We start from the raw sequence: 1026838 nt of genomic DNA, 5'->3' as shown, positions 1-1026838 counted from the left end.
AAATTTACTAACCCACCCTTCTACATCCTCTTCCAGGTCATTTATAAAAATGACAAACAGCAGTGGCCCCAAAACAGATCCTTGCGGTACACCACTAGTAACTAAACTCCAGGATGAACATTTGCCATCAACCACCACCCTCTGTCTTCTTTCAGCTAGCCAATTTCTGATCCAAAGCTCTAAATCACCTTCAACCCCATATTTCCGTATTTTCTGCAATAGCCTACCGTGGGGAACCTTATCAAACACCTTACTGAAATCCATACACACCACATCCACTGCTTTACCCTCATCCACCTGTTTGGTCACCTTCTTGAAAAACTCAATAAGGTTTGTGAGGCACGACCTACCCTTCACAAAAGCGTGCTGACTATCGCTAATGAACTTATTCTTTTCAAGATGATTATAAATCCTATCTCTTATAACCTTTTCCAACATTTTACCCACAACCGAAGTAAGGCTCACAGGTCTATAATTAGCAGGGCTGTCTCTACTCCCCTTCTTGAACAAGGGGACAACATTTACTATCCTCCAGTCTTCCGGCACTATCCTGTCGACAATGACGACATAAAGATTAAGGACAAAGGCTCTGCAATCTCCTCCCTGGCTTCCCAGAGAATCCTAGGATAAATCCCATCTAGCCCAGGGGACTTATCTATTTTCACACTTTCCAAAATTGCTAACACCTCCTCCTTGCGAACCTCAATCCCATCTAGCCTAGTAGTCTGAATCTCAGTATTCTCCTCGACAACATTTTCTTTCTCTACTGTAAATACTGACGAAAAATATTCATTTAATGCTTCCCCTATCTCCTCTGATTCCACACACAACTTCCCACTACTATCCTTGATTGGCCCTAATCTAACTCTAGTCATTCTTTTATTCCTGATATACCTATGGAAAGCCTTAGGGTTTTCCTTGATCCTATCCGCCAAAGACTTCTCGTGTCCTCTCCTTGCTCTTCTTAGCTCTCCCTTTAGATCCTTCCTGGCTAGCTTGTAACTCTCAAGCGCCCTAACTGAGCCTTCACGACTCATCCTAACATAAGCCTTCTTCTTCCTCTTGACAAGCGCTTCAACTTCTTTAGTAAACCACGGCTCCCTCGCTCGACAACTTCCTCCCTACCTCACAGGTACATACTTATCAAGGACACGCAGTAGCTGCTCCTTGAATAAGCTCCACATTTCGATTGTGCCCATCCCCTGCAGTTTCCTTCCCCATCCTACGCATCCTAAATCTTGCCTAATCGCATCATAATTTCCTTTCCCCCAGCTATAATTCTTGCCCTGAGGTATATACCTGTCCCTGCCCATCGCTAAGGTAAACCTAACCGAATTGTGATCACTATCACCAAGGTGCTCACCTACATCTAAATCTAACACCTGGCCGGGTTCATTACCCAGTACCAAATCCAATGTGGCATCGCCCCTGGTTGGCCTGTCTACATACTGTGTCAGAAAACCCTCCTGCACACACTGGACAAAAACTGACCCATCTAAAGTACTCAAACTATAGTATTTCCAGTCAATATTTGGAAAGTTAACGTCCCCCATAACAACTACCCTGTTACTCTCGCTCCTGTCGAGAATCATCTCCGCTATCCTTTCCTCTACATCTCTGGAACTATTCGGAGGTCTATAGAAAACTCCCAACAGGGTGACCTCTCCTCTCCTGTTTCTAACCTCGGCCCATACTACCTCAGTAGACGAGTACTCAAACGTCCTTTCTGCCGCTGTAATACTCTCCTTGATTAACAATGCCACACCCCTCCCCTCTTTTACCATCTTCTCTGTTCTTACTGAAACATCTAAATCCCGGAACCTGCAACATCCATTCCTGCCCCTGCTCTACCCATGTCTCCGAAATGGCCACAACATCGAGATCCCAGGTATCAACCCATGCTGCAAGCTCACCCACCTTATTCCGGATGCTCCTGGCATTGAAGTAGACACACTTTAAACCAAGTTCTTGCTTGCCAGTGCCCTCTTGCGTCCTTGTAACCTTATCCCTGACCTCACTACTCTCAACATCCTGTACACTGGAACTACAATTTAGGTTCCCATTCCCCTGCTGAATTAGTTTAAACCCCCCCGAAGAGCACTAGCAAATCTCCCCCCCAGGATATTGGTACCCCTCTGGTTCAGGTGAAGACCATCCTGTTTGTAGAGGTCCCATCTACCCCAGAAAGAGCCCCAATTATCCAGGAAACCAAAACCCTCCCTCCTACACCATCCCTGCAGCCACGTGTTCAACTCCTCTCTCTCCCTATTCCTCGCTTCGCTAGCACGTGGCACGGGCAACAACCCAGAGATAACAACTCTGTTTGTTCTCGCTCTAAGCTTCCACCCTAGCTCCCTGAATTTCTGCCTTAAATCCCCATCTCTCTTCCTACCTATGTCGTTGGTGCCTATGTGGACCACGACTTGGGGCTGCTCCTCCTCCCCCTTAAGGATCCCAAAAACACGATCCGAGACATCACGAACCGTGGCACCTGGGAGGCAACACACCAACCGTGAGTCTCTCTCGTTCCCACAGAACCTCCTATCTGTTCCCCTAACTATGGAGTCCCCAATGACTAATGCTCTGCTCCTCTTCCCCCTTCCCTTCTGAGCAACAGGGACAGACTCTGTGCCAGAGACCTGTACCCCATTGCTTACCCCTGGTAAGTCGTCCCCCGAACAGTATCCAAAACGGTATACCTGTTGTTGAGGGAAACGGCCACAGGGGATCCCTGCACTGCCTGCTGGTTCCCTCTCCTTCCCCTGACGGTAACCCATCTACCTACTTCTTTTACCTGAGGTGTGACTACCTCCCCATAACTCCTCTCAATAACCCCCTCCGCCTCCCGAATGATCCGAAGTTCATCCAGCTCCAGCTCCAGTTCCCTAACGCGGTTCTCGAGGAGCTGGAGTGATGTGTGGAGCAGCACCTGGAGTGACTATAAAGGCCAATTCTAGAGTGACAGATTCTTCCACAGGTGCTGCAGATAAAATTGGTTGTCGGGGCTGTTACACAGTTGGCTCTCCCCTTGCGCCTCTGTCTTTTTTCCTGCCAACTGCTAAGTCTCTTCGACTCGCCACACTTTAGCCCCGTTTTGACGGCTGTCCGCCAGCTCTGGCGATCACTGGCAACTGACTCCCACGACTTGTGATCAGTGTCACAGGACTTCATGTCGCATTTTCAGACGTCTTTCAGGCAGAGACATGGACGGCCATTGAATTGAAGAAGACTCTCCTCATCTCCCTCTGGTTCCTTCATCAATTAACAAAATCTTTGTCCGCTAGTTACTGACCCCCCTGCCAGTGAAGCCCGTTTTTCCTTAGCTACTCCATCATAACCCCTCACAATTTTGAACACCTCTATATGTTATTTAGCATGGAGAAAAGGAAATGCCTGTCTGTTTCGCTAAAAAATAAAAGGAGGACCAGCAGAGGGCAGCAGTGTGATTTACAACTGCTCGTCCATCCTGTGGACAAGACTGAATGTGTGTAGGCCAGGATTTCCTTGCAACTGCTGCTGTTGAAATTTCGATGGAACACCTGCTAGCTGATGTGTCTTTCTGCGATCTTCCACCAAAAACTACGGCAGACGATTGGAAGTGGTCCCAAAGAAATTCCCAGCCAAAATGTTAGGAACAGGAGCAGGCCAATGGACCAGTTGCTGTACTACATTTCAACACCACATCTCCGAATATCACTCAATCCATTCTCTCCTCTGAAAATATCCAATTATCCCTTTAAACTAGTTATTGCTGTCAATGTCTTTCCTTACTATCTTATCCAATAACTCCATTACCCTTTGTGTGAATAAGTTCTGCCTGCCTTGCCTTCTAACTACCCCTCATGTTTAATGTGTGCCCCTCAGGTCATATACCATTTTAATTTAGTGCCAAACTGAGATCTTAGGTTCAAATCCTGACAAAGGCGACTCTTTGTTCATAGGAACAGGACTAGGCCATTCAGATCGCTGAGCATTTTCCGCAGTGCAATTAGATCATGGCTGATCTCAAGTTTATGCAACCTGCCCTCACAATTTAAATCCTTTAGCCACAGTTTCATTCTGGTAAATCTGTGTTGCACCCTCCTCTAAGGATAATACACTATCCATTAGGTGCACTGCGGCAACTCACCATGGCTCCTTCACCAGCACCTCCCAAATCCGGGACCTCTAGCTCCTCGAAGAAGAAGGGCAGCAAGTGCATGAGAACACCACCACCTGCAAATTCCCCTACAAGCCACACACCATCCTGACTTGGAAATTTATCCCTCCTCTTTCACTGTTGCTGGGTCAAACATCCTGGAATTCCTTCCCTAACAGCACTGTGGGTATACCTACCCCACATGAATTGCAGCGGTTCAAGAAGGCAGCTCACCACCACCTTCTCAAGGGCAATTAGGGATGGGCAACAAATACTGGCCTAGCCAGCGAAGCCCACATCCCTCGAATGAATAAAACAAAATCCTTCCTGAAGCTTCGTGCCTGGAGCTGAATGCAATACGCCATATGAAGTCTAATCAAGGCTTTGTACAACTGAAACATCGCTTCCTTGTCTTTGTATTCCAATCCCCTTGAGATAAAAGATAAAACACTAAATTAACCTTTTTGACTTGTTTTGTACCTATTCGCTCTTTGCTCCTTCATAGTTCCTCGTTGCCCACAATGAACAAAGTATTCTGATTTGTCTTTCTTGGGTCCAAGGTGGATGATCTCAAACTTCCTGACATTTGGACAGCATCAGCCAAAGTTTTGCCTACTCATTTAATCTATCGATGTCTCTTTGCAAAATCCTGCTCCCATCTGGACAAATTACTGTGCCACATAACTTACTGCCGTCAGCAAACTTGGACAAAGAACTCTCCAGACCTTCGTGCATTTTCCTGAGCACCTCTCAGGATGTGGGAAAACATGGGGACTGAGAAATGCAATCAACACTGTTGCAGTGCCTCCTGCCATTCAGCACTGGAGATGAGGCATTGCACTACTGGGTTAATGATTACAAATACACATTCATGCACAAAGCTTCACCTGGCAAGAGTACATATCATAAAAACACAGGCATGCCCACAGTGCTCTGAGTGATGCTATGGTATTTACATTCTCATGTTTAGTAGCATCTGCTGCCTTCAGCTAATTTCACATTGGTATTTGGACTTTTCCCAACGACAACAATTTGGCCCACGCTCTTCCTTACTGCCACAGAGACAGTGGTGAGCTCCCTGGAGTATCAGAGACATTTGAGACAACTAACAACTTGTATTTATTTAGAACCTTGAACAAAGTAAACCATCCCAAGATGCTTCACATCAGCATTCTCAAATAAAATTTGCCACCAAGCCACATGAGAAGCTATTAGGACAGATTGGCCAAAGACTTTAAGTTTTAAGGAGCAACTTAAAGGAGGAGAGAGAGAGGTGGAAACAGAGAGGTATAGAGAGAGAACTCCAGAGCTTGGGGCCTTGGCAGCTGAAGGCACAGAAGCCAATGGCAGGGGAACGAAAATCGGGAATGCGCAAGGGGTCAGAATCGGAGGAGCACAGAGATCTCAGAGGGCCGTCGGGCTGGAGGAGGTTACAGAGAAAGGGTGAGGAGAGGCCATGGTGAGATTTGAAAACATGATGAGAATTTTAAAATCAAAGCTTTGCCGGTCCGGGAGCCAATGGAGATTTGCGAGCACAGGGGTGAAGGGTGAACAGGACTATATATGCAAGTAAGGGGCATGGGCAGCAGAGTTTTAGATTATGTCTAGTTTATGGAAGGTGCAAGATGGGAGGTCAGCCAGAAGTGCACTGGAATAGTTAAGTCTCGAGGTAACAAAGACAGGGCTGACGGTTTCAGTAGCTGATGAGCTGACATTCACATATGGCTAGTCTCTCCATAAATTGAATACAAAGTTTAGTTGATCTGCCTGAATGGTGTTACACAGGATTGGGGCTCTTGTTTGATTTGCCACACCCCACCCCCCTCCACCCCTCCACTCCTCCACTGTGGGTGGTGACTCTCGCTGAGACAGAGGGGCAGGACCCCGACATCCGGACCAACTTGCCAATTTCTCCTGAGGTGGGCTGCTAATTGGCTGTCTCCTGGCTCACTGTCCGATTAAGCCCCAACAGGAGACACGGTACCGCTGAGGCAGCTCGGAGATCGACAGGCTCGTAGAGATAAGTATAAAAATAAAAACCTCGAGAGGCAAGGCAGGCAGGTCCCTCTGGATGGCCCATTGCTGCCACAGGACTGGCCTTCCCTGCCAGCAGCCCCTCTTTGTGGCATGGAGCCTCCAGCTCCAATGGACCCCCCACACCCATCGCCCCTCCCGGACGGCCACAGGGAGTGAGCATCCATGAATCTGGCAGCCTCCCGATGCACCAGGGGGCAGCTCCACCACTGACAAAATGCCAGCAGGCCAGGAAAATTGCCCTTTAGAAGGGCTTCAATTATTTAAATAGGCTGCCCACCGAACTGAGGCAGACAGTTCTGCTTCCGGGAAATTTTACCGGCGGCAGGACTACATCAGGGAGCTGTCCTGACGAGGCTATTTTCAAGGTGGGGTGAGCTGTCACTAAGTGACATCAGCATAATGAATGTGTTAATGGGTCAAATGTCAACTTGATTCAGCGTTGGACTGTGAGCTCTGAGTTGGATGGTCGTGGAGTCCAAATTCTACTCCAGGGCTTAATCCAGTAATCTAAGTTTGATAAAATAGAGAAAGCCAAGAAACACTGGGATGTTGTTTGGTCTGTACCACCTGGGTGCTGAGCAGTGAAGTTAATCATCTGCCCTTTGCAGAACCCACCTGACTTTAAAATCAATGGAATGAAGATCAGATGGTTTTTGCTGTAGAAAGGTGTTCTGCTTTTGCTAACGCTGTTGGGGAGGGTTTAAACTAATGTGGCAGGGGGATGGGATCCAAATGAGGTCAGTGGACAGTAAGGAGGTAGTAACTAAAGCCTGTAAGGAACTAGATAATGAAGTCAGCGTGACTAAGGGAAAGAGTAGGCAGGGAGCAGATGATGAAAGCAAAGGGACTGGTGGTCTGAGGTGCATTTGCTTTAATGCAAGAAGTGTAGTAGGTAAGGCAGATGAACTTAGGGCTTGGATTAGTACCTGGGAGTATGATGTTATTGCTATTATTGAGAGTTGGTTGAGGGAAGGGCATGATTGGCAACTAAATATCCCAGGATACTGATGCTTCAGGCGGGATGGAGAGGGAGGTAAAAGGGGTGGAGGAGTTGCATTACTGGTCAAAGAGGATATCACAGCTGTGCTGAAGGAAGGCACTATGGAGGACTCGAGCTGTGAGGCAATATGGGCAGAACTCAGAAATAGGAAGGGTGCGGTAACAATGTTGGGGCTGTACTACAGGCCTCCCAACAGCGAGCGTGAGATAGAGGTACAAATATGTAAACAGATTATGGAAAGATGTAGGGTGGTGGTGATAGGAGATTTTAATTTTCCCAACATTGACTGGGATTCACTTAGTGTTAGAGGTCTAGATGGAGCAGAATTTGTAAGGAGCATCCAGGAGGGTTTTCTAGAGCAGTATGTAAATAGTCCAACTCGGGAAGGGGCCATACTGGACCTGGTGTTGGGGAATGAGCCCAGCCAGGTGGTTGAAGTTTCAGTAGGGGACTACTTTGGGAATAGTGATCACAATTCTGTAAGTTTTAGAATACTCATGGACAAAGACGAGAGTGGTCCTAAAGGAAGAGTGCTAAATTGGGGGAAGGCCAACTATACCAAAATTCGGCAGGAGCTGGGGAATGTAGACTGGGAGCAGCTGTTTGAAGGTAAATCCACATGTGATATGTGGGAGGCTTTTAAAGAGAGGTTGATTAGCGTGCAGGAGAGACATGTTCCTGTGAAAATGAAGGATAGAAATGGCAAGATTAGGGAACCATGGATGACAGGTGAAATTGTGAGACTAGCTAAGAGGAAAAAGGAAGCATAGATAAGGTCTAGGCGGCTGAAGAAAGACGAAGCTTTGAAAGAATATCGGGATTGCAGGCGCAATCTAAAACAAGGAATTAAGAGGGCTAAAAGGGGTCATGAAGTATCTTTAGCAAACAGGGTTAAGGAAAATCCCAAAGCCTTTTATTTATATATAAGGAGCAAAAGGGTAACTAGAGAAAGGATTGGCCCACTCAAGGACAAAGGAGGAAAGTTATGCGTGGAGTCAGAGAAAATGGGTGAGATTCTAAACGAGTACTTTGCATCGGTATTCACCGAGGAGAGGGACATGACGGATGTTGAGGTTAGGGACAGATGTTTGATTACTCTAGGTCAAGTCGGCATAAGGAGGGAGGAAGTGTTGGGTATTCTAAAAGGCATTAAGGTGGACAAGTCCCCAGGTCCGGATGGGATCTATCCCAGGTTCTTGAGGGAAGCGAGAGAGGAATTAGCTGGGGCCTTAACAGATATCTTTGCAGCATCCTTAAACACGGGTGAGGTCCCGGAGGACTGGAGAATTGCTAATGTTGTCCCCTTTATGAAGAAGGGTAGCAGGGATAATCCAGATAATTATAGACCGGTGAGCCTGACGTCAGTGGTAGGGAAGCTGCTGGAGAAGATACTGAGGGATAGGATCTATTCCCATTTGGAAGAAAATGGGCTTATCAGTGATAGGCAACATGGTTTTGTGCAGGGAAGGTCATGTCTTACCAACTTAATAGAATTGTTTGAGGAAGTGACAAAGTTGATTGATGAGGGAAGGGCTGTAGATGTCATATACATGGACTTCAGTAAGGAGTTTGATAAGGTTCCCCATGGTAGGCTGATGGAGAAAGTGAAGTCGCATGGGGTCCAGGGTGTACTAGCTAGATGGATAAAGAACTGGCTGGGCAACAGGAGACAGAGAGTAGCAGTGGAAGGGAGTTTCTCAAAATGGAGACGTGTAACCAGTGGTGTTCCACAGGGATCCGTGCTGGGACCACTGTTGTTTGTGATATACATAAATGATTTGGAGGAAAGTATAGGTGGTCTGATTAGCAAGTTTGCAGACGACACTAAGATTGGTGGAGTGGCAGATAGTGAATGGTACTGTCAGAGAATACAGCAGAATATAGATAGATTGGAGAGTTGGGCAGAGAAATGGCAGATGGAGTTCAATCAGGGCAAATGCGAGGTGATGCATTTTGGAAGATCCAATTCAAGAGTGAACTATACAGTAAATGGAAAAGTCCTGGGGAAAATTGATGTACAGAGAGATTTGGGTGTTCAGGTCCGTTGTTCCCTGAAGGTGGCAACGCAGGTCAATAGAGTGGTCAAGAAGGCATACGGCATGCTTTCCTTCATCGGACGGGGTATTGAGTACAAGAGTTGGCAGTTATGTTACAGTTGTATAGGACTTTGGTTCGGCCACATTTGGAATACTGCGTGCAGTTCTGGTCGCCACATTACCAAAAGGATGTGGATGCTTTGGAGAGGGTGCAGAGGAGGTTCACCAGGATGTTGCCTGGCATGGAGGGCGCTAGCCATGAAGAGAGGTTGAGCAGATTAGGATTATTTTAATTAGAAAGACGGAGGTTGAGGGGGGACCTGATTGAGGTGTACAAAATCATGAGAGGTATAGACAGGGTGGATAGCAAGAAGCTTTTTCCCAGAGTGGGGGATTCAATTACTAGAGGACACGAGTTCAAAGTGAGAGGGGAAAAGTTTAGGGGGGATATGCGTGGAAAGTTCTTTACGCAGAGGGTGGTGGGTGCTTGGAACGCGTTGCCAGCGGAGGTGGTGGACGCGGGCACGATAGCGTCTTTTAAGATGTATCTCGACAGATACATGAATGGGCAGGAAGAAAAGAGATACAGACCCTTAGAAAATAGGTTTCGATAGAGGATCTGGATCGGCGTAGGCTTGGAGGGCCGAAAGGCCTGTTCCTGTGCTGTAATTTTCTTTGTTCTTTGTTGTTCATCAGATTATTGCCCAGGTCGTCAAGGTCAGAAGTTACTGCATGATTCTGGCCTGACACTTCAGTGCAGTTCTGAGGGAGTGCTGCATAGTCTGCCATTCACTTGAGAGGTTAAACCAAGGTCTTCTCTATCTCTTCAGGTGGATATTACAGATCTCATAGAATAACTTGAGCCATTTAAACTCAAAGGAATCCCAAATGTTTGAAAGTATTTGTCAGGCAAGGTGATAGAACCAGGTATATTAGGGAAATTGGGTGCAGTAATGGGAATAATGGGTAGAATGGCCATTTCTCATCTTTGGCTTTTCTGATCTTTGCGCCCAGACAGTGCGAATCAGTCGGGTGTTTAGGGTTGCCAACCCACCAAGATTACCCTGGAGTCTACAGGAATGAAAAATTAATCTCCCAAACGTTGCTGCAAAGCAAAAAATCATAGGAAGATTAAACAAAATAGTGTTCTGATGAAAGGTCACATACCTGAAATGTTAACTCTGCTTCTCTCTCCACAGCCTGGCCTGCTGAGTATTTCCTGCATTTTCTGATTTTATTTCAGATTTCCAGCATCTGCATTATTTTGCTTGTATTTTAGTGGTTTTTTTCATTGTCTTCCAACAATTTCATTTATCAATAAAAAGTATTGACGATGGGACAGAAAAAACTGTTTGACTGGTAGTCGGTATCATCCAATCAGGTAACAAAGCATCCATTCAGTCTCCAATCAGAAGGCCGTTTAGTAACGAGGATGGAAATGTTGTGTGACCAATGATGGGAGCGTGGGAGCGGGGTCGTTCACAACGAGAGGTCATGTGATAAAACCTCCAGGAATATGTCAAACCAGAATTGGCAATTCCAAGGGTATTTGATTGTGACACTCCAACTGCTGCTCTTAGCTGAGTTTAGAGAGAGAGAGAATCAACGAGCCTGAAGGGCTCCGATCTAAACCAGTTGTGCCTCTCAATCACAAGCACTGACAAACTAAGGAAATGTCTTATAATAACTCTACATGTATCATTTTATCCTGTTCCCTGCATCAACATCTCACCACAGATGAACACGATAAACACCTCACTTGGCCGCCAAGAACTGTCTGCAGTTGCATCAGCCTTGCCATAAACTGGAAATGTAAATAGCTACTTTGCAAATCTCCAGTATCACGTAATCAGTTGGAATTAATTGGAATCTCTGGGCTAAAGAGGAAAAAATCAGCCAGGGTTCCACCTCTGATGACTATATGTGTCCAACCAGATGGTCTGCAACACGCGTTTTTGGCTTCAACACCAAAACCATGATAGGACTGATTGTAGGTGCCCGGACCGACAACCTCTCACCCACACAATCTGTCTGTTTCTCTAAATCGGGCCTCTGGAGTGTTCTCACCTTCTTTTGCCCCACCATTGGCAGCTGTACTTTCAGCCTCTGAGGTCCCACTTTCTGTAGTTCCTCCCCTAGGTCCCTCCACCGTTTCACTTCCTTTTCCTCCTTTAAGAGCTCTCATTCAATCCCTCTAAATAAGCTTTTGCTCATTCCTCCTAATTTCCACTTCTTAGGCTCAGCATTAATTTTTCTTCCTGTCTCTGTGAAGCACCTCAGGGTGGGTTCCACATTAAAGGGTCTATAAAAATACAATTTGTTGTTGTTTTTGCTGCAGTTAGTTGTTTTTATGAAGAGAACAATTTAGTTTCCTCTCCTTACACAAGAATGAACATATATGAGGAATTAAATAATAACAATGAACGAACAGACATAGCTGACAAGACAGCAAAGTCCCATGGAGTCGTTGTCCCATGGCCTGTAGTGGCTTACACTTGTCCATTTTGGCTTGGCTTCTGCTGCTTGTGTGCACTGGCTCTTCATAGACTGGATTGGTGAAACAGATGTGTTACGATTGTGATACTCCTTCGCGATGCTTTCAAAATGCATGGGGTTTTGTGTATGTCTGGAATCCAAAATCTTACCCACCAGCATGTCTGGAAAGACTCTTGGAAGGGTGTTTTTTAAAAATTCATTCATGGGAAGTGGGGGTCACTGGCTATGCCAGCATTTATTGCCCATCCCTAATTGCCCTTGAAAAGGTGGTGGTGAGCTGCCTTCTTGAACTGCTGCAGTCCATGTGAGGTAGGTACATCCACAGTACTGTTAGGAAGAGAATTCCAGGATTTTGACCCAGCGACAGTGAAGGAACGGCGATATAGTTCCAAGTCAGGATGGTGTGTGACTTGGGCGGGAATTTGCAGGTGGTGATGTTCCCATGCATCTGCTGCTCTTGTCCTTCATGGTGGCAGAGGTCGCGGGTTTGGAAGGTGCTGTCTAAGGAGCCTTGGTGCGTTGCTGCAGTGCATCTTGTAGATGGTACACACTGCTGCCACTGTGCGTCAGTGGTGAAGGGTGTGAATGTCTGTGGATGGGTTGCCAATCAAGCGGGCTGCTTTGTCTTGGATGGTGTCAAGTTTCTTCAGTGTTGTTGGAGCTGCACCCATCCAGGCAAGTGGAGAGTATTCCATCACACTCCTGACTTGTGCCTTGAAGATGGTGGACAGGCTTTGGGGAGTCAGGAAGTGTGTTACTCACCTCAGGATTCCTAGCTTCTGACCTGCTCTTGTAGCTATGGTATTATGTGGCTACTCCAGTTCACTTTCTGATCAATGGTAACCCCGAGGATGTTGATAGTGGGGGATTCAGCGAAGGTAATGCCATTGAATGTCAAGGGAGATGGTTAGATTCTCTCTTGCTGGAGATGGTCATTGCTTGGCACTTGTGTGGCGCAAATGTTACTTGCCACTTATCAGCCCAAGCCTGGATATTGTCCAGGTCTTGCTGCATTTCTACATGGACTGCATCAGTATTTGAGGAGTCACGAATGGTGCTGAACATTGTGCAATCATCAGCGAACATCCCCATTTCTGACCTCATGATTGAAGGAAGCAGCTGAATATGGTTGGGCCTAGGACACTACCCTGAGGAACTCCTGCAGTGATGTCCTGCAGCTCAGATGATTGACCTCCAACAATCACAGCCACGTTCCTTTGTGCTAGGTATGACTCCAACCAGCAGAGAGTTTTCCCCCTGATTCCCATTGACCTCAGTTTTGCTCGGGCTCCTTGATGCCATACTCGGTCAAATGCTGCCTTGATGTCAAGGGCAGTCACTCTCACGTCACCTCTTGAGTTCAGCTCTTTTGTCCATGTTTGAACCAACGCTGTAATGAGGTCAGATGCTGAGTGGCCCTGGCAGAACCCAAACTGAGTGTCACTGAGCAGGTTATTGCGAAGCAAGTGTCACTTGATGGCGCTGTTGATGACACCTTCCATCACTTTGCTGATGATTGAGAGTAGACTGATGGGGCGGTAATTGGCCGGGTTGGACTTGTCCTGCTTTTTGTGTACAGGTCATACCTGGGCAATTTTCCACATTCCCGGTTAGATGCCAGTGCTGTAACTGCACTGGAACAGCTTGGCTAGGGGCGTGGCAGGTTCTGGAGCACAGATCTTCAGTCCTATTGCCAAAATATTGTCAGGACCCATAGCCTTTGTAGTATCCAGTGCCTTCAGTCATTTCTTGATATCACGCGGAGTGAATCGAATTGGCTGAAGTCTGGCGTCTGTAAAGTTGGGGACTTCAGGAGGAGGCCGAGATGGATCACCAACTCAGCACTTCTGGCTGAAGATTGTTGCAAATGCTTCTGCCTTATCTTTCGCACTGATGTGCTGGGCTCCCCCATCATTGAGGATGGGGATATTTGTGGAGCCACCTCCTCCAGTTAGTTGTTTAATTGTCCACCACCATTTACGGCTGGATGTGGCAGGACTGCAGAGCTTAGATCTGATCCATTGGTTATGGGATCATTTAGCTCCATCTATCACATGCTGCTTACGCAGTTTGGCACGCAAGGAGTCCTGTGTTGTAGCTTCACCAGGTTGACACCTCATTTTGAGGTATGCCTGGTGCTGCTCCTGGCATGCCCTCCTGCAGTCTTCATTGAACCAGGGTTGGTCTCTTGGCTTGATAGTAATGGTAGAGTGGGGGATCTGCCGGGCCATGAGGTTACAGATTGTGGTTGATTACAATTCTGCTGCTGCTGATGGCCCACAGCGCCTCATGGATGCCCAGTTTTGCATTGCTAGATCCGTTCGAAATCTATCCCATTCAGCACGGTGATAGTGTCACACAACACGATGGACGGTATCCTCAATGTGAAGGCGGGACTTCGTCTCCACAAGGACTGTGCGGTGGTCACTCCTACCAATACTGTCATGGACAGATGCATCCGCGGCAGGCAGATTGGTGAGGATGAGGTCGAGTATGTTCTTCCCTCGGGTTGGTTCTCTCACCACCTGACGCAGACCCAGTCTAGCAGCTATGTCCTTTAGTACTCAGCCAGCTCGGTCAGTAGTGGTGCTACCAAGCCACTCTTGGTGATGGACATTTAAGTCCCCCACCCAGAGTACATTTTGTGCCCTTGCCACCCTCAGTGCTTCCTCCAAGTGGTGCTCAACATGGAGGAGTACTGACTCATCAGCTGAGGCAGGGCAATAGGTGGTAATCAGTAGGAGGTTACCTTGCCTATGTTTGACGTGAAGCCATGAGACTTCATGGGGTCCAGAGTTGATGTTGATGACTCCCAGGGCAATTGCCTCCCTACTGTAGACCACTGTGCCGCCACCTCTGCTGGGTCTGTCCTGCCAGTGGGACAGGACATACCCAGGGATAGTGATTGCAGTGTCAGGGACATTGTCTGTAAGGTATGATTCCGTGATTATGACTATGTCAGGCTGTTGCTTGACTAGTCTGTGGGACAGCTCTCCCAACTTTGGCACAAGCCCCCAGATGTTAGTAAGGAGGACTTTGCAGGGTCGACAGGGCTGGGTTTGTTGTTGTCTTTTCCGGTGCCTATGTTGATGCCAGGTGATCCGTCCGGATTAATTCCTTTTTATTGACTTCGTAGCGGTTAGGTATAACTGAGTGGCTTGCTAGGCCATTTCAGAGGGCATGTAAGAGTTAACCGCATTGCTGTGGGTCTGGAGTCACATGTAGGCCAGACCAGGTAAGGACAGCAGATTTCCTTCCCTAAAGGACATTAGTGAACCAAATGGCTTTTTATAACAATCGACAATGGTTTCATGGCCATCATCAGACTAGCTTTTAATTCAAGATTTATTAATTAAATTCAAATTCCACCTTCTGTCGTGGTGAGATTCGAACCCATGTCTCCAGATCAATACCCTGGGTCTCTGGGTTACTAGTCCAGTGATAATACCACTACATCACCGCCTCCCCCGGCTGTCTGCCAGAACTCCCTGGAAATAAATTAAACAGTCATTTGTTGCTTCAGCTGCTCAGAAATCTGGCCATTTATCATTTCATATTAAAATGAAAAAAAAAAGAACTTGCATTTCTATTGTGCCTTTCATGACCTCAGAATATCCCAAATGATCTGCAGCCAATGAAGTAATGTTTAAACCAACCATGAGTAAGTAGCCACTCTCATAAAAACATAAGAAATATAAGCAAGGTAAGGACTTACAGCCCCTCAAGCCCGCTCTGCCATTCCATAAGATCATGGCTGATGTTCTGCATCAACTCCTGAAGATCCCTTAGGCTGGAATTTAAGGAGCCCTCAACATCGGGATCCATGGTAGGCTGGGGTGGGGGGGGTGGTCCTCAAGATGGCCCCGGATGCAGCCTGCCATAGACTTCAATGCTGGCAGGGCCCGGCCCAACCCTTCCGGCCGTGGAAAGACACCGTGGCAACACCACCCCCAACCTCCCACCGTTGGGTGACGGGATCACAATTTGAATATTTAAATCAACTAAAATAATTAATTTAAATAAACTTATATCGCCTCCTGATGTCCCGTTGCGACCTTCGACCCAGCGGCCGGCATTCCCGCGCCTTTGAATCTTCGTCTGGGGAAACAAGGCTCAACGTTGGTGGGGAGGGGGGAGGAGGTAGGTTTATCAGTGCGGGGAAGGGGACAGGGTCAAATTAACGTCATGGGTGTTGGGGCTGGTGGGAAGGGTTGTAATTTAAAGTTTACACATTGCTTCTTCAGAACCAACATTTAATATTTTCTCATTTGAAAACAATTCTATCTTTCTATTCTTTCTCCCAAAGTTAACAAACTCATGCTTCCCCCAATTATACTCCATCTGCCACCTTCTTGTGCACTCCCTTAACCTGTCTACATCCCTTTAGAGACTCTTTGTGTCCTTCTCTCAGCTTTCTGTCCTATCTTGCTTTGTATCATCAGCAACTTAGATACATTACACTCAGGCTTTTCATCTCAGTGATTCATATAGATTGTAAATAGCTGAGTTTCCAGACTGATCCTTACAGCACACCAGTAGTATCAGCCTGCCAGCCTTTAACCAATCATCTATCCATGGTAATATATTGGCAAACCATTTTCTTTGATGTTCTTGATCAAAAAATAAAAACGGAAAACGTGGCTGCATCCTAGGGTAAATGGAGAAGTCCACAGACAGATTAAATCCTCCTTCAGTCAACCTATTCTCAACATCACCCAGTCTACCTGAGCCCGGATAGTTGCTTAAATATATAACAGGTCAGCCAACTCTGAAAGGATAATTAACATCATTAAAACTTGATATCGAGAAACGGCACGAACAAATAGTGATTGAGAAAAGAATTGCTTAAAATTAAAGAAATCAGTATAAAGGCCCTGACTGCTGCTTACAGTGGCACTAACCATCACTTTGGATTCATGATCAAAGCATTCATATTGCATTAAGGTATTTCCTGCAAAAAAAAAATGTCTCTGGGGTGCGAACGCGCGGACCCAAGAGGCATTTCCACTTCACCATGACATCCTGTTGCTTCATCATTTTGTACTGGTAATTAAGCGCTATTATAGTCCCCAGTGATTAAAGCTCCATCGAGATTTCCCTTTAGTGATTCACAAGGTGGCAGAGGGAAGTATCTTTCATAAAACTGTAGTGCGTGCCACGTTTATTTCTATGCAGTCGTCATTAAGCAAACAGCAACTGATAGCCAGCGAGTGGCTGAAGAAACAGAACATGTCTAAATATTCCACAATAATATTTTATTTTTGTAAAAAAAAGTAAATACTTTGTGCTGTTGTAATTTATTGGTTGTACTCAGAATTGGTGTAAGGTGTTTGTCTTCAAAGTGTAGCTGTACTTAAAGCGTCCCACAGACTATTTATGATTTTTTTTTCTTTGGCCTCCTTATCTCGAGAGACAATGGGACAATGGCAGGTCAAATGATTGGTCAGAATATAAAGAATGACAGAGAATGTCCAAAAGGTTAATCAGGAGAAAGAAATTAGAGTATGAGAGGAAGCTAGCTAGACATGTAAAAACCGATATCAAGAGTTTCTTCTTCTTTGGCCTCCTTGTCTCTCGAGACAATGGGTGAGCGCCTGGAGGTGGTCAGTGGTGCGTGGAGCAGCGCCTGGAGTGGCTATAAAGGCCAATTCTAGAGTGACAGGCTCTTCCACAGGTGCTGCAGAGAAATTTGTTTGTCGGGGCTGTTACACAGTTGGCTCTCCCCTTGCGCCTGTCTTTTTTCCTGCCAACTGCTAAGTCTCTTCGACTCACCACACTTTAGCCCCGCCTTTATGGCTGTCCGCCAGCTCTGGCGAACGCTGGCAACTGACTCCCACGACTTGTGATTAATGTCACAGGATTTCATGTCGCGTTTGCAGATGTCTTTAAAGCGGAGACATGGACAGCCGATGGGTCTGATACCGGTGGCGAGCTCGCTGTACAATGTGTCTTTGGGGATCCTGCCATCTTCCATGCGGCTCACATGGCCAAGCCATCTCAAGCGCCGCTGACTCAGTAGTGTGTATAAGCTGGGGATGTTGGCCGCCTCGAGGACTTCTGTGTTGGAGATACGGTCCTGCCACCTGATGCCAAGGATTCTCCGGAGGCATTTGGGAACGATTGCTTTATTTGCCAAAATTGTATTTATCACAGCATTAATTTGATTTTGAGGCCTGCACTTTTTTTAAAATAAGGGACTAATTTACTTGGAAAATATTTTCCCTCTCTGATGTTTCAAATGATTGAGAAGTCTTGGGCTGAATTGCAAAGTGACAATTAGAACACTCAGGCTCATTCACTGATTCACCAACCCCCAGAGTTGCTTATACGCACATTTATGTACAAGTGATTGTTTAACACCTAGCCCTTGCTCTAGGCTCAATAAGTAGCATTGCTTTATTCCTAGTTCTAACAGTACAGGATTAAGGCACTGCCCATATAGTGCTTTTCAGTGGGCATTTTTGATAAGTCTAAAGTGGCCTCACATCTGAAACAGGCCTAAGGATTACGCCATGAGCTATACTGTTCTTAAAAGGGTGTTATGATGGCACTCCTATATTTTTTGTTAAGTAATTTTTTGAGGATTTTGAGGTATTTTAGCATTATGGACATTGATTTTTTGGGAAAAGCTGAAAAGGATTCCATGGATTTTTTTTCACTGGGGTCATTAAAAGGACACTGAGAGGTCTTGTCTGAAAACAATATTACTGGAAGTCACCTGTCTTCAGATAACTACCCAGCAGGGACATTTGGCTTGGGGGAGATTTTTACAGAGAAGTAACAGGTCAAGATTTATAGGGGTCAGGAGGCTTGACTCTTGAGATATTTTTAGTTTCACTTTGGACAATGAGTTGGGGTGTGGAGTGTTTTGAAAGGAGTTTTAAAATCGACCTGCCAAGGACAAAGCCCCAGCTCAGCCTTTTCTATCTCTTTGAGAATCAATTGTAACAAATAGAGAAACTGATGCTGCATTTCTCCTGGAAAGCTTGCCAGAAACCCCTGTTGCCACATTTCTCCTGGAAAGGCTGCCAAACTGCTCCTCAACATCACCTGAAAAGAACTGTTCAAGAAAGACTCCAGTGTCAGCCATCTACATGTATTTGGGACGGCAGACCAAAAGTGACAACTCCATATTTTCTCTATTTTTCTTCAAGAATTAACAAGTATTTGGCCAAAGTATTCTTCTTTGTCTTTTTTTTTTGTAACAGAGCTCTAAAGAGAAAATCTCTATTTTTCAGTTAACAGCTCTCTGTGTCTGTGTGTATGTTTGTGTGGGTGAGGGGCTAAGGTATAAAGGGAACTTTCATATTTCAATCTGTGTGTTAATACTTTCTTTCGTTACTGGTTAAGTTTTGTTTTATAATAAACTGATAATTCTGTTGTTTATTAACGAAATCTGGTTGGTCAATTTTATTCTGGGATAACGAGTAGAGTCTTTGATTGACTGTATCAGTAACTGGATAAACTTTTAAACATATGTTGTGGAGAAGTGGAACTAGAAAAGACAATGCACTCCTCCCGCCTCGGTCGAAACAAGGCCCAGAGGCTTTATTTTTGGTTTGCATTTTAGCAATATGTTTTGTGTTTGTTTTTTTGTAATTTTTGTTGGAGATTCTCTTCTTTTTCATTGTATGTTTTGGAATTTTAAACTGGATGAGTAACTCATCAGTCAGTCAATTCTATGGAAATGTTTACTGGCCTTTAGCATAACTGGAAAGACTGAAAAAAAGAAAGGGGCACCTGGAATGTTGGGACCAGAAAAAGAAATAATCATGAAGCCTGCCAGATTTTCATAAAAAGCTAACTGGTTCATTAATGCCCCTCGGGGAAGGAAGCCTGCTACCCATGTCTGTTCTGGTCCACATGTGCCTTCAGTCTCAAGTGGTTCATGCTCAATGACTCCTGTTGTGGTCCAGCAAGCCACTCAATTCATGGTGACTGTGGATGGGCATTAAATGTGGAATTGTCATCATTGCTCTTATCCTGGGCACAACAGACTATATACTTGCACTGGAGATCAGAAAGAATGATATAGAGAGATTGCAGCACGGACACAGGCCACTTGTCCCTACCAGTCCATGTTAGTGTTCATCCTCCACAGAGCAGTGGTCCGAATTCCTCCACAGCAAGCTAGCTTCATAGCAGTGATGAGAGTTGGCTTTGAACTATACATCAAAGTTCGTGTCAACTGTGGCTCGATTGGTGGCAATTTCACCTTCTGTGTTTACAGGTTGTGTGTTTAAGTTCCCACCCTGAGACTTGTGGATGTAAAGTAGGTGTACTAGTTCAAGAGGAGGGGAGTTGACCCTGGTGTCTGGCCAACATTTATCCCCCAAACAACAACACTAAGCAGAATATCTTATATTGCTGTTTGTGGGAGCTTGCTGTGTGCAAATTGGCTGTTGCACTTTCTAAAACAGTGGCAACGCTTCATTGGTTGTAAAAGTGCTCTGGGACATCCTGAGGTTCTGAAAAGCACTAAATAAATGAAACTTCTTTATTTAATGGTTGGATTGGTTCAAAATGAAAGAGAGCATGTGAGGGACATTAACAGGCACCAAAACCAAGCCACCAATTGTATCTGGCAGTGAATGAGGAAAACTTAACTCTCCGATACTTTGGATCAGTACAGAGCCAGTTGTATATCTATGTCATCTGCTGAAGCAGAGGACATGGCTGCACTTGAAGTGGGGATAAATTCTGAACTAAGCTGCAGAAACACATATTTCATTGAGCAAGTGTTGATTCAATGGAATAGGGAGACAATGGAAGCTGTTAATATTGCTATGAAAGTGTTCCCATTTTTAAATTTTTTGATTGTGGAGATGGATTCATTTGAGACTGAAGAGATTCCACCGATGCTGCACTTTGTTTTTTTAAAAAAAAGGTCACTGGAAGGACTTTGAGATTTGGTTTAAAAACACACTTACTGGAAGTTGCACGTCTTCAGCTAAGTAAACAACAAGAGCCTTGGTGACTAGGGGAGTTGTTTACAGAGAAGTGACATGCCAAGATATATGGTGGTCAAGAGTTGGTTTCGTTTTTGGATTGTTTTGAGTCAGTTGGGTTTGCAGCCTGCTGAGAGAAGTGCTCAGCGCACCCTTTCTCCACCCCTCTGAAAAACCCTGAAAATTCAGTGTGTGGTAGCTAAAACCCCAGATGTCGCATTTCTCCTGGAAAGCCTGCCAGACTGATCCTCGACGGTGCCTGAAGAGAACTGCTCCAAAAAGAACCCAGTGACAGCCGTCTACACGAATTTGGGATGCCAGAAAAGGGACAACTGATATCATTCCATATCTTATCCTTTTCCTTCAAGAATTAACAAGTATTGGCCAAAGTACTTTTTTTTTTGTAAAATGATTTCTGCAGAGAAAATGTCTTTTTTTCTGGGCTAAGTTAGAAGGGAATTTTTATCTTTAAATCTGTGTGTTAATGCTGAATACATCTTGTTTTATAATAAATTGATAGGTTTGTTGTTTATTAAAGAAACCTGGTTGGTGGATTTCATTCTGAAATAAAAATAGAGCAAATAATTGGCCGTTTCGGTAACTGGGTAAACATTTAAATTTATGTTTTGACTTGTGGTGAAGTGGAACTAGAGAAAGACAGTGCACTCCTCCTGCTTTGGTTATAATAATATTGATTCATTCAAATACAAATTAGACAATTTCTTTCAGAAAATAACATTCCAGAAGCAGTATTTAAACATGATTTGTGCTAAGTGTAGTGTGCCTGAGTCATCATCAAAGAAGCCTTCTTCTGCTTCCTCCAATGTTCTTTTCATATGCAACCACTAATTACAGGGAATGTGTGTGGATTTTCCAAATTGATGGAGTCACTTTGTTAATGTGTTTGCAGTCAGTGCTGTGAATGGAACAATTTATATGATTCTATAACTATCCATTTTGGTATTTTGGTTGCCTAGTGTTAGCATCACACAATCCCAGGGCAGGTATAGCATAGATTAGAATTGGAGCAAATATTACTGGACTTTGCCCCAACAACCTCAAATGATGAGACCCAGGAACCTCCCTCCATTAATCCCAAACTGCTGTTGTTGATTGAAAAGCACCCCCTCTTCCTTTTCCTAACCTCCTCTAAGAATACATTTCACATTAGCTTCATCGAATCTGGCATCTCTGTGTCCTGTTGGTCTGTGAAACCTTTCTGAGGATGCCTGTCCCATCGAGCTGCTACAGATGTTTAAGGGCCCGTGCCACTGAACATTTCTCACCTCAATCACTCTGCCAGCTTAGTCCAATTGTGCCAAATTACAGGTATTTTGAGTCCAGCAGGAGTTTTGATCGAGTCATCCCAAAACCATCTCAATGAGCATCGCTGTAAGCAGTTGAGAAGGGGGCACGTTTATCACATGAGCCTTGGGCTGGCTTCAGATCGAGGGCCTAGAGTTGAAAGGTCATTGTTTAACCTCCTGCCTCACCTTGTTTATCACATGAAAATTTAAAAGGGAGCTGACTCAAGTGAGAGGGTAATTTATGCATCCCATTAAGGCTGCCTCTCACTGTGACGCGGCCCCAAGCTCTGGAATTCCCTCCCTAAACTTTTCCCCCTCTCTCTACTCCTGTAAGATGCTCTTTAAAACCTACCCCTTTGAGCAAGTTTTTGATCAACTGTTCTAAAGTCTCCTTATGTGGTTCGGTGTCAAACTTTTGCCTGATAATGCTCGTGAAACATCTTGGGCCCTTTTACTACATTAAAGGCACTATGTAAATGCAAGTTGGCATTGTTCCAGAATTTTTAACCCAGCAACCACAAAGGAATGGTGATATGTGACCAAGTCAGGAGAGTGTGTGACTTGGAGAGGATGGTGCTCCCAGATGCCTACTGCCCTTGTCCTTCTGTTACCACAGATGGATTGCATTAGGACAATTGCTTCAGCATCCTTGGGATGCTGGGAATAAAATCAGCCAGAGTTCCCACTCCTAACTGCTATTCAGTTACCCATTGTGCTGAGTGAGCTTGCCATTAGACACCACTGCAGGTCCCCCAATGCTGACACTATCCAATCTTGGACAGGAAGTGGAGCATGAGCGGTAACTTCGGGAGAGATGTGGAGAAAAGCAAAAAAAAAGCATTCTGTCAATGGATTAAATGGGTAAACAGGGAGTGCTTCAACAGCGAAACAATAGTCAGCTCAAGAGGAATTCAATGGCGAAATAAAATAAACAAAAGAAGGACTTCATTGCTTAGCTTTAATTACTTTTTACACATGGGGGCAAGAAGCTGAAGCATATTTACATTTTAATTGTAAAACTTAATTCCAGTCATTAACAACAATTAAAGCGGGACCTCTGTTTTACACCATAATGAGGAGGGCCTCAGCCAGTGAAGATTCTGCTAGGTAATCAGATTGGCTAACTATTGGAGTACAGATAATGAAGATCCCACTGTGCTGCTCAAACATCTTTGTTCCATGAACAACCTTTGGATTTTGCCCAGTCCACATTAATGTGCATGTAGAAAAACTGCTTTGCGGTTCCATTCTTAAATTGAGGAATGTTTTTGAGACTGGAGGGCTGTTTCCACTGGCGTTCCACAGAGCCCAGTACTAGGCCCCCTGCTTTTTGTGCTATATATTAATGATTTGGACATAAATGTAGGGGGCATAATCAAGAAGTTTGCAGAGGACAAAAAAATTGGCCGTGTGGTTGATAGTGAGGAGGACAGCTGCAGACTGCAGGAAGATATCAATGGACTGGTCAGGTGGGCAGAAAAGTAGCAAATGGAATTCAACCCACAGAAGTGTGAGTTGATGCATTTGGAGAGGTCAAACAAGGCAAATCAATACACAATTAATGGGAGAATACTGAGAGGTGTAGAGGAAGTGAAGGATCTTGGAGTGAATGTCCACAGATCCCTGAAGGTAGCAGGACAGGTCGAAAAGGTGGTTAAGAAGGCATATGGAATACTTTCCTTTATTAGCCGAGGTATATAACTGCAGGGCGGTTATGCTGGAACTATATAAATCATTAGTTGGGCCACAAGTTGAGTACTGTGTGCAGTTCTGGTCAACTCATTACAGAAAGGATGTAATTGCACTGGAGATGGTACAGAGGAGATTTACAAGGATGTTGCCGGGACTGGAAAAATGCAGCTATGAGGAAAGATTGGATAGGCTGGGGTTGTTCTCCTTGGAACAGACGAAGCAGAGGGGAGATCTGATTGAAATGTACAAAATTGTGAGGGGCCTGGATAGAGTGGATTGGAAGGGCCTATTTACCTTAGCAGAGAAGTCACTGACTAGGGAGTATAGATTTAAAGTAGGTAGAAAGATTAGAGGGGAGATGAAGAAAATCTTTTTCACCCAGACGGTGGTGGGCATCTGGAATTCACTGCCTGAAAGGGTAGTAGAGGTAGAAACCCTCAACTCATTTAAAAGGTGTCTGGATTTGCACCTTAAATGCTGTAACCTGCAGGGCTGCGAACCAAATGCTGGAAGGTGGGATTAGGCTGGTAGTCTTGTTTTTCAACTGGCACAGACACAATGGGCCATTTGGCCTCTTTCTGTGTAGTAAACTTTCTATGATTAGATGGCTCCAGTTTTTTTAGAGACATGAGGGAAACGTTCACACTTCAGATGCAATGGAGAGGCTGGGTATAAGACTGATCTCTGGCTATCAGAGAGCTGCATTATTTGGTAATGACCGACTGGAGAAACCTGGACCTTGCAATTTTCAAAGGCAGAAACTACGAAGCAATGACACAGACAAGCAACATCACAAAAAGGCAGATTTAGAACCTGGTTTCAAACTGAAAAATGGAAGTAGAACAAATGATGCAGGGCCAAACTAGTAAAAAGCTAATTTAAGACTGATTTAAGAAAATGCCGCATACAAAGAGTGAACAGTGCACAGACTAGACTCCTGGATTCTGTAGTGGAGGTGGAAATTTAAAAACACAGTTGGGATAATCTTAGGGTAAATCTGAATAAGTGAACTAAAATGGAATAAATAGCCTTCCCCATCTATAATTATCTGGTAATCTTGTGAACGCTCACTGGGATGGGCATTGATAGCTTCGTGGCCAGTCAGACGCCAAGTCCATTTATTATATTATAATAATGATATAATTATACTTTATCAGCGAATGAAAATGAGTGTTGAGCCTTCTGCTCAATGGCTATTATCATTATTCAGTACAGTTGTAGGGCATTGAGTCATACAGACACGGAAATCCTAGGTTTGCTAACTGCTTCATGTTGGGTTTGGCAATCTTTGTCAGGGCAGTGGAGCACTACCATTCCCTCGAGCTCCCTCCGAAGCCAGCAGATAATACTACACAGCCATCAGCAATTGACACAGAGTGAAAATTGTTAAAACAGGGATTAAATAACTTTTCAGCTGTGGCTCAGTTAAGTGGCACACTTTTGCTCCTAAGTCAGAGGTTGTGGGTTCAAGCCCCTTGCCAGAGAGACGAGCATAAAATCTAAGCTGAGATGTTAAACGGAGCCCCTAACTTCTTAGATGAAGGTAAAAGATTCGATGGCGCTATTTTGAACAGCAGTGAGTTCTCCCTGGTGTTCTGGTCACTAATCATCCCTTAAACAAAATCACTGGAAAGCAGATTATCTAGTCATTATCTCATTGTTGTTTGTGGGACCTTGGTGTGTGTGAATTGACTGCCATGTTTCCTAAATTACTGCAATAACTACCCTTCAAAAGAACCTGCAGATTGCTTTGAGATGTCCCAAGGTCGTGAAAGGTGCTAAATAAATGCAAGTATTCCTGTTATGTCAGCACACAGTTTGTGCCTCAGCTAAGCATTGCCATTAGAGCAGTGGACAGGACATTAGATCCTCTGCTGTGAAGGGATGGTGGACTGTAGGTCACTGAGTGGATCAGATTAAATGGGTCAAATGATTTTCCTGAGGCAGGAGTTTTAGGACAGAACTCAGATTGGTGACACCTCCAACACCTCAAATTCAGTTGTGATAGCACCTTCTGAGCGAGCCAAGAGTCACTTCAGCCCTGAATCAAACACAATGGGGGTAATATTATCTTAAACAAAAACAAGAAATGCTGGATTCACTCAGCAGGTCTGGCAGCATCTGTGGAAAGAGAAGCAGAGTTAACGTTTCGGGTCAGTGACCCTTCTTCGGAACTGACAAATATTAGAAAAGTCACAGATTATGAACAAGTGAGGTGGGGGTTGGGCAAGAGATAACAAAGGAGAAGGTGCAGATTGGACCAGGCCACATAGCTGACCAAAACGTCACGGAGCAAAGGCAAACAATATGTTAATGGTGTGTTGAAAGACAAAGCATTAGTACAGATTAGGTGTGAATATACTGAATATTGAACATCAGCAAGTGCAAACACAGATGCTGCCAGACCTGCTGAGTGAATCCAGCATTTCTTGTTTTTGTTTCAGATTTCCAGCATCCGCAGTATTTTGCTTTTATAATATTATCTTAACCTGTCCAGCCGCCTGTGTTACTGCACCTCTGCATGAAGCAGTGCCTTAAGCAGAGCGGGGAAAGGAAGCAAACGATCCCATCCAGTTTTAAATGGAACAACACAACGCCACAGATTGCACAGCTGTCTCAGAGTTACCAAACTCGACAGCCCAGGATTTGTCTTCATGGGCTGCAGAGATTTGTATCGTGAAGGGTTGTGAGTCGTAAGGGTGAATTCACGGTCCATCTGATTTCGGATTTATCCAAAGAGTCAACCGTGCTTAAAAACAAGGCACTAAAAAACATCCGATCCCTTTCCGAAACCCTAGGCCGTGAAGTTGAAACAGGATAAACCAGGACTGAGTCACCTAAGTGCAGGAGGCTGAATTACTTGTGGCACGCACTCGACCCTTGGTCAGTGGGTTGGGCAATCAATCCCTGTTTCGTGTCAAATGGATCCCAAATGGTGGATCGAATTGTTTGTAAATAGTTCCTTCTCTGCATAGCTACTTCCTTCATGGTTACTCTGCAACTTTTCACTGGAGCATAAACCCACCAAGTCTGAAGTAGCACAGGTTCAAGCTCACTGTGGTGATCTTGCCCTTTTGTGGTGCATATCAGGCATTGCCTAGAACCTTACTGTACAAAAGGAGACCATTCAGCCCATCGAGCCCATGCCGACTCTTTGAAAGAGCTATCCAATTAGTCCCACTCCCCTGCTCTTTCCCTATAGCCCTGCATTTTTTTTTCCTTTTCAAGTATTTCTCCAATTCCCTTTTGAAAGTTACTGTTGAATCTGCTTCCACCATCCTTTCAGACAGTGCATTCCAGATCACTGTGTAAAAACGTTTCTTCTCATCAGCTCTCTAGTTCTTTCGTCAGTTATCATTAATTTGTAAAATAAACATATAATGCTGGAAATACTCAGGCAGGTCAAACGTCCTCCCAGTGAAAACAGTTTCTCCCTTTTTATTCGATCAAAAGCCCCTCATAATTTTGAACAAATTCATTAAATCTTCCTTTAACCTTCTCTTCACTAAGGAGAACAATCTCAGCTTCTCTATTTGCTCTACATAACTAGCACCCCTCATCCCTTGTATTATTCTAGTAAATCTTCTCTGCACCCTCTCCAAAGCCTTGGCGTCCTTCCTAAAGTGTGGTGCCCAGAATTGGACGCAATTTGGGTGCAAACCGCTCACAATTTTTTAGTGAAACGCGGGCTGGACCTGCAAAATTACCCAGTGTAATTTTGATATTTTGCCGAACAGTGAATTAGCACGAGAGCACCACTTGATCAGGAAAAAAAGACTTGCAGTTATATTAAGCACCTTCTACAGCCTCGAGACTGGTTTGAGACTATTGTATGTCATCTACAGGGTCACAGCCTGGCAATGGGCACCATGTACTGTATAATGTCTGCTGGGGAAATCCTTGATTACATCCCCACTGTCCTCTGGGAGGAGATCATGTACGAAGGGTACATCTGCACAGCCATGCTCGATATGATTAGTTCTTCAGGTCTATCTCTGACCTACGCTCATGTCTAGCCTCACAGACAACCCTATGCTGCCTGCTTTGTCTGACCCTGTAACTTTCCAGTTTTGAATCAGTGGAACTCATTGATGAGTTATTAATGGGACAATAGGTTACATTTCTTCCCCCTAGTTTCGCCTCAGCTTCCCAACTTTCCTTGGTGTACAGATTCTCTATTCCTAAAAATAAATGCAGGAACTTCCCGGGATTTTGGAAATACCCTAAAGGTGCTCACCAACTTGTGCCAAGTTAAAAACTGTATGGGAAAACAAGAAGATGGGGACAGGGACAGGATTCATGGCCTGAGTTCTGATTTCTTTGCTTCTGATGTCAGTTCATGGAAATCTGCAAAAGCTTTAATCACTGTCACATCATAATAAAATCTCCAAATCAGAAGATGCAGGTCAGACTGGAAAGCCCGGCTTCCATGTTGATAGCAAGGATTTTGATGACCTGCTTCAGATATTGTGAAAGTTCTAGAAAGTTCACTCAAAAACCTAAATATGGGCAAGTGGTAAATCTAACCAGGCATCCTTCCAGTAAAATTTCACACCAAAGATTCATGCTAGGAAATACCTCGGATCTTCTCCTAATTGGCCAATATAAATTCCCCGGAAACCCGGTTTATATGTTAATCCCAAATATCCACTGATCTTTTGCTAAAGTTGGAACACAAAGGGGTAAGAAGTGAAGCTTCAACTGTACAGAACCTTGGTCAGACCCCATCTGGAGCATTGCATTCAGACCTGGGCACTACAGGAACCACAGACTGGCCTTGGGCAGAGCGCAGCATATATTCACCAGAATGAAACTGGGGCTTAAATGGTTAACTCATGAGAACAGGTTGCATAAGCTTGCCTTATTTCTCTTGGGTTTAGAAGGTTCAGGGGTGATCGAATCGGGGTGTTTAAAACGATAAAAGGATTCAACAGAGTAGTTAGAGAGAAATGATTTCTACTGCATGGTGAGAGAACCCCGAACAATGGGGCTCAATCTTTAACGAGGCCATTTAGCAGTGAAATCAGGAAACACCTCCTCATTGAAAGGATTAGTGAGAATCTGGAGCTCTCCACCCTAAAAAGGCTGCAGATGCTGGAGGTCAATCGAAGCTTTCAAGGCTGAAGTCAATAGCTTTTTGCTTGGTTAGAGTATTAAGGGATAGAGATCAGAGGTGGATATATGGAGTTATGGTACATTGTCCCAACAAATGGCAGAAGAGGCTCGAGGGGCTAAATGGCTTCCTCCTGTCCCTATGTTCTGGTTCCAATTCGAAGAACCTGAGTGGGAACACCTAGTGTCCATTTTTAGCAGCACTATTTCATTATTTCCTTCAGATGCATCACCCTTCATTTTTCCCAATTTGAGAATCCCAAAGGCTGGATGCATATTGACTGATATTGTGATATAGTCAGAATTATGACAAGCCTTTGAGCATACAGTGTACGAAATTGTTATGTAAGGCCTGAAGGTGCCAGAATCCTTCAGGTAAGCCTAGTTTCCATGGCAGTTTATTAATGAATGTTTAAATGGGGCTAGAGGCATGGGTCATTCAGTCCATCGAGCACACTGCACCATTTTTGATGCCCTGGCAGCTCTATCTATCTGTTTAGGTGCAATTCTCTGTCTTTTCAATACAAGTGTGCTACAAGGGGACAGCAGAATCATAGAAAGTTGACGGCACAGAAAGAGGCCACTTGGCCCATAGTGCATAGTGATAATGCTACTGGACTAGTAACCCAGAGGCCTGGGTGAATACTCTGGTAATATGAGTTCAAATCCCATCACAGCACCTGAGGGAATTTAAATTTAGTTAATAAATCTGGAATTAAAATGTTAGTCTCAGTAATAATTGGTGTAAAAAACACATCTAGTTCGCTAATGCCCTTTTAGGGGAGGAGATCTGCTGGCTGAGCCTGCATATGACTCCAGAGCCACAGCAATGGGGCTGACTCAGAGACCTTTGAAATGGCCTCTCAGTTCAAAGGCAATTAGGGAGGGGCAAAAAAATTCTTGTGGGCGATACTCGCATCCCAAGCACAAACTTTTTTAAAAATTCAACAAAAGGCCAGAGCAGAGCCTCGTGAACCTGGAGTGTGAGGCTGAGCGAGGGATATTGTGCTAAAGGACCTAATTCTCTGGGAATGCGGCTTGTCTGAGTTTGCCTTCCTTTGCGTTAATCCCCAATTGAGTACATATCTCCCTTCTGAGCAGCTCGACTGACTGTAGCTGGGATCGATTTTCAACTTGCTGCCCAGGTGTAATAGCATTGTTGAGGGTTGGCCACTGGTGGTACAAACCATCCAATTTACGGCCAAACCTTAATGTTAGTTGTACACTGGAAAATCTAACCCCTCTGTGAATTGCCTCCTAGACCAGTGCTCTCCCCACCCCTCACTATTCTTTGTGTGAAGATGTTTTCTTCCAGGTTTCACTTTTAACTAGCTCTGCTTGAATTCAATGATGATTTTCCCTTGTTCTGCTTGCATTTTTAAAAAATATATAATTATTCACCAATTTCCTAGCCATAACCATGACAGCACAATGATTTCGTAATGAGTCAGCGACATTCTGGAATCATGATCTGTAGAGAAATTGAAGCCAGTTCCTGGCCAGACAAGGCATATAAAACCATTGTCGGGATTAAAGTGGGGATGCCAACTAATATTTTCAGTCCTCAGATAATATTTGTCTGGATTTGGGAAAATGTGTGTCGTAGGGCCTGGATGTGCACACACACACGTACACGCACGTGCCAAGCGATGTGTGGTCCACAGGCCCCTGGAAGTTCTGAGCGCGTGGTACATGCTGAAATGATTGGGTTCGCCTACGAGGAGATGGAGCAAGAGCATCAGAATGGCACAGTAGCATGAAGCGAACTACACGTGCTGTCAAAGATATTACGGGGGAAGGGCAACTAAAAGGATAAACTCGACGGGTATGGAAAGAGGGAGCAAGATAACTGTAAAAACATTTCAAGTCTCTGTAACTTTATCGGGCTTCTGAGATGTCCAGCTACTTGAGTGACGAGTGAAGGAATTGGTGTCAACCTCCGCAGTTCGTCACATTCGAGCAGTTCTTCCTGTTGAATATTTACAAGGTACTTGCGGATGATGCAGCCAGCCGTTTGCCAATGTATATTCTAAAGTGGAAAATACAGAAATACAAATCAGAAACAAACAGTGTAAGACGAGGCGGGAGGCACGGGGGTGGGAGGAGGGGCAAAGGGATGGAGGATCAGAGACTCGTGGTTTATGAGAGATAAATCACGACAAGACTCAACTGGTAAATTCACCACTGAGTGAATTCAATGCTGAATGAGCTGCTCTTATTAAAGAAAGAACCTGTATTTATGTAGCACCTTTCACAACCTCAGGATGTCCCAAAATCCTTTACAGCCAATGGAGTACTTTTTGAAGTTGTTGCCATGCAGGACACCAAGAATGACCAGGTTTAGTGATACAAACATATGAATTAAGAGGAGTAGGCCACTCGGCCCTTCAAGCCTGCTCCACCATTCAATAAGTTTATGGCTGAACTGATTACTCCACATTTCCACCTACCCCCGATAACCTTCCACCCCCTTGCTTATCAAGAATCTATCTATCTCTGCCTTAGAAATATTCAAAGACTGCTTCCACTGCCTTTTGAGGAAGAGAATTCCAAAGATTCTCGACCCTCAGAGAAAAAGTTTCACCTCATCTCTGTCTTAAATAGGCAACTCCTTATTTTTAAACTGTGATCCCCAGTTCTAGGTTTTCCCACAAGCGGAAACATCTTTTCCACATCGACCCTGTCAAGATCTCTCAGGATCTTATATGTTTCAATCAAGTCACCTCTTACTCTTCTAAATTCCAGCAGATACAAGTCTAGCCTGTCAGAGAATACAGCAGAATATAGATAGATTGGAGAGCTGGGCAGAGAAATGGCAGATGGAGTTCAATCCGGGCAAATGCGAGGTGATGCATTTTGGAAGATCCAATTCAAGAGTGAGATTAGATTAGATTAGAGATACAGCACTGAAACAGGCCCTTCGGCCCACCGAGTCTGTGCCGAACATCAACCACCCATTTATACTAATCCTACACTAATCCCATCTTCCTACCAAACATCCCCACCTGTCTCTACATTTCCCTACCACCTACCTATACTAGTGACAATTTATAATGGCCAATTTACCTATCAATCTGCAAGTCTTTTGGCTTGTGGGAGGAAACCGGAGCACCCGGAGAAAACCCACGCAGACACAGGGAGAACTTGCAAACTCCACACAGGCAGTACCCGGAATCGAACCCGGGTCCCTGGAGCTGTGAGGCTGCGGTGCTAACCACTGCGCCACTGTGCCGCCCCTTGTGAGCTATTCAATAAATGGAAAAGTCCTGGGGAAAATTGATGTACAGAGAGATTTGGGTGTTCAGGTCCATTGTTCCCTGAAGGTGGCAACGCAGGTCAATAGGGTGGTCAAGAAGGCATACGGCATACTTTCCTTCATCGGACGGGGTATTGAGTACAAGGGTTGGCAGGTCATGTTACAGTTGTATAAGACTTTGGTTCGGCCACAATTGGAATACTGCGTGCAGTTCTGGTCGCCACATTACCAAAATGATGTAGATGCTTTGGAGAGGGTGCAGAGGAGGTTCACCAGGATGTTGCCTGGTATGGAGGGCGCTAGCTATGAAGAGAGGTTGAGTAGATTAGGATTATTTTCATTAGAAAGACGGAGGTTGAGGGGGGACCTGATTGAGGTGTACAAAATCATGAGAGGTATAGACAGGGTGGATAGCAAGAAGCTTTTTCCCCCAGAGTGGGGGATTCAATTACTAGGGGTCACGAGTTCAAAGTGAAAGGGGAAAAGTTTAGGGGGGATATGCGTGGAAAGTTCTTTACGCAGAGGATGGTGGGTGCCTGGAACGCGTTGCCAGCGGAGGTGGTAGATGCGGGCACGATAGCGTCTTTTAAGATGTATCTAGACAGATACATGAATGGGCAGGAAGCAAAGAGATACAGACCCTTAGAAAATAGGCGACAGGTTTAGATAGAGGATCTGGATCGGTGCAGGCTTGGAGGGCCAAAGGGCCTGTTCCTGTGCTGTAATTTTCTTTGTTCTTTGTAGCCTGTCCAATCCTTACTCATAAGATAGCCCTCCCATTCCAGGTATTAGTCTAGTAAACCTTCTCTGTACTGCCTCCAATGCACTTATATCCTTGATATTGGTTCAAGGATGACTATTGGGCAGGTCAGCTGTCAGAGTTCCCCAGCTCTTCTTCAAAATAGCGCAGTGGGATTTTTTTTTCCCCCTGAGAGGACAGATGGGGCCTCGGTTTAACATCCCATCTAACAGTGCAGCACTCCCTCAGTACTGCACTGGAGTGTCAGGCTAGATTATGAGCTGAAGTCTTTGAAGTGAGATCGCTATCTAATTAGTCCCGTTCACCTCTCCTTTCCCCATAGTCCTGCAAAATTTTCAAGTCCAAAATGCTTTATAATCAATTAAGTACTTTTGCTGTGTTGCCTCTGCTGTAATATAGGAAACGCGGCAGCTAATTTGTGCCCAGTAAGGCCCCACAGGCAGTGATGAAATAAATGATCAGATCAGAGCAGCTTAGCTCACCATACCACTCATCATCAGCACATATCATCTTACTACAAAACTCAATGGGTAAATTCAACATTGAGTGTATTCAGTGCTGAATTAGCTGGTCTCCTTAAAGTAAAGAAAGAATTGGATAAGCTGAGTGGCCTTCTTGTTTGTATCATTTTATGTTTCTATATTCAACCTCTATCAATGCCTTAGAACAGAACTAGTGTTGGACTTTTCTCATTATTGTAAAAGAGTGGAAGATTAATCAAAAAGAGATCAAACTGGAGAGGAGAGACTGACAGATATGGGGAGGGAGGGAGACGGGGAGGGAGGGAGACGGGGAGGAGGAAGGCACAAGGGAAGAGAAGTTGGACTAAACAGTCAAAGAAACGGAAGGGAAACCAAACTGGAGAGAGAGGTTGATATACTTAAAAGAGCTAACCAATCATGAAGTGACTCTTTTTTTTATTTGTTCATGGGATGTGGGCATTGCTGGCAAAGTCAGCATTTATTGCCCATCCCTAATTTACCTTCTTAAAGACAAATAGGGATGGGCAATAAATGCTGAACTTATCAGCGACACCCACATTCTGTGACTGAATTAAAAAAGTCATCGCATGACACTAAATTATGTGTAGATGATACAACACCTCAATGTAAGACAAGGAATGAGGAAGCGTTCAGATACATCAGCAAAAGTAATAAATGCTTTACTTATATAACAACCTATCATGTCCTCAGGACCTCCCAAAGCACGTTAAAACCAAGGGACTACTTTTTGAAGCAGAGGCTAATTTGCCAGCTAATTTTTGCAAGTCCCCACAAACAACAGCTGTATTGATAACTGGTCAATCGGTTGCAGGAGGAGTATTAGATGGAATTCCAAAAGATCAGTACCGTGCGGATTTTAGCATTCACCTGAGCATGCAGACAGGGGCCACGGCATCTGACAGAATTCATTTATAATTGTTGTAACTTGTACGTCGAATAATTCATAAGAAGTTTTATGATAAAGAGAATCCCATCCCTTTCGATGGATGGAAACCCAATTCCTGTCCTCCTCAAGCTTTTCCTCAACATGTTCTCTCTCCAAAAACATATCCAAATCTCTGAAACCCAATTGTACCATCTGCCTTGATATCGCCCCCTGGTATTCTATCACACAACTTTATTATCCACTTAGTGAAAGTGTTCATCTTATTCTTAATTTACTTCTGACTTGAGTCAACTGCCACAGTGAACAATTTATCCATGGCATTTTTATCAACTCTCCTTCATAATCTTGGAAGTTCCCATCAAGACACCTCAAAGTCTCTATTCCAAAGAAAACATCCCATGAAATCAGATCAATGAGGTGTGTTCTGCATCATGCATGTATCAAACAGAAGAGAAACCACAGGATACAGATTAATAAGACCATTTAAAAAAAAAAGCAAGCCAAGCACTGGGCCTTCTTTATAGAGGGACTGCACTAAAATGAAAGGAAGTTCTGTTAAACGTCTACAGAACAAAGAACAAAGAACAGTGCAGCACAGGAACAGGCCAGTGCTGAACCTTGGATAGACCACACTTATGTACTCTGAACAGTTCTGGTCTCCATATTATTAAAAGGATATAGAGGTAGGGGAGAAGGTACAAAAAAAGATTTACAATGATGATACCAGTAATGAGAGGTTACAACTATCAGGGAAGACTGAACAGGTTGGGGGCTATTCTTTCTAGGAAAGAGAAGGCTGAGGAGTCACCTGATCAGAGTGCTGATAGGGTTAGATGAAGAGGGATGGGAGAAGGCTCATGTGGATCATAAATACCAGCAGAGACCAGTTGGACCGAATGGCCCATTTCTATGCTATAGAATGGATGTAACACCATGTAACAGATAGTTGAGAATATAAATTGTGGGTTCAAATTCAGGTGGCCACATAATTAAATCATTGAAGGGAAGCACTCTGGTGAACCTTTGCGAAAGTATCATGGCAACGTGTGTGCAAGACAATCTCTACATTAATCATGGACTTACCCAACTCCCAGCATTAACAGATGAGTTATCAGGAGAGAAGGAATGAGGAACACCACAAACTCAGAACTGAAGATTCCGCCTTTCTTCATCACGCTGGTCTTCCGTACACTCAGACTCGAGCAATATTTAGGATGTTTGAATACAAATTCCCTAAGGATGCCGAAAAAACAACAAAAATCATTTGTCACTTCCATCCAGTTAAAGTACAACTTGGAAATTTCAGTTATCCTGAGCCCCAGACAGTGTTGGATTTTGGATACAGCAGTACTCAATAGATAGTTCAATTCTTGCTGCGTTAGGTGATCTCCCCCAAAGTAACAGTGAGGATTGGCCTCAGTGTCTCCAGGCTACAGAAAGGAACAAACATTATTCAGGGCTCCCAGTTTAATTGCTGTCCTGTAACTCTTGACCATATGCAAATGGACATCACCTGAGGACAGAATGGGTCTTGGCTGTGTTGTCCTCACAGTCTAGGCGCACATATGAACAGCCTTGCTCAAGGGGCTGAATGCCCGACTCCTGCTCCTAGCAAGAGTGACAGGGTAGATGCTGAAACACTGTATCCCCTGGCTGGGAAATCTAGAACACGGGGACTCAGTCTCAGAATAGGGGGCCAGCCATTTAGGACTGAGGAGAAATTTCTTCACTCAAAGGGCTGTGAATCTTTGGAATTCCCAACCCCAGAGGGCAGTGGATGCTCAATTGTTGATGACAGTGATGAGATTTTTGGATACTAAGGGAATCAAGGGATATAGGGATAGTGCGGAAAGGTGGAGTTAAGGTAGATGATCAAACAGGATCTTAGTGAATGGCAGATCAGGCTCGAAGGGCCAAATGGCCTCCTCCAGCCCCCATTTATTATACTGCTAACCACTCAGTGAGAGACTGGAGACACAAGGAGACCAGATCGGGGAGCTTGGCAGACTGCCTTCCTTGAAGGACATTAGTGAACCAGTCAGGTTCTTAGGATAGTCCGACACCTTAATGCTCATTTCTATTCTGATCCCGCCAACAAGTCACCAGATTTATTGAATGCAATTTCACAACTGGTCATGGTGGGATTTGACTTCAGGACCTTCAAGTTGTACCATAACCATAAGATTACCATATGTAAGAAACTGTAGTAAGAGTACAGAATCACAACTCACTTTGGGGGTACATTTTCTGGTCGACTGGACCAGTACCAGATCCACTCTGCATTATTCCTCAGCAATTTCTCAATCTCTGCACTCCTCTCCTGGTTCTCTTCTTCCGACTATGGAAATACACAATAAAAAGATTAATCACCACCCCCCCCCAGGAAGTGGCACAGTCTTGCCAACCTCACCGGCTAGTCTTTATCTTTTGCAGCACCCCCAGTGAAAATACAATCACTGCTCTCAAATACTTGGAAAAACAAAATGGCAGATCCCACATATTCTCAGATGATTTTGGCAGCCATTTTGTCCCACCAGCAAGGATGTGGGGAGGAGCAGTGCGTGAATAATGAATGGGAGTGGCGAGGTGAGAAAAACAAGGAGGTAAACAATGGAAGAGGAGGAATGAAGAGAAACAAAAGCAGACACGGGCAGAAAATTTTTTTTTAAACCAAAAAAAAAAACACTTCCCATCAGACCACGGCCCTACTGATAATTCCCACCATGACTTTCGTGCCAGGCTATCAGATCGCTGCTTTGCTCTGGGTATCTGATGTGTCCCAAAACCCTTATTGTCCTATACAATCTCCAAACCAAGTTCTGGAAAACTCCCACATGGTTAGACTTTCTGTTTGTCTCATATAAGCAGAATTCGCTTACCAAAATCTGAGAACAGGTTGGCAAGCATTATGCGTTTGGGAGGACCCCATTACTACCACCACCCCTCAACCCATGTTGTATTAAAAGTAATCATCGTTTCTTGATTGGGCACCCCCTCTTTCCCAGCCAGACAAGAAATGGCATTTCCCATTTAATGAGCAGAAATGATTTTCCTCAGGGAGCAATGAAGATCTGCATAGTCAGAAATAGGAGTGCCATCATGTTACTTTAGTGGTACTGTAATATAATAGGGACATTACTCATAGAAGGACCAGCATCTCCCTTCCCCTTGTCAAATCCTTACCCACCTGAGTACTGTTGCTGTCTTCAATGCTCCCAGTTTCAAACTCGACTGGAATGTGAGGCATCTGGGGACTCATCAGTAAGGGAGGACTGTAAAACAGGATAAACAACACTCTGTAACACGGAACTGATTGAAGTGTTCCTTTGCTGCGGTGCTAATATATCTTTCTGTCAAGATTATTTCGGAACAAAACAGGCCGTTGTCATCGTCAACCCTTCCAGGTTCACCAGGTCTCCCTTTCCAGATGTGTTACTCGCAACCTTCCACTCATCCTTAACCTCTCACATCCTGACATAGGGATCTTTTCAGTCATCAAATTACAGGCTAAATGTGTTAAATCATGAGGACAGGTATCATAGACCAGGCTTATATTCTCTAGAGTATAGAAGATTAAGGGACGATTTAATGGAAGTGTTTTAAGATGATTGAAGAAGTTGATAGGGTAGACAGAGAAACTAGTTTTCTGGTGGTGGGGAGTCCAGAAAGAGGGGGCGTGACCTTAATATTAGAGCTAGGCCATTCAGTGGTGATGTCAGGAAACACTTCTTCACACGAAGGATAGTGGAAGTCTGGAAATCTTTCCCCCATAAAGCTGTGGATGTTGGGACAATTGGAGCTCTCAAACTGAGATTGATAGATTTGTTAGGTAAGGGTATTAAGGGCTATGGAACCAAGGCAGGCAAATGGAATTAAGATGCAGATAAGCCATGATTGAATTGAATGCTGAAACAGGCACAGAGGGCTGAATGGCCACCTCCTGTTCCTATGATCCTGTGACTGCACAGTTCAAGACTGTAGCCAGTGTTCTTCTGAAGTGACAATGATAGTTTGTAAATTGCTAGTAACGTGTCGAAAAAGAATGAGAAAATTAAAATTCCCCCTTTGTAAAACAGTATTTACAGACACTCCCTTACTTCAGTCAATGTTTGATATCAATTTGAGTTTTTGGTTCGGAGTGGATGCCTTGACTATCAATATCTGGCAATGTGAAGAAAAGAGGAGGTTGAGGTGTGACTTGATAGAGGTCTTCAAGATTATGAAAGGGTTTGACAGGATGGACATCGATATTTCCACTTGCATCAAACCCAGAACTAGCGACTATAAATATAAGATGATAGGATGGTCACTAATAGATCCAATAGACAACTCTGGAGAAACTACTTTACCGAGAGAGTGGTGAAAATGTGGAACTCACTACCACAGAGAGTGGTTGAGGCAAATAGCACAGATGCATTTAAGGGGAAACTAGATAAACACACGAAGGTTAAAGGGATAGAAGGATACACTGATGGATTAGATGAGGAGGGGTGGGAAGAAACTCGTGAACATGGAGCATTTGGGCTGAATAATTTGATTCTGTGCTGTAAATTCTATGTAATGTGTCAATTAGGCAACTGATTGCATCCTATCTGAAGCAAGATAGGGTCTGTAAGAAGCCAGGGTTGCTGTACATTGCTATTTTAAACTGTTAATAAATAAACCTAGTTTCTCCTTCAAGGGTGGATTTTATTGCACTAGTGTGAAATAAGAGCTTCCTACTCACAAAAACTCTGTTACAGCACATCATAAAATCATACAGCACAGAAGGAGACCATTTCTCCTATTGTGTCTGTACTGGCCCTTTGCAACAGCTATCCAATTAGTCCCCCTCCCCTTGCTCCTTCTCCATAACCTGCAAATTTCTCCTTCTTAAGTATTGGACATGCTTCTGTTTCTTTTTATTTCCAAAATATACTTTATTCATAAAAATCTGTAAAAAAATACATTACCAGTTTCAAACAGCACCAAGTCTAAAAATACAAACAGTGCAAAGGAGGTCCGTTTGCTTCATTACAATCATGAGTTGCCTCACAACCCTTCCATTTCACATTTGTCATGCCAATTACATTTTTACATTTTACAGCAAATGAAAATTTTCCCAGTACAGTTCGAGGGGTTTCCCATGGATCCAGCCCCTCAGTTCAGCTTGGTGGGGGGACCTTACAATGTGGTCTTTCCCCATTGAGCCTTTGCTGTGGCTGCCCCAAGCTTTAGTGCGTCCCTCAGCATGTAGTCCTGGACCTTAGAATGTGCCAGTCTGCAACACTCGGTCGTGGACAACTCTTTGCGCTGGAAGACCAGCAAGTTTCGGGCAGACCAAAGGGCGTCTTTCACCGAATTGATAGCCCTCCAGCAGCAGTTGATGTTTGTCTTGGTGTGCGTCCCTGGGAACAGCCCGTAGAGCACAGACTCCTGTGTTACAGAGCTGCTTGGGATGAACCTCGACAAAAACCACTGCATCTCTTTCCACACCTGCTTTGTAAAGACACATTCCAGGAGGAGGTTCTGTTAAGGTTAAGATGGTGGTTAGTGGGAGCAGGAGGTAGAAATCGAGCTCCTGAATCAGGAATGCAGCCTGCTCTGGAAAATCCCCGCAAGGTGAGACTGACCCTTTAATATCTGTAGAAACAGTAGGACTGTCCCTTTAATATGTCTGGAAACCATGGCGTCAAATCATTGCAACAGCCATGCAGACGTAAGTCACTCACTTGATTTGATGAGATCAGCAATTTTAGTTTTTGCTGTCCGGAAAGGCAGAATTTCCTGATGCTAATTCCTCTTTTGACAATGGGAGGAGAGGCAAGCTTCGGAACAAGCCAGGGCTTGGTTTGAAACTGTCAAATCCTATAGCAATCACGTGGCTGGTTTATTGAGACTGAGCCATGTTTATTGAGCCATGAATCCTCCACATTGTCTGTTTCATTCATCCATTCAGAATCGGTTCTGACATTTGAGAAGTGCCGACACAGGTAGTTGTACGTCCCCCCCCACCCCCTCACTGAACTTATCAGCTCAGGTTTTTCTATTCCATTTACTGCAGCTAGAGAAGGATTCTCCAGGGCTTAAAGGGTTAAATCAAGAGGCGGGGTTACTTGGCTTGCATTCCCTTGAGTTTAGAAGATTAAGGGTTCATCTAATCAAGGAGTTTTAAAATTGCAAAAAGGTTCAAAATAAAGTATTTAAAATTAGAACTAGATCGTTCAAGAGTGAAATCAGAAAGCACATTTTCACACATAGGGCAGTAGAGAGCTCTTTCCCCCCAATAAGCTGTGGAGTCTGGAGAACGACAAGAGTTTTCCATACCGACATCAATAGATTTTCATTTGGTACAGGTATCAAGGGATACGGATCAAAGGTAAATTATGAGGAAAGATTACACAAACTAGGATTGCATTCCCTGGAATATCATAGAATAGAATCATAGAATGTTTACAACACAAAAGGAGGCCATTCGGCCCGTCGTGTCTGTGCCGGCCCTCTGCAAGAGCAACTCACCTAGTCCCACTCTCCGGCCCTTCCCCGTAGCCCTGCAAATTTTGTTTCTTCAAGTGCTTATCCAATTCCCTGTTGAAAGCCATGATTGAATCTGCCTCCACCGTGCTCTCCGGCAGTGCATTCCAGATCCTAACCACTCGCTGCGTGAAAATGTTTTTCCTCATGTTGCTGTTGCTTCTTTTGCCAATCACCTTAAATCGATGTCCTCTGGTTCTGGATCCTTCCACCAAAGGGAAGGGTTTCTCCTTATCTGTCCAGACCCCTCATGATTTTGAACACCTCTATCAAATCTCCTCTAAACTTCTCTTCTCATGGAGAACAAACCCAGCTTCTCCAACCTACCCACGTAACTGAAGTTCCTCATCCCAGGAACCATTCTCATGAATCTTTTCTGCACCCTCTCTCATGCCTTAACATCCTTTCAAAAGTGTGGTGCCCAGAACTGGACAGAATACTCCAGTTGAGGTCAAACCAGTCTGATACAGGTTTATCATAACTTTGTTGTTTTTGTACTCGATGCCCAGGATCCCATATGCTTTATTAACTGCTTTCTCAACCTGTCCTGCAACCTTCAATAATTTGTGCTCATAGATCCCCAAGTCCATCTGCTCCTGCACCCCCTTTAGAACTGAATATTTTGATTTATGTTGCCTCTCCTCGTTCTTCCTACTGACTCCTGGGATCCCCACTCTTTACCTTCCACCAGTGGAAATTAATCGTTCACCACTACTTTCTGTTTCCAGTCACTCAACCAATTTCGTATCCATGCTGCTACTGTCCCATTTATTCCGTGGGCTATAACTCTGCTGACAAACCTGTTATTTTGCACTTTATCAAATGCCTTTTGGAAGTGCTGAAACACTAACTCTGTTTCTCTCTCCACAGATGCTGCCAGACCTGCTGAGTATTTCCAGCAGTTTCTGTTTTTATTTCAATGTCTCAACTAACTCCTCTTTCAAGATGACTTTAGATTGTGAAAGGAATTGAAAGGAAACTTTTTTCCACTGGTGGGACAAGGCAAAACAACCTTAAAATCAGAGCTGGCCATTCAGGAAAGAAGTTAGGAAATACTTCTTCATGCAAAGGGTGGTAGAAGTTGGAACTCTCTCCGACACAAAGCAGAAGATGTTAGCTCAAAGTGATTCCTGACAACGCAGACGGCCACTGACATCATCAGGCTGCGTCAAGGTGCGCACGTGCGCAGACGGGCTCCTGCTCTCTGCGCATGCGCTGCGTTTCGACTTGCCAGGACTGGTTAGCGCATGCGCCGATGACGTCATTGTGTGACGTGTGCATCTTTGGGCAACGCATCTGGTCGGCCTCTGCGCATGTGCTTTACATGTACAGCAATGCAACGCTAACGGTCTTTACCCATGCGTCAAGCTCCGCTCCCCCCTCCGCCCCACCCTCGCTGCTCTCTCCGGCCGCTCCGCTCTTTCGGCCGTTCCGCTCCCCTCCCTTCACTGCTCTCTCCGGCCGTTCCGCTCTTTCGGCCGTTCCGCTCCCCTCCCTTCACTGCTCTCTCCGGCCGCTCCGCTCTTTCGGCCGTTCCGCTCACCCCCCCTTCACTGCTCTCTCCGGCCGCTCCGCTCTTTCGGCCGTTCCGCTCCCCCCCCCCCCCCTTCACTGCTCTCTCCGGCCGCTCCGCTCTTTCGGCCATTCCGCTCATCCCCCTTCACTGCTCTCTCCGGCCGCTCCGCTCTTTCGGCCGTTCCGCTCCCCCCCCCCCTTCACTGCTCTCTCCGGCCGTTCCAGTCTTTCGGCCGTTCCGCTCACCACCCCTTCACTACTCTCTCCGGCCATTCCGCTCACCCCCCCTTCACTGCTCTCTCCGGCCGCTCCGCTCCCCCCCTCCCTGCTCTCTCAGCCGCTCCGCTTCCCCCCCCCCGCTGCTGTCTCCGGCCGCTCCGCTCCCCCCCTCGCTGCTCTCTCCGGCCGCTCCGCTCCCCCCCTCGCTGCTCTCTCCCTCCCGCCATTGTGTGCTGCCATGTGTTTAGGTCAAGTTGCCTTCGTGTGATTATTAGAGCAGAGCCATCTTTAGTCCTGGCAGCTGCCTGAAGTCGCAGACTGTGATGTTTTAGTGGCACAGGCTGCATTTGTGCATGTGCCACTGCAGCGCCACCTTGTGGTAGCATTGTCAGCAAACTCAGCCTTAATTTAAACGAGAGATCCATTGACTTTTGGTAGTCAAGGGAAGAAGAGATATGAGCGAAGGTGGGTCGATGGAGCTAAGCTACAGATTACCATGATCCCACTGAATGGCAGAACAGGTATGAGGAGCCAAATGGCCTCCTCCTGTTCCTAACCAACCTGCTGGGAAGGGTTGCATCAGTACAGACTGACAGCTGAACCTGGCTGGTCTGTATGCCACAGCTAACATACTCCCTTAATTCACTGAGCTATTAAGAAAGCCATTAGCAACCAGCTATCAATTGAAAATTAAATTATAAAAAATAGAAAGACTTGCATTTCTATGGTGCTTTTCATGACTGCCGGACATCTCAAAGCACTGCTGTCGGAAATTAGGAAACACTTCTACACGCAAAGGATGGTAAAAGTTTGGAACTCTCTACTGCAAAAGGGCAATTGATGCTAAATGAATCATTAATTTTATATCTGAGATTGAGATATTTTTGTTCACCAAAGTTATTCAGGGATATGGCGCAAATGTGGATATATGTAGTTAGGTCAGAGATCAGCCATGATCTCATTGAATGGCAGAACAGGTTTGGGTGTCTAAATGGCCTCTTTCTGTTCCTGTGAAAATATTTTAGTTTTATTATTAACTTTCATTTTTCTTTTTGGATCTAATAACTGCAAACTTCCTACAGAAACATGGCAATGTACAATTATCACTCAAACACTGCCACGTTAGGTGGTGGGTCAGGAGACAAAATGGAAAGCATGGCCAAAAGCACCTGTCACAGTGGGAGCTGCCTCGCGAACTGTTCTTTTCCGATTCGTGCTGTGCATCCAGCAGGATTTTCTCCATGTCTCCATTGTGGATGGAGGTCGAGGAGGGAACATGCTCCAGAACCCGCGGACCGTTGTGTTGACTGTAGTCCAGCTCCACCCATGAGCCTGAGAGAAAGAAAAGGGGACAAAATGAAGGGACCAACATTGGAACAATATCGCTGGTTAGTCCCAGAGCTCAAAGTTACACGAGGGTAAAAGTAAAACATGTGGCAGATTGGCTCTAATGGATTGGTAAATCCAGAATCAATGCTTGAAGCCAGTTCCTCTCCAAATTCCCATCCATTTTCCTCTTCCTCCCTTACACCTGGATTGCATCACAACAGGGTGAGGAATTTCTGGGCTGGGATATTTAAAAATGTCAGGGTTCATTCACTGGGATGGACCTTACATTAGTGACTACAGAAGCACTTTATTGGTTGTAAAACACTACGGACGTTTCGAGGTCATTAAAGATACAATCATTGTGACAGGGAGCTGGACTATCAGTGGAGATACAGAGAGCAACGTTGGGCGCTGGGTTGCTAGGGGAGGGGTTACTGAGCAACAGTATGTGGGATCTTATTCCTGAATTGATTTTAATTTTCCAAAATTCCCTAGATTCAGGGAAGATTCCATTAGATTGTAAAACAGCCAATGTAACTCCTTTATTCAAAAAGGGAGGGAGACTGAAAGCAGGAAACTACAGGCCAGTTAGTTTAACATCTGGCATAGGGAAAATATTAGAAGATATTATTAAAGATGTTATAGCAGGGCACTTAGAAAAATTCAAGGTAATCAGGCAGAGTCAACATGGTTTTGTGAAAGGGAAATCATGTTGAACCAATTTATTGGCGTTCTTTGAAGAAGTAGTATTCCAAGGGGAGGACCCACTATCCGTGGTGAACAAAAAAAGTTAAAGATCGTATCAAACTTTTTAAAAAAGCATATAATTGCACAGAGATGGATGCCGGGTCAGAAGATTGGACAGAATATAAAGAACAGCAAAGAATGACTAAAAGATTGATAAGGAGGGAAAAGATAGAGTATGAGGGAAAGCTAGCTAAAAATATAAAAAGATACTAAGAGCTTCTATAGATATTTAAAAAAGAAACGAGTTAACAAAGTGAGTGTTGGTCCTACAGAAATTGAGTCTGGGGAATTAATAATGGATAATAAGGAAATGGCAGCTGAATTAAACAGGTATTTTGCATCGATCGTCCCTATTGAGGATATAAGTAACATCCCAGAAACAGTTGTAAATCAGGAAACGGAAGGGAAGGAGGAACTCAAGAAAATTACCATCACCAGGGAAGTGGTACTGAGCAAATGGTTGGAGCTGTGGGCTGACAAGTCCCCGAGTCCTGATGGACTTCATCCTTGGGTCCTAAAAGAAGTGGCTAGTGAGATAGTTGATGCACTGGTTTTAATTTTCCCAAATTCCAGAGATTCAGGGAAGGTTCCATTAGATTGGAAAACAGTCAATGTTATTCAAAAAGGGAGGGAGATAGAAAGTGGGAAACTACAGGCCAGTTAGCTTAACATCTGTCTTAATCAGGCAGAGTCAACATGGTTTTGTGAAAGGGAAATCATGTTTAACCAACTTATTGGAGTGCTTTGAAGAAGTAACATTGGCTGTGGATAAAGAGGAACCGGTGGATGTACTTATATTTCCAGAAGGCATTTGTTATGGTGCCACATCAAAGGTTATTGCAGAAAATAAAGGCTCATGGTGTAGGGGGTAACATATTGGCATCAATGAATAGAAGATTGGCTAGCTAACAGGAAACAGAGAGTAGACATAAATGGGTCATTTTCTAGTTGGCAAGTTGCAATGAGTGGTGTGCCCCAGGGATCAGCGCTGGGGCCTCAACTTTTTACCATTTATATAAATGACTTGGATGAAGGGACCGAAGGTATGGTTGCTAAATTTGCTGATGACACAAAGAAAGATAGGAAAGTAATTTGTGAAGAGGACATCAGGAGGCTACAAAGAGATATAGATAGGTTAAGTGAGTGGGCAAATGCAGTATAATGTGGGAAAGTGGGAAACTGTCCATTTTGGTAGCAAGAAAATAAAAGCATATTTTCTAAATGGTGAGAGATTGCAGAGCTGTGAGATGCAGAGGGATCTGGGTGTCCTAGTGCATGAATCGCAAAAGGTTAGTATGCAGGTTCAGCAAGTTATTAGGAAAGCTAATAGAATGTTATTGTTTATTGCGAGGGGAATGAATACAAAAGTAGGGAGGTTATGCTTCAGTTATACAGGGCATTGGTGAGACCACATGTGGAGTACTGTGTACAGTACTGGTCTCCTTATTTAAGGAAGGATGTAAATGCATTGGAAGCAGTTCAGAGAAGGTTTAATAGACTAATACCTGGAATGGGCCGGTTGTCTTATGAAGGAAGGTTGGAAAGGCTAGGCTTGTATCTGCTGGAGTTTAGGAGAGCAAGAGGCGACGTGATTGAACCATACAAGATTCTGAGGGGTCTTGACAGAGTGGATGTGGAAAGGATGTTTCCTCTTGTGGGAGAATCTGGAACTAGGGGTCACTATTTAAAAATAAGGCATGGCCCATTTAAGACAGAGATGAGAATTTTTTTCTCTCAGAGGGTCGTGAGTCTTTGGAACTCTCTTCCTCAGAAGGCAGTGGAAGCAGGGTCAATAAATATTTTTAAGACAGAATGAGATAGATTTTTGATGAGCAAGGGGATGAATGGTTATCGGGGGTAGGCAGGAATGTGGAGTCGAGATTGCAATCAGATCAGCCACAATCATATTGAATGGCGGAGCAGGCTCGAGGGGTCGAGTGGCCTACTGCTCCTAATTCATATGTTCGTATGCACACACTGTCACACAGTAACCCTTATTCCCAATGCCCTGTGTTCCTGACTCTATTTCTACTGATGTTAATCCAGCTCCTTCACACTGTCACTCAGTAACCCCTTTCCTCAGCACCCTGTGTTACTGACTGTGTTACTGACTGTGGCCGGGATTTTACGTTGGGCGGACGGCAGATGGCCACCGATTGGAAAGTCCCGTCTCATTGATCTACCAGCCAATCAGCGGGCCAGAAGCTCTTCATCCCAGCACTGCCACCGGAAGCAGTAGCCACTGCTTGGACTGCAGCCCAGCCGACTGCAGAGGAAAACATGGAGCCAAGAGTTAAGGTAAGTTTTGGTTGCCTCGCCGGGGTAATCGGTCGGGCCTCGGTGAGGCAAGGGTAGACAGATGGGGGAAAGGGGGGGTGTGCTGGATGCTGGGGTGGTTGGGGTCGTGGGGGCTGGCCCTCCATCGGACATCCTGTGCCCGATGAGCAGGGGCCCCCTCTCCCGCGACGATCAGCAAAAAAACCAGGCGGCTTTTCCCGGCTCCAGGCTGTCCATTTGCCACGCGTAAAATCCATGTGGAAGCGGGCGAAGGCACTTAAGGGCGGCACAGTGGCGCAGTGGTTAGCACTGCAGCCTCACAGCTGCAGGGACCCCGGTTCGGTTCTGGGTACTGCCTGTGTGGAGTTTGCAAGTTCTCCCTGTGTCTGCGTGGGTTTTCTCTGGGTGCTCCGGTTTCCTCCCACAAGCCAAAAGACTTGCAGGTTGGTAGGTAAATTGGCCATTATAAATTGTCACTAGTATAGGTAGGTGATAGGGACAGGTGGGGATGTTTGGTAGGAATATGAGATTAGTATAAATGGGTGGTTGATGGTCGGCACAGACTCGGTGGGCCGAAGGGCCTGTTCCAGTGCTGTATCTCTAATCTAATCTTAAGTGGCTGTTAAGAGGAGATGAGGTCATGGAAGTATTTGAACCCAGGGGCCCAGTGTTGATAACTGCATGTCTGCATCAGTGTTTGGAGAAGGCAAAATATTTTCTCGGCTCAGTGAGGGGGAAGAACCACATGTCAAGAAGATGCTAAGAGCCAGTAATTTGGAGAGATGTTTCAAAGCCCTTCACAGTATGCTTGAAAACATGTCAAGACAGTGGCTTTTTATATTAAAAAATTAGTAGATTCTCATACTGCCCACATTTTCCCTCACATTTAATTAAATTACAACATAGAAGATTACAATTCCCAGGCTGAATCATCTAAATGCCAGGGCAAAAACTACACCTTGATAGAAAAGGAGGCTGAAGCCTTTTTGCAGGCTTGGGCTGCTTATGACCCAGTTATTTCCTGTAAGGATAGCAGCACTTCCAGTGATGGCAGCCCTCGAGACTCTTCACCACTGCCAACATCTCCTCCACTCTAATTTATAACTGAGGGCAATGTGTGAATCTTTTACAAGAAGGCACTGTCTTGACATGTTTGCAAACGCACTGTGCAATACTGTGAACAGCACTGAACGAATAAAAAAAAAATCTCTCCAAACTATTTGCTCGTGGCACCTTCATGACACGCAGCTGGCAGTGAAAGGTGATGGGAGCACTGTCAGAGAACATCTATTTCTGTCACCCATCTGTGAGAACCCTGTTTCAGCAGTGGAAGCATTTCAGAGAGCAATGGGGTACCTCCCTCCCTTCTCACCACACTCCACCATACCCCCTCCTCCCCACACTCATTACCACTCCAATATAGCGTGCTGGCCTACAAGGCATTAGGAAGGTCTGCTCTCAGTGAAATTAAAGATTGAAAAAGCCTCAATCAACTTTATAACTCACTTCAATTTCCTTAATTGTCAGAGTCATAGGAAGCATGGGAGCAACAGAATCTCTGTCTCTTTGCACTGGAGTACGAACTTCAATCACGAGCATAGTTTGGAGAACATACAAACTCACGAATTTGGAGTAGAAGTAGGCCATTCGGCCCCTCTAGCCTGCTCCACCATTCAATAAGATCATGGCTGATCTGTTTCTGTCTCGAATTCCACACTCCCATCTACCCCCGATAACCTTTGATTCCCTTGCCTAACAAGAATCTATCTACCCCCGCCTTAAAAATATTCAATGACCCCGCCTCCACCACCTTCTGAGGCAAAGAATTCCAAAGTCGCACAACCCTCAGAGAAAAAGATTCGCCTCATCTCTGTCCCAAAAGGGCAAACCCTAATTTTGAAGCAGAGCCTCCTAGTTCTGGACTCACCCACAAGACGAAACATCCTTTCCACATCCACCTTGCCATGACCGTTCAGGATCTTATAAACTTCAATCAGGTCTCCCCTCACTCTTCTAAACTCCAGTGAAAACAAGCTCAGTCTGTCCAACCCCTCCTCATAAGACAACCCGCTAATTCCAGGTAACAATCTAGTAAACCTCCTCTGAACCGCCTCCAACGCAATTACATCCTTCCTTAAATAAGGAGACCAAAACTGCGCACAGTATTCGAGATGTGGTCTCACCAATGCCCTGTATAACTGAAGCATAACATCCTTATTTTTATTTTCAATTCCTCTCATAATAAAGGATAGCATTCCATTCGCCTTCTTTATTACTTGCTGCACCTGCATACTAACTTTTTGTGACTCCTGCACAAGAACACCTGGATCCTTTTGCACCTCGGAATTCTGCAGTTGTTCTCTGTTTAAGCAATACTCTGCTTTTTTATTCGTCCTGTCAAAGTGAACAACTTCACATTTTCCCACATTATACTCCATCTGCCAGATTTTTGCCAACTCACTCAACCTATCCATATCGGTTTGCAACCTCCTTGTGTCTTTCCTACCTTTGTGTCATTTGCAAATCTAGCTACCATGCCATCGCTCCCCTCATCTAGGTTATTGATATAAATTGTAAAAAGTTGAGGCCCCAGCACCAACCCCTGCGAGACGCCACTCGTCACATCCTGGCAATCAGAAAAGGACCCATTTACGCATGCTCTCTGGTTTCTGCCAGCCAGCCAATCTTCTATCCATGCTAATATGTTACCCCCTACACCATGAGCTCCTACTTTGGGCAATAGCCTTTTATGTGGCACCTTGTTAAATGCCTTCTGGAAATCCAAGTACAGTACATCAACAGGATCCCCTTTATCTACGGCACATTTTACTCCTTCAAAGAACTCCAATAAATTGGTTAGACATGATTTCCCCTTCACAAAACCATGCTGACTATTCCTGATTACCTGGAGGTTTTTCTAAGTGCCCAGCTATAACCTCCTTGATCGATTTTAATACCTTCCCCAAGACAGACATCAAGCTAACTGGCCTATAGTTACCTGTTTTCTGCCACCCCTCCTTCTTGAATAGAGGGGTTATATTTGCCATTTTCCAGTCTGATGGAACCTTTCCAGAATCTAGCGAATTTTGAAAAATTAACTCCAACGCATCTACTACCTCATTAGCCACCTCTTTTAAGACCCTAGAATGAAGCCCATCAGGACCCGGGGACTTGTCAGCCTGCAGTTCCATCAGTTTGCTCAGTACTGCGTCCCTGGTGATTGTAATTTCACCAAGTTCCTCTCTTCCTTCCACCTCCTGATTTACACCTATTACTGGAACGATTTTTTGTATCTTCTAGAGTGACGACAGAAGCAAAATATTTGTTCATTTCATCCGCCATTTCCTAATTATCTACTATTAACTCCCCATTCTGACTCTCTCGAGGACAAACACTCACTTTACTATTATAATCCTTTTTAAATACCTGTAGAAACTCTTGATATCTGTTTTTACATTTCTAGCTAGCTTCCTCTCCTACTATTTCTTTCTCCTGATTAACCTTTTGGACATTCTCCGTCATTCTTTATATTCTGACCAATCATCTGACCTGCCACTCGTCTTTGCACAATTATGTGCTTTTTCCTTAGGTTTGATGCTTTCCTTAACTTCTTTAGTTAACCATGGATGGTGGGTCCTCCCCTTAGAATTTTTCTTTATAGTAGGAATATCCTTAGTATTCTGAAATATCCTTTTAAGTGTCTGCCACTGCTTCTCTATTGATCTATCTCCTAGCCTAGTAACCCAGTTCACTTCAGCTAGCTCAGCTTTCATGGCCACATAGTTGCCCTTATTTAAGTTTAAAATACTAGTCTTAGACTCAAATCTCTCTTTCAAACTGGATGTAAAATTCAACCATATTGTAGTCGCTGCTATCTTGAGTTGCCTTTACACTGAAGTCATTAATTAATCCTGTCACGTTACACAATACCAAGTTTAATATAACCTGCTCTCTGGCTGGTTCCAGAACGTGCTGCTCTAAGAAACTATCTTGAAAGCATTCTATGAACTCCTCATCCAGGCTATTATTGCCAATCTGATTGTTACAGTTTATATGCAGATTAAAATCACCCATGATTATTGCTGGGTCCGTTCTCCTTGGAGAAGAGAAGATTGAAAGGAGATTTGATACAGGTGTTCAAAATCATGATTGGTCTGGACAGAATAGATAGGAAGAAACTGTTCCCATTGGCCAAAGGATTCAGAACCAGAAGACACCGATTTAAGGTGATTGGTAAAAGAACCAGAGTCGACATGAGGAAATCCTTTTTTACACAGCGAGTGGTTAGGATCTGGAATACACTGCCTGAATGTGGTGGAGGCAGATTCCATCGTGGCTTTCAAAAGAGAATTGGACAATTATCTGAAGAACATTTGCAGGACTATAGGGAAAAGGCCAGGGAGTGGAACTAGGTGAGTTGCTCTTGCAGATAGCCGGAACAGACATGGCAGGCAGAATGGCCTTTTTCTGTGCTGTAAGCATTCTCTGATTCGGTGACAAGAGGTGGAGTCATTCACCCCACCACAGTGGTCTGTGCCTTCAGCTACCTAGGTCTGAAATTCTTTCCCAAAGCCCCTCTGCCTCTCGATCACCTTCTCCTCTCTTAAGACCCCCGTTTAAATCTCTAACCAAGCTTTTGGTCACCTTCCTTAATATTTCTTTCCTAATCTTGCCATCTGTTACTCCTTTTCGATTTTGAGCCATTAGATTGTTCTATGCATCCGTTCCGTTAACAGGACCACATTCTCCCACTTCTTAAACATTTCCTTCCTCAATACACGCTACTCTTCATCTGTTGCTGAAATCATACCTTCATCACCATCAGATTCGACTCCTCCAATACTCTCCTAGTCAAATTCCCTGTTTCATCCAAAATGCTGCAGTCCACACACCTGCACCAAACCCATCACCCCTCCATTCTCTCAAAGTTTCACTGAAACAAAATCTTGCGTTTATAAAGCAACTTTCACAACCTCAGGACATCACAAAGCACTTTATAGCTAATAAAATACCTTTGAAGCATAATTGCTGTTGGAATTTAGAAAATCCAGCAGCCAATTTGTGTACAGCACGTCCCAAAAAACATCAATGTGATAATTACCTGATAATATGTTTCGGTGAGGTCGGTTGAGTGATAAAGATTGGCCAAAACAGTGGAGAGAACTCCCCGGATCGTGAAAATAGTGCCATGGGATCTTTTATACCTGAGACGGCAGACAGGACCTAGAGTTAAAGTCACACTGGAAAGACAGCACTTCTGATGCAGCAGCACTCTCTCAGTAGTGCACTGCAGTGTCAGCCTGGACGATATGCTCAAGATCATGGATTGCGACTTGAACCCACAGCCTTCTAAGTTCAGAGGCGAGACTGCTACCCACTAAATCATGGCCAGCACGGACTCCTCATGCTGCAGAGATTTAATTTCAAAATAATTGTCTTTGCTATCAATTCCCTCTATGGCCTCACCCACCTTATCTTACAGATTGCTCTCAGCTAGGTTTCCAACACACACCCTCCCTCTTCTGCCACATCGTCTTGCCCCCTCTCCAACACTTGTGGACACTCAATTCCTATGGAATTCCCTGTCTGGTTCCCTCCATCTTCCTCCCTGCTTTGCAAAATGTTCTTAAAATCCTTCCTCTCATGTCTTTGATAGAAGTGTGAGTTATTGTTGAAACCAATTACCTGACCAGAAATGTCTTGCTAATGTTCAATCATGTCCTACAAGTGCAGATGTGTTACAACATGTAGAATCTTTCAGTACCTTTCCTTATTTAAGGCAAAACAGCAAGACAGTGCAGTTGGCGGCAACTACACTGAAGGCTGACATTTTGTGGGAATATACTTAAAACATGACTAGTTCACTACTGGAACTGCTATCATTCAGATGAGGCATTCAACACAATGCTTTCTCAGGTGGATGCAAAAGAAGCCATGGCACTATTTCAAAGGAAAGCAGCCTGATTTTTATCCCTCAAACACCATTGTAACTTCAACATCACTGCATCAAAATTGGGGAACTCCCTACCGAACAACCTGCAGTGTTTCAACAAGGGCCTCACCACCACCTTCTCAAGGGCAACTCGGGCTGGGCAACAAATGCCAGCCTTGCCAGTGACACCCATTTCCTGAAAATGAATAATTATTAAAAAGAAAAGCTGATTATCTCATTGCTGTTTGTGGAATCTTGCTGTGTGCAAACTGGCTGCCGTGATTCTGACATTATTACAGTGACTACCCATTTCAAAAGTACTTCATTGGCTGTCAAGTGCTTTGGGATGTCCTGAGGTCATGAAAGGTACCGCAGAATTGTAAGTTCTTTCTAGCAGCTGTGACCGGGAGGAAAAGAGGTGGAACCACTGGACATTACATTTGAATCCAGCTCAATGGATTAGAGCCTCCTGCAATGCTATCTCCAGATTTTATTGTTGTACACGGTCGGTTTATTTCAACGCATGATACCTTGAAATGTTTCAATGCATGTGCGATATCTTAAAGGGAACAGCTTGCGAGCAGTCTACGCTGTGCCTTCACAATTGTTGCGCGCAGTTTAAAAGGAACACTAGTCTCCTGTCTCTCAGTTGCAACAATTGATCCTGGCGGATGTTTCCTTGAGCAGACTGTCAAACTTGTTACCAGAACTTTCAAACAAGCATCAAAACATTGCTTGGCTGGTTTCATGCACACACGGTGTCTTACTGCCTCCACATGCTGCCCCTGAGGCGGCTGCGGTGGGGAAGAGACCATCGCCAACCTCCTTCTGGAATGTGCCTTTGCAAAGCAGGTCTGGAAAGAGATAGAGTGTTTATTTTTGTCGAGTTTCATGGAGAGCAGCTCCATCACGCAGGACTCAGTACTCTTGGGCTGTTCTCAGGGATGCACCGAGATAAACATCAACTGCTGCTGGAGGACCATCAACTCAGTGAAAGACACACTTTATTCTGCCCGAAACCTGCAGGTCTTCCAGTGCAAAGAGCTGTTGACAACCGAGTATTCCACACTGGCACATTCCAAGGTCCAGGGCTATGTACTGAGGGATGTACTAAAATTTGGGGCAGTCACCGCTAAGGCTCAATGGGGAAAGGGCCTCCGCCACAGTATTCCGAGGGAACATATAAACATAGGAGTAGGAGTAGGCCATTCTGCACATCAAGCCTCCTCCGCCATTCAATTAGATCATGGCTGATCATCTACCACAAAGCCACTTTTTCACGCTATCCCCATATCCCTTGATGTCATTAGTATCCAGTCTCTATCGATTTCGGTCTTGAACATGCTCAATGATTGAGCTTCCACAGTCATCTGTGGAATTCCAAAGATTCACCACCCTCTGAGTGAAAAATTCCTCCTCATCTCACTCTTAAATGGCCTACCCCTTACTCTGAGATTATGTCCTCTGGTTCTAGACTCACCAGCCAGGAGAAATATCCTATCTACATCCACCCTCTCATGCACTTTAAGAATTTTGTAAGTTTCAATGAAATCACCTCTCATTCTTCAAAACTCTAGAAAATACAGGCCCAGTTTCCTCAATATCACCTCATTAGACAATCCTGCCATCCCAACAATTAGTCTCCTAATTGCCGGGGCGGCACAGTGGCGCAGTGGTTAGCACCGCAGCCTCACAGCTCCAGCGACCCGGGTTCAATTCTGGGCACTGCCTGTGTGGAGTTTGCAAGTTCTCCCTGTGTCTGCGTGGGTTTCCTCCGGGTGCTCCGGTTTCCTCCCACATGCCAAAGACTTGCAGGTTGATCGGTTAATTGGCCATTATAAATTGCCCCTAGTATAGGTAGGTGATAGGGAAATATAGGGACAGGTGGGGATGTGGTAGGAATATGGAATTAGTGTAGGGTTAGTATAAATGGGTGGTTGATGGTCGGCACAGACTCGGTGGGCCGAAGGGCCTGTTTCAGTGCTGTATCTCTAAACTCAACTATGCACTCCCTCTATGGCAACTCTATCCTTCCTGAGATAAGGAGACCAAAATTGTACAGAATACTCAGCTGTGGTCTCACCAAAGCTTTATACAATTGCAACAAGACTTCTTTACTCTGTACTCAAAACACCTTGCGATGAAGGCCAACATACCCTTTGCCTTCTTAGGGGGGCTGGAACCTGTGTAATGCTCCTCAGGCTGTATGCACCAGAGAATATTCTGACATTAAATGTAAATGTACATTGTAAATGGAACCTGTAAAGACAAGCACAGTGAGGTGCCTCATATACTGTACTGAGAGAAATGGATTGGTGTTGCACTTTGTGTCAAATTTGAACAGTTATGTAATATATTTTTGAAAAATTTTATGAGCAAAGTATATGTTTTGGAACAAAAAATGTTTCTCAGCTGCATCAATCCTGAATGAAGTGAGAGGGGGCAGGTTTGACTTCTTAGAACTCAGTATTAATTGGGAATCTTGCTTGATGTAATTTAGCAATGGCTGATATGAAATGGTTTTATGAGTAAACTCAGGAATGCCAGCTATTCCAATGGGAAAATTTTAGGGAGCACACCACCAATTACCGATATATATTCCACCAGACCCCATGCACTTGTACAATTTAGCCTCAAAAGTAAACATGGGAGTGTTTCAGAATGCTGGCACAGACACGATGAGCTGAGTAGCCTCTTGCTGTGCTGTATCATTCAATGATTCCATGAGCTGAATTTTCCCAGCCCATTGGCAACAGGCTGGCAAAATGGTGGGAGAAGGCTTTGGGAGGGGTTCCTAACATCGCCCACTGCCATGTCATATTGCCAATGGCGGAAAGCTTGGCTGCTCAGCCACCAACTGGGTGGCCAGTTGAGCCACTTACGTGGCCAATTAAGGACCACTTCCCACCTCAGCGTGCAGAGGGCCCACTGCCAACTGTGGAGACTGTCAAGTAAACACTGGCATCCTCCCAGTGGATTCTGGGAGGCGGAGAGCAGGGCCCTCCTTGATGGGGCTCCATGGCTCATGGAGGGGCCCCCCCCAGCCGCAATGGTCACCCTCGTGGCGGTGACGCCGGTGCTCTACAACCCCTCCCCGACCCCCAGCCCCCTCCACCGAACCCTCACCCCTATCCACCACCTCAATCTCTGGGGCCTGGCTGCCAGTCCCCGACTTCCCCCAACCATAGTGACCTGTCTTTGGGGGCGCCCCACCATTGAGGCACCCTCTTCCTGGCGTTTACGCCTCAGCAATAGCCACCACTGGCAGCGGCGCTGATGAAGCTCCTGAGCTGCTGGCCCTCTGATTGGACTGGCAGTTTTGGGGGAGGGTTGCCATCCATGGCAGCAGCCTCTTGAATGGCTGCCACCGACAATATGCCCCCCAGGGTCCCACTGACAAAATGCAGCCCCAGGAGTGGGAACCAGAGAGCTTCTGCATTCACACACTCACTATCTGGACTGCACTAAACAATCACATAAAAGCACATTGTTATCACCCTTTGTTCAGTGCTCATTTCTAACTCAAAAGGTTGTGGCTTTAAGCACTACACAAGGATTTGAGCACATAGTCTAGGGTAAAATGCAGTGGATTTTAAATGACATGTTAAACTGTGGACTTGCCTGCCCTTGCAGTTTGATATAAAAGATCGCTTGAAGTAGTTCAGGGGATTTCTCCCCCGTGTTCCAGCAAACATTAAATCAGCATCACTAAAAAACAGATTTTCCAGTGATTCATTTCATTGCTGTTTGTGGAAACTTGCTGTGTGCAAATTGCCTGCCAAGTTTCCCACATTATAACAGTGACTACACTTCAAAAGTACTTCATTGGCTGTAAAGCACTTTGGGATGTCCTGAGGTTGTGAAAGGTGCGATATAAATGCAAGTCTTTCTTTTTATTAGGGGTGGCCCCCATGATATGTTGTTCTCTGGGAGTGTGCAAACCTCTACATTGCCAAGATACAGCCAGTGAGAGTTAAACTGTTAAAGCCTCCTGATTGTAGAGTCAGCTCAGCAGATTTCCCAAATACCACGAGAGATAGCGAGATGCAAACGACCCAGTACTATTTTAAACACCAGTCTCTGAATGTTAACAATGCCAGACAGTGCATCACTGTGGCTGGATCCAACACAAAAACACCTAGCAACCCTAAGAATTGGGCCTCAACGTTTACTGAACCTAGGGTCAAGTAGACATTTATTAGAAGATTGAATCAGAACTTATCTGAAACAAGTACAGGAAAAATTGCCTTGACAGCTCAATGGTTCTGTGACTTTGAGAATGTGACTGAAGAAACAATGACCCTGATTTTAACTGCACGATTGACTTTTAATGCCTTCAGGGCAATTCACAAACAGGAATCCGACTCTCGGGTGGATATAAAAGGTCCCATGGCACTATTTCGAAAAGGAACAGAAGAGTTCTCCCCGGTGTCCTGGCCAATGAAAATCCCACGTCGCTAGAAATGCAAGACTTTCTTGAGGTTTTTTTTTCTCCAGAAGCAGCAATGAGATAATGACCAGACAGAGGCATACGGCTGAATTTCCTGGAGGTGACAAAGGTCCTGCCGACGGAACCAAAATCAGGAAGTGACTCTGACAATGAAGAGGCTGCCACCGGGCCTGCCCCCAAGAGCTGCTGGCCCAATCAGAGAGCTAGCAGCACAGCAATCTAGTCAGTCACATTCCCCTGCTCTATCCCGGTAGCCCGACAAGTTTATTTCCCTCAAGCCCATCCAATTTCCTTTTGAAATCATTCGGCGTCTCTGCTTCCACCACCCTCGTAGGCAGCGAGTTCCAGGTCATTACCACTCACTATGTAAAAAAGTTCTTCCTCACATATTCCCGTCCCCCCCCCACCTCCCCCCCATCGCTTGCCCAAAACCTTAAATTTGTGTCCCCTAGTCCTTGTACCATCAGCTAAAAGAAACTGCTTTTCCTTGTCTACCTTGTTGAAACCTGTGATAATCTTGTACATCTCTGTCAAATCTCCCTGCAATCTCCTTCACTGCAAGGAGAACAATCCCAGCTTCTCAAAATATTCTGGTAAATCTCCTCTGCATCCTCTTTTATCAGTGTTGCTTGAAAGATAAGTGTCAGCCAGGACACTGGGAAAACTCCCCTGCTCGTCTACGAAAAAGCGACATGGGATTTTTTGCATCCCCTGGGAATTTGAGAGTGCAATCCAGGATGACACTTCAGTGCAGCACTGACAGAGTCCCACAGATTTCAAGATACTGTTCATCAGATGAAGTATTCGACTGAGAACAAAGAACAAAGAACTGTACAGCACAGGAACAGGCCATTCGGCCCTCCAAGCCTGTGCCGATCTTGATGCCTGCCTAAACTAAAACCTTCTGCACTTCCGGGGACCATATTCCTCTATTCCCATCTTATTCATGTATTTGTCAAGATGCCTCTTAAACGTCCCTATCGTACCTGCTTCCACCATCCCCCCCGGCAGCAAGTTCCAGGCACTCACCACCCTCTGTGTAAAGAACTTGCCTCGCACATCCCCTCTAAACTTTGCCCCTCTCACCTTAATTACCTGGAAAATCCAGGTAATTATAGACCGGTGAGCCTGACATCAGTGGTCGGGAAGCTGCTGGAGAAGATACTGAGGGATAGAATCTATTCCCATTTGGAAGAAAATGGGCTTATCAGTGATAGGCAACATGGTTTTGTGCAGGGAAGGTCATGTCTTACCAACTTAATAGAATTCTTTGAGGAAGTGACAAAGTTGATTGATGAGGGAAGGGCTGTAGATGTCATATACATGGATTTCAGTAAGGTGTTTGATAAGGTTCCCCATGGTAGGCTGATGGAGAAAGTGAAGGCGCATGGGGTCCAGGGTGCACTAGCTAGATGGATAAAGAACTGGCTGGGCAACAGGAGACAGAGAGTAGCAGCGGAAGGGAGTTTCTCAAAATGGAGACGTGTGACCAGTGGTGTTCCACAGGGATCCGTGCTGGGACCACTGTTGTTTGTGATATACATAAATGATTTGGAGGAAAGTATAGGTGGTCTGATTAGCAAGTTTGCAGACGACACTAAGATTGGTGGAGTAGCAGATAGTGAAGGGGACTGTCAGAGAATACAGCAGAATATAAATAGATTGGAGAGTTGGGCAGAGAAATGGCAGATGGAGTTCAATCAGGGCAAATGCGAGGTGATGCATTTTGGAAGATCCAATTCAAGAGTGAATTATACAGTAAATGGAAAAGTCCTGGGGAAAATTGATGTACAGAGAGATTTGGGTGTTCAGGTCCATTGTTCCCTGAAGGTGGCAACGCAGGTCAATAGAGTGGTCAAGAAGGCATACGGCATGCTTTCCTTCATCGGACGGGGTATTGAGTACAAGAGTTGGCAGGTCATGTTACAGTTGTATAAGACTTTGGTTCGGCCACATTTGGAATACTGCATGCAGTTCTGGTCGCCACATTACCAAAAGGATGTAGATGCTTTGGAGAGGGTGCAGAGGAGGTTCACCAGGATGTTGCCTGGTATGGAGGGCGCTAGCTATGAAGAGAGGTTGAGTAGATTAGGATTATTTTAATTAGAAAGACGGAGGTTGAGGGGGGACCTGATTGAGGTGTACAAAATCATGAGAGGTATAGACAGGGTGGATAGCAAGAAGCTTTTTCCCCAGAGTGGGGGATTCAAATACTAGGGGTCACGAGTTCAAAGTGAGAGGGGAAAAGTTTAGGGGGGATATGCGTGGAAAGTTCTTTACGCAGAGGGTGGTGGGTGCCTGGAACGCATTGCCAGCGGAGGTGGTAAACGCGGGCACGATAGCGTCTTTTAAGATGTATCTAGACAGATACATGAATGGGCAGGAAGCAAAGAGATACAGACCCTTAGAAAATAGGCGACATGTTTAGATAGAGGATCTGGATCGGCGCAGGCTTGGAGGGCCGAAGGGCCTGTTCCTGAGCTGTAATTTTCTTTGTTCTTTGTTCTTTAAACCTATGTCCCCTAGTAACGGACTCTTCCACCCTGGGAAAAAGCTTCTGACTATCCACTCTGTCCATGCCGCTCATAACTTTGTAAACCTCTATCATGTCGCCCCTCCACCTCCGTCATTCCAGTGAAAACAATCCGAGTTTATCCAACCTCTCCTCATAGCTAATGCCCTCCAGACCAGGCAACATCCTGGTAAACCTCTTCTGTACTCTCTCCAAAGTTCCACGTCCTTCTGGTAGTGTGGTGACCAGAATTGCACGCAATATTCTAAGTGTGGCCTAACTAAGGTTCTGTACATCTGCAGCATGACTTGCCAATTTTTATACTCTATGCCCCGACCGATGAAGGCAAGCATGCCGTATGCCTTCTTGACTACCTTATCCACCTGCGTTGCCACTTTCAGTGACCTGTGGACTTGTACGCCCAGATCTCTCTGCCTGTCAATAGTCCTAAGACTTCTGCCATTTACTGTATACTTCCCACCTGCATTAGACCTTCCAAAATGCATTACCTCACATTTGTCCGGATTAAACTCCATCTGCCATTTCTCCGCCCAAGTCTCCAACCGATCTATATCCTGCTGTATCCTCTGACAATCCTCATCACTATCCGCAACTCCACCAACCTTTGTGTCTTCCGCAAACTTACTAATCAGACCAGCTACATTTTCCTCCAAATCATTTATATATACTACAAACAGCAAAGGTCCCAGCACTGATCCCTGCGGAACAGGTCCCACCTGCATGGATATTAAGGCATGAAGATTCTCTTGTTCAATATCTGGGCAGTAATCCGTCAGAGAGGATCATTCACTTTTCATAAAACCCGCCCTCTTTAATAGCCTCAATCTTTTGATCCAGATTCAGTAACAATACAATCAATCGAGCCAAGGTGATTGCATGAAGGATTAACATGTTTGGCAGGGGTTGAAGGGGAGATTTTTCTGTGCGCTATATTTTCATTCTTAGGTCCCCATCCCTTCCTTTCCCACTGGGGAGGAACCTGGCAGCCTATAATACTCCTTCCCTTCAGTAGGCGGGTGCGTTCTGATGACCTGATTGGTTGTTGTAGCTGCCTGTCAAGCCCCAGTGTCCAATGTTTCAAGGTTGGCCAGATAACATTTACACACATTCCCGTCTCCTAACCCCAACCCCCCAAAACAATTCCTTTCAGGCAGCTTAGTTCTTCCTCTTCACATACTTATCAGATTTCCATTGAAGTGACCTCAAACACCACTTGTGGTAAAGCAGCCCATGTTTTAGTGACCCTCTGTCTAACCTCGCCATTCATTATTCAAACACTAATCCTGATTCAATACCTCCTGTCATCAATTTACCAACCAGTGGAATGAATCTTTCACTGTTTACCCTCCAAGAACCTTTCATACAGTTTTACAAGGTCTCTAATCAAGATAAAGAGCAGCTAATTAGATAGAACACTACATCTTGCAGGAGGCCCTTTGCAGAATTCTGCTGGTGAAAAGGGACTGGAATAAAAGCAGTCCTTCATATCTCGTGCCTTAGAGAAATACAGAGCTCAAAAGTAATAATCAATCTGCATACATACATGGACACACATGCAGATACACAGACTCCACCCCCAACCCCCCCTCACCCAGGGGCATAATACATATACAAACACAGACGGACGGACACACACAATTCCCCCACCCCTTTCAGGGGAGCAAACACAACAGAAACATGGGCATATACACACACACAGGCACACATATAAATACAAATACCCAGGGCATAAACTCATACAAACACGGACACACACGGCCTGGGGCATAGGCGCACACACACGCACACGGGGTCACACAAATGCACCCGGGACATAGACACAGACACGCACACATACAGGGCTGGCAGCATCTGTGGAGAGAGCCCTCTGAGGTAGAGAATTCCAAAGATTCACAACCCTCTGAGTAAAGCCTTTGACAAGGTCCCTCATGGCAGACTGGTACAAAAGGTGAAGTCACACGGAATCAGAGGTGAGCTGGCAAGATGGATACAGAACTGGCTCTGTCATACAAGACAGAGGGTAGCAGAGGAAGGGTGCTTTTCTGAATGGAGGGATGTGACTAATGGTGTTCCGCAGGGATCAGTGCTGGGACCTTTGCTCTTTGGAGTATATATAAATGATTTTGAGGAAAATGTAGCTGGTCTGATTAGTAAGTTTGCGGACGACACAAAGGTTGGTGGAGTTGCGGATAGTGATGAGGATTGTCAGAGGATACAGCAGGATATAGATCGATTGGAGACTTGGGCGGAGAAATGGCAGAAGGAGTTTAATCCGGACAAATGTGAGGTAATGCATTTTGGAAGATCTAATACAGGTGGGAAGTATACAGTAAATGGCAGAACCCTTAGGAGTATTGACAGGCAGAGAGATCTGGGCGTACAGGTCCACAGGTCACTGAAAGTGGCAACGCAGGTGGATAAGGTAGTCAAGAAGGCATACGGCATGCTTGCCTTCATCGGTCGGGGCATAGAGTATAAAAATTGGCAAGTCATGCTGCAGCTGTACAGAACCTTAGTTAGGCCACACTTAGAATATTGCGTGCAATTCTGGTCGCCACACTACCAGAAGGATGTGGAGGCTTTGGAGAGAGTACAGAAGAGGTTTACCAGGATGTTGTCTGGTCTGGAGGGCATTAGCTATGAGGAGAGGTTGGATAAACTCGGATTGTTTACACTGGAACAATGGAGGTGGAGGGGCGACATGATGGAGACTTACAAAGTTATGAGCGGCATGGACAGAGTGGATAGTCAAAAGCTTTTTCACAGGGTGGAAGAGTCAGTTACTAGGGGACGTAGGTTTAAGGTGAGAGGGGCAAAGTTTAGAGGGGATGTGCGAGGCAAGTTCTTTACACAAAGGGTGGTGAGTGCCTGGAACTTGTTGCCAGGGGAGGTGGTGGAAGCAGGTATGATAGCGATGTTTAAGAGGCATCTTGACAAATACATGAATAGGATGGGAATAGAGGGATATGGTCCCCGGAAGTGCAGAAGGTTTTAGTTTAGGCAGGTATCAAGATCGGCGCAGGCTTGGAGGGCCGAATGGCCTGTTCCTGTGCTGTACTGTTCTTTGTAAAGCAATTTCTCCTCATCTCTGTCCTCAGTGGCTTCCTCCTTATTTTAAAATTGTGTCCCCTGGTTCTAGACTTCCCAATCAGCGGAAACATCTTGCCTGAATCTACTCCATCTATCCCTTTAAGTATTTGGTGGGTCTGCTCCACTATTCCCACAAGTGATCTTGAAGGAAGAAACACTGGGATTTATAATGAAAAGTCACACATCCCTCAGAAACAACTCAAATTGATTAACCAGCAATTAATTTCGGCACAGTGGCGCAGTGGTTGGGCGGCACAGTGGCGCAGTGGTTGGGCGGCACAGTGGCGCAGTGGGTTGCACAGCAGCCTCACAGCTCCAGGGACCCGGGTTCAATTCTGGGTACTGCCTGTGTGGAGTTTTCAAGTTCTCCCTGTGACCGCGTGGGTTTTCGCCGGGTGCTTCGGTTTCCTCCCACAGCCAAAGACGTGCAGGTTGATAGGTAAGTTGGCCGTTGTAAATTGCCCCTAGTGTAGGTAAGTGGTAGGGAATATGAGATTACTGTAGGGTTAGTATAAATGGGTGGTTGTTGGTCGGCACAGACTCGGTGGGCTGAAGGGCCTGTTTCAGTGCTGTATCACTCATAAAAAATAAATAATTCCTCTGCTGTGCACTTACTATTATAGCACCAGGTCCCAGAAATAGCAATGCGACGGCAGTCCAGTTAATCCTATCTGATGGAACATTTGCCAAATGCATGCTGGGACTCCACTGTTTCTCTCCAAAACACTTTCACAAAATCTTTAACATCCGGCTGACCATACAGAGGGCCTCAGTTCAGATTCTCATTTACGTGCTAGCCATGTCTCAATTTGAGCACTCTCATCTCAGAGGCGGAAGGTTGTGGATTCAAGCTCCACGCCAGGAACTTAATGACCTAATCTCGGCTGACATTCCTAGCACTGCGCTCTGGCCGCTCGAGCCTACTCCAACATTTAATAGGATCTCGCTGATCTTCTATCTCAACTACACTTACCCATCCTATCCCCAACTATGTTAAAAGCTACATGAATTCAAGTTGTTGTCAACATGCCCTCTTCCACCTCTGCCTTCACTGACAGCCGGAGAGGGGACATGAGTAGCAGGGATATGGGAACTCTGTCCCTCTCAGCAGGCTGTCATGTGTCATGTAGTCAAGGCACTTTCTCTCTCTATGAGAACAACTCCAGCCAGATTTCAAGGCTCTGCTCTCCCTGGTATGAAGCCAAGCAGTCGCCTGACAGCAACTGATGGGGACAGAAAAGGAAAGACGTAATGAGTACAAAGGGCTTTGTCCCCATCAGCCAACTGTGTGGAATTATCTCCAACTTCAAAAATCTTCCCACTAAAGCACCCACATATACATAGGTTTCCCCCACTAAAGCCGACTTAGGACCAGGCCATTTAACCCCTCAAGCCTGTTGTGCCATTCAATTAGATCATGACTGATCTGTATCTTAATTCCATCTACCCGCCTTAGTTCCGTAACCCTTAATAACCTTGCCGAACAAAATCACAACCATTGCTTTAACTCAAATGTCTTCACCGAAGAGGATTGGGTAACTGGGTGGGGGCAGGGAAAGAGATAATCACAAACTGGGAGAGAAAGAAAAACAAACTAGGGAGGGAGGAAGAGTCATAAACTGGGGGAGAGAGAGGGAGAGCAAAACACCAACTGGGGAACAGAGACAGAAACAAGTTGTGGGGGAGAGGGAGAGAGAACACAACAAATTGGAGAAGGGCAAGGATACAAACTGAGAGAGGATGGGAGAGAAAAACACATACTGGGAGAGGGAGAGAGAGTTGATGTCAGCCTATGACATGTGCAGTTTTATAATATGTTTTGTTCCTGGAGTCAGGCAGCTTTGGTATTTCTCTCTAAGGACTGAGCTTCACCTCCCTGAAGCTGGGATTCACTGATGGGGTTGTGGGAATCAGTGAATCGAATTAGGCTTGGTTTTGATTTTATTTAGAATTCTTATAATTGCTGTGTATTGTAAATAAAAACCCATATAATTGTATAGAAACTTTAGTTAGAAGTTATTTATATTGATTACATTTTTATTAAATCAGTGGAATTTACTTGGCGTTTCTCATTGCGATTGACACTGCAAGAACATAGAAATAGGAACAGCAGTCGGTCATACAGCCCTTCGAAACTGCTCCTAGAAATCTGGCTGTTGCGCTAAAGAAATTGGCAAGGACAGGCAGAGTAAGCAGAGGAAAAAACTCATGTGTGGTGCAGGTTGTTGGAGTGTGATGGATGTGTCTATGTGCATTTTAAAGAAAGCATTTGATAAAAAAAGACTGGTAAACAAAATTGAAGCTCGGAGAATAGGAGGGTCAGTGTCCAATTGGATAAAAAAAAAATTGGCTTAAGGACAGAAAACAGTGAATCATAGTAAATGGTTTTTCCAGACTGAAGGATGGTAGACAGTGGTGTTCCCCAAGTATCAGTGCTGGGACCACTGCTTTTTTTTTTTGCTATATTTAAATGACGTGGATCTTGGAATACAGAGTAGAATCTCAAGATTTGTCAATGACACCAAACTTGGAGGTGTGGCAAACAGTGAGAATGATATGAACCGCCTGCAACAGGACATAGATAGGCTAGCAGAATGGGCAGAGAGGTGGCAGATGGAATTTAATACTGACAAGTGTGAGGCGATGCATTTAGGCAGAAGGAATAGGGAGAGGCAATATATACTTAGTGGCACAGTTCTAAAGAGTGTGCAAGAACAGAGGGGCCGAGGAGTGCATGTGCATCGATCTTTGAAGGTGGCAGGACATATTGACAGTATGATTAGTAAACATGGGATTTTGGGCTTCATAAATAGCGGCATCGAGTACAAAAGCAAGGAAGGTATGCTGAACCTTTCTAAAACTCTGGTTAGGCCCCAACCAGAGTATTGCATTTAGTTCTGGTCACCAACTTTACGAAGGACGCAAGGATCCTTGAGAGGGTGCAGAAGAGATTTTCCAGTATGATCCCAGGGATGGGGAATTTTAGTTACAAACTTAGGTTGTTCTCCTTACAGCAAAGGAGATTAAGTGGAGATTTAATAGAGGTGTACAGGCTTAGATAAGTTAGACAAGGAAAAACTGCTCCCATTAACTAATGGTACAAGGACTATGGGTCACGGATTGAAGGTTTTGGGCAAGAGATGCAGGGGGAATATGAGGAAGAATTTCTTTTTATGCAGCAGGCGGTAATGACTTGGACCTTGCTGCCCAGAAGGGAGCAGAAACAATCAATGACTTCTAAAGGAAATTGGATGGGCACTTGAAAGAAATAAACTTTCAAGGCTATGGGGATCGAGCGGGGAAGTGGCACTGACTGAATAACTCCGTGGAGAGCCGGCATGGATTCCATGGGCCGAATGGCCTCCTTCCGTGCTGTAACTGCATCTATGACTCATTGAGGTTGAAATCACGATGTGCAGCATCAGTTAACATGGTTCACTATTTTAGCAAAAGATTCTAAACTGCTAGGGGTAAAAGTTTTATGAAACTTCTCCCCATCTCCCAGTATGATATCAGTAGGAGATTGACGAAAATCCTGGAGAAATGGCACCAACAGCCATTAATGCTCCTTCTCCAGAGGTTCTTCGCCAACGTTTCGCTGAAGTTACGATGGGAAATCGGGATAGCTTACATGAAAATTCTACCCCTGCAGAGTTTTATTAAGAACCCAGACAAAATAATTTCACACGAACACATTAATTGTACTCATTTCTAATAGTTAGAGTGCAGGTGCTACCTTATTCAGCAAGGATTTGGTGAATTGTGAATGGTAATTTAGTGGCTATTGTACTGAACGTGCCACTTTACAGTAGTGAGTTCAAATCTTACCATGGAAAGGAGTGGAATTAAATTCAATACATTTGCAATTTGTAGGCTGATATCAGGAAAAATGATCACAAAACATCGGCATTAAAAACCCAACTTGTTCATTAATGTCCATTCTTCAAGGGAAGAGGATCTGAGAGCTCTACAAACACCTTCAGTTACACACTAAGTGCTTGACTCTTAATACTTTCTGGAGTGGCCTAGACAAGCTGCTCAGTTATAAGAGCAATCACTGAAGATAGAAGAAACCACACAGAAATGATGTACAAATGCATTAAGTATTTTTAAGTGAACTTTGCTGTCCTTATACCATTCAAACGCAATCTGAACAGGTCAATGGGATTTTCCATAATCTAACATCACTCACATAAAACACTTCCAATCTACAATCAACCATTTTCTATTATGATATTAGGGGTGATTCCTAGGTAATCACAGGCTATGCCCCCATGATTCCCAAGATACGCTCCCTGTGAACACCACTCTCATATATTCCCCTATACACAGGCATCATAAACATGACAGTTCTGACATTCTATAAGCACTTTGTAAAAATACTTCCCTTGAAATTGTGCCATGTGATTAACGAGCAACAAACTCATGTTTATAAAGTGTCTCTGATTTCTTAAAACCATTAACCCATTTCAAATAAACCTTTGTTCCAATAACAGAGAAAGGAATTTCACATGAATGCATTAATACTTTCATTCTAAATATAAGAGGTCAAAGACTTTTTTTCTAGTTTAGTCAAATTAAACAAGTTTCTTACATAAGTAGTTCCAATTAAGAATTGTGAATAAACTACTTGCACATCACTAGCATTAGTGAGTGACTCTTGCAACTGAAAAGGATTGTTACAGAATTATTCTTGTAATTAGCTACGTGTAGGTCGCAGCACCAATGATATCCAGTGGAATTGGCTGCTTCAATGATATCCAGCAAGCATGCGGCAGGAAGCTTGTGGGTCCAAATTTTCATAACTGAAGCACGAGTTGAGTGTACAATCATCTGGCACTCTATAAAATGAGGGATATGTGTCTTCTTGGGAATCTACAGTTAGTGCTGCTGGGCATCCTCAATACGTCATGATCATACAAAATTCCTTGTGGTACAGTTTCTCATTTTTATTCTTTCACATGATGTGGGCATCGCTGGCTAGGCCACGGCATTTATTGCCCATCCCTAATTGCCCCTGAAAAGGTGTTGGTGAGCTGCCTTCTTGAACCACTGCAGTCCTTGGGGTGTAGCTACACCCACAGCGCTGTTAGGAAGGGAGTTCCAGGATTTTGACCCAGCGACAGTGAAGGAACGGCGATATAGTTCCAAGCCAGGATGGTGTGTGACTTGGAGAAGAACTTGCAGATGGTGGTGTTCCCAGGCATCTGCCGCCCTTGTCCTTCTAGTTGGTAGAGGTCGCGGGTTTGGAAGGTGCTGTCCAAGGAGCCTTGGTGAGCTGCTGCAGTGCATCTTGTAGACAGTACACACTGCGGCCACTGTGCATCGGTGGTGGAAAGAGTGAATGTTGAAGATGGTGGATGGGGTGCCAAGAGGGCTCCTTTGTCCTTTTTTTAATTCTTTCATGATATCTGGGCATCACTGGCAAGGCCATCATTTGTTGCCCATCCCTAATTGCCCTTGACAACTGAGCAGCTTATTCGGCCATTTCAGAGGGCAGTTACGAATTAACCACATTACTGTGGGTCTGGAGTCAAATGTAGGCCAGACCAGGTAACAACAGCAGATTTCCTTCCCTAGAGGACATTAGTGAACCAGATCTGTTTTTACAACAATCAATGATATCTTTGTGGTACCATTACTGAGACTGGCTTCCAATATGAGTTTTTAAAATTAATTAATTGAATTTATTAATTAATTGAATTTAAATTCCACCAGCTGCCATGGTAGGATTTGAACACATGTCCCCAGGGCATTAGCCTGGGCTTCTAGAGTACTAGCTTTGTGACATTACCACTCACCACCATCTCCCTGAGCTTCTTGAATGTTGTTGGAGCTGCATTCATCCAGGCAAGTGGAGAGTATTCCATCACACTCCTGACTTGTGCCTTGTAGATGGTGGACAGGGGAATCAGGTGGTGAGTTACTCACCACAGAATTCTCAGCCTCTGACCTGCTCTTGTAGCCACAGTATTTATGTGGCTACTCCAGTTCAGTTTCTTGCCACTTATCAGCCCAAGCCTGGATATTGTCCAGGTCTTGCTGCATATGGACACAGACTGCCTCAGTATCTGAGCAGTCATGAATGGTGTTGAACATTGTGCAATCATCAGCACCACTTTATTGGATATTTTCAGAGGCTGGCATTAGATTGGGGTTTTAGGGTGCATACTGTTTGCTAAACCCCACTATATCGTAATGACACTCAAACTCATCCAATTAAAATGATGACTTTGTCAGGGCGGCTGCTTAATCAGTACCAGACCTTAATTCCCTCTACTGGGGGCAGTCTCCTCTTTTTCTTCTCTTTCAAGTATTTTTTGTTTAAACATTACTTAACCTGAAATCATTCTATTCTTTTGTGTTCTTAATTATGTTATTCATCTCATTACAAAACAAAACATTCAATACTTTATTCGGGGCTTGGTGATATTGAGACACTCAACTGAAGCACATGGAATAACATTTGCAAACAGTGGAAAAATATCACATGATCAAATGTGATTAAGCAAATGTCACATGATCAAATCTCCAGTATATTTTACACCAGAGTTGGGAACCCTAGACTGATCATCAAGGCAAAGGAATATCATTCGCCTTAATATCATCACTAACTTTAGGTGTCAGCTGTGGCTCAGTGAGTAGCACTCTTGCCTCCAAGTCAGAAGATCATGGGTTCAGGTCCTATTCCAGAGAAATGAGCACAAAATCTTGGCCGACACTCCTAGTGTAGTACTGAGGGAGTGCTGCTCTATTGGAGGTGCCATTTTTCACCTTCTGTCGCCCTGATACCCTTTTCTCGAATGCCCTTACCATTACGAAGCCACAGCATAGGAAATGTATTGACCTAATCTGGTGTGCTCCTTCCCATCACACCCTTTGAGAGAGTCATTCATCTGCTAATCACCCAGTAGTGTTTAAATATTGACAGAATCTTTCTGTGCTGCAGTATTATCATAATTTATTACAGACAAATAAACAGCAAGATTAAATCTACATACACAATGTAACCCTGTGAAACCCAAGTGGAGCTAGGTGGATTTCTTCACACATTTCTGGATGCTCCTACATGGTGCTCTCCCTGTGCTGTCAGCTGAGGTGGAGACAGGCTGCGACCTTTCTGTTCCATGGCTTTTGATGGCTGTGGGGCTCGTCCTCTGGTTGCCTGGAGCTTTGAGGCCTCAGCTATACTGGGGGCCTCCTGCACAGGTGCAGGAGCTGTCTCTGTCCTCACAGTATCCTTAGGCATTGGTGTCACTGTCAGATGGCCCACTGTCCATGCCGGGAATGCCCTGTGAGATTTCCCCAGAAGCTTCAGGCAGCAGCTCCTCTACCCTTTCAGGGCCCACTTGTCCCTCCCTGCTCACTTGAAGAGCTTGAGGACCTGGCGATGGCTCCAGCCAGCCATTGCTCCACAGAGCTCATGGAAGAGGCGATGACATGCAGGCTGGCATGAATCTCCGACATCAACTGTGCAGTTTGCTGGACATGGCTCTCCAAAGAGAGTCGCCACTCTCTCAATGGAGAATGCCATGCGTGCATATCCCAGTCATGGCTGCACTCCTGGCCTGGATAGATTCTTCCACTGGGTGCACAGAGCTCTGCCAGATGCCCACGCACCTCACGGCTGCGGCTCCAGCATCTACTGTCCAGTTGATGTCTCCAGAGACATGTCAGCAGCCGGAAGCTAGGCGTCGCCAGGGCCCTTCCACAGTCCTCTGAATACGAGTGACCTCAACTGTCACTCCTCTGTCAGCTGCTCGGAGGCATCTGTGCTTTGCTCACCGGACCGTCATCCCGTTACGACTCACTCATGACTACCCACCACCCATCACTGCGCTGATGAAAGATGCGGGGGCATGATGTGACAGCGCACCCTCTGAGATCCCCTCTTCCTTCTCAGTGGAGGGTTGTCGCGCAGGCTCGGTAGCTGGCTGCTCTTGTTATTGGCCAGTAAAAGAGAGAAGAGTGAAAAAGATGGCAACGCACATTCCAACACGTCCTTCTGACTACTCATCATGTGGAGCTCTATGTGACCAGTGATGCACACAGGAGCACTATGATTGTGCTCGCCAGAGGGCCTCTTGCGCCCATCCATTAGGCCGCTCACTCTCTCAGGGTTCCACACCCATCTCACCATCCGTGTTTGTCTGCCATGCCTCTCAGCTCCAATGCCTCTTCCTCCACAAGCATAATGATGGCCACATAGGGCATGCAACTTCCAGTTCTTGATCTTTCCCTTGCATTATGAGCTCTCTTCTCTTGCAAGCACATAAATTTCCATTGTTACTCGCCAATCAAAAACATTCACGATGTCTATGTTGGTGGCAGCCTAACTGTCCATCACTGTGGCACAGGCAAGCCTCCTGCATGTGGCCAAACAGCATTGGCAGTGCAGGAGTCACCTCTGCCCTGCAGAGAGAGAGACTGATATGTATCTGACAGCCAATGCTGCCGCCTGGGCATTGCCACTAACTGGGCGGGCATCCCATCTCCAATCTCATATTCATCATTAGTCACATTTAAGGCTGCAAGCTTAATGTGATGCACTGCACTCACCTTGCCAGGACGCCTCACGTCATTGATCCTCTTTCTGCACTGCAGTCAGGTACATGCGGCCACCCCACGGCTGCTCACCTCCGCTACTATGTCCATCCACGATTGCTTGTTTTGGTGAGCCAAAGGGAATCCTGAGGGAACAGGACATCTCTCCGAACCTTTACAGCTTGGAGGAGCACCTCCAGGGAGACACCAATGAACCTAGGCAGCACCTTTCCTCTGCCTTCTGGCATGTCACCAATGTCGCTATCTCTGCCGTTGCCAGGGCTCCCTCCGGGGTTGCTGCCTTTGAAAGTAATGCTGGCTGCATTCGAAAGACGATGACAGCCGTACCCTCGCCTGTACCTCCTCCCGCCCAGGCCTCCTAACTGAGCAGCTCCCCCGCTTGCCAGCCATTAATTGAATGGTCTTGAGAAAATCACGCTCCCAATTCCACAACACCTACCCCGCCCACGTGGCCACCCGCTTTCAGTCCTGAACTCAGATCTTTGCGACTGCTACTAAAATCCTGGCCAACATCACTATAAAAGATTATCTGATCATTTCATAGAATCATAGCACAGCACAGGAGGCCATTCAACCCATCAAGTCTGTGCTGGCTTTTTCGAAGAGCAATCCAGTTAGCCCCATTGCCCTGAGGGATTAAAATCTGACAAATCTCCAGGACCAGATGGGCTACATCCTCGGGTTCTAAAAGAGATAGCTGCAGAGATAGTGGATGCGCTGGCTATGATTTTCCAGAATTCCTTAAATTCAGGAATGGTCCTGTCAGACTGGAAGTTGACAAATGTTACACCACTTTTCAAGAAAGGAGGTAGAGAGAAAATCGGGAGCTACAGGCCAGTTAGCCTGACATCAGTCATTGGGAAGATGCTGGAAACTATTATTAAAGAAGTCTTAACATTGTACTTGGAAAAGCATAGTATGATGGGGAAGTGGTGGCGTAGTGGTATTGTCACTGGACTAGTAACCCAAAGACCCAAGTATTGTTCTGGGGACATGGGTTCGAATCCCACCACAGCAGAAGGTGGAATTTGAATTCAATTAATAAAAATCTGGAATTTAAAAAAAAAAAAGCTAGTTTAATAATGACCTTGAAACCATTGTCAATTGTTGTAAAAACTCATCTGGTTCACTAATGTCCTTTAGGGAAGGAAATCTGCTGTCCTGGCCGACATGTGACTCCAGACCCACAGCTATGTGGTTTACTCTTACATGCCCTCGAAATGGCCTAGCAAGCCACTCAGTTCAAGGGCAATTAGGGATGGGCAATAAATGTTGGCCTGGCCTGCGACGCCCACATCCAATGAATAAAAAATAAAGTCAGCATGGTTTTACTGAAGGGAGATCCTGTTTGACAAATTTATTAGAGCTTTTTGAAGACGTAACTAGTAGGGTAGATAAAGGGGAACCAGTAAATGTAGTATCCCTGGAATTCCAAAAGGCATTCGATAAGGTGCCGCATAAAAGATTAATAGGCAAAATAAGGGCTCATGGTGCTGGGGTTAATGTATTAGCATGAATAGAGGATTGGTTAACAGACAGGAAGCAGAGAGTGGGCATAAATGGAGCATTTTCAAGTTGGCAGGCAGTGAATAGTGGAGTGCCGCAAGGATCAGTGCTGAGGCCTCAGCTGCTTACAATCTATATTAATGACCTAGATGAAGAGACAGAGAGTAATGTATCTAAGTTTGCTGATGATATAAAGCTCGGTAGAACGGTAAGCTGCTGGGAGGACATAGAGAGCTGCAAAGAGATACAGACAGGCTAAGTGAGTGGACAACAAGAGGGCAAATGGAGTATAATGTAGAGAAGTGTGAAGTTGTTCACTTTGGTCATAAAAATAGAAAAGCAGAATATTTTTTGAAAGGTGTAAAACTGGCAAGTGTTGATGTTCAGAGAGACTTGGAGGTACTCGTACAAGGAAGGCACAAAGTTAACATGCAGGGGCAGCAGGCTATTAGGAAGACAAATGGTATTTTGGCCTTTATTGCAAGGGAATTGGAGTACAGGAATAAAGAAATTGTACAGGGCTTTGGTGAGACTGCACCTGGAATACTGTGTGCAGTTTTCGTCTCCACAATTAAGAAAGGATATACTTGCACTGGAGGCGGTGCAGTGAAGATTTACTAAATTGGTCCCTAGGATGAGGGGGTTGTCCAATGATGCGAGGCTGAGTAAATTGAGCTTATATTCTCTGGGGTTTAGAAGAATAAGAATGAAGATTCTGAAAGGGCTTGATAGGGTAGAAGCTGAGAGATTGTTTCCACCAGTCGGGGAATCTAGAACACGGCGACACAGTCTCAGGATAAGTGGTCAATCATTCAGGACTGCGATGAGGAGAAATTACTTCACTCAAAGGGTTATGAATCTTTGGAATTCCCCACCCCAGAGGGTTGTGGATGCTCCATCATTGAATACATTTAAGGCTGGGATAGATAGATTTTTGGTCTTACAGGGAATCGAGAGATATGGGGAGCGGGCAGGAAAGTGGGATTGAAGCCCAAGATCAGCCATGATCGTATTCAATGGCGGAGCAGGCTCGATGGGCTCTATGGTCTACTTCAGCTCCTATTTCTCGTGTTCTTGTGCTCTTTCCCCCATGTCCTTGCAATTTTTTTCTCCTTGAAATATTTATCCAATTCCCTTTTGAAGGCTACTATTAAATCTGTATCCACCACCCTATTAGGCTGAGCATTCCAAATCCTAACCATGCATTTTGTAAAAAAGTTTCTCCTCAATGTTGCCTCTGGTTCAATGACCTTAAATCCATGCCCTCTGATTATCAATCCACTAGAACAGTTTCCCTCTATTTATTCTATCTACACTTCATGATTTTAAACTCCTCTATCAAATCTCCTCCTACCCTTTTTTTGCTCCCAAGATAACAACTCCAGCTTCTCTAGTTTCTCTATGTAACTGTACTCCTTCCTTCCTGGAACAAATCTCTCCTGTACCCTCTCCAAAGCCTTCATGTCCATCCTGAAGTATGGTGTCCAGAATTGAACAGAATACTCCAGCAGGTGTTGAACTAATGTTTTATACCGGTTTAGAACTACCTGGCTTTTTTACTCTATGCCTGTATTTATAAAGCCCAAGATCCTATATGGCTTATTAACTGCTGTGCTAACCTGCCCTGCTCCTTCAGAGATTTGTCCAAAAACACCCCATCTCTCTCTCCTTGCATCCCCTTTAAAATTGTACAATTTAGCTTCGATTGCTTCTCCTCATTCTTCCTACTGAAATGTATCACTTCACGCTTTTCTGTGTTGAATTTCATCTGCCATGTGTCCACCCATTCCACCAGCCTGTCAATGTCCACTTGAAGTCTATTTCCTTCCTCACTGTTCACTATACCACTAAGTTTCATGTCTCATAGTTGTTCGTGGGAACTTGCTGTGCAGAAATTCAAATTTAAAAATTCAGTGGATGTAAAGTGCTTTGGGACGTCCTGAGGTCATGAAAGGTGCTATATAAATGCAACTTCTTTCTTTCTCTCCCCTGGGGATGGAGCAGGTATCCACTTCATCTTCTGGTGATACCAGCAAGTGAGTGATCCTGGACTCAGATGACTCACAAATTGGCCACACAGACTGCTTGGTGTTAACAAGGGGAAACCCATTAGCTGGGATTTCCATCTCTGACCCTTGTCTAGTGACCCCTGCTGTTACCCACTGCACCCCCCCACCACCCCACCACCCCCCGCCAGAAAATACTCGTGTTTTTGACATCGGGAGGGGACAGGATCAAGCTCAGCTGTAACAAAAACAGAAAGTGCTGGAAATAGTCAGCTGACAAGGCTGCGTTTAGTCTCCCCAGTGCCGAGGAGACCACATTGCCAGCAGCAAATACAGTATAATAAATAGAATGAAGTATAAGTAAATCGCTGTTTCACTTCAAAGGAGTGTTTGGGGCCCTGGATGGTGGGGAGAAGGTAAAAGGGCAGATGTTGCATCTCCTGCACTTGCATGGAAAGGTGCCACAGGAAAGCGGGGATTGGGGGCGAGAGGTGTTGGGTTGGGGGTGACTGAGAAGTGGACCAGGGTGTTGCAGAGGGAATAGTCCCTTCGGAATGATGAAAGGGGAGGGGAGGGGAAGAGGTGTTTGATGGCCGCATCATGCTGGAGGTGGCGGAAATGATGGAGGATCATCCATTGAATACAGAGGCGGGTGGGGTGGAAGGTGAGGGCAAAGTAACCCAATCACGGTTCTGGGATGGAGGGGGAAGGGGTAAGAGCAGAAGTACGTTAAATAGATCGGACCCCGTCAACCATGGTGGAGAGGAATCCTCAGCTGAGGAAAAAGACACATCAGAAGTGCCCATATAGAAGGTTGCATCATCCGGACAGATGTGACAGAGACAGAGAAACTGGGAGAATGGAACCGAGTCCTTGAAGGGAGTAGGGCGCGAGGAAGTGTAGTCCAAGTAGCTGTGGGAATCAGTGGGCTTATAGTGAATATTATTTGATAGCCTATCCCCAGAAATGGAGACAGAGTAACCAGGGAAGGGAAGAGTTGGAGATAGACCATGTGAAGGTGAGAGAAGGGTAGAAATTGGAAGCAAAGCTCAGCTGTGTTGCCCTCCACTATTAACTAGCCTGTTGGCTGAACTCGAACATGTAGAGTGCCCCTTTTGGCAAGGTATCAGTGGTCTGATAGTGCCTACAGAAATCCAACAAAGAAGAGTCCGCATTTCCCGTTTACCCTCGGGCTTAACATGTAATCTAGTCCCAAAGTATTCCCATCACAGAAACAGGCCATTCGGCCCAACAGGTCAATGCCAGTGTTCAAGTTCCACAAGAGCCTCCTCCTACCCTTCCTCCCACATGTACTTTATCCAGCTTCCCCGTTTACTGCTTTTATGCTATTCAGCTCAACTGCTCCCTGCAGTAGTGAGTTCTGCATTCTAACCACCTAGGGTCTGATTGGTGATTGCCACACTGAGGGAGTGTTGCAATGTTGGAGTTACCTTCTGTTGTTCAATTCCATCCCATCTTTTTAGGAAGAGTGAGGAGTGTCCTTGGGACCAACATTACTCCTCAAGCAATGGCATCAAAAATGGTCATCCATCTCAATTTCTATCTGCAGGATCTTGCCATGAGCATAACTGACTGCCAGCTTTACCTACATAAGCAGTAACTGTGCCCATATTTAATAAAGCACCTCAGTGCTTCTGAAGCTTTTTTAAGATGTGCTGCAACTCCAGGCCATAGTATCCATGTTACAGAAAGGTTGTAGAAGGAGAAAGTGCAAAAATGATTCGCAAGGATAATACCAGACTGAGAGGGTACAACTACCCAAAAAGACTGAACAGGCCAGGGCTCCTTTCTCGAGAAAAGAGTTTGAGGCCATGGGATGGAAGACTTGAAAATTATTTTTATCTTTGGAAGGGTAAACATAGAGAGGATGTTCCCACTTGTGAGGGAGTCCAAATCTAATGGTCATAAATATAAAAGACAGTCACTAATAAATCCAGTAAGGAATTCAGGAGAAACTTTGTTATTTAGAGAGTGGTGAGAATGTGGAACTCACTACCACGTGGAGTGGTTGAGCCAAACAGCACAGATGCATTCAAGGGGAAGCTAGATAAACACATGAGGGAGAAAGGAATAGAAAAATATGCTGATAGGGTTACATGAATTAGGGTGGGACGATGTTCGTGTGGAGCATAGACACTGGCATAGACTAGTTGGGCCAAATGGCCTGTTTCTGTGCTGTAGAGTCTATATAACTATGTAACTAGATTGCATATCAAGTTCTGGAACAAAGAAAATATGCAGATAGTTTCCTTGTTATAGTTCCACAGGCACTATCAGACCTGTTTCATTGCTGTAAAATTTAATGTAATTCCATGTAATTCCCACTTCTGGGGATAGGTTATCGACCACTGTCCACTATAAGCCTACTGACTTCAAAATCTACCTTGACTACACTTCCTCCCAGCCTGCTTCCTATAAAGGACTCTATCCCACTTCCCAGTTTCTACATTGCATCCATTCATGAATCAATCACCACTACCCTGACATCGCGCAAGCAGCTGATGTGATGCTAGCATTCCACATTTGGGCCAGGCGGATTCATGCAACAATCTTCAAAGATCTGGTATGAGGCTTCAAGATGCACTAGCTTTCCTTAAAGATACAGGCACCCAAACTGGAAGGGAACTTTTGACAGTGTTCTTTACTGCAAAGTGTCTGAAAGTACTCTTTAGCTCCTGGATTCTCTGCAGTTTGGCTGCATTCCCATAGGGAGGGCAGAGGAGTAGACAACCTGTCCACACAAAGGCTGCAACAGCTGGGGAGCAGCAGTTGCAGTGCCTCTGCATCTGCAACACTACAGGGACATAGAGCAGAGGCTGCAGAGAGGGCAAGTTCTGTGCGATGCCCTTTGCCAAATTGGAACTGGACTCCTCCATGCTTCTTGACAGTGACAGGAGGCTGTTGGCAGGCCAGCCAAAGCAGCCAACATCTCGGTGTGCATACCTTCAGCATTCGCCTGCATGCCACCCTTTGAGGTTCTCATCTGAGGCTTCTGCAGCAGAACTCATCTGCAATCTCTTTACCATTGGCCTGGCTACAGCCCACTCGTGCCTAGTGACTCAACCTGTGCTGATCCCAACTTTATACGAGCCTCCAGGGTACACACAGTGCCAGTATCAGATCAAATGACGCAGCCTCTTCATCAGTGCTGTGCTATTGCTCTCTCTCTCTCTCTCTCTTCCTCCTTGGGCTGCTGTGGCTGGGCAGGTAGCAGTTCTTGGGTGTCTGAAAACTGGAAAACAGAAAAGGGTGGTTGTTGTAAGGGAGGGGAGTTGGGGTGGGAAGGAAGCGGTCTGTGGTCAAACCATCGGCTACTTGCTCATCATGCCAGAGAGTAGGATGAGTGTGACCTGGCAGTTCAGAAGGGGCATAAGGCAGGAACATACAGTCATCCTCAATGGTTTTCAGCAACACTGGACACTAGGGGCCCTATCACAGCTGGTTCCATGATGCTGAGGGGCATCTCCTCCCTAGAGCTCAGAAGTTACAGACGTCCTTGTCCCCTGCTGGTTCTGTTCTGTTGTGTGCCACCTTGACCTGCAAGAGAGAGGGCAGAATGTCAGTGGTTGTATAACTCTGAGTTTGCGTGATGTGCCTGCCATAGCTGAATCGCTGAGTGGTTGAGAGGCTGGTAGCATTGATGCATGAGAGAGTAAGGTGGAATATCTGGGTGTTAGATACGAGTCCCGAGTGCCTGGGAGTGCTGCTGGGTGAACGATGGGGGTGTGGTGCACTGAGCAGTGTGAGAGGCTGGTTCTGTGATAGGTAGGAGACCATGGTGGTCATTAGACCTTCTTGTGGTCCTGCTGCCAGATGTTTTGGTTCAGATTCCAGGTGATCATCATCCTGGCCACCTGCTCCCACTCCCTTCTGGAGGTGGTCCTTAAGGGCTTCCTAACTCCTGCGGAACCATGGCACCGCTCCTCCTGCCCACCTCCACCATGAATGCCTCCAGCATCATGCCATCAGTTTGGATCCCCCTCTCTGCCCTGCTGTTTAATTTTATATTTTACATTGCAGCGATTTTCTTCAGTGCAGCTTCCCTTTAAGAGCGGCAGCCTGCCTTTAAAAGGGAAAGCTGGCTGCACCACAAGGTTACCAAACAACACTGTCTGACCCCACTACAAAGTGCAGAGGCCGCAGGCAGCGTTTATGAGAGAAGAGCAGTGCGGGGGTTGCTTGGGACAACGTTACAATCATTCAGGTGAAGCGAGAACACCAAATTCACACGTTGCCCACCTCAATCTGAACGAGCACAGGCAGGTCATGCAATGTGAGCCCACAGACTCACAAAAGGGGGCTATCCAATTTCTAACCCATTAACTCGCACTCCACAGATGCTGCCTGACCTGCTGGTTTTTTTTCCAGATTTCCAGCATCCTCAGTATTCAGATTGTTTCTTTTACTTGTCACATTACCACCCCCACTCGTCTTTCACCATCATCCCTTTTGTCATTTAATCACTCCTGTCTTTTCCCTATCACAGATGTTCCCTTTTGTTCTTTCCCCGCCTCTGCACTCGCTTAAATTTTGTTACATCTCACGGAAAGGTCACTGACCTGCAATGTTAACACTTTCTCTCTCCACAGATTCTGCTATGTCCACTCAGTATTTCCGTCATTTTCTGTTTTTATTTCAGATTGCCAGTGTCTGCAGCGTTTTGGTTTTGTAAATCTATGTAAAGCCATTTTCTTTCCAGTACTAAAAGGGGAGAACTGTGAAACATTTGTTCACACTAATCGAATATGGGAGTTGTTCAACTGTCCAAGGAAAGACAGTTTTAAATTAGTACAAATCTGCTGCTGCCACCAAACATTAGGAAGTAATTAAGAGATAACAGGGAGTGTGGAGTCTTTCATCTCCTTTAGCTGCTTCGGGTTGTCCTTCCCAGATTACCCATCGTAACCTCACTTAGATGCGCATTGCATATTGTTAAGCATTTCATGCATTCTGCTCCCAAATTGTTTGGATTTGATTTCAGGAGTTTCCACTGGCAGCTCATTGTTAATTTGCAATAAAGACGGAAATTTCTGGAACTACACAACAGACCTGTCAGCAACTGCCAGCAAGAAACCCTTATGTCAGCAGCATCACGTGAAGATTTTGGTAAGGTTGGGTAATGAGAGAGGGAGAAGGGAGATGGGAGGAAACACTGATCCTGTAGTCAGGGAGAGGGTTCAATGACCTGCAATTGCTTAAGTGACCCCATTAGATGATATAAAAGGCTATCAATAAATATAAGATAGTCACTAATAAATCCAACAAGGAATTCAAAGCAACCTCTTTACCCAGAGAAAGGCAAGAATGCAGAACTTGCTACCAAAAAGAGTTAAGGCAAATAACACAGATGTATTTAAGGAGAAGTTAAATAAACACGTGAGGAAGGAAGTACAGATGGATATGTTAATGGGGTGAGAGATGATGTAGGGTGGACGAAGGAATATGACAGGCATAAGCAACAGTATCGACTAGTTAGGCTGAATGACTCTTTCTTTGCTGTTAACCTCAGTGTCAAGGGGAAATTTAACAGAGACGTTCAAAATTATGATGGGTTTAAAACTGTTTCCAATGACAGGAGGGTCGGTAACCAGAGGACACAGTTTTCAGATAATTAGCAAAAGAGCCAGAGGGGAGATAAGAAGAAATGTATTTACACAGAGTTATTATGATGTGGAATGCACTGCCTGAAAAATGTAGGGAAGCGGATTCAATTGTAATTTTCATAAATGAATTGGATAAATACTTGAAATAGAAAATGTGCAGGGCAATGGGGAAAGAGTGGGGGGAAATGGTATTAATTGGGTAGCTTTCAGTGACATGATGGGCCGAATGGCACCTTTTTGATTCTATGGTGCCATGGCCTCGTCCCTCCCTCTCTTTGTAATCTCCTCCAGCCCCGCGACCCTCCAAGGTATCTGCATTCCTCTAATTCTGGCCTCTTGTGCCATCCCTGATTTTAATCGATCCACCATTGGTGGCTGCACCCTCAGCTGCCTAGGCCCCAAGCAAAAGAATACCCTCCCTACACCTCTCTACCCCACTTTCCTCTGTTGTCTATCTGCCCCCACTGCCATTTTACCAGCAGTGGGGGAGGTTAAAAATAGCCTGTGCACCCCAGGCCAATTGAGCCCCTTAAGTAGCCAATTAATTGTCACTTAAGAACTTCCTCCTGCCACTACTGGCACAATACGAGCAGCGGCCAGGCATTTTGCCTCATCGCGGGTTGGGGAAGGGGCCCTCCTGATCGGGAGCCCACAAAGGGCCCTCCCCTGTGGCACAAGCCACCCTCGCTGAAGTGCCTCCCCCTGCCCTCCTAATTGACTCCACCCACTCACTGAGGCCCAGCCGATTTTTCCCGGTAAGGCCCGAAACCCCACACATCTTTCGGTGCCGGCATCCATGGTCCTCTTCTGGCTGAGTGCACTTCCAACAGTGGCCACCCCTCCCACTGCTGGGACTGAGACACGGCCGGCCCTCTGATTGGCCGGCAGCTCCCGGAGGCAGGAGGCCTCAGAAGGGTGGAAGTCCTGCCCAGGACCAATTAGGAGCCTGGGCCACGCAAAATCGCTGCATGGCTTCCAGGGCCAGCAGAGGCGGGCGAGCCCCCGACTTTTCAGCCGTGGGCAGGCCCTCCACCACAACATAAAATTCCGGCCTCATTCTCTGGATTACTAGTTCAGTAATTTTTTTTAAAAATTCTTTCATGGGACGCAGGCGTCACTGGCAAAGCCAGCGTTCGTTGCCCATCCCAAATTGCCCTTGGACTGAGTGGCTTGCTAGGCCATTTCGGAGGGCAGTTAAGAGTCAACCACACTTGCCTCACATTGTCACATGTAGGCCAGACCAGATAAGAATGGCAGATTTCCTTCCCTAAAAGACATTAGTGAACCAAATGGGTTTTTACAACAATTGACAATGATTTCATGGTTACCATTGGACTAGCTTTTTTAAATCCAGATTTATGAATTGAATTCAAATTTCACCATCTGCCATGGTGGGCTTTGAACCCATGTCCCCACAGCATTAGTCTAGTCATCTGAATTACTAGTCCAGTGACATTACCACTATTATACTGACTACCCCCCGCACCCCGCCCCCCCCCAACCGTTACACTGTGAATTGCTGGGTTAACAATGGTATACACTCCTCACATTTACTCATCATTCCCTCCGCTCATCTTCCACACATTTCTCCCATCACCTCTCCTGTCACATTTCAAACCTCTCACATCCCTCCACTGACCTTCCTCTCTCTCTCTCATCACCCCTCATCCCCCTCACCTAACTTCCCGTCACCTCTTCTCCCCTTAATCGTCAACCATGCCTCAGTCAGTGGCATTCTAGCCTATGTTAGAAGGTTGTGGGTTCATCCCAATCTAGAGATTTAAGCAGAATAATTAAGGCTGATACTCCCAGTGCAGTACTGAGGGAGTGCTGCACTGATGGAGGTACTGTCTGTTTGACGAAACATGAAACTGAGGTCCCCTCTGCCCTCTCAGGTGTATATTAAAGATCCCATGCCAGTATTTTGAAGAGCAGAGGAGCTCCCCGCAGTGATCTGGCCAATATTTATCTCTCACTGAACATCACTAAAACAGATTATCAGCTCATTTTCACATTGTGCACAATTTGGTTGCTGCGCTTCCTACATTAAAATAGTGACTACACTTCAGAAAGTACTTAATTGACTATACAGCGCTTTGGAACAACCAGTGGTCTTCAAAGCGCAAGATAAATACAAGTCTTTCAAATAGGATATGATACCTTTCCAAAAAAGCAAATACACATGACAACAAACTACAAGAGCAAGTAAACATCCCACTACCTGCTGACTCCAAGCAGAAACAACCAGTTATATGAATCTTCACTCACTGCCGCAGAAGGTGGCAGGCTGTGAATACGCTTACTTCTTTCACCTAACTGCTAAGAAACATTTTGTTTTCCCACGCACCATTTCCTGCCCAATGCAATGGAGCCAAGTGGGCCTATTGTCAGGCAACTGGCCAATTCTTGTCCTTCTGACTCCCAATGCTTAGCGCTTCCTCCCTTAACATCACTAACTCAAGAAGGCAGGAGGGGGATTTCAGGCCCATAGGGCCCATTTGTTTTTAAGAGGGCGAGATTTGCCAGGCTATTCAATGAACGCAGGATCACAGGAAAAAGGGTAGGTCATTTAGCCCTTCAAGTCCATTCCTTAATTCAGCAAGATCATGGCCGATCTATGACCTGACTCCATATTCTTGCCTTTACCCCATATCCCTCAATACCTCTGATTAACAAAAATCTATTAACCTCAGATTTAAAATTAACAACTGGCCCATCATCAGCTACTGTTTGCAGAAGCAAGTTCCAAACTTCTACCAACCTTTGCATGTGGAAGTGCTTCCAAACTTCATTTCTGAAATGTCCGGCTCTAATTTTTAGGCTGTCCCCTAGTCCTAGGCTCCCCAACAAGGGAAAATAATTTCTCTCTATCTACCCTTAATATTTTGAAAAATTTGATCATATCATCCCTTAACTTCCCAAATTCCAGAGAATACAACTCTAGTTTATGTACTCTGTCCTCATAAGTTTAACACTTGGAGTCCAGGACCATTCTGGTAAATCTACACTCCAAGGCCAATATATCCTGCTGAAGGTGTGGTGCCCAAAACTGAACACTATTCCAGGTGTGATCTAACCAGGGTTTTGTACAGCTGAAGCCTAACTTCTACCCGCTTGTATTCTAGTCCTCTAGATATGAAGGTCAGCACTGCATTGTCCATTTTGATTATTTTCTGGACCTGTTCATGACATTTTAATGATCTATATTGTCACGATGCTGTGTTTTCTTTTCCTCAGGAAATATTGCGATGCGCCTTTAAGGCTGTAAATGATCAGTACTTCTTTAAGGCAGCAAGCTCCGGCGTCAGTGAGCCAAAGTGCATTCTGGTTGCCAGGCAACAACCATAGAGATAGAGAGAGAGAGAGAGAGCTTCAATGTATCCATTCTGACTTTTAACTGGCTGGCAAAAAACTGGTTTGTTCAGTTGACAGACTGTTCCAGCACGTGAAGGAAATAGGAGAGCTCTCGAAGTCAATTTCAACCCTGTGGGGTTTCTCTCTCAAAATTCTAAAATGCTTCCAGCCAAATTAATTTCTTAAAAAAATATAAAAGGTTTTTATTCTTTCACAACAAATTATTGATCAGCTGTGTTCTTCCCTGGAAAAAAAAAAGAGTTTAATACTACAACTGCTGAACTGAACTTCTGAATTCCTATCTTTGGAAGGATCTTCGGATTCATCGGAGCTCAGAAGGCTGCAAGTGAACTTTGACTGTGTTGCATTAGAAGACCATTCGTCAGGAAGGGTAATCTGCAGATTTTATTGTTTTTCCTATTTTTTCAGGCAGTTAATTAAAAACCAAACTACTGTTAGTTTGAGTATATGTATGCGAATGCGGGAGTTAGATTTTTAAGTAAAAATTTATAGGGTCTTTAGATATTGGTTTATCTTAGTAATGTTTAAGATTTTAGTTTTTTTAAATAAATAGTTAATTTGTTGATATCTAAAGATACCTGGTTTGGTTCCCCTCATTCGGGGGTTACAAGATTGTTTCAATTTGGCTACTGCTTTCTTTGATCTGGAAAGCTTAAAGAAATATGATGCAACCTGTGGAGCGACAGGACTGAATTGACAGTGCATTGCTCCCACCACAATCAGAATCATATATTTTGGTTGGGGGCTTTGTCTGGAGCGGTCGTAACAGTATACCTAGACCACCCCCCCCCCCCCCCCAAGTCTCTTTCAACTTCCACTGTTTCTAGCTTTTCACCATTTAGAAAGTACTCTGTTCTATCCTTTGAAGGTCCAAAAAGATATCAAGGGATATGGGGATAATGCAGGAAAATCGCATGAAGGTCGAAGATCAGCCATGATCTGGTTGAATGGCAGAGCAGGCTCGAGGGGCCAAATGGCCTACTCCTACATTCCTACGTTCTCACACTTGCTTACCTTGAAATCCATTTGCCACAGTTTTATCAATTCACTTAATCTATTAATAACTATTCATAATCATATGCTTCCATCTACATTGTTGTCTATGTTTGTTTCATTATGTAGCTTTCCATCCTATCTAAGTCATTAATAAATATGGTGATATAGATCCTGCGAATTAGAGTACCTGCCCATTATCCCTACTCTCTGTATCCTACCACTCAGCCAATTTCCTAACCAGGTCAATAATTTGCCTTCAATACCATGAATTTCAACTTTTGCTAACAGTCTTTTATGAGGGACTTTATCAAATGCCTTCTGGAAGTCTATATAAATTACATCCATTGACATTTCCCTGTCCACTACTTTAGTCACCTCTTCAATGGTTGGGGGAGAGGGGGGCTGGGGTGGTGTGGCTACAACCCTCAAACCAGATTGTGTCCTCATCTGATATCCCCACACAGCAAGTGAGGATCACAAATTTACTCTCTCAATTTGGGACATGACATGTAGTATGCTTGGGAAGAAAAAGATAACTATGGAACGACAGCTCAGAAAGCTGATTACCACTGGGATTTTCCTCACTTCATGTCTGGCTCTGTTGGAGACTAAACAAAAGAGAGACTGCTATGATAAGTCATCAACTCTATCACCATTGTATCAACAACAAAATTTGCATGATTATTGCACCTTTAATGGAGTAAAATGTCCCAAGGCACTTCACAGGAGCATTAGAGAAAAGTTGATACCGAACCACATAAAGAGATAATCCAACAGGTTTAGCCAACGAGAGTCTTAAAGGAGGGGAGAGATATAAAGAGGCACAGAGGTTTATTGAGGGAATTCCAGAGCTTAGGAACATGATAGCTGAAGGCATGGCTGCTCACGATGAAACAATGAAAACCAGGTATGCGCAAGAGGCCAGAATTGGAGCAGTACAGAGATTTAGAAGGCTTGTGGAGCTGGAGGAGATTACAGAGATAGTGAAGGGTGAGGTTTTAGAGAGATTTGAAAACTAGGATGAGGATTTTTAAAATTGAGGTACTGTCATACTGGGAGTCATTATAGGTCCCATGTTCAAGATTGAAATCAATAAATATCTAGATACTAATGACATCAAGGGATATGGGGATAACGCGGTTAAAGTGGCATGGAGGTAGATGATCCGCCATGATCTAACTGAATGGCAGAGCAGTCTCGATGGGCTGAAAGGCCTACTCTTACCTTCCAATGTTCCAAGCAAAGATAGAAGGAGCAATACAATGAAGGGATTTGAAAACTCGATGAAGTAAATGTCGCTGTGTTGGAATATCTTGTTCTTCCACTGGGATCTTGGGATCCCTAACATCCGCCCGAATGGGAGAGCATTGGAATAGTCCAGTTTAGAAATAGCAGAAGCATGGATGAGAAGCTATTAAGTCAAATCCGACCCTCCTACTCATTCCCCCTTTTAGAAAAGTTGACATTTGGACCAACATTATACAAGAACATAAGAAATAGAAGAAGGAGTAAACCATACAGCCCATCAAGCCTGTTCCACCATTCACGATGATCATGACTTATCTTGGGTTTCAACTCCACTTTCCTGCCCGATCCTCATATCCCTTATTTCCCTCAGAGATCAAAAATCTGTCTATCTCGACCTTAAATATATTCAATGATGGCGTATCCGCAACCCACTGGGGTAGAGAATTCCAAAGATTCACAACCCTTTGAGTGAAGAAATCTTTCCTCATCTCAGTCCTAAATCATCAGCCCCTTATTCTGAAACTGTGCCCCCATCATTCTAGATTCCCCAGCCAGAGGAAACATCGTCTCAGTACCCACCCTAACAAGCCCCTTCATAATCTTATATGTTTTAATGAGATCACCTCTCATTCTTGTAAACTCCAGAAAATATAGACCTAATTTACTCAACCTTTCACCATAGGACAGCCCTCTCATCCCAGGGACCAGTCTAATGAACCTTTGCTGTACCGCCTCTAATGCAAGTATATCCTTCCTTAAATATGAAGACCAAACCTGCACACAGTATTCCAGGTCTGGTCTCACCAAAGCCCTGTACAATTGTAGCAAGCCTTCTTTATTCTTGTACTCCAACCCCCTTGCAATAAAGGACAACATGCCATTTGCTTTCCTAATTGCTTGCTGTAGCTGCATGTTTCTGTACGATTACACCCAAGTCTCTCTAAACATCAACATTTGAAAAAATATTCTGTTTTTCCATTCTTACAATCAAAGGAAATAGCATCACACTTCCCCACATTATAACCCATCTGCCACCATGCTGCCCACTCACTTAACCTGTCTATATCTCTTTGCAGCCTCTTTGTGCCCTCCTCATAGCTTACATTCCCACCTAGCTTTGTATCATCAGCAAACGCTGATACATTACTATAATAAAAGCAAAATACTGCAGATGCTGGAAATCTGAAATAAAAACAAGAAATGCTGGAACCACTCAGCAGGTCTGGCAGCATCTGTGAAAAGAGAAGCAGAGTTAACGTTTCGGGTCAGTGACCCTTCTTCGGATACATTACTCCCTGACTCTTCGTCCAAGTCATTAATATAGATTGTAAATAGTTGAGGCCCCAACACTGATCCTTGCGGCATTCCACTAGTGACATAAACTTAAAAAACAAATAAACTCATCAATCCACTGGTGAGATGAGGCAAAGTTTTTTGTGACTTGTTAAGATCTGGAATGCACTGCCTATAAGGTCAGTGGAAGCAGATACAATTGTCACTTTGAAAGGGAATTAGATAAATACTTTAAGGTGTCAAAATAGCAGAGCTATGGGAAAACGCAGGGGAGCGGGATGAATTGGATAGCTCTTTCAAAGAGTCAACACAGGTGGGATGGGCTGAATAGCCTCCTTCTGCACTGTAAGATTCTATGATTCGCTTATTACTGGGATCTTGCTGTTCCTAAATGCATTTGCCGACATAATAGGCACAGTAACTCACTGTACATGAAGCCACTTGAGAACTTTCTGTGAGATGTGATACAGCACAATATAAATACAAGTTTATTTATTTTATTTGCTTTCAGCCAGTGCCAAAGGTGTCAATGGAGGGTAATGGACCTGGGATAAATCAACAGGCATTGGTGAAATGGCAGGATTCCTGAGACAGCCAGCATCACTGGCTTCACATCCTTGGTGTTAAGTTTAGTTATACTGTTGGGCTAATAACCATTGCATCAATGATGTCATTGACACACACTATTTCAGAAATAGCCAGAGAGAGAGGTAGTGGTGTTAAAACTGCTGGCAAATCATGACACCTCTTTCCTTTTGAAAACAAGAGCAAAACTCATACTGACAACAACATGCATTTACACAGTGCCTTTCATGTAGTAAAGTGTCCCAAGGCGCTTCACAGGAGCTTAGTCAAAGAGGTAGAAACACACAGCACAGAAGGAGGCTATTCAGCCCATTTTGTCTGTGCTAGCCAACAAAAGAGCTATCAGGCCGAATCCCACCTTCCAGCTCTTGGCCCATAGCCCTGTAGGTTACAGCACCTCGAGACCATATCCAAGTGTTTTTTTAAATGTGATGAGGGTCTCTGCTTCTACCACCCTTTCCAGTAGTGAGTTCCAGACACCCACCATCATCTGGGTGTGAAGCTTTCTTTCAAACTCCCCTAAAAAAGGTATGCTTTAAGGAACATCTTAAAGGATGAAAGGTAGGGAGGCAGAAAGGTTTAAGGAGGTAATTCCAGGGCTTAGGGCCAAGGCAGCCGAAGGCACGGCCACCATTGGTGCAGTGATTAAAATTGTGACGGGGGCAGGAGAAGGGAAGAGAGTATGGAGGGACACAAGGGGAGAGACAGCAGGGGTGCACAAGGAGAGAGAGCGAGGGAATGAGCAGAGAGATCTTAAACGTCACAGACATAACCTATATAAAGAACAAAGAACAGTACAGAACAGGAACAGGCCATTCGGCCCTCCAAGCCTGTGCCGATCAGGGCCGAATGGCCTGTTCCTGTAACCATCGAATCACTAACACTTGCTTCTGAACTTCTAGAGCTCTCGTCTTTAGACTTTCATATTTATGGTATACTCATTATGGTAAAACCCCTCTGTTTTACCTCCCCCTCCTGTCCCCCCACATACAAACCACCAAGTCTTCGATCATCTACAATCTAAAGGCCTGATGCATAGCCTGAAAGTATGTCACAAATGGCCCTGTAACCAACAACGACAAGGCATTACCCGCTTAACTGTGGCCTTCGGTCTCCTCACTGACTCTTCTCCCCATCACTGGGAGGTAACCACAACCCAGCTCAACGCTTGCCCCACCAGAGGTGGCTGAGATCAAGAACTCACTCGTGGACTTCAGCATATCTGTGCACCTAGCACTGAGTTTATTCACAGAATGACACAGGATTTACAACACAGAAACAGACCTCTCCACCCAACCAGTGCTAATACTCCACAGGAGCCTGCTCCCACCTCATCAACAATCCTTCGTTTCTTTTCTCTGTCATGTGCTTGTCGAGCTTTGCCTTAAATGCATCTATGCTGTTTCCCTCAACTGTTCCTTATGGTAGTGAGTTCTACATTCTAACCACTCTCTGGGTAAAGAAGTTCCTCTTGAATTCCTTATTGGATTTATTGGTGACTATCTTCTATTTATGACCTCTATTTTTGGTCTCTCCTCAAGCAGAAACATTTTATCTACGTCTATCCGATCAAACACTTGCATAATTTTAAAACCTCTATCAGGTCAGCCCCAGTCTCTTACTTGACAGGTATAACCTCTTAATTCTAGCAGAATATTCCAAAGAACAATTAGATGAATGTCACACAGCACACTGATACTGAACACTGAGCTAATGTGTTTTTAAAAAATATCAGCCCAATGAACCCTCAGTAACAGGTCAACACAAAACAACAGGCAACAAATGATGAGTTATACAGAGGGTTATAAAAAGTGATAGGGACAAAGTTATAGCATTGGAGAGTTCAGACAACATCATAAACCATGACTAACAGCAATGAGCAATCACTGAGGAAATGTTAGTGCAGCTTAAACTTTACAGTCTACAAATAAAGGCGGTTAAAGGAGGATCTCACCAAGGTAAATAAAATGAAATGCTCTCGATGAGACAATCTTAGGTTTATACTCCTAAGGGAAATAAAAGTAGGGCCGGGTGAAATTAGTGCAGAGTGGTGTTCTAAATCATGAGGGGTCTGGACTGAGTAGATAGAAAGAAACTGTTCCCATTGGTGGAAGGGTCAAGAACCAGAGGACACCAATTTGAGGTGATTGGCAAAAGAAGTAATGGCGACATGAGGAGAAGTTTATTTTAAATGCAGCAAGTAGTTAGGAAGTGGAATACACTGCCCAAGAGTCTGGTGGAAGCAGATTCAATCGTGACTTTCAAAAGGGAATTGGAAAAGAAAAAAAGTTTCAGGGCTACAGGAAAAAGGCAGGGAGTGGGTTCTTACAGAGCAAGCACGGACACGACAGGCTGAATGGCCTCCGTCTGTGCTGTTCTTACTTCTACTTTTAGAAGATGTTGACAGGACAAATTCAATAGAAACTACCATAGCACCACACAGCATGGGAGGCCATTCCGCCCATCATGCCTGTGTCAGCTCTTTGAAAAGAACTATACAATTAGTCCCACTGCACCCACTCTTTCCCCATAGCCCTGCAATTTTTTCCTTCTACAAGTGTTTATGCAATTCTATTTTGAAAGCAATATCTATATTGATGTGGCACATCCACATACATTCCCTAATTGTCACACTCAAAACAGTGGCAATCATTTGTAATTTACAGAGAGGGTATGCCATACAGAAGTACCTTAATTGGCACAGGAGGTTAAGCATTTGTGATCTCGGACTGACTTTATCAATCACACTGGAAAAATAAATCGAAACTCAAGGTTCTGACCTGCAACTTAAAGAACAATTGACCTCACCCACTGTTTACTTAACAGATATCACACTTTGTCATTTTAAAAGGGACACAACTTCATATTGGCAGCATTAACATCTTGTGCATTACATGGTATAATGTATCCTGTTCTCTGACCTATCACGAGCAGTGGCACATGACATTTGCTTTGGGTGGTGTGGCAAACAATGAGAATGATATGAATCGCCTGCAACAAGACATAGATAGGCTAGCAAAGTGGGCAGACAGGTGGCTGATGGAATTTGATACTGACAAGTGTGAGGTGATGCATTTTGGCAGAAGGAGTAGGGAGAGGCAATATAGACTTAAAGGCATAGTTCTAAAGAGTGTTCAGGAACAGAGGGACCTGGGGGTGCATGTGCATTGATCTTTGAAGGTGGCAGGACATGTTCAGAGTGATTAGTAAAGGATATGGGACCTTGGGCTTCATAAAGAGGCATTGAGTACAAAGCAGGGAAGTTATGCTGAACTTTTAGAAAACTCTGGTTAGGCCCCAACTGGGGTACTGCATCCAGTTCTGGTCACCACACTTCAGGAAGGATGTGAAAGTTGTTCAGAAGGTGCAGAGGAGATTTACCGGAATGGTTCCAGGCATGGGCAATTTTAGTTACAAGGATAGGTTGGAAAAAGCTGGATTTGCTCTTCTTCGAACAAAAGGAGATTGAGGGGAGATTTAATAGAAGTGTACAAGATTATGACAGGCTTAGATAAGTTAGACAAGGAAAAACTGTTCAGGTTAACTAATGGTATAAGGATTAGGGGACACAAATTGAAAGTGTGGGGCAAAAGATGCAGGGGGAATATGAGGAAGCACCTTTTTTACTCAGCGAGTTGTAATGACCTGGAACTCACTGTCCACAAGGGTGGTGGAAGCGGAGACAATCAATGACTTCAAGAGGAAGTTGGATGACCACTTGACAGAAAGAGACTTGGAGGGCTACGGGGATCGAGCGGGGGAGTGGGACTGAATGGATAGCTCTGTGGAGAGCCAGCATGGACTAGATGGGCTGAATGGTTTCTTTCTGTGCCATAAATGACTCTATGACTTGATATAAAGAACATCTTGCAATACTGCACGTGCAGAACATTCAGCTGCCAAGATGTTGTCACCATTGTAAACTTAATATCACCACTTCACAAATCATACCTGATTAGATTGGAAACCTACCAATCTACAAGTAGAATCTTTTTAAAAGGAACAGTATATACTCTTCATCGCACTAGGTCAAAATCATGGAATTCCCTACTCAAAAGTGCAGTGGAAGCACTTTCGCCACATGGACTGCAGCGGTTCAAGATGCATGTCCACTGCCACCAACTTCTCAGGATGGGCAATAAGTGCCGGCCTTGTCAGTGACATCCCGAGAATGAAGTAAAAAGAAATAGACAACAAAAGAATGTCAGTCTCTTCTGACCTTGTAGAAGAACCTGAATTTACAAGCAGCCACCAATATAGAGAGAAACTCTCCCAGCTAAAGTGTGACAGGAAGTAATGTTTACTGTGCCACGTGCAAGGCTTTTAATGTATTATACATACTGTGTTACAGATTGGAGTACTCTGGTTTATATTGTACAACACTGCACTGTCAGATTAAGTTTGACATTTCTAATATTTGTCAGTTCCGAAGAAGGGTCACTGACCCGAAACGTTAACTCTGCTTCTCTTTCCACAGATGCTGCCAGACCTGCTGAGTGGTTCCAGCATTTCTTGTTTTAATTTCAGATTTCCAGCATCTGCAGTATTTTGCTTTTAAGTTTGACAGTGCTTGCTCTTGGCAGGTGGGAATTCGGATTTTGAGCATAGTGATTTCCCAATATACATTCCTCGGTTCTGCTCTGGGCATAGGCACATTTACAGCTTACCCTTGTGTGTGTACCACTTCAGCACTTATTTCGAAGAAGTTAGATCCAATTTCTCCGCCCGAACGTCAGATGTGGCTCAGTGGGTAGCACTATTGCCTCCAAGTCAGAAACTTGCGCGTTTGAGTCCCACTACAGAGACGTGAACGTTTCCGATACATTACCGAGGGAGTGCTGCACTGTTGGACATGCCATCACTCGGTTAAGACACCGCACAATTTCAAAGAACAGCAGAGTACCCCATCCTGCGCCCTGGCCAATATAAATACTTCAATCAACATCAACAGATTGGTTATCACATTGCTTGTTTGTGGGAGCTTTCTCTGCAACAAAATGCTACATTACAATTTCCTACATTACAATTGTGACTGCACTGTTGCTTTAAGTTCCCCAGGACCCTCCCGCCTGGTCTAATCACAACCCTTTCGCCCATTCATTCAGGCAGCAGCAACTGGCAAATTTGAATAACACAACAGTAGCAAAGCAGAACGATGACCCAGTGATTTCACCCGTCTGATTCAATTTACCAACAAAAACACAGAAATCAATCAAAAAACACATGAATCAATTGATTACATTAAAAAAACACGAACAAACTGATGCAAAAGAATCGCCAAAAAAAATTAGTTCAAAGAAAATATATTTGTTGGTTTAAATCGCCATTACAGCTGTTTATTTTAACACCTTGAATCAAATATTAACTGCAAAAAAAATCAGGATTTTATTTTAAATGAGACACAAAAAAGCTTAAATAAATATTGCATTCTGACCCTACAGCAGCAAACAAATATGTTATCCATTTGCCTGTTCTCATATAGATGCTCATCAGAATTATTAAAAGCATTGATTAGAAATAACATCGAACAATATTAAAAATAAGAATACATTATTAGATAAAAGCGCGTCTGTGGAGTCGTTGACAATACTCACCATGCAAGCTTTCTTCTGCTAAATTGGAAACTGACATTTTGTTAAGTCTTTTTTCTGTAATAAAATATTTGTCTCTTATTTTCTAACACAGCGTTTCCTCTTTAATCTGGAATGAATAAATCAGAAATCTACTGGAAACTGATGTTGTTTTCTAAAAATAAGTCCTGCTTTTTGCTTCACCCTCCCCCTTTCCCCAGTTACTTCTCCAGCTCTCGCTCTCTGTTTTTCCTCTCTTTCTGTCTGCGCTTCGCTGAAGCATTTACAAAAAAAACAGAACGTGCAAATATGCACGTCAGTCACTGCACTGCCCAGCTCCGGTGATCATGTGAGCCTTAGAAACGAGCAGCTTGTAAACAAAAGGCTAAGGCAACGTCTCCCAAAAGCCCAGCTTCTCAATCGAAAATCCTCCCGACTGCACAAACGCAGCTTCGGAACCCAAATAAGGTCAGCCACTGGTTCAGGGAGTAGTGCGGGCAAATAAAAGAGGCCATATGGGTTTTTCTTTACCGCAGGACTCAGCCCAAGAAAAGAAAGCCATGCAGAAGAATGAGAGTTGATCTTAAAGGTCAATGCTGAGAAAATGCTTTCCCTGGCTGGGGAATCCAGAACATGGGGGCAGGATTTTGCGTATTGGGTGGGGACCCCGACATCGGTGGGTGGGGGGGGGGGGGGGGTCAAACGCAAGTCTCGACCTTGCACTATGCTGGGAGTGGTCGCCCGACATCGATTTTGCCCGAATTGGCAAATTAGTGGCGCAAGGCCACATTCGCCGTCCAATTAAGGTAAGCGGGGTGGGGACCTTAAAGATTTACTGGAGCACTGGCCCCTCCGGTCTCTACCCCAGAGAGCTGTGGATGCTCAGTCATTAAGTATATTCAAGACAGAGGCCCTTCTCAACCTGTCTGCAGCCTTTGACACGGTTGACCACACCATCCTTCTCCGACACCTCTTCACTGTTGTCCAGCTGGGCGGGACTGCTCGCACCTGGTTCCATTCATATCTATCTAATCAGAGCCAGAATATCACTTGCTTATCCAACATCCCGTACTGGATCAGCAGAAATTTCCCCACTCCAAACTCTGTTCCCTAGCTACTGACGCTATCCCTCTCCCTGGCAATAGTCTGAGATTAAGCTAGTTTGTTTGCAACACTGGTGTCACGTTTGACCCCGAGATGAGCATCCGACCTAATATTCACGCCATCACTAAGACCTGCCTATTAGAGCATGGCTATCCGGCCTGAGCCCGACGGGACCCCACGACATGTGTCAGGTTCAGGTCAGGTTGGGTCGCTCTTCCGGGTCCGGCATTTGGGCTCGGGTTGGGTCGGGTCAGGTCGGACACAGTGACAGCCAGGACATCAAGGCGGGAAACACTCCGCACTAGTCTGCAGTGAGCAATTCCATCCAAGATAGAGCACAGACTCTTCAATAAAGTTGATTACATTCCGGTGGTTGGGTCAGATCGGGTCGGGCGCGGGAAAAAATGAAAGGACTCAGGCTGGGTTGGGCTCGGGTCAGATGTGGTTCTATCGGGCTCAGGTCGGAATTCATTTGCACACCTGAGAAGGCCTTCACCACCTATTTCCACCTCTCACCTGCTGCTGAAACCCTTGTTCACGCCTTCATTACCTCTTCTTCTTCTTTCTTCTCTTTGGCCTCCTTGTCTCGAGAGACAATGGGTAAGTGCCTGGAGGTGGTCAGTGGTTTGTGAAGCAGCGCCTGGAGTGGCTATAAAAGCCAATTCTAGAGTGACAGGCTCTTCCACAGGTGCTGCAGATAAAATTGGTTGTCGGGGTTGTTACACAGTTGGCTCTCTCCTTGCACTTCTGTCTTTTTTCCTGCCAACTGCTAAGTCTCTTTGACTCGCCACACTTTAGCCCCGCCTTTATGGCTGCCCGCCAGCTCTGGCGATCGCTGGCAACTGACTCCTACGACTTGTGATCAATGTCACAAGACTTCATGTCACATTTGCAGACATCTTTAAAGCGGAGACATGGACGGCCGGTGGGTCTGATACCAGTGACGAGCTCGCTGTACAATGTGTCCTTGGGGATCCTGCCATCTTCCATGCGGCTCACATGGCCAAGTCATCTCAGGCGCCGCTGGCTCAGTAGGGTGTATATGCTGGGGATGTTGGCCGCCTCGAGGACTTCTGTGTTGGAGATACGGTCCTGCCACCTGATGCCAAGGATTCTCTGGAGGCAGCGAAGATGGAATGAATTGAGACCTCACACTTGGCTGACATACGTTGTCCAGGCCTTGCTGCCGTAGAGCAAGGTACTGAGGACACAGGCTTGATACACTCGGACTTTTGTGTTGCGTGTCAGTGCGCCATTTTCCCACACTCTCTTGGCCAGTCTGCACATAGCAAAGGAAGTACCTCTATTCTTCATTACCTCTAGATTTAACTATTCCCACGCACTCCTGGCTGGTTTCCCACATTCTACCCTCTGTAAACTTGAGGTCATCCAAAACTCTGCTGCCCATGTCCTAACTCACATCAAGTCCTGTTCACCAATCACTCCTGTGCTCACTGACCTACATTGGCTTCCAGTCAAGCAACATTTTGTTTTTTAAATTATCATCCTTGTTTTCAAATCTCTCCATGGCCTCCTCCCTCCCTAAAACTGTAATCTCCTCCAGCCCCACATTGCTCCAAAATATCTGCACCTTGAGATGTTTTATTACATTAAAAGTACTATATAAATATAGGTTATTGTTGTTGATATATTTTTGGACACTAAGGGAATTAAGGGATATGGGGATAGAGTGGGAAAATAGATTTGAGGTAGAAGATCAGCCACGATCTTGTTGAATGAGAGAGCAGGCTCGAAGGGCCAAATGGCCAAGTCCTCCTCCTAGCATAAGAGCTAGCACACACGAAGATCATGTGTAGGTTATCATCAACTCCCCGGGCAACATAAAGAACCAACACCTCATCGCTGATCCAACAGCCGAGGTGCCTTGCTTCAATGTCCCTGGAAGATGGCGGACAGTACTCAATTGAATCCGCACAGGGCATGGATGATCCACGGGTTCAAGATGAGGGACGACCAAAAGTGGCCCTGCCTACTCTTGATCATCAGCAAAGTGATAGAAAGTGTCATCGACAGTGATATCAAGCGCCACTTACTCAGCAATAACCTGCTCACTGAAGCTCAGTTTGGGTTCCGCCAGGGCCACTCAGCTCCTGACCTCATGACAGCCTTGGTCCAAACATGGACAAAAGAGCTGAACTTAAGAGGGAGAGTGACTGCCCTTGACATCGTGGCAGCATTTGACCGAGTGTGGCAAACTGGAGTCAACGGGATAAAAGCAAAATACTGCAGATGCTGGAAATCTGAAACAAAAACAAAGACTGTTGGAAATACTCAGCAGGTCCGGCAGCATCTGTGGAGAGAGAAGCAAAGTTAATGTCTCAGGTCTGTGACCTTTCATCAAATCTGGCAAAGTTTAGAAAAGAATTAGGTTTTAAGCAAGTGAAGCGGAGGGGGACGGGTGAGGGAGAGAACCAAGGGGAAGGTGTTTGATAGGGCAGAGGGCAGGAGAGATTAAATAACAAAGCTGTCCTGGGACAAAGGCAAAGTGTGTGTTAATATTTGTGGTGAAAAACAAAGCATTAGTCCAGAGAGACTGTTAATAGCACAGCTGCTGACCCTATGTATACACTCCTGACGCCGATTTTACAGCAGCAAGTAGCACAGCATGAGAGTGTTCCATCACTGGAGAGGAGGGATGGTTCATTAACATATTTAAATCAGGCCTCCACAGTCCAATTGTGAGCCTGATTTAAATTTAACTGCTCCTGGCCGGGCTTCCCACGGCTAAGTAAAACCCTGCAGTGAACTGGAGGCGGGAGCTGCCAGCTCCAGAGGTAAGTAATTTTTATAGCACAGGAGGAGCAGGAGTGTGTCAGCGCGCCCCCCCCCACACCCCTCCCCCAAACCCCCACAACACCCCTCCCCCATGCCCCCTCAACAAAGCCTTCGGCCTCTCTTCTGCCAATCACAGCCTCTCTCCAGCGATCGGTGACCTTCATCTGGGATGAACCGCGCATTGAAATAAACAGGCTGCTTACAACTTTGTGAGAGTACAGTTTTAAACTGTAAGTTGACAATGGACAAGACTGTAGTGCACACAGGTGTGTGTATCCTGCCCACTACAAAGAAAATTTAGAGGGAACATTGCTTATATCCCTCTACCATATAGAAAGACAAGGGCAGCAGGCACATGGGAATACCATCATCAAAATCATATGCTATCCTGATATATATCACAGTTCCTTCATCATCATTGGGTCAAAATCCTGGAATTCCCTATTTATCCATTTTGGAAAGATGAATGAGGATTTTTTTTTGTAAATAACAAGCCTTTAAAAGGAGCAATGGAACTTAGGGTTTCAGGTAAGGGGAATCTAGATAAATACAGGAGGTAGGAATAGAAAGATACAACCGAAAGAGATGAAGTAAATAGAGTGGGAGGAAGTTGGAGAGGAGCCTAAACATCAACATGGACTGGTTGGGCCAGAGGTCTATTTCTGTGCTGTAAATTCAATGTATTTCTATATAAAATACAAAAATCTTGAAAAATCGGAGAATAGGTGGTAAAACCTGTGACCTCTACCACCTTGAACAAGGGCAGCAAGCGTATGTGAACACCACCACCTGTAAGGTCCCCTCCACGTTACACACCATCCTGACTTGGAAATATATCACCGTTCCTTCGTTGGCCCTCAGTCAAAATCCTGGAACTCCCTCGCTAACAGCAGTGTGGTTGTACCTATCCCACATGGACGGCAGTCTTCCTTGCTTACAGCCTGCTCTGAGGCGGCAACTGCTAGTTTCCTCTCTTACAATCTGTCTGCCTTCAGAAAATCTGTTAAATTTATCTGGAATCAAAAGTCAATAGCTCATTGTCCTTTTCCAATACGCAAAGTTCAGGGGTAGAATTTTGTGCTGGTGGCGGGGGTCTCGACATTGAGGGAAACCAACACCGAGATGCCCGAGTTGGCTCTTTGTACGGAAGGCCCACTGAATTTAGTGCCCATTAGGCACTTAACTTCCATGCGATTTAGGACCCTGGAAGTTCCAGCCTTGCAGAGCGGCCAGCCAATCAGAGGCCAGCAGCTGCAGCGGCATCACAGAGGCAGTGGTTGCTGCTGTAGCTGCAGCCATCAGACACCGAGGAGCGATGCTGGAACCAGGCTTAAGGTAAATTAGGGCGGGAGCGGTCTTGTGGGATGGGGGTGATGGGGAGGGGTGTCCGCCCCCTAGGGGCCCTTCCCCGCAGCCGGGAAGCAGCCCACATGATTTTTTTGTGTTGTGCTTCCCGTGCAGCGACAGGGCCACCCTTCATACAAGTAATAAGAAATAGGAGCAGGAGTAGGCTATTGAGTAACCCCTCAAGCCTGCCCTGCAAAATTATGGCTGTGGCAGGAAGAAGCCCTTAATTAGGGGCAAATTACCCAGTTAAAATTACCCAGTTAACGGCCTCAATTGGCGACGGGGCAAGAAGGCCTATTCCCGGACTAAATTTCAGCAGAGGTGGGATGTTGACTGGGTCCCCCCTCCACCACCATCCCACCCGATTTTATGTTCTCTTCCTCTCCAAACCCGCCATGGTGGAGAGCATAAAATTCCACCCCAGAGGTTTAGCTTCAACACAACCACCTGAGCCTACCATTGTTTCTCGTTGTTAACAGCTGCCATGCACATTTGTATCCTTAGAATGACTGACTCCTTGTTTACGACCTAAAAGTCTGGGTAAGTGAAACACATTTTTCTTCAGGTGTTATATCCTGCAGTCTCTGCTTTTCAAAAAAAGTCTTTGATCTGTATTCTTTGAGGTCCTAATAACCAAGATTTCTGTCTTGTCTTTAAGCAGAGTTGATGTGAGGTCACCTGACATCTCTGACTCCATCTTAAACCTTTAAAAATCACAGTTTTTAAAATATAAACATGTTACAAAGTCCAGCATTCATAACACCGGCTGTCCGCGAAGCAATCAAGTCAGTCCCACTCCCCTGCTCGATCACCGTAACCCTGAAAATGTATTTCTTTCAAGTGCCCATCTAATTTCCTTTTGAAATTATTGATTGTCTCCACTTCCACCACCCTTGTGGGCAACGAGTTCCAGGTCATTACCACTCGCTTCATAAAAAATTTCTTCCTTTCATTTCCCCGAATCTCTTGCCCAAAACATTCAATCTATGTCCCCGAGTCTTCGTACCATCAGTTAATGGGAACAGTTTTTTCTTGTCTATGTGCCTGTCGTAATCTTGTACACCTTTATCAAACCTCCCCTCAATCTCCTTTGCTCGAGGAAAAACAACTCCAGCTTTTCCAACCTAACTTTGTAACTAAAATCCTCCATCCCTGGAACCATTCTGGTAAATCTCCTTTGCGCCCTTTCAAGGACTTTCACATCCTTCCTGAAGTGTTGTGACCAGAACTGGATGCAATACTCCAGTTGGAGCCTAACCAGAGCTTTATAAAGGTTCGGCATAACTTCCCTGCTTTTGTACTCAATGCCTCTATTTATGAAGCCCAAGATCCCATATGCTTTACTAACCACTCTCTGAAAAAGTCCTGCCACCTTCAAAGATTGATGCACATGCACCCCTACACACTCCCCTGAACTGTGCTATTAAATCTATATTGCCTCACCCTAACCCTTCTACCAAAATGCATCATCTCACACTTGCCTTTATTAAATGCCATCTGTCACTTATCTGTCTATTCTGCTAGCCTATCTATATCCAGTTGCAGGAGTTTCATGTCATCCTCACTGTTTGCCATTCCTCCAAGTTTGGTATCAACAAAGAACAAAGAACAAAGAACAGTACCGCACAGGAACAGGCCATTCGGCCCTCCAAGCCTGTGCCGATCTTGATGCCTGCCGAAACTAAAGCCTTCTGCACTTCCAGGGTCTGTATCCCTCTATTCCCATCCTATTCATGTATTTGTCAAGATGCCTCTTAAACGTCTCTATGGTACCTGCTTCCACCACCTCCCCCGGCAACAAGTTCCAGGCACTCACCACCCTCTGTGTAAAGAACTTGCCTCGCACATCCCCTCTAAACCTTGCCCCTCTCACCTTAAACCTATGTCCCCTAGTAACTGACTCTTCCACCCTGGGAAAAAGCTTCTGACTATCCACTCTGTCCATGCCGCTCATAACTTTGTAAACCTCTATCATGTCGCCCCTCCACCTCCGTCGTTCCAGTGAAAACAATCCGAGTTTATCCAACCTCTCCTCATAGCTAATGCCCTCCAGACCAGGCAACATCCAGGTAAACCTCTTCTGTACCCTCTCCAAAGCCTCCACGTCCTTCTGGTAGTGTGGCGACCAGAATTGCACGCAATATTCTAAGTGTGGCCTAACTAAAGTTCTGGACAGCTGCAGCAGGACTTGCCAATTTTTATACTCTATGCCCCGACCGATGAAGGCAAGCATGCCGTATGCCTTCTTGACTACCTTATCCACTAGCGTTGCCATTTTCAGTGACCTGTGGACCTGTACGCCCAGATCTCTCTGCCTGTCAATACTCCTAAGGGTTCTGCCATTTACTGTATACTTCCCACCTGCATTAGACCTTCCAAAATGCATTACCTCACATTTGTCCGGATTAAACTCCATCTGCCATTTCTCCGCCCAAGTCTCCAACCGATCTATATCCTGCTGTATCCTTTGACAATCACTATCCGCAACTCCACCAACCTTTGTGTCGTCCGCAAACTTACTAATCAGACCAGCTACATTTTCCTCCAAATCATTTATATTTAATACAAACAGCAAAGGTCCCAGCACTGATCCCTGCGGAACACCACTAGTCACAGCCCTCCATTTCGAAAAGCACCCTTCCACTGCTACCCTCTGTCTTCTATGACCGAGCCGGTTCTGTATCCATCTTGCCAGCTCCCCTTGGATCCCAAAGATGCATGGGAACACCACCATCTGCAAGTTCCCCTCCAAGCCACACACCATCGTCATTTGGAACTATATCACTGTTCCTTCACTGTCGCCTGATCAAAATCCAGGAACTCCCTTCCTCACAGCACTGTGGGTGTACCTACCTCACATGGACTGCAACAGTTCAAGAAGGCAGCTCAGCACCACCTTCTCAAGGGCAATTAGGGATGGGCAATAAATGCTGGCCGAGCCAGCAGTGCCCACATCCCATGAATGAATTTTAAAAAAGCCCCTCGAGCCTGTTCCACCATTCAATTAGATCATGGCTGATCTGTACCTCAACTCTTTGGTTCCTTAACCCCAAATGCTTTTGCTTAACTGCAACCTATCAATCTGCATTGTGAAATTTTCAATTGAACCCCATCCTCAGCAATGTTTTTGCAGGATATTTTAAAGGATATTAATTTCTAAATGATTGAAGGTTAGGAGAAAATATTTTATATGGAAGGTAATTAGGACAAGGAATGCCTGACCAGAAACATAGGTGGCAACAGAATCCATAATAGTTTTTAAAAGGGAAGTTGATAAATATTTGGAAAATAAAAATTAAACAAGGCTTTGGGGAAAGAGCAGGAGAATGAGACAATATTGAATGCTCTTGCAGATGGTCATTCCGAGGGCAGGGACCAACTAACCTCCTCCTGTGTTGTTATATTCTAACTCCATGGTTACAGGGTAACAGGTAAAGGGATTTTACTGTTCATCTAACTGTACTGCATCTCATCTATAGTCAGTTAAATACTTCGAATCATAGAATCATAAAGCACAGAAGGAGGCAATTCGACCTGTCGGGACCGTACTTGCTTTTTAAAAATCTTTAAGGAATCCATTACTTCACAGAATTGTTACAGCACTGAAGGAGGCCATTTGGCCCGTCATGTCTGTGATGGCTCTCCGAAGGAGCAATTTACCTAGTGCCACTCCCTGGCCTTCTCCCATTCTTCTTTTTCAGATAACAATCCAATTCCCTCTTGAATGCCTCAATTGAACCTGCCTCCACTGCACTTTCTGACAGTCCATTCCAGATCCTAACCACTCGCTGCGTGAAAAAGCTTTTCCTCATGTCGCCATTGCTTCTTTTGCCAATTACCTTAAATCTGTGCCCCCTTGTTCTCGATCCTTCCACCAATGGGAGAAGTTTTTCCCTATCTACTCTGTCCGGACTCATTGTGATTTTGAACACTTATATCAAATCTCCTCTTAATCTTCACTTCTCCAAGGAAAACAGTCCCAACTTCTCCAATCTATCTATGAAACTGAAGTTCCTCATCCCTGGAACCATTCTCATGAAGATGGGGGGGGTGGAGAAATGGGTTTCGATTCGGAGCACTGGCACCAGTACCGGGGAAAGTGGGAGCTGTACTGTTGGGATGGTCTTCACCTGAACTATGCTGGGACCAGTGTTCTGGTGGGTCATATAACTGGGGCTGTAGAGAGGGTTTTAAACTAAAAAAGTGGGGGCAAGGGATCAAGTGAGAGAAGATATGATAAATTAAAGAGAGAGGACAAGGCAAGAAAACAAGGTAGCAATAAGGAAAATAATAATCAGAGCATGGTAGGAAGGGACAGAAAGTACAAAAATAAGAGTGTGCAAGCAGCTAAGGCTAAAGGTTGCATAAAAAGATAGAACTAAAGGCTCTGTATTTGAATGCAAGTAGCATTCATAACAAATGAATTGATCGATCAATTAGAAATAAATATGTATGATCTGATAGCCATTACAGAAACATGGCTGCAAGATGACAAAGGCTGGGACCTGAATATTCAAGGGTACATGACATTTTGAAAGGACAGGAAACTAGGAAAAGTTGGAGAGGTAGCTCTGTTAATTAAGGATGACATTAGTACAATAGAGAGAGATGACCTTAGTTCTAAAAATCAAGATGTAGAATCAGTTTGGGTAGAGATAAGAAATAGTAAAGGTAGGAAGTCACTTGTAACAGTAAGCACGCTGTGGAATCGGGTATACAGGAAGAAATAACGGTGGCTTGGAGAAAGGTACAGCAATAACCATGGGTAATTTTAATCTACAGATAGATTGGACGAATCAGATTTGCAAAGGTAGCCTGGAGTTCATGGAGTGTTTCGGGACAGTTTCTTAGAGCAGCACGTTCTGGAGCCAAACAGAGAGCAGGCTACTGCAGATCTGGTAATGTGTAACAAGACGAGACTGGATTAATTAAAGACCTTATAGTAAAGCCGCCCCTAAATTGCAGTGATCACAACATGATTGAATTTCGCATTCAGTTTGAGAGTGAGAAGAGTGGATCTAAGACTCGTGTTTTAAACTTAAATAAGGGTAATTATGAGCATTTGAAGACGGAGCTTGTCATGTGTTCTTTGTGTTATCTTAAGCAACACAATGAGGTATGTGGATTCCAGTGCCTTTGAAGATCTCTAACAGGCTTATTAACAGGTAAACTATTATATACAATACAGAGAAAACTATGTACAGATCCTCTGTCAAGGATGTTACAGTTGCAGAGTGACTATAGACATGACTACATCCTGGTACTTAGCTCATTAGCATACTGAATTCTTCAAGGGATATCATTCTTGAGGCGATCATACAACAGAGCTGGCTAAAGTAAACTGGGAAATTAGGTTAACCGGTAGGTCAGTAGAGATGCAGTGGCAGACATTTAAGGAGTTATTTCATACAGTTACGACCAGGTGAGAAAGAGATTTAGGGGTTCTTAACCTTTGCCTGGTTTATCTGTAATAGGATTTAATTTTTAAAAACACCTTGTTTTTAGCTCTGGCTCAATGAATCCTTGTTCACTGCTTTCCAATTGCAAGGCAAAGAAATCAAATCAGACAGGTTTTCTTAGATTTAAGCAAGAAAGGTGGAAGTTTATTAATCTTAAACTCTAATTTGGTTAACGACTACGAATATGCGATGCGACCACACTAGCATGCATACGCGATAAACACACACGCAGATAGAGACAGAAAAAGTCGAAAGAATAAAGGGGAAACGTTGAGGCAATCGCTGGGATTTTATTTACTGTCCTTTGAGTTCGATGTAGAGTCTTTGGTTGCCAGTAAGCCTTGCCATTTCATTGGGGCCCAGTGCACGCTTTAAAACATGTTTTGATGTAGGAGACTTTTCTCTCTTGAGGTTTAAGTGACTTCAGTGGGTCTGCAGATTAGTGAAAGAGAAAGAGCCAGACAGGAGAGAGACACTCTTCCAGGTTCAGTTGCAATCTGCAGTCTCTGTCTTCAAACTGTCCTGTGAACATAGTTCAAAACTCCAAGCTGGCCAGCAGGTTAGGCATGTGACCAACCCCTTATTTGTGAACAACTTTTTCTGCTTCAAATCTTGGTGGGTGGTAGGGGGACGCAGTGTAGTGCTGTCCCTTACACTGTCAAGATGTGGATGTCTAAAATAAAAGCAAAATACTGCAGATGCTGGAAATCTGAAACAAAACAAAAAGTGCTGCAAATACTCAGCACATCTGGCAGCATCTGTGGAGAGAGAAGCAAAGTTAACATTTCAAGTCTGTGACCTTTCATCAGAGCTACGCTGCGCCAGATGTGGATCACCATTGCCCAGACCAATCTCTGTTAATTGAATCAGTGAGCAATTCTTTTGTCTCTCCAAGCTCTCTCTCTTAGTATGCAAATATTTTTCCAGCCACTGCTGATCTCTTTAAACAAGTCATCTCTTCACTCCAGCAACAGTTTAAAATCAATGTTCATATAACAAAATTAATATGCTTAATTCTTGGCTGGTGGGGTTCTTCATGACACATCCACACCCAGCAAAATGAAATGTAATTTTTTAAAACAGTATTTCATTAAAAAGGACGAGAGAGAAGGTATAGGAAAACACACATGCATCTCTTACATTCATTCAGGAATCCAAAACATTGGTTACAGCCTGTCTTTTCTTGGTAGCAGTGCTGCTTTAGAGTCATAGAGAGATACAGCACTGAAAGAGGCCCTTCCGCCCACCAAGTCTGTGCCGACCATCAACCACCCATTTTATACTAATCCTACATTAATCCCATGTCCCCTACCACATCCCCACCTTCCCCTACCACCTACCTACACTAGGGGCAATTTACAATGGCCAATTTACATATCAACCTGCAAGTCTTTGGCTGTGGCAGGAAACCGGAGCACCCGGCAGAAACCCATGCGGTCACAGGGAGAACTTGCAAACTCTGCACAGGCAGTACCCAGAACTGAACCTGGGTCACTGGAGCTGTGAGGCTGCAGTGCTAACCACTGCGCCACCCTTTGTCAAATCATGAAACAGTGGTTCTTCGTGCTTGAGAAGTTGTAACACCACCGATGCTTGCTGTCTCCAAAAATCATGCTCCTCTGCATGAATACCATTTACAGAATATTTAGACGTTCACAGTACATGCCATTGAAGGTGACCACTCTGGCTCAACATCTAAATCAATAGTTCTGCTCGACTGCCTAGAGTGTCTTTGTTCCTGTTGTGGTCTGCAGGAGGAGGGTTAGATTTAATTAGCCCTAGGTTGGAGTTCTGCTCATGGGCAGCAGCAGTGGCCGGTTCCACTCTGAACTCTCAGTGCTTTGATAAGTCATGCAAGGATTTTCATCTTAGGGGATGGTTGGTTCCGTTTTTCCCTGACTGTGGGGGCAGATTCCTTGCTAATCTTCCCTTTGTCCTCTGGGACACTCCTGCTTGCAGGTAAAAGTCCAGATTCTGCTGCATTCCCCTGTGGCACTTCGACTAGGTGAGGCATCACCATCACAGTTTCTCTGCCCTCTTGAGGACTTTCTTTGGCTCTGCAGGTTCCTGTAAATGCTGTTAGCAACTCTGCTGGGGTGCTTCTAATGTCAGCATTTTCATAGGAGGATGTGGGGTCTAACTTCACAAATATTTCAGGGTTGGCTGACCAGACAGTAGGGGCTTCCATTTGGGATTCCTCCCGGAATTCCATTAACCTGCCCTCTTAGTCACTTTTTCCCCTTACCTTTCTAACCTTTTGCCAGCCTTGTGCCTGCCTGTCCCCTTTTATTCTCGGCAGAGTTCACCAGCCCTCTGCTGGAGGATCCTCCAAACACTGATACAGGATTTAGGGGTGCGGATTTCACTGTAGGTTGGGGTTTCCCCTCAACCTGGCACCTGTGGCAACTCCTGCAGTACTCCACCACATATTTGTGGAGTTTTGGCCAGTCAAACCGCTGTCTTATGCGGGCTTTGGTTTTTCATATACTGACATATACAGCCACTGTAGTCTCGTGGGCCATTTTTAATATTTCTGTCTGGTACCCCTGAAGCACCACTGTCCACTCTTTGCTCTCAGGTCGGTGAGGAAAACTCCACTTCCTTATCAGTACCTCATTCTTTAAATAAGTAGCAATCAGGGACTCCCTCTGCTTCAATTTCAGACTGCACAGCCTTTGCTAACTCACTCAATACTGGGTCAGCTCACTGAGCCTCAGCTAGGGAAGACTCATTTATTTCATTCCCTGGGTCTTCTAACTTTCCAAAGAAAGTCTCACACAGACAGACCTCATGGTCATCTGCCTGCAGTGCCAATTCAGTCTCCTCTGGGGGAGCTGGTTTGATCATGGCTTGATCCATTACACATTAGGGAAACTGCTGGGGATCATCTCCTGCCATTGCCCTGACTCTCTGACCTCCAGCGGTCTCTCTTTCACTACTGGGGAAGTTACCACCTTTGTGCCTGCCAGATCATTACCTAGGAGCAGGTCAACCCCATCCACAGGCAAACTAGAGACAATCCCTATGGTCACTGGTCCTGAAACTAGGTCGCACTCCAAGTGCACCCGACGTAAAGGGACAGGTGTACACTGCCCTCCAATACCATTTGCCACCATTTTGGTGTTTACTGCACTCTCTAGGGGAAAGGTCAGGTTTTTTCCTAGTAAAAGGGATCTAGTGGCCCCTGTATCCCTGAGAATTACTATGGACTTGCTTGCCCCACTCAAGGGGTATGGGGTTACTCTCCCTTCAGACACAAAACTCTGATCACCTTCAGGAATCCTATTAAATTTTCCTACACTTGCAGCGGTAGGCATCCTGGGTCTGACTCTTACTGCAGTTAAAGACACAGCTTGTTTTGCTGTGCTTTTCATCAGAGTCCCTTCTCCTTCACTGAGCGGATCTGTCCTGATTAACCCGACAGGTTTTCCCTTTAGTTTCCAGCAGTCAGCCCTTAAATACCCTGCTTTATTACAATGGAAGCACACAGGTCTCCGGGTCTCACTACTCTTCACAGTACCTTCCTTTTTGGCTGAAGGAGGGCCCCCTGTGTGTCCTGCTTTTCTTTCCCTCCCAGGACTGCTTGAGCTTCTATCACCTTCCCCTTTGTCCTTTTCGGATTTGTGAGGGTGACTTGAAAAGGTTTTCCCCTGGTGAACCGACTTATAAATGCGAACAAACTCATTAGCCAGCATTGCGGCTTGCCGGGCTCTATGAACCTTCTGTTCTTCTACAAGTGTCTTTCTGGAGAGTGGGAGAGAGTTTTTAAATTCCTCGAGCAAAATTACCTCCTTGAGATTTTCATAGCTGAGCTGTACTTTAAGAGCCTCAAGTGCTGGTCAAAAGCCAGCTGATTATTTATCTCAAACTCCAGGTAAGTTTGATTAGTTTTCTTCTTGAGGCTTCTAAACTTTTGATGATAGGATTCTGGTACTAACTCATATACCGCAAGGATAGCATTTTTTGTCAGTTGATAATTGAATGAACTTACATCTGGTAACATGGAATAAACCTCATGGGCTTTTCCGGTTAGCTTGCTTTATAGCCGGATAGTCCAACCCTCAGCTGGCCACTTTAACTGCCTTGCCGGTTTTTCAAAAGACACAAAAAAGGCTTTCACGTCTCCCTCATTGAATTTTGGGATTAATTGGGAAAGTTTTAACAATTCTGTACCCAGCCCTTAATTACGCTCCTCCATATTGGCCATGCTTTCACTGGGGTTAGTCTGTCACCCTGCAGTTAACTCAAGCCGCCTTTTCTCTCCCTTCGCATTCCTTCTGGAAGGTTCTTTCTCTTTCTCTCTCCTGTTTCTCTCTTTCTTTCTCCTCTCTCTTTTTCTCTTTCTCTTTCTCTGTCTTCTAATTCAAGTTTCCTCTGTTCCAATTGTATCTTTGCTAGCAATACCCTGCCAGAGTCTACTTCTAACCCTTTGTCTGCTTCTTCAGACTCAAGGGAAAAATAGTTGGCCACCAGTTTCAGGAGTTCAGACTTTCTAACCTTGGCATGGACTATGATCCCACACTGCTCAGCCGGTCATTTAGGAAATTTCAGTGCAATCAGGCAGAATCAACATGGTTTTGTGAAAAGGAAATCATATTTGACTAACTTATTAGAGTTCTTGGAGGAAGTAACAAGCCATGTGGATAAAGGGGAACCTGTGGATGTGGTGTACTTGGATTTCCAGAAGGCATTTGACAAGGTGCCACATCAAATGTTACTAAACAAAATAAAAGCCCATGATATAGGGGGTAACATATTAGCATGGAGAGAGGATTGGTACTAACAGGAAACAGAGAGTAGGCATAAATAGGGCATTTTCCAGTTGGCAAGCTGTAAAAAGTAGAGTGCTACAGGGATTAGTGCTGGGGACTCAACTATTTACAATCTATATCAATGACTTGGATGAAGGGACAGAATGTCTGGTTGCTAAATTTGCTGATGACACAAAGGTAGGTAGGAGAGTAAGTTGTGAAAAGGACAGAAGGAGTCTGCAAAGTGTTATAGATGAATTAAGTGAATGGGCAAAGATTTGGCAGATGGAATATAATGTGGGAAAGTGTGAACTTGTCCACTTTGGCCAGAAGAATATAAAAGCAACATATTATTTAAATGAAGAAAAATTGCAGAACTCTGAGATGGGTGTCCTCATACACGAAACACAAAAAGTTAGTATGCAGGTACAGCAAGTGATTAAAAAGGCAAATGCAATGTTGTTATTTATTGCAAGGGGAACGGAATATATAAGTAGAGATGTTTTGCTGTTTTGCTACAATTGTACGGGGCATTGGTGAGGCCACATCTAGACTATTGTGTACAGTTTTGGTCTCCTTAATTAAGAAAGGATATAATTGCATTGGAAGCAGTTCAGAGAAGGTTCACTCGACTGATTCCTGGGTTGAGAGGGTTATCTTATGAGGAAAGGTTGGACAGGTTGGGTCTGTATTCATCTGAGTTTCGAAGGATGAGAGATAAACTTATTGAAATATATCAGATCCTGAGGGGACTTGACAGGGTGGATGTTGAAAGGATGTTTCCCCTTGTGGGAAAGACTAAAATTAGGGGGCACAGTTTAAAAATAAGGGGTCTCCTATTTAAGACAGAGATGAGGAAAACTGTTTTCTCTCAGAGGGTTGTGAGTCTGTGTAACTGTCTTCCTCGGAGAGCGGTGGAGGCAGGGTCATTGAATGTTTTTAAGGTAGAGGTAGACTGAGTCTTGACAAACAAAGGAGTCAAAGGGTATTGTATGTTCGTATTTTCGTATGTTCATATGAATCTTTTCTGCACTCTCTATAATGTCTTCACAGCTTTCCTAAAGTGTGGCACGCAGAACTGGACACAATACTCCAGTTGAGACCAAACCAGTGTGCTATACAAGTTTAACATAACTTCCTTGCTTTTGTACTCTATGCCCCTATTAATGAAGCCTTGGATGCTGTATGTTTTATTAACCACGCTCTCAACCACTCCTGCCACCTTCAATGATTTATGTGCATATATAGCCAGGTTTCTCTGCTCTTGCGCTCCCTTTAGATTTACACCCTTTATTTTTTATTGTCTCTCTGCATTCCTCCTTCCAAAATGAATCACCACACTTCTCTGCATTAAATTTAATCTGCTACGTATCCACCCATTTCCTCAACCTGTCTACTTCCTTTTGAGGTTCTATACTAAACTCCTCATAGTTCATAATGTTTCCAAAGTTTCATATCATCTGCAAAGTTTGAAATTGTGCCCTGTACACCAAGATCTAGGTCATTAATATATATATCAGGAGCAGCAAGGATCCTAATACTGACCCTTGGGGAACTCCACTACAAACCTTCCTCCAGTCTGAAAAACATCCATTAACCACTACTCTGTTTACCGTCACTCAGCCAATCTCGTATCCATGTTGTTACAGTCCCTTTTTTCCCATGAGCTATAACTTTGCTCACAAGCCTGTGGTGCGGCATTTTATCGAATGCTTTTGGAAGTCCATGCATACCACATCAACAGCAATACCCTCATCAACCTTTTCTGTTACTTCATTAAAAAACTGCAGCAAATTAGTTGAAACACAATTTGACCTTCACAAATCCATGATGGCTTTCCCTAATTAGCCTGCATTTGCCCAAGTGAGTATGAATTTTGTCCCGAATTATTGATTCTAGAAGCTTCCCCACCACCGAGGTTAAACTGACTGGCATGTGATTGCTCGGCTTATCTTTGCATCCTTTTTTCAACAGGGTTGTAACATTTGCAATTCTCCAATCCTCTGGCACCACCCCTGAGTCTAAGGAAGAATGGAAAATTATAGCCAGTGCCTCTGCAATTTCCATTCTCATTTCCCTCAATATCCTCAGATCCATCTCATCTGGTGTTTTATCAATTTTAAGTACATACAGCCTATCCAATACCTCATTCTGATCAATTTTAAACCCTTCAAGTGTCAGAATTACCTCCTCTTTCAAAATGACCTGTGTAACATCTTCTTCCTCGGTAAAGACAGATACAAAGTACTCATTTAATACCTCAGCCATGCCTCCTAGCACCATGCGTAAATTCCCTTTTTGGTCCCTAATTGGCCCCACTCTTCCCTTTACCACCCTACACTCCCCTGCTCTTTCCCCCATAGCCCTGCAATTTCTTTCCTTTTCATGTGTATATACAATTCTCTCTTGAAAGTTATTATTGAATCTGCTTCCATCCCCATTTCAGGCAGTGCATTCCAGATTGCAGCAACACCGAGTTAAAAAAGAAATCTCCTGATCTCCCCACTGGCTTTTTTTTTTGCCAATGTACTGACTCTCCTGCCAATGAAAACCATTTCTCCTTGTCTAGTCTATCCGATAGAAATTTTCCCAATTCCCAGCAACAAACATCACTCACTGGAACAGCACGACATTCTGGAGCTGTATTAATTATCTTGGCTCATATTGTTAAGCAGAATATTTAACAGAGACCATCAGAGAAGAATGGACAGTATCAGCTCTGACCTATGTGTTAGGTGATCTCACCCTCTGATCTGTGGGTTCTAAACTTTGCACGTCCCTTGCAAGGAGTTGAGCTATTTAAAGCTGAATGAACCAGTCTCAAAACAGTCCCTGATGGCAGGGAGTCCAGAGAAGAATTATTTCCATAGTTGAGCAATAATTTGGCACTACCCTAATAATCTGCCTTGTCAGCATGGCCGATATAGGACATTGTCTCATTGTCTGCACTTCTGAGGTTGGGGCTGGGACAGAGAAGAGACACCCATGCCATATAGAAAGAACTTGCATTTATATCGTGCCTTTCCCAAAGCACTTTACAGCCAATGAAGCACTTTTGAAGTGTAGTCACTGTTACAATGTGGCAGTCAATTTGCACACAGCAAGCTCCCACAAGCAGCAACATGATATTGATCAGATCACCATTTTTTGATAGGTGTTGGTTTTTGGATAAAATATTGCTCAGGCTATATGGAAGTACTGAATTAATGCATGAAGTGATAAAATTTTCTTTTTAGATAGGGGGACATTGGTAAAAGGCCAAGGCTTCATAACACAGGACACTGTGTTCCACTTCTCAAAATCAGCAGGATAATTTTAACCTAGGCTGACCAGTGGGAAAGCATGTAACACCCTGCTCGATTTCCATTGAAATCAATATGATCCGATCATAAGAACAACATAGCAACGGAAGTAGGCTATTCCGTCCGTCATGCCTATTCTGCCATTTCATTAGATTATGATTGATCTGCACCTTCCATTTCTCTGCCTTTGATCCATATCTCTTGATACCATTTATCCAGGTAAATATATTGATCTCAAATTTGAAATTTTTAATGGTTCCCCCAGCATCCACTGCTATTGTGGGGGCACTACCCTTTCTGTGAAAAGTGTTCCCTCATTTCCCTCCTGAACAGCCTCATTCTAATTTAAAAATGACACCTCCTCATTGTGAATTGCCTCACCAGAGGAAAGAGTTTCTCTTTATCTACCCCGTTGAAACCTTTTAACATCTTAAACACCTTGATCAGATCACTCTTCAATCTGTCACACTGAGGGGAACACTAGCCTAGTCTATGCAACCTGTCCTCATAATTAACCCATTAACTTCTGGTATCATCGGTGAATCAGTGCTGCAGTCACTCTAAGTCCAGGTTATCCTCACCGAGGTGTGGTGCCCAGACCTAAATGCAGGTGGGGCCTGATCCTCAGTTCCTAGTCGGGCTTGTTTGATTAATTTTTTTTTTATTCATTCATGGTATGTGGGCGACGCTGGCCAGGCCAGCATTTATTGCCCATCCCCATCCCCAATTGCCCTTGAGAAGGTGGTGGTGAGCTGCTTATTCTCCTTACTGCTCTCTTCAGTGTCCGACATAAACTGGATTACACTGTGAGAGAAAGAGAAAAAAAATCCCCCTTAACCATTTCAGTACCACAGTGATGGTTGCAAACTGGGACTGCAACAAAAGACAGAAGGGAAGAAAGAGAGAAGGTAAGAACTTCCATTCATAGAGAGCCTTTCAGAATGCCTCAAAGCACTTTACAGCCAATGAAGTCCTTTCATTGAAGAGTGCTCACTGTTGTAATGCAGAAAACACAGCAGCCAATTTGTGCACAGCAAGCTCCCACAAACAGCAATGAGATAAATTACCAGATAATCTGTTTGGTTAGAGAGATAAATATTGGCCAGAACACCAGGAAAACTCCACTGCTCTCCTTCCAATAGTGTCACGGAATAAATTACCTCCACATGAGAGGTCAGATGGAGCCCTGGTTCAACATCTCTTCTAATAAACTGTACCTCCAACAGTGCAGCACTCCCTCAGCACTACATTGGAGTATGCTCAAATCTCTGGGTTGGCACTTGAATCCACAACTTACTGACTCAGAGGTGAGAGTGCTAACCACTGAGTTATAACTTTTATTATCCACCCCAAGTTGCCCTAAGAAGGTGGCAATAAACCTGCCTTTTGTACTCCTGCAATCCTGATGGTGAAGTTACTCCCACCAAGGTGTTCCAAGATATTGAGCAGAATTTTGTGTGGCCGTTTGAAATGGGAATTTTGTTTCAAATTCATTCATGGGATGTGGGCGTCACTGGCCAGGCCAGCATTTATTACCCTCCCTAATTGCCCTTGAGGAGGTGGTGGTGAGCTGCCTTCTTGAACCGCTGCAGTCCATTTGGGGAAGGTATACCCACAGCGCTGCAAGGAAGAGAATTCCAGGATTTTGACCCAGCGACAGTGAAGAAACGGCGATATAGTTCCAAGTCAGGATGGTGTGTGACTTGGAGGGGAACTTGCAGGTGGAGGTATTCCCATGTATTTGCTGCCCTTGTCCTTCAAGTTGGTAGAGGTTTAGAAGGTGCTGTCTAAGGAGCCTTGGTGCATTGCTGCAGTGTATCTTGTAGATGGTACACACTGCTGCCACTGTGCGTTGGTGGTGGAGGGAGTGAATGTTTGTAGATGGAGTGCCAATCAAGCGGGCTGCTTTGTCCTTGATGGTGTCGAGCTTCTTGAGTGTTATTGGAGCTGCACCCATCCAGGCAAGTGGAGAGTATTCCATCACACTCCTGACTTGTGCCTGGTGGACAGGCTTTGGGGAGTCAGGAGGTGAGTTACTCGCCTCAGGATTCCTAGCCTCTGACCTGCTCTTGTAACCACCGTATTTATATGGCTACTCCAGTTCAGTTTCTGGTCAATGGTAACCCCTAGGATGTTGATAGTGGGGGATTCAGTGATGGTAATGCCGTTGAATGTCAAGGCGAGATGGTTAGATTCTTTCATGTTGGAGATGGTCATTGCCTGGCACTTGTGTGGCGTGAATGTTACTTGCCACTTATCAGCCCAAGCCTGGATATTGTCCAGGTCTTGCTGCATTTCTACACGGACTGCTTCAGTATCTGAGGAGTCACGAATGGTGCTGAACATTGTGCAATCATCAGCGAACATCCCCACTTCTGACCTTATGATTGAAGGAAGATCATTGATGAAGCAGCTGAAGATGATTGGGCCGAGGACACTACCCTGAGGAACTCCTGCAGTGATGTCGTGAAGCTCAGATGATTGACCTCCAACAACTACAACCATCTTCCTTTGCGTTAGGTATGACTCCAGCCAGCGGAGGGTTTTCCCCCTGATTCCCATTGACCTTAGTTTTGCTTGGGCTCCTTGATGCCATACTTGGTCAAATGCTGCCTTGATGTCAAGGGCAGTCACTCTCACCTCACCTCTTGAGTTCGGCTCTTTTGTCCATGTTTGAAGCAAGGCTGTAATGAGGTCAGGAACTGAGTGGCCCTGGCGGAACCCAAACTGAGCATCATTGAGCAGGTTATTGCTAAGCAAGTGCCGCTTGATGGCACTGTTGACGACACCTTCCATCACTTTACTGATGATTGAGAGTCGGCTGATGGGGCGGTAATTGGCCGGGTTGGACTTGTCCTGATTTTTGTGTACAGGACATACCTGGGCAATTTTCCACATTGCCGGGTAGATGCCAGTGTTGTAGCTGTACTGGAACAGCTTGGCTAGGGGCACGGCAAGTTCTGGAGCACAGGTCTTCAATATTATTGCCGGAATATTGTCAGGGCCCATAGCTTTTGCGGTATCCAGTGCCTTCAGTCATTTCTTGATATCACGTGGAGTGAATCGAATTGGCTGAAATCTGGTATCTGTGATGCTGGGAACTTCAGGAGGAGGCCGAGATGAATCATCAACTCGGCACTTCTGGCTTAAGGTTGTTGCAAATGCTTCAGCCTTATCTTTCGCACTGATGTGCTGGGCTCCCCCATCATTGAGGATGGGGATATTTGTGGAGCCACCTCCTCCAGTTAGTTGTTTAATAGTCCACCACCATTCACGAATGGATGTGGCAGGACTGCAGAGCTTAGATCTGATCCTTGGTTATGGGATCACTTAGCTCTGGCTATCGCATGCTGCTTAAGCAGTTTGGCATGCAAGTAGTCCTGGGTTGTAGCTTCACCAGGTTGACACCTCATTTTGAGGTATGCCTGGTGCTGCTCCTGGCATGCTCTCCTGCACTCTTCATTAAACCAGGGTTGGTCTCCTGGCTTGATGGTAATGGTAGAGTGGGGGATATGCCGGGCCATGAGGTTACAGATTGTGGTTGAGTACAATTCTGCTGCTGCTGATGGCCCACAGCGCCTCATGGATGCCTAGTTTTGCATCGCGAGATCTGTTCGAAATCTATCCCATTTAGCACGGTGATAGTGCCACACAACACAATGGACGGTATCCTCAATGTAAAGGCAGGACGTCGTCTCCACAAGTACTGTGCGGTGGTCACTCCTACCAATACCGTCATGGACAGATGCATCTGCGGCAGGCAGATTGGTGAGGACGAGGTCAAGTATGTTTTTCTCTCATGTTGGTTCTCCCACCACCTGCCGCAGACCCAGTCGAGCAGCTATGTCCTTTAGGACTCGGCCAGCTCAGTCAGTAGTGGTGCTACCGAGCCACTCTTGGTGATGGACATTGAAGTCCCGCACCCAGAGTGCATTTTGTGCCGTTGCCACCCTCAGTGCTTCCTCCAAGTGGTGTTCAACATGGAGGAGTACTGAGTCATCAGCTGAGGGAGGGCGGGAGGTGGTAATCAGTAGGAGGTTTCCTTGCCCATGTTTGACCTGATGCCATGAGACTTCATGGGGTCCGCAGTCGATGTTAAGTCTCCCAGGGCAACTCCCTCCCTACTGTATACCACTGTGCCACCACCTCTGCTGGGTCTGTCCTGCCGGTGAGACAGGACATACCCGGGGATGGTGATGGCAGTGTCTGGGACATTGTCTGTAAGGTATGATTCCGTGAGTATGACTATGCCAGGCTGTTGCTTGACTAGTCTGTGGGACAGATCTCCCAACTTTGGCACAAGCCCCCAGATGTTAGTAAGGAGGACTTTGCAGGGTCGACAGGGCTGGGTTTGCCGTTGTTGCTTCCGGTGCCTAGGTCGATGCCAGGTGGTCCGTCCGGTTTCATTCCTTTTTATAGACTTTGTAGCGGTTAGGTACAACTGAGTGGCTTGCTCGGCCATTTCAGAGGGCATGTAAGAGTTAACCACATTGCTGTGGGTCTGGAGTCACATGTAGGCCAGACCAGGTAAGGACAGCAGATTTCCTTCCCTAAAGGGCATTAGTGAACCAGATGGGTTTTTACAACAATCGCCAATGGTTTCATGGCCATCATTAGACTAGCTTTTAATTCCAGATTTATTAATTAAATTCAAATTCCACCTTCTGCTGTGGTGGGATTCGAACCCATGTCCCCAGAGAAATACCCTGGGTCTCTAGGTTACTAGTCCAGCGATAATACCACTATGCCACCACTCCTCCGTCTGTCCCCACTAGCACTCACCACCGCCACCCTTCCCCACCCCCCCTCCCCCCTACCCCCACCAACATCCTTCACCTTGACGAGAGCAAAGAAATACATGAAAGATTTACAGTAATGAAATCTTTCTAAATAAAAGGAAATGTGTACATGTCTGGAAAGTGCCTTTCGTTAGTTAAAGAATTAATTGAAGATGATTTTAAAAAGGGGTTTTACTATGTAAAAGGAACTATATAAATGGAAATTATTGCTGTGGTTAAGAGCAAGAGTCCCCACGAGTAAACTTGCCCTGTAATGACTGAGTGCTATTCTCTTCGAGATCTCCGTGTGTGGCGACAAGGTGGGGGAGGGAGGGTTGTGGTCGGTGGAGCTTCCAGATTCTTCTCAATGGAACGCTAACGCAGCTGACCGACTGCCTACATGACAGGCTGCACGAGTCCCCAGCTGTGCTCTGTACAGAATGACCTCATTCTCCTTCCTGCTCTCTTCAGTGTCCTACATAAACTGGATTACACTGTGAGAGAAAGAAAAAAAAAATCCCCCTTAACCATTTCAGTACCACAGTGATGGTTGCAAACTGGGACTGCGACAAAAGACAGAAGGGACGAAAGAGAGAAGGTAAGAACTTCCATTCACAGAGAGCCTTTCAGAATGCCTCAAAGCACTTTACAGCCAATGAAGTCCTTTCATTGAAGAGTGCTCACTGTTGTAACGCAGAAAACACAGCAGCCAATTTGTGCACAGCAAGCTCCCACAAACAGCAATGAGATAAATTACCAGATAATCTGTTTGGTTCGAGAGATAAATATTGGCCAGAACACCAGGAAAACTCCACTGCTCTCCTTCCAATAGTGTCGCGGAATATTTTACCTCCACCTGAGAGGCCGGATGGAGCCCTGGTTCTACATCTCTTCTAATAGACTGGACCTCCAACAGTGCAGCACTCCCTCAGCACTACATTGGAGTATGCTCAAATCTCTGGGTTGGCACTTGAATCCACAACTTACTGACTCAGAGGTGAGAGTGCTAACCACTGAGTTATAACTTTTATTATCCACCCCAAGTTGCCCTAAGAAGGTGGCAATGAACCTGCCTTTTGTACTCCTGCAATCCTTATGGTGAAGTTACTCCTACCAAGGTGTTCCAAGATATTGAGCAGAACTTTGTGTGGCCGTTTGAAATGGGAATTTTTTTTTCAAATTCATTCATGGGATGTGGGCGTCACTGGCCAGGCCAGCATTTATTGTCCATCCCTAATTGCCCTTGAGAAGGTGGTGGTGAGCTGCCTTCTTGAACCGCTGCAGTCCATGTGAGGTAGGTACACCCACAGTGCAGTTAGGAAGGGAGTTCCAGGATTTTGACCCAGCGACACTGAAGAAACGGCGATCGAGCTCCAAGTCAGGATGGTGTGTGACTTGGAGGGGAAGTTGCAGGTGGTGGTGTTCCCATGTATTTGCTGCCCTTGTCCTTCTAATTGGTAGAGGTCGCGGGTTTAGAAGGTGCTGTCTAAGGAGCCTTGGTGCATTGCTGCAGTGTATCCTGTAGATGGTACACACTGCTGCCACAGTACGTCGGTGGTGGAGGGATGAATGTTTGTGGATGGGGTGCCAATCAAGCGGGCTGCTTTGGCCTGGATGGTATCGAGCTTCTTGAGTGTTATTGGAGCTGCACCCATCCAGTCAAGTGGAGAGTATTCCATCACACTCCTGACTTGTGCCTTGTAGATGGTGGACAGGCTTTGGGGAGTCAGGAGGTGACTTACTCACCTCATGATTCCTAGCCTCTGACCTGCTCTTGTAGCCACGGTATTTATATGGCTACTCCAGTTCAGTTTCTGGTCAATGGTAGCCCCTAGGAAGTTGATAGTGGGGGATTCAGTGATGGTAATGCCGTTGAATGTCAAGGGGAGATGGTTAGATTCTCTCTTGTTGGGGATGGTCATTGCCTGGCACTTGTGTGGCACGAATGTTACTTGCCACTTATCAGCCCAAGCCTGGATATTGTCCAGGTCTTGCTGCATTTCTACACGGACTGCTTCAGTATCTGAGGAGTCACGAATGGTAGTGAACATTGTGCAATCATCAGCGAACATCCCCACTTCTGACTTTATGATTGAAGGAAGGTCATTGATGAAGCATCTGAAGATAGTTGGGCCGAGGACACTACCCTGACGAACTCCTGCAGTGATGTCCTGGAGCTGAGATGATTGGCCTCCAACAACCACAACCATCTTCCTTTGTGCTAGGTATGACTCCAGCCAGCGGAGGGTTTTCCCCCTGATTCCCATTGACCTCAGTTTTGCTCGGGCTCCTTGATGCCATACTCGGTCAAATGCTGCCTTGATGTCAAGGGCAGTCACTCTCACCTCACCACCTGAGTTCAGCTCCTTTGTCCATGTCTGAACCAAGGCTGTAATGAGGTCAGGAGCTGAATGGCCTAACTAAAGTTCTGTCCAGCTGCAGCATGACTTGCCTATTTCTATACTCTATGCCCCGACCGATGAAGACAAGCATGCCGTATGCCTTCTTGACTACCTTATCCACTAGCGTTGCCACTTTCAGTGACCCGTGGACCTGTACGCCCAGATCTCTCTGCCTGTCAATACTCCTAAGGGTTCTGACATTTACTGTATACTTCCCACCTGCATTAGACCTTCCAAAATGCATTACCTCACATTTATCCGGATTAAACTCCATCTGCCATTTCTCCGCCCAAGTCTCCAACCGATCTATATCCTGCTGTATCCTCTGACAATCCTCATCACTGTCCGCAACTCCACCAACCTTTGTGTCGTCCACAAACATACTATTCAGACCAGCTACATTTTCCTCCATATCATTTATATGTACTACAAACAGCAAAGGTCCCAGCACTGATCCCTGCGGAACACCACTAGTCACATCCCTCCATTCCAAAAAGCACCCTTCCATTGCTACCCTCTGTCTTCTATGACCGAGCCAGTTCCGTATCCATCTTGCCAGCTCCCCTCATCCCATGTGACTTCACCTTTTGTATCAGTCTGCCATGAGGGACCTTGTCAAAGGCTTTACTGAAGTCCATATAGATAACATCCACTGCCTCACTGAAACGCTTCAGCCTTATCTTTCGCACTGATGTGCTGGACTCCTCTATCATTGAGGATAGGGATATTTGTGGAGCCACCTCCTCCAGTTAGTTGTTTAATTGTCCACCACCATTCACGGCTGGATGTGGCAGGACTGAAGAACTTAGATCTGATCCCTGGTTATGGGATCACTTAGCTCTGTCTTTCGCATGCTGCTTACGCAGTTTGACATGCAAGTAGTCCTGGGTTGTAGCTTCACCAGGTTGACACCTCATTTTGAGGTATGCCTGGTGCTGCTCCTGGCATGCCCTCCTGCACTCTTCATTAAACCAGGGTTGGTCTCCTGGCTTGATGGTAATGGTAGAGTGGGGGATATGCCGGGCCATGAGGTTACAGATTGTGGTTGAGTACAATTCTGCTGCTGTTGATGGCCCACAGCGCCTCATAGATGCCCAGTTTTGCATTGCTCGATCTGTTCGAAATCTATCCCATTTAGCACGGTGATAGTGCCACACAACACGATGGACGGTATCCTCAATGTGAAGGCTGGATTTCGTCTCCACAAGGACTGTGCGGTGGTCACTCCTACCAATACTGTCATGGACAGAAGCATCTGCGGCAGGCAGATGAGGAGGATGTGGAGGCGGCAGATGAGCAGGCAGCACTGGATCTTGAACCGCTTGCACTGGAGACCAGGCAGATTGAGCAACGTGCCAAGGAGGCAAGAGGCAATCTCATACTTACCTGCTTCCAGCCACGCTGATGTCCACTCACACAGAAACCAATAAAGACTAACCCCAATGCATGCAATCTGTCACCTCCTTTCTCCTTGTGTTCTGTGCCTAGCACCCAGCTGAAACATGTGTTATGGCCCGTAGCAGATAATATTTAATTGAGGGCTGTGCCTACGTTAGCATTCCAGTAAGGTTGAAGGGTAAAGTCAGCAGCTCACAATTAGTGCATGATAGAATATTCACTTTTTCACAATGAACAGTAATGACTTGAACAATAGAATGTTCTATGAAGCATCACATCTCAGTTATCAAACACCCATGAACCCCCTTGTGTGTCTCGGTGCTTTTCTTTTAACATTTGCAAGTGCTTCGATAAGGTGTGAACCCAGCACCAGCAGCTGGGCTTGAGGAAGTCCACTGATCAGGCTGCCCCTTGGCCTGTGATGATTTTGGCGGCCGTCCTCTGACAGCCTGAGGCCTGCACTGCTGCAGGACTTTCCCTCGGACAGCGCGGCTGCTGCAGCTGGGCTCGCTGGTGGAGGGGCTGAAGAGCCGATGTCCACACTCAGAGATCCCTGAGGGGAGCTCCCAGCTGTGGAGGTCAGCCTCTCTTCCTCCCTTTCAAGGCTCGCTTGAATCTCCCTGCTGACCAGAGAAGGACGAGGAGCTGGAGAAGACACCAGGCGCCTTGTCCTGCTCTCGCCTTGCCACTGCTGCGTCAAGCTCCTGGCAGGTCTGCGCGCATCTGTGGGATCCGGCTCTCCATGGGGGTCGCCAACCTCTCAATGGAGGAAGCCATGCACGCACATGCCTGAGACATGGCGGCACTCATGGCATGGATGGACTCCTCCATTGTCCCTTCATGGATGCGCATTGCCTTGGTTATCTTTGCCAGATGTTGCCTTACCTCTCTCGGCAACTCCAGCATGCCCTGTGCTGTCGACACCAGAGGCTCATCATCATCCTCGGGCTCAGCATGTGCCTGGCCACCCACAGTCCTCCAACTGTCAGTGACCTCAGCTGTCTCAGCCTCAACCAGCTCCTCGGGCGCATGTGCACTGCTCTTACCGACTGTGATCTTGATTTTACAGCCGAGTGGAAACCCACCGAGCTGAAAGTATCTGCGTTGGTGGAAGGTGCAGGAGAGTCATGGGATGGTGCTTCCTCTGACTGCTCATCCTCCTCAGAAGTGGACGTCTGGCCCTCTTCTGGCTGAGTTTCCTGCGGAAGCCCCAACCAGCATGAGAGAACACAAACATGTGTGGGTTAGGCTGCGTAGATTGAGTCATGCCAACCATACATAACGTGGATCTCCAGAATTGAACTGTATGTCAATGGAAGACAATGCTCACTCTCTTGCATGGAGATTCCAGTCTCTCCATATGATATGGTGCGGCCGCCCTGTGTCCCTGCCAATTCTAATGCCTCTTCCTCAGCTGGGGTGAGACGTCAACGATCTGGGATTCCTCTGCCAGTTCAGGCTGCCTCCCTCCTGTTGTGGGCACGTTTGCCCTGCAAATGGAAAAATGTAGATATCAAACTTCGCAGAGAGATCAACATGACATTTCTGCTACTGTCAGCCCGTCGTCCCCTACTGGGTTATCACATCCAGCTCATCCTTCCATCAGCTGTCAGGGGAATTATTGGGGGTGAGCTGTGAAAGAAGTAACCTGTGGCTGAGATGCAGCCATGCATCTGTCAGGATGAGGTGAAGCCTGACCCCCTCTGCCAGCGCAGTTGTGGTGCCCCTCTCCCCATGGTCCGCATCCCCCTGTTTAGTCAGGCAGGACGGCCTCTCCTTGCCATGTCTGGGGAAGGGAAACTCCCACCTTTCCCTTGCAGCCTGGAGGAGAATCTCTCGCGAGGCATCACTGAACTGTGGGGTCACCCAGTGTGTTGTGCCTGACATGGCCCCTCTTAGCTTCCAGAGAGCTCGTGTCCTTTTGAGGCCTTGGTCAGCAGCACAGCAGCAGAGGGACTATAGGCAGAGGGTCAGCAGCAGAGGGACTCCAGGCAGAGGGTCAGTAGCAGAGGGACTCCAGTCAGAGTGTCAGTAGCAGAGGGACTCCAGGCAGGGGGACAGTAGCAGAGGGACTCGAGGCAGGGGGTCAGTAGCAGAGGGACTCCAGGCAGGGGGACAGTAGCAGAGGGACTCCAGGCAGGGGGACAGTAGCAGAGGGAATCCAGGCAGAGGGTCAGCCGCAGAGGAACTCCAGGCAGAGGGACAGCAGCAGAGGGACTCCAGGCAGAGTGTCAGTAGCAGAGGGACTCCAGGCAGGGGGTCAGTAGCAGAGGGACTCCAGGCAGGGGGACAGCAGCAGAGGGACTCCAGGCAGAGGGTCAGCAGCAGAGGGACTCCAGGCAGGGGGGGTCAGCAGCAGAGGGACTCCAGGCAGGGGGACAGCAGCAGAGGGACTCCAGGCAGTGGGTCAGTAGCAGAGGGACTCCAGGCAGGGGGACAGTAGCAGAGGGACTACAGGCAGGGGGACAGCAGCAGAGGGACTCCAGGCAGGGGGTCAGTAGCAGAGGGACTCCAGTCAGAGTGTCAGTAGCAGAGGGACTCCAGGCAGGGGGACAGTAGCAGAGGGACTCGAGGCAGGGGGTCAGTAGCAGAGGGACTCCAGGCAGGGGGACAGTAGCAGAGGGACTCCAGGCAGGGGGACAGTAGCAGAGGGAATCCAGGCAGAGGGTCAGCCGCAGAGGAACTCCAGGCAGAGGGACAGCAGCAGAGGGACTCCAGGCAGAGTGTCAGTAGCAGAGGGACTCCAGGCAGGGGGTCAGTAGCAGAGGGACTCCAGGCAGGGGGACAGCAGCAGAGGGACTCCAGGCAGAGGGTCAGCAGCAGAGGGACTCCAGGCAGGGGGGGTCAGCAGCAGAGGGACTCCAGGCAGGGGGACAGCAGCAGAGGGACTCCAGGCAGTGGGTCAGTAGCAGAGGGACTCCAGGCAGGGGGACAGTAGCAGAGGGACTACAGGCAGGGGGACAGCAGCAGAGGGACTCCAGGCAGGGGGTCAGTAGCAGAGGGACTCCAGGCAGAGGGACTCCAGGCAGAGGGACAGCAGCAGAGGGACTCCAGGCAGAGGGACTCCAGGCAGAGGGACAGCAGCAAAGGGACTCCAGGCAGGGGGACAGCAGCAGAGGGACTCCAGGCAGGGGGACAGCAGCAGAGGGACTCCAGACAGAGGGACTCCAGGTAGAGGGTCAGCAGCAGAGGGACTCCAGGCAGGGGGACAGCAGCAGAGGGACTCCAGGCAGGGGGTATTTAGCAGAGGGACTCCAGGCAGAGGGACTCCAGGCAGAGGGACAGCAGCAGAGGGACTCCAGGCAGAGGGACTCCAGGCAGAGGGACAGCAGCAGAGGGACTCCAGGCAGAGGGACTCCAGGCAGAGGGACAGCAGCAGAGGGACTCCAAGCAGAGGGACTCCAGGCAGAGGGTCAGCAGCAGAGGAACACCAGGTAGAGGGTCAGCAGCAGAGGGACTCCAGGCAGGGGGTCAGTAGCAGAGGGACTCCAGGCAGAGGGACAGCAGCAGAGGGACTCCAGGCAGGGGGTCAGTAGCAGAGGGACTCCAGACAGAGGGACAGCAGCAGAGGGACGCCAGGCAGAGGGACAGCAGCAGAGGGACTCCAGGCTGGGGGACAGTAGCAGAGGGACTCCAGGTAGAGGGTCAGCAGCAGAGGGACTCCAGGCAGAGGGACAGCAGCAGAGGGACTCCAGGTAGAGGGACAGCAGCAGAGGGACTCCAGGCAGAGGGACTCCAGGCAGATGGTCATCAGCAGAGGAACTCCAGGCAGGGGGACAGAAGTAGAGGGACTCCAGACAGAGGGACTCCAGGTAGAGGGTCAGCAGCAGAGGGACTCCAGGCAGGGGGACAGCAGCAGAGGGACTCCAGGCAGGGGGTATTTAGCAGAGGGACTCCAGGCAGAGGGACTCCAGGCAGGGGGACAGCAGCAGAGGGACTCCAGACAGAGGGACTCCAGGCAGGGGGACAGCAGCAGAGGGACTCCAGGCAGGGGGTATTTAGCAGAGGGACTCCAGGCAGAGGGACTCAGGGCAGAGGGACAGCAGCAGAGGGACTCCAGGCAGAGGGACTCCAGGCAGAGGGACAGCAGCAGAGGGACTCCAGGCAGAGGGACTCCAGGCAGAGGGACAGCAGCAGAGGGACTCCAAGCAGAGGGACTCCAGGCAGAGGGTCAGCAGCAGAGGAACTCCAGGTAGAGGGTCAGCAGCAGAGGGACTACAGGCAGGGGGTCAGTAGCAGAGGGACTCCAGACAGAGGGACAGCAGCAGAGGGACTCCAGGCAGGGGGTCAGTAGCAGAGGGACTCCAGACAGAGGGACAGCAGCAGAGGGACTCCAGGCTGGGGGACAGTAGCAGAGGGACTCCAGGTAGAGGGTCAGCAGCAGAGGGACTCCAGGCAGAGGGACAGCAGCAGAGGGATTCCAGGTAGAGGGACAGCAGCAGAGGGACTCCAGGCAGAGGGACTCCAGGCAGATGGTCATCAGCAGAGGGACTCCAGACAGAGGGACAGCAGCAGAGGGACTCCAGGCTGGGGGACAGTAGCAGAGGGACTCCAGGTAGAGGGTCAGCAGCAGAGGGACTCCAGGCAGAGGGACAGCAGCAGAGGGACTCCAGGTAGAGGGACAGCAGCAGAGGGACTCCAAGCAGAGGGACTCCAGGCAGAGGGTCAGCAGCAGAGGAACTCCAGGTAGAGGGTCAGCAGCAGAGGGACTCCAGGCAGGGGGTCAGTAGCAGAGGGACTCCAGACAGAGGGACAGCAGCAGAGGGACTCCAGGCAGAGGGACAGCAGCAGAGGGACTCCAGGCAGAGGGACTCCAGGCAGATGGTCATCAGCAGAGGAACTCCAGGCAGGGGGACAGTAGCAGAGGGACTCCAGACAGAGGGACAGCAGCAGAGGGACTCCAGGTAGAGGGACTCCAGGCAGAGGGTATTTAGCAGAGGGATTCCAGGCAGAGGGACTCCAGGCAGAGGGACTCCAAGCAGAGGGTCAGCAGCAGAGGAACTCCAGGTAGAGGGTCAGCAGCAGAGGGAATCCAGGCAGGGGGCCAGTAGCAGAGGGACTCCAGGCAGAGGGACAGCAGCAGAGGGACTCCAGGCAGAGGGACAGCAGCAGAGGGACTCCAGGCAGGGGGCCAGTAGCAGAGGGACTCCAGGCAGAGGGACAGCAGCAGAGGGACTCCAGGCAGGGGGTCAGTAGCAGAGGGACTCCAGACAGAGGGACAGCAGCAGAGGGACTCCAGGCAGAGGGACAGCAGCAGAGGGACTCCAAGCAGAGGGACTCCAGGCAGAGGGACAGCAGCAGAGGGACTCCAAGCAGAGGGACTCCAGGCAGAGGGTCAGCAGCAGAGGAACTCCAGGTAGAGGGTCAGCAGCAGAGGGACTCCAGGCAGGGGGTCAGTAGCAGAGGGACTCCAGGCAGAGGGACAGCAGCAGAGGGACTCCAGGCAGAGGGACTCCAGGCAGAGGGACAGCAGCAGAGGGACTCTAGGCAGAGGGACAGCAGCAGAGGGACTCCAGGCAGAGGGACTCCAGGCAGAGGGACAGCAGCAGAGGGACGCCAAGCAGAGGGACTCCAGGCAGAGGGTCAGCAGCAGAGGAACTCCAGGTAGAGGGTCAGCAGCAGAGGGACTCCAGGCAGGGGGTCAGTAGCAGAGGGACTCCAGACAGAGGGACAGCAGCAGAGGGACTCCAGGCTGGGGGACAGTAGCAGAGGGACTCCAGGTAGAGGGTCAGCAGCAGAGGGACTCCAGGCAGAAGGACAGCAGCAGAGGGACTCCAGGTAGAGGGATAGCAGCAGAGGGACTCCAAGCAGAGGGACTCCAGGCAGAGGGTCAGCAGCAGAGGAACTCCAGGCAGGGGGACAGTAGCAGAGGGACTCCAGACAGAGGGACTCCAGGCAGAGGGACAGCAGCAGAGGGACTCCAGGCAGAGGGACTCCAGGCAGAGGGACAGCAGCAGAGGGACTCCAGGCAGAGGGACTCCAGGCAGAGGGACAGCAGCAGAGGGACTCCAGGCAGAGGGACTCCAGGCAGAGGGACAGCAGCAGAGGGACTCCAAGCAGAGGAACTCCAGGTAGAGGGTCAGCAGCAGAGGGACTCCAGGCAGGGGGTCAGTAGCAGAGGGACTCCAGGCAGAGGGACAGCAGCAGAGGGATTCCAGGCAGGGGGTCAGTAGCAGAGGGCCTCCAGACAGAGGGACAGCAGCAGAGGGACTCCAGGCTGGGGGACAGTAGCAGAGGGACTCCAGGCAGAGGGTCAGCAGCAGAGGGACTCCAGGCAGAGGGACAGCAGCAGAGGGACTCCAGGTAGAGGGACAGCAGCAGAGGGACTCCAGGCAGAGGGACTCCAGGCAGATGGTCATCAGCAGAGGAACTCCAGGCAGGGGGACAGTAGCAGAGGGACTCCAGACAGAGGGACTCCAGGTAGAGGGTCAGCAGCAGAGGGACTCCAGGCAGGGGGCATTTAGCAGAGGGACTCCAGGCAGAGGGACTCCAGGCAAAGGGACAGCAGCAGAGGGACTCCAGGCAGAGGGACTCCAGGCAGAGGCACAGCAGCAGAGGGACTCCAGGCAGAGGGACTCCAGGCAGAGGGACAGCAGCAGAGGGACTCCAAGCAGAGGGACTCCAGGCAGAGGATCAGCAGCAGAGGAACTCCAGGTAGAGGGTCAGCAGCAGAGGGACTCCAGGCAGGGGGTCAGTAACAGAGGGACTCCAGGCAGAGGGACAGCAGCAGAGGGACTCCAGGCAGGGGGTCAGTAGCAGAGGGACTCCAGACAGAGGGACAGCAGCAGAGGGACTCCAGGCAGAGGGACAGCAGCAGAGGGACTCCAGGCAGGGGGTCAGTAGCAGAGGGACTCCAGGCAGAGGGACTCCAGGCAGAGGGACAGCAGCAGATGGACTCCAGGCAGGGGGACAGCAGCAGAGGGACTCCAGGCAGGGGGTCAGTAGCAGAGGGACTCCAGGCAGAGGGACAGCAGCAGAGGGACTCCAAGCAGAGGGACTCCAGGCAGGGGGTCAGTAGCAGAAGGACTCCAGGCAGAGGGACAGCAGCAGAGGGACTCCAAGCAGAGGGACTCCAGGCAGAGGGTCAGCAGCAGAGGGACAGCAGCAGAGGGACTCCAAGCAGAGGGACTCCAGGCAGAGGGTCAGCAGCAGAGGGACTCCAGGCAGAGGGACTCCAGGCAGAGGGACAGCAGCAGAGGGACTCCAAGCAGAGGAACTCCAGGCAGAGGGTCAGCAGCAGAGGGACTCCAGGCAGAGGGACTCCAGGCAGAGGGTCAGCAGCAGAGGGACTCCAGGCAGAGGAACTCCAGGCAGCGGGACAGCAGCAGAGGGACTCCAGGCAGAGGAACTCCAGGCAGCGGGACAGCAGCAGAGGGACTCCAGTCAGGGGGACAGCAGCAGAGGGACTCCAGGCAGAGGGACAGCAGCAGAGGGACTCCAGGTAGAGGGACAGCAGCAGAGGGACTCCAGGCAGGGGGACAGCAGCAGAGGGACTCCAGGTAGACGGACAGCAGCAGAGGGACTCCAGGCAGGGGGACAGCAGCAGAGGGACTCCAGTCAGGGGGACAGCAGCAGAGGGACTCCAGGCAGAGGGTCAGCAGCAGAGGGATTGCAGGCAGAGGGACAGCAGCAGAGGGACTCCAGGCAGGGGATCAGTAGCATAGGGACTCCAGACAGAGGGACAGCAGCAGAGGGACTCCAGGCAGGGGGACAGCAGCAGAGGGACTCCAGGCAGAGGGACAGCAGCAGTGGGACTCCAGGCAGGGGGACAGCAGCAGTGGGACTCCAGGCAGGGGGTCAGTAGCAGAGGGACTCCAGGCAGAGGGACACCAGGCAGAGGGACAGCAGCAGATGGACTCCAGCCAGGGGGACAGCAGCAGAGGGACTCCAGGCAGAGGGACTCTAGGCAGAGGGACAGCAGCAGAGGGACTCCAGGCAGAGGGACACCAGGCAGAGGGACAGCAGCAGAGGGACTCCAGGCAGGGGGTCAATAGCAGAGGGACTCCAGGCAGAGGGACTCCAGGCAGAGGGACACCAGGCAGAGGGACAGCAGCAGATGGACTCCAGCCAGGGGGACAGCAGCAGAGGGACTCCAGGCAGGGGGACTCTAGGCAGAGGGACAGCAGCAGAGGGACTCCAGGCAGAGGGACACCAGGCAGAGGGACAGCAGCAGAGGGACTCCAGGCAGAGGGACTCCAGGCAGAGGGACAGCAGCAGAGGGACTCCAGGCAGAGGGACTCTAGGCAGAGGGACAGCAGCAGAGGGAGTCCAGGCAGAGGGACACCAGGCAGAGGGACAGCAGCAGAGGGACTCCAGGCAGGGGGTCAATAGCAGAGGGACTCCAGGCAGAGGGACTCTAGGCAGAGGGACAGCAGCAGAGGGAGTCCAGGCAGAGGGACACCAGGCAGAGGGACAGCAGCAGAGGGACTCCAGGCAGGGGGTCAATAGCAGAGGGACTCCAGGCAGAGGGACTCCAGGCAGAGGGACAGCAGCAGAGGGACTCCAGGCAGAGGGACTCCAGGCAGAGGGACAGCAGCAGAGGGACTCCAGGCAGAGGGACTCTAGGCAGAGGGACAGCAGCAGAGGGAGTCCAGGCAGAGGGACACCAGGCAGAGGGACAGCAGCAGAGGGACTCCAGGCAGGGGGTCAATAGCAGAGGGACTCCAGGCAGAGGGACTCTAGGCAGAGGGACAGCAGCAGAGGGAGTCCAGGCAGAGGGACACCAGGCAGAGGGACAGCAGCAGAGGGACTCCAGGCAGGGGGTCAATAGCAGAGGGACTCCAGGCAGAGGGACTCCAGGCAGAGGGACAGCAGCAGAGGGACTCCATGCAGAGGGACTCCAGGCAGAGGGACAGCAGCAGAGGGACTCCAGGCAGATGGACAGCAGCAGAGGGACTCCAGGCAGAGGAACTCCAGGCAGAGGGTCAGCAGCAGAGGGACTCCAGGCAGAGGGACTCCAGGCAGAGGGACAGCAGCAGAGGGACTCCAGTCAGGGGGACAGCAGCAGAGGGACTCCAGGCAGAGGGACTCCAGGCAGAGGGACAGCAGCAGAGGGACTCCAGGCAGAGGGACTCCAGGCAGAGGAACTCCAGGCAGAGGGTCAGCAGCAGATGGACTCCAGTCAGGGGGACAGCAGCAGAGGGACTCCAGGCAGAGGGACTCCAGGCAGAGGGACAGCAGCAGAGGGACTCCAGTCAGGGGGACAGCAGCAGAGGGACTCCAGGCAGAGGGACTCCAGGCAGAGGGACAGCAGCAGAGGGACTCCAGGCAGAGGGACTCCAGGCAGAGGGACAGCAGCAGAGGGACTCCAGGCAGAGGGACTCCAGGCAGAGGGACTCCAGTCAGGGGGACAGCAGCAGAGGGACTCCAGGCAGAGGGACTCCAGTCAGGGGGACAGCAGCAGAGGGACTCCAGGCAGGGGGACAGCAGCAGAGGGACTCCAGGTAGAGGGTCAGCAGCAGAGGGACTCCAGGCAGGGGGACAGCAGCAGAGGGACTCCAGGCAGGGGGACAGTAGCAGAGGGACTCCAGACAGAGGGACAGCAGCAGAGGGACTCCAGGTAGAGGGACAGCAGCAGAGGGACAGCAGCAGAGGGACTCCAGGCAGCGGGACTGCAGCAGAGGGATTCCAGGCAGGCGGACAGCAGCAGAGGGACTCCAGGCAGAGGGTCAGCAGCAGAGGGACTCCAGGCAGAGGGTCAGCAGCAGAGGGACTCCAGGCAGAGGGACAGCAGCAGACGGACTCCAGGCAGAGGGACAGCAGCAGAGGGACTCCAGGCAGGGGATCAGCAGCAGAGGAACTCCAGGCAGAGGGTCAGCAGCAGAGGGACTCCAGGTAGAGGGTCAGCAGCCGAGGGACTCCAGGCAGGGGGACAGCAGCAGAGGGACTCCAGGGAGAGGGTCAGCAGCAGAGGGACTCCAGGCAGGTTGACAGTAGCAGAGGGACTCCAGACAGAGGGACTCCAGGCAGGGGGACAGCAGTAGAGGGACTCAAGGCAAAGGGACTCCAGGCAGAGGGTCAGCAGCAGAGGAACTCCAGGCAGATGGACAGCAGCAGAGGGACTCCAGGTAGAGGGTCAGCAGCAGAGGGACTCCAGGCAGGGGGACAGCAGCAGAGGGACTCCAGGCAGAGGGTCAGCAGCAGAGGGATAGCAGGCAGAGGGACAGCAGCAGAGGGACTCCAGTCAGGGGGTCAGTAGCATAGGGACTCCAGACAGAGGGACAGCAGCAGAGGGACTCCAGGCAGAGGGACAGCAGCAGAGGGACTCCAGGCAGAGGGACAGCAGCAGTGGGACTCCAGGCAGGGGGACAGCAGCAGTGGGACTCCAGGCAGGGGGTCAGTAGCAGAGGGACTCCAGGCAGAGGGACTCCAGGCAGAGGGACAGCAGCAGATGGACTCCAGCCAGGGGGACAGCAGCAGAGGGACTCCAGGCAGGGGGTCAGTAGCAGAGGGACTCCAGGCAGAGGGACTCCAGGCAGAGGGACAGCAGCAGAGGGACTCCAGGCAGAGGGACTCCAGGCAGAGGGACAGCAGCAGAGGGACTCCAGGCAGGGGGTCAATAGCAGAGGGACTCCAGGCAGAGGGACTCCAGGCAGAGGGACAGCAGCAGAGGGACTCCAGGCAGAGGGACTCCAGGCAGAGGGACAGCAGCAGAGGGACTCCCGGCAGATGGACAGCAGCAGATGGACTCCAGGCAGGGGGTCAGTAGCAGAGGGACTCCCGGCAGAGGGACAGCAGCAGAGGGACTCCAGGCAGAGGGTCAGCAGCAGAGGGACTCCAGGCAGAGGGACAGCAGCAGAGGGACTCCAGGCAGAGGGACAGCAGCAGTGGGACTCCAGGCAGGGGGACAGCAGCAGTGGGACTCCAGGCAGGGGGTCAGTAGCAGAGGGACTCCAGGCAGAGGGACTCCAGGCAGAGGGACAGCAGCAGATGGACTCCAGCCAGGGGGACAGCAGCAGAGGGACTCCAGGCAGGGGGTCAGTAGCAGAGGGACTCCAGGCAGAGGGACTCCAGGCAGAGGGACAGCAGCAGAGGGACTCCAGGCAGAGGGACTCCAGTCAGAGGGACAGCAGCAGAGGGACTCCAGGCAGGGGGTCAATAGCAGAGGGACTCCAGGCAGAGGGACTCCAGGCAGAGGGACAGCAGCAGAGGGACTCCAGGCAGAGGGACTCCAGGCGGCGGGACAGCAGCAGAGGGACTCCCGGCAGATGGACAGCAGCAGATGGACTCCAGGCAGGGGGACAGCAGCAGCGGGACTCCAGGCAGGGGGTCAGTAGCAGAGGGACTCCAGGCAGAGGGACTCCAGGTAGAGGGACAGCAGCAGAGGGACTCCAGGCAGAGGGGTTCCAGGCAGAGGGACAGCAGCAGAGGGACTCCAGGCAGAGGGACAGCAGCAGAGGGACTCCAGGCAGAGGAACTCCAGGCAGCGGGACAGCAGCAGAGGGACTCCAGGCAGGGGGACAGCAGCAGAGGGACTCCAGGCAGAGGGTCAGCAGCAGAGGGACTCCAGTCAGGGGGACAGCAGCAGAGGGACTCCAGGCAGAGGGACAGCAGCAGAGGGACTCCAGGTAGAGGGACAGCAGCAGAGGGACTCCAGGCAGGGGGTCAGCAGCAGAGGGACTCCAGGCAGGGGGTCAGTAGCAGAGGGACTCCAGGCAGAAGGACAGCAGCAGAGGGACTCCAGGCAGAGGGACTCCAGGAAGAGGGACAGCAGCAGAGGGACTCCAAGCAGAGGGACTCCAGGCAGAGGGTCAGCAGCAGAGGGACTCCAGGCAGAGGGACTCCAGGAAGAGGGACAGCAGCAGAGGGACTCCAAGCAGAGGAACTCCAGGCAGAGGGTCAGCAGCAGAGGAACTCCAGGTAGAGGGTCAGCAGCAGAGGGACTCCAGGCAGGGGGTCAGTAGCAGAGGGATTCCAGGCAGAGGGACAGCAGCAGTGGGACTCCAGGCAGGGGGTCAGTAGCATAGGGACTCCAGACAGAGGGACAGCAGCAGAGGGACTCCAGGCAGGGGGTGAGTAGCAGAGGGACTCCAGGCAGAGGGACAGCAGCAGAGGGACTCCAGGCAGAGGGACAGCAGCAGTGGGACTCCAGGCAGGGGGTCAGTAGCAGAGGGACTCCAGGCAGAGGGACAGCAGCAGATGGACTCCAGGCAGGGGGTCAGTAGCAGAGGGACTCCAGGCAGAGGGACTCCAGGCAGGGGGACAGCAGCAGAGGGACTCCAGGCAGGGGGTCAGTAGCAGAGGGACTCCAGGCAGAGGGTCAGCAGCAGAGGGACTCCAGTCAGGGGGACAGCAGCAGAGGGACTCCAGGCAGAGGGACTCCAGGCAGAGGGACAGCAGCAGAGGGACTCCAGGCAGAGGGACTCCAGGCAGCGGGACAGCAGCAGAGGGACTCCAGGCAGGGGGACAGCAGCAGAGGGACTCCAGGTAGAGGGTCAGCAGCAGAGGGACTCCAGGCAGGGGGACAGCAGCAGAGGGACTCCAGGCAGGGGGACAGTAGCAGAGGGACTCCAGACAGAGGGACAGCAGCAGAGGGACTCCAGGTCGAGGGACAGCAGCAGAGGGACTCCAGGCAGGGGGACAGCAGCAGAGGGACTCCAGGCAGAGGGTCAGCAGCAGAGGGATTGCAGGCAGAGGGACAGCAGCAGAGGGACTCCAGGCAGGGGGTCAGTAGCATAGGGACTCCAGACAGAGGGACAGCAGCAGTGGGACTCCAGGCAGGGGGTCAGTAGCAGAGGGACTCCAGGCAGAGGGACTCCAGGCAGAGGGACAGCAGCAGATGGACTCCAGCCAGGGGGACAGCAGCAGAGGGACTCCAGGCAGGGGGTCAGTAGCAGAGGGACTCCAGGCAGAGGGACTCCAGGCAGAGGGACAGCAGCAGAGGAACTCCAGGCAGAGGGACTCCAGTCAGAGGGACAGCAGCAGAGGGACTCCAGGCAGGGGGTCAATAGCAGAGGGACTCCAGGCAGAGGGACTCCAGGCAGAGGGACAGCAGCAGATGGACTCCAGGCAGAGGGACTCCAGGCAGAGGGACTCCAGGCGGAGGGACAGCAGCAGAGGGACTCCCGGCAGATGGACAGCAGCAGATGGACTCCAGGCAGGGGGACAGCAGCAGCGGGACTCCAGGCAGGGGGTCAGTAGCAGAGGGACTCCAGGCAGAGGGACTCCAGGCAGAGGGACAGCAGCAGAGGGACTCCAGGCAGAGGGGTTCCAGGCAGAGGGACAGCAGCAGAGGGACTCCAGGCAGAGGGACAGCAGCAGAGGGACTCCAGGCAGAGGAACTCCAGGCAGCGGGACAGCAGCAGAGGGACTCCAGGCAGGGGGACAGCAGCAGAGGGACTCCAGGCAGAGGGTCAGCAGCAGAGGGACTCCAGTCAGGGGGACAGCAGCAGAGGGACTCCAGGCAGAGGGACAGCAGCAGAGGGACTCCAGGCAGGGGGACAGCAGCAGAGGGACTCCAGGCAGGGGGTCAGTAGCAGAGGGACTCCAGGCAGAAGGACAGCAGCAGAGGGACTCCAGGCAGAGGGACTCCAGGCAGAGGGACAGCAGCAGAGGGACTCCAAGCAGAGGGACTCCAGGCAGAGGGTCAGAAGCAGAGGGACTCCAGGCAGAGGGACTCCAGGCAGAGGGACAGCAGCAGAGGGACTCCAAGCAGAGGAACTCCAGGCAGAGGGTCAGCAGCAGAGGAACTCCAGGTAGAGGGTCAGCAGCAGAGGGACTCCAGGCAGGGGGTCAGTAGCAGAGGGATTCCAGGCAGAGGGACAGCAGCAGTGGGACTCCAGGCAGGGGGTCAGTAGCATAGGGACTCCAGACAGAGGGACAGCAGCAGAGGGACTCCAGGCAGGGGGTGAGTAGCAGAGGGACTCCAGGCAGAGGGACAGCAGCAGAGGGACTCCAGGCAGAGGGACAGCAGCAGTGGGACTCCAGGCAGGGGGTCAGTAGCAGAGGGACTCCAGGCAGAGGGACAGCAGCAGATGGACTCCAGGCAGGGGGTCAGTAGCAGAGGGACTCCAGGCAGAGGGACTCCAGGCAGGGGGACAGCAGCAGAGGGACTCCAGGCAGGGGTTCAGTAGCAGAGGGACTCCAGGCAGAGGGTCAGCAGCAGAGGGACTCCAGGCAGAGGGTCAGCAGCAGAGGAACTCCAGTCAGGGGGACAGCAGCAGAGGGACTCCAGGCAGAGGGACTCCAGGCTGCGGGACAGCAGCAGAGGGACTCCAGGCAGGGGGACAGCAGCAGAGGGACTCCAGGCAGAGGGACTCCAGGCAGCGGGACAGCAGCAGAGGGACTCCAGGCAGGGGGACAGCAGCAGAGGGACTCCAGGTAGAGGGTCAGCAGCAGAGGGACTCCAGGCAGGGGGACAGCAGCAGAGGGACTCCAGGTAGAGGGTCAGCAGCAGAGGGACTCCAGGCAGAGGGTCAGCAGCAGAGGGAAACCAGGCAGAGGGTCAGCAGCAGAGGGACTCCAGTCAGGGGGACAGCAGCAGAGGGACTCCAGGCAGAGGGACTCCAGGCAGAGGGACAGCAGCAGAGGGACTCCAGGCAGAGGGACTCCAGGCAGCGGGACAGCAGCAGAGGGACTCCAGGCAGGGGGACAGCAGCAGAGGGACTCCAGGTAGAGGGTCAGCAGCAGAGGGACTCCAGGCAGGGGGACAGCAGCAGAGGGACTCCAGGCAGGGGGACAGTAGCAGAGGGACTCCAGACAGAGGGACAGCAGCAGAGGGACTCCAGGTCGAGGGACAGCAGCAGAGGGACTCCAGGCAGGGGGACAGCAGCAGAGTGACTCCAGGCAGAGGGTCAGCAGCAGAGGGATTGCAGGCAGAGGGACAGCAGCAGAGGGACTCCAGGCAGGGGGTCAGTAGCATAGGGACTCCAGACAGAGGGACAGCAGCAGAGGGACTCCAGGCAGGGGGTGAGTAGCAGAGGGACTCCAGGCAGAGGGTCAGCAGCAGAGGGACTCCAGGCAGAGGGACAGCAGCAGTGGGACTCCAGGCAGGGGGACAGCAGCAGTGGGACTCCAGGCAGGGGGTCAGTAGCAGAGGGACTCCAGGCAGAGGGACTCCAGGCAGAGGGACAGCAGCAGATGGACTCCAGCCAGGGGGACAGCAGCAGAGGGACTCCAGGCAGGGGGTCAGTAGCAGAGGGACTCCAGGCAGAGGGACTCCAGGCAGAGGGACAGCAGCAGAGGGACTCCAGGCAGAGGGACTCCAGGCAGAGGGACAGCAGCAGAGGGACTCCAGGCAGAGGGTCAATAGCAGAGGGACTCCAGGCAGAGGGACAGCACCAGAGGGACTCCAGGCAGAGGGACTCCAGGCAGAGGGACAGCTGCAGAGGGACTCCCGGCTGAGGGACAGCAGCAGATGGACTCCAGGCAGGTGGTCAGTAGCAGAGGGACTCCAGGCAGAGTGACAGCAGCAGATGGACTCCAGGCAGGGGGACAGCAGCAGCGGGACTCCAGGCAGGGGGTCAGTAGCAGAGGGACTCCAGGCAGAGGGACTCCAGGCAGAGGGACAGCAGCAGAGGGACTCCAGGCAGAGGGGTTCCAAGCAGAGGGACAGCAGCAGTGGGACTCCAGGCAGAGGGACAGCAGCAGAGGGACTCCAGGCAGAGGAACTCCAGGCAGGGGGAAAGCAGCAGAGGGACTCCAGGCAGAGGGTCAGCAGCAGAGGGACTCCAGTCAGGGGGACAGCAGCAGAGGGACTCCAGGTAGAGGGACAGCAGCAGAGGGACTCCAGTCAGGGGGACAGTAGCAGAGGGACTCCAGGCAGAGGGACAGCAGCAGAGGGACTCCAGGTAGAGGGACAGCAGCAGAGGGACTCCAGGCAGGGGGACAGCAGCAGAGGGACTCCAGGCAGAGGGTCAGCAGCAGAGGGATTGCAGGCAGAGGGACAGCAGCAGAGGGACTCCAGGCAGGGGATCAGTAGCATAGGGACTCCAGACAGAGGGACAGCAGCAGAGGGACTCCAGGCAGGGGGTGAGTAGCAGAGGGACTCCAGGCAGAGGGACAGCAGCAGAGGGACTCCAGGCAGAGGGACAGCAGCAGTGGGACTCCAGGCAGGGGGACAGCAGCAGTGGGACTCCAGGCAGGGGGTCAGTAGCAGAGGGACTCTAGGCAGAGGGACTCCAGGCAGAGGGACAGCAGCAGATGGACTCCAGCCAGGGGGACAGCAGCAGAGGGACTCCAGGCAGGGGGTCAGTAGCAGAGGGACTCCAGGCAGAGGGACTCCAGGCAGAGGGACAGCAGCAGAGGGACTCCAGGCAGAGGGACACCAGGCAGAGGGACAGCAGCAGAGGGACTCCAGGCAGGGGGTCAGTAGCAGAGGGACTCCAGGCAGAGGGACTCCAGGCAGAGGGACAGCAGCAGAGGGACTCCAGGCAGAGGGACTCCAGGCAGAGGGACAGCAGCAGAGGGACTCCAGGCAGGGGGTCAATAGCAGAGGGACTCCAGGCAGAGGGACAGCACCAGAGGGACTCCAGGCAGAGGGACTCCAGGCAGAGGGACAGCAGCAGAGGGACTCCCGGCTGAGGGACAGCAGCAGATGGACTCCAGGCAGGTGGTCAGTAGCAGAGGGACTCCAGGCAGAGGGACAGCAGCAGATGGACTCCAGGCAGGGGGACAGCAGCAGCGGGACTCCAGGCAGGGGGTCAGTAGCAGAGGGACTCCAGGCAGAGGGACTCCAGGCAGAGGGACAGCAGCAGAGGGACTCCAGGCAGAGGGGTTCCAGGCAGAGGGACAGCAGCAGTGGGACTCCAGGCAGAGGGACAGCAGCAGAGGGACTCCAGGCAGAGGAACTCCAGGCAGCGGGACAGCAGCAGAGGGACTCCAGTCAGGGGGACAGCAGCAGAGGGACTCCAGGCAGAGGGACAGCAGCAGAGGGACTCCAGGTAGAGGGACAGCAGCAGAGGGACTCCAGGCAGGGGGACAGCAGCAGAGGGACTCCAGGCAGAGGGTCAGCAGCAGAGGGATTGCAGGCAGAGGGACAGCAGCAGAGGGACTCCAGGCAGGGGATCAGTAGCATAGGGACTCCAGACAGAGGGACAGCAGCAGAGGGACTCCAGGCAGAGGGACAGCAGCAGTGGGACTCCAGGCAGGGGGACAGCAGCAGTGGGACTCCAGGCAGGGGGTGAGTAGCAGAGGGACTCCAGGCAGAGGGACAGCAGCAGAGGGACTCCAGGCAGAGGGACAGCAGCAGTGGGACTCCAGGCAGGGGGACAGCAGCAGAGGGACTCTAGGCAGAGGGACTCCAGGCAGGGGGTCAGTAGCAGAGGGACTCTAGGCAGAGGGACTCCAGGCAGAGGGACAGCAGCAGATGGACTCCAGCCAGGGGGACAGCAGCAGAGGGACTCCAGGCATGGGGTCAGTAGCAGAGGGACTCCAGGCAGAGGGACTCCAGGCAGAGGGACAGCAGCAGATGGACTCCAGCCAGGGGGACAGCAGCAGAGGGACTCCAGGCATGGGGTCAGTAGCAGAGGGACTCCAGGCAGAGGGACTCCAGGCAGAGGGACAGCAGCAGAGGGACTCCAGGCAGAGGGACACCAGGCAGAGGGACAGCAGCAGAGGGACTCCAGGCAGGGGGTCAATAGCAGAGGGACTCCAGGCAGAGGGACTCCAGGCAGAGGGACAGCAGCAGAGGGACTCCATGCAGAGGGACTCCAGGCAGAGGGACAGCAGCAGAGGGACTCCAGGCAGATGGACTCCAGGCAGAGGGACAGCAGCAGAGGGACTCCAGGCAGAGGAACTCCAGGCAGCGGGACAGCAGCAGAGGGACTCCAGGCAGGGGGACAGCAGCAGAGGGACTCCAGGCAGGGGGACAGCAGCAGAGGGACTCCAGGCAGAGGGACTCCAGGCAGAGGGACAGCAGCAGAGGGACTCCAGGCAGAGGGACTCCAGGCAGCGGGACAGCAGCAGAGGGACTCCAGGCAGGGGGACAGCAGCAGAGGGACTCCAGGTATAGGGTCAGCAGCAGAGGGACTCCAGGCTGGGGGACAGCAGCAGAGGGACTCCAGGCAGGGGGACAGTAGCAGAGGGACTCCAGGCAGGGGGACAGCAGCAGAGGGACTCCAGACAGAGGGACAGCAGCAGAGGGACTCCAGGTAGAGGGACAGCAGCAGAGGGACAGCAGCAGAGGGACTCCAGGCAGAGGGTCATCAGCAGAGGGACTCCAGGCAGCGGGACTGCAGCAGAGGGATTCCAGGCAGGGGGACAGCAGCAGAGGGACTCCAGGCAGAGGGTCAGCAGCAGAGGGACTCCAGGCAGAGGGTCTGCAGCAGAGGAACTCCAGGCAGAGGGTCAGCAGCAGAGGGACTCCAGACAGAGGGACAGCAGCAGAGGGACTCCAGGTAGAGGGACAGCAGCAGAGGGACAGCAGCAGAGGGACTCCAGGCAGAGGGTCATCAGCAGAGGGACTCCAGGCAGCGGGACTGCAGCAGAGGGATTCCAGGCAGGGGGACAGCAGCAGAGGGACTCCAGGCAGAGGGTCAGCAGCAGAGGGACTCCAGGCAGAGGGTCTGCAGCAGAGGAACTCCAGGCAGAGGGTCAGCAGCAGAGGGACTCCAGGTAGAGGGTCAGCAGCAGAGGGACTCCAGGCAGGGGGACAGCAGCAGAGGGACTCCAGGTAGAGGGTCAGCAGCAGAGGGACTCCAGGCAGGTTGACAGTAGCAGAGGGACTCCAGACAGAGGGACTCCAGGCAGGGGGACAGCAGCAGAGGGACTCAAGGCAAAGGGACTCCAGGCACAGGGTCAGCAGCAGAGGAACTCCAGGCAGATGGACAGCAGCAGAGGGACTCCAGGCACAGGGTCAGCAGCAGAGGGATTGCAGGCAGAGGGACAGCAGCAGAGGGACTCCAGTCAGGGGGTCAGTAGCATAGGGACTCCAGACAGAGGGACAGCAGCAGAGGGACTCCAGGCAGAGGGACAGCAGCAGAGGGACTCCAGGCAGAGGGACAGCAGCAGTGGGACTCCAGGCAGGGGGACAGCAGCAGTGGGACTCCAGGCAGGGGGTCAGTAGCAGAGGGACTCCAGGCAGAGGGACTCCAGGCAGAGGGACAGCAGCAGATGGACTCCTGCCAGGGGGACAGCAGCAGAGGGACTCCAGGCAGGGGGTCAGTAGCAGAGGGACTCCAGGCAGAGGGACTCCAGGCAGAGGGACAGCAGCAGAGGGACTCCAGGCAGAGGGACTCCAGGCAGAGGGACAGCAGCAGAGTGACTCCAGGCAGGGGGTCAATAGCAGAGGGACTCCAGGCAGAGGGACTCCAGGCAGAGGGACAGCAGCAGAGGGACTCCAGGCAGAGGGACTCCAGGCAGAGGGACAGCAGCAGAGGGACTCCCGGCAGATGGACAGCAGCAGATGGACTCCAGGCAGGGGGTCAGTAGCAGAGGGACTCCCGGCAGAGGGACAGCAGCAGAGGGACTCCTGGCAGAGGGTCAGCAGCAGAGGGACTCCAGGCAGAGGGACAGCAGCAGAGGGACTCCAGGCAGAGGGACAGCAGCAGTGGGACTCCAGGCAGGGGGACAGCAGCAGTGGGACTCCAGGCAGGGGGTCAGTAGCAGAGGGACTCCAGGCAGAGGGACTCCAGGCAGAGGGACAGCAGCAGATGGACTCCAGCCAGGGGGACAGCAGCAGAGGGACTCCAGGCAGGGGGTCAGTAGCAGAGGGACTCCAGGCAGAGGGACTCCAGGCAGAGGGACAGCAGCAGAGGGACTCCAGGCAGAGGGACTCCAGTCAGAGGGACAGCAGCAGAGGGACTCCAGGCAGGGGGTCAATAGCAGAGGGACTCCAGGCAGAGGGACTCCAGGCAGAGGGACAGCAGCAGAGGGACTCCAGGCAGAGGGACTCCAGGCGGAGGGACAGCAGCAGAGGGACTCCCGGCAGATGGACAGCAGCAGATGGACTCCAGGCAGGGGGACAGCAGCAGCGGGACTCCAGGCAGGGGGTCAGTAGCAGAGGGACTCCAGGCAGAGGGACTCCAGGCAGAGGGACAGCAGCAGAGGGACTCCAGGCAGAGGGGTTCCAGGCAGAGGGACAGCAGCAGAGGGACTCCAGGCAGAGGGACAGCAGCAGAGGGACTCCAGGCAGAGGAACTCCAGGCAGCGGGACAGCAGCAGAGGGACTCCAGGCAGGGGGACAGCAGCAGAGGGACTCCAGGCAGAGGGTCAGCAGCAGAGGGACTCCAGTCAGGGGGACAGCAGCAGAGGGACTCCAGGCAGAGGGACAGCAGCAGAGGGACTCCAGGTAGAGGGACAGCAGCAGAGGGACTCCAGTCAGGGGGTGAGTAGCAGAGGGACTCCAGGCAGAGGGACAGCAGCAGAGGGACTCCAGGCAGAGGGACAGCAGCAGAGGGACTCCAGGCAGGGGGTCAATAGCAGAGGGACTCCAGGCAGAGGGACTCCAGGCAGAGGGACAGCAGCAGAGGGACTCCATGCAGAGGGACTCCAGGCAGAGGGACAGCAGCAGAGGGACTCCAGGCAGATGGACTCCAGGCAGAGGGACAGCAGCAGAGGGACTCCAGGCAGAGGAACTCCAGGCAGCGGGACAGCAGCAGAGGGACTCCAGGCAGAGGGTCAGCAGCAGAGGGACTCCAGTCAGGGGGACAGCAGCAGAGGGACTCCAGGCAGAGGGACTCCAGGCAGAGGGACAGCAGCAGAGGGACTCCAGGCAGAGGGACTCCAGGCAGCGGGACAGCAGCAGAGGGACTCCAGGCAGGGGGACAGCAGCAGAGGGACTCCAGGTATAGGGTCAGCAGCAGAGGGACTCCAGGCAGGGGGACAGCAGCAGAGGGACTCCAGGCAGGGGGACAGTAGCAGAGGGACTCCAGGCAGGGGGACAGCAGCAGAGGGACTCCAGACAGAGGGACAGCAGCAGAGGGACTCCAGGTAGAGGGACAGCAGCAGAGGGACAGCAGCAGAGGGACTCCAGGCAGATGGACTCCAGGCAGAGGGACAGCAGCAGAGGGACTCCATGCAGAGGGACTCCAGGCAGAGGGACAGCAGCAGAGGGACTCCAGGCAGATGGACTCCAGGCAGAGGGACAGCAGCAGAGGGACTCCAGGCAGGGGGACAGCAGCAGAGGGACTCCAGGCAGAGGGTCATCAGCAGAGGGACTCCAGGCAGCGGGACTGCAGCAGAGGGATTCCAGGCAGGGGGACAGCAGCAGAGGGACTCCAGGCAGAGGGTCAGCAGCAGAGGGACTCCAGGCAGAGGGTCTGCAGCAGAGGGACTCCAGGCAGAGGGACAGCAGCAGACGGACTCCAGGCAGAGGGACAGCAGCAGAGGGACTCCAGGCAGGGGATCAGCAGCAGAGGAACTCCAGGCAGAGGGTCAGCAGCAGAGGGACTCCAGGTAGAGGGTCAGCAGCAGAGGGACTCCAGGCAGGGGGACAGCAGCAGAGGGACTCCAGGTAGAGGGTCAGCAGCAGAGGGACTCCAGGCAGGTTGACAGTAGCAGAGGGACTCCAGACAGAGGGACTCCAGGCAGGGGGACAGCAGTAGAGGGACTCAAGGCAAAGGGACTCCAGGCAGAGGGTCAGCAGCAGAGGAACTCCAGGCAGATGGACAGCAGCAGAGGGACTCCAGGCAGAGGGTCAGCAGCAGAGGGATTGCAGGCAGAGGGACAGCAGCAGAGGGACTCCAGTCAGGGGGTCAGTAGCATAGGGACTCCAGACAGAGGGACAGCAGCAGAGGGACTCCAGGCAGAGGGACAGCAGCAGAGGGACTCCAGGCAGAGGGACAGCAGCAGTGGGACTCCAGGCAGGGGGACAGCAGCAGTGGGACTCCAGGCAGGGGGTCAGTTGCAGAGGGACTCCAGGCAGAGGGACTCCAGGCAGAGGGACAGCAGCAGATGGACTCCTGCCAGGGGGACAGCAGCAGAGGGACTCCAGGCAGGGGGTCAGTAGCAGAGGGACTCCAGGCAGAGGGACTCCAGGCAGAGGGACAGCAGCAGAGGGACTCCAGGCAGAGGGACTCCAGGCAGAGGGACAGCAGCAGAGTGACTCCAGGCAGGGGGTCAATAGCAGAGGGACTCCAGGCAGAGGGACTCCAGGCAGAGGGACAGCAGCAGAGGGACTCCAGGCAGAGGGACTCCAGGCAGAGGGACAGCAGCAGAGGGACTCCCGGCAGATGGACAGCAGCAGATGGACTCCAGGCAGGGGGTCAGTAGCAGAGGGACTCCCGGCAGAGGGACAGCAGCAGAGGGACTCCAGGCAGAGGGTCAGCAGCAGAGGGACTCCAGGCAGAGGGACAGCAGCAGAGGGACTCCAGGCAGAGGGACAGCAGCAGTGGGACTCCAGGCAGGGGGACAGCAGCAGTGGGACTCCAGGCAGGGGGTCAGTAGCAGAGGGACTCCAGGCAGAGGGACTCCAGGCAGAGGGACAGCAGCAGATGGACTCCAGCCAGGGGGACAGCAGCAGAGGGACTCCAGGCAGAGGGACTCCAGGCAGAGGGACAGCAGCAGAGGGACTCCAGGCAGGGGGTCAGTAGCAGAGGGACTCCAGGCAGAGGGACTCCAGGCAGAGGGACAGCAGCAGAGGGACTCCAGGCAGAGGGACTCCAGTCAGAGGGACAGCAGCAGAGGGACTCCAGGCAGGGGGTCAATAGCAGAGGGACTCCAGGCAGAGGGACTCCAGGCAGAGGGACAGCAGCAGAGGGACTCCAGGCAGAGGGACTCCAGGCGGAGGGACAGCAGCAGAGGGACTCCCGGCAGATGGACAGCAGCAGATGGACTCCAGGCAGGGGGACAGCAGCAGCGGGACTCCAGGCAGGGGGTCAGTAGCAGAGGGACTCCAGGCAGAGGGACTCCAGGCAGAGGGACAGCAGCAGATGGACTCCAGCCAGGGGGACAGCAGCAGAGGGACTCCAGGCAGGGGGTCAGTAGCAGAGGGACTCCAGGCAGAGGGACTCCAGGCAGAGGGACTCCAGGCAGAGGGACAGCAGCAGAGGGACTCCAGGCAGAGGGACTCCAGTCAGAGGGACAGCAGCAGAGGGACTCCAGGCAGGGGGTCAATAGCAGAGGGACTCCAGGCAGAGGGACTCCAGGCAGAGGGACAGCAGCAGAGGGACTCCAGGCAGAGGGACTCCAGGCGGAGGGACAGCAGCAGAGGGACTCCCGGCAGATGGACAGCAGCAGATGGACTCCAGGCAGGGGGACAGCAGCAGCGGGACTCCAGGCAGGGGGTCAGTAGCAGAGGGACTCCAGGCAGAGGGACTCCAGGCAGAGGGACAGCAGCAGAGGGACTCCAGGCAGAGGGGTTCCAGGCAGAGGGACAGCAGCAGAGGGACTCCAGGCAGAGGGACAGCAGCAGAGGGACTCCAGGCAGAGGAACTCCAGGTAGAGGGACAGCAGCAGAGGGACTCCAGGCAGGGGGACAGCAGCAGAGGGACTCCAGGCAGAGGGTCAGCAGCAGAGGGACTCCAGTCAGGGGGACAGCAGCAGAGGGACTCCAGGCAGAGGGACAGCAGCAGAGGGACTCCAGGTAGAGGGACAGCAGCAGAGGGACTCCAGTCAGGGGGTGAGTAGCAGAGGGACTCCAGGCAGAGGGACAGCAGCAGAGGGACTCCAGGCAGAGGGACAGCAGCAGAGGGACTCCAGGCAGGGGGTCAATAGCAGAGGGACTCCAGGCAGAGGGACTCCAGGCAGAGGGACAGCAGCAGAGGGACTCCATGCAGAGGGACTCCAGGCAGAGGGACAGCAGCAGAGGGACTCCAGGCAGATGGACTCCAGGCAGAGGGACAGCAGCAGAGGGACTCCAGGCAGGGGGACAGCAGCAGAGGGACTCCAGGCAGAGGGTCAGCAGCAGAGGGACTCCAGTCAGGGGGACAGCAGCAGAGGGACTCCAGGCAGAGGGACTCCAGGCAGAGGGACAGCAGCAGAGGGACTCCAGGCAGAGGGACTCCAGGCAGCGGGACAGCAGCAGAGGGACTCCAGGCAGGGGGACAGCAGCAGAGGGACTCCAGGTATAGGGTCAGCAGCAGAGGGACTCCAGGCAGGGGGACAGCAGCAGAGGGACTCCAGGCAGGGGGACAGTAGCAGAGGGACTCCAGGCAGGGGGACAGCAGCAGAGGGACTCCAGACAGAGGGACAGCAGCAGAGGGACTCCAGGTAGAGGGACAGCAGCAGAGGGACAGCAGCAGAGGGACTCCAGGCAGATGGACTCCAGGCAGAGGGACAGCAGCAGAGGGACTCCATGCAGAGGGACTCCAGGCAGAGGGACAGCAGCAGAGGGACTCCAGGCAGATGGACTCCAGGCAGAGGGACAGCAGCAGAGGGACTCCAGGCAGGGGGACAGCAGCAGAGGGACTCCAGGCAGAGGGTCATCAGCAGAGGGACTCCAGGCAGCGGGACTGCAGCAGAGGGATTCCAGGCAGGGGGACAGCAGCAGAGGGACTCCAGGCAGAGGGTCAGCAGCAGAGGGACTCCAGGCAGAGGGTCTGCAGCAGAGGGACTCCAGGCAGAGGGACAGCAGCAGACGGACTCCAGGCAGAGGGACAGCAGCAGAGGGACTCCAGGCAGGGGATCAGCAGCAGAGGAACTCCAGGCAGAGGGTCAGCAGCAGAGGGACTCCAGGTAGAGGGTCAGCAGCAGAGGGACTCCAGGCAGGGGGACAGCAGCAGAGGGACTCCAGGTAGAGGGTCAGCAGCAGAGGGACTCCAGGCAGGTTGACAGTAGCAGAGGGACTCCAGACAGAGGGTCTCCAGGCAGGGGGACAGCAGTAGAGGGACTCAAGGCAAAGGGACTCCAGGCAGAGGGTCAGCAGCAGAGGAACTCCAGGCAGATGGACAGCAGCAGAGGGACTCCAGGCAGAGGGTCAGCAGCAGAGGGATTGCAGGCAGAGGGACAGCAGCAGAGGGACTCCAGTCAGGGGGTCAGTAGCATAGGGACTCCAGACAGAGGGACAGCAGCAGAGGGACTCCAGGCAGAGGGACAGCAGCAGTGGGACTCCAGGCAGGGGGACAGCAGCAGTGGGACTCCAGGCAGGGGGTCAGTAGCAGAGGGACTCCAGGCAGAGGGACTCCAGGCAGAGGGACAGCAGCAGATGGACTCCTGCCAGGGGGACAGCAGCAGAGGGACTCCAGGCAGGGGGTCAGTAGCAGAGGGACTCCAGGCAGAGGGACTCCAGGCAGAGGGACAGCAGCAGAGGGACTCCAGGCAGAGGGACTCCAGGCAGAGGGACAGCAGCAGAGTGACTCCAGGCAGGGGGTCAATAGCAGAGGGACTCCAGGCAGAGGGACTCCAGGCAGAGGGACAGCAGCAGAGGGACTCCAGGCAGAGGGACTCCAGGCAGAGGGACAGCAGCAGAGGGACTCCCGGCAGATGGACAGCAGCAGATGGACTCCAGGCAGGGGGTCAGTAGCAGAGGGACTCCCGGCAGAGGGACAGCAGCAGAGGGACTCCAGGCAGAGGGTCAGCAGCAGAGGGACTCCAGGCAGAGGGACAGCAGCAGAGGGACTCCAGGCAGAGGGACAGCAGCAGTGGGACTCCAGGCAGGGGGACAGCAGCAGTGGGACTCCAGGCAGGGGGTCAGTAGCAGAGGGACTCCAGGCAGAGGGACTCCAGGCAGAGGGACAGCAGCAGATGGACTCCAGCCAGGGGGACAGCAGCAGAGGGACTCCAGGCAGAGGGACTCCAGGCAGAGGGACAGCAGCAGAGGGACTCCAGGCAGAGGGACTCCAGGCAGAGGGACAGCAGCAGAGGGACTCCAGGCAGAGGGACTCCAGGCGGAGGGACAGCAGCAGAGGGACTCCCGGCAGATGGACAGCAGCAGATGGACTCCAGGCAGGGGGACAGCAGCAGCGGGACTCCAGGCAGGGGGTCAGTAGCAGAGGGACTCCAGGCAGAGGGACTCCAGGCAGAGGGACAGCAGCAGAGGGACTCCAGGCAGAGGGGTTCCAGGCAGAGGGACAGCAGCAGAGGGACTCCAGGCAGAGGGACAGCAGCAGAGGGACTCCAGGCAGAGGAACTCCAGGCAGCGGGACAGCAGCAGAGGGACTCCAGGCAGGGGGACAGCAGCAGAGGGACTCCAGGCAGAGGGTCAGCAGCAGAGGGACTCCAGTCAGGGGGACAGCAGCAGAGGGACTCCAGGCAGAGGGACAGCAGCAGAGGGACTCCAGGTAGAGGGACAGCAGCAGAGGGACTCCAGTCAGGGGGTGAGTAGCAGAGGGACTCCAGGCAGAGGGACAGCAGCAGAGGGACTCCAGGCAGAGGGACTCCAGGCAGAGGGACAGCAGCAGAGGGACTCCAGGCAGATGGACTCCAGGCAGAGGGACAGCAGCAGACGGACTCCAGGCAGAGGGACAGAAGCAGAGGGACTCCAGGCAGAGGAACTCCAGGCAGAGGGTCAGCAGCAGAGGGACTCCAGTCAGGGGGACAGCAGCAGAGGGACTCCAGGCAGGTGGTCAGTAGCAGAGGGACTCCAGGCAGAGGGACTCCAGGCAGAGGGACAGCAGCAGATGGACTCCAGCCAGGGGGACAGCAGCAGAGGGACTCCAGGCAGGGGGTCAGTAGCAGAGGGACTCCAGGCAGAGGGACTCCAGGCAGAGGGACAGCAGCAGAGGGACTCCAGGCAGGGGGTTAATAGCAGAGGGACTCCAGGCAGAGGGACTCCAGGCAGAGGGACAGCAGCAGAGGGACTCCAGGCAGAGGGACTCCAGGCAGAGGGACAGCAGCAGAGGGACTCCAGGCAGATGGACTCCAGGCAGAGGGACAGCAGCAGAGGGACTCCAGGCAGCGGGACAGCAGCAGAGGGACTCCAGGCAGGGGGACAGCAGCAGAGGGACTCCAGGCAGAGGGTCAGCAGCAGAGGGACTCCAGTCAGGGGGACAGCAGCAGAGGGACTCCAGGCAGAGGGACTCCAGGCAGAGGGACAGCAGCAGAGGGACTCCAGGCAGATGGACTCCAGGCAGCGGGACAGCAGCAGAGGGACTCCAGGCAGGGGGACAGCAGCAGAGGGACTCCAGGCAGGGGGACAGTAGCAGAGGGACTCCAGACAGAGGGACAGCAGCAGAGGGACTCCAGGGAGAGAGACAGCAGCAGAGGGACAGCAGCAGAGGGACTCCAGGTAGAGGGTCAGCAGCAGAGGGACTCCAGGCAGGGGGACAGCAGCAGAGGGACTCCAGGCAGGGGGACAGTAGCAGAGGGACTCCAGACAGAGGGACAGCAGCAGAGGGACTCCAGGGAGAGAGACAGCAGCAGAGGGACAGCAGCAGAGGGACTCCAGGCAGAGGGTCATCAGCAGAGGGACTCCAGGCAGAGGGACAGCAGCAGACGGACTCCAGGCAGAGGGACAGCAGCAGAGGGACTCCAGGCAGAGGGTCAGCATCAGAGGGACTCCAGGCAGAGGGTCAGCAGCAGAGGGACTCCAGGCAGAGGGACAGCAGCAGACGGACTCCAGGCAGAGGGACAGCAGCAGAGGGACTCCAGGCAGAGGGTCAGCATCAGAGGGACTCCAGGCAGAGGGTCAGCAGCAGAGGAACTCCAGGCAGAGGGTCAGCAGCAGAGGGACTCCAGGCAGAGGGTCAGCAGCAGAGGGACTCCAGGTAGAGGGTCAGCAGCAGAGGGACTCCAGGCAGGGGGACAGCAGCAGAGGGACTCCAGGTAGAGGGTCAGCAGCAGAGGCACTCCAGGCAGGTTGACAGTAGCAGAGGGACTCCAGACAGAGGGACTCCAGGCAGGGGGACAGCAGTAGAGGGACTCAAGGCAAAGGGACTCCAGGCAGAGGGTCAGCAGCAGAGGAACTCCAGGTAGAGGGTCAGCAGCAGAGGGACTTCAGGCAGGGGGACAGCAGCAGACTGACTCCAGGCAGGGGGTCAGTAGCAGAGGGACTCCAGGCAGAGGGACTCCAGGCAGAGGGACAGCAGCAGATGGACTCCAGGCAGAGGGACTCCAGGCAGAGGGACAGCAGCAGAGGGACTCCAGGCAGGGGGTCAGTAGCAGAGGGACTCCAGGCAGAGGGACAGCAGCAGAGGGACTCCAGGCAGAGGGACTCCAGGCAGAGGGACAGCAGCAGAGGAACTCCAGGTAGAGGGTCAGCAGCAGAGGGACTCCAGGCAGGGGGTCAGTAGCAGAGGGACTCCAGGCAGAGGGACAGCAGCAGAGGGCCTCCAGGCATGGGGTCAGTAGCAGAGGGACTCCAGACAGATGGACAGCAGCAGTGGGACTCCAGGCTGGGGGACAGTAGCAGAGGGACTCCAGGCAGAGGGTCAGCAGCAGAGGGACTCCAGGCAGAGGGACAGCAGCAGAGGGACTCCAGGCAGAGGGACTCCAGGCAGATGGTCATCAGCAGAGGAACTCCAGGCAGGGGGACAGTAGCAGAGGGACTCCAGACAGAGGGACTCCAGGTAGAGGGTCAGCAGCAGAGGGACTCCAGGCAGGGGGACAGCAGCAGAGGGACTCCAGGCAGGGGGCATTTAGCAGAGGGACTCCAGGCAGAGGGAGTCCAGGCAAAGGGACAGCAGCAGAGGGACTCCAGGCAGAGGGACTCCAGGCAGAGGGACAGCAGCAGAGGGACTCCAGGCAGAGGGACTCCAGGCAGAGGGACAGCAGCAGAGGGACTCCAAGCAGAGGGACTCCAGGCAGAGGGTCAGCAGCAGAGGAACTCCAGGTAGAGGATCAGCAGCAGAGGGACTCCAGGCCGGGGGTCAGTAGCAGAGGGACTCCAGGCATAAGGACAGCAGCAGAGGGACTCCAGGCAGGGTGTCAGTAGCAGAGGGACTCCAGACAGAGGGACTGCAGCAGAGGGACTCCAGGCAGAGGGACAGCAGCAGAGGGACTCCAGGCAGGGGGACAGCAGCAGAGGGACTCCAGGCAGGGGGTCAGTAGCAGAGGGACTCCAGGCAGAGGGACTCCAGGCAGAGGGACAGCAGCAGAGGGACTCCAGGCAGAGGGACAGCAGCAGTGGGACTCCAGGCATGGGGACAGCAGCAGTGGGACTCCAGGCAGGTGGTCAGTAGCAGAGGGACTCCAGGCAGAGGGACTCCAGGCAGAGGGACAGCAGCAGATGGACTCCAGCCAGGGGGACAGCAGCAGAGGGACTCCAGGCAGGGGGTCAGTAGCAGAGGGACTCCAGGCAGAGGGACTCCAGGCAGAGGGACAGCAGCAGAGGGACTCCAGGCAGGGGGTTAATAGCAGAGGGACTCCAGGCAGAGGGACTCCAGGCAGAGGGACAGCAGCAGAGGGACTCCAGGCAGAGGGACTCCAGGCAGAGGGACAGCAGCAGAGGGACTCCAGGCAGATGGACTCCAGGCAGAGGGACAGCAGCAGAGGGACTCCAGGCAGGGGGACAGCAGCAGAGGGACTCCAGGCAGAGGGTCAGCAGCAGAGGGACTCCAGTCAGGGGGACAGCAGCAGAGGGACTCCAGGCAGAGGGACTCCAGGCAGAGGGACTCCAGGCAGAGGGACAGCAGCAGAGGGATTCCAGGCAGATGGACTCCAGGCAGCGGGACAGCAGCAGAGGGACTCCAGGCAGATGGACTCCAGGCAGAGGGACAGCAGCAGAGGGACTCCAGGTAGAGGGTCAGCAGCAGAGGGACTCCAGGCAGGGGGACAGCAGCAGAGGGACTCCAGGCAGGGGGACAGTAGCAGAGGGACTCCAGACAGAGGGACAGCAGCAGAGGGACTCCAGGTAGAGGGACAGCAGCAGAGGGACAGCAGCAGAGGGACTCCAGGCAGAGGGTCATCAGCAGAGGGACTCCAGGTAGAGGGACAGCAGCAGAGGGAAAGCAGCAGAGGGACTCCAGACAGAGGGACTGCAGCAGAGGGACTCCAGGCAGGGGGACAGCAGCAGAGGGACTCCAGGCAGAGGGTCAGCAGCAGAGGAACTCCAGGCAGAGGGTCAGCAGCAGAGGGACTCCAGGCAGAGGGACAGCAGCAGACGGAATCCAGGCAGAGGGACAGCAGCAGAGGGACTCCAGGCAGGGGATCAGCAGCAGAGGAACTCCAGGCAGAGGGTCAGCAGCAGAGGGACTCCAGGTAGAGGGTCAGCAGCAGAGGGACTCCAGGCAGAGGGGACAGCAGCAGAGGGACTCCAGGTAGAGGGTCAGCAGCAGAGGGACTCCAGGCAGGTTGAAAGTAGCAGAGGGACTCCAGACAGAGGGACTCCAGGCAGGGGGACAGCAGCAGAGGGACTCAAGTCAAAGGGACTCCAGGCAGAGGGTCAGCAGCAGAGGAACTCCAGGCAGATGGACAGCAGCAGAGGGACTCCAGGTAGAGGGTCAGCAGCAGAGGGACTTCAGGCAGGGGTACAGCAGCAGAGTGACTCCAGGCAGGGGGTCAGTAGCAGAGGGACTCCAGGCAGAGGGACTCCAGGCAGAGGGACTCCAGGCAGATGGTCATCAGCAGAGGAACTCCAGGCAGGGGGACAGTAGCAGAGGGACTCCAGACAGAGGGACTCCGGGTAGAGGGTCAGCAGCAGAGGGACTCCAGGCAGGGGGACAGCAGCAGAGGGACTCCAGGTAGAGGGTCAGCAGCAGAGGGACTCCAGGCAGGGGGACAGCAGCAGAGGGACTCCAGGCAGGGGGACAGTAGCAGAGGGACTCCAGACAGAGGGACAGCAGCAGAGGGACTCCAGGTAGAGGGACAGCAGCAGAGGGACAGCAGCAGAGGGACTCCAGGCAGAGGGTCATCAGCAGAGGGACTCCAGGTAGAGGGACAGCAGCAGAGGGAAAGCAGCAGAGGGACTCCAGACAGAGGGACAGCAGCAGAGGGACTCCAGGCAGGGGGACAGCAGCAGAGGGACTCCAGGCAGAGGGTCAGCAGCAGAGGAACTCCAGGCAGAGGGTCAGCAGCAGAGGGACTCCAGGCAGAGGGTCAGCAGCAGAGGGACTCCAGGTAGAGGGTCAGCAGCAGAGGGACTCCAGGCAGGGGGACAGCAGCAGAGGGACTCCAGGTAGAGGGTCAGCAGCAGAGGGACTCCAGGCAGGTTGACAGTAGCAGAGGGACTCCAGACAGAGGGACTCCAGGCAGGGGGACAGCAGTAGAGGGACTCAAGTCAAAGGGACTCCAGGCAGAGGGTCAGCAGCAGAGGAACTCCAGGCAGATGGACAGCAGCAGAGGGACTCCAGGTAGAGGGTCAGCAGCAGAGGGACTTCAGGCAGGGGTACAGCAGCAGAGTGACTCCAGGCAGGGGGTCAGTAGCAGAGGGACTCCAGGCAGAGGGACTCCAGGCAGAGGGACAGCAGCAGATGGACTCCAGGCAGAGGGACTCCAGGCAGATGGTCATCAGCAGAGGAACTCCAGGCAGGGGGACAGTAGCAGAGGGACTCCAGACAGAGGGACTCCGGGTAGAGGGTCAGCAGCAGAGGGACTCCAGGCAGGGGGACAGCAGCAGAGGGACTCCAGGCAGGGGGCATTTAGCAGAGGGACTCCAGGCAGAGGGACTCCAGGCAAAGGGACAGCAGCAGAGGGACTCCAGGCAGAGGGACTCCAGGCAGAGGGACAGCAGCAGAGGGACTCCAGGCAGAGGGACTCCAGGCAGAGGGACAGCAGCAGAGGGACTCCAAGCAGAGGGACTCCAGGCAGAGGGTCAGCAGCAGAGGAACTCCAGGTAGAGGGTCAGCAGCAGAGGGACTCCAGGCAGGGGGTCAGTAGCAGAGGGACTCCAGGCAGAAGGACAGCAGCAGAGGGACTCCAGGCAGGGGGTCAGTAGCAGAGGGACTCCAGACAGAGGGACAGCAGCAGAGGGACTCCAGGCAGAGGGACAGCAGCAGAGGGACTCCAGGCAGGGGGACAGCAGCAGAGGGACTCCAGGCAGGGGGTCAGTAGCAGAGGGACTCCAGGCAGAGGGACTCCAGGCAGAGGGACAGCAGCAGATGGACTCCAGGCAGGGGGCAGTAGCAGAGGGACTCCAGGCAGAGGGACTCCAGGCAGAGGGACAGCAGCAGATGGACTCCAGGCAGGGGGACAGTAGCAGAGGGACTCCAGGCAGAAGGACAGCAGCAGAGGGACTCCAGGCAGAGGGACTCCAGGCAGAGGGGCAGCAGCAGAGGGACTCCAGGCAGAGGGTCAGCAGCAGAGGGACTCCAGGCAGAGGGACTCCAGGCAGAGGGTCAGCAGCAGAGGGACTCCAGGCAGAGGGACTCCAGGCAGAGGGTCAGCAGCAGAGGAACTCCAGGTAGAGGGTCAGCAGCAGAGGGACTCAAGGCAGAGGGACTCCAGGCAGAGGGACAGCAGCAGAGGGACTCCAGGCAGAGGGACAGCAGCAGTGGGACTCCAGGCAGGGGGACAGCAGCAGAGGGTCTCCAGGCAGGGGGTCAGTAGCAGAGGAACTCCAGGTAGAGGGTCAGCAGCAGAGGGACTCAAGGCAGAGGGACTCCAGGCAGAGGGACAGCAGCAGAGGGACTCCAGGCAGAGGGACAGCAGCAGTGGGACTCCAGGCAGGGGGACAGCAGCAGAGGGACTCCAGGCAGGGGGTCAGTAGCAGAGGGACTCCAGGCAGAGGGACTCCAGGCAGAGGGACAGCAGCAGAGGGACTCCAGGCAGGGGGTCAGTAGCAGAGGGACTCCAGGCAGAGGGACTCCAGCCAGGGGGACAGCAGCAGAGGGACTCCAGGCAGGGGGTCAGTAGCAGAGGGACTCCAGGCAGAGGGACTCCAGGCAGAGGGACAGCAGCAGAGGGACTCCAGGCAGAGGGACTCCAGGCAGAGGGACAGCAGCAGAGGGACTCCAGGCAGGGGGTCAATAGCAGAGGGACTCCAGGCAGAGGGACTCCAGGCAGAGGGACAGCAGCAGAGGGACTCCAGGCAGAGGGACTCCAGGCAGAGGGACAGCAGCAGAGGGACTCCAGGCAGGCGGTCAGTAGCAGAGCGACTCCAGGCAGAGGGAAAGCAGCAGATGGACTCCAGGCAGAGGGACTCCAGGCAGAGGGACAGCAGCAGAGGGACTCCAGGCAGGGGGTCAGTAGCAGAGGGACTCCAGGCAGAGGGACAGCAGCAGAGGGACTCCAGGCAGAGGGACTCCAGGCAGAGGGACAGCAGCAGAGGGACTCCAAGCAGTGGGACCCCAGGCAGGGGGTCATTAGCAGAGGGACTCCAGGCAGAGGGACAGCAGCAGAGGGACTCCAGGCAGGGGGTCAGTAGCAGAGGGACTCCAGACAGAGGGACAGCAGCAGAGGGACTCCAGGCAGAGGGACAGCAGCAGAGGGACTCCAGGCAGGGGATCAGCAGCAGAGGAACTCCAGGCAGAGGGTCAGCAGCAGAGGGACTCCAGGCAGAGGGTCAGCAGCAGATGGACTCCAGGTAGAGGGTCAGCAGCAGAGGGACTCCAGGCAGGGGGACAGCAGCAGAGGGACTCCAGGTAGAGGGTCAGCAGCAGAGGGACTCCAGGCAGAGGGACTCCAGGCAAAGGGACAGCAGCAGAGGGACTCCAGGCAGAGGGACAGTAGCAGAGGGACTCCAGGCAGAGGGACAGCAGCAGAGGGACTCCAGGCAGAGGGACAGAAGCAGATGGAATCCAGGCAGGGGGACAGCAGCAGCGGGACTCCAGGCAGGGGGTCAGTAGCAGAGGGACTCCAGGCAGAGGGACTCCAGGCAGAGGGACAGCAGCAGAGGGACTCCAGGCAGAGGGACTCCAGGCAGAGGGACAGTAGCAGAGGGACTCCAGGCAGAGGGACAGCAGCAGAGGGACTCCAGGCAGAGGGACAGCAGCAGATGGACTCCAGGCAGGGGGACAGCAGCAGCGGGACTCCAGGCAGGGGGTCAGTAGCAGAGGGACTCCAGGCAGAGGGACTCCAGGCAGAGGGATAGCAGCAGAGGGACTCCAGGCAGAGGGGTTCCTGGCAGAGGGACAGCAGCAGAGGGACTCCAGGCAGAGGGACAGCAGCAGAGGGACTCCAGGCAGAGGAACTCCAGGCAGCGGGACAGCAGCATAGGGACTCCAGGCAGGGGGACAGCAGCAGAGGGACTCCAGCCAGAGGGTCAGCAGCAGAGGGACTCCAGGCAGAGGGACTCCAGGCAGCGGGACAGCAGCAGAGGGACTCCAGGCAGAGGGACTCCAGGCAGCGGGACAGCAGCAGAGGGACTCCAGGCAGAGGGACTCCAGGCAGCGGGACAGCAGCATAGGGACTCCAGGCAGGGGGACAGCAGCAGAGGGACTCCAGCCAGAGGGTCAGCAGCAGAGGGACTCCAGGCAGAGGGACTCCAGGCAGCGGGACAGCAGCAGAGGGACTCCAGGTAGAGGGTCAGCAGCAGAGGGACTCCAGGCAGGAGGACAGCAGCAGAGGGACTCCAGGCAGGGGGACAGTAGCAGAGGGACTCCAGACAGAGGGACAGCAGCAGAGGGACTCCAGGTAGAGGGACAGCAGCAGAGGGACTCCAGGCAGAGGGACTCCAGGCAGAGGGACAGCAGCAGAGGGACTCCAGGCAGCGGGACTGCAACAGAGGGACTCCAGGCAGGGGGTCAGCAGCAGAGGGACTCCAGGCAGAGGGTCAGCAGCAGACGGACTCCAGGCAGAGGGACAGCAGCAGAGGGACTCCAGGCAAGGGGTCAGCAGCAGAGGAACTCCAGGCAGAGGGTCAGCAGCAGAGGGACTCCAGGCAGAGGGTCAGCAGCAGAGGGACTCCAGGAAGAGGGTCAGCAGCAGAGGGACTCCAGGCAGGGGGACAGCAGCAGAGGGACTCCAGGTAGAGGGTCAGCAGCAGAGGGACTCCAGGCAGGTTGACAGTAGCAGAGGGACTCCAGACAGAGGGACTCCAGGCAGGGGGACAGCAGTAGAGGGACTCAAGGCAGAGGGACTCCAGGCAGAGGGTCAGCAGCAGAGGGACTTCAGGCAGGGGGACAGCAGCAGAGTGACTCCAGGCAGGCGGTCAGTAGCAGAGGGACTCCAGGCAGAGGGACAGCAGCAGATGGACTCCAGGCAGAGGGACTCCAGGCAGAGGGACAGCAGCAGAGGGACTCCAGGCAGGGGGTCAGTAGCAGAGGGACTCCAGGCAGAGGGACAGCAGCAGAGGGACTCCAGGCAGAGGGACTCCAGGCAGAGGGACAGCAGCAGAGGGACTCCAAGCAGAGGGACCCCAGGCAGGGGGTCATTAGCAGAGGGACTCCAGGCAGAGGGACAGCAGCAGAGGGACTCCAGGCAGGGGGTCAGTAGCAGAGGGACTCCAGACAGAGGGACAGCAGCAGAGGGACTCCAGGCAGAGGGACAGCAGCAGAGGGACTCCAGGCAGGGGATCAGCAGCAGAGGAACTCCAGGCAGAGGGTCAGCAGCAGAGGGACTCCAGGCAGAGGGTCAGCAGCAGATGGACTCCAGGTAGAGGGTCAGCAGCAGAGGGACTCCAGGCAGGGGGACAGCAGCAGAGGGACTCCAGGTAGAGGGTCAGCAGCAGAGGGACTCCAGGCAGGTTGACAGTAGCAGAGGGACTCCAGACAGAGGGACTCCAGGCAGGGGGACAGCAGTAGAGGAAATCAAGGCAAAGGGACTCCAGGCAGAGGGTCAGCAGCAGAGGAACTCCAGGCAGATGGACAGCAGCAGAGGGACTCCAGGTAAAGGGTCAGCAGCAGAGGGACTTCAGGCAGGGGGACAGCAGCAGAGTGACTCCAGGCAGGGGGTCAGTAGCAGAGGGACTCCAGGCAGAGGGACTCCAGGCAGAGGGACAGCAGCAGATGGACTCCAGGCAGAGGGACTCCAGGCAGAGGGACAGCAGCAGAGGGACTCCAGGCAGGGGGTCAGTAGCAGAGGGACTCCAGGCAGAGGGACAGCAGCAGAGGGACTCCAGGCGGAGGGACTCCAGGCAGAGGGACAGCAGCAGAGGGACTCCAAGCAGAGGGACTCCAGGCAGAGGGTCAGCAGCAGAGGAACTCCAGGTCGAGGGTCAGCAGCAGAGGGACTCCAGGCAGGGGGTCAGTAGCAGAGGGACTCCAGGCAGAGGGACAGCAGCAGAGGGACTCCAGGCAGGGGGTCAGTAGCAGAGGGACTCCAGACAGAGGGAAAGCAGCAGAGGGACTCCAGGCTGGGGGACAGTAGCAGAGGGACTCCAGGCAGAGGGTCAGCAGCAGAGGGACTCCAGGCAGAGGGACAGCAGCAGAGGGACTCCAGGTAGAGGGACAGCAGCAGAGGGACTCCAGGCAGAGGGACTCCAGGCAGATGGTCATCAGCAGAGGAACTCCAGGCAGGGGGACAGTAGCAGAGGGACTCCAGACAGAGGGACTCCAGGTAGAGGGTCAGCAGCAGAGGGACACCAGGCAGGGGGACAGCAGCAGAGGGACTCCAGGCAGGGGGCATTTAGCAGAGGGACTCCAGGCAGAGGGACTCCAGGCAAAGGGACAGCAGCAGAGGGACTCCAGGCAGAGGGACTCCAGGCAGAGGGACAGCAGCAGAGGGACTCCAGGCAGAGGGACTCCAGGCAGAGGGACAGCAGCAGAGGGACTCCAAGCAGAGGGACTCCAGGCAGAGGGTCAGCAGCAGAGGAACTCCAGGTAGAGGGTCAGCAGCAGAGGGACTCCAGGCAGGGGGTCAGTAGCAGAGGGACTCCAGGCAGAAGGACAGCAGCAGAGGGACTCCAGGCAGGGGGTCAGTAGCAGAGGGACTCCAGACAGAGGGACAGCAGCAGAGGGACTCCAGGCAGAGGGACAGCAGCAGATGGACTCCAGGCAGGGGGTCAGTAGCAGAGGGACTCCAGGCAGAGGGACTCCAGGCAGAGGGACAGTAGCAGAGGGACTCCAGGCAGAAGGACAGCAGCAGAGGGACTCCAGGCAGAGGGACTCCAGGCAGAGGGGCAGCAGCAGAGGAACTCCAGGTAGAGGGTCAGCAGCAGAGGGACTCCAGGCAGGGGGTCAGTAGCAGAGGGATTCCAGGCAGAGGGACAGCAGCAGAGGGACTCCAGGCAGGGGCTCAGTAGCATAGGGACTCCAGACAGAGGGACAGCAGCAGAGGGACTCCAGGCAGGGGGTGAGTAGCAGAGGGACTCCAGGCAGAGGGACAGCAGCAGAGGGACTCCAGGCAGAGGGACAGCAGCAGTGGGACTCCAGGCAGGGGGACAGCAGCAGAGGGTCTCCAGGCAGGGGGTCAGCAGCAGAGGAACTCCAGGTAGAGGGTCAGCAGCAGAGGGACTCCAGGCAGGGGGTCAGTAGCAGAGGGATTCCAGGCAGAGGGACAGCAGCAGAGGGACTCCAGGCAGGGGGTCAGTAGCATAGGGACTCCAGACAGAGGGACAGCAGCAGAGGGACTCCAGGCAGAGGGACAGCAGCAGTGGGACTCCAGGCAGGGGGACAGCAGCAGAGGGTCTCCAGGCAGGGGGTCAGTAGCGGAGGGACTCCAGGCAGAGGGACTCCAGGCAGAGGGACAGCAGCAGATGGACTCCAGCCGGGGGGACAGCAGCAGAGGGACTCCAGGCAGGGGGTCAGTAGCAGAGGGACTCCAGGCAGAGGGACAGCAGCAGACGGACTCCAGGCAGAGGGACAGCAGCAGAGGGACTCCAGGCAGGGGATCAGCAGCAGAGGAACTCCAGGCAGAGGGTCAGCAGCAGAGGGACTCCAGGCAGAGGGTCAGCAGCAGAGGGACTCCAGGTAGAGGGTCAGCAGCAGAGGGACTCCAGGCAGGGGGACAGCAGCAGAGGGACTCCAGGTAGAGGGTCAGCAGCAGAGGGACTCCAGGCAGGTTGACAGTAGCAGAGGGACTCCAGACAGAGGGACTCCAGGCAGGGGGTCAGTAGCAGAGGGACTCCAGGCAGAGGGACTCCAGGCAGAGGGACAGCAGCAGATGGACTCCAGGCAGGGGGTCAGTAGCAGAGGGACTCCAGGCAGAGGGACAGCAGCAGAGGGACTCCAGGCAGGGGGACAGCAGCAGAGTGACTCCAGGCAGGGGGTCAGTAGCAGAGGGACTCCAGGCAGAGGGACTCCAGGCAGAGGGACAGCAGCAGATGGACTCCGCGCAGAGGGACTCCAGGCAGAGGGACAGCAGCAGAGGGACTCCAGGCAGGGGGTCAGTAGCAGAGGGACTCCAGGCAGAGGGACAGCAGCAGAGGGACTCCAGGCAGAGGGACTCCAGGCAGAGGGACAGCAGCAGAGGGACTCCAAGCAGAGGGACTCCAGGCAGAGGGTCAGCAGCAGAGGAACTCCAGGTAGAGGGTTAGCAGCAGAGGGACTCCAGGCAGGGGGTCAGTAGCAGAGGGACTCCAGGCAGAGGGACAGCAGCAGAGGGACTCCAGGGTGGGGGTCAGTAGCAGAGGGACTCCAGACAGAGGGACAGCAGCAGTGGGACTCCAGGCTGGGGGACAGTAGCAGAGGGACTCCAGGCAGAGGGTCAGCAGCAGAGGGACTCCAGGCAGAGGGACAGCAGCAGAGGGACTCCAGGCAGAGGGACTCCAGGCAGATGGTCATCAGCAGAGGAACTCCAGGCAGGGGGACAGTAGCAGAGGGACTCCAGACAGAGGGACTCCAGGTAGAGGGTCAGCAGCAGAGGGACTCCAGGCAGGGGGACAGCAGCAGAGGGACTCCAGGCAGGGGGCATTTAGCAGAGGGACTCCAGGCAGAGGGACTCCAGGCAAAGGGACAGCAGCAGAGGGACTCCAGGCAGAGGGACTCCAGGCAGAGGGACAGCAGCAGAGTGACTCCAGGCAGAGGGACTCCAGGCAGAGGGACAGCAGCAGAGGGACTCCAAGCAGAGGGACTCCAGGCACAGGGTCAGCAGCAGAGGAACTCCAGGTAGAGGGTCAGCAGCAGAGGGACTCCAGGCAGGGGGTCAGTAGCAGAGGGACTCCAGGCAGAAGGACAGCAGCAGAGGGACTCCAGGCAGGGGGTCAGTAGCAGAGGGACTCCAGACAGAGGGACAGCAGCAGAGGGCCTCCAGGCAGAGGGACAGCAGCAGAGGGACTCCAGGCAGGGGGACAGCAGCAGAGGGACTCCAGGCAGGGGGTCAGTAGCAGAGGGACTCCAGGCAGAGGGACTCCAGGCAGAGGGACAGCAGCAGATGGACTCCAGGCAGGGGGTCAGTAGCAGAGGGACTCCAGGCAGAGGGACAGCAGCAGAGGGACTCCAGGCGGAGGGACTCCAGGCAGAGGGACAGCAGCAGAGGGACTCCAAGCAGAGGGACTCCAGGCAGAGGGTCAGCAGCAGAGGAACTCCAGGTCGAGGGTCAGCAGCAGAGGGACTCCAGGCAGGGGGTCAGTAGCAGAGGGACTCCAGGCAGAGGGACAGCAGCAGAGGGACTCCAGGCAGGGGGTCAGTAGCAGAGGGACTCCAGACAGAGGGAAAGCAGCAGAGGGACTCCAGGCTGGGGGACAGTAGCAGAGGGACTCCAGGCAGAGGGTCAGCAGCAGAGGGACTCCAGGCAGAGGGACAGCAGCAGAGGGACTCCAGGTAGAGGGACAGCAGCAGAGGGACTCCAGGCAGAGGGACTCCAGGCAGATGGTCATCAGCAGAGGAACTCCAGGCAGGGGGACAGTAGCAGAGGGACTCCAGACAGAGGGACTCCAGGTAGAGGGTCAGCAGCAGAGGGACACCAGGCAGGGGGACAGCAGCAGAGGGACTCCAGGCAGGGGGCATTTAGCAGAGGGACTCCAGGCAGAGGGACTCCAGGCAAAGGGACAGCAGCAGAGGGACTTCAGGCAGAGGGACTCCAGGCAGAGGGACAGCAGCAGAGGGACTCCAGGCAGAGGGACTCCAGGCAGAGGGACAGCAGCAGAGGGACTCCAAGCAGAGGGACTCCAGGCAGAGGGTCAGCAGCAGAGGAACTCCAGGTAGAGGGTCAGCAGCAGAGGGACTCCAGGCAGGGGGTCAGTAGCAGAGGGACTCCAGGCAGAAGGACAGCAGCAGAGGGACTCCAGGCAGGGGGTCAGTAGCAGAGGGACTCCAGACAGAGGGACAGCAGCAGAGGGACTCCAGGCAGAGGGACAGCAGCAGAGGGTCTCCAGGCAGGGGGACATCAGCAGAGGGACTCCAGGCAGGGGGTCAGTAGCAGAGGGACTCCAGGCAGAGGGACTCCAGGCAGAGGGACAGCAGCAGATGGACTCCAGGCAGGGGGTCAGTAGCAGAGGGACTCCAGGCAGAGGGACTCCAGGCAGAGGGACAGTAGCAGAGGGACTCCAGGCAGAAGGACAGCAGCAGAGGGACTCCAGGCAGAGGGACTCCAGGCAGAGGGGCAGCAGCAGAGGGACTCCAGGCAGAGGGTCAGCAGCAGAGGGACTCCAGGCAGAGGGACTCCAGGCAGAGGGACAGCAGCAGAGGGACTCCAAGCAGAGGAACTCCAGGCAGAGGGTCAGCAGCAGAGGAACTCCAGGTAGAGGGTCAGCAGCAGAGGGACTCCAGGCAGGGGGTCAGTAGCAGAGGGATTCCAGGCAGAGGGACAGCAGCAGAGGGACTCCAGGCAGGGGGTCAGTAGCATAGGGACTCCAGACAGAGGGACAGCAGCAGAGGGACTCCAGGCAGGGGGTGAGTAGCAGAGGGACTCCAGGCAGAGGGACAGCAGCAGAGGGACTCCAGGCAGAGGGACAGCAGCAGTGGGACTCCAGGCAGGGGGACAGCAGCAGAGGGTCTCCAGGCAGGGGGTCAGTAGCAGAGGGACTCCAGGCAGAGGGACTCCAGGCAGAGGGACAGCAGCAGATGGACTCCAGCCGGGGGGACAGCAGCAGAGGGACTCCAGGCAGGGGGTCAGTAGCAGAGGGACTCCAGGCAGAGGGACAGCAGCAGACGGACTCCAGGCAGAGGGACAGCAGCAGAGGGACTCCAGGCAGGGGATCAGCAGCAGAGGAACTCCAGGCAGAGGGTCAGCAGCAGAGGGACTCCAGGCAGAGGGTCAGCAGCAGAGGGACTCCAGGTAGAGGGTCAGCAGCAGAGGGACTCCAGGCAGGGGGACAGCAGCAGAGGGACTCCAGGTAGAGGGTCAGCAGCAGAGGGACTCCAGGCAGGTTGACAGTAGCAGAGGGACTCCAGACAGAGGGACTCCAGGCAGGGGGACAGCAGTAGAGGGACTCAAGGCAAAGGGACTCCAGGCAGAGGGTCAGCAGCAGAGGAACTCCAGGCAGATGGACAGCAGCAGAGGGACTCCAGGTAGAGGGTCAGCAGCAGAGGGACTTCAGGCAGGGGGACAGCAGCAGAGTGACTCCAGGCAGGGGGTCAGTAGCAGAGGGACTCCAGGCAGAGGGACTCCAGGCAGAGGGACAGCAGCAGATGGACTCCGCGCAGAGGGACTCCAGGCAGAGGGACAGCAGCAGAGGGACTCCAGGCAGGGGGTCAGTAGCAGAGGGACTCCAGGCAGAGGGACAGCAGCAGAGGGACTCCAGGCAGGGGGTCAGTAGCAGAGGGACTCCAGGCAGAGGGACAGCAGCAGAGGGACTCCAGGGTGGGGGTCAGTAGCAGAGGGACTCCAGACAGAGGGACAGCAGCAGTGGGACTCCAGGCTGGGGGACAGTAGCAGAGGGACTCCGGGCAGAGGGTCAGCAGCAGAGGGACTCCAGGCAGAGGGACAGCAGCAGAGGGACTCCAGGCAGAGGGACTCCAGGCAGAGGGTCAGCAGCAGAGGAACTCCAGGTAGAGGGTTAGCAGCAGAGGGACTCCAGGCAGGGGGTCAGTAGCAGAGGGACTCCAGGCAGAGGGACAGCAGCAGAGGGACTCCAGGGTGGGGGTCAGTAGCAGAGAGACTCCAGACAGAGGGACAGCAGCAGTGGGACTCCAGGCTGGGGGACAGTAGCAGAGGGACTCCAGGCAGAGGGTCAGCAGCAGAGGGACTCCAGGCAGAGGGACAGCAGCAGAGGGACTCCAGGCAGAGGGACTCCAGGCAGATGGTCATCAGCAGAGGAACTCCAGGCAGGGGGACAGTAGCAGAGGGACTCCAGACAGAGGGACTCCAGGTAGAGGGTCAGCAGCAGAGGGACTCCAGGCAGGGGGACAGCAGCAGAGGGACTCCAGGCAGGGGGCATTTAGCAGAGGGACTCCAGGCAGAGGGACTCCAGGCAAAGGGACAGCAGCAGAGGGACTCCAGGCAGAGGGACTCCAGGCAGAGGGACAGCAGCAGAGTGACTCCAGGCAGAGGGACTCCAGGCAGAGGGACAGCAGCAGAGGGACTCCAAGCAGAGGGACTCCAGGCACAGGGTCAGCAGCAGAGGAACTCCAGGTAGAGGGTCAGCAGCAGAGGGACTCCAGGCAGGGGGTCAGTAGCAGAGGGACTCCAGGCAGAAGGACAGCAGCAGAGGGACTCCAGGCAGGGGGTCAGTAGCAGAGGGACTCCAGACAGAGGGACAGCAGCAGAGGGCCTCCAGGCAGAGGGACAGCAGCAGAGGGACTCCAGGCAGGGGGACAGCAGCAGAGGGACTCCAGGCAGGGGGTCAGTAGCAGAGGGACTCCAGGCAGAGGGACTCCAGGCAGAGGGACAGCAGCAGATGGACTCCAGGCAGGGGGTCAGTAGCAGAGGGACTCCAGGCAGAGGGACTCCAGGCAGAGGGACAGCAGCAGATGGACTCCAGGCAGGGGGACAGTAGCAGAGGGACTCCAGGCAGAAGGACAGCAGCAGAGGGACTCCAGGCAGAGGGACTCCAGGCAGAGGGGCAGCAGCAGAGGGACTCCAGGCAGAGGGTCAGCAGCAGAGGGACTCCAGGCAGAGGGACTCCAGGCAGAGGGACAGCAGCAGAGGGACTCCAAGCAGAGGAACTCCAGGCAGAGGGTCAGCAGCAGAGGAACTCCAGGTAGAGGGTCAGCAGCAGAGGGACTCAAGGCAGAGGGACTCCAGGCAGAGGGACAGCAGCAGAGGGACTCCATGCAGAGGGACAGCAGCAGTGGTTCTCCAGGCAGGGGGACAGCAGCAGAGGGTCTCCAGGCAGGGGGTCAGTAGCAGAGGGACTCCAGGCAGAGGGACAGCAGCAGAGGGACTCCAGGCAGAGGGACTCCAGTCAGAGGGACAGCAGCAGATGGACTCCAGCCAGGGGGACAGCAGCAGAGGGACTCCAGGCAGGGGGTCAGTAGCAGAGGGACTCCAGGCAGAGGGACTCCAGGCAGAGGGACAGCAGCAGAGGGACTCCAGGCAGAGGGACTCCAGGCAGAGGGACAGCAGCAGAGGGACTCCAGGCAGGGGGTCAATAGCAGAGGGACTCCAGGCAGAGGGACTCCAGGCAGAGGGACAGCAGCAGAGGGACTCCAGGCAGAGGGACTCCAGGCAGAGGGACAGCAGCAGAGGGACTCCCGGCAGAGGGACAGCAGCAGAGTGACTCCAGGCAGGGGGTCAGTAGCAGAGGGACTCCAGGCAGAGGGACTCCAGGCAGAGGGACAGCAGCAGAGGGACTCCAGGCAGAGGGGCTCCAGGCAGAGGGACAGCAGCAGATGGACTCCAGGCAGGGGGACAGCAGCAGCGGGACTCCAGGCAGGGGGTCAGTAGCAGAGGGACTCCAGGCAGAGGGACTCCAGGCAGAGGGACAGCAGCAGAGGGACTCCAGGCAGAGGGGTTCCAGGCAGAGGGACAGCAGCAGAGGGACTCCAGGCAGAGGGACAGCAGCAGAGGGACTCCAGGCAGAGGAACTCCAGGCAGCGGGACAGCAGCATAGGGACTCCAGGCAGGGGGACAGCAGCAGAGGGACTCCAGGCAGAGGGTCAGCAGCAGAGGGACTCCAGGCAGAGGGACTCCAGGCAGCGGGACAGCAGCAGAGGGACTCCAGGCAGAGGGACAGCAGCAGAGGGACTCCAGGTAGAGGGTCAGCAGCAGAGGGACTCCAGGCAGGAGGACAGCAGCAGAGGGACTCCAGGCAGGGGGACAGTAGCAGAGGGACTCCAGACAGAGGGACAGCAGCAGAGGGACTCCAGGTAGAGGGACAGCAGCAGAGGGACTCCAGGCAGAGGGACTCCAGGCAGAGGGTCATCAGCAGAGGGACTCCAGGCAGCGGGACTGCAACAGAGGGATTCCAGGCAGGGGGACAGCAGCAGAGGGACTCCAGGCAGAGGGTCAGCAGCAGAGGGACTCCAGGCAGAGGGTCAGCAGCAGAGGGACTCTAGGCAGAGGGTCAGCAGCAGACGGACTCCAGGCAGAGGGACAGCAGCAGAGGGACTCCAGGCAGGGGGTCAGCAGCAGAGGAACTCCAGGCAGAGGGTCAGCAGCAGAGGGACTCCAGGCAGAGGGTCAGCAGCAGAGGGACTCCAGGTAGAGGGTCAGCAGCAGAGGGACTCCAGGCAGGGGGACAGCAGCAGAGGGACTCCAGGTAGAGGGTCAGCAGCAGAGGGACTCCAGGCAGGTTGACAGTAGCAGAGGGACTCCAGACAGAGGGACTCCAGGCAGGGGGACAGCAGTAGAGGGACTCAAGGCAGAGGGACTCCAGGCAGAGGGTCAGCAGCAGAGGGACCTCAGGCAGGGGGACAGCAGCAGAGTGACTCCAGGCAGGGGGTCAGTAGCAGAGGGACTCCAGGCAGAGGGACAGCAGCAGATGGACTCCAGGCAGAGGGACTCCAGGCAGAGGGACAGCAGCAGAGGGACTCCAGGCAGGGGGTCAGTAGCAGAGGGACTCCAGGCAGAGGGACAGCAGCAGAGGGACTCCAGGCAGAGGGACTCCAGGCAGAGGGGCAGCAGCAGAGGGACTCCAAGCAGAGGGACCCCAGGCAGGGGGTCATTAGCAGAGGGACTCCAGGCAGAGGGACAGCAGCAGAGGGACTCCAGGCAGGGGGTCAGTAGCAGAAGGACTCCAGACAGAGGGACAGCAGCAGAGGGACTCCAGGCAGAGGGACAGCAGCAGAGGGACTCCAGGCAGGGGATCAGCAGCAGAGGAACTCAAGGCAGAGGGTCAGCAGCAGAGGGACTCCAGGCAGAGGGTCAGCAGCAGAGGGACTCCAGGCAGGGGGACAGCAGCAGAGGGACTCCAGGTAGAGGGTCATCAGCAGAGGGACTCCATGCAGGTTGACAGTTGCAGAGGGACTCCAAACAGAGGGACTCCAGGCAGGGGGACAGCAGTAGAGGGACTCAAGGCAAAGGGACTCCAGGCAGAGGGTCAGCAGCAGAGGAACTCCAGGCAGATGGACAGCAGCAGAGGGACTCCAGGTAAAGGGTCAGCAGCAGAGGGACTTCAGGCAGGGGGACAGCAGCAGAGTGACTCCAGGCAGGGGGTCAGTGGCAGAGGGACTCCAGGCAGAGGGACTCCAGGCAGAGGGACAGCAGCAGATGGACTCCAGGCAGAGGGACTCCAGGCAGAGGGTCAGCAGCAGAGGGACTCCAGGCAGAGGGACAGCAGGAGAGGGACTCCAGGCAGAGGGACTCCAGGCAGAGGGACAGCAGGAGAGGGACTCCAGGCAGAGGGACTCCAGGCAGAGGGACAGCAGCAGAGGGACTCCAAGCAGAGGGACTCCAGGCAGAGGGTCAGCAGCAGAGGAACTCCAGGTCGAGGGTCAGCAGCAGAGGGACTCCAGGCAGGGGGTCAGTAGCAGAGGGACTCCAGGCAGAGGGACAGCAGCAGAGGGACTCCAGGCAGGGGGTCAGTAGCAGAGGGACTCCAGACAGAGGGACAGCAGCAGAGGGACTCCAGGCTGGGGGACAGTAGCAGAGGGACTCCAGGCAGAGGGTCAGCAGCAGAGGGACTCCAGGCAGAGGGACAGCAGCAGAGGGACTCCAGGTAGAGGGACAGCAGCAGAGGGACTCCAGGCAGAGGGACTCCAGGCAGATGGTCATCAGCAGAGGAACTCCAGGCAGGGGGACAGTAGCAGAGGGACTCCAGACAGAGGGACTCCAGGTAGAGGGTCAGCAGCAGAGGGACTCCAGGCAGGGGGACAGCAGCAGAGGGACTCCAGGCAGGGGGCATTTAGCAGAGGGACTCCAGGCAGAGGGACTCCAGGCAAAGGGACAGCAGCAGAGGGACTCCAGGCAGAGGGACTCCAGGCAGAGGGACAGCAGCAGAGGGACTCCAGGCAGAGGGACAGCAGCAGAGGGACTCCAAGCAGAGGGACTCCAGGCAGAGGGTCAGCAGCAGAGGAACTCCAGGTAGAGGGTCAGCAGCAGAGGGACTCCAGGCAGGGGGTCAGTAGCAGAGGGACTCCAGGCAGAAGGACAGCAGCAGAGGGACTCCAGGCAGGGGGTCAGTAGCAGAGGGACTCCAGACAGAGGGACAGCAGCAGAGGGACTCCAGGCAGAGGGACAGCAGCAGAGGGTCTCCAGGCAGGGGGACAGCAGCAGAGGGACTCAAGGCAGGGGGTCAGTAGCAGAGGGACTCCAGGCAGAGGGACTCCAGGCAGAGGGACAGCAGCAGATGGACTCCAGGCAGGGGGTCAGTAGCAGAGGGACTCCAGGCAGAGGGACTCCAGGCAGAGGGACAGTAGCAGAGGGACTCCAGGCAGAAGGACAGCAGCAGAGGGACTCCAGGCAGAGGGACTCCAGGCAGAGGGGCAGCAGCAGAGGGACTCCAGGCAGAGGGTCAGCAGCAGAGGGACTCCAGGCAGAGGGACTCCAGGCAGAGGGACAGTAGCAGAGGGACTCCAAGCAGAGGAACTCCAGGCAGAGGGTCAGCAGCAGAGGAACTCCAGGTAGAGGGTCAGCAGCAGAGGGACTCCAGGCAGGGGGTCAGTAGCAGAGGGATTCCAGGCAGAGGGACAGCAGCAGAGGGACTCCAGGCAGGGGGTCAGTAGCATAGGGACTCCAGACAGAGGGACAGCAGCAGAGGGACTCCAGTCAGGGGGTGTGTAGCAGAGGGACTCCAGGCAGAGGGACAGCAGCAGAGGGACTCCAGGCAGAGGGACAGCAGCAGTGGGACTCCAGGCAGGGGGACAGCAGCAGAGGGTCTCCAGGCAGGGGGTCAGTAGCAGAGGGACTCCAGGCAGAGGGACTCCAGGCAGAGGGACAGCAGCAGATGGACTCCAGCCAGGGGGACAGCAGCAGAGGGACTCCAGGCAGGGGGTCAGTAGCAGAGGGACTCCAGGCAGAGGGACTCCAGGCAGAGGGACAGCAGCAGAGGGACTCCAGGCAGGTTGACAGTAGCAGAGGGACTCCAGACAGAGGGACTCCAGGCAGGGGGACAGCAGTAGAGGGACTCAAGGCAAAGGGACTCCAGGCAGAGGGTCAGCAGCAGAGGAACTCCAGGCAGATGGACAGCAGCAGAGGGACTCCAGGTAAAGGGTCAGCAGCAGAGGGACTTCAGGCAGGGGGACAGCAGCAGAGTGACTCCAGGCAGGGGGTCAGTAGCAGAGGGACTCCAGGCAGAGGGACTCCAGGCAGAGGGACAGCAGCAGATGGACTCCAGGCAGAGGGACTCCAGGCAGAGGGACAGCAGCAGAGGGACTCCAGGCAGGGGGTCAGTAGCAGAGGGACTCCAGGCAGAGGGACAGCAGCAGAGGGACTCCAGGCAGAGGGACTCCAGGCAGAGGGACAGCAGCAGAGGGACTCCAAGCAGAGGGACTCCAGGCAGAGGGTCAGCAGCAGAGGAACTCCAGGTCGAGGGTCAGCAGCAGAGGGACTCCAGGCAGGGGGTCAGTAGCAGAGGGACTCCAGGCAGAGGGACAGCAGCAGAGGGACTCCAGGCAGGGGGTCAGTAGCAGAGGGACTCCAGACAGAGGGACAGCAGCAGAGGTACTCCAGGCTGGGGGACAGTAGCAGAGGGACTCCAGGCAGAGGGTCAGCAGCAGAGGGACTCCAGACAGAGGGACAGCAGCAGAGGGACTCCAGGTAGAGGGACAGCAGCAGAGGGACTCCAGGCAGAGGGACTCCAGGCAGATGGTCATCAGCAGAGGAACTCCAGGCAGGGGGACAGGAGCAGAGGGACTCCAGACAGAGGGACTCCAGGTAGAGGGTCAGCAGCAGAGGGACTCCAGGCAGGGGGACAGCAGCAGAGGGACTCCAGGCAGGGGGCATTTAGCAGAGGGACTCCAGGCAGAGGGACTCCAGGCAAAGGGACAGCAGCAGAGGGACTCCAGGCAGAGGGACTCCAGGCAGAGGGACAGCAGCAGAGGGACTCCAGGCAGAGGGACTCCAGGCAGAGGGACAGCAGCAGAGGAACTCCAGGTAGAGGGTCAGCAGCAGAGGGACTCCAGGCAGGGGGTCAGTAGCAGAGGGACTCCAGGCAGAAGGACAGCAGCAGAGGGACTCCAGGCAGGGGGTCAGTAGCAGAGGGACTCCAGACAGAGGGACAGCAGCAGAGGGACTCCAGGCAGAGGGACAGCAGCAGAGGGTCTCCAGGCAGGGGGACAGCAGCAGAGGGACTCCAGGCAGGGGGTCAGTAGCAGAGGGACTCCAGGCAGAGGGACTCCAGGCAGAGGGACTCCAGGCAGGGGGTCAGTAGCAGAGGGACTCCAGGCAGAGGGACTCCAGGCAGAGGGACAGTAGCAGAGGGACTCCAGGCAGAAGGACAGCAGCAGAGGGACCCCAGGCAGAGGGACTCCAGGCAGAGGGGCAGCAGCAGAGGGACTCCAGGCAGAGGGTCAGCAGCAGAGGGACTCCAGGCAGAGGGACTCCAGGCAGAGGGACAGCAGCAGAGGGACTCCAAGCATAGGAACTCCAGGCAGAGGGTCAGCAGCAGAGGAACTCCAGGTAGAGGGTCAGCAGCAGAGGGACTCCAGGCAGGGGCTCAGTAGCAGAGGGATTCCAGGCAGAGGGACAGCAGCAGAGGGACTCCAGGCAGGGGGTCAGTAGCATAGGGACTCCAGACAGAGGGACAGCAGCAGAGGGACTCCAGGTAGGGGGTGAGTAGCAGAGGGACTCCAGGCAGAGGGACAGCAGCAGAGGGACTCCAGGCAGAGGGACAGCAGCAGTGGGACTCCAGGCAGGGGGACAGCAGGTGAGGGTCTCCAGGCAGGGGGTCAGTAGCAGAGGGACTCCAGGCAGAGGGACTCCAGGCAGAGGGACAGCAGCAGAGGGACTCCAGGCAGAGGGACTCCAGGCAGAGGGACAGCAGCAGAGGGACTCCCGGCAGAGGGACAGCAGCAGATGGACTCCAGGCAGGGGGTCAGTAGCAGAGGGACTCCAGGCAGAGGGACTCCAGGCAAAGGGACAGCAGCAGAGGTACTCCAGGCAGAGGGACAGTAGCAGAGGGACTCCAGGCAGAGGGACAGCAGCAGAGGGACTCCAGGCAGAGGGGTTCCAGGCAGAGGGACAGCAGCAGAGGGACTCCAGGCAGAGGGACAGCAGCAGAGGGACTCCAGGCAGAGGGGTTCCAGGCAGAAGGACAGCAGCAGAGGGACTCCAGGCAGAGGGACAGCAGCAGAGGGACTCCAGGCAGAGGGACAGCAGCAGAGGAACTCCAGGCAGCGGGACAGCAGCAGAGGGACTCCAGGCAGGGGGACAGCAGCAGAGGGACTCCAGGCAGAGGGTCAGCAGCAGAGGGACTCCAGTCAGGGGGACAGCAGCAGAGGGACTCCAGGCAGAGGGACTCCAGGCAGAGGGACAGCAGCAGAGGGACTCCAGGCAGTGGGACTCCAGGCAGCGGGACAGCAGCAGAGGGACTCCAGGCAGGGGGACAGCAGCAGAGGGACTCCAGGTAGAGGGTCAGCAGCAGAGGGACTCCAGGCAGGAGGACAGCAGCAGAGGGACTCCAGGTAGGGGGACAGTAGCAGAGGGACTCCAGCCAGAGGGACAGCAGCAGAGGGACTCCAGGTAGAGGGACAGCGGCAGAGGGACTCCAGGCAGAGGGACTCCAGGCAGAGGGTCATCAGCAGAGGGACTCCAGGCAGCGGGACTGCAACAGAGGGATTCCAGGCAGGGGGACAGCAGCAGAGGGACTCCAGGCAGAGGGTCAGCAGCAGAGGGACTCCAGGCAGGGGGTCAGCAGCAGAGGAACTCCAGGCAGAGGGTCAGCAGCAGAGGGACTCCAGGCAGAGGGTCAGCAGCAGAGGGACTCCAGGTAGAGGGTCAGCAGCAGAGGGACTCCAGGCAGGGGGACAGCAGCAGAGGGACTCCAGGTAGAGGGTCAGCAGCAGAGGGACTCCAGGCAGGTTGACAGTAGCAGAGGGTCTCCAGACAGAGGGACTCCAGGCAGGGGGACAGCAGTAGAGTGACTCAAGGCAGAGGGACTCCAGGCAGAGGGTCAGCAGCAGAGGAATTCCAGGCAGGGGGTCAGTAGCATAGGGACTCCAGTCAGAGGGACAGCAGCAGAGGGACTTCAGGCAGGGGGACAGCAGCAGAGTGACTCCAGGCAGGGGGTCAGTAGCAGAGGGACTCCAGTCAGAGGGACAGCAGCAGATGGACTCCAGGCAGAGGGACTCCAGGCAGAGGGACAGCAGCAGAGGGACTCCAGGCAGGGGGTCAGTAGCAGAGGGACTCCAGGCAGAGGGACAGCAGCAGAGGGACTCCAGGCAGAGGGACTCCAGGCAGAGGGACAGCAGCAGAGGGACTCCAAGCAGAGGGACTCCAGGCAGGGGGTCAGTAGCAGAGGGACTCCAGGCAGAGGGACAGCAGCAGAGGGACTCCAGGCAGGGGGTGAGTAGCAGAGGGACTCCAGACAGAGGGACAGCAGCAGAGGGACTCCAGGCAGAGGGACTCCAGGCAGTGGGACAGCAGCAGAGGGACTCCAGGCAGAGGGACTCCAGGCAGAGGGACAGCAGCAGAGGGACTCCAGGCAGAGGGACAGCAGCAGATGGACTCCAGGCAGGGGGTCAGTAGCAGAGGGACTCCAGGCAGAGGGACAGCAGCAGAGGGACTCCAGGCAGGGGGTCAGTAGCAGAGGGACTCCAGGCAGAGGGACAGCAGCAGAGGGACTCCAGGCAGAGGGACTCCAGGCAAAGGGACAGCAGCAGAGGGACTCCAGGCAGAGGGACAGCAGCAGAGGGACTCCAGGCAGAGGGACAGCAGCAGATGGACTCCAGGCAGGGGGTCAGTAGCAGAGGGACTCCATGCAAAGGGACTCCAGGCAGAGGGACAGCAGCAGAGGGACTCCAGGCAGAGGGGCTCCAGGCAGAGGGGCTCCAGGCAGAGGGACTCCAGGCAGAGGGACAGCAGCAGAGGGACTCCAGGCAGAGGGACTCCAGGCAGAGGGACAGCAGCAGAGGGACTCCAGGCGGAGGGACTCCAGGCAGTGGGACAGCAGCAGAGGGACTCCAGGCAGGGGGACAGCAGCAGAGGGACTCCAGGCAGAGGGTCAGCAGCAGAGGGACTCCAGGCAGGGGGACAGTAGCAGAGGGACTCCAGGCAGAGGGACTCCAGGCAGCGGGACAGCAGCAGAGGGACTCCAGGCAGGGGGACTCCAGGCAGAGGGACTCCAGGTAGAGGGACAGCAGCAGAGGGACTCCAGGCAGAGGGACTCCAGGCAGAGGGTCATCAGCAGAGGGACTCCAGGCAGCGGGACTGCAACAGAGGGATTCCAGGCAGGGGGACAGCAGCAGAGGGACTCCAGGCAGAGGGTCAGCAGCAGAGGGACTCCAGGCAGAGGGACAGCAGCAGAGGGACTCCAGGCAGAGGGACTCCAGGCAGCGGGACAGCAGCAGAGGGACTCCAGGCAGGGGGACTCCAGGCAGAGGGACTCCAGGTAGAGGGACAGCAGCAGAGGGACTCCAGGCAGAGGGACTCCAGGCAGAGGGTCATCAGCAGAGGGACTCCAGGCAGCGGGACTGCAACAGAGGGATTCCAGGCAGGGGGACAGCAGCAGAGGGACTCCAGGCAGAGGGTCAGCAGCAGAGGGACTCCAGGCAGAGGGTCAGCAGCAGAGGGACTCCAGGCAGAGGGTCAGCAGCAGACGGACTCCAGGCAGAGGGACAGCAGCAGAGGGACTCCAGGCAGGGGGTCAGCAGCAGAGGAACTCCAGGCAGAGGGTCAGCAGCAGAGGGACTCCAGGCAGAGGGTCAGCAGCAGAGGGACTCCAGGTAGAGGGTCAGCAGCAGAGGGACTCCAGGCAGGTTGACAGTAGCAGAGGGACTCCAGACAGAGGGACTCCAGGCAGAGGGTCAGCAGCAGAGGAACTCCAGGCAGATGGACAGCAGCAGAGGGACTCCAGGTAGAGGGTCAGCAGCAGAGGGACTTCAGGCAGGGGGACAGCAGCAGAGTGACTCCAGGCAGGGGGTCAGTAGCAGAGGGACTCCAGGCAGAGGGACTCCAGGCAGAGGGACAGCAGCAGAGGGACTCCAAGCAGAGGGACTCCAGGCAGGGGGTCAGCAGCAGAGGGACTCCAGGCAGCGGGACTGCAACAGAGGGATTCCTGGCAGCGGGACAGCAGCAGAGGGACTCCAGGCAGAGGGTCAGCAGCAGAGGGACTCCAGGCAGAGGGTCAGCAGCAGAGGGACTCCAGGCAGAGGGTCAGCAGCAGACGGACTCCAGGCAGAGGGACAGCAGCAGAGGGACTCCAGGCAGGGGGTCAGCAGCAGAGGAACTCCAGGCAGAGGGTCAGCAGCAGAGGGACTCCATGCAGAGGGTCAGCAGCAGAGGGACTCCAGGTAGAGGGTCAGCAGCAGAGGGACTCCAGGCAGGGGGACAGCAGCAGAGGGACTCCAGGTAGAGGGTCAGCAGCAGAGGGACTCCAGGCAGGTTGACAGTAGCAGAGGGACTCCAGACAGAGGGACTCCAGGCAGGGGGACAGCAGTAGAGGGACTCAAGGCTGAGGGACTCCAGGCAGAGGGTCAGCAGCAGAGGAACTCCAGGCAGATGGACAGCAGCAGAGGGACTCCAGGTAGAGGGTCAGCAGCAGAGGGACTTCAGGCAGGGGGACAGCAGCAGAGTGACTCCAGGCAGGGGGTCAGTAGCAGAGGGACTCCAGGCAGAGGGACAGCAGCAGATGGACTCCAGGCAGAGGGACTCCAGGCAGAGGGACAGCAGCAGAGGGACTCCAGGCAGAGGGACTCCAGGCAGAGGGATAGCAGCAGAGGGACTCCAAGCAGAGGGACTCCAGGCAGGGGGTCAGTAGCAGAGGGACTCCAGGCAGAGGGACAGCATCAGAGGGACTCCAGGCAGGGGGTCAGTAGCATAGGGACTCCAGACAGAGGGGCAGCAGCAGAGGGACTCCAGGCAGAGGGACAGCAGCAGAGGGACTCCAGACAGAGGGACAGCAGCAGAGGGACTCCAGGCAGGGGGTGAGTAGCAGAGGGACTCCAGACAGAGGGACAGCAGCAGAGGGAATCCAGGCAGAGGGACAGCAGCAGTGGGACTCCAGGCAGGGGGACAGCAGCAGAGGGACTCCAGGCAGGGGGTCAGTAGCAGAGGGACTCCAGGCAGAGGGACTCCAGGCAGAGGGACAGCAGCAGATGGACTCCAGCCAGGGGGACAGCAGCAGAGGGACTCCAGGCAGGGGGTCAGTAGCAGAGGGACTCCAGGCACAGGGACTCCAGGCAGAGGGACAGCAGCAGAGGGACTCCAGGCAGAGGGACTCCAGGCAGAGGGACAGCAGCAGAGGGACTCCAGGCAGGGGGTCAGTAGCAGAGGGACTCCAGGCAGAGGGACTCCAGGCAGAGGGACAGCAGCAGAGGGACTCCAGGCAGAGGGACAGCAGCAGATGGACTCCAGGCAGGGGGTCAGTAGCAGAGGGACTCCAGGCAGAGGGACTCCAGGCAGAGGGACAGCAGCAGAGGGACTCCAGGCAGGGTGTCAGTAGAGAGGGACTCCAGCAGAGGGACTCCAGGCAGAGGGACAGCAGCAGAGGGACTCCAGGCAGAGGGACTCCAGGCAGAGGGACAGCAGCAGAGGGACTCCAGGCAGGGGGTCAGTAGCAGAGGGACTCCAGGCAGAGGGACTCCAGGCAGTGGGACAGCAGCAGAGGGACTCCAGGCAGAGGGACTCCAGGCAGAGGGACAGCAGCAGAGGGACTCCAGGCAGAGGGACAGCAGCAGATGGACTCCAGGCAGGGGGTCAGTAGCAGAGGGAATCCAGGCAGAGGGACAGCAGCAGAGGGACTCCAGGCAGGGGGTCAGTAGCAGAGGGACTCCAGGCAGAGGGACTCCAGGCAGAGGGACAGCAGCAGAGGGACTCCAGGCAGAGGGACTCCAGGCAGAGGGACAGCAGCAGAGGGACTCCAGGCAGGGGGTCAGTAGCAGAGGGACTCCAGGCAGAGGGACTCCAGGCAGAGGGACAGCAGCAGAGGGACTCCAGGCAGAGGGACTCCAGGCAGAGCGACAGCAGCAGAGGGACTCCAGGCAGGGGGTCAGTAGAGAGGGACTCCAGCAGAGGGACTCCAGGCAGAGGGACAGCAGCAGAGGGACTCCAGGCAGAGGGACTCCAGGCAGAGGGACAGCAGCAGAGGGACTCCAGGCAGGGGGTCAGTAGCAGAGGGACTCCAGGCAGAGGGACTCCAGGCAGTGGGACAGCAGCAGAGGGACTCCAGGCAGAGGGACTCCAGGCAGAGGGACAGCAGCAGAGGGACTCCAGGCAGAGGGACTCCAGGCAGAGGGACAGCAGCAGATGGACTCCAGGCAGGGGGTCAGTAGCAGAGGGACTCCAGGCAGAGGGACAGCAGCAGAGGGACTCCAGGCAGAGGGACTCCAGGCAAAGGGACAGCATCAGAGGGACTCCAGGCAGAGGGACAGCAGCAGAGGGAGTCCAGGCAGAGGGACAGCTGCAGATGGACTCCAGGCAGGGGGACAGCAGCAGCGGGACTCCAGGCAGGGGGTCAGTAGCAGAGGGACTCCATGCAAAGGGACTCCAGGCAGAGGGACAGCAGCAGAGGGACTCCAGGCAGAGGGGCTCCAGGCAGAGGGACTCCAGGCAGAGGGACAGCAGCAGAGGGACTCCAGGCAGAGGGACTCCAGGCAGAGGGACAGCAGCAGAGGGACTCCAGGCGGAGGGACTCCAGGCAGAGAGACAGCAGCAGAGGGACTCCAGGCGGAGGGACTCCAGGCAGAGGGACAGCAGCAGAGGGACTCCAGGCAGAGGGACTCCAGGCAGAGGGACAGCAGCAGAGGGACTCCAGGCGGAGGGACTCCAGGCAGAGAGACAGCAGCAGAGGGACTCCAGGCAAAGGAACTCCAGGCAGCGGTACAGCAGCAGAGGGACTCCAGGCGGAGGGACTCCAGGCAGAGGGACAGCAGCAGAGGGACTCCAGGCAGAGGGACTCCAGGCAGAGGGACAGCAGCAGAGGGACTCCAGGCAGAGGGACTCCAGGCAGGGGGACAGCAGCAGAGGGACTCCAGGCAGAGGGTCAGCAGCAGAGGGACTCCAGGCAGGGGGACAGCAGCAGAGGGATTCCAGGCAGAGGGACTCCAGGCAGAGGGACAGCAGCAGAGGGACTCCAGGCAGAGGGACTCCAGGCAGGGGGACAGCAGCAGAGGGATTCCAGGCAGAGGGACTCCAGGCAGAGGGACAGCAGCAGAGGGACTCCAGGCAGAGGGACTCCAGGCATGGGGACAGCAGCAGAGGGACTCAAGGTAGAGGGTCAGCAGCAGAGGGACTCCAGGCAGGGGGACAGCAGCAGAGGGACTCCAGGCAGGGGGACAGTAGCAGAGGGACTCCAGACAGAGGGACAGCAGTAGAGGGACTCCCGGCAGAGGGACAGCAGCAGAGGGACTCCAGGCAGAGGGACTCCAGGCAGAGGGTCATCAGCAGAGGGACTCCAGGCAGCGGGACTGCAGCAGAGGGATTCCAGGCAGGGGGACAGCAGCAGAGGGACTCCAGGCAGAGGGTCAGCAGCAGATGGACTCCAGGCAGAGGGTCAGCAGCAGACGGACTCCAGGCAGAGGGACAGCAGCAGAGGGACTCCAGGCAGGGGGTCAACAGCAGAGGAACTCCAGGCAGAGGGTCAGCAGCAGAGGGACTCCAGGTAGAGGGTCAGCAGCAGAGGGACTCCAGGCAGGGGGACAGCAGCAGAGGGACTCCAGGTAGAGGGTCAGCAGCAGTGGGACTCCAGGCAGGGGGACAGTAGCAGAGGGACACCAGACAGAGGGACTCCAGGCAGGGGGACAGCAGTAGAGGGACTCAAGGCAGAGGGACTCCAGGCAGAGGGTCAGCAGCAGAGGAACTCCAGGCAGAGGGACAGCAGCAGAGGGACTCCAGGTAGAGCGTCAGCAGCAGAGGGACTTCAGGCAGGGGAACAGCAGCAGAGTGACTCCAGGCAGGGGGTCAGTAGCAGAGGGACTCCAGGCAGAGGGACTCCAGGCAGAGGGACAGCAGCAGATGGACTCCAGGCAGAGGGACTCCAGGCAGAGGGACAGCAGCAGAGGGACTCCAGGCAGGGGGTCAGTAGCAGAGGGACTCCAGGCAGAGGGACTCCAGGCAGAGGGACAGCAGCAGAGGGACTCCAGGCAGAGGGACAGCAGCAGAGGGACTCCAGGCAGAGGGACTCCAGGCAGAGGGACAGCAGCAGAGGGACTCCAGGCAGAGGGACAGCAGCAGAGGGACTCCAGGCAGAGGGACTCCAGGCAGAGGGACAGCAGCAGAGAGACTCCAGGCAGGGGGACAGCAGCAGAGGGATTCCAGGCAGGGGGACAGCAGCAGAGGGACTCCAGGTAGAGGGTCAGCAGCAGAGGGACTCCAGGTAGGGAGTCAGCAGCAGAGGGACTTCAGACAGAGGGACAGCAGCAGAGGGACTCCAGGCAGAGGGTCAGCAGCAGAGGGACTCCAGACAGAGAGACAGCAGCAGAGGGACTCCAGGTAGAGGGTCAGCAGCAGAGGAACTCCAGGCAGAGGGACAGTAGCAGACGGACTCCAGGCAGAGGGACAGTAGCAGGGGGACTCCAGGCAGAGGGACAGCAGCAGAGGGACTCCAGGCAGAGGGACAGCAGCAGAGGGACTCCAGGCAGGGAGTCAGCAGCAGAGGGACTCCAGGCAGGGGGTCAACAGCAGAGGGACTCCAGGCAGAGGGGCAGCAGCAGAGGGACTCCAGGCAGGGGGACAGCAGCACAGGGACTCCAGGCAGAGGGACAGCAGTCAGAGGGTCACCAGCAGAGGGACTCCAGGCAGAGGGACTCCAGTCAGAGGGTCAGCAGCAAAGGGACTCCAGGCAGGGGGACAGCAGCAGAGGGACTCCAGGCAGAGGTACAGCAGCAGAGTGACTCCAGGCAGAGGGACAGCAGCAGAGGGACTCCAGGCAGAGGGACTCCAGGCAGAGGGGCAGCAGCAGTGGGACTCCAGGCAGGGGGACAGCAGCAGAGCAACAGTAACAGAAAAAAGGCAAAGCAGGAGCAAAGTCAGCCAGTGAAGCAGCAGTTTAAGCAGGGCTGGCAGTGCTTTAAACGTGGCGCCCGCACCAGCGTTGTTTGCACTCACGACACCATTGGCACTTGCTGCCCACCCGGCACATGATTGGCCGGGCCCCTGCCTCTGTTATAAGAACATAGGAACATAAGAAATAGAAGCAGGAGTAGGTCATTCAGCCCCTCAGGCCTGTCCTGGCATTCAATAAGATCATGGCTGATCTGTCCCAGTCCTCAACATGTCTTTCGGGCCTGCTCCGCCTAATCCTGACTCCGAGATTTCAAAAATCTATCTGCATCTTCCTTAAATACATTTAGTGACCGAGCCTCCACAACTCTGAGGTAGAGAATTCCAGAGATTCACCACCCTCTGAGAGAAGAAATTCCTTTGCATCTCAGTTTTAAATGTGTGATCCCTTATTCTGTAACTATGTCTCCAAGTTCGAGATTCCCCCACCAGTGGAAACATATTCTCAACATCTACCCTGTCAAGCCCCCTTAAAATCTTATATATTTCAATAAGATCACCTCTCATTATTCTAAACTCCAATGAGTAAAGGTCTAACCTGTTTAACCATACTTGATAAGACAGACCCTTCATCCCAGGAATCAGCCTAGTGAACCTTTTCTGAACTGCCTCCAATGCTAGTATATCCATCTTTAAATATGGGGACCAAAACTGTACGCAGTACTCCAGGTATGGTCTCACCAACACTCTGTAACAGGACTTTCCTATTTGTAAACTCTTCTTCTTTGGCCTCCTTGTCTCGAGGGACAATGGGTGAGCGCCTGGAGGTGGTCAGTGGTTTGTGGAGCAGCGCCTGGAGTGGCTATAAAGGCCAATTCTAGAGTGACAGACTCTTCCACAGGTGCTGCAGAAAAAATTGGTTGTCGGGTCTGTTACACAGTTGCCTCTCGCCTTGCGCCTCTGTCTTTTTTCCTGCCAACTGCTAAGTCTCTTCGACTCGTCACACTTTAACCCCGTCTTTATGGCTGTCCGCCAGCTCTGGCGATCACTGGCAACTGACTCCCATGACTTGTGATCAGTGTCACAGGACTTCATGTCGCGTTTGCAGACGTCTTTAAAGCGGGGACATGGACAGCCGGTGGGTCTGATACCAGTGACGAGCTCGCTGTACAATGTGTCTTTGGGGATCCTGCCATCTTCCATGTGGCTCACATGGTCAAGCCATCTCAAGCGCCTCTGGCTCAGTAGGGTGTACATGCTGGGGATGTTGGCCGCCTCGAGGACTTCTGTGTTGGAGATACGGTCCTGCCACCTGATGCCAAGGATTCTACAGAGGCAGCGAAGATGGAATGAATTGAGACGTCGCTCTTGGCTGACATACGTTGTCCAGGCCTTGCTGCCGTAGAGCAAGGTACTGACAACACAGGCTTGATACACTCGGACTTTTGTGTTCCGTGTCAGTGCGCCATTTTCCCACACTCTCTTGGCTAGTCTGGACATAGCAGTGGAAGCCTTTCCCAAACGCTTGTTGATTTCTGCATTGGGAGACAGGTTACTGGTGATAGTTGAGCCTAGGTAGGTGAACTCTTGAACCACTTCCAGAGCGTGATCACCGATATTGATGGATGGAGCAGTTCTGACGTCCTGTTCCATGATGTTCATTTTCTTGAGGCTGTTGGTTAGGCCAAATTCATTGCAGGCAGCCGCAATCCTGTCGATGAGTCTCTGCAGACACTCTTCAGTGTGAGATGCTAATGCAGCATCGTCAGCAAAGAGGAGTTCCCTGATGAGGACTTTCCGTACTTTGATCTTCACTCTTCGACGGGCAAGGTTGAACAACCTGCCACCTGATCTTGTGTGGAGGAAAATTCCTTCTTCTGAAGACTTGAACGCATTTGAGAGCAGCAGGGAGAAGAAGATCCCAAACAGTGTGGGTGCGAGAACACAGCCCTGTTTCACGCCACTCAGGATAAGAAAGGGGTCTGATGAGGCGCCGCTATGCTGAATTGTGCCTTTCATATTGTCATGGAATGAGGTTATGATACTTAGTAGCTTTGGTGGACAACCGATCTATGCTAGTAGTCTGAAGAGACCATGTCTGCTGATGAGGTCAAAGGCTTTGGTGAGATCAATGAAAGCAACGTAGAGGGGCATCTGTTGTTCTCGGCATTTCTCCTGTAGCTGGCGAAGGGAGAACAGCATGTCAATGGTTGATCCCTCTGCTCGAAAGCCACACTGTGCCTCAGGGTAGACACGCTCGGCCAGCATCTGGGGCCTGTTTGAAGTGACTTGAGCAAAGACTTTCCCCACTAAGCTGAGCAGGGAGATTTCACGGTAGTTGTTGCAGTCACCGCGGTCACCCTTGTTCTTATAGAGGGTGATGATATTGGCATCACGCATGTCCTGAAGTACTACTCCCTTATCCCAGAACAGGCAAAGCAGTTCATGGAGTGCTGAAAGTATAGCAGGCTTGGCACTCTTGATTATTTCAGGGGTAATGCCAACCTTCCCAGGAGCTTTTCCACTGGCTAGAGAATCAGTGGCATCACTGAATTCCATTTTTGTTGGCTGTTCGTCCAGCTCATCCATGACTGGCAGAGACCGGGCTGCATTGAGGGCAGTCTCAGTGACAACATTCTCCCTGGAGTACAGTTCTAGGTAGTGCTCCACCCAGCGGTCCATTTGCTGGTCAGTGATTGTGTCCCTGATTTAGACTTGAGGGGGGGGCGATCTTCTTGATGGTTGACCCAAAAGCTCTCTTAATGCCATCATACATTCCTCTGATGTTTCTGGTGTCGGAGGCCAGCTGAATACGACTGCATAAATGTTGCCAGTAGCCATTTGCGCTGTTCTTTGTGCAGCGCTTCTGGCTGCTTTAAGTGCTACAGATGTTAACTCGCTGGGAGATTTCTTGTATTTCAGCAGTGCAATGCGCTTAGCGGCTATGACAGGTTCCAGCACTTCAAAGTGAGATTGAAACCAGTCTGCATTCTGCTTCACACGTTTGCCATAGGTGGTCATTGCTGAGCCATAGATGGCGTCTGTGATGTGGGCCCACTTAGTCTCTGCATCCCCTGTAGGAGTGTTTTGAAGGGCTTTTTCAAGTGACTTTAGAAACTTATGTAACAGCTGTGGATAAGAAATTCTGCTAGTTCCTCTCTCCCATTTACACCTTGCTCATCTATTATTGTTGGGATAATTAGCCATCCGCCACGTAATTGCGGTTGGCTGGCCGCACACGTGATGAGCAGCAATGGCACCCACTTCCGGGTCCACCATGGGGACCCACGATGGGTTCACTAAATTCTGCCCATTGAGTCAGTGACGATGAAGGAATAGCGATGTAAGTTCAACTTGTGACGGTGTGTGAGGAGAACTCAGAGTTATGGTATTCCTGTGAGATTGCTGTTCCTGTCCTTCTCAACAATAACAACAGCATGCATTCCTATAGCGTCACATGGTGAAATGTCCCAAGGAGCTACACAGGTGTGTTATCAGACAAAAAGGTGAGACTGAGCCACATAAGGAGATTTTAAAACAGTTTACCAAAAGTTTTGTCAATGAGATAGGTTTTAAGGAGCATCCTGAAGGAGGAGAGGGAGGTAGAGAAACAGGGAGACTTATGGAGGGAAGTCCAGAGCTTAGACCTTACTAGCTGAAAACACAACTCCTAATTGTGGGGAAGGAAGTGGGCGATGCGCAAGAGGCCAGGATAGGAAGAACATTTATTTTCAGAGGGTTATAGGGCTGGAGGAAGTTGCTGAGTTAGAGAAAGGAGAGGATGGATTTGAACACAAGAATGAGGATTTACATTTTGAGCAGTTGCTGGACGAGAGTCAACCAAGCATAGGGTGATGGGTGAATGGGATTTGGTATGAGTTAGAATATGGGCAGTAGAGTTGGAATGAGCTGAAGTTTGCTGGGCTGATTGTCATTTGCTGCAACAATACAGTGGGACAGGCCAACAGTTTAGAGCTGGAGCTTCTGACCTCAGTATATTCCCGCTTCTATCCATACTGTCATCCACAACCCCCAGTTCAAAGACCATCCCAACACGAACTTCTCAGTGACATTCTCAAACCTTCTTTGAAAGGCTTTTTTTAAATTGAACTCAGCAAAGCTTAGAAGCTTATTTGGGTCTTGGTGGATAACTGTACAGCACAGAAACAGGCCATTCGACCCAACTGATCTATGTCGGTGTTTATACACCACACCAGCCTCCTCTCACCCTACTTCATCTAACCTATCAGCATATCCTATTCCTTTCTACCTCATTTGCTTATCTAGCTTCCTCTTAAATGCATCTTTGCTATTCACCTCAGCCACTTCATGTGGTACCACATGTGGTAGCCTCTCACCATTCTCTGGGTAAAGAGGTCTCTCCTGAGTTCCCTATTGAATTTGTTTGTGAATCTCTTATATTCATGACCTCTGTTTTGGACTCCCCCACTCTATAGATTTAAGCACAAAATCTAGACTGACACTCCAGTGCAGTACTGATGGAGTGCTGCACTCTGGGAGGTTCATTGTTTTTAGATGAGACATTAAACTGAGGGCCCATCTGCCCTCTCAGGCGGAAGTAAAAGGTTCCGTGGCATGTTAGCCTTTGTTAAAGCAGCAGATGAAGTGGTTTCAACTTGCTGTGTTAATTCATTGACCACAAAACAGAGGGCTAGAAATTAGCATTGGGCAGTAGCACTAGAACTGCAATATTATATCGGCTGTCTGATAAACTCTCCGCCCAATACAGAGTCCATTGTCTTTTAAAGAGCTGATTATTGAGCAGAGTAATATCAATTGTTTAATGCTTCCGTAAAGAGAAGGGGAGTTCTCCCCCAGTGTCCTGGCCAATATCTACCCCTCAATCAGCATTGCTGGTCATTATCACATTGCTGTTTGGGGGAGTTTGCTGTGTGTAAATTGGCTGCTGTGTTTCCTTATATTATAGCAGTGACTACACTTCAAAAGTACTACATTAGCTGTAAAGTGCATTGGGATGTCCTGAGATCATGAAAGTTACTACATATATGCACATTTTTCTTTTTCTTTTATTTTAAAAACCTCGATTAGGTCATCCTTTTTTGCGAGCGAAAGCCTGTGACCAGTGGTGTACCGCAGGGATCGGTGCTGGGACCCTTGCTGTTTGCAGTGTACATTAATGATTTAGACGTGAATATAGGAGGCATGATAAGTAAATTCGCAGATGACACGAAAATGGGTGGTGTTGTAAATAGTGAGGAGGAAAGCCTTAGATTACAGGATGATATAGATGGGCTGGTAAGATGGTCGAAGCAGTGGCAAATGGAATTTAATCCTGAGAAGAGTGGTGCAGTGGTTAGCACCGCAGCCTCACAGCTCCAGCGACCCGGGTTCAGTTCTGGGTACTGCCTGTGCGGAGTTTGCACGTTCTCCCTGTGACTGTGTGGGTTTCCGCCAGGTGCTCCGGTTTCCTCCCACAGCCAAAGACTTGCAGGTTGATAGGTAAATTGGCCATTGTAAATGCCCCTAGTGTAGGTAGGAGAATGGTGGGGATGTGGTTGGGAATATGGGGTTAATGTAGGATTAGTATCAATGGGTGGTTGTTGGTCGGCACAGACTCGGTGGGCTGAAGGGCCAGTTTCAGTGCTGTATCAATCAATAAATAAAGTGAGGTGATGTATTTTGGGGGGACTAACAAGGCAAGGGAATATACAATGGATGGTAGGACCCTAGGAAGTACAGAGGGTCAGAGGGACCTTGGTGTACTTGTCCATAGATCACTGAAGGCACAGGTAGATAAGGGTAGGAAGGCATATGGGATACTTGCCTTTATCAGCCGAGGCATTGAATATAAGAGCAGGGAGGATATGATGGAGCTGTATAAAATGCTAGTCAGGCCACAGCTGGAGTATTGTGTACATTTGTGGGCACCACACTATAGGAAGGATGTGATTGATTGCCCTGGAGAGGGTGCAGAGGAGATTCACCAGGATGTTGCCTGGGCTGGAACATTTCAGCTATGAAGAGAGACTGAAAAGGCTGGGGTTGTTTTCCTTCAAGCAGAAAAGGCTGAGGGAGGACATAATTCAGGTATACAAAATTATGAGGGGCATTGATAGGTTAGATAGGAAGAAACGTTTTCCCTTAGCGGAGATGCATAGATTTAAGGTAAGGGACAGGAGGTTTAGAGGGGATTTGAGGAAAAAAAATTTCATCCAGAGGGTGGTTGGAATATGGATTGCACTGCCTGAAGTGGTGGTAGAGGCAGGAACATTCACAACCTTTAAGAAGTGTACTTGAAACACCAAAGCATACAAGGCTATGGGCCAAGTGCTAGAAAATGGGATTAGAATAGTTAGGTGCTTGATGGCCAGCATGGACACGATGGGCCGAAGGGCCGGTTTCTGTGCTGTCTAACTCTATGACTCTATCCCTCAGCCTTCTCTTTTCTAGAGAAAAGAGTTCCAGCCTGTTCACCCTTTCCTCAAAGGTATAACCTCTCAGTTCTGGAATCATCCTTGTAAATCTTGTTTTAACCTTCTATTTCCTTTTCATGATATAGAGACCAGAATGCTCCACATACTTTCAGATATGTAGAGTGAAGGGTTGGCAATGTCAGGATCTTTTCTTTTTTGAGGGTAAGAATTGTGTTGTGTGGGAAGGGTGGGATGAGGTGCACTCTTTAAGCCTGGTGATGATGCAGTATCAAAATGGAGACGTGTGACCAGTGGTGTTCCACAGGGATCCGTGCTGGGACCACTGTTGTTTGTGATATACATTGATGATTTGGAGGAAAGTATAGGTGGACTGATTAGCAAGTTTGCAGACGACACTAAGATTGGTGGAGTAGCAGATAGTGAAGGGGACTGTCAGAGAATACAGCAGAATATAGATAGATTGGAGAGTTGGGCAGAGAAATGGCAGATGGAGTTCAATCAGGGCAAATGCGAGGTGATGCATTTTGGAAGATCCAATTCAAGAGTGAACTATACAGTAAATGGAAAAGTCCTGGGGAAAATTGATGTCCAGAGAGATTTGGGTGTTCAGGTCCACTGTTCCCTGAAGGTGGCAACGCAGGTAAATAGAGTGGTCAAGAAGGCATACGGCATGCTTTCCTTCATCGGACGGGGTATTGAGTACAAGAGTTGGCAGGTCATGTTACAGTTGTATAGGACTTTGGTTCGGCCACATTTGGAATACTGCGTACAGTTCTGGTCGCCACATTACCAAAAGGATGTGGATGCTTTGGAGAGGGTGCAGAGGAGGTTCACCAGGATGTTGCCTGGCATGGAGGGCGCTAGCTATGAAGAGAGGTTGAGTAGATTAGGATTATTTTCATTAGAAAGACGGAGGTTGAGGGGGGACCTGATTGAGGTGTACAAAATCATGAGAGGTATAGACAGGGTGGATAGCAAGAGGCTTTTTCCCAGAGTGGGGGATTCAATTACTAGAGGACACGAGTTCAAAGTGAAAGGGGAAAAGTTTAGGGGGGATATGCGTGGAAAGTTCTTTACGCAGAGGGTGGTGCGTGCCTGGAACGCGTTGCCAGCAGAGGTGGTAGATGCGGGCACGATGGCGTCTTTTAAGATGTATCTAGACAGATACATGAATGGGCAGGAAGAAAAGAGATACAGAACCTTAGAAAATAGGCGACATGTTTAGAGAGAGGATCTGGATCGGCGCAGGCTTGGAGGGCCGAAGGGCCTGTTCCTGTGCTGTAATTATCTTTGTTCTTTGTTCTTTAGTATGTATGCACCTCTCCTGGTGCAGTTGGGGTCTCCTTGGCCCTCGGCAGCCTCCAGGCTGTGCGTTGATCAAAGGAAGTTGAGACTGGTGTAAACCGTGGCGCGGAGTGAACTCCCCCTTGGCCCCTTTATTTTCTTCACCCACTTGATCCTGGCCGTCGCGTGGGACTAAATCCTCTTAATTCAGGCTCAGGCTGGGTGTTTGTGATATCGGGGTTACAGGAGAGCCACCCTCCACCTAATCCACTGGCTACAGTTAATGGCTTAATGCAAAGAGGAGAAAACTCAGTCCTTTCTTTAACTATCAATTTACTTTATTCACGTTGTTGTACAATGTAAGAATAAGGCTTATACATTTGGTTAGACAAAGGCATGCAACTCAAACTGGGTTATACAGTTAATAACAAAGCTAACTTGAATCGATAAGCACACCCACTAGGTTCCTCTGACCTTTCCCTGACCTAGTCACAGAAAATAAAGGATAATACCCAGAAAAGGGGAGAGCTGACGCTGGCCAGGCATTCCGTTCTCTCTCTCTTTTACATCGTCGCCACGTTGCTCACGCAGGGTCTTCCACTTCCGCGATGGTTGGTCTCCGGAGTTTCTCGCTGGCTCTATGCCCAAGATTTTACATACTTATTCTCTTTCTTATCTCTTCAAACTGTGCTGTTTCTTTCCGGTTGGTTTAGGCCTGCTCACCTCGTTCGTATCTTCTCCTTATTGGCCCAGGCCCAAAGACCCCGGTATCACACCATGTCCAAATAAGGCTCTATTCCTGTTATCTCTCCCTTGTCTTGTCACATAAATTAATTAGTTCAAACTGGCTTTTACCAGCACAGGCCAGTGTCTAAACTCAGGTTACTTTAGTTCATGAACTATCCAGCAGTTTGTAACAGATTCTGTACTTCTTGCAGCCCCTGGTCAACAGTGGAGCTTAAACTCCCTAAAGTCACATTAGATATAATTAGGGACATTGCTTCTTGTCCAATTTTGGTTTTAGATGTTTATCTTCAACTAAATTGGGACCCTTTTCAGCGAAGTCACTTTCACAAAGGCTTTCACAAACTCTGTGCAGCCAACAAGGAATCAATCATCAATGGAAGACTATGAAACGACACTGGCTGTAGCTGATTCTGGGGCAGAAATTCATCTCGGGTGGAAGCGTTAAACGGATGATATTGCTCTGCTCGATAACCAGTTCCATTAAGTCAACAGATTACATATTGGGTGGGAGTATGTCAGGGAGCCAATGCATTGCCGCCTGTCCAGCATTACTGTTGATACCCTCTGTGTAATATGGTCAATGCATTAATACAGCAAATTAAAAAACCTTCATCTTCTGCGTTAAGAAAGGCTAATGGCCTCATCCCAATCGCAATTTGTCACAAACATGTTAGCACATTCCTAACTAACTAACAGTGCAATCCTGTCCCCTATCACAGAGAATTAACAGAGAATTAGAACTCGGGGGCACAGGTTAAAAATAAGGGGTCTCCATTCTATACAGAGATGAGGAGGAATTTCTCTTAGAGGGTCTTTAGTGTTTGGAATTCTCTAACCCTGAGAGCAGTAGAGGCTGGGTCATTGAATATATTCAAGGCTGAGTTAAGCAGATTTTTGATTGACAAGGGAGCCAAGGGTTGTGAGAGATAGGCAGGAAAGTGGAGTTAAGGCCACAATTAGATCAACCATGATCTTATTGAATAGAGGAGTAGGCTCAAGGGGCCGAATGGCCTACTCCTGCTCCTATTTCTTATGCTCTTATGGAATATTCAGTACAGAAACAGGCCATTTGGCCCAACCAGTTTATACTGGTGTTTATACCACACACAAGCTTCCACCAATCTTTCCTCATCTAATTCTAACATGTATAACTCTCTATTCCCTTCTCCCTCATATACTTATCTAGCCTCCCCTTAAATTCATCCATACCATTCGCTTCAACAACTCCCTGTCGTTGCGAGTTCCAGATTCTCACCACTCTTTTGCACAAAGAAATTTCTTCGGAATTCCCTATTTTACTTTTCGTTGATAATCTAATATTGATGGCCTTTACTTATGATCTTCCCCACAAGTGGAAACACTCTCTCCGTGTCTAAACTATCAAAACCTTTCAGAATTATTAAGACCTCTTTTAGGTCACTCCTCAGCCTTCTGTTTTCAAGAGAAATGAGACCCAGCCTGGTCATCCTTTCCTGATAGGTATAACCTCATAGTTCTGGTATCATTCTTGTATATCTTTTTTTGCACCCTCTCCAGTGCCTCTATATCCATTTTATAATATAGCAACTGGTGCTGCAAACAGTACTCCAAGTCGAACCAAGGCTAGATACAAGTTGAGCAGCACTTTTCAATTCTAGCTCTCTAGAAATAAACCCAACTGCTGATTTGCCTTTGTTATGGCCTTATCAACTTGTGTCACAACTTTCAGTGGCTTGTACTCCCAGATTCCATTTCTCCTCTACCCCATTTAGATTCTAATTTTCCAAGTAATATGTAACCTCCTAGTTTTCTTACTAAAATGTAATACCTCACACTTATCTATACTGAAATCTGTTTTTTCCAGTTGTATACCCATTCTGCAAGTTTATTAATATCTTCTTGTAATTTACTGGCGTCCCCCTCAGTATTTACTATCCCTGCCAATCATGCATGGTCCCCAAAATTAGGAATTGTATTTTTGATTCAAAAGTCTAAATCATTAATATAAATTGTGAACTACAGTGGTCCCAGCATTAATCCTGTGGGACCCCACTTCCCACCTTCTGCCACTCTGAATAAACTGCCCTTTACCCTAACGCTCTGCTTTCTATCTTGCAGCCAATTAGCTATCCATTTCACGACTTGTCTCCTGACTCCACATTCTCTGACCTTATCCATTATTCTATTGTTGATGCTTTATCAAAGGCCTTTTGGAAATCTAGATATATTACATCTACTACATTAACCTTGTCTACTGTCTCTGGTACCTCCTCAAAGAATTCAATGAGGTTGGTCAAGCAAAACTTTTGAAATCCAGGCTCACGATTCAATATTACAATTTTGTAGGGATTCCATTATTCTTCCTACTACTAATCTTAAACTGACTGTTCTATAGTTCCCCAGGCATGTTTTAGCTCTTTTCTTAAATACAGGTATAACATTAGCTATCTGCCAGTCTTCTGGCACTCCCTTTTTCTAACAAATTATTAAATATGAGTAATTGTGCCTCTGCTCTCACTTCCCTAGATTCTTTTAAAATGCAAGGATAGAATCCATTTGGACCAGGAGGTTTATTAATATTGCTCCTCTTTTTATTTGAAATATAATTACATTATTTCTAATCTTATCTCCTGATGTCATGTCCACCTGATCCACCTTGCTGGTAAATACTGAAGCAAAGTAATTATTTAATATTTCTGCCATTTCACTATGGTAGCCTGTGATTTTATCCTGTTCATCCCTTAGTGGTCCTTTTCCCATTCCTACTTTCCTTTTTTTATTTATGCACCTGTAGAATATTTCACTATTGTGTTTTAAGTGCCTTGATAATTTAATGTCATAGTTTTTCCTTGCCTTTCAAATTTTTTTTTGGCTTCTGCTCTTCTGTCTTCCTATTCTACCTTGTCATTCTGTTCTGCTGTCCAAGTACTTTAGAGTATGTTCCTTTCCTTGTCCTCAATTTTTCCCTTATGTCTTTACTCATCCACGACATCTCATTAGTGTTTAGTTTGTTCTACTTTAGTGGAATATATTTTTCCAGGACTCTGATGAACACAGTGCTCCCCATTGCTGTTCTACATTTTTGTCTACCAGTATTGTTGTCCATTTTATTTTCCCAAGTTCTATTCTCGGCCCCTCAAAATCAGCTTTTTTATCCAATCTGTTACCCTGGTCTATATCATGCTTATGTCCTTCTTAATTATTATCTTATACAGTATTATGGTCACTATTGCTTAGATGTTCTGGTTCCCTTAACTGTTCTGGTTCATTCCCCATTACTAGATCCAGTAGGCAATCCTCCCTTGCCGGGCTTCTTGCATACTAAGTTAGAAAGGAGTCTTGCACACTAAAACTCGATTCCTTTATCATAGAAACATAGAAAATAGGAGCAGGAGTAGGCCTGCTCCGCCATTCAAAAAGATCATGGCTCATCGCCTAATTCAGCACCCTGTTCCCGCTTTCTGACATATCCCTTTATCCCTTTGGAATTAAGAAATATATCTATCTCCTTCTTGAATATATTTAATGACTTGGCCTCCACTGCCTTCTACAGTAAAGAATTCCACAGGTTCACCACCCTCTGAGTGAAGAAATTTCTCCTCATCTCAGTTCTAAATGGCGTATCCTGAGACTGTGACCCCTGGTTCTGGACTCCCCAGACATCAGGAACATCCTCCCTGTATCTAGGCTGTCTAGTCCTGTTAGAATTTTATAAGTTTCTATGAGATCCCCTCTCATTCTTCTAAACTCTTGTGAATATAGGGCTAGTCAACCCAATCTCTCATACATCAATCCTGCCATCCCAGGAATCAGCCCAGTAAATCCCTTTTACCTACCTTTTCTGGGGTAGTTGAAATCCCCCTATGATTATTACTCTATGTTTTTTACTAATTTCTCAAATTTGACTTCATATTTCTTCCTCTTTCTCCCTTCCACTGTTAGGTGGTCTGTTATCTTTTATCTCTATCTGTAGGGATTCTATTTCTGTCTTACTGATGGCTGCATCTCTTTTTTCTGTTGCTATGATTATTTCAATAAGTACTGTTACTTCACTTCCCCTGTTCCCCTCTATATCCTTTCTAAATATGTTATACCCTGCAATGTTTAAATCCCAGTCCTGATTTTTCTGTAACTATATCCCAGTAATCCCGACTATATCTGGCTCCACGCCATGTATCATTGCCTCCAGTTCCCCTCTTTTATTATGAACACTGTGTGCTTTGTTGTACATACAGTTTAACTCAGCTTTAATAGTAGTTTCTCTCACTTTATTTTTAGCCATCGTTTTACACTCTATAGCTGTTTATTCTAGCCAGTTATGTCCTCTCTTAGTTTAATCTGTCCCATGCTCTACTTTCCTGATTCGTTTATATTTAGGTTTGTTTCATTTCTTGTAGATTCTTCCCCTTTTACTATGTCATTTGTTCTGCCACAGACCACAACAACTGAATTTACCTCCTCCCTTACCCTGGCACCAGGTGGGCAACACACCCTTCAGCAATCTCGCTCATGGCTGCGGAGGATACTAACCCCCTACTTAGAGGATTGCCTATCACTGCCACATTTCTATTCTGCTCTTCCCTCACCTTGGGCAGCCTCCTGAGCCAAGGTGACTTGGTCTGCATGGTGACTGTCCTCCCTGCACTCTTTCTCCTTGTCCTCACAGGTAGCAAGCTGGGCGGGACCAGCATCTGAGGGACCTCCTTTTCAACCTCTCCTAAGTCCCCACTACCTGCTCCCGAACAGTGACACCCTCCATTTCCAGAACCTATGCTTTGCTCAGGGATGCAACTGTGTTCCTGATAAAACTATCCAGAAATTCCTCCTTCTTCCTTATGTTTCGGAGGTCTCTAACTCACACTCCAGCTGAATAACTCCCAGCCAGAGTAACTCAAGGCAGATACTTTTCCTGCAGATGTGCAGGTCTGGGACAGTCTTGATGTCCACAAACTCACATACACTACAGTCCTGACACATACAGTCCCTGCCATGTCTAGTCTTTTTTATTTATTTGTTTATTGATAGCCTGAATTAAAATTAGGTAGACGGCTTTGGCTAAAGAGCAAAGCACTTACTGTTTACTCATCCGATTTACTCACCCTCGACGCTCTTTCTCTGGCATTGCTGTGATGTCACTCCTGATGTCTCTTTATCAGAATGCTAAGGATTCGAAGAATCCTCTGCTGCTGGTGCTAGTTGACTGCTTCCTCTGTGCTCTGTGCTGACTGGCGGTTCTCTCTCACTCCCACTCCAGCTTGTCTAGTTGACAAGTCAATGCAGTAATGAAACCACTTCACCTGCTGCTTTAACAAAGCTAACAGCCTCCTTCAAATAGTATCTTGGCACAAACGTATTATGGCATGCCTAACTAACATCACACAGAATGATTCCGTCACCTGTTGCCTCTTTTGATGGTGAAACCATTGCACCAAACAGCTCAAGCCTTTCATATTTCACTCAATCATTTCACGCTAGTGTTATACCCAAAATAAGGCAGCCAATTTGCAAACAGCCAGATCCCACAAACAATAATGAGACAAATATCCACATTGATGGGGGGAATGAATGTTGGCCAGACTAGTAAGAAAACCAAAACAAAAAGTGCTGGAAAAACTCAGCAGTCTGGCTGCATCTGTGGAGAGAGAAGCAAAGTTAACATTTCAAGTCTGTGGCCTTTCATCAGAACTGGCAAAGGTTAGAAAAGAATTAGGTTTTAAGCAAGTGAAGGGGAGGTGGGTGGAGGAGAGAACAAAGGGGAAGATGTTTGATAGGGCAGAGGGTGATTAAATAACAAAGCTATCCTGGGACAAATGCAAAGTGTGTGTTAATGCTTGTGGTGAAAGACAAAGAATTAGTCCAGAGAGACTTTTAACAGCAGAATAATGAACAGCTACATGACTACATGAAAAGCAGGCACATGGTTAAAAAATAAAATATTAAAAAAAGGTCAGTCATGCTCTGAAGTTAATAACTTACCTTCACTTACTGTTATATATGTATAAATTGTTATACTATCTGTAAAGTGTTAGGAACTAATTAGCTAAGAACTAGTTGTTATGTGTAAGTGTTCCAGTAGGGGGCCATATTCATGGCTGCACTGGGGAGTCATGTTATATGTAACACAAGAATCAGGTTCTACAGTACAAAGCATGATTCTGTAATAAACCAGACGGACTCCAGCCTTTTCCAAGATTAAGGTGTGATTATTTCCAACATTTGGGAACCAGAACCAACAGAAATACAAAACACTTACCTTCCAGGATAGCAACAGAGAGGAGTGGACCTGCAGGAAGAACATGGAGCATGGATGGATAAATAGAGCCTGAGTATCGCAGCCCACAGCACTTACTTTCTGGGAGAGCAGCAAAGAGGAGCGGACCTGAGGGAAGAACACGGAGCGGGGAGCAGTTAAATAAAGCCCAAGGATTGCGGCCTAGAGCATTTAACTTCTGGGAGAGTAGCGGAGAGGAGTCCAGGAACTCGGAGTTTGAAACAAAGTGAGCAGCGATGTCACAGGAAAGCTGCAAGGTGATTGGTTGGTGAGTAACTGCTATTAGGGAGTATCAGTAAATAGCTGTGTTAGTACACTACTGTTAGGGTGCATATGTAAATAACTTAATAAGGAACAAGTGAGTAGCTGGTATTTTTTTTGAGTAAGGTTTATTTTAACTAGTGAACTGTATTGATTTTTAGTATGATTTATCAGTACTTGTAAGGTTTTATTACTAATTCTAAGCTGTTGTAGTATTGATAAGCAAAGGGTCAAATAATAAATAAAGGAATAGCAGGGTTTCTCAACCTCAAGAGTGCATTCCAATGCTATGTGGGAGCTCCAGGATGCTTCCCATATGCTGGAGAACCATTTGTGCAGGAAGTGTCATCAATTGAAGCAGCTTGAGCTTTTGGTTCTGGAACTTGAGCAGCAGCAGGCAACACTGCAGTGCATTCATGCAGATGAGAGCTACGTGGATAGCACATTTATAAATGTGGTCATCCCACAGCTTAAGAGTATGCAGGGAGAGAGGGAATGGGTGACCACCAGACAGTCAAAAAGAATCAGGCAGGTAGTGTGGGAGACCCCTGACTGCATCTCACTCTCTAACAGCATTTCAGTTCTGAATACTGAGGAAAATGATGCTTCACCTGGGGATTGCAGTCAGAGCCAAGTCCATGGTACTACGGGTGACTCAGCTGCACAGCGGGTTACAGGGAAGACTGGAAGAGCCATCATGATAGGTGATTCAATAGTCAGGGGAACAGACAGGTGCTTCTGTGGCCGCAGACGTGAATCCAGGATGATGTGTTGCCTCCCTGGTACCAGGGTCAAGGATGTCACTGAGCGGCTGCAGGCTCCTGAAGCGGGAGGGTGAACAGCCAGCAGTCGTGGTCCACATCGGAACCAACGACATGGGTAGAAAGAGGGATGTGGTCTTGCAGTCAGAATATAGGGAGCTAGGTAAGAAATTAGCAAGATTACACCCAGTGCCACGTGCAAGTGAGTATAGAAATAGAAGGATAAGACAGATGAATGTGTGGCTGGAAAAATGGCGCAGGAGGGAGGGCTTTAGATTCCTGGGACATTGGGACCGACTCTGGGGGAGTTGAGACCTGTACAGGCTGGACGGGTTGCACCTGAACAGAGCCGGGACTGAGTTTCTTGTGGGACGTTTTGCTAGTGCTGTTGGGGAGGGTTTAAAATAGTTTGGCAGGGGGATGGGGCGCTGAGGGTAGACTCAGCTGGGACAAAATCAGAAATGAAAATGGAAGACAGAAAATTAATGGATGAGTCTGGAAGACAGAGGAAACAAACAACAACAAAGAACAAAGAACAGTACAGCACAGGAACAGTACAGCATAGGAACAGGCCATTCGGCCCTCCAAGTCTGCGCCGATCTTGATGCCTGCCTATACTAAAACCTTCTGCACTTCCAGGGTCCGTATCCCTCTATTCCCATCCTATTCATGTATTCGTCAAGATGCCTCTTAAACGTCTCTATGGTACCTGCTTCCACCACCTCCCCCAACAACAAGTTCCAGGCACTCACCACCCTCTGTGTACAGAACTTGCCTCGCACATCCCCTCTAAACTTTGCCCCTCTCACCTTAAACCTATGTCCCCTAGTAACTGACTCTTCCACCCTGGGAAAAAGCTTCTGACTATCCACCCTGTCCATGCCACTCATAACTTTGTAAACCTCTATCATGTCGCCCCTCCACCTCCGTCGTTCCAGTGAAAACAATCCGAGTTTATCCAACCTCTCCTCATAGCTAATGCCCTCCAGACCAGGCAACATCCTGGTAAACCTCTTCTGTACCCTCTCCAAAGCCTCCACATCCTTCTGGTAGTGTGGTGACCAGAATTGCACGCAATATTCTAAGTGTGGCCTAACTAAAGTTCTGTACAGCTGCAGCATGACTTGCCAATTTTTATACTCTATGCCCCGACCGATGAAGGCAAGCATGCCGTATGCCTTCTTGAAACGAGGGTTAGAAAATAAAAAAAAGAGTTTGACAGTGCTCAAAGGTATCTATTTTAGTGCAAGGAGTATAGCAAATAAAGCATATGAGCTGAGGGCAGAGATAGACACGTGGCAGTATGATATCATAGCTATTACAGAAACATGACTTAAGGAGGGACAGGAATGGCAGCTCAATGTTCCTGGTTACAGGGTTTTCAGACGCCATAGGGAGGAGGAATAAGAAAGGATGGGGAGTGGCAATTTTGGTCAAGGAAACTATTACAGCTGTGAGGAGGGATGATATGTTGGAAGGTTCATTAAATGAGGCCATATGGATTGAGCTAAGGAGCAAAAAGGCGGCAATCAACCTGCTGGTAGTGTACTATAGACCCCCAAACAGTCAGAGGGAGATAGAAGAGCAGATATGTAGGCAAATCTCTGAGAAGTGCAAGAACAATAGGGCAGTAATAATAGGGGATTTTAACTACCCCAATATTAACTGGGATAGTTTTAGTGTGAAAGGAATTGAGGGAGTAGAATTCTTGAGGTGCATTCAGAACTTTTTTGCCCAGTATGTAGCAAGTCCAACAAGTGAAGGTACAGTTTTAGAGTTAGTTTTAGGAAATGAAGATGGGCAGGTGGAAGGAGTGGAGAGAGCATTTTGGTGCTAGTAATCATAATTCAGTCAGTTTTAACATAATTATGGAAAAGGACAAGGATAGAACAGGAGTGAGAGTTCTCGATTGGGGCGAGGCCAATTTTTCTAAACTGAGGAGTGATTTAGCGAATGTGGACTGGAAGCAGTTACTTGAAGGTAAATCATTGTCAAAACAGTGGGAGGCATTCAAAGGGGAGATTCAAGGGGTTCAGGGTAAACAGCTTCCCACAAAGAAAAAGAGTGAGGCGGCCAAATCTAGAGCCCCATGGATGTCAACGAGCCTACAGGGTAAGATAAGGCAGAAAAGGAAAGCTTACGTCCGACACCGAGAACTCAATAATACAGGAGTACAGAAAGTGGAGGGGTGAAATCAAAAAGGAAATTAGGAAAGCAAAGAGAGGGCATGAAAGAATATAGGCAAGCAAAATTAAGGTGAACTCAAGGATGTTTTATCAATACATTAAGAGTAAGAGGATAACTAAGAGAGAGTATGGCCCATAAAAGACCAAAAAGGTAACCTTTTTGTTGGAGTGGAAAATATTGGTATGGCTCTTAATGAATACTTTGCGTCTGTCTTCACAAAAGAGGGGGACGATGCAGTCATTATAGTTAAGGAGGAAGAGTGTGAAGTATTAGATGTGATAACCATAGGGAGAGAGGAAGTATTAATGGAATTAGCATCCTTGAAAGTTGATAAATCACCAGCACCAGATGAAATGTATCCTAGGCTGTTAAAAGAAGCAAGAGAGGAAATAGCATAGGGTCTGACCATCATTTTCCAGTCCTCACTGGATACAGGTGTGGTGCTGGAGGATTGGAGAATTGCTATCATTGTACCTTTGTTCAAAAAGGGAGCAAAGGATAGACCGAATAATTACAGGCCAGTCAGTCTAACCTCAGTAGTGGGCAAATTATTGGAATCTATTCTGAGAGACAGAATAAACTGTCACTTAGAAAGGCATAGGTTAATCGAGGATAGTCAGTATAGATTTGTTAAGGGAAGATCTTGTTTGACTAACATGATCGAATTTTTTGAAGAACTAACAAGGAAAATAGATGAGGGTAGTGCAGTTGATGTGGTCTACATGGATTTTAGCAAGGCTCTTGACAAGGTCCCACAAGGAAGACTGGTTAAAAAAATAAAATCCCATAGGATCCAGGGAAATGCAGGAAGCTGGATACCAAATTGGCTCAGTGACAGGAAACAATGGGCTTTAGTGACTGGAGGGCTGTTTCCTGTGGTGTTCCGCAAGGCTCAGTACTGAGTCCCCTGCTTTTTGTGGTGTATATTAACGATTTGGACATAAATGTAGGGGGCATGATCAAGAAGTTTGCGGACAACACAAAGATTGGCCGTGTGGTAGATAGCGAGGAGGATAGCTGTCAGCTGCAGGAAGATATTGATGGTCAGGTCAGATGGGCAGAAAAGTGGCAAATGGAGTTCAACTTGGAGAAGTGTGAGGCAATGCATTTGGGGAGGTCAAACAAGGCAAAGGAATACACGATTAATAGGAAATTATGTAGTGGAAGAAGTGTAGAGGAAGTGAGGGACCTTGGAGTGAATGTCCACAGATTCCTGACGGTAGCAAGACAGGTCAATAAGGTGGTTAAGAAGGAACATGGAATCCCTTCCTTTATTAGCCGAGGTATAGAATACAAGATCCAGAAGGTTATGCCGGAACTGTATAACTCATTGGTTAGGCCACAACTTGAGTACCGTGTGCAGTTCTGGTCACCTCATTTAAATCCTGGCTTGGGTATAAAATTGAAACCTGACCTGGGCCCCACCCGACCACATCAAACCCGAAACCGACCCGGGCTTGAGTCCTTTAATTTTTTTTAAATGCCCGACTCAACCCGAACCCGACACACGTAGTTGGGTTTGGTAGAGTAGCCAGGCTTTAGGCCAGTGTCCTGAATAAACAGGCCCAAGGAGATGGAATAAATGAACGGTTCATTTTGAATAGAGATTCCTTCCAACTGTCGTTCCGTTTAACCATTATGGATTTGAGCCTCTCCGACAATGGTACCTATCACTGCCTAATGCTGTCCTCTCAAACCATGCTGCTGGGAGATGGAAGTGTGGTGACTGTAGGTAAGGAGATCTTGAATTTGGATACTGTAAACTGTAACATTACAAAAAAAACCTTAAAAGAGTAAAATAAGAAAATTCTAGAAACACTCAGCGGCTCAGGCAGCGGAGAGAAATAGAGTTAACATTTCAGGCTGATAACCTTTCATCAGGACCTGCACAAAATATAGTGGCAGATTCATTATAGAGGCCTTCAGAAATCAGTAGGGTTGTGATTTCAGATATTCCTGTTTTGTAAACATTTGTTCTGCGTAATTGCCATTTTCAAAATGATTAATTTAACTGTAGGAACTCTGTTGTATATTCCGATTATACTGGTTTTCCCTAAGGTTTTGTGATTGAGTTTTAGAATGGGTGCTCTTGGTTCATATTATTCTACTTACTGGAAGATTGACTTTTAGAGAAGTTATTGTCAGACTTGTCATCATTCTCAAGTCTAACAAAGTCGGAATTGGATTTGTAGTAATTTGATAACGTTAAATCTGATATAAATAACTGCCCCCCCCCCCTCCGGGGTCCCTGCATTACTAATTACGAGTTGTTCGCTTTTATTTGACACGAGGCGCTTGGATATAACTAGAACATAATGCTCATCAAGCGCTGTTTCTTTCAGTTCCAGACAGACTGAAAATGGCTTTGCCGCCTCCACAAAATCCATCGTTACAAGTACCCGATTACGCATGGCAAGAGGAAAGCGAATAATAATGTTAAGACTGATGCTAAACTGCATTGACTGTGTCTGAGAGATTGACTGGGACTTTCTCCCCATTCAATACATCTGGCACATAAATAGGGTCGGTTTTCATTGAATGTCTTACAGACCAATGATTTACAAAAACTGTCCACACTGAGAGCCTGGCTTTGAATATCCCGAGTGTCCACGTCCAGCCCGACCCGACCCGAGTCCGACACATGTCATCGGGTCTGGTCAGGCTGGGGTTGGGTAGCCATACTTTAACCTCATTACAGAAAGGATGTAATTGCACAAGAGCGGGTACAGAGGAGATTTATGAGGATGTTGCCAGGACTGGAAAAATGCAGCTATGAGGAAAGATTGGATAGGCTGGGGTTGTTCTCCTTGGAACAGAGAAGGCTGAGGGGAGATCTGATTGAAATGTACAAAATTTTGAGGGGCCTGGATAGAATGAAGGTGAAGAACAAAGAACAAAGAGCAAAGAAAATTACAGCACAGGAACAGGCCCTTCGGCCCTCCAAGCCTGCGCCGATCCAGATCCTCTATCTAAACCTGTCACCTATTTTCTAAGGGTCTGTATCTCTTTGCTTCCTGCCCATTCATGTATCTGTCTAGATACATCTTAAAAGACACTATCGTGCCCGCATCTACCACCTCCGCTGGCAACGCGTTCCAGGCACCCATCACCCTCTGCGTAAAGAACTTTCCACGCATATCCCCCCTAAACTTTTCCCCTCTCACTTTGAATTCGTGACCCCTAGTAATTGAATCCCCCACTCTGGGAAAAAGCTTTTTGCTATCCACCCTGTCTATACCTCTCATGATTTTGTACACCTCAATCAGGTCCCCCCTCAACCTCCGTCTTTCTAATGAAAATAATCCTAATCTACTCAACCTCTCTTCATAGCTAGCGCCCTCCATACCAGGCAACATCCTGGTGAACCTCCTCTGCACCCTCTCCAAAGCATCTACATCCTTTTGGTAATGTGGCGACCAGAACTGCACGCAGTGAAGGGTCTATTCACCTGAGCAGAGAGGTCAGTGACGAGGGGGCATAGATTTAAAGTGATTGGTAGAAAAATTAGAGGGGAGATGAGGAAAAACCTTTTCACCCAGAGGGTGGTAATGGTCTGGAACTCACTGTCTGAAAGGGTAGTTGAGGTAGAGACACTCAACTCATTCAAAAGGAGTCTAGATATGCACCTCAAGTGTCGTAATCTGCAGGGCTATGGACCAAATTCTGGAAGGTGGGATTTGAAGAGGTGGATCATTTTTCAGCCGGCACAGACACGATGGGCCAAGTGGCCTCTTTCTGTGCCTTAAACTTTCTATGATTAAATGATTGTATCAAACACCTCCCCCTTTGTTCTCTCCCCCACTCCCCTCCCCTTCACTTGCTTAAAACCTATTCTTTTCTCACCTTTGCCAGTTTTGATGAAAGGTCACAGACCTGAAACGTTAACTTTGCTTCTGTCTCCACAGATGCTGCCGGACCTGCTGAGTTTTTCCAGCACTTTTTATTTTGTTTCAGATTTCCAGCATCTGCAGTATTTTGATTTTATGTTAGTAAGAAAACCACCTGCTCCACTCCAAATAATCGCATGTGATCATTCACGTTATCCTGCAGAGGCAGTTTAGCGCCTTTGGTCCCCTTCTAGTGTGACAGCCTAGATTATGTGCTCAAGTCTCTGGAATGGTGGTGCAAACTTACAAATATTTTAATTAAAGGTGCACTCAATCGAAAGGCACAGAGTCAATTTCATCAGTGAGGCTGCAATACAGTTAGTTATGAGTCGACTGCCTGCTTTACATCCCGCACTATTGTCATTCGATTAATGTCAAAGAAAATTGGGGGAGGTTAATAATGGGCAACAATGATCTACTGTCCATGGTGTGCTCCTGGCAGTACCTTCTCAAAGGTAATTAGGGATGGGAAATAAATGCTGGCTTTGCTAGCGATGCACACTTCCCATGAAAGAGTAATAAAAAACATTGGAACCTAAGAAGTAGGAGCAGGCCATACAGTCTCTTGGGCCTGCTCCGCCATTCAATATAATCGTGGCTGATCTTCTACCGCAACTGCACCTTCACACGATCCCTTGATTCCGTTGATTTCCAAGAGTCTAGCAATCACATTCTTGAATACACTCAACGATTGAGCATCCACAGCCCTCTGGCACACAGAATTCCAAACATTCACAATCCTTTGAGAGAAGAAATTTCTCCTCGTCTCTGTGCTAAGTGATCAACCCCTTATCCTAAGGTTGTGACCCTTTAGTTCCAGACACTCCAGCCAAGGGAAACACCCTCTCAGCACCTACCCTGTCAAACCCTCTCAGAATCTTACACATTTCAGTGGTTTATTCCTGCTATCGATTCTATAATATTACTGCTGGCGGTCAATTAGGACTTTCAAGATTAAGATCAATAGATTTCTATTAGGTAAGGATAGTGAGGGATATGCAGCAAAGGCAGGAATATGGAGTTGAGGTACAGTTCAGCCATGAGCTCCTTGAATGGCAAAGCAGGCTTGAAGGGTCATAGAGAGATACAGCACTGAAACAGGCCCTTCGGCCCACTGAGTCTGTGCTGACCATCAGTCACCCATTTATACTAATCCTACATTAAACCCATATTCCTTACCACATCCCCACTTTCCCACCATTCTCCTACCACCTACCTATACTGGGGCAATTTACAATGGCCAATTTACCTATTACCCTGCAAGTCTTTGGCTGTGGGAGGCAACCAGAGCACCCAGCAGAAACCAAAGCAGTCACAGAGAGAACTTGCAGACTCCGCACAGGTGGAACCCAGAATTGAACCTGGGTCACTGGAGCTGTGAGGCTGCACTGCTAACCACTGCACCATTGTGCCACTCCTCGTAGTCATGGAGGTGAATTTTACCAGCCCTCCGATGTCAGGTGTCGTGGCAGGGGGGCCTGGAAAATGCCTCCAGTAGAGGCCCACCACAGGCCTCGCCGCTGGGAAGGCCCCGCCCCATATTACCGGCAGCAGTGAGGCCACTCGGCAACGGGAGCAGGATTTAAGTATTTAAATGAATGACCTACCTGCTCCCATCGTCCATCCTGCTGTCATATTCCGGTCGGTTGCCAGGACTCCCACGCCTTTGGATCACTGACCGGGGATCTGATGCGGGACACTGTTGGGGAGGGTGGGGGAGCGGGGTGGAACCTTTTTGATTGGTTTAGGGAGTGGTGGGAAGGGGTAAAGTTCAAAGTTTATAAACTTTGGTGGGGAGAAAGTCAGGATCGCAAGCTAAGTTTTTTTGAGGGTGGAGGGCAAGTGATAATTTGTTTTGTCATGGGGGCGCGGTGGGAGAGGGTATTGAAACATTTATGAAGTTTTTCATGTTCAATTTACACTGCCTATAACTTTAAAAATTTAAATGAATTGGAAGGGCTTGAAGCCCTTTCAAAATGGCGCCAGTGCCTATGCGGTGGGGGCGGTCCACCCCAGCCATGTAAATGAGCACGGCGGCTCCATGGAGCAAATCCCGCACGTATACCCTGCAATCTTTGAAGCTCGCCACTGGAAAAATTCAGCCCATCGTGTCATTTACGGCACAGAAGGAGGCCATTCGGCCCATTGAGTCCATGCTGACTCTCCACAGAGCTATCCACTCGATCCCTGTAGCCCTGCATGTCGATTTCTCTCAAGTGGCCATCCAATTTCCTCTTCAAATCTTTGATTGTTTCCATTTCCACCATCCTCGTGGGCAGCGAGTTCCAGGTCATTATACACTACGTAAAAAGGTACTTCCTCATGTACCCCCTGTATCTCTTGCCCAAAACTTTCAATCTGTGTCCCCTAGCCCTTGTACCATTAGTTACTGGGAACAGCTTTTCTTTGTCTAACTTATCTAAACCTGCCATAATCTTGTACACTTTTATTAAATCTCCCCTCGATCTCCTTTGTTCTAAGGTGAACAGCTTTTCCAACCTAACCTTGTAACTAAAATCCTCCATCCCTGGAACCATTCTGGTAAATATCCTCTGCACCCTCTCAAGGACACTCATATCCTTACCAAAGTGTGGTGACCAGAACTGGATGCAATTTTCCAGTTGGGCCTAATCAGAGCTTTATAAAGGTTCAGCATAACTTTCCTGCTTTGTTACTCAATGCCTTTATTTATGAAGCCCAAAATTCATATGCTTTACTAACCAATCTCTCAATAAGTCCTGCCACCTTCAAAGATCAATGCACATGTACCACCAGGTCCCTCTGTTCCTGCACACTCTTTAGAACTGTGTCATTAAGTATATATTGCCTATCCCTTCTGCCAAAGATTATTCAATCTTTGGGAGGAAACCGGAGCACCCGGTGGAAACCCACGTGGTCACAGGGAGAACTTGCAAACTCCGCTCAGGCAGTACCCAGAACCGAACCCGAGTTGCTGGAGCTGTGAGGCTGCGGTGCTAACCACTCTTGTAGGCGGTTCATATCATCCTCACTGTTTACCACACCTCCAAGTTTTGTGACATTGGCAAATTTTGAAATTCTAATCTGTATTCCAAGATCCAAGTCATTTATATATAGCAAAGAAAGTAGTGGTCCCAGCACTGACCCTTGGGGAACACCATTCACTACCATCCTCCAGTCTGAAAGACAATAATTTACTACGACTCGCTGTTTTCTGTCCTTAAGCCAATTTTTTATCCAATTGAACTCTGACCCTCCTATCCCATGAGCCTCAGCTTTGTTAACCAGCCTTTTATGTGGTACCTTATCAAATGCTTTCTTAAAATCCATATAAACAACATCCACCATGTTCCCTTCATCAACCTTCTCTGTTACTTCATCAAAAATTCAATTAGATTAGTCAAGCATGATCTGCCTTTTACAAATCCATGCCTGCTATCCTTAATTAACTCAAAGCTCTCCAAGTGTCTGTTGATTTTTACTCAGATAATTGTTTCTAAAACCTTACCCACCACTGAGGTTGAACTAACTGGCCTGTAGTTGCTAGGAGTGTCCTTACACCCTTTCTTGAATAAGGGTGTCACATTTGCTACCCTCCAATCCTTTGGCACCCCCCTGTATCCAGGGAAGATTGGAAGATTATGTCTCCATTCCCACTTCCTTTCGTAACCTGGGATGCAAACCATCCGACTAAGTGACTTATCTACTCTAAGCATAGCCAGCCTTTCCAGTACCTTCTCACTCTCAATTTTTACCCTATCCGGTGCCTCTACTCTCTCCGCTTCGACTGATATTTTGTCAGATTCCACTTCCTTAGTGAACACTGATACAAAGTACTCACTAAGAATTGCACCTGCACCTCTGAACATATATTACCCTCTTTGTCCCTAATCCACCTCCTACTACGCGCTTACGATTTATAGATTTTTGGGTTGAAGATTTTTGGGTTCCTTTTATGTTGACTGCCATTCTATTCTCATATTCTCTCTTTGCCAGTCTTATTTTCCTCTTCGTCTCCCCTCTCAACTTATTGTATTTGACCTGGTTCTCACTTGAAGAGTTCACCTGACATGCATCATACACCCTCCTTTTTTGTTTCATCATAATCGCTATCTCCTTCGTCATCCAACAAGTCCTGTTTTTGGTTCCCCGACATTTTTCCCTTGTTGGAATGTTCCTAGCCTGTACATGAAGCACCTGGTCGTTAAAGATAATCCATTGTTGCGTTACAGCTCTTCCTGTCAGTCCTCGTGGAGAGGTTAACAGTATTCATCTTCACACTTTCAGAAGAAGCCAGCCCATAACTTCAAGGAACGGGCCAAGATCAGTGGAGGGGTTCCATTCCTGTCCATCCAGACCCCCATGGAGAAGGAGACATCAGCATGGTGGCCGCTGCATTGCTGAGGGTGAGACAGGAGTAAGTGGCCAAGTGCAGGGACACAAGCGTGCCCATGACACATACAAGGCATGGTGCTCATGTGTCCACCACTGGACACATGGAGCTCCACACTAGGAGTAGCTGGAAGGATGCAATGGGAGCGCATAAACCTTCAGTCTATCTGTTCTCTCATGCAGGTCAGGCCAAAGAACAGACAGCCGCCCACTTCTGAGGAGGAGGAGGGGACCTCAGAGGTGCACTGCCACATCATTCCCCTGCATCCTCCACCAGTGCAGATACTCTCACATTGGTGGGTATCCGTTCAAGCTTAGATTTGGGGACACAAGCTGGTGAGCAAATCACAGACATGCCCAAGCATCTGACAGAGGCTGTGACAACTGAGGCCACTGACACTCGGAGGATTGTGGGAGGCCAGGCCGATACTGAGCCCCAGGCTGATGACACACCTCTGGAGTCACCAGCAACATGGTAACTGCTGCAGCTGCAATGTGAGATAAGGGAACATCTGGCGGAGATTCCAAAGGCTATGTGCACCCAAGCACGAACGATGGAGGTGTCCATCCAGGCCTTGAGTGCTCCCATGTCTCTGGCAGGTGCAGACTTGGCTTCCTCCATTGAGAGATTGTCAACACTCATGGAGAGCCTGATTCAGCAGACCACTCAGTGGATGCCAGAGTTGGGCGCAGACCTGCATGCCGTCACCTCATCCATGAGCTCTGTGCAGCAATGGCTGGGCGAGAAGAGGATGACGCTCCTGGAGTCTAAACCAGGTCCTTGCAGGTCAGCAGGGAGGTTCAAACGTGCCTTGCAAGGGAGGAGGAGTGGCTGTCTTCTGCATCTGTGAGTTCCTCTCAGGGTGCTCTTGGTGTGGGCAGTGGCTCTTCGGCCCCTCTGCCATTGACACCAGTACCTCAAGTAGCCACGATGACAGAGGAATGTGCTGGACCTGTGTCGGAGCCCCTCAGAATTCCAGGGCCCTCCAGGCCTCAGGCAACCAGACAACAGCTGCCAAGGCCATCCCAAGGCTTGGGACAACAAGGTCAGCAGCCTGCCTTCACCTCAGCTGCAAGCGAAGAGGGAGCACCACATAGGAGCACGCAGAAGAAATTTAAGAAGAGCATCGAACTTGCACTTTTAGTTCACGGGTGAATTATCTAAATGGTAAGCCTCACATTTGTCGTTTTGTTTAATAAAGGATTAATATATTGGTGCTTGTCATGAAGGTGTTTTCATTATTAATATTTTTTGAGGACTTATGTTTAAAAGACTGTGGAAAATACTTGAGGAGATGCTGGACTTTTTTTTAAAGGGTCACTGGAAGGACACTTGGGACTTTGTTTAAAAGCAAACACTCACTGGAAGTCACATGTCTTAAACTAAGTCAACAGCTGGAGCCTTATGGACTGTGGAACTGTTTGGACTTAGAGAAGTCACATGTCTGGGTTTATGACTCAGGAGTTTTGTTTTTGTTTTTGGATATTGTTGAGAGTTGAGTTGGGATTGCAGCCTGCAGAGAGAGAGAAGCCGCCAACTCATCCTGTTCCATCTCTTTGAGAATCCAGTGTGAGCGCTGGAGAAACTGATGCAGCCTTTTTCCTGAGAAGCTTCTGGAATACTTCTCAACATCTCCTGAATGAACTGCTTCTGAAAAGATCCCAGTGACAGCCACATGTGTCTAGAGACATGCGTGTACGTGCAACTGGACGCCAGACCAAAAAAGGCCATCTGAAACTCCAAATTTTATTCTTTTTCTTCAAGAATTGACAATAACTTGGCCAAAGTATTTTATTTAAAATTGATCTCTGCAGAGCCAGTTTCTCCAATTTTCTTTATTTTTTCTTCAACCGGTGTCTGTGTATGCGTGTATGTTAGGTTATCTTAGAAGGGTAGACATCTATACTTTCGTATTTTGAACTGTGTTAATAAGCTTTGCATCTTTATTGAATAAGTCTTGTTTTATGACAAATTAATCATTTTGTTGTTTATAAAAGAAACCTTGTTGGTGAACTTGTTTTCTGAAACTAAAATGTTTTAGTTGTTCATTAAAATATTTTTTTCTATATGTTGTGACCAGTAGAGTAGTGGGACTAGAGGGAAACAGTGCGCTCCTCCAACCTCGTTCATAACAGTGCTGCATCTCCTTCCAATTCTTGCTGCCCCTTGGGACTTCAGTTATACCTTGGTTCAAGGGGCTGGTTGCGAGGGCCATACTGCATTCGGTCGCTGTGCTTGGTGCAGCTGTGCACAGGGCACTGCAATGGTAAATAAAGGGAGCGTCAGCAGGACTGCAGGACTGCAGGAAGGTAAGGCTTTATTGGTATGGAACCAACAGGTAGTAATGGTCATATGCAACGTCTGTGTATTAGCACGTCCCGAGTCTCCCTTGGGTGTATCTCATTCGCCTTGCCTGTGTTCCCGTCATCCTGCAACACATGGTCAGTAGCCTCCTCCACATATTCATCATTGAGAGAGGTATCACTATCCAGGAGTTCCTCATTGTTCTACGTCTCCCTCCTCTGCAGTGCCAGTTTGTGTACAGCACGGCAGACCACCATGGTATGTGAGAACCTCTCTGGGGTATACTGAAGGGCTCTACTGGATCGATCTAGGCACCTGAATTGCACCTTTATGGCCTGCACTATGGTCAAGTGGCAAGTGTTGTACCTCTCCTCAGCATTCATGAGTGGGTTCCTCACCGGCGTTAGCAGCCATTCCCTCAGTAGGTAGCCCTGGTCTTTGAGTATCCATCCCTGAAGGCGTGTGGGGTTTCCAAAAAGGCGGTGGCACCTGCGACTGCTGAAGTATATATGTGTTGTGGCTGCTTCCTGGAAGCTGTGCACACACATGAAGGATCTGTCTGCGGTGGTCACAGACCAGTGGACATTGATGGAATGGAAACCCTTCCTATTGATGAAGGCGGCTGGCTAGTCTGTGGGAGCCTTAATGGCTGCATGCGTGCAGTCAATCACCACCTTAACCTCGGGGTTTTCAGCGATGGCCTCAATAGCTCTCTCAGCTTGACTGCACGGATCGGTGCGGAAATGTACGTACTCGCTGGCCCTCTTGAACAGGACATTGGTCACCACATTGCTGCATTAATGCGCCGCAGACTGTGAAATCCCACACATATCTCCAGTGGGTCCCTGGAAAGATCCATAGGCATAAAAGTTCAATGCCCTGATGACCTTCAGTGCCACTGGCATTGGGTGGCCATCACCTCCCTTAGGGATCAACTTGACCTCCATTGTGGCACACAGATCAGTGACGGCCTCCCTGAAGAGGAGCAGTGTTCGGAGATACCGCTTGGACATTTGTTGGCAGCTGATTCTCAGACAGTAGATCCTCTCTGAAGGTTGGCCCCTTCTGTACACAGGAAGCTGGTTACCCTCTGTGCCCTTCTTCTGCATCCCCAAGCCGAGGCAGGCCTTCCTGTTGGCTCTGCTGTTGCTAATCTCCCGCTGCCTGTGCCTGGACATCCCTCCCTCCCTCTCTGCTCCTCCTCCTCCTCACCCGGGCCCCGAAGCCTGGATGAATGAGGCCCCAGACAGGTGGCCTTTCTCAGTTTCGAAAGGCCTCTGATGCAAATGCGACCCCCCTGCCCCTTTCACCACCCCCCCACTCCGATTCTTGTGATCGAGTGATAATGCCCAGATGGGACTTTGGCGTCAAACCCCCACAATCCTGACACGCTTTCCACCCCCCCATCTCCCACCACCTTTCTTTTGCGGGTGCCTGTGCTGCTCCATTCTCCTTGGCACGACACCCTGGCTGCCGGAGAGAGCCAGCACTGAGCTCCTGCCTGCTTGCCACCTCTTTTTATCGGGTGAAGCCCCAAAGGCCTGTGGTTCCTGTGCACTGTTAGCAAAATTTTTAAAAATCGGCATAAAAAATTAATTGGCTGATTTACCTTCCCATCGCATCCGTGCGTACTGCTCTCCCACCATGTTGGCCGCCGTTGGGAATATCTGGATACGATGTGAAAACATTGGGCTTCCACTCCAACATCTTCTGTTGGGATATTCCACCCCCTGCTCCCCCCTCCCCCCACCCACCACCCCTCCGAGACTGACCCAAAGGGCCTGGAATATTTCACACATGTTATAAGTACTCACTAAAGAGTAAATCGGCATGAATTTGATTTACACAAGATTTACTCCTTGTACTCAGAAGAGATTCTACTTTGCTAAATGTATATCAACAAGAGTGGGAGATCATCTTAGACACTGTCGGGGTAATGTTCTATTTGACTGACTGACATGTTCACTGTTAAACACTGCCCCAGCCACATTTTGGAGCTCATTGCCTCAAACTAATGTTGCTTTTTAACTAAAAGCAAAATACTGCGGATGCTGGAAATCTGAAACAAAAACAAGAAATGCTGGAATCACTCAGCAGGTCTGGCAGCATCTGTGGAAAGAGAAGTAGAGTTAACGTTTCGGGTCAGTGACCCTTCTTCGGAACTGACCACTGACCCGAAACGTTAACTCTGCTTCTCTTTCCACAGATGCTGCCAGACCTGCTGAGTGATTCCAGCATTTCTTGTTTTTGTTGCTTTTTAACTACCTTTCCGTAAATTGTGTATCCACTGCCACCCAGTGGTGATTTTTCAGTCCTTCTGCAAGCTCCCGACAATATATCCTAACTCTAAACCGCCCACGTAACAGCCCAGGCACGCAGCATCCGAAATATCCCATCCATTTAATTTCATTCCACAACCCATGTACAATCTATTGTAACTCTATCCAACCCTTTTAATCTTCTGCAAAAGAAAGACTTGCATTCATAAAACACCTTTCATGACCTGAGGACATCATAAAGTGTTTTACAGCCAATTAAGTACTTTTGAAGTGTAATGTACTACATGCAGCAGTCAATTTGTACACAGCAAAGCTCCCACAAAGATGACAGGATAATCTGTTTTTCGTGATGCTGGTTGAAGAATTGGCCAGAGTACTAGGGATAATTCCCCGACTTATCTTCAAAAGGCGCCATTAAACTTTTAACATCCTCCTGCGGGAAAGGCTCATTCTAAAGACGGCACCTCTGACAGTGCAGCACTCCCTCAGCACTGAACAAAGGACAAAAGAACAAAAGGACAAAGAACAAAGAGCAGTACAGCACAGGAACAGGCCATTCGGCCCTCCAAGTCTGCGCCGATCTTGATGCCTAAACTAAAACCTTCTGCACTTCCGGGGACCATATCGCTCTATTCCCTTCCTATTCATGTATTTGTCAAGATGCCTCTTAAACGTCGCTATCGTACCTGCTTCCACCACCTCCCCCGGCAGCAAGTTCCAGGCACTCACCACCCTCTGTGTAAAGAACTTGCCTCGCACATCCCCTCTAAACTTTGCCCCTCGCACCTTAAACCTATGTCCCCTAGTAACTGACTCTTACACCCTGGGAAAAAGCTTCTGACTATCCACTCTGTCCATGCCACTCATAATTTTGTAAACCTCTATCATGTCGCCCCTCCACCTCCGTCGTTCCAGTGATAACAATCCGAGTTTATCCAACCTCTCCTCATAGCTAATGCCCTCCAGACCAGGCAGCATCCTGGTAAACCTCTTCTGTACCCTCTCCAAAGCCTCCACGTCCTTCTGGTAGTGTGGCGACCAGAATTGCATGCAATATTCTAAGTGTGGCCTAACTAAAGTTCTGTACAGCTGCAGCATGACTTGCCAATTTTTATACTCTATGCCCCGACCGATGAAGGCAAGCATGCCGTATGCCTTCTTGACTACCTTATCCACCTGCATTGCCACTTTCAGTGACCTGTGGACCTGTACGCCCAGATCTTTCTGCCTGTCAATACTCCTAAGGGTTCTGCCATTTACTGTATACTTCCCACCTGCATTAGACCTTCCAAAATGCATTACCTCACATTTGTCCGGATTAAACTCCATCTGCCATTTCTCCGCCCAAGTCTCCAACCGATCTATATCCTGCTGTATCCTCTGACAATCCTCATCATTATCTGCAACTCCACCAACCTTTGTGTCGTCCGCAAACTTACTAGTCAGACCAGCTACATTTTCCTCCAAATCATTTATATATACTACAAACAGCAAAGGTCCCAGCACTGATCCCTGCGGAACACCACTAGTCACATCCCTCCATTCAGAAAAGCACCCTTCCACTGCTACCCTCTGTCTTCTATGACCGAGTTCTGTATCCATCTTGCCAGCTCACCTCTGATTCCGTGTGACTTCACCTTTTGTACCAGTTGCCATGAGGGACCTTGTCAAAGGCTTTACTGAAGTCCATATAGATAATATCCACTGTCCTTCCTTCATCAAACATCTTCGTCACTTCCTCAAAAAACTCAATCAAATTAGTGAGACACGACCTCCCCTTCACAAAACCATGCTGCCTCTCGCTAATAGGTTTGTTTGTTTCCAAATGGGAGTAAATCCTGTCCCGAAGAATCCTCTCTAATAATTTCCCTACCACTGACGTAAAGCTCACCGGCCTATAATTTCCTGGATTATCCTTGCTACCCTTCTTAAACAAAGGCTATTCTCCAGTCCTCTGGGACCTCACCTGTCGCCAATAAGGATGCAAAGATTTCTGTCAAGGCCCCAGCAATTTCTTCCCTTGCCTCCCTCAGTATTCTGAGGTAGATCCCATCAGGCCCTGGGGACTTATCTACTTTAATGCTTTGCAAGACACCCAACACCTCCTCCTTTTTGATAATGAGATGACTGAGACTATCTGCACTCCCTTCCCTAGGCTCATCATCCACCAAGTCCTTCTCTTTGGTGAATACTGATGTAAAGTACTCATTTAGTACCTCGCCCATTTCCTCTGGCTCCACACATAGATTCCCTCCTCTGTCCTGGAGTGGGCCAACCCTTTCCCTAGTTACCCTCTTGCTCTTTATATACGTATAAAAAGCCTTGGGATTTTTGTTAATCCTGTTTGCCAATGACTTTTCACGACCCCTTTTAGCCCTCCTGACTCCTTGCTTAAGTTCCTTCCTACTGTCTTTATATTCCTCAAGGGATTCGTCTGTTCCTAGCCTTCCAGCCCTTACGAATGCTTCCTTTTTCTTTTTGACTAGGCTCACAATATCCAGCGTTATCCAAGGTTCCCAAAACTTGCCAAACTTATCCTTCTTCCTCACAGGAACATGCTGGTCCTGGATTCTAATCAACTGACGTTTGAAAGTCTCCCATATGTCAGATGTTGATTTACCCTCAAACAGCCACCCCCAATCTAAATTCTTCAGTACCTGCCTAATATTGTTATCATTAGCCTTCCCCCAATTTAGCACCTTCACTCGAGGTCTACTCTTATCCTTATCCACAAGTACCTTAAAATTTATGGAATTATGGTCACTGTTCCCGGAATGCTCCCCTACTGAAACTTAGACCACCTGGCCGGGCTCATTCCCCAATACCAGGTCCAGTACGGCCCCATCCCCAGTTGGACTATCTACATATTGTTTCAAGAAGCCCTCCTGGATGCTCCTTACGAATTCTGCCCCATCCAAGCCCCTAGCACTAAGTGAGCCCCAGTCAATATAGGGGAAGTTAAAATCACCCACCACTACAACCCTGTTACCTTTACATCTTTCCAAAATCTGTCTACATATCTGCTCCTCTACCTCCCGCTGGCTGTTGGGAGGCCTGTAGTAAACCCCCAACATCGTGACTGCACCCTTCCTATTCCTGAGCTCCACCCATACTGCCTCGCTGCATGACCCCTCCGAGGTGTCCTCCCGCAGTACAGCTGTGATATTCTCCTTAACCAGTAATGCAACTCCCCCACCACTTTTACATCCCCCTCTATCCCGCCTGAAGCTTCTAAATCCTGGAACATTTAGCTGCCAATCCTGTCCTTCCCTCAACCAAGTCTCTGTAATAGCAACAACATCATAGTTCCAAGTACTAATCCAAGCTCTAAGTTCATCTGCCTTACCTGTTATACTCCTCACATTGAAACAAATGCACTTCAGACCACCAGTCCCGCTGTGCTCCGCAACATCTCCCTGCCTGCTCTTCCTCTTAGTCTTACTGGCCTCATTTACTAGTTCCCCCTCATTTATTTCACTTGCTGTCCTACTGCTCTGGTTCCCACTCCCCTGCCACACTAGTTTAAACCCTCCCGAGTGACACTAGCAAACCTCGCAGCCAGGATATTTGTGCCCCTCCAGTTTAGATGCAACCCGTCCTTCTTGCACAGGTCCCATCTGTCCCTGAAGAGATCCCAATGGTCCAGATATCTGAAACCCTCCCTTCTACACCAGCTGTTCAGCCACGTGTTTAGCTGCACTATCTTCCTATTTCTAGCCTCACTGGCACGTGGCACAGGGAGTAATCCCGAGATTACAACCCTAGAGGTCCTGTCTTTTAACTTTCTACCTAACTCCCTAAACTCCCCCTGCAGGACCTCGTCACTCTTCCTGCCTATGTCCTTGGTACTGATGTGTACCACAACCTCTGTCTGTTCACCCTCCCCCTTCAGAATGCCCCCTGTCCGTTCAGAGACATCCTTGACCCTGGCACCAGGAAGGCAACATACCATCCTGGAGTCTCTTTCACGTCCACAGAAGCGCCTATCTGTGCCCCTGACTATAGAGGCCCCTATAACTATTGCTCTTCTACGCTTTGTCCCACCCTGCTGAACAACAGTGCCAGCCGTGGTGCCACTGCTCTGGCTGCTGCTGTTTTCCCCTGATAGGCCATCCCCCTGATTGACTGGAGTGTCAGCTTTAATTTTGTGTTCAAGTCTTTGGAGTGGGGCTTGAACCCACTGATTTCAAAGCTGCCAATGTGCCAATGAGGACACCTTAGCATCTGAAGACATCAACAAGTTGTAGCCTTTCAAGGTGAAACAAATGACTAAGAACTGGGAGCAAGCGAACAATTGTCACTCAGATTTGATCGAAACCAAGTAAAATCCCCTGCTCAAAAGGGTTGGACCTGGTGTGTTCGGATAGGGAATTGGCCATAACCCTTTCAGTTACTGCCTCGTTTAACACGGCCTTTTAATATGACCAACTGGCATTTAGGCCAAGAAATTCGACTGCCACCCTTAACAGGTGTGAGGATCGACAATGTGGTCATTCTGCCCGTCCATTTGTGCCTGCGAGCTTTGGGCAGCAAACAGGTGTCACAATATCGGGCAGCGCACAGGCCTACTCAGCCAGTATGAAGTAAGTCTTTTGGGCAGGGGATTGGGAGATGGGGGGGCATCAATCGCTTGCGGGTGTGATCATGGGACATGAGGGCACAGAAAACGCATTATCCCTGTGGAATACTCCTGATCCTCCTGGTCTCTCAAAAAATAATTGTTCACTTACCTCTTTTGGGACCTCGTCACCAGGCAGCTTTTCACATTGGAACCTTAGGTTTGCAGGTCAGGGTCCTCCAGCCTGTTAGGTTACCTCGTTAACTGTTAGATAGTTGACGCTGGACAAAGTGGAGCCAATCAGGCTGTGTAAAATGAAAGAAAGGTTTGCATTTATATAGTGCCTTTCACCATCTCAGGACGTCCCAAAGCACTTTACAGCCAATGAAGTTCCTTTTGAAGTGTAGTCACTGTTGTGATACAGGAAGCACAGCAGCCAATTTGCACACAGCAAGATCCCACAAACAGCAATGTGACAATAACTCGATAATCAATTTTAGTAATGTTGATTGAGGGATAAATATTGGCCAGGAAAGCAGGGATAACGCCCCTGCTCTTTTTCAAAATAGTGCCATGGGATCTTTTATGTCCACTTGCAAGAGCAGGCAGGACCTCAGTTTAAATCATCCAAAAGACAGCATTTCCAACAGTGCAGCACTCCCTCACTGAAGGGTCAGACTTGATTTTTGTATTTAAGCCCTGGAGTGGGACTTGAATCTCTAACCTTCTGGTAAGAGTGTTCCAAACTAAACCAAGGCTGAAAAGCAGCACCCGTGCCTGCCATTAGACAGCCTTTGATGGCCTTAGTTTTGTGAACTGTTATCAATTTATTATTGGAGGGAAGTGATACCCTAATTGCAGGCAAACAAGGAGACAGTTGTGTTTGTAAGAGAATGCCTGGTTGAAGTTAGTCAAGGTGGAGCCAGTGAGCTTCAGCTGATGTGAGAAAATTTATGAACCACATAAGGAAAAGGATACTAGTGAAAAAGCAAGAACAGAACGAAAGCTGGCAGAATTTTGGACAAGACTTTCCACATTGCACTGCTGTTTGGAGGCATGGGTCATACCAACCCTGAATCTGTTAATTGTTGAATGAATACTGTATGCATGGCTGATTCTCCTGTTGTTATTGTTACACTGAATTGGGGTTGACAAGCGGAATTATTGTCAGGGTAACCTAGGGCCGAGTGTCCCCTGGCACGAGGAAACCCGACAACAAAGGGGTGACAGCAAGGGGGTGAAAGGTTATCGGGGATAGACGGAAATGTGGAGTCAAGGTGACAATCAGATCAGCCGTGATCTTATTGAATGGCGGAGCAGGCTCGAGGGGCCTCCTCCTGCTCCTAATTCGTATGTTCGTTTGTAAATCAGACGAGGAGCCTAATTTGCATATGTGAGCGTCCTTCGCCCGTTTCAGGCAAGCAGGCTTCTCACTTGTTACAGGTCGTCTGGGGCAATGAGATGGCTAAGCTGTGCTCTCCTCTCGCTCCAATCTTCAGCTGCCAGCCACCCATTTTAGCTGCAAAATGGATATCGACAAGTTCATTTTTTTAATCCCCTCAGTCTGAACGTGAAGAATCAAAGGCAACTTAAAAACATAAGAAATAGGAGCAGGAGTAGACCATTCAGCCCCTCAAGCCTGCCCCGCCATTCAATATGATGTGAATAACTTGTGTGAAGTTTGCTGACTGTATTAAACCTTATATTTATTAACTCTTTTATTATTCATTGGTGGTGACTGCAACAACTACCGTGGAATCTCCCTGCTCAGCATAGTGGGGAAAGTCTTTGCTCGAGTCGCTCTGAACAGGCTCCAGAAGCTGGCCGAGCGCGTCTACCCTGAGGCACAGTGTGGCTTTCGTGCAGAGAGATCGACTATTGACATGCTGTTCTCCCTTCGTCAGATACAGGAGAAATGCCGTGAACAGCAGATGCCCCTCTACATTGCTTTCATTGATCTCACCAAAGCCTTTGACCTCGTCAGCAGACGTGGTCTCTTCAGACTACTAGAAAAGATCGGATGTCCACCAAAGCTACTAAGTATCATCACCTCATTCCATGACAATATGAAAGGCACAATTCAACATGGTGGCTCCTCATCAGAGCCCTTTCCTATCCTGAGTGGTGTGAAACAGGGCTGTGTTCTCGCACCCACACTTTTTGGGATTTTCTTCTCCCTGCTGCTTTCACATGCGTTCAAATCCTCTGAAGAAGGAATTTTCCTCCACACAAGATCAGGGGGCAGGTTGTTCAACCTTGCCCGTCTAAGAGCGAAGTCCAAAGTACGGAAAGTCCTCATCAGAGAACTCCTCTTTGCTGACGATGCTGCTTTAACATCTCACACTGAAGAATGCCTGCAGAGTCTCATCGACAGGTTTGCGTCTGCCTGCAATGAATTTGGCCTAACCATCAGCCTCAAGAAAACGAACATCATGGGGCAGGATGTCAGAAATGCTCCATCCATCAATATTGGCGACCACGCTCTGGAAGTGGTTCAAGAGTTCACCTACCTAGGCTCAACTATCACCAGTAACCTGTCTCTAGATGCAGAAATCAACAAGCGCATGGGTAAGGCTTCCACTGCTATGTTCAGACTGGCCAAGAGAGTGTGGGAAAATGGCGCACTGACACGGAACACAAAAGTCCGAGTGTATCAGGCCTGTGTCCTCAGTACCTTGCTCTACGGCAGCGAGGCCTGGACAACGTATGCCAGCCAAGAGCGACGTCTCAATTCATTCCATCTTCGCTGCCTTCGGAGAATACTTGGCATCAGGTGGCAGGACTATATCTCCAACACAGAAGTCCTTGAAGCGGCCAACATCCCCAGCTTATACACCCTACTGAGTCAGCGGCGCTTGAGATGGCTTGGCCATGTGAGCCGCATGGAAGATGGCAGGATCCCCAAAGACACATTGTACAGCGAGCTCGCCACTGGTATCAGACCCACCGGCCGTCCATGTCTCCGTTATAAAGACGTCTGCAAACGCGACATGAAATCGTGTGACATTGATCACAAGTCGTGGGAGTCAGTTGCCAGCATTCGCCAGAGCTGGCGGGCAGCCATAAAGACAGGGCTAAATTGTGGCGAGTCAAAGAGACTTAGTAGTTGGCAGGAAAAAAGACAGAGGCGCAAGGGGAGAGCCAACTGTGCAACAGCCCCAACAAACAAATTTCTCTGCAGCACCTGTGGAAGAGCCTGTTACTCCAGAATTGGCCTTTATAGCCACTCCAGGCGCTGCTTCACAAACCACTGACCACCTCCAGGCGCGTATCCATTGTCTCTCGAGATAAGGAGGCCCAAAGAAGAAGGTTTCCCTAAACTCCTTTAAGTGTGTGAATGGAGAAGACTAAAGTGTTCCCTGCAGCCGAGCTCGAAATCCAAAAAAATGAATAGGATCCGGAAATGTGATTTTATTTTCAGCACATGTCCTGCTGTACCACTCAGAGCCCGCAGGTGGTGCTAGTGAGGGCAGTTGCTGAATGCTGCCACCTACAGAAGCTCAGGGGCACTGCAGCTCCATGTCGCTATTCAAACTTCAGGCAGGATTGTTAAACAGAGTTATTACCCGGGATATTCCAATGCAGACGCCCATCAGGGTAGCGTGAGTTGGGCAACTTTCGGATGAGATGTTAAATCGAGGTCCAGTCTGCCCTCTCACATAATGTAAAACATCTCCTTTTGAAAGAGCAGGGGTGTTCTCCCTGGTGTCCTGGCCAATTTTTATCTCTCAACCAACATCATTAAAACACAGATTATCTGGTCATTATCACCTTGCTGTTTGTGGGAGCTTGCTGTGTGCAAATTAGTTGCCATGTTTCCTGTATTACAACACTGACAGCACTTCATTGTCTGTAAAGTGCTTTGAGCCATCCAGTAGTCATGAAAGGCGCTATATAAATGCAATACTGTCTCCCTTTCTTTCTTTCATTGTCTGTAAAGTGCTTTGGGACATCCTGAGGTTGTGGAATGCAAGTGTCTTCTTTTTTAACACCACATTTGAATTAGGTCATGCCCTCTCCTGTATAATAAGGTGCTACAGTAAAGGCGAATTTAAAGATTCCAGCCCCTGTAGTTGTCAGGTGGGGAAACTTGAACCCTGATTTTAACTTGGGATGTGGGGATAGGGGGTGAGCGGCAAGCTTCCACTGCGATGGCAGCCAATGAAGTAATTTTGAAGTGTAGATGAAGACAAAGATGAAGCAGAGCAGTGGGGGGATATCGGATTGGTGTGGCAGCAGCAGATCTTGATGGAGCTCCTCTGTACCCACACCCCTCTAATATTTATGGTCAGTGGCTTTCAGTCTCCAGTTCAACTCCGTATTGCAGTACTTGCAGAGTCCTGCTTTGAGCAACATACATACCTGCCCTCAAACCGACAGTAAGTATATTTGTATTTCCCCAACAGAAGTAGCACAGACTGGGCTCTTGCTCCCTCATTGACACTCTAATTCCAGTCCTACTATCATTACAAATGATTCTGATCACTGTGAACTGTAGACAGAATGGGCGAAGCTTTTGGATGGCAATGAGGGGAGAAGGAAAGGGAATGATCGAATTCTTTAGATGGCTAAAGTAATGGAGTTTTATTCATTCATGGGATGTAGGGATTGCTGGCAAGGCCAGCATTTGTTGTGCATCCCTAACTGCCCTCGTGAATGATCTGCCTTATTGAACCGCTGCAGTCCACATTAGGTAGATACACCCACAGTGCTGTTAGGGAGGGTGTTCCAGGTTTTTGACCCAGTGACAGTGAAGGAATAGTGATATAGTTCCAAGTCAGGATGGTGTGTGGCTTCACGGGGTGGTGTTCCCATGCATCTGTCCTTCTAGGTGATAGAGATCGCGGGTTTGGAAGGTGCTGCCGAAGGAGACTTGGTGTGTTACTGCAGTGCAGCTTGTAGATGGTACACACTGCTGCCATTGTACATAGCTGGTGGAGGGAGTGAATGTTTAAGGTTGTGGATGGGGTGCCAATCAAGCGGGCTGCTTTGTCCTGGATGGCATTGAGCTTCTTGAGTGTTGTTGGAGCTGCACCCATCCAGGCAAGTGGAGAGTATTCCATCACACTCCTGACTTGTGCCTTGTAGATGGTGGACAGGCTTTGGGGAGTCAGGAGGTGAGTTACTCACCGCAGAATTCCCAGCCTCTGACTTGCTCTTGTAGCCACAGTATTAATATGGCTGGTCCAGTTCAGGTTTTGGCCGATATAACCACCAAGATATTGATGGTGGGGGTTACCATTGTAACCAGGGTGTCACAGAGCGTCCCTGCTCTCCTCAATCACTCCCAACACCGCCTCCCATTCCCTCGGCACCTTTCCATGATAGCACAGGAGATGCAACACCTGCCCTTTTACCTCCTCTCTCCTCACTGTCCAAGGCCCCAAACACTCCTTCCAGGTGAAACAGCAATTTACATGTACTTCTTTCAATTCAGCATACTGCATTCGCTGCTCACAATGCGGTCCGCTGTATATGGGGAAGACCAAATGCAGACTGGGTGACCACTTTGCGGAACACTGCCATTCAGTCCACAAGTGCGACCCCGAGCTTCTGGTCACCTGTCATTTGAATTCTCCATCTTCCTCTCATGCTGGCCTCTCTGTCCTGGGCCTCCTGCAGTGTTCCAATGAACTTCAACGTAAGCTCGAGGAACAACACCTCATCTTTTGATTAGGCCTCGTGGACTCAACATTGAGTTCAACAATTTCAGACCATAATCTCTACCCCAATTTTCTTTCCTTTTTCTTTGCAGGTTTTGACTTCACTCTCATTTTTTTCTTGTTTTTGCTTTTGGACAACAGCTGTTCATCATTCTGGCATTCACACCTCCTTTCGGCACATCTTTTGTTTCTTTACTTGTCCCATTACCACTCCCTTTGGCTCTGCACCACCAACTCTTTTGTCATTTAATCTCTCCTGTCTTTCACCCTATCACACACCTTCCCTTTTGTTCTTCTTCCCACCCTCCTGCCTTTCACTTGCTCAAAACCTATTGCATTTCCAACTTTTCCCAGTTCTGATGAAAGGTCACCGACCTGAAACGTTAACTCTGTTTCTCTCTCCACAGATGCTGCGTGACCTGCTGAGCATTTCCAGCACTTTCTGTTTTTATTTCAGATTTTCTGAACCTGCAGTATTTTGTTTTATCAGACTGATACGTGATCTCCAGGTATCAGGTTAAACGATGGGGGTAGGCGGGAATGTGGTGTTGAGGTTACAATCAAATCAGCCGTGATCTTATTGAATGGTGGAGCAGGATCGAGGGGCCGAGTGGCCTACCCCTGCTCCTAATTCATATGTTTGTAAGTTTGTATGTTCATTTGAGTGAAGATTAAACAAATTAGCTTGTATTTCTGGGAATTTAGAAAGTTAAGGGTAATTTGATCAAAGTTTTCAAGATATTATGTGAAACTTAGAGAGAAACTATTTCCACTGGTTGAGGTGTCTAGGACAAGGGAGCATAGCCTAAATATTAGAGCCAGACATTTCAGGAGTGAAATTAGAAAACACTTCTGCACACAAAGGGTGGTAGAAGTTTGTAACTCTCTTCTGCAAACCACAATTGATCCTAACTCAATTGTTAATTTTAAAACTGAGATTGATCAATTTTTGTTAGCCAAGGGTATGAAGGGATATTGGGAAAAAGCAGGTCTATGGAATTAGGTCACAGATCAGCCATGATCTTACTGAATGACTGAATAGGCTTGAGGGGCCAAATGGCCTATGCCTGTTCCTATGTTCTTATGTTTCTATGTTTTGATTTTTAAATCAATTGCCTTAACAGCTCAGGAACCCTCTTCCTCTCACTCCCCCTTCCCACTGCTCCCCCACAAGTCCCTTCCCGGGGTCAGATCTCCACTGTTGCTAGGAAACCTTGGGAAGTAAGTAGCACAAATCCTTGCTCGACAGAGTACTGCTTCAACAGAGTACTTAACTCAGGGAATTTGTATAAATACAGGAGGCTTTTGCTTATGCACAAAGTAAGGAGCATAAATCCCAGCTGGACGGAGTACTGCTTCAACTGAGTAATTAACTTGGGGAATTTGGTGAGTGAGGGAATTCACCGCAGTGTGTGAGGAGGTGCTGTTCTGGTCTTTTACAGACCAAGGATCAGTCCGAGTGAAAGACTAGGAGACAGTGACAGCTGTTGAGTAGCTGGTAGGTGTATCTAGATAATAGCCTCAAAAGGAAAGGCATGACAGGGAATCTTAGCCCTGTAGAATGCACATCCTGTGCCATGCGGGAAATCCTGGATGCTTCCTGTGGCCTGGATGACCACATGTGCAGGAATGTACTATAGACCCCCAGCAAGAGGGAGACAGGAAAGCAAATATGTAGGCAAATCTCTGAGAAGTGCAAAAACAATAGGGCAGCAATAGTGGGGGATTTCACCTCCCCTAATATTAACTGGGATAGAATTAGTGTGAAAGGCACAGAAGGAACAGAATTCTTAAAATGTATTCAGGAGATCTTTTTAGCCAGTACGTAGCAAGCCCAACAAGTGAGGGGGCACAGAGTTAGAATAAGAGGTAGGAGGTTTAGAGGGTATTCAAGGGGAAATGTTTTCACCCAGAGGGTGGTGGGGATCTGGAACTCACTGCCTAGAAGGGTGGTAGATGCAGAAAGTCTCATAACATTTAACAAGGACTTGGATGCGCGCTTGAGTGTGGTAACCTACAAGGCAGCGGACCAAGAGCTGGAAATTGGGATTAGGCTGGATTGCTACTTGTCAGCCGGTGTGAACACGATGGGCCGAATGGCCTCCTTCTGTGCTGTAAATTTCTATGATTCTATAACTGACAGGAAACCTCACCATTTAAACAACAGAATCAACAAAATAAAAAAACTGATATCAGTGAAAGCGACCATGAATCTGTCGGATTGTGGTAAAAATCCCTAGAGGCTCATGTCCTTCAGGGAAGGAAACCTGCCTGTCCCTACCCACCCTGGCTCGCTCAGTGTGACTCCAGTCCCCACACCAAGGCCGAACCCTTTGAAGTGGCCTAACCAAACCTGCTGACCTTCAGCACACGTGACTGCAGTGGCTTAAGAAGAACCTTCTCAAGGGCCAATTAGGGGATGGACAATAAATGTCGGCCTTGTCAGTGACGCCCGCATCCCGAGAATGAATAAAACTACAAAAAAATCAAGCTCGTGCAATTAAATTGTGAGCTGTGCTGCATTAGCTCCGCCACTAGATGGTGCCAGAGCTAAGGAATATGTCTCTCTCTGCAGCCATTGTTATCCCAGGAACTGTTCCCTCAGCTTTTGGCTGCCATCTGCTCACCTATGGCAAATTAGCTGGGGGGTGGCGGGGTGGGGGGGCGGAGGAGCGGTGGGGGGGGGAAGGTGGGGGGGGGGGGCGTGAAACAGCTAACTGTCTATCATTGGCCTCAGTGTCCCTAGACAGGACAATCCTGGTTGGGTGTATTCCTGGAGGTTTCCTCACATGATGTCTCAACCCATCACTGCCACATGTCCTTCATTTGTCCATCTTCCATGAGCTCTGCCTTCCCACTTTCCAGGTGGAGTAATCGTGACTGTTGGCGAAACTGCCCGTTCTTTTCCCCATCTGCAATAGTTTTATCACTAAAGGAAGGAGTTTACCGCAGGCTTCGGGACCCCAACATCAGAACTGCCCCTGCCGGCAGCTCTGAAGCCTCGGCTGCCCGAGGTGGGCCCTACTGAGGCAGATCGGAGATCGAGAGGATGCCTCAATATGTAGGCGCCCTCATAGAGAGGTAAGTGAAAAATTTAAAATCACAGGCCCCTCTGAATGACCAATTGATCGTCACCATACTGACCTCCACCTGAAGGTGGAGTGGGTGGAAATCGAGTGAGAAGATGATTTTGAGTTCCGATGAAAGGTCACAGACCTGAAACGTTAACTCTGTTTCTCTCTTCACAGATGCAGCCAGACCTGCTGAGTATTTACAGCACTTCCTGTTTTTATTTCAGACTTCCAGCATCCGCAGTATTTTGCTTGCTTTTTTGGAAAAGATTGGATTAAGCACAGTGAAATAACCTGATGTTTGGGCTCATGCAGCAGTATGGTAAACACTGGGGTTCATTTCTAGAGCTATAAGATTGAAGAGCAGTGAAGTTATGTTAAATTGTATGGAACCTTGGGAAGACCACACCCGGAGTCCTAGTTCTGGTCTCCATATTATAAAAAGGATATTGAAGCACTGGAGAACGTGCAAACAAGATTTGCTAGAATGATACCAGAACTGAGAAGTTATAAATATCAGGAAAGACTGACCAGGCTGGGGATCTTTTCTCAAAAGAGAAGGCTGGGAGGTGACCTGATAGAGGTCATTAAAATTGTTTTTTATTCATTCATGGGATGTGGGCATCACTGGCAAGGCCAACATTTATTGCCCATCCCTAATTGCCCTTGAGAAGGCGGTGGTGAGCTGCCTTCTTAAACCACTGCAGTCCTTGGGGCGTAGGTACACCCACAGTGCTGCTAGGAAGAGAGTTCCAGGATTTTGACCCAGTGACAGTGAAAAGCCCAGCGAGAGAGTTCCAAGTCTGGTTGGAAGACCAAAGGTTCACTAGATTTGGGCCTGTATTCTCTGGAGTTTAGAAGAATGAGAGGTGATCTCATTGAAACATACAAGATTCTAAAGGGGCTGGATAGGGTAGACACTGAGAGACTATTTCCACTGGTCGGGCAATGTAAAACACGGGGACACAGTGTCAGGAGAAGGAGCCGATCATTTAGGACTAAGATGAGAAGTTACTTCACTCAAAGGTTTGTGAATCTTTGGAATTCTTGACCCCAGAGGGGTTGTGGATGTTCCATCGGGATAGACAGATTTTTGGTCTCTCAGGGAATCAAGAGGTACGGTGAGCAGGTGGGAAAGTGGAGTTGAATCCTAAGATCAGCCATGATTGTTTTGAATGACAGAGCAGGCTTGATAGGCCATATGGTCTACTCCTGCTCATATTTCTTGTGTTCTTGTGTCTGTGACTGTGCAATCATCGCTGAACATCCCCACTTCTGACCTTATGATTGAAGGAAGGTCATTGATGAAGCAGCTGAAGATGGTTGGGCCTAGGACACGACCCTGAGGAACTCCTGCAGTGATGTCCTGGGGCTGAGATGATTGACCTCCAACAACCACAACCATCTTCCATTGTGCTAGGTATGACTCTAACCAGCGGAGTTTTCCCCCTGATTCCCACTGATTTCAATTTTATTAGGGCTCCTTGATGCTACACTCAGTCAAAAGCGCCTTGATGTCAAGGGCAGTCACTCTCATCTCACCTCTGGAGTTCAGCTCTTTAGTAGCTGAGTAAGTGCCACTTGACAGCATTGTTGATGACACCTTCTATCACTTTGCTGATAATCAGGAGAAGATTAATGGGGGGAGGTAATTGGCAAATTGGAGTTGTCCTGCTTTTTGTGGATAGGACATACCTTTGCAATTTTCCACATTGTTGGCAAGATGCCAGTGTTGTAGCTGTATTGGAACAGCTTGGCTAGGGGTGCGGCTACTTCTGGAGCACAAGTCCTCAGTATTGTTGCCGGAATGTTGTCAGGGCCCATAGCCTTTGCAGTATCCAGTGCCTTCAGTCATTTCATTGAGGATGGGGATGTTTGTGGAGCCACCTCCTCCGGTTAGTTGTTTAATTGCCCACCACCATTCATGACTGGATGTGGCAGGACTGCAGAGGTTTGATCTGATCCATTGTCGTGGGATCGCTTAGTTCTGTCTTATCGCATGCTGCTGCTGACATTTGGCATGCAAGTAGTTCTATGTTGTAGCTTCACCTGTTAAAGTGATTTTACAGGATAAACGCAGAGAAGATATTTCCACTTGTGAAGGAGACATAAACTCGGGGCCATAAATAAATAAAGAAAGACTTGCATTTATATAGCACCTTTCACCATCTCAGGACATCCCAAAGTGCTTTACAGACAATGAAGTACTTTGTTGAAATGTCGTCACTGTTGTGATGTGGAAAAGAGAAAAGATAGTCACCGATAAATCCAATAGGGAATTCAGGAAAAACATCTTCACCCAGATAGTGGTGAGAATGTGGACCTCACTACCACAGGGAAAGATTGAGGTGAATAGCATCGGTGCATTTAAGGGGAAGGTTGATAAATACATGAGGGGGAAATGAATAGTGGGATTTGCTTATAAATAAAGAGGGGTGGGAGGAGGTTCATGTGCAGCATAAACATCGGTGTGGGCCAGTCAGTTTGAAAGGCTTGTTTCTGTGCTGTAAATACTATGCCATCCTGTTATAGAGTCATTTATGGCATAGAAGGAGGCCATTCGGCCCAAAGAGTTCAAGCCAAGTTTAGCCTCTGCCTGTACTCCACATCCCACCATCTCTCATCCTTCACCCTCCCCTACCTCCCCCCACATCAACAGACAAAACCATTCGGATTGGAGGGCAGGGAATTAAGGGGCCAATCCCACAACATTTTCTTATCCCCACTTCTTGTCAGATTCCAACTGGAAATCTCTAGGTTTATGTCAGAGCTTCCTCATGGTCGCACATGCTCAGTACAATCTTGGACGCTCTGATAAGGGTGGGGGATGGGAAGGGGGAGCCATGTCAAACATTAAAAAGGTCAATCCTCAAAATCAAACCCACAGGCTACAATTGCTAAGAGACATGTTGAAAGAAAATGACACAGTCTAAGCATGTTCCCCTGTTTCCAAGGTATCTTCGTAATGGCTCACAAGCTGGTATTGGGTAAAGAGGCTCCAAATCAAATGTGGGCGGTGCGCTCGAGGCCTTCTCACTAGGCCTCTGCCAATGCTCTTCTCCTTGTACAAAGTGGCGGGGGAGGGGGGTCAGAGAGTAAAAGCTCCCCTTTTGTCTGATTCCTTCTCCCTCTCCTCTTGCTGGTTGTCTACCTCAGTCCCTGCCCTCCGCTGACCCACCCCTTCCCTCCCAGAAGGCATTGTGGTGGAAATTACCTGTGTGCGGGATCATGGGTAGAGCAGCTCATGTGCTTGATCACACGCACTTCAAAGGATCCGAATTATGCAGGTTACATGGTGAAGGGAAAGTATAAAGGAAGGGTTTTAAATTTTCCACGTTTCATTAGTGAATGCATTAATGTATCCGTAGGAAATTCCATCCCACCACTAAGTTAAGGCAGGTTTTTAGTCCCACGTGTTAACCGCTGCTGACCCATATTCACACAGCACAATTTCATGGATAAATCGTTTTAGATTTTTGAGTCAATATTCTGAACTCTCTTCCCCTCCCCCGGGTCAGGTCTCCACGGTTGCTAGGACGGCCTGTGACATCACTGACAGGAAGTGTCACCGTAGGTACCAGAGTGGCTCAATTTAAGACATGGGATGCGGGTAGTGGGGGGGGGGCGGGGGTGGGTGGGGGGGGGAGGGGAGGGGAGGGGAAGGCAGCCAAGACTTCAAGCCAAACCAAGAGCCAATCTGGAGATGCACTATCCTGGGAAATCACACTTACCAGCTGGGTACCTTATGGCTGAGAGCCATCGCTATCTGTCCTAATTATCAAAGTGAAAACCAATACTGGGATGAAGAAATTAGCTGCTAACTGGTGTATAATTAAGTTGTACTGTTCTTTTCTCCTGTTCCTTGTAAAATTACTTGTTCCTTTACCAGTTAAAAAAATTTTTTTTGCCACAAACTCTGTTCCTTTGTCACGGGCTCCATCCCCCACCCTGGCCACTGTCTGAGCTAAATGCAATCAATGAGTCATATTTGATCCTAAACTGAATCATCAAGAAAGCCACTTCCACCTCCGTAACATCGCCTGACTGCTCCAACTTAGCCGGACTGCTGTTCAAACCCTCATCTATGCCTCTGTTACCGCTAGACTTGACTATTCCAATGCTCTGCTGGCCAGCCTCCCTTCTTCCTCCTTGCATGAACTTCAGCTCATCCAAAACTCTGCTGCCCATATCCTAACTTGCACCAAGTCCCGTTCACCCATCGTCTCTTGTACTCGCTGCCCAACATTGGCTCCTGGTCCAGGAATTCTTTGAATTTATAGTTCATGTCTTTGTGTTTAAATCCTTCCCTGGATTTGTCCCTCCCTATCACTGTAAGCTCCTCCAGCTGCACAGCCCTCCAACATCACTGTGCTCCTCCAAATCTGGCCTCTTGCACATTCCCAATTTTCATCATTCCATCATTGGCGGCCATGCTTTCAGCTGTCTGGACCCGAAGCTCTGGAATTCCCTCCCTAAACCACTCCACTTTCTACCTCTTCCTCCTCCTTTAAGATGCTCCTTAACAGCTACCTCTTTGACAAAGCTTCTGGTCACATGTCCTAATATCCCCTTATGTGGCTGGGCATCACAATTTGTTTGATAATGCTCCTGTGAATTGTGTTGGGATGTTTTGCCACATTAAGACCCTATATAATTGGAAGTCACTGTTGCCTAGACAGAACTCTTTGCAGGAATTCTGCCACTGAGCAGCACTCACTCTGTCTTTGAAAACCATCAAATCTTTGTACGAAGTTTCAATTTGAAGGAATTTCCTCAGGGTGAAGCCAACACTGTGCAATTTTAACTAAAAAAACTCACCCAAATCTCATGGCTTGAGGTAAGACTGAAAACATGCAGTTTATAACCCAAAACTGTAAATGCAAATTAAAATGTCATCATGCTTCCTCTCGGAAAATAAATGCTTTGTAGGGATCAGGCTCCAGATGTTGGTATTGGAGGGGAGAGAGGAGGGGGAGAGACTGGAAATGTTGGAATGGAGCCAGCAGATCACTTGATCTGACCTGACTGCTAACCATTCGAACACTAATTGTATACAGGACATGTGACCACCTGGCTGTTAGTCATTAATAACAATCAAAGGCAGTGGGTAGTAGTCTGAGTCAGAAGAATGTGGGTTCCAGGCCCACCCCAGATATTTGAAAACATAATCTAGGCTGACACTTCCAGTGCAGTTACTGAGAGAATACTGCAGTGTCAGAGGGTTTTTTAACTTGTTCTTGGGATGTGGGTATCGTTGGCCAGGCCAGCATTTATTGCCCATCCCTAATTGCCCTTGAGAAGGTGGTGGTGAGCTGCTTTCTTGAACCGCTGCAGTCCATGTGGGGTAGGTACACCCACAGTGCTGTTAGGGAGGGAGTTCCAGGTTTTTGACCCAGCGACAGTGAAGGAACGGCGATATAGTTCCAAGTCAGGATGGTGTGTGACTTGGAGGGAAACTTGCAGGTGGTGTTCCCATTCATCTGCTGCCCTTGTTCCTGTGAGTGGTAGAGCTCACAAGTTTGGACGGTGCTGTTGAAGGGGTTTTAGTGAGTTGCTGCAGTGTATTGTGTATATGGTATACACTGTGTATCATCGATGGAGGGAGTGAATGTTTAAGGTAATGGATGGGGTGCCGATCAAACAGGCTGCATTGGCCTGGACGGTATCGAGCTACTTGAGTGTTGTTGGAGCTGCACTCATCCAGTCAAGTGGAGAGTATTCCATCACACTCCTGACTGGTGGCATTGGGGAGTCAGGAGGTGAATCACTCGCCGCAGAATTCCCAGCCTCTGACCTGTTCTCGTAGCCAGTCTAATTTACATAGCTGTTCCAGTTCAGTTTCTGGTCAATGGTAACCCCCAGGATGTTGATGATTGGGGATTCAGTGATAAAGGTGCTATCCTTCAGATGCAGGTGTTAAACCGAGGATCTATCTGCCCTCTCAGATGAAGAACAGAAATGGGGTATTCCCTTCAAGTCCTGCTCAATATTGGGCAGGGTTCTTAATGAGTTTTTTGTCTCTGTCTTCACAAAGGAGAGGGTTGATGCAGACATTGTAGTTAAAGAAGAGGAGTGTGAAATATTAGATACGATAAGCATAATGAGAGAGAAAGTGCTTGAGGGTCTGACATCCCTGAAAGTGGATAAGTCACCAGGACCGGATGTTTTGCATCCCAGGCTGTTAAAGGAATCAGGGAGGAAATAGCGGATGCGCTGAGGATCATCAAATCCTCACTAGATTCAGGTCAGGTACCAGATGATTGGAGGTCTGAGAATGTTGTACCATTGTTTAAAAAGGGTGTGAGGGATAAGCCAGTCAGTCTGACCTCGGTGGTGGGTAAATTGTTAGAATCAATTCTGAGGGACAGGATAAACTGTCACTAACAAAGGCACAGACTGATTAGGGATAGTCAGCATGGATCTGTTAAGGGAAGGTCATGTCTTCCTCACTTGATTGAGTTTTTTGAGGAAGTGACAAGGATGATTAATGAGGGTAGTGCAGTGGATGTGGTTTACATGGATTTTAGTAAGGCATTTGACAAGGTCCTGCATGGCAGACTGGTCAGTAAAATGAAAGCCAATGGGATACAGGGGAAGGTGGCAGGTTGGATCCTGAATTGGCTCAGTGATGGGAAACAAAGGGTAGTAGTTGACAGATGCTTTTGTGAATAGAAAGCGGTTTCCAGTGGTGTTCCACACGGCTCAGTGTTGGGTCCCTTGCTATTTGTGGTATATATTAATGATTTGGACTTAAATCTGGGAGGCATGATTGTGAAATTTGCTGATGACACAAAAATTGGCCGTGCAGTTAATAGTGAAGAGGAGAGTCGTGGACTCCAGAATGATAGCAACGGTTTGGTTGAGTGGGTGTAAAAGTGGCAAATGGAATTCAATCCTGAGAAGTGTGAGGTGATGCATTTAGGGAGGGCAAATAAAGCGAGGGAATACACAATAAACAGGAGGATATGGAGAGGTGTAGAAGAAGTGAGAGACCTTGGAGTGCATGACCACAGGTCCCTGAAGGTGGCAGGACAGGTAGATAAAGTGGTGAAGAAGGCATATGGATTGCTTTCCTTTATTGGCCGATGTATAGAATACAAAAACAGGGATGTAACGCTGGAGCTGTATAGAGCGTTGGTTAGGCCGCAGCTGGAGTAATGCCTGCAGTTCTGGTCACCACATTACAAGAAGGACCTAATTGCACTGGAAAGAGTACAGAGCAGATTTACAAGAATGTTGCCAGGGCTTGAAAGTTGCAGCTGCAAGGCAAGATTGGATCAGCTAGGGTTGTTTTCCTTAGAACAGAGGAGGCAGAGAGGTGAATTAATTGAGGAGTACAAAATTATGAGGGGCCTAGATAGAGTAGACAGGAAGGACCTGTTTCCCTTAGTGGAGAGGTCAATTACCAGGGGGCACAGATTTAAGGTGATTGGTAGAAGGATTAGAGGGGACATGAGGGGAAACTTTTTCACCCAGAGGGTGGTGGGTGTCTGGAATTCACTGCCAGGAATGGTGCTGGAGGCAGACACCCTCAATTCTTTTAAAAGGTACCTGGACATGCACCTAAGGTGCTCTAACCTGCGGGGCTATGGACCAGGTGCTGGAAGGTGGGATTAGTTTGGGTGAGTAGCTTATTCGGCCGGCACGGACATGATGGGCTGAATGGCCTCCTTCTGTGCTGTATTTTGTTCTATGTTCTAACACCACTGAAAAATAACACCCCTGGTCATTATCACATTGCTGTTTGTAGGACCTTGCTGTGTGTAAATTAATTGCCACATTGTCCTATCAGTGTTGTACTGTAAACAATTAATGAAATATATCATTTCACCCTCAAGAAGAAAAACAATTATAAGAACAAGTTACGGTGGTGTTTCACAGTCCCTTTCCAAATGCAATTTAATCTTTTAATCTTTAATATTCCCAGCTCAATCGATATTGAGTCATTTTGTGATCAGCCAGTTGTTGTGTACATGAGAGTGATGGCAGGCTGGAAGCAGCAGATGTGATGGGACACAGCCAAGCTGCAAAGTAGCAATTCACAGAAGAAGTTCAAATGTCACAAGGTGTAGCCAGAGAAGCAGAGTAGACGTCGGAGAAGAGTTCTGTTCAAACTGTGCACTGCTGTGGTCAGATTGCAGCCTGATTGCCATGTCCTGCTCTGGACACCAAGACACAAAGGAGATAATCAACAACAACATTAACTTCCATTTATATAGTGCCTTTAATGTAGTTAAACATCCCACGCCTCTTCACTGGAGGGTTAAAAAGTTGACACCGAGCCAACGGAGACATTAGCACAGATGACCAGATGCTTGATCAGAGGTAGATTTTAAGCAGAGTTTTAAAGGTGGAGAAAGAGAGAGAGAGCTTAGGACCTAGATGGCTGATGGCTCGGCCACCAATGGTGGAACGATGGAAATCAGGATGGACAAGAGGCCAGAATTGGGGCAGTGCAGTTTTCAATGGAAATTATGGCTTGGAGAGGCTACAGAGATTGGGGTGGGTGAGGCCATGCGGGGATTTGACCACGAGGATAAGAATTTTTAAATCAAGGTGCTGCTGGACTGGGAGCCAATGTAGGTCAATGAGAAAAGGGTGATGGGCGGACTAGATGTATGGGTAGAAGAGTTTTAGATGAGCTGAAGCTTATTTGGAAGCTGCTCGGTGGAACCCAACAGAATTGATCCCAGCATCAAAGAGATGAGGGAAGCCCAATGAAGCTATCGGTCTTGAAAGGAGGCAACTCAAGAGACCCGAAGTAATGAGCCCTTTTACCTAAACAAACTGGCTCTTAATGATTAGGCGATCCTGCATGCTTCTGTTTTCAAAGGTAAACAAAGAAAGGGAACGCTTTTATTTAGCATTTTTCACACCCTCAGAACATCTCAATGAAGTACTATTGAAGTATAGTTATTGTTGTGATGTCGGAAACAGGGGTGACAATATGTGCACAGCAAAATCCCATAGATAGCAATGAGATAAATGATCAATTAACCTGGTGTTGGTTCAGGAATAAAGATTGTCCAGGGCACCAGAGAGAATACCTCTGCTTTTCTTCAAATAGTACCATGGAATGTTTCACATCCCCCTGAGATGGACAGGTTTAACATCTTATTCGAAAGCTGGCACTTCCGACAATGCAGCACTCCCTTAGTACTGCAAGGGACTGTCAGCCTAGATAATGTGCTAAAGTGTTGTGGTGCAGCTTTAGCCCCATGACCTACTGAATCAGAGGTGAGAGAGTTGCCACTAGCTGAGATTGCTGCAATGGTGCATCTCTCGGAGAGCAATGTTAATTGGACTTTTTAATCTCACCTTTCATTTTGCATTAATTCTTCGCTGCAGTTTGCTGTTAACAGACCAGTGACAGCAACATCACATCTCAGTCCTTGTGAATACCATACCCAATGGGTATATCTCAATGACCAACTGCAAGTCACTATATAAAGAGCTGATAACAGGCTCTGCAAGTCAGTTAAGATGCGAGGACTGAGAGGTGAATGACCTGCAACTTCTGAAACTACCTTAAACTAACTATAAAAAAATTACTATCAATTAAAAAATAATTATTTTACAAAGCATTAGAAGCTAATAAGCTATGTCTTTCCATGTGTACTTTTTCCAAAGTTGGGGCTGCAGTAGTCCATTGATTGTTACAGGCAGTGTAAGAAGTTGGTTGCGCTCCCACATCTGAGTCAAGGCTTATGGATTCAAGCCCCACTTTAGAGACTTAAGCACCCAATCCAGACCAACATTCCCAGTGCATTGTTGAGGGAGTGTTACACTGTCAGAGCTGAGGCCTCGTCTGTCCTCTCACGTGAACATAAAAGATCCCGTGGCACTATTTCAATGTAGAGCAGGGGAGTTCTCCTTGGTGTCCTGGCCAATATTTATCCCTCAACCAACATCAAAAACAGATTATCCAATGATTAACACATTGCAGTTTGTGGGATCTCTCTGTGCACAGCTAGGCTGCTGTTATTATTACAGCAGTGACGACATCAAAAAATACTTCATTGGCTGTAAAGCACTTTAGGAAGTCCAGGGGTCATTATATAAATGCGAGTCTATCTTTTTCTTCCTTTAACAGATAGAGTATAATGTAGGGGAGTGTGAAGTTATTCACTTTGGTCATAAGAATATAAAAGCAGAATAATTTTTAAAAGTTGTGAAACTTGTAAGTGTCGATGTTCAAAGAGTCTAAGGTGTGCTCGTACCAGGAATGTAAAAAGCTACAGCAAGCAATTGGGAAGGCAAATGGCATGTTGACCTTTATTGCAAAGGGATTGGGGTACAGGAATAAGGAAGTCTTGCTACAATTGTACAGGGTTTTGGGTGAGACCCCATCTGGAATGCTGTGTACAGTTTTGGTCTCCATATTTAAGAAAGGATATAGTTGCAATGGATGTGGTACGGCGAAGGTTCACTGAATTGTTACCTGTGATGAGAGGGTTGTCCTATGATGAGAGGTTGAGTAAATTGGGTCTATATTCTCTGGAGTTTAGAAGAATGAGAGGTGATTTCATTGAAACATACAAGATTCTGAAAGGGATTGATAAGGTAGACGCTGAGAGATTATTTCCACTTGTTGGGCAATCTAGAACAGGTGGGCACAGTATCACGATAAGGGCCCAATCATTTAGGACTTAGATGAGGAGGAATTACTTCACTCAAAGGGTTGTGAACCTTTGGAATTCTTTACCCCAGAGGATTGTGGATGCTCCATTGTTGAATACATTTAAGACTGGGATAGATAGATTTTTGGACTCTCAGTGAATCGAGATATGGCGAGCGGGCGGGAAAGTGGTGTTGAATGGTAAGATCAGCCATGATCATTTTGAATGGTGGAGCAGGCTCGATAGGCCATATGGTCTACTCCTGCTCCTATTTCTTGTGTTCTTGTGTTCTGACCACATTTTTGGTCACCTATCCTAATATCTCCCTCTATGGCCTAGGTGTCAAATTTTATCTGATAACATTCCTGTGAAGTGTCTGCGACATTTTACTGGGTTAAAGGCACTATAGAAATTCATGTTGCTGTTATAAATAAAATCATAAAGATTAGTACTGCCTTGTTGTCACTTCCTTCTGATGATGCAGTTTTTTGTTCTCATCTGTGCTGTCTTGTGGAAAGTTGTTTTTTAAACTGATGCACTAATTAAAAGTTTGACTATTTCACTTTGAATCTTGTTGGTCCTTCCTTTTGTTCAACCCATGAATGGGGAACCATTCAATGGATAACTTCAGGACTTCCTGGTCCATCTCAATTCTGCTGGTGGAGTCCTGAAAGGTTGGGGGTGGATTTGGTGGAGGCATCTAACTGCTATCGTCGTCCAAACAGCCGATCCACCAAACACCTCCTAGCCTTCTTGCTTGTTGCAGCTAGCTATTCCTTCCACAGGGGAGTGGGGAAGGTTGAGGGTCAATCTTAACCACAGGACAAACTGTGCAGTGGGCAGCAGATCAGCTCAAACCTCGGCACTTGGCTAGACAAGTATTGTAAGACGTTCTGGAAAGATAGGCATAAGAACTATAAAGCAAAGATAATGGGAGATTAACTACTCCAGTATTGAATGGGGCAGTGATTGTGTTAAGGGCAGAGAAGGGGAGGAATGTCCAAAGTATATGCAGGAGGACTTGCTTGATCAGTATGTTTCTTTCCCAATGAGGAGGGAGGCATTGCTGCATCTATTCCCGGGGAATGAAATGGGTCAAGTGGAGAACGTCACACCGGGGAAAAGCAGGGAAATGGTAATTTTATCAGCCTGTTGAAGTTAGCGGGCACATATCATCCAACAACTTGTGGAGAATCAGAACTTGTGACCTATTTCTTTTATATTGCATATTGTTGGATTTTTTTAACCATAATGGAGAGGGCTGTTAACACATCATTATTATCCTAGCAAGCTGTACATCCCTCTGTCGCCCTCAATTTTTTTATTCACTCTTGGAATGTGAGTATTGCTGACTGGCCAGCAATTATTGCCCATCCCTAATTGTCCTTGAGAAGGTAGTGGTGTGCCTTTTTTAAATCATTCCCTTTCCCTTCCTGTGTGTTTTTCAGCCTCTGTCTACTTCTCTCCTTCTATCTCCCTAACACAGAATTTTCTCTCCATCTCTCTACCTCTAACTAGCTTTCTATCTCTTTTTCTATCACAACTTTTTATTGTCTTCCCCTCTATCTCTCTTCCTGTATCTCCTAACTCGCATTATCTCTTCCCTTGTTTCTCCTCCTCTCTCTCTGTCTCTGAACAAGTGCTCCTCTCCCTCTCTCATTCTCCCTTCCTTTTCTTTTTTCTCCTTCTCAGTATCTTTGTTGGTCCTTCTTTTTGTCTTGCGTGTGTCTCTCTTCTCGTGTGCCTCTTTCCCCGCTCTCTATTTTCCATCTGTCTGACCATCTCTCACTTCATTTTCCCGAAGTTTCTACCGTGTGTGTGTGTGTCTCTCTCTCTCTCTCTCTTTCTTACTATGTGCCTTTCTCCCCAATTTATCTGCTTCTTTGCCTCTGTCTCCTCTCCTGTCTTTTGTTTTGTCCTACCCCATCTCTCTCAATTTACTTTCATGCCACTCCCTCCCTCCAAATATTCATCTTTTTACAATATTTAAAATATTTCTTGCCAACAAGTAGGATTTGGACTCATTAGAAATTAAAATCCAGGAAAAAATAAGGACCTTTTTTCATGCAGTGAGTTGCAATCTGGAATGCGCTGCCTGAAAGAGTGGCGGAAGCAGATTCAACAGTAACTTTCAAAACAGAATTGGATAAATTCTTAAAAAGGAAAAATTTACGGGGCTATGTGGAAAGGGCAGGTGAGAGGGACTAATTGGATTGTTCTTCCAAAGAGCTGGCACAGGCGTGATGGGCTGAATGGCCTCCTTCTGTACTGTGGGGTTCTATGAAATGCATCAAGAGGATATTGGGGGAAGGAGTGGTGATAGATGGGCTGAGGTTCCTCTCCTGCCTAAAACTGTTATGACTATTAACGATCTTGAGAGTGTGAAGACGCAGAATCAGATGTATAACATAAAAGTTCCCTTTCTTTTACCAGTATATATGTAAGCGACTGGGGGGACAAATGGTGTGTTAAACAGTCATAAACAAACAGGAGGATTCTTCTCACTCACAACGTGCATTCCCACACACATATCACTGAAAAATTTCACAGGAGTACAAACAAGACAAGAGCCGAGAGCTTACAACCCGTTGCATCTCGAACTTTCTCTGGGTCTGATGAAGGGTCACAGACCTGAAACTTAAACTCTGTTTCTCTCACCGCAGAGGCTGCCAGACCTGCTGAAGACTTCCAGCATTTTCTGATTTTGTTTGAGCCATGCAGACTGGCTTTAAGTGGTGCCAGCCTTGAATAAACTTGATCTGCTAGCTGAAGTGTGCAGCCCCACAGCTACTCCTGGCTCTGTACAGGAACAGGAGCTGTTGTTGAATTCTGTGAGCTAGCGGGTTTCTATATGGGGTCCTTCAACATAATTTGCATATTGAACGGGCCTACTGTCTGTTTTAGGCAAAGAAAAGAAAGACTTGCATTTCCATAGCGTCTTTCATGACCTCAGGACATCCCAAAACACTTTACAGCCAATGAAGTACTTTTGAGGTGTATTCACTGTTGTAATGTATGAAGTGCTGCAGCTAATTTGTGCACAACAAGATCCCACAAACAGCAACGTGATAATGACCAGATAATCACATTTTGTTGTGTTAATTGAGGGATAATCAATGACCAGGACACTGGGAATAACTCCCCTGATCTTCTTCAACATCGGACAATGGAATATTTTGCACCCACCTGAGAGAGCAGACTGTTTAATGTCTCATCCAAAAGACACCAGCTCCAACAGTGCAGCACTCCCTCAGTGTAACACTGAAGTGCCAGCCTAGATTTTTGTGCTTAAGTCTCTGGAGTGGGCTTTGAACCACAGCTTACTGACCGAATAGCAAGAATACTACCAACTGAGGCAAAGCTGATAGACCCCCACTAAATTTAGTCGTGTAACTAACCTATACAGATTGAGCACAGTCTGTCTCACTGCTAAATTGGTCTGCTTTGTACTCGTTCTATACTTGCTGAATGCCAACTTCCATCCCAAGCTATCTAAAATATTAAACAATACTCACAGTTATTCCTCATTATCTGCAACCTTTTGAGAAATCTTTTCTCTCAGATGGTCGTGAGTCTTTGAAACTCTCTTCCTCAAAAGGCGGTGGAAGCAGAGTCTGAATATTTTTAAGGCAGAGATAGATAGATTCTTGATAAGCAAGGGGGTGAAAGGTTATCGGGGGTAGGTGGGAATGTGGAGTTGAGGTTAGAATCAGATCAGCCATGATCTTGTTGAATGGCAGACCAGGCTCGAGGGGCCAAGTGGCCTACTCCTGTTCCTAATTCGTATTTTGTATGTAATTTGGACCAAACTCTTTCCGGGTATGTGCCATCTTCATCACCAGTTAGATTGTTCAAAAATCTGAGGGCCTTAAAGGAGCACATCATAGAAGCATGCAGTTTTTCTCAAGTCTCAGAACAGGGGCAAGGCAACTTTACCTGCTGTAGGTCCAGAGCCATTTGTAGGCCCAGACCAGGTAGAGGTAGAAGGTTCCCTTCCTTGAAGGATATTAGTGAGCTAGTTGGGTGTGCAAAATAATCTGGCAAATTTTTACAAGAATTTTTATTCTTCTACTATCAGTCCACAGGTCACCAGATTTATTAAATTCAATTTCATAAGTTGCCAGAGTGAGTTTGAACTCATGATCTTTAGCAGCATAACCACAACACCAAGGTATCCTCGATAAGGAACAAGGGAGGGAAAGCAAGATGCAGGTGCCCATGCCTATTACAGAGAATAGCAGCCCCTGAATAGATTAGACAGAATCGCAGCCCCTGTATATATCATAGAGAATCGCAGCCCCTATGTATATTGTAGAGAATAGCAGACCCTGAATAGATTATAGAGAATCACAGCTCCTGTGTATATTGTAGAGAATAGCAGACCCTGTGTATATCGTAGAGAGTAGCAGCCCCTGTACAGATTATAGAGAATCACAGACCCTACATATATTGCAGAGAATAGCAGGCCCTATGTAAATTGTCGAGAATAGCAGACCCTGAATAGATTATAGGGAATCACAGTTCCTGTGTATATTGTAAAGAATAGCAGCCCCTGGATAGATTATAGAGAATCACAGCCCATATATATATTGCAGAGAATAGCAGACCCTATGTATATTGTCGAGAATTGCAGCCCCTGAATAGATTATAGAGAATCGCAGCCCCTGTGTATATTATAGAGAATTGCAGCCCCTGAATAGATTATAGAAAATCGCAGTCCCTGTGTAGATTATAGAGAATTGCAGCTCCTGAATAGTTTATAGGGAATCGCAGCCCCTGTGTATATCATAGAGAATCGCAGCCCCTGTGTAAATTATAGAGGATTGCAGCCCCTGAATAGATTATAGAGAATCGCAGTCCCTGCGTATATTATAGAGAATTGCAGCTCCTGTATATATCATAGAGAATCGCAGCCCCTGTGTATATCATAGAGAATCGCAGCCCCTGTGTATATTATAGAGAATTGCAGCTCCTGAATAGAATAGAGAGAATCGCAGCCCCTGTGTATATTATAGAGAATTGCAGCCCCTGAATAGAGTGTAGAGAATCGCAGCCCCTGTGTATATTATAGAGAATCACAGCCCCTGTGTATATCATAGAGAATCGCAGCCCCTGTGTATATTATAGAGAATTGCAGCTCCTGAATAGATTATAGAGAATCGCAGCCCCAGTGAATATCATAGAGAATTGCAGCCCCTGTGTATATTATAGAGAATCGCAGCCCCTGTGTATATCTTAGAGAATCGCAGCCCCTGTGTATATTATAGAGAATTGCAGCCCCTGAATAGATTATAGAGAATCGCAGCCCCTGTGTACATCATAGAGAATCGCAGCCCCTGTGTATATTATAGAGAATTGCAGCCCCTGAATAGATTATAGAGAATTGCAGCCCCTGTGTATATTACAGAGAATTGCAGCCCCTGTGTATATTATAGAGAATTGCAGCCCCTGAATAGATTATAGAGAATCGCAGCCTCTGTGTACATCATAGAGAATCGCAGCCCCGGTGTATATTATAGAGAATTGCAGCCCCTGAATAGATTATAGAGAATCGCAGCCCCTGTGTATATTATAGAGAATTGCAGCCCCTGTGTATATTATAGAGAATCGCAGCCCCTGAATAGATTGTAGAGAATCGCAGCCCCTGTGTACATCATAGAGAATCGCAGCCCCTGTGTATATTATAGAGAATTGCAGCCCCTGAATAGATTATAGAGAATTGCAGTCCCTGTGTATATTATAGAGAATTGCAGCTCCTGTGTATATTATAGAGAATGGCAGCCACTGTGTATATTATAGAGAATCGCAGCCCCTGTGTATATTATAGAGAATCGCAGCCCCTGTGTATATCAAAGAGAATCGCAGCCCCTGTGTATATTATAGAGAATTGCAGCTCCTGAATAGATTATAGAGAATCGCAGCCCCTGTGTATATTATAGAGAATTGCAGTCCCTGTGTATATTATAGAGAATTGCAGATCCTGAATAGATTATAGAGAATCGCAGTCCCTGTGCATATCACAGAGAATCGCAGCCCCTGTGTATATTATAGAGAATCGCAGCCCCTGTGTATATCATAGAGAATTGCAGCCCCTGTGTATATCATAGAGAATCGCAGCCCCTGTGTATATTATAGAGAATTACAGCTCCTGAATAGATTATAGAGAATCGCAGCCCCTGTGTATATTATAGAGAATCGCAGCCCCTGTGTACATCATAGAGAATCGCAGCCCCTGAATAGATTATAGAGAATCGCAGCCCCTGTGTATATTACAGAGAATTGCAGACCCTGAATAGATTATAGAGAATTGCAGCCCCTGAATAGATTATAGAGAATTGCAGCCCCTGTGTATATTATAGAGAATTGCAGTCCCTGTGTATATTATAGAGGATTGCAGCCCCTGAATAGATTATAGAGAATCGCAGTCCCTGTGTACATCATAGAGAATCGCAGGCCCTGTGTATATTATAGAGAATTGCAGCCCCTGAATAGATTATAGAGAATCGCAGCCCCTGTGTACATCATAGAGAATCGCAGCCCCTGTGTATATTATAGAGAATTGCAGCCCCTGAATAGATTATAGAGAATCGCAGCCCCTGTGTACATCATAGAGAATCGCAGCCCCTGTGTATATTATAGAGAATTGCAGCCCCTGTGTAGATTATAGAGAATCGCAGCCCCTGTGTATAGTATAGAGAATTGCAGCTCCTGAATAGATTATAGAGAATCGCAGTCCCTGTGTACATCATAGAGAATCGCAGTCCATGTGTATATTATAGAGAATTGCAGCTCCTGTGTATATTATAGAGAATGGCAGCCACTGTGTATATTATAGAGAATCGCAGCCCCTGTGAAGATTATAGAGAATCGCAGCCCCTGTGTATATCAAAGAGAATCGCAGCCCCTGTGTATATTATAGAGAATTGCAGCTCCTGAATAGATTATAGAGAATCGCAGCCCCTGTGTACATTATAGAGAATTGCAGTCCCTGTGTATATTATAGAGAATTGCAGCTCCTGAATAGATTATAGAGAATCGCAGTCCCTGTGTATATCACAGAGAATCGCAGCCCCTGTGTATATTATAGAGAATCGCAGCCCCTGTGTATATCATAGATAATTGCAGCCCCTGTGTATATCATAGAGAATCGCAGCCCCTGTGTATATTATAGAGAATTGCAGCTCCTGAATAGATTATAGAGAATCGCAGCCCCTGTGTATATTATAGAGAATCGCAGCCCCTGTGTACATCATAGAGAATCGCAGCCCCTGAATAGATTATAGAGAATCGCAGCCCCTGTGTATATTATAGAGAATTGCAGACCCTGAATAGATTATAGAGAATTGCAGCCCCTGAATAGATTATAGAGAATTGCAGCCCCTGTGTATATTATAGAGAATTGCAGTCCCTGTGTATATTATAGAGGATTGCATCCCCTGAATAGATTATAGAGAATCGCAGTCCCTGTGTACATCATAGAGAATCGCAGGCCCTGTGTATATTATAGAGAACTGCAGCCCCTGAATAGATTATAGAGAATCGCAGCCCCTGTGTACATCATAGAGAATCGCAGCCCCAGTGTATATTATAGAGAATTGCAGCCCCTGAATAGATTATAGTGAATCGCAGCCCCTGTGTATATTATAGAGAATCGCAGCCCCTGTGTATAGTATAGAGAATTGCAGCTCCTGAATAGATTATAGAGAATCGCAGTCCCTGTGTACATCATAGAGAATCGCAGTCCCTGTGTATATTATAGAGAATTGCAGCTCCTGTGTATATTATAGAGAATGGCAGCCACTGTGTATATTATAGAGAATCGCAGCCCCTGTGTATATTATAGAGAATCGCAGCCCCTGTGTATATCAAAGAGAATCGCAGCCCCTGTGTATATTATAGAGAATTGCAGCTCCTGAATAGATTATAGAGAATCGCAGCCCCTGTGTATATTATAGAGAATTGCAGTCCCTGTGTATATTATAGAGAATTGCAGCTCCTGAATAGATTATAGAGAATCGCAGTCCCTGTGTATATCACAGAGAATCGCAGCCCCTGTGTATATTATAGAGAATCGCAGCCCCTGTGTATATCATAGATAATTGCAGCCCCTGTGTATATCATAGAGAATCGCAGCCCCTGTGTATATTATAGAGAATTGCAGCTCCTGAATAGATTATAGAGAATCGCAGCCCCTGTGTATATTATAGAGAATCGCAGCCCCTGTGTACATCATAGAGAATCGCAGCCCCTGAATAGATTATAGAGAATCGCAGCCCCTGTGTATATTATAGAGAATTGCAGCCCCTGAATAGATTATAGAGAATTGCAGCCCCTGAATAAATTATAGAGAATTGCAGCCCCTGTGTACATCATAGAGAATCGCAGGCCCTGTGTATATTATAGAGAATTGCAGCCCCTGAATAGATTATAGAGAATCGCAGCCCCTGTGTACATCATAGAGAATCGCAGCCCCAGTGTATATTATAGAGAATTGCAGCCCCTGACTGGATTATAGTGAATCGAAGCCCCTGTGTACATCATAGAGAATCGCAGCCCCTGTGTATATTATAGAGAATTGCAGCCCCTGTGTATATTATAGAGAATCACAGCCCCTGTGTATATTATAGAGAATTGCAGCTCCTGAATAGATTATAGAGAATCGCAGTCCCTGTGTACATCATAGAGAATCGCAGTCCCTGTGTATATTATAGAGAATCGCAGTCCCTGTGTATATTATAGAGAATTGCAGCTCCAGAATAGATTATAGAGAATCGCAGCCCCTGTGTATATTATAGAGAATCGCAGCCCCTGTGTATATTATAGAGAATTGCAGCTCCTGAATAGATTATAGAGAATCGCAGTCCCTGTGTATATCCTAGAGAATTGCAGCTCCTGAATAGATTATAGAGAATCGCAGCCCCTGTGTATATTGTAGAGAATAGCAGCCCCTATATATTTTATAGAGAATAGCAGACCTTGACTAAATTATAGAGAATCGCAGCCCCTGTGTATGTTGTAGAGAATCACAGCCCCTGAATAGATTATAGAGAATCGCAGCCCCTGTGTATATTATAGAGAATTGCAGCTCTTGAATAGATTATAGAGAAACGCAGCCCCTGTGTATATTGTAGAGAATAGCAGCCCCTGAATAGATTATAGAGAATCGCAGCCCCTGTGTATATTATAGAGAATCGCAGTCCCTGTGTGTATTATAGAGAATTGCAGCCCCTGTGTATATTATGGAGAATCGCAGCCCCTGTGTATATTATAGAGAATTGCAGCCCCTGTGTATATTATAGAGAATCGCAGTCCCTGTGTATATTATAGAGAATCGCAGTCCCTGTGTATGTTATAGAGAATTGCAGCCCCTGTGTATATTATAGAGAATCGCAGCCCCTGTGTATATTATAGAGAATTGCAGCTCCTGAATAGATTATAGAGAATCGCAGTCCCTGTGTACATCATAGAGAATCGCAGTCCCTGTGTATATTATAGAGAATTGCAGCTCCTGAATAGATTATAGAGAATCGCAGTCCCTGTGTATATCCTGGAGAATTGCAGCTCTTGAATAGATTATAGAGAATCGCAGCCCCTGTGTATATTGTAGAGAATAGCAGCCCCTGAATAGATTATAGAGAATCGCAGCCCCTGTGTATATTGTAGAGAATCGCAGTCCCTGTGTATATTATAGAGAATTGCAGCCCCTGTGTATATTATAGAGAATTGCAGCCCCTGTGTATATCATAGAGAATCGCAGCCCCTGTGTGTATTACAGAGAATTGCAGCCCCTGTGTATATTATAGAGAATCGCAGTCCCTGTGTATATTATAGAGAATCGCAGTCCCTGTGTATATTATAGAGAATTGCAGCCCCTGTGTATATTATAGAGAATCGCAGCCCCTGTGTATATTATACAGAATTGCAGCCCCTGTGTATATTATTGAGAATCGCAGTCCCTGTGTATATTATCGAGAATCGCAGTCCCTGTGTATATTATAGAGAATCGCAGCCCCTGTGTATATTATAGAGAATTGCAGCTCCTGAATAGATTATAGAGAATCGCAGTCCCTGTGTACATCATAGAGAATCGCAGTCCCTGTGTATATTATAGAGAATTGCAGCTCCTGAATAGATTATAGAGAATCGCAGTCCCTGTGTATATCCTGGAGAATTGCAGCTCCTGAATAGATTGTAGAGAATCGCAGCCCCTGTGTATATTGTGGAGAATAGCAGCCCCTGAATAGATTATAGAGAATCGCAGCCCCTGTGTATATTGTAGAGAATAGCAGCCCGTATATATTATATAGAGAATAGCAGACATTGAATATATTATGGAGAATCGCAGCCCCTGTGTATGTTGTAGAGAATCACAGCCCCTGAATAGATTATAGAGAATCGCAGCCCCTGTGTATATCATCGAGAATCGCAGCCCCTGTGTATATTATAGAGAATCGCAGCCCCTGAATAGATTGTAGAGAATCGCAGTCCCTGTGTACATCATAGAGAATTGCAGCCCCTGTGTATATTATAGAGAATTGCAGTTCCTGAATAGATTATAGAGAATCGCAGCCCCTGTGCATATTATAGAGAATTGCAGCCCCTGTGTATATTATAGAGAATTGCAGCTCCTGAAAAGATTATAGAGAATCGCAGCCCCTGTGTATATTATAGAGAATTGCAGCTCCTGAATAGATTATAGACAATCGCAGCCCCTGTGTATATTATAGAGAATTGCAGCTCCTGAATAGATTATAGAGAATCGCAGCCCCTGTGTATATTATAGAGAATTGCAGCTCCTGAATAGATTATAGAGAATCGCAGTCCCTGTGTATATCCTAGAGAATTGCAGCTCCTGAATAGATTATAGAGAATCGCAGCCCCTGTGTATATTGTAGAGAATAGCAGCCCCTATATATTTTATAGAGAATAGCAGACCTTGAATAAATTATAGAGAATCGCAGCCCCTGTGCATATTACAGAGAATTGCAGCCCCTGTGTATATTATAGAGAATTGCAGCTCCTGAAAAGATTATAGAGAATCGCAGCCCCTGTGTATATTATAGAGAATTGCAGCTCCTGAATAGATTATAGAGAATCGCAGCCCCTGTGTATATTATAGAGAATTGCAGCTCCTGAATAGATTATAGAGAATCGCAGCCCCTGTGTATATTATAGAGAATTGCAGCTCCTGAATAGATTATAGAGAATCGCAGCCCCTGTGTATATTATAGAGAATTGCAGCCCCTGAATAGATTATAGAGAATCGCAGCCCCTGTGTATATTATAGAGAATCGCAGTCCCTGTGTATATTATAGAGAATTGCAGCCCCTGTGTATATTATAGAGAATTGCAGACCCTATGTATATTATAGAGAATCGCAGCCCCTGTGTATATCATAGAGAATCGCAGCCCCTGTGTATATTATAGAGAATTGCAGCCCCTGAATATATTATGGAGAATCGCAGCCCCTGTGTATATTATAGAGAATTGCAGCCCCTGTGTATATTATAGAGAATCGCAGTCCCTGTGTATATTATAGAGAATCGCAGTCCCTGTGTATATTATAGAGAATTGCAGCCCCTGTGTATATTTTTGAGAATCGCAGCCCCTGTGTATATTGTAGAGAATTGCAGCCCCTGAATAGATTATAGAGAATCGCAGTCCCTGTGTACATCATAGAGAATCGCAGTCCCTGTGTATATTATAGAGAATTGCAGCTCCTGAATAGATTATAGAGAATCGCAGTCCCTGTGTATATCCTGGAGAATTGCAGCTCCTGAATAGATTATAGAGAATCGCAGCCCCTGTGTATATTGTAGAGAATCGCAGTCCCTGTGTATATTATAGAGAATTGCAGCCCCTGTGTATATTATAGAGAATTGCAGCCCCTGTGTATATCATAGAGAATCGCAGCCCCTGTGTGTATTATAGAGAATTGCAGCCCCTGTGTATATTATAGAGAATCGCAGTCCCTGTGTATATTATAGAGAATCGCAGTCCCTGTGTATATTGTAGAGAATAGCAGCCCCTGAATAGATTATAGAGAATCGCAGCCCCTGTGTATATTATAGAGAATCGCAGCCCCTGAATAGATTGTAGAGAATCGCAGTCCCTGTGTACATCATAGAGAATCGCAGCCCCTGTGTATATTATAGAGAATTGCAGTTCCTGAATAGATTATAGAGAATCGCAGCCCCTGTGTATATTATACAGAATTGCAGCCCCTGTGTATATTATTGAGAATCGCAGTCCCTGTGTATATTATTGAGAATCGCAGTCCCTGTGTATATTATAGAGAATTGCAGCCCCTGTGTATATTATAGAGAATCGCAGCCCCTGTGTATATTATAGAGAATTGCAGCTCCTGAATAGATTATAGAGAATCGCAGTCCCTGTGTACATCATAGAGAATCGCAGTCCCTGTGTATATTATAGAGAATTGCAGCTCCTGAATAGATTATAGAGAATCGCAGTCCCTGTGTATATCCTGGAGAATTGCAGCTCCTGAATAGATTGTAGAGAATCGCAGCCCCTGTGTATATTGTGGAGAATAGCAGCCCCTGAATAGATTATAGAGAATCGCAGCCCCTGTGTATATTGTAGAGAATAGCAGCCCGTATATATTATATAGAGAATAGCAGACATTGAATATATTATGGAGAATCGCAGCCCCTGTGTATGTTGTAGAGAATCACAGCCCCTGAATAGATTATAGAGAATCGCGGCCCCTGTGTATATCATAGAGAATCGCAGCCCCTGTGTATATTATAGAGAAGCGCAGCCCCTGAATAGATTGTAGAGAATCGCAGTCCCTGTGTACATCATAGAGAATCGCAGCCCCTGTGTATATTATAGAGAATTGCAGTTCCTGAATAGATTATAGAGAATCGCAGCCCCTGTGCATATTATAGAGAATTGCAGCCCCTGTGTATATTATAGAGAATTGCAGCTCCTGAAAAGATTATAGAGAATCGCAGCCCCTGTGTATATTATAGAGAATTGCAGCTCCTGAATAGATTATAGACAATCGCAGCCCCTGTGTATATTATACAGAATTGCAGCTCCTGAATAGATTATACAGAATCGCAGCCCCTGTGTATATTATAGAGAATTGCAGCTCCTGAATAGATTATAGAGAATCGCAGTCCCTGTGTATATCCTAGAGAATTGCAGCTCCTGAATAGATTATAGAGAATCGCAGCCCCTGTGTATATTGTAGAGAATAGCAGCCCCTATATATTTTATAGAGAATAGCAGACCTTGAATAAATTATAGAGAATCGCAGCCCCTGTGTATGTTGTAGAGAATCACAGCCCCTGAATAGATTATAGAGAATCGCAGCCCCTGTGTATATTATAGAGAATTGCAGCCCCTGAATAGATTATAGAGAATCGCAGCCCCTGTGTATATTATAGAGAATCGCAGTCCCTGTGTATATTATAGAGAATTGCAGCCCCTGTGTATATTATAGAGAATTGCAGACCCTGTGTATATTATAGAGAATCGCAGCCCCTGTGTATATCATAGAGAATCGCAGCCCCTGTGTATATTATAGAGAATTGCAGCCCCTGAATAGATTATAGAGAATCGCAGTCCCTGTGTATATTATAGAGAATTGCAGCCCCTGTGTACATTATAGAGAATCGCAGTCCCTGTGTATATTATAGAGAATTGCAGCTCCTGAATAGATGTAAGAGAATCGCAGTCCCTGTGTATATCCTGGAGAATTGCAGCTCCTGAATAGATTATAGAGAATCGCAGCCCCTGTGTATATTGTGGAGAATAGCAGCCCCTGAATAGATTATAGAGAATCGCAGCCCCTGTGTATATTGTAGAGAATAGCAGCCCGTATATATTATATAGAGAATAGCAGACCTTGAATATATTATGGAGAATCGCAGCCCCTGTGTATGTTGCAGAGAATCACAGCCCCTGAATAGATTATAGAGAATCGCAGCCCCTTTGTATATCAACAAGAATCGCAGCCCCTGTGTATATTATAGAGAATCGCAGCCCCTGAATAGATTGTAGAGAATCGCAGCCCCTGTGTATATTATAGAGAATTGCAGCCCCTGTGTATATTATAGAGAATTGCAGCTCCTGAAAAGATTATAGAGAATCGCAGCCCCTGTGTATATTATAGAGAATTGCAGCACCTGAATAGATTATAGAGAATCGCAGCCCCTGTGTATATTATAGAGAATTGCAGCTCCTGAATAGATTATAGAGAATCGCAGCCCCTGTGTATATTATAGAGAATTGCAGCTCCTGAATAGATTATAGAGAATCGCAGTCCCTGTGTACATCATAGAGAATCGCAGTCCCTGTGTATATTATAGAGAATTGCAGCTCCTGAATAGATTATAGAGAATCGCAGTCCCTGTGTATATCCTGGAGAATTGCAGCTCCTGAATAGATTATAGAGAATCGCAGCCCCTGTGTATATTGTAGAGAATAGCAGCCCGGATATATTATATAGAGAATAGCAGACCTTGAATATATTATGGAGAATCGCAGCCCCTGTGTATGTTGCAGAGAATCACAGCCCCTGAATAGATTATAGAGAATCGCAGCCCCTGCGTATATCAACGAGAATCGCAGCCCCTGTGTATATTATAGAGAATCGCAGCCCCTGAATAGATTGTAGAGAATCGCAGCCCCTGTGTATATTATAGAGAATTGCACCCCCTGTGTATATTATAGAGAATTGCAGCTCCTGAAAAGATTATAGAGAATCGCAGCCCCTGTGTATATTATAGAGAATTGCAGCACCTGAATAGATTATAGAGAATCGCAGCCCCTGTGTATATTCTAGAGAATTGCAGCTCCTGAATAGATTTTCGAGAATCGCAGCCCCTGTGTATGTTATAGAGAATTGCAGCTCCTGAATAGATTATACAGAATCGCAGTCCCTGTGTATATCCTAGAGAATTGCAGCTCCTGAATAGATTATAGAGAATCGCAGTCCCTGTGCATATTGTAGAGAATAGCAGCCCCTATATACTTTTAAAGAGAATAGCAGACCTTGAATAAATTATAGGGAATCGCAGCCCCTGTATATCTTGTAGAGAATTGCAGCTCCTGAATAGATTATAGAAAATCGCAGCCCCTGTGTATGTTGTAGAGAATCACAGCCCCTGAATAGATTATAGAGAATCGCAGCCCCTGTGTATATTATAGAGAATTGCAGCTCCTGAATAGATTATAGAGAATCGCAGTCCCTGTGTACATCATAGAGAATCGCAGTCCCTGTGTATATTATAGAGAATTGCAGCTCCTGAATAGATTATAGAGAATCGCAGTCCCTGTGTATATCCTGGAGAATTGCAGCTCCTGAATAGATTATAGAGAATCGCAGCCCCTGTGTATATTGTAGAGAATAGCAGCCCCTGAATAGATTATAGAGAATCGCAGCCCCTGTGTATATTATAGAGAATCGCAGTCCCTGTGTATATTATAGAGAATTGCAGCCCCTGTGTATATTATAGAGAATTGCAGCCCCTGTGTATATTATAGAGAATCGCAGCCCCTGTGTATATTATAGAGAATTGCAGCCCCTGTGTATATTATAGAGAATCGCAGTCCCTGTGTATATTATAGAGAATTGCAGCCCCTGTGTATATTATAGAGAATCGCAGCCCCTGTGTATATTATAGAGAGTTGCAGCCCCTGAATAGATTATGGAGAATCGCAGTCCCTGTGTATATTATAGAGAATTGCAGCTCCTGTGTATATTATAGAGAATCGCAGCCCCTGTATATATTATAGAGAATCGCAGCCCCTGTGTATATTATAGAGAATCGCAGCCCCTGTGTATATCATAGAGAATCGCAGCCCCTGTGTATATTATAGAGAATTGCAGCTCCTGAATAGATTATAGAGAATCGCAGCCCCTGTGTATATTATAGAGAATTGCAGTCCCTGTGTATATTATAGAGAATTGCAGCTCCTGAATAGATTATAGAGAATCGCAGTCCCTGTCTATATCATAGAGAATCGCAGCCCCTGTGTATATTATAGAGAATCGCAGCCCCTGTGTATATCATAGAGAACTGCAGCCCCTGTGTATATCATAGAGAATCGCAGCCCCTGTGTATATTATAGAGAATTGGAGCTCCTGAACAGATTATAGAGAATCGCAGCCCCTGTGTATATTATAGAAAATCGCAGCCCCTGTGTGCATCATAGAGAATCGCAGCCCCCGAATAGATTATAGAGAATCGCAGCCCCTGTGTATATTATAGAGAATTGCAGCCCCTGAATAGATTATAGAGAATTGCAGCCCCTGAATAGATTATAGAGAATTGCAGCCCCTGTGTATATTATAGAGAATTGCAGTCCCTGTGTACATTATAGAGGATTGCAGCCCCTGAATAGATTATAGAGAATCGCAGTCCCTGCGTATATTATAGAGAATTGCTGCCCCTGAATAGATTATAGAGAATTGCAGCCCCTGTGTACATCATAGAGAATCGCAGTCCCTGTGTATATTATAGAGAATTGCAGCTCCTGAATAGATTATAGAGAATCGCAGTCCCTGTGTATATCCTGGAGAATTGCAGCTCCTGAATAGATTATAGAGAATCGCAGCCCCTGTGAATATTGTAGAGAATAGCAGCCCCTGAATAGATTATAGAGAATCGCAGCCCCTGTGTATATTATAGAGAATCGCAGTCCCTGTGTATATTATAGAGAATTGCAGCCCCTGTGTATATTATAGAGAATTGCAGCCCCTGTGCATATTATAGAGAATCGCAGCCCCTGTGTATATTATAGAGAATTGCAGCCCCTGTGTATATTATAGAGAATCGCAGTCCCTGTGTATATTATAGAGAATTGCAGCCCCTGTGTATATTATAGAGAATCGCAGCCCCTGTGTATATTATAGAGAGTTGCAGCCCCTACATAGATTATGGAGAATCGCAGTCCCTGTGTATATTATAGAGAATTGCAATTCCTGTGTATATTATAGAGAATCGCAGCCCCTGTGTATATTATAGAGAATCGCAGCCCCTGTGTATATTATAGAGAATCGCAGCCCCTGTGTATATCATAGAGAATCGCAGCCCCTGTGTATATTATAGAGAATTGGAGCTCCTGAATAGATTATAGAGAATCGCAGCCCCTGTGTCTATTATAGAGAATTGCAGTCCCTGTGTTTATTATAGAGAATTGCAGCTCCTGAATAGATTATAGAGAATCGCAGTCCCTGTCTATATCATAGAGAATCGCAGCCCCTGTGTATATTATAGAGAATCGCAGCCCCTGTGTATATCATAGAGAACTGCAGCCCCTGTGTATATCATAGAGAATCGCAGCCCCTGTGTATATTATAGAGAATTGGAGCTCCTGAACAGATTATAGAGAATCGCAGCCCCTGTGTATATTATAGAAAATCGCAGCCCCTGTGTGCATCATAGAGAATCGCAGCCCCCGAATAGATTATAGAGAATCGCAGCCCCTGTGTATATTATAGTGAATCGCAGCCCCTGTGTATATCATAGAGAATCGCAGCTCCTGAATAGATTATAGAGAATCGCAGCCCCTGTGTATATTGTGGAGAATAGCAGCCCCTGAATAGATTATAGAGAATCGCAGCCCCTGTGTATATTGTGGAGAATAGCAGCCCCTGAATAGATTATAGAGAATCGCAGCCCCTGTGTATATTGTAGAGAATAGCAGCCCGTATATATTATATAGAGAATAGCAGACCTTGAATATATTATGGAGAATCGCAGCCCCTGTGTATGTTGCAGAGAATCACAGCCCCTGAATAGATTATAGAGAATCGCAGCCCCTGTGTATATCAACGAGAATCGCAGCCCCTGTGTATATTATAGAGAATCGCAGCCCCTGAATGGATTGTAGAGAATCGCAGCCCCTGTGTATATTATAGAGAATTGCACCCCCTGTGTATATTATAGAGAATTGCAGCTCCTGAAAAGATTATAGAGAATCGCAGCCCCTGTGTATATTATAGAGAATTGCAGCACCTGAATAGATTATAGAGAATCGCAGCCCCTGTGTATATTATAGAGAATTGCAGCTCCTGAATAGATTATAGAGAATCGCAGCCCCTGTGTATGTTATAGAGAATTGCAGCTCCTGAATAGATTATACAGAATCGCAGTCCCTGTGTATATCCTAGAGAATTGCAGCTCCTGAATAGATTATATAGAATCGCAGCCCCTGTGCATATTGTAGAGAATAGCAGCCCCTATATATTTTATAGAGAATAGCAGACCTTGAATAAATTATAGAGAATCGCAGCCCCTGTATATCTTGTAGAGAATTGCAGCTCCTGAATAGATGAGAGAAAATCGCAGCCCCTGTGTATGTTGTAGAGAATCACAGCCCCTGAATAGATTATAGAGAATCGCAGCCCCTGTGTATATTATAGAGAATTGCAGCTCCTGAATAGATTATAGAGAATCGCAGTCCCTGTGTACATCATAGAGAATCGCAGTCCCTGTGTATATTATAGAGAATTGCAGCTCCTGAATAGATTATAGAGAATCGCAGTCCCTGTGTATATCCTGGAGAATTGCAGCTCCTGAATAGATTATAGAGAATCGCAGCCCCTGTGTATATTGTAGAGAATAGCAGCCCCTGAATAGATTATAGAGAATCGCAGCCCCTGTGTATATTATAGAGAATCGCAGTCCCTGTGTATATTATAGAGAATTGCAGCCCCTGTGTATATTATAGAGAATTGCAGCCCCTGTGTATATTATAGAGAATCGCAGCCCCTGTGTATATGATAGAGAATTGCAGCCCCTGTGTATATTATAGAGAATCGCAGTCCCTGTGTATATTATAGAGAATTGCAGCCCCTGTGTATATTATAGAGAATTGCAGTCCCTGTGTATATAATAGAGAATTGCAGCTCCTGAATAGATTATAGAGAATCGCAGTCCCTGTCTATATCATAGAGAATCGCAGCCCCTGTGTATATTATAGAGAATCGCAGCCCCTGTGTATATCATAGAGAACTGCAGCCCCTGTGTATAACATAGAGAATCGCAGCCCCTGTGTATATTATAGAGAATTGGAGCTCCTGAACAGATTATAGAGAATCGCAGCCCCTGTGTATATTACAGAAAATCGCAGCCCCTGTGTGCATCATAGAGAATCGCAGCCCCCGAATAGATTATAGAGAATCGCAGCCCCTGTGTATATTATAGAGAATTGCAGCCCCTGAATAGATTATAGAGAATTGCAGCCCCTGAATAGATTATAGAGAATTGCAGCCCCTGTGTATATTATAGAGAATTGCAGTCCCTGTGTATATTATAGAGGATTGCAGCCCCTGAAAAGATTATAGAGAATCGCAGTCCCTGCGTATATTATAGAGAATTGCAGCCCCTGAATAGATTATAGAGAATTGCAGCCCCTGTGTACATCATAGAGAATCGCAGTCCCTGTGTATATTATAGAGAATTGCAGCTCCTGAATAGATTATAGAGAATCGCAGTCCCTGTGTATATCCTGGAGAATTGCAGCTCCTGAATAGATTATAGAGAATCGCAGCCCCTGTTTATATTGTAGAGAATAGCAGCCCCTGAATAGATTATAGAGAATCGCAGCCCCTGTGTATATTATAGAGAATCGCAGTCCCTGTGTATATTATAGAGAATTGCAGCCCCTGTGTATATTATAGAGAATCGCAGCCCCTGTGTATATTATAGAGAATCGCAGCCCCTGTGTATATTATAGAGAATCGCAGTCCCTGTGTATATTATAGAGAATTGCAGCCCCTGTGTATATTATAGAGAATTGCAATTCCTGTGTATATTATAGAGAATCGCAGCCCCTGTGTATATTATAGAGAATCGCAGCCCCTGTGTATATTATAGAGAATCGCACCCCCTGTGTATATCATAGAGAATCGCAGCCCCTGTGTATATCATAGAGAATCGCAGCCCCTGTGTATATTATAGAGAATTGCAGCTCCTGAATAGATTATAGAGAATCGCAGCCCCTGTGTATATTATAGAGAATTGCAGTCCCTGTGTATATTATAGAGAATTGCAGCTCCTGAATAGATTATAGAGAATCGCAGTCCCTGTGTACATCAAAGAGAATCGCAGTCCCTGTGTATATTATAGAGAATTGCAGCTCCTGAATAGATTATAGAGAATCGCAGTCCCTGTGTATATCCTGGAGAATTGCAGCTCCTGAATAGATTATAGAGAATCGCAGCCCCTGTGTATATTGTGGAGAATAGCAGCACCTGAATAGATTATAGAGAATTGCAGCCCCTGTGTATATTATCGAGAATCGCAGCCCCTGTGTATATTATAGAGAATTGCAGATGCTGTGTATATTATAGAGAATCGCAGTCCCTGTGTATATTATAGAGAATTGCAGCTCCTGAATAGATTATAGAAAATCGCAGTCCCTGTGTATATCCTGGAGAATTGCAGCTCCTGAATAGATTATAGAGAATCGCAGCCCCTGTGTATATTGTAGAGAATAGCAGCCCCTGAATAGATTATAGAGAATCGCAGCCCTGTGTATATTCTAGAGAATCGCAGTCCCTGTGTATGTTATAAAGAATTGCAGGTTCTGTGTATATTATAGAGAATTGCAGCCCCTGTGTATATTATAGAGAATCGCAGCCCCTGTGTATATTATAGAGAATCGCAGCCCCTGTGTATATTATAGAGAATTGCAGCTCCTGAATAGATTATAGAAAATCGCAGTCCCTGTGTATATCCTGGAGAATTGCAGCTCCTGAATAGATTATAGAGAATCGCAGCCCCTGTGTATATTGTAGAGAATAGCAGCCCCTGAATAGATTATAGAGAATCGCAGCCCCTGTGTATATTATAAAGAATTGCAGGTTCTGTGTATATTATAGAGAATCGCAGCCCCTGTGTATATTATAGAGAATTGCAGCCCCTGTGTATATTATAGAGAATCGCAGTCCCTGTGTATATTATAGAGAATCGCAGTCCCTGTGTATATTATAGAGAATTGCAGCCCCTGTGTATATTATAGAGAATCGCAGCCCCTGTGTATATTATAGAGAATTGCAGCTCCTGAATAGATTATAGAGAATCGCAGTCCATGTGTACATCATAGAGAATCGCAGTCCCTGTGTATATTATAGAGAATTGCAGCTCCTGAATAGATTATAGAGAATCGCAGTCCCTGTGTATATCCTGAAGAATTGCAGCTCCTGAATAGATTATAGAGAATCGCAGCCCCTGTGTATATTGTAGAGAATAGCAGCCCCTGAATAGATTATAGAGAATCGCAGCCCTTGTGTATATTATAGAGAATCGCAGTCCCTGTGTATATTATAGAGAATTGCAGCCCCTGTGTATATTATAGAGAATTGCAGCCCCTGTGTATATTATAGAGAATCGCAGCCCCTGTGTATATTATAGAGAATTGCAGCCCCTGTGTATATTATAGAGAATCGCAGTCCCTGTGTATATTATAGAGAATCGCAGTCCCTGTGTATATTATAGAGAATTGCAGCCCCTGTGTATATTATAGAGAATCGCAGCCCCTGTGTATATTATAGAGAATTGCAGCCCCTGTGTATATTATAGAGAATTGCAGTCCCTGTGTATATTATAGAGAATCGCAGTCCCTGTGTATATTATAGAGAATTGCAGCCCCTGTGTATATTATAGAGAATCGCAGCCCCTGTGTATATTATAGAGAATTGCAGCCCCTGTGTATATTATAGAGAATCGCAGTCCCTGTGTATATTATAGAGAATCGCAGCTCCTGAATAGATTATGGAGAATCGCAGCCCCTGTGTATATTATAGAGAATTGCAGCTCCTGAATAAATTATAGAGAATCGCAGTCCCTGTGTATATCCTAGAGAATTGCAGCTCCTGAATAGATTATAGAGAATCGCAGCCCCTGTGTATATTGTAGAGAATAGCAGCCCCTATATATTTTAGAGAGAATAGCAGACCTTGAATAAATTATAGAGAATCGCAGCCCCTGTGTATGTTGTAGAGAATCACAGCCCCTGAATAGATTATAGAGAATCGCAGCCCCTGTGTATATTATAGAGAATTGCAGCTCCTGAATAGATTATAGAAAATCGCAGTCCCTGTGTATATCCTGGAGAATTGCAGCTCCTGAATAGATTATAGAGAATCGCAGCCCCTGTGTATATTGTAGAGAATAGCAGCCCCTATATATTTTATAGAGAATAGCAGACCTTGAATAAATTATAGAGAATCGCAGCCCCTGTGTATGTTGTAGAGAATCACAGCCCCTGAATAGATTATAGAGAATCGCAGCCCCTGTGTATATTATAGAGAATAGCAGCCCCTGAATAGATTATCGAGAATCGCAGCCCCTGTGTATATTATAGAGAATCGCAGTCCATGTGTATATTATAGAGAATTGCAGCCCCTGTGTATATTATAGAGAATCGCAGCCCCTGTGTATATTATAGAGAATTGCAGCCCCTGTGTATATTATAGAGAATCGCAGTCCCTGTGTATATTATAGAGAATCGCAGTCCCTGTGTATATTATAGAGAATTGCAGCCCCTGTGTATATTATAGCGAATCGCAGCCCCTGTGTATATTATAGAGAATTGCAGCTCCTGAATAGATTATAGAGAAACGCAGTCCCTGTGTACATCATAGAGAATCGCAGTCCCTGTGTATATTATAGAGAATTGCTGCTCCTGAATAGATTATGGAGAATCGCAGTCCCTGTGTATATCCTGAAGAGTTGCAGCTCCTGAATAGATTATAGAAAATCGCAGCCCCGGTGTATATTGTAGAGAATAGCAGCCTCTGAATAGATTATAGAGAATCGCAGCCCTTGTGTATATTATAGAGAATCGCAGTCCCTGTGTAGATTATAGAGAATTGCAGCCCCTGTGTATATTATAGAGAATTGCAGCCCCTGTGTATATTATAGAGAATCGCAGCCCCTGTGTATATTATAGAGAATAGCAGTCCCTGTGTATATTATAGAGAATCGCAGTCCCTGTGTATATTATAGAGAATTGCAGCCCCTGTGTATATTATAGAGAATTGCAGTCCCTGTGTATATTATAGAGAATCGCAGCCCCTGTGTATATTATAGAGAATTGCAGCTCCTGAATAGATTATAGAGAATCGCAGCCCCTGTGTATATTATAGAGAATTGCAGTCCCTGTGTATATTATAGAGAATTGCAGCTCCTGAATAGATTATAGAGAATCGCAGTCCCTGTGTACATCAAAGAGAATCGCAGTCCCTGTGTATATTATAGAGAATTGCAGCTCCTGAATAGATTATAGAGAATCGCAGTCCCTGTGTATATCCTGGAGAATTGCAGCTCCTGAATAGATTATAGAGAATCGCAGCCCCTGTGTATATTGTGGAGAATAGCAGCACCTGAATAGATTATAGAGAATTGCAGCCCCTGTGTATATTATCGAGAATCGCAGCCCCTGTGTATATTATAGAGAATTGCAGCTGCTGTGTATATTATAGAGAATCGCAGTCCCTGTGTATATTATAGAGAATTGCAGCTCCTGAATAGATTATAGAAAATCGCAGTCCCTGTGTATATCCTGGAGAATTGCAGCTCCTGAATAGATTATAGAGAATCGCAGCCCCTGTGTATATTGTAGAGAATAGCAGCCCCTGAATAGATTATAGAGAATCGCAGCCCTGTGTATATTCTAGAGAATCGCAGTCCCTGTGTATGTTATAAAGAATTGCAGGTTCTGTGTATATTATAGAGAATTGCAGCCCCTGTGTATATTATAGAGAATCGCAGCCCCTGTGTATATTATAGAGAATCGCAGCCCCTGTGTATATTATAGAGAATTGCAGCTCCTGAATAGATTATAGAAAATCGCAGTCCCTGTGTATATCCTGGAGAATTGCAGCTCCTGAATAGATTATAGAGAATCGCAGCCCCTGTGTATATTGTAGAGAATAGCAGCCCCTGAATAGATTATAGAGAATCGCAGCCCCTGTGTATATTATAAAGAATTGCAGGTTCTGTGTATATTATAGAGAATCGCAGCCCCTGTGTATATTATAGAGAATTGCAGCCCCTGTGTATATTATAGAGAATCGCAGTCCCTGTGTATATTATAGAGAATCGCAGTCCCTGTGTATATTATAGAGAATTGCAGCCCCTGTGTATATTATAGAGAATCGCAGCCCCTGTGTATATTATAGAGAATTGCAGCTCCTGAATAGATTATAGAGAATCGCAGTCCATGTGTACATCATAGAGAATCGCAGTCCCTGTGTATATTATAGAGAATTGCAGCTCCTGAATAGATTATAGAGAATCGCAGTCCCTGTGTATATCCTGAAGAATTGCAGCTCCTGAATAGATTATAGAGAATCGCAGCCCCTGTGTATATTGTAGAGAATAGCAGCCCCTGAATAGATTATAGAGAATCGCAGCCCTTGTGTATATTATAGAGAATCGCAGTCCCTGTGTATATTATAGAGAATTGCAGCCCCTGTGTATATTATAGAGAATTGCAGCCCCTGTGTATATTATAGAGAATCGCAGCCCCTGTGTATATTATAGAGAATTGCAGCCCCTGTGTATATTATAGAGAATCGCAGTCCCTGTGTATATTATAGAGAATCGCAGTCCCTGTGTATATTATAGAGAATTGCAGCCCCTGTGTATATTATAGAGAATCGCAGCCCCTGTGTATATTATAGAGAATTGCAGCCCCTGTGTATATTATAGAGAATCGCAGTCCCTGTGTATATTATAGAGAATTGCAGCCCCTGTGTATATTATAGAGAATCGCAGCCCCTGTGTATATTATAGAGAATTGCAGCCCCTGTGTATATTATAGAGAATCGCAGTCCCTGTGTATATTATAGAGAATCGCAGCTCCTGAATAGATTATGGAGAATCGCAGCCCCTGTGTATATTATAGAGAATTGCAGCTCCTGAATAAATTATAGAGAATCGCAGTCCCTGTGTATATCCTAGAGAATTGCAGCTCCTGAATAGATTATAGAGAATCGCAGCCCCTGTGTATATTGTAGAGAATAGCAGCCCCTATATATTTTAGAGAGAATAGCAGACCTTGAATAAATTATAGAGAATCGCAGCCCCTGTGTATGTTGTAGAGAATCACAGCCCCTGAATAGATTATAGAGAATCGCAGCCCCTGTGTATATTATAGAGAATTGCAGCTCCTGAATAGATTATAGAAAATCGCAGTCCCTGTGTATATCCTGGAGAATTGCAGCTCCTGAATAGATTATAGAGAATCGCAGCCCCTGTGTATATTGTAGAGAATAGCAGCCCCTATATATTTTATAGAGAATAGCAGACCTTGAATAAATTATAGAGAATCGCAGCCCCTGTGTATGTTGTAGAGAATCACAGCCCCTGAATAGATTATAGAGAATCGCAGCCCCTGTGTATATTATAGAGAATAGCAGCCCCTGAATAGATTATCGAGAATCGCAGCCCCTGTGTATATTATAGAGAATCGCAGTCCCTGTGTATATTATAGAGAATTGCAGCCCCTGTGTATATTATAGAGAATCGCAGCCCCTGTGTATATTATAGAGAATTGCAGCCCCTGTGTATATTATAGAGAATCGCAGTCCCTGTGTATATTATAGAGAATCGCAGTCCCTGTGTATATTATAGAGAATTGCAGCCCCTGTGTATATTATAGCGAATCGCAGCCCCTGTGTATATTATAGAGAATTGCAGCTCCTGAATAGATTATAGAGAAACGCAGTCCCTGTGTACATCATAGAGAATCGCAGTCCCTGTGTATATTATAGAGAATTGCTGCTCCTGAATAGATTATGGAGAATCGCAGTCCCTGTGTATATCCTGAAGAGTTGCAGCTCCTGAATAGATTATAGAAAATCGCAGCCCCGGTGTATATTGTAGAGAATAGCAGCCTCTGAATAGATTATAGAGAATCGCAGCCCTTGTGTATATTATAGAGAATCGCAGTCCCTGTGTAGATTATAGAGAATTGCAGCCCCTGTGTATATTATAGAGAATTGCAGCCCCTGTGTATATTATAGAGAATCGCAGCCCCTGTGTATATTATAGAGAATAGCAGTCCCTGTGTATATTATAGAGAATCGCAGTCCCTGTGTATATTATAGAGAATTGCAGCCCCTGTGTATATTATAGAGAATTGCAGTCCCTGTGTATATTATAGAGAATCACAGTCCCTGTGTATATTATAGAGAATTGCAGCCCCTGTGTATATTATAGAGAATCGCAGCCCCTGTGTATATTATAGAGAATTGCAGCCCCTGTGTATATTATAGAGAATCGCAGTCCCTGTGCATATTATAGAGAATCGCAGTCCCTGTGTATATTATAGAGAATTGCAGCCCCTGTGTATATTATAGAGAATCGCAGCCCCTGTGTATATTATAGAGAATTGCAGCTCCTGAATAGATTATAGAGAATCGCAGTCCCTGTGAACATCATAGAGAATCGCAGTCCCTGTGTATATTATAGAGAATTGCAGCTCCTGAATAGATTATAGAGAATCGCAGTCCCTGTGTATATCCTGGAGAATTGCAGCTCCTGAATAGATTATAGAGAATCGCAGCCCCTGTGTATATTGTGGAGAATAACAGCCCCGGAATAGATTATAGAGAATCGCAGCCCCTGTGTATATTGTAGAGAATAGCAGCCCGTATATATTATATAGAGAATAGCAGACCTTGAACATATTATGGAGAATCGCAGTCCCTGTGTATATCCTAGAGAATTGCAGCTCCTGAATAGATTATAGAGAATCGCAGCCCCTGTGTATGTTGTAGAGAATAGCAGCCCCTATATATTTTATAGAGAATAACAGACCTTGAATAAATTATAGAGAATCGCAGCCCCTGTGTATGTTGTAGAGAATCACAGCCCCTGAATAGATTATAGAGAATCGCAGCCCCTGTGTATATTATAGAGAATTGCAGCTCCTGAATAGATTATAGAGAATCGCAGTCCCTGTGTACATCATAGAGAATCGCAGTCCCTGTGTATATTACAGAGAATTGCAGCTCCTGAATAGATTATAGAGAATCGCAGTCCCTGTGTATATCCTGGAGAATTGCAGCCCCTGAATAGATTATAGAGAATCGCAGCCCCTGTGTATATTATAGAGAATCGCAGTCCCTGTGTATATTATAGAGAATTGCAGCCACTGTGTATATTATAGAGAATTGCAGCCCCTGTGTATATTATAGAGAATCGCAGCCCCTGTGTATATTATAGAGAATCGCAGTCCCTGTGCATATTATAGAGAATCGCAGTCCCTGTGTATATTATAGAGAATTGCAGCCCCTGTGTATATTATAGAGAATTGCAGTCCCTGTGTATATTATAGAGAATCGCAGTCCCTGTGTATATTATAGAGAATTGCAGCCCCTGTGTATATTATAGAGAATCGCAGCCCCTGTGTATATTATAGAGAATTGCAGCCCCTGTGTATATTATAGAGAATCGCAGTCCCTGTGTATATTATAGACAATCGCAGTCCCTGTGTATATTATAGAGAATTGCAGCCCCTGTGTATATTATAGAGAATCGCAGCCCCTGTGTATATTATAGAGAATTGCAGCTCCTGAATAGATTATAGAGAATCGCAGTCCCTGTGTACATCATAGAGAATCGCAGTCCCTCTGTATATTATAGAGAATTGCAGCTCCTGAATAGATTATAGAGAATCGCAGTCCCTGTGTATATCCTGGAGAATTGCAGCTCCTGAATAGATTATAGAGAATCGCAGCCCCTGTGTATATTGTGGAGAATAGCAGCCCCTGAATAGATTATAGAGAATCGCAGCCCCTGTGTATATTGTAGGGAATAGCAGCCCGTATATATTATATAGAGAATAGCAGACCTTGAATATATTATGGAGAATCGCAGTCCCTGTGTATATCCTAGAGAATTGCAGCTCCTGAATAGATTATAGAGAATCGCAGCCCCTGTGTATATTGTAGAGAATAGCAGCCCCTATATATTTTATAGAGAATAGCAGACCTTGAATAAATTATAGAGAATCGCAGCCCCTGTGTATGTTGTAGAGAATCACAGCCCCTGAATAGATTATAGACAATCGCTGCCCCTGTGTATATTATAGAGAATTGCAGCTCCTGAATAGATTATAGAGAATCGCAGTCGCTGTGTACATCATAGAGAATCGCAGTCCCTGTGTATATTACAGAGAATTGCAGCTCCTGAATAGATTATAGAGAATCGCAGTCCCTGTGTATATCCTGGAGAATTGCAGCCCCTGAATCGATTATAGAGATTCGCAGCCCCTGTGTATATTATAGAGAATCGCAGTCCCTGTGTATATTATAGAGAATTGCAGCCCCTGTGGAGATTATAGAGAATTGCAGCCCCTGTGGATATTATCGAAAATCGCTGCCCCTGTGTATATTATAGAGAATTGCAGCCCCTGTGTATATTATAGAGAATCGCAGTCCCTGTGTATATTATAGAGAATTGCAGCCCCTGTGTATATTATAGAGAATCGCAGCCCTTGTGTATATTTTAGAGAATTGCAGCTCCTGAATAGATTATAGAGAATCGCAGCCCCTGTGTATATCATCGAGAATCGCAGCCCCTGTGTATATTATAGAGAATCGCAGCCCCTGAATAGATTGTAGAGAATCGCAGTCCCTGTGTACATCATAGAGAATCGCAGCCCCTGTGTATATTATAGAGAATTGCAGCTCCTGAATAGATTATAGAGAATCGCAGCCCCTGTGTATATTATAGAGAATTGCAGCCCCTGTGTATATTATAGAGAATTGCAGCTCCTGAAAAGATTATAGAGAATTGCAGCCCCTGTGTATATTATAGAGAATTGCAGCTCCTGAATAGATTATAGAGAATCGCAGCCCCTGTGTATATTATAGAGAATTGCAGCTCCTGAATAGATTATAGAGAATCGCAGCCCCTGTGTATATTATAGAGAATTGCAGCTCCTGAATAGATTATAGAGGATCGCAGTCCCTGTGTATATCCCAGAGAATTGCAGCTCCTGAATAGATTATCGAGAATCGCAGCCCCTGTGTATATTGTAGAGAATAGCAGCCCCTATATATTTTATAGAGAATAGCAGACCTTGAATAAATTATAGAGAATCGCAGCCCCTGTGTATGTTGTAGAGAATCACAGCCCCTGAATAGATTAAAGAGAATCGCAGCCTTTCTGTATATTAAAAAGAATTGTAGATCCTGAATAGATTATAGAGAAGCAGCCACTGTGTATAGTGTAGAGAATCGCAGCCCCTGTGTAGATTGTAGAGAATAGCAGATCCTGAATAGATTATAGAGAATAGCTGCCCCTGTGTCAATTGTCGAGAATAGCAGCCCTTGAGTAGATTATAGAGAATAGCAGCCCCTGTGTAAATTATAGAGAACAGCAGCCCCTGAATAGATTACAGAGATTTGCTGTTCCTGAGTCTATTATAGTAAATTGCAGCCCCTGTGTATATTATAGAGAATTGCAGCTCCTGTATATGTTATGCAGAATAGCAGGCCCTGTGTATATTAGGAAACAGCAGCCCTTGTGTATATTATAGAGAATCACAACCCCTGTATATATTGCAGGGAATAGCAGCCTCTGTGTATATCATAGAGAATCGCAGCCCCTATGTATATTGTAGAGAATCGTAGCCCCTGAATAGATTATAGAGAATCGCAGCCCCTGTGTATATCATAGAGAATCGCAGCCCCTGAACAGATTAGAGAGAATCGCAGTCCCTGTGTCTATCATAGAGAATCATAGCCCCTGAATAGATTATAGAGAATCGCAGCCCCTGTGTATATCATAGAGAATTGCAGCCCCTGAACAGATTATAGTGAATCGCAGTCCCTGTGTATATTATAGAGAATTGCAGCTCCTGAATAGATTATATAGAATCGCAGTCCCTGTGTATATCCTGGAGAATTGCAGCTCCTGAATAGATTATAGAGAATCGCAGCCCCTGTGTATATTGTGGAGAATAGCAGCCCCTGAATAGATTATAGAGAATCGCAGCCCCTGTGTACATCATAGAGAAACGCAGGCCCTGTGTATATTATAGAGAATTGCAGCTCCTGAATAAATTATAGAGAATCGCAGCCCCTGTGTATATTGTAGTGAATAGCAGCCCCTGTGTATATTATAGAGAATCGCAGCCCCTGTGTATATTATAGAGAATTTCAGCTCCTGAATAGATTATAGAGAATCGCAGTCCCTGTGTACATCATAGAGAATCGCAGTCCCTGTGTATATTATAGAGAATTGCAGCTCCTGAATAGATTATAGAGAATCGCAGTCCCTGTGTATATCCTGGAGAATTGCAGCTCCTGAATAGATTATAGAGAATCGCAGCCCCTGTGTATATTGTAGAGAATAGCAGCCCCTGAATAGATTATAGAGAATCGCAGCCCCTGTGTATATTGTAGAGAATAGCAGCCAGTATATATTATATAGAGAATAGCAGACCTTGAATATATTATGGAGAATCGCAGCCCCTGTGTATGTTGTAGAGAATCACAGCCCCTGAATAGATTATAGAGAATCGCAGTCCCTGTGGACATCATAGAGAATCGCAGCCCCTGTGTATATTATAGAGAATTGCAGCTCCTGAATAGATTATAGAGAATCGCAGCCCCTGTGTATATTATAGAGAATTGCAGCCCCTGTGTATATTATAGAGAATTGCAGCTCCTGAAAAGATTATAGAGAATCGCAGCCCCTGTGTATATTATAGAGAATTGCAGCTCCTGAATAGATGATAGAGAATCGCAGTCCCTGTGTATATCCTGGAGAATTGCAGCTCCTGAATAGATTCTAGAGAATCGCAGCCCCTGTGTATATTGTGGAGAATAGCAGCCCCTGAATAGATTATAGAGAATTGCAGCCCCTGTGTATATTATCGAGAATCGCAGCCCCTGTGTATCTTATAGAGAATTGCAGCCCCTGTGTATATTATAGAGAATCGCAGTCCCTGTGTATATTATAGAGAATCGCAGTCCCGGTGTATATTATAGAGAATTGCAGCCCCTGTGTATATTATAGAGAATCGCAGCCCCTGTGTATATTATAGAGAATTGCAGCCCCTGTGCATATTATAGAGAATCGCAGTCCCTGTGTATATTTTCGAGAATTGCAGCCCCTGTGTATATTATAGAGAATCGCAGCCCCTGTGTATATTGTAGAGAATTGCAGCCCCTGTGTATATTATAGAGAATCGCAGTCCCTGTGTATATTATAGAGAATCGCAGTCCCTGTGTATATTATAGAGAATTGCAGCCCCTGTGTATATTATAGAGAATCGCAGTCCCTGTGTATATTATAGAGAATCGCAGTCCCTGTGGATATTATAGAGAATCGCAGTCCCTGTGTATATTATAGAGAATTGCAGCCCCTGTGTATATTATAGAGAATCGCAGCCCCTGTGTATATTATAGAGAATTGCAGCCCCTGTGTATATTATAGAGAATCGCAGTCCCTGTGTATATTATAGAGAATCGCAGCTCCTGAATAGATTAAAGAGAATCGCAGCCCCTGTGTATATTATAGAGAATTGCAGCTCCTGAATAGATTATAGAGAATCGCAGTCCCTGTGTATATCCTAGAGAATTGCAGCTCCTGAATAGATTATAGAGAATCGCAGCCCCTGTGTATATTGTAGAGAATAGCAGCCCCTATATATTTTAGAGAGAATAGCAGACCTTGAATAAATTATAGAGTCGCAGCCCCTGTGTATGTTGTAGAGAATCACAGCCCCTGAATAGATTATAGAGAATCGCAGCCCATGTGCATATTATAGAGAATTGCAGCTCCTGAATAGATTATAGAAAATCGCAGTCCCTGTGTATATCCTGGAGAATTGCAGCTCCTGAATAGATTATAGAGAATCGCAGCCCCTGTGTATATTGTAGAGAATAGCAGCCCCTATATATTTTATAGAGAATAGCAGACCTTGAATAAATTATAGAGAATCGCAGCCCCTGTGTATGTTGTAGAGAATCACAGCCCCTGAATAGATTATAGAGAATCGCAGCCCCTGTGTATATTATAGAGAATTGCAGCTCCTGAATAGATTATAGAGAATCGCAGTCCCTGAGTACATCATAGAGAATCGCAGTCCCTGTGTATATTATAGAGAATTGCAGCTCCTGAATAGATTATAGAGAATCGCAGTCCCTGTGTATATCTTGGAGAATTGCAGCCCCTGAATAGATTATAGAGAATCGCAGCCCCTGTGTATATTATAGAGAATCGCAGTCCCTGTGTATATTATAGAGAATTGCAGCCCCTGTGTATGTTGTAGAGAATAGCAGCCCCTGAATAGATTATAGAGAATCGCAGCCCCTGTGTATATTATAGAGAATCGCAGTCCCTGTGTATATTATAGAGAATTGCAGCCCCTGTGTATATTATAGAGAATAGCAGCCCCTGTGTATATTATAGAGAATTGCAGCTCCTGAATAGATTATAGAGAATCGCAGTCCCTGTGTACATCATAGAGAATCGCAGTCCCTGTGTATATTATAGAGAATTGCAGCTCCTGAATAGATTATAGAGAATCGCAGCCCCTGTGTATATTGTAGAGAATAGCAGCCCCTGAATAGATTATAGAGAATCGCAGCCCTTGTGTATATTATAGAGAATCGCAGTCCCTGTGTATATTATAGAGAATTGCAGCCCCTGTGTATATTATAGAGAATCGCAGCCCCTGTGTATATTATAGAGAATTGCAGCCCCTGTGTATATTATAGAGAATCGCAGTCCCTGTGTATATTATAGAGAATCGCAGTCCCTGTGTATATTATAGAGAATTGCAGCCCCTGTGTATATTATAGAGAATCGCAGCCCATGTGTATATTATAGAGAATTGCAGCCCCTGAATAGATTATAGAGAATCACAGTCCCTGTGTACATCATAGAGAATTGCAGTCCCTGTGTATATTATAGAGAATTGCAGCTCCTGAATAGATTATAGAGAATCGCAGTCCCTGTGTATATCCTGGAGAATTGCAGCTCCTGAATAGATTATAGAGATTCGCAGTCCCTGTGTACATCATAGAGAATCGCAGTCCCTGTGTATATTATAGAGAATTGCAGCTCCTGAATAGATTATAGAGAATCGCAGTCCCTGTGTATATCCTGGAGAATTGCAGCTCCTGAATAGATTATAGAGAATCGCAGCCCCTGTGTATATTGTGCAGAATAGCAGCCCCTGAATAGATTATAGAGAATCGCAGCACCTGTGTATATTGTAGAGAATAGCAGCCCGTATATGTTATATAGAGAATAGCAGACCTTGAATATATTATGGAGAATCGCAGTCCCTGTGTATATCCTAGAGAATTGCAGCTCCTGAATAGATTATAGAGAATCGCAGCCCCTGTGTATATTGTAGAGAATAGCAGCCCCTATATATTTTATAGAGAATAGCAGACCTTGAATAAATTATAGAGAATCGCAGCCCCTGTGTATGTTGTAGAGAATCACAGCCCCTGAATAGATTATAGAGAATCGCAGCCCCTGTGTATATTATAGAGAATTGCAGCTCCTGAATAGATTATAGAGAATCGCAGTCCCTGTGTACATCATAGAGAATCGCAGTCCCTGTGTATATTATAGAGAATTGCAGCTCCTGAATAGATTATAGAGAATCGCAGTCCCTGTGTATATCTTGGAGAATTGCAGCCCCTGAATAGATTATAGAGAATCGCAGCCCCTGTGTATATTATAGAGAATCGCAGTCCCTGTGTATATTATAGAGAATTGCAGCCCCTGTGTATATTATAGAGAATTGCAGCCCCTGTGTATATTATAGAAAATCGCAGCCCCTGTGTATATTATAGAGAATTGCAGCCCCTGTGTATATTATAGAGAATCGCAGTGCCTGTGTATATTATGGAGAATTGCAGCCCCTGTGTATATTATAGAGAATCGCAGCCCTTGTGTATATTTTAGAGAATTGCAGCTCCTGAATAGATTATAGAGAATCGCAGACCCTGTGTACATCATAGAGAATCGCAGTCCCTGTGTATATTATAGAGAATTGCAGCTCCTGAATAGATGATAGAGAATCGCAGTCCCTGTTTATATCCTGGAGAATAGCAGCCCCTGAATAGATTATAGAGAATCGCAGCCCCTGTGTATATTGTAGAGAATAGCAGCCCGTATATATTATATAGAGAATAGCAGACCTTGAATAAATTATGGAGAATCGCAGCCCCTGTGTATGTTGTAGAGAATCACAGCCCCTGAATAGATTATAGAGAATCGCAGCCCCTGTGTATATCATCGAGAATCGCAGCCCCTGTGTATATTATAGAGAATCGCAGCCCGTGAATAGATTGTAGAGAATCGCAGTCCCTGTGTACATCATAGAGAATCGCAGCCCCTGTGTATATTATAGAGAATTGCAGCTCCTGAATAGATTATAGAGAATCGCAGCCTCTGTGTATATTATAGAGAATTGCAGCCCCTGTGTATATTATAGAGAATTGCAGCCCCTGTGTATATTATAGAGAATTGCAGCTCCTGAAAAGATTATAGAGAATTGCAGCCCCTGTGTATATTATAGAGAATTGCAGCTCCTGAATAGATTATAGAGAATCGCAGCCCCTGTGTATATTATAGAGAATTGCAGCTCCTGAATAGATTATAGAGAATCGCAGCCCCTGTGTATATTATAGAGAATTGCAGCTCCTGAATAGATTATAGAGAATCGCAGTCCCTGTGTATATCCTAGAGAATTGCAGCTCCTGAATAGATTATAGAGAATCGCAGCCCCTGTGTATATTGTAGGGAATAGCAGCCCCTATATATTTTATAGAGAATAGCAGACCTTGAATAAATTATAGAGAATCGCAGCCCCTGTGTATGTTGTAGAGAATCACAGCCCCTGAATAGATTAAAGAGAATCGCAGCCTTTCTGTATATTAAAAAGAATTGTAGATCCTGAATAGATTATAGAGAAGCAGCCACTGTGTATAGTGTAGAGAATCGCAGCCCCTGTGTAGATTGTAGAGAATAGCAGATCCTGAATAGATTATAGAGAATAGCTGCCCCTGTGTCAATTGTCGAGAATAGCAGCCCTTGAGTAGATTATAGAGAATAGCAGCCCCTGTGTAAATTATAGAGAACAGCAGCCCCTGAATAGTTTACAGAGATTTGCTGTTCCTGAGTCTATTATAGTAAATTGCAGCCCCTGTGTATATTATAGAGAATTGCAGCTCCTGTATATGTTATGCAGAATAGCAGGCCCTGTGTATATTAAGAAACAGCAGCCCTTGTGTATATTATAGAGAATCACAACCCCTGTATATATTGCAGGGAATAGCAGCCCCTGTGTATATCATAGAGAATCGCAGCCCCTATGTATATTGTAGAGAATCGTAGCCCCTGAATAGATTATAGAGAATCGCAGCCACTGTGTATATCATAGAGAATCGCAGCCCCTGAACAGATTAGAGAGAATCGCAGTCCCTGTGTCTATCATAGAGAATCGCAGCCCCTGAACAGATTATAGAGAATCGCAGTCCCTGTGTATATTATAGAGAATTGCAGCTCCTGAATAGATTATAGAGAATCGCAGTCCCTGTGTATATCCTGGAGAATTGCAGCTCCTGAATAGATTATAGAGAATCGCAGCCCCTGTGTATATTGTGGAGAATAGCAGCCCCTGAATAGATTATAGAGAATCGCAGCCCCTGTGTACATCATAGAGAATCGCAGTCCCTGTGTATATTATAGTGAATTGCAGCTCCTGAATAGATTATAGAGAATCGCAGTCCCTGTGTATATCCTGGAGAATTGCAGCCCCTGAATAGATTATAGAGAATCGCAGCCCCTGTGTATATTATAGAGAATCGCAGTCCCTGTGTATATTATAGAGAATTGCAGCCGCTGTGTACATTATAGAGAATTGCAGCCCCTGTGTATATTATAGAAAATCGCAGCCCCTGTGTATATTATAGAGAATTGCAGCCCCTGTGTATATTATAGAGAATCGCAGCCCCTGTGTATATTATAGAGAATTGCAGCCCCTGTGTATATTATAGAGAATCGCAGTCCCTGTGTATATTATAGAGAATTGCAGCCCCTGTGTATATTATAGAGAATCGCAGCCCTTGTGTATATTTTAGAGAATTGCAGCTCCTGAGTAGATTATAGAGAATCGCAGTCCCTGTGTACATCATAGAGAATCGCAGTCCCTGTGTATATTATAGAGAATTGCAGCTCCTGAATAGATTATAGAGAATCGCAGTCCCTGTGTATATCCTGGAGAATAGCAGCCCCTGAATAGATGATAGAGAATCGCAGCCCCTGTGTATATTGTAGAGAATAGCAGCCCGTATATATTATATAGAGAATAGCAGACCTTGAATAAATTATGGAGAATCGCAGCCCCTGTGTATGTTGTAGAGAATCACAGCCCCTGAATAGATTATAGAGAATCGCAGCCCCTGTGTATATCATCGAGAATCGCAGCCCCTGTGTATATTATAGAGAATCGCAGCCCCTGAATAGATTGTAGAGAATCGCAGCCCCTGTGTACATCATAGAGAATCGCAGCCCCTGTGTATATTATAGAGAATTGCAGCTCCTGAATAGATTATAGAGAATCGCAGCCCTTGTGTATATTTTAGAGAATTGCAGCTCCTGAGTAGATTATAGAGAATCGCAGTCCCTGTGTACATCATAGAGAATCGCAGTCCCTGTGTATATTATAGAGAATTGCAGCTCCTGAATGGATTATAGAGAATCGCAGTCCCTGTGTATATCCTGGAGAATAGCAGCCCCTGAATAGATTATAGAGAATCGCAGCCCCTGTGTATATTGTAGAGAATAGCAGCCCGTATATATTATATAGAGAATAGCAGACCTTGAATAAATTATGGAGAATCGCAGCCCCTGTGTATGTTGTAGAGAATCACAGCCCCTGAATAGATTATAGAGAATCGCAGCCCCTGTGTACATCATAGAGAATCGCAGTCCCTGTGTATATTATAGAGAATTGCAGCTCCTGAATAGATTATAGAGAATCGCAGTCCCTGTGTATATCCTGGAGAATTGCAGCCCCTGAATAGATTATAGAGAATCGCAGCCCCTGTGTATATTATAGAGAATCGCAGTCCCTGTGTATATTATAGAGAATTGCAGCCCCTGTGTATATTATAGAGAATTGCAGCCCCTGTGTATATTATAGAAAATCGCAGCCCCTGTGTATATTATAGAGAATTGCAGCCCCTGTGTATATTATAGAGAATCGCAGTCCCTGTGTGTATTATAGAGAATTGCAGCCCCTGTGTATATTATAGAGAATCGCAGCCCTTGTGTATATTTTAGAGAATTGCAGCTCCTGAGTAGATTATAGAGAATCGCAGTCCCTGTGTACATCATAGAGAATCGCAGTCCCTGTGTATATTATAGAGAATTGCAGCTCCTGAATAGATTATAGAGAATCGCAGTCCCTGTGTATATCCTGGAGAATAGCAGCCCCTGAATAGATTATAGAGAATCGCAGCCCCTGTGTATATTGTAGAGAATAGCAGCCCGTATATATTATATAGAGAATAGCAGACCTTGAATAAATTATGGAGAATCGCAGCCCCTGTGTATGTTGCAGAGAATCGCAGCCCCTGAATAGATTGTAGAGAATCGCAGTCCCTGTGTACATCATAGAGAATCGCAGCCCCTGTGTATATTATAGAGAATTGCAGCTCCTGAATAGATTATAGAGAATCGCAGCCCTTGTGTATATTTTAGAGAATTGCAGCTCCTGAGTAGATTATAGAGAATCGCAGTCCCTGTGTACATCATAGAGAATCGCAGTCCCTGTGTATATTATAGAGAATCGCAGCCCCTGAATAGATTGTAGAGAATCGCAGTCCCTGTGTACATCATAGAGAATCGCAGCCCCTGTGTATATTATAGAGAATTGCAGCTCCTGAATAGATTATAGAGAATCGCAGTCCCTGTGTATATCCTGGAGAATAGCAGCCCCTGAATAGATTATAGAGAATCGCAGCCCCTGTGTATATTGTAGAGAATAGCAGCCCGTATATATTATATAGAGAATAGCAGACCTTGGATAAATTATGGAGAATCGCAGCCCCTGTGTATGTTGTAGAGAATCACAGCCCCTGAATAGATTATAGAGAATCGCAGTCCCTGTGTATATCCTAGAGAATTGCAGCTCCTGAATAGATTATAGAGAATCGCAGCCCCTGTGTATATTGTGGAGAATAGCAGCCCCTATATATTTTATAGAGAATAGCAGACCTTGAATAAATTATAGAGAATCGCAGCCCCTGTGTATGTTGTAGAGAATCACAGCCCCTGAATAGATTAAAGAGAATCGCAGCCTTTCTGTATATTAAAAAGAATTGTAGATCCTGAATAGATTATAGAGAAGCAGCCACTGTGTATAGTGTAGAGAATCGCAGCCCCTGTGTAGATTGTAGAGAATAGCAGATCCTGAATAGATTATAGAGAATAGCTGCCCCTGTGTCAATTGTCGAGAATAGCAGCCCTTGAGTAGATTATCGAGAATAGCAGCCCCTGTGTAAATTATAGAGAACAGCAGCCCCTGAATAGATTACAGAGATTTGCTGTTCCTGAGTCTATTATAGTAAATTGCAGCCCCTGTGTATATTATAGAGAATTGCAGCTCCTGTATATGTTATGCAGAATAGCAGGCCCTGTGTATATTAAGAAACAGCAGCCCTTGTGTATATTGTAGAGAATCACAACCCCTGTATATATTGCAGGGAATAGCAGCCCCTGTGTATATCATAGAGAATCGCAGCCCCTATGTATATTGTAGAGAATCGTAGCCCCTGAATAGATTATAGAGAATCGCAGTCCCTGTGTATATCATAGAGAATCGCAGCCCCTGTGTATATCATAGAGAATCGTAGCCCCTGAATAGATTATAGAGAATCGCAGCCCCTGTGTATATCATAGAGAATTGCAGCCCCTGAACAGATTATAGAGAATCGCAGTCCCTGTGTATATTATAGAGAATTGCAGCTCCTGAATAGATTATAGAGAATCGCAGTCCCTGTGTATATCCTGGAGAATTGCAGCTCCTTAATAGATTATAGAGAATCGTAGCCCCTGTGTATATTGTGGAGAATAGCAGCCCCTGAATAGATTATAGAGAATCGCAGCCCCTGTGTATGTTGTCGAGAATAGCAGCCCGTATATATTATATAGAGAATAGCAGACCTTGAATATATTATGGAGAATCGCAGCCCCTGTGTATGTTGTAGAGAATCACAGCCCCTGAATAGATTATAGAGAATCGCAGCCCCTGTGTATATCATCGAGAATCGCAGCCCTTGTGTATATTATAGAGAATCGCAGCCCCTGTGTATATTATAGAGAATTGCAGCTCCTGAATAGATTATAGAGAATCGCAGCCCCTGTGTATGTTGTAGAGAATCACAGCCCCTGAATAGATTATAGAGAATCGCAGCCCCTGTGTATATCATCGAGAATCGCAGCCCCTGTGTATATTATAGAGAATCGCAGCCCCTGAATAGTTTGTAGAGAATCGCAGTCCCAGTGTACATCATAGAGAATCGCAGCCCCTGTGTATATTATAGAGAATTGCAGCTCCTGAACAGATTATAGAGAATCGCAGCCCCTGTGTATATTATAGAGAATTGCAGCCCCTGTGTATATTATAGAGAATTGCAGCTCCTGAAAAGATTATAGAGAATCGCAGCCCCTGTGTATATTATAGAGAATTGCAGCTCCTGAATAGATTATAGAGAATCGCAGCCCCTGTGTATATTATAGAGAATTGCAGCTCCTGAATAGATTATCGAGAATCGCAGCCCCTCTGTATATTATAGAGAATTGCAGCTCCTGAATAGATTATAGAGAATCGCAGTCCCTGTGTATATCCTAGAGAATTGCAGCTCCTGAATAGATTATAGAGAATCGCAACCCTTGTGTATATTGTAGAGAATAGCAGCCCCTATATATTTTATAGAGAATAGCAGACCTTGAATAAATTATAGAGAATCGCAGCCCCTGTGTATGTTGTAGAGAATCACAGCCCCTGAATAGATTATAGAGAATCGCAGCCCCTGTGTATATTATAGAGAATTGCAGCTCCTGAATAGATTATAGAGAATCGTAGTCCCTGTGTACATCATAGAGAATCGCAGTCCCTGTGTATATTATAGAGAATTGCAGCTCCTGAATAGATTATAGAGAATCGCAGTCCCTGTGTATATCCTGGAGAATTGCAGCTCCTGAATAGATTATAGAGAATCGCAGCCCCTGTGTATATTGTAGAGAATAGCAGCCCCTGAATAGATTATAGAGAATCGCAGCCCCTGTGTATATTATAGAGAATCGCAGTCCCTGTGTATATTATAGAGAATTGCAGCCCCTGTGTATATTATAGAGAATTGCAGCCCCTGTGTATATTATAGAAAATCGCAGCCCCTGTGTATATTATAGAGAATTGCAGCCCCTGTGTATATTATAGAGAATCGCTGTCCCTGTGTATATTATAGAGAATTGCAGCCCCTGTGTATATTATAGAGAATCGCAGCCCCTGTGTATATTATAGGGAATTGCAGCTCCTGAATAGATTATAGAGAATTGCAGCTCCTGAATAGATTATAGAGAATCGCAGTCCCTGTGTATATTATAGAGAATTGCAGCTCCTGAATAGATTATAGAGAATCGCAGTCCCTGTGTATATCCTGGAGAATAGCAGCCCCTGAATAGATTATAGAGAATCGCAGCCCCTGTGTATATTGTAGAGAATAGCAGCCCGTATATATTATATAGAGAATAGCAGACCTTGAATAAATTATGGAGAATCGCAGCCCCTGTGTATGTTGTAGAGAATCACAGCCCCTGAATAGATTATAGAGAATCGCAGCTCCTGTGTATATCATCGAGAATCGCAGCCCCTGTGTATATTATAGAGAATCGCAGCCCCTGAATAGATTGTAGAGAATCGCAGTCCCTGTGTACATCATAGAGAATCGCAGCCCCTGTGTATATTATAGAGAATTGCAGCTCCTGAATAGATTATAGAGAATCGCAGCCCCTGTGTATATTATAGAGAATTGCAGCCCCTGTGTATATTATAGAGAATTGAAGCTCCTGAAAAGATTATAGAGAATCGCAGCCCCTGTGTATATTATAGAGAATTGCAGCTCCTGAATAGATTATAGAGAATCGCAGCCCCTGTGTATATTATAGAGAATTGCAGCTCCTGAATAGATTATAGAGAATCGCAGCCCCTGTGTATATTATAGAGAATTGCAGCTCCTGAATAGATTATAGAGAATCGCAGTCCCTGTGTATATCCTAGAGAATCGCAGCTCCTGAATAGATTATGGAGAATCGCAGCCCCTGTGTATATTGTAGAGAATAGCAGCCCCTATATATTTTATAGAGAATAGCAGACCTTGAATAAATTATAGAGAATCGCAGCCCCTGTGTATGTTGTAGAGAATCACAGCCCCTGAATAGATTATAGAGAATCGCAGCCCCTGTGTATATTTTAGAGAATCGCAGCCCCTGTGTATATTGTAGAGAATAGCAGCCCGTATATATTATATAGAGAATAGCAGACCTTGAATAAATTATGGAGAATCGCAGCCCCTGTGTATGTTGTAGAGAATCACAGCCCCTGAATAGATTATAGAGAATCGCAGCTCCTGTGTATATCATCGAGAATCGCAGCCCCTGTGTATATTATAGAGAATCGCAGCCCCTGAATAGATTGTAGAGAATCGCAGTCCCTGTGTACATCATAGAGAATCGCAGCCCCTGTGTATATTATAGAGAATTGCAGCTCCTGAATAGATTATAGAGAATCGCAGCCCCTGTGTATATTATAGAGAATTGCAGCCCCTGTGTATATTATAGAGAATTGAAGCTCCTGAAAAGATTATAGAGAATCGCAGCCCCTGTGTATATTATAGAGAATTGCAGCTCCTGAATAGATTATAGAGAATCGCAGCCCCTGTGTATATTATAGAGAATTGCAGCTCCTGAATAGATTATAGAGAATCGCAGCCCCTGTGTATATTATAGAGAATTGCAGCTCCTGAATAGATTATAGAGAATCGCAGTCCCTGTGTATATCCTAGAGAATCGCAGCTCCTGAATAGATTATGGAGAATCGCAGCCCCTGTGTATATTGTAGAGAATAGCAGCCCCTATATATTTTATAGAGAATAGCAGACCTTGAATAAATTATAGAGAATCGCAGCCCCTGTGTATGTTGTAGAGAATCACAGCCCCTGAATAGATTATAGAGAATCGCAGCCCCTGTGTATATTTTAGAGAATCGCAGCCCCTGTGTATGTTGGAGAGAATAGCAGCTCCTGAATAGATTATAGAGAATCGCAGCCCCTGTGTATATTATAGAGAATCGCAGCCCCTGTGTATGTTGTAGAGAATAGCAGATCCTGAATAGATTATGGAGAATCGCAGCCCCTGTGTATATTATAGAGAATCGCAGCCCCTGTGTATGTTGTAGAGAATCACAGCCCCTGAATAGATTATAGAGAATCGCAGCCCCTGTGTATGTTGTAGAGAATCACAGCCCCTGAATAGATTAAAGAGAATCGCAGACTTTCTGTATATTAAAAAGAATTGTAGATCCTGAATAGATTATAGAGAAGCAGCCACTGTGTATAGTGTAGAGAATCGCCGCCCCTATGTAGATTGTAGAGAATAGCAGATCCTGAATAGATTATAGAGAATAGCTGCCCCTGTGTCAATTGTCGAGAATCGCAGCCCTTGAGTAGATTATGGAGAATAGCAGCCCCTGTGTAAATTATAGAGAACAGCAGCCCCTGAATAGATTACAGAGATTTGCTGTTCCTGAGTCTATTATAGTAAATTGCAGCCCCTGTGTATATTATAGAGAATTGCAGCTCCTGTATATGTTATGCAGAATAGCAGGCCCTGTGTATATTAAGAAACAGCAGCCCTTGTGTATATTATAGAGAATCACAACCTCTGTGTATATTGCAGGGAATAGCAGCCCCTGTGTATATCATAGAGAATCGCAGCCCCTATGTATATTGTAGAGAATCGTAGCCCCTGAATAGATTATAGAGAATCGCAGCCCCTGTGTATATCATAGAGAATCGCAGCCCCTGAACAGATTAGAGAGAATCGCAGTCCCTGTGTCTATCATAGAGAATCGCAGCCCCTGTGTATATCATAGAGAATCGTAGCCCCTGAATAGATTATAGAGAATCGCAGCCCCTGTGTATATCATAGAGAATTGCAGCCCCTGAACAGATTATAGAGAATCGCAGTCCCTGTGTATATCATAGAGAATCGCAGCCCCTGTGTATATTGTAGAGAATCGCAGCCCCTATATATTTTATACAGAATAGAAGACCTTGAATAGTTAATAGAGAAGCAGCCCCTGTGTATAGTGTAGAGAATCGCAGCCTCTATGTATATTATGGAGAATCGCAGCCCCTGTGTCAATTGTAAAGAATAGCAGCCCTTGAGTAGATTGTGGTGAATAGCAGCACTTGAATAGATTATGGAGAATAGCAGTCCCTGTGTAAATTACAGAGAATCACAGCCCCTGTGTATATTGTAGAGAATAGCAGCCCCTGAACAGATTACAGAGAATCACTGCTCCTGAGTCTATTATAGCAAATTGCAGCTCCTGTGTATATTATAGAGAATTGCAGCTCCTGTGTATATTGCAGAGAATAGCAGCTCCTGTGTATATTATAGAGAATAGCAGGCCCTGTATGTATGAAAAAATAGCAGCCCTTGTCCGTATTATTCTTTGGCCTCCTTATCTTGAGAGACAATGGGTAAGCGCCTGGAGGTGGTCAGTGGTCTCTATATTATAGAGAATCACAAACCTCTGAGTCTATTATAGTGAACAGCGGCCCCTGTGTATATTATAGAGGCAGCCCTTGTATATATCATGGAGAAGAGCAGCCCCTGTCTACCTTATAGATAATAGTGCAATATAAGCAAAATACTGCGGTGCTTGAAATCTGAAATAAAAACAGAAAGTGCTGCAAATACTCAGCAGGTCTGGCAGCAACTGTGGAGAGAGAAGCAGCGTTAACGTTTCAGCTCTGTGACCTTTCATTAGGACTAGCAAGGGTTAGAACTGTGATAGGTTTTAAGCAAGTGGGGCGGGGTGGGGGGGGCGGGGGTGTGGGGGGGAGTCGGTGTGCGGTGAGAGAACAAAAGGAAGATGTGTGATAGGGCAGAGGGCAAGAGAGATTTTATATAGAAAATAGTGCCCCTTGTATATTACAGAAAATATCAGATCCTGTCTATTTTAGAGAATAGCAGCCCCTATAAATATTATAGTGACTAGCAGCCCCTATGTATCTTATTGGTAACAGCAGGCCCTGAATATATTATAGAGATTAGCAGCCCCTGTGTACCACAGAGAATAGCTGGTATTGTATATTTTATAGGGACTAACACACCCTGTTTATATGTAGAACAAAGCAAACCTCATGTACACTAGAAACAAAGTACTCTGTGCATATGAGAGAGAATAGAAGGTGTACTTTGAAAGTTGGCTGCTACAATGCTGACACTGTGTTACATGCCCTCGGTATATTCTGATTGTCTCCTACTGTGATACTGAGCTGTAACACATCATTGTTATTTCCTGACAATAACGAGATGAAAAAGGAAAATCTCAGGTCGTAGAAAGAACAATTGTTTTTTTTCTAATTCGGAAGCCTAGGTGAAGCTTCTGCTTGGAAAAGCCTAGGAAAGGAGAGGGAGAGAAATCAAGAGAAAGTCAAAAGGGAAATAGTAAGCTTAGGTTTTAAAGTCCATGTTGAAGAGCATGCCGAAGAAGATGGAAAAGGCCATTGGAAAACAATGAGTTATAGTAGGAATGCATAGTATCTTACAGCACAGAAGGAGGCCATTCAGCCTATTGTGCCTGTGCTAGCTCTTTGAAACCACACTCCAGTTATTCTCACCCCTCTTTCCCCATAATCCTGCAAATGTTTCCTTTTAATCTAATCCACTAGCTACATTTTAAAGAAACAATTGCCTCATCTTCTCTGGTTCTAAGCTTGTGTAATGAGTCTTGATTTTAACAGTGAAAGGGCATGGTGGGCAAAACAGTGAAAAGGTAAAACGTTTGGAGGGCAGCAGTCACCTGCCAACAGGAACATCTTTTTTTTTTATTCTTTCATGGGATGTGGGCGTCGCTGGCAAGGCCTACGTTTGTTGCCCATCCCAAATTGCCCTTGAACTGAGAGGTTTTCTAGGCCAGTTCAGAGGGAAGTTAAGAGTCAACCACATTGATGTGGGTTTGGAGTCACATGTAGGCCAGAGCAGGTAAGGACGGCAGATTTCCTTCCCTAAAGGACATCAGTGAACCAGATCGGTTTTTGTGACAATCGACGATAGTTTCATGCACCATTGCTGAGACTAGCTCTAAATTCCAGACTTTTATTAATTAATTGAATTTAAATTCCACCAGCTGGCATTGTGGGATTTGAACCCATGTCATCAGGGCAGTAGCCTGGGCCTCTGGATTACTGGCTCAGCGACATTACCACTACAATACTGTCTCCCCATTTGCATTCATACAGCAACTTTAACATAGTAATCAGACAATAAAACAGCAAACCAAAGAAGGAGACATTAGGACAGTTAGAGGTAGGTTATAATGGGGAGTAGGGGGATCCTTTGACCAGAGAGATGTGAAGAGATTTTGAGAGGGAATGCCAGAACTTAGGGCCCTGAAGGCTAAAGGCACAGCAGCCCATGGTGAGACGTAGGCAGTGGGAAGATGTACAAGAGGCCAGAGTTGGAGAAAGGCAGACCTCTGGGAAGGTTGTAGGGCTGAAGAAGATTACAGAGGTGGGGAGAAGGCCCGATTTGTACGTTCAGTGCCAGCTTTGGAAGTGCAGAAGGCACATGGCATAATGCCAACCTCTTTGGCACACAATCTGCAGGCACAACACAGGAAAGAGGAAAACATTGTTGCATTCTTAGCAATTGTCACCTTAGCTAGGTTAGCACATCTTTTCAGTTTGTTGTTTTAAGATGGGGCGTGAGTTGTTTAATAAATCAAGGGTGTTTTAATCCAATCTCTCCGTGCGCACTAGCCACTTGAGTATTACAAAAGAGTTTGCAGCTTTTGAGAGAAGCACATACGTTTTCTATCATATAACAGCTGCAAATCTGGGACTATGCAGATTGTTGATGTCAAAAAGAAAATAGAATTACAATGTATGCAGCCATCAGGTAAGTTCCTGCATGGATAATTCAGCGAGTTAGCAAGAACATTTATTAGCCCTCATTCTCTGTAAATGGAGAGATGTTAGCTGTTGAATTGAACATATATCCCAGGGCTTGGGGTGATGAGGTCTGGCTGGCAATGTTAGGGGAGCTAAAGCTTTGTAAATTCCTGCTGTTGGTATAACTTTCCCAGCATACGGTGAAGGCTCTAACCCATTCATTTTAAAGGAGCATCACACGAGGAATCGCAGAATAATAGTCCTGACTGTGTGACTTGTGGATTCAGTGTTGTACTGAATGAACAAAGTGTCTAGTATTTGGTTTACAGCAGAAGTTACAATGCAAAGCCCGAAGCTGCTTCCAGTGGGGTCACAACAGGCAAGGTGGCTGTGGTAGATTGTAGCCATGTTAAGTGTTTGCTGATAATGAGTATATCCTCATAGCTTTGCACATGTTTACAGATATCATTCTTTGTATATTAAAATATCACCTAGATACCGTACATCCACGTGAAAATATGCAAAAATTCTACCTGGAGTTTTATCTTTAAAATATTGTACATATAGAATCGAAAAGGGATGCATTGGTTACTGTGATTGTATGTTAATCCAGTATATAGAAACCTATACAAACTAATATATATTTTATATATTCTACATAGACATACCAATGCTTATATATAAATACGGTGTGTAACTCCTCCAGCCACACAAGCCATCTGCTCCTCTAATTCCAGCCTTTTCAGCATTCCTGATTTTAATTTCTCCACCATTGGTGGTCGCACCTTCAGCTGCCAAGGTCCTAAGCTCTGGAATGCCCTCTCTAAACCTCTCCATCTCTCTACCTCATTTTCCTCCTTTAAGACGCTCCATAAAAAACGTATCTCTTTGGCTAAGCTTTTGGTCACCAGTCCTAATGTCTCCTTGTGTGACTCCATGGCAAATATTGATCGATTCTGGAGCCCCCTAAGAATCTGAAGACAAATTAAACTTCTGTCAACAAGTTACTTGGCAATAAATAAAATAATTAAAACAGCAAAAGCAAAACAGAAAAGGGAAAAAGAAAAGCCTTTGCGATTTTTTTTTTTTGCTCCTGTGTCTTGGGACGTTTTATTATGTTAAAGGCACTATATAAATGCAAGTTGTTGTTGGCACATGAATTAACTATGAATCTAGCTTATAAAATATTTTATATGTACAGATGTAAATAGGATTCATGGGTTTATACATCCATACTGTGTTTAGAGGCATATCCTTATAGTTTATATGTACACACAAATATATACATACACACTAATGTATATTTTTATACAAAATAGCTGTCTATAAAAAGTTTTATATAAAAATGGCAGGCGGAGGTGGTTCACACAGCTAAATAATGTATTTCACAGCCGCCACGTACGTTTGCTCTGGGTATGTTGTGGGGAAATACCCAATATGTACATGCATATAGAAAGATGTTCCGCACAGAGATACAGAGTTTTGTCCGTGGATGGTGAGGGCCCTTTCTATATTACAGAAATACGCTCGGAGTGGAGGTGAGTGGACACAGTAGGTTGGGTAGAAGGACTTTCGATTACAGTAAAATCGCGCAGCAGATTCATTCGTATCGGGTGTAAATACTGCAACAAGCAATGTAAATGAATGAACTTCACTTCTCATTTGCACAATCCGAGCGTTTGGACATTTTAAGTAAAGGGAAAAAGAAAAGTTTTTTTTGTGTTTTTTTGCAACCAAGGCATGATCGGAAAGCAAAATACTGCATATGCTGGAAATCTAAAAACAGAAAGTGCTGGAAATACTCAGCAGGTCAGGCAGCGTCTGTGGAGAGAGAAACAGTTAATGTTTCAGGTCTGTGACCTTTCATCAGATCACCAACCTGAAATGTTAACGCCGTTTCTCTCTCCGCAGATGCTGCCAGACCTGCTGAGCATTTCCAGCAGTTTCTCTTGGTATTTAAAGGCATGATTTGAAATGTTCTTTTATAGAACAGAACTAGTTTGAGGAAAGTAAAACATGACATTGGCACAAACTGACCCCTTTCTGGATGTTTAGGGACTTGTTCTGAAAGCTTCCTGTTAAAGTGGACATTGCACAGGGTTTTTGCCTGAGCTCAGCCTCGCTGCAGACCGATGTTTGCCGTGGAGACAGAAATTTGACACACTCTCTCAAAAACCTCGCTGACTATCAGCAGAGACCTAGGCAATTTTAGAATCATTTTCTTCCTCCCCCCTGAAAATCAATCTGCTTTCTGATGCTTCCCTCCATCTCACACAAGAATAGCCGATATATTGGTAAACAAAAATCCTGTATGGAACCTTAACTTTCAAAAGCGATTTAAACACGACACGGATTGTTTAATTCTTGGCAGCGTGACCTCCATTAAAATAAGGCCGTCAAAATACTTACCGTACATGTTAAATAGATCATTGACAGGAATGATTCCGTGTTGTCAGGCCGTTGATGTACAGTTACAAAGATGAATGCACATTTTTAGTTACAATTCCTAAAAACTTTGCATCATAATTCACCTAATTTCATATATAACATCGATCTAAATACACTATGGATTATACATTATAAATTGGAATATATAACCTACAGTAAAATGAAAGAAAATATATTCCTAATATATGTCTATATATTATATATAGATTCTATAAAATGATAGATATAAATATAAACATTTTATATAATCTAAATTGATATGTGCAAACTTATAATGTATGGTGTGTTTATATAAAATAGCTAGGGTATTTATCTTTGAGTGTCGAGGATAATACATATATATATATATATATATATATTTAATCTGATGATATAACGAAAAAAAAAACACGGGCAAGCATTTTTACTTTCGAAATGAAAAGACGAGCAGAGTTCATTTTCCATTTGCAGTTCCCAGACTCTCCCTAAAAGATCAGCCCACACCTAGGACCCTCCTGTCCCTGACTCATCCGTTTTTAGTTGCTTCTCTGTACAGGAGTCAACCCCCCTGTGCTCTCCACTGTGTCCTGCCTTCCAGCTGTTAGTGCAAGTTGTTTTTGAATCCAGTAAAATAGAAATATATGTATTAAAACAAAAAGAAGCGCTCGCTGGTTCAAAGTGAGCAAACATACATCATGAATAAACTTGCCTTTCGTTGTTCAAAGGGAGAAAACACCTGAGATTAACAATCTGCATCTTTTGTTTTGTTTTCTATTTGATGCTGGACTCCAAACACCCCCCGCGCCCCTTCTCTCGCTTCCTCTCTCTGATTTACCTGGCGACTCTCAGCAAGTTCTGCAATGCCCCTCACTGGTTTCCGGAGATGTTGGAGTCGCGATCTCTCTCTCTCTCTCTCTTTGATCCCTTTTATTTTGAAAGAGGACTACAGCTACATCTCTCAACCGATCAATGGGAAATTAAGCAATCCAGCAATACTCCCTCAATGTGTGTGGAATATAATTCATACACTCGAATCGCCGAGATTTGTCTGAGAATTTTAGCAATCCGTCAACAATGTTTTCATTATTGAATTGACATCATAATACAATTGTGAAACATGCTAATAAAGGCTCCTAAGGCGGTGGGGATGAGATGCCAATGTGAAAGAGTTGATTTTCAGGCAGGAGAATGTGGAATACTCTGGCCACTGACTGCTCTGGGTTTCGGGGGAAGAGGGCTCCCTCGTTTTTTGTTCCAACGCTGGCTTTTCTCCTTTATCTACAAATCGTTTATCTCAACTGATTATTTTATTCAAATAGTTTGATACGTCATTCTTTCCATCTATTCATCTTGTATCTATTATCTGCCTGTAAATATTTATATTCATCACTGTCTCATCTGTGGCTCAATCTATTGATCGATCTAAATATCTAGCTATCTACCTCCGCATCTCTCTCTCTCTCTATATATATATATCAGTCCATGTCTATATAGGAAGTTGTCCATTTGCACATCAATTAATATATATTAGTATATCCCTTGATCTCTATGTACTTATAGTCCTAGCTTTGTGCTTCCATATCTTCCTCCATATATCTATCTATCTATCTATCTATGTATTGATCATGATTTCAACTTTGAAAATCTGTTGAGTGCAGTATTGTTAGGCTTCTAGTTTTTTTTAGTTAAATACATATCAAAGACACCCAGGAATGGTAGATACTGAGTAACACTCCCTCTGTACTGTCCTTTTCAAACACCTCCATCTCAGGCACAGCATGGTTTAGATGTAGAGTAAAGCCCCTTGTCCATTCAAACACTTGCAGGGCAGGTCAACGCAGGTTAGATACTGAGTAAAGCCCCCTCTGCACTACCCTCTCAAACACTCGTAGGACAGGTCAACGCAGGTTAGATACTGAGTAAAGCCCCCTCTGCACTACCCTCTCAAACACTCGTAGGACAGGTCAACGCAGGTTAGATACTGAGTAAAGCCTCCTCTGCACTGCCCTCTCAAACACTCGTAGGACAGGTCAACGCAGGTTAGATACTGAATAAAGCCTCCTCTGCACTACCCTCTCAAACACTCGCAGGACAGGTCAACACAGGTTAGATACTGAGTAAAGCCTCCTCTGCACTGCCCTCTCAAACACTCCCAGTTTGTCACCTCTGGACTTGACTTCTCCAACACCTTCTTTGTCAGCCTCCAGGCCTCCACAAACTCCAAACTTTCAAAATTCCACCATTGGCATCTATCCTATCCTGCTGCTATCCTCCCTGACCTACAATGGTTCCTTACCTCCCCCCACTACATTAAAACTCTCATCCTCTTCGAAAGATCTCTCCATGGTCTTGAGAACTTTTTCAGTTAACCAGCCACTCCTGTTCCTCCAGGGCCTTCTATTCATTTTCATCTTCGGTTTCACCTCTTATTGCACAGTTTTGAGCTGCCTTCCCATTACTCTTTGGTATTGCCTCCACAAGCCCCTTTGCCTCCATAAAAAAATGAAAGTAAGAATCTCAGGACATCCCAAAGTGCTTCACAGCCAATTCAATTGTTTTGAAGTGTAGTCATGGTTGTAATGTAGAAACTGCGGCAGACAATATGTGCACAGCAAACTCCCACAAACAGCACTGAGGTAAATGATCAGATAATCTCTTTTTACTGACGTTGATCGAGGGCTAAGTGTTTACCAGGACATCGAGGAGAACTCCCCTACACTGCTTTGAAATAGTGCCATGGGATCTTTTGTGACCCTGAGAGGTGTATGACTTGGAAGGCAGCCTGAAGGTCTCATGCTGTTGGTGACCTTGATCTTCTTTGTGGTATAGATCACAACATTAGGGAAGTGCTGTTGAAGTTATGTTGGTGAGTTTCTGCACTGCATTCTGCACGTAGCACGCCATGTAAACACAGTGCCCTGATGGTAGAGGGGGTTGGATATTAACTCCAGTCCCTAACTCTCCTTACAAAGTTGTTCTCTGTGAATTACTTTGGGGCATTTTTCCACTTTCAAGGCATTATAATAGAAGCAATCTGTTGTCAAATTCTGGGCACTTTTATGCTGTGGGTCAGTGACAACTAGGAACTGAATTGGGAATACATTCACCCTTTTCATTGGAACCTTTAGTGAGAGGGGCCATTCATCTAATCAGTCTGGGCTCTAACCCTCTACAGCACCCATGTTTCTCAATGCTGGATAGTCACCATTCTCTCTCCACCTCACAGGTACTCATTATTCTCTCAAATAGTCATTTTATCTGTAATTCAAGGGTAACCATTGTTTTGTCTAACTCTTCCTATCTATCTAATACTCACTCACATACTCATTATTTTGTATGCTGCTCCCTCACAGGCAGTCATTGTTATGTCTAACTCTCATTACTCATTCTGTAACCCTCTCTTGGAGTCATTATTCTTTGTGTGATCTCACCCTCCCTGGGTGTCCATTGTTCTACTCGTGTTGTGAAATCCACAATCAGCAGTGAATTAAATCAGGCATTGCACATAAGTGTGAATATGTTATATTTACTTGATCTAGGTCAATAAAACAAAGAGAGATTTTGTGGGAGATAGTGTTCTTTGAAATTGAGGACCTGCAGCCTTCGAGAATTAAGAAATCACTTAACCTCTCAATGAGAAATGCTCAGGTGATGACTTGGTCCCTCAGTGACCTCCTAAAAACACACCATTTGTTATCATTACTGGAAGGGAGCAATGGAGATAGGGAGAGATGAGGAAACAGGAAGATATTGTGCACAGAGACTGGTAGATACTGAAACATTGACTTGCAGAGTGACGGAGATATAGACAGACACTAAGGGAGATTGAAAATAGAGGAGCTGCACCAAGAGTGGGAGACACTGCGAGGCAAACTGAGACAGGGACAGAGAGACACTGAGAAAGAGAGTCACAGACAGAAAGACACTGAAAGAGATCTAGATAAAGACAGAGAGAGAGAGACAGAGAGACAGAGAGACAGCGAGACCAAAAGAAACAGCCTTGAGAGGAACAGACTACTAGTCTACAACTATGTCAACTCTGTGTAAATGAATAGGTTTTGAATGAGTTAAAAATTGGGGCCAGATCTAGAGAGCAGACACACAGGGAAACAGAGAGATACTGTGAGACACACAAAGACTGATAGACACTGAGACATTGATGCACAGCCAGACAGAGGGAGATAGACAGACATAATGAGACACATACTGAGATGGATACGGAAACACTGAGAGACATTGAGAAAGATACTGAGGCAAAAATACACTATGAGATTGAAAAATGGAGGAAGACGGTGAGCGAGACAAAGTGTGTAATTTTACTTTAATTCTCCCAGTGGGGAACTGGTAGGATGCAATTGGCCACACATTAAATAACGCCCCCAATTTCACTTTCCACTGACATCAACGCCAAGTAATATCGGGTGGGGGTATAAAAAGACCACCTTTCATATTCTCAGGATGTCCCAAAGCATTTTAAGGATAATTAAATAGTTTTCAAGGCTGGTTGTTGCTGTTATGTGAGAATTGCAGTGGTCAATTTGTGCACAGGAAGGTCCCACAAATACCGATAAAATAAATTACCAGATAATCAATGTTTTGGTCATTTTGATTGAGAGACAAATGTTGGCCAAGACAACAGGGAGAACTCCACTGCTTTTCTTTGAAATATTGCCATGGGATCTTTTACATCCAACTTAAAGGGCAGGTAGGGCTTTGGTTTAATGTCTCATCCAAAGGATGGCACCTTTGATGATGCAGCACTCCTTCAATACTGCACTGAAGTGTGAGCCTAGATTATATGATCAGGTTTCAGGAATGGGATTCAAACTTGCAGACTCAGAGGCAGGAGTTGTACCACTGAGACAGGGCTGCCATGAGATCAGATGACACCAGTAAACGTTGGTCAAGAAAACCCAAGGAAAGCATTTCCTTGTAGGTGCAGACCCAATTTACCTAATGTGGCAGAGCCAGGTTTAGGAATCGATAAGGGTGCATAGGGTACTGCAAGAATTTAACCATTTCAAGCAGTGGAAACCACCACCCCAGAGCCCTGGTTAAGTTTCCTCCTATTTGTCCAACCACTCTCCCACTACTCCACCCATTATGCCATTGTTTTGGCTGGTAAAGACCACCTAAAATAGATGCCTGGAAAGAATTGCATACAAAACTATCTCATAGGTTATTCTGTATGTAATTCCTCTCTTCTTGCCTCCTTTAAGCCACTCCTTAAAATCTGCCTTTTTAACCAAACTTTTGGTTATCTGTCCTAATATCTCTCTTTGGGGCTCAGTGTTAAACTTTGTTTGACAACGCTCCTGTGAAGTGCCTTGGGACATTTTACTGCATTAGAGGTGCTATATAAATGCAAGTTATTGTTGTTGGTACTTTATTCATTTTGTATCTCCATTTCAAATGGTTCTGATAATATATGCCACGGTCTCACTGTATGGAAGTCAGACTATAATTATTCTGCTTCAACCACTCAGAAACCACTTGAAGTTTTCTACTGGGAAAGTAAACAGCTACATCTCAATTAAAATTTTACTTTATTAATTAGTAATATTTAAATACCTCCTTCCAATCAAAATGGCAAGAATTAGTGATAATAACAGAATTATATAATCTCATTGTTCTTAATATTACTAAACCCATTAAGAATCTTCCTGGCAGTCATCAACACTTTATTTGTTCAAACCAGGTCAATAGATTTATTACACTAATATCCATTGTTAAAATTAACAGGAGTAGTGTTGCTATTTGAGCTTTTTGTCGTGGTTATAACTAGTTCCATCTTCCCTAGCTCTTGTTTCCCTTTACTCTTTCTATTACTAAAGGCCTTTCTGATAATTAATACAATCAGCTCGTCTCTCTGATATTAAAATGATGCCCTTGCCAATGATTAATAATTCACAAGTATTATTACATGTTGCTGTTAATGATCCATTTTTTTCATTAATTAACCACAACTGGTGCTGTCAGATTTGTAAGTAATATTAGCATATCAAAACTATACATTATTAATGATAAAAATCTTTATTAACACTAATTATAATCATATGCCACGGATTTTCAGTTTCTGCAGGCAGAATGGGTGGAATGCAATCCTCAAAAGATCAGTAAAATTCCCTAGCACGTAAAATGGAGTTCAATTTATCTAGTCACAGTTAAACCAGTAGTCCTGACTACCAGTGGTTGGAACTTCAGAGTGTAATCCCCAAAACATCAATAAAAATCCTGAAATCTCAAGTAAGAATGGAAAACGTAAAAATGACTTATTTAGTCAATGCAAACTGATAACCAAGATTATGTTTTATGGCTGTAGCTATCACAGTTATTACAACAACAACAACTTATATTTAGCGTCGCCCACATTCCATGAACAAATAAAAAAAATACAGCGCCTTTAAGGTAATAAAAATGTCCCAAGGCACATCACAGGAGCATTGTAAAACAAAATATGACATCAAGCCACCAGAAGAAACATTAGCAAAATACTGCTGATGCTGAAAATCTGAAATAAAAATAGAAAGTGCTGGAAATACAGAACTGATGAAAGGTCACAGACATGAAATGTTAACTCTGTTTCTCTCTCCGCAGATGCTGCCTCAGCTGCTGAGTATTTCCAGCACTTTCTGTTTTTATGAAGGAAATATTAAGTCACATGACCAAAAGCTTGATCAAGGAGGTAGACTTTAAGGAGTCTCTTAAAGGAAGAAAGTGAGGTGGAGAGGTCCAGGAAGGGTATTCTAAAGCTTAGGGCCTAGGCAACTGAAAGCGCACCATCAATGGCAGAGCGGCTAAAATTGGTACAAATATTTAATGCATCTCTCAGAACATCAGAAAAATAAGAAAAGGGGGGAAAGAAATGGGACTCATGTATAAACAGAAAATACTGGTGCATATAGCCTGAAGGGTTTTACACAGTTTGCAGCTTCTCGGTATACTATGGTGGGAGGGCCTTACACAGTGGCCTTTCCCCATTGAGCCTTTGCAGCAGCTGTCCCAAAGGGTAGTGCAAAGCATCTCTCAGCACATAGTCCTGGATCTTGGAATGTGCCAGTCTGCAACACTCGGCCATCCTTGCAATGGAAGACCAGCAACCGAGTTGGTGGTCCTCCAGCAGCTGTTGATGTTTATCTCAGTGTGTGACCCTGGGAACAGCTCATAGAGCACTGTGTTATGGAGCTGCTTGGGATAAACCACGACAAAAAAAAAATCACTGCATCTCTTTCCAGAGCTTCTTTGTGAAGGCACAATCCAGAGGAGGTGGGCAGTGGTCTCTTCCCCACAGCAGCTGCCTCGAGGGCAGCATGCGGTGGCGCTGAGACTCCGGGCGTGCAGGAAGGATCTGACAGGGATGGCGCTTCTCACCACCAGTCAAGATACATCTTGGTGCTTGTTTGAAAGTTCTGGCGATGAGGCATTCTGCCAAATGAGTTTGACGGTCTGCTCGGGGAACCATCCGAGAGGATCCACCATCTCCTTTTCCCACAAGGGCCTTGAGGACGTTATGTGCGGACCACTGCCTGGTGGACTTGTGATCAAAGATGTTTTTCTCCATAAACTTTTCCACGAGGGGCAGGTGGTCTGGCACAATCCAACTGAATGCAGCATTCCGCGGCAATGTGGACAGATCCATCCTTCGCAACACCAGGGACAGATAGAACCTCAGCACGTAGTGACACTTGGTAATTGTGTACCGCGGGTCTATGCACAGCTTGATGCTGCCGCACACAAACATGGCCATCAGGATGAGGACGACATTGGGTATGTTTTTCTCCCCCTTTATCTGGAGGTTTGAACGTGGTGTCCCCGTCACAGTCCATTTTCGATCTCCAGATAAAGCAGTTGATGGCTCAGTTGACCTCCGTGGCACAGGGGTGGGGTATTGGCCAGACTTGTGCCACGGACAGCAAGACTGAGAGCCTCGCACCTAATGACCAGGCTCTTACCTGCAATGGAGAGGGAGTATTGCTCCCATATGACCAGTTTCTGTTTCACCATGGCTACACACTCCTTCCAGTTTTTGGTGCACACCCCAGCCCCTCTGAACCATATCCCCAGCACCTTCAGGTAGTCTGACCTGACGGCGAAGGGGAAAAAGGATCGGTCGGCCCAGTTTCCGAAGAAGATGGCCTACTTTTGCGCAATTTACTTTGGCTTCCAAGGCCAATTCAAACTGGTTGCAGACACTCATCAGTCTGTGAACTGACAGCGGATTTGAGCAGAAGACGACGGTGTACCGAGAGGCTTTGACCTGAGTGTCTCCACTGCCTGGGATTGTCACCCCTCTTATTCTCACATCCTTCCTGATGGACTCAGCAAACGGTTCAATACAGCACATGAACAAGACAGGGGAGCGAGGACAGCCCTGACTGATTCCAGATTTGATCTGAAAGCTTTCCGATTCCCCCCCATTAATTGAGACCACGCTGCTAATGTTTGTGTAGAGCAGTTGAATCCAATTGTGGATTTCATCCCCATACCACATTTTGGAGAGTATATCCATCATGTAGGTGTGCAATATTCTGTCAAAGGCCTTCTTCTGGTCCAAGCTGATGAGGCAGGTGTCCATCCTCCTGTCCCGTATCCCTAAGTAACATGAGGATATCATAGATCTTCCTGCTGGTTAGACGCGCTCGGCCAGCTTCTGGAGCCTGTTCAGAGCGACTCGAGCATAGACTTTCCCCTGAGGCACAGTGTGGCTTTCGTGCAGAGAGATCGACTATTGACATGCTGTTCTCCCTTCGTCAGATACAGGAGAAATGCCGTGAACAGCAGATGCCCCTCTACATTGCTTTCATTGATCTCACCAAAGCCTTTGACCTCGTCAGCAGACGTGGTCTCTTCAGACTACTAGAAAAGATCGGATGTCCACCAAAGCTACTAAGTATCATCACCTCATTCCATGACAATATGAAAGGCACAATTCAACATGGTGGCTCCTCATCAGAGCCCTTTCCTATCCTGAGTGGTGTGAAACAGGGCTGTGTTCTCGCACCCACACTTTTTGGGATTTTCTTCTCCCTGCTGCTTTCACATGCGTTCAAATCCTCTGAAGAAGGAATTTTCCTCCACACAAGATCAGGGGGCAGGTTGTTCAACCTTGCCCGTCTAAGAGCGAAGTCCAAAGTACGGAAAGTCCTCATCAGAGAACTCCTCTTTGCTGACGATGCTGCTTTAACATCTCACACTGAAGAATGCCTGCAGAGTCTCATCGACAGGTTTGCGTCTGCCTGCAATGAATTTGGCCTAACCATCAGCCTCAAGAAAACGAACATCATGGGGCAGGATGTCAGAAATGCTCCATCCATCAATATTGGCGACCACGCTCTGGAAGTGGTTCAAGAGTTCACCTACCTAGGCTCAACTATCACCAGTAACCTGTCTCTAGATGCAGAAATCAACAAGCGCATGGGTAAGGCTTCCACTGCTATGTTCAGACTGGCCAAGAGAGTGTGGGAAAATGGCGCACTGACACGGAACACAAAAGTCCGAGTGTATCAGGCCTGTGTCCTCAGTACCTTGCTCTACGGCAGCGAGGCCTGGACAACGTATGCCAGCCAAGAGCGACGTCTCAATTCATTCCATCTTCGCTGCCTTCGGAGAATACTTGGCATCAGGTGGCAGGACTATATCTCCAACACAGAAGTCCTTGAAGCGGCCAACATCCCCAGCTTATACACCCTACTGAGTCAGCGGCGCTTGAGATGGCTTGGCCATGTGAGCCGCATGGAAGATGGCAGGATCCCCAAAGACACATTGTACAGCGAGCTCGCCACTGGTATCAGACCCACCGGCCGTCCATGTCTCCGTTATAAAGACGTCTGCAAACGCGACATGAAATCGTGTGACATTGATCACAAGTCGTGGGAGTCAGTTGCCAGCATTCGCCAGAGCTGGCGGGCAGCCATAAAGACAGGGCTAAATTGTGGCGAGTCGAAGAGACTTAGTAGTTGGCAGGAAAAAAGACAGAGGCGCAAGGGGAGAGCCAACTGTGCAACAGCCCCAACAAACAAATTTCTCTGCAGCACCTGTGGAAGAGCCTGTTACTCCAGAATTGGCCTTTATAGCCACTCCAGGCGCTGCTTCACAAACCACTGACCACCTCCAGGCGCGTATCCATTGTCTCTCGAGATAAGGAGGCCCAAAGAAGAAGAAGAAGTCCTGCTGGTTGCAGTGCAGACATGATTGAAGTGAATCACCAACTCCAGGGCAGACTTGATCCAGTTGGTGATGACCTTAGACAGAATTTTGTAGTCCACATTATGCAGTGAGATGGGCCGCCAATTTCTGATTTCCTCCCTTGCCTCCTTCTGCTTGTAGAAGAGGGTGATAATGCCTTTCCTCATGGATTCTGACATGCTGCTGGCCAGAAGTATTCTCTCTTACACGGCGGGTCTGGGCCGATCCAGTCCCACAGAGTCGAGTACAACTCAGCCAGTAAACCGCTGCTTCCAGAAGTTTTACTTGTCTTGAAGGACCTACCGAACTTTGTCAGCTCATCCAGAGTTAGCAGTTTGTCCAGACTCTCCCGCCCGCTGTCGTCTAAATCCTCTGTGATAGAGAACAGGAAGGACAGGGATGCCATGCTGTCTGTGGGTTTCATGTCGTACAGCCTGGCATAAAAGGATTTGCTGATCTTTAGTGTGTCAGGCTGCAATGATGCTACTGAGCCATCTTCTTCCTTCAGGCAGCTGATCACAGAGCTCTGTGTGTGTATCTTTTGGAAGAAGACCATATCCCATCCTGCTCCACAGAGTGGACACTGTACTGGAAGATGATCTTGGAGGCCTCCACGGCAAAGAGTGAGGCCTGTTGACTCTTCACCTCTTGGAGATCCTGTTTGACCTCGACCCACATCGACAGCAGCAGGAGCAGATTCTGCATGATTTTCTGGAGTTGGCATAATTTCCTCTGTCTCTCTTTTTCTCGCCTTCTGAACACCTTTGAGGATGAAGAACCTCTTGATGTTCATCTTGATCACTTCCCACCAGTATATTATGGACTCAAAGAGGGGTTTCATGGTTCTCCAACCTTTGTAACCCTTTAGGAGTTCCTCAATGTTTTTTGGGGTCAAAAGTTTCACGTTCAGCTTCCATGTACCTCTGCCAACGTTCTGGTCTTCCTGTAGGTGACAGTCAGCCAGTAGGAGGCAGTGGTCAGAGAAGAACACTGGTTTGACTTTGGTGGATTTGACCGTGAACACTCGGGACACACACAGGCTATCTTGGATTGGACAAACCCTTCTAGCCTCGACCAGGTGTATCTATGCGACGCTGCATCTGCATGGTTGCTGAAGACGTTGTGTAGCTTGGCGTCTTTTACAGTTTCTATGAGGAGTCCGTACCTAGCATCCAGTTTGCTGGCAGTCCTGCTGACGTCTCCTCCAAGAATGATGGGCCTGGATGCTGCCAGCAGCAATGGGAGCTGCTGGAGGATGGTCAGTTTTGAGCCGGGGAGTACATTTTGGTTAACCAGAGTGGAGCATTTTTGTACAATATGTCTGCTATGAGGAGGTGACCACCCGCCACATCCTCAACTTTGAAGATGGTGATGTTGCTCCCCAGGCCAGAGAAAAGGCAATCAGTTCCCCTGATCACATTGATGGTCAACCATCACTGTAGGTGCGGTATTCTGCACTCCTGCAGAAACAACAGGTCCGCTTTGAACTTGGCGAGGTACCCCAAGGTCGGAACACATCACGTAGTCCTTAGACCCATTAAAACTGCGTGTTGCTTACCAGTCCAGGTGTCTGTGCTAGTCTCAGCCCTTGGGTGTGTTCCTGTATACCTATAGGTCAATTTGATTAGAGCAAGCCAGATAGGATCAGAGACAAAGAGACTCACATTTATAAAGCATTTTTCACACCCTCAGGAAGTCCTAAAGCACGGTCCGGTCAATATAGTACTTTTTAAGTGCTGTCACTGTTGGAATCTAAGAAATGTTGCATCCAATTTGCACATAACAAGGTCCCACAAGCAGCAATGTGATGATGACCAGATAAATTGATTTTTAGTGATGTTGGTTGAGGGATAAATATTGATCAAGACACTGGGGAAATTCCCTTGTTCTTTTTTGAATCACGTCGCGGGACCTTTTGCATTCAGCTGAGAGGACAAGCTTTGGTTTAAAGTCTGATCTGAAGCACAACACCTCTGACAGTGCAGCAGTCTCTCAGTACTGCACTGAAGTGCCAGCCTAGATTGTGTGCTCAAGTTACTAGAGTGGGACTTGAACCCATGAGAAATAGGAGCAGGATTAGGCCATTTGGTCCCTTGAGCCTGCATAGGCATTCAATAAGATTATGTCCAATAAGGCCTTAACTCCACTTTCCTGCCAGTCCCCCATAACCCTTGACTCCCTTGTAGATCAAAAATCTGTCTAACTCAGCCCTGAATATATTCAATGAAACAGCCTCCACTGATCCGTGGGAAAGAAAATTTCCAAAGATTACAACCTTCAGAGAGAAGAAATGCCTTCTCATCTCCATCTTAAAAGGGAAACCCCTTATTTTTCAACTGTGCCCCTTAGTTCTAGATTACCCCATGAGGTGAAACATCTTTTCAGCATCTACCCTGTCAAGCCCCCTCAGAAACTCTCTCGTTCTTCTAAACTCCAATGAGTATAGGCCCAATCAGCTCAACCTTTCCTCATAAGACAACTCCTACATCCCAGGAATCAGTCTAGTGAACCTTCTCTGAACTGCTTCCAATGTAAGTACATCCCTCCTTAAGTAAGGAGACCAATACTGTATACAGTACTCTAGGTGCGGTCTCACCAATGCCCTGTACAGTTGTCACAAGATTTCCCTACATTTATACTCCATCCCTATTGCAATAAAGGCCAACATTCCATTTGCCTTCCTAATTACTTGCTGTATCTGCATGCTAATTTTTTGTGATTCATGTACAAGGACACCCAGATCCCTCTGTACTGTGGCATTTTGTAGTCTCTCTCCATGTAAATAATATTCTGCTTTTCCATTTTTTCTGCCAAAGTGGACAAACTCACATTTTCCCACATTATACCCCATCTGCCAGATTTTTGCTCACTCACTTAACCTGTCTATATCTCTTTGCAGACTCCTTGTATCCTCCTCATAACTTGCTTTCCTCCCTATCTTTGTATCGTTACATGTACCTCAAAGGTTAGAGTCAGGGCTGACAATTTTGAAAAGAGGCCGTACAACATTTGAAGTTCACCCCACCAGTATGTCAACTCTGCCATCGTTTGGGGCACTGTGGGACCTTTCTGACAGACCAAACAAGATCTATATAAATGGAACTTCTTTATTTCTGTTCTTCCACTGCACTGGTAACTCTGCAGATATACCATGTGCAAATGGAACCTCAGATTGAATTCTGCAATCGTTACTGGTCGAGCAAGAAAAGCCCTGAGGAAATTATCCCATCCCTCCAGCTTTCCTCATATTCATTCCAAATTCGCTCTTCACTCATTTCCATTGATGGCCTTGGCTCCTATTAACCTTCTTGACTTTGATGTCATAGTCTATAAGTTACATGTTGCTACGGTAGTGTAGTGGTCTTGTTACTAGACTAATAATCCTGGGGACTGAATTCGTAATCCACAGAGTTTCACAATTAGGGGGTGATTTGCGTCCAATACTTTAGGTGCTAAAGAATTAAAGAGGTGGTCAAGAGTCTTAAGCTGAAATTCTGGTTTCGCCTTGATTTAGTGCAAGACATCATCTTGGTAAATGAGTTGAAACCTTCACTAGGAACAACCATGCAGATGGTTTGTTAAACAATTAATTGCCACTTAAATTTCCAGCGAGCGCTCATAAAAGAGGCGGCACGGCTTTTTGGTGGCTAGTGCTTCAACTAACGACCTCTCCTAACAGTGACCAGCTGTTTGGGAGTAAACATGGTGTTAATATTGATTTCAAACACTACTTAAAGGGGGACTCAACATTTCATGGTCAGTGCTACTGGAGTTGTGAAAAAGAAATCTGAAACACATCAGGAGGCTTTTGGGGGACACTGTCAAGACTTCACCAACACTTTATCAACTGTTATTTCGGAAATTGCCTGAAGATCTAAAATGAGTAAGTTCTGTGCTGGTCCACCTATTGGGCACCTTATAGGAGTCCTCAAGAGAAGGGGAGTGCTTGGTTATAGGCATCTTGCTAGGGGTCCTCCTTGGTCTAGATCAGGAAGCGGAGGAGAGCATGAGGCCAGGAGTGGCAGCACCAGCTTCTGCAATAGAGAGCGGCAGGAGGGTGAGAAGGATGAAGTGGCATCCTTCTCCTCAGCAGATACAGGACATTGCCAACAGAACCTCCAAAGCCACATCTGTGAACCTGTGTGCCCTCTCACATGGTCCCTGAACCGCCCTGAAAACTGCCACTGCCTGTTAGCCATTGCATTCCACACCTTCATGGAAGTGGGTGTGAGAGGTGCACATAGACCATTCCAACAATGTGGTTGACTCTTAAATGCCCTCTGAAATGGCCTAGCAAGCCACGCAGCTACAAAGTCAATAAGAAATGAAACCGGATGGACCACCCAGCACCGACCTAGGCACTGGAAATGATAACGGCAAACCCAGTCCCGTCGATCCTGAAAAGTTCACTTACTAACATCTGGGGGCTTGTGCCAAAGTTGGGAGAGTTGTCTCACAAACTAGTCAAGCAACAGCCTGACATAGTCATACTCACCAAATTATACCTTACAGACAATGTCCCAGACACTGCCATCACCATCCCCGGGTATGTCCTGTCTCACCAGCAAGACAGACCCAGCAGAGGTGGTGGCACAGTGGGAGACAGTCAGGAGGGAGTTGCCCTGGGAGTCCTCAACATAGACTCCAGACCCCATGAAGTCTCATGGCATCAGGTCAAATATGGGCAAGGAAACCTCCTGCTGATTACTACTTACCATCACCAACCCACCTCCCCCCACCCCGCCTCCCTCAGATGATGAATCAGTACTCCTCCATGTTGAACAGCACTTGGAGAAAGCACTGAGGGTGGCAACGGCACAGAATGTACTCTGGTTGGGTGACTTCAATATCCATCACCAAGAGTGGCTTGGTAGCAACATTACTGACTGACCTGGCCGAGTCCTAAAGGATATAGCTGCTAGACTGGGTCTGCGGCAGGATGGTGTGGGAACCAACAAGAGGGAAAATATACTTGACCTCGTCCTCACCAATCTGCCTGCTGCAGATGCATCTGTCCATGACAGTATTGGTAGGAGTGACCACTGCACAGTCCTTGTGGAGACAGTCTCATTTGACATTTAGGATACCCTCCATCGTGTTGTGTAGCACTACCACTGTGATAAATGGGATAGATTTCGAACTGTAAAATAAAAGCAAAATACTGCAGATGCTGGAAATCTGAAAGAAAAACAAATAATGCTGGAAATACTCAGCAGGTCAGGCAGCATCTGTGGAGACAGAAGCAGAGTTAATGTTTAAGGTCACTGACCTGAAACATTAACTCTGCTGCTCTCTCTCCACAGATGCTGCCAGACCTGCTGAGGATATACAGCAATTTTGTTTTTATGTTAGATTTTGAACAGATCTAGCAATGCAAAACTGGGCATCCACGTGGTGCTGTGGGCCATCAGCAGCAGCAGAATTGTATTCAACCACAATCTGTAACCTCATGGCCTGGCATATTCCCCCACTCTACCATTACCATCAAGCCAGGGGTTCAATGAAAAGTGTAGGAGGGCATGCCAGGAGCAGCATCAGGCATACCTAAAAATGAGGTGTCAACCTGGTGAAACTACAACAAAGGACTACTTGCATGCCAAATAGCGTAAGAAGCATGCGATAGACAAAACTAAGCCATCCCATAACTAACGGATCAGATTTGAGCTTTGCAGTCCTGCCACATCCAGTCATGAAAGCTGGTGGACAATTAACCAACTAACTGGAGGAGGTGGCTCCACAAATTTCCCCATTCTCAATGATAGGGGAGCCCAGCACGAAGGCTGAAGCATTTGCAATAATCTTCAGCCAGAAGTGCCAAGTGGATGATCCATCTTGGCCTCCTCCTGAAGTCTCCAGTATCACAGATGCCAGTCTTCAGCCAATTCGATTTACTCTGTGTGATATCAGGAAACGACTGGAGGCACTAGATACAGAAAAAGCTATGGGCCCTGACAACATTCTGGCAATAGTACTGAAGACCTGTGCTACAGAACTTGCCATGCCCCTAGCCAAGCTGTTCCAGTACAGCTGCAACACTGGCATCTACCCTGCAATGTGGAAAATTGCCCAGGTATGTCCTGTACACAAAAATGCGGTCAAGTCCAGCCTGGTCAATTGCCACCCCATCGGTCTACTCTCAATCATCGGTAAAGTGATGGAAGGTGTCGTCGACAGTGCTATCAAGCGGCACTTGCTTAGCAATAACCTGCTCACTGACGCACAGTTTGGGTTCCGCAAGGGCCACTCATCTCCAGGCCTCATTACAGCCTTGGTTCAAACATGGATAAAAGAGCTGAACTCAAGAGATGAGGTGAGAGTGGCTGCACTTGACACTGAGGCAGCATTTGACCAGTTATGCCTTCAAGGAGCCCTAACAAAACTGGAATCAATGGGAATCAGGAGGAAAACTCACTGCTGGTTGGAGTCAAACCTAGAGCACTCTCTCACACACACACACTCTCTCATACATACACTGTCTCTCACACTCACACTCTCGCTCTCACACTCACACACTCTCTCTCACACTCACTCTCTCACACACACTCTCTCGCACACTCTCTCTCACACTCGCACTCTCATATCAGATCCAGGACATCACAGCAGGAGTTCCTCAGGGTTGTGTCCTAGGCCAAACCGTCTTCATCTCCTTCATCAATGACCTTCCTTCAACCATAAGGTCAGAAGTGGGGATGTTCGCTGATGATTTCATAATGTTCAGCACCATTCGCAACTCCTCAGATACTGAAGCAGTCCGTGTAGAAATGCAGCAAGACCTGGACAATATGGAGGCTTGGGCTGATAAGTGGCAAGTAACATTTGTGCCACACAAGTGCCAGGCAATGACCATCTCCAATGAGAGAGAATCTAACCATCTCCCCTCGACATTCAATGGCATTACGATCGGAGGATCCCCCACTATCAACATCCTGGGGGTTACCATTGACCAGAAACTGAACTGCAGTAGCCATATAAATACCGTGGCTACAAAAGCAGGTCAGAGATGAGGAGTCCTGTGGCGAATAACCGACCTCCTAACTTCCCAAAGCCTGTCCACTATCTACAAGGCACAAGTCAGGAGTGTGATGGAATACTCTCCACTTGCTTGGATGGGTGCAACTCCAACAACACTTAAGAAGCTCAACACCATCCAGGACAAAGCAGACGGCTTGATTGGCACCCCATTCACAAACATTTACTCCCTCCACCACCGATGCACAGTGGCAGTAATGCGTACCATCTACAAAATATACTGCAGCAATGCACCAAGACTCCTTCGACAGCACCTTCCAAGCCCATGATCTCTACCACCTAGAAGGACAAGGGCAGCTGATGCATGGGAACACCACGACCTGCAAGTTCCCCTCCAAGCCACACACCATCCTGACTTGGAACTATATCGCTGTTCCTTCAGTATCGCTCGGTCAAAATCCTGGAACTCCCTTCCCAAACAGCACTGTGGGTGTACCTACCATACATGGACTGCAGCGGTTCAAGAAGGCAGCTCACCACCATCGTCTCATGGGCAATTAGGGATGGGCAATAAATGCGGGCATAGCCAGTGATGCTCACATCCCAGGAAAGAATTTTTAAAAATTGGGTTTTATTTACCAATTGAATCCTAAAGATGCAGACACTTGTTTAGCACCTCTGGGCAAGTCCAAATTATGGTGGTCAGCAATTAGAACCAAAATTGTGAGCGAAAATACAAATTGCAAACAGCTAAGTCTTATCAACATTGCACCCATTTAGCACTGGTTTTTACCCATTGGCCAAAATAACCCCCTTAGAATTTGGAAATAAAAAGCTGGTATCAGTAAATGTGAATATGCAGCTGCTGGATTGTCGTAAAAGCCCAACTGGTCCACCAACGTACAATAGGAAAGAAATCTGCTAACATTATCCTGTCTGGGCCTCTATCTGGCAACAGTGCCACACCACTGTGGTTGACTCTAGCAACCCACTCACTTGCATCAAACTCAGGGCAATTAGGGATGGACAATAAATGATGCCCTTGCCAATGACACCCACAGCCCAAGAATGAATAAAAATATATTTCTGGATTCCCCTTGATTTGTAACATCTAATATTTCACACTAATAAAATAAATACTGTAAATATGATTACAAGTGGTAGTATTAGCATAGTTCATATATGCTGGTTGATAGGGTTCGATGAAGTAGGGTGGAGGAGAAGGCTCATATGGACCAATTGGGTCAAAAGGCTTGTTTTGATGCAGTAAATTCTATGAAACACAGAACATCCATTTGTGTGATCCTTATGTCAGTTATAGTGCTAGCTGTGGCTCAGTTGTTAGCACTTTCACATCTGAATTAGAAGGTTTTCAGTTCAAATCCCACACCAGTGCATAAAATTTAAAAAAAACAGATTACCTGGGCATTATCACATTGCTGTTTGTGGGAGCTTGCCATGTGCACAATTAGCTGCTACACTTCCTACATCATAACGGTGACTACAATTCATGAGTATTCCATTAACTGCTTTGGGAGGTCGTGAAAAGCATGATGTAAATGCAAGTCTTTCAGGAAAGACCCCAAAGCACTTTACAAACAATAACTTACTATAAAGTCCCATCTCTCTAGTTATCTAGGCAGAGCATGCATCATTAGGGGCTTTAGGTCATTGGGTGATGAGAAGGTCCCTCCCTGTCAGTTCCTTCTGGCACACCCGGAGTCTCACTGCCTCCGCATGCTGCCCTTGAGGCGGCTGTGGTGGGGGAGAGACGGTTGCCCACCTCCTGCTGGAATGTGCCTTTGCAAAGTAGGTCTGGAAAGAGATGCAGTGGTTTTTGTTGAGGTTCATCCCGAGCAGCTCCGTAACACGGGAGTCTGTGCTCTACGGGCTGTTCCCAGGGACGCACACCGAGATAAACATCAACTGCTGCTGGAGGACCATCAACTTGGTGAAAGACGCTCTTTGGTCGGCCCAAAATTTCAGTGCAAAGAGTTGTGCACGACTGAGTTGCAGACTGGCACATTCCAAGGTCCAGGACTACGTGCTGAGGGATGCACTAAAGCTTGGGGCAGCCGTTGCAAAGGCTCAATGGGGAAAAACCACTGTGTAAGGTCCTCCCGCCATGGTTTAGTTTAGTTTAGAGATAGAGCACTGAAACAGGCCCTTCGGCCCACTGAGTCTGTGCTGACCATCAACCACCCATTTATACTAATCCTACACTGATCCCATATTCCTACCACATCCCCACATGTACCTACCTATGCTAGGGGCAATTGATAATGGCCAATTAACCTATCAACCTGCAAGTCTTTGGCATGTGGGAGGAAACCGGAGCACCCAGAGGAAACCCACGCAGACACAGGGAGAACTTGCAAACTCCACACAGGCAGTGCCCAGAATTGAACCCGGGTCGCTGGAGCTGTGAGGCTGCGGTGCTAACCATTGCGCCACTGTGCCGAGGTATACCGAGGGTCTGGAACCAGTGAAAAACCCTTCGGGCTGTATGCACCAACATATAATTTTGCTGTGCAATGCAAATATATGTTGCATGTAAAGTGGAATGGATGGGTTGTGAGGCAACACACATTCTGTATTGAAGAAAACTGATTTCTTTTGCACTTTCTGGAATGTCAACTTGGAACTGTTTTGTAATGTATTTTTTTTTTACAGATTTTTATGAATAAAGTATATTTTTGGGGCAAAAAAGCTTCAAATAGTAACAGAAGCAGGATAACAGTTGCTTGAATTGAATGGAGTTGCTGTTACTGTGAAGCAGATTACTCCATCATTCCCCACAAAACTGCTCCTCATGACAGTGGCTATATGCTTTTATTGCCCTGTTTTGTTTGTTTTCCCGACATAGTGAACCCAGGGACTGGACCCATGGAAAATCCTTCAGGCTGTATACACCAAGTATGGTTTTGCTGTTAGATGTATATTGCATGTAAAATGGAATGGAAGGGCTGTGAGGCAACTCACTCCTGCATTGAGCCTCACAGCTCCAGCGACCCGGGTTCAATTCTGGGTACTGCCTGTGTGGAGTTTGCAAGTTCTCCCTGTGTCTGCGTGGGTTTTCGCCGGGTGCTCCGGTTTCCTCCCACCACCAAAAGGCTTGCAGGTTGATAGGTAAATTGGCCATTATAAATTGCCCCTAGTATAGGTAGGTGGTAGGGAAATAGAGGGACAGGTGGGGATGTGGTAGGAATATGGGATTAGTGTAGGATTAGTATAAATGGGTGGTTGATGGTCGGCACAGACTCGGTGGGCCGAAGGGCCTGTTTCAGTGCTGTATCTCTAAATAAAATAAAAAAATAAAATAAACTGATTTCCTTTGCACTTTCTGGAATGTAAACTTCGTGCTGTTTTGTAATTTTTTTTTTACAGATTTTTATGAATAAAGTATATTTTGGGGGGGGGGGGGAAATATAATCCACTTGCAGATTTGGTTCCTAAAGAGTTAAAGGACATTTTTACCTGGGATTTCACTTTTTATTTGGAACTCAGGGAGATGACGTGTGCGATGCCTGATGTCATCATCGCAACCCCCTCCCCTCCAGCCAATCCTGGTGGAGCCAAGGAGAGATATGTAAATGAAGATGCCCTAATTTGGAGTGGAAGGTCCCACCTCCTGAGCGTCAATCAGAAGCAGGAGCGTCTGTCCCCGGGGTGGGAGGGAGGGAGAGTTGGCAAGTGGCGAGCCCGAGAGAAGGTGCATTCCTCTGGGATAGCAGAGGCACAAAGACTCGGGGAGGAGGGAGGGGAGGGAAGGGGGAGGGAGGGAGGGAGGGGGCACAGAGAGAGAAGGGATAGGAGGCAATCGCAGATCTGTAAACCACGCTAGTCTCCCCCAGGGGAGGGGGGGTGGGGGGAGCAAAGCAAGAGAAAAAAAACCCCTCCTCAGCCTCTGGCTCGGTACATGGATAACTCACTCTTCCGAGCACAGTTTCCAGGAGCTGACCATCTCTTTTGCAATTTTATCTCTCTCTCTCTATCTCATTCCACAAATACTGCCTTCACTCTGCTGGTCTTGTCGGATCCAACTTTATCCAGCTGCATTGGAAGATCTCTTTCAAAGAGGAGAAAGCCAACATGGTAATTTCTCAGTGAAAGCAATTCTCAAGTGCTGGCAAGTCCTCCGATCAGAGAAGTGAAGACGATCAATTGACTAACCGGGGGTCTGTTTGCCCAGTGGTCAGGCAGCGAAATACTGGGAGAGCTTCTCACTGAAACTGAGTCGCAATTCAGACAACACAACACCCAGAAAATCTACAGAATTAACTCTTGTGTCTCTCCTGGAAGCACAAGTATAACACAAGACAGCCAACAGACAGACAACGGAGGCTGCTTTGATGTTTGCCATACAGGAGACCATACCGAGAGGTGGGATAACCATGAAAGAGGAACCTTTGGTTCCTGGAATAAACCCTGTCCGATCCTGGATGCAGTCCGGCGGGATACTGGACGCTAATACTGCGGCTCAGAGGTTAGTGCGGACCCCACAGTTTCTTGTGGAGGGGTAGGGGTGTGTGTATGTGTGGGTGTGGTGGGGTATTTATTGCTTTTAATTGTGTTGTTGCCCCTGTATCCCAGTTACTGAGTGTCCCTCTCCAATTCATCTGGTTACCACAAGCTCCCAACTCTTCAGATCTCGCTACTACTTTGCACTGTCGCCTATTTTTTCCTCCTCACTTTTTGTTTTCTGAGAAGAATGTTTCAGTCAGGTGAAAATTAAATTCTCCGTCTAGACTTAGATGTTAAGTCCTCTCATTCCCCGTTATCTGTTCCTGCTATTTACTCCCTCGTCCGGTCTTCGTTTCTTTATCTTGCTCTCTCTTTCTTATCCCTTTTCTTGTCTTTCTCTGTTTTTCCTGCCGTTGTTTCTTCTCCGTTTCTTTCTCTCTCTGTGTTTCCTTTTTCTGTTTGTCTCTGTGTTCCCACTTTCCTCTGACTTGTATTTGTACTCTTTTGGTTTGTTTCTTTCTTTTCCTTTCTCTGTTTCTCTTTCTCTCTCTCTTTGCCTCTGTCCTTTCCCTATTTCTCAGTTCCTTTCACCCTTTCTATCCCCATTCCTTGGTGAGATTGTTAGAAGGTGCCACTTTTGAACATGCCTCGGCTACTTCTCCCTTCCCAGACTGTCTTTCTAAAACTTTCTCTTTTACTGTCTCCTTTCCCCGCTGTTCCGCCATCTCTCTCTCACCGCCCGAAAAATCAAGAATAAAGTATACAGAACTATCTGATTTCGCCCTGATTTGTTGTGGGAGTTTCATTGAGATTTCTTATTTCATTCCTCATCCTTCCCGTCTCACATATTTTGCATCGGATAGTTTTAAACCCCTCACAATATTACGTTTCAAGTGAACAACATTCCTAAATTATTTCTCTTCAGTTTCTCTCTTCCCCAATCCAATTCGCTCTCTCCGCCCCCCCCCTCCCTTTGCACTTCACCCTGAATGACTGATGCTCCTTAAACTTGCAAAACGATACCTGCTAATTGTTTAACATTTCCCATCCCCCCCTCACTGATCTGTGCGAAAAAACTTTCTTAAACAAATAAGTTATTATTTTTATTAAGAAGTAACTTTGTAAGCCGCGTGCACTGTGAATTAATCGGCGCAAATGCGAGTCCCGTCTCCAGTGCTCATCCCAGTAAGGTAACTGGCCGCTCTAACTCCGCACATGACAAGATGCTGATGGTCTAATTTAACACATCAAGGGATCATCTTTTAATATTTTCCAAACTTGTTGCTTCAAAGTAAAATTAAGATTGATTCCACCTCTCGCACAAAATAAACTATGCGACGGATTGAAGTCCCGTTCCCTCCTGTTGCTTTCAATTGCTTAAGCTGCACCTTTGATTTTGGCTCCTGACCCGGCGCTTTGTGTTGTGCTTCTGTGCCCGCAGTGGGGTCGGTCTGGCCCGGTCACACTTTGAGAAACAGCCGCCGTCCAACCTCCGTAAATCCAACTTCTTCCATTTCGTGTTGGCTCTCTATGACCGGCAGGGACAGCCGGTGGAGATCGAGAGGACAGCGTTTGTAGACTTTGTGGAAAAGGACAAAGTAAGTTTCATCTCCTTTACATTTTTCTTGTTTCCATTCATTCCTATCCTGTTCCCTACTTTCCTTTCAATCCCTTTCTCTCTCCATTCGCGGATCATTATTCCCCCTCCTCCCTCCTTTCTCTCTCTCCCTCCTTTCCCCATTGACCAGGTGTTTGGGTGTCTTTATCTTCTTTCGAGAGTTATCTTTTCCTCTGGCTATGTTTTCTTCCTGAGTTGGTTTCTTTACTGCACCTGAGTTGTAGTGTTTAAACTATTTCCAGCTCACTATCTCTGCCATCCCAGTTCCACATATCCTCAAACTTCCTTTTTAAAATTTCCTCCCATTTTTACTCTGTCCCTCTTTCTATCTATCTTTCTCCCCCTTTTTTTACCTGTTGTTCTCCGACACCTCACATCCAAACATACTTGGAGCTGCAAAGAGTGTTGTTGATACAAATTTTTCCTCATCGCGGCCGGTCCGCTGCGGTCTATCTCTAATATAAAAATATATAAATAATATATAAATGCTGGAAACTCTCGGCAGATCTGGCAGCATCTCTCTCTAACACCTCCGCAACAACAACAAAAAATCGTGCAAAATTTAACAGCCTTGCGCGGAACTCTCGTTCCATTTGTTTTTGTTTAATAAAACTTGATGAAATGCAAAGTTGCATTTATGCAACATGCGCCCCAACTTGTATTCGATCTTAACTCATGCTTTATAATATCGTCGCTTCTCCGCAGGAACAAAACGGGGAGAAAACAAACAACGGGGTTCATTACAAGTTACAGCTCCTGTACAGCAACGGTAAGAAGCGCAGACAACAACAAGCAGCTTCAGAAACCGAGCAGGCAAATGACTTCCAAAATAAAGGCTATGTTTTTACCATGCTTCAGAGCAGGAGTTAGATCATTGCGGTGGGGGTGGGGAGCTCGTTTAGTGGCCAGAGTCTGGGATATATACACACACACATATAATAGATATATAAAGAACTTACAATTAAACCCCAGAGTGGGTTGAATGAAATATGAACATGAGTTTTGTTAAAACATGCAAAAGAACCAAATTAATTTCAGTTAAGACTCCTAAAATAAATATAAACACCAGTATTCGGAGTTGGATAACAGGCTGTATCTTGTCGCTATTTCCCAGTGTTAGTGTTTTTATTTTCTGAATAGAGTTGAGATCTCCGCTGGCGGTACCGTGTTTGTAAATTCTGCGGGAAACATTCAAATCGCCTTCAGCCCAACGCCGCGATTTATAAATGCTGAAATGAGTGAAGAATAACATCTGAAAAACTTAGGCACAAAACTTTATATTAAATCAATTTTTTAAATTACATCTATATAAATATAAGTTTTATGACGCTTGGGAAAATATTTGAATAAATGTATTGAAGAGCCTTTTTAAAAAAAACAATAATTACTAATACTAATGGGTGTTGAAATCTCAGTTCTGGGTTTTAAGTAGGAATCGTTTAGATTAGAGTCTGAACTCCCATATTGCGTTTTACATTTATTTACGATAAATTTTTAATCTCGTTTGATTGTCACTTTATTGATATAAAAACTGTTTTTTTTTTAACGCACAGCTAACATGCAAGAGTTGTGAAATTAGAAACATGTTTATGCCGACGTGTGTGTGTGTGATATGCTTTACCTTTAACCGATCCGCGCTGAATTAACTTTCACCTTTAATTTGTCACATATATTCACACACACACATGTAATGATCAGCCCGGATCCATTGCCGGGCTTTGTTGAATTAGCAAGTGAGTTATATTTCATTGCAAACACCGCACGGTCGCTCGCAGCTCGCAGACAGTAATAGCACTGAACTGTCTACAGTATCACCTACAGTCTGTTCTGTTAAAATTGCGGTGGAGAGCTTCTTGTCTGGGGCTGAGATTGGACCAGCCTCCCTGAGACCCCGCGAAGAAAGATTTTAAGTACAAACGGCGGTCGAGGAGGGAGAGAGGAACACTCAAATCCATCTCAGATATTGCAGTTTCTTCTTTGAGAGGGGAGAGAGAAAGAGAATAGAGAAAATGAAAAAAAAAATGGAAATGTGAAACTGCAATAAAACGTGAAAGATATTGGGATGGTGATGGAAAGCAGGAATTGAAAGACCGACAGGAGAGAAAGATTTAGAGGGAGGAAAAAAGTTGAAGGAATTGGGAAAGAGATAGAGAGAGGACATGTCACCTTAAAAACTGCCAATCTGAAATATAAAGAGAAAATGCTGGAAATCCACAGCACATCTGGCAGCATCTGTAAACAAGCGAATAGACAGAGTTAGTGTTTCACCTACTGCGACTGTTGGGCTCTGGTCTCCAAACATTCAATGGCCTTATCTGTTTTTGGAAAGTTGCTGTGGGATTTACTGCTATCATGGCTGAAGAAAATGTCCTGCAAAGTTCCTTCTCGTAAAACAAGACATGAAAATACTATCTTTTTTCTTTTTTTAGAAAATGAACAATATTTGTTATGTTATAGTGGAGGATGGGTCTGATGAAAAACATTTGCAGAAGGAAAGTTTAATTTAATTTATTCCATGTCTTTCTCCCCCACCCACATAGGCATCCGAACAGAACAGGATTTATTCGTTCGGCTGATAGACTCAATGACCAAACAGGTAGGAGCTTTACACTGTCAAATGTACAGGAGCAAATCTCTCTGATTAATCAGGCGGGGTTTACTGTTGCTTTCCAAACTCAAGCACCTTTTAAATAGAAACTGTGCCTCTCAAGTTAACTAATTCTCAAAATCAGCTGCTTTGACATTTTTTTTTAGGAGGCATTTTTGCAGGGATCCATTACGCCTATTATGCCATGATTTTCAAATTAAGTTACTGTTTTAAAATGAGTTTGGGGTGACATAATCACCGTAGATCTGTGTTAATGATGTGATGGGTCTGTCTCGATGTTATTAATAGCAACAGGGTGATACATTGAAGTATTGAATTGTTGTGTGTTCTGTTTTCCTTTGTTGGTAATCAATACCTGCAAGATGTTTTCTTCAGCGTCGCCACTGAAATTAATTTTGACTTCGGGAAGATTCTCCTGGCACCACCTCGTTGCCAAAATCACCACCTCCTCCTCTCCCCCGGGTGTAGCGTATGCTCATACACAGCTTTGCCGCAGTGCTGCAGTGAAGTGCTAAATTGCTTGCTACCCTTTCTGCGGTCGCGTGACATGCAAATTAGAACTGATCGATCCCATCAGAAGCGACAGTATCGGATACAATTCAGAAAATGTTCACGCAACATTTGGTGCAGTTGTTCGGTTTCTGCTGGCTGAATTTATTAGCACTGAACTTGAATGCAAATGACTTGAGATATATTTGCCTTTGTTTATTTGTATCTTAGCGAGATGCAAAAAAAGTGAGACAATAATATCAGCACTTTAAGCATTTCAATTTTTTTTTAAGGGCAGCTTTGAAATAGGGCATTTCAAATTCGGTCAACTATGCATGTGAAGTATAACACCACATTACTTACCATATCTTTTATAGAATTCTACTCAAATATTAAATCCTGATTGATGTCTAAAGCGCTCCCTGATTTACCTAACTTTTACCCTTTTGTTTTCATTTCGTGTTCTTCAAAGTGAGGGACGTTAATCACGAGGAAGGATATGTACACCTTCCAATTCAGGCACTCAGGGTCCACACCAAATACGCCAAGGGCAGGTACAGCACAGGGTTAGATACAGAGTAAAGCTCCCTCTACAGTGTCCCCATCAAACACTACCAGGACAGGTACAGCACTGGTTCAAAATAAAAGTTACTCAGCACAGAGTAAAGTTCCTTCTACAGTGTCCCAAAAAAAACCAGGTTAGATATAAAAAAAAACAGGTTAGATACAGAGTAAAGCTCCCTCTACACTGTCCCCATCAAACACTCCCAGGACAGGTACAGCACGGGGTTAGATACAGAGTAAAGCTCCCTCTACACTGTCCTCATTATACACTCCCAGGACAGGTACAGCCCCTATTTGAGTATCTGAAGGGGCTGCTCCTCAAATTCTGGCTGCACTTCAGTCCCACGCTCCTGATCTTTGGGCACCCGGTGCGGAGGGGCTTGGGCCGGGAGGAGGATCTCCTCGTCGGTCTGCTCCTGGGCCTGGCCAAGGTGGCAATTCACAGGTCCAGGTTGCGGGCCGTCGGGGGGTCCGTCCTCCTCGATTGCCTGCCCCCCTTCCGCGGTTACGTTCGCGCCCGGGTGTCCCTGGAGAAGGAGCATGCGGTGTCCGCCGGTATGCTTGAAGCCTTCTGCGACCGGTGGGCACCGCAGGGACTGGAGTGTATTGTCGACGCCGAAAATGGCATTTTAATTTGAGTTTTTGTTTATTTCTGTTTTTAATAAAGTTATTTTAAAAATATAAGTATGTATATAAAGGGGGCCTGAGCAATAAAGGCCCCCTCGACATGAAAAATTTAAAAGGGGCCTGGGGTATAAAGGCCACCTAAAAAAAAAAATGGGGATTAGATACAGAGTAAAGTTCCCTCTACACTGTCCCCATCAGACACTCCCAGGGCAGGAACATCATGGGGTGGATACAGAGTGAATCTCACTCTACACTGTCTGAAACAGACAAGAGACAGACAGAAAGAGAGAAACAGAGAGACACAGACAGACAGGGTGACTGAGAGGGAAATAAGAAAAAGAAAAAAAAACGGGTTAGATACAGAGTAAAGCTCCCTCTGCACTGTCCCATCAAACACTACCAGGACAGGTACAGTACGGGTTAGATACAGAGTAAAGCTCCCTCTACTCTGTCCCATCAAACACTACCAGGACAGGTACAGTACGGGTTAGATACAGAGTAAAGCTCCCTCTACACTGTCCCATCAAACACTGCCAGGGCAGGTACAGAAGGAGTTAAATATATCTGCAATGTCTGAACAATATGACACCATCCCAGCCTCCGAAGATCACCCCCTGCTATTCCAGTGTTTCTGTTTCCCAGGCCAGTAATCTCTCTCAATCAGTTTGGCAATTGAGGTAATTCTGTGCTGCTGTCTTTTGTATGCGAGCAACTCTTTTTGCAAACAGCAGACTGAGGGGCCATCCTTTAAGTTAGTTAGGGCTGGATTTGTGGACTTGAGGTAGAAGTCGAATATTTTAGGAAGTTGCACCACCCTGAACTGAATTTCAACTGCCATCATGTGGGACAGTTGGGTACTTCCTACAAATATGTGAAACATGCAAGATAACAAGCAGGAAAAAAACGGCTGATCCATCAAGCCTGCCCCTCACCTCATGATGGCCAGGAGCACTTTCCTGGGAGAGGCAAAAAAAAAAATCCAGAGTCACTAAGGGAAAAATATCTTTGTAAAATTCCCTCTCTGACTTGTTCAGGTGACCAAAATCAGTCCAGGAGATCATATGGACCAACAAATATACAGCACTGAAGGAGACCATTCAGCCCATCATGTCTGTGCCAGCTCTTTGAAAGAGCTATCCAATTAATCCCACTCCTCTGCTGTTTCCCCATAGCTCTGCAAATTTTCACCTTCAAAGTTTAATTCAATTCTCTTTTGAATATTACTATTGAATCTGCTTCCACCAGCCTTTCAGGCAGTGCATTCCATCCAGATCACAACAACTTGCTGCGTAAAAGAATGTTTCCTCATGTCACCTCCAGGTCTTTTGCCAATCACCTTAAATCTGTGTGCTTTTGGTGACCAGCCCTTCTGCCACTGGAATCAGTTACTCCTTTCTTACGCTATCTAAAGCAAAATGTTATCTATAATGTCACATTCCTCCTTAAAACTCAGAACTGGGATTTAAACACCCAGTACCGAACGTATAAATTACTTTAAAAAAAAACTGAACAAGAATGTAACAGTATAGATTAGCGAATTGAGATATAAGATAATTAAAGGTGTTGATAGGGTAAATCAAGAGAAACTATTTGCTCTGGTGAGGGAGTCCAGAACAAAGGGGCATAACCTTAAAATTAGAGCCTGTTCATTTAGAGGTGATGTCAGGAGCACTTCTTCAGACAAGGGAAATCTGGACACTCTCACTCAAAAAGCTTCTGAGAGGTCAATTGAAAATTTCAAAACTGAGATTTTTGTCTGGCAAGTGTATTAATGGTTAAGGAAATAAGGCAGGTAGTTGGAATTTGAGGTACAGATCAGCCATAATCTAATTGAATGGTAGAACAGACTTGAGAAACTGAGTGGATTACTCGGATATTCTATATTATAATCGAAGAAGGCATGTTCAAGCATGTTAAAAAAAAAAAGCAAATTGTCTTAGTGTTGGGCAGACATAGACATTGAAAGCACACTTCATATTGGTTCTGTCTTACGACTTGAGGATCACTATCTTGGGACAGCTGTGCTATCTCTTTTAATCCCAAAATGCTTGTGGTCTTTCTGAGCATCAAGACAGCACTGTGCTGCAAAGGAAAAAAAAAAGGGCTGGTGTCTAAAATAATCACTATTTTTCCTCAAGTCTTTCCTGTTTATAGGTCGAGCAAATTGCAGAATTAATTCTTAAATAGGCTGCAATAAAGGGTTTACAAATTTCTTTGTCTATTATTAGTAATTGCCTTTGTAATCCGCATGCAGAGCCAAAATACTTGCTTTAACTTGTAATCTGTTAATCAGGAGGCGATTGTAACATGTATAAAGCACAGAGGCAGCTGAGTAGCTCCAACACTTGACCCCTGAGAAGAATGTCGCAAGTTTGCATCTCACATCCATCTCAGGAACATAAGAATTTTTAGCAGCACCATTATCATAGTCATTGAGTTATACAGCACAGAAACAGACCCTTTGGCCCATCGTGTTTGTGCTGGCCATCAAGCACCTAACTATTCTAATCCCATTTTCCAGCACTTGGCCTTGTATGCTATGGCATTTCAAGTGCTCATCTAAATGCTTCTTAAATGTTGTGAGGGTTCCTGCCTCTACCACCCCTTCAGGCAGTGTGTTCCAGATTCCAACCACCCTCTGGGTGAAAATTCTTTTCCTCAAATCCCCTCTAAACCTCCTGCCCCTTACCTTAAATCTATGCCCCCTGGTTATTGACACCTCCGCTAAGGGAAAAAGTTTCTTCCTAACTAACCATCAATGCCCCTCATAATTTTGTATACCTCAATCATGTCCCCCCTCAGCCTTCTCTACTCGAAAGAAAACAACCCCAGCCTTTTCAGTCTCTCTTGATAGCTGAAATGCTCCAGCCCAGGCAACATCCTGGTCAATCTCCTCTGCATCCTCTCCAGTGCAATCACATCCTTCCTCCAGTGTGGTGACCAGAACTGTACACAGGACTCCAGCTGTGGCCTAACTAGCATTTTTTACAGCTCCATCATAACCTCCCTGCTCTTATATTCTATGCCTCGGTTAATAAAGGCATGTATCCCATATGTCTTCCTAACCACCTTATCTACCTGTGCTGCTGCCTTCAGTGATCAATGGACAAGTACACCAAGGTCCCTCTGACCCTCTGTACTTCCTAGGGTCCTACCATCCATTGTATATTCCCTTTCCTTGTTATCCTCCAAAATGCATGACCTCACACTTCTCAGGATTAAATTCCATTTGCCACTGCTCTGCCCATTTTACCAGCCCATCTATATCGTCCTGTAACCTAAGGCTTTCCTCCTCACTATTTACGACACCACCAATTTTCGTGTCATCTGCGAACTTACTGATCATACCTCCTGTATTCACGTCTAAATCATTAATGTACACTGCAAACAGCAAGGGACCCAGCACCGATTCCTGTGGTACACCACTGGTCACAGGCTTCTGCTTGCAAAAACGACACTCAACCATTACCCTGTGCCTCCTGCCACTAAGCCAATTTTGGATCCAATTTGCCAAATTGCCCTGGATCCCATCGGCTCTTACCTTCTTAACCAATCTTCCATGTGGGACCTTATCAAAAGCCTTACTGAAGTCCATGTAGACTACACCAGCTGCTTTACCCTCATCTACACATCCAGTCACCTCCTCAAAAAATTCAATCAATATCATCGGATCATAGAATGATGCAGCACAGAGTAGGCTATTCGGCCAATCGTACTTGTGCTGGCTCTTCGGTAGAGCTATTCAATTAGTCCCACTCTCCTGCTGTACCCCCATAGCCCAGTAACTATCTTCCCCTTCAACTATAAATCCAATTCCTTTTGAAAGTTAATAGTCGATCTGCTTCCACACCCTTTCAGGCAATGCATTCCACATCACTATAACTCGCAGTAGAAAGAAATGTTTCCTGATGCACCCTCTTAGAAAAGAACCTTAGTTCTTTTGCTAATCATCTTAAATTTGTATCCTCTGGTTACTGACCCTCCTGCCACTGGAAACAGTTTCTCCTTATTTTCTCTATCAAAATTCTTCGTGATTTTGAACACCTGTATCGAATCTCCTTCTCTGCTTTAAAGAGAACAACTAATGCTCCTCAAATTGCTCCACATAACTGAAGCCCCTCATCTCTGGTACCAATCTAATAACTCTCTTCTACACCCTTTCCAAGGCCTTGACAGTCCTATACCTTTTTGATAGATAAATCTCATCTATCCATCTGCTTGCCATATCTCTCTGTCCCTGTCTGCTGCCACTCAAATCCATACCCATCTTTCCGACAATGCCTGCAATGTTTGAACCTCTCCAATCAGGTTTCTGCTCATGCCGTGTCACTGAAACAGCCCTTATCAAAGTCACAAATGACATCCTATGTGACTGATCATGATACAGTCTCTCTGCTCATCCTAAGCTCATCTGCTGCTGAAACCCTCATCCATGCCTTTATTGCCTCTGGACTTGACTGTTCCAGTACTCTCCTGGACAGCCTTCCATTTATTGCCCTAACTAAATTTGTGCTCATCCAAAACACTCCCCCCAGTATCTTAGCTCGCACCAAGTCTCATTCGTTCACCCATCACCCCTGTGCTTGCCGACCTATATTGGCTCCCGGTCTGGCAATGCCTCCATTTTAAAATTGTCATCCTTCTCACCTGTCCTTATGTGGCTCGATGTCAATAATATTTTCATTGATAAACCTCCTGTTAAGTGCCTTGGATGTTTTGCTACGTTAAAGGTGCTATATGAATGCAAATTATTGTTGTTGAGTTGTCTGTAGCCCTTGACTTCTCCTCTGTTGCCCAGCTGGGTGGAACTGCCCTCGCCTAGTTCCATCCATCCAGTCATAGCTAGGGAAATACTTGCAGTTGAGTCTCTTCCCGCTCCTGTACTGTTACCTCTGGTGTTCCCCAAGCATCTATCCTTGGCTCCATCCTATTCTCACATAAATGCTACCCCTCAGTGGCATCATCTGAAAACACACTATTAGTTTCCATATGTACACTGATGACCCGCAGCTCGACATCGCCACCACCTCTCTCCACCCCTTTGTAGGATTAGTAATTATTTTGTTTGTTCCTATGTTTGGGGAAATAACCTTAGATTTAACCTTCACAGGAGAGAATAACCACAGAAAGTGGTGTTAAGATCACCAAGCACTGTATTAGGTTGATGAACAACAAACTACAGATCTAAATAATGCTCACCATTGGTTATCTCTGATTAGGCCCCAACTAGAGTATTGTGTCCAGGTCTGGTCAGCACACTTTAGGAAGGATGTGAGGGTCTTTGAGAGGGTAAAGAGGAGATTTACCAGAATGATTCCAGGGATGGGGGATTTTAGTTGCAAGGTTAGGTTGGAAAAGCTGGGGGTGTTCTCCTTGGAGCAAAAGAGATTGAGGGGCGATTTGATAGAGATGTACAAACTTATGCAGGCTTAGGCAAGTTAGACAAGGAAAAACTGTTCTCATTAACTGATGGAACAAAAACTATGGGACACAAATTGAAGATTCTGAACAATAGATGCATGGAAAATATGAGGAAGAACTTTTTTATGCAGTGAGTGGTGTTGACCTGGAACTCGCTGCCCACGAAGGTGGTGGAAGCGGAGATAATCAATGATTTCAAAAGGAGAATGGATAGGCACTTGAAGGAAATAAACTTGCAGGGCTACAGGGTGTGGGATTGCTCTGTGGAGAGCCTGATGGGCCGAATGGCCTCCTTCTTTGTCGTAAATGACTCAATGACTATAGCATATATTTCAGAAGTGGGATTGACTGTTGTCTTGGGAGAAGAGTGTCTGACAAAGACATTGTTCCTTGTCTTCATTTTCTGCCTCTCCTGACGATAGCACAGTTCATTCTGCTTTTGAGGTTTATGGCTTCCTGCAACCATAAAAGGAGCCTGCTCTGTCTTTTTTCTGTTGCAGTGTCCAAAGTCATGACCTTTTTTTCCCATTCTAAGTCTGTTTTTTGTTGTTTTCGTTAGCAGCAGACAAAAGTCTGTGGTTTGTGGTTAATGTACAGACTGGATTTTCCATTCGCCTACATTACAACAGTTACAATTTAAAAACACTTCATTGGCTCTAAAGTGCTTTGAGACATCCGATGGTTGTTAAAAACGCTATATAAATGCAAGTCTTTCTTTCTTTTAGCCAAATAATTATTACTTCATGGCTTTTAAATGAGCTTGAAAATCATGTACCTTACACCTTCGCTGTCTCCGACCTGTCAGACTGCTTGTCCATCATCCAGTATTGGATTTGCAGAAATTTCCTCCAATTAAATTGAGGTCATTGTCTTCAGCCCCCACTACAAACTCCAAGCCACGGATCTGATCACTGAATAGCACGAAGGGCTGAAGGTCCTCTTTCTGTGCTGTATAATTCTATGATCAGATCACAATCCCACCTTCTAGACAGATTTGGCTCATTGAATGTTTATGGGATCTTGCTGTCTGAAAATTGCCTTGTTTCATGTTTACGGTGACGGAACTTCAAAAGTACTTAATTGGCTTTAAGGCGCTTTGGGAGATCCTGAGGATGTGAAGGGTGCTCTGTAAATGCAAGTTCTTTCTTTTCTCACCATATCACACAACTCTTTCTCCAGAGAGAGATATCTAGGAACTTTTTTTACCCCATTGTAGTGGATCTATGGGATAGGCTCCAAGCAAAGCACTTGAACATTGTGTCAATTAACTCATTCAAAGCTGGATAAGCAGGTGACCAAAAAAATTTGTCAAGAGGTAGGTTTTAAGGACTGTCTTAAAGGAGGAGAGAGAGTGTTAGAGAGATTTCGGAAGGGAATTCCAGAGCTTTACGTCCTTGGCAGCTAAAGGCATGTTTGCCAATGGTGGGGTGAAGGAAATCTTGGGTGCACAAGAGTCCAGAACAACAGAGTTGAAGGTTCTAAGGATGAGGTAAACTGAGGTTATCAAGCAGTGTTTCGGATGACATTTTTTGAACACTAGGTTTGCAGGTTATTGGCTGGGACATGCTGCTTCTCCGCATATTCCATCGAAGATATGGTGACTGATTGGGTATTATGCCCTTCATGAGGGAATTGCAGAGCTTAGGGCCTCAGCAGCTAATGGCATGGCCACCAATGGTGGGGTGAAGGAAATAGATGATGTTGCCAGACCTGGAACTGGATTCTCAGAGTTTCTGTTAGTCTCTCTCTCTCTCTGTCTCGCTCGCTCTCTCTCTCTCCTCTCTAGCTTAATCGATATTCTTTGGCCGCCTAGTGATATTGGAAATCCATAAGTAAAGGTTTTCAACAGACACATTAAATAGACCATCTCCGCAAGTGCGAGCAGGTTTCCTTCCATCTCCACACATGTACTTCATATTTCCTGTAAGATCGGACCCATCTGTGCATGTGCTGTCTATTATTTTAAGAAGCGATTTGCTTCGATCTGGCTTTGGACTGGACTGTAGGTGCGTGCCTTTCATATGGACCAGCAATGAGCTATGTTTGCTGTCTCAGGCATTTGGAGTGGTGCATTCACCCATTGTGCAAATGAGCTATAGCGGGGGGAGGGCAGGAGGAAAAAAAAGTCTGTTTTCTAACTCCAGTTCACAGGACACTTCCATTGGAGTAAACAGATTCAGACTCTCTCTGTCTCCTTCTTTTGCTATCAAAGTTGACACTCCAGTGCAGAACTGAGGGAATGCTGCACTTTCAGAGGTGCCATCTTTCAGATGAGACATTAAACCCTATCTGCTTGCTCGGGTGGATGTAAAAGATCCTATAGCAATATTCTGAAGGAGAGCAGGGGAGTTCTCCCTGGTAACATGTATCCCTCAATCAACATCACAAACATAGATTATCTGGTTATTATCACATTGCTGTTTGTGGGAGTTTTGCCATGTTTCATACATTACAACAGTGACTATATTTCAAAAAGTACTTAATTGGCTGTGAAGCACTTTGAGATACCTAGTGGTCATGAAAGGTGCTATATAAATGTAAGTCTTTTTTTTAATCTCTCTTAATTCCAGTAACATTCCAGGGCTGCCTGAACAGGCATGAGGCCCAGAGATGTATGGAACACACTTATATTGTTCAGGACATCCCAAAGTACTTTACAGCCAATGAAGTGTAGTCATTGTTGTAATGTAGGAAACGTGGCAGCCAGTTTGCACACAGCAAGATCCCAGATACAACCAAGAGCTAACGAGCAGATAAACTGTTTTTAGTGATGTTGGTTAAGGGACAAATATTGGCCAGGTCACTGGGGAGAACTCCCCAGTGCATCTTTGAAATAGTGCCATGGTATCTTACATCGCCACCTGATAGGGCAGATGGGACCTCGGTTTATCATCTGATCTGGAAGACAGAGCCTCTGATAGTACTGCACTGGGAATGTTGGCCAAGAGTTGGTGCTCAAGTCTCTGAAGTGACTTGACTCAGATCACCTCCAACTAAGGGACTTAAACAGGGAGCAGACAAATCATGCAAAGAGGGCTTGACAGGGTTTGTGGCTGGGCTGATCAGTGGCAAGTGAAGTTCAGTGGAGGCCATGTAAAGTTCTGCCTGTATTGGCATAAAAATGGAAGGTTCCCACCCTTGAGGGGAAGGGATGGTTCCTGTTTAAAGCGAAGGTTGAAGAGAGCTGAGGGGATGGTATTTGACTTGGCATGGCCAAATCGAAACAGTGTAAGCTGGCAATAGACAAAGTGAGAGAAGAGAGCTGTCTTATATTTCAGAGTTTTAATTAGTATTAAGTCTCATGCTCGCTGACCTACATTGGCTCCCTGTCTAGCAATTCCATAATTTTAACATTCTCATCCTTGTGTTTAAATCCCTCCATGGCCTTGCTCCTCCTTGTTTCTGTAACCTCCAGCAGCTCGACAACTCTGGCCTCTTGTGCTTCCCCTATTTTTATCGCTACACCATTGGCGGCTACGCCAAGTTCTTAACCTCTGGAATTCCCTCCCTAAACCTCTCCGCCTCCGTCTCCTCCTTTTAAGACACTCCTTAAAACCCATCTCTTTGACTAAGTTTTTGGTCATCTGACCTGAGATCTCCTTACATGGCTCGGTGCGATATTCTGCCTGACAACGAGCTTGTGAACTGGCTTGGGACATATTATTATGTGAGAGGTGCTATATCAATGCAAGTTGATGTTGTTGAATCAGTTAAGTTTACAGCCCTAGGAAGTCAGACTCCATTATATGCTGTTCTCTTTAATGTGAAGGGTGGACTAGGATCTGTGCAGTGGACAGTGAGGAGGCTGATCCATGGGGTTAGAGGAGTGAACTGGGAGGAACAACTAGACAAACTAGAAGCACACAGCCTTGTAGAGATGTCAATAGAATGCATCTTACAGAAGTATATAAAATAGCAGGATAGGTCTGAAGCATTACTTCCAAGTATTCTTTTCAATGCTCTTTCAAAGAGCTGGCACAAGCTCGATGGGCCGAATGTCCTCCTTCTTTACTGTAACTATGATTCCATGCTACTCGAGGGCAGTAGAATAAGAGGACACATTGTTCAGGGCTGGATGGATTTCTATGTGCAGAGAATGATAACCCCCAGAATGGGCTATCAGGAAGTGTGGCTGAGGCAACATAGGTTGCAAAGGGTGGTTGGTACTCTGGAAGGATGAGTAGACCGGCTGAGGGGTTTTCTTTACAGACTCAGAAAATACAGCACAGGAGGAGGCCATTCGGCCCATGATGCCTGTGCCGGTACTACCTCTTCAACTGGAGCTTCCTACTGCAATCCCGTAGCGCTCTGTTACCAATCAGTGCTGCAAAAGGCTCTCTCAGGTGGGGCAGCAAAGCTGGGGTGCCATAGTTAGCCCTCAGTGCCTCTGTGCTATAAGCTAGGAAGGAGAAAACAAAATCGGCTTGGGATCCCCCTTCAAACTGCCCAACAATCCCTTGCTGGAAAGTGCACACCTGTAAATTTTAGGTTAATAGGGTTGGCCGCAATGCCTTCTGTGGTCAAATGGCTAGCCAGGCAGTACAAACTGCCTCAATTGAGCAATGAAGGTTGGCCTTTTGGGAGAAGGAAGCGGGGGAGTCCTGATTCCAGGAAGAGTTGTCCGGACGTTGGGGAAAAAAGCAATAAGAGTTGCCTCGAGGGTGCGTAGAAAGGATCAGAAGAAGGATTGTGGTGGTGATGTAGCCTGTGCATCTGTTAACACACGGTATCTGTGTGAGATAGAGAGATGCACTGGGAGTGGATACCAGCGACCTTCCCCTGACAGTTTATTATGTAGATGGATACTGCCTATTGCTACTGCACACAACACTAGATTCTCGCAGTGAAGGAACAATTTTTCTTCATAAACTGAGTGTCATTGCTTGTGTTCGGCCCTAATAGCTTCAATCCAATGCTAAACAATACATTATAAACTTGTAGATTTGTGTATTTGCAACATTATATATTCATTGCTCATTATGTGTCCCTTCACTTTTTCTTACTGTTCACTGCTTCTCCCCTTTTTTTTCTGTCTTTCTCTCATCCTTCCTTCCTCTCCATCTTTCCAGTGTCAATGCACAAGGCTGATGTCTTGCTGTGGTTTACATTGCTATATTGTGCCACATGGTAATTCCTATCCTTTTTGTCTGTGTGGGGAGACTACAGTGAGAGAAAGCGGGTGGGGAGGAAAGAACATAGGCAGGTTCATCCACCAACACCAACTTGCATTTATGTAGGGCCTTTCATAGAATCATAGAATGATAGAGCACAGAAGGAGGCCATTTGGCCCATTGTGCCTGTGCTGGCTCTTTGGTGGAGCTATCCAATTAATCCCATTCCCTGCTCTTTCCCCATAGTCCTGTAATTTTTTTCCCCTTGAAGTATTTATCCAATTCTCTTTTGAATGTTACTATTGAATCTGCTTCCACCGCCCTTTCAGCCTTAATGTGGTAAAACTTTTCAAGGACCCTCCCAGGAATGTTTATCAACAAAATTTGATAGTGAGCTGCATAAGGAGATATTATGACAAGTGACCAAAAGCTTGGTCAGAGAGGTAGGTTTTAAGGAGGGTCTTAAAGGAGGACAGAGGGGTAGAGAGGAGGAGAGATTTTAGGGAGGGAATTCCAGAGCTCAGGTCCTTGGTGGCTGAAGGCATGGAGCAATGAAAATAGGATGTGCAAGTGACCAAAATTAGAGGAGCGCAGAGATTTTGGAGTGTTGTAAGGTTGCAGAGATAGAGAGGGGCGAGACCATGGAGGATTTGAAAACTGATATAGTAAGCGAAACAGAGTGGATAGAAAGGCAGACAGATATATAAGGTTGACATGACAAACATAAACTGAGTGGTACAATTTTTAAGGGATGCAGGAACAAAGAGACCTGAGAGTTCACATACATAATCCTTCGCAGGTGACAGGACAAGATAAAGCTGTTAAAACAGAATATGGGATCCCTGGTTTTATTAATCGAGGCAGGGAGTGCAAAAGCAAAGAGGTTATGCGAACCCTTTATTAGGGTTAGACCTCAGCTAGAGTATTGTGTCCAATTCTGGGCACTACACTTTAGAAAGGATGTCAATGATTGGAAAAGGTGCAGAGGAAATTTGCTGGAATGGTACCAGGGATGAGGAACTTCTGTTATGGAGAGAATCTAGGGAAGTTCAGATTGTTGTCCAGAGAAGGCTAAAGGGAGATTTAGGAGAGGTATTCGAAATTAGGAAGGGTTTTGCGAGAGTATTAAGGAGAAACTATTTCCACTGGCAGGAAGGTCAGTAACTGGAAGACACAGATTTAAGATAGTTGACAAAAGTAACGGGGGTGGGGGGGGGGGCGGGGGGATGAGGTGAATTTTATTTACGCAGAGAGTTGTTATGACCTGGAATGCGTTGTCTGAAAGGGTAGTGGAAGCAGATTCAAAAGTAACTTTCAAAAGGGAATTGAATATGTACTTAAAAAGGGAAAAAAAAATTGGAGGGCTCTCGAAAAATAGCAGGGGGAGTGGGACTAATTGGATAGCTCTTTCAGAGCTGGCACAGGCACGATGCACCGAATGGCCCACTACTGTGCTGGACAATTCTACAAACTACATGGAGACGTCTATGTATCGACAGAAAACTGATGTACTGTAGATAGAGAAGGGTAGTTTAATGCTATAAGTAATCAGTCAATAAGTAATGTTTTGTATCAGCGCCCATAGACTGGAAATGACTGTTGTGATATTGCTAGTTACCTAGTTCCTATTACACTTGTTCCTATTATACTCCTCTGTTGCCATTTTAAGGGAAACATTACCCATATAAAGTAAATTGGTCTCATGTCCTTTAGGGCAGGATACTCACTGTCCTTCCACAGTCTGGTCTGTATGTAGCTCTCCATGTAGGGGATGATGGTGGTCATGTTACTGAACTAGTAATCTAGAGGCCTGGGCTAAACCTTCAGAGGTATGAGTTCAAATTCCACCATGGGAACTGGTGAAATTTAAATTCAATTATTTAATAAAGCTGGAATTAAAAGTTAGTCTCAGTAATGGTGACCATGAAAGTACCAGATTGTCATAAAAACCCATCTGGTTCACTAATGTCCTTTAAGGAAGGAAATCTGCCTTTCTTACCCGGTCTGGCCTACATGTGACTCCAGTCCTACAGCAATGTGGTTGACTCTTAACAGCCCTCTGAAATGGCCTAGCAAGCCATTCAGTTGTACCAAACCTCTACAGAGAAGTCGATGGACTGCAGCGGTTCAAGAAGGCGACTCACTACCTCCTTCTCAAGTGCCATTAGCGATGGGTTACAAATGCTGGTGTTGCCAGCGACACTCACATCCCATGAAAGAATTAAAAAAAACAACGGGATTCTTAATTGGCTTCTGAAGTAGCCTAGCAAGCCATTCTGTTGTAACGAACCCCCTATATATGTTGCAGAGGTTCAAGAAGAAGACCCACCTTCTCAGGGCAGATAGGAATGGGCAATAAATGCCAGACGTTGCTCGTGATACCCTCATGTTGAGAATGAGAAAAAGAATAAGTTTAAGCCCATGCAGACACAGGAGCACCATACAAATGCATTAAATGCCTATAGGTTTTCCATTGCAAACAGGCCATTGTAGATTTGCCTTCATAACTGGGTTCAGTTAGTGTGTTTGGGCAATCTCAATCCAGCTCCTAGTGGGCATGGGCCTGCAGTGCAAAACTGTCCCTAATTCAGTACCAATTTAATAAATCTCTCGCAGATGCCACTGATGTGGGGAATGGAAAGGAATTTACCACACTGCTACAGTAGGGGGTGCTCTTTGAAAGTTGGGGCAAAGTTGAGCAAGCTTTCCTCTAAATTTGGTTGGCATGAGTTCCATTCCCCAGCACTGACATCCCTCAAAGAGTACAGTTTAGGAATGAGAGTTTTCATTGTGTGGCCTTGATTATTCCTTTCTCGTGGTGTTCTGGTGTTCTCCTGGTGTTCTTTCTCACCTCAACCCCTGCCCTTTTTTAACAAGGTGACAAGATGAATACAAATACGGAAGGACATTTGGTCCACTTTATCTCTTTCATCGAGGAAGACCCTCCGTTACCACCATCATGGCATTCTGGTTTCTTCAAAGATTCCAACTTTTTTTTTTACTATTCTCATACTTAGAAGTCCATTTCTTGCATTGACCAAACTTTACATGAGGAAAAGCTTACCTTCCAGACCTTTGTCCTGAAGTTTCCTTTTGCTATTTTCAACCTGCGCCCCATTGTCATACTGTCATGGTATAGAAACCAGATTGTTGTTGTTGTTGTAATGTGAAGTTCATGCACCAGGTTATTAATTTCTATACTATTTACGATCTCAGTGCTCCTATAGAACATTAGAAGTCTTTGGTATAGAAGGAGGCCATTTAGCCAATCTACAGGGTTTCTTTTTTTTTCTCAAAAAAAGAGCTTGATATCACCGAACTACCAATTTACCTGGTCGACTTCTATTGTGAACCTTGATGGAGTCCTGAACTATGACACTTGACCTTTGACTTTGGATTTCCACTTGAAAAGGAAAACAAGCTATGTGTCTGACATTTATTTATTGATATAGCACTGAAACAAGCCCTTCGGCCCACCGAGTCTGTGCCGACCATCAACCACCCATTTATACTAATCCTACACTAATTACATATTCCTACCACATCCCCACCTGTTCCTATATTTCCCTACCACCTACCTATACTAGGGGCAATTTATAATGGCCAATTCACCTATCAACCTGCAAGGCTTTGGCATGTGGGAGGAAACCGGAGCACCCGGAGGAAACCCAAGCAGACACAGGGAGAACTTGCAAACTCCACACAGGCAGTACCCAGAATTGAACCCAAGTCGCTGGAGCTGTGAGGCTGCAGTGCTAACCACTGCACCACTGTGCTGTATCTTGGTTTTCCTGCATGTCGCTCAAAGCATGTCATGCACTAAGTACTTAATTTATTTTCTTAACTGTTAATTTCCTCATGGAATTGTAAGATCTTACACCATGGAAGGAAACCATTTGGCCCAACATTCCTGTGCTAGCTCTTTGAAAAAACTATCCAATTAGTCCCACTCCCCCTGCTGTTGCCCCATAGTCCTACAAATTTCTCCTCTTCAAGTAGTTCCAATAATGACAAGGTAATTCAGCTCAGTTCAAAATACCATACTTAAATTTTGCATCTTTTAACAAGAAATGAAAAGATAGAGGTATAGATCAATAGAGAGATAGAAATACAAATAGTTAAATATAGTTAGACATGTACATGGATTGGGAGAGATAGATCTAGATAGATATAATTGATATATTTAGATAGGTTGATAAATATAGATAGATAAATGGAGATATAAATAAACGTTCATAAATAGACTGATAGACATTTAGAGACAAGACAAATAGATAAATGTAGATTGATGTAATTGATAACAGAGGGATGAAGAGGTAGGGATACTTACATAAGCAGAAGGATAGTTAGAGAAGGTAAACAGGCAGGTGGAGAGATAGATAGATAGACAACTAACCAGACAGATAAACCGTTAACCAGAGGGATAGATAGATGTGCAAATAGATGGACAGAGATATAGATGGAGGGTAGCTAAACAGACAGGTAGACAGATTGGGACACATTGATAGATGAATGAAAGGCAGGAGCACGCTTAGATTAATGAATGATAGGTGTACAGATAGATGGATCAATAGCACATGGAGAGAGAAGTGGTGTATAAAGGATCGATAAGATGTAAAATCTCCATCCTGTGGCAGATAGCGTTTAGCTGCTGTATGCTTTCAGTGATGCAGGTCCTGGAGGCAAGAAGCCATATTTCTTCATAAGCCAAGTGTCATTGCATGTGTATAATCCTAATAGTTTTCAATTTGCTCTTAACTCCACCAATTCATTCCTTCATTTCAATCCATCTGTTTTCATGCTTCCGAGGGCACCTGACAGAGTCGGTCTTGTACCACAAGGCTTCGCAGCTCAGGGATTCTCCGCACTCCCGGCTGTGACTCAGTGGTTAATGAGAGATGTGGATCGACATCTAGTGAGCAAACGGGTCAGACCTGCTGAGGCGTTGAGGCACTTGAGTCTTACAGGCCTGCTTCAGGCTTTTATGGAATTTACTCATCTCAACCAGCGAAGGCACTATGCACGCTACAATTGGACTCAGTACCCTTGGGATTGGGGTGGAGAGGGGTTGGGTGGATGTGGAAATCAGTCAGGCTTCCTCTTCCTGATCACAGGATTTAGGAATCCCAGCTGATCATCCCAATCTGGTAATGTTGAAGAGAATTGCAGTAATGTTCATACTGGCTAAGATCAGATGACTCTGCCGAAATGGGGGACCCTGTCGGTTCCTATGGCTCAGTACGACACTACACACTGCACTAACTATAAAGAAAGAACTTGTATTTCTGTAGCGCTTCTCTCGACCTCAGGACACCCCAAAATGCTGTACAGTGAATTTAGTATGTTTGAGATTTATTCTAATGTAGGAAATGTGGCAGGCAATTCGCAGGCAGCAGGATCCCATAAGCAGCTATGCAATGCAATACTGACCAGATGATCTGTTTATTTTTTTGATGTTGGTTGAGGCTTAATTACTGTCCAGGACACCAGGGGACAAGTTCCCTGTTCTTCTTTGAAATAGTGCCATGAGAGGACAGACTGGGCCTCGGTTTAACGTCTCATCTGAAAGATGGCATCTCCAACAGTGCAGCACTCCCTCAGTAGGACACTGGGAGCTTCAGCCCGGACAAATAGATTAAAGATTGTTCTAATGATTTATTTTTCTTTCATATTTCAGGCTATCATTTATGAAGGGCAGGATAAGAACCCAGAGATGTGTCGGGTGCTCCTCACTCACGAAATCATGTGCAGGTGCGTGAAATAAGTTTTTTTTTTCTTGGAACCATCGGAGAGTCATAAAAGGAAGTGATGGGCCATCCTGTCACCTAAAGAACTAAGCAAACGGTGTTAGTGGGTCAAAAGGCAATTTTGTGAGTTTCTGGATCAAATAGGGGTTGGGGAAGATGGTGAGGAGATGGAGAGGTAGGGTTGAGGCCTGGGCAACAAGGGACAGACCTGTCTGGAGGTTAATGGGTGAATAGCTTGTATTTCCATTGTGGGAGGGGTGTGATACTCGTCTGATTTAAATGCTCAGCTGTCAATGATGCATAAACCTTTGGTGTGCGATTTGCAATGTGCTTGAGGATCCTGTTCTGTGAATGACCGAGTTACAATAAAGTGTCCTTCTCTTCCCTGTTTTCCTCTTTTCTCTCCTTTTTCTGCTTCATTCCTGTAGCGGAATTCACAAGCTGCAGTTGTGGAGGTTAGACTATCTTGGCCTTCACAGGGGCATAAAGTCATAAAGTTATACAGCACAGAAACAGGCCTTTCGGCCCACCATGTCTATGCTGGCCATCAAGCACCTAACTATTCGAATCCCATTTTCCAGCACTTGGCCCGTAGCCTTGTATGCTATGGCGTTTCAAGTGCTCATCTAAATACTTCTTAATGTTGTGAGGGTTCCTGCCTCTACCACCTCTTCAGGCAGTGTGTTCCAGATTCCAAACACCCTCAGAGTGAAAAGAATTTTCCTCAAACCCCCTCTAAACCTCCTACCCCTTACTTTAAATTATTGGTTATTGACACCCCCTGGTTATTGACACCTCCGCTAAGGGAAAAAGTCTCTTCCTATCTAACCTGTCAATGCCCCTCATAATTTTGTCCACCTCAATCATGTCCCTCCTCATCATTCTCTGCTCTAAGGAAAACAACCCTAGCCTTTTCAGTCTCTCTTCATAGCTGAAATACTCCAGCCCAGGCAACATCCTGGTGAGTCTCCTCTGCACCCTCTCCAGTGCAATCACATCCTTCCTATAGTGTGGTGCCCAGAACTGTACACAGTACTCCAGCTGTGGCCTAACTAGCGTTTTTTACAGCTCCATCATAACCTCCCTGCTCTTATATTCTATGCCTCGGTTAATAAAGGCATGTATCCCATATGCCTTCCTAACCACCTTATCTACTTGTGCAACTGCCTTGTGTTCTACAGACAAGTACACCAAGGTCCCTCTGACCCTCTGTACTTCCTAGGGTCCTACCATCCATTGTATATTCCCTTGCCTTGCTAGTCCTCCCAAAATGCATCACCTCACACTTCTCAGGATTAAATTCCATCTGCCACTGCTCCGTCCATTTTACCAGCCCTTCTATATTGTCCTGTAATCTAACGCTTTCCTCCTCACTATTTACGACACCACCAATAGTGACAGTTGTCTATTAAAACTAGTTTAGGTGTAGGGTTTACACTGTCACTAAAGATTGCTAGGATAGCTCCACTTCCATTGGTGATCTCTTCCTCTTTAGTAAAAGAAAGTCGAGGAATATCAGGGATGACTGGCACAGTGCAGGGAGATTACAATCCACAGATCAAACAGGTCCAGTCGTGATCTCCAGGGTGGGAGGTCATGATCTCCAGGGTGAGAGGTCATATTGTTATCATTAGGTTGTAGACCACCACCTCCTGCATAAGACTGCTGTTGAAGGTTTGAGAGTTGATAGACTGGCCTAAGTGTGGGTTTCTTTCAATGTGACTTTCAGCAAAGCTTCCTGGAAGCTGACAATTTAGCCTAACTTGGAAACGATCCCAAACCTGTTCAAAGTCAGCATCAGCTTGCAACGATTTTAGACAGAGTTACAGTGTTTGCTGCAAGCTCACTCCGAACCCAAATAGGCTCAAGGTTAATCCTTCCTGTTCTTTGGGGTTGGAAAGAGCATTTCTTCCCAGCTCAGCAACTGAAGTGTGCCATCAGTACTTCACTGTAATGTCACCTGTGGATTTGGGCTTAAATCATCGGTGGGATGAGACTCAACACCGAGACCAACAACTTGCATTTATACGGAGTAAAACCTGTCAAGGCACTTCACAGGAGCATAATCAGATAAAAAATTGATACTGAGCCAAAGGTGACCAAAGGTTTGGTTAAAGAGATAGTATTTAAAAACAGTGTCTTAAAGGAGGGGAGAGTAGAGAGGTGGAAAGGGTTAGGGAGGGAAATCCCGAACTGGGGCCAAGGCAGCTGAAGGCACGGCTGCCAATGGTGGAATAGTGAGAATTGGGGATGTGCAAGAGGCCAGAATTGGAGGAAATTGGAGAGATAGGGAGGGGTGAGGCCATGGAGGGATTTCAAAACAAGGATGAGAATTTTAAATGAAAGTCTTTCCATCTCCCAGCTGTAAAGCACTGTACATGAGCGAAAATGAGTTTGGGACTGGCTTAGGTGAACTCCACTGATGCAAGTGCACAGCACTAAAACTGCCCATAATTCAGACTAATTGGCAATCCCCGCTCGGTGAGTGGCTGATCTGGGAAATCAGATGAGCCGCATTGGTGCGATAGTGGCTGCTGTTCTGAGGCCAAGGGTTATGTTGGATTGGTGCACAGGGAGCTATTACTGTTGCATCTAGCCTGTGCCATGTCTGACCTGGGAGAGCTTGAAACTGACACTGGCTACCCAAGGTGATCAGGTGTTTCACTTCCTGAAAATGGCATCCTTACACCTCAGTGAGGGGAAAGACCAGCTCCCTTTAAAAAGTAAACTTGGAATTTACAGTCTTCGGTTGCACACAGATTGCTCATCACTGATCAGGTATTCCAGTGCACAGAGTCTGGTGAAGGAGCAGCGATAGTGCACCAGTGTAACAATAACTTGCCTTTAACATCGTAAAACATCCCAAGGCACTTCACAGGAGTGTGATCAAACAAAAATTGACACCGAGCCACAAAGGAGGATATTAGGACAGGTGGTTTTGTCAAAGAGGTAGATTTTAAGGAGTATCTTAAAGGAGGAGAGAGATGTTGAGAGGCGGAGTGATTTCGGGAGGGAATTCCAGAATTTAGGGCCTTGGCAGCTGAAGGCACAGGTGCCAGTGGTGGAAAGAAGCAGATTGGGGATGAGAAAGAGACCAGAGTTGGACCAGTGCAGATATCTCCGAGGGTTGTAAGGCTGGAGGCGGATACAGAGATAGAGAGGGATTTGAACACAAGGATGAGAATTTTTAATTCGAGTCGATGCCAGACCAGATGCCAGTGTAGGTCAACGAGCACAGGGGTGATGCGTGAAAGGGACTTGGTGCGAGTTAGGATATGGGGAGTCGAGCAGAGCTATTCTCAGCATGCTCATTTCTTTCAGAAGTTGTAGGTTTATCTATTTTTCTCAGCTTTAGGCAAGGTTGCTACTATTTTAAGGGAGGGACTAAAGTGTCGCAGGAGCAGACAAAAGAATGTCACGCCATCTTCTGGATGAGATGTTAAACCGAGGCTCCGTCTGCCCTCTTAGGTAGACGTGAAAGGTCGCATGGCATTATTTTGAAGATGGCAGGGGAGTTATCCCTCAAACAGCACCCTTAAAACAGATCTGATGATTATCACATTGCTATGGTGGGATCTTGCTATGTGCAGATTGTCTGCCTTGTTTTGTATATTACAGCAGTAACTATACTTCATTGGCTGTGAAGAGCTGTGGGATATCTTGAGCTTGTTAAAGGTGCTATATATGGGCATCCAGAGGAATGCATGTGAATATCTCATACACTAATGTTGCAAACAGTGATATCTAGGTTTTGGCATCTAGTTTAGCCTTTCGAAAACTGTAGACTCTCTCGGCCACAGGTGTCAATCTGACAATAACCACCGGGACCAGCAGTATAATATTCTTTTAAATCTGAAGGGAATTCATTGACCTGTTTCTCAGCTCAGGCACGGACCTATATTTAGGTCTCAGCACAATCTGTGCCACGGTGTGCAAACGAGGACAGCGTGACTAATAAAATGAAGCCACAATTCAGCAAAGCACTTATATCGAATGAAATTATGAAAAGCATGGCTCCCAGCAACAAGTGAAAAATGGTTGTCCAATGAAGCCATCCAATTGTAAATCCCTTCGAGCAGGTCACCTCACGCATGGCAACAGGGTCAAGTGAACACTCCCCCCTCCCCCCATCTTCATCAACCCCAGCAATTCCCTAACCTCTTAACATACACCAGCATGCCCTGAGTCTTGTTATATTTCCTGATTAAATATGCACCAGTCAGATCATAGTCAAGATGTTTAATCATTTGCTGAATATATTACAGGAGTGTAGGTATAATTTGCATCATAATTGATAGATTGTTTTAACTGAACTGATTTGGTATAGTCTGCACTTGCAGATGGGCTGTGTGTGTGTTCAGACTGCTTTGCAGTATGTGCATGTCTGCATGTATAGCCTCATGTGCTTATGTGTGTGTATGTGTGAATGTGTGACTGCAGATGTATGTGCATGTATGAGTCTATGGCTGGGATTTTATGTGGCCGCCTGAGTCAGGGTTGGAGGCTATTCCGGGGGGAGCATGGAGTATCGCGACGGGTGGCGAGGGGGTGGAGATCTCCAAGCGATCTTACCCGGGCAGGATCGGCTGATGACAACCTTCCTGCCCAGATGCCAATTGAGGCCCTTAAGTGGCATATTAACAGCCAATTAAGGGCCTCTTCCTGCTGCTGCTGGGATCTTATCAGCAACGGGGGTGGGATGCCTCCGCCACATGGAGAGGGTGCCTTGCAAGACGAGGTCCATTTCCTGCGGGTTTGGGGGGGGGGGTGAGGGTGGAGCCCCTTCTCCATGGGCAATCTGTGGCCCAAGGAGAAACCCTGCTAGGAACCACTTTACCCCCAGGACACCCCTCCCCCTGCACGGCCACCTTCCCTCATTGGGGCCTTCCACACTGGCCACAGCGACCCCACTTCACTTACCTGAGGTCCGGGATTCCAGCACTGGGCCTAGGCCTGAGGCCTCTGCAGTACTGGCAGTGGCCACTGCACCTGGTGACGCTGCCGATACTGCTGAGCTGCAAGTCCTCTGATTGGACGGCAGCTCTTGGAGGTGGGAACCCTGTCTTTAAAGGCACAGGGACCCTGGCTCCTGAAACTTAGATTTAAAAAGACAAGAGCAGCGCTCTGGTGAGGTGGGGGTGAGAGGGGGGCAGCACGAAAAGGCAGAGGCGGTCTTTCTACTGCTTTTTCGGCCTGGCGCCGGGAGCACTGCCTCCAACACAAAATCCAGCCCTATGTGTGTGTGAGCATTAGAGTCGCAGAGTCACAGAGCCATTTATGGTACAGAAGGAGGCCATTCGGCCCATCGAATCCATGTCAGCTCTCTGTGGCGCCATCCAGTTAGTCCTGCTCCCCCACTCAATTCCCGTAGCCCTGTAAGTTTATTTCCTTCAAGTGCCCATCCAATTTCCTTTTGAAATCAATGTCTGCACTTCCAATACTCGCATGGGCAGGAAGTTCCAGGTCATTACCAATCGCTGTGTAAAAAAGTTCTTCTTCACATTCTCCTTGCATCTCTTGCCCAAAACCTTCACTCTGTGTCCCCCAGTCCTTGGACCACTAGTTAATGGGAACGGTTTTTCCTTGTCTTTTTTTTTGTTCATTCATGGGATGTGAGCATCACTGGCCAGGCCAGCATTTATTGCCCATCCCTACTTGCCCTTGAGAAGGTGGTGGTGAGCTGCCTTCTTGAACCGCTGCAGTCCATGTGGGGTAGGTATACCCACAGTGCTGTTAGGTAGGGAGTTCCAGGATTTTGACTCGGCGACAGTGAAAAAATGGCGATATAGTTCCAAGTCAGGATGGTGTGTGACTTGGAGGGGAACTTGCAGGTGGTGGTGTTCCCATGTATTTGCTGCCCTTGTCCTTCTAGTTGATAGAGGTCGCGGGTTTCTTCGGGACAGGATTTACTCCCATTTGGAAACAAACAAACTTTTTAGCGAGAGGCAGCATGGTTTTGTGAAGGGGAGGTCGTGTCTCACGAATTTGATTGAGTTTTTTGAAGAAATGTCGAAGATGATTGATGAAGGAAGGGCAGTGGATGTTATCGATGTGGACTTCAATAAAGCCTTTGACAAGGTCCCTCATGGCAGACTGGTACAAAAGGTGAAGTCACGGGATCAGAGGTGAGCTGGTAAGATGGATACAGAACTGGCTCAGTCACAGAAGACAGAGGGTAGCAGTGGAAGGGTGCTTTTCTGAATGGAGGGATGTGACTAGTGGTGTTCCGCAGGGATCAGTGCTGGGACCTTTGCTCTTTGTAGTATATATAAATGATTTGGAGGAAAATGTAGCTGGTCTGATTGGTAAGTTTGCGGATGACACAAAGGTTGGTGGAGTTATGGATAGTGATGAGGATTGTCAGAGGATACAGCAGGATATCGATCGGTTGGAGACTTGGGCGGAGAAATGGCAGATGGAGTTTAATCGGGACAAATGTGAGGTAATGCATTTTGGAAGGTCTAATGCAGGTGGGAAGTATACAGTAAATGGCAGAACGCTTTGGAGTATTGACAGGCAGAGAGGTCCACAGGTCACTGAAAATGGCAACGCAGGTGGGATAAGATAGTCAAGAAGGCATACAGCATGCTTGCCTTGTCGGGGCATAGAGTATAAAAATTGGCAAGTCAATGTTCAGAATTTTAGTTAGGCCACACTTAGAATATTGCGTGCAATTCTGGTCGCCACACTACCAGAAGGATGTGGAGGCTTTGGAGAGGGTACAGAAGAGGTTTACCAGGATGTTGCCTGGTCTGGAGGGCATTAGCTATGAGGAGAGGTTGGATAAACTCGGATTGTTTTCACTGGAACGATGGAGGTGGAGAGGCAACGTGATAGAGGTTTACAAAGTTATGAGCGGCATGGACAGAGTGGATAATCAGAAGCTTTTTCCCAGGGTGGAAGAGCCAGTTACTAGGGGACATAGGTTTAAGGTGAGAGGGGCAAAGTTTAGAGGGGATGTGCGAGGCAAGTTCTTTACACAGAGGGTGGTGAGTGCCTGGAACTTGCTGCCGGGGGAGGTGGTGGAAGCAGGTACGATAGCGACGATTAAGAGGCATCTCGACAAATACATGAATAGGATGGGAATAGAGGGATACGGTCCCCGGAAGTGGAGAAAGTTTTAGTTTAAGCAGGCATCAAGATCGGCGCAGGCTTGAAGGGCCGAATGGCCTGTTCCTGTGCTGTACTGTTCTTTGTTTGGAAGGTGTTGTCTAAGGAGCCTTGGCGCATTGCTGCAGTACATCTTGTAGATGGTACACACTGCTGCCACTGTGCGTCGGTGGTGGAGGGAGTGAATGTTTGTAGATGGGGTGCCATTCAAGCGGGCTGCTTTGTCCTGGATGGTGTCGAGCTTCTTGAGTGTTGTTGGAGCTGCACCCATCCAGGCAAGTGGAGAGTATTCCATCGCACTCCTGACTTGTGCCTTGTAAATGGTGGACAGGCTTTGGGGAGTCAGGAGATGAGTTACTCGCCTCAGGATTCCTAGCCTCTGAACTGCTCTTGTAGCCACGGTATTTATATGGCTACTGCAGTTCAGTTTCTGGTCAATGGTAGCCCCTAGGAAGTTGATAGTGGGGGATTCAGCGATGGTAATGCCGTTGAATGTCAAGGGGAGATGGTTAGATTCTCTCTTGTTGGAGATGGTCATTGCCTGACACTTGTGTGGCGTGAATGTTACTTGCCACTTATCAGCCCAAGCCTGGATATTGTCCAGGTCTTGCTGCATTTCTACACGGACTGTTTCAGTATCTGAGGAGTCACGAATGGTGCTGAACATTGTGCAATCATCAGCGAACATCCCCATTTCTGACATTATGATTGAAGGAAGGTCATTGATGAAGCAACTGAAGATGGTTGGGCCTAGGACACGACCTTGAGGAACTCCTGCAGCGATGTCCTGGAGCTCAGATGTTGACCTCCAACAATCACAACCATCTTCCTTTGCGCTAGGTATGACAGCGGAGGGTTTTCCCCCTGATTCCCATTGACCTCAGTTTTGCTAGGGCTCTTTGATGCCATACTCGGTCAAATGCTGCCTTGATGTCAAGGGCAGTCACTCTCATCTCACCTCTTGAGTTCAGCTCTTTTGTCCATGTTTGAACCAAGGCTGTAATGAGGTCAGGAGCTGAGTGGCCCTGGCGGAACCCAAACTGAGCGTCACTGAGCAGGTTATTGCGAAGCAAGTGTTGCTTGATGGCACTGTTGATGACACCTTCCATCACTTTACTGATGATCGAGAGTGGGCTGATGGGGTGGTAAATGGCCAGGTTGGACTTGTCCTGCTTTTTGTGTACAGGACATACCTGGGCAATTTTCCACATTGCAGGGTAAATGCCTGTGTTGTAGCTGTACTGGAACAGCTTGGCTAGGGGCGTGGCAAGTTTTGGAGCACAGGTCTTCAGTACTATTGCCGGAATATTGTCAGGGCCCATAGCTTTTGCAGTATCCAGTGCCTTCAGTCGTTTCTTGAAATCACGCGGAGTGAATCGAATTGGCTGAAGTCTGGCATCTGTGATGCTGGGGACTTCAAGAGGAGGCCGAGATGGATCATCAATTCGTCCCTTCTGGCTGAAGATTGTTGCAAATGTTTCAGCCTTATCTTTTGCACTGATGTGCTGGGCTCCCCCATCATTGAGGGTGGGGATATTTGTGGAGCCACCTCCTCCAGTTAGTTAAAAGCAAAATACTGCGGATGCTGGAAATCTGAAACAAAAACAAGAAATGCTGGAAGCACTCAGCAGGTCTGGCAGCATCTGTGGAAAGAGAAGCAGAGTCAACGTTTCGGGTCAGTGACCCTTCTTCGGAACTGACAAATATTAGAAAAGTCACAGATTATAAATAAGTGAGGTGGGGGTGGGGCAAGAGATAACAAAGGAGAAGGTGCAGATTGGACCAGGCCACATAGCTGACCAAAAGGTCACGGAGCAAAGGCAAACAATATGTTAATGGTGTGTTGAAAGACAAAGCATTAGTACAGATTAGGTGTGAATACCTAATCAGTGTATCAGTGTTAGTAAGGAGGACTTTGCAGGGTCGACAGGGCTGGGTTTGCCGTTGTCGCTTCAGGTGTCTAGGTCGATGCCGGGTGGTCCGTCCGGTTTCATTCCTTTTTATTGATTTTGTAGTGGTTAGATACAACTGAGTGGCTTGCTAGGCCATTTCAGAGGGCATGTAAGAGTTAACCACATTGCTGTGGGTCTGGAGTCACATGTAGGCCAGACCAGGTAAGGATTTCCTTCCCTAAAAGACATTAGTGAACCAGATTGTTTTTTACAACAATTGACAATGGTTTCATGGCCATCGTTAGACTAGCTTTTAATTCCAGATTTATTAATTAAATTCAAATGCCACCTTCTGCTGTGGTGGGATTTGAACCCATGTCCCCAGAGAAATACCCTGGGTCTGTGGGTTACGCGTCCAGTGATTATACCTCTACGCCTCCGCCTCCCCTGTCTAACTTACCTAAGCCTAGCATAAGCTTGTAGACCTCTATTAAATCTCCTCTCAATGTCCTTTTGTTCTCAGGAGAACAAACCCAGCTTTTCCAACCTAACCTTGTAAAGAAAATCCTCCATCCCTGGAACCATTCTGGTAAATCTCCTCTGCACCCTCTCAAGGACCCTCACATCCTTCCTAAAGTGCAGTGACCAGAACTGGATGCAGTACTCTATTTGGGGCCTAACCAGAGCTTTCTAAAGGTTCAACATAACTGCCCCGCTTTTGTACTCAATACCTCTATTTATGGAGCCCAAGATCCTATATGCTTTGCTAACCCACTCTCTCAGTATTTCCTGCCATCTTCAAAGATCGATGCACATGAACCCCAGGTCCCTTTATTCCTGCACACTCTTGAAAACTGCACCATTAGGTATATATTGCCTCTCCCTACTCCTTCTGCAAAATGCATCACCTCACACTTGTCAGTATTAAGTTCTGTCTGCCACTTGTCTGCCCATTCTGCTAGCCTATCTATCCTGTTGTGGGTGGTTCATATCATCCTCACTGTTTGCCACTCCTCCAAGTTTGGTGTTATCAGCAATTTTGAGATTCTACTCTTTATTCCAATATCCAAGTCATTTATATATAGCAAAAGAACAGTGGTCCCAGCACTGACCCTTGGGGAACACCACTGTCTCCCATCCTCCAGTCTGAAAAGCAAACATTTACCACGACCCTCTGCTTTTTGTCCTTAAGCCAGTTTTTCATCTAATTGCACACTGACCCTCCGATTCCATGAGCCTCAATTTTGATGTGTATTGTGCTGTATTTGTAACAGTGTATACATTTACAGAGACTGGAATGTCCAGACCATGAACATGTAACCTGTGAAGCTTTGGACACTCTGTTTTATTTGTTCTTTAATTCCGTACTGGCAGGTTTGCCATCCCTGAATTTAGCATTGGACAGGACTGTGATTCGCAATCTTTCCGCATTGGTGGATATCCTAAATCAGAATCTGCTAGTGTCTGTGGATTGGGATGTGTGGCCTGTTGATTACATCATTGATTTTACCACTAATCCCTGGGCTCCATGATAGATAGCTAAGTGGGCCACAGTGTTAAAAGCTGGGAATATCCTGGAGCTGCACTCAATTTGGTACTTGTAAGTGCTTGGGTACAATTCTATATCAGGCCTCTTGCAAGTCCCATTCTTCATGTGTGACTTTAGATAGGGAGCATTGGCAGGTTATTGAACCAATAAGGGGAGGCAGTGGCATAGTGGTATTGTCGCTAAACTAGTAACCCAGAGACCTAAGATATTGCTCTGGAGACATGGGTTCAAATCCCACCAAAGCAGATGGTGGAATTTGAATTCAATTAATAAATCTGGAATTAAAAGCTAGTCTAATGATGGGCATGAAACCATTGTTGATTGTTGTAAAAATCCATCTGGTTCACTAATGTCCTTTAGGGAAGTAAATCTGCTGGCCTACATGAGATTCCAGACCCACAGCAATGTGGTTGACTCTGAAAGGCCTAACAAACCACTCAGTTGTATCTAACCGCTACAAAGTCAATAAAGAATAAAACCGGACGGACCACCCGGCTTTGACCGAGGCACCAGCAACGACAATGGCAAACCCAGCCCTGTCGGCCCGGCAAAGTCCTCCTTACTAACATCTGGGAGCTTGTGCCAAAGTTGGGAGAGCTGTCCCACAGATGAGTCAAGCAACAGCCTGACATAGTCATACTCACTGAATTATATCTTACAGACAATTTCCCAGACACCGCCATCACAATTCCCGGGTATGTCCTGTCCCACCGGCAGGGCAGATCCAGCACAGGTGGTGGCACAGTGGTATACAGTTGGGAGGGAGTTGCACTGGAGTCCTCAACATTGACTTCAGACCTCATGAAGTCTCATGGCATCAGGTCAAACATGGGCAAGGAAACCTCCTGCTGATTACCACCTACCGCCCTCCCTGAGCTGATGAATCAGTACTCCTCCATGATGTTGAACAGCACTTGGAGAAGCACTGAGGATGGCAAGGGCACAGAATGTACTCTGGGTGGGGGACTTCAGTGTCCATCACCAGTACTGGCTCGGTGGCACCACTACTGATCAACTAGTCCTAAAGGACTTAGCTGCTAGACTGGGTCTGCGGCAGGTGGTGAGGGAACCAACAAGAGGGAAAAACATACTTGACGTTGTCCTCACCATGACAGTATTGGCAAGAGTGACCACTGCACAGTCCTTGTGGAGACAAAGTCCCGCCTTTACACTGAGGATACCTTCTTTCGTGTTGTGTGGCACTACCACCATGCTAAATGGGATAGATTTCAAACAGATCTAGCAATGCAAAACTGGGCATCCATGAGGCGCTGTGGGCCATCAGCAGCAACAGAATTGTACTCAACCACAATCTATAACCTCATGGCCTGGCATATCCCCCACTCTACCATCATCAAGCTGGGAGACCAACCCTGGTTCAATGAAGAGTGCAGGAGGGCATGCCAGGAACAGCACCAGGCATACCTCAAAATGAGGTGTGAACCTGGTGAAGCTACAACCCAGGACTACTTGCATGCCAAACTGTGTAAGCAGCATGCGATAGACCGAGCTAAGTGATCCCATAACCAACGGATCAGATCTAAGTTCTGCAATCCTGCCACACCCAGTGGTGAATGATGGTGGAAATTAAACAACTAACTGGAGGAGGTGGTTCCACAAATATCCCCATCCTTAATGATGGGGGAGCCCAGCACATCAGTGCGAAAGATAAGGCTGAAGCATTTACAACAATCTTCAGCCAGAAGTGCCGAGTTGATGATCCATCTCGGCCTCCTACTGAAGTCCCCAGCATCACAGATGCCAGTCTTCAGCCAATTCGATTCACTCCGCCCACATCCCATGAATGAATGAAGAAAAACAATAGAGGCGAGCTACATCTTGTCTCGTCCAATGTCATTGCATCTTACAGCAGGGTGAATGCTGATGAAGAATGGGTGTCACGGCTTAATTTTTCTCCCCCAGCCCAAAGGGTAGGAAGTTTACGGATGACCATTCCTCCTCTATGATTCTGCTAATACCATAGAATCATAGAACTATGGAATGGTTACAGCATATAAGGAGGTCATTTGGCTCGTCATGTCAGTGCCAGCTCTCTGCAAGAGAAACTCACCTAGTCCTACCCACCCCCCCCAACACTTTTTCCCTGTAGCCCTGATAATTTTTTCTCACCAACCAGAAGCAGTCTCCATGAATGTGTTCAACACATTGCGACACATAGTGAGCCAAACAATTCCTCTCTCATGCTCCCTCTTAATTGGGACAATATGGAGGAAGCCTTACTCTGTTCTTTGTACCTCCACCGTGCTGTAACTGCCCTGGGAGTGTTTGATGGGTACAGTGTAGAGGGAGCTTTACTCTGTATCTCACCAGTGTTGTACCTGTCTGGGGAGTGTTTGGCGGGACAATGTAAAGGGAGCTTTACTCTGTATTTAACCCGTGTTGTACATGAACTGGGAGTGTTTGATGGGATCATGTTGAGTGAGCTTAACTCTATATGCCTGAGCTAAGAGCACTTAATAAAACAGCCAATGCTTTACTCTGCTTCTTTTGGTGTCCTGGGTTTCTAACAGAAAAGTGTTGCGTGAGCTCTGTCTGCAAATAACCCATCTAAGTCGATTTGATGTTGACACCAGGTGTCCAGGTTGTTCTAACCCTCAGTGCTGGAACTCTACTGATGATCACTTCAACTTAAAATAAGAACCTAAGCTCTCACCCAACCTGGATTAGGCTGTAGATTCTTTGGTGAAAGTACTTTGGATCAGTCCTACTGCTGCTTAGCATGGGATCAAGTCTACACCCTCAAATTGGCCCGGTTAGTTAGAAATTGTTATTATTATTTTTTATTATTTAGAGATACAGCACTGAAACAGGCCCTTCGGCCCATCGAGTCTGTGCCGACCAACAACCACCCATTTATACTAACCCTACAGTAATCCCATATTCACTACCACCTACCTACACAAGGGGCAATTTACAATGGCCAATTTACCTATCACCTGCAAGTCTTTGGCTGTGGGAGGAAACCAGAGCACCCGACGAAAACCCACGCGGCCACAGGGAGAACTTGCAAACTCCACACAGGCAGTACCCAGAATTGAACCCGAGTCCCTGGAGCTGTGAGGCTGCGGTGCTAACAACTGCGCCACTGTGCTGCCCGTTGTTATTGCCATAGCAATCCATTAAAAGGGGGCCAGTGCAGCAAATGGAAATGTTGCACGGGTACTGAAGGAGGCTGTCTTCTGTGATTGGGCAGATTGGAGAGAGCTTTACTCCCTATGTCAAGATCCATATCATACACATTAAGGTGTCAGCTGTGGTTCAATGTGTTACACTCTCATGTCTGAATCTGAATGATGGCCGGGATTTTATCCAGGCAACGGGAGTCTCGACCTCTGGAAAAGCGCTGCCGAGAACTCGTGTCGCCCCTTCTGTGGGAGGGCGGCCGAATCAAGTGCCACTTTGGCACTTAACTGGACAGCAGTGGGCCTTCCACGGGATCACGGACCCCAGCGACGGAAGTCCTGCCCTCTGAGAGCTACCGGCCAAGCAGAGGCCAGCAACTCTTTAATGAGCAGCACCACTGCCGAGGCGGTGGCTGCTGCTGGTGGAGCACCACCTGAGGCCCAGAAGCCGTGTTGGACCCAGGCCACAGGTAGGTCAGGGTGGGAGCTGACAAGGCTGGAGAGAGCTTCCCTCTCCTGCTAACTGCTGGAAATTTAGTCCAACTTGTTGTGTCCATTTACACCATCTAAGAACGATGTTAATATTCCCCTCAACTCATGTCACCTAAGAACCCGTAGAAGCTTTGTAATCAGTGCTATGCTCTTTAAACTTTACAGTTTTCCTTTTGGAAGATTAAATATCTCCCTTATTAAACTCTCTTTTGATTAGATGGCAGAATTATTGTGCAGTGCTAACATCACAATTGCCTAAGTCATCAATCAGCATCATTGAAAGGATGCTCAACTTGTCACCACTATTGTCTTCATTATATTCGCATCACAGTCTGTGGGATTAAAATAAAAATTACAGATTCTAGTTAATTCAAGCTTTACATTTCATACTGAATGATAGCATGATGAATCATCTGGGTCAGTCCTGATGGCACATCAGTACTTGTCAGTGATGGGACGGGGGAACTCTATGGGTCAGTACCTGTCAGTGATGGGACAGGGAGAACTCTATGGGTCAGTACCTGTCAGTGATGGGACGGGGGAACTCTATGGGTCAGTACCTGTCAGTGATGGGACGGGAGAACTCTATGGGTCAGTACCTGTCAGTGATGGGATAGGGAGAACTCTATGGGTCAGTACCTGTCAGTGATGGGACAGGGAGAACTCTATGGGTCAGTACCTGTCAGTGATGGGACAGGGAGAACTCTATGGGTCAGTACCTGTCAGTGATGGGACAGGGAGAACTCTATGGGTCAGTACCTGTCAGTGATGGGACAGGGAGAACTCTATGGGTCAGTACCTGTCAGTGATGGGACAGGAGAACTCTATGGGTCAGTACCTGTCAGTGATGGGACGGGGGAACTCTATGGGTCAGTACCTGTCAGTGATGGGACGGGAGAACTCTATGGGTCAGTACCTGTCAGTGATGGGACGGGGGAACTCTATGGGTCAGTACCTGTCAGTGATGGGACGGGGGAACTCTATGGGTCAGTATCTGTCAGTGATGGGACAGGAGAACTCTATGGGTCAGTACCTGTCAGTGATGGGACGGGGGACCTCTATGGGTCAGTACCTGTCAGTGATGGGACAGGGAGAACTCTATGGGTCAGTACCTGTCAGTGATGGGACAGGGAGAACTCTATGGGTCAGTACCTGTCAGTGATGGGACGGGGGAACTCTATGGGTCAGTACCTGTCAGTGATGGGACAGGGGAACTCTATGGGTCAGTGCCTGTCAGTGATGGGACGGGGGAACTCTATGGGTCAGTAACTGTCAGTGATGGGACGGGGGAATTCTATGGGTCAGTACCTGTCAGTGATGGGACGGGGGAACTCTATGGGTCAGTACCTGTCAGTGATGGGACGGGAGAACTCTATGGGTGAGTACTTTGCCCCTCCCAGCTAAGATCAATTGTACCAATCACTGCCTAATTTGAAGACAGCTGACGCAGTATCTGATAGGTACTGATGTACAGTTTCTCACCATGATCGAATCTGGGAGTTTGTTGCTCTGTCCTCATTGCCTTTACAAACTGGGTCATTGTGGGAGATTTCTAACTGAAACATAAATCATATTTATTTTGCATTGTTAACATAGAAAAACCTATTGGAAGAGATGTAATCAGACAAAAATTGATGCTGTTCCAGAGAGGGAGTTATTAGGAGGAGTGGCCAAAAGCTTGGTCAAAGAAGTGGTTTTTGGCAGGGTACAAAAGGAGGAGAGGCAGAGATTTTTACAGAGAGAATCCAGAGTATAGTTCTTAGACGTTTGAGGGCATGGCTGCCAATGGTGCTGTGAAAGGAGGGGGGATGCACAAGTGGCCAGAATTGGAAGGATGTAGAGGTAGAGGAGGCTTGTAGGGCTCAAGGAGGTTAGAGATTAAGTTGTCAGGAGGTGGGTGGGGTGAGGCTATGGATGGATTTGAACATGAAGATGATAATTTTAAATGTGAGGTGTTGCTGGGCTGGGAGCCAATGTAGATCAGCAGGCCACAGGGGTGATAGGAAGTGGGATTTGGTGAGTTTTAGTTGAGCTGTATGTAGCTTGTGGAGAGTGAATGATGGGAGGCTGGCCAGGACAGCATTAGATTAGATTAGAGATACAGCACTGAAACAGGCCCTTCGGCCCACCGAGTCTGTGCCGACCATCAACCACCCATTTATACTAACCCTACACTAATCCCATATTCCTACCAAACATCCCCACCTGTCTCTATATTTCCCTACCACCTACCTATACTAGTGACAATTTATAATGGCCAATTTACCTATCAACCTGCAAGTCTTTTGGCTTGTGGGAGGAAACCGGAGCACCCGGAGAAAACCCACGCAGACACAGGGAGAACTTGCAAACTCCACACAGGCAGTACCCGGAATCGAACCCGGGTCCCTGGAGCTGTGAGGCATCGGTGCTAACCACTGCGCCACTGTGCCGCCCCATTTTAGATAGTCACATCAGGAGGTGACAAAGGCAGGAATGAAGACGGGCAATGTTACGGAGGTGGAAGTAGGCAGTCTTTGTGATAGAGAGGATATGGGGGCAGAACTTCCTCTCGGGGTCACATAGGATGCTGAAGTTGTGAAGAGCCTGGTTCAATCTGAGATGATGGCTTGGAGAGCGAAGCAATCAGTACCAAGGATAAGGAACTTGTAGCAGGGACTGAAGACAATGGCGTTGGTCTTCCTTGTGTAGATTGCAGCTCATCCAATCCCTTATGTGCTATTCTGTACCCACAGAATGTTATTAGCTGAGTGGACCTTGCAGCTGTGCACCACAGGCACAGATAGATCAGAAAGCATATCACATTGCCTGAGAATTGAGGTACAAAGTAACAGCTGCTGCTAATTATTTATGACAGTGAAATTAAATAAATGCTTTATTAGTTTTTCTGCTAATCAGTTGCTTGTCATCCTGCATTATTGGTCTTAGAAATATAGGACATAGACTTAAAGACATAAGATGAATTGATAGACAGGACACAAGATAAAAGAATCAGAGGTGACATGAGGAGTTTACACAGCGAGTTGTTACGATCTGGAATGCACTAACTGAAAGCATGGCAGAAGCAGATTCAACAATAACTTTCAAAAGGGAATTGGATAGATACTTGAAAAGGAAAAGACTTACAGGGCAATGGGGGAAAGTGCAGGAGGGAAGTGGGACTACTTGGATAGCGGTTTTATTGCACTGACACAATGGGCCGAATAGCCTCTTCTTTGCAGTATGATTCTATGATGAAGGGATGAATAAACAGATCGACAGATTGATAGAGATATAAAGTATTTGGATAGCTGTGCATTGATAAGTATATAGGCAGCTGCATCTGTTTATACACTGAATGAAGATACAACAGATGTGTAAACAGGTAGATATGCATTCAGGCCACAAGCAATCTGTCGAGTAAATCGATGGATCATTACAGTGGATGCAACAACGGGATAAGAAGAGACACAGAGATAAAGAAACAGACAGTAAGATCCAGCAAACAGATGGGCAGCTACAGGAAGAAGGTAGGTTGATATCAGTAAATAGATGAGTTAAAAATAGCAAATGCATCCATCGCACTTGAGATGTTGTCTGTCCCAGCGCCAGACTCTAATATTGGAGGCAAACGCTGCTGACTGAAAGGAGCATTGGAGATTACAGTCAGCTGGTGTTAGGCTAAAATACAGTGGAGTTGGTGCAGCAGCTACAGGATTGGCTAACATTGTGGGTCCAATCTCGTGCTGATACGCTCACTAACCCGAAGTGAACTGTAGCATAGTGGTAATGTTACTGGACTAGTAAGTCAGAGACCTGGACCAATTCTCTGGAGACATGAGTTCAAATTCCACTATGGCAACTGGAGGGAATTTAAATTTAATTAAGAAATATATCTGGAATAAAAAGCTAGTCTCAGTAATAATGATCATGAAACTACCGGATTGTCATAAAAAAAAAACATATTTTCACTAATGTCCTTCAGGGAAGGAAATCTGCCATTCTTACATGGTCTGGCCTACAAGTGACTCCAGACCCACAGCAATGGCAGTTAACTTTTAACTGCCCTTTGAAATGGTCTAGCAAGCCACTCAGTTGTATCAAACCACTACAGAAAAGTTAAATAAGAATAAAACCGAACGGACCACCTGGCATCGACCTAGGCACCGGAAACGACAATGGCACGCCCTGCCCAGTCAACCCTGCAGTGTCCTCCTAACATCTGGTGACTTGTGCCAAAGTTGAGAGAGCAACAGCCTGACATAGTCAAACTCACTGAGTCATGCTTTATAGCTAATGTCTCAGACACCATCATCACCATCCCTGGATATGTCCTGTCCCACTGGCATTACAGACAATGAGGCACTTTAGAAGTGATGTAATGTAGGAAATGCAACAGCTAATTTGTGTACAGAAAGCTCCTACAAATAGCATTGTGACAATATCAAGCTTATCTGTCTTTTTATTGAAGTTGGTTGAAGATTAAAAGTTGTCCAGGACACCAAGGAGAACTCCCCCGCTCTTCTTCAAAATAGTCCAGTGGGATCTTTAATGCCCACCTGAGAGGGCAGACAGGGCCTCATCCCATCTGAAAGATGGCACCTCCAACAGTGCAGCACTCTCTCTGTACTACACTGGAACTGTCAGCCTAGACCTCATGCTCAAGACTGGAGTGTGACATGGGAACCCACGACCTTCTGAACCAGAGACAAGAATGCTATCAACTGAGCCATGGCTGACACTACTGCAAAGCTGACAGATTGATAACCAGATGAGAAATTGGAAAAAAAGATGTCGAGACAAGTGAATGGGAGGGAGAGGGACGGAAAAATTGCAGAGAAAGAGAAAATGATATTTGCCTTTTCACAGAGAGGAAAATAACCACGAAGGGAATTGAAGGGGCAGTTATTCAGCTATTGCTTATATACCGCTTAATCTCCATTGGAAGAGTCTGTCCGCAGTTTTTCAGTGTATCACACCTCTTATTCTGGGATGTGCGAACCATCTGCATCACATTCCCAAAAGATTTAGACAGGTACACAGTAAAAATAGAATATTCCCACAGGGTTGCACCCTTTGTATCACACTCTCTTCAGTGCTGGTACTAAGTTTCTGCATCAAGGCACAACAAAAGAACATCTTAAACACAACCAGCTCCATAAAATTACCAACATTAAACAGGAACCTGACAAGAGCTATGTATACTTAGGAGTGAGGTTAAGCCTGTGGGCAAGTCAATGATTTATATCTGGAATAATCCCTGGGAGTAAGTTACAGGCTGGAATCTAATCAAGGGGTTCAGCTGGTTAATATATAGAATAACAGATGCCGAGAGTGAGTTGCACGCTGTAATCTAATCAAGGGGCTCAGGTGATTTATATATAGAATAACTGATACCAGGGAATGATTTACTTGTTGGAATCTACTCAAGGGATTTGGGGCTTATATATAGAATAATGGATAACCGGAAATGAATTACAGGCTGGAATATAATACAGGACTTCAGCTGGTTTATGTACAGAATAATGGATACCTGGACATGAGTTACATGCTGGAATCTAATCGAGGGGTTTATACATAGAATAATGGATATCTGGGAGTGCATTACAGGCTGGAATCTAATTGAAGGGTTCGGAGTGGGGGGTGGGGGGTTAGGTATAGAATAATGGATACTTGGGAGTGAGTTACAGGCTAGAATCTAATTGAGGGGTTCAGTGGGGTTATATATAGAATATTGGATACTTGGGAGTGAGTTACAGGCTGGAATCTATTGAGGGGTTCAGTGGTGTTATGTATAGAATAATGCATACCTGGGAGTGAGTTACAGGCTGGAATATAATTGATGGATTCGGGGGTTTATATATAGAATAATGCATACTTGGGAGTGAGTTACAGGCTGAAATTTAATGGAGGGGTTCAGAGGGGTTTATATAAAGAATAATAGATGACTGAGAGTGAGTTACAGGCTGAAATCTAATCGAGGGGCTCAGGGTGGGAGTTATAGATAGAATAATGGATAACTGAGAATGTGTTACAGGCTGAAATTTAATCGAGGGGTTCGGGTGGTGGGGTTTATAAATAGAATGATGGATACCTGGGAGTGAGTTACAAGCTGGAACCCAATCAAGCAATTAGGAAATGAAAATTGTTCGTTACTTCGCAATGCAGAATAAGTTTCAGCAGTTTCAGTCTGGCTCTGTACATGTTAACCCTCGTGCCGAGTGAGATCAGATGGCACTTCAACACAAATAATTATCAGCTGGCAGACACTGGTACCATCACCTACGGATAGAAATGACTTGAATCTGGTCCTACCAATGAGGCCTGCAGTCTGTCAGAGTCATCACACAACCTCCATAAGAACAGAAGATGCTGAAAATGCTCAGCAGGTCTGGCAGCAACAATGAAAGAGAAGCAGAGTTAACATTTCAGATTGATGACCTTTCATCAGAACACCCACTTGAGAACATGCTGTCAACACACAAACACCTTGACAGTACAGTTCCCTTCAGTAAACTTCAGCTCATCTAAAACCTGCAGCCTGTATCCTAACTTGCACTAAGTCCTGTTCATCCACCATCCCCGTCTAAGATCTGCAATTCCCTGCCTAAACCTTGGGGCATTTTATTATGTCAAACGTGCTATGCAAATGCAAGTAGTTATTTTTAGAGCTTGCAAGGAAGGTGAAGCCGAAAGGTGTAAAGGTGGATGGCATGGACACATGTACTGCAGTGGTTCAAGAAGGTGGCTCACCACCACCTTCTCAAGGGCAATTAGGGATGAGTGGGAGATCTGAAACAGATGCCTTCAAAATCTGGACTGGGGTCAAACAAGGCTGTGTGATGTTGTATGATTGCCTTTAAGAGTGATGTCCCCTTAAGATCTTAGTATGCTAATGAGCTAAGTACCAGGAACAAGTCATGTGACTGCAAGCCTGAGTCACTCTACAACTGTAACACCCAGAGTAAGGTTCTGTAAATAGCTTGCTCTGTAGTGTATATAATAGCCTAGCTGTAAATAAACCTGTTTGAGATCTTCAACCAACTGGACTCCATGCATGTCATTTATGTTGCAACATAAACAAATTCAATATATGGTGGCAGTGGTGGTGAGAAGATAAAGATAAGGGTTGAAGACCCTGGTTAAAACAGCTCTGAAAATGACCTTTCCTACACCCAGTAGAGAGAGAGTCCAAGAAAAATACTGGCTCAAACAGTGAACAAAGAACTTACCTCAAGCTGTAGAAGAACACAGAACGACAGGCTGCAAGTAAATTGGGTGAGTCATTGTACGGACGAGCAAGGGATACTGCTAAAAAATAAGCTTTGAAGTCCTTCAAAAGATTGTTTTTTTTAAAAGCTCCGTGTAGAAAAAAAATGGGAAGACCCAACTCCTTTCCCAAGCTGATCGAGTTTGGTGCCATGATAGGAGACGTCTGTTAGAAAAATACATGGGAAAAACACGATCACTGCAGAGCCTCTTCCAAGCAACCACTCGAGTGTGAATGAACTACAGTAAAAAAAATTAAAACCACTCGAGCGTGAAGAACATAAACAAACTAAAAAAAAAACCATTGAACTGCCTATTGAATAGCTGAGTAAACAGAACAGGCTTAAGTGCTGGAAGCAAGATAAACACACAGCACTAGCAAATCCCTGCTCCTGTCAATCAAAGCAGCTAGTCTAAATAACTGAGAGTCTCTTAAAGGGGAAATAGTGCAGAGTCATAAAACAGGTCTGAAAGCAAAAGAACAGCAGAAATATGGACACCAAATTTTCCAGCATGAACTGGAAGCCCTTGGATATCCTATCCAAATTTCAACTGTTCAAACAAAGAATGTGGTTATGCTTCACAGACCAAATAATTGTTGAACCAGAATAGCAGTTGGAAATGAGGAGTTACACAGAATCAATAACTCTGGCTTATCTGATGAGGACCAGAAAGATCACGTAAAGAAATGGAAAGTGCTGGAAGATCAACTCAGATTAAGAGTGAATTTTAGAATTCACTGCTTGGAATTAATGTCCTATAGGCAACAGCCACAGCCACAGGAATCAATAGACCAGTTCGTCAGTCGAAGCTGTAGTAATGCGACTGAATCAGAAGCTGAGTTGTTGGACCGAATAATGGAGCTAGTGCTTGTATCGACACCCATTGAAGCATTTCAGAAAGACGTCTTGGGGAAAAAGAAAGGTCACAGCATTGATGCACTGCTGGAAGGTGGCAGGAAATATGAAGCCATTGTAGCTGGACAACAGCACCTGCAAGCACTAGGTGCAGCCAACAGTATTGGCACCATAATCAGGTCGAAAAGAGCAAGCAAGCTATGTGGTAAGTGAGGTCTGTCCCATTTCATGGTGAAATTGCCCTGCATTTCATTATTTGTGCAGGGCGTGCAGTTCAAAAGGACACTTGGCCCACCTATGCAAGAAATCTAGGTCCAAAGATGCAGCCAGAAGCCGCAGCAGAACAGAAACAAACACAATCCAGGCGCAGCAACAGGGCAACAGCAGCAAGGAGAGTGCCAGAGACTTGCGTAAACGCAAGCCGATACATGAAGTCCACAGCGAAACAGACCTGAGACAAGACTCAACGAGAAGTAATTTTCAGCCAGAAGACAAACACGTGTTCCACGTTGTGAACCTGACACATCACGTTGATGAAGTCAAAGAACTGGAAGCTTTCACCACTATTAATATCACATGCCCGAAGAAAGTTGGCAAACATACATTAGGGTCAGGATTGACACTGGCGCTAGTGCAAATATCCTACCAGTCCGAATATTCAAAGATATGTACTGGAGTCATTGGAAATCAATGATACAACCGACGACTGCCAAGTTATCTGCATACAACAGGTCACCCATTCCTTGCAGTGGCACACTAAAAATGAAATGCAGCTATGGCAAGTCGGTATGGAAACCACAAGTATTCTACTTAGTAGACATGAGTGGACCAGCAGTGGCAGTCCTACAACCATGTAAGGACCTCAACATCATAACTATCCATGACAGCATTTCCAAGGGGCAACTCTAAGGACCGGAACCCACTTGCAGTCTCTGACCAGCATCAAACGGTGCAGTCTGGAAATCCAGCAACAGCACAACTATGCCATGCCTTCACTCTGCTCTCCAGAGAACCACAACGAGTCAGAATGGACAGATACCTCCATGAGGCCAAATTCTCCTCCCTCAACAAGTCCAATGTCCTGAAGAGGCAGAGGAGGAATGAGTTGAAGCATTCTCTTTTGGTTCTCGAGATGAGGTGTTGGAACTTTCCAAGAATGTCAAGACCTCAAAAGTGGTCATTTTGAGAAAAGCAATGAAGTATGTTAGCAGGCTGAATGCAGAAAGGGAGAAACCTCAGAAAAAACTGCAACAGATGAGACGCAAATTCTCCGAGCAAGAGTTGTCAAACCACCGAAACGGTATATGGACTTCCGAGCCTCTATACTTGTAAATTGCACAATATCTATACCTGTGTAAATAATTTTGGTGTTATCTATTTTATGTGTTTTTACTTTTAGCGTACGAGACTTATCTTTGGAAAGAAAGGGGATGTTCTATGATTGCCTTTAAGAGTGATGTCCCTTTAAGATTTTAGTACGCTAATGAGCTAAGTACCAGGATGTAGTCATGTGACTCAAAGCCAGAGTCACCCTGCAACTGTAACACCCAGAGTAAGGTTCTGTAAATAGTTTGCTGCGTACTGGATGTAATAGTCCAGCTTTAATAGTCTAATAGTTAAATAGTTTAATAGTTTAATAGTACTGGATGTAATAGTCTAGCGGCACAGTGGCGCAGTGGTTAGCACCGCAGCCTCACAACTCCAGGGACCCGGGTTCGATTCTGGGTACTGCCTGTGCGGAGTTTGCAAGTTCTCCCTGTGTCTGCGTGGGTTTTCGCCGGGTGCTCCGGTTTCCTCCCACATCCAAAAGATTTGTAGGTGATAGGTAAATTGGCAGTTGTAAATTGCCCCTAGTGTTGGGAGGTGATAGGGAATATGGGATTACTGTAGGGTTAGTATAAATGGGTGGTTGTTGGTCAGCACAGACTCGGTGGGCCGAAGGGCCTGTTTCAATGCTGTATCTCGAAATAAACATGTTTGAGATTTTCAACCAACTGGACTCCATGCATCTCATTTATATTGCATCAAACACCATAAGAGAACTCATTGCATGTGATAGCCCCCATACTATTTACAATCTACCTGACAGTGACTATTCACCTCATCAAAGATCAGCTGCCCTCTGGTGTGAATATTAAATACTGCCTAGATGGAAAACACATTAACCTCAGTCGCCTTCGTGCCAAAACGAAACTGACCACCATAGACATACATGATCTACAGTTTGTGGATGACTGCAGTGTCGTTGCCCACTCTGCGCCAGATTGGCAAGCCCCTCTCGATCTCTTCAATTCGGCAGACAAGAGACTTGGCCTGTCCTTGAATGTTGCCAAAACAAAACTCATATATCAAGCCACACCTGGTCAGCCAAATATTCCACCTTCCATATATATTGAAGGAGAGACTGTGGAATATGTTGAGCACTTCCCATACCTTGGCAGCCATCTCTCTCAAAAGGCCACCATTGACGAAGAGATCCAGCACTGGATCAGCTGCGCCAGCTCAGCCTTCTACAAACTACAGCAGCGAGTGTTTGACTACGAAGACCTCCGCAAGTCAACAAAAGTCCTACTGCACAGAGCAGTTGTTGTCACCACACTCCTGTATGTGAGACCTGGACTGTGTATCAGCGACACGTAAGAGCGCGACAGAAATTCCATCAGCAATGTCTCTGCCTCATCCTCCAACTTCAATGGGAGGACCATTGAACAAATACTAGCGTCCTTCTTGAAGCCAGCTCCTCAAGCATTTAGGCAAAACACCTGCAAAACCAACTTCGATGGACTGGATGCTGTGTCTGGTTGACCTAAAACCATCTCGTCCACCAGGTCCTGTTTTCTCAACTCTCAAATGGCCAGCGTTCCAGGGAAGGACAAAGAAAAAGCTTCAAAGACACTCTGAAGCTCTCTTTGAAGCATAGCAGCATTGACATTGATGACTGGGAGGAAGGAGCTTGCTACCAATCATTCAAAACGGTGATAACTTGTCCATCAAGCTGCATCATGCTTTGAGTCCAAACACCTTAAAGATGAGGCAGAGCGGTAGAGGTAGAGAAGGAAAGAAAAGGAAGCAAATCCTGTGCTCTGGATCCCACTACTTGTGGAACGTTCTGCCCACATGCCCAAAGATCTGCAGGCCGAGAATCAGCCTGTTCATTCACCTGAAGAGCCATGGCAGAAACTCACAACCTTGAGTAGACGCCATCCTCAAATCGATGGACGGCTCAGGGATGGGCAACAAATACTGGTCTTGCCAGCGACGCTCACATCCCAGGAATGAATAAAACAAAAATGTATCAGGTCAAGTCACTAATTTGTGCTGTTTTCATGTCCAGGGGAACAGGGAGTAGGATTAAACGTTGTAGTTTTGGTTGAAACCTTGATCTTCCTTGTTCAGGACGCAGTGTGTCATTAACATTCTGTTTATTTATCACACTAGCACAGGCTATTTGTGCACAAACTCAACCTGCTGTGCCTCCAAATGCTAATTGGTCTCAGGGAACCTCTGTTGATATTCTTGTTTCCTGTAGGGAAAAAAAAATCTAGCGCAACACAGGATCTGCAGAGGGCTGCTTTCAGATAGGTGCCAGTTGGCTGCTCATGCTAGAGCCTGGCTACCTGACCCGAACCCGACTAAACCCGGCTACGTGTGTCGGGTTCGGGTCGGGTCTGTATTTGGCGTCCAGCATTCAGGCTCAGGCTGAGGTCGGGCTAGATTGTCCTGTTTTGTTTTGTATCGTTTTTGTTTTAGTCTATGACCTTTTTCTGTTTCAAAAATATGCTTGTTATTTTCGGGTCGGGTCAGGCATTTAAAAAAATTAAAGGACTTGGGCCTGGGTTAGGCTCGGGTTGCCTGTTGTCGGGTCGGGCCCGGGTCGGGTTTTAATTTTATACCCAAGCCAGGCTTTAGCTCACGCCAATGGTTCTTGAACCCGAGGCCTCACACAGCCAATGGCAGCACCATATATATCCTGCTTGATTCATTAAGGCCAGGGTCAAGACAGTAGACTAGTGCCCTGTTTTACTGACTGTATCTCAACTGATGTTAATCCAGCTCCCTCACACTGTCACTCAGTATCCCCTCCCCCAGCACCCTCTGTTACTGACTGTATCTCTATTGATATTAATCCAGCTCCCTCACACTATCACTCAGTATCCCCTCCCCCAGCACCCTCTGTTACTGACTGTATCTCTATTGATGTTAATCCAGCTCCCTCACGCTGTCACTCAGTATCCCCTCCCCCATCACCCTCAGTTACTGACTGTATCTCTGTTGATGTTAATCCAGCTCCCTCACACTGTCACTCAGTAACCCCTCTCCCCAGCACCCTCTGTTATTGACTGTATCTCTATTGATGTTAATCCAGCTCCCTCACGCTGTCACTCAGTATCCCCTCCCCCATCACCCTCAGTTACTGACTGTATCTCTATTGATGTTAATCCAAGGGAGTAGATAGACGGTTCTGTGGTCGAAAACGAGACTCCCGAATGGTATGTTGCCTCCCAGGTGCACGGGTCAGGGATGTCTCAGATCGGCTGCAGAACATTCTGAAGGGGGAGGGTGAACAGTCAGTTGTTGTTGTGCACATAGGCACCAATGATATCGGTAAAAAACGGGATGAGGTCCAACAAGCAGAATTTAGGGAGTTAGGAGCCAAGTTAAAAAGTAGGACCTCAGAGGTAGTCATCTCAGGATTGATACCAGTGCCACGTGATAGTCAGAGTAGAAATGAAAGAATAGTCAGGATGAATGCGTGGCTTGAGAGATGGTGCAGGAGGGAGGGGTTCAGATTTTTGGGACATTGGGACCGGTTCTGGGGGAGGTGGGACTATTACAAATTGGACGGTCTACACCTGGGCCGGACTGGAACCAATGTCCTTGGGGGTGCTTTTGCGAACGCTGTTGGGGAGGGTTTAAACTAATGTGGCAGGGGGTTTGGATCCAAATGAGGAGGTCAGTGGACAGTAAGGAGGTAGTAACAAAAGCCTGTAAGGAACTAGATAATGAAGTCAGCGTGACTAAGGGGAAGAGTAGGCAGGGAGCAGATGATGAAAGCAAAGGGACTGGTGGTCTGAGGTGCATTTGTTTTAATGCAAGAAGTGTAGTAGGTAAGGCAGATGTACTTAGGGCTTGGATTAGTACCTGGGCGTATGATGTTATTGCTATTACTGAGACTTGGTTAAGGGAAGGGTATGATTGGCAACTAAATATCCCAGGATATCGATGCTTCAGGCGGGATAGAGAGGGAGGTAATAGGGGTGCAGGAGTTGCATTACTGGTCAAAGAGGATATCACAGCTGTGCTGAAGGAAGGCACTATGGAGGACTCAAGCTGTGAGACAATATGGGCAGAACTCAGAAATAGGAAGGGTGCGGTAACAATGTTGGGGCTGTACTACAGGCCTCCCAACAGCGAGCGTGAGATAGAGGTACAAATATGTAAACAGATTATGGAAAGATGTAGGAGCAACAGGGTGGTGGTGATAGGAGATTTTAATTTTCCCAACATTGACTGGGATTCACTTAGTGTTAGAGGTCTAGATGGAGCAGAATTTGTAAGGAGCATCCAGGAGGGTTTTCTAGAGCAGTATGTAAATAGTCCAACTCGGGAAGGGGCCATACTGGACCTGGTGTTGGGGAATGAGCCCGGCCAGGTGGTTGAAGTTTCAGTAGGGGACTACTTTGGGAATAGTGATCACAATTCCGTAAGTTTTAGAATACTCATGGACAAAGACGAGAGTGGTCCTAAAGGAAGAGTGCTAAATTGGGGGAAGGCCAACTATACCAAAATTCGGCAGGAGCTGGGGAATGTAAATTGGGAGCAGCTGTTTGAAGGTAAATCCACATTTGATATGTGGGAGGCTTTTAAAGAGAGGTTGATTAGCGTGCAGGAGAGACATGTTCCTGTGAAAATGAGGGATAGAAATGGCAAGATGAGGGAACCATGGATGACAGGTGAAATTGTGAGACTAGCTAAGAGGAAAAAGGAAGCACACATAAGGTCTAGGCGGCTGAAGAAAGACGAAGCTTTGGAAGAATATCGGGAATGTAGGACCAATCTGAAACGAGGAATTAAGAGGGCTAAAAGGGGTCATGAAATATCTTTAGCAAACAGGGTTAAGGAAAATCCCAAAGCCTTTTATTCATATATAAGGAGCAAGAGGATAACTAGAGAAAGGATTGGCCCACTCAAGGACAAAGGAGAAAAGTTATGCATGGAGTCAGAGAAAATGGGTGAGATTCTAAACGAGTACTTTGCATCGGGATTCACCGAGGAGAGGGACATGACGAATGTTGAGGTTAGGGACAGATGCTTGATTACTCTAGGTCAAGTCGGCATAAGGAGGGAGGAAGTGTTGGGTATTCTAAAAGGCATTAAGGTGGACAAGTCCCCAGGTCCGGATGGGATCTATCCCAGGTTACTGAGGGAAGCGAGAGAGGAAATAGCTGGGGCCTTAACAGATATCTTTGCAGCATCTTTAAACACGGGTGAGGTCCCGGAAGACTGGAGAATTGCTAATGTTGTCCCCTTGTTTAAGAAGGGTAGCAGGGATAATCCAGGTAATTATAGACCGGTGAGCCTGACGTCAGTGGTCGGGAAGCTGCTGGAGAAGGTACTGAGGGATAGGATCTATTCCCATTTGGAAGAAAGTGGGCTTATCAGTGATAGGCAACATGGTTTTGTGCAGGGAAGGTCATGTCTTACCAACTTAATAGAATTCTTTGAGGAAGTGACAAAGTTGATTGATGAGGGAAGGGCTGTAGATGTCATATACATGGACTTCAGTAAGGCGTTTGATAAAGTTCCCCATGGTAGGCTGATGGAGAAAGTGAAGTCGCATGGGATCCAGGGTGTACTAGCTAGATGGATAAAGAAATGGCTGGGCCACAGGAGACAGAGAGTAGCAGTGGAAGGGAGTTTCTCAAAATGGAGACGTGTGACCAGTGGTGTTCCACAGGGATCCGTGCTGGGACCACTGTTGTTTGTGATATACATAAATGATTTGGAGGAAAGTATAGGTGGTCTGATTAGCAAGTTTGCAGACGACACTAAGATTGGAGGAGTAGCAGATAGTGAAGGGAACTGTCAGAGAATACAGCAGAATATAGATAGACTGGAGAGTTGGGCAGAGAAATGGCAGATGGAGTTCAATCAGGGTAAATGCGAGGTGATGCATTTTGGAAGATCCAATTCAAGAGTGAATTATACAGTAAATGGAAAAGTCCTGGGGAAAATTGATGTACAGAGAGATTTGGGTGTTCAGGTCCATTGTTCCCTGAAGGTGGCAACGCAGGTAAATAGAGTGGTCAAGAAGGCATACGGCATGCTTTCCTTCATCGGACAGGGTATTGCGTACAAGAGTTGGCAGGTCATGTTACAGTTGTATAGGACTTTGGTTCGGCCACATTTGGAATACTGCGTGCAGTTCTGGTCGCCACATTACCAAAAGGATGTGGATGCTTTGGAGAGGGTGCAGAGGAGGTTCACCAGGATGTTGCCTGGTATGGAGGGCGCTAGCTATGAAGAGAGGTTGAGTAGATTAGGATTATTTTCATTAGAAAGGCGGAGGTTGAGGGGGGACCTGATTGAGGTGTACAAAATCATGAGAGGTATAGACAGGGTGGATAGCAAGAAGCTTTTTCCCAGAGTGGGGGATTCAAATACTAGGGGTCACGAGTTCCAAGTGTGAGGGGAAAAGTTTAGGGGGGATATGCGTGGAAAGTTCTTTACGCAGAGGGTGGTGGGTGCCTGGAACGCGTTGCCAGCGGAGGTGGTAGATGCGAACACGATAGCGTCTTTTAAGATGTATCTAGACAGATACATGAATGGGCAGGAAGCAAAGAGATACAGACCCTTCGAAAATATGCGACATGTTTAGGTAGAGGATCTGGATCGGCGCAGGCTTGGAGGGCCGAAGGGCCTGTTCCTGTGCTGTAATTTTCTTTGTCCTTTGTTCTTTAGTCTTTGATAATCCAGCTCCCTTACACTGTCACTCCGTTACTCCTCTCCCCAGCACCCTGTGTTACTGACTGTATCTCTATTGATGTTAATCCAGCTCCCTCACACTGTCACTCAGTAACCCCTCTCCCCCAGCGCCCTGTGTTACTGACTGTGTCTCTACTGATGTTAATCCAGCTTCCTCACACTGTCACTCAGTAACCCCTCTCCCCAGCACCCTCTGTTATTGACTGTATCTCTACTGATGTTAATCCAGCTCCCTCCCACTGTCACTCAGTAACCCCTCTCCCCAGTGCCCTGTGTTACTGATTGTATTTCTGTTGATATTAATCAAGCTCTCTCACACCTTCAGTAAATCTTCCGATGCAGTACCCTTTTCATAGTCTGTATCTATAAGTGAAAGAAGGAGCTTGAATTTATATACCTCAGGCCATCAATAAGTGCTTTGCAGCTAATGAAGTAATTTTGAAGTATAGTCACTGTTATAATGCAGGAAATGAGGAAGCCAATTTATACACAGCAAGCTCCCACAAACAACAGGCCATCTGTTTTTAATGTAAAAGCAAAATACTGCAGATGCTGGAAATCTGAAATAAAAACAAGAAATGCTCGAAATACTCAACAGGTCAGGCAGCAACTATGGAGAGAGAAGCAGAGTGAACATTTCAGGTCAGTTCTGATGAAGGGTCACTGACCTGAAACGTTAACTCTGTTTCTCTCTCCACAGATGCTGCTGACCTGCTGAGTATTTCCAGCATTTCTTGTTTTTATATCTGTATTTAATGTTTTGGTTGAGGGATAGATATTGGCCTAAACACCGAGGAGTGAGCTCCTACTCTTCTTCAAATAGTGTCCTTGGATCTTGTACGTCCACCTGAGAGGACAGTCAGAGTCTCGGTTTAACAGGTAAATTTCTGCCCCTATTTCCAGGGGCTAAGGGGTGGGACCATCTGGTCTATTCTAGTGAACTGAATGTGGAAGTACATGTGGGTTCAGGCAGTCTTAGAAGGAGTGTAGTTAGCAGTTGGCAGGAAAAAAGACAAAAGCGCAAGGGGAGAGCCAACTGTGTAACAGCTCCGACAAACAAATTTTTCTGCAGCACCTGTGGAAGAGTCTGTCACTCTAGAATTAGCCTTTATAGCCACTCCAGGCGCTGCTTCACAAACCACTGGCCACCTCCAGGCGCTTACCCATTGTCTCTCGAGATAAGGAGGCCAAAGAAGAAGAGTTTGTGTGTGTTGTGGCTGGCTCACACCCAGACCTGAGGTGGAAGAAAAACAGCTATTTGCTTCTTCAAGATGACCTAATTGAGGTTTCTTTGATTATGAAGGAGTTTGAAAGGGTAGCCGTACGGAAGATATTTCTTCCTTGGGAGACCAAAACTAGGGGCCATAAATATAAGATAATCACGAATAAATTCAGGAGAAACTTCTTTACCCAGAGAATGGTCAGAAAATGGAACTAGCTAACATAACGAGCTGTTGAAGCGAACAACATAGATGTATTTAAGGGAAGCTAGCTAAACTGAGTGAGGAAGGAATAGGAGAACATGTTGATGGAGTTAGATGAAGCAGCTGGGAGGAGGCTCATGTGAAGGTTAAACGCGAGCGTAGATTGCTTGGGCCGAATAGCCTATTTCTGTGCTGTAAATACTAAGTAATCTTTTACATTGGTGCGACCTCATCTTTTTGAGTGGGTTTGAGGTAAGGCAGTCTTAAAAATAGTCTTGATGGTGGGATGTCAGAATGTTCTTGATGGTGAACCTTCCTTTTTAAAGGAACTCTGATTGTAAGATTCAGAACTATACTGGATCCTAAAGGTGAGGCTTTCTCTTGAAAAGGTTTTAACTTTTGACTCACACTGGGCAGTCAGTGGGCAAGTGCTGACTGTAACAGCTCGGAGGCTCAAGGCGAGTGTTTCTAGGCCTAGGCCATGATTACATGCAGCTGGCGAACTCCTCCTGAGGCAGTGGTCCAGTTGGATAGGTGGCAAAACTCCTATGTGGGTGATGATGAGGCTCATTAACGAAAAGCAAAAAGTTGTACCAGTCATGACCTCAGGAGGTTCCAAAGCACTTCAGTTCCTTCGCTGTTGCAATGTAAGAACTGTCAATTGCCTCTTATTCACTATGTAGTTCTACCAACTGTCTATTGTTCACTATCTAAATAGTATTATTCTCTGTGCACTTCACTCTATTACCCTTCATATCTCCCAGCTGTCTTTAACCTTCTGTCTTTAACCGTCTTTCAAGTGAGATGTTAAACTAAGGCCCCGTCTGCTCCCTAAGGTGAATTTAAAAGATCCCACGGCACTACTTCGAAGATGAGCAGAGGAGTTATCCCAGAGTCCTGACCCTTAATATCACAAGAAAAAGATGATCTGGTCATTATCACGTTGCTGTTTGTGGCGGTTTGCTTCATGCAAATTGGCTGCTGCGTTTCCTACATTTCAACAGTGACTAACACTTCAAAGGTACTTCATTGGCTGTAAAGCACTTTGGGACATCCTGAGGTCAAAAAAGGCATTATAGAAATACAAGTCCTTTATTATGTGATTCATTCAGATCCATTTCTTACCCTCTGCCCATCAACGTCCCTGATCGACATTAACTTATTACCCATTTTTGTTTTTGTAGCCGATGTTGTGACAAGAAAAGCTGTGGGAACCGGAACGAAACGCCTTCTGATCCAGTTATCATTGACAGGTAAGGAATGTGCTTTCCTGCTAGGCTCTTGGTTCTCAGCCTGTTGAGGTTTAAATGTGCACAGTAAGGGGTTTGCTCTACCCTGTAACCAGGCTCAGAGTAACTTGTTGTCACGTTAGAATGGCAATTATCTCTCCGCTATGTGTTAGTGTCACTTGTTTTGGATTTACCTGTGGAGGAGTGACTTTTGTTTGAAGTGCATGGTACTAGCGTGTTGACCTGTAAAGTGGTTTCCCCATGCCGTCACCTCAGGGATCCGTGATCTTAGAACTGTTTTCCAAAGGGGAAAGGAGGGACTAATAAACAGTGGGCCTACCTGTTAATGCTTAGAGACATCTAGCTGGTTCGTTGTGTTGGTTGAAGGATGCTTTATTGCAAGGTTTCCTTATTGCTTTGCTGGGGCCCACATGGAGCCCTGACAGTTGAGGCGTCAAGGCCGAGACAACTCAGTCCTATAAGTACTTACTGTCCAGAGCGTCTTGTATGAATTTCTTGAGGTCTGGAAAAGGCTACTCTCAATTGGCTAAATCCTAAGTCTCTCCATAGAGCAGAGGATGTTAGGGGCGATTTAATAGAAGTGCTCAAAATGATGCAGCGTTTTGACAGAGTAACTAAAGGGAAACTGTTTGCACCGGCAGAAGGGTCAGTAACAAGAGGAAACAGGTTGAAGGTGATTGGAAAAAGAATCAGTTGGGGTGGGTGGGAATGGGTGTGGTGGTGGAGACAAGGATAATTTTTTTACACAGCGAGTTGTTAAGTTTTGGAATGCATTGTCTGAAGGATGGTGGAAGCAACTTGCAAAAGGGAATTGGATATAAACTTGAAAGGGAAAAGATCTGCAGGGCTATGGGAAAAAAATGGAGAGGGGGTGGTTAGTGGGACTAATTGGTTGGCTCTTTCAAAGAGCCAGCACAGGCACGATGGGCTGATTGGCCTCCTTCTGTATCACTATCTAGGTCCATTCATATAAGTAGCTGGTAGTAGTATGCCAGGTAGTGAGAATGTGAGTTTAAACTTTAAGTGTGGCCTTCATTTCTCTGAAGCATGCGCTTATGTGACCCTGTGAAGGCCAAAGCTCGGATCTCTCTGGTTTGGAGGTGAAGGGGAATAGAAAAGGATGGGTGTAGTTAATACAGAGGAAGACTGCAACAGGAAGACATTATTAAATTTAAAGAATGGGCATGTAATTGGCAAATGAGCTTCAAAATTGATAAGTGTGAGGTAATATGTTTTGTTATGAAGAGTGTAGAAGCTACATAATCCTTGGACAATTGGAGTAGAGGAGCAGAGGGATCAGTGTGCACACAGATACACAAATCACTGGAAGTAGTGATGGAAGTTACTAAAGCCATTAAAAAAAAAAGGAAACTGCATAGGGATTCATTTCTCGAGGAATGGAATTGAAAAGCGGAGACTTTATTTTGGACTTGTGTAGAACTTTGGTTAGAGCACACTTAGATACTGTGCACAATTCCAATTTTCATATATAAAGCAGAGGCATTGGAGAAGGTGCAAAAACGATTTACTAGAATGGTACCAGAACTGAGAGGTTATACCTGTTAGGCAAGATTGAACGAGTTGGGGCTCATCTCTCTAGGAAAGAGAAGGCTGAGAGGTGTCCCGAAAAAGGTCTTTAAGATTATGAAAGGGTTTGATAGAGTAGACACAGAGACGATGTTTCCACTTGCAGGCGAGATGGAATTTTATGCTCTCTCCTGCGGTGGGGCGGGAGGGGTGGGGGAGAGGGGTTTGGAGGTGGGGAGAGCATAAAATCAGGTGGGATGGTGGTGGTAGTGGGGGGGCGGACTCTGCCACCATCCCGCCTCCGCTGAAATTTAGTCCAGGGCGGGAAGGCCTGTGATCGGCCTTCCAGCCCAGCCGACATTTGAGGCCCTTAACTGGGTAGTTAACCCCTAATTAAGATCCCCTTCCAGCCGCAATTACCCGTGCAGCAGGTGGCCCTGTCACCGCACGGGAAGCACGGCACGATAAACTGTGCGGGCTGCTTCCCGATTGTGGGGGCGGGGGGGCTTAGTACAAAGACACTTAGTGCCTGAATGAGGGACCTGGCATCAGAAAGGAGGGGCCCACTGAGGGACACCCCTCCTGCTCTTGCTGCCGACAGCCCTCTCCTCTTCCCTCGTGACCCCCACCTGTGAGACCCCTCCCACCCTGACCTACCTTAAGCCTGGTTCCAGCGCCGCTCCTTGGTGTCTGGTCTCAACAGCAGCCACGGCCTCTGTGGTGGCGCTGCAGCTGACGGCCTCTGATTGGCCACCAGCTCAGCAAGGCCGGGACTTCCAGCGACAGGGTCCTAAATCGTACGGAAGGCCCACGGCTGTCAAATTCAGTGCCTGATTGCGGGGACATGGTGGCATAGTGGTAATGTCACTGGATTAGTAATCCAGATCCCAGGCTAATGCCCTGGGGGCATGGGTTCAAATTCCACCAAAGCAGCTAGTGGAATTTAAATTCAATTAAATAATAATAATCTGGAATTGAAAACTAGTCTCAGTAATGAGAATTAGGGAAGGAAATCTGCCGTCCTTACCTGGTCTGCTCTACATGTGATCTACAGATCCACCGCAATGCGGTTAACTCTTCACTGCCCCCTGAAATGGCCCAGCAAACCACTCAGTTTAAGGGTAAGTAGGAAAGGCCAACAAATGCTGGCCTTGCCAGCGACGCCCACACCCCATGAAAGAATAATTTAAAAAAACTAAATTCGGAAGGCCTTCCATACAAGAGGCGACGGAGGGATCTCGGCTTCAGTTTCCCCCGATGTTGAGACCTCTGCCGCCAGCATAAAATTCCCACCCCAGAAGTAAGGGCTATAATTATGATAGTTGCTAAAATCCAATAGGGAATTTAGAGAAACTTCCTTCCTGAGAGAATGGTGAGAATGTGGCACGCACTCACACAAGGAGTAGTTGAGCTGAGTAGCACAGATACATTATAGGGACAGCTGGCTAAGCACTTGAGGAAGACAAGAATGTATTGGTGGGGTTACATAATGAAGGGTGGGAAGAGGCTTGTGTGGAGCATAAACACCAGCATGAACCAGTTGGGCCAAGTAACTTGTTCCTGTGCTTATAAATACTTTGTAATATAGCGGGTGAAGAAAAACAAAATTAATGGCCCTGGATTTGCTGGGGTAGGGATCTCGCGACATGTCCTGTGAGTTGGATTCTTTTTCTCAGCCTTCAACTTGAGAATGTTTTTGCCCTGTGACTCGCTGGATGTGCGAGCTGACAACAGGGCACCTTGGTGAGTGATGGGACCAACAGTACATCTCCTTATTCAGAGGGAGATAGTGATTGAGAAAGAAATAGGATGAATTAGAGTCAAATCAGGTCCAGAAAGAGATGTAGAGAGAGGGAAGGAAAGATTGGATTGAGAGAGAAAAGAAACAAAAGGAAATCTTGTTGTTAAGTCGCTAAGTACCAGACCTATTTTTCTGCGTTCAATTTATTGGGTAATTCACGTACAAATCCTGCAATTTCTTGAGGAAATTTCAACGCGGACATTGAGAGCGAGCTCCCGTTTTTGTGAGGCTAATGACGGAGGAGCGCAAATCATCCGACAATTTATGGTGATTTGCAACTTACACTGCATCTCGCCACAGGTTGGGGGATTTTTATGCATTAATGATGGTAAGTGCAGCAAACTCTCTGTTATTTCCCTAGCAAATTCTATGCCAATATAGTTTCTTTATGACAGAGGCATAAATTACACTGAACGTGCCAAAGATCTGGGTGTTGTGAACAACAGCAGTGATGGTAGCTATCAGCAATGGCATTGGCATCAAGTCTCATGTCAAATTCTACCGAGAGTAACCTTAGGTTAGCCTGAAGTGCTTTGCAGCCAATTAAGTACTTTTGAAGTGTAGTCACTGTTGTAATATAGGAAACATAGCAACCAATATGTGCTCAACAAGATCCCACAAATAGTAATGCAATAAAGACCAAATCATCTGTTTTCATGATAGGGCTATATATTGGCCAGGGTACCTCCCCTCACTTCTTCAAACAGTGCCATGGGATCTATTACATCCACCTGAGAGGGAAGACGAAGTCTTATCTGAAAGATGGCCCCTCCAACAATGCGGCACCACCTGAGTACTGTACTGCATCATGAGTCTTTTTTGTGCTCAAGTCTCAGGAGTGGGTTATGAACCCACAGCCTTGACTCAGAGGCAAGGCTACCTGCTGAGCTACGGCTGACACTGAGGATTGGCAGCTGTGCTGCCCGGTGGGGAGCTGAGTCCTGGCACTTAAAAGATCCCTGGGCTTCAATTCCAGGGCTATGCTGACATGGCTGTTTCTAGGATGGTACTGTGGTTGATGACTGACCATCAGCTTCAGGCTCATCTCCAATCAACCCCTAACCACCACCGCACCCCCCCCACCCCCCCCCCCCCCCATCTCCCCACACCACCAACTCCCTTCTTCTAACCTGTGCGGGGAGCAAAGTTATCAGCCAGGATTCCCTTTCTTGATCAATACTCCAGAGATCCATGCCAGACAGTACTTAGTCTATGAGCATTTTGTGAGGAAAAGATCAGGCTGTGATGCATCTATAGTCAAATAGCCTACTGGAGTTTTTTGGAGATACAGCACTGAAACAGGCCCTTCGGCCCACCGAGTCTGTGCCAGCCAACAACCACCCATTTATACTAATCCTACATTAATCCCATATTCCCTACCACATCCCCACCATTCTCCTACCACCTACCTACACTAGGGGAAATTTACAATGGCCAATTTACCTATCAACCTGCAAGTCTTTGGTTGTGGGAAGAAACCGGAGTACCTGGCAGAAACCCACGCGGTCACAGGGAGAACTTGCAAACTCCACACAGGCAGGACCCAGAACTGAACCCAGGTCGCTGGAGCTGTGAGGCTGCGGTGCTAACCACTGCGCCACCCTGCATGAACAAGTGAAGCTTTACATTTGAAATGTTTGCCATTGCCTGTTTACTCTGTACTATTTTATGAAAGAGGGGGAATTGAATGTCTTTCATTCATGTGTTTCTGAGAGAGAGAAAACACCAACAGGAGAACAGTGGAGAAAGGGTTAACTGAAAGGGGGAAATCCTGTCAGGTCATTTCATCAAGGAGACAAGGCCTTTGTAAAAAAGTGATTTGATATCTCAAATAAGCAAGGATTCTTTTGTATCAATGAGTTCTGTTACAGAAATGTTAAAGAAGGAAAACAGCCAGCTAGTTTAATATTTTCCTGAGTTTTGGTTATTGATATTAGGTGCATTAAAGTCATCCTGAAGCCTAATGGATCAGTCTGCTCATTTTGTTTTGTAATTAAGGCCCAACCATTAGAAATCACTGGTTTGGGCTCAGCTGGAGTATTGTGTTCAGTTCTGGACACCACTCCTTAGGAAGGATATCAAGGCTTTACAGAGGATGCAGAGGAGATATACTAGAATAGTACCAGGGATGAGGGATTTCAGTTATGTGGAGAGACTGGAGAAGCTGGGGTTGCTCTCCTTAGAGAAGTTTAAGCGGATATTGGATAGAGCTGTTTAAAATCAGGAAGTGTTTTGATAATGTAGGTAAGGCAAAACTGATTCAGTGGCAAAAGAGACAGTAACCAGATGACACGGATTTCACAGAACGAGAGGAGAGATGAGGAGAAGTTGTTTAATGCAGCAAGTTATTGTGATCTGGCATGCGTTGCCTGAAATGGCGGTGGAAGCAGATTAAATAATAATTTTCAAAGGGGAATTGGATAAATACTTGAAGGAGGAAAATGTGCAGGCCTATTGGGAAAGAGCAAGGCAAGTGGGACTAATTGAATAGCTGTTTTGAAAAGCAGACACCGGCACAATGGGCTGAATGGGCTCTTCTGTACTGTCTCATTCTATGATTCTCTCAGTTCTTTCTGGAGGTTATATTTATTTTGTTCATAGCATTATATGTTGTACGTCAAACCATGTAAAAGAGCATGGAAATGATTTTTAAGGTGGATTATTGAGCTTGAAAGAAAATGCCTTGTTTTTTCTATGAATCTGTTTGATTTTGATAGAGCGATGAAAACACTGTGTGTTGAACAAAAAGAATTGTTTTTAACGGCATTTAGCCATTAAAGTGATAAAATGGAAACTTCACATCATTGCTATTACATGCAAATGTATCACTGTCCCATCAGAGTGGTATTTAATCGGCCAGAATGTCTCCTTGGAGGGAAATTCACAGCAATGTGTAGACATCGGGAAGTTGTTTCCACTTGCGGGGTGAGTCCAAAACTAGGGGCCATAAGTATGAGATTGTCACCAATAAATACAATGGAGAATTCAGGAGGGATGTCTTTGCCAGAGAGTGGTGAGAATGTGGAACTTGCTACCACATGGACTGTATTCCAGGAGATATACACATGAGGGGAAAAAGGAATAGACAGACAGGGTGAGATGAAGTGCAGCTCCTTTGTGTCCTCCTCACAACTTACATTCTCACCTAGCTTTGTATCGTCAGCAAACTTAGATACATTACTCTCGGTCTCTTCGTCTAGGTTATTAATATAGATTACAAATAGCTGAGGCCCCATCACTGATTCTTGCAGCACTCCACTCTTCACAGCCTGCCAACTTGAAAATGCCCCATTCATCTCTGCTTCCTGTCCATTAACCAATCCTCTATCCAAACTGTATTGTTAAGACTTCCTTAATAATAGATTCCAGCAATTTCGCAGTGACAGATATTGGCTAACTGGCTATAACTTCCTATTTTTTCTCTCCCTCCTTTCTTGAATAGCAGTGTTCCATTTGCTAACTTCCAATCTGCTGGAAATGTTCTAGAATCTAGGGAATTTTGGAAAATCATAACCAGTGCATCCGCTACCTCTGCAGCTACCTCTTTTAGAACCCTAGGATGCAGGCCATGAGTTCTTGGGATTTTTCAGCTTTTAGTCCCTTAAATTTCTCCAATACCTTTTGCTGCTGATATTAATTACGTTAAGTTCTTCACTTTTATTAGCCTCTTTGTTGCTCTCTATTTCTGGTATGTAATTTATGTCTGCTACTGTGAAGACAGAAAATATTTGTTCAACATCTCTGCCATTTTCTCATTCTCTATAATAATTTCTCCTATCTATGCCTCTAAGGGACCAATGTTTATTTTAGCTACTCTCCTACTTTTTATATATTTGTAAAAGCTCTTACAATCTGTTTTTTATATTCGTGGCTATTTTACTTTCATTCTATTTTTATACCTTTTTATTAACTTTCTGGTCACCCTTTGCTGGTTTCTAAAACAATCCCAATCCTGAAGGCTTACTCCTATTCTTTACAAGATTATAAGTCTTTTCTTTTCATCTAGTACTGTCCTTAACTTGCCTTAGTAAGTTGTGCGGCACAGTGGCGCAGTGGTTAGCACTGCAGCCTCACAGCTCCAGGGACCCGGGTTCGATTCTGGGTACTGCCTGTGTGGAGTTTGCAAGTTCTCCCTGTGTCTGCGTGGGTTTTCTCCGGGTGCTCCGGTTTCCTCCCACAAGCCAAAAGACTTGCAGGTGGATAGGTAAATTGGCCATTATAAATTGTCACTAGTATAGGTAGGTGGTAGGGAAATATCGGGACAGGTGGGGATGTTTGGTAGGAATATGGGATTAGTGTAGGATTAGTATAAATGGGTGGTTGATGGTCGGCACAGACTCGGTGGGCCGAAGGGCCTGTTTCAGTGCTGTATATCTAATCTAGTAAGCCACAAATGGATCTTTCTTGTTGAGTTTTTGTGTTTTTAATGGAAAGTATTTTTGTTGAACATGTTGAATCATTTTCTTAAATGTTTCCCACTGATTATTTACTGCCATAACTTGTCTATTTATCCAATCAACCTTAGCCAGCTCTCCCTCATACCTATGTAATTGACTTTGTTTAACATTCTTGTTTGTGATTGGAGTATATCACTTTCAAACTTAATATGGAATTCAATTATTATGATCACTTTTTCCCCAGAGGATCTTTTACTATGAGATTACTAATTAAACTTGCCTCATTGCACAATACTAGATCTAAAATAGCTTTATCCTTAGTTGATTCCACAACATATTGTTCCAGGAAACTGCCGATGAAAGCATTCTACAAATTTATCTTCCAAAATTCCTTTGCAAATTTGATTTGTCCGGTCTATATGAAGATTAAAATCCCCCACAATTATTACTTTGCCTTTGTTACAAGCTCCAATTATTTATTACTTAATTCTCTGTCCAACAGCAAACTACAGCTATGGGGCCTATAAACTACTTTTACCAGTGTTTCCTTACTCTTTTTATTCCGAATCTCTCCCTTACTGATTCTACTTCCTGATCTTCTGAAACAAGATCCTTTCTCACGACTGTCTTTATGTCATCCTTTATTACCAAGGCTACTCCTCCTCCTTTTCCATTCTGTATGTCTTTTCAAATTGTGTGTACCCTGGAATATTTATTTCCCAACCATGGTCACCTTGTAATCATGTCTCTCTAATAGTGATTAGATCCAAACTATTTATCTCTATTTGTGCCACCAGTTCATCTATCTTATTGTGAATACTTTGTGCATTCAGATAAAGAGCCTTTAATTTTGTTCTTTTACGACTATTCTTTGCATGGACCTCATTCGCTGATTAACCATTAAACTCTCTGTCCCTTCCTGCCCCACTCAGCCTGTCTTTACCCAAATTGCTACATTTGATACTTTGCTACTATTGTCCGACCCTTTGTCTTGAGGTTTCTAAATCTTCCTTCACCTGAGCACGCTCCACTACTCTTTTCGTTTAAAGTCTTCTCTACAACCCCAATTATGCAATTTGCCAGGACTCTGATCCCAGCCAGTTGGGCCTGCTGGGCAAGATGTGCTGTAAGTACTACGTAATAATATATCAAAACCCTTCATAATTTCGAACACCTAACTTAAGTTTTGAGGAAAGGTTAAATTTGAAGTAGTTTCCTTTGCAAAAGAGATTTGGAGGTTGCTTCGTTGACATTTTCAGGATAATGAAGATAGTCCAACAATTAATTCACTGTGATGAAAAGTTCAAATAGTCATTTGGTAGTACAGAACTTGAGTATTGCTGAAAATAGAGACATGTTGTCGAAGCCTTACATTGGTATTCTTGCAGATTGTCCTGAGGAGTGCAAGACGAAAAGCTTCGACAACATATCTCTCTATTTTCAGCAATACAAACGTTCAAATACAATAGTTGGAAATGAAGGAATAAGAAGGGAATTGGGTGAACAATTTTTAACTCAGTGAAGATAATCAGCAAGGCTGAGGATTTGAATATTGTATATGGGTTCTCAGTTCTGGAGAGAGAAGGGATTGAAGGATGTATCGAAGAACTGGGCAGCTAGCCTGATCTATCAAAAAGAATAGCCTTGTTGGACCAAGACATCTTTTTATGTTCCTAAACAATCTTGTCATTCTTGTCATTGTAACAACTGCTACTGACTAGTTGTTTCTCCATCATTTATTCATAGACCTACACAGTAAAATAAACAGATAAATGTTCACCTTCCCATTGGAAGGTAAATCAAAGAACTAAGCTCCGGACACTTAGAGATTAAAATTTATTTTTTTAAAGTCACACAAGGGAAGATTGGGATGTGGTTTGCTTTGCCAAAATTGGAGAACGATGCTAAATCAATGACAGCAAATACCAGACAATTACTGAAAAAAGAATATAAAGATTTTTATGAGGAGAAAGCAGGAAGATGGGATTGAATAAATCAGCTCCTGAGGAAAGCTAAAAGTCAATGATGGCTCAGTGGGTTGCACTCTCACCTTTCAGTTGGAAGGTTGTGGTTTTAAGTTCCACTGCAGAGACTTAAATACATAATCCAGGCTGATACTTGTGCAGAACTGAGGGGGTTTAGTTTAGTTTAGTGATACAGCACTGAAACAGGCTCTTCGGCCCACCGAGTCTGTACCAACCATCAACCACCCATATATACTAATCCTACACTAATCCCATATTCCTACCACATCCCCACCTGTTCCTATATTTCCCTACCACCTACCTACTAGGGGCAATTTATAACGGCCAATTTACCTACCAACCTGCAAGTCTTTTGGCTTGTGGGAGGAAACCAGAGCACCCGGAGAAAACCCACGCAGACACAGGGAGAACTTGCAAACTCCACACAGGCAGTATCCAGAACTGGACCCGGGTCGCTGGAGCTGTGAGGCTGCGGTGCTAACCATTGCGCCACTGCACTGTTGGTAGGTTCTGTCCTTCAGAAGAGATGTTAAACTAGGAGAGATTTGGTGGTAACCTTGTTCAGGATATTGAAGATAGTCAAAAAGTTTAATTCATTGTGATGAAAAGTTCAACTACAAGAAGTGGAAATGAAGGGGATTGGGGAGAGCAATTTTTACTCGTAACGTAATAGATTTGCCAAAGACACTTGGTAAGGCTGCCCTCTCAGATGAACTAACAGATCCTAAGGCACTATTTTGAAGAAGAGCAGGGGAATTATCCCCAGTGTCCTGGTCAATATTTATCCCTCAAGCAACATTATAAAAACACATTATCTGGTCATCATCACATTGCTGTTGTGGGAATTTGCTGAGTGCAAATTGGCTGCTGTGCCTGCTACATTACAACAGTGACTACACTTCAAAAGTACTTTTGTTTGCTGCAACATGCTTTGGGGCATCCTGCGGTCATGAAAGGCACTATATGAATGCAAGTCCTTCCTTCTTTCAATGGAGACAGGGAGCACCAAATAATCTCCTGTTAAAATCTTTATGTTTCTCTCAGCATCGGAGAGTCTACTAACTTCTAGATAGGATGTTAGAATAACGGTCCAGTCGCTAACTTCACAGTTACAATAACCTCTGTCTCTCTATTTTATTGCTAGTATGTTCATTGCTATTTTGAACTTTTTTCTCTTCTTCTTAAAGACTCCACATGCACCACTCTAAATGTTCTTTCGCCTCCCTGTTTCTGTGTGGAAATAAAGAATCATCACACATCTTATGCCTCATTCATATCAGCTGTGCTTTAGTGGTAACATTCTTGTTTCTAAGTCAGCAGGCTGTAGATTCAAGTCCCGTTCCTGAACTTTGAACACGGAATCCAGGCTGACGCTTTGAGTGCAATACTGATTGAGGGCTGCACGGTTAGCGGTGCCGGTTTTTGGATGAAGCGTTAAACTGAAGCACTTCCCCTCTCAGGTGGAAATAAAAGATCCCATGGCACTATTTGAAAGGAATGCAGGGGAGTTCTCTCAGTGTTTTGGCCAATATTTATCCTTCAACCAACATCTAAAACATGTGGATGCTGGAAATCTGAAATTAAAACAGAAAATGCTGGAAATACTCATGAAAAGATCATTGACCTGAAACGTTAACTCTGTTTCTCTCTCCACAGATGCTGCCTGACCTGTGGAGTATTGCCAGTATTTTCTGTTTTTATTACTTGTTATTTGGTCATCTCATTGCTGTGTTGTGGAGCATTACTGTCACTTTCCGAAATTACAACAGCGACTACACTTCATTGGTTGCAAAGTGCTTTGGGTCATCTTGAGATCAAAAGTTATGGTTTCAATGGAAGTCTTTCTTTCTCTGTAGAGCTCCTTACTTCCCTCAACTTTCCCTTCCTCTTCCTATTTGCAAGTTTTTGAAAGGCAAGCTTGGCATTGACCTTAATCAACATGATTAGTAAGTTTGCAGATGACACCAAAATTGGTGGTATAGTGGACAGTGAGGAAGGTTGTCGAAGGTTACAACAGGATATAGATCAACTGGGAAAGTGGGCAAGGGATTGGCAAATGGAATTTAACGCAGACAAGTGTGAAGTGATGCATTTTGGGAAGTTAAACCAGGGCAGGACATATACAGTGAATGGCAGGGCCCTGGGGAGTGTTGTTGAGCAGAGAGACCTTGGGGTGCAAGTACATAGTTCCCTGCAAGTGGTAACACAGTTAGACAGGGTGGTGAAGAAGGCGTATGGCATGCTTGCCTTCATCAGCTGAGGCATTGAGTACAAGAGTTGGGACGTCATGTTACAGTTGTACATAACGTTAGTTAGGCCGCATTTGGAGTATTGTGTGCAGTTCTGGTCGCCGCACTGCAGGAAAGATGTGATTAAGCTGGAGAGGGTGCAGAAAAGATTCACAAGGATATTGCCTGGTTTGGAGGGCTTGAGCTATAAAGAGAGATTAGATAGGCTGGGTCTGTTTTCCCTGGAGCGAAGGAGGCTGAGAGGGGACATGATAGAGGTATATAAAATTATGAGAGGCATAGATAGGGTAGATAGCCAGAGTCTGTTTCCCATGGTAGGGGTGACTAAAACTAGAGGGCATAGATTTAAGGTGAAAGGGAGGAGGTTTAAAGGGGATCAAAGGGGTAAATTTTTCACACAAAGAATAGTGGGTATCTGGAATGAGCTGCCTGAGGAGGTGGTGGAGGCAGGAACAGTAGTGACATTTAAGAGGCATCTGGACAGGTACTTGAATGAGCAAGGCATAGAGGGATATGGAATTAATGCAGGCAGTTGGGATTAGTATTGATAGGCATTATGGTCGGCATGGACGCGGTGGACCGAAGGGCCTGTTTCTATGCTGTATGACTCTATGACTCTAACATGCCTTTATTTCTCTCACTTTCTTTCCTACTCCTTCATTCTTGGCACACTTTGAACCTTGATCCTTCTTCTGGATTTTTCAAAGATAATAAAGCGAACACGTTATCCGAGATATGTAGATCGGAGCTCTAACACGTTGGAACAGTCAGTCCCGTATAGCTCAAGGCAGGTGACAGCGCCTGACAGCAGTAGTGAACCAGCTTATGAAGAACGTTCCATCTTACAATTTGTGTTAAAGACCATGGAAGTGGCACAATGCCAGGGACAGTAACAATAAATATCTGATTGAAATCTGAGACAGGCTGAAGCACAGTGAGTAATATCAACTCCGGGAAGGAATTTGCTCCAAAAATGACAAGTTGTTGGTGATGACATAGTGAATCTTTCAGTTGTATCAAATCACTTTCTGCAGTGGTTCACAGAGAAGGCCCAACTTTTCAAGGGCAACGAGGGATGGGCAATGACAGCTGGCCTTGCCAGTGATGTTCAGATCCCGAGTATGAATAAAAGAAAACAGATTCTCTTCAGCTGACTAAAGCTTACGTATGGATTACACTAGTACACAGTCTTAAACATGGTTGTGCGGCTTACTTACTGATATTCTTGCACTGGTATCCAAACATACTGGCAGTACTACAACTTATTAATACTTCCATACGTGTATTGCTGTAATGATAGCAGAAGTACCAAGCATGCTGCAGCTTATTGATGCATCTGTATAACTACCATTGCGCCAGTACTCAAATGCAGCCATTATTATAGCCTACAAATATACTGCACAGACAAGGCAGGACACACAGGGGATTCATTTTAACTTTTGGCAATATTGTAAAGCAGGCAACATCAGATCAGCCACCCATTATACATCTCTCCTCAATAATCAGGAGAAATGCACAATGCACGCTCAATTGGATAGTGCACATTGAAGGACAAGGGAAGCGGCCATATGGGAACACCATTACCTCCAAGCTCCCTTCACAAGTTACACACCACCCTGGCTTGGAACGATATCACCATTGCTTCATCGCTGCTGGATCAAAATCCTATAACTCCCTCGCTAACAGCACTGAGTGTACCTACACCACATGGACTGTAGCAGTTCAAGAAGAACTGCCTTAGTGCTAAGGGATCAGATGGGGAAGAATTTGTTAAGTGTGTCCAGGATAGTTTTCTGAAGCAGTATGTGGATGGCCCTACTAGAGAAGGGGCTACACTCAACCTCCTCTTAGGAAATGAGGAGGGGCAGGTGGTTGATGCGTCAGTGAGGGAGCACTTTGGGACCAGTGACCATAACTCTATTAGCTTCAAGATAGTTATGGAAAAGGATAGGACTGGTCCTCAGGTTGAAGTCCTAAATTGGGGGAAGGCTAATTTCGATGGCATCAGACAGGAACTCTCAAAAGTTGAATGGGAGAGGCTGTTTACGGGTAAAGGGACGTCTGGCAAGTGGGAGGCTTTTAAAAGTGAGATAGGAAGAGTTCAGGGCCGGCATGTTCCTGTTTGATGGAAGGGCAAGGCTGGCAAGTTTAGGGAACCTTGGTTGACGAGGGATATTGAGGGTCTGGTCAGGACAAAGAAGGAGGCATTTGTCAGGTATAGGCAGCTGGGATCAAGCGAGTCCCTCGAGGAGTATAAGGGATGTGGGAGTACACTTAAGAAGGAAATTAGGAGGGCAAAAAGGGGCTATCAGATTTCCCTGGCAGATAAGATAAAGGAGAATCCTAAAGGATTCTATAAGTATATTAAGAGTAAAAGGGTAGCTAGGGAGAGAGTAGGTCCCCTTAAGGATTAGTGTGGTAATCTATGTGTGGAGCCACGGGAAATGGGCGAGGTCTTAAATGTATTCTCATCTGTATTTACCATGGAGAAGGTCATGGAAGCTAGTGAGTTCAAGGGAGGGAACACCGATATCCTGGAGCATATCAACATTACAAAAGAGGAGCTTTTGAAGTGCATTAAGGTGGATAAATCCCCAGGACCTGACCAGGTGTATCCTAGGATGCTATGGGAGCAAGGGAGGAAATTGCTGGGACCCTGGCAGAGATTTTTGTATCATCGTTAGCCATGGGTGAGGTACCGGAAGACTGGAGGATAGCTAATGTTGTGCCTTTATTTAAGAAGGGCAGCAGGGATAAGCCAGGGAACTACAGGCCGGTGAGCCTTACATCAGTGGTGGGAAAGTTATTGGAAGGGATTCTGAGAGACAGGATTTATATTCATTTGGAAAGGCAAGGTCTGATTAGGGATAGTCAGCATGACTTTGTGTGTGGGAAATCATGTCTCGCGAATTTGATTGAGTTTTTTGAGGAGGTGACCAAGAGGATTGATGAGGCAGGGCGATGGACGTTGTCTACATGGACTTTAGCAAGGCCTTTGACAAGGTCCCGCATGGTAGGCTGGTCCGGAAGGTTCGAACACATGGGATCCAGGATGAGGTAGCCAATTGGATACAAAATTGTCTTGGTGATAGGAGGCAGAGGGTGGTAGTGGAGGGTTGTTTTTCAGATTGGAGGCCTGTGACCAGTGGTGTGCCACAGGGATCGATGCTGGGCCCTCTGCTGTTTGTCATATATTAATGACTTGGATGTGAATGTAGGGGGCATGATTAGTAAGTTAGCAGATGACACCAAAATTGGTGGTATAGTGGACAGTGAAGAAGGTTGTCTAAGGTTACAACAGGATATAGATAAACTGGGAAAGTGGGCAAGGGATTGGCAAATGGAATTTAACGCAGACAAGTGTGAAGTGATGCATTTTGGGAAGTTAAACCAGGGCAGGACATATACAGTGAATGGCAGGGCCCTGGGGAGTGTTATTGAGCAGAGAGACCTTGGGGTGCAAGTACATAGTTCCCTGAAAGTGGCAACACAGGTAGACAGGGTGGTGAAGAAGGCATATGGCATGCTTGCCTTCATCTGCCGAGGCATTGAGTACAAGAGTTGGGACGTCATGTTACAGTTGTACATAACGTTGGTTAGGCCGCATTTGGAGATCTGTGTGCAGTTCTGGTCGCCGCACTGCAGGAAACATGTGATTAAGCTAGAGAGGGTGCAGAAAAGATTCTCAAGGATGTTGCCTGGTTTGGAGGGCTTGAGATACAAAGAGAGATTGGATAGGCTGGGTCTGTTTTCCCTGGAGCGAAGGAGGCTGAGAGGGAACATGATAGAGGTATATAAAATTATGAGAGGCATAGATAGGGTAGATAGTGAGAGTCTGTTTCCCATGGTAGGGGTGACTAAAACTAGAGGGCATAGATTTAAGGTGAGAGGGAGGAGGTTTAAAGGGAATCAAAGAGGTAAATTTTTCACACAAAGAATAGTGGGTATCTGGAATGAGCTGCTTAAGGAGGTGGTGGAGGCAGGAACAGTAGCGACATTTAAGAGGCATCTGGACAGGTACTTGAATGAGCAAGGCATAGAGGGATATGGAATTAATGCAGGCAGTTGGGATTAGTATTGATAGGCATTATGGTCGGCATGGACGTGGTGGGCCGAAGGGCCTGTTTTTATGCTGCACAACTCTATGACTCTATGACTAAGAAGGCTCACCACCACCTTCTCAAGGACAACTAGGTATGGGGCAACAAATGCCAGACTTTCCAGTGGCACCCACATCCCGAGAATAAATATATTAATAAACCATTAGCATACAAAACATACAGTAGCTCATTATACTTCACAAAGAATTAGATATGAAATGTAAAATGGATCGATACACTGCACCAATAGTTAGATACAAAGCAAGAAATGGATCAATACTACATCAAGGGGGTAATTTTGACCAAACCCACTTGGCAATAATCTGACAGAATCAGATCAGTCACCCATTTGCATCCGGTCCATTAAGTAGAAAGTAAACTTGGGCAAGGCAGCCAGTCCAAACCATTAGTTTCCTACCTGGTGTGTTAGGATAAATAACACATCAAGTACCATGTATGCAAAATAAAAGGGAGCATATACAGTGCTGCATGGCATGCACCAACATAAGACCCGCACTGGCGCCAAGTCTACTTCAGGCGAATCTGGGAGGATATCTATTTGCATCAATTACCACATAAATGCAAAAGTGAAGTTGATGGGAGTGACCTTCAAACTAGCGCGGCAAACAATCATCGAAGCAGAGACTCAGATTGTGAAATTATAAAACCTCCGAAAGAGAAATCATATTAAATTCCTGTTTCAGCAGTGGATAGAGCGATATGTGAGTTTGGGGTTACAAAGAGATTTAAAGGTAGGCAGATTCTGAAAGAGGTCCTGCATGCCAAAACTGGTAGGACTGATGCTGCTCCTCATTCCTGCATATTCGTCATGAATGCATTCACCATCTATGGATTTGTCTGACCTGTGGGTCAACTGCTCTGAAATTTGACCTGTTAAGTTGCAACATATGCTAAGTTGACCAAACCTGCAATGCTCTGAAAGTATATTTAGAAACAGGAAGCAGCCATTGAGGCTAACAAGTTCATCCCTCTTTGATAGGTTAGCCCCATCTACCTGCCTTCCTGCCTTGTTGCTCAATTCCTTCTCTCCAGAAACTCATCCAAATAAACCCTTCCTGTCGGGGATAATTTTGCAAGTACATGGACGTGCAGAAATGAGAAACAGCATCAGTAGATCCTGTTAGTTCTGGCATGCAGGGCCTGTTTCAGAACCTGATCTAACTACCTTTCTCCTTAGAGCAGAGAATGCAAAGAGAAGATTTAATAGAAGTGCTCAAATCATGAATGGTCTTGAATGAGTAAATAAAGAGAAACTGTTTCCAGTGGCAGAAAGAAGTGTTGATAACCAGAGGACAAAGATTTAAGGTGATTGGCAAAAGAACCAGAGGTGACATGAGGAAACATTTTTTACACTTCGAGTTGTTACAATCTGGAATGCTCTACCTGAAAGGGTGGTGGAAGCAGATTCAATTGTAACAGTCAAAAGAGAAGTTTTCTTTTATTTTTTCATGGGATGTGGGCATCACTGTCAAGGCCAGTATTTGTTGGCCATCTTTAATTGCCCTTGAGAAGGTGGTGGTGAGCTGCCTTCTTCAACCGCTGTTGTTCATATGGTTCAGGAACACCCACAGTGCTGTTAGGAAGGTAGTCTCATGTTTTTGACCTGCCACAGTGAAGAAATGGCAATTTAGTTCCAAGTCAGGATGGTGTATGGCTTGGAGGGGAACTTGCAGATGCCAGTGTTCCCATGCATCTGCTGTCCTTGGATCATTGAACAAAAATTGTGTGTTGTCTTTGAACGCTTTTGTACACTAACTTTAAAAATACTGAATTTGGGAAAAAGAGCTATTTGACCTGGTGGGGTGTTTGGAAGCAGGAGGTCATGTGATAGAACCTCCAGAAATGTGTCAGCCAGAGTGGGCAACCCGAGGGGTAGGGATTCTCTGTTATACACTGGCCTTGGGCAAGGTTCCCTCTGCTGGTGTATACACAGAGAACTACCTCTGACTGATTGCATCAATGGAACTCCCGAGCAACATTTGCATTCTTAATTCCTAATTTGTTTGCCAGGTCTCCTGCTACAGTGGTTAATTTTCCTGGACAAATTAGGCAGTTCCCTTCACAATCTCAAATGAGGTCCCAGCAGAGTCTTCTCTTTCCCAGAGCAAACAAACCCAACTTCCTTAACCTGTTCTCATAACTTAAATCCCAGGTACCTACAACCAAAATGGATGCATTTGTTCAGCTCTTTTGATATCCCTAACGGCTGTGTTCATTACTATTTGATGAGAGCCACGTTCTCGAATGGGATATTTCCCAGATGAGTTACAATATCTAGAGGGCATTTTTAAAAATAGGTCATGGAATATGGGTGGCACTGGCCAGGCCAGCATTTATTGCCCATCCCTAATTGCCCTTGAGAAGGTGGTGGTGAGCCTCCTTTTTGAATCGCTGCAGTCCGTGTGGGGTAAGTACACTAGCGGTGCTATTAGGAAGGGAGTTCCATGATTTTGACCCAGCGACATTGAGGAATGGCGATATAGTTCCAAGTCAGGATGGTGTGTGGCTTGGAGGGGAACTTGCAGGTGGTGGTGTTCCCATGCACCTGCTGCCCTTGTCCTTCTATGTGGTAGAGGTCGCGGGTTTGGAAGGTGCTGTCTAAAGAGCCTTGGTGCATTGCTGCAGTGCATTTTGTAGATGGTACACACTGCTATCACTGTGCGTCGGTGCTGGAGGAAGTGAATGTTGAAGGTGAAAGTGGTGGATGGGTGCCAATCAAGTGGGCTGCTTTGTCCTTGATGGTATCGAGTTTCTTGAGTGTTGGAGCTGCACCCATCCAGGCAAGTAGAGAGTATTCCATCACACTCCTGATTTGTGCCTTGTAGATGGTGGACAGGCTTTGGAGAATGAAGTATTGAAAAATATTGTTCTGCACCACCACTTTCAAGTGAGTATTCAGCAGAACACAACCTACTTCAAACTTTCGGCATTCTTGGGCAGAAAACTAAACTATCATTAAGAAGCAAAGTAAAGAAACAAAACACTTGCCTTTATATATTCACAACTTCACAATGTCCAAAAATGCTTCACATGCCAGTGAAGTACATTTTGAAGTGGTGTTACTGTTGTAATGTAGGAAAGAAGACAAAAATTCGCATACAGCAAGCTCCCACAAACAGCAATGAGATAATGGCCAGGCCATCTGCTTTTGGTGTTGGTTGATGGGATAAGAATTGGCCAGGATGCCGGAAGAACTCCTCTGTACTCCTTTGAAGTAGTGCCATGGGATCTTTTACATTCACCCAAGAGGGGCCATTGTTTAACATCATCTGAAAGACTGCACTCCCTCAGTACTGCACAGGGAGTGTCAGCCTAGATTTTGTGCTCAAGTCTCTGGAGTGGGATTTAAATCCACAACCTTTGGACTCAGGTGAAGTAAAGGGTAGGATAGGTGTGAGACAGGGCCTGGATCAACAGTGAGGTAGGGGCTGGTACAGAGAGTGGACCGCGAGTGAAGCAGCGAGTGAGGCAGGAGTTCAACTGCAAGTGAGGCAGGGGTTTGGACAATGAATGAAGCAGGGGTTGTGATGGGAGTGAGCTGGGATTGAGATGGGAGTGAGCTGCGACTGTGATGGGAGTGATCTGGGATTGGGATGGGAGTGTGCTGGGACTGTGATGGGAGTGAGACAGGGGCTGTGATGGGATTGATCTGTGACTGTGATGGGAGTGAGCCGGGGTTGGGATGGCAGTGATCTGGAATTGGGATGGGAGTGAGCTGGGGTTATGATGGGAGTGATTTGGGATTGTGATTGGAGTGAGCTGGCATTTGAATGGGAGGGAGGCAGAGGTTGTGATGGGAGTGAGATAAGGTTTGTGATGGGAGTGAGTCAGAGGCTGTGATGGGAGAGAGCTGGGATTGGGATGGCAGTGATCTGGGACTGTGATGGAAGCAATCTGGAATTGGAATGGGAGTAATCTGAAATTGGGATGGGAGTGATCTGGGATTGGGATGGGAGTGAGCTGGGATTGGAATGGGGGGAGGCAGAGGCTGTGATGGGAGTGAGCTGAGATTGGGATGGGAGTGAGCTGGGATTGGGATGGGAGTGAGATAGGGGATGTGATGGGAGTGAGAGAGGAGTTGTGATCGGAGTGAGCTAGGATTGGGATGGGAGTGAGCTGGTATGGGTTGGGAGTGATCTGGGGTTGTGATGGGAGTGAGCTGGCATTTGAATGGGGGGAGGCAGAGGTTGTGATGTGAGTGAGATAGGGTTTGAGATGGGAATGAGTCAGAGGCTGTGATTGGAGTGAGCTGGAATTGGGATGTGGGAAGGCAGAAACTGTGATGGGAATGAGCTGGGATTGGAATGGGGGGAGGCAGAGGCTGTGATGGGAGTTAGCTGGATTGGGATGGGAGTAAGATAGGGGGTGTGATGGGAGTGAGCTAGGATTGGGATGGAAGGGAGCTGGGACTGTGATGGAGTGAGCTGGGATTGGAATGGGAGTGATTTGTGATTGGAATGGGAGTGATCTGTGATTGGGATGGGAGTGAGCTGGGATTGGAATGGGGGGAGGCAGAGGCTGTGATGGGAGTGAGCTGAGATTGGGTCGGGAGTGATCTGAGGTTGTGATGGGAGTAAGCTGGGATTGGAATGGGGGGGGATGCAGAGGTTGGGATGGGAGTGAGATAGGGTTTGTGATGGGAGTGTGCTGGGATTGGGATGGGGAGAAGGCAGAGGATGTGATGGGAGTGAGCTGGGATTGCGATTGGAATGATCTAGGGTTGTGATGGGAGTGAGATATGGGTTTTGATGGGTGTGAGCTGGGATTGGGATGGGAGTGATCTGGGGTTGTGATGGGAGTGAGGGAGGAGTTGTGATGGGAGTGAGTCAGAGGCTGTGATGGGATTGAACTGGGATTGGAATGGTAGTGATCTGGGGTTGTGATTGGAGTGAGCTGGAATAGGGGAGGCAGTAGTTGAAACCAATGCTCCTTCTAAGCTGTGCGGCCGAGCAAAAACAGTTTAAAGGAACCGCGCACTTAAATAAATTGCTTGCATGGGGAGATGGTGATGCAGTAGTAATGTCACTGGACTAGTAATCCAGAGGCCCAGGCTAATGCCCTGGGGTCAGGGGTTCAAATCCCAGCATGGCAGCTGGTGGAATTTAAATTCAATTAATTAATAAAGTCTGGAATTGAAAGTTAGGCTCAGTAACGGTGCCAAGCAACTATTAATTGTTGTAAAAACCCATCTGGTTCATCAATGACCTTTAGGGAAGGAAATCTGACATCCTTACCCGGTCTGGCCAATATGTGATTCCAGACCCACAGTAATGTGGTTGACTCTTAACTGCCCTCTGACATGGCCTAGCAAGCCACTCAGTTGTCAAGGGCAATTAAGGATGGTCAACAAATACTCGTCTTGCCAGTGATGCCCACATCCCATAAAAGAATATAAAAAAAACTAATTCAAGGGAACGTTGGAACAGGGAGCGAGGCAGGGGTTGGGATGAGAATGAGCTGGGGTTTGGTTGGGAGTGAGCTCGGGTTCCGATGGGAAAAGACCGTGGGTAGATCAGCGCCATAATCCTTATGTTGCTGCTGGTGAAAAGAGGAATACGTAGGGACAAAAAGTGGTCTCCAATTTCAAAAATCAGAATATCCAGTTCACATTTTAGAAACTTCCGCAGAGTTCTCTGAGCAACCGGACTGTGCGACTCAGATCAGGGGCAGGTGGGAACGCTGCATGGTGAAATAGGCAATTTAATTCTGGAACAGAAGATAAAATTCATCGTATCGTAAACATTTCAGATATACTAGCACAGACAAAGCAATGAAGCAAGCAAAGACCTTTGAATCAAGGCCCAGAAATCCCTCTCATTGTGGTGTGGAGTTTAACAGGCCCATAATATCTACAGCAAGGGAGACAGTCCAATTTCAACCGTTGTTTCCCTTACCCGACATAATCCCAGTGAAAGGAAAACCACCTCCTTAAGCCCATTATTTTATATGGCACTTAAACTAATGCAAAGCATCTGTGTCCTTTTGCTCACTTTATATTTCCATGAATTGCTTTTTTTCAGGCCTAACTAACCCTGACAGGCTGGAGAACCTCCTGGCTTGTGTGTGGTTTGAGTTCTCAGTTATCGCAAGCATTATGAGAGGACCATTTCCTGCTGGTCAGGAATAAGTTAATACCGACAGACCATTAGTTTCAATTCTCCTCTCTCCTCGCCTCTCTTTTTATTTTTCACGTTCTCTTTCTCCTCCACTTCACTCTTGTCTCTTCCCCTCTCTCTCCTTCCTCACTTCTTTCACTTTTCTCCTCTCCACATCGCTCTGATTTTCTCTCTCTCCTTTTCCCTCATTCCCTCCCCTCTCTCATCCTTCTCCTTCCTCCCAAACATATAACTTTCACTCTCGCCCCCCGCCCCCGCAACTTTCTGCCACTTCCTGTCTTGCCTTCCTCTCCCTGATCCAATCTCCTACCTTCCTTTCTTCTTTCCAGATGTTGTGGTAAATTTAATGAATCACCTGGAACCTGCCCTTTTATTTTTTTTCAGTTCAAAAAATAATCGTTTTCATACCGAGGGTTCCATGATCCTTAATGTAATGAACAGGTGCTAGAGGTCATTTTCTTTATGGGGTAGTGCCTAGGAATTCTTTAAAGGGATACTCACACCACTGTGAAGGTGTCTTTAAGGGAGACGCAGCCCTTTACCGATAAGTAGAGAGCTGTTCATGAGACCACTTTTCAAATCAATGGAAACCCAGCGATTGTCCAACTAGCTCAGCACAACTCAAAATCTTAGTGTGTAGAAGGAGGCCATTCAGCCCATTAGGCTCTTCACAAGCTGACTGATTGAATTGTAGATCTGAAATATTGTTGTATTCTGCAGGATTTCACTCCAAGACCCATAAGGGTTTGATTTGACTTTAATTCAATGTCTGTTGTACAAATACAAGAACTGGCATTGAGATATATTGGCTGCGCAGTACCAGGTTAAGTGAATTACGAGAATTGTACAGACAAAAAGGAGTTTATTCAGGCCATCATGCCGGTGCCAGCTCTTTGAAAGGGCTATTGAATTAATTTCACCACCAACCACACCCCCCCCACCCCCCACCAAGCTTCCTGCTATTCACCCATAACCCAACAAATTTTCCTGATCTGCATTCCAGATCGTCCCTGTCACTCTTTCTGTCACTCTCCCAGTCTCTTCGACCAGCCCGCACCTGTTGTGTTCTCCCAGACAGTTCACTGGTACAGTATTAGGCCATTGAGACCTTTATGAGGGCCTGTGCTGACGGACAGGGATAGACATGGTCACTCTATCATGCCTCCTCGCTGACTCTCTCAGCTTCTTTTTCGTTCACCCTCTGTCTCTTTTCCTCTCACTGTTTATTTTTCTCCCACTCTCTTTCTACCACTATTCCTCTCTTACTCTCTGTCCTTCTCTCTTTCGCTCACTCTGTCACTCACTCTCCCTCTCTCTTTCTCTCCCTCTTGCTCTGTTGCTGTCTATGTCTCTCTTTGTCTCACTGTCCCTCTCACTCTCACTGTCTCTCTTTCTCTCACTTCTCTCACCAATCCTCCCTCACTTTGTTTCTCTTTCTCTGTTTCTTTCTCTCACTGTCTTTCCCTCATGCTCTCTGTCTCTTTCTCACTCTTCGCCCCCCCCCCCCCACCGTCACTCTGTCTCTCTCACTCACTCTCCCTCTCACACTCTCTTTCCCTCTCTGTCTCTAAATCTGTTTCCCTCAATCTCTCTTTATATCTGCTCTCTCTTTCTAGCACACTCTCTCACCCTGTCTATCTCTCTTTCCCTCTCTCTCTTTCTCTTTCTCTCACTCTCTTTCCCTCTCTCACTCTCCTCCCTCCCCACCCCCGACCCCTTCTCGCTCTCTCTCTGTTAAACAGTGAATTGGAGTCAGTAGGAAATCCCTGAGGCGCAGGAACTGTTTCAGTTGCCTGGGGCAATTTATACTGAGACCTCCTCCATCAATCAGTTCAAGCTGCATCTGTGCTCCACACTGACAATGAATTAGTGGCACTGTGTGCTCAGAGTGAGAGGAAGACTCGGGAGCATGGAAGGAGTCTCCGCACGTTGATTCATTTACAGCCTAGGCACCAAGGAAACAGAAATAACCCTTCAACTTCCAATGATTAAATCCTGGCTCGGTGTCCTACATTTTTGTTACAACACAACCCCTCTCAGGTGGAATCAAAAGATCACATGGCACGCTGTTAAAGAAGAGCAGGGGGAGTTCTCACTGGTGTTGTGGCCCCTCAATCAGCATCAACAAAAAAAGATTGTCTGGTCATTATCACATTGCTGTTTGTGGAAGCTTGCTGTTTGCAAATTGGCTGCCGGGTTTTCTACATTACAGCAAGGAGCCCTAGCAAAACTGAAGTCAATGGGAATCAGGGGGAAAATTCTCCGCTGGTTGGAGTCGTACCTAGAGCAAAGGAAGAAAATTGTGGTTGTTGGAGCTCAATCCTCTCAGCTCCAGGACATCACTGCAGGAGTTCCTTAGGATATTGTCCTAGGCCCAACCATCTTCAGTTGCTTCATCAATGACCTTCCTTCAATCATAAGATCAGAAGTGGGGATGTTCGCTGATGATTGCACAAAGTTCAGCACCATTTGCAACTCCTCAGATACTGAAGCAGTCCATGTAGAAATGCAGCAAGACCTGGAAAATATCCAGGCTTGGGCTGATAAGTAAGTAGCAAGTAACATTCACGCCACACAAGGCAATCACAATCTCAGACAAGAGAGAATCTAACTGTTTCCCCTTGACATTCAATGGCATTACAATCACTGAATCCCCCACTATCAACATCCTGGGGGTTACCATTGATCAGATACTGAACTGGAGTAGCCATATAAATACCGTGGCTACAAGAGCAGGTCAGAGGCTAGGAATCCTGTGGCGAGTAACTCACCTCCTGACTCCCCAAAGCCTATCCACCATCTACAAGGCACAAGTCAGGAGTGTGATGGAATACTCTCCACTTGCCTGGATGGGTGCAGCTCCAACAACACTCAAGAAACTTGACACCATCCAGAACAATACAGCCTGCTTGACTGATACGCCATCCACCACCTTTAACATTCACTCCCTCCACCACCGGTGCACAGTGGCAGCAGTGTGTACTATCTACAAGATGCACTGCAGTAATGCACCAAGGCTCCTTAGACAGCACCTTCCAAACCCGCGACGTCTACCACCTAGAAGGACAAGGGCAGCAGATACATGGAAACACTACCACCTTCAAGTTCCCCTCCAAGCCACACACTATCCTGACTATCGCCGTTCCTTCACAATCGCTGGGTCAAAATCCTGGAACTCCCTTCTTAACAGCACTATGGGTGTACCTACCCCAAATGAACTGCAGCAATTCAGAAGGACGCTCACCACCACCTTCTCAAACGCAATTTGGGCAATAAATGTTGGCATAGTCAGTATTGCCCACGTCCCATGAAAGATTAAATTTAAAAAACTGACCAGAATTCAAACATGCTTCATTGACAAGTACTTTGGGATGTCCTGAGGTGGTGCAAGGCACAGTATGAATGCAGCTTCTGTCTTTCTACAGCTGCCTTCTGTAGCCAGCAGGGCTCTAAGTGAGCCCACTTTCTCAGAATGAAGGGGCTACGGAGCATAATTACAAGGCGAGCACAGACTCGCTGTGCCCAGCTGGTTAGCGGCCAGTCATGAAACACTGAATGTCACAGAGTGGCATCACAGCATCACTAGTGGTCCTCTACAGGCACCAATATGGCCGGCTCACCAGCACCAGAGTGACCAGCTCACTGGCACTGAAGTGACCAGCTCACTGGCACCAGAGTAACCAACTCACTGGCACTGGAATCACCAACTCACTGACACCAGTGTCACCAGCTCACGTCACCAGAGTCACAAGCTCACTGGCACCAGAGCAGCCAGCACAATGGAACCAGAGTCACCAGCTCACTGAGACCAGAGTCACCAGCTCACAAGGACCAGTGAGATCAGCTCACAGGCAACAGAGTGAGCAGTTCACTGGCACTGGAGAGACCAGCTCTTTGGCACCAGAGTCACCAGCTCACTGGAACCAGAGAGACCAGCTCACAAGGACCAGGGAGATCAGCTCACTGGCAACAGAGTGAGCAGTTCACTGGCACTGGAGAGACCAGCTCATTGGCACCAGAATCACCAGCTCACTGGAACCAGAGAGACCAGCTCACTGGAAACAGAGAGACCAACTCAGTGGCACCAGAGAGACCAGCTCACTGTAACCAGAGTAACCAGCTTGCAGGCACGAGTGAGACCAGCTCACTGGAAGCAGACAGACTAGATCACTGGAACCAGGGAGACCGGCTCACTGGCAGCAGATTAACCAGCTCACTGGAACCAGAGTGACCAGTTCACAGGAACCAGAGAGACCAGCTCACTGTAACCAGAGTAACCAGCACCCTGGAACCAGGGAGACTGGCTCACTGGCAGCAGATTAACCAGCTCACTGGAACCAGAGTGACCAGCTCACCGTAACCAGAGAGACCAGCACCCTGGAACCAGGGAGACCGGCTCACTGGCAGCAGATTAACCAGCTCACTGGAACCAGAGTGACCAGCTCACTGGAACCAGAGTGACCAGCACACTGCAACCAGAGAGACCTGCTCACTGTAACCAGAGTAACCAGCTCACTGGAACCAGGGAGACCAGATCACTGTAACCAGAGTAACCAGTGCACTGGGACCAGGGAAACTAGTTCACTGGCACCAGAGAGACCATCTCACTGTAACCAGAGTGACCAGCTCACTGGAACCAGCAAGACCAGCTCACCTGCACCAGAGTGACCAGTTCACTGGAACCAGCAAGACCAGCTCACTGGCACCAGAGTGACCAGTTCACTGGCATCAGAGTGACCAGCTCAATTGAACCAGAGAGACCAGCTCACTGGAACCAGCAAGACTAGCTCACTGGCATCAGTGTGACCAGCTCAATTGAACCAAGGTGACCAGCTCACTGGAACCAGCAAGACCAGCTCACTGGCATCAGAGTGACCAGCTCAATTGAACCAGAGAGACCAGCTCACTGGAACCAGCGAGACCAGCCTAATGGGACCAGAGTGACCAGCTCGCTGGTACTAGATAGACCAGCTCACTGGCACCAGACAGACCAGCTCACTGGAACCAGAGAGACCATTTCACTGGAACCAGAGAGACCATTTCACTGGAACCAGCAAGACCAGCTCACTGGAACCAGGGAGACCAGCTCGCTGGTACTAGATAGACCAGCTCACTGGCATGAAACAGATTAGCTCACTGGAACCAGAGAGACCATTTCACTGGAACTAGCAAGACCAGCTCACTGGAACCAGGGGGACCAGCTCGCTGGTACTAGATAGACCAACTCACTGGCACCAGACAGGTCAGCTCAGTGGAACCAGAGAGACCAGCTCACTGGAACCAGAGTCACCAGCTCACTGGAACCTGACCGACCAGCTCACTGGGACCAGTTTGTCCAGCGATGCCTGGAAATATCCAGTTGGAAAGCAGTTCTCCTTTGGAAGTTGACCTTGAAGAAACTCAGCCGAGCACTCCTCGTGTGGCATGATGAGTAGTTTCTTAATTGGATTGCAGTAAACGTCATATGAAGGTAACACGACAGGTGGTAACTAACCTGGGTGGACCCAGCGCAGGAATTATTGCATCGCTTTGGAAACTCAATCACAAATACACTCTTTAAACTGGATCTCATTTCTCTCTCTTTTCTTTTAACTTACAGTCAAGAATTTTTGGCTGGTGGAAATACCTTGACATCGAAAAAACTGCATGACTCTGGTTGCAGTTTTCAGGGAAAGATATGTAGGGGTACAAACTCTTCCAGCTCCCTTCCTGTGACCTTTCTCCCACCCCACACACACAGCGGGAAACCCATCTTAAGAAAGAGTCCAATAAAAGCAGAATATCTTTTTTTGGAATGCCAAGTGGCTTTAATGAGTTTATTTAGTCTATAAAGAAGGTTGTGAGCAGCCACAGATTATTCATGAATGGAAATGCTACCCATTATCCCACAGCTCGGCTGTAGACTGTCAGCTGCTGAATTACCTTCTTCAGGGCTCTGCACTCTGATGTATCACATTCAGATTCTTTGAGGTATTCCATTCCTGAAGGCATTAGCAAGGGAACACATAACTCCAAGTGACAGTCAAAACATCCTATCGGACATCCCTGGTGAGCTGGGTATAGGGTTACACTCTTCAGCACATTCCCTGACACAGATTTTAACTGGATGACTTCAGAGCTTCACAACAGTGTGTGTGCATGTGTGTCTCTGTGTGTAGGTGTGTGTTTCTATGTGTGTTAGTGTATATGTGTGAATGTGTGTGTTTGTGAATGTATGTATGTCTGAGCGTATATGTGTGTGTGTGTGTATGTATGTCTGAACGTGTCTGTAGCTGTGTCTGGATATGTATGACTGTGCATGTGTGTCTGCACACCTGTCTGTGTGTATGTGTATGCATGTCTGTGTGTGTGCATGTGTACTTGTGTGTATATGTATGTCTGTGCATGTGTGCATCTGTGTGTTTCTACGTGTGTATGTATGCCTGTGTATATCTGTGTGTATTTTTTTTATTCATTCTTGGAATGTGGGTATCTCTTTAAATGCCAGCATATATTGTCGTCCCTGATTGCCTTTGATAAGGTGGTGGTGAGCCACTTTCTGGAACGGCTGCAGTCCATATGGTGCAGGTCCACCTGTGTGTGTGTTTGTGCCTGTGTGTGTGTATCTGTTGTATGTCTTTGTGTGTTTGTGTGTGTCTGTGTGCGTCTGTATCGGGGTGCGTGTTTGTATTATTTTTTATTCATTCATGGGATGTGGGTGGCGCTGGCTAGACCAGCATTTATTGTCCATCCTTGATTGCCCTTGAGAAGGTGGTGGGGAGCTGCCTTCTTGGACTCTGCAGTCCATGTGTATGTGTGTGTCTTGTATGTGTGTGGGTTTGTGTGTGAGTATGTGACAATGTGGCTGCCTGTCCTGCATATGTTTCTATGTGTCTGTGAGTCTGTATGTGTGCGTCTGCATCTGTGCATGCCTATGTGTATGTATATCTTTGTTTCTGAGTGTGTGTATGTGGCTGTTGTTCTGTGTGTATGTGTGTGCCTCTGTGTGTTTTTCTGTCTGTGGGTCTGTGTGTCCCGTGTGAGTCTGTGTGTGCTTATGTGTATGTATGTGTGTGTCTGTGTGTGCATGTCCATCCATGTCTCTGTGTGTCTGTGGTGTGTGTGTGTATAATTGGGCCTATGGTAATGAGAGAGGAGGAAAAATCAAATGCATGGGGGTGAAACTCACCTTGGGTCGCAGTGCATGCCATTTCAAAAAGAATTATGGGTTGAAGATTCATTATTGTTCAATTTGCACTCCTGCCCAAGACTAATTGCAACGCCGTGGTTCTGTGCTCTTGATTGCTCTCAAATGACCCCTGCTGGTAATTACACATGTATGGCTCTCAGGTGAGGATAGGACTGGAGTTTGGCTATGAAGGATTGAATTTTGGTTGTGATGGACTGAAGTTTTGCTATGATGGATTGGTATTTGGCTTTGATAGACAGGAGGTTTGCTAAAATGGACTGGAATTTGTCTATGATGGATTAGAGTTTGACTATGATGGATTGTTTGTCTATGATGGATTAGAGTTTGGCTATGATGGACTGGAGTTTGACGAGGATCGATTTGTATTTGACTACGATGGTTTGAAGTTTGACTACATGGACTAACGCCTGACTACCCGACCCGAACCTGACTAGAGCCAGCTACATGTGTCGGGTTCGGGTCGGGTAGGGTCTATATTCCAAGTGCAGCATTCGGGTTCGGGTTTGGTCGGGTCCGGCAGGACAGTGCTGCCTCCGGGAACTCACAGAATCGGGCTCACCCATGATTCCCCACAACTCCATCTGCATAGCTTTAAGTTGAGGGGTGATAGATATAGGACAGATGTTAGAGGTAGTTTCTTTACTCAGAGAGTAGTAGGGACGTGGAACGTCCTGCCTGCAACAGTAGTAGACTCGCCAACTTTAAGGGCATTTAAGTGGTCATTGGATAGACATATGGATGAAAATGGAATAGTGTAGGTCAGATGGTTTCACAGGTCGGCGCAACATCGAGGGCCGAAGGGCCTGTACTGCGCTGCAATGTTCTAATTCTAATTCTAATTCAAGATTAGCCTGCTGCCGGAACGGATGAACAGGATCACAAGGACCACCACCCCAACATGGTATTTGGTGATGATGGATTGAAGTTTGGATATTATGGATTGCAGTTTGGCTCTCATCGATTGGTGTGTGGATACAATGGACCAGTGTTTGGCTACAATGTATTGATGTTGGAGTATGATGGAATTAAGTTTGTATTTGAATTTTGATACAATGGATAGGTCTTTGTCAATGTTTGCTTGGAGTATGGATTTGATGGATTGGAGTTTGGCTTTGATAGATGAATATTTTTTTATTCATTCACGGGATGTGAGCATCACTGGCTAGGCCAGCATTTATTGTCCATCTCTAATTGCCTTTGAGAAAGTGGTGGTGAGCTGCCTTCTTGAACCGCTGCAGTCCATGTGAGGTAGGCACACCAATGCTGCTGTTAGAAAGGGAGTTCCAGGATTTTGTCTCAGCAACAGTGAAGGAACGGCGATAAAGTTCCGAGTCAGGATGGTGTGTGACTTGGAGGGGAACTTGAAGGTGGTGGTGTTCCCATGCATCTGCTGCTCTTATCCTTCTAGGTGGTAGAGATCACGGGTTTGGAAGGTGCTGTCAAAGGAGCCTTGGTGCATTGCTGCAATGCATCTTGCAGATGGTACACACTGCTGCCACTGTGCATCGGTGGAGAAGGGAGTGAATATTTGCGCATGGGGTGCCAATCAAGCAGGCTGCTTTGTCCTGGACGTTGTTGAGTATCTTGAGTGTTGTTGGAGCTGCACCCATCCAGGCAAGTGGAGGTTATTTTATCACACATCTTGCCTTGTAGATGGTGGACAGGCTTTGGGGAATCAGGAGGTGAGTTACTCGCCGCAGGATTCCTAGCCTCTTTTAGCCATGGTATTTATATGGCTCCTCCAGTTCAGTTTCTGGTCAGTGGTAAACCCCAGGATGTTGATAGTGGGGGATTCAGCGGTCAAAATGCCATTGACTGTCAAGGGGAGATGGTTAGATTCTCTGTTGTTGGAGAATGTCATTGCCTGGCATTTGTGTTGCACGAATGTTACTTGCCACTTAACAGCCCAAGACTGGATATTGTCCAGGTCTTGCTGCATTTCTACAAGGACTGTTTCAGTATCTGAGGAGTCGCAAATGGTGCTGAACATTGTGCAATCATCAGTGAACATCCCCACTTCTGCCCCTATGATTGAAAGAAGGTCATTGATGAAGCAGCTGAAGATGGTTGGGCCTAGGACACTACCCTGAGGAACTCCTGCAGTGATGTCCTGGAGCCGAGATGATTGACCTCCAACAACCATAACCATCTTCCTTTGCGCTAGGTACAACTCCAACCAGCGGAGAGTTTTCCCCCTGATTCCCATTGACTTTAGTTTTACTAGGGCTCCTTGATGCCATACTTGGTCAAATGCTGCCTTGATAACACCTCACTTCTTGAGTTTAACTCTTTTGTCCATGTTTGAATCAAGGCTGTAATGAGGTCAGGAGCTGAGTGGCCCTGGCGGTACCCAAACTGAGCGGCACTGAGCAGGTTATTGCTAAGCAAGTGCCGCTTGAATGCACTGTTGATGACACCTTCCATCACTTTACTGATGATTGAGAGTAGACTGATGGGGCGGTAATTGGCAAGGTTGGACTTGTCCTGCTTTTTGTGTACAGGACTTACCTGGGCAATTTTCCACATTGTTAGTGTTGTAGCTGTACTGGAACAACTTGGCTAGGGGCACGGCAAGTTCTGGAGCACAGGTCTTCAGTACTATTGCCGGATTATTGTCAGGGTCCATAGCCTTTGCAGTATCCAGTGCCTTCAGTCGTTTCTTGATATCATGCGGAGTGAATCGAATTGGCTGAAGTTTGGCATCTGTGCTGCTGGGGGCCACAGGAGGAGGCCGAGATGGATCATTAACTCGGCACTTCTGGCTGAAGATTGTTGCAAATGTTTCAGCCTTATCTTTCGCACTGATATGCTGGGCTCCCCCATCATTGAGGATGGGGATATTTGTGGAGCCACCTCCTCCAGTTAGTTGTTTAATTGTCCACCACCATTTACAGCTGGACGTGGCAGGACTGCAGAGCTTGGATCTGATCCGTTGGTTATGGGATCGCTTAGCTCTGTCTATCGCAAGCTGCTTACGCAGTTTGGCATGCAAGTCGTCCTGGGTTGTAGCTTCACCAGGTTGACACCTCATTTTGAGGTATGCCTGGTGCTGCTCCTGGCATGCCCTCCTGCACTCTTCACTGAACCAGGGTTGGTCTCCTGGCTTGATGGTAATGGTAGAGTGGGGACTATGTCAGGCCATGAGGTTACAGATTGTGGTTGAGTACAGTTCTGCTGCTGCTGATGGCCCATAGAGCCTCATGGATGCCCAGTTTTGCATTGCTAGATCTGTTTGAAATCTATCCCATTTAGCACAGTGGTATTGCACACAACATAATGGAGGATATCCTCAATGTGAAGGTGGGACTTGGTCTCCACAAGGACTGTGTGGTCGTCACTCCTACCAATACTGTCATGGACAGATGCATCTGCGGCAGGCAGATTGGTGCGGACGAGGTCATGTATGTTTTTTCCTCTTGTTGCTTCCTTCACCGCCTGCCGCATACCCAGTCTAGCAGCTTTGTCCTTTAGGACTTGGCCAGATTGGTCAGTAGTGGTGCTACCGAGCCACTCCGGGTGATGGACACTGCAGTCCCCAACCCAGAGTACATTCTGCGCCGTTACCACCCTCAGTGCTTCCTTTAAGTGCTGTTCAACATGGAGGAGTGCTGATTCATCAGCTGAGGGAAGGCGGTAGGTGGGAATCAGCAGGAGGTTTCCTTGCCCATGTTTGACCTGATGCCATGAGACTTCATGGGGTCCGCAGTCGATGTTGAGTACTCCCAGGGCAACTCCCTCCCGACTATATACCACTGTGCAACCACCTCTGCTGGGTCTGTCCTGCAGGTGGGGCAGAACATACCCGGGGATGGTGATGGCAGTGTCTGGGACATTGTAAGGTTTGATTTGGTGAGTATGACTATGTCAGGCTGTTGCTTGACTAGTCTGTTGGACAGCTCTCCCAACTTTGGCACAAGCCCCCAGATGTTAGTAAGGAGGACTTTGCAGGATCTACATGACTGGATTTGCCGTTCTCGTTTCCAGTGCCTCGGTCGATGTCCAGTCTCATTCTTTTTTTTATTGACTTCGTAGCGGTGGGTTTGCGTTTTGTGCTGATCGATACAAGTTTGCCTGTGACAGATTGGTGCTTGGCGAAAATAGAATAGGGTTTGGCTATAATAGAATGGTTTTTGGTCATGGTGGATTGGAGTTTGCTATGATGGACTGGTGTTTGGCTACAATGGAAGAGTGTTTGGCTGTAAAGGATTGAGGTATGGCTATGGTTGATTGGATTTTGGCTAAAATGGATTGGATTTTCTGATTGATGGATTGGAATTTGGCTGTGATGGATTAGAGTTTGGCTAGGTTGGACTGGAGTTTGGCTATGGCAGTTTGGATTTTAGATATGGCTGTTTGGAGTTTGGTGACAATAGATTGGAACATGGCTATGATGTGTTGGTGTATGGCTATGATGGATTGGATTTTGGCTATGATGGATTGGAGTTTGGCTATTGTCATGCTAGGCCCCCACCTGCCAGTAATGAGGCACATTAATTTTGTCATGAACATTGATTTTAAACTGTTACTGGAGTGAAGAAAGGACTTGTTAAACAGATCAGCTGTGGCTGGAAAAGACATTTGCATATTAACAGGCAGTGTTTGAAAGGACAAAGCTGCCATTCCCTGACACATTCACCCACAATGGACTTTTGATCACCAGACGTTGAAGGTGGGGGAGCTCGCATTCCAGGTTGACTGCTAAGATGGCCCAATGCAAACGGACATGGTCAAACCAGCTAGTCACATGACTAACCTGCTGGGCAACCTGAGTTTTTTGAATTTGTACAAACAGTTTGGGCAGAATGTCTGTTTGCTCCTGGACTGAGAAGATCTCTCCTGACTGCTCCCATCTCTTTCTCACAAGCCTCTGAATCCACTGAAGACACATGAACCCCAAGAGAGAAAAGTCTCCTACAGCGAACAAAGTTTAAGAAGAATACTGGACTCCAACGAAAAGCAAGATCTACCTACAATCAAGGACTCTACAGTGAGCTCAAAAAGCTACAACACAAAAAACCTCCTCAGATATTGCCTCAACCGTTTCCACTTTATTTCTTCTGTTTTCTTCCTGTCTCTATCTGCACGTGTGTATCACGTATGCATGCATGTTTCCATAGGTGTTAACCAAATTAAAGTTTAGGTTTAAGTTTAATAAATTTCAACCTTTTTTTCTTTGAACCTAAGAAAGTCTGTTAGTGCTGGTTTCTTTGCCTTATAATTGGTAAGTGGTGAACAAGGATTCACCAAGGGGGAGCTAAAAAATATGGTGTTTTAAAAATTGAACCCTGTTACAGTAAGACCAGGTGAAGGCTGATAGGGACCCCTAGACACCTTTCTCTCCCGGTCGTAACAGAAATCTGGGTGCTACCATCATGGATTTTACGCAAAGACAAACGAGAGAAATTTGAAGTGCAAAGCCAAATTGTTCCCAATCAAAAAATAGCAAGATTTCAATTCAGGTTTTTTTGTTGTTGTGTGTGCTTGAATACTAATATGTCTGAAACTGAAGCTAGTAGCTCCCCAAGCCAGGGTGAAGTAACTTGGGCTAAGTTAAAAGCACTGTCTATGGAGGAGTTGAGGAAAATGGCTGAACAGTGTGAGATCACTGTACGTGGCAAGGCTAGGAAGTCTGAACTCCTAAGGCTAGTGGCCAACCATTTTCCCCTTGAATCTGAGGAAGCAAATACAGGGTTAGAAGCAGACCCAGACAGGATACTGCAAGCAAAGATACAACTGGAACAAAGGAAACTTGAATTTGAGGAGAGGGCAAGAGAAAGAATATTCCAGAAGGAATGTGAAGAGAGAGAGTTAAAGCGGCTTGAGTTAACTAGGGGCGACAGAGTAACCCCAGTGAAAGCATGGCCAATATGGAGGAGCATAATTCAGGGCTGGGTACAAAATTGCTAAAACTTGCTCAACTAATTACAAAATTCAATGAGGAGGATTTAGAAGCATTTTTTGTGTCCTTTGAGAAACTGGCAAGGCAGCTAAAATGGCCAGCTGAGACCTGGCCTCTTACTACAAAGCAAGCTAACTGGAAAAGCCCATGTGGTTTATTCCCTGTTGCCAGATGAGAGTTTATCAAATTATGAACTGACCAAAAATGCTATCCATGGGACATATGAATTGGTACCCGAAGCCTATCGCCAAAAGTTTAGAATCCTCAAGAAGCAAGCTAATCAAACTTAACTGGAGTTTGAAAGAAGTAAGCAACTGGCTTTTGACCAGTGGCTGAGGGCTCTTGAAGTACATCTCAGCTATGCGAATCTCAGAGAAGTAATTCTGTTAGAGAAATGTAAACACTGTCCATAAAGACCCATGTAGAGGAGCAGCGGGTCCAGAGAGCCCAGCAAGCGGTCATCCTGGCCGATGAGTTTGCTTTAATTTGGAAGTCGGTTTCCCAGGGGAGAACCTTGCTTGTCATCCCCACAAATCCAAAAGTAATAGAAGCCCAAATAGTCCTGGGAGAGAAAGGAAAGCAGGAGACACAGGGGGCCTTCCTCTAGCCCAAAAGGAAGGTGCTGTGAGCAAGAGTGAGACCCGGAGACCTGGAAAGCTGTGTGCTGCCATTGTAATAAAGCAGGACATTTAAGAGCTGACTGCTGGAAACTAAAGGGCTCAGTGAGCTGACCCAGTATTGAAAGAGTTAGCACAGTCTGCCCAGTCTGAAAGTGAAGCAGAGGGAGTTCCCGACTGCTACTTTTTAAAGAATGAGGTACTGATGAGGAAGTGCAGTGCTCCTCACAGACCTGAGGGCAAGGAGTGGACTGTAGTTCACCAGTTAGTGTTGCCACAGAGGTACCGGAGACAAATATTAAGAAGGGCCAACGAGACTACAGTGGCTGTACATGTACACGAAAGACCAAAGCCCGCATAAGACAGTAGTGTTACTGGCCAAAACTCCACAAAGATGTGGTGGAGTACTGTAGGAGTTGCCACATGCGCCAGGTTGAGGGGAAACCCCAAACTACAGTGAAACCTGAACCCCTAAGTCCTGTGTTAGGAGGACCCTCCAGCAGAGGGCTGGTGAACTGCAAGGGACCCCCACCGAGAACGAAAAGGAACCAACAGGCTGACAAAAGGTTAGACAGAGAAGGGGACAAAGTGACCAAGAGGGCAGGTTAAAGAAAGTCCGGGGGGAATCCCGGATGAAAACCCCAACTCTCCGGTCAGCCAATCCCGAAAAATGTGAAAAGTTAGACCTCACATCCTCCTACATAAATGCAAACAATAGAAGCACCCCACCATTGTTGCTAACAGCATTTACAGAGACAAAAAAGACCTCTAGGGGGCAGAGAAATTGTGAAGGTGATGCCTCATCTAGTCGAAGTGCCACAGGGGAGTGCAGTAGAGTCTGCAAAAATTCCAGCAGGCAGGAGTGTCCTCAGGGACAAAGGGGAGAGTAGCAAAGAATCCTCCCCCACAGCAGAAAAAAAGTGATCCACCCATCCCCTGAAGTCAAAAGCCTTTGCATGACTCAGCAAAGTAATGAAAGAGAGTTCAGGATAGACTTGCCCACTACTGACTCACCTTTGAGAAAAAATTACCTCAGCAGGAACAAAGACACTAGGCAGCCATGGAAATGGGCAAACAGAAGAGAAACTTCCCAAAAATAAAAGAACCACATGTTTATTGGGATGCCAAAAAGGGGGCAATTAAAGCAGCACTGACACTAAGGGCAGACAGGCTGTAATAAGTTTTAGGATTTATGTAATGAATGGGAATGAATGAAAGAAATTCATGTTTCTTTTCTGCACCGTACATTTTTCTCTCAACCATTTTAATGAAATGTGCTTTTCTCAAAGCACATTTCATTCTGCTGGGTGTGGAGGTCTCATGCTAGGCCCCCGCCTGCCAAGAAGGAGGTACAGTGGCGCAGTGGTTAGCACCGCAGCCTCACAGCTCCAGGGACCCGGGTTCGATTCCGGGTACTGCCTGTGTGGAGTTTGCAAGTTCTCCCTGTGTCTGCGTGGGTTTTCTCCGGGTGTTCCGGTTTCCTCCCACAAGCCAAAAGACTTGCAGGTTGTTAGGTAAATTGGCCATTATAAATTGTCACTAATATAGGTGGTAGGGAAATATAGGGACAGGTGGGGATGTTTGGTAGGAATATGGGATTAGTGTACGATTAGTATAAATGGGCGGTTGATGTTCGGCACAGACTCGGTGGGCCGAAGGGCCTGTTTCAGTGCTGTATCTCTAATCTAATCTAATCTACATTAATTTTGCCATACATGAACATTGATTTTAAACTGTTACTGGAGTGAAGAAAGGACTTGTTAAACAGATCAGCTGTGGCTGGAAAGGACATTTGCATATTAACAGGCAGTGTTTAGAAGGACAAAGCAGCCATTCCCTGACACATTCAACCCACAATGGAATTTTGATCCCCAGACGTTGAAGGTGGGGAAGCTCGCATTCCAGGTTGACTGCTAAGATGGCCCAATACACAAACGGACATGGTCAAACCAGCTAGTCACATGACTAACCTGCTAGGCAACCTGAGTTTTTTGAATTTGTACAAAAATTTGTTTGGTGAGAATGTCTGTTTGCTCCTGGACTGAGAAGATCTCTCCTGTCTGCTCCCATCTCTTTCTCACAAGCCTCTGAATCCACTGAAGACACATGAACCCCAAGAGAGAAAAGTCTCCGACAGTGCACAAGGATTAAGAAGAATACTGGGCTCCAACAAAAAGCAAGATTTACCTAAATCAAGGATTCTACAGTGAGCTTGAAGAACTGTAACACAATAAACCTCCTCAGATATTGCCTCAAACGTTTCCACTTTATCTCTTCTGCTTTCTTTCTGCATGAGTGTATCGCACGTGCATGCTAGCCTGGGCACATCATGTATCCGTAGAGAATTCCAAAAATTCACAACCCTCTGAATAAAGCAATTTCTCTTCATCTCTGTCCTAAGTGGCTTCCCCCTTATTTTGAAATTGTGTCACCTGGTTCTAGACTCCCCATCCAGGGGAAATATCTTATCTGCATCTACCTAGTCTATCCCTTTAAGTATTTTGAAGGTTTCAATGAGATCACCTTTCATTCTAGAGAATACAGGCCCAGTTTCCACAATCTCTCTTCATAGGATAGTCCTGCCATCCCGGGAACAAGTCTGGTGAACCTTCGTTGCACTCCTTCTATGGCAATAATATCCTTCCCAAGGTAAGGGGACCAAAATTGCACACAGTACTCCAGGTACGATCTAACCAAAGCTCTATACAATTGAAGCAAGACTTCACTACGCCTGTACTCTGATCGTCTTGCAATAAAGGCTAACATACCATTAGCCTTCTTAATTGCTTGCTGCACCTGCATTTCAGTGACTTATTGATGAGGACCCCCAGGTCCCTTTGTACATCTATGCCCCCTGGTTATTGGTCCCTCCGCTAAGGGAAAAAGTTTCTTCCTATCTATCCTACCAATGACCCTCATAATTTTGTATACCTTAATCAGATCCCCTCTCAGCCTCCTCTGCTCTATGGAAAACCACCCTAGCCTAGCCAGTCTCTCTTCATAGCTGAAATGCTTCAGTTCAGGCAACATCCTGGTGAATCTCCTCTGCACCCTCTTCAGTGCAATCACATCCTTCCTATAGTGTTGCCATGATGGATTGTAGTTTGGTACATTGGATTGGAGTTGGCTACGAAGGAGTGGAGTTTTAATACAATGGATTGGAGTTTGGCTATGATGGATTGGAGTTTGTTCAAAATGGATTGGAGTTTGCCTCTGCTGAATTGGCGTTTGCCTGCAATTGATTGAAGGTCAGCTACAATGGATTGGAGTTTGACAACAATGAATTGGTGTTTGGCTACAAAGGACTGGAGTTAGGCTATGATGGATTGGAATTTGGCTATGATGGATTTGTGTTTAGCTATAATGGGTTGGAGTTTGGCTATGGTGGATTGGAGTTTGGCTGTGATGCATTGGGGCTTGGCTATGATGGATTTGTGTTTAGCTATAATGGGTTGGAGTTTGGCTATGGTGGATTGGAGTTTGGCTGCAATGAACTGGAGTTTGGCTATGATGAATTGGAGTTCGGAATGTTGTATTGGAGTTTAGCAAAGATAGATTGGAATTTGGCTGCAGTAGATAGGGGTTTGGCTATGATGGATTGGTGCATGAATAGGATGGGTTGGAATTTGGCTAAAATGGATTGGAATTAATTTAGCCTATTTGGAGTTGGAGTTTAGCTACAATTGATGGTCATTGGCAATGATTGTATGGAGTTTGGCTGTGATGTACTGGAGCTTGAAAATAAAGGATTGGAGTTTGGCAGTGGTTGGTTGGAGTTTGGCTATGACGAATTGGCATTTGCCTATGATGCATTGGGGTTTGGCTATGATGGATTTATGTTTGGTTACAATGAATTTGATATTGGCTATGAAGGATTGTGGTTTTCCCTTTGATGGATTGGACATTGGCTATGATGGATTTAAGCTAGGCTACAATGACTTGGAGTTTGACTATGATGGATTGGAGATTGGCTACAATGGATTAGAGTTTGGCTATGTTGGATTGGAGTTTGGCTCTGATCAATTGGTTTTTGGCTACTATGTATTGGGGTTTGATGAAAATGGATGGCGTTTGGCACGATGAATTGGTGTTTGCAGAAAATGGACTGGAGTTTGGCTATGATGGATAGGGGTTTGGTTAGGATGGATTAGAATTTGACTATCATGGATTGGAGTATGGCTACAATGGATGAGAATTTGTCTTTGATGCATTGTAATTTGGGTATGATGGTCTGGAGTTCGGCTCTGTTGGATTGGAGTTTGGCTGTGATGTATTGGAGTTTGGCTAGGATGGATTGCAGTTTGGCAATGATGGATTGGAGTTTAGATACGATGATTTGAAATTCGGCAATGATGGAATGCTGTTTGTCTATGATGGACTGGCACTTGACTATGTTTGATTCATGTTTGGCTACGATGAATTGTGTTTGGCTTCAATGGATTGGACGTCGGCTTTCTTTTAGTTTAGTTTAGTTTAGTTTAGTTTAGAGATACAGCACTGAAACAGGCCCTTCGGCCCACCGAGTCTGTGCCGACCATCAACCACCCATTTATACTAATCCTACACTAACCCCATATTCCTACCACATCCCCGCCTGTCCCTATATTTCCCTACCACCTACCTATACTAGGGGCAATTTATAATGGCCAATTTACCTATCAACCTGCAAGTCTTTTGGCTGTGGGAGGAAACCGGAGCACCCGGCGAAAACCCACGCAGACACAGGGAGAACTTGCAAACTCCACACAGGCAGTACCCAGAATTGAATCCGGGTCGCTGGAGCTGTGAGGCTGCGGTGCTAACCACTGTGCTGCCCTCTGGATTGGTGTTTGGCTATGATGGAATGGAGTTTGGCTATGATGGACTGAAGGTTCACTATGAGGGATTTGAGTTTGCCTATGATGGTTCGGACATTCGCTATAATGGCTTGGACTAGCCATAATGGATTGCAGTTTGGCTATGATACATTGAAATGTGATATGCCGAATTGGAGCTTGGCTATAATGGGTTGGAGTTTGGTCCTGATGGATTGGTGTTTGGCTATGATGAATTGGAGTTTAGCTATGATGAATTGGGAGTTTGGCTACAATGGATTGGAGTTTGGCTATGATGTATTGAAGTTTGGTTACAATGAATTGGAGTTTGGCAATGATGGATTGGTGTTTGTCTACAATGGATTAGAATACGACCACGGTGGATTAAAGTTTGGTTATGATGAATTAGAGTTTGGCAATGAAGGACCAGTGTTCGGCTACAATTAACTGGTGTTGGGCTATGATGGAATGACTTTCACCTATTATGGATTATAGTTGAGATACAATGGATTGGTCATTGGCAATGATTGATTGGAGTTTGGCTATGATGAATTTGAGTTATGAAATAATGGATAGGAGTTTGGCAATAGTGGATTGGAGTTTGGCAATGATGGATTGGTGTTTGCCTACAATTGATTGCTTTTTGGTCATGATGGATTGGAGTTTGGCTATGATGCATTTATGTTTGTTTGCAATGGATTAGAATTTGGCTACAATGGATTGGGGTATATGACAATGGATTAGCAATTGGACGTTGACTATGATGGATTTAAGTTTGGCTACAATGAATTGGAGTTTGGCTATGATAGATTGGTGTTTGGCTATGATGAATTGGAGTTCGGTATTTTGGATTGGAGTTTAGCAAAGATAGATTGGAATTTGGCTGGATTGGAGTTTGGCTCTGATGCACTGGAATTTGGCTATGATGAATTGGAGTTTGGCTACGGTGAATTGGAATTTGGCTATGATGAATTAGACTTTGGCTATGATAGACTGGAGTTTGGATACAATGGATTGGAATTTGGCTGCAATAGATTGAAGTTTGGCTACTAAGGATTGGTGTTTGGCTACTAAGGATTGGTATTTGGCTACGAAGGATTGGTGTTTGTCTACAATGGGTTGGTGTTTGGCTATGATGGATTGCAGTTCTGCTATGATGGCTTGGAGTTTGGCTAGGATGGATTGGTCTTTGGCTAGGATGCATTGGGGATTGGCTATGATGGATTTATATTTGGTTACAATGAATTAGAATTTAGAAATGAAGGATTGGGGTTTTGGCTATGATGGATAAGACATTGACTACAATGGATTTAAGCTAGGCTACAATGTACTGGATTTTGGCTATGATGGATTGGAATTTGGCTTCAATGGATTGGAGTTTGGCTGCAATGAATTGGAGATTGGCTGCAATGAATTGGAGACTGGTGACAATGGAATGGAGTTTGGCTATGATGATTTTATGTTTGGTTACAGTGAATTAGAATTTGGCTGCAGTGGAATGGGGTTTGATACAATAGATTGGCATCTGCCTATGATTGATTGGAGTTTGGCTGCAATGGATTGGAATTTGGCTATGATGGATTGGAGTTTTGCTATGATGATTTAGAATTTGACAATGATGGATTGGTGTTTGTCAACAATGAATTAGAATATGTCCACAATGGATTAAAGTTTGGTTATGATGGATTAGCGTTGGGCAATGAAGGACTAGTGTTTGGCTGCAATTAATTGGTGTTGGGCTACGATAGAATGATTTTTGCCTGATTTGGATTGTAGTTCAGATATAATGGATTAGTCATTGGCAATGATTGATTGGAGTTAGGCTATGATGAATTGGTGTTTTGAAATAATGGATTGGAGTTTGGCTATGGTGGTTTGAAGTTTAGCTCTGATGGATTGGTTTTTGGCTATGATGGTTTGCACTTTGGCTACAATGGATTGGAGTTTGGCTATGATGGACTGGAATTTGGCTGCAATGGATTGGTGTTTAGCTACGATGGAATGGAGTTTAGCTATGATGGATTGGACCTTATCTGCAATAGATTGGACTTTGGCTACAATGGATTGGAGTTTGGCTACAAAGGATTGGAGCTTGGCTATGATGGATGGGATTTTGGCTATGAAGGATTGGTGTTTGGGTGCAATAGATTGGAGATGGGCCTTCAATGGATTGGAGTGCGGCTACAAAGGTTTGGAGTTTGGCTACACTAGATTAGAGTTTGGCTATGATGAATGGGAGTTCAGCTATGAAGGATTGAAGTTAGCTACAGTGAATTAGAGTTTGCCTGTGATGGATTGGCATTTCCTATGATGGATTGGAATTTGGCTGCAATAGATTGAAGTTTGGCTACAATGAATTGGAGTTTGTCTACAATGGTTTGGAGTTCAGCTACGATGGATGGGAGTTTGGCTATGATGGATTGCAGTTAGGCTATGATGGATTGAAGTTTGGCTATGGTGGATTAGAGTTTGGCTACGATGTATTGGTGTTTGGCTACCATGGATTGGATTTTGGCTATGATGGATTAGAGTTTGGCTACAAAGGTTTGGAGTTTGGCTACAATGGATTGGAATTTGGCTACGATGAAATGGAATTTGTCTATGATTGATTGGAATTTGGTTGTGTTGGATTGGAGTTTAGATACAATAGATTGGTCATTGGCAATGATTGATTGGTGTTAAGCTGTGATGAATTGGAGTTTTGAAATAATGGATTGGAGTTTGGCTCTGTTGGATTGGTTTTTGGTTATGATGCATTGTTTTTTGGTTATGTTAGATTGGAGTTAGGCTATGATGGATTGGAGTTTTGCTGCAATAGATTGGAGATTGGGTACGATGGATTGGAGTTTATTTATGATGAATTGGTGTTTGGCAATGATGGATTGGTCTTTGTCCACAATGGATTAGAATACGCCCACAATAGGTTAGCGTTTGGTTATGATGGATTAGCATTTGACGATGATGGACCAGTGTTTTTCTACAATTAATTGGTGTTGGGCTATGATGCAATGACTTTTGCCAGTGATGGACTGGAGTTTAGATACATTGGAGTGGTCATTGGCAATGACTGTTTGGAGTTTGGCGATGATGAATGGGAATTTTGAAAAAATGGATCGGAGTTTGGCTATGGCAGATTATAGTTTACATAAGATAAGAAATAGGAGCAAGAGTAGGCCATTCGGTCCCTCAAGCCTGACCCACCATCCAATAGATCATGGCTGCTCTGCCCCAGACCTCAACTCTTCTTTGGTGCCAGCTCCTCATAGCCCTCAACTCCCCAATATTTCAAAAATCTACCTCCTTTTTAAATATGCTCAGTGATCTCGCCTCTACGACTCTCTGGGGTAGAGAATTCCAGACATTCACTATCCTCTGAGAGAAGAAATTCCTTCGCATCTCAGTTTTAAATGTGTGTCCTCTTATTCTGTACCTAAGTTCTCCAGTTCGAAATTCCCTATTCTGTACCTAAGTCCTCTAGTTTGAAATTCCCTCACTAGTGGAAACATCTTGTAACATCTAGCCTGTCAAGCCCTCTCAGGATCTTATACGTTTCAATAACATCACCCCTCGTTCTTCTAAACTCTAATGAACAAAGGCCTAACCTGTTTAGCCGTTCTTGATAAGTCAACCCCTTCATCCCAGGAATCAGCCTAGTGAATCTCTTTTGAACTGCCTCCAATACCAGTATATCTTTTCTTAGATACGGGGACCAAAACTGTACACAGTACTCCAGTTGCGGCCTCACCAGCACCCTCTACAGTTGTAGCAAGACCTCCCTATTTTTAAACTCCAACCCCCCCTTGCAATAAAGGCCAAAATTCCATTTGCCTTCTTAATTACTTGCTGCACCTGCATACCAACTTTTTGTTTTCATGCAAAGGACACCCAAATCCCTCCGTGCTGCACTTTTTTGGAGTCTCTCTCCATTTAAATAATAGTCTGCCTTTTGATTCGTCCTACCAAAGTGCATGACCTCACACTTTCCTACATTAAACGCCATCTGTCAAGTTTTTTCCCACTCACTCAACCTATTTATATCCCCCTCTTATGTCCCCATCACAACATGCCCTCCTACCTATTTTTGTATCGTCAGCAAATTTGGATATATTACACTCTGCCCCTTCCTCCAAGTCATTCATATAGATAGTAAATAATTGAAGCCTTAGGACTGATCCTTGTGGCACTCCACTAGTTATGTCTTTCCAACCCTGAAAAAGACTCATTAATCACGACTCTCTGTCTTCTGTGTGTTAACCAATCCCCAATCCATGCTAATACATTACCCCCAATACCGTGAGCTCCTATCTTGTGCAATAATCTTTTATGTGGCACCTTATCGAATGCCTTCTGGAAATCCAAATACACTACATCTACTGGTTTCCCTTTATCAACTCTGCTTGTTATATCCTCAAAGAACGCGAGCAGATTTGTCAAATATGATTTCCCTTTCACAAAACCATGATGACTCTGTTTGATTGTGTTAAGCTTTTCTAAATGTCCTGCTATTTCTTCCTTAATTAATGGACTCTAGCGTTTTCCCAATAACCAATGTTAGGCTGACAGGCCTATAGTTTCCTATTTTTTGTCTCCCTCCCTTCTTGAACAGGGGCGTCACATTAACGGTTTTTCAGTCCGCTAGGACACTCCCAGTGAGTTCTGGAATATTTCGACCAATGCCTCCACTATCTCTGCAGCCACCTCCTTTAAAACCCTTGAATGCAGGCCATCAGGACCTGGCAACTTAGTTTGTCAAATACTTTGTTCCTCGTGGTAGAGACTATTAGAAGATTTTTCCTCCCATTAGCTCCTTGCTTATCTGATATCTGTGGGATGTTTATAGTGTCCTCCACAGTGAAGACTGATGCAAAATATTGGTTTAAATTATCTTCCATTTCCCCGTTCCCCATTATCAATTCTCCAGTCACATCCTCGAAGGGTCCCACACTCACTTTAGCTACTCTCTTTTTATATATCCATAGTAGCTCTTGCTGTTTGTTTTTATATTTCTTGTCAATTTACTTTCATAATCAATTTTCTCCCTCTTTATTATGGCTATGATGGATTGATTTTTGGCTATGATGGCTTGGTGTTTGGCTATGATGGAATGGAGTTTGGCTGTGATGGATTTATGTTTGGTTACAATGAATTAGAACTTGGCTACAATGGTTTGGTGTTTGGTACAACTGATTGGCATCTTGCTATGATGGATTGGAATTTGCCTACTATGGATTGGAATTTGGCTATGATGAATTGGAGTTTGGCTATGATGGACTCGAGCTTGGTTATGATGGATTGCAGTTTGGTTAGGATATATTGGGGTTTGGCTATGATGAAATTAACTTTGGCTACAATGGACTGTAGTTTGGCATTGATGGTTTGGTGCATGGCTATGATGAACAGGAGCTTGGCTATGATGGATTGGACTTTAGCTGCAATAGATTGGAGTTTGGCTTCTATGGAATGGAGTTTGGTTACAATGGATTGGAGTTTGGCAATGATGAATTGGTGTTTGTCTACTATGGAGACATCCACGATGTATTAAAGTGTGATTCTGATGGATTAGTGTTTGGTAATGAAGGACCAGTATTTAGCTACAATTAATTGGTGTTGGGCTATGATGAATTCAAATTTGGCCATGATGTACTGGTGTTTGGCTACGATGGATTGCAATTTGGCTACAATGGATGGAGTTTGGCTGCAATGAATTGGAGGTTGGCTATGATGAATTGGTGTTTGGCTGCAAAGGACTGGAGTTTGGCTATGATAGATTGGAATTTGGTATGACAGATTGAAGTTTGGCTATGATGGATTAGATTTTGGCTACGATGTATCGGTGTTTGGCTCTATTGTATTGGAGTGTGGCTATGATGGATTGGTTTTGGCTACAATGATTTGGAGTTTGACTACGATGGACTGGAATTTGGCTATGATGAATTGGGGTTTACCTATGATGGATTGAAGTTTAGTTATGATGGATTGGTGTTTGTCTACAATGAATTAGAATGCATCCATAACAGGTTAGAGTTGGTTATGATGGATTTGTGTTTGATAATGAAGGGCCAGTATTTGGCGACAATTAATTGGCGTTGGGCTACAACGGAATTACATTTGCCTGTGATGGACTGGAGTTTAGCTACAATGGATTGGACATTGGTTATGATGGATTAGTGTTTGCCAATGAAGGGCCAGTGTTTGGCGACAATTAATTGGTATTGGGCTACGATGGAATGACTTTTGCCTATAATGGATTGGAGTGTGGATGCAATGGATTGGTCATTGGCAATTATTGATTGGAGTTTGGCTATGGTGGATTGGAGCTTGTTTTTGATGGATTGGTTTTTTGCTCTGAAGGATTAGTTTTTGGCTCTGATGGATTGGAGTTTCACTGCAATCGATTGGAGTTTGGCTACAATGGATTGCAGTTTGGCCAGGATGGCTGATAGTTTGCGATGATGGATTACAGTTAAGCTATGATGGATGGAAGTTTGGCTATGATGGATTGTTTTTTGGCTATGGTGGAATGGAGTTTGGCAAGATGGATTTATGTTTGGTTACAATGAATTATGATTTGGCTACAATGGATTGGGGTTTGGTACAATGGATTGGCATTAGGCTATCTTGGATGGCAGTTTGGCTACAATGGATTGGAATTTAGACATAATTTTAGATTAGATTAGAGATACAGCACTGAAACAGGCCCTTCGGCCCACCGAGTCTGTGCCGAACATCAACCACCCATTTATACTAATCCTATATTCCTACCAAACATCCCCACCTGTCCCTATATTTCCCTACCACCTACCTATACTAGTGACAATTTATAATGGCCAATTTACCTGTCAACCTGCAAGTCTTTTGGCTTGTGGGAGGAAACCGGAGCACCCGGAGAAAACCCACGCAGACACAGGGAGAACTTGCAAACTCCACACAGGCAGTACCCGGAATCGAACCCGGGTCCCTGGAGCTGTGAGGCTGCAGTGCTAACCACTGCGCCACTGTGCCGCCCTTGGATTGGAGTTTGGCTATGATGGACTAGAGCTTGGTTATGATGGATTGCAGTTTGGCTAAGATGAATCGGAGTATGGCTATGTGAGATGAAAATTGGCTATAATGGACTGGTATTTGGCTATGACGGTTTAGTGCATGGCGATGATGAACTGGAGCTTGGCAATGATGGATTGGAGTTTGGATTCGTTGGATTGGAGTATGGCTATGTTAGATGGCTATGATGAATTAGAGTTTGCCTGTGATGGATTGACATTTGGCTATGGTGGATTGGATTTTAGCTGCAATCGATTGGCGTTCGACTACCATGGATTGGAGTTTGGCTACAAAGGATTGGAGTTTGGCGACGATGGATTGGAGATTGGCTCAGATGAAATGGAGTTTGGCTGCAATGAAATGGAGTTTGGCTATGATGGATTGGTGTTTGGCGATGATGGATTGAAGTTTGGCCATGATGTATTGGTGTTTTGCTACCATGAATTGGAGTTTGAATATGTTGGTTTGGAGTTTGGCTACAAAGGATTGGAGTTTAGCTGTGATGGATTGGAGTTTGGTTGCAATGAAATGGAGTTTGGCTATGATGGATTGGTGTTTGGCTATGATGGATTGAAGTTTGGCCATGATGTATTGGTGTTTTGCTACCATGAATTGGAGTTTGAATATGTTGGTTTGGAGTTTGGCTACAAAGGATTGGAGTTTAGCTGTGATGGATTGGAGTTTGGTTGCAATGAAATGGAGTTTGGCTATGATGGATTGGAATTTGCCGATGATGTTTTGGAGTCTGGCTACAAAGGATTGGAGTTTGGCAATGATGTTTTAGTGTTTGTCTATAATGAATTAGAATATGTCTACGATGGATTAGAGTTTGGTTATGATGGATTAGTTTTTGGCGCTGAAGGACTAGTGTTTGGCTCCAATTAATTGGTGTTGGGCTACAATGGAATTAATTTTTTCCTGCGATATATTGGAGTTTAGATACAATGGATTAATTATTAGCAATGGATTGGAGTTTGGCTATGATGAATTGGAGTTCTGAAATAATGGATTGGCATTTGTCTATGGTGATTTAAAGTTTGGCTACAAAGGATTAGAGTTTGCCTATGATGGATTGCAGTTTGGCTATGATGGATTGGAGTTTGACAATAATGGATTGGTGTTTGTCTACAATGGATTAGAATATGTCCACAATAGATTTGAGATTGATTATGATGGATTAGTGTCTGATGATGAAGGGCCAGTGTTTGGCTACAATTAATTGGTGTTGGGCTATGATGGAATGACTTTTGCCTTTGATGGATTGAAGATTAGATACAATGGATTGGTCATTGGCAATGATTGATTGGAGAATGAATATCATGAATTGGAGTTTTGCAATAATGGATTGGAGTTTGGCAGTGATGTACTGCAGTTTGGCTAGGATGCATTGGGGTTTGGCTATGATGAATGGAGTTTGGCTACAATTGATTTTAGTTTGGCTATGATGATTTGGTCCATGGCTATGATGGACTGGAGTTTTGCTACAATGAATTAGAGTTTGCCGATGATGCATAGGCGTTTTGCTATGATGGGTTGCATTTCGGCTATGATGGATTGATGGTTGTCTATGATAGATTAGAGTTTGGCTATGATGTATTGGTGTTTGGCTGCCATGCATTGCAGATTGGCTATGATGGATTGGAGTTTGGCCACAATGGTTTGAAGTTTGGTGCTGAAGGATTGGAATTTGGCTACGTTGACATGGAGTTTGGCTACGATGAATTGGGGTTTGAATATAATAGATTGGGATTTGAATATAATAGATTGGGGTTTGGCTATGATGGATTCGAGTTTACCTATGATGGATTGAAGTTTGGTTTCAATGGATTGGTGTTTGGCAATGATGGATTGGTGTTTGGCTACAATGGATTAGAATACGTCCACGATAGATTAGAATTTGGTTATGATGGATGACTGTTTCGTGATGTAGCACCAGTGTTTGTCTACAATTAATTGGTGTTGGGCTGCGATGGAATGACCTTTTCCTGTGATGGATTGTAGTTTAGATACAATGGATTGGTCTTTGGCAATGATTGTTTGGAGTTTGGCTATGATGAATTGGAGTTCTGAAATAATGGATTGGCGTATGGCTCTGGCGGATTGGAATTTAGTTATGATGGATTGGGGTTTGGCAATAATGGATTGGTGTTTGTCTACAATGGATCTGAATACATCCACAATAGATTAGAGATTGGTTATGATGGATTAGTGTATGACGATGAAGGGCCAGTGTTTGGCTACAATTAATTGGTGTTGGGCTATGATGGAATGATTTCTGCCTTTGATGGATTGAAGATAGATACAATGGATTTATCATTCCCAATGATTGATTGGAGTTTGGCTATCGTGAATTAGAGTTTTTACAGAATGGATTGGAGTTCGGCTATGATGGATTGGGGTTTGGCTATGATGAAATGGAGTTTGGCTACAATGGATTGGAGTTTAGCTATGATGATTTGGTGGATGGCTATGATGGACTAGAGCCTGGCTATAATGGATTAGAGTTTGGATATGATGAATTGGAGTTTGGCAAGGATAGATTAGAGTTTGGCTACAATGGATTGGAGTTTTGCTACAATGAATTAGAGTTTGCCGGTGATGGATTGGCATTTGGCTATGATGGATTGCATTTAGGCTATGATGGATTGACGTTTGGCTATGGTAAATTAGAGTTTGGCTATGATGTATTGGTGTTTGGTTGCCATGCACTGGAGTTTGGCTACAATGGATTGGAGTTTGGCTGCAATGAAATGGAGTTTAGCCACGATGATAGGAGTTTGGCAATGATAGATTGGAGTTTGGCAATGATGGATCGGTGTTTGGCTACAATGAATTAGAATATGTCCATGATGGATTAGATTTTGGTTAAGATGGATTAGTGTTTTGCGATAAAGCGCCAGTGTTTCGCTACAATTAATTGGTGTTGGGCTACGCTGAAATGACTTTTGCCTGTGATGAATTGGAGTTTAGATCCCAGGATTGGTCATTGGCAATGATTGATTGGAGTTTGGCTATGGTGCATTGGGCTATTAAAATAATGTATTGGAGTTTGGCTACAATGAAATGGAGTTTGGCTATGATGGATTGAAGTTTTTCTACAATGAATTGGAGTTTGGCTATGGTGGATTCGAATTTGCCTATGATGGATTGAAGTTTGGTTACGATGGATTGGAGTTTGGCTACTATGGATTAGAACATGTCCACGATGGATGAGATATTTGTTATGATGGATGAGTGTTTCACGATGTAGCACCAGTGTTTGGCTGCAACTAATTGGTTTTGGGTTGTGATGGAATGACTTTTGCCTGTGATGGACTTGGGTTTAGATACAATGGATTGGTTATTGGCAATGATTGATTGGAGTTTGCCTATCATGAATTGAAGTTTTGAAATAATAATTGGAGTTTGGCTACGATGGATTGATGTTTAGCTATGATGGATTGGTTTGTGGTTTTGATGGAATGGATTTTGGCTAGCATGGATTTATGTTTAGTTACAATGAATTAGAATTTGTCTGCAATGGATTGGGGTTTAGTACTAGAGCTTGCTTATGATGGTTAGAAGTTTGGCTATGATGGATTTATGTTTGGTTACAATGAATTTCAATTTGGCTACAAAGGATTGGATCCAATCAGGATTGGATTATGATGGATCAGTTTTTGACAATGAAGGGCCAGTTTTTTGCTACAATTAATTGGAGTTGGGCTATGATGGAATGACTTTTGCCTGTGATGAATTGGAGTTTAGAGACAATGGATTGGTGATTGGCGATGATTGATTGGAGTTTGGCTGTTATACATTGGAGTTTGGCTATGATGGATTGGAGTTTGGCTGCAATCAATTGGAGTTTGGCTACAAAGGATTGGAGCTTGGCTATGATAGGTTGGAGGTTGACTACGATGGATTGGAGTTTGGCTACAAAGGATTGGAGTTGGGATACAGTGGATTGGAGTTTGGCTGCGATGGATTGGAGTTTGGCTGCAATCGATTGGAATTTGCCTGCAATAGATTGTGGACGGCTACAATGGATTGGAGTTTGATTACAAATGTTTGGAGTTTGGCTACGATGGATTGTGGACGGCTACAATGGATTGGCATTTGGCTCTGATGGATGGGAGTTTGGCTATGATGGATTGGAGTTTGGCCATGTTGGATTGATGTTTGTCTACAATGGATTAGAATACGTCCATAATAGGTCAGAGTTTGGTTATGATGGATTAGTGTTTGATGAAGAAGAGCCAGTGTTTGGCTACAATTAATTGGTGTTGGGCTATGATGAATTGGAGGTTTGAAATAATGGATTGGAGTTTGGCTATGATGGATTGATGTTTGGCTTTGGTGAATTAGAACTTGGCTGCAATGGATTGGGTTTTGGTACAATGGATTGGCATCTGGCTATACTGGATTGGAATATTTCTACAATGGATTGGAATATGGCTATGATGAATTGGAATATGGCTATGATGGATTGAAGTTTGGCTACGATGGACTGGAGCTTGGCAATGATGGATTTGTGTTTGGCTACAATGGAAAGGAGTTTGGCTATGATAGATTAGAGTTTGACAATGAAGGGTCAGTGTTTGGCTGCAATTAATTGGTGTTGGGCTACGATGGAATGGCTTTTGCCTGTGATGGATTGGAGTTTAGCAACATAGGGCGGCACAGTGGTTAGCACTGCAGCCTCACAGCTCCAGCGTTCCGGGTACCGCCAGTGTGGTGTGTGCAAGTTCTCCCTATTACTGCGTGGATTTCTGCTGGGTGCTCCAGTTTCCTCCCACAGCCAAAGACTTGCAGGTTGATAGGTAAATTGGGCATTGTAAATTTCCCCTAGTGTAGGTAGGAGAATTGTGGGGATGTGAGAGGGAAAATGGGATTAATGTAGGATTAGTATAAATGGGTGGTTGATGGTCAGCACAGACTCAGTGGGCCAAAGGGCCTATTTCAGTGCTGCATGACTCTATAACAATGGATTGGTTGCTGGCAATGATTGATTGGAGTTTGGCTATCATGAATTGGCATTTTGAAATAATGGATTGGGGTTTGGATATGATGAATTGATGTTTGGCTATGATGGATTGGGGTTTGGCTATGATGGACTGATTTGTTTTTAGCTATGATGAAATGGAGTTTGAATACAGTGAATTAGAATTTGGCTACGATGGATTGGAGTTGTGCTATGATGGTTGGAGTTTGGCAATGATATCTTGCAGTTAGGCTATGATGAATTGATGTTTGGCTATGATGGATTAGAGTCTGGCTACGATGGACTGGAGTTTGGCTACAAAGGATTGGAGTTAGGCTACGATGGATTGGAGTTTGGCTGCGATGAAATCGCCTTTGGCTACGATAGATTGCAGGTTGGCTACAATGTATTGGTGTTGAACTATGATGGATTGCAGTTTGAATACAATGGATGGGAACTTGACATTAATGGAATGGAGCTTGGCTACGATGAATTAGAGGTTGGCTACGATGAATTAGAGGTTGGCTACAATAAATTGGAGGTTGGCTACGATAAATTGGTGTATGGCTGCAAAGGACTGAAGTTTGGCTACGATGGATTGGAGTTTGGCTGCTATAGATTGGAGGTTGGCTACAATGGTTTGGAGTTTGGCTACAAAGGATTGGAGTTTGGCTATGATGGATTGGAGTTTGGCTACAAAAGATTGGAGTTAGGCTACGATGGATTGGAGTTTGGCTGCGATGAAATCGCCTTTGGCTACGATAGATTGCAGGTTGGCTACAATGTATTGGTGTTCAACTATGATGGATTGCAGTTTGAATACAATGGATGGGAACTTGACAATAATGGAATGGAGCTTGGCTACGATGAATTAGAGGTTGGCTACAATAAATTGGAGCTTGGCTACGATGAATTAGAGGTTGGCTACAATAAATTGGAGGTTGGCTATGATAAATTGGTGTATGGCTGCAAAGGACTGGAGTTTGGCTACGATGGATTGGAGTTTGGCTACTATAGATTGGAGGTTGGCTACAATGGTTTGGAGTTTAGCTACAAAGGATTGGAGTTTGGCTATGATGGATTGGAGTTTGTCTACAAAGGATTAGAGTTTGGCTACGATGGATTGGAGTTTGTGTACAAAGGATTAGAGTTTGGCTTTGATCAATTGGAATTTAGCTACGATGGTTGGGAATTTGGCTATGATGGATTGCAGTTAGGCTATGATGGATTGAAGTTTGGCTATGATGTATTGGTGTTTGACTACCATGGATTGGAGTTTGGCTACGATGAAATGGAATTTGGCTATAATGGAATGGGGTTTGGTACAATGTATTTGACTGCGGCTACAAAGGATAGGAATTTGGCTACAATGAATTGGAGTTTGGCTATGATGAATGGGAGATTGGCTATGATGGATTTAAGTTTGGCTGCAATCGATTGGAGTATGGCTATGATGGGTTGGAGTTCGTCTACGATGGATGGGAGTTTGGCTATGATGGATTTAAGTTTGGCTGCAATCGATTGGAGTATGGCTACGATGGGTTGGAGTTCGTCTACGATGGATGGGAGTTTGGCTATGATGGATTGCAGTTAGGCTAGGATGGATTGAACATAGAACATAGAACAGTACAGCACAGTACAGGCCCTTCGGCCCACAATATTGTGCCGACCCTTTAACCTACTGAAGTTTGGATATGATCGAGTAGAGTCTGCCTATGATGTATTGGTGTTTGGCTACTGTGGATTGAAGTTTGGCTAACGATGGATTGGAGTTCACTCAGGTTCGTTCAGCCGATCGCACTGTGACCTCTGAATCAGAAGGTCATGTGTTCAAGCCCCATCTGTAATCCAGTCTGGCACCCCAGTGCAGTACTTCTGATGGAGGTGCTGTCTTTTTTATCAGAAATTAAACTCCACCTGCCCTCTTGGGTGATTGTAATAGATCCCATGGCACTTTATGATGTAGCACATGTGAGTCCTAGCCACTAATCATCCATCAACCAACATCACTAAATCGGATTAACTGGTCCTTTACATTTTTGATGTTGGCGGAAGCTTGCTGAGTGCAAATAGTTGCTGCATCTCCCTATAACACAACAATGACTACACTGCAGAATTTGATTGGCTGCAAAGCACTTTAGGATATTCTGAAATTCTCTATTTCTAAATGCAAGCTGGTTCTTTTGTTCATGGTCGATCAGTGGGACTCGCATATGAAGACTGACTTCTTGATCCAATACTGGTACTGGAGAATTGTTGTGGAGTTGACTGCCAGCAAGGCAGTACCCTTCGGAGTAGTGACAACAGGAAAAAAACACACAAGCACAAAACATTACCCATGATTGATCTGCATTTTTCAACTCAAAATCCTGGAAAACTCAATTAAGCTTTTGAAACAAACTTCAAAGAACGGTTCAAATTTTCCAAAAGTCACAATTTCATTTAGGATCTTACATCACCACGTTTAGCATTGTCTGATTCTATGACCCACTTAAACACCTCCAATCCAGGTTTGGGGCCGAGTTATGTTTCCTCCCCAGATACTTCAATCGGTTACCATGGAAACTTCTTCCATGACCTGCCTGTATTTTAACCATATTAAGCCCAGTCTCTGCAGATAGGCGGGCTGGCTTCAGGCAGCCCATAATTTTCAATTTTACACTCCAAGTAGAATAATGTCCTCCTTTTATTGTTAATCTATACATTTAATCTTGCAGCCCCTGATCCACTCACATAGATCAATAAGCACCGATCGCAGCCTGGAGCTGAAGGCAAACCCTGCCAATGACCAGCCTTTTGTACACCGATACCAGGACAATGCAACTCATCGTGTGCCATGAATCAAATATAAAGCTAATGATAGAGTCTTTCTGAATTGTTAAACACCACTATCTGATGATCACAACAACCTCAATGCATGTAACTGAAAACAAGATGATTCCCTCCATGATAAAAATATAAAACAATTTATTTCTGCTTTTCTTGCCACTGTTCCCTTTTCCCTCTTGTTTGTCCTCTCTCTGCACTCTTCATTCTTTTCTCCCCCTCTATCTTCTTTTTATCATTCTTTTGTTATTCAATACCTCTCTCTGTAACTTTTGTCCTCTGCCAATTGACTCTGTTTTTCTGTTTATTTATTTAGTTTATTTAGAGATACAGCACTGAAACAGGCCCTTCGGCCCACCGAGTCTGTGCTGACCATCAACCACCCATTTATACTAATCCTACACTAATTCCATATTCCTACCACATCACCACCTACCTATACTAGAGGCAATTTATAATGGCCAATTTACCTATCAACCTGCAAGTCTTTGGCTGTGGGAGGAAACCGGAGCACCCGGCGAAAACCCACGCGGTCACAGGCAGTACCCAGAATTGAACCCGGGTCGCTGGAGCTGTGAGGCTGCGGTGCTAACCACTGTGCCGCCCCAAATCACTCATTCCCTTGCACACTCACCTCTCTCTGGCCCAGTCTTTTTCTGTTTTGTCTCTTTACATTTCAGTCATTTTCTTTGTCCCTTGTTACTTTTTCTCTCCCACTTCTCCTTCCATGCTTATCAGCTTTAATCCCTTGTTTCTCATCCTTTCATTTTGCTTTCTTACTCCTGTATTCCCTTTCTCTTTCCTGCTCTCTTCCATCATTTACTTTGACTCTCCTCTTCATTGTTTCGGAATCTCTCTCTCTTCCCCCCACACCCCCCCAACATTCCTTTCCTCTCGCCATCTCATTCCCAAGAGGAAAATCAACATGGTTACCACAGGCCCGAAAGACACAAGCTTTCCCCCATCTCTCCAGTCCAAATGATAAATTAACACGAGCTGAAACCTAATGAGTTTACTAAACATCAGGGACTTGGGCTAATAAGCTTGCCAGGTCTGAACTAACAGGACTTTTTTTTTAAAAGCTGAGTATTCCCCGAACGTCTTCTTATCTCTGCATCATGACAGTTAGAACACGCTTCCAATTTGGGATCAATTCATCACTGCAAGCAAGTCATAGTCTTGGAATGAGAGAAAGAAAGATAATTAGTGGCGGTACTGGATGGAAACACATATATTTCGTTAAATTGCCAGACCTTATGGTGAAGGCTGTCAGGTTTTTTTATCCTCTTCACCTGTTTCTATATTTGTGAGTGTAATTTAGGCTGAGTGAGTCCTTCATGGGAGGACACCACAAGCTCAGCACCAAGCTCATGATAAGCAGAAAGAAAAACATCCAGAGACAAGCAAACACTTTTACCAAGTGCCTTAACCCTTTTTTGGGTGAGAGAAAATCTTTATTGTGCTGTGTGTAGAATGATGCCCGTGGTTAAAAGGGTTAAATTATAAAGGAAGGATGTATAGGCTAGGCTTGTATTCCCTTGAGTCTGGAAGATTGAGGGGTAATTAAGGTGTTTAAGATAATTAAAGGAGTTGATTGGACAGATAGAGAGAAACTATTTCCTCAAGGGGGCATAACCCTAAAATTAGAGCCAGGCTGTTCAAGGGTGATGTCATGATGCCCTTCTTCACACAAAGGGTCTTAAAAATCAGGAACTCTCTCTTCCAAAATGCTGTTGAGGCTGGGGGTCAATTGAAAATTTTGAATCTGACATTGAGAAGATTTTTGCTAGGTAAGGGTATTAAGCGTTACGGAACCAAGTCAGGTAGGTGGAGATGAGATACAGATCAGTCATGATCTAATTGAATGGCAGAGCAAGTTTCTGGCGCTGAATGGCCTATTCCTATGTTCCCCTGAATTGCAGACTGTTTAATGCATGTGATTATTTAGATACACTTAGCCACCAAACTAACGATTCGCAGCGATTTGCTGGTAACGTAGATACCCCAGCACCTATAACAACAACTATTTGCATTTGTGTACCATTTTTAACATGGCAAAATGATCCAAGTTGCTTCGCAGGAGTGCAATCAGAAAAACATTGGCACCGAGCCAATGAAGGAAACAGTAAGACGTGGCCAAAAGTTTGGCCAAAGAAGTAGGTTTAAGGAACACCTTAAAAGAAGAGAGTGCGGTTGAGAAGCAGAGAGGTTTAGGGACGGAATTCCAGAGCTTAGGGCCTTTCAGCTGAAGGCATGGCCACCAATGGTGGGGTGAAGGGAGTGGAGGATACGCAGGAGGTCAGAACTGAAGCAACATGAAGTTGTCAAGAGTTGTGGGGATGGAAGAGCTTACAGAGATAGGGAGGAACAAGGCCAAGGAGGGATTAGAACACGAAATCTGAAGCATTGGTGGACTGGGAGCCAACGTACCGAGAGGTAGAGATATACATCAGACAGATACACGGCAAATAGACACATAGCGAGATACAGCCATGCATAGATTGCCGTGTGCATAGAGAAAGAGGGTACTAGACTCGTAATCCAGGCAATATGCCATCAGTTTGAAAATTTGCATTCAGCGTTTTTGTTTAAAAATGGAAATGAAAAGCTGGTATCAGTAAAAGTGAGCATGGAGCTATTTATTTTATAAAACCCAGCTTTAGGGAAGGAAACCTGCTGTCCCTACCTGGCCTAACCCATAATCATGTAAGGGGAAGCTAGACAAACACATGAAGGAGAAAGGAATAGAAGGATACAGTGATAGGGTTAGATGAAACGGGATGGGTGGAGGCTCGTGTGGAACAGAAACATTGTCAAAGACAAGTTGGGCCAAAGGTTTTATTGCTGTTCCTTCTGTGTAACTCTATGTATATGTGTCTCCAGTCCCACCAATGTGGATAACTGTCCTCTGAGGTGGGCCTAGCAAGCCACTCAGACAGGGTAACTAGGGATGGTCAATAAATGCTAGCTTTGCCAGCGATGCCCACATCCCAAGACTGAATTAAAATAGAGGCACATATAATTCTTCCGCCACAGAGACAATCAGAGAGACTAACAGTGATAGATAAATACTGAGCTGATAGAAACATACATGGAGAGGCTTTAGTGGGCCAGGAGTCAATTTAGAGAGATAAAGGAAAACACAGGCAGATGAAGACGTAGAGGAGAGGAAAAGTATATGGATTAACAAAATAAATAAAGAATACTTGAATATAATGTTAACTATTTTAGACACCTGAAGCGATGTCTGGTCTATTGGTTTTTGATATTATTGATGATTGAGAAACTGCTTATTGTCTGCGGCCCAATGAATAATAAAGTGCCTTTGCCCATTGCTTCTCTGCCCATTTGTGCAATTTAACCGAGGCTTGTTAGTCCCTGATCTACAAGGGCCCTGAAACTGACAAATAAATCTCTGAGAAAAGCATGGATAAATGACAGTTTTGAAGAAGTTATCATAAAACGTTCACTGAAATTTCTTCTTCACTGTTGATTCCAAGTCCCTTCTGTTTCCAAATGTCCCTTCCCCCATCTCACTGTTGTCCAGATAACAAATCAATTCCTCATCCCTGGTGACTGCATGGCCTTTGACCTGAAAAGCAGCCGACACAAGCTGGTGTCTTGAAATTAAAAACTCATGCCTCTCTCACTCTCTGTCTCTCTAAAATATTCTCCCTTCTTATATTTGCATGATCACTCTTACCCTTTCTCCCCTTCCCTCTCTATGCTTCTTGCTTTCTCCCCACCTTTCTGGCTCTCTTTACTCTTGCACTATCTCTCAATCTGCCTCCTACTTTGCCGCTCACTGTCTCTCACTGTCCCTTATTGTCTGTCATTTTGTCTCATTGTCTCTCACTCTTTCACTGTCTCACTCTGTCTCTCCATCACTCACTATCTCACTGTCCCTAACATCACCATCCCTCACTCTTTGTCTCTCACTGGTTCTCACTATCAATCTATCTCACTCTGTCACTGTGCCTCTCGATCCATCTCTCACTCAGTCTCCCATCAGTCTCTCATGTCATCTCTCACTCTGTCTGTCACTGTCTCACTCCATCGCTGTCCTTCTCACTGTCATTCACTGTCACTCTCTCTCACTGTCACTTCTCCCACTCTGCTTATTGCATTTACGCTCACAGTTACACTGTCTCTTTTTCTCTTTGTCCTACTCTTCATTCAGTCTCTCTTACACACATCCTCTATCTCACTCCTCTTGAACTCGATCCCTTTTCTTGCCCTCCTTTCATCTCTGTCTCTCACACACATGCTCTGTCATCTCTTCTTCTGTCTCTCTTTTCTCTCTGGAAGCTGATTTTCACAGTATAATTCTCAGTTTGGTTCACTATCATAATCCTCCTACCTAAAATATTTAACAGAGTGAGACAGTGAGAGACAGTGGAAGAGTGAGAGACAATGAGACAAAATGACAGACAATAAGGGACAGTGAGAGACAGTGGGCAGCAAAGTAGGAGGCAGATTGGTAGATGGTGCGGCACAGTGGCGCAGTGGTTAGCACCGCAGCTTCACAGCTCCAGGGACCCGGGTTCGATTCTGGGTACTGCCTGTGCAGAGTTTGCACGTTCTCCCTGTGACCGCGTGGGTTTTCGCCGGGTGCTCTGATTTCCTCCCACAGCCAAACACTTGCAGGTGATAGGTAAATTGGCTGTTGTAAATTGCCCCTAGTGTAGGTAGGTGGTATGGGATTACTGTAGGGTTAGTATAAATGGGTGGTTGTTGGTCGGCACAGACTCGGTGGGCTGAAGGGCCTGTTTCAGTGCTGTATCTCTAAAATCAAAAAAATAAAATAAAGGATCCAGAGGAATCATGGAATATCATCACAGTAACTTTGGTCACACAAAACTCAGTCACATGTTTCAACATGACCATGTGACTGCACAAATCAGTAAGTGGTATCTCACAGAAACATAGAAACACCAGAGCCGTTCAGCTCCTCCAGCCCTGCTATCCAGTTAGATCATGGCTAATCTGTATCTTAACTCCATTTACCTGCCTTGGTTTGATAACTCTTTCTATATTTGCCCAACAAAATCTATGAATTTCAGTTTAGAAATTTTCAATTATCCAGAACACCCCCCATATACTGGCATGGGATCTTCTACATCCAACCAAGCAGGCAGCTGGGGCCTCAGTTTAACATCTGATCTGCAGCCATAGAGTCATACAGCACTGAAACAGGCCCTTTGGGCCACCAAGTCTGTGCCAACCATCGGTCACCCATTTATACTAATCCTACATTAATCCCATATTCCCTACCACATCCCCACCATTCTCCTACCATCCACCTATACTAGGGGCAATTTACAATGGCCAATTTACCTATCAACCTGCAAGTCTTTGGCTGTGGGAGGAAACCGGAGCACCCGGAGAAAACCCACGCAGACACAGGGAGAACTTGCAAACTCCACACAGGCAGTACCCAGAACTGAACCCAGGTCACTGGAGCTGTGAGGCTGCGGTGCTAACAACTGCACCACTGTGCCTTGACATTAGTGCTCAGGCACTGGCATGGAACTTGAACCCAGAAGCTTATAACACAGAGACAAGAGTACCACCAACTGAACCACAGCTGATATTATATACAATGCCTTTGGACAGCCCAAAGTACTTAAATCCAAATACTTCTGAAGTTTGGTCACTGTTGTAATGTAGGAAATGCAACATCTGATGTACACACAGCAAGATCCCACAAGCAGTAGAGAGATTAATGAGTAGATCATTTTTTTTCCCCCAGTGATGTTAACTGTGGGGTAAATAATGGTCAGGACACCAGGGTGAACTCCATACCCTTTGAAATAGTGCCATGGGATATTTTACATCCACCTGAAAGAGCAGATGGAGACTCAGTTTAACATTTCATCTAAAAAAAATGGCACTTCTAATAGTGCAACACTCCCTCACTACTGCACTGAGTGTGTCAACTCAGATTGCACTAGTCACTGACTCTGAAGCCAGAGTGCTACCCACTGAGCCACAGCTGATGCATAAATTACCACTTTCTCATCATTGACATCCTTAGTTTTTCAACACAAACTTATTACTGAGGACAGACAATTTGGAAGTAGCAAAAATAAACACGCACAATTAAAAAACAGTCTGGGAGGTACTTATTTCCATCCTAAGAACATTAAATAACTTGTCACTTGGCTGAGATGCTACTTGGACACTAAGTCTGCTGTCTCATTAGAGGAAAAGGTCCATATTACTGTCCCTTTGCCTGTTTCGCTGCTGTTTTCATATTGATATATTGTACTTAATGAACACATACTTGCGAGAGGAGCTGAACAACAAGACTCAACAAAAGAGAGGAAAAAAACAAACAAGGAAAAGGAACAAAAGGGAAAATATATGGTGCGATATGGAAAGACACCAGGGAACCATGAAATGCCAACCTGTTGATTTACAAACCTTGTCTAATTTGAAACAAACATGGAAAAAGAGAGGATGGATTCCAGTCATTAGCCACTTCTCAAAGGCTTCTGATGCTTGTAATTTGTAAGGAGGCTGAGAGAAGTCGCTCATTTGAGAGATTTATAAGTTGGTTTAGGGCAGTGAAGAGGCACAGTTGTAAATTCCACTTGCTTCTCCCCTCAAAGTAGTATTAAACATTATCTGAGTGGAAGGGTGGCCCCTCAATCATGCATGGTGTTGTCATTTACAAGGCATCATCATTATGACTGAGATATAGCAGTTTGTAACCAAATGTGGTTTTTTGGAAGCAAGAGAGCACTGGGTAAGGTTGCCAACACTGGTTGGACATATTCCTGGAGATGTCATCACACGGGCTCCTCCCTCCAACTGCCCCACACCCACATCCTCACCATTGGCCACTTAACATGCCCATATTCACGATTTATCACCTTCCCATGCCAATTGGAAAGTGAGAACAGCTGTCATTAATCGTCTGTTGACTGTCAGTCAAACAGCCTTGTTTCCCGTGTCCAATGTTTTAATAATTAGGAAACAAAGATTATATTTTTTATTGCCTCTATGCTCATACCAATGTCCTGCAGATGAGTTTTTAATTTCTGGAGACCCCAGGGTACATTTGGAAGGTTGGCACCCTAGCACTGGGTGGTGCAATGGGTTAGATGCTGTCCCTTGACCTTTGAGTTGATGGGGATCAAGGTCTTATCTGCCTTGTGGTGAGGTGGTGCAGTTTCAGGTTCTAACTAGGTGTGGGACCAACATTAGAGAGATAATAGGACAGCAAAAAATAGAAAATACACAAGCGGTTTGACTCTCTTCTGAAAGTGTTTCATGGACACGTTATTATTTTGCAGCCTGGCTAAGCCAGATCTGTTGGCCTGAAGATGATGGGTGTCTTAAATCCCACGGAAGCCCTGCTCTCGCATGCAATCTCGACTGGCATTGCTGCACTGCGAAAGTGCTGTGCTGCTAGTTATCCTGTCATTTTGGATCAGATGTTGAATGAACTTTGGGCATGCTAATTCGGGAACAGCATTGTCCAAGTCTGATCTTGCCAACATTCCCACCCTTAGCTGAAACTACCAAAAGAACAGATTAAGCCCTGTGAAGATGTTAGCTGTGGCTTCATGAGTAGTGCTCTTGCCTCTGAGTCACAAGGTCGTTGTTCAAGCCCCACTCCAGAGGTGTGAACACATAATCTGACATTTCAATGCAATAGCGAGGGAGTGCTGTCTCTCAGATGAGGTGTTAAACTGAGCAGCCATCTACTCGCTGAGGGAATGTGAAAGATCCCAAGGCACTATTTTGAGAGCAACAGAGTTTGTCCTGGTCGATACTTATCCCTCAGATGACATCATGCAAAGTGGTTATCAGGCCATTATCACCTTGTTGTTTGTGGGGGCTTGCTGCTGTATTTCCTACATTACAACAGCACTTCAGCAGCTGTGAAGTGCTTTGGCATGTAAAAGATGCAAGTCTTGTGATCCTTCCTTTCATTGCTGTTTGTGGGATCTTGCAGTGTGCAGCATGACTTGTTAGTTTGTCAGTGGAATAGTGACTGCCATTCACTTTGGGTGAAGTACATTGGACTACTTCTGAGAAATGTGACCAAGTGTGTTGTAGATGTCGGGGTTCTCTAATCAGTCCTCATATTTATTTTCATCTGGCAGTACACTGCTTAAATCTTTTGGAATGATACTCGATTTTAACAGCCTTATTAGTCTGACTGATTGAAGAAATTTGACACATTTGCGTTAACCAGCCCACTATACCATTAGGAATTAAGCTGCGAGAGGGGATGAATTTCCTCAGGGTATCTTTCACTCCACCGTAACATCACACTTAAACAGGGTTTACGTCAAAGTTACGATGGCAGAGTGTGGGCAGCTCCAAGGAAATTCACCCCCCCCCCCAAGAGTTATTCTTGTGCCCACTCTAATATTCCTCCTCCTTTCCCAAAGTTACTAATTCATTCAAGGCCAAGGATCCACAGGTAGTATCCAGAAACGTACTTTTCCAAAATGCCACCCTTTGTGTGTAAACATTGGCAATGACCTTGATTTTAAGTCAGAGGGGGGCTAACTGGAATGAATTGCACTTGCTGTTACTTGGAAGAATGGAAGACCACAAGGAAGGCTGAGCTGCTTAAATAGATTTCTCCCTCCCTCTCTCTCTAATTTTTTTCTCCCCCTCTGTAGTCAGTTAATCTCATCGAGTGCCGGGTAAGAGTGATCGCAGTAGGAAGTCGAGGGAATGAGAGTCAAAGAGATTTATAGTTGCCTGAACACTTCAAGAGCACCTGTAACTCTGTATTTCTGTTATCATGGTGGCATTCACCAAGATGATTACTTCAAACCTTTGGATCCCAAACTTGTCCTTCCTGTAATCAATAAACGAGGAACTAGCTGCTTTTATTTCACCATCTTTTTTCTTTGCAGCATCTTCTTCCAGTCACCTGAAAGAGGCTCATCTACTCTTCCAATTTCCTTAACTTGTCCTCACAACAACTTTCAGATGAGATGTTAAACTGAGCCCCGTCTTCCCTCTCAGGTGGACTTAAAACATCCCATGGCCCTATATTGAGGAAGAGCAAAGGAGTTATCCCAGCTGCCCAGCCAATATTTATGCCTCAACCAACATCACTAAATGCAGATTATCTGGTCATTTACCACATTGTTGTTTGTGGAAGCTTACTGTGTGCAAATTGGCTGCCTGGGGTCTAATTGCTGATTCACTAAAGGCAAGTCTATCAAGGGCAATGAATCATATAAATTTCAACACAGCAGGAGGTTATTCAGCCCCTTAGTGCCTATGTGGAGCTACCTACTCAAATCCTTTTTCCCCGTACTCTTTAATATTTCTCTTCTTCAAAGTGTTTTTCTACTTGCCCCTTAAATGGCAAAACTGAAAAAGAGAAAGAAAGAAGAAGGATTTCTATAGTGCCTTTCACAATCCCTGGATGTCCCAAAGTGCTTTACGGCCAATGAAGTACTTTCTGAAGCATAGTCACTGTTGCAACATAGAAAACCAGGCAGTCAATTTGTGCACAATAAGCTCCCACAAACAACATAATCTGTTTTTAGTGCTGCTGATTGAGAGATAAATATTGGTCAAGGCACGAAGGGGAACTCCCCTGCTCTTCTTCAAAATAGTACTGTGCGACCTTTTGCGTCCACCTGAGAGAGCAGATAGGACCTTGGTATAACATCAAATCTGAAAGGTGGCACCTCCAGCAGTGTAGCAATCCCTCAGTACTGCACTGGAGCATCAGCCTAGAATGTTACACCTCTGTTCAAAAAAGGGTGAAAGTAATAATGCAGGTAATTTTATACCAGTTAACTTCACAGCAGCAGTAGCGAAACTGCTGGAGACCTTAATAAGGGAAATATGGGTCAGTACTTAGAAAGCTATGAGATAATCAGGGACAGTCTTTTAACACCATTTCCTTTTTTAAAAATTTATCTATTAGTTGCTCCAGCAAATCCTGGAGTTCTTTTCCAACTTCCTCTGTAAATGACAGTTCAGCATCTCTGATATTCGTTTATTCTCTGCTGCTATTACACAGAGTTAAATAGAAATTACAACACGGAAATAGGCCCTTCGTCCCAACCAGTCCATGTCAGTGTTTATTTTTCAGATAAACAGTGGTACCTATTCCATGTGCCATAAACCTTCATTCCGCTTTCTTCAGCCACCTATCTAACCTATTCTTAAATGTGTATGCGGTCTCTGCTTCAATCACCAACTCTAATAGTGAATCCCACAGCTTCACAATGTTCTGTGTAAAAAAAAAAGCACCTCCATTTTATTCTCCTAATCTGACTAAGTGACCAGACCTTACCTGTTACTCTAGATGGATTCTGACCAAGGCATTCTCCTGTAATTGTACAGCCTCTTTTCACTGCACTCTATCCCTCTGAACCAGTCTCCAACCTGTCTTTTTCATTTCAGCCACATCCTGGGCTGATGCTTTCATTGGCTAATTCACAATAATCCCCAGTTCTACTGTCCAGTTGTGTGCTTATTTGCCGTGGATGCATGTTGCCTGTCACTATGTACAAAAATAATTGAATAGTTGATATCGGTAGAACACTTGAGTTTCACTATTGTAATTTAAAACACACTCCAGTTCTGTACACAACAGAAATAAAACCGGAAAACACTGGAAATACTCAGCACATCTAGCAGCATCTGTGGAGAAAGAAACAGAGTTAATGTTGCAGGCCTGATGAAAGGTCATCGACCTGAAAAGTTAACTCTGTTTCTGTCTCCATAGATGCTGCCCGACCTGCTGAGTATTTCCAGCATTTTCTCTTTTTATTTCAGATTTCCAGCATCCACTGTATTCTTTTCTGTACATAACAGACTCAAGCTTTTAGACGACTCGCCACAGTCCTGCAAAAAACTCACTCTGGCACACAACATACTCCAGTTCTGTACAAAATATACTCCACTCCTGCACATACACTCGCACCAGTCCGGTAGAAAACACACTCCAATCCTGCACAAATTACACTCTAGTCCAGTACATAACACACTCCAATGTGGAAATATTGACTGCAGTTGAGGATAAACTACTTACCCGAATGAGAGTATAGTATAATGCTGAGAGTTGGAGGTTTAACACTATCTTACACGGCTTGAGAAGTAATTGTTCATCTTATAATCTGACAAACACTATTATTTGCATGTTTCCATCAATGACCTAGGAAATCCTTAATGGGATAGAGAGATGCATTTCATTTTCCTACTGTGCTGAGTGCTTGATCTACAGTTTCAATAGTTTTAATAGAGGATTTTCACTACTGCTATGTATTCTGGGATAGCCTTTCCTCCATTGATGTCTGCTGGTTTCTTCTGTTCCTCAGTGACAGGAGACAAGAAAAAACACCAGCAAATATAGCAAATGGTAAGCAGCAAAGGATGAAGAGAAATACAGAAAAACAACAGAAAAAAGAGACAGAGGGACGAGAGCTGTTCTGAACATTGGCACTTTTCAAAGAAGAGCAAGGGTGCCCACCCTGGTCTTCTGGCCAATATTTATCCCTCAACCAACATCAGTAAAACAGATGACCTGGTCATTATTACTTGCTGTTTGTGGGAGCTTGTTGTGTGCAAGTCGGTTGCCACATTTTCTACATTACAACAGTGACTACACTTCAAAAAGTACTTCATTGACTGCAAAGCACTTTTGGATATTTATGGAGTTTATGAAAGATGCTATACAAATGCAAGTATTTCTTTCTATCACAACCAATACTCTGTTCACCTATCTTAATCACACCAAGTCCCAGTCACCCGTCACCCCTATACTCCTCCGATGCTTTGATTTTAAAATGTTTTCAAAATCCTCCATCATCTCACCCCTCCTTATCTTTGCAGCCTCCATGAGCTCCACAACCCTCCAAGATATCTGTGCTCCTCCAATTCTGGCCTCCTAGAGTCATAACGGCATGGAAGGAGGCCATCTAATCCATTGAGTCCAGGCTGGCTCTCTGTAGAGCAATTCAGTCAGTCCCACTCCCCCGCTCGATCCCCGTAGCCCTGCAAGTTTATTTCCCTCAAGTGCCCATCCAGTTTCCTTTTGAAATCATTGATTGTCTCCGCTTCCACCGCCCTCATAGGCAGTGAGTTCCAGGCCCATCCCGGATTTCCTTCACTCCTCCATTCGCAGCTGTGCCTTCAGCTGGCAAGGCTGTAAACTCTGAAATTTGCTCCCTAAACCTCTCCTCCTTTCAGACCCTCTGTAATACCTCTCTCTTTGACCACCAGGCACTTCTTTGGCTCAGTCCTGATTACACTCCTGTGAAGCAGCTTGGGACATTTTACACATTAAATCTGCTATATAAATGCAAGTTGTTGTTGATATATTAAGTCCACTTGCCTGCTTACTCATCTGGTGGACATACTTACCTCTCTAATCACAGTAAGAAAGAAAACAAACTGCAAAACGCTGAAGAGTTTTGTTTCTCACTCTCTCGTTTGTTTCAGACTGTCTCATTATTTTTCAAAAAGTAATCCATTTTTGGGGAGGAAATGGGCAGTAGGCTCCGAAACACTGCTTGTGTCTGAGTGTTATGTGGAAAAACTGGAGAAGCCGGGATTTTTCTCCTTAGAGAAGGTTAAGGAGAGATTTAGTTGAGTTGTTCATAACTATGAAGGGTTTTGATAGAGAGAAACTACTTCCGGTGGTGTGGGAGTGCGGGGGGCGGGGGTGTCAGTGACCAAAGGACACAGGTCTAAGATAACTGGACAAGTTGTTTTGATCAGGAATGCACTGCCTGAAAGGGTAGTAGAAGCAGATTCAGTAGTGACTCTCAAAATGGAATTGGAGGTATACTAGAAAAGGAAAGATTTACAGGGCTATGGTAAAAGAGCAGGGAAGTGGGAGTAATTGGATAGCTTTTCAAAGAGCTGGCACAGGCGCAATGGGTCGAATGGCCTCCTGTGCTGTACGATTTTATGATTCAACAAATACCAAGATATCCATCAATCCTTCCCCATTCCCCCCAAGGGAACAGTAATAGGAAGTAGGTGAGAACCCATCTAAACATGTTATAAATCAGATTGACATTAACAATTAAACCAAACCTGCATTTACTGTTTCCTCCAAATCACTACTGAAATGTGCCTTTAATTGGAATCTTACTGCGGGTAAGATTTACGATGTGATTCGCTGGTTTGTTTTGATACGTTTCTCCTTCCCAAAGTTTATTAGGATTGGCACTACCCCTTCAGCTGCCTCGGCCCAGAACTCTGGAATTCCCTCTCCAAATCTCTCCTCCTTTAAGACACTCGAAAAACCATGTTGACAACATTAAAGGGACTATATAAGTGCAAGTCATTGCTGCTTGGTCCTTGTAGTGGCTGTGCTGAGGGGTAGGAGCCATGCCCTCCCTAAGACTGCGCTACTTTTTTTCTACATTACACACTACTCCAGTTTTGACATACAGGTCAGGCAACTGAGGTAAGCAAAGCTTCTGTCTTCGCTCTCAGTGAAAATTTTATAGCGTCTTCAAAGTAATGGGTTTGTAAATAAACTGATTCCCCCCCTGCTGTTTCCAAGCACAGTCCAGCTGCTTCTAATTTCAAGGCTTAAGCAGTTCTCAAACCACATGTTCAAGGAAACAGGCTCCAATCCTCTGAGCGTTTATTTTTCTTTCCAGCGTCCTATCCCCTCCTCCCCTGTGGGCTCCGGATCCTGCCAGAGTCCAACTCCTTGGACACCGGCAGCACTCTGCTGCCTTGCAGCTCTTCAATTGTAAGCCCAGTGTAACCAAGGGCCATTCAATCAAGGGGCTGCAAATGATGACTGAGGTCAATCAGGTTCCCTTCCACACGTGGGAACTTTCCAGTTTTCTCCAGAAAATCCCTGATTGATTTTTTTTCTCCGCCTCCCTAACCCTGAGGATAATTACAGCACCCTTCTTCCTCCAGCTATTCTAACTGAGATCAGCAGACGCAGCAGAACAACAATGACAATATCTTGCATTTATATAGCAGCCTTAATGTAGTAAAATGTTCTAAGGTGTTTCACAGGAGCAATACCGAACACAATCTGATGCTAAGCCACAAAAGGAAATATTTACGCAGGTGACCAAAATCTTGGTCAAAGGGGTAGGTTTTAAAGAGGTACAGAGGTGGATAGGTTTAGGGAGGGAATTCCAGAGCTCAAGGTCTAGGCAGCTGAAGGCACGGCCACCAATGGTGGAGTAATTAACATGTAGTGGCAGCAATAGTGTTAGAGGATTCTATAGTTAGGGGAACAGTCGGGCATTTCTGTGGCCGCAGACGTGAATCCAGGATGGTATGTTGCCTCCCTGGTGCCAGGGTCAAGGACATCATTGAGCAGCTGCAGAGTATTCTGGTGGGGGGAGGGTGAACAGCCAGTGGTCATAGCCCATATCCGTACCAGTGACATAGGCAGAAAGAGGGATAAGGTCCTGCAGGCAAATTCTAGGGAGCTGGGAAAGAAACTGGCAAACAGGACCTCAAATATAGTAATCTCTCAATTACTCCTGCTGTCATGCGCTAGTGAGTATAGAAATAGGAGGATAAAGCAGATTAATACTGGCTGGAGGGATGGTGCAGGAGAGAGGGCTTTAGATTCCTCTAGGACTAGTTCTGGGAGAGATGGGACCAACCTACCAGAGGAAAGCCACAGTGGCCAGGTCTCTGGCACTGAGCCTGGCTCAGTGGCTCAGAAGGGAAGGGGGGAGAATAGGAGAGTGATAGTGACAGGAGATTCAATGGTTAGAGGAACAGACAGGAGATTCTGTGGTCGCGAACGAGACTCCCGGATGGTATGATGGTATGTTGCCTCCCGGGTGCCAGGGTCAGGGATGTCTCGGATCGAGTCCACAGGATTCTTAAGGGGGAGGGGGAGCAGCCAGAGGTCGTGGGACATATCGGTACCAATGACATAGCTAGGAAAAGGGATGAGGACCTGAAAAGCGAATATAGGGAGTTAGGTTGGAAGCTGAAAGGCAGGACGAGCAGAGTAGTAATCTCAGGATTGTTACCGGTGCCACGTGCTAGTGAGGCTAGAAACAGGGAGCGAGTGCAGCTGAACACGTGGCTACAGAACTGGTGTAGAAGGGAGGGATTCAGATATGTGGATCATTGGGATACCTTCTGGGGAAGGTGGGACCTGTACAAGAAGGACGGGTTGAATCTGAATTGGAGGGGCACCAATGTCCTGGGCGGGAGGTTTGCTAGAGCTCTTTGGGAGGGTTTAAACTAGTTTGGCAGGGGGATGGGAACCGGAGCCACGGATCAGTGGATGGGGTAGCTGTTGAACAGGCAGATACCGAGTGCAGAGTTGTGAGGAAGATTAGACAGCTGACAGGGCAAAGTTGCAGCCAGTATTATGGGTTGAAGTGTGTCTATTTTAATGCAAGAAGTGTCAGGAATAAGGGTGATGAACTTAGAGCATGGATCAGTACTTGGAGCTACGATGTTGTGGCCATTACGGAGACGTGGATATCACAGGGGCAGGAATGGATGTTGGATGTTCCGGGGTTTAGATGTTTCAAAAGGAATAGGGAGGGAGGTAAAAGAGGTGGGGGAGTGGCATTGTTAATCAGGGATAGTATCACAGCTGCAGAAAGGGAGGTCGTCGAGGAGGGTTTGTCTACTGAGTCATTATGGGTGGAAGTCAGAAACAGGAAAGGAGCAGTCACTTTGTTGGGAGTTTTCTATAGACCCCCCAATAGCAACAGAGACATGGAGGAACAGATTGGGAGGCAGATTTTGGAAAGGTGCAGAAGTAACAGGGTTGTTGTCATGGGTGACTTCAACTTCCCTAATATTGATTGGAACCTCCTTAGTGCAAATAGTTTGGATGGAGCAGTTTTTGTCAGGTGTGTCCAGGAAGGTTTCCTGACTCAATATGTAGATAGGCCGACTAGAGGGGAGACTATGTTGGACTTGGTGCTTGGCAACGAACCAGGCCAGGTGGCAGATCTTTCGGTGTGAGAGCATTTCGGTGATAGTGATCACAACTCCCTGACCTTTACCTATAGTCATGGAGAGGGACAGGAGCAGACGGGATGGGAAAATATTTAATTGGGGGAGGGGGAATTACAATGCTATTAGGCAGGAACTGGGGAGCATAAATTGGGAACAGATGTTCTCAGGGAAATGCACGACAGAAATGTGGAGGTTGTTTAGGGAGCACTTGCTGCGACTGCTGGAAATATTTGTCCCGATGAGGCAGGGAAGGGATGGTAGGGTGAAGGAACCTTGGATGACAAGAGATGTGGAACAGCTAGTCAAGAGGCAGAAGGAAGCTTACTTAAGGTTGAGGAAGCAAGGATCAGACAGGGCTCTAGAGGGTTACAAGGTAGCCAGTAAGGAACTGAAGAATGGACTTAGGAGAGCTAGAAGGGGACATGAAAAAGTCTTGGCGGGTAGGATTAAGGAAAATCCCAAGGCGTTCTACACTTATGTGAGGAACAAGAGGATGGCCAGAGTGAGGGTAGGGCCAATCAGGGATAGTGGAGGGAACTTGTGCCTGGAGCTGGAGGAGTTAGGGGAGGTCCTAAATGAATACTTTGCTTCAGTATTCACTAGTGAGAGGGACCTGGTCGTTTGTGAGGACAGCGTGGAACAGGCTGATATGCTCGAACAGGTTGAGGTTAAGAGGGAGGATTTGCTGGAAATTTTGAATGATATGAGGACAGATAAGTCCCCGGGGCCAGACGGGATATACCCAAGGATATTAAGGGAAGCGAGGGAAGAGATTGCCGCGCCTTTGGCGATGATCTTTGCATCTTCACTGTCCACTGGAGTAGTACCGGATGATTGGAGGGTGGCAAATGTTGTTCCCTTGTTCAAGAAAGGGAATAGAGATAACCCTGGGAGTTATAGACCAGTCAGTCTTACGTCGGTCGTGGGCAAATTATTGGAGAGGATTCTGAGAGACAGGATTTATGATTATTTGGAAAAGCATGGTTTGATTAGAGACAGTCAGCATGGCTTTGTGAGGGGCAGGTCATGCCTCACAAGCCTTATTGAATTCTTTGAAGATGTGACAAAACACATTGATGAAGGAAGAGCAGTGGATGTGGTGTATATGGATTTTAGCAAGGCGTTTAATAAGGTTCCCCATGGTAGGCTCATTCAGCAAGTAAGGAGGCATGGGATTCAGGCAAAGTTGGCTGTCTGGATACAAAATTGGCTGGCCCATAGAAATCAGAGGGTGGTAGTAGATGGAAAGTATTCAGCATGGAGCTCGGTGACCAGTGGTGTTCCACAAGGATCTGTTCTGGGACCTCTGCTCTTTGTGATTTTTATAAATGACTTGGATGAGGAAGTGGAAGGCTGGGTTAGCAAGTTTGCCGATGACACGAAGGTTGCTGGAGTTGTGGATAGTGTGGAAGGCTGTTGTAGGTTGCAACGGGACATTGACAGGATGCAGAGCTGGGCTGAGAAGTGGCAGATGGAGTTCAACCTGGAAAAGTGTGAAGTAATTCATTTTGGAAGGTCGAATTTGAATGCGGAATACAGGCTTAAAGACAGGATTCTTGGTAGTGTGGAGGAACAGAGGGATCTTGGGGTCCATGTCCATAGATCGCTCAAAGTTGCCACCCAAGTTGATACAGTTGTTAAAAAGGCGTATGGTGTGTTGGCTTTCATTAACAGGGGGATTGAGTTTAAGAGCCGCGAGGTTATGCTGCAGCTCTATAAGGCCCTGGTTCGACCACACTTGGAATATTGTGTTCAGTTCTGGTCGCCTCATTATAGGAAGGATGTGCAGAGGAGATTTACCAGGATGCTGCCTGGACTGGAGGGCATGTCCTACGAAGAAAGATTGAGGGAGCTAGGGCTTTTCTCATTGGAGCAAAGAAGGATGAGAGGTGACTTGATAGAGGGGTACAAGATGATGAGAGGCATAGATAGAGTGAATAGTCAGAGACTTTTTCCCAGGGTGGAAAGGGCTATCACCAGGGGGCATAATTGTAATGTGATTGGAGGAAGGTTTCGGGGAGATGTCAGAGGTAGGTTCTTTACACAGAGAGTGGTGGGTGCGTGGAATGCACTGCCAGCGGTGGTAGTAGAAGCAGATACATTAGGGACATTTAAGCGACTCTTGGATAGGTACATGGATGATAGTAGAATGAAGGGTAGGTAGTTAGTTTGATCTTAGAGTAGGTTAAAGGTTCGGCACAACATCGTGGGCCGAAGGGCCTGTACTGTGCTGTACTGTTCTATGTTCTATGTTCTATACAGGAGAGATGGGTTGCAGCTGAAGAGTGCCAGGACCAATGACCTTATGGGGCGGTTTGTTCGTGCTATTGGGGAGGGTTTAAACTAACTTGACAGGACTGTGGGAACCAGGAGGTAATATAAAGGGGAAAACCAAGGTTCACAAAGAATTGGGAGAGACAGATAGCACCAGAGTAAGAAATAGTAAGCTAGTAATAGTAAGGTGGGGTCAGAGTAAGAGGAAATGTGAGAAAGTCTAAATCAGGTATCCAGTGAATGTATGTAAATGCACGGAGAGTGGTAAATAAGGTAGTGAGCTGCAGGCGCAGAAAGCCACATGAGAATATGATGTCATGGCAATAATGAAAATATGCCTCAAAAAAGGGCAGAACTGGGTAGTAATTATTCCTGGATACAAGATCTTCAGGAATGATAGGGAAGGAAAGAAAGGAGGGGTAGCAGTATGGAGTAAGAAAAATATTACAGCGCTGGAGAGAGGGGATGTCCTAGAGAAGTCAAGGACAGAATCTATTTCGTTCGAGCTGAGAAACAATAGGGGCACCATTACAATACTGGGTGTATTGGAAAAGATATAGAGGAACAAATTTATAAGGAAATTAGACAGAGATGCAAACGCTATAGAGTAGTTATAATGGGGAATTTTAATCACTTTTTTTTATTCATTCGTGGGATGTGGGCATCGGCCACAAATATAAATACAGTGGCTACAAGAGCAGGTCAGAGGTTAGGAATCCTGTGGCGAGTAACTCATCTCCTGACTCCCCAAAGCCTGTCCACCATCTACAAGGCACAAGTCAGGAGTGTGATGGAATACTTTCCACTTGCTTGGATGGGTGCAGCTCCAACAACACTCAAGAAGCTCGACACCATCCAGGACAATGCAGCCCGGTTGATTGGCACCCCATCCACAAACGTTCACTCCCTCCACCACCGACGCACAGTGGCAGCAGTGTGTACCATCTACGAGATGCACTACAGCAACGCACCAAGGCTCCTTAGACAGAACCTTCCAAACCCACAACCTCTACCACCTGGAAGGACAAGGGCAGTGGATGCATGGGAACACCACCACCTGCAAGTTCTCCTCCAAGCCACACACCATCCTGACTTGGAACTATATTGCCTTCACTGTTGCTGGGTCAAAATCCTGGAACTCCCTTTCTACCAGCACTGTGGGTCCATCCTCATCACATAGACTGCAGTGGTTCAAGAATGCGGCTCACCACCACCTTCTAAATGGCAATTAGGGATGGGCAATAAATGCTGTCCTAGCCAGCGATGTCTCCTAGCCAGCGATGTCCACATCCCATGAATGAATAAAAAAAAAGACAAGTGGATTTGGTCAGCATTTCTTTGCAATCTCGGCGGAGAAGCCAGGAGATGCCTAACTGAGCTACAACAGCACCACCACTGGTGGGAGGGTATAATTACAGTGATACATTTACATGGGGTGAGGAAGAAAAAAATGTGACAAAAGTAAGCTGTTATAGACGCGAAATGTGTATTGATGTAAGATGTATAGATTTGGCATAATAATATCAGATTTTTAGCCTGATATTCACAATGTTAGTGGGGACACATTAACACCTGGAGTAACAAATGCAGTAATTTATTTTATTCTTTCATGGGGTGTGGACGTCACTGGCAAGGCCAGCATTTGTTTCCCATCCCTAATTGCCCTTGACAACTGAATGGCCTGCTAGACCATTTCAGAGGGCAGTTAAGAGTCAACCACATTGCTCTGGGTCGAGAGTCACATGTACGTCAGACCAGGTGCGGATGGCAGATTTCCTTCCCAAAAGGACATTAGTGAACCAGATCGTTTTTTATGACAATCAATGATCGTCTCATGGCACCATCAATGTTTTCAATTCCAGATTTTTAGCAATTGAATTTATTAATTAATGGGATTTAAATTTCACCAGCTGTCATGGTGGGATTTGAACTCATGTCCCCAGGGCATTAGGTTGGGTCTCTGGATTACTAATTCAGTGACATTATCACTACACCACCGTCTCACCAACCCGAGTGAGAGTTTCAATTGATAATAATATCAATGTCAGTCTCATGACTGTAACCCTTTCAGCTCCACATGTCATCACCTGTTCGTGTCAAACAAATGAATACTGAATGCTCCCCATAACCAGGATGATTTGCAATTATATTTCATTTCTTACAGTCCCTCAGTGACTACACCTCAAAAGTACTTCATTGGATACAAAAGCATTTTGGGATGTCCCAATAAAGGTGCTGTAGAAATTCAAGTTTTTTTTCTTTTATCTCAATAGTTCTCATTGGGAAGTGGGAGCAGGAGTGCTGGGGTTGTGGGATTATTGTGGTTCTTCTGCCCATCCATTAGTACCTGGGTCACTAGCTGTCCTTTCATACGCCAGGTGGAAGACATGGTTCAGTGGTAGCATTCTCACCTCTAGCTCAGGAAGTTATGGGTTTAAACCCTACTCCTAACATTGGAGTACATGATCCCGGCTGACATCTCATTCTAGCACTGAGGGAGTGCTGCACTGTTGGAGGCACTGTCTTTCTGAAAGGATGTTAAGCCTAGGCTGGGTCTGCTCTCTTGGGGGTAAATAAAATATCTCATGTCACTTTTTCGAAGAACAGCAGGCAAGCTCTCCCCAGTGCCCTAGCCAATATTTATCCTTCAATCTGCATGGCTAAAAACAGATCTGGTCAGTATCACATTGCTGTTTATGGGATCTTGCTGTGCACAATTTGGCTGCAGTGTTCCATACATTCCAACAATGACTACTTCATTAGCTGTGAAGTGCTTTGAGACACCCAGAGGTTTGATAGGCATTAAATAAATTTAATTTCCTTCTTTCTTTTTTCTTTTTCTTTTGCCTCAGCTGCCAAGTTGCCTCTCGTGTCTGTCCCAAGTGCCCATTTTTCGAAAGAAAGAAAAGACTAACTTGTCTATAGCACCTTTCACAACCACAGGACATCCAAAAAGCACTTTACAACCAAAGAAGTACTTTGAAAAGTAGTCACTGTTGTAATGTACGAAACAAGGCAGCCAATTTGCTCTCAGCAAACTCCCACAAACAAATGTGATAATAACCAGGTAATCTGTTTCAGTGATGTAGATTGAGGGATAAATATTGGTCAGGACACTGAACAGAATACCCCTGCTCTTCTTCAAAATAGCACCATTGACTCTTTTACATTCAGCTGAGAGCAGATGGGGCCTCAGTTTAAGTCTCATCTCAAATATACTGCATCTTTGACAGTGCAGCACTCCTTTAGTACTGCCCTGTCAGCCTTGATTTTTGTGCTAAAGTCCTGTAGTGGGACTTAAACTGGCTTCTAACTCGGAGACAAGAGCGTTACCCACTGAGCCTTGGCTCACAAGTGAATATGTGCTAGTCTCATTAGCCTAAAGGGTGAACTCATTACTTGACCTATAGGGAGCGTTGGAGTTATGTCCATCTGTTCTTAACCCATATCCACACTTTCCAGCACTATACAACCAGCAGGACCAGCAGAGATTCTTTCCCCAGCAATACTGCCACACCTGGCTACCTGATCTTGGAGGGAAACATCACAGCTGAGCCCAATAGTATTCCCACCCTGTTGCCCTCACAGGCTTTCTCTGCAGCAGATGTCATTGGACAATGATCAGGAGTACAGACACTGGACAATTTTTGTTTATCATCCTCCCTGGGTGTCACCACATTAACTTGACCGTGGAGATAAGGGGGAGTTGAAGAGCAGACCTCATCGTCTAGACTACTGTTGCCAATTTGTTTGTCCCAGTCTATATGCAGATTAAAGTCCCCCACAACTAATAAATAAAGTGTGTAAACAGCAATATTTTGTGGTTTTGAGTTCAGATGGCAGTAATATTAAAACAGCCACTGACGGAGGCTTTCTATAAAGCTCGAGCAATTTATGCCGAGACCAAATTGCTTCTATATTTTATAACCAAATACAGACACCCCAACATCCATTTTGCAGGCAAGGGGTGGGGTCACTCGACAGCGATTGGGAGCTGGACGATTTAAAATAAAATGACTACCTGAGCCAGCTGTAGGCCCGACTACCACCTTGACTTGAATTAGCTAATCAATCTACAATTGCTAATATCTCTTTTGGTTCTCAACCACTCAGGAAAACTATCGTAAAGTAAAGAAAATATACATCAGGAAGGCCTTGCCTGTTAAGAGGTCTATTCAACCACTCCAGCCTAAAACCATGGAAATTAGTGTCTAGCCTCCTCTTTCCTTCTTTCGTTGGATCGACAGCAGCAACTGGCAGCTGATATTTGATTACAAACAGATTCCACTTGTCACCCATACCCGGATACCTCACATTCTTGTCTAATTTGTTTCGTACATTCTTGGCTAAACAAACAGCTGTCTTCACTTAAGACAAACACTCGTACGCCTGTGCTACACAGATCAGCAAACTGACAGCGCTTTCAGTTTTAAATCAGAAATGCCGCGAGCAGAGAGAGAGAGAGAGAGAGCACGAGATAGAATGAGAGAAAGGGAGAGAGAGTGTGAGGGACAGAGCAAGGGAGAGAGAGTCCAAGAGAGTGAAGGAGAGTGAGAGAAAGAGCAAGAGTGAAAGGAAAGAGAGAGCAAGTGAGGGAGTATGAACGAGAGAGAGGAAGAGCAGGAGAAAGGGGAAGAAGAAAAAGAGGGTGATCAGCTCATGACAAAGAAATGAATCATTTGCAGTTCAAAGGGCCTAAAGGCTGGAGATAGAGGAATGCCACTTTCTAGCACAGGAACAGCAAAGGATTATGGAACCAAGGCAGGTAGATGAAGTCAAGATACAGATCAACCATGATCTATTGAATGGTGAAACAGGCTCGAAGGGCTGAATGGCCTCGTCCTGCTCCTATGACTCAACTGCAGATTATTCCATCGGTCTGGATCTCAGAGTGCGTTACTGTGTGACTGAACTTACTTAGTGCAGAGATTCCCCGGGAACATACAATGAAAATTTATGCATGGTGACCAGTTTGCTGTCTGTACGATTTTCTGTCTGTTAAAATTAATCACAATGCTGTGCACTGGCAATGCTAACTTATAAAACATAGCTTGTGTTACACTGCTACAATGCAGGAATTAGGGTAGTAGAATACGCCACTAATCAGGGCCCGCATCATTCGCCACGATCTTTACAATACACGCCACCCGCCATCTCACAGCTGCCAGCGGTTAATCTGCTCGAGGCATACCAAACCATCATCATAGATGAACATAAAATTTACAGCACAGAAACAGGCCATTCAGCTCAACTGGTCTGTCTCGGTGTTTATGCTCCACATGAGCCTCCTCCCACACTTCTTCATCTAGTAGAGATTTTACAACAGTGCTTCAGTCCACTAAAGCTTACATACTGGTTACATTGGTATACACAGTGTTAACAAGCAGTTATGAATTAATATTTCTGCAGCAATACTTTTGCGCTGGTAATCAAAACACACTGGCAGTATTTCATAGATTTTACAGGACAGAAGCAGGCCATTCAGCCCAACTCTTATGCCAGCGCATATGCCTCACACAGGTTATATGAATAGGTAACAAGGTGGCAGAGTATAATGTGGGGAGGTGTGAGGTAATTCTCTTTGGTAGTAAGAAGACAAAAGCAGAATATTTATTAAAAGGCATGAAACTTGTAAATATTGATGTTCAAAGGGACTTGAGTGTACTCGTACAAGGAATACAGTAAGTCAGCATGCAGGTACTGCAAGCAATTAGGAAGGCAAATGGCATGTTGCCCTTTATTGCGAGGGTTTGAAGTACAAGAATAAGGAAGTCTTGTTATAATTTTACGGGGCTTTGGTGAGACCACACCTGGAATACTGTGCAGTTTTGGTCCCCATATTTAAAGAAGAGCATACCTACCTTGGAAGTGGTACATGAAGGTTCACTAAATTGCTTCCTGAAATGAGAGGGTTGTTCTATGATGAGAGGCTGAGTAAATTGGGCCTATACTCTCTGGAGTTAAGAAGGATGAGAGGCAATCTCATTGAAACAGACAAAATTATGATGGGGTTCGACAGGATCGACACAGAGAAGTTGTTTCCCTTGGCTGGGGAATCTAGAACATGGGGGCATGGTCTCAGGATAAAGGGGTCGATCATTTAGGACTGAGCTTAGGAGAAACTTTTTCACTCAAAGGATTGTGAATCTTTGGAATTCTCTACCCCAAAGGCTTGTGGATGCTCTATCATTGAGTATATTTAACAGATTTTTGGTCTCTCAGGGAATCAAGGAAAAGTTGGAGTTTTGACAGAATATCACCTATGATCGTTTTGAATGGTGGAACAGGCTCAAGGGGTTGATGCTCTATTCTTGCTCCTATTTCTTATGTTCTTATTCCAGTGTTTATGCTCTACATGTGCCTCCTTCCATCCTTCTTCATCCCAACCCATCAACGTAACCTTTATTCCTTTCTCCCTCATGTGCTTATCTAGCTTCCTCTTGAATGCATCTATACTGTTTGGCTCAACTACTACCTGTGGCAGCAAGTTCCACAATCTAATCACTCCCTGGGTAAGATGTTTCTCCTGAATTCCCTATTGGATCTATTAGTGTCTATCTTGTATTTATGGCCCCTAGTTCTGGTCTCCCCCGCAAGTGGAAACATCCTCTTTTCATCTACCCGAACAAGCACTTTCATAATCTTAGAGGCCTCGAGAAGGTGACCCCTCAGTCTTCTCTTTTCTACAGGAAAGAGCCCCAGTCTGTTAAACCTTTCCTGATGGGTATAACCTCTCAGCACTGGTATTATTCTAGTAAATCTTTGTTACACCTTTTCCAGTGCCTCTATGTCCTTTTTATAATATGGAGACCAGAATTCTTCACAGTACTCCATGATAGTGCACTGCTTGAAAGGCTGGTAGAAACAGAAGAAAAGGGAAGTGGATATATCCAGGGCGGCACAGTGGCGCAGTGGTTAGCACTGCAGCCTCACAGCTCCAGTGACCCGGGTTGGGTTCTGGGTACTGCCTGTGAGGAGTTTGCAAGTTCTCCCTGTGACCGCGTGGGTTTCTGCCGGGTGCTCCAGTTTCCTCCCATAGCCAAAGACTTGCAGGTTGATAGGTAAATTGGGCATTGTAAATTGCCCCTAGTGTAGGTAGGTGATAGGAGAATGGTGGGGATGTGGTAGGGAATATGGGATTAATGTAGGATTAGTATAAATGGGTGGTTGTTGGTCAGCACAGACTCAGTGGGCTGAAGGGCCTGTTTCAGTGCTGTATCTCTCTATGACTCTATATCCTTGTAAAGGGAAATCTTGCAGGGCTATGGAGAGTGAGACTAATTTCAAATTTTTCAAAGAGCCAGCACAAGTACAATGAGCAGCATGGGCCCCTTCTGTGCTGTATAATTCTAAAATTCTAACATTGTGCAGAGGTACGCAGAGTTCTCGGACAGTTGTGGGGAAGAGGCTGCAGAGATACGGAGGGTTGAGGCCATGGACAGACTTGAGTTTGGAGATGTGAATTATAAATTCAGGACTGGATAGATGTTTGTAAGAATAATGGATCAAATGGAGGTGAGGTGTAGATTAGCCATAATTTCATTGAATAGCTGAGTAGGTCTGATGTGCTGAATGGCCTATTCCTGTTCCTATGTTGTTGCTTGATGAATAGATATAGATACCTGAGAGAACTCCCCTCCTCTTTAAAATGGCACCATACGATCTCTTACATTTGAGAGGGCAGTCAAGGTCTCTGTTTAACATCCCATTCAAATAATAGCAGCTCCGACAGTGCAGCACTCTCTCAGTCCTGCAAAAGAGTGTCAGCCTAGATTATATGTACCCACAGCCTTCCGATTCAGAGGCAAGAGTGCTATCCACGGTGTCACGGCTGACACCACATGAGGCTATTTAATAGACAGCACAAATGAAGCTGCCGTTTGTACCTAGCATGTACTGACTATACACAGATAGGAGCAATGAAAGAACCCTGCAGATAGATTCTTTCTCCTAACAATGAGATGGAACAAGGATGACAACAGTACAGACAGGAGCATTATGTTGGCGTGTTTTCGAGGAAAACGAACAGCATGGATCAAAGTCTCCACATCTGAACTTCAAAGTCGATTCAGCACTGTCCTCGAGCGTGAAGACGAGAGAGAGACACAAAAAAGACATTTCTATATGGAGAAGAAAGTGCAACGAACTGCTGAAGGTGGCACAAGGGGTGGGTGAAAAGCACCATGACTGACAGCTCACTTCAGCGTGACTGTGCTCCTCTTCCATGTGAAACTCAGGAGAGGCCATTTCAAAGCACCCAACTGCTTTTCTTCTGCCTGCTTTGCTGAAGTGTGCCTTGAAACAGATGCAAATGCCAGTCAGCGGTGAATGAAATTGCCTCATGTTTCTTTCAGGAGATTTTTGCTCCGCAGCTCTAATACACAGGAACAGAAAATAACAAGAAAAATACTATGTGGATTTGAGTGGTTTTTTTTTCACCCTCAGTAGAGGGGAATAGAGCGGGCCCTCGGAGCATCTAGGATGGAGTGTGATGAATGCTGTCAAGGTACAAAAACCCATTTCCTAGTTTGCACCAAGTGCTGTTCACCCATCACCTGCTGACTTACTTTGGCTCTTGGCATGGGAGCTGAAAATTCTCATCCTTAGGTTCAAGTCCCTCCACAGCCTCTCCCCACCCTATCTCTGTAATCTCCTTCAGCCCTACTATCATCTGCAATCTCTGCAATCTCTGCACTCCTTCAATCCTGGCCTCTAGAGCATCCCTGATTTTAATCACTACACCATTGGTGGCCATACCTTCAGCTATCTAGACACTAAGCTCTCAAATTCCCTCCCTAAACCTCTCCACCTCTCTACCTCTCTCTTCTCCTTTAAGATGCTATGTAAAACCTACCCCTTTGACCAAGCTACTGGTCATCTGTCCTAATTGCTCTTTATGTGGCTCAGCACTAGGTTTTGTCAAATTACATTCATGTGAAATGCCTTGGGACGTTTTGCTATGTTAGAAACAATACATAGATGCAAGTTGTTGTTGTTTGTTCCTTGTTGTTGCAGGGTTAGTATATTGCAGTGCTGCCATTACTCCCCTATTGTCCTGACCCTGGATTGCAGTCTCAGCCAGGTTTCCCTTCACCCAGTGTATGCTGCTTTTGTCTTCTTATCCTTTCTTCCATCCTGGTTTTATTGATGGCTTGTTGTTTCAGAGTTTGCTATTTTAAGGATGTCTACAAGTTTTACCCATTTATATGTGTCTAAGTGGTTTGTAGTAATGCTTTAACTTCTTTGACTGATCACTGATGCTTCTGACTCAACATGATTGCATGGGGAGTGGTTAACAACTTTATGGTAATACCTTTTCTCAGGGCTGTGTGTCCTGGAGAACCTATTGGAGATTTGTGAGCTGAATTCAGTGAATTTAAAATTACCTCTTTTAAACTTGCATTAAGAATTACACAGAATATAGAGCACAGAAACAGGCCAATTGGCCCAGCTAGTCCATTAATGCTGCACTCGAGCCTCCTCACATTCTTGCTTAATCTCTCTATCCCTTTCTCCCGCATGCGTTTATCTCGCTTCCTCTTAAATACATCTATATTCATAGAATTGTACAAAAGTTTACAGCACAGAAAGAGGTCACTTGGCCTATCGTGTCTGCACCAGCTGGAAAATAAGCCACCCAGCTGAATCCCACAAATGCAAAACAAGCTGAAGACAATATTGGAAACTAATTGCTGCATTGCAACTTAACTGGTTTCACTGGGGGTTGAAACCAGGATTTTCTGCATGTAAAGCAAATGTGACAACCACCACACCATGAAACCACCAATTATTCCCCTCGACCACTCCCTGTAGTAGTGAGTTTCACATTCTCATCCCTCTCTGGGTAAAGAAGTTTCTCCTGAATTCCCTGTTTGATTGCTTGGTGACTTTCTTATATTGATGGCCTCTAGTTTTGCCCCTTTCCACAAAACCATTCATAATTTAAAAGATCTGTATGAGGCACCTCAAGAATCAGCCAGTCACTTGTCCTTTGAACAACTTGACACCCTTTCTGAACAATAGCATGTGAAACATATAGTCAAACTAAATTCAGAAACAGAAATCAGACAGTCAGCAGGTCAGTCAGTGGAGGGAAGAGACAAGTTAAAGGTTCTGGTCAGGGTTTTTTAAATCAAAAGTAGAAAAAATACTCTCGATGAGCAATATTTGAAAAAGTTCAGTGAGGGAATTGAAGGAGAAACATACACACTAACGTCATTTGCACTTGTGCACTCATGTACTCATAGGCACTCTCACACTCACATGTGCACACATTCACTTTCACATCCACTCATAGTCATACATGCGCACGTGCACACACGCCCATGCATGAACACATACATCTCAGACTCACTCAGCTTGTATTTATTGCCTCGCTTTCCTCCTTTGAGACACTCCTTAAAACCTATCTTTTTGGCCTAGCTTTTGGTCATCTGACCTAATATCTCCTTTTATGGCTCATGTCATACTGTGTTTTACAATGCTCCTGTGAAGCATCTCGGGATGTTTTATTGTGTTAAAGGTGCTTTTTAAATATGAGCTGTTATTATTAGTTAGACCGTGCAGTTAAGTAATCTGTAGGGGATGGTAGTATAGTGGTAATGTTAATGGGCTAGTAATCCAGAGACCTATGGAGGTATGAGTTCACCATGGCAGTTGGAAGGATTAAAGTTCAATTATTAAATCTGGCATAAAATGCTCGTCTCATTACTAATGACCATGAAACTGTCAGATTGTCATAAAAACCCATCTGGTTCACTAATGTCTTTTCAGGGGAGGGAATCTGCCATCCTTACCTGGTCTGGCCTACATGTGACTTCAGACCCACAGCAATGTGGTCGACTCTTAACTGCCCTGTGAAATGGCCTAGCAAGCCACTCAGTTGTAGGTCATTCATCACCTCCTGCTTAAGGACAATTAAGAATCGGCAATAAGTGTTGGTCTTGTCAGCAACACAGCCCAGGAATGGTTAAAAAAAAAATTAGTTAGACTTTTTCCTGCATCCCTCAGCTCAAAATGTTATTGCAGCGTAAATTGCTGGAACCGCAAGCTGCTTTCTCCTTAACCAAAGAGATTTAAGGAGTGAGAAAGAAATAGAGGAATGATGGAGCAGGAAATCAGGAGAATTCAAGTCAACTCAGGTACAGAAAGAGAAATCGAGAAGGAAATAAAGAAGGGCATTACTCTACCCCTCAACTCTCACTTTGCCCAAGATAATGTCTTACTTATCCATTAATTATGGCTTGCTTATGAATTTATAAAGCTCTCAGAGCCAAATAGTAAATGTGTAGGCTTTCGTGTAGAAAGCAAACGCCACAAGAACTGCTTTAAAGCCCCACTCAAGAGAATTAATCCCATAATTCAGGACTGACAATTCAGAAAGTACTGAAAGAGTGCTGCACTGTCTGGGGCGCTGTCTTTTGGGTGAGGCATTAAACCTAGCTCCTGCCACGTCTCTCAGCACTATTTTGAAGAAGAGCAGGGGAGTTCTTCCCTGGTGGCCTACCCAGTATTTATCCCTCAGCCAACATCACAAAAGAACAAATTATCCAGTCATTATCACATTGCTATTTGTGGGATCTTGCTGTGTGAAAGTTGGCTGCTGCGTTTCCTACGTGAGTGCACTATCAAACTGCTAAGAACAGTTTCAAAGAACAAAGAACAAAGAACAAAGATAATTACAGCACAGGAACAGGCCCTTCGGCCCTCCAAGCCTGCGCCGATCCAGATCCTCTCTCTAAACATGTCGCCTATTTTCTAAGCTTCTGTATCTCTTTTCTTCCTGCCCATTCATGTATCTGTCCAGATACATCTTAAAAGACTCCATCGTGCCCGCATCTACCACCTCCGCTGGCAATGCGTTCCAGGTGCCCACCACCCTCTGCGTAAAGAACTTTCCACGCATATCCCCCCTAAACTTTTCCCCTTTCACTTTGAACTCGTGTCCTCTAGTAATTGAAACCCCCACTCTGGGAAAAAGCTTCTTGCTATCCACCCTGTCTATACCTCTCATGATTTTGTACACCTCAATCAGGTCCCCCCTCAACCTCCGTCTTTCTAATGAAAATAATTCTAATCTACTCAACCTCTCTTCATAGCTAGCGCCCTCCATACCAGGCAACATCCTGGTGAACCTCCTCTGCACCCTCTCCAAAGCATCCACATCCTTTTGATAATGTGGCGACCAGAACTGTACGCAGTATTCCAAATGTGGCCGAACCAAAGTCCTATACAACTGTAACATGACCTGCCAACTCTTGTACTCAATACCCCGTCCGATGAAGGAAAGCATGCCGTATGCCTTCTTGACCACTCTATTTACCTGCGTTGCCACCTTCAGGGAACAGTGGACCTGAACACCCAAATCTCTCTGGACATCAATTTTCCCCAGGACTTTCAAGAAGGAAAGATCTCACCATTGCCACTACCCCAGGGGAATTTAGGGAATGGGCAATAAATGCCAGTGTTTCTTACATTACAACAATGACTACACTTCATTGGCTGTAAGGCACTTTGAGACATCCAGTGGTCATGCAAGGCACTATAGAAATGCCAGCCTTCCCATCAAAGCTCACATCCCAAGAACAAATTAGAATTTAAAAAAACGCACAAAGTGACTCAAGATTGAAAGTCTTTCATCCCCCCAAAACTCCCATCGTCAAGGAGTTTCACCTTTGACCTAACAGGACCCTAAATCAAATCCCACTGACCTATCCCCCAACGGGGCACGTTCACCTCTTATTCAAAGGAGGCAACTTGAGATGAAAAACAACTCTCCTCTCTCTCTCTGGCTTCTAAAAAAAAAGCCTGCAGACTATTTACAGCTGATGTTTATGTTTGCTGGAGATTTTTTTTATTCTTGATGTTGTTTTGGATCCTGATGTGCCTCTGATGCCTCCTTCTCATAGATATTTGATATATGAGTGGAGCTGCAACAAGGGGAGTGCATTTCTCTGTGTCAGTTGACAATCTCCTGTCTCTGTTACAGCTCTCCCCCCAAAAAATCAATACCAATTTATAATTCAAGATTGCAACCTATCAGCTTTTTGGAGAAGAATTGAGCCTGTCTTATTAATATTGCATTGTGATTGACCAAAAAAACAAACTGTATAAAATAAGGGGAAGAAAATTCCTGGACTTTTATTTTTAGGTTTATTTATCAAAATGTTATGTTCTAATCAGGGTCTGCGTCATTTCTTTACTAATTTTTTATTTTATCTGCCCGAATGAATTATTAAAAAAAGACTTTGCACTTATGTAGCACTTTTCACCACTTCAAGACATCCGAAAGTGCTTTACAGCCAAGTGCAGTCACTGTTGTAATGAAAGAAGGTAGCCATTTTGCACAGCAAGATCCCACAAATCGCAATGTAATAATGACTGGCTTTCAGTGATGTTGGTTGAATGATATATATTGGCCAGGAAACCATGAAGCATACCTCAGCTGTTCTTTTAAATAGTGGCCGTGGGATCTTTTACGCTCTCTGAGAAGGCAGACGGGGCCTTGGTTTAACGTCTCATTAAATTAAAGACATCACCTGTTTCTGACATTTTTAATGCCCTTTTTTCACTGTTGTTGTTCCCATTCTACTCCTTCCTGTTGTGGGATGCATGTTCCATGGGTGCCAGCAGCAGCTGGTGGTCATCCTTCGAGTGTTTACCTGATGGTGCCAGCAGGCTCTGTGCCGATGGGAGGGGACGTGAGGGCTAACTGGGGCATTCCTACCATGGCCTTGGCAGAGCCCAGGTATCTCAAGGTGGCCCAAGGAAAGAAGCTGGGACCTTCCAGTCTGTATGCTTTTGGAAGGATATATTGTCCTTGGAGGGGGTGCACTGCAGATTCACCAAAATGATACCAGAGCTAAAAGGGTTAAATCATGAGGGCAGGTTGCGTAGTCTAGGCTTGTATTCTCTCGAATACAGATTAAGGGGTGATACAAGGAACGTGGTTTAGATTGTTAAATGAATTGATAGGATAGATAAAAGAGATTTCCTATGTTGGGGGGAGTCCAGAACAAGGGGGCATATTGTTAAAATTAGAGCTCGGCCATTCGAGTGGTTCGGCTCCAACCATCTGCTGCAGAGAGGCAAAAAAACAGATACCAGATCCACCCACACTTACTCTAGCACAGGTCATTATTGGGACTTCTTTTGACTGTGTCCTAGTGGTCAGCTTAGGAACATAGAAGCAGGAGTAGCCCATCCAAACCCTTGTTCCACCATTCAGTGAGGCCTTGGCTCCTTATAACTTAGTACCTTTGGGCAAGCAAAGGTCTATCGATCTCAGATTTTAAATTATTAATTGAACTGGCATCTACTTTTTGTGGGAGAGAGTTCTATGTTTCTACTGCATTTTGCATGAAGAAGTGTTTCTTAACATCTCCCTGAATGAAAGTAGAAAATGCTGGAAATATTCACCAGGTCTGGCAGCATCCGTGGAGAGAGGAATGAGAGGTCAATGACTGGCATCTGCAGTATTCGGCTTTTGTTCTCTCCTGATTGGCCTAGCTCTGATTTTAAGGTTATGTCCCCTTGTCCTAAAGATTCCCACCAGCGGAAAATATTTCTCTATATCTACCCGATCAATTCCTTTCAAAATCCTAAAAACCTCAAACAAATGACATCTTAACTGTCTATATTCCAAACCTAAGAGCTTCATTGGCAGAAGCTAGGAGTAGAACTAGTGGCTGCTTTTACAGGCCTTGAGTTCACAAGATAGGGTTGTCAACTCTGGTTAAGGCATATTCTTGAAGGTTTCATCACATGACCTCCTACCTCCACCTGCACTCTAGGAAGTTCATTTTTTTTATTTGTTCATGTGAGCATCGCTGACAAGGCCAGCATGTGTTGCCCATTCCTAGTTGCCCTTGAGAAGGTGGTGGTGAGCCGTGGCCTTGAACTGCTGCAGTCCATCTGGTGTGGGTGCACTCACAGTGCTGTTAGGGAGGGAGTTCCAGGATTTTGACCCAGTGACGATGAAGGAACGGTGATATAGTTCCAAGTCAGGATGATTTTTTTTTATTCATTCATGGTATGTGGGCATCACTGGCGAGGACAGCATTTATTGCCCATCTCTAATTGCCCTTCAGAAGGTGGGGGTGAGCCACCTTCTTGAACCGCTGCAGTCCATGTGGGGTAGGTACACCAACAGTGCTGTTAGGAAGGAGATTCCAGGATGTTGACCCAGTGACAGTGAAGGAACGGTGGTGTAGTTCCAAGTCAGGATGGGTGGCTTGGAGGGGAACTTGCAGGTGATAGTGTTCCCATGCATCTGCTGCCCTTGTCCTTCCAGATGGTAGAGGTCGCAGGTTTGGAAGGTGCTATCTAAGGAGCCTTGGTGTGTTGCTGTAGTGCATCTTGTAGATGGTACACCCTGCTGCCAGTGTGCATTGGTGGTGGAGGGACTGAATGTTTAAAGTAGTAGATAAGGTTCTGATCAAGCAGGTTGCTTTGTCTTGGATGATATTGAGCTGCAGGAGTGTTGTTGGAGCTGCACTCTGTCAAGATTGTATGTGTGGGTTTGACTATTAGAGACTATATGGTACTTGGAAGTGAAACTGAAAGGAACTCAGTGGGCTGAATTTTACCAGTCCCTTGGCACCACGGGTCGCAGCTTGGGGGCCAGTAAAATGCAGCGGGGAGAGGCCTGCCTTGACCCGCGACATCGAGAAGGGCCCGCCGCATATTACCAGCGGTGGTGGGACCTCAGTGCGGCCCCCCCCCCCACCGCATGGCGGCGGCACCACAATAAACATACGTTAATGATTACTTACCTTTGCTGATTATGCAGCCCACTGCCTCTCCACTGACACTGCCAGATTTTTCGTTGAACGGGCGGCCGTCACGTGCCGTCCCGTTCACGATCTGAAAAGCTGGCGGGTCCTCAGAGGCAGAAGTTGTCACCAGTGAAGGTAAGTTGTGTTATTCAGGGGTCTTACTCTGCATTACGGAAGGGAGGAGGGAGGGGGATACACAGGGGTCTAACTCTGCATTCCTAAAGGGAGGAGGGAGAGGAGATATGCAGGGATCTAACTCTGCATTCTTAAAGGGAGGAGGGAGGGAGGATATGCAGGGGTCTAACTCTAACAAGAAAACGAACATCATGGGACAGGACTTCAGAAATGCTCCATCCATCAATATCGGCAACCACGCTCTGGAAGTAGTTCAAGAGTTCACCAACCGAGGCTCAACTATCACCAGCAACCTGTCTCTCGATGCAGAAATCAACAAACGCATTGGTAAGGCATCTGCTGCTATGTCCAGACTAGCCAAGAGGGTGTAGGAAAATGGCGCACTGACACGGAACACAAATGTTTGAGTGTTTCAAGCCTGTGTCCTCAGTACCTGGCTCTACGGTAGTGAGGCCTGGACAACGTATGTCAGCCAAGAGCGACGTCTCAACTCATTCCATCTTCGCTGCCTCTGGAGAATCCTTGGCATCAGCTGGCAGGACCATATCTCCAACGCAGAAGTCCTTGAGGCGGCCAACGTCACCAGCATATACACCCTACTGAGCCAGCGGCGCTTGAGATGGCTTGGCCATGTGAGCTGCATTGAAGATGGCAGGATCTCCAAGGATGCATTGTACAGCGAGCTCGCCACTGGTACCTGACCCACCGGCCGTCCATGTCTCCGCTTTAAATACGTCTGCAAATGCGACATGAAGTCCTGTGACATTGACCACAAGTCGTGGGAGTCAGTTGCCAGTGATCACCAGAGCTGGAGGACAGCCATAAAGGTGGGGCTGAAGAGTGGCGAGTCGAAGAGACCCGTCAACACCAATCCATGCTCTGTTAGGAACCTTCAAATACATGCAGGGTTCAACATTATTTATCACATGGAAATAGGTATGGCTTATCCTACATTGTGTGATCCTCTGTACGTGAGGATCCATATGCGCCAGAGGCAATACCAACAGGCAGGTGCGATCCACGTAGTAACTGAGCAGCAGTCCTCAAGGGAAGCCCGTCGTTACGGTTGCCATGCATCTACAGGCCCCATGTGACATGCCATCGGATGTCAGAGCACCAGTGTCAGAGGGGATTGCACATATGGAAAGGGTGGTCACACGTCTCTGTGCCCTGATCAAGGATGACCTGCAGCCCATGGGCTCTGGTGGACATCCCATGCCTTTGTTCTTCATAGTGGCAGCGGTTCTCAAGCCTAACGCCTCTGCAGCCTTTTAGGGGCCAACCAGAGACCTTTGTGGGGTCACACAGTCAGCAATGGACCACTGCATTAGGGAGATCACCAATGCCCTGCACCGGAGGGCCAGTGAGGATGTCCGCTTCAGGACAGACTCTCACAGCCAGGCCCAGAGGGCCATTGGTTCTGGCACCATTGCCGGAGAAATGTTGTAATGTTCATAGACTGCACTCATGTGTCCATCAGACCTCCAGCCTGGCTACCACCTGCAGACATCACCATTAAAGGAGCCCTCTCAATCTAGGTGAAGCTGGTATGTGAACACCGCAGATGCTTGCAGCGAATGTGTGACCGCTTCTCAGGCAGCTGCCATGACACCTGGGTCTTGCGCCAGTCCCAGCTGCCACCGCTGTTCACTGAACTGGCTCAGATGGAGGGGTGGCTTCTTGGAGATAAGGGCTAGCCTTTGCAAACATGGTTCCTGACACCAGTGAGAGACTCCACCACTGCTGCAGAGGAGAGATACAACGCCAGCCTCTCCTGGTCACTGAGACCCTGAAGCCCCGCCCACTCTCTGTGACATCACCAAGATGGCACTGCACTAAACCCTGCTGCCTTCCTTTACAGAAATGAGGCTGTTAATCTGGGCCAAATCCCGGAGAAAAGCCCCGGAGCTGCAAACACAGGACGTGAAGCTTCTTATTCAGGGCTTGCGACCTACACCAGGTGGTTCTGAAGCCTCCCCGCCCACCGGCCGGCTCTGTTTCTACTGTCACCCTCCTGACACATAATTCTCTTAATTTGAAAATTGTCACAGAAGATCTTATATATATCTTTGAAGTTGGCAGGGCAAAATGACAGAGTGATTGGTAAAGCATATGGGATCTTGGGCTTCATAAATAGAGGCATTGAGTACAAAAGCACAGAGTTTATGCTGAACCTTTATAAAGTTCTGGTTAGACCCCAACTAGAGTATTGTGTCCAGTTTTTTTTCACCATACTTCAGGAAGGAAGTGAGGGTCCTTGAGAGGATGCAGAGATTTACCAGAATGGTTCCAGGGATGGAAGATTTTAGTTACAAGGTTGAGTTTGAAAAGCTGTGTTTGTTCTCCTTAGAACAAAGGAGTTTGAGGGGAGATTTGATTGAGATGTACAAGATTATAACAGGCTTAGATAAGTTAGACAAGGAAAAAACTCTTCCCATTAACTAATGGTACAAGGACAGATTGAAGGTTTTGGGCGAGAGATGCAAGGGGAATGTGAGGAAGAACTTTTTTACGCTGCAGTTTATAATGAGCTGGAACTCGCTGCCCAGGAGAGTGGTGGAAGAGGAGACAATCAATGATTTGAAAAGGAAATTGGATGGCACTTGAAGGAAATAAACTTGCAGGGGCTACGGGGATCGAGCAGGGAAGTGGGGCTGACTGGATTGCTCCGCAGAGAGCTGGCATGGACTCAGTGGGTCAAGTGGCTTCCTTCTGTGCCATAATGAGTCTATGACTCTATATACAATATAGACATATAATATATATATGTGTGTGTGTGTATATCCCAGACACAGTTTTAAGGAGATTAAGGCAAAAGAGCCAAAGGCGACATGAAGAAACGTTTTTTTAACAGAGAGTTTTTGTGATATGGATGCGCTGCCTGAACGGGTGGTGGAAGCAGATTTTTAAATCTGCTTTTAAAGGGGAATTGAATAAATACATGATGGGAGGAACGATTACAGGGCTGTGGGAAAAGAGCAGGGGGAGTGGGATTAATTGGATAGCTCTACCAACGAGCCAGCATAAGCACGATGGTTTGAATGGCCTCCTTCTGTGCTGTATCAGTCCATGGCTTTACGATTTTCATATAAAACCTGGAAGGAAGGAAAGCCCTGCTGCAGCAGAGTTATTACAGCTGATAGCCAAACAGAATGCTGCTGTGATATATTTACAGTCTGACATTTCTCACTGTCCACTTGTGTAAATCACCTGTGCTGTCAAGACGTCTGCACATCACGGCGGCAAGTGATAAAATATTTAAACAGTCAGTGCGGTTTCATAGGGCACTCGTGGCCAGGGATGTTAGCTGGCTCACAGCTGCTATTGGATTGTTGATGAGGCACTTTCTCTCGGTCGTGACTGATGGACTGTAAATGACCTTCATTCTTTATCACAGCATCTCCTCCCACTGCCCCCCACCGACCCCGACCACCCCCGCCCCCCCCCCCCCCCCCCCCCACCCACCGAAATCTTCCTGTCCACCACTTTACAGATTGTCTTCACACGCCATGGACGTATTCCTGGAGGTTTCATCACATGACCTCCTGCCTCCAGCAGCTCCCACAACCCCCGGCCCCACCTGCCATTGGTCCATCCTTGTGGCGCTCTGCCATTCCCACGGCAACAGGAAAACAAACCCCATTACCGTTACCCCATTGGATGATTCCTGATTCTGAGTTAAATAGCTTCTTTTCCCGATGCCGACACTTTTTATAGCTGATAAACAAGAATCTGAAAGAAAATTTAAAAACAATTTATTTTTAATGCCCTCCTCTCCCCATGATTTTTTCCCCGTTTTTTTTTATTGCTTCACCGCTTTGTTGCTGGAGATTAATCTTCAAATTCTGGAGACACCATAAAGTCCTGGAGAGTTGACAACACTATCTCACACACACACACACACACACACACACACACACACACACACACACACACACACACACACACTCTCTCACTTACACTCACACAAACTCACTCACACTCTCACTAACACACACACTCACATGCACACACATTCAGATTCACACACACACTCAGACTCTCACCCACACACTCACTCACAAACACATACTCACACTAACACACTCACACATACTCACACTCACACACTCAATCACATACACACACACTCTCACTAACACACACTCATATACACATGTGCACACACACACTCATTCACTCACACACACTCACACACAGACTCACACTCACACACACACAAACTCACACTCACACGCCCTAACACACACACACACTCACTCACACGCTCACTAACACACACACACACACACACACACACTCACTCACTCACTCACTCACACACACACACACAAACTCAGTCTCTCACTCACACTCACACACTCACTCTCACACAGACACACAGACACACACTCACTCACACGCACTTGCACACACTCGCACACATTCACACTCTCACTAACACATTCACACAAACTCACGCACACACAGTAACAGTCACACACACTCACACGCACTCACTCACACACAGTAAAACTCACACACACACTCACACACGCTAACACACACTCTCACTCACACTCTCACTAACACACACACTCACTCACACAGTCAATTGCAAACACATACACTCACACTCTCACTAACACACACACACACTTACACTCTCATGAACACACACACATACACTCACACACACACACTCTCACACGCACATACACACTCACACACTCTCACACACTCACGTACTCACACACACAGACTCACATTCACACACATATGCACTCTCACACGCATACAGTCACAGACAACACTCACACACACTCACGCACTCACACTCACACACACACTCACACACTCACACACAGACAAAGTGGTCAGGCAAAGTGGAGACGATGAGGTATGGTGAGGTGGGGGTGACGCGGGGGGAGGGGTATGGGAAGGGGAGGGGTCTTATGTGACCCAGGAAGATTACCTCAGTGAAAGAAAATCAATCACGTGAGGGGCGGGAAAGATGAAACCATCAAAAAAATTCACTCACTGCAATTGCATTGATGCTGCATTACCAGGATTTAGGAATGATACGTACAGTTGTAACAGCTGAATTCTAATACACTGCCCTTTAATTTTTTTTTAAAAATCACCTACTTTAATTGTGCATTGTGTTCCCTGCTTTCTTTCTTCACCCCCCTTCTTCCCGATCCAATGTGCTTCTCCTCGATTCCGTTTAAAGCAGTGACTCCTCCTGGTTTCCCAATTGTCATTCAAGTCATGCAGGAGCCCAGACAATTAGTATCAGTGGTCTATTTGAATGCAGGGGTCATCGCAGCTGAGCCTGATCCCTCTCTCATCCATTGTTCACGTGCTTAATCTAGGCCAAGACTCCAGTGCAGTACTGAGGGAGTGACATGATTGACATGATTGAGAGATACAAAATTATGAGGGGCATCGATAGATTAGATAGGAAGAGACTTTTTCCCTTAGCGGAGGGGTCAATAACCAGGGGACATAGATTTAAGGTAAAGGGCAGGAGGTTTAGAGGGGATTTGAGGAAAACAATTTTCACCCAGACGGTGGTTGGAATCTGGAACACACTGCCTGAAGGGGTGGTAGAGGCAGGAACCCTCACAACATTTAAGAAGTATTTAGATGAGCACTTGAAACGCCATAGCATACAAGGCTACAGGCCAAGTGCTGGAAAATGGGATTAGAATAGTTAGGTGCTTGATGGCCGGCACAATCACGATGGACTGAAGGGCCTGTTTCTGTGCTGTATAACTCTATGACTCAATTTCTGCATCAATGTCTCTCAGTTGCGACGCTGCTAAGTTATGGTGATTTTAGTGATCGTTTGTATGGGAGTTAATTCTCACTTAAAGAGCTCCCTGAGGCTCAGTCTTAATCTCTATGTACCTCTTTCTGTTCATATATTTATAGCTAGAGGTTGTGCAATGCCGAGGATCATTTCTTTCCCCATTTTTGTTCAAAAAACCCAAATGTTGTCCACAATTCTCTCCACCCCTTCCCTCCCCGTGTAAAATCAGTCATCGTACTCACTCATTCTAAATGAGAAGCCAACCCTCACAGACTAGAGTTGGAATTATGACTGTAACCAGTGCAGCTGTGAGGTTTCTGGTAAGGGCAGACTGATTGTATTGAAAGCTGAATGAGATGGACATGGATTGGGGTATCTGGAAAATGCTGTGGTGAGAGTTAGAGAGGTGTGGAATGAAATATAATGACACACTCCATCCTTCAGGAACTGATGAATCCCATCCAAACAGTGACAGGTAGATTTAAGTGACAGCCAGCCCATATCCACCCTGAACAATGAGGTGGAAGTCAATTATTGTGTAAGTTTTGCAGATAACAGCTGAGTGAGAGAATGAATGTTAAAGCATAGGATTATTACCCACCGAGTCCACCTGTTTGCTCTAATGATGGCACCTTGACAGAAAGTTGAAATATCCTGGGAAGGTCAAAATTCGAAGATTGCGGCATTCTCAGTAGTCAGTAATTCATTCATGGCTCCCTAATTGCTGTTAACTGAATGAGGACGAGGCAGCTCTACTATAATGCAGCCTACAGAATGATGCATTGTACAGACACAGATAGGTCACTCCTTCCATGCTGCAGTGCCAAATATACCTGAAACTGCCTTCGACTGTCAACGGAAATAGTGAGGTGTCCTTGTCCTATTAATGACTTGGTTAGCTCCTATTTAACTTCGACCTCCACCCCCACCTCCCCACCCCGGGCTCTGTTCCCACTTTGACATCATGCATGGTTCCACTTGAGTATGTTCCACATATGGCAATATGATACCAACCAGATAACCTGTTTCTTTAATGATGTTGGTTGAGGGAGCGATCTTGGCCCAGGCCAACGGGAGAGAACTCCCCTGCTCTTCTTTGGAATAGTGACATGGGATCTTTTACATCCACTGAAACCAAACATTTATCCCCCAACTAATATCCCTAAAGCAGGTGGTCAGCATCAGATGTTTGAGGGATCTTGCAATGTGCAATTTTCTGCATTTTCTACATGACAACATTGACTCTAAAGGGTTTTGGGACACTCTGAGATTGTGAAAGATGCTGTATAAATGCAAGTCTTTCTTCCTTTCTAATATTTTTTCAACTATCCCTTAAAACGGCAGTGATCTTAGCCTCAACTAGTCCCTGGGGCGAAGCATTCCACACTTGAACAACCCTCTGACGAAGTAAATTTCTCCTAACCTCTCTCATCACTGTCTTTGTGATAACTTATTTTTATTCATTCATGAGTTTGTGGGTCACTGTTTAGGCCAGCATTTATTACCCATCCCTAATTGCCTTTGAGAAGGTGGTGGTGAGCTGCCTTCTTGAACCGCTGCAGTCCATGTGGGGTAGGTACACCCACAGTGCTGTTAGGAAGGGAGTTCCAGGATTTTGACCCAGTGACAGTGAAGGAATGGCGATATAGTTCCAAGTCAGGATGGTATGTGACTTGGAGGGGAACTTGCAGGTGGTGGTGTTCCCATGCATTTGCTGCCCTTGTCCTTCTAGTTGGTAGAGGTCATGGGCTTGGAAGGTGCTGTTTAAGGAGCCTTGGTGAGATGCTGCAGTGCATCTTGTAGATGGTATACACTGCTGTCACTGTGTGTCAGTGGTGGAGGGAGTGAATGTTAATGGATGGAGTGCCAATCAAGCTGGCTGCTTTGTCCTGGATGTTATTGAGCTTCTTGAGTGTTGTTGGAGCTGCACCCATCCAGGCAAGTGGAGAGTATTCCATCACATTCCTGACTTGTGCCTTGTAGATGGTGGACAGGCTTTGGGGAGTCAGGAGTTACCCGCCACAGGATTCCTAGCCTGCAACCTGCTCTTGTAGCCACGGTATTTATATGGCTACTCCAGTGCATTTTCTCATCAATGGTAGCCCCTAGGTTGAGCGATTCAGCGATGGTAATGCCATTGAATGTCAAGTGGAGATGTTTAGATTCTCTCTTGTTGGAGACGGCCATTGCCTGGCACTTGTGTGGTGCGAATGTTACTTGCCACTTATCAGCCCAAGCTGATTGTAGATTAGTGACCCCTCATCACTTACTTCCCACCCAGAGGAAAGTCTTTCCATATTCACTTTATTATACTCTTTCTGAAAGCTCTAGTAAATCTCTTACCCTTCTTTAGCCTCCACACTTTAGGAAGGATGTTGAAGCCTTAGCGAGGGTGTAGAGGAGATTTACTCGAATGGTACTAGGGATGAAGGACTTTAATTGCATAGAGAGACTGTTGAAATGTTTTTTCTCCTTCGAGCAGTGTAGGTTAAAGGGAGATTTAATAGCAGTCTTCAAAGTTAGTAAGCTTTTTGATCAAGTAAATAAGCAGAATATTCAGGAATCGGAGGATACAGTTAGCTGGCAAACGAAGCAGAGATTTTGTTTGCAGTGAGTTGTTATGTTCTGGAACGTGCTGCCTGAAGGGATGGTGGAAGCAACTTCAACAGTAACTTTCAAAAGGGAATTGGATATTTACTTAAAAAGGAAATAAATTGTGGGGAAAATGCTGGGAAGGGAGCCAGTTTGGATCGCCCTTTAAAGAGCTGGCACAAGGAGATTTGAGGAAATTATTTTTCACCCTGTGGGTGGTTGAAATCTGGAACGCACTGCCTGAAGAGGTGGTGTAGGCAGGAACCCTCACAACATTTAAGCAGTATTTAGATGAGCACTTGAAACGCCATAGCATACAAGGCTACGGTCCAAGTGCAAGAATATGGGATTAGAATAGCTGGTGCTGGATGGCCAGAGGGCAAGTTCCTGTGCTGTATTACTCGATGACTCTAAGGGCGGAATGGTCTCTTTTTGTGCTGCATGATTCTATAGATTCTTCACATCAGTCTCCATGTAAATAAGTGTATCAGTGCCAGCTCCACAAGGTGTGTTGTCAATAGGACATTGAAGTAACCTGTGTCCTTGGACATTAATCAGGAGTTGAATGAATGCTCTTGTTCCAAAAAATAGGTCAGACTCTGGCTAATTTTATCAGGAGCTCCATAAATGCTGGAGCAGTGCTGAACAGAAAATATAAGAATTAGGAGCAGGTGTAGGCCATATCGCCCCTCAAGCCTGCTCCACCATTCAATACAATCATACTGATCTACCTCAACTGCATTTTCCTCCCTGATCCCCATATGCCTTGATTTCCTTAATAACCAAAAATCTATCGATCCCAGTCTCGAATATTATCAATGACTGAGCATCCACAGCCCTCTAAGTGAAGAAATTTCTCCTCACCTCAGTCCTAAATGACCAATCTCTTGCTGTGAGACTATGCCCCCTAGTTCTAGACTCTGCAGCAAGGGGAAACAGCCTCTCAGGATCTACCCTGTCAAACCCTCTAAGAATTTTATATGTTTCAATGAGATCATCTCTCATTCTTTTAAACTCCAACCCATTCTACTCATTCTCTCCTCATAGGACAACCCTCTCACAAGAATACAAGAATTCAGAGCAGGAGTAAGCCATTCGGCCCTTTGAGCCTGCTTCGCCATTCAATAAGATCGTGGCTGACCTGATTGTGGCCTCAACTCCACTTTCCTGTCTGTCCCCCATAATCTTGTCAATCAAAAATGTATCCGAGTCAGCCTTGAATATATTCAATGACCCAACTTCCACTACTCTCTGGGGAAGAGAATTCCACAGACTAACGACCTTCTGAGAAAAACTTTCTCCTCATCTCAGCCTTAAATGGGAGACCCCTAATTTTTAAACTGTGTCCCCTAGTTCAAACTCCCCCACGAGGGGAAAGATCCTCTCAGCATCTGCTCCGTTAAGTCTCCTCAGGATCTTATAGGTTTCAATAATATCTCCCCTTATTCTTCTAAACTCCAATGAGTATAAGCCCAACTTGCTCAACTTTTCCTCATATAATAACCCCTTCATCCCAGGAATCAGTCTAGTGAACCTTCTCTGAACTGCTTCTAATGCAATTATATCCTTTCTTAAGAAGACCAAAACTGTACACAGTACTCCAGATGAAGACTCACTAAGGGCCTGCACAGCTGTAGCAACACTCTCCTTTTATACTCAATTCGCCTTGCAATAAACACCAACATTCCATTCGCCTTCCTAATCACTGCGTACTAACTATTTGTGGTCCATGTACCAGGACTCCCAGATCCCTCTGTACCATAGAGTTCTGCAGCCTCTCTTCATTTAAATAATATACTGCTTTTCTATTCTTGCTGCTAAACTGGACAAGTTCACATTTTCCCACTTTACGGTCCATTTGACAAATTTTTGCCCAGTCACTTAACCTATCTCAATCTATTTGTAGGCTCTTTATATCCTCCTCACAAGTTACTGTCCTACCTATCTTTGTGTCATCAGCAAATTTAGCTACCATGCTCTCATTCCCAGGAGAGTCGGTGAGTCCCGGAAGATTAGTGAGTCACTGCCATAACCTCACCAGTCATAACAGCGAGTGAGACATGAAGCAGTGATTTATAGACAAGTGAGGCTAATGTTGTCACTGGAGAAAATGCTCAAGAGAATGTTCTGAGAAGCTATCAATATTGAACTGAGCAGCAGAGAGGCCATGAGCAGGTATCACACAGGTTCCAGAAACAATACGTCACGCCTCACAAACCTACTGGAATTATTGTAATATTTTTGAGGAGAAAGTGAAATACATGAATGAGAGTGATTTCCAGCAGATAAAATCTACTTACATTTCCAGAAAGCATATTTTTAACATTCATGGGACATGGGCAGTGCTGACATTTATTGTCCATCTCTAATTTCCCTTGAGAAGGTGGTGGTGATCTTTCTTCTTAATTCGCTGCAGTCCATTTGGTGTGGGTACATCCACGGTGCTGTGAGGAAGGGACTTCCTGGATATTGACTCAGTGGCCATGAAGGAATGGCGATATATTTTCAAGTCAGGATGGTATGTGACTTGAAGGGGAATTGCAGGTATTGGTGTTCCCCTGCGCCTGCTGTCCTTGTCCTTCTAGGCACTAGAGGTCATGGGTTTGGTTCTTGTATACTATAAACATTGTTGAGAAATGGCAGTAGACAATGGGACTGACTTCAGTTTCAGAATAATTGTTAACCAGCACTAATCCCACCTCCAAGGTTTACAGTGTCAGTCAGATCTTATTGAGTGGGTGTCAGGAGACCACACCAGGGTTTGGATTTTGTGCAGCCGACAGGGATCTTGGTGAGAGAAAGCTTGCTGGCAATATAAAACAAATAATGAGTTTTATAGATATTTAAAGAAGAAAAGAGTTAACAAAATGAGTGTTCATCCTAGAGAAAGTGAGTCTGGGGAATTAATAATGGAAAACAAGGAGATGGCAGATGAATTGAACAGGTATTTTGCATTGATCTTCACTATTGAGGATACAAGTAACATCCCAGAAATAGCTGTAAATCAGGAAGTGGAAGGGAGGGAGCACTCAAGAAAACTATAATCACCAGGGATGTGGTGCTGAGCAAATTGTTGGAGTTGCGGGCTGACAAGTCCCCGGGTTGTGATGGACTTCATCCTAGGGTCTTAAAAGAAGTAGCTAATGAGATAATTGATGCATTGGTTTTAATTTTCCAAAATTCCCTAGATTCAGGGAAGATTCCATTAGAGATTGGAAAATAGCAAATGTAACTCCTTGATTCAAAAGGGAAGGAAACAGAAAGCAGGAAACTACAGGCCAGTTAGCTGAACATCTGTCATAGGGAAAATGTTAGAAGCTATTATTAAAGATGTTATAGCAGGGCACTTAGAAAAATTCAAGGTAATCAGACACAGTCAACATGGTTTTGTGAAAGGAAAATCATGTTTAACCAATTTATTGGAGTTCTTTGAAGAAGTAACATGTGCTGTGGATAAAGGGGAACTGGTGGATGTACTGTACTTAGATTTCCAGAAGGCATTTGATAAGGTGCCACACCAAAGGTTATTGTGGAAAATAAAAGCTCATGGTGCAGGGGGTAACATATTGGCATGGATAGAAGATTGGCTAGCTATAAGGAAACAGAGAGTAGGCATAAATGGGTCATTTTCTGATTGGCAAGATGTAACCAGTGGTGTGCCACAGGGATCAGTTCTGGGGCCTCAACTTTTTACAATTTAGATAAATGACTTGGATGAAGGGACTGAAGGTATGGTTGCTAAATTTGCTGATGACACAAAGATAGGTAGGAAAGTAAGTTGTGAAGGGGTCATAAGGAGGCTTCAACGAGATATAGATAGGTTAAGTGAGTGGGCAAAGATCTGGCAAATAGAGTATAATGTGGGGAAATGGGGAATTGTCCATTTTGACAGGAAGAATAAAAAAGAAGCATATTAACTAAATGGTGAGAGTTTTCAGAGCTCTGAGATGCAGAGGGATCTGGGTGTCCTAGTGCATGAATCACAACAGGTTATTATGCAGTTACAGCAAGTAATTAGGAAAGCTAATAGAATGTTATTGTTTATTGCAAAGGGAATTGAATACTAAAGTAGGGAGGTTATGCTACAGTCAAACAGGGCATCGGTGAGATCATATCTGGAGTACTGTGTACAGAATTGGTTTCATAGAAAAATAGGAGAAGGTGTAGGCCATTCAGCCCTTCGAGCCTGCACTGCCTTTCAATACGATCATGGCTGAGCATCCAAACTCAGTACCCTGTTCCTGCTTTCTCCCCGTATCCCTTGATCCCTTTAGCCCTAAGAACGATGTCTAACCCTTTCTTGAGTATATTTAATGATGTGGCCTCAACTGCTTTCTGCGGTAGAGAATTCCACAGGTGCACCACTCTCTGGGTGAAGAAATTCCTCCTCATCTCAGTCCTAAATGGCTTAAACCTTATCCTTAGACTGTGACTGACCCCTGGTCTGGACTCCCTTGCCATCAGGAATATCCTTCCTGCATCTAGTCTGTCCAGTCCTGTTAGCATTTTGTAGGTTTCTATGAGATCCCCTCTCATTCTTCTAAACTCTAGCGAATACAAGCCTAATCGACCCTATCTCTTTTCATACGTCAGTCCTGCCATCCCAGGAATCAGTCTGGTGAACCTTCGCTGCACTCCTTTCATAGCAAGAACATCCTTCCTCAGATAAGGAGACCAAAACTGCACACAGTACTCCAGATGTGGTCTCACCAAGGGCTTGTATAATTGCAGCAAGACATCCTTGCTCCTGTATAATAAAAGCAAAATACTACAGATGCTGGAAATCTGAAATAAAAACAAGAAATGCTGGAACCACTCAGCAGGTCTGGCAGCATCTGTGAAAAGAGAAGCAGAGTTAACGTTTCGGGTCAGTGACCCTTCTTCGGAACTGACATATATTAGAAAAGTCACAGGTTATAAGCAAGTGAGGTGGGGGTGGGGCAAGAGATAACAAAGGAGGTGTAGATTGGACCAGGCCACATAACTGACCAAAAGGTCACGGAGCAAAGGCAAACAATATGTTAATGGTGTGTTGAAAGACAAAGCATTAGTACAGATTAAGTGTTAATGCACTGAATATTGAACAACAGCAAGTGCAAACCTGAAAAAAAACCAGTGGGTAAGCAAACTGAACAAACTAAGATGAAATGGAATAAATGCAAAAAAATAAAGATTGTAAAACATGTAAAAAAGAATGTAAAAAGAGCAGGGGGGGAGTGTTGAAATAGCAAACAACAGGAAGCTCAGGGTCCTGCTTGCGGACTGAGCGGAGATGTTCCGCAAAGCGGTCACCCAGTCTGCGCTTGGTCTCCCCAATGTAGAGGAGACCACACTGTGAGCAGCGAATACAGTATACTACATTGAAAGAAGTACAAGTAAATCGCTGCTTCACCTGAAAGGAGTGTTTGGGGCCTGGGATAGTGAGGAGAGAGGAGGTAAATGGGCAGGTATTAGACCTCCTGCGATTGCAGGGGAAGGTGCCATAGGACGGGGATGAGGTGGTGGGGGTAATGGAGGACTGGACCAGGGTGTCGCGGAGGGAACGATCCCTTTGGAATGCTGACAGGGGAAGGTAGGGGAAGATGTGACTGGTAGTGGCATCACGTTTGAGGTGGCGGAAATGGCGCAGGATGATCCTTTGGATATGGAGGCTGATGGGGTGGAAAGTGAGGACAAGGGGTACCCTGTCACGGTTCTGGGAGGGAGGGGAAGGGGTGACGGTAGAGGTGCGGGGAATGGGCTGGACACGGTTGAGGGCCCTGTCAACCACAGTGGGGGGAAATCATCGGTTGAAGAAAAAGGAGGTCATATCAGAAGCACCGTCATGGAAGGTAGCATCATCAGAGCAGATGCGTCGGAGACGGAGAAACTGGGAGAATGGAATGGAGTCCTTACATGAGGTAGGGTGTGAAGAAGTGTAGTCGAGGTAGCTGTGGGAGTCGGTGGGCTTATAATGGATATTAGTAGACAACCTATCCCCAGAGATGGAGACAGAGAAGTCGAGGAAGGGAAGGGAAGTGTCAGAGATGGACCATGTAAAGGTGAGAGAAGGGTGTAAATTGGAAGCAAAGTGATAAAGTTTTCCAGTTCGGGACGGGAGCAGGAAACGGCACCGATACAGTCATCGATGTACCGGAAAAAGTGTTGGGGGAGGGGGCCTGAGTAGGACTGGAATAAAGAATGCTCGACATATCCCACAAAAAGACAGGCATAACTAGGACCCATGCGGGTACCCATAGCGACACCTTTTACTTGAAGGAAGTGCGTGGAGTTGAAGGAGAAGTTGTTCAATGTGAGAACAAGTTCAGCCAGGCGGAGGAGGGTGGTGGTGGATGGGGACTGGTTGGGCCTCTGTTCCAGGAAGAAGCGGAGAGCCCTCAAACCATCCTGGTGCGGGATGGAGGTGTAGAGCGATTGGACGTCCATAGTGAAGAGGAGGCGGTTGGGACCAGGAAACTGGAAATTGTCAAAATGACGTATGGTGTCAGAAGAGTCACGGATGTAGGTGGGAAGAGACTGGACCAGCGGAGAAAGGATAGAGTCTAGATAGGAAGAAATAAGTTCAGTGGGCAGGAGCAGGCTGACACAATGGGTCTGCCGGAACAGTCCCGTTTGTGGATTTTGGGAAGGAGGTAGAAGCGGGCTGTCCGGGGTTGCGGGACTATGAGGTTGGAAGCTGTAGAGGGAAGATCTCCAGAGGAGATGAGGTCAGTGACAGTCCTTTGGACGGTGGCTTGATGTTCGGTGGTGGGGTCATGGTCCAGAGGGAGGTAGGAAGAAGTGTCCGTGAGTTGGCGTTGAGCTTCTGCAAGGTAGAGGTTGGTGTGCCATACGACAACAGCACCACCCTTGTCTGCAGGTTTGATGACCATGTCGGGGTTAGACCTGAGAGAACGGAGTGCCTCAAGTTCAGAGGGGGACAGGTTAGAGTGAGTGAGAGGGGCAGAGAAATTGAGATGACCAATGTCTTGCCAACAGTTTTCAATGAAGAGATCAAGAGCGGGTAAGAGGCCAGGGGGAGGGGTCCAGGTAGAGGGAGAATGCTGGAGGCGGGTGAATGGGTCTGCTGGTCGGGGGGAGGAATCCTGGTCAAAGAAGTGAGCCCGGAGGCGGAGGCGACAGAAGAAGAGCTCAACGTCATGCTGAGTCATCCTTGCTCCTGTACTTGAATCCCCTCTTTATGAAGGCCAACATATCATTTGCGGTCTTAACTGCCTGCTGCACCTTCATGCTTACTTTCAGCGACTGGTGCACAATGACACCCAGGTCTCGCTGCACCTCCCCCTTTCCCAATCTATAGCCATTCAGATACTAATCTGCCTTTCTGTTTTTGCCACCAAAGTGGACAACTTCACATTTATCCACATTATAGTGCATCTGCCATGTTTTTGCTCACTCACTCAACCTGTCCAAATCACACTGGAGTTTCTCTGCATCCTCCTCACAGCTCATACTCCCAGCCAGCTTTGTGTCGTCTGAAAACTTGGATATGTTACATTTAATTCCCTCATCTATATCATTAATATTTACTGTGAATAGCTGGGGTCTTAGCACTGATCACTGTGGTACCCCACTAGTCACTGCCTGCCACTCTGAAAAAGACCCATTTATTTCCTTATTTAAGGAAGGATGTAAATACATTGGAAGCAGTTCAGCGAAGGTTTACTAGACTAATACCTGGAATGGGCTGGTTGTCCGATGAGGAAAGGTTGGACAGGCTAGGCTTGTATCTGCTGGAGTTTAGAAGAGTAAGAGGTGACTTGACTGAAACATAAAAGCTCCTGAGGGTCTTGACAGGGTGGATGTGGAAAGGATGTTTCCTCTTGGGGGAGAATCTAGAACTAGGGGTCACTGTTTAAAAATAAGGGGTCACCCATTTAGGACAGAGATGAGGAGAAGTTTTTTCTCTCAGAGGGTTGTGAGTCTTTGGAACTCTCTTCCTCAAGAGGTGGTGGAAGCAGAGTCTTTGAATAATTTTAAGGCAGAGATAGATTCTTGATAAGCAAGGGGATGAAAGGTTATCGGGAGTTGGTGGAAATGTGGAGTTAAGGTTACAATTAGATCAGCCATGGTCTTGTTGAATGGCAGAGCAGCTCGAGGGGCCGAGTGATCTACTCCTGCTCTTAATTCATATGTTCGTATTTCTCCACTGCACTGTGTGGTGGTGCATTCCAGCCCTTAACCATTTGCTGCTTGAAAAAGTTTTTCCTCATGTCACTTTTTCTTCTCTTACCAAGTACTTTAAATCTGTGCCCTCTTGTTCTCAATCCTTTCATGAGTGGGAACAGTTTCTCTCTATCTACTCTGTCCAGATCCCTCATGATTTTGAATACCTCTATCAAATCTCCTCTTGGCCTTCTGTTCTCTAAGGAAAACAATCCCAACTTCTCCAATCTATCTTCATAACTGAAGCTCCTCATCCCTGGAACCATTCTTGTGAATCTTCTCTGCACTCTCTCCAATGCTTTCACATCTTTGCTAAAGTACGGCGCCCAGAACTGGACACAGTACTCCAGCTGGGACCGAACTAATGACTTATACAATTTCAACATAACCTCCTTGCTCTTGTACTCTATGCCCCTATTAATAAAGCCCATGATACTGGATGCTTTATTAACCACTCTCTCAGCCTGTCCTGCCACCTTCAATGACTTATGTGCATATACACCCAGGTCACTCTGCTCCTGCATCCCCTTTCGAGTTGTACCCTTTATCTTATATTGTCTCCATGTTCTTCCTCCCAGAACGAATGACTTCACATTTCTCCGCGTTGAACTTCATCTGCCACTTGTCCACCCATTCCACCAAAATGTCTATGTCCTTTTGGAGTTCTATACTATCATTTCACAGTTCACAATGCTTCCAAGTTTCATATCATCCGCAAACTTTGAAATTGTACCCTGTACATCAAGGTCTTGGTCATTAATATATATCAGGAAAAGCAAGGGTCCCAACACTGATCCCTGGGGAACTCCACTACAAACCTTCTTCCAGCCCATAAAACATATATTAACCACTGCTCTGTTTCCTGTCACTCAGCCAATTTTGTATCCATGTTGCTACTGTCCCTTTTCTTCACGAACTATAACTTTTCTCACAGGTCTGTTGTGCATCACTGTATCAAATGCCTTTTGGAAGTCCATGTACATCACATCAACAGCATTACCCTCATCAACCCTCTCTGTTACCTATTCAAAAAAGTCCAGAAAGTTAGTTAATCACAATTTTCACTTGACAACTCTGTGCCGGCTTTCCTTAATGAACCCACATTTGTCCATGTGCCTATTAATTTTGTCCTGAATTATTGTTTCTAGAAGTTTACCCACCACTGAAGTTGAACTGACTAGCCTGTAGTTGCTGAGCTTATCTTTACATTATTTTTTGAACAAGGGTGTAACATTTGCAATTCTCCAGTCCTCTGGCACCACCCCTGAGTCGAAGGAAGACTGGAAAATTATGTCTCGTGCTTCTACAATTTCCGCTCTCACTTCCCTCAGTATCCTTGGATGCATCTCATCCGGTCCTGGCGCTTTATCAAATTTAAGTATGGACAGCCTATCTAATACCTCCTCCTTGTCTATTTTAAATCCTTCTATTGAATTAATTACCACCTCTTTCACTGTGGTATGGATAGCATCTTCTTCCTTAGTAAATACAAATGCAAAGTATTCATTTAGCTCAGTTATTCCCCCTGCCTTCATGTGTGAATCCCCTTTTTGGTCCCACATCAGCCCTATTCCTCCTTTTAGCACCTTTTACTATTTATATGCCTATAGAAGACTTTAGGATTCCCTTTTATGTTAGCTGCCAGTCACTTTTCATACTGTCTCTTTGCTTCTCTTATTTGCTTTTTCACTTCCCCTGTGGACCTTCTATATTCAGCCTGGTTCTCCATTGTATTATCCACCTGACATCTGTCAAAATACACTTCTATCTTATATGTTTCAATAGATCGCCTCTCATCCTTCTAAACTCCAATTAGTATAGACCCAACCTGCTCAACCTTTCCTCATAAGACTTCCCCTTCATCCCGGGAATCAACCTGATGAACCTTCCATGAACTGCTTCCACTGCAAGTACATCCTCCTTAATTAAGGAGACCAAAACTCGATGAAGTACTCTAGGTATGGTCTCGTCAATACCCTGTTTAGTTGTCGCAAGACTTCCCTACTTGGGATCTTTAATGAACAACTGAGCAGGAGGTGTGAACGCATCTGAAAGATGGCACGGTGCAGGACTCTTTTAAAATGAAGAGAAAAAGAAGGTCTTGCACTTTTGCAGTGCCTTTGGAGATTGCAGGCACTTTATTGCCAGTGAATTACTTTTGTAACCATTGCTGTAATATAGGAATGTTTCCATGTTGGCAAAGCTAAGTCACTGGGGGAAGCTACACTTTGAATTATGTCTAAAATCTAAACAGAACCAAGCCTCTAATCTCATTTTAGGGTTGGTCATTTTGAAGTGGTCGAACTGCACCCACATGACATTTCCACCCCACCCCCCCATCCTCCTAATGAGATTGCCACGATAGTTTAACCAGGTAGACTTTGCGCACAAATTGTAGGGAACTGTGGACATGGAATGAGTTAACAGCATCATTACTGAACTTCAGGATCTGGGAATCTGGACCTTTCAAGGTGAATAACGCATTAGAAGCCCGACAATTAATTTTCCCTCTGTCTGATTGCATTGCAGGAAGCGATAGGGACAAAGCTGTCAGCTTTGAGAAATGAGAGGGATTGAGGGTCCGGTTCAATGTGCCAGATGTACAGTGGCCCAGCACAGCATATCTGTTCATTAACAATGCAAATACCTCTGCAGCAGCTCACTTTGAATAAATCTGGCCGTATTATCTAGGGTCATTTACTGGATCTGGTGGAGCACAAGGCATCTTCCCCACTCAGAGAGTTTAGAAGTGTGTAGGATGAGCAGAGAAATTATTTTTAAGAAACTGGCACCTTGTTCTGCAGCCAACCTCTGGGGCCGGATTTTCAAAGGGAAGATGGGCTGGGACCCAGTGCGGGCGCGATTTCAAAATCTTGGCCCCAGAGGTCGTCTCAGGATCCCGACAGCTCCAGGACATTTTGTAATTTTCAAAGGGCTGGCATGGGGAAGGGAACGGGAGACCCACTCACCGCCAGTTTACGGCCCCTTAAGCTCCTTAAGGAGCCTGTTCAGGGGCCTGTCCAGTGCGGAATGGAATTTTTAAACTTTATTTCGAGGAACCCGAACAGTCTGGTGCTCGTTTGTGCACAGTTGGGTTCACTGCGGGGCGACATAAAGTTTGTCTTTGTCAAAAAACTCTATTTTAATGGACCTCCATGTGCCAGTGCTAGCACAGAACCTTCATTTTTCCTGCATATCCCCTTTAATCCTCGTCGATGCGACTGGCCCTCTAAGGAGCGGCTGCCTGCCTTTGGTGCTGGCGCCAGGAAGGCAGCTCCCGTCTCCAGGAGAGGCTCAGTGCCACTCATTGGGCGCTGAACCTGCCTCCTGCCCAATGGCATTTACATTTAAAAATAGTGTCGCAAGAGCAATGCAGCTGCGTTGCGGATTTGGGAGCAGTAATTCATCCAGGCATCGCGTTCCTGCCCGCAATTTGAAAATCTGGTCCCTATCTCAAAAAAGAAGGCCAACTTTCCTCAGAGAGCCTCAGGCAGGCAGTGGGGAAATCAGGCTGCCCTCTTATTACAGCCCAGCTGGCAGGTGGATGTCTGGGTGCGGGCATGTCTGAGCTGAGCTCCCCACCGTCCTGTTCAACAGTAACACGTCAAAAGTTCTCTTTGATATTCAGATCAATATTTATCCCTCAACCAGCACCGTAAACAAGGACAGATTATCTGGTCATTATCACATTGCTGTTTGTGGGAGCTTGCAGTGTGCAAATTGGCTGCTATATTTACCTACATTAAAACAGCCACTACACTTCAAAAGTACTTCATTGGCTGTAGGGCACTTTGGGATAGCATGAGGTCTTGAAAGGCACTATATAAATGCAAGTCTTTGCTTTTTCCTCAGCTGGGACAATGCAGTGGGACCTTCTTCCTTGGTCGGATATTAGTAAGTTTCGGAACTTTTGGATGAATAAGAGTTAAGCCTTGTTGAGGTAGAGAGAAACGTTCAGAATGAAAGAAGTAAGCCAAGCCGCTTGGAGCCAGGACAATGATGGAGAATTAATACCATAAGCATGCCACTGCGGATAAAATTTGCCAACATTAATCTGAGGTCACCCTGATCTGTTGGTGCCTGAGTCCAGTTAAATTGGCACATTCAGTTCCTGAGTTTAAACTGTGTTTACCACAAATCAAGGCTTTTCAATTCACATGGGAGAATTTGGGGAAGGAATTAAATAGAAATACTATATTGAGTTACACTTTTCTGTGATGTAATTGTCTAACTGCTAACCTTCGACTTGAAATTTAGTAAATTATGTGGTTAAAAGTTATAAAAAAACATTTAGCATGCGGTCCCCCTCTGCAGATATATAGGCTATACAAAGCTTAGCTTAGTGCTAGGATCTTTAAACATGTTAAAATCAGGTTCCATTTTGGCAGATCTCAGTCCAACCAATCTGTCTTCGCACCTTTCACTCAATCACTTCTCTGTCCGGGGCTGCTGCTGTTTGCCCCTAGTGGTAAGTGCCTGTGCATGGATGTTAAGTGAGGCCAGGATCAAGTGCCAATGCTCTGCCGAACCGCCCATGGCCAAACAGCCTGTTAATACTCATTGTCCCCCAAGAGTTGTTGATTCTAGGGCCAGTTGAAATTTACAATGCTGGGATTTAAACGATTTTTGCTAAGCAATGGTAACAAAGGCACAGTCCCCACAGTTTCTAACATGCCTGTTAATTCTGGCTGATGTAACATGGTAGCATGAATAAAAGTTCAAATCCGGAGTGAGTTTGCATCATCACTCAGTGTCAGCTGTAAAAAACAACAAACAGCACCAACAGGGCTTCAAAACAATTATCATGGAGGACACAGCGGAGCTAGTAGCTGTGACCTAACCTGGGGGTTCAGGCACTTAAACTGCTAAGGTTCAACCACTACTGTTTATACAACAACAGGCAATGGAGTTGCTGTCTCGTCATTCACTTCCTCCAAACCTACTGTATTGTGGATGTGGCTTTGGAACATTATTTTCTGCAATATTAAATCGGCATTTTAAATTGGAGAAGAATGGAAGTCTAAGAAAAGGAAAAACTGCAAACCAGGGAGTATAGAGGACTTAAGCCGCTGTAACCAGCAACTTTGAAATGGGCATTAATCCTAATGGTCATCACTTATTGGCCAATTTAAGCGATCGCCCTCTTTAAATGTGGGTGGTCTGTAAGTGGTGGGGACATTGAGGAACCAAGAGTATGGAGACAGAGATAAAATGGAAAGGATTCAAAGGTGTTTTACTAGAATGGCACCAGAGACAAGGGACATCAGTTATCTGGAAATACTGGAGAAGCTGGGGTTGTTCTTTTGAGGTTAAGAGGAGCTTTAATAAATAAGAAACACCGTTTGGGTTGGTAATCAGAGGATACAGATTTAAGATGATTGAGAACAAGAGGATTTTTTTTACACAGGGAGTTGTTGAGATCTAGACTGCACTGCCTGAAACAATGGTGGAAGCAGATTTAATGTTAAGTTTCAAAAGGTAATTGGATAAACATATGAAGGAGAAAAAATTTACAAGGCTAGGGGGAAAGAGCAGTGGGATTCGTTCATAACTCGTCCAAAGAGTCGGCATTGTTATGATGGGCTGAATGGCCTCCTTCCCTACTGTTTCATTCCATGATTGCAAGCTGCAAATCAGCCATGATCTAATTAAATGGAGGAACAGGCTCAAGGGGCTGAATGGTCTCCTCCTGTTCCTGCATCCAGGGTCATGCTTGAAGCAACCGAGCACTTGGGGTGATGCATCAGAGAGAGTCCAACGCCTATGGAACCACATAGCCCAGGCAGACCCAGTGCATTGGAGGAGCCGGGAGGGGTAAATGCAGATAGGGATGAATAGGTGGGGGGGGGCGGTGGGGGGGCAGGGCGCGGTAGGAAAATAGAAATCTGGAACTGAATTGTTGCCGGTCGATACACAACCTTTCCACAATTCAAAACGACATGACCTTCTGCGGTTGTATGGCTTTTTTCATGAGAGAAAAGAGTTAAGGCTCTCATTGAGGTTAAAAAAACTCTTTATTTTCATTGATTCCTAAATATAAAACAGAATAAAGAAAACAGGAGAAAGGGAGAAGAAAGAAAGGCATAGACTAGAAGAATAGAAATGATCTTAAGAGACTGATAGTGGAAAAATATTCAAACACTGACATTTCGAGGCGTTTGTCTACGTTGATAGTCATCTGATGCTCCTGACTGCCATCCATGAGGATATGAATGTCGGCTGTCAGTCAGTCACAAAGGAAGAAACAATGGAAGACAGGCATTGAGGGGACAGAAGAGTCTTAAGTTCAGAATATTAAAGACAATTTTAGAGAGTTAGTACAGGCTGGACATTTGAATATTTCCTTGGCTTTACTGCAGCTCTGTTACTGGATTAAAATTAAAAATAGTGGAACGTCACTGTGATAAATCATTGAAGGTCGAATTTGTTGATTCCCGGTATGTTTGCCATGGAGACTGCCTCCCAGGCTGCTGTCAAAAAAGGCCAACAGCCAGCTGTAGAGAGTAAACATTGAAACGTAGAAAATAGGAGCAGGAGTAGGCCATTCGGCCCTTCGAGCCTGCTCCGCTATTCAAAAAAGATCATGGCCGATCGTCTAATTCAGTCCCCTGTTCCCGCTTTCTCCCCATATCCCTTGATCCCTTTGGCATTAAGAAATATATCTATCTCCTTCTTGAATATATTTAATGACTTAGCCTCCACTGCCTTCTGCGGTAGAGAATTCCACAGGCTTACGACCCTCTGAGTGAAGAAATTTCTCCTCATCTCGGTTCTAAATGGCATACCCCGTATCCTGAGATTGTGACCCCCGGTTCTGGACTCCCCAGCCATTGGGAACATCCTCCCTGCATCTCGCCTGTCTAGTCCTGTTAGAATTTTGTAGGAGTAGTCGCAGTATCCCTGGAATCTTTAGAAGAAAAGAAAGGATTTACATTTATGTTGCTTATTTCACAAACTCAGGATGTCCCAAAGTGCTTTACAGCCAGTTAACAACTTTTGAAGTGTAGTCACTGCTGTAACGGAGCAAATGTGGCAGCCATTTTACACATAACAAGGTCCCACAAATAGCAATGAGGTAAATGACCAGCTAATCTCTTTAAGTGATGTTAGTTGAGGAATAAGTATTGACCAAGACACCAGGGGAGAACTCCCCTGTTCTTCTTCAAGATAGTGCCAGGGGACCTTTTACCTGAGAGGACAGATGGGGGACTTGGCTTAATGTCTCACCCGAAAGACAGCATGGCTGACAGCTCAGCACTCCCTCACTACTACAGTAGGAGTGTTAGGTTAGATGAAGCGCTTCAGTTTCTGGAGTGGGACTTGAACTCACAACCTTCTAACTTAGAGGTGAGAGTGCTTGCCACTGAACCAGGGCTGAACTTTCTCCTTTACACATGGCCTCAGGACTGAGCTCAGAAACTCAGTCATAGAGTCATCCAGTCATTTACGACACAGAAGGAGGCCAGTTGGCCCATTGAGTCCATTGCTGGCTCTCCTCGGAGCTATCCAGTCAGTTGCACTCCCCTGCCCGATCTCCGTAGCCTTGCAAGTCTATTTCTCTCTGGTGGCCATCCAATTTCCTCTTGAAGTCAGTGATTGTCTCTGCTTCCACCATCCTCATGGGCAGTGAGTTCCAGGTCACTACCACTCACTGCGTAGAAAAGTGCTCCATCATATTGTCACTGCATCTCTTACCCAAAACCTTCAATCACAAACAGAATCGCAACGGTGTTGGAGTGATGAGAAGTTTGGTGACCTGGAAAGCGGTTAATTTACCGCAGTCTAGACTTCTTCTTTGCCCTCTTTATCTCGAGAGACAATGGGTAAGTGCCTGGAGGTGGTCAGTGATGTGTGGAGCAGCGTCTGGAGTGGCTACAAAGGCCAATTCTAGAGTGACAGGCTCTTCCACAGGTGCTGCAGAAAAATTTGTTTGTTGGGGCTATTACACAGTTGGCTCTCCCCTTGCGCTTCTGTCTTTTTTCCTGCCAACTGCTAAGTCTTTTCGACTCGCCACACTTTAGCCCCGCCTTTATGACTGCCCGCCAGCTCTGGCGAACGCTGGCAACTGACTCCCACAACTTGTGATCAATGTCACAGGATTTCATGTCGCGTTTGCAGACCTGGAAAGCGGTTAATTTACCGCAGTCTAGACTATTTAATGGGAAATTTGTTACTGGGAGGGAAAAAAGCTGGAAGAGTTTTAAAGCTTATCTTCTTTCTGGGCTTTAGCATTCCCCACGAAATCTCAAAAATAAGCAAATCCATTTCTTCGGGTCTTTGCTAGCTGCATAGCTGTAAAGTTGGTAAAAATTCGGAGGAAACCCGATTTACTGGAATGGCATTTCCTCCCAAACTTACAGTGACAACACAGGAAAGTTCCTGAGGAAATTCACTCCCAAATTTACATTTATACAATTCTGGTCATTGCTCGTCTGAGCTTCTTTCTCTTCTTCCTAAATTCCAAAGAACTGTCCTACACTACCTTCCTCCTCCAAAACCCCACTGTGTCAAAGTGAAGATGCTGTCTCCTACTTTAAGTCATTCTTTCTCTCAGGATCTAAAAACTGTGGCATTTGTCATCTGCCCTCAATCCTCCCCAACTCTGACAACCAGCAGTCTTTGAAAACCCATGCTTGCTGTCACTGAAGCTATTACTTCCTCTTTTCTTCTTTCCTCAGCTGTCTATCCACCTATCTCTATCTCTATGTCTGAGTTCTTTTTCTACCTATTTATTCATCTCATAAAAGAAACAGAAATTACCTTGATGATTTGGAACAGGAAGAGGCGCATCTGGACCATAGCCTGGAGAGGGAGCAACAACAAAAGATTGCAACCCTTTACAGCAAACAGTAACTATATTGGTAAAGTAGACCTTGCCGAGGGTGGTGAGGATTAAATTAGTGGGGAAAATGCTAGAGTCCATTATAAAAGATATAATAGCAGAGCACTTGAAAAACAATGACAGGATCAGACAAAGTCAACATAGATTTACGAAAGGGAAATCATGCTTGACAAATCTACTGGAATTTTTTGAGGATGTAACTAGTAGAATAGATAAGGGAGAACCAGTGGAAGTGGTGTATTTGGGCTTTCAGAAGGCTTTCGCTAAGGTCCCACATAAGTGATGAGCATGCAAAATTAAAGCACATGGGATTGGGGATAAGGTACTGACATGGATAGAGAACTGGATGGCAGACAGGAAACAAAGAGTAGGAATGAACGGGTCTTTTTCCAAGTGGCAGGTAGTGACTAGTAGGATACCACAGGGATCAGTGCTAGGACCCCAGCTATTCACAATATATATTGATGATATAGATGAGGGAATTAAATGTAATGTATCCAAGTTTGCAGATGACACAAAGCTGGGTGGGAGTGTGAGCTGTGAGGAGGATACAGAGAAGCTCCAGTGTGATTTGGACAGGTTGAGTGAGTGGGCAAATACATGGCAGATGCAGTATAATGTGGATAAATGTGAAGTTATCCACTTTGGTGGCAAAAACAGAAAGGCAGATTATTATCTGAACGGCGATAGATTGGGAAAGGGGGAGGTGCAGCGAGATCCGGGTGTCCTTGTGCACCAATCACTGAAAGTAAGCATGTAGTTGCAGCAGGCAGTTAAGAAGGCAAATGGTATGTTGGCCTTCATAGCGAGAGGATTTGAGTACAGGAGCAAGGAAGGCTTTGCTGCAATTATATAAGGTCTTGGTGAGACCACATCTGGAGTATTGTTTGCAGTTTTGGTCTCCTTATATGAGGAAGGATGTTCTTGCTGTGAGGGAGTGCAGCAAAGGTTCACCAGACTGATTCCCGGGATGGCAGGACTGACGTATGAAGAGAGATTGGGTCGATTAGGCTTGTATTCACTAGAGTTTAGAAGAATGAGAGGGGATCTCATAGAAACCTACAAAATTCTAACAGGACTGGACAGATTAGATACAGGAAGGATGTTTCCGATGGTGGGTGAGTCCAGGACCAGGGGTCACAGTCTAAGGATAAGGAGTAAGCCATTTAGGACTGAGATGAGGAGGGATTTCTTCACCCAGGGTGGTGAACCTGTGGAATTCTCTACCAGGGAAAGCAGTTTATGCCAAATCATTAAATATATTCAAGAAAGAGTTAGATATAGTTCTTGGTGCTTAAACGGATCAAGGGATGCAGGGCGAAAGCGGGAACAGGGTACGGAGTTTGGATGATCAGCCATGTTCGTATTGAATGGGCGGTTCAGGCTCGAAGGGCCAAATGGCCTACTCCTGCTCCTGTTTTTCTATGTTTCTATGTCATCCTTTAATATATACTGAGAATCCCAGCTAACATATGAAATGACTCAAGAAAGGGTAAATTCAAAAACAATAAGAGGAAAGTCAAGAATGTAGAGCAGTGGTTTGGGTAAAAATAGGCAGAGCGGGCCAGGAAGGGATAGAGAGCTTATCAAAGGCAATAGGACATTAATGATTAAGGTTACGTCAGGGAAAAATAGAAAAAAAGTATAACTAAGAACCATACAACTAAAAGCAGAAAATATTTGCAACAAAATCAATGAATTAATAGCACAGATAACAATAAGTGAGTCTGAACAAATATCTGTTGTGGAGATGTGGTTGCAGTGACCATGATTGGGTACTAAATATTCCAAGGATACTTGTCCAATTGAAGAGATAGGCAAAATGGAAAATGAAAGGGGCGTTGCCGGGGTGGGGATGGAGGGGGGGTGAGGTGCGGGTATGTAGTCCTGATAATAAACAATGAGATAACGACAGTAGAAAATCAAAATGTAGAATGAGTTTGGGTGGAGCTAAGAAACAACAAGGGTCAGAAAACTGGTGGGAGTAGTTTATAGGCCCCTAACAGTAATTGTAGGACAGGGGAGAGTATAAATCAGTAATTAGAGACACATATAACAAGGGTAATACAGTAATGAAGGGAACATTAATTGTCATATAGACTGGGTAAATCAAATTTGCAGTATTAGTATCGAGGACCAGTTCATGGAATGCATTCAATACAGTATTCCAGATCAGTATGTCAAGGAACCAAATAGCAGACAGGCTATTTTGGAACTAGTATTGTGCATTGAAACAGGGTTAATTAGTAACCTTATGTAAACGAGCCTTTGTGGAAGAGTGATCATAATATGATGAATATTATATTGAGTTTGAGAGTGATTTAGTTAAGGTTGAACGAAAGGTCTTAAGTCTGAACAAAGGGAGATTGAAAAACTAGATTTAAAAATATGATGCTAAATAAACATTAGAAAACACTTAAAGAAGTAGTTTATAGTTTGAAGCAAATATACATTTCCCTAAGGCCCAAACAAGGATAACAAGAATAGTTAAAGATACTATTAAATTAAAGGAAGAGGCTTATAATGTTGCCAAGATAAATAGTAAGTCTGATGATTGAGAGGATTTTAGAATTCAGCAGTGGATAATTTTTTGGCCGGCACAGACACGATGGGCCAAGTGGCCTCTTTCTGTGATAATTCTATGATTCTAAAGGATGACCAAGAAATTGATAAAGAGAGAAAGTATAATATGAGAGTAAACTAGCAAGAGACATAATACCAATTGTAAAAGCTTCTATACGTATGTCAAAAGGAAGAGATTAGCAAAAGTCCCTTTTAGGCAGAGGCAGTAGAAATTATAATGGGGAATAAGGAAATATCAAGACACAGTAGAAGATACAAAAAATATTTTGGAAATGTCAGGAACCATGGATCTTGTGAAAATGAGGAAATGAGGAACTTAATTGGTATTATTACTGGAGAAATTAGTGGGACTAAAAGCTAACAAATCCTCCAGACCCGATGACCTATATCCCACAGTTTTAAAAGAAGTGGCTACAGAGATAGTGGGATGAATTTTATAGCTGCAGATATAGTGGATGTGCTAGCTCTGATTTTCCAAAATTCCTTAGATTCTGGAACAGTCCCATCAGATTGGAAGTTGGCAAATGTTACACTGCTTTTCAAGAAAGGAGAGAGAGAGAAAACAGGGAACGACAGGCCAGTTAGCCGAACATCAGACATTGGGAAAATGCTGGAATCTATTATTAAGGGTTACGCTGACAACCAATTTAAGATTGTCAGTCAGGCTCGCAGTGTGGCACATTTGCGCGTGATGGAAGCTACATACATTAATATACAGGGCCCTTTCTCTGCAGAAAGAACATGTACACACATTGTGCCTGTTTCAGCTAAACAAAATAAGTGACAGCCATTTGCTGGTTCATTCCTCAGGGCAATGCTTTGACCAATCAGAATCAAGCTGTCTGGTTTACAGTTCAAACAAACCTTGGCAGTTAACTGTCAGTCACCATTAACTGGTGCATTCTCCATGGCAATGCCTCTACCAATCAGAGTCCACTTGCCAACTAATCAACACTCTCTTCTCATATCATATAAATTTGTTGTTTTCCCTTACCTTGGTATTCTTGCGAATTGTCCTGATGAGTGCAAGACAAAAAGCTTTAACAAAATGTCTCTGTTTTCAGCAATACTTAAGTTCTGTACTGGCAAATGACTATTTATTAAGGAATTCTTAACAATGCATTTAGAAAAATACAGTATGATTATAACAAGTCAACATGGTTTTCTAAAAGGGAAATCCTGTTTGACAAACATATTAGTGTTTTTTGAGGATGTAACTAGTAAGGTAGATAAAGAGGAACCAGTAGATGTAGTATACCTGGATTTCCAAAAGGCATTTGACAAGGTGCCACACAAAAGGTTAATTGGCAAGATAATGGCTCATGGAGTTGGGGATAATCTATTAGCATGGATAGATGATTGCTAAACAGACAGGAAGCAATGAGTGGGCATAAACAGGGCATTTTCAAGTTGGCAGGCAGTAAATAGTGGAATGCTACAAGGATCAGTGCAGGGGCCTCAGCTATTTACAATCTATATTAATGACTTAGATGAAGAGACAGAGAGTAATGTATTTAAGTTTGCTGATGATACAAAGGCAGGTGGAAAGGTAAGCTGTGGGGAGAACACAGATTATGAAAGTGTTTGGTAGTGTAGACGGAGAGAGAATGTTTCAATTTGTGAGCAGTACCAAAACGAGGGACTATGTAATGATGTAATGAGTGGTGTGCCACAAGGATCTGTGCTGGGGCCTCAACTTTTTACCATTTATATAAATGACTTCGATGAAGTGACCGAAGGTATGGTTGCAAAATTTGCTAATGACGCAAAGATAGGTAGGAAAGTAACTTGTGAAGAGGACATAAGGGGGCTACAAAGGGATATAGATAGATTAAGTGAGTGGGCAAAGATCTGGCAAATGGAGTATAATGTGGGAAAGTGTGAAAATGTCCACTTTGGCAGGAAGAATAAAAAAGAAGCATATTATCTAAATGGTGAGAGATTGCAGAGCTCTAAGATGCAGAGGGATCTGGGTGTCCTAGTGCATGAATGGCAAAAGGTTAGTATGCAGGTGCAGCACGTAATTAGGAAAGCTAATAGAATGTTATCATTTATCACGAGGGGAATTGGAATACAAAAGTAGGGAGGTTAAGCTTCAGCTATACAGGGCATTGGTGAGACCACATCTGGAGTACTGTGTACAGTACTGATCTCCTTATTTAAGGAAGGGCGTAAAAGCATTGGAGACAGTCCAGAGAATGTTTACTAGACTAATACCTGGAATGGGCAGCCTGTCTTACAAGGAAAGATTGGATAGGCTAGGCTTGTATCCGTTGGAATTTAGAAGAGTAAGAGGCAACTTGATTGAAATATAAAAGATCCTGAGGAGTCTTGACAGCATGGATGTGGAAAGGATGTTTACTCTTTTGGGAGAATCTAGAACTAGGGGTCACTGTTTAAAAAAAGGGGTTGCCCATTTAAGATAGAGATGAGGGGAAATTCTTTCTGTCAGAGGGTCGTGAGTCTTTGGAACTCTCTTCCTCAAAAGGCGGCGGAAGCAGAGTCTTTGAATATTTTTAAGACAGGTAGATAGATTCTTGATAAACAAGGAGGTGGAAGGTTATTGGGGGCAAGTGGAAATGTGGAGTAATCAGTTAAGCCATGAACTTATTGAATGATGGAGCAGGCTCGAAGGGCCGAGTGGTCTACTCCTGCTCCTAATTCATATGTTCGTATGTAAGATAGTCACTAATAATCCAACAGGGCATTCAGGAGAAACCTCTTTACCCAGTGAGTGGTGAGAATGCGGCACCCACTATCACAGGGCGTAGCTGAGGCGACTAGCATGGATACATTTAAGGGGAAGCAAGATAAGCACATGAGGGAGAATGGAATAGAAGAATATATTGATGGAGTTTGATGAAGAAGGGTGGGAGGAGGCTCATGTGAATCATAAACACCATCATAGACCTATTGGATCAAATGACCTGTTTCTGTGCTGCAAATACTATGTAATATTGGTGAGAGGGGATGTTTACAGGGTCACAAGTTTACATGGATAGTATCCCAGTTCTATATGTAGACATAGAAGTTTGTAATGAGAACAGCTAATGTCAGGAAGTGAGTTTTTGTAAACAGGAAGTGCTACTGATGAAAACCTACACATCTATCTGGTCATTGTATGGTTGATTGTATTAGAATGGTGCCTTTCCTCCTTACAGTTGGGATCAGGGTCTCTCTCTCTCTCGAGCAGATGTAAGAATCATCCATTATGTGAGTTTAGGGCATTTTCAGATGCATTACAAGTGGGATGAAGTCTGCAGCACAAATTTGTTCTCAGTTGGGCACAAATTGGCAGTAAAACTCACTCTCCAAGTTTCGTACTCCACTGGGCTGCTCATAGTTGCATTTTTCGGATATAAAATCTCTCGCTTCAGGACATATTCTAATTAGAAAAGTAAGATTCATAAATTTCATAATCACTTCTAATTAGTGAGAGCCTATATTTGTCCTAATTTTGCTAATTAGGAAAGGGAGTGTTCATGTGTCTGCCCCATGTGTATGACTCTTCTGTATTAATGGCTGTTATTGCAGGCACAAATAGTCTCTTGATCTTTATAGGTCACTTTTAAGAAAAGAGTCACAGGCTTGCATTTATATAGGACTTGCCACGCATCTCAGAAATGTCTCAATGCAGTTAAGATATTGTGAATTGGCAGTGACTACCATATCAAGAAATTTGCCCAACAATTGGAGCACAGCATGATCTAACAGTCATGATAGGAGTGACCAGTTAATCTGATATGGTCCGAGAGACAAAGAGAGAGATGTGAGAGAGTCAGGTTGGTCAGGACACTGTGAGCTTCTTGCTCTTCAAATAGTGCCTTGGATTGTTTAGACCCATATGAACAGGCAGACAAGACCTTGATTTAGAGTCTCATCCATAACCTTCTGAGTTAAGGCATAATTGCTATTACTGAACCAAAGTGTTATTGAGAAAAGTTGAGCAGTAAATGGGATGAGGTTAACCTCAGAAGTTTTGATTGGTTTGGCTTTGGGGTTTAATAGTCTCTAACATATAGGGTGAAAGGCTTCATGTTGACTGAAAGAGTTTATACAGCGAGTGAATGAGTCATGGAGACAAAGACGGTACCAGGTTTGATCACTGATCTGTGTGAAGTGCCTTGACCTCAGCCAGGCAGCAGTAGTTGCACTAGATTAGCTTCAGTTCACCTGGGTTTGGTGGAGTGGAAGTGGATAAACATTTGTGCCTCTTGCTTCCGAGTGCAGTCCAGTGACCCATGGTGGCAATTAACAATTGGATGTTCAGATGATGGTCAGATTGAGCTCGGCTTCTTGTGATCCAATAGCCTGTCACCACTCTTAGTCAAGGGTCAAACATGAAGAATGGCCACTTGAAAAAGATAAGGAGCCTTAATGGAACAATATCTCAGAAAGGAGTCAACATTTCAGAGAAGGAAGGTGGAGAGAAGAAAATTAATGAAAGGAAGAATGTTGAAGGAAGGAAAAGCTGAGGAATGTAAGAAATTTCTCAACTTGGAGGTCTTGGGTAGACTTAGTTACAATAGGAGATGTAGTAAAGATTGAAACGCATGAAGGGAGGAGGAAAACATGTGGAAATTAGAGCTTAAAGAGAACAGGAGAGGAAAATTTAAAGAACCAAAACCTACATTAGTATTGATAAAGGAGTCATAGAGTCAAAGAGTCATAGAGTTATACAGCACAGAAACAGGCCCTTCAGCCCATTGTGTCTATGCCGGCCATCAAGCACCTATCTATTTTAATCCCATTTTCCAGCACTTGACCTGTAGCCTTGTATGCTATGACGTTTCAAGTGCTCATCTAAATACTTCTTAAATGTCGTGAGGGTTCCTGCCTGTACCACACCTTCAGGTAGTGTGTTTCAGATTCCAACCACCCTCTGGGTGAAAAACCTTTTCCTCAAAACCCCTCTAAACCTCCTGCCCCTTATCTTAAATCTATGCCCCTGGTTATTGGTCCCTCCACGAAGGGAAAAAGTTTCTTCCTATCTATCCTACCAATGCCCCTCATAATTTTGTATCTCTCAATCAGGTCCCTCCTCAGCCTCCTCTGCTCTAAGGAAAACAATCCGAGCTTATCCAATCTCTCTTCATAGCTGAAATGCTCCAGCCCAGGCAACATCCTGGTGAATCTCCTCTGCACCATCTCCAGTGCAATCACATCTTTCCTATAGTGTGGTGACCAGAACTGTACACAGTACTCCAGCTGTGACCTAACTCGCGATTTATCTAGATCCATCATAACCTCCCTGCTCTTATATTCTATGCCTCGGCTAATAAAGCAAGTATCCCATATGCCTTCCTAACCACCTTATCTACCTATGCTGCTGCCTGCAGTGATCTATGGACAAGGAGAAAAATGTGAAAAGGTTGTGATGAAGAGAGAGACATTGAACATGAGAGAGCAGGATCATCCATCAGGCAACAAGTTTTTTCATGTACCCTGTCCAAGAGGTGTGAGAAGTGTCTCTCCAGATATGGGAGCTACACTCAAAACTAACAGCATAGTGATTGGATTGATCGTAATTGTAGAAGAGACACGCGCATCAAATTCGCAAGCCTCAAGCCAAAGATTAGAAGAGGCCTTTTTGAATGAGTATCTGGAGTGGACTACCATTAAAAATTGTTAATACCTTGCAAATTAAATGTTTCAAGAAAGAAGTGGGATAATTACTTCGTGAGAATAATGTATAGGCAGGCATTACAAGCTAGAAATAGATGAGGAAGGTTTTTTGACCAGTATTTGACCATTGTATCCTCTCACCACTCACTGTGACATCCAGTTGCTTCTTAACTAATATCAGGATTCTCCCTCCATGTACTGATCACTGTTTCTGATATTAGTTCTAACTTAGCTTATTAGATTGAATCTATTTCCCCTAGTCCTACTGTTATAGATAAGTTTGAGCTTGTAACATAGAAGATAGAACATAGAACAGTACAGCACAGTACAGGCCCTTCGGCCCACGATGTTGTGCTGACCCTTTAACCTACTCTAAGATCAAACTACCTACCTACCTTCATTCTACTGTCATCCATGTACCTATCCAAGAGTCGCTTAAACGTCCCTAATGTATCTGCTTCTACTACCACCGCTGGCAGCGTATTCCACGCACCCACCACTCTCTGTGTAAAGAACCTACCTCTGACATCTCCCCAAAACCTTCCTCCAATCACCTTAAAATTATGCCCCCTGGTGATAGCCCTTTCCGCCCTGGGTAAAAGTCTCCGGCTATCCACTCTATCTATGCCTCTCAGCATCTTGTACCCCTCTATCAAGTCACCTCTCATCCTTCTTCGCTCCAATGTGAAAAGCCCTAGCTCCCTCAATCTTTCTTCATAAGACATGCCCTCCAGTCCAGGCAGCATCCTGGTAAATCTCCTCTGCACCCTCTCTAAAGCTTCCACATCCTTCATCAATGTGTTTTGTCACATCTTCAGATAATTCAATAAGGCTTGTGAGGCATGACCTGCCCCTCACAAAGCCATGCTGACTGTCTCTAATTAAACCATGCTTTTCCAAATATTCATAAATCCTGTCTCTCAGAATCCTCTCCAATAATTTGCCCACGACCGACGTAAGACTGACTGGTCTATAATTCCCAGGGTTATCCCTATTCCCTTTCTTGAACAAAGGAATAACATTTGCCACCCTCCAATCATCCGGTACTACTCCAGTGGACAGTGAGGACGCAAAGATCATTGCCAAAGGCGCGGAAATCTCTTCCCTCGCTTCCCGTAATATCCTTGGTAATATCCCTTCTGGCCCCGGGGACTTATCTGTCCTCATATCATTCAAAATTTCCAGCACATCCTCCCTCTTAACATCAACCTGTTCGAGCATATCAGCCTGTTCCACGCTGTCCTCACAAGCGACCAGGTCCCTCTCACTAGTGAATACTGAAGCAAAGTATTCATTTAGGACCTCCCCTACCTCCTCCGACTGCAGGCACAAGTCCCCTCCACTATCCCTGATTGGCCCTACCCTCACTCTGGCCATCCTCTTATTCCTCACATAAGTGTAGAACGCCTTGGAATTTTCCTTAATCCTACCCGCCAAGACTTTTTCATGTCCCCTTCTCGCTCTCCTAAGTCCATTCTTCAGTTCCTTCCTGGCTACCTTGTAACCCTCTAGAGCCCTGTCTGATCCTTGCTTCCTCAAACTTAAGTAAGCTTCCTTCTTCCTCTTGACTAGCTGTTCCACATCTCTTGTCATCCAAGGTTCCTTCACCCTGCCATCTCTTCCTTGCCTCATCGGGACAAACCTGTCGCAGCAAGTGCTCCCTAAACAACCTCCACATTTCTGTCCTGCATTTCCCTGAGAACATCTGTTCCCAATTAATGCTCCCCAGTTCTTGCCTAATAGCATTGTAATTCCCCCTCCCCCAATTAAATATTTTCCCTTCCCGTCTGCTCCTGTCCCTCTCCATAACTATAGTAAAGGTCAGGGAGTTGTGATCACTATCACCGAAATGCTCTCTCACCGAGAGATCTGCCACCTGGCCTGGTTCGTTGCCAAGCACCAAGTCCAACATAGCCTCCCCTCTCGTCGGCCTATCTACATATTGAGTCAGGAAATCTTCCTGGATACACCTGAATGAAACTGCTCCATCCAAACTATTTGCACTAAGGAGGTTCCAATCAATATTAGGGAAGTTGAAGTCACCCATGACAACAACCCTGTTACTTCTGCACCTTTCCAAAATCTGCCTCCCAATCTGTTCCTCCGTCTCTCTGTTGCTATTGGTGGGTCTATAGAAAATTCCCAACAAAGTGACTGCTCCTTTCCTGTTTCTGACTTCCACCCATAATGACTCAGTAGACAAACCCTCCTCGACGACCTCCCTTTCTGCAGCTGTGATACTATCCCTGATTAGCAATGCCACTCCCCCACCTCTTTTACCTCCCTCCCTATTCCTTTTGAAACATCTGAACCCCGGAACATCCAACATCCATTCCTGCCCCTATGATATCCACGTCTCCTTAATGGCCACAACATCGTAGCTTCAAGTACTGATCCATGCTCTAAGTTCATCACCCTATTCCTGACACTTCTTGCATTAAAATAGACACACTTCAACCCATCATACTGGCTGCAACTTTGCCCTGTCAACTGTCTAACCTTCCTCACAGACTCTCTGCACTCGGTATCTGCCTGTTCAACAGCTACCCCATCCACTGATCCGTAGCTCCGGTTCCCATCCCCCTTACATAACATACATAGATTGCATCTTACATAAGTAGAATCTATGGCACAGGAACAGGCCATTTGCCCCACTTGTCCATGCTGGGTATTTATATTACACAAAGACCCTCTCCCACCAATTAACTCTTCCCACCTTGTCTCTCCCATTTTCCTCTATTCCCTTTTCTCTCATGTCTCTTAAGTGCTGTCTGCTTCAACTACTCCATGTGGCAGTGAGTTCCATCTTGCACAATACTGTGTAAAGAAATTCTTCCTAAATTATTTCTTTTTATCCATTTGTGACTATCTTATATTCATTCCCCTTGTTCTGGACTCAGCCACAAGTTGAAGCAATATTTCCACATCCACCCTCTCGAACCCCTTCATAATTAAAAAGAACACTGTCAGGTCTCTTCTCAGTCTTTTCCAGGGAAAGGAGGCTCTTAATTTTCATTAACCCTGAGTGAAGTATCTCCCTTGCATCCAGGTAACCAGAACTAGGCACGGTGCTTACTGTATGTTCTGACTGTAGCACTGAAGTAGTTGATCTGACTATATAGTTCCACATGGTGCTCTGCAGTATACTGGATTGTCAAGTTTACGAAGATCTTTGGATCTTTTTGAAACTTCACCCGTATCTTTTTCAGTACCATTCATGGACTCCATTTTTTTCTCCCTTTGTGAAGGAATTCACAATTATTCATGTTAAATTCTACCTGTTATTTATCAGGCCACTTTTATATTTTGCCCAGCTCTTGGTGAAGTTGCTAAGCTACTTCCTCAGAATCGAGTTGCCCACCAAATACAGCGGCTGTGGAAACATTAGTTGTACAATGTAAATGGCCAGGGGACGGACTGATGTCTGGCAGACTGGGAGTGTGGGGGGTGGGATGATGGGAGAATGGTGGTGGAAGAGGACTGAGATAGGAATTGGGGATTTTTCTGGTATAAAAGTGAAGCCAGAATCCCCACAGATTAGCAAACCAAAACTGGAGGCTGAAAACAAGTGACAGAGGTTCCTGGGAGAGAAATGACGGCAGTACTCTAAAACTGCTTAAGCCAATGTCAAAATGATTTGGGGGGGGCAGGGCTCAGAAGGCCCCTCTGACACATCCCCTGCCAATGGCTTCACCACTATCATTTGGTTCCATGACTATGCTTTCTTGCGAAGAGTATCCTTCCAATGGTTACCAATATTTGGTGTGAAGGTGCACAGTTCGTTACTTAGAAGTCCAGGTGAAGGGGACAAATCCAACATGAGGACTCCACTATGTTTGAAAAGGGCAGGGAGGAAGACAAGCTAAGTCAGTGGTTAGATGACACCAATTTTGGATTTAATAGTTTGCAGATTTCGGGAGGAAGGGAGGGTGGAGTGAAAAACATATGGAGAGAGCAGTTTTTTGAAAAAGAATGAAACAGAATACATAGAAACACAGGAGCAGGAGTAGGCCATTCGGCCCTTTGAGCCTGCTCCGCTATTCATTTTGATCATGGCTGATCATCCAACTCAGTAACCTGTTCCCGCTTTCTCCCCATACCCTTTGATCCCTTTAGACCCAAGAGCTATATCTAACTCCTTCTTGAAAGCATACAATGTTTTGGCCTCAACTGCTTTCTCTGGTAACGAATTCCACAGGCTCACCACTCTCTGGGTGAAGAAATTTCTCCTCATCTCAGTCCTGAAAGGTTTACCCCATATCCTTAGACTATGACCCCTGGTTCTGGACTCCCCCACCATCAGGAACATCCTTCCTGCATCTACCCTGTCAAGTTCTGTTAGAATTTTATAGGTTTCTATGAGATTCCCCCTCACTCTTCTGAACTCCAGCGAATATAATCCTAACCGACTCAATCTCTCCTCATATGTCAGTCCCGCCATCCCAGGAATCAGTCTGGTAAACCTTTGCTGCGCTCCCTCTATAGCAAGAACATCCTTCCTCAGATAAGGAGACCAAAACTGCACACAATATTCCAGGTGTGACCTCACCAAGGCCCTGTATAATTGCAGCAAGACATCCTTGCTCCTGTACTCGAATCCTCTCGCTATGAAGGCCAACATACCATTTGCCTTTTTTAACCACCTGGTGAAAATCCTTGATTTCAACACAGTGATGATAAATACAACAGGAATAACTTTTAATAAAGGAAGAACAAATTTGTGCCTTTCTGAACCTCAAGATGACCCAAAGCATTTTACAGCCAATTAAGTACTATGGAAGTGTTTTTTTTCTTTGGCCTTCTTATCTCGAGAGACAATGGGTAAGCGCCTGGAGGTGGTCAGTGGTGTGTGGAGCAGCGCCTGGAGTGGCTATAAAGGCCAATTCCAGAGTGACAGGCTCTTCCACAGGTGCTACAGAAAAATTTGTTTGTCGGGGCTGTTACACAGTTGGCTCTCCCCTTGCGCTTTTGTCTTTTTTCCTGCCAACTGCTTAGTCTCTTCGACTCGCCACACTTTAGCCCCGTCTTTATGACTGCCCGCCAGCTCTGGCGAACGCTGGCAACTGACTCCCACAACTTGTGATCAATGTCACAGGACTTCATGTCACGTTTGCAGACGTCTTTGAAGCGGAGACATGGACGGCCGGTGGGTCTGATACAAGTGGCGAGCTCGCTGTGCAATGTGTCTTTGGGGATCCTGCCATCTTCCATGCGGCTCACATGGCCAAGCCATCTCAAGCGCCGCTGACTCAGTAGTGTGTATAAGCTGGGGATGTTGGCCGCCTCGAGGACTTCTGTGTTGGAGATACGGTCCTGCCACCTGATGCCAAGTATTCTCCTGAAAGGTTTACCCCATATCCTTAGACTATGACCCCTGGTTCTGGACTCCCCCACCAGTGTAGTCACTGTTATAATATAGGAAACAGGGCAGACAATCTAGCACACAGCAAGATCCCACAAAGAGCAATGAGATAAATGCTTTTTTTAATGATGTTAGTTAAGGGATAAATATTGGTAAAGACACTGAGGAGAACTCTTTGAAATAGCACCGTGGGATCTTTTAATCCACCTGAGAAGTCAGACAGGGTTTAAAGTCCCATCTGAAAGATGGCACATCCGACAGTGCAACACTCCCTCAGTACTGCACTGGGAGTGCCAGACTGGATAATGTGACACCCATTTTGTTTTGGAGAGGCGGGGGGCCATTGATCTGTACCTTCAGACAAGGAAGAGAGAAGGGGACAACAAGGAGAAAAACCCATCATAGAAGTTTAAAAAAACCCTGTAAATTCTTTATCCTATGTCTTGGAAAACACAGTCAACAGCGAGCGGAATTTTTTACATCCGCTTGTTTCTCTGGGTATTAAGCAGCCCCTGAGGTGCTCATTACTGTCCCGTTCTGTGAGTACCTGAGCACTGGTAATGACTTTAATTCCCTCCTGACTGCTTCCTGTTTCTATATTTGTTTGCATTGCAGTGCACAGATATGTAGCCCTGACGCTAAACAAACAAGGAATCTTCCAAGCGTTTAGCGCATTGAAAGTCGCCACATTCACAGTTCCTTCAGGGGTGAAGCAATGTTTTCCCAGCCATGTCGTTTGAACTGGAAATGTGTTAGTTTGTTTCTATTCCTCTCTATCTCTCTCTTCTGAAGCTGCTGGTGCCTTAGTCCAACGGACACCAAACCATCAAAGAACCGCAATGAGAGTTCTCCCTGGTGTTCTAGGTGATTAATAGTCATTTATCTCATAGCTTTGTGGGATCTTGCTATGCGCATATTGACTGTTGTGTTTCCCCTACATTACAACAGTGACTATCCTTCAAAATAAGAAAGCACAAGGCAGCACAGGTACAATGGGCTGAATGGCCTCCTTCTGTGCCTGTATAATTGGCTGTAAAATGCTATGTTCCCACTTTCTAATCCAAATTATGCTGACGCCAGCTGTAACGTAACCCCCCAACTCCCTACTTAGAATCTCCAACGCCCCCCCCGCCCCCACCACTGCCCACCCCCAACCCCCAACCACCTTCTTTTGACTCACAACAGACCGGGACATGAATCCAGAACCTTTTATTCTGTGTGGTTTAATTGCGAGATGACTTTTACCATCTGAACTGTTACTGGGAGTTTTAACATTAGAGCCACTGCCTGGAAGTAGTCAAATTATACCAGTTTAGAAAACAGGAAAATCCCCGTGGGTTCTGGCTGCTGACAGTCTACCCAACAGCCTCTACTGAAAGTGTATGCCATTGAAAGACAGGTAGAGACTGCAGGGCTCCATTGCAATATGTCAATCCAGGCTCAGACTCACAGCTGCATACTGGTCATGTGTCAAAGGATCAGGAGGTGGGAAATTGGTGCCTGTGGAAACATGACCCATGACCTTTGGATCAGTGCTTTAAGAAGGTCCTGTATGAGAGATTTAATAGTGTTCAAAATCATGAAGGGTTTCAATAAAGTAAATTGGAAGATACAGTTTCTACTGGCAGGAGGGTCGGTAACCAGAGGACACAGACCTAAGACAATTGGAAAAAGTGCCTAGGAGAGATGAAGCAAATTTTTCCACTCTGTAAGTTGTCATGATCTGGAATACACAAAGAACAAAGAACAAAGAAAATTACAGCACAGGAATAGGCCCTTCGGTCCTCCAAGCCTACGCCGATCCAGATCCTCTATCTAAACATGTCGCCTATTTTCTAAGGGTCTGTATCTCCTTGCTTCCTGCCCATTCATGTATCTGTCCAGATACATCTTAAGAGACGCTATCGTGCCCGCGTCTACCACCTCCGCTGGCAACGCGTTCCAGGCACCCACCACCCTCTGTGTAAAGAACTTTCCATGCATATCCCCCCTCAACTTTTCCCCTCTCACTTTGAACTCGTGACCCCTAGTAATTGAATCCCCCACTCTGGGAAAAAGTTTCTTGCTATCCACCCTGTCTATACCTCTCATGATTTTGTACACCTCAATCAGGTCCCCCCTCAACCTCCGTCTTTCTAATGAAAATAATCCTAATCTACTCAACCTCTCTTCATAGCTAGCGCCCTCCATACCAGGCAACATCCTGGTGAACCTCCTCTGCACCCTCTCCAAAGCATCTACATCCTTTTGGTAATGTGGCGACCAGAACTGCACGCAGTATTCCAAATGTGGCCGAACCAAAGTCTTATACAACTGTAACATGACCTGCCAACTCTTGTACTCAATACCCCGTCCGATGAAGGAAAGCATGCCGTATGCCTTCTTGACCACTCTATTGACCTGCGTTGCCACCTTCAGGGAACAATGGACCTGAACACCCAAATCTCTCTGTACATCAATTTTCCCCAGGACTTTTCCATTTACTGTATAGTTCACTCTTGAATTGGATCTTCCAAAATGCATCACCTCGCATTTGCCCTGATTGAACTCCATCTGCCATTTCTCTGCCCAACTCTCCAATCTATCTATATTCTGCTGTATTCTCTGACAGTACCCTTCACTATCTGCCACTCCACCAATCTTAGTGTCGTCTGCAAACTTGCTAATCAGACCACCTATACTTTCCTCCAAATCATTTATGTATATCACAAACAACAGTGGTCCCAGCACGGATCCCTGTGGAACACCACTGGTCACACGTCTCCATTTTGAGAAACTCCCTTCCACTGCTACTCTCTGTCTCCTGTTGCCCAGCTAGTTCTTTATCCATCTAGCTAGTACACCCTGGACCCCATGCGACTTCACTTTCTCCATCAACCTACCATGGGGAACCTTATCAAACGCCTTACTGAAGTCCATGTATATGACATCTACAGCCCTTCCCTCATCAATCAACTTTGTCACTTCCTCAAAGAATTCTATTAAGTTGGTAAGACATGACCTTCCCTGCACAAAACCATGTTGCCTATCACTGATAAGCCCATTTTCTTCCAAATGGGAATAGATCCTATCCCTCAGTATCTTCTCCAGCAGCTTCCCTACCACTGACGTCAGGCTCACCGGTCTATAATTACCTGGATTTTCCCTGCTACCCTTCTTAAACAAGGGGACAACATTAGCAATTCTCCAGTCCTCCGGGACCTCACCCGTGTTTAAGGATCCTGCAAAGTTATCTGTTAAGGCCCCAGCTATTTCCTCTCTCGCTTCCCTCAGTAACCTGGGATAGATCCCATCCAGACCTGGGGACTTGTCCACCTTAATGCCTTTTAGAATACCCAACACTTCCTCCCTCCTTATGCCGACTTGACCTAGAGTAATCAAACATCTGTCCCTAACCTCAACATCCGTCATGTCCCTCTCCTCGGTGAATACCGATGCAAAGTACCCATTTAAAATCTCACCCATTTTCTCTGACTCCATGCATAACTTTCCTCCTTTGTCCTTGAGTGGGCCAATCCTTTCTCTAGTTACCCTCTTGCTCCTTATATATGAATAAAAGGCTTTGGGATTTTCCTTAACCCTGTTTGCTAAAGATATTTCATGACCCCTTTTAGCCCTCTTAATTCCTCGTTTCAGATTGGTCCTACATTCCCGATATTCTTTCAAAGCTTCGTCTTTCTTCAGCCTCCTAGACCTTATGTATGCTTCCTTTTTCCTCTTAGCTAGTCACACAATTTCACCTGTCATCCATGGTTCCCTAATCTTGCCATTTCTATCCCTCATTTTCACAGGAACATGCTTCTCCTGCACGCTAATCAACCTCTCTTTAAAAGCCTCCCACATATCAAATGTGGATTTACCTTCAAACAGCTGTTCCCAATCTACATTCCCCAGCTCCTGCCGAATTTTGGTATAGTTGGCTTCCCCCCCAATTTAGCACTCTTCCTTTAGGACCACTCTCGTCTGAAATTGTGGTGGAAGCAGATTCAATAGTAACACTCAAAAGAGAATTGGATAAATAATTGAGAAGGAAAGCAATTAAAGGGCTATGGGAAAAGAGCAGGGGAGTGGGACTAATTAGTTCTTTCAAAGAGCCAGCACAGGCACGATGGTCTGAATGACCTCATTCTGTGATTCAATTTGGCTAGTAACAAATATGGCTATTGTCAGCAGGCTAACTTGATGCACTGCCTCCTTGACACTGCGGCTGAAATTGTGTGTTGATCTCTGTAATAGGGAGCTCTTGCTCATGGCTACATGGGTTCATGTATTACCCAATTATTCCATTGACAAATAAAAACTCAATGGGAAAAGTGATCCATCCGTGGCTAAAGAGGTTAGGGGAAGTATTAGGTTCAACAAAGAGGCTTATAATTTTGCCAAGAAGATTAGTAAGCGTGCGGATTGGGAGAGTTTTAGAAACCAACAAAGGATGACTAAAAAGATGATTAAGAGGGAGAAAATGGAATATGAGAGTAAACTAGCAAGAAATGTAAAAATCGATTGTAAGAGCTTCGACGTGTATGTAAAAAGGAAGAGGTTCGTGAAGTTAAATGTGGGTGCCTGAGACTATCTGTTACAGTTTACAGTCTAGCTCGCTTGACATCAGTCGTTGTGAAACTGCTCGAATCCATTATTCAGGAAGTGGTAACAGGGCACTTAGAAAATCATATTATTAGGCAGAGTCAGCCTGGCTTTATGAAAGGAAAATCTTATTTGAGAAATCTATTCGAGCTTTTTGCAGATGTAACAAGCAGGGTAGATAAAGGGGAACCAGTGATGTAGTATATTTGGAATTTCAAAATTTGAATAGGTGCCACATGAATGATTGTTCCATAATACAAGGCCTCTGGTTTGGGGGGAGGCGGGGGAATGTTGGTTCTATATTAGCACAGATAGAGGATTGGTTAAAGGGCAGAAAACAGAATAAATGGGTCCTTTTCAGGTTGGCAGGCAGTAAGTGGTGGGCTGCTGCCAGGATCAGTGTTGGGGCCTCAGCTATTTAAATTTAAATTAAATCTATATTAATGACTTAGATGAAGGGACTGAGTGTAATGTCTCCAAGTTTGCTCATGATACAAAGCCAGGTGGGAAAGTAAGCTGTGAGGAGGATGCAAAGAGGCTTCAAAGGGATACAGACCAGTTAAATGAGTGGGCAAGAAGGTGACAGATGGAGTATAATAGGGGGAAATGTTAGGTTATTCACTTTGGCAGGAAGAATAGGAAAATATATTTTTTTAAATGGTGAAAAACTATTAAATCGTAGTTTGCAGAAGCTGTTTCCCTTGGCTGGAGAGTCTAGAACTTGGGGTCAGAATAAGGGGTTGACCATTTCAGACTGAGATGAGGGGAAACTTCTTCTCTTCGAGGGTTGTGAATATTTGGAATTCTCCACACCAGAAGGTTGTAGATGCTCAGTCGCTGAGTATGTTCAAGACAGAGATCAATAAGGGAATCAATGGATATGGGGATATGGCAGGAAAGTGGAGTTGAGATCAAATATCAGCATGATCTTATTGAATAGCAGAGCAAGCTCGATAGGCCTTATGGCCTACTCCTGGCCTATTTCTTTTATTCTTATGCTCTTATTACATAATTTTCAGCTTTTATGTCATCACAAGTTAGAAACAAGTTGAAAATGTAATCAACATGGTTTTATGACTTGAGATGCATCACTGATAGCCCAATAGTAGGATTCCATAGATTAGCACATACCAAAGTCAACCCTCCATCCCGAGGCCCATTGAAATGATAAAGCCATTCTCCAGGTGGTTAATGCTTCATGCATGATTATGGTGCCAATTAGGCAGCCATGATTGAGCCAGGAAGAAAAGCCTTGTGGTTTGAGAGGGTTGTGAGGAACACTGGCGAGACTGGTGAGGATCATTGTTCTCTGTTGGCACTCTCCTTACTTTTATGCTGTACCTATCTCCCCTCAGATTGGGAACCTGACGCATCAGGGTGGGGGAGGAAGAAGGTAATCCTGTGGTTATGCATACCACCATTTGTTAAAGACAATGCCTCAAATTTAAAATTCTCACCCTTGTGTTCAAATCCTCCAGTGGACTCTCCTCCCTCCCTAGCTCTGTATTCTCCTCCAGCCCTACAACCTGTTGACAACTCGGCGTTATCTCAATCTGGCTTTTTGTGCATCTCTGATTTCCTTTACCCCACCATTGGCAGCTTTGCCTTCAGCAGTCCAGACCCTAAGTGCTAGACTTCACTCCCTAAAGCTCTCCGCCTCTCTAACTCTCCTTCCTGCTTTAGGATGCTCCTTAAACCAAACTCTTTGACCAAGCTTTTGGTCACCTGTCCTAATATTTCCTTCTGTAGTTTGCTGTAAAGTTCTGTTTAACAGTTGTTACCTAGAAGCACCTTGGGTCATTTTACTACATTAGAGGTGTTATATAAATGCAAATTGTTGTTGCTTTGAACAGGACAATGCACGGTTTGTGAATTAATTCAATCTAGCTGCCGCCCAGCGCCGTGTGACGGTGTCAGACAGAACACTTTTTCTCACTGATAGCTCCATGGATCCTTACACTGGGGCTTACTGTGCAGAGTGACCCCTGACCTCAGGAGTGGAATGAAAGAATTCTCCTGGGCTAGGGAGGGAAGAAAGTCATAATCATAGTCATTTACGGCTAGGGATTCCTGCGTCAGATTGCTATCCAGGAGCCACTGTCTGTTGTTAGAAAGTTTGTAGTATGTGTGTGTCTGTGTCACTGTTTGTTTGTATCTGTGATTGTGTGTGTGCATGTGTGTGTGTGTGTGTGGGAGAGAGGGAGATAGAGACAGAGACACAGACAGACTCTCCCCAAGGTAGAAAACAGTGCTGATGCACCTTTCCGTGAGGTAGTGGACAGGTAACCAGTAGAACTGTACCCTCAGTGGGAGTCACCACCTTCAGGCGAGCAGAGGATAAAAGAGGTGGGGGGAAAACATAATATTTTTTTAAAATGTAGAATACGGAGCGCAAGCCATTTATGAATCGTCATGCCTCAAAACTCAGTCGCTGTAGCGACAGCCTAGGAGTAAAAGCAATGAGCTGTCACGAAGGTGGGGGGGAGTAGCAGGAGGGAGGAGCGGTGGGTAGAAAAAGGTTAACGCAGTTAGCGGAGGTTTCAAAGTGGAGTTTCACACACAAGCCACCTGGTCGCGGCTGGTGATTATCAGCAGAGAAATAAAATGAAGATTGGCACAGGACTTACAGCACTTGACAGGCCCCAGTCTTGTGTTTGTCAGGGAAATTAAACACGTTCAGACTTTTTCACCTACTTAAGCGGCAGCCGCACATATGGCCTGCAAGTTAAAAATAAAGAAAGTGTGCATACATTATCATACATAATACACTAGCATCCCCATTTAATATGCAAATTTGGTGAAATATTACTGAATACCTTCTGTTCTAAATGAATAAATTTGAATTTGCAATTAGAATAATCTTGTATAATTAATGAAAGCTGTCAATTTCTCTTCATAAGTAATTTGATTAACATGTTGATGGGGCACTTATTGCACTCTTCCAAACTGCCTGGGTTGGCTGATGGAAAAGAATAAAAAAAAGGCGGAGGGGGAGAGAGGGAGGCAGCGCAATCCCACACGGAACGCCATGTCATTAGTAAGGAGCTGAGCGACTCCTGAAGTACGGAACTCCCGGTTAGTGAGGGACACTGTTGACCTGTTGGGAACAATACTGGATAAATTAGCGCTCACAGCAGACTTTAAAAAGTACAAAGAGAAATTGGTTAAATGTCTCACATTTATGCATCGGCCGAGCACTTTCCCTTCACCATTTTTCACCATCAGACTGTTGTTTGTTTCTTGATCCCCTGGGGATAGGGGAGATCTAGCGGATGGCCTACCTGGGTAAATACAACTCCATTGCGTTAGTTCCCAGTCTGCAAATGCCTCGAGTTTAAAATTGTCATCCTTAGTTTCAAGTCTCTCCATGGCCTCGCCATTCCCTTTCTTTGTAATCTCCTCCAGACCTACAACCCTCTGAGGTCTCGATACTCCTCCAATTCTGGCCTCTTGCACATCCACAATTTTAATCGCAGCACCATTTGTGGTCGTAACTTCAGCTGCCTGCAATTCCCTTCTAAACCTCTCCAACTCTCTACTTCTCTCCTCCTGTGTTATGCTCCTTAAGACCTACCTCTTTGACTAAAGTTTTTAGTCACCTGCCCTAATATTGGAGTTAGATTGGGTGGCTAGTTTTTTCAGCCAGCGCAGACATGATGGTCTGAATGGCCTCTTTCTGTGCTGTAAATTTTCTGTGATTCTATGCTAATATATCCTTCTTTGATGGTGTCGAGGTCTGTCTGATGACGCTTCTCTGAAGCACCTTGGGAATGTTTTATTATGTTAAAGGCTCGGTACAAATTAAGTACCCGCCTACACTTTCTGTACTCCTCTGGGGCCTCCGCTGTTTTCAGCGCTCTGAATCTGCCATAAGTCTCCTTTTTTTTCCTGATCCAATCCTCTGTATCCCTTGACATCCCGGGTTCCCTGGACTTGTTGGTCCTACCCTTCACCTTAATGGGTACATGTTGGCTCTGAACTCTCAGTACTACATCATACTGAACTACAACGTATTGAAAGATAAAGGAAAGAACAAACACCTTTCACAACCTCAGGACATCCCAATGTGCTTCACAGTCAATGAAGTACTTTTAAAGTGTAGCTTATATAATATGGGAAACAGCAGAAAATTTGCACACAGCAAGGTCCCACTTGCAGCATTGTGATAACCAGATGATTTGCTTTAGTGATGTCAGTTGAGGGATAAATATTTGTCAGGACACCAGGGAGAACTGTCCTCCTTTTCTTGTGCCATGGGATCTTTTACATCCACCTGAGAGTTCAGATGGGATCTTGGGTTAATGTCTCATCCAAAAGACGGTAATTTTGACAGTGCAGCTCTCCCTCAGTACTACATTGAAATGTCAGCCTATATTATGTGCTCAAGTCTCTGGAATGGGACTGGACCCCATGAACTTCTGGCTGAGTGGAGTTAGCATAACGATTGAGCTAATGACTGATATTCTGCTACAGTATCTTTTAAACTGGATCACTTTGAATAAAGAGGGACATATTCACTGTTACCTGCAGCAGGCTCATATTTATTTTGAGAAGGAACAGCATCTCCTGATAAGTATTGGCCAATTTTTATCACAATGGATTTTGACCCTCCTATGTCTCCTCCACCCCATAAGTCTCCCAATCTATCTGGGAGGATCTAAGACCTATGTCAGCTTCCAGCTCCTCATAGTTTTGGTTTCATTTGTTCCCAGGATGTGGGTGATCCTGGCAAAGCCGGCATTTATTATCCATTCCTAGTTGCCTTATGAAGGTGGTCACATCTATTCTCTTTGAACGACTGTAGTCCGAGTGGTTATGGTGCTCTCATAATGATATTAGGTCAGGAGATCTGGCCCAGTGACAAACTAAAGAAAGACTTGGATTTTTATAGCACCTTTCACAATGTCCCAAAGCGCTTTACAGCCAATAAGGTACCTTTGAAGCCTAAGCACTGTTGTAATGTATGAAACGCAGCAGCCAATTTGTTCACAGCAAGCTCCCAAAGCATTGAGATAAATAACTAGGTCATCCATTTTAATGATGTTGATTGCTGGTAAGTATTGGCCACAAAATTTATATCGGTTAAGTGAGTGGGCAAAAATTTGGCAGATGGAGTATAATGTGGGAAAATATAAACTTGCCCACTTTGGCAGGAAGAATAGAAAAGCAGTATGTTATTTGAATGGAGAGAGACTGCAGAACTCTATGATACAGAGGGATCTAGGTGTCCTGGTACATGAATCACAAACAGTTAGTATGGAGGTACAGCAAGTGATTAGGAAGGCAAATGAAATGTTCGCATTTATTGCAAGGGGAACCAAGTATAAAGGTAGGGAAGTGTTGCTACAGCTGTACAGGGCCTTAGTTAGACAGCATCTAGAGTACTGTGCACAGTTTTGGTCTTACTTTTCTTTCTTTAAAAAGGATATAATTGCATTTGAAGTAGTTCAGAGAAGGTTTACTTGACTGATTCCTGGGATGAAGGAGTCGTCTTAAAGGGAAAGGTTGAGCAAGTTGGGCCTGTATCTATTGGAGTTTAGAAGAATGAAAGGTGATCTTATTGAAACATTTAAGACCCTGAGGGGATTTGACAGGGTAGATACTGAGAGGATGTTTCCCCTTGTGGGGGAATCTAGAACTAGGGGACACAGTTTAAAAATTCGGGGTCTACCATTTAAGACGGAAAATGAGGAGGAATTACTTCTCTTGGAAGGTCGTTAGTCGATGAAATTCTCTTCCCCAGAGAGCAGTGGAGGCTGGGCCATTGAATATATTCAAGGCTGAGTTGGAGAGATTTTTGATTGACAAGGGAGTCAAGGGTCATGAAGGCTATTATGTTTACACCGGGTTGCTGGATATATTATATATCTGACTTATCTCACAGCAATGCATATATCTTACTTGTATTAAATTAAATTATTTACAACACTTTAAAATGTTCTCAGCACTACAAGATCTCAGTACAGTGTCATCGTCAAAAAAGTCTGTGGAACATTCTAGGTCTGTCTCATTTTTGTTTCAGTTTCAAACTCTTAAGCTCCACCCATAGACTTAAGCAATCAAACACAGTGATAAGTGGACAGACTAATACAATCAAACCCAGATCAATCAAACACAACATTTTCCCCCTTTTAACTAAAGACATTATTTTTGAATTAAAGTATTCTAAATATCAAACATATGTACATCAATTTATTTCTTAGTGCTTAACTTGTCTGTTTTCTCTAAGCACAGAAATAGCCTTTGAGGTAGGAAGGTCTCAGGTCTGCGGTTAGATTTACGAAATTGAGGTTGTGGATCTGCTTGATGAGGCAGATGATCAATATCACTCACAAGAAAAGGAAATGTATTCTCATAACTACTCTCCTCAAAATATCCTGGTCTGCTCCTGTGACACTTCAGCACAGATTTCAAACGGCAATCGTCTCAAATTTTGTGAAACTAGTCAAATTGATGTATCAATGCGAGGAGCATGACAGTATCCTTTAATCTCCCTAAATCCAGTAAACAAGGAAAGATACTGGTGTGTATAATCTGCATCATCAATTCCATTAATGTGTGCTCCAGTAGGGTCTTCAAGTTTGAATCCAAGCCTATCGAAAAGGTTTGCCCCCATAGGGCTTCAGGCTTTAGCTACATAAAAAGTGAACCCGTCTAGGGTGACATTTTTGTCATGTACTGGAACTGTGATCGGCCCCGAAACTGGAATGATAATGTCGTCATAAGCTTGAAGAGTGTATGTTGCAGGAGTGACAGAGAATTGCAAAAAATACTGATGGTAGAGTTTGTCACTCAAAATACTTTCACACCAACATTGATAGGAAATGACACTGAGATGCCTGCAATCTCGACTGAGCACTCCTTCAAATGGCCTGTTGCTTTACTTTTTGTGATGGTAAATACATGTTGTACCTGACTCTTAGGAAAAGACTGCCCCACATGTTGAATCAATGATGTCTTTTTCTTTGACGACTTGCATATCTTTGCAAAATGGTTCCACTTCAAACATGAGTTACACTTTTTCCCTCGAGCTGGACATGGCATTGTGACTCAATGAGCATTTCTACAATTTGGGCACAGTCTTGAAGTTAATTGACCGTAATAGTGCACATTAGGATGAGGTTGCTGAGGTCTTCTTGTCCGTAACCCTTGCACTGAACCTGGTAGGTCAAGGTGTGTCTGCAATCCTGAGTCTCTGTGTATATAACCTCTTCAAATGTAACATGGCAGATTCAGTATGGACTGCCAAGGTTATGGTTTTGTCCAAGATTAAATCAACATCCTCCATGAGGAGGCATTCCCTAAGTCTTGGAGTTGAAGTCTTTTCAATTAGTTGGTCACAAATTGTTTTGTTGGCTAGTGTGCTAAATTTACATGTAGCCGCCGCCAATTGCTACAATGCTGTCACTTATTGTTCAATGGACTCACCATGTCCCTGGGATCTCTGGCGGAATGTGTATTGCTCTATCATCACACTTTGGCCCAAAGTATTTTTCGAGAACACTTACTGCTGTATCAAACGTAGACATATCTTCTGTGAGCTGCTCGAATATACGCTGGCTTTCTGCTCTGAGACAATGTGCAAGTATTGCTTCTTATGGTTCGCTGCTATATCTGGGCTGTCCATCTCCATAGTAAGCAAGTAGGTCTTGAATTCTGAAATCCATCGTTCCCAGCACAAGGGAGGATTTCCCAGCATTGAAAGGTCTGGTTCGGGAACTGATAATATTAAATTTTGCTGAATCATCCTCCTAGCCACGTTTTTGTTATGCTGGGTTGCTGGATATAGTATATATCTGATTTATCTCACAGCAATGCAGATAAGTTACTTTTATTAAATCACCAACTAGTTTATTTACAACACTTTAATATATCTCAGCACTACAAGGTCTCAGTACAATGTCTTCTTCCGAACAGTCTGTGTTTTTCTGGAGAACAGTCTTGGTCTGTCTCTTTTTAGTTTCAGTTTAAAACTCTTAAGCAATCAAATACAGTGAACACTGATAAGTGCACAGACTAATACAATCAAACCCAGATCAATCAGACACTACAGGGGGAAAACAAGAAAGTGGAGTTGAGGCCCCAATCAGATTAGCCATGATCCTATCAAATGGCGGAGCAGGCTCGAGGGGCTGAATGGCCTACTCCTGCTCCGAAGTCTTGTGTTCTTTTGTTGTTACAATGGAGAATTCCCTTGGTCTTGTTCGAAATAGTGCCAAAGGGAATCTTTAACTTCCACCTGCAAGGGCAGTCAGGGCCTTGGTTTAACATTTCATCTAAAAGACAGCACCCCCGGCTGTGCAGCGCTCCATCAGCTCTGTATTAAGAGTTCCAGTGGGTATTTTGTATTTAGATATCTACAATGAGACTCAAGCCATTAACTTTCTGAGTTGGTGTCAGAGTGCTATTCACTGATGGTGGTAGTGCCACTCAACAGTGTGGAGGGTATCCTCAATGTGAAGAAAGGTCTTCGTCTCCACAAGGACTTTGTGGTGGTCCCTCACCAAAGCCCATCCACTATCTACAAGGCACAAGTCAGGAGTGTGATGGAATACTCTCCACTTGCCTGGATGGGTGCAGCTCCCACAACACTTAAGAGCGCGACACCATCCAGGACAAAGCAACCCGCTTGATTGGCACTCCATCTACCACCTTCACGATTCACTCCCTTCACCAGCAATGCACAGTGGCAGCAGTGTGGACCATCTATAAGATGCACTGCAGCAACTCACCAAGGCTCCTTCAATAGTAACTTCCAAATCTGCGACCTCTACCACCTCGAAGGACGAGAGCAGCAGATGCATGGGAACACCACCACCTGCAAGCTCCCTTCCAATTCACGCACCATCCTGACTTGGAACAATATCGCCGTTCATTCACTGTCACTGGGTCAAAATCCTGGAACTCCCTTTATTACAGCACTGTCAGTGTATGTATGCCCCAAGGACTGTAGTGGCTCAAGAAGGTGGCTCACCACCAGCTTCTCAATGGCAGAGGGATGCTGGCCAAGCCAGCGATGTCCACATCCCATGAATGAATAAAAAAAAACTCTGATAAATCTTCTGTTAACCTTCTCTACTCAAAGGAGAACAATTTCAGCTTCTCCAGTCTGTCCATGTAACTGAAGTCCCTCATCCCTGATACCATTCTAGTAAGTCTCCTCTGCATCCTTCCTGAAGTGTGGTGTCCCGAATTGGGCACAATATTCCAGTTGAAGCTAAACCAGTGATTTATAAAGGTTTAGCATCTGTCAACAAAACCCAGCAATTGGCAACTGTGATGTTAATGGGTGAACGATTGACACAGTTGTGTGATGTTCCACACTTGGTGAGCTGTGAACAGTTCTGGCCTCCATATTTTAAAAAGAGTCGAGAGGCACTGCAGAAGGCGCAAAACCCATTTACTAGAATCATACCAGAACTGAGAGGTTATGCACACATGTGAGATTCGTCAAGAAGGGAAGAGCCCATGGGATCAAGGGCAATTTGGCAAATTGTATCCAAACTTGGCTTCATGGCAGGAGGCAGAGGATGATGGTCGAGGGTTGTTTTTGCAATTGGAAGCCTGTGACCAGTGGTGTGCCGCAGGGATAGGTGCTGGAACCCTTGCTGTTTGCAGTGTACATTAATGATTTAGACATGAATATAGGAGGTATGATCAGTAAGTTCGCAGATGACATGAAAATTGCTGGTGTCGTAAAAAGTGAGGAAGAAAGCCTTAGATTACAGGACGATATAGATGGGCTGGTAAGATGGGCGGAGCTGTGGCAAATGGAATTTAATCCTGAGAAGTGTGAGGTGATGCATTTTGGGAGGAGTAACAAGGCAAGGGAATATACAATGGATGGTAGGACCCTAGGAAGTACAGAGGGTCAGAGGGACCTTGGTGTACTTGTCCATTGATCACTGAAGGCAGCAGCACAGGTAGATAAGGTGATTAGGTAGGCATATGGGATACTTGCCTTTATTAGCCGAGGCATAGAATATAAGAGCAGGGAAGTTATGATGGAGCTGAATAAAACGCTAGTTAGGCCACAGTTGGAGTGCTGTGTACAGTTCTGGTCACCACACTATAGGAAGGATGTGATTGCACTGGGTGCAGAGGAGATTCACCAGGATGTTACCTGGGCTGGAGCAGTTCAGCTGTGAAGAGAGTCTGGATAGGCTAGGATTGTGTTCCTTAGAGCAGAGAAGGCTGAGGGGGGGACATGATTGAGGTATACAAAATTATGAGGGGCATAAATAGGGTAGATAGCAATAAACCTTTTCCTTTAGCAGAGGTGTCAATAACCAGGGGGCATAGATTTAAGGTAAAGAGCAGGAGGTTTAGAGGGGATTTGAGGAAAAATGTTTTCACCCAGAGGGTGGTTGGAATCTGGAACAGACTGCCTAAAGGGGTGGTAGAGGCAGGAACCTCATAACATTTAAGAAGCATTTTGATGAGCACTTGAAACGCCATAGCAGACAAGGCTACGGGCCAAGTGCTGGAAAATGGGATTCGAATAGATAGGTGCTTGATGGCCGGCGCGGACACAATGGGCCGATGGGCCTGTTTCTCTACTGTATAACTCTATGACTCGAGGAAAAATTAAACAGACTGGGGCCCTTTTCTCTAGAAAAGAGAAGACTGAGGGGTGACCTTCTCAAGGGCAATTAGGGATGGGCAACAAATGCTGTCCTTGTGAATGATGCTCATATCACATGGAAGATTTTTTAAAAAGCCCGCGAGAAGTCTTCAAAATTATGAAAGGGTTTTACAGGATAAATGTGGAGAAGATGTTTCCTCTGCAGGCAAGACCCGAACTGGGGGCCATAAATGTAAGGTAATAAAGCCAATAGTGAATTCTGGAGAACTTCTTTACCTAGCAAGTCGTTTGCTACCATAGGGAGTAGTTGAGGCGAATAGCATAGATGCGTTTCAAGGGGAAGTTAGATAAACGTAAAAGAGAGAAAGGAATCGGAGGATATACTGAGAGGGTTAAATGAAGAGGTGCGTGAGAAGGCTCATGAAACAGGCCCTTCGGCCCACCGAGTCTGTGCCGACCAACAACCACCCATTTATACTAATCCTACATTAATCCCATATTCCCTACCACATCCCCACCTTCCCTTAATTCTCCTACCACCTAGCTGCACTAGGGGCAATTTACCATGGCCAATTTACCGATCAACCTGCAAGTCTTTGGCTGTGGGAGGAAACTGGAGCACCCGGCGGAAACCCACGCGGTCACAGGGAGAACTTGCAAACTCCGCACAGGCAGTACCCAGAACTGAACCCAGGTCGCTGGAGCTATGAGGCTAACCACTGCGCCACCCCATCTAGAAGAAATGTCAAAACCTTTAGATGCCTGAACAATGGGGTTACTAACTCTGGTCAGATGGATTTCTGGAGGTTTTGTGAGCTGACCTCCCATTATCAACCAAACCGCTTGAGTTGAACAGGAATATTTTCCCATCTCCAACATTTTTATCACAAATACATTCAAGAAAATGAAAAGAAACTCATAATTTTTCCAGTGCTCCTTTAATTTCTCCTTTGGGTTTGCTCACAGCAGTGTCCGGGAGATTAGTTTTTAATTATTGGAGACCGTAGGACAATCCGAGAGGGTTGGCAAGCCTACAATGAACAAACCTTTTGACATATGCTGCTGAGGTGTTGCTGTACTGACTTCACCTCTTACCTCCCAGCCACATCTTTGTTTTAAGTTTTTGGTGTAAGGTTTGGAAGCTGTAAATCATTGTGACAAACAGCTGGGGGTCACCCCTGAGGTCACAGTTAGAGAGTATGCTCAGGCAGTTGAACGTGCAGTCACAGTGCAGAAACAGTGAGCGGTAAGCTACGTTTGGGCAGAGGGAGCCTTTTCTCATTTTAATGTCTGGGGCGCTGGGACCCCGACAAGGTCTGGCATGTTTAACCCAACTGCCCAGCCATATGACAGGCTGTGTCAACCACAAATCGACTGCAAAAACAACAGGGCATCCAACTGAGAATGATGAATGGAACAGATTTTGTAAAGGATTAAGCTTTTATTGCCTTCACCCAGCAAAGGGCGAGAATGGGAACTTGCTACCACCAGGCGTATTTGAGATGAAAAGCACAGACACGTTTAAAGGGATGCTAGATAAGCACATGAGGGAGGAAGGTATAGAAGGATATGTTGATAGGGTGAGATGAAGGAGGATGCGATAAGGTTTGTGTGGAGCATATACACTGGTAAGGACCTGTTGGGCTGAATGGCCTGTTTTTTTGTGCCATGTATTCGATGAAGTTCTATGCAGTTGTGTGTCTTTAAACTCCTGAGAGAGTTCCGGGCCTGTGTAGACCTCTGTGAGAAAGGGAAGGAGAGAGTAATGAGGAGAGTGGAAAGGAAAGGAATGAGAGAAATTGGAAATGGCAGAGGGGAAGGAAATGAGAGGAGGAAGTACTGGAAAGGATGAGGGAGAGGAAATAGGAGCATGAGAAAGCCGGCAGGGATCCTGTAGCCGGGCGGAAAAGTCAAGCGGAACTCCGCCTCGGCACTTTGGAGCCCCCCAGCACAATTTAATGGCATTCGGGCACTTAACTGCCCAGTGCTGGGATCCCCATCTCTTTAAGAATGGGGATCCCGCCTCCAAAAGCTGACAGTCAATCAGAGGACGGACAGTTCAGTAGTATCAGCAATGCCACTGGGATTTAGTCACAGGGTGGCGGGAAGGTGACGGGCACTCCGCACCCGCCACCTTCCATTCCGACTCCCGGAGGCCCATAAAATTCTGCCCAGAGAATGGGAGGGAAGGGGGAAAGAGAAAGAAATAAAAACAAGAAATGCTGGGAATACTCAGTAGGTCTGGCAGCATCTGTGGAGAGAGAAGCAGCGTTAACGTTTCAGGTCAGTGACCCTTCTTCAGAACTAGCAGATATGAGAAATGTGAAAGGTTTTAAGCAAGTAAAGCGGGGTTGGGGCAAGAGATAACAAAGGAGAAGGTGTATATAGGACAAGGTCACAGAATAGCTGACCAGAAAGTCGTGGAGCAAATGCAAACAATATGTTAATGGTGTGTTGAAAGACAAAGCATTCGTACAGATAGGGTGTTAATGGACTGCAAATTGAACAGCTGCAAGTACAAACATGAAAAATAACAATGGGTAGGCAAACTGAACAAACCAAGATAAAATAAAATAAACACAAAAAAAATTAAAAAAGAAAAAAGAACTAAAAATACAAGTAAAATGGGGGGCCCGTCATGCTCTGAAATTATTGAACTCAATGTTCAGTCTGGCAGGCTGTAGTGTGCCTAATCGATAATTGAGATGCTGCTCCTCGAGCTTGCGTTGATGTTCACTGGAACACTGCAGCAATCCCAGGACAGAGATGTGAGCATGAGAGCAGGGGGGAGTGTTGAAATGGCAAACAACCGGAAGCTCACGGTCATGCTTTCGGACTGAGCGGAGGTGTTTCGCAAAGCAGTCACCCAGTCTGCGTTTGATCTCCCCAATTAGAGGAGACCACACTGTGAGCAGCAAATACAGTATACCACATTGAAAGAAGTATAAGTAAATCGCTGCTTCACCTGAAAGGAGTGTTTGGGGCCTGGGATAGTGAGGAGAGAGTGAGGAGATAGTGAGGAAAGAGAAAGGAAAGCGAGCAGAGGAAATGAAGATATAGAGGGAATGAAAGAAAAGAGAGGAGAGAAAAAAGTAAATGAAAAAAGGATAATAGAATTAGTAAAAAATGAAGAGAAAGTGGGGGATAGAATAAAAGAGCCATAAAAATAAGACGAGAGAAAAGGACAGGGTTAAAAAGGAGACAGAAGATGAGATACAAGAAAAAGTGTCCAAAGCACCATGTGGTGATGCAGCAGGTTATTACACTGCTCAGTGCAATAGACTATTACACTGGATGATACTGTAGTTTAGTTTAGTTTAGAGATACAGCACTGAAACAGGCCCTTCGGCCCACCGAGTCTGTGCCGACCAACAACCACCCATTTATACTAATCCTACACTAATCCCATATTCCTACCACATCCCCATCTGTCCCTATATTTCCCTACCACCTACCTATACTAGGGGCAATTTATAATGGCCAATTTACCTACCGACCTGCAAGTCTTTTGGCTTGTGGGAGGAAACCGGAGCACCCGGAGAAAACCCACGCAGACACAGGGAGAACTTGCAAACTCCACACAGGCAGTACCCGGAATCGAACCCGGGTCGCTGGAGCTGTGAGGCTGCGGTGCTAACCACTGCGCCACTGTGCCACAATATATTATGCGAGTTAATGCAGTGGACTATTACACTGGATCATACTGTAGTTTATTACACTGCTTGGTGCAGTGGACTATTACACTGGATGATACTGTTGTTTATTACGCTGGTTGGTGCAGTGGTCTATTACACTGGATGATACTGTGGTTATTACACTGCCTGGTGCAGTGGACTATTACACTGGATGATACTGTTGTTTATTACGCTGGTTGGTGCAGTGGACTATTACACTGGATGATACTGTGGTTATTACACTGCCTGGTGCAGTGGACTATTACACTGGATGATACTGTAGTTATTACACTGCCTGGTGCAGTGGACTATTACACTGGATGATGAAATAATATATTATGCGAGTTAATGCAGTGGACTATTACACTGGATGATGCTGTAGTTTATTACACTGGTTGGTGCAGTGGACTATAACACTGGATGATACTGTAGTTTATTACGCTGGTTGATGAAGTGGACTATTACACTGGATGATACTGTAGTTTATTACGCTGGTTGATGAAGTGGACTATTACACTGGATGATACTGTAATTTATTACTCTGGTTAATGCAGTGGACTATTACACTGGATGATACTGTAGTTTATTACGCTGGTTGATGAAGTGGACTATTACACTGGATGATACTGTAGTTTATTACGCTGCCTGGTGTAGTGGACTATTACACTGGATGATACTGTAGTTTATTACGCTGGTTGATGCAGTGGGCTATTAAACTGGATGACCCTGTAGTTTATTACGCTGGTTGATGAAGTGGACTATTACACTGGATGATACTGTAGTTTATTACGCTGGTTGATGAAGTGGACTATTACACTGGGTGATACTGTAGTTTATTACGCTGGTTGATGCAGTGGGCTATTAAACTGGATGACCCTGTAGTTTATTACGCTGGTTGATGAAGTGGACTATTACACTGGATGATACTGTAGTTTATTACGCTGGTTGATGAAGTGGACTATTACACTGGGTGATACTGTAGTTTATTATGCTGGTTGATGCAGTGGACTATTACACTGGATGATACTGTAGTTTATTACGCTGGTTGATGAAGTGGACTATTACACTGGGTGATACTGTAGTTTATTACGCTGGTTGATGCAGTGGACTATTACACTGGATTATACTGTAGTTTATTACGCTGGTTGATGCAGTGGACTATTACACTGGATGATACTGTAGTTTATTACGCTGGTTGATGAAGTGGACTATTAAACTGGATGACACTGTAGTTTAATATGCGAGTTGGTGCAGTGAACTATTACACTGGAAGGTACTGTAGTTTATTACGTTGGTTGATGCAGTGGACTATTACACTGGATAATACTGTAGTTTATTACACTGGTTGATACTGTGGTTATTACACTGCCTGGTGCAGTGGACTATTACACTGGATGATACTGTGGTTATTACACTGCCTGGTGCAGTGGACTATTACACTGGATGATACTGTAGTTATTACACTGCCTGGTGCAGTGGACTATTACACTGGATGATGCAATAATATATTATGCGAGTTAATGCAGTGGACTATTACACTGGATGATGCTGTAGTTTATTACACTGGTTGGTGCAGTGGACTATAACACTGGATGGTACTGTGGTTTATTACGCTGGTTAATGCAGTGGACTATTACACTGGATGATACTGTAGTTTATTACGCTGGTTGATGAAGTGGACTATTACACTGGATGATACTGTAGTTTATTACTCTGGTTAATGCAGTGGACTATTACACTGGATGATACTGTAGTTTATTACGCTGGTTGATGCAGTGGACTATTACACTGGATGATACTGTAGTTTATTACGCTGGTTGATGAAGTGGACTATTACACTGGATGATACTGTAGTTTAATATGCTGTTTGGTGCAGTGAACTATTACACTGGCTGACACTGTAGTTTATTACGTTGGTTGATGAAGTGGACTATTAAACTGGATGACACTGTAGTTTAATATGCGAGTTGGTGCAGTGAACTATTACACTGGAAGGTACTGTAGTTTATTACGTTGGTTGATGCAGTGGACTATTACACTGGATAATACTGTAGTTTATTATACTGGTTGGCGCAGTGGACTATTACACTGGATAATACTGTAGTTTATTACACTGGTTGATACTGTGGTTATTACACTGCCTGGTGCAGTGGACTATTACACTGGATGATACTGTGGTTATTACACTGCCTGGTGCAGTGGACTATTACACTGGATGATACTGTAGTTATTACACTGCCTGGTGCAGTGGACTATTACACTGGATGATGCAATAATATATTATGCGAGTTAATGCAGTGGACTATTACACTGGATGATGCTGTAGTTTATTACGCTGGTTAATGCAGTGGACTATTACACTGGATGATACTGTAGTTTATTACGCTGGTTGATGAAGTGGACTATTACACTGGATGATACTGTAGTTTATTACTCTGGTTAATGCAGTGGACTATTACACTGGATGATACTGTAGTTTATTACGCTGGTTGATGCAGTGGTCTATTACACTGGGTGATGCTGTAGTTTATTATGCTGGTTGATGCAGTGGACTATTACACTGGTTGATACTGTAGTTTATTACGCTGGTTGATGCAGTGGTCTATTACACTGGGTGATGCTGTAGTTTATTGCACTGGTTGGTGCAGTGGACTATTACACTGGATGATACTGTAGTTTATTATGCTGCCTGGTGCAGTGGACTATTACACTGGGTGATGCTGTAGTTTATTACACTGGTTGATGCAGTGGACTATTACACTGGATTATACTGTAGTTTATTATGCTGCTTGGTGCAGTGGACTATTACACTGGATGATACTGTAGTTTATTACACTGGTTGATGCAGTGGACTTTTACACTGGATGATACTGTAGTTTATTACGCTGGTTGATGCATTGGACTATTACACTGGATGATGCTGTCATTTATTACACTGGTGCAGTGCACTATTACACTGGATGATACTGTAGTTTATTATGCTGGTTGATGCATTCAACTATTACACTGGGTGATTCTGTAGTTTATTAGACTGGTGCAGTGCACTATTACACTGGATGATACTGTAGTTTATTACACTGCTTGGTGCAGTGGACTATTACACTGGATGATTTCTCATTTAGTCTTAGGGGCAGGGAACTCCACCAGTGCTTGTACTTTTGCTGTGCTTGGCAACACTTGTCCTTTCCCTACTGTCTGCCCTAGGTAGGTTATCCGCGCTTTTGCAAATTCACTTTTAGCAAGGTTTTATCATCAGAAAGCTGGCTGTTATTTTCTAAACTGAGCTTTTAGTTGTTCCAAATGGTCCTTCCAAGTGTCACTGTATACCAGCACATTGTCATGGTAAACGAAACAGTTAGGAACAATGGCTATCACTTGGCTCATTAGTCTCTGGAAAGTTGCTGGGACAATTTTTAGCTTGAATGGCATCACTCAGCATTGGAAAAGACTGTCTGGTGTGACAAAGGCCTATATTTCTTTAGCTTGGGGTGTTAAAGGAACCCGCCAGTATCCCTTTAACAAATCTATTTTGGTAAAAAAAACGTGGTATTGTCAATACAATCTTTCAAGTAAGGAATTGGGTAGGATTCTGCCTTTGTTACTGCATTAACCTTTCTGCAGTCAATGCAAAATCTATTTGAACCATCAGGTTTAGGCGCTAACATGACTGGGGAACTCAAGCTGCTATGACTGGGTTCAATTAAGTGGTTTTCCAACATGTTTCGGATTTCTGCTTTCACCTGGGCCTGTTTCTCTGGGCCTAAGCGATAAGGATGCTGTTTTATAGGATGTTGCTTGGGCTGGAGCATTTCAGATATGAAGAGAGACTGGATAGGCTGAGGTTGTATTCCTTTGAGTGGAGAAGGCTGAGGGCGGACCTGATTGAGGTATACAAAATTATGAGGGGCATTGATAGGATAGATAGGAAGAAACTTTTTCCCTTAGCAGAAAGGTCAATAACTAGGGGGCATAGATTTAAGGGAAGGGGCAGGAAGTTTAGAGTAGATTTGAGGATAAGTTTTTTCACCCAAAGAGTGGTTGGAATCTGGAACACACTGCCTGAAGAGGTGGTAGAGGTAGGAACACTCACGACATTTAAGAAATATTTAGGTGAGCACGTGAAACGCCATAACATACAAGGCTGTAGGCCAAGTTCAGGGAAGTGGGATTAGTTTTGGACGGGTGCTTGATGGTCGGCACAGGCAGGTTGGGCCGAAGGGCCTGTTTCTGTGCTGTAAAACTCTATGACTCTACATCCACAATCATAAATGGATAAGGTTGTACATCCTGGCTTGTCCCTACAGATCCCTTTAAATGCTGTGAGTAGTCTTGTTAGGTCTCCTCCTGTTTCTGCATCTAAATATGAAAGCATAGTGTCGAATCTCCCTAACCATTCAGTGTTAGCTAACTGGATAGTAGGAGGTTCAATTTGGGGACTACTTAGAACTCCTTCTGCCTCATCCTCACTATTCCTTTCGTCCTTCACTGTCCCTACTACCTGACATGTCTGTGCTTGCTTATCCTCCTGCCGGCGATGATATTTTTTCAACATATTGATGTGCCACAGCCGATTCTTTTTCCGGCAATCTGGGCTGTCAATCAAATTATTTACTAATCCTTTTGATTACTCTATATGGACCACTGAACTGTGCTTTCAGTGGTTCACCCTGTAAAGACATTAATACTAACACATGCTCCCCTGGTTGAAATGTTTGGGTCTTGACATGCTTGTCTGCCCATTTCTTCGTGGTTGTTTGGGAAGTTTTCAGGTGTCCCAGAGCCATTTTGCAGACTCTCATGAGCTGCTCCTGGAACACAGGTACATATCTAACACAGAATATTCATCCCTCTGTTATTAAAACCTTTCTTTGATTAGTTTCTCTTACCTCATGTCCATAAACTAATTCAAAAGGACTAAAGCCAGTAGACGCTTTAGATGAATTGCTGGTGGCAAACAAAAGAAATTCCAGTCCTTTGTCCCAACCATGGGCATATTCATGAGAGTATTCCCTGATCATCGTCTTGACTGTCTGATGGTACCGTTCTAAAGTCCCTTGGGTTTGTGGGTGGTATGCTGCAGACTTTAACTGTGTTATACCTAAATTATTCATAACTTTCTGGAAAATTTTAGGCATAAAATTGAAACCTTGATCTGACTGGATCTCAATTGAGTGAAGAACTGGGTTAACTTCTCTACCACTACCTTGGCAGAAATTGTTCTCAAGGGAATGGCCTCTGGTAACCTAGTAGCCATATCCATAATAGTGAGTATATATTGATGTCCCACTTTTGTTTTTGGTAAAGGTCCCACACAGTCTGCCAACACCCTACTAAATGGTTCCCCAAAAACTAGTATGTGAATTAGAGGTGCTGGTTTCATTGCAGGTTGCGGCTTTCCCACAATCTGACACGTATGACACATTTTACAACACTGCGCCATGTCCTTGTGAAGACCTGGCCTGTAAAAATGTTGACTTATACATGCTTGGGCCTTCTGGATGCCTACATGTCCTGCCATAGTAATTTCATGGGCTATCCTTAATATTTCCCGGCGATACTCGGGTGATACCACTATCTGGTGAACTACCGTCCATTCTTCATCCGCAGGTCTGTGAGGTGGTCTCCACTTCCTCATCAGAGTACCATTTTTAATATTGTAGCATTCCAGAACTCACTCTTCCTCAGCTTCAGATTGAAGCATTTGTGACACTTTACTTAACTCTGGATTGGCTTGCTGAGCCTTGATCAGAGTAGACTTATTCAACATCTCCTTCGGATTATCCAAATCCCTCAAAAACGTTTCAGATAGCCAAATATCTGTCTGTGGTGCCAATTTGACCTCTGATAATGGAACTTGTTTAGCCATTGCTCAGGTCGATACACATGAAGAAAATATTCCTGGAATATTTTCCTGCAACTGTTCTGTCTCCTTGACTTCACTTATTCTTTCCGTGACTACTAGAGAAGCTACTACTTTCACTCCGGCCAATTCATTCTCCAGGAATAGGTTAACTCCGTCTATAGTCTATGAACTCCTGCAGTTACCATTCCAGACATTAGGTCATGCTCCAGGTGCTCCCAATACAAAGGTACGGGTATATACTCCCTGCCGATACCATTCACTAAAACCTTGGCATTCAATGTGCTTTATGGCGAAAAAGTCATGTTTTTCCCCAGCAAAAGAGCTTGGGTGGCTTCTGTATCCCTAAATATAACTATAGGTTTACCTGCCTCACTTGAGGAATAAGGAGTTACTTTTGCTTTGGCAAGAATTCCCTATAACTCTCAGGTATCTTCTTCACATCCCCCATGCTTACAACAGTTTTTTTTTACTTGGCCTTATAGCTCCAGTCAGAACTACAGCTTGATCTGTTGACTTTCGGTCAGGGCCTCTTTCTCTGTATTGGCCATGTGTACCCCAATAAGTTCCATGGGTTTACCCCGTAACCTCCAGCAATCCACATGAAGGTGTCCCACCTTTTGGCAAAGGAAACACTGAAGCCTCCGAACCTCACTCCCACCCTCAGCACTTTCCTTTCTGGCCTGAGGAGGAGATCCCGATATGTTCCAGCTGTCCCTTCTCATCTCTGGCTACTTGCCTTCCTTCCATCCTCCCACCTTCTATGCTTCTCGGGTTTGTGGGGGTGACAGAAAAAGGGTTTGGACTTGTAATCATCAGCCATCTCAGCTGCCTGCCTAGCTGCCAAAACTTCTGGTTCGATACATGGGTTCTTACTAATAGAGGGAGTAAATTTTTTAATTCCTCCAGGAAAATTAGTTCCCTAAGGGTCTCATACATGGCCTCTACCTTTAGTACCTGCATCCAACGATCAAAATTAATTTGCTTTACACTCTCAAATTCTATATAAGTCTGCCCAGGCTGTTCCGGAGTTTCTGAAATTTCTGCCTGTAAGCAGCGAGGATAGCCTTTTTTGCCATCTCATAATCTGCAGAAGCCTCCTCAGAAAGCATGGCATAAACTTCATGATCTCTGCTCTCAACCCTGCTTTGTGTGAGCAGTGTCCAGTTTTCTTTTGGCCACCTCATCTGTTTAGCTAGCTTGTCAGAAGAAATGAAAAATGCCTCTACGTCCCTTTCCTCAAACTTCGGGAGGGCTTGCACAAATTTAAACAGCTTCCCACTGGGTCCTGGTTGGAGTCAGATTCTTCCTCATCAGAACCTTCTTTGGTGTCAAGGTTACCCTTTTGTTTTATTTCCAGCCTTTTTAATTGGAATAACTTTTTATCACTCCCTTTCTCTCTCCTGCCTCTCTTCCTTTTCCTTTTCTCCTTGCAATTCTAGTTCCAGCTTCTGAAATGCTCTTTCTTTTTCCTTTTCTTCTCTTTCCCTTGCCCTTTCTCTCTCCTGCCACTCTGCTTACTCCCTTTGAAGTGCCCTTTCTTTTTCCTTTTCCTCTCTCTGAAATTCTAGCTCTAACTTTGTCCTGTCCCACTGAATCTGTACCAGTAATAATAAAAACAGAAAGTACTGGAAATACTCAGCAGGTCCGGCAGCATCTGTGGAAAGAGAAACAGAGTTAATGTTTCAGATCTGTGACCTTTCATCAGAGCTCTTATTTAGTGAATCTGTGCCAGAGTTACCTTGTCTTCTTCTGATTCTACTTGTCCATCTGGCTCTTTTACTTCAATCTTCAGCTGTCTGGCCACTAGTCTCCGAATTTCAGTTCTTGTAGCTTTTGATCTAATATCTACTTTCAAGTGCTCAGCCATACCTAACAGCTCGCCAGCGGAAAATGCCTTTACAGAATCATAATTTATTTCAGAGTGCTGCACAAACACACTTGCATCAATAGTAGCCATTTCGGTAGTATAAGCTTTACTCTAATGCACAAAATACCTGGCGTTTTCCTGTTCCCCTTTTCAATTATTCTTCTTTTGGGCCTCCTTATCTCGAGAGACAATGGATACGCGCCTGGAGGTGGTCAGTGGTTTGTGAAGCAGCGCCTGGAGTGGCTATAAAGGCCAATTCTGGAGTGACAGGCTCTTCCACAGGTGCTGCAGAGAAATTTGTTTGTTGGGGCTGTTGCACAGTTGGCTCTCCCCTTGCGCCTCTGTCTTTTTTCCTGCCAACTACAAAGTCTCTTCGACTCGCCACAATTTAGCCCTGTCTTTATGGCTGCCCGCCAGCTCTGGTGAATGCTGGCAACTGACTCCCACGACTTGTGATCAATGTCACACGATTTCATGTCGCGTTTGCAGACGTCTTTATAACGGAGACATGGACGGCCGGTGGGTCTGATACCAGTGGCGAGCTCGCTGTACAATGTGTCTTTGGGGATCCTGCCATCTTCCATGCGGCTCACATGGCCAAGCCATCTCAAGCGCCGCTGACTCAGTAGTGTGTATAAGCTGGGGGTGTTGGCCGCTTCAAGGACTTCTGTGTTGGAGATATAGTCCTGCCACCTGATGCCAAGTATTCTCCGAAGGCAGCGAAGATGGAATGAATTGAGACGTCGCTCTTGGCTGGCATACGTTGTCCAGGCCTCGCTGCCGTAGAGCAAGGTACTGAGGACACAGGCCTGATACACTCGGACTTTTGTGTTCCGTGTCAGTGCGCCATTTTCCCACACTCTCTTGGCCAGTCTGGACATAGCAGTGGAAGCCTTACCCATGCGCTTGTTGATTTCTGCATCTAGAGACAGGTTACTGGTGATAGTTGAGCCTAGGTAGGTGAACTCTTGAACCACTTCCAGAGCGTGGTCGCCAATATTGATGGATGGAGCATTTCTGACATCCTGCCCCATGATGTTCGTTTTCTTGAGGCTGATGGTTAGGCCAAATTCATTGCAGGCAGACGCAAACCTGTCGATGAGACTCTGCAGGCATTCTTCAGTGTGAGATGTTAAAGCAGCATCGTCAGCAAAGAGGAGTTCTCTGATGAGGACTTTCCGTACTTTGGACTTCGCTCTTAGACGGGCAAGGTTGAACAACCTGCCCCCTGATCTTGTGTGGAGGAAAATTCCTTCTTCAGAGGATTTGAACGCATGTGAAAGCAGCAGGGAGAAGAAAATCCCAAAAAGTGTGGGTGCGAGAACACAGCCCTGTTTCACACCACTCAGGATAGGAAAGGGCTCTGATGAGGAGCCACCATGTTGAATTGTGCCTTTCATATTGTCATGGAATGAGGTGATGATACTTAGTAGCTTTGGTGGACATCCGATCTTTTCTAGTAGTCTGAAGAGACCACGTCTGCTGACGAGGTCAAAGGCTTTGGTGAGATCAATGAAAGCAATGTAGAGGGGCATCTGTTGTTCACGGCATTTCTCCTGTATCTGACGAAGGGAGAACAGCATGTCAATAGTCGATCTCTCTGCACGAAAGCCACACTGTGCCTCAGGGTAGACGCGCTCGGCCAGCTTCTGGAGCCTGTTCAGAGCGACTCGAGCAAAGACTTTCCCCACTATGCTGAGCAGGGAGATTCCACGGTAGTTGTTGCAGTCACCGCGGTCACCTTTGTTTTTATAGAGGGTGATGATGTTGGCATCGCGCATGTCCTGGGGTACTGCTCCCTCGTCCCAGCACAGGCATAGCAGTTCATGTAGTGCTGAGAGTATAGCAGGCTTGGCACTCTTGATTATTTCAGGGGTAATGCTGTCCTTCCCAGGGGCTTTTCCGCTGGCTAGGGAATCAATGGCATCACTGAGTTCCGATTTGGTTGGCTGTATGTCCAGCTCATCCATGACTGGTAGAGGCTGGGCTGCATTGAGGGCAGTCTCAGTGACAGCATTCTCCCTGGAGTACAGTTCTAGGTAGTGCTCAACCCAGCGGTCCATCTGTTTGCGTTGGTCAGTGATTATGTCCCCCGATTTAGATTTGAGGGGGGTGATCTTCTTGATGGTTGGCCCAAGAGCTCTCTTCATGCCATCATACATTCCTCTGATGTTTCCGGTGTCTGAGGCCAGCTGAATATGACTGCATAGGTGTTGCCAGTAGTCGTTTACGCAACGCCTAGCTGTTCTTTGTGCAGTACTTCTGGCTGCTTTAAGTGCTGCGGATGTTAAATCGCTGGGGGCTTTCTTGTAGTTCAAAAGTGCAATGCGCTTAGCGGCTATGACAGGTTCCAGCTCTTCATTATGAGATTGAAACCAGTCTGCATTTCTCTTCGCACTTTTGCCGTAGGTGGTCAAAGCTGACTCATAGATGGCGTCTCTGATGTGGGCCCACTTGGTCTCAGCATCCCCTGTGGGAGTGTTTTGAAGGGCTGTTACAAGTGAATTTAGAAATTTTTGTAACAGCTGTGGGTGAGAAATTCTGCTCGTGTTGATGCGCGGGTGGCCCTTCTGCTTGGAATGATGCAACTTCTTTGGTCTGAGTCTAACCTTGCTGCACACCAGGGAGTGGTCGGTGTCGCAGTCCGCACTGTGGAAGCTGCGTGTGATTTGAACACTGTTTAAGGCGGCTCGCCTTGTGACAATGAGGTCTAGCTGGTGCCAACGACGTGATCTTGGGTGCCTCCATGAAACCTGGTGACAGGGTTTAGTGTGAAAGAACGAGTTGGTGATGCAGAGGTTATGATAGGTACACAACTCAAGCAGTCTCTGCCCATTCTCATTCATCCTTCCAACGCCATAGCGCCCAAGGCAGGAGGGCCATGAGTCATGGTCGGCCCCAACCCTGGCATTAAAGTCCCCCAGCAGGAATAGGTGTTCGGTGTTGGGGATGCTGCTAATGATGTTATGGAGTTGTTCATAGAACTGGTCTTTAGCTTCAGGTGCGGAACAGAGTGTTGGAGCATAGATGCTGAGTAGGTGTACTGGACCAGAGGTGGTGAGCAGTCGGATGGACAGTATGCGTTCCGAGCCATTTGAGGGAGGCTCTATCTTGCTGAGCAAGGAGTTTCTGATGGCGAAGCCCACTCCATGCTGTCTTGGTTCTTCAGGATCCCTGCCCTGCCAGAAGAAGGTGTAGTCTTGCTCTGCTAGAGAGCCACTCGCGGGGAGGCGAGTCTCCTGAAGTGCTGCAATGTCCACATTGAGTCTACTGAGCTCGTTGTTAATGATGGCGGTCTTCCGAGAATCGTTGATTTGTGTAAGGTCTTCCGACAGGCCAGGACACATAGTTCTGACGTTCCAGCTTGCAAAACGAAGGGCTGGTACCTTCTTTCCTTTTTTCATGTTGTTTGGTGCGGTGTATCAGTCCACCTTTCGGGCAATGACCCTGAGCTCCAAGCACCCATTGAAGCAGGCAAACTGTGGCGGGACAGAACCTTATTGACCGGGGGCTGCCCGGTTTGAGGCGGGCGGTAGCTGTCCAGTGAGGTGCAATGACCTCTCCCACCGACAAAGGCAACCCGTGGCGCCCAGTTTCTACGCCAATTTATCTGGACTTATAACCCGTAACTGCTGCCTTCCGTGTTGTTTTAGTCGCTGTGAGGCAACTATGGAGTGACCTCTCCATGGCGCATGCCTGGGCAAATTTATGGGGGTTGAGAGTTGCCCAGTCGTCAAAACCCCCCTCTCGGCCTTTCTGGTGGGGTCCAAAGGAGTGCAGGACACGACGTTTGGTACCAGTATGGCTGCAGGAACTGCCGGAAACATGCCAAAGGTGACACATGACCGCCTACGGGGTTCCGCTCCGGATTTTCTGTTAGGGTTTACTCCCTTAGCCTTGGTCTCTCCCGAGACGCCCACAAGGCAGTGGGGTTGTTGGGGCCCCTACACAGGTGTAGGATGGTGCCGGTGGGAGGAGGGGATGCAAGGGGGAGGGGTAGAGGGAGGGGGTGGGGGGGGGGTGCAGGGGAAGGGGGTGCGGGGTGAAGATGGTGCGAGGGGGGGGCGGGCTGGGACGGGGTTGTGAGGGGGTGAGCTGAGAGGGTGGAGCAGGGAAGGGGACGGGGGTGGGGGGGGGGGTGGAAGGGGGGTAAAGGGGGTGGGAGGGGGGTGGAATCTGGTGCAGGTAATAAGCCAATTATTATTACCCCACTTACAATTGCACTTCACTGGCTTTGGGTTATCCCAGACAGAGCCCCCAATTATATGTTACAACCGAGGTTGGAAGAATGTACTGTCTTTCTCTAATTCCACTTCATCACTGGTTACAATATATATTTAAATGTTTTACCCAGTTACCGATGTGGCCAATTATATACTTTATATTAGTTTCAGAATAAATATCCGCCAATCAGATTTCTTTAATAAGCAACAAAATTGTTAATTTATTATAAAATAAGACTTAATCAGTAAAGATGCAAAGCTTATTAACACAGTTTGAAATATGAAAGTATAAATATATTCCCTTCTAAACAACCCAACACCCACATATACACAGTGGTTAAAGAAAAATAAAGAAGCTTTCTCTGCAGAGGTCAACTTTACACAAACAAAAATAGTTTCGTCAAATACTTGTTAATTCTTGAAGAAAAGAAGGATATGATATGAAATGTTCCAGATGACTTTTGGTCTGGTGTCCGAGTACACGCAGACAGGTGTCACTAGACACATGTGGTTGTCACTGGGATCTTTTTAGAAGCAGTTTGTTTAAGAGACGTTGATGAATAGTCTTGCAGGCCTTTCAGGAGAATTACTGCATCAGTGGGTTCAGCTATCACACTGGATTAAATTCAGATTTTTCAACACAGGTGACAAAGTATGTGTTGGGTGGCTTCTCTATGAGCAGGATACACGCCAACTGCACTCCAAACAATCCAAAAATGAAACCTAAAATCTCCTGACTACCATAAATCTAGACATGTGACGTCTCTGTAAACAACTCCATAGTCCATAAGGCTCTGGCTGTTCATTTAGCTTAAGACATGTGACTTGTAGTAAGTGTTTGTTTTTAAACCAAGTCCCAAGTGTCCTTCCAGTGACCCCTTTTCAAAAAAATAAGTCCAGCATCTCCTCCGGTATTTTAAACACAAGTCCTCAAAAAATATTAATAATGGAAGCATGTTCATGACACACTGGATAGTGCAATGGGTTATTTTTTTAAAATTCATTCTTGGGATATGAGTATAAGGCCAGCATTTATTGCCCATCTCTAATTGCCCTTTAAGAAGGTGATGGTGAGTGCCTTCTTGCCATGCAGTACATGTGGTGTAGATATGCCCACAGTGCTTTTTTTCTGTGCTGGTTTGATGCAATTGAGTGGCTTGCTCTGCCGTTTCACAGGGCAGTTAAGAGTCAACCACACTGCTGTTGCTGTGGAGTGACATGTAGGTTAGACTGGGTAAGGACTGCAGATTTCCTTCCCTGATGGTCTTGATAGGTTTTTACAACAATCCAGTGTTTTCATGATCATTACCAATGAGACTAGCATTCGATTGCAAATTTACTAATTAACTGAATTTAATCCCCCCAATTGCTGCAGTAGGATTTAAACTAGAACGTGCAGTAGGTTGTTGCAATAGATGGTATAGTAGGTTACTACATTGGATGATGCAGTAGGTTATTACACTGAATGGTAAACAAAAAGAAAAATTTGTAAAACAACAAAACTGAGGCTCATGGAATAGAAGAGTCAGTGTCCAATTGAATAAAAATTGGGCTTAAAGACAGAAAACAGCAAGTCGTGGTAAATGGTTGTTTTTCAGACTGGAGGATGGTAGGTAGTGGTGTTCCCCAAGGATCAGTGCTGGGACCACTGCTTTTTTTTGCTATATTTAGTGACTTGGATCTTGGAATACAGAGTAAAATTTCAAAATTTGCCGATGGCACCAAACTTGGAGGAGTGGCAAACAGGATGATACGAAATGCCTACAACAGGACATAGATAGGTTAACAGAATGGGCAGATAAGTGACAGGTGGAATTTAATGAAGGCAAGTATATTGGCAGAAGGGATAGGGTGAAGCAATACAGATTTAATGGCGCAATACAGATTTAATGGCACAATTCTAGACATTGAAGGAACAGAGGAACCTGGGGATACAAATACATTGATCTTTGAAGGTGGCAGGACATATTGAGAGAGTGGTTAGCAAAGCATATGGGATCTCGGGCTTCATAAATAGAGACATAGAGTACAAAAGCAGGGAATCTATGCTGAACCTTTATAAAGCTCTGGTTATGCCCCAACTAGGATATTGCGTCCAGTTCTGGTCACCACACTTTAGGAAGGATGTGAGGCTCCTTGAGAGGGTGCAAAGGGTAGCAGAATGATTCCAGGGTTGGGGGATTTCAGTTACAAGATTAGGTTACGAACATACGAACATATGAATTAGGAGTAGGAGGAGGCCACTTGGCCCCTCGAGCCAGCTCCGCCATTAAACAAGATCATGGCTGATCTGACTGTAACCTCAATACCACATTCCCGCCTACCCCCAATAACTTCTAACCCCCTTGCTTATCAAGAATCTATGTACCTCTGCCTTCAAAATATTCAAAGTCTCTGCTTTCACCGCCTTTTGAGGAAGAGAGTTGCAAAGACTCACGGCCCTCTGAGTGAAAAATATTTTCCTCATCTGTCTTAAATGTGTGACCCCTTATTTTTAAACAGTGACCCCTAGTTCTAGATTCTCCCACAAGGGGAAACATCCTTTCCACATCCACCCTGTCAAGACCCCTCAGGATCTTATATGTTTCAATCAAGTCGCCTCTTACTCTTCTAAACTCCAGTAGATACAAAAATCCATTTTTATAACTCTTCAGTTTTCGTTCTTGCATTTTTAATCACTGCACTTCACGTGAGCATAACACACTGATTAATTCAGTGGTTTATTACATTGATGATGCATTGTCTTATACTGGATGATGCAGTAGATTGTTACACTGGATGCTGCAGAAAGGTTATTGCACAGGGTGATGCAGTAGCTTGTTACACTGGATGTTGCAAGTGATTATTACACTGAACGTGCATTAGGTTGTTACACTGGACAGGACACTGAGTTATTAAACTGATTTGTGCAGTAAGTTATTACCTTGCATTATGCAGTAGGCTATCCCACTGAATAGTGCAGTAAGTTAGTGCACTGGCTGGGGCAATAGGTGATTACTTGGGATGCTGGACTAGTTTATTACTAAGTGTGGCAGGTTGTTACACTGGAATTTGCAGTCGGTGATTACATCGGAGGGTGCAGTAAGTTATCACACTAGATGATGCAGTAGGTTATTACACTGGATCATTCATATGTTGTTGTTCTGAGTGGCGCAGCAGATCATTATACTGGGTGGTGCAGAGGGTGTTGTACATGACAGTGCAGTAAATAATTACACAGGATTATGCAGGAGGTCATTAAACTGGTTTGTTATACTGGTCAGCACAGGAGGTTAGCTTGTGTACTGGAGTGGGTAATTACCTTGGATGGTGCAGCAGGTGCTGGGTGACGTCGTGGGTCATTACACTGAATGGTGACGTGAATTATTACATTGGATGGTGCAATAGGTTGTTCGACTGGGTGGTGCAGCAAGTTATTATGCTGGGTGGCGCAGTGGAGGTGCATTAGTTTATTACATTAGATAGCATGGTGGTTTATTGCACTGGATGGTGCAATAGGATATTACATTTGCTGTTGCAGTAGGAAATTACACTGGGTGATGCAGTAGATCATTACAGGAGATGCTGCAAGTGGTTATTACATTGAATGTGCAGTGGGTTATTGCACTGGATGTTACAGTGGATTATTACATCTGGTAGTGCAGTAGGTTATTGCACCTGGGTGGTGCTGTGAGTTATGACAGTGGATGGTGCATTAGATTATGACACTGGCTTGCAGCACTTAGCTGCTGTCTGTAACAGTGCATGAGGATGGATAAACACTTTCAAGAATAGTGAAATTACTTCCAATCAAATGAAAGATAGCCCCCTCAGTAGCTCAGTTGATAAAGGAGGCACTGGGATGACATTTTATTAGTAGTCATTGCGGTATTTGGGCTTAACATTAGCATTTAAGGAGAAAGTGGGCCTTCTCCTTGTCCCCAGGCAGTCTACTTCATGATCCTACTCCAACACCAGTGTAAACTCTGCAAGTTTGGCCCAGTAGACATGAAGGAACGGCAATATATATCCAAGTCAGGATGCTGTGTGACTCAGAGAGGAACTTGGAGTTGATATCAGGTCTTGAGCAGAATTGGATGTGACAAATCGTTCGCCCCATTAGTTGAATAGCCGACAACACGCCTTCAGCTCAGCATTAAAATTCGCCACTTCAGTGACGTAGTGGAGAGGTCCAGCTTACCAAAATGTTAAAAGCCAGAGCCATCAGAAGGCGAAAGCAGAAGAGAAATACCCAAGGTTCCTCATCCCTGCAAAGTTCTCCCTCCAATCTAAGTTCTTCTTTTCTAAGAATTATAGAACCTTGCAGCACAGAAGGAGGCCCTTCGTACCTGCACCAGTTCTTTGATTTCAAAAGGAAATTGGATCAGCACTTGAGGGAAAAAAACTTGCAGGGCTACAAGGCTAGAGTGGGGGAATGGGACTGACTGGATCGCTACAGAGAGCTAGCGTGGGCTCGATGGGTCGATTGGCCTCCCTCTGTGCTGTACTGACTCTATGACTGTTTGAAAGAGCTATCTCATTGGACCCATTCAGTTGCTCATGCCCCATAGCCCTGCAAATTTCTTCTTTTTAAGTATTTATCTTCTTTTGAAGATTCCACCATCCCTTTCAGGTAGTGCATTCCGGGGCACCATGACATGCTGTTCAAAAGATTTCTCCTCATCTCCACCTGTCGTCTGTTTGCCAATGATCTTAAATCTATGTCCTCTGGTTACTAACCCTCCTGCCAGTGGCAACAGTTTCTCCCCATTTACTGTATCAAAACCCTTCCTGATTTTGAACACCTCTATCAAATCTCCTTTTAACTTTCTCTGCTCTAAGGAGAAAAACCCCAGCTTCTCCAGTCTCTCCACACCACCCAAGACCTTAACCTGAAGTTTGGCCTTCAGTGAGTGAGTTGTTCCCAGATCTCAGGATCTTAGATCACTTCACCACGGGAAAGAAAAAAGATTACTGGCCTCAAACTCTTTTATGAGATCAACGCGCATTGGCAAGAGAAATTAAAATTATAGATCCATGCCAGCAAATTCAGCCTGTCCCCAATTAATGGAAAAGTATGCACATATACTCATGAAAGTTTTATAGCATCTCATAAATGCAGATGTAATTCAGGTCATTAAAGTTATTGCTCTGCTTTCATGAAAAAGAATCTGCGCTAATGTCACATTTCTGTTGTAATTTTTATGGCATATCGCAAAATGATTATAAAAATTAATACCATACTGGAGTGCTTTGCTTTGCTCGGGAAAAATGTTTTGCAAATTTGATTTCTTTGATTTAGCTTGATGAGTGAAGCGTTGTTAGCTGACTGAAGGAGAAGGTTTTCTTTCAGATTGGGGAGTATTTAGGTTCTGTTGCTCATTAAAAGGAAGAATGTGTATTTCTACAGAACCTCCCATCTCCTCCGCATGAGCTGAAGCACTTCGCAGCCCATGAATTGCCTTTGTTATGTGAGCAAAACACACAAGCCAATTTGCAAAGATCCCATAAACAGCAGTGAGGTAATGAGCAATTGAACTGTTTTGTTGCTGTTGGTTGAGGGATAAGTGTTGACCAGGGCACCAGGATAACTTGCCTCCTCTTCAAATAGTGCGATGGGATCTGTTATGCCAACTTCCTCAATTAGCCACTTCAGTGCATGATTACCATCAACGACACCTTCCATCACTTTGCTGATGATTGAGAGTAGACTGATGGGACAGTAATTGGCAGGATTGGATTTGTCCTGCTTTTTGTGAACAGGACATACCTGGGCAATTTTCCACATTGCATGATAAATATCATGGTGTGGCTGCACTGGAGCAGCTTGGCTAAGCGCGTGACTAGTTCTGGAGCACAAGTCTTCAGCACTACAGCTGGGATGTTGTCAAGACCTATAGCCTTTGCAGTATCCAGTGCCTTCAGCCGTTTCTTGATATCAGGTGGAGTAAATCAAATTGGCTGAAGACTGGCATCTGTGATGCTGGGGACCTCAGGAGGAGGCCGAGATGGATCATCCAGCACTTCTGGCTGAAGACGGATGTAAATGCTTTGTTAGTGTGGCATTAATTATGGAATGAAATGGACATTTTCACAAATTCAATTTATGATTCCAAGTGTTCCCAAATCTGCAGGAATTCCTTTACTTTATACAGAAAGCTACCTGTGCAACTTCCATTTATGTAACATCTATATCTTAATAAGATGTTCCAAGATGCTTGACAAGAGTGTAATCAGACAAAAATTGACACAGAGCCAAAGAAGGAGATCTTAAGATGTGCAACCAAATGCTTGGTCAAAGAGGTAGGTTTAAAGAAGCTTAAAGAAAGAGACGGATGGATGGGCAGAACGGTTTAGGGAGGGAATTTCAGAGCTACAGGCTTAGATGGCTGAAGATACAGCTGCCAATGGTGCAGCAAAAGAAGTATTGGGATGGATAAGAGGCCAGAGTTGGAGGAGTACAGATTTCTCAGAGGGTTGTAGGGCTGGATGAGGTTACAGAGTTAGGGAGGGGCAAGGTTATGCAGAGATTTGAAAACAAGAATGAGAATTTTAAAGTCAAGGCATTGATGGACTGGGAGTCAGTGAGCACAGGAGTGATAGGTGAACTGGGCTCTGTACAATCTGGGCGGATAATTTTCGATGATATAGGTTAAAAAAATAAGATATAGTATAGAGAGAGAGACAGATAGAGAGAGAGGCATTCCCTGGCATCTGATTAATCCTGTTCTATTAATAGTATATTAAGAGTTTTGAGTGATTTTGGAACTGGGACATTGCACAGTTTAGAAGAGGCAGAATATGTGTATCTTTCAACGTGATGTAACCAGGCGTCACAGAACTAATTTCACATCCGTCTTTCTGCAAGATTCAATGTAGTCTTCATGTGGTAGTGGGTGAAAAGGTGAGGGATAATTGGACCAGGGAGCGTGTAATTCAGATCCTCTTTTAAAATCAGCCATTGTGTCCTTATTTTAATATTCCCATTGCCAATTCCCAAGATTACATTTACTGTAGGAACTTCCCATGTAAATGTGTCACGCTGTAATTACACCCTCTCCCTCGTGGTGGTGCTGTAGCATCTCAGCCCTCCCTTGCAGACAAATTACAATGTTCCAATCAACATCCCTGCTTCTCAAGCTGCTCGAGGGTTTGCTACTTCACTAAAAATTATCATATTTCATCAAAGTGTTAAGTAAATATAAGGACAGCTTTTGTAAGACCTGTTGGTGATGTTTAATCATAAACATTTTTGCAATTGAAGGGGACTTTATAAATTATTTTATTTGTTTTCTCTAGGCACTGCTGTAACCCAAAGCCTAATTCTAGCTCGAACCTCTGACTGATCTCTAACCCTAACCCTAGCCTGAACTCCTACCCGCTCCCTAACCTAATCTCTAACGCCAACTCTAACCCTAACTCTGACTCTAAATCTAACTCTAGCTCAGACCCTAACCCTAACCTTAACTCTAAAGCCAACTCCAAACCCAGCCCAACCTAACTGAGATGTTGTGAATGTTAAAGTTAGTCATAGTGACTAGGGAGAGGTAAGTCAACCTATCGCGAATGTTTCTGCCTAAGAATGGTTACAACACAGAAGGAAGCCATTCAACCCATCACGTCTGTGCTGGCTCTCTGCAGACTTTGTGTGGGTGATCATGGTTTTGTACCTCACTACGACCATTCCACATGCATTTAAATTACTTCACCACTGGGAAAATTGCACGTGTCCATTTAACTACATTTTTGCAGGCCTAAATCCTGCAAACAGTGCAATGGCCAATCGCATCTCAGCAGTTTGACCACAGATAGCCATGGCTGAGTTAGTAGCACTCTTGCCTATGAGTCTGAAAGTTCTGGGCTCAAGGCCAACTCCAGAGACTTGAGCACACAATCTAGGCTGACAGTCCAGTGCAGGTAAAACTACAACCACTATTTATATAGCGCATTTAATTTTATTTATTTATTTATTTTTATTAATGCAGTAAAATATATTAAGATGCTTCACAGGTCATGCTATCAAACAAAATTTGACACTGAGCCACATAAGGAGGTAATAGGGAAGATGACCAAAAGCTTGGTCAAAGAGATATGTTTTAAGGAGTGCCTTAAAGGAGGAAAGCGAGGCAGAGAGGTTTAGGGAGGGAATTTTGACTGTAGGGTTTCAGCAGCTGAAGGCGCATCCACCAATGGTGTGGCAATGGAAATTGGAGATGCACAGGAGGCTAGAATTGAAGAAGTGCAGAGTCCTCAGAGGGTTGTAGGGCTGTAGGAGGTTACAGAGATAGGGAGGGATTTGAACATGTGGATGAAAATTTTAAATTGCCGGACCAGGAACCTACATAGGTTAGTTTGCACAGGGATGATGGGTGAATAGTGAGAATGAAAGACGCTGTAGAAATGCAAGTCTTACTTTTATTAAATGTGTGCTACTCGCTCCCACTCATAGTCCCTCAAAGTCCATCTTTCCCTGAAACTGTAATATTCACTTTCATTCAGAATTTTGCCTCTGTTGAAATAAACACAGCATAAATCTAAATTAGCATGCAGTGCAGAGCACAAACAATAAACATCCCTTGGTGAGCGCGGGTGAGAAATGGATTCAGTGCCTCTCATTTGTATAGAGCATAACAGAACAAAACCCCTGGCCCTGTCGGTTAACAAATTGAATATCTTCTGACATTCATATCTGGGCCAAGGGCTAATGTGTGTTGGTGTCTAATAATAAACTTCGCATTCCTTTGATAGATTGAGTGTTGGAGCAGTTCTATTCAGGGTCTCGGTCGAGAGCACGTCATGCCTTTTGTAGCTTGACATCTTTATTCCACATAGACATTCAAATAGGTCTGTGACGTTATTAAAAGAGGGAGTAATTCTTAACTCTTTACTGGCTTGCTTCGACTGTCCAAGCAAATGTGGCCTACACCCGGCTCAGTCTCCTGAACCATGGCCTTTCCTGCTCCGGTTTTCCTTGATACGGCAGTCCTTGGTTATGCCTAGGATTGTCCTGGAGTCTCCAGGAATTAAAGAATGATCTCCTGGACATTCCTTGTGTGGAGAAATCCAGGAGAAAAATCATAGAGGCCCAAATAACAATTTATGTCTTCAAAAATAAAACAATATTTTGTTAATTCGTTATAAAATTATTGGAGGTGGTGGGGGAGCAGGGAAAAAGAGGTCATTTTGACTGGGTGGGGCGATCGGAGAGTGCGAGGTCATAGAGTCATAGAATCGTACAGCATAGAAACAGGCCCTTCGGCCCACCGCGTCCATGCCAACCATAATGCCTATCTATACTAATCCCACCTACCTGCATTAATTCCATATCCCTCTGTGCCTTGCTCATTCAAGTATCTGTCCAGATGCCTCTTAAATGTTGCTACTGTTCCTGCCTCCACCACCTCCTCAGGCAGCTCATTCCAGATACCCACTATTCTTTGTGTGAAAAATGTATCCCTTTGATCCCCTTTAAACCTCCTCCCTCTCACCTTAAATCTATGCCCTCTAGTTTTGGTCACCCCGACCATGGGAAACCGACTCTGGCTATCTACCCTATCTTTGCCTCTCATAATTTTATATACCTCTATCATGTCCCCTGAGGTCATGTAACAAAACCTCCAGGGACTGGTCCGATCAGAGTTGGCGACATTAGTTGGTCGCCCAGGTAGCCATTAGCTGGGTCGAGGCAGTGATGAGCTATTCCACCCTGAGGGCACTAATGTTGACACCCAAGCACTTTCCAGCAATGGATTGGGGGTGTTGGGGAGAAGGGGTCACGGGATATGGATTAAGGTCTGTAACCCTGAACAGGGCTGAAGTCAATCGCAGGGGTATTTGAGGTCAGTTGAAATGGCAACCAACTGCTGCCCTTGTCGCAATCAGTTAACTCCTTAGATCGGAGAAAGTTAAGAAGAGATTTAACAGAGGTGATCGGTTTTGATAGAGTAAATAAGGCAAAACTGTTTCCAGTGGCAGAAAGGTTGGTGAGCAGAGGGCACAGATTGAAGATGATTGGCAAAAGAACCAGAGGGGGAGATGAGGAAACATGTTTTTTTCACACAGTGAGTTGTTATGATCTAGAATGCACTGCCTGAAAGGGTGATGGAAGCAGATTCAATAGTACTTTTCAAAAGGGAATTGAATAAATATTTGAAGGCAAACAGTGTTATGGGAAAGAGCAGATGGAGTGGGACAAACTGGACTGCTCTGCCAAAGAGCCAGCACAGGCAAGATGGGCCGAACGGTCTCCTTCTGTGCTGCAGGCTCGATGACTTAGCACTTCACTGCAGGGAACTTTGAGGAGATATCTTTCTGTCAAATGCAGGGAAGATTTTGTATACTATCCTGCATCCTCCACCCCCACCCCAGGTATATGTTGAGGAAATTCCTTTAGGTCCAATTTGAGGCCTGAGATAGGGGGCCATACACATAGCGCTCTCCCTCAAACAAGGATGCCTGAGGCAAGTCCTAAATTGAGGCCTCGGTCTTCATTTACATGTAGAGGTGCCAGCAGCTCGCCTATTTTACCAAGGCGCTGGTTGGAGCCACTTACCCTTTCTCAACTTGCAGCAGCCTCTGAGGGACCCTGGGGAGAGCAGAGCAGGCCCGGCTCCTGCTCTGCTCATCTCACAGTGATTTCTACCACCGATTGTTAGACAATCCCCTCATTAAAGGCCGTAATGCCTCTTTTAGGAAACCACATGAGCACCTGAAAAAGTGCCTTTACTGATTTAGCAGCACCCATAACATCGGAGCAGATTGGGCGCGGACTTGAAATCGTTGTTCTTGCACCTCCTCCCCTCCATTCCTATCCTCTGTCTGGTAAGCAGGTGTAGCTTTGACCTATTTCAAAGCACTTTGGGGCATCCTGAGGTTTATGAAAGGTGCTGTTTATCAATACAAGATCTTTTTACTGGGTTGTCTTTGAGTTTGAACCTTTCTGTTGCTGCCTCAGATTCATTAACAGCAGGCGAGTAGAACCAAATGTCCCCCCTCACCCATTTTGTGACAATGTACCCACTTTACTGCAAACATAAAAGCGCAGGGGGTTCGGGTAGGAGGGTAAGACTGACAGTTTAAACACCACAAGGGTGTGGGGAAGTACAACTTGGGTGAGGGGTCGCAAGGCAGGAGGGGCTGGGGTAAAGCGGGCAATTGTGAGTCAAACAACTGTGATGCAACCCACCTGATTTTCATTCCCATTGAAGACAGAGAAAAGGCAAGTCAGGTGGGGTGGATGATTGGAGGCCTGTCCACAATTGCCAGTTTAGCACCACCCCATCTCTGCTGGAGTTAAATTGTGCCCTTGATGACTGAAATGTAAAAATACAGGAACAATAAAATAAAGTTGTAGGGTGGAGAGGAGAATTGTGTGGCACATCAGACACCAGCAGAGAGCTGATGGGCCGAATGGCCTGTTTCTGTGCTGTGAACATAATTCTATGTAAAACAGGAGAGAATGAGTTAGTGAAAGAACAAGAGGGGATTTAAATTGGATTGTGGATATTCCAATCAGCTGGTTGATCAGTCGAATAATTGAAGTATTGATCTGAAATAGTGTTGCGTTCTCACCGCTGCAGGAGTTGACCCCTGAGATCTGTATATCAGATTTGACTTTAACTTAGTGTGTGCTGTACATGTACAGGAACTGGCACTGAGATACATGAGCTGTGCAGTGCCAGGTCGAGAATAAATTACTGGAATCATAGTACTGTAAGGGTGAGGGCTTGCCCCACTACTCAAAACGCCTCGAGAGTCAGATGTCTTGTACAAACAAGTGATCTTTATTTACAAGCATGCAAGGAAAAGTCCTACTCTCATGAATGATTGTAAGGGTTCTACTAGTACATTGCCCCAGTAGTCATTTTATTCAGTTTACAGGAGGTTTACTTGATAAACTGTTTCTTAATTACATCATCTCACATCTATTCCCTTCGCTGATATCATCCTGCCTTGGTTATATTATTCACCTCGTTAACCTCTTAATCACAGGATTCTTAGGCTATTCATAGGATTCGGGTGTCTCCCTCCTGACTTCGTTACCTTCTGATTGGGTATTCATATAATTCGTGAGGCTAACAGGCAAGCTTTCTCAAGTTACAGGGACCTAAGTTACACTAAGTATCCCATGGTTCCCAATGCCAGTCTCCCCATACAGTATGGAAGGAGGCCATTCAGTCCATCATCCTTGTGCTAACTCTTTGAAAGAGCTATCCAGTTTGTCCCACTCTTTCACCATGCCTTGCAAATTTGTTCAAGTATTTAACCAAGAGTATTTTGAAAGTTACTATTCAATCTGCTTCCATCGCCCTTTCATAAGGACATATGAAATAGGAGCAGGAGTAGACCATACGGCCCCTCGAGCCTGCTCCGCCATTCAATACAATCATGATCTTCTGCCTGAATGCCACTTTCCCACCTGCTTTCCCTATCCCTTGATTCCCTGAGAAACCAAAAATCTAGCCATCTCAGCCATAAATATATTCAATGATGGAGCATCCACAACCCTTTGGGGTAGAGAATTCCGAAGATTACAACCCATTGAGTGAAGAAATTTCTTTTTATCTCTGTCTTCAATGATCGACTCCTTATCCAGGGACCGTGCTCCCATGGTCTAGATTCCCCAGCCAGGGGAAACAACCTCCCAGTGTCTACCCTGTCAATCCCCTTCAGATCCTTATGTTTCAATGAGATCATCTCTTATTCTTCTAAACTCCAGAGAGTATAGACCCAATTTACTCAGCCTCTCATTGTAGGACAACCCTCTCATCCCAGGAACCAATCTAGTGAACCTTCGCTGTACTGACTCCAAGACAAGTTTATCCTTCCTCAGGTCAATTAACTGCCACTTAAGGGCCTCCTCCCACCGCCGCTGGTGTTTTACCCAATGCACTGCATTTAGGCCCCCCCGCACCAGAACTGACCCCCCCCTTGCTTCGCCGGGGACTGGCTGATCGTCTCCTACGAGGCCCCATACACTTACATTCATTCCGGAGCCGGCGTCCCTCTTGCTCCTCTCCCTGCCTGCAGTCCGAGCAGTGGCCACTGCTCCCGATGGCACTGCTGGGACTGAGCTGCCGGCCCACTGATTGGTCGACAGCTCTTGAAGGCGGAACTTCCTGCCTCAGAGGGGTGGAAGTCCCGCCTGAGACCACTTAAGATTAAAATTAAAATCATAGCGTGGCTTCCAGGCCCGGCAGAGGTGGGCTCGCCACCGACTTTTTTGGCCGGTGGGCGGGGCCACCAGCGCAATGTAAAATTCTGGCCATTCTACTTTTTTAGTCTTATGACCAAAGTGAATAATTTAACACTTCATATTATACTCCATCTGCCACTTGTTGCCCACTCACTTAACCTATCTATATCTCTTTTCAGTCTCTTTGTGTCCTCCTCACAGCTTTGTATCGTCAGCAAACTTGGATCTGTAACTCTTGGACTCTTTGTCTAATTAATTATTATGGATTGTAAATAGCTGAGGTCCCAGCACTGTTCCTTGCAGCACTGCACTAGTGATAGCCTGCCAACTTGAAAATGCTTCATTTATCCTCCTCTTTGCTTCCTGTCTGTTAACCAATCCTCTTTCCATATTACGCACAAATCCATGAGCCCTTGTCTTGCGTATTAGCCTTTTGTGTGACACCTTTGGGAATCCAGGTATACTTCATCTACTGTTTACACATTATCTACCCTACCAGTTACATCCTCAAAAAACGCTTATAAATTGGTCAAACAAAATTTCCCTTTTGTAACACCATGTTGACTTTGCCTGATCACAATTTGATTTTCTAAATGCATTGCTGAGACTTAATTCATAATAGATTCCAGCATTTTCCCAACAACGGATGTCAGTCTAACTGATCTGTACTTCCCTTTTGCAGAAAATAAAAGCTCATGGTGCAGGGGGTAACATATTGGCATGGATAGAAGATTGGATAGCTAACAGGAAACAGAAAGTAGGCATAAATGGGTCATTTTTCTGGTTGGCAAGATGTAACGAGTGGTGTGCCGCAGGGATTAGTGCTGGGGCCTCAACTTTTTACAATGTATATAAATGACTTGGATGAAGGGACCAAAGGTATGGTTGCTAAATTTGCTGATGATACAGAGATAGGTAAGAAAGTGAGTTGTGATGAACATAAGAAATAGGAGCAGGAGTAGGCCATTCAGCCCCTCAAGCCTGTCCTGCCATTCAATAGGATCATGGCTGATCTGTCCCAGGCCTCAACTTCTCTTTCGGGCCTGCTCTGCCTAACCCTCGACTCCCCGAGATTTCAAAAATCTATCTACCCCCTCCTTAAATACATTTAGTGACCGAGCCTCCACAACTCTCTGAGGCAGAGAATTCCAGAGATTCAGCACCATCTGAGAGAAGAAATTCCTTCGCATCTCTGTTTTAACTGTGTGCCCCCTTATTCTGTAACTATGTCCCCTAGTTCGAGATTTCCCCACTAGTGAAAATATTTTCTCAACATCTCCCCTGTCGAGCCCCCTTAAAATCTTATATGTTTCGATAAGATCACCTCTCATTCTTCTAAACTTTAATGAATAAAGGCCTAACCTGTTTAGCCGTTCTTGATAAGATAACCCATTCATCCCAGGAATCAGCCTTTTCTGAACTGCCTCCAATGCTAGTATATCCTTCTTTAAATACGGGGACCGAAACTGTACGCAGTACTCCAGGTGTGGCCTCACCAACACCCTGTACAGTTGTAACAGGACTTCCCTATTTTTAAACTCTAACCGCCTAGCAATAAAGGCCAAAATTCCATTTGCCTTCCTAATCACTTGCTGCACCTGCATGCTAACCTTTTGTGCTTCATGTACAAGAACACCCAGATCCCTCTGTACTGCAGTCCTTTGTAGTCTTCCTATTCTTCCGACCAAAAAAGGAGGGGGCATTGCAATATTAGTTAAGGAGTCAGTTACTGCAGTAAGGAGAGATGATACCTTGGAGGGGGCATCAAATGAAGCTTTATGGGTAGAGTTTATGAATAAAAAAGGGACAGCCACATTGCTAGGTGTTTATTATAGACCCCCAGATAGTCAACGGGAAATTGAGGAGCAAATATCTGCGCAATTCGCAGAGGTGTGTAAAAATAATAGGGTAATTATATTAGGTGATTTCAACTTTCCCAACATTAATTGGGATAGTCATCGTGTTAAGGGCTTAGATGGAGTGGAGTTCTTAAAATGTATACAGGAGAACTTTTTAGCTCAATATGTAGAGGATCCAACAAGGGAGGGTGCAGTGCTGGACCTAATTCTGGGGAATGAAGCCGGACAGGTGGTTGATGTGTTGGTGGGGGAGCATTTTGGTGATAGCGACCACAACATGGTACAACTTAAGCTTGTTATGGAGAAAGAAATAGACAAGTTGCAAAAAAAGGTTTTGGATTGGGGGAGAGCGAATTTTAGTAAAATAAGGCAGGATCTGGCCAAGGTAGACTGGAAAGAGTGACTTGTCAGGAAATCTACAGAAGAGCAGTGGGAGGCATTCAAAAAGGAAATGGGGAGAGTACAGGCCCAACATGTTCCCTCTAGGGTAATAGGTAGGAGCAACAAGCCCAGAGAACCAAAGAAGACCAGAAACATTCAGGGTACGATGAGAAGGAAAAGAGAGGCTTTTAGCAAATACAAAGAGAGCAAATCAATGGAAGTATTAGTGGAGTACAGAAAGTGTAGGAAGGAGCTGAAGAAAGCAATTAGGAGAGCAAAGAGGGGATATGAGAAAGCTCTGGCTGGTAAAAGTAGGGAAAATCCCAAGATATTCTATAAGTATATCAATGGGAAGAGGATAACCAGGGAAAGAGTAGGACCCATTAGGGACAAAGGGGGACATTTGTGGATGGAGCCAGAGGACATTGGTTGGGTGTTGAACGAATACTTCACATCAGTCTTCACCCAAGAGAAAGAGGATGTAGATATGGAACTTAGAGAGAGAGACTGTGAGGTTCTTGAGCAAATTGTCATTGGGAGTGACAAGGTATTGGAGGTTTTGGAAGGCTTAAAAGTGGACAAATCTCCAGGTCCGGACGATTTGTGTCCCAGGATGCTGTGGGAGGCGAGGGTGGAGATTGCGGGGCTCTGACCCTAATTTTTAATTCCTCTCTGGCCACGGGGGAGGTGACAGAGGACTGGAGAACAGCTAATGTGATTAGATTAGATTAGATTAGAGATACAGCACTGAAACAGGCCCTTCGGCCCACCGAGTCTGTGCCGAACATCAACCACCCATTTATACTAATCCTACACTAATCCCATATTCCTACCAAACATCCCCACCTGTCTCTATATTTCCCGACCACCTACCTATACTAGTGACAATTTATATTGGCCAATTTACCTATCAACCTGCAAGTCTTTTGGCTTGTGGGAGGAAACCGGAGCACCCGGAGAAAACCCACGCAGACACAGGGAGAACTTGCAAACTCCACACAGGCAGTACCCAGAATCGAACCCGGGTCCCTGGAGCTGTGAGGCTGCGGTGCTAACCACTGCGCCACTGTGCCGCCCTACTATTTGTGGTCCCACTATTTAAGAAAGGTTGTAGAGATAAGCCAGGGAACTACAGACCAGTGAGTCTCACGTCAGTGGTAGGGAAACTATTGGAGAAAATTCTGAAGGAGAGAATCTATCTCCACTTGGAGAGGCAAAATTTGATTAGGAATAGTCAGCATGGTTTTGTCAGAGGGAGGTCATGCCGAACAAATTTGATTGAATTTTTTGAGCATGTGACCAGGTGTGTAGCTAAGGGTAGTGCAGTTGATGTAGTTTACATGGATTTCAGAAAAGCCTTTGACAAGGTCCCACATGGGAGACTTATCAAGAAAGCAAATGCACATGGGATACAGGGTAACTTAATAAGGTGGATTCAAAATTGGCTTAGCTGTAGGAGACAGAGAGTGATGACAGATGGCTGTTTTAGTGACTGGAAGCTAGTGTCCAGTGGCGTACCACAGGGATTTGTGCTGGGTCCCCTATTGTTTGTCATTTATATAAACGACATAGATGACTATGTGGGGGGTAGGATCAGTAAGTTCGCGGATGACACAGAGATTGGCCGAGTGGTTAACAGTGAGGTGGAGTGTCTTAGGTTACAGGAAGATATAGACGGGATGGTCAAATGGGCAGAAAAGTGGCAGATGGAATTTAACGCTGAAAAGTGTGAGGTGATACACTTTGGAAGGAGTAATGTGACATGGAAGTATTCAATGAATGGCCTGACACTGGGAAGTTCCGAGGAACAAAGTGACCTTGGCATGTTTGTCCATAGATCTCTGAAGGCAGAAGGGCAGGTTAATAGGGTGGTGAAAAAGGCATATGGGACACTTGCCTTTATCAATCGAGGCATAGATTACAAATGCAGGGAGGTCATGTTGGAGTTGTACAGAACTTTGGTAAGGCCACAGCTGGAGTACTGTGTGCAATTCTGGTTGCCACATTATAGGAAGGATGTGATTACACTAGAGAGGGTGCAGAGGCGATTCACCAGGATGTTGCCTGGGATGGAACATTTAAGCTATGAAGAGAGGTTGGATAGGCTTGGGTTGTTTTTGCTGGAGCAGAGAAGACTGAGGGGTGACCTGATCGAGGTGCATAAGATTATGAGGGGCATGGACAGGGTGAATAGAGAGCAGCTGTTCCCCTTAGTTGAAGGGTCAGTTATGAGGGGTCACAAGTTTAAGGTGAGGGGCAGGAGGTTTAAGGGGGATTTGAGGAAGAACTTTTTTACCCAGAGGGTGGTGACGGTCTGGAATGCACTGCCTGGGAGGGTGGTAGAGGCGTGTTGCCTCACATCCTTTAAAAAGTACCTGGATGAGCACTTGGCACATCATAACATTCAAGGCTATGGGCCAAGTGCTGGAAAATGGGATTAGGTAGACAGGTCAGGTGTCTTTATTGCATCGGTGCAGACTCGATGGGCCGAAGGGCCTCTTCTGCACTGTATTATTCTGTGATTCTGTGATTCAAAGTGGATTACCTCACACTTTCCCACATTGAACACCATCTGGCAAGTTTTTGCCCACTCACTTAACCGATCTATATCCCTTTGCAGATTCTTTGTGTCCTCATCACAACATGCCTTCCCACCTATTTTTGTATCATCAGCAAATTTAGATACATTACACTCTGTCCCTTCCTCTCAGTCATTAATATGGATAGTAAATAGTTGAGGCACTAGGACTGATCCTTGTGGCACCCCACTAGTTATGGCTTTCCAACCTGAAAAAGACCCATTTATCCCAACTCCCTGCCTTCTGTGTGTTAGCCAATCCTCAATCCATGCCAACACATTACCCCCAATACCCTGAGCTCCTATTTTGTGCAATAACCTTTTATGTGGCACCTTGTCAAACGCCTTCTGAAAATCTAAATACACAACATCTACTGGTTCACCTTTATCCACTCTGCTTGTTATATCCTCAAAGAACTCTAACAAATTTGTCAAACATAATTTCCCTTTCATAAAACCATGTTGACTCTGTTTGATTGCATTATGTTTTTCTAAATGTCCTGCTATTTCTTCCTTAATAATGGACTCTAGCATTTTCCCAATGACTGATGTTAAGTTAACTGGTCTGCAGTTTCCTGCCTTTTGACTCCCTCCTTTCTTGAATAGGGGTGTCACATTAATGGCTTTCCAATCCACTGGTACCCTACCGGAATCCAGTGAGTTTTGGTATATTAGGACCAATGCCTCCACTATGTCTGCAGCCACTTCTTTTAAATCCCTTGGATGCAGGCCATCAGGTTCTGGCGACTTATCTGCCTTTAGTCCCATCAGTTTGTCCAGCACCTTTTCCCTCGTGATAGAGATTGTTACAAGTTCCTCCCTCCCATTTACACCTTGCTCATCTATTATTGTTGGGATGTTTATAGTGTCCTCCACCGTGAAGACCGATGCAAAATATTGGTTTACATGATCTGCCATTTCCCTGTTCCCTGTTATTAATTCCCCATTCTCATCCTCTAAGGGCCCCATACTTACTTTAGCTACTCTCTTCCTTTTAATATACCCATAGAAGCTCTTACTGTTTGTTTTTATATTTCTTGCCAATTTACTCTCATAATCAATTATCTCCCTCTTTATTAGTTTTTTAGTCATCTGCTGCTGGTTTCTAAAAGATTCCCAATCCTCCAGCCTACCACCCGTTTTCGCCGCATTGTACACCTTTGTTTTTGATTTGATATTCTCCTTAACTTCCTTTTTTATCCACGGGTGGTTCATCGTTCTCTTCGAGTCCTTCCTTCTGACTGGAATAAATGTTTGCTCAGTGTTATGAAATACCTGCTTAGACGTCTGCCACTGCTCATCCACTGACTTCCCCTGTAGTCTATCATCCCAGCCCACTTTAGACAACTCTTTCTTCATACCTCTGTAATTGCCCTTGTTTAAGTTGAAGACACTGGTTTGAGACCCGAGTTGCTCACCCTCAAACTGAATTTGCAATTCTACCATGTTATGATTGCTTCCCCCTAAAGGATCCTTAACTATGAGATCTCTTATTAATCCTACCTCATTACAGAATACCATCTCTAAAATAGCCTGTTCCCAGGTAGGTTCTGCAACATATTGCTCTAAGTAACATTCACTGAGGCACTCTACAAATTCTACAAAGAGGACATAAGGAGGCTATGAAAGGATATAGATAAAGTGAGTGGCCAGAAATCTGGCACATGTGGTATCATGTGGGAAAATGTGAAATTGTCCATTTTGTCCTGGAAGAATAAAAAAGAAGCATATTATCTAAATGGTGAGAGATTGCAGAGCTCTGAGATGCAAAGGGATCTGGGTGTCCCAGTGCATGAATCGCAAAACGTTAGTATGCAGGTACAGCAAGTAATTAGGAAAGCTAATACAATGTTATCATTTATTGCGAGGGGATTTGAATAGAAAAGTAGGGAGGTTATGCTACAGTTAAACAGGGCATTGGTGAGACCACATCTGGAGCACTGTGTACAGTATTGGTCTCCTTATTTAAGGAAGGATGTAAATACATTCAAAGTAATTCACAGAAGGTTTACCAGACTAATACCTGCAATGGGAGGGTTGTCTTATGAGGAAAGGTTGGACAGGCTAGGCTTGTATCCGTTGGAGTTTAGAAGAGTAAGAGGTGACTTGATTGAACTATATAAGATCCTGAGGAATCATGTGGGAGAATCTAGAACTCGGGGTCACTGCTTAAAAATAAGGGGTCACCCATTTAAGACAGAGATGAGGGGAAATTTTTTCCCTCAGAGGATCATGATTCTTTGGAACTCTCTTCCTTAAAAGGCAGTGGAATCAGAGTCTTTGAATATTTTTAAGGCAGAGGTAGATAGATTCTTGATAAGCAAGGGGGTAAAAGGTTATCGGGGGTAGGCGAGAATGTGGAGTTGAGGTTACAGTCAGATCAGCCATGATCTTATTGAATGGCGGAGCAGGCTTGAGGGGCCGAGTGGCCTACTGCTGTTCCTAATTTGTGTGTTCCTATATTCTCTCTCCCTCCTTTCTTGAATAGCAGTGTTACATTTGCTCACCACCAATCTTATGGGACCGTTCTAGAATCTAGGGAATTGTGGAAAATAACAACCAGTGCATCCACTATCTCTGCAGCTTCCTCTTTTAGAACCTAGTATGTAGGTCATCAAGTCCTATGGATTTATCAGTCTTTAGTTCCTTAGGTTTCTCCAATACATTTTGTCTGCTGATACATTTTGTCTCATGCTGTGTAATACCAGGTAAACCTGCAGAAAACACTAGTGCCTCGATTTTCACCCGCACTCGGCCAGCGGAAAGCAGGCTAGGGGAGATATTAAAATCGGGTGGCAGAACTTACCCACCTGTTTTCCTATCCCAGTCTGATGGGGTCACAGTGTCTGCAGCACAGTGGCGCAGTGGTTAGCACCGCAGCCTCACAGCTCCAGGGACCCGGGTTCGATTTCGGGTACTGCCTGTGTGGAGTTTGCAAGTTCTCCCTGTGTCTGCGTGGGTTTTCTCCGGGTGCTCCGGTTTCCTCCCACAAGCCAAAAGACTTGCAGGTTGATAGGTAAATTGGCCATTATAAATTGTCACTAGTATAGGTAGGTGGTAGGGAAATATAGGGACAGGTGGGGATGTTTGGTAGGAATATGGGATCAGTGTAGGATTAGTATAGGTGGGTGGTTGATGTTCGGCACGGACTCGGTGGGCCGAAGGGCCTGTTTCAGTGCTGTATCTCTCTAATCTCTAATTAATTACCTTAAGTTCCTCACTCTTATTAGCTCTTGGTTCCCCTCTATTTCTGGGATGTAATTTGTGTCTTCTCCTGTGAAAACAGGCATAAAATATTTGCTCAACATCTCTGCCACTTTCTCATTCTCCATAATAATTTCTCCTGGCTCTCTCTAAGGGACCGACGTTTACTTTAGCTACTCACCTCCTTTTTATATACTTGTAAAAGCTCTTACAATCTGTTTTTATAGTCCTGGCTAGTTTACTCAGTCAATGCAGTCCAGATCATAACAATTCAATGTGTAAAATAAATTCTCCTCATTCCACCCCCCCCTCTCTTTCTGATGCCAATTACATAAATCTGTGCCCTCTGGTTACCAACCCTCCTGCCAGTGGAAATGTTTTCTCCTTATTTACTCTGTCATCCCTGGTACCATTCTAGTAAATCTCCCCTGCAGACTCTCCAAGGTCTTGATTGACATCCTTCCTAACAACAATTTGCAGAATTGATCTATCTGGGCAGGTTTAACTCGAGGATGGGAGCAAGAGTAAAGTCACCACTGCTGCCCCCGCTCAGGCCTCAAGTTAAAATAACGAGATCGGGCCCCAATTTATCATAGAAGCCTGATCTGCATATTTGAGAAGGACCCCATCAGACTGGGATAGGAAAACAGGTGGGTAAGTTCTGCCACCCGATTTTAATATCTCCCCTAGCCTGCTTTCCGCTGGCCGAGTGCGGGTGAAAATCGAGGCACTAGTGTTTTCTGTAGGTTTACCTGGTATTACACAGCATGAGACTGGAGTGAATTAGCAAGTTCTATTACATAAGTTTTAAGACTTGGAGATGAGACAAGCAGGAGTTGGCTGATATTAGTTGAAGGTGAATTGCTGGCTTTTATCCGATGCACACTGAACAGGGTTTGACACTCAGGCAACACACACTGAGCAGCAGCAGCCAGTAGTGAATAAGCAGTGTGTACTCAGTGCCCACTGCAAACTGTCTCATCCAAAACAAATAGCACATCACCCACTACTGTCTTTATCCTGGAAATTGCTTACACTCAACTGCATTACAATTAAATCAAATTTCTGGTACATATCACTCTCACCTGGAAGCCCAGACAATGACGAGTCATGGGCTAATCAGTTGCTCAAAGCATCACAGTCAACCCCAGTCATGTCCTCAGCTGAAATAAACACACACACTCACACATACAAACACTCACACACTCTCAAACTCACACACACAAACACTCACACACTCTCAAACTCACACACACTCACACACACAAACACTCACACACTCTCAAACTCACACACTCACACATACAAACACTCACACACTCTCAAACTCACACACACTCACACACACAAACACTCACACACTCTCAAACTCACACACTCACACATACAAACACTCACACACACTCTCAAACTCACACACTCACACATACAAACACTCACACACACTCTCAAACTCACACACACAAACACTTTCAAACTCACACACACACACACACACACACAAACACTCACACACTCTCAAACTCACACACTCACACACTCACACACACAAACACTCACACACGCACACTCTCAAACTCACATACACACACACACAAACACACACACACACTCACATCCTCAAACTCGCACACACACTCTCAAACTCACATACACTCAAACTCACACACACACTCACACACACACACACACTCTCAAACACACACACTCAAACTCACACACTCACACTAGCTCACACTCACACATTCATATGCACACACATTGGCACTCACTCACACGCACACACACACTCACACAACCGCACACAAGTTCATGCACACTCACATGCACACAGACACTCACACACATTTGCACTCACACACACTCAAACTCACACATTCACACACAATCACATGCACATACACACACAAAAATGAACACACACACTTTCACACACACACACTTTCACACACACACACACTGACACTCACATGCACACATACATACACTCTCACACATACACACACTCACACCCACTCACACATGCACACAGCCACACACATACATACACTCTCACACACATACACTCACACACTTACGCACACTCACACACACTCACACATGCACACTGACACTCACATGCACTCACACACACATTCACACTCACACACACACATACACTCACACTCACTCACTCACACACACACACACACACACAAAAGCACTCACACTCATACAGACACAGAACTCACACACACACACTCTCTCTCACACTCACACACACTCTCACACACATACACACACTCTCACACACTTATGCACACACACACACTCACACACACATGCACACAGACACTCACATGCACTCACTCACACAGACACACAACTCACACACACACTCACACTCACACAGACACACAACTCACATACACATGCACACACACACACTCTCACACTCACACAGACACACACACACTAACACTCACACACACACACTCTCACACTCACACTCACAAAGACACTCACACACACACTCTCTCACACAGACACACACACACAATCACTCTCACACACAAGGTGGAATTTTTATTAGTTTATGAGGGCAGGAAAGTGGGCTGGCGGGCACTTAAACGTGCCCCTCAGTTTCGCGTGCTGGTTTCCTGCAAAACTGGCACACTCCGAATGCAAATGGTAGCATTGGAAGCAGGAAGTGGCAACCTGCCTGCTCTATGCAAATGGCCACTTAAGCCCATTAACGAGCTTGCTCTCAGGTAAGTCCTAGATTTGGGCACACATCTCACACTGGCTCTCCAGGTAAGGCCGCCTGTTTCATGACTCTCTAGGCTGCGCCTGTCCTCCATCCTCCGAGGGTGACTGCCCCATGCCGACTTTACCTGCCCCAAATCCTCCAGCTCTGATGTGTGGCCCATTTCACCCTGTGCCACCCTTTCTAATAACACATGAGGACCCATCGAGGTTTAAGTATCGGAGCTGGTGGAAGGTGCGTAGGAGGGATGTGACAGTGCAGGCTCCGAGGTGTCTTCCTCCTTTGACTCCTCGGGAACTTGATGTCTTTGTATGGCCTCCTGCCCCTCTGCGTCTGGCCCTGTGGGAGATGTAAGAGATGATGGTTGTGAGAGATCAGGACAGTCAACAAATGCTCACACTGTTCAAAACAATGAAATGACAGCTCAGACATTGACAGATAGTTGCATGGTGAGCATTGCCATGGATCCGATCCCCTGAACCTGGAGATGTTGAGATGTTTTTGCCCCATTTCTCCATCCCTGGCGTCCCTGTGGCTTGACACTCTGGGCAGATCAAGGGCCAGCTTCTCAAAGTGTGTCAGCAATGCTGGAAACCCGCTGTCCAGGCGTACCCTCTTGTTCTCCCTGGCGTTCAACTCTCTTTTGGTCTGCAAGGTGAATAAAGAAGCTGTTTGGACACTCTTTCCCTCACCACTCAGAGCTTTTCAAATGCATGCGCTGCTGCAATCTGCGCTCCAGACTCCTGTCCAGCACCGTAGGTTCTGACCTATGCTTATGCATCATCGAGGCCACTGTGCACACATCTTTAAGGGTGGGGAAGGGAGATAGATCAGAGGGAGATATTTTGTAGCTGCCCTTGAAGGACAGTTGCTGTCAGTTCATCATTGCTGCCGCTCATTCATCAAGTGGCAACACAAAGCCACATGTGAAACAGGGTCAGAGGTCAAGCACAAGAGAAAGCCGGGCCTTATCCTCCAGTAACTCTGATCTACTTTGCTGCAGGATGGTGGGGGTGGCTTCAGCGGTCAGTGACGGGGGACAGGCGTTGGTGGCATGAGTTGCCCAGCTTCATTGAGTAAGAGAGAAAGAGAAAGAGATTCATTCCAGAAGCTGTTTTAGTGCCTCATTAAATATTTATTTTGATTGTGCATGGTTCTGTAATTGCCATCTCTCTCCTTGAATTATTTATGTTGTAGTAGTAAGCTTCAGATCAGGAAGATTCAGCGCTGGGTTGGCTAAGCTGGAGACTTGCTCAAGATGGACGAGTAATTGGAAGGCTGCAGGGCCAATTAAGGCCTTCTTTAAGGAAGAATTATTTAGATGATTTCAGAAAGCGATGCGATACACGCACTCCCGGTTTAATCTTTGCTGTCAATCTCTTCCCCTCTGATTATCTGTAATGGCTCGGCTGTGTTTGATAATGTTTTAAGGAAATTCCTACTGATACCTGATGAAAGATCTATGTCCCTTCTCTTTGCTCCTTCCACATATTATACATACATTCAAATGGGGTAAACAGAGATAAATAGAAAACCAAACAGCCCATTAGTTCAGTGAATTGAGTTAAGAGCATGAGTATGCTTTAGTGACTGCTGACAGGAAAATTGCTGATCTTGGCCTAGCCATCCTGGGACTTAAATTTTGTTGTCCTTGACAACGACAAATCATTAGAAGTTTGCTCCAGTAGAGCTGCTGATTGATGACAAAACTCCCTATCCCTGTAACCTCCTGGAGCCCTACAACTCTTAGAGATCGCTGCGTTCCTCTAAATCTAGCCTCTTGCCCATCCCCGATTTTAATCGCTGTACCATTCGCGGCTGTGCCTTTAGCTGCCGAGACTCTAAATTCTGGAAATGCACACCCTAAACTTTTCTCTCTCTCCTCCTTTAAGGCATACTCCTTAAAACCTACCTCTTTTGATCAAGCTATTGGACACCTGTCCTAATATCTCCTTATGCAGCTCACTGTGAAGTTCTCTCTGATAACATTCCTCTGGAGCTCCATGGAATGCTTTATTACCTAAAAGACACTATATAAATGTAAGTTACATAGAAACATAGAAAGATTTATGCACAGAAGAATGCCATTCAGCCCATCATGTCCATACTGGCCAAAAAGAAGCTATCCAGTCTAATTCCACCTTCAGCTCTTGGTCCGTTGTCCTGTAGACGACGGCACCGCAAATGCATATCCAAGTGTTTTTTTAATTGCAATGAGGGTTTCTTTCTCTACCACTCTTTCGGGCAGTGAGTTCCTAACCCTAATCCCCACCACCCTCTGGGTGGAAAATTATTTTTCAACTGTCCTCTACTCTTTCCACCAACTACTTTAAATCTAAAGCCCCTGGTTATTGACCTCTCTGCTAATGGAAGCAGGTCCTTCCTATCCACTCTATCTCGGCTCCTCATAATTTTATACACCTCAATTAAATCACCCCTCAGCCTCCTCTGGTCCAAAGAAAACAACCTCAGCCTATGAAATCATTCCTCATAACTAACATTCTCCATTCCTGGCATCATCCTCATAAATCTCTTCTATACCCTCTCTAGTGTGAACAGATGCTTCCTGCAAGACAGTGACAAGAACTGTATGCAGTCCTCTAGTGCGGGTCTAACTAGTGTTTGATATAGTTCTAGTATAACCTCCCTGCTCTTATACTCAGCTAATAAAGAAAAGTATCCTGTCTGCCTTCTTTACCAGCTCATCTGTCTGTCCTGCTACCTTCAAGGATCTGTGGACATGCACTCCAAGGCCACTCTGATCTGCTACACCTTGCGGAATCCTACCATTTATTATGTATCCCCTTGTCTTGTTTGCCTTCCTCAAATGCATTATCTCACACTTCTCTGGATTGAATTCCATTTGCCACTTTTCTGCCCACATGACCAGTCTGTTGATATCTTTATTCAATCTACAGCTTTCTTCCTCGCCATCTGTCACTGTTGATGAATGTTAAATACCTAGTTGAAGGCAATAGGGTGAACAGATGTTGGGTGTTGATTGGTTAATTGTACTCAGATGTATATATAAAAAGGAGCCAGCCAGCACTGTCTGGGTGTCATTAGGAGTGAAGTCTGTGGCAAGTAATAAACAATCTCTGCCAAAGCATCCTAGTCTCAGTGTCTTGTTCATAAACAGGCTTGGAAGTTTCTCTAACATTGGTAGTAGGGGATGGTTGACTAAAAGTGAAGATTGGAGACTAAGATTTATTTTTAGACAGGAGATTAGAATTGGTGTTAATTTTGTTTTGCGAAGACTGTAATTGGAGTTTTTTTTTTTGAAGAAAGATAATGGAAACCAAGTGTAAGGTGTCGGGATATGATTTTTCATTGCTATTTTGTGAAGCTGAACCTGAATGGAAAAATGAAGTTAATCTGTGGATGCGGGCCATTTCTTTTCCAAAAAGAAAGCATGCCAGAAGCAAAATCAGGTGCAAAGTGTTCTTGGAGCTAAAGGCTCGTGGTTTGGACAATCTCTTAAAATTTATGGATGAAATTTATATGAAAGATGATTTATTGAATGCCTATGAGGTGTGGTTGGACTTTGATAAATTTAGAAAAATGGATGGTTCTTCCATAAAAGAATATATTATGGAGTTTAATTAACTATATGGAAGGTTGTAGTGATTCTACTTAGAAATTCCTAAATCAGTACTTGCCTTCAAATTGCTGCGTTGTGTTAAGACATTGAACGTGGATAGGCTCTTAGTTCTAACTGGAGCTAGATTCAAAGACAGCTTTTCGATCAGATGTCTGAGCCTTAAAAATTTGAGAAAACATTCATTTCCAGCTGCTTTCATGGCACAGATTGGCTCTTCAGTAGAGACACCAAAGATGGAGGATACAATACTAGCAGCATTTTGAGGCCATTCCAATGTGGAGCCCAGACATCTGTACGAAAGAAAAATCTCAAACAAAAAGACTGAGGATAGGGTCCCTTTTGGCAACTATAACAGATGTCAGGAATTGGGCAATCATGGCAGCAGAATGAACCCCAGGAATAACCAAGGGGTGGTCAACAGGGGTTTCTGATATGACTCAAAGTATCATTGTGTTGCATTGTCCAAAAAAAAAGATAACAGGGTTTTTGAGAGGATACATGATGTGGAAGGTAAGGATGCTTCCACTGATAAATCAAAAGGAATTGTGCTGGTCCCTAGAAACTTCAGTCTGGTAACTTCAATCTCCTAGTCACAGATTTGTTAAATTGCATAGTTCTAGACAGAAGGTGTACATCCACGGTATGTGGAGTGGACTGGCTAAGGTGTTACATGGATTCTTGAAGTAAGGAAAACTAAAGTGAGGTCAAAGAATATGACTGTTTCAGGTTTGGGGATGACAATGCATCGAGATCACTAATAAGAGTGCTGGCTCCATGTAAAATAGCAGGTGTAAACCATTTTATTAGTACGGATGTAGTATCCAGTGAAATACCTTTGCTGTTAAGTAAACCGTCTATGAAAAAGGCTCAAATGAAATTGGATATGGAACCTGATAAGGTGATTGTCTTTGGGAGATCTATAGTTTTGCAGTTTACACAGTCAGGACATTATTGTATTTCTTTAACAAGACCTAACATCTCTAAGCAGGATGTTTAAAAGGGTATTAATGGCATCCAGGGGTAGGGATTTAAAGGAGAAAAAATACGTCGATAGTTCACACATCCTCCTTGTTATAGGTTGAAGGTTCTGTTAAAAGATGCAGGAGTAATAGATGATGACTACACTAAAACTTATTGAGGATATCAATGAATCTGATATCTGTGGGGGAAAAAATACAGGTGGACCAAGAAGTTTGAGTAGATTTGCCAATAGCAGGAAAAGTGAGTTTGAGGATTTTCCTAGCCTTTTTAGTGACACACTCATGGGAATGTAAGTTCATTGAATAAAAGCAGCATTTTTGCAAGGGGAGAAATTTCAAAGAAGCATTTTTGAAGCCAACAAAAGAAGCTGGAGATATAGAAGGGAAATTATGGAAGCTAAACAAGTGTGTTCATGGGCTAAATGATGCATCCAGGATGTGGTATTTTTCAGTTAGGTCCATCCTAACTGGTTGTGTTCAGCTAAAAGCAGATCCGGCAATGTTTTATTGGTACTATCAAGAAAAGCTAGCAGGCATTTTCTTGATGCATGTAGACAATTTCCTGTGGGGAGAATCTGTGGCATTTGAGAAATTTGTGGTAGATTAAGTTTTATACAGGAATTTAATTTGGAAGCCAGGCTTCCAGAACTTTTAAATATATAGGGTTGATGTTAGGCAGACTAAGTTGGGAGTAACCCTATATCAACAGTCTGACCCAGAGAATGTTAATAGGATCCTGATAAATCAGGCCAGATCTCACAAAAGGAAGACTCTGCAACCAAGGAAGAAGTAGACCAGTTAAGGTGCTTAATCGGGCAATTGAACTAGTTGTGCACACAAACTAGACTGGATGCTTGCTATGATGTATTCGATTTGAGCACCATGCTGAAACATGCTACCGTTGGGGAAGTACTGAAAGCAAATAAGACATTGAAGAATTTGAATTTAGATGTACGCAAGTTTCCAGCTGACCCAGAATAAATTAAATTAGTCTTTTTTTTTAGTGATGCCTCACAGGCTAATCTTCCCAATGGTTTTTCAAGCACAGCAGGGTTCATTATATTTTTGGTGGGTAGAAATTATAAATGTTGTCCATTAGCCTGGGGATTGAAGGAAATACAGGATATTTAAAAGCACCTTAGCTGCTGAGATATTTGCATTGGTAGAAGTGATAGATATGGGAATATATTTATCAAGTATTTTAAAGGAGCTCTTATATAAGGGGCAATCGGAGAATTTTTTTCCCATAGAATGCTATATAGATAACCATTCTCTATGGGACAATGTCCATTCGACAAAAAGTGTCACAGAAAAGAGGTTGAGGATTGATCTCGCGTGTATAAAAGAAATGTTGGAACGAAATGAAATTTCCAGAATAAAATGGGTCAATGCAAGTCAGACTGTTTTAAGAAAAGAAGTGCTTGTTCAAAAAAAATTGTGGGATGTCCTCGAAGAGGGCAGTCTTGTTTTATGATGAGTTGATAGACCATGGACATTTTTGTGTTACGATCGTTTTGTAATTATTTAGCCAAGTTTTTTTCCTTGTTAAAGGGGGGAATATGCAGTATGTTAATGGCTGGTGCTGTTGAAGGTTGATGGTATAATAATGTAAGATAAATATATTTTGTCATTTTAGTTTAGCATATATATGTATTTCTTTAAGGAAAGAGGGGAATCTGTTAATGACTAAAGTTATGTTGATAGATGTTAAATACCGAGTAGTTGAAGGTAATGGGGTGAACAGGTGTTGGGTGTTGATTGCTTATCTTTTGCTTCCTGTCACTGAACCAATTCTGGATCCAACTTGACACTTTCCCATGGACCCCATGGGCTTTTAATTTACTGATCAGACTGCCATGTGGGACCTTGTCGAAAGCCTTGCTAAGATCCATGTAGACTACATTAAACTCAGCCCTCATCGATGCTCCTTGTTATCTCCTCCAAAAATTCAATCAAGTCAGTCAAACACATTCGTGCCGATTGTCTTTGATTAATCTGTGTCTCTCTAAATGCTGGTTTATACCATCTCAAGAACAAAGAACAAAGAACAGTACAGCACAGGAACAGGCCATTCGGCCCTCCAAACCTGCGCCGATCTTGATGCCTGCCTAAACTAAAACCTTCTGCACTTCTGGGGACCGTATCCCTCTATTCCCATCCTATTCATGTATTTATCAAGATGCCTCTTAAACGTCATTATCGTACCTGCTTCCACCACCTCCCCCGGCAGCAAGTTCCAGGCACTCACCACCCTCTGTGTAAAGAACTTGCCTCGCACATCCCCTCTAAACTTTGCCCCTCTCACCTTAAACCTATGTCCCCGAGTAACTGACTCTTCCACCTTGGGAAAAAGCTTCTGACTATCCACTCTGTCCATGCCGCTCATAACTTTGTAAACCTCTATCATGTCGCCCCTCCACCTCCGTCGTTCCAGTGAAAACAATCCGAGTCTATCCAACCTCTCCTCATAGCTAATGCCCTCCAGACCAGGCAACATCCTGGTAAACCTCTTCTGTACCCTCTCCAAAGCCTCCACCTCCTTCTGGTAGTGTGGCGACCAGAATTGCATGCAATATTCTAAGTGTGGCCTAACTAAAGTTCTGTACAGCTGCAGCATGACTTGCCAACTTTTATACTCTATGCCCTGACCGATGAAGGCAAGCATGTCATATGTCTTCTTGACTATCTTATCCACCTGCGTTGCCACTTTCAGTGACCTGTGGACCTGTACGCCCCGATCTCTAGCCTGTCAATACTCCTAAGGGTTCTGCCATTTACTGTATACTTCCCACCTGCATTAGACCTTCCAAAATGCATTACCTCACATTTGTCCGGATTAAACTCCATCTGCCATTTCTCCGCCCAAGTCTCCAACCAATCTATATCCTGCTGTATCCTCTGACAATCCTCATCACTATCTGCTACTCCACCAACCTTTGTGTCGTCCGCAAACTTACTAATCAAGCCAGCTACATTTTCCTCCAAATCATTTATATATACTACAAAGAGCAAAGGTCCCAACACTGATCCCTGCGGAACACCACTAGTCACATCCCTCCATTCAGAAAAGCACCCTTCCACTGCTACCCTCTGTCTTCTATGACTGAGCCAGTTCTGTATCCATCTTGCCAGCTCCCCTCTGATCCCGTGTGACTTCACCTTTTGTACCAGTCTGCCATGCGGGACCTTGTCAAAGGCTTTACTGAAGTCCAAAAAGATAACATCCACTGCCCTTCCTTCATCAATCATCTTCATCACTTCCTCAAAAAACTCTCAATCTCTCAGAATATTTTCCAATAACCTGCCCACCACAGAGATTAGGCTGACTGGCCTGTAGTTGGTCTATCCCTTCATTAACTTTGTTCTGTTGTTTAAAAGGTATCATTCCTCCAGCACCATGCCTGTAGCCAGGGAGGATTGGAAAATGATAGTCAAAGCCTCCACCATTTCTTCCTTTGCTTCCCTTAGCAGCCTGGGATATATTTCATCAGGGCCTGCTGATTTGTCCACTTTCAAGGATGCTGTACACCTTAATATTTCCTCCTGCACTATGTTTATCCCAACCAATATTTCACACTCCTCCTTAACTACAATGTCTGCTTTGTCTCCCACCTTTGTGAAACAGAGGCAAAGTATTCATTGTGAATCATGCCCATGTCTTCCGCTTACTCTCACGAGTTACCTTTTTATATTCATTCATGGGATGTGGGCATCGCTAGCTAGGCCCGCATTTATTGCCCATCTCTAATTGCCCTTGAGAAGGTGGTGGTGAGATGCCATCTTGAACCACTGCAGTCCTTGAGGTGTAGGTACACCAATAATGCTGTTATAAAGGGAGTTCCGGGATTTAGACCGAGTGACAGTGAAGGATCAGTGATATAGTTCCAAGTCAGGATGGTGTGTAGCTTGGAAGGGAAACTACAGGTGGTATGTGCCCATGCATTTGCTTTGTGATATCTAATAAGCCCTATTCTTTCCTTAGTTATCCTCTTGCCCTTGATGTATTTATAAAACATCTTTGGGTTTGCCTTGATTTCATTTGCCAATATTTTTTCATGCCCTCTCTTTGCTTTCCTAATTTCCTGTTTAGTTAACGCCTACAATTCCAGTGTTCCTCCAGGCTTTCTGCAGTTTTGAGCTCTTGGCACCAGATGTAAGCTCTCTCTTTTTTTTGGCTTTTCCTACAGTGTATACAAACAGATGAATTAGGAGCAGGGATAGGCCACTCAGCCCCTCGACCCTGCACTGCCATTCAATAAGATCATGACTGACCCCCTTGCTTATCAAGAATCTATCTACCTCTGCCTTAAAAATATTTAAAGACTCTACTTCCACCCTCTTTTGAGGAAGAAAGTTCCAAAGAGACACAAATTCTCCGGATTATCATGAAAGTTTTGCTTTTTATAAAAAAAAAAACTAAGAGGTCTGTGTGCCTTTAAGACTGCGAAAAAGGACTTTCTGTGAACAGTGACTGAATGTTGATTTGATATTTGAAGTGCAGGCTTTAAAACTCATATCCAAGCAACAGGAAGATTAACGACTGTCTTGTGACTTGGTCACTGTTGAAATTTTAGTTTCAGTTTGAAGAATGAAACAGACCGAGGAGTTATGAGCAGTTAGAAGCCAGTTACTATTGGAGACCTGGGTTTGCAGGCCAGAGAAATAACACTCCCTGAAAGGAATGCTTGTCTCTCTTGTTAAAAAAAGGAATTTTACATTAGAGTTGGGGCGGTGCTCTGCCTGGAGAGAGAGAGAAAGATCCCTGGAGAAAAAAAGACGCAGAGATGAGGAGTTGCTGCTCTGTGGAGAAAGGCTCCTTCACTGAGAGGAAGCCTGCATTGTTGAAGGTTGCAAAATTCCTATTGTCTCCAGTCCCTGGAAAATCTGTACTTCAAGAGTGTGTCTTGTTGCCTTTTGTGTTTTGAAGAGAACCTGAAATCTCAAAAGTTTCTACTATTAAGGCTGCTACTTTGCATTTTGCTGAAAGATCTGTGATGCCTGCTGCAGACGAATTGCCTTAAATGTCTACCCATCACAGATTGTCGATTAATTTCACCTGGAGAGACTTCAAGTGGCATCTGACTATTTGACTCTGGGACACCTTACCAATCCAGAAATATCCTACCAGACTGTGACAATTAATTATTTTATTATTCCTAAGTAACTGTTACAACTTAAAACAATTTTTTTAAAAACTGTTAAACCTTTGATTTTTGAATGTAGGTATGTGCATAAGAGTAGGAAGATTAAGGAGTTATAAAATCTTTTCAAACATATAGATTTATCTCTATCATTTAAAACTTGGTTTATTAATGAATAGTAAATTTTGTTGTTTAAAGAAACCTGGTTTGGCATGCCTTATTCTGGGGATAAATGAAGTGTTTAATTTGGCTAATTTCCGGTAGGTGGGAAACTTTACTCATATGATGTGAGCTTTGGAGTAGTGGGACTGAATTAACAGTGCATTACTCCTGCCTTGGTCGTAACATTATCTCTGTCTTAAATGGCCGATCCCTTATTTTTAAATAGTGATCCCTAGTTCGAGATTCAGTTTGAAGAGTGAAACAGAGGAGTTATGAGCATCCAGAAGCCAGTTGCTTCCACATCTGCCCCCTCAGGATCTTATATGTTTCAATCAAGTTGCCTCTTACGGATACAAGCCTAGCCCGTCCAACCTTTCCTCATAAGACAACCCGCCCATTCCAGGTATTAGTCTAGAAATCCTCTGAACTGCTTCCAATGTATTTATGTCCTTCCTTAAATAAGGAGACTAATACTGTACACAGTACTCCAGATGGGGTCTCACCAATGCCCTATATAACTGAAGCATAACCTCTCTGATTTTGTATTCAATTCCCCTCGCAATAAATGGTAACATACTATTAGCTTTATTTTAATTCATTCATGGGATGTGGGCGATGCTGGCCAGGCCAGAATTTATTGCCCATCCCTAATTGCCCTTGAGAAGGTGGTGGTGAGCTGCCTTCTTGAACCGCTGCAGTCCATTTGGGGTAGGTATACCCACAGTGCTGTACGGAAGGGAGTTCCAGGATTTTGACCCAGCGACAGTGAAGGAATGGTGATATAGTTTCAAGTCAGGATGGTGTGTGATTTGGAGGGGAACTTGCAGGTGGTGGTGTTCCCATGTATTTGCTGCCCTTGTCCTTCTAGTTGATGGAGGTCACGGGTTTGGAAGGTGCTGTCTGAGGAGCCTTGGTGCATTGCTGCAGTGCACCTTGTAGATGGTACACACTGCTGCCACTGTGCGTTAGTGGTGGACGGAGTGAATGTTTGGAGATGGGGTGCCAATCAAGTGGGCTGCTTTGTCCTGGATGGTGTCGAGCTTCTTGAGTGTTGTTGGAGCTGCACCCATCCAGGCAAGTGGAGAGAATTCCATCACACTCCTGACTTGTGACTTGTAGATGGTGGACAGGCTTTGGGGAGTCAGGTGGTGAGTTACTCACCTCAGGATTCCTAGCCTCTGACTTGCTCTTGTAGCCACGGTATTTATATGGCTACTCCAGTTCAGTTTCTGTTCAATAGTAGCCCCGAGGATGTTGATAGTGAGGGATTCAGCGATGGTAATCCTGTTGAATGTCAAAGGGAGATGGTTAGAAATGGTCATTGCCTGGCACTTGTGTGGTCTTGCTGCATTTCTACACTGACTGCTTCAGTATCTGAGGAGTCACAAATGGTGCGGAACATTGTGCAATCATCAGCGAACATCCACACTTCTGACATTATGATTGAAGGTAGGTCATTGATGAAGCAGCTGAAGATGGTTGGGCCCAGGACACTACCCTGAGGAACTCCTGCAGTGATGTCCTGGAGCTCAGATGATTGACCTCCAACAACCACAACCATCTTCCTTTGCGCACAACCAGCAGAGAGTTTTCCCCCTGATTCCCATTGACTCCAGTTTTGCTCGGGCTCCTTGATGCCATACTTGGTCAAATGCTTCCTTGATATCAAGGACAGTCACTCTCACCTCACCTCTTGAGTTCGGCTCTTTTGTCCATGTTTGAACCAAGGCTGTAATGAGGTCAAGAGCTGAGTGGCCCTGGCGGAACCCAAACTGAGCGTCACTGAGCAGGTTATTGCTAAGCAAGTGCTGCTTGATGACACTGTTGATGACACCTTCCATCACTTTACTGATGATGGAGAGTAGGCTGATTGGCCGGGTTGAACTTGTCCTGCTTTTTGTGTACAGGACATACCTGGGCAATTTTCCACATTGCAGGGTGGATGCCAGTGTTGTAGCTGTACTGGAACAGCTTGGCTTGGGGCGTGGCAAGTTCTGGAGCACAGGTCTTCAGTCCTATCGCTGGGATATTGTAAAAGCCCATAGCTTTTGCAGTATCCAGTGTCTTCAGTCGTTTCTTGATATCATGTGGAGTGAATCGAATTGGCTGAAGTCTGGCATCTGTGATGCTGGGGACTTCAGGAGGAGGCCGAGATGGATCACCAACTCGGCACTTGTGGCTGAAGATTGTTGCAAATGTTTCAGCCTTATCTTTTGCACTGATGTGCTTGGCTCCCCCATCATTGAGGATGGGGATATTTGTGGAGCCACCTCTTTCAGTTAGTTGTTTAATTGTCCACCACCATTCACGGCTGGATGTAGCAGGACTGCAGAGCTTAGATCTGATCCGTTGGTTATGGGATCACTTTTCTCTGTCTATCGCATGCTGCTTGTGCAGTTTGGCACGCAGATAGTCCTGTGTTGTAGCTTCACCAGGTTGACACCTCATTTTGAGGTATGCCTGGTGCTGTTCCTGGCATGCCCTCCTGCTATCTTCATTGAACCAGGGTTGGTCTCCTGGCTTGATGGTAATGGTAGAGTGGGGAATATGCCGGGCCATGAGGTTACAGATTGTGGTTGAGTACAATTCTGCTGCTGCTGATGGCCCACAGCGTCTCATGGATGCCCAGTTTTGCATTGCAAGATCGGTTCGAAATCTATCCCATTTAGCACGGTGATAGTGCCACTCAACACGATGGAGGGTATCCTCATTGTGAAGGCGGAACTTCATCTCCACAAGGACTGTGCGGTGGTCACTCCTACTAATACTGTCATGGACAGAAGCATCTGCAGCAGGCAGATTGGTGAGGACGAGGTCAAGTATGTTTTTCACTCGTGTTGGTTCCCCCACCACCTGCCGCAGACCCAGTCTAGCAGCTATGTCCTTTAGGACTTGACCAGCTCGGTCAGTAGTGGTGCTACCGAGCCACTCTTGGTGATGGACATTGAAGTCCCCCACCGAGAGTACATTTTGTGCCCTTGCCACCCTCAATGCTTTCTCCAAGTGGTGTTCAACATGGTGGAGTACTGAGTCATCAGCTGTGGGAGGGTGGTAGGTGGTAATCAGTAGGAGGTTACCTTGCCCATGTTTGACCTGATGCCATGAGACTTCATGGGGTCCGAAGCTGATGTTGAGGACTCCCAGGGCAACTCCCTCCCTACTGTATACCGCTGTCCCGCCACCTCTGGTGGGTCTGTACTGCCGGTGGGACAGGACATACCCGGGGATTTTGATGGCAGTGTCTGGGACATTGTCTGTAAGATTTGATTCTGTGAGTAAGGCTGTTGCTTGACTAGTCTGTGGGACAGCTCTCCCAACTTTGGCACAAGCCCCCAGATGTTAGTAAGGAGGACTTTGCAGGGTCAACAGGGCTGGGTTTGCCGTTGTCGTTTCCGGTGCCTAGGTCGATGCTGGGTGGTCCGTCCGGTTTCATTCCTTTTTATTGACTTCGTAGCGGTTAGGTACAGCTGAGTGGCTTGCTAGGCCATTTCAGAGGGCATGTAAGAGTTAACCACATTGCTGTGGGTCTGGAGTCACATGTAGGCCTGACCAGGTGAGGACAGCAGATTTCCTTCCCTAATGGACATTGGTGAACCAGATGGGTTTTTACAACAATCGACAATAGTTTCATGGCCAACATTTGACTAGCTTTTAATTCCAGATTTATTAGTTAAATTCAAATTCCACCTTCTGCTGTAGTGGGATTCGAACCCATGTTGCCAGAGAAATACCCTGGGTCACTCGTCCAATGATAATACCACTACACCACCGCCTACTTTCCTAATTACTTGCTGAACCTGCATACTGACCTTTTGCGATTCATGCACTAGTGCACCCAGATCCCTCTGCATCTCAGAGCTCTGCAATCTCTCACCTTTTAGATAATACGCTTTTTATTCGTTCTGTCAAAATTGACAATTTCACATTTTCCCACATTGTACCCCATTTGCCAGATCTTTGCCCACTCGCTTATCCTATCTATATCCCTTATGTCCTCTTCATGCTCTTTGGCATTCAGGGCGGTGTAGATTTGAGCGTCTCACCCTTTTTCATTGTGGGAACGTATTTATTCTGTTCCCTCTCTATCTCCTCTTTGCCTCACACTGCCCTGACTGATTTACCTTCAATTAGCTGTTTCCAGCCCACTTTTGCCAAATTACAGCTTAGTAAAATTGACCTTTCTCCAGTTGCAAACTTTTGCTCTTCGTCTTTCTTTGTCCTTTTCCATAACTGAATTGTGATCGCTAACATTAAAAGCTCTCCCACTGATACCCCTTGTCCAGCTTCTTAACCTATAACTGTTTGGGCATCTATAGTGTGCTCCCAGCAGTGTGATTACCCTTTTTCTGTTCTACAGATTAATCCTAATGGCCTCATTTGATAATTCTTCTGCCATAGCATCCTTCCTCACAGCTATAATTGTTTCTTTAATCAATATTGTGACCTCTTTTTCCCCCCCTCCCCCCACTTTTCCACCCCCTTCTCTGTCTCGTCAGAAAACCCTGTAACCAGGAATATTGAGCTGCCATTCCTGACCTCTTTAACCTACATTTCAGTAATAGTTATAATATCATACTTCCAAGTTTCTATCTGTGCCCTTGGCTCATCTTCCTTATTCACTGGACTCCTTGCATTGAAGTATATATCGCTAATCACTGAACAACTCCTTTGTTGTCTATTTTCTAGTCTTTGTTTCCTCGACCTTCCATATTTGCTTAACTAATTTTCTGCTTTCTATTTTCCATTTTGCTTCTCTTCTTTCTGAATCTATGCTCAGGTTCCCTTCCCTCTGCTATGAATTTAAGTCTTCCCCAACAGCACTAGCAAACCTCCCCACCAAGATATTGGTCTCAGCCCTGTTGAGGTGCAATTCATCTGACTTGTACAGTTTCCACCTCACCCAACGCAGGAATCTAAAGCCCTCCCTCCTGTACCATCTCTCCAGCCACGCATTCATCTGCACTATCCTCCTATTTCTCTACTCACAAGTGTGTGGCATTGGCAGTAATCCAGAGATTACTATCTTTTGAGGTCCTACCTTTTAAATCATTTCTTGGCTTTGGGAAATTTGCCTACAGGACCTCAGTCCTCTTTCTACCTATAGCATTGGTACTGATATGGACTATAACCTATGGCTGTTCATCCTCCCCCCTCAGAGTGCTCTGCAGCTGCTCAGTGGCATCCTTGATCCTGGCACCAGGAAGGCAATGTGCGATCCTGGAGTCATGTCTGTGGCCACAGAAACACCTGTCAGCTCCCCTAGTTGTTGAATCCCCTACTACTGTTGCTTTTCCCAATCTTCCTCCTTCCCGCACTGCACACCTGAGCCACCCTTGATCGTGTGGACTTGGCTCTGGCTGCATTTCCCAGAGGAACCATCACCCTCAGCAGTATTCAGAATGGAATACCGATTGGAGGGCAAGATGCCCCAAGAGGATTCCTGCATGACCTGCCTGGTCCTGTTTGACTACCTGGTGGTCACCCATGCCTTCTCTGCCTTAAGCTGCAGAGTGACCACATCCAGAAATATGGTATCCATGCAGCTGTCAACCTTGAAACCCAGAGGCTGCCAGAGATCAGAACATGCTATGGAATAAAAACAAAGTGCTCGAAATATTCAGCAGGTCAGGCAGCATTTGTGGAGAAAGAAGCAGAGTTAATGTTTCAACTCAGTGACCTTTCCTCAAAACTGGCAAAGGTCTTCTGATGGTTTTAAGCAAGTGAAATTGGTGGGGGAGAAAACAAAAGGGAAGGTGTGTGATAGGTCAGAGGGCAGGAGAGATTAAATAACAAAGCTATCCTGGGACAAAGGCAAAGAGCATGTTAATGCTTGTGGTGAAAGACAAAGCATTAGTGTTAATAGCAGAATAATGAGCAGATCTGACCCCATGAAGAAACAGGCACATGGTTAAAAAATAAAATCATAAAAAAAATATTAAAAAAGGCTTGTATGCTCTGAAATTCATGAACGCAAAGTTGAGTCTGCAAGACTTTAGTAATCGAAAGATGAGGCGTTGCTCCTTGAGCTTGCGTTGATGTTCACTGATGTTTGTAGTGGCCATTAATGAATTAGATGTGAATATAGGAGGTATGATCAGTAAGTTCGCAGATGACATGAAAATTGGTGGTGTCATAGATAGTGAGGAGGAAAGCCTTAGATTACAGGACAATATAGACGGGCTGATAAGATGGGCGGAGCTGTGGCAAATGCAATTTAATTCTGAGAAGTGTGAGGTGATGCATTTTGGGAGGGCTAACAAGGCAAGGGAATATACAATGGATGGTGGGATCCTAGGATGTACAGAGGGTCAGTGGGACCTTGGTGTACTTGTCCATAGATCACTGAAGGCACAGGTAGATAAGATGGTTAGGAAGGCATATGGGATACTTGCCTTTATTAGCCGAGGCATAGAATATAAGAGCAGGGAGGTTATGATGGAGCTGTATAAAATGCTAGTTAGGCCACAACTGGAGTACTGTGTACAGTTCTGGGCACCACATTATAGGAAGGATGTGATTGTACTGGGGAGGGTGCAGAGGAGATTCACCGGAATGTTGCCTGGAGTGTTTCAGCTATGAAGAGAGACTGAAAAGGCTAAGGTTGTTTTCCTTAGAGCAGAGAAGACTGAGGGGGGGAACGTGATTGAGGTATACAAAATTATGAGGGGCATTGATAGATTAGATAGGAAAAAATGTTTTCCTTAGTGGAGGGGTCAATAACCAGGGAGCATAGACTTAAGGTAAGGGGCAGAAGGTTTAGAGGGGATTTGAGGAAAAAATTTTTCACCCAGAGGGTGGTAGAGGCAGGAACCATCACAACACAGTATTTAGATGAGCACTTGAAATGCCATAGCATACAAGGCTACAGGTCAAGTGCTGGAAAATGGGATTAGAATAGGTAGGTGCTTGATGGCCAGCATAGACACGATGGGCCGAAGGGCCTGTTTCTGTGCTGTATGACTCTATGACCATAACTCAATAACACAGCAGCATGGTGTGAGGAAGTGTAGTCAAGGTAGCCCTGGGAGTCGGTGGGCTTATAATGAATATTAGTAGACAGCTTATCCCCAGAGATGGAGACAGAGAAGTCGAGGAAGGGAAGTGAAGTGTTGGCGATGGACCATGTAAAGGTGAGAGAAGGGTGAAGATTGGTCGCAAAGTTGAAGTTTTCCAGTTTGGGGCGAGAGCAGGAAGCGACACCGATACAGTCATCATGTATCGGAAAAAGAGGTGAGGGTGAAGGCCTGAGTAGGTCTGGAGCAAGGAATGTTCCACATATTCCATAAAAAGACAGGCAAAACTAGGACCCATGTGGGTACCTGTTATTTGAAGGAAGTGAGTGGAGTTGAAGGAGAAGTAGTGGTCTAGGGCTCCATGCTATGGAGTAGGACTCTGCCAGTCATCGCAGTCTTGAAAACCTTCTATTAAAGCTACAGATTTAAATACAGATTATGCTGGAAATACTCAGCAGGTCAGGCAGCATCTGTGGAGAGAGAAACAGAGTTAACGTTTTAGGTCAATGATCCTTCATCAGAACTGGAAAAAGTTAGACATGTAACAGGTTTTAAGCAAGTACAGAGACAGGGAAAGTGGGGAGGGGAGGAAAGAACAAAAGAGGTCAGTGATCGGGTGAAAGGTAGAAGACGCATGGGATGATGCTGCAAGACAAAATGGGGTTATAAAGAGACAAGTAAGGAATTAAAAGATGGGTTCAGAGACTTAATGACTCAATAAGCAAGTTATAAATATCAAGGTTCAAAACCCCATCAACAATAACTGCCCGATTGGCTTAACTTAACCAAGGGTTGTACAACCTGAGCCACAGGGCCCTTTGGTTGATATCCCTGAATGCAATTCATTGACCCCTTTCCCTCACTACAATTGACTGAAGACTTTTACAGTCAGCAGCATCTATCAAAGGTCACAGCTGGCTGTTCAGTCAAGGGGCCAGAGAGTGATTGACACTTCTGGACGGTGTTCCAGCAAGGAGGGGAGCAAAGCTGGATGATAAAGAAACAAAATAGTTTTAATAGGAGACAGTCTCGACTGTAATAAACACTGGGATTATTTGGCCACTCTAGCTCTCTCCCATACTCTTCAGTTCTTATACTGTCGGACAGAGGCACTTGTTGACACCTGAACGTCAGCCGGAGGAGCAGATTAGGAATGGGGTGGGAGCAGAGAAGGTTGGCACTGGGGAAGGGGGAGCAATGTAACCTACATTGGCTCCCAGTCTGGCAACACCTTGTTTTTAAATTCTCATCCTTGTATTCAAATCCCACCATGGCGTTGCCTCACCCTAACTCTGCCACCTCCTCCATCCTCCAGCTCTGCAATCCTCCAAAACCCTGTGCTCCTCCAATTCTGGCCTCTTGTGCATCACTGATCTTTATCGCTTCATGTCGGCGGCCGTGGCTATAGTTGCCTGGGCCCTAAAATCTGGAATTTCCTCCCTACACCTTTCCACCTCTCTACCTTGCTTCCCTTCTTTAAGATGCTTCTTAAAACCTACCTCTTTGACCAAACTTTTTGTCACCTGTTCTTGTATGGCCTGGTGTCAAATTCTGTTTGATGTTCGTTCCTGCAAAGTGTCTTGGGACAATTTACTGCATTAAAGGTGCTATCTAAATGCAGGTTGTTGTTGTTATTGATCCGATGTCAGGCAGGTGCAGCTAATGAAGACGTTTGTTAACAATGGGACGGAGCACATGGAACATAAATGTCAGGGTGCAGATTAATTTATGACTGCTAGCACATCAGTGGGGACAGAGCAAACTGTGGCACACAATCTCTGGCAGGGTAATGGATCACAAGGCTGTCTCGTTACTCTCTCTCCCGATCTTTTGACAAGACAGCAATGAAGCAGGAACGTTTGTAACACGGAAAGAATTCTTTCCCTCCCCTCTCATTAGCCAGTACCATTTGCTCTAAAACCAATAATTGCTGATAAGCTCTGTGCAGGCATTAATTATTTATCCTATTTTAATAAGGCTTTTTTTAATGCGGTGAGGGGGAAGGGCGGGATGTTGAGGAAGGAAAAATTTGTGCACTTTTTATATATATTTTTAAAGTAATACTCCCCAGATTAAACAAAGTAATTCTCTCTCTCGCTATCTGTCACTGCACATCCAGCCTTGATTCCTTTTGTGTTTTGAGGCAATACTGTATCTGGATGTTTCTAATTAAAATATATATATATATTTGTGCGTTTAGGTTGCTAAGTCGTACACGTTCACCCATCATGACCTACATTGGCTCCAGATTCGGCAAAGCCTCAAATTTAAAATTCACATCCTTGTAATTAAATCCCTCCATGGCCTCACTCCAGCCCTACAACCCTCTGAGCTCTTTATATTCCTCCAATTCTGGCCCCTTGGGCATCCCTCAGTGCCTTCGTCCTACTACTGTTTTCTTATTCTTGCATGGGATGTGAGCGTCACCAGCAAGTCAGCAATTGCCCTTGAATTGAGTGCTTGCTTGGCTATTTCAGAGGACAATTAACAGTCAGGTTGCTGTGGGTCTGGAGTCACATGTAGGCCAGACCAGGTAAGGACAGCAGATTTCTTTCCCTGAAGGACATCACTGAACCAGATGGGTTTTTACAACAATTGATGGTAGTTTCATGGCACCATTACTGAGACTAGCTTTCAATGCCAGAATTTTTTAATCAATTGAATTTATTAATACAATTTAAATACAACAAGCAGTGGTGGGATTTAAACCAGTGCCCCCAGGACATTAAGCTGGGCCCCTGGATTACTAGTGCAGTGACATTACCACCACACCACCGTCTCCCCTTGGTGACTGTCCCTTCAGCTGCCTAGGGCCTAAGCTGTTGAATTCCCTCACTAAATCTCTGCAACTCCATTCCTTTCTCTCCTCCTTTAAGATGCTCCTTAAAACATACCTGTTTGACCAAGTGTTTGGTCATCGTCTTACTATCTCGTTCAGCTCGATGTTTCTTATTATGCTCCTGTGAAGTGCAGTTCTGGGCTAAATAGAATGGCAAAGCTGGAGGAATGGAGCCTGCCATAATCTTAGCTTCCTTCCCTCTTTGGGATAAAAGACTAAACCCAAGACCATCTCGTGTGGTCATAAAAGCTGGCATGGCACTCTTTCACAGAAAAGCTGCAGAGTCCTTTTCAGGTCCTGCTTGTTTATGCTATTGTAGAGTAATTGGGGCATTTGAATCTCATTCATTTACTTGGATCGATGTGTTTTTTTCATTTGTGGGATGTGGGCATCACTAGCTAGGCCAGCATTTATTGTCCGTCCCAAATTGCCCTTGAGAAGGTGGTGGTGGGCTGCCTTCTTGAACTGCTGCAGTCCATGTGGTGTATGTACACCCACAGTGCTGTTTGGAAGGGAGTTTTAGGTTTGACCCAATAACAGTGAAGGAACGGGGATATAGTTCCAAATCAGGATGGTGTGAGGCTTGGAGGGGAACTTGCAGGTGATGGTGTTCCCATGCATCTGCTGCCCTTGTCTTTCTAGGTGGTAGGAGTCATGGGTTTGGAAGGTCCTGTCGAAGGAACCTTGAGTTGCTGCAGTGCATCTTGTAGTGTTTGTTGAAGGTGGTGAATGGGGTGCCAATCAAGCGGGCTTCTTTATCCTGGATGGTATCCTTGTTGTTGGAGCTGCACCCATCCAGGCAAGTGGAGAGTATTCTATCACACTCCTGACTTGTGCCTTGTAAATGATGGAAAGGCATTGGGGAGACAGGAGGTGAGTTACTCATCACAGAATTCCCAGCCCCCTACCTGCTCTTATAGCCACAGCAGTTATGCGGCTGGTCCAGTTCAGTTTCTGTTAAATGGTGACACCCAGGATGTTAGTGGGGGATTCAGCGATGGTAATGCCATTGAACATTAAGCGGATATGGTTAGATTCTCTCTTGTTTGAGATGGTCATTGCCTGGCAATTGGAAAGTAGTTAGAATTCCTATTGAATGACTCTTGACTGTCAGTCAAACAGCCGTTTTACCCCAAATCTTTCCATCAATAAATAAAGTGTTCAGAAAGCTTGTTTTAAACATACAGTTTCTTCAATGGCCCTATGATTTTTCCAGCGCAGTTACTCGCAGCAGTGTCCTGGAGATTTATCTTTAATTCCTCAACATTCCAGGCCAATCCTAGAGGATTGAAAACCCAACTAGGCATGTGAACACAATGCTGAATGCAAAAGAGGTGCTCAGTATGCCAAGGGTTAAATCCAATTGGTTCTAACCCATATTCCTCTGCATTCTCTGATGTCGGGGGATTATATTCCTGTGCAGAATGACTCATTACTGAAACCTGAGAGCACTAAAAGGCATTAGCTGAGCCCAAGGCAGGGTCAGACCAGCTAACAATCGATAAGAGATGGAGGGAGGAACGGGAATGATGGGAGATGGTGACTGACTTCTCCCACAGACCCATGTTTAGAATCTCTACAGCCAATAAGCAATTGGGAGTGTGTGGAGGGAAGGTGTGGAGGGAAAAAATGAAGCAAAAATAACGGGCTGGATTTTGTAATCCCACCACCGGGAGCGACGGTAGGCGTGGAACATGGCAGCTGTTCTGCATGGGACCCATGTGGCCGCGCCGCAGCGATTACGCAACGGGCAGCCACTTAACATTTTGATGGCGGCTGCCCCCCCCAATCACGTGGCAGGGGTGGCATTGACGACACCGTTCACGGCGACACCTGATGCAGGAGCCGGTGTTGGCGCCATTTTTAAAAGGCTGCCAACCTTGCACACAAAATGCAGAGTTGTTCCCGTCCCCCTCCCCCATCTTAAAATAGTGCAGGGTTGCCCCCTTCCCCACCTTAGTGGCGTCAGCTTCTCATGGACGGGAAAGTGTAGGCACGTGAGTGCCGCATATTGAGCTCAAGATCGGGAATGGATGGGAAAATCACAGCAGATTACAATGAGATGTATGCAAAGAGGTTTTAATATATTTAAAATAGGGTCCCGTCGCAGAACGGCAGAGGTATTGCCACGGAGCTTTCCCACCCCAGGAGTATCTGGTAGTGTCACCGGACTGGTAGCCCAGAGCCCCAGGTTAATGCTCTCGGGACGTGGATTCGAATTTCACCATGGCAGATGACAAATAAATCTGGAATTAAAAAGCTAGTCTAGTTTGACCATGAACCATTGTTGACTGTTGTAAAAACCCATCTGGTTTACTAATGTCCTTTAGGGAAAGAAATCTGCTGTCGTTACCTGGTCTGGCCTACATGTGACTCCAGATCCACTCTTAAACTGCCCTCTGAAATGGCCACTCAGTTCATGGGCGATTTAGGATGGGCAATAAATGTTGGCCGAGCCAGCGTTGCCCACATTGCATGAATGAATAAAACAAAAATTGTAAAAATTGGGTTCCGTGGAGGCCGTGGCTGCTCCAATTCTCTGCACCCTCACCCCCCGTCACAGAACCTGCCGTAGGGAGGACAACAAGATCCAGCCCAATTTGTGGATGGGAGGGATTGCAACAAACTGGCCTCATTGAAGGACCACATACATTGAGATCCAATCTCAGCCTGTTTACAACCAGATATACTTTGAGGTGAGATTTTCATTGGAATAACTCCCAGCCCACTCTTTTTTTAAACACACAATGTGCATTTATACTATGGTTAACAGGGGGAAATGTTGGTGTATTTTACTGGCAGCTGCTTTGGCCAACAGTCAGTCAGGACCTGAACACCGCTCAATCCAATTGATGCATGAGAATGTTTCAGCTATGACAAGATTTTTGACGTAATCGCCAGAGGATAACACAAACCTAATGGCTAAGAGGGAAATCAGACAGAACAAGGGGCATTGTGAGTTAGGAAATTGGACATAATGATGCACAAATCCTGTCATTGATCTGAAGTTTGCTCAAAGGAGACTCAGTACCAAAAGGCTTGCAAATTGTGTCCAATCAGTTATGTGAAATGAACATTACATCCCGTAACAGAATGCGTTATATAATATGTACAGGAGTATTATACTCAGTCGCACAGTGTGTTATGTAACCTGTAGAGGAGTGTCATGCCCTGTATCGGTGTGTTATAGAATAGAAATCGAAGTCATATGCACAGTAACACAGTGTGTTATATAATACATACAGGAGTATCATACCCTGTAACACAGCATGTGATATAATATATGCAGGAGTGTCATATGCTTTAATAGTGTGCAATATGATATATACAGGAGAGTCATTCACTGTAACAGTGTGTTATATAATATAGATAGGAGTATCATGTGCTGTGACACTGTTATATAATAGAAAAAGGAGTATCATACATGTAACAAAGTCTGTTATATGATTAATGCAGGAATATCATGTTCTGTAACGCAGTGTTTTATATAATATATACAGGAGTATCATACCCTGTAACAGAGTGTGGCATATAACATATACAGGAAAGTCATACCCTGTAACACAGTGTGTTATTATGTGATACTTGTCGATTTCCCATTACTCAATATGCAGGGCGTGCACAGAACATGTAATAAACAATTGCGGTGAGATTAGGGGGTTGCAAATAATTGCTCCAGGTTCTGCAGACCTAATTTATTTTATGTTTATGCATTCTTTCCTTATTTTGACATATTTCTATAATAAATCCGTGAGTTCACATTTATAATGGAAAGTTTCCATGTAAACATGTCACGCTTCTGTGGAAGTGTTGCTGCAGTGACTTCAAGAGGGCGTTGGGAATGTAACTATAGCATGTGATGAGCATCATAATTTAGAATAGATAATGTTGACTGGGGTGTGCATAAATTATTTCATATATTGCAGATAAACAGGTGTTTAATATCTATTTAACATATGATGTATTATACAATTACCTAGCATCACATTAGAGTCATAGAGTCACAGAGTCATACAGCATAGGAACAGGCCCTTCGGCCCACTGCGTCCATGCCGACCATAATGCCTATCTATTCTAATCCCATCTGCCTGCATTAATTCCATATCCCTCTATGCCTTGCTCATTCAAGTACCTGTCCAGATGCCTCTTAAATGTCGCTACTGTTCCTGCCTCCACCACCTCCTCAGGCAGCTCATTCCAGATGCCCACTATTCTTTGTGTGAAAAACTTACCCCTTTGATCCCCTTTAAACCTCCTCCCTCTCACCTTAAATCTATGCCCTCTAGTTTTAGTCACCCCTACCATGGGAAACCGACTCTGGCTATCTACCCTATCTATGCCTCTCATAATTTTATATACCTCTATCATGTCCCCTCTCAGCCTCCTTAGCTCCAGGGAAAACAGACCCAGCCTATCCAATCTCTCTTTATAACTCAAGCCCTCCAAACCAGGCAACATCCTTGTGAATCTTTTCTGCACTCTCTCTAGCTTAATCACATCTTTCCTGTAGTGCGGCGACCAGAACTGCACACAGTACTCCAAATGCGGCCTAACCAACGTCATGTACAACTGTAACATGACGACCCAACTCTTGTACTCAGTGCCTCGGCCGATGAAGGCAAGCATGCCATATGCCTTCTTCACCACCCTGTCTACCTGTGTTGCCACTTTCAAGAAACTATGCACTTGCACCCCAAGGTCTCTCTGTTCAACAACACTCCCCAGGGCCCTGCCATTCACTGTATATGTCCTGCCCTGGTTTAACTTCCCAAAATGCATCACTTCACACTTGTCTGCGTTAAATTCCATTTGCCAATCCCTTGCCCACTTTCCCAGTTGATCTATATCCTGTTGTAACCTTGGACAACCTTCTTCACTGTCCACTATACCACCAATTTTGGTGTCATCTGCAAACTGCAATTATGCCAATACATTTATAAAGATACAGTACAGTGCAGTAATTTTAGATAAGGATTTTCTGGGAGTGTGTTCCAGGTATAAGAAAGGTTTAGAACTCAGAAATTTGCTGTAATTCTTGTTTTTCAGTGTCAGCACCACACTGCACGCACTCACACTACTGTATCACATTGGTGCTTACTGGTGTTAATTAGGGGAGATGGAAGAAAAGAAAGATTTACATTTATATAACACCTTTCTCAACCTTAGGGTATTCCAAAGTGCTTTACAGTACTTTTGAAGTGTACTCACTATTATAATATAGGTAGAATCTGCACATAGCAAGGCCCCACTAGCAGCGACGTGTTAATAATTTCTTCTCAGCAGTGTTAGTTGAGAGATAAATGTTGGCCAGGCCACTGGGAAGAACTCTCCTGTTGCTTTTTGGAAGAAAGGTATGGGATTTTTTAATATCCATTTCAGATGGTAGACAGAGCCTCAGTTTAATGTCTTGTCTGAAAGACAGGACTTCAACTGCATAGCACTCCCTCAGCATTGCACTGGAGTGTCAACCTAGAGTCTCTAGAATAGGACTTGAACTCACAACCTTCTGGCTCAGAGGTGACAGTGATACCAACCAAGTGGCAACTAACTCACTGGCCCCCAATGAAACAGGTTGTGTGTTATCTCTCAAATGAATGAAAACTAGTGGCACATAATCGTGGTCAGTATGGTGAACTGTAGGGGCTCCAAAGATATCAGATATTGTAGTACAGAAACAGGCCATTTGCTCCATCAACACTCTGCTAGTGTTTACCCTCTACCAATCATCTACTCTACTGCCACTGTCCTGTACAATCCCTTTAAAAGGATGAATTTCTGGAATTCTCTTTATAATCATTGACTTACTTTCATTGGCCCACTTTCTAGCCCTGATATTTCTTAATCAAAGAAACAGTAATTGAATCATATCTGATTCGACCCTCCTATTCTAGTCCTCTCAGGTTTGACACAACCTAGTTCACATTCAAGACCCAGCACACCAACACTAACCCATCTCCTTCAGCCCCTCAAGCCTGTGGATGTCTTTACCTCCCAGTCCTACTCTTCCTACAATCTATGTGGTTTCAAACAAAAAAAACAGACTGGATGTAATAAAAACGTCCTCATTTACTTCACATTTTTTAATGACCCTTCTCAAATGACCATTGACCCTCTCTCAATTAAATAAAGAAAAATCACTAGTAATTCTTGATTATCCAATCTTCACTCCTACTGATTTCAACCATCGTATTCTGCATGCACACTGTTTGCCTTGAACTTTCACCTCGGTTTCTTCATAGGTAAAGAAGAAACTTCACTCTTTTTCACATCCTCATTTGTTGGTCAAGAAGATCTCAGAGCAATTTTGGAAAGGGATTTGGCCCATTGCAAATTTTTACAATGAGCGTGAATGGGTTTAATTTGTGAATTCTATACAATGGGACTGAATGTGTTTGGTCCATTGGAATATTATACAATGGAAATAAATTGATTTAATTTGGGAAATCTATACAATGCGAGCAAATGGGTTTGGTCCATTGGAAATTTATATAATGGGGATAAATGGGTTTGGTCCATTGAGAGTGAAGGGAAGAGGGTTTGTGCCCATACCATACAATGAGAGTGAATGGAGAAAGATTTGGTTCATTATAAACAATAGGAGTAACTGAAAAAAAATTTGTTTCATTAGAATGCTACATCCAGTTATATCAAGTGTACAGCACGGAAACACGTCATTCGGTTCAACTGGTGCCATGCAATAGGATGAATGGAAAAAGCTTTGATCCATTGAAATTGCATGAAATTGTGTGAATGGGAGGGGGTTTGGCCTGATGAAACTGAATATCAGCTGTTCTTCATTCAAGTACATGTCAAAGCTAAACTTGAACAAAGTCTCAGTGTTGTATTTAATATTTTCTGCTGAACCTTTCTGTACTGACCAACATTTCTTTCCTTTCTGCAGATTCTTCTTAAAATTCTTCCTCAAATGCAATCAGAACTGTTTGAAAAATGCTGGGAATCCGAGAGACATGCGACGATTCCAGGTAGAATTCGATTGTTAATTTATTTTTTTAGTTCAATTGTGCTTATTGAGGATAAAGAGTGGAAGGACATTGAAAAGAAGAAAAAAGTAAAACAACTTGAATTTATATAGTGCCTTTTATGACCTCAGGGTGAGCCAAAGAACTTTACATCTAATGAAGTATTTTTGCAAATGCAATCACTGTTGTAAAGTAGGAAACACAGCAATCAGTTTGCTCACAGTAAGCTTTCCCACAACCAGCAAGGTGATAATGACCAGATAATCTGTTTCTTTTGAGATGTTGATTGAGGGATAAATGGTGGCCAGGACACCAGGGAGAACTCCTCTGCCCTTCTTCAAAATGGTGCCTTGGGATCTTTTACATTCACTGGTGAGGGCAGGGTGGGTTTGGTTTCTCATCTCATCTGAAAGACAGCACCTTCAGCAGTGGAACTCCCTGAGTACTGCATTGTGGTGTCAGTCTGGATTTTGTGGTCAAGCCCGGAGTTGGACTTGAACCCATAATCGTCTGACTTAGAGACAAAAATGCTGCCAACTGAGCCACAACACACACTACAAATTGTAGACGTTCCTACAGAGGTGACATTAAAGTCTGTTACTCAGGACAGACGTGGCAGCTCAAAGGCCAAGAACACGGCATGTTCCTCTGTGATGTCATCTACCTGATCCCCTTCCACAGATTAAGGTACATTCATTGATCCAGCAAACCTTTTGAGAGAACCAATGGATATCGTGCATAGGTCAGATATGGGGCTACGACACTGATCTTCCTGCTTGTGCTCATTTTCGTTGTGGTCCTTCCCCAAGGCAATTGGTTTCTGAATTTACTCTGTATTGTACTGAAGTGATAAAGTTACTGATATTGTACTGGAGTGGAGAAGTTACTTATATTGCACTGAAGTGGTGAATTTATTTATTTTGTGATAAAATAGTAAATTTACCCTTTATTATAAGACAGGCACAGGGGATTACTACCTAAACTGGATGAAGGCTGAGCAACTTACATTGGCTAGAGCCCTTTAACTTGCACTAGACTATGTTGCTCCACAGGGAGCTAATTTGCTGGTAACATACTCTAACTATTACAACCAGATTTGTAATGAAGTTGCTCGATACACAAATAAAGATTTCACCAATCACAGGGGCAAAGCCCTAACATATGAGAATCATTGGAAAAAGACTGCTGAAGAATTACAGTCAGCTGGTATTACTGTGGTCCACTTATGCCAATATGTAAAGTGTCAGGTAAATGACTTAAAACGGATAATTGGATTTAAAACCCCCAAGAGAAATAGCTAGTGAGAATTAGCAGACAGTGAGAGCAGAAATTGCCAAGTTCGCTTGCTGCGCTGTTGCAGGCAGTACTTTTGTGCTAGGCAAGGGGGGGGTGGGGAGTGGGTGGGTGGGTGGGTTCTCTGGAGAATCCTTTGATGATTGGTTAACCATATTATAGCAGAGTTATTTGAAAGGAGCAGAATTTAGCAATGGTGGTGACAGCGCAGATGTAGTGGCTTAAACAAGGCACCAGTCTCACTGACTCAGTCCAGATTTTGGCAGCCACCAAGGTTAAAGTCAAAACAGCAAATAAACCTATGGCATTATAGATTTACTATGGTAGGCAACAAGGGGTTAAACATCCCAACCCATGGGCCAGGAAGTAACTCTTCTTGTACAGAGGTAGGCTTTACTGGGATGGCCCCCACGACAAGAAAACTAAAGCTCCTTGTAGCCTCAGGAAGCTATAATTGAGCAACCCCATGAAGGTTTGGGAACCCTTCACAATGGTGTTTGCGATAATCAGGATATTCTGAAAGAATTCTAGTGGCCTAAAATAATAAAATCGGTGAAGAAGTATGTTGGGCCCATTTTGAGATGTCTTTGGGATAATACAGAAAATCAACCTAAAAATGATACTCCGCTCCATACTGAGGTAAAAGGGTCTGGTACTGAACGTACATGGATTTCATTGGACCACTACCCCACATTAAGAGGGGAAAGATGAGCATTTTGGTTCTCGTCGACTACTTTAGTGGCTGTGCATAAATATTTTGAACCAAAAACTGTACATCTAAAACAGTAGTGGAAAAAATTGATATGAGATGTTTCCCAGACATGGAAACATGACCATATTCCATGCCGATAATGGACCTGGTTTTACTGAAGAAGCTATGAGGAAGATGATGACCGTAATGCCTGTTCACCAGATGGTCTCCACCCAGTATCTGTGCAGGAGTGGCCAGAAAGAAAGGCAGAGTTATTGAACAGGCTGTACAGAGAACTGTATCTAAAATAGGGACAAGAAAGTGAATGGGATCCATATAATTCCCTGGATGTGGGCTGGTATTAATAATGGAGGATAGAGATATGCACACATTTCAGTCTCCCAAGGCAAACATCCTGAGAAATATGAAGAATATTTAGATCATAGCAGGCAACTCAGAAATTAGGTACTTAAAATTTTAAATGTTAACCCCAACAAGAGTTTACCAAACCTGTTATTCAGGTTGGAAATCTCATATAATTACAATAATTACAACTTGTTTTTATATTGCACAGTTAATGTAATAAAATGTCCCAAGGTGCTTCACAGGAGCATTATAAAACAAAATGTGACTGTGAGCCACATGCAGAGTTATTAGGGTAGATGACCAAAAGCTTTTTTTTAAAATCACTTATGGGATGTGGGCATCGCTGGCCAGGCCAGCATTTATTGCCCATCCCTAATTGCCCTTGAGAAGGTAGTGGTGAGCTGCCTTCTTGAACTGCTGCAGTCCATGTGGGTTAGGTACACCCACAGTGCTGTTAGGAAGGGAGTTCCAGGAATTTGACCCATCAACAGTGAAGGAACGGTGATACAGTTCCAAGTCAGGATGGTATGTGACTTGGAGGCGAACGTTCAGGTGGTGGAGTTTTCATGCTTGATCAAGGAGGTAGGTTTTAAGGAGCACCTTGAAGGAGGAGAGAGAGAGAGAGAGGACAAGTGGTTTAGGGAGGGAATTCCATAGATTATGGCCTAAAATATTATACAGAAACAGGCCATTCAGCCCAAATGGCCCATGCTGGCATATATACTCCACATGAGCCTCCTCCAACCCTCTTCATCTAACCCTATCGGTATAGGTTTCAATTTCTTTCTCGCTCTTGTGTTTACCCTTAAATATCTCTATGCTATTCACCTCCGTGTAGTAGTGAGCTCCAAATGCTATCCACTCCCTAGGCAAATTAATTTTGTGCTGAATTCACTATTGCATTTATTAGTGACTGTGTTTTCTATTTATGGCCTCCAATTTTGGTCTCCCCGACAAGTGGAAAGATCTTCTTTATGTCAACCCTGCAAACTCTTTCATGATTTTCAAAACTTTTAACAGGGGAAATAGCCTCTGAGCATCTTCCTTGACAAACCCTCTAAGAATCTTAAACGTTGCAGTGAGATCACCTGTCATTCTTCTAAACCCGAGAGAATATAGGCACATTCTACTCAGTCTCTCCTCATAGGACAACCCTCTCATCCTAGGAATCAGTCTAGTGAATCTTCGTTACACCTTCTCTAAGGTAAGTATATGCTTCATAAGGTAAAGAGAAAATACTATACCCAGTACTCCAGGTGTGAACTCACCAAAGCCATGTATAATTGGAGAAAGACTTCCTTACTCTTGTACTCCAACCCCCTTGTAATAAAGGCTAACATACCATTTGCCTTCCTAATTACTTGCTGTACCTGTATGTTAACTCTCTGAGACTCATGTACGAGGACACAGCCAAATCACTCCTCATACCAACATTTACTAGTCTCTAACCTTTAAAAAAAAATCTACTTTTCTATTCTTCCTAGCAAGATAGATAAATTCGCATTCCCTATATTGTACTCCATCTTCCACATTCTTGCCCACTTACTTAACCTGTTAGATCCTTTTGCAGCCTCTTTGCATCATTCTCATAGCTAACTTTCCCACCTAGCTTTGTTTCATCAGCAAACCTGGATACATTACACTCTGTCATTTATATAAATTGTAAATAGCTGAGGCTCAAGCACAGACCTTTGCGGCAACCCACTAGTTACAGACTGCTTACCGGAAAATTACTTGTTTATTCCTATTCTGTTTTCTGTCTGTTAAACAATCCTCTGTTCATGCGAAGATATTACCCCTATCACATTGAGCCATAATCTTCTGTGACAACATCTTGTTCTGCACCTTCGTGAATGCCTTTTGGAAATCAAAAAATACTACAGGTATATATATATATGTCCACTGGTTCCCCCGATCTACCCTGCTAGTTAAGCCCTCTAAAAATTCTATTAAATTTTTCAAACAGGATTTTACTTTCATAAAACCAAAGTGACTCCACCTCTGCATCTTATGATTTTCTAAGTGCCCTGTTAGCACATCCCTTTGGGAAGCACAAGACAGTATTTCTTGAGCAAATCGAGCAAACCACAAAGGATGACTGACGAGGCAGTTCATAGAATCATAGAAGTGTAGAGCCCAGAAGGAGGCCATTTGGTCTATTGAATCTATGTGACTCTTTCAAAGAGCAATCCAGTTAGCCCTAATTCCCAACTTTTCATCATATTGCTGCATTTTTTTCTCTGTCAAGTATTTATAAAATTCTATTTTCAAAGCTACTCCAGAATCTGTTTCTACCACAATTTTAGAGAGTGCATTCCAAATCCTAACAAGTTGCATAAAAAAGTTAATCACAACCCCACCAACCCCACTCCTTAAAGCTTCTATGTTCAGTATTCCTGAGATTCCTATGTTTGAAAGGATAATGGAACCTGAAAAAATAAGTGAAGGAATCTGAATCATCCTGAAAAAAGGAAGATGAGGATGATCTGAGCTAAGGTCAGAAGAATGGGTACTGCTTACTCAAAGAAGATAACAATCAAGGAAATTGGTAGCTGTGCTAATGACGTTATTCACCATATTAGTTGTACTCTTGACCAAGCCATAGTGACTACAGTTTTGGAGAAGAAATGAAGAGAATGGATCAACCAGAAACACATTGGGATAATGAATTGGAATTTGCAATTTACGGAGGTGTTTCAATAACCCTTTACAAAAGTGGATCATTGACTATTTACAATGGTGGATCACTATCTCTTTACAATAAGTGAATCACTGACTCTTTACAAAAGTGGAACACTGACTATAAAGGAGGATCACTGACTCTTTATAAACATGGATCACAATTTACAAAAGTGGATCACTGACTCTTTATAAAGGATCACTATCTCTTTGCAAAGGTAAATCATTGATTATTTACTAAGGTGGATCACTGACTTTACAAAAAAGTATCACTGACTATTTAGAAAAGTGGATCCCCAACTCTTTATAGAAGTGGATCACTGACTATCTATAGAAGTGGATCTCTGATTCCTGATCAAAGTGGATCACTGTCTCTTCGCAAAGGTAGATCACTGTCTCTTTACAAAAAGTGGATCACTGACAATGGAAGTAGATCTTTGACAATTTACAAATGTGGATCACTGACTCTTTACAAAAGTGGATCATTGACTTTTTATAAAAGTGGATAACTTTCTTTATAAAAGTGGATTTCCAACTCCAAACAAAGGAGGATCACTGATTTCTTACAAAGTGAATTACTGACTCTTTACAAAGGTGGATTGCAGATTCTTGACAAAAGTAGATCATTGGCTCTTTATAAAGGAGGATCACTGACAATCTACAAAAGTGGATCACTAAGTATTTACAAAGGGGATAACCAGCTATTTAAAAGGTGGATCACTGACTCTTTACAGACATGGATCGCTGATTATTTACAAAAGTCGATCACAAACTCCAGACTAAAAGTGGATCACTGTCTATTTAGAAAGGAGAATCACTCACTCTTGACAAAAATGGATTACTGACTATTTACAAAAGTGTACCATTGACTTCATCAAAGTGTATCACTGACTATTTAAAAGGATGATTTGCAAAAGTGGATCACTGACAATTTACAAAAAATACATCACTGATTCTTTACAAAAGTGGATCACTAACAATTTCTAAAAGTGGATCGCCAACTCTGCAAACAATCACTGTTTACAAAGGAGGGGGTTACTTGCAAAAGTCAATCACTGGCTCTTTACAAAAGTGATCACTTATATTTACAAAAGTAGATTCCTTGCTTTTGCAAAGGTGAAATGTGGAAGTCAATACTGAGTATTTATAAAAGTGGTCCCCTGGCTCTTTATAAACATTGATCACTGACTGTGGACAAAAGTGGATCACTAACTATTTGCAAAAAATTGATCACTGACTATTTAGAAAGGTGGATCACTGACTATTTACATAAGTGGATCACTGACAATTTGCAAATATTGATCAGACTCTGTACAAATGTGGAACACTGACTATTTAAAAGGAGGATCACTATCTATAAAAGTGGTTCACTGGTTCTTTACAAATGACTCTTTATAAAAGTGACAGATTATTTACAAAGGAGGATCACTAACTCTTTCCAAAGTGGATCACTGACTATTTATAAAAGTGCATCATGGACTATTCAGAAAGGTAAATCACTGAATATTTGTAAAAGAAGATCACTGAATTTATACAAAGGAGAATCACTGACTCTTTATAAAGGGTTACAACTAGGAATGAAATTGGGCTCAGAAGCGTGTGTTTTTTATGCACTATGAGTCTCCTTTGGTTCCAAAATGGCATCTGCAGCATACAAGCACACTTCAGATGCGAAGCGCACCAGACTTTTTTGTGTTAAAAGGATTAGTGGGTGTGCACGTAATGTCTGCCGGAAGTGTGAAGAGCAGGCAGGTCATGATCTCAATCAGCATGCTGATGTGACTCCAGCACTGCCATTTTGGAGCTCCACACTCCATCCAACAGCCTCTCTTAACCGCACACAGCTGAATATGCATTAAGCAGCATGAAGGATCCCCTAACTTAAAGGGATTATCAACTACTTTCAGTCTAGTTGCTCTATTATCTCTTCTGACTATTGCTGCAAATCTACACATTTTTGGTGCATTCCATCATTGTTTTAAGTTTCAAAAATCTACATGGAATAGTGCGATAGGTTCCAAAATACTTTTTGCTGACTTCAAGGCTTCTGCTCAAACCAGTTGCATCCAGACTTGGGTGAACTTGTAGGCCTTCTTCTTGGAATCAAGCATGACTAGGAAATGAGCAGAGGCACCAAGGAGCAGGTCAAGCTGCAAGAGGAGGGAGGAGGAGACGGGGCCGAAGAGCTCTCAACCAGAGGCCATTTTCACCCAAGGTGTTCAGGAAGCAAGTTTTCCATCTGAACCTCAGTGAGGACCAATGTTTGAGAAGTCAGGAGATCATCACACTGAAATCTGCCAACTGCTGAAACCACACTCAAATCTTGGAGTAGAGAAAGGACACTTTTCAATGGCTGTGAGGGTGACCGTGGCTATGGACATTAATGCATCTGGCTCCTTCCAGCATAATGCTGGGAAGATATTAGCACTATATCACAGTTTGCTGTCCACTGCTACATAAGGGAGGTCACTGAGGCTCTCTATTCAAAGAGATAACTTCATTCCATTTCCTCTTGCCAGGGAGTGTTGTAGGACAATCTTAAGACAGGATTGTAAGTGAAGATCACTGGAGGAAGTGATATCGTGTCACACATGACCAGTCAGCTTTGAGTGGACCCCGAGAGAGTGAGATGTCCTTAGATGTAGCTTGTGTAATAACTGTTTGTGCATATATATTCCAGTTAAAGTATAATAAAACCCATGTTTACTTTGGATATTGCTTGCAGTCCTGCGAGTCTTACAATAGATCACACACCAAAGGAACAAACAATTTAAAAAGGGAGAAGCAGGTGGAGTGAGCGTGTGGGTTTACAAGGATTGCAGGCTTCCCCGTGATGCAGGGTGCCATTGACTGCATGCACGTTGCTTTGCGTGCATCTCATGTCAACATATCAAAATGTATCTGAACCAAAATTGATTCTATTCCCTCAACATGCAGTTGACCATAGGCAGAAAATCATGCAGGTCAATGCCTGGTCTTCTGGCAGCAGTCATGATGCCTTCATTCTGCGGCGGTTCACTTTGCCAGCTACATTTCGGCCACCATGCCAGACCAAAGGGTGTCTACTGGGCAACAAGGGCTATCCATACTGACAACATGGCTCATGACCGCAGTCCCTAACACATGTGCAGCATGCATATAATGAAACATAAGAAATCTGATACAGCAGATCTTTAGGATGCTGAAGCAATGATTTTGCTGTTTGGACTGCACTGGAGGAACCCTGCAGTACTTGGCTGAATGAATCTCAAGCTTTGTGATAGTATGCTGTATTCTGCATAACCTTGCCATCATGGGGGAACAGCCTTTGTCACTGTCTATCTAGTGAGACACTGAGGGGCTGGGGGATATAATAGCATATTGGTTATGTTGCTGGACATCTGCTATCCTTAACCGTCTGACCTATATGTGACTCCACACCCACAGGAATGTGGTTGACTCTTAATTTTCTTCTGAAATGGCCGAGCGGGCCACACAGTTGCATTCAAGAAGGCAACTCACCACCATCTTCTCAAGGACAATTAGGGATGGGCAATAGATGCTAGCCTTGCCAATGACACCCAGATCTTGTGACTAGCAAAGGAAGTGGAGGAGGACAAGGAAGAGGAACTTGATAGCCTCTTTCTGCCTGGGCTGTACATGAAGAATTAATTCAAATGAGATACGAGTAACCTCAAACCCAGTTCCCATCACCAACATTTTCATATCCCTCACCTTCCCTCAGTCACTGACAGTCACATTGTCCTCTTGCCAACAATGCAAAAATAAAAGCCAAGACAAAATAGACATTCCAAATCACATTTACTAATGAAATCAAGCCATATTGCATGCAAAATTAAACTAATCACCCTTGTGTATTCCCTTAATGCCTGTCTATCATGTGCCTGTCCTAGTGCTGCGACACAGTGCTACCCCAGTGGCTGCAGCATGGTCAGTGGAAGGCTGCTGACTTTCAGTTGGGGAGACTGCAGATATCCTTGCAGGACAATCTCAACTAGCTGTGGCCCTAGAAGGTTCAGCTCCAGACTGCACCATCTCAACATGGGTGGCAGGAGTCTGAGATGGCTGGCTGACAGGCAACAGCAAGGGTGCTGGTGGATTTGGCAGTGGTGGGTGCATGAATGTTGTCATCATGAGAGGACAGCAGCTTTGTGCTCAATGGAGCCACTGTCACTCCCCACAGTAACACAACAGCAATCCTAGCAATGTGTTGGGGACAGATTGCTGGACTGCTATGACACGCTGCAAGGCTCTATAAACAGTGGTATCCATAACTATGATGGCGGCTGTCTGACATCACTCAAACACTGGTGGCTTCTGCTTGTGCTGCAATGGAAGCTGAGACATTGGCTATCAGAAGCTGCAGAAGCTGTTTCCATATGTATATTCATCGAGCTCCATGCTAGAAAGTATGAGCTCCAAGCTCTGTGCCAGGTTGGTGCCAAACACTTTCCTGTTCCTTGACATTGAACGCAAGCTTTCTGGTGGGCTTCCCAATGCTCCAAGCATTCTGTTGTGTGCATCCATCAGGGCTTTTTGTAGCCTGGTCCATGAATCCTCTGCAGCAAAGCATGTGTGTACCTTACCCTCTGGTGATCTGGCACGTGTGCTATCCTTGCCCCCTGCCCTGGCCTGCAGACCATTTATGCCCAGTGTCTCACCACATGAAGATCCTGCCTCTCTGATATCCTCTAAAATATGCCCAGTGTGACTATCTGAGCTGGTGGCTGCATATTCAAAATCAAATGATGTTGTGTTGTCATTAATACTGTCTTCTTTGTCTACCACCACTGGCAGGCAGTTCTTGGTTATTGATAGAAACAAGGGCCAAGGGTAAGGTTGTGGTGAGGGGAGGGAGGAAGTAAGGAGTGCATACTAACCCATCTTCTGCTTGGAAGTCAGAAAGGATTGTGGCATGAGGGAGAAGTGTGACATGAGAAAGAGGATTAGGTATAAGGGTTTTTAAAAATCCCTTCTTGGAATATGAGCATCGCTGGCAAGGCCAGTATTTAGAGTCATAGAGTCATATTGCTTATCATCAATTGCCCTTGAGAAGGTGGTGGGTGAGCCGCCTTTTTGAACTGCTGCAGTCCATGTGGTGTAGGTACTCTCACAAAGCTGTTGTTACTGTCAGCTTCAATCGCTTCAGCTCTGCTCATGGCTATGGCTTCAGTAACGGCCTTTACCATAATGGCCAGTACCATAATGGCCAGTACCATCTCCTACATGGGGGTTAGAACTTGCAGGCATACCTCGGCCACTCTGGTTAGCTCCCGCTACCTCTGGTTGTGAGCCACCTTCTCTGCAAGAGAGGGAAAGTGTGCCAGCGAGTGTCATGCAGCATGTTTGGGTGATGTTGGTGCCATGGTGGGCTGAATTTTATGCAGGCGGCGCAGGTCCTGACGCCAGGCCGGAAAGAAGAAGGAAACCTCACCTTGGGCCATTTGGAGATCCTGCCCAGCTGCATTTGATGACACTCAGGAAGTTAACTGCCCCCCGCAGAGGTCCCTGGCCTTTTAAGGATGGAGATCCTGCCTCCAAGAGCTGGTAGCAAATTAGAAGGCTGGGAGCTCAACAGTCCTAGCAGCTCCACTGGGAGCAGTAGGGCATGCTCATCAGGGCCAGTCAGGCAGACCCCAGAGAGGGGTGGGGGTGGGCATGGGTTGTTGATGATGGAGAAGGAAGTGTTGGTGCAGGGGCGGCCTTTGCCGCCAGGGGCCTCTCTGGGCCACAGATTGCCCACGCAGGAGGCTTCCCTCCCCAAGCCCATGGGGAGGCTGTCATGTGTTACTGAGCGGCCTTCCGATGTGTCGGGGTTCCCACCAGCTGCTGCTAAATTGCCTGCGACCCATTGGCCACATAAGGGCCTCAATTGGCTTCTCAGTGGGAAGTCCGTCCTCAGCCTTCCCAGCCCATGACAAAATGCAATGGTGTTGGGAAGGCGATGGGCACTCCCCACCACCTCCTCACCACCCCCCCGTCTTCCCTCGTTATTTTATGGGCTCCCCTGCCTCCCTACCCGTCCCGAGAGGGCTGATGAAATTCAGCCCTGTGTGTGCGAGGTATGACATATGGGTGTAAGGCTAGCAACAGTGCTATGTTTGTGCGGATGAGGTGAAGTATATGAATGGTAGGCGTGACTCCTGATTGATATAGATTGTTGGTAGGGTGTGATCAAATGAACAGTGCCTTTTTTTATTCGTTCATGGGATGTGGACGTTGCTGGCTAGCCCAGCATTTGTTGCCCATCCATAATTATCCTTAAGAAGGTGGTGGTGAGCTGCCTTCTTGAATCACTGCAGTCCATGTGGGGTAGGTATACCCACAGTGCTGTTAGGAAGGGAGTTCCAGGATTTTGATCCAGCGACAGTAAAGGAACGCGATATAGTTCCAAGTCAGGATAGTGTGTGACTTGGAGGGGAACTCCGATCTTGTGCCTTGTAGGCAGTGGATTGGCTTTGGGGAGTCAGGAGGTGAGTTACTCACCACAGGATTCACTGTTGTAGCCACGGTATTTATATGGCTACTCCAGTTCAGTTTCTGGTCAATGGTAACTCCCAGGATGTTGAAAGTTGGCTTTAGATTAGCCTGAAGCTAATGCTGCAGTTGGTAGGATATGGCATTCACTGACATTACACACTTATGCGTAGTATTAAACTTCTTGTGGCACTGCATCCAGGTCCTAGTTGGTAATTGTTATATTAATTGTTTAATTATATGCACGTGGTGGACAGTAACTGGGGATTCACTTGTACTCCTATAAATAGGAAAGGGCTGAAACTGTGATTGTTGAGCGAGAAGGTGCAGATTTGTAATGTATATCTCTGTAAATAAAAACGTATACAAGTGAGTAAAGATTGGCTCCAGTTCTATCCTTCACCACCTGGCTTTCTGGTCCATAATATGGTAGCAGGGAATGATTGCCTCAAGGTGAAGGTTGGAAGCTAAGAAAAAAACATCAAACAGAAAACTAAAATCCCATTGTCATTGTGGAAAATGGCAGAAAGCAAGTGTAAATTATTGGGGTATGATTGCTCTCCAACATTCTCAGAGTCTGAACCATATGACCAGTGGAATGAAGTGGACAGGCTGATTTTAGTGAGCCCATTGCCGGTCCCAGCGGTTGTCCGGAAGTGGGGGCCACCACCAATCATCATGTGTGTGACCAGCCGACCATGATCATACAGCGGCCAGCCTATTTGAACACAGGAGGTGCAGGGCCCATCCCATTGGTGTTGTCAGCAGAGACGGACACAGGTGCTGACACCATATTTAAAGCAGTGCCAGCCCTGCTGACCCTCCTACTTGGAGTTCCTGTGCGTCTGTGCTGCCGACCCTCCTGCCTGGAGTCTCGGTGCTGCTGTGCTGCTGACCCTCCAACCTGGAGTCTCGGTTTTGCTGTGCTGCTGACCCTCCTACCTGGAGTTCCTGTGCGTCTGTGCTGCTGACCCTCCTACCTGGAGTCCCTGTGCTGCTGACCCTCCTACCTGGCGTCCCTGTGCTGCTGACCCTCCTACCTGGCGTCCCTGTGCTGCTGACCCTCCTACCTGGAGTCCCTGTGCTGCTGACCTCCTACCTGGAGTCCCTGTGCTGCTGACCCTCCTACCCGGAGTCTCGGTGCTGCTGACCCTCCTACCTGGAGTCCCTGTGCTGCTGACCCTCCTTCCTGGAGTCCCTGTGCTGCTGACCCTCCTCCCTGGAGTCCCAGTGCTGCTGACCCTCCTCCCTGGAGTCTCTGTGCTGCTGACCCTCCTGCCTGGAGTCCCTGTGCTGCTGACCCTCCTGCCTGGAGTCCCTGTGCTGCTGACCCTCCTACCTGGAGTCCCTGTGCTGCTGACCCTCCTGCCTGGAGTCCCTGTGCTGCTGACCCTCCTGCCTGGAGTCCCTGTGCTGCTGACCCTCCTACCTGGAGTCCCTGTGCTGCTGACCCTCCTGCCTGGAGTCCCTGTGCTGCTGACCCTCCTACCTGGAGTCCCTGTGCTGCTGACCCTCCTGCCTGGAGTTCCTGTGCTGCTGACCCTCCTACCTGGAGTCTCGGTGCTGCTGACCCTCCTGCCTGGAGTCTCGGTGCTGCTGTGCTGCTGACCCTCCTGCCTGGAGTTCCTGTGCTGCTGACCCTCCTACCTGGAGTCTCGGTGCTGCTGACCCTCCTACCTGGAGTCCCTGTGCTGCTGTGCTGCTGACTCTCCTACCTGGAGTCTCTGTGCTGCTGTGCTGCTGACCCTCCTACCCGGAGTCTCGGTGCTGCTGACCCTCCTACCTGGAGTCTCGGTGCTGCTGACCCTCCTACCCGGAGTCCCTGTGCTGCTGACCCTCCTACCCGGAGTCTCGGTGCTGCTGACCCTCCTACCCGGAGTGTCGGTGCTGCTGACCCTCTTACCCGGAGTGTCGGTGCTGCTGACCCTCCTACCTGGAGTCCCGGTGCTGCTGACCCTCCTACCTGGAGTCCCGGTGCTGCTGACCCTCCTACCTGGAGTCCCGGTGCTGCTGACCCTCCTACCTGGAGTCTCGGTGCTGCTGACCCTCCTACCCGGAGTCTCGGTGCTGCTGACCCTCCTACCCGGAGTCTTGGTGCTGCTGACCCTCCTACCCGGAGTCTCGGTGCTGCTGACCCTCCTACCTGGAGTCTCGGTGCTGCTGACCCTCCTACCCGGAGTCTCGGTGCTGCTGTGCTGCTGACCCTCCTACCCGGAGTCTCGGTGCTGCTGACCCTCCTACCCGGAGTCTCGGTGCTGCTGACCCTCCTACCCGGAGTCTCGGTGCTGCTGACCCTCCTACCTGGAGTCCCGGTGCTGCTGTGCTGCTGACCCTCCTACCCGGAGTCTCGGTGCTGCTGACCCTCCTACCCGGAGTCCCTGTGCTGCTGACCCTCCTTCCTGGAGTCCCTGTGCTGCTGACCCTCCTGCCTGGAGTCCCTGTGCTGCTGACCCTCCTGCCTGGAGTCCCTGTGCTGCTGACCCTCCTGCCTGGAGTCCCTGTGCTGCTGACCCTCCTGCCTGGAGTCCCTGTGCTGCTGACCCTCCTGCCTGGAGTCCCTGTGCTGCTGACCCTCCTGCCTGGAGTCCCTGTGCTGCTGACCCTCCTGCCTGGAGTCCCTGTGCTGCTGACCCTCCTTCCTGGAGTCCCTGTGCTGCTGACCCTCCTGCCTGGAGTCCCTGTGCTGCTGACCCTCCTGCCTGGAGTCCCTGTGCTGCTGACCCTCCTGCCTGGAGTCCCTGTGCTGCTGACCCTCCTGCCTGGAGTCCCTGTGCTGCTGACCCTCCTGCCTGGAGTCCCTGTGCTGCTGACCCTCCTGCCTGGAGTCCCTGTGCTGCTGACCCTCCTACCTGGAGTCCCTGTGCTGCTGACCCTCCTACCTGGAGTCTCGGTGCTGCTGACCCTCCTACCTGAAGTCTCGGTGCTGCTGACCCTCCTACCTGGAGTCTCGGTGCTGCTGTGCTGCTGCCTCTCCTACCTGGAGTCTCTGTGCTGCTGTGCTGCGGACCCACCTACCTGGAGTCCCAGTGCTGCTGTCCTGCTGACCCTCCTACCCAGAGTCTCGGTGCTGCTGACCCTCCTACCTGGAGTCTCTGTGCTGCTGTGCTGCTGACCCACCTACCTGGAGTCCCGGTGCTGCTGTGCTGCTGACCCTCCTACTTGGAGTCCCTGCCCTGCTGACCCTCCTGCCTGGAGTCCCTGTGCTGCTGACCCTCCTGCCTGGAGTTCCTGCCCTACTGACCCTCCTGCCTGGAGTTCCTGTGCTGCTGTGCTGCTGACCAAGGCCTCACAAGGCCAGGATCTCTCCAGAAGCCAAGAGTGAATATGTCAAGCAGAAGACACAAAATGGCCCCACGGTTTAGCGATGCCTACCTGGAGATTCTCCTCCAGGCTACAATGGAAAGGCAGGAGGTCCTCTTTCGCAGGGATGGGAAGAAGAGTTCCTCCCACCTGACCAAGCAAGTCTGGATGGCGATCACAGAGGAGGTCACTCAATGCAACTGTGTCCATTGTAGGAAGAAAAGCAATGACTGACTCTATTTTGCCATGGTGAGTGCTCCATCCCTCTCTCCTTTTTGGGCATGGCATATGGCTATGCAGGAGGCAGTGTGACATAGACAGGGTGTTGACATGTGGGTTAGGCATCACCATATCCTGGCAGATGCATGGGTGCATCTCAGTGACACGCCACCTTCTTTCACAGCTCAGCCCAATGACATACCCTCAGAGCGGACGTGAAGAGAAGCCATGTAGAAAACTTCTTCAGGAGACGAGGGGCTGCCACGAGCAAAACTGTTCTCTTGCTCTCTCTACAAAGTCTTACCAAATCGCTCTTTCCACTAGCAGGGCAAATGGGCCCATAACGCCAGGGAGACTTTGTGGACTGGCAGAGGAATAGCCGATATCTGGCCTCATTCCACGGCTGAGGAGGGTGTGCCAGAGCTAGCAGGGTCTGAGGGCTGCTGCTCAATAGTGGATGGTGAGGCTGGAGTCTCTGCACAAGAGAGTGAGGATTGTATCATTTAATATCTACCACATTTCTGAAATTCCACCCTACGCATGGTTGGCATGACAAGATCTGTTCAGCCTAAGCCAACGATGTTTGTTTTCTCTCATGCAGGTCGTTTTCCGCAGGAGGCTCCAACTGAAGGAGAAGAGTTGTCAGCTTCTGAGGAGGAGGAGCAGTCAGAGGATGCACACTCACATGATTCTCCTACACCTTCCACCAGCGCAGATACTGATGGGTGTGTGCTCGGCTGTAGATCAGGGTCACAAGCTGGTGAGAGCATTGTATATGCACCCGAGCAGCTCGGTGAGGCTGTGACAGCTGAGACCACTGACAGTCGGTAGACTGTGGGTGGCCAGGCTCATTCTGAGTCCCAGGCTAATGATAAGCCTCTGGTTTCGACAGCACAGCGCAGGCTGGAGTTGCAGGGAGAGGTAAGGCAACATCTGGCAGAGATGCCAGAGGCAGTGCCTGGCCATAAGCAGACAATGGAGCAGTCCATCCATACAGAACTGCTGCCATGTCTCAGGTTGGCGACCCTCACGGAGTACCAGTTCCCAGAAAAGCACGCAGTCCTGCACACCATCGACTTGGCCATGAACTCAACGCAGCAGTGACAAGGCGAGAGAAGGACGAGGCCCCTGGGATCTTCTCCAGCTCCTCATCTTTCTCTGGTCAGCAGTGAGCCTTGAAAGGGAGGAGGAGAGGCTGACCTCCACAGCTGGGAGCTCCCCTCAGGGCGCTCCGAGTGTGGACTCTGGCTCCTCAGCCCCTCTGTCAGTGAGCCCCGCTCCAGCAGCCGCGATGCCTGAGAAGAGTCCTGCACCAGGGTAGGAAACCCTCAGGCAGCCGGGGCCTTCCAGGCCTCAGGCAAACCTGTCAAGGTCATCCCAGGCCAAGAGGCAGCCCGATCAGCAGCCTTCCTCCAGCCCAATCGCAGGGGTCACACCTCATAAATGTATTAAGAAAACCACTTGGGGTTTCATTCATGTTTAACATTTGTTATTTGTATTGTGTTGTAAAATTCTATCATTATTACAATTCACATTCATTGTTGAAAAATGTTTATTCTTTCATGCCTGAATTGTAAGATGCTGCCTTCACCCTTCTCCCTTATTGGGTTGCCAGTGTAGGCACAGCCCTCCTTTGGTAGATGTCTGAGATGTACCAGAGCACATGGTGAAGCTAGAGGCTAGCCATGGAATCCAAATAGAATGAAGGCAATGGACTGAATCCATTGAGGTAAGTCTTTATTGAGTTCACTTTGACAGCCCATCATGGTGGCTGGAAGTGGGTAAGTGTGAGACTGTCTCTTGCCTCCCTTGCCCATCGCTCAATGGCCCTGGCCTCCACTGCAAGGGGTTCAAGATCCAAGGCTTGCTCCACAACCTCATGTGCATTCTGCTCATCATTTGAGTACTGGTGAACAATCACGTCCTCTTCACGTAAGGCCTACCCCCTCTGCAGTGCTAGATTGCACAGAGCACAACAGACCACCACGATGTACGAGACCCTCACTGGGGCATACTGCAGGGCTCCACCAAATCGATCCAGGCACCGGAATCTCATCTTCAACAGCCCAATGGCCAACTCAGTGGCCATTCAGATGGAGCTGTGGCAGGTGTTGTTCCTCTCCTCTGCTGCATTATCAGGATTCCTCACAGGCGTTGGTTGCCATGTCTTCAGTTGGTAGCCCTTGCCCCAAGAAACCATCCCTGAAGGCAAACAGGAAGCCTGAAAAGCTGTGGCAACTGGGACTGTCGAAGTATGTAGGCATTGTGACTGCTTCCCAGGAAATGCTTTTGGTGATCACAGGCCAGTTGAATGTTGATGGAATGGAAGCTCATCCTGTCGATGAAGGCGGCTGGCTGGTCCGTTGGAACCTTGATGGCCACACGTCTATCACACATTGCATCCGGAGAAATCCAGCGACGGCCCTGAATCCAATAGCCCTATCCACCTGACTGTCAGGGTCAATCCAGTAGCGCACATAGTCAGTGGCCCTCTTAAACAGGCATTGGTCACCTCCTTAATGCAGCAGTTAGCTGTTGCCTGGGAGACCCCATACATGTCCCTGGTGGATCTCTGGAAAGATCCAGGCACATAAAAGTTGAGAGCCACAGTGATCTCCAGGGCTGTTGACATAAGTTGACCCCCAAATCCCAAAGGTCTCAACTCGCCCTGCAGCACGGCGCATAAGTCAATGATGACCACCCCTCCCCGGAGAGCTGCAGTCTTCGTTGACACTGCCGCTCAGACAGTCGAGTCCGGTCACACTCTCTGGCGCAGGTGGGCCCTGCTTGGCATGGCCGACTGCTGTCGCTCTCAGGGTGGAGCTTCATGGGCTGGCGCAGTTGCGCGTGTGGGCCGTCCACAATTCACCTAATTCCAAGCCCCCCCCCACATTGAATCGGGATCAATAACATGTTAATATACTATAACAAGCTGTTCGACAATTTAAATTGCAGACCCATCATGTCTGGCTCGCCACGCTGTCTTGCAGCTTTCCTGCTGCTGACTAAATCCAGAACTGACATCACAGTGTCACATTTCCAGGCAGGTGCGTCGGACGCTATTCCTCAGCCCCTACGTCTCCATTCCCTCTCCGAATGACCTCACTAAATTCCGCTTGGATATTTGGGGCCTGATTTTTAAATGCCGGTAGGGGCGGGACTGGGTGCAGATGAATTAAAAAATTATAGTCCTGGATCCCAACGTGAGGACAGTACAGAGGAAAGTGGGAGCTTGCTTGCCTGCAATTAATGGCACAATAAGCGCCTCGAGGAGCTTGTTAAGGGGCTGGGAGGTTGGCTCTGCCATTTTCAATTTGAATTTCAGCGAACCCAAACAGTCTGGTGCACATTAGTGCACAGCTGTCAGACTCACAGCAGGGTGAAGGGAAAATATTTTTTAGCAACGTTAAAAATTATGGGGCCCTCGGGGATTTTTGCACCAGATCGTGCGCATTGCCTCAATTTTGGATGTTTGAACAGCGTCCTTATGCTGCTGGCCTTCTAAGGGTCAGCCTGCTTTCTTTGGAAAGGCAGTGACAGGCCCCAGCATGGTTACCGTCTGCTTTTGCCGTTCGTAATCGATTGATAGCCCCCGCCTCCTGGAGATGATTGGTGCCACTAATTGGGTGCCGAGCACGTCTCCTGCCCAATTAGGGCGTTGACGTTTAACAATATCATCGCATGAGAAACGCAGTTGAGGTGCGAGATACAGGCGGCAGATCCCCGACCCGTTTTAACAATCCAACCTGTGGATACGGGTTTTGTCCCTACTAGAGAGAAAACAAGGTACGGCCCTGATCTGTCGCTTCCTACAGGAAGTAAAATCAGAAGAAAAGTATTTTGTGAACTGGATGTCTGTCAGTTGGTTAGTGATAAAGGTTTGGACTTTCTGTTCGAGTTCTTGGATGAAATCTACAAGAAAGATGATTTGTTAAATGCCGACGAGGCATGGTCAGAATTTGATAGATTTTGGAAAACAGATGGTCATTCCTTGGAAAAATATATCATGGACTTTTAGCAGATTGTATAAAAGATTGACCAGATTTAATTTGGGTATGCCTGGATTGGAAGCAGCATTTAAATTACTGGATTGTTCTAAGGTGTCTCATATGGCTAGGTTCTAACTGGTATTCTCTTCTTGGAGAATGAGACTCTGCTGGATCAGATGTCTGCTGCCTTCAAAAAAATTCCTTGGGAAATAGTCATTTCCTTCAGCCTTCATGAAACCAATGAGACAGTCTGAGTTGCTACAAAGGCCAGGATTTTACCAGCAAAGGGTAAGTCCCAATGTCAGGGCCAAATGCGGGTCCTGAGTCCACACGGGCAGGAAGTGGGGCTGTGCTGGTAATCTTTCCAGTGTTGGTTACTTAGTTGGTCGCCACTGGGCCCACCATACAATTAAGGATGATGTGCCAGATCGCCACACTGCCTTACCCAATCAGAGAGCCGACGGCTCTGCAGCCTTGGCAGAGGCACCAAGAGAAGTGCTGTTGCTGAGGCTACATTTTGGAGCCCTTGCAGGGGAATTATAAAAATTTTTTCTCTGCCAAGTGGGCCCTGGCGATTGGAAGGGTAACCCCTTCAGCGGTGGCACTGGGGAGTGGGGCCAACCTTTGCTGCCTGGGGCCCCCTCTTTGGGCCATGGAGTCTCTGAATATAATGTCTGCTTATTACAGCAGAAAACAGAATTGGAGCAGCAATAATAGGTGAATAAATCCCAGGAATACCTAAGGAACAGTTAATAGATGCTTCAGGTATGACTTGAAGTATCATTATGTGATGAACTGCACCAAAATGGAGAGGCAGTGTCCTCAAAATGACATGTGAAGAAGAGTTCTGAGGAAGAGGATGAAGATAATGATGAATCTAAACAAATTATACTGGTCATAAAGAGTTTCAGTCCTGTGATGAATGTGTCATGGACTCCTTTAACTGTGCGCTACTAGATAATGCTTGTACTTCAACTGTATTTGGGACAGATTTGTCTTGATTCACTGAGTGGTGCGGATTGATGCAAAGTTAAGGATATAAAAGTGCCACCTGCTTTAGGTTTGGCAATAACAACACATTGAGGTCACTAAAAAGAGTTGTAATTCCATGTAAAATAACTAGAGTAAGCCATTTTATAAGTATTGATGTACTATCTAGTAAGATACCTAGGCTATTGAGCAAACCTTCTGTGAAAAAGGCACAAATGGAACTTGACATCCAGCATAATAAGGCAACTAACCTAGAAACATAAGAAATAGGAGTGGGAGTAGGCCATTTGGCCCCTCATGCCTACTCCGCCCTTCAATAAAATCATAGATGATCTGATTGTAGCCTTAACTCCATCTTCCTGCCTGTCATCCAAAACCCTTGACTCCCTTATAGATCAATGTATGTCTAACTCAGCCTTGAATATATTCAATGACCCAGCCTCCTCTGCTCTCTGGGGAAGAGAATTCCAAAGATTCACGAACCTCTGACAGTAGGAATTCCTCCTCATCACCGTCTTAAATGGGAGATCCCTTCTTCTCCAAGTTCTATATTCACCCATGAGGGGAAACATCCTCTCAGCATCTACCCTGTCAAGCACCCTCAGAATCATATATGTTTCAATAAGATTACCTCTCATTCTTCTAAACTGCAATGAGTATAGGCCCAATCTTTTCAACATTTCCTCATATGACACCTTCAGCCCAGGAATCAACCTAGAGAATCTTCTCTGAGTTGCCTCCACTGCAAGTATATCCCTCCTCAAGTAAGGAAACCAAAACTGCAAGTTAACAATTGTCCTGGCATGGGTGGTTCATGCAAAGAATTCAGTCCAGTTGGTTGGAGGGTATAGTCCTTGGGTGAAATCCCAAATTCTGTTCTGTGTGATAGCCCTCCTGCTCTAGAAAGTACTACAATTAGTTCAGTTTTTCATGCACATTTGAATGCTTTACATACAGGCAGACAGGCTTTCATCAAGGTTGAAATCCCGGAGAAAATTCGGAGAGCAGTAACGCATCTTGTAAGACCATCTGAGACATAGTTTAATTCAGGACATTTAGTATACTATAAAAGAGAGTCATAGGGAATGGAAATGCCCCGGTAAGGTACTAGTTTGTGATGGTAAGACTATATTTATCCAGCATGGCAATTAAGGTTAAGGTTCATTCCTCATGATTAATTGGAATTAATTACAAAATCCCAGACCCGAAGCAGCTGGTAGAAGTAAATGAGGTACCTTGTACCTCAAATGCTGATTTGTTTTGTGATGATGGTCCTGAGGAATGGAGTGCTGGATAGTGGTAATGTGAGTGATCATGAGACATGTGACAGAGCTATCACAAGCCAATTGCCCAGAATGGGTACTCGTGTGACATATTCCAGAGTGGTGTAGTGAATGGAGGGGTGCGACAATTGTGGGATGTGCAGGAAAAGCTACGGGCAAGCTTAAATATTGGTTGAATGTTCAGGATGATGGCTAAGAAGCGAGGTCCATGAACTGGCAGAATGGAATGAAAGAATGGAAAGTAAGAAAGCAAGTATTGAAAGTGAATCCAGGAGTGACTCTTGATTTAGAAAATGATCACATACCAGAGAAAGAATCTTCAACAATGCAAGAGGAACATCTCGCAGTAATAGTCCCAACAGATACAAAAGTTTAAGTAGAGGTCATAGCTTGAATATATTAGTCTATGAAATAAAGACCGCAGAATTGGAAGTAGAAGTCCTCATGATTGTGAAGTTTTGGCGTTTGCCAATAAACCAGAGGATGAACTAATAAGAAAAGCAAAACAAAGGGAGTTAAATATTTGGAGAGATTTTGGAGTTTATTCTGAGGTAACAGCTTGAGGTTAACCAGCTTTGTCGCATACTGAAATAAATAAAAAATAAATAAATAAAGAACTCAGGAGGTGAGTTACTTGTTGCAGAATTCCCAGCCTCTGACCTGCTCTTGTAGCCACAGTATTTATCTGACTGGTTTATTTAAGTTTCTGGCAAATGGTAACTCCCAGGATGTTGATGGTGGGGGAATTCAGTGATGTTACTGGCGTTGAATATCAAGGGGAGATGTTTAGATTCTCTCTTGTTGGAGATGGTCATTGTCTGGCACTTTTGTGGTGTGAATATTACTTGCCACTTATCAGCCCAAGCCTGCATTTTGTCCAGGTCTTGCTGCATATGTTTACGGACTGCTTCAGTATCTGAGGAGTTGCAAATGGTACTGAACAGTATGCAATCATCAGCGAACATCCCCACATTCCCACCAAAATGCACCACTTCATCAATATTGAAGTTCATTTGCCAATTACGCACACATTCTTCAAATTTGTTAATGTTTTCCTGGACATTGTCGCAGCTCTCCTTTTTAAAAATGTGTTCATGGGATGTGGGCATTGATGGCTAGGCCAGCATTTACCACCCACCCCCAATTGTCCCTGACAACTGAGTGGCTTGCAAGGCCATGTCAGAGAGTATTTAAGAGTCAGCCACATTGCTGTGGATGGCAGATTTCCAGATTAGTGAACCAGATGGGTTTTTACAACAATCGACAGTGGTTTCATGGTCACCATTAGATTAGCTTTTAATTCCAGATTTATTAATTGAATTCATATCTCACCATCTGTCATTGTGGGTTTCGAACCCATGTCCCAAGAGCACTAGCCTGGGCCTCTGGACTTGTAGTCCAGTGACATTACCACTACGCCACTGCCTCCACTCTGTATTAACTACACCACATGGTCTAATCGGCAAATGTGAACATTGTAATTCCGATTCCCGAGTCCAAATCATTTTTGGAGATGATAACTTGTGGAACATCACTTCCCACAATTTGCCCGTCTGAATAATGGGGTCTATTGCCCTAGAGTGGTGAATTTACTCAGTATTTTTCTAGCATGGTGAACTTAGTCTGAACGTGCTGGATTGATTTTAGCCAATATTGTTCTAGAATTTTTAAAAAATTCATACAGACTTGCATTTATATAGCACCTTTCATGACCACCAGACATCCCAAAGCACTTCACAGCCAATGAAGTGTAGTCAATATTGTAATGTAGGAAATGCAGCACTCAGTTTGTACACGGCAAACTCCCAAAAACAGCAATGTGATAATGGTCAACAATAATAAATATTGGCCAGGCAATATAGTGCTGTGGGATTTTTTAATTCATTCTTGGGATCGGAGAGTCACTGGAAAGGCCAACATTTATTGCCCATCTCTAATTGCCTTTGAGCAGGTGATGGTGAGCCACCTACACTGAGTAGCTTGCTAGGCCATTTCAGAGGGCATTTAAGAGTCACATATGTCTGTACCATCTACAAGATGCACTATAGCAACACACCAATTCTCCTTTGATAGCTCCTTCCAAACTTATGAGCTCTGCCACCTAGAAGGACATGGGCAGAAGATGCATAGGAACACCACCACCTGCAAGTTCCCCTCCAAGCCTCATACCATCCTGACTTGGAACTATAATCACCATTCTTTCACTGTCGCTGGGTCAAAATCCTGGAACTCCCTTCCTAACAGCACTGTTGATGTACCTACCTCACATGGACTGCAGTGGTTCAAGAAGGCAGCTCACCACCACCTTCTCAAGGGCAATTACTGACGGGAATAAATGCTGGCCTAGCCAACGACACCAAGCGAATAAAAAAGTATAGGCCAGACCAGGTAAAGATGGCAGATTTCTTTCCCTGAAGGGCATTAGTGAACTAGATGGGTTTCTACAACAATCCGATAATTTTGTGAGCATTATTAATGAGACTAGCATTTTATTGCAGATATATTAATCCATTGATTTTAAATTCCTCCCACTGTCACAGTGGGATTTTAACTCCAGAGCCTCTGAATTTCTAGTCCAGTAACATTAGCAGTCTGCTACCAGCCCTTCTTGGTGTCCTGGGAGGGTAGGCAGGGCCCCAGTTTAGTCGCATCCCAAAGACACTGACATTGACAGTGCAGCACACCCTCAGTACTGCAATGGAATATCAGCCTTGATTTTTTTTTGTTTGCTGCACAAGTATTGGAGTAGGATGTAAACCCACAACCTTTTGGTTTGATGGTGAGAGTGCTATCAACTAAGCCATGGCCGAATTTGCTTCAGAGAGTGAATTTGCTAATATTATATTGAAGTGGTGAACTTACCCTGCATTGCACTGGACTGGTAAATGTGGTTATATTGTGCTAGAGTGTTGAGTTTAACATGTACTGTACTGGAGTGGTGAATCTTGTGTTCAATTGGTGTGGTAAGTTTAATGCATGTTGTACTGGAATTTACTCTGCATTGTACTGGAGAACATGTTAATGAGATCACGTCTCATTCTTTGAAATCCCAGGGAATATAGGCCCATTCTCCTCAGTCTTTCCTCATAAGAACCATCTCATCCCAGGAATCAATCTGGTAAACTTTTGTTGAACCGCCTCTAAAGCATTAGTATCCTTCCATAGATAAGGAGACCAGAACCGTACACAGTATTCCAGCTGCGATTTCAACCAAAGGTCTATATAATAGCAGCAAGACTTCCTTACTTCCATACTGTTACGCTCCAGCCCTCTTGTAATAATGGCTACAATACAACTTTCCTTCCTAATTGCTTGCTGCACCTGCATTTTAAAATTGTACTAGAGTGGTGAATTTACCTTCGATTGAACTGGAGTGGTTAATTTACTTATATGGTAGTGTGGCCATCAATTTAACTTGTTTTGTGCTGGAGTTGTTAATTTACTGATCTTGTATTGTGCTGGAGTGTTGAATTTCATTATATCATACTGGAGTTGTGAATTTACCTTGGATTGTACTGGAGTGGTGAGTTTGACCTGCATTGAACTGGAGTGGTGAATTTACCCGGTATTGTACTGGAGTCGTAATTTTACTTAGTTTGTACTGGACTGGTGAATTTACCTTCTGTTGCACTAGGGTGATGAATTTAGTTTTATTGTACTGGATTGCTGATTTTACTTATATTGTACTGGAGTGGTGAATTTACTTCTTTGTACTGGAGGCAGAGAGCATCGCGGGAGGCCCGAGGAGCATAAATACAGCGCAGGCGCAGCGAGAGCGACGGGGAGCATCGCAAAACGCTCAAAGGGAGAAAGACTGAGGACGTGACAACACAACCAGCGCAAAGGGTGAAGCTCGTGGAATTTACAGGTAAGTATTTAGGATTAATGTTTAGGATAAGTGTCTAAATGGATAATTTAATTAAGTGGAGGGCACGAAGACTAGAGGTAACCAAAATTGTATTAAGAAACTTGCAAAATATGAAGGAAAGAAATCATAGACAGAAGTTAAAGGAATACTAAAATATAATATATCATTACCATGAAAAGTTTATAAGTAGACACTAAATACATCGATTGCAATTCCTCGGGCATGTGAAATCTCCAGGACACTTTGGGTGTCCTAGATAATCACATGTACTGGATGGCCACTTGTTGGCTGGCACAGACACGATGGGCTGAATGGCCTCCTTCTGTGCTGTAAATTTCTGATTCTGATTTCCTGGAGGTGGTCCTCCCTTGGCCATAAAGATTTCAGGCAGGAACTGGTTGGCCATCCGGCAGGGTAAGAGGCAGGCCAGCAGAAATAATCCAGGAGTATGTCTCTCACGAACCAGATTTCACTAACCTGAATACCAGTGAGGGTGATGACAGCTTGAAGGAGTGCAATTCAGAATATGTCAACATAGGGCGAAGGACTGCACAGCAAGGCACGGTCCAGTTATCTAGTCAGAATAGGAGGTCCAATAGTCAAGAGGGCAGACAGACCTTTCTGCAACTGCCAATATCAGTGGTCTGTTGCCTCCCTGGTGCCAGTGTAAAGGACATTACTGAGTGCAGACATTTTGAGGGGGGCGGTGGGAGAGGAGGGAAGGGAAACATCTAGAAGTGGTTGTCAATGTGGAAACCAATGAGATAGGAAGATAAAGGATTGAGGTCCTGCAGTCAGAGTTTCAGGAGCTGAGTGAGTTAGTTGAAAAGCAGAATGTCAAAGGTCGTAATCTCTCGATGACTCCATGTGCCACCTGCTAGTGAGGATAGGAATAGTAAGACAAGACAGATTAACTAACACATGGCTGGAGAAATGGTGCAGGAGAGAGGGCTTCAGGTTCTAGGGCATTGGGACCAGTCCTAGGGGCAAGAGGGGTATGTTCAAAATGGAATGATTGCACCTCATAGAGCTGGGACCAATTTCCTTGTGCGAAGGTTAACTAATGCTGTCAAGGAGGGTTTAAACTTGTTGTGACAGGGGCATAGATAACAGGATGAAACTTTAGAGAGGAGAAACAAGATGCATGGAAGACTGAGAGAGACGAACAGCAGTGAAATAAAGTATAGTCATATATAGGAAGGATCAGATGGGGGGAAATGCAAACAGTGAGAAATAAAGTTAGTGAGCTGCAGGCACCATTTACCACATGGCTTCCAAAGCACATTTTCGGGTTGTCAGATGGTAACTAGTAAAGTGGCTTAAGCATCAGTGCTTGGTCCTTAGCTAGTTATAACCTGTATCAATGATTTAGATGAGGGAACCGGGAGTAATGTAGCCAAGTTTGCCGATGATACAAAGCTAGGTGTAACATTAAGCTGTGAGGAGGATGAAAAGAAGCTACAAAGGGATATAGACAGGTTAAGCAAGTAGCCAAGAAGATGGCCGATGATGTGGGGAAATGTGAAATTCTCCACTTTGGTGGGAAGAATAGAAAAGCAGAGTGTTTTTCAAAAGGTGAGAGACTAGTAAATGTTGGTATGTAGAGGGATCAGAGAAAGTTACAATGCATGTATAGCAAGCAATTAGGAAGGCAAATGATATGTTAACCTTTACTGCAGTGGAGTTGGAGTATAAGAGTAAGGAAGTCTTACTGCAATTATATACAGCTTTGGTGGGACCGCACCTGGCTGCATACATTTTTGATATACTTACCTTAGTGCGGGAGCAACAAAATTTCACTAGGTTGATTCCTGGGATGAGAGGGTTTTCCTCTGAGGAGAGTTTGAGTAGAATGGCTCGATATTACCTGAGGTTGTGAAGAGTTTTGCACATTTCTGTAGTTTTCCTGCAAATGTGCTCTTTTATCTCCTTCCCACTAATTCCCACTATTTGGTGGCCTATAATATATACCCAGCAGCATAATAGCTCCTTTATTGTTAGTTAGTTCTAACCAATAGATTCTGTCTTTAAACCCTCAACTATATCATCGATTTTATTTTCGTTCATGGGATGTTGGCATCGCTGGCTAGGCCAGCATTTATTGCCCATCCCTAATTGCCCTTGAGAAGGTGGTGGTCAGCTGCCTTCTTGAACCGCTCTAGTCCTTGGGGTGCAGGTACACTAACAGTGCTGTTAGGGAGGGAGTTCTAGGATTTTGACCCAGCGACAGTGAAGGAACGGCGATATAATTCCAAGTCAGGATGGTGTGTGGCTTGGAGGGGAACTTGCAGGTGGTGGTGTCCCCATGCATCTGCTGCCCTTGTTCTTCTAGGTAGTAGAGGATACACGTTTGGAAGGTGCCGTCGAAGGAGCCTTGGTGAATTACTGCAGTGCATCTTGTAGATGGTACACATTGCTGCCACTGTGCGTCGGTGGTGAAGGGAGTGAATGTTTGTGGGTAAGGTGCCAATCAAGTGGGTTGCTTTGTCCTGGATAGTGTCGAGCTTCTTGAGTGTGGTTACAGCTGCACCCATCCAGACGAGTGGAGATTATTCCATCACACTCCTGTTTAGTGCCTTGTAGAGGGGAGTCAGGAGGTGAGTTACTCAGCACAGAATTCCCAGGCTCTGACCTGCTCTTGTAGCCACGGTATTTATGTGGCTGGTCCAGTTCAGTTTCTGGTCAATGGTAACCCCCAGGATGTTGATAGTGGGGGATTCAGCGATGGTAATGCCTTTGACCGTCAAGGGGCGATGGTTAGATTTTCTCTTATTGGGGATTGTCATTGCCTGGTACTTGTGTGGCGCGAATGTTACTTGCCACTTATCATCCCAAGCCTGAATATTGTCCAGGTCTTGCTGCATGCGGGCTCTCCTCACTATCTGAGGAGTCACGAATGGCACTGAACACTGTGCAATCGTCAGTGAACATCGTCACTTCTGACCTTATGATTGAAGGAAGGTCATTGATGAAACAGCTGAAGATGGTTGGGCCTAGGACACTACCCTGAGGAACTCCTGCAGTGATGTCCTGAGGCTGAGATGATTGGCCTCCAACAACTACAACCATTTTCCTTTGCACCAGGTATAACTGCAAACAGCGGAGAGTTTTCCCCCAGATTTCCATTGACTTCAATTTTGCTAGGGCTCTTTGATGTCACACTTGGTCAAATGCTGCCTTGATGTCAAGGGCAGTCACTCTCACCTCACCTCTTGAATTCAGCTCTCTTGTCCATGTTTGGACCAAGGCTGTAATGAGTTCTGGAGCTGAGTGGCCCTGACAGAACCCAAACTGAGCATCAGTGAGCAGGTTATTGCTGAGTAAGCGCTACTTCAGAACACAGTCAACATCACTTTGCTGATGTTTGAGAGTAGACTGATAGAATGGTAATTGACTGTATCGGCTTTGTCTTGCTTTTCATGGACAGGACACACCTGAGCAATTTTCCACATTGTTTGGTACGAGAATAACCTTCTTGTTCTTACACTCCAGGCCTCAGCTGGTAAAGCAGATTATCCCGTATGCCTTCTTGACCACCTTTTCTACCTGTCCTGCTACCTTCAGGGATCTATGGGCATGCAGTCCAAGGTCCCTCTGATTTTCTACACCACCGAATCCTACTATTTATTGCATTTTACCTTGCCTTGTTTGTCCTTCTCAAATGCATTACCTTACACTTCTCCAAGATGAATTACATCTGCCATTTTTCTGCCCACATGACCAGTTCATTGATAGCTTACTTCAGTCTACAGCTTTCTTCATCACTATCAGCCAAATGGTCAATTTTCATATCATCTGCAAACTTCTTAATTACACTCTACATTTAAGTCTAAGTCATTAATATATACCACGAGCAGCAAAGGGCCCCACGGTAGCCCTGTGGAACCCCACTGGAAACAGCCTTCCAATCACAAAAACACCCATAGGAAATAGGAGCAGGAGTAGGCCATTTAGCCCCTCAAGCCTGCTCCACCATTCAACTAGATCATGGCTGATCTTCCCGCACTATCTCAATATCTCTTGATATCTTTAATATCTAGAAATCTATCAATCTCTGTCTTGAAAATACTCAATGACTGAGCCTCCACAGCCCTCTGGAGTAGAGAATTCCAAAGATTCACCACCCACTGAGTAAAGAAGTTCCTCCTCTTCTCAGTTCTAAATGGCCTACCTCTTATTGTGAAACTGTGTCCCCCTGTTTCTAGACCATGACCCTTTCTTTCCTGCCACTGAGCCAATTTTGGATCCAACTTGCATTTTCCATTGGGATCTTTTAATTTCGAGACCAGTCTGTCATATCAGACTTTGTCAAAAGCCTTGGGAAGATCCATGTAGACCACATTAAACATGTTACCTCATTGAAACTCCTTGTTACCTCCTCAAATAAATATTAATTTGAGAATTGCTGAAAATAGAGACATGTTGTTGAAGCTTTTCGTCTTCATCAGGACAATACGCAATAATAAGCAATGTAGGGGAAAACAACAACTTATACTGCATGAGAAGAGAGTGCTGATTGGTTGGCAAGTGATCTCTGATTGGCAGAGGCATCGCCATGGAGAATGCACCAGTTTATGGTGACTGACAGTTAACTGCCAAGCTTTGTTTGAAATTTAAACCAGACAGCTTGACTCTTGAGGAATGAACCAACAATAACTGTCACTTATTTTGTTCAGCTGCAATGTGTGTACATGTTGTTACAACAAACCGTTCCACTCAAAGCCCCCAATCAAAATATATGATTCTGATTATGGTGGGACCAATGCACTGTTAATTCAAGCCCGTCGCTCCACAGATCGACTAACATATCATTCAAAACTTTCCAAATTAAAGAAAGACCCAGCCAAATTGTACCATCTATTAACCCCCCGAATGAGGCGAACAAAACCAGGTGGCTTTAAATCAACAAATTAACTCTTTAATTAGAAGAACTAAATTCTTAAACACTATGAAGATATAAACATATAAAATAGAAAAAAATTATAGTCCTTGCAAATTTACAGTCCAATGTTGCTTGAAGTCCTCACAGATGGCTACTTTCCTTCTCCAGTGAATTTCAACAATTAACAACTTGCAAACACTTTCAACAGAATCAATCTGACTTTAGAGTTTTTGAGGGATAAAAGATTGTCACAGTCTAACTTCCCTTCCTTCAGTTTAAATTACCAGAGATCTCTGGTTTGGCTTGATGTTTTAGAATTTTGAGAGATAATAATTAAACAGACTAAGTTCCTATTCCTTCAGTTTAAATGGTTGAGAGCTCTTTTTCAGGTGTGCTAAACACCACAGCTGTGTCCTCTGTCTGTGTGTTCAGTTAGAAAAAACTGTCTTCAACTAAAAAGCCAGTTCAAAACTGAATTGTAACAAATGTATCGCATGAGACTCACTCTCAGTGGCTGTATCTATGGCAACGAGAATGCACCCTTTGAATCGCAGTCTCCAAATGGCTGTTTCTAAGGCAACGAAAATATACCTTCCTATAACTCCTGAGGCTTTCTGATTCATAAAGCAATACTGATCCTTTGCAAGCCATAAAGGCAAACCGCATATTCCAGAAAAAAACTACAGGAACATGACACCTCCGCCCCTAGCAGAATGAAACGCCATTCCTGAAATGCGTTTCATTACAATGGGTTAAAAAAAATTGAAAAACGCGAACTTTTATTTTCTTTCATGCATTACATATATACACATTTCTAAAAAAAAATTGTTTGGACAACAGCAACAAGTTCCACCAGAACATTTCGGCTTTAAATTTTCAAAAGGTTGTTCCAATTAACCAATTTCAAATTTACAAGCATAGTCTTCCGATTGTTTCGTGTTTTCCTTCCAAGTGTTCCTATTGTCCATCACCTCAGTCAGGTGAGCTGCACAGCGAGGAGCACTGACCACTACTGGGTTCACTATTCTCTGAGAAGTTTCTCGAGTACCCCTTAACCTATGTGGCATCACTTGACACTGGAAAACCCTGTTCGGTGTAACAGAAGCTGATTTTTTCTTACCCTGGGGTGACAAAGGAATTTGACAGTATCCTTCCAACACATCTGTGTCTTTAAGACACATTGTGTTGCCCACTCTGTCCATACAGACCTTTAAATGAGAATTTGGGTAGGAGTCTGCCTTGTTTACCACAGTGACTTTTCTAGAGTCTACGCAAGTTTGGGCTGTCCCAGCAGGTTTAGTCATCAAGACCATCTGCGAATTCAGCTGTCCTGACTAGGTTCATCTAAGCTGCCCTTCAGCATGCATTGTACCTCTGCTTCCACTTGGACCTGTCTGTCTGGACCAAAGCAACAAGGATGTCCTTTTAAAGGAATGGCTCCCCCTATACCCACATCATGTGTGGCTAAGGTTGTACATCCTGGCTTATCCCTACAAACTTTTTGAAACATTGTGAAAACCCTGGTTAGGACTTCACGCTCTTTTGCCTCTAAGTGCAAAAGCCGATTGTTTAATTTTCCTAGACATTCTGCATTCGCTGATTGGATAGTTAGAGGTTCAATCTGAGAATTTCCTAGGCCTATTTCTGCCTCATCCTCACTATCCTTTTCCTTCTCCACAGTCCTGATTACCTGACATACCTGTACTGGCTTATCCGCCTCTCTGTAGTAATATGGTTTGAGCAAATTGACGTGACACAACCGGTTCTTCATCCGGCGATCAGGGGTATCAATCAAGTAATCTACCTTACCCACTCTTTTGATCACTCTTTATGGGCCACTGAACCATGCTTTCACTGGTTCTCCTTGTGACGGTAACAACACTGATACCTCATCCCCTGGTTTTATGGTAGGTTGTGGTTTTCCCACCGTTTGACAGGTGTGGCATGCCCTACAAAATTGTCTCGCGTCCTTTGCAAGACCTGGCCAGTAATAATGTTTGCTTATGTGTGATTTGGTCTTCCGAATTCCCCTGTGTCCTGAAAAGGAAATGTTGTGTGCTAACCTTAATAATCCTTGTCGATATTTAGGTGGTACCATTATCTGTTCAACAACTGTCCAGTCTTTGTCGACAGGCCTATGAGGCAGTCTCCATTTCCTCCTCAAAACCCCATTTGCCATATAATAGCATTCCGGAACTCCTTTCACCTCAGCTTCTGACAGAGCTGTCTGTGCTATTTGGTATACTCTGGATCAGCTTGCTGTGCTGCAATGATAGACGATCTGTTAAACATCTCATTTGGATTATTTAAATCCCCAAATAAGGTTTCAGATGCCTGATTATCTATTTGTGGTGCCCTTTTTACCTCCGACAATGGATCCTGTTTAGCCATTGCTAGGGTAACTACACATGCAGGAAATATTCCCGGAACTTGCTCCTGTAATTGCTCCGTTTCCTTAATTTCACTCGGTTCCTCTGTAACTATAGAAGAAACTGATACTTTTGATCCGGCCAAATCGTTTCCTAGGAGTAGATCAATTCCCTTTACTGGTAAACTGTGGACAACACCTGCAGTTAGTATCCCAGATATTAAGTCACTCTCTAGGCATACTTTATACAAAGGTGCGGGTATATACTCCCCACCAATTCCATTTACTAAAACTTTAGTATTCAAGGTGCTCTCTGGAGAAAACCTCATGTATTTCCCCAGCAAGAGCGTTTGGGTAGCTCCTGTATCCCTGAGTATAATGATAGGTTTTCCTACATCACTTACAGGATACAGAGTTACTCTCCCCTTTAACAAAAAATCATGATAACTCTCAGGCATTTTATTCTTAACCTCAGCACTCCTCTTAATTTTAGTATCTGGTTTCACATTCACAGCTGACATTAAAGCAAGCCTGGTCTGCTATACTGTCAGTCAGAGTCTTTTCTTCTGCACTAACTTTGCCTACTCCAAAAAGTCTGATGGGTTTACCTCACAGTATCCAGCACTCTGAATGAAGTTGACCCGTTTTGTTGCAATGATAACACTTTGGCTTGCGAACCTCACTTCTACCCTCAGCACCTTCCTTTCTGACCTGAGGAGGTGATCCTGGAGCATTCCTGGAGCTTTTACCTTCCGGGAGTGGAGCGGACCTGTGGGGAGAACGCCGAGAGTGGAGCCTATAAATCAAACCCGAGGATCGAGGCCCAGTCTCTTACCTTTCTGGAGTGGAGCAGAGCGGACCTGTGGGGAGAACCCTGAGAGCGGAGCCTATAAATCGAACCCGAGGATTGAGGCCCAGTCTCTTACCTTCAGGAGTGGAGTGGAGTCCGGATCTCTTCCAGCATGCAGGAGTTTGAAAAAAAAGCCAACAGTGACATCACAGGAGAGCTGCAAGGTGATTGGTTAGTGAGTCACTGATGTTAGGGAATACTTCTAAATAGCTGGTTAAGTACCTCAGGTAAGAAAAGTTTAAAAGTTTAAAGTTTATTTCAAATATAGTGAGTAGTTTTTTTTTTAGGGAGTTCTGTAGTAACGAGGACCAGAGAAGAAGGGCCCTCGAGTAACTGATATTATTGGACATTAAGATCTTCCAGAAGGTTTAATTTAATTTAAAGTGTTAAGTCATGGCAGTAGAGCTCAAAGCCGTGGTGTGCTCCTCGTGCTCCATGTCGGAAGCCGGGAACAATTCCAGTGCCCAGGACCAGCATGTGTGCAGGAAGTGTGTCCAGCTGCAGCTCCTGGAAGCCCGGGTTTCGGAGCTGGAGCAGCAGCTGGGGACACTGTGGAGCATCCACAAGTTGGAGAGTATCATGGATAGCACGTATAGAGAGGTAGTTACACCGCAGGCTCAGATCCCACAGACAAGAGGGGAATGGGTGACCACCAGACAGAGCAAGAGGTCGAGGCAGGCAGTTCAGGAATCTCCTGTGGCTTTTCCCCTGCAAAACAGATACTGTTTTGGATACTGTTGGGGGGAATGGCCTCTCAGGGGAAAGCAGCAACAGCCCAATTCGTTGCACCACGGTTGGCCCTGCTGCACAGCGGAGGAGTAAAAAGTGTGGGAATGCAATAGTTATGTGGAATTCAGTTGTAAGGGGACTAGATAGGCATTTCTGTGGCCACAAAAGAGACTCCAGGATGGTATGTTGCCTCCCTGGTGCTAGGGTCAAGGATGTCTCAGAGGACATTCTGAAGGGGGAGGGTGAACAGCCAGTGGTCATGGTACACATTGGTACAAAGGACATAGTTTAAAAAAAAGGATGAGGTCCGAAAAACAGAATATAGGGAGCTGGGAAGTAAGTTGAAAAGTAGGACCTCAAAGGGAGTGATCTCAGGATTACTACCAGTGCCATGTGCTAGTCAGAGTGGAAATAGCAGGATATATCAGATGAATACGTGGCTGAAGAGATGGTGTGAGGGGGAGGGTTTTAGATTCCTGGGGCATTGGCACCGATTCTGGGGGAGGTGGGATCAGTACAAACTGGATGGGTGACACCTGGGCAGGACCGGGATTGATGTCCTCGGGGGAGTATTTGCGAGAGTGGTTGGAGAGGGTTTAAACTAAAACGGCAGGGGGATGGGAACCTTTGCCAGGAGTCAGAAGAGGGGGGATCAAAGAAAAGAACAAAAGACAGTAAGGGGAATAAGAAAAGTGATAGGCAGAGAAATCAAGGGCCAGAATAAAACAGGGCCACTGTGAAAAATAGTGGGAAGAGGACAAGTAATGTTAAAAAGACAAGCCTTAAGGCTTTTAAAAGCAAAATACTGCGGATGCTGGAAATCTGAAATAAAACAAGAAATGCTGGAAATACTCAGCAGGTCTGGCAGCATCTGTGGAGAGAGAAGCAGAGTTAACGTTTCAGGTCATTGACCCTTCTTCAGAACTGGCAAGCCTTGTACCTTAACGCGTGGAGCATTCGCAATAAAGTGGATGAATTAATCGCGTAAATAGATGTAAACGGGTATGGTATAGTCGGGATTACGGAAACATGGCTGCAAGGTGACTAGGGATGGGAAATGAACATCCAGGAATATTCAGTATTTAGGAAGGACAGACAAAAAGCAAAAGGCGGTGGAGTTGCATTGCTGGTTAAAGAGGAAATTAATGCAATAGTGAGGAACGATATTAGCTCTGACAATGTGGAATCTGTATTGGTAGAGCTGAGAAACACTGAGGGGCAAAAAACATTAGTGGGGGTTGTATATAGACCCCCAAACTATAGTGGTGATGTTGGGAATTGCATTAAACAGGAAATTAGAGATGCATGTGATAAAAGAACATCTGTATTTATGGGTGATTTTAATCTGCATATAGATTGGACAAATCAAATTAGTCACAATACCGTAGAGGAGGAATTCTTGGAGTGTATACGGGATGGTTTTCTGGACCAATATGTTGAGGAACCAACTCGAGAACAGGATATCCTCGACTGGGTATTGTGTAATGAAAGAGGAATAATTGACAATCTAGGGGTGTGAGACCCCTTGGGGACGAGCGACTTATGATAGAATTCTTCATCAAGATGGAGCGTGATGTAGTTGATTCTGAGACTAGGGTCCTGAATCTTAGTAAAGGAAACTACGAAGGTATGAGGCGCGAGTTGACCATGACGGATTGGGAAACGTTACTTAAAGGGATGACGGTGGATAGGCCATGGCAAACATTTAAAGAGCGCATGGATGAACTGCAACAATTGTTTATCCCTGTCTGGCGCAAAATTAAAATGGGAAAGGTAGCCAAACCATGGCTTACAAGGGAAATTAGACATAGCATTAGATCCAAGGAAGAGGCATATAAATTTGCTAGGAAAAACAACAGACCTGAGGATTGAGAGCAGTTTAGAATTCAGCAAAGGAGGACCAAGGGATTGATTAAGAAGGGGGAAATAAAGTACGAGAGCAAGCTTGCGGGGAACATGAAAACTGACTGTAAAAGTTTCTATAGTTATGTGAAGAGAAAAAGATTGGTGAAGACAAATGTAGGTCCCTTACAGTCAGAAACAGGGGAATTTATTATGGCGAATAAAGAACTGGCTGACCAACTAAATGCATACTTTGGTTCTGTCTTCACAAAGGAGGACACAAATATCATACCAGAAATGCTGGGAACACAGGGTTTAGTGAGAGAGAGGAACTGAAGGAAATCAGCATTAGTAGAGAAATGGTGTTGGGGAAATTGGTGGGATTGAAGGCCGATAAATCCCCAGGGCCTGATGGTATTCATCCCCAAGTACTTAAGGAAGTGGCCCTAGAAATAGTGGATGCATTGGTGGTCATCTTCCAAGATTCTATAGACTCTGGAACAGTTCCTACAGATTGGAGGGTAGATAATGTAACCCCACTATTTAAAAAAGGAGGTGGAGAGAAAGCAAGGAATTATAGACCAGTCAGCCTGACGTCAGTAGTGGGGAAAATTCTAGAGTCCATTATGTAAGATTTTGTAGCAGAGCACTTAGAGAACAGTGGTAGAATCGGGCAGAGTCAGCATTGATTTACGAAAGGGAAATCATGCTTGACCATTCTACTAGAATTCTTTGAGGATGTAACTAGTAGAGTTGATGATGGGGAGCCAGTGGATGTGGTTTATTTGGACTTTCAAAAGGCTTTCGACGAAGTCCCACATAAGAGATTATCATGTAAAATTAAAGCACAGGGGATTGGGGGTAGTGTATTGCGATGGATAGAAAACTGGTTGGCGGACAGGAAACAAAGAGGAGTGATAAATGGGTCTTTTTCCGAATGGCAGGCAGCGACTAGTTAGTGACAGGGGTACTAGGGGTACCGCAGGGATCGATGCTAGGACCCAGCTATTCACAATATACATGAATGATTTAGATGAGGGAACTAAATGTAATATCTCCAGATTTGAAGATGACCCAAAACTGGGTGGGAGGGTGAGTTGTGAGGAGGATGCAGAGAGGCTTCAGGGTGATTTGGACAGGTTGAGTGAGTGGGCTAATGCATGGCAGATGCAGTATAATATGGAAGCTTTGGCAGCAAAAACAGGAAGGCAGATTATTATCTGAACGGCTATAAACTGAGAGAGGGGAATATGCAGCGAGACCTGGGTGTTCTCTTACACCTTTCGCTGAAGGTAAGCATGCAGGTGCAACAGGCGGTAAAAAAGGCAAATGGTATATTGGCCTTCATAGCGAGAGGATTCAAGTACAGGAGCAGGGATGTCTTGCTGCAATTATGCAGGGCCTTGGTGAGGCCACACCTGGAATATTGTGTGCAGTTTTGGTCTCCTTACCTGAGGAAGGATTGTCTTGCTACAGAGGGAGTGCAGCAAAGGTTTACCAGACTGATTCCTGGGATGGCGGGACTGATGTATGAGGAGAGACTGAGTCGGTTAGGATTATATTCGCTGGAATTTGGAAGAGTGAGGGGGGATCTCATAGAAATCTATAAAATTCTAACAGGACTTGACAGAGTAGATGCAGGAAGGATGTTCCCGATGGTGGGGGAGTCCAGAACCAGGGGTCATAGTCTAATGATATGGGCTAAACCTTTCAGGACTGAGATGAGGAGAAATTTCTTCACCCAGAGAGTGGTGAGCCTGTGGAATTTGCTACCACAGAAAGCAATTGAGGCCAAAACATTGTATGTTTTCAAAAAGGAGTTAGATATAGCTCCTGGGTTTAAAAGGATCAAAAGGGGCAAAAGCGGGAACAGGCTACTTAGTTGGATGATCAGCCATGATCATAATGAATGGCAGAGCAGGCTCAAAGAGCCCAAAGGACTACTCCTGCTCCTATTTTCTATGTTTCTATATTCCCAGCTGTTCCTTCATGTCCCTGGTTACTTGCCTTCCTTTCACTCTCTCACTTTCTATCCTTCTCGGGTTTATGGGGTTGACGGACAAAATAGGTTGGCTTATTCACAAGCTCAAAACCATCAGCAATCTCTGCTATTTGCTTCGCTTTCAAAATTTTCAGGTTATCTATATGAGTTCTCACTACTGAAGGAATGGAGTTTTTAAACTCTTCTAAGAGAATCAATTCTTGAAGGTTCTCATATGTGGTTTCTATCTTTAATGCCCTCATCCACTGATCAAAATTCATTTGCGTCACCCTCTCAAATTTTTAAAATGTCTGTCCAGTCAATCTCTGTAAGTTCCTAAACTTCTGACGGTAAGCTTCAGGGACTAACTCATACACAAAGAGAATAGCCTTTTTTGCCATCTCATCATCTGCAGAAGCCTCTTCAGAAAGCATGGCATAAGCTTCATGAGCTCTGCCTACCAGCCTGCCCTGCATAAGCAATGTCCAGCTTTCTTTCAGCCATTTCATATCTGTTTGGCTATTTTTTCAAAAGATATGAAAAATGCCTCTACGTCCCTTTCCTCGAACTTAGGAAGAGCCTGTATAAATTTAAACCACTTCTCGCTGGATCCTGATCTAAATTCAGATTCTTGCTGACCCAAATTTTCCCTGGATTTAAGACTACCCCTTTGTCTTAGGTCCATCTCTTTTAGCCTGAATTCTTTCTCTTCTCTTTCACTTTCTCTTCAAATGCTCTCTCTTTCTCCCTTTTCCAATTCAAGTTTTCTTTGTTCTTTTTCTGTCTCAAGTTTTTTGTTTCTTTTTCCTGCTGAAGCTCCAGTTTTTTTCATTTCTAACTGAATCCTAGCCAATTCTCGGACCTATTACTTTCATGTCTCTCATATTCCCTTTTTTGTTCCTCATATTGCCCTTCATCTGTATTATCATCATCATCATCATCTACCAATTCCAGATGTTTGGCTATTATTTCAATTATCTGTTTTTTTGGCACCTGGTTTCAATTCCAACCCCAACCCCAATTTCACTGTCAGTTCTTTTAATTTGTTCTTAGTTAAAATTATCAAGTCACTCAGGGAAACATTCTGCTTTCCCCAAAACTCTGCTACAACCACAAATGCCATAACAATGGTATAGACTGTACCTTATACAAGAGACCTGGTTCTTTTAATTTCTTTGTAATTGGTGTCAGATTTAGATCCCAACAATCAAGTTTCATAGAACATAGATAGAACATTACAGCGCAGTACAGGCCCTTCAGCCCTCGATGTTGCGCCGACCTGTGAAACCATCTGACCTACACTATTCCATTTTCATCCATATGTCTATCCAATGACCACTTAAATGCCCTTCAAGTTGGCGAGTCTACTATTGTTGCAGGCAGGGCGTTCCACGCCCCTACTACTCTCTGTGTAAAGAAACTACCTCTGACATCTGTCCGATATCTATCACCCCTCAACTTAAAGCTATGTCCCCTCGTGTTTGCCATCACCATCCGAGGAAAAAGGCTCTCACTATCCACCCTGTCCAGCCCTCTGATTATCTTATATGTCTCTATTAAGTCACCTCTTCTCCTCCTTCTCTCTAACGAAAACAACCTCAAGTCCCTCAGCCTTTCCTCGTAAGACCTTCCCTCCATACCAGGCAACATCCTAGTAAATCTCCTCTGCACCTTTTCCAAAACTTCCACATCCTTCCTATAATGCGGTGACCAGAACTGCACGCAATACTCCAGGTGCGGCCGCACCAGAGTTCTGTACAGCTGCAGCAATTGATAAGATCCCAGACTCGAGAGCAATTAATCTGATGCCAAACGCAAGACCCCAATTTAAACATGTTATCCCAGAGACAGGTAATTACAGATTAGTCTGATTCTGATCCCAGACACGAGCCACCGAATTATATATGATTCAACTGCGAGCCAACCCCCAATTAAGATATGATTTGAATCCAGAAACCCAATTAATATGTGATTCAGATCTTGATTGAGCCCCCAATTAATATGTTACGACTGACCGCTCCACTCAAAGCCCGCAATCAAAATATACGATTCTGATTGTGGTGGGACCGACACACTGTTAACTCAATCCCGTCGCTCCACAGATCGGCTAACATATCATTTAAAACTTTCCAAATTAAAGAAAGACCCAGCCAAATTGTACCATCTATTAACCCCCCGAATGAGGCTAACCAAAGCAGGTGTCTTTAAATCAACAAATTAACTCTTTAATTAGAAGAACTAAATTCTTAAACACTATGAAGATATAAACAACATTTAAAATAGAAAAAATTATAGTCCTTGTAAATTTACAGTCCAATGTTGCTTGAAGTCCTCACAGAATGTTGCTTTCCTTCTCCAGCAAATTTCAACAATTTTCAACTTGCAAACACTTTCAACAGAATCAATCTGACTTTAGAGTTTTTGAGGGATAAAAGATTGTCACAGTCTAACTTCTCTTCCTACAGTTTAAATTATCAGAGATCTCTGTTTTGGCTTGATGTTTTAGAATTTTGAGAGATAATAATTAAACAGACTAAATTCCTATTCCTTCATTTTAAATGGTTGAGAGCTCTTTTTCAGGTGCTAAACACCACATCTGTGTCCTCTTCTGTGTGTTCTGTTGGAACAAACTGTCCAACTAAAAAGCCAGTTCAAAACTGAATTGTAACAAATGTATCGCATGAGACTCACTCTCAGTGGTTGTATCTATGGTAACGAGAATGCACCCTTTGAATCGCAGTCTCCAAATGGCTGTTTCTAAGGCAACGAAAATGCACCTTCCTATAACTCCTGAGGCTTGCTGGTTCTTAAAGCAATACTGATCCTTTGCAAGTCTTAAAGGCAAACCGTATATTCCAGAAACCAAACTATAGGACCATGATAATGTGTACATGTTCTTTCTGTCTGCAAAGAACAGGACCCTGTATATTAATATATGTAGCTTCCAGTACGTGCAAATGCACCACACCGTGAGCCCTACTGACAATCTTAAATTGGTTGTCAGCATAATTTTTTAGCACACTGCGAATTATTTAGCAAATGTTGTCCAATCACGGAATCACATCGAATGTTGGATCTGCACTCATGATGTTCACCCAATCTGCATTTGGTCTCATTGATGTAGAGGAGCCTGCATTGTAAGCAGTGAATACAATATACTAAATTGAAAGAAGTAGAAGTAAATCACTGCTTCACCTGAAAGGAGTGTTATGGGGACTTGGATAGTGAGGAGAGAGGAGGTAAAAAGGCAGGTATTACACCTCCTGTGATTGCATGGGAAGGTGCCATGGGAAGGGGACGAGGTGTTGGGAGTAATGGAGGAGTGGACCAGGGTGTCGCCGAGGGAATGAACCCTTAGGAATGCTGACAGAGGAGGGGAGGGGAAGATGCATTTGGTCGTGGCATCACGCTGGAGGTGGCGGAAATGACAGAGGATGATCCTTTGGATGTGGAGGCTGGTGGGGTGGAAAGTGAGGACAAGGGGAACCCTGTCGCAGTTCTGGGAGGCAGGGGAAGGCAGAAGTGCAGAAAATGGCTTGGACACAGTTGAAGGCCCTGTCAACCACAGTGGGGGGGGGGGGGGTGGGGGTGGGGGGGTGGGGGGGAGTCCTCGATTGAGGAAAAAGGAAGACATATCAGAGGTGCTGTTGTGGAAGGTAGCATCATCAGAGCAAATGTGCAGAGACGGAGAAACTGGGAGAATGGAATGGAGTCTTTACAGGAGACAGGGTGTGAGGAGGTGTAGTCAAGGTAGCTGTGGGAGTCTTAGAATAAATATTAGTGTACAGCCTATCCCCAGAGATGGAGACAGAGAAGTTGAGGAAGGGAAGGGAAGTGTCAGAGATGGACCATGTAAAGGTGAGAGAAGGGTGGAAATTTGAAGCAAAGTTGATAAAGTTTTCCAGTTTGGGGTGAGAGCAGGAAACGGCACTGATACAGTCATCAATGTACTGGAAAAAGAGTTGGGGGAGGGGGCATGAGTAGGACGGGAACAAGGAATGTTCGACATATCCCACAAAATTACAGGCATAACCAGGACCCATGCGGGTACCCAAAGCAACACCTTTTACTTGAAGGAAGTGAGTGACGTTGAAGGAGAAGTTGTTCAATGTGTGAACAAGTTCAGCCAGGTGGAGGAGGGTGGTGGTGGATGGGGACTGGTTGGGCCTCTATTCAAGGAAGAAGCAGAGAGCCCTCAAACTGTCCTGCTAGGGGGATGAAAGTGTAGAGAGATTGGATGTCCATAGTGAAGAGGAGGTGGTTAGGGCCAATAAACTGGAAATTGTCAAAATGATGTGGGGTGCCAGAAGAGTCACGGATGTAGGTGGGAAGAGACTGGACCAGCGGAGAAAGATAGAGTCAAGATAGGAAGAAATAAGTTTGGTGGGGCAGGAGCAGGCTGAAATGATGGGTCTGCCAAGACAGTCCTGTTTATGGATTTTAGGAAGGAGGTAGAAGCGGGCTGTCTGGGGTTGCGGGACTATGAGGTTGGAAGCTGTAGAGGGAAGATCTCCAGAGGAGACGAGGTCAGTGACAGTCCTGTGGACAGTAGCTTGATGTTCGGTGATGCGGTCCAAGGGGAGGTAGGAAGAAGTGTCTGAGAGTTGGCACTCAGCCTCTGCAAGGTAGAGGTCGGTACGCCAAACAATAACTGCACCACCCTTGTCTGCATGTTTGATCACAATGTCGGGTTAGACCTGAAAGAACGGAGTGCAGCAAGTTCAGAGGGAGACAGGTTAGAGTTAGTGAGGGGAGCAGAGAAATTGAGACGGCTGATGTCCCGCCGACTGTTCTTAATGAAAAGATCAAGAGTGGGTAAGGGGCCAGAGGGAGGGGTCCAGGTGGAGGGAGAATGCTGGAGGCAGGTGAATGGGTCTGCTGGTCCGGGAGAGGACTCCAAGTCAAAGAAGTGAGCACAGAGGCGAAGGCGACGGAAGAAGAGCTCAACGTCATGCCGAGTACGAAATTCATTGAGGTGGGGGCGTAAGGGGATAAAACTGAGTCCTTTTCTGAGTACAGATTGTTCAGCATCAGAAAAGGGAAGGTCAGAGTGTCTAGTGAATGCACGGTGGACTCCAGGGCTGGGGCTCTCCTGTCGCGGAAGGAACTATCCCTTCGGAATGCTGGCAGGGGAGGGGAGGGAAAGATGCGTTTGGAGGTGGCATCATGCTGGAGGTGGTGGAAATGGCGGACGATGATCCTCTGGATGTGGAGGCTGGTGGGCAGGAAAGTGAGGAGACCAAACACAGATTGGGTACAGGAAACACCTTTTGTTTTTAAAGCAGTGCTGGATCTAGTTCTGGGGCATGAAGTGGGAGAAGTGGAGCATGTTTCTGTGGGAGAGCATTGAGAAACGGTGGTCATAATATCATCAGATTTAGAGTAATTATGAAAAAGGACAATGAACAATTATGTAAAATTACTTAACTGAAGGAGGGCCAATTTCAGTGAGTTGAAAAAGGGATCTGGCCCAGGTGGATTTGAATCAAATAATAGTCAGCAAAATATTATTGAACAATGGGAGGCCTTCGAAGAGGAGATGGTTCGGGTACAGAGTAGACACTTTCCCAAGAGGGGGAAAGGAAGGACATCCAGAGCTGGAGCTTCCTGGAGGACTCAAGATATAGAGATTAAAATGAAACAGAAATAGGGGGAGTTTGAGAAATGTACAGTTCAGAATACAGTAGAAAACCAAGCTGAATACAAAAAGTACAGAGGAGATCAAAAAAAAGAAATGAGGGGCAAAGAGAGAATACAAATAAATTGGCAGTTAATATAAAAGGGAATCCAAAAGTCTTTTATAAACATATAAATAGTCAACTTGATTCAATTATTTGAAGTAACAGTGAGGGTTGATGTATATATGGACTTTCAAAAGGTGTTTGATAAAGTACCACATATTAAACTTGTTAGCAAAATTAGAACCCGTGCGATTAAAGACACAGTGGCAGCATGGATACAAAATTGACTAAGGGACAAAAAGCAGAGAACATTGGCGAACAATTGTTTTCCGGACTGAAGGGAAATATGCATTGTTGTTTCCCAGGGGTCGGTATCACAATATATATTAATAATATGGACTTGGGTATATAGAGCTCAAGTTTGCAGACGACACTAAACTCAGGAATGTGTTAAACAATGAAGAGGATAGGAAGAGAATTCAGGGCAGCATAAACAGACTGATGGGAAAACATGTGGCATATGCAATTTAATGCAGAGAGTGTCGAGTGATATATTTTGGTAGGAAGAATAAGCAGAGGCAATATAAACTGATGGGTACAATTTTAAATTGTGCGCTGGAACAGAGAGACCTGGGGGTGTACGTACACAAATCTTTGAAAGTAGCAGGACAGGTTGCAAATGCTGTTTAAAAAAGCATTTGGGATCCTTAGCTTTATTAATAGAGGCATAGAGTATAAAAGCAAGGAACTTATGCTAAACCTTTATAAATCACCAGTTAGGTCTCAGCTAGTGTATTGTGTTCAATTCTGGGTACTTTACAGTGACTGACAAGCCCTTGGAGAGGGTGTAGAAGAGATTTAGGATAGCAGATTTCTTTCCCTCAAGTAGAGCAGTGAACCAGTTGGGGTTTTGTAATAATACAAAAGCTTTCATAGTCATTTTCTATGTGTCCATAAGTTCAATTTCATATCTTGCCATGGTGGGGTTGAACTCTTGAATTCTGCGTTGCCAGTCCTGTGCTATATCATCTAGGAGACACAAGGCTGGATGTTACCAGCCCTTCGGAGCTGGGCTGGGAGGTGGGAAGGCTGGCAAAATGGTGTTGGAAAGCGGCCGGGCGGGTGGCATGCCATTTTGTCAGTGATGGGAGAGGTGGCAGACAGCCCTCCGGCCCAAAGCCCAATTGAACCATTTAAGTGGCCAATTAAGGGCCTCTTCCCGCCTCCGCCAGCATTTTACCAGTTGCTGAGGAGCCCTGTGCCACGTAGGGAGACTGTCCAATGAAACCTGGTGTCTTCCCAGCAGGCTCCAGGGCTGGGGCCCTCCTTTTTGGGCACTCTTTGGCCCACAAAGGGCCCCCTAGCAGCACGCGCTGCTCACTGCCCAACCCTCCCCACCCCCAGCAATGGCGCTGCCTGCCCTCAGCAGACCACCCCCACACCCCTGACCTCACCAGGGCCTGCCTGTCTGGCCCCAGCATCCCCAGACCTCACTTACCTGACTGTGAGGGTGCATGGCCATCGATGTGCCCTCATACTGCAGGTGCTGCTAGCGACAGCGCTGCTGAGGCTGCTGAGCTACTGGACCTCTGGGCTGGCAGCTCAAAGGGACGGCGGTCCCGGGCGACAAAATGTGGCCCCGGGTCCCGCTGCCTGCCAAAAGCAGGGTCTCCTCCCGCTTTCTGCTCCAGTGGTAGAACCCCTACTGCCTACATTAAATTCCGGCCACAGTGTCTCATATATTTGCTGTGTTGTGAAGTACAGTGGGATGATTTGCTTCATTTTAAGTGCTGGGGTGGCAATTTTGTTTTGGTTGCAATTGGGAAATGGCACCCAAAATGCCCTTGAAGCTGTGTTGGTTAGGTTACAGTTAAGTCTCCTCTAAAGTTAGTTTGTTTGATTACAAATCTTCCGCTATGCGATGTGGTATATTAGGACATAATGCTTTCTTTTCCTTCTTTCTATTTAGAAGGTATTCCTTGATGTATTTCAGGGTGGTAACCTGGTTTTATTAATACAGCTGAAAATGGGCTTATTGACAATATAAGTATTTTTCATAAGGCTGTCCAGTCCTCCATCCGTGTATAACTTGTTTTGAAATCACTGAAGATAACGATAAAATTCTTTATTATAGGTTCTTTTTCAACTTTCATTGATGTACCATAGCCAGCTTCAATGTTTTTTGCTATGAAAAGATTTTTTTAAAGAGTGTCTGTGCTAATAAGTGGAAGTTTTCAAAGAAATGTAGCGAGTGGTTAGGATCTGGAATGCACTGCCTGAGAGTTTGGTGGAGGAAGATTCAATCGTGACTTTGAAAAGAGAATTGGATAATTATCTGAAGAGAAAAGATATGCAGGGCTACCAGAAAAGGGAAGGGGAGTGGGGCGAGCTGAGTAGCTCTTACAGAGAGCTAGCATGGACACGGTGGGCCAAGTGGCCTCCTTCTGTGATGTAACCATTGTTTAAATCTATATTTTCCCTCAGGGTTTCTTGCGGCAGGTAATGAGCGTGCGTTGAAGAGCATTCGCTAAACCAGCACAATCGCGGAATCCAGCAATTTTGACCTAGAGGAGCAGGGCCACTTTCCTGGCCAGTTTCCTGGTCAGGCCCTGACCCGGGTGAATTTAAAGGGCAGAAAAGAGTGTGGAAACTGCAAGAGTAAAGTCGGTTTGGGCTTATCCCAGATCTTTTGCGCTGGTTTAGCCAATTCCGCCCAGATCGCAATGACTATAGCTATCAGAAACCTAACCCTGCTACAACTTAAAAGTGATTGCACCAGAATAGTTTTTCTTCAGAACAGATGGAAAGACTTGCATTTGTATAGCATCTTTTTTACCTCAGGGCATCCCAAAGCATGTTACAGTCAATGAAGCACTTTTTGAAGTGTAGCCAGTGTTGTAATGTAGGAAATGTAGCCAAAGTTGGGGCCTTGGTTTAATACTTCATCTGAAAGATGGCACCTCTGACTGTGTAGCACTCCCTCAACAGAGAGTTAGTCTGGATTAATTTAATCAAGCCTCTGGAGTAGGGCTTGAATCCATAAATCCATCTGACTCAGTAGTGAGAGTGCGACTCACTGAGCCACTGATGAATCTGCATTGCCATACTACCTTTGGAATAGTTGATCCTTTGCAGACACTAAACAGGTTAATTCCTGCTTGCAAGTGATGTTGTCAGTGAATCTCAACAAAACAGAAAAAGTGGTAGCAATACAATATGTATTCTGTTTCTGATTTGGTGCCTGATGGAGACTTCACTCTCAGGAGACAAGAGAGTGAAGGATAAAACAGACTAATCTGCTATTAGCATGGAGAAATCCTATAACTGGTTTGACTGCCATATCGATGATGTGTGAGATAACTGTCCGTGATGTACCTCTGGGAATGAATGGTGAGGCAACGTGCAGTGGGGGGTTGGGGAGAGGCAAAGATTAGTCAACAGTTTATTGCCACACATTAGTTAAGGGGCGTCATGTTGAAAATTGCAGGTGAGCGAGCTGTTTTTGGATCTTTGCATTGTCAGAAACGTGCCTTCAGTGAGATAGAAGGATCACTAGACATTCTACTGTGCTTCTCCTTCTGGAAACAGAAATTGGTTACTTCAAAAATATTCCTTCTGCCCACCCCCCCCCCCCCACCACCACCCCACTGCCTCCCGATGTCTATATGGATAAATGCCAGGGTGGGGAGGGGAGTATCTCAACATTCTGTGCTAAATTACAGCACTGAATCAGGCCATTGGGCCTCACTTGTCTATGCTGGTGTTTATGCTGCACATGAGTCTCCTAAAACTCTATCAGCATATTCTTCTATTACTTTCTCCTTCATGTGTTTATCTAACTTTTCCTTGCTGCTCATCCCAACAGCTCCATCTGGTAGCACATTCCACATGCTCAGGTTTTTTTTAAAATTCATTTTGTGGGATGCGGGTATCCCTGGCAAGGCCAGCATTTATTGGCCATCCCCAATTACCCTTGAACTGAGTGCCATTTCAGAGGGCATTGAAGAGTCAGCCACATTGCTGTGGATCTGGAGTCACATGTAGGCCAGACCAGGTAAGGGTGGTAAATTTCCTTCCTTAAAGGACATTAGTGAACCAGATATGTTTTAACAACAATCGACAGTGGTTTCATGGTCACCATTAGACTAGCTTTTAATTTCAGATTTATTAATTGAATTCAAATTTCACCATCTGCCGTGGTGGGATTCAAACCCATGTCCCCAGAGTGTGAGATAGATGAGCTGACGGCACAGATAGAAACAAATGAATATGATGTGATAGCTATCACAGAGATGTGGTTGCAGGATGAGCAGGACTGGAAAATCAATGTTCAAGGATATTCGACGTTTAGGCAGAAAGGAAAAAGAGGTGGGGTGGCTTTGTTATTAAAGAAAGGGATCAGTGCAGTTGTGAATAATGATATAGATGTTTAGGATTGTTCTCCTTAGAGCAGAGAAGGATGAGGGGAGATATGATTGAGGTGGACAAAATTATGAGGGGCATTGATAGGTTAGATAGGAAGAATTTTTTTCCCTTAGCGGAGGGTTCAATAACTGGGGGCATAGATTTAAAGTAAGGGGCAGGAGGTTTAGAGGGGACTTGAGGAAAGATTTTTTCACCCAGAGGGTGGTTGGAATCTGGAACGCACTGACTGAAGAGGTGGTAGAGGCTGGAACCCTCACAACATTTAAGAAATATTTAGATGAGCACTTGAAATGGCATAGCAGACAAGGCTACGGCCAAGTGCTGGAAAATGGGATTAAAATAGGTGCTTGATGGCTGGCACAGACACGATGGGCTGAAGGGCCAGTTTCTGTGCTGTATAACTCTATGACTCTAATAGATCGTGATGTAGAATCAGTTTGGGGGGAAATAAGGAATACCAAGGGAAAGAAATCACGGGTGGGAGTGGTCTATAGGCCCCCGAGGAGTTGCCTCTTTGCAGGGCAAAATATTAATCAGGAAATAATGGAGCCGTGTAAGAATGGCATTGCAATTATCATGGGTGATTTTAATCTGCATAAAGACTGGACAAATCAAATTGGCAAGGGTAGCATGAAAGACGAATTTGTAGAGTGCATCAGGGAATGTTTCTTAGAACAATACATTGCAGAACCTACCTGGGAACAGGCTATTTTAGATTTGGTAATGTGTAATGAGGTAGGAATAATAAGAGATCTCGTCCTTAGGGATCCTCTAGGGGGAAGCAATCATAACATGATAGAATGTCAAATTTAGTTTGAGGGTGAGCAACTCGGGTCTCAAACCAGTGTCTTCAACTTAAACAAGGGCAATTACAGAGGTATGAAGAAAGAGTTGTCTAAAGCAGGCTGGGAAGATAGACTACAGGGGAAATCAGTAGATGAGCAGTGGCAGACTTTTAAGCAGATATTTCATAACACTGAGCAAACATTTATTCCAGTCAGAAGGAAGGATTCAAAGAGAATGATGAACCACTCGTGGATAACAAAGGAAGTTAAGGAAAGTATCAAATCAAAAACAAAGGCGTAAAAAGCGGCGAAAATGGGTGGTAGTCCAGAAGATTGGGAATTTTTTAGAAACCAGCAGCGGATGACTAAAAAACTAATAAATAGGGAGAAAATTGATGAGAGTAAATTGGCAAGAAATATAAAAACACACCGTAAGAGCTTCTATCGGTATATAAAAAGGAAGAGAGTAGCTAAAGTAAGTGTGGGCCCTTAGAGGATGAGACTGGGGAATTAATAACAGGGAACAGGGAAATGGCAGATAATTGAAACTAATATTTTGCATCGGTCTTCACGATGGAGGACACTATAAACATCCCAACAATAATAGATGAGCAAGGTGTAAATGGGAGGGAGGAACTTGTAACAATCTCTTATCACGAGGGAAAAGGTGCTGGACAAACTGATGGGACTAAAGGCAGACAAGTCGCCAGAACCTGATGGCCTGCATCCAAGGGTTTTAAAAGAAGTGGCTGCAGACATAGTGGAGGCATTGGTCATAATATACCAAAACTCACTGGATTCCGGTAGGGTACCAGTGGATTGGAAAACCATTCATGTGACACCCCTATTCAAGAAAGGAGGGAGACAAAAGGCAGGAAACTACAGACCAGTTAGCTTAACATCAGTCACTGGGAAAATGCTAGAGTCAATTATTAAGGAATAAATAGCAGGACATTAAGAAAAACATAATGCAATCAGAGTCAACATGGTTTTATGAAAGGGAAATCATGTTTGACAAATTTGTTAGCATTCTTTGAGGATATAACAAGCAGAGTGAATAAAGGGGAACCAGTAGATGTAGTGTATTTGGATTTTCAAAAGGCGTTTGATAAGGTGCCACATAAAAGCTTATTGCACAAAATAAGAGCTCAGGATATTGGGGGTAATGTGTTGGCATGGATGAGGATTGGCTAACACACAGAAGGCAGGGAGTCAGGATCAGTGAGTCTTTTTCAGGTTGGAAAGCCATAACTAGTGGGGTGCCACAAGGATCAGTCCTAGGGCCTCAATTATTTACTATCTATATTAATGACTTAGAGGAAGGGACAGAGTGTAGTGTATCCAAATTTGCTGACGATACAAAAATAGGTGGGAAGGCATGTTGTGATGAGGACACAAAGAATCTGCAAAGGGATATAGATCGGTTAAGTGAGTGGGCAAAAACTTGGCAGATGGAGTTTAATGTCGGAAAGTGTGAGGTAATCCATTTTGGTAGGAAGAGTAAAAAGACAGATTATTATTTAGATGAAGAAAGACTACAAAATACTGCAGTACAGAGGGATCTGGGTGTCCTTGTACATGAAACACAAAGAGTTAGCATGCAGGTGCAGCAAGTAATTAGGAAGGCAAATGGAATTTTGGCCTTTATTGCTCGGGGGTTAGAGTTTAAAAATAGGGAAGTCTTGTTACAACTGTACAGGGTGTTGGTGAGGCCACACCTGGAGTACTGCGTACAGTTTTAGTCCCCGTATTTAAGGAAGGATATACTAGCATTGGGGGCAGTTCAGAAAAGGTTCACTAGGCTGATTCCTGGGATGAAGGGGTTGTCTTAACAAGAATGGCTAAACAGGTTAGGCCTTTACCCATTGGTGTTTAGAAGAATGAGAGGTGATCTTATTGAAACATATAAGATTTTAAGGGGGTTTGACAGGGTAGATGTTGAGAATATGTTTTCACTTGTGGGGGAATCTCAAACTGGGGGAAATAGTTACAGAATAAGGGATCACACATTTAAAACTGAGATATGAAGGACTTAGGATATGAGGATGGTGAATCTCTGGAATTCGCTACCTCCGAGAGTTGTGGAGGCTAGGTCACTAAATATATTTAAGGAGGAAGTAGATAGATTTTTGAAATCTTGGGGAGTCGAGGGTTATGCGGAGCAGGCCCAAAAGAGGTGTGGAGGCCTCGGACAGATCAGCCATGATCCGACTGAATGGCGGGGCAGTCTTGAGGGGCTGAATGGCCTACTCCTGCTCCAATTTCTTATGTTCTTCTATTCTTAGGCTGGGATCTGGATTACTAGTCTATTACCACTACACCACCACCACCTCTGCAAAGATGTTTTTCCTGAATCCTTTATTGGATTTATCAGTGGCTGTCTTTCATAGATGGACTTTTGTTTTGGACTCCCCCACAAATGGAAATATCCTCTCTACATCTAACTTTTGAATAATTATTTTAATCACGTCTATTAGGTCACCCCTCGGTCTTCTGGGGGGACAGTCGCCCTTGTGTGTCTACTTGGTGCAGTTGGTTCACTTCCTGCCTCTGAATTAAAGAGTTCTGGGTTTATGTTCCCAATCCAAGCTTGAGCACATTATCTACACTATTTAGTATGAAGAAAGACTTGCATTTAAGTAGCATCTTTCATAGCTTCAGCACATCCAAAAGCACCTTACAACCCAATGAAGTACTTTTGATGTGTAGTCACTGTTGCAATGAAGGAAATGCAGCAACCAATTTGTGCACAGAAAGATCCCACACAATTGCAATCAGTTAATGACCAGAAAGTCCATTTCTCCCGTGATGTACATTGAGGAATAAGTTTTAGCCAAAGCCCCAAGAAGAACTCCCCTGCTCTTCTTTGAAAATGTGAAGTAGCATCTTTTGCATTAATCTGAGAGGGCAGGCAGTACTTAAGCTTAATATTTCATCCAAAAGGTAGAACTGCTGACAGTGCAACACTCCCGTGCAAGCATCAGCACAGATTACATACTCACCTTCCTGGAGTGTAACTTGAACTTACAACCTTAGTGGATAGAGTGCCACCCACTGAGCCAAGCCCAGTACTAATTCATTGCAGCCTTGTCTGAGGTATTTTTCACACAAGAGGTTAAACCTCAGACCATGTCTGCCTGTTCCAGTGATTTGGGTGGATGTTAAAGATAATACGGTGCTGTGTGATGAAGAGGAGCAATATCTCCCAGCATCCTGGCCAACATTTTCCTCCTCAACCAACTGTCCATCAAAATCAGGTTTGGAGGTTATTGACTGCTATTAGCAGGAGTTTGCTGTGCTTACAAGACTGACTGCACCTCAAAGTAATTCACTGTCAAGGGTTTTCAGACATGGTAAGATATTATCAAAATTCAACTACTTTTCTTCCATGCCAAAGTTTGATCTGACCTATTTGGACATTGTGGGTTTGATTTTGCTTCTAAATCTCAGCTGAGTGGATATCTGGAAAAGTGTGGCAAAGGCACGCATAGATCGTGTGGCCCACCAGCAAAATGAGACACGGATTATCAGAATTGTATCTGCTATGGAGCATGTGTAGATAAAGCTGGTCTATGCCATTGTTTGGTACTGTATCTCAATTGCTGACACAAGAGGTATTACCTTCTAGCACTGTGAGTAGGGCCCGATGCTCTCCATTTGCTCGATTGGGTTACAGGCATGCTCACTATACCAAGGGACAGTGGAAAATTAACCTGCCGGAAGGGTCAGTTCCGGGATAAAGTAGCCCATGGTGCAGAGAGAGAGAGCGAGAGAGAGGTGGGTACCGTATTATAGTGCTTATGTAACTGGATCAGTAATACCAGCCTGAGTTAGTAGCACAGGGAGTTTAAATCCCACCGTAGCCATTTGAGGATTTGAATTCAGTTGTGAAATATTTGGAAGTTTAAAAAGTTGGTATCATTAAAAGAGACCATCAAGCTGAGGGATTGTTGTAAAAACCCAACTCGTTCACGAAGGTCCCTTTAGGGAAGGAAGCCTTCCTTGCTTACCCGAACTGGGCCTACACATGACTCCAATCCCACACCAACATGATTGACTCCGCGCTCTGAAGAGGCTAAACAGGCCACTTAACCAAGTAAAAACAAAATACTGCGGATGCTGGAAATCTGAAATAAAAACAAGAAATGCTGGAATCACTCAGCAGGTCTGGCAGCATCTGTGGAAAGAGAAGCAGAGTTAACGTTTCGGGTCAGTGACCCTTCATCGGAACTGACAAATATTAGAAAAGTCACAGGTTATAAGCAAGTGAGGTGGGGGTGGGGCAATAGATAACAAAGGAGGTCTAGATTGGACCAGGCCACATAGCTGACCAAAAGGTCACGGAGCAAAGGCAAACAATATGTTAATGGTGTGTTGAAAGACAAAGAATTAGTACAAATTAGCTGTTAATACACTGAATATTGAACAGCAGCAAGTGCAAACCTGAAAAAAAAAACAGTGGGTAAGCAAACTGAACAAACTAAGATGAAATGAAAAAAATGCAAAAAAAATAAAGATTGTAAAAAATGTAAAAAAGAATGTAAAAAAAAAGGAAGAAAAAAATAACTAAAAATGAAAGTAAAATGGGGGGCTGTCATGCTCTGAAATTATTGAACTCAATGTTCAGTCCGGCAGGCTGCAGTGTGCCTAATCGGTAAATGAGATGCTGTTCCTCGAGCTTGCGTTGATGTTCACTGGAACACTGCAGCAATCCCAGGACAGAGATGTGAGAATGAGAGCAGGGGGGAGTGTTGAAATGGCAAGCAACCGGAAGCTCAGGGTCCTGCTTACGGACTGAGCAGAGATGTTCCGCAAAGCGGTCACCCAGTCTGCGCTTGGTCTCCCCAATGTAGAGGAGACCACACTGTGAGCAGCGAATACAGTATACTACATTGAAAGAAGTACAAGTAAATCGCTGCTTCACCTGAAAGGAGTGTTTGGGGCCTGGGATAGTGAGGAGAGAGGAGGTAAATGGGCAGGAATTACACCTCCTGCGATTGCAGGGGAAGGTGCCATGGGACGGGGACGAGGTGGTGGGGGTAATGGAGGAGTGGACCAGGGTGTCGCGGAGGGAACGATCCCTTCGGAATGCTGACGGGAAGGGAGGGGAAGATGCGACTGGTTGTGGCATCACGCTGGAGGTGGCGGAAATGGCGGAGGATGATCCTTTGGATATGGAGGCTGGTGGGGTGAAAAGTGAGGACAAGGGGAACCCTGTCACGGTTCTGGGAGGGAGGGGAAGGGGTGACGCTAGAGGTGCGGGGAATGGGCCGGACACGGTTGAGGGCCCTGTCAACCACAGTGGGGGGAAATCCTCGGTTGAGGAAAAAGGAGGTCATATCAGAAGCACCGTCATGGAAGGTAGCATCATCAGAGCAGATGCGTCGGTGACGGAGAAACTGGGAGAATGGAATGGAGTCCTTACAGGAGGTAGAGTGTGAAGAAGTGTAGTCGAGGTAGCTGTGGGAGTCGGTGGGCTTATAATGGATATTAGTAGACAACCTATCCCCAGAGATGGAGACAGAGAAGTCGAGGAAGGGAAGGGAAGCGTCAGAGATGGACCATGTAAAGGTGAGAGAAGGGTGTAAATTGGAAGCAAAGTTGATAAAGTTTTCCAGTTCGGGGCGGGAGCAGGAAACGGCACCGATACAGTCATCGATGTACCGGAAAAAGAGTTGGGGGAGGGGGCCTGAGTAGGACTGGAACAAAGAATGCTCAACATATCCCACAAAAAGACAGGCATAACGAGGACCTATGCGGGTACCCATAGCGACACCTTTTACTTGAAGGAAGTGCGTGGAGTTGAAGGAGAAGTTGTTCAATGTGAGAACAAGTTCAGCCAGGCGGAGGAGGGTGGTGGTGGATGGGGACTGGTTGGGCCTCTGTTCCAGGAAGAAGCGGAGAGCCCTCAAATCATCCTGGTGGGGGATGGAGGTGTAGAGCGATTGGACGTCCATAGTGAAGAGGAGGCGGTTGGGACCAGGAAACTGGAAATTGTCAAAATGACGTAGGGCGTCAGAAGAGTCACGGATGTAGGTGGGAAGAGACTGGACCAGCGGAGAAAAGGTAGAGTCTAGATAGGAAGAAATAAGTTCAGTGGGGCAGGAGCAGGCTGACACAATGGGTCTGCCGGGACAGTCCCGTTTGTGGATTTTGGGAAGGAGGTAGAAGTGGGCTGTCCGGGGTTGCGGGACTATGAGGTTGGAAGCTGTAGAGGGAAGATCTCCAGAGGAGATGAGGTCAGTGACAGTCCTTTGGACGGGGCTTGATGTTCGGTGGTGGGGTCATGGTCCAGAGGGAGGTAGGAAGAAGTGTCCGTGAGTTGGCGTTGAGCTTCTGCAAGGTAGAGGTCGGTACGCCATACGACAACAGCACCACCCTTGTCTGCAGGTTTGATGACCATGTCGGGGTTAGACCTGAGAGAACGGAGTGCCTCAAGTTCAGAGGGGGACAGGTTAGAGTGAGTGAGGGGGGCAGAGAAATTGAGATGACCAATGTCTCGCCGACAGTTTTCAATGAAGAGATCAAGAGCGGGTAAGTGGCCAGGGGGAGGGGGTCCAGGTAGAGGGAGAATCCACTTAACCAGGTGATGGTTAAAAGCGAGATTTTCAAAACTGAATAAGGTTTTAAGAGGGTAGATTGTGAAAGATTGTTCTCACTGGCTGGTGAATCAGCAGTGGTGTGCATAGGAATATAGGAACAGGAGTAGGCCAGTCAGATCCTCAAGACTGTTCCGTTATTTCATCTAAACATGGCTGATCTGTATCTTAACTCTATCTACCCACCTTGATTCTTTGCTTAACAAGAATCTATCAATACCAGTTTAGAAATTTTCAATTGATCCCCAGCTTTAACAATGTTTCGGAGAGAGAGTTCCAGATTTCCACTATCTTTTGTGTGAGGAAATGCTTCCTGCTTCCTGTGTGCAGCTCCAACAACACTCAAGAAGCTCGACACCATCCAGGACAAAGTAGCCCGCTTGATTGGCACACCATCTACAAACATTCACTCCCTCCATCACCAATGCACAGTGGCAGCAGTGTGTACCATCTACAAGATGCACTGCAGCAATGCACCAAGGCTCCTTAGACAGCACCTTCCAAACCCGTGACTTCTACCACCTAGAAGGACAAGGGCAGCAAATACATGGGAACACCACCGCCTACATGTTCCCCTCCAGGTCACACACCATCCTGACTTGGAACTATATCGCCATTCCTTCCCTGTTGCTGGGTCAAAATCCTGGAACTCCCTTCCTAACAGCACTGTGGGTGTACCTACCTCACATGAACTGCAGTGGTTCAAGAAGGCAGCTCACCACCACCTTCTCAAGGGCTATAAGGGATGGGCAATAAATGCTGGCCTAGCCAGTGATGCCCACATCCCATGAATGAATAAAAGAAATAACCTGGAATGGCCTACCTCTAATATTAAGCCCATGTCCCCTTGTTCTACACTCTTCCCGCCAGAGACTGAAGAACATCACTAAAGACATTGAGGGGAAGTTAGATGAAATGTTTTCATAGAGAGGGCTATTAAAATGTGGAATGCTTTACCACAAAGATGAAGAGGAAAATAAGACTGGCAAAGAGAGAATATGAGAATAGAATGACAGTCAACATAAAAGGGAACCCAAAAATATTCTACCGGCATATAAATAATAAACGGGTAGTAAGAGGCAGAGTGGGGCCTATTAGGGACAAAGAGGGTAATATATGCTTAGAGGCACAGGGCAAGGCTGGAATACTTAATGAGTACTTTGCGTTGGTGTTTGCTAAGGAAGAGGAATCTGCCAAAGTATTAGTAGAAGCGGAGAGAGTAGAGGCAATGGATAGGGTAAAAATTGAGAGTGAAAAGATACTGGAAAGGCTGGCTATGCTAAGGGTAGGTAAGTCACCTGGTCCAGACAACTTGCATTCCCGGTTGCCAAAGGAAATGGGGGTGAAGATTGCAGAAGGGCTTGCCATAATCTTCCAATCTTCCCTAGATATGGGGGAAGTGCCAGAGGATTGGAGAGTGGGAAATGTGATGCCCTTTATTCAAGAAAGGATGTAAGGACAGTCCTAGCAACTTCAGGCCAGTTAGTTTAACATCAGTGGTGGGTAAGGTTTAAGAAACAATCATCAGGGACTTGGTACTTGGAGAGGTTTGAGTTAATTCAGGATCGCCAACATGGATTTGTAAAAGGCAGATCATGCTTGACTAATCTAATTGAGCTTTTTGATGAGGTAACAGAGAAGGTTGATGAAGGCAATGTAGTGGATGTTGTATATATGGATTTTAAGAAAGTGTTTGATCAAGTACCACATAAAAGGCTGGTTAACAAAATTGAGGCTCACGGAACAGAAGGGTCAGTGTCCAATTGGATAAAAAATTGGCTTAAGGACAGAAAATAGAGTCATGGTAAATGGTTGTTTTTCAGACTGGAGGATGGTAGACAGTGTTGGGACCACTGCTTTTTTCGCTATATATAAATGACTATAATCTTGTAATACAGAGTAGAATTTCAAAATTTGCCGAAGATACCAATCTGGGAGGAGTGGCAAACAGGATGATACAACAGAACGTAGATAGTTCAGCAGAATGGGCAGACAAGTGGCAGATGGAATTCAATAGAGACAAGTGTAAGGTGATGCCTTTTGGCAGAAGGGATAGGGTGATGCAATATATACCTAATGACACAGTTCTAAAGAATGTGCAGGAACCGAGGGTGCATGTACATCGATCTTTGAAGGTGGCAGGACATAGTGACAGAGTGGTTAGTAAATCCTATGGGATCTTGGGCTTCATAAATAGAGGCATTGAGTACAAAAGCAGCAAGCTTATGCTGAACCTTTATAAAGCTCTGGTTAGCTCCCAACTAGAGTATTGCATTCAGTTCTGGTCACCACACTTTAGGAAGGATGTAAGGGTCCTTGAGAGGATGCAGAGCAGATTTACCAGAATGGTTCCAGGTTGGGGGATTTTAGTAACAAGGCTAACTTGGAAAAGCTGGAGTTATCCTTCCTGGAGCAAAGGAGATTGAAGGGCGATTTGATAGAGGTGTACAAGATTATGACAGGCTTAGATAAGTTAGACAAGGAAAAGCTATTCCTGTTAACTGATGGTACAAGGACCAGGGATCACAGATTAAAGGTTTTGGAATGGAGATGCAGGGGGAACATGAGGAAGAACATTTTTACGCAGTAAGTGGTAATGACCTGGAACTCTTTGCCTACAAGGGAGGTGGAAGCGAAGACAATCAATGATTTAAAAAGGAAATGGGATGGGCGCTTGAGGAAAAGAAACTTACAGGGCTATGGGGATCGAGCCGTGGAGTGAGACTGACTAGATTGCTCTGTGGAGAGCCGGCATGGACTCGATGGGCCAAATGGCCTCCTTCTATGCCATAAATAACTCTGTGATTCTATGGGCTGGCGGCGGGGCTAGAAAATCGGAGGGACAGCGGCCACCACAGAACCCGACGCCGGGATTGCCATGCCCGATAACCCCAGCTACGGCAAGGCTCCGTGGCGGCACTTACGCCGCTCTGCGACAGGACTCTACACATTTTTTAGTTTATGGGGGGGAAGGGGTCAGCGTCTGCATTATTTAGTCTATGCGGGGAAGGGGTTAACTCAGCATTATTTAGTGTATGCGGGGAAGGGGTTAACTTTGCATTATTTAGTGTATGCGGGGAAGGGGTTAACTCTGCATTATTTAGTGTATGTGGGGGAAGGGGTTAACATTGCATTATTTAGTGTATGTGGGGGAAGGGGTTAACATTGCATTATTTAGAGTATGTGGGGGATGGGGTCAACTCTATTATTTAGTGTATGGGAGGGAAGGTGGTAACTGCATTATTGTGTGTATGGGGGGATGGGGTTAACTCTGCATTATTTAGTGTATGGGGGAAGGAGTTAACTTTATTATCTAGTGTATGTGAGGGAAGGGGTCAACTCTATTATTTAGTGTATGTGTGGAACGGGTCAACCCTGCATTATTTAGTGTATGGGGGGAAAGGGTCAACTCTGCATTATTTAGTGTATGGGGGGAAAGGGTCAACTCTGCATTATTTAGTGTATGGTGGGAAGAGGTCAACTCTGTGTTATTTAGTGTAGGTTGGGGAAGGGGTCAACTGCATTATTTAGTGTATGGGGGAAGGTGTCAACTCTGCGTTATTTAGTGTAGGTTGGGGAAGGGGTCAACTGCATTATTTAGTGTATGGGGGAAGGTGTCAACTCTGTGTTATTTAGTGTAGGTTGGGGAAGGGGTCAACTGCATTATTTAGTGTATGGGGGAAGAGGTCAACTCTGCAATACTTAGTGTATGTGGCGGAAAGGGTCTACTCTATTATTTAGTGTATGGGGGGAAGGATTCAACTCTGCATTATTTAGTGTATGGTGGGAAGGGGTCAACTCTGCATTATTTAGTGTATTGGGGGAAAAGGTTAACTTCATTATTTAGTGTATGTGAGGGAAGGGGTCAACTCTATTATTTAGTGTATGTGTTGGAACGGGTCAACTCTGCATTATTTAGTGTATGGGGGGAGAGGGTCAACTCTGCATTATATGATGTATGGTGGGAAGAGGTCAACACTGCTTTATTTAGTGTAGGGTGGGTAAGGGGTCAACAGCATTATTTAGTGTATGGGGGGAAAGTGTCAACTCTGCATTATTTAATGTATGGTGGGAAGAGGTCAACTCTGTGTTATTTAGTGTAGGGTGGGGAAGGGGTCAACTGCATTATTTAGTGTATGGGGGAAGGAGTCAACTCTGCATTATTTAGTGTATGGTGGGAAGAGGTCAACTCTGTGTTATTTAGTGTAGGTTGGGGAAGGGGTCAACTGCATTATTTAGTTAATAAAAGCAAAATACTGCGGATGCTGGAAATCTGAAATAAAAACAAGAAATGCTGGAACCACTCAGCAGGTCTGGCAGCATCTGTGGAAAGAGAAGCAGAGTTAACGTTACGGGTCACTGACCCGAAACGTTAACTCTGCTTCTCTTTCCACAGATGCTGCCAGACCTGCTGAGTGGTTCCAGCATTTCTTGTTTTTATTGCATTATTTAGTGTATGGGGGAAGAGGTCAACTCTGCATTATTTAGTGTATGGTGGGAAAGGGACAACTGTGCATTACTTAGTGTATGTGGCGGAAGGGGTCAACTCTATTATTTAGTGTATGGGTGGAAGGGTTCAATTCTGCATTATTTAGTGTATGGGGCGAAGGGTTCAATTCTGCATTATTTTGTGTATGTGGGGGATGGTGTCAGCTCTCTTATTTAGTGTATGGTGGGAAGGGGTCAACTCTGCATTATTTAGTGTATGGGGCGAAGGGTTCAACTCTGCATTATTTAGTGTATGGGGCGAAGGGTTCAACTCTGCATTATTTAGTGTATGGGAGGAAGGGGGTAACACTACATTACTTAGTGTATGGGGGGAAGAGGTCAACTCTCCATTATTCAGTGTATGGGGGGAAGGGGTAACACTGCATTACTTAGTGTATGGGGGGAAGGGGTCAGCTCTCCATTAATTAGTGTATGGGGGAAGGGGGTAACACTGCATTACTTAGTGTATGGGGGGAAGGGGTCAGCTCTCCATTAATTAGTGTATGGGGGCGAGGGGTTAACTCTGCATTATTTAGTGTATGTGGGGGAAGGGGTCAACTCTGCATTATTTATTGTTTTGTGGGGTAGGGCTCAACTCTGCATTATTTAGTGAATGTGGGGGAAGGGGTTAACGTTGCATTATTTAGTGTATGGGGGAAGGGGTTAACTCTGCATTATTTAATGTATGTGGGGGAAGGGGTTAACGTTGCATTATTTAGTGTATGTGGGGAAAGGGGTTAACGTTGCATTATTTAGTGTATGTGGGGGAAGGGGTTAACGTTGCATTATTTAGTGTATGTGGGGGAAGGGGTTAACGTTGCATTATTCAGTGTAGGTGGGGGAAGGGGTTAACGTTGCATTATTTAGTGTATGTGGGGGAAGGGGGTCAACTCTGCATTATTTATTGTTTTGTGGGGTAGGGCTCAACTCTGCATTATTTAGTGAATGTGGGGGAAGGGGTTAACGTTGCATTATTTTGTGTATGCGGGGGATGGGGTCAACTCTATTATTTAGTGTATGGGATGAAGGTGGTAACTGCCTTATTTGGTGTATGGGGGAAGGGGTTAACTATTATTTCGTGTATGTGGCGGAAGGGGTCAACTCTATTATTTAGTGTATGAGGGGAAGGGGTCAACTTTGCATTATTTAGTGAATGGTGGGAAGGGATCAACTCTGCATTATTTAGTGTATGGTGGGAAGGGATCAACTCTGCATTATTTAGTGTATGGGGCGAAGGGTTCAACTCTGCATTATTTAGTGAATGGTGGGATGGATCAACTCTGCATTATTTAGTGTATGGTGGGATGGATCAACTCTGCATTATTTAGTGAATGGTGGGAAGGGATCAACTCTGCATTATTTAGTGTATGGTGGGATGGATCAACTCTGCATTATTTAGTGTATGGTGGGAAGGGGTCAACTCTGCATTATTTAGTGTATGGTGGGAAGGGGTCAACTCTGCATTAATTAGTGTATGGGGCGAAGGGTTCAACTCTGCATTATTTAGTGAATGGTGGGAAGGGATCAACTCTGCATTATTTAGTGTATGGTGGGATGGATCAACTCGGCATTATTTAGTGAATGGTGGGATGGATCAACTCTGCATTATTTAGTGAATGGTGGGAAGGGATCAACTCTGCATTATTTAGTGTATGGGGCGAAGGGTTCAACTCTGCATTATTTAGTGAATGGTGGGAAGGGATCAACTCTGCATTATTTAGTGAATGGTGGGAAGGGATCAACTCTGCATTATTTAGTGTATGGTGGGAAGGGGTCAACTCTGCATTATTTAGTGTATGGTGGGAAGGGGTCAACTCTGCATTATTTAGTGTATGGTGGGATGGATCAACTCTGCATTATTTAGTGTATGGTGGGAAGGGGTCAACTCTGCATTATTTAGTGTATGGTGGGATGGATCAACTCTGCATTATTTAGTGAATGGTGGGATGGATCAACTCTGCATTATTTTTGAATGGTGGGAAGGGATCAACTCTGCATTATTTAGTGAATGGTGGGATGGATCAACACTGCATTATTTAGTGAATGGTGGGAAGGGGTCAACTCTGCATTATTTAGTGTATGGTGGGATGGATCAACTCTGCATTATTTAGTGAATGGTGGGAAGGGATCAACTCTGCATTATTTAGTGTATGGGGCGAAGGGTTCAACTCTGCATTATTTAGTGAATGGTGGGAAGGGATCAACTCTGCATTATTTAGTGTATGGTGGGATGGATCAACTCTGCATTATTTAGTGTATGGTGGGAAGGGTTCAACTCTGCATTATTTAGTGGATGGTGGGAAGGGGTCAACTCTGCATTATTTAGTGTATGGGCGAAGGGTTCAACTCTGCATTACTTAGTGTATGGGGGGAAGGGGGTAACACTGCGTTACTTAGTGTATGGGGGAAGAGGTCAACTCTCCATTATTCAGTGTATGGGAGGAAGGGGGTAACACTGCATTACTTAGTGTATGGGGGGAAGAGGTCAACTCTCCATTATTCAGTGCATGGGAGGAAGGGGGTAACACTATATTACTTAGTGTATTGGGGAAGGGGTCACCTCTCCATTAATTAGTGTTTGGGAGCAAGGCGTTAACTATGCATTATTTAGTGTATGGGGAGATGTACTTAACTCTGCATTATTTAGTGTATTGGGGGAAGGGGTCAACTCTGCATTATTTAGTGTATGTTGGGGAAGGGGTCAACTCTGCATTATTTAGTGTATGGGCGAAGGGTTCAACTCTATTATTTAGTGTATGTGGGGAAGGGGTCAACTCTATCATTTGGTGTATGGCAGGAAAGGTGGTAACTGCATTATTTTGTGTATGTGGGGGAAGGGATCAGTTCTATTATTTCATGTATGGGGGAAGGCGTCAACTCTGCATTATTTAATGTATGGGGGGGAAGGGGATAACTCTGCATTATTTAGTGTATGGGGAGGAAGGGGTTAACTCTGCATTATTTCGTGTGTGGAGGAAGGGGTCAACTCTGTATTATTTAATGTATGGTGGGAAGAGGTCAACTCTGCGTTATTTAGTGTCAGGTGGGGAAGGGGTCAACAGCATTATTTAGTGTATGGGGGAAGGAGTCAACTCTGCATTATTTAATGTATGGGGGGAAGGGGATAACTCTGCATTATTTAGTGTATGGGGAGGAAGGGGTTAACTATGCATTATTTAGTGTGTGGAGGAAGGGGTCAACTCTGCATTATTTAGTGTATGGGGCGAAGGGTTCAATTCTGCATTATTTTGTGTATGTGGGGGATGGTGTCAGCTCTCTTATTTAGTGCATGGTGGGAAGGGGTCAACTCTGCATTATTTAGTGTATGTTGGGGAAGGGGTCAACTCTGCATTATTTAGTGTATGTGGGGGAAGGGGTCAACTCTGCATTATTTATTGTTTTGTGGGGTAGGGCTCAACTCTGCATTATTTAGTGTATGTGGGGGAAGGGGTTAACGTTGCATTATTTTGTGTATGCGGGGAAGGGGTTAACTCTGCATTATTTAGAGTATCTGGGGGATGGTGTCAGCTCTCTTATTTAGTGTATGGGATGAAGGTGGTAACTGCATTATTTTGTGTATGGGGCGAAGGGTTCAACTCTGCATTATTTAGAGTATCTGGGGGATGGTGTCAGCTCTCTTATTTAGTGTATGTGGGGGAAGGGGTCAACTCTCCATTAGTCAGTGTATGGGGGGGAAGTGGGTAACACTGCATTACTTAGTGTATGGGGGAAGGGGTCAACTCTCCAATATTCACCGTATGGGAGGAAGGGGGTAACACTGCATTATTTGGTGTATGGTGGGACGAGGTCAACTCTGCATTATTTAGTGTATGTGGGGGAAGGGGTCAACTCTGCATTATTTATTGTTTTGTGGGGTAGGGCTCAACTCTGCATTATTTAGTGAATGTGGGGGAAGGGGTTAACGTTGCATTATTTAGTGTATGGGGGGGAAGGGGTTAACGTTGCATTATTTAGTGTATGTGGGGGAAGGGGTTAACGTTGCATTATTTAGTGTATGTGGGGGAAGGGGGTCAACTCTGCATTATTTATTGTTTTGTGGGGTAGGGCTCAACTCTGCATTATTTAGTGAATGTGGGGGAAGGGGTTAACGTTGCATTATTTTGTGTATGCGGGGGATGGGGTCAACTCTATTATTTAGTGTATGGGATGAAGGTGGTAACTGCCTTATTTGGTGTATGGGGGAAGGGGTTAACTATTATTTCGTGTATGTGGCGGAAGGGGTCAACTCTATTATTTAGTGTATGAGGGGAAGGGGTCAACTTTGCATTATTTAGTGAATGGTGGGAAGGGATCAACTCTGCATTATTTAGTGTATGGTGGGAAGGGATCAACTCTGCATTATTTAGTGTATGGGGCGAAGGGTTCAACTCTGCATTATTTAGTGAATGGTGGGATGGATCAACTCTGCATTATTTAGTGTATGGTGGGATGGATCAACTCTGCATTATTTAGTGAATGGTGGGAAGGGATCAACTCTGCATTATTTAGTGTATGGGGCGAAGGGTTCAACTCTGCATTATTTAGTGAATGGTGGGAAGGGATCAACTCTGCATTATTTAGTGTTTGGTGGGATGGATCAACTCTGCATTATTTAGTGAATGGTGGGAAGGGATCAACTCTGCATTATTTAGTGTATGGGGCGAAGGGTTCAACTCTGCATTATTTAGTGAATGGTGGGAAGGGATCAACTCTGCATTATTTAGTGTATGGTGGGATGGATCAACTCTGCATTATTTAGTGAATGGTGGGAAGGGATCAACTCTGCATTATTTAGTGTATGGTGGGAAGGGGTCAACTCTGCATTATTTAGTGTATGGTGGGATGGATCAACTCTGCATTATTTAGTGTATGGTGGGATGGATCAACTCTGCATTATTTAGTGAATGGTGGGAAGGGATCAACTCTGCATTATTTAGTGTATGGTGGGAAGGGGTCAACTCTGCATTATTTAGTGTATGGTGGGAAGGGATCAACTCTGCATTATTTAGTGTATGGTGGGATGGATCAACTCTGCATTATTTAGTGTATGGTGGGATGGATCAACTCTGCATTATTTAGTGAATGGTGGGAAGGGATCAACTCTGCATTATTTAGTGTATGGTGGGAAGGGGTCAACTCTGCATTATTTAGTGAATGGTGGGAAGGGATCAACTCTGCATTATTTAGTGTATGGTGGGATGGATCAACTCTGCATTATTTAGTGAATGGTGGGAAGGGATCAACTCTGCATTATTTAGTGTATGGTGGGAAGGGGTCAACTCTGCATTATTTAGTGTATGGTGGGAAGGGGTCAACTCTGCATTATTTAGTGTATGGTGGGATGGATCAACTTTGCATTATTTAGTGAATGGTGGGATGGATCAACTCTGCATTATTTAGTGTATGGTGGGATGGATCAACTCTGCATTATTTAGTGTATGGTGGGATGGATCAACTCTGCATTATTTAGTGTATGGTGGGAAGGGGTCAACTCTGCATTATTTAGTGTATGGGGCGAAGGGTTCAACTCTGCATTATTTAGTGAATGGTGGGAAGGGATCAACTCTGCATTATTTAGTGTATGGTGGGATGGATCAACTCTGCATTATTTCGTGAATGGTGGGATGGATCAACTCTGCATTATTTAGTGAATGGTGGGAAGGGATCAACTCTGCATTATTTAGTGTATGGTGGGATGGATCAACTCTGCATTATTTAGTGAATGGTGGGAAGGGATCAACTCTGCATTATTTAGTGTATGGGGCGAAGGGTTCAACTCTGCATTATTTAGTGAATGGTGGGAAGGGATCAACTCTGCATTATTTAGTGTATGGTGGGATGGATCAACTCTGCATTATTTCGTGTATGGTGGGAAGGGTTCAACTCTGCATTATTTAGTGGATGGTGGGAAGGGGTCAACTCTGCATTATTTAGTGTATGGGCGACGGGTTCAACTCTGCATTACTTAGTGTATGGGGGGAAGGGGGTAACACTGCGTTACTTAGTGTATGGGGGAAGAGGTCAACTCTCCATTATTCAGTGTATGGGAGGAAGGGGGTAACACTGCATTACTTAGTGTATGGGGGGAAGAGGTCAACTCTCCATTATTCAGTGCATGGGAGGAAGGGGGTAACACTATATTACTTAGTGTATTGGGGAAGGGGTCACCTCTCCATCATTCAGTGTATGGGGGAAGGGGGTAACACTGCATTACTTAGTGTATGTGGGGAAGGGGTCAACTCTCCATTAATTAGTGTTTGGGAGCAAGGCGTTAACTATGCATTATTTAGTGTATGGGGAGATGTACTTAACTCTGCATTATTTAGTGTATTGGGGGAAGGGGTCAACTCTGCATTATTTAGTGTATGTTGGGGAAGGGGTCAACTCTGCATTATTTAGTGGATGGTGGGAAGGGGTCAACTCTGCATTATTTAGTGTATGGGCGAAGGGTTCAACTCTATTATTTAGTGTATGTGGGGAAGGGGTCAACTCTATCATTTGGTGTATGGCAGGAAAGGTGGTAACTGCATTATTTTGTGTATGTGGGGGAAGGGATCAGCTCTATTATTTCATGTATGGGGGAAGGCGTCAACTCTGCATTATTTAATGTATGGGGGGAAGGGGATAACTCTGCATTATTTAGTGTATGGGGAGGAAGGGGTTAACTATGCATTATTTAGTGTGTGGAGGAAGGGGTCAACTCTGCATTATTTAGTGTATGGGGCGAAGGGTTCAATTCTGCATTATTTTGTGTATGTGGGGGATGGTGTCAGCTCTCTTATTTAGTGTATGGTGGGAAGGGGTCAACTCTGCATTATTTAGTGTATGTTGGGGAAGGGGTCAACTCTGCATTATTTAGTGTATGTGGGGGAAGGGGTCAACTCTGCATTATTTATTGTTTTGTGGGGTAGGGCTCAACTCTGCATTATTTAGTGTATGTGGGGGAAGGGGTTAACGTTGCATTATTTTGTGTATGCGGGGAAGGGGTTAACTCTGCATTATTTAGAGTATCTGGGGGATGGTGTCAGCTCTCTTATTTAGTGTATGGGATGAAGGTGGTAACTGCATTATTTTGTGTATGGGGCGAAGGGTTCAACTCTGCATTATTTAGAGTATCTGGGGGATGGTGTCAGCTCTCTTATTTAGTGTATGTGGGGGAAGGGGTCAACTCTCCATTATTCAGTGTATGGGGGGGAAGTGGGTGACACTGCATTACTTAGTGTATGGGGGAAGGGGTCAACTCTCCAATATTCAGCGTATGGGAGGAAGGGGGTAACACTGCATTATTTGGTGTATGGTGGGACGAGGTCAACTCTGCATTATTTAGTGTATGTGGGGGAAGGGGTCAACTCTGCATTATTTATTGTTTTGTGGGGTAGGGCTCAACTCTGCATTATTTAGTGTATGGTGGGAAGGGGTCAACTCTGCATTATTTAGTGTATGTTGAGGAAGGGGTCAACTCTGCATTATTTAGTGTATGGGCGAAGGGTTCAACTCTGCATTACTTAGTGTATGGGGGAAGGGGTCAACTCTCCATTAATTAGTGTATGGGGGGAAGGGGGTAACACTGCATTACTTAGTGTATGGGGGAAGAGGTCAACTCTCCATTATTCAGTGTATGGGAGGAAGGGGGTAACACTGCATTACTTAGTGTATGGGGGGAAGAGGTCAACTCTCCATTATTCAGTGTATGGGGGGAAGGGGGTAACACTGCATTACTTAGTGTATGGGGGAAGGGGTCAACTCTCCATTATTCAGTGCATGGGAGGAAGGGGGTAACACTATATTACTTAGTGTATGGGGGAAGGGGTCACCTCTCCATTATTCAGTGTATGGGGGGAAGGGGGTAACACTGCATTACTTAGTGTATGGGGGAAGGGGTCAACTCTCCATTATTCAGTGTATGGGGGGAAGGGGGTAACACTGCATTACTTAGTGTATGTGGGGAAGGGGTCAACTCTCCATTAATTAGTGTTTGGGAGCAAGGCGTTAACTATGCATTATTTAGTGTATGGGTGAAGGGGTTAACTCTGCATTATTTAATGTATGTGGGAAGGGGTCAACTCTATTATTTAGTGTATGGGGAGATGTGGTTAACTCTGCATTATTTAGTGTATTGGGGGAAGGGGTCAACTCTGCGTTATTTAGTGTAGGGTGGGGAAGCGGTCAACAGCATTATTTAGTGTATGGGGGAAGGAGTCAACTCTGCATTATTTAGTGTATGGTGGGAAGAGGTCAACTCTGCATTATTTAGTGTATGGTGGGAAGAGGTCAACAGTGCATTATTTAGTGTCGGTTGGGGAAGGGGTCAACTGCATTATTTAGTTAATAAAAGCAAAATACTGCGGATGCTGGAAATCTGAAATAAAAACAAGAAATGCTGGAACCACTCAGCAGGTCTGGCAGCATCTGTGGAAAGAGAAACAGAGTTAACGTTTCGGGTCAGTGACCCGAAACGTTAACTCTGCTTCTCTTTCCACAGATGCTGCCAGACCTGCTGAGTGGTTCCAGCATTTCTTGTTTTTATTGCATTATTTAGTGTATGGGGGAAGAGGTCAACTCTGCATTATTTAGTGTAGGGTGGGAAAGGGACAACTGTGCATTACTTAGTGTATGTAGCGGAAGGGGTCAACTCGATTATTTAGTGTGTGGGGCGAAGGGTTCAATTCTGCATTATTTTGCGTATGTGGGGGATGGTGTCAGCTCTCTTATTTAGTGTATGTGGGGGAAGGGGTCAACTCTGCATAATTTAGTGTCTGGGGGAAGGGGTTAACTATTATTTAGTGTATGTGGCGGAAGGGGTCAACTCTATTATTTAGTGTATGAGGGGAAGGGTTCAATTCTGCATTATTTAGTGTATGGTGGGAAGGGGTCAACTCTGCATTATTTAGTGTATGGTGGGAAGGGGTCAACTCAGCATTATTTAGTGTATGGTGGGAAGGGGTCAACTCTTCATTATTTAGTGTATGTGGGGGATGGGGTCAGCTCTGCATTATTTATTGTTTTGTGGGGTAGGGCTCAACTCTGCATTATTTAATGTATGGGAGGAAGGGGGTAACACTGCAATACTTAGTGTATGGGGGGGAAGAGGTCAACTCGCCATTATTCAGTGTATGGGGGGAAGGGGGTAACACTGCATTACTTAGTGTATGGGGGAAGGGGTCAACTCTCCATTAATTAGTGTATGGGGGAAGGGGGTAACACTGCAATACATAGTGTATGGGGGGGAAGAGGTCAACTCTCCATTATTCAGTGTATGGGGGGAAGGGGGTAACACTGCATTACTTAGTGTATGGGGGGAAGAGGTCAACTCTCCATTATTCAGTGTATGAGGGGAAGGGGGTAACACTGCATTAATTAGTGTTTGGGGGAAGGGGGTAACATTACATTACTTAGTGTATGGGGGAAGGGGTCAACTCTCCATTATTCAGTGTATGGGAGGAAGGGGGTAATACTACATTACTTAGTGTATGGGGGAAGGGGTCACCTCCCCATTATTCAGTGTATGGGGGGAAGGGGGTAACACTGCGTTACTTAATGTATGGGGGAAGGGGTCAACTCTCCATTATTCAGTGTATGGGGGGAAGGGGGTAACACTGCATTACTTAGTGTATGGGGGAAGGGGTCAACTCTCCATTATTCAGTGTATGGGGGGAAGGGGGTAACACTGCATTACTTAGTGTTTGGGGGAAGGGGTCAACTCTCCATTATTCAGTGTCTGGGGGGAAGGGGGTAACACTGCATTACTTAGTGTGTGTGGGGAAGGGGTCAACTCTCCATTATTCAGTGTCTGGGGGGAAGGGGGTAACACTGCATTAATTAGTGTTTGGGGGAAGGGGGTAACATTACATTACTTAGTGTATGGGGGAAGTGGTCAACTCTCCATTATTCAGTGTATGGGGGGAAGGGGGTAACATTGCATTACTTAGTGTGTGTGGGGAAGGGGTCAACTCTCCATTAATTAGTGTTTGGGAGCAAGGCGTTAACTATGCATTATTTAGTGTATGGGTGAAGGGGTTAACTCTGCATTATTTAATGCATGTGGGAAGGGGTCAACTCTATTATTTAGTGTATGGGGAGATGTGGTTAATTCTGCATTATTTAGTGTATTGGGAGAAGGGGTCAACACCGCATTATTTAGTGTATGTTGGGGAAGGGGTCAACTCTGCGTTATTTAGTGTTTGGGAGGAAGGGGTCAACTCTGCATTATTTCGTGTATGTGTGGAAAGGGTCAACTCTGCATTATTTAGTGTATGGTGGGAAGAGGTCAACTCTGCATTATTTAGTGTATGTGGGGGAAGGGGTCAATTCTGCATTATTTAGTGTATGGGCGAAGGGTTCAACTCTATTATTTAGTGTATGTGGGGAAGGGGTCAACTCTATCATTTGGTGTCGGGCAAGGAAGGTGGTAACTGCATTATTTTGTGTATGTGGGGGAAGGGATCAGCTCTATTATTTCATGTATGGGGGAAGGCGTCAATTCTGCATTATTTAATGTATGGGAGGACGGAGTTAACTCTGCATTATTTAGTGTATGGGGGAAGGGGTCAACTCTGCATTAATTAGTGTATGGGGAGGAAGGGGTTATCTATGCATTATTTAGTGTATGGGGGAAGGAGTTAACTCTGCATTATTTATTGTATGTTGGGGCAGGGGTCAACTCTGCATTATTTAGTGTATGGCGGGAAGGGGTCAACTCTGCATTATTTAGTGTATGGGGGAAGGGGTCAACTCTGCATTATTTAGTGTATGGCGGGAAGGGGTCAACTCTATTATTTAGTGTATGGGGCAAGGGGTCAACTCTGCATTATTTATTGTATGTTGGGGCAGGGGTCAAGTCGGCATTATTTCGTGTATTTTGGGGAAGGGGTCAACTCGATTATTTAATGTATGGGAGGAAGGGGATAACTCTGCATTATTTAGTGTATTTTTATTTTAGATTAGAGATACAGCACTGAAACAGGCCCTTCGGCCCACCGAGTCTGTGCCGAACATCAACCACCCATTTATACTAATCCTACAGTAATCCCATATTCCCACCAAACATCCCCACCTGTCCCTATATTTCCCTGCCACCTACCTATACTAGTGACAATTTATAATGGCCAATTTACCTATCAACCTGCAAGTCTTTTGGCTTGTGGGAGGAAACCGGAGCACCCGGAGAAAACCCACGCAGATACAGGGAGAACTTGCAAACTCCACACAGGCAGTACCCGGAATCGAACCCGGGTCCCTGGAGCTGTGAGGCTGCGGTGTTAACCACTGCGCCACTGTGCTGCCCCGATGTTGGGGAAGAGGTCAACTTTATTATTTAATGTATGTTGGGGAAAGGGTCAACTCTATTATTTAACGTCTGGGGGGGTGGGGGGAAGGGGTCAGCTTTGCATTATCTAGTGTATGGGGGAAGGGATTAACTCCACATTATTTAGTGTATGTTGGGGAAAGGGGTGAACTCTACATTAGTTTGAACTGTTTGCAGGTCTGGCAGCCTTCTAAAATGGTGCCTGCCCCTGCTCCGGCATCAGGTGACTCCCTGAATAGCGTCGCCAATGCCATCCCGCCACCTGATTGGAGGGGGGGAGGTTGGCTGCCATCAATATGTTAAGTGACTGCCCACTGCGTAATCACGGTGGCGAGGTTCCCACGTGCGGTTGCCGCCATTTTCTGTATTTACTGCCGCTCCCAGCGGCGGGAACACAAAATCCAGCCCTATGACTCTGTAACTCAGTGAAAATTTTTCACCTTAAACTCCTTGCTTGAAAGCTACACATTCTTGTGTATTTGTTATTGGATCATTTAGTATCCAGAATAATGGGCATTCTGCTGCTTCTCATTCAGAGGAGCGTCATCGTGCTCTGAGTGAAAGCAGTTGTGTAAACTGCTGCTGCATTGATGCAAAGGGTCACAAGTGTCCGTCAGGGAAAGGAACCTGCCACCTCTACTGATTTGGTTGATATGTGACTCCTGTTCCCTCAATGTTCTCAGGGTCAACTAGGAATGTGTAATAAATGCTGACTTGCCCACATCCCAAGAGCAAGTTTTAAAAGAAAAACTTTTGTGCATTAAAGATTTCAATGCAGGCCTAATCTGTACAGGAGGAGCAGAATGTCTTTAATTAATTAAAGGAGGACTGTGATGTATTACACAACTCATTCTAAGTGGGCTGTAAGTGACAAACTGCGGTTACCCAGAGGGCTAGACAGAGCTTCACTTAATAGTTGTTGGCAATGAACCAGAGACCTCCAGCCCTTGGAATGTGGCATGTAAATGGTGCAAGTGGTTCACCCAGTGACTGCGTGCAGTCCATGCCAAAACAAATTAGGATCACTTCTATTCTTGCGCTCTCAGAATGCTCAGTGCTTATGAGGAGTTGGCTGGCAGCTGAAGGCCACCTTTGAAAGACTTCTTTAGAAAAAAGAAGGTAGATAGCCTCCTTTGCTCCTTTGCTTCTGCTGAGCTCTCTTACATTGTTGTGCCAGGGATCAGATCTCGGTGCCCTAAAGGTCAGCTTCTGTTCTTATTCAGGGTAGATGCAGCATTAAAAGCCAGGACAATACGTCAACTAACTCGAGAGGAACTTGGTTTAAAAGAGGCAGAGCGGGAGCTGCTCAAGCCCTATTTCACAGAGTCATTTCACAGAACTCTCCAATTAATCCCACTCCCTTGTTCTTTCCCCTCAGTGCAGAACATTTTTCATTTTCAAGTATTTATCCAAGTCTCTTTTGAAAATTACAAATGAGTCTGCTTCCACCTCTCTTTCAGGCAGTGAATTCCAGATATTAACATTTTTCACCAACTGTTTCTTTATACAGGAGATTTGCAGGGGTTATTTAATTTTGCGCCTGCCAGTAATGGGGAAGCAATAGAGGATCTTTCCTCACATCCCGCTTTCAGAAATACTGCAGTTTCCACAAAGTTGACGTGACGGGGTTTTATTTTGTTGCTGCCCCAGCGCATTTCCTTTAAGAGGAGTTGTTCTACTTTTCGGATGGGAACGGGTAGATTTGAAGGCATTCATGCAACATGAGGTGTCTCCCAACTTTGCTTGGATTCATTCAGAGGACAGCGGGGAGGGGTGGAGGTGTGTTCGGGAGGTGTGATGAATTGTTTGATGGAGACCTGGGCTAATGGGCACCTCAGAATATTACAATACCCGAATGTGATATGTACAAGCTCTGTCACTCTGTGTTGGCTTTGGCTCAGTGATTAGCACTCTTCCTTCTGAGTCTAGTGGTCCTGGTCTGGAGACTGAAGACAAAATCTGGGCTGACATTGCAGCACTGAGGGAGTGCTGTGCTGTTGGAGGTGCTGTCTTTCAAATGGGGCATTAAATGCAGGCCCCACCTATCATTTCAGGTGAATGTAAAAGATTTTATGGCACAATTGGAAGAAGAGCAATCCCCAGTGTCCTAACCAATATTTATCCCACAATCAACATCACTAAACATGTTATCTGAATGTTTTAACATTGTAGTTTGTGGGATCTTGCTTGTGCAAATTGTCTGCTGTGTTTCATCACATTATAACTACATTTCAGTAATAATGACTTGGCTGTAAAGCATTTTGGGATGCCTTGAGGTCATGAAAGGACCTAAATAAATAAATGTATGTCCTTTATTTTCTTTCTTTAAGAAATTCCATGACTGCTTCTTCTCAAATAATTCATCCATTGTCATCCTCACTGACTCCATCACAAGTTACAAGAACAGATGCTGTAAATTAAAATAATCGATAATTTACAGAATGCCTTATTAAGTCTGAATGTGCCAAAAGGCTTGAATCATTTAATTCCTTAGAAGTACAATGACTGCTGTTATGTGGGCAACAAATGTAAATTCGATAGATTTCTTTCAGGAAATAACATTTTGGATACAGTATTTAGTGTCACTTGGACAAATGTGAATTAGTTAAGGAAAGCAGCATGGAGTTGTTAAGGGAAAATCATGTTTGACTAACTTGCTTGAGTTTTTTGATAACGCAACAGACAGGGTTGATGAGGATAATGCAGTTGACGTGGTGTACATGGACTTCCAAAAGGCATTTGTAAAGTGCAACATAAAAGGCTTGCAACAAAGTTAAAGCTATGAAATAATAGACACAGTAGCAGCATGGATACAATACTGACTGAATGACAGGAAACAGAGAGCAGCACTGAATGATTGTTTCTCAGTCTGGAGGACGGTAGTGGGTTCCTGAGGGGTCAGGATTAGGGCCACAACTTTTCTTGATATATATAAATGACATAGACTTGGGTGTACAGGGCACAGTTTCAAAATTTGCAGATAACATAAAACTTAGAAGTATTGTAAACTATAAGGAGGATAGTGATAAGCTTCAAGACAATCATGATTGAATTTTACATTCAGTTTGAGGAAGATAAGAAATGGGTCCAAGACTAATATTTTAAACTTAAACAAGGGCAATTAAAAGGGCATGAAAGCAGAGCTAGCTAAAGTGAACTGGCAAATTAGGTTAAGAGATAGCTCAATAGAGATGCAGTGACAGACATTTAAGGGGATATTTCAGAATATGCAGAATAGATACATTCCAACGAGAAAGAAAAAGGCCAAGGGGAGGACCACCATCCGTGGTTAATTAAAAAGTTAAAGATAGTATCAAACTTAAAGAAAAAGCATATAAATAGTCATTTGGTAGTACAGAACTTGAGTATTGCTGAAAACAGACATTTTGTCGAAGCTTTTCGTCTTGAACTCATCAGGACAAATCGCAAGAATACCAATGTCAGGGAAAGCAACAATTTATACTGTATGAGAAGAGAGTGCTGATTGGTTGGCAAGTGGACTCTGGCATGGAGAATGCACCACCCTCTGCCCCACGGAGGGCCACCCCCAAAGCCCTAACTGCCACCACTGCACAACACTATCCCCCACCTCCACAACCAATGCCCCTTGCCTCATCGGGGCCTGACTGATTGCCCCGGCAAGTTCCTAAAATCTTACCTTCGTTCCAGGGCCTTGCTTGCGATGGCTGGGTGTAGTCCCAGCAGTGGTCACCGCTCCCAGTGAGGCTGCTGGCATGAAGAGCTGCCAGCCCTTTGACTAGCCGGCAACTCCATGAGGCTGGGCTTCCTGCCTCAAGGAGGTGGAAGTCTCACCCAAGGCCAATTAAGGGCCTTGGGTGCGGAAAGTTCCAGCATGGTTCCCCAGGCCCGTCAGAGGTGGGCTCACCACCAACTTTTCGGCCAGTGGGCGGGGCCTCCTGACCAACGTAAAATTCTGGCCCATGTTTAAGCAATTTATTGGAGTTCTTTGAAGAAGTAACATGCGCTGTGGATGTACTGTACTTAGATTTCCAGAAGGCATTTGATAAGGTGCCACATCAAAGCCTATTGTGGAAAATAAAAGCTCATGGGTAGGGGGTACCATATTGGCAAGGATAGAAGATTGTCTAGCTAGTAGGAAACAGAGAGTAGGCACAAATGGATCATTATCTGTAACGAGTGGTGTGCCACAGGGATCTGTGCTGGGCCTCAACTTTTACAACTTATATAAATGACTTGGATGAAAGGACTGAAGATATGTTGCTAAATTTGCTGATGACACAGAGATAGGTTTAAAATAAGTTGTGAAGAGGAGGTAAGGAGGCTACAAAGGGATATAGATAGGATAAGTGAGTGGGAAAATATCTGGCAAATGGAGAATAATGTGGGAAAATGTAAATTTGTCCATTTTGGGAGGAAGAGTAAAAAAGCATATTATCTGAATGGTGAGAGATTACAGAGCTCTGAGATGCAGAGGGATTTGGGTGTCCTAGTGCATGAATCGCAAAAGGTTAGTACGCAGGTTCAGCAAATAATTAGGAAAGCTAATAGAATGTTATCATTTATTGCGAGGGGAATTGAATACAAAAGTAGGGAGGTTATGCTTCAGTTATACAGAGCATTGGTGAGACCACATCTGAAGTACTGTGTACAGTATTGGTCTCCTTATTTAAGGAAGGATGTAAATGCATTGAAGGTGGTTCAGAGAAGGCTTACAAGACTAATACCTGTAATGGGCGGGTTGGCTTATGAGGAAAGGTTGGAGAGGCCAGGCTTCTATCTTCTGGAGTTTAGAAGAGTAAGAGGTGACTTGATTGAAATGTATAAGCTCCATCCTACACTTTCTGTACTCCACTAATGCTTCCATTGATTTGCTCTCCTTGTATTTGTTAAAAGCCTCTCTTTTCCTTCTCATCGTACCCTGAATGTTGCTGGTCATCCATGGTTCTCTGGGCTTGTTGCTCCTACCTATTACCCTAGAGGGAACACGTTGGGCCTGTACTCTCCCCATTTCCTTTTTGAATGCCCCCCACTGCTCTTCTGTAGATTTCCCGACAAGTAACTCTTTCCAGTCTGCTTTGGCCAGATCCTGCCTTATTTTACTAAAATTCGCTCTCCCCCAATCCAAAACCTTTTTTTGCAACTTGTCTATTTCTTTCTTCGTAACAAGCTTAAATTGTACCATGCTTGTGGTCGCTATCCAAAATGGTCCCCCACCAACACATCAACCACCTGTCTGGCTTCATTCCCCAGAATTAGGTCCAGCACTGCACCCTCCCGTGTTGGATCCTCTACATATTGTATACATTTTAAGAAATCCTGTATACATTTTAAGAACTCCACTCCATCTAAGCCCTTTACACGATGACTATCCCAATTAATGTTGGGAAAGTTGAAATCACCTAATATAATAACCCTATTATTTTTACACACCTCTGCAAATTGCACACATATTTGCTCTTCAAGTTCCCACTGACTATCTGGGGGTCTATAATAAACACCTAACAATGTGGCTGTCCCTTTTTTATACCTGAACTCTACCCATAAAGCTTCATTTGATGCCCCCTCCAAGAAATCATCTCCTTACTGCAGTAACGGACTCCTTAATGAATATTGCAATGCCTCCTCCTCTGTCTCGCCTGAAGATTCTATATCCCGGGATATTGAGCTGCCAATCCTGCCCCTCCCTCAACCATGTCTCCGTGTTGGCTACTATATCACAATTCCACGTGTCAGTAATTGCCCTTAACTCATCCGTTTTACCTGCAATACTCCTGGCATTAAAGTAGAGGCCTTCCATCCTGGTCTTACTCCCTTGAAACTTACTTCCGCTGTATTCCCTCTGACTTGTTCGCTTTCCTGTGTTTAGCTGTGTCCCTATTCTGCTAGGAGTCTGCGTCCCCTCCCCCTGCCAAATTAGTTTAAACTCCTCCCAACAGCACTAGCAAACCAGCCAGCAAGGATGTTAGTCCCCCTATGGTTCAGATGTAGACCGTCCCGCTTATACAGGTCCCACCTTCCCTAGAAACGGTCCCAGTGGTCCAGGAATCTAAAACCCTCCGTCCTGCACCAACTCTTAAGCCACGCATTCATCTGTGCTATTCTCCTATTTCTATACTCGCTAGCACGGGGCACTGGGAGTAATCCAGAGATTACAACCCAAGAGGTCCTGCTTTTTAGTCTACTGCCTAACTCCTGAATTCTTGATGCAAGACCTCATCCTTCTTTCTACCTATGTCATTGGTACCAACGTGTACCATGACATCTGCCTTATCACCCTCCCCCTTCAGGATGCCCTGCAGCCGTTCAGTGACATCCCGGACCCTGGCACCAGGAAGGCAACACACCATCCTGGAGTCACGCTGACAGCCACAGTAGCGCCTATCTGTTCCCCTGACTATAGAATCCCCTATTACTATTGCTCTTCCTCTCTTTCCCTCTTCCTGTGCAGACAGGCTACTTGCGGTGCCAGAAGCTTGGCTCTGTCCGCACTCCCTGGAGGAACCAGCCTCTTCAGCCTCCAAAATGGAATACCGATTTGCAAGCGGGACCCCAGGGGACTCCTGAACTACCTGTTTGATTCTCTTGAACTGCCTGGTAGTCACCCATTCCATTCCTTCCTCAAGTCCCTTCAGCTGCGGTGTGACCACCTCTCTATACGTGCTATCCACAATGCTTTCAGACTCGCGGATGCTCCACAGTGTTTCCAGCCACTGTTCCAGCTCTGAAACCCGAGCTTCCAGGAGCTGCAGCTGGACACACTTCCTGCACACATGCTGGTCCTGGGGACTGGAAATGTTCCCGGATTCCCACATACAGCAAGAGGAGCAAACTACAGCTTCAAGCTCTCCTGCCATGACTAAACCCTTTAAATTTAAAACTTTAGAAGATTATAATTTAAAAAAACAACTAAGTCTTGACAAAACAATGTGGATTCAAAATTGGCTTAGCTGTAGGAGACAGAGAGTGATGAAAGACGGCTGTTTGAGTGACTGGAAGCCAGTGTCCAGTGGCGTACCACAGGGATCTGTGCTGGGTCCCCTATTGTTTGTCTTTTATATAAACGACATAGATGACTATGTGGGAGGTAGGATTAGTAAGTTCGCGGATGACACAAAGATTGGCCGAGTGGTTAACAGTGAGGTGGAGTGTCTTAGGTGACAGGAAGATATTAGACGCGATGGTCAAATGGACAGAAAAGTGGCAGATGGAATTTAATGCTGAAAAGTGTGAGGTGATACACTTTGGAAGGAGTAATGTGACACGGAAGTATTCAATGAATGGCCTGACACTGGGAAGTTCCGAGGAACAAAGGGACCTTGGCATGTTTGTCCATAGATCTCTGAAGGCAGAAGGGCAGGTTAATAGGGTGGTGAAAAAGGCATATGGGACACTTGCCTTTATCAATCGAGGCATAGATTACAAAAGCAGGGAGGTCATGTTGGAGTTGGACAGAACTTTGGTAAGGCCACAGCTGGAGTACTGTGTGCAATTCTAGTCGCCACATTATATGAAGGATGTGATTGCATTGGAGGGGGTGCAGAGGCGATTCACCAGGATGTTGCCTGGGATGGAACATTTAAGCTATGAAGAGAGGTTCGATAGGCTTGGGTTGTTTTCACTGGAGCAGAGAAGACCGAGGGGTGACCTGATCGAGGTGTACAAGATTATGAGGGGCATGGACAGGGTGGATAGGGAGCAGCTGTTCCCGTCAGTTGAAGGGTCAGTTATGAAGGGTCACAAGTTTAAGGTGAGGGGCGGGAGGTTTAAGGGGGATTTGAGGAAGAACTTTTTTACCCAGAGGGTGGTGACGGTCTAGAATGCCCTGCCTGGGAGGGTGGTAGAGGCAGGTTGCCTCACATCCTTTAAAAAGTACCTGGATGAGCACTTGGCATGTCATAACATTCAAGGCTATGGGCCAAGTGCTGGCAAATGGGATTAGGTAGACAGGTCAGGTGTTTTCATGCATCGGTGCAGACTCAATGGGCCGAAGGGCCTCTTCTGCACTGAATTATTCTGTGATTCTGTGATATAAGATCCTGAGGGGTCTGAGCCGAGTGGATGTGGAAAGGATGTTTCCCCTTGTGGTAAAATCTGGAACTGGGGGTCACTGTTTAAAAATAAGGCGTCGCCCATTTAAGACAGAGATGAGGAGAAATATTTTCTCTGAGGGTTGTGAGTCTTTGGAACTCTCTTCCTCAATAGACAGTGGAAGTCTAATCTTTGAATATTTTTAAGGCAGAGGTGGATAGATTCTTGATAAGCAAGGATGTGAAAGGTTATTGGAGGTAGTCAGGATTGTGGAGTTAAGGTTACAATCAGATCTTATTGAATGGTGGAGCAGGCTCGAGGGGCTGAGTGACCTACTCCTGCTCCTAATTTGTATAGTCGTATGTATGTTCGCAGGCTACGTTTGCCGACAACGCAACCACTCGGTGGTGCAGTACTCGCACATACGCAAATGCAGCCTCTTCCACTGATATATCACTAGCCGCGATGTCTCAGGCAGCTGCCAGGATTAATGACTGCGCTGCTCAATTTGTCACAAAAAATGAATTCAACCCGAAAATCCCCTCAATGGCTGCCATCGCCGCCTCCATCCCACCTCCAACAGCTACCTGCTGCTATTGCGCTTTTCTAGGCTGCTTCCTCCTGCGCCCATCTTCTCGCTGCTCGCCCCCGCTGCCTTCCCTTAGCCACTCGCTCTGGCTTTGCCGCTCCCCCTTCTCCCACCCTGCTCTCTGTCCGCTCGCTCCCCGCTTCCCTGCCCCCCTCTTGCTGCAAGCTCTAGGTCACGCTGCTTCCCTCCTCGCAACCCCTCGCTCCCACGTTCCATCGTTCCTCGTGGCGCCGCCCGACGAAGCAAGGCGGGCTGCGAGGTGTGACGGGGCGGCATAGAAACGAGTGGCTAAGAGGAGGGAGGTGGTGCGGCTTGGAGCTAGCGGCAGGAGTGGGGGAAGGGAAGTGGGGAGCGAGTGGCCAGAGAGCGGGGTGGGGGGAGAAGTGACGAGCAGGGAACAATCGGCCGAGGGAAGGTGGGGGGAGCAATGGCGAGGTCTAGAGTGAGTGGCTGAGGTGGGGAAACAGCCAGTGGGGAGGAGGGGGGTGAGGAGAAAGCAAGGGGGCCTGGAGCGAGTGGTCGAGCGGTTAGAGTGGCTAGTGGGGCGGGAGCGTGTAGCTGGGTGGGGGGGGGGGTGGTGGTGGGAAGCGAGCTGGGGGAGTGAGTGGCTGTGGGAAGGCAGCAGTGTTGCGGGGATCGAGCAGGGTAAAGTGGCGATTGAAGCAGGGATGGTGGGAGGCAGCGAGATTCTGCTCGAGTGAATGGAGACGGCTATTGAGGGGTAAGGACGTCATTGCGTGGTGATGTTATGCGCGCACATGTGCACATTCATACTGGCATGCGCATGCTCTATGTTGTTAAGAGTCACTTTGATGTTCATTTGACATGGACAGATTGGTGGAATGGGCAGGCAAGTGGCAGATGAAATTTAATGCAGAGAAGTGTGAAATGATTCATTTTGGTAGGAAGAATGAGGGGAGGCAATATAAAGGGTACAATTGTAAAGGGTGTGCGGAGGCAGAGGGACCTGGGGGTATATGTGCACAAATCATTGAAGGTGACAGGGCAGGTTGAGGAAGCAGTTAAGAAAGCTTATTGGATCCCGGCCTTTATAAATAGTGTATGAAAGCAAGCAAGTTATGTTAAACTTGTATAAATTACTAGTTCAGCCTCAAAGAAAGAAAAAGAAAGACTTGCATTTATATAGTGTCTTGTGCGACCACCGGACATCTCAAAGGGCTTTATTTTTTTTTATTTGTTTCATGGGATGTGGGCGTTGCTGGCTATGCCAGCCAGCATTTATTGCCCATCCCTAATTGCCCTTCAGATGGTGGTGGTGAGCTGCCTTCTTGAACTGCTGCAGTCCATGTGGGGTAGGTGGGGTTACGGTGCTGTTAGGAAGGGAGTTCCATGATTTTGACCCAGCAAATGAATTACTTTTGGAAGTGTAGTCACTGTTATAATGCAAGAAACTATTATGTTTAATTCCGGGCACCACACTTTAAGAAGGATGTCAAGACATTAGAGAGAGAAGATTCAGGAGAATGATTCCAGGGTTGAGGAACTTCACTTACGTGGATAGATTGAAGAAGCTGGGGCTGTTCTCCTTGGGGAAGAGAAGATTAAGAGGAGATTTGATAGAGGGTTCAAAATCATGGGCAGTCTGGACAGAGTAGATAGAGAGACACTGTACCCATTGGCAGAAGGATTTAGAACCAGAGGACACCGATTTAAGGTGATTGGCAAAAGAAGCAATGGCGACATGAAGAAAAGCTTTTTGATGCAGCGAGTGGTTAGGATCTGGAATGCACTGCCTATGGAGGCAGATTCAATAGAGGCTTTCAAAAAGAATTGCATCTTTATCAGAGGAGTTACGAAGAAAGGCAGAGGAGTGAGACTAGGTGAGTTGCTCTTGCAAAGATCTGGCATGGACATGATGGGCCAAATGGCCTCCTTCTGTGCTGTAACCATTCTGTGATTCACTGAATTCGTGACATGACATGTGGTAAATGTAACATGCTTGGTAGGAAAAGATGACTTTGCCTCTATGGTTTCCAAAGCTCTCCACTACTGGGAGTATGCCTCACCTCATGTCTGGAGTTGTGGTAAACAAATTGATTGTAGATTGATTGCTATGGTTAGTCAATAACTCCATTATCATTGTATCATGCAACTACCAGGATCTTAAAAACAAAAGACGTCTATTTAGATCGATCCTTTCATGACCTCAGGATGTTCCAATGCTCATTACAGCCAATGAAGTACTGTTTGAAGTGTAGTCACTCCATTGCCAGAGCTTGCTGTCCTTTGGATGGAATACTACATTGGGGAAAGAGCGTGGTAGTGGGGTTAATTGGAATGCTCTTTCAAAGAGATGGTACAGACACAATGAGCCAAAAAGCCCCCCTTTGTGTTGTATGATGCTAAGGCTCACACCTGCCTGTTAAGGCAGATGTTAAAGCTTTGATGTCACAATGCGGAGAAAGAATAGGGCAAACATTGCTCAACATTTAGGGTACGCTAGCATAGCGGTTGTGTTACTGGACTAGTAATGCAGAGGCTTGGACTAATCTAGAGACTGAAGTTCAAATCCCACCATGGCAGCTGGGAAATTTAAATTCAGTTAATTAAATAAATCCGGAATGAAGCTCGTATACGTAATGGTAACCATGACACTACTGAATTGTTGCAAAAACCATCTTGTTTGATCATGTCCTTTACAGAATAACAGAATTGTTACAGCACGGAAGGAGGCCATTCGACCCATCGTGTCTGCACCAGCTCTCTGAGCAATTTACTTAGTGTCATTTCCCCTTCCTTCTCAATCCCCGTAACCCTGCACATTCTGATGAAATCTGCTGTCCTTACCCAGTCTGGCCTATATGTGACTTCAGACCTGCAACAATGTGGTTGACTCTTGACTCGTCTCTGAAATAGCCTAGCAAGCCATTCAGTTGCAGTCAAGAAGGTGGCTCACCATCACTTTTTCAAGGGCCGTTATGATGAGCAGTAAATAGTCTTGCTAGTGACACCCATATCCCAAGAACAAATAAAATAAAGAAAACATTACTCCTTCACGCAACGATATTGGAAACAGAATAACTGCTCACCCATTTTCTTGCAGTGTGTGAAATAGCTGCCATGTTTGGGGAGTGTTACTGGTGCTGAATATCTGGAGGAATAAGAATGTAGGAATTGCGAGCCAAAAAAACCGTCAAGGTCCATCTGGTTCACCTTGCACTTGTGCACAAAATCTAGGTTCAATTGGAGATGTCATATTTTGGATGAGAGGTTAAACCGAGGCTCCGTCTGTACTCTTTTGTGGACATAAAAGGTCCTATGGCACAATTTTGAAGTACCGCGGTGGGGATGTGGGGGGGAATCCTGGGATAAATATTTATTCCTCAAACAATGCCTGAAAAAATAGATTATCTGTTCATGATCACATTACTGTTTGTGGGAGCTTGCAAAGTGCAAATTGGCTGCTGCATTTCTTGCATTATAAATGCCTAAACTTCAAAAAAGAAAGTACTTTATAGGGTTTGAAAGGTGCTGTATAAAAGCAAGTTCTTCTTTATTTGTATCTATATCCTACTTGTGCTCAGGTGACCAAAACTGCACGGAATTATACTGCAGAAATATACTTTATACAACGCTAATGTAACTTGCTCCAACCTGTAATTGCAATGGTTCCAGTTACATCCCATTACCTTACTTATACTGTGGATATTGTAGTTCAGTTTTGGAAGCTGTATTGGGTATATTTATAAGCTGCTCTTTCGAACAAACAATTTTGGTGTGAAAATTGCTGAAACTATGTAATGGGCTATTGGGTTTGTTTAGGAAGTTATAAATGTTGTTCATGAGTTAGTTAAATGTAAAAAGGATATGTTGTTCGTCTTTTGAGGTGAAGACGACCATGTCCATCATCTGGGGTGTTTGGTAGGGTTCTGATGAGTATATAGGTAACGCTAAGGCCAATGTGCGCCCAGAAGGTTCTTTTTTTCAATTCATTCATGGGATGTGGGCGTCGTTGGCTAGGACAGCGTTTATTGCCCATCCCTAATTAGAGTTAGAATTATACAGCACAGAAACAGGCCCTTCGGCCCATCGTGTCTGTGCCAGCCATCAAGCACCGAACTATTCTAATCCCATTTTCCAGCACTTGGCCCGTAGCCTTGTATGCTATGGTGTTTCAAGTGCTCATCTAAATACTTCTTAGATGTTGTCAGGGTTCCTGCCTCTACCACCTCTTCAGGCAGTGCGTTCCAGATTCCAACCACCCTCTGGGTGAAAGAAATTTTCCTCAAATCCCCTCTAAACCTCCTGTCCCTTACCTTAAATCTATGCTTCCTGGTTATTGACCCCTCCGCTAAGGGAAAAAAGTTTCTTCCTATCTAACCTATCAATGCCCCTCATAATTTTGTCCACCTCAATCATATCTCCCCTTAGCCTTCTTTGCTGTAAGGAAAACAACCCAACCCTTTTCAGTCTCTCTTCATAGCTGAAATGCTCCAGCCCAGGCAACATCCTGGTGAATCTCTTCTGCACTCTCTCCAGTGCAATCACATCTTTCCTATAGTGTGGTGCCCAGAACTATACACAGTACTCCAGCTGTGGCCTAACTAGCGTTTTATACAGCTCCATCATAACCTCCCTGCTCTTATATTCTATGCCTCGGCTAATAAAGGCAAGTATCCCATATGCCTTCCTAACCACCTTATCTACCCTGTGCTGCTGCCTTCAGTGATCTATGGACAAGTACACAAAAGTCCCTCTGACCCTCTGTACTTCCTAGGGTCCTACCTTCCATTGTATATTCCCTTGCCTTGTTAGTCCTCCCAAAATGCATCACCTCACACTTCTCAGGATTAAATTCCATTTGCCACAGCTCCACCCATCTTACCAGTCCATCTATATCGTCCTGTAATCGAAGGCTTTCCTCCTCACTATTTACGACACCACCAATGTCATGTCATCTGCGGACTGCCCTTGAGAAGGTGGTGGCAAGCTGCCTTCTTGAACTGCTGCAGTCCATGTGGGGTAGGTACACCCGCAGTGCTGTTAGAAAGGGAGTTCCAGGATTTTGACCAGGTGACAGTGAAGGAACAGTGATATAGTTCCAAGTCAGGATGGTGTGTGACTTGGATGAGAACTTGCAGGTGGTGGTGTTCCCATGCAACTGCTGCCCTTGTCCTTCTACATGGTAGAGGTCATGGGTTTGTAAGGTGCTGTCTAAGGAGCCTTGGTGTGTTGCTGCAGTGCATCTTGTGGATGGTACTTATTGCTGACACAGTGCGTCGGTGGTGGAGGGACTGAATATAGTGGAAGGGGTGCCAATCAAGTGGGCTGCTTTGTCCTGGATGGTGTCGAGCTTTTTGAGTGTTGTTGGAGCAGCACCTATCCAGGCAAGTGCTGAGTACTTCATCACACTCCTGTCTTGTGCCTTGTAGATGGTGGACAGGCTTTGGGGAGTCAGGAGGTGAGTTACTCGCCGCAGGATTCCTAGCCTCTGACCTGCTCTTATAGCCACGGTATTTATATGGCTCCTCCAGTTCAGTTTCTGATCAATGGTAATGGCTAGGATGTTGATAGTGGGGGATTGAGCGATAGTAATGCCATTGAATGTCAACGGGAGATAGTTAGATGCTCTCTTGTTGGAGATAGTCATTGCCTGGCACTTGTGTGGCACGAATGTTACTTGCCACTTATCAGCCCAAGCCTGGATATTCTCCAGGTTTTGCTACATTTCTGCATGGATTGTTTCACTATCTGAGGAGTCGCGAATGGTGCTGAACATTGTGCAATCATCGCCGAATATCCCCACTTCTGACCTTATTATTGAAGAAAGGTCATTGATGAATCAGCTAAAGATGGTTGGGCCTAGGACACTACTCTGAGGACCTCCGGCAATGATGTCCTGGAGCTGAGATGATTGACCTCCGACAACCACAGCCATCTTCCTTTGCGCTAGGTATGACTCCAACCAGCGGAGTGTTTCCCCCCTGGTTCTGCTGCAAATAGGACAGAATACCACAGACGATGAGTTTTGGATGAGCTGCTGGCTCAGGATTTCCTCCCTTTGCATTTTCTCTCTGCTTCTGATATGCACTTACTTTCGAAGGAGGCCGCACTCTTTTTAATTTGGTTGCGCCAGGTGCAGCAATTCTGGGCGAGTTTCTCCCAGGACTCGGGGTCAATACCAAAACTCCTAAGCAAAGCTTTCAGAGTGTCCTTGTAGTGCTTCCTTTGACTGCCATGAGAGTGCACCCTAGACTCAAGCTCTCCAATAGAAGATTCGCTTTGGTAAGCGAGTGTCAGGCATTCTGACTACATGGATCAGCCTAACTCAGTTGTGACTGTCTCAATATGGTGTGGATGCTTGGCATGGCCAGCTCAGGTGAGCACCTCAGTGTCTGGTATTTTGTCCTGCCATCTGATCTTTAGAAGCTTCTGAAGCCAGCTCAAGTGAAAGTGGTTGAGCTTCTTGGCAAGATGCTGGTACACAGTTCAAGTAGTGTCGTATGCGTATAGGCAGGACTATGGCTCTATAGCCTTTCAGTTTGGTAGGTAGACTTACTCCTCTTCATTTTTAGGCTGATGGTTAAAGTCTGCTGAAGGCTACATTTGCTTTGGCAATTCTTTCATGTGTCTCTTCATCAATATAGACAGCTCGAGAGAGTGTACTGCGAGATAAAGTGAACTTATCTGCTGCTGACAGGTTCTGATCATGGACTGAAACCTTGGGCTCGAGATAGGGCTTTCCTGGAGCAGGCTGGTACATTACTTCAGTTTTCTTTATGCTGATCATTAGACTGAAGTTCGTGCATGAATTGAAGAACAACTCCATGCTACATTGCATGCCCAGCTCTGAACCGGCAACTAGTGCACCGTCATCGGCAAACAGGAAATCGCAAAGTAAAGGCATAATACTGCATGAAAGGGATGAAGGTCACAGACCTGAAACGTTAACTCTGTTTCTCTCTGCACAGATGCTGCCTGACCTGCTGAGTATTTCCAGCACTTTCTGTTTTTATTTTAGGAAATTGCAAAGTATGTCCTTGGAGGCCTTGGATTTTGCCCAGAGTCATCTCAGATTGAGCAACTACCCATCCATGCGATATCTGGTTTCGATGCCAGGATTGCCATCATGAAAGGCTTCGCAGAGCGTGGTGGAGTAAAACATGCTGAAGTGTGTTGGTGATAGTACGCAGGCCTGCTTAACTTCATTAGTAACTGCGAGTGGCTACGAAGACTTAACATTATCCAGGACATGCGCAAGCAGGCCATCATGAAACTGTTGAACCATTGTGATGAATTTCTCAGGGCAGCCGAATTTACCCATTACCTTGCAAAGACCCTCACGACTGACTGTGTCGCAGGCCTTGGTCAGGTTAATAAACCTGGTGTAGAGGTCCATGTTCTGTTCTTGGCATTTCTCATGGAGCTGTCTAACTGCATCACCATATCGGTGGTTCCTCAACCTGTTCTGAAACTGCACTGACTCTCTTGCTCCAGATCCTGGTCAAGATGTTGCCAGCAATGGAGAGGAGTGAAATTGTCTTGTGATCTTGTGATTGTCACAAGATTGACGAGTTCCTTTCCACTTGGATAAGTAGACAATGGAGGTATCTTTTTGTATTCCTGCAGAATGGGTTCCTTGCTCCCACATAGACTGAAGAGGTTCAGTGAGCATCTTGAGCAGGCATTGAGCTCCAGCCTTGTAGACCTCAGCTGGGATAGCATCAGCTCCTGGAGCTATGTCGCCAGACAGGAGTTTCATAGCTTTTGTCGTTTCTGACAGTGTGGGAGGATCACCAAGAAAACAGTTGATGGCAACCTGTGGCAGCCTGTCGATAGCTTATTCATTGATAGATGAAGGCCGATTGAGGGCATGGTTAAATTGCTCTGCCCATCTTTCTAGAATTTGGGCTTTTTCTATGAGCAGAGTTGACCCATTGGCAACAAGGATTGGTGATGAACCAGCAGACTGGGGCCCATAGACAAATTTCAGAGCGTCGGAGAATCTCTTCCAGTCTTTATGGTTGGCGTATGACTGGGGCCCATCAGTTTTCAGATTCAACCAAGTGTCTTGCATCCTCTCTGAACTTGCATTGGACAGTCCTGCAGGTGTTTTGGCTGGCATCGTGCTTGGCTAGTGATGACTTGTCACTGAGGTCAGCCTGACAGTTTCTCCTCCTGTAGTTTCTGGATCACCTCAGTGTTTGCGTTGAACCAATCTTGATGCTTATGAGAGGTAGGGCCAAGGACCTCTAGAGCAATGGAGTGTACTATATCCCTGAAGATCACCCAGTCATGCTCGATGCAGTGAGCATTTTTACTGGACACCGGTGAGTTTCTTGGAGAGAAATTCCTTCACGGCTGCCTGTTTGAGCCTTGAGACATTGAGACACTTCTGAACCTTCATGTCCTGAGGGCATCCAGGGGATGGATCTTGATGTTTAGCTTTGAGATGATAAGATGGTGGTCAGTCCATCAATCAGCACCATGCATGGCTTTTGCTACATGTATATCCTGCCTATCCCGCTGCCTGATGATGACATTAGATGCCAATGCATGAAACAGGGGTACGTCCAAGAGGTCTTGTTGCGGTACGGGAGGCAGAAAACTCTGTTGGTGATTAAGAGCTCATGCTCAGCACACATCTTCAGCAAGAGGAGACCATTGCTGTTATAACTGCCAACCCATGTTTTTCCCGATGACCCCTTCCCAAGCTTGGTGATCTACAAAGAACAAAGAACAAGGAACAGAACAGCACAGGAACAGGCCATTTGGCCCTCCAAGCCTGCGCCGATCGTGATGCCTGCCTAAACTAACACCTTCTGCACTTCCGGGGCCCATATCCCTCTATTCCCTTCCTATTCATGTATTTGTCAAGATGTCTCTTAAACGTCGCTATCGTATCTGCTTCCACCACCTCCCCTGGCAGCAAGTTCTAGGCACTCACCACCCTCTGTATAAAAAACTTGCCTCGCACATCCCCTCCAAACGTTGCCCCTCGCATCTTAAACCTGTGTCCCTTAGTAACTGACTCTTCCACCCTGGGAAAAAGCTTCTGACTATCCACTCTGTCCATGCTGCTCATAACTTTGTAAACCTTTATCATGTCGCCCCTCCACCTCCGTCGTTCCAGTGAAAGCAATCTGAGTTTTTCCAACCTCTCCTCATAGCTAATGCCCTCCAGACCAGACAACATCCTGCTAAACCTCCTCTGTACCCTCTCCAAAGCCTCCACGTCCTTCTGGTAGTGTGGTGACCAGAATTGCACGCAATATTCTAAGTGTGGCCTAACTAAGGTTCTGTACAGCTGCAACATGACTTGCCAATTTTTATACTCTATGCCCCGACCGATGAAGGCAAGCATGCCGTATGCCTTCTTGACTACCTTATCCACATGCGTTGCCACTTTCAGTGACCTGTGGACCTGTACGCCCAGATCTCTCTGCCTGTCAATACTCCTAAGGGTTCTGCCATTTACTGTATACCTCCCACCTGCATTAGACCTTCCAAAATGCATTACCTCACATTTGTCCGGATTAAACTCCATCTGCCATTTCTCCGCCCAAGTCTCCAACCGATCTATATCCTGCTGTATCCTCTGACAATCCTCAACATTATCCGCAACTCCACCAACCTTTGTGTTGTCCGCAAACTTACTAATCAGACCGGCTACATTTTCCTCCAAATCATTTATATATACTACAAAGAGCAAAGGTCCCAGCACTGATCCCTGCGGAACACCACTAGTCACATCCCTCCATTCAGAAAAACACCCATCCACTGATACCCTCTGTCTTCTATGACCGAGCCAGTTCTGTATCCATCTTGCCAGCTCACCTCTGATCCCGTGTGACTTCACCTTTTGTTCCAGTCTGCCATGCGGGACCTTGTCAAATGCTTTACTAAAGTCTAGATAGATAATATCCACTGCCCTTCCTTCATCAATCATCTTCGTCACTTCCTCAAAAAACTCAATCAAATTAGTGAGACACGACCTCCCCTTCACAAAACCATGCTGTCTCTCGCTAATACGTTCGTTTGTTTCCAAATGGGAGTAAATCCTGTCCCGAATAATCCTCTCTAATAGTTTCCCTACCACTGACATGAGGCTCACCGGCCTATAATTTCCTGGATTATCCTTGCCACCCTTCTTAAACAAAGGAACAACATTGGCTATTCTCCAGTCCTCTGGGACCTCACCTGTAGCCAATGAGGATGCAAAGATTTCTGTCAAGGCCCCAGCAATTTCCTCCCCTGCCTCCCTCAGTATTCTGGGGTAGATCCCATCAGGCCCTGGGGACTTATCTACCTTAATGCTTTGCAAGACACCCAACACCTCCTCCTTTTTGATAATGAGATGACTGAGACTATCTGCACTCCCTTCCCGAGGCTCATCATCCACCAAGTCCTTCGCTTTGGTGAATACTGATGCAAAGTACTCATTTAGCACCTCGCCCATTTCCTCTGGCTCCACACATAGATTCCCATCTCTGTTCTTGAGTGGGCCAACCCTTTCCCTGGTTACCCTCTTGCTCTTTATATACATATGAAAAGCCTTGGGATTTTCCTTAATCCTGTTTGCCAATGACTTTTCATGACCCCTTTTAGCCCTCCTGACTCCTTACTTAAGTTCCTTCCTACTGTCTTTATATTCCTCAAGTGCTTCGTTTGTTCCTAGCCTTCCAGCCCTTACAAATGCTTCCTTTTTCTTTTTGACTAGGCTCACAATATCCCGCGTTATCCAAGCTTCCCGAAACTTGCCAAACTTGTCTTTCTTCCTCACAGGAACATGCTGGTCCTGGATTCTACTCAGCTGACGTTTGAAAGACTCCCACATGTCACATATCTGCACCAACTCTTGCGTTGAAATCACCAAGAATGATTAGCTTGTCTGACTTTGGCACAGCCACGATTTATATTTGAGGCCACTCAGTTAATCCTGAAAAGAGAGAGTAATATGAAAGGACACTGGAGAAACTTGGATTCTTTAGCCTTGAAAGAAGCAATATGGCCCCATAAAAGAGTTTGACAAGATTATTATTTTCCATGATGAATCTTGACAGTTGGACATGGGGGGGGACAAGCTGCAGGTTCATAATAAGGAAAGGTACATTTAAGACTGATGTGAGGAAGATCTTCATATAAGGATTTCTGGGAAGGCTAAGAATCTTGAAAACACTTCGGGAGACAATTCAATGTGATGGGCTGGGGGAAGTGGAGAATTGTAGGTTTTTCTACATGAATGAATTATGTTGATCTGAAAGGGTGATCGCATTGTTTCAACATAACAAAGGAAGCAATGTGGTTAACTCTTACATGCCCTCTGAAATGGCCTAGCAAGCCACTCAGTTGTACCTAACCGCTACAAAGTCTATAAAAAGTAATGAAACCGGACGGACCACCCGGCATTGACCTAGGTACCGGAAACGACAACGGCAAACCCAGCCCTGTCAACCCTGCAAATTCCTCCTTACAAACATCTGGGGGCTTGTGCCAAAGTTGGGAAAGCTGTCCCACAGACTAGTCAAGCAACAGCCTGACATCGTCATTCTCACGGAATCATACCTCACAGACAATGTCCCAGACACTGCCATCACCATCCCCGGGTACGTCCTGTCCCACCGGCAGGACAGACCCACCAGAGGTGGTGGCACTGTGGTATACAGTAGGAAGGGAGTTGCCCTGGGAGTCCTCAACATCGACTCCGGACCCCATGAAGTCTCATGGCATCAGGTCAAATATGGGCAAGGTAACCTCCTACTGATTACCACCTCCCACCCTCCCTCAGCTGATGACTCAGTACTCCTCCGTGTTGAACACCACTTGGAGGAAGCTCTGAGGGTGGCAAGGGCACAAAATGTACTCTGGGTGGGGCACTTCAATGTCCATCACCAAGAGTGGCTCGGTAGCACCACTACTGACCGAGCTGCCGAGTCCTAAAGGACATGGCTGCTACACTGTGTTTGCGGCAGGTGGTGGGGGAACCAACATGAGGGAAGAGCATACTCGACCTCGTCCTCACCAATCTGCCTGCCGCAGATGCATCTGTCCATGACAGTATTGGTAGGAGTGACCACCACACAGTCCTTGTGGACACAAAGTCCCGCCTTCACATTGAGGATACCGTCCATCGTGCTGTGCGGCACTATCACCGTGCTAAATGGGATAGATTTCGAACAGATCTAGCAATGCAAAACTGGGCATCCACGAGGCGCTGTGGGCCATCAGCAGCAGCAGAATTGTACTCAACCACAATTTGCAACCTCATGGCCCGGCATATCCCCCACTCTACCATTACCATCAAGCCAGGAGACCAACCCTGGTTCAATGAAGAGTGCAGGAGGGCATGCCAGGAGCAGCACCAGGCATACCTCAAAATGAGGTGTCAACCTGGTGAAGCTACAACCCAGGACTACTTGCGTGCCAAACTGCGTAAGCAACATGTGATAGACAGAGCTAAGCGATCCCATAACCAACGGATCTGATCTAAGCTCTGCAGTCCTGCCACATCCAGCCGAGAATGGTGGTGGACAATTAAACAACTAACTGGAGGAGGAGGCTCCACAAATATCCCCATCCTCAATGATGGGGGAGCCCAGCACATCAGTGCAAAAGATAAGGCTGAAGCATTTGCAACAATCTTCAGCCAGAAGTGCCGAGTTGATGATCCATCTCGGCCTCCTCCTGAAGTCCCCAGCATCACAGATGCCAGACTTCAGCCAATTCGATTCACTCCACGTGATATCAAGAAACGACTGAACGCACTGGATACTGCAAAAGCTACGGGCCCTGACAATATTCCGGCAATAGTGCTGAAGACCTGTGCTCCAGAACTTGCCGCGCCCCTAGCCAAGCTGTTCCAGTACAGCTACAACACTGGCATCTACCCTGCAATGTGGAAAATTCCCCAGGTATGTCCTGTACACAAAAAGCAGGACAAATCCAACCCAGCGAACTACCGCCCCATTAGCCTACTCTCAATCATCAGTAAAGTGATGGAAGGTGTCATCAACAGTGCCATCAAGCGGCACTTGCTTAGCAACAACCTGCTCAGTGATGCTCAGTTTGACTGCCCTTGACATCAAGGCAGTATTTGACCGAGTATGGCATCAAGGAGCCCTCACAAAACTGAGGTCAATGGGAATCAGGGGGAAAACCCTCCGCTGGCTTGAGTCATACCTAGCACAAAGGAAGATGGTTGTGGTTGTTGGAGGTCAATCATCTGAGCTCCAGGACATCACTGCAGGAGTTCCTCAGGGTAGTGTCCTTGGCCCAACCATCTTCAGCTGCTTCATCAATGACCTTCCTTCAATCATAAGGTCAGAAGTGGGGATGTTTGCTGATGATTGCACAATGTTCAGCACCATTCGTGACTCCTCAGATACTGACGCAGTCCGTGTAGAAATGCAGCAAGATCTGGACAATATCCGGGCTTGGGCTGATAAGTGGCAAGTAACATTCGCACCACACAAGTGCCAGGCAGTGACCATCTCCAACAAGAGAGAATCTAACCATCACCCCTTGACATTCAATGGCATTACCATTGCTGAATCCCCCACTATCAACACCCTCGGGGCTACCATTAACCAGAAACTGAACTGGAGTAGCCATATAAATACCGTGGCTATAAGAGCAGGTCAGAGGCTAGGAATCCTGAGGCGAGTAACTCACCTCCTGACTCCCCAAAGCCTGTCCACCATCTACAAGGCACAAGTCAGGACTGTGATGGAATACTCTCCACTTGCCTGGATGGGTGCAGGTCCAACAACACTCAAGAAGCTCGACACCATCCAGGACAAAGCAGCCCGCTCGATTGGCACCCCATCTACAAACACTCACTCCCTCCACCACCGACGCACAGTGGCAGCAGTGTGTACCATCTACAAGATGCACTGCTGCAATGCACCAAGGCTCCTCAGACAGCACCTTCCAAACCCGCGACCTCTACCAACTAGAAGAACAAGGGCAGCAAATACATGGGAACACCACCACCTGCAAGTTCCCCTCCAAGTCACACACCATCCTGACTTGGAACTATATCGCCGTTCCTCCACTGTCGCTGGGTCAAAATCCTGGAACTCCCTTCCTAACAGCACTGTGAGTGTACCTACCCCAAATGGACTGCAGCGGTTCAAGAAGGCAGCTCACCACCACCTTCTCAAGGGCAATTAGGGATGGGCAATAAATGCTGGCCTGGCCAGCGACGCCCACATCCCATGAATGAATAAAAAAAAACATAAGAAATAGGAGCAGGAGTAGGCCATTCGGCCCCTTGAGCCTATTTCACTGTTCAAAAAGATCATGCCGGATCTTTGAGCTCAACTCTACTTTCTCACCCAATCCTAAAATCCCACGATTCCCAAAAACCTATTGATCTCAGTCTTGAATATATACAATGACTGAGCTCCACTGCTGTCTGGGGTGGAGAATTCCAAAGATTCACAGCCCTCTAAGTAAAGAAAGTTTTCCTCATCTCAGTCCTAAATGACCAACCCGTTATCTTAAGACCTCTAGTTTAGACTCTCCAGCCAGGGGAAACAGTCTCTCAACAACTTCCCTGCCAAGCCCGCAAAGAATTTTATTCATTTCAATGAGATCACCTCTCATTCTTCTAAACTCGAGAGAATATAGGCCAATTGTATTCATTCTCTCGTCATGAGACAGTCCTCTCATTCCAGGAATCAGTCTAGTGAACTTCAGATGCACCCCTCATAATTACGCATATCCTTCATTGAGTAAGGAAACCAGGACCCAAGATGTCGCAAGACCTCCTTAATCTAATACAGCAAACCCTTTGCAATGAAGACTGACATATCACCTGTCTTCTTAATTGCTTGCTCTCCCGGCATGTTATCTTTTTGCGATTCAGTTACAAAAAATCCCAAATCCCTGTGAATCCCAATATCAACCAGCTTCTTAGCTTTTAAAAATATTCTCATTTACATTCTTCCCACCAAAGTCAATTGTTTCACACTTCCTCACATTATACTCCATCTGCCATCTTCTTGTCCAATCACTCACAGATCTATATACCTTTGCAGCATCTTTGTGTCCTCCTCACAGCTTACTTTCCCACCTAACTTTGTCATTTCCAACTAGCTTTGATGTAATTTCTAATTGTACTACTGCCCAGTGTCTTCTGAAGATCATAGGGTTCCTCCCCCGCCATCCATCCACCTCATCCTCTGACCCACTTACAAATGGTATTGTTCCTGTGCTCACTGCTCCTCGTCCAGTCACACCTCAATTTTAAATTTCTCATCCTCGAGTTTAAATTCCTCCAGTGTCACCCCTTCCCTATTTCTGTAACTTCCTCCAGGTCTACAACCTTCTGAGATCGCTGTGTTTCTTCAATTTTGACTTCTTACTAATCGCTGATTCCATTCACCCCACCATTGACAGCTGTACCTTAAGCTGCCTGGGCTTTGAGCTCTGGAATTCCCACCCTGAAATTCTCCTTAAAACCCCAGCTCTTTGACCAAGATTTGTGTCACCTGTCCTGAAGTCTCCTTACGTGGCTTGGTGTCACATTTTGTCTGATAATGCTCCTGATGTTTTATTACATGAAAGATGCAATATAACTGCAAGCTGTCGTCATTCTGGAGGCTGTAAAACATAGACATAGAAACATAGAAAACAGGAGCAGGAGTAGGCGATTCGGCCCTTCGAGCCTGCTCTGCCATTCATTATGATCATGGCTGATCATCCAACTCAGTAGCCTGTTCCCGCTTTTGCCCCATACCCTTTGATCCCTTTGGGCCCAAAAGCTATATCGAACTCCTTTTTGAAAACATACAATGTTTTGGCCTCAACTGCTTTCTGTGGTTGCGAATTCCACAGGCTCACCACTCTCTGGGTGAAGAAATTTCTCCTCATCTCAGTCCTGAAAGGTTTACCCCGTATCCTTAGACTGTGACCCCTGGTTCTGGACTCCCCCACCATCGGGAACATCCTTCCTGCATCTACCCTGTCAAGCACTGTTAGAATTTTACAGGTTTCTATGAGATTCCCCCCTCACTCTTCTGAACTCCAGCGAATATAATCCTAACTGACTCAATCTCTCCTCATACGTCAGTCCCGCCATCCCAAGAATCAGTCTGGTAAACCTTCGCTGCACTCCCTCTATAGCAAGAACATCCTTCCTCAGATAGGTAGACCAAAACTGCACACAATATTCCAGGTGTGGCCTTACCAAGGCCCTGTATAATTGCAGCAAGACATCCCTGCTTCCGTACTCGAATCCTCTTGCTATGAAGGCCAACATACCATTTACCTTTTTTACTGCCTGTTGCACCTGCATGCATACCTTCAGGGACTGGTGTATGAGAACACCCAGGTCTCGCTGGATATTCCCCTCTCTCAGTTTATAGCCGTTCAGATAATAATCTGTCTTCCTGTTTTTGCTACCAAAGTGGATAACCTCACATTTATCCACATTATACTGCATCTGCCATGCATTAGCCCACTCACTCAACTTGTCCAAATCACCCTGAAGCCTCTCTGCATCCTCCTCACAACTCACCCTCCCACCCAGTTTTGTGTCATCTACAAATTTGGAGATATTACATTTAGTTCTCTCATCTAAATCATTAATATATATTGTGAATAGCTGGGGTCCTAGCACAGATACCTGCGGTACCCCACTAGTCACTGCCTGCCATTCGGTAAAAGACCCATTTATCCCTGTTCTTTGTGTCCTGTCCAACAACAAATTTTCTATCCATCGCATCCCCAATCCCACTACCCCCAATCCCATGCGCTTTAATTTTACATGCTAATCTCTTATGTGGGACTTTTTCGAAAGCCTTCTGAAAGTCTAAACAAACCACATCCACTGGCGCCCCCTCATCAACTCTACTAATTACACCCTCGAAGAATTCTAGCAGTTTTGTCATGCATGATTTTACTTTCGTAAATCCATGCTGACTCTGCCCGATTCTACCACTGTTCTCGAAGTGCTCTGCTACAAAATCTTTATAATGGACTATAGAATTTTCCCCACTACCAACGTCAGGCTGACTGGTCTATAATTCCCTGCTTTCTCTCTACCTCCCTTTTTAAATAGTGGAGTTACATTCGCGACCCTCCAATCTGTAGGAACTGTACCAGAGTCTATAGAATCTTGGAAGATGACCACCAATGCATCCACTATTTCTAGGGCCACTTCCTTAAGTACTCTGGGATGCATACCATCAGGCCATGGCAATTTATCGGTCTTCAATCCCATCAATTTCCCCAACACCATTTCTCCACTAATACTGATTTCCTTCAGTTCCTCTCTCTCACTCAGCCCTGTGTTCCCCAACATTTCTGGTATGATATTTATGTCCTCCTTTGTGAAGACAGAACCAAAGTATGCATTTAGTTGGTCAGCCATTTCTTTATTCCCCAAAATAAATTCCCCTGTTTCTGACTGTAAGGGACCTACATTTGTCTTCACCAATCTTTTTCTCTTCACATACCTATAGAAACATTTACAGTCAGTTTTTATGTTTCCCGCAAGCTTGATCTCGTACTTTATTTCCCCCTTCTTAATCAATGCCTTGGTCTACCTTTGCTGAATTCTAAACTGCTCCCAATCCCCTGGTCTGTTGTTTTTCCTGGCAAATTTATATGCCTCTTCCTTGGATCTAATGTCATCTCTAACTTCCCTTGTAAGCCAGGGTTTGACTACCTTTTCCGTTGTACTTTTGCGCCGGACAGGGATAAACAATTGTTGCAGTTCATCCATGCGCTCTTTAAATGTTTGCCATTGCCTATCCACCGTCATTCCTTTAAGTAACGTTTCCCATCCGTTATGGCCAACTCGCGCCTCATACCTTCATAGTTTCCTTTACTAAGATTCAGCACCCTTGCCTCAGAATCAACTACGTCACTCTCCATCTTGATGAAGAATTCTATCATATTATGGTCGCTCATCCCCAAGGGGTCTCGGACTGTCAATTATTCCTCTCTCATTACACAATACTCAGTCTAGGATGGCCTGTTCTCTAGTTGGTTCCTCAATGTATTGGTCTAGAAAACCATCCCGTATACACTCCAAGAATTCCTCCTCTACGGTATTGTGACAAATTTGATTTGCCCAATCTCTATGCAGATTAAAATCACCCATAATTACTGATATTCCTTTACCGCATGCATCTCTAATTTCCTGTTTAACGCCATTCCCAACATCACCACTACAGTTTGGGGGTCTATATACAATCCCACTAACATTTTTGCCCCTTAGTGTTTCGCACCTCTACCCATACAGATTCCACATTGTCAGAGCTAATATCTTTCCTCACTATTGCATCACTTTCCTCTTTAATCAGCAATGCAACTCCACCGCCTTTTGCTTTTTGTCTGTCCTTCCTAAATACTGAATATCCCTGGACGTTCATTTCCCATCCCTGGTCACCTTGCAGCCATGTCTCCGTAATCCTGACTATATTATTCCCGTTTACATTTATTTGCGCTATTAATTCATCCACTTAATTTCGAATGTTACGTGCGTTAAGGCACAAAGCCTTAAGGCTTGCCTTTTTAACATTACTTGTCCCCTTCCCACCATTTTGCACTGTGTCCCTATTTGATTCTGGCCCTTGATTTCTCTGCCTATCACTTTTCTTATTCCCCTGTCTTTTGTTCTTGTCTTTGATTCCCCCCTCCTCTGACTCCTTGCAAAGGTTCCCATTCCACTGCCATTTTAGTTTAAACCCTCTCCAACCACTCTAGCAAATACTCTCCCTTGGACATCAGTCCCAGTCCTGCCCAGGTGTCACCCATCCAGTTAGTACTGGTCCCACCTCCCCCAGAATCGGTCCCAATGTCCCAGGAATTTAAAACCCTCCCCCTCACACCATCTCTTCAGCCACGTATTCATCTGATATATCCTGCTATTTCTACTCTGACTAGCACGTGGCACTGGTAGTAATCCTGAGATCACGATCTTTGAGGTCCTATTTTTCAACTTACTTCCTAGCTCCCTCGGTTCTGCTTTTAGGACCTCATCCTTTTTTTTACCCATTTGTGCCAATGTGTACCACGACCACTGGCTGTTCACCCTCCCCCTTCAGAATGTCCTGTAACTGCTCTGAGACATCCTTGACCCTAGCACCAGGGAGGCAACATACCATCCTGGAGTCTCTTTTGCGGCCACAGAAACTCCTATCTATCCCCCTTACAGTTGAATCCCCTATAACTATTACATTCCCACACTTTTTACTCCTCCCCTGTGCAGCAGGGCCAACCATGGTGCAACGAATTGGGCTGTTGCTGCTTTCCCCTGAGAGGCCATTCCCCCCAACAGTATCCAAAGCAGTATATCTGTTTTGCAGGGGAATAGCCACAGGAGATTCCTGAACTGCCTGCCTAGTCCTCTTGCTCTGCCTGGTGGTCACCCATTTCCCTCCTGCCTGTGGGGTCTGAGCTTGCGGTGTAACCACCTCTCAAAACGTGCTATCCACGATACTCTCCACCTCGTGTATGCTCCACAGTGTCCCCAGTTGCCGCTCGAACTCCGAACTGTAGGTTCTCATCAAAAGCTGCTTGTTTTGTCCACGTAATCAGGCACTTTTCAATGAAAATGTTTGGGTTGTCAACCAAAATTCTTTGAAACCAAACAGTGACTGATGACATGTACAGAGCACTGCTGCCCAATTTTGGCACCTATTCAAATCTGGAAATAAATTGACAGAAATCACCAGAGCATTTGAGAATCTCTATGCGTTGCTGATATAGGAAATCTACACTCCAACACTTGCTACAATACTGTGTGTTTTTTTTTGGCAGGGAAAATTTGGCGGCAAGTATCAGTTTATTAAAATCACATATTTGAAGTCAGGTAGTAAGTTGTCTGAAGTCATCTCAAAAAAGTAGGTGAATATTTTCTGTAGACTAATGGAGGTATATTTCATTCTGCTGACTGTTAGCTGATACAGTTCTCTTGCTCTACACCCAGCATGGGATCTCGGTTAAATATGGGCAAGGTCCCAACAGATAGTTACTGCAAATGTCCATTGCCTCTCCATTGACTCTGTCCCTCCTCTGGACTCTGTCTGAAGCCGCACCAGTCTATTCACAATCTTGATGTCCTGTTTAAACCTTCGCTGAGCTTCCGACTTCAAACTCTTTTTGTGCAGCACTAAGGTCAGAAGTGGGGAGGTTCGCTGATGATTGCACAATGTTCAGCACCATTTTCGACTCCTCAGATACTGAAGCAGTCCGTGTAGAAATGCAACAAGACCTGGTCAATATCCAGGCTTGGGCAGATAAGTGGCATGTAACACTCGTGCCACACAAGTGCCAGGCAATGACCATCTTCAACAGGAGAGAATCTAACCATCTCCCCTTGACATTCAATGGCATTACCAGCTCTGAATACGCCACTATCAACATCCTAGGGGCTACCATTGACCAGAAACTGAACTGGAGTGGTCATATAAATACCATGGCTACAACAGTAGGTCAGAGGCCTAGGAATCCTGCAGCGAGTAACCCACCTCCTGACTCCCCAAAGCCTGTCCACAATCTACAAGGCACAAGTTAGGAGTGTGATGGAATATTCTCCACTTGCCTGGATGGGTGTAGCTCCAACAACACTCAAGATGCTCAACACCATCCAGGACAAAGCAGTCTGCTTGATTGGCACCCCATCCACAACATTCACTCCCTCCACTACCGATGCACAGTGGCAGCAGTGTGTACCATCTACAAGATTCACTGCAGCAACTCACCAAGGCTCCTTAGACAGCACCTTCCAAACCCATGACCTCTACCAACTAGAAGGACAAGGGCAGCAGATGCATGGGAACATCACCACCTTCAAGTTCCCCTCCAAGCCACACACCATCCTGACTTGGAACTATATCGCTTTCCTTCACTGTCACTGGGTCAAAATCCTGGAACTCCTTTCCCAACAGCACTGTTGGTGTGCCTACACCCCAATGACTGCAGTGGTTCAAGAAGGCAGTTTACCACCACCTTCACAAGGGCAATTAGGGATGGGCTATAAATGCTGGCCTAGCCAGCGATGCCGACATCCCATGAAGGAATAAAAAAAAGTTTCGGACCTTTTTACTAAATCAAAGGTGCAATATAAATTCAGGTTATTATTGCTCTATTACATTGAATTTACAGCACAGAAACCAGCCATATAGTTTACAAGGTCTATGCTGGTGTTTATGCCCCACACAAGCCTTATCCCTCTCTATTTTTTTTAATCTCACTCTCTCAAAATATGCTTCTATTCCTTTCTCATATTTTGAATGAGACATTAAACCGATGCCTCATCTACCCTCTCAGGTGGATGCAAAAGAGCCCACAATACTGTTGGAAGAAGAGCAGGAAAATCTCCACTACAACCTGATCAGTGTTTATTCTTAACCAACATCATAAAAACAGATTATCTGGTCATTATCACATTGCTGTTTGTGGAAGCACTTGTGCACTTCAAAAGTACTTCAATGGATGTAAAGCACTTTGGAATGTTGTGAGGTTGTGAAAAGCGCTATATAAATGCAAGTTCTTTTCATTCTCGTTTTACTTATGTATGGTATTCAAACTGCAAGGAATCAGAGATGTCCAGTTTGGCAAGCTGCAATGTAATGAAGATTAAGATTGCTTTGCTATTCTATATTACTGTCATAATCACGCCAAATGTCTCTGCACACAACATCTGCTTCCTTGACTCTGGCTTGCTGCCTGTTCCATGGTCCATCCTCAGCCGATCCTCAGTTACTGTGCTTCAACCCTCTCTCCAACCTGATCCCTCTCACAACTGCTCTCAAAGAAACCTTTCTCTTTAACTGTGCCTTTATCTCCCTTCTCGGTGTTCTCTCACCCATTTCTCCCTCAATTTGATGCCCCTTTTCACCTCCTTGTGTTCAGACACAATTCCTAAAATAATTTAAAATATGGACATTGCTGGCAAGACAACGATGTATTGCCCATCTCTTGTTGCCCTGAGACCATGGTGGAGGGTCTTCTTGAATTACCCTGTAATGGTTTGATACAACTGAGTGGCTTGCTGGGCTACTTTAGAGAGTGGCTAAGGGTCAACCATGTTGGTGTGGGACTGAGTCATATCTTACAGCAGAGAAGTTGGTCATTTGTCCCGTTGTGCCTGTGCTGGCTTTTTGAAAGATCTGACTTATTGGTCCTACTCCCCTGCTCTATCCCCCATATCCCTGTAATTTTTCTCCCTTCAAGTATATATCCAATTGTCTTTTCTGCAAGTTACCAATGAATCTGCTCCAACCACCCTTTCAAACTATATATTTCAGATCATGATAATTGACTACATAAAAAAATTCTCACCTCTGGGTCTTTTATCAATCACCTTAAATTTCTTTAAATTTTAGATCTCTGAAGGCAGAAGGGCAGGTTAATAGGGTGGTGAAAAAGGCATATGGGACACTTGCCTTTATCAATCGAGGCATAGATTACAAAAGCAGGGAGGTCATGTTGGAGTTGGACAGAACTTTGGTAAGGCCACAGCTGGAGTACTGTGTGCAATTCTGGTCGCCACATTATAGGAAGGATGTGATTGCATTGGAGGGGGTGCAGAGGCGATTCACCAGGATGTTGCCTGGGATGGAACATTTAAGCTATGAAGAGAGGTTGGATAGGCTTGGGTTGTTTTCACTGGAGCAGAGAAGACTGAGGGGTGACCTGATGGAGGTGTACAAGATTATGAGGGGCATGGACAGGGTGGATAGGGAGCAGCTGTTCCCCTTAGTTGAAGGGTCAGTTACGAGGGGTCACAAGTTTAAGGTGAGGGGCAGGATGTTTAAGGGGGATTTGAAGAAGAACCTTTTTACCCAGAGGGTGGTGACGGTCTGGAATGCACTGCCTGGGAGGGTGGTAGAGGCGGGTTGCCCCACATCCTTTAAAAAGTACCTGGATGAGCACTTGGCACGTCATAACAATCAAGGCTATGGGCCAAGTGCTGGCAAATGGGATTAGGTAGACAGGTCAGGTGTTTTAATGCATCAGTGCAGACTCGATGGGCCGAAGGGCCTCTTCTGCACTGCATTATTCTGTGATGCTGTGAAATTTGTGTCCCCTGGTTAACGACCTTAGTTAGTGCCCAGAGTTGTGAAGCTCAGCATTCAGCTGGTAAAGGCTGTGTCTTCTGGAGAGGAGGAGAGATCATTCTGAGGACCGAATGTGTAAGATACAAATAAGTAATTAATTTGCAGGAGAGTGGGAAGACTCAGGGAGGGAAGGAGTTCCATAATTTGGAGATCCTGGGATAGAGTGAGTCAGAAAAGGATCACAGAATCTCATCGCTGTCAAAATCTGCAATATATTATTCAATTTTTTAAAAAACTTGGAATGTGTGAGCGGAAACAACAAAACTGTCCTTCGCTCCACAAAGGAGAAAGCAAATGTAAGCAGTGCCTGATTAAATGGGATTGACTGTACAAGGAGTAATTAAAAAGAAAACATAGGAGCCTCAAACCAGCCTCGGGCTTTGGAGGACAAATAAAATCGGAGAACATCCACAACCATTTTACAAACTCCTTTATTACGAGAGCAATTCCATTAGGGGCTTGAGTGTTTTTTTATACGTATTGCATTTCTCAAGTGAGGCGGACTTAATTAAATAAAGCCACTAGTTAATCTGTCAAAAGATCAATCAAAACAAAGAGGGGACTACGCAGAGCCACTTGGTAAGACACTGTTAGTGACTGATAATGAAATTACAGCAAGGAAAGCTCCATTACTTACAAGGATTAAATGCCAGGTTAGTGCTCACGTCATGCAAGAATTTGTGAAAATACAAAAATAAGATTTTCTGTGCAGTTTCATTAACTCCTTAAACAGCAGCTCCACGTTAGGTACTTACAAGAGGAACCTTAGGTTTTCTACCATCCAAGCTGTTTTACCTTATCCAGAAGAGTAACATCAGAGGATTCAGCCTGCATTGGAAGGTGTCTAAAATTCAAACTTAATCTGTGGAAACAATATTTCACTGAGCGAGTGGCCAGTCGAGTGGAAGCAGTTATTATTGATTTATTCAAATTGAATCTGGCAAATGGAGTATAATGTGGGAAAATGTGAAAGTGTCCAATTTGGCAGGAAGCATAAAAAAGAAGCATATTATCTAAATGTTGAGAGATTGCAGAGCTCTGAGATGCAGAGTTCTGGGTGTCCTGGTGCATGAATCACAAAAGGTTAGTGTGCAGATTCAGCAAGTAATTAGGAAAGCTAAAGGAATGTTATTGTTTATTGCGAGGGGAATTGAATACAAAAGTAGGGAGGTCATGCTTCAGTTATACATGGCATTGGCGAGACGACATCTGGAGTACTGTGTACAGTATTGGTCTCCTTATTTAAGGAAGGATGTAAATGCGTTGGAAGCAGTTCAGAGAAGGTTTACTAGAATAATGCCTGGAATGGGTGCGTTGTCTTATGAGGAAAGGTTCCACGTGTGGGAGAATCTAGAACTGGGGGTCGCAATTCAAAAATAAGGGGTCGCTCATTTAAGACAGAGGTGAGGAGAAATTTTTTTCTCATAGAGGATGGTGAGTCTTTGGAACAGTCTTCTTCAAAAGGCGGTGGAAGCAGACTCTTTAAATATTCTTAAGGCAGAGGTAGATAGATTCTTGATAAGCAAGGTGGGTGAAAGGTTGTCGAGGGTAGATGTGAATGTGGAGTAATCAGTTCAGCCATGATCCTATTGAAAGGCGGAGCAGGTTGAGGGGCCGAATGGCCTACTCCTGTTCCTAACTCGTATGTTCGTATGTAATTGGCCCTCCATCCCTGTGAGATCACGGTGTCCTCCAATTTCACTGTTGCACCATTAACCACCGTATCTTTAGCTGCCTAGGCCTAAGCTCCGGGATTCTCTCCCTAAACTTCTATGCCTCGCTACCTCTCTCTCCTCCTTTAAGACACTCCTCAAAACCTACCTCTTTGATCAATCTTTTGCTCATCTATCCTAATATATCCTCTTGTGGCTTGATGACAGTTTTTGTTGGCTTACAGTCCTGTGAACAGCCTTAAAACATTTTTCTACATTAAAGACGCTATATGAATGCAAGTTATTGCTCGTGTAAATTAAAGTTCCTCCAGAAAATAACATTTTGGGATATCGTATCTGAGTAATTTGAGACAGGACGTGTGGTGCATGTTGCATGCTTGAGAGGAACAGATTAATTTGGACCTATGGTTCCCAAAGCTCTCCACCACTGGGGGTTTGCTCGTCTCATGTATGATTCTTTTGGTGACTAATTGATCAGAGATTGATCGCTATAATTAGCCAACAACTCCATTATCCTTGTGTCAGGTGACCACCAGGATGGTAGTAGGTGAACTCAATGACCTTGGACCATTTTTTTTCAGCATCTGCTACCTTCCAGGATAATGGATCAAAAAGGTTAGCTTGGCTCAGATGATATACCTTCATTTCAGAGTCAGAAGGTTGCAATTCCAAGCCTCACGAAAGATTTTAGCATTTTATCCTTGCTGCCTTTTCTGAGGGAATGCGGTCTTGTTGGGAGTTGCTGTCCTTCAAGTCAGATATTCCACATGTCCAGTTTGCATAAAACATCCCATGGAGAAAGTTTGATGAACGGGGTATTCTTCCATTGTCCTGGCTTACATTTATCTCTCAATCAGTATCACCAAAGACAGATAAACTTCGCATTCATTGCATAGGCTGTTTCCGCGACCTCAGTCTGGGCAAATTGACTGCTGTGCCTCCAAGTGAAAGCAGTTGCAGAGTAATATCTAAAATAAAAGCAAAATACTGCGGATGCTGGAAATCTGAAACAAAAACAAGAAATGCTGGATTCACTCAGCAGGTCTGGCAGCATCTGTGGAAAGAGAAGCAGAGTTAACGTTTCGGGTCTTTCGGTTTCTAATATTTGTCAGTTCCGAAGAAGGGTCACTGACCCGAAACGTTAACTCTGCTTCTCTTTCCACAGATGCTGCCAGACCTGCTGAGTGAATCCAGCATTTCTTGTTTTTGTTGCAGAGTAATATCATTAGCTGTGTAGCACTTTTGGATGTTCTGAATATCTGCTAAGGTGCTATCAGGGGAAAGTTAGAATTAGAATTAGAACATTACAGCGCAGTACAGGCCCTTCGGCCCTCGATGTTGCGCCGACCTGTGAAACCATCTGACCTACACTATTCCATTTTCATCCATATGTCTATCCAATGACCACTTAAATGCCCTTAAAGTTGGCGAGTCTACTACTGTTGCAGGCAGGGCGTTCCACGCCCCTACTACTCTCTGAGTAAAGAAACTACCTTAGATGATGAAGAAATGGAAGGATATGCCAATAGAATGAGATGAAGTAAGATAGGAAGAGGCTCATGTGGAGCATGAACACCAGGATGGAGCTGTTGAGCTGAGTAGCATGTTAGTGTGCTGTAAATTTGATTTAGTTCTGTGTCAAAGAAAAATGACTAATTTTCTCTCCCCCCAACTTGTTTTCTCGTTACAGGTGGTCATCTGTACGACGATTAACGTGGACGGTCACGTCCTGGCCGTGTCGGACAACATGTTCATTCACAACAACTCAAAGCATGGGCGGAGGGCTCGGAGACTTGACCCCTGTGAAGGTATGTTACATCTGGAGCACGGCAGAAGCACGATCCATTGCTCACTGTTGCAACCTGAATGCAAAGTCTTTACACTGATGATGGCTTTTTTGATTCTGAGTATATGGTTAAAATTGCTGTTGCTTCTAATTTTTAATTCGTTCTTGGATAGCATCTATTGCCCAGCCCTCGCTGCCCTTCTGAATTGCTGTTGACGGTGCAGTTATGAGGTCTTTGAAGCATAATGGTAATGGATGTGGTTGTACAGTGACTATTCAGTTTTGGAGTTTTGATGAAAGGTCATCGACCTGAAACATTGGCCTGGATTTTATTTTACGGTGGTGGCCATAAAAGATGGCGGCCTGCACACATGGGCTTTACTCCGCAGAGTCATCGCGATACTATACAAGGCAGCTCATTTACATGGCCGGGGCGGACTATGCCCCCACCCCGTCCCCCCACCACCCCCGATGATGTGGGGCTTGTGCCATTTTTAAAGGGCTTCCAGCCCTAATATTGAATTTCAATATTTAAAGGAATAGGCATGTTAAAATTTATTTGAACAATGAAAGAAATGTTTCCATCCCCTTTCTCACCCCCCAATATCCATTTACTTAATTCCTTGCCCTCTCACCTCCCCCCCCCTTCAAATTACTTACCTTGAGTGTCTGACCTTACCCCCCCGAAAAAGTTTAGTAACTTTTACCTAACCCCTTCCCACCGTCCCCTCTACCAATCGGAATTGTTTTCCCTGCTTTCTCCCCACACCCCGCACTGAAATAATTCCCATACTCCCCCCTCCCCACCAGTGTTCCGCATCAGATCTCCAAATGGAGATCCGACGGCACAGCAGTGACAGCTGCCACCACCAGGTTTGCAACGGAATGGAAGTTGGGAACGCCTAAGTATTTCATTCAATCATTTTCATACATTTAAATATTTAAATTTCGGCCCCATGGCCGAGCGGCGGGGGGTGCTGCCACAAGGCCTCACCACCGCTGACAATATGGGGCCGGGCCTTCCTGGCATCGAGGCCTGTGGTGGGCCTCTCCTGGAGACATTTTCTGCCCCCCCCACCCCCCCGCCCCCACCATGACCCCCGGTATCGGGGGCCTGGTAAAATCCAGCCCATTAACTCTGTTTCTCTCTCCGCAGATGCTGCCAGACCTGTTGAGTATTTCTAGCATTTTCTGTTTTCATTTCAGACTGATGGGATTTTGTTTTATTCGGTTATGGGATGTGGGCATTTATTGTCCATCCCAAATTGTCCTTGAGAAGGTGGTGGTGAGCTGCCTTCTTGAACCGCTGCAGTCCGTGTGGTGTAGGTACACCGACAGTGCTGTTAGGAAGGGACTTCCAGGAGTTTGACATGGTGATAATGAAGGAATGGTGATATATTTCCAAGTCAGGATGGTGTGTTCCCACACATCAGCTGCCCTTCTTCTTGGCACTAGAGGTCACGGATTTGGAAGGTTGTATTGAAGAAGCCTTTGCAAGTTGTTGCAGTGCATCTTGTAAATGGTACACACTGCTGCCACTGTGCGCTAACGGTGGAGGGAGTGAATATTTAAGGTAGTGGATGGGGTGCCCATCAAACAGGCTGCTTTATCCTGGATGGTGTGGAGCTTCTTGATTTTAGGCCCAGCTGTACCCATCCAGGAAAAGAGAGTATTCCATTACACTCCTGACTTGTGCAATGAAGATGGTGGACAAGCAAGTGGTGAGTTACTCTGCTGTCTACAGCTATTTCTCATAATACTCTTTCCTAACAAAACTATTCATCTTGTTTTTAAATGTTCAATTGATCCCTTATATGCAGCAACTTGGGGAGAAAGTTCCGGATTTCCATTTGTATGAGGACGTACTTCTTAACATCACCCCAGAATGGCTTGACTCTAATTTTAAGGCGATGCCCATTTATTCTGGACTCCTCCACCAGAGGAAATATTTTCCGTCTATTTACCCTGTCAAATTGTTTAATCATCTTAAACTGCTCAATTAGATCATGCCATAACTTTCTACACTCGATGGAATACAAGCCTAATCTTTTCCTTATAAACATACCTCATAAATAACTCATTTAGTTCCTTTTGATGGAGACACTAGGGGCATAATTTTCACCGCAGGCTTCGCAACCCCGACGTTCAGGGTCAAATGGGAGTCAGAATCACAGATCACAGAATTGTTAAAGTGCAGGAGGAGGCCATTTGGCCCATCGTGTCCGCACCAGCTCCTCAAAAGAGCGATTCACTCAGTTCCATTCCCCCGCCTTCTCCCTGTAACCCTGTACATTCTTCTTTTTCATATAACAGTCTAATTCCTTTTGAATGATTCATTTCAACCTGCCTCCACCATGTTCTCAGGCAGCATGTTCCAGACCTAACCACTCGCTGCGTGAAAAAGATTTTCCTCATGTCACTTTTGCTTCTCTTACCAAATACTTTAAATCTGTGCCCTCTCGTTCTTGATCCTTTCACGACTGGTAACAGTTTCTCTCTATCTGCTCTGTCCAGATCCCTCATGATTTTGAATACCTCTATCAAATCACCTCTCAGCCTTCTCTTTTCCAAGGAAAACAGTCCTAACATCTCCAATCTATCTTCATAACTGAAGTTCCCCATTCCTGGAATCATTCTCATGAAACTTTTCTTTACTCTCTCCAATGCCCTCATGTTTTTCCCAAAGTGCGGCGCCCAGAACTGGACGCAGTACTCCAACTGAGGCTGAACTAGTGTCTTATACAAATTCAACATAACTTCCTTCCTCTTATACTCTATGCCCCCATTAATAAAGCCCAGGATACTGTATACTTTATTAACTGCTCTCTCAACCTGTCCTGCCACCTTCAATGACTTATCCACATATATACCCAGGTCCCTCTGCTCCTTTAGAATTGTACCCTTTATTTTATATTGTCTCTCCATGTTCTTCCTACCAAAACGAATCACTTCACATTTCTCTGCGTTGAACTTCATCTGCCACCTCTCTGCCCAAACCACCAACTTGTCTATATCCTTTTGCAGTTGCACACTATCCTTCACACAGTTCATAATGCTTCCAAGTTTCATCCGCAAACTTTGTAATTGTGCCCTGTACACTAGGTCATTAATATATATCAGGAAAAGCAAGGGTCCCAACACTGACCCCTGGAGAACTCCACCACAAACCTTCCTCCAGCCAAAAAGCATTCATTAACCACCACTCTTTGTTTCCTGCCGCTCAGCCAATTCTGTATCCATGTTGCTACCGTCCCTTTTATTCCATAAGTTATAACTTTGCTCACAAGTCCGCACTGTTGGGGAAACAGTCACCCAGCAGTGATTTTCCAGGAATTGGCCAATTAGTGGCTAGAGGTCGGGCTCGCAGTCCAGTTAAGGACAGTGGGCAGTTGTTCAAAGCTGGAGGGCCAACAGGAGGCTCTCCAGCACTGAAGAAGCAGCAAGCTGCCTTTTCAGGGAAGTAAGTGAGAGGGTGCCTCAAAATGGAGGTGGTCTCTCTCCAATTTTTTAAACTTTAAACTAAAAAAAAAATCCCCTCAGCCATTGGGCCAGCACTGTGGAGGGGGGAACCCTTCCACAGGGCAGCCTGTGGCTGCAGCTGAAGCCAGTCAGGCAGGGAGGGCCTCAAAGCAAGCCTGGAGTGCTGGCTCCCAGTTCACCGCCTGAAGGCTGCCTTCAGGCAGCTGGCCTGTTCCGCAGTGCCTCTGTTGGGGGGGTGGGGTGGGAGGGGGGGGGGTGCCCTATCTAGTCTGCCTCTGATACTTGGCCTTAATAGGCCTTTAGGAATGCCTAATTGACTACCTGAAGTTTGTGGGTGGGTAGCCCTGCTGCGTACCCCACTCCCATCCCACCTCTGGGGGAAAAGGCCCGGGGCAGGATGGTGTTAGCAAACTGGCACATCGTCCTGCAGTGCAAATTTTTGCACCCGCCCACCTCTGTAATCGGCACTATCTGGGGGCAGAAATTCTGCCCTAGTTGACCGTAAACAGAAAGCAGACCACTTTCAACATAAGAAGACAAGAAATAGAAGCAGGAGTAGGCCATTCGGCCCCTCAGACCTGCTCCGCCATTCTATAAGATCATGGCTGATCTGATTGTGGCCTCCCCCTTAAGCCTTAACTCCTTTAGGGAGATAGTGGCATAGTGGTAATGTCTGTGTAGATGCCCTGAGGACCCAGGTTCAAATCCCACCACGGCAGCTGATAACATTTAAATTTGATTGCTTAATACATTCAATTACTTAATAAATAAAAACTGGAATTGAAAGCTAGTCTCTGTAATGGTGCCATAAAACTATCATCAATTGTTGTAAAAATCCATTTGGTTCACTAATATCTTCTCAGGAAGGAAAGCTGTTGTCCTGATCTGGTCTGGCCGACATGAGACTCCAGACCCACAGCAATGGGATTGACTCTGAACTACCTTCTGAAATGGACTAGCAAGCCACTCAGTTGTAACAAACCATTACAGAAAGGACTACAGCAGTTCAAGAAGGCAGTTCACCACAACTTTCTCAAAGGCAATGAGGGATGGGCAACAAATGCTGGCCGTGCCAGTGACGCTTACATCCAATGAAAGAATTATAAATAAAATCTCTCTAACTCAGCTTGAATATATTCAATGACCCAGGCCCCACTGCTCCCTGGGGTAGAGAATTCCAAAGATTTATGACCCTCTAAGAGAAAAAGTCCCTCCTCGTCTCCATCTGAAATGGAAGATCCCTTATTCTAAAACTATACCCCCTAATTCTAGATTCCCCCATGAGGGAAAACATCCTGTCAGCATCTACCCTGTCAAACCCCCTCAAAATCTTACATGTTTCAATAAGGTCACCTCTCATTCTTCTCAACTCCAATGTGTATAGGCCCAACCTGCTGAACCTTTCCCCATAAGACAACCTCTTTATCCAAGGAATCAACCTAGTAAACCTTCTCTGAATTGCTTACAATTGCTTAAGTAAGAAGACCAAAACTGTCCGCAGTACTCTAGTCTCACTAATGCCCTGTACAGTTGTAGCAAGACTTCCCTACTTTTATACTCCATCCCCCTTGCAATAAAGGCTGATATTCCATTTGCCTTCCTAATTATTTGCTGCAGCTGCATGCTAATGTTTAGTGTTCATGTATAAGGACACCCGGATCCCTCTATACTGCAGTATTCTGTAGTCTCTCTCCATTTAAATAATATTCTGCTTTTCTATTCTTCCTGCCAAAGTGGACAACCTCACATTTTCCCATATTATGCTCCATCCTCCAAATTTTTGCCCACTCACTTAACCTATCTATGTCACTTTGCAGTCTCTTTGTGTCCTCCTCACAACTTATTTTCCTACCTATCTTTGTATCATCAGTAAATTTGGCTACAATACACTCTGTTCCTTCATCCAAGTCATTAATGTAGATTGTAAATAATTGAGACCTCAGCACTAATCCTGTGGCACTCAATTACTTGCTGTTTGCCAACCTGAAAGTGCTCCATTTATCCCAGCTCTGTTTCCTGTTAGTTTGCCAATCCTCTATCCATGTTTATACATTACCCCCAGCACCATGAGCTCTTATCTTGTGCAGTAACCTGTTATGTTGCACCTTATCGAATGACTTTTGGAATTCCAAATTCACTGCATCTACTCATAGAGTCATAGAGAGATACAGCACTGAAACAGGCCCTTCGGCCCACCTAGTCTGTGCCAACCAACAACCACCCATTTCTACTAATCCTACATTAATCCCATATACCCTACCACATCCCCACCATTCTCCTACCACCTACCTACACTAGGGGCAATTTACAATGGCCAATTTACCTATCAACCTGCAAGTCTTTGGCTGTGGGAAGAAACCAGAGCACCCGGCGGAAACCCACGCGGTCACAGGGAGAACGTGCAAACTCCCCACAGGCAGTACCAGAACCGAACCCGGGTCACTGGAGCTGTGAGGCTGCGGTGCTAACCACTGCACCTCTGTGCCGCCCAAACTGGTTCCCATTTATCTACCCTACTTGTTATGCTCTCAAAGAACTCTAATAAATTTGGCAAACACTATTTCCCTTTCATAAAACCATGTTGACTCTGCCTCATTGCATTATGATTTTCTAAATATCCTGTTACTACTTCCTTAATAATGGATTCTAGCATTTTCCCAATGATCGATGTTAGGCTAACTGGTCTGCTTTCTGTCTCCCTTCTTTCTTGAATAGGGATGCTACATTTTTGGTTTTCTACTCCACTGGGACCTTTCCAGAACCTAGGGCATTTTGGAAAATTACAACCAATTCCTCCACTATCTCTGTCGCCACTTCTTTTCAGGCCCGAGGGTGCAGGCCATCAGGTCCAGGGGACTTGTCAGCCTTTAGTCCTGTCAGTTTTCCTAGTACTTTTTCTCTAGTGATAGCGATTGTTTCACGTTCCTCCCTCCCTTTTGCCCCTTGATTTTCTAATATTCTTGGGATGCTTTTAGTATCTTCTACCATGAAGACAGATACAAAATAATTGTATAAAATCTCTGCCATGTCCTAGTTGCCTATGATTAATTCCCCAGTCTCATCCTCTAAGCGACCAACATTTAATTTAGCTACTCTCTTCCTTTTTATATACTGGTAGAAGCTCTTACTATCTAATTTTATATTTAGAACATAGAACATAGAACAGTACAGCACAGTACAGGCCCTTCGGCCCACGATGTTGTGCCTAACCTTTAACCTACTCTAAGATCAAACTAACTACCTACCCTTCATTCTACTATCATCCATGTACCTATCCAAGAGTCGCTTAAATGCCCCTAATGTATCTGCTTCTACTACCACCGCTGGCAGCGCATTCCACGCACCTATCACTCTCTGTGTAAAGAACCTACCTCCGACATCTCCCCGAAACCTTCCTCCAATCACCTTAAAATTATGCCCCCTGGTGATAGCCCTTTCCACCCTGGGAAAAAGTCTCTGACTATCCACTCTATCTATGCCTCTCATCATCTTGTACCCCTCTATCAAGTCACCTCTCATCCCACTACCGACGTAAGACTGACTGGTCTATAATTCCCAGGGTTATCCCTATTCCCTTTCTTGAACAAGGGAACAACATTTGCCACCCTCCAATCATCCAGTACTACTCCAGTGGACAGTGAAGACGCAAAGATCATCGCCAAAGGCGCAGCAATCTCTTCCCTCACTTCCTGTAATATCCTTGGGTATATCCCGTCTGGCCCCGGGGACTTATCTGTCCTCATATCATTCAAAATTTCCAGCACATCCTCCCTCTTAATCTCAACCTGTTCGAGCATATCAGCCTGTTCCATGCTGTCCTCACAAACAACCAGGTCCCTCTCACTAATGAATACTGAAGCAAAGTATTCATTTAGGACCTCCCCTACCTCCTCCAACTCCAGGCACAAGTTCCCTCCACTATCCCTGATTGGCCCTACCCTCACTCTGGCTATCCTCTTGTTTCTCACATCAGTGTAGAATGCCTTGGGATTTTCCTTAATCCTACCCAAGACTTTTTCATGTCCCCTTCTAGCTCTCCTAAGTCCATTCTTCAGTTCCTTCCTGGCTACCTTGTAACCCTCTAGAGCCCTGTCTGATCCTTGCTTCCTCAACCTTAAGTAAGCTTCCTTCTTCCTCTTGACTAGCTGTTCCACATCTCTTGTCATCCAAGGTTCCTTCACCTTACCATCCCTTCCCTGCCTCATCGGGACAAACCTATCCAGCAGTCGCAGCAAGTGCTCCCTAAACAACCTCCACATTTCTGTCCTGCATTTCCCTGAGAACATCTGTTCCCAATTTATGCTGCCCAGTTCCTGCCTAATAGCATTGTAATTCCCCCTCCCCCAATTAAATATTTTCCCATCCCGTCTGCTCCTGTCCCTCTCCATGACTATAGGTAAAGGTCAGGGAGTTGTGATCACTATCACCGAAATGCTCTCCCACCGAGAGATCTGCCACCTGGCCTGGTTCGTTGCCAAGCACCAAGTCCGACATAGTCTCCCCTCTCGTCGGCCTATCTACATATTGAGTCAGGAAACCTTCCTGGACACACCTGACAAAAACTGCTCCATCCAAACTATTTGCACTAAGGAGGTTCCAATCAATATTAGGGAAGTTGAAGTCACTCATGACAACAACCCTGTTACTTCTGCACCTTTCCAAAATCTGCCTCCCAATCTGTTCCTCCATGTCTCTGTTGCTATTGGGGGGTCTATAGAAAACTCCCAACAAAGTGACTGCTCCTTTCCTGTTTCTGACTTCCACCCATAATGACTCAGTAGACAAACCCTCCTCGACGACCTCCCTTTCTGCAGCTGTGATACTATCCCTGATTAACAATGCCACTCCCCCACCTCTTTTACCTCCCTCCCTATTCCTTTTGAAACATCTAAACCCCGGAACATCCATTCCTGCCCCTGTGATATCCACGTCTCCGTAATGGCCACAACATCGTAGCTCCAAGTACTGATCCATGATCTAAGTTCATCACCTTTATTCCTGACACTTCTTGCGTTAAAATAGACACACTTCAACCCATCATACTGGCTGCAACTTTGCCCTGTCAACTGTCTCACCTTCCTCACAGACTCTCTGCACTCGCTATCTGCCTGTTCAACAGCTACCCCATCCACTGATCCGTGGCTCCGGTTCCCATACCCCTGCCAAACTAGTTTAAACCCTCCTGAAGAGCTCTAGCAAACCTCCCGCCCAGGATATTGGTGCCCCTCCAGTTCAGATGCAACCCGTCCTTCTTATACAGGTCCCACCTTCCCCAGAAGGTATCCCAATGATCCACATCTCTGAATCCCTCCCTCTTACACCAGTTCTGTAGCCACGTGTTCAGCTGCACTCGCTCCCTGTTTCTAGCCTCACTAGCACGTGGCACCGGTATTTCTTGCTGGTTCACTCTCATCATCTAATTCCTCTTTTTTTAGTCATCATTTGTTGCTTCCTAACATTTTCAAAATCTTCCAGCTATCATTAACCTTTGCAGCATTGTACACCTTTTCTTTCAATTTGATACCATTCTTAACTTCCTTACTTAGCCGCAGATGGATCATCCTTCTCATCGAGTCTTTCTTTCTAAATGGAATATATTTTTGTTGTAAGTTATGATATAGCTCCTTAAATTTCTGGCACTGTTTGTCTACCATCTTACCTTTTAACTTATATTTCCAGTCTTCTTTAGCCAGCTCTGTCTTCATATCTTTGTAATTGCCTTTAGTTACATTTAGAACACTAATTTCAGACCCAATTTTCTCATCCTCAAACTGAATGTGAAATTCCATCATGTTATGATCACTCTTCACTACAGGATCCTTTACTTTGGGATCATTAATTAACCCTGCCTCATTACATTTTAACAGATCTAAAATGCCCTGTTCCCTGCTTTTTCTAAGAAACTGTCCTGAATACACTCTATGAATTTGTCCTCACGGCTACTTTTGCCAATTTGATTTGTCCATTATATATGAAGATTAAAATCACCCACAATTATTTCAGTACCTTTCTGACAAGCCCCCATTATTTCTATAATTATACTCTCTCCTACACTGTAGCTACTGTTAGGGGGCCTATAAACTACTCCCACCAGTGACTTCTCTCCCTTGTTCTTCCACCCAAACTGATTCTGCATCTTGACCTTCTCACTGCTGTACTGATCTCATCCTTTATTAACTGAGTTACCTCACCTTATTTTCCTTTCTTCCCATTCTTTTGAAATGTCAAATACCCTTGAATATTCAGTTCCCAACTTGGTCACCTTGCAACTGCGTCTCTGTAATGGCTATCTTTCTAAAATGTTTTTTTTGTTATTTATTTATTTTTTTTATTTAGAGATACAGCACTGAAACGGGCCCTTCGGCCCACCGAGTCTGTGCCGACCAACAACCACCCATTTATACTAACTCCACTGTAATCCCATATTCCCTATCACCTACCTGCACTCGGGGCAATTTATAACAGCCAATTTACCTTTCACTTGCAAGTCTTTGGATGTGGGAGGAAGCCGGAGCACCCAGAGAAAACCCACGCAGACACAGGGAGAACTTGCAAACTCCGCACAGGCAGTACCCAGAATCGAACCCGGGTCCCTGGAGCTGTGAGGCTGCGGACTGTTGTTTATGTGAACATCGCTGGCAAGGCATCATTTGTTGTCCATCCCCAATTACCCTTGAGACAATTGAGTGGCTTGCTAGGCCATTTCAGAGGGTAGTTAAGAGTCAACCACATTGCACATGTCGGTCGGATCAGGATAGGATTGCAGATTTCCTTCCCTAAAGCACATTCATGAACCAGAACGGTTTTTACAACAATCAATGATAATTTCATGGCACCATTACTGAGATTAGCTTTCAATTCCAGATGTTTATTAATTAATGGAATTGAAACTCCACCAGCTGCCATGGTGGGATTTGAACTGTGCCCTTAGGCCATTAGCCTGGACCTCTGTATTACTAGTTCAGTGACATTACCATTATGTCACCACCTCCCCTATATCGTACCCATTAATTTCTATTTGTACCATCAATTCATCTATCTTGTTATGAATGGTGCATGCATTCAGATAAAGAGCCTTTAATTCTGTCTTTTTAACCATGTTTCCCTATTGTGATCCTATTTGCTGGTGCACTCTTAGCTTTGTAGCTCTGTCCTTTCCTGCAACACTCTGGTTATCATTGCCCATATAGCTAACATGCACTGTTGCCTTGCCCTTTCTCTTCAACTTTCTAAATTTCCCCTCACCTGAACCCTCCCCACTCCACTATATAGTTTAAAGCACTAATATTCCTATTGATCACAGCGTACAAAAAGAAAAGAATTTGAAAAGCCTTGCCCAACAATAAATAAATCTTGCGCGACAAACTTCAGTTGAAAGATTCAAAGAGAAATGGCTGCCATACATTCTTGGCCAAAATTTTAACTCCCCATAAAAGACATCAGTCTGTTTACTTAACAGGAGTTTATTACTGTGTTTATTTTGTGCTGGAACAAGGCAGTCTATTTTCACAAGTCAGGAATGTATGATTGTTCACTGTCGAAGAGTCAACGTGGGCATTGCCTGCCAAAAGAGACTGCAAAATATCACACCCGTATTTGAGTGAATCAAAATAAAAATTTAATGGAGCAGTGCAACTATTCTGGTGTGCAAGTGATCAGCATGAAATCTAAAATAAAGCTTCCTTCATCAACCTGCTCCCATTGCATTAGTATTGAAGGAGTCATTCAGCCCATCATGCCTGTACTGGCTCTTTGAAAGAGCGATCCAATTAGCCCCACTTCCCTGCTCTTTCCCCATAGCCCTGTATAAATGTTTCAAGTATTTATGCTTTTTGAAAGTTGCCATTAAATCTGTTTCCATCATCCTTTCAAGCAATGCATTCCTGTTCATAAAAATTCACTGCATTAAAAAAAAAATTCTCCTCACCTCAACTCTGGTTCTTTCGCCAAATACTTTAATTCTATGTCCTCTGGTTACTGACCTCCCTGCCAGTGTCAATGTTTGTCTAATTATGCTCTGTGGAGTGTCTTGGAGCATTTTACTATGTTAAAGGCACTATTTAATACAACTTTTTGTTGTTGCTTTGGGGTTAATTCTCTCTGTGGACCATTTTTGGGTAAAAATTCACTTCCTATCGTCACTTACCATGATTGCTTCACTACGATTTCCCAGCTCCACTGAAGCTCAAAAGCCGCAAACTCACGGGAGCACCTCCAGGTCCGATTCCAAAAAGTCGCACACCATTGCAACTTGCACCTGTATCGCAGTTCATTCATGATTGTTGGCTCAAAATCCAACAATTTTCCCGCAGCTCAGCACAGATCATGTGTGTGGTGGGAAGGGATTAAATGCTGTTAAGCAGGTAGTTCCAGGATTTTGCCTGAGCATCTGTGAAGGAATGGTGATATATTTCCAAGTCAGGTGGTGTGTGACTCGGAGGGGAACTTGCAGGTGGTGGCATTCCCATGTGACTGCTCCCCTTGTCTTTCTAGCTGCTAGAAGCCATGGGTTTGGAACTTGCTGTTGAAGATGCCTTGATGACTTGCTGCAGTACATCCAGTAGATAGTGCACACTGCTAGAGAGAGTAGGTGTCTAGGTAATTAAGCAAGTCTAGCAGTCTCAGTAAGGAGTGAATATCAGGCTCCTGAAGAAGAGACAGATTGGAAATTCTTGAAAAATTCAAGCAGCAGTGGAAGACAAGTAGATTCCTCAAACCCTAGAAATAATAGATATGTATGTTGTAAGGAAGGGTAACTTAAGTTTCCTATGAGTTACATGGCAGAAACTGTTCATTAATAAAGGAACAGATGGCTCAGAAAGAGGGAAACTTTATATCCTATTAGTGGATTGAGCAGCTGCCATCTGGGCAGCCTAATTGGAAACAGTGTGCAGGGTCTAAAAGTCGTTATTGCAAATTTAAGAATAACTCTAGGCACAAAGATCTGTCTGTAATAAAATCATAAAATGGCTCTTTTCGTGGCAGGGCTAGAATAAGGGATTTCCATTACAAAACCAAGTACATTTCAGTTGTTGAACAATGAGAGTCTGCTGCACAAATACTTCACGATTTCTTCTCTTCCTGTGTACTGCGCACAGTTCCAGTCTCCTTATTACAAAAGAAGCACGGAGAAAGTACAGAGAAAATTTGCAAGGAAAACACCAGAACTGAGAGGGTACAACTATCAGGAAAGACTGACCATGCTGGGGCCCTTTTCTCTAGAAAAGAGAAGACTGAAAAATGACCTAATTCGTTCATCGGATGTGGGCATCGCTGGCAAAGCCATCATTTATTGGCCATCCCTAATTGCACTTGAGAAGGTGGTGGTGAGCCACCTTCTTGAACTTCTGCAGTCATGTGGTGTTAGGGAGGGTGTTCCAGGACTTTGACCCAGCAACAGTGAAGGAACAGCAATATGTCAGGACGGTGTGTGACTTGGAGGGGAACATGCAGTTGGTGGTGTTCCCATGCATCTGCTGCCCTTATTCTTCTAGGCAGTAAAGATCACGCGTTTGGAAAGTGCTGTAGATGGAACTTTGGTGAGTTACTGCAGTGCATCTTGTAGCTGGTACACACTGCTGCCACTGTGCATCGGTGGTGGGAGATTGAATGTTTAAGGTGGTGGAGGAGGTGCCAATCAAGCAGGCTGCTTTGTCCTGAATGGTGTCGAGCTTCTTGAGTATTGTTGGAGCTGCACCCATCCAGGCAAGTGGAGAGTATTCCATCACACTCCTGACTTGTGCCTTGTAGATGGTGGATAGGCTTTGGGGAGTCAGGAGGTGGGTCACTCGCCACAGAATTCCCAGCCTCTGACCTGCTCTTGTAGCCACGGTATTTATATGGCTACCCCAGTTCAGTTTCAGATCAATGGTGACCCCCAGATGTTGCTTGGAGGATTCAGCGATGGTAATGCCGTTGAATGTCAAGGAGAGCTGGTTAGATTCTCTCTTGTTGGAAATGGCTATTGCCTGGCACTTGTGGGGCATGAATGTTACTTGCCACTTTTCAGCCCAAGCCTGAATGTTGTCCAGTTGTAGCTGCATATGGGCTTGGACTGCTTCATTATCTGTGAGGAGTTGCAAGTGGAACTGAGCACTGTGTAATCATCAGTGAACGTCCTCACCTCTGACTTTATGATGGAGAGAAGGGCTTTAGAGCAGCAGCTGCAGAAGGTTGGGCTTAGAACACTGCTCTGTGGAACTCCTGCAGTGATGTCTTGGGGCTGAGATGAATAACCTCCAATAACCACAATCATCTTCCTTTGTGCTAGGCATGAATTCAACCTGATTCCGAATCGCCTTCAATTTTACTAGGGCTCTTTGATGCCACATTCTGTCAAATGTCGCCTTGATGTCAAGGGCAGTCACTTTCACCTCACCTCTAGAATTCAGCTCTATGTCCATATTTGGACCAAAATTGTAATGTGGTCTGGAGCTGAGTGGTCCTGCTGAGACCCAAACTGAGCATCGGTGAGCAAGTTATTGGTAAGTGCCACTTGATAGCACTGTCAATGACACTTTCCATCACTTTGCAGATGATTGAGAGTAGATTGATGGAGCAGTAATTGGTCAGATTGGATTTGTCCTTCTCTTTGTGGACAGGACATGCCTGGGCAATTTTCCACATTGTCAGCCTTTCAAAATTATGAAGGGTTTTGATAGGGTAGACATAGAGAAGAGGGAGCCCAAAAGCAGGCACTATCAACATAAGACAGTCATTAATAAATCCAAAGATTCAGGAGACACTTCTTTACCCAGAGTGTGATTAGACTGCAGTACTCGCTACCACATGGAGTGGTTGAGGTGAATAGTATAGATGTATTTAAGGAAGGCTGGATAAGCACCTGATGGGAGAAAGGAAGAGAAGGATATGCTGATATGATTAGATGAAGTAGGATGGGAAGAGGATCATGTGGAGCATAAACACTGGCATCGACCTGTTGGACTAAGTGATTTGTTTCTGTGCTGTAAATTCTATGTAATTTTTCCTTCCTCTGCTTTGCCATTTGTTGGGACACCAGTACCTCCCCTGATGGGCCATTGTTCATGGGACAGGGGTCTTTCCATCCAAATCTTAGTAACTTGGAGGGGGGTGGGAGGGGGGTGTAACCTAACCTGGCCGGTCACCAGTTTTATAGCCTACCTTCCTTTACTCTCTATTGAAGTGAAGTGCACTGGAGAGTAAAATCAAGTGGGAGGTCCAATTGGCATGCATCCCGAACCTGCCAGGTTCCTGCCTCAATGTTTCAGTTCAAATTAACCCCCTGTAGTAACAACCTCAGGTAGGAGAAGACCTTCATTTAGTCCACCTAACCACAGTAGTCTTTAAACCTTGAGATAGAGTAGCTGTACAGGCAGCTCCTGAGAACTATCCAGAGGTCACTAGAATCATACAGCATTGAAGAAGTCCATTTGAACCATTATGCCAGCTCTTTGAAAGAGCTATGCAACTAGTCCCACTCCCCTGGCCCTTCTCCATAACCCAACAATAATCTCCCCTTCAAGCATTTATCCAATGCCCTTTTGAAATTTACTGTTGAATCTGCTTCCACCATCCTTTCAGGCAGTGCATTCCAGATCATAACAAGTTGCTGCACAAAATAAAGTCTCCCCCTATTCCCGCCTCCACTCTCACACCCAAATTTTTGGAAATTATCTTAAATCTGTGACCTCTGGTTATTAACCCTCCTAACAGTGGAAACGGTTTGGCATTATCTGCTCTATCAAAACCCTTAATAATTTTGAACATCTGTATTAAACTCCCTGAAGCATGCTCTGCTCTGAAGGAAACAATCCCAGATTCTCCAGTCTCCCCTCATATCTAACCCTAACCCCTCATCCCTGTTACCATTCCATTAAATCATTTCTGCTCCCTCTCCAAGGCCTTGACATCCTTCATAAACTGTGATTAGAATCATAGAATGATAGAAGGACAGCACAGATGGAGGCCATTCAGTCCATCGTGTCCATGTCAGCTCTCTGGAAGAGCAATTGAACTAGTCAGCTGTTAACTTTGTCCCAAGTTATTGTTTCTAAAAGCTTTCCCACCGCTGATGTTAAACTGATTGGCCTGTAGTTGTTGCCCTCAACCTCATACCCTTTTTTGAACAAAGGTGTAGCATTTGCTTTTCTCCAATCCTCTGGAACCATCCCAGTATCTAAGGAGGATTGGAAAATTATGGCCAGTGCCTCCATAATTTCCACCCTTACTTCCTGCAGTATCCTTGGATGCATCTCATCCGGTCCTGATGACTGATCAACTTTAAGTACAGCCAACCTTTCTAATACCTGCTCTTTACCAATTTTTAGCCCATCCAGTGTCTCAACTACCTCTTCTTTCAATATGACTTGGAAGCATCTTCTTCCTTGGTTATGGCAGATGCAAAGTACTCATTTCCTATCTCAGCCATGTCCCCTGCCTTCATGCATAAATCCCCTTTTTAGTCCCTAATCGGCCCCACCCTTCTCGAACCTTTTACTCTTTATGTGCCTATAGAAGACTTTTGCATTCCATTTTATGTTAGCTCATAGTATCTTCTCATACTCTCTCTGTGCTTTTCGTTCCTTTTTTCGCTTCACCTTGGAACTTTCTTTATTCAGCCTGGTTTACAATTAGATGCCCAGAATTAGACACAATGATCCAGCTGGGACCAAACCAGTGATTTCTAAAGGCTGTCCTTTGTTCTCTTTCCTTCTCCAAAGACCCTGCTGTTTACACCAGCACCTTGGCTGTTGTCCTCAAGCAAAGCACCTAACTCATGATATACTGGCACTTGCTGCCCTTTTGGACTCGGCCACGCTTTGTGGGGAGGAGGTGCCTTCAGTCATTGGTCCATGAGGGGAGTAAGTAATTAGTCCTTGGCTGGGATCATTTGCAACGCTCCAGAAATAGGCTCATTGGAGCCTCCAGCATCTGGCAACCTCACACTGAGAGGGAAGACTGACGGAGGTCAATCTCCCCATTAGGCATTCAACACCTATTGATTTTGGCACTGATCTCTGTTTGCATTGCTGGGCAGCCAAAAGATAAAGCAACAATGTGGTCCACACCTGCTCAATCTCTGCAGTGTGGTGTCTTCCCCTCAGATCCTCAGAGATGGCCCTCATTTTATTGCCCCTGGATGGATAAGTAAACCATGTCTGGACTTGACCCCAAAGGCCTTTTAGATCTAAGTTGGCTGATCTTACTCATGTGAATCAACCCCATGTGTGAAAAAATCTTAAACTGCTAAACTCAACACAGAGATTTTGCTTTGTTATTTTAAAATTGGAAGTGAATAATGTCTGCCTCAGCTCAGTGGGTAACACTCTCACTTCTGACTTGCATCAAGTCCCATTTACCTGTTACCCTTTGATTGCTGAACAACATTGGCTTCTGGTCCACCGAAGCCTCAATTTAAATATTTCCATTCTTGTGTCTAAGTCCCTCCATGATCTTGTCCCTCCCTATATCTATAACCTCTTCCAGTCCTATAAAACTCCGAGACCTCTGTGCTGCCCCAACTCTGGCCTCTTGTGGCCCATAATTCTAACACGCCACCATTGGTGACCAGGCTTTTAGCCATCTAGGCCCTAAGCTATAGAACTCCCTCTTTAAACCTCTTCGCCTCTCCACCTGTCTCTTCTTCTTTAATAGGCTGTTTAAACCTTACCTCTTTAACCACGGCTGGGTTCACCAATCTGAGTATCTCCTTATTAAACTTGGCGTCAAATTTTGTCTAATGGTGCCCTTGTGAAGTGCCCTGGGATCTTTTACTACATTAAAAATGCTATATCAATGCAATTTGTTGCTCTTGACCCTTCAGTGCAGTACTGAGGAAGTGCTGCACTGTTGGAGGTGTAGTCTTTTGGATCAGACCTTAAACTGGCCCTGTCTGGCCTCTTAGGTGGATGTAAAAGATCCCACACACTATTGCGAAGAAAAGCAGGGGAGTTCTCCCCAATGTCCTGGCCAACATTTATGCTTCAACCAACATTACCAGAAGCAGATTATCTGGTCCCTGATCTCATTGCTGTTTGTGGGAGCTTGCTGTGCACAAATTGCCTTGTTTCAACTGCACTTCAAATGCACTTCGTTAGCTATAAGGCACTTTTGGACATGGTGAGGCTGTGAAAGGCACGATATAAATGCAAGCTTTCACTTTCTATATGATGAGTGATGTCTAATGATTAAGAAGTACTTGGGTTTACTTGCAACTTCTCATACTCCTCAGAAAAACCTCAAAAGGCTTTGTGAATGATGAATTACAGTCAACATATCGGCAGACATGGCAGCCAATTTGTAGACAGCAAGGGTTCACAAACACAACAGTGACTTCCTAATCTGGGTTTGTTTTCCTGACGTTGGTTGAGGGATGAATGATGGCTGAAACAAATCTTTGGTTTTAGTCAGTATTTACCTGGGATTATTAATTTCCACCTGATCTTTTGAAACAGGTAGATGTGGCCTAAGGTTAACAGAGAGGGTACAGAGGAGGTATACCAGAATAGTACCGGCGTGAAAGACTTCAGTCATGTGGAAAGACAAGAGGAACAGGGATTGATCTCCTGGACGTGGAGATTTGAAATCATGTTGGGCTTTGACAGAGTAAATAAGGATAAACTGTTTAAAATGGCAGAAGGATTGGTAACCAGAGGACACAGATAAAGGTGATTAGCAAAAGAACCAGAGGTGACATGAGGAAACATTTTTAGCACAGCGAGTTGCTATGATTTGAAATGCTTTGCCTGAAAGGGTGGTGTAAGCAGATTCATAAGACCATAAGAAATAGAAGCAGGAGTAGGCCATTCGGCCCCTCGAGTCTGCTCCGCCATTCAACAAGATCATGGCTGATCTGATTGTGGCCTTAACTCCACTTTCCTGCTTGTCCACCATAACCCTTGACTCCCTTGCAGATCAAAAATATTTTGAACACAGCCTTGAATATATTCAATGATACAACCTCCACTGCTGTCTGGGGTAGAGAATTCCAAAGATTAATGATCCTCTGAGAGAAGAAATTCCTCTTCATCATCATCTTCATAACTGAGCCCACAGTTCTAGGTTCCCCCACGAGGGGAAACATCCTCTCAGCATCTACCCTGTCAATCCCCCTCAGAATCTTATATGTTTCAATAAGATCACCTCTCATTCTTCTAAACTCCAATGAGTAGAGGCCCAACCTGCTCAAATTTCCTCATTAGACAACCCCTTCATGCCAGGAATCAGCCTAGTCAACCTTCTCTGAACTGCTTCCAATGCAAGTGTATCCCTCCTTAAGTAAGGAGTTCAAAACTGCACACAGTACTCTAGGTGTGGTCTCACCAGCATCCTGCACAGTTGTAGCAAGACTTTCCTACTTTTATATTCCATCTGCCTGCAATAAATGCCAACATTTCATTTGCCTTCCTAATTATTTGCTGTACCTGCATGCTAACTTTTTGTCATTCATGTACAAGGATACCCAGATCCCTATGTACTGTAGCATTCCACAGTCTGTCTCCATGTAAATAATGTCTTGCTCTTCTATTCTTCCTGCCAAAGTGGACAACCTCACATTTTCCCATGTTATACTCCATCTGCCAAATTTTTGTCTACTCACTTAACCAATCTGTATCTCCATGCAGACACTTTGTATCCCTCTCACCACTTGCTTTCCTATCTATCTTTGTATGGCCTGCAAATTTGGCTACAATACCTTCATCCCTTCATCTAAATCATTAATTTAGATCGTGAATAGTTGTGACCCAGCGCTGATCCCTGTGGCACTCCACTAGTTACAGTTTGCCAACCTGAAAATGACCCATTTATCCCAACTCTCTGTTTCCTGTTAGTTAGACAATCCTCTCTCCATGCAAATATATTATCCCAATACCATGGGCTCTTAACTTGTGTAGTAACCTTTTATGTGGCAACTTATCGAATGCCTTTTGGAAATCCATTTATACTACATCTACTGGTTTCCCTTTATAAACTGTGCTTGTTACATCCTCAAAGAACTCTAATAAATTTTTCACCACAATTTCACTTTCAGAAAACCATGTTGACTCTGCCTTATTGATTCTTTTATGATGTTCTAAATGTCCTGCTACGACTTCCTGACAATGGATTCCAGCATTTTCCCAATAACAGACGTTAGGCTAACTGGCCTATGTTTTCCTGCTTTCTGTCTCCCTCCTTTCTTGAATAGAGGTATTCCATTTGTGATTTTCCAATCCTCTGGGACCTTTCAGAATCTAGGGAATTTTGGAAGATTACAACCAATGCATCCACTATCTCTGCGGCCACTTCTTTTAAGGCCCTAAGATACAGGCCATCAGGTCCAGGGGACTTGTCAGCCTTAGTCCCATTAGTTTCCCTGGTACTTTTTCTCTCATAATAGTGATTGCTTTAAGTTCCTCCCTCCCTTTTGCCTCTTGATTTTCTATATCCTTGGAATTCTTTTAATGTTTTCTACTGAGAAGACAGATACAAAATACTTGTTCAAAGTCTCTGCCATTTCCATATTTCCCAATATTAATTCCCAGTCTCATCTTCTAAGGGACCAACGTTTACTTTAGCTACTTTCTTACTTTTTATATATTTGTAGAAGCTTTTCTTGATAGTTTACTCTCGTACTCTAATTTCTCCCTCTTTATGATAATTTTTAGTCATGCTGTGCTGGTTTCTAAAATTTTCCCAATCTTCTGACCTACCACTAATGTTTGCAGTATTGTACCTCTTCCAATATTGACTTTTAAAAAGGGAATTGGATAAATACTTGAAAAGCAAAAGTTGCAGGGCTATGGGGAAAGAGCAGGGGAGTGGGATTAATTGTGGAGCTCTTTTAAAGAGCCAGCATGATGGGCCAAATGGCCTCCTCCTATCCTGTATCATTCTATAATTCTGGGACTTCATCAGAACTATGACACAGTAAAGCATTCCCTTTGTACTGCACTGTGGTGTCACCTTAGATTACATGCTCAAGTCCCTGGAGTGGGGTTCAATGAGCCACAGTTACAAGCTGTAATGTTTACAATTTCACAATAAGCAGTCCTCCGAACTACTCTTCTCTTCCTCCCCGCCCCACCTCAGATTGGGAGACTGATTCAAATCAATGGGCAATGTAGAACCCGGTGGGGTCTCTCACTCGTACTATGACAGCAGATCAAGAGAACGTGACAGTAAGGTTAACAAGGCTCAAGTAAGACTTTCGGCTAATGCTGTTAATGCTGTACTAATTAACACCTTTCGGAAAGGGCTAGATTAATATCTTGTTAGGAAAAGGATTTAGAGATAAAAGGAATCGACAATTTGCTCCAGAGCTGCTGGGACCATTGCAAATATTAGCCACCGAAGGACACCAATCAAAGATGTAAAATGTAGGATATACCTCATCCACATTTTACCGTAATAATACTGATATAAAACTGATATAGTAACTCCTGCCCCCAGCACCATGCTACTTACTGTATCTAATCCAGTTCACTCACAATGCCACTCAGTAACCCCTCTCCCCACAGCGCCCTGTGTTAGTGACTGTATGTCTGCTGACAATCTGCTGTGTCAAATTCAGTTACATCTGCCAAACATTTTTCAGATTATTGTGTTTCGTTTAGTTATACAGCACTGAAACAGGCCCTTCGGCCCACCGAGTCTGTGCCGACCATCAACCACCCATTTATACTCATCTTACACTAATTCCATATTCCTACCACATCCCCACCTGTCCCTATATTTCCCTACCACCTACCTATACTAGGGGCAATTGCTAATGGCCAATTTACCTATCAACCTGCAAGTCTTTGGCATGTGGGACGTAACCGGAGCACCCGGAGGAAACCCACATAGACACAGGGAGAACTTGCAAACTCCACACAGGTAGTACCCAGAATTGAACCAGGCTCGCTGGAGCTGTGAGGCTGCAGTGCTAACCACTGCGCCACAGTGCCGTGTATTGGATAAATTTCTCTAGGTCTTACATGGATCGACCATAGCTGAGTGAGGAAACAGAATTGGGAATACCTCAGTTACACTGACCTCAGTGACACAGCTTATTGGGGCACCATACAGGACAACTATGGTTGATTCAGGTGACCATGTACACAAACCATTAAAGGTTAGTGCATGGGTATAAGAGTGATCAAAAAGCTAAATGGAATGTCCAGAAACTGAACTGGAGCAGCCACATTAATACTGTGACTAAAAGAACACGTCAGAGATAGGGAATTCTGCGGTGAGTAACTCAACTGCTGACAGTCAAAGCCTTTCCAACGTCTACAAAACGCAAATCAGGAGTGTGATGGAATACTGTCCGCTTGTCTGGATGAGTATCGCTCCAACAATACTCAAGAAACTTGACACCATCCAGGACAAAGCAACCCCTTGATCGGCACCCCATCCACCACCTTAAACATTCACTCCCTCCACCATTGGCACACAGTGGTTGGAATGTGTACCGTCTACAAGATGCAATGCAGCAACTTGCTAAGACTTCTTTGACAGCCACTCCCAAACTCCCGACTTCTACCACCGAAAATAACAAAGTACAGAGATGCACGGGGACACCACCAAGTTACTCTCCAAGTCGCACACTATCCTGACTTGGAAATATATCACCATTCCTTCATTGTCACTGGGTAAAAATCCTGGAACTTTTAAAAAATTTATCCTTTCACTGAATGCTAGGCCAGCATTTATTGTCCATAATAAAAACAGAAAGTGCTGGAAATACTGAGCAGGTCAAGCAGCATCTGTGGAGAGAGAAGCAGAGTTAATGTTTCAGATCTGTGACCTTTTATTGCCCAGCCCTAATTGCCCTTGAGAAGGTGGTGGCGAGCTGCCTTCTTGAACCTGCAGTCCATGTGGTTAGGTACACTCACAGTGCTGTTAGGAAGGGAGTTCCAGCACTTTCACCCAGCGACAGAGAAGGAATGGCGATATAGGCCAGAATTTTACGCCACCAAAACAAGCAGGCCGGTGGCGGGGTGGAGGGGTATAAAATGGAGTGGGAAGCTGGTGGGCCCTTCCGAGCCACCTCCCACGCCCGTTGCAAATTTACGCGGGATGGCAATGGCGAGAAATGGCCCGCTCGCCCCAGGCCAATCAAGACCCTTAAGAGGCCAATTAACTGCCACTTAAGGGCCTCCGTCTGCCACCGTGAGAATTTTTACACCTGGCTGGCGGGCAGCTGAGGTTTTAAAAAGTCCACCTGGTGAAACCGAACCGACCCCCCCTCGCCTTGCCGGGGCCTGACTGATTGTCCCCTGCGTGGCCCTAAAAACGTACCTATTTTCCGGACCGTCATTCAGCTTTGTTCCGTTGGCTGGGTGTAGTCCCAGCAGTGGCCATCGCTCCCACTGGCGCTGCTGGGACTAAGAGCTGCCAGCCCGCTGATTGGCCGGCAGCACCATTAGGCAGGACCCCCTGCCTCAAGGAGGTGAAGGTCCCATCCAAGACCAATTAAGTGCCTGGGGAGCGTAAAATCTGGTCTGGATCCCCAGGCCCAGCGGAAGTGGGCTCGCCACCCACTTTTCGGACAGTGGACGGGGGCCCCTCACCCAACAAAAAATTCCGGCCATAGTTCCAAGTCAGGATGATGTGTGGCTTGGAAGGGAACTTGCAGATGTTGGTGTTCCCATGCATCTGCTAGCCTTGTCTTTCTAAGTGGTAGAGGCAGCAGGTTTGGAACTCTCCAGAACAGCACTGTGGGTGTACCTACACAACACGAACTGCAGTGGTTCAAGAAGATGGCTCATCACCACCTTCTCAGGGGCAATTAGAGATGGGCAATATATGTTCATCTTGCCAGCAATGCCCACAGCTCAAGAATGAATTAAATATTGTTGGTCTTTGTCTCAAGGAATTGCAACATAGAATTGAGAAATAATTGAGGGGCTCTTTCTGGGGTAGGTGGGACCTCTACAAACAGGATGGTCTTCACCTGAACCAGAGGGGTACCAATATCCTGGGGGGGAGATTTGCTAGTGCTCTTCGGAGGGGGTTTAAACTAATTCAGCAGGGGAATGGGAACCAAAATTGTAGTTCCAGTGTACAGGATGTTGAGAGTAGTGAAGTCAGGGATAAGGTTACAAGGACGCAAGAGGGCACTGGCAAGCAAGAACTTGGTTTAAAGTGTGTCTACTTCAACGCCAGGAGCAGGCGGAATAAGGTGGGTGAGCTTGCAGCATGGGTTGGTACCTGGGATCTCGATTTAGTGGCCATTTCGGAGACATGGGTAGAGCAGGGGCAGGAATGGATGTTGCAGGTTCCGGGATTTAGATGTTTCAGTAAGAACAGAGAAGATGGTAAAAGAGGGGGGGGTGTGGCATTGTTAATCAAGGAGAGTATTACAGCGACAGAAAGGACGTTTGAGGACTCGTCTACTGAGGTAGTATGGGCCGAGGTTAGAAACAGGAGAGGAGAGGTCACCCTGTTGGGAGTCTTCTATAGACCTCCGAATAGTTCCAGAGATGTAGAGGAAAGGATAGCGAAGATGATTCTCGACAGGGGCGAGAGTAACAGGGTAGTTGTTATGGGGGACTTTAACTTTCCAAATATTGACTGGAAATACTATAGTTCAAGTACTTTAGATGGGTCAGTTTTTGTCCAGTGTGTGCAGGAGGGTTTTCTGACACAGTATGTAGACAGGCCAACCAGGGGCGATGCCACATTGGATTTGGTACTGGGTAATGAACCCGGCCAGGTGTTAGATTTAGATGTAGGTGAGCACTTTGGTGATAGTGATCACAATTCGGTTAGGTTTACCTTAGCGATGGGCAGGGACAGGTATATACCGCAGGGCAAGAATTATAGCTGGGGGAAAGGAAATTATGATGCGATTAGGCAAGATTTAGGATGCGTAGGATGGGGAAGGAAACTGCAGGGGATGGGAACAATCGAAATGTGGAGCTTATTCAAGGAGCAGCTACTGCGTGTCCTTGATAAGTATGTACCTATCAGGCAGGGAGGAAGTTGTCGAGCGAGGGAGCCATGGTTTACTAAAGAAGTTGAAGCGCTTGTCAAGAGGAAGAAGAAGGCTTATGTTAGGATGAGACGTGAAGGCTCAGTTAGGGCGCTTGAGAGTTACAAGCTAGCCAGGAAGGATCGAAAGGGAGAGCTAAGAAGAGCAAGGAGAGGACACGAGAAGTCATTGGCGGATAGGATCAGGGAAAACCCTAAGGCTTTCTATAGGTATATCAGGAATAAAAGAATGACTAGAGTTAGATTAGGGCCAATCAAGGATAGTAGTGGGAAGTTGTGTGTGGAATCAGAGGAGATAGGGGAAGCGTTAAATGAATATTTTTCGTCAGTATTTACAGTAGAGAAAGAAAATGTTGTCGAGGAGAATACTGAGATTCAGACTACTAGGCTAGATGGGATTGAGGTTCACAAGGAGGAGGTGTTAGCAATTTTGGAAAGTGTGAAAATAGATAAGTCCCCTGGGCCAGATGGGATTTATCCTAGGATTCTCTGGAAAGCTAGGGAGGAGATTGCAGAGCCTTTGTCCTTGATCTTTATGTCGTCATTGTCGACAGGAATAGTGCCGGAAGACTGGAGGATAGCAAATGTTGTCCCCTTGTTCAAGAAGGGGAGTAGAGACAGCCCTGGTAATTATAGACCTGTGAGCCTTACTTCGGTTGTGGGTAAAATGTTGGAAAAGGTTATAAGAGACAGGATTTATAATCATCTTGAAAAGAATAAGTTCATTAGCGATAGTCAGTACGGTTTTGTGATGGGTAGGTCGTGCCTCACAAACCTTATTGAGTTTTTCGAGAAGGTGACCAAACAGGTGGATGGGGGTAAAGCAGTGGATGTGGTGTATATGGATTTCAGTAAGGCGTTTGATAAGGTTCCCCACGGTAGGCTATTGCAGAAAATACGGAAGTATGGGGTTGAAGGTGATTTAGAGCTTTGGATCAGAAATTGGCTAGCTGAAAGAAGACAGAGGGTGGTGGTTGATGGCAAATGTTCATCCTGGAGTTTAGTTACTAGTGGTGTACCGCAAGGATCTGTTTTGGGGCCACTGCTGTTTGTCATTTTTATAAATGACCTGGAAGAGGGTGTAGAAGGGTGGGTTAGTAAATTTGCGGATGACACGAAGGTCGGTGGAGTTGTGGATAGTGCCGAAGGATGTTGTAGGGTACAGAGGGACATAGATAGGCTGCAGAGCTGGGCTGAGAGATGGCAAATGGAGTTTAATGCGGAAAAGTGTGAGGTGATTCACTTTGGAAGGAGTAACAGGAATGCAGAGTACTGGGCTAATGGGAAGATTCTTGGTAGTGGAGATGAACAGAGAGATCTTGGTGTCCAGGTACATAAATCCCTGAAGGTTGCTACCCAGGTTAATAGGGCTGTTAAGAAGGCATATGGTGTGTTAGCTTTTATTAGTAGGGGGATCGAGTTTCAGAGCCACGAGGTCCTGCTGCAGCTGTACAAAACTCTGGTGAGCCCGCACCTGGAGTATTGCGTGCAGTTCTGGTCACCGCATTATAGGAAGGATGTGGAAGCTTTGGAAAGGGTGCAGAGGAGATTTACTAGGATGTTGCCTGGTATGGAGGGAAGGTCTTACGAGGAAAGGCTGAGGGACTTGAGGTTGTTTTCGTTGGAGAGAAGGAGGAGGAGAGGTGACTTAATAGAGACATATAAGATAATCAGAGGGTTAGATAGGGTGGATAGTGAGAGTCTTTTTCCTCAGATGGTGATGGCAAACACGAGGGGACATAGCTTTAAGTTGAGGGGTGATAGATATAGGACAGATGTTAGAGGTAGTTTCTTTACTCAGAGAGTAGTAGGGGCGTGGAACGCCCTGCCTGCAACAGTAGTAGACTTGCCAACTTTAAGGGCATTTAAGTGGTCATTGGATAGACATATGGATGAAAATGGAATCGTGTAGGTCAGATGGTTTCACAGGTCGGCGCAACATCGAGGGCCGAAGGGCCTGTACTGCGCTGTAATGTTCTAATTCTAATATTTCAGTTGTACAGATGCCTAGTCTGGCCCCAGCTGGATTATCGCATTCAGATCTGGCCACTGCAGCTCAGGAAAGAGATAACAACAGAAAATGCCAGATACTCCCAGCAGGTTTGGCAGCATCCTTGGAAAGCTGGATAGAATTAATGGTTCCTTAATGGTTCCTTGGGCTAATAACCTTTCATCAGAACTGGAAGGTGTTAGAGATGACCAGCTTTTAAGAGAAAAGAAGGCTGGATTGGCAGGGAAGGAACTCTTGCATAATAACAACCATGTGAGAAATGCTGGCTGGGCCAGTAGGTCTTTCCTTGTCCAACATTTCCATGTGTCCATAGAATTCATCGAAGTGCCATATGATCTTTAAGGACAAGGAATGTCTATTTTTGCCTACAAAAGAGAAGACAAAGAGGTGACCTGATTGAGGTCTTTAAAATTATGAAGGGGCTCGAGAGGTTAGATATTGTGGAAATGTTTCCACTGGCAGGCGAAGACCAAAACTAGCATCCATAAATATAAGACAGTCACTAATAAGGAATTCAGGACAGAAATCTTTACCCCAATAGGGGGTAGAATGTGGAACTTGGTACCACGGGGAGTGTTTGAGGTTAATAGCTTGGATGCATTTAAGAGGAAGTTAGATAAGTACATGAGGGAGAATGGAATAAAAGTTATGCGGATAGAGTTAGATGAAGAGGTGTGGGAGGAGGCTTGTGTGGACCATCTAGGCCAACTGGCCTCTTTCTGTGCTGTGCACTCAATCGAATATGACCAACAATCGGAATGGATCATCTGTTGAGCTTTAAGAAGGTGGAGTTCCCCTACCAATCCCTTCCTCTTGAGAAGGGGGGAGATCAGAACCTGGCATCTGCCTATCGAGAAGTGCTTACTATCCAATTCACAAAATCAAATGTCAGAGTAAAGCACCGTAAGATGAAAGTGTGCACTCAGTAGATTAACCAGATATCTGCCCAGTTAGAATTAAAAAACAAATTAAGCCGAGTGTGTAAACATGGGGAAATGGAGTGTAGTGGTTATGTTACTGGATTTGTAATGGATTAATAATGCAGAGAATGTGACTTGACATCCTTCTGTGGGAGCTTGAGAATTTGGATTTAGTTTTAAAGATCTGTAAATAAAAAAGTTAGTATTGGTAATCATGACGTGAAGCTGTCTATTGTTGCAAAAACCCAATTAGTTCACTAACGTCCTTGATGGTAGGAAACCTTATGTATTCAACCAGTCGTTTTTTCATTCGTTCGTGGGATGAGGGCGTCACTGGCTAGGGGGGCATTTATTGCCCATCCATAATTGCTCTTGAGAAGGTGATGGTGATGCCTTCTTGAACCGCTGCAGTCCTTGAGGTGCAGGCACACCAACAGTGCTGTTAGAAAGGGAGTTCCAGGATTTTGACCCAGTAACAGTGAAGGAACAGTGATATTGTTTCAAGTCAGGATGGTGTGTGGCTTGGAGGGGAACTTGCAGGTGGTGGTGTTCCCAGGAATCTGCTGCCCTTGTCCTTCTAGGTTGTGAAGGTCTTGGGTTTGAAAGGTGCTGTTGAAGGAGCTTCGGTGAGTTCTGCTGTGCATCTTGTATATGGTACACACTGCTGCCACTGTGCATCGGTGTTGAAGAGAGTGGTGGATGGGGTACCAATCAAGTGGGATTCTTTGTCCTGGATGGTGTCGAGCTTCTTGAGTGTCGTTGGAGCTGCACCCATCCAGGCAAGTGGAAAGTATTCCATCACACTCCTGACTTGTGCCTTGTAGATGGTGGACAGGCTTTGGGGAGTCAGGAAGTGAGTTACTCGCCGCCGAATTCCCAGCATCTGACCTGCTCTTGTAGCCACGGCATTTATATGGCTGGTCCAGTTCAGTTTCTGGTCAATGGTGACCCCCAGGATGTTGATAGTGGGGGATTGAGCGATGGTAATGCCATTAAATGTCAAGGGGAGATTGTTAGGTTTTCTCTTGTTTGAGATGGTCATTGCCTGGCACCTGTGTGGCACGAATGTTACTTGCCACATATCAGTCCAAGCCTGGATGTTGTCCAAGTCTTGCTGCATATGGAAACGGTCTGCTTCAGTATCTGAGCAGTTGCGAATGGTGCTGAACTTTGTGCAATCATCGGCGAACACCCCCACTTCTGACCTTATGATGGAGGAAAGGTCATTGATGAAGCAGCTGAAGATGGTTGGGCCTAGGACACTACCCTGAAGAACATCTGCAGTGATGTCCTGGGACTGAGATGATCAACCTCCAACAACCATAACCATCTTGCTTTGTAATAAAAACAAAGAGTGCTGGAAATATTGGTCTGGCAGCATTTGTAGAGAGAAAAGTAAAGTTAACGTTTTAGGTCTGTGACCTTTCATCAGAACTGGCAAAGGTTAGAAAAGAATTAGGTTTTAAGCAAGTGAAGGGGAGAGGGGTGCGGGAGAGAACAAATGGCAAGGTGTGTATCAGGGCCGATGGCAGGAGAGATTAATTAACAAAACTGTCCTGGGACAAAGGCAAAGAGTGTGTTAATGCTTGTTGCGAAAGACAAAGGATTAGTCCAGAGAGACTGTTAATAGCAGAATAATGAGCAGCTCTGTCTACATGAAAAGCAGGCACATGGTTAAAAAATAAAATATGAAAAATGGCCAGTCATGCTCTGAAGTTATTGAACTCAATGTTCAGTTCACAAGGCTGTAGAGTACCTAACTGAAAGATCTGTTGCTGCTCCTCGAGCTTGTGTTGATGTACACTGGAACACTGGAGCAGGCCAACGACAGAAGTGTGTGCACGAGAGCAGGGGGCATTATTGAAATGGCCAGCAACCGGAAGCTCAGGGTCATGCTTTTGGACTGAGCGGAGATGTTCCGCAAAGCAGTCACCCAAACTGCATTTGGTCTCCCCAGTTCAGAGGGGAACTGCATTGTGAGCAGCAAATACAGTATGTAAATTGAGAGAAGTAAATCGCTGCTTCATCTGAAAGGAGTGTTTGGGGCTTTGAATGGTGAGGAGTGGGAAAGTAAAAGGGCAGGTATTACCCCTCCTGCAATTGCATGGGAAGGTGCCATGGGAAGGGGACGAGATGTCGGGGGTAATGGAGGAGTGGACCAGGCAGAGGGAACGATCCCTTCAGAATGCTGACAGGGGCGGGGAAGATGTGGTGGCATCACGCTGGAGGTGGCGGAAATGGTGGAGGATGATCCTCTGGATGTGGAGGCTGGTGGGGTGGAAAGTGAGGACAAGGGAGCCCTGTCACGGTTGTGGCAGGGAGGGGGAAGGGTGAGGGCAGAAATGCGGGAAATGGGCTGGACATGGTTGAGGGCCCTGTCAACCACAGTGAGGGGGAATCCTTGGTTGAGGAAAAAGGAAGACATATCAGAAGTGCTGTTGTGGAAGTTTGCATAATCAGAGCAGATGCGTCAGAGATGGAGAAACTGGGAGAATGGAATGGAGTCCCTACAGGAGGCAAGGTGTGAAGAAGTATAGTCAAGGTAGCTGTGGGTGTCTGTGTTGTTGTAATAAACATTAATGGACAGCCTATCCCCAGAAATAGAGACAGAGAAGTCGAGGAAGTAGAGGGAAGTGTCAGAGATGGACCATGTAAAGGTGAGAGAAGAGTGGAAATTGGAAGCAAATGTGATAAAGTTTTCCCGTTTGGGATGGGGGCAGGAAATGACACCGATACAGTCATCAATGTACTGGAAAAAGAGTTAGGGGAGGGGGCCTGAGTAGGACTGGAACAAAGTATGTTCGCCACATTCCACAAAAAGGCAGGCATAACTAGGACCCATGCGGGTATCCATAACAACACCTTTTTCTGAAGGAAGTGAGTGGAGTTGAAGGAGAAGTTGTTCAAAGTGAGAACAAGTTCAGCCAGGTTGGAGGAGGAGGGTGGTGGTGGATGGGGACTGGTTGATTAGATTAGATTAGAGATACAGCACTGAAACAGGCCCTTCGGCCCACCGAGTCTGTGCCGAACATCAACCACCCATTTATACTAATCCTACACTAATCCCATATTCCTACCAAACATCCCCACCTGATCCTATATTTCCCTACCACCTACCTATACTAGTGACAATTTATAATGGCCAATTTACCTATCAACCTGCAAGTCTCTTGGCTTGTGGGAGGAAACCGGAGCACCCGGAGAAAACCCACGCAGACACAGGGAGAACTTGCAAACTCCACACAGGCAGTACCCGGAATCGAACCCGGGTCCCTGGAGCTGTGAGGCTGCGGTGCTAACCACTGCGCCACTGTGCCGTTGGGCCTCTGTTCAACGAATAAGCGGAGAGTCCTCAAACTGTCCTGGTGGGGATGGAGGTGTAGAGAGATTAGACGTCCATAGTGAAGAGGGGATGGTTAGAGCCAAGAAACTGGAAATTGTCAAAATGGCGCAAGATGCCAGAAGAGTCACGTATTTAGTTGGGAAGAGACTGGACCAGCGGAGAAAAGATAGTGTCAAGATAGGAAGAAATACATTCAGTGGGGCAAGAACAGGCTGAAATGATGGGTCTGGCGGGACAGTCCTGTTTGTGGATTTTGGGAAGGAGGTAGAAGCGAGCTGTCTGGGGTTGTGGGACTATGAGGTTGGAAGCTGTAGAGGGAAGATCTCTGGAGGCGATGAGGTCAGTGACAGTCCTGTGGACAGTAGCTTGATGTTCAGTGGTGGGGTCATGGTCCAGGGGAGGTAGGAAGAAGTGTCTGAGAGTTGGCATTCAGCCTCTGCAAGGTAGAGGTCAGTACGGCAGACAACAATAGCACCACCCTTGTCTGCAGGTTTGATCACAATGTCGGGATTAGACCTAATAGAACAGAGTGCAGCAAGCTCAGAGGGAGACAGGCTAGAGTCAGTAAGGGGAGCAGGGAAATTGATTCGGCCGATGGCTCGCCGAGAGTTCTCAATGAAAAGATCAAGAGTGGGTAAGAGGCCAGAGGGAGGAGTCCAGGTGGAGGGAAAATGCTGGAGGCGGGTGAATGGGTCCGCTGGTCAGGGGGAGGACTCCTGGTCAAAGAAGTGAGCACAGAGACGAAGGCGACGGAAGAAGAGCTCAACGTCATGCCGAGTCCAAAATTCATTGAGGTGGGGGGGTAAGGGGAAAAAACTGAGTCCTTTGCTGAGTACAGATTGTTCAGCATCAGAGAGGGGAAGGTCAGAGGGTATTGTGAATACACAGCAAGGGGTCAGATCAGAAGGGAAGTGAAGGGGAAGAAGGATCTGGAGGGGCATTAGTCCCCATCAGCTGCTGGAGATTACGTTCCTTAACAATTGAAAGGAAGAAGTAATGTATTTTGTTAATGTGTTGAGTTCAATATGTTAAGAGCATGGGCGGCACAGTGACGCAGTGGTTAGCACCGCAGCCTCACAGCTCCAGCGACCCGGGTTCAATTCCGGGTACTGCCTGTGTGGAGTTTGCAAGTTCTCCCTGTGTCTGCGTGGGTTTCCTCCGGGTGCTCCGGTTTCCTCCCACAGCCAAAAGACTTGCAGGTTGATAGGTAAATTGGCGATTATAAATTGCCCCTAGTATAGGTAGGTGGTAGGGGAATATAGGGACAGGTGAGGATGTGGTAGGAATATGGGATTAGTGTAGGATTAGTATAAATGGGTGGTTAATGGTCAGCACAGACTCGGTGGGCTGAAGGGCCTGTTTCAGTGCTGTATCTCTAAATCTAAATCTAAAATCATGACTGGCCTTTCTTCATATTTATTTTTTAACCATGCGCTCCAGTGTTTCAGTGAACATCAACACAAGCTCGAGGAGCAGCCCCTGATCTTTCATTTAGGCACTCTACAGCCTTGGGGACTGTACATTGAGTTCAATAGCTTCACAGCATGATTGGCCTTTTTTAATATTTTACTTTTTAACCATGTGCCTGCTTTTCATGCTGTCAGAGCTGCTCATTATTCTGCTATTAACACTCTCTCTGAACTAATGCTTTGTCTTTCACCACAAGCATTAACATACTTTAGAGATACTCTTTGCCTTTGTTCCAGAACACCTTTGTTAATTAATTTCTCCTGCCCTCTGTCCTATCAAACATCTTCCTCTTTGTTCTCTCAGCCACCCCCTCCCCTTCACTTGCTTAAAACCTAATTCTTTTCTACAAACATTAACTTTGCTTCTTTCTCCACAGATGCTGCCAGACCCGATGAGTATTTCCAGCACTCTTTGATTTTATTTCAGATTTCCAGCATCTGCAGTATTTTGCTTTTACCATCTTCCTTTGTGCTAGGTATGACTCCAACCAACCAGTTTCCCCCTGATTCTCATTGACTCCAGTTTTGCTAGGGCCCTTTGATGCCATACTCGGTCAAATGCTGCCTTGATGTCAAGGGCAGTCACTCTCACCTCACATCTTGAGTTCAGCACTTTTGTCCATGTTTGAACCAAGGCTGTAATGAGATCAGGAGCTGAGTGGCCCTGTCAGAACCCAAACTGAGCATCAGTGAGCATATTGTTGCTGAGCAAGTGCTGCTTGATAGTGCAGTCCATCACTTTGCTGATGATCAGGAGTAGACTGATAGTGTGGTAATTGTCCGAGTTGGATTTGTCCTGTTTTTTGTGTACAGGACAAATCTGGGTAATTCTCCACATTGCAGGGTAGATGCCTGTGTCGTAGCTGTACTGGAACAGCTTGGCTAGGGCGGGGCTAGTTTTGGAGCACAGGTTTTCAGTACTATTACCGGAATGTTTTCAGAGCCCATCGCCTCAATCAGGCTTCTTACATATGAATCCAGTCCCACACTAATTTGGTGAACTCTTAACAGCCCACTGAAATGGCCTAGCAAGCCACTTAGTTGTATGCGATAAATGCCGGCTTTGCCAGCGACACCACAGCTGAAAATGAATTTTTCAAAATTTGAGAACTTAACAGGTCAAACTACTATTTAAAATATTCCTCAATCACAACAATTTGTATTTATACAGCACCTTTAACTCCATAAAATATCCCAAGGCTCTTCGCAGGAGCATAATCAAAATTTGACACTGAACCATATGAGGAGGTGCTCGGACAGGTGATCAAAACTTGTGCCATCTTAAAGGAAGAGAGAGACTGGGAAAGTTTAGGGAAAGAACCTCAGAGCTTAGGGCCTCAGCAGCTGAAGCAGGACTACCAATGGTGGAGCAATGAAAATCGAGGATGCGCAAGAGGACAAGAATAGGAGGAGTTCAGAGATCTGAGAAGGATTGTCGGGCTGGAGGTTTAGTGGAGCAAAAAGTCACAAAGGGATTTGAAAACCAGGATGAGAATTTAAAAATCATAGGTGTTGCTTTGGAAGCCAGTGTAGGCCAGCGGGCACACGGGTAATGGATGCACTGTTTCTTTAAGCGTAATTAAAACCACTAAAACTTCTGCAGTTTGAGCTCTTTAAGGTTCTATATTTTTATTAACAGTGGAAGGTGCTACTACCTATGATGGCATGGGTCCCAGCTCACCCAAGTAGCCATCTGTTATCTCTGAGTAGCTAATATGTTTGAACACAGGCAAACTGGATCCTATCCCCACCTTTTTAAAAATTCTTTGAAGGGGTGGTGCAGGCGGGTTCAATCGACGCATTCAAAAGGGAACTAGACTGTTTTCTGAAAGGAAGAATGTACAGGGTTGCGGGGAGAAGGCAGGGGAATGGCACTCGGTAATTTGCTCATTCGGAGAGCCGGTGCAGACGTGATGGGCCAAATGGCCTCCTCTGTACTGTAATAAATCCATGATTCTGTGGGTGTGGGTGCTGCTGGTAAGCCTGGCATTTATTGCCCATCCTTAATTGCTCTTGAGAAGGTGGTGGTGAGTCTTGAATATAACTGAGTGTCTTGCTCGGCCATTTCACAGGACATTTAAGAGTCAACCACATTGCTGTGGGTCTAGAGTCACATATAGGCCAGACCGGGTAAGGACAGCAGATTTCCTGCCCTAAAGGACATTAGTGAATCAGATGTCTTTTTATAAGAATCCAGTCGTTTCATGGTCACCATTACTGAAACTAGCTTTTTTCCCCCAGATTTTATTTAATTAACTGCATTTAACATCCCCAGCTGCCATGGTGTCTCCGGATCATTTGTCTGAGCCACGAGATTACTAGTCCAATAACATAACCACTATGCTACTGTACCCCATCCCTACCTGACATTCACACAGTCACACACGCACACAAAAACCTGCATTTATATTATGCCTTTGACACAGCAAAACATTCCATGGTGGAGTGATTAACATTGGGGTGTGCATGATGCCAGAATTGGAGGAGTGTGGAGATCTTAAAGGCTTGCTGGGTTAGCGGAGGTGAGGGATGAGGCTATGGAGGGATTTAAAAACAAGGATGAGAGTTTTAAAATTGAGGCATTGCCGGACTGGGGGCCAGTGTAAGTCAGCGAGCACAGTGGTGATGAGTGAATGGGACTTGGTGCAAGTTAAGACACAGACAGCAGCGTTTTAGATGAGCACCAGTTTATAAAGGTTGGAAGATGGGAGGCCGGCTGGAAGTGCATTGGAATAGTCAAGTCTAGAGGTAACAATGGCATGGATGAGTGCTTCAGCAGCAGATGAGCTGAAGCAGGGGTAAAATTGGGCGATGTTACGGAGGTGGAAATAGGTGGTCTTGGTGATGGAGCGGATGTGTGGTTGGAAGCTCATCTCGGGGTCAAGTACGTACCAAAGTTGCGAACAGTCTGTTTCAGACAGGTGCCAGGGAGAGGGATGGAGTCAGTGACTTGGTAACGGAGTTTGTGGTGGGGACGAGAGACAATGTTTTGAGTCTTCCCAATATTTAGTTGGAGGAAATTTCTGCTCATCCAATACTGGATGTCGAACAAGCAGTGTGACAAATCAGAGAGAGTGGAGGCATTGAGAGAGATGATGTCAGGTAGTGCTGAGTGTTGTGAGCATACATGTGCAACCTGACATCGTCTTTTTAGATGATGGTGCCGAGGGACAGCATTGAGATAAAAAATAAGAGGGACCAAGGATAGATTCTTGGGCAACATCAGAGATAATAGTTGGAGCAGAAGCCAGTGCAGGTGATCCTCTGGCTACGATTTGATAGATAAGAATGGAACCAGGCAAGGGCAATTCCATCCAGCTGGGTGACAGAGGAGAGGTGCCACAGGAGGATGGTGTGGTCACCCATGACAAATAAAAAAAAAAGGCTATGGGCCCTGACAACCTTTGCGCCACTCAAGTGCCAGGATTCAAATCCCACCACGACAGCTGATGGAATTGAAATTCAATTAATTAATAAAAATCTGGAATTAAAAGCTAGTCTCAGTAATGGTGCCATGAAACGATCATCAATTGTCATAAAACCCCATTTGGTTCACTAATGTCCTTTAGGGAAGGAAATCTGCTGTCCTTACCTGGTCTGGCCTACATGTGACTCCAGACTCACAGCAATGTGGTTAACTCTTAACTGCCCTGCGAAATGGCCGAACGAGCCACTCAGGTGTCAAGGGCAATTTGGGAAGGGATGGGTTACAAATGCTGACCTAGTCAGCGACACCCAAATCCCATGCACAAATTAAAAAAGGCAATGACCATCTCCAACAAGAGCGAATCTAACCAGCTCCCCTTGACATTCAATGGCATTACCTTCGTTGAATCCCCCACTATCAACATCCTGTGGGTCATCATTGACCAGAAACATAACAGAACCAGCCACATAAATACCATGGCTAAAAGAGCAGGTTGGAGCTGGGAATTCTGTTCTGAGTAACCCACCTCCTGACTCTCCAATTCCTGTCCACTCACCCTCTCCGGGGACTTCCAGCCTGGTCCCGGTGACCCCGCCTCACTAACCTGAGGTTAGCTGTTCTAGCACTGGGCCTGAGGCTGAGGCCTCTGCAGTACTGGCAGTGGCCACTGCTCCCAGTGGAGCTGCTGATACTGCTGAGCTGTCAGCCCTGTGACTGGCCGGCAGCTCTTGGAGGCGGGATCCCATCTTTAAAGGGACAGGGTACACGTCGGCAAAAAAAAGGAGGATCATTCCAGGGGGCACGAAAAGGCAGAGGCAGGATTTCCCCCACCTCCAGCACAAACTCCAGCCCAATATGTCAGAAGCATGTTAGTACCACAGAAAAGTAATGGCACAGAAAGAGGCCATTCAGCGCATCGTATCTGCGCCGGCTGAAAAACCTAGGTGCCCAATCTAATCCCACTTTCCAGCACCTGGAACAAATGCTGGAAGGTGGGATTAGACTGGGTGGCTCGTTTTTTGGCTGGCGCAGACATGATGGGCCAAGTGGCCTCTTTCTGCGTCGTAAACTTTCTATGATTCTATGAAAAGGCTGTGGATGGTGGGGTGTCAAGTGGAGCTTTCAAGACTGCAATCAATATTTTTGTTTTGGTTAAGGTAGCAAGAGATATGGAGCAAAGGCCTGTAAATGAATTTGAGATATAGATCAGCCATGATCTAATTGAATGCTGGAGCATGCTTGAGAACTGTCCTCTTCCTGTTCCTAATATTCCTGTGTTTCCGATGTAACCTATATCTGTAATTTTAAGGAATTGTAATATTTAAAGTTGCTGATGAAACAATTTTTACTGCTGGCTAAAATCTAGAGGTGAGCACATAGCTATTACCTCAGTTAAGGGAAGCCTTAGCCCTATTTATGAAAAAAGCTCTTTGAAAGTAGACAGAAATGATATCATGTTAAGTATTAACTAAATTAACATTCCCCTTCCTCGGTAAAAAGGTGCCTTGTCAGTGGAAGTTTTAGCTGAGCCCATTTCATTGTTCAGCTCCAAAGGCCCATTCTATGTCCCCAGGTGGAGACCATCAAGATTGGTTGGTGGGTGTATCGTGAAATGCTAAATATTCTCAGTGGGTTGTTTCTATGTGAGTGGGCAGAATATTACCTGTGGAGGGCAGCATGGTCATGACTACTGGGACCTAAATGTCTGTGTGTATCCATGACCTGGTGTTAGTTATTATTTGTTTGTTTTTGTGTGTGTGCGCCTGTGTACATATATCCAAGATCGCATGTGCGTGTGTGTGTGTGTGAGAGAGAGCATCTGCCCACGACTGTGCTTGTATGTGTGCATATGTGTAAATTTGTATATCCCAAGCACGCACACACATGGATCTCAGTGTGTGTGTATCCTCCAGTGTATCCGCTTGTGTGTATATACTTGTGCCTAAGAGGCATGTGGCATTTAATCGATCAGAATGGAGTCAACGTGAAGATACAACACTCCCTGGAAATTAGTGAGCAAATATGAAAGCACTGAATCTGATAGATTCATTCGGTGCACATAGGGTGCGATGAAGTAGGGAGGAAAGAGTCTCATGTGGAGCATAAGCAGCGATACAGATCATTTGGGCTGAATGGCCTCTCTGTTGCAAATTCTATGTAATTCCCATCACCAGGCATTCCTGATTTTTTTTTTCAATTCTGTCCTCTTGCATTCAGGACGGGTAAAAATCAGACTGGCCTTCCATACCTAATTGTCCTCATCGGGAACATCTTGACAACTGAGCTTGTGTGTGGGAACAAATCATGGAATCTTACAGCACAGAAGGAGGCCATTTAGACCATCGTACCTGTGCCGTCACTTTGAAAGAGCTATCCAATTAGTCCCACACCCTCTGCTCTTTCCTCATGGACTTCCAGTGTTGTCCTTTTTAAGTATTTATCCAATTTATTTTTGAAAGTTACGACTGAATCTGCTTCCCTTTCAGGCAGTGCATTCGACATGTGCAAAAAATTCTCCTCATCTCGCCTCTGGTTCTTGTGCCAGTTACCTTAAATCTGTGTCCTCTGGTTACTGACCCTCCTGCCAGTGGAAACAGTTGCTTCTTGTTTACTTTTATCAAAAACCTTCATGATCTTGAACACAGATAGAATGACAGGATCGGTCTCACCGGGTGCTGCCGCCACACCCCGCCTCCCATGGTCGACCAGCCCACCGACAGTCAGTGACCCTACTGGCCCTAAAAGAAAGTCAAAAAAGGGAGAGTTACCTGGGGCACCCCTCACCCTGGGGGACCCTGCCCCATCGACTGTCAGGAGAGGAAGGAAGGAGAAGGAATAATAACTGCACTTGAAAGAAAAAAATGCAAAGCGCTACCACCAAACCCCACCCCCTCCCAAAATGGTGACAAGTTCTGTTCTACCTCAGGTCACAACACTGCATCATAAATCCTCATTAAGTTGAAGACTTAAACTGGGGAGGGAATTGGAGTAAAGAAAGGAGCGCGTTTCCAAGAGGGTTAATCAAACACCATGCTCCTCAACTCAACCTGCCGTGCAGGTGAAGGCCCGAACAGGCCACCTCTGATTTAAGACTGGTTCTTTCAATGGGCAGTGAAAATATAAGCTCCCCAGTAATGAGCCAGCTCAAGCAAGCAGCTTCATTGAATCGTGTAGATAAACATTATTCGTCGTTGCAAACTTACCTTTGACCTCCAGGCTAATGCGCCTTCCATCATTCATTTCTTTTTGTGTTTTTGTGACAATGTGCGCTTGGGATATTTAACACAAAAAAACTTCATCTTTAATCATGGGGCTGGCTCAGACAGTGGGATAAGGCCGAGGAATTGAAGCTGGCCTTTGCTGATGGCAAAAGAAAAGGCTTCTTCTCTCTGTCAGTGAGTGAAACTCGATCTAATTGATCCGTCAGGATTCAGGCTGCGTGCCTTTTTTTTCCTCATATTTGCTCATTAATTCCCCAGGAGTGCAGCCGTTTGACATTGACTCACTTCCGATTTGTCAAATGCCAGATGCCCCAAGACACGTCGCTGTCAGTCAGCACACGGGACGAGAGGCTAACGGGGCACCCAGAGCATTAACCAGTGACACTGCCATATTAGTGCATCGCCTTGAACAGACTTTGGGGAAAGGGGGTGGTGGGGAGTGGGTGGGGGAGGGGTGGGGGTGCGCTGGTGTGGACTCACCTGGCCAGTGTACTCACCTGGACACTGGCTTCTCAACTCTGGGGCCTGGCTTTAGATCCTCACTGGAGAAGCAAAGCAGTGCTTGGTGATTTTAAGCTGTGTGTATCTACCCGGGTACAGTGTGCAGTTTTGGTATCCTTATTTAATCTCCTTATTTAAGGAAGGATGTAAATGCGTTGGATGCGGTTCAGAGGAGGTTTACCAGTTTGATACCTAGAATGAGTGGGTTGTCTTATGAGGAAAGGTTGGACAGACTGGGCTTGTTTTCACTGGGGTTTAGAAGAGTGAGGGGGAGACTTGATTGAAGTTTATAAGATCCTGGACGGTCTTAACAAGGTGGATCTGGAAAGGATGTTTCCTCTTGTGGGTGAGTCCAGAACTAGGTTTTAAAATTAGTGGTCGCCCTTTTAGGACAGAGAATGAGGAGAATTTTTTTCTCTCAGAGAGTTGTGCGGCTTTGGAACTCTGCCTCAGAAGGTGGTGAAGGTGGGGTCATTGAATATTTTTAAGGCGGAGGCTGATAGATAGTCAGAGGTAGTTTCTTTACGCAGAGAGTAGTAGGGGCGTGGAACGCCCTGCCTGCAACAGTAGTAGACTCGCCAACTTTAAGGGCATTTAAGTGGTCATTGGATAGACATATGGATGAAAATGGAATAGTGTAGGTCAGATGATCGGCGCAACATCGAGGGCCGAAGGGCCTGTACTGCGCTGTAATGTTCTAAAAAAAAAAGATTCTTGTTAGGCCAGGAAATCAAATATTATCGGGGATAGATGGGAGTGTGGAATTCGAGACACAAAACAGATCAGCCATGATCTTATTGAATGGCGGAGCAGGCTAGAGGGGCCGAATGACCTACATCTGCTCCTAATTTGTATGTTTGTATGTACAGCCCTGCAGCGCACACTTTGGCACCCTTGTGCACAAATTGAGAAAAACCTCTCCCCAGAATAACAGATGATTACATCATTGAACAGGGCAAGGTGAGCTCTCTGCTGACTGTCTCCGTTGTGTAGTGTCCAGCTCAGCAATGGTTTGATGAGTAATGGATTTATGGATGCATCTGTGAGTCATGTCACAAGTTGCCTCATTGATAGCTATCCCCTGATATCACACTCAAATCCCGTAAAGTGAGGTAATGTGACTTCAATTTAGTTCAAATTCTGGAAGGTTCTTTATCACCATACTGGTCAATGTAAGGTTTAATTTATTCAGAACAGGGAGCATTTTTTGAAGAAAATAAGTTTGTTGAGCTTAAGAGAGTCAGAAGTATAATGAATTAACAGACAGAATTGTTTATTTCCTCCCAAACCTGGGTTTTGGGCCCAGTTACATAGAAACATAGGAGCAGGAGTAGGACATTTGGCCCTTCGAGCCTGCTCCACCATTCGTTATGATCATGGCTGATCATCCAACTCAGTAACCGGTTCCTGCTTTCGCCCCATACCTTTGATCCCTTTAGACCCAAGAGCTATATCTAACTCCTTTTTGAAAACATTCAATGTTTTGGCCTCAACTGCTTTCTGTGGTAGTGAATTCCACAGGCTCACCACTCTCTGGGTGAAGAAATTTCTCCTCATCTCAGTCCTGAAAGCTTTACCCCGAATCCGTAGACTATGACCCCTGGTTCTGGACTCCCCCACCATCAGGAACATCCTTCCTGCATCTACCCTGTCAAGTCCTGTTAGAATTTTATAGGTTTCTATGAGATCCCCACTCACTCTTCTGAACACCAGAGAATATAATCCTAACCGACTCAATCTCTCCTCATACGTCAGTCCCGACATCCCAGGAATCAGTCTAGTAAACCTTCGTTGCACTCCCTCTATAGCAAGAACATCCTTCCTCAGATAAAGAGACAAAACTGCACACAATATTCCAGGTGTGGCCTCACCAAGGCCCTGTATAATTGCAGCAAGACATTTCTGCTCCTGCACTCAAATCTTCTCGCTATGAAGGCTAATATACCATTTGCCTTTTTTACCACCTGTTGCACCTGCATGCTTACCTTCAGTGACTGGTGTACGAGAACACCCAGGTCTCACTGCATATTCCCCTCTCTCAGTTTATACCCATTCAGATAATAATCTGCCTTCCTGTTTTTGCTACCAAAGTGGATAACCTCACATTTATCCACATTATATTGCATCTGCCGTGCATTTACCCCACTCACTCAACTTGTCCAAATCACCCTGAAGCCTCTCTGCATCCTCTTCACAACTCACCCTCCCACCCAGTTTTGTGTCATCTGCAAATTTGGAGATATTACATTTAGTTCCCTCATCTAAATCATTAATCTATATTGTGAATAGCCAGGGTCCTAGCACCGATCCCTGCAGTACCCCACTGGTCACTGCCTGCCATTCAGAAAAAGACCCATTTATCCCTACTCTTCGTTTCCTGTCCACCAAGCAATTTTCTATCCATAACAATACACTACCCCCAATCCCATGCACTTTAATTTTACATGCTAATCTCTTGTGTGGGACTTTGTCGAAAGCCTTCTGAAATTCCAAATAAACCACATCCACTGGCTCCCCCTCATCAACTCTACTAGTTACATCCTCGAAGAATTCTAGTAGTTTTGTCAAGCATGATTTCCCTTTCGTAAATCCATGCTGACTCTGTCCGATTCTACCACTGTTCCCCAAGTGCTGTGCTATAAAATCTTTGATAATGGACTCTAGAATTTTCCCCACTATCGACGTCAGGCTGACTGGTCTATAATTCCCTGCTTTCTCTCTACCTCCCTTTTTAAATAGTGGGGTTACATTAGCTACCCTCCAATCTGTAGGAACTGTTCCAGAGTCTATAGAATCTTGGAAGATGACCACCAATGCATTCACTATTTCTAGGGCCACTTCCTTAAGTACTCTGGGATACATACTATCAGGCCCTGGGGATTTATCAGCCTTCAATCCCATCAATTTCCCCAACACCATTTCTCTACTAATACTGATTTCTTTCAGTTCCTCTCTCTCACGAAGCCCTGTGTTCCCCAACATTTCTGGTATGATATTTGTGTCCTCCTTTGTGAAGATAGAACCAAAGTGTGCATTTAGTTGGTCAGCCATTTCTTTATTCCCCATAATAAATTCCCCAGTTTCTGACTGGAAGGGACCTACATTTGTCTTCACCAATCTTTTTCTCTTCACATACCTATAGAAACTTTTACAGTCAGTTTTTATGTTCCCCGTAAGCTTGCTCTCATACTCTATTTTCCCCTTCTTCATCAATGCCTTGGTCCTCCTTTGCTGAATTCTAAACTGCTCCCAATCCTCAGGTCTGTTGTATTTTCTGGCAAATTTATATGCCTCTTCCTTGGATCTAATGCTATCTCTAATTTCCCTTGTAAGCCATGGTTTGGTTACCTTTCCCATTTTACTTTTGCGCCAGACAGGGATAAACAATTGTTGCAGTTCATCCATGTGCTCTTTAAATGTTTGCCATTGCCTATCCACCGTCATCCCTTTAAGTAACGTTTCCCAATCCGTCATGGCCAACTCGCATCTCATACCTTCGTAGTTTCCTTGACTAAAATTCAGGACCCTTGTCTCAGAATCTATCATATTATGGTCGCTCGTCCCCAAGGGGTCCCGCACCACTAGATTGTCAATTATTCCTCTCTCATTACATAATACCCAGTCTAGGATGGCCTGTTCTCTAGTTGGTTCTACAACGTATTGGTCCAGAAAACCATCTCGTATGCACTCCAAGAATTCCTCCTCTATGGTATTGTGACTAATTTGATTTGCCCAATCTATATGCAGATCAAAGTCACCCATAATTCCAGATGTTCCTTCATTGCATTCATTTCTAATTTCCTGTTTAATGCCATTCCCAACATCGCCACTACAGTTTGGGGGTCTTTATACAACCCCCACTAACGTTTTTTGCCCCTTAGTGTTTCTCAGCTCTACCCATACAGATACAGTTCAGTCAGCTGCACCCAGATGTTTCTTCACTCGGAAACTACATTGTGTCAGTTGTATTCTGTCCTTTCACCTACACAAATCAACAACAACATTAACATATTTATCAAGAGTCTTCAACATAATGAAACATCCCAAAGCACTTCAGGGAAGCAGTATAAAACAAAATATGACACCGTGCCATATTAAGGAGATATTAGGTCAGATGACCAAATGCTCGGTCAAAGAGGTAGGTTTTAAGGAGTGTCTGAAAGGAAGAAACTGAGGTAGAGAGACAGAGAGATATGGAGAGGGTATTCCAGAGCCTAGAGCCGAAAGTCGAGGCAACTGAAGGCACAGTCACCAATGGTAGAGTGCTTAAAATCGGGGATGTGCAAGAGGCCAGAATTGGACGAGCGCTAGAGGAGAATACAGAGATAGGGAGGAGTGAGGCCATGGAGGGATTTGAAAACAAGGATGAGAATTTTAAAATCAAGACATTGCTTGACTGGGAGCTAATGTGGGTCAGCGAGCACAGGGATGATAGGGGAATGGGATTTGGTGTGAGTTAAGATATGGCAGCAGAGTTTTGAATGACTTCAAGTTTATGGAAGGTAGAATGTGGGAGACTAGCCAGGAGAGCATTGAAATAGCATAATCTAGAGGTAGCAAAGTCATGAATGAGGAGCAGGTGAGCTGAGGCTTGGGCAAAGTCGGGAAATGTTGCGGAGGTGGAAATAGGAAGTCTTCATGATGGCACGAATATGTAGTCGGAAGCTCATCTCAGTGTCTGATATGACACCAACGTTGTGAACAGTCTGGCTTCTTCTCAGACTGTTGCCAGTGAGAGGAATGGAGTTGGTAACTAGGGAATGGTGTTTGGAGCGGGGCCAAAAACAATGGCTTCAGTCTTCCCAATAATTAATTGGAGGAAATTCCTGTTCATCCAGTACTAGATGCCAGATAAGTAGTCTGATTGTTTAGCAACAGTGGAAATGTCAAGAGAGGTGTTGGGGAGGTAGAGCTGAGTGCTGTCAGCGTACATGTGAAAACTTAATGCTGTGCTTTCAGATGATGTCGCCGAGGGGCAGAATGTAGATGAGAAAAATGAAGGGGCCATGGATAGATCACCAGAGGTAACAGTGCACGAGCTGGAAGAGAAGCCATTGCAAGTGATTCTCTGGCTATGATTATATAAATAAAAATGGAACCACACGAATCAACCATGAATCCAGCCCAGGCAAGTCTTCATCCTTGAATAGAGAACTGAGTGAGGTGGGAGTAGGAGTGGAGAGCAATGGTTGCCAGTGACAGCCGCATCCTATGAATAAATTAAAACAAAATCTGTGCCTAACCATAGAATACTTGACTTGGGTGAGGAATCAAATGGGACAGTTCTAATACTGCCCGCCCCACTCTTTGCTCACCCCCTGTTATTGGAGACAAAGGCCTGGAAATTCTGTGGCAGTTCCCCTGCCATGACCTTGTCAGGAGGCCAGCAGCACATCCCGGAGAAAGGGCGTCAATGGCTATCCCATTTCTATCATTGCTCAGAGATTCCTACTGGTCTCCCACTGGAGCTCAGGCCGGAGAGTGGGCAAATCCCTGTGGAATTTCAGGGCCAATTTCTGCAGGTTGTTGACGTGCCTCACCATTAAGGTCACCAAAAGAAGACAGGACAGATGAACGAATCCTGACACCAGCCTCCTTCATCTCATCAATGAGCAGATCTGTATGAACTTCCCCATCTAGGTCAGAATTTGTAGGTTCAAGCCTTGCATTAGGATTTAACAATCCGAAACATGATTAAAGTCATCCAGTTATATAGTGCCTTTCACAACATTCTCAGGACATCCCAAACCACTTTACAACCAATGAAGGAGTTTTGAAATGTAGTCACTGTTCACTGTTGTAACGTAGGAACAGCCAGTTTGCATAAACTACATTCTGATAACGACCAGATTGTAAGTATTGATATTGATTGAGAGATATATATCAGCCAGGCCACTTGCTGTCTTCAGGCTAGCACCATGGGATCTTTTACATCCATCTAAGACAGTGGACATCACATCTGACAGGTGGCACCTCTGACAGTGCAGCACTCCATCAGTGTCAGCCTAGATATTTGTGCTTAAGTTTCTGGAATGGGACTTGAACTCAGGCTCAAAAGCAAAAGTGCTGCCACCTGAGCCACAACTGATGCTACTTGGAGGGCTGAATGGTCATAGGTGACTTCCTTTGTATCAAATGTTAAAGAAGGTCACATCACTGAATTATTAACGGAGATTATGTGGAATATATACGCTATCCTGGTTCCATTCTTACTTATCTAATCGTAGCCAGATAATCACCTGTAATGGCTTCGTTTCCCGCTCCTGCACCTTATTTAATGGGAATACTGAAGCTATCATCGTCGGTTCACGCTATAAACTCCACTCCCGAGCCACTAATTCCATCCCTCTCGCTGGCAACTGTCTCAGTCTGAACCCAGACTGTTCGCAACCTCAGTGTCATCTTTGACCCCAAGATCAACTTTCAACCACATATCCACGCCATCTAGAAGACTATCTATTTCCAGCACAGTAACAATGTCCGACTGCAACTCTATCTCAGCTCATCTGCTGCTGAAACCCTCATCCATGCCTTTGTTCCCTCTAGACTTGACTATTCCAACACACTCCTGGCTGGTCTCCCACATTCTACCCTCCATAAACTTGAGGTTATCCAAAACTCTGTTGCCTGTGTCTAAATCCCATTCACTCATCACCTCATGTGCTCGCTGACCTACATGCACTCCTGATTGAGCAATGCCTCGATTATAAAATTATCATCCTTGTTTTCAAGTCGCACATGGCCTCACCCCTCCCTATCTCTGTAATCTCCGCCAGCCCCACAACCCTCCAAGACCTCTGCACTCCTCTTATCCTGACCTCTTGGCCATCCCTGATTTTAATCACTCCATCATTGGTAGCCGTGCCTTCAGCTGCCTAGGCCCTAAGCTCTGGAATTCCCTCTCGACACATTTCCATCTCTCTCTAACTCACCTTCCTCTTTTAAATCACTCCTTAAAGCTTAACTCTTTGGCCAAGCTTTTGGACATCTTCGCCTATCATAGGGTCATAGAATGGTTACAGCTCATTTGGAGGCCATTTGGCCTGCCGTGTCCATGCTGGCTTTCTGCAAGAGCAACTCATCTGATGCCACTACCCCACCTTTCCCCCTGCCCCCCCCCCCCCCCCCCCATAGCCCTGAAACTTTTCTGCTTCAGTTAATTATCCAATTTTAGTTAGTTAGTTAGAGATACAGCACTGAAACAGGCCCTTCGGCCCACCGAGTCTGTGCCGACCATCAACCACCCATTTATACTAATCCTACACTAATTCCATATTTCTACCACATCCCCACCTGTCCCTATATTTCCCTACCACCTACCTATACTAGTGGCAATTTATAATGGCCAATTTACCTATCAACCTGAAAGTCCTTTGGCATGTGGGAGGAAACCGGAGCATCGGGAGGAAACCCACGCAGACACAGGGAGAACTTGCAAACTCCACACAGGCAGTACCCAGAATTGAACCCGGGTCGCTGGAGCAGTGAGGCTGCGGTGCTAACCACTGCGCCGCCCTAACTCTCGTTTGAATGTCTCGATTGAATCTGTCTCCACCGCAATCTCAGGTAGTGCAATCCAGATCCTAACCACTTGCTGCATAAAATATGTTTTTCCTCATGTCGCCATTGCTTCTTTTGCCAGTCACCTTAAATCGGTGTCCTCTGGTTCTCGATCCTTCCGCCAGTGGAAACAGTTTCTCTCTATCTACTCTGTTCGGACCCCTCATGATCTTGAAACTATCAAACTTCCCCTTAATCTTCTCTTCTCTAAAAAGAACAGCCCCAGCTTCTCCAATCTATCCATGTAATTGAAGTTACTCATCCCTAGAACCATTCTCGTGAATCTTTTCTGCATCCTCGCTAACTCCTTCACATCCTTCCTAAAGTGCGGTGCCCAGAATTGGACACAATACTCCAGTTGGGGCTGTACCGGCATTTTATAAAGGTTTTTATAACTTCCTTTATGCAAGGTCATCTTCCTTATCTCCTGACGTGGTTTGGAGTCTTATTTTGTTTTATAATACTCCGTTATAACCTTGGGACATTTAAAGGCGCTTTATAAATACAAGTTGTTGCTGTATCCAAGTAATTAATGAACAACCAAGAAGATTGAATTTTAATGTTTATTAAGCTCTGTTTAGACCTCATCTAGAGTTCTGCATTCCGTTCTGGGCACCACACAAAGGCTGGTGTAAATCTGGAACTCTCTCCCCAAAAAAAGCTACTGAAGCTGATGGTGAGGGTGAAGGGTGGTGTTAATTAAAAATTTCAAAACTGAGTTTGCTAGATTTTTGTTAGGCAAGGGCATTAAGGGTTACTGGTGAAATGGCGGGTGAGTGGAGGTGAGATTGAAATCAGCCTTGATTTTACTGGATGGTGGAGCAGGCTGGAGAGGCTGAATGGCCTCCTGTTCTTATGTTGCTAACGTGGTATCTGAGGAGGACAGTGGCCACTTCGGGACGGTGCGAATGGACGATCACCTTACTCGTGATGTTTCGCTGTGACACGGGGATCGCTTGAGGTGTGCAATGCAAGAGACGTGTTTGTGATTCCGAAGTAGGGAAGCAACGTGAGAGTTAAAGTGGTCCAGATTATGCACAGGCGGAAATCTCCAGAGGTGCTAAAGAGCTCTGTCTTTTCTCTTGCAAAGCAGCCACTCCATGCATCAAAGCAATTAGCCCGAGTGAAGGGTGGACTACAGGCGGAGCCACTGTCATCATTATCGGAGACAACTTCTTTGATGGATTGCAGGTTGTTTTTGGAACAATGCTGGTCTGGAGTGAGGTATGTCCTAAATCTTAAAAAAAACACAGTGTGCTGTCGATTAGGATGAAGTCAGGTGTTACCCCCACAGGAACAAGAGCTCCGTAAATGTTTTAAATGTGTGTGACGAACTTTTAAACAAAATAATTATAATAATAATGTATTTCTCTCCAGCCATCTCTGTTTATTCTGCTTCCTCAGTCTCTCTCCTTGGAGACTGTTCCCTAAGTGGGTGGGGGTGTGGGTGCGGGGAGGGTGGGGGGTGATGGGGTGTGCCATGGGTCAATGATCTATTCCCGATCCTGTACCAATGCTTCCCATAAATTAGCTGCTTGGATGTTTTGCTAGACTGTCTCTTGTTATTACATCTCCGCCTCCAGGGAATACACTGTGACACGTTCTTTTATTGATGGCCCGTGATTTCGCTTCACAACTTTGGCACTCTGAGACATAGAGACCCAGAAGGTCCCGGGTTTGAACCTTCTTTCCCCGCTTCCCCACCCTCCCCTTGCATTGGGTCAGTTGATCTTGGCCAGAGTCTCAGAACATCTGGGCTAGGAAGAGTAAAAGATCAGTTAGGGGAAGGGGGTGTGGGTGGAGGTTTTCTCTCTCTATTGATCTATATCCAACGCTCCCACTCCTCCCTTGTGGGAAAATATGCAGCATGTAAACATTGGGTGAGAACAGGATTGGACTCAGCTGTTATTGCTGCAGCCCCCTTCCATGGTCGAATAACTTGTCAACGTGCAGTGCCTAAGGCGACGCATGCGGGAATCCCTATCATCCCCCGGGCAGGATGCCAGAGGGTAGCTGGGGACCGTGGTCCAGACCGAGCCTGGAGAGGGCAAATTTCAAGGATAAAAAGAACGTGCATGCAGGTTAAGATAACAGCCCTTGGCAATGTTAATTTAGTAGAAAATTTATGTGGAGTTTTGATAGAGAAATAGGGAGAAACTGATTCCTCTGGCAGGAGCATCGGTAACTAGAGGACTGAGGTTTAAAATAATTGCAAAAGAACCAGAGGCGACATAAAGGGGAATTTTTTTTATGTAGCTATTTGTTATGATCTGCAATGTACAGCCTGAAAGCTTGGTGGAAGCAGATTCAATAGTAACTTTCAAAAGAAAATTGGATAGTTACTCAAATGGGGGAAAATTTGTAGGGTTATGGGGAAAGAGTAGGAGAATGGGACTAATTGGAGAGCTCTTGCAAAAAGCCAACACAGGTACAATTAGCCGAATGGCCTTCTGTGCTGCATGTTCCTATGATTCTAATTCTGATTGTATGTTGATTGTACTCAGTACATCAGCTGCTCAACAATATAAATTTGTGAAATTATTAATAATTCAAAAATAAACAAAAATAAAGGTAAGATCAGAAAACAAAAACAAAAAGTGCCGGAAAGTATTTCCAATTTCCAGCATCTGCAGTGTTTTGCTTTTATTTTAGTGTAAAAAACATAAAAGTTTGGAAAGCTGAAATAAAAAGTTTGCATCTATGCTTCGCAATCCAATAGATAATTTTTAAAAGTGTAGCTTCTGCTCTCCAGGCAGATCAGGCAATTAAATTGTACGCAGCAAGACCTCACAAACAGGAACCAAATGAATAGTTGGCCTGTTTTATCAGTCGTGGGCTGAATGTTGCCTAAGACAACAGAACTCCCCTAAAATTTTCTAAAATGCTACTAGAAATAGTTTCTCCTCAAACCCTGCATGATTTTGAACATCTCTATTAAATCTCCCCTTAACCTTCTCTGCTCCAAGGAGGACAATCGCAACTTCTACAGTCTCTCCAATGTGAGTTCAAAGGCTAGTAGAGGCAAGACAGTTGCGTCTATTACTGTAGAATCGCTGAATGGACAGTCACCATTATCGGGACACAACGTGCTCCATGTTTTCATGCCATTCAGGATGGCTGACCTCATTTAACTGTTTATCATTAATATTGGTATTATTCCCTCTCTCTGTTCCCGGCCAGTTGATCACGCCTCACGCGATCCGAGTGCAGACGCCCCCACGGCACATCCCAGGAGTGGTGGAAGTCACGCTCTCATACAAGTCCAAGCAGTTCTGTAAAGGAGCACCAGGGAGATTTGTCTACACAGGTCAGTGTTGGGCACTATGGCTATACCACTTGGTACTCCTGTACTTACAGGTTTCCGCATCCTCTGCACCACTGGGTTGTACAACAGAAGAAGTCATTACTTACAAGGCACCCAACTCAACACAGAACCATAAATCTTATCACACAGAGGGAGGTCATTCAACCTATCTTTAAAAGAGCTATCTAATTAGTCCCATTACTTGTTCTTTTCCTATAGCCCAGCAATTTTTTTCCTTTTCAAGTATTTATCCAATTCCCTTTTGAAAGTTACTGTTGAATCTGCTTCCACCATCCTTTCAGGCAGCGCATTCCAGATCATAACAACTCGATGTGTTTAAAAAAAAAAATCTCCTCATCTCCCCCACTGTTTCTTTTGCCAATTACCTTAAATCCGTGTCCTCTGGGTGCCGACCCTCCTGCCAGTGGAAACCGTTTCTCTGTATTTACGCTATCAAGACCCCTCATAGTTTCGAACACCATGTATTAAATCTCCCCTTAACCTTCTCTGCTGTAAGGAGAACAATCCAAGCTTCTCCAGTCTCTCCACGTAATGGAAGACTCTCAACCACCCTCTGAAATGCTGCTGCATGTCACTCAGTCATATCAATCAGAAGGTCTAGCTCCAAATTTTCAGGGAAACTGGGGACGGCCAATAAATGCCGGCCTTGCAGCGAAGCCCACATCCTCAGAATTAATAATTGCAATAGTGGAATAATAATAGGAGAAGCATATCTTTGCAAGCTTCAGCGCTTTCAGTGAGACATTGAATTGGGGATGGAGTGGGGGTGAGGAGGGTGAGGTTGGTCGTTAGATCATTGGAGGGAGAGGGATGGAAAATATTTACTCTGTTGTGACAAGATTTCTTTCTTGTTTGGATCCAAGAGTGGGCCCAGCAGAGGGTGAAGAGTGGATTTACCTCTGACTGTAATGGTTTCCAGTTGCACTTATCAGCATATAAGTGATGGTTTGGAGTTACACAACAGAAACCAGTGCTGCCGTTGTGATAGATTGTCTTTTCTGCAAGATTATTATTATTTTATATTCTTTCATGTCAGACGGTTATGGTGGTGACCTTTAGGCAGTAATAATAAGCCCTGTTGGTTAGGGAACATTGAAAACCCCTATTTCTAATAATTAGAGGAATATTAAAAGCTAATCTAATGGTGATCATGAAACCATTGTTGATTGTTGTAAAAAGCCATCTGGTTCACTAATGCCCTTTAGGGAAGGAAATCTGCTGTCCTTATCTGGTCTGGCCTATATGTGACTCCAGACCCACAGCAATGTGGTTGACTCTTAAATGCCCTCTGAAATGGCCTAGCAAGCCGCTCAGTTCAAGGGCAATTAGGGATGGGCAATAAATGCTGGCCTAGTCAGCGACGCTCACATCCGACAAAACAAATAAAAAAAATTGATTAGACTTTTGTCAGATTGGCAACAGTCTCTCAGAATATCGCTGGATGATCTGTTCCTATGGTGTCAGAAGCCGATAGTTTGAAAAATAGATTTCCTTATGAAATATTATTATTCAACAGATTGGGTATTACAAAAATTCTACCAACACAGCAAGTTGGGTACAAAGGGGATCAACACAGAGCTGAGTATTGAGCAAACTAGAATCACTAATCTGGGCCACCTTGCTGAGGGGAGATGTATTAACCTCTTGAAAGGACTCAGTCTCCTTGCTCACTGTAACTATATGTGTGGCCCTGTTTATTCAGCATAGTAAAGGGTGAAGATTTGCCTGCAAGCCATTTGGTTGAATCTTTGAATGGCTTTTTCATGCTGTGGATGAGAAATTGTCCTCATTTCAGGCATCCAGTGCCCACTAGCAATGCAAAGCAGCAGCATATATAACATCTTTAATGCTGTAAAATGTCTCGAGGCACTTCACAGGTGTGTTATCAGAAAAAACCTTGGAACCAATCACATAAGGAGATTTTAAGATCAAAAACTGGGTCAAAGTGGTAAGCTTTAAGGAACGTCTTGAAGGAGGAGAGAGAGGTGAAGAGGTTTAGCGAAGGAATTCCAGAGCTTGGAGCCTAGACAGCTGAGGCACGGCCACTAATGGCAGGGTGAAGTGAAGCAGGACATAACTAGTAATAGGAAGTTAGGCTGCGTCTGCTCTCCCTCAACATACCTTAGCCTCCCCCTCAATCGGGCGTTGACCAATGCTCACATTTTCACTGATCACAACAACTTTCACTGTGGCTCTCACAGAACATAATTAGCTCAGTTGAAGCACAACTTCGTTTTATAACAACCCAATGAGTAAAAAAAATTTTCTCCTCAGCTCTCGTCTAGTTCTTTTGCCAATTATCTCAAATCTATGTCTGCTGGTTACTGACTCTCTTGCCTGTGGAAACAGTTTCTCTGTATTTACTCTATCAAAACCCTTCATAATTTTGAACACCTCTCTTAAATCGCCCCTTAACCATGTTTGCTGTAAGGAGAACAATCCCAGCTTCTCCAGTCTCTGAATATAACTGAACTCCTTCATCCCTGCCACAATTCTGATAAATCTCTGCACCCTTTTCAGGGCCTTGACATCCTTCCTAAAGTGTGGTGCTCCAGCCGAGACCTAACTAGTAATTCATAATATATTTATAATGTATTTATAACTGTGTGTATCTCAGATCTCTTTACATTGGGGGTCTGTCATATGTTGGAGGATTTCTTAGTGGATACAATCACAACAAAGGGCTGTTGGTTCAGTGACAATGCTTACGGCTTTTATAATAACAAGCTTTATTACAGTGACTGATTTGGTCTTCCATTTATATTAGATGATATGCAAATAATACAACCTGGTTGCTACGCTCTTACTCCCTCCGAGAGCACTCTATGATGTCAAAGAACACAAGTCCTGGAGTGAGCAACTCCTGTCCGCCAGGGCCGCTGCACAACTGCAGTGTTCCTGACATTCGAGAACATGACAAAGTTAAATAGATTCTTATACTGTAATACAGCCTTGGACTGTGCTTCCATAATATGGTAGTTGCACATTTAGCTGAGGCTGTAGTTTATAATCTCTTCAGCCTTTGCCTCTGTGCTTCAAGTTTTGTTTCTGGTACAGTAAGTGCAGGGTCATTTGAGACGTCAGAGGATAGTCGTCCCTGCCCTTTTGCAAGTCGCCCCAAGCCCAGATAAGGGTCCCATGCTCAGGGTTACGAGCTAATGCCAACGGTGGAACCAGTAAATTTTCATTGGCGATGGCAGAAGAGCAAGAATCTCGAGGGACAATGATTGCTTACAGGTGGAGGATCCTTTGAGAAGAGGACTTGTGTTTCCTTTAAAGCACACGTGAGGAAGGCAATGGGAAACCACCTCATGTAATTTTTCCCTAGTCATATTGCGCATTTCTCATGGAAATTAAAAAATGGGAGGCTCTTACTAGCAATTGAAGAGGAAAACACAGGACTGTGATGCGTGGATAAATGTGCACAGGATCTGTCATTGGGCAGATCACCACGACTACCACCACAGTAAACAGGCCAATGTTTAATTCCATTCCCTACACCTGTTGTCCCTAGAGAGAAGATTAAGCACACCTTCTCCCATAAGAACATAAGAAATAGGAGCAGGAGTCGGCCATTCAGCCCCTCGAGCCTGCTCCACCATTCAATAAGATCGTGGCTGATCTGATTGTGACCTTAACTCCACTTTCCTGCTTGCGCTTGACTCCCTTGTAGATCAAAAATGTGTTTAACTCAGCCTTGAATGGATTCAATGATCCAGCCTCCACTGCTCTCTGGGGAATAAAATTCCAAAGATTAATGACCCTCTGAGAGAACTAATTCCTCCTTATTTCTGTCTTAAAAGGGAGACTCCTTATTTTGAAACTGTGCCTACTAGATTCCCCCAGGAGAGGAACCCTGTCAAGCTCCCTCAGAATATTATATGTTTCAATAAGATCAACTCTTATTCTTCTAACCTCCAATGAGTATAGCCCCAACCTGCTCAAGCTTTCCTCATTAGACAACCCTTCCATCCCAGGAATCAATTTCATGAACCTTCTCTGAACTGCCTCCAATGCAAATATATCCCTCCTTAAGTAAGGAGACCAAAACTACGCAGTATCCTAGGTGCATGCTCACGAACACCCTGTACAGTTGTAACAAGACTTCCCTACTTTTATACTCCATCCCCCTTTCAATAAATGCCAACTTTCCATTTACCTTCCTAATAACTTTCTGCACCCGCTGCTAACCTTTTGTGATTCATGTACAAGGACACCCATATCCCACTGTATTGCACCATTCTGCAGTCTCTCTCCATTTAAATAATATTCTGCTTTTCTATTCTTCCTGCCAAAGTGGACAACCTCACATTTTCCCAGATTATACTCCATCTGCCAAATTTTTGTCCACTCACTTAACCTATCTATCTCCTTGCAGACCCTTAGTGTCAATCTCACAACTTGATTTCCTACCTATCTTCGTATCGTCTGCAATACACTCGGTCCCTTCATCTAAATCATTAATATGCACTGATCCCTGTGGCACTCCACTAGTTACAGTTTACCAACATGAAAATGACCCATTTATCCCAACTCTCTGTTTCCTGTTAGTGAGTCAATCCTCTATCCATGCTAATATATTACCCAACATCATGTGCTCTTAACTTGTATAATAACCTTTTATGTGTCACATCATCAAATGCCTTTCGGATATCCAAATACATTACATCTACTGATTTTCCTTTACCACCCTTGTTACACCCTCAAAGAACTCTAATAAATTTGTCAAACATGATTTCCCTTTCATAAAACCATTTGACTCTGCCTAATTGCATAATGATTTTCTAAATGTCATGCTACTACTTCCTTAATAACGGATTCCAACATTTTCCCAATAACAGATATTAGGCTAACTGGCCTATAGTTTCCTCCTTTCTGTTCTGCCCCTCTCCCCAAATGCATCTTGATTTTCCGAGGCAAGATCATTTCTCACTACTGTACTGATCTCATCCTTTATTAACAGAGCTACTCCACTTCCTTTTCCTTTCTTCTTATCCTTCCAAAATGTCAACTACCCTCGAATAGTTAGTTTCCAGTCTTGGTCAGCTTGCAACCATATGCCAATGTTCAGCACCATTCGTGACTCCTCAGATACTGAAGCAGTCTGTGTAGAAATGCAGCAAGACATGGACAATATCCAGGTTTGGGCTGATAAGTGGCAAGTAACATTCGCGCCACACAAGTGCCAGGCAATGACCATCTCCAACAAGAGAGACTCTAACCATCTCCCCATGACATTCAACGGCATTACCATTGCTGAATCCCCCACTGTCAACATCCTAGGGGCTACCATTGACCAGAAACTGAACTGGAGTAGCCATATAAATACCGTGGCTACAAAAGCAGGTCAGAGGCTAGGAATCCTGAGGCGAGTAACTCACCTCCTGACTCCCCAAAGCCCGTCCATCATCCACAAGGCACAAGTCAGGAGTGTGATGGAATACTCTCCACTTGCCTGGATGGGTGCAGCTCCAACAACACTCAAGAAGCTCAACACTAGCGAGGACAAAGCAGCCCGCTTGATTGGCACACCATCTACAAACATTCACTCCCTCCACCACCGACGCACAGTGGCAGCAGTGTGTACCATCTACAAGATGCACTGCAGCAACGCACCAAGGCTTCTTCGACAGCACCTTCCAAACCCACGACCTCTGCCAACTAGACGGACAAGGGCAGCAAATACATGGGAACACCATTACCTGCAAGTTCCCCTCCAAGTCACACACCATCCTGATTTGGAACTATATCGCCGTTCCTTCACTGTCGCTGGGTCAAAATCCTGGAACTCCCTTCCTAACAGCACTGTGGGTCTACATACCCCAAATGGACTGCAGCGGTTCAAGAAGGCAGCTCACCACCACCTTCTCAAGGTCAATAAATGCTGGCATAACCAGTGACGCCCACATCCCATGAATGAATAAAAAAAAAATCATACCCATTTATTTCTATTTGTGGCAGGAATTCATCCATCTTGTTATGAATGCTGCATGCATTCAGATAAAGAGCTTTTAATTCTGTCTTTTTTACCATTTTTCCCTACTCTAACCTTATTTTCTGGTGCACTCTTATGGTTGTAAGTTCTGTCCCTTTCTGTCACACTCTGGTTATCATTACCCGTATAGCTACCCTGCACTATTGCCTTGTCCTTTCTCGTTAACTTTCTAAATTTTCCCTCACTTGAACACTCCCCCCACTATTTAGTTAACTCTGCCCACTATTTAGTAAACTCACTCCTTCCCCAGTCCTAGTGCTAGTGCCCCATGAATCAAAACCCATTTCTCCTACACGAACCTTTGAGCCACACTGTGCTAATTTTCTCGAGGCCCAGGTAGTACTCCAGAGATTATTACCTTTGTGGTTCTGCTTTTTAGCTCTGAGCTGCTCATAGTCCAGCAGCAGAACCTCTTTCTTAGTCCTACCGATGTTATTGGTGCCCCATGGACAATGACAACCGGATCCTTCCCCTTCCATTCCAAGTTCCTCTCCAGCCCCAAGAAGATGTCCTTAACCCTGGCAATGGGCAGGCAACATAGCCTTTGGGACTCATGTTCGCGGCTGCAGAGAACAGCATCATCCCCCTAAATATACTGTCCCTTGCTACTACTACATTCCTTTTTACTGCCATTTTGGTACCATAATTCAAGAAGTGTAGCAGGGATAAACCAGGTAATTACAGGCCGGTGAGTCTAACATCAGTGGTAGGGAAACTATTGGAAAAAATTCTGAGGGACAGGATTAATCCCCACTTGGAGAGGCAGGGAATAATCAGGGATAGTCAGCGTGTCTTTGTCAGAGGGAGATCGTGTCTAACAAACTTGATTGAATTTTTTGAGGAGGTGACTAGATGTGTAGATGAGGGTAAAGCAGTTGATGTCGTCTACATGGACTTCGGAAAGGCTTTTGATAAGCTCCCACATGGGAGATTGGACAAGAAGGTAAGAGCCCATGGGATCCAGGGCAATTTGGCAAAGTGGATCCAAAATTGGCTTAGTGGCAGGAGGCCAGAAGGTGATGGTCGAGGGTTGTTTTTGCGAGTGGAAGCCAGTGACCAGTGGTGTACTGCAGGGATCAGTGCTGGGACCCTTGCTGTTTGTAGTGTACATTAATGATTTAGATGTGAATATAGGAGGTATGATAAGTAAGTTCGCAGATGGCATGAAAATTGGTGGTGTTGTAAATAGTGAGGAGGAAAGCCTTAGATTCCAGGATGATGTAGATGGGCTGGTAAGATGGGCTGAACAGTGGCAAATGGAATTTAATCCTGAGAAGTGTGAGGTGATGCATTTTGGGAGGACTAACAAGGCAGGGAATATACAATGGATGGTAGGACCCTAGGAAGTACAGAAGGTCAGAGGGACCTTGGTGTACTTGTCCATAGATCAATGAAGGCAAGAGCACAGGTAGATAAGGTGGTTAGGAAGGCATATGGGATACTTGCCTTTATTAACCGAGGCATAGAATATAAGAGCAGGGAGGTTATGATGGAGCTGTATAAAACGCTAGTTAGGCCACAGCTGGAGTACTGTGTACAGTTCTGGGCACCACACTATAGGAAGGATGTGATTGTACTGGAGAGGGTGCAGAGGAGATTCACCAGGATGTTGCTTATGCTGGAGTATTTCAGCAATGAAGAGAGACTGAAAAAGCTAGGGTTGTTTTCCTTAGAGCAGTGAAGGCTGAGGGGGGACTTGATTCAGGTATACAAAATTATGAGGGGCATAGATAGATTAGATAGGAAGAAACCTTTTCCCTTAGTGGAGGGGTCAATAACCAGGGGGCATAGATTTAAGGCAAGGGGTAGAAGGTTTAGAGGAGATTTGAGGAAAAATATTTTCACCCAGAGGGTCGTTGGAATCGGGATCGCACTGCCTGAAGGGATGGTAGAGGCAGGAACCCTCACAACATTTAATAAGTATATAGATGAGCACTTGAAATGCCATAGCATGCAAGGCTATGGGCCAAGTGCTGGAAAATGGGATTAGAATAGTTAGGTGCTTGATGGTTGGCATGGACATGATGGGCCGAATGGTCTGTTTCTGTGCTGGATAACTCTATGACTCTCAGACAAGGGAATATACAATGGATGGTAGGACCCTCGGAAGTACAGAGGGTCAGAGGGACCTTGGTTGTACTTGTCCATAGGTCACTGAAGGCAGCGGCACAGGTAGATAAGGTGGTTAGGAAGGCACATGGGATACTTGCCTTTATTAGCCGAGGCATAGACTATAAGAGCAGGGAGGTTATGATGGAGCTGTATTAAATGCTAGTTAGGCCTCAGCTGGAGTACTATGTACAGTTCTGGTCACCACTTTATAGGAAGAATGTGATTACACTGGAGAGGGTGCAGAGGAGATTCACCAGGATGTTGCCTGGGCTGGAGCATTTCAGCTATGAATAGAGACTGGATAGGCTAGGGTTATTTTCCTTAGAGCAGAGAAGGCTGAAAGGGGACATGATTGAGGTATACAAAATTATGAGGGGCATTCATAGCATAGATAGGAAGAAACCATTTCCCTTAGCCTAGGGATCAATAACCAAATGGCATCAATTTAAGGTAAGGGGCAGGAGGTTTAGAGGGGATTTGAGGAAAAAAATTTCACCCATAGGGTGGTTGGAATCTGGAACACACTGCCTGAAGGGATGGTGGAGGCAGGAACCCTCATAATATTTAAGAAGCATTTACATGTGCACTTGAAACGCCATAGCATACAAGGCTACGGGCCAAGTGCTGGAAAATGGGATTAGAATAGATAGGTGCTTGATGGCCAGTACAGACACGGTGGGCCGAAGGGCCTGTTTCTGTGCTGTATAACTCTATGACTCTATGACTCCCCCACTTAAATAGCCCCCTGCTCCTCGATGCTGTGGTTAGCTTGCTCACCCTTCCTGCAGTCCCTGTTCTCCTCCACACAAGCTGCAAGAACTTCAAACCTGTTGGATAATTGCAGGGGCTGAGGCTCCTCCATTGCTACCTTCTGGATCCCCGTGCCTGCCTCACTCGTAATCACACTCTCCTGTTCCTGAGAATGGACCAAATCTGAAGTACTTAGCCTAAGGGTGTGACTGCCTCCTGGAACAAAGTGTCCAGGTAACCTTTCCCCTCCCTGATGCATCGCAGTGCCTGAATGTCGGACTCCAACTCAACAACTCTGAGCTGAAATTCCTCGAGGTGCAGACACTTACTGCAGATGTCGTTGCGGTGGATCGCACTGGTGTTCACCACCTCCCCCATGCAACACATCACCTGTCCTGCCATCGTTATTGTTTTATTGAACTAATTAGATTTCAAGTTGAGAAATGTCACTGATAATTTGTCGTTATATTAAGTAGTTTAACTAGTTAAGCTACTAAATTAATACAATACTTATATTGCCCAATGCCAGTTTAAACAATTGCCCCAATTTAGAGAGAGAAAAAAAACGTAAAATTCACCTACCTGCTCACCTAAATAATGCCTCTAGACGTAAGCTCTCAGATCTCACTGTCTCCAGCTCCCTCTCTTGGATCACTGATTGTCCTATAAAAGACCAGAACAGCACAGTGGCGCAGTGGTTAGCACCGCAGCCTCACAGCTCCAGCGACCCGGGTTCAAGTCTGGGTATTGCCTGTGTGGAGTTTGCAAGTTCTCCCTGTGTTTGCGTGGGTTTCCTCTGGGTGCTCCGGTTTCCTCCCACATGCCAAAGACTTGCAGGGTGATAGGTTAATTGGCCATTATAAATTGCCCCTAGTATAGGTAGGTGGTAGGGAAATATAGGGACAGGTGGGGATGTGGTAGGATTATGGGATTAGTGTAGGATTAGTATAAATGGGTGGTTGATGGTCGGCACAGACTCGGTGGGCCGAAGGGCCTGTTTCAGTGCTGTATCTCTAAACTAAACTAAAAAAAAAGCACTTCCTCCCTCACTGCACTGAATTCCCACCCTTACCAAATTCCCGAGTTAAGTACTCTATCTTGCAGCAGATTTGCTCTACTAAAAGAATAGAATGCTGGGATAGATTAACTTTTCAAATCATCTTAAAACATTCTAACATTGTTCATATGGCCTTGACACCAGGAGGATGATTCCATGGGGATGGATTTTACAGATCCCCCAACATCGGGGGTCATGTCCCCATATTTAAAGAAATGTAAATGAATGACCTACCCGCTCCCGCCATCTATTCCGGGGTGATATTGGTGCCTTTGGCTGGCACTCCCATGCCTTCGGATCTCCATCTGGAGATCCAAGGTGGGACAGTGGTGGTGAGGGGGGTGCAGGGTCAGATTTCTTTCATTGGTCTAGGGGGTGGTGGGAAGGGGTAAAGTTTAAAGTTGATGAACTTTGGTGTGGGGGAGGGGGGGAAGCTCAGCAGCACAAGGTAAATAGGGGGGGTGGTGGAGAGGGCAGATAATTACTTCTATGCTTATTGGAGGAGTGGAAGAGGGTCAGGATCACTTTATGTATTTACTTAAAATGAGTATTCCTTTAAACATTTAAATTGCAATGTAGGGCTCGAAGCCCTTTAAAAATGGCGTCGGCCCCTGTGCAGTATCACCTAACACCAATGACGGGGACGGACGCCTGCCCCCTCCACGTCATCAGGAGGGGCGGTCTGCCTCGGACCAGCAGCTCCATGACGTGCGCTGTGCGCAGGCAGAACCCCATAATTTATGTCCGCCATCGATCTTGGCAGCAAACATGTGAAATGCAGCCTCTCGTGTTTCTAAGCCTTGTCGGGTGCAGCACCTATAGGGAGCACATTATGGGGTATCCTGGACACTGAGCCTATGATTTACTGTTTTTAGGAATGCCAGTACCAGAGTGGGAAATCGCTATTATAACATCAAGGAGATTTACACGACCATCCTTTAGCACCATGTTCACTATGGTGAAACACAGAAAAATAGGAGCAGGAGTAGGCCGTTCGACCCTTCGAGCCTGCTCCGCCATTCAATACGATCATGGCTGATCATCCAAACTCAGTAACCTGTTCCCGCTTTCTCCCCGTATCCCTTGATCCCATTGGCCCTAGGAACTATATGTAACTCTTTTTTGAATATATTTAATGATTTGGCCTCGACTGCTTTCCGTGGTAGAGAATTCCACAGTTTCACCACTCTCTGGGTGAAGAAATCCCTCCTCATCTCAGTCCTAAATGGCTTACTCCTTATCCTTAGACTGTGACCCCCGGTCCTGGACTCCCCCGCCATTGGGAACATCCATCCTGCATCTAGTCTGTCCAGTCCTGTTAGAATTTTGTAGGTTTCTATGAGATCCCCTCTCATTCTTCTAAACTCTAGCGAATACAAGCCTAATTGACCCAATCTCTCTTCATACGTCAGTCCTGCCATCCCAGGAATCAGTCTGGTGAAACTTCCACTCCCTCCGTAGCAAGAACATCCTTCCTCAGATAAGGAGACCAAAACTGCAAACAATACTCCAGATGTGGTCTCACCAAGGCCTTGTATAATTGCAACAAGACGTCCTTGCTCCTGTACTCAAATCCTCTCGCTATGAAGGCCAACATACCATTTGCCTTCTTATCTGCCTGCTGCACCTACATGCTTACTTTCAGTGACTGGTGCACAAGGACATCCAGTACTCGCTGCATCTCCCCCTTTCCCAATCTATCGCTGTTCAGATAATAATCTGCCTTTCTGTTTTTTGCCACCAAAGTGGATAACCTCACATTTATCCACATTATTCTGCATCTGCCATGTATTTGCCCACTCACTCAACCTGTCCAAATCACACTGGAGCTTCTCTGCATCATCCTCACAGCTTACACTCCCACCCAGCTTTGTGTCATCTGCAAACTTGGATATATTATATTTAATTCCCTCATCTATATCATTAATATATGTTGTGAATAGCTGGGGTCCGAGCACTGATCCCGGTGGTACCCCACTAGTCACTGCCTGCCACTCGGAAAAAGACCCATTTATTCCTACTCTTTATTTCCTGTCTGCCAACCAGTTCTTTATCCATTGTCAGTACCTTACCCCCAATCCCATGTGCTTTAATTTTGCACGCTAATCTCTTATGTGGGACCTTATCGAAAGCCTTTTGAAAGTCCAAATACACCACATCCACTGGTTCTCCCTTATCTATTCTACTAGTTACATCCTCAAAAAATTCCATTAAATCCATGTTGACTTTGTCGGATCCTGTTATTGTTTTCCAAGTGCTCTGCTATTATATCTTTTATAATGGACCCTACCATTTTTACCACTACTGATGTCAGGCTATAATTCCCTGTTTTCTCTCGACCTACTTTTTTAAATAGTGGGGTTACATTAGCAACCCTCCAATCTATTGGAACTGTTCCAGAATCTATAGAATTTTGAAAAAGGACCAGCAATGCATCTACTATTTCTAGGGCCACTTCATTAAATACCTGGCCCTGGGGATTTATCGGCTTTCAATCCCATCAATTTCCCTAACACCATTTCCCTACTAATACTGATTTCATACAGTTCCTCCTTCTCAGTAGACCCTCTGTTCCCCAACATTTCTGGGAGGTAATTTGTGTCCTCTTTTGTGAAGACAGAACCAAAGTATGTATTTAACTGGTCTGCCATTTCTTTGTTCCCTGCGCCAGCGGCGCAGTGGTTAGCACCGCAGCCTCACAGCTCTAGCGACCTGGGTTCAATTCTGGGTACTGCCTGTGTGGAGTTTGCAAGTTCTCCCTGTGTTTGCGTGGGTTTCCTCTGGGTGCTCCGGTTTCCTCCCACATGCCAAAGACTTGCAGGTTGATCGGTAAATTGGCCATTATAAAATTGCCCCTAGTATAGGTAGGTGGTAGGGAAATATAGGAACAGGTGGGGATGTGCGAGGAATATGGAATTAGTGCAGGATTAGTATAAATGGGTGGTTGATGGTCGGCACAGACTCGATGGGCCGAAGGGCCTGTTTCAGTGCTGTATCTCTAAACTAAACTAAACTAAATTCCCCTGTGAAGGGTTCACTTACAGTCGGGCATGAGTTTAACCATTGGAAAGTTAAGGTTAAGAAGGGAAGTCAGCTAAAGGATAATTCCATTGTGGAGCCAAGTTAATCGAAGGTAGCATTGAAGAAGTTGAACGCCAGCCCAAGGCCGGTGACCCTGTGTGGGCTGGGATCATCTGCAAGGTCAGGTGTCAGAGCAGTTCAGTAGTGTGCTCTGTGAGCCATCCCAGCAACACCACTGATTCCAACTGAGGTTCTCTGAGACCCATCGGAGCTGAGGAAGAGGAATAATTCAGCTGCAAAGGGAGAAATTCTGCTACTTTCGAAAGTTAATCATTAGAAAATTCGCCTCCCAAATCCGTGACCTCCACCATCTAGAAGGATGAAGGCAGCAGGTGCATGGGAACGCCACCACCTCCAAGTTCCCCTCCCAATCACGCACCATCCTGACTTGGACATATACCGACTGTTCCTTCATTGTTGCTGAGTTTTGATCCTGATTTATGCTGTTGGATCATGCCAGCAGTCCATTTGTATTCAGCAATCTGACCCTCGAACTCCCTATTTTATAGCACAGTGAAAGCACCTTCACCACACGGACTGTCGTGGTTTTAAAAGAAAGCCGACCATCACCTTCTCATGGACAACTAGGGATGGACAATAAATGGCGGCCTTGCCAGTGATGCCCATACCTGAGAATGAACATGTATTAGAAAATCATGTCCAATACTAGATGGAATAACACCCAGTGTCATATTCATAGACTGGCAGAAACCTGGCATCATGTACCTCAGTGGCTAGAGACTGGAACCTCGACTCAATCTGCTGTCTTTCAGAGGGGACATGAAACTGAAGCCCTGTCTGTCCTTTCAAGAGAATGTAAAAGATCCCATAGCACTATTTTGGGAAAGAGAAGGGGATCTCTTCAACTTTAGAGAGCAGTTAGAACTCACTACCACAGGGAGTAGTTGAAGCGACAAGCAAAGATGCATTTAAGGGGAAGCTAGATAAGTACACGAGGGAGAAAAGAATAGAAGCATATGCTGATGGGTTTAGATGGAGAAGGTTGCGGAGCATAAACACTGTCCTGGGCCAGTTGGCCTGAATGGTCTGCTCCTGTTCTATAAATACTATGCAGGACTACATAAGAGTTCTTCGCGGTAACCCGACCAATATTTAGTCCTCAATCAACATCACTGAAAAAGACATTATCTGATCATCATCTAATTTCCATTTGCGGCAGCTTGCTGTGTGAAAATTGGCTGTTGCGGTTCCGACATTAGAGTTCTCACCTCTTTATTTCTATCGCCGCCGCCCCCCCCATATCAGAAAGATTTCACAGACACCCCCCCCGCGTTACTCAATGCAAGTATTTTAACTGTATAAAAATTAGCTATCCAGTTGAACATATATATTTATTATTGCTGTTTTACTTAATGTGAAACTTGTTGCTGGGGCTGGGCACCGGATTGAAGCTTGGGTGGAGGATCTTGTAATGTGTTGCAGCTCTGGCCTAATTACACCTGAGTGAGTGGGAAAGCTCAGTCGCTGACTATTCATAAACTCAAGCGCAGATTTAAAAATTCAGTAGAGGCAGGATTCTCCCTGTGGGCTTCTGAACCCCACCTGCAGGCTCAAATGGGGGTCAGATGCCCATACTGGGTCGGATTTTGTTCTCCTCCCGATGTCGGATTCCATAGTGTGGGGCGGGGGATGTGGGTGGCCACGAGATCTGAGCTGCAGCAGCCCACCACGGAACCTGATGCCGGGATTGCCGGTCCCGATCTTCCCGGCGACGGGGAAGCTCTGTGGCGGGCCCCAGGCCGCTCTGCGATGGGACCCGAGTTTGCATATTTAAATTGCATCTTTGCATTAATTAAAATGTAATCCATAGCCATCTTACCTTCAGTTTCCTTCAGCGCGATGTGTGCCACTCACGTACCTTCACTTTCCCGTCCAGGAAAGCTGGCACCACCGAGAAGGGGAAGGGGTGAACTCTACACTCTGATGGGTATGAGGGGGTGGGAGGGGTGAACTCTGCACGATGTACTGTATGGCGGGGGGGGTGGGGGGAAGGGATGAACTCTGCACTCTGATGGGTATGGGGGGAAGGGGTGAACTCTGCACGATGTACTGTATGGCGGGGGTGGGGGGGAAGGGATGAACTCTGCACTCTGATGGCTATGGGGGGAAGGGATGAACTCTGCACTTCGATGGGTATGGGGGGGAAGAGTGAACTCTGCACTTTGATGGCTATGGGGGGAAGGGGTGAACTCTGCACTTCGATGAGTATGGGGGGTGGAAGGGGTGAACTCTGCACTTCGATGGGTATGGGGGGGGGGAAGAGTGAACTCTGCATTTCGATGGCTATGGGGAAAAGGGGTGAACTCTGCACTTCGATGGGTATGGGGGGTGGAAGGGGTGAACTCTGCACTTCGATGAGTATGGGGGGTGGAAGGGGTGAACTCTGCACTTCGATGGCTGTGGGGGGAAGGGGTGAACTCTGCACTTTGATGGCTATGGGGGGAAGGGGTGAACTCTGCACTTTGATGGCTATGGGGGAAGGGGTGAACTCTGCATTTTGATGGGTATGGGGGGGAAGGGGTGAACTCTGAACTTCAATGGGTATGGGGGGGAAGAGTGAACTCTGCACTTTGATGGCTATGGGAGGAAGGGGTGAACTCTGCACTTCGGTGGGTATGGGGGGGAAGGGGTGAACTCTGCACTTCGATGGCTATGGGGGGAAGGGGTGAACTCTGCACTTTGATGGGTATGGGGGGGGGGGGAGGGGAAGAGTGAACTCTGCACTCCAGAAAGTTCAGCCCGCTACTCGCGCGTCCAGTTTCCCGACCCAGAAATCACCCCGCTGTCCGTGCAAAACCTAATGTGCAATATTCCGCCCTTAGTTTCCCTTAGCTGGTGTAGAGGAAATGCCAGATCCTGCTATCTCTCCAGCAGCACCTGCTGGGAGGTGAGCACATTGCAGCATTATCCGATGGCAATGTCAGGTCTGGGCAATGAAGCCCTCCGCAGTTGAATAGCCTTCTGCTGCTCACTCGCCAGGAATGGCCACATGGTGCCATGCTGTACGTGCAGCTGCTGCCCGTGCAGCCAGGCAGGATGAATCATTGGAATGGGAGTGAGGAGAATGAGTGGCTGGTGGGGACAGTGTTGAGGCGTGGAGGGGGGTGGGTGGGGCAGGTACAGGATGATGGGTGGGGTGGGGGGTGAAAAGTCTGGCCTTTCCACTTCCCTGTCAGAACCGTGACGGCGAGCATAAATCTTGCAGCTAATGTGGTATGAAATCCTTATTTTAGCTGTTAGTGAAGACACTCAATAAAGATCATCATTAGATTGACAAAGAACAGTAATAAAATTGATGTTATGAGCTCGGCGCTTTGAGCTGTGTGAGGAAACATTGTATTTGAGCAGTAGAATCTTTGGGACCTAAGGAATGTGTACGCCAGCGGTGAAATCCACCCTCCCAGGGACAGAACCAAACGACTACGCCTATGCCATCCTCGGCCTCTAGATTGTTCTTTGTTCGAGGCTCCCTCCAGCAGAAATTTATGAATGAGTTAATGTGAGAAGCTCTCAAGCTATTGACAGGCAGAGCAAAACACACGCACACACACACCCCCTCTCATAAGAGACAGTCTGCTGCAATAATTTAGCTGCTATCGATTGCCCTCCCTTGTTGGGAGTATTGATCCTGATTTATGCCATCAGATCATGACAGCAATCCATTGACACGCAGCCCTCTTCCCTCCCCCTCCCACTCCCACGACCCTGACCCTGCTTTTTTTTGTGCTTGTTCTGTTTCTTTATTCCTCTGCTCTGCGATGTACTGTTGTACTTCAGGAGTGGGTCAGGCTGGTAGAAGTGTGTTTGAACGCCCTCTTTTTGAGCTCAAATGGTTGAGTATTGAAGAGAGGAGTAAGACTTACATTCATCGCATCTCTCAGTCGTCTGTGTGCAGTCAACTACTTTAAACATAGGAGGAGGGCATTCAGCCCATTGAGCAAGTTCCCCATTCAATTACATTATGGCTGTTCTGCGTCTTAACTCCATTTACCCATCTTGGTTTCATTACCCTTAATACACTTGCCTAACAAAAAGCTATCAATCTGAATTTGAATTTTTCAATTGTTGCCGCCCACCCCCCCCCCAGCCTCAGCAGCTTTTTGGGGAGAATGTTCCAGATTTCCACTAGCCTTTGTGTGAAAAAGTACTTCCTGACATCACCCTTGAACAACCAGGCTCTAATTTTAAGGTTTTGCCCCCTTGTCCTGGACTCCCCCACCAGAGGAAATTGTTTCTCTCTGTTTAGCCTACGAACTTCTTCAATTATAAACGTCTCAATTAGATCACCCCTTAAGCTTTTATACTCAAAGGAATACAAGCCTAGACTATGCAACCTGCCCTCATAATTTAACCCATTAAACCTCGGTATCATTCTGGTGAGTCTGCATTGTATGGATATATGGTAGCCATTTTGAGAACTGTACATCTCGCAATTGTTGTTAAAGGTTTTTCTGTTAGCATTAATTGAGGAAGGGAAGCCAGTTAGGACATGAGGAACACTGTTTGTTGGCTCTTCCATGGCAAGGGATCTTTAATGGCCTCAAACCAACAGAATAACCAAATGGGACCTCAGTTTAATGTCTTATTCAAAGGCACAGGCCTCTGATGTAGTACACCTTCAGGGCCACACTGGAGTGTCAGCCAATTATGGGACTCAAAACCGCTGACCGAGAGGTGAGAAGGAACGAACTTGCATTTGTATAGCATCTTTTATGACCTCAGGACATCCCAGAGTGGTTTACAGTCAATGACATTCAATGTAGTGTAGTCATTATTGTAATGTAGGAAATGTGGCAGCCAATTTATGCACAGCAAGATCCCACAAGCAGCAATGTGATGATGAATTACTGATGTTGGTCAAGTATTATAAATATTGGACAGAGCATTAAGGGAAAATCCCCTGCTCTTCTTTGAAGTGGTGCTATGGGATCTTTTCATCCAGCAGAGAGGGCAGACAAGGCCTCATTATGAAGCCTCATCTGAAAGAAGGCACCTCCGACAGTGCAGCACTCCCTCAGAACATCACTGGAGTGTCAGCCTGGATTATGTGTTCAGGTCCTAGAGTTAGATTGGTTCTGGTTACTGGTTACTGAAGAATCCTGAAGAACTAGTTTCTCCATTAATTAACATATCCAAGGCAATTAAATCCAACTTTAGATCTTCACCAGGGACCTCTTAGAAAATATAAACAGGAAATGTTGGAAAGACTCAGCAGATCAGGCTACATCAGTGGAGATGGAAACAAGAGTTTACATTTCAGGTCGATGCCCCGCTCTTCAACTAACACTTAAGGTCGTTAAAGTTAGAGATGTTAAAGGTTTTAAGCAAGTACAGAGGCAGGGCAAGGGCAGATGGTAGCATAGTGGTAATGTCACTAAATTAGCAGTCTAGAGACCCAGGCTAATGCCTGGGGACATGGGTTCAAATCCCACCATAGCAGCTTGTGGAATTTTAATTCAATTAATTAATAAGGTCAATGAATTAATAAAAATATGGAATTGAAAACTAGTCTCAGCAGCAGTGCCATGAAACTATCATCAATTTTCATGAGAACTCATCTGGTAATGTCCTTTAGGGAAGGAAATCTGCCATCCTTACCTGGTCATGTCCTACACTGCAGATCCATAGCAATGTGGTTGACTCTTAACTGCCCTCTGAAATAGCCTAGAAAGCCATTCAGTTGTTAAGGGCAATTACAGATGAGCAACAAATGCTGGCCTTGCCAGCAATGCCTACATACCTTTATTTTTATTTATTTAGAGATACAGCACTGAAACAGGCCCTTCGGCCCACCAAGTCTGTGCCGACCAACAAACACCCATTTATACTAATCCTACATTAATGCCATATTCTCTACCACATCCCCACCATTCCCCTACCACCGACCTACACTAGGGGCAATTTACAATGGCCAATTTACCTATCAACCTGCAAGTCTTTTGGAGGTGGGAGGAAACCGGAGCACCTGGTGAAAACCCACTTGGTCACAGGGAGAACTTGCAAACTCCGCACAGGCAGTACCCAGAATCGAACCCGGGTCCCTGGAGCTGTGAGACTGCGGTGCTAACCACTGCGCCACTGTGCCACCCATGAAAAAATTTTAAAAAGGCGAAGGAAGATCTGTGATAGGGTGGCAGGCAAGAGAGATTAAATGACAAAAAAGGATGATGGTGCAAAACTAAAGTGGATGGTAATGGAAGAAAGGACGTGTCTAGAGGAGGTGTAAATGGCAATAGCAAAATCATTACTGCCCCCAAAAATGAGTCTCGAGTTATTACACTCAATGTTGAGTCTGGAAGACTGTAAATTGCCTCATCGAAAGAAGAGGTGCTCTTCCATTGAGCTTCATTGGAAGCCAAGGCCAAAGAGCTCAGGGTCATACTTGCAGACTGAACAGAGGTGTTAGCAAAGTGGTCACCCAATCTGCATTTGATCCTCCAATGTAGAGGAGACCAAAACAATAAGAGGCATGGAGGGTTGGGGGTGGGTTACAGAGTTAGGGAGGGATGGCAGCATGGAGGGATTTGAAAAGAAGGATGAGAGTTTTAAAATTGAGGTCTCGCTGCACCAGGATTCAATGTAGGTCAGTGAGCACAGTGGGGAATGGATGACCAGGACATGATGCTGGTTAGGATACGGGCAGCAGAATTTTGAATGAACGAAAGTATGCGGAGGGTGGAAAAACACTATTAAGTGATTCCAGACCATCTCCTAAGTTGTTTTTTTTTTCAGTCAGGAGAAAAGGGAACGAGCAGATTAACTTTAGAAACCAATCATCCTCCAGAGCTATTGATCATACAACATCCGCAGGTTTAATGAGGCACCTTTAAGAGGCTAGCTTGTTTTATCGAAGGACTGATGCCTCCTTTACGGACCCACTGAAGGAAGGTGGGGTGGAGGCTAATCCCTACATTTAAGTGCTAGTTGCCCCTCCCCATGGATTACAGGCTTTGGGCCCCCTTGAGGAACCGTCCGACTTTAAGGTTTATGAAATTTTTATGGGAACTGATCAGATCTGATTGATTGTCTTTTGGTCTCTTTCGCTTTTGCAAATCTTTTGAGATTTTAATTTTTTTTAGCAATGTTTGCCTTTCTTTTGCTGAGCTGAGCGATGGAGAGGCAGGCAGGTCAAACGACACAAGGGACTGTCAGCGTGAGGGCAGCTGTTTGTGAGGCATTCATTGCATTAAAGTGAAGGAAAGACATTTACGCTTTGACACAGCCCCGGCGCATCTGGCAGGGAAACCTCAAACTGATTTACATACCATGAATTCTTTTGCCGTGCAGTGCAAATGTGGCGGTCGTTTTTTGTGCACAGCAAGGTCCCACAATCAGCAATGAGACAAGTGGCTCATTCCTCTGTGATTGGTGGGGAATCGGGGGAGAGAGTTGGGGAATATTGACCAGGAGATCAAACAGCACTGTAAAGTCTTTAATGTCCAACCAACCGGCACGGTGGCCCAGTGGTTAGCACCGCAGCCTCACAGCTCCAGGGACCCGGGTTCGATTCTGGGTACTGCCTGTGTGGAGTTTGCAAGTTCTCCCTGTGTCTGCGTGGGTTTTCTCCGGGTGCTCCGGTTTCCTCCCACAAGCCAAAAGACTTGCAGGTTGACAGGTAAATTGGCCATTATAAATTGTCACCAGTATAGGTAGGTGGTAGGGAAATATAGGGACAGGTGGGGATGTTTGTTGGGAATATGGGATTAGTGTAGGATTAGTATAAATGGGTGGTTGATGTTCGGCACAGACTCGGTGGGCTGAAGGGCCTGTTTCAGTGCTGTATCTCTAATCTAATCAAACTATCAGTTTAAGGAAAGGTAAACTTGCATTTATATAGCGCCTTTCATGGCCTCAGGATGTCCCAAAATGCTTTACAGCCAATGAAGTATATTTGAAATGTAATCAGTGTTGTAATGTAGGAAGTGTGATTTGAGCTTCCATAACCAGCAATCAGATAATGACCAGATAATCTATTTTCTTAGTGTTGTTGGTTGAGGGATAATTGTTGGCCAGGTATAGCTCACCTGCTATCCTTCCAGATAGTGCCGTGGGATCTTTTACATCTACCTGTGAGGGCAGACAGAGCCTCTATAAATTGTCAGCTGAAAGAAGGCACCTCCAGCAGTCCAGCACTCCCTCAGTACTGCACTGGAGGTGTCATCTCTAGATTTTGTGCTCAAATCTATAGAGTGGGCTGGGACTTGAACACATGATCCAACAAAAAGCAAGTGGCCAGCGGATCGTGAAGCCACTTCGGCATATTCAGGGTGCTGGTTGCGCCTACACAAGAAGCTCACCAGCGGGAAAGTCAGTTTCGGGCCTTCTACTTCGCCAGCAGCAGTCCTCTGGTATGTCACATGATGGGGGCGATTGGGATTGAGTGAGCTCTGGGAAAGGCGAACTTCCTGGATCCAGAGGAAGGTGTTTCTTTTTGGTTGGCGGCCACACGTATCAGCCGAAGCATCCTGAATCCTGAGTCCAAAGCCTGCCCCACTCATCAAGCATTATTATTGAGCCATGGCTAACATTTAACATTGTATCCAAAGAATGGCAGCTCCGCACTCTGTCCACGCCATACTGGAGTGTAACGACTCTATTGTCAAGGACTAGAGTGAAGCTGGAAGGGGAGAGTTGGCCAGTGTTCCCAGTCCTGAATACAAAAGTCCAAACATCCGAAAATGATGGGCAGGAGGAGACCAACTGGCCCATCAAGTCCACCTCACACACTGCGATGGCTGGAGCATCATGATTTTCACACTGCTGGGAGTGTACTATAGACCCCCAAACAGTCAGAGGGAGATAGGAGAGCAGATATGTAGGCAAATTTCTGAGAAGTGCAAGAACAATAGGTCAGTAATAGTAGGGGATTTTAACTACTCCAATATTAACTGGGATAGTTTTAGTGTGAAAGGAATTGAAGGAGCAGAATTCTTGAGGTACATTAGGAGAACTTCTTTGTCCAGTATGTAGCAAGTCCAATAAGAGAGGGCACAGCTTTAGATTTAGTTTTAGGAAGTGAAGATGGACAGATGGAAGGAGTGGCATGGGGGAACATTCTGGTGGTGGTGGTCATAATTAAGTCCGTTTAACATAATTATGGAAAAGGACAAGGACAGAGCAGGAGTTGGAGTTCTCAATTGGGGCAAGGCCAACTTTACTAAGCTGAGGAGTGATTTAGCAAAAGTGGACTGGAAACAACTACTTGAAGGTAAATCAGTGTCAAAGCAGTGGGAGACATTCAAAAGGGAGATTCAAGGTGTTCTGAGTAAACATGTTCCCACAAAGAAAAACGGTGGGACAGCCAAATCTAGAACTCCATGGATGTCAAGGAGCCTACAGGGTAAGATAAGGCAGAAAAGGAAAGTTTATGTCCGACACCGAGCACTCAATACTACAGAAAGCCGAGAGGAGTATAGAAAGTGAAGGGGTGAAATAAAAAAGGAAATTAGGAAAGCTAAGAGAGGGCAAGAAAAATTAAGGTGAACGCAAAGGTGTTTTATCAATGCAGTAAGAGTAAGAGGATAACTAAGGAGTGAGTCGGGCCCATAAAAGACCAAAAAGGTAACCTATGTGTCGGGGCAGAAGATGTTGGTGTGGTTCTTAATGAATACTTCGTGTCTGTCTTCACAAAAGAGGGGAACATGCAAATATTGTAGTTAAGGAAGATAATGTGAAGTATTGGATGTGCTCAGTATAGGGAGAGAGAATGTATTAATAGGATTAGCATCCTTGAAAGTTGATAAATCATCAGGGCCAGATGAAATGTACTCCAGGCTGTTAAAGGAAGCAAGAGAGGAAATAGCAGAAGGTTTGACCATAATTTTCCAGTCCTCACTGGATACAGGTGTGGTGCCGGAGGATTGGAGAATTGCTAACGTTGTACCTCTGTTTAAAAAGGGAGCAAGGGATAGACCAAATAATTACAGGCCAGTCAGTCTAACCTCAGTACTAGGCAAATTATTGGAACCTATTCTGAGAGACAGGATAAACTGTCACTTAGAAAGGCAGAGATTAATCAAGGATAGTCAACATGGATTTGTTAAGGGAAGTTCTTGTCTGACCAACTTTATTGAATTTTTTGAAGAACAAGGAAGATAGATGAGGGTAGTGCAGTTGATGTAGTCTACATTGATTTTAGCAAGGCTTTTGACAAGGTCCCACATGGCAGACTGCTTACAAAAAAAGCCCTTGGGATCCAGAGAAATGCAGCAAGGTGGATACAAAATTGGCTCAGTGGCAGGAAACAAAGGGTAATTGTTGACGAGCGTTTTTGCGACTGGAGGGCTGTTTCCAGTGGCATTCCGCGGGTCTCAGTACTGGGTCCCCTGCTTTTTGTGGTACATTTTAACGATTTGGATGTAAATGTGGGGGGCATGATCAAGAAGTTTGCAGATGACACAAAGATTAGCCATGTGGTAGATAGCGAGGAGGATAGCTGTAGGCTGCAGGAAGATATTGATGGTCTGGCCAAATGGGCAGAAAAGTGGCAAATGGAATTCAACCTGGAGAAGTGTGAGGTGATGCTTTTGGGGAGGTCAAACAAGGCAAAGGAATATATGATAAATGGGAAAATACGGAGAGGTGTAGAGGAAGTGAGGGACCTTGGAGTAAATGTCCACAGATCCCTGAAGGTAGCAGGACAGGTCGATAAGGTGGTTATGAAGGCATATGGAATCTTTTCCTTTATTAGCTAAGGTATAGAATATAAGAGTAGGGAGGTTATGCTGGAACTGTATCAATCATTGGTTAGGACACAACTCAAGTACTGTGTGCAGTACTCAAAAGTACAAGATTTTGAGGGGCCTGGATAGAGTGGAGGTGAAGGGCCTATTTACCTGAGCAGAGTGATCAGTGACTACAGGGCATAGATTTAAAGTGATTGGTAGAAAGTTTAGAGGGGAGACAAGGAAAAGCTTTTTCATCCAGAGGGTGATGGGTTCTGGAACTCACTGTGTGAAAGGATAGTTGAGACAGAAACCCTCAATTCATTCAAAAGAAGTCTGAATATGCACCTTAAGTGCCGTAATCTGTAGGGCTACGGACCCAATGCTGGAAGGTGGAAGTAGAATGGGTGGAACATTTTTTGGCTGGCACAGACACAATGGGCCAAGTGGCCTCTTTCTATGCTGCAAACTTTCTATGATTCTATGGCTTTAAACACTTCCTGCCATCCCTCTCTCCGTGCCCCCTCACTCTACCACTGACCCTCATGTAATCTCCTGGGAGAGGCAAAAGGGTCAGAGAAAAACCCAGAAATATAAGAAATACAATGCTAGAAAATTCCTCTCTGACCCCCTCAGGCAATTGCAACCAGTCCAAGAGACCACTTGGAAGAAGTGTCATCTGTAAAAGCCAATTGGCTCTTGCTGTCAGATGTTTGTAGGATCTGGATGATGTCAATGCAAGTCATTGTTCTTGTGTCAGGAGGAGAAGAGGGATAGCAGAGATGAAAATTCATCTAAATTAGCAAGGTTTGAGGAGCTCTGTTATTTAATGGTAGAATGTTCTCTGCTGCCACAGTCTCATTCCTCATCATAATGAGCACCAGAGCTACAGTAAGAGGGCTTGAACAGGATAATAATGACTTAGGTAACTGTACAAAGCTGCTTAAGTTGCTGTTGTGCATGTTATTAATACAGCCCTGCTTTCCCTCATGCCTAACCTAGCACTTTCCATAGATTGGTGTAATTGTTATTTGCTGGCACTTCATAATTATTACACAATTTATTAATGTAAGTCCAAAACACAAATCCTTGCCGGCCGCCTTCCATCCTGAGTTTGGCTCAGTAAGGAATGGGGCCCTTGCTACTGACAGGTTGAGCTATGTTTCCTTTCCCCTTTCATGCTTTGCTAGTGCTACAATGAGCTTCCAAGAGGAATAGGCCATAGGCCCAACATGCACATCCCCTTTTGATAGGCCTCAACTCCCATCGACCCTTGACCCTTCTTCCCAGCTCCAACAACACTGAGAAGCTCGACATAGTCCATGACAAAGCAGCCCACTTGACTGACACATTACAACAGTGACTACACTTCAAAAATACTTCACTAGCTATAAGGGCTATAAGCTATAGGGCGGCACAGTGGCGCAGTGGTTAGCACCGCAGCCTCACAGCTCCAGCGACCCGGGTTCAATTCTGGGTACTGCCTGTGTGGAGTTTGCAAGTTCTCCCTGTGTCTGCGTGGGTTTTCTCCGGGTGCTCCGGTTTCCTCCCACAAGCCAAAAGACTTGCAGGTTGGTAGGTAAATTGGCCATTATAAATTGCCCCTAGTATAGGTAGGTGGTAGGGAAATATAGGGACAGGTGGGGATGTGGTAGGAATATGGGATTAGTGCAGGATTAGTATATATGGGTGGTTGATGGTCGGCACAGACTCGGTGGGCCGAAGGGCCTGTTTCAGTGCTGTATCTCTAAACTAAACTCTCTAAACTAAACTAAACTAAACTATAAAGCGGAGTTTGCAAGTTCTCCATGTGTCTGCATGGGTTTCCGCCGGGTGCTCCGGTTTCCTCCCACCTCCAAAAGACTTGCAGGTTGTTAGGTAAATTGGCCATTATAAATTGCCCCTAGTGTAGGTAGGTGGTAGGAGAATGGTGGGAATGTGGTAGAAAAATATGGGGGTAGTGTAGGGTTAGTATAAATTGGTAGTTGTTGGTCGGCACAGACTCGGTGGGCCGAAGGGCCTGTTTCAGTGCTGTATCTCTAAATAAAAAAAAAGCACTTTGAGACATCAGTGGTCTTGAAAAGCACTATATAAATGCAAGTCATTCTTTCTTTTCACCCCATCCGACGCCTTAAACATTCACTCCCACCACCACCGACGCACAGTGGCAGCAGTGTGTACCATCTACAAGATACACTGCAGCAAATCACCACGCCTCCTTCAGCAGCACCTTCCAAACCCGCGACCTGTACCACCTAGACAAAACATCCTGACTTGGAACTATATCGCCGTTCCTTCACTGTCACTGGGTCAACATCCTGCAACTCCCTTCCCAACAGCACATGGGTGTACCTACCCAACATGGACTGCAGCGGTTCGAGAAGGCAGCTGAGCACCGCCTTTCAAGGGCAATTAGGGATGGACAGTAAATTCTGGCGTTGCCAGCAATGACCAATCTTATGAATGAATAAAAAAAAATGCAGCATTCAGCCTACTTCTGTTGCTCCGTGTTTCAGCAGAGATGCTAAACCATCTACCCTCTCAGATGGATGCAATAAATCCTATGGCACTATTCGAAGAAGAGCAGGGGAGCTTGGTGTCTTGGCCAATACTTATCTCTAAACAACATCATTAAAAAAAAAGATTATCTTTTCATTATCACATTGCTGTTTGGCGGGCCTGACTATGGGTAAATTGACTGCCGTGTTTCCTGCATTGCAACAGAAAATAAACACCAATACAGACCAGTTAGGCTGAACATACGAACATACGAATTAGGAGCAGGAGTAGGCCACTCGGCCCCTCGAGCCTTTTCCGCCATTCAATAAGATCATGGCTGATCTGATTGTAACCTCAACTCCACATTCCTGCTGACCCTCCAATAACCTTTCACCCCCTTGCCTACAAAGAATCTATCTAACTCTGCCTTATAATATTCAAAGACTCTGTTTCCACTGCCTTTTGAGGAAGGGAATTCCAAAGACTCACGACCCTCTGAGAGAAAAAAATTCTCCTAATTTCTGTCTTAAATGGGTGACCCCTATTTTTATACAGTGACCCCTAGTTCTAGATTCTCCCACAAGGGGAAACATCCTTTCCACATCCACCCTGTCAAGATCCCTCAGGATCTTATATGTTTCAATCAAGTCGCCTCTAACTCTTCTAAACTCCAGTCAATACAAGCCTAGCCTGTCCACCCTTTCCTCATAAGACATCTTGTCCATTCCAGGTATTATTCGAGTAAATCTTCTCTGAACTGCTTCCAACACATTTACGTCCTTCCTTAAATAAGGAGACCAACTCTGTACACAGTACTCCAGATGCTGTGTCACCAATGCCCTGTATAAATGAAGCAGAAGCTCCCTACTTTTGTATTCAATTCCCCTCATGATAAACAATAACATTCTATCAGCTTTCCTAATTACTTGCTGTACCTGCATACTAACCTTTTGTGATTCATGCACTAGGACACCCTCTGTATCTCGGAGCTCTGCAATTTCTCACTCATTTAGATAATATGCTTCTTTCTGATTCTTACTGCTAAAATGGACCATTTCACGTTTTCCCACATTATACTCCATTTGCCAGATCTTTGCCCACTCACTTAACCTATCTATATCTCTTTGTAGCCTGCTTATGTCCTTTTCGCAACTTACTTTCCTACCTATCTTTGTGTCATCAGCAAATTTAGCAACCATACCTTCAGTCCCTTCATTCAAGTCATTTTATAATATAAGTTGTAAAAAGTTGAGGCCCCAGCACTGATCCCTGTGGCACACCACTCATTACATCTTACCAACCAGAAAATGACCCATTTATGCCCACTTTTTTTTCTTGTTAGCTAGCCAATCTTCTATCCATGCCAATATGTTACCCCCTACACCATGAGCTTTTATTTTCCGCAATAACCTTTCATGTGGCACCTTATCAAATGCCTTCTGGCCTATTTCTGTGTAATATTTTCTGTGTAATCTTTGGGTGGGAGGAGGGATCAGGCAGATCATGCCATGTTTACATGATATGATCGCAAAAATAAAATCCGACACTGATTCAACTTACGTTGCTGTCTTGGGTGCCTACCTACATGGCAGCTGATGGAATTTAATTTTTTGTTACTCAATCATGGGATGTGGGCATCGCTGGCAAGGCCAGCATTTATTGCCCATCCCTAATTTCCCTTGAGAAGGTGGTGGTGAGCTGCCTTCTTGAACCGCTGCAGTCCATTTGGGGTAGGTACACCCACAGTGCTGTTAGGAAGGGAGTTCTAGGATTTTGACCCAGCGACAGTGAAGGAATGGCGATGTAGTTTCAAGTCAGGATGGTGTATGACTTGGAGGGGAACTTGCAGGTGGTGGTGTTCCCATGCATTTGCTGCCCTTGTCTTTCTAGTTGGTAGAGGTCGCCGGTTGAAGATGCTGTCTAAGGAGCCTTGGTGCATTGCTGCAGTGCATCTTGTAGATGGTACACACTGCTGCCACTGTGCATCGGCGGTGGACGGAGTGAATGTTTGTAGATGGGGTGCCAATCAAGCGGGCTGCTTTGTCCTGGATGGTGTCGAGCTTCTTGAGTGTTGTTGGAGCTGCACCCATCCAGGCAAGTGGAGAATATTCCATCACACTCCCGACTTGTGCCTTGTAGATGGTGGACAGGCTTTGGGCAGTCAGGAGGTGAGTTACTCGCCGCAGGATTCCTCGCCTCTGACCTACTCTTGTAGCCACGGTATTTATATGGCTACTCCAGTTCAGTTTCTGGTCAATGGTAGCCCCTAGGATGTTGATAGTGGGGGATTCAGCGATGGTAATGCCGTTGAATGTCAAGGAGAGTTGGTTAGATTCTCTCTTGTTGGAGACGGTCATTGCCTGGCACTTGTGTGGCGCGAATGTTACTTGCCACTTATCAGCCCACGCCTGGATATTGTCCAGATCTTGCTGCATTTCTACACGTACTGCTTCAGTATCTGAGTAGTCACGAATGGTGCTGAACTTTGTATAATCATCAGCGAACATCCCCACATCTGACCTTATGATTGAAGGAAGGTCATTGATGAATTAATTAATAAATTCAATTAATTAACTAATAGAAATCTGGAATTGAAAGCTACTCTTGGTAATGGTGCCAGGAAGCTATCATCAATTGTTGTAAAAACCCATTTGGTTCACATCCTTTAGGGAAGGAACTCTGCTGCCATTACCTGGTCTGGCCTTCATGTGACACCAGACTCACAGCAATGTGGTTGACTCTTAACTGGCCTCTGAAATGGCCTAGCAAGGACAATTAGGGATGGGCAACAAATGCTGGCCTTGCCAGCGATGCCCACATCCCATGAAAAAAAAACATATAGCTGGGTGCAAAGATCCATTGCAAGAAACCTAAGAGTGGATTACTTAATAAACCTCAGGATATGGTATAGTATAGAATGGTTAAAGAATAATTTGGTCTTTGCAACAAAACAAAAGTGTATTTTTTCCTAAGTATGTTACTTTACTGTAACCACTTAAGTTTTTCTTTTAGGACATGAGAGTTACTTGCAAAGCCACCATTTATTGTCCATCCCTATTAGTCATAGAGTCGTACAGCATAGAATCAGGCCCTTCGGCCCACCGAGTCCATGCCGACCATAATGCCTAACTATACTAATCCCACCTGCCTGCATTACTTCCATATCCCTCTATACATTGCTCATTCAAGTACCTGTCCAGCTGCCTCTTAAATGATGATACTGTTCCTGCCTCCACCACCTCCTCTGGCAGCTCATTCCAGATACCCACTATTCTTTGTGTGAAAACAAAATATTGGTGGCCTTTTTCCGTGAAGTTGCTCCCACATTGCTGATAGGTCGGGAGTTCCAGCATTTTGACCCAGCGATATAGTTCCAAGTCAGGATGCTGTGTGGCTTGGAGAAGAACTTGCAGCTGGTGGTGTTCCTGTGTTTCTGCTGCCTTTGTCCTTCTAGGTGATAGAGGTTGGCAGTTTAGAAGGTGCTGTCGAAGGAGATTTGGCAATTTGGCTGCAGTTCATCTTGTAGATGGTACACACTGCATCACTATGTGGCAATGATAGAGGAAGTGGGTAGGCTGTCGATCAAAAAGACTGCTTTGTCCTGGGTGGTGTTGAGCTTCTTGAGTGTTGTTGGAGCTGCACCTATCCGGGCAAGTGGAGAGTATTCCATCACACTCCTGACTTGTGCCTTGCAGATGGTGGACAGGCTTTGGGGAGTCAGGAGGTGAGTTACTTGCCACAGAATTCCCAACCTCTGACCTGCTCTTGTAGCCACAGTATTTATGTGGCTGGTCCAGTTGTGTTAATTGATAAATTATTTCAACAATTCTTTCTACTTTCCCTTTTACCATTCTGTTTCCTGGTAGACTAGACATAAGAATATAATAAATAGTAGCAGGAGTGGGCCACTTGACCTTTCAAATCTGCTTCACCATTCAGCAACATCATGGCTGATCTTCTACATCAACTCCAGGGCCAAGATTTTGTGTGGCCCCCCCGAGGCGGGGTTGGAGGCAGGGGGGCACTGAGTATCGTGACAGGTGGCAGGGGAGTGGAGGGCCCCATCTCCTCCCCATCACCAAGCAATCTTCCTGGAGGCAGGATACGCCGCCGCCGATGACCCTCCTGCCCATAGGTCACTTGAGGCCCTTAAATGGCCTATTCGCCAATTAAGGTCCTCTTCCGACTGCCGCCGGGATCTTACCAGTGGCGGGGCAGCCCCGCCTTGTAAAATGAGGAGCCCTCCCTGTGGGCTTGGGATGTCCGTTTCTTGGGAAATTTGTGGCACACAGAAGACCTCCACTGGGAACCACTGTATCCCCCTGGACCCCCTCTCCCCCTGCACTGTATGACCACCCGCCAGACTCCCTCGCTGTGGTCTTCCATACTGGTCCTGGCAATCCCGCCTCACTTACCTCAGGTCTGGGGTTCCAATGCTGGGCCTGGGTTCGAGGCCTCTGCAGTATCAGCAGTGGCCACTACGACTGCTGAGCTGTCGGCCCTTTGATTGGCTGGCAACTCTTGGAGGCGGGATCCCCGTCTTTAAAGAGTCAGGGATCCCGGCTCGTGAAACTTAGAAGTTAAAAGACTGGAGAATCGCTCCAGGGGGGCACAAAAAGGCTGACTTTTCGGCCCGGCACCAGGAGCCCCGACTCAAGCTCAAAATCCAGCCCCACTTTCCCGCCGTATCTGCATGTACCTTGATTCCCTTAGTACCCAACAAACTAACGACCTCTATTCTAATAGAGTCAATGACTGAGCATCCACAACCCTCTGGGGTAGAGAATTCCAAAGATTCACAATACTTTAAGTGAAGAAATTTCTCCTCATCCCTAAATGGCCGAGCCAGACAGGTGAGCTTTGTTGAACTGTTTTTACCTCCACCTTCTCTGCTATTTTAGAAGCTTTGTGAGTGAGCTCATCACCTTTCCACTCTTGAATGGCCCAGATCAGCGTGCAGACATCCGAAGAGTTAGTATCGAGAAATGGGCGCCCCATGTTTCCCCCCTTCCTCGACCCATAATCCACTGCAGCTGCCACGAGTAAAAGAGAACAGCCAATCGAACAGGAAGACTTGCATTTATATAGCGCCTTTCATGACCTCAGGATCAAAGTGCTTTATGGCCAATGAAGTACTTTTGAAAAGCAGTCACTGTTGTAATGTAGGAAACACGGCAGCTGATATGAGCACAGCAAGCTCCCACAACCAGCAGTGAGGTAACGACCAGATCATCTGTTTTAGTGACATTGGCTGAGGGGTAAATATTATTTATGACATTAGGGAGAACTCCCCTCTTCTTTGATATAGTCCATGGAATCTTTCACATCCACCTGAGAGGGCAGACAGGGCTTCGGTTCAATGCCTCATCCAAAAGATGGCATCTCTGGCAGTGCAGCAGTCCCTCAGCGAGAGTCAGCTTGGATCATGTGCTAATGTTTCTGGAGTCGGAGTGGGACTTGAACCTTCAACCTACGCGCTCCCCATTTCTACCCTTCTGTGCCCTTCCCAGGCTCCAATCCCCCGACACAGCTCCTCCCCACCTCCCCAAAGCCCATCTCTCCAGAATGCTGCCCCCTAGGTGGCACATGCTGCATTGCTTTTCTCAACAATAACTTTTATTTTTATAGCACTCTAAATAATGTAGGAAAGTAGGAACTGTATGCTGAACCTAGTATAGCAGGGAGGTTATGCTGAATCTTTATAAAGCTCTGGCTAGGCCACAACTAGAGTATTGCGTCCAGTTTTGGTCATTACACTTCAGGAAGGATGTGTGGGACCTTGAGGGGATGCAGAGGCGATTTACCAGAATGGTTCCAGGGATGAGGGATATGAGCTGCAAGGTTAGTTTGGAGAAGCTGGGGTTGTTCTCCTTGGAGCAAAGGAGATTGAGGGGAGATTTAATAGCGGGGCCCAAGATTATGACAGGTTTAGATAGGTAGACAAAGAAAAGCTGTTCCCATTAGTTGATGGTACAAGGACTAGGAGACACAGATTTAAGGTTTTGGGCAAGAGATACAGGGGCTGGGTGTGTGAGGAAGAACTTCTTTAATGCCGCGAATGTTAATGATCAGGAACTCGCTGCGTATGAGAGTGGTGGAAGCGGAGACAATCAATGATTTCAAAAGGAAATTGGATGGGCTCTTAAAGTAAATAAATTTGCAGGACCATGGGGTAGAGTGGGGGAGTGGGACTGACTACTGCTCTACAGAGAGCTGGCATGGACTCAATGGGCTGAGTGGCCTCATTCTATGCCATAATGACTCTGACTGTAGTTAAACATCCCAAGGCTCTTCACAGGAGAGTTATCAATCGTAATTTGACACGAATCACCATAGGAGATATTGGGCGGAATCTTTCTGTTCCCATGAAGGCGGCTTCAAAGGTGGGATAGGGAGCAAGATCAGAGATAAGGGCGTCAGGTCACCGATGCAATGTGTCCCGCCTCCCAGCATTCTCATCAGAAGTGCATGAACATCGACAGTGGCTATGCACCCGGCAGCAGCAGGTAGCCAATTATGAGAAATTAAGGGGCTATTGAGAGGAATGAGGAGGACCCCGCTGGGGTCTGAGCGGACTCCCGCTGATTGTGGAGCCCAGCAGCTCTGTGGAGGCAGCCTACAGGTGGCAGACTGAGACCCATCAGAGCCGGCATCTCCATGCCCCCAATCACAGGCCACATGGATGAAAGGCCACAGCCACAGCTGAAACGAGACCTCCGGAGAGGTTTCCCCTCCACTCCAATAGCCCTATCAGCTTCAGGCCCTGTTATTTCTGGAATAGTGTTAACGCGTCCCTTGCCCTCTCCTTTCTGCCTGAGTAAGCGGCCACCTCTCCCGATGGGGCTGTTGGAAGTCCCCAGCTGCAGGACCTCTGATTGGGCCTGCGGCCGCAGGAACCCGTCTGCTGTCCTTGATTGGATAGCGGGCGCAGAGGCAGCCAATTGTGGCCACCTCCTGGAAGATCATGCCAGAGGCCACCCTGCAGTCCCTCGTGGAGTCGGGAACCAGAAATGGCCCCGACTCCTTAAAAAAAAAAATTCATCAGATGACCAAAAGCTTGGTCAAAGAGGTTGGTTTGATGAAACATCTTAAGGGAGGCGAGAGAAAGAGGTAGGCGGAGAGGTTTAGGGAGTGAATTCCAGAGCCTAGGGCTGAGGCAACTGAAAGCACAGCCGGCAATGGTGGAGTGATTAAAATCAGGGATGCACAATAAGCTGGAATTGGAGGAACGCAGATATCTTGGGACATTTGTGGGGCTGGAGGAGGTTACAGAGATAGGGAAGGACTAGTCCATTGAAGGATTCGTAAACAAGGATGACAATTTTAAAATCAAGGTATTGCTTGACTGGAAGTGAAATAAGGGCGGATTACACTGCAAGATGTGGATTCTCCTGCTCTAGTCTTAAACTGTCAGCCAGAATGATAAAGTGCACTGTCAATTGCCTGACATTAGCACCTTACGATGACATAATTCCATCTCCTCTGACCTCCACCCCCATCCCATCACATTCCTGATTGGTGGATTCCAGTACATTCAAACCAATCAATAAACACTTTCCTGTTTCATAGCACAGTAATTATAAAGTGGGAGGAGGAGGAGGAGAGAAGCTCAGCTGACCTTTAACCCTAAGTGCATTACTTAGCTGATATGAAGATGGATTGCTTGATTCTACACAAACATATGCTGCAATTGGAGGAATCAGCGTCATAGCACTCTGAGGTAATTGGTATTGATTTTCTCTGGGCCCTTTCACGAGCCGCTGAGCAGACGATTACACAAAGGAGATAATGCAGTTGAGTTTTGCAATATTCAATTTCAAAGACTATACAGAGAAATAAATTAACAGCAAGCTGAATGAAATCTCTGGGTCCCAGCACTGTTCTGGAAGGTCCCCATAGGTTTGTGTGTCACTGGATGGTGATGGTATTCATCTCTATCCCTTCCTTTTTGAAGCCATTTATTTAAAGGGGTTTTGTCCCTTCATGTCAAACAGAAAGTGTCTGGTGAACCTTCTTTTGGAGGTAGAGAAAGATGTTGAACCAAGCTCCTGTTTGCCCACTTAAATGGAGATTGAAGCTCCTGCCTCAACCTACACCGACAATAAGTCACTGAGCTTCAAACATTATTGATTATCTGAAGTACTTTTCAGGCATTTTGAGTTGGTAAGGTGCTATATAAATGTATTACAAAATAGTTCCAAGGGGTCTTTCACTGAGAGGGAAGTTGGGGGCCTCGGTTTAACACCTCATACAGAAGATGGCGTCTCTGACAATGTAGCAATCCCTCAGTACTGCACTGCAGTGTCGGCCTAGATTTTTGTGCTCGAGCTTCTGGAGTGTGACTTGAACTCACAACCTTCTGATGCAGAGCTACCCACTAAGCCACGGCCGATGTAAACTAATGTGCTTACCTGGCCTCAGTACTGCAGATTGGCATCATGACCCAACTGTGTTGGTTTCAAAGAGACAGTTAATCATGGAGTAGTTTGGCTGAGTTAGTAGCACTCCTGTTAAAAGGCCATGGGTTAAAGCCCTACTTCAGGACTCTAGGCTGCCACTTTAGTGCAGTATTGAGGGAGGATTGCACTGTTGGTGACATTGTCTTTTAAAAGGAGACAGCAGATCGATGCCTTTCCTGACTGTTCATGTGGACATAAAGAAGGTTAAGGAGTTCTCCTGGTGTCCAGGGTCGACATTCAAACCTCAACCAAAATTGCTAACACAGATTAACTGCTCAGAGCATTTTGCCTACAGTGTCTACACTTCTAAAGTGATTCATTGGCTGTGAACCACTTTGGGACACCGTGAGAACTGTGGAGACTTAAAGAGTGACACAATTAGAGAGTGACACATAGGGACAGAGATGAGAAGGACAGAGTAAGAACAAGACAAGAGTCAGGCAAATAGAAAAGGGAAAGAGAAAAACAAAGAGAGATCGATGGGAGTGGGAGTGAATGTTAATCCCGTGCAAGAGTGTGAATCGGAGGCCTGGCGGATTTTAAATTCCTGACCTCAGGTCAGTGACTTGGGTAGGTTCCGGATGGAAACCAGCAGCTGACCGTCAGGGTTGGATGGAAATCAGATGGCATGAAGTTTGAAAGGCAACATCAGGAGAAGGCTGTCTGTAAGGTAAGTCGGGGGCATTGGTGGAGAGGGGGTTGGGGGGGTGGATGAAGTTGGTGGGCGTTGCGAGTCTCTCTCTGCTCTGGAAGGAGAGAGGGTATGGGGAGGGGTAGAGAATGATACTCAGACTAAAAGAGTTAAATTATGAAGGAAGATTGCATGGATAATGCTTGTATTCTCTCAGGTATTAAAGATTAATAGAGAAATATTAAGTGGTATGGCAGTTTTGAAAGTAGATAAATCGCTAGGCCCATGTGAAATATATGGCTGCTAAGAGAAGCAAGGGAGGAAATAAAGGAGGCTCTGACCATCATTTTCCAATCCTGTCTGGAGGTGCCAGAGAACTAGAGGACTGCTACAGTTGTACTATTGTTTAAAAAGGAAGAAAGGTATAGACTGAATATTACAGGCCAGTCTGCTGAACCTCAAAACTTCTGAGAGATAGTATAAATTGCCATTTCAAAAGGCACGGATTAGTACAGGACAGTCAGCATGGACTTGTTAAGGGAAGGTCATGCCTGACTAACTCGATTAAATTTTTTTGAGGAGATAACAAGGAGTGTAGCACATGTAGTCTACATGGATTCTAGCATGGCTTTTCGCAAAGTCCCATATAGCAGACTGGTCAGAAAGTTAGAAGCTCCTGGAATCGAACGGAAAGTGACAGATTGGATCTAAAATTGGCTCAGTGTCAGGAAGCAAAGGGTTGTGATTGGTGGATGTTTCTGTGACTGGAAGGCTGTATCCAGTGGGATTCCACAGGGCTCAGTACCAGGTCCCTTGCTTTTTGTGATCTATATCAATGATTTAGACTTAAATGAAGGGGTGTGATTCAGAAGTTTGCAGATGATATGAAAATTGGCTGTGATGGTGAGGTGCAGGAAGGTATCAATGGACTGGTTAGGTGGGCAGAAAAATGGCAAATGGAATTCAATCCAGGGAAGTGTGAAGTAATGCATTTGGGAGGGCAAACAAGGCAAGGGAATACAGAATAGATAGTAGGATACTGAGAAGTGTAGAGGAACAGAGAGATGTTGGAGTGTATGTCCACAGAACCCTGAGATAGCAGGACAGATGGATAAGGTGGTCAAGAAGGCATTAGGAATACTTTATTAGCTGAGGCATAGATTATAAGAGCAGGCAGCTATGCCATAAATCTCTACGATTTGCTGATTAAAGGGTGTCTAATTAAGGTGTTTTAGATGATTAAAGGAGTTGCTAGGTAGATAAAGAGAAACTATTTTTATGTGGTGGCGAAGTCTAGAACAAGAACTAGAATAACCTTAAAATTACAGCGAGGCCATTCGATGTCAGCAAGCATTTTTTCACAAAAAGGGTAGTGGAAATCTGGAACTCTCTTTCCCAAGAAGCTATTGGGGTTGGAGATTAACTGAAAATTTCAAAACTGAGATTAACCAAAATGTGTAAATGGAATTGTGGTGCAGATCAGCCATGATCTAATTGATTGGACGAGATGGAATGCCTTCCTCTGTTCCTATGAACCCTTCTGCTCCTAATGTTCCTATGCGAGCCAAACTTTAATTGTGGGGCCCAGCCTGGTTCTCCTGCCTCGCTGTGGGAATTTTTATTTAACTGACCCTAACAGGCCTCTCTGGCTGTCCAATAGGCTCACTTGCCAGTTGGCGACTCACCCAGGAACAAGTTAAAATTTCATCATGGTCCCACATGGGCCAAAAGGCCTCAATAAGTAAGTCTGGTCCGTGGTCTAAACCCCATGGCCTGTCGATCATCAGGAATGGAATCTCCCTTGTAACTGCTGCTTTGCTCGTTCTCACTGATCAAGGCAGAGCTACAAATGTCCCTAGAAAGAAACAAATTGCAAGGGGCGCACAAAACAATGTAGCAAAGACTGAGTGACAGAGAAATAAAGAGATATAGCTTCCAACCCCATATCCACCTGATCACCAAAAACACCTACTTCCACCTCCATGATATTGTCCATCTCCGTCCTTTCTCATCTGCTTCTGAAACCCTCATCTATGTCTTTGTTACCTGCAGACTTGACTGTTCCAGTGCTCTCCTGATTGACCTCCCATCTTCCTCCCTCTGTAAATTTCAGTTCATCCAAAACTCTGCTGCCATATCCTGACTTGCATCAAATCTCACTCATCCATCACCCTTGTGCTCGCTAATGTACAATGGATCCCATCTACCAATGTCTCAATTTTAAAATTCTCATCCTTGTGTTCAAATCCCCTCACCCCTCCCTATCTCCTTCAACCCTGCAAACCACCAAGAATACTGTGTCCCTTCAATTCTGATCTCTTTTGCATCCCGGATTTCCTTTGCCCCACCATCGGTGGCCATGACTTCAGCCATCTATGCCCTAAGCTCTGGAATTCCCCTCTTAAACCTTTCCGCCTCTCTGCCTCTCTCTCCTTGTTTAAGAATCTCCTTAAAACCTACTTCTTTGACCAAGCATTTGATCACTTGTCCTAATATCTCCTTATGTGGCTTGATGTTAGATTTTGTCTGATAACACTACTGTGAAGCGCCTTTCTTTACTATAATAACGCTGCTATCTAAATGCAAGATGTTGTTGCAATAGTCAGACATACGTAGACAGATAAAGGATAACGAAAAACAAAGCGAGGCAGAGATAAACAGAGGGAGATGGGCAACGATGAAAAATGGACCGAGACAGATAGAGAGTGCAAAGCAAAGAGAGTAGGGAGAGAAAAGAATCAGCGTAAATATTTAAATAGGTGAGAGATAAATAAATCAGCCATTTGGATGTAATCAAGTGTGTTGCAATAGAAGTAACAATCCTGAGCTTTAACACCCTTTTCTCAGTGCAAACAATCTGTCTTAAATCAATTTGATTTATCACAGAGCTCTTGGAAGTAAATCCACCGCAAAGGGTGTTTCAATGGAAAGCAAATATTGTAATTTGAGTAATAAAGTCTATCTGCAGTTCGCTGACTGAGCTCCGATCTTTGTAAAGGTGTGTGTGCACGCGGGGGGAGAGCATCTGATTGTTATTCATGGAACGGCGAGTTATGCATATTAGTGCAAACAAGCTATTCGACTTGCTTATATTTGGAGTGTCAATCATTTTAGCGAGTACAAGATCTGTACTTGACAAACTGGAGTGAGCAACTTGCTTGACAAATTGTCCCCAAAGTCAAATCTGACAGCCTTTTTGTGATTAATGGCATGATTATGGGAGCATTTTTTTTTACAGATTTCGAATTTGCATTATATAAAGATGAAAATTGTTTCTACTGTGCAGGCACAAGGGGGAAAATGGATGATGTTTAGTTAGGAGGTGTTGCATTCCTTGTTTGGAAAGGAGAGTGGCCTACTGGAGCCCTGGGTAGCTGGCTCCATGCCATCTGTCACCTCATATCATCTGTGTTTATGGCACTTGAATCAAATCATACCTCTGATGTTTTAATGGAGGTTTAAGATTAACAGGTTAGCACCCCTAGTAACATAGGAACACCAGAAGCCATTCGGCCCCTCGAGCCTACTTTGACGTTCAGTTCGGCATCAGCCATGGCTCCTTCAGCAACCCTCTTGCTTCTGAGTCAAGGTTGTGGGTTTGAATCCAATCCATGGGCTTGAACAACAAATCTTGCAATCTTGCAAATGTTACACCCTTGTAAGGATAAACTCACCAACCACAGGCCAGTCAGTTTAACCTCGGAGATGGGAAAGCTTTTAGAAACGATAATCCGGAACAAAATTAAAAGTCACTTGGACAAATGTGGATGAATGAAGGAAATCCAGAATGGATTTGTCAAGGGCAGATCATGTTTAACTAATTTGATTGAGTTTTTCGATGAAGTAACAGAGAGGGTAGATGAGGGTAATACAGTTGATGTAGTGTACATAGACTTCTGTATCTGAAGAGAAAAACATTGCAGGCTACAAGGAAAAGGCAGGGGAATGGGATTAGCTGAATTGCTATGATTCTATGAAATCTAGGTTGACACACTGAGTACATTACTATGGGAGTGCTGCACTGTCGTGGGTGCTGTCTTTCAAGTCAGTGGTTAAACTGAAGACCTTCTGCCCTCAGGTTGAGGTAAAAGGTTGTACAGTGCTATTTTGAAGAAATAAGGAGTGCTCCCCAGTGTCCTGGCCAACGTTTACCCATCAGCCAAAACCACTGATTATCTGATCTTTATCATATTGTTGTTTATATAACCTTGCTAAGTGCAAATTGGCTTGACCCCAGAAACCTCTGTTTGGAGGCAGACTCATTCAAATTTTTGCTTCAAAGCTACGTCAGAAAATTTGAGGAGTTCATGCTTTCATATGTTGTTTTCCACAAGAAAAAAAACTAATTTCAGCTGTTTCTCAAAATATTTTTTTCAATTCTACCACTGGTGTTTATGAACAGCAAGATCTGGCACACATTGTGAATGGCCAGTTTTGTTATCAAGTCCTCTTTGTTCCTTCTTTCTGAATTGTGCTTCTTCGTTGAGTTCTATTCAATACTTGAAGGGTTCAAAATTACTCTGTGCACTCCTCTTAATGAGTTTGGAAAATCTTTCTAATCACCATTAACAAAGACATTAATTCAATGTCAATCTAACGGGTTAATGACTTAATTAAAATAGCAATCAAAGGAATTTTGCCAGAGTCTGTTTGTCAATTTGTGTACAATAAGACTGTAGTTTCCATCCCATAGTGTTTCTATGCCACCTCTTTTCTCTCTGTGTCCCTTCACTCCTCTGACCGATTGAGGCTGAGCACAGTGCACGGTGTGAGAAAAAGACTTGCATTTATATAGCACCTTTCATGGCCTCAGGATGTCACAAAGCATTTTACAGCCAATTAAATATCTTTGAAGTACTTTCAATGTTGCATTGTCGGAAACGTGGGAGCCAATTATCGCACACAGTAAAGACCCACAAACATAAATGAGATAATGACCATGTTGTTGATTGAGGGAGAACTCCCCCCCTCTTCTTCGAAAATAATACCACAGGATCTTTTATGTGCACCTGAGAGGGAAGACAGGACCTCGGTTAAATGTCTCAGGATAAGGGGTCGGCCATTTAGGACTAAGTGAAAATTTCTTCATTCAAAGGGTTGCAAATCTCTAGAATTCTCGACTCCAGAGGGTTATGGATACTCAGACATTGAGTGTATTCAAGACTGAGATTGATAGATTTTTGGGCACGAGAGGAATTGAGAGATATGGGGATAGTGTTGGGAGGTGACGTTGAGGTAAAAGATCAGCCACAATCTTATTCAATGGCTTGAGGGGTCATATGGTCTACCCCTGCTCCTATTTCTTACATTCTCATCTGAAAGGCAGTGTCTCCAACAGTGCGCTCTCCCTCTGTACTGCACTGGGAGTGTCAGCCTAGTTTTTGTCATCAAGTCTCTGAAGATAAAGAAGGACTGTAACAACTTAAACAAGAGAGAGAGAGAGAGGGAGAGCTGGAAATAAAATCAGCTAACTCACACCAACTGGCAATAGATGATAATGGTGTCATCACAGCTGGTCAAGTCTCGATCTTGGATCACAAACTAAATGAAATTATATTAGAACAAGACCTCAGATCATTAATGTCTTTCTACTGGCAGTAAGAGAGAGAAGCAACTTAGCCAACAAGAAATACAGAACAAGCCCAGATGGGAACACCGAGGTACAAAAATCCAATTATAACCATCAAGCTAAACTTTATCAAGAAAAGCAGTAAAGTTCTATTTGTCTTTTTGAACCAAATAAGTTAACATTTTGATTGCTCAGATCCATCTAGAAAATGTTATTTCATAACAGTGCGGGAAGGACTGTAAAAATCCTGCATGCAGACAACCGAAGCATAGAAAAATCTACAAGAGCTCCTTTGCACCAATAAGCACCTTGATCATTGTTTGTTGAGTGTGCAGGGACCGTTTATTGCTTGGTCCTCCCTGGGATTCAGTTCTTATCACCTCTTCCTACAGATAGGGCCCAGCGAGGAAGGGCCACTGCTCTCAAACCATTGCAATAAGTGTGTTATTCAGAGAGCCTTTGCTTTGTGAGTTATTTTTTCTTCCTGTTTTCACTCCTCCTTTCCTGACTTTCTTGATTTGTCCTGGGATTCAGTTGCATGGATTCAGTTATCCCCACTTTCTGCACCTCGCCCAGAGAGCCCATTTGCCTGAGGGAGCCTGCACAGCAAATGTTGGCAGGCTATCAGACTATTGGAGTCCAGCCCAATGCTGTCCTCTTCCCCTCTCTCCCCCGCTGTCCACACATTTATCATCTGCATAATATAACACATGCAATCCTCTCTGATTGTTTCCTCTCAATGCTCTTCTGACTAGAACCTTCTCCTGGTGCTGTGGTTTCTTCACACAGTGAAAATAGTTCTCTGAGTTGCCAACTTTGGTTGGATGTATTCTTGGAGGTTTCATCACATGGGAACATCACCACCTGCACGTTCCCCTCCAAGCCACACACTTTCACTGTCATGGGGTCAAAATCATGGAACTCCATCCCTAACATCACTATGGGTGTACCTGCACCAGGTGGACTGCTGCGGTTCAAGAAGGCAGCAAACCACCATCTTCTCAAGGGCAATTAGGGATGGGTATCAAATCCTGGCCTATTCAACGATGCCCACATCCCATAAAAGAATTTTAAAAAATGATCTCCTGCCTCCAACCGCCCCCATCCCATGGTGCTGCTTGCTGGTCCATTGCTGGTCTGACATGTCTGTCGTCACAGTGCGCACCATCTTCCCACAGCCAATGAACTATGAACAGACTCTTCATAAAACAATTGGGTGATTCTTGACTGTCAAACTATTTTTTTCTCACCTCCAATATTCTTGTAAGTATTAAGCAAAAGTGTTCAAAGAAAATGAAAAAGAAGAATTTTTTTTATACTTTCCCTATGATTTCTCCATGCTTGCACCAGTGGCCTCAACATTAATTTTCAAATCCTGGCATTCTGGGACAATCATTGGGTCACTTGGGAGTTGGAACTTCCTCTGATTATTTCCCCTTGAGGATTTTCTGACTGGCATAATTTCTTCTTAGCATACAAGAAAAGGACTGCCTTGACAGGTGAATCTCCCTTCAAGATTCTGACCTTTGCGTCCATCGCAGCCTTTCTTCCTTCTCTTATTTTGTCAGTAGGACTACACTCAGTTCATCATCTCTGGTCTGAATGTGCTATCCCCTTTTTTGTTCTTGCAGCCTCTCTTCTGCCCTACAAATGCACCCCAAGAACTTTCATTTATACAGGTCCTTTAATGGAAAGGGAATTGGACAAATACTTGAAAGGCAAGAATTTTCAGTGCTCTGAGGAAAAGAGTGGAGAGGAATAGGTCTAATTAGCTAGCTCTTTCAAAACCCAGCACAGGTAGGATGGGCCAAATGGCCGCCTTCTGGCCAGTATGATGATATGATTCTATAATAACCTCTGACTCAGAGAGGAGAGCCCTACTAGCTAAACCAAACTGACAATCAGAAGCCCAGATCTGATGGCCCTTCCACAGCTTCCTCGGGCTATTAGGGTTCGACATTGAGCTTGTGATGGTATTGGAATGATATTCCCCTTATGGCTTCATTGGTAATTGCAATCTCCAGTGTGGAACTGATCAGCCAGGAACATCCAATGTACAATCTATGTTTTGCTGACATCAGCTGGGGGCAGTGATAAGACTATTACAATTGGCCTGAGCATCCTAGCTTATGGTTTGCAGTCTAGTCTTGCCCTCGGCCAAAGTCAGCATTGGGTTAGCTGTGGTTTCCCACCCTTACTGCAGAATGTCCTGCCAAGGCTCAGTGTCTTGGCCTTTATGACTGTACCCTTTATCTCTCCACTATCTTCCATTAGTCATTGACTAATTTCTTCTTGTTTGCCTCTAATTCTACAGCGTTGAATGAACCTACCATTGACTATGGATTTCAGCGGCTACAAAAAGTGATCCCGCGGCACCCTGGGGACCCTGAGCGATTACCCAAGGTCAGATTTTTATATATACAATCTTTCATTCACTAAAGAAAGACATTGCACACAGTGAGGTTAACAGGGCAGCACAACAATCATAAGATCTTAGAAAGGTCATCAGTCACTGAGACAACACAATTACAGGAATCATTCAGTGTAAATTCATACATTGGTGTGAGTGATGGTGATATCTGGGGTGAAGGGGTGCTTTGGGGTGGTGGGGTACACTGAGGTAGGTGATGGTACATTGGGGTGAAGGTGTCCATCGAAGTGCGTGATAGTACATTGGGGTGAGCGTTGGTCCTATAGAAAGTGAGTCTGGGGAATTAATAAGGGAAAATAAGAAGATGGCAGATGAATTGAACAGGTATTTTGCATCGATCTTCACCATACAGGATACAAGTAACATCCCAGAAATAGCATAAATCAGGAAATGGAATGGAGTAAGGAACTAAACAAAATTGCAATCACCAGGGAAGTGGTACTGAACAAATTGGTGCAGCTGTGGGCTGACAAGGCCCCAGAAAGCAGGAAACTACAGGCCTGTTAGCTTAACATCTGGAAAATGTTAGAAGCTATTATTAAAGATGTTATAGCAGGGCATTCAGAAAAATTCAAGGTAATAAGGCAGACTCAATATGGTTCTGTTAAAGGGAAATCATGTTTAACCAATTTATTGGTGTTAGTGGCGCAGTGGTTAGCACCACAGCCTCACAGCTCCAGCGACCCAGGTTCGATTCTGGGTACTGCCTGTGCGGAGTTTGCAAGTTCTCCCTGTGACCGCTTGGGTTTTCGCCGGGTGCTCCGGTTTCCTCCCACAGCCAAAGACTTGCAGGTTGATAGGTAAATTGGCCATTATAAATTGCCCCTAGTATAGGTAGGTGGTAGGGGAATTGAGGGAAGGTGGGATGTGGTAGGAATATGGGATTAATGTAGGATTAGTATAAATGGGTGGTTGATGGTCGGCACAGACTCAGTGGGCCGAAGGGCCTGTTTCAGTGCTGTATCTCTAAATAAATAAGTAACATAAAGGATGTACTCTACTTAGATTTCCAGAAGGCATTTGATAAGGTGCCATATCAAAGGTTATTGCGGAAAATAAAAGCTCATGGTGCAGAGGGTAACATTTTGGCATGGACAAAAGTTTGGTCAGCTAACAGGAAACAGAAAGTAAGCATAAATGGGTCATTTCTGATTGTGGTGTGCTACAGGGATCCGTGCTGGGGCTTCAACTTTTTACAATTTATATAAATGACTTAGGTGAAGGGACTGAAGGTCTGGTTGTTAAATTTGCTGATTACACAAAGATACGTAGGAAAGTAAGTTGTGAAGAGGACATAAGGAGTCTACAAAGGGATATAGATAGGTTAAGTGAGTGGCCAGAAATCTGGGAAATGGAATATAATGTGGGAAAGTGTGAACTTGTCCATTTTGGCTGGAAGAATAAAAAATGAAGCATATTATCTAAATGAGTGAGAGATTGCAGAACTCTGAGATGCTGAGGGATCTGGGTGTCCTAATGCAAGAATCGCAAAAGGTTAGAATGCAGGTTCAGCAAGTAATTAGGAAAGCTAATAGAATGTTATCATTTATTGCGAGGGGAATTGAATACAAAAGTAGGGAGGGTATGCTTCAGTTATACAGGGCATTGGTGAGACCACATCTGCAAAACTGTGTACAGTATAGGTCTCCTTATTTAAGGAAGGACGCAAATGCATAGGTAGCAGTTCAGAGAAGGTTTACTAGACTAATATCTGTAATGGGTGGGTTGGCTTATGAGGAAAGGTTGTACAGGCTAGGCTTCTATCTGCTGGAGTTTAGAAGAGTAAGAGGTGACTTGATTGAAGCATATAAGATTCTGAGGGGTCTTGACAGGGTGGATGTGGAAAAGGTGTTTCGTCTTGTGGGAAAATCTAGGACTAGGGGCCTCTGTTAAAAAATAAGGGGTCGCCCATTTAAGACAGAGATGAGGAGAATTTTTTTCTCTCAGAGATTCGTGAGTCTTTGGAACTCTTTTCGTCAAAATGCGGTGGAAGCAGAGGCTTTAAATATTTTTAAGGCAGATGTAGACAGATTCTTGATAAACAAGGGGTGAAAGGTTATTGGGGGTAAGCGAGAATGTGGAGTTGAGGTTACAATCAGATCAGCCATGATCTTATTGAATGGCGGAGCAGGCTCGAAGGGCTGAGTGGCCTACTCCTGCTCCTAATTCATATGTTTGTATGTTCATAAGTACATTAGAGTAAATGATGGTAAATTGTGACAAATGATAGTATATTGGGATGAATGATGGTACATTTGAGTGAATGAAACAGCACAATTACAGGTATCATTTAGGGTTAATTCATACATTGGGGTGTGTGATGTTGCATTGGAATGAAGGGTACCTTGGGGTGATGGGGTGCACTGAGATAGGTGTTGGTACATTGGGGTGACTGATGGTACATTGGGGCAAATGATGGTACATTGGGTTAAAGGGGTAATTTTTTTTCTTTGTTCATGGGATGTGAGTGTCGCTGGCTAGGCCAGCATTTGTTGCCCATCCTTAATTGTCGTTGAGAAGGTGGTGGTGAGCTGCCTTCCTAAACCGCTGCAGTCCATGAAGTGTTGGTACACCCACAGTGCTGTTAGGAAGGGAGCTCCAGGATTTTGACCCACCAACAGTGAAGGGATGGCGATATAGTTCCAAGTCAGGATGGTGTGTGATTTGGAGGGGAACTTGCAGGTGGTGGTGTTCCCATGCGTCTGCTGCCCTTGTCCTTCTAGGTGAAGAGGTTGCAGGTTTGGAAGGTGTTGAAGGAGGCTTGGCAAGTTGCTGCAGTGCATCTTGTGGATGGTACACACTGCTGCCACTGTGTGTCAGTGGTGGAGGGAGTGAATGTTGAAGATTGGGTGCCAATCAAGCAGGCTGCTTTGTCCTGGATGGTGTCGAGCTTCTTGAGTATAGTTGGAGCTGCATTCATCCAGGCAAGTGGAGAGTATTCCATTACACTCCTGACTTGTGCCTTGTAGATTGTGGATGGCTTTGGGGAGTCAGGAGCTGAGTTACTGCAGAATTCCTAGACTCTGGCCTGTTCTTGTAGCCACGGTATTTATGTTGCTGTAAAAGGGCACATTGGAGTGAATGATGGTGCATTGGGATAAATGATGGTACATTGAAGTGAAAGGGTACATTGTTAATTGTAGTACATTGGAATGAAAGGAGTCCCTGCAGAAATCCTCCAGAGTTGAGCTATCTGGTCCTTGACTGAATTAATTGCCATATTGAAACATCTAAGATTCTAAAGGGGCTGGATAGGGTAGACACTGAGAGATTATTTCCGCTGGTCGGGGAATCTAAAACATGGGCACAGTCTCAGGATAAGGGGCCGATCATTTAGGACTGAGATGAGGAGAAATTACTTCACTCAAAGGGTTGTGAATCTTTGGAATTCTCTACCCCAGAGGGGTGTGGTTGCTCCATCGTTAAATACATTTAAGGCTGCGATAGATTTTTGGTCTCTCAGGGAATCAAGGGATATGGCGAGTGGGTGGGAAAGTGGAGTTGAATCCTAATATCAGCCATGATCGTTTTGAATGGCGGAGCAGGCTAGATGGGCCATATGGTCTACTCCTGCTCATATTTCTTGTGTTCTTGTATTGTGTTGCCACATTATTACCAGATCTACAGTAGGATTGTGCCACAATAGGCATCATTATTGTCCCCAGTGTTCATGATCATCATCTACAAAAGCCAACATTATAATTGTTGAAGAGCTACCTGACAGAAGCAACCAGTCGGAGGTCTCCGGGTCTTTCCTAGCGAGGTCCAAGCGCCTTTTCACTTCTACTGTGGAGAAACATCAAGAATCATGTAGACTGTTATGTTCGGACTCCTTGGAGAGTGCTGGCTATCCTGGAAGAGCATTTTGACTTCATGGAATCATACAGAGACCATTTGTCCCATTGTGCCTGTGTCAACTCTCAGAAAGAGCTATCCAATTAGTCCCAACTAACTCCTGACCACCCTCCACCCACTCACCCCATTGCCCTGCAAATCTGTCTCCAATTTCCTTTTGCAAGCTGCTATTTATTCTGCTTCTACCAAACTTTCAGGCAGCGCATTCCAGATCATAACAACTTGCTGCGTTAAAAAAAAACTTAGCTCCCTGCTGGTTCTTTTGCCAATTATCTTCAATCTGTGTCCTTTGATTACTGACCCACCCGTCAGTAAAAACAGTTTCTCCTTATCTACTCGAATCAAAACCGCTATTAAAATATCCCTTAACCTTTTCTGTTCTAATGGAACAATTCTAGCATCTCTCTTAGTCTCTGCCTAACTAGGGTTCCCGGACTATTCGGTTTTTGGTCTTGGAGTGAGATTCCCAATTCAGTTCCAATTTCTGCCAAGCCATGTGCAGTGGGCCCTGCAACCCATCGGGAGCTCCTCAGATCCATCTAACTCGGGGCCTTTACAAACAGCAGAGAGAGATGACTCTATCACATCTGTCCGTCATCCAGATGAGACGTGAGAGTGAGTCTGCACCTGCCCCCCCTCAGGTGGATGTTGAAGATCCCAAGGCAATATATCGAAGAAGAGCAGGGGAGTTCTCCCCGGTGGCCAATATTTATTCCACAACTAACATCACTAAAAGTAGATTATCTGGTCATTATCACATTGCTATTTGTGGGAGCTTGCTGTGCACAAATTGGCTGCTGTGTAGCCCGACATTACAACAGTGACTACATTTCAAAAGTACTTAATTGGCTGTTAAGCAGTTTGGGGCGGATGAGATTTAGAGCTAGACCCCAGAGATTAAAAAATGGAGCACTAATCCATTGTACTGCCCAGCCTCTCATCATATTATATAACTTATTAAATAATACATCGTATTATTATTATAAAAGATTGAGGTTTGTTTAATTATCTGCTGTACAGTGGTTTTTAATAATCTCTGGCGGTTTGCTTAATATTAAAGTCCTGAAGGGGGTCACATGAATTTTTACAATTTTCCTCTTAATTGTTTTATCTCTGGATTCCCATTTCCCTCAGGACTTAATTATTATATTAATATGGTAAGAGCTCTTAATATAGTCAAAAGAATGGAGGTGGCAAGTGTTAGCCCTTACATGATACTGTGTCAGGACTGCAGAACTGTAGACAACACTGGCAGGTGTGCATGCTTTGTGTGCGTACAAGCTGAAGGGAGTTATATAGATTGGGAAACTTGATGCTCTGGTCTGTATTAGCTAATGTCAAGGAGAGTGGCGGTTGGGCTATTGCAATTATAACAGGGGGCGGGGGGGGGTGGGGGTGGGTACGGTAGCATAGTGGTTATGTTACTGAATGAGTAATCCCGTGTCCTGGACTAATGATAACGTTCCACCATAGGGGTTGGGGAAGTTAAGTTCAATTAATTGAGTAGACCTGTAATAAACAGCTAGTATCAGTAATATGACCTTGAAACAACAGGATTGTTGTAAAAACTTATCTGGATCCCGAATGTGCCTTAGGGAATGAAATCTGCCGTCCTTACCCGGTCTCGCCTACATGTGACTCCAGATCCACAGCAATGGTTGGCTCTTAACTGCCTTCTGAAATGGTTTAGCAAGTCACTCAGTTGTATGCAAGAAGATGACTCACCACCACCTTTTCAAGGGCAATTAGGGAAAGGAAGCAAATGCTGGCATTGCCAGCAACGTCCATCCCTTGAATGGCTATTTGAAAACTGGACCAGGTTCAAGAACTACATCTGAGAACACTTGACAGAGGGAGAGTAGGAGTACTGGAGCGATCACTGGAAGAAATATTTCACAGCCGATTGGAGAGCGGGCTGGTCCTGGGAGATTGTGCGAAGAACTGTTTCAATTTCCATCTCTAAGCAATGATCCCGAGAGAGGTCAAGGCTGAGGCATCTACGGCGAAAAAAATACCATAGTCCATGTTGGAGGAAACCATTTGAACGTATTCAATAAATAGAAAGGCGAACCAACATGGGTCTATCAAAGACTCCCTGTGTGTCAGCAAGTTTATTGGAATTTCTTTGGAAGAAATTAACAGAATTGGTCGGTGAGGATAATGTGGTTGAGAATTGTATCAGGAAGTATTTGTAAAGGTCCCTCGCCAGAGATTTGTGGCTAATTTGAAGGCTTCCAAGGATTAAGGAAGAAATCGAAACCAGGCAATGAATTGGAATCAAAGCGAGGTGATCAATACAAATATAAAATGTTTTAGTCTGGGTAAAGGCCATTAGCCCTGCATCCTCATCTACTTTTCATTGACCCACCATATCACACAATTCCGCCCATTGTGCCTGTGCTGGCTCTTTGAAAAGAACTACCCAATTAGTTAAACTTCCTTTCGCTTTTCCCCTCCCCCTGTAAATTGTTCATTTTCAAGTATTTATCAAATACCCTTTTGAAAGTTACTACTGAATCTGCTTCCGCCACTCTTTCAGACAGTGCTTTCTACATCACAGCAACGTGTTTTATTTTTTATTTATTCATTTCATGGGATGTGGGTGTCGCTGGTAAGGACAGCATTTGTTGCCCATCCCTAATTGCCCTTGACAACTGAATTCAGAGGGCAGTTAAGAGTCAACCACATTGCTGTGGGTCTGGAGTCACATGTAGATCAGACCAGGTACGGACAGTAGATTTCCTTCCCTAAAGGACATTAGTGAACCAGATGGATTTTTTATGACAATCGATGATAGTTTCATGGTCACTGTTACTGAGACTAGCTTTCAATTCCAGATTTTTTTTTAAATTACTTGAATTTTTAGAAATTAATTAATTGAATTTAAATTCCACCAGCTACCTAGGTGGGATTTCAACCCATGTCCCCAGAGTATTAACCTGGGTTTCTGGATTACTAGTCCAGTGACATTACCACTACACCACCATCTCCCCTGTTATGTAAGTAGGTCAAGGATTGGGACATTAAGGAGGCAGAGTGGGATCCCTGCCTGCAAACAAGAGGCTATCATTGCCAGGAATTGATAACTGGGTGATGTGGCACCAACACAACCACCATGTGGCTCCTGAAGAAGCAGCTGAAAAGGAGCACAGGGCCCTGAAGATCAGAAGGCAACTGTAATGTTGGGTCAAAGACTGAGCCAAGGCCTAACTAAGATAAAATTTTGGGGCCATGGTGGGGGAGTGGAGGAGGGAGAATTGGGATGCGGAGGAGAGTTGGGGGAAGAAGAGGTACCCATTACTGGGCCTTAATTTTCTGAATTTGGCATAAGCAGGCAGGACCTCTTTTCACTTCCCTCCTGGCTTGCCAGCCCCTGTCTCCCTGACACCAGCTATATGAGGCAGGCGGCAGACATCCCAATGGGAATGAAGAGGAAAATCAAGGTCAGGGTAGATAAGTGACGATAGGCCTCCCCACCCAATTTCCTGGTGTTTTCAATTCGGGATGTGAAAGCAGAAGTATATCCCAGGTTCCCCTTTTTATTTCATCCCTTTCCTCCCTTCTTTATTTCTATTGCATTCTCATATTCTCGCTTTCTCTCACAGCCACTTACAGATTTAATGTTTCTATTTCTTTATGTTTCTCTGATTAGTCTTTCTCTGATGTTCTCATTGCTCGCCTCAGCTCAGTGCCATTCTGCTTCTTTATCTGTCTCTCCGCCTCTGTTTTTCTGTCTCTGTCTGCCTGTCTCCCTCTTTTTATCTCTGTCTCTCTGTTTCTCTGTCTCTACCTTTCTGTTTCTCTGCTTCTGTTCTGTTTCAATGTTTCTCTGCCTCTGTTTCTTTCTCTGCCACTCTGTCTTTCCATCTGTGTTTCTCTGCTTCTCTATGTCTCTCTTTCTCTTTCTCTGCCTCTCTTTTTCTGTGTCTGTTTCTCTTTCTCTGCCTCTCTCTGTCTCACTCTATCACTGTATTTCTCTGCCTCTGCTTCTCTGTCTCGGTCTCTCTATCTCTCTGCCTCTGTTTGCCTGGATCTGTTTCCCTTTCTTTGCCACTCTCTGTATCCCTGTGTCTTCCTGTTTCTCTATCTGTTTCATCTGGCTTGCCAGGCTTCGTCTCTCTGACGATATGAGGCAGGTGACAGTGGATAAAACACCAGGGCCAGATGAGATGCATCCAAGGATACTGAGGGAAGTGAGGGTGGAAATCGCAGAGGCACTGGCCATAATTTTTCAGTCTTCCTTAGACTTTGGGATGGTGCCAGAAGACTGGAGAATTGCAAACGTTACACCCTTGATCAAAAAAGGCTGTAAAGATAAGCCCAGTCAGTTTAACTTTGGTGGTGGGGAAACGTCTAGAAATAATAATTCAGTGCAAAATTAATAGTCACATGGACAAATGCAGGTTAATGAAAGAAAGCCGGTATGGATTTCTTAAGGGAAAATCATGTTTGACGAACTTACTGGAGTTTTATGAGGAGGTAACAGAGAGGGGTGATGAGGACAATGCAATTGATGTAGTATACATGGACTGTCAAAAGGCGTTTGAGACAGTGCCATACAACAAACTTGTGAACAAAGTTATAGCTCATGGAATAAAAGGGACAGTAGCAACATGGATACGAAATTGGCTAAGTGACAGGAAACAAAGAGTAGTGGCTAATGGATATTTTTCAGGCTGGAGGAAGGTTTGTAGTGGAGTTCCTCAGGGTTCAGTGTTGAGACCCTAGCTTTTCCTGATATATAGTAATGACCTAGATCTTGGTGTACAGTGCACAATTTCAAAGTTTGCAGATGATATGAAACTTGGAAGTATTTTTTATTTCGAGATATAGCACTGAAACAGGCCCTTCAGCCCACTGAGTCTGTGCTGACCAACAACCACCCATTTATACTGATTCTACATTAATCCCATATTCCTTACCACATCCCCACCATTCTCCTACCACCTACCTACACTAGGGACAATTGACAATGGCCAATTTACCTATCAACCTGCAAGTCTTTGGCTATGGGAGGAAACCGGAGCACCCGGCGGAAACCCACGCAGTCACAGAGAGAACTTGCAAACTCCGCACAGTACCCAGAACTGAACCCAGGTTGCTGGAGCTGTGAGGCTGCGGTTCTAACCACTGCACCACTGCGCTGCCCTATATGAACTGTGAAGAGGATGGTATAGGACTGCAAAAGGACATAGACAAGCTGGTGGAATGGGCAGGGAGGTGCCAGGTGAATCTTTAATAGGTACCTGGACATGCACCTGAAGTGCTGTAACCTGCAAGGTTCGGACCTGGTGATGGAAAGTGGGATTAGATTGGGTGGCTAGTTTTTCAGCCGGCGCAGACATGATGGGCTGACTGGCCTCCTTCTGTGCCTTAACTTTTCTATGATTCTATGAAGTTCAATTCAGAGAAATGTGAAGTGATTCATTTTGGTAGGAAGACCATGGAGAGACAATATATAATAAATGGTACATTTCTAAAGGAGGTGTAGGAGCAGGGGGTCCTGGGTATATTTGTGGATTGTCATTGAAGGTGGCGGGACAGGTTGAGAGAGTGGTTAATAAAGCATACAGTATCCTTTATTAATAGGGGCATAGATTACAAGAGCAAGGAAGTTATGTTGAACTTGTATAAGATACTAGTTCAGCCTCAGCTGGAGTATTGTGTCCAGTTCTGGGCACTGTGCTTTAGGAAAGATGTGAGGGCATTGGACAGAGTGCAGAAAAGATTCATGAGAATGGTTCAAGGGATGCTGATAGATTGGAGAAGTTGGGACTGTTTTCCTTGGAGAAGAGAAGGCTGAGAGGTGATTTGATAGAGGTGTTCAAAATCATGAAGGGTCTGGACAGAGGAGATAGGGAGAAAGTGTTCCCACTCGTGAAAGGATTGAGAATGAGACGGCACAGATTTAAAGTAATTGGTAAGAGAAGCAAAAGTGACATGAGGAAAAACTTTTTCACGCAGCGACTGGTCAAGGTCTGGAATGCACTGCCTGAGAACGTGGTGGAAGCAGGTTCAATTGAAGCATTCAAAAAGGAATTAGACAGTTATATGAAAAGGAAGAATGTGCAGGGTTATGAGGAGAAGGCGGGGAATGGCACTTGGTGAATTCTCGTTCAGAGAGCTGGTGCAGACATGATGGGCCAAATGACAGGCCAACCAGGGGCGATGCCACATTGGATTTGGTACTGGGTAATGAACCCGGCCAGGTGTTTGATTTAGATGTAGGTGAGCACTTTGGCGATAGTGATCACAATTCGGTTAGGTTTACCTTAGCGATGGGCAGGGACAGGTATATACCGCAGGGCAAGAATTATAGCTGGGGGAAAGGAAATTATGACGCGATTAGGCAAGATTTAGGATGTGTAGGATGGGGAAGGAAACTGCAGGGGATGGGCACAAACGAAATGTGGAGCTTATTCAAGGAGCAGCTAATGCGTGTCCTTGATAAGTATGTACCTGTCAGGCAGGGAGGAAGTTGTCGAGCAAGGGAGCCGTGGTTTACTCAAGAAGTTGAAGCGCTTGTCAAGAGGAAGAGGGCGGCTTATGTTAGGATGAGACGTGAAGGCTCAGTTAGGGCGCTTGAGAGTTACAAGCTAGCCAGGAAGGATCTAAAGGGAGGGCTAAGAAGAGCAAGGAGAGGACACGAGAAGTCATTGGCGGATAGGATCAAAGAAAACCCTAAGGCTTTCTATAGGTATATCAGGAATAAACGAATGATAAGAGTTAGAACAGGGCCAATCAAGGATAGTAGTGGGAAGTTGTGTGCGGAATCAGAGGAGATAGGGGAAGCGTTAAATGAATATTTTTCGTCAGTATTTACAGTAGAGAAAGAAAATGTTGCCGAGGAGATTCCTGAGATACAGCCTACTAGGCTAGATGGGATTGAGATTCACAAGGAGGAGGTGTTAGCAATTTTGGAAAGAGTGAAAATAGATAAGTCCCCTGGGCCAGATGGGATTTATCCTAGGATTCTCTGGGAAGCCAGGGAGGAGATTGCAGAGCCGTTGTTGTTGATCTTTAAGTCGTCATTGTCGACAGGAGTAGTGCCGGAGGACTGGAGGATAGCAAATGTTGTCCCCTTGTTCAAGAAGGGGAGTAGAGACAGCCCTGGTAATTATAGACCTGTGAGCCTTACTTCGGTTGTGGGTAAAATGTTGGAAAAGGTTATAAGAGACAGGATTTATAATCATCTTGAAAAGAATAAGTTCATTTGCGATAGTCAGCACGGTTTTGTGAAAGGTAGGTCGTGCCTCACAAACCTTATTGAGTTTTTCGAGAAGGTGACCAAACAGGTGGATGAGGGTAAAGCCGTGGATGTGGTGTATATGGATTTCAGTAAGGCGTTTGATAAGGTTCCCCACGGTAGGCTATTGCAGAAAATACGCAAGTATGGGGTTGAAGGTGATTTAGAGCTTTGGATCAGAAATTGGCTAGCTGAAAGAAGACAGAGGGTGGTGGTTGATGGCAAATGTTCATCCTGGAGTTTAGTTACTAGTGGTGTACCGCAAGGTTCTGTTTTGGGGCCACTGCTGTTTGTCATTTTTATAAACGACCTGGATGAGGGTGTAGAAGGGTGGGTTAGTAAATTTGCGGATGACACGAAGGTCGGTGGAGTTGTGGATAGTGTCGAAGGGTGTTGTAGGGTACAGAGGGACATAGATAGGCTGCAGAGCTGGGCTGAGAGATGGCAAATGGAGTTTAATGCGGAGAAGTGTGAGGTGATTCACTTTGGAAGGAGTAACAGCAATGCAGAGTACTGGGCTAATGGGAAGATTCTTGGTAGTGTAGATGAGCAGAGAGATCTTGGTATCCAGGTACATAAATCCCTGAAAGTTGCTACCCAGGTTAATAGGGCTGTTAAGAAGGCATATGGTGTGTTAGCCTTTATTAGTAGGGGGATCGAGTTTCAGAGCCACGGGGTCATGATGCAGCTGTACAAAACTCTGGTGAGGCCGCACCTGGAGTATTGCGTGCAGTTCTGGTCACCGCATTATAGGAAGGATGTCGAAGCTTTGGAAAGGGTGCAGAGGAGATTTACTAGGATGTTGCCTGGTATGGAAGGAAGGTCTTACGAGGAAAGGCTGAGGGACTTGGGGTTGTTTTCGTTAGAGAGAAGGAGGAGGAGAGGTGACTTAATAGAGACATACAAGATAATCAGAGGGTTAGATAGGGTGGATAGTGAGAGTCTTTTTCCTCGGATGAGGATGGCAAACACGAGGGGACATAGCTTTAAGTTGAGGGGTGAAAGATATAGGACAGATGTCAGAGGTAGTTTCTTTACGCAGAGAGTAGTAGGGGCGTGGAACGCCCTGCCTGCAACAGTAGTAGACTCGCCAACTTTAAGGGCATTTAAGTGGTCATCGGATAGACATATGGATGTAAATGGAATAGTGTAGGTCAGATGATCGGCGCAACATCGAGGGCCGAAGGGCCTGTACTGCGCTGTAATATTCTAATTCTAAAAAAAAAATGACCTCCTTCTGCGCTGTAACAATTCTGTGATTCTGTGATCTGCTATTTCTTGTTCTCTGCTGTTTCATTGCTGTCTGTTTTTCCACCTCTCTCTCATTTTCTTCCTCTTTCTCTAGTTTTACTCTCTTTCTCTGTTTGATTCTCACTGTTACTCTGTCTCTGTGATCTCTCCATTGTGTCTTTAACCTCTCTTTATTTCTGCACCTCTAATCTTCATTCTCTTTGCATCTATCTCTTTCACTCAACACTTACCAAGTAGCAATCCCATTCTAATATGGGCTCAAATGAAACAACCTCTGTCCTATTTTTACAGAAGCCTTGCTTACAACTTCTAGCAAAGATATTAGTATGAAAGAGAAAGGGGAGCAACACAGAGCTATATAAGTCCATAAGCACTGTTCCTGATTCCTTCAGGGACTACCTGAGCATACTTGGAACGTGCCAACACATCAGCAAGACAGCAGCAGAAAATTCAATTTGGGACAGGTAGAACTGTCAAATTTACTCCTGTCCGTTTGCGAACTGATATGTGTTGAAAAGGGCTTGAAGTGTTTGTTATACACTAACTGCATTACCTGAGGCTAGGGAATCCATACACTATGTCATGTGCTTCCTGCACCCACCATCGCCTCCCCCACCAGAGGACCAAGAGCGCAGGCTCGAATCTTACCTCTCTCGTTCGACAGACACTCATTGGAAAAGACACAACCCAATTTGATATGCTGAAGCAAGGCTGCTGCGCTTCCGAAACATTACCTGATATAGATTTCGAAGCTGTTTTTCCCCCTACCAAAAGATTTTCCACTCTAGCACTTTAGTTAGTGTTAGGGGCTGGGGGTTGGATAAAGAAGGAGTGATTCATCATTGTTACAGGAACTGTCCAAGGTTGGTTTGCCTGGGAAGGGCTGAGTCAGACTATGGAATTTGCTGCTTGTGGGTCAGTTTCACTAACGCTCTTCGTGCAGTAATTGAACGAGTGCACGAGGTAAAAGCAATCCGTTTTATACAACAAAAGTCCAACTTCAGGAGGCAGGCTGACATTTTCTTTCGCTCTCTCTCTCCTTGCAATGTGCAGGAATGTTTATTTTTGAAACTTAGGATTGAACAGCACAGAACGCGATATGCAGTCCGTTGTGCCTCTTCTGACTCTGAAACAGCTATCCAATTAGTCCCATCGCTCCCAGTTCTGTCTGCAGAGCCCTGCAGTTTTTTTTTCCCTTTCCAATAACAATTTGAATTTATATAGCACCTTTAATCTAGTAAAATGTCCCAAGATGCTTCAAAGGAGCGATAAACAAAGCTAATTTGACATCGAGTCACGTAAGGAGATATGAGGGCAGATGATCAAAAGCTTGGTTAAAGGGGTAGGTTTTAAGGAGCATCTTACGGGGTTTAGAGAGATGGAGACGTTTAAAGAGGGAATTCCAGAGCTTAGGGCTTAGACAGCTCGAGGCACAGCTACCAGTTTACGGGGCGATGAAAATCGGGGATGTACCAGAGGCCAGAATTGGAGGAGTGCAGATATCTCGGAGAGTTGTGAGTCTGGAGGAGACTACAGAGATCGGGAGGGTCAAGGCCATGGAGGGATTTGAACACAAGAATAAGAATTTTCATATTGAGGTGTTGCCAGATCAGGAGCTAATTTAGGCCGGCAAACGCAGAGGTGATGGTTTAATGGGATTCGATGCGAGTGGGCAGCAGGGTTTTGAATGAACTGAAGCTTATGGAGGTTGATAGATGGGAGGTTGGCCATGAGAGCATTGTAATAGTTCAGTCTGGAGGTAAAGAGACTTGGATGAGAGTTTCAGCAGAGGCAGTTTAAGTGTCTCATAAGCATAGTTCACAGCTAGGTATCTGGGTCAGTGACCCCTCTATACCCGTAAACTCATGTAGATGAGTTGAAGTGAGTATATTAGCATAGTCCCAGTCAACAATAAAGTGGGAGGTAGGAGGGAGTTACCAATCTAGCTTAATAATTCTCAGTAACCTTGTGTAATGTTCTGTTAACCCTTCTGGCAGGAGTTCGAACATTTGGAGGCAGTGATTTTTACTGCCACGTATTTATAGTGACAAGGATATGGAACGATTTCACTATAAATAACAAACTGTGTATCGCTTTTCCCTGGAGCTTTTAAATTAAGTTGAGAGCTGTTACTATATTAATGCACTAACTAATGTAGTTCATGTCATCATTTCATATTTTCAAATCTTTCTTCCATGCGTCCTGTTGATATTGAGTCTGCAAGCCATCAGTTGTGGCTTCCATTATTTGTGCGGGCAAGACAATGTCATTGTGCATGGGATTAAGGATCTTTTATTAAAATCCGTTTTGTAGGATGATTCTGACAAGTTGCCTCATGTGCAAAATCAGCTGTCTAGCCTCAGGAGGCAGTGAAGAACAAGCAATGAAATTACTTCAATGCTTGAAATGAAACGTGAATAACCCATGCTGTAGGCTCCGTGGTTTCCCTGTTATTCTTGGGCCTGTGTCATACTCACTCTTTGCCAGCTCTGAGACGGGCACCATACATCTGATGCATGCCATTTACATAGAAGTGCTTCAAATTCACAGCAGAGAAATGGGATATTTAGCTCAATACATCCATGCTCCACACGAGCCAGCTCCCATCTGTACTTAATCTCATCCTATCAGCATATCCTTTTCTTTTCTCCCCCACGTACTTATCTAGCTTCCCCTTAAATGCATCTATGCCACTCAGCTCAACTACTCCTTATGGTAGCAAGTTTCCGCATTCTCAACACTCTCTGGGTAAAGCGATTTTCTCCTGAATGGATTTATTATGTCTAAGACCTCTAGTTTTCCCCACAAGTGGAAACAAGAGAGCAATAGTGATAGGGGATTCTATAGTTAGGGGAACAGATAGGTGTTTCTGTGGTCGCAGATGTGATTCCAGGATGGTATGTTGCCTCTCTGGTGCAAGGGTCATGGATATCACCAATCGGCTTTCTGGAGGGTGAGGGTGCACAGCCAGAGGTCGTGGTCATTGGTACCAACGATATAGGAAAAAAGAGGGATGAGGCCATGCAGGTTGAGTTTAGGGAGTTAGGAACAAGATTAGCAAGCAGGACCGCAAAGGTAGTAATCTGTAGATTACTCACAAGGCCACATGCTAGTGAGTATAGAAATAGGAAAATACACCAGATGAATGCATGGCTGGAGAGATGGTGAAGAAGGGAGGGTTTCAGATTTCTGGGACATTGGAGAAGGTGGGACCTATAGAAGCCGGACGGTCTACACCTGAACAGCACTGGGACAAATATCCTTGCAGGAAGATTTGCAAGTGCTGTATGGGATGGTTTAAACTAGCGTGGTAGGGGGATGGGAACCTGAGCGCAGTCTTAGATAGGACAATTTCAGGACAGGGAACAGGAGGCAGAAAATTAGCGAGTGACTCTGAAAGACAGAAGAAGCAAATATTAAAAAGTGTGCAGCACAGGAATTTGTCAGTGTTAAAAGGTATTTACTTAAATATAAGGAGTATAGTAAGTAAAGCCGATGAGCTGAGGGCACAGATAGACACATGGCAACATGATATCGTTGCTATAATGGAAACTTGTCTTAAGGAGGGGCAAGAATGGCAACTCAACATCCCTGGCTATAAAGTTTTCAGGTGAGATAGAGAGGGAGATAAAAAAGGAGGGGGTGTAGCATTATTCATTAAGGAATCAATAACAGCTTTGAAGAGGGATGATATGCTAAATGAATCATCAAACGAGGCCAAATGGGTGGAGCTCAGAAATAGAAAAGGGGCAGCCACACTACTCGGAGTGTATTACAGACCCCTAAATAGTGCCAGGGAGGTAGAAGAACAAATATGTAGGCAGATTTCTGAGTGCAAAAACTATAGGGCAATAATAGTTGGGGATTTCAACTACCCTGATATCAACTGGGATACTAACAGTGTGAAGGGCACAGAGGGGACAAAATTCTTGAACTTAGCCAGCACCTAACAAGTCCAACCAGGGGGCACAATTCTAGATTTGGTCTTCAGTAATGAGGAACTGGAGGAAGTAACAGTAGGTGACCATTTTGGAGATAATGACCATAATACAGTAAGTTTTAGCATAATCATAGAAAAGGACAAAGATAAAACCGGAGTAAAAGTTCTAAATTGGGGGAAGGCAAGTTTTAAGAAACTGATAGGTGACCTGGCGTAAGTGGACTGGATACAGCTACTTGAAGGAAAATCAGTGGAAAACCAGGGGGAGGCATTCAAAAGCGAGATACTATAGGCACAGTGTAGGCATGTCCCCACAAAGATAAAGGGTGGTCCTGCCAAATCTGGAGCCCCCTGGTTATCTAGAAGCTTACAGGGCAAGTTAAAACAGAAAAAGAAAGTGCAGGGGTGAAGTAAAAAAGGAAATTAGAAAAGCAAAGAGAAGACATGAAAAATATTGGCAGGTAAAATCAAGGAAAACCCAAAGATGTTTTATCAGTACATTAAGAGTAAGAAGATAACTAAGGAAAGGGTGGGGCCTATCAGAGATGTACAAAGGAACTTATGTGTGGTTACAGAAGATGTGGGCAGTGTTCTTAATGAGTTTTTTGTCTCTGTCTTCACAAAGGAGAGGGTTGATGCAGACATTGTAGTTAAAGAGGAGGAGTGTGAAATATTAGATATGATAAGCATAATAAGAGAGGACGTACTAGAGGGTCTGACATCCTTGAAAGTGGATAAATCGCCAGGGCCAGATGGATTGCATCCCAGGTAGTTAAACAAAGCCAGGGAGGAAATAACGGATGTGCTGAGGATCATTTTCAAATCCTCACTAGATACAGGAGAGGTACCAGACTATTGGAGGTCTGTGAACATTGTACCATTGTTTAAAAAGGGTGCGAAGGATAGGTCAAATATAGGCCAGTCAGTCTGACCTCTGTGGTGAGTAAATTGTTAGAATCTATTCTGAGGGGCAGGATAAACTGCAACTTAGAAAGGCATGGATTAATCAGGGATAGTCAGCATGGATTTGTTAAGGGAAGGTAATGTCTTATGAACTTGATTAAGTTTTTTGAGGAGGTAACAAGAAGGATTGATGAGGGTAGTTCTGTGGATGTGGTCTACATGGATTTTAGTAAGGCATTTGACAAGGTCCCACATGGCAGACTGGTTAGTAAAATGAAAGCCCATGGGATACAGGGGAATGTGGCTGGTTGGATCCAGAATTGGCTCAGGGCCAGGAAACAAAGGGTAGTAGTTGACGGATGTTTTTGTGAACAGAAAGCTGTTTGCAGTGGCATTCCACAAGGCTCAGTGTTGGGTCCATTGCTGTTGTAGTATATAGTAATGACTTGGACTTAAATGTGGGAGGCATAATTGGAAATTTGCTGATGACACAAAAATTGGCCGCATAGTTGATAGTGAAGAGGATAGCCGTGGACTCCAGAAAGATATCAATGGTTTGGTTGAGTGGGCAGGAAAGTGGCAAATGGAATTCAGTTCAGAAAAGCGCGAGGTAATGCATTTGTGGAGGGCAAATAAAGTGAGGGAATACACAATAAATGGGAGGATATTGAGAGGGGTAGAAGTGAGAGCCCTTGGAGTGCATGTCCACAGGTCCCTAAAGGTGGCAGGACAGGTAGACAGAGTGGTGAAGAAGGCATATGGAATGCTTCCCTTTATTGGCCGAGGTATAGAATTCAAAAGCAGGGATGTGATGTTGGAACTGTATAAAACTCTGGTTAGGCCACAGCTGGAGTACTGCGTACAGTTCTGGTCACCACATTACAGAAAGGACATAATTGATCTGGAAAGAGTGCAGAGGAGATTTACAAGAATGTTGCCAGGGCTTGAAAGTTGCAGCTATAAGGAAAGATTAGATAAACTAGGGTTGTTTTCCTTAGAACTGAGGAGGCTGAGGGATGACTTAATAGAGGTGTACAAAATTATGAGGGGCCTAAATAGAGTCGACAGGAAGGACCCGTTTCCCCTAGCGGAGAGGTCAATTACCAGGGACACAGATTTAAGGTGATTAGTAGAAGGATTAGAGGGGACATGAGGAAAAGCTTTTTCACCCAGAGGGTGGTGGGTGTCTGGAATTCACTGCCAGGAATGGTGGTGGAGGCAGAAACCCTCAATTCTTTTAAAATTTTCTTGGACATGCACCTGAAGTGCTGTAACCTGCAAGACTATGGACCAGGTGCTAGAAGGTGGGATTAGCTTGGGCGGCTAGTTTTTTTGGCCGGCATGGACACAATGGGCTGAACAGCCTCCTTCTATATCGTAACTTTTCTATGTTTCTATGGTTCTATGGAAACATCTCTATATCAATCCTTTCGATCCCCTTCATAATTTTGAATACCTCCATCAAGTCACCCTCTCAGTTTTCTCCTTCCCAGAGAAAAGAATCTCAGACTGTTCAATCTTTCCTGAGCCATTAGTTCTGGTAGAATTCTAGTAAATCTTCATTGCACCTTCTCCAGTACCTCCTTTATCTGCAGTTTAATTCACCTCATTTGGTTCTCTTTTTCTTCTTTGTTCCACCTTGTCTTTCTCCCTCTTTATTGCTTGCCTTTTCTTTCATTTTTTTCTTTCTTCCTCTGGTATTTTCTTCCTCTTACTTTTTTTATCCTTCCTTCTCTTTCTCTTTGTGTTCCCTCCTTTTTCCCTTGTGATTTCTTCCTTCTTTTCTTGAAGTCCTTCGCTGTTTCTTCCTCATTTGATGAGCAAGTGAGAGGTTCCTGCTCTGCAGATATTAACAATAAGGAACTTGCATTTACATATCTTCTCACCCATTGCCAAGCATTTTGTCCCGACCAGGTCCTGCCCAATTTGAGGCCAGGAAGTAACTGATTTTGAAAGAAAAAGAAAAGGCTTGCCCTTTTATAGCACCTTTCACAGATTCAAGGTGTCCCAAAGCACTTCACAACCAATTATTTTTCTAATTCTTTCAGGGGATGGGAGTGTCACTGGCAAAGCCAGCATTTGTTGCCCATCCCTAATTGCCCTTGATAACTGAATGGTTTGCTCGTCCATTTCAGAGGCAGTTAAGACTCAACTACATTGCTGTGGGTCTGGAGTCACATGTAGGCCAGACCAGGTAAGGATGGCAGATTTCCTTCCCGAAAGGACATTAGTGAACCGGATGGGTTTTTATGACAATTTATGACAATTGCACCATTACTGAGAAGAGCTTTCAATTTCAATGTTTTTGAACTTATTAATTAATTGAATTTAAATTTCACCAGCTGCTATGGTGGTATTTGAACCAATGTCCCAGGGCATTGACCTGGGCCTCTGGATTAGTAGTCCAATGACATTACCACTGTGCCACCACCTTGCCCAAATGCTTTTGAAGTGCAATCACTGTTATAATGTAGGAAATGTGGCAGCTAATTTACACACAGCAAGCTCCCATAAACAGCAGTGAGATAAATGACCAGATAATCTGTTTTTGTGATGTTGCTTAAGGGGTAAACATTGGCCCAGGATGCCGAGGACAACTCCCTGCTCTTCTTTGAATAGTGGGCATGGCAGACGGGGCCCTTGGGTTTAATATCCCATCTGAAAGGCAGCACCTCTGACAGTGCAGCACTCCCTCAGCACTACGCTGGGAGCGTCAGCTGAGATATTTCTGCTCAGGTCACTGGAGTGGAACTTGAACCCACAACCTTGTTATAGGATGAGAGTTGTGGTCTCTCATGAGTAATGGCCACCAGGCCCTAACAAAGAATGTAGGACACATAAATATAAGATAGTCATCAATAAATGCAACAGGAAATTCAGGAGAAACTTCTTTACCCAGAGAATGTTGAACTTGCTATCACAGGGAGCAGTTGAGGTGAATAGCATAGATGCATTTAAGCACATGAGGGAGAAAGGAATAGAAAAATACGCTGATAGGGTTAGATGAAGAAGGGTGGGAGGAGGCTCGTATGGAGCATAAATACTCGCATGGACCAGATGGGACAACTGGCCTGTTTCTGAGCCGGAGATTCACGGTAATTTTATATAAACCTTCAGGAAAATGCAGATTAAGACCTGGCCTATGGCTGGACTACGAGAATGAGCTCTGGGTACGATGGGTTAAAGCTATAGCTCACCTCAACAATAAAACTATGGTATTTTGATTACCAGACTTGTAGCTGGCCTGACCTGAGGTTAAATAGAGAGCATTGAAGATGGAAAACAGCCAATTTCTGCCAGCTCACAGCTGAGGCTTGGCAGTGATGGTTGTTCAGGATGTAATTCATGTGCCCAGTCAATTTAAACAAATAGAAAAATTATGAATAATAACCCACTTTCAGCTGCAGTGATGCAGAGAGTCTCTCACAAACCTGTAATTTCTGAATTGATATAATGATGGCTTAGGGCTCCTCCAACTGCTCAGATACTTTTCAAGCTGCCACTGCACTTTCTCCTATATATATATATATAGCAACTGGAGGGCTGTTTCCAGTGGCGTTCCGAAGGGCTCAGTACTGGGTCCCCTGCTTTTTGTGATATATATTAACGATTTGGACGTAAATGTAGGGGGCACGATCAAGAAGTTTGCAGACGACACAAAGATTGGCCTTGTGTAGATAGTGAGGAGGATAATTGTAGGCTGCAGGAAGATATTGATGGTCTGGTCAGATGGGCAGAAAAGTGGCAAATGGAATTCAGCTTGGAGAAGTGTGAGGTGATGCATTTGGGGAGGTCAAACAAATCAAAGGAATATACGATTCATGGGAAAATACTGAGAAGTGTAGAGGAAGTGAATGTCCACAGATCCCTGAAGGTAGCAGGACAGGTCGATAAGGTGGTTAAGAAGAAACATGGAATCCTTTCCTTTATCAGCCGAGGTATAGAATATAAGAGCAGGGGGGTTATGCTGGAACTGTATAACTCATTGGTTAGGCCACAACTTGAGTACCGTGTGCAGTTCTGGTCACCTCATTACAGAAAGGATGCAATTGCACTAGAGAGGGTACAGAGGAGATTTACGAGGATGCTGCTAGGACTGGAAAAATGCAGCTATGAGGAAAGATTGGATAGGCTGGGGTTGTTCTCCTTGGAACAGAGAAGGCTGAGGGGAGATCTGATTAAAATGTACAAAATTTTGAGGGGCCTGGATAGAATGGAGGTGAAGGGTCTATTCACCTTAACAGAGAGGTCAGTGACGAGGGGGCATAGATTTAAAGTGATTGGTAGAAAAATTAGAGGGGAGATGAGGAAAAACTTTTTCACCCAGAGAGTGGTGATGGTCTGGAACTCACTGCCTGAAAGGGTAGTTGAGGCAGAGACCCTCAACTCATTCAAAAGGAGTCTGGATATGCACCTCAAGTGCTGTAACCTGCAGGGCTACGGACCAAATTGGTCCCACACCCCTGCTCTTTCCTCATAGCCATGCAAATTTTTCCCATTGATGTATTTATTTCAGTCTCCTTTAAAAGTTGCTACTGTATCCGATTCCAGCACCCTCTCAGGCAGCAAATTCCAGATCATCAAAACTCGCTACATAATTTGTTTTTCTTCATCTCGCCTTTGGTAAGGCTTGGGTGAGGCTAACTTTACCGGGATGAGACAGAGACTGTCCACGATAAACTGCATAGATCTGTTAATGGGTTAAACGACTGAAGAACAGTGGAGAATATTTAAAGAAACATTTAATGAAATTCTGAGCGAGTATATACCCGAGAGAAAAAGCTCCACTTCACAGAAAAAACAGTCATGAACAACTAAATAGATTAGGGATAGCATAAAACAAAAAGAAAGGGCTTACAAAAATGCAAAACGCAGCACAGATCCGGCCGAATGGGATCGATACAAAGACCAGCAAAGGATTACAAAACAGCTTATAAGAGCTACTAAAAGAGATTATGAAAAGGAAACTTGCAAGGGACATTAAAATCAATAAGAAGAAATGTTATAGTTACATAAAGGGAAAACAGGTGGTCAAGAGCAATGTAGGCCCAGTAAAAGCTGAAACTGGAGATATTGTCATTGATAATGGGGAAATGGCAGACATGTTGAACAATTACTTTTCCTCAGTATTTACAGTTGAAAAGGAGGATAACTTGCCAGAAGTCCCGAAAAAATTAATAGCCGATAGGGGACGGGGACTTAATACAACTAACATAAATAAAACATTAGTAACAAGGAAATTAATGGAACTAAAGAGTGAGAAATCCCCAGGACCTGACGGTTTCCATCCGAGGGTATTAAAGGAAGAAGGGGAGCACATTGTAGATGCCCGAACTATAGTCTTTCAGAGTTCCCTAGATTCAGGAGTGGTCCCTCTGGATTGGAAAGTTTCACATGTCACTCCACCTTTTAAGAAGGGTGAAAGGGGGAACCAAGGAAATTACAGACCAGTTAGCCTGACATCTGTGGTGGGAAAGTTGCTGGAGTCTATAATCAAGGATAGGGTGACTGAACACGAGAAAATTTTCAGTTAATCAGGGACAGCCAGCATGGATTCATGACGGGAACGTCATGCCTGACAAATCTCATTAAGTTTTTTGAAGAGGTGACTAAGGTAGTGGACAGGGGAAAGTCTATGGATGTTATTTATATGGACTTCCAGAAGGCATTTGATAAAGTCCCACGTAAGGGACTGTTAACTAAGGTAGAAGCCCATGGAGTTGAGGGCAAATTATTGACATGGTTCGGAAGTTGGTTGAATGATAGGCAACAGAGAGTGGGGATAGGGTAAGTACTCCGATTGGCAGGATGTGACTAGTGGTGTCCCGCAGGGATCTGTGTTGGGGCCTCAATAATTTACATTATTTAATAACAACTTGGATGATGGCAAAGTAAGTCATATATCCAAATTTGCTGATGATACAAAGTTAGGCGGTATTGTAGATAGTCTAGATGATAGCATAAAATTGCAAAGAGATATTGACAGACTAGGTGAGTGGGCAAAACTGTGGCAGATGGATTTCAGTGCGGGCAAGTGTGAGATTATCCATTTTGGACCAAAAAAGGATAGAGCAGAGTACTTTTTAAATGGGAAGAGGTTAAGTAGGGTGGATATCCAAAGAGACTTGCGGGTTCAGGTGCGTAGATCTTTAAAATGCCACGAGCAAGTGCAGAAAATAATCAAAAAGGCTAATGGAATGCTAGCCTTTATATCTAGAGGATTGGAGTAGAAAGACACAGATTATGCTGCAGCTGTACGAAACCTTGGTTAGACCCCACTTGGAGTACTGTGAGCAGTTCTGGGCACCACACCTTAAGAAGGATATATTGGCCTTGGAGGGAGTGCAACGTAGGTTTACAAGAATGATACCTGGACTACAGGGGTTAAGTTACGAGGAGAGATTACACAAATTAGACCTGTTTTCGCTAGAATTTAGAAGGTTAAGGGGTGATCTGATCGAAGTCTTCAAGATATTAGCAGGAAAAGACATGCTAGATAAAGATAAACTATTTCCACTGGTTGGAGATTCTAAAACTGGGGGGCATTGTCTAAAAATTAGGACCAGAACCGTTCAGTAGAGATGTTAGGAAGCACTTCTTCATGCAAAGGGTGGTAGAGGTTTGGAACTCTCTCCCACAAACAGCAGTTGAAGCTAGGACAGTTGTTAATTTTAAATCTGAGATAGATAGATTTTTGTTAAGCAAAGATATTAAGGGATATGGGCCAAAGGCAGGTATATGGAGTTAGGCCACGGATCAGCCATGATCTCATTGAATGGTGGGACAGGCTTGAGGGGCTGAATGGCCTACTCCTGTTCCTATGTTCCTATGTTCTTTTACCAATCACCTTAAATCTGTGTCCACTGGTTACTGACCCTTCTGCCAGTGGAAACATTTCCTGCTTATTTATTTGATCAAAAGCTTTTGAAATTTTATTGAAACCCTCATCAGCATTTATCAAGCCAGGTAGTGTACTTTAACCTGAAATTGAAACAGGACATTCTAGTAACACACAGCTTGTAAGTCAGCAATGAGAAATTGCATCCTGTTGGAACACATCTGATGGAAATTCCTTTCTCCCTTCCTTCAACAAAAATAACTTGCATTTATAAAGCACCTTTCAGGACCTCAGAAGATCCAGTGTTGTCACTGTTGTAATGTAGGAAACAGGGCAGTCAATTTTCACACAGCAAGCTCCCGCAAACAGCAATGAGATACATGACTAGCTAATCTGCTTTAAGGGGCTATGGTGGAGAGTTTCTTGTGTGGGAAAACATGATGGCTTTGTTGTTACTGATGTTTGGATACACAGAATAATGGATACCCGGGAATGAGTTATAGGCTTGAATCTAATTGAGGAGATTGGATGGTTTATATACAGAATAATGGATAGCTGGGAGTGAGGTACAGACTGGAATCTAATTGAGGGGTTTGCGTGGTTTATATGTAGAATAATAGATACCTTGGAGTGAGTTACAGGCTGGAATCTAATCGAGGGGTTCGGATGGTTTATATATGGAATAATAGATACCCGGGAGTAGGTTACAGGTTAGAAATGAGTTGAGGAGTGGTCTGTGTGAGTGATGGTGTGAACTTCACTGACATAAATCCCTATTATTTTCCAAAGCTTACAGATGCGGGCAAATCTCCTGTCAAAGCAGTTCTTAGAGTGGTAATTTGGGAGCCTGCAGTTATAGGGTTAAAAATCTTGATGACGTTAGCAGATTGTTGCCATGGACACGAGCTTGGGGGAATTTGAATGAATGACACCTGTGGTGTAGGGGACCTCTCGTTTTTTTGGTTTGGATGAGTATAGATATCAATAATATTTCCCCCAATGGTATATAGACATTTTGATTGCAATCATTGCAACCTTCCCAAGTATCTGATGAATTGGGAAAATCATGCTTGGGTTGGCTTATTATTAATATTTATTTTCAAAATATTGCAAAGGTAAAAAAAAGACATTAAAAATGAATCAGTGCAGCCCTGCAATACACAGTGTAACCCAGCACCATTAGACTAGCTGTCTTTATAAATCACTAACAACCTCCTATTTCAATCGACTCTTTTAAAGGAGAATTACAGTACTATGCTAAGTTCTGGGAATGAGTCACACATAACCCATGATAAGGTCAGTCAGTTTTTCCCTAGTTTGCCACTGTTGACCTCTCTCCCATAAGTCAGGAGGTCGTGGCTTCCCAGTTTCCATTCATGGGATCATTTGATCTTCAATGACAGCAGGAAAGGGATTGCTGCACAGTCAGAGGTGCATCGTCCTTGAGCATAGGAACAACAGATGTAGACCAGTCAGCTCTCTAAACTTGTTCTGCCATTCAATTAGATTGTGGCTAATTGAATATGGCTTTAAATTGAGGGCTTGTCTGTTCAAATGGATCGGATAAAATGCCACAGCCCTATAGGAAGGAGTGCGGGGGCTCCCTTGGTCAACATTCCACCTTCACACATATAAAAATTCTAGAACAACTGCTCTGTCTGGCAAACCCCACCTGCTAAGACTGAGGCACACATTATTTCGCCACATGAACATTAAGACTTTAAAAATTGCAATCTCTGACTGGAAGGACATTTGCATAGTAGCAGAAAATGTGGAAACAAAGGGAGCCAATCCCTGCTCCTCCAATACACAGAAGTGGTCAGACCAGTTTTAGTCACATGGCTAACCGGTTGTTGCAGAGAAATTTGAACCTCCAACCAATGATGTGAAAAGAGTGTTCCATATAAGGAACTAATCACATGACTAACCTGCGGGGCAACCTGGGAGTTTTTTGGGGGGAATTTGAACTCCCATCAAAGGGAATTGAACTCAGAGAAAGTCGTGAGCTCATGCAGTAAAGATCTCTCCTGGAACTGAGAAAATCTCCTGCCTGTCTGCCTGCCTTCATCTCTTCCCACAGAACTGAATCTTGTGAAAACATGTGAAACTCAAAGAGAGAAAGGTTTGCCACATGAACAAGGTTTTAGGAAGACTAATACTGGGCCCCAATGAACCGCAAGACTCTTTCTTCAATCAAGGACTACAGTGGGCTCGAGAAAGTCACAAACTGCCTCAAACTGTTCTACTTATCTTTTCTTCTGCTCGTTTCTATCCCTATTTGTGCATGTTTATATCGCACGTGCATGCTAGCATGAGCGCATCGTATATCCATAAGCATGAACTGTATTAGAGTTTAAGCTTAAGGTTTAATAAATTTAATCTTTCTGCTTTAAACCAAAGAAAGCCTGTGTGTGCTCAGTTCTTTGCCTTATAATTGGAAACTGTGAACAAGGATTCACAAAAAGGGGAGCTCAAACCAGTGTGTTTAAAATTAAACCCGATTACAATAAGACCAGGTAAAGCCAGCCAAAGACCCTTAGACACATTGCTCACCTGGTCGTAGCAGCTCACTCACTTTCTTTAGCTTTTATTTTATTTATCCAGGGGATGTGGCAGCACTGGCAAAGCCAGCATTTGTTGCTCATCCCTAATTGCCTTTTAGAATGTGGTGATCAATACAACTGAGTGGGCCATAGGGCAGTAAAGAGTCAACCACATTGCTGGAGTCACATATAGGCCAGACCGGGTCAGGACAGCAGATTTCCTTCCCTAAAGCACATTAGTGAACCAGATGGGTTTTTTACAACAATCTAGTAGCTTCATGGTCACCATTGCTAAGGTTAGCTTTTATTAGTAGGGGGATCGAGTTTCGGAGCCACGAGGTCATGCTGCAGCTGTACAAAACTCTAGTGAGACCGCACCTGGAGTATTGCGTGCAGTTCTGGTCACCGCATTATAGGAAAGATGTGGAAGCTTTGGAAAGGGTGCAGAGGAGATTTACTAGGATGTTGCCTGGTACGGAGGGAAGGTCTTACGAGGAAAGGCTGAGGGACTTGAGGTTGTTTTCGTTGGAGAGAAGGAGGAGGAGAGGTGACTTAATAGAGACATATAAGATAATCAGAGGGTTAGATAGGGTGGATAGTGAGAGTCTTTTTCCTCGAATGGTGATGGCAAACACGAGGGGACATAGCTTTAAGTTGAGGGGTGATAGATATAGGACAGATGTTAGAGGTAGTTTCTTTACTCAGAGAGTAGTAGGGGCGTGGAACGCCCTGCCTGCAACAGTAGTAGACTCGCCAACTTTAAGGGCATTTAAGTGGTCATTGGATAGACATATGGATGAAAATGGAATAGTGTAGGTCAGATGGTTTCACAGGTCGGCGCAACATCGAGGGCCGAAGGGCCTGCACCGCGCTGTAATGTTCTAATTCTAATTCTAATTCCAGATTTGTTAAATAATTATGTTTAAATTTCCCCATCTGCCACGTGGGACTTGAACTCACATGCCTGGATCATTAAGGCAAGTGGACCAGTAATATAGCCATTGTGCTACCACACGTGTGTGCATGTGCGTATGTGTGCGTGTGTGTGTGATCTTGCTGTGTACATTGGCAATGATGTACTTCAAGATGGTTCTATTAAATGCGATGAATCACTATGTGAATACAAGTCTTGTTTCTTTTCACTCTTAACGGTGCACCTTAGGGTTCCCCTCCCTCTGAGGAGTCAGTATGTGCAGTTAAAGGCTTGCAAGGAGTTTATTTCAAGAACAAAACAATCTACAAATATACAGCTGAAGACAAAATGACAGATTGACATTTTCTTCACGGGGGATTACTAATCTCTTCTTTTCAGAATCTGTCTTTGCTACTCTTCATTTCTGTTGTGTGTTTGCTTTTGTTCACCAATGTTAGATGAAATGTTTGTTAGTAAGCGTTCAAAATTATGAAAGACTTTGATAGAGTAAATAAGGTTTCTAATGTTGTTTAACAAATAATGTTTCTACTGGCAGGAAGGTCGGTAACCAGAGGACACAGATTTAAGTTAATTAGCAAAGAACCAGAGGGAGAGGTGAAGAAATATTTTTAACACAGTGAGTTGTGATCTGGAAAGCAGTGCCTGAAAGGGTGGTGGAAGCAGATTGAATAGGGAGTTGGATATAGACTTGAAAAGGATAACAAATGCAGTGCTACAAACATATTAATTAGGAGCAGGAGTAGGCCACTTGGCCCCTCGAGCCTGCTTCGCCATTCAATATGCTATGAGGAAAGAGCAGGGGAGTGGAAGTAATTGGAAATCTCTTCAAAGAGCTAGCACAGGCATGATGGGTCAAATGGCCTTCTTCTGTGTTGTAAGATAAATTGACACATTCACAACTGTCTGACAGAAGGATTCCATATAATTTATTTATTCTCAAGATGTGAGTGATATTCAAAGGCCATATTTACTGTTAACCCTAAGTTGCTTTAGGAAGTTGATGGTGGGTGGGCCTTCCTCTTGAGAAGCAATTGTTCTTATAATTGAGTAGCTCGCTCGGACACTTTAGGGGATACCAGGAGACCCCCCACACTGTGGGATTGAGTCGTGTGTTGGCCAGGGAAACTGTTCTCAAGGAAGCATCAGCCCTTGCTCAGTAAGCAGCACTTTGGCCTCTGAATCAGAAGGTTCTGGGTTCATGCCCCAATCCAGAAACTTGAGCATATAATCCAGGCTGATGCTCCCAGTGCAATGCTGAGGGAATTCTGTGCTGTGTTGTCTTTTGGATAAGTTGTTAAACTGAGGCACTGCCTGCCCCCTCAAGTGGAAACAAACAATCCCTGTGCAGCATTTCGAAAAAGAGCATGGGAGTTTTCTAAGGTATTGTGGCCAATATTTCTCCCTCAATCAACATCACATCACTTAAGAAATAGATGACGATCATCCTATTACTGTTGGTGGGAGCTTGCTGTGTGCAAATTGGCTGCCACACTTCCTACATTACAACAGCGAGTAAGTACACTTCAAAAGTACCTCGGTGCTGTACAGAGTTGCGGGTCATCCTGAGAAAATGCAAGTCTTCATTTCTTTTCTGCCATCTCCCTTGTATTCTGTCGATACCAGTTCAGAGTTTAGGACAAGCCAGCAAATTTCATGGCCATTTTCTCTTGTAGCAAACTACAAGATTGAATTTCAGAACTGGTCTTGATAGGATATGAACCTTTGGATTGCTAATCTGCTACTACACTGCTATTACAGCAAAATGCTGCAGTTGCTGGAAAGAAAATGCTGGAAATACTCAGCAGGTCTGGCAGTGTCTTTGGAGAGAGAAACAGAGTTAATGTTTCAGGTCAATGACCTTTGTCAGAACTGGGAAAAGTTAGAAATGTGACAGGTTTTAAGCAAGTACAGAGGAAGGAAAAGGAGGGAGGAGAAGAACAAAAGAGAAGGTATGTAAGAGGGTGGAAAGCTGGAGAGATTAAATGACAAAAGGGACAATGGTGCAAGGCAAAAGAAGGTGGTAACGGGACAAGCAAAGAAATAAAAGACAGGTCTAGTTGAGGTGTAAATTGATATAGCTAAATTATTACCAGCAGCTGCTTATTGAAAAATGGGGGCAGTGGTTATGATCTGAAATTGATAAACTCAATGTTGAACCCAGGAAGCTGTTAAGAGCCGAATCGAAAGCTGAGGTGCTGTTCTTCAAGCTTAAGTTGAGCTTCATTGGAGCAGTGTAGGAGGCCGAGGGCAGAAGGTCAGAGCGGGAGTGGAATGGAGAATTAAAATTAAAAGACCTGTCATTTTAATTCACCGGTTTTGATGCATGAACAGTAGTTGCATTCTTTCATCTGAGTTTACTGCTTTAACCCACCAGTGCAGACTTGAGACCCACGTATGCTAAATTAACAGAGCTGGTTACTACTTGCCAGTGGGCAGTTATTCAGCATGTTCTGTTTCACACACTTTGTAAAGTCAACAACAGCAACCTGCATTTATATAGAACCTTTAACATAGTAAAACACCCCAAGATGCATCACAAGAGCATTATCAAATGAAATTTGACACCAATCCTCAGAAAGAGATAGGAGGACAGGTGTTCAAAAGCTTGGTCAAAGAACGGTTTTAAGGAACTCTCCCTGCTCATGTTACCACTTCCATTTTGCTTTGGCCACCGCTAGGCCTTTTCTGAGGTACGAATGAATAAATAAGTAGAGCAGCTTCCCCACTGTCACACTCAGACTCTGATTGTCTTACTGACCTCAAACTCACATTCACACGGAAAACAAACAGAGAGAAAGCAGCCGGGTTGAAGACAGTTCCTTCGAAGAGCGATGAGACTCTCGTCCGCCTTTATTATGCTTTCAATCAGCCGACTGCTGCATCAGTGGATTACACTCACAACTCCACAATCCCTCAGCTCCCAATTAATTTTAAATCGCTTCGAAAGGGAATGAGAAAGAAAATAAAAGTGAACAGTAGGAATAAAATTATTGTATTTCAGGCATCAAATAAGTGGAAGTAGAAAAGCATGTGTGTTCATCTATACCTGTCTGTACCTAAACAGATACAGATCTACATTAATACCATGTATTTACCCATCGTCTGTCTGCCTTGCTGTCTGTCTCTCTGTATTTATTTCTCTATATTCGTCTCTCTCTATGTCTATCTATATCTACTATCTATCTCACTAGATCCTATCTAACTCTCTATGTACACACAGAGCCAACGAGCACTAAACAAGCAGGGCCCATTCTTAAGCTCAGTTGTTTATTTTTGCAGGAGGTTCTGCTGAAGCGAGCTGCTGACCTGGTTGAAGCCCTGTACGGAATGCCACACAACAATCAGGTAGGCGACTGAAGGAGAGTGCGTTGTTAGTGGCAGCGACACCCAGTCTTTTTGGAGCAAAATCATAGCATCATAGAATACTACAGCTCAGAAGGAGATCATTCGGCCCTTCGAGTCGGCACCAGCTCTTTGGAAGAGCAATCCGGTCTGTCCCACTCCCCAGGCTCTTCGTCCACATCCCTGCAACTTTTTTCTCCTTCAAATATTTATCCAATTCCCTTTTAAAGGTTACTATTGAATCTGTATCCACCACCCTATCAAGCAGTGCATTCCAAATCCGAACCAATCGTATTCCTAAAATCTGGAGAAAAGTAGTATTTTATTTTCATAGCCTTTAAATTGTTGTTTGCGATATTCGTGGATGAAGACTTAGTGTGTTTGCATGACATTCTTTGTGTCCGTTATTTTCACCCATTTAGGTGAAATGGTTTTATTTCTTGTCTAACATAGCAGACAGAAACATTATACCAGCCTGTTGTGTTTGTTCACTAATAGCCTCTACAATCATATCTAGATTTATATTCTTTTGGTCCTTCTGTTTTCATGTATCCTTGACACTAAACCCAAACAAACCCTGGATCTGAATTGACAGAAGTTGTTCAGAGAGAAGAGAAACCAATGACCTCATTATGACCTTCTCCATCACTTACCCCATTAATATCTTGTATTTAATTCCTGGAACAAAGTTGGGCATTTGACTTAACTCCAAGTGCTTTCTGTTTCAGTCAGTTCAAGAAAAAGGTCTCAACATGCACGTTCCAACATTTCGGATGCTGACTAGCTGATTGGGTATTTCCAGAAATGTCTCATCTTTTGTTTAGCCTTATCCCGTTTGTTTATTTTTCCTGCAGGAGATTATCCTGAAGCGAACAGCGGATATCGCGGAAGCTCTGTACAGTGTCCCGCGGAGCCACAACCAACTTCCGTCCCTCACCAACACATCTGGCCACTCAGGGATGATGGGGGTGAACACCTTCAGCAGCCAGCTGGCAGTTAACGTCTCAGAGACATCGCAAGCCAACGATCAAGGTTTGTCGTCGTATCTCTGATTCATTCTTTTTGGTTGAGAAAGCAAGGTGAAGGGTCGAGGCTCAAAGTTCACCACACTATCCGAGTGGAAAACAGAGAAGAGGAAATGAAGCAAGTCATAAAAGCAATGTGATGACAACCAACCTTGTCTTGTAGATGGGGGAGGGGGGGTGCAGGCGGTGGGGGGAATGGAGTGCACAATGCCCCCATCATGCTGCCTCTATGCAAAGAGGGGCCACATGGATCCCATTCTACAGTCAGTGAGAGAGAAGCCTTTCTGTTCTCAATTAGTCAGTCAAAGAATGCCTGAGATTGTTGGATGAGAGAGCCAGGTTTCTGGCCCCAGGGCACAGTTGTCCCTCAGAGAATCGGGGATTGACCGTCTCCGCACTATGTGTAGCTGTTTTGCTTAACTCAGGGAGCCACTTAATTGAAACTAAACACCATTTTTCAAACTCCCAGTTTGCTACCGCCTTCCCCCGACAGGGGCGGATCAGCACTAAGGGCTTAGGACTCTGTAGACGTCGCCCCCATCTGGCCATTCTTTATATTTGAGCTCGTCCGCAGGTCGTGTCAGCGGGTCAGCTGCGGGACAGGTGGGGTGGTTCTGAACTGAGAGGAGCCCTGTTTTCAGCCATCATCCAGCCACCTGCTACATTCCAGAATCTGCCAGCTTTGATGCAGGGAGCTGAATTATTTTTGGAAGCAAAAAGAAAGACTTGCATTTCTGCAGTGTCTTTCATGACCTCATGGTGTCCTGACAAGCCAATGAAGTGCTGTCATAGTTGAAGTGTGGGAAACACGGCAGCCAGTTTTTGCACAGCAAGATCCCACATACAGCACTGTGATAATGACCAAATAATCAGTTTTGGTTGAGGGAATAAATATTGGCCAGGCCACCACTGGGAACATCTCTGCTCTTCTTCAAAATACTGCAGCAGAATCTATTACACAGCGAGTGCAACGAAGGTTCACTAGATTGATTCCTGGGATGAGGGGAGTCCTAAGAGGAAAGATTGAGTAGAATGGGCCGACACTTGCTGGAGTTTAGCAGAATGAGAGGTGATCTCATTGAATCATAGAACCTTCTGAAAGTGCTTTACAGGAAGATGCTGAGAGGCTGTTTCCCCTGGCTGGGGAATCTAGATCTAGGGGTCAAAGTCACAGGATAAGGAGTCGGCCATTTTGGACAAGATGAGGAGAAATTTCTTCACTCAGAGGGTTCTGAATCTTTGGAATTCTGCACCCCAGAGAGCTGTGTGTGCTCAGCTGTGTATATTCATAGCTGAGATCGATACATTTTTGGACACTAAGGGAATCAAGGGATATGGGAATTGGGAGGGAAAGTGGAGTTGGGTTTGAGGATCAGCCATGATATTAAATGGCAGAGCAATTGGAGTCATATCTAGCACAAAGGAAGATGGTTGTGGTTGTTGGAGGTCAATCATCTCAGCTCCAGGACATCACTGCAGGAGTTCCTCAGGGTAGTGTCCTAGGCCCAACCATCTTCAGCTGCTTCATCATTGACCTTCCTTCAATCATAAGGTCAGAAGTGGGGATGTTCGCTGATGATTGCACAATGTTCAGAATCATTCGTGACTCCTCAGATACTGAAGCAGTCCATGTAGAAATGCAGCAAGACCTGGACAATATCCAGGCTTGGGCTGATAAGTGGCAAGTAACATTCATGCCACACAAGTGCCAGGCAATGACCATCTCCAACAAGAGAGAATCTAAACATCTCCCCTTGATATTCAATGGCATTGCCATCGCTGAATCCCCCACTATCGACATCCTGGGAGTTACCATCGAGCAGAAACTAAACTGGAGTAGCCATATAAATACCATGGCCACAAGAGCAGGTCAGAGGCTAGGAATCCTGCGGCGAGTAACGCACCTCCTGACTCCCCAAAGCCTGTCCACCATCTACAAGGCACAAGTCAGGAGTGTGATGGAATACTCTCCACTTGCCTGGATGGGTGCAGCTCCAACAACACTCAAGAAGCTCGACACCATCCAGGACAAAGCAGCCCACGTGATTGGCACCCCATCCATAAACATTCACTCCCTTCACCGCCGACGCACAGTGGCAGCAGTGTGTACCATCGACAAGATGCACTGCAGCCATGCACCAAGACAGCGTCTTCCAAAGCCTCGACCTCTACCACTTAGAAGGACAAGGGCAGTCAATGCATGGGAACACCACCACCTGCAAGTTCCCCTCCAAGTCACACACTATCCTGAACTGGAACTATATCACCGTTCCTTCACTGTCGCTGGGTCAAAATCCTGGAACTCCCTTCCTAACAGCACTGTGGGTGTACCTACCTCACATGGACTGCAGTGGTTCAAGAGGCAGCTCCTCACCACCTTCTGAAGGACAATTAGGGATGGGCAATAAATGCTGGCCTAGCCAGCGATGCCCACATCCCCATGAATGAATAAAAACATTATCAAAGGGCCATATGGTCTGTTCCTGTTCCTTATGTTCTTATCCGCCTGAGACAGAAGACCGGGCCTGGGATTAACATCTCATGTGAAACAAGGCACCTCAGACAGTGCCACACTCCCTCAGTACTGCACTGGAGTGTCAGTCCAGATTTTGTGTTCAAGTGTTTGATAGAATTGGCAACCCTCCAGGAATGTCTTGGCGTCTCCAGGAATTAAAGATTAATCTCCTGGAAACTGCTGTAACTCCAGGAGATTAATCATAAGGGTATTAAACAGTATTGTGCGCTGTGTTCATTTTCTTTAAATACTTTCATTTATCAGTTATAAATATATTGGAGATGTGGGAAACAGGACATTTGACCAGGAGGGGAGTTATTGTGCAACAAAACCTCAAGGAATAAATCCAGAATTGATCTCCCAAGCCTCTGCGGTGGGACTTGAACACAATCGTCTTACGCAGAGTCAAGAGGGATACCCACTGAACCACAGCTTTAATTTGTAAGAGTGAAATGATGGACAGTGAAGTGTGGCTTTTGGTTTTATCCTGCGATTTTACCGATTGCTTCAACAGGCGGAATATACTTCATATTATCAGTACATCTCTGACTAACACCGGGCTTCGGTTTGCATTTCTATCGCTGCCTGGCCCAAAAGAGAATGTAATGGAAAAATAAACAGTGATTATTCTGACCGCAGACCTTCAGCCTTTATTCCTCAGGTTTGTATCAGACAATCAACATCTCAAAGAGGAAGAGAAAAAAAAAAATCTGTCTTTGAGACGAGGTAACAAAAATAAATTGGAACAATTTGTGCCGTCTCCAATTGGGCAAAATGGCATTTTGATATATAACAGAGGAACGTGTCATCTCCATGGTCTCCTCTTATTGCCTGGTCACTTGATCCTCTCTAGCCTTAATGCGCTGTGTCTCTGGTGCTGCTGCTGGGGCTCAGCCGCTGCAGGCACGGAGCCCAGAAGGTTTCAGACAGCAGAGTGCCTCTTGAAAGATCACCTTTGCTTCTCACCAGCCGTCCTGCTGATTGCAGGGTGCGTGCTCTCATAACTGTGGCCAATTACTGGACCCCAGGAGGTCTGAGCTGGATCAAATGAGGCCTAATCGAGAGGATGTGTTCTCACAGCTGCCACGTGCAATCAGGGAGAGAGAGGGAAGCTCTCCTTTCTGTTCTCAGTTAGCAGGCCGAGGAAGGCCTGAGATTGTTGGTTGAGAGAGCCGCATTCCCAGCCCAAGGCACAGCTGTGGCTCTGATAGTTTGACCCTCCACGCACCAGGAGTAGCTGTTTTGCTTAACCCGACGAGCTGCTTCACCGGAGGAAATAAATGCCATTTTCCAAACTCCGATTTGCGCTGCCCCCGTCACCTCCTCCCACCAGCCTCCCCTCACTGCCCTTGTCCATGCCCTGAAGAGGTGGTTATGGCTCCACAGACATCGCTCCCTGCTGGCCAAGGCACAGTTAGCGTCAGTGAGTATTCAGTGGTACAACAGGTATTCTCAACGAAGATGAGTTACAAAGTCATTGCAACAGAGAATCAGGCCATTCAACCCAACAGCTGGTTTTTATGCTCCACACGAGCCTCCTCCCACCTTGCTTCATCTAATCCTACCAGCGTATCCTTCTATTCCTTTCCCCCTTATGTACTCATCCAGCTTTCCCTTAAATGCATCTATGCTACTCGCCTCAACCTCTCCTTGTGGTAATGGGTTCCACATTCTAACCACTCTCTGGGTAAAGAAGATTCTCCTGAATTCCTTATGAGATTTATTGGTGCCTACTTTGTATTTATGACCTCCAGTTTTAAACCTCCCTCCACAAATGGAAACATTTCTCTATGTCTACCCTATCTAACCTCGTCACAATTTGAGAAACCTCTATCAGCTCACCCCCACCTCAGCCTTCTCTTCTCCAGAGAAATGGGTCCTAGCATCTGTATCTTTTCCTATTCTGCACTGCTTGATTCCCAGCTCCAAAGGAATTGCTGCAATCTCTGTAACCGATTCTCAGTTTGTCTAAATCTTTATGCTCAGCTCCACCTCGAGAATCTCATTGTCTGTCATTCAAGTGAATGCCACATACAAACTGACCCAAGACTGAGTGACGTGCCCTATGGTAGAGAGAATCACCGTGTTAAACAAACTGCTGAAGTAAAACGTCACATCTCATTATCTGAAAGCTTCATTTGCATTTACATCACATAATGCATGAACAATTATTCTCTGCTAAAGGTCTCCTGAGTGAGTATCCATTACTCTCTGTGTAATTTACTCCCGGGTATCTATTACTCTACGTAACTCCCGGGTATGTACGAACATACGAATTGGGAGCAGGAGTAGGCCACTCGGCCGTTCAATCCTGCTCCACCACTCAACAAATTCATGGCTGAACTGATTACTCCACATTTCCACCTACCCCGATAACCTTCTACCCCCACTCTGTGTAACTAATTTCCAGATATCCATTACTCTCTGTGTATCTCACTTCCAGGTATCCATTATTCTGTATAGCTCACTCCCAGGTATCCATTACTCTCATGGAGTCATAGAGTTATACAGCACAGAAACAAGCCCTTCGGCCCATCATGTCTGTACAGGCCATCAAGCGCCTAACTATTCTAATCCCATTTTCCAGCACTTGGCCCGTAGCCTTGTATGCTATGGCATTTCAAGTGCTCATCTAAATACTTCTTAAATGTTTTGAGGGATCCTGCTTCATCCACCTCTTCCGGCTGTGCATTCCAGACTCGAACCACCCTCTGGGTGAAAATTTTTTTCCTCAAATCCCCTCTAAACCTCCTGCCCCTTACCTTAAATCTATGCCTCCTGGTTATTGGCCCCTCTGCTAAGGGAAAATATTTCTTCCTATCTAACCTATCAATGCCCCTCATAATTTTGTATACCTCAATCATATCTCCCCTCAGCCTTCTCTGCTCTAAGGAAAACAACCCTAGCCTTTTCAGTCTCTCTTCATAACTGAAATGTTCCAGCCCAGGCAACATCCTGGTGAATCTCCACTACTCCCTCTCCAGTGCAATCACATCTTAGTGTGGTGCCCAGAACTGTACACAGTAGTCCAGATGTGGCCTAACTAATGTTTTATACAGCTCCATCATAACCTCCCTGCTCTTATATTCTATGTCCCAGCTAATAAAAGCAAGTATCCCATATGCCTTCCTGACCACCTTATCTACCTGTGCTGCTGCCTTCAGTGATCTTTGGACAAGTACACCAAAGTCCCTCTGACCCTCTGTACTTCCTAGGGTCCTACCATCCATTGTATATTCCCTTGCCTTGTTAGTCCTTGCAAAATGCATCACCTCACACTTCTCAGGATTAAATTCCATTTGCCGCAGCTCCGCCCATCTTACCAGCCCATCTATATCATCCTGTAATCTAAGGCTTTCCTCCTCACTATTTACGACACCACCAATTTTCATGTCATCTGCGAACTTACTGATCATACCTCCCATTACCTCTGTGTAACTCACCCCCAGATATCCATTACTCTGTGTAACTCACTACCATGTATCATTTACTTTCTATGTACCTCACTCTCAGGTATCCATTACTCTGTGTTTCTCACCCTCAGGTATCCATTACTCTGTGTAACTCACTGCCATGTATTCATTACTCTCTCTGTAACTCACCCCCAGGTATTCATTGCTCTCTGTGTAACTCACACCCAGGTATCCATTACTCCCTATGTAACACACACCCAGGTATCCATTACTCCCTATGTAACACACACCCAGGTATCCATTACACTATGCAACACAATCCCAGTATCCACTACTCTCTACAACTCAATCCCAGTTATCCATTACTCTGAGTAACTCAATCCCAGATATCCATTACTCTCTGTAACTCACTCCCAGGTATCCATTAATCTACGTAACTCACTCCCAGGTATTCATTACACTATGTAACTCACTCCCAGGTATCCATTATTCTGTGTAACTCATTGCCAGGTGTCCATTACTCTGTGTAACTCACTCCCAGGTATTCATTACTCTGTGTAACTCACTCCCAGGTATTCATTACTCTGTGTGTAACTCACACCCGGTTGTCCATTACTCTGTATAACTCACTCCCAGGTATCCATTACTCTGTGTAACTCACTCCCAGTTATCCATTACTCTGTATAACGCACTCCCAGTTATCCATTAATCTGTGCATCTCACTCCCAGGTATTCATTACTCTGTGTAACTGACTCCCAGGTATTCATTACTCTGTGTAACTCACTCCCAGTTATCCATTACTCTGTGTGTAACTCACTGCCAGGTAACCATGACTCTCTGTGTAACTCACTCCCAGTTATCCATTAATCTGTGTAACTCACTCCCAGGTATCCATTACTCTGTATAATGCACTCCCAGGATCCTTTATTCTGTGTAACTCACTCCCAGGCATCCATTACTCTGTGTAACTCACTCCCAGGATCCATTACTCTGTGTAACTCACTCCCAGGTATTCATTACTCTGTGTAACTGACTCCCAGGTATTCATTACTCTGTGTGTAACTCACACCCAGTTGTCCATTACTCTGTATAACTCACTGCCAGGTGACCATTACTCTCTGTGTAACTCACTCCCAGTTATCCATTAATCTGTGTAACTCACTCCCAGGTATCCATTACTCTGTATAATGCACTCCCAGGATCCTTTATTCTGTGTAACTCACTCCCAGGCATCCATTACTCTGTGTAACTCACTCCCAGGATCCATTACTCTGTGTAACTCACTCCCAGGTATTCATTACTCTGTGTAACTGACTCCCAGGTATTCATTACTCTGTGTGTAACTCACACCCAGTTGTCCATTACTCTGTCTAACTCACTCCCAGTTATCCATTAATCTGTGTAACTCACTCCCAGGTATCCATTACTCTGTATAATGCACTCCCAGGATCCTTTATTCTGTGTAACTCACTCCCAGATATCCATTACTCTGTGTAACTCACTCCCAGTTATCCATTACTCTGTATAATGCACTCCCAGGATCCTTTATTCTGTGTAACTCACTCCCAGGTATCCATTACTCTGTGTGTAACTCACTGCCATGTAACCATTACTCTCTGTGTAACTCACTCCCAGTTATTCATTACTCTGTGTAATTCACTCCCAGGTATCCATTATTCTGTGTAACTCACTCCCAGTTGTCCATTACTCTTTCTAATTCACTCCCAGTTATCCATTACTCTGTCTAATGCACTCCCAGGATCCATTATTCTGTGTAACTCACTCCCAGGTATCCATTACTCTGTGTAACTCACTCCCAGGTATCCATTACTCTGTGTATAACTCACTGCCAGGTAACCATTACTCCCTGTGTAATTCACCCCCAGTTATCCATTACTCTTTGTAACTCACTCCCAGTTATCCATTATTCTGTATATCGCACTCCCAGGATCCATTATTCTGTGTAACTCACTCCCAGGATCCATTATTCTGTGTAACTCACTCCTCGGATCCATTACTCTGTGTAACTCACTACCAGTTATCCATTATTCTCTGTGTAACTCACTCCCAGTTATCCATTACTCTGTATAACGCACTGCCCGGTAATTATTACTCTCTGTGTAATTCACTCCCAGTTATCCATTATTCTGTGTAACTCACTCCCAGATATTCATTACTTTATGTATAACTCACTGCCAGGTAACTATTACTCTCTGTGTAACTCACTCCCAGTTATCCATTACTCTGTGTAACTCATCCCAGTTATCCATTACTCTGTATAACGCATTCCTAGGTATCGATTATTCTGTGTAACTTACTCCCAGGTATCCATTACTGTGTGTAAATCACTGCCAGGTATCCATTACTTCGTGTAACTCACTCTCTGTTGTTCATTACTCTGTGTGTAACTTACTCCCAGTTATCCATTACTTTGTGTGTGACTCAATCTCATTTATCCATTACTCTGTGTATCTCGCTCCCAGGTATCGAGTATTTTTTTATTGTTATTAGTTACACACTCCAGAGAGCTGAGTACAATATCTGGGCTGACACTCTGGTCCAGCACTGTTGAGGAGCTGTCCTTCAGAAGAGATGTTAAACCGAGGCCCCGTCTGCCCTCTCAGGTGGACATAAATGATCCCACAGCACTGTTTTGAAGAAGAGCAGGGGAGTTCTCCCCAGGATTCCCGCCAGTATGTCCTCTCATCTAAAACCCTAAAAAATAGATCAGAAGTAATGGAAGGTGTTGTCGACAGTGCTATAAAGCGGCACTTGCTCTGCAATAACCTGCTCAGTGATGCTTACTTTGGGTTCCACCAGGGCCACTCAGCTCCTGACCTCATTACAGCCTTGGTTCAAACATGGACAAAAGGAGCTAAACTCAAGAGGTGAGGTGAGAGTGACTGCTCTTGGCATCAAGGCAGCATTTGACCAAGTATGGCATCAAGGATCCCTTACAAAACTGGAGTCAATGGGAAGCAGGGGGAAAACTCTCCGCTGTGGAGTTATACCTAGCGCAAAGGAATATGCTTGTGGTTGTTGGAGGTCAGTCATCTCAGTCCCAGGACATCACTGCAGGAGTTCCTCAGGGTTGTGTCCTAGGTCCAACCATCTTCAGCTGCTTCATCAATGACCGTCCCTCCATCATAAGGTCAGAAGTGGGGATGTTCACTAATGATTGCACAATGTTCAGCACCATTCATGACACCTCAGATACTAAAGCAGTCCGTGTCCCAATGCAGCAAGACCTGGAAAACATTCAGGCTTGGGCTGATAAGTGGGGAGTAATATTCACGCCACACAAGTTCCAGGCAATGACCATCATAAACGAAAGAATCTAACCATCTACCCTTGATGTTCAATGGCATTACCATCGTTGAATCCCCCACTGTCAACATCCTGGGGTTACCATTGACCAGAAACTGAAATGGACCAGCAGCATAAATACTGGGGTACAAGAGCAGGTCAGAGGCTAGGAATTCTGTGGTGAGTAACTCACCTCTTATCTCCCCAATCCTGTCCACCATCTACAAGGCACAAGTTAGGAGTGTGATGGAATACTCTCCACTTGCCTGGATGGGTGCAGCTCCAACAACACATAAGAAGCTCAACACCATCCAGGACATGCCCACTTGATTGGCACCCCATCCACTACCTTCAACATTCACTCCCTACAGCACCAATGCACAGTGGCAGAAATGTGTACCATCTACAAGATGCACTGCAGCAATTCACCAATGCTCCTTCAACAGCACTTTCCAAACCTGCAACCTCGACCACCTAGAAGGACAAGGGCAGCAGATGCATGGGAACACCACCACCTGCAAGTTCCCCTCCAAGCCACGCCGCATCCTGCCTCGGAACTATATCTTCGTTCCTTGACTGTTGCTGGGTCAAATTCGTGCAACTCCCTTCCGAACAGCACTGTGGGTGTACCTAGAAACATAGAAAATAGGAGCAGGAGTAGGCCATTCTGCCCTTTGAGCCTGCTCCGCCATTTATTATTATCATGGCTGATCATCCAACTCAGTAACCCGTACCCGCTTTACCCCCATATCTACACCCCAAGGACCAGCATTCAAGACGGTAGCTCACCACCACCATCTCAAGGGCAGTTAGGGATGGGCAATAAATGTTGGCCCAGCCAGCGACACCCATATCCCATGAATGAATTTTTAAAAATTATATGGTTTTATCATATATTGGGAGCTTGCTGTGTGCAAATTGGCTGCCACCTTACCTCCGTTACAACAGTGACTACACTTCAAAAATATGCATTGTAATGTGCTTTGAGACATTCTGAGATTGTGAAAAGAGCAATAGAAATGTAATTTTTTTTGCTCTTTTGTTTATATACAAATTTACAAATGCATGTTTGCTCATCAATCTGCCCCTTGTATCTGTTCTATTTCTGTGTACATGTGCATGTTGTGCTTGCGCTGTATATACATCATGCATGCTATTTGAATGAGCTATGTGTCTTTCCTTTATTAATTGACAATTAAGAGTATAAGAGCAGGGAGGTTATGCTGAACTGTTTAAAGCAGTAGTTAGACCACAGCTAGAGTACTGCGTACAGTTCTGAACACCACATTTACAGGGAGGGTGCAATTGTCTGGAGAGGGCACAGAGGAGATTTGTGAGGATGCTGCCAGGAATGGTGAATTTTAGCCATGAGGAAAGATTGGATAGGCTGCGGTTGTTTTCTTTGAAACACAGGAGGCTGAGGGGAGATTTAATTGAGGTGTATAAAATTCTGAGGGCCGAGATAGAGTGGATGGGAAGGGCCTATTTCCCTTCGCAGAGTGGTCAATAATCAGGGGACATAGATTTACAGTATCTGCTCGAAGCATTAGAGGGAAGTTGAGGAGAAATATTTTCACCCAGGGAGTGAGTGGGGCCTGGAACCCACTGCCTGAAAGGGTGGGAGAGGCAGAAAACCTCATTGCATTTAAATAAAATAATTGGATATGCACTTGAAGTGCCTTAACCTGCAGGGCCAAGAGCTAGAAAGTGGGATTCGGCTGGATAGATCTTTTTTGGCTGGCACTGACATGATGGACCAAATGGCCTCCTTCTGTGCCATGAATTCTATGTTTCTATGTCTTTCCCTGTGCAGGTTACTCCCGTAATACCAACAGCGTCTCTCCCCGTGGATACGTGACCAGCTCCACCCCCCAGCAGTCCAACTACAACACCAGCAGCATGAACGGATACGGGAATGCCGCAATGACCAATCTGGGAATACCAGGCTCTCCGAGCTTCCTGAATGGGTCGACTGCCAACTCTCCTTATGCCAGTAAGTTTGGTAAAGCCCTGCCGCTGAGCTTCGAGGACCGTGGATTGAATTTGTACTTTTTTTGACTTAAAAGTGATTGGAGGAGGAGGAGGAGGACAGGGAGGTGAATTGTTGTCTATGGATGATGGGGTGCAATGGGTGATAACCGCTCGGCTGCCCATGGAACACATCTCTCTCCCGATTAGTAGAAATCAGGATTGAAACACTTCACATGCGCTTGACTTAATAGACACTATCGCCCAATGTCATAATTTCTTTAATTCCCACCTACTTATTGACCATTAGGCCCAAATTGTGAGATTGCTCACAGTCTGAGCCAATACACAGAAGCCATTTTAATCTGTGATATGCTATTGTCATCGTAGTTTTTAGTAATCATGATTTTCTAGCTCCTACTCCTTCCCTTCTCTTACGCTTCTCCCCTCCCCCCAACCCTTCCACTCCAAGGCAGAGACACTTGGATCCTGCAGTGTAAGAGCTGTACTGGATGTCAGGTAGTCCGGGGCAAACCTTGTGATTTGCGCCTTGTGAATCTCTGTGTCTTTTTTACCCCAATTTGCTTCCCCTTCTCTCCCAAGAGGACTAGCTTGTGCTAGGGGGAGGTGGGGAGTCATTCCACAGACACCTGATGGGCCTCTGGACAAGCACGATCCTCGAGAGCAGTTTTTTCCCATCATTGTTACGGTAACCCATTTGGAAGAGTGCCGATCAGGAAAACAACATGAAAATCTTGTTTTGTTGTCCTACACTTCAGGATAAACAATTTAACTGTGTGAACCATTCGCTCAGCAAAAGCGTTGGATCTGTTGCTGTACAGAGTATTATGGCTTCTAGTCACATGAATACATCCTGGTACTTAGCTCATTAGCATACGGAGTTCTTAAAGGGACATCACTCTTAAAGCAATAATACAACATTGCGCGGTTCAACTGTGCAGGGCATCTCCCCCCACCCTGTCCTCACATACAGGCATACACCATCCACTTTACAACGATTCACGATATAGCAGTCATTGGGGGAGAGGGTGCAATTTTCCACATGAGCTAGCCCAGGGACGCATGGCGTCTCAGCACTTCATGACGTTGTTGACCTAAGATTAGCTTATTTTGGAAGAACTGGGGTTCTAAACTGGAACTGTCCTGATCGGTATGGCTCAGTGCTACACAAAGCTATATTAATACTAAACAAGCAATTGTGGAAGTTTCGCCTTACCCATTTTATCTGCTGTTTGAATGAAGATCTACCTGCCCCCACAAGGGAGAACTATCAACTGCCCTGGCGGAAAAGTGATAACTCTAACCAAACTTAATAAAGGGTGCAATTCCGTACCATATCTGCAGGTTAGATATTTAGGACAAGTCGATAAGTGTTACATTTATGCCAGGTTGCTGGATATAATATGTATATCTGATGTATCTCAGAGCAATGCAGACATCACACTTGTATGAAATCACCAACTGGTTTATTTACAGCACTTTAAACTATAAAAGTTCTTAGATGATCTCAGTACATGTCTTCTCATAGCAGTGCGTTTTCCTTTGCTCTAGAACCTTCTAGTTTCAGTTTTAATTCTTAAGTTCCACCCAGAGGCTTAAGCAATCCAACATAGTGAACACAGACAAATGGACAGACTAATACAACCAAACCCAGATCAATCAAACACTACAACAAAACTGTTAACAAAAGCATACAGGATCCTTGGCTTTATTAGTCGAGGAATAGAGTACAAAATCCAGAAAGTTATGCTAAACCTTCATAAATCACTGGTTAAGCCTCAGCTGGAGTATTGTGTCCAAACTGGGCACCACCTTTTACAACTGATGTGAAGGCGTTGGAGAGGGTGCAGATGAGATTGAATATACTGGTATCAAGGATAAAGGACTTCAGTTATGTGGAGAGACTGGAGAAACTGGGATCGTTCTCTTTAGAGCAGGGAAGGTTTAGGGAAGATATAAGTGTTCAAATTTGTGAAAGGTTTTGATAGAGTGAATAAGAAGAAACTGTTTACACAAGCAGGGGTGTTGGTAATCAGAGGGCACAGATTTAAGAAAATTGGCAAAAGAACCAGAGAGGAGATAAACATTTTTTACGCTGCGAATTGTTATGATCTGGAATGCATAGCCTGAAAAGGTGGCAGAAGCAGACTCAATAGTAACTTTCAAAAGGGAATTGGATAAGAAAATAAAATGCGGGGTTATGGGGAAAGAGCAGGGGAGTGGGACTAATGGGATAGCTCTTTCAAGGAGGAAACACGATGGCTGAATGGTCGTCTTCTGTTTTGTATCATTCTATGATCATCTCCAAGAATGCAAGTATGAAGAAACTGAGTTTATTGTAGAAAGTTAAACCGCTTCTCAACTAAATCAACCCTTGATAGATTAATCTGGTTATGGATTTTGGATGGAGGGGTTTTGATGGGCTGTGTGGCATTTTTTCTCATTCTGGATTTCCTTGTATCTCAAACTAAATTTAAGCTTTATAATCAGTGAAGGACTTTCAGAAGTAAGGCACTGCTTTACCATAGGGAACCTAGTATAAAATGTGGCATTGAAAGCAAAATTAAAGCCAATGGGATTAAAGGGACAGTGAAAGTATGGCTAGGAAATTGGCTAAGGGAGATGAAACATAGGAATAGGAGTAAACCATTCAGCCCCTCAAACCTATTCTGCCATTCTATTAGATCATAGCTGATCTGTTCCTCCGCTCCATTTATGAACCTTTGATCTACATTGTCTGCCACAGTTTCGCCTGGTCAGTTCCTCTGTCTATGTTCCTTTGCAACATCCCACTCCATCTGCACAACTTATTGCGCCTTCAGACTTGGTGTCAGCTTCACACTTGGGAAATGCTGGAACTCTTGCAGAGATCAGCGGATGGCTCAGTTGGTAAATGCCCCACAGAGTGGGAGCACCGGACCAGGAACGACCCAGACCTCCACTCAGTTTGCAGCTGGGCTGGTGGTGGTGTCAGCTTTGGCTGGCTGGCTGCCCAAATAATTGTGAGAGGGGAAACTGGTCTGGCTGCTCGTCCCTCACAGCATCCGCTCCCCCCACCCTCCATCCCGTCCGGTCCCTCACTGCTAAGAGAGTGCGGGTGAGTACACAACTGGCTTCAGCTTTGCAGTCAAATTACTCATTGACACTTGTTAAGTTCACGTAATAGGACTGGTGTTGCACAGGGTGGGGGAGGGTGGGGATGCTAGCAACTGTGAAACATTAAGAGCAGGAGTAGGCCATTCAGCCCCTCAAGTCTGCTCCATCATTCAATCAGTTCACGGGCTAATCTATACCTCAACTTCATTTACCTGCCTTTGTTCCAGTTTCCCCAGATACACGTATCTAACAAACAAATCTATCAATTTCAGTTTGGAAAGTTCCAATTCACCCCCAACATCCACAGCCTTTTGAGGGGAGAGAGTTCCACTACCCTTTATGTGAATAACTCTTTCCTGACTTCTCTCCTAAATAGCCTAACTCTAATTTTAAAATGTTGTTCTCTCATTCTTGATCCCATCAGCAGAAATAGTTTCTCTCCATCAACCCAAATGAATCCTTTTAACATTTTTAAACACCTCAATTTGATCACCCCTCAATCTTCTAAACTCATGAGAACACAAACCAAGTTTATGCAACCTGCCCTTAGAATTTAACTCTTTTAGCAATCCCTGTATCATTCTGGTGAAGGTGCGTTTCTGCTTTCCCTCCAAAGCCAACTTATCTCCTTCCTGAGGGGCCCAGATCTGAACACAGTACCCCAGATGGATTAAAGAGAGAGGGGGGGCGGTGGGTGTGTGTGGTCAGAGGAGAATGGAGTGAGTGGGGCAGAGAGGACAGGAACTTTGGAAAAGATTCGCTTAGAATCACGTGAAGCAATCTGTAGCTTAGCTCCCTTGACCGCTATGAATGCTAACGTGTATTCCCTTCATATCTGTCTTCTATTTCAGTCGTGCCGCCCAGCCCTCCTATGACAGCTTCCTCCATCACCCTCTCTTCCAATGGTAACACTACCCCAGGCATTTTCTCATTCTCTCCTGTCAATATGATCTCTGCAGTGAAACAGAAGAGCGCCTTTGCCCCTGTCGTTAGGCCTCAGGCCTCTCCACCCCCTACCTGCACTGGCTCCAATGGGAACAACCTGCAAGGTGAGCTAAGCTGTCGTATTCAAGGTACTTTTTAAAAATCTAATTTTTACACTTTAAAGGGTTTTCCTTTTTTGTCGGAGGTTATTTCCAGCAAAGAAAATCACAAGGTGGGGAGAGGGGGGTGTCTGAAATGTCGGGTGTGAGAGGTCAGAGGTCAGCTCACGGGTTAGTAGACCACACTGAGTCCCGCGGGGAAGTACCCATTAGGGCTGTGGGCAGGAATTGCTCTGTGTAGGTGGAGCACTTGGAGACTGACGACAGGTAATAAGGGAGGTGTTATTACTGCTGTAGGATTTTTGAAAGGATTATGTTGAAACATTGTCACAAAAATGTGTTCGAGGTCGCATCCTCGAAGCTGTAGGATGTATTGGAAAGGAAAGGTCTTTTTTATAGGTCTCAATTTCAGATCCCGCCAAAACTGAGCCCCTGCCCGCCAACCTCAGCACCCCATGATTACTTTCAGTTCTGGTTTATTCTGCTCTGCTCCTGAAAGTGCCAACTTTTTTTTTATTTGTTCATGGAATGTGGGCATCGCTGGTGAAGCCAGCATTTATTGTCCATCCCTCATTGTCCTTGAACTGAGTGACCATATCAGAGGACATGTAAGAGTCAACCACATTGCTGTGGGTCTGGAGTCACATGTAGGCCACACCAGGTAAGGACAGCAGATTTCCTTTCCTAAAGGACATTAGTGAATCAGATGGGTTTGTGCAATAATCGACAATGGTTTCATGGTCACCATTAGACTAAATTTTTAACTCCAGATTTATTAATCGTATCCAAATTTCACCATCTGCCATGGTGGGATTTGAACCCATGTCCCCAAAGCACTAGCCTGGGCCTCTGGACTATCAGTCCAGTGATATTACCACTACGCCACTGCCTCCCCATAAGCTTTTTGCACCGATTCCTCAGCTGCCAGCAATTCTCCACTACGGCGCCCAAGTCCTCATGAATAAACCTGAACAGGGGGTGTGAGCAGGATATTGTGGACCAATACAAAGATACAATTAGATAGAGTCTACACTACAGAAGTAGGCCCTTCAGCCCAACTGGTCCATGCCAGTCCTTTTCACATTTATGCTCCACACAATTTTGGCAACACTGGAAGGGCTGCAATCATTGCCCATTCCTTCTTGTTCCCTGAGAAGTTGGTGGGGGACCTTCTACTAGACTTACAACTGAGTGGCTTGCTGAGAGGTCATTAAAGTTCGATTGGATAACAGGATTGGAGTTGCACGGAAACCACATCTGCTGGGTTGGCAGATTCCCTTCCTAATTAGTCATGGGATACAAGATAACAACTCACTCCATAAAAAAAAAACTCTCCACATCTCCACTTTGGATCTTTTGCCAATTATCTTAAATCCGTGTCCTCTGGTTTCTCACCTTCCTGCAATGGAAAAAGTTCCTCCTTATTTAATCTATCGCAAGCCTTCATGATTTGAAGCACCTCTATCTCCTCTTAACCTTCTCTACTGTAAGCAGAACAGCTTCTCCAGTCTCTCCACATAACCGAAGTCTGTTGTTCCTGGTACCATTCTAGTAAATCTCCTCTGCATCCCCTCCAAAGCCTTGAATCCTTCCTCAAATGTAATGCCCAACTGGGGCCTAACCAGTGATTTATAAAGGCTTATTAACTTCCTTGCTTTTGTATTCTATTCCTCTACTAATAAAGCCAAAGATAAATATGCTTTTTTTTAACAGATTTCTCTACTTGTTATGCCACCTTCAAAGTTTTGTGCATATACACTCCCAGGTCATTCTGTTTCTGCACCCCTTTAAGATTGGCCAGTTAGTTCATATTCCCTCTCCTCATTCTTCCTACCAAAATGCATGACTTCACACTTCTGTCCCTGAAGAGTTGCTCAGTTTTTAGATAGTGAGGTATTGGATCAACCAGTAATAGGGTGCTGAATTTACTAACCTCACATGGACAGTGATTGTCTCATCATTGTTGGAAAATAAACCCCCCCACCCCCACTCCACCCACCCTGCTGTAAAGTGCATGTGTGTGGATGGTGTGTGAGGACAGGATCATACTCTCCCTGCGATGCGCCTCTTCCCACGGTCGAATTGCCTGCAAACATTCACCGCCAGGCCAGCCATTTGCAAAAAGTGCCAAGGGTGGCTACTGCCCTTGGTACAGTGCCACGTAACCAGCACCTACATTGTACATAGAGAGGCATTGTGGCACAGAAGGAGGCCATTCAGCCCATTGAGTCCATATTGACCCTTTGTAGAGCAATCCAGTCAGTTCCAGTTCCAGAAAACAGCAAGTCATGATAAACAGTTGTTTTTCCTGAGAATGGTTCCAGGGATCAGGAATTTCAGTTATGAAGATAGATTGGAGAAGTTAGGACTGTTTTCCTTGGAGAAGAGAAGGCTGAGAGGTGATCTGATAGAGATATTCGAAATCATAAGGAGTCTGGACAGAATAGACCGAGAGAAACTGTCCCCACTTGTGAAAGGATCGAGAATGAGAGGGCACAGATTTAATGTATTTGGTAAGAGAAGCAATAGCGACACGAGGAAAAACTTTTTCACACAGCGAGTGGTTAAGGTCTGGAATGTGCTGCCTGAGAACATCGTGGAGGCAGGTTCAATTGAAGTATTCAAAAGGGAATTAGACTGTTATATGAAAAGGAAGAATGTGCAGGGTTATGGAGAGAAGGCAGGGGAATGGAGCTGAGGGAGTTGCTCTTTCAGAGAGCCAGTGCGGATATGATGGGCCGAATGGCCTCCTTCTGCTCTGTAACAATTTTGTGATTCTGTCATTCAGACTGGAGGATGGTCGACAGTGGTGTTACCAAAGGGTCAGTGCTGGGACCACTGCTTTTTGTTGCTATATATGAATGATTTGGATATTGGAATACAGAGTAGAATTTCAAAATTTGCTGATGATATCAAACTTGGAGGACTGGCAAACAGTGAGGATGATACGAACTGCCTGAAACTGGATATAGATAGTCTATCAGAATGGGCAGACAAGTGTCAGATGGAATTTAATGTAAACAAGTGTGAGGTGATGCATTTTGGCAGAAGAAATAGGGAGAGATAATATATACTTAATGACAGTTCTAAGGAGTGTTCAGGAACAGAGGGACCTGGGGGTGCATGTGCATCGATCTTTGAAGGTGGCAGGACATATTGAGAAAGTGGGTTAGCAAAGCATATGGGATCTTGGGCTTCATAACTAGAGGCATAGAGTACAAAAGTAGAGAAGTTATGCTGAACCTTTATAAAGCCCTGGTTAGACCCCAACTAGTGTATTGCATCCAGTTCTGGTCACCACACATTGGGAAGGATGTGAGGGTCCTTGAGAGGGTGCAGAGGGGATTGAGGGGAGATTTGATAGAGATATACAAGATTATGACAGGCTTAGATAAATTAGACAATAAAAACTGTTCCTATTAACTGATGGTCCAAGGACTAGGGGACACAGATTGAAGGTTTTGAGCAAGAGATGCAGGGGGAACGTGATGAAGAACTTTTTTACACAGTGACTGGTAATGACCTGAAACTCTCCGCCCATGAAGATGGTGGAAGCAGCAACAATCAATGATTTAAAAAGGAGATTGGATGGCCTCTTTCAGGAAGTAAACTTGAAGGGATCGAGCAGGGGGAGTTGGGCTGACTGAATAGCTCCATGGAGAACTGGCTTGGACTTGATGGGCAGAATAACCTCCTTCTGTGCCATAAATGGCTTTATGACTTTAAGACTGTAAAGGGAAGGCATTGAGGGACCATCTCTGTGATTCATTACTGTAGTAACCAGAGCTTTGTGTAAAGGTTAACGTTGGGCGATCAGCATTAAGCAATTTGATCTAATTTACTGGATTGCTGTTTAATGCCATGAAAAAATCTCCATGAGCTGATGTTACATATATTTAGATATATATTTACAATTATAGGGGAGGGGAGAGAGGGAGGAGGAGGAACTCAATCATGGGGTTGGATTTAAAGAGCCCCGCGGAAACGGGCTAGAAGGCGGAGGGGCCCATGGAATTGTGATGGGTGGCAGGGGGATGGGGAGGGCCTGTCAACTTCCCATTGCACCACAATCAAGTCGGGGGCCTTCCCACCCAGAGGCTAATAGAGGCTCTTAAGGCCTATTATCAGCCACTTAAGGGCCTCTGCCACTGCCACGTGGGAAGGTTGCCCAGTAAAATGAGGCGATCTCCCTGTGTGCTTGGGTGGGGACCTCCTCCATGGACAATCTGCGGCCCACAGAGGAGAACAATGCATTTCCCTGAACCCCCTACCCTTGCACTCAATGCCTGCCCTCCCTCCCCCCATTGACTGGGCCTGATGGACTGGCCCCGGTGACCCCAACTCACTTACCTCGGGTCCATGTCTCCAATGCTGGGCCTGGTTCCAAAGCCTCCGATAGTACCCCTGCTCCCGGTGGCACTGCCGATTCTACTGAGCTGCTGTCCCTTTGATAGGCCGGCAGCTCTTGGAGGCGGGCTCCCAGTCTTTAAAGGGATGGAGACCCCAGCACAGGGCTGTTAATTGCCCAGGCACCATAAAACAGAGCCGGGGTTATGGGAGGGTGGGGGGTGGGTGGTGGTGGTACCTTTTTGCCCGGCAAAGGGAGCCCCACCAGCTCCACTAAATCCAGCCCATGCAGTGGGTTAAATGCTGACTTTTCACCTCAGGTGAGAGTTGCCAACTGTGGCTGGATACAATCCTGGAGGTGTCATCACATGACCTCCTGCCAGCTGCTCCACCCCCACACTCCCGCTATTGGTCTGTTCTCATGATGCCCCGCCTTCAGAACAGAACAGTGAACAGACTCTTCATTATCTGATTTGATGATTTTCAATCAAAAAAATCTTTTCTTTCTGAATTTCAACCTTTTTATAACCAATAAACAAAATGTCGAAAGATAATTCTTTTCAATGTCCCAATGATTGCTCTGCTCGCAGCAGTGTCCACGAGATTGATCTTAAATTGCTGGACACTCCAGGACAATCCTGGAGGGTTGGCAGCTTTAGCTCAGGCTTTGGGCTCAGATCTAGGCTTGGCTAATAGGTACAAACCAAGGATAAAGGCTCCACTGTAACAGGGCCATCTGGAAACTGGGATAACTCTGCTTCCTAAGAGTTTGACTCTGTTGGACAGCAGAAAGCAGGATAAACCCTTGGACTGAAACTCAAGTTAACATCCAAAGGCTGAGCAGAGAGTTATGAACAGAGAGAGACGTGCATGGAGCGGGTAAAGGGCAGACGGGTCACACAACTAGCCCCCTTAGCTTGTGTTATGCGCCAAACAATGAATATGGGAAGTGGAGAGCCAGATCAATCTAAAATGTCTTTTCTTTTTCTCCTTTTTCCTTTTTCAAGCCATGTCTGGCCTGATAGTGCCCCCAATGTAGAAGAGGAAACTCGTGCATGATAAAGACAAACAGCGTGCTCCGCAAGCCAACGGATGGGCCATGCTGGAGGCAAGGCCCGACGTCACCCCTCTTTATTCTCTTTCCCACTACCACCCCCCCCCCCTCCACCCCACCCCACCCCACCTCCCCCCAAATTCAAGACGCTTCATGTGGCGATGATATTTTATACGTAGACTCTTGGGCTTTTCTTTTCGAAGCGAGCGATATACTCCAAGCAGCTGTCCACGAGTTTAATGATGTGAGGCATTGCGGAGGAGGCAGACAGCACGATTCCACCACCACCCCCCCCCCCCACACCCACCCATTTCCCCCTCACCCTTTCCCCAAATAACCCCTAAACCCCCCCCCCCCCCCCCAGCATCTCCTTTCACTTCACCCAAGTCGGGCCAACGACGGTGGGCCTTCAACTTTTCTAAAAACCCGAACGATGAAAATTGTTTCTTTTCCTCGATATTTTTTCTCCCAGTTTGGAGGGAAGGAGAGAAATGTCAAAGCGGAACTCTTGCAGGAGAAAGAAGATATTCATAAAATAGACGACAATGGCAACAACAACAACAACAGCAAAAAAAACTGAGGGGCATTTTAGAATCGAAATAGGTGCCAGTCAATTCCAAGGCCAGTCATGAAGAGAAATGGAAAGAGAGTGCTCGACAGGGAACAAAAGAAGGGCCATGTTTGTTTCATCATCAGGGAGGGCCTGATCACTTCATGCCCTCTGAACCTAAGTAGTTGTGGCGTTCTTTGTCACAGACTGGAGTGCACTGATCGGGGCACTGTTCCTCAGGCATTCTGTTTCTGCAGCAGGGGTGGTGACTGATTATTTAAAGGTTATTAGAAGCACTGCTGCGTCTTTTGTTAGCATCATAATTATGTCACGTGAACCGCCTCTTTCTCTCTCTCTCTCTCTCTCTCCTCCTCCTCCCTTGTCTCATTTGCCAGGAACCATCTTCCACCCTGATCCCTTTAGCGAAGTACGAAGGGCTGGAACCTTCTGAGTGCCCTCCATCCAACCGGCCAGGCCTGTCCCATGGCGGCAAGCTTGTTGGAAAATTCCGAATGATGTGCCCTTCACCACCCGGATTTTCCCAGGGGGTCCAGGGCGTCAGAACATTCCATCCATAGTGTGTTAGTCACAGCTCGAGGTCCCGACTTCTACGACTGCTTGGCGTAACAGGTGGGACCATTCGGCTGCACAACTCTGTAAAAAGGACAAGGGGAGTTGAACAAAAAAAAAAATTGGTACTGAGTTTCCAACTTCACTATTGGATACAGTATGGGCAGATACAATGGAGGTGAGTTTCTGTGGGGGTTTCTCCCACTCATCTGCTGTTACAATGTATGACAACCTGTGGCTCAGTGAGTGTCAAGCTTGCCTCAGAATCCAAAGGTTGTGGATTTAAGTCTCACTCCGGTGCGTTGAGCACAATATCCAGGCTGACACTCATATGCAGTACTGAGGGAGCACTGCTCTATCGGAGATGCCCCCTTTAGGTAAGACATTAAACCAGGCCCCGTCTGCCCTCCCAGGTGGGCATTAAAGATCCCATGACATTATTTTGAAGAAGAGCAGGGGAGTTCTCCCTCGTGTCCTGGGGCAACATTTATCCCTCAACCAACATCACCAAAACAAATTAGCTGGTTATTATTACATTGCTGTTTGCGGGATCTTGCTGTGTGCAAATTGGCTGCTGTGTTTCCCACATTACTGCCATGACCACACTTCAAAAATACTTAATTGGCTGTAAAATGCTTTGGGACATCCTGAGGTTGTGATAGGCATAATATAAATGCAAGTTCTTCACTAACAGGAGATCTGCTGATGAAATTTGCCCTGAATATCTTTACCATTTTATCCAGCTCTGGACACATGCACACTGCTCCCATTAATGTCAGATGCAACAGGTTCAGGGCACTAATTGGAGAGGGAGGAGGAGTTCGTCCAGCCGAGCTGTCCGCTCTGAGTGCAAGTGTGCAAACACTTCCCCTTGTCGCACTTTGTTCAACATCCCACACTCGCTGCAAATTCTGATCTTATCAGGGATAAACAGGGACCAAAAGTAATGAACCAAGATGTTGTACAAAATGATGTTTGCTAAGTTGTAAACTTAACGCTGCAAAATCTGATCTTGTGAAACTGCAGACAGGAACTTAACAGGCGATTGCTTGGACACCTCAGGGGATCATGTTGGATATGGTTCAGTGGTCTGTCCCATGTTGCCAGAACAAAGGTTGTTTTGTGGTTCAAGAGTTGAGGTAATCTTGTTCTGGAATAATGTGCAGAGAGGAAGACTTTGGCTGATACACATTCTTCTTCCTTTTTGCCTCCATTTTACAAACCTCTTGTCCCATTTTGTCGGTTAACACTGAGAAAGTGCAGCACTGTCCGAGGTGCGGTCTTTGGGATTCGATGTTAAACCAAGGCTCTGTCTGCCTGTTCAGGTAAGCATTAAAGATTCCTTAGCACTATTTGAGAAACAGAAGGGGAGTTCACCTGTTATCCCAGCCAACATTTTCTCCTCAGGCAATGGCATAAAAAAGCAAAACAATTGGCCATGCATCCAATTACTAATTTTTAGAATTTTGCTGTGGGAAAAATGGTTTCTGTGTTTGTCTATAGTAACCACAGTAACTGCACTTCAAAGTAATTCACCTTACATTGCTTACACCTTACCTTACATCTTAAGGGAATCAAGGGATTTGGGGAAAGGGCAGGAATGTGGAATTGAGGTAGAAGATCAGCCTTGATCTTCTTGAATGGTGGAGCAGGCTCAAGGGGCCGAGACCTGCTGCCATTTCTTATGTCCTTATGTACTAACGTTGAGACTTTCCCGAGATGAATAAAGTGCTATATAAATGCAGGCTAATCCATTTTTTCCATCAAAAAGCTCATTATTGGATCCACATGCAGTTCCTTGGTCCTCTGTATTAATGAAAGTCATGACTTGAAGCAGATTAAAACCTTTGTTGCAATGGATTACAATAGAATTTCATATATATTCTTGGCCCATTTGTGATTGAAATTGCAGATTGCTTTTTCATGCTCAGTGAGTTAATTCATGGTTACAATGTGTACCAAAAGATGCACCGACAGCACCTTCCAAACCCGCGACCTCTACCACCTAGAAGAGCAAAAGTAGCAGACGCATGGCAACACCAACATCTGCAGGTTCCCCTCCAAGCCACACACCATCCTGACTTGGAACTATATCGCAGTTCCTTCACTGTCGCAGGGGCAAAGCACTGGAGCTCCCTCCCTAACAGTACTGTGGGTGTACCAATACCAGACTTCAGCAGTTCAAGAAGGCAGCTTATCACCACCTTCTCAAGGGCAATTAGTGTTGAGCAACAAATGTTGGCCTAGCCAGCGACGCCCACATCCTGAGAATAAGTTTTGAAAAAAACTTGAAATAATTGAAGTGACTCTCATTTCAATAAAATCAGATTTTGCAGCCTTAAGCAGGGCCTTATAGCATGTTTTCGACTCTCTTTGACACAGTTCTTGGGGCAGGGTTTCCACTGTTTCAAAAAAAAATAGTTTCATAAGCAACTTGTATCTCAGTGCAAATTATTTCTAAAGAATACTATGCGTCTTGTAGAATGGGCTCAGAGATAAAGCTTTTTTTCCTGTAACATCAGTAGATCTAGGTGCTTGTTGATATGCAATATTTGTTTTTTTCTTTTTATAAGCCAGAAGTTTACTTGTTTAAAAATAAAACAGCAACAAAGGGACACACGGGATAAATCTGTAGAATATGGAGCAAAATATGTGTCGAAAGGTGATGTAAAAATGGGGATCACGTGACATCAACAACAATAACTTGCATGGATATAGCACCTTTAACATAGTAAGGTGCTTCTCAGCAGCGTTATTAGACGGAAGTTACCACAGAAAGAGACATTGGGACAGGTGACCAAAGGTTTGTTCACATACTAGCGGAACTTATTTGTCTACTAGTTTGTAGATTTAGGAAACGTTTCCTGTCTTTCAGTGCTCTATTGATCTTAATACATTGAACACAAGATATTTACCGCCTCATTTTTACATCATCTTTCAACGATTGGGTTACGATTGTTGGGGTGGGGTGGGGAGGCGGGGGAGGGGGCTAATTAATTATTTTGTACTTTCAGTAAAATCAGCCGCAAATAGACCACATCCACTCACACGCACGCGCACATTCACACACGTGTGCACTCATACAGAAAGAAAATTCATTGGTAAAACCCAAGGTATGATTTGTGCGACCAGCTGAATCAGCAGTGTCGAGAGGCCTGTACCTCTGAATCAGCCCAGCAATACCAGGATCTAGGAGCTTGGGTTGGCCGTTAAAGAAACGATTGACATCCCAGCATTGAGTTCAGAGTTAAAACTTGACGGCGTGACAGTCAATCTAGTTCACCTCTTGGTGGCAGAGAGATTAAGAGGCCTAACCCTTCAAGTTTCTTAGGCCTCACTTTATGAGTGCAGGGTTGGAGATATTTTTTAGCCCCGCTAGATTGTCAGGGCATGGAAGGAAAGTGAGATCATGGATGTCATTGCTCAGCATCGTCTACCCCCATATCCGAAAGCACACTATAGGAAGGCCAACGGGTTGTGGGGGGAGGGGGAATCATAGCCTGAGTTCCGAAACTTGTTCAGGATGAAAACCTGATCTGCCTCATGAACCACGGAAGTAAGTTGGGATAAGCATGGGGCAGGGGGATGGGGGTGCGGGGTGGGGTGGTGAGCAGTGTGACGGACATTGTGCTTTTATCTTAATCACAAATCTTTTGATGTTTACGTTTAGAAATTTCTGCACAGCTCCCTTCAAAACCAGGAGTGCTTTAATGGATGCAGTGATACCAGTCACTGGTACAGTAGCTGTTTCACACTGAACTCGTGGGAGTGTTTGATGGGACAGTGTAGAGGGAACTTTACTCTGTATCTAACCCGTGCTGTACCTGCCCTGGGAGTGTTTGATAGGACAATGTAGAGGGAACGTTACTCTGTATCTAACCCCATTTTTTTTTTAAGTGCTCCAAATTGCCCAGCCAATCCCAGCGCTGTACCTGTCCTGGGAGTGTTTGATGGGGACAATGTAGAGGGAGATTTACTCTGTATCTAACCCTGTGCTGCACCTGTCCTGGGAGTGTTTGATGAGACAGAGTAGAGGGAGCTTTACTTTGAATCTAACCCATGCTGTACCTGTCCTGGGAGTGTTTGATGGGACAGAGTAGAGGGAGCTTTACTCTGTATCTAACCCATGCTGTACCTGTCCTGGGAGTGTTTGATGCTGACACTGGGTACAAACAATAAAAAATATTCCAATCCCAGCTGCATGCGCTTCTCCTCAATAAGCACAAAAACTAAAACATTAAAGTAAATTACAGAGGATGTGTTGCAATCTGGGAATGTCCAGTGAGGCTTTGCAATACTGAACACCCACTGGCACTGAAGTACCCAGACACATATTAACACTTTAACCAAAGGCACACAAGCTTCAGCATGATGTATAGCCATGAAAACTCTGTGCTGATTTCAGTTGCAGTAACCACAGCAATGGGGTAATTGGCCTCAGTATCTGATGGGCTGAGGAGTGGGACAAACATCAGCCAAGATTCCCACTCCTAATCACTGCCATACAACTGCTGCCTAACTGAGTGTGTGTGTGTATATTTGATAATTCAGTTGGTGAGAAGACCACGAGTTATTCTATGATGCCCCTGCATTCGAATACCCATTAGGCTGAATTTTTCAATTCGTTTAGAGACAAGCTGGGAGATGGGAGGGCTGGTAATATGATGGGGGAAGGCATTGGGAGGGGCATATTACCAGCAACGGGAAGTTCAGTGGCATCGCTGCCCCACTATTATTTGTCTAATTAAGGGACACTTCTTGCCCCGCCAGCATTTTGCCTGTGCTGGGAGGACCCACTCCAGCATGGGGAAACCGCCAGGTGAGGCATCCCTCCTTTATGCTGCAGCCTCACCTGTGGCCATCGCTAGCAGTGGCACTGCCGAGCTGCCAGCCTCTGACTGGACCAGCAGCTTTGGGAGGTGGGCTGCTGACCTCAATTGAATGGCGGTTCCGGCGGCAGCCTGTTAATTGTCCCCCGCTGGCAAAATGCCGTCCCCCGGTCCCAGTGCCCGCTGGCACAGGGTTGGCTCCTACTTTCGGTCCCAGTTTTGGGACTTCTCAAGTTCTAAGAAAATTCAGCCCCTTTTCAATGAGCATGAGAGAGAAACCCGCCAATGGTTTCTGGAGTGAATGTCTCACTTGCTCCGATGCCAACTCACTGGGGACTGGCAAGTTTTTTTGTCTGAAACGGCTTACTTTCCAGTGTTCTCCTTCTTCCTATCGCTGTCCTGAAAGCACCAAGTTTTTTCATGATTTTCTTTTCCAAACGATCAAGAATTACATCTTCCTTTTCCCCACCTCCCCAGCTTGGCAAATTTCCCTCCCCCTACCACATGCCACCATTCGCTTCTCTCCCTGCCCCACACTTCCCACCCCCCAGGCTAAGAAGACACTGAGGCCAATTGCACAACCCGACTGCTTGAGATCAGCTAACGAGGCACAGACAAGGGAATCAAATTTGGGACCTTCTGGTCTCTAACACTCAGCACCTACAAATCAAACAGGGTAATGGGGTAATAATATCTCTAGCACAAAGGAGATACTTCTACTGAAGCTACAAGAGAGTGTGTGTGAATTGTACAGGCTGTGTATATATTATCAAAGAGTTGAACATCTCTGGGCTAGATGGGGTTTTGCCAAGTTCTGTACAGTACAATATGTTTAAATGCTTGCTGTTCTTGTGATATGAAACTGGTACCAATCTGTTGCTTAATGATCCTTTCTCCGTTGTGTTTTTTTGTATGTAATTTTAAAATACTGCTAACACTTTGTGATTTTTTTTTAATTTTTATTTTTTTAAACCCCGCTGAAGTTGTACTTAAAGCTGTGTATAATATCAGTGTGTTAATGATGACTTTTACAATTCCTAAATAAATTAATTCGAACACCTTTGTTTTCAACTCTGTCTTTTTGCATTCTGAGTCTGTTAAGCATGTACCCTTTCCCCGTCCTGGAATAAAACATAATTAAGATGCTTCTTTAAGTGTAGAGAATCTGGGATTGTTCTCCTGAGAGTGGAGAAGGCTAAAGAGAGATTTATTAGAGGCATTCCAAAGTATAGAATCATAAAATGATCCAGCACAGAAGGCGAAGAATCTGAAGAGCATTAAAAGTAATCATTGGTCCCGACCCCACACTTGTTCTCAGCGCTCCTGCCTGCACCATCCTCCCAGAGGTGGCTGATTAAGAAGTCGCCTCCGGGAGCGCCACCCAATTAAGAACAGCAGGCGGGTTTGGCGACCCCACCAGGAAAGCTGGGCACTGATGCTGCAGGAGGGGACCATGAGGTCATGAGAGCTATGGGCCTCTGATCCCTGCTGTTCTGATGGCAGGGTAAGTACAGGAGACCTCGCTACCCCCTGTCAACCGCCAGCAAGCCAGCTGGCCTCAGCAGGGGGAGGGGGGGGGGGCCCGTCTGCTGGCAGGATTCTCCTGGCTTTTGTTTTATTCATTCATGGGATGTGGGCGTCGCTGCCCAGGCCGGAATTTATTGCCCATCCCTAATTGCCCTTGAGAAGGTGGTGGTGAGCTGCCTTCTTGAACCGCTGCAGTCCATGTGGGGGAGGTACACCCACAGTGCTGTTAGGAAGGGAGTTCCAGGATTTTGACCCAGCGACAGTGAAGGAACGGCGATATAGTTCCAAGTCAGGATGGTGTGTGACTTGGAGGGGAACTTGCAGGTGGTGGTGTTCCCAGGTATGTGCTGCCCTTGTCCTTCTACTTGGTAGAGGTCACAGGTTTGGAAGGTGCTGTCGAAGGAGCCTTGGTGCGTTGCTGCAGTGCATCTTGTAGATGGTACACACTGCTGCCAATGTACGTCGGTGGTGGAGGCAGTGAATGTTTGTAGATGGGGTGCCAATCAAGCGGGCTGCTTTGTCCTGGATGGTGTCGAGCTTCTTGATGTTGTTGGAGCTGCACCCATCCAGGCAAGTGGAGAGTATTCCATCACACTCCTGACTTATGCCTTGTAGATGGTGGACAGGCTTTGGGGAGTCAGGAGGTGAGTTACTCGCCTCAGGATTCCTAGCCTCTGACCTGCTCTTGTAGCCACGGTATTTATATGGCTATCCAGTTTCTGGTCAATGGTAGCCCCGAGGATGTTGATAGTGGGGGATTGAGCGATGGTAATGCTGTTGAATGTCAAGGGGAGATGGTTAGATTCTCTCTCGTTGGAGATGGTCATTGCCTGGCACTTGTGTGGCGCGAATGTTACTTGCCACTTATCAGCCCAAGCCTGGATATTGTCCAGGTCTTGCTGCATTTCTACATGGACTGCTTCAGTATCTGAGGAGTCAAGAATGGTGCTGAACATTGTGCAATCATCAGCGAACATCCCCACTTCTGACCTTATGATTGAAGGAAGGCCATTAATGAAGCAGCTGAAGATGGTTGGGCCTAGGACACTACCCTGAGGAACTCCTGCAGTGATGTCCTGGAGCTCAGATGATTGACCTCCAACAACCACAACCATCTTCCTTTGTGCTAGGTATGACTCCAGCCAGCGGAGGGTTTTCCCCCTGATTCCCATTGACCTCAGTTTTGCTTGATGCCATACTCGGTCAAATGCTGCCTTGATGTCAAGGGCAGTCACTCTCACCTCACCTCATTGCCCCAATCTTCCCACAAATGGGCATTTAATTATTCAAATTTGGTGCCTGCTGCTGCCGGGCGGGTAACCGTTACCGGTGATAACCCACCTCCGCGCTTGCGGATTGTACGGAGGAGTTCCACAAAGCAGTGACATGAATCCTCAAATTCTTGTTAACGCTCTTTGATCAGCTGAAATGTGTCCAAGTCCTCAGTATCTCCCTAATGATAAATGCTCGTGACATCTTGCAGTTAAACTGGTGTATCAGGGCTGACATATCCAAAATATCCCATCAGAGATGGATAAAGCGCTGCATATATTAGTGTTTATACTTCATGTGGCAGCTTAAACAGTATCTGTCAAGGTTATTTAAACAAGGCCATTGTCACCAAGCCCAAACCTGTCACCACAAATGGAGTAATATTGGTATTAAATATAAAAAAAGCTGGATAAACACTCAGCAGGTCAGGCAGCATCTGTGGAGACAGAAAACAGAGTTACTGCTGATGACATTTGATCAGAACTGGAAGATAGAATCGAAGAACGGTTACAGCACAGAAAGAAGCCATTCAACCCATTATGTATGCACTAGCTCTCTGCAAGAGCAGCTCACCTATTCCCCTCTCCTGCCTTTTCCCCATAGCCCTGCAAAGCTTTTCCCTTCAGATTATGATACAATTCCCTTTTGAAAGGTACGATTGAACCTGCCTTCACCACACTCTCAGGCAGTGTATTCCAGATCCTAACCACTCGCTGCGTAAAGATGTTTTTCTTCATTTCACCTCTGGTTCTTATGCCAATCACTTCAAATCAATGTCCTCTGGTTCTCCAGTCTTCCAACAATGGGAACAGTTTCTCCCTGTCTATTCTGTCCAGACCCCTCATGATCTTGAACACCTTAATCAAATCTCCCCTCAACCTTCTCCTCGAAGGAAAACGGTCCCAGCTTCTTCAATCTATCCATGTAACTGCAGCCTCTGCAGTGCCTTCACAGCCTTCCTAAAGAGTGGTGCTCAAAATTGGACACAATACTCCAGTTGAGGCTGAACTAGGGTTTTATAGAGATTCATCATAACTTCCTTGCATTTGTACTTTTGCTTCTATTTATAAAGCCCAGTATGCTGTATGATTTATTAACTGCTTTGTCAACCTGCCCTGCCACCTTCAACGATTTGTACACATGTACCCCCAGGTCCTTCTGGTCTTGCACCCCCTTTAGAATTGTATCCTTTATTTTATATTGCCTCTCCTTGTTATTCCTACCAAGATGTATCACTTCACACTTCTTGACATTAAATTTCATCAGCCACATGGCCGCCCATTCCACCAGGCTGTCTACGGCTAAAGTCACTATGGGACATTTGCGAAGCTGAGAGTTTTATTGATAGCATGTTTCTGGAGGTGGTCACTTCACAGCTTAAAATGTGCAGCCAGAGAGGGAATGAGTGACCACCAGAAGGATAGGATGACCAAGCAGGCAGGGTAGGGTGTTATCGTGCAGAAAGCCAGTTGGTAAAGGATGATACAGGAACTAATCTTTACTCAGCCTTATATTTATTTGCAGACAGAAACATTACCAGCATGCGCCTCCTAACTCAACTGCACACTATTTCAGTAGGTGTCTCTTCATATGTGCTCACTTAAGGCCGCAGTGAAAGCCCTTGACCTACATATAATTAAACACATTCGATATACAATTAACAGATACCTTTTTAATTCAAATTTAGAGTTAATGTGCACAAACAACATTCTAAAATAATTTTTTTTTAAACTTCCATATTCTGCATAAAGCATTACATTGTGAAACACCCCTCCTCCATGGCCCCTAACAACTTCTTCGTACATGCAGTTCTTTTTGCAAAACATTCAGACAGTTGATGACTTGCATCAACCCATTGAATTTTAGACCGTTCCTTCTCTCCATCATTTGTTTCAAGCCAGCAAGGTCAATCCTTAACCTTTTCTCACTCACTTTTCATAGACTGTACATTATCCCACAAGGAATGATTATCTACAAAACTGTTAATGGGTATACTTTCTTCACTGTGCCTCTTGTACAGAATCTCACCTAAAATATTTGACAAATAGAACCCCATACCCACTGCCTCCACAAGAATCAGTGTTTCAGCAGCTAAGTACTTTTAACAACCCTTTTTTCTTTTAGCTCCCCAAGATAAAGCCCAGTTTTTGCCATTCTTACCCATCTGAAATATTATGAAACCAGCTGCACTCGAAAACCCAACAGGAAGCATTGCTAAAAATTATCAGCTTCATATTCTTTGGGTCACTTAAGGATGGGAATTTAAGTACTCATGTCTCCAGGTTTAAATTTTTTAATGTTTTATTTGCCCTTAAAACATTCTCGACTTTAGGGTGTTTAATCATGGTACTTATCTCCAACACATCAAAACTAGCATCTGCTCTAGCCTGAATAACCAAGCAGCTCAACTGACCAATCAAGCTTCACAAGTTCTCTGCCTCTTCTTTAGATATAACATCATCTTTCTGTAATGACCGAGCACAACTAACTGGGATGAGAGCAACACTCTTTAAATAAGATTGTTGATTTTACGTTATTCCAGACCTACTCTCCTTAATATCTCAACTAATATATTTAAAAACTCCACAAGCCTGGCTCGTGATCTTTAATTCTGCCCTTATCTTATTAATAACATATTTCTCAAATTCCGCACTACCACACAATACAAAATCATAGACATGCATCATGAAGATGCCTGAAACATTTCCTTTATAATACCTATAATACATTGTGGGATCTGCTTTTAGTTGGACACAACTGATTGTAAGCAGAACAAATCTCACTGAGAAATACCACACCCTGGAAGCATCATTCAGGCCATAGACACATTTGTTTAGTTTCCATAGTTTCCCTTCTGCATCTGCTACTTCTTCAGGCAGTTTCAGAAAAGCTTCTCTCTGAAAAGTATCACCCTGCAGAAATGCAGCTTTTATGTCAATTGATCTACACTTTCTTGCATATGTGGCCAAAAGAGTTCAAAAGATTTTCAAGATTACTTTTCCAGCTGTGGGAGAGTCCACTCTAACATCTGTATCACCCAGTCGCTCTTCAAAACCCCTAGCAACTAGCCTCGCTTTAGCCTTGTAAGTCCCGTCTGCAAGGACTTTTTCATACAAATGCATTTGTGTGACAAGGCTGACTGTCCCTTATCTGGTACCTCAGAATAAGCACCAAAATCTCTTCAACTCTCTAATCCCTTTTGTTTTGTCTCTCTTATTAGTTTATCCTCACGTTTGTCTCTCTTATTAGTTTATCCTCATGTTTATTGGCATCCACCAAAAGTTCATAGTCATGGGGACTTCAGCTTCTACTTCTGTTCCAAGACTGTTCTGTAGCTCTCATTTCATTGTGTAATCGAAACAATCTCCAGCCTCTATTTGCACTTTGATGTCTTTCAGGACTTTCTTTCTTTTGGGCTTCCTTATCTCGAGAGACAATGGATACGCGCCTGGAGGTGGTCAGTGGTTTGTGAAGCAGCGCCTGGAGTGGCTATAAAGGCCAATTCTGGAGTGACAGGCTCTTCCACAGGTGCTGCAGAGAAATTTGTTTGTTGGGGCTGTTGCACAGTTGGCTCTCCCCTTGCGCCTCTGTCTTTTTTCCTGCCAACTACTAAGTCTCTTCGACTCGCCACAATTTAGCCCTGTCTTTATGGCTGCCCGCCAGCTCTGGCGAATGCTGGCAACTGACTCCCACGACTTGTGATCAATGTCACACGATTTCATGTCGCGTTTGCAGACGTCTTTATAACGGAGACATGGACGGCCGGTGGGTCTGATACCAGTGGCGAGCTCGCTGTACAATGTGTCTTTGGGGATCCTGCCATCTTCCATGCGGCTCACATGGCCAAGCCATCTCAAGCGCCGCTGACTCAGTAGTGTGTATAAGCTGGGGGTGTTGGCCGCTTCAAGGACTTCTGTGTTGGAGATATAGTCCTGCCACCTGATGCCAAGTATTCTCCGAAGGCAGCGAAGATGGAATGAATTGAGACGTCGCTCTTGGCTGGCATACGTTGTCCAGGCCTCGCTGCCGTAGAGCAAGGTACTGAGGACACAGGCCTGATACACTCGGACTTTTGTGTTCCGTGTCAGTGCGCCATTTTCCCACACTCTCTTGGCCAGTCTGGACATAGCAGTGGAAGCCTTACCCATGCGCTTGTTGATTTCTGCATCTAGAGACAGGTTACTGGTGATAGTTGAGCCTAGGTAGGTGAACTCTTGAACCACTTCCAGAGCGTGGTCGCCAATATTGATGGATGGAGCATTTCTGACATCCTGCCCCATGATGTTCGTTTTCTTGAGGCTGATGGTTAGGCCAAATTCATTTCAGGACTACTACTGCAAATTCACTCTCTTGCACTATCGGAGACTCTCCCGTACGTGATCATTTCCCGCTCAAGAGTCAATTTGAGACCCATTATGAGAACATGCACTGCACTTTCTTACTCTGTACTCTTTCAGCCCATTCTGCCAGTCCACAGACCTCACTTCTTGGCCATCATGAACATTCAATCAATATTTAAACTTGCCAGTAGCTTTTCCTGTACGTCATACAATTGGCACAGCCCTCCATTCATTAGACCCTTCTGGAATAGATGTCACCTGAGTAACTAGTCAGGGCAATTGACCTTTGGATGTGATAGCTCTGTCCTGTGCATTGTGATCACTCACATTATCACTATCCAGCCCTTGATCTACCGTATTCTGTTCCTCAGGATCTTCATAAGAGTATAAGAAATAGGAGCAGGAGTAGGCCATTCAGTCCCTCAAACCTGCCCTGCCATTTAATAAGATCATGGCTGATCTGTCCTAGGCCTCAACTCCTCTTTCGGGCCTGCTCCGCCTAACCCTCAACTCTCCGAGATTTCAAAAATCTACCTCCTCCTTAAATACATTTAGTGACCTAGCCTCCACAACTCTTTGAGGTAGAGAATTCCAGAGATTCACCACCCTCTGAGAGAAGAAATTCCTTTGCATCTCATTTTTAAATGTGTGCCCCCTTATTCTGTAACAATGTCCCCTAGTGCGAGATTCCCCCACTAGTGGAAACATCTTCTCAACATCCACCCTGTCAAGCCCCCTTAAAATCTTATATGTTTCCAAACCAATCATTCTTCTAAACCCCAATGAATAAAGACCTAACCTGTTTAGCCATTCTTGATAAGACAACCCCTTTATCCCAGGAATCAGCCCAGTGAACCTTTTCTGAACTGCCTCCAATGCTAGTATATCCTTCTTTAAATGCGGGGATCAAAACTGTACGCAGTACTCCAGGTGTGGCCTCACCAACACCCTGAACAGTTGTAACACGATTTCCCTATTTTTAAATTCTAAGCCCTGAGCAATAAAGGCCAAAATTCCATTTGCTTTGCTAATCACTCGCTGTACCTGCATGCTAACCTTTTGTGTTTCATGAACAATAACACCCAGATCACTCTGTACTGCAGTATTTTGTAGTCTTTCTCCATCTAAATAATAATCTGCCTTTTTATTCTTCCTACCAAAGTGGATGACCTCACACTTTCCCACATTGAACTCCATCTGCCAAGTTTTTGCCCACTCACTTAACCTATCTATATCCCTTTACAGATTCTTTGTGTCCTCATCACAACATGCCTTCCCACCTATTTTTGTATTGTCGGCAAATTTGGATACGCTACACTCTGTCCCTTCCTCTAAGTCATTAATATAGATAGTAAACAGTTGAGGTCCTAGGACTGATCCTTGTGGCACCCCACTAGTTACGGCTTTCCAACCTGAAAAAGACCCATTGATCCCGACTCTCTGCCTTCTGTGTGTTAGCCAATCCTCAATCCACACCAACACATTACCCCCAATACCCTGAGCTCCTATTTTGTGCAATAACCTTTTATGTGGCACCTTATCAAACGCCTTCTGAAAATCTAAATACATTACACCTTGCTCATCTATTATTGTTGGGATGTTTATAGTGTCCTGCACCGTGAAGACTGATGCAAAATATTGGTTTAAATTGTCTACCATTTCCCTGTTCCCTGTTATTAATTCCCGAGTCTCATCCTCTAAGGGTCCCATACTTACTTTAGCTAATCCCTTCCTTTTTATATACCCATAGAAGCTCTCACTGTTTGTTTTTATATTTCTTGCCAATTTACGCTCATAATCAATTTTCTTCCTCTTTATTAGTTTTTTAGTCATCTGCTGCTGGTTTCCAAAAACCTCCCAATCCTCTGGCCTACCACCCGTTTTCGCCGCATTGTAGGCCTTTGTTTTTGATTTGATACTTTCCTTAACTTCCTTTGTTATCCACGGGTGGTTCATCGTTCTCTTCGAGTCCTTCCTTCTGACTGGAATAAATGTTTGCTCAGTGTTATGAAATATCTGCTTAAAGGTCTGCCACTGCTCATCTACTGATTTCCCCTGTAGTCTATCTTCCCAGCCCGCTTTAGACAACTCTTTCTTCATACCTCTGTTGTTGCCCTTGTTTAAGTTGAAGACACTGGTTTGAGACCCGAGTTGCTCACCCTCAAACTGAATTTGAAATTCTACCATGTTATGATCACTTCCCCCTAAAGGATCCTTAACTATGAGGTCTCTGATTAATCCTACCTCATTATACAATACCAAATCTAAAATAGCCTGTTCCTTGGTAGGTTCTGCAACGTATTGCTCTAAGTAACAAACCCTGATGCACTCTACAAATTCATCTTCCATGCTACCCTTGCCAATTCGATTTGTCCAGTCGAGATGCAGATTAAAATTACCCATGATAATTGCAGTGCCCTTCTTACACGCCTCCATTATTTCCTGATTAATATCTTGTCCTACAGAGAGGCAACTCCTCGGGGGTCTATAGACCACTCCCACCCGTGATTTCTTTCCCTTGCTATTTCTTATTTCCATCCAAACTGATCCTACATCACGATCTATTACACCCATATCATTACTCACAACTGCACCGATCTCTTCCTTTAATAGCAAAGCTCCCCCACCTCCTTTTCCTTTCTGCCTATTCTTCTGGAATGTTGAATATCCTTGAACATTGAGTTTCCAGTCCTGGTCATCCTGCAACCACATCTCAGTGATAGCTATCAAATCATATTCATTTATTTCTATCTGTGCCGTCAAATGCTTGTTACAAATGCTACATGCATTCAGATAAAGAGCCTTAAGCTTTGACATTTTACCATTTTTACCTACTCTGGTTCTAACTTCTGCTGTACTCTTGTGCTTGTATTCTCTGTCCCTTCCTGTCACTCTCTGATTAATGTATGCTCCTTCACTGCCCTGCACCTCTGCTCTCTCATTACTTTTCGACTTTTTAAACTTCCTTTCAATTGAACCCTCCCCCCAACTATTTAGTTTAAAGCCTTATCTACAACACTAGTTATACGATTCGCCAGGACACTGGTCGCAGCATGGTTCAAGTGAAGCCCATCCCAATGGAACAGCTCTCTTTCCCCAGTACTGGTACCAGTGTCCCATGAATCGGAACCCATTTCTCCCACACCAATCTTTGAGCCACACATTTACCTCTCTAATCTTATTTACCCTATGCCAGTTTACACGTGGTTTAGGTAGTAATCTGGAAATTATTACCTTAGTGATTCTGCTTTTTAATTTAGTCCCAAGCTCCTCATAGTCCCTCAGCAGAACCTCTTTCCTAGCCCTACCTATGTCGTTGGTACCTACGTGGACCACGACAACTGGATCTTTTCCCTCCCACTCCAAGTTCCTCTCCAGCCCAGAAGAGATCTCCTTAACCTTGGCACCAGGTAGGCAGCACAGCCTTTGGGACTTTCTGTCTTTGCTGCAGAGATCAGTATCTACTCCCCTAACTATGCTATCCCCTACTACAACTATATTTCTCTTTTCTCCCCCCACTTGAATGGCGCTCTGAACCACGGTGCTGTGGTTAGTTCGCTCACCCTCCCTACAGTCTGTGCCCTCGTCCACACTGGGAGCACGAACCTCGTACCTATTGGATAAGGGCACTGGCTGAGGCTCCTCCAAAGCTAAATTCTGGATCCCCATACCTGCCTCACTCGCAGTCACACCCTCCTGTGCCTGACCACTGGCCGAATTCAAGGTAGTTAATCTAAGGGGTGTGACTGTCTGCTGAAACACAGTGTCCAGGTAACTCTCCCCCTCCCTGATGTGTCGCTGTGTCTGCAGCTCAGACTCCACCTCATCAACTCTGAGCCGAAGCTCCTCGAGCAGCCAACACTTGCTGCCGATGTGGTCACCGTGGATTGCACCGGCGTCCACCAGCTCCCACATACTACAGCTACAACACATTGCCTGCCCAGCCATCTCTATTCCATTTAATTAGTTAATTTGGATCTCAGTATTTCAAAATAAAAAGAACTATTTAAGTGTACTCTTAACCTGTAATGATGTCGCCTGATTTAAATCACTTGGCCAAAACTACAAAACTACAAAAAAAACACAAGAGACACGGGAGAAAGAAAACCCACCAATCACTTACCAGTTCTCCTGTGACTTCAATTTTTGCTGGTCAAGCAGATCCACAGAACAGAACAGAACAGAACAGAGTGCTCTGACTGCCACCACTCTCACTGCTACTTCTGGTCTCAGTCCTTGAACTCCTTTTATCTCCCGGCTCCTCTCGCCTGTTCCCGCTCTCACTGCTGCTAAGCATTTCCTTCTGTCAGCTGTTCAGATTCTGAAATTTTGCAATTAATCCTGATTAATCGTGAGGAATGAACAGTTTGATTGTCATGTACGATAACTACCGTCTTACCATCGCGACCTGTTACCTTACCAGGGCCCTTCCATTCTCTATGACCCTCTCTTTTATTAAAACACCAATTCTCTTGAATTAAATTCTGTCTCAGATGGTCTTATACGATGCCTCAGTGCTCTCCAAATTTTCTCTGAGACTTCAGCCTTGATAAAAAACTGATCCCCGCATGTAAAGCATTCAGATGTGCAGAGAAACTTGGAATTAATTGTAGTACCTTTTAGAGCAGGAGGACTATCACATAGCGCAGAAGGCAATTTGGGATTTTGTCCATAAACCAATTGAAAGGGACTATACCCTCGAAACATCTGAAGCAAATTATTTGTATGAACCACCCCTGCCAGGACAGTTGTCAACTTGCAGTTTGGTTGATCAGCTGAGATTTTATGCAACATTTCATCGATAACTACATGAATCCTTTCATAGGAAAGGAATTTCAGCTGCAATATTCTTGACCACAATGTTTATGTTTTCACATATGTCTCTAAACTCGTCATTGGCAAATTTCCCTCCATTATCAGTCAGAAACTCAGCTGGAGCTCCAAGTCCAGTCCCTATTCATTTCTGCGTGACTTTGGCTCTCCTTACTATGTATAATTGTAGAAAGACTAAATCTCATTGCCAGGTCTATAAACTGTAGAATAAAAATATTTCTGTCTTTGCCTGGTACTTGTGTGGCACAAATATTACTTGCCACTTACCAGCCCAAGTCTGAATGTTGTCCAGGTCTTGCTGCATGCTATACAGACTGCTTCAGTATCTGAGGAATTGTGAATGGAACTGAACATCGTAGCCTCATCAGCAAATGTCCCTACTTCTGATATTATGATGGAGGGAAGGTCATTGATGAAGCAACTGAAGATAGTTGGGCTTAGGCCTGAGGAACTCCTGCAGTGATGTCCTCCAACAACCACAACATGATAAAGACAGAAGCAAAGTACTCATTTAGTACCTCTGCCTGCCCTCTGCCTTTCTGCGTAGATCCCTTTTTAGGTCCTTAATTGGCCCTAATCCTCCTTTTGCCATCCTTTTAATATTTACATGCCTATAGAAGACTTTTGGATTCCCTATCTTTGCTTTGTTTATTTATTTTTTCATTTCCCCTCTGAACTTTTTATATTTAGCCTGGTTCTCAATCATATAATCAACCTGGCATCTGTCATATGCATCCTTTTTCTGCTTCATCTTATTCTCTATCTCATTGTCCTGAGAGTTCTGGCTTTGTTTGTCTGACCTGTCTCCCTCATTGGAAAGTACTTCGGCTGTACCTGAACTATCTTCTCTCTAAAGGCAGCCCATTGTTCAATTATAATTTTGCCTGCCAATCTTTGATTCAAATTTACCTGGGCCAGATACATTCTCACCCTATTGAAATTGGTCCTTTTGAATTAATTATTTTTACTCTGGATTACTCCTTGTTCTTTTCCATAGCTAACCTAAACCTTAAGATACTATGATCACTGTCCACTAAATATTCCCTTACTGACACTTGATCCATTTGTCCCACGTCATTCCGCACAACCAGATTCAGCACCGGATTTAGCAATGCCATCTTCCTCGCTGAACTGGAAACACACTGATGTAGAAAATTCTCCTGAACATACTTAAGAAACTCTTTCCCCTCTTTGCCTTTACACTATTACTATCCCAGTCTACATTAGGATAATTAGAATCCCCCATTATAACTACTCTATAGATTTTGCACCTCTCTGTAATTTCCTTGCAAATTTGTTCCACTATATCTTTCCCACTAGTTACACCCAGTGGGATAATGATACTTCTATTGCGTCTTAGTTCTAAACAAATAGATTCTGTCCTTTACCCCTCCAGGACATTCTGTCTCTCCAGCACGTTAATATTATCCTTAATCAATTCTGCTTTTCTCCATTCTTTCCTTCCCTATCTTTCCTGAGTACTTTATATCCATAAATATTTCGTACCTAGTCCTGTCTTTTTTTGAGCCTGGTCTCATTATCACCACAGCATCATATTCCCACTTAGCTACTGTGCCTGCAGTTCATCAACCTTATTGGCCGGCAACGTTAACTTACACAGATGCTGCCAGGCCTGCTGCGTATTTCCAGTATTTTCTGTTTTTATTTCAGAATTCCAGCATCTGCAGTATTTTGCTTCTGTCGGCAACATACCATCCTGTATTCATGTCTGAGGCTGCAGAAATACTTGTCTGTTCCTAAACTATAAAATCTCTATCGTTATTGCTTTCCCAATCTTCATCCTGCCTCCCTGTACACCTGAGCCAGCTGTGGTGACATGGACTTGGCTCTGGCTGCACTCCCCAGAGGAACTGAATACTGGTTGGAGAGTGAGATGCACTCAGGCGACTCCTGCACGACCTGCCTGGTCCTCCTTGACTTGGGTGGTCACCCAATCCCTCTTTGCCTGCATGCCCTTAATCTGCAGGGCTGGCCACATCTGGAAATGTGCTATCCACTTAGCTGTCAGCCTGCAGTGACAGCAGCTTCGAAATGCAGAGCTCAAGCTCCTGCTGATGATGACATTTCCTGCACATGTGGGGCTGGATTTTGTTCTCCCCCAAGCGTTGGGTTCTGTGGCAGGGGCGGGGGTGGGTGGTTGGGGTTGGGGGGGCGCCTGAAGTTGGCTCCGGATGAGGCCCACCACGGACTTTGATGCCGGGAGGGCCTGGCCCGATCCTCCCAGCAGCGGTGAGGCTCCATGGTGACCCCCCCCCGCTGCTGCTGCTGGGCAACAGGACCTCAATTAACATATTCAAATCAATAAAATCAGTACATTTAAACAGACTTACCTGTAATCTTGAGGGACTGCTGCGATCTTTGGCACAACAGCTAGCACTCCCGTGCCTTCAAATACCCATCCGGGGAAATAGGGCACCACATTGGTGGGGAGAGGGGTGGAGGTAAGTTTATCAGTGCAGGGGGGGTGGTGGCTGCGGGGGCGGGAGAAGGATGGAGTCAAATAAATGTGATGGAATAAATGTAGGGGATGGTGAGAAGAGTTGAACCTTAAATTTTGTGCAGTTTGGGGGGAAAAGGTCAGATGTTAAAGGTAAGTGTTTGGAGGGGGATGGGTAAATAGTTAATGTAATTGCTATTGGGGAAAGGGGCGTCATAAATTTATTTATCTAATTTTGGGGGGGTTACTTCTTTAAAAATTTAAATGTGCCAGCAGGGTTGGCTGCCTTTTAAAAATGGCACCAACATCTGCGCACAGGCAGCTGACACCATTGCCGGCGATGGACAGCCCACCTCCTCCATGTGACTGGGGGGAGAAAGCCGCGTCAGCTATTTAAATGAGCTGCTGCACGGGAGATTGCAGCAACTCTTTGGCGTGCGGCCCGACATTTTTTGAGCTCACCACCGAGATTTGCTTTTCAGAATATTCTAGAATTCTTATGGAATTAATAGACATAGTATTGTGATTGCCACTCTCTCTCTGTTAAGTAAGGTCCTATGATCGGCAGCCAGGACAGCGTAGGCCTATTATCTCTGCCAAGGTCATGATTCTCACACAGACTCTGAAACAAGACATTCCTAACGCTGATAAGATGGGATGAGTAAAGGTTTAACAGAACGTCCTATCAGGCAATGAGCCACGAGATGACTCCATGAGCTCTGGGTGGATGGAAATAGGAGGGATTCCCTTGAATATGATTGGCATGGTACACTCACCAGCCACCAGAAGTAAAGTATATAAGCAGGAGAGAATGAGGGTCTTCTTCGGATGGAAAAGAGGTTCCCAAGGTGAATCCATGCTGGCTCCGGCCTAACACTTTAGTTACCTGAAGAAGACTGAGGACCCCAAGGACCAAAGAGACCACCAACACTTCACCTGCCTCATCTGTTGAGGAGACTGTCAATACCGTTCTGCCTCACTGTATGATCTGGGATCAATATCTGTTCAACCTGTTACAGATCGTCTACCTTTTCTGTCTTTTTAGCTTATGCATCATCATATTTAAAGCGCTACTTCTTAATAAATATTATATTTAAACTGTTGCTTCTTAATAAACTATTTTAAAATTACACCCCTTTCTTTAGGCATCTGTGACCCTTGAACCTAAATCTTACAATTTTTAAGCAAGTGCAGAGTCAAAGAAAAACAGGGATAAGGAAAGGACACAAAGGAAAGTTTGTGTTGGGTGGAGAGCAATGATTTGCTCTAGGGTGATAGTGCAAAATGGATGATATGGAATCAATAAAGCAGCACTGAGGAAGTGCTGCATTGTCAGAGGTGCCATCTTTCGGATGAGACATTAAATCGAGGACATATCTGCCCTCTCAGGTGGACATTGAAGTTCCCATGGCACTATTTAAAGATAGGCAGGAGATTTTCCCCCGGTGTCCTGATGCATATTTATCCTTCAGCATCATTAAAACAGGTTATCCCATCATTATCTCTTTCTTTGTGTGTGGTCTTTCTGGGTGCAAATTGGATGCTGCTTTTCCGCACATTATAACAGTGATTCGGCTTCAAAAAGCACTTTTTGACATCCTGAGGTTGAGAAAGGCGCTATAAGAATGCAAGTTCTTTCATTCTTTTGACTTCAACATAGCTTGCAGAGCGGGGAAAAACATATAGAATCGTCCAGTTGGAAGCAGCAAAACTTTGAAGTAGTGGGAACTTCAGAGGACTACTTGAACAGTCACAGACTCTTCGCAACTTATTTAATCTTTTGATGGTGTGAGTAACAATAGGGAAAACAGTCCAACATTTCCCTGACTCCCAAAGGTAATCGAGTGTAAGTGCAGAATATCAATCTCACATTATCATCTAGATTATTCAACCATGACTAGATGCATTAGACAGAGTGTATTCCCACGGCCCCTGGAATGGAGGCTTAGAGCTCCAGAGAATATTAAATCATCAGTATCTATACTTATCACTGTAATTTTCAATCCTGCTTCTCACCTGCCATTCTTCCATCGAGTACAGTTCCTTTTACTCATTTCGTTTTGATTGCGATTCCCTTACATGTACTGCAAGTAAACTGAACACGTATGCACATTTCCAATTCCATTTTTACAAGCCTACGCCATAGAGTTTTTGTGGATGGGTCACAGCTAACAGATTGCCAGGAAAATGCCAGTGTTGTTATATTCACCGTCCCTGCTGTTGTAAGGGTAAAGAATAAACTTGCATTTATCTGCTTCACATTTATCTGGTTCAAGAAGGCAGCTCACCACCACCTTCTCAAGAGCAATTAGGGATGGGCAATAAAATGCTGGCCTGGCCAGCGTCGCCCACATCCCATGAATGAATTAAAAAAAAACACTACTGACTCCAACTTCAGTATTTCATTGGTTGTCACGTTTTTTGGAGTGTCGCGAAGATGGGAAAGGTAACTTATGCAACTTATCTCAAAGTGCATCCCCACCATCTGCTTCCCGCACCAATGTCATGTATTTTCAGTTGTGGTTTGGTGGGTAGTGCTCTTGGCTCAGACTTAGAAGACTGTGGATTTAAATACCGTTGCAGAGACTTGAGCACACACTGTAGGCTGACCTCCCAGTGCAGTACTGGGGGAGTGTGACACTGTCTGAGTTGTTGTCTTTCAGATGAGATGTTAAACCAAGGCCCTGTTTCAGCTGGAAGTAAAAGCTCCTGTGGCACTATTTTGATAAAGTGCAGGGATGATGTCCTGGCTAAAATTTATCCTTCAGTCCAGGACTTGAGCACAAAAATCAAGGCTGGCACTCATGGGCAGCACTGAGGGACTGTCTTTCAGATGAACCGTTAATCCAAGGCCCTGTCTGCCCTCTAAGGTGGACATAAAAGATCCCATGGCACTATTTTGAAGAAGAGCAGGGGAGTTTTCCCTGGTGTCCTGGCCAATATTTATCCCTCGATCAACATCTCAGGAACACATTATATAGTCATTATCGCATTGCTATTTGTGGGAGCTTGCTGTGCTTAAAGTGGCTGCTGCGTTTCCTACATCACAACAGTGACTGCTCGTCAAAAAGTACTTCACTGGCTGTAAAGTGCATTGGGATGTCCAGTGGCCATGAAAAGTGCTATAAAAATGCAAGGCTTTTTTTTCTTTTTCAACCTAAATCACTGAAACAGATTAATTGGTCATTATCACATTGCTGTTTGTGGGACTTTGCTGTGTCCAAATTGGCTGCTGTGTTACAATGTGAGTTTACTTTGGGAAATCCTAAGGTTATGAAAATGCACATACTTCTTTGCTTTATAAATATACACACACACACATACACTGTATCCTCTCTGTCGAGTGGTTAATCTAAACTTTCTATTTCCTGAATTTGAGTCCATGACCCTTTGTTGTAAAATTTATAAATATTATTGAGGGTCATTTTAACAAAGTAGAAAAGTTCAGTATAATCACCCTGAGCGTTCTCTACTCCAGCCTATGTATTTCTAATTCTTATCATCCTGTGGCCTAGGTACCTTTAGGTAATCAATCATAACTAAGTCTATTATTTACGTCACTCCCCAGAAAACAGTTTGTTACACACTTTAATCTCTAAATACTCCCCCATTAATGCAAGTGGTCTTGAGCATTGGACCAATAGGCTGAGGATTAACGAAGTGTCATGCTATTTGCAGAGATGAGAGAGAAGCTGGGATTGTTCACTTTACAGCAGAGAAGGTTAAGGGCAAATTTAATTAGTGTTCAGAATTCTGGGGTTGGAAGCAGGTGCTTTGATAGATTACATAGGAAGATATTGTTTCCACTGGCAAGAGGGTCAACAACTAAAGGACACATGATTTAAGGCAATTGCCAAACGAACCAGGGAATGGAGATGAGGAGAAATTTTTACTCAGTGTGTTGTTATGATCTGGAATGCCCTGCCTGAAGGGATGGTGGAAGCAGGGTGAGTAGTAACTTTCACAAGGGATTTGGATACATAGTTCAAAAGTAAAAGAATTACAGGGGAGAAAAGCAGCAGGGGGTGGGGGGTGTGTGGAAGTGTGGAACTAATTGGATAGCTCTTCCAAAGAGCTGGCACAGGCAGGAAGGGCCGAATGGCACCTTTCTGTTCTGCATGGTTCTATGATTATATATTTTCAGAAGAGTCTATTTTTTACACTGACCGGAATTTTACTTTCGTCAGACGGGAGCCGTTCACTGACCGAAAGGTCGGTGACGATCCTGTCTCCGCCTGGCCTTGGGATCTGGACTGCATTTTACGCGGTCCCCAGGCCGACAGTTCCTCGTCCCAGCAGCTCCACTGGGAGCGGTGGCCACTGCTGGGACTGCAACCCAGCTTCAAGAAGAAGACGGCCCCAGGAAAAGATAAGTTTTTGGGGCCTCACCTGGGGTGATTGGGGGGATCAAGGCAAGAGGGGTCCATTGGGGGGACGGGGGGAGCGTGTTGGGTGTTGGGGGTGGTTGGGTAGCGGGGACGGCCCTCTGATGGGCACAGGGCGTCTGATCATGAGGGCCCCACCCCCAGGCCGTCAGAAAGCCGCCTGCTTTTATCAGGTGGCTTTTCTCAGGGCTGGGCTGCCCGAGTGGCCAAGGGTCAAATCCCCATGGCGGGCAGAGGGTGGGAGTGGCCGTTAACTGGCCAATTAAGGGCCTTGATTGGCCTGGGGTGGGCGGGCAGGTTTTCGCTGCCCGCTGCCCCGCATAAAATGGTGGCGGAGGCAGGAGTGGGTTGGGAAGGGCCCCCCAATACTCCCACTCCAATTTACGCTCCCCCCACGCCACCAACCCACTCTTTGCAGGGGTCGTAAAATTCCAGCCACTGTTTTTTCTGATTTCCCTTCAGAATGACAATCAGTGTAGCCAGTAGCTGTGATCCTTGCAGCATTGATAATAGGAGTCTCAAGATGGTGTTGAAACAAGCCTAAAAATTTTGTTTAACCTCTGTTCTAACACTACCTTGAGATTCTAGTTTCAATGACACACTGGGAGCCCCTTTGGCAATCACAGGATTGCACTGCCAAGATTATCAAGTGAATACTAATTGGCATGAAGCTATAACTCTCAGAAAAACCTCAAAACCAACACATGCTCAACAATAAAGTTCCACAGAAACAGCTGACTGACATGTTTACTGTCTTTACCCAGCCATTGCTTCCATTAAGCAGTGAAGGCAATTAAAAAATTGTATGGAAAAAGGTCAACTGAGTTGCGAAGTGGCTGAGTGCGCTGGACACAGTAAAGTCTCTGAGCCACCTTACAGCATCTGGTCCGTAGCCTTGCAGGTTACAGCACTTCAGGTGCAGGTGCAGGTACCTTTTAAATGAGTTGAGGGTTTCTGCCTCCACCACCAATCCGTGCAGTGAATTCCAGACACCCACCACCCTCTGGGTGAAAATGATTTTCCTCATGTCCCCTCTAATCCTTCTACCAATCACCTTAAATCTGTGCCCTCTGGTAATTGACCTCTCCGCTAGGGGAAACAGGTCCTTCCTGTCTACTCTATCTAGGCCCCTCATAATTTTGTACTCGTCAATTAAGTCACCCTTCAGCCTCCTCTGTTCTAAGGAAAACAACCCTGGCCTATCCAATCTTTCTTCATAGCTGCAATTTTCCAGCCCTGGCAACATTCCTGTAATCTCCTCTGTACCCTTTCCAGAGCAACTATGTCCTTCCTGTAATATGGTGACCAGAACTGTATGCAATACTCCAGCTGTGGCCAAACCAGTGTTTTATACAGTTCCAGCATTACATCCCTGCTTTTGTATTCTATACCTTGGCTAATAAAGGAAAACATTCCATATGCCTTCTTCACCACTCTATTTACCTGTCCTGCCACCTCCCTAATTGCCCTTGGGAAAATGACAAGTGAGCTCAACAACTGAGTGACTTGCTAGGCCATTTCTGAGGACAGTTAAGAGTCAACCACGTTGCTGTGGGTCTGGAGTCACATATAAGCCAGACGGGGTAAGGATGGCAGATTTCTTTCCCTGAGGGACATTAGTGAACCAGTTGACTTTTTACAGCAATCTGATAGTTTCATGGTTGCTGTGTTATATTGTAATATCTTTTGTATACTACCTCTCTGCTGCCCTCTCTGTTGGGAGGTGTAAACAAAAGTTTCCAACATGGCTGCTCCCAGTTAAGACCTTGGACTGGATTTCGTGCTGGAGTCAGGACTCGCCGCATCGTGCCGAAAAGGAGGGAGGTGCCCGCCTTGGCATTTTCGCACCACCCCCCACCCCCCCCCCCACCCCCCACCCCACCTCCACCCCCACCCCGGAGCAATCTTCCAGTCTTTTAACTTCTAGGTTTCACAAGCTTGGATCCCTGTTCTTTAAAAGATGGTGATCCCACCTCTAAGAGCTGCTGGACAATAATAGGGCCGGCAGCTCAGCAGTATTGGCAACACCACCGGGAGCGGTGGCCACTGCCAGTACTGCAGAGGCCTCGAACCCAGCCTCAGCACTAGAACCTCAGACATCAGGTAAGTGAGGTGGGATTGCCAGGGTCAATCTGGAATGCCCCGGTGAGTCGGGGGCTGGGGGGTGGTCGTGCAGTCCAGGGGGAGAGGGCTCCTGGGTGGTAAAGTGGTTCTGGTAGGGGCCACAAATTTCCCATGATGAAGGGACCACTCCCCAAGGCTGCAGGGAGGGTGCCTTGTGTTACAAGGCATCTTCCTCGTGTGGCAGAGGCACCCCTCTGCCATTGGTAAGATCTCAGCGATGGCGGGAAGAGGCCCTTAATTGCCGTTAATAGGCCTCAGTTGTCTTCCATGCAGGTAGGACATTGTCAGCCTATCCCGCTCCTGGGAAGATCGCTTGGCGATGGGCCCCCCCACCACCCATCGCGATGCTCCGTGCCTGTCCCATTACCGACCCTGCCTCAGGGGGCCACACAAAATCCAAGCCCACATGTTAGTTTTACTCTGAATACGCAACAGTTACCATTACTGATAACAGCTTTTTATTCCAGGTTTATTCAATGAATTGTATTTAAGTTCCCCAGCTGCTGTGGTAGGAATTGAACTCATGTCTCCGGATCGTTAGGCCAAGTCTTATTAACACATCTCTTTCTAGGGATTTTGCCCTGGATATTACTGTAAATCAGAGAGCCAAAAGGCGCAGTGACCTCTACAGGGCATCTGGGACCAGTGTGGATTGGCAAGGCAGCTGTTTATCCCGTTAACCAATAAGATTGAAGAATTGTTAATGAGCAATGCAGAGTCTGAACCAGGAAGTGGAAATTCGAATCGTGAGTTCAATGGCAAATAAAGTGAAATAAAAATGGGAAAAGAAAGATTAAATTAAGAGAGAGACGGAAAAGAGGCTGAAAGAAAAAGTTAAAAAAAACTTTAATTATTATTGGAGTGTTTAAAAAATTAAACTCTAAAGGAATGAGACTCCACACTTGTAAAAGTTAATTTTCAGGGCCAGGGAGGTATTTTGAACGTAATTAAGACTTTTCACACCACAAAAAATTCACCTATACTAGAATAGACATGCCCTAACATATTCTAGCTAGTTTAATATGTATACACCAGGTATGTACAGCAACCTCATGCCGTTCCATGTATTTTAATCATAAGATCATACGAAATAGGAACAGAAGTAGACCATTTGGCCCTTCGAGCCTGCTCCCTCATTCAATGTGTCAGCTTGTCATCGATGCCACATCCTGAGAATGAGTGAAGAAAGTCTCCTACCTCCAACTTGTACTGTTGTGATTTCAAGCTCCACTTCAGCCACATGATCTAAGCTGATACCTAGGGCAGTACTGAGAGAGTGCAGCATTAATGGAGGTGCTATACTTTGGATGAGTTGTTTTGTCTCAGTGTTGCCTGCTTACTAATGTGTCTATCAGCGTGGCACCAGTCAAAGAACAGTAGAGTATTTTCCCAGTTCCTTGACTGACATTCCTCCCTCAGTTAATACCATCAACAACGAATTAACTGAGACTGCTTAGGAGTGAGGTAGGCTTAACATCGATGGTGGGATTATTTTAGCAGCTGCTTCAACAGGCAGGTACGACCCATGCTTAATGCCTCATCAGAAGGACAGAAGTTGGAACCAGCTGCAGCAACTCAGAGTTTCTATGTTCATAAATAGATTTTTTTGCTGCTGTGATGTCACATTCAGTTTCCATGCCAATTTCAAAATGGTTGGAAATAAGGTTGGGGGGGTGGGGGGTTTCAAATATCCGAGAAAGATCTTGCTTTTATATACTCCAGCATGTCCCAAAGTGCTTTACAGCCTACAAAATACTTCTGAAGTGTGGACACTGTTGTAAAGGAAACACAGCAGCAAACCTGCACACAGCAAGCTCCCAGAAACAGCAATGAGAAAATTAACAGATCATTTGTTTTAGAGTCATAGTCATAGAGTCGTACAGCATAGAAACAGGCCCTTCGGCCCACCACGTCCATGCTGACCATAATGCCTATCTATACTAATCCCACCTGCCTGCATTAATTCCATATCCCTCTATTCCTTGCTCATTCAAGTGCCTGTCCAGATGCCTCTTAAATGTCCACCACCTCCTCAGGCAGCTCATTCCAGATACCCACTATTCTTTGTGTGAAAAATTTACCCCTTTGATCCCCTTTAAACCTCCTCCCTCTCACCTTAAATCTGTGCCCTCGAGTTTTAGTCACCCCTACCATGGGAAACAGACTCTGGCTATCTACCCTATCTCTGCCTCTCATAATTTTATATACCTCTATCATTTAACTTTTTATTTTATTTTTTATTTTATTTAGAGATATGGCACTGAAACAGGCCCTTCTGCCCACCAAGTCTGTGCCGACCAACAACCACCCATTTATACTTCTTCTTCTTTGGCCTCCTTGTCTCGAGAGACAATGGGTAAGCGCCTGGAGGTGGTCAATGGTTTGTGGAGCAGCGCCTGGAGTGGCTATAAAGGCCAATTCTAGAGTGACAGGCTCTTCCACAGGTGCTGCAGAAAAATTTGTTTGTCGGGGCTGTTACACAGTTGGCTCTCCCCTTGCGCTTCTGTCTTTTTTCCTGCCAACTGCTAAGTCTCTTCGACTCGCCACACTTTAGCCCCGCCTTTATGTCTGCCCGCCAGCTCTGGCGATCGCTGGCAACTGGCTCCCACAACTTGTGATAATTTCACAGGACTTCATGTCGCGTTTGCAGACGTCTTTAAAGTGGAGACATGGACAGCCGGTGGGTCTGATACCAGTGGTGAGCTCGCTGTACAATGTGTCTTTGGGGATCCTGCCATCTTCCATGCGGCTCACATGGCCAAGCCATCTCAAGCGCCGCTGACTCAGTAATGTGTATAAGCTGGGGATGTTGGCCGCCTCGAGGACTTCTGTGTTGGAGATACGGTCCTGCCACCTGATGCCAAGTATTCTCCGGAGGCAGCGAAGTTGGAATGAATTGAGACGTCTCTCTTGGCTGACATACGTTGTCCAGGCCTCGCTGCCATAGAGCAAGGTACTGAGGACACAGGCTTGATACACTCGGACTTTTGTCTTCCGTGTCAGTGCGCCAATTTCCCACACTCTCTTGGCCAGTCTGGACATAGCAGTGGAAGCCTTTCCCATGCGCTTGTTGATTTCTGCATCTAGAGACAGGTTACTGGTGATAGTTGAGCCTAGGTAGGTGAACTCTTGAACCACTTCCAGAGCGTGGTCACCGATATTGAAGGATGGAGCATTTCTGACGTCCTGTCCCATGATGTTCGTTTTCTTGAGGCTGATGGTTAGGCCAAATTCGTTGCAGGCAGCCGCAAACAACCACCCATTTATACCAACCCTACAGTAATCCCATATTCCCTGCACCTACCTACACTAGGGGCAATTTACAAAGCCAATTTACCTATCACCTGCAAGTTTTTGGCTGTGGGAGGAAACCGGAGCACTTGGCAAAAACCCACACGGTCACAGGGAGAACTTGCAAACTCCGCATCGGCAGTACCCAGAATCGAACCCGGGTCCCTGGAGCTGTGAGGCTGTGGTGCTAACCACTGCGCCACTGTGCCACCCCCTCTCATGTCCCCTCTCAGCCTCCTTCGCTCCAGGGAAAAAAGTAACTTGTTGGTTGAGTGGTAAATATTGGCCAGGGCACCCGGGAGAACTCCCCTGCTTGTACAATCGGATCCTTCGAGTAGTCCTATTCCTGTGTTCATGTATCCACATCAATCGCAATAGAAACAGTCAAGTTCTAGGAACATAAGGACATAGAAACAGCCCATGGAGCATGTTTCACCATTCAACGAGATCATGGCTGATCTGCAACGTAACTCCACAGACAAGAGGATGGCAAACAGTAATGTTTCCCAAGGGTCAGTGCTGGAACAAGTGTTTTTTTTTGCTATATCTAAATGACTTGGATCTTGGAATACAGAGCAGAATTTCAAAATTTGCTGATGATACCAAACTTGGAGGGACAGTAAACAGTGAGATGCAACGAACTGCCTGCAAGAGGACAGCAGAATGAACAGAAAAGTGGCAGATAGAATTTAATACAGATAAGTGTGAGATGCTTCATTTTGGCAGAAGGTGAGGCAATATAGTCTTAATGGTGCAGTTCTAAAGGGTTCTAAAGGAACATAGGGACCTGGGGGTGCATGTGCATCGATCTTTGAAGTTAGCAGGACATATTGGGAGAGTGGTTAGTAAAGCATATGAGGTCATGGGCTTCATAAATAGAGGAAATTAATTACAAAAGCAGGGAAGTTATGCCGAACCTTTATAAATCTCTGGTTAGGCGCCAACTGGAGTACTGCATCCAGTTCTGGTCACCACACTTTAGGAAGGATGTGAGGGTCTTTGAGAAGGTACAGAGGAGATTTACCAGAATGGTTCCAGGGATGGGGGAATTTTAGTTACGTGGTTAGGTTGTAAAAGCTGGGTTTGTTCTCCCTGGAGCAAAGGAGATTGAGGGGAGATTTGATTGAGGTATGCAAGATTCAGATAAGTTAGACAAGGAAAGCCTATTCCCATTGGTATCCTACCTATTCCCATTCCATGATGGTACGAGGACTAGGGAACACAGTTTGAAGGTTTTGGGCAAGAGATGCAGGGGGGGATGTGAGGAAGAACTTATTACACAGCGAGTGGTAATGACCTGGAACTCGCTGCCTATGAGGGCGGTGGAAGCGGAGACAATCAATGATTTCAAAAAGAAATTGGATGGGCACTTGAAGGAAGTAAACTTTCAGGGCTATGGGGATCGAGCGGGGGAGTGGGACTGACTGGGCAGCTCCGCAGAGAACCGGCATGGACTCGATGGGCCAAATGGCCTCCTTCTATTCCGTAAATGACTCCATGACCCGCTTTTGCCCCAAATGCCTTTGGTTAACAAAAGTCTATCAACCTCATTTTTAAAATTAACAATTGGTCTATTATCAACTGTTGTTTGTGAAGAAAAGTACCAAACCTTTACCACCCTTTCTGTCAGGAAGTGTTTTCTAATTTCACCCCTGGCTCTAATTGTTAGCCAATACCCTAGTCCTAGACTCCTCAGTCAGCCGAAATAGTATCTCTCGATCCAGCCTGTCTGTGTCCCTTCATACCTCGAAAACTTCAATCAAGTCAACACTATACCTTCCTAATTCCAGGAATACAACTCTAATTTAACCCTTGGAGTCCAGATATCATTCTGGTAAATCTACACTGCATTCCCTGCAAGGCCAATATATCCTTCCTAAGGTGTGGTGCCTGGAACTGCTCACAATACTCCAGATCTTTGCATACTAGATTGATTCCAGAGATGAGGGGTTTGTCTTATGAAGTGAGATTGAGCAGTTTAGGCCTTTACTCTCTAGAGTTTAGAAGAAAGAGAGGAGATCTAATTGAGGGATATAAGATGATTAAGGGGATTGACAAAGTAGATGTAGAGAGGCTGTTTCCTCTTGTGGGGCAATCTAGAATGAGAGGTCATAGTTTTAGGATAAGGGGTAGCAGATTTAAAACAGAGATGAGGAGAAATTATATCTCTCAAAGGGCCGTGAATCTGTCGAATTCACTACCCCAGAGAGCAGTGGATGCTGGGACATTGAGTAAATTTAAGGTGATAGACAGATTTTCAATTAGTAATGGGTTGAAGGGTTATGGAGAACGGGCAGGAAAGTGGAGTTGAGGCTGAGATGAGATCAGCCATGATCGTATTGAATGGCGGAACAGGCTCGAGGGGCTGAATTGCCTACTCCTGCTCCCAGTTCTTATGACCTTATGTTTTTATAGCTAAAGCCTGACTACTACCCCATTTCATTTTAACCCACTAGATAAAAAGGCCTGCATTCCATTAGCCTTTTTAATTATTTTCTGTACTTATTCATGACATTTTAATGATCTGTGTACCTGGATCCCCACGTCTCTTTGGACCTCCAATCTTTCTAGCTTTTAGAATTCTTTTTAGGTCTAAAGTGAATGACCTCATATTTGCCTACTGTTACAACCGAGGTAGGAGCAGTGCACTGTTACTTCAGTCCCACTTCTCCACAGGTCACAACATATCAATACATTTTCCCACTTACCGAAACAGTCAATTAGATAATCCATTTGTCCCCAGAATAAAGCACACCAACCAGGTTTCTTTAATAAACAACAAATTATCCATTTATTATAAACTAAGTCTTAACCAATAATCAAGTAAATATATACGCGAATTGAAATATTAAGGCCCCTTATTTTTGTATCCTAGCCCTCACACACACGCTCACATACACAATAGGTTAAGCAGGGGAAAAAAAGGGATTTTTGTTTCCAGCCATTACAAAGAAATAAAAGGAATAAAAAAAACTTATACTGAAGAGAAGAGATGGAAGTCCTTTGTTTTGGCGAGGTATCCCAAAGGCAAATAGGTGACTGCCACTAGGAATCTTTCGAGGTGATGTTGATGAACAGTCCGTTTTGGGTAGGCGTTCAAAGAAATTCAACTACAGAAGGCGTCACTTAGATCTTACAGCAGCTGTGCAGCAACAAAGGTTTCAGTTCTCACACAGTCGATGCACAGGTCTTTTACAGATGCAAGGTTTCTGCAAACATTCTGGATTTCTTCAAAATACAGGAGGCAACAGTGCAACTTGATACAGGCTTTTGCTTTTCACGAGCAGGAATTCTTCAAAGAGAGATAATAGTTGTCTGGATGTTCTTTTGAACTCCTGGCAGGTCCATAAACAAATTCCAATTGCCTCCTCTGGTCTAAAAAACAGCTGGATTTTAACAGTTGTCATGCAGACCCCCAACTGCCAAGAATGAGGCATATTAATTTTGTCATATGAACATTGATTTTAAAGTGTTGCGGGAGTGAAGAAAGGACTTGTTAAAAAATCGCCAGACACTTGGCTGGAAAAACATTTTCATACCAACAGACAGTGCTTAGAGAGATAAAGGAATATTCCCTGGTCCACTTAAAGCTCACATTCCAGGATGACTGCTAAGATGGCAGAATCCACAAACAGAAGTGGTCAAACCAGCTAGTCACATGACTAACCTGCAGGACAACCTGGGGTTTTTTGAATTGTGCCACAGAGAAAGGCAGAAGGCTGTTTGAACTGGAAGATGAAACAAGCAAGTCTCTTGCCTAGCTGTCTCTCTCTCTCTCTCACTTTCTCCCAAGTCATCGGATCCAAGGGAGACACATAAACTTCAAGAGAGAAAAGACTCCTACATCAGAACAAGTTGAAGCGTGAACTGGACCCCAACAATTTGCAAGACTTACCGGCAACCAAAGACTCCACATTGAACTTAAAGGAGACTGTAACTACCTCAAACTTTTCCCCTTTATTCCTTCTACTTTTTCTGTCTCTATCTGCGTGTGTGTTTATCGCGTCTGCATGCTAGCATGGTCGCGTCGCATTTTTGTAGTCGCTAACCGGTTTAGAGATTAAGATTAATAAACTTCTACCTTTCCTGTTTAAATCTAAGGAAACTTGTCTGATTTCTTTGCGTTACAATTGGAGCAGTGGACAAAGATTCACTGAGGGGGAGCTAAAACACGGTGTTTTAAAATTAAACCCTGTTACAGTTAAACTCGGCAAAGACTGAGATGGAACCCCTAGACTCCTCTCACCTGGTTGTAACACAGTTCAAAATTAAACTAAAAAAAACAGTTCAGCAACAATCCTGTGATAGCTATCATGGTCTGTCATTTCCTTGTAAACATTTGTCCCTTCAGGTTAGAACACCTGATGTGTTTACATGAAATTGCATGCTTTCTGTAAAAAAATACTTGTTTACTGGTCAACCTATTGTTGACCTTCCTTTTTAAAAAAAACACTCACAAAGTTCAGCAATCTCCCGATGATTCGATATCAGTGAAATCATTTTCAGTTTCTAAAAATATAGATTCTCAAGTTTTAACATAAAAATGGAAACTCTCCTAATACCTTCATTGAAATCCATTTACCACAGTTTTGCTCATTTGCTTAATCTATTATTATCTCTTCCTAATTTTATACTTCCATCTACACTGCTTATGATGCTGCCTATCTTTGTGTCATCAGTAATATTGGATATGTGGCTTTCTGTCCCATCATCAAAGTAATTCTATCTACTCTGTAACTTCCCTGCATAATTTTAAGCACCTCTCAAACCATTCCTTAATCTCCTCTGTTCTGATGAAAACTGGCCTAACTTTTTCATCGATTTTCTGTGCTCCTATTTCCTCAAATCTGACAGGACCCTAGTGAATCTGTGCGGTACACCCTTCTATTTCCTCAACAGCCTTGCTATGGTGTGGAAGTGGGGAAGCAGCAGCAGTTGATGGTGACTCTCAGTGGCCCTACGAACAACTAGGGACAGGTGATAAATACCATCTTGCCAGTGCTGCCCTCATCCCAATGGCACATTAAATAAAATAGTCAAACGGGCTGTGACACTCAACATTGAATGAATATCCTACTGGCACTCATGACATGAAGCGAAAGCACTTAAGTAAAGTATTGAAGGGCTATATCCCACCAGGAATTAGTTCCTAAAGGGCAGAAATCGGTTAACACACAAAAAAAATTGCATGATTATTGAATAACACAGCAGGTTTCAACTGAGTGAAAAACTCAGCACCTCAACTCCAGTTAAACATTGATAGCACAGATTGTCAACGTTTTTAATTCACATTCAATGATACATCGTCAGTACACGAAGATGTGTTTACAATCTTCATTTCTCCTTGACCACATCTCCCTTCACACATTTTTTTAGATTTAGAGATACAGCACTGAAACAGGCCCTTCGGCCCACCGAGTCTGTGCCGACCATTAACCACCCATTATACTAATCCGACACTAATCCCATATTCCTACCACATCCTCACCTGTCTCTATATTTCCCTACCACCTACCTATACTAGGGGCAATTTATAATGGCCAATTATAATGGGAGGACACTGGAGCACCCGGAGGAAACCCACGCAGACACAGGGAGAACTTGCAAACTCCACACAGGCAGTACCCGGAATTGAACCCGGGTCGCTGGAGCTGTGAGGCTGCGGTGCTAACCACTGCACCACTGTGCCGCCCCACATCAAAAGTACTTTGTTGTTTGTAAAGTCCTTTGGAACGTTCTGAGGTTGTAATAAATGTAAATCTTTTTCTATGCTTCCTTCTATCTTTCTTTCTCCTCTCAGTTGTTAAAACACAGTACTGCTCAATTTTATCAGACCTATAAACCCAGTGAGGAGAATTAAATCCCTTCTCATCTTCTGCTTAATCCCTGATAAATTTTTCATTTGTTTTAAACATGTGAAGTGCAGGTAAATTGATAAATTCTCAGTAAGAGGACTTTCAGTGGCAGTCGTATGTCCAAGAAACAAACTCTGTCTTGAAGAGTACAGAGGTTGGTGGGTTAGCACCTTATTCAGATGCGATGCTGAACCGAGTCCCCATCTGCCTGTAGTGATGGTACACTGTTGGATGTTAGGAATTTCATGGCGCTATTCAAAGGTCAGGGAAGTTCTATCGGTTTCTGGCCGACAAAAAAAATGATAAAATGGCAAAGGAAGGACTTGGATTTACAATAGAGCCTTTGATGACCTCAGGAATTCCCAAAGCCAGTTATTGCCAGTGAAGTACTTTTTGAAGTGTAGTCACTGTTGCAATGCAGGAAAATGCAGCAGCCAATTTATACACAGCAACTCCCGCAAACTGCCATGGGCAGGGGATGATGGCCATGCCAGTGATACCCATAGCCTGAGAATGAATTTTTATAAAAACTTTAGAAGTACATAATTTTGGCTATAAAACACTTTGAGATGTCCTGAAGTCATGAAAAGTGTGATATATATGTCAGTGTAAAGGAATAGAGAATTGTATATAAGGAATAGAGAGTTGCCTATCCAAGTTTGCAGATGGCACAACATTACAAGGGAGAATAAGTAATTCAGTTGGGAGCAGTAAGTTAACAATGGATTTAGACAGATGTGGAAAAATGTGAGCCCATCCACTTTAGACCTAAGATAGATAAATCAGGTTATTATCTCAATGGTGTGAGACTAGGAGGCTTTATTTTGGTGTCCGTGAAGTTTATTTTGGTGACCATGAACACAAGTCACTAAAAACTAGTGCACAGGTAAAAAATTAATCAAAAAAAGGTTAATGAAATTTTGGCCTTTATCTGAAGATGGATGGAATACAAAGTTGTGCATCAGTTGTATAGAGCCTTGGTCTGACCCCATTTGGAGTACCATATTGGGTTTTGGGCACTGCACCCCATGAAAGATATAGTGGCCTTGGATGAGGTGCAGCACAGATTCACCAGGATGTCGCCAGGGAACTTAAAGGGTTAAATTATGAGGACAGGTTATATAGATTAGGCTTGTATTCCCTAGGGTTTAGAAAATTAAGGAGTGACATGATTGCGTTTGAAATATTAAAAGGAATCAATAGACACAAAGAAACTATTTCCTCTGATAGGTTTGAGAATGAGTAGATAGTCTTAAAATTCGTGGCAGGCCAATTCGGAGTAATATCAAGGATCACTTTTTCACACAAACTGTCGTGGAGGTCTGGAACTCATTCCCCCGTAGGCTGTGGATGCTCAGAGTTAATTGGAGCTTTGAAGACTGAGATTGATACATTTTTGTTGGGTAAGGACATCAAGGGATAGAGTCATAGTCACAAAGTCACTTACGTTACAGAAGGAGGTCATTCAGTCCATTGAGTCCATGGCAGCTCTCCACGGATCTATTCAGTCAGTCTTAGTCCTCTGTTCGATCCCCATAGCCCTGCAAGTCTATTTCCATCAAGTGGCCATCCAATTTCCTTTTGCAATAATTGATTGTGTCTGCCTCCACCATCCGCTGTGCAAAAAGGTTCTTCTTCATATTCCCCCTGCCTCTCTTGCCCAAAACTTTCAATCTGTGAGCCCTAGTCCTTGTACCATTGGTTAATGAGAAGCTTTTCCTTGTCTAACTTATTTTTTAGTTTAGTTTAGAGATACAGCACTGAAACAGGCCCTTCAGCCCACCGAGTCTGTGCCGACCATCAACCACCCATTTATACTAATCCTACACTAATCCCATATTCCTACCAAACATCCCCACCTGTCCCTATATTTCCCTGCCACCTACCTATACTAGTGGCAATTTATAATGGCCAATTTACCTACCAACCTGCAAGTCTTTTGGCTTGTGGGAGGAAACCAGAGCACCCGGAGAAAACCCATGCAGACACAGGGAGAACTTGCAAACTCCACACAAGTAGTACCCAGAATTGAACCCGGGTCGCTGGAGCTGTGAGGCTGCGGTGCTAACCACTGTGCCACTGTGCCGCCCCTTTCTTTTTTTTTAGAGATACAGCACTGAAACAGGCCCTTCGGCCCACCGAGTCTGTGCCGACCATCAACCACCCATTTATACTAATCCTACACTAATCCCATATTCCTACCAAACATCCCCACCTGTCCCTATATTTCCCTGCCACCTACCTATACTAGTGGCAATTTATAATGGCCAATTTACCTACCAACCTGCAAGTCTTTTGGCTTGTGGGAGGAAACCAGAGCACCCGGAGAAAACCCACGCAGACACAGGGAGAACTTGCAAACTCCACACAAGTAGTACCCAGAACTGAACCCAGGTCACTGGAGCTGTGAGGCTGCGGTGCTAACCACTGCGCCACTGTGCCACCATATCTGTCATAATCTTGTACATTTCTATTAAATGTCCCCTCAAATTCCTCTGTTTCAAGGAGAGCAACCCGGTTTTTCCAACCTAACCTTTTAAGTAAAATCCCCCTTCCCTGGAATCATTCTGGTAAATCTCCTCTGCACCCTTTCAAGGACCCTCACATTCTTCTTAAAGTGTGATGACGAGAATTGGATGCAATACTCCAGTTGAGGCCTAACCAGAGCTTGATAGAGGTTCATCGTAACTTCCTTGCTTTTGTTTTCAATGCCTCTGCACACAGCGGAGGTGGTTAATGGAGTTGGGGTACAGATCAGCCATAATCTAACTGAATGTCAGAGCAATCTCAAGGGGCTGAATAGTCTACTCCTGTTTCCATGTTAGTGAGTTTGTTCTTTACAGGAGCAAAATACTGCGGCTGCTGAAAATCTGAAATAAAAACAGAAAATGCTGGAAATATTCAGCAGGTCAGGCAGCATCTGTGGAGAGAGAAACGGAGATAATGGGCCCCCGCGATTTATTGACAATGAATAAAGATGTTGAGGCCCTTCCCCAACACCCCCAATGGTCACTTAAGTGGCATTAATTCTCAAAAAATAATTTGTTCCCTTCCCAAACTTTCCCCCCAAACCTTTTAGCATTTGACCTCTAACCCCTTCCCACCATCCCCACATCCAATAAAATGTGTTCTCCCCAAACCTTCACTCCTCCCGCCCTGACAATTTTGTTACTTCCCCCTCCCCACCAGGTTCTCGCCCGGAACTCCATACAGAGTTCCAAAGGCACGTGGAGCACGAATGGCGGCCATATTATCGGAGTGGGAGGGCCGCCACCTGAAGGTAGGTGAATTTGCATTTCGTTAGGTCTTATTTTAATATGGAGATGAAGGACCTGCCGCCTGGCGGTGGGAGGGCCGCACCAAGGTCCCACCGATGCCAGTAATATGTGGCGGGCCCTTCTCGTCGCTGCGGGTCGAGGTGGGATGCCCCCTGCAGCATTTTACTGGCCCCCGAGCCGCAACCCGCAGCGACGAGGGGCCAATAGAATTCAGCCCAATGTTTCAGGTCTGTGACCTGTCATCAGTACTTCTGATGACACTCCACAGACCTAAAATGTTAAGTTTGTTCTTTGCTTTTCTTAAGGTCGCTAGGGATGGGTAATGAATATCACCTTCCTGATGTTGTCCACATAGCAGAGTATTTCAAAATAAAAAAAAATCAGCTGCTTTTTGTGGCAGTTAAGTTAATTTGTGTAAAATGAAGTAGCACTTTGAAAATGAAGTATCTCCCCTGTATTCTGGTCTCTTGCACATCCCCAATTTGAATCGCTCCACCATCGGCAGAAGTGCCTTCAGCTGCCGAGGCCCCAATTCCGGAATTCATCCCCTAAACCTCTCCACCTCAACACCTCCCCTTCTCCTCCTTTACGAAGTTCCATAAAACCTTCTTCTTTGACCAAGATTTTGATCACCTGCCCTGATATCTCCTTATGTGACTTGGAGTCAAATTTTAGCTGATTACTCTCCTGTGATGTTTTACGATGTTGAAGTTGCTATAAATGTGTTGGTTGTGACTCAGTGGGTCGGGTCATAGGGTCATAGGAAATAGGAGCAGGAGTAGGCCATTCGGCCCGTCGAGCCTGCTCCGCCATTCAAACAGATCATGGCTGATCATCAACCTCTACGCCATTTTTCTCCACTGTCCCCATATCCCTTGATGTCATTAGTATCCAGAAAGCTAATGATTTCTGTCTTGAACATGCTCAATAATTGAGCTCCCACAGCCTTCTGGGGTAGAGAATTCCACAGCTTCACCACCCTCTGAGTAAAGAAATTCCTCCTCATCTCAGTCTTAAATGGCCTGCCCCTTATTGTGAAACTGTGTCCCCTGGTTCAAGACTCACCAGCCAGGGGAAACACCCTAGCCACATCTACCCTTTCAACATGATTTCCTTTTCATAGAGAAATATAGGGACAGGTGGGGATGTGGTAGGGGTATGGGATTAGTGTAGGATTAGTATAAATGGGTGGTTGATGGTCGGCGCAGACTCGGTGGGCCGAAGGGCCTGTTTCAGTGCTGTATCTCTAAATAAATAAATCCATGTTGATTCTGCCCAATCATATTATTATTTTCCAAGTGTCCTTTATATTAGGTTCTAACATTTTCCCTCCTACTGACGTCAAACTAACAGGTCTGTAGTTCTCCGTTTTCTCTCTCACTCCCTTCTTAAATAGTGGTGTTACATTTGTTACTTTCCAATCTGCAGGAACCCTTCCAGAATTTTGACAGATAACCACCAATGCATCCACTATCTCTATAGCCACCTCCTTCAACACTCTGGGATGTAGCTCATCTGGTCCAGGAGATTTATCAACTTGCAATACATACAAATACAATTAATTTTTGGAGTATCACCTCTTTATTAATACTAATTTCTTTCAGTTCTTCATTTTTACGAGTCCCTTCATTCCCTAGTATTTCTGGGAGATTTTATGTATCTTCCTCCGTGAAGACAGACACCAAGTAATTGTTTCGTCTCTCTGCCATTTCCTCATTCTCCACCACAAACTCTCCTGTTTCCACCTGCAATGGACCCACATTTGTCCTTGCTAATCTTTTCCTTTTCACATACTTAAAGAAGCTTTTCCAGTCCACTTTATGTTTCCAGATAGCTTGCATTCATAACTCCTTTTCCATTTCTTTATCAGTTTCTTGGTCTTTCTTTGCTGGATTCTAATCTTCGGGCTTACCACTTTTTCTGCCGACCTTATAAGCCACTTCCTTTCACCTAATGCAATCTTTAACTGACCACCTCCAGGCGCTTAGCCATTGTCTCCCGAGACAAGGAGGCCAAAGAAGAAGAATCTCTAACTACATTTGTTAGCCATGGTTGATTCACCTTTCCTGTTAGGTTTTGTCTCTTAGAGGTCTGTATATTTGTTGTAAACCATATAATACGTCTTTAAATACTAGCCATTGCCTGTCTAATGTCAAATCTTTTAATGTATTTTCCCAATCCACCATAGCCAACTTGCCCCTCATACCTTCATAGTTTCCTTTGTTCAGATTTAAGACCCTAGCTTCAGAATGAACTATATCTCTTTCAAAATAAATGTAAAATTCTATCATAAGAACAAAGAACAAAGAACAAAGAAAATTACAGCACAGGAACAGGCCCTTCGGCCCTCCAAGCCTGCGCCGATCCAGATCCTCTATCTCAACCTGTCGCCTATTTTCTAAGGGTCTGTATCTCTTTGCTTCCTGCCCATTCATGTATCTGTCTAGATACATCTTAAAAGATGCTGTCGTGCCCACGTCTACCACCTCCGCTGGCAACGCGTTCCAGGCACCCACTACCCTCTGCGTAAAGAACTTTCCACACATATCCCCCCTAAACTTTTCCCCTCTCACTTTGAACTCGTGACCCCTGGTAATTGAATCCCCCACTCTGGGAAAAAGCTTCTTGCTATCCACCCTGTCTATACCTCTCATGATTTTGTACACCTCAATCAGGTCCCTCCTCATATTTTAGTCATATTTCCTATTGGCTCCTTTACAACAAGGTTATTAATTAGCCCTTTCTCATTACATAATACTATATCTAAAATAGCTCGATCCCTAGTGGGTTCTTCAACATACTGCTCCAGAAACCCATCTCGTAACACTCCGGGAATTCATCCTCCACAGCATTAGTTTTAATTAGGTTTACCCAATCTAAATGTAAATTGAACTCACCCATTATTACTGTATTGCCCATGCTACATGCAGCTCTAATGTCCTGATTTATACCATGCCCAACATTACCACGACAGTTTGGTGACCTATAAACAACTCCCACCAAAGTTTCTGCCCCTAGCTGTTCCTTAGCTCCGCCCAAACTGATTCTACATCTTGCTCCTTCGATCCAAGATCCTGTCTCACAAATGTATTGATCTCGTCCCTTATTAACAGCGCTACCTCACTTCCTTTTCCCCTCTGACTATCCTTCCTAAATGACAAATATCCCTGAATATTCAGTTCCCAGTCCTGGTCACCCTGTCTCCGTAATGGTAATTGAATCATACTCATTTACCTCTATTTATGCCTTTAAATCATCTACCTTGTTGTGAATGCATTCAGATAGAGTGCTCCTCTGAGTTAGAAGGTTGTGGGTTCAAGATTTACTGCAGAGACCTGGGCACAAAATCCAGACTGACACTCTAGTGCAGGGCTGAAGGAGTGCTGTGCTATTGGAGGTGCTGTCTTGTCTATGTGATAGTAAACCGATGCCTGGTCTGCCCTCTCAGGTGGATGTAAAAGATCCTGTGGCGCTGCTTTGAAGACTAGTAGAGTTCTGCCAGGTGCCCTGGCTAATAGTTATCCCCCAAAAAAGAAATCTTTGCATTATTCCATTGATATTTATGGGAGCTTGCTGTGCACAAATTGACGGCTGTGTTTCCTACATTACAACAGTGATAACACTTCTAAAGTTCTTCATTGGCTGTAAGGAGCTTTAGGACATTGTGAAAGTGCGATATAAATGTAATTCTTTCTTCTATAAATACAGGGTGTTGGAGTGTTTTCCTCCCCATTTAAGATTTGGTGATATCAGGGGAAGGGGTAGGGTTGGCGAAAGGCGGGATGAGGGGAGGTTTTGAATCCTGTACCTGGTATCTAATCTCTTTATTTATCCTGTATATGAAAAAGACGGGACATCACTCACCGATTCAAAACCATGGCAACGTCCAGGGATAAAGATGGAGCAAATTGCTATTTTTGTTTCCTGACTTATTTCTCCAGCTCCCTGGACTGATTTTTTAAAAAGTTCTTGAATCGCGCTTTGCAAACGCAGGATTGCACACGAGTGGGTGATTATCTCGTCAGCAGGGAGCCTGAAATACAAGTGTCTTTGCCTTGGTGAGAAAAATAAAGACTAGTGATAGAAAAGGGCAAAACGAATGGACAAACTCATTACCTTCGAAGCACTGGCCCCCCAGCTCCCACCTCAGGCCACACATGAAATTGATCGTGTCCCTTTCCTTTGTCAGCTTATTTGGACCTGGTTGGACACAACACAAAGTGGATAAAACCAAATTGGGGGTTATAGTTCATACCGAGGAAGACTGCAACAAAACACAAGAAGACATGAATAAACTTGCACAGGTATGTGTGAGGCAGTGAATTTTGGTAGGGGAAAGAAGGAGGACACATGCCCCTTGGCAAGTAAGAGTCTAAATATGGCAGAGGAGCAAAGGAATGATGCAAGTTAAAAAGGCCATAAAAATGCAGCAAATCACTGAGTTTCATAAAGAGGATTAGAATGGAAAAGAAGAGAAATTATGTTAACCTGGCTAGAAACCTTAGTTAGACTACACTTGGAGTACTGTTCTCGTCTCCATATTAGAAAAAAGAATATAGAGGCACTGGAGAAATTACAAACAAAAGGGTTTACAAGGACGATAACAGAACTGTGAGCTTATACTTCTCAGGAGAGACTGACCAGGGTGGGGATCTTTCCTCTGGAAAGGAGAAAGATCAGAGCTGATCTGATAGAGGTCTTTAAAATTATGAGGTGATTCGATAGGGTAGACGTAAAGAAGATGTTTCCATTTGCAGCCAAGACCAGAACTACGGGCCATATTTAAAATAGTCACTAATAAATCCAATAAGGATTTCAGGAGAAACTGCTTTACCCAGAGAATGGTTAGAATGTGGAACTCACTACAAGGAGTAGTTGAGGTGAATGGCACAAATGCATTCAAGGGGAAGGTAGATAAACACATGTGGGAGAAAGGAATAGAAGGATATGCTGATAGCATTAAATGAAATCGGGTGGGAGGAGGCTTGTGTGGAACATAATTACCTGCATGGACCAGTTGGGCATTAAATGCTGTAAAGTCTATGTATTTATATTGTTAGGATATCCTGAGCAGGTGATAAACTGTTATAGAAATGCAAGTTTCTTCTTTTCCTAATGCAGACTGACATGCTACACATTTCCCAAAATTCTGTTTAGAGGTTTCCGTCGCTTGTGATCTTTCTGTTCGCCTTTCACCACTATGGGTCTGTCCCTTTAAGTAACCGATCTCAAGAGTTGGGGCAGTGACCGTCCCTTGCAGGAGTGCTTAGCGTTTTGTTACTTTCTCGCGTCGCTTGAAGAATGAAACAAGAAAATACAAATCAATAAAGGACAAAGGAATTGACAGAAATCAATTTGTAATTCCATTAGAACTTTCAGCTTAATTGCTTCGGTTCAGATTTAATTAGTTTTTTAATGTCAGAAAGGGAGGAAAACAAGAAGCAGAAATGATCAAAGAGTAGTGAATAATTGTCGGGAGGTCTCTGCTGACACTGTCCCATTATAGGTGGTGAAATATAAAAATTAAAATAGAACGTACAGCACAGAAACAGCCCATTCAGCCCAACTGGTCCGTGCCGGTGTTCATGTTCCACACAAGCCTCTTCCCACCCTAATTCATTGGAAGATAGGAACAGGAGTAGGCCATTCAGCCCATTGAGCCTGCCCCGCCATTCAAAGTGATCATGGTTGATCATCCACTTCAATTCCTTTTTCCCACACTATCCTCATATCCCCTTATGTCATTTGTATTTAGAAGTCTGTCAATCTTTGGTTTAAACATACTCAATGACTGAGCTTCCACAGCCCTCTGGGATAGAGAGTTCCAAAGATTCACAATCCTCTGAGTAAAGAAATTTTTTCCTCATCTCTGTCCTAAGTGGCTTCCCTTTATTTTGAAATTGTGTCCCCTGGTTCTAGACTCCCCAACCAGGGGAAACATCTTAGCTGCATCTACCCTGTCTATCCCTTTAAGTATTTTGTAGGTTTCACTGAGATCACCTCTCATTCTTTGAAACTCTCGATAATATAGGTTCAGTTTCCCCAATCTCTCTTCATATCACCCTATCAGCATATCTTCTATTCCTTTCTCAATTGTGTGTTATTCTAACTTCCCCTTATATCAATGCATTCACCTCAACTACTCCTTGTGGTAGCAAGTTCCACATTCTAACCACGCTCTGGGTAAAGAAGTTTCTCCTGAGTTCCTTATTGAATTTATTAGTGACTATCTTATGTTTATGGCCTTGAGTTTTGGCTCTACCATAATGACAAACAGCTTCTCAATGTTTACTCTGTCAAACCCCTTCATAATCTACCAGGTTACCCTCATCCTTCTCTATTATAGAGAAAATAGCCTGGTAAAATGTGCTGGCATGTCTGCCCATCTTTTTACTTTCCATGATCCTTGTACGGGCCTTGTGACAATGCGTGGCATCTACGAAAGATGATGGACATGCAGTAAACAATCCATTTAGGTGCGGTGTCTTCTCTTGGTGCATCTTTGCTGATGGCTGTGAAGGCCATTCCTTGAGAGGCAGGTTCTGCCACAAGTGCCACACGTGAAGCTGCCAAGTGATGCTGTGAGTTGCTGTTTTTGACATTGGTGCCTGCTGCCAAGCTGCTGTAGCAACTGATCATCATAGTAGTGTGCACCAGTCCACAGGATATGTCGCCATTTCCCTCTTTCGCCAGCGAGTGATGCCTAGGCACGATAGTCAATATTTAGGGCCTTCATGACACACTTGCAAGCATCCTTGAAGCGGAGCATTGGCGCCCCACTGGTCCACCAGTTGTCTGGCCCCGGCTACCTCACCATACAGAAGGTCCTTGGGTATGCGACTGTTTTCCATCCTGCAGACATATCTGATCTACCAAAGCCGCCTCAGTTTGATTAATGCCAACACACTTGGGAGCTCTGCCTTTGAGAGGACTGCCACATTTGTGATTTTGTCCTGCCAGGATATACCCATAATGCACCACAGACAGCGAAGTTGGAAATTATTGAGCTTCAGTAGCTCATGTTTCACAGCCATACAGCAAGGTGCTGAGAACACAGGCCTCATAAACCATCAGCTTGGTCCTAACGGTCAGCTTGGTGTTATCGCATGCAGGTTTTGTTAGTTGGCCCAAAGTGGCAGCTGCTTCCCCTATATGTGTATTGAGCTCTGCTACAAGGGACAGATTGTCTGTCACCGTGGACACAAGGTAGCAGAATTTGCGAACTACTTCTAGTGTGGTGCTATTTAGTGTGATTGGGGCGGAGATGCAACACCTTGTCCCATGTCGACGGTTTTCTTGACGCTTATAGTCAAGAAGACCAAGTTAGAGGCATGTGCATTGCTGAAAATAGAAACCTTTTGCTGAAGATTTTCGTCTTGTACTCATCAGGCCAGTCACAAGAATACAAATGTAAGAGAAAACAACAAATTTATACTATATGAGAAGAGAGTGCTGATTGGTTGGCAACTTGACTCTGATTGGTAGAAGTGTTGCCATGGAGAATGAGTTTTGCAATCACGGGCTGGTTGGGTACACTCTGTACCTTGCTCGTTGCAAACAGCAGAAGGGACATGTTGTTTGATACGAGCCACCAATCTTTGGGACGTATGGCCTATCTACCTAGCATCACACAGTCCCTTCTGCTGTTCGCAAAGGGCAAGGTACAGGCTGTACCCAATCAGACTGTGCTTGCAAAACTCAAAACACAGTGTCCAATATTAGATGTGACTCTGTGATTGGACAACATTTGCTAAATAATCCTAGCATGCTAAGAATTGCACTGACAACCAATTTAAGATTGTCAGTCGGGCTCACAGTGTGACACATTTGCGGGTACTGAAAGCTACATATATCAATACACAAGGCCCCGTTCTTTTCAAACAGAAAGAACGTGTTGTTACGACCGAGGCAGGTACAATGCACTGTCAATTCGGTCCCAATACTCCACAGGTTGCAGCATATTATTAAAGTTTTCCCACTTAACTGGAAATCAGCCAAATTAAACACTTTATTAACCCCCAGTATACACCAAGCCAGTTATCTTTAGACGGTGCAGTGGTTAGCACCACAGCCTCATAGCTCCAGTGACCTGGGTGCAGTTCTGGGTACATCCTGTGTGGAGTTTGCTAATTCTCCCTGTGACTGTGTGGGTTTCCACCAGGTGCTCCAGTTTCTTCCCACAGACAAAGACTTGCAGGTTGATCGGCAAATTGACCATTATAAATTGTCCCAAGTGTAGGTAGGAGAATGGTGGGGGTATGGTAGGGAATATGGAATTAATGTAGGATTAGTATAAATGGGTGGTTGATGGTCAGCACAGACTTAGTGGGCTGAAGGGCCTGTTTCAGTGCTGTATCTCACTATGACTCGATAACAACAAATTAACTATTAAAAAAAATTAGATCTTAAAACATTATTAAGATAAACCTATGTTTCTTCTTTGGCCTCCTTGTCTCGAGAGACAATGGGTAAGTGCCTAGAGGTGGTCAGTGGTTTGTGAAGCAGCGCCTGGAGTGACTATAAAGGCCAATTCTAGAGTGATAGACTCTTCCACAGGGGCTGCAAATAAAATTGGTTGTCAGGGCTGTTTCACAGTTGGCTCTCCCCTTGCGCTTCTGCCTTTTTTCCTGCCAACTGCTAAGTCTCTTTGACTCGCCACACTTTAGCCCCGCCTTTATGGCTGCTCTGGCGATCGCTGGCAACTGACTCCCACGACTTGCGATCAATGTCACAGGACATCATGTCACGTTTGCAGACGTCTTTAAAGTGGAGACATGGATGGCCAGTGGGTCTGATACCAGTGGCGAGCTCGCTGTACAATGTGTCCTTGGGGATTCTGCCATCTTCCATGTGGCTCACATGGCCAAGCCACCTCAAGCGGCGCTGGCTTAATAGGGCGTATATGCTGGGGATGTTGGCCGCCTCGAGGGCTTCTGTGTTGGAGATACGGTCCTGCCACCTGATGCCAAGGATTCTCCGGAGGCAGCAAAGATGGAATGAATTGAGACGTCTCTCTTGGCTGACATACGTTGTCCAGGCCTCACTGCCGTCGAGCAAGGTACTAAGGACACAGGCTTGATACACTTGGACTTCTGTGTTCCGTGTCAGTGTGCCATTTCCCCACACTCTCTTGGCCAGTCTGGACATAGCAGTGGAAGCCTTTCCCATGTGCTTGTTGATTTCTGCATCGAGAGACAGGTCACTGGTGATAGTTGAGCCGAGGTAGGTGAACTCTTGAACCACTTCCAGAGCGTGATCGCCGATATTGATGGATAGAGCATTACTGATGTCCTCCCCCATGATGTTCGTTTTCTTGAGGCTGATGGTTAGGCCAAATTCATTGCAGGCAGCCGCAAACCTGTCGATGAGACTCTGCAGACACTCTTCAGTGTGAGATGTTAATGCAGCATCGTCAGCAAAGAGGAGTTCCCTGATGAGGACTTTCCATAATTTGGTCTTCGCTCTTAGACGGGCAAGGTTGAACAACCTGCCACCTGATCTTGTGTGGAGGAAAATTCCTTTTTCTGAAGACTTGAATGCATGTGAGAGCAGCAGGGAGAAGAAGATCCCAAACAGTGTAGGTGCGAGAACACAGCCCTGTTTCACGCCACTGAGGATGGAAAAGGGGTCTGATGAGGTGCCGCTATGCTGAATTGTGCCTTTCATATTGTCATGGAATGAGGTGATGATACTTAGTAGCTTTGGTGGACATCCGATCTTTTCTAGTAGTCTGAAGAGACCACGTCTGCTGACGAGGTCAAAGGCTTTGGTGAGATCTATGAAAACAACGTAGAGGGGCATCTGTTGTTCGTGGCATTTCTCCTGTAGCTGACGAAGGGAGAACAGCATGTCAATGGTGGATCTCTCTCCTCGAAAGCCACACTGTGCCTCAGGGTAGACACGCTCGGCCAGCTTCTGGAGCCTGTTCAAAGTGACTTGAGCGAAGACTTTCCCCACTATGCTGAGCAGGAAGATTCCACGGTAGTTGTTGCAGTCACCGCGGTCACCTTTGTTTTTATAGAGGGTGATGATATTGGCATCGCGCATGTCCTGTGGTACTGCTCCCTCGTCCCAGCACAGGCAAAGCAGTTCGTCGAGTGCTGAGAGTATGGCAGGCTTGGCACTCTTGATTATTTCAGTGGCATTGCCATCCTTCCCAGGGGCTTTTCCGCTGGCTAGAGACTCAATGGCATCACTGAGTTCCGATTTTATTGGCTGTACGTCCAGCTCATCCATGACTGGTAGAGACTGGGCTGCATTGAGGGCGGTCTCAGTGACAACATTCTCCCTGGAGTACAGTTCTAGGTAGTGCTCAACCCAGCGGTCCATTTGCTTGCGTTGGTCAGTGATTATGTCCTCTGATTTAGATTTGAGGGGGGCGATCTTCTTGACGGTTGGCCCAAAAGCTCTCTTAATGCCATCATACATTAAACCTATGTCTGAAGACCTTATAACTTGTTAGTTAACCTCAGCCTCCCCATGCACACACAGACATACATTCAAAAAAATAACAATGGTTAACCGGTTTTAAAAATGGTATTTCTTATGAATAAAATAAGTAGCTGGGTTATATATCCTGGTAAGTTACGTTCCTGGTTGATGAGGTGTCCGAGAGTAGATTAACCAGATGTCACTCGAAGTCTCCAGGCAAATTCAATGGAACAGTTTTTAATAGATAGGCATTCAAAGTATTTCAGCTGCAGCAGGTGTCACACAGTTCTTTCAATGAGAAGCGCAGCAATAGGTCTCCTTGGATTTTAAAATCGGCAGACTTTTGGTAAAGCTTTACTCAGAATTCCACCAAACACAGATAGGCAATAGAGAGAGTTACTTCTAACAATGAAAATGTTTTTTCCAGGATTCTTTCCTTCTTAGGCAAACACAGTCTGAGCTCAATGTAGATTTTTCTCTGCTGAGAAATAGACAGCTTCTTTTCAGTGTTCAGCACGCTTCGTTTGTCTCCAATTTAAACTGGTTTTCCACACAGTTAAAAGTTACAGTACATCACGTGACCCTCTCTCTCTCCTGCTGTGGCTTAGGAAAGAGGTGCAGCTGGCACACTGTGCCCCTTAGTTTTTAAAGGCACACTGTTTTAAACAGAAAAAAACTACACTTCCATGACACCTCCACCCTTGGCAAAATGAAACACTATTCTTAAAATGTGTTTCATTACAATGCAAAAAACAGAAACTGAAAAAAAACATTCGAAACATTTTTTCACATTCATGACCCCATTCACTCTATTGATAATTTACAGAACTTTTCTTTGTACAATTGTCATCCATATAACTTAACATGGTTAAATTTGTGACAAAAAGTTGGCGATAACATTGTTTTTCTTTGAAATATGTACAATTTTCACATGTTAAAGCTGTAATAAATAACTCCATCTAAATATGACTTTAAATTTTTTCAAAAGTTGCCTTATTCAGCCCATTGCAACCTTCAAGCATAGTGTCCCAGTTGTTTCATGTTTTCCTTCCAAGTGTCCCCATAGAGCATCACCTTAGCCAGGTGAACGGCATAGCTAGGAGTACTGGCCATTACTGGGTTCACTATTCTCTGAGAAGTTTCTCGAGTACCCATTAACCTGTGGGGCATCACGTGAAACTGAAAAACCCTGTCCTGTGTAACAAAAACTGACTTTTCCTTATCTTAGGGTGTCAAAGGAATTTGACAGTATCCCTCCAACACATTTATCTCTGTAAGACACATGGTGTTGCCCACTCTATCCATACAGCCTTCTAAATGAGAAATTGGGTCGGAGTCTGCATTCGTTACCATGTTGACTTTGCTGTAGTCTATGCAAATTTGGGCTGACCCACCACGTTTAGGCACCAAGACCACTGGTGAATTCCAGCTGCTCTGACTAGACTCAACTAAGCTCCCCTCCAGCATGCATTGGACCTCTGCTTTTACTTGGGCCTGTTTGTCTGGACCTAAGCGGTAAGGATGTTGTTTTAAAGGAACAAATCCCCCTATATCCACATCAAGTGTGGTTAAGGTTGTTTATCCTGGTTTATCCTTACAGATGCTTTTAAATGTTGTGAAAAGCCTGGTTAGGTCTTCACGTTGTTTTGTTTCTAACTGCAAAAGCGTGTTGTCCAATTTTCCTAGCCATTCTGTGTTCGCTAAGCTGATAGTTGGAGGTTCAGTCTGAGAATTGTCTAGGCCTACTTCTGCCTCATCCTCACTATCCTTTTCCTTCTCAACAGTCCCGATTACCTGACATAGCTGTACTGGCTTATCCTCCTCCCTGCGATAATATTGCTTTAACATATTGATGTGACACAACCGTTTTTTCTTCCGGCAATCAGGGGTGTCAGTCAAATAATATACCTTACCCAGTCTTTAAATCACTTTATATGGGCCACTGAACTGTGCTTTTAATCATTCTCCCTGTAACAGTAACAACACTAATACTTCATCCCCTGGTTGAAAATTGCGGGCCTTTGCATTCTTGTCTGCCCATTTTTTTCATATTGGCTTGGGATGCTTTAAGGTGTTCGGGAGCCATACTGCAAGCTTTCGAGAGCCTTTCTCAGAACACAGATACATAGTCTAGTATCGAAGATTCATTCCTTTGTTCTAAGAACCTGTCTTTGACGAGTTTTAGAGGACCTTTTACTTCATGTTCGTAAACCAGTTCGAAAGGACTGAAGCCTGCAGACTCATTCGTTGAGTCTTTTATTTTAGAGATACAGCACTGAAACAGGCCCTTCGGCCCACCGGGTCTGTGCCGACCATCAACCACCCATTTATACTAATCCTACACTAATCCCATCTTCCTACCACATCCCCACCTGTCCCTATATTTCCCTACCACCTACCAATACTAGGGGCAATTTATAATGGCCAATTTACCTACCAACCTGCAAGTCTTTTGGCTTGTGGGAGGAAACCGGAGCACCCGGAGAAAACCCACGCAGACACAGGGAGAACTTGCAAACTCCACACAGGCAGGACCCAGAATTGAACCCGGGTCGCTGGAGCTGTGAGGCTGCGGTGCTAACCACTGTGCCACTGAGTCTCCAGTGGCAAATAAAAGAAAGTCTAGTCCTTTATCCCAGTCATGCAAATATTCGTGACAGTATGTTCTAATCATTGTTTTGAGAGTTTGTTGGTACCTCTCTAAAGCTCCCTGTGACTGTGGGTGATATGCTGAAGATTTCAACTGTCTGATACCCAAACTGCCCATGACTTCTTGATATATCTTAGACATGAAATTAGAACCTTGATCCGATTTAACTTCAAATGGTAATCCATATCTCATAAAGAGTTGGGTTAACTTTTCTACTACTATTTTAGCAGTAATTGACCTCAAAGGAATGGCCTCTGGAAATCGAGTAGCCATATCCATGATAGTAAGTATGTATTGATGTCCTGCTTTTGTTTTTGGCAAGGGTCCTGCACAGTCTACCAATAACCTGCTAAATGATTCCTCAATCACTGGTATGGGAACTAGTGGTGCTGGTTTTATGGTAGGTTGCGGTTTCCCCATCATTTGGCATGTATGGCATGTCCGACAAAATTGTCTCACATCTTTTGTAAGGCTTGGCCAGTAATAATGTTGGCTTATACGTGATTTAGTCTTCTGAATCCCCCTAAGTGGCTTACAAAAGAAATTAGGGATAGTATTAGATCCAAGGAGGAGAAATATAAAATGGCCAGAACAAGCAGTAAACCTGAGGATTGGGAGCAGTTTAGAATTCAGCAAAGGAGGACAAAGGGATTGATTAAGAAGGGGAAAATAGAGTATGAGAGTAAGCTTGCAGAGAACATAAAAACTGACTGTAAAAGCTTCTGTAGATATGTGAAGAGAAAAAGATTAGTGAAGACAAATGTGGGTCCCTTACAGTCAGAAACGGAGGAATTTATAATGGGGAACAAAGAAATGGCAGACCAATTAAATACATACTTTGGTTTTGTCTTCACAAAGGAGGACACAAATTACCCCCCAGAAATGTTGGGGAACATAGGGTCTAGTGAGAAGGAGGAACTGTATGTCAATATTAATAGGGAAATGGTGTTAGGGAAATTGATGGGATTGAAGGCCAATAAATCCCCAGGGCCTGATAATCTACATCCCGGAGTATTTAAGGAAATGGCCCGAGAAATAGTAGATGCATTGCTGGTCATTTTTCAAAATTCTATAGACTCTGGAACAGTTCCAACGGATTGGAGGGTAGCTAATGTAACCCCACTATTTAAAAAAGGAGGTAGAGAGAAAACGGAATTATAGACTGGTTAGCCTAGCATCAGTAGTGGGAACAATGCTAGTGTCCATTATAAAAGATGTAATAGCAGAGCACTGGGAAAACAATGAAAGGCTCAGCCAAAGTCAATATGGATTTACGAAAGGGAAATCATGCTTGACAAATCTACTGGAATTTTTTGAGGATGTAACTAGTAGAATAGATAAGGGAGAACCAGTGGAAGGGGTGTGTTTGGATGTTCAGATAAGGCTTTCGATAAGAGACATAAGAGATTAGCATGCAAAATTAAAGCAGGACCTCTAGGGTTGTAATCTATGGATTACTCCCTGTGCCACGTGCCAGTGAGGCTAGAAATAGGAAGATAGTGCAGCTAAACACGTGGCTGAGCAGCTGGTGTAGAAGGGAAGGTTTCAGATATCTGGACCATTGGGCTCTCTTCAGGGACAGATGGGACCTGTACAAGAAGGACGGCTTGCAAGTAAACTGGAAGGGCACTAATATCCTGGCTGCAAGGTTTGCTAGCCTCACTCGGGAGGGTTTAAACTAGTGTGGCAAATAAAAGAAAGTCTAGTCTGGTTCTAGGGAACCAGAGCAGTAGGACAGCTAGTGAAGTAAATGAGGAGGACATAGTAAATAAGGCCATTGGGACTAAGAGGAAGAGCAGGCAGGGAGATGTTGCTGAGCACAGCGGGACTGGTGGTCTGAAGTGCATTTGTTTCAATGCGAGAAGTATAACAGGTAAGGCAGATGAACTTAGAGCTTGGATTAGTACTTGGAAATATGATGTTATTGCTATTACAGAGACTTGGTTGAGGGAAGGGCAGGATTGGCAGCTAAATGTTGCAGGCTTTAGAAGCTTCAGGCGGGATAGAGGGGGATGCAAAAGGGGTTGGGGAGTTGCATTACTGGTTAAGGAGAATATCACAGCTGTACTGCGGGAGAACACCTCAGAGGGGTCAGGCAGCGAGGCAATATGGGTGGAGCTCAGGAATAGGAAGGGTGCAGTCACGATGTTGGGGGCTTACTACAGGCCTCCAAACAGCCAGCGGGAGGTAGAGGAGCAGATATATAGACAGATTTTGGAAAGATGTAAAGGTAACAGGGTTGTAGTGGTGGGTGATTTTAACTTCCCCAATATTGACTGGGACTCACTTAGTGCTAGGGGCTTGGATGGGGCAGAATTTGTGAGGAGCATCCAGGAGGGCTTCTTGAAACAGTATGTAGATAGTCCAACTAGGGATGGGGCCATTCTGGACCTGGTATTGGGGAATGAGCCCGGCCAAGTGGTCGAAGTTTCAGTGGGGGAGCATTTCGGGAGCAGTGACCATAATTCCATATGTTTTAAGGTACTTGTGGATAAGGATAAGAGTAGTCCTCGGGTGAAGGTGCTAAATTGGGGGAAGGCTAATTATAACAATATTAGGCAGGAACTGAAGAATTTAGATTGGGGGTGGCTGTTTGAGGGTAAATCAACATCTGACATGTGGGAGTCTTTCAAACGTCAGCTGATTAGAATCCAGGACCAGCATGTTCCTGTGAGGAAGAAAGACAAGTTTGGCAAGTTTCGGTAAGCTTGGATAACACGGGATATTGTGAGCCTAGTCAAAAAGAAAAAGGAAGCATTTGTAAGGGCTGGAAGGCTAGGAACAGATGAAGCACTTGAGGAATATAAAGACAGTAGGAAGGAACTTAAGCAAGGAGTTAGGAGGGCTAAAAGGGGTCATGAAAAGTCATTGGCAAACAGGATTAAGGAAAATCCCAAGGCTTTTTATACATATATAAAGAGCAAGAGGGTAACCAGGGAAAGGGCTGGCCCACTCAAGGAGAGAGATGGGAATCAATGCATGGAGCAAGAGGAAATGGGCGAGGTGCTAAATGAGTACTTTGCATCAGTATTCACCAAGGAGAAGGACTTGGTGGATGATGAGCCTAGGGAAGGGAGTGCAGATAGTCTCAGTCATCTCATTATCAAAAAGAAGGAGGTGTTGGGTGTCTTGCAAAGCATTAAGGTAGATAAGTCCCCAGGGCCTGATGGGATCTACCCCAGAATACTGAGGGAGGCAAGGGAAGAAATTGCTGGGGCCTTGACAGAAATCTTTGCATCCTCATTGGCTACAGGTGAGGTCCCAGAGGACTGGAGAACAGCCAATGTTGTTCCTTTGTTTAAGAAGGGTGGCAAGGATAATCCAAGAAATTATAGGCCGGTGAGCCTTACGTCAGTGGTAGTGAAACTATTAGAGAGGATTCTTCGGGACAGGATTTACTCCCATTTGGAAAGAAATGAACTTATTAGCGAGAGACAATATGGTTTTGTGAAGGGGAGGTCGTGTTTTACTAATTTAGATTAGATTAGAGATACAGCACTGAAACAGGCCCTTCGGCCCACCGAGTCTGTGCCGACCATCAACCACCCATTTATACTAATCCTACACTAATCCCATATTCCTACCAAACATCCCCACCTGTCCCTATATTTCCCTGCCACCTACCTATACTAGTGACAATTTATAATGGCCAATTTACCTACCAACCTGCAAGTCTTTTGGCTTGTGGGAGGAAACCGGAGCACCCGGAGAAAACCCACGCAGACACAGGGAGAACTTGCAAACTCCACACAGGCAGTACCCAGAATCGAACCCGGGTCCCTGGAGCTGTGAGGCTGCAGTGCTAACCACTGCGCCACTGTGCCGCCCCTAAATGATTGAGATTTTTGAGGAAGTGACGAAGATGATTGATGAGAGAAGGGCGGTGGATGTTGTCTATATGGACTTTAGTAAAGCCTTTGACAAGGTCCCTCATGGCAGATTGGTGCAAAAGGTGAAGTCACACGGGATCAGAGGTGAGCTGGCAAGATGGATACAGAACTGGCTTGGTCACAGAAGACAGAGGGTAACAGTGGATGGGTGTTTTTCTGAATGGAGGGATGTGATTAGTGGTGTTCCGCAGGGATCAGTGCCGGGACCTTTGCTGTTTGTAGTATATATAAATGATTTGGAGAAAATGTAGCTGGTCTGATTAGTAAGTTTGCGGACGACACAAAGGTTGGTGGAGTTGCGGATAGTGATGAGGATTGTCAGAGGATACAGCAGGAAATAGATCGGTTGGAGACTTGGGCGGAGAAATGGCAGATGGAGTTTAATCCGGACAAATGTGAGGTAATGTACTTTGGAAGGTCTAATGCAGGTGGGAGGTATACAGTAAATGGCAGAACCCTTAGTAGTATTGACAAGCAGAGAGATCTGGGCGTACAGGTCCACAGGTCACTGAAAGTGGCAACGCAGGTGAATAAGGTAGTCAAGAAGGCATTCGGCATGCTTGCTTTCATCGGTCGGGGCATAGAGTATAAAAATTGGCAAGTCATGTTGCAGCTGTACAGAACCTTAGTTAGGCCACACTTAGAATATTGTGTGCAATTCTGGTCATCACACTACCAGAAGGACGTGGAGGCTTTGGAGAGGGTACAGAGGAGGTTTAGCAGGATGTTGCCTGATCTGGAGGGCATTAGCTATGAGGAGAGTTTGGAAAAACTCGGATTGTTTTCACTGGAACGACAGAGGTGGAGGGGCGACATGATAGAGGTTTACAAAGTTATGAGCGGCATGGACAGAGTGGATAGTCAGAAGCTTTTTCCCAGAGTGGAAGAGTCAGTTACTAGGGGACATAGGTTTAAGGTGAGAGGGGCAAAGTTTAGAGGGGATGTGCGAGGAAATTTTTTTACACAGAGGGTGGTGAGTGCCTGGAACTTGCTGCCAGGGGAGGTGGTGGAAGCAGATACGATAGCGACGTTTAAGAGACATCTTGACAAATATATGAATAGGAAGGGAATAGAGGGATATGGGCCCCGGAAGTGCAGAAGGTGTTAGTTTCGGCAGGCATCAAGATCGGCGCAGGCTTGGAGGGCTGAATGGCCTGTTCCTGTGCTGTACTGTTCTTTGTTCTTTTTTCATTGGGGGTAAGGTACTGACATGGATAGAGAACTGGTTGGCAGACAGGAAACAAAGAGTAGGAATAAACAACTCTTTTTCCGAGAGGCAGGGAGTGACTAGTGGGGTACCTCAGGGATCAGTGCTAGGACCCCAGCTATTCACAATATATATTAATGATATTGATGAGGGAATTAAATGTAATATATCCAAGTTTGCAGACGACACAAAGCTGGGTGGGAGTGTGAGCTGTGAGGAGGATTCAGAGAAGCTCCAGTGTGATTAAGACAAGTTGAGTGATTGGGTACATACATGGCAGATGCAGTATAATGTGGATAAATGTGAGGTTATCCACTTTGGTAGCAAAAACAGAAAGGCAGATTATTATCTGAATGGTGATAGATTGGGAAAGGCGGATGTGCAGCGAGACCTGGGTGTCCTTGTGCACCAGTCACTAAAAGTATGCATGCAGGTGCAGCAGGCAGTTTAGAAGGCAAATGCTATGTTGGCCTTCATAGCGAGAGGATTCAAGTACAGGAGCAAGGAGGTCTTGCTGCAATTATACAAGGCCTTGGTGAGACCACATCTGGAGTATTGTGTGCAGTTTTGGTCTCCTTATCTGAGGAAGGATGTTCTTGCTATGGAGGGAGTGCAGCGAAGGTTCACCAGACTGATTCCTGGGATGGCAGGACTGACGTATGAAGAGAGATTGGGTTGATTAGGCTTGTATTCACTAGAGTTTAGAAGAATGAGAGGGGATCTCATAGAAACCTACAAAATTCTAACAGGACTGGACAGACTAGATGCAGGAAGGAAGTTCTCAATGGTGGAGGAGTCCAGGACCAGGGGTCACAGTCTAAGGATAAGGGGTAAGCCATTTAGGACTGAGATGAGGAGGGATTTCTTCACCCAGAGAGTGGTGAACCTGTGGAATTCTCTACCACAGAAAGCAGTTGAGGCCAAATCATTAAATATATTCAAGTAAGAGTTAGATATAGTTCTTAGGGCTAAAGGGATCAAGGGATATGGGGAGAAAGCCGGAACAGGGTACTGAGTTTGGATGATCAGCCAAGATTGTATTGAATGATGGTGCAGGCTCGAAGAGCCGAATGGCCTACTCCTGCTCCTATTTTTCTATGTTTCTTTGTCCTGCAAAAGGAATGTCATGTGCTAACCTTAATAATCCTTGGCGATATTTAGGTGGTACAACTAACTGTTCAACAACTGTCCAGCCTTCATCCGTAGGTCTATGAGGCGGTCTCCATTTCCTCCTCAAAACCCCGTTTTCCATATAATAGCCTTCTGGAGCTCCTTTTGCCTCAGCTTCTGTCAGAGCCAGCTGTGCCATTCTGTATAACTCTGGATCAGCTTGCTTTGCTGCAATGATCAAAGATCTGTTAAACATCTCATTTGGATTATCTAAATCCCTAAATAAGGTTTCAAACGCTTGGTTATCTGTTGCTGTGCCACTTTTATCTCCAACAGTAGAACCTGTTTAGCCATTGCTCAGGTGATTATACACACAGGAAATATTCCTGGAATCTGTTCCTGTAATTGTTCTGTTTCTTTAACTTCACTTGGTTCCTCTGTAATTATAGGAGAAACTGATACTTTTGATCTGGCCAAATAATTTCCTAGGAGTAGATCAATTCTCTCTACTGGCAAACTGTGGACAAGTCCTACAGTTACCATCCCAGATATTAAGTCACTCTCTAGGCGTAATTTATATAAAGGTATGGGTATATACTCCCCACTAATTCCATTAACTAAAACGTTCACGTTTAAGGCACTCTCTGGTGGAAACATTATATCTTTCCCCAGCAAGAGTATTGGGTTGCTCCTGTATCCCTGAGTATAATGATAGGTTTTCCTGGCACAATTAAAGGATATGGAGTTACTTTGCCCTTTGACAAAAATTAATTATAACTTTTGGGTATCTTATTCTTAACCTCTACACTCACTTTAGTTTTTGTATTTGGTTTTACAGCAGCCGTTAAAGCTACATTCTGGTCTGCTGTACTCTCCGTCAGAGCTACTTTCTCTGCATTAGCTTTGTGTACTGCAACAAGTCTTATACATTTACCTTGCAATTTCCAGCATTCTGAATGAAGAAGACCCATGTTGTGGCAATGAAAACACTTTGGCTTGCAAACTTCACTCGTACCCTCAGCACCTTCCTTTCTGACCTGAGGAAATGATCCTGGGGCATTCCCAGCAGTTCCTTCTTGTCCCTGGCTTCTTGCCTTCCTTTCACTCTCCCAATTTCTATCCTTCCCGGGTTTAAGGGGGTGACGGACAAAAGGTTTTGGCTTATTCACAAGCTCAAAATAAGCAGCAATTTCTGCTGTTTGCCTAGCTTTCAAAATTTTCAGGTTGTCTACATAAGTTCTCACTATTGAGGGATAGAATTTTTAAACTCTTCAAAGAGAATCAATTCTCAAAGGTCCTCATATGTGGTTTCCATCTTTAATACCTGTATCCAATGGTCAAAATTAATTTATTTCACCCTCTCAAATTCTACATACGTCTGCCCAGCCAATCTCTGTAAGTTCTGAAATATCTGCCGGTAAGCTTCAGGGACTAACTCATATGCTGCGAGAATAGCCTTTTTTTGCCATCTCACAATCTGTAGAAGCCTCTTCAGGCAGCATGGCATAAACTTCATGAGGTCTGCCTATCAACTTCCTTTGACCTTTCATTTCTTTGGCTATTTTTTCAAAAGATATGAAAAATGCCTCTATGTCCCTTGCCTCAAACTTAGGAACAGCTTGTATAAATTTAAATAGCTTTTCGCTGGGTCCTTTGCTGAATTCAGATGCTTCCTGACCAGAACTTTCCCTGGATTCAAGACTACCCTTTTGTCTTCGTTCCATTTCTTTGAACCTAAATTTCCTTTCTTCTATTTCTTTCTGGAATTCAAGCTTAAGTCATTCCAATGTTATTGTTGTTTCTTTATCTTGTTCAAGTTTTCTTGTTGCTATTTCTTTTTCCTGCTCAAGGTTTTTTTGTTTCTAACTGAATTCTAGCAAATTCCAGTACATTGCTTTCTGACTTACTATTTTCTTCTTCCTCTATTTTTAAATGTAGGACTATTACATCAAATATCTCTGCTTTTCTAGCACCTGATTTCAACTCGAACCTCAATTTTACCACCAATTCTTTTAGTTCATTCTTTATTAAAGTTGTCAAGTTGCTGAGGGACATATTATCCTTTCCCAGAAACTCTGCTGCAACTGCTAATGCCATTCTAATGATACAGCCTTTACCCTTATATATTTATTTAGAGACATAGCACTGAAACAGGCCCTTTGGCCCACCAAGTCTGTGCCGACCAACAACCACTCATTTATACTAATCCTACATTAATCCCATATTCCCTACCACATCCCCACCATCAACCTACACTAGGGGCAATTTATAATGGCCAGTTTACCTATCAACCTGCAAGTCTTTGGCTGTGGGAGGAAACCAGAGCACCCATCAGAAACCCCCCAGACACAGGGAGCACTTGCAAACTCCACACAGGCAGTACCCAGAATTGAACCAGGGTCGCTGGAGCTATGAGGCTGCGGTGCTACCCACTGCGCCACTGTGCCGCCCAAGAAGAAACCTGGTTCCTTTTTTCTTTCAAATTATTACTCCCCTTATAGTTCACATAGTGGCGTTAGATTTAGATCCCGACAATCGAGTACCCTAATTAATATGATCCCAGAGATGAGCAATTAATATGATATCCCAGACGCAAGCCCCCAATTAAAAACAAAAAGTGCTGGAAATACTCAGCCGGTCTGGCAGCATCTGTGGAGAGAGAAGCAAAGTTAACGTTTCAGGTCAGTGACCCTTCTTCTGAACTGGCAAAGGTTAGAAAAGAATTGGGTTTTAAGCAAGTGAGGAGGAGAGGGCGGGGGAGAGAAAAAAAGGGGAAGGTGTTTGATCGGGTAGAGAGCAGGAGAGCCGGAGGCAGTCACTGAGGAAGGAGATGTGGCTGTGAAAACGAGTTATGGTAAACACTTTATTGAACACCAGGAGGGAAATAGAAAGCAAACAAGGTGAACAAGGTAAAAGAGACAAATGAAAATTCCGTTGGAGACACAAGCAGAACCTCTTCAAGAACCTCTGCAGAGCTGGGCTGAGAGATGGCAAATGGAGTTTAATGCGGAAAAGTGTGAGGTGATTCACTTTGGAAGGAGTAACAGGAATGCAGAGTACTGGGCTAATGGGAGGATTCTTGGTACTGTAGATGAACAGAGAGATCTTGGTGTCCAGGTGCATAAATCCCTGAAGGTTGCTAACCAGGTTAATAGGGCTGTTAAGAAGGCATATGGTGTGTTAGCTTTTATTAGTAGGGGGGTCGAGTTTCGGAGCCACGAGGTCATGCTGCAGCTGTACAAAACTCTGGTGAGACCGCACCTGGAGTATTGCGTGCAGTTCTGGTCACCGCATTATAGGAAGGATGTGGAAGCTATGGAAAGGGTGCAGAGGAGATTTACTAGGATGTTGCCTGGTATGGAGGGAAGGTCTTACGAGGAAAGGCTGAGGGACTTGAGGTTGTTTTCGTTGGAGAGAAGGAGGAGGAGAGGTGACTTAATAGAGACATATAAGATAATCAGAGGGTTAGATAGGGTGGATAGTGAGCGTCTTTTTCCTCGGATGGTGATGGCAAACACGAGGGGACATAGCTTCAAGTTGAGGGGTGATAGATATCGGACAGATGTGAGAGGTAGTTTCTTTACTCAGAGAGTAGTAAGGGCGTGGAACGCCCTGCCTGCAGCAGTAGTAGATTCGCCAACTTTAAGGGCATTTAAGTGGACATTGGATAGACACATGGATGAAAATGGAATAGTGTAGGTCAGATGGTTTCACAGGTCGGCGCAACATCGAGGGCCGAAGGGCCTGTACTGCGCTGTAATGTTCTAAAAAAAAAAATTCTATAGGAATCCCTGGAAGAAGCCTTAATTAATATGTTATCCCAGAGACGAGCCCCCAATTAATATGTTATCCCGGATGAGCCCCCGATTAATATGTTACAATCGAGGCGGAAGCAATGCACTGTCCGTTCAGTCCCAATACTCCACAGGTCACAGCATATTATTAATGTTTGCCCACTTAACAGGAAATCAGCCAAATTAAACACTTTATTAACCCCCAGAATAAAATACACCAAACCGTGTATCTTTAGACAACAACAAATTAACTATTTATTCAACAAACTAAATCTTAAACATTATTAAGATAAACCTATGTCTAAAGACCTTATAACTGCTTATTTAACCTAATCCTCCCCATGCACAGATGCACATACATTCAAAAACTAACAATGGTTAACCGGTTTTAAAAATGGTATTTCTTAGGAATAAAATAAGTAGCTGGTTTGTATGTCCTGGTTCCAGGTTGATGAGGTATCCCAGAGTAGAGTAACCAGATGCCACTCAAAGTCTCCAGGTGAATTCGACGAAACAGTTTTTAATAGATAGGCATTCAAAGTATTTCAACTGCAGCAGGCCTCCGACAGTTCTTTCAACGAGAAGCACAGCAATAGGTCTTCTTGGATTTTAATATCGGCAGTCTTTTGGTAAAACTTTACTGAGAATTCCAGCAAACATAAATAGGCAATAGAGAGAGTTACTTCCAACAATGAAAATGTTCTTTCCAGGGTTCTTTTCTTAGGCAAACACAGTCTGAGCTCAATGTACATTTTTCTCTGCTGAGAAATAGACAGCTTCTTTTCAGTATACGGCACACTTCGTTTGTCTCCAATTTAAACTGGTTTTAGCCAGTTTTTCCACACAGTTAAAAGTTACAGTACACCATGTGACCTCTCTCTCCTGTTGTGACCTAGGAAAGAGGTGCAGCTGGCATACTGTGCCCCTTAGTTTTTAAAGGCACATTCTATTTAAACAGAGTCTTAAAGGCACATTGTTTTAAACAGTAATAATAACTACACTTCCATGACGATGTACACACATTGTGCCTGTTTTAGCTAAACAAAAGCCATTTGCTGCTTCATTCCTCAGGGTAATGCCTTGACCAATCAGAGTCAAGCTGCCTGGTTTAAATTTCAAACAAAGCTTGGCAGTTAATTGTCAGTCACCATAAACTGGTGCATTCGCCATGGCAATGCCTCTACCAATCAGAGTGCACTTGCCAACCAATCAGCACTCTCTTCTCATACAGTATAAATTTGTTGTTTTCCCTTTTCTTGCGAATTATCCTGGTGAGTGCAAGATGAAAAGCTTCAACAAAATGTCTCTATTTTCAGCAATACTCCAGTTCTGTACGACCAAATGACTATTACAAGCATGTATAAGGACCCATGCTACAAAGACTCATGGACTGTCTTGTGACAATATTATTGCAATTAATTGGGTTCTGCGCACCTTTACATATCATAAACTTGAGGCTTTGCTGCCTGTGTCCTAACTTGTACCAAGTCCATTCACCTATCACTCCTGTGCTTGTTGACTACATTGGCTCCAAGTTGAGAACTGCCTCAATTTTGAAAGTCTCACGCTTTTTTTCAAATCCCTCCCTGGCCTTGCTTCTCCCCAATATTAACTGGGATAGTTTTAGTGTGAAAGGAATTGAGGGAGCAGAATTCTTGAGGTACATTCAGGAGAACTTTTTTGCCCAGTATGTAGCAAGTCCAACAAGAGACGGTGCAGTTTTAGACTTAGTTTTAGGAAATGAAGATGGGCAGGTGGAAGGAATGGCATAGGGGAGCATTCTGGTGGTAGTGGTCATAATTAAGTCTGTTTAACATAATTATGGAAAAGGACAAGGATAGAACAGAGATAGAATAAGAGTTAGAGGTCTCAATTGGGGCAAGGCCAACTTTACTAAACTGAGGAGTGATTTAGCAAAATTGGACTGGAAACAGCTACTTGAAGGTAGATCAGTGTCAGAGCAGTGGGAGGCATTCAAAGGGGAGATTCAAGGTGTTCAGAGTAAACATGTTCCCACAAAGAAAAAGGGTGAGATGGTCAAATCTAGAACCCCATGGATGTCAAGTGTAAGATAAGGCAGAAAAGGAAAGCTTATTTCTGACACCGAGAACTCAATACGACAGAAAGCCAAGAGGAGGGGTGAAATCAAAAAGGAAATTCAGAAAGCAAAGAGAGGGCATGAAAGAATATTGGCAAGCAAAATCAAGGTGAACTCAAAGATGCTTTATCAATACATTAAGAGTAAGAAGATAACGAGGGAGAGAGTAGGACCCGTAATAGACCAAAAGGTAACCTATGTGTAGGGGCGGAAGTTGTTGGTATGGTTCTTAATGAATATTTTGCATCTGTCTGCACAAAAGAGGGGGGCAATGCAGATATTGTAGTTAAGGAAGAGGAATGCGGAAATTGGATCTGATAAACATAGGGAGAGAGGAAGTATTAATGGGATTAGCATCCTTGAAGTTTGACAAATCACCAGAGCCAGATGAAATGTACCCTAGGCTGTTAAAAGAAGCAAGAGAGGAAATAGCATGGACTGCAGCGGTTCAAGAAGGCAGCTCACTACCACCTTCTCAGGGGCAATTAGAGATGGGCAATAAATGCTGGCATAGCCAGTGACGCCCACATCCCATGAATGAATTAAAAAAAAATGATTCTTCCTATCTCTGTAATCTCATTGAACCCTACAACACTCCAAGATCTCTGCACTCTTCCAATTCTGGCCTCTTGAGCATCCCCACTTTTCATCACTCCACCATTGGTGGCCATGCCTCGGCCCTAAACTCTGGAATACCCGCCCTAAAACCTTCTGCCTCTCTATCTTTCTCTCCTCCTTTAAAGCTATCATTAGAACTTACTTCATTGACCACTCTTTTGGTCACCAGTCTTAATAGCTCTCTATTAGTCTTAGTATGAAATTTCTTGGCTAATGCTCCTGCTACGTACCATGAGATGTTTTTACCACATCATAGGCACTATATAAATGCAAGTTGTTGTTGCATTGCTCTTTGCTTTAACATCGATGTGGCCAGTTCATCGATCTTTCATGTGGCAACTAATCACCCTCACACACATGTTGCACCACCACAGCTTACTGCTCTGTACAGTACCTTTGCTCCTCACCTTAATCCTTTCCCTGGTTGATGATTGATGACGATTCAGAGAAGATGTTCATCAATACTTGTATTGAAAGCCCACTATGATTAATGATGCTGTGGCATTCTTGGGAGGGGGCAAAATGCAGGGAATAATTTGGAGCTGACATTAATGGGGTGGTAGGTGAAGATCTGGCCAGCAGGGATGAGTGAGCCATTAAGTGGGCCATGCAACACAAACCAAAGTCCATTCCTCATTTTTTAGAATTAAAGGGGCACTGTCTTGCTGGAAGAGTTTGGCCGCACCTCTTGTTCTGCAGAGAGACAAATCACTTTTGTGCCTCTGATGCGATTGCCACCTGTATTTGTCCATTTATGTGCAGGCTGGACTAATTTTTTTTCTTGGAAGCGGGACTGCTTAAACTGTTCTCTGGTATTTCCCCTGTTTTCGCCTTTAGTTTCTTGGCTCATAGATCTTATTACAGTGAAAGAGGCAGGGAATCAGAGTGGTGACAATACTGAATTCAGTGAAAAAACTGAAAAAGAAATGTCCTTGGCAATGCAGAGAAAGGAGAGAATGAGGAACAAAAGTTAAGTCAAGAGCAAAGTACTGCAGATGCAGGAAATCTGAAATTAAAACAGGAAATGCTGGAAACAACAGGTCAGGCAGCATCTGTGGAGAGAGAAATGATCATAAAAATTCAAACGTTTTATTCAGGCTTCAATGTTTAACTATGTGGTAGATTAAGGCAGCAGTAATTTAAAAAAAAGAATTAATGCCTAAGTTAGAGAGAGCAAAAAACTCACTATCATTTTAAATAAATAAACAGACATATTAGTGAGTGTTACAAGTAACTAATAGAAAGCAAATTAAATCCATCTGATCATCATAATTTAGTATTAAAAGTGAATCAGCACTAGAGACAAATGAGTAAATGATGTACAATAAACAAGTAAATATAGAGTATTCAATGGGAGCATAGGTAGTGTGGCAGGACTGCAGTATGTGGGGATTATTGGACACTGAGATTGTTCCAGAGTCCCTTTCTGGCTCAGAATCATTGGGCTGGATTTTAGCAGCCCCCCCTGAAGTCGGGGGTCGTGGCAGGGGGCCCAGAAAATACCTCCGGGAGAGGTCCGCCATGGGCCTCGATGCTGGGAAGGCCCCGCCCCATATTACCGGTAGCGGCGAGGCCTTGTGGCAGCACCTCCACCAATCACCCCCCCGCCGCTCAGCGATGAAAACTTAATTAAAATATTTAAATACATGGTAATGAATGAATAAATACTTACCTCGTCACAACGGCCATCCCGATTCGATATTCCGGCCGGTTGTCAGAACGCCCATGCCTTTGGATCTCTGTTCGGAGATCCGAGGCAGAACACTGGTGGGGAGGGGGAAGGAGTGAATTTTTCAGGGCAGGAGTCGGGGGGAGGGGTGGGGGGGTGGTTGGAGCAGGGAAAACTCTTGCGTTTGGTTGAGGGGATGGTGGGAAGCGATTGAGGGCGAAAGTTAATAAAGTGCGTGGGGGAATGTTCGGGATCGGAAGAAAATTTCTTTTGGGGGAGGGGCAATTAACAAAGTGATTAGTCATGGGAGGGCGGATGAGAGAGGGGATAGAAACTGTGAATAAATTTTTATGTTTAATTTTCTCCCCTCTTTCATTTTAAATATTTAAATGATGCAGAAGGGCCTGAAGCCCTTTAAAAATGGCACCGGCGCCTGCGCATTGGTGCTGGATGCTGTTGCTGGGGAAGGAGAACGCCTGCCCCCTCCAAGTCATCGGGGGCGGGTGTTCCGCCCCCTCTATATAAATGAGCCGCCTTGCTAAATATCGCCGTCCCGCCACAGCGCACATTTTGCGTGTGCGCCGCACCGTTTCTGAAGCTTGCCACCGAGATCGGCAGCGAGGTGGAAAAATTCAGCCCATTGAGTTGAAGTGTGGATAAGAAACACTCTTGACACATAAGACATCGAACAATGTTGCACCATGTGGAGAGATGTAGATAGAGGAAGAGTAGTGAGTGACTGGCAATCAGTGGGGTAAGGGGAATGTAATGTCCAATTCTGGGTACTGCAATTTAGGAAGGATGTCAAGGCCTTGGAGAGGATGAAGTGGCAGTGTACTAGAATGGTGCCAACAATGAGGGACTTCAGTTATGCAGGGAGACTGGAACAGCTGGGAGTGTCCTCTTTAGAGCAGAGAAGGTTAAAAGGGGAGATTTAAAATGTGTTCAAAATAATGAGGGATTTTCATCGAGCAAATAAGGAGAAATGGTTTCCACTGGCAGGAGGGTCGGTAACAAAAGGACACAGATTTGAGATAATTGGCAGAAGAATCAGAGGGGTGATTAGGAGAAATGCATTTAGATAGCAAATTGCTATGATCTGGGATGCACTGCCTGAAAGAGCTGTGGCAGCAGATTCAATAGTATCTTTCAAAAGAGAATGGATATATCATTGAAAGGGAACAATTTGCAGGGCTGTGGGGTAAGAGCGGGAATTGGTAGCTCTCTCAAAGAGCCAGCAGGGTATGATGGGACAAATGGCCTCCAATGGGGCTGCATGATTCCATTATTTGATGACTTGGCTAACTGAGGTACGTCACTGAAGTTTCTTTTTGGTCTCTTCCTTTTCAGGTGGAAGAGCCCCTTTTTTTAGTCTTTGCTCACAAATCTATCATTTAACACTCATAATGATAGAAAGATCAGGTCTTGGTACTTCTCCCCACATGCACTGTGCCCTGAATTGTCCCATTATCTCACAGCTGAAAGTTTGACCTGATGCTCTATATACATATATAAAGGTCACATATGTTTTTATTTGTTCTCAAGCAATCCCACGTTTATTGCACATCACTAAACTAAGAAATAATCTGTGATTTTACATTTTATTTTAAGAAAAGGGATAGTTCCTGCAATTGTAGGAGGTATCGCAAGCAGCTGCTTCCTGAAATGTGCACATTCCTTGACTGCTCAGGATTTGAATAGCACTTGGACCACTCTTTCCCCTCCCCCGAGAGTGTCTGGTCTTGTCTCAGCCATTCCAATAGCTCAACGAGTGGAAATGGAAAGAATTTACTTGCATTTACATAGCGCCTTTCATGATCTCAAGACATTCCAAAGTGTTTTACAGACAATGAATTATTTTTGAAGTATAGTCACTGTTGCAATGTAGGAAATGCAATTGCCAATTTGTACACAGCAAGCTCCCACAAGCTGCGATGTGATAACGACCAGATGAACTGTTTCTGTGATGCTGGTTGAGGGCTGAGTATTGACCAGGAAACCAGGGAGAATGACCCTGCTCTTCTTCGAAATAGTGCTCCACAATCTTTTACATCCAATTGAGAGGACACATGGAGCCTTGGTTTGACATCTCTCTGAAACACACCTCTGACAGCACAGCATTCCATCAGTCCATCTCTGAGCCACGGGGACTGAGAAGAGCACTCGATCCAGAAAGCAGATAGTCTGAGGTAAGGCTTTGCTGCAGTTCACTTCAGTGTCTCGATGATGGGGCAAGGTCCAGAAAATTCCACTGGGATTGTCTCGTTGTTTAAGGCTGTTTGCACTCTTTCCCTGTTAATTCCACCTATCTCCTGGCAGAAGATTGGGAGAAACCCTATGGAATTTCAGGGTTTTGGTTGGGGTAGTGTGGAGCTTTTCTTAATCTATATTGAGAGACCCCCGCCCCCTTTCCCGTGGAAGGACAAAGGTATGAGTGTGCCAAGGGAGAACAGGATCGAACTATCCTGAAATACACAATATATTCAAATAGACTGCCTGGATCTCAAGACGGGTAATGATCACTCGAGCCAGACACAGAGGTACTGAAGGGTACAGGATATTCACTGAGGTGTCTGCTACTGACGCAATAGCATAGTGAAGGGAAAGCAGAGAAATTGGCACATTGTTTATCAATGCTAGTGGCTGCCTCAAAGTAACGGTAAATAATTTGATGCCAATATGCTCAGCAGCTCAGTCTCAGTGATATCTGGGAGTCAATGCCTGCGTCTAATGATTATCCATTCTCTGTGTGTGATCACTGGTGTTGTACTGCTTATCTCTATAGTGGTCACCACTGCCCTCTGTTGTTTGAACCAGTGGGAGCATTAATATTGCCGACTGTCACCGTGATAGGGACTCACTCAGATACCTGTAAAAAACACACGCGTACACACAATATCTGCAATGCCAATCACCCTGAACGAATACATCAGCGATCCAGAGAATGTGCTTGCTGACTTACATTGGATCCCTGGCCGGCAACATCCCAATTTTAAAATTCTTATCCTTGCTTCAAAGTCCCTCTGCAGCTTTGCTCCTCCCTAATTTTATAAACTCATGCAGCCCAACAACCCTCCGAGATCTCTGTACTCCTCCAATTCTGGCTTCTTGCTTGTCCCCGATTTCAATCACTCAACCATTGCCAGCCCTGCCTTGAGTCATCTAGGCCCTAAGCTCTGGAATTTCCTTCCTAAATCTCTCCGTCTCTCCAACTCTTTCTCCTGTCAACCCACAGGCAGTGAGGTTTCAGGATAGTAGGTGGGTGGCCATCTGGAAGAGTAGGAAGAGGCAGGAAATGCAGGAGTCTTCGGGGTGTGAGCGGCCTCAAACCGGTACTCAGCTTTGGAGACTGCTGGGAGTGATGGCACCTTGAAGGAGGGCAGTCCAGACCATGGCAGCAATGGGTAAGGGACTAGACAGGAGGGAACAGCAAAGAGTAGAAATGCAGTTGTTATAGGGGATTCTATAATCAGGGGACAGACAAGCATTTCTGTTAGTATCATCGTGAATACTGCCTGGTGTGTTGCCTTCCTGGTGCCAGGGTCAGAAAGGGTGGAGGATATTCTGTAGGGGTAAGGGAGTAAGCCAGAAGTGTAGTGCATTTTGGTACCAACGACATAGCAAGGGCAGGTACTGAGGTCCTACGGTCAGATTTTCAGCAGCTAGGGAGGAAGTTAAAGAGTAGGGTCCTGAGTGTAGTAATCTCTGGATTGCTCCCAGTGCCACTTGCTAGCGAGAGTAGCAATAGGACGATAGGGAGGATCAATGTGTGGCTTGAAGCATGATGCAGGAGAGAGATCTTTAGATTCTTGGGGCATTGGGACCAGGTCTGGGTCAGGAGGCCTATTCAAAAGGCTACACCTCAACAGGACTGAGACCAATGTCCGCGAGGGGAGATTCACTAGTGTGGTTGGAGAAGGTTTAAACGAAATTGGCAGGGGAATGGGCACCAGCATATAGAAGTAGAAAAGACGAATAAGATGCATAAGTGAGACTGTTAGACGGTACCACCAAGGTGTGCAGAATACTGGGAGAGATGGATAGCACTAGAGTAGGGAATTGTAAGTTATTAGGTGGGAGTCGAGTAGGGGTGGAAGTAATAAAGTCTAAATCAGGGTTAATGTGTGTGCATTTGAATGCATGGAATGTGGTTAATAAGATTGGTGAGTTACAGGTGCAGATTGACATGTGGGAATACGATGTTGTGGCTATAACAGAGACTTGGCTCAAAGAAGGGCAGGACTAGGTGTTAAATATTCCTGGATACAAGGTGTTCAGGAAAGATGGAAAAAGAACTAAAGGGAGAGGAGTGGCGGTATTGATTAAGGAGAGGATTACAGTGCTTGAGAGAAAGGATGTGCCAGAGGATCGAGGACAGAATCTATTTGGCTAGAGCTAAGGAACAAAAAGGGTGCAATTATATTGCTTGGTGTAGTCTATAGGCCACCAACTAGTGGAAAAGATGTAGAGGAACAAATTTGCACAGAAATCATGGAGAGGTGCAAGAATTATAGAATAGTTATAATGGGGGATTTTAATGATCTGAATATAGAATGGGATAGTTGGAAGTAGTAGTGTAGTAGTAGTAGTAGGCAGAGAGAGGCAGGAGCTTCTAGAGCATGTTCAGGATAATTTTCTACAGCAGTATGTTTCCAGTCCAATGAGAAAGGAGGCACTGCTAGACCGGGTTCTTGGGAATAAGGTGGGCCAAGTGGATCAAATATCAGTGGGAAAAAAACTTAGGGGACAGCAATCATTGTATCTTAAGGTTTAGGTTGGCTATGGAAAAGGACAAAGAACAATCTAGAGTAAGAATAATTAACTGGGGGAAAACCAACTTCAAGGGGTAAGAATGAATCTGGGATGAATAAATTAGAATCAAAGGTTGGCAGGAAAAATTGTAGCTGAACAATGGGTGATCTTCAAAGAAGAGATAATTCAGCCACAGTCAAGGTATATTCCCTTGAAGGGGAAAGGAAGGGCAAACAAATCCAGAGTTCCTTGGATGACAAAAGAGATACAAATGAAGATGAAGAAGAAAAAGTGTGCTTATGACAAATGTCAGGTAGATAACACAATGGAGAACCAGGCTGAATTATAGAAGGTTCAGAGGAGAAGTGAAAAAGCAATTAAGAGAAGCAAACAGAGAGTATGAAAAGAGACTGGCAGCTAATTCTATAGGCATATAAATAGTAAAAAGGTGGTAAAAGGTGGAGTAAGGCCGATTAGGGACCAAAAGGGGGATTTACTACATACTTTATTTATAGGGGTATAGAGTAAAGAGCAAGGAGGTTATGTTGAACTTGTATAAGACACTAGTTTGGCTTCAGCTTGAGTATTGTGTCCAGTTCTGGGCGCTGCACTTAAGGAAAGATGTGAATGCATTGGAGAGAGCATAGAAAAGATTCATGAGAATGGTTCCAGTGATGAGGAAGTTCTGTTATGAAGATAGATTGGAGAAGTTGGAACTGCTTTTCTTGAAGAGAAGGCTGAGAGGATATTTGATAGAGGTGTTCAAAATTGTTTGGGGTCTTGATAGAGTAGAGAGGAAGAAACTGTTCCAACTTGTGAAAGGATAAAGAAGAAGAGGGCACGGATTTAAGGTAATTGGCAAAAGAAACAAAGGCGACATGAGGAAAAACTTTTTCACGCAGCGAGAGGTTAGGATCTGGAATGCACTACCAGAGAGTCCGGTGAAGGCAGGTTCAATGAAGGCATTCAAAAGGGAATTCAATAGTTACCTGAAAAGGAAGAATGTGCAGGGTTATGAGGAGAAGGTGGGGGAATGGCAGTAAATGAATTGTACATTCGGAGAGCTGGTGCAGACACGATGGAATGAATGGCCTCCTTCTATGCTGTAACAATTCTGTGATTCCTTTAAAACCCTTCTTAAAACCTATCTTGTTGACCAAGCTTTCAGTCATCTGTCTTGATATCTCCTTATCAAGCTCAGCGACAAATTCTGTCCAATAACACTCCTGCGAAATGCCTTGGGGCATTTTACTACATACAAAGGAGCAATTACAAGTTGTAATTGCTGTTGCTAGAAAGCTACATTCTATATGATGCAATCCATGTCTCAGTCAGGAACCAGTCCAGCTTCCACTTGAGTCATCTTTTTTGATAGTCTTGTGTGAAGGCAAAGCATTAAGAGGAACAGGAGAGGGCAGTTTGAAGGAAAACTCGCCAGGGTATTAAAGGATGACATTTCCTGCCAAATGACAGAGGCCTTTGATGGTGGCAGGACATATTGAGAGAGTAGTTAACAAAGCATATGGGATCTCGGACTTCACAAACAGAGGAATTAAGAGGGCTAAAAGGGGTCATGAAATATCTTTAGCAAACAGGGTTAAGGAAAATCCCAAAGCCTTTTATTCATATATAAGGAGCAAGAGGGTAACTAGAGAAAGGATTGGCCCACTCAAGGATGAAGGAGGAAAGTTATGCGTGGAGTCAGAGAAAATGGGTGAGATTCGGTATTCACCGAGGTTAGGGACATGACGAATGTTGAGGTTAGGGACAGATGTTTGATTACTCCAGGTCAAGTCGGCATAAGGAGGGAGGAAGTGTTGGGTATTCTAAAAGGCATTAAGGTGGACAAGTCCCCAGGTCCAGATGGGATCTATCCCAGGTTACTGTGGGAAGCAAGAGAGGAAATAGTTGGGGCCTTAACAGATATCTTTGCAACATCCTTAAACACGGGTGAGGTCCCGGAGGACTGGAGAATTGCTAATGTTGTCCCCTTGTTTAAGAAGGGTAGCAGGGATAATCCAGGTAATTATAGACCGGTGAGCCTGACGTCAGTGGTAGGGAAGCTGCTGGAGAAGATACTGAGGGATAGGATCTATTCCCATCTGGAAGAAAATGGGCTTATCAGTGATAGGCAACATGGTTTTGTGCAGGGAAGGTCATGTCTTACCAACTTAATAGAATTCTTTGAGGAAGTGACAAAGTTGATTGATGAGGGAAGGGCTGTAGATGTCGTATACATGGACTTCAGTAAGGCGTTTGATAAGGTTCCCCATGGTAGGCTGATGGAGAAAGTGAAGGCGCATGGGGTCCAAGGTGTACTAGCTAGATGGATAAAGAACTGGCTGGGCAACAGGAGACAGAGAGTAGCAGTGGAAGGGAGTTTCTCAAAATGGAGACGTGTGACCAGTGGTGTTCCACAGAGATCCGTGCTGGGACCACTGTTGTTTGTGATATACATAAATGACTTGGAGGAAAGTATAGGTGGTCTGATTAGCAAGTTTGCAGACGACACTAAGATTGGTGGAGTAGCAGATAGTGAAGGGGACTGTCAGAGAATACAGCAGAATATAGATAGACTGGAGAGTTGGGCAGAGAAATGGCAGATGGAGTTCAATCAGGGCAAATGCGAGGTGATGCATTTTGGAAGATCCAATTCAAGAGTGAACTATACAGTAAATGGAAAAGTCCTGGGGAAAATTGATGTACAGAGAGATTTGGGTGTTCAGGTCCATTGTTCCCTGAAGGTGGCAACGCAGGTCAATAGAGTGGTCAAGAAGGCATACGGCATGCTTTCCTTCATCGGACGGGGTATTGAGTACAAGAGTTGGCAGGTCATGTTACAGTTGTATAGGACTTTGGTTCGGCCACATTTGGAATACTGCGTGCAGTTCTGGTCGCCACATTACCAAAAGGATGTGGATGCTTTGGAGAGGGTGCAGAGGAGGTTCACCAGGATGTTGCCTGGTATGGAGGGCGCTAGCTATGAAGAGAGGTTGAGTAGATTAGGATTATTTTCATTAGAAAGACGGAGGTTGAGGGGGGACCTGATTGAGGTGTACAAAATCATGAGAGGTATAGACAGGGTGGATAGCAAGAAGCTTTTTACCAGAGTGGGGGATTCAATTACAAGGGGACACGAGTTCAAAGTGAGAGGGGAAAAGTTTAGGGGGGATATGCGTGGAAAGTTTTTTACGCAGAGGGTGGTGGGTGCATGGAACGCATTGCCAGCGGAGGTGGTAGACGCAGGCACGATAGCGTCTTTTAAGATGTATCTAGACAGATACATGAATGGGCAGGAAGCAAAGAGATACAGACCCTTAGATAATAGGCGACAGGTTTAGATAGCGGATTTGGATCGGCGTAGGCTTGGAGGGTCGAAGGGCCTGTTCCTGTGCTGTAATTTTCTTTGTTCTTTGTAGAGATACTGCAAACAGAAGCACGAAAGTTATGCTGAACCTTTATGAAGCTCTGATTAGGCCACAACTTGAGTATTGCATCCAGTTTGGGTCACCACACTTTCGGAAGAATGTGAAGGTCCTTGAGAGGATGCAGAGGAGATTCACCAGAATGATTCCAGGGAGGAAACAATTTAGCTACAAGGTTAGGTGGAGAAACTGGAGTTGTTCTCTAGAGAAGAGAAGGCTGAGAGGAGATTTGATAGAGGTGTTCAAAATCATGACAGGTCTAGACAGACTAGATAGGGAGAAACTGCTCCCATTGGTGGAAAGGTCGAGAACCAAAGGTCACCGATCTAAGGCAATTGACAAATGAAGCAAAAGTGACATGAGGAAAATCTTTTTTTACACAGCACGTGGTTCTGATCTGGAATGCACTTCCTGTGAGTGTGGTGGAGGCAGATTCAATTGAAGCTTTCAAAATGGAATTGGATAAGCACCTGAAGAGAAAAGATTTTCAGGGCTACGGGAAAAGGGTCAGGTAGTGGGACTAGATAAATTGTTGAGAAAGCCGGCAAGGGCATGACAGACCTAATGGCCTCCTCTGTGCTGTAATCAGTCCACAATTATATGATTCTATAACAGCAAGGGTGTTCTCCCTGGTGTCCTGGCCAATATTTATCCCTCAATCATAGAACAGTTACAGCACAGAAGGAGGCCATTCAGCCCATCATGTCCATGCCGACTCTCTGCAAGAGCAGCTCATCTAGTCCATGCCTTTTCCCCATAGCCCTGCAATTTTTTTCTCTTCAGATAATTATCCAATACCCTTTTGAAAAGCAAGATTGAATCTGCATCTACCACACTCTCAGGCAATGCATTCCACATCCTAACCACTCGCTACACAAAAAAAGTTTTTCCTCATATCACCTTTGGTTCTTTTGCCATTCACCTTAAATCAACGTCCTCTGGTTCTCGACCCTTTGGCTCATGGGAACAGTTTCTCCCTATTTACTCTGTCTGGACCCCTCATAATTTTGAACACCTCTATCAAATCTTCTCTCAACCTTGTCTTCTCTAAGAAGAACAGCCCCAACTTTGCCAATCTATCCACGTAACTGAAATTGCTCATCCCGGGAGCCATTCTTGTAAATCTTTTCTGCACAGTCTCTAAAGCCTTCACATCCTTTCTAAAGTGTGGTGCCCAGAATTGGAGACAATACTCCAATTGAGGCCAAACTGGTGTTTTATAAATGTTCACCATAACCTCCTTGCTTTTGTACTCTATGCCTCTATTTATAAAGTCCAGGATCCTGCTTGCTTTATTAACTGTTTTCTCAACTTGCCCTGCCACCTTCAGTGATTTGTGTACATATACCCCCAGGTGCCTCTGTTCCTGCACCCTCTTTAGAATTATATTCTTCATTTTATATTGCCTCTCCTCGATCTTCCTCCCAAAATGTATCACTTCACACTTCTCTGCATTAAATTTCACCTGCCACATGTCCTTCATTCCACCAGCCTCTCTATGTCCTCTTGAAGTCTATCACTATCCTCCTCACAGTTCACAATACTTCCAAGTGCTGTGTCATCAGCAATTTTTGTAACTGAGCCCTTCACACCCAAGTCTAGGTCATTAATATGTCAAGAAAAGCAGTAGTCCTAATACTGACCCCTGGGGAACCCCATTATATACCTTCCTCCAGTCTGAAAAGCAACCATTCACCACTACTCTCTGTTTCCTGTCATTCAACCAACTTTGTATCCATGCTGCTGGTGTCACTTTTATTCTGTGGGCTTTAACTTTGCTGAAAAGCCTGTAATGTGGAACTTTATCAAATACCTTTTGGAAATCCATGTAAACCACATCAATCACATTGCCCTCACCAACCTTCTCCATTACCTCATCAAAAAGTTTAAGCAAGTTAGTTAAACACTACTTTCTCTTAACAAATCCATGCTGGCTTTCCTTAATTAATCCACATTTGTCCAAGTGACTTTTAATTTCGTCGTGGATTATTATTTCTGAAAGCTTTCCCACTACCGAGGTTAAACTGACTAGCCTGTAGTTGCTGGGCTTTTTCTTACACCCTTTTTTGAACAGAGTGCAACATTTGTAATTCTCCAGTCTTCTGGCACTACCCCTGTATCTAAGGAGGATTGGAAGTTTACGGTCAGTGCCTCCGCAATTATCACCCTTACTTCCCTCAGTATCCTCAAAAGCATCTCATCCAGTCCTGGTGACTTATCAACTTCAAGTACAGCCAGCCTTTCAATACCTCTTCTTTATAATTTTTAGCACATATAGTGTCTCAGCTACCTCCTCTTTCAGTATAACTTTGGCAGCATCTTCCTTGATAAAGAAAGGTACACAGTACTCTTTTAGTACCTCAGCCATGCCTCTGTCTCCTTGAGTAAATCTCATTGTTGGTCCCTAATTGGCCCGTCTCCTCATTTTCACCACCCTATTACTATTTATATGTCTATAGAAAACTACTGGATACCCTTTTATGTTAGCTGCCCATTTCTTCTCATACTCTCTCAGGTTATCTTATTTCTTTTTACACTTCTTCTCTGGATTTCTACATTCTGCCTGGTTCTCACATATCACCAACCTGACATCTATCATACACACACTTTTTCTGCTTCATCTTTCTCTCTATCTCTTTCATCATCTAGGGAGTTCTGGCATTGTTTGTCCTACCTTTCCCCCTCCTGTGAATGTACCTCGACTGCAGCTGAACCAGCTCCTCTTTCAAGGCAGCCCATTGTTCTGTAACAGTTTTGCCTGCCACCCTTTGATTCCAATTTACCTGAGCCAGATCCGCTTTCACCCACAGAAATTGGCCCTCCTCCAATTAATTATTTTTAATCTGGATTGCTCCTTGTCCTTTTCCATAGCTAACCGAAACCTTATGTTCACTGTTTCCTAAATGTTCTCCTACTGACACTTGATCCACTTGACCTATCTTATTCTCCAGAAGCAGATCCAGCAATGCCTCCTTTCTGACCAGAAGCATACTGATCTAGAAAATTCCCCTCAACACACTTCAGAAACTCTTCTCCCCTCTGCATTTTACTCTATTACTATCGCAGTCTATATTGGGATAACTAAAGTTCCCCATTATAACTACTCTATACCAACATCACGAAAACAGATTATCTGGTCATTACCCCTGGCTGTTTGTGGGAGCTTGCTGTGTGGAAATTGGCTGCTGTATTTCCTACATTACAACAGTGACTACACTTCAAAAGTCCATCATTGGCTATGAAGCACATTGGTACATCCTGAGGTCATGAAAGACACTATATAAATGCAAGTTCTTCTTGTACATTTCTTCTCCTTTTTCCTTCTCCCAAGATGCAGTCCTCTCTATCTCTCGTTAACTGTGCAATTATCTTCACGAAAGAAGGCAGTGAAGGGGTCAAAATCCCAACCGCACCTTAAACTGCCAAAAAAATCACAAAGGGAGAGAAAAATTGTAACATTTAGACATAAATCAATGCATTGTGAAATAACAAGTCCCCTCAGCTTTAACATAATCACAGTCAATTGAGGCTGACAGGTGTGACAGCCCTCGGACAGATAAAGCTGACAAGCTGTCTGCCCGGAGATCTGATCAGGAATCAGGAAACTGTCGGACTCTTTTTTTTGGAAAGCGCGTTGACCTTGGTTAACCCCCAGTGTTGTGATGCTCAAGGCATCTGCTTCATGACTCTGCCTGACTTCAACTGGACAGCTTGAGATTGACAACCAGAAATATGCCTGTACTTAGCTTTTCGAAAGAGAGAAAGAACTTACATTGATATAGCGTCTTCCACAACCTCAGGACGTCCCATCGCATGTTACAGCTAACAAAGTACTTCTTTTGGAAATGTAGTTGAAGGGGTAGTGGGACTAATTGGATAGCTCTGCAAAAACGGCTAGCACAGGCACGATGGGCTGAATGGCCAATCTTTCTGCGCTATTTGAATTTATGATTCTCGGTGTCAGGTCCCATTGCTCAGGATTCTTCAGCAGCCTCCGGCGATCGTCAATGGAAGGTAAGTTTGAAAAATATGTTTTAAATTGTTTCCTGTGAATCCAGGAGGAGTTGTGATCTCCCATCACCCACTGTCTCACATCCCCCTGTAGCCTGAATTGAAGTCTTGTCTCTGGGCAACTTGCCTGCATGGGTGTGACTAGTGATCACAGCTCTCCCTGAGGACACACTTCCATTGATCCTTGGACCTCTTAGTTCAGGCTAGAGTCGGGGGCTAAAAATGTGGCCCAGCCTAATTTTGACACCAACGATTCTTAAAGGTCAGACCCTTAAGTATGCAGAAAACATCCCTGTTTATATTCAAGTCCGAGCTGAGGTTCAGTAATGATTTTCAAGGGAGGAACCCTTCCACCCCAACAATAATTTCAGGCCATGCCTTGTAATATTTTGCACTGAATTTGTCCACCAGGTTATGAGCTCTGAACTCTGATTTGGTGAGTGCACAATTGTGCTCAGCGACAGAAAGTCCCTGTTTTATAGGAATTCAGATACAGCACAGCACCACACTGTGGCACACACAGGTTGCACCTGCTTTGTCAGTGTGAGACTTCGGAAGATCTGGTTTAAACAGCTGACAGCTCAGAAAGATACCGAGCAGGTCATACACACCAAACTCAGTCTCACTGTCTTTTCTGGTATCAGCAGAGGATTTGGAAGTTTATACAAGAAGCGACAGATACCCTGATTGATCTCTGGATGGGACAGGGTTGCAGGGAGGTCGGGGTGGGGGGGGGAGGATCTGGGGGGATTGATAATGGAGGTAACAACTCCTGGAATCACCCATGAGGAAGTTCAATGCAGCGAATGGGGAGGGGCAGTAGGATGCTCCAGGGAGGCAAAGTTAAACGGGCGGCATCTGCTGAATTAAATTCAATGGGATCAGGGCAAATAATTTTGTCAGCCACGGCTCAGTCGGTAACATTCTCGCATCTGCGTCTGAAGACTGTAGGTTCAAGGCCTTGTCAGTCAACCACCCCACCCCCCACCACTCAATCTGCCAAGACTGAGGCACATATTAGTGTTGCCACATGAACATAAAAACTTAAAAAATTGCAATCTCTGGAAGAACATTTGCATAAGTACAAGACAATGTGGAAACAAAGGGGAACCAATCCCTGTTTTCCAATACACAGAAGTGGTCAAGCCAGTTCTACTGGATGGTGAAGAGACTGTTCCATATAAGGGGCTAGTCACATGACTAACTTGCTGAGCACCCTGGGAGGTTTTCGAATTTGAATTCCCAAAACAAAGGATTTGCCAGTTAGAATGCCGTGTGCTTTCCTGGAACTAAGAACACCTCCTGTCTGTCTGCCTATCTCTCAGGAAATTGAAGCCATTGAAGACACGCAAAACTAAAAGAGAGAAAGGTTTGCCATGCGCACAAAGTTTTAAGAAGATTACTAGGCCCCAACGAAACGCAAGAATATAACTTCAACCAAGGACTACAGCAAGCTCGAGAAACAGTAGCAAGATCTTGCCTCAAACTGTTCTACTTATCTCTTCTACTCTTTTCTGTCCCTATCTTGCATGTTTATATTGTGTGTGCATGCTAGCGGGAGGGCGTCATATATCTGCAGGCGTGAACCGTATTAGAGTTAAGTTTAAGGGTTAATAAATTTCATCTTTCTGCTTTAAACAAAAGAAAGCCTGTGCGTGCTCAATTCTTTGCCTTATAATTGGAAACTGTGAACAGGATTCACAAAAAGGGGAGTTCAAAACACAGTGTGTTTAAAATTAAACCCTGTTAAAATAAGACCAGGTGAAGACAGCAAGAGACCCCTAGACACATTGCTCGCCTGGTCATAACAGCCTATTCAAGTAACCTGAGCACCGGAATCTAGAATCACACTTCAGTAGCAGTACCAAGGGAGTGTTGCACTGTCGGAGGTGCAATCTTTCGGATGAGATATTAAACCGAGATCCCATCTGCCCTCTGCGGTGGACATAGGAGATTCCCACAGCACTATTTGAAAAAGTGCAGGGGAGTCTGTGGGACCTTGCTATGCACAAATTTACTGCTGCATTTTCTACATTATAAGAGTAACCGCCCCTTCAGAATACACTTCTTTGGCTGTAAAGCGTTTTGGGACATCCCGAGGTTATAAAAGGTACAGTATAAATGCATGCTTTTTCCTTTCTTTATCTCCAACCCTCTTGTAATATTATACTTTGCGTTCAAGAGGTAGATGGCTTCAATTTGTGCTGTGCAGTGTTAGTAATTGTGAAGTGTATAGTGGTCTAGTGGTTAAGGTAGTGGGCCAGTGTTAAGGTTCAAATCCCACCACGGGATGTTGTGAAATTAAATTCACTAAAACTGGTCACTTGTGGGCTGGTACATGGAAAGACAACTGTGAAAGCTACTGATTTTTTTGTTTGTTTTATTCTTTCATGGGATGTGAGCGTCACTGGCAAGGCCAGCATTTATTGCCCATCCTTTATTATTCATTCCTAATTTCCCTTGAGAAGGTGGTGGTGAGCCACCTTCTTGAATTTCTGCAGACTGTGTGGTGTAGGTAAACCAACAGTGCTGTTAGGGAGTTCTAGGTTTTTGACCCAGCATCAGTAAAGGAACGGCAATATAGTTCCATGTCAGGATGGTGTGTGGCTTGGAAGGGAACTTATAGTTGATGGTGTTCCCATATACCTGCTGCCCGTGGCCTTCTAGGTGGTAGAGGTCATGGTTTAGAAGGTGCTGTTGAGGGAACCTTGGAAAGTTGCTGCACTGCATCTTGTATAAGATATAAATTGCAACCACTGTGTGCCAGTGGTGGGGGAGTGAATGTTTAAGGAGGTGAATGAGGTGCCAATCAAGCAGGCTTTTTTGTATTTGTTCGGGGGACGTGGGCGTCACGGGCTAGGACAGCATTTATTGCCCATCACTAATTGCTCTTGAAAATGTGGTGGTGAGCTGCCTTCGTGAACCGCTGCAGTCCTTGGGGTGTAGGTACACCAACATTGCTGTTAGGAAGGGAGTTCCAGGATTTTGGCCCAGCGACAGCGAAGGAATGGCGATGTAATTCCAAGTCAGGATGTTGTGCGGCTTGGAGGAGAACTTGCAGGTGGTGGTGCTCCCATGCATCTGCTGCCCTTGTCCTTCGAGGTGGTAGAGATCACGGGTTTGGAAGATGCTGTCGAAGAAGCCTTGGTGAGTTGCTGCAGTCATCTTATAGATGGTACATACTGCTGCGACTGTGCGTCAGTGGTGGAGGGAGTGAATATTTGTGGATGGGGTGTCAATCAAGCAGGCTGCTTTGTCCTGGATGGTGTTGTGCTTCTTGAGTGTTGTTGGAGCAGCATCCTTCCAGGCATTTGGAGAGTATTCCATCACACTCCTGACTTGTGCCTTGTAGATGGTGGACAGGCTTTCAGGAGTCAGGAGGTGAGTTACTCACCACAGAATTCCCAGCCTCTGACCTGCTCTTGTAGCCACAGCATTTATGTGCTGGTCTATTCAGTTTCTGGTCAATTAACCCCCAGGAATAAAAACAGAAAGTGCTGGAAATACTCAGCAAGTCATGCAGCATCTGTAGAGAGAGAAGCAAAGCTAAAGTTTCAGGTCTATGACCTTTCATCAGAACTGGCAAAGGTGAGAAAAGAATTAGGTTTTAAGCAAGTGAAAGGGTGAGGGGGTGGTTTGGCGGGGATGAGAACAAAAGGGAAGGTGTGTGATAGGGCAGAAGGCAGGAGAGATTAAGTAACACGGATGTCATGGGACAAAGGCAAAGAGAGTGTTAATGCTACTGGTGAAAGACAAGTGCTATGACCAGGTGAGAAAGAGGTCTAGGGTTCCCTTTCAGCCAACACCTGGTCTTACTGTAACAGGGTTTAATTTTTAAACACACTGTTTTTAGCTCCCCCTTGATGAATCCTAGTTCGCCGCTTTCCAATTATAAGGCAAAGAAACCAGCACAACAGGCTTTCTCAGGTTTAAAGAAGAAAAGTGAAATTTTATTATATTTAAACTTGAACTCTATTTCGGTTAACGCCTATGGATACATGACGTCATGTGTCTACAGTGGGTTTTGTAGTTCTATGAGAAAGAGATGGGAGCAGACAGACAGGAGAGGAGGTCTGCTTCAGTCCAGGAGCATTCTGCTTTCTCCAGGCTCTAAGTTCAAACTGTACAATTCAGAAAAAAAACCCAGACTACCAAGCAGGTTAGCCATGTGACTAACTGGTTTGCCACGTCTGTTTGTGGATTGTATTGGAGCAGGGGATAACTCCTTTGTTCCAGATATTGTCTGTTAATATGTAAAAATGTCTTTCCAGTCAAGGGCCTGGCAACCCCTTGTCACAGGCCTTTCTCTTCTTCCCAGCAACAATTTGAAATTTAATGTCCATGTGGTAAACTTAATATGCCTCATCCTTGGCAGGTGGGGGCCTGCATGACACAAAGCATCAGTGCAGAGAGAGTGTTAATGGCAGAGTAATGAGCAGCTCTGTCCAAAAGCACATGAAAAACCGGCACATGGTTACAAAATAAAATAAAATAAAATGATTAAAAAATAGAAAAATATTTAAAAAGGCCAGTCACGCTCTGAAATTATTGAACTCAATGTTCAGTCCACAAGGCTGTAGAGTACCTAATCGAAAGATCAGGTTCTGTTCCTCGAGATTGCGTTGATGTTCACTGGAACACTGCAGCAGGCCAAGGACAGAAATGTGGGCATGAGAGCAGGGCGGGTGTGTTGAAATGGCAAGCAACCGGAAGCTCGGGGTCATGTTTTCGGACTGAGTGGAGGTGTTCCACAAAGTGGTCACCCAATCTATGTTTGGTCTCCCTAGTGTAGAGGCGACCGCATTGTGAGCAATGAATACAGTATACTAAATTGAAGGAAGTACAAGTAAATCACTACTTCACCTGAAAGGAGTGTTTGGGGCCTTGGATGGTGAGGAGAGAGGAGGTAAAAGGGCAGGTATTACACCTTCTGCGATTGCATGGGAAGGTGCAGTGGAAAGGGGACGAGCTGGTGGGGGTAATGGAGGAGTGGACCAGGGTGTCACAGAGGGAACGATTCCTTCGGAATGCTGATAGGACGATATTGTGAGCTCGTCCTTTCCAATTAAAGCTTTTTGTACATCAGGGTGTGCAGAGCCCCAAATGAGCTGATCTACCAGCCTTTCATCCATATCCTTGAATTTACACTTGCTGGCTATGTTTCTCAATCTTGTTAAGAAATTGTCAATAGGCTCACCTGGTTCCTGTCTCAGGCTCTGAAATTCATAACAGTGGATCCAATGGTTTGACTTTGGCTGAAGATGTGTGCTGACCCCCAGGATGTTGATGGTGGAGGATTCAGTGATGGTAATGCCATACTGTTCAGTAAACTCCTTAAACTCTCTGAAGGTGAATTGGGTTCCATAATCACATATCACCCTTTCCAGAATCCCTTGCTCGGCGACAGGACTCGTACTGCTGCAGTGATTGTTGCAGCTCTCAAATCTTATACCTTTCTGATGCATGAGAACTTTGAGTAATAGTCTGCTACTTCAAGATAACGTTCTTGGTTGTGTGTGAATAAGTTGGCTCTCACAGTATCCCATAGTCTGACCAGTAGCTCACTAACCATCATCTCCTCTTTTGGCTGTGCGTTTCTATACTTTTGGCGTATGCTGCATGAGAATACCATTTTTTCAATGTCTTTGCAGATGCCTATCCAACACAGCTGATCTGGCTTTAAGCTTGCACTTCATGTGGCCTTCATGTATCTTATGGAGAAGTTCTCTCTGCATCGTTTTTTGTACAATGTTTCTGGTTCCAGCCAGCAGAACACAGTCTTATAGTGAGATGTCATCTCTGATTGCCCAATACTGCTGTATTACTGGTTGTGTTTTTTGCATCTTTTCCAGCCATCCCTGAATCACTTGCTGAGAGAGCATCTGTAACTCCTTGTCTTTACTGGTCTCATCTCTGATTTGACTCAATTTTGGTGGTGTCACATTGATTAGCTGATGTTTCTTTATACTGAGATCATTTATCTCATGTTTTTCATGTGGCAACAGGCAAGATAAGGTATCTGCTGACACCATTTCTCTTCCTGGCTGGTAGTTCAGAATGAAATCATAACCCTGAATCATCTAGAATAACCTTTGTAGTTTTGCTGATGCTCTACACAGACTTTTTCTTATAGATCAGTTCTAGTGGATGATGATCACTCTCCACTATCTCCTGCAGACATATGTATGGAGTTACTCCATGCATCCACACATCACTGCCAAAAGTTCTCTTTCTATGTTGGCATCTGGTCTCTGCTGATGTCAGAGCTTTGGATGTGAATGCTATCGGCTTTTCTTTTCACACCAGGGCCACTCCCAGTCCTTTCGTAACAGCATTTACTTAGAATAGAATCATAGAAAGTTTAAGGCAAAGAAAGAGGCCACTTGGCCCACTGTGTCTGTGCCGGACAAAAAACGATCCACCTATTCGAATCCCACCATCCAGAATTTGGTACATAGCCCTGCGCTTGAGGTGCATATCCAGACTCCTTTTGAATGAGTTGAGGGTTTCTGCCTCAACTGCCCTTTCAGGCAGTGAGTCCCAGACCATCACCACCCTCTGGATGAAAAAGTTTTTCCTCATCACCCCTCTAATTTTTCTACCAATTTACTTTAAATCTATGCCCCCTCATCACTGGCGTCTCTACTAAGGTGATTAGGCCTTTCACCTCCACTCTATCCCTCAAAATTTTGTACATTTCAATCAGATCTCCCCTCAGCCTTCTCTATTCTAAGGAGAATAACCCCAGCCTATCCAATCTTTCATTATAGCTGCATTTTTCCAGTCCTGGCAACATCCTCGTAAATCTCCTCTGCACCCTCTCTAGTGCAATTACATCCTTTCTGTAATGAGGTGACCAGAACTGTACACAGTACTCAAGTTGTGTCCTAACTAATGAGTTATACAGTTCCAGCATAACCTCCCTGCTCTTATATTCTATACCTCGGCTCATAAAGGAACAGATTCCATATGCCTTCTTAATCACCTTATCGGCCTGTCCTTTTACCTTCAGGGATCTGTGGACATTCACTCCAAGGTCCCTCACTTCCTCTACACTTCTCAGTTATCATGTATTACTTTGCTTTGTATGACCTTCCGAAATGCATCACCTCACACTTCTCCAAGTTGAATTCCATTTGCCACCTTTCTGCCCATCTGACCAGACCATCAATATCTTACTGCAGCCGACTGCTATCCTCCTCACTATCTACCACATAGCCAATCTTTGTGTCATCTGCAAACTTTTTGATCACAGCCCCTACATTTACGTCCAAATCATTACTAGATACCACAGAAAGCAAGGGATCCAGTACTGAGCCCTGTGGAACGCCAATGGAAACAGCCCTCCAGTTGCAAGAACAGCTGTCAACAATTACCCTTTGTTTCCTGCCACTGAGACAATTTTGTATCCAGCTTGCTGCATTTCCCTGGATCCCATGGGATTTTATTTTTTTAACCAGTCTACCATGTGGGACCTTGTCAAAAGCCTTGTTAAAATCCATGTAGACCACATCAACTGCACTAAAGGCCTGCTCAGTCAGGGGGGTCCATCCTCCCTGATTGCCTGCTCCTCTTCCGAGGTTACGTTCGCGCCCGGGTGTCCCTGGAGAAGGAGCATGCGGTGTCCGCCGGTACGCTTGAGGCCTTCTGTGACCGGTGGGCACCACAGGGACTGGAGTGCATAATCAAAGCCGAGAATGGCATTTTAATTTGAGTTTTGTTTTACTTATCTGTTTTTTTTTAATAGTTATTTTTATAAAATGTGTATAAAGGGGGCCTGGAAAATAAAGGCCCCCTCGACATAGCATACATAAAAGGGGCCCGGGGTATAAAGGCCACCTTATATAAACAAAAACGGGGTTAGATACAGAGTAAAGCTCCCTCTACACTGTTCCCATCAAACACTCCTAGGACAGGTACAGCATGAAGAAAAGAGAAAAGAAACAGGTTAGATACAGAGTAAGCTCCCTCTACACTGTCCCATCAAACATTCCCAGGACAGGTACAGCACGGATAGATATAGAGTAAAGTTCTCTTCACAATCAGGGCTCCTTCAAACCCTCCCCATCTCTCGAGAAAAAAAAAGAAAAAAAAAAAGAAAAAAAAAAGGTTAGATACAGAGTAAAGCTCCCTCTACACTGTCCCATCAAACACTCTCAGGACAGGTACAGCAGGGGATTGGCTGAGCAATTTGTGAAGCACTTCCTGGCTGCAAGAGAAAAAAAAGAAAAATGAAAGACAAAAAAGGCCTGCTCAGTTCGGGAAAAAGAACCCGACCTGAACCCGACAGAACCACAGCTGACCCGAGCCCAACCTGGCCCGAGTTCCTCGAATTTTGCCCTGAGCCCGACCCGACCCGACCCGACCCAAGCCCGACCTAACCATCCCTTTACTTACCGTCCTGACACCGAACCTGCAAGGAGCTGCAGCGCATGCGTGATGACATCATAGTGACGTCACTTGCTCACTGCGCAGGTTCAGTTTCGTCCCGGACTCCCAGCTCAGGTAAGTTTTTTAATTTCAATACTTACCAGCAGTGCACTTACTGTGTGTGTCCGGCCCAACCTGTCCCGACTCGACCTGGACTCGGCCCCACCCGACCCGAGCCCGAAAGCAAGACCCGGAAGAGGGGCCCGACCTGGCCCGAACCCGACACATGTCGTCTGGTCCCGTCAGGTGCGGGTCGGGTAGCAGGCCTTTAAACTGCACTACCCTCATCTATCTTCCTTGTTACTTCTTCAAAAATTCGATCAAGTTGGTCAAACAAGATCTTCCCTTAACAAATCCATACTGACTATCCTTGATTAACCTCAGTTTCTCCTGTCTTTCAGAATAGATTCCAATAATTTGCCCACTACTAAGCTTAGACTGACTGGCCTATAATTATTTGGTCTATTCTTCACTCCCTTTTTAAACAGAACTACAACATTAGCAGTTCTCCACTCCTCCAGCACCACTCCTATATCCAGTGAGGACTGGAAAATGATGGTCAGACCTTCTGCTATTTCCTCTCTTGCTTCTTTTAACAGCCTAGGGTACATTTCATCTGGCTCTGGTGATTTATCAAACTTCAAGGATGCTAATCCCATTAATTCTTCCTCTCTCCCTATGTTTATCAGATCCAATTTCCACACTCCTCTTCCTTAACTACAATATCTGCATCGTCCCCCTCTTTTGTGTATTCATTAAGAACCATGCCAACATCTTCCGCCCCGACACATAGGTTACCTTTTTGTTCTTTTGCCCTGTTGTAGTTTGACAGACTTGTCTCCTTGCAACTTACTTCTTTGTGTTTACTGAAACTCCTCTCATGTGACTCTGACTACTGGTATTCAACATCTTCTCTCATCAGCTCTCGTAGGTTTGCTGTGTGCTCTGACATGAAAGAGCTCATGTACTGATTGAAAACATCTCAGCTCTTTCTTGTCTCTTGGAACTTTCATATCAGAGATACCAATGACTTTTTCAGGTCTCAGCTTGACTCCATCAGGTGTGTGCACCATTCGGAAGAACTGGCATTCTGTCACATTTACAATGCAGTTGTCTGCATTTAGCTTGATCCCAGCTTTCCTGATTATCTCCACGGCTTCATGTAGATGGTAGTCATGGTCTATTTCATCTACACCATAGATCGGATATCATCAGCTATGCCAATTGCTCCTTTGTATCCCCTGTATGTCTCATCTATTTTCTGCTGGAACACATCCTGGCTCACTTTAAGACCAAAAGATAGACACAGGAATTTGTGCCATCCAAAGGGTGTGTTAAACATCGTTCCAGTAGCCATTTCTGGCATCAAGTTTGCTGAAGACTTTTGCCTCTGCTGGTGTGATCTCTTCCAGTGTTGGAATAGGGTAGTAATTCCTCTTTATTGCTTGATTAAGATCTCTGGGATCCAGGCAAATTCATTGCCGCGCATTTGGCTTCTCTCTCATTACGATGGGATTTAAAGGCCTGCTCAGGTCAGGGAAAGAAACCCAACCCGAACCTGACAGAACCACATCGGACCCGAGCCCGACCCGGCCCGAGTCCCTCCATTTTTTCCCGCGCCTGACCCGACCCGTGCTCGAGCCCGACCCCGACCCCGACCCCGACTCGACCCGAGCCCGACCCGACCACCGGAATGCTCCCTTGACCTAGCTTGTGATTCCGAATCTGCAGGAAGCTGATGTTATAGAGACGCTCACTCGCTCACTGTGCGGACTCAGAGTTTCCCTCCTTGACGTCCCGGACTCCCAGCTCAGGTAGATTTTTTACTTTTAACGCTTACCGGCAATACTTACTTTGTGTGTCCGACTCGGACCCGGCCCGACCTGGACCCGGAAAAGACCCGACCCGAGCCCGAATGTCGGATTCGGAAGAGCAACCCGAACCGACCCGAACCCAACACAACCTACAGGCTCCGTGACTTTGGCAATCACTTTATTTTCTTCCATCTCTTTGAGTTCTCTTTCAAGCTTTCCTTTCAGCTCTATTGTTACTTTACAGGGCGGATGAATCACTGGTTTCTTCTCCGGGTCCATGGTGATGTGATACTCAAAATCTTCAAAGCATCCAATCATCTCATCAAAACACTCTAGATACATTTGGACCAAATCTTCCTTGCTTCTGGTTGGAGGGTGCTCTTCAATGGTGTGCTACCACCTTGATTGATGTCTCCTTCATCTCGTGATTTACTGAGATCAGCTGGAGCTCTTCGCAACTGCTTAACCCCAGAATATCTGGACCATCTGTTACAATGACATAGAATATACAATTAATGTCTTTCCCTTTATGCATCCCTCTGATTTGGGTTGTTCCCAGCTGTCGAATCTCAGTTCCACCATATGCTGTCAGCATGATGTTGCTTGGTTTCAGAGCATCTTTCTTTGGATAAACCATTCTCTTTCACGTTTTCAGGAAAGTGCTCTGGTATAGTCTGAGTGGGATGATATCACTCTGTGCTCTAGTATCATGCTTCAGCTTCAGATTTATGTCTCACCTCTCACCTTCTTCCTGATCCATATGGTTGTGTAAATTTCTTTTCTCTGGGAACTTTTGCATCCAGACATTTTATGTAGCTCGATGGTTCCTATGTCTATTGTGTCCTCAAACTCCCCGTCATCTTCCAGGGTATGGTTGTTTTGGTTTATTTTATTTCTCTTTTTCCCTGTTGCTCTACCTCTGGTAATTCCTTTACCATCTACTTTCTTTGTCCTACACATCTTCTCCCAATAATTGGGCTTTCCACAATCTTTGCAGTTTGATCTGTACATGGACAGTTCTTTTTGTCTGTGAACTCATGTAGTGATCCACATCACTGGCACATCTTTCTTTCTTTCTGGCATGCATTCCTTTGTTGCTGCTTCATTGCATCAACCCTGCTTCCTTTCTCATGGCTTAACTGAAGGCTGGCCGTTTGGGTAATCAGCATCTTTAGCTGTGTATTCGTGGCATCATGTGCTCTGGCATTGTCTACAGCCTGCGATATTGTGAGCTTGTCCTTACCAATTAAATCTTTGTGTACATCAGGGTGTGCAAAGCCCCAAATGAGTTGATCCACCAACCTTTCATCCATGTCCTAGAATTTACACTTGCTGGCTATGTTTCTCAATCTTATTAAGAAATTGTCAATAGGTTCACCTGGTTCCTGTCTCGGGCTCTGAAATTCATAATGGTGGATCTGATGGTTTGACTTTGGCTGAAGATGTGTGCTGAATTTCTCAAAAATCCTGTCTGGATTTTTACTATCGTCTTCACTCAATTCCCAGCTATTGAAAAGATCCAATCCTTTCTCTCCTATCGACAAAAGGACACGGCTGACCTATGTGATAGTGCCTTTCAGAAAACCACTGAATGTCAATCCGCACTTTTGCTTAAACTTTTCAAATGTCTCCATGATATTGTTGGCCACCCAAATCATCATGGGCTAGATCTGTGCATTCATTACTGCGGTGGCAGCATCTTGTTTTTCGCAACACTTTTAACAATGTAGTTCCTAAGTCATTTTGGATAATATAATAACAATTGGATTGAGAGTTGAATTCCTGTAACGGGTTACTTGCTGCTTCAAGTCCACCAGTTTTCATCCCTGAACCCGTGTTTCCTTTGTAAGGTGGTCCTCTGGAGGGTGTTTGATTGTAGGCATCATTCTCAAAGAGATGTGATCCATTCCTCAGTGAAGATAGGAATCTAGGAGTTGTCAAGTTATGACTTTACAAGCCATCATCTTAATATCTATTCACATTTGTCAGGTTTGCATGGATTTGAATTCAAGTTTCAATGGTAAAAGGATGTTATTGTTTACCCTCTGTCATAGCTGATGGACTTTTCTGTCAGTGGCATTAAACCTGAACTGGGGCAAGTGATTTTTTTAACACTCAGAAATGGACATTTCACTGCTTCTGGGGCACGTTAAAAAAGGATTGTTTTTAAATACGACAGAATGGTTCACTAGCTGTCAGCCATGGCCAGTGGGTAGCATTCTTATCTCTGATTCAAAAGACTGATTCAAATCCAGGGATTTGAGTGCATACTCTAGGCTGACTCTCCAGTGCAATAGTGAGGGAATGCTGCATTGACAGAAGTGTTGTCTTTTGGGTGAGTTGTTAAACCAAAATTCTGTCTGCCCTTTCAGGTGGATGTAAAAGATCCCATGAATCAACTTTGAGGAACATTAGTGGAGTTCTCTCTAGTGTGCTGGCCTCCGTTTATCCCTCAACAAATACCTAAAACAGATTCATCTGGTCATTTACGTTATTGCTGTTTTGGGATCTTGCTGTGTGCAAAATGGCTGCTGCATTTCACACATTACAACAGTGACTGTCATTCAAGTGCTTTGGGATGTCCTGAAGCGCTGAAAGATGCTGTATCAGTACAATTTCTTTCTTTCCAGGTCACTTCAGAAGAAAACTGAGTCAAAAAAGGTAACGTTGAGTACTGCTTTGACCACAACTACAGCAGCAGGGGGATAGAGGTAGAAACTGGCAAAATGTAAGCTCCCAGGTTGACGTGAAGAGAAAAATCAGAGGGGGCAGAAGAGGAGACTTTGTTTTAAGAAGTGATTGTTATGATTTGGGATGCACTGTCTGAAAGGATGGTGGAAGCAGATTCAATAGTAACTTTCAGAAGGGGAACATTTGCAGGGCTATGGGGGAAAGAGTGTTACTAATTGGTTAGCTTTCAAAGAGCGAGCGCAGGCATGATAGGCCGAATGGCCTCCTTCTGTGTGGTATCATTCTGTAATTCTAAGAGTTCTTCACATACAGTGATTCATTCAACAACAAAAGGAACCGATGTTTATACAACAACACCTTTCACATGTCAAGACATTTTAAAGCGCTACACAGTACGGGAAAAATAGAAAAATTGGGAAGGTGGTTGAAGAGGGGGAGTCAAAGAGCCAGAATTTAAGGAGGTTTTTGAACATAGGAAGAGATGTAGAAAGGTAAGGGGTTTAGGGAAACGGTCGCAGAGTGTGCATGTAAGATGATTGAAAGCTGTATCACCATTTTCTTGGAGTGCGAGCAATGCCAGTAGGTCTGCATTTATTGTCTGTCCCTAGTTGCCCTGAGAAGGTGGTGGTGGGCCTTCTCCTTCAACAACTGCAGTCCGTGCTGTGTTGGAGTCTCAATGGAGAGACAGTGGAGCACAAGATCGACCAGAGGTGGAAGGTTGTGGTGTGCGAACAGGGTCAAAGATCAAGAGGAGGTTGCAGCATTAAGGAGGGGTGAGACCATGCAGTGAGTTGTGAAGGCACTTAGGTTATGGAGAGCTCAGTGAGAATAGGACTGTTAGGAGGACAGGGCTTCGTGGACGAAAGAATGAGGACGGCGGAGGGTTGGATATGTTGGTGTTTGCTTGGAATGGATCTTGGGATGTCAATGTGGCAGGTTTATTTTGGACAATTTGAGCCTGAAAATGAGGGTTTCAACATCAATGGGGTTAAGGTAGTGACCAAGATGAGTTGGGGATGAGAGGTAAAGTGTTCCAGTCATAGACTGGATTTGGGCCTGAAGCTCAGGACAACCTCACATATGTCTGTCTTGTTGATTGTTGAGAATTACAACTCCTGACCATTGCCCTTAAAAGGTTGACAAATCACAATTTCAGGTTTAATTGAGTTGCTGCTCAGTTAGAATAAATTTGGCTCAGGGGTCATGTTCCTGGTTGACTTAGAGTTAACATCTCAACCAGATTAAATCAGGAAGCACTTTTCCACACAAAAGGTGACCAGAAATCTGGACAGCTCTTACCCCCAAAGACTGTGGATGCTAAGCATCAATTGGAATTTTCCAAACTGAGCTCAATAGATTTTTGTTAAATAAAGGTGCCAATGAATCAAAACAGTTGAGGTTCTGACCAGCCATAATCTAATTGAATGGCAAGAGTAGACCTGACAAGCTGAATGGCCTACTCCTACTCCTACATGTACCTAATGTTCCTAAATTTTCATTTTTGGGGGTCCTTGAAAGCGCCTTCAATTTTCACCCCATCTAATTATGTATCTTCGACTCAAGAGAGTCCTAACATCTGCCATAATTCATTGTAATCCTCCTCTTCTTCCTTTCCTTGTGCCTTTCCAAAACAACCAAGGCTCAACTATTTTAACCTTTCCCTTTACCACTGGAATTTCACAGCTGGAATCATCTTCACTGCTGGGCGCTGTGTATTCCAGGTTGAAGTCGTATTGTTACGACGTCAGTGAAACCGTTAATGTCAAAATATGACAAATGAACCCCCAGACCAATTTGAAGAATTACACAAGATTTCACATTTTAAGACTTTGATTATAGCAACTAAACTAAAAGAAATCCCCATTAACTAAATAGCACTTTGTAAGTCTTTTTTATTCATTTTTTGTGGGATGTGGGCATAGCTGGCTAGGCCAACATTTATTGCCCATCCCTAATTGCCCTTGACAACTGAATGGCTTGCTAGGCCATTTCAGAAGGCATTTTAAGAGTCAACCACATTACTGTGGGTCTGGAGTCACATGTACGCCAGGCCAGGTAAGAACAGCAGATTTCCTTGGCCAAGGGATATTAGTGAACCAGATGAGTTTACAACAATCAACAATGGTTTCCTGGTCATCATTAGACTAGCTTTTAATTCAAGATTTTATTAATTGAATTCAAATTTCCCTATCTGCCATGGTGGGATTCGAACCCATGTCCCCAGAGCATTAGACTGGGCTCTGGATTACTAGTCCAGTGACTTTTGATTCAAAATAAATTTAACAGATTTTCTGAAGACAGACCAGCTGTAAGGAAGGAAGCCAACCAGGGGTGGCAGCCTCAAGGGAGAGAGAGGGAACACTCGCTGTTATGAAAAAGCTGATACAGCGAAAGGCTGCAAAGACTTGAACCTGTTTTGAAAGTTGATGTTTGCGGAGAAGTAGAAGACCAACAAAATCACCAAGAATTGCCTAATTCATGGACGTCCAGGTCGAAAGTGCTCGGACAAGTAAGCAAAGAGGACGTTGACTTTAAGGAAGATCTGGGAAGTAAGATTTTCAAGTGTTTTAATGAGTAAAGAAAATGCCCTTCTTTGTAATTTGAAGTTTCAGCTTCAATTTGTAACTTGAAGTAGCTGAAATTACAAAGAAAGGCATTTTCTTTACTCATTAAAACACTTGAAAATCTTACTTCCCAGATCTTCCTTAAAGTCAATGTTCTCTTTGCTGACTTGTCCGAGCACTTTCGACCTGGACGTCCATGAATTAGGCAATTCTTGGTGATCTTGTTGGTCTTCTACTTCTCCGCAAACATCAACTTTCAAAACAAGTTCAAGTCTTTGCAGCCTTTCGCTGTATCAGCTTTTTCATAGCAGCGAGTGTTCCCTCTCTCTCCCTTGAGGCTGCCACCCCTGGTTGGCTTCTTTCCTTACAGCTGGTCTGTCTTCAGAAAATCTGTTAAATTTATTTTGAATCAAAAGTCAATAGCTCATAGTCCCTTTCCAAAATGCAAAGCCCAGAAGTCTGGCTTCAACACAGCCACCTGGGCTTTTCATTGTTTCCAGGTGTTAACAGCTACCTGGTACATTTGCATCCTCAGAATCACTGACTCCTTGTTTATGTTGTACCCCTGCAGTCTCATGCTTTTCAAAAAAAATCTGGTGATCAAAATTACTGTCTTGTCTTGATGCAAAGTTGATATGAGATCACCTGACTTCTCTGACTCTATCTTAAACTTTTAAAAATCACAGTTTTTGTTCAGACATAATCATGTTACAAAGTCCAGCATTCATAACAGTATTACGCCATACACCTGGACATATCTAGCTGCCTAATGTCACAATCAACTAGTTTGTGGTTTTTTGTTTTAGAGGTCACTTTTAGTTTTGGGGAAATGAACTAGATGATTGTAACACTAGCAACCTCATAAGTAGCTGTGAATAGCTGATGAATAATGCTGTACCAGTCTTCTCCTTATTCAGTAATCAAATTAGCTATGGAATCGCTGCACAACACAATGACAGGCCCATCGAGACATCTCTTGTTAATTGAAATTTGTACGCACTTGACATTATTTTCTGCAGCCTGCTAGAGCATATTATTGTAATGTACTCATTACTGAGCAGTTCGGAGCCTGAAGAGGGAAGTCTCTAGTCTAGCGAATGCCTTGGATAGACACAACACTCACAAGCAGCGGCTGGTTCTCCTGATCTATATTAGCTTCAGGTCCAGCAACCTCCCAGATTTAAAATTTTCATCCTCATGCTCAAATCCCTCCATGGCCTCTCCCTATCTCTGTATCCTGCTCCAGCCCAACAACTCTATAAAATCTCTGTATTGCTCCAATTCTGGCCTCTTGCATATCTCCCGCACGCTTCACCATACAGTTGGTGGCCATGATTTCAGCCATCTAGGCTGTACGCACGTTGCTGTTGCCTCTCCACCTCTCTCCTCCTCTAAGACCATCCTTAAAACCTACCTCTTTGATCGAGCTTTTGATCACCTGTCCTAATATCTCCAAATTTGGCTCAGTATCAAATTGTATTTGTTAACACTCCTGTAAAGCTACTTAAGATGTGTTACTCTGTTAAAGGCATCATATAAATAAATATAAGTTGCTGTTGTTGTTCATTTTAGTGACTGCTTCATGTTCTATGGGCCTTAGACATCATCCTCAAGGTTGCACAGAGTTCACACATTTTAAAAAAAAGTTTACAGTGAACACAATTTGCAATGTCCAACAGAATCCGATTGTTTGTAACGTTTTCTGTCAGGCATTGGACAGACTGTCTCTGTGGCACAAGGCAGAAAATAAATGTCTCAGGGCTAAGGGCTTTGTCAGGCAGCGCACAGAGGCACCCACCATCCATCTTACTGTTGTCACTGGTTTAGAACTGCTCCAATAAGGTTAGCTTCATAAATAAGGTCCATCTATCTTTTGCCCAGAGTTTTTATTTTGCTTTTCCCCACTGTCTCTTTTCCTGAATCCAAAACCAGGCTCTTGAATCACATCACCAAGGAGCCAATTCCAGGTTTCTTGCGGAAGATTTAAAAGGTAAGAATTTCTCGGGGGAGTCTGTTCAATTCCAAGATCTCCATTCAATTAGGGTTACCATCTTGAGTACAATGATTTGCTTTGATGCAAAGAATGTAGCATAGATTTATCAGAATGATACCTGGACTCCAAGGATTAAATTACAAAGAGAAATTTAAAAATGAACTAGGGTTGTATTCCTGGAATTTAGAAGGTTAAGGGATGATTTGATCAGAGTTTTCCAGTTATTCAGGGGAACAGATACAGTAGATAAAGAGAAACTGGTTGGGGAGTGTCGGACTAAAGACTAAAGGAAACAGCCTAAAAGGTAGAGCCAGGCCTTGCAGGGGTTAAGTTAGGAAACACTTCTACATGCAAACGATAATAGATGTTTGGAGCTCTCTTTGCAAATGGCAATTGTCGCTGGGTCAATTGTTAATCTTATGTCTGAGACTGATAGATTTCTGTTAACTGGGGTATTAAAGGAAGTGGGGCAAAGGCAGGTATATGGAGTTAGGTCACAGATCAGCCAAGATCTCATTAAATGGTGGAACAGACTCGAGAGTCCAATTGACCAACTCCTGTTCCTATGTTCTTGTGTTCCTAAGAAGGAGTTCTCAAGTCTTACATCCATTTGTAGTGGCATTTTCACATTGTGGTCAACCAATATTACAAAGTTACAAATTATTTACAGCACAGAAACAGGCCATTCAGGCCAACAGGTCCATACCAGTGTTTCTGCTCCACATGAGGCTCCTCCGACCACGCTTCATCTAACCCGTTCACATATCCTTCTATTGCTTTCTCACTTATGTGTTTATCTAGCTTCCCTTTAAAATGCTATTCACTTCAAATACTCCATGTGGTAGAACATTCTACATTCAAACACCCTCAGGTTTAAGAAGTTGCTCCTAAATTTGGATTTATTAGGGGTCATGAATATAAGATAGTCACTATTTCTTATCTTGCACACAAGTGGAAATATATTCTCTACCTATCCTATCAAACCCCTTGATAATCTTAAAGACCTCTATCAGCTCATCCCTCAGTCTTCTCTTTTCCAGAGGAAAGAGCGCCAGCCTTTTCAATCTTTTCTGACAGGTGCAACCTTTCATTGTAGTAAACCTTTTTTGCACCATCTCTAGAACCTCTATATTGTCTTTATAAAGTGGAGAACAGAATTGCTCACATTACCTCAAGGTTCCATACAGTTTAACATAACTTCTTTTTTCAATTGTATCCCTGTAGAAATGAACTTGAATGCTTTGCTAGGCTTCTCCGTACTCTCCATATAACTGAAGTCTCTCATCGCTGATACTATTCTAGTAAATCTTTTCTGCACCGTAACTAAGGCCTTGACAGTCTTCCAAATGAGTGGTGCCCAAAATTGAACACAATGCTCCAGTTGAGGTCTAACCAGTTTAGCATAACTTTTTTGCTTTTGTAATCTATTTAAAAAAAGACAAGGATCCCGTATGCCTTTCCAACAGTCTTACCAACGATAGGTCTTGTGACGGGATGGGAGTCTGGCACTGCACTTTAAAACTTCCTTTATTATCTGGAACCTGGACTGAAATTCAGCCTCGGCACGATTAAGCCATGTGGTTTAGGACTCCAGTAGGCTGAACTGGGTGGGACAGTATAGCTGAGTGCCTGCCCTTTTACTTCTGGGACATGGGTTGAAATCCAGGCCAAGCAGATGTAATGATCATCTCCAAACCCTGCTGGAGATGGGTGGGGCCGTTGAGTTTGTGCATGGGTTGGAGTTGAATACTGGTTCAGATGCGATCAATGTTTTCAATCATCTTGGTGGCCTTCCCTGGGCAGACAGCTCTATCCTTTTGCTGTCCTTTCATCTCTGAAACCTGGCTTGTAATCCAGTCTAGGAAGATTAACTGTCGGCACTGAAAGCACTCTCTTCAACAAAAGGTCCAAGGAATTCTTGCAGCCTCAATGTCTCACAGTGGTTGATAATAAAGAAAGGTTTGCATTTGTGTGTCAGCCATGGCTCAGCACTCTCACCTTTGATTCAGAAGATTCTGGGATCAAGTCCCATACCAGAGACATGAGCACAAAATCCAGACCAACAGCCCCAGTGCAGTAGGGAGGGAGTGCTGAACTGTCAGAGGTGCTGACTTTCATTTAACCGAGACTCCTGCTGTCCACTTGGGTGAAACATAGAAACATAGAAAATAGGAGCAGGAATAGGTCATTCAGCCCTTTGAGCCTGCACTGCCATTCAATACAATCATGGCTGATCGTCCTAACTCAGTACCCTGTTCCTGCTTTCTCCCCGTATCCCTTGATCCCTTTAGCTTAAGAATTATATTTAACTCTTTCTTGAATATATTTAATGATTTGGCCTCAACTGTTTTCTGTGGTAGAGAATTCCACAGGTTCACCACTCTCTAGGTGAAGAAATCCCTCCTCATCTCAGTACTAAATGGCTTATCCCTTATCCTTAGATTATGACCCCTTGTCCTGGACTCCCCCGCCATCGGAAACATCCTTCCTGCATCTAGTCTGTCCAGTCCTGTTAGAATATTTTAGGTTTCTATGAGATCCCCTCTCATTCTTCTAAACGCTAGTGAATACAAGCCTAATCGACTTAATCTCTTTTCATACGTCAGTCCTGCCATCCCAGGAATCAGTCTGGTGAACCTTCGCTGCACTCCCTCCATAGCAAGAACATCCTTCCTCAGATAAGAAGACCAAAACTACACAGATTACTCCAGATGTGGTCTCACCCAGGCCTTGTATAATTGTAGCAAGGATGTAAGATATCTCATGGCACTTTATGATGCAAAGCAGGGGAGTTCTTCCCAGTGTCCTGGCCAACATTTATCCCCCAACAACACCTGTAACAGATTTATTTCATTCTGATGAAAGGTCATCGACCTGAAATATTGGGCTGAATTTTACGCCACCCAGCAGGTGGCGTGGGGACGGCGTAAAATTGAGCGGGAGGCTCCAGGAGGCCTACCACCCTGCTCCCGCCTCCGGTAAACTTTACAGGGGTCGGGTGGGGCGGAAATGGCCCGCACGCCCGAGGCCAAACAAGGCCCTTAAGTGGCCACTTAAGGGCACTCGCCCATCTCCACAGGTATTGGGTGGGGGCCATGGCAGTCAGGTGCCCGATTGATGGCTGCCCCCACCTCCCAACCCATCCCCAGGACCCAAGACTCTGCCCTCCCCCCAAACGACCACTCCAGTCTCACCAGGGAAGGAACAATCCAACTTACCTCGTCTCCTGGCTCCATCTGATCAGCTGGTCTGCAGTGCCAGCAGTGGCTACCGCTCCCAGTGGCGCTGCTGGGACTCAGAGCTGCTGGCCCGCTGATTGGCCAGCAGCTCAATGAGGTGGGATTTCCTCTCTCAAGTGGGTGGAAGTCCCGCCTCAGAACAATTAAAGCCTGGGGACCCATAAAATGTGGGGCCTGACGGAAGTGGGTAACTGACTTTTACGTCGGTGGCGAATTCGCATCTGCCTATGGTAAAATCCAGCCATTAACTCTGTTTCTTTCTCCTTAGATGCTGTCAGATCTGCTGAGTATTTACAGCATTTTCAGTTTTTATTTCAGATTTCCAGCATCTGTAGTACTTTGCTTTTGTATTATTTCATTGCCTGTTTGTAGGGCCTTGCTGTGTGCAAATTGGCTGCAGCATTTCCCAATTTACAACAGTGGTTGTATTTCATTGACTGTAAAGTGCTTTGAGATGGCCTGAGGCTCTTGAAGGCACGATATAAATGCAAGCATCTATAACAAACGAATTACAGTGAATCACTTTGAAGTGCAGTGACTAATGTTATCTCGTGAAATGTAGCAGCCAACCTACACACAGTGAGATGCCATAAGCAGCAATGGGAAGAGATCACTTCTTTCTGCTTCCAGATGCCTGGACTCTGCACTTTCATATTTCCAACTGCTTTGCTATTGGTCCTCCATTCACTATGAACCTTCTACCGCTGATTATTTGGTCAACAACTCTCTCACCTCTACCTCGAATGCTATTGACCCTAGCAAAACCTAAACATCAAGAAACGACTGAAGGCACAGGATACTGCAAAGGCTATGGGCCCTGACAATATTCCAGCAATAGTACTGAAGATCTGTACTCCGCGCCCCTAGACAAGCTGCTCAGGACGGCTACAACACTGGCATCTACCTGGCAATGTGGAACATTGCCCAGGCATGTCCTACACACAAAAAGCAGGACAAGTCCAACCTGGCCAATTATACCCCATCAGTCTACTGTCAATTATCAGTAAAGTGATGGAAGGTGTCAATATCCTGCTCAGTGATGCTCAGTTTGGGTTATACTAGGGCCACTCAGCTCCTGAACGTATTACAGCCTTGGTTCAAACATGGACAAAAGAGCTGAACTCAAGAGGTGATGTCAGAGTGACTGCCCTTCACATCAAGGCAGCATTTGACTGAATATGGCATCAAGGAGCCCTAGCAAAACTGAAGTCAATGGGAATCAAGGGGAAATCTCTCCGCTGGTTGTAGTCATACCTAGCGCAAAGGAAGATGGTTGTAGTTGTTGGAGGTCAATCATCTTAGCTCCAAGACATCACTGCAGGAGTTGCAAAAAACAATAAAAAAAAGGAAAAAGAAAAAAATGACTGAAAATAAAAGTAAAATGGAGCCAGTCTGGCATCTTCAGAGCATGACGGGCTCCATTTTACTTTTATTTTCAGTTTTTTTTTCTTTTTCCATTTTTTATTGTTTTTTGCGTTTATTTTATTTCATCTTAGTTTGTTCAGTTTGCTTACCCACTGTTTTTTTTCATGTTTGTGCTTGTGGCTGTTCAATTTTCAGTCCGTTAACACCCTATCTGTACTAATGCTTTGTCTTTCAACACACCATTATCATATTGTTTGCCTTTGCTCCACGACCTTCTGGTCAGCTATTCTGTGACCTTGTCCTATTTACACCTTCTCCTTTGTTATTTCTTGCCCCACCCCTATTTTACTTGCTTATAAGCTTTTACATTTCTAATATTTGCCAGTTCTGAAGAAGGGACACTGACCTGAAACGTTAACTCTGCTTCTCTCTCCACAGATGCTGCCTGACCTGCTGAGTATTTCCAGCATTTCTTGTATATATAATATAAATCATCTTATCTCAGCCAGTTCAGGATTCACCTCCTCTCCATTATCTTTCAGATATATTGAACTTGCTTACGTTATGAGGACAGGTTACATAAACTTTCTTTGAGTTTAGAAGGTTAAGCAGTGACTTAAACAGGGTATTTAAAATGATAAAGAGTTTCAATCGGTACTATGGAAAAACTATTTCCTCTCGTGGGGAAATTCAGAGCAAGCGGGCACAGTTTTAAGATTAGAACTAGGTCATTTTCTAAGCAGTTTCTTTCAAACGAAGGAAATCTGGAACTGTCTCCTGGAAGAGGTAGTGGCTGCTGGGTTGATCAAAGCTGTCTGAGGTAAGGGTATCAAGAAATATGGAGAAAAGGTGAGTAAACAGAGTTGAAATACCGATCAGCCGTGCTTCAGTTGAATGGCGGAAAGGGCTCAAGGGGCTGAATGGTCTCCTCCCACTCCGATGACGGTCGATACGAAGTATTTTGATCTCTATAAATTGACAATGTTTGCCTCTCAGGGTCCCACCTTACTTTTAACAATTCTCTTTATACTGGCATACATGGGGAAAAAAGCGACAGTTCCTTTGATGTTTTTGCAATTTTTTTCTCTCATATTCCACTTAAACTTCCCTTATCCTTCCCTTAATCCTTTTTCATATTCCCCTTTAGTTTTGTTCATTATTATTCTTATCCTTATCGGACCTCTCCTTTGATTTTAATTGGTTTCTAAGCTCTTAATTTATCCATGACATGCTAAAACCAGGAGTAGTTTTCTTTTTTAATGGAATATATTGGTTTGCATGTTTATTTAAAAACATCCCAATGTTGCTCTACAGATCTGTGCATCATTTTCTCTTTCTATCTCACATAAGCTAGCTTGCTCCTCACCTTTCTTTAATCTGTCCTAATCTGGTGCTCTAGGGGTGAAATTAGTTTCCCCCAGCAGCTTGGAACAGGCTTGTGCCCGATCTTCTTTCCATTGAAGTTCACAGAACAATAGTTAAAACTGTTCTTGGAGACTCGTTTCCTAGTCTCTCTGTCGCTTTTACTTTGTTTGAAATTAAAAATCTTGGCAATATTTTCCAAGTCAATGGAAAATAAAAGCTGCCGCAATGTGCAACAGGCTGCTGATTTGCTATCAGCATGTTTCACATTGCTGGCTATTTCACCCCTTAGTTTTTGGACTGACGTCTCTCTCTCTAGTCGTAGCTTCTCAAACTGTAGTTACTGCACACAAGCTCATCTATCTGATCGATTTCATTACTCATAGCCAGATCTAACAATGCCCTTTAACCTTATAGACCTACCAACAACATTTCCTACATTACAACAGTGACTACACTTCATTGGCTGTAAAGCACTCTGGGGCATGCTCAGGTTGTGAAAGGCACTATATAAATGCAAGTCTTTCTTTCTAATGTACTGCTTGAGATGGGAATTCTTTAGAGATTTTAGGAATTTCATTTCTTTTTCTCCATTTACTCCCTCTCTGTCCCAATGGATGTGGGGAATTAATCATTTTGATATTCCTACACATCTCTGTAATTTCTTTGATTTGATCTTGGGATGTGAGCAGTGTTGGCAAGGCCAGTATTTGTTGCCCATCCTTAATTGCCCTTGAGAAATCTGACTGCAGATTTTGTCCTATCCTACAACTGGGAGCTCTGTAATGCATCCCTACTTAATGTAACAAGTGATGTATCTTTGAGCTTCAACCATATTGAAGCTGTCTGTACAGATAGGCAGTTTGCACACAGCAAGCTCCCACAAAGAGCAACGTAGTAATAACCAGATAATCTGTTGTAGTGATGTTGGTTGAGAGATAAATATTAGGCCAGGTTACTGGGGAAAACTCCCCTGCTCTTCTTCAAAATAGTGCAGTGAGATCTCTTATGTCTACTTGATAGGGCAGTTGGGGCCTCAGTTTAACATCTTATCTGAAAGACGGCACCTCTGATAGTGCAGCACTCCCTCAGTACTGCACTGGGGCATCAGCCAACACGATCCTGCATCAATATAACACCTTTTAATGTTGTAAAACATTCCCAAGGCACTCCACAGGAGTGTGAATCAGATAAGAACTGACCAAGAGCAAGCCAAAGAAGGAGGAATTAGAACAAGGGAGCAAAAGCTTGGACAAAGGGTTAGGTTTAAAAGAGTGGCTTAACAGAGAAGAGAAAAGTCAGAGATCATGAGCTTCTGCTCAGTAATAAACTGCAAAACCAACCAGCAACACTAATGCAGTTAACTCAATAGATAAGAGATGAGATCACACTGTGCCCTTGTTTCGGTACCCACAAGCATGTGTATAGCACCCCTAGAGAGAATATATATGGAACATCTCAATTTTACAGTGTTCATTAAATTAACAGTACGACTTCAGCATCAGTTTTCCTGTGTATATTAAAGGAATAATTACCTTAATTATGGGCCATGCTGAAATCATATTGCTTTCAGCTGGTATCAAGGCTTTTTCTTTCATTAATTTTGACAAGAATGATTATTTATGGTAAGCAGTGTAAAGAGTCTTATTAAAAGGACAAAGCAGTTTATTAGGATGGGCGATTTAACTCTTTCCCACCTTGTGATTATAGACAATGTGGCTTTCATGTTTAAAGAAAGCATCAGTTCATCTCATGCTCATCTTTCTTTTTGTACAATTCAATCCCGGCTCGTGGGTGTTGCTGGTAAGGTTGGTATTTATTACCCATTCCCAGTTACCCCTGCGAAGTTGAGCCACTGTAGATAGCAGATTGATACAACTGAGTGACTTGCTTCAGAGGGCAGTTGAGAGTCAACATTGGTGAGACAATGGAGTCATACCTATAAAGAGACCTTGAATGGCCTAGCTCTAACATTAAGGTTATCACCTTTGTTCTGGACTCCTCCACCCCCACCGGAGGATATAGTTTTTCTCTACCTACCCTATTAATTCCTCTAATCATCTTAAACACTTTAATTTGATCAAACCCCTAAGCTTCTATCGTCGAGTGAATACAAGCCTGATGAGGACACAGGGGAGAACTCCCCTGCTCTCCTTCTAAAATAATGCCATAGGATCTCTTACGTCTACCAGAGAGGGCAGACAGGCCCTCAGTTTAACGCCTCTTCTGATAGATGGCTCCTCTGGCAGTACAGCACTCCCTGAGTACTGGTATCATTCTGGTAGATCTGCACTGTACCCACTCCAATGTCAATATATCCTTCTTGAGGTGAGATGCCCAGAACTAAACACAGTAATGCAAATGAGGCCTGACCAGAGATTTTTGAAGTATGATATCCAGTATTAAATAGCTACCAAGTGTGCCAAGTAGTCAATTGGCAACCGTTTGACATTTTTTAGGAAAACGGAATTTGGTGGTGAGTCAGTTCCGAAATTTGCGCTTAATGGTGACAAAATGAAATGACTCCATCATTAGCCGCGACAAAAAAAAAATGAAAGTTTGAATGTTAAATTTATTAGACTGCTCTAAGCTGCCTGCAGGTACTTGAGGGAATGGTGTGAAAACCAATTATATTCGTTATGAGAGAGTTTCAGGCCAGAATTTATTATAATTTTATAACGTTACACGGAGGTACTAACATTAGCCATGCAGCTCGATCACACACCAGGGAGTTACGAGTTAGGCAAGTGCTTCAGTGTCGTTATATGCAAAGCACTTTTCAATAAAAAAAAATTATTTTCACATTTCTTTCCTCCTGTACCTATTACTGAGGTGGCTCAATACGTAGGACCTTCTGCCCCTGGCGTATGAAAGTTTTGGGTTTAGGTCCCATGCAGCGGCATAATCTTAATTGAGACAGTGCTGCACTGTCGGGGTTCCCTCTTCCAGCTGAGATGTCAAACTGTTTCGCTGACACTGGTGGATGACAAAGGTCTCGCAGCACTATTTTTGAAGAGGAGCAGGGGAGTTTTCCTCTGTATCCTGACAGAATATTTATCCCTCTTCCAACATTATTTAAAACAGATGATTACATTGCTGTTTGTGGGATCTTGCTGTGTGCAGATTGGCTACCATGTTCCCCTATATTACAACAGTCAGTGAGCGCACTTAAATCATAATACTTTGTTGGTTCCACTTCAAAAGTCCAACAGCACTATGGGACATTCTGAGGCAGTGAAAGGTGCTATAAAAATGCAAGTGCTTTCTTTCAAGATAATCCACAATTCTCAGCACTTTCCAGAAATATGTATGTGTACTTGTCTCTTGAACCCACTTGCTCTGTCCTTACTCTGCAACCTGATTACACCTTTGGGTGAAGGAGGTCCTGACAGACTCCTGACTTCCTCATTTTTAACTCCTGTCCTGTGGTATTTAAAACCTTCGCCAGAATGAACGAGTTCCTTGGCTACAATTTCATTGCCTCAATCCATTTCTACTGCTAGCACCTCAGACTGCACAACTGGATATAAAATACTGCAGCACATAAAAAAAAAACATATTTTCTTGTCCTCCAAACAGGCAGAATCATGGAAAAGATTTACTCTGAGGCACGTTCGTTACATACCAGTATTCTATCGAGACACAAGCAAGCAGAGGGTGGGAAAAAAGGCATAAATACAAACAATTAAAAACCCACGCACTAGTAATTTTGGAATATAGAGGCAGTTAATAAATTTTCTCCCTCTGAAGAAAGAATTTACATTTATATCACACTTTTCCAGACCTTAGGACATCCCAAAGCACTTTATAGCCAATGAAGTACTTTTGAAGTTTAATCACTGTTGTCACGTGAGAAACACAGTAGCCAATTTGCACACAGCAAACTCTCACAAACAGCAATGTGATAAGTGGCCAGTTAATCTGTTTTAGTGATGTTGGTTTTGGGATATATATAGGCCAGGACACAATGGAAGAACTCCCCTGCCTTTCTATTGAAATAGTGCTGTGGGATCTTTTATGTCCACCTGAGAGGGCAGGTAGGGCATCAGTTTAATGTCTCATCTGAAAGATGGCACCTCCAACAGTGCAGCACTCCCTCAGACTGCACTAGAATGTCAGCCTGGATTATATGCACACGTGTCTGAAGTGAGACTTGAACCCACAACCTTCTGCCTCAGAGGTGAGTGCTACCCGCCTTGCCATAGCTGATGTTGTGCTAGTGTCAGGTCCGTAACTCAAGCCCAATAGATATATCTGTTCGAGCTGAAGAACTAGAGTTTCTGAGCTGAAGCTGTTTCAGAATTTCATCATTTTTCAGTTCCTTCCCAATAACGCCTGAAAGACCTGACCCGCTGCTATGGTAACCATTGCATCCTCTTGCTCCTCATTCCAATGGCCAATCTTCGTGCACAAGTCAGCAGCAGAAAGCATTTGATTGGGCAGGGTATCACCCAGCTAATCCCGAACCAGCCCTCAATCTGACGTCATTACATAGTCTTTCCATAGCCACTTGTTAGAGATCAGGAGTTGGAACTCAGATGTTGTCCTCGGGTAGGGATATTATGGCCAGGTGTAATACCCATTCCCCGCACTCTACGTTGCCATTCCAGCACAGAGTGGTGCTTAAACCAAGGTTTCATGGCCTGTATGGCTCAATACTGCACCATATGGCTCAAATTCAACCAGGACAAAGCAGCCCATTTGATTGGCACCCCATCCATCACCTTAAAAGTTCACTCCTCCACCGGTGCACCATGCCTGCAGCGTGTACCATCTTGCATTGCAGCAACTCACCAAGGTTCTTTCAATAGCACCGTCCAATCCTGTAGCATCTACACCTAGAAGAATAAGGGCAGCAGGTGCATGGGAACACCACTGTAGTGTATTGAACTGTCTGGACATTTTGTGATACTGCTGGACTGCCTCTCTGTTGCCCTTTCTGTTGGGGAGGTGTAAATCAAAGTTCCACAATGTCTGCCTAAGACTCATCTTAGATTTACTCAGTGAATACACAACAGAAAGATGGCGACGAGGATGGAATTGAAATTTTATTTTTACTTATCATTAGAGAGTACAGTCTGAAAAACATTCTGATGCATGTTTTGGAACTCCTAAAGTCAATTTTGAGGAAGTTTGGGTGATTTGAAAGATTGCTGTGGGTGTGTCTGCAGCACTGAAAAAGTGGCACTCACATATTTTGGGACAATGGGGAAATTCAGCCCTAGCAAAGAGGACTGGTGTAATTATGAATGAAGGTTACACATTTGGCTGCAGCCAATAAAATAGGAGATGAATATAAAGTGAATGTTTTCCTCAGCATGATGGGGCCAGATGCTTTTGAGATTGTGTTTAACCAATGTTATCCATGAGACCCCAGTACTTTGAACTATTCTGAAACTAATAAGATTCTGGATTCATATTATGGTACGACTATGAATACAACACTGCGAGTTGTTTTCTGTGGAAGGAAGCAGTTGCCAAGTGAGTTTATTGGGGATTATATCCTTGAATTAAAGAAACTCTCTCATCACTGCAGTTATAGCATGAACTTAGAAGTCAATCTTAGAGACACATTGGTTGGAGGTCTAAAGAATAGTACAATCCAAGTTTTTGAGTAAAGGAAAATGCTGATGTGGAAGGAAGCCTGCGATGAAGCTACAGCCATGGAAATGGCACGAAAAGATAGTTGCAGATTACAAGGAAGTTCTTTTCCTGAGCCAGCAGGGGAGGTCCACCAGATTTCAGTGGGAACCAGGCCACGGCAGCCAAGATCACAGACTCAGACTCAGAAATTTAGATGCTACCAGGGCCATGGTAGCCACCACCTATCTAAATCCCTCCCCATTTCTAGTCAAATAATTTGATGTTATCGAGCAGGAAGGTCAAGTACTGTACTCAGCCAGAGAGCAAGAACAACAGCACATGTAAGTTGAGAGTAAAAGGGCTGAATGTATAATTCCAGTGCCCACAGTAAAAATGGAAGTCAAAGATTCCAACGTTTCATCATTGATACAACTGTAGTAGTGTCTGTTAACTCAGAAGGAGAGTATAAGAAGTCCATAAGTTCCATTCTCTTAGACAAAACTGGTGTGAAACTGATTAGTTATTCCAATAACAATATTCCAGTGTTATATGGAATATGATGATGCATCCTATTACTTGCCATTGGTAGTAGTAGGAGGGAACAAAGTCTCCCAGATAGGAAGAAATTGGTTTAAGAAAATTTGTTTAAAATGGGCTGAGTTATTTACAGTGAGGAACAGTAAAAGCATGTCTGACAATGAAGAAGTGAAGACTGATTCATTTCTAGCCAATGAGTTACCTGTGAATTATTTTAAATACACAAATGACATGCCAGTGTCTGCCAAAGAAATTTCTGAAGAAACTCGCAAGGATGTGGTGCTCAGTACTCAATTATATCATGAATGGCTGGTCTAAAGAGTGTGATGATGAGAAATTGCAGGAGTATTTCACATGTAGAAATATTCTTAAGTTCTTTCATGGGATGTGGGCATCATTGGCAAAGCCAGCATTTGTTGCCCATTCCTAATTGTCCTTGAACTGAGCGGTTTGCCAGGCCATTTCAGAGAGCAGATAAGAGTCAACCACATTACTGTGGGTCTGGAGTCATGGGTTACTGGAAGTGTTGGTGCCAGATAATGGTCCACAGTTTATGTTGGAAAGGTTTAAAATATTTCTGAGTAAGAATGGAGTCAAACACATTCTAATACCACCATATCACCCAACATCGAATGGTGCTGCAGAAAGAAGTGTACAAATTGTGAAGATGTCTTTGCAGAAGTATTTGCTAGGTAAAAAATTATGCAGTAATTTCCCTGTTTCTCATTGACACAGGCTAAACAATTTTCTGTTCTCTTACAGAATAACCCCACAGTCTACAACAGGTTGCTCAGCTCCTGAATTAGTGTTTAAAAACACTCCTAGGACAAGGTTTAGTTTGCTTAAGCCTGACATCAGTAGCAAAGTAAGAGAAAAACAAGACAGAGTGAAGATGAATCATGATACTCGAGGCATGAAACTTGGAGAGCAAAATACTGCAGATGCTGGAACTCTGAAATGAGAACAGAAAGTGCCAGAAATAGTCAGCAGGTCTGGCAGCATCTGTGTAAAGAGAAACAGAGTTAACTTTTCAGGTCTGTGACCCTTCATCAGAACTGGCAAAAGTTAGAAATCCAGCTTCTGGTTGCTTGCCATTTTAATTCACCACCTTGTTCTCATGCCCACATTTCTGTCCTCACTGCTGCGGTGTTCTCGTGAACATCAATGCAAACTCGAGGAACAGCACCTCATCTTCTGATTAAGCACACTACAGCCTTCTGGATTCAATATTGAGTTCAATAATTTCAGACCATGAGCCCCATTATTTTTTGTTTTTTTTTAATATATATATATTCTCTTCTACTTTTAATTATTTATTTTTTTAACATATCCTAGTCTTAAACTTGTTTTTCATGTTTTTGTTTTCTTACTGAGCTGTTCATTATTCTGCCATTATCACTCTCTCTGGACTCATGCTTTGTCTTTCGCTACAACTATTGAGCACTCCATTTGCATGTTGTTCCGTGACATCTCTGTCTTTGACTCTCTCCCCCTTCCGTCCTATCACAGGCTTGCCTCATGTTTTTCTTTCCTCCTCCCCACTTTCACTTGCTCAAACATTGTTACATTTCTAACTTTTACCAGTTCTGATGAAAGGTCACCTCCCCCCCAACATCAGAGGTCGTGGTGGGGGGGGGGGGGGCTGGAAAATGATTCAACGCCAGGAAGGCCCAGCCCGATATTGCCGGCGGCAGTGAGGCCTCATGGCAGCCCCAATGCCGCTCAGGAGCCAGATTTGCATAGATAAATTTATTTAGATAAATTAATTAATTATTTACCCATTCTTACCGTCTATTCCATAGAAACATAGAAAATAGGAGCAGGAGTAGGCCATTCGGCCCTTCGAGCCTGCTTCGCCATTCATTATTATCATGGCTGATCATCCAACTCAGTAACCAGTTCCCGCTTTCCCTCCATATCCTTTGGTCCCTTTCACCCCAAGAGCTATATCTAACTCCTTCTTGAAAACATAAAAATATTTTGGCCTCAACTGCTTTCTGTGGTAGCGAATTCCACAGGCTCACCACTCTCTGGGTGAAGTAATTTCTCCTCATCTCAGTCCTGAAAGGTTTATCCCGTATCCTTAGACTATGACCCCTAGTTCTGGACTCCCCCACCATCAGGAACATCCTTACTGCATCTACCCTGTCAAGTCCTGTTAGAATTTTATAAGTTTCTATGAGATCCCCCCTCACTCTTCTGAACTCCAGCGAATATAATCCGAACCAACCCAATCTCTCCTCATACGTCAGTCCCGACATCCCAGGAATCAGTCTGGTAAACCTTCGCTGCACTCTCTCTATAGCAAGAACATCCTTCCTCAGATAAGGAGACCAAAATTGCACACAATATTCCAAGTGTGGCCTCACCAAGGCCCTGTATAATTGCAGTAAGACATCCCTGCTCCTGCACTCAAATCCTCTCGCTATAATGGCCAACATACCATTTGCCTTTTTTACTGCCTATTTCACCTGCATGCTTACCTTCAGCGACCGGTGTACGAGAACACCCAGGTCTCACTGCATATTCCGCTCTCTTAGTTGACAGCCATTCAGATAATAATCTGCCTTCCTGTTTTTGCTACCAAAGTGGATAACCTCACATTTATCCACATATTGGTGCCAGTGGCCGGCACTCCTGCGCCTTTAGATACCCATCTGGGTATCCGAGGCAGAACACTAGTCAGGAGGGGAAAGCAGGTAGATTTTTCAATGTGGGAGGTGGGGTAGCAGGCTCAGATTAATTTCATTGGTCTAGGGGGTTGTGGGAAGGGGTAAAGTTCAAAGTTGATGAACTTTGGGGAGGGAGGGCAACAGCACAAGGTAGGTGTTTGGGGGGAGGGGAGATGTTGGTAATTACTTCTATGTTTATTGGGGGGTGTGCGAAAGGGTCAGGATCACTTTATGTATTTACTAAAAATGAGTATTTCCGACACTTTCTGTTCTCATTTCATGAAACTTAGAGAATTCAGTGCTAGTCAGAAGGTCATGGTGAAAAACCACCGAGGTGATAAGAAGAAGTATGCGTTTGGAGTTGTTGCAAAAAGACTAGTGAAGATTGGGAAGAGATTCCATCAATGTAATGTAGATCATTTGTTTGAAAGAGGAAATCTGAAAATGTGAGAGCATGAGAAACCTCTTATAGTCCAAATTCCTACAGTCCTAAGTGAAAGTCAGAAAGAAAGTGCCAGTCACAATGTTACGACCGAGGCAGGAGGAGTGCACTGTCTTTTCTAGTTCCACTTCTCCACAGGTCACAACATATATTTAAATGTTTACCCAGTTATCGATATGGTCAATCATATATTCTACTTTTTATCTCAGAATAAAATACACTATCCACATTTCTTTAGTAAACAACAAAATTATCAATTTATTATAAAACGAGACTTATCCAGTAAAGAAGCAAAGCATTAACACACAGATTGAAATATGAACATTCCTTTTCAAATTAGCACCACACACACATATACACTGGTTAACTGAGAAATAAAGAGATTTTCTCAGCAGAGCTCTTTAGCAAAAAAAACCCAAAATGACTACTTTGGCCTAATACTTGTTAATTCTTGAAGATAAAGGATGAGATATGTTGAGTCCCAGAAGTGGCACACAGCCTGGCGTCTGAGTACATGTAGATGGGTCACTGGGATCTTTTCTGGAGCAGTTCTTTTCAGGCGGAGTCAAAGATTAATCCGCAGGCCTTCCAGGAGCATCTCAGGAAAAATGCGGCTTCAGTTTCTTTATTTCTTAAGATTGATTCTCAGGGCTTCTCAAAGAGATGGAAAAGGATGAGACCACAAGTGTCCTTCCAGCAACATCTATGGAATTAATTCAGTTCTCCAATGAATCCATCTCCACAATTCTAACACACGAATCCTCAAAAAATATTTTAAAAAATAGAAGCACCTTCACAACAACTAAGAAACTGAAAGTTTACTGGTATCACAGAGTCCACTGGTAGAGCAAAGTGAGTTAGGGGCTTTGATTAAGACTAATTAATCAATTTCACAGCATTACCCCTGAAATAATCAAGAGTGCCAAGCCTGCTATACTCTCAGCACTACATGAACTGCTATGCCTGTGCTGGGACGAGGGAGCAGTACCCCAGGACATGCGCGATGCCAACATCATCACCCTCTATAAAAACAAAGGTGACCGCGGTGACTGCAACAACTACCGTGGAATCTCCCTGCTCAGCATAGTGGGGAAAGTCTTTGCTCGAGTCGCTCTGAACAGGCTCCAGAAGCTGGCCGAGCGCGTCTACCCTGAGGCACAGTGTGGCTTTCGTGCAGAGAGATCGACTATTGACATGCTGTTCTCCCTTCGTCAGATACAGGAGAAATGCCGTGAACAACAGATGCCCCTCTACATTGCTTTCATTGATCTCACCAAAGCCTTTGACCTCGTCAGCAGACGTGGTCTCTTCAGACTACTAGAAAAGATTGGATGTCCACCAAAGCTACTAAGTATCATCACCTCATTCCATGACAATATGAAAGGCACAATTCAACATGGTGGCTCCTCATCAGAGCCCTTTCCTATCCTGAGTGGTGTGAAACAGGGCTGTGTTCTCGCACCCACACTTTTTGGGATTTTCTTCTCCCTGCTGCTTTCACATGCGTTCAAATCCTCTGAAGAAGGAATTTTCCTCCACACAAGATCAGGGGGCAGGTTGTTCAACCTTGCCCGTCTAAGAGCGAAGTCCAAAGTACGGAAAGTCCTCATCAGAGAACTCCTCTTTGCTGACGATGCTGCTTTAACATCTCACACTGAAGAATGCCTGCAGAGTCTCATCGACAGGTTTGCGTCTGCCTGCAATGAATTTGGCCTAACCATCAGCCTCAAGAAAACGAACATCATGGGGCAGGATGTCAGAAATGCTCCATCCATCAATATTGGCGACTACGCTCTGGAAGTGGTTCAAGAGTTCACCTACCTAGGCTCAACTATCACCAGTAACCTGTCTCTAGATGCAGAAATCAACAAGCGCATGGGTAAGGCTTCCACTGCTATGTCCAGACTGGCCAAGAGAGTGTGGGAAAATGGCGCACTGACACGGAACACAAAAGTCCGAGTGTATCAGGCCTGTGTCCTCAGTACCTTGCTCTACGGCAGCGAGGCCTGGACAACGTATGCCAGCCAAGAGCGACGTCTCAATTCATTCCATCTTCGCTGCCTTCGGAGAATAATTGGCATCAGGTGGCAGGACTATATCTCCAACACAGAAGTCCTTGAAGCGGCCAACACCCCCAGCTTATACACACTACTGAGTCAGCGGCGCTTGAGATGGCTTGGCCATGTGAGCCGCATGGAAGATGGCAGGATCCCCAAAGACACATTGTACAGCGAGCTCGCCACTGGTATCAGACCCACCGGCCGTCCATGTCTCCGTTATAAAGACGTCTGCAAACGCGACATGAAATCGTGTGACATTGATCACAAGTCGTGGGAGTCAGTTGCCAGCATTCGCCAGAGCTGGCGGGCAGCCATAAAGACAGGGCTAAATTGTGGCGAGTCGAAGAGACTTAGTAGTTGGCAGGAAAAAAGACAGAGGCGCAAGGGGAGAGCCAACTGTGCAACAGCCCCAACAAACAAATTTCTCTGCAGCACCTGTGGAAGAGCCTGTCACTCCAGAATTGGCCTTTATAGCCACTCCAGGCGCTGCTTCACAAACCACTGACCACCTCCAGGCGCGTATCCATTGTCTCTCGAGATAAGGAGGCCCAAAAGAAAAGAAAATTACAAATTTACATTTAATGTCGAAGAGACTTAGCAGTTGGCAGGAAAAAAGACAGAAGCGCAAGGGGAGAGCCAACTGCGAAACAGCCCCAACAGCCAATTTTATCTGCAGTACCTGTGGAAGAGCCTGTCACTCTGGTATTGGCCTTTATAGCCACTCCAGGCGCTGCTCCACAAACCTCTGACCACCTCCAGGCGCTTACCCATTGTCTCCCGAGACAAGGAGGCCAAAGAAGAAGAAGAATTAATCAATTTCACAGTCCTGACCAGTAAGTGGAGTTGGTAGTCAAAGTCGAAGTTCAGGATTGACACTGTCTGAGATGTTGGGAGAGCAGAGTCAAGCTAATGGAAATGGAAGAAGATACCCAGACAGAAAGAGAAAGAGAAGCCAGACAGGTTAAATGAAAGTATGTAGGTTGGAAGAAGAAATAAGTTGTTCTTTACATTACTTTTTGTCAAATGATATTTTTGCTAAAGGAAAACTGGTGTTAAGGATTTTTTTTAATGTAAATTACTCTGGACATAATGGTCATATATGTTTAGCTGAGATTACAGTAACAACAAGCATGCAACCCAAACAGTTAAACTTCAGGGTAATGTTATTGTATTCTGGGAAATTATGTACATGTGCCATTTTACATTTTAATGTATAAGTTTTTTTTAAGTGAGGAGGGAGTGTAGTGTATTAAAGTGGCTAGTCATTTTGTTATCCTGCTATACTGCCTCTCTGATGCCCTCTCTGTTGGGGAGGTGTAAATAAAGGTTTCATAATTGCTGCCGACAGTAAGACTCGTGTTAGATTTACTCAGTGAATATATGACAATCACCACCTGCAAGTTCCCTCCAAATCACACACCATCCTGACTTGGAGGTATATCACCATTCCTTCACTGTCGCTGAGTCAAAATCTAGAAACTCCCTCCCTAACAGCACTGTGGGTGTACCTACACCACATGGACTGCAGCAGTTCAAGGCAGCCACTCACCACCACCTTCAATAGGGAAGCTAGGCACGGGCAATAAATACTGACCTTGCCAGCATTGCCTGCTTGTGCCATTGCAGCAGATAAAATACCTTGCCTTCCATCATGGTGGTCTTAGTCTCTGTATAGACGACACATGATGTGAGGTCACTGAGCTTTCAGGAGGTGGCTGTGCTTCTGGTAGATGTAGTGATAATGGTGAGCATTCATTGTGGCATTTACCTTTATCAGATGACAGCAATCGGCCAAGGGACAGAGCCAGTGTTTGTTTTTTATCTTCACATTTAAAGTTGGTAAGAAAATATTGGAACAGATCAGTCAGCATCTGTGAAGAGCTTTAGGTAAAGCCTGGCCATCAGGTCCACTTGGCAGCAGCTCTTGTTCCAGCAGGCTGCATATGTCTGCCACCACCTAGTGCAAGACCTTCTGAGACACTGGTGTTCTGACATGTCGAGGAAGCTTATCCTCTACCTGTACACACAGTGTTACAGGCATGGCCTCCTGTGAGCTGCACCTCTCTGCTCATCACCTCTCTCCTGTGGTGCGGCAGGTCTGTCGGGAACAGGCTGTTGCTGCTGTTGATGCTGCTGGCCATCGTGGTCCTCCTCTGAGCTCCAAAATTAAACAGCAGAGGCAGCACTCGTGCTGTTCTGATAGATCAGAGCTCGAAAGCGGAGATCAGATGTTCAAACCTCCAAAGTTGTGAATGCAGCCTCTTATCACAAGTACTGTGAACAAAACCTTTCACATAATCAGGCAAGAAAGCAGCAGTGAGGTTTCAGTACTTATTAGCATAAACCCCTGTCTTGTCTTCAGCCCCCTCAGTTGCTGGTGTTCTTTCCTTACTTGCACTGGCAAGTTCCAGGAAACCTATGCACCCACAAATAAATTCCAACCATGTTAGTTTCACTTGAATTGAGCAATTAACATTTTTTTCTTATAAGTTTGTGGGATGTGGGCATCACTGGCTAGGCCAGCATTTATTGTCCATCCTTATGAGGATTGTCAGAGGATACAGCAGGATATAGATCGGTTGGAGACTTGGGCGGAGAAATGGCAGATGGTGTTTAATCCGGTCAAATGTGAGGTAATGCATTTTGGAAGGTCTAATGCAGGTGGGAGGTATACAGTAAATGGCAGAACGCTTAGGAGTGTTGACAGGCAGAGAGACCTGGGCGTACAGGTCCACAGGTCACTGAAAGTGGCAACGCAGGTGGATAAGGTAGTCAAGAAGGCATTCGGCATGCTTGCCTTCATCGGTCGGGGCATAGAGTATAAAAATTGGCAAATCATGCTGCAGCTGTACAGAACTTTAGTTAGGCCACACTTAGAATATTGCGTGCAATTCTGGTCACCACACTACCAGAAGGACATGAAGGCTTTGGAAAGGGTACAGAGGAGGTTTACCAGGATGTTGCCTGGTCAGGAGGGCATTAGCTATGAGGAGAGTTTGGAAAAACTCAGATTGTTTTCACTGGAACGACGGAGGTGGAGGGGCGACATGATAGAGGTTTACAAAGTTATGAGCGGCATGGACAGAGTGGATAGTCAGAAGCTTTTTCCCAGGGTGAAAGAGTCTGTTACTAGGGGACATAGGTTTAAGGTGAGAGGGGCAAAGTTTAGAGGGGATGTGCGAGGCAAGTTCTTTACACAGAGGGTGGTGAGTGCTTGGAAGCAGGCACGATAGCGACGTTAAAGAGGCATCTTGACAAATACATGAATAGGATGGGAATAGAGGGATATGGACCCCGGAAGTGCAGAAGATTTTAGTTTCGGCAGGCATCAAGATCGACGCAGGCTTGGAGGGCCGAATGGCCTGTTCCTGTGCTGTACTGTTCTTTGTTCTTTGTTCTTTTGTTCTTAATTTCCCTTGAACTGAGTGGCTTGCTAGGCCATTTAAGAGTCAACTATATTGCTGTGGGCCTGGAGTAACATCAAGGCCAGATCAGGTAAGGACGGCAGATTTCCTTCCCTGAAGGACATTAGTTGAACCAGATGTGGGTTTTTTTACAACAATTGACAATGGTTTCATGGTCACTATTAGACTAGTGTTTAATTCCAGATTTACCGGTTGAATTCAAATTTCACCATCTGCCATGGTGGGATTTAAACCCATGCCCCCCAGAGCATTAGCCTGGGCTCTGGATTACTAGTCCAGCGACATTACTACTACACCACTGCCTCCCCGTTATTGAAGTTAACAACCCACCTCTCCTGAGGGCTTTGCTCGTGCGTTTCCATTAAATGCCGAAATTGACTGGTTGGTGTTGGCTTCCGGATGCGCTGTCAATTTCTGCACTTTTACCCACCCATTCCCAAACCCATTCACTCCTGCAAGTTAAAATTTAGCCCGTAATTTCCAAGGACTACGTTGTCTTATTATTCCTATCAGCAAAGTGCACTACCTCACACTTACATATATTGAAACTAGTTTGATAATTGACACACCCGTTCTGCAAGTTTATTGATGTCTTGTATTTTGGTGCAGACCTCCTCAGTGATAACTATGCCCCCGCAATTTGGTGTAGTCCGCAAAGTGTAATTCTGATTCCCGCAGCCAACATTTATCCTGCATCCAACATACAGGTAATCTGGTCATTGCATCCTGGTTGTTTGTGGGAGTTTGTGCTGTGCAAATTAGCTGCAATGTTTCCTACACAACATTGACTACACTTCAAAAATACTTCATTGACTGTACAGTACTTTGGGACGCCCTTAGGTGTTATGGTAATGAAGATTTTATATTTCTGCCCGTTTCTCTCCGTATACGTATTCAAAGCAAGCAGCCTACATTTACTCCTGTAATCCCAGTTTCTCATTCCCAGGGTACTGCTTTTCTGAAGCATTTTGATGTTTCTGCCGCTCTCAGTTCTGAACAAAGAAAAAGGCTTAATCTCAGAAGAATTCATAATGATTCAAGCTGACTGCATCATGAAGGTGCAAAGAAAGCAGAGAAGCAACATATTCCCACGTTTAAATCACTCACCGATTATCTGACTTCGTGTAGCTCCCTGGCCCTGGGGGTGGCTGGGGGGGGCGGGGGGACGGGGGAGGTGAGGGGGAATAGTGTGTGATATCCTGCCTGTAATACAGGTTGTGCATGGAGCAATTGCCTCTAGCTATCTATCGAACCAAGCCTGTGATAGGTTTACCGTTATAATTAGCACTCCTGTGTTAAAGCATTCCTGATTCCACGTAGATCTATGGGAGTGTGTATTCATACATTTGAGGGCAAATCAATCAACTTGTCAGTATGAAAAATTCCTTCCCTTCTCCTGGTAACCTGCACAAACCCCTGCGCGTGAGCTATTTTTGGCCCACTCTTTTCCCCACACTTGAGGCAATTGATAGCTGAGGTAATGTGTGCCAGCTTTAAGACAGCGATTCAGTTTAATACTTAGCTTAAGATCACATTACACAGTGGGGAGTTTTTGCTTTCTTTCACCTTGTTCTATACTTCCTTGGTTCTAGGTAGCACTCTTGTCACTGGGTCAGGGGATTGTCAGGAGCTCTGAACTCGTTTCGAGGATCAGGCCTCGTTAGCAGAAGTTTGGGGAGTCGGTGGTGGGAATCGGGCTGGGGAGAGGCTCAAGCATCAAGGCAAGAAGATAATTTAAACTGAGGCCCCATTACACCACTGAGGGAGTGTTACCTTCTTCTTCTTCTTTGGCCTCCTTGTCTCGAGAGACAATGGGTAAGTGGTTTGTGGAGCAGCGCCTGGAGTGGCTATAAAGGCCAATTCTAGAGTGACAGACTCTTCCACAGGTGCTGCAGATAAAATTGGTCGTCAGGGCTGTTACACAGTTGGCTCTCCCCTTGCGCTTCTGTCTTTTTTCCTGCCAACTGCTAAGTCTCTTTGACTCGCCATACTTTAGCCCCGCCTTTATGGCTGCCTGCCAGCTCTGGCAATCACTGGCAACTGACTCCCACGACTTGTGATCAATGTCACAGGACTTCATGTCACGTTTGCAGACGTCTTTAAAGCGGAGACATGGACGGCCGGTGGGTCTGGTACCAGTGGCGAGCTTGCTGTACAATGTGTCCTTGGGGATCCTGCCATCTTCCATGCGGCTCATATTGCCAAGCCATCTCAAGTGCTGCTGACTCAGTAGGGTGTATATGCTGGGGATGTTGGCCGCCTCGAGGCCACCTGATGCCAAGGATTCTCCGGAGGCATTGAAGATGGAATGAATTGAGACGTCGCTCTTGGCTGACATACGTTGTCCAAGCCTCGCTGCCGTAGAGCAAGGTACTGAGGACACAGGCTTGATACACTCAGACTTTTGTGTTCCGTGTCAGTGCGCCATTTTCCCACACTCTCTTGGCCAGTCTGGACATAGCAGTACAAAGAACAAAGAAAATTACAGCACAGGAACAGGCCCTTCGGCCCTCCAAGCCTGCGCCGATCCAGATCCTCTAGCTAAACATGTCGCCTATTTTCTAAGGGTCTGTATCTCTTTGCTTCCTGCCCATTCATGTATCTGTCTAGATACATCTTAAAAGACGCTATCGTGCCCGCGTCTACCACCTCCGCTGGCAACGCATTCCAGGCACCCACCACCCTCTGCGTAAAGAACTTTCCATGCATATCCCCCCTAAACTTTTCCCCTCTCACTTTGAACTCGTGACCCCTCGTAATTGAATCCCCCACTCTGGGAAAAAGCTTCTTGCTATCCACCCTGTCTATACCTCTCATGATTTTGTACACCTCAATCAGGTCCCCCCTCAACCTCCGTCTTTCTAATGAAAATAATCCTAATCTGCTCAACCTCTCTTCATAGCTAGCGCCCTCCATACCAGGCAACATCCTGGTGAACCTCCTCTGCACCCTCTCCAAAGCATCCACATCCTTTTGGTAATGTGGCGACCAGAACTGCACGCAGTATTCCAAATGTGGCCGAACCAAAGTCCTATACAACTGTAACATGACCTGCCAACTCTTGTACTCAATACCCCGTCCGATGAAGGAAAGCATGCCGTATGCCTTCTTGACCACTGTATTGACCTGCGTTGCCACCTTCAGGGAACAATGGACCTGAACACCCAAATCTCTCTGTACATCAATTTTCCCCAGGACTTTTCCATTTACTGTATAAGGCTCAGTAAAAGAAAAAAACAGGGAAAACCCAATCCCTATCTCAGGCTGATCGATTGCTTTTAAAGGCTGATCAGTTCAACATCATGACAGGAGGCGCCCGACAGCAAAAAGCGCGGAAATACCTCAGCTACATGAAAGACAAAAGGTCATGGTCATACACCCCACAATGAAAACATGGCTGCCTGCAGAGGTGTCTGGAGTGTGTGGTGAGCCTACTTCCTATGAAATTACAACATCCAGCAGAGCGGAACCAAATCCAACTGAGAGAGGTGTGCAGTACTCCAATGGTGCATGGTGGACTCAAGGGAGCACGCTCCAATGGTGGGGGTGTGACAGAACAACAAAATGGCAACCAACACGTTGACAGCATGACTGCAAACCCAGGACAGCCAAGGGTGAAATCCATATCCCCAGAAGGTTATACCGTAACCAGATCTGAAAGAGTTGTCAAACCACCAAACAATATATGGATTCCTAAGCCTCTACATTTGTAAATTTGACAATCTCTATTCATGTGTAAATAATTTTGATGTTATCTAATTTTGTGCATTTTTACTTTTAGCAGACGAGACTTATCTTTGGAAAGAAAGGGGATGTGATTGCCTTTAAGAGTGATGTCCCTTTAAGAGCTCAGTATGCTGATGAGCTGAGTACTAGGATGCAGTCATGTGACTACTCTTACTCTGTAACTGTAACACCAAGAGGCAAGGTCCTGTAAATAGTTAGCTCTGCACTGTATATACTTGTTAGCTGTTTAATAAACCTGTTTGAGATCCTCAGTCAACTGAACTCCAGGCATCTTATTTATGTTGCATCAGACAACATACAAAGCTTCTCATTACAATGCGTCCTTCAGAACAGTCTGTGTTTTTCTGGAGATCATTCTAGTCTTGCTCTTTTGGTTTCAGTTTTAACTCTTCAGTTTCACCCATTGGGTTAAGCAATCAAACACAGTGGATACAGATCAATCAAACACTACATTTTTCCGTCACAGTCTGCAACGTTCAGGCAGCTGCAAGGACTAAAGATGGCGCTGCTCAAATAATCACACAAAGCCAATGTAAACTCATGGCAGCACACAATGGCTGGAGAGAGCGAGCGAGCGAGCAGGCAGGCGGGCGGGGAGCGAGCAGGTGGGCGGGGAGCGAGCGGGCGGGCGGGGAGCAAGCAGCGGGGAGTGAGCGGGTGAGAGGGCGGGGAGCGGGCAGGCAGGCGGGAAGGGAGTGAGCGGGGGCGTGTGGGAGCAAGGGGGGTAGGGGGTGGTGGAGCAAGCAGGGTGGGGGGGGAGCGGGCGGGATGGTGGGGGAGGAGGAGAGCGCACCCACACCCGCTGCCACCACGGTCTTTTGCCACTCTCTCCCCATTTCTCTCCCCCCCCGCTCTCTCCCCCTTCGCCCCCGCCTGCTCTCTCTCCCTCATTAGGCGATGACGTCATCTGCGCATGCGCCAACCAGTCCTGGCAATGCAGAACGCAGAGCATGTGCAGAGAGCAGGAGCCCGTTTGTGCATATGCACAGTGTGGTGCAGTCTGATGGCATCAGCGGCCGGCTGCGTTGTCAACTAAAGACATTATTTTTTAATTAAAGTATTCTAAACACTAAACATATATACATCAACATTATGTCTTAGTGTTCAACTTATCTGTTTTCTATAAGTACAGAAATAGTCTTTGAGACAGGAAAGTCACTTAGGTCTGCAATTAGATTTATGAATTTATGGTTGTGGATCTATATACGAACATATGAATTAGGAGCAGGAGTAGGCCACTCGGCCCCTCGAGCCTGCTCTGCCATTCAATAAGTTCAACTTGATGAGATGGAGTAGTAATATCACTCATAGGAAACGGAAATGTATCCTCATAACTGCTATCCTCAAAATATCCCAGTCTGTTCTCTATAAAACATCTCACATCCCACTTGGTGTTGTCATCCAAAAGGTAAGCATTGATACGTAGCAAACGTTTAATCTGCTTTGCACCTGATACCGATGATCGTGATTTGGCCGTTTGCTACAATCTCCAACTTTAAATTGTGGTTCCCTTGCGCCTGTACATTTGTCAAAGTATGCTTTTGCTTTACCTGGTTGCTTTGTGATTTCGTCTGCTTCCTCTCTGACATCCTCGTTAACTGGTAGTGATGGCTTAAGAATGGTCCGTGGCATTCGGAAGTTACGACCTATCGTAGGTTTGGCTGGTGTCTTTCTGGTCAGAGAGTGTGTAGGCTGCTGTCACTCTGTAACCTAGAAAGTCAATCTCGGGGGCCGCAAATTTGCATTTGTCCTTGTTGAGCGTCAAATTGTGTTTTGCAAGTCAAGTAAGCACTGCTGATAATCGTTGATCATGTTCAGCTTCGTCTCTTCTGTGGACGACGACACCAATAAGTAGGTTGAGTGTCCCCTCAATATCCGACAAGACTGAAGAAATAATCTTCTGGAATGAACTTAGTCCATAGGACATTCTACGGTACTGAAACACAACTTCATGGGTAACAAAGCTGTAAGATAGCGACTTTGTTCTGCTAGAGGTATCTGAAGATAACTCTGTTGCATATCAAGCTTTGTGAAGACTGTAGAGTCATCAAATGATGCTGACAGATCTTGAAGATTTAAGGTAGTTATGGAAAAGGACAAAGACGCGCCAGAAATAAAGGTATGAATTGCGGGAAGGCCGATTTTAATCTGATAAAACAGCAAGTGGACTGGGAGCAGCTACTTGTAGGAAAGTCTACATCAGGCCAGTGGGAGTCATTCAAAGAGGAAATAGTGAGGTTTCAGAGCCAACATGTACCCGTTAAGGTGAAAGGTAGGACCATCAAGTCAAGGGATTTAGAGTATTGGATCAGGAAAAAAAAAAGGAGGCTTATGGCAGATCCAGAACACTGAAAACAGTATAGAGGAGTATAGAAAGTGTAGGGGGGTACTTAAAAAAGTAATTAGGAGAGCGAAGAGGGGACATGAAAAAACATTGGCAGACAAGATAAAGGAACATCCTCAGGCATTTGATAAGTATATTAAGGGCAAGAGGATAACCAGGGAAAGAGTAGGGTCCATTAGGGACCAAAGTGGCAATCTGTGTGTGGAGTCGGAGGACATAGGTGAGGTTTTAAGTGATTACTTTTCATCTGTTTTCACTATGGAGAAGGACGATGTAGGTGCAGCGATCAGGGATTGCGATATACTTGAACATATTAACATTGAAAGGGAGGAAGTATTAGATGTTTTAACGGGCTTAAAAGTAAATAAATCCCCAGGCCCAGATGAGATGTATCCCAGGCTATTATGTGAGGCAAGGGGCGTGATAGTAGGGGCTCTAACGCAAATGTTCAGAACCTCTCTGGCCAGGGGAGAGGTGCCAGAGGACTGGAGGACAGCAAATGTGGTACCATTATTCAAGAAGTGTATCAGGGATAGACCAGGTAATTACAGGCTGGTGAGTCTAACATCAGTGGTTGGGAAACTATTAGAAAAAATTCTGAGGGGATTAATCTCCACTTGGAGAGGCAGGGAATAATCAGGGATAGTCAGCACGGCTTTGTCCGAGGGAGATCGTGTCTAACTAACTTGATTGAATTTTTCGAGGAGGTGTCTAGTTGTGTAGATGAGGGTAAAGCAGTTGATGTAGTCTACATGGACTTCAGTAAGGCTTTTGATAAGGTCCCGCATGGGAAATTGGTTAAGAAGGTAAGAGCACATGGGATCCAGGGCAATTTGGCAAAGTGGATCCAAAATTGGCTTAGTGGCAGGAAGCAGAGGGTAATGGTCGAGGGTTGTTTTTGCGAGTGGAAGCCAGTGACCAGTGGTGTACCGCAGGGATCAGTGCTGGGACCCTTGCTGTTTGTATTGTAGATTAATGATTTAGATGTGAATATAAGAGGTATGATAAGTAAGTTCACAGATGACATGAAAATTGGTGGTGTTGTAAATAGTGAGGCGGAAAGCCTTAGATCACAGGACGATATAGGTGAGCTGGTAATTTGGACAGAGCTGTGGCAAATGGAATTTAATCCTGAGAAGTGTGGGGTGATGCATTTTGGGAGGACAAACAAGGCAAGGGAATATTTCTGGCAAGGCCAGTATTTGTTGCCCATCCATAATTGCCCTTGACAACTGAGTGGCTTGCTAGGCCATTTCAGAGGGCAGTTAAGAGTCAACCACATTGCTGTGGGTCTGGAGTCACATGTAGGCCAGACCAGGTGAGGATGGCAAATTTCCTTCCCTAAAGGACATTAGGATGGGTTTTTATAACAATCGACGACAGCTTCATGACACCGCTACTGAGATGAGCTTTCAATTGCAGATTTCTTTTATTAAAAAATTGAATTTAAATTCCAGAAGCTGTGGTGGGTTTTGAACACATGGCCAACGAGCATTAGGCCAACTCTTGGGATTATTAGCTTACTGACATTACCACTAAGCCACCCTCTCCCAAAGTTTGGAGCCAACCTTGTGAAAAGACTGGTTTAGTCTCAGACTGCTGCACAGGCGAGGGTTGGAGTCAGTAGTTAGGAAAGGGAGTTTGGAGCACAGTTGGGAAACAATCGCTTTAGTCTTCCCAATATTTAATTGGAGGGCATTTCTGCTCATCCAGTACTGGATGTCGGATAAGCAGTCCGATAATTTAGCACCAGTAGAGGAGTTGAGAGAGGTGGTGGTGAGTTAGAGCTGGGTGTCATCAGCGTACATTTGAAAACTGACACTGTGCTTTTGAATGATGTCGCCGAGGGGCCGTATGTAGATTAGAAATAAGAGGGGGCCAAGGATAGATCCTTGGGGGACACCAGATGTAACTGTGCGGAAGCAGAAAGAGAAGCCATTGAAAGTGATACTCTGGCTACGAGTAGATAGATAAGAATCAGATAAAGACCACATGTTTTAATGATGTAGGTTGAGAGATAAATGTTGGCCAGGACACCAGGGAGAACTTCCTGCTTGTCATCCGAGTGCGACCTGAGAGGGCAGAGGGGGCCTTGGTTTAATATCTCATCTGAAAGGCGGCATCTCGAAAACAGCAGTGCTTTCTTGATACTGCACTGGGAGTGTTGGCCTAGATTAGGAGATTTAGCTTCTTGGAGTGGAATTTGAATCCACGATTTTCTGACTTAAAGGCAAGAGTACTACCCATAGCTGCCACAGCTGCTCATGCCATAGTAGCAGGCGAAATTCATGATGATAAATGATTCTTGACTGGCAGTTGAACAACCTTTTCTCCCCGTGTCTGATATTTGTATAATTAATAATTGAAAGTGCTCGAACAAAATGAAAATTCCAACATATCATTTCTTTTTAATGCCCGTCTGATTCTTCCCCTGGGTTTTGCTCACAGTAGGTTTCGTGAGAATAATTTTTAATTTCTGGACAGCCCTGAAGAGTTGGCAACCCTTAGTCCAGTTGAATCATGATTGTGGCATATTGAGTCAAGTAACAAAAATGATGGTTGGATGAAGGTTTTTTTATAAATTGCTGATTACCCCTTTGAGGATTGGAGCACAGCAGAAAGAAAAATAAATGGTCATGTTCACATTTATTTGAAGAACACAGTAAATTACAAACTGCTCTTTAGTTGCGAATGTGCAATCGGAACACTGCTGAGTTGTATGATCGTTTCTCCAGATGTTTATTTGGAAGTTAGAAGATGTCATATTTTGAAAGCTGAACAAAAATCCTCTCATCCCTTTTGGTTCTCTTATTTCTGTTTTGGAGGGGAGATAAAATTGTACTGTATTGCCACATTTAACACCTATTATGAAATTCCTTTGTGATTGTAACAGATGCCCGAGTATTGGGACTTGATGCGCTGATATCGGTCCAGAACATCTCAGTCTCCTTGATCCCCTTGTGTTGATGAAGGTGAGGGGTATTGGTGCTGGGCAAATTGACCTCTTATCCATTTCAGGGAGTCAAAAGCTCCCAGGTCGGGTAAAACACAGGCAAATCCAAAGTAAATCTCCCTCTACACTACCCCATTAAACACTCCCAAACTAGGTACAGCATGGGTTAGATACAATGCAAAACTTTCTCTACCCTGTCCCATTAAGCATTCTCAGGTCAGATACAGCATAGGCTAGCGTCAGAATACACCACTTCATTATATTCTTGATCTTTTCTCAGAAGAGCCCCTTCTACTATAAGGTAAGGTTCTCCCTTGTGCTATGAGAATTATCTCCAGTTGTGAAATGGCTTGGTAAGGACATGAGTTAGAACTAGTCATCCTGACTAGTGGGTCACTGTTAGCTTTATCACCTTTGAATCGGAATGTTAAGTCCCACTTCAGGATATGAGTGCATAATCCAAGTTGATACTCCAGTGCAGTACTGAGGGAGTGCTGCACTGCCGGAGGAGCCATCTTTCAGATGAGCTGTTAAACTGAGGACTTATCTGCCTGCTCATTTGATCCAGGTGAATGTTAAGGAGTCCATGACACTATATGAAGAAGAGCAGAAAATTCTGCTGGCCAGCAGTCCGCTCACAAATGACATCACCAAACAACATTTTGATTGGTCATTCATATTATTTGTGAGATCTTAATATGTGCAACTTGAATATAAAATATAAGTCACTGCACTTCAAAGCAATTAATTCTACATCAAATTGCATAGAGTATTGCAATATATAAACTGATCATTTGGCCCAACCAGTCTGTGTTCATGTTTTTCCTCCACATGAACAATAATCCCAAGAGTCACACTACCTTAGCCCTCCGTCATTCCTTTCAATTGCCTATCTAATTTATTCTTTGTAACCTTTCTAAGAGATAAGGTATAAATGCAAGTCCTTCTTTCTATGTGATATCTTCAGCAGGATGTATGCTCTCTGTGTTGCTATTAGGAAGAAATAATATGGATGCAAAGGGCTGGTAATGGGTCATAAAGCAATAATAGGTCTTGACTCGCTACACATTCAAGAGGGAGCTAGACTGGTTCGTGAATTAAACACTAAAATAAAGGCAAAATACTGCAGATGCTGGAAATCTGAAATAAAAACAAGAAATGCTGGAAATACTCAGCAGGTCTGGCAGCATCTGTGGCGAGAGAAGCAGAGTTAACGTTTCAGGTCGGTGACCCTTCTTCAGAACCCTGGTAGACTGGTTCGTGACTGGGGCAGTGATTGCATCATAGAGAAGGTGAGTGTCTTTCTAGGTCCATGTCATCTTCTGGACTGGTTTTGATCACCTGAGGAAGTGGGAGAGGAATTTTCCAGAGTATTTTTTCCCTTATTAGCCTTGGGTTTTTTCCCCTCTCCCAGGATTTTGCCGGGCAGCAGGGTCGGCAAGAAAGGGAACAAGTGTCTCATCAAGCTGCTTTGGCCATCAGGAGTGTGGGGCAGGTTTCATGGACGAGCTGTCTTTCCCTGACTGTCAAATTCATATGTTCATATATTACAGTGAATCCGCAGTGGGCAGCACTATGAAGCATTGTATGTGGGGAATGTAATCGGTTACCTTTCTGCAGTGACAAAGACCTGGCCACTCGCAGTATGGCTTTATTCATATGGCAGAACCAACTTAATAACTCGCAATGAACGAATAAGCGGGTCACTTGAAGAAATGAACAAAATCCCTCAATGACCCCTTACTGACAATATTCTATCTAAAACTGTCCTTGTTAGCTCACATTTTATGTAGAAGTAGCCCTAAGGCAGCGTGGCAACTTGGTCCAATTATATCAAACGGTCTGGTTTTGTAGGCCATCGGGAAAATGCTTAGAAATAAACCAGGTATCAGAATTCTTTTTAAAATTGACAGTCCCAATATGTTGCATTGCTCTCACCTGTAAATGATAATCCTGAAGATATAAAGAAAGAAAGGCTTGCATTTATATAGAGCCTTTCACAACCCCAGGACGTCCCAAAGCGCTTTACAGCAATGAAGTATTTTTGAAGCCACTGTTGTAATGTAGGGAATGTGGCAGTCAATTTGTGCACAGCAAGCTCCCATAACCAGCAATGTGAAAATGAGCAGATAAGCTGTTTATTTAGTATTATTGAATGAAGGATAACTCCCCTGCTCCTCTGTGAAATAACGCAATGAGATCTTTTACACCTAATGTCTCTAATGAATGTCCCGAGCAGCAAAGCTTAGTTCAGAACTCAGCCCATGATCCAACTCTTTTGCTCTACCTCTATTCTTCCCTTGGAATTGGCACAAGGTAACAACTTGAAGCTAACGTGACATCATGATTGGACACTGTGGACTGGTTAACTGGATGGATGCCACTGATGAGAACCTCATGATGTCATTCCTGGGAGAGTTCTACACAAGATGTCAACTCCTAGGCTGCCTCTAATTTGTAACTTCGGAAGTGTAAAATGGTAACAAGGAATGACTTAGAGACACAGATGGGTCCAGTTGGAACATATTTGACAACTTAGTAGTATTTTCCCTTCCAAATTATAATTATGATTGATGATAGTCCTCTCAAAGAAATAAGATATGTTCCTGTTCAAAAAAAAAAATGCTTATTTGCAATAAAGGACATTTTGAACCACTCAGAGCATTTCGAATTATAAGCTGTAGGAATGCCTAGTCCGCAGAGTTGAAAAGTGATTTTGAGATGGAAAGCAGAAAAGGTTAAGAAATGATCAATGTTCTGGTGCCTTGCTGAATTCTGCAAGGGACATTTCTGGATCGTTTGCAATGTCCAGATTTCAACCAGAGGAAGGCAGATCTTGTTCTATCATTGAACTGATACAAGCCAGAAGGTTGTCACTGATTTGTCAGTAAGCAGCGACTCACAGGAATTTAGGAATAAAAAGGCCATTCAGCCCCTTGAACCTGTTTGCTATTCAATTAGATCATAGCTGATATATATGTTAACGCCGTCTATTCACTTTGGTTTTGTAATACCCTTGTCCAACAAAAATCTATCAATTTCAGTTTTTAAATCTTCTGTTGACCCCCAGCCTCAATAGCATTTTGGGGGAAAGAGTTCCAGATTTCCACTACCCTTTGAGTGAAGTGCTTCCTGACATCATCCATGAATGATCTGGCTCGAATTTTAAAGCTGTGCTTCCTTGTTCTGGACTCTAACAGAAGAAATAGTTTCTCTAGGAAACATGGAGACTGCAGATGGGAGTCCATTGACAAATCTGATTGGGATTAAAGTTCCTATGTGATGCTCAAGCTTTATCAACAAGACATGGTCATAACCTGGAACTCGCTGCCGACGAGGGTGGTGGAAGTGGAGACGATGAATAATTTCAAAAGGAAATTGGATAGGCTGTTGAGGGAAATAAACTTGCAGGGCTACTGGGATAGTGCCGGAGAATGGGGCTGATTGGATTGGTCTGCAAAGAGCCAGCATGGAGGGGATGGGACGAATGGCCTCCTTCTGTGCCGTTATGACTTCATGACATTCTCAACAACTGTCAATTTGGTGCAGTTGGTAGGATCTTTTTATACTCCTGATTGGCTATTTGCCAATGTGTGGCTCACCGGCTGACCCCTCAATGCCTCTCCACTGCCTACAAGCCTCATGTCAGGAGTATAATAGAAATACTCACCACTCAGCTGGATGGCAGAAGCAGAAACAACATTTGAGAACTGTGATGCCATCCAGGGCAGGGCAGTTTGCTTTATTGGTGTCTCTGACATTGGATTCAATATCGTCCCTGTCCGTCAGCAGTGCACGGTGGCGCCTCACCACAGTTACTACAGCAGATTCCCAATACAGATGCATGGATTTCAAAAACACAATCTGAGTGAATATCGCTTTACGAAAGGAATACAAGGTCCTGGCAAGTGGATGTGAAACATGAGAATAGTTGTTGACATCTAGCTAGATACTGAGTGACCGTCCCACCCGCCCATCCCCTCTCGACCATCCTCTCCCCCCCACCCCACCCTCCACCCCCCCCATCCACCAACGTGGCCCCATATGATGGGAAAAACTTATAATGGCATGTATAATTTAGCTGTACATATGATGACCTCCTGAGATGCCGAGTGGAGAGATGAGATGCCTCCCGCATCTTAGTGATCAGGTTGATGTGGTGTGTTCCATAGTCTGGGATTCATGCTCAGAATTACACTTTGGATCGTACCTCATCTTCCAATTATGGAGCAGGTGGCCACATCGTCCATGCCCTGTGTGTGTTCGGTTGAGGACTTTCCACTGTCTTCCAGGCATGTAGGCTTATCTAAGCAATTCACTACACACTGTAATTTCAACCATGACTCGATTGTATTGGTCCAAACTGGATATAAAAGATCGAGAACAAAAAATGTTTTTTAAAAGTGAACCGATAGCTCTTCTAAATAGCGTAGTTGTATTTTAGTAAGATCTTTTCAGTTTCTCTATCAAGCTGGGCTTAATGGCGAGATGGTGGTGTTGTGGTAATGGCATGGGGTTAGTAATCTAGAGGCCTAGGCTAATTCCCTGGAGACTGTGGCTCAAATCCCACCATAGCAGCAATTTAATAAATTCAATAAATTAATAAAAAAAACTAGTATTGAAAGCTAGTCTCACTAATGGTGCCATGTAACCATCATCAATTGTAAGTACCCACATGGTTCACTAACCCCTTTCAGGGAAAGAAATCTGTTGCTCTGGCCTACATGTGACTCCAGACTTACATGTGGTTGACTCTTAACTGCCCTCTGAAATGACCTAGCAAGCCATTCCCTTGTCAAGGGCAATTCGGGATGGGCAACAAATGCTGGCCTTGCCAGTGATGCCCACATCCCTTGAAAGAAAACTGGCTATAATCTTCAAATCCTCTTTAGATATGGGGTTGGTGCAAATGGGCTAGAAAATTGCAGGTGTTACACCCTTGTTCAAGAAAGGATGTAAGGATAAGCCTCGCAACTACAGGCCAGTCAGTTTAACCTTTGTAGTAGGAAAGCTTTTAGAACTTGATTGAGTTTTTTGATGAGTAACAGAGAGGTTGATGTTAGGGATAGGCACCAACATGTTGCACCACAGACATTTGACAGAATTATTGATTCAGCCATGATCATGGGGGCAATTAATCTGTGTATAAAGTGTATAGCCAACCTAATGCCATTAAAACACAGTCCAATTTAAAATACATTTTTCCCTATTTAGTGAGATACCTGGCATTGTTTTTGCTTGCACAAATAGTCAATGTCTGCCCCCACACCTGATGTAACAATACGGAGAATACAGATAGATGTTCATCTGTCAATAGTAATCTTGATCTCTTTCTCTTCCTCCTTGCTCTCTCTGTCTCCCTCTCTATGTCAATCCCTATCCCCCTCTGTGTCCATCTCTCCCTCCTCTCTCTCCGCTCTCTGTGTCCATCTCTCCCCCCTCTCTCTCCCCTCTACGTCAATCTCTCTCCCAACTCTCTCTCCCCCCTCTCTCTCTCCCCCCTCTCTCCTACCCTCTTTCTGTGCCCTCCCCCTCTCTCTCTTCCCCTTCCTCCCTCTCTCCCCCTCCCTCTCTCTCTCACTCTCCCCCTCCCTCTCTCTCTCACTCCTCCCTGCTCTCTCTCCCTCCTTCTCACTCTCCCTCTCCCTCTTTCTCTCTCTCTCTCTCCCCCTCCCTCCCTCTCTCTCCATCTCTCTTCCACCTCTCTCCCCCTCCCTTCCTTTCTCTCTTCCTCTTTACTGCCCTCTCCCACTCTCTCCCTCTCTCTTCCCCCCCCCCCTCACTCTCTCCCTCTCTCTCTGATCATTATTGAGAGTGGGAACAGCAGCTTCTGAACTTAGGGCAGATTCAGGTTTTCTAGCGGGCTTTAAAAAAAATAATTGGATCTGCCGGAAACCTCCAAATCTGTCCGAAGTTTAGAAACTTCTGTTCCTGCTCCCAGCACCTATCAGCTGTGAAATTGACACTTGTGATTTTCTTTTTTAAAGGCCGGTCTGAAGAAGCCAATGGGAAATTTCTCGCCCCTGAAATTACCAGTTAAGGACCTCAAAATCTTTTACCACAGACACTGGTGTCCATGCATGGACAGGTTGCCAACCCCTGGTTGATGAGTGTAATGTGGTTGATGTGGTCTACATGGACTTCCAAAAGGCATTTACTGAAGTGCTGCATAACAGGCTTTACAGTAAAGTTAAAGCCCAAAGAATAAAAGGGAGAGTGACAGCATGGATACAAAGTTGGCTGAGTGAGAGGAAACAGAATAGTGGTGAATGGCTGTTTTTCAGACTGTAGGAAGACATATGGTGCCTTTAAGAGTAAGATACCTTTAAGATCTTAATATGATAACGAACTAAGTACCAAGTCAAGTGACTACATGCCAGTCTCACTCTGTAACTGTAACACCAAGAGGCAAGTCTTGTAAATAGATAGCTCTGTACTGCATATATTTGTTAGCTGTTAATAGACCTGTTTGAAATCTCCAATCAACTGAACTTCACGCATCAGACAACATAAAAAGCCTCTCATTGCATATGGTGGGGTTCCCAGGGATTGCTTTCGGACCACTGATCTTCTTGATATATATTAATGACCTAAACTTGGGTGTACAGGGCACAATTTTAAAATTTGCAGCTGACACAATAATTTGAAGTAACTGTGAGGAGGATCATGTTAAACTTCAAAAGGAGATAGACAGCCTGGGGGAATGGGTGGCCATGTGGCAGATGAAATTGAATGCAGATAACTGTGAAGTGATACATTTTGGTAGGAAGAATGAGGAGAGGCGATATAAATTAAAGGGTACAATTCTAGAAGGAGCAGAGGGACCTGGGAGTATATATGCACAAATTGTTGAAGGTGGGAGGGTAGCTTGAGAAAGTGGTTAATAAAGCATATGGGGACATGGGGACCTGGGCTTCACAAATAGAGGCATAGAGTTCAAAAGCAACGAAGTTATGCTAAACCTTTTTTTAAAATTCCTTCATGGGATGTGCGTGTCATTGGCAACGCCAGCATTTGTCGCCCATTCCTAACTGCCCTTGAGTAGGTGGTGGTGAACCACTTTCTTGTAACAGTGCTTTGGCCTCAACTGGAGTATTGTGTTCAATTCTGGGCACTGCACTTGAGGAAGGATGCGAAGGCTTTAGAGCAGCTGCAGAAAAGATTTATAAGAATGATTTCAGGGACGACGGACATGAGTTGTGTGGATAGGTTGGAGAAGTTGGGGTTGTTTTGCTCAGAGAAAATAAGATTAAGAGAGATTTGAAAGAAGTGTTCAAAAGCATGAGGTGTCCGGACAGAGTAGATAGAGAGAGAAATTGCTTCCATTGGCAAATGGGTCGAGAACCAGATGTCACTGATTTAAAGTGATTGGCAAAGGAACCAAGGGTGACATGAGTAAAAGCTTGTTTATGCAGCGAGTGGTTAGGATCTGGAATGCACTGCCTGAGAGTGTGGTGGAGGCAGATTCAATTGAGGCTTTCAAAAGGGAATTGGATAAGAACATGAAGAGAAAGGATTTGCAGGGCTACAGCGAAAGGTGGGACTAGCTGAGTTGCTCTTGCAGAGAGTCAGCACGGACAAGACAGGCTGAATGGCCTCCTTCTGTGCTGTGACCAGTCTATGATTCGATGAGCCCTGATTCTGAAAAGAAATCTCTGCCTTCATTTTGCTGACAGAGTAAGAAAAGGAGTGTCTCAGCTCAGTCAATATCCCATGGCTAAAGTCAGTCTATGAACAGGGCCCAGAAGTATAGAAAGAAGTATAATTTGCCAAATGAAGGGAAGAATGTGTTTAAAAAAAAGATTTATATGGCATATTTTCATATGCTCTAATGCCCCAAAGGACTTTGCAATCAATAGATTACTTATGAAATCCATTCACTGTTGTAATGCAGGATTCACAGGAGCAAGATTAGGCCATTCAGCCCCTTGATCCTGTTCTGCCATTCAATCAGGTCATGACTGGATAGACACATGGATGAAAATGGAATAGTGTAGGTCAGATGGTTTCACAGGTCGGCGCAACATCGAGGGCCGAAGGGCCTGTACTGCGCTGTAATGTTCTAAAAAGACTGATCTGTAACTCAACTCCATTTATCTGTCTCTGCTCCATATCTCTTATTGAACCACAGTATCTCAATCTCAGTCTTGACAATTTCAACTGACCAAAAATCCACAGCCCTGCGAGGGAAGAGAGTTCCAGTTCTCACTACCCGTTGTACAAGTATAAGTACATTGTAACAAGTACACCCTGATTCATTTCCCAAATAGGCAAGCCCTAATGTTAAGATTATGTTGTGGCTGTAGTTTTTGGAGGTCAATCATCTCAGTCCCAGGACATCATTGTAGAAGTTCCTCAGGGTAGTGTCCTAGGCCCAACCAACTTCAGCTGCTTCATCAACGAACATCTTTCCATCATAAGGTCAGAAGTTGGGATGTTCGCTGATGATTACACAATGTTCAGCACCATTTGTGACTCCTCAGATACTGAAGCAGCCCATGTCCATAAGCAGCAAGAGCTGGACAACATCCAGGCTTGGGTTGATAAGTGGCAAGTAACATTCACGCCACACATCTGCCAAGTCACACACCACCCTGACTTGGAATTGTTTATCCCTGTCTGGCGCAAAAGTAAAATGGGCAAGGTAGCCAAACCATGGCTTACAAGGGAAATTAGAGATAGCATTAGATCCAAAGAAGAGGCATATAAATTTGCCAGAAAAAACAACAGACCTGAGGATTGGGAGCAGTTTAGAATTCAGCAAAGGAGGACCAAGGGACTGATTAAGAAGGGGAAAATAGAGTACGAGAGCAAGCTTGCGGGGAACATAAAAACTGACTGTAAAAGTTTCTATAGGTATGTGAAGAGAAAAAGATTGGTGAAGACAAATGTAGGTCCCTTCCAGTCAGAAACAGGGGAATTTATTATGGGGGACAAAGAAATGGCAAACCAACTAAATGCATACTTTGGTTCTGTCTTCACAAAGGAGGACACAAATATCATACCAGAAATGTTGGGGAACACAGGGTTTAGTGAGAGAGAGGAACTGAAGGAAATCAGTATTAATAAAGAAATGGTATTGGGGAAATTGATGGGATTGAAGGCAGATAAATCCCCAGGGCCTGATGGTTTGCATCCTTAAGTACTTAAGTACTTAAGGAAGTAGCCCAAGAAATAGTGGATGCGTTGATGGTCATCTTCCAAGATTCTATAGACTCTGGAACAGTTCCTACAGATTGGAGGGTAGCTAATGTAACTCCACTATTTAAAAAGGGTTTTAGAGAGAAAGCAGGGAATTATAGACCAGTCAGCCTGACGTCGGTAGTGGGGAAAATTCTAGAGTCCATTATCAAAGATTTTATAGCAGAGCACTTAGAGAACAGTGGTAGAATCAGGCAGAGTCAGCATGGATTTACGAAAGGAAAATCATGCTTGACAAATCTACTAGAATTCTTTGAGGATGTAACTGGTAGAGTTGATGAGGGGGAGCCAGTGGATGTGGTTTATTTGGACTTTCAGAAGGCTTTCGACAAAGTCCCACACAAGAGATTAGCATGTAAAATTAAAGTGCATGGGATTGGGGGTGGTGAATTGCGATGGACAGAAAATTGGTTGGCAGACAGGAAACAAAGAGTAGGGATAAATGGGTCTTTTTCCGAATATCAGGCAGTGACCAGTGGGGTACCACAGGGGTCGGCGCTAGGACCCAGCTATTCACAATATACATTAATGATTTAGATGAGGGAACTAAATGTAATATCTCCAAATTTGCAGATGACACAAAACTGGGTGGGAGGGTGAGTTGTGAAGAGGATGCAGAGAGGCTTCAGGGTGATTTTGACAAGTTGAGTGAGTGGGCTAATGCATGGCAGATGCAGTATAATGTGGATAAATGTGAGGTTATCCACTTTGGTAGCAAAAACAGGAAGGCAGATTATTATTATATGAATGGCTATAAACTGAGAGAGGGGAATATGCAGCGAGACCGGGTGTTCCCGTACACCAGTCGCTGAAGGTAAGCTTGCAGGTGCAACAGGCGATAAAAAAGGCAAATGGTATGTTGGCCTTCATAGCGAGAGGATTCGAGTACAGGAGCAGGGATGTCTTGTTGCAATTATACAGGGCCTTGGTGAGGCCACATCTGGAATATTGTGTGCAATTCTGGTCTCCTTATCTGAGGAAGGATGTTCTTGCTATCGAGTGAGTGCAGCGAAGGTTTACCAGACTGATTCCTGGGATGGTGGGACTGACGTATGAGGAGAGATTGAGTCGGTTAGGATTATATTCGCTGGAGTTCAGAAGAGTGAGGGGGGATCTCATAGAAACCTATAAAATTCTAATAGGACTTGACAGGGTAGATGCAGGAAGGATGTTCCCGATGGTGGGGGAGTCCAGAACCAGGGGTCATAGTCTAAGGATACGGGGTAAACCTTTCAGGACTGAGATGAGGAGAAATTTCTTCACCCAGAGAGTGGTGCGCCTGTGGAATCTGCTACCACAGAAAGCAGTTGAGGCCAAAACATTGTATGCTTTCAAGAAGGAGTTAGATATAGCTTTTGGGTCTAAAGGGTTCAAAGGGTATGGGGCGAATGCGGGAACAGGTTCCTGAGTTGGATGACCAGCCATGATCATAATGAATGGTGGAGCAGGCTCAAAGGGCTGGATGGCCTACTCCTGCTCCTATTTTCTATGTTTCTATTTTTCCCTCAGTTTACTGCCAGGAGGCCACCTCCAGGTAGCAAAACTGGTCCCTGACGCCAACGGAAAAGGCCTTGTGGTGGGGAGGCCGCCACATGGCCTTGCCGCTGCCGATAAAATGGGGCGGGACCTTCCCGATGTCGATGCCCGTGGCGGGGCTCCCCCGGATGGATATTCCGGCTCCCTCCCTCCAGCCACGATCCCCGACATCAGGAGGCTTCTAAAATTAAGCCCATCTGAAAAGAATGATACTCATCCAGGCATTAATAGATAGCCATGGGATCCACATTCTAGACCATTGCGTGATCACACCAGGGGAGAAGGTCATGTGTCAACTAACAGATTCTAATTTGATGGATTCTAAGCTTAAAAGGTAAGGCTTGGGAGAGAGAGAGAGAGAGAAGGAGGTCACAGCAACATCACAGATAAGGCAGTCCAACAGGGGATTATGGAAAAATCCAGACTAAACTAGAAGGAGAAGCCCTGCTAATTCTACACTTCAACTTCGTGCAGCAGAGAACTGAAATTGACTGCCGCATTTTTTAAAAATTCATTCGTGGGATATGGGCGTCGCTGGCTAGGCTAGCATTTATTGCCCATCCCTAATTGCCCTTGAGAACGTGGTGGTGAGCTGCCTTCTTGAACCGCTGCAGTCCATGTGAGGTAGGTACACCCAGAATCACAGAATAATTCAGTGCAGAAGAGACCCTTCGGCCCATCGAGTCTGCACCGATGCATTAAAACACCTGGCCTGTCTACCTAATCCCATTTGCCAGCACTTGGCCCATAGCCTTGAATGTTATGACGTGCCAAGTGCTCATCCAGGTACTTTTTAAAGGATGTGAGGCAACCTGCCTCTACCACCCTCCCAGGCAGGGCATTCCAGACCATCACCACCCTCTGGGTAAAAAAGTTCTTCCTCAAATCCCCTCACCTTAAACTTCTGTCCCCTCGTAACTGACCCTTCAACTAAGGGGAACTGCTGCTCCCTATCCACCCTGTCCATGCCCCTCATAATCTTATACACCTCGATCAGGTCACCCCTCAGTCTTCTCTGCTCCAGTGAAAACAACCCAAGCCTATCCAACCTCTCTTCATAGCTTAAATGTTCCATCCCAGGCAACATCCTGGTGAATCGCCTCTGCATCCCCTCCAATGCAATCACATCCTTGCTATAATGTGGCGACCAGAATTTCACACAGTACTCCAGCTGTGGCCTTACCAAAGTTCTGTACAACTCCAACATGACCTCCCTGCTTTTGTAATCTATGCCTCGATTGATAAAGGCAAGTGTCCCATATGCCTTTTTCACCACCCTATTAACCTGCCCTTCTGCCTTCAGAGATCTATGGACAAACACGCCAAGGTCCCTTTGTTCCTCGGAACTTCCCAGTGTCAGGCCATTCATTGAATACTTCCGTGTCACATTACTCCTTCCAAAGTGTATCACCTCACACTTTTCAGCGTTAAATTCCATCTACCACTTTTCTGCCCATTTGACCATCCCGTCTATATCTTCCTGTCACCTAAGACACTCCACCTCACTGTTAACCAATCTTTGTGTCATTCGCGAACTTACTGATTCTGCCCCCCACATAGTCAACTATGTTGTTTATATAAATGACAAGCAATAGGGGACCCAGCACAGATCCCTGTTGTACACCACTGAACACTGGCTTCCAGTCACTAAAACAGCCGTCTGTCATCACTCTCTGTCTCCTACAGCTAAGCCAATTTTGAATTCACCTTATCAAGTTACCTTGTATCCCATGTGCATTTGCTTTCTTGATATGTCTCCCATGTGGGACCTTGTCAAAGGCTTTGCTGAAATCCATGTAAACTACATCAACTGCACTACCCTCATCTACACACCTGGTCACATGCTCAAAAAATTCAATCAAATTTGTTAGGCATGACCTCCCTCTGACAAAGCCATGAGGAGTCACCCAGTGCTGTTAGGAAGGGAGTTCCAGGATTTTGACCAAGCGACAGTGAAGGAACGTCGATATAGTTCCAAGTCAGGATGGTGTATAACTTGGAGGGGAACTTGCAGATGATGGTGTTTCCATGCAGTTACTGCCCTTGTCCTTCTAGTTGGTAGAGGTCACGGGTTTGGAAAGTGCTGTCTAAGGAGCCTTGGTGCATTGCTGCAGTGCATCTTGAAGATGGTACATACTGCTGCCATTGTGCGTCAGTGGTGGAGAGAGTGAATGTTTGTAGATGGGGTGCCAATTAAGTGGACTGCTTTGTCCTGGATGATATTGACCTTCTGGAGTGTTGTTGGAGCTGCACCCATCCAGGCAAGTGGAGAATATTCCATCACACTCCTGACTTGTGCCTTGTAGATGGTGGACAGGCTTTGGGGAGTCAGGAGGTGAGTTACTCGCCGCAGGATTCCTAGCCTCTGACCTGATCTTGTAGCCACGGTATTTATTTGGCTACTCCAGTTCAATTTCTGGTCAATGATAGTCCTTCGGATGTTGATAGTGGGGGATTCAGTGATGGGAGGGCCATTGAATGTCAAGGGGAGATGGTTAAATTCTCTCTTGTTGGAGATGGTCATTGCCTGGCACTTGTGTGGCGCAAATGTTACTTGCCACATATTAGCCCAAGCCTGGATATTGTCCAGGTCTTGCTGCATTTCTACATGGACTGTTTCATATCTGAGGAGTCACAAATGGTTCTTCTGACCTTATGATTGAAGGAAGGTCATTGACAAAGCAGTTGAACTCCTGGAGCTCAGATGATTGACTTCCAACAACCACACCCATCTTCCTTTCTACTAGGTATGACTCCAACCAGTGGAGAGTTTTCCCCTGATTCCCATTGACGTCAGTTTTGCTAGGGCTTCTTGATGCCATACTCGGTCAAATGCTGCCTTGATGTCAAGGACAATCACTCTCACCTTACCTCTTTGGTTCAGCTCTTTTGTCTATGTTTGAACCAAGGCTGTAATGAGGTCAGGAGCTGAGTGGCCCTGGCGGAACCCAAACTGAGCATCACTGAGCAGGTTATTGCTAAGAAGGTGCCACTTGATGGCACTGTTGATGACACCTTCCATCACTTTACTGATGATTGAGAGTAGGCTGATGGGGCGATAATTGGCCAGTTTGGCACAGGCCTTCAGTACTATTGCCAGAGTACTGTCAGGGCCCAAAGCCTTTGCAGTATCCAGTGCCTTCAGTCATTTCTTGATATCACGCATCCAGTCTAAAATCTTAACCACCAGGAATCCACAACACCTCAACAAGTTCAAGACTCCACCAACCCAGGCCGGCACCTTTAAAAGAGACTGTCCTAATTAGAAGATTCACCAGTTTTACGTAATCCACAAAAGCCTACCACACCTTGAACTCTTGCCCTTTACCTTCTGTCTATCGTCTCTTGAGAGTGCACGTGAGAGTGAATGCATGCGTGAGTGTGAACATTTCGGGGAATGAATATTGTTCAGTAAATAGTTAATCTTTGGTTTTAAACCTACAAGAAAACCTGTCACTGCCTGTTTACCTTAGCAAGTAAAATACTCAGGGGTTAACTCATCATTTTGAACAAAACACAATTGCAGTCAGTTGGGAGGTGAACAATGGGAACCACCCACACGTTTGCCGTAACAATGTTAAGTGGGAAACCAGTGGGTATGTTCTGCAACTTCACACCCTTACATTGATTTCAATGCCAAGACTATCGGCAAGGTAGCGGAGTAGGGAAGTCTGTGGAGGAGCAGGGCAATCAGACAGCAACTTCTGGGTTTCCGTTTCATTGCTCTCGTGCGGAGTCCGCACATTGCTGTCTGATTCACTGCAGTGGAATGAAGAATGCCGTTTTGCTTTGCTGTTCGTTCCACTGAAAAATCTCAGCCTTGGTGTTTTTAAAAAGAAAACCTCGAAAGGGTTAAACTTTGCTGGATTTAAAATATGTCGATTTTATGCACATTTTTCTACAGCAACTTAAAAAACACAATGTAGTTATTAGCTTTGGCTGTAAACATTGGAAACTGTACATTGTCATACAGTGAGTCAAAATATGAAACCGAGTTCCCCTCTCACGTTTGGTTTTCATTACTTTAAAGAGAAAAGTAACAATAGGACACTGGGATGAAGTCATCCAGCAGGCCACAAGCCACAGCCAAATAAAACATTCAGCGTCCCTCAGCCAATAATGATGAATGAGGAGGGAAACAGGTGTAAACAGGCCTGAGTTGGGGAAAATATCACCAGTATTATTACCGTCAGTTCCCTCTCTTCAACAACCAGCAGAAGATTAGATTAGAGTAGATCCTCATTGTCAACAAAGGAAATAGCGAGGCCCAGGAGGACATTTCAAACTGAAAATACTTTCTCTCATTAAAAAAGTAATAAATTGACATTGCTGTTTTGGTGTTGAGGGGAGCAAGTGGTGGTGGGGAGGGGAACATTGTCAGAAAGCAAAAGCTTGTACTTCAATGGAGTCACTGAACCTTACAGCGGAGAACTAGGCCATTCGGTCCATTATGCTTGTGCTGGCTCTTAGAACATACGAACATACGAATTAGGAAGAGGAGTAGGTCACTCGGCCCCTCGAGCCTGCTCCGCCTTTCAATAAGATCATGGCTGAACTGATTACTGCACATTCCCGCCTACCCCCGATAACCTTTCACCCCCTTGCTTATCAAGAATCTGTCTACCTGTGCCTTAAAAATATTTAAAAGCTCTGCTTCCACCGCCTTTTGAGGAAGAGAGTTCCAAAGACTCATGACCCTCTGAGAGAAAAAAATTTCTCCTCATCTCTGTCTTAAATGGACAACAGCTTATTTTTAAACAGTGACCCCTAGTTCGAGATTCTCCTACAAGGGGAAGCATCCTTTCCACATCCACCCTGTCAAGACCTAAGTTATCCAATTAGACCCAATTCCCCCTACTATTTTCCCACAGCCGTTGCAATTTTTTTTTCCATTTTAAAGAATTATCCAATTCCCTTTTGAAAGTTACTAGCGAACCTGCCTCCACCGCCCTTTGAAGCAGTGCATTCCAGATGACAACAGCTCGCTGAGTTAAAAAAAAGATCCCCCTAAACTCCATCTCTGGTTCTGAGTCGGTATGATTGCCGTGGTGCTCTTTGACCATCTCAGTAGCTACCTGCTCACTCAGCAGGGAGTGCAGAGATTGAACAGGGGTTGTCTTTCATGGGCTGCAGGAGCACAATACCCCATGCCGCAGGTTGCGAGCGGACAGGATAAGGCGCAGCCTCCCTCCCACCCATGGAGGCCCAATCGCCTGATGGTAGCTCACCATGTGGGCTCTCGCACCTCAGACAATGCCATTCGGACGCAGTACCAGGCGGGCTCATGGAGAACGGTGATGGAGGAGTTGGTGACCTCAGAAGAAAAAAATTTTTCAGCCTTGAAAAACGTAGTGATAATTACATAATATTTACAGCATAGGAACAGGCCATTCAGCCCACCTGGTCCATCCTTATATTTATGCTCCACAGGAGCCTCCTTTATTAGACCTTTAAATTAAAAAGGAAGATGGTACAGAACATTATAAATTAAAGTTTGCAGATTCACTAGCAAAGTCAAGTCCCAGTTGTCAGATTAAGTTAATACCACGTATTCAACAGAGGTACTTCAACATCCTCAAAGTGCTGACTAACTTTTACACTTTACAAAGAGGTCGTGCTGTCGAAGCACTGCTTGTGATTTTTTTTTATTTCTTGCCTACGCAAAGCCCTGGACTTTAATAGACACATAAAGTGCTGACTTTAATACCAGCAAGGCAGCTCTGCCAGTAATTCTCTCCTCTCCTAATTACGAAGAGAGATTTAGGTTGTTGAATCAGACAAGATAGAGTGGTAGTAGCGACCCCTGAGACTAATCCCCCAGTAAAGAAAGATAACAACACTGTCTGCTTCATGCTCTGTTCTGTTGCTGCCTATCTGTTGACGAATCTATCGACAAATGCCGGCTGTCCCACTCTCTCACATCTGCGGCTGTGTGGCGTGAGTTTATCTTTCTTTATTGGGGACCGAACAAAGAACCAAAGCCTTGCGGTGTGAGGCTGAAACAAACTGGAGTCAAAGGTGAGATAGGTCAAGGAGTCACATTCTGGTGATGTAACACTTGGTGTTTGGAAAGCCTATAGATTATATCTGTCCAAATCATGGTCCACAGGGACTTTCAGCCCCTCCACTCCCTGCTCCATCCTTCTCCTCCCCTAAATGCTGGCCATCTGGTCCAGCAAGCCAAAGCAACTGAGTCCTATTTAGAAGCAGTACAAAGGAGGTTAATCAGGCATAAATGCCTGCTATAATATAAGATGGACGTGCTGAGGGTGTTGCACTGGTTTAGGTGCCAGCTTTCAGATTAGACATAAAATTGAGGCCTTGTCTGCCCTCTCAGTTGGATGTAAAAGGTCACATGGCCCTATTTCAAAAAAAGGGGAAATCTCCTGGCCAGCATTCATTCCTCAACCAACAACTATAACAAATTAGCTGCCTAGTATCACATTGCATTCTGTAGGAGTTCGCTGTGTGCAAATTGGCTGTCATGTGTCCTACATTACAACAGTTAATACACTTGAACAGTACTTTATTGGCTGTAAAGTACAGATTAGAGGGACCTGGGCAGTATATGTGCGCAAATTGTTGAAGGTGACAGGGCAGTTTGAGAAAGCAATTAAAAAGACATTGGGTTCCTCGGTTTTATAAATAGAGGCATAGAGTACAAAAGCAAGGAAGTTATGGTGAAGCTTTATAAAACACTGATTCAGCCTTAAATGGGGTATTGTGTCCAATTCTGGGCATCACACTTTAGAAATGATATGAAGGCTTTAGAGAGGGCTCAGGGTTTATGAGAATGGTTCCAGGGATGATGGTTATAGCTGGGTTTATTTTCCTTAGAGACGAGAAGGTTGACAGAGATTTGATAGAGGTGTTCAAAATTCTGAGGGATCTGGACAGAGTAGACACGGAGAAATATCTTCCATTGGTGGAAGGGTCAAGAACCAGAAGGCACACAGTGGTTAGCACCGCAGCCTCACAGCTCCAGCACCCCAGGTTCGGTTCTGGGTACTGCCTGTGCGGAGTTTGCAAGTTTTCCCTGTGACCGCGTGGGTTTCCTCCGGGTGCTCTGGTTTCGTCCCACATGCCAAAGACTTGCAGGTTGATAGGTAAATTGGCCATTGTAAATTGCCCCTTGTGTAGGTAGGTGGTATGAGAATTGAGGGAAGGTGGGGATGTGAGAGGGAAATGGGATTAATGTAGGATTAGCATAAATGGGTGGTTGATGGTCGGCTCGGACTCGTTGGGCCGAAGGGCCTGTTTCGGTGCTGTATCTCTCTATGACTGATTTATGCTGATTGGCAAAAGAAGCAACATGAGGAAGAAATTCTTTATACAGCAAGTGGTTAGGATCTGGAATGCACTGCCTGAGAGTGCGGTGGTGGTAGATTCAATCATGGCTTTCAAAAGGGAATTCAATAAGCACTTGAAGCAAACAAACTTGCAGGGCTACGGGAAAGGGCAGGGCAGTGGAACTAGCTGAGTTGCTCTTGCAGAGAGCCAGCATGGACATGATGGACCAAATGGCCTCCTTCTGTGTTGTAACCATTCTATGATTCTATGATAAGTGACTTGAGACATTCTGAATTTATGAAAGGCACTATGCAAATGAAAGTTTTTCTTATTGTGGAAATCCAGAACTAATCTCACTATCACACTCAGTCCCCATCGTCCTGTATATTTTCCTGTGTCAAACATTTATCCAATTTTCCTTTAAAAGATTAAATCATCTCTGCCTCAACCAGGACCTGGGGCAATGCGTACTCTGCTCCAACAAACCCTCTCTGCAAAGATATTACTCTGAAACTCGCTCTTCATTCTCTTCGTGATGCCCTAACTAGAGGGATTAGTCTCTTTCTATTCACTCAGACAAAACCCTTCATCTTTTAAAACCTTTCTGTTCAATCTCCTCTTGGCCTTGATTGCACATGAAGTCACAATATCTCAATTCACTCTTCCTAACCATAGTTTCTGATCTCTGAGGCCCTCTTCATGAACAGAAGAACATGGTAGGAGCAGGAGTGGACCATGTGACCTCTCAAGCCTGCTCCGTCATTCAAAACGATCATGGCTGATCCTCAGCCTCAACTCCACTTTGCCACTCACTCCCCATGTCCCTTGATTCCGTAAGCGATCAAAGATCTATCTCTCCCAGCCTTGAATATATTCAACAATGGAGCATCCACAACCCTCTGGGGTAGAGAACTCCAAAGATTCACCACCCTCTGAGTGAAGAAATTTCTCCTCATCTCAGTCCAAAATGACGGACCCCTTATCCTGAGACTGTGCCCCCATATTATAGATTCCCCAGCCAGGGAAGCAATCTCTTGATGTTTACCCTGTCAAGTGAAGTGATACTGTACATAGTATCAGCTGTGGCTCAGTGGGTAGCACGCTCACATCTGCATCATGAAGGTTGTAGATTTAAGTCCTGTTCCAGAAACTTCAGTTTACAGTCTAAGCTGACACTCCAGTGCAGTGCTGAAGGAATGCTGCAATGTTTGAGGGGCTGTTTTTTGGGCCCCATCTTCCCTCCTTGGTGGGTATAAAAATGTAATGGTACTACTTTGAAGAAGAGCAGGGGAGTTCCCTTAACCAACATCACCTAAAGCAGATCATCTGGTCATTATCACATTGTTGTTTGTGGGAGCTTGCTGTGTGAAAATTGGTTGCTGCATTTTCTACATAATAGCAGTGACTACAAAATATGTCATTGGCTGGCTTTGGGGCATCCCAAGATTGTGCCAGGAGTTTGGAGTTTCTTATTCGCTCTATGACTTCAATGTTCTTTGTATAATAGAACAGAACTCTAGGCTAACTCTGGCGTAAGCAATGTTTATACAATTTTATCATCATGTCTTCACACTTGTATTCTATGGCCCTATGTATAACAGCTCAAATCTTCTGAAAACCCGTGTTTGCTCCCAAACCTTTATCACCTCCTCTCATTTCTCTGCCTGCTTGGTGCTTTGTTCTCTTGTTAAGGTGTGCTTCCAACGTTGTTGCTCACCCTCCTTTACCTTGCCCAAGTGGCTAGTCTTCATGTTTCAACTAAAGCAAGTGTCAGAAGGCTACCTGATGGTGGGGGACTTCAGACTTTGGAGGGCTTCACAAACCCAATCATCTCCTTGCCCAACCCAGACCCAGGTCACTTGGCTTTGATTCTCTGCCCATCCCCAAGCACTGAAGCCTATTGGAGAGTTCCATTCTCCACGTCAGTATGTTTCAAAAATTAAAACAGAAAGTGCTGGTCTGGCAGCATCTGTGGAGAGAGAAACAGCGTTAACATTTCAGGTCTGTGAGCTTTCAGCACTTACAGCACTTTCTGTTATTATTTCAGATTTTCAGCATCTGCAATGTTTTGCTTTTATTTTCTGTATGCTTCAGCCCATTCAAAACTCTGCTGCCTGTAATCTAACTCGCACCAAGTCCCCTTCACTCATCACCCCTGTGCTCACTGGCATGCATAGGGCCCTGGTCCAGCACCCTCAAATTTAAAATTCTTATGCTGATGTTCAAATTCCTTGCCCTTCGCTATCTCTGTAATCTCCTCCAGCCCTACAACATCCCTGAGAACTCTGCGCTCCTCTAATTCTGGCCACTTGTGCATCCCCGATTTTCTTCCCTCCAACATTGGTGGCTATGCCTTCAGCTGCCCAGTCCCTAAGTTCCGGAATTCCCTTTCAAATCTCTCCACCTCTCTCTCTCCTCCTATAAGGCACTCCTTAAAACCTATCCCTTTGATGAAGCTTTTGGTGACTTGTCCTAATATCGTCTTACTTGGCTTGGTGTCAAATTTGGGTTGATAATGCTCTGTAAAGCACCTTGGGACATTTGACTATGTTAAAGGTGCTATATGAATGAAAATTGCTGTTACTATTACTCTGGCCAATATCAGCTAAAAGAGGATAAACAAGGGATCAGGGGAATGTTCATTATCAGTATAGCTCTTCCCAACACTGGCCGGTGGCTTCATAAACTGACCATTGGAGGGGATTACAATTTTTCTTCTCTCTCACTCTTTTTAAAAACAATTTCCTTTCGTTGCCCCACTGTTTCATTTCACTTTCACTTTTTCTCGCCTCCTTCATGGATTAAATGTTCACCAACATTAAAATACTTCACTGTGAGTTATGCTTAAACCTGACCTCAGCCAGTGCCAATCTGGCATTTTCATTCTCCGCAGTCTTGTCTTCATGGCCTCTGACTGTGTGATTAATGTGCTCATGCCACTCGCTGTAATTTGAGTGCAGTTTCCTTATATTCCCGAGGGACTGGACGGACTTGCCAAGATTCTTCTATAGGATCCTGAACAGCCATCAACAAGCATTAGACTTGTTTGACTACTTATTCTTTACGTTGTCAAACAGTTGCATTAACCATTCTGTAGCTACTAGCTTCCGGTTCTCTTGCTACGCTCACTCCCAGCTCTATTTCTCAATTCTACTGAACTTTTGCAGTGTTTACTCATTGACAGGTCAGTTCTAACTATTCTTGTCCCATATTTCCTGCAGCTGAGAGACAAGAGATCAAACATCAGGCTTCAAAGTAACACTTTCCATTTGCCTCAGCTAGGCCTCGCTTCCTTTTTTTCCACCTTGTACAGATTCACCGTACATCCAATGCAAGGTGTTGCCTCATTGGTTGCTTAATATCGTGGAGGGAATGTCAAATGCTCTTTCTCCAAATAGGGATATTTTGTTCATGCAAGTCTTAACCAATTCAGGTGTGTCACTTCTCTCTTACATGGCTGTACATAGTACTTAAAACGCAGAAACAAGACATTTGGCCTGACTGGTCCATGCCAGTATTTATGCTCCACACAAGCCTCCTCCTACCCTTCTTCATCTATCCCATCAATATAACCTTCTATTTCTTTCATGCTAGCTTCCCCCTAAATGCATTTATGCTGGTCCACTCAACTACTTGTGGTAGCAAGTTCCACATCCTCATTGGGTGAATTCCCTATTGGGTTTACTGGCGTATCTGCAAACTAAACTATTTTATACGTTTGGCCATTGGTTCTGGTCTCGTCATAAATGGAAACATCTCCATGTTTACCCTATCAAACACAAACTTGTGCATCCCCAATTTCCTTTGCTCCAACATTGCCCAGCTGTGCCGTCAACTGCCTGAGGCTGAAGCTCTGGAATTCCCTCCCTAAACCTGCCTGCCCCTCTCTCTCCTCCTTTAAGACTCTTCTTAAAATATACCTCTTTGACCAAGCTTTTGGTTGTCTTTCCCAATATTTGGCTCGGTGTCAAATTCTGTCTGATAACACCTCTGTGAAGCATCTTGGGACATTTTACCAAATTAACAGCGCTATATAAATGCAAGTTATTGTTGTGTTTTTACAGGTAATTGCTCAGCCTGCGCCCAGGTGGTGCTGTTCTGGAATTTATATCTAAGGCAGCTACTGCTTCAGAATATTCAGTCCACTTTGCTGAAATGTGTGGCCTCGTTGTTTGCACTATATTCTGGTTGAGATTTTTAGCATGGAAGACAATCAGTAATGTCTCATTGGATGGAAAATAATTAAAAAGGAAGTGCCGTACTGAGGGAGTGCTGCACTGTTACAGGTGCCGTCTTTTGGATGAGATGTTGACCCAAGGTCCCATCTGCCTTCTCAGGTAGACGTGGAAGATCGCACAGCCACTATTTGAAAAAGAGCAGGGGAGTTCTCCCCTGGTCAATATTTATCGTTCAACCTAGCAAGCCACTTAATTATTTCAAACCACTGCATTGATCCAAGAAGAAGGTTCAACCATCTTTACTGGGCAGCAGATGTTGTCCTAGCCAGAATAAAAATAAAAAAGTCTATGCAGCAACAGTGGGATTTGTTTTTGATTGATCTAGCAAGACACCAATTCAGACTTACAGAAGAAAGAAAGACTTGCATTTATATAGCACCTTTCATGGCCAAAGCATTTTACAGCCAATGAAGTATTTTTAAATTGTAGTCACTGTTGTAATGTAGAATAGATTTCACACAGTGTCTAATGCCTCACCTCGGCATGTTTCAGCTCCTTCCTCCCACCCTTTAGTTTGCAGAAACAATATTTATCACCTTACATAGAATGTATAGCACAGAAACAGGCCATTCAGTCCAACTGGTCTGTGCCAGTGTGTATGCTCCACGCAAGCCTCCTCCCACTCCTCTTCATCTAACCCTATCAGCATATCCTTCTATTCATTTCTCCCTCATGTGTTCATCTGGCTTCCCCTTAAATACAGCAACTACTCCTTGTGGTACTGAGTTCCACATTCTCACCACACTCTGAGCGAAAGAGTTTCTCCTGAATTCCCTATTGGATTTATTGGAGTCTATCTTATATTCATAGCCCCTAGGTCTGGCCTCCCCACAAATGGAAATATGTTCTACATGCCTACCCTGTCAAATTCCTGCACCGTCATAAAAATATCTCTTAGGTGACCTCTCAGTCCTGCCCTCTCCTCTCCAGAGAAATGAGTCCAAGGCTGTTCAGTCTTTCCCGACAGGTATAACCTCCCAGCTCTGGTACGTCAAATCTCCTCTGCGCCCTTTCCAATGTCTCGTTAAATAAACTGTACATAGATAAATTAAAGAAAGTAAATTTGTGGTCAGTGCAGTGAGAGTGTAGGGGAGGGGAAATTTAAATAACAAAAATAAAGGAATGATCAGCTCTTATGGTAGTGCTTCAGCTGAGTTGATTCGGAGCATCTCGCTGGACAAATGGTCACCTTATGATGGCAAGTGCAATTCCCAACTGATGTATTATAGAGGCTGAGAATCTTATAGCAGAGGAGACTGTTTGGCCCATTGTGCTCTTGTTGGCCCTTTGAAAGAGTTATCCAATTCACTCACCCTGCTCTTTCCCCATAGCTCTGCCAATGTTTTCCTTTTCAAGTATTTATCCAGTTTTCTTTTGAGAGTTGCTTCCATCACCCTTTCAGGCAATGCATTCCAGATCATAACAACTCATCGCATAAAAAGCATTTCTCCTCATCTCCCGTCTGGTTCATTTGTCAGTTATCTTCAATCTGTGACTTCTGGTTACCGACTCTCCTGTCACTGGAGATAGTTTCTCCCTATCTACTCTATCAAAACCCCTCATAAGTGAGGATCCGAGCTTAGCAATTAGCATATTTTGAGATAATCACCTCCTTCAGACGTTTAGAATTATTCATTCAAATTAGCATTCTGCACATTCATTGCCTCTGATATGGGATCCTTCAGTTGATTTGAACAAGAAGCCCTTTTTTTCACTTCTCTGCATATTGGTTTGTGATAGATCGAAATGATTCAACTGACCTAACTGCTGAAGTTGTCAAGAACATTTCTTGGATGTGGCCCTATACAGGATTTTACGTATTGATAGCTTGGTGGGGATGGCTGGGGCTAGGGTTGCAGGTGGTCCTGCACTACCCTCCCACAACTGGCTCTTTTGTGTACCTCAACAATGTGTCTGGTTCTGTCTGGGTCATTCCCAAGGGAGGGTGTAGAGGGAATGTGGATGGTTGAGTCTGTCTTGGAGCAGCTCCTGTCTGCCTGTGAGAGCTCATCCGAAGATAGAGAGATGGGTTTTCTACTCAATTCATGTCTCACAGTTGGTCAGATTCCAGACTCAGCCCAGCACTATTCAGATGTCACACCTCAGCATTTAAAAGCAACAGGGGAAAAATCTAAAGATCAACTTCCATTTGTATCACAATAAAACATTCCCAATCAGACAAAATTTGACACTGAGCCACATAAGGGGATATTAGAGCAGGTGAGAAAAAACTTGGTCAAAGAAGTAAATTTTAAGTAGTGTCTTAAAAGAGGAGAGAGAGGTGGAGTGATGGAGAGGCATAGAGAGAGATTTTTAGAGCTTAGGGCCTAGGCAGCTGAAGGCACAGTCCCCAATTGAGGAACGATTACATTAAAGAGGCCAGAATTGGAGGGGCACAGAAATCTAGCAGGGTTGCAGGGCTGGAGAAGGGATGAATCCAGAGAGGCATTTGAACACAAGGATAAGAATTTTTAATTTGATGTATTGTCAGACCGGGACTCAGTGTAGGTCAGTGAACACAGAGATAATGGGAGAAGAAAGACAGTCATTTCGGGCTGGAATTTTTGCTGAGCTGGAGCACAAGCATCTGCCACTCAATCAAGGTCCCTCACCAACCTCTGATTTAAACTGAAAATGCTCAGCAGGACAGGAAACATCAAGAGGTCATCGAGCTGAAGCATTAACCCTTCTTCCTGTCACAGCAGATGCTGTGGACCAGCAGAGCATTTCCCGAGTTTTAATTTCCGGCTTACAACAGCCACAGTATTCTGCTTTCTCTTTAACCTCTAATTTATAGAATCGTAGAATGGTTACAGCACAGCCACCTCATGATGCATCGATCTGTCGAGGTGAGATTGTTTCCACTCTGCTGTACCAACACATCAATAGATTAATGCTGGTGTCAGCTGTGACTCACTTTCTCCTCTGAGTCAGTGGGGTTCAAGCCCCACTCCAGAGACTTAAGCACACATTCCAGGCAGTCATTCCAGTGTAGTACTAGGGGAGTGCTGCAGTGTTGGAGATTCCGTCTTTCAGGTAAAATATTAAACTGAGGTCCTGCCTGCTCTCTCAGATGGGCATAAAAGATACAACAGCACAATTTTGAAGAACAGGGGAGTTCTCCCTATAGTTCTGACCAATATTTATCAATCAACCAATATCACTAATGCAGATTATCTGGTCATTGTCACATTGCGGTTTGTGAGATCTTGCTGTTTGCATATCGGTTGCTGTGGTTCTTAAATTACAATAGTGACTACACTTCTGAAGCACTTCACTGGCTTTAAAGTGCTTTGGGCTGTCCTGAGGTTGCAAAAGGTGTTACTGAAATGTAAGTCTTCGAGTCTACCTTGTGGAACAGGATGACCTCTGACATAGAAATGTGACACTATGAGAATCCTTTTCCTCTTCCATTTCTAAATCAGAAGGGCCATGTATGGATACCGCAGGACGCTCCCCAGACTCAGCGAGCCCAGGTTTATGAAAGTTTGCAGACTGAAGGTGAAAAAAGGAAGGAACTTCATAGTTTTGAGGTTTTGAGTTAGACGGGGGGGTCCCTGGGGCGTGGGCGGTGGTGGTAGTGGGGGTTGGGGGGGGAGGGGTGTGGGTGCAGGGGATGGTGACAGCGCATTGGCAGTCTGTTGTTCACTCTGTCTGATTTTATTTAGGGCATTTAAACCTGTGGCTCAGTGCAATCGATTGAGAAACCACATAGCTGCCGGTGTGGAGTTGTATACAGGCCAGACCAGATAAGGAGGGCAGATTTCCTTCCTTGAAGGGTATTAAAGAACCGGCTGGGTTTTTGTAACAATCCAGTAGTTTCATGGTCGCCATTACTGACACTAGCTTTATATTCCGGATTTATGTAATTAATTGAACTTGTAAATTCCCCAGCTGCTGTCGTGAAATTTGAACTTATTTCCACTGGATTACTAGTCCAGTAACACAATTACTATACTGCTGTATCTACCAGTACCTGCAGGGGAGCAGTCATCTTGTATGGGGTCTCTCTAATTTCTTTTCCCTCCTGAAGGAAAAGCTTCTGCCCCCTGTTTTGTATGTTGCCATGGCAGCATGTTTGAGTTTGGCAATTTGCTGCATGACGATTTGTGGGCATCTGCCAAGACTCTACCAGATAATGCAATGGTTCTCCGATTAGCTACCTCACTGTATTACCACAGAGCTGCCTTCTTTATACATTTGTACTTGAGTAATATCTAAAGAATTGGTTACACATTGAGCAGAGAGTTAACACATAACACTGCGTCCTTGCTTATGATGATATGAAATGTAAAAGACCTGATAATTTGTCTCCAGCTTTGGAAAATGACCACGATAACTGTTGTAAAGCTTGTGAAAATCAAAATGTTTCCTGCCACCCTCCCAGATCAGGCCTACGTGCGACTTTATTTCTACACCCTGTAGTTGACCCAGGGACTTGGTCAATGTTGCATGCATACCAAGAACAACTTAAATAAATCACTATCCACTGACTCCTATAATTAAATGCCTGGTAGAGATAGCGAGTGAAAGTGACGCATTCTGTAGTTCAATAGCTTGTGGACACCCTCCGTCTAGCAAGAAAGAACTTGCTTCCGTCAAAGTACCTCATCGTGTCTCTAGGGATCATCACAAGCCTCCTCGTGTGCAATGAATTACTTCAAAGCGTAATGACTGTCACTACACAGACCAGAGAAACTGAGGCTGTTCTCATAGGAGCAGAGAAGGTTAAGGGTAGATTTGATGCAAAGCGTTCAAAATTATGTGGAGTTTTGATGTAGTGAATAGGAAGAAACTGTTTCCACTGGTGTGAGGATCATTAATCAGAGGACACAGATTTAAAATGCACTTTAAAAGGAGATTTAGAAAAAGAACCAGAGAGGAAAGGATAAGAAAATAATTATGTTATGATCTGGAATGCACTGCCTGAAAAGTGGTGGAAGCAGATTTATTGGTAACTTTCAAAGGGATTTGGATATATACTTGAAAAGAAAAGCTTTGGCAGGGCTAAGGGGGAAAGTGTAAGGAGAAGTGGTATGAACAGGATAACTCTTTCAGAGAGCTGCCACAGGCATGATGGGCAGAATGGCCTCCTCTTACACTGCATGGGTCAACAATTCTGTGAAGATTTCTATGAAGTGTATGTGAGTGGCAGACTTCTCGGATGAAGGGTGAGGGTGGGATATCTGGATTGTAGCTGACTACCCCCTCCAGCACCCCCTTCTGGGAGGGGAATCGGGGAAAAAAACGAAGGCGGAATAAACTAAGCCTTGTTGAGGGAGGGTTGGGGCAGGGGCAGAGGGAGAAATTAAAAGAGTCTCAGGGTCCCTTTAAAGAATTTTAATCATGTGCTGTTCCTTTTCCTCCATCCCCGCCACCCACTACCCACACCCCCCAAAAGAAAAGTAATATCAACTTAAGATAATCAATGTGTAAATTTGTAGTAATGACAAATGTAACTGCATTATGTGAAAATTAGTAAATTCAATTCCGGAAAAGAAAACAGAGGAAAACTGCAATTTGTGATTCTCGCCGTGTATAACTCCATTATTAAAATTGTAATATAAGCATGCACTGAGAATGAAATGGTGTAAAGGCGAGCGAGAAAATTGGTACAGCTGATTGAACACTGCGTTAAATCACTTTGGGAAATTTAATTATCCCTACACAACATATATTATTAACCATCTTTATTGATTTCTGTTTTTTTTTTGCATGAGAATATGAAAATGAGGGCTCACTAATAGGTGGAGCAGTTCATTTGTATCATCCGCTCCCAAAGTGGCTTTCCTCTATTAAAAGAGACTGGGGCATGTGCACTGCTGAATTAGTCTGCGAGTATTTGAGAAGGCATGGGGGTGTTGCAAGGAGAAAATTAATTTAAAAAATTAATGCTTAGTGTGACCATATTTAGTGGATCGTTTGGGCTCTTCTCATGGTTAGGAATTTAAGGCGGAGGGAAGAATATTAGCCAGTGGGGCGTGTATAATTAGCAAACGGGACCGTTACATCCAAAATCTAGGCCCCTGAATTAATACTGTGAGGCAGTCTGTTTTTACATAGAATTACATAGCGTCGACAGCACAGAAACAGGCTATTTGGTTCAACTGGTCTGTGCTGGTGTTTATGCTTCACATAAGCCTCCTCCCAATCCTTTTTATCTAACCCTATCAGCATATCTTTCTATCCCTTTCTCCCTCATGTGCCTATCTAGTTTCCCCCTAATTACATCTATGCTATTCGCCTCAACCATTCCCTGTGGTAGCGAGTTACGAAAATACGGAGATACGAATTAGGAGCAGAAATAGGCCACTCGGCCCCTCGAGCCAGCTTCACCATTCAATAAGATCATGGCCGATCTGATTGTAACTGCGACTGCACATTCCCGCCTATCCCCGATAACCTTTCAACCCCTTGCCTTAAAAATATTTAAAGACTGCTTCCACCGCCTTTTGAGGAAGAGAGTTCCAAAGACTCACAACCCTCTGAGAGAAAAAATTTCTGCTCATCTCTGTCTTAAATGTGTGACCCCTTATTTTTAAACAGTGTCCCCTAGTTCTAGATTCTCCCACAAGGGGAAACGTCCTTTCCACATCCACCCTGTCATGATCCCTCAGAATTTTATATGTTTCAATCAAGTCGCCTCTTTCCTGAACTCCAGCGGATACAAGCCAAGCTTGTCCAAACTTTCCTCAAAAGACAACCTGCTCATTCCAGGTATTAGTCGAGTAAACCTTCTCTGATCTACTTCCAATCCTTCCTTAAATAAGGAGACCAATACTGTACACAGTACTCCAGATGTGGTCTCCCATGAAGTCTCATGGCATCAGGTCAAACATGGGCAAGGTAACCTCCTACTGATTACCACCTACCTTCCTCCCTCAGCTGATGACTCAGTACTCCACCATGTTGAACACCACTTGGAGGAAGCACTGAGGGTGGCAAGGGCACAAAATGTACTTTGGGTGGGGGACTTCAATGTCCATCACCGAGAGTGGCTCGGTAGCACCACTACTGACCAAGCTGGCCGGGTCCTAAAGGACATAGCTGCTAGACTGGGTCTGCGGCAGATGGTGGGGGAACCAACACGAGGGAACAACAAACTTGACCTTATCCTCACCAATCTGCCTGCTGCAGATGCTTCTGTCCATGACTGTATTGGTAGGAGTGACCACTGCACAGTCTTTGTGGCGACGAAGTCCCGCCTTCACGTTGAGGATACCGTTCGTCGTGTTGTGTGGCACTATCACCGTGCTAAATGGGATAGATTTCGAACAGATCTAGCAATGCAAAACTGGGCATCCATGAGGTGCTGTGGGCCATCAGCAGCAGCAGAATTGTACTCAACCACAATCTGTAACCTCATGGCCCGGCATATCCCCCACTCTACCATTACCATCAAGCCAGGAGACCAACCCTGGTTCAATGAAGAGTGCAGGAGGGCATGCCAGGAGCAGCACCAGGCATACCTCAAAATGAGGTCTCAACCTGGTGAAGCTACAACACAGGACTATCTGCATGCCAAACTGTGTAAGCAACATGTGATAGACAGAGCTAAGCGATCCCATAACCAACAGATCAGATCAAAGCTCTGCAGTCCTGCCAAATCGAACCGTGAATGGTGGTGGACAATTAAACAACTAACTGGAGGAGGTGGCTCCACAAATATCCCCATCCTCAGTGATGGGGGAGCCCAGCACATCAGTGCAAAAGATAATGCTGAAGCATTTGCAACAATCTTCAGCCAGAGGTGCCGAGTTGATGATCCATCTCGGCCTCCTCCTGAAGTCCCCAGCATCACAGATGCCAGACTTCAGCCAATTCGATTCACTCAATGTGATATCTAGAAATGACTGAAGGCACTGGATACTGCAAAGGCTATGGGTCCTGACAATATTCCGGCAATAGTACTGAAGACCTGTGCTCCAGAACTTGCCGCGCCCCTAGCCAAGCTGTTCCAGAAGAGCTACAACACTGGCATCTACCCGGCAATGTGGAAAATTGCCGAGGTATGTCCTGTACACAAAAAGCAGGACAAGTCCAACCCGGCCAATTACCGCCCCATCAGCCTACTCTCAATCATCAGTAAAGTGATGGAAGGTGTCATCAACAGTGCCATCAAGCGGCACCTGTTGAGCAATAACCTGCTCAGTGACGCTCAGTTTAGGTTCCGCCAGGGTCACTCAGCTCCTGACCTCATTACAGCCTTGGTTCAAACATGGACAAAAGAGCTGAACTTAAGAGGTGAGGTGAGAGTGACTGGCCTTGACATCAAGGTAGCATTTGACCGAGTATGGCATCAAGGAGCCCAAGCAAAACTGAGGTCAATGGGAATCAGGGGGAAAGCCCTCCGCTGGCTGGAGTCATACCTAGCGCAAAGGAAGATGGTTGTGGTTGTTGGAGGTCAATCATCTGAGCTCCAGGACATCACTGCAGGAGTTACTCAGGGTAGTGTCCTGGGCCCAACCATCTTCAGCTGCTTCATCAATGACCTTCCTTCAATCATAAGGTCAGAAGTGGGGATGTTTGCTGATGATTGCACAATGTTCAGCACCATTCGTGACTCCTCAGATACTGAAGCAGTCCGTGTAGAAATGCAACAAGACCTGGACAATATCCAGGCTTGGGCTGATCAGTGGCAAGTAACATTCGCGCCACACAAGTGCCAGGCAATGACCATCTTCAACAAGAGAGAATCTAACTATCTCCCCTTGACATTCAACAGCATTACCATCGTTGAATCCCCCACTATCAACATCCTTGGGGCTACCATTGATCAGAAACTGAACTGGAGTAGCCATATAAATACTGTGGCTACAAGAGCAGGTCAGAGGCTGAGAATCCTGAGGCGAGTAACTGACCTCCTGACTCCCCAAAGCCTGTCCACCATCTACAAGACACAAGTCAGGAGTGTGATAGAATACTCTCCACTTGCCTGTATTGGTGCAGCTCCAACAACACTCAAGAAGCTCGACACCATCCAGGACAAAGCAGCCCGCTTGATTGGCACCCCATCTACAAACATTCACTCCCTCCACCACCGACGCACAGTGGCAGCAGTGTGTACCATCTACAAGATGCACTGCAGCAATGCACCAAGGCTCCTCAGACAGCACCTTCCAAACCTGCGACCTCTACCAACTGGAAGGACAAGGGCAGCAAATGCATGGGAACACCACCACCTGCAAGTTCCCCTCCAAGTCACACACCATCCTGACTTGGAACTATATCACCGTTATTTCACAGTCGCTGGGTCAAAATCCTGGAACTCCCTTCCGAACAGCACTGTGGGTATACCTACCCCAAATGGACTGCAGCGGTTCATGAAGGCAGCTCACCACCACTTTCTCAAGGGCAATTAGGGATGGGCAATAAATGCTGGCCTGGCCAGCGTCGCCCACATCCCATGAATGAATAAAAAAAAAACAATGCCCTGTACAACTGAAGCATAATCTCCTTACTTTTGTATTCAATACCCCTTGCAATAAATGATAACAATAGAATCATAGAATGTTTAAGGTATAGAAAGAGGCCACTTGGCCCATCGTGTCTCGGCCGACTGAAAAATAATCCACCTATTCCTATCCCACCGTCCCGAATTTGGTCTGTCGCCCTGCAGATTGCGACACTTGAGGTGCATATGCAGACTCCTTTTGAATGATTGAGGGTCTCTGCCTCAACTACCCTTTCAGACAGTGAGTTCCAGACAATCACCACTCTCTGGGTGAAAAAGTTTTTCCTCATCTCCCCTTTAATTTTTTTACCAATCACTTTAAATCTATGCCCCCTTGTCACTGACCTCTCTGCTAAGGTGAATAGATCCTTCATCTCCACTCTATCCAGGCCCCTCAAAATTTTGTACATTTCAATCAGATCTCCCCTCAGCCAGCTCTGTTCCAAGGAGAACAACCCCAGCCTATCCAATCTTTCCTCATAGCTGCATATTTCCAGTCCTGGCAACATCCTCGTAAATCTCCTCTGTACCCTCTCTAGTGCAATTACATCCTTTCTGTAATGAATTGGCCAGAACTGCACACAGTACTCAAGTTGTGGCCTAACCAATGAGTTATACAGTTCCAGCATAACCTCCTTGCTCTTATATTCTATACCTCAGCTAATAAAGGAAAGGATTCCATAGCCTTCTTAACCACCTTATCGATCTATCCTGATACCTTCAGGGATCTGTGGACATTCATTCCAAGGTCCCTTACTTCCTCTACACTTCTCAGTATTTTCACATTAATCGTGTATTCCTTTGCTTCGTTTGACCTCCCCAAATGCATCACCTCACACTTCTCCAAGTTGAGTTCCATTTGCCACTTTTCTGCCCATCTGACCAGGCCATCAATATCTTCCTGCAGCCTACAACAATCCTCCTCGTTATGTACCACACGGCCAATCTTTGTGTCATCTACAAACTTCTTGATCATGCCCCCTACATTTACGTCCAAATTGTTAATCCACACCACAAAAAGCAGGGGACACAGTACTGAGCCCTACGGAATGGGACTGGAAACAGCCCTCCAGTTGCGAAAACAGCCATCAACAATTACCCTTTGTTTCCTGCCACTGAACCAATTTTGTATCCAAATGGCTGCATTTCCCTGGATTCTATTCTATTCTTCACATTCTATTAGCTTTCCTTGTTATTTGCTGTACCTGCATACTAACCTTTTGCAATTCATGCAGTAGGACACTCAAATCTCTGTGCATCTCAGAGCTCTGCAATCTCTCACCATTTAGATAATATGCTGCTTTTTTTAATTCTTCCTGCCATAATGGACATTTTCACATTTTCCCACATTATTCTCCATTTGCCAGATCTTTGTCCACTCACTTAACCTATCTATATCCATTTATAGCCTCCTTTTGTTCTCTTCACAACTTACTTTCCGATTTATCTTTGTGTCATCAGCAAATTTAGCAACCATACCTTTGGTCCCTTCATCCAAGTCATTTAAATAAATTGTATAAAGCTGTGGCCCCAGCACTGATCCCTGTGGCTCACCACTCGTTACATCTTGCCGACCAGAAAATGACCCATTTATGCCTACACTCTGTTCCTTTTAACTAGCCAATCTTCAATCCATGCCAATATGTTACCCCTACACCATGAGCTTTTATTTTCCGCAATAACCTTTGATGCGACACCTTATCAAATGCCTTCTGGAAATCTAAATACAGTATTTCCACCTGTTCCCCTTTATCCACAGCACATGAAACTCCCTAAAAGAACTCCAATAAATTGGTTAAACATGATTTCCCTTTCACCAAACCATGTTGACTCAGCTTGAATTTTTCGAAAAGCCCTGCTGTAACGTCTTTAATAATAGCTTCTAACATTTTCCCGAAGACAGATGTTAAGCTAACTGTCGTGGAGTTTCCTGCTTTCTGTCTCCCTCCCTTTTTGAATAAAGGAGTTACATTCGCTATTTTCCAATCTAATTTTTTTTATTCATTCATGGGATGTGGGCGTCACTGGCCAGGCCAGCATTTATTGCCCATCCCAAATTGCCCTTGAGAAGGTGTTGGTGAGCTGCCTTCTTGAACCGTTGCAGTCCATGTGGGGTAGGTACACACACAGTGCTGTTAGGAAGGGAGTTCCAGGATTTTGACCCAGCGACAGTGAAGAAACGGCGATATAGTTCCAAGTCAGGATGGTGTGTGACCTATGGAACCTTCCCCGAATCTAGAGAATTTTGGAAAATTAAAAACAACGCATCAAATATCTCACTAGCCACTTCTTTAAGGACCCTAGGATGAAGTCCATCAGGACCTGGGGACTTGGCAGCCCCCAGCTCCAATAATTTGCTCAGTTGCATTCTCACCCTCTCTAGGTAATGAAGTTTCTCCTGAACTCCCTGTTGGATTTATTGGTGACAATCTTATGTTTATGGCCCCTAGTTTTGGGGCATGATTTTGAGTTTGGGTCAGGACCCTGATGTCAGGGTCAAATGGGGGTCTGGACCCTACAATCTGTCGGGAACAGTCACCTGACAGTGGTTTTCTGTGCATTGGCCAATTAGTGACTAGAGGGCCAGGCTCAACGTCCAATTGAGGATGGCAGGCGGGCTCTTGCAGCCCAGCACGGAAGCAGCTGCAGCCTGCTATTGCAGGTAAGTAAAAGAGAGGGCATCTCCATTTTGAGGCATCCCCTCAGCAATTTTTAAAACTTCTGAATTAAAAATTGGCCACAGCGACTGAGCCACCACTATCTCTTCGGCCAGGCACAGACTCTTCAGTCTGCCACTAAGTGGCTGCCTCCAGGCCAGCTGACCTGTTCCCGAAGCTGCAGGGGAGACCCATAGGCCAACTGGAAAATTCCAGTCAGCCTCTGATAATTGCTCTTAATTGGTGTTCATCTGAGCTAAATTGGCTACCCGCCACTTGCAGGCAGATAGCCCATCTCCCCTCATCCTGCCACTGCCCCCACCACTCCCCCACCTCCGCCCCCCAGAACCCACCTCTGGGAAAATGACTCTGGGACAGGATGGTGCAAAGCGGCACTCTAGGTGGCAGTACAAAATTACACATCTGTACGCTTTCATTCTTGCCACCACATTGGGGCAAATATTTAGCCCTTGGTCTGCTCCACAACTGGAAATACCTTCTCCACCCTATCGAACCCCTTCATAACATTAAAGACCAATATTAGGTCACGCCTCAGCATTCTATTTTCGAAAGAAAAGAGCCCAAGCCTGTTCAGTCTTTCCTCAGAAGCAGAACCTCTCAGTATCATATTAACAACCATCACCTCATCTATATTGTTGCAAATGTAATGTGATCAAGGCCTTTGCTGTTAAAATTTGATGATTATATTTACGTTCTCAATAACCTTGCCAGTTATTCAATAATCAACTCAAAAAACAGAAAACCACATTTATAACCAATTCACTGAAGGCTTGTAAAAGAACTGTAATAAATTGAAGAAAAGAATCTGAATTTATATAGCACCTCAGGATTTCCCCAAAGCATTTAAATGAAAGATATATAGAACTTGCATTTATACATCGCCAGTTAATAACCTTAGGATGTCCCAAAGCGCTTTATCACCGAGGAAGTACTTTTTGAAGTGTAGGCAGTGTTGCAATACAGGAGTAGCAGCAATTTGTGCACAGCAATCTCTCAGAAACAGCAATGTGATAATGACCAGGTAACATTTTTTTTGCAATGTTGAATGAGGGATAATGGCCAGGACACGAGAGAGAACTGGGGAGGCGATGGTCTAGTAGTATTGGACGAGTAACCTAGAGACCGAGGGTATTGCTCTGAAAACATGGGTTTGAATCCCACCACATCAGAAGGTGGAATTTGAATTCAATTAACAAAAAGAAAATCTGGAATTAAAAAGCTTGTCTAATGATGGCCATGAAACCATTGTTGTAAAAATCCATCTTGTTCATCAATGCCCTTTAGGGCATCTGCTGTCCTTACCTGGTCTGGCCTACATGTGACGCCAGATTCACAGTAATGTGTTTGACTCTTAACTGCCCTCTGAAATGGCCTAGCAAGCGACTCAGTTGTATCTAACCGAAGTCAATAAGGAATGAAACTGGATGGTCCACCCGGCAACAACCAAGGCACCAGAAATGACAAAGGTAAACCTAGCCCTGTTGACCCTGCAAAGTCCTCCTTACTAACATTGGGGGCTTGTGCCAAAGTTGGGGGAGTTGTCCCACAGACTAGTCAAGCAACAGCCTGACATCGTCATACTCATTGAATCATACCTTACAGGCAATGCCCCAGCCATCTCCATCCCTGAGTACAAAGAACAAAGAACAAAGAACAAAGAACAAAGAAAATTACAGCACAGGAACAGGCCCTTCGGCCCTCCAAGCCGACGCCGATCCAAATCCTCTATCAAAACCTGTCGCCTATTTTCTAAAGGTCTGTATCTCTTTACTTCCTGCACATTCATGTATCTGTCTAGATACATCTTAAAAGACGCTATCGTGCCCGCGTCTATAGCACCTCCGCTGGCAATGCGTTCCATGCACCCACCACCCTCTGCGTAAAGAACTTTCCACGCATATCCCCCCTAAACTTTTCCCCTTTCACTTTGAACTCGTGTCCCCTTGTAATTGAATCCCCCACTCTGGGAAAAAGCTTCTTGCTATCCACCCTGTCTATACCTCTCATGATTTTGTACACCTCAATCAGGTCCCCCCTCAACCGCTGTCTTTCTAATGAAAATAATCCTAATCTACTCAACCTCACTTCATAGCAAGCGCCCTCCATACCAGGCAACATCCTGGTGAACCTCCTCTGCACCCTCTCCAAAGCATCCACATCCTTTTGGTAATGTGGCGACCAGAACTGCACGCAGTATTCCAAATGTGGCCGAACCAAAGTCCTATACAACTGTAACATGACCTGCCAACTCTTGTACTCAATACCCCGTCCGATGAAGGAAAGCATGCCGTATGCCTTCTTGACCACTCTATTGACCTGCGTTGCCACCTTCAGGGAACAATGGACCTGAACACCCAAATCTCTCTGTACATTAATTTTCCCCAGGACTTTTCCATTTACTGTATAGTTCACTCTTGAATTGGATCTTCCAAAATGCATCACCTCGCATTTGCCCTGATTGAACTCCATCTGCCATTTCTCTGCCCAACTCTCCAGTCTATCTATATTCTGCTGTATTCTCTGACAGTCCCCTTCACTATCTGCTACTCCACCAATCTTAGTGTCGTCTGCAAACTTGCTAATCAGACCACCTATACTTTCCTCCAAATCATTTATGTATATCACAAACAACAGTGGTCCCAGCACGGATCCCTGTGGAACACCACTGGTCACACGTCTCCATTTTGAGAAACTCCCTTCCACTGCTACTCTGTGTCTCCTGTTGCCCAGCCAGTTCTTTATCCATCTAGCCAGTACACCTTGGACCCCAGGCGCCTTCACTTTCTCCATCAGCCTACCATGGGGAACCTTATCAAACGCCTTACTGAAGTCCATGTATATGACATCTACAGCCCTTCCCTCATCAATCAACTTTGTCACTTCCTCAAAGAATTCTATTAAGTTGGTAAGACATGACCTTCCCTGCACAAAACCATGTTGCCTATCACTGATAAACCCATTTTCTTCCAGATGGGAATAGATCCTATCCCTCAGTATCTTCTCCAGCAGCTTCCCTACCACTGACGTCAGGCTCACCGGTCTATAATTACCTGGATTATCCCTGCTACCCTTCTTAAACAAGGGGACAACATTAGCAATTCTCCAGTCCTCCGGGACCTCACCCGTGTTTAAGGATGTTGCAAAGATATCTGTTAAGGCCCCAACTATTTCCTCTCTTGCTTCCCACAGTAACCTGGGATAGATCCCATCCGGACCTGGGGACTTGTCCACCTTAATGCCTTTTAGAATACCCAACACTTCCTCCCTCCTTATGCTGACTTGACCTAGAGTAATCAAACATCTGTCCCTAACCTCAACATCCGTCATGTCCCTCTCCTCGGTGAATACCGATGCAAAGTACTCGTTTAGAATCTCACCCATTTTCTCTGACTCCACGCATAACTTTCCTCCTTTGTCCTTGAGGGGACCAATCCTTTCTCTAGTTACCCTCTTGCTCATTATATATGAATAAAAGGCTTTGGGATTTTCCTTAACCCTGTTTGCTAAAGATATTTCATGACCCCTTTTAGCCCTCTTAATTCCTCGTTTCAGATTGCGCCTACAATCCCAATATTCTTTCAAAGCTTCGTCTTTCTTCAGCCGCCTAGACCTTATGTATGCTTCCTTTTTCCTCTTAGCTAGTCTCACAATTTCACCTGTCATCCATGGTTCCCTAATCTTGCCATTTCTACCCCTCATTTTCACAGGAACATGTCTCTCCTGTACGCTAATCAACCTCTCTTTAAAAGCCTCCCACATATCAAAAGTGGATTTACCTTCAAACAGCTGCTCCCAATCTACATTCCCCAGCTCCTGCTGAATTTTGGTATAGTTGGCCTTCCCCCAATTTAGCACTCTTCCTTTCGGACCACTCTCGTCTTTGTCCATGAGTATTCTAAAACTTACAGAATTGTGATCACTATTCCCAAAGTAGTCCCCTACTGAAATGTCAACCACCTGGCCTGGCTCATTTCCCAACACCAGGTCCAGTATGGCCCCTTCCCGAGTTGGACTATTTACATACTGCTCTAGAAAACCCTCCTGGATGCTCCTTACAAATTCTGCTCCATCTAGACCTCTAACATTAAGTGAATCCCAGTCAATGTTGGGAAAATTAAAATCTGCTATCACCACCACCCTGTTGCTCCTACATCTTTCCATAATCTGTTTACATATTAGTACCTCTATCTCATGCTCTCTGTTGGGAGGCCTGTAGTACAGCCCCAACATTGTTACCGCACCCTTCCTATTTCTGAGTTCTGCCCATATTGCCTCACAGCTCGAGTCCTCCATAGTGCCTTCCTTCAGCACAGCTGTGATATCCTCTTTGACCAGTAATGCAACTCCTCCACCCCTTTTACCTCCCTCTCTATCCCGCCTGAAGCATCGGTATCCTGGGATATTTAGTTGCCAATCATGCCCTTCCCTTAACCAAGTCTCAGTAATAGCAATAACATCATACTCCCAGGTACTAATCCAAGCCCTAAGTTCATCTGCCTTACCTACTACACTTCTTGCATTAAAACAAATACACCTCAGACCACCAGTCCCTTTGCTTTCATCATCTGCTCCCTGCCTACTCTTTCCCTTAGTCACGCTGACTTCATTATCTAGTTCCTTACAGGCTTTAGTTACTACATCCTTACTCTCCACTGACCTCATTTGGTTCCCATCCCCCTGCCACATTAGTTTAAACCCTCCCCAACAGCATTAGCAAAAGCACCCCCAAGGACATTGGTTCCAGTCCGGCCCAGGTGTAGACCGTCCAATTTGTAATAGTCCCACCTCCCTCAGAACTGGTCCCAATGTCCCAAAAATCTGAACCCCTCCCTCCTGCACCATCTCTCAAGCCACGCATTCATCCTGACTATTCTTTCATTTCTACTCTGACTATCACGTGGCACTGGTAGCAATCCTGAGATTACTATCTCTGAGGTCCTACTTTTTAACTTGGCTCCTAACTCCCTAAATTCTGCTTGTAGGGCCTCATCCCGTTTTTTACCTATATCATTGGTGCCTATGTGCACAACGACAACTGGCTGTTCACCCTCCCCCTTCAGAATGTTCTGCAGCCGATCTGAGACATCCCTGACCTGTGCACCTGGGAGGCAACATACCATTCGGGAGTCTCGTTTTTGACCACAGAACCGCCTATCTACTCCCCTTACAATCGAATCCCCTATGACTATAGCCCTTCCACTTTTTTTCCCGCCTTTCCGAACAGCAGAGCCAGCCACGGTGCCATGAATCTGGCTACTGCTGCCTTCCCCTGGTGAGCCATCTCCCTCAACAGTATCCAAAACGGTATACTTGTTGTGGAGGGAGATGACCGCAGGGGACACCTGCGCTGCCTTCCTGCTCTTTCTCTGCCTTTTGGTCACCCATTCCCTTTCTCCCTCAGCAATCCTAATCTGCGGGGTGACCAATTCGCTAAACGTGCTATCCACGCCCTCCTCAGCATCGCGGATGCTCCAAAGTATGTCCTGTCCCACCGGCAGTGGTATACAGTCGGGAGGGAGTTGCCCTGGGAGTCCTCAACATCGACTCTGGACCCCATGACGTCTCATGGCATAAGGTCAAACATGGGCGAGGAAACCTCCTACTGATTACCACCCACTGCACCCCCCCCCCCCCTTCAGCTGATGAATAAGTACTTCTCCATGTTGAACACCACTTGGAGGAAGCACTGAGGATGGCAAGGGCACAGAATGTACTCGGTGTGATGGACTTCAATGTCCATCACCAAGAGGGGGTCAGTAGCACCATTACTGGCTGACTCCTAAAGGACATAGCTGCTAGATTGGGTCTGCGGCAGATGGTGAGGGAACCAACAAGAGGGAAAAATATACTTGACCTCGTCCTCACCAATCTGCCTGCTGCAGATGTATCTGTCCATGACAGTATTGGTAGGAGTGAGCACTGTAGAGCCCTTGTGGAGACAAAGTCCCATCTACACATTGAGGATACCCTCCATCGTGTTGTATGGCACTACCACCATGCTAAATGGGATTGATTTTGAACCGATCTAGCAATGTAAAACTGGGCATCCAGGAGGCGCTGTGGGCCATCAGCAGCAGCAGAATTGTACTTAACCACAATCTGTAACCTCATGGCCCGGCATATCCCCCACTCTACCATTACAATCAAGCTGGGGGACCAACACTGGTTCAATAAAGCGTGTAGGAGGGCATGCCAGAAGCAGCACCAGGCATACCTCAAAATGAGGTGTAAACCCTGGTGAAGCTACAACACAGGACTACTTGCGTGCCAAGCAGTGCAAGCAGCATGTGATAGACAGAGCTAAGCGATCCTATAACCCAACGGATCAGATCTATGCTCCGCAGTCCAGCCACATCCAACCATGAATGGTGGTGGACAATTAAACAACTAACTGGAGGAGGTGGCTCCACAAATATCCCAATCCTCAAGAATGGGGGAGCCCAGCACATCAGTGCAAAAGATAAGGCTGAAGCATTTGCGTCCATCTTCAGCCAGAAGTGCCAAGTTGGGGAGTAGAGACAGTCCTGGTAATTATAGACCTGTGAGCCTTACTTCGGTTGTGGGTAAAATGTTGGAAAAGGTTATAAGAGACAGGATTTATAATCATATTGAAAAGAATAAGTTCATTAGAGATAGTCAGCACGGTTTTGTGACGGGTAGGTCGTGCCTCACAAACCTTATTGAGTTTTTCGAGAAGGTGACCAAACAGGTGGATGAGGGTAAAGCAGTGGATGTGGTGTATATGGATTTCAGTAAGGCGTTTGATAAGGTTCCCAACGGTAGGCTATTGCAGAAAGTACGGAAGTATGGGGTTGAAGGTGATTTAGAGCTTTGGATCAGAAATTGGCTAGCTGAAAGAAGACAGAGGGTGGTGGTTGATGGCAAATGTTCATCCTGGAGTTTAGTTACTCGTGGTGTACCGCAAGGATCTGTTTTGGGGCCACTGCTGTTTGTCATTTTTATAAATGACCTGGAAGAGGGTGTAGAAGGGTGGGTTAGTAAATTTGCAGATGACACTAAGGTCGGTGGAGTTGTGGATAGTGCCGAAGGATGTTGTAGGGTACAGAGGGACATAGATAGGCTGCAGAGCTGGGCTGAGAGATGGCAAATGGAGTTTAATGCGGAAAAGTGCGAGGTGATTCACTTTGGAAGGAGTAACAGGAATGCAGAGTACTGGGCTAATGGGAAGATTCTTGGTAGTGTAGATGAACAGAGAGATCTTGGTGTCCAGGTGCATAAATCCCTGAAGGTTGCTACCCAGGTTAATAGGGTTGTTAAGAAGGCATATGGTGTGTTAGCTTTTATTAGTAGGGGGATCAAGTTTCGGAGCCACGAGGTCATGCTGCAGCTGTACAACACTCTGGTGAGACCGCACCTGGAGTATTGCGTGCAGTTCTGGTCACCGCATTATAGGAAGGATGTGGAAGCTATGGAAAGGGTGCAGAGGAGATTTACTAGGATGTTGCCTGGTATGGAGGAAAGGTCTTACGAGGAAAGGCTGAGGGACTTGAGGTTGTTTTCGTTGGAGAGAAGGAGGAGGAGAGGTGACTTAATAGAGACATATAAGATAATCAGAGGGTTAGATAGGGTGGATAGTGAGAGTCTTTTTCCTCGGATGGTGATGGCAAGCACGAGGGGACATAGCTTCAAGTTGAGGGGTGATAGATATAGGACAGATGTGAGAGGTAGTTTCTTTACTCAGAGAGTAGTAAGGGCATGGAACGCCCTGCCTGCAGCAGTAGTAGATTCGCCAACTTTAAGGGCATTTAAGTGGTCATTGGATAGACATATGGATGAAAATGGAATAGTGTAGGTCAGATGGTTTCACAGGTCGGCGCAACATCAAGGGCCGAAGGGCCTGTACTGCGCTGTAATGTTCTAATTCTAATTCTAATTCTAATGATTCATCTCGGCCTCCTCTTGAAGTCCCCAGCATCACAGATGCCAGTCTTCAGCCTGTTCGATTCACTCAATGTGATATCAAGAAACGATTAAAGGCACTGGATACTGCAAATGCGATGGGCCCTGACAACATTCCGAAAACAGTACTGAAGACCTGTACTCCAGAACTTGGCGCGCCCCTAGCCAAGCTGTTCCAGTAAAGCTACAATACTAGCATCTACCCTGCAATGTGGAAAATTGCCCAGGTATGTCCTGTACACAAAAAGCAGGACAAGTCCAACCCGGCCAATTACCGCCCCATTAGTCTACTGTCAATCATAAGTAACGTGATGGAAGATGTCGTCGACAGTGCGATCAAGCAGCACTTACTTAGCAATAACCTGCTCAGTGACGCTCAGTTTGGGTTCTACCAGTGCCACCCAGCTCCTGACCGCATTACAGCCTTGGTTCAAACATGGACAAAAGAGTTGAACTCAAGAGGTGAGGTGAGAATAACTGTTTGTGACATCAAGGCAGCATTTGACCGAGTATGGCATCAAGGAGCCCTAGGAAAACTGGAGTCAATGGGAATCGGGGGAAAGCTCTTCACTGGTTGGAGTCATACCTAGCTCAAAGGAAGATGGTTGTGGTTGTTGGAGGTCAATCATCTGAGCTCCTGGACCTCACTGCAGGTGTTCCTCAGGGTAGTGTCCTAGGCCCAACCAGCTGCTTTGTCAATGACCTTCCTTCAATCATAAGGTCAGAAGTGGGGATATTTGCTGATGATTGCACAATGTTCAGCATCATTCCCGACTCCTCAGATACTGAAGCAGTCCGTATAGTAATGTAAAATGTTTGGCGGAGAGTTTCATCTGTTGACTTTTTTTAATTAAAATAAAACCACCCAGTTTGTATATCCAGGCTTGGGCTGATAATTGGCCAGTAACATTAGCACCACAGAAGTGCCAGGCAATGACCATTTCCAACAAGAGAAGATCTAACCATTTCCCCTTGACATTCAATTGCATTACGATCGCTGAATCCACCACTATCAACATCCTAGGGGCTACCATTGACCAGAAACTGAACTGGAGTAACCATATAAATACTGTGGCTGCAAGAGCAGGTCAGAGGCTAGGAATCCTGTGGCAAGTAACTCACCTCCTGACTCCCCAAAGCCTGTCCACCATCTGCAAGGCACAAGTCAGGAGTGTGATGGAATACTCTCCACTTGCCTGAATGGGTGCAGCTCCAACAACACTCAAGAAGCTCGACACCATCCAGGACAAAGCAGTCTGCTTGATTGGCACCCTATCCACAAACATTCATTCCTTCCACCACCGACGCACAGTGGCAGCAGTGTGTACCATCCACAAGATGCACTGCAGCAATGCACCAAGGCTCCTTGGACAGCACCTTCCAAACCCGCGACCTCTACCACGTAGAAGGACAAGAGCAGCAGATACATGGGAACACCACCACCTGCAAGTTCCCCTCCAAATCACACACCATCCTGACTTGGAACTATATCGCCGTTCCTTCACTGTCGCTGGGTCAAAATCCTGGAACTCCCTTTCTAACAGCATTGTAGGTGTACCTACCCCACACGGACAGCAGCGGTTCAAGAAGGCAGCTCACCACCACCTTCTCAAGGGCAATTAGGGATGGACAATAAATGCTGGCATAGCCAGTGACGCCCACATCCCAGGAATGAATTAAAAAAACACCTCTGCTCTTCTTCAAAGTAAGTGCCATGGGATCTTTCATGTCCATGCCTGAAAGAGCAGGCAGGACCTTGATTTAATGTCTCAGAAAAGACGCAGCTCTGAGAGTGAAGCACTCCCTCACTGTTCGCACTGAGAGTGTCAGCCTAGGATTCTGTGCTCTCGGCTCAGGAGGGGACTTGAACCCACAGCCTTCTGTTTAAAGGTGAGAGTACTATCAACTAAACCACATTCGACACCGTGATGAAAGAGAAACTTTGAAACCTCTTCCCTGAGATAGACCACAAACACCCGATCCTTTGATTTCTCCCTCAGGGACGAAATCGCAGAGGAAACTCCTGAGAAAACAAGAGGTGCCTCCAGATGGGAAATGAGGTCAGTGCCTGAGAAGCACTGAGGCTGAAGATAAGCTGAAGTCGATGATAAGAGAGAAGCCATCATTCAATTCAAGCCAAGAATGGAAGCAGGCTTTGCTATTTCCACTTTTGCGATGAGTGGAACCTCAGATAGATCAAACAACGACTCTATTCTCCTTGTGTTGCTGCAAGGGTATGTTGTCAGCCTTCTGCGTGTGAAGGCACATCACACCTCCGTCTTCCAATGAGGACTTTGCCTGTAATCTTCCTATGAAAGAGCTATGTACCATATAAGGTGACCACCATATTTTTTTGGCTCACGGCCTGTTTTAGTTTAGAGTGGATGGCACAGCTTTTGTATTTATTTCTTTGATGTAAGCCAGGCAGAGACTGTTTGGTGCTCCTACATCTTTTTGATCCATGTTTCATCTGGCTTGTGTTTTGCTTCTTTCCAACACCCCTCCTGTCCAATTCACAGTAAAAATTGATCAATTCAAACTATTCTAGTGGTTTCAAGATCACTGGCACGGTGCAGGGAGGCTTTGAAATAAAGTTCACTGTCACTGGCGCGGGGAGCTTGGCTTTCGGCTGATAGCTGTGGTTGAGTGGGCAGCATTTTCACCACTGAATCATCGATTCAGTTCCCGTTCCAGAAATCTGAGCATAATATCCAGTGAAGGACAATCCTGGCCAATATTTATCCCTCAACCAACATCACTAAAACAGATTATCTGGTCGCCATTGCTTTTTGTGGGACCTTGTTGTGGGCCATTTGGTTGTAGTGTTCCCTATATTACAATAGTGACTGCACATTAATAGTACTTCATTGGCTGCAAAGTGGTTTGTTCTGTCCTGAGGGCATGGAAGGTTCTCGATAAAGGCAAGTACTTTCTTTCTTTTTACTGTGAATAAAGGAATAACAGCAACGCAAACTTGTATTTATATTGCTCCTGAAATGTCGTAAAACATCTCAAGGCATTTCATAGCAGCATTGTCAGACAGAATTTGACACCGCGCCACATAAGAAGATATTCGGACAGGCACCCGAAAGCTTGGTCAAAGAGGTCTTAAATGAGGAAACAGAGGCGGAGAGGTGGAGGGGTTTAGGTAGGGATTCCCGAGCTTAGGGCCTCGACAGCTGAAAGGGTAGCAGCCAATGGTGGAGCGATTAAAAATTGTGGATGCAAAAAAGGCCAGAATTGGAGGAATGCTGAGATCTCAGAGGGTTGTAGGGCTGGAAACAGGTACACTGACAGGAGAAGGAAATGGAGAAGGTGTGAAGGGTAGTTTATACCCTCCTGCATGTAAGCAGCAGACAGTGTTTGAATAAAATAGGGCAAAGTGACAGTAACCTGTGAAACATGCATGTTAAGCTTTACTGCTAAGGCAAGTCTGTCTCTTGTTACGCTGACTGCCCTGGAGAGATCAGTTCACTTATTCCAGCATTGAATAATGCTAAATAGCCCTCTAAGATCCCTGCACTCTTCCAATTCTGGTCTATCGGACATACGCAGTTTTGTTTGCCCCTCCTTTGGAGGCAGCGCCATTAGCTGCCTGGGTCCTAAGCTCTGGAATTCCCTCCCGAAACCTCTCCAGCTCTCCATCTCTCTCTCTCCTCGTTGAAGAACCTCCTTAAAACCTATCTTTACAGGTCAACATCCACAGCATTTTGGGGAGAGAATTACAGATTTCCACAAACCGTTGTCTGAAAAATGTGCTTCCTGATTTCACTCCTGAAGAGGCAATGAATTACTTTTGAAGTTAGTCACTTCTGTAATGTAGGAAACGCAACAGTCAAATTGCAGACACATTCGGCAATGTGATAATGACCAGAGTAATCTGTTTTAGTGATGCTGCTGGCGCAAAATACTGAGGGAGGTAAGAGTTTTCAAGATATGGGAAAGAATATTCCAAGACTGGTGATCAGTCTATAGTCCATGAACAGACAGCTTCCTGTCACTGTAGTAAGATGAAAGGAGCAGAGTTAACAAACATCTGTAGTACTTTAAACCCAATCAATTAGTGTCACTGCATTTCCAGTGTTGGAAACGTTTCCTATTCGGAAACATTTGGACACCAAGCACTCCATTCAGTATCGGAGTCAGCAGCAGAACAGAAAGGAGAGCAAGATCCACAGTCTGTTCCCCTGTTCCTCCCCACCCCGATATAAAAACAAAGCTTAAGACAGTAATATTTTTCTTGTCAAATTTTTCTGCCTTGCACTTCATTTAAAGTCAGCATTTCATAGGATCATAGAATGATGGGAGGCCATTCAGCCCATCATGCCTGTGCCAGCTCTTTGTAAGATCTATCCATTTGTCAGACTCCCCTACTCTTTCCCCATAACCGTGTAAAGCCTTCCCTTCAAGTATTTATCTAATTCCCTTTTGAAAGTTACTGTTGAATCTCCTTCCATCACCGTCTCAGGCAGCGCATTCCAGATCATGACAACTCACCATGTAAAAGAAAGAATTCTCCTTATCTGCTTTAAATTAGTTTCCTCTGGTTACTGACCCTCATACCAATGTTAATCCTTATTTACTACTCAGCTCTTGTCCCGCTTCTGTGAGGCAGCAGTTATTTTACATGAACTGCCTTGCTGACTAATGCCAAGGAATGGGCCGACTGTAGCTGGCCTGATTTATGCCAAGGTTGGTCGCAGTGTCCCACTGATTCACCCAATATACTCGGCCGCACAAAGGGTAAGACTGAAAAGCTGACGGCAAGTGTATCAGCTTTCTATTGTTTTCTTTGGAGCAGGGAAGGTTAGGGGAGATTTCATAAATGAGTTCAAATGAGTTATGATCAAGTAGATAAAGAGAAACTGTTTCCAATGGCAGGCGGATCGGTAACTAGAGAATGTAGACTTAAGCTAATTGACAAAATGCCAGAGGGTGAGGTGAGGAGAGGTTTTTTCCCCCTGTAGTGAGTTGTGATCTGGAATGCGTTGCCTGAAAGGGTGGTGAAAGCAGATTCAATAGTAACTTTCAAAAGAAATTTGAATAAATTCTTGAAAAAGAACATTTTTCAGGACGATGGGGAAAGAGCAGAGGAGTGGGATTAATTGGATTGCGCTTTCAAAGAGCCAGCATAGGCACAATGAGCCGAATGGCCTCCTTCTGTATAATTCTGTAGTATCTCAATATCAAAGAACAAACAAAGAACAGTACAGCACAGGAACGGGCCATTTGGCCCTCCAAGCCTGCGCCGATCGTGATGCCTGCCTAAACTAACACCTTCTGCACTTCCGGGGCCCATATCCCTCTATTCCCTTCCTATTCATATATTTGTCAAGATGTCTCTTAAACGTTGCTATCGTATCTGCTTCCACCACCTCCCCTGGCAGCAAGTTCCAGGCACTCACCACCCTCTGTGTAAAAAAACTTGCCTCGCACATCCCCTCTAAACTTTGCCCCTCGCACCTTAAACCTATGTCCCCTAGTAACTGACTCTTCCACCCTGGGAAAAAGCTTCTGGCTATCCACTCTGTCCATGCCGCTCATAACTTTGTAAACCTCTATCATGTCGCCCCTCCACCTCCGTAGTTCCAGTGAAAACAATCCGAGTTTTTCCAACCTCTCCTCATAGCTAATGCCCTCCAGACCAGGCAACATCCTGGTAAACCTCCTCTGTACCCTTTCCAAAGCCTTCACGTCCTTCTGGTAGTGTGGTGACCAGAATTGCACGCAATATTCTAAGTGTGGCCTAACTAAAGTTCTGTACAGCTGCAGCATGATTTGCCAATTTTTATACTCTATGCCCTGACCAATGAAGGCAAGCATGCCGTATACCTTCTTGACTAACTTATCCACCAGCGTTGCCACTTTCAGTCACCTGTGGACCTGTACGCCCAGATCTCTCTGCCTGTCAATACTCCTAAGGGTTCTGCCATTTACTGTATACCTCCCACCTGCATTAGACCTTCCAAAATGCATTACCTTACATTTGTCCGGATTAAACTCCATCTGCCATTTCTCCGCCCAAGTCTCCAACCGATCTATATCCTGCTGTATCCTCTGACAATCCTCATCATTATCCGCAACTCCAGCAACCTTTGTGTCGTCAGCAAACTTACTAATCAGACCAGCTACATTTTCCTCCATATCATTTATATATACTACAAACAGCAAAGGTCCCAGCACTGATCCCTGCGGAACACCACTAGTCACATCCCTCCATTCAGAAAAACACCCATCCACTGATACCCTCTGTCTTCTATGACTGAGCCAGTTCTGTATCCATCTTGCCAGCTCACCTCTGATCCCGTGTGACTTCACCTTTTGTACCAGTCTGCCATGTGGGCCCTTGTCAAAGGCTTTACTAAAGTCCATATAGATAACATCCACTACCCTTCCTTCATCAATCATCTTCGTCACTTCCTCAAAAAACTCAATCAAATTAGTAAGACACGACCTCCCCTTCACAAAACCATGCTGTCTCTCGCTAATAAGTTTGTTTGTTTCCATCAGACTCCTGACTTGTGCCTTGTAGATGGTGGACAGTCTTTGGGGAGGCAGGAGATGAGTTATTCGCCCCATGATTCCAAGCCTCTGACCTGCTCTTGTAGCCACAGTGCAGTTTCTGGTCAATGGTCAATGGTAACCCCAGGATGTTGATACTGGTGGATTCCGCGATGATAATGCAATTGAATGTCAAGGGGAAATGGTTAGATCTTCTCTTGTTGGAGATGGTCATTGACTGGCACTTGTGTGGCACAAATGATACTTGCCACTTATTAGCCCAAGCCTGGATATTGTCCAGGTCTTACTGCATTTCTACACGGACTGCTTCAGTACCTGAGGAGTCACGAATGGTGCTGAACATTGTGCAATCATCAACAAACATCCCCACTTATGATTGAAGGAAGGTCATTGATGAAGCAGTTGAAGATGGTTGAGCCTAGGACACCACCCCGAGGAACTCCTGCAGTGATGACCTGGAGCTCAGATGATTGACCTCCAGCAACCACAACCATTTTCCTTTGCTCTAGGTACGACTACAACCAGTGTAGAGTTTCCCCCCGATTCCCATTGACTCCAGTTTTGCTTGGGCTCCTTGATGCCATACTCGGTCAAATGCTGCCTTGATTTCAAGGGCAGTCACTCTCACCTCACTTCTTGAGTTCAGCTCTTTTGTCCATGTTTGAACCAAGGCTGTAATGAGGTCAAGAGCTGAGTGACCCTAGCAGAACCCAAACTGAGCGTCAGCAAGCAGGTTATTGCTAAGCAAGTGCTGTTTGATGGCACTGTTGATGACACCTTCCATCACTTTACTGATGATTGAGAATAGACTGATGGGGCGGTAATTGGCCGGGTTGGACTTGTCCTGATTTTTGTGCACAGGATATACCTGGGCAATTTTCCACATTGTAGGGTAGATGCCAGTGTTGTAGCTGTAATGGAACAACTTGGCAACTTGGCTCGGGGCGCGGCAAGTTCTGGAGCACAAATCTTCAGTACTGTTGCCAGAATGTTGTCAGGGCCCATAGCTTTTGCAGTATTCAGTGCCTTCAGATATCACGCGGAGTGAATTGAATTGGCTGAAGATTGACATCTGTGATGCTGGGGACTTCAGGAGGAGGCTGAGATAGATAATCCACTTGGCATATCTGGCTAAAGATGGATGCAAATGCTTCAGCCTTGTCTTTTGCACTGATGTGCTGGGCTCCCCCATCATTGAGGAAGGGGTTGTTTGTGGAGCCTCCTCCTCCTGTCAGTTGTTTAATTGTCCACCACCATTCACAACTGGATGTGGCAGGACTGCAGAGCTTAGATCTGATCCGTTGGTTGTGGGATCGCTTAGCCCCGTCTATAGCATGCTGCCTTCGCTGTTTGGCATGCAAGTATTCCTTGGTTGTAGCTTCATCAGGTTGACACCTCAATTTTAGGTTGCCTGGTGCTTCTCCTGGCATGCCCTCCTGAACTCTTCATTGAACCAGGGTTGGTCCCCCAGCTTGATGGTAATGGTAGAGTGGGGGATATGCCGGGCCATGAGGTTACAGATTGTTGAATACAATTCTGCTGCTGCTGATGGCCCACAGCACCTCATGGATGCCCAGCTTTGAGTTGCTAGATCTGTTCGAAATCTAGCACGGTGGTAGTGCCACACAACACAATGGTGGGTATCCTCAATGTGAAGACAATATGATCCAACAACCAATGGATCAGACCTAAGATCTGCATTCTTACCACATCCAGTTGTGAATGGTGGTGGACAATTAAAGAGCTAATGGGGGGAGGAGGTTCCACAAGCATCCCTATCTTGAATGATGATGTAGCCAAGAACATCAGTGCAAAAGACAAGGCTGAAGTGCTTACAAACATTTTCAACCAGAAGGGCCGAGTGGATAATCCATATTGGTCCTTTTCGGAGATCCCCAGCATTACAGATGTACTCGGGTAGGAATTCGATTCATTCCACATGACATCAAGGAACAGCTGAAGGCACTGGATACATCAATAGCTATGGGGCCTGACAACACAGTGCTGAAGACGTGCTTCTGAACTTGCCATGCTACTAGCCAAGCGGTTCCAGTACAGCTACAACACTGGAATCTACCCGACAATATGAAAAATTACCCAGGTATGTCCTGTCCTCAAAATGCAGAACAAATCCAACCCGGCCAATTGTCGCCACATCAGTGTTCTTCAATTGTCGGCAAAGTGACGTTAACGGTGCTATTAAGCACTGCTTCAAAAGCAATAACCTACTCAATGATGCTCAGTTTGGGTTCTGCCAGGGCCAATCAGCTCCTGACCTCATTACAGCCTTGGTCTAAACATGGGCAAAAGAGCTGAAGTCCAGACGTGATGTGAGAATGACTGCCCTTGATATCAAAGCAGCATTTGACTGAATGGCATCAAGGAGCCCAAGCAAAATGGGAATCGGGGAAAATTCTCCACTGGTTGGTGGATGGTTGTGGTTGTTCGAGTCCAATCATCTCAGCCCCAGTATATTACTGCAAGAATTCTAGTCTCCTAGGCCCAATCATCTTCATTAATGACCTTCCTTTCATCATAAAGTGATAATTGGACTGTGTTCAGTATCATTCACAACTCTTCAGATAATGAAGCAGTCTGTGCCCACATGAAGCAAGACCTGGTCAGCATTCAGGCTTGGGCTGATAAGTGGCAAGTAACATTTGTATCACACAAGTGCCAGACAATGACCAGCTCCAACAAGAGACAATCGAACCATTTCCTCTTGACATTCAATGGTATTATCATTGTTGAATTCCCCATTATCAACATCTTGGGGGTTATCTTTGACCAGAAGCTTCACAGGATCAGCCACACAGATACTGTGGCTACAAGAGCAGGTCAGAGGTTGGGAATTCGGAGGCAAGTAACTCACCTCCTGTATTCCCAAAGCCTGTCCACCATGTACAAGGTACAAGTCAAGAGGGTGATGGAATACTCTCCACTTGGTTGATGGGTGCAGCTTGATACCATCCAGGACAAAGCAGCCCGCTTGATTGGCACCCCACCTGCATGATTCACTCCCTCCACCACCATCGCATAGTGGCAGCAGTGTGTACCATCTACAAGATGCACTGCAGCAATGCACCAAGGCTCCTTCGACAGCAACTTCCAAACCCGCGACCTCTACCATCTAGAAGGACAAGGGCAACAGACACATGGGAACACCATCACCTCCAAGTTTCCCTCCAAGCCACACACCATCCTGACTTGGAACTATATCACCATTCCTTCACTGTCGCTGGGTCAAAATCCTGGAACTCCCTTCCTAATAGCATTGTGGTGTACCTACCCAAGGATTGCAATGGATCAAGAAGGCAGCTCACCACCACCTTCACAAGGGCAATTAGGAGTGGGTAATAAATGCTGGCCTTGCCAGCGACGCCCAATCCATGAAAGAATAAAAAAATCCTTTCTTTATTTTGAAGTCACTTTGAACTTTCCTTTCTTGCTCCTGTTAGATTCCGGATGAGTTATTCAGATACCGTTCACTTCCCAAGATCTGCACTGAATTGAAATGAAGACTTATCTCACCGTCCTGTTCTAACTCAATTCTGTTCAAAATGATGGAACTCTTTAGCCCCTTTCTGCCCCACTCTCACCACCCTCTCATCCCATCCCGCTTGTGCCCCCCCTCCACTCCCAGCCCTACCCCACCATCCCATGTACCTTCCCACCCCACCATCTTCACCCTCTTCCACCCTCCCATGTTTGCCTGTTCAATTGGAAATTGAAGACTTCTATTGAAAGAAGAGCAAGGAGCTCTCCTACTGTCCTTGTCAACAATCTTTGCTTAAACGAAGAGAGTTAAAACTCGTCATCCCTTCATTTGCTGTTATGGGATCTTATTGTGCAAATAGCCTCTGCACGTGACTATATAACAAGAATAGATGCATTTCAAAAGGGAATTAGCTGGATGAAAAGCATTTTGGGGATGTTGAGGGAATGAGAGGTGTAATATAAGTACACGTCCTTTCAGGTATTGACAAAAGTATGAAGTTTATTGTTTATTAACGGACAATTATAAATGGCTTTTTTAATAAGCTATTTTCTTTTCTGCACCAATTCAAGTATCCCTCCATGTACCTTACCAGGGTAGGAGTAATGTACACTTACTTGTTTATTGGGTTACAACTGGTCCAGGTAACAAGGAAGAAGTCATCAATCAATAGTTAATAAGGTTTGGGAATCATTCAGGAGGCAATAAAATGTATTGTTTTGAAGTTCAATCATGTTCCCAGATGTTACTCTTGGTCTATTTGCTGAACCCTGCCAGTTGGCGTCGGCCATGTGTGGCATCCATTCTGATCCATGACCTGTTCCAGCATTCCACATTTTTGCTGAAGACACCTGATACTTGCACCTGTTTCCTGCTTTTCTCTGTCATTTAAAAAAGACAATTGTTTAAACTTTGGCAGACAGTGTACAGTCAGGAAACAACCTGACTGGCTAGGGGTGATTTAAAGGGGGGAGTACAGTTGCCAGCAAGCAATGTGAGGAGTTGTGGCTTGATCTAGTCTGGGAGAGTGTTTGTCTTTAAAGGGTTGGCTCTAGTCCATTGACCCCCAGCTTTCGAAATAGGCCTATCTTTTAGTTCAAGAAAGCATTCACACAACTGATTTGGTGCACATTTGCTGTGGCTGGGTTGAGGAGTCAGCAAGCAGAATTGTTCTGTGTAAGATGGTCCAACCAAGTTGGGCTACAACTGAGACCTATTAGTAGATATTGGGATAGAAAATGTTCCTTGTCACCTCACTGGTGCCGCCGTATTGGTCAAGGTAGTTTGCAGGCATTCTGGGTGGCCTCACTAACACAGGCGCGAGGCATCTTGCCTATGTAACTGAGGCGGCCTGATGTCTGCTTTAGGGCCTCCCTGCCCTTTGAGAAATTGATTTGGATGGAGAGGGAGCAAGAGTCCCATTTAGGATTCTTAAGCAGTCGCTGCAGTTTAAGAGAAGCTACATTTGATTTTGAAAGAAATAGCCTGCAGCGATATCCTGAGAGTGAGGAACTCCTGCAGTGATGTTCTATGACTGAGGAACTCCTGCAATGATGCACTGGTACTTTGACAATCACAACCATACTTCCTTTAGCTCCAAATAAAAGATGTTGCTATGGGTACCTGGGTGGGTCCTAACTATGCCTGCCTTTTTGTGAGATATACATACGAGTTAGGAGCAGGAGTAGGCCACTCGCCCCCTCGAGCCTGCTTCGCCATTCAATAAGATCATGGCTGATCTAGTTGTAAGCTCAACTCCACATTCCCACCTGCCCCTTGCTTATCAAGAATCTATCTACCTCTGCCTTAAAAATATTCAAAGACTCCGCTTCCATTGCCTTTTGAGGAAGAGTTCCAAAGACTCACAAAACAATTTCTCCTCATCTCTGTCTTAAATGGGTGACCCATTATTTTTAAACAGTGACCCCTAGTTCTAGATTCTCCCCCAAGAGGAAACATCCTTTCCACATCCAACCTGTCAAGACCCCTCAGAATCTTGTATGTCTCAATCAAGTTGCCTCTTACTCTTCTAAACTCCAATGGATACAAGCTGAGCCTGTCCAACCTTTCCTCATAAGGCAACCCGCCCATTCCAGATATTAGTCTAGTAAATCTTCTCTGAACTACTTTCAATGCATTGACACCCTTCCTTAAATAAGCAGACCATTACTGTACACAGTACTCCAGATGTGGTCTCACCAATGCCCTGTATAACTGAAGCATAACCGCCCTACTATCGTATTCAATTCCCTTCTCAATAAGTGATAACATTCTATTAGCTTTCCTAATTACATGCTGTACCTGCATACTAACCTTTTTTAAATCATGCACTAAGACACCCAGATCCCTCTGCAACTCCGAGCTTTGCAATCTCTTACCATTTAGATAATATGCTTCTTTTTTATTCTTCCTGCAAAAATGGACAATTTCACATTTTCCCACATTATACTCCATTTGCCAGATCTTTGCCCACGCACGTAACCTTTCTATATCCCTTTGTAGCCTCCTTATGTCCTTTTCACAACTTACTTTGCTAGCTATCTTTGTGTCATCAGCAAATTTAGCAAGCATACCTTTGGTCCCTTCATTCAAGTCATTGATATAAATTGCAAAAAGTTGAGGCCCCAGCACTGATCCCTGTGGCACACCACTCATTACATCTTGCCAACCAGAAAAGGACCCATTTATGCCTACTCTCTGTTTCCTGTTAGCTAGTCAATCTTTTATCTATGCCAAAATGTGAGCCCCTACACCATGAGCTTTTATTTTCTCCAATAAACCTTTGATATGACACCTTATCAAATGCCTTCTGGAAATCCAAGTACAGTACATCCACCGGTTCCTCTTTATCCACAACAGATTACTTCCTCAAAGAACTCCAATAAATTGGTTAAATGTGATTTCCCTTTCACAGAACCATGTTGACTCTGCCTGATTACTTTGAATTTTTCGAATGCCTGCTATAACAAATAGTTTCAAACATTTTCCCTAAGACAGATGTTAAGCTAAGTGGCCTGTAGTTTCCTGCTTTCTGTCTCCCTCACTTTTTGAATAAAGGAATTACATTGGCTATTTTCCAATCTAATGGAATCTTCCCTGAATCTAGGGAATTTTGGAAAATCAAAAATAACGCATCAACTATCTCACTAGCCACTTCTTTTAAGACCCTAGAATGAAGTCTATCAGGACCCAAGGACTTGTCAGCCGGCAGCTCCAACAATTTGCTCAGTACCACTTCCATGGTGATCGTCATTTTGTTAAGTTCCTCCCTTCCTTCCATTTCCTAAGTTACAGCTATTTCTGGGATGTTACTTGTATCCTCTGTGGTGAAGGCTGATGCAAATGTGGAACATTTTTTGCTCCAGTCCTACTCAGGCCTCCGCCCTCATCTCTTTTTCCAGTATTAATGACTTGTCGCGGTGCCATTTCCTGCTCTCTTCCTGAACTGGAAAATTTCACTGACTTTGTTTCTAATTTCCACCCTTCTCTCACCTTCACATGACCCATCTCCGACTCATCCCTTCCTCGAGTTCTCCGTCTCCATTTCCAGGGATAGGCTATCAACCAATATGCATTACAAGCCCATGTACTCCCGCAGCTACCTTCCTCATACCCTGCTTCCTGTAAGGACTCTATTCCATTCTTCCAGTTTCTCCATCTCTGTTGCATCTGCTCTGATGATGCAACCTTCCAGACTAGTGCTTCCGATATGTTTTCCTTTCTCCTCAACCAAGGATTCCTTCCCACCATGGTTGACAGGGCCCTTGACCATTCTGCTCTCACTCTTCATCCTCCGCCATTTCCGCCACCTCCAGCATGATGTCACCACCAAAAATATCTTCCCCTCCACTTTCAGTATTCTGAAGTGACCATTCCCTGTGCAACACCCTGGTGTACACCTCAGTTATCCCCAACACTCCCTCCCTTTTCCTACGGCACTTTCCATACAAGCGCAGGAGATGCAACACCTGCCCTTTTATCTCCCCCACTCCCACCGCCCAAGATCCCAAACACTCCTCCCAAGTGAAACAGTGATTTACTTGTATTTCTTTCAATTTAGTATATTGTATTCACTGCTTCTGATGTGATCTCCTCTACATCGGGAAGACCAAATGCGGATTGAGTGACCACATTGCATGTCCTCAAGTGCGACCGCGAGCTTCGTATCGCTTGTCATTTTAATTCCCTACCTTGCTCCCAGTCTGACCTTTCTCTCCTTGGTCTGCTCCAGTGTTCCAATTAACCTTAATGCAAGCTCGAGGAACAGACCTCATCTTTCAACTGGGAATTTTACTTGTGGACTCAACATTGAGTTCAGAAGCTTTTTCCCAGGGTGGAAGAGTCAGTTACTAGGGGACATAGGTTTAAGGTGCAAGGGGCAAAGTTTAGAGGGGATGTGCAAGGCAAGTTCTTTTCACAGAGGGTGGTGAGTGCCTGGAACTTGCTGCCCAGGGAAGTGGTGGAAGTAGGTACGATAGCGACGTTTAAGAGGCATCTTGACAAATACATGAATAGGATGGGAGTGGAGGGATACGGACCCCGGAAGTGCAAAAGGTTTTAGTTTAGACAGGCATCAAGATCAGCGCAGGCTTGGAGGGCCGAATAGCCTGTTTCTGTGCTGTACTCTTCTTTGTTCTTTGTTCAATAAATTGAGATCATTTCCTCAGCCCCTTTTCATGTGTTTTTCTTTTGCTTTTTTTAATCTCTTATTTCTTTCTTAATCCCTTTACTTTGCGTTCAGACAGCTGCTATCCTGCCATTCACACCTCATCCAGACACACCGTTTGTTTCTTAACTTGTCCCATTATCACTCCCTTTTGCCTTGCACCATGAAACCTTTTGTCATTTAATCTGTCCTGCCCTTCACCCTATCAAACATCTTCCCTTTCATTCTTCTTCCAATCTTCACCTCTTTCACTTGCTCAAAACCTATTGCATTTTTAACTTTTCTCAGCTCTGATGAAAGGTCACAGACCTGAAACGTTACCTTTGTTTTTCTCCCTCCACAGATGCTGCCTGACCTACTGAGTATTTCCAGAATTTTCTGTGTCTATTTCATAGTTTCTTTCTGTCAGGTATGATCCCAGCCATTGGAATGTTTTCCCTTTGACCTTAGTTTTTGCCGGACTCACTGATGCCACACTTGCTGCCAAGTGTAGTTACTCTCATCTCTCCTCTACCACTTAGCTTTTGCATCCTGGTTTGGAACAAGGCTAGGATGAGGTCTGGAGGCGAATGTTTCTGGTGGAACCCAGTGGGCTATTGCTGACCAAGTTGTTCTCATTGTCAATCTCAATCTCAACAGTACCAGAGTCCATTGTTTGCCCAGTGACCACTATCTTCACTCCTCTCTACACAAAATATTTTTTAGTTCATAAGGAGTAAGAGCCCTTGGAAGGAGACTGTGCACTGGTAAAAGTTATTGGGAAGTAGTTATTTTCATAAAATTGGGTTATTCGAGCTTCCATTGACCAAGTGAAAGGGGCCTGGTGGAAAAAGAACAATTTAATAGAATTCTTGCTCCTGTAGAGTCTTGTGAAGAAGTGCCTACCCCCAAACTGACCACAATGACAGGGTCACAAGAAAGAAATGAAAGAACGTACATTTATACGGCACCTTTCACAGCCTCAATACATCCCAAAATACTTTAAAGCCAATGAAGTACTTTTGAAATGGAGTCATTGTTGTATTATAGGAAATTCTGGCAGCCAATTTGCACACAGTGAGCTCCCACAAACAGGTCCTAAACTCTGGAATTCCCTTCTTGAATCTCTCCACCTCTCTGCATTCCTTTACAATTCCCTTTAAAAACTCAATGTCACTTTTTGCCTGCACAGCACCTGGGGATGATTTACAATGCGTTATAAATGCAAATTGTTGTTGTGACTGCTCAAATGTCTTTATTCCAAAGTTATTTTACTCTCCTCGTGTCGATGCTTTGCCTATGTCATCTCTTGCTATATCTTCCTAAGAGGGTAAAGGCTGTGAATTTGTGACCCTATTGCAGAGTATCTCCCTCCAGGATCTTATCATAGGAGTTCGGGACAGTGCTCGTTCCTCCCACTCAGTGTGGTTCCCATTAAGATGTATGGATTGAAAGCCCTGGGTGGGGGGGTCCAGAAAATTCCATGCCCGACATTCCCACTCCGCTCTCCTGTCGAGACAAACTTCCTGTCGGGCTCACGACCATGTAAAATTTACCATCTATCTCTACAGTTTGGCATAGGGAAAAAATTCCATGAAGCAGCAAAAGGGGCTGCTCACTGCTCCCGGCAGAAGGAGCAGGCCGGAATTGGGCTCAGCATGCCAGATAGAGGGACAGGAAGTCATCCAGGGATCCTGTGCTAATTTCTGCTGAAACATGCATCGGTGTGAGCATTGAGTCAGGACTTGGCACTCTTATATTGACTCCTCCATGGTCCTAATAGCCTGCTGTCACTCACCATCTGTGCTCACCCATGTGGACTGAACATTTGAGTGAGCTACAGAAAGGAGTCATGACCTTGACAGAAGGAAAGAACTTGCATATATTCAGTGCCTTTCACAAGCCGAAGATGTCTCAAAGTGCTTTACAGACAATGAAAGACCACTGAAGTGTTGTAATGTTGGAAACGCAGCAGTCAATTTGGGCACAGCAAGCTCCCACAACAGCAATGTGATAATGATTAGGTAATCTCGTCTGGTGATGTCAGTTGGATGTTAAATATTGATTCGGATACTAGGGAGAATTCCCCTGCTCTTCTGTGAAATCGTGCCTTTTGCGTCCGTCTGAGAGGGTAAGACGAGGTCTCGGTTTAATGTCTCATCTGAAAGATGACACCTCCAACAGTGCAGCACTCCCTCTGAACTGTACTGGGCATGTCAGCCTAGATTATGTGCTCATGTCTGGGGAGCGGAGAACTCCAGGGATCTCTGTCCATTCATTTTAAGTCGAGGAGAGAGAGCAAGAAAGGGTGAGACAGTAAATTTACAATGTGAATAATTGTTCTTTACGATCAGGTCAGAGCTCAAGGCCTTTCAGTGCAAGGCTGTTCCTTTTCTCCTTTACAAACCCAGACAGCAGAATCAGAAATAAAATCTGATACTGATTAGCTGCAGTGACGACTGACAAATGTTTCCGAATGTAAGTGTGCGATTAACTGTGTCTTAAGCGTTAGCACCAGACACCAATACAATTCACTTCCAATTAAAAGTAAAATGGAAATCAGACAAAGCCTCGAGCCAATATTTCAAACTGCAAGACACCCATCTCGATGTACTGCCAATCTTCGACTGCATTATAAATTGGTGAAGTGATATGATTTCTGGGCAATATGTAGTTCTTTTATTTACCTTTTCCTTTGCAGAGGAAATGTATGAAAAAGGGAACAATGTTTTCTTTCATGAATAGCTCTTGGATCCCGAGTTCAAATTCTGCCTTCGAACCTCTCGAAAGGAATGTTTTTACAGCTGTGCTGAAAATTCCCAGTTCTGCAGTAAAACTCCGCCTGGTGGAACACTGAAGTGGTGAATAAGATCATTCTTGGCAGCTCCTGGGGGCCATTCACTAAACACCTTCGGTTTCAGGCCTGAGGAAGTTGCCGGTGCGAGTGGAGGTTGTGGGGAGGTTGGTGGAGGGATGGGGGGGTGGTGCAGGAGCAGGAGGGAGAGCAGGAATTGGGAGGGAAAATCTGTGAACTGTCCACATTGTAAGACGTTAAGTTAGCAGTTAAAGTCTTTATTATTCTTTGTTTGTGGATGGTAAATCATTCAGACTCTGAGTTGACAACAGTACCAAATGTACTCACTGCAAAGCCCTTGAGAACTATGAGAAATGGCATTAGCAACCTGCCATATGACTTCATGCAGGGTGTCCATGTGATTACAATAAAACCATTATTTTTCCCTAAACCTCCCCTCCTTCCCCACCGCTAGCTTTGACCCCTCACCCCTCCCTAAACCGCACTTTTGCAGGGACATGGGTTTTGAGGGTGCTAACAGCCATCACCCCACCATTCCGCCCGAGACCTCATCCAAGCGCTGACTCGTCACACGAGTGCCTAGACAGTGGTCAAGCTGATTGACCAATCTGGAATATCACAGTCAACCCGTTCCTTACGCACACATGAGCACTTCCACTGACATCGGAACAGGCATAGGCTATTCAGCCCCTCAAACCTGTTCTGCGGCTGTGAAGGGTCAACCACGTCTGTGTGGAACAGGAGTCACATATAGGGGCAGACCAGTAAGGAAGGCAAGTTTTCTTCCCTGAAGGTAAACCAGATGGATATTTACGACAATCCAACAGCTTCATGGTCACTTTTACTGAGGCCGGTTTTGTAATTCCAGCTGGTTTAACTTGCACTAAAATTCTCAAACTGCCATAATGGGATTTGAACTAGTTTGGCAGGGTTACTAGCTGAGTAACATAACCACTATACCACTGTACACAGTCATTCTGTGTGCTCACCTGAGCTCTTTCCAGTGAAGGAGAAATATTGGCCAGGGCTCCTGGGAGAACTCCACTGCTTTTCTTCGATAAAGTGCATCCACCTGAAAGGACAGACGGGACTACTGTTTGATGTCAAATCAGAAAGACGACACCTCTGACAGTGGAGCACTCCTTCAGTGCTGCACTGGAACTGTCAGCCTAGATTATGTTGCAAGTCTCTGAAGCAGTATGTGAGTCTATGACCTTTTAATTTGGAGGTGCAAGTCTGACCCACTGGGCTATAGCTAACAGTAACCATTGGGACAGACTTAAATGTTGCAATTCCATGTGGGATATCTCCAAAGAAAAGGTGGAGAATTATTCTGGAAGTTTACATTGTTTTGAACAAAGAGAGGGGTGAATGTTTGTGGGCATTCTTCTGCTCATCCAACTTACACCATATTTTCAAGCTTTCAGTAAATCTTCTGCCAAAGTTACGGGGGATGAGTGGCTGAACCTTAATGGAAATTGACCCCCAACGATATTCAATGGAGAAGTACAAAAAGAATCAGCTTCTATATAGAACATTATCACTGTCAGATTGTCTTAAAGTCCTTTATTCAGGGAATGGACAAATCCAATCTGACCAATGACCACCCCATCAGCCTCCTCTTGATCATCAGCAAAGTGATGGATGGGTCGTCGACAGTGCTATCAAGCGGCACTTACACAGCAATAACCTGCTCACTGATGCTCAGTTTGGGTTCCGTCAGGCCCACTCAGCTCCTGACTTCATGACAGCTTTGGTCCAAACATGAACAAAAGAGACAAACTCAAGAGGGGAGGTGAGAGTGACTGCCCTTGACATCAAAGCAGCAGTTGACTGAGTGTGGCATCAAGGAACCCTTGCAAAATTGAAGTTAATGGGAATCAGGGGGAAAACTCTCCACTGGTTGGAGCACAACGGAAGATGGTTGTGGTTGTTGGAGGCCAATCATCTCAGTCCCCAGGACATTGTTGCAGGAGTTCCTCAGGGTAGTGTCCTAGGCCCACTCATCTTCAGCTGCTTCATCAATGACTTTCTGTCCATCATAAGATCAGAAGTGAGAATGTCCGTTGAAGATTGCACAATGTGCTGCACCATATGCGACTCCTCAGATACTGATTCAGTCCTTGTCCATATGCAGCAAGACCTGGACAACATTCAGGTTTGGGCTCAGAAGTGGCAAATAACATTCACGTCGCAAAAGTGCCAGGCAATCTCCATCTCCATCAAGAGAGAATCTAACCATCTTCCCTTAACATTCAATGGCATTACCATTGTTGAATCCCCCACTATCAACATCCTGGGGGTTACCATTGACCAGAAATTGAACTGGACCAGCCATCTAAATACTATGGCTACAAAAGCAGGTCAGAGGCTGCGAATTCTGTGGCAAGTAACTCACCTTCTGACTCCCCAAAACCTGTCACCATCTCCAAGATACAAATCAGGAGTGTGATGGAATACTCTCCAGTTGCCTGTATGAGTGCAGCTCCAACATCACTCAAGAAACTTGGCACCATCCAGGACAAAGCAATCTGCTAGATTTGAAACTCTTCCACAACCTTAAACATTCACTCCCTCCACCACTGATGCATAGTGACATTAGTGTGTACTATCTACAAGATGCACTGCAGCAACTCACGAAGGCTCCTTCGACACCACCTTGCAAACCTGCGACCTCTACCACCTAGAAAGACAAGGGCAGCAGACGCATGGGAACACCACCACCTGCAAGTTCCCCTCTAAGCCACACCCCATCCTGACTTGAAACTATATCACCGTTCCTTCACCATCGCTGGGTCAACTTCCTGGAACTCACTTCCTAACAGCATTGTGGGTGTACCCAAACCTGATGGACTGCAGCGGTTCAAGAAAGTGGCTCACCAGCACCTTCTCAAGGGCAATTAGGGATGGACAACAAATGCTGGCCTTGCCAGCGATGCCCACAGCCCATGAAAGAATAAAAAAATGACTTTCCAAAGTGCTGTCACTCGTAGCAAAATAAGCCACCAATTTGTGCCATCAACAGCAATGAGACGAATAATCGGTTAATCTTTTTCTTGTTTTGTTTGATGATGTAATTGTTTGAATGTCACTGGGACACTGGGACTCCAAACCTTCCCCAAGCTCTTCTGCAAATGTATTACTTGCTAAAATGCACACCCTTGACCAGCAACTCCATACCCCTCCCTAGCTGCCGGCTTAGGCTGAAGCAGACAGTGTGTAACTTCGGAGTCCAGTTTAACCCAGAGCTCCACTTTAAACTCCATTTCCTGGCCATCACCAGTGTTATTTTCATTTCCACAACACTGTTCCAACTGGCACGAAACCACCTTATCCATTTTTGGTCAGCTCAAGATCTGACTTCCCGTGTTGTCTTCCTGAGCAAACCTTTTTTGTGCTGATTCATTTTCAGAAAGTGGGTGTGAGTGGCAAGGCCAACGTTAATTTCTCATCCTTAGATTCCCTGAGAAACTGCTGGTGGGCCTTCTTCTTGACCTGCTACAATTCTTTGTAATGGCTTTTTAGAACATTACAGCGCAGTACAGGACCTTCGGCCCTCGATGTTGCGCCGACCTGTGAAACCATCTGACCTACACTATTCCATTTTCATCCATATGTCTATCCAATGACCACTTAAATGCCCTTAAAGTTGGCGAGTCTACTACTGTTGCAGGCAGGGCGTTCCACGCCCCTACTACTCTCTGAGTAAAGAAACTACCTCTAACATCTGTCCTATATCTATCAACCCTCAACTTAAAGCTATGTCCCCTCGTGTTTGCCATCACCATCCGAGGAAAAAGACTCTCACTATCCACCCTATCTAACCCTCTGATTATCTGATATGTCTCTATTAAGTCACCTCTCCTCCTCCTTCTCTCCAATGAAAACAACCTCAAGTCCCTCAGCCTTTCCTCGTAAGACCTTCCCTCCATACCAGGCAACATCCTAGTAAATCTCCTCTGCACCCTTTCCAAAGCTTCCACATCCTTCCTATAATGCGGTGACCAGAACTGCACGCAATACTCCAGGTGAGGTCTCACCAGAGTTTTGTACAGCTGCAGCATGACCTCGTGGCTCCGAAACTCGATCCCCCTACTAATAAAAGCTAACACACCATATGCCTTATTAACAGCCCTATTAACCTGGATAGCAACTTTCAGGGATTTATGTACCTGGACACCAAGATCTCTCTGCTCATCTACACTACCAAGAATCTTCCCATTAGCCCAGTACTCTGCATTCCTGTTACTCCTTCCAAAGTGAATCACCTCACACTTTTCCGCATTAAACTCCATTTGCCATCTCTCAGCCCAGCTCTGCAGCCTATCTATGTCCCTCTGTACCCTACAACATCCTGTGGCACTATCCACAACTCCACCGACCTTCGTGTCATCTGCAAATTTACTAACCCACCCTTCTACACCCTCTTCCAGGTCATTTATAAAAATGACAAACAGCAGTGGCCCCAAAACAGATCCTTGCCGTACACCACTAGTAACTAAACTCCAGGATGAACATTTGCCATCAACCACCACCCTCTGTCTTCTTTCAGCTAGCCAATTTCTGATCCAAAGCTCTAAATCACCTTCAACCCCATACTTCCGTATTTTCTGCAATAGCCTACCGTGGGGAACTTTATCAAACGCCTTACTGAAATCCATATACACCACATCCACTGCTTTACCCTCATCCACCTGTTTGGTCACCTTCTCGAAAAACTCAATAAGGTTTGTGAGGCACGACCCACCCTTCACAAAACCATGCCGACTATCGCTAATGAACTTATTCTTTTCAAGATGATTATAAATCCTGTCTCTTATAACCTTTTCCAACATTTTACCCACAACCGAAGTAAGGCTCACAGGTCTATAATTACCAGTGCTGTCTCTACTCCCCTTCTTGAACAAGGGGACAACATTTGCTATCCTCCAGTCTTCCGGCACTATTCCTGTCGACAATGACGACATAAAGATCAAGGACAAAGGCTCTGCAATCTCCTCCCTGGCTTCCCAGAGAATCCTAGGATAAATCCCATCTGGCCCAGGGGACTTATCTATTTTCACACTTTCCAAAATTGCTAACACCTCCTCCTTGTGAACCTCAATCCCATCTAGCCTAGTAGTCTGAATCTCAGTATTCTCCTCGACAACATTTTCTTTCTCTACTGTAAATACTGATGAAAAATATTCATTTAACGCTTCCCCTATCTCCTCTGATTCCACACACAACTTCCCACTACTATCCTTGATTGGCCCTAATCTAACTCTAGTCATTCTTTTCTTCCTGATATACCTAAAGAAAGCCTTAGGGTTTTCCTTGATCCTATCCGCTAATGACTTCTCGTGTCCTCTCCTTGCTCTTCTTCGCTCTCCCTTTAGATCCTTCCTGGCTAGCTTGTAACTCTCAAGCGCCCTAACTGAGCCTTCACGTCTCATCCTAACATAAGCCTTCTTCTTCCTCTTGACAAGCGCTTCAACTTCTTTAGTAAACCACGGCTCCCTCGCTCGACAACTTCCTCCCTGCCTGACAGGTACATACTTATCAAGGACACGCAGTAGCTGCTCCTTGAATAAGCTCCACATTTCGATTGTGCCCATCCCCTGCAGTTTCCTTCCCCATCCTACGCATCCCAAATCTTGCCTAATCGCATCATAATTTCCATTCCCCCAGCTATAATTCTTGCCCTGCGGTATATACCTGTCCCTGCCCATCGCTAAGGTAAACCTAACCGAATTGTGATCACTATCACCAAAGTGCTCACCTACATCTAAATCGAACACCTGGCCGGGTTCATTACCCAGTACCAAATCCAATGTGGCATCGCCCCTGGTTGGCCTGTCTACATACTGTGTCAGAAAACCCTCCTGCACACACTGGACAAAAACTGACCCATCTAAAGTACTCAAACTATAGTATTTCCAGTCAATATTTGGAAAGTTAAAGTCCCCCATAACAACTACCCTGTTACTCTCGCCCCTGTCGAGAATCATCTTCGCTATCCTTTCCTCTACATCTCTGGAACTATTCAGAGGTCGATAGAAAACTCCCAACAGGGTGACCTCTCCTCTCCTGTTTCTAACCTCGGCCCATACTACCTCAGTAGACGAGTCCTCAAACGTCCTTTCTGCCGCTGTAATACTCTCCTTGATTAACAATGCCACACCCCCCCCCCCCTCTTTTACCATCTTCTCTGTTCTTACTGAAGCATCTAAATCCCGGAACCTGCAACATCCATTCCTGCCCATGCTCTACCCATGTCTCCGAAATGGCCACTACATCGAGATCCCAGGTACCAACCCATGCTGCAAGCTCACCCACCTTATTCCGGATGCTCCTGGCATTGAAGTAGACACACTTTAAACCAAGTTCTTGCTTGCCAGTGCCCTCTTGTGTCCTTGTCGCCTTATCCCTGACCTCACTACTCTTAACATCCTGTACACTGGAACTACAATTTAGGTTCCCATTCCCCTGCTGAATTAGTTTAAACCCCCCCCGAAGAGCACTAGCAAATCTCCCCCCCCAGGATATTGGTACCCCTCTGGTTCAGGTGAAGACCATCCTGTTTGTAGAGGTCCCACCTACCCCAGAAAGAGCCCCAATTATCCAGGAAACCAAAACCCTCCCTCCTACACCATCCCTGCAGCCACGTGTTCAACTCCTCTCTCTCCCTATTCCTCGCTTCGCTATCACGTGGCACGGGCAACAACCCAGAGATAACAACTCTGTTTATTCTCGCTCTAAGCTTCCACCCTAGCTCCCTGAATTTCTGCCTTAAATCCCCATCTCTCTTCCTACCTATGTCGTTGGTGCCTATGTGGACCACGACTTGGGGCTGCTCCCCCTCCCCCTTAAGGATCCCAAAAACACGATCCGAGACATCACGAACCCTGGCACCTGGGAGGCAACACACCAACCGTGAGTCTCTCTCGTTCCCACAGAACCTCCTATCTGTTCCCCTAACTATGGAGTCCGCAATGACTAATGCTCTGCTCCTCTTCCCCCTTCCCTTCTGAGCAACAGGGACAGACTCTGTGCCAGATATCTGTACCCCATTGCTTACCCCTGGTAAGTCGTCCCCCGCAACAGTATCCAAAATGGTCTACCTGTTGTTGAGGGAAACGGCCACAGGGGATCCCTGCAATGCCTGCTGGTTCCCTCTCCTTCCCCTAACGGTAACCCATCTACCTACTTCTTTTACCTGAGGTGTGACTACCTCCCCATAACTCCTCTCAATAACCCCCTCCGCCTCCCGAATGATCCGAAGTTCATCCAGCTCCAGTTCCCTAACGCGATTCTCGAGGAGCTGGAGTTGGGTGCACTTCCCGCAGATGCAGTCAGCAGGGACACCCTTGGCGACCCTTACCTCCCACATTCTGCAGGAGGAACATACAACTGCCTTAACCTCCATTCCCACTATTCTAAATTCCCAACAAATCTACTGAAAAACCAAAAAAAAAAAAGCTTAATACAACAGAGTGGTTTGCTAAGTCATTTTAGAGAGTACTCAAGAGTCAACTACATTGGTGCAGGACATGCATCACAAACAGACCAAACCAGGATCAGGAAGGCAGATTTCCTTTTCTAAAGGACTTAAGTAAACCAGTTGGGTTTTTATCAGCAATCTGACAACTTCAGTAACACTTCTACAAATACTAACTTTCTATTTCCAAAACCTTAAAAAACTGAATTAACATTCTTGAACTGCCATACTGGGATTGGAACTTACATTCCTCTGAATTATTAGCCCAGGTCGACTGGAATATTAGTCTAATAACATGACCATTACACTACCATACCCAAAAGTTTAGGCACAATTCCTATTCTGGTCCAAGTCATGTTCACCCATGACCCCTAATCCCTGTCAACTTCTCCTGCATCTACATACTCCAATGCACTGAATGTTATTTCCTTGACCTTGTTGCTGTTCCCTCATTTGTCTAAATCCACCACTACCAACACGAGCTGGTGTTTTGTATAGCGCCTTTAAACACAGAAAGATGTCCCAAGGCTCTTGACAGAAATGATTATCAACAAAAAATGACACAGAGCTATATAAGGAGATGCTATGGCAGGTGACTAAATGCTTGGTCAAAAAGGTAGGTTTAAAGGTGCGTCTTAAGGGAGGAGAGAGTTGTCGAGGCGAAGAGTGTTATGAAAGGGATTCCAAAGATTAGAGCCCAAGCAGCTGATCAGGGAATAAGAGTTTAAGAGCTGAATGTGAGGAACAGAACAACAGGCCAGATAAAAGGAGTTTGTGAGTTGAATTCAACCTGGGGGCCTCTTGTGTTGGTCAGCAGTCGAGGTTGGGCTCTCTCTCTTGACAACTGTCCAGTGAACCCACCCGGTCCTCTCCCTTCCCTCTCTTCCTTCCTCATGTGCCTCTCTCCCCTCCTCCTGCCCCCCTTACACCCTCCCACCTTCCCCAACTAGAAAGTGCTGATCTAAGCATTTTGGATGAGTTCAGATGTGATGTCCATCTCGAGCTAGCCAATATTCATTGTGGTTCCCATACAACTGCCGCCATTGTACTTCTAGATGGTAGAGGTAGTAGGTTTGGAAGGTGCTGTCTAAGGAGCCTGGATGCGTTGCTGCAGTGCATCTTGTCGATGCTTCTACTGTACGTTGGTGGTGAAGGGAGTGAATGTTTGCAGATGGGGTGCCAATCAAATGGGCTGCTTTGTCCTGGATGGTGTCGAGCTTCTTGAGTGTTGTTGGAGCCTCACCCATCCAGGCAAGTGGAGAGTATTCCATCACACTCCTGACTTGTGCCTTGTCGATGGTGGACAGGCTTTGGGGAGTCAGGAGGTGAGTTACTCACAACAGGATTCCTAGCCTCTGACCTGCTCTTGTAGCCACAGTATTTATGTGGCTACTCCAGTTCAATTTCTCCTACAGTGTAACCCAAAATCCTTTCTGAAAAAAATCTATCTAAACTGTATTTGAATCAACACAAGCAGCTTCCACTGTCCTCTCTAGGAAGCCTGCTCCTTGTTAGCTGAAATAGTTTCCACGGATTAGTTTTAAATTTACCCCCCCTTTCTCTGGACAAGGTGAAACAGCTTGTTTACATTATCTAGTTGATATTTAGTGATAGCAGTGCCATTGAGGTCCATTATTGGTCTTGAATATCCTGTGCTCTACACAACAGTAATATTACACTAAAATAAATGGAAAGCCAGCTCACTGGAAGGATGGGGGCACAGTCTGCATTCAGCTTTTTACACTAGATCACAATTGAACATCAGTTAAATATAAATGCACAATATATTACAGGAAGCAATTTTTATACCAAGTTCTTTACTGAAGTATTACATTCTGCTTTCTGATTTAACAAATGTTGAAGCCTTTGAAGATCTATAGACAATAATTCATGTAACTGAAACTTTATATTTTGGCATTCAGGCTCAGTGTGAACAATCTTGTGTTTTTTCTAACTTTTTTTCTTTTAAACTTTCTCTTGACTCTGTAAGTAGCACCATCGAGTTTGTGGGAGAAGGTTGTGAGTTCAAGATCAATCCCAGGTATTGAGGACATCCTCTAGGCTAGCGCTCCAAAACAATACTGAGGGAGCCTCCGCACAGATGGAGATGATGTCCTTTGGATGAGAGATTAAACTGAGATCCATTTTGCCTGTCCAACTTGATCCAAGTGGATATTGAAGATCCTATGGCACTTTTCCAAAAGCATCAGAGAGTTCTGTCAATGTCCTAGCCATTTTGTCATTGCTCTGCAGTGTTCTATGGGGAAAGACCTGGAGGAGTGAGGCTAATGGATAGCTGTTTTCAAAGAGCCAGCACAGGCACGATGGGCCAAATAGCCTCTTTCTGTGCTGTGCCATTCTACGCTGTGAATGCAAGTCTTCCTTTCATCTTTCTTGTGTCATTTGAAGATTCCAGAATTGCAATCATCAGCATTAGAACCAGAAATAACTTGGAGCAATTTCCACTCCACTGTATCTTCAGAAAATTTCTGGCCCAGGACCCGAACTGACTAAAACTGTTCCAAGGTGCATGTGTTATATTTCTGTGGGAAAATATCCTATCTTTGCTTTCTTTTATACTGCCAGACTAAAAGAGATAAGTTATGAGGACAAGTGGCATAGACTAGGCTTATATTCCCTTGCATCTAGAAGATTACGGTGTGATCTAAATTGAGGTGTTTAAGATGAGTAAAGGATATGAGAGAGTAGATAGAGAGAAACGATTTCCTCTGCTGGGGGAGTCCAGAAAAGGGGCATAACCTTAAGATTAAAATTAGATGGGCGTAATGTCTGGATGCACTTCTTCACACAAATGTTAGTGGTAATCAGGATGACTATTCTCTCCCCCACAAAAAGCTGTTTAAGCTGTGGGGGTAGTGGGCCAATAGAAAATTTCAAAACTGAGATTGATAGGTTTTTGCTGGGCAAGGATATTGAGGGATATGAAACCCAAGGCAGGTAGATGTAGCTAAGGTGCAGATCAGCCATGATAAAACTAAATGGCGGAGAAGGCTTGAACAGCTGAATGGCCTCTTCTTATGTTGTTGTGGAAGAAAAGGGTTGCCTCATGTGTCTGTAGGCACAGAAGGCCAGAAGAAGGAGAATAAGGAAGAAGAGGAGAAGGAAAAAAAAAGGAAGGAAAATGGAAAGCAAGAAGAAAATGACAAAGAAGAAGAAAATAGAGAAGGAGGATGCAAAATCTGATTTTGAGCTTGAAGCCTTCACTCGGGTTCACAAATAAGAAAACAGTATCTCCAGCATAAAAAAATGAGTGCACATAAGCTGCTCCCCTCTATACACATGTGTGGTATAAAGTGCATTAATACGATGCCAACTGCTCCCAAAATATCCAACTCTAATTAACCACAGTTCATTATAAGACATGAGGACATTTTCTTGGCAAGCAAGCAAGCCTGAATTATGCAGCACTGGTCACAAAGGTATTAAGGATGAGATGCTCAACTCATGCATTTTCATGCAAAGTTAATGACTTTGTGCTTTTTCTCTTTCCAACTTAAAAAGTTACAACTAACTGGTTCAGCCAGATGTTTCACGAGACCCCACTCCGCACAACTGCCAGGAGTTTGCTCGGATTAAATTTTTATTGATTTTGCTTTATTTTCAGGCTTAAAAGCTTGTTTCGGATCATGCGCCCATAGAGACATGTGGAGGACCTGTGATGTCGCCTTTCCAAGGCTATCGTCTAAATTAAAATTTAAAGGCAATGTGGCACTAAGGCTGTCAATAGTGTGACATTACATAGAATTACACAGAACATACAGCACAGAAACAGGTCAATTGGTCTATGCCAGGGTTTATGCTCCACATGAGCCTCCTCCCACCCTTCTTTATCTTACTAAAGCTTGTGTGCCCATTACACTGGAACACTGATTGATTAGTGGTTGCAATCTTATGAATATATCCATACTCATACAGTTCCACAGGTAATCAATTATACTGGCAGCATTGCAGAGAACTTACAACACAAAACAGGCCATTCAGCCCGACTAGTCTATACTGGTATCCATGCTCCAAACTAGCCTCCTCTCACCTGACTTTTTCAAACCCCATCAGCATAATCTTCTATTTCTTTCACCTTCATGTGCTTATCCACCTTCTCCTGAAATGCATCAATGCATGTTGTCTCAATTACTCCCTGTAGTAGTGAGTTCTTCATTTTAAGCACTTTCTTGTGATGCTTTAGCAGGGTAAAGGAATCTATAAATTCAAGTTGTTGTTGAGGCAGAGGGCTACATGGATAGCACATTTAGGGAGGTAGTCATACCGCAGGTTAGGAGCATGCAGGTAGACAGGGAATGGGTGACCGCCAGGCAGTCTAAGAGAACCAGGCAAGCAGTTCAGGAGTCCCCTGAATCCATCTTGCTTGCTAATCAGTTTTCCATTTTAGATACTGGTGAGAGCAATAGTTCCTTGGGGGAGTGCGGCCAGAGCAAAGTCCGTGGCACTATGGGTGGCTCAGCTGCACAGAAAAGGAGGAAGAAGAGTGGAAGAGCAATAGAGATAGGGGATTCGATAGTCAGGGGATCAGACAGGCATTACTGCGGCAGTAAATGTGACTCCAGGATGGTGTGTTGCCTCCCTGGTGCCAGGGTCAAGGATGTCACGGAGTGGCTGCAGGACATCCTTCTGGGGGAGGATGAACGGCCAGAGGTCATGGTCTACATTGGTACCAATGACATAGGCAGAAAGAGGGATGATGTCCTGAAAGCAGATTTTAGGGAGTTAGGAAAGAAATTAAAAAACAAGGCCTCCAAAGCAGTAATCTCAGGATTACTCCAAGTGTCACATGCAGTGAGCATAGGAATAGGAGTATGATCGATTGAACATGTGGCTACAGAATTGGTGCAGGAGGGAGGGCATCAGATTTTTGAGACATTGGGATCGGTTCTGAGGCAGGTGGGACTTGTACAAGATGGACAGGCTACACCTTAAGAGGACCAAAACTGATATACTCACAGAGAGATTTGCTAGTGCTGTTGGGGAGGGATTAAACTAGTGTGTCAGGGGGATGGGAATCTGAAGGGTAGCTCAAATTGGAAGGAAGTAAAGAAGTAACAGGAGCTAGAAAAGTAGCAAGTGACATTAGAAGGCAGGCGAAACAAAGGCAAACATCAACTAGGTTTAGAATGCAGAATGTCAAGAAGACAAGGTTAAGGACACTCTACCTGAGTGCACACAACATTCGGACAAGGTAGATGATTTAAACACCCAAATAGAGGTAAATGGGTGATCTAATTGCCAAAAACAGAAACATGGCTGCAGGGTGATCAAGACTGGGAATTGAATATTCAAAGATATTCAACATTTAGAAAGGACAAGAGAAAGGAAAAGGAGGTAGTGTTGCACTGATAATAAGGGATGGGATCAGTCCATTAGTAAGGGATGATCTCAGATTGGAAGAAGAAAATGTGGAATCTGTTTGGGTAGAGCTAAGAAACAGCAAACATCAGTAGGAGTTGTTTATAGGCCACAAAACAGTAGTGGTAGTGTGGGGCATGGGATTAATCAGGAGATTAGATTTAGATTAGATTAGATTAGAGATACAGCACTGAAACAGGCCCTTCGGCCCACCGAGTCTGTGCCGAACATCAACCACCCATTTATACTAATCCTACACTTATCCCATATTCCTACCAAACATCCCCACCTGTCCCTATATTTCCCTACCATCTACCTATACTAGTGACAATTTATAATGGCCAATTTACCTATCAACCTGCAAGTCTTTTGGCTTGTGGGAGGAAACCGGAGCACCCGGAGAAAACCCACGCAGACACAGGGAGAACTTGCAAACTCCACACGGGCAGTACCCGGAATCGAACCCGGGTCCCTGGAGCTGTGAGGTTGCGGTGCTAACCACTGCGCCACTGTGCCGCCCAGAGAAGCATGTAGCATGGTTATTACAGTAATCATGGGTGACTTCAGTCTGCATATAGACTGGCTAAACATAATGAGCACTAATGTTGTGGAGGACGAGTTTCTGGAATGTGCTAGAAATGGTTTTCTAGAGCAGTATGTTGAGGAACCGATTAGAGAACAGGTTATTTTAGATCTAGTATTATGTAATGAGAAAGGGCTAATTAATAATCTTGTCGTAAAAGAACCTTTAGGGATAATATGATAGAATTTTACATTATGTTTGAAAGTGAGATAGTTCAATCTGAAGCCAGGGTGTTAAATTTTAACAAAGGAAATTATGAAGGTATGAGGGGGAAATTGGCTGAGGTGGATTGGGAAAATACATTGAAAGGTATGACAGTTCATAGGCAGTGGATAATCTTTAAAGAAATATTACATAGTTTACAACAACTATACATTCCTTCAAGGCACAAAAACCCCAAAAGTAAAGGCAGTCAACCGTAGATAAGATTAAAAGAAAGGGCTTATAAAGTTGCCAGAAATAGTAGTAAACCTGAGGATTGGGAGGATTTTAGAATACAACAAAGGAGGATGAAGAAACTGATAAAGAAAGGGAGAATAGAATATGAACGTAAGCTATCAAAAAATATAAAAATGGACTGAAAATCTTCTATAGGTGCGTAAAAAGGAAACATTTGGCTTAGACAAATGTGGATCCATTACAGGAAGAGTCAGGAGAATTTATAATGGGGAATAAAGAAATGGGAGAGAAGCTAAATGATTACTTTGTGTCTGTCTTCACTGATTTCTTCACAAGAAATCTCCCAGAATTAGAGATCCAAGGAATTAGGGGGAATGAGGAATTGAAGGAAATTAGTATTAGTAGGAAGGTTGTATTGGAGAAATTAATGGGGCTGAAGGTTGCTAAGTTCCAAGGACCTTATATTCTACATCCCAGAGTGTTGAAAGAGGTAGCTATGGCGATAGTGGATGCATTGATGATCATCTTCCAAAATTCTATAGATTCTGGAGCGGTTCCTGCAGATTGGAAGGTAGCAAATGTTACCCCATTATTTAAGAAGGGAGGGAGCAAGCAAACAGGGAATTACAGACCTGTTAGCCTTACATCAATCATTGGAAAAATGCTAGAATCCATTCTAAAGGTTGTGATAAATGGACACTTGGATAATAATGATCTGATTGGGCATAGTCAACATGGATTTATGAATGGGAAATCATGGTTGATGAACCTGTTGGAGTTTTTTGAGGATGTTACTAACAGAGTTGATAAAGGGTAGTAGGTGGATGTTGCATACTTGGATTTTCAGAAGGCTTTTGATAAAGTCTCCCACGTGAGGTTGGTTAGCAAAATAAAAGCACATGGGATAGGAGGTAATATACTGGCATAGATTAAGGATTGGTTAACAGGCAGAAAGCAGAGAGTAGGAATAAACAGGTCATTCTCGCGTTGGCAGGCTGTGACTAGTGGGGTACTGCAGGGATTAATGCTTGGGCCCCAGCTGTTTACAATGTATATCAATGATTTGAATGTGGGGACCAAATGTAGTATTTCCAAGTGGAATTCAATGCTTTCAATCCTTGGGTACACTCCCACTGTTCCTCTGCTGGTATGTTGGACCTGCTGGTATGTACTGCTGATACCTGAGGCGATGATGGATTTCATTGGACCTTAGCAACAACCTTCATGAGATTGTGGTCAACTCTTCACACCTGCTCAGCCCTTGGATTCCCCTGAACAACCTCCAGTAACATGCCCACTGATACTGCGTTCCTCAAACAATGTCTAGGTGTTGGCTGTGTCAGCCTTGACAAGGTCAGTAGAACTTGTATCTCTGAATGCTCCTCAGTCAGGAGGCTGTAGGGTCAAGTCCCACTCCAGAGACCTTGAGTACAAATGTTGGGCCAGCACTCCAGTGCAGTACTGAGGGAGTGCTGCTCTGTCAAAGGTGCCATCATTCACATGAGATGTAAAACTGAGGCCCATGTCTCTATTTCAAAGAAAGTAGACACCTCTGCCAATTTGGATTTTTTCTACATTAAAAGCAGTGGACAAATGAAAGTTGTCTTGTTGTGTCTATCTATGTGTGCAGGCATAGACACAATGGGCTAAATAGCCTCCTTCTGCACTGTAACCATTCTATGATTCTATGATATATCTAGCTACAGTGTTTGCCAATTTAACACTATAGGGTCAATTTTGATTTTTATCACCTGGTGTTAAGGGATTGGTAGTAGCCTCAAAATAGCGTTGGCAGCCTTCCTGCCTTAGTCTCTGGAGCAGTGGTCACCAACTTTTTCTTTAACGAGTGCTACTTCTGATAAAGGAAAAATATCACGAGCCACCACCCACCACACCCCCGCTCCCGCTTGCACTGCCTTCCCCACTTGCTCCCCCCGCTTGCAATTCCTGCTTGCTCTCCCCTCCGCTCACTCCCCCCCTCTGCTCGCTTCCCCCCACCCACACTCCACTCACTCCCCCACTTGCCCGCTCCCTGCCTCCTCGCCGCTCGCTCGTCTTGTTGTGACGTCAGTGCGCGGAAACGTCAGGATGCACATGCGTGGATTAATGCTGGCAGGACTGTGTTGTCAGGAGCTTTATGCCAGCTACTCAGAGACTGATGGGAGCTACCAGTAGCTCGCAATCAACATGTTGGCGACCCCTGCTCTGGAGGCTGAAGTGTAGGATTTAAGATGTAAAAGAGAGGACTCCTATTCCTCATGTTCATTAAACAAAAGGTCAAAGATCAAGTGAAACACTATAGTTATCTTCTAACTTTGAAGAGGCTGGCCAATGTGCTTTAGTTACACAAAAACAAAATACTGCAGATGCTGGAAATTAGAAAGAAAATCAGGAAATGCTGGAAATACTCAGCAGGCCTGGCAGCATCTGTGGAGAGAGAAACAGAGTTAACGTTTCAGGTCTGTGACCTTTCAGTGTTTTAGTTATCCCGGTTGAGGTATAAATGTGAGTCAGGATAATGGGAAAACTCCCCTGTTCTTCTTTTACAAACTCTAGGGCCTTAGTTTAACATCTCATTCCCAGCATACAGATGGGGGCCTCAATCCAAAAGACGAGATTTCTTCAATACTACGCTGCAGTGTCAGCCTAGAGGTGGTGTAAAGAAAGAAAGAACAACTTGTAATTATTTACCACCTTTCACAGCCTCAGGACATCCCAGCTCTGCACACATGGGTTCAAAATGCACCAGGATTACTGGAGGAATTTAAATTCAAGTAAAATAACTCTGAAAGAAATCATGGAACTACTGGATTGTTGTAAAAACACATTTGTTTCACTAATGTCCTTAAGGGAAGGAAATCTAACATCCTTACCCAGTCTGGCCATTATGTGACTCCAGATCCAGAACAATGCAATTGACACTAACTGTCCCCTGTAAAGGCTTGGCAAGTCACTCAGTTGTATGAAACTGCTACAGAAAAGTAAATTAAGAATATAACTGGGAATTAAGACACATACTGCAAAGTCCTCCTCACTTAACAGCTGGTGACTTGCATCAAAATTGAGAGAGCAGTCCGACAGACTAGTTCAGCAACAATTTGACATAGTCAAACTCATCAAATCATATCTTTCAGCCACTAGAGGCGGTGGTACAGTGCTGCACAGACTGGAGCCAGTGGCCCTGGGAATCCTCAATATTGACTCTGGACCCCATGATGTCTCAGGGCGTCAGGTCAAACATGAGCAAAGAAACCTCCTGCTGATTACTACCTCCCACACTCCTTCAGCTGATAAACCAGTGCTCCTCCATTTTGAACACCACTTGGAAGAAGCACTGAAGGCAGCAAGGGAACTTCAATGTCCATCATCAAGAGTGGATCGGCAGCACCACTACTGACTGAGCTGGCCAAGTCCTGAAGGACATATCCATCAGACTGGGCCTACGGCAGATGGTGAAAGAATCAACATGAGGGAAAAACCTACTTGACCTCGTCCTCGCCAATCTACCTGCTATAGACGCATCTGTCGATGACTGTATTGGGAGGACTGACCACCTCACAGTCCCTGTGGAGATGAAGTCCCATCTTCACACTGAGGACACCCTCGATCACGTTTTGTGGCACTGCTGCCACGCTAAATGGGTTAGACTTCGAACAGATCTAGCAGCTCAGCAGAACTGGGCATCCATGAGGCCCTGTGGACCATCAGCAGAAGCAGGATTGTACCCCAGCGCAATCTGTAACCTCAAGACCTGGCATATCCCTCACCCTACCATTACCTTCAACCAGGGGAATCAACCCTGGTTCAATGAGGAGTCTAAGAGGGCATGTCAGGGGCAGCATCAGCCATACCTAAAAATGAGATGGCAACCTGGTGAAGCTAGAACACAGGACTACATGCATGCCAAACAACAGAAGCAGCATGTTACAGACAGGGTTAAGCAATCCCACAACCAACAGATCAGATCAAAGCTCTGCAGTCCTGCCCTATTCAGTCATTAATGGACAATTAAGTAACTAACTGGAGGAAGAAGCTCCATAAAAATCTCTATCGCCATTAATGGAGAGCCCACCACATGAGTGCAAAAGACAAGGCAGAAGCATATACAACCATCTTCAGCCAGAAGTGCTAAGTGGATTATCCATCTCAGCCTCCTGAGGACCCAGCATCACAGATACCAGTCATCAGCCAATTTGATTCACTCCACGTGATATCAAGAAATGGCTGAAAGCACTGGATACAGCAAAGGCTATGGGCCCAGGCAACATCCCTGCAGTGGTACTGAAAACTTTTGTGCGACAAAACTAGCTGCACACCACCCGCCTCCCCCAACCCCACGCCCAGGCAAGCTGTTCCAGCACAGCTACAACACTGGTATCTTCCCAACAATGTGGAAAATTGCCCAACTATGTCCTATCCACAAAAAGGACAAATTCAATCCGGCCAGTTATCACCCTAACAGTCTACTCTCAATCAATGGAAGGTGTCATTGACAGTGCTATCAAACTTAGCAAAAACCTGGTCACCGATGCTCAGTTTGGATTCTGCCAGGGTCACTCAACTCCAGACCTCAACACAGTCTTGGTCAAAACATGGACAAAAGTGCTAAATTCCAGAGGTGTGGTGAGAGTGACATCAAGGCAGCATTTGACCAGTTGTGGCATCAAGTAGCCCTAGCAAAATTGAAGTCAATGGGAATCAAGGGGAAAACTCTCCACTGAGATGAGCTTCTGACCACATAGCCACACCAATGCCAAGTGGCAGCAATGCATACCATATACAAGATGCACTGCAGCAAATCACCAACGTTCCTTCAACAGCGCCTTCCAAACCCATGACATCAACCATCTAGAAGGACAAGGGCAGCAGATGCATAGGAACACCACCATCTTCAAGTTCTCCTCCAAGTCGCACACCATCTTGACTTAAAACTATATCGCCGTTCCTTCACTGTCGCTGGGTCAAAATCCTGGAACTCACTTCTTAACAGCACGGTCAGAGTACCTACCCCACATGGACTGCAGCGGTTCAAGAATGCAGCTCATCACCACCTTCTCAAGAGCAATAAATGCTGGTCGAGCCAGCGATGCCCACATCCCATGAACAAATAAAAAATATCCCTGAAATAGAGAAGGCTAAGGAACGATTCGATTGAGGTTTTTAGCACTTTGAAAGGAAACGATAGGGTAGATGGAGGGAAAAGTTTTTTGCTGGTGGGGAAGTCAAGGACAAAGGAAAATAAACTTAAAGTCTGAACCAGGCCAGTTAGGAAAGGGTTGTCATTAATTTCAGAACAGTCCATAGTACTAAGGTCTTATGAGCAACATTGCTTAAACAGAACCTCAGAAGTATCTGGGCCCATCATGGTGAGGAAAACATACACTTTATCCTCATCTATCTTATTTGCTTTCAGTGAAACACATACAAACATTACGAAGATACGAATTTGGAACAAGAGTAGGCCACTCGGCCCCTCTAGCCTGCTCCACCAGTCAACAAGATCACGGCTGATCTGATTGTAACCTCAACTCCACATTCCTGTCTACCCTGGATAAACTTTCTCCCTGGATAAAGCTTTCACCCCCTTGTTTATCAAGAATCTGTCTATCTCTGCCTTAAAAATATTCAAAGACTCTACTTCCACTGCCTTTTGTGGAAGAGAATTCCAAAGACTCACGACCCTCTGAGAGAAAAAACTTCTCCTAATTTCTGTCTTAAGTGGGTGATCCATTATTTTTAAACAGTGACCCCTAGTTCTAGATTCTCCCATAAGAGGAAACATCCTTTCCACATCCACCCTCAGATTCTTATAGGGCGAATTTTACTGGCCCCTGCCGTCGGGGGTCATGGCAGGGGGGGCCCGGAAAATGCCTCTGGGAGAGGTTTGCCATGGGACCCGGTGCCAGGAAGGCCCCAACCATATTATCGGCGGCACTGAGGCCTCGTGCCAGCCGACCCACTGCTTGGCGACGGGAGCTGGATTTAAATATTTAAATGAATTAATTAATGACCTCTCTGTCCCCATCGGCCGTCCGGCTGCCACATTCCGACGGGTTCCCGGACTCCTGCGTCACTGAATCTCCAAAGAAGTGGGACTAGAAAACACAGCACACTCCTCCCACCTCAGTCATAGCAAAGGGTGTAAATGTGTTGGATGCAGTTCAGAGAAGGTTTACTAGACTAAAGCTGGAATGGGCAGGTTGTCTTCTCCAGAAAGGTTGGACAGGCTACTTTGTGGTGGGAAGGTCGGGACAACAAGGTAAGTTATATTTTGGGGGTGGGGGAAAGTAATAATTTGTTTTGTCATGGGGGGGGGGGAGGTGGTGGGAAAGGGTATAGAAACTTTTATTAAATTTTTTATTTTTAAAGTACACCGCCTATGACTTTAAAGATTCAGATGAATTGGAAGGGCTTGAAGCCCTTTAAAAATGGCGCCAGCACCTGCGCAGTGGCGCCGAACGCCATTGCCGGGGACAGAGTGCCCGTCCTCTCCCACATCATCGGAGGAGGGTGGTGGGGGGGCGGTCTGCCCCGGCCATGTAAATGAGCTGCCACTCTCAATATTGTGGCAGCTCAACAGAGTGAATCTCGCGTGTGTGCCCCGCCATCTTGGAAGTTCGCTGCTGATCCCGGTGGCGAACTGGTAAAATGCAGCTCTATATGTTTCAATAAAGTCGCCTCTTACTCTTCTAAACTCCAGCGGATACAAGCCTAGCCTGTCCAACCTTTCCGCAGAAGACAATCTGCCCATTCCAGGTTTAGTCCAGTAAACCTTCTCTGAACTGCATCCAACACAGTTACACAGCCACGGCCGAGGTGGGAGGAATGTGCTGCCTTTTCTAATCCCAC

The 1026838-nt window shown here is 45.6% G+C and overlaps 2 protein-coding genes and 1 long non-coding RNA gene across 14 annotated transcripts; 1 reads left to right on the top strand and 2 right to left on the bottom strand.

The window, feature by feature from the left end:
• Window positions 1-22913: 22913 nt before the first annotated feature.
• Window positions 22914-93795, bottom strand: LOC137368213 (BCL2/adenovirus E1B 19 kDa protein-interacting protein 3-like). Its single transcript, XM_068028708.1, has 6 exons — window positions 93569-93795; window positions 43588-43750; window positions 37359-37443; window positions 36403-36509; window positions 35255-35404; window positions 22914-30795 (listed from the first exon to the last, which is right to left on the bottom strand). Exons 1-6 carry the CDS (start codon window positions 93603-93605, stop codon window positions 30747-30749), a joined length of 591 nt encoding a protein of 196 aa, XP_067884809.1. The 5' UTR covers window positions 93606-93795; the 3' UTR covers window positions 22914-30746.
• A 208570-nt stretch (window positions 93796-302365) lies between these two features.
• On the top strand, window positions 302366-820168 carry LOC137374610 (transcription factor COE3-like). 12 transcript variants are annotated; one of them, XM_068041195.1, is made up of 17 exons: window positions 302366-302691; window positions 304111-304267; window positions 304993-305056; window positions 306828-306883; window positions 324785-324858; window positions 357740-357808; window positions 567793-567874; window positions 673963-674080; window positions 712792-712818; window positions 722021-722154; window positions 724111-724237; window positions 767408-767496; window positions 798314-798379; window positions 799231-799408; window positions 810450-810629; window positions 814573-814770; window positions 820119-820168. In XM_068041195.1, the coding sequence occupies exons 1-17, from the start codon at window positions 302558-302560 to the stop codon at window positions 820148-820150; spliced, it is 1785 nt and encodes a 594-aa protein (XP_067897296.1). In that variant the 5' UTR covers window positions 302366-302557; the 3' UTR covers window positions 820151-820168. The 12 variants fall into 12 exon arrangements, with proteins under 12 accessions (XP_067897296.1, XP_067897724.1, XP_067897380.1 ...); XM_068041623.1 differs by lacking the exon at window positions 712792-712818 and adding an exon at window positions 716939-716958 and having other exon boundaries at window positions 673963-674084; window positions 814681-814770; XM_068041279.1 differs by lacking the exon at window positions 712792-712818 and adding an exon at window positions 716939-716958 and having other exon boundaries at window positions 673963-674084.
• LOC137374582 (uncharacterized) lies at window positions 493642-496988 on the bottom strand. Its single transcript, XR_010975854.1, has 3 exons — window positions 496903-496988; window positions 494179-494282; window positions 493642-493719 (listed from the first exon to the last, which is right to left on the bottom strand). It is a non-coding gene; the product is annotated as an uncharacterized lncRNA (long non-coding RNA).
• Window positions 820169-1026838: the final 206670 nt, after the last annotated feature.

Source organism: Heterodontus francisci, chromosome 1, assembly GCF_036365525.1.
Source record: "Heterodontus francisci isolate sHetFra1 chromosome 1, sHetFra1.hap1, whole genome shotgun sequence".
In the NCBI taxonomy this organism is placed as follows: Eukaryota; Metazoa; Chordata; class Chondrichthyes; order Heterodontiformes; family Heterodontidae; genus Heterodontus; species Heterodontus francisci.
This window is presented reverse-complemented; position numbering and strand designations above follow the sequence as displayed.

Bases quoted from the DNA above. Each gene is read 5' to 3' on its own strand.
- LOC137368213 (XM_068028708.1), bottom strand. From the start codon at position 93,605: ATGTCAGTTTCCAATTTAGCAGAAGAAAGCTTGCATG. The intron at 37,444-43,587 runs GTGCTTTTGGCC...CCTGTTTTACAG, and splicing joins GGCAGCTCCCACTGTGACAG to TCCTCCCTTACTGATGAGTC. The intron at 35,405-36,402 runs GTGAGTTGTGAT...CGGCATCCTTAG, and splicing joins CCAGAAAATGTACCCCCAAA to GGAATTTGTATTCAAACATC.
- LOC137374610 (XM_068041195.1), top strand. From the start codon at position 302,558: ATGTTTGCCATACAGGAGACCATACCGAGAGGTGGGATAACCATGAAA. The intron at 357,809-567,792 runs GTAAGGAATGTG...TCCTTTCTGCAG, and splicing joins GATCCAGTTATCATTGACAG to ATTCTTCTTAAAATTCTTCC. The intron at 810,630-814,572 runs GTAAGTTTGGTA...CTTCTATTTCAG, and splicing joins TGCCAACTCTCCTTATGCCA to TCGTGCCGCCCAGCCCTCCT.